Source organism: Phyllobates terribilis, unplaced genomic scaffold, assembly GCF_046119375.1.
Source record: "Phyllobates terribilis strain yellow unplaced genomic scaffold, ASM4611937v1 Scaffold_2__4_contigs__length_985480577, whole genome shotgun sequence".
In the NCBI taxonomy this organism is placed as follows: Eukaryota; Metazoa; Chordata; class Amphibia; order Anura; family Dendrobatidae; genus Phyllobates; species Phyllobates terribilis.
In genome coordinates, this window is record NW_027362762.1 from 706596389 (window position 1) to 707749821 (window position 1153433).

Here is a 1153433-nt window from a genome sequence, read left to right on the forward strand (position 1 = left end):
ATTAAAATGGGGGACCGACCCAAAAAAATGACATGGGGTCCCCCCTATTTTAATAGCTAGCAAAGGCTAGGCAGACAGCTGGGGCTAATATTAATAGCTCAGGAAGGGTGCCATGAATATTGCCCCCCTCCCAGGCTAGAAACACCAGCCGTCAGCCGCCCCAGAAATGGCGCATCCATAGGATGCGCCAATTCTGGCACTTAGCCTCGCTCTTCCCACTGCCCTGTAGCGGTGGCAGTGGGGTAATAGGGCTGGGGTTGATGTCAGCTTATAATGCCAGCTGACATCAAGCCCAGGTTAGTAATGGAGAGGCGTCTATAAGACACCCCCATTACTAACCCCATAGTCAAAGTTAAAAAAAAACACAAACACCCAGAATAAAGTCCTTTAATTGAAATAAAGACACAATTCTTTATTGCTCTAAATTAAACCATACTTACCATCACTCCCATTCCAGCTGAAGCCAACGATCTCCTGCAATAAAAGTAAAATAATAAAGCAACATCATCCTTACCTTTCCATGGTTCCGACGACAGCTTCAGCTCTGCTACATTCACATGACAGGCTGGCTCGCTGCAGAACGCTGCCATCGAGCTTGCCATGCCGTAGACACTGAGAAGCGCAGGCATGCTTGTGCTCCTCAGTGTCTTGCTGTGACGGCATCCAGATGAGCCGAGTTCATGTCCAATGAACTCAGCTCACCTCATGCACGTCACTGACAGCGTGGGAAAATTCTCCTGCACTCAGCGCTTCAGCAGGAGAATTCTCCCACGCTGTCTTCTGGCTCTGTACCCAACTCATCCAGGGCCCTGGTGCGGTGGCTCACTGGGTAATAAAGGGGTTAGGGCCAGCCTGGCATTATCAGCTGGCCCTAAGCCCGAAATTCATGGGGTCACGCCAATATTAGACATGACCGCCATGAATTTCTAGTAAAGTATTTAAAAAAAACACAACACCCAGAAAAAAGTCCTTTAATTTAAATAAACACACAATTCTTTATTGTTCTAAATTAAACCATACTTACCATCACGCCCATTCCAGTTGAAGCCAACGATCTCCTGCAATAAAAGAAAAATAATAAAGCAACATCATCCTTACCTTTCCATGGTTCCCACGACATCTTCAGCTCTGCTATGTCGAGATGACAGGCTGGACCGCAGCAGAAAGCTGCCATCCAGCCTGTCATCCCGCAGACACTGAGAAGCGCAGGCATGCTTGTGCTCTGCAGTGACTGGCTGTGACGGCATCCAGATGAGCCGAGGTCATGTCCAATGAACTCAGCTCACCTCATGCACGTCACTGACAGCGTGGGAAAATTCTCCTGCGCTAAGCCCTTCAGCGTGAGAATTCTCTCACACTCACCGCATGCGCAGGAGAATTCTCCCACGCTGTCAGTGACGTGCATGAGGTGAGCTGAGTTCATTGTCGGCTCATCTGGATGCCGTCACAGCCAGAAACTGAGGAGCGCAAGCATACCTGCGCTTCTCAGTGTCTGCGGGATGACAGGCTGGATGGCAGCTTTCTGCTGCGGTCCAGCCTGTCATCTCGATGTAGCAGAGCTGAAAATAAGGATGATGTTGGTTTATTATTTTTCTTTTATTGCAGGAGATCGTTGGCTTCAGCTGGAATGGGCGTGATGGTAAGTATGGTTTAATTTAGAACAATAAAGAATTGTGTGTTTATTTCAATTAAAGGACTTTATTCTGGTTGTTTGTGTTTTTTTGTAACTTTGACTATGGGGTTAGTAATGGGGGTGTCTTATAGACGCCTCTCCATTACTAACCTGGGCTTGATGTCAGCTGGCATTATAAGCTGACATCAACCCCAGCCCTATTACCCCACTGCCACCGCTACAGGGCAGTGGGAAGACCGAGGCTAAGTGCCAGAATTGGCGCATCCTATGGATGCTCCATTTCTGGGGCGGCTGACGGCTGGTGTTTCTAGCCTGGGAGGGGGCCAATATTCATGGCACCCTTCCTGGGCTATTAATATCAGCCCCCAGCTGTCTGCCTAACCTTTGCTAGCTATTAAAATAGGGGAGACCCCACGTCAATTTTTTGGGGGGTCCCCCATTTTAATAGCTAGTAAAGGCTAGGTATTCAGCTGAGGGCTAATATTAGTAGCCTGGGAAGCTCCATGGGTATTACCCCCTTCCCAGGCTTCAAACATCTGCCCCAACCGTCTGCTTAACCTCCGCTAGAGACTATAATTACGGGGAACCCCACGCCAAATTTTTTTTTTAATAAATCCTTTATTTTAACACTAAATGACAAGTACAGTAACCAACACTGTCACTGTACTTATTATATATGTGACTGACATGTTTCTATCTATCTAATCTATGTGTGATGCTCTATTCTTTCTGTTATAAATTGTTGGCTACTGATGCTGAATTGCCGGCCGGCTTTTTTAAAGAGACGGTGCATGAAAACACTATTATTTTTTTTAATAAATCCTTTGCAGTAAATGACAAGTACAGTAAGCAACACTGTCACAGTACTTCATATATATGTGACTGACATATTTCTATCTATCTAATCTATGTGTGAAGCTCTATTCTGTCTGTTCTAAATTGTCGGGTACCGCTGCTGAATTGCCGGCCGGCTTTTTTAAAGAGACAGTGCATGAAAACACTATTATTTTTTTAAATAAATCCTTTACACTAAATGACAAGTACAGTAAGCAACACTGTCACTGTACTTATTATATATGTGACTGACATGTTTCTATCTATCTAATCTATGCGTGAAGCTCTATTCTTTCTGTTCTAATTGTCAGGTACCGGTGTATGCTGCTGCTGAATTGCCGGCTTTTCATGTTTCACTGTGAGCACTGTTCCCATCGATTTGGGCAACCACCTCCCCCAATACATTCTACATTATTGTTAGTTGTTTTCCTTCATGTAGAATTAACCTACAAGGAAAGAAAGAGTTTATTTCCATTCCGATATTTGTGTCCCATTGACTTGCATTGGTTTCCGGTATCGGAATCGGCGATATTCGATACTTTTTGAGTATCGGCCCGATCCAATCCGATCCGATATTTCCTGATATTGGAAGGTATCGCTCAACACTACATACCAATGTAATACATTATCAACATGCTTGACAGTCTGCAAACTATATCACTACCACTAGATGGCTACAAATAGGCATATATTACATTTCGATATCCTAAAAGAATATTGTAAAATCATATTTTTTTAAAGCCAGTCACATGCACAGTAGTCAGATATCAATACTGTAGCTGGTCAACAAAGGATGGAGCAGTAGCATGAAGACAACGCTGGACCTTGGAAGCATAAGTATAGGTGAGTTTGTTGTTTTCTGCACTTGCAAACTTATTGGTGAAAAAATATCCCAAAAAAACCCTTTTAGGGTTCGCTCACATTGACGAAACTCAGCGTATGAAACATCAGATAGCGCTCATTCCAATGTTACACTATGGAGCAGTGCTGACTAGTGCCGAGTTGGCATGAGAAAAATATTGCTGCATGCTGCCATTGGCAGCGTATATCGGATGGTGCGCACCCTCAGGATTCACTCTCAGTAGCATATAAATCAGACGAGTCTAATCCGATAAAAACAACGGATTGCACTGGGATCAATGTTATTCAATGAGGCAGTGCAGATTTGCATATCTTTTTTCAGCTGTATTTGGTATGAGAAAAAAAAATCAGCATGCTGTAATTTCACTCTGAAGTCTGATGGATGTGAGAAAAAAATTGCATGTCATATGGATCATCAATATGGCATCCAAATTTTCAGTAACATAGCAAACTGTTAATGGTCCTGTAAATGATTAACAGCTGCTGAGTAAAAAAACGGATTGCATACAGACAGCACACAGATGACAAGTGAGAAAAAATCGTTCCACTCTCCTGGATGAGAATGTGACCGATTTTTTTTATATGCAAGTGTGAGCGAACCCATACAAGTCTATGGGTACATGCAAAACATTGGACTGCACTCGGATGTCATCCGAGTGCAGTCCGAAATGCGCCGTCTCACACAATGAAGAAGGTGGAAAAATGAAGTTCTTCATCTTCTCTGCATCTGTGATCTGATTCTCACATTCGAGAGAATCGGATCACAGTAAATGATACTCGGCTCAAGCTCGCAGCCGAGTTTGAGCTGAGGGTCATTTGCATATAGCATCCTATTCTCTCGCATGGGAAAATCATCAGATGCTATAATCTAGTGTCAGCGAACCCTTAAAGTAGCAGTTTGGTGAAAATTTTTACATTTTAGTCCTTTTGTAATGTTTATTGTGTACAAAATACTGGTGTTAATAAAGTTGCTGATCACCACATTCTCCGATTATTAGTCCTGTTCTAGTCCTTTTGTGCATCTTTATTTGTGGACCAGACATTAATTTTTCAATTCTTTCCTATGACAGCTTCAATGTGAGTCTAATAGGTTTCTATTGAGAAAATGATTTTATATAATCTTAGTGACTTAAATCTTCACAATGTCTTTGTAACAATGTTAAAAACCTCATAGCAAAGACATGAAGTGTTTCACAGACATCCAATTGCAGAGTTTTTTAATTTGAACCATTAATACCTTGAAAATATGAACATTTTTAAATATGTTTTTAGATATTTTTTTTATACAATTGCCATTTACCTCTAATGTAATACTTCTGATTTCTTTCTTGTAACTGTTAACTTTGAATTTTACAACTAATGCTATATAAAAATGATTTCATTGATTTCCATACTACTCATTAGTGGCATAGAGCTTGTCACTTTCACAAGAACGGTGCAACAGAGCTTAGTGCTTACTTTTCAGGACTGAGAAACAGAACTTGTCAATTACATACACTGCTCAAAAAAATAAAGGGAACACTCAAATAACACATCCTAGATCTGAATGAATGAAATGTTCTCATTGAATACTTTGTTCTGTACAAAGTTGAATGTGCTGACAACAAAATCACACAAAAATCATCAATTAAAATCAAATTTATTAACCAATGGAGGCCTGGATTTGGAGTCACCCTCAAAATTAAAGTGGAAAAACACAGTACAGGCTGATCCAACTTTGATGTAATGTCCTTAAAACAAATCAAAATGAGGTTCAGTATTGTGTGTGGCCTCTACGTGCCTGTATGACCTCCCTATGAGGTTGCGGATGGTCTCCTGTGGGATCTTCTCCCAGACGTGGACTAAAGCATTCGCCAACTCCTGGACAGTCTGTGGTGATACGTGACATTGGTGGATGGAGAAACACATGATGTCCCAGATGTGCTCAATCGGATTCAGGTCTGGGGAACGGGTGGGCCAGTCCATAGCTTCAATGCCTTCATCTTGCAGGAACTGCTGACACACTCCAGCCACATGAGGTCTGGCATTGTCCTGCATTAGGAGGAACCCAGGGCCAACTGCACCAGCATATGGTCTCAACAGGGGTCTGAGGATATCATCTCGGTACCTAATGGCAGTCATGCTACCTCTGGCGAGCACATGGACGGCTGTGCGGCCCTCCAAAGAAATGCCACACTACACCATTACTGACCCACTGCCAAACCGGTCATGCTGGAGGATGTTGCAGGTAGCAGATCGCTCTCAACGGCGTCTCCAGACTCTGTCACGTCCGTCACATGTTCTCAGTGTGAACCTTCTTTCATCTTTGAAGAGCACAGGGCGCCAGTTGCGATTTTGCCAATCCTCGTGTTCTGTGGCAAATGCCAAGCGTCCTGCACAGTGTTGGGCTATGAGCACAACCCCCATCTGTGTATCTGTGGATGTCGGGCCCTCATACCACCATCATGGAGTCGGTTTCTAACCATTTGTGCAGACACATGCACATTTGTGGCCTGCTGGAGGTCATTTTTCAGGGCTCTGGTAGTGCTCCTCCTGTTCCTCCATGCACAAAGGCGGAGGTAGCGGTCCTGTTGCTGGGTTGTTGCCCTCCTACGACCCCCTCCACGTTTCCTCGTGTACTGGCCTGTCTCCTGGTAGCGCCTCCAGCCTCTGGACACTACACTGACAGACACAGCAAACATTCTTGCCACAGCTCACATTGATGTGCCATCCTGGATGAGCTGCACTACCTGAGCAACTTCTGTGGGTTGTAGAGTCTGTCTCATGCTACCACGAGTGTGAAAGCACAACCAACATTCAAAAGTGACCAAAACATCAGCCAGAAAGCATTGGTACTGAGATGTGGTCTCTGGTCCCCACCTGCAGAACCACTCCTTTATTGAGTGTGTCTTGATAATTGCCTATAATTTCCATCTATTGTCTATTCCATTTGCACAACAGCATGTGAAATTGATTGTCAATCAGTGTTGCTTCCTAAGTGGACAGTTTGATTTCACAGAAGTTTGATTTACTTGGAGTTATATTCTGTTGTTTAAGTGTTCCCTTGATTTTTTTGAGCAGTGTATATAAATCGTGGCAAAGAGCTTGGCAGTTGGCATTACCAATACCTACAGACTTACGGCACAGCATGCAGGATAATCCACTTACACTTCTCAGTGCAGCACATACAGAACATTTCAACTTTTTTTGTCTCTCTTGGTAATTTCAGCAATTTAGTAGAAGAGCTGAGTGTTTTTATTCACTTGGAACTGAATTCTACTTGAATTTTACAAAATTTTTGCAAATTAGCAGCTATCTGGCCAATATAATGTAGAAGGTAAACAAAATGTCTAAAAAACAAACAAAAAAACCTTAAAACTACTCACCTCACCATCAACCTCCAATGCTTGCTTTTCCCTGTACAGTCCTTGGCACCTCTTCTCACCACCAATTCTTCTCTGCACTTGTCGGGCCCATGGACGCAAAACCTGGCCTAAAGTGTGCGACTAGACTTGGGACGTCTTTGTGTGTTAGGACGACACCGGCAAGATCATGCAGAATCCTGCTGCTGCCACCAATTTGTCAGGGATTTAAGATCCCAAATAATCACAGAGACTACCTGCTGTGATCTTTGGAGTGAACAGATCTCTGCTGCCCCCTATCATCTGGACAATTACACGATTGGCAGACGATCAACCGAGGGGACCTCAGGATGCTCTCACTAATCAGTTATCAGAAAGATAACAGTGAGCATATGATATATATACACCTCCGGATTCCAACACATTGAATATATGTATATACTGATCACTGTTAACTGCATGATAACCCAAGAAAGATTACTAGCTGCCACCACCAATCCATTTTCCAGATGATTGGACGCCTTGTAAATAGCATGTGGCTTTGGGGCAAGGCACAATTACAGAGCAAAAGAAACCAAACTATTACATTTTACATTTATTCCAAAGGGAGGTAGTGTTTATGAAAAAAAATATACAAAAGATTTTACAGAGGGGACAAAACAATACAGCATATACTGTCACAGAAAAAAAAAGGGATTAACAGAAGAACTTACTATATCGATCGCAGAGATGATTCAGTTTAGCCGAAGGAGAGCACTTCGATTGGCCGTCCAATTCCTTGACTGAGATGAGGGCCATAATTCAGGAACTGACCCAGCAAGAAGATCAGCTAAGAAGGTCTTACGCCCCGTCAAGTGGGGTGGGGAAAGCCGTTCATTGAGACAAATGACCCGTCACCTTGACATATGGGATGGGAAGAACTGAGACATCCGACAAACATACCTTTGTATGGGTCACCAGAATAGACACAGGACCGGAGTGCGGCCTGATCCACCCCCAAGGACAATCTCGTCCAAGCAAGGACCAGACCCGAGAACATTTGAACGCTCTCTACCCCAGGGCCCAATATGCTTGAGATGCCGAGAAAGAGGACATGTCTCCTGGAACTGCCCCCAGCTCACACAACGGATGGTTGAGTACAAGCAAGGATATTTAAACAAGGACCACCTCCAGTGGTAGGGCACACTGGAGGGAATGCCCCATGTAGGAAAGGCCTGAAATGCCCTAAGAACCTGGTGTCCCGAAGTCCAGTGATGGACGTATTGATTGAAGACAAAACCGTGCGCAACCTAGTGGATACAGGACCGAACTATCCACAATGCCACTGGAGTACTTTGAAACACATTTCGGTCACTTTGTCAAAGCTGAGCGAGGAAAACTGATTAAGCTGACTACTGTTAACTAGACAAAGATTCCAGTCCACGGAATAGTGTCCACACACGTGAAGATTGGATACATGGATGTGGGTCAAAAGGGGATCGTGCTGGTCGATGGGTATTCACTGTCAGGAACCTCTATTATATTAGGAATGGATATCCTGTGTGTTCTTGGCCGGTTTGATGTTCCACAAAGATGGCACGGGATACTGGCATAGAGTCACCAAACATCCTCCTACACACAAGGCGTTCCAGAGACTGAGCTGGGTATGTGGGATTTGCTACCGTGTTCCCAAAGATGAATTGGTGGGGATTGCGATTGTCCCACCAGAGCTTCAAAATATTATCTTGCCTCGTCAGGAGCAGATCATTCATATGGATGTGGATAACCACCGAAGACTCAATGGAATACAGCTGATTATTGAGCCCCAGAAGCGAACAGGAACCAGACAAGGCTTAATGATCGCACCTACTATGGTGACAGCGGTGGATGGACAAGCGGCCATCGAGTGTGCCAATGTACATGATTCTCCTGTCTTGCTTCATGCAGGTAAAAAAGTTGCAGATTTGAATGTGTATGGAGGAGAGACAGTCCCCGAAATCCAACTGGCCCTTATTGCTGAGGAACAGGAACCATGGACTATGACTGTGTCCGAAGCTCTGAGGAAAGAGCCGACTCCATTTCAGTGGAATGGCCGGAAGATCCTCAAATTAATACAACTGGACACCAGTCAGTTCTACTCCGAACAAATTCAGCTGATAGAAGACCTGTTATGGGAATTTCAAGCTGCTTTCTCCAGAAATTAAGATGATTTTGGATGTACAGCACGCATTGAACACGAGATTCTGATCCCATCCATCAGCGTTATCAACAAATTCCCCCTAACCTATACCAGGAAGTAAAAGCCATGCTATCACAGATTCTGAGCAGTGGAGTAATGCGGGAGAGTCAGAGTCCATGGCCTGCACTGATAGTGCTCGTTCAAAAGAAGGACAAAAGCTTGAGATTCTGTGTTGATTATCTCAAATTGAATAGTCACCGTACGAGATGCTTACCCTATGCCTGGAGAGGAAGAGTCCATGACGGCGCTTCAATGGGCAAATTATTTCTCCACCTTAGATCTGGCAAGTGGCTGTTATGATAGGCTACAAGCACTAAGGAAAGACAGGAGATCTGTCCCTACAATAGAACTAAGCTAGATCCCTACGATGTAACGGGGAACCTGATCCTGCGATCAGACCCGCTAAAGTCCTCAGCTAGTCTGAACGAAGACCTATAGATGTGAGGGAGGGATCCCTACAAGAACTAGGGACTGGGAGAAGGATGGACACCTCCTAGCAGAAATTGTAGCAGTAAAAAGACAAACACACAACATAGAACATAAAGGTCAAAAGACCTAGCTAAACTGACTGAGAAAGGTTACAAAGCACCTGGCTAGCTTAAGAGTAGAAATTACAATGAAGTCCAGCATGGCCAGAAGGGCGGAGCAGGATTAAATAGGCAAAAAGGTCATGTGACCAGCAAAATAGAAAAAACCTAACAGGAGAGTTCTACCAGTACCTCCTCTTCTAAGAGGATCCTCCGCATCCCCTAGGACCAGGCTTATCAGGAAACCTCTTGTGAAACGCTCTGACAAGTCTGGAAGCAGAAACATCATCCGTCCTCACCCATGAGTTATCCTCGGGACCGAAACCCTTCCAAGCTTCGAGATACTGCAAACTCCCCCTTTACCGTCTAGAATTAAGGTTGCGGGAAATTTCATACTCCCCATCATCCACCACCGAAGGAACAGTGGCAGTGGCGTCTCTATCTGATACATCAGCTTTTTTCAATAGAGAAACATGAAACACTGGATTAATCTTCCAGGAGGTAGGAACCTCCAACCTAACAGCAGATTGGTTAACTACCTGAAGCACCTTAAAGGGCCCTACAAACTTGGGACCCAATTTTTTAGAAGGAATCCTCAACCGCAGATTCTTAGAGGACAACCAAACCATGTCACCAACCATAAACAAAACCTCTTGACGTTTCCTGTCAAAGTACCTCTTTGATTTTTTGCTAGCCTCCTGAAGATTACCACGCACATCCGTCCTAACTCTCTCAAATCACTGGAAAAACTCTCCTCCTCAGGCACAGCCGATACCAATTTGGAGAATGACCCAAAAGACGGATGTCTACCAGAACAACAAAAAAAAGGCGAACACCCAGCAGAAGAGGATGCATGGTTGTTAAGAGCAAATTCAGCAAGCGGCAGAAACTCAGACCACCCCTCTTGATTGTCTGCCACAAAACAACGCAAGAACTGCTCAACATCCTGATTCTTCCTTTCTGTCTGGCCATTAGACTCAGGATGATAACGACAAATGAACTCCCAACCTGTCACAAAAGGCACGCCAAAAACGAGCCACGAACTGAGGTCCCCTATCAGAAACAATGTCAGTAGGAACACCATGGAGTCTGACAATTTCCTTGACAAAGGCCTTAGCGAGTGTCTTAGTGCAAGGCAGTTTGATGAAGGGAACCAAGTGACACATCTTGCTAAAACGGTCCACGACCACCCAGATGACCGTGAAACCCTCAGAGGAGGGAAGGTCAGTAATAAAGTCCATAGCCAGATGTGTCCAAGGTGCACTAGGAACCTCCTGAGGGCAAAGCAACCCCGCAGCAGGAGTATGAGAAGACTTAGATCTAGCACACACAGTACATTGATGCACCCACTTAATGACTTCCTTCTGCCATCCAGGCCACCAAAAACTGCGACCCACAAGTCTCTTGGTCTCAGAAATTCCTGGATGACCTGCCAACCGAGACTCATGGCACTCAACAAACAAATCTCTCCTAAAGGTCCTAGGCACAAACAACCTCCCATGGGGAGTGTTAGATGGGGCATTCTCCTGTGCTTTAAGAATCTCATCTTCCAAAACGGAATCCAATGCAGCAATCACAACACCTTCTTGTAAAATGCTCTCCTCCTCCTCAGCACCGACCATGGGAGAAAAGCTGCAAGACAACGCATCAGCTTTAACATTCTTGGTACCCGGGATGTAAGTAATGGAAAAAAAAAGTGCCCACCTAGCCTGACGGGCATTCAAGCGCTTGGCAGCATCAAGATAGATCAGAATTTTATGATCAGTGAAAACCTGAATGGGAAATTCAGCACCTTCCAAGAGATGACGCCAGTGTTCAAATGCGAGTTTAATAGCCAGCAATTCCCGATTACCAATATCGTAATTAAGTTCAGTCTCAGAAAATTTTTTTGAAAAAAAGGCACAGGGATGTACTCCATCCTTGTTTTCCTGAAACAACACCGCACCGACCCCCACAGAAGAAGCATCAACCTCAACCAAAAACGGCTTAGTAACATCAGGCTGCATGAGGATGGGGGCAGTGCTGAACCTCTCCTTTAGAAACACAAACGCTTCAATGGCCTCAGTAGTCCACTGAACCGTATTAGCACCTTTCCTGATGAGATCGGTCAGTGGTTTAACAATAATAGAAAAATTTTTAATGAATTTTCTGTAATAATTGGCGAAACCCAAAAACCTCTGTATCGATTTCAAACCAATAGGCCTAGGCCATTCCTGCACAGCTTGAACTTTTACTGGGTCCATCTCAAAGCCCTCGCTGGAGATAATGTAGCCCAAAAAACTAATTCTCTGTACAGCGAACTCACATTTCTCTAGCTTAGCAAAAAGCGAATTGTCAATTAATAACTGTAATACCTCACGTACGCTCCGCCAATGAGACTCCAGATCAGGTGAATAAATCAAAATGTCATCCAAATACACAACCACATTTTTGCCGATCAAAGGTCTAAGAATGTCATTAATAAGATTCTGAAAAAATGCTGGTGCATTGGTAAGATCAAAAGGCATAACCAGACTCTCAAAATGACCCACAGGAGTGTTAAAAGCAATCTTCCATTCATCACCCTCCTTCATGCGCAACAAATTGTATGCCCCCCGGAAATCAATTTTAGAGAACCACTTGGCCCCCACTAACTGGTTAAACAAATCAGGAATCAATGGCAGTGGGTAGGGATTACGTACAGTAATTTTATTAATCTCGCGAAAGTCCAGACAAGGACGTAAACCGTTGTCCTTTTTTTTAACAAAAACAAATCCAACAGCCACAGGTGACTTAGAGGGTCTGATATGACAGGCAGCCAAGCTCGTCTGTATGTATTCCTCCAAAGCCATTCTCTCAGGAATAGTAAGATTAAATAAACGACTTTTAGGAAGAGTCGCTCCAGGGACAAATTCAATGGTTCAATCATAGTCTCTATGGGGAGGCAAAATTTGCGACTCCTCCTCAGAAAAAACTTTCCAAAGATCCTGAATAGGTACAGGTAATTCCCCTTTATCCACAGCAGCAATGCGCCCGTTACAACGCTTGTCATAACACTTAGGGCTCCAGGACTTAATTTCATTAGTAGACCAATCCAGTACAGGATTGTGCAATTTTAACCAGGGTAACCCCAAAATTACTGGAGAAGGCAAATTATTTAATACTACCAAATCCAAATTTTCTTGGTGAATACCATTAATAGTGAGGGGAAATTCATAAACCTTGTGAGTAACACATTTCAAGGGAGAGCCATCGACAGAAACCATGGCAATAGGGGATGACAAAGGTTTGGGTTTTAATTTAAGTTTTTCCAAGAATCCCCCATCAATCACATTCAGAGTAGAACCACAATCCACAAATACCCGAAATTCAATTAATTCTTCCTGAGCTGCAGTAGTAGCAGAAAGAAATACCCCCTTAGTGTTTAAACAGGCTATACGGGCGTAACTGACCTTTTTTTTTTTTCTTTGTTCATACGAAGCACACAGTTCTTAATGAAATGGTCAGATTTTCCGCAATAAAAGCACAAACCTTCAGAACACCTGCGGTCTTTTTCCTGAGAGCGGGGTGACATCGCCCCAATCTCCATCGGCTCTCCAATGTCAGTACAGACCCTCTCAAGACTAGGAGCTGACATGGCAAAGGATATACTCTCATTAACCCTTGCACACAGTCTCCTGTCCACCCGTATAGCTAATTGCATTGCCTCCTGCAAGTTTCCAGGTGTAGGATAAGCAATAAGCAGATCCTTAACCCTTTCACCTAGCCCAGCAAGAAACAAACTTTTCAGAGCTGAATTGTTCCACCCCACCTGAGCAGACCACCGACGGAAGTGAGTACAATAATTTTCCACATTACCTGATCCCTGTCTCAAAAGTCTCAATTCCGTCTCAGCTGATGAGACACGATCAGGATCATCATACAACAACACCAAAGCAGAAAAAAAACTATCCACTGATCTAAAGCACGGATCACTAGGTTGGAGAGAAAAGGCCCATCTCTGAGGTTCTTTGCGCAAAAGTGACATTATGAACCCTATGCGCTGTGATTCCTCACCAGAGGATCTGGGTCTCAAACGAAAATACAATAAACAAGCATTTTTAAAGGAAAAAAAATCTTGTTCTTCACCAAAAAATAAATCAGGCAATCGTACCTTGGGCTCCACAAAATGCGCTCCAGAACAGCTACTCACGTGTTGTTGGAGCTCGGCCACCTCCAGAGAGAGTCCCTTCAGGCGTTGAGCTAAATCCTGAACCGACACCATGATGGAAACTGGAGGTCTTTCCTTAGAGATATTTTTGGGCTGGACTTACTGTTATAATAGGCTACAAGCACTAAGGAAAGACCGGAGATCTGTCCCTACAATAGAACTAAGCTAGATCCCTGCGATGAAACGGGGAACCTGATCCTGCGATCAGACCCGCTAAAGTCCTCAGCTAGTCTGAACGAAGACCTATAGATGTGAGGGAGGGATCCCTACAAGAACTAGGGACTGGGAGAAAGATGGACGCCTCCTAGCAGAAATTGTAGCAGTAAAAAGACAAACACACAACATAGAACATAAAGGTCAAAAGACCTAGCTAAACTGACTGAGAAAGGTTACAAAGCACCTGGCTAGCTTAAGAGTAGAAATTACAATGAAGTTCAGCATGGCCAGAAGGGCGGAGCAGGATTAAATAGGTAAAAAGGTCATGTGACCAGCAAAATAGAAAAAACCTAACAGGAGAGTTCTAACAGTGGCTACCGGCAGGTAGATCGGTGGCTGAAAGAGACAAGCCCAAGACAGCTTTCATTATACCAATGGGCTTGTATGAGATCAATAGATTGCCTTTCAGACAAATGCACCTAGGACATTTCAGCAGTTAATGGAGCACTGTTTGGGAAAGCGAAATTTTTAATCCATCTTGATCTATCTGGATGATGTCATCGTCAATGCACCCACTTTTGAGCAACATATATGAAGACTTCAACAAGTTCTGCCCTGTTTAGAGTAGAGATGATCGAACATGTTTGGAAAATGTTTGTTTTTTTCAAATACGTCACGAATGTTGCTCATTCGAATTTGGGTTCAGATTCCCGAGAATTTTGCACAAAAATCGGCAAAAGTCATCCTGAGGACAAACATCCCTAGTTTCCCACATTGTCATCTGCCTAACAGTGCAGGAAACAGGGGCTTTGATCAGCGATAACATCGTTACCGAGGGTCAGAGCACTACGGGATCATGCTGTCAGATGTTCAGATATCAGCGTGATCCCGCAGCTGTGACAGTGACCCACAGTAAAAAGTTTACCACAAGTCCCTGGCCGCCGGCTGCTGGGACTACTTCTCCCATCATCCAGTGCCCGCTCTAACTATTAACAGCAAATGCAAGCGCTGCTGATGAGAGGAGTACTCTCTCATCAGCCTTTGCTTGTGCAATGAAAGTAAAAAAAATAAAAGTTACAATTAATAAATAATCATTTAAATAAAAATGAAAAACACCTATGTACTGACCTACACCAAGTTCCCAATGCCCTCGTCCCTTGTAAAATATAAAAAATATAAAAACATCATATACTCACCTTAACACCTAGTCCCCGTTGCCCATATCACCTGTAATAAAGAAAAAATAATAAACCACAATATTCCTCATCTATCCGCCATAGTCCTGAGTGTCTTACAGCGATCTGATCATTGATAGAACAGCCGGTGATACACTGACAGGAGCATCATTGCTCCTACAGTGGAAAGAGATGAACTGCTGTGAGAGAGGTCACCAACGTTCAATCAGCTGATGAACTCCTGTGATCTCACTTACGGCACAAGCGCTACGTGAGAAAATTCTCAAGCAATGTCTGTGCTTTAATTGAGGTCACCGGTGCTCATCAGCTGGTTGAACTCTGGTGACCTCTCTCTTGGCAGCTCAGCGCTATACACTGACAGAAGTGATGACACTCCTGTCAGTGTATAGAGTGCTGTCTTCTAGAGCAGTCACACCAGTGACTGCTGATGTGGCACTCTAGAAGTGACCCAGATCTTCCTGAGATACTGCAGATTATGTCATCATGTCTGACAGGTGAGGAATATGTTTTTTTTGTTTGTTTTTTTCAGTGGATTAGGCGTTAGGTGACTATACTGTGTTTTTTATTTTTAAATAAATGATTAAAACCATGTGGACTTTTATTTCAAATAAAGGATTTTTTCAGGCCGTGTGTTTATTTCAAAACCTTACCATGGGGTTAATAATGGGGGCGTCTTATAGATGCCTCTCCATTACTAACCTGGGGTTCATGTCAGCTGCCAATATAAGGCTGGCATGAACCCCAACCCTATTACTCTATTTGCCATTGCACCAAGGCAAGTGGGAAGAGCCGAGACTAAGCACCAGATTTAGCTCATCTTATGGATGCAGCATTTCTCGGGCGGCTAAGTGCTGATATTATTAGCCTCGGAGGGGGCAAGTATCCATGGCCCCTTCCCTGGCTATTAATATCAGCTCACAGCTGTCTGTTTTGCCTTTGATGGTTACATTTTATAGGGGGAGCCTACTTCAATTTTTTTCAGGGGTCCTCCTGTAATCTTGCTAACAAAGGCTAATTAAACAGCCGTGAGCTGTTATTAATAGCCAGGGAAGATTTTTGGCTAATGGCCCTTTCCCCGGCTAGTAATATCAGCCCCCAGTCGTTGACTTTCCCTCTGCAGGTTATAAAAATGATGCGGGAGCCCATGCCATTTTTTAAATTTAATTCATCCTTTTATTTAATTTCTAAGTAGTGTTGAACGATACCTTCCGATATCAGGAAATATCGTAACGGATTGGATCGGACCGATACTCAAAAAGTATCGGATATCGCCGATTCCGATACTGGAAACCAATGCAAGTCAATGGGACACTAATATCGGAATGAAAATAACCCTTTCTTTCCTTGTAGGTTAATTCTACATGAAGTAAAACAACTAAGAATAATGTAGAATGTATTATGCGAAAAGCCGGCAATTTATCAGCGCATACACCGGTATCCGACAATTTATAACAGAAAGAATAGAGCTTCACACATAGATTAGATAGATAGAAACATGTCAGTCACATATATATGAAGTACAGTGACAGTGTTGCTTACTGTACTTGTCATTTAGTGTAAAGGATTTATTAAAAAAAATAATAGTGTTTTCATGCACCGTCTCTTTAAAAAAGCCGGCCGGCAATTCAGCAGCGGTACCCGACAATTTATAACAGACAGAATAGAGCTTCACACATAGATTAGATAGATAGAAACATGTCAGTCACATATATAAGAAGTACAGTGACAGTGTTGGTTACTGTACTTGTCATTTAGTGTAAAGGATTTATTTAAAAAAATAATAGTGTTTTCGTGCACCGTCTCTTTAAAAAAGCCGGCCGGCAATTCAGCATCTGTACCCGACAATTTAGAATAGAAGGAATAGAGAATCATACATAGATTAGATAGATAGAAACATGTCAGTCACATATATATGAAGTACAGTGACAGTGTTGATTACTGTACTTGTCATTTAGTGTTAAAATAAAGGATTTATTTAAAAAAAAATTGGCGTGGGGTTCCCCTTAATTTTAGTCTCTAGCGGAGGTTAAGCAGACAGCTGGGGCAGATGTTTGAAGCCTGGGAATGGGGTAATACCCACGGAGCTTCCCAGGCTACTAATATGAGCCCCCAGCTGAATACCTAGCCTTTACTAGCTATTCAAATGGGGGACCCCCCAAAAAAATGACGTGGGGTCCCCCCTATTTTAATAGCTAGCAAAGGCTAGGCAGACAGCTGGGGGCTGATATTAATTGCCCTGGAAGGGTGCCATGAATATTGGCCCCTTCCCAGGCTAGAAACACCAGCCGTCAGCCGCCCCAGAAATGGCGCATCAATAGGATGCGCCAATTCTGACACTTAGCCTCGCTCTTCCCACTGCCCTTGTGCGGTGGCAGGGGGTAATAGGGCTGGGGTTCATGTCAGCGCCAGCTGCCATGAAGCCCAGGTTAGTAATGATGGGCGTCTATAAGACACCCCCATTACTAACCTACAAAGTGTTAAAAAGAAAAAACACACACTACACCCAGAAAAAAAATAATTTATTTGAAATAAAACACACAATTTTATTTAATTCTTAGTTTACTAAAAAAAAATAGTTACCTGTCCACGTTCCTGCGCTGATCTCCCATGCACAGCTGTCACATCTGGAGATGGTGACAGCTGTGCATGGCTGCTGTAAGCTCACGCTGCCGGGAACACGTCCGCTCCCGGCAACGGGAGCCACTGACTGAGGTCACCGGAGTGCATTCAGGTAGCGCTGCTCCGGAGACCTCCTTTACGGCCCTGCTGTACCGTGGGAATTTCTCACGGTACAGCAGGGCCGTAAAGGAGCTGACCGGAGCAGCGCTGCCTGAACTCCGGCGAACCCGCTTATGCAATGACGGGGCTGCTTTACGGCCCCATCATTCTAGCGGCGGCAGCGGTTCAGAGCAGTCACATTCTATGTGGCTGCTCTGAACTGGAGATCATCGTGGGACACTCGTGGACTACTACGGAGGGGTAAGGATAAGGTTGTGGTTTATTATTTTACATTTTATTACAGGAGATCGATGGCTTCAGGGAATTAGGTGTCTAGGTGAGTATAGTTGTCGTTTTTTATTTTTTACTTTATTTTAGGTGGCGATCGGCAGAGACAGGTAATGTATGAACTAATTTATTGTAGGTAACCACTGGCCACCAATGACATGTATTTAACATTTATTGGGGACACAGTAGGGCAATTTAAATAGCAGAATCAGGCTGATGGGAACTACTGCTCCCATCAAGCTGATCCTGCTGGCACGAGTGGACGGGGGACAGACATAGGCCAATGGGAGTAGTAGTGTCACATCGGCCTATGTCTGCCTGCACGCACACACCCGCACACATCGCACAGACACCGCACACACCCGCAGACATCGCACAGACACCGCGCACACCCGCAGACATCGCACAGACACCGCAGACATCGTACAGACACCGCGCACACCCGCACACATCTCACAGACACCGCACACACCCGTAGACATCGCACACACCCGCAGACATCGCACAGACACCCCGCACACACTCGCAGACACACGCACACACACCCACACACACCAATCATGACGGGCTGATGGTCTGGGGGGTGTGGCTGACCTGTGCGACCGTGGGAAAGTTCATGTGAGTTCATGCAATGCAGTCAAGCATGAACTCACATGAACCCTCTGAGGGCACCGCGGCGACTTCAAATGAACAGCTGATCGGCATCACCTGATACCTCAGCTGTTCATTTGAAATAACCGGCGGGAAAGCGCAGCACAGAACGGGAAAGCCGGCGGTGAAGTCTTTTCACTGCCGGCTTCCCCGCCCGGGTCCTTCGCTCCCCGCTCCTTGGTGCTGCGCTCCCCGCCCAGTCCTAACTTACGATCGGGATGGGAGGTGGCGAGGGGAGCGGAGGATCGGGGTGGGAGGCTGCGGGGAAGCAGTATGGGGCTGTGTGATTGTTTAAAAGCCGGCGGCTTTTTACCGCCCGCCGGCTTTTAAACGATCAGGAGAATTCTCCCACGCTGGGATGGCATTCTGATGACAGGCTGGATCTCAGCTGAGCGCTGCCATCCAGCTTGTCATCGTTCAGAGACACTGCAGAGCGCAGGCATTATGGGAACTTCCGATTCCGGTATTCGATATTGTAAAAGTATCGGAATTAAGTATCGGAATTCCGATACTGCGAATATCGGCCGATACCCGATATTTCAGTATCGGAATGCTCAACACTATTTATAAGACTACATGCCCATGATCCGGACTAGCAGCGGTTTGAACGCAGCTCACCTGCTCTGTGTCCAAATCACTGCATTGTACAGTAGAAGAACAATGGATGGGATTTACAGAAATCCCAAGCCCACTGTGTTTCTATTTGACACTGCGTAAATTCACCGGTGCCACAGCTTTAAGAGCCGCAGCATGTCAATTTTTGTCTCTGCAACAGAAATTTCCTCAAAAGAATGTATTGGATGCGGTAACCCAATAAACACATGTGGATTTACCTGCGTGATCGGATGCAGCGCTTTGGACGCAGCAAAAATATGCCTGATGCCCTGGTGCAGTTGCATCAGGGTAATGGGATTAGGTAGTGGGATTAGATAATGGGATTAGATGTCGCTGACACCAAGCCCAAGGTTTAATAATGAAGAGGTGTCAGCCAGACACCCTCATTACTAAACCGGTAAATTAAGAGTTAAATAAACACACACACCAAGAATAAAACACTTTATTTTAAATAAAACAGACTTCCAGTATCCGTTGTTTCAGATGCTGCACATCTCGTATCTTGATGGTATGGTGTGGTATATGGGGTACAAAGATAGTGGGGCCATTCTTCATCAATGAAAACCTCAATGCCACTGGATATCTGAAATTGCTACATGATGATGTGTTGCCCTCTTTATGCACTGAAGATGGCACGTTCCCTGAGTTTTTACAACAAGATGGTGCACCACCACATTATGGGTGTCAGGTCCGAGCATTCCTACATGAACAGTTTCCTGGAAAATGGATTGGTCGTCGTGGGCCAGTTGAATGGCCACCAAGATCTCCCAATCTGACCCCCTTAGACTTTTATATTTGGGGTCATCTGAAGGAAATTGTCTATGCTGTGAAGATACAAGATGTGCAGCATCTGAAACAATGGATACTGGAAGCCTGTGCTAGCATTTCTTCTGCGGTGTTGCTATCAGTGTGTCAAGAGTGGGAGAAGAGGGTTGCATTGACAATCCAATGCAATGGGCAGCACTTTGAACACATTTTATAAGTGGTCATAAACTTGTAAAAAACTCATGAAAGAATAAAGTTACGTTAAAACCAAGCACACCATTGTTTTTCTTATGAAATTCTCAATATCTTTGATGTATCACATGACCCTCTTCCCATTGAAAAAAATTAAGTTGAATCCAAAATGGCCGACTTCAAAATGGCCACCATGGTCACCACCCATCTGGAAATGTTTTCCCCCTCCCATATACTAATGTGTCACAAACAGGAAGTTGATATCACCAACCATTCCCATTTAATTTAGGTGTATCCATATAAATGGCCCACCCTGTACTTTGTCCTACCTGCTTGTATTCAGTCATAGGGGTGTGATTCTCTCATACAGTCATGGGCAGCAGTCACTGCTGTATGTATGTCCATGTATTTGAATACTGCTCCCGGCAAGGTTGTGTCTAGATCTGAGTTGATGAGGTTTTTGAGTCTATCACTCCAGCAACTACGATCTAGACGCTTCACTGCTGAGCAAAATTTCTGCAATCAAATACTCAACGTGCACACATAGCCTCTCCTGCCAAGAGAGGCTATGTGCGCACATTGAGTATTTGATTGCAGAAACTTCTGCAAGGTTCCTGCATCTCTTGGCAGCAAAAACGCTGCTGAAAAAACTTCCTTTTTTGCCATCTTTTTGCATGCGTTTTTTCCATGCATTTTTTAAGTGTTTTTGTACAGCAGTGAATGATTTTTGGAGCTAAATAAAGATATTTGAAAAAAGAAATGTGAGACATTGCTTTAACCCTTTGATTACCGTCGTACCTGTGGTGAGTATATTGGGTTAATTTAAATTATTAAAGAATGTGTCTTTTATTTCGAATAAAGTGTTTTATTCTTTGGTGTGTGTTTATTTAAGTCTTTATTTACCGGTTAGTAATGAGGGTGTTTGGCTGACACCTCTTCATTACTAAACCTTGGGCTTGGTGTCAGAGACACCTAATCCCATTACCTAATCCCATTTCCTGATACAACTGCATCAGGCCATCAGGCGTATTTTCGCTGCATCCAAAGCGCTGCGTCCTATCATGCAGGTAAATCCGCATATGTTCATTGAACACATGCAGAGTTACTGCATTTGATACATTCTATTGGGGAAATTTAACAGAAATTGACTTGCTGCAGCTTATAAAGCCGTGCCACCGGTGAGTTTACGCAGCGTCAAATAGAAGCACAGTGGGCTTGGGATTTCTATATATCACTCCACTGTGCTTCTACTGTACAATGCAATCGTTTGGATGCAGCAAAGGTGAGGTGCGTCCAAACCGCTGCTAGTCCGGATTGTGGAAACGCACCATTATACATGAAATAAAATGAAGAATTAAATTTAAAAAATGATGTGGGCTCCTTTAATGGCTAAATTACAGTGGGACCCCTGAAAAATATTGACACAGGGTCCCCTTATAAAATCTAACCATCAAAGGCTAAACAGACAGCTGTGAGCTGATATTAATAGCCAGGGAAGGGGCCATGAATGCTAGCCCCCTCTGAGGCTAATAATATCAGCCCTCAACAGGCCCAAAAGTGGTGCATCCATAATCTGGCACTTAGCCTTGGCTTTTCCCATTTGCCCTGGTGTGGTGGCAAGTAAGGTAATAAAGTTGGGGTTCATGTCAGCCTTATATTGGTAGCTGATATGAACCCAAGGTTAGTAATGGAGAGGCATTTAGAAATAGCTTTATAACCTTTTCCAGACTGATAGATCTCAATTACTTTGTTTCTTATTTGTTCCTGAATTTCTTTGCATTGAAGCATGATGTCTAGCTTTTGAGGATCTTTTGATCAACTTCACTTTGTCAGGTTGGTCCTATTTAAGAGATTTCTTGATTGAGAACAGGTGTGTCAGTAATCAGGCCTGTGTGTGGCTAGGGAAATTGAACTCAGCTTCCCAAAGATGTAATAAGCCACAGTTAATTTATGTTTTAAGGGGTGAATCACTTTTTCACACAGGGCCCTATAGGTGTGGATTTATTTTTCCCTTAATGATAAAGACCTTCATGTTGTGTTTACTTGTGTTATCTTTGTCTAATATTTAAATCTGTTTTGCGATCTGAAACATTTAAGTGTGACAAATATGCAAAAGAATAATAAATCAGGAAGGGGCAAAAACTTTTTCACAACACTGTATATATATATATATATATATATATATATATATATATATATATATATATATTTGTTTTGGTTCCAGATATTTTGCCCTTTATATTTGGTTCTAATTTTTATGGTCTTTACTGTAAGGGTGTTGCTCACAGGATAACAACGCAGAGCAAATTGAAGACATGACTCCAGAGAATCTGGTGAGCCACACCTCTTTGAAAAGACCATAAAAATAAGGAATAAATATAAGAGGCCATATCTATGAAACTGCATGATGGATTAAAAAAAAGGAAAACAGAATATGCAGGAGAGCAGCAGGTACAAAATAACAGCAAAAACTGGCCTGCTCTAGAAACTGCTGCTAACGCCTTGGTGTGCATGTAATAAAAATTAACAGGTGAAATACACTTTAGCATTTTAAATTTAAAAAACTTCAACATTATTCTAAACATTTTAGAATTTGCTTAGATTATTTTCAGATTTTTAGTTTTCTAAGCTGAGTTTAACATTATTTATGCTTTAAGTTAATAAAAGAAATGTTGGGACTTTGGGACTGCTTATTTTACATATATACAGCATGGGTTTGCATATTTTATTATATTGATTGAGCTACATCTATAAACATGCTATTCTGTACAGAGCTGGCTTGGCAAAATTGAAGGCCTTTGGCAAAGTTAAAATAACCTTACATTAAGTGACATTCATCCTGAAATCACAAGGCAGCTAAACACTACACAAAGTTAAGAAAGAAATGATACTCTCATTTTATAAAGATATTTTTGACTATGAAAAATTATTTTAACATTTAAAGTAGCATGGATGTCCCTCTCTTTCCTAATTCTAAAGTTTTTATGACACATTCTTCTTATAATTTAATTTTTTTTCTTTCAGTGCAGTTTTTACTTTAACCCCTCCCCAGGCTATTTTTCGCTTCTGTTTTTTTTTCCTCCCCTTCTTCCAAGAGCCATAACTTTTTTATATTTCTGTCAAAATAGCTGTATAAGGGCTTGTACATTGTGGGAAGAGTTGGAATTTTGAATATCACCATTGATTTTACAATATAGTGTACAAGAAAACAGGAAAAAAAATCCAAGTGCGGTGAAATTGCGAAAAAGTGCAATTCCACAATTATTTTTTAGGTTTCTTATTTACCGTGTTCACTATATGGCAAAACTGACCTCGCAATATGATTCTCCAGGTCAGTATGAGTACATAGATACCCTACATGTATAGTTTTTTTTATTTAAGTCGTGAAAAAAAATCTAAAATTTGTGCGAGAAAAAGTTTTTGCATTTGTCGCCATTTTCCGAAATCCGTAACAGTTTTTGGAATCTGGGGCTGGGTGATGGCTTATTTTTTGTACCCTGAGCTGTCATTTGTAGTGATACCATTGTAGTGTAAGGCGGCAGTGTTCACACCGTGCAGTAACTGAGGCAGTGACCCAGGCAAGTCCAACACAAGCAGCTTTTATTCAGCACTCACGGGTAAAACAGAAAGTCCTCCGGTTCGCAGCAGGGTTAACATGAGTCCATAACAACGGTTGCTGTCGGCAATGTCGCGCCGGGCCGCTCAGAGCCTGACGGGTACAGAGTAGTGTTGAGCCACCCCCGTAGTGTTCGGGTTCGGTTCGGTTCGTCGAACACCGGGATGTTCGAGGAACTGTTCGTCGAACACCTTAGAACACCGTCGAACACCGTTAAAACCAATGGCAGGCAAACAAAAACACATAGAAACACATAGAAAACACCTTCAAAGGTGTCCAAAAACTGCTCAGAAGACACTCTCTTTAAAAAAGCCGGCCGGCAATTCAGCAGCAGCACAAACCGGTACCCGACAATTTAGACAAGAAGGAAAAGAGCATCACACATAGATTAGATAGATAGAAACAAGTCAGTCACATATATAAGAAGTACAGTGACAGTGTTGGTTACTGTACTTGTCATTTAGTGTTAAAGGATTTCTTAAAAAAAATATTAGTGTTTTCATGCACCGTCTCTTTAAAAAAGCCGGCCGGCAATTCAGCATCGGTACCCGACAATTTATAACAGAAAGAATAGAGCATCACACATAGATTAGATAGATAGAAACATGTCAGTCACATTTATAAGTACAGTGATAGTGTTGATTACTGTACTTGTCATTTAGTGTTAAAATAAAGGATTTATTAAAAAAAAAATTGGCGTGGGGTTCCCCTTAATTTTAGTCTCTAGCGGAGGTTAAGCAGATGTTTGAAGCCTGGGAAGGGGGTAATACCCACGGAGCTTCCCAGGCTACTAATATCAGCCCCCAGCTGAATATCTAGCCTTTACTAGCTATTAAAATGGGGGACCCCAAAAAAAATGACGTGGGGTCCCCCCTATTTTAATAGCTAGCAAAGGCTAGGCAGACAGCTGGGGGCTGATATTAATAGCCCAGGAAGGGTGCAATAAATATTGGCCCCCTCCCAGGCTAGAAACACCAGCCGTCAGCCGCCCCAGAAATGACGCATCCATAGGATGCGGCAATTCTGGCACTTAGCCTCGCTCTTCCCACTGCCCTGTAGCGGTGGCCGTGGGGTAATAGGGTTGGGGTTGATGTCAGCTTATAATGCCAGCTGACATCAAGCCCAGGTTAGTAATGGAGAGGCGTCTATAAGACACCCCCATTACTAACCCCATAGTCAAAGTTACAAAAAAACACAAACACCCAGAATAAAGTCCTTTAATTGAAATAAACACACAATTCTTTATTGTTCTAAATTAAACCATACTTACCATCACGCCCATTCCAGCTGAAGCCAACAATCTCCTGCAATAAAAATAAAATAATAAAGCAACCTCATCCTTACCTTTCAATTGTTCCCACGACAGCTTCAGCTCTGCTACATTCACATGACAGGCTGGATCGCAGCAGAACGCAGCCATACAGCTTGCCACGCGGCAAACACTGAGAAGTGCAGGCATGCTTGCGCTCCTCAGTGTCTGGCTGTGACGGCATGCCTGCGCTCTGCAGTGTCTATGAATGATGGCATGCTGGATGGCAGCGCTCAGCTTTGATCCAGTCTGTCATCTCAATGCCATCCCAGCGTGGGAGAATTCTCTTGCTCAAGCGCTGAGCGCTGAGAATTTTCCCACGCTGTCAGTGACGTGCATGAGGTGAGCTGAGTACATTGGACATGAGCTCACCTCATGCACGTCACTGACAGCGTGGGAAAATTCTCCTGCACTCTCCGCATGCGCAGGAGAATTTTCCCACACTGCCAGTGACGTGCATGTGGTGAGCTGAGTTCATTGGACATGAACTCGGCTCATCTGGATGCCGTCACAGCCAGACACTGAGGAGCACAAGCATGCCTGCGCTTCTCAGTGTCTGCCGCATGGCATGCTGGATGGCAGTGAACGTGGTAAAAAAAATAAAAAAAAACCATCTGTGGTATTGCACTTTTTGCAATTTCATCGCACTTGGAATTTTTTTCCCATTTTCCCGTACATAATATGGTAAAACTAGTATTGGCTTGAAAAGTACAACTCGTCCCGCAAAAAATAAGCCCTCACACGGCCATATTGACCAAAAAATAAAAACACTATGGCTCTGGGAACAAGGGGAGCAAAAAACGAAAATGCAAAAACATAAAATCCCAGGGTTGCGAAGGGGTTAATAATTACCTCATACAGCATTCAGATTACAAAGCAAAGCCTAATGACAGATTCCCTTTAACAATTAGAGATGAGTGAATCTTTTGAAATTTAACTTTGCCGACTTTTAAAAAAAAGTTTGATTTGAAGCAAATAAATTCACATGTATCTCAATACCAGAGCGAGAGAGAGAACCTTGTTAACCATAAGAGCTTATACACTATAAACGAGAGAGAGAGGACCACACTTATCATAAGAACTTATACTCTACTGGAAAGAAAAAGGATTCCATTGTCCATAAGAGCTTATACTCTAAAGAAGATAGAGAAAAACAGAGGATCTTGCTAACCATGAGAGGTTATACTCTACAGACAATAGAGAGACGGGACGCTGATGACTTAAAAAGATCATACTCTACAGGAGAAAGAGAGGACCCTGCTGACCATAAGAGATTACACTCTACAGGAGAGAGAGACACTTGACACTTACCCAATGACTCTTGAGGTGGTTCCCATTGGAGCTGTATAAACTGTGCTCCAATGGGAACCGTTCATCTGTGATGGCCCAGCAACTGACCACAACTGTAAAACAGGATATTTAACGATTAAATGTGAAAGTGACTTGCATTTGCATATGGCTAAAATATACTATATTGTATAGTAAAATAAAGATTTCACAGTGGGAAAGAATGGAGTTCATTTAGGAGAGTAGGAGAATGTGTTAATTCAAATTTTCATCCATCTGATTCTTGGGGTCTTGTTGACATGTTGCCAAATCCCTGAAGAAGAAAACCACAGTTTCTGAATCATGCAGGAAGTTTTTCGGCCCTACAAGGCATCCGCACTGCCAGCTTGTGACATCACTGCAGCTCTCGAAATACTGGCAAAAGTACTGTGTGGAGCACGCTAGCAGTTGGAGTGTGACGCCTCTACTCGAAGGCCCCTTTTTACCCTGGATGATGGGGGACTCGGAGTCGGGTCCTTTGATGGAGAGTTGGGGTGCAGCCGTGGCCCGGACCTGCTCCGTGCCCAGGGCCATCACAATTAAAAAAGGATGGTACGGGCTTATCCGGGTTGAGTGGCTGATTTCGACTACGCCACCTGTGGCACCTGGTGAAGGCCACCAGCGCCGCTGCAGTCCACTGAGGCATGGTGGTATGGCGGCCATCGTTGTTACTACTCCCCACAGGCGGAGCAAGGCCTCAGGGCAGAGAGACAGGATGGAAGGGGGGGGGGACTAGTAGTAAAGGATGTCTCTGCATAGTGCAGTGTGGCGCAGAATAAAGAGTCCGGAGGCCATAGGGGTGAACTTCCAAGGCTTTACTCACATAAGAGATGGCAGAAGGAAGGCGACTCCCTGCTCCTCGCGGAGTTCTGCGGTCACCAGGGTCAGGGATCTGACAACATCCGAGTAAGTCCAGTGTTTGAACAGGACCCCGCACCAGAGTGTTCCTAAACTACAGACCGAGTCCTTTCCTGTCTGTGTGTGTAAATAGGCTGGGTCTCCCTCTGAACTCCTCTCAGAAAAAGGGCACGGGTGACAGCTCCGCTCCTTCCGTTACCCGGTGGGATCCTCAGGGCCTACCGGGCTTTCCAGACCAGGACGTGGAGTAGCAAGGTCGAGTGTGGGGGCCGGTACCCCTCTTGCAGCCAGACTCCCTCTGAATATATCAGGTTGGCGAGGACAGGTGGCATACACCGCTCCGTCTGCCTCCTCCCTGGGATCCATTAGCGGTGGAGCTACACTCTAAAGCTCCGGGCCTTCTTGGTCATGGTCCCTGACCAGGCTGAGACACACATTATCTGCAGCCTGCCCCTCGACCCAAGTCCAAGGTACGAGGGCTGTGTCTCCATCCGATGCAGGCCCACACAGGATCCGCGTCCAGGGTAGGAGGTCATAGTAGCACAGTCAAAGATCCATCAAAAGACATCAAAAGGACCATGAACCAAGATGGCTGTGTATTAAATATGAATTATTAAGTGTCACTAAAATTTGAGTCCTCCACCCTCACCCACTAAATGGTTCCCCTAACTCTTGGTTCCCCAGTCTCCTGATTCCAGTTGGGGCAGCACCTAGCGCATTCTAGCCCCTCTGGTGGAGAAGTGTGGTGTTGGATGTGGAAGTTGGGTCCTTACCATCACACTGTTCTTACCTCAGAGGATGAACACTACACTCCACTACAGAAGTGCAGCATCCCTGTGGCGGTCGAACCCTCAGGGGCGCCACAGGAGCAGCTCCACAAACTGCAGACCTGCAGAGTCTGTGTCATCCTTGGCATACCTGAGTACAGAACATTAATAACCCCATTTTTTTAGATTCTTGACGCAATACAAACAAAGAGGGCAGTTTAAATCTACAGCCCTCAGTCCTAATTTTCCTAATGCAATAATATACTGAAACCAAGGCTTACCTCTCAAACAAGGTTTGCTTCCTGGATTGTCATAAACCCACAAGTGACATAATTTTTCTTTTCTTTTGCATTTCTTTGTTTTAAAAGACAAATTAAAATTCCTACATTTAAAAAACTTCAATGCAACTGTCTACCTAAGAAAATGTGTGTGATTTAAAAAATTTACAATCAATTTTTTTGCTCACCTCTTTTCTTTTTCTCTAGCTGCAGGTACTGGCTTCTGGGACATGTACCTAGTTTTTTTTTTGTTCCGTCCTCTTTTTTTGGAAAGAGGGATGTTATTTAAAGAAGAAATCTTAAAAAAAGTACACATTTTACTTTTTGCATACAGGTTTACCAGGTTAATTTAGCAACTATACACACTATGACAATAGTGCATGCCGTTCATTACTTGGCGAGAACCTGCCTAGCTACTTAGCTTTTTTAATTATGGATTTTTTGTCTATGGTGAGAGAGAATTAAAAAAATAAATAAATAAAAAATAAATAAAACCAATGACTAACTTTTAAACACTTTTTTACTTGCCCAATTTAAAACTATACACACCAAAACAATACTGCAGTATATTGCTGCATCTTCCTTTCTGTGCATGCACTTACGCACCAATATAGCATTCTTGGTTGTAGCACTTTTCCTGCAGAATAGTGTTTCAAATTTAAAAATAAAAAGTGAAAGAGTAACGCAAACATTTTACTTTATGCATATCTGCATTACTAGTCCTGTTTAAAATTTTACACAACTGTATTGTGGGCTATTACCGCATTTGAAAGCTGTGTACCTCTCTGGCGTTTGTTATTACATTGTCCAGTCGCTGCCATACCACCTGGTGGACTCAGATGCCTTTTAGAAAATGATGGCATGTTCTCAACCTTGCTGGAAGATACCCAGCCACCACTGTTTCCCACAGAAAGGGATACCCCCTCTGTGCTCTCACATGAAGAAAAATATGGGTCACTTTCTTGACTTCTCTTCGAGCTACAAAATGCATTGCACTGTAGACACTTGGAGCATCAACTATGGGCATGGATTATGCTTAAGTTTCAAGGCTCATTGAGTTAATGTTTTGAGGAGCAGAAATTAACTATCGCAACAATGACAGGTGATGAATCTATGACGGGGAGCTTCGTGTGTTTCTACCTGCAGTCTGCAGTTATCTGTCTACTCCTACTCCTCCGAATAATAATAATCTTTATTTATATAGCGCCACATTTTCAGCAGCACTTTACAATTCAGAGGTTCATTTTCAACAGTCATAAGTAACATAGTTAAAGATAATACAATAATTAAAGCAAAAATAATGACGACCCTGCTCGTAAGAGCTTGCAATCTACAATGAGGTGGGGTGACACAAAGTAAAGGTGATTATTTACAATGATGGTCCAGCCATCTTGAGGGAATTGGGGATAGATAAATGCTGCATGAGCTAGTCACCAGCCAATGTTTGTAGTGCTTCTGGGTGCGGTGGAGTTTGATGGAGAATTACAGTATGTTCAGAGAAATAGTGAATGGGATACATATAAAAGGACTTAGATTAGGGAACATGATAGGCCAACCTAAACACATGAGGTAGAGCATTCCAAAGAATAACTCGGACAACTCGTGAGAAGTCTTAGAGCCGGGAGTTTGAGGTATGGATTAGTGCGGATGTTAGTCGAAAGTCGTTTGCGATGTGTAGATAACGGCTAGGCCAATAAAACAGAATTGAGGAAGGAGATGTAGGGGGGTGCCGCACTGTGGAGAGCTTTGTGGGTGAGAACAAGCAATTTAATTTGTATCCTATAATGTATGGGCAGCCAGTGCAATGACTGGCACAGAGCGGAAGCGTCCGAGTAACGATTAGCGAGGTAGATGACCCTGGCTGCTGCATTAAGGATGGACTGGAGAGGGGAAAGTCAAGTGAGGGGGAAGCCAATTAATAGAGAATTACAGTAGTCAAAGTGGGAGTGGATCAGGGCAACAGTGAGGGTTTTTGTTGTTTCCATGGTGAGAAAGGGGCAGATTCTAGAGATGTTCTTCAGGTGCAAGTGACAAGAGTGGGCAAGAGATTGTATATGGAAGGTGAAGGAAATATTGGTGTCAAACATAACATCCAGACAGAAAGCCTGCTTGCTAGGTGTTATTGTGGTGCCACATGGAGAGGGAGATGTCAGATTTAGGGAGGCAAGTAGATGGCGGGAGCAGAAGAAATTCAGTTGTGGAAAGGTTGAGTTTCAGATAGAGAGTGGACATGATGTTGGAATCTGAGGACAGTCACTGGTGTTCTGCTGTACAAGGGATGAAGTGTACAGTTGTGTGTCATCAAAATAAAGATGGTACTGAAATCCAAATTTGCTGATGGTCTGTCCAATTGGGGCTGTGCAGAGAGAAAAGAGAAGAGGGCCGAGGACTGAACCCTGAGGGACCCCAATAGTGAGAGGAAGAGGAGAAGAAATGGAGCCAGCGAACGATACTCTGAGAGAGCCGTCAGAAAGATAGGAGGAGAACCAGGAGAGAAGGTCAAGAAAAATGAGCAGAGAGTAGTTGCCGTTATGTTTTGCTGTCAAAAGGTCATTGGTCACTTTGAAGATTGCAGTTTCTGTAGAATGTAGGGGACGCAAGCCAGACTGTGATGGATCTAAAAGAGAGTGAGTGAAGAGGTAACGGGTAAGGCGGGAGTAGACCAGGCACTCCAAGAGTTTAGAGATGAAGGGGAGATTGTAGATTGGTCTGTAGTTATTTGTGCAGGATGGGTCAAGAGAGGGTTTTTTTTAATAATAGAGTAATGATAAATTGTTTGAAAGAGGAGGGGAATATACCAAAAGATAGGGAGATATTGAAAATTTTAGTTAGGTGAGTAGTGACGACTGGAGAGAGAGACTGGAGTCGGTATGAGGGAATGGGGTCAGTAATGCACGTAGTAGAATGAGAAAAAGAGAGGAGCCTGGAGACTTCTTCTTCTGTGATGGGTCAAATTTGGAGAGTGAGCCAGAGGAGATATGGGGAGTGATGGGAGTCATGGCACTTGGTGGCTGGGAGCTGATTTCCTATTTTTCTATTTTCTTTGTAAAGTCAGAGGTCAGATCATCAGCACAGAGGTCTGTGATAGGGGCTTTTTAGGATTGAGGAGGGAGTGAAAGGTGTCAGAGTTTTTTTGGATTGTTAGCTAGTGAGGAGATCAGGGAGGTGAAGTAGGTCTGTTTGACGAAAGTGAAGGGCAGAGTTATAGGTTCTTAACATAAATTTATAGTGGATAAAGTTTTCTAGTGTGTGAGTTTCCCACCATAGGCGTTCGGCACGCCTAGGGCACCGCTGGAGAAATCAAGTTTGCGGTATGAACCAGGACTGTTTTACTCTGTGTTTGGAGGTTCTGAGGGTGAGGGGTGCTACGTGGTCCATTGTGCTTCTGAGAGTGTCATTGTAGTGATTTACAGCCAGATCAGGACAGGAAAAAGAGGAGATTGGGTACAGTGATGAGCGTAGGGAGTCTGTAAGTGTGAGGGTTAATGGCTTGTAGATTTCTGAATGTGTGATAGGTAGCAGTGTGCTGGGATGGGCGAGAATTTGTGAGCATGAAGGAGAGAATGTCCTCTACACCCTCTTCAACAGACATGACCCCATCTCCATCAGCAACAGGACACAGCGTTCATTCGGTTTACTGCCTTCATTCTATTAGTTCATGCAAGGTAAAACACTACCAATTGGTTTTAAAGCTTAGAACCTAGGAGTCAAAAGCCATACTGCTGACAAATTGCTACTGTGCATCAAGCAGCAAAATCCTCACAGAATGGCTCCCATCGACTGCAAATGGGCATTGTCATGAGCAAGAATACCATATTCTGGCTGCCTTAAATTTGGTCAAAGTAACTCATGCTGCATGTCCTGAATTTAATTATGCAATTTAAATAAAAACAACAATACTGCTTATGGAAAGTGGAGACAATGGCAAGGAAAGTCTTTGCTCATTTAAACTGTTCTATGCAGTGAAGCATGCCCTCCCAACTTTGAAAAAACTTAACGGTTTGCCAAAACACCACCTGATTTGCAATTTCACAACACGTATGTTGGAGCCTCTGTAAGAGCATCTTAAACCGATTACAGACTATATCATACAACATACAAATTAAAGTTTAGGTTACTTTGAGATCAACCATTGTAGCTGACGAAGGACGCATGTCACCTATTAAAGCCCATTGGAGAGGCTAATTAATTTGTCACCAGTGACAACTGTAGAACTCCAAGATATCATCCTCTTAATAATTATCTTGGAAAAAACACTTACCAAGATGCAATAAGGAAGAGAGGAAAAACAATAATGTGTGCATGTTCATCGCCACCCTGGGGCTATTGGGGCTCAAGTTAAATGCTGCAGGATGTGGTGGAGGTGTAAGAAGAGAAGGAGGAGCAGAAGCAGCAGGTAGATGTGGAAGGGTACTTTGGGTTATGCCAAGCACAAGCAGGGGGCAAGGCTGAAAGTCAAAGTTAAAGATCTACTAGTTTGGTACTTAAAACAAGTTACCTGAATCCCTGCATATATGAATGATATGGAATCAGAAGAAGATGGTAGAAAAATGCATAAAAGAACTGTTAGGCACTAACACAAAATTTATGCTGTCCCCAAGACACAAACAATGATATCAAGGGTCTAAGGTAGAAAATTATTAAACTCTCTAAGGAAGATATCATTAGTTTAATATGAAAGCTCTTATCAGTAACATTAATTTCATTAATATAGCTTACATATTGCATTCTTAAATCAATTTAACAGTACAGTATACGTCTGTCATACTCTATCAGCTGAAGAATCTGATCTGCATCATTTGCCACCAATTTTGCATTTAGTGTTAGACTGTCTAATGACTTCATTACATACAAAGGCCCGTTTACTTGGGCAAAATGAACATTCGTTAGAACTCTCATTCCGGATCAGTGGCCCATGTAAACAAGGTAGCAATCGGCTGACAAAAGAACAAATGCTTGTTTATTGGCTGATTACATCTTTTATGTGGCCTAAAAATTTACCGCCAGCTGAATCCCTTGTGCAAACAGGGAATATGCTGCCAACAATATACAATTTGTATGGGGACCAAACGATGGCAACAGTTGTTCATCCCCACACACTTTGCAAAGGCCCATGTAAAAGGCCTTTAATCAAGTGCAAATCAACTTGTTATATTGTGAATAAAGAACGTTTAACAAACCTTGACACTTTAACTTTGCTGTGACACTAACTAGTCTCTGTCTGACCACAGTGCATTGCTGTTAACCCTGTTCTTGCAGAAATACTGTACATCCAGAATACTAGGTAAAGATATGTGTCATCCATGTGACTTGATGCTGTGGGGAAGTACCGAGATGGGCAGGGGCTGGGAAGAAGTGAATTAGAGTTGTGAAAGATTAGTAAAGGAAGTATGAATTTTTTTATGAAGGTTATTTTATTAACTGGTTTTCAGAATTCTAGGAAACATAAATTAAAGAAGATTTGCCAGACCATGATACTCCAGAATATAACAATACGGGTGCTGCGATGATAGTCACACACAGACCAAGGTGCCCGAGTGGATAACAAAACTCACACAAGACCCTAGTATAAATGGTACATGGACAATTCGGGACCCTTTTATAAAGTAATTTTTTGATTGGGGCCCACAACCTTGAAGTTTTGCTTCTAAGAATACTTTTTGATACAGATTTCAAGTGTTCATATAGTAAGTAATATAATAGATTCCTTAATTCTTTAATAAAGTCTGCTGTCTTTCAATATAACATACAGTACTATGCAAAAATGATGGCCAAGTGTGGAAAAAATGTGCAAAGTAAGAATGGCTTAAAAAATAAAACTGGTGAAAGGAAGCTGTCATTTGTTTTTTTGCTATGTAATCTGAGAGCAACATGATGTAGGGTCAGAGACCCTAATGCCAGTGATGTATCACTTACTAGCCAGCTTCCTGCAGGTTTGATAAAATCTTTGTTTTCTCTGCTGCAGATCTACCAGTTCTCTGAATGCTGAGCTCTGCATAACCCATCACACACCACTTATTGGCAGCTTTTTGTGTACCCTGTACATTGACAAAAAGCTGCTAATCAACGAACGGGCAAGATTACACAGATCAGAGGGACAACATGGCATGAGACAAGTAGTCCTCTAGTGATAATCTTCTCATAATAAAACACTGATTTTCTAGAAACAACACATACTCCATTAAGCAACACGTCACTGGAATCAGGGTCTCTGCCCCTACATTATGTTGCTCTCTTTTTAAATAGTAAAAACCTGATAACAGAATCCTTCTAATAGTAAAGTGAATGAACAAAAGAGAAAACATTTTGAATGATTATACTTATGTGTATGGGTAATCAATTATACCAAACAGGTGATAATAATCATAATTTTTATATATAGGTTGAAACACAGTCATTAGCTAAAACAAAAACAACTGTGTGGAAGGATTAAAGCTGGGTGAGAAACAGCCACATTCTGGCATTCAATAATTCTAATAATCATAATTATGTTTGGTCAGCTTTGTCTTACGTTTATATTCCTGAATTCCTAATGTAAATATGTCTTTCTTATTATTTTAGTGTATATTCTGAAGAAGGTCATCTAGACTGAAACGTAAAATATTTATACACTACTCTTTGTTTTAATAGAATAACACTTGATTGAGTGCCAGGTTCCACTATTATTTGTACTATTAGGGTTTGAACCCTATCGGTGCACCAGCTACATGAGGAGTGTCGTTCTTCTTTTATGAATTGACTTATCCATTATACAATATCATTAGAGAGGCGTCTGGCTGTCTTCAAATTTATTCTACAGCAGGACAATGCAGCAATTCTGCAGCAAACGACTGGTGCCATTAAGAACCCTCTTCAGCGTAAAGAAGAATGTGCAGTTCTGGATGTAATGATTGTAAGGTGCGCAGGTCAATAGTCATGGGTGAGGGGCTGCTGTATTCTCACACCCTGGCACCCAACATGTAGATAATGTCCCATTTCCCTTGAAGTGTGTGTGAAATGAACAACACTCATGGTTTGACTTGAAGCGTTCGCTAACTCATCGATTCTGGATCCAGGTATAGTCGCACATTGAACAGGAGACGCTTGATCCTTTTCAAACAAATTAGCTTTACTGAACAGTAGTGATGAGTGAATGTGCTCACCACTGCTCGGTACTCGCCCGAGCATAACTGTGTTCGACAAGCTCGGTGCTCGGCGAGTATTTTCGGGTTGCTTGGGCAGGAACTCAGGTCTCCTCCCTGCATGTTTGGCGCTCTTTAGAGAGCCAATGAACATACAGGGATTGCCTGCCATGCAATGTAATGCTGCACAGCTTCATCAGGTCTATATAAGACCTGGCGACACCATGCTCATCACAGTCTACCCTGGAATCAGGCAGAGTAGGGAGTGCTGCTGCTGAGTCAAGGAGAGATTTGCATGTTTAAAGTTAGTATAGGTATTCCACAACATATATACACTGTGTGCAGAATTATTAGGCAAGTTGTGTTTTAGAGGATTATTTTTATTATTGATCAACAACTATGTTCTCAATCAACCCAAAAGACTCATAAATATCCAAGCTTAATATTTTTGGAAGTTGGAATGTTTTTTTTTTAGATTTGGCTATTTTAGGAGGATATCTGTTTTTGCAGGTAACTATTACTGTCCCGAATTATTAGGCAACTTAATAAAAACCAAATATAATCCCAACTCACTTGTTTATTTTCACCAGGTAAACCAATATCAGTGCACAAAATTTAGAAATAAACATTTCTGACATGCAAAAACAAAAACCAAAAAAAATAGTGATCAATATAGCAACCTTTTTTTATGATGACACTCAACAGCCTTCCATTCATAGATTCTGTCAGTTGCTTGATCTGTTTTCGATCAACATTGCGTGCAGCAGTCACCACAGCCTCCCAGACTCTGTTGCGAGAGGTGTACTGTTTTCCCGCCCTGTAGATCTCACATTTTATGATGGACCACAGGTTCTCTATGGGGTTCAGATCAGGTGAACAAGGCAGCCATGTCATTATTTTTTCTTCTTTTAGACCTTTACTGGCCAGCCACGCTGTGGAGTAGTTGGATGCATGTGATGGAGCATTGTCTTGCATGAAAATCATGTTTTTCTTGAACAATACCAACTTCTTACTTACCACTGCTTGAAGAAGTTGTCTTCCAGAAACTGGCAGTAGGTCTGGGAGTTGAGCTTCACTCCATCCTCAACCCTTAAAGGTCCCACAAGTTCATCTTTGATGATACCAGCCCATACCAGTACCCCACCTCCACCTTGCTGGCATCTGAGTCGGAGTGGAGCTCTCTACCCTTTATTGATCCAGGCTCTGGCCCATCAAGAGTCACTCTCATTTCATCAGTCCATAAAACCTTTGAAAAATCAATCTTAAGGTATTTCTTGACCCATTCTAGACGTTTTATCTTATGTTTCTTGCTCAAAGGTGGTCGTTTTTCAGCCTTCCTTACCTTGGCCATGTCCCTGAGTATGGCACACCTTGTGCTTTTTGATACTCCAGTAACGTTGCAGCTCTGAAATATGGCAAAACTGGTGGCGAATGGCATCTTGGCAGCTTCACGCTTGATTTTCCTCAATTCGTGGACTGTTATTTTGCGCCTTTTTTGGCCAACATCCTTCTTGCGACCCTGTTGGCTATTTGCCATAAAACGCTTGATTGTTCGGTGATCAAGCTTCCAAAGTTTGGAAATTTCAAGACTGCTGCATCCCTCTGCAAGACATCTCACAATTTTGGACTTTTCAGAGCCAGTCAAATCTCTCTTCTGACCCATTTTGCCAAAGGAAAGGAAATTGCCTAATAATTAAGCACACCTTATATAGGGTGTTGATGTCATTAGTCAACACCCCTCCTCATTACAGAGAGGCACATCACCAGATTTACTTAATTGGTAGTTGTCTCTCAAGCCTATGCAGCTTGGAGTAGGACAACATGTATAAAAAGTATCATGTGATCAAAATACTCATTTGCCTAATAATTCTGCACGCGGTGTATATATTTATCCAACTGAATTAACAGTCCTTCTGAGGACTAATTCAGCTGCATATATTCTGTGGTGATAGCAGGAGTTAGACAGGCAGGGTATATGGCAGCCTGCAGTGCATAATACAGCACAAGAGGGTCCATTGAACGTCCTCTTAGTATAGGGATTCCACAACATATATATATCCATCTGATCTAACAGTCCTTCTGAGGACTAATCTAGCTGCATATAATCAGTGCTTGGCAGGCAGGCAGTGTATGTGGCAAATAGCAGTGTATGATACAGCACAAGAGGGTCCTTTGAACGTCCTGTCTGCTGCTGCTGTAATAATTACAGATATTTGTAGACATAGTCCGAGATATCAGGGGCCAGGGCAATTTTTTTTTTATCTTAATCCTGGTTATCTGCTTAAAAAGCAATCCAGAGTATGCCATTTTTCTGCTCCATTTGCTTGTTCTCACTGCAGAATAAAGCCATATCTGTTCCGTATTTCAGTGATAAAAATCCACAAATTTAAACTGAACGTCGAAAATATTGGCCTCCTTTTCCATTCTGTTGTAGTGTGTCTTTCAAGCTATTCACACTAGGTGTCTGTGAAGAATAGTATTAGTAAATTACCGGCCTGCTATTTAAAACCGTGGTTCTCTGTCAGACGTATCACATATAACTGTGGTTCAAATCCAGCCATTTGTATTGAATGTGGAAAATAATGTCGTCCATTTCTAGATTGTAGCAGTGTGTCAGTGTACACCATTTTACAGCTCCATTTGCTTGCTTGCAGAATACAGCCAGATTGTTTTCGTTTTATTCATAATACTTTATTGTGGAAGCAGAGGATCTTTTTTCAATGATCAGACGCACGTGATCCATATGACTGCCGTAATAATACAGAAATTTTGTGGAGCGTGCAAAATATTCCATTCCTTTTAAAGTCAGCCAACTATGTTTTGTTGAACCAACTGACACTTGGTCAGTGACAAATACTATACTATTAGGAAACTGCCTGAAACCGTGGCCATCAGACGTTATCCCATATGACTGCCCTAATAATCCTGCATGAACAATGTTGTCAGAGTATTATGCCACTTTTGCGGACTGACAAAAAAAAATCATACAACAAACAAGCTAAAATGGAAAAAATGTTAAGAAACATTCTTTCCAGGGTAATTACTATATAAGGCCAAAGAAATAAAAAAAAATAAAGTTATGGACAGTGGAATGAACACTCATGTGTAGCTGGTGATGATACCACCTAGCAGCAGCACCTGTTCCTATTGTAAATGCATCTGACAGTGTTATCGATAGGGAATAGAATAGATTTAAAATTTTTTGGGCACCACCAGCAGCACGCAGTATAAGGCAATAATACCTTGCTGTAATGTAATGTAGTGTAATGTAGTGTAATACACTATTCATACTGCGATACCTCACCCGTTAAAGAATTTCAGATAAGACAGTTAATATTTTAGAACATAGAATTTGAATTGTCCTTCCCATTATTAAGGAGTGTGTCTCCTATACTGTTATTGCATATGCAACAATTTCAAGGGCTGCCAAAAATTTAGACGCACTCCAGTACACATTTGAAGAGAAGTAAAAAAAAAAAAAAAAAAAACAGAGTAGGATCTTTCTTTAGTATAAAAACCAGACTCGCCAATGTAACCTCAATGTAATCACATTGTTCAGCTCCTGCACCTCCTCCTCCGGTTCGGCCTCCATCTCCAAAATGACCACATCAGTCACAAGCTGGAAGCACTGCAGCACTGCCTTGGCCAAGCGGCAACAGCCTGTCCTGAAGATAACATGCTTAATGCTTAGGTGACAAACCGCCCACCACTTCAGAGTTGTTGAAAGCTGTAACACAGCAGCCTGATCTGTGGCTCTCACCACTGAACATACAGCCAGGCATGGTCATGTGTGACAATGGGTGGAACCTGGTGGTGGAGAAATGACAGCCGGAGTAGATACGGCTTCCCTCTATGCCAGTCCTTTCACTGAGCTAAAGAATATGGCTGTGGTGAAATACAACTGTCACCGAGAAGCAGTGTCAGTGAAAAACATTGGGCCCAGCAGAGGATTTGAATTTGAGGACCCACCTTTCTCCCCCATTCAAGAGCCCCATAGCAGCAGCAAAGTTTGCTCTATCATGAACTCTCCTGATGGAGAAGCCAGGGCCCACCCTTGGATTCTCTGGTGGGCCCGTAAAACCCTGCCGAGAAGCAGCCCTTGCTAAGAAAAGTGTGTGGGAAGGTTCCTGGACACTCTATGGCTGCTTTTTTTTACTGTGGACTGTCTCCAGCAATCTATAAGACTGCAATCTATGATCCCTTCACTGTCTCCCCATTGGCCAGAGAATTCAGTTCAAAACCATAACCATGACATACAAAGCCATCCACAACCTGTCTGCTCCATATATCTGTGACCTAGTCTCCTGGTACATACCAGCACGCAACCTCTGATCCTCACACGATCTCCTTCTCTACTCCCGTCTTCTCTCATCTTCCCACAATCGCATATAAGATTTTTCCCGTGCATCCCTTCTACTCTTGAACTGTGTACCCCAACATGTCAGACTCTCGCCTACTGTTGAAACCTTAAAAAGGAAGCTGAAGACCCACCTCTTCCGACAAGCCTACAACCTGAGTAACCCTCGCTCCACCATACTGCTGCATGACCCGCTGTACCCTCACCTACTGTATCCTCACCCATCCCTTATGGACTGTTTGTTATAGGGTCCCCTCTGCTCTTGTACCAGTCAGTGACTTCTTTTCACATGTAAAGTGCAATGGAATAGATGGCGTTATAATAATAATTAATAATAATTATGCTACTTGTACTCTGGGTCAATTGATGGCACTTTCCTCGTGACTGCCCCTAAATTGATGTGTTTTGGCAGCTTTTGGTCCCGTTTGAAGGTGTTGTGTATACGTTTGGTTTTGGCACCCATTGAATCCAATGGTGTTTGGCAATGTTCTGTGAATATTCGACAAATACATTGACGAATATTGCAAAAACGGTGATTGTAATCCTAAACGAAGATTGAAATATTTGCTCGCATATAATCAGAAAAACCCTTAAAAAAATTATGTGGGTGTTGCATCACGGTCTCCCTGGTGATATGGTGGTGGAGGATGAGGAGATGGAGGAGGGCGACATAAAATAGAACAATTCCTGAAGGGTATACCCATGTCTGGGTGTGAAGGGTGCATGGGAATAGACCCCCCAAAAAATAACCACTGGATTGGAGTTTATGTTTGATGCTATCATCTGGTGGTGTTGAGAAGGTTTGCCCAATTCAGCCCTAGTTCATTTTTATAAGAGTCAGCCTGTCAGCATTTTCAGTTGACAGGCAGATGCACCTATCAGTTTTATCAGTTTTTAGTGCCTCCGGGGGCATTATAACTATCTCTGACAAAATGCTAGCGGCCAGGACCTCCAAGGCGTAGAAAGACAGTTCATGCCACGTGTCCAGCTTGCATCTTCCAAAACTTTTCCCTCCTTGTCAGAGTACCCCATGTATCAAGGTCTGGGCACTGGGAGGGTCTGAGAAAACTGTCCCAGACCTTTGACAGCATTCTCCTGCCTCTGCCGCATCTGGTTTGTGTCTTCCTCGCTTGTACTCCTTGGTTGTCCAATGAGCTGTCTGACTGTGACCTCTGCCGCCAGCGTTGTCAGATGGGAATTTTTTTTTTGTTATAATTCTTCAACAAGAGCTTGAACTTAATATCTCCCAAAATGAACTCCTTTGGTTTCCTCCCTCTACTAACTTACCTATACCTGACTTTGCAATTTCCTTTTGGTGCTGCCACCATAACTCTCACTTGTCATGCCTGCTATCTTGGAGTCATATTTGACACACAACTTTCTTTTATTTAACTTGGAAAATTACTCATTCGTTCATATCACCTGCACCTTAAAAACTTCTCCAGAAGTCAACCTTTTCTCACCTTTGATACTGCAAAAACTCTTACTGTCACTCTTATTCACTAGTGAAAATGTCTTCTAATCAGTTTCCCTCTAAACAAGTAGTCTCCTCTCCAATCCCTTCTGAATGAAGCAGCAAGGGTCATATTTCTATCAAGCCGCTTCACCGATGCCTCTACCCTGTGCCAGTCATTGCACGAGTTAGGTTAAACAATCACTACAGAATACAATACAAACTCATCTCTCTCACCCATCAAGCTGTCCACAGTTCCCCACCGGCCTATATTTCTTCCCTCATTTTTGTGTATCACCCCTCATGTGCTCTCCGTTCTGCAACTGATCTAAGACAGACATCCTCTTTAATCAAAACCTCACACCTCCGTCTCCAAGAATTCTCTCGTGCCGTGCCAGTTTTCTGTAATGCCCAAAATGCGTACAATGCGATGGTCACGGTAAAAGCAGGAGAACATAAAGTCGGCCTTGTGTGCCAGACTGCCAACAGCCAAGACTTCCCTGTTCTTACCAAGAGTATTACTGTCTATGATCTCTTCCTCCTCCTCCTCATTATCACCCAATCCGCGCTGAGATGAGGGTGGTCTGGGTAGCATCACCCTGCACAGTGCCTTGCTCCGCCTGCAATGGCTCTTCTTTAATTGTGAGCAGCGAGCATTTCAATGGTCAGAGAAGTGGATGGTGACTCTAGCTATGACGTCATGACTAGTGATGAGCGAGCACTAAAATGCTCTGGTGCTCGATGCTCGGGTCGAGCACATTGGAAAACTCGGGTGCTTGACCCGAGCAACGAGCCCTATGTAAGTCTATGGGAAACTCGAGCATTTTTAGGCGGCTCCCCCTGGCGGTCTGCAGAGGGCCTAAAAATTGCCCAAATCAATGGGAACAGTGCTAAAATGACATGGGGACAGCATGGGGAAGACCCCTGGAAGCATTTCTGACTCCCAGTTCACTTCTGTCAACAACGTTGTCAGAGGTATTACGCCACTTTTATGGACTCACAATAAAACATACCAAAGCGAAACCAAAATGGACTTTCCTAGGAAATATGTTAAGGAACATCCTTTCCAGGGTAATGACTTGTATATAAAGAAAAATAAATAACCAAAAACAAAAATGCTCCTCTACACCCTGGGCTATGTTCATACCTAGCGTTTTTGATGCTTTTTTGCACTTTTGCATTGCTTTCAACCATGACAAATGCATTCACCAGGAAATGTCATTCTAACATTTTACAACCTTATCTGGCCATGTGGTGTGTGAGATATCATCAGACACATCGTGTTTCATTTATGAAGGAGGGACTCTGAAAGTCACAAAGCCTATTTTTATAGGGCCAGCAGGCGGCCTTTACTACTCTTAAAGGGCCAGCAGTCGGCCCTCACTATTCTTAGAGAGCCATCAGCCGGCAATGTTTTATTGTTCCCATTACTAAAGAGTGGGTCTCCTATACTGTTATTGTGTATGCAATGAGTGGCAGGGCTGCCCAAAATTTGGACGCACCCCAATACCACTTTGAAAATTTGGATGCACCCCAATACTCCTTTAAAGAGACTTAGAGGAGGGCCTCCTGAAAACAATGTTCCCATTATTAGGAAGTAGGTCTCCCATTATGTTTGCCTATGCAGTGAATGCAAGGGTTGCCAAAAATTTGGAGGCACTCCAATGCCCCTTGGAAGAGACGTGGAGGTCAGAGGGCCTCCTGAAAACAATGTTCCCATTATTAGGAAGTGGGTCTCCCATTGTGTTTGCCCATGCAGTGAATGCAAGGGTTGCCAAAAATTTGGAGGCACTCCAATGCCCCTTGGAAGAGACGTGGAGGTCAGAGGGCCTCCTGAAAACAATGTTCCCATTATTAGGAAGTGGGTCTCCCATTGTGTTTGCCCATGCAGTGAATGCAAGGGTGGCCAAAAATTTGGAGGCACTCCAATGCCACTTGGAAGAGACGTGGAGGTCAGAGGGCCTCCTGAAAACAATTTTCCCATTATTAGGAAGTGGGTCTCCCATTGTATTTGCCTATGCAGTTAATGCAAGGGCTGCCAAAAATTGGGAGGCACTCCAATGCCCCTTGGCAAAAAAATATTCCCATTAGAAAGGAGCGGGCCTCCTATACTTGTAATGCCCATGCACTAAGTGTATGAGCTGACAAACATTTACCCCTGGGGGGCATACATGAACATACTGTATAAAAAAAATTTTTTACGGGCATCACAAATACCCTTTAAAAAAATTATGTGGGTGTTGCATCACAGACCACGGTCACCCTGGTGATATGGTGGTGGAGGATGAGGAGAAGGAGGAGGACAAGAGCAAATAGCCAAAATTAGAAAGCGTATACCCATTTCTGAGTGTGAAAAGGTATATGGGAATACACATCACAAGAAAAGACACTGGATTTGAGTTTATGTTACGCTGCTGTCATTCGGTGGTGTTGAGAAGTCTGACCCAATCCAGCCTTTGTTCATTTTTATAAGAGTCAGCCTGTCAGCATTTTCAGTTGACAGGCGGATGTATGACACACCCCCTGGGCCGTGGGGTACCCGGTGCCGGGCCGGTGTTTGCTGAGGAATGTCACGGTGGCGGTAACCCGGTCCGTGACTGCAGGGCGGTCAATAAAAGGGGTTATATTTACAGGGGATTTTTTAGTTTATATTAAAGTTTGTGACGCCACCTCTGGAATGCGGCTAAAAGGTGGTGAAGCAGATGTTACTGCAGCAGGGATGGTGTGGCTCTCCACAGGAAGAGCTTAGCTCCAGGGCAGTGTAGATGTTGCAGGTTGTGCTGGGCGTTGTAGTGCAGGGGCTGATGGCGCAGCAAGAAACACAGAGACAAAGAAGTGCAGTCCCAGAGTCTTTACTCACAGTTGTTGCAGTTCAGATTACAGGGATCCATGTAACTGCCCTCGTTGTCCTGTGTTTACTCAGGGAGGGGATCGGTCTACCCCCAGGTAACTCCGGAGTACTTAGCAAGACCCCCTTATGTGTGTCCTCGCTCTCTGGCCTTCATCCTGCACCTTACACCTAGTGTCTCCAATCCGTTACATGCGGGCCTTGGCGGGCGACGTCTGTTCCGTCCCCTGGGTCTTATATGGCTACCTTCTCGGTGAGACTGGAGTGGACTTGTGGCTACAGGACATAAAGTACTGCAGCCTCCGGTTTCTAGTTGGGCATAAAGTCCCCTGCTAGTTGAGGGACCGGTTCCCTTTGTGTGGCCTGACCCCTCCACCTCCTGGTAAATTCGGGCGTACGGGTGGCCTTCTGCACAGCCCGTACCCCTGGGGTCCTTTCTTGGTTCCTGGAGCCTTTCTCCTGCTCCTTCTCCTCTCTTTTTTCCTTCTCTTCAGACTTGGGCCTCACAGGCTAGGCCCGCCTCTGGAGCAGACCTCCTGCAAAGCCTCTGCTCCCCTCACTTCTCCTCCTCTGTCTGAACCCGAACTCCAACTCACTCTCTAAGATGGCTTCCCTTTTTATACCTTCCTCTCCTGTGCTCCCCTGAGCTACTTCCTCCACCCACACCAACTACATGGTTCCCCTTCCCTAGGTTCCCCTCCACTCCAGCCAGGGACCAGGGACTGTGCTCTCCCTTAGGTGCAGTCTCGTCTTGCCCTGCTGAAGTGGACGTGTTGGATGCAGGTGTTAGGATCCTGAGCTGTACTCCTTCCTTACCTGAGAGTGAGATGCCACATCTCTGGCTGAGATGCAACACCTCTGTGGCGACAGAGACCCTCAGGGGCGCCACAGATGCGCTTATCAGTTATAATTATACCAGCGGCACTAAAAACCCGCTCTGATAAAACACTGGCGGCAGGGCAGGGCAGGACCTCCAAGGCATAGAGAGCCAGTTCATTCAACGTATCCAGCTTGGATACCCAATAATTATAAGGCACAGAGGAATCACAGAGGACGTTAGTACGGTTGGCAAGGTACTCCCTCATCATTTTCCCAAACTTTGCACTCCTTGTGAGAGTACCCTGAGCCTCAGGGCTTGTGGGATGGGAGGGGCTGAGAAAATTCTCCCAGAACTTTGACAGTGTTCCCCTGCCTCTGCTGGATTGAAGTTGTGTGTTACGCTCGCGCCCGGACTGACTGGCGTGAGCGTGATTAGTGATCCCACTGTACCATGAACCGAGGAGTGCCTGGAGGGGCGTAACTAAGTATCAACCCAATCAGTTGACGCCGATCAGTTGACGCTGTGAACCAAGGAGGAACCGAGCAGAAGGACCAGGTGCTACTCCAGGTCAGACCCCGGTCTGAAACGCAGGCAGGATAGGGACCTGTACAGACTGGGACACAGGAACGGAGCCGCAGGTGCGGTAGACGAGCAGAGCAGAGCAAAACCCACAGATGCAGCAGACAAGCTGAGCAGAGCAAAACCCGCAGATGCAGTAGACAAGCAGAGCAGAGCAAAACCCGCAGATGCGGTAGACAAGCTGAGCAGAGCAAAACCCGCAGATACGGTAGACAAGCTGAGCAGAGCAAAACCCACAGATGCGGTAGACAAGCTGAGCAGAGCAAAACCTGCAGATACGGTAGACAAGCAGAGCAGAGCAAAACCCGCAGATGCGGTAGACAAGCAGAGCAGAGCAAAATCCGCAGATGCGGTAGACAAGCTGAGCAGAGCAAAACCCGCAGATGCGGTAGACAAGCTGAGCAGATAAAAACCCGCAGATGCGGTAGACAAGCAGGGCAGAGCAAAAGCTGCAGATGCGGTAGACAAGCTGAGCAGAGCAAAACCTGCAGATGCCGTAGACAAGCAGGGCAGAGCAAAACCCGCAGATGCGATAAACAAGCTGAGCAGAGCAAAACCCACAGATACGGTAGACAAGCAGAGCAGAGCAAAACCCACAGATGTGGTAGACAAGCTGAGCAGAGCAAAACCTGCAGATGCGGTAGACAAGCAGAGCAGAGCGAAACCAGCAGATGCGGTAGACAAGCAGAACAAAGCAAAACCTGCAGATGGGGTAGAACAAGCAGAGGGGAGCAAAACCACAGGTGCGGCAAACAAGCGAAGCAGAGCAGAACCGCCGGAGAGGTGAACAAGCAGAGCAGAAGGTGAAAGCAGACAGGACAGGGCTCTGTTCACATGGAACAGACTGGAAAATACAGGAAGATGGTTAAAACACAGGAGGTAGATACGGAGGCAGGGAAAGGGGACAAGCAGGACCAGATACACACAAGGTACTTACAATGAAGTAGCGAGTGGACACAAAACTCACAAACAGAAGTACAGAGACAACGAGTTGGAGTTAGGTGCAAGTTCAGACACTGCAGGCAAAGGGAAGGTACGAACATAGAGAGAAACGAGTAACGGGCTAAGACACTGTTCAGACAGGAACTGAATTGGGAATAAGATACAGGAACGAGCCTGGGAACTCAGCCCCCAGGGTGACGGAAACAGACTAGAAGTCAGAGATACAGGTAGCAGCTCTGGGTACTCGGCCCCCAGGGTGGCGGAAACAGACTAGAAGTCACAGGTACAGGAAAAGGCCCTGGGTACTCAGCCCCCAGGGTGGCGGATGAACTAGAGTCAGGACAGGACCTGGCACCTCAGTTGAAAAAGACAAACTGAGTGAAAGTGTTGCTCAGGCACCTCCTACTAGGTGGAGGCGGTTTAAGTATCCAGTGACTCACAGCAATAGGCTGGGGATGCATTAGGACTGTGCACACGGTAGCTATAAGAAAAAAGCAGAAAGCCACGCCGTTGCCCTAAGCAATCAGACAAGAGACATGGACACAGCAGGAACTGAAACAAAGAGTGCAGCATGGACTGACAGGTAAGATTGTGGTCTTGCATGGCCGGAGGTGGTGCACCATGCAAGCACGCCGACAGGAATGTTACATTGCGTCTCTCTCGCCTGTACTCCTTGGTTGTCCAACGAAGTGTGACTTCTGCGGCCAGCGTTTTCAGATGGGAATATTTTTAATAGTTCCGCAACAAGGGCCTTCTGGTACTGCCCCATTTTTGTAGACCTATCCGCCTCAGGAATAAGAGATATAGAGTTCTCCTTGTAGCGTGGGTCTAGAAGTGTCACCAACCAGTAATGACCATCACCCAAAATTTTGAGAACGCAAGGGTCATGGGAAAGGCAGCGTAACATAAACTCAGCCATGCGTGCTAGACTACTAACAGGCAAGACTTCCGTGTCCTCATCAAGAGGATGACTGACCATGCTCTCCTCCTCCTCTCTGTCCTCTGGCCATCCACTCTGAACAGACGGTATGACAGCTGTGCAGGTAGTACCGTCTATAGCGCATGAAACTAGCTCCTGTTCTTCCTCCTCCTCCTCTTCCTCATTGTCCCCCAATCCACGTTGGGATGAGATGAGGCTGGGCCGTGTGTAATCATCCTGTATGGTTCCTTACTCCATCTCATCGTGTTCTGCCTGCAATGCATCCTCTTTGATTATGAGCAGAGAGCATTTCAGAAGACAGAGAATTGGGATGGTTATGCTAATTATGGCGTCATCGCCACTCACCATCTTGGTGGAGTCCTCAATGTTTTGGAGGATGGTACATATGTCTGACATCCATGTCCACTCCTGAGGTCTTATGTGTTAAGTCTGAACTGAAGACCGATGGCTCTGTTGATGCTGGTACTCAACAACTGCTCTCTTCTGCTCACAAATCCTTCCCAACATCTGCAGTGTAGAGTTCCAATGCGTGGGGACATCACACAGCAATCTGTGAGCCGGAAACTGCAAATGCTGCTGAAACACGGCAAGGGCGGCGGAAGCTGTAGCTGACTTTCTAAAATGGGCACACAGGCGGCGTACTTTAACAAGATTTGAGAGACTCCTGAACCACGAGATTAAGCACATGGGCCAGGCATGGTACGCGTGTGAGCTCGCCTCAGAGCCGCCACCAGGTTCCGGCCATTGTCACACACAACCATATCTGGTTGTAGGTTCAGCGGTGTGAGCCACAGATCTACCTGCTCTTTCAGAGCTGTCCACAACTCTTCAGCTTTGTGTGGTTTGTCACCTAAGCATATTAGCTTCAGCACAGCCTGTTGCCGCTTGACCAAGGCAGTACTGCAGTGCTTCCAGCTTGTGACTGTTGTGGTCATTTCGGAGATGGAGGCTGAAGAGAAGGAGGAGGCTGAGGAGGATGAGGTGCAGGAGCTGTAGACCATGGGGGCAACCCTGATTGACCTAGGGCCTGCATTCCTTGGCGTCGAGAGGACGTGTTCCGTCCCAAGGTCCAACTGGGTCCCGGCTTCCACTATGTTAACCCAGTGTGCCGTCAGTGAGATTTACCGTCGCTGCCCACTAGCACTTGTCCACGTGTCTGTGGTTAGGTGGACTTTCCCGGTAACTGTGTTTTGAGGGCATGGCTAATGTTTTGGGACACGTGCTTGTGCTGGGACGGCACACCAGGAGAAATACTGGCGGCTGGGGACCGAGTACTGAGGTACGGCTGCCGCCATCAGGTTGCGGAATGCTTACGTCTCCCCGAGCCTAAAAGGCAACATTTCGAGCGTAAGCAGTCGTGAAACGTGAGATTTTAGTAGTGTGGCCTGTGAGGCGTTGGCTGCGTATTTGCGCTTGCGTTCCAAGGACTGGGGTATGGGTAACTGAATGCTGCGCTGGGACAAGGACGTGGATGTGCTTCCTGATGCTGCTACTTGAGAGTGTGCAACGACAGGTGCAGGGCAGGAGGCATCTTCGCATGCACCATGGACAGGGTATTGGCTTGCATGCACAATAGCGGAAGTAGCAATGGTGCCACCCGCAGACACTGTTGCTAGACCCTGGGGTTCGGCCCACAAAGTCGGGTGCTTTGCTGCCATGTGCCTGATCATGCTGGTGGTGGTCAGGCTGGTCGTTTTGCCACCCCTGCTGATGCTGGCCTGGCAGGTGGTGAATATGGCCTTTTTGGGCTTATCGGCAGAGCCTTTAAAAACAACCAGACTCAGGAAGACCTAACAGTTGTACTGGCAACTTCCTTCGTGTTGGTGTTACGGGGAACGGTTGCTGCCTTCTGTCTGCGGCCACCACACTGCTTCTTCCTGCCTGTTGGGGTGCTCTGCCTCCCTCCCCCTGTGTGCTGCTCTCCTCGCTATGCATGTCCTCCTGCCTGGTTGGGTCAGTATCTATATCATCCACCACCTTGTCTTCCACTTCCGCACCCTTGTCCTCCTCCTGACTTTCTGGCAATTGTGTCTCATCATTGTCCACCTCTTGTGACACTTTCCCACTGTTGCCTTCGTGTGACCGTGGCTGCTCAAATATTTGGGCATAGCTACATGCGATGTCCTCTTGCCTCGCTTCAAGTGGACCGGGCGAGAGGCCCGAATCTATAAATGGAAAAGTAAACAGCTCTTCAGAGTGTCCAAGTGTGGGATCATTTGTCTCTGGGCACTCGGCATGGTGGGAGGAAGGAGGATCAGGGTGAGGAATATGCGGTCCAGACTCACAGCTACTGAGACTTGACCATGTGGAAGACAGGGTGGTGGCTAAGTGGCTGGAAGCATTTTTCACTATCCAACCAACAACCTTTTGCTCTGGGTTGAATAGTGGTATGCTGCTGTCCCCTAGGAATTGGGACAGGAAGGTCGGGCGAGATGTGGGTGTTTGTTGTGGCACAATTTCAGCTTGCCCACGGTCTTGGCCTCGGCCTCTGTATGCACCATCACCATCACGTCCAGTTCCCCATCCCTTGCCACGTGCCTTGCCCATTTTAAATGGAGGACAATATCTTCCACGCTCACTGATGACTGAATTTGGAGCGAACTTATATGTGATCCGTGTGACCGACAAACCACAGTTTTAAATACCTGGCTTGTAGGTAACTATTTTGAACAGCAAACTGGTGTCAATTGCTTCACTGACACACTGAAACAAATTTTTAATGGAGGTTAGAAATGGCAGTATTTTCTGAAAACGTATATGTGATCCGTGTGATGGAGAAAACACAGTTTTACATACCTGGCCTGTAGGTAACTATTTTGTACATCAATCTGGTGTCAATTGCTTCACTGACACACTGAAACTAATTTTAAATGGAGGTCAGAAATGGCAGTATTTTCTGAAAACCTATATGAGATCCGTGTGACGGAGAAAACACAGTTTTAAATACCTGGCCTGTAGGTAACTATTTTGAACAGCAAACCGTGTCAAAAACTTCGCTGACACAGTAAAAAAAATTTGAATAGAGGCCAAAAATGGCAGTATTTTCAGTGCAATTATATGTGGTCCGTGTGACGGACAAACCACAGTTTTAAATAGCTGAATTTTTAACTTTGTAATATGGAAAGGACCTGGCTGTATTCTGCACTGCCAACAAGCAAATGGCGCAGAAAAACGGTGTTCTCTGGATTGCTTTTTAAGCAAATAATGAGGATTGAGATACAAAAAAATTATTCCTGGCCCCTGAGATCTGGGCCTTTGTTTAGAAATATCTAACAGCAGCAGAAGGCAGAACTGGAATGGTGCCTCTTGTGCTATATCCTACAGTCTGCTATATACACTGCCTGCCTTCCTGCCTATATACACTGCCTGCCTGATATTTCTGCAGATGGATTAGTCCTCAGAATGACTGTTTGTTGAGATGGATATGTGTAATGTACTTGTTTTCTCCCTACACTACCTAATACACAACCAAATCTCTCCCTAGCTCAGCAGCACCTCTCCCTACACTGACTGATTGCGGAGTAGACTGACGAGCACAACGGCGCCTGGTCTGATATAGACCTGATGACGCTGTGTGGCCAGCCAATCACTGTAATGCCACAACCACCATGGCTTTGGCATTACAATTAGTGGCAGGCAATCCCTGCATGTTGATTGGTGCTCTAAAGAGTGCCAAACATGCAGGGAGGGGACCCCAGCATTCGCCCGAGCATCTGGCAAGTCCTCGGTGAGCTCTGAGCATCTTGAGCACTGAGATGCTCGGATGAGTACCGAGTACTTGCGAGTATGCTCGCTCATCACTAGTCATCACCGCTCACCATCTTGGTGGAGTCCTCAAAGTTTTGGAGGAGGACACAGATGTCAGACATCCATGCCCACTCATCAGCTCTTATGTGCGGAGGCTGACCTGAATGCAGATGGACGTGTTGAAGCTGGTACTCAACAACTGCTCTCTGCTGCTCAAAATCATTCCAAACATCTGCAACATTGATTTCCAATGCGTAGTCACATCGCACACCAGTCGGTGAGCTGGAAGCTACAAACGCTGCTGAAGCCCAGCCAGGGCGGTGGAAGCTGTAGCTGACTTTCTGAAATGGGCACACACGTGGCGTACTTTCACAAGCAGCTCTGGAGGATCTGTGTAGATTTTGAGATACTACAGAACCACTAAGTTGAGCACATGGGTCAGGCATGGTACATGTGCGAGCTTGCCTAACTTCAGAGCTGACACCAGGTTCTCTGATACAGCTTTCAATAACTCTGCAACAGTGTGCGGTTCGTCGCCTAAGCATACAGTCCTGCTAATTGTTATTGCCAAACACGAAGTTTAAGTAAATAATCTGGAATATGTCCTGAAAAAATGAATCAAGTGATGGAGATCGAGGCTGAAAAGGAAGAGAAGTAGGTGGTGCAGGAACTGTAGAATGTAGGGGTAAACCTGATTGACCCAGGGCCCAGGGATCCTCTGCATCGGGAGGACGTGTTCCGTCCAGGTTCCCACTGGGTCCCGGCTTCCACAATATTAACCCAGTGGAATGTGTCAGTAAGATGAACCGTTCCTGGCCACATTCACTTGTCCACATGTTTTTGGTCAGGCGGTCCTTCCCACTTAAGTGCACTGGGGAGGGCACGGGTAATGTTCTGGGACTCACGCTTGTGGAAGGCGGAGACGATACCGGGAGAAATAGTTGCGGCTGTGGGAAGACCGAGTAGGGACATCCGGCCGCTGCCATGAGGTTGTGGAAAGCTTCCGCCTCCTCGAGCCAAAAAGGCAACATTTCAAGTACAAGCAGCTGTCCAGAAATGTGGCAGTTTAGTATTGCTGCCTGTGGGTGGCTGGCTGCATACTTGCGCTGGCCTTCCAAGTAACAAAAAACTAAGCAGATGGTGGCCTCTATCATCATCATGACCTCACCTGGGCACTATGAACTCTCCTGAAGGAGAAGCCAGGTCCCACCGGAGGATTCTCTAGTTCTCTGGTGGGCCCATCCAACCCTGCCGAGAAGCAGCCCTGGCTAAGAAAAGTGTGTGGGAAGGTTCCTGGACACTCTATGGCTGATTTTTTACTGAGGGGGAAACCCACAAAAACACTGGGAGAACATACAAAATCCTTGCAGATGTTGTCCTTGGTGCTATTTTAACCCCGGACCCCAGCGCTGCAAGGCTTCAGTGCTAATCTCTGAGCCACTGTGCTGCCCTCTCTGTTCTCCCTCTGATATTTAACATGCTGGAGAAACTTGCACCTACTGCCGCTCAGTATCTTCAGCTCCTTTGTGAGAAACTAATGTATTTGGGCAGCCACTCAGTCTTCCAAATAAAATTCCAGAGAAGGAAATTATGGATGGCTTCGCTTCTGGTACTGGGTGCCAATATTATACCACTGGAAATATTCCAGTCTGGTTGGAGCCAAGCTGATTCCCACAGAAAAGTAGCAGCAGCAAGCTAAGGAGGTGGTGGCCTCTATCATCATCATGAATTCACCTTAACACTATGAGCTCTCCTGATGGAGAAGCTAGAGCCCACCGGAGGAGTCTCCGGTTCTCTGGTGGGCCCGTCCAACCCTGTCGAGAAGAAGCCCTGGCTAAAAAAAAGTGTGTGGGATGGTTCCCGGACACTCTATGGCTGTTTTTTTTTTTTTACTGTGGACTGGCTCCGTACCATCCCTGGCCACATTCACCGGTCCACGTGTTTGTAGTTAGGCAGTCCTTCCCAGTAAGTGCACTTCCCCAGGGCACAGGTCATTTTCTGGGACCTGCGCTTGTGGAAGGCGGAGACAATACCGGGAGAAATAGTGGCGACTGGGCACTGAGTATGGACACCCAGCCGCCGCCGGCATGAGGTTGTGAAAAGCTTCCGCCTCCACGAGCCTAAACGGCAACATTTCAAGTGCAAGCAAGCAGGCCGATTAGTATTGCGGCCTGTGGGTGGGTGGTTGGTTGCCTGCATATTTGCACTTGCATTCCAAGTAACACGAAGCTAAGGAGATGGAAGATCAAACCATCATGAATAATTTAGTTGTTGTCTAGGAGACCGAGTACAATATTAACCTAGTAACATGTTGCAATGAGATGTACCGTCCATGGCCACATTCACTTGTCCACGTGTTTGTGCTTAAGTGGTCCTTCCCAATTAAGTGCACTGGGAAGGGTGTGGGTAATTCTCTGGGACCTGCGCTTGCGGAAGGCGGAGAAAATACCGGGAGAAATAGAGGTGGCTGGGGATCGAGTATGGACACCAGGCTGCCGCCGCCATGAGGTTGTGGAAAGCTTCCACCTCCACGAGCCTAAAAGCCAACATTTCAAGTGCAAGCAGTCCAGAAATGTGGCAGTTTAGTATTGCGGCCTGTCTTGGCTGCATACTTGCGCTTGCACTCCAAGTACTGTGGTAGGTACAACTGAACACTGCAAAGGAACAAGGATGTGGACTGTGATGGCTGCAAGTCTGCAATGACAGGTGTAGGGCAGGAGGCATTGTCGCATGTGCCATGGACAGGGGATTGGCGTGCATGCACAAAAGCGGAAGAGGCAGTGGTGTCACCAGCAGACACTGTTTCTGGACATTGGTGTTTGGCCCAGCTTGTCAGGTGCTTTGCTGTCAAGTGTCTGAGAATGCTGGTGGTGGTCAGGCTGGTAGTTTTGGTGCTATTGCTGATGCTGGCCTGGCAGATGTTGCAAATGGCCTTTTTGGGGCTATCTAAACAGTCTTTAAAAAGAACCAGACTCGGGAAGACCTAACAGTTGTACTGGCAACTTCCGCCCTGTTGGTGTTCCGGGGAGTGGATGCCCGCCTTGTCTCTGTTGCCACCACACTGCTTGTTCCTGCCTGTTGTGGTGCTACGCCTCCTTCCCCCTGTGTGCTGCTGTCCTCGCTCTGCATGTCCCCTTGCCAGGTTGGGTTAGTGACTTCATCATCCACTGCTTCATTTTCCACTTCCGCCCCCTGGTCCTCCTCCTGACTTTCTGTCCTTTGTGTTTCATCATTATCCACCTCTTGCGATAGTATTTGCACTTTCCCACCATCACCTTCCGGTGACCATGGCTCTTCAAATCGCTACATGTGATTTTCTGTTGCCCTTCTTGAAGCTGGCCAGTCGAGAGTCCCAAATTTATCAATAGAAAAGTGAACAGCTCTTGGGGTAACACTGGGCTCTAATCTCTCCTTCAAAACACATATCCAAGCTCTTTCCACTTCCGAGCAGACCAAGTGAGAGACCAGAATCTATAAATGGAAAGATGAACAAAACAGCTCTTCGACGTGTCCAAGTATGGGATCAGTTGTCTCAGGGCACTCAGAATGGTGGGAGGAAGGAGAATCAGGGTGAGGAAGATGCCGGCTCCAAGTAAAAAAATCTCCCGGATCCGCACATTTCTAAACCACAAATCTACAAAAACACTAGTGCACGCGCTCATCATCTCCCTTCTTGACAACTGCAACCTCCTGCTCTGTGGCCTCCCTTTTAACACTCTCGCATTCCTCCAGTCTATCCTAAACTCTGTTGCCCGACTAATCCACCTGTCCCCTCGCTATTCCCTGGCGTCTCCTCTCTGTCAATCCCTTCACTGGCTCCCCATTAACCCGAGACTCCAGTTTAAAACCCTAACCTTGGAATGCAAAGCAATCCACAACCAGTCTCCTCCATACATCTGTGACCTAGTCTCCCGGAATTACCAGCACGCAACCTCCGATCCTCACAAGATCTCCTTCTCTACTCCCCTCTTATCTCCTCTTCCCACAATCGCATACAAGATTTCTACCATGCATCCCCCCTTCTCTGGAACTCTCTACCCCACCATTTCTGACTCTCGCCTAGTGTTGAAACCTTCAAAAGGTTGTAGACTGAGCCCTCGCGGGCAGGGTCCTCTCCTATACCAGTCACTGTCACATTTTTGTTCAAGATTATTGTAATTGTTTTTGCGATGTATGCCCCCTTTTCACATGTAAATTGCCATGAAATAAATGGCAATAAAGTAATAATAATAATGTGATCCAGACTCACATCTACTGAGACTGCACCATGTGGAACACAGGGTGGTGGTGGCAAACTGACTGGAAGCATTATCTGCTATCCAATCAACAACCATTTCACACTGCTCTGGCTTCAATAGTGGTGCTCCGCAGCCCCGTAGAAATTGGGACAGGAAGGTAGTTCAACATGACGTGTGTGTTTGTTGTGCTCCCTGAGCAGGCACAGTTTCATCTTACCCACAGCCTCTGTGTGCACTATCAGCATCAACATAATGTCCATTTCTCTGTCCCTTGACACACACCTCGCCTATTTTAAATGTAGTTTAAGATTTTTCACGTTGCCAAAAATGTCTGTATTAGTGATGAGAGAGCATGCTTGCTACTGCTCGGTGATCGACCTAGCATCTCACTGCTCTAGATGCTTGGTGCTCGCTGAGTATTTACGGGGTTGCTCGGCGGGAACTCGGGTCCCCTCCCTGCATGTTTGGCGCTCTTTAGAGTGTCAATGAACATGCAGGGATTGTCTGCCACACACTGTAATGCCGCAGCCATGTTGGTTGTGGCATTACAGTGATTGACTGGCCGCACAGCGTCATCAGGTCTATGTCAGACCAGGCGCCGCCATGCTCATCACAGTCTACTCCTGAATCAGGCAGTGTAGGGAGAGGTGCTGCTGAGCTAGGGAGAGATTTGCTTGTTTCTTAGTTAGTGTAGGTATACCAGCATATTATTCACATATCCATCTCAACTAACAGTCCTTCTGAGGACCAATCGAGCTGCATAGATATCAGTGCTAGGCAGGCCGGCAGTGTATGTGGCAGACTGCAGTGCACATAGCAAGAGGGTCCATTCCAGTTCTGTCTGCTGGTGCTTTAACAGATATTTCTAGAAATAGCCCCAGGTATCAGGGGCCAGGAATAATTATTTTTTGGATCTTAATCCTGATTATTTGCTTAGAAAGCAATCCAGAGAACACGGTTTTTCTGCTCCATTTGCTTGTGGGCATGGAAGAATATAGCCAGATCCTTTCCATATTACAGCGCTAAAAATCCATCTATTTAGAACTGTGGTTTGTCACATAGATCACATATAAATGCGCTGAAAATTCTGCCATTTCTGACCTCCATTGAAATTTTGTTGCAGTATGTTAGCGAAGTTATCGACACCAGTACACTGTTAAAAATAGTAACCTACACACCATTTCTGGCCTCCATTGAAATTTTGTTGCAGTGTGTTAGCGAAGTTATTGACACCAGTTCACTGTTTAAAATACTTACCTACAGGCCAGCTAGTTAAAACTGTGGTTTGTCCGTCACACAGATCACATATAAGTGCGCTGAAAATTCTGCCATTTCTGGCCTCCATTGAAATTTTTTTGCAGTTTGTTAGCGAAGTAATTGACACCAGTTTGCTGTTAAAAATCGTAACCTACAGGCTAGCTATTTAAAACTAGTTTGTCCGTCCCACGAATCACATATAAGTGCGCTGAAAATTCTGCCATTTCTGGCCTCCATTGAAATTTTGTTGCAGTGTGTCAGTGAAGTTATTGACACAAGGTCGCTGTTAAAAATAGTTACCTACAGGCCAGCTATTTAAAACTGTGGTTTGTCCATCACACGGATCACATATAAGTGCGCTGAAAATTCTGCCATTTCTGGCCTCAATTAAAATTTTGTTGCAGTGTGTCAGTGAAGTTATTAACACGAGGTTGCTGTTAAAAATAGTTACCTACAGGACAGCTATTTAAAACTGTGGTATGTCTATCACACGGACCACATATAAGTGGGCTGAAAATTCTGCCATTTCTGGCCTCCATTAAAATTTGGTTGCAGTGTGTCAGTGAAGTTATTAACACGAGGTCGCTGTTAAAAATAGTTACCTACAGGACAGCTATTTTAAACTGTGGTTTGTCCGTCACACAGATCACATATGTGTGTGCTGAAAATTCTGCCATTTCTGGCCTCCATTGAAATTTTGTTGCAGTGTGTTAGCGAAGTTATTGACACCAGTACGCTGTTAAAAATAGTTACCTACAGTCAGCTATTTAAAACTGTGTTTTTTTCCGTCACACGGATCACATATAAGTGCCCTGAAAATTCTGCTATTTCTGGCCTCCATTGAAATTTTGTTGCAGTGTGTTAGCGAAGTTATTGACACCAGTTCACTGTTTAAAATAGCTACCTACAGGCCAGCTATTTAAAACTGTGGTTTGTCTATCACATAGATCACATATAAGTGCGCTGAAAATTCTCCCATTTCTGGCCTCCATTGAAATTTTGTTGCAGTGTGTTAGCGAAATTATTGACACCAGTTCGCTGTTAAAAATAGTTACTTACATGCAAGCTATTTAAAACTGTGGTTTGTCCGTCACACGGATCACATATAAGTACGCTGAAAATTCTGCCATTTCTGGCCTCCATTGGAATGTTGTTGCAGTGTGTTGGCATAGTTATTGACACAAGGTCACTGTTAAAAATAGTTACCTACAGGCCAGCTATTTAAAACTGTAGTTTGTCCATCACACGGATCACATATAAGTGCGCTGAAAATTCTGCCATTTCTGGCCTCCATTGAAATTTTGTTGCAGTGTGTTAGAGAAGTTATTGACAGTAGTTTGCTATTAAAAATAGTTACCTACCAGCCAGATATTTCAAACTGGTTTGTCCATCACACGGGTCACATATAAGTGCACTTAAAATTCTGCCAACTCTGGACTCCATTGAAATTTTGTTGCAGTGTGTCAGTGAAGTTATTGAGACGAGGTCGCTGTTAAAAATAGTTACCTACAGGCCAGCTATTTAAAACTGTGGTTTCTCCGTCACACGAATCACATATAACTGTGCTGATAATTCTGCTATTTCTGGCCTCCATTGAAATTTTGTTGCAGTGTGTTAACGAAGTTATTGACACCAGTTCGCTAATAAACATAGTTACCTACCTGACAGCTATTTAAAACTGGTCAATCCGTCACAAATATCACATATAAGTGAAATGAAAATTCTGCCATTTCTGGCCTCCATTGAAATTTTGCTGCAGTGTGTCAGTGAAGTTATTAACACCAGTTTGCAGTTAAAAATAGTTACCTACAGGCCAGTTATTTAAAAGTTTGTTTTTTCCATCACACGGATCACATATAAGTGCACTTAAAATTCTGCTATTTCTGGCCTCCATTTAAATTTTGTTGCAGTGTGTTAGCAAAATTATTGACACCAGTGCACTGTTTAAAATAGCTACCTACAGGCCAGCTATTTAAAACTGTGGTTTGTCCATCACGCGGATCACATATAAGTGTGCTGAAAATTCTGCCATTTCTGGCCTCCATTGAAATTTTGTTGCAGTTTGTCAGTGAAGTTATTGAAACGAGGTCGCTGTTAAAAATAGTTACCTACAGGCCATCTATTTTAAACTGTGGTTTGTCCGTCACACGGATCACATATAAGTGCGCCGAAAATTCTGCCATTTCTGGTCTCCATTGAAATTTTGTTGTAGTGTGTTAGCGAAATTATTGACACCAGTTCGCTGTTAAAAATAGTTACTTACATGCAAGCTATTTAAAACTGTGGTTTGTCCGTCACACGGATCACATATAAGTACGCTGAAAATTCTGCCATTTCTGGCCTCCATTGAAATGTTGTTGCAGTGTGTTGGCATAGTTATTGACACAAGGTCACTGTTAAAAATAGTTACCTACAGGCCAGCTATTTAAAACTGTAGTTTGTCCATCACACGGATCACATATAAGTGCGCTGAAAATTCTGCCATTTCTGGCCTCCATTGAAATTTTGTTGCAGTGTGTTAGAGAAGTTATTGACAGCAGTTTGCTATTAAAAATAGTTACCTACCAGCCAGATATTTCAAACTGGTTTGTCCGTCACACGGGTCACATATAAGTGCACTTAAAATTCTGCCAACTCTGGACTCCATTGAAATTTTGTTGCAGTGTGTCAGTGAAGTTATTGAGAAAAGGTCGCTGTTAAAAATAGTTACCTACAGGCCAGCTATTTAAAACTGTGGTTTCTCCATCACACGAATCACATATAACTGTGCTGATAATTCTGCTATTTCTGGCCTCCATTGAAATTTTGTTGCAGTGTGTTAGCGAAGTTATTGACACCAGTTCGCTAATAAACATAGTTACCTACCTGACAGCTATTTAAAACTGGTCAATCCGTCACAAATATCACATATAAGTGAAATGAAAATTCTGCCATTTCTGGCCTCCATTGAAATTTTGCTGCAGTGTGTCAGTGAAGTTATTAACACCAGTTTGCAGTTAAAAATAGTTACCTACAGGCCAGTTATTTAAAAGTTTGTTTTTTCCATCACACGGATCACATATAAGTGCGCTTAAAATTCTGCTATTTCTGGCCTCCATTTAAATTTTGTTGCAGTGTGTTAGCAAAATTATTGACACCAGTGCACTGTTTAAAATAGCTACCTACAGGCCAGCTATTTAAAACTGTGGTTTGTCCATCACGCGGATCACATATAAGTGTGCTGAAAATTCTGCCATTTCTGGCCTCCATTGAAATTTTGTTGCAGTTTGTCAGTGAAGTTATTGAAACGAGGACACTGTTAAAAATAGTTACCTACAGGCCAGCTATTTAAAACTGTGGTTTTTCCGTCACACGGATCATGTATAAGTGCACTGAAAATACTGCTATTTTTTGCCTCCATTGAATTTTTTTGCAGTGTGTTAGCAAAGTAATTGACACCAGTTCGCTGTTAAAAATAGTTACCTACAGGCCAGCTATTTAAAACTGATTTGCCCGTCGCACAGATCACATATTAGTGCGCTGAAAATTCTGCCATTTCTGGCCTCCATTGAAATTTTGTTGCAGTGTGTCAGTGAAGTTATTGACACAAGTTTGCTGTTAAAAATAGTTACCTACAGGCCAGCTATTTCAAACTTTAGTTTTTCCATCACACGGATCGCATATAAGTGCGCGGAAAATTCTGCTATTTCTAGCCTCCATTGAAATTTTGTTGCACTGTGTTAGCGAAGTTATTGACACCAGTTCACTGTTTAAAATAGCTACCTACAGGCCAGCTATTTAAAACTGTGGTTTGTCTATCACATAGATCACATATAAGTGCGCTGAAAATTCTCCCATTTCTGGCCTCCATTGAAATTTTGTTGCAGTGTGTCAGTGTAGTTATTGAAACAAGGTCGCTGTTAAAAATAGTTACCTACAGGCCATCTATTTTAAACTGTGGTTTGTCCGTCACACGGATCACATATAAGTGCGCCGAAAATTCTGCCATTTCTGGTCTCCATTGAAATTTTGTTGCAGTGTGTTAGCGAAATTATTGACACCAGTTCGCTGTTAAAAATAGTTACTTACATGCAAGCTATTTAAAACTGTGGTTTGTCCGTCACACGGATCACATATAAGTACGCTGAAAATTCTGCCATTTCTGGCCTCCATTGAAATGTTGTTGCAGTGTGTTGGCATAGTTATTGACACAAGGTCACTGTTAAAAATAGTTACCTACAGGCCAGCTATTTAAAACTGTAGTTTGTCCATCACACGGATCACATATAAGTGCGCTGAAAATTCTGCCATTTCTGGCCTCCATTGAAATTTTGTTGCAGTGTGTTAGAGAAGTTATTGACAGCAGTTTGCTATTAAAAATAGTTACCTACCAGCCAGATATTTCAAACTGGTTTGTCCGTCACACGGGTCACATATAAGTGCACTTAAAATTCTGCCAACTCTGGACTCCATTGAAATTTTGTTGCAGTGTGTCAGTGAAGTTATTGAGACGAGGTCGCTGTTAAAAATAGTTACCTACAGGCCAGCTATTTAAAACTGTGGTTTCTCCATCACACGAATCACATATAACTGTGCTGATAATTCTGCTATTTCTGGCCTCCATTGAAATTTTGTTGCAGTGTGTTAACGAAGTTATTGACACCAGTTCGCTAATAAACATAGTTACCTACCTGACAGCTATTTAAAACTGGTCAATCCGTCACAAATATCACATATAAGTGAAATGAAAATTCTGCCATTTCTGGCCTCCATTGAAATTTTGCTGCAGTGTGTCAGTGAAGTTATTAACACCAGTTTGCAGTTAAAAAAAGTTACCTACAGGCCAGTTATTTAAAAGTTTGTTTTTTCCATCACACGGATCACATATAAGTGCGCTTAAAATTCTGCTATTTCTGGCCTCCATTTAAATTTTGTTGCAGTGTGTTAGCAAAATTATTGACACCAGTGCACTGTTTAAAATAGCTACCTACAGGCCAGCTATTTAAAACTGTGGTTTGTCCATCACGCGGATCACATATAAGTGTGCTGAAAATTCTGCCATTTCTGGCCTCCATTGAAATTTTGTTGCAGTTTGTCAGTGAAGTTATTGAAACGAGGTCGCTGTTAAAAATAGTTACCTACAGGCCATCTATTTTAAACTGTGGTTTGTCCGTCACACGGATCACATATAAGTGCGCCGAAAATTCTGCCATTTCTGGTCTCCATTGAAATTTTGTTGTAGTGTGTTAGCGAAATTATTGACACCAGTTCGCTGTTAAAAATAGTTACTTACATGCAAGCTATTTAAAACTGTGGTTTGTCCGTCACACGGATCACATATAAGTACGCTGAAAATTCTGCCATTTCTGGCCTCCATTGAAATGTTGTTGCAGTGTGTTGGCATAGTTATTGACACAAGGTCACTGTTAAAAATAGTTACCTACAGGCCAGCTATTTAAAACTGTAGTTTGTCCATCACACGGATCACATATAAGTGCGCTGAAAATTCTGCCATTTCTGGCCTCCATTGAAATTTTGTTGCAGTGTGTTAGAGAAGTTATTGACAGCAGTTTGCTATTAAAAATAGTTACCTACCAGCCAGATATTTCAAACTGGTTTGTCCGTCACACGGGTCACATATAAGTGCACTTAAAATTCTGCCAACTCTGGACTCCATTGAAATTTTGTTGCAGTGTGTCAGTGAAGTTATTGAGAAAAGGTCGCTGTTAAAAATAGTTACCTACAGGCCAGCTATTTAAAACTGTGGTTTCTCCGTCACACGAATCACATATAACTGTGCTGATAATTCTGCTATTTCTGGCCTCCATTGAAATTTTGTTGCAGTGTGTTAGCGAAGTTATTGACACCAGTTCGCTAATAAACATAGTTACCTACCTGACAGCTATTTAAAACTGGTCAATCCGTCACAAATATCACATATAAGTGAAATGAAAATTCTGCCATTTCTGGCCTCCATTGAAATTTTGCTGCAGTGTGTCAGTGAAGTTATTAACACCAGTTTGCAGTTAAAAATAGTTACCTACAGGCCAGTTATTTAAAAGTTTGTTTTTTCCATCACACGGATCACATATAAGTGCGCTTAAAATTCTGCTATTTCTGGCCTCCATTTAAATTTTGTTGCAGTGTGTTAGCAAAATTATTGACACCAGTGCACTGTTTAAAATAGCTACCTACAGGCCAGCTATTTAAAACTGTGGTTTGTCCATCACGCGGATCACATATAAGTGTGCTGAAAATTCTGCCATTTCTGGCCTCCATTGAAATTTTGTTGCAGTTTGTCAGTGAAGTTATTGAAACGAGGACACTGTTAAAAATAGTTACCTACAGGCCAGCTATTTAAAACTGTGGTTTTTCCGTCACACGGATCATGTATAAGTGCACTGAAAATACTGCTATTTTTTGCCTCCATTGAATTTTTTTGCAGTGTGTTAGCAAAGTAATTGACACCAGTTCGCTGTTAAAAATAGTTACCTACAGGCCAGCTATTTAAAACTGATTTGCCCGTCGCACAGATCACATATTAGTGCGCTGAAAATTCTGCCATTTCTGGCCTCCATTGAAATTTTGTTGCAGTGTGTCAGTGAAGTTATTGACACAAGTTTGCTGTTAAAAATAGTTACCTACAGGCCAGCTATTTCAAACTTTAGTTTTTCCATCACACGGATCGCATATAAGTGCGCGGAAAATTCTGCTATTTCTAGCCTCCATTGAAATTTTGTTGCACTGTGTTAGCGAAGTTATTGACACCAGTTCACTGTTTAAAATAGCTACCTACAGGCCAGCTATTTAAAACTGTGGTTTGTCTATCACATAGATCACATATAAGTGCGCTGAAAATTCTCCCATTTCTGGCCTCCATTGAAATTTTGTTGCAGTGTGTCAGTGTAGTTATTGAAACAAGGTCGCTGTTAAAAATAGTTACCTACAGGCCATCTATTTTAAACTGTGGTTTGTCCGTCACACGGATCACATATAAGTGCGCCGAAAATTCTGCCATTTCTGGTCTCCATTGAAATTTTGTTGCAGTGTGTTAGCGAAATTATTGACACCAGTTCGCTGTTAAAAATAGTTACTTACATGCAAGCTATTTAAAACTGTGGTTTGTCCGTCACACGGATCACATATAAGTACGCTGAAAATTCTGCCATTTCTGGCCTCCATTGAAATGTTGTTGCAGTGTGTTGGCATAGTTATTGACACAAGGTCACTGTTAAAAATTGTTACCTACAGGCCAGCTATTTAAAACTGTAGTTTGTCCATCACACGGATCACATATAAGTGCGCTGAAAATTCTGCCATTTCTGGCCTCCATTGAAATTTTGTTGCAGTGTGTTAGAGAAGTTATTGACAGCAGTTTGCTATTAAAAATAGTTACCTACCAGCCAGATATTTCAAACTGGTTTGTCCGTCACACGGGTCACATATAAGTGCACTTAAAATTCTGCCAACTCTGGACTCCATTGAAATTTTGTTGCAGTGTGTCAGTGAAGTTATTGAGACGAGGTCGCTGTTAAAAATAGTTACCTACAGGCCAGCTATTTAAAACTGTGGTTTCTCCATCACACGAATCACATATAACTGTGCTGATAATTCTGCTATTTCTGGCCTCCATTGAAATTTTGTTGCAGTGTGTTAGCGAAGTTATTGACACCAGTTCGCTAATAAACATAGTTACCTACCTGACAGCTATTTAAAACTGGTCAATTCGTCACAAGGATCACATATAAGTGAAATGAAAATTCTGCCATTTCTGGCCTCCATTGAAATTTTGCTGCAGTGTGTCAGTGAAGTTATTCACACCAGTTTGCAGTTAAAAATAGTTACCTACAGGCCAGTTATTTAAAAGTTTATTTTTTCCATCACACGGATCACATATAAGTGCGCTTAAAATTCTGCTATTTCTGGCCTCCATTTAAATTTTGTTGCAGTGTGTTAGCAAAATTATTGACACCAGTGCACTGTTTAAAATAGCTACCTACAGGCCAGCTATTTAAAACTGTGGTTTGTCCATCACGCGGATCACATATAAGTGCGCTGAAAATTCTGCCATTTCTGGCCTCCATTGAAATTTTGTTGCAGTTTGTCAGTGAAGTTATTGAAACGAGGACACTGTTAAAAATAGTTACCTACAGGCCAGCTATTTAAAACTGTGGTTTTTCCGTCACACGGATCATGTATAAGTGCGCTGAAAATTCTGCTGTTTTTTGCCTCCATTGAAATTTTGTTGCAGTGTGTTAGCAAAGTAATTGACACCAGTTCGCTGTTAAAAATAGTTACCTACAGGCCAGCTATTTAAAACTGATTTGCCCGTCGCACAGATCACATATTAGTGCGCTGAAAATTCTGCCATTTCTGGCCTCCATTGAAATTTTGTTGCAGTGTGTCAGTGAAGTTATTGACACAAGTTTGATGTTAAAAATAGTTACCTACAGGCCAGCTATTTCAAACTTTAGTTTTTCCTTCACACGGATCGCATATAAGTGCGCTGAAAATTCTGCTATTTCTAGCCTCCATTGAAATTTTGTTGCACTGTGTTAGCGAAGTTATTGACACCAGTTCACTGTTTAAAATAGCTACCTACAGGCCAGCTATTTAAAACTGTGGTTTGTCTATCACACAGATCACATATAAGTGCGCTGAAAATTCTCCCATTTCTGGCCTCCATTGAAATTTTGTTGCAGTGTGTCAGTGTAGTTATTGAAACAAGGTCGCTGTTAAAAATAGTTACCTACAGGCCATCTATTTTAAACTGTGGTTTGTCCGTCACACGGATCACATATAAGTGCGCCGAAAATTCTGCCATTTCTGGTCTCCATTGAAATTTTGTTGCAGTGTGTTAGCGAAATTATTGACACCAGTTCGCTGTTAAAAATAGTTACTTACATGCAAGCTATTTAAAACTGTGGTTTGTCCGTCACACGGATCACATATAAGTACGCTGAAAATTCTGCCATTTCTGGCCTCCATTGAAATGTTGTTGCAGTGTTTCAGGGAAGTTATTGACACAAGGTCGCTGTTAAAAATAGTTACCTAGAGGCTAGCTATTTAATCCTAGCTTGTACGTCCTATGAATCACATATAAGTGCGCTGAAAATTCTGCCATTTCTGGTCTCCATTGAAATTTTGTTGCAGTGTGTCAGTGAAGTTATTGACACGAGGTCGCTGTTAAAAATAGTTACCTACAGGCCAGCTATTTAAAACTGTGATTTGTCCGTAACACGGATCACATATACAGTAAAGACCAAAAGTTTGGACACACCTTCTCATTTAAAGATTTTTCTGTATTTTCATGACTATGAAAATTGTACATTCACACTGAAGGCATCAAAACTATGAATTAACACATGTGCAATTATATACTTAAGAAAAAATGTGAAACAACTGAAAATATGTCTTATATTCTAGGTTCTTCAAAGTAGCCACCTTTTGCTTTGATGACTGCTTTGCACACTCTTGGCATTCTCTTGATGAACTTCAAGAGGTAGTCACCGGAAATGGTCCTCCAACAATCTTGATGGAGTTCCCAGAGATGTTTAGCACTTGTTCGCCCTTTTGCCTTCACGCTGCGGTCCAGCTCACCCCAAACCATCTCGATTGAGTTCAGGCCTGGTGACTGTGGAGATCAGGTCATCTGGCGTAGCACCCCATCACTCTCCTTCTTGGTCAAATAGCCTTACACAGCCTGGAAGTGTGTTTGGGATCATTGTCCTGTTGAAAAATAAATGATGGTCCAACTAAATGCAAACTGGATGGAATAGCATGTCGCTGCAAGATGCTGTGGTAGACATGCAGGTTCAGTATGCCTTCAATTTTGAATAAATCCCCAACAGTGTCACCAGCAAAGCACCCCCACACCATCACACCTCCTCCTCCATGCTTCACAGTGGGAACCAGGCATGTAGAGTCCATCCGTTCACCTTTTCTGCATCGCACAAAGACACGGTGGTTGAAACCAAAGATCTCAAATTTGCACTCATCAGACCAAAGCACAGATTTCTACTGGTCTAATGTCCATTCCTTGTGTTCTTTAGCCCAAACAAGTCTCTTCTGCTTGTTGCCTGTCCTTAGCAGTGGTTTCCTAACAGCTATTTTACCATGAAGGCCTGCTGCACAAAGTCTCCTCTGAACAGTTGTTGAAGAGATGTGTCTGCTGCTAGAACTCTGTATGGCATTGACCTGGTCTCTAATCTGAGCTGCTGTTAACCTGCGATTTCTGAGGCTGGTGACTCAGATAAACTTATCCTCAGAAGCAGAGGTGACTCTTGGTCTTCCTTTCCTGGGGCGTTCCTCATGTGAGCCAGTTTCTTTGTACCGCTTGATGGTTTTCGCAACTGCACTTGAGGACACTTTCAAAGTTTTTCCAATTTTTCGCACTGACTGACCTTCATTTCTTAAAGTAATGATGGCCACTCGTTTTTCTTTACTTAGCTGCTTTTTTCTTGCCATAATACAAATTCTAACAGTCTATTCAGTAGGACTTTCAGCTGTGTATCCACCAGACTTCTGCACAACACAACTGATGGTCCCAACCCCATTTATAAGGCAAGAAATCCCACTTATTAAACCTGACAGGGCATACCTGTGAAGTGAAAACCATTTCCGGTGACTACCTCTTGAAGCTCATCAAGAGAATGCAGAGAGTGTGCAAAGCAGTCATCAAAGCAAAATGTGGCTACTTTGAAGAACCTAGAATATAAAACATATTTTCAGTTGTTTCACACTCTTTTAAGTATATAATTCCACATGTGTTAATTCATAGTTTTGATGCCTTCAGTGTGAATGTACAATTTTCATAGTCATGAAAATACAGAAAAATCTTTAAATAAGAAGATGTGTCCAAACGATTGGTCTGTACTGTAAGTGCGCTGAAAATTCTGCCATTTCTGGCCTTCATTAAAATTTGGTTGCAGTGTGTCAGTGAAGTTATTAACACGAGGTCGCAGTTAAAAATAGTTACCTACAGGACAGCTATTTTAAACTGTGGTTTGCCCGTCACACAGATCACATATGAGTGTGCTGAAAATTCTGTAATTTCTGGCCTCCATTGAAATTTTGTTGCAGTGTGTTAGCGAAGTTATTGACACCGGCTCGCTGTTAAAAATAGTTACCTAGAGGCCAGTTATTTAAAACTGTGGTTTGTCCATCACATAGATCACATATAAGTGCCCTGAAAATTCTCCCAATTCTGGCCTCCATTGAAATTTTGTTGCAGTGTGTTAGCAAAGTTATTGACACCAGTTCGCTATTAAATACAGTTTCCTACAGACAAGCTATTTAAAACTGTGGTTTATCTGTCACACGGATCACATATAAGTGCGCTGAGAATTCTGCCATTTCTGGCCTCCATTGAAATTTTGTTGCAGTGGGTTAGCGAAGTTATTGACACCAGTTCACTAATAAAAATAGTTACCTACCGGCCAGCTATTTAAAACTGGGTAGTCCGTCACAAGGATCACATATAAGTGCACTGAAAATTCTGCCATTTCTGGACTCCATTGAAATTTTGCTGCAGTGTGTTAGCGAAATTATTGACACCAGTGCACTGTTTAAAATTGTTACCTACAGGCCAGCTATTTAAAACTGTGGTTTGTCCATCACGTGGTTCACATATAAGTGCGCTGAAAATTCTGCCATTTCTGGCCTCAATTGAAATTTTGTTGCAGTTTGTCAGTGAAGTTATTGAAACGAGGACGCTGTTAAAAATAGTTACCTACAGGCCAGCTGTTTTAAACTGTAGTTTGTCCGTCACACGAATCATGTGTAACTGGGCTGAAAATTCTGCTATTTCTGGCCTCCATTGAAATTTTGTTGCAGTGTGTTAGCAAAGTTATTGACACCAGTTCGCTGTTAAAAATAGTTACCTAAAGGCCAGCTATTTAAAACTGATTTCTCCGTTCCACAGATCTCATATTAGTGTGCTGAAAATTCTGCCATTTCTGGCCTCCATTGAAATTTTGTTGCAGTGTGTCAGTGAAGTTATTGACACAAGGTCGCTGTTAAAAATAGTTACCTACAGGCCAGATATTTCAAACAGGTTTGTCCGTCACACGGATCACATAAAAGTACGCTGAAAATTCTGCTATTTCTGGCCTCCATTGAAATTTTGTTGCAGTGTGTTAGCGAAGTAATTGACACCAGTTCACTATAAAAAATAGCTACCTACCAGCCAGATATTTCAAACTGGTTTGTCCGTCACACGGATCACATATAAGTGCACTTAACATTCTGCCATTTCTGGTCTCCATTGAAATTTTGTTGCAGTGTGTCAGTGAAGTTATTGACACGAGGTCGCTGTTAAAAATAGTTACCTACAGACCAGGTATTTAAAACTGTGGTTTGTCCGTCACACGGATCACATATAACTGTGCTGAAAATTCTGCTATTTCTGGCCTCCATTGAAATTTTGTTGCAGTGTGTTAACGAACTTATTGACACCAGTTCACTAATAAAAATAGTTACCTACTGGCCAGCTATTTAAAACTGCTTAATCCGTCACAAGGATCACATATAAGTGCACTGAAAATTCTGCCATTTCTGACCTCCTTTGAAATTTTGCTGCAGTGTGTCAGTGAAATTATTTACACCAGTTTGCTATTAAAAATAGTTACCTACAGGCCAGCTATTTAAAACTTTGGTTTTTCCATCAGACGGATCACATATAAGTGCGCTAAAAAGTCTGCTATTTCTGGCCTCCATTGAAATTTTTTTGCAGTGTGGGAGCGAAATTATTGACACCAGTTCGCTAATAAAAATAGTTACCTACCGGACAGCTATTTAAAACTGGTTTGTCCGTCACACAGATCACAAATAAGTGCACTGAAAATTCTGCCATTTCTGGCCTCCATTGAAATTTTGTTGCAGTGTGTCAGTGAAATTAGTGACACGAGGTTGCTGTTTAAAATAGTTACCCACAGGACAGTTATTTAAAACTTTGGTTTGTCCATCACACGGGTCACATATAAGTGTGCTGAAAATTCTGCTATTTCTGGCCTCCATTGAAATTTTCCTGCACTGTGTTAGCGAAGTTATTGACACCAGTTCGCTTGTAAAAATAGTTACTTACAGGCCAGCTATTTCAAACTTTGGTTTTTCCATCACACAGATCACATATAAGTGCGCTGAAAATTTTGCCCTGTCTGGCCTCTATTGAAATTTTGTTGCAGTGTGTCAGTGAAGTTATTGAAACGAGGTCGCTGTTAAAAATAGTTGCCTACAGGCCTGCTATTTTAAACTGTGGTTTGTCTGTCACACGGATCACATATAAGTGCACTGAAAATTCTGCCATTTCTGGCCTCCATTGAAATTTTGTTGCAGTGTGTCAGTGAAGTTATTGACACCAGTTCTCTGTTAAAAATACTTACCTACAGGCCAGCTATTTAAAACTGTGGTTTGTCTGGCACACGGATCACATATAAGTGCGCTGAAAATTCTCCCATTTCTGGCCTCCATTGAAATTTTGTTGCAGTGTGTAAGTGAAGTTATTGACACAAGGTCGCTGTTTAAAATAGTTACCTACAGGCCAGCTATTTAAAATTGTGGTTTGTCCGTCACACGAATCACATATCACTGCGATTCAACTCTAGCCATTTTAAGTGAACGTGGAAAATATTTTAATCCACTTAAAATCGGCAAGGCGCGTGGCAAAGGACGCGGAAGTGGACGCGATGGTGATGATGGTGTATGCAGAGGACAAGGCCAAGGTCTAGCTGAAATTGTGCCACAACAAACACCCACATCTTCTCGCTCGACCTTCCTGTCCCAATTAATAGGGGACTGCAGAACACCACTATTGAACACAGAGCAGTGTGAAAAGGTTATTGGTTGGATAGCAGATTTTGCTATCTTCCACACGGTCAAATCTCAGCAGACGTGAGTCTGTACTGCATATTTCTCACCCTGATCCTCCTTTCTCCCACTATGCCGAGTGCCCGAAGACAACTGGTACTACACTTGGACACTCCGAAAAGCTGTTCGCCTTTCCATTTACAGATTCGGGCCTCCCGCCCGGTCCACTTGAAGCGGGCAAGAGGCGATGGTATGCAGTGATGCCCAAATATTTGAGCAGCCACGGTGACAAGAAGTTGATGGTGGGAACTATCACAAGAGGTGGACGATGATGAAACACAATTGCCAAAATGTCAGGAGGAGGATCAGGGTGCGGAAGTGGAAGACGAGGTGGTGGATGATATAGATACTGCCCCAACCTGGGAGGGGGACATACAGAACGAGGACAGCAGCACACAGGGGGGGAGGTGTAGCACCACAACAGGCAGGAAGAAGCAGTGTGGTGGCCACAGACTGAAGGCGGGCAACCGTTCCCCGTAACACCCACACGACGGAAGTTGCCAGTACAACTGTTAGGTCTTCCCGAGTCTGGTTATTTTTTAAAGGCTGCCGATAACACCCAAAAAGCCATTTGCACCACCTGCCAGGCCAGCATCAGCAGGGGTAGCAAAACTACCATTCTGACCACCACCAACATGATCAGGCACATGACAGCAAAGCACCCGACTAAGTGGGCCGAACCCCAGGGTCCAGGAATGGTGTCTGCAGGTGGCACCACTGCTTATTCCACTGTTGTGTGTGCAAGCCAATCCCCTGTCTATGGCGCATGAGAAAATGCCTCCTGCCCTGCACCTGTCGTTGCACACTCTCAACTAGCACCATCAGCAAGCATGTCCACGTCCTTGTCCCAGTGCAGCGTTCAGTTGTCCATAGCCCAGTCCTTGGAATGCAAGCGCAAATATGCAAATAGCGCCCCACAAGCCACACTAGTAAATTCACACATTTTGCGACTGCTTGCGCTCGAAATGTTGCCTTTTAGGCTCGAGGAAATGGAAGCTTTCAGCCACCTGATGGCATTGGCCGTAGCTCAGTACTCGGTCCCCAGCCGCCACTGTTTCTCCCGGCATGCCAGCATTACACGAGCACGTGTCCCACAACATTAGCCGTGCCCTCAACAATGCAGTTACTGGGAAAGTCCACCTAACCACGGACACGTGGACAAGTGCTTGTGGGCAGGGACGGTACATCTCGCTCACGGCACACTGGGTTAACATATTGGAAGCCGGTACCCAGTCACATCTTGGGATGGAACACATCCTCCCAGCACCGAGGATTGCGTGCCCTGGGTCAATCAGGGTTGCCCCCACATGCTACAGCTCCTGCACCTCCTCCTCCTCCTCTTCAGCATCTATCTCCAAAATGACCACATCAGTCACAAGCTGGAAGAACTGCAACACTGCCTCTGCCAAGCGGCAACAGGCTGTGCTGAAGCCAATATGCTTAGGTGACAAACCACACAACGCTGAAGAGTTGTGGACAGATCTGAAAGAGCAGGCAGATCTGTAGCTGACACGGCTAAACCTACAGCCATGCATGTTTGTGTGTGACAATGGACTAAACCTGGTGCCAGCTCTGAGGTGAGGCAAGGTGAACTCACACACGTAATATGTCTGGCCCATGTGCTTAACCTCATGGTTCAGCGGTTTATCAAAACCTACCCTGAGCTGCCGGATCTGCTTGTCAAAGTACGCCGCCTTTGTGCCCATTTTAGAAAGTCAGCTATAGCTTCCGCCGCCCTTGCCGTGTTTCAGCAGCATTTGCAGTTTCCGGCTCACCAACTGGTATGTGATGTCCCCACGAGTTGGAACTCTACATTGGAGATGTTGGGAACGATTTGTGAGCAGAAGAGGGCAGTTGTTGACTACCAGCATCAACAAGGCCATCGGTATTCAGTTCAGATTCCACATATAAGACCTCAGGAGTGGACATGGATGTCAGACATATGTAACATCCTCCAAAACTTTGAGGACTCCACCAAGGTGGTGAGCGGCGATGACGTCATAATTAGCATCACCATCCCACTTTTCTGTCTTCTGAAACACTCTCTACTCACAATCAAAGAGGATGCATTTCAGGCGGAGGACGATGAGATGGAACAAGGAACCATACAGGGTGATTACACACAGCCCAGCCTCATCTCATCCCAACGTGGATTGGGTAACAATGAGGAAGAGGATGGGGAGGAGAAGGAGGAGCTAGATTTATGCACTATAGACGGTACTATCTACACAGCTGTTATACCGTCTGTTCAGCATGGATGGCGTGAGGATAGGGAGGAGGAGGAGAGCATGGTCAGTCATCCTTTTTGTGAGGACACAGAAGTCTTGCCTGCTAGCAGTCTGGCACGCATGGCTGAGTTTATGTTACGCTGCCTTTCCCGTGACCCTCACGTTATCCAAATTTTGGGTAACAGTCATTACTAGTTGGTGATACTTCTAGACCCATGGTACAAGGAGAACTTTCTATCTCTTATTCCCGAGGCGGACAGGTCTACTAAAATGGGGCAGTAGCAGAAGGCCCTTGTTGCGGAATTATTTAAAAAATTCCTATCTGAAAATGCTGGTGGCAGAGGTCACAGTTCGTTGGACAACCAAGGAGTACAGGCAAGAGAGATACAAATCCAATCTAGCAAAGGCAGGGGAACACTGTCAAAGTTCTGGGACAGTTTTTTCAGACCCTCCCATCTTTCAGGCCCTGTGGCACGGGCTAATCTCACAAGGAGTGCAAAGTTTGGGGAAGATCATGAGGGAGTACCTTGCCGACCACACCAATGTCTTCTGTGATTCCTCTGTGCCTTATAATTACTGGGTATCCAAGCTGGACACGTGGCGTGAACAGGCTCTCTATACCTTGGAGGTACTGGCCTGCCCTGCCGCTAGCGTTTTTTCAGAGCGGGTTTTAAGTGCCGCCGGTGGAATTATAACCGATAGATCCGATATAACTGATCAACTGAAAATGCTGACAGGCTGACTCTTATAAAAATGAACAAGGGATGGATTGGGCCAGACTTCTCAACACCACCGAATGATAGCAGCGTAACCTAAACTCAAAAACAGTGTCTTTTTTGGGAGCTCTAATTCTAATCCAATGCACTTCTGTCTTCACACCCAGACATGGGTGTACGCTTCCTGATTTTGTCTATTTGCTGTTGTCCTCCTCCTTCTCCTCATCCTCCATCACCATATCATTCACCACCATATCTACCATATCACCTCCTCTACGTTTCTTGCAAGGGGCATTGGAGTTCCTCCAAACTTTTGGCAGCTTTTTCATTCACTGCATAGGCAAACACTATGGGAGACCCACTTCCTTATAATGGGAACATTGTTTTTAGGAGGCTCTCCGACCTCTATGTCTCTTCCAAGGGGCATTGGAGTGTCTCCAAATTTTTGGCAGTCTTTGCATTCACTGCATAGGCAAAAAGTATGGGAGACCCACTTCCTAATAATGGGAACATTGTTTTTCGGAGGCTCTCAAACCTCTACATCTCTTCTAAGTTAGAAACAAGGAGAGAAATAAACGATCAAAAAGCCATACATATATAAATATATCAAAAGTTTATTTAACACATAATAGCATAAAGGGGTAGAATACAGATACCATGGACAAAAACCAAAATCCACGTGTTAAGTATATCATAGTATAGTTGCAAAATTGCAAAATAAATAGTCACTACCGTAGCCCCATATTCAAAGGTACAATCAATAGATATCAATCAGAAAGTCATAATGTGCTCCTGCTCCACGTGTGTAGCTTGCCCTCTGCCCCTGTGCCCTGACTGCCTGCTTATAGATCTCCCTTCTTTATTTTCCATTGGTATGTATAGCGGGACCTCTATGGCTCTATATGTGATTGCTGCATGAATACCATTGCTATGTCTAAGGGCACATTATGACTTTCTGATAGATATCTATTGATTGTACCTTTGAATATGGGGCTACGGTAGTGACTATTTATTTTGCAATTTTGCAACTATACTATGATATACTTAACACGTGGATTTTGGTTTTTGTCCATGGTATCTGTATTCTACCCCTTTATGCTATTATGTGTTAAATAAACTTTTGATATATTTATATATGTATGGCTTTTTGATTGTTTATTTCTCTCCTTGTTTCTAACATATGTTTTGCTTACGATTTAGCCTATTATATGTCCACATCCTAGTAGTCCTGGATATGCAAATACTTATTGAGCATAATATTGATGACTCCCGTATGGGATATAGACTACTGCTGCTTCCATGAACTGTATGTATTATCTCTTCTAAGGGGCATTGGAGTGGCTTCAAATTTTTGGCAGTCCTTGCAGTCACTGCATACGCAATAACAGTATAGGAGACCTGCTCGTTAATAATGGGAACAGCAAAGTATAGCTGGCTGATTGCTCTCTAACAATATCGAGGGCCGACTGCTGGCCCTTTAAGAATAGTAAGGGTCGCCTGATGGCTATATAAAAATAGGCTTTGTGACTTTCAGAGTCCCTCCATTATAAATGAAACAGGATGTGTCTGATGTTGTGTCACACACCACATGGCCAGATAAGATTTAAAATGTTAAAATGACATTTCCCGGTGAATGCATTTGTCTTGGTTGAAAGCAATGCAGAAGTGCAAAAGCGCATCAAAAACGCTACGTGTGAACATAGCCGAAGGTGTGGAGGTGCATTTTTGTTTTTGTATATTTATTTTGCCTTATATACAAGTCAATATCCTGGAAAGGATGTTTCTTAACATATTTTCCAGGAAAATCCATTTTGGTTTAGTTTTTGTATGTTTTATTGTGAGTCCGCAAAAGTGGCGTAATACCTCTGACAACATTGTTGACAGCAGTGACTTGAGATTCAGAAATGCTTCCAGGGGTCTTCCCCATGCTGTTCCCATGTCATTTGAGCACTGTTCCCATCGATTTGGGCAATTTTTAGGCCCTCTACAGACCGCCAGGGGGGGGCCACCAGAAAAATGCTCGAGTGTCCCATAGACTAACATTGGGCTCGTTACTTGGACCGAGCACTGGAGCATTCCAATTTGCTCGATTCAAACAACGAGTACCCGAGCATTTTAGTGCTTGCTCATTACTACTGAACAGTACAATGGGGCTCTGACACCCCTTTCACTACAGGCAACTCATCAGATGGAGACCCACCTTGGAGTGTCAACATTTCAAAATATTATTGCTATGCACCACTAAAGTGGCATCAATTTCCCCAGAGTATAAATAGTATAATGGAGCTCTGACACCCCTTCCACCACAGGCAACCCACCAGATGGAGACCCAACTTAGAGTCTCCACATTTCAAAAAATTGCTAGTAACATCAGCAGCAGTAGCAACCGCAGGCACAGAAGCTATGACAAAGGTGTCACAGACTGCAATACCGCAAGATTAATGCAGCACACTAAAAACTACACCATCGCCTAGTCTTCTCAGTCTGCGACTGGGGTGCAAATGTCCTTGGAGAACCATGACTTGTTGATCTTGATGAAAGTTAGGCGGTCAACACTTTCAAGAGACAGCCGGATGCACTTATCCATCAGGACAACACCAGCAAAATTGAAGACACGTTGTGAGAGAACAATGGTTTCCAGGCATCACAAAACCTCCAAGGCGTGACAGGCGAGCTCAGACCACTCTTCCATTTTTGAAGACCAAAATACAAAAGGGTCCAAACCCCACCTGATGGCATTGATAATGAGCTTGAGATACTCCTGGACCATCCTCTCCAGTCAGTCACTATGTGCTATACTTGTCCTCGGTTCTGCTGGTGCACAGGCTGGTCTAAAAAATGTGTGAAACAATTCACAGAAATTTTCCTCTTACACTGCTGCTGCTGCTTATGTTTTAGAATTGATGACTCGACATTCCTGGGGTTGAAAGTCTAGTACTGCGATGCACACTGTGTGCCTCACTGCTCTCTTGGGGAAAACTATTGTTAAGATTGTCTGTAAGCGGGTTTCGATACTACAGCAAGCGTGCGATCCTTTCCAGGGGTGAAGCATCTGGCAAAATTTTCTCTTGTGCCGTGGATCTAATAGAGTGGCAATCCAACAGTCAGCACTATTTCTAACCCTAACAATATGGGCATCATGTTGCAGATAGTGCAGCAAGAAGGAGCTCTTGTGTTGGACGCTTCCATGAGGTTCATATCCATGGTGCGTTGATGGTGGGATAACACTCAAGCTTGCTTCCTCTGCCCCCTCCCGCCAACCATGGACAACAGAGAGGGGATCATTATCCTCTTCATCTTCTGACTGTTACGCACCTATCACCTCTTTCTCCTCGTCCTCCTCTATTTGTTCCTCGGCTCCTGCAACTTCACTACCAGTTTTTCTGGTACCATAAGCCCCCTTCGATCGCTGTAATCCACCCTTGCTGGGCACCCGCCTATGCGACGACAGTTCAGAACTTAGAGATATTGTTAGCCCTTCTGTATCCTCCTCTGCTTCCTCCTCTTCCTCTGGGACCATCATCTCCTCCCACAGACTATTCCAAGTGTGCTCCAGTATGTAGATGACCAGAATAGTGATGCTGATGATGGCATCGTCAGCGCTAACCATCTTAGTAGCCATTTAGAAACTGTGCAGAAGGGTGAAGAGGTCACTAATCTGTGCCCTCTCCGCAAGTGTGATTTGTACCACGTCCGTACTGCGTTGGCCCAGGCCAGATAACATGACATTCTGTGTTAGGGCTCGTTGCTACTGCCATCGCTGCACAACATGTGCAGAGTGGAATTCCACAGTGTCAGCACTTTGCATATCAAACAGTTAAGTGGTAGGCTGAAAGACCTCTGTAGTGATGCAAGTCGATGACCCGCAGGGTGCGAATGGTGGAAGTGAGCACACAGCGACGGTGCTTTCTGTAACACCACATCCAGACTGGGATAGTGGCAGAGAAAATGCTTTACCACCAGGTTGAGGACGCGACTTATGCAAGGCACATGTGTAGGTTGCCCCGCAGGGCTGCCAGCAGGTTCACAACATTATCACACAAGACCTTCCCTGACTCCAGGTTCAGTGGAGACAGCCATTGCTCAAACTTGGCCTGGATAGCTGTCCAAAACTCTTGAGCTGTGTGACTGCAATCTCCAAGGCATATTAATTTAATCACTGCCTAATTGTGGTTAGCCCTGGCTGCGCAGTATGGAGGTGGGGGGATCCTCTCTGCACTGTTGGAACATGTGTCTCATTAAGGGAGAGATTGAGGGCGCAGTTGGAGACCCTAGAGGAGGTGGCAGAAACAGTGGAGGAAGTGTTCGATGCAGAGGTTTGTCCCGCAAGCCTTGCAAATTCCTAGACTTGTGGAGCAGACACTTCCCTCTCTGCCCCTACAGCCACCAGAGTCACCCAATGACTAGTCAGCCAGATGTAACGCCCCTGGCTATGCTTGCTCATCCAGGTGTCAGTGGTGAAATGTACGTTATCAGACAAAAATTTAGTCAATGAACAGATGATGTTGTCTGCGACATGCTGGTGTAGCGAAAGCACAGCTTTCTTAGGCTATGTGCCCACGATGCAGAAATGAAGCAGAAAATTTCTGCAGCATTTCTGCATCTCCCTGGCAGAAAAAATGCATGCAGATTGTGCATGCGTTTTTCCTGCCAAATACATGCGGATTTGAAGCGTTATTCACATGCGTTTCCGCATGCGGATTGACAAGCGCTTTCCAGGCGATTTTATCATCACTTGGAAAGTGCTTGACAACTAGGTCACACTATATAAATCCATGCAAACAGCATGGATTTATATAGTGTGACCGTAAAATAATGTTTACAAATAAAAAAATAAACCTATACTTACTTTCCGATGGCCCGGCGTGTGTTGCTGCGCTTGTCCTTGGCTGCCAGCTGATCGCAGGACACTGCACTGAAGGGCCTGCGGTCACATGACTGTGATGTCACCGCAGGTCCTTCAATCCTGCCCGCAAGCACAGGGAAGGAGACCGGGGGCCTTCGGAAGGTGAATATTATCTTTATTTTTTATTTTATTCTTTTTTTTACAGGTACAATAGTACCCAGGTCTGGATGAGAGTCTCCTCTCCTCCAGAACTGGGTACCATCCGCACATTGAAACGCATATAATCCGTGAGTGCAAATGTACTGACACAGATTATATGCGTCTCAATGCAAGTCAATGGCGGCGATTGCGCCACGCTTCCGCAAAATTAATGGACATGCTGCGGATTTTTGAGCGCAGCTTAAACACTGCGGAAAAATCTGCAGCATGGGCATTCACAGTGCAGCTTGTCATTGGGGACCATGGGGGCGGATTACCATGCGTTTTTTAAGCGTTTATGCTGCGGAAATTCCGCAGCATAAACGCTTGAAAAACGCATCGTGGGCACTCAGCCTTAGAGAAGTAATGGCGACTAGGCAACTGGTGCTGGGGGACTGCAACGGTCATTATCTTTCAGAACCACCAGCATTTCTGTGGCAAACAAATTGGACAAGGTGAAGTTCAAGCTCTTTGCTTTGGCATGTGTAGGAGGAAGAAATCTTTTACGCGACCACAACTGCGGGACCAAGGGTTGGCTGCGGTGCTGAGAGTGGTGGAGTACAACAAGCTAGTGGACTGTGAGTGAGTTGCAGATGGAGATGTTATGGTGGATTGAGAAGGGTGTGCTCAGTGAAACAAAAACAGCAGGCATGTCCACTTCTGTAACAGCTGATGGGCTCTCATTCACCCCGATTGTAGCGGGTAAACAAGTGGAGGTCCTACGTTGACCTGTGTGAGAACATTTGCCATGATGATGGAGGAGAAAGAAGCAGCAGATGCGGTTGATGGGGTGGCCGGTGGTTGGCGAGGCCCACTAGGCTGCATTTTAGCGCTGCTAGATTCTCAGAATTATTGGAATTTTTGCTTCTACTGAGTAGTTTTTTACAAAGTAGGCAGATAACGTGAGTTGAGTCATCCTTTGTGGTCTCAGAAAAGGCCCAGGCAAGGCAACCCTTGCCGCCCCTGCAAACTACAGACCCTCGGCCACTGCTGGCCTCAGCCAGAGTTGTAGCTGAGGATGCAGTGCTTGTCATGGTTCATTCCATGTCTGTGTGGGACGCCGCAACATAACCTCCTCGTTTTCCTCCTCCATCACCTCTGCTGAGCTACTCAGCTGCATGCCTCTGGGTTCACAGCAAGTGGGATCTACAATCTCATCATCATCCTCTCTGTTCTCCCATTTCTCGCCCAGAGAGTCATCCTCCTCTTCCTGCCCTGACAGTGCAGTACAGTCCGCATTTGCCTCACGTATTTAAGTCTCATCTGGATCACCTCCACTCCCGGGGATTATCGTCTAGTGATGAGGGTCTGGATTGTGCTCAGACCTTATTTCGTCCGGCCCTGGATGCAACTTAAAAGAATTTTGGGCATTGGTGCAGATGTTTTCCTCCTTTTGAGTCTGTGACTCGTTGGAGCAAACCTCCGATGCCCATTGAATAGTATGTGTGAACAGCTCTGCAGACTCGCCTATCTATGGTTCCCCACAGTCAGTTGGGTGGTTGGAGTGTTGTGACGTGGGGAGAAAAAAGAGTAATTGTGGTGCACCTCTGACAATTTGTAGCATCGGCGTCTCTGCCCCCTGCTAGGCAGAGACGCCGTCCCTCTCACCTTCCTGTTCCGGGCGCGGCGTCCTCCAGCGCTCCTTCCCTCGCTGCTGCCGGCGCGCGCTCCTTCCCTGGCACTGTGCTTAGGGCGCACGCGCGCTCCCCCTCTCTTAAAGGGACCACGCGCGCCATTCTATGGAGTCCCCGGCCAATAGCCGGAGGACCTCCCATATATAAGGCACCTCCTCCAAAATGGAGGTGCCTGAGCAAAGTTGTTGCAAAGCATACTCACCTCTGCTTCAGCCCTCAGATCCCGTTGCAAGCCTGACTACCAGTCCAGTCTGCCTGCTTGTCTGCTCTTCAGCCCGACAGTCAGTCTCAAGTATCCACCAGTCTGTCTATGGGCAAGTCCACCTACGGACCAGGAAGCACCTGCCAGTTACCTGCCTGCTACCTGCCGTACTTGCTAGCCCACTCACCTGGGAGCGCTCAAATGCTACCCGCCTGCTAGCCTACCTGGAGGCTCTGCTGTCACTTGCCGTGACCACCTGCCTGCCTGCCAAGAGACTCTTACCCGTTCTGCCGTCACTTCCCGTGACCACCTGCCTGCCAGCCAAGAGACTCTTACCCGTTCTGCCGTCACTTCCCGTGACCACCTGCCTGCCAGTCAAGAGACTCTTACCTGCTCTGCCATCACTTGCCGTGACCACCTGCCTGCCTGCCAAGAGACTCTTACCCGTTCTGCCATCACTTGCCATGACCACCCGCCTGCTCACCCAGAGACTGCTACCCTCCTGTTGTGTCCACCCGCTACACCGGTCAGTCCCCGCTATCTGACCCGTGGGAGCCACCTGCTCAATTACAAGGTCGTCCCAGACTAACACCTGTCCCTCGGGGTCCATCCTTGTTCCAAGGCACAGAGGTTCCACCACCCGGCCCCGTTACACAATTGTACTGTGTGTGATGTTAAGGTGGAGGAGGAGAGTCCAATTGATGCAGCGCTTGCCATCCACTGAAGCACATGCTTTTTCTGTTCCTCATCTAAAAGGTGTACGACTGTGCGGCTGACAAAGAAAGGGAGTCGAGTAGCCCATCCAGTTACATAAGTTGTCAGTTGTCTTTGGATAGGACGGACCGGTGTTTGTTCAGTAGAGTTTTCAGTAATATTACAACCTACCACACCTTGAACACCAAGCCTATTCCCCCTTCCACTATGACCTCGCTTTTTTCCCACTCATGTTAGATGTACCCTTTCCCTCATTTAACCAGCTGTTTCACAACCCTAGGCGCAGACCTGTCAGTCACCTGTCACTAAATTAGCAATCATTATTTATTTGCTGAGATAGTGTGGCTGGACAACACTATTAGCAGAAAGGATTTAGGTTCTGAAATATGGACTGGTTTCTGGACCACACTATTTGCACAAAGGATTTAGATTCTGAAATGTGGACTGATGTCTGGACCACACTATTAGCAGAAAGGATTTAGTTTCTGAAATGTCGACTGGTGTCTGGACCACACTATAAGCAGAAAGGATTTAAATTCTGAGATGTGGACTGCTGGAAGGACCACACTATTAGCAGAGAAGGATTTAGATTCTGAAATGTGGACTGGTGTCTGGACCACACTATTAGCACAAAGGATTGATATGCTTGAAGTACACAATTTTCCTGAATACAGTTGTCAAATATACATACTTGCATGTGGGAAGTGGTTCTACCTACATTTTGTTGTCGTATCCTATTATCCTGAATTTAATTGAACAAGATATATTTTACAAATATGCACTCTTGAGAAAGTTGGTGGCTAAAGCCAGAAATGTGTCAGCATATGTGGCAAATCAAGCCCTCCTGACTTTGCAAAAGTAAAAAAGGGAGCTTCCAGAGAACCACCCTGGTTTGTGACATTACAACACTGTATATGTTGCAGCGTCTGTACGAACAGCGTAAAATGGTGATGGACTACATCATGCGGCAGTCAAACTGGAGCATGGGTTACTTTGAGATCCAACATTGACAGCTAATGAGGACTGTGTGTCACCTACTGAAGTCCTTTGAAGAAGTAATAACATTTAACAGTAGGGAAACTGGTAAAATCAGTGATGATATCCTGCTAATATTTATCCTGGAAAAAGCACTCACTGGCATGGAAGAGGGGATGGATGAAGAACACCAATTTGTATCTGTTCAGCGTCAACCTGTGTCTGTTGGGAATCGTTAACAGTCATGTCACATGCTGCTGGATTTCAAGGAGAAAGAACAGCAGGAGCAAGTGGAAGTGGTCATAGACTTGTTGCAGGCAGGTAGAGTGAAAATAATGACGAATATGACACTGGTCATGAAAATCAACAATTGCAGTGGGGTTATGGCCTCACTGCATAACCACACACGCAGGACCATATCCCATATTTATTCATTTTGGACATGTAAGTTTACTTGTTAATACTCCTCCTCCATTTTGAATGTTTCATTACATATAAATTTCTTATAGAGCTTAGATAGAAAATACTATATATGTGCACCCATTTGGGTTTTTGAATTGATTAAGTTATTTTCTCAGTAGTCTCTATAGACTTCCATTTGGTCATGCCAGCTACATAGTTTTATATTTAGATTGTGCAACATTTGCATGCAACTATTAAGACTTTTTGATTTTTTTGTTTTATAAATCTAAGGAGCAGTAGTTCTTCAGTTTTCTTGACTCCAGGGTGTCCTACAAGTTTGGAATCATGGACAAGTTTGACGACTTCAAGTCATGCAGATTCGGGGACATATACTTGGTGCTTCTGCATCCAAAACCCTACTTAAAGAAAGATCAACATCTTTGGAAGGATGGTTAAGATAAAAGTCAGTTTGGTATCCATCTTTAACCCCTTTACAACCCAAGGTGGTTTGCACGTTAATGACCAGGCCAATTTTTACAATTCTGACCCCTGTCATTTTATGAGGTAATTACTCTGGAACGCTTCAATGGATCCCCCTGATTCTGAGATTGTTTTTTCGTGACATATTGTACTTCATGATTGTGGTAAAATTTCTTAGATATCACTTGCGTTTATTTGTGAAAAAAAAGGAAATTTGGTTAAAATTTTGAAAATTTTGCAATTTTCAAAATTTGAATATTTATGCCCTTAAATCAGAGAGATATGTCACACAAAATAGTTAATAAATACCATTTCCCACATGTTTACTTTACATCAGCACCATTTTGGAACCAAATTTTTTTTTTGTTATGGAGCTATAAGGGTTAAAAGTTGACCAGCGATTTCTCATTTTTCCAACAAAATTTACAAAACCTTGTTTCTAGGGACCACATCACATTTGAAATCACTTTGAGAGGTCTTTATGACAGAAAATACCCAAAAGTGACACCATTCTAAAAACTGCACCCCTCAAGGTGCTCAAAACTACATTCAAGAACTTTATTAACCCTTCAGGTGCTTCACAGGAATTTTTGGAACGTGGAAGGAAAAAATGAACATTTAACTTTTTTCACAAAAATGTTACTTTAGACCCAATTTTTTTTATTTTTGCAGGGGTAACAGGAAAAAATGGACCCCAAAATTTGTTGTGCAATTTCCCCTGGGCACGCAGATACCCCATATGTGGGGAAAAAAACACTGTTTGGGCGCACGGCAGGGCTCGGAAGGGAAGGAGCGCCATTTGAATTTTCGATTGCAAAATTTGCTTGAATAATTAGCGGACGCCATGTTGCGTTTGGAGAGCCCCTGATGTGCCTAAACAGTGGAAACCCCCCACAAGTGACCCCATTTTGGAAACTAGACCCCTCAAGGATTTTATCAAGGGGTGTAGTGAACATTTTGAACCCAGAGGTACGACAGAGAATTTGATAACATTAGGTCATTATATTGAATAAGTTGTCATTAGTCTTGAGCGCAAGTGCTCGCTACTTGAGTTTGCATCGGGTCCTCAGGTATGCACCATGTACTGCGTGTGCTCGAGTGACATGCTCGAGTCCCTGCCCCGCATGTTTCATGGATACCCCAAAAAAAACAAGCAGGGATCGCTCGTGCATGGCAGGCAATCCCCGCAAAGTTTTTTTGGCCGCGAAGCATATGGGGCGGAGACTCGAGCATGTCACTCAAATACCCACGATACTCAATGCATACCAGAGCACCCGATGCAAACTCAAGTAGTGAGCACTTGCGCTCAACACTAGTCGCCATATCGTCCTCTTTTTTTCTTACTTTTGAAAAAATCCCAACCCCAACCCTAACCCCAACCCCAGCCCTAACCCTAGCCCAACCCAAACCCTAGCACAACCCTAACCCTAGCACAACCCTAACCCTAGCACAACCCTAACCTGAGAGTATATTTTTTACGCTGTTCCTCGTGCGGTATAAGTGATGAGATTACTTTATTCTTCAGGTCAGTGTGATTACAGTGATACCAGAATCATATCGGGTTTTTATGATTGACAGCTGTCACACACTAAAAGACGCATTTTTTGTAAAATCTAGTTTTTGCATCGCCATATTTTGAGAGCTATAATTTTTCCATATTTTGGCAGACAGAGTCATGTGATGGCTTGTTTTTTGTGGGATGAGTTGACGTTTTTATTGGTGCCATTTTCAGGCACGTGACATTTTTTGATCGCTTTCTATTCCGATTTTTGGGAGGCAGAATAAACAAAAACCAACAATTCAGGAATTGTTTTTTTTGTTTTTTTTTATTCTGTACCGCGTGTGGTAAAATTGATAAGGTAGCTTTATTCTTCGGGTCAGTACGTTTACAGCGATACCACATTTATATAGTTTTTCTATGTTTTGGCGCTTTTACACAATAAAAGCTATTTTATAGAAAAAATTGTTTTTTTGCATTGCTTTATTCTGAGAGCTATAACTTTTTGATTTTTCGGATGATGGAGCTGTTTTTTGCGGGACAAGATGACGTTTTCAGCGGTACCATTTTTATTTGTATTCGTCTTTTTGATTGCGTGTTATTCTATTTTTTGTTTGGCGGTATGATGATAAAGCATTGTTTTTTGCTTTGTTTTTTATTTATTTTTTTTACCGTGTTCACTGAAGGGGTTAACTAGTGGGACAGTTTTATAGGTCAGGTTGTTCCAGACGCGGCGATACCAAATATGTGTACTTTTATTGTTTGTTTGCTTTTTTTTCATAATAATATTTATTGATGGGTACATTATATTTTTATTTTTGGTGGATTATTTTTTTTATTTTTTTTTTTATATTTTTACAATTTTTTTTTTTTTTTTTCACTTTCTGAGATTTTTTACACTTTTTTACTTTGTCCCACCCTGGGACTTTAACTTTTTTTATTCTAATCACCTGCACAGCATAGGGATGGAGCACCATCCCTGTGCTATGCAGGCAGTCAGCGCTGCACAGTGAGAACATTGTGTGGTCGTGCACTGCGCATGACCAAACAATGTTCCTGCTGCCTGGTGACCCGGATGTTGTCATGACGACATCGGGTCGTCATGGCAACACCCGGGAAGCCGCGGCAGACAGCGCTGGAGGCCGGAAGAGGAGGTGAGTATGCCGATCACCTCCCCTTGCCACCGCAATGCTGCGATCGACTTCGATTGCAGCATTGCGGGGGTTAATGTGCCGTGAGCAGTGCGGGACCGCTCCCTGCACATAGTACGGGTGTCAGCTGTGACAATCAGCTGACACCCTTCGGCGATGATGTACTAATACGGGTCAGGCTCTTAAAGCCCAGGGCACTGACGAGTATTAATACGTCATGGGCTGTAAAGGAGTTAATTTTTGTAAAAAATTCTTTAGTGTTCAGTATTTACAAAAAAAATTTTGGATGAAGAATAGTATAGTCATTGTTAGATCTCACCTGAGGTTCAGTAGATATCCTGGACAGAGCTCCAGCCTTGCCGTTTCTTGAACCAAGCCAATAAGAAATTACAAAATTAAACCTGGAGAAAAATAAGGCCCAGCGTTCTTGTCTTTCAGACAACCTCTTAGATGTACATATGAATTCTGAATTTTTGTGGTCAGTAAGGACAGTCACTGGATGATTAGCCCCTTCCAAAAGATGTCTCCATTCGAAGAAGGTGACTTTAATAGCTAAAAGTTTTTTATTTCTAATGTCATAGTTCTTTTCTGCAGATGACATGGTATGAGAAAGGAATACACATGGATGAAGCTGCATCTTGTCTCCAACACGCTGTGACAAAATGGCTGCCACCGCAGAGTCTGAGGCATCTACTTCGACAACAATCGCCAGTTCGGGATTTAGATGGACTAATAATGGTGGAAAAGACAAAAAATTCTTTAGTCTGTCGAATGCCCCTTGTGCCACTGGAGTCCAAAAAACAATTTGATTTTCTTTGTGAGTAAAGTAATCGGCAAAATGATTTTTGAAAAGTTTTAAATGAATCTTCTATAGAAATTTGCAAATCCTATAAAATGCTGAACATCTTTTACATTTCTTGGGATAGGCCAGTCAACTACCACTCTGATTTTGCTTTGATACATGCTCAGACCTTCTGGGTCCTTCTTTAATGAAGTGCTGAAAAGTGGCAGGGGCGTTACTAAGGCCGAAAGGCATAACCAGGTAAATAAATTGTCTATATCTAGTTCTAAAGGCGGTTTTCCACTCATCTCCTTGGCGACTTCGATGAGATTATAAGCCCCTCTTAGATTGATTTTGGTGAAAATCTTGGCAGACTCAGGAATTAAGGGAAGTGGGTGGCGATTTTTAATGGTTATCTTATTTATTTCTCTGTAATCAATACATGGCCGGAGGGTTGAGCCCTTTTTTCCTACAAAAAACAATGGTGCACTAGCTGGCGAAGAAGAAGGTCAAATGAAGCCTTTCTCTAAGTTTTCATCGATGAACTCTTTTAATACTTTCATTTCTGGTTCAGAAAGATTGTAAATTCACCCAAGCAGAATGGATGCTCCAGGAAGCAATTCAATGGGATAGTCATAAGTAGAGATGAGCGGTGTTCGACTAGAACTGTTCGCCAATCTCAAATTCGAGCTGTTTTGGGCGGTGTTCGAGTTGTTCGACGAACCCGAACGATTTGCAAAAAATTCGGCTGTTCGAGGTTATGTTCGATAACTGTTCGTGCACCAAAAGCGTGTCCTGCATGTCTGGCGCTATTTAGAGCACCAATCATGCAGGGATTGTCTGCCACTCACTTTAATGCCACAGCCATGGTGGTTGTGGCATTACAGTGATTGCCCAAATCGATGGGAACAGTGCCAACAGTGAAACATGAAAAGCCGGCAATTCAGCAGCGGCATACACCTGTACCCGACAATTTAGAACCGAAAGAATAGAGCATCACACATAGATTAGATAGATAGGAACATGTCAGCCACATATATACGGAGTACAGTGAAAGTGCTGCTTACTGTACTTGTCATTTAGTGTAAAGGATTTATCAAAAAAAATAATAGTGTTTTCATGCACCGTCTCTTTAAAAAAGCCGGCCGGCAATTCAGCAGCGGTACCCGACAATTTAGAATAGAAGGAATAGAGAATCACACATAGATTAGATAGATAGAAACATGTCAGTCACATAAATAAGAAGTGCAGTGACAATGTTGATTACTGTACTTGTCATTTAGTGTAAAGGATTTATTTAAAAAAATAATAGTGTTTTCATGCACTGTCTCTTTAAAAAAGCCGGCCGGCAATTCAGCAGCGGTACCCGACAATTTATAACAGACAGAATAGAGCTTCACACATAGATTAGATAGATAGAAACATGTCAGTCACATATATATGAAGTACAGTGATAGTGTTGGTTACTGTACTTGTCATTTAGTATTAAAATAAAGGATTTATTATTAAAAAAATTGGCGTGGGGTTCCCCTTAATTTTAGGCTCTAGCGGAGGTTAAGCAGACAGCTGGGGCAGATGTTTGAAGCCTGGGAAGGGGGTAATACCCACGGAGCTTCCCAGGCTACTAATATCAGCCCCCAGCTGAATACATAGCCTTTACTAGCTATTAAAATGGGGGACCCCCCAAAAAAAATGACGTGGGGTCCCCCCTAATTTAATAGCTAGCAAAGGCTAGGCAGACAGCTGGGGGCTGATATTAATAGCCCAGGAAGGGAGCCATGAATATTGGCCCCCTCCCAGGCTAGAAACACCAGCCGTCAGCCGCCCCAGAAATGGCGCATTCATAGGATGCGCCAATTCTGGCACTTAGCCTCGCTCTTCCACGCTGCCATGGTGCGGTGGCAGGGGGTAATAGGGTTGGGGTTGATGTCAGCTTATAATGCCAGCTGACATCAAGCCCAGGTTAGTAATGGAGAGGCGTCTATAAGACACCCCCATTACTAACCCCATAGTCAAAGTTAAAAAAAACACAAACACCCAGAATAAAGTCCTTTAATTGAAATAAAGACACAATCCTTTATTGTTCTAAATTAAACCATACCTACCATCACGCCCATTCCAGCTGAAGCCAACGATCTCCTGCAATAAAAGAAAAATAATAAAGCAACCTCATCCTTACCTTTCCATGGTTCCCACGACAGCTTCAGCTCTGCTACATCGAGATGACAGGCTGGACCGCAGCAGAACGCTGCCATCCAGCCTCTCATCCCGCAGACACTGAGAAGCGCAGGCTTGCTTGCGCTGCTCAGCGTCTCTCTGTGACGACATCCAGATGAGCCGAGTTCATGTCCAATGAACTCGGCTCACCTCATGCACGTCACTGACAGCGTGGGAAAATTCTCAAGCTGAAGCGGTGAGTGCAGGAGAATTCTCCCACGCTGTCAGTGACGTGCATAAGGTGAGCTCATGTCCAATGAACTCAGCTCACCTCCTGCACGTCACTGACAGCGTGGGAGAATTCTCCTGCACTCAGCGCTTCAGCGTGAGAATTCTCCCGCTGAAGCGCTGAGTGCAGGAGAATTTTCCCACGCTGTCAGTGACGTGCATAAGGTGAGCTCATGTTCAATGAACTCAGCTCACCTCCTGCACGTCACTGACAGCGTGGGAGAATTCTCCTGCACTCAGCGCTTCAGTGTGAGAATTCTCCCACGCTGAAGCGCTGAGTGCAGGAGAATTTTCCCACGCTGTCAGTGACGTGCATGAGGTGAGCCGAGTTCATTGGACATTAACTCGGCTCATCTGGATGCCCTCACAGAGAGACACTGTGGAGCGCAAGCAAGCCTGCGCTTCTCAGTGTCTGCGGGATGACAGGCTGGATGGCAGCGTTCTGCTGCGGTCCAGCCTGTCATCTCGATGTAGCAGAGCTGAAGCTGTCGTGGGAACCATGGAAAGGTAAGGATGATGTTGCTTTATTATTTTTCTTTTATTTCAGGAGATCGTTGGCTTCAGCTGGAATGGGCGTGATGGTAAGTATGGTTTAATTTAGAACAATAAAGGATTGTGTCTTTATTTCAATTAAAGGACTTTTTTCTGGGTGTTGTGTTTTTTTTAAATACTTTACTAGAAATTCATGGTGGTCATGTCTAATATTGGCGTGACCCCATGAATTTCGGGCTTAGGGCCAGCTGATAATGCCAAGCTGGCCCTAACCCCTTTATTACCCAGTGAGCCACCGCATCAGGGCCCTGGATGAGTTGGGTACAGCGCCAGAAGATGGCGCTTCTATGAACGCGCCATTTTCCGGGGTGGCTGCGGACTGCAATTTGCAGCGGGGGTGGCCCAGAAAGCTTGGGCCTCCCTGCGCTGCGGATTCCAGCCCCCAGCTGCCTAGTTGTACCTGGCTGGACACAAAAACAGGGCGAAGCCCCACGTCAATTTTCTTTAAATTATTTCATGAAATAATTAAGAAAAAAAGGGCTTCCCTATATTGTTGTGTCCGGCCAGGTACAAATAGGCAGCTGGTGGTTGGGGGCAGCCCATTCCTGCCTGCTGTACCTGGCTGGACACAAATATAGTGCGAAGCCCCACGTCAATTTTTTTTAAATTATTTCATGAATTTCCTGAAATAATTTAAAAAAATTGAAGTGGGGCTTCGCACTATATTTGTGTCCAGCCAGGTACAGCAGGCAGGAATGGGCTGCCCCCAACCACCAGCTGCCTATTTGTACCTGGCCGGACACAACAATATAGGGAAGCCCTTTTTTTCTTAATTATTTCATGAATTTCATGAAATAATTAAAAAAAAAGTACGTGGGGCTTCGCCCTATTTTTGTGTCCAGCCAGGTACAACTAGGCAGCTGGGGGCTGGAATCTGCAGCGCAGGGAGGCCCAAGCTTTCTGGGCCCCCCCCCCGCTACAAATTGCAGTCCGCAGCCACCCCGGAAAATGGCGCGTTCATAGAAGCGCCATCTTCTGGCGCTGTACCCAACTCATCCAGGGCCCTGGTGCGGTGGCTCACTGGGTAATAAAGGGGTTAGGGCCAGCTTGGTATTATCAGCTGGCCCCAAGCCCAAAATTCATGGGGTCACGCCAGTATTAGACATGACCGCCATGAATTTCTAGTAAAGTATTTAAAAAAAACACAACACCCAGAATAAAGTCCTTTAATTGAAATAAAGACACAATTCTTTATTGTTCTAAATTAAACCATACTTACCATCACACCCATTCCAGCTGAAGCCAACGATCTCCTGCAATAAAAGAAAAATAATAAACCAACCTCATCCTTACCTTTCCATGGTTCCCACGACAGCTTCAGCTCTGCTACATCGAGATGACTGGCTGGACCGCAGCAGAACGCTGCCATCCAGTCTGTCATCCCGCAGACACTGAGAAGCGCAGGCATGCTTGCGCTCCTCACTGTCTCGGTGTGACGGCATCCAGATGAGCCGAGGTCATGTCCAATGAACTCGGCTCACCTCATGCACGTCACTGACAGCGTGGGAAAATTCTCCTGCACTCAGCGCTTCAGCGTGAGAATTCTCCCGCTGAAGCGCTGAGTGCAGGAGAATTTTCCCATGCTGTCAGTGACGTGCATAAGGTGAGCTCATGTCCAATGAACTCAGCTCACCTCCTGCACGTCACTGACAGCGTGGGAAAATTCTCCTGCAATCAGCGCTTCAGCGTGAGAATTTTCCCACGCTGTCAGTGACGTGCATGAGGTGAGCCGAGTTCATTGGACATGAACTCGGCTCATCTAGATGTCGTCACAGAGAGACGCTGAGCAGCGCAAGGAAGCCTGCGCTTCTCAGTGTCTGCGGGATAACAGGCTGGATGGCAGCGTTCTGCTGCGGTCCAGCCTGTCATCTCGATGGAGCAGAGCCGAAGCTGTCGTGGGAACCATGGAAAGGTAAGGATGAGGTTGCTTTATTATTTTTCTTTTATTGCAGGAGATCGTTGGCTTCAGCTGGAATGGGCGTGATGGTAAGTATGGTTTAATTTAGAACAATAAAGGATTGTGTCTTTATTTCAATTAAAGGACTTTATTCTGGGTGTTTGTGTTTTTTTTAACTTTGACTATGGGGTTAGTAATGGGGGTGTCTTATAGACGCCTCTCCATTACTAACCTGGGCTTGATGTCTGCTGGCATTATAAGCTGACATCAACCCCAACCCTATTACCCCCTGCCACCGCACCAGGGCAGCGTGGAAGAGCGAGGCTAAGTGCCAGAATTGGCGCATCCTATGAATGCGCCATTTCTGGGGCGGCTGACGGCTGGTGTTTCTAGCCTGGGAGGGGGCCAATATTCATGGCTCCCTTCCTGGGCTATTAATATCAGCCCCCAGCTGTCTGCCTAGCCTTTGCTAGCTATTAAATTAGGGGGGACCCCACGTCATTTTTTTTGGGGGGTCCCCCATTTTAATAGCTAGTAAAGGCTATGTATTCAGCTGGGGGCTGATATTAGTAGCCTGGGAAGCTCCGTGGGTATTACCCCCTTCCCAGGCTTCAAACATCTGCCCCAGCCGTCTGCTTAACCTCCGCTAGAGCCTAAAATTAAGGGGAACCCCACGCCAATTTTTTTAATAATAAATCCTTTATTTTAATACTAAATGACAAGTACAGTAACCAACACTATCACTGTACTTCATATATATGTGACTGACATGTTTCTATCTATCTAATCTATGTGTGATGCTCTATCTTTCTGTTCTAAATTGTCGGGTACCGCTGCTGAATTGCCGGCCGGCTTTTTTAAAGAGACAGTGCATGAAAACACTATTATTTTTTTAAATAAATCCTTTACACTAAATGACAAGTACAGTAAGCAACACTGTCACTGTACTTATTATATATGTGACTGACATGTTTCTATCTATCTAATCTATGTGTGATGCTCTATTCTTTCTGTTCTAAATTGTCGGGTACAGATGCTGAATTGCCGGCCGGCTTTTTTAAAGAGACGGTGCATGAAAACACTAATATTTTTTTTAATAAATCCTTTACACTAAATGACAAGTGCAGTAACCAACACTGTCACTGTGCTTCTTATATGTGTGACTGACATGTTTCTATCTATCTAATCTATGTGTGATGCTCTATTACTTCTTGTCTAAATTGTCGGGTACCGGTGTATGCCGCTGCTGAATTTGCCGGCCGGCTTTTTTAAAGAGAGTGTCTTCTGAGCAGTTTGTCAGCTTTTGGACACCTTTGCAGGTGTTTTCTATGTGTTTCTATGTGTTTTTGTTTGCCTGCCATTGGTTTTAACGGTGTTCGACGGTGTTCTAAGGTGTTCGACGAACAGTTCGACGAACAGTTCCTCGAACATCCCGGTGTTCGACGAACCGAACCGAACCCGAACACTACGGGGGTGGCTCAACACTAGTCATAAGAACATTGAGGAAGCAGTTGATCAGCTTTTTTCTTACTGCAGACCTCACTGAACTGCTGGTATTGAGGTGAAAATTTATTATAATTCTGATGTGAAATCTCAGATACTTGAATTTGTTTGAGAACAGGTAAATTAGCATGGCAATTGTTTTTACAGTACTCATTGGGAAAGGTAATGGTCCTCGATGTCCAGTTGATGGAAGGGTTATGGGTTGAGAACCAGGTAATTCCTAGAAGAACTGGAAATTTTGGAAAGGAAATAAGATTAAATCTAACAGCTTCATGATGATTTGACTCAATACCGATTTCAAGTTTAATTGTCTCATGAGTAACAGGTCCAGAAGATAAAGGTGATCCATCCACAGTTTCCATATTGATAGGCATGGATTTAGTCCTACTTACAATGTTATTATCAAGTGTGAATTGTAAGTCCATGAAATTTCCTCCTGCTCCAGAATCTATCATGGCAGAACATTGTATTTTTTGGCTCACTATTATGACCTATATGGGAATGACAAAATGAGATAATGGTGATTGCTCTTTGCCTTTATTCTGCATTACAGATGAGATGGTCCCCATATGAGGTTTTCGGATTACATCAATTTGCATAGGTTCAGGCACATTTTCCATTTTGTCTTGTTTTTTTAATTCTGATTGAGTAAAGGAGTAATTAGGGTTATTTTCAAATACTCGCAGCCTTTCCTTTCTTTGTTCAGTGAGTCTCTGATCCATTCGGATGCACATTTGAATAAAGTCCTCTAAATTATCAGGGGTCTCGACCCTTGCAAGTTCATGCTTTATTAGCTCTGATAATCCTCGTCAGATGCTCTGATGCTCTGATGCTCCTCTGGGCAGCTAAATTCCATGTGGTGTCTGCCACCCAGCGGCGGAATTCTGAGGTATATTCAGCTACAGAACGCCACCCTTGATGTAGATTATGCAACTTTGTTTCAGCTGTAGTACAACGATTAGGGTCATAAAACACTTGATCCATAACTGTGATAAAGGAAATGAAGTCATTTAGGAGGTCACAATTCTTTTCCATATAAGGTGAGGCCCATGCAAGAGCGTCATCAGTCAGGAGATTAATGATGAAAAGATACTTTTTCCTGTCACTTGTAAATGGAGAAGGTTGCAATTGGAAATAAATGTGACATTGATTAAGGATTTCACGGTAATGATGACGTTTCCCAATGAAGTTCGCGGGCAGTGGCATTCTTGCATTTGATTCCGGGCCTGAGTTTGCACAAGTCCAGAAGTTGTCTCTGCAGCTCAATAATTTATTTTTGCTAACCCAACACCTGTGTTTGTAACTTAGAAACTTTTTCTTGGTATGTAGCACCAAAATTCTGAAGTTTAGCAACTTGTTGTCTCAGGGTGACTGCAACAGATTCCATATTGTGTGCGAGATTATTCTGTTAGGAACTGACCTGGCTTGGAGTAGTGGTATTGCAACCACAAGGGGCAGCACCGGCAGGTAGCATAATCAGGGAAAGCCACGAGTCGATACACATTAGAAGCAGTATAATCTTGTAGGATTTAGCAGGTTGCGTAGTCAGGGAAAGCCTTGGAGTCAATACACATGAGAAGTAGTATAATCTTGTAGGATTTAGCAGGTTGTGCAGTCAGGAGTCGATACACAGTAGAAGCAGTATAAACTTGTAGGAGGCAGCACATGAAGGAAGAGTTTGACTAAAAGCTGGGAGCTCGATAATCTCGTAAGGAGGGAGGTGCCAGATTTAAATAGGGTGTGCAAACAGGAACTCACAGGAATAAGCCAATCAGGAGCAACACAGGGTGGAGCCGCTCATGAACAACATAGGTACTAGAGTCTAGTTTAGCCAGGAACTGTCCAGCAAGCAGAATAGCTCAGAGGGAAGAGCTGCCGCCTGGTGTACAAGAGCTGCTGAGTTTGAGTCCTGACACCAGCAAACTCTTCTGTGATCCATGCAGACACATTGTTCCCCCACCTTTGCCAGAGTTACAGTAGGGCTACAACCAGTAGCTGTGGCAGCAGGAGCAAAACTTACAGTTTATTTTACATCATGGGCCAGATGTTTTTTCTGCCATTGCGACAACCTGGTGCACTTCAGCAAACACAGAAGCACTGCCAGAACAGCCTTACCTAGACTGCATCTTTTCTCAGGCAGATATTATGAGCCCCAATCCGATGTATTTGTGGGTCACCAAATTGTACCAGTGGCAAGAACTGGCCCAGTTTGCTATGGGAGAACGGTCGTGTTCAGTCTCCAGTGTCATGTCAGAGAGGGTATGCAGTGTGGCTGGGGATTTGTCACAACAAAGTGAGCCAGGTTATTTTCCACAAGTGTGGAAAATCTAACATATGCCAAAATCAATCAGGCATAGATGGTTGATGACAATGATTAAATCAGTCATACCATCTGTTGGCCTTCCTGACTGTCTGATGACTTTCCTCTATACTGTTGTGCTTCGACCAGTGCCACACCCTGCTGGGCATCTACTCCATGTTAATTATGTAATCTATGTAGTAATCAATACACTAGTACTGCTGCTGCCAGGGCTACCGTTGCTGGCCCTAAACTGCCAAGCATCTCCTTGTCTTCTTAAATTGTACTGGTCAGCTGATACATTCTGTCCAATCTTTGAGTAGCATGTATCAGACACTGGCTGTATTAATTTAGCCAGATATGTTTGACTTTGAAACGCTGCAGCATTTCAGAGAAAAACATACTTTAAAAGCTGCCAGTTGCAAATCTCAAAAAGGATAATTTTTTCACTTCTAATTGAGAGGCTATTGATTCTTCACATTAAAAACACTGCAGTCCCCCTTTTAGGTCTCTGTAATTAAAGGGATCATTTTTGGATGGTGTGAAGACCTGGGGTCTTTCGTTGGCGTAACACTACTCAGACAACACAGGGTGAGGGTAAAACAGCGTGGCAATACTTTATTGAACAACAAAGCGGACAATAAACACACAGAACAGTCCCAGCAAATACCCAAGATGGTACAACATTATACAGTCTCACCCTTTCTTCTCCACCAGCCTGGTATAGAACAGCTGCGACTTTGGAGACTTTCAGGGCCGACTACCTCAACCAGTGGCCCTCCGCCGCTTCTGGCCGGCCCCCACAGAGAGGAGGTAGCGGCAAGCTTAGGAAGCTAGCAGTCCATCAAGGTACAAGTCCAGGAGACCCGCGAGTCCCACCCTGCCCTCTCCGAGAGTTTCCATCGGTTGCAGGTGACCAGTGAGTCTCACCTGGCAACCCCAGACAACATATCCATGGGGCCAGGTGACTTCCTCATTCCAACCTGGTCTCCGCAAAATGTGTTCATGTCCCTCTGATGGTTAATGGAGAAAATCCGTATTTTTCCAGACAGGGCCAGTACCCTTAGGCTAGAATCATGTAGAATACAAATCTGTGTCTCTTTGGGTAATGCCATGCAATCCATTTACTGTCCTGATGGATGTCTCTCATTCTCCTTGTAAAGTTTTTCTGACTCTCCTTGATTCTCTGTCCCAAGTCTGACTGCTACAAAAACACATGTCCCCTCTGCTTCTCTGGGCTCAGCACACTGAAAGGCAGAACTGCTCTCACCCTTTCCCCCAAAGCTTAGTGTACATTAGTGGAGGTATCTTTCTCAGGTCAACTGCATCACCTGGGTCTACATGTGAGACTCCCTGTGGTGAAAGTTACACAGGTCTTCTTTCAACACTTAAGCCCCCGTCTCACATAGCGAGATCGCTAGCGAGATCGCTGCTGTGTCACGGTTTTGGTGACGCAACAGCGACCTCACCAGTGATGTCGCTATGTGTGACACTTTGCAGCGATCAGGCCCCTGCTGTGAGGTCGCGGATCGCTGCAAAGTATCCTGGACCATTTTTTGATCCTTGCTGTGTGTGACCAGCGGGAGCAGCGATCAGGCTGGTAACCATGGTAAAAATCGGGTTACAAAGGGCACACGTGCACCTAGTAACCCGTTGTTTATCATGGTTACCACTCTGCTACAGTGAGCGGGAGGTTACTGCTCACTTTAGCAGGCTCGTAACCATGATACACAACGGGTTACTAGGTGCGCGTGTGCGGGTGTTAGGGCAGCAGGGATGGTGTGGCTCTCCACAGGTAGAGCTAGCTCCAGGGCAGTGTAGGGGGAGATGGTGGATGCTGGGGAGAGACGGCAGGATGGTACCGGAGGAAAGACGGACACTCACACGGGAGTAAGCTTCAGTACCTGGTGATGGTGCATGCACGGTCTAGGGTACTCCGGGCATAGGGTGCACTTTTGGACTCTCCCCAGTGAGCGGGTATAGGGCCTCCTGATCCGTGGCTTTTCTCGCTAAGCTTCTGGTCTGCCTGGAACTAGGCCTAGCTTGGTTACTGTCTCTCTCTCATTTGCGCCTGATAAAATGGTGGTAGGGCCTTCTCTTTGGAGATCACTCTCCCTGGACGCTGGGGCCTCCGTAACTCCTAGCCCTGGTACTGTAGTGAGCGTTTGGCAAACCTGGGACCTGTAGTCCTCCAGGGGTTCTGGTAGTCCCTACTGGGTGTAAAGAGTCCCTGTAGGCACAGACCCGGTGTCCGGTATATATCTCGGGGTGAGCCTGGTATGCTCCTCTGCCCCCCTTGCTACCTCTTCCTTCTCCTCTCGCCTTCGGCCCACTCAAGGCCCTCACTAGGCCTTCACACATGCTGTAGGCCTTGGCTTGCCTAAGCACAGCAGCCAGTGTGCTGCCTCTTCGCTGCTCACTGAGCGTCAGCACGCTCTCAGCTCACTCTCAGCTCTGTCCCTTTCTGTGTCTGAGCAGGAACTGAACTAACTACCTGCCTAACTCCACCCTCCCTATATATATCCCTAACGGGCTCCCTCTGAAGGTCTGAGGTGGTAGGGTGGAGGTGTGTGAATATGTGAAAGCCTCTTCTGGAGAAGTCCATCCATGCACCCTTCTGGGTTCTGTGGCACCAATGCGCAGCAGGGCGCCACATTCCCCCCTAGTAAAACTCAGTACTCCTGGCTGAAGCATTTTTCAAAAACAGGTTTAACAATAACATTTCTTCCCTTTATGGGAGGCACTTTTCTTGAACATTACAGGTAACAACAATAACAAGTATAATAATTATAATAACATTAAAGTTACAGCAAGTCCCGTAACCTGGTGTCCATTTCACCGATGAAGGAACATGACGGACCCGCCTGAAAACCCTCAGCGTAGGCCCTGGGCGTGGCTACAGGGCATAAGTGATCCAGGTGCTGGACCACGTCTTCAGCCACGCCAAACGGGTTTTTGTTCCGTGGTCACTCAAGGGGCACTCCAGGGAGTGCAACTATGTACATGAACAGTTTTTGGGCTGCTCACAGTCCTCAGCCACCGAGTCCTTTATATATACCCTTACGGGTTGCTAAATAAGCACATATCTTTCAGTTTATACAATAAACATTATGCAATACCCTACTGGGTAACTATTTATACTGCAGGTATTTTTAACTTACTCTTTATACCTGACAGGGGTCTGGCCTTTGGTGCTAAGCGATGAACTACGTAGTGCGGGGATGCGTGTAGTGTGGATGCTTGCGCTATTTTCCGCTCTATGTGTTGGTGGACTGCAATACTGCCTTAACCTCTCTACAGGACTGACAAGTACACTGGTTACTGGGCCTACTGGCTCTGCTTCTACCGGTGATCCTTCTTCCGGGGATTCTTCCTGAGCAGGCTCTTCTGGGGCACTTACAGGTCTTACTTGCAGTGGAGAGTCTTCTGGCTGTTGGTAGAAGTGTATCACAGGAATTATTACTGCTCCACCTAGTTGAGGCCAATCTGCCGGGAAATCTCCTAAGTCAGTATGGAGAACTTCTTCTTTAGGCTCCTCTGGTACAGTGAGAGGCACTTCCTCCTAGGCTTCAACAGACTTGGGCACAACTTCAGATGGTCTCTTGATACCGTTGCAGTTGTTCTTCCTCCGTCTTTTCTAATTAGACAGGTTTTCCTATTGTCGAATCTGGAATTCAACACAGTGTAAGGTTCTCTTTCCCACTGGTCGACAAGTTTGTGGCTTCTTCTATTTCGTTTTAGCACAACTTCTCCAGGTGTTAATGGTTCTGCTGGTGCACTCTTGTTGTACTGTGCTTCCTGTTTGTCTCTTACCCTATTTAGACTGTCTTCGACACAGGCCTGTACTCTCTTGTACTGCTCCTGTCGAGTCATATCCCAGTCTTCAGTGGACATATCTGCTTCTGGCTCTACCACTCCAAGCTCCAGGTCCATGGGCAACTTTCCGGATCTTGCTCTCATGAGGTACGCTGGAGTGCAATTGGTGGAACTCACAGGTATGTGATTGTACAGATCTACCAGGTCAGGTAGTTTGTCTGGCCACTGATTTCTCTCCTCTAGCGGTAAGGTCTTCAACAGGTCGATGGCTATGTTATTCATCTTTTCACATAACCCATTGGTTTGGGGGTGGTACGGTGTAGTCCGGATCTTCTTACAACCGTACAGATGGCAAAACTCTTTGAACAACTTGGCTTCAAAGGCAGGGCCTTGATCCGTCAGCACCTTATCTGGGTATCCATGGGGTCTGCAGAAGTATGCTTGAAATGTCCTTGCTGCAGTTTCTGCCGTCAGATCCTTGATGGGGGCTACCACCAGGAACCGGGAGTAGTGATCCACCATGGTCAGGGCATACGAGTAGCCTGACCTGCTGGGTGACAGCTTGACGTGATCCAGAGCGACGATCTCCAGAGGCTGGGTTGTCTTGATGGACTGCAGGGGTGCCTTCTGGCTGCTGTAGTCTTTTCTTCTGAGGCTACAGGGTCCACAATCCCGGCACCACCTCTCTATGGAACTCCGCATTCCAACCCAATAAAACCAATTCTTCAAGAGGGTTTCCAGCTTCTTACAGCCAAAGTGCCCTGCTTGATCGTGGTAGGCCTCCAACACCATCTGGATGTCTATCCTGGGCACTATGATCTGCCATACCATCTCATGGGTCCTAGGGTTGACATACCTTCGGCACAGCTTCTCTCTATAGATGAACAGCCGGCTTCTCTTATTCCACAGTTGTTTGGCTTGTGGAGGCGCATCCTTCTCCAGGGAGGAACCATCCTGGGTTATCAGTTCTTTGATATGGCTGACAACTGGGTCACTGTCCTGGGTCTCCTTCCAACTGTGGTGAGTCAAAGGGTTTAGTGTCTTACCACGATACCTCCTGGAGGTGCGCTGCTCATGGACCATCCCATTTCTGTGGAAGTCAGGTAGCTCAATATCCTCCAGGTCATCCACTTCTTCTTCGGTATCCGACTGGTGTGGCATTCTGGATAGGGCATCGGCATTGTCGTTCTTGTGGACTGCCCGGTACTTGATGGTGAACTGATAGTTTGACAGCCGGGCCATCCAACGCTGTTCCATGGCTCCCAACTTAGCTGTCTCTAAATGAGTCAAGGGGTTGTTGTCAGTGTGCGCCGTGAATTTACTGGAGGCCAAGTAGTGCTTGAATCATTCAGTGATGGCCCAGACCAAGGCCAGGAACTCCAACTTAAAGGAGCTATAGTTTTCCGGATTTCTCTCGGTCGGACGAAGCTTCCTGCTAGCATAGGCGATCACCTTCTCCTTGCCATACTGCTTCTGACTCAACACAGCTCCTAGTCCCTCGTTGCTGGCATCAGTGTACAGCAGGAATGGTTGGCTGTAGTCAGGGTAGGCCAGGATTTCTTGGCTGGTCAGGATCTCTTTCATCACTGCAAAGGACTCAGCCTGCTCTTTACCCCACTGGAATGGGGGGTTCTTGCCTCTGTTGGACTGTCCTACCAGGAGATCTTGCAAAGGCGCTGCCTTCTTGGTGTAGTCCTTCACAAATCTCCGGTAATACCTGACCAGTACCAGGAACTGACGTACCTCCTTGAGATTCTTCGGTTCCGGCCATTTCTGGATTGCAGTGACCTTCTCCGGGTCTGGTGCTACTCCTTCTGGACTGACGATGTGCCCCAGGTACTGAACCTTCTTTTTGAGCAGGTGGCACTTGGAAGGCTTCAATTTCATCCCATACCGGGACAATGACTCAAATACTTCCACCAGGTGCTTCAAATGGTCCTCATGCGTCTTGGAGTACACTATCATGTCATCCAGGTATAGCAGCACGGTCTCGAAGTTACGGTGTCCCAAACAGCACTCCATCAATCTCTGGAACGTTCCAGGGGTGTTGCAGAATCCGAACTTCATAATGTTGAACTCGCAGAGTCCCATCGGGGCAGTGAAGGCCGTCTTCTCTCGGTCCTCCTCAGCAACTGCTACTTGCCAGTACCCACTAGTGAGGTCAAGGGTAGAGAAGTAATTTGCAGACTTTAGTGCAGCCAGGGATTCCTCTATATGGGGCAAAGGGTATGCATCTTTGTGTGTTATGCGATTTACCTGTCTGTAATCTACACACATCCTCATGCGTCCATCCTTTTTCCTGACTAGGACCAGGGGGAGCTGCCCAGGGGCTACAGCTATCTCTTATTACCCCTCCCTTCTTCATGTCATGCAACATTTCCTTCGCTTTCTGGTAGTGTGCTGGTGGTATGGGCCTGTAACGTTCTTTGATGGGTGGATGGTCACCTGTGGGTATATGGTGTTGTACCCCTTTAATCCTCCCGAAATCTAGTGGGTGTTTGTTGAATACTCCCTAGTGTTCCTGAACCACATTGTGTACACCTTGTTTCTGATGGACAGGAGTGGCGTCAGTCCCAACATGGAGCTGTTGACACCAATCCCCCACCTGGGTTTCCGAGTCGTTATCCTCCACTCTGTCTGGTAAGGTTAAGGACTCCACTGTGTGGATAGCGTTGTTATTTACAGTGTACAATCTGGCAACAGTGGCATATCGTGGTAATTTGACTTCATCCTCCCCACAATTTAGGAGACATACAGGTACCCTCCCATTGCGTACATCAACCACCCCTCTGGCAGTTAAGAGTGTAGGTCTGTGCTCTGAGCTAATGGGCTCCACTACCGCCTGGTAGTTCTGTCCCTTGAGACCTATTGCTGCCCTACACCAAATCAGAATTTCACTCATCGGGGGAATCACAATGGGTATCGGGTCTGTCACCCGTACATTACCAATTTCACCACCTGTTAGCTTTACCTGTTGCTGGTACATAAGGGCTCGGATCTCTTTCTGGAGCACCCTCCTCTGCCCTGGTTTGGCGGTGTCAGCAATCTGTTGGAGCAAAAACAACACTTCTCCCAAGCAGTTACCGACAATATTTGTACCAAGTATCATATACAAGTCTGTATCACCAGGATTAGACTCCACTACAATCAGTCCTTGGTCCTTTAATTCCGCTCTCCCCACCTTCACTGTCACGTTCTTAACCCCTACTAGGTTAAGAGGAAGGCCGTTAGAGGCATACACGGAGAGGTTCGGGGCTGGCGGCTGGAGTTCATCTACGGACCAGTACCTTTTGTAGAGGACATCAGGTATGATGGTTACCTGAGATCCAGTGTCCAGCAGGGCAGGTGTCGCGATGCCATCCAGCACAATTGACAAGAAAGGTCTTCCGCCCACGAACCGATGGTACCAGCCTGATAGGCCTGCTTGATCTACTCCTGGGTGTCAGCCCTCGGCCCCAGGGTTTGCTCGTTTAAAGGACAGTTCTGCACTGTGTGGCCTGCCTTCTGGCAGCGGTAGCAGATGAATTCACCTGGAGGGCGACATTGGTCGTTGGTCCTCCAACGGAGTGGCGTTGTCCTCCTCCGGGGTGGCGTTGTCCTCCTATGGGGTGGCGTTGTCCTCCTTCCTCTCCTCATCCAGGGGACATCCTCAGGGCTGTCGGCCAGCAGGATCCTTCCTTCCGGCTCAGGCTCCGTCTGTAGCTGCAGGGTGCTCAGGACAGTGGCCAGGGTTTTACTTAACTGGCGCACTTCAGAGCATAGGCTGTCCAGCTCGCTAGGAGGCACTGTTTGCATCTTTGTTTCAGCCGTTACTGAAAGAGCAGTGGGTGCTGCGGGCACTGTGGTGGCCCCACCCTGGTAACGCTGGATAGCAGTATCTGTTGTTTCCTGGGGTTGCAGACCCTTTATAGCCATGTCCTTAAGGGTGTCAAAGGTGGCATCTGGATGATCTAAGGCCCACCACCGTACAGTTCTGCTCTCCTCCTGGGACCTCAACCCCAGGATGAACTGTTCCGTCAGCATTTTATTTTCATTTTGTATGCTGGCTAGACTAACCTGTTTCAGGGCCCGCAGGGCTTCCTGTACTTGCCAGGCGTAGTCCCGGACACTGTCCTCAGGTTTCTGGACACAGTGGTAAAACCTCATCCGGAGATCTGTCTCAGTGTGGTTTTCAAACACAGTTTGCAGTCTCTTAAAGATGATGGATACTGATTCCTGGTCTGCGGCTGGCCAGGTTTCAACTTCCCGCTCTGCGGCACCAGTCAATTTTCCTAGTACAACAGCTGCTCTCTGTTTGCCAGTCATAGAGTACATATCCAGCACACCGCATATTTTTCTCTTGAATCCTGACAGGGTGGTTTGCCGTTATACTGGGGGGAGCCATTTTGCTCCAGGGATATACGGCAGGGCCATGGGTTTCAACGGTGCTGCTGGTGGAGCCTGTGCAGCGCCGGGCGCAAATTGGGCATCAGGAGCATTAACCGGTGCTCCGGCGGCTTGCTGGTCGCCGGCCATGGTTGCGCCCCCCTAGTGAACCGGAGCCTACCTTCTTCACTTCTCATCCGGTAGGCCGCAGCTCCGCGGGCGACGGTCTTCTTTCAGAACCTTGCGTCGCTCGCGCCTGACGTCAGAGCGTCCTCTGGGCTCCTTCCAGGACCTGACACTTCCTGGTTCGACGTCAGGGGCAGGGGGTGTCCTGGGCTTCGCACGCTTCCAATGGTTACGCCTCTCTGATTCCCACGGTTACGCCCCTCTTCTTCCCGCGCGGCGACAGGAAAATGGCTGACAATGGCGGGAAATCTCGGGAATGGCGGGAAACCTTCACCACAGTGAGTATCACAGCCTTTTAAGGCGCACAGTACCCGGTGGCAACGGGCACGGAATCCTGTTCGTGACTCCAAGGCTGACGCGCCCCCAGGGCCGTGGGGTACTCGGCAGCCGGGCCTATGGATGCTGGTGGAGGATATCACGGTGGCTGGCCCGGTCTGTGACCCAGGGCAGTCAGTAAAAAGGGGAATTTATAGGGGATTTGGAAAGTACGTGACGCCACCTGTGGAATGCGGCAAAAGGGGTGCCGCCGCTGCGGAGCAGTCCTCTGGAGCGGGTGTTACGGCAGCAGGGATGGTGTGGTTCTCCACAGGTAGAGCTAGTTCCAGGGCAGTGTAGGGGTAGATGGTGGATGCTGGGGAGAGACGGCAGGACGGTCCCGGAGGAAAGACGGACACCACACGGGGGTAAGCTTCAGTACCTTTACTGATGATGGTGCAGGCACGGTCCAGGGTACTCCGGGCGAAGGGTGCACTTTTGGACTCTCCCCAGTGAGCGGGTATAGGGCCTCCTGATCCATGGCTTTTCTCGCTAAGCTTCTGGCCTGCCTAGAACTAGGCCTAGCTTGGTTACTGTCTCTCTCTCCCTTGCGCCTGCTGACCTGGTGGTAGGGCCTTCTCTTTGGAGATCACTCTCCCTGGATGCTGGGGCCTCCGTGACTCCTAGCCCTGGTACTGTAGTCAACGTTTGGCAAACCTGGAACCTGTAGTCCTCCAGGGGTTCTGGTAGTAAAGAGTCCCTGTAGGCGCGGACCCGGTGTCCGGTATATATCTCGGGGTGAGCCTGCTATGCTCCTCTGCCCCTCTTGCTACTTCTTCCTTCTCCTCTCACCTTCTGCCCACTCAAGGCCCTCACTAGGCCTTCACACATGCTGTAGGCCTTGGCTCGCCTAAGCACAGCAGCCAGCGTGCTGCCTCTTCGCTGCTCTCTGAGCGTCAGCATGCTCTCAGCTCACTCTGAGCTCTGTCCCTCTCTGTGTCTGAGCAGGAACTGAACTAACTACCTGCCTAACTCCACCCTCCCTATATATATCCCTAACGGGCTCCCTCTGGTGGTCTGAGGTGGTAGGGTGGAGGTGTGTGAATGTGTGAGGGCCTCTTGTGGAGAAGTCCATCCATGCATCCTTCTGGGTACTGTGGCACCAATGCGCAGCAGGGCGCCACATTTATGTGTAACACATATGCAGTTGAAAATATATTTTTAAAGAAACCTCATACATTTAAAAGGTTGAATCTTATTTTAGTGTATATATATATATATATATATATATATATATATATATATATACACAATAAAGATTAGTCTTAGATATGAAATTTTGCTAATTAATTTTTGCAGATGTAGTGTATTTACATCCATATTCTAGTATATATGAATGGGGAAAAGTAGTGTTTGGGCTGAATGCCATTTTTGTACGGGTCTTGCACCACATTTTTATCAGTTTGTCTTGGGGTAAAAAAGTGCAGGAGTTGTGTAAACCCTTCTCCAAATTTGGTGGGAAAATCTGGTTTATGACTGCTCCAGGGTGGGACATAAACATTCTTATTTACAGCAATGTTGGTAAGTATGCCTCTGCAGAATTGTGGATGTAACACTGTACTGAGATACAGGTTATAGGTAATTCAGGTAGAGTGTAAGGTACAATGTATTTACACTGACTCAACTATTTGTGATGTGTTGACTTTAGCTGTAGATACATTATAAATGGTTCAGATAAGCATTTTCATTTCATAATGTTTAAAAGAGTTTGATAATCTGGGTAGAGTAATATTTATGTCTTAATTCCATATATACTGTCCGATAATTGTGAATAAGCCTTCCTAGAAATGTTTGTTTCCCCATAATTCGCCTGTGTAAGAAGTCCTACAGTTACCTGACAAATGAGCAAAAAACGCTTTCGTGGGGTGACATTTTTTAGCTGGCTTAAAAAATCATCGTTCTCGGCAGCACATCATCCCGTATAAACAGGACATGGTGCTTCTGAGAACAATGACAGTCTAATGAACACAGAACGATCTATCACTAATTGTTCTGTGTGCATCCGAATCGCACTTACCCTGTTTAAACAGTCTATTAAACAATATGTAGCCAATTGGCAGTGGTTGTGCATTGTAAACCCAGCTTTAAACTTTTACATACATGTCAATGTACAAGTTTTACATTATCTATAATCTAAAGCGCATATTAGGATCCTCTGATTCTTTGGAGTAAAAGAAACATGACCTTTTATGTGAACTACTGCTTTATTTGTCTGCATCATAGAATTTGCAGTGAAACTTCAAAGCTTAAGAGATGCATTTTCCCAGCTATCAAAATTTGTGTTTCAAAGGTGGTTTTACATATCTATTACTAAGTTGATCCAGGGGAAGGAAAATGAAATCCACTCCAGCTGCTAATTTTAATTTACCAGGTGAAAAAGTCCAAATAATATTCAATTATTCCCTTGATAAATCCCAGGCAATATTTTATTTTATAATTGTGATTGTAGATAGCAGTTATGTTTCTCAAGACAGCCAATCCATTTCTTGCATTTTAATGGACTCTTTGCCTTTCGAAATTACTAAACCAAAAAAAAAAAAAAAAAAATCACCTTCATCGTTTCTAACTAGTACAATAAATGTGGTCCCTCTAATGCAATATCTATGCATGTGCAATTTATTAGGACCCAGGCAACCATACACGCAAGAAAACCTCTGGTGAATATTGTACATTCACTTTATGGTTTTCGATTAGAGCAGCTGCATTAGATATCTCCTGAACAGCATAGGGTATGACTATCTGCAAGGAATGAGTATAAATAGTTTAATAGTGGGGAGTCCCAGGGGAGTGACCCCCTAGCACTATTAAAGTGATAGGAGGGGGAAAGTGATTTGTTCTGTTGAGATTAAGTCCCATTTTCAATCTTTACTACATCAGCAGTAATAAAACACAGAACGCATATCTTATTCTCCAAAGACAAGGTTCTTGAAACCTCCCTAGTTGTATTTGTCAAATGCTTCATATAGAATATTATATTTTCCGGTGGCTAATGCAGTATACGATATTGTGAAGAGCAGTCCTTTCAATATGACTACACGTAGCTTGTTCCATCTTCGCTGATTATTTTCATCGCCTGGTGTAGATTTGTTTACTATCTTCCTAATAAATGAGACAGCGTATCAGTAATTGCATAATATTTGCGTTCCTTCTTGCTGTGCTGCCTTGTTATCTAACTGCCCAGCAGAAACCAACAATTGAAAAACAGCTTGTTGAAAGATTTATAGCCATCGTCTGCGTACAGCTGGTCCACTTGAAGCCAGTAAAACACATCTGAGTTATTAAGAGGTTAACATCTCTTTGCTTTTCTGCTTCGGAAAAAAAAAAAAAAAAAAGATGTAGCATTAGAGAATCAAACAATTTAATGTAGTAGGAGGATCTTGGTCTAGGAACCGCCTTAGCAGTAAATGAGATATCTGATCCCAGGCAATAAGACAATCAGACTCTCCGTGAACTCCAATGAAGGCTTCAATCCCTAAATTCCCTGTGGATGTTGCTGCCACATAAGGCAGTATTTCAGAACCCTGACAGGGATACGTTTTCTTCCTCTGATATTATGAATTGTTGATTTTTTTTTTTCCCCCCCCCACAATCTTTTGGTTGGTTTGGAAAAAAAGAGAGAGAGAAAAGGAAGAGCAGAGAAGGATGCTGTGTGGGAAATGAATAAGGCAACAGGAGAAGATGCAAACTTGTGTCACAAGGCAATACACATCATCACTGATCTCTGCAAGAAGCAAGTGGCCGACTTGGAACAGAAAACTTGCGCAGAGTTTCTTTTACTGTTACCCTCGGATCAAAAGCTACATATAACTGAGCCAGGTAATGGAGAATGCTTTTATCATGTATGTGTTGTAGGCTAGTACCATTACTGAAGGCAAATAGTTCTGAAGTTTATTTGGTTATTTACTATACTATGCTCACCATGGTTGGACTAGTTGAGGAAAAGGCACTAGCTCTTTTTTTCTTAAAGATGTAGCAGAAATGAAATTGACATTTAAGCACACAAGTGATACAACTGAAGCATTCTGCAATTGCCTCTGCTACATTTCTAGGTAAAAAATGTATTTATGGTGTGTAAGTATGCAATAGCTACATGCACCATAAGTGTATAAGGATCCATAGCAAGTTCAGCTGAATATGAATATAGCAGCCTAAAGAGATTTCAGCACCATGGACAGCGCACATGTCTGATTCATTTTCTCTTTAGTCTATGTAGCCCTTGAGGCAAGAATAACGCTGAACTAAATGCAGTAAGAGCTAGCTGACTATACAAGATAACGTAATATTCAAGATCATATTGCCATGTCCCGTTCATAGCGGTTTTATCCATTCATTAATATATTCCACCCCCCATCATTTTCCAACACTCTGTTCTTTTTCATTGATGACAAAACACCATTGTGTCTAAAAGTCGCACACGGGAACACTCTTATCTAATAAGCTGTAGAATAGGTGAAGTGTTCAGGTCACATGTATTGCACGCACTGTACAGAGTTAATGTGGGAAGATACACAATACTTGTATCTGCAGATATATACAAGCACAACTCCTGGATCAGCTCGGAGGCATATGGCACTTATCCAGCAGTGTGCAACTGAAATGGAAATTATGATATTGACCAACCGATTGGTAGAGTCTCATGCTCCGGCTGTAATAGGAGTCGGCACACCTTTGCATGTTAAGCAATCTATAAGGAAGGAGAGGTAGAAAGTGAGTGACAGGATAAGGCCCAGGTTATATAACCTATGAAATAATAGTCTACATCCCATTTATCACTGTCATTAGTTCAAATCACTCAGGCTGCAGAATTTAATAGCTCCATCTACAGTCACATATCTATCCTTCTATTTCTATCTATCTATCTATCTCATATTTATCTATCCACCTATATATGCATCTATCTATCTATTCATCTATCTATCCCATATCTATCTATCTATCTATCTATCTATCTCTATCTATCCATATCTATCTACCTCCATATCTATCTATCTATCTATCTATTTATCTATCTATCGATATATCTATCTATCTATCTATCTATGTATCTACCATCTATTTATCTATCTATCTATCCATCCATCTATACACCCCTTATCTATCTACAAGTTTTAATAATAATTTTATTTATATGGCACCAACATATTCAGCAGCACTTTACAATTAAGCAGCGACATGTGCAGACAATGAAGACATCACACAGTAACACATAGTTCACCCGTTCCAGGAGGAGGGAGGACCCTGCTCGCAAGCTTACAATCTAGTTTTCTATTTATCTGTATAATTTTTCAAATCTCATGATATAAGGTGTCCACTTTTTCATTGGTTGTGAAGACCACCCCCTCCAGTGTGTTTGTTGGTGAGCTGATTATACTAGCCCATCACACACTTCAGGGTATGTCACACCCTACACAGACCAACATGTTTTAGTTGTGGAGTAAATTAAAGTCTGGAAACAGAGGCTTAGTTCCATTTAATGAAGCTGACTGGATTATAGGACACTACTCGTGTTTTAGAATCTTCATTCTTGCAAATGCTCATTTACTAGTTGAGCGCTTGATTCTCTTAGATCGTTCATGCATACACATCGTCCAGGCTGGAAATTGTGAATGAAGACAGGTTTGGCTGTTTTATGTAAAGGAATATTATTGGCAAGTTGTACATTCTCCTTTCATTATTGATAAGGCTCCATAATACACACTGTGGCATGAAGTGACTTATAAAAGCTGCAAGGGATTTTGCCGGAGGACATCTCATTCATGCAATGCCCCAATCCACAATGTGCTTTACTCCCTAGTTAGTACCTAACTCATCTTGCTTTCACAATTTTGGATGAACCCATCATTTAAAAGCTGCACCAGGATTCATGCTGATTAAATTTATGCTTTGAATAGCAAAAAAAGCCCCAGGGGCAGACATGTCATTGGTGCAACCTGTGCAGCCGCACAGGTGTACAAGAGTTAAGGGGGCCCATTTCTACCTCCAAAGCAGATGGAATTGTGCATTATGATGAGCTATTGGACTGCAAATGGACCATATGGTGTTCTTGCACAGGGGTCCGTTTCTGTCTGTGTCCGCCAGAGTAAAGCCCTTATATGTTTGGACCAAGTCAAAGCTAATGAGGTTGTTTATTACTTATATATATCATCTTTTATTCATTCAGATGACCATATGGCTCAAATCATGTTATAGGTTAAATTTATAGGAGCCAATTAACTTATTATCAATATTTTTTGGGGGGTTGTGACAGCAAATTGTGCAATCCAAACAAAACTCATAACTAGTGATGAGAGAGTATGTTATGTTAACCCTTTCGGCGAGCATGCTCGGGTGCTCACCGAGTATCTTCAGCGGTGCTTGATGTTATGTTTTAGTGCTCATGATTTGCGACTGTTTGACAGCTTTAATACATGTGAGGAATGCCTAAGAAACAGGCATTCCTCACATGTATTAAAGCTATCAAACTGTCAAAAATCATGAGCACGGAGTGACGGAAACATAACACCCGAGCACGGCTGAAGATACTCGGAAACCACCCGAGCATGCTCGTAAGTCTCGAGTAACGGGCATGCTCGCTCATCACTACTCATAACTACAAAAGTAATCTACAAATCCTGTAAAGGAGGACCCTAACTCTACAAGTTATTAACACTAAATGCTGTAACACACATAATACATAGTAGAAGGTAATAAATATATGGCTGTTATAGCAGGGAGATAAAAGCTAGAAAAGTTTGCATTGCATAGCTGATCACTTGTTGCTTTGAAACTCTATGTTCCAGTTCTCTTCGTTTTAAAGAAGTGAGGGCTTGTCATATGTCACCTGCCAACTATCCAGTGCTTCATAAATAATTAATCATGATATGACGTGGTCTTGTCATCATTTCTCTAGCTGAAATAGTTTCCTATTCATAAGCAAACAAAAACCATTATGCGGAGATGTAATTATAGATATGCCGTTTAGGTGAGTTTTTTTTTTTACAATACAACACAATGGAGATATCCAAAAGAGAGCCAAAGACTTTGAACCCAAATGGTATGGGATATTCTATTTGAGTGAGTATAGTATTGAGACTCTCCAGCTAAACAATTCTGTATAAAGAAGGAGAGGCCAAACTTTTTCAGTATAGGAAGAACTTTTGTGGTGTCTTAGTTTAGTGACCTACTATAAGGCTATGTGCCCACGATGCAGAAAAGCTGCATATTTTTTCCGCTTCTCCCTGGCAGGAAAAGCGCATGCGGTTCTTACATGCATTTTTCCCGCCAGGTAGAAGCGTTTGTCAAGCATTCTTCACATGCATTTCTGCATGAGGGTTATCAAGCGCTTTTCCAAGCGATTTTAGCATCACTTGGAAAAGTGCTTGACAACTTGTTCACACTATATAAATCCATGCAACCGGCATGGATTTATATAGTGTGATCAAGTAATAGTTAAAAAAAATAATAAAAATGGTAAAAAAAAAAAAAAAATTATACTTACCTTCCGAAGTCCTCCCGGTGTTTTCTTTGCTGCGTCCGGTCTCTTGCACTGCTCGAGGTGGTGTGAAGGACCTACGGTGACGTCATTGAGTCATGTGACAGATCACATGACTCAGTGACTTCATGGCAGGTCCTTCTCAACACCGCGACCCATACAGCAGACCAAACGCAGCGAAGAAAACACTGGGAGGACATCGGAAGGTGAGTATAATCTTTATTTTTTATTTTAAATTCTTTTTTTACAGTTTCTATGGTACCCAGGTTTGGATGAGAGTCTCCTCTCCTCCAGACCTGGGTACCATCCACACATTGAACCGTGTGATACCCGCTTGTGCACATGTAGTGATGCGGATGTCACGCGGTCCAATGCAAGTCAATGGCGGCGATTACGATGCGTGTCCGCAAAATTAATGGACCTGCTGCGGATTTTTGAGCGCAGCATAAATGCTGCGGAAAAATCCGCAGCATGGGCATTGACATTGCGGCTTGTCATTGGGGACGGATTACCAAGCGTTTCCCAAGCGTTTACGCTGCGTAAATTCCGCAGCATAAACGCTTCGAAAATGCTTCGTGGACACGCAGCCTAAGACCATATGACATTTGGATGGCAATGCTGCAGATTTTTTAGATGTCTCTGTACCCCCACAATAGTTATATATTTTTCGAATTTGCTCAACAGCTGTGTTCCCGTTATATATGACCATGCTACTTCTTCGCTAAGCCCCATTCTGTGCTATAACATATATTAACTGACCTATATGAATTAGCAAAGAGTCTTTCACTTGAAAAGGGTGGAGATGGGGACACTGCGAAAAGAAGATTTTTAACTTCTGTGTGGTCCAACATTCTATATAGACTGTATGAATACATGCACAAAGCCCCAACCACAATGACCACAAATTGAAAGTTTGTATCTGCCCTGCAGATTTTTCCATACATGCAATGCCCTATTAAAACGAGGCAGCCTTAGGCTGATATGTTTCAAAGGTGAAAAGTTTTATGGATGATGGAAAATGCTGTGATTTTCCTCCTTGCAAGGAAATTATCATTGATTTCTGTTATTCCCTAACTACTACTGAGCACCATCTTCTTTGTGTGCCCATACCTTCTAATGTTGGGATCAGTTTACACTACCAGTAAATGGATGGTATTGATGTCCCCACTGAAGTCCTTATTGAGGATAAGCTTCCAGAAGTTATTTCTACTTTGTTTTTATGTGTAATAACTTTCTAATATTTTGATCAGCCCTTCAATATTTAAATATTTTTCTTCCGAATGACCAATGACCCTAATCTGAAGCATTTCCTTCGAAAATGCATGTTGGGGAAAATGATTTTCCTGTGACCTCATAGACATTTTTGAGGGCTCTCATTACTTGCTTGTGCTTAATGGTTCATTTGGGATTCTTAATTCGCTATGCGCAGACCCGTGGAAGTTCGGGTATGTCGGGTTCAACCAAACTGTAATCCAAAGTTGGATTCGGGTACCAAAACTGTACTCGAACTTGAAACAGAACCCAAACCTCATAGAAATCAATGGGGACTCGCACTTTGGAGCTGGAAAATCTCCTTCTCTCTTCTCTAAGAACTCCAAACACTGAAATGGAGTTCCTGGAGAAGTCAGTGTTCGGAGTTCAGCACCGGACACTAAGTGTCCGGTACAAACCCCGAACTTTACAGTTGGGGTTCGCTCATCTCTACTCCTAATATTATATGTACGGTAAGTTTTAAAATTACTGCCTTTAATATTTCATGCATCTGGATGAATATCTTTAGTCCATCTAATGAACTGAGGTGCATTTTTTGCATATATTTTTATTAATCATTACACCAGGTTTCTAGCTGGTTTCCCCCCCCCCCCTTTTCTGTGTGTGATATTATTAGGATTGATTTAAAAATATATAATTCTTTATTGTTTTTGGTTGTACATAATTTTTTTATTGGCATATGGCGTTTCTAATAAGCTTAAGAGACTGTCATATTTAGGTCTCAGTTGGTGTTGCCTGTATTGTGCATTTATTGAATGTACAAAGTTTAGCAAGACATTTTGGCAATACAGCCCACCTTGCTTATCTTTTAGGAGCTTTTTATTGGTTAAATATAATCTTAGGGAACTATTAGAGTGGATCTGTTTTGTGAATGTATTACATTATGTTTAGGCATATTGCATTGTCCATGATAATAGGAAAGCAGAGCTGTGATTGTGATGTGACAGATCCATTCAAATATTGTAATTGTAAAAACAATGGAAAATGAACTGCATAACTGAAAGGCTACTGAAAGGTGGCAAAAATATTTAAATTTTTTAAAAATATTTAACATTATTAAAACTCAAAGTAAAGCTTTGTGAACACAATGGGGGAAATTTTATCAAGACTGCCTTTTTTTTAACTTCAATCTTGAATCAAAAGCCCAGTGGATGAATGAATACCAAATATATTTGCCACTTAATACATTTGGCATATTTTTCAGCTATCTAGAAACTATATATTCATCATCTGTGAAACAATATTTTTTTTGAAAAGCGTCACAATTGGCGCAATATGGAAAAAAGTCTCAATTTTTTTGTTTTTTCACATCAATGTTTATTGTTTATGTAATTCAAAAAAAACAAAACAGTAAGCTGGATACAGCTGATGAAACGAAAAGCCTCAAAGGGTTTACAGGTACATTATATTTTGCTGTATCAGCTTTGCAAGCATTGAACAGAATGCATGAATGCAAAGAGAACAGATGGAAAAGCAAAACATTTCAATTAAAGATTTTATTTATAAGAGATAAATTATAAGCTCGTGGATACCATAACCCGTATGATTCTGGGTGACATATAACTATAGAGGATATAAAGAGAATCCGTGCAATGGGAGCGAGCACGGCCAAACTGTGTTGAAATTTTGCAGGCATTTACTGTACTCAATTTTTCATACTCCGAATCAAGCCATTCCAAGTCTTAAGGCGTTGGTCATAAGTGTCAAACCTGAAGAACTGGAATATTTTTTCCTTCCATTCTTGTATTTTTAGGTGGTCAACCTCTCTCCATCTAAGTGGTATTCAGTAGTTTGGTGGCTTTAAATAAAACAGATGATTAGTGTAATGAAGCTCTATTTATGGTTGCCTGACAGTTCTTAATAGAGCTTCCGTAGACAAACTTTCCACTAGCTACTCTGCTTAGTAGGTCCAAGGAAATCCTGCCATTCACCCAATAACCACTATAGAGGGATATAGACCTAATAGACCCTGAATTACATCCATGGAGTTGTTGTTGGCTGGTGGACTTAGCTGGCAGAGGAGGGTCATATAAGCCAAGTCAAAACCATAGAGGACTGTGATATATCAAAACAGGAGACAGGGTCATAGTTAAGAGATATACAAGCTCAAAACCAGGAGGATGGAATAAGAGGCAGAATTTTCGGGCAGAGAATGGATCAAGTCATCCCGGGTTTATCAAATAGTATATAACACCCAGGATCAGGTATCAGGGATACAAAGTATTAACCCAGGTTGGGATAAACCTATAACTGGTAGCTTGAGATAGACCATTAAGGGTTTGAATAGGGAAGAGCCCAGATACATCTGATAATTCTAATGGTTAGCTGAAACACGCTTGTATTACCCAGTGGCATCTGCAGTCTTAGTGTGGCACTGCCTAGCGGCAGAGGTAGTGGGGACTTGTTCAGACATAGATGTGACAATTAGGTAGTTTTAAGCTGGGTTAAATCTTGACAAAGATAGCATAATTAACAGTCATGGGAGAAAGTTGGATATCTCAATCTTTATGATATGTTTTTAATATCTTCCCATAGAATAACCTTTGGGCAAGTCAACCAGAATGAGGTCACAAACAACAATTAATATTTGCATCCTGTAAGAGAGAATTAGAATAAATGTTAGAGATTGAACTTTACTATAGCATGGGAGGAGGATTACAGTTTCTTTGACTAGCTAACGTTTTTTAAGGGCTCTATTGTGACTTGTGAAGCATAAGAACACCCTACCAGTAAGGCAATATGATAGTGAGTGTCGAAAACTAGAGCATTCAGTTTTCCAACGGGGGTTACAAAAGTTATGTCAAGTACTGTTTCAGGGGTCCCTAGTTAGTTGATTGCAGTAGAGAATCGCTTGGTTCAAGTCTCAATCTTTTGCAATACCACTTGTACAAAAATCTGTGCTTTTTTTACATCAGAAAACTTATGTAAATGGAATTATATATTTCACTAAATGATTATGTTGGATATTCAGCATATAAACTGAGAAAAAGTTTTAATGTATAAGGCAAATGTGTAACCACAGCATATGTGTCATATACAGTATTTATGTAAATAAAAAGTACATATCGTATATTTTGGTAAATCTTTTAGATTTGTTTGCTTAACATAGAGTACAAGAAAAACTTACTCTGGCCACATTTACGTCAAGAGGAAACACAATTAACCTGCCCATTATAGGCTTTAGACTTATTCAATACACCAATGGCATTTGCCATAATATTGAACACATCAACAGGATATATAGGGCGTGAATAGCCTAACATACATCTTACCTGAATTTGCAACTAAATTAGACAAAATTGTAAATGACAGTGATTTAAGATTTAAGCAATTTTTTTTATTTTTCAGGGTGCTCAGGAACATAAAAAAAAAACTTTTTTAAGGAAATACCATGTCCCCTTTATGCTCATCTTCCCCTCTAGGCAGATTTTTCATGGTCAACACATACTAAGATATCCTCGTTCTAGCACAAAGAATAAACTATCATATTCTCTTTATCTAAACTAATCCTTGCCACCACAAATAGTTGGGTATGTCATCCATGCCCATTGTTATAGTAAAACAAAATGCAAATAGTTTTTCTTCCTGTAGCGAATGGCCTAGTCAACCTGCTTTAGAATTAAAAAGAGCTGACCAACATATTTTGAACAGATTTGTGTCACATTGATATGTACAGGTGCATCTCATTAAATTAGAATATCACCAAAAAGTTAATTTATTTCAGTTCTTCAATACAAAAAGTGAAACTCATATTATATAGAGTCATTACAAACAGAGTGATCAATTTCAAGTGTTATTTCTGTTAATGTTGATGATTATGGCTTACAGCCAATGAAAACACAAAAGTCATCATCTCAGTAAATTAGAATAATTAACAAAAAACACCTGCAAAGGCTTCCTAAGCTTTTAAAAAGGTCCCTTAGTCTGTTTCAGTAGGCTCCACAATCATGGGGAAGATGGCTGACTTGTCATATGTCCAGAAGGCAGTCATTGACACACACCACAAGGTCCCATAGTTCCAATTTTCATTTGGAAATCAAGGTCCCAGAGTTTGGAGGAAGAGTGGAGAGGCACACAATCCAAGCTGCTTGAGGTCTAGTGTGAAGTTTCCACAATCAGTGATGGTTTGGGGAGCCATGTCATCTGCTGGTGTAGATCAACTGTGGTTTATAAAGACAAAAGTCAGCGCAGCCATCTACCAGGAAATTTTAGAGAACTTCATGCTTCCCTCTGCCAACAAGCTTTTTTTAGATGGAAATTTCATTCTCCAGCGGGACTTGGCACCTGTTCACACTGCCAAAATTACCAATGCCTGGTTTAAAAACAACAGTATCACTGTGCTTGATTGGCCAGCAAACTCGCCTGACCTTAACCCCATAGATAATCTATGGGGTATTGTCAAGAGGAAGATGAGAGACACCAGACCCAACAATGCAGACGAGCTGAAGGATGCTATCAAAGCAACCTGTGCTTCCATAACACCTCAGCAGTGCCACAGACTGATCGCCTCCATGCCACGCCACATTGATGCAGTAATTAATGCAAAAGGAGCCCAGACCAAGTATTGAGTGCATTTACTGAACATACATTTCAGTAGGCCAACATTTCGGATTTTAAAAGCATTTTTCAAGCTGTTGTTATGAAGTAATTTACTGAGATAATGACTTTTGTGTTTTCGTTGGCTGTAAGCCATAATCATCAATATTAACAGAAATAAACACTTGAAATAGATCACTCTGTTTGTAATGACTCTATATAATATATGAATTTCACTTTTTGTATTGAAGAACGGAAATAAATTAACTTTTCGATGATATTCTAATTTAGTGAGATGCACCTGTATCTCTAAAGCTTCCATTCTAATACATTCTATTGATTATGGGGCACTATTATAAAATCTGTCAATGAGATGAAGTTGGAAATGGCACGTGGACAAACCCCTAAATGGGATATTCTCCCATAATTAAATTGCTTTAGTTAGTAAGACGGCATGAAAATTAGCAACTTTGCAATTAACCTGCCTTTTCTATCTGCTTTCATTCTCCTGCTATGACAGCTTTCCAATAAGCTCTGCCACCAGAGCCTGCCGAGTATGCTCTGTCACTACACTCCAGGAGAAGAGTTAACTCACAACATCCCGTCAGCTCTCTACAGGCAATTGTTCATTTCTCTCCCCCTCCATGTCAGGTCCAGAGCTGTTATCAGTACTGTAAAATCACCAGCCGCTGACCCCCATCATTGGCAACTTAGAGAAGTTCTCCTAATCACAGCTCTCACTTTCTTGGGTCATGTGCTTGTTCAAAGGCCTTTTATCTGAAAATTTAAACAGAGTGACAACAGTGTAGATTTAAAACAAACACTGACAGACCATTAATGTGTAATAGCCCAAAGAAGCTACTGTTACTCAAGGAGGATCTCTCACCTCCCAAGCAACCAGGAAGTAAGGAGACTACAGAGCTCTGAGCTGCTCCAGAGATAACTTGAGAGAATTTATATTTACCTCCCCAAATTCTGTCAGACTTAACTTGTTTAAGACTGCAAAAATGATTTGTTCCATGTTTATTTCTGGGACCAAATCTTAACATCTTTGCTTTCTGAAATTTATAGTAATTATTTTTGTTATTGCAGAATGCATTGAAAATTTGGGGATGAAGGAGACATTACAACAGGTGCTCATTCACTTTGTCAGCCGCATGATCTACATACTGTAGAGGGTGGGGCATAATTTGAATGTTCAGAATCAAACTTTTCCCCAGTTCTGATTAATAATACAAGAGGGAAGTTGTCAGTCACAATTGCCCTACCGCTACGTTTGTGCTATCATTCTGGTCTTGTACATCAAATTGCAGGATATGGTAAAGCACCTAAATGTTTTAAACATATCTAGAATACTTATTTGTTTAGCTGGACTCATTTATTGCACACAAGCGATACGTTTTTAAAGCATCATGCACACATCTTTCATGGAAGAACTTGGAATACCTACAGAACCACTATGGAAACCAGAGGCGCTAAATGTGCCACTATAAGTTCTCTCAATATGTTACTGTATTATGGTGAGATTCTCCCTCAGAAAAATGATGCACAATACAAAATTATATTGTGATACCGTGTTAGCCAGAAAAATCAATGTAAATACTTTTATGCCCAAAAATGACAAAAGTATTCTCGGAGTGATACCTTTATTGGCTAACCAGAAAAAAAATATATATACAGTACAGACCAAAAGTTTGGAAACACCTTCTCATTTAAAGATTTTTCTGTATTTTCATGACTATGAAAATTGTACATTCACACTGAAGGCATCAAAACTATGAATTAACACATGTGGAATTATATACTTAACAAAAAGTGTGAAACAACTGAAAATATGTCTTATATTCTAGGTTCTTCAAAGTAGCCACCTTTAGCGTTGATGACTGCTTTGTACACTCTTGGCATTCTCTTGATGAGCTTCAAGAGGTAGTCACCGGAAATGGTCTTCCAACATTCTTGAAGGAGTTCCCAGAGATACTAAGCACTTGTTGGCCCTTTTGCCTTCACTCTGTGGTCCAGCTCACCCCAAACAATCTCGATTGGGTTCAGGTCTGGTGACTGTGGAGGCCAGGTAATCTGGCGCAGCACCCCATTACTCTCCTTCTTAGTCAAATAGCCCTTACACAGTCTGGAGGTGTGTTTGGGGTCATTGTCCTGTTAAAAAATAAATGATGGTCCAACTAAACGCAAACCGGATGGAATAGCATGCCGCTGCAAGATGCTGTGGTAGCCATGCTGGTTCAGTATGCCTTAAATTTTGAATAAATCCTGAACAGTGTCACCAGCAAAGCACCTTCACACCATCACACCTCCTCCTCCATGCTTCACGGTGGGAACCAGGCATGTAGAGTCCATCCTTTCACCTTTTCTGCGTCGCACAAAGACACGGTGGTTGGAACCAAAGATCTCAAATTTGGACTCATCAGACCAAAGCACAGATTTTCACTGGTCTAATGTCCATTCCTTGTGTTCTTTAGCCCAAACAAGTCTCTTCTGCTTGTTGCCTGTCCTTAGCAGTGGTTTCCTAGCAGCTATTTTACCATGAAGGCCTGCTGCACAAAGTCTCCTCTTAACAGTTGTTGAAGAGATGTGTCTGCTGCTTGAACTCTGTGTGGCATTGACCTGGTCTCTAATCTGAGTTGCTGTTAACCTGCGATTTCTGAGGCTGGTGACTCGGATAAACTTATCCTCAGAAGCAGAGGTGACTCTTGGTCTTCCTTTCCTGGGGCGGTCCTCATGTGAGCCAGTTTCTTTGTAGCGCTTGATGGTTTTTGCAACTGAACTTGGGGACACTTTCAAAGTTTTCCCAATTTTTCGGACTGACTGACCTTCATTACTTAAAGTAATGATGGCCACTCGTTTTTCTTTACTTAGCTGCTTTTTTCTTGCCATAATACAAATTCTAAAAGTCTATTCAGTAGGACTATCAGCTGTGTATCCACCAGACTTCTGCAAAACACAACTGATGGTCCCAACCCCATTTGTAAGGGAAGAAATCCCACTTATTAAACCTGACAGGGCACACCTGTGAAGTGAAAACCATTTCCGGTGACTACCTCTTGAAGCTCATCAAGAGAATGCCAAGAGTGTACAAAGCAGTTATCAAAGCAAAAGGTGGCTACTTTGAAGAACCTAGAATATAAGACATATTTTCAGTTGTTTTACACTTTTTTGTTAAGTTTATAATTCCACATGTGTTAATTCATAGTTTTGATGCCTTCAGTGTGAATGTACAATTTTCATAATCATGAAAATACAGAAAAATCTTTAAATGAGAAGGTGTGTCCAAACTTTTGGTATGTACTGTATATATGGAAGACTTATCATTAGGAGGCATCATCCCTTACACCTCATGAACAAATGTCTCTCTGTAACATCTCTTAAATGTTGTGCCTTTTGTCTTATCAATTCATTTGTAACATTGCCTGTTGAAGGAGCCTCTGCACTCTGAAAGCTTGCATGTATATACAGTACAGACCAAAAGTTTGGACATACCTTCTCACTTAAAGATTTTTCTGTATTTTCATGACTATGAAAATTGTACATTCACACTGAAGGCACCAAAACTATGAATTAACACATGTGGAATTATATACTTAACAAAAAAGTGTGAAACAACTGAAAATATGTCTTATATTCTAGGTTCTTCAAAGTAGCCACCTTTTGCTTTGATAACTGCTTTGCACACTCTTGGCATTCTCTTGATTAGTGTTGAGCCACCCCCGTAGTGTTCGAGTTCGGTTCGGTTCGTCAAACACCCGTGTGTTCGCCGAACTGTTCGTCGAACTGTTCGTCGAACACCTTCGAACACCGTTAAAACCAATGGCAGGCAAACAAAAACACATAGAAACACATAGAAAACACCTTCAAAGGTGTCCAAAAGCTGACAAACTGCTCAGAAGACATAACTAACACATGGAAAAGTGACAAGTACATATAGTCATGCGAAAATAAAAGAGGTGGAGGAGTAAAAGGAGGGGGAGACACAGATATAGGCATGTCATGCCCTTCTAAAATCCAAAAAGTGAGAAGCCGACACGGCCAGTCCGCTCCTGCCCGTGCCACCTCCGTGTCGCCGGGTTTGTGCCAGAGCCGCGGTGAACCCTGACGGCCAGCCCCCCTCTCCCAATACTGGTGCCTGTCCGCTGGTGGGTCGAGCGAGCCCCCCTGTGGTGGAGGCAGCTCTAAGCTTTTTAATTTAAATTGTCTCTCTAATTTGAATGAATACACTTTAAATCCATTTACAAGGATCTATTGGAGGGCAAGTCTCATGCCAGCAGCCGCGGTAATTCCAGCTCCAGTAGCGTCCACTAAAGCTGCTGCAGTTAAAAAGCTTTTATAAGGACCGAGCTCGGCTGTCCACCGCAAGGCATCCTACTGCCAGTCCCAGCCCCTATGCCTTGGGGTGCCTCCTGATGCTCTTCACTAAGTATCCCATGGTCCCGAAGCATTTCCTTTGAAAAAATTATGTGTCTAAACTACAGGTGGTGTAGCTTGCTTAACAGCCGGGATAATCCGCTGACTAGCAGACACTGCTACTAGGCACAAAGTATTTCCTGGGCTAGATGCAGTTAAAAATTTGTAATTAGATACTCTCGTTGGATGCTGAGAAAGCATTCCATAGAGTCTCCTGGCACGCCATATATGATTCTCTTAAAGAGCTTGGGGTAGGGGTCTAGGGGACCCTTTTATAGCCAAAATCACGGCCCTGTATCGCAATACGTCACCTAGGCTGAAGATAAATGGAACTGTAGCACCCTGAGGGCTCGGTTGCTACAGACGTATTGCACCTCACCCAGAGGTGTGATATCTCACTCTCAGGTAAGGATGGAGTGTGGATCAGGACCCGACACCTGCATGCATTACACCACATTGCCGTGGGGCAGGGCGACCAATATGCCCCTGAGATGGGCACGACAGTCCCTGTCCCTGGCTGGAGTGGGGGGAGGGAACACTGAGGAAGGGGAACCCTGTAGTGCAGGAGCAGGGAGGAAGCAGTTCCTGGGTGCATTGAGAAGGGAGTATAAAAGGTGGGCACCATCTTAGTTCAGTGCAGAGAAGTCTGAGCAGAAGTGGCAGGGAGCAGGGGCTCTGCATGAGCTCTGCTCCGGAGGCGGGCCTAGTAACAGAGGCCCAGGCCTGCAAGAGGGAGAAGGAAGGAAGAGGAGCGGAGAAGGCTCCAGGAACGAGGAATGAAGGGATCCCAGGGGTGCGGACGGGCGAGTCGCCACCGCACGCCCGAATCCACCTGCGTGGAGGGGTCAGGCCAAAGGGGGAGACCGGTCCCCGAACTAGTGGAGGCAGGAAACGACCCTCAGCTAGAAACCGGAGGCTCTGACATTTTATGTGGCGCAGCCCCTTGCTCCACCCGCTAGGAAGGCACCACATAGGGTCAGGGAAACTGGCGCCAAGTTTACCAAGAGGAGGCCCGAGGCAGCCGGACAGAAGTGTTGGTAAGAAAGGCCAGACAAAGGACACACAAAGGGGGTCCTGTGAAGCGCTCCAAAGTTATCTGGGAGTTGTCTGAGCCCCTCACCTGGTGAGCACAGTACGACGTGGGCAGCCGTTACCTGCAGACGTGGTCTGGATCATAAGAACTGTGAGTAAAGGCCCTGAACTGCATCACTGACTCCGTGTCGTTACTGCTGCTGCCCTGCACCATCACCCCCATCCTCCGCATACACTGCCCTGAGGCTATACTCCTCCCGTGGGGAGTTATGCTACGCTCTGCTGCACCCACAACACCAGCCTTAGCGGTCTGCCCTGTAGCGGCGGTTCACTCTGACCGCAATCCACGGGTGGCGTAGTCGGACATTTAAACATCAAAACCACATAAATAGTTCCGCCACTGGTTTGACCGCCCTGAGCCACGGAACCGGATCGCCGCCACGAAGACTACAACCACCAGCATCCACCAAAAAGGGTCCGGCTCCGGGTGTCCCAAGGCCCAGGGGGTGCGTCAGAACATTTTCATCACCTTTCACAATCACCAATGGGACAAGGCAGGGATGTCCTCTGTCCCCTCTCTTATACATCCTAGTGACGGAGCACCTGCTCTCATCAATTCGCCATAACCCCAATATTAGGTGGATTGAGGTGGGAGGCACCGAGTACAAGTGCTCTCTATTTGCTGATGATGTCCTAGTATATATCACTCAATCACATATATCCATCCCTGCTGTTATGGCTGAAATAGATCACTTTGTTACATGGTAAAATTTTAAAATCAATGCAGCGAAGTCTGAGGCCCTCGATGTCTCCCTCCCTAAATCCATATAGGATTCCATCCAGTCCAACTTTCCCTTTGCCTGGCCCTCACAGGGTATCAAATACTTAGGAATTCCTATTCATAGAGACCTCTCCCATCTATGTTATCTTAATTTTGGGCCCTTTATTGAACAATTCCATACAGACCACGGTTGGCAAGTTAGAACTGTAAGATTCACTACGTGAACCACTGGTGTTTTGTGGAAAAGCACATGTACACCGCGTTCCAAATTATTATGCAAAAAGTGTTTAGGAGTGATAAGGGAAGAATTTGTTTGTTTGTCAGTTAAACTCATTGATGGTGATGTGTGTCAGGGCTCTTTATATCACTGTAAGCAATTGCAGACACCTGTGCTAATTAGTTTGGCAGGTGTGTCCAATGAAAGGCAAGACTACTTAAGAAGGCTCTCTCACATTATTAAACAGCCTACATTTTCTGCCAAAATGGGAAAGAAAAAGGATGTGTCGGCTGCTGAGAAGCAACAAATTGTGGAGTGTTTAGGTCAAGGCATGACTACAATCAACATTGTGCGATGATCAGGATGAAGTGTCTTGGCAATCAAGAAGTATGTAGCTGATTCACAGTACACACGTGTGCGTGCTGATAAGGGCAAATTGAGGACTCTTTCCTACAGGCAATTACGTCAGGTTGAAAGAGCAGCGGCAAAAAAGCCTTGTCATAGCAGCAGACAAGTTTTTGAAGCTGCTTGTGCCTCCAACGTCCCCCGAACAACAAGATGCAGGGTCCTTCAGAGGTTTGCAGCTGTGCATACGCCATCCTGTCGACCTCCTCTATCCACTTCACACAAGCAGAAACGGCTCCAGTGGGCCAAACATTACATGAAGACTGATTTCAAAACTGTTTTGTTCACGGATGAGTGCCGTGCAGCGCTCGATGGTCCAGATGAATGGAGTGGAGGATGGCTGGTTGATGGACACCCCACGCAAACACGGCTACAGCGCCAACAAGGAGGAGGTGGAGTAATGTTTTGGGCTGGAATCATGGGGAGAGAGATTGTCGGCCCCTTTAGGATCCCTGAAGGCGCTAAAGATGAACTCCATAATGTATGTGGATTTTCTCAAACAGCACTTCCTGCCATGGTTCAAGAAGAAGAACCGTGTATTTCACAGCAAGATCATTTTTCTGCATGATAATGCACCATCTCATGCTGCACATAAAACATCTGCATCTCTGGCTGATATGGGCATAAAAGGGGACAAACTTATGGTGTGACCCCCATGCTCCCCTGACCTCTACCCCATTCAGAACCTTTGGAGCATCATTAAAAGGAGTGTCTATGATGGCGGGAGGCAGTTCACATCTAAGCAACAGCTCTGGGAGGGTATTCTGTCCTCATGCAAAACAATTGAAGCAGAAACCATCCAAAACCTGACAAATTCAATGGACGAGAGAGTTCAGAAGCTCCTTTCGAACAAGGGGTCCTATGTGAAAATGTAACATCACCTAGAATAAAGTTTTGAGTTGAAAACTGTTTGATTTCAGTTTCTAACAACCTGCTAATGCTTATAATTTCAAAAATGACCATTTTTTTGGTCTTTATTAAAATAAAAAGGTTGATCGAAAAGTTTGGGGGATCTAAGAGTGTGGCAACCCTAGTAGTCATGATTACTTCGAATTCTGACAATATGAGGGTCATGCTGCAGGTAGTGCAGCAAGAAGGCACTTATGTGTCTTGCGCATCTCGGAGCCCCAAAATTATTTTCCGGGCTAGATGCAGCTAAAAATTATTTTTAATTTTAAATCTGGTGAAGCTTATTATAGATGGCCTAATAGGATCAGTGCTGCACACTGCTACAAAGCCCAAATTATTTTCCAGTCAAGATACAGATAAACATGATTAGTAATTTGAAAGCTTAAAACGGTTGGTAGGGTGATTTTAACCAATCATCAAGCTTTTACTCTCCCCAGGATGACACAGGGGTAGAAAAGTCGTTTCGGATCCATGATTTGTTCATCTTTATGAACGTGAGTCTGTCTACATTATCAGTGGAGAGCCGCGTGCGCTTATCTGTCAGCACACCACCAGCAGCGCTGAACACACGTTCAGACAGAACGCTGGCTGCGGGGCATGACAAGATCTCCAAGGCGTAAGTGGCTAGCTCCGGCCATTTATCCAGATTGGAAGCCCAAAAAGAGCAAGGGTCCAGTGACACAGTCGTGGCTTCAATGTTTACTTGGAGATACTCCTGTACCATCGTCTCTAGGCGTTGACTATGTGTCAGACTTCTTGTCTCCTGTGGCCTTGCAAAGGATGGGCTAAAAAAGTGGTGAAATGATTCCGCAAAATTGATGTTACCAGCAGATACTGTGGTTCTGTTACGGTTTGAGTGCTGAACACTTGACGGTCCCACGGTTGGCAAGTTGGAACTGTGAGATTCACTACGTGCACCACTGGTATTTTGTGGAAAAGCACATGTAAGATTCTGCAGCAGTCTCTGCTGATACTCCTGCATGCGTGCATCCCTTTCTATGGCAGGAATAATTTCTGCAAATTTACTTTTGTACCGGGGATCTAACAGTGTGGCAACCCAGTAGTCAGGATTATTTCTAATTCTCACAATTTGAGGGTCATGTTGCAGGTAGTGCAGCAAGAAGGCACTCATGTGTGTTGCGCATCCAGGAGCACCAAGTCCCTGTTGTGTTGGTGGCGAGGTAACAATCATGCTTCCTTCCTCTGTCCTCTCCCCCTAACCTCGCACAACAGAAATGTGATCAAGGTCTCCCTCATCTGATGAGTCTTCCATCAGTTCGTCCTCCACTTCTTCCTGGGCTCCTGCACCTTCCTCACTAGTTTGGCTGCTACCATGCGCCCTGGTAAAATCATCTCCCCCACCCTCACATGCCTGCCGCCTTGGTGCTGCCGACCGTCTGGACCTTGCAGATGTTAGCCCTTCCGCATACAACTCCTCCTCCTCTACTTCCTCCACCTCCTCTTGTGCCACCACCTGACTCCGAATTCTGTTTAACATGTGCTCCAGCATGTAAATCACCGGAATAGTCATGCTGATAATGGCATCGTCAGCACTAAACATCTTCGTCGCCATTTCAAAACTGTGCAGAAGGGTGCATAGGTCCCTGATCTGAGACCACTCCTCCAGCGTGATTTGCCCCACCTCTGAATCTCGTTGGCCCAGGCTATACGTCAGAACGTATTGCACCAGGGCTTGTCGGTGCTGCCACAGTCGCTGCAACATGTGCAGAGTTGAATTCCACCGGGTAGGCACATCGCATTTTAGCCGGTGAAGTGGCAGGCCCAACGACTTCTGTAGAGATGTAAGTCGCTGAGCTGCGGGATGCGAACGGCGGAAGTGAGCACACAGCGACCGTGCCCTCTGCAGAAGGCCATCTAGTCTGGGATAGTGGGCTAAAAATTGCTGGACAACCAGGTTCAACACGTGAGCCATACAAGGCACGTGTGTGACATTGCCCCGGCGACGGGCCGCACCCAGGTTTGCAGCATTGTCGCACATGGCCTTCCCTGGTTTCAGGTCCAGTGGAGACAACCATTCATGAAATTGGTTCTCCAGAGCTGACCACAACTCCTCAGCTGTGTGACTCACATTTCCCAGACATTTCAATGTAAAAACCGCCTGATGACGTTGAGCCCTACTGCCAGCATAGTAAGGAGGTGTGCAGGATCCCTTCTGCGCAGTTAGAAAGCTTGTGGCATGACCAGACAGGCTTTGGGTGCAGGGGGAAGACCGAGAGGAGGTTGAGGAGGCAGAAGCAGTGGAGGAACTTTGACATAAAGAGGATTGACGCACAACTCGTGGGGACGGCAAGACTTGGACAGCAGCTCCTTGTCCTGCTGTCACCATAGTTACCCAGTGCCCAGTCAGCGACATGTAACGCCCCTGTCCATGCCTACTCGTCCAAGTGTCTGTGGTGAAATGCACCCTGTCACACACAGAGTTTCTCAAAGAAGCGGTGATGTTGTGTGCGACATGCTGGTGGAGCGCAGGCACACCTTTCTTTGAGAAGTAGTGCCGACTGGGCATCTGGTACTGGGGCACTGCGACGGACATAAGGTCTCGAAAATCCTCTGTGTCCACCAGGCGGAAAGGCAGCATTTCTGTAGCCAAGAGCTTGCAGATGGTGAAATTCAACCTCTTAGCTTTCTCATGGCTAGGAGGAAATGGTCTTTTACTTGTCCACATCTGAGGGACCGAGGGCTGGCTATTGTGCTTAGACGGGGTTGATAAGGGTGTCCCCGGCAAACTGCCGGTCTGTGAGGAAGATGCAGGCGGACATGTTAGGTTGCCTTGATCCAAAGGTGGTGCTATCGATGTCGGACAGCGCTCAAGACCAGCTGGTGTTACCACCTCCAAAGAAAATGATGACCTGCCAATCACGCTGGCTGTTGCGAGTAAAGAGGTGGCAGGTCTGCGCCCCAAAACAGGTGTGACTGCTGTCCCCCCAGTCACAGAGGATGAAGAGGCCGCGGATGCACAAGATATGGCAGACGGTGGTTGGCCCGGCCGGCTAGGCCGCATTGTAGCACACTGAGCTTCCCACTGCAACTTATGCTTCATGTCCATGTGCCGGTTCATGCATGAAGTACTCAAACTATGTATTTTTTGGCCTCTACTTAGCTTTTGCTGACAAATGTTACAGATAACACGAGTTGGGTCATCTTTATCGATCTGAAAAAATGCCCAGGCTATGCAAGGCTTAGCACCCATGCGACCTGAAGAGCCACCACGACTTGTGGTGAGAGGCAGAGTTGTGTTTGAGGATGCAGTTGTTGACGTGCTTCCAGTACTACGTCTCTGTCCAGGAAGGCGCAACCTGACCTCGTCGTCACTAGCATCTTCCTCCATCTCCTCTGCTGACCTCATCTCTTGGCTGACTGTGGGTTGACAGTAAGTGGGATCTCCGACCTCATCATCATCACCCTGTGCGTTATCACACCCGTCGTCCTCAGAGCCAACCTGTTCCTGCCCTGACAAAAAACTAAAGTTGTCGCTCCAATCAGGTATTTGAGTCTTATCATCGTCTTCCTCATTGTCTCCACCAACAGGAGTTACAGTTTGGGAATGAGGGTCTACATTATGGTCAGAACCTTCTGCGTCTGGTCCTGGATCCGACTCATAAAGATTCTGGGCATCAGTGCAGATCATTTCCTCGTCTGGATTCACAGAAGCGCTGGAGTCGACCTCTGATTCCCAGGCTATAGTATGAGTAAACAGCTCTGCAGACTCAACCATCTGTTCTACCTCATACTCAGACGGGCAGCTGGAGATTTGGGAGCTGTGAGGAAGCAAGTGCAATTTGGGTGACACCTTTGAGGACTGGAGTATTTGTGATGTTGAAGTTGATGTGGAGGAGAGCCCACTTAAAGGAGCACTTGATATCCGTTGAAGCACCTGCTGTTTTTGTGCCTCATCTGGAATTTGTAGCGATTGGCGTGGCCGTAAGAAAGGGATCTTATCACATTGTCTGCTAAAAGAAGTAGACATTTTAGTTTGGCTGGAAGATGGTCTTTCTTCTGCACCTACCCCACGGACACAACCTTTTTTCCCCTTCCCAACACGCCTATTCCCCTTTCCACCAGCAGCAGGCCTTTTTCCACTCATTTTGGTGGTTAACTAATTCACAACTCTGGAGTTGTTTGCACAAAAAAACAATGGATGGTAACCGAGCAGAGCTGAGTGGCCAAACTGTGGTATTAGGCCAAAACTATTGGCTGAGTTAGATGCAGAAAAAAAATATTTTTAATTTGCAACCTGATGGAGGTCAGTATAGATGGACTAATAGACCAAGTCCCACACACCGCTAGAAGCCCAAATATTTTTTCAGAGCTAGATGCAGAAAAAAATTATATTCAATTTGCAACCTGCTGGAGGTCAGTATAGAAGGACTAATAGAACAAGTCCCACACACTGCTAGAAGCCCAAATATTTTTTCAGAGCTAAATGAAGAAAAAAATTATTTTTAATTTGCAACCTGATGGAGGTCAGTATAGATGGACTAATAGACCAAGTCCCACACACTGCTAGAAGCCCAAATATTTTTTCAGAGCTAGATGCAGAAAAAAATTATTTTTAATTTGCAACCCGATGGAGGTCAGTATAGATGGACTAATAGACCAAGTCCCACACACTGCTAGAAGCCCAAATATTTTTTCAGAGCTAGATGCAGAAATTTTTTTTATTCAATTTGCAGCCTGATGGAGGTCAGTATAGATGGACTAATAGACCAAGTCCCACACACTGCTAGAAGCCCAAATATTTTTTCAGAGCTAGATGCAGAAAAAAATTATTTTTAATTTGCAACCTGATGGAGGTCAGTATAGATGGACTAATAGACCAAGTCCCACACACTGCTAGAAGCCCAAATATTTTTTCAGAGCTAGATGCAGAAAAAAATTATTTTTAATTTGCAACCTGATGGAGGTCAGTATAGATGGACTAATAGACCAAGTCCCACACACTGCTAGAAGCCCAAATATTTTTTCAGAGCTAGATGCAGAAAAAAATTATTTTTAATTTGCAACCTGATGGAGGTCAGTATAGATGGACTAATAGACCAAGTCCCACACACTGCTAGAAGCCCAAATATTTTTTCAGAGCTAGATGCAGAAAAAAATTATTTTTAATTTGCAACCTGATGGAGGTCAGTATAGATGGACTAATAGACCAAGTCCCACACAACGCTAGAAGCCCAAATATTTTTTCAGAGCTAGATGCAGAAAAAAATTATATTCAATTTGCAACCTGCTGGAGGTCAGTATAGAAGGACTAATAGAACAAGTCCCACACACTGCTAGAAGCCCAAATATTTTTTCAGAGCTAAATGAAGAAAAAAATTATTTTTAATTTGCAACCTGATGGAGGTCAGTATAGATGGACTAATAGACCAAGTCCCACACACTGCTAGAAGCCCAAATATTTTTTCAGAGCTAGATGCAGAAAAAAATTATATTCAGTTTGCAACCTGATGGAGGTCAGTATAGATGGACTAATAGAATGATGCTATGCCCAAAAGATTTTACTTCACTAGGTGCAGTTAAAAAATTGGTATTCTATACACAGGTGGTATATCTTGCAACACAGATAGGCTACTCCACTGACTAACACACTCTGCAATAGGCCAAAAAGGATTAGCTTTGCTAGATTCAGCCAAATGCTGTGAAAAAAACTTGCACAGCACTGGCACAGACCTGCCTGGCAAAAACTGATAGGAACTGATGTAACCTAGTCCTGAAAAGGACTCCAATTACAATTAGTCTTTACTCCCACAATCTATCTATTTAAGAGCACAGACCTGCTTGATAAAAGTCGTAGGAAATGCTGTAACCTAGTCCTTAAAAGGACTGCAATCACAACTATTCCCTACTCCCAAGCTATCTGTATATTTGTGCGAAAATTGGCTTGAAATTAACAAGGTATAGCGCACACAGCAACAGCGGTGCCGTCTAACACGCAGCTGCAGCAGTGAGAAAATGGTGGCGACGGGGAAAATGGCTTGGTCTTATAGGGCAAGGACATGTGACATACACTGCCAATCACACATGCCCTTGCTTGTGTGAAAAAAAGCACTTCGCTCCGTGTGTGCGCTGCTGATAGGCTGACAGATTGCACCTCCCCACTGCAAATGCGGGAAAGAGAAAAAAAAATGGAGATCTTCATTGTTCCTGCAGAGATCCATCCCCTGCCCCTCCCCCCGCCCCGCTGTACACTCAAACTGCGTATTAACATTAATTTTCATCATTACTGAGAAAAAATCCAGTTATGATTTTGGTGCACGAACAGTTATCGAACATAACCTCGAACAGCCGAATTTTTCTCAAATTGTTCGTGTTCGCCGACCGGCTCGAACACCGCCCAAAACAGTTCGAATTTGAGATTGGCGAACAGTTCGAGTAGAACAACGCTCATCTCTACTCTTGATGAGCTTCAAGAGGTAGTCACCGGAAATGGTTTTCACTTCACAGGTGTGCCCTGTCTGGTTTAATAAGTGGGATTTCTTGCCTTATAAACAGGGTTGGAACCATCAGTTGTGTTGTGCAGAAGTCTGGTGGATACACAGCTGATAGTCCTACTGAATAGACTGTTAGCTGCTTGTTTCTTGCCATAATACAAATTCTAAGTAAAGAAAAACGAGTGGCCATCATTACTTTAAGAAATGCAGGTCAGTCAGTCCGAAAAATTTTGAAAATTTGAAAGTGTCCCCAAGTGCAGTTGCAAAAACCATCAAGCACTACAAAGAAACTGACTCACATGAGGACCGCCCCAGGAAAGGAAGACCAAGAGTCACCTCTGCTTCTGAGGATAAGTTTATCCAAGTCACCAGCCTCAGAAATCACAGGTTAACAGCAGCTCAGATTAGAGACCAGGTCAATGCCACACAGAGTTCTAGCAGCAGACACATCTCTTCAACAACTGTTAAGAAGAGACTTTGTGCAGCAGGCCTTCATGGTAAACTAGCTGCTAGGAAACCACTGCTAAGGACAGGCAACAAGCAGAAGAGACTTGTTTGAGCTAAAGAACACAAGGAATGGACATTAAACCAGTGGAAATCTGTGCTTTGGTCTGATGAGTCCAATTTGAGATCTTTGGTTCCAACCACCGTGGCTTTGTGCGACGCAGAAAAGGTGAACGGATGGACTCTACATGCCTGGTTCCCACCGTGAAGCATGGAGGAGGAGGTGTGATGGTGTGGGGGTGCTTTGCTGGTGACACTGTTGGGGATTTATTCAAAATTGAAGGCATACTGAACCAGCATCTTGCAGCGGCATGCTATTCCATCCGGTTGGTGTTTAGTAGGACCATCATTTATTTTTCAACAGGACAATGACTCAAAACACAACTCCAGGCTGTGTAAGGGCTATTTGACCAAGAGGGAGAGTGATGGGGTGCTGCGCCAGATGACCTGGCCTCCACAGTCACCACACCTGAACCCAATCGAGATGGTTTGGGGTGAGCTGGACCGCAGAGTGAAGACAAAAGGGCCAACAAGTGCTAAGCATCTCTGGGAACTCCTTCAAGATTGTTGGAAGACCATTTCCGGTGACTACCTCTTGAAGCTCATCAAGAGAATGCCAAGAGTGTACAAAGCAGTCATCAAAGCAAAAGGTGGCTACTTTGAAAAACCTAGAATATAAGACATATTTTCAGTTGTTTCACACTTTTTTGTTAAGTATATAATTCCACATGTGTTAATTCATAGTTTTGATGCCTTCAGTTTGAATGCACAATTTTCATAGTCATGAAAGTGCAGAAAAATCTTTAAATGAGAAGGTGTGTCTAAACTTTTGGTATGTACTGTATATTTTTCTGGTTAGCCAATAAAGGTGTCCTATGGTGGTAGTAGTACCATCAGCCGGCGCCTATGACTCATGGTAAGCTTTTTACCGCCGGGTCACTGTCACAACTGTGGCATCATGCTTACACCTGACAGCATGATGCCACAGCGCTCTGATCATGGTAATGCTATTACCGCCAATCAAAGCCTGTGTTCCCTGCGCTGTCACACAAGTGACAGGGCGGGAAACACCCAAACCCAAGCCCGAACAGTAACACGGACTTCCAGAGGAAGTCCATGTTCAGGGTCCATGACCGAACAGTAGGTGTTTGGTATGGATGCCGACCTTTACTGTTCGGGTTTGCCCAACACTAGTGCCAAGTCTTGCTGGAGAATTAAATTTCCATCTCCAAAAAGCTTGTCGGCAGAGGGAAGCATGAAGTACTCTTAAATTTCCTGGTAGAACGCTGTGCTGACCTCAAGCAGCTTGGATTGTGTGCCTCTCCACTCTTCCTCCAGACTCTGGGACCTTGATTTCCAAATGAAATTTGGAACTCTGGGGCCTTGTGGAGTGTGTCAATGACTGCCTTCTGGACATCTGTCAAGTCAGCAGTCTTCTCCATGATTGTGATGCCTACTGAAACATACTAACGGACCTTTTTAAACGCTTAGGAAGTCTTTGCAGGTGATTTTCTTAATTATTTTAATTTAATGAGATAATGACTTTTGTGTTTTCATTGGCTGTAAGCCATAATCATCAACATTAACAAAAATAAACACTTGAAATAGATCACTCTGTTTGTAATGACTCTATATAATATATGAGCTTCACTTTTTGTATTGAAGTACTAAAATAAATGAACTTTTTGATGATATTCTAATTTAGTGATATGCACCTGTATATCTGAGAATTGCCTAGTTAGAAATACCTTATGATAATGTTAATTTGTGTGTCATTACAACGAAGAAGAAAAGTTATTGCATTCACCAATTGTAAAAAAATCTTTTTCCATTTAAATAAAGAGCTTTAGATCAATGGAAGGGTTCAGGGAACAGAACAGGCAATGGCCATTTTGCACAAGTGTGCACTTTGCCAGGCATAGCTGCATGATGACATCAGTGCATGTTTGATTTATATGTAATAACATACAATAAAAATAATGCAAACAGATGTATTTGCAAAAAAAAAATGCATTTTTATCATTAAAGCTCTTTTGTCCCAGAACATTAGTGCAGAGGATCCACTTGGGGTTTTCTTGTAAAAGCCTTATGTCGATCTCCTCTTAGCTAGGAGGCATCTCCTCAATGCCTGTAAATCCCAAATATCTGCATTGCCTCCATGTACAGTTCTAATGTGGTTTATTGAACCTTGTTCTGATGTTATAGATTTGCAATGATCTTCAAACCTTTTCTAAAGATGCCAAATGGATTTCCCTATGTTATAAATGCCACGAGGTCAGAAAATCACATAAATGCTGAACTTTATTTTGCAGGTGATAAACTGTGAACTACATGTGTAATGCTCCCCATTTTTATTAATTTAGTACCCATATTAAGTGCAATAATCAAATCTGTCTTTTCCCTCCAGAACATGTTTTCTAACCAAGTGGAGGAAGAAGAGATTTTTGACCGATTAATTACTAATACGTCCTCTAAATTACTAAGATCGGGATCTTCTATTAGATACCAAATATTATTTTGGATGGCATATTTAAAGGACTTAGCAAGTCTATAACAACAAGGTTCACCTTTTCTCATAAGCAATATTAGAACAGTACATGGTAGTAATGCAGATATTTGGAGAGCTCGTGTCTGAAATGAGTCTTTTCATCAGGCACAGTATTATAAGTATTTCATTACCTCAGCTAAACTGTAAGGGATAGACAACCTGATGACTGTTTCCGCTGATGACAAGCTGTAAAACAAGATAAGTAATTTAAAATATTTATAAATTACTCAACTTTCTATATATAACACATCTGTATAAGGGCTTGTACAGATGACTGTATTATCGGTCCAAGTGCGAGCCGACAAAACATCGGATCGCACTCAGAACAATGTTAGTCCATGGGGCAGTGCACATGTCCGATTTTTTCTTTGGACCAAGTTGGTCTGAAGAAAATGTCATTGCATGCCTGAGTTTGATTCGATATTCAGATCACACTTGGACATGCAAGTCAATGAGTCTGTGGAAATGACATTGGAGTGCAGTCCGATTTCCACGGACTGACAGAATGGAGAAGATGGAGATTTGTTTTTGCTTCTCCTCGGATAACACTATCTCACACTCTGCTCAAACTCTGATCGGCGTTTGATCAGAGTGCGATTTGCATAATCAGCCCGATTCTCTCGGATCAGAGAACACACAGTCATCTGAACGTGCCCTAAAGCAGTAAAATACACAAAGATGGACGTCCCCATTGACAAGAACCGATGTTGCATTTTGTGAGTGCTATCTCTTTCCTGACAAAATTAACATTTTTGCACTTTGTTTTTTTCCTCCCCTTTTTCTAAGAGTCATAAGAATTTTTTTTTTTGGTCGACATAGATGTATGAGGGCTTGATTCTTCCGGAATGAATTTTAGTTTGAATGTAACATTCATTTTACTATACAATGTACTGTAAGACAGTAAAAAATATTCCTTGTGCTGTGAAATCACTTCTGACATTGTTTTTTTTGGATATTGTTTTTAAAACATTTATTTTTCCGTAAAAATGATCTGGCAGTATCATTATTCAAGTCAATAGGATCACAGCTGTACCAAACTTGCATTGTTTCTTTTTATTTTAGTAAAGAAAAAAAAATGCACAGATTTGTAAAAAAAAAAATTAGTTTGTGTCACCATTTTCTGAGTCCTGTAACTTCTTAAATTTTTGGTAATGAGGTTCTACCAAGGCTGGCTTGCATAATAAGCTGATGTTTTTTATTGATACTACATTGGGTTACATGCAATGTTTTGATTGCTATTTATTTTTTGAGGGAGTTGCAGAGACCGAAAAACAGCAAATATTCACATATTTTTTTCCAGCATTTACAATATGGGTTAAATAATTTAATATTTTCATAGGTAATTGTTGGAATCACTCTAGTCACAATACAGTGGAAAATAAAAAAAGGCATCTATGAAGAACATTTTGTGAATACAGTTGTGGTGTAGCGTACGCTTAGGTGTGATGAAAGCGCTTGGGGAAACCAAACCTAGTTATTAATTCTTCTATAGTGGAATTAACATTATATTTTATCCCTCAGATCAGATTGGTCAATCTGTAAATGAAATGCTAAAGTGAAATAAAGCACATTATACAGTACTTCCATAATATATTCTATTCTTTAGGTCTGCTTAATGCATATAAAATGTCCTATCACTTCACAGTGTAAATAATCTGTACAAAGACTGTGCAAATGAAATATGGTAATGTGGCTGCCGCTGGAATAATAAAGCAAAAATCACTTTTTTTATTCATTTGTTCAGGTCTTATACAATGGAAGAAGCTGCACGAACGATAAAACGAACACTAGATGGAAACACTAGATCACACACGGGCTCAGCAGACTGGTTATATTAGTAATACGTCTGTTTAAAGAGCAAGACCATGAGGGTAGATTTACAGTTACAATATCATGCCTAAAAATATAATGTCATACCGGCATAAAACATGCACAGAGACCAGGGAATATGTATATGGCTTACATGTAATTTCTCTTGTGCAATGCATAGTGTATATGCCCAGGTTTGGTATAATTCCCTATGCATTGAATAGTGAACATACATCTGATGTACATTCATCTGCATTGTCATCCGGAATCCATCCGTGTGCCAACCATGTGTCCTTAAGTGTGTCAGTTTTTTACATCCATGTTAATAATGGCAATGAATGCGTCAAAATAAGATGCAATGTGGATGATCCATATGGAGTCTGAGTATTTTTTGCTTACCTATAGACTGAAATAGGCAAATCTCATCCAAAATACAGAAGTGAATAGTGTACGCTGCGATTTTTTTCACAAGGACACTCGGCTCATGTAAAAAAACTGTTATCTGAACAGCCCTATTTAATTATAATAGCCAGTGTGCTGTCCAATTTTCTATGGATAGCACAAGTCCATATTATACGCTCATCTAAACAAGTTTCAAGATGTAGGAGATTGCAAGAGTTCCCTTTAGGCTTCGTTCCCACGATGAGTTTTTGGCCAGTTTTTTACATTGGGTATTTAAAAAAAAATGCAAGTAACCTATTTTACTTAATAAGTACTGAAATGGTGCAGAAAATTGGCATCATCAAAAACTCACCAAAAGCTCATAATGGGAACATGGCCTTAGTAACCTAATACACTTTGAAAACCACATGGTGTTTGAATGATTATTTTCGTTGTGCTTAGGCTGTGTGCACACGTTGCAGATTTGGTGTGTTTTTGCCTTGCAGATTTGCTAGCAAAACCTGATGCCAGCAAAATGAATGAGATACCTGAAGTGTCATGCACACTTTGAGTATTATTGACTTGTAGATTTGGTGCAGAAAATAATCTGCAGCATGACAAATCTCTGTGCATTTTTGCCTGCATTTTTCACCCATTGAATGCACCCAAAAACGCACCAAAACCTCAACGTTATGGAGGCTGCGTTTTCCTGCCAAGAGATGCAGAAATGGTGCAGAAATTTCTGCACACAAAATACTCAACATGTACACATAGCCTTAAACTCCATGCACTTCATTTCTGTGAGATGTTGTAAGCTAAGGTTTTTATCATGGTTTCCCAAGGCACTGAACAAACAAGCTTTGGCTTTCCTTTGCATTATTTTGGCAAGACAAATCCACAAATAATCAGCAACGCTATATTACTTGTGGATTTCATATTTCTTCCCCCAAGGAAAACAACAAAAGTAAAATCTGCAACAAACCGGCAAACAATCAGCAATACAATTGACATACCGTGGATTTTAAGATTTTGTGGTGATTTTTTTTAAATTAACGGATACGATTTTGAAAAACCTCATCCACTCGTCTTGTACTGTTATCCGCTGCAGATTTTACCTGTGGTTACAGTAAGTATAAATTCACTCTGAGAGTGGGTTCACACAAGCGTATTGGTTTGAGTGTTGTCCGTGGCTCTATGGTCAGTACATGGGCAGCACTAGGATCGATTCAACTGGGATGTTCAAATGAGTGTTTTTTTTTATCACTGACCAAAGCTATATGTGAAAAAAAATTGCAGCATGCGCTAGTTTCCTACATATTTTCGGTCAGACTCGCCCGATCAAGCCTATGGATGGGCAAAAAAAAAAAAATTCCATATGAAACATCACTACAGTATAGCATCCATTTTTTTATGGATACATTGCAAAAACTGTAAATGGTCCTGTAAATTATCAATAGCCGCTGCTGTAAAAAGCAACATTTTCTTGATGAAACTTTGATGGCTTTTTTCACGCTCATGTATACTTGTACAGAAAGTGATGATTAAATGATATCATGAGAGACTAGAGATTGTTAATCAAAGACTAAAGCTCCCTATACACTTTAGATAGCCGTCGGCCGAACAATGGCTTGGCCAATAGTTCGGCTGGCAGCTATGTCACCAAAACCTTTGTGTTCACAAAGGCCACAGGTACACAAAAGAGTAAAGTGCTTAGAGCCTGTACAGTAGTGCATGGAAGCTATATGGCTTCCTGGTAGGGAGCCATATGGCTTCCATATATTGCCATGCAGGGTCCATCCGGTGGCCAAATGTACAGTGGGAACGGAAAGTATTCAGACCTCTGTAAATTTTTCACTCTTTGTTTCATTGCAGCCATTTGGTAAATTCTAAAAAGTTCATTTTTTTTTCTTATTAAAGTACACTCTGCACCCCATCTTGACTGAAAAAAACAGAAATGTAGACATTTTTCAAATTTATTAATAAAGAAATACTGAAATATCACATGGTCATACGTATTCATACCCTTTGCTCAGACACTCATATTTAAGTCACATGCTGTCCATTTCCTTGTGATCCTCCTTGAGATGGTTCTACTCCTTCATTAGAGTTCAGTTGTGTTTAATTAAACTGATAGGACTTGATTTGGAAAGGCCCACACCTATCTATATAAGACCTCACCGCTCACAGTGCATGTCATGAGCTCAAAAGGAACTGCTCAAGGAGCTCAGAGAAAGAATTGTGGCAAGGCACAGATCTGGCCAAGGTTACAAAAGAATTCTGCATTACTCAAGGTTCCTAAGAGCACAGTGGCCTCCATAATCCTTAAATGGAAGAAGTTTGGGACCACCAGAAGTGTTCCTAGACCTGGCCGTCCAAACAAACTGAGCAATCGTAGGAGAAGAGCCTTTGTGAGAGAGGTAAAGAAGAACCCCAAGATCCCTGTGGCTGAGCTCCAGAGATGCAGTAGGGAGATGGGAGAAAGTTCCACAAAGTCAACTGTCACTGCTGCCCTCCACAAGTCGGGCCTTTATGGCAGAGTTGCCCGACGGAAGCCTCTCCTCAGTGCAAGACATATGAAAGCCCGCATAGAGTTTGCTCAAAAACACATGAAGGACTCCCAGACTATGAGAAATAAAATTCTCTGGTCTGATGAGACAAAGATAGAACTTTTTGGTGATAATTCTAAGTGGTATGTGTGGAGAAAACCAGGCATTGCTCATCACCTGCCCAATACAATCCAAACAGTGAAACATGGCAGTGGCAGCATCATGCTATGGGGGTATTTTTCAGCTGCAGGGACAGGACGACTGGTTGTAGTTGAAGGAAACATGAATGCAGCCAAGTACAGAGATATCCTGGATGAAAACCTCTTCCTGAGTGCTCTGGACCTCCGACTTGGCCAAAGATTTACCTTCCAACAAGACAATGACCCTAAGCACACAGTTAAAATAACAAAGGAGTGACTTCAGAACAACTCTGTCACCATTCTTGACTGGCCCAGCCAGAGCCCTGACCTAAACCCAATTGAGCATCTCTGGAGAGACATGAAAATGGCTGTTCACCAACTTTCACCATCCAACCTGACGGAACTGGAGGGGATCTGCAAGGAAGAATGGCAGAGGATCCCCAAAATCCAGGTGCGAAAAACTTGTTGCATCATTCCCAAGAAGACTCATGGCTGTACAAGCTCAAATGGGTGCTTCTACTCAATACTGAGCAAAGGGTCTGAATACTTATGACCATGAGATATTTCAGTTTTTCATTTTTAATAAATTTGCAAAAATTTCTACATTTCTGTTTTTCTCAGTCAAGATGGGGTGCAGAGTGTACTTTAATGAGAAAAAAAATAACTTTTTAGAACTTTCCAAATTACTGCAATAAAACAAAGAGTGAAAATTTTTAAGGGGTCTGAATGCTTTCTGTACCCACTGTACAGAGATACTTTATTTAAGACATGTTGCTTCCAGAGGAAAACACCTCTATAAATATGGCATCCAATGGAGCATGAAACAATATTATGAAATCGAAGACATACTGAGTTGTCATTCGACCCCATACATTTTACCATGTGAATAAAGTTATAGTCTGCACAGTACCATGCTATGCTGTAATTGCATTAAATCAACAGTGATATTTTGATAATAGTGCACACTCAAGCATATTGCCTGGCACTTCGTATAGGTGGCTTTTATGAAAGTGATCTGTTTAATGGGAGATTCCAATTTAACTATGGACATTATTTATAGAATTTTAATGTACTTTAAACTTCACCAGTTTCATAGTTTTCAGGTTGAAAGATGACACAAAGCCATGTACTTCAGATATAACTGATCCAGATGAATGCAAAACCCCCATGAGGCAGATGCTAATCGCTCCATAACAGAGGAAAAATTCTTCCCTGACTCCACATATGGCAATCAGACAAGTTGCTTGAATCAACATCCCATCACAGAATCTAGTACCCAAAATGTGTTATATTCCTGGGACTGTCAAGGCTCATTCATGATAATCATGCAGTCAGTGCCCCTTTATACACTGGGGAACAAAATTGTGTATAAAGTAAAACCATGTTCTTGTCAAGATTGCTGTATACCAGTAGCTAACAACTCACTGAACAGTCGTAAGACAAGGTTTCAACCAATTCTACTAGGTTGTCATTCTTCTTCTTAACAGTTTATACAATTTTAGTTGTGTCACTGATTGTGAGAAAATGGCAATTTTGCTTAATAGTTCCCATGAGATTTACTGTCAAGTTTTGCCCCCTAAGTTCCACAGCCTGGAGCCTCAATAGACTTCATTATAGGGCTTCCAATGTTTAAATTTCACACTCTATTAAAATTACACAGCTTGTATTAGAAAATGACTGAGAGCAATCTAATAATGAGGAATATTTATTCCTGGAGATGTAATCAGTTTATTTTTTACTAATTAAAATGAAGTAAGTAAGAAGAGTTTAATAAATGTTCCTTGGTGGCAATGGAAATGAATTGTGATGAAGCAAGCTGTTAATTTAATTAAATGTACCCTAATTTACAATATTATTTCTATTGTACTAGGGGATTCCAGACACTTTTCTTATCAACACGTATTGTGCCTACAAAACGTCTCAAAAATTAGGTGAAATGGGTATGTTATGGTTATTTTTTACAGTTTGTTATTTACTGGTGCCCCATGGGTGATGGGGGCATAATAAGAAAAATAACTGTGCTCACAGCCTGGATGAATGTCACTCCACTGCTCTTTCAGCTATGTCCTGCCAGATTGTTGGGATCAGACTGGCCCACCAGTAAAACAGAGCATCCTACATGGGCTCCAGGCTCTAAAATCCTCCCCAAAGGCAGTGGTGTGAACACACAGATAATCTATTAAGGCCATGTGCCCACGTAGCGTTTTTGTAGAGTTTTTGCTGCGTTTTTACAGCCGCGAAAACGCTTGTAAAACTGTCTGCCATGCAAAGCAATGTGAATTCGGATGTGCTGTGCACATCATGCGCTAATTAGCGCGTCGAATTCGCATTTCATTGCAAAACGCAGCATGACTATTTCTAACGCGATTACGCCGCAAATTCGTGGCCATTGAGGAACATTGAAAAGCAGCAAGCCCGCAGGTATATGTGGGTTTGCTGCGTTTCAATTAAATTCAAGGGCCGCAAATTTGCAGCGTAATCGCGGTGCGTGTGGTACCCAGGATGAAGAGGAGACTACAACTCCTCTTCATCCCGGCTACCACGCGGTGAAAAAAAGAAATAAAAAAGTTAAAAATAAAAAAAACCTGTATACTCACCTCTACGGTCTGCTCCCGGCCGCGTCCCCTCTCCTCGGCGTCCCGTGGTGTACTGGCAGGACCTGCGGTGACGTAATTTAGTCAGCTGATGGTCACGCGACCGCTGACGTCAGCGGTCAGGTGATGGTCGCGTGACCATCAGCTGACTAAATGACGTCACCGCAGATCCAGCCAGTACACCGCGGGACGCCGAGGAGAGAGGATCGCCGCCGGGAGGAGACTGGAGAAGTGAGTATACAGGTTTTTTTATTTTTAACTTTTTAATAATTTTTTTTTTAACTATAGATGCAGCATTTAAAGCATCTAAGTTGGTCACACAATGTAAATCCATGCTAGTTGCATGGATTTATATTGTGTGACCAACTTGTCAAGCACTTTTCCAAGTGATGCTCAAAATCGCTTGGAAAAGTGCTTGAAAAAAATGGATAGTGCATCATTGTGAAAGTAGTGGACAACCCCTTTAAGTTCTATCTGCACACATCAAATGAGGCTATGCAGGTAGTCACTGATGTGCCTAAATGTCCTTCTTCTACATGTAGTATTCTATAAAGTAATATAGTGTAAGAAAATTATAGGATATTGATGTTAGTATGATGTTTTTAGTATTAGCCACATAACTCCAGATTTCCGTGAAAGCGCTTCTGCTGTAATATAACAGCCACCTTACTAACAGTAAAATTCACACGTTTCTTTTACCGAGTTGCGAATATAAATTAAACATGACAAATTGTTGCTCTTGCCAGCTGAACAAGAATGCTTTTAGGGACATGAATGCACAGTAAAATCCCCTTTGTGCAGTAAAATTATATGTGCAGTGAATTACCTTTAAAGGAGTTTTCTAGACCCCTAACAATGATGTTCCATGGACTCAGGGGGTCATAATAAGAAAGAAAAAAAAAAGGTTCTCACCTCGTTGATGGGCGCCAATCCTCTGCTCTCACAGCTGTGATGATGTCAGACTGCTGACATCAAGCCCTGTCAATCATCACTTTACAGCCGCAGGCAATCAGTAACCACTGATCGGCTGCAGCCTTTTCATTCCATGCGAATATGAAACAAGTACGCTACGTAATGACTTACTTGCTGACTACGCAGTATATGTTTCTTTTAAAACATGCAGAATACCTATATTTTGTAGTGGCGTAGACACAACTTAATTGTTACATATGGATAAATAATGTATAAATACTTGCTTATTTATGGCCACATATAAAATAAATATTAATTACTTTTAAATGGCAAAATATTGCATAAACAAAATTAATTCTAATTCTATACTTATTTACGAAATACCATTTTCCCGACAGCAAAACCAACCCCGCAAGGTTTAAGACACTTTTTAACGCAGTGGTTATTTACTTATGAGGCACCTGACCTTTACTTGTTAATTGATGATGCTTTAAGTGATTGTTTAAATTGCTGTAAACTGTAAGTTAAGTGACCATTACTTAAGTATAATCCTCGCAAATCAGACATTAAACTTTAATGGGATTTAATTGCATGATCTCTCACAGTGGATGAAAGCACAGTCTAGAAGTGTAGCCATTATAATTTAACCTTAATAATATACAGTATAATGATCCATCACACTGTAAAGGTTATGTATCATATACAGTACAGACCAAAAGTTTGGACACACCTTCTCATTTAAAGATTTTTTTGTATTTTCATGACTATGAAAATTGTACATTCACACTGAAGGCATCAAAACTATGAATTAACACATGTGGAATTATATACTTAACAAAAAAGTGTGAAACAACTGAAAATATGTCTTATATTCTAGGTTCTTCAAAGTAGCTACCTTTTGCTTTGATGACTGCTTTGCACACTCTTGGCATTCTCTTGATGAGCTTCAAGAGGTAGTCACCGGAAATGGTTTTCACTTCACAGGTGTGCCCTGTCAGGTTTAATAAGTGGGATTTCTTGCCTTATAAATGGGGTTGGGACCATCAGTTGTGTTGTGCAGAAGTCTGGTGGATACACAGCTGATAGTCCTACTGAATAGACTGTTAGAATTTGTATTATGGCAAGAAAAAAGCAGCTAAGTAAAGAAAAACAAGTGGCCATCATTACTTTAAGAAATGAAGGTCAGTCAGTCCGAAAAATTGGGAAAACTTTGAAAGTGTCCCCAAGTGCAGTTGCAAAACCCACCAAGTGCTACAAAGATACTGGCTCACATGAGGACCACCCCAGAAAAGGAAGACCAAGAGTCACCTCTGCTTCTGAGGATAAGTTTATCCGAGTCACCAGCCTCAGAAATCGCAGGTTAACAGCAGCTCAGATTAGAGACCAGGTCAATGCCACACAGAGTTCTAGCAGCAGACACATCTCTTCAACAACTGTTAAGAGGAGACTTTGTGCAGCAGGCCTTCATGGTAAAATAGCTGCTAGGAAACCACTGCTAAGGACAGGCGACAAGCAGAAGAGACTTGTTTGGGCTAAAGAACCCAAGGAATGGACATTAGACCAGTGGAAATCTGTGCTTTGGTCTGATGAGTCCAAATTTGAGATCTTTGGTTCCAACCACCGTGTCTTTGTGCGACGCAGAAAAGGTGAACGGATGGACTCTACATGCCTGGTTCCCACCGTGAAGCATGGAGGAGGAGGTGTGATGGTGTGGGGGTGCTTTGCTGGTGACACTATTGGGGATTTATTCGAAATTGAAGGCATACTGAACCAGCATGGCTACCACAGCATCTTGCAGCGGCATGCTATTCCATCCGCTTTGCGTTTAGTTGGACCATCATTTATTTTTCAACAGGACAATGACCCCAAACACACCTCCAGGCTCTGTAAGGGCTATTTGACCAAGACGGAGCGTGATGGGGTGCTATGCCAGATGACCTGGCCTCCACAGTCACCAGACCTGAGCCCAATCGAGATGGTTTGGGGTGAGCTGGACCGCAGAGTGAAGGCAAAAGGGCCAACAAGTGCTAAGCATCTCTGGGAACTCCTTCAAGATTGTTGGAAGACCATTTCTGGTGACTACCTCTTGAAGCTCATCAAGAGAATGCCAAGAGTGTGCAAAGCAGTCATCAAAGCAAAAGGTGGCTACTTTGAAGAACCTAGAATATAAGACACATTTTCAGTTGTTTCACACTTTTTTGTTAAGTATATAATTCCACATGCGTTAATTCAGAGTTTTGATGCCTTCAGTGTGAATGTACAATTTTCATAGTCATGAAAATACAGAAAAATCTTTAAATGAGAAGGTGTGTCCAAACTTTTGGTCTGTACTGTAGCTATACCATAAATGCTTACCAAAGTTCACAGTGCTATTTCATTTGGCAACCTGTAGTCCTCTAGACAACATCAGGAAAAAAAAAACAATTACTAATCCAGTTTCTTTCAAATGTTTTTGAGGAATGCCAAATGTAGCAAAATGTACCACTACATGGTGGCCATTTATTTCTAATGCTTGGATTTGTGGCTCCACAGGGGAGGGTGTTTGCCCTAATAAGAAATACAAACAGGGTTATTGCACACGCCCCCTAAACTGCCAGGGCCCTGGGAAGTTTAGAGGGTTAGTGCCATCCCAGCACCCGACATATCACTTGACACGTCACATGATTTCCTTTGAAAGATTATGTGATAGATCCCGTGATTAACACACAGGTGCTTTGGTACACATCTGCAGATGCAATATTTTTTTTCATATGTACAGCGCAATACATAACAGAGCGCTATATATAATAGAGGATACTATGTAATAAGAGACGATGCTATATATGTAATACGGGACGGCACTATATATTTATATCCAGAGATATTTGGACAGTGACCGAATCTTCATGATTTGGGCTCTGCGTGCCACTAATTTTGATTTAAAATGAAACAACTGATATGCAATTGAAGTATAGACTTTCAGGTTTAATTAAATGGGTTGAACCATTTTCCTACAAAGCCTCCTCATTTCAAGAGTTCAGAAGTAATTGGACAAATTAACTTTACCATAAATAAAATGTTAATTTTTAATTCTTTGTAAAGAATCCTTTGCAGGTACTAACTGCCTGAAGTCTGGAAGCCATGGACGTCACCAAACCCTGGGTTTCCTCCTTTGTGATGCTTTGCCAGTGCTTTACTGCAGCTGACTTCAGTTGTTGCTTTTTTGTGGGTCTTTCTGCAGTAAAACGTAACTGTCATTTTCATTTTAAATATTATTGTAGAGCAAGTGTAAGCAAGTCACTTAGATGCAACAACACAATGAGTATGCAGTGATAGATAACCAAGATGCCTAATAGGGTCTGTACATCTCAGCTTAACAGATGTTGCTACCAAAACTGGGCCCCTTACCGTCGTACACTCTCGTGGGCTCCTCTGTTTGTTACACTGGCCCTAACAGGCGTCACCGGTACTTTCCATTAGGCCTCAAGTCCACAATATATGAATCAAATGGTACACAGTGTGTTCCTCGCACTGACCGCTTTTGTTGCCTGAAGCAAGGCCCCAGCCCACACTCTGTACTGTATGACTATGCAAGAATTAACAGCCCAATTCACCCAGGTCTTCTCCTTCAGCACAAAAGACATTCCGTTCATTCTAAGGATTAGTGTCCGACCTTCGATAGTAGACTGATCGAGTATGGACGTCATGTCTTGACCGATGAAGTCAGGACATTGGGACTTGACCATCGAGGCCTGGATGTCGAGTCTTGACTGGCGATGTCTGGACTTCAGTGTTTGACCAATGACGTTCCATCTGCTCTGGTACCCAGTTGCTCGCAGGTGACTACTCCAGGGATTAACACAAGCTCTTTGCGTGGCTCATGCTTTCTCCCTTTCTCATGTCTTGGTGACAACTGAGTTCCCACTTTGCTATCCTGGCCATTTATATTTAGCAACTGCGCCACAGCTGTCACTTGACCTGATGTCCCCTTCAAGCTCCTCCCCCTGGGAATACTCTCCCCATCTGTTTCAGTTCCGGTCTGTTCAGCCCAACCAGTTGGTGGCGGCATTTGGTCATGAGTACTGTGGAACATTGGCTAATTTCCTCTTCCTCTTTCCACCCCCTTACACAAGTGATTTCAATAATCTTTCAAATATAACTTATAAATGAAATCCGAAAGAAAACCTTTCAAAAACCTTTGAGAAGATTTCCCCCATTCTGTTTTTGAAGCAAATCTGTATTCAGTTTCACACACACACTGAATATGACTTTCTAAGGGTGGGGACAGAGCCTACACAGTGTGTACATTCCTGACTGAATCCCTAGCACTCTATGTCAGTGCAGCAGCAGTTTACCTCAGTCACACAGTGTACACTGCTCCAGCTCTGTCAACTCTTGGTTGTTGGCACATAGCTCATCTACCTGTCAGCTGGCTCCTTGTCAAACCTCGATGTCGATGTCCTAATGCTGTGACTCAGTCACTGCATAGTTTTCCACAATGATCACTGCCACCCTGAAAATAATAAATGTCACATACTGTGTATGTACACATTTGTATCCTGATAAGAAATCCCCCACCTGCGCTGCTGAATACATGCACCCACTATTAATGTATAATTAGCCATTGTGCAACTATTATTCCAAATATAAATTGATAATCCACCACTGTGCCCCCTGTGATGTGTAATTAGCCACTTCCCCTCCCCAATAAACAGATAAATTAATTAGCCACTGTACTCTTTTCCCAAGTCATTACCAGTCACTCTCCTGTGTCCTTAGTGCCCCACCACTGAGCACCTCCCAATCCCCCAATTCATTCTAATTAAATTTCCCTCCAATTCATTATAATTACAAGCCCTCTCCCTCAATTCATTATGTCATGACCTCTCTCCCACCCCCACCATCAATTTATAATTATTTCCCCTCTATACCCACCCCCACCCTCAACTCATTACAATATATTTTCCTCGCTCCAACCACCACTTTCAATTCATTATAATGTCTTCTCCCCCACCGTCAATTCATTATAAGTTCCTCTCTCCCACCCCCATATGATTCACTTTATTAAAAAAAAAAAGTTTTTAATACCTCTCCATATGATCTCCTGCATCTCCACTTCCTCTTGTGGCCAGCGCCTACATGCTGGCGTGGTGACCTCGTTGGGCCACCTGGTTCATGTCACAGAGAAGGCGATGGGAGCTCCCCTGTTGCTTCACTGCCATTAGTGACAATAAATATATTGTTGGCAAGGATTGGGCAATCAGCAGATGACAAGCTGTGGAAAAAAACTGATTTTGAAGCTATATGAGTGTATATGTGGCCTCCTAAGGATTGTCATGTGAATCGCATCCTGTCAGGCATTTTGCTAGCATGTCAAGGCATTGAACTTGTGTTGTGAGAAATTTGCAGAAACTTAAAGGATGATGGTCACATTTGTATTTTAGACCAGTAGCAAAACTATCCCCTGATTTACAGAGGTGGCTTATTTCGCCTTTAAGGAAACTGATTTCTGTATTCTCGTAGCACTAGCCAAAAGCATTATTGCGTGGAGCGAAGTAGCCCAGTGTTTTAACAGAAACATCTGCCTTTGAATGCAGGCAGTAAACTCTGAGGCCACGTGTTCTGCTTTATTTAAGCTTACTGTAGCAGATTTAACTCCCTCAGAAGCTTTTTGTTACTGCCTATTGCAAAGCTTTCATTCTTTCCTTGTGCTGGAAATGGAAATATGACTGGGATTCCTTATGGAGGGTAAGTGACCATCACTAGTTTATTCAGTATTACTCTTATGTGTAGCGAACAGTTTCAAATGTTGAGATTGTCCAGGGTATTTTTCTTTGAGAAAGAAAAAAAAAACAGTGCAAGACTATGGCATCATTGGGGTTAACTGTGAGTGGTTAGGAGTTTTTTAAGGAATGACTTGTTTCACGTAAGTTTAGGATGAGTTGAATTCTGTTAGGAAAAAAGAGGCAAAATTGCTGGCAATTATCTTCTACCAAAATATTTGTGTCTTGAGCATTTCTAATACAAGCTACGAAGGGTGTGCGTTACGCAACAGTGCAGTACATCATCTATTAATCATGAGGCACTATGTTTGCTTTCATTTGTGTAATCACCAAATATGCTATGCCCCTTCAAATCCTTCTGATTTTATTTTCTATTTGCAATTACACGTCTGCGGGGTTCATCTTTTTTTTTTCTTTTGATTGAGGAAAAAGTTGGGTTAACTTGCGGTCTAGAAGAGAGAATCATGTATTTCACGAGAACATTAGTGGATGCATTTTCCCATCACTACTGTGAAGAAGATATTATAACAGGAGATGATCTAATAGAGACATTATAACATTTAAACCTTGACATAAAGACAATACATATCCGACAGTTCTCATTTACTCCTCTGATATTTAGGCTAAGTTCACACGGATGTATAAAATAATCATCCAAGTTTCATGCAAAAAACTCGGATGATTTTTTTATTCTTATTTGTCATCTGTGAGCAAGCTGTTTTTTTTATAGCAGTTATTAAAAATGTACAAGACTAAATACAGATTTGCGTGTTACAGAATTGCAATATATCTGTAAAGAGTGGATGCTTTACTGTGGCTCCGTATGAAATTAGTTTTTTTTTGCACACCTATAACACTTATCTGACACACGTTAGAAACTGCATGACACAATTTTTTTTATGCGCAGATTCCGTTCTTGAAAAAAATTGTTCATCTGCACTGCCCCATTGGATAATATTGGTCTGAACGCTGTCTGGTTTTTATAGGAGCATTCTCATCAAAGTTTTTATCCTATTAATATACTGAAATCATCATATTATGTACACTATGTGCTTACAATTGCTCATTTTGCCTTTCTACCCAGCTAATTCTTCTCTTTTCTCTGCTCTATGAAGAAACAAGAAGTCTCTTTTCCCTGCATTTATCATTCCCCTCTTCAACTCCTGACCCAGCTGCTCCCCCTCCCCCTGCCAGGGAATTTTGCAGTGGTTTATGACTCTAATAGAGAAAATTTACCTCCTGTTTCTACATAGAGCTTAGAAGGATTCAGCTAGTCAGTCTTTAATCATGTGATGTCAAAGACCTAATAGAAAAGAGAAGAATTAGCTGAGTAGAAAGGCAAAATGAGCAATTGTAAGTACCCACTGCTATATAATATGAATATTGCTATATATTAAGAGGATAAAAATTTTGATAAGAGTGCTTCTTTGACGGACAGCACTTGGGCTGAAAATACAGGCGTGCGAACTTGGCCTTAAAATGTGTTGTCCCATTTCAACTTTTGGACATCATGGAGGGGATTCCCTGATTCAGAATATAAAGTCATTAATAAGAAAAGAACCAAGTCTCGATCTGCTTCCCACTTCTAAGAAGCAAGATATAAAGGCACTCTGACCGACCTGATGCATCTATGCATAACATTACTTGGACTACCATTCAATTGTAGTGGTCGCTTCATAAAAAATGTGCACACTATGGCAACACCCTGGGCAAGCTTAGAGAACCTCTTGAGAAAAATGGCAGATTATCAAGATGCTCCAAGTTTAGATGGATAATAAGAAGCATAAAAATATTTAAGCCCAGCATTTCAGTCTTTTGTACTAACTTCATGAAAAAAGTATATACCTTTGAAAGGTTAAAAGTTGCACTAAGTTTCCTGCTGCTAGATTCATTTCTTCATTTATCAAACACACAAGCAATTATTTGCACCAATTTCATCACCAAGATGGACACAGCTCATTAAATTTGTGCAAAGTCAAAAATGGTCTTTTTTCTGTCCTTATCTATTTATATATCTTTTTAAAGCAAAAATCACTCCAAGGGGAGACTGGAGTACATTTGCAACATTTGATGAATTAAAAGAAAATATCTGTAAACCCTAAACCATGCCCATGGTAGAGAACCAAGAAAAACAAAACAAATCAGGCGTACTCATACTGTATAAAATGGATTTAAAAAAGTCGCAAATGGAAAGATGAATTTAGTACAAACAACAAAAAGGCTTTTAATAGCTATAGGCCTGGTTCATTATGACCAGCGTGTTATATGTCAGCCTTAATGAAGGCAGCGCTATAGTAAGATGCTCCTAATTCATTACTCAGTGCATGAATTTTTATAAATTAGGTACCAAAAAGTAACAATATAGCAGACACACCTTGTCCTGCCAAAGCTTCGACTACTGTGCTTTAGCAGGTCGGGAGAAGCGTAAAAAAAAAAGCAAAAGTCAAGATTTTTGCCCCACCTTGAGTTTCAAGGTTTTCTATCTTGAATTTCAAGGCGTTTTACACCAGAAAGCTTACAAAAACACCTTGATGAATTGGGCCTAATATGTTAGTAACAAATACTGATTTTTCTAGCTCATATAGAAGAAAAAACGATAAACTAACTCGCTTATCTGTTAAAATCTTTGCTTCTTCAATCCTTTTTTCATTAATGCTGTCAAAAAACAAACATAACGTACATCTGACAGCCAGTAATAATATATACTGTGTATCTCTGGAACCAGATAACAATGCCAACAGATAAGGAAAAAATGCACAACTGAAAAATAATTAAAGCTTGAAAAATTATCACCATGATTCACACATTTCAAAGCTGTTGTAATAATATATAATGATATATAACTATTAGAGATGAGAAAATTGGTTTGATCTTGATCGAATTCTCCTTAAATTTTATGAAAAATTCTGATAGGTCCCAATCAGAATTTTTTGGGGATTCACTTTGTGAGAACCTAGGAAATTGACAATTTGATGGATTTTAAAAAGTTAAAAAATGAAAAAAAAAATTGTATGTTCATTGGAGATGAGGTGATTGGTTTGCGGGACTCTGGTCCAGCATCCAGGTCAATAGCTGCTAGATGGGAGTCCATGAATCTCATACCTTCTGGCATTCCCGGCACTACATTTGATTTGTCAGGGCTGGCGCAAGGTGATCTGTGCAATGCAACGCCCAGATAATGTTGTGCCAGCCCCAGCTGGCAGGTACCATTGACTTGGATGCTGGACCAGAGTCCTGCAAATCAATCCACTCATCTCTAATATTCACCTTACTGCTCACCAAATCCAAAGCAGCTGCTTACCTGATTCTCCACTTCCTCCCTCTGGATTTGCTCAGTTCTGGTCTTCATGTCCTCATCCCTGTCTTCTTTTACTTGGCGTCAGTGCTTCTATGTCTGAGTAGGCTTCCGGTGACACATACAGTGACGTTAAGGTGTTACAAGGTCATGATGTAACTACTGTATATGCATCTCCCAAGGCTTTGTCAGTGCAGGAAGCACTGACGCAGAGTGAAGGAAGAGGATGTCACCTGCCATGAAGATCAGAAGAGACCAGGGGAGAAAACAGGAAGCAGAGGATCGGGCAGGAATTGGGGGCAATAGGACAGGCAAGCAAATTGAATTTCTTAGCCAAATTCAACTGTACTGTCAAGTTTAAATTCTGGAAGATTTCCTCATTACTAGTAGACTTGTGCTACTACATGAATTATAACTATAAAGCTATGAAGGAATAAACAAATGGGCAATGCTTAATTGATTTAATATGGATTAGATCTCAAAAAACACAACTTAAAAATAATTTCTGAAGTTCACTACTATTACTCGGTTCGGTTATAAATGCATTCAAAAACATTTTAAAGGTTTTTCTATCTTGGTAAATGATGTTAATAGTATATGTCTTCACTTGCAGATCATGGGTGTACATATAAGGGTATGTGCACACGATGCAGAAATGAAGCAGAAAATTTCTGCATCATTTCTGCATCTCCCTGGCAGAAAAAACGCATGCAGATTGTGCATGCGTTTTTCCTGCAGAATACATGCGGATCCACATGCAGATTCACATGCGTTTCCGCATGCAGATTGACAAGCGCTTTCCAGGCGATGTTAGCATCACCTGGAAAGTGCTTGATAACTAGGTCACACTATATAAATCCATGCAAACAGCATGGATTTATACAGTGTGAGCCGAGAGAGTGTATATACTTACCTCCGATGGCCCCCGGTGTCCCGCTCAACCTGTTCTCCCTCGCCGGCAACTTTGAATTGAAAGACCTGCCGACGTCAGCGTCACGTGACCCGTCACATGACTCTGACGTCACCGCAGGTCCTACAACTCACTGCAAGTGCCGGGAACCAAGCGGGAGCGCTGTGCGGGCCGACAGATGGTAAGAATACATTTATTTTTTATTTTATTCTTCTTTTACAGCTTTTTTAATGGTACCTGGATGTGGATGAGACTCTCCTCTCCTCCACACCCGGGTACCATCCGCACATTAGAACGCACCAATTACGCAAGTACAAATGCTGCCTTGCGGAATTGGCGCGTTCTAATGCAAGTCAATGGCGGCGAAATCGCCGCGTTTCCGCAAAATTAATTGACATGCTGCGGATTTTTGACCGCAGCGTTAACGCTGCGGAAAAATCCGCATCATGGGCACAGCACATGCGGATTTCCATTGGGGAACATTGCTTCCCTTCTACCATGCGTTTTTCATGCGTTTCCGCGGCGTTTACGCAACTGCAAAAACGCCGCGGAAACGCATGAAATACGCATCGTGTGAACACAGCCTTACAGCCAATATAATGAAAGCAAGATAGTTGAGGTTCCAGCTCAGGTCCCATCCAGGTATTATGCAGGAAAACATACAGTAGGAGCCGCAATATTCCATGAAGTGCCAATTACACTTTATTTTAGCAATTATCATAGACCCATTGTTGGGCTCCCAACTGATTAGTAAGTGATAGCCTATTTCACTGGTGGGAAAACTGCTTTAATATATTCAATAATATTTGTACTTGTCTCTGACTATACTTTTAGATGTCTATTGTAATATACATAAATCTAATACTGTAGATTATGAATGAATGATGCCTTACGTATACCAATCTGTCAATGTCTATAATAGACGATCTATAAAAGTAAATGTACTTCTAACTCCATTAAAACTGCAGAAGAATGTCATATTTAACTAATAAGTGCTATGGTAGCAATGCTTTCCTGATTCCCCAGACAGACAATGGGTTTTAAGATTCACCTGGCTGTTTTCCATATCTTGCAGTCCTTAGTAGTATTTTTTTTCAGAGAGCTTAACAAGAAATAAGCCTTTACAAATCCAGAGGAAATGCCATTTACATCCCGCACTGAAATATTTGGACTTGTAAAACATGATATTTCATCAGTAAGACGCATTATCAATGTTGAAGGAGGAGATTGCGTTTCTTCAATGTTCTCACTTCTCAAAGAGGTTCATGCACTGAAAACAAATAGCTGGATTTAAGTTTTCTTAGTAAAGGATTTCAACGAGGTGCTTAAATAACAAAATACATAGATATGCTGGGGTACAATGATATTTAAGAACTTTGAAGCGTGCAGCTAAATAACTAGATAGTTGTACAAGTTAGTAATTTACAGGGGTAGTCTCATGTTCTTTGTTCTGGAGCTCTTTGCCAATCTTCTTTCTAGCATCCTTTTTGTGTGAGGTGCTACATTCTTGAATATTGACTGGTTGGACCCGGGGTATAGTCTGAACTCTGCAATATTGAAGAAGAGGAGCACTGAAGATGGATGTATCTAGCATTCTGGTCAGATTCAGAGCCACTTTTCCAAGCCCTAATTAAAAGGGCTTGAAAGCACAAACTCCTTTCCTAGGAAACTGGCCACTTCTGACTGCAGTGATGGCTGGTAACGTAGGGAACGAGTAGCAAATTATTAAGATGAAAACTCACAACATTCTTGAGAATGGAGAGGATTTTTCGTAAGACCTAATTGTATTGTATTTCATCCAAAAAAAACAAAATGAGACAACTTCTTTAAAAATGACATGACATTCAAGATAAGGAAGCAATGTTTATTACAGTAAACATCTAGAATCTGATGATACACAGCGCCAAAACTAAAAAAATGCTCAAATGGCCTTTTTGTTCTACGGTAACCCATGGTCCATATCTTTTTTATTTTTTGATAAAGTAAATATACTAAATCAATCAATTTCATTTTATTGGCAATACATCATATGGATGAATAACCTAACAATTCAACATTATGCAGGTGTTATAGAACCATTGTGTGTCAAGAAAACACTTCCAACATGATTACTTCATGTCTACCAGCCTGAATTGTTGATACCTGACAGGAAGTGGTCATCTTTTCATGTTGCTTGCAACAAATACTGACCCTTCCATCAGCATGGTGCGCCAGAAATCTGCATTCATTTGACAAAGCAATTTTTTCTATTCGTCTCTGATCCAAAGTTAGCGCTCTTTTGCCCAGTGGAGTTTTGCCTTTCATTTACTCCTAAAGCACCACTCCAGTGGTGTTTTTTTTTCAACCCTGGAGTGGTGCTATTAGTGTAAGTCCCCTACCCCCGGTGATATACTCACCCTCCAGAGTCTTCCTCGGATTTCAGCACCACTCCGGTCCCGTGGCACCATCTTATGAGCGCAGCTTCTGAAAGCCGGAAGTTAGAAGCTCGGCTCGCAAGCTCTCAATACAAGTCTATGAGGGCCAGAACGAGTCTCAAATAGACTTGCATTGAAAAATGACCTCCGCCATGCTCCAGCAGACACTGGACCATGCTGGCACATCACTTTTCACAGGAGACGAACCAGAGAAACTGATGAAAGCAGCGGAATGTCCCGAGGACTTACATTTAAAGCACCATTTCAGTCGTCCAATAAAAAAAAACACTGGAGTATTGCTTTAAACAGCAAATGGTATTCAAACTAAATAATAATAATTTTATTTCTATAGCTCCAACATATTCTGCAGCACTTTACAATTCAGCTAAAAGCATAGATGCAATTCATCAATGCTTTTACGCCAAAAAAGTAATGTAAAAACTTTGAAAAGTCACAAAAATTTGGTGCAACTCCAAATTGTGCCAAAATTTAGTGATTTTCCATTTTTATACCAGTTTCTCCAAGCTATATGAAAATAGGTGGATCTAGGGCAGGATGGGGTCACAGCGAGGCCGTTACATCAGAGCTCATCTAATTCATGATGAGCTGTCATGTTCTGAATGCCAGAAAGCTCACTCCAGTCCCAACTAGAATGAGGTTTCTCGTGTGGGGCAGATTTCATGTGCTCCAGATTCATTAATAAGTCTGCAACTCTACATGAATTTGCAGGGTCTGACTCCACCGCGCCCCTTCTTCAAGATCGGCAAGAAAATCATCAGTCTTGATGAATCAAGGTCATGCAGTTGTGCATTCAGACATATTAGCTGGAGATAAAAAGATTGGCAATTTTTGAAATGCTTGCCATGACTAGTCTAAATGACCATACCTCATTCAAAGTATTAATCAATTTTCTACTAAATTTTCTGCTGCACAATCAATTGTGAAAGGGCAGGTGTCTCTTATAAAATGGCCATTCAATCTGTAACATTTGACACAGTAGATCACCAAATCCACCAGTTTACTGCTCTCTCTTGGTTTTCCTCCAACCTCTCTCATCGTTCCTTCACTGTATAATTTCCTGGATCTTCTTCTCTTCCCCTTACTGCTGGAGTTCCTCAAGGTTCAGTCCTAGGTCCTCTCCTCTCATCTCTATATATAGCCCCAATTTCACAAGCTATCAGCAGATTTGACTGTCAGTACCATCCCAATGCTGATGATACCCAATTATGCCCAGTGTTCTCAGTTGTTCATAACTACATTGTCCTCAGAATCTGGTCCTATCGATCATCTATCCCCAAACCCTCACTCAGTTAAATTTTTTATCTGGACATATACAGATAACGGCTGGTTACCGGTTACCCTTATTTATCATAAAGCAAGTTGGACCATACACGAAAAAGCACTTCTTATGATTTGTTGTACCCCTTGTCCTTACAGTTTGCAAGCTTATGATCAGGGCCCTCATTTCTCTTGTATAAATGTTTGAACTATGTGTTAACCTTTAATTTCTGATAATTTCTGATATTTTTCACTTGTACCCTCTGATTTGTAAGAGCTGTAGAATATGGTGGCGCTTTTTAAAATAATTATTATATTAACCACTTTCTGCCACGGCCAATTTTAGTTTTGTACTTTTTTCCTACTTTTAAGAGTCATATTTTTTATTTTTCCTGCCAAGATAGCTACAGGAGGGCACATTTTTTGCAGGACAAGTTCTAATCTTGACTAACACTGTTCATTTTACCATGTAATATACTGAAAGATGAAAAACTCCAAGTGAGGTAACATGGCGAAAAAAAAGTGCAATTTTGCCATTGTTTATTAGGTTTTGTTTTTATAGCATTCATTGTGTGGATAAAATAACTGGTAACATGTTTCTCCATTTCAGTACAACTTCGGCAAAATAAAAATTATATAAGCTTTTGTTTTCATTATTTTAGTACCTTGAAAAAGTTTTGTATTCTTAAAAAATGGTTTATGTTGTTATTTTCCAAGACTCATAGCTTTTTATTTTTCTGTCTATGGAGCTATATAAAGACTTGTCTTTTGAGAACAGAGATATAGTTTATAATGTTATTTTATTTTGGGTTACATATGACATTTTGATTGCTCTTTATTTCTTTATTTTTAACTGTGGAAAAGGGGAAAAGTTTGAAGTTTTATGTGTTTTGTTTTATTTATTTTATAGTGTATATTTTAGTCCCTATTGAATTGAACCGTCACTTCTACTTCATATGGGGATACTTATGTATTGCAGTATATAGTAAAAATCCCTATCTTCAATTAAATCCAGACTATGTGTGATGTTGAGTCACTTCTCAGGGACAAGCCGTGAGTCGGGATTAAGGAATCCGAACTCAACAGCCAGGGGGGTTCGTCATAAACAGAGGCAAGAGACAAAGGTGTAGTCAGGTAATGGTCCAAGGCCAAAGTACTAGGAAGATAGTGGATCAGTACAAAGGGGTTAAACAGACGGATTTTCAGAACAAGGTACAAGGTCAGGCAACGAAAGATCATCAAGCAAAACACTAGGCACAGAGAAATTCAACCACACTTAGCTGAGGCTATGCTTGGCAGAGGTCTGGGACTAACAACCCAGTCAAGTAGCTGAGCAATGACCTGGGACAATGAACACCTGGAGACAGCCAGCACATCCCAGTCTCAGATTGGACGGCCAAGCTGTCAATCAAAACACCAACAGCTCAGCACGCCCCTGCATCAGACTGGACATTGAGCTGTCAATCAAAGTACTGACAGCTTCAGCACACCCCTGTAAAAGAATGGATGGCTGAGGAGTCAGTAACTGCATCCCAGACAAACTGATGGGTGCAATCTTGACACTATGGCTGAGTTTTATAGGAGTACCAGGATGGCAGATGCAGGAGATTAACATTAGCTTTTATGTAGTTAGACAGTAGTGATCAGAGCTAGTTCCAGTTGTATTAGTTAGAGACAGATGTTGGCTGTATAAAACAGTCAGCCCCTATGCTGCGTAGAGCTACTGAACCAGTATCATACACCCTCTGCATGAGTAAGATGCAATGTACAAGGAAGGGGTTAAAATGTGGGAGGCTGTATGTGTGCTGTGATGTAAAAAGTTGTTAATGGTAGAAATTTGTAAAAAAATGTAGATGCATGTAAGTGATATTGACTTTCCATTATACAAAAACACAATGTATTTATCAGTTGCGTTATTTTTAAGTCATTTTTCCTTTTTTTTTCCTGTGGTATTCATTGAATTTTTTTGTCATATTCTTCAAAATGACGCACGAGGTTCTTGAATTTTGCACACAGTAAACAATTGTATTTTATTTACTAAATTCTGGTATACCAAAAAAACTTTGTAAGCAATAACAAAGATTTAGCAAATTTTTTAAAGTTGCATTTGATGAATTTAGTCTAAACCATACATGTCAAACCATGGGCCATTGGCCAAATCTGGCCCTCAGTGTGATTATATTTGGAAACCAGAACCGCCACCCATATGTGAGGCCATTTATTCTGTATGGAGGACTATGTGGGGCTCTTATTCTATATGGAGAACTGTGTGGGGACCATTATTCTGTATGGAGGACTGTGTGGGGCCCATTATTCTGTATGGAGGACTATATGGGGCCATTATTCTGTATGGAGGACTATGTAGGGCCCATTATACTATATGAAGGACTATGTGGGGCCATTATACTGTATGGAGGGCTATGTGGGGAGATTATTCAGTATGGAGGACTATGTGGGGCCCATTATTCTGCATTGAGGACTATGTGGGGCCATTATACTGTATGGAGGACTGTGTGGGGCCCATCATACTGCACTGAGGACTTTGTGGGGCCCATAATACTGTATGGAGGACTATGTGGGGCCATTATTCTGCATTGAGGACTATGTGGGGCCATTATTCTGTATGGAAGACTATGTTGGGCCCATTATACTGTATACTGGCTGGCCCGCGACTTTGTGCAAGTTTTTAATTTTGGCCCTCTGTGTGTTTGAGTTTAACATCCCTGGTCTAAACCGTGGAAAATCCACATTGACGTAAATTAACTAAATAACAAAAGACAACTTTAAAAAAGATAGCATATACTTTGATGAATTTATTTCAAGTCAAAGAATCACTAATTTAAAGTTATTTACACCAAAAACCTGATGAAAATGCAATGTGTTCTCCTTTGTGAAGATCTGAAATATTACCCATTCTTTGGTGCACGAGGTATATATGTGTAGCACCCTGAGGATTCGGCTGCTACAGGGGTATTGCACCTCAACCCAGAGGTGTGATATTCCACTCCCGGGTAAGGATGGAGTGTGGATCTGAGCTCGGTAGGCTGCATGCACTACACACATCCCATTTCCGAGGAGCAGACCGACGGTACTCCCACTTAGAAATGTGCAGGTACGACCGAGTCTGTTCCTGGCTGGAGTGGGAGGGGGGTGGTACATCCCAAGTAGTGTAGGGGCAGATAGGGGGAGCAGCCTGGGTAAAGATAGGAGCTCATTGGGTGCTGGTCACCTGAGCTCACACATAGAGGGTGTATATAAGGTGGGCACCATCAAAGAACAGGGTCAGTCTGTCAGCCTTTTGTCAGAGCAGAGTAGAGGAAGAGGAGCAGAGCAGCCCCAGAGAGAGAGAGAGGAGAAAGGAAGAAAGACCCAGAGGGGGTGAAAGAAAAGGACTCTGAGAACCCAAAGTCCATCATCGGGTGAAGAGTTGGCATCAGGGTACCGGAACCCAAGCTGGTGGGGGCAAAAACACACCCTAGCCAGAGACCGGAGGCCGTGGGCAGCGTCTGCCACGGCCACCCACCACATCCACCCCGAAGGCATACCACGTGGAGGGTCAGGGAACCCAAGGCCAAGGGTCTCCCAACAGAAGGCCCGAGGGAGCTGGACCTGGGTGGATCAATAGTGGGGACGGCCAGAGAAAGGACAGAAGGAGAGCTCAGGGTCACGCTCCGGACTCGCTTGGGGGTTGGCTGGATCTAGGACCTGGTGGATGCAGCACGGCTCGGGAGGTCACTTGAAGCTGGAGTGACCGGAACATCAGCAGTGAGTAAACACCCTAAACTGCATCACCCGACTCTGTCTTCATTTAACACCTATGCTGCACCACCACAACCCCCATCCTCTGCACCTGACCCCCTGAGGCTATACCCCACCCGTTGGGGGTTATACTATCAAAAGCTGCACCAACACCATCAGCCTCAGCGGACCCTGCTGCAGCGGCGGCCATAGTGACCGCAATACAACGGGTGGCGTAGTCATCAACTATTTACTACTAATAGACTGCCGTCTAGTTTGACTCCCTGGGCACGGACCGGGTCACAGCCACGAGATTACAACCCTCCACGGATCCGGCTCCGGGTAAGCTCCCGCGTGCGCACCGCAGCGCGACACAGGCCCAGGGGCGCGTCAACTTTGGCGTAGTCGGCAGGATTACGTGCCCGCAACATCCGGGTACTGCGTGCCTGAAGAAAAGTGCAAGTTTACCTCAAAAAGAAGTCTCCTGCCGGTTCCGGAGGGTCCCCGCCATCGGACCCCATCACCAGTCGATTCCAGCCGGTTGTCCGCCATTAACAGCGTTTTCCCGCCATCTGCAGAGTTTCCCGCCACTGGGAAGCGATTCCCGCCATTTCCAAAGGTTTTCCGCCTTGGAAGAGCGGACGCCATTATGGGCGTGCCAGAGGGTAGCAGGAAGCCACCTCCCATCGTGGGCCAGGACCGAAAATGGCGCCAAAAGTGGAAACCGCCCCCACCAACAGAGACTGTGATGCTAGAGGTGTCTGTCAGCGTGAAAGAACAGCCCCTGGAGCTGACAGTCACCAAGTGGCCCCGGGACCGCCCTCGAAGGGGGAGGAGACGAAAGGAGAGAACAAAGATGGGTGCCGCTTGGAGCAGTCTAGAGCGAGCGCACCCGGAGGCAAGAAGCCTGGAGAAGAGTATCGGAGGAGCTTACCCGGAGATGGCGAGAAAGCAGAGCAGCACCGGCCCGTTGGCCAGGAGCCTGCTAGAAACCGAGGAGGGAGAGCAGAGCAGCACCGGCCCGCTGGCCAGGAGCCTGCTGGAGACAACTGTAGGAGAGCAGAGCAGCACCGACCCGTTGGTCAGGAGCCTGCTGGAAACAACGACCCCACTAGGCCTAGTGGAGGTCCTAGCACAGCTCCCCCGAGACCGGGAGTGTGCACAGACCGCTCTGGAGGGCCTCGCAAGGAGGATGGCCCGGGTGCAGCGAGAGACGTTGGCGGAGTGGAGCCGTGAGATGGCCCAGCAGACCGAGACCTGTGAGCGGAGCACGCCACCCGAGACGAGGAGACAGACCGCCTCTGAGGATGGCGCGGGAGGACTGAAGGCCGGAGACGGCGCCGAGAAGGGAGCCGAACGAGTGGAGGCAGGTAAAGGGGACGTCTATACCCCAGACCGGGAAACCGCGTACCTGCCCCAGCTCCCCGTCGCAGAGCCCGAAGTCTATCCTGCCGTGCCCGTCGCTGCAACGTCACCGCCGCAGACTAGGCCTCAAACGGGAGCCGCGACCCCTGTGACGTCACACGCCTTGACCCCGAGCGTGACCAAGCAGGAAGTACCACCAACCTGGTCGCAAGGCCTAGTACCCCCGGGCGCCGCAATACCAACAGCGCCCCCTACCTCCGCTGAGCCCCCGGCCTGGTCGCAGGGCCAAGTAGCCCAGGGCGCCGCCGTCCTTACGGTGCCCTTTACCTTCCAGATACCCCAGGCCTGGCCGCAAGGCCCGGGCAACCCGGGCGCCACCACCACCGCGCCCATAAGACCAAGAGTGCCGCATCTGGGAGAGGACCTGTACGCCCAGCATACGTGCCCGGATGGGCAGCCATTTATATGGCCACCGGAGTTCCACCATCCCCGACTCCGGAGAGAGAGACCCCTGGATGAACCCCTGATCCCGGCTCCAAAGCCCGTAAAGAGGATCTCGCCCCCGCTAGCGGAAGCGCAGTTTGAGTGGGACCCCACCGGAGAAGACCTCATGGGGTTCACTCAAGAGACTCGGGCAGCTGCAGCGGAGCGTGCTGAGTGCTGCCGCCAACAGCTCGAGGACTTCGAGAGGGAGCGGAGAGAGAGGCGGGTCCGGGAACAGCAAGCTCAAATAAGGAGCGCGGAGCAGAAGAGCCGGGCCAGGAGAGACCCCCGTGCAGCGCATAGTCCCCGCACCACCGGGACTGTGATAAAGTTTAACATGCAGCATGGGTGGGGCTTCATCCGAGACCACCGCACCCTAGGCGACGTCTTCGTGACGAGGAGAGACGTTGAGTCCCACCTACCGGAGGGACACAGAGGTCGTGACCTTTACATCGGGGACGAGGTCACCTTCACCCGGCACAAGTGTGCCAAAGGACCCTACGCCCTCCATGTGCATCGTCTGACGGAGGAAGAGCTGCGGTGTGAGGAGGAAGAACAAGAGGACCCGGACGGGTCTGAAACTAGAGCCAAAGGTAACAATAAAGAAAGAGCAGGAGGACGCCGTCGTTAAGTACAGCGAAGCAGGAGCTGTATATAGTTGCCCGTCGGGGCACCATAAACTGAAACTGAAACTGTTACTGCTGCTAAATATAGTCCCCGTTGGGACCAGCAAGTGTGAACTGTTTACCCGTTTATCCCTTAAATCCCACTGACCGAGGACTGAGAGCGGTCATCCCTATTCCCATTACCTGGCCGAGGACTGAGAGCGGCCATAATCCCTGTAAATAGTTGCGCTTCCTAAAGCGCCCCCTACCGGTTTTATAGAAAAACCAGTTTTCTAGAGAGACTGTCGCACTTTACCCGGTCACAAGTTGCACAGTGACCGGAGGAGGAGCCAGAGGCGACGAGAATGTTGTTTATATGAAAAGTTTTATATGATGTTTTATTATGTTTATGTTTATGAAAAAAAAAGTGTATGTTTGGTGTTGTTTATATCTTACAGCCCGAGGACGTGCTGTGATTTACCAGGGGGGAATGTAGCACCCTGAGGATTCGGCTGCTACAGGGGTATTGCACCTCAACCCAGAGGTGTGATATTCCACTCCCGGGTAAGGATGGAGTGTGGATCTGAGCTCGGTAGGCTGCATGCACTACACACATCCCATTTCCGAGGAGCAGACCGACGGTACTCCCACTTAGAAATGTGCAGGTACGACCGAGTCTGTTCCTGGCTGGAGTGGGAGGGGGGTGGTACATCCCAAGTAGTGTAGGGGCAGATAGGGGGAGCAGCCTGGGTAAAGATAGGAGCTCATTGGGTGCTGGTCACCTGAGCTCACACATAGAGGGTGTATATAAGGTGGGCACCATCAAAGAACAGGGTCAGTCTGTCAGCCTTTTGTCAGAGCAGAGCAGAGGAAGAGGAGCAGAGCAGCCCCAGAGAGAGAGAGAGAGGAGAAAGGAAGAAAGACCCAGAGGGGGTGAAAGAAAAGGACTCTGAGAACCCAAAGTCCATCATCGGGTGAAGAGTTGGCATCAGGGTACCGGAACCCAAGCTGGTGGGGGCAAAAACACACCCTAGCCAGAGACCGGAGGCCGTGGGCAGCGTCTGCCACGGCCACCCACCACATCCACCCCGAAGGCATACCACGTGGAGGGTCAGGGAACCCAAGGCCAAGGGTCTCCCAACAGAAGGCCCGAGGGAGCTGGACCTGGGTGGATCAATAGTGGGGACGGCCAGAGAAAGGACAGAAGGAGAGCTCAGGGTCACGCTCCGGACTCGCTTGGGGGTTGGCTGGATCCAGGACCTGGTGGATGCAGCACGGCTCGGGAGGTCACTTGAAGCTGGAGTGACCGGAACATCAGCAGTGAGTAAACACCCTAAACTGCATCACCCGACTCTGTCTTCATTTAACACCTATGCTGCACCACCACAACCCCCATCCTCTGCACCTGACCCCCTGAGGCTATACCCCACCCGTTGGGGGTTATACTATCAAAAGCTGCACCAACACCATCAGCCTCAGCGGACCCTGCTGCAGCGGCGGCCATAGTGACCGCAATACAACGGGTGGCGTAGTCGACATTAAGAACTTAATAACATCTGTAGGACTGCCACATACAACTGAGTTTGACACCCTGGGCACGGACCGGGTCACAGCCGCTCGGAAGACTACAACCCCCATCTGATCCGGCTCCGGATATTCCCCCTAAAAGAATATGGCCCAGGGGGCGCGTCATATGCATATACAGATTGAAAGTTTAGTAATAAATCTGTCTAAAATGATTCTTTTTGAGGCTGTCTTTAAAGAACTTTGAAGAAAATAAAATGCTAAAAATTATTATGAACGACCCTTGCTATTTCATTGATAGGCAGAACATGCAGTCTTTCAGTCATTTAATGAGATGTGGCCCAAGAGCAGCTCATGCAGGTATTATAAATCTGCTTTACTAAATGAATTTCAAGGATTTCTGGAGAAGAGAATCATTATCCTTCATATACTCATTTGACCCTCTCCATATACTACAATAATGAATGGTACGGAAAGTATAAACTTCAGATGTGAAATATTAAACAATACATATGAAACATACTTAAATGTGTCTCAGTCTGACCAAACCAAATCTATGTATGCCGATAATATGTGCAATGAGTTATATCGTATGTATCCCGTGGGTAAGAATCCATTCTTATTGCAAATTCATCTGTGATATCAAGAAAATGTAAAATGTATGGATTTCTTTTCTAGTTCATAGTCAATTCTAGGTTAGAGAGAGGTGTCACACAAATTACACATTTACGCACTTTCTGAATGACTAACTAAAGTCAGAGGCCATTTCAGCTTTCCTTTGTGTGTAACCAGAGATCTAATAGTCTCAATAATGGTACATTGCATTGAAGTCACTTGTGTCGTCACTGGTGTGCACTAATCTTTCAGTTCTAGGCTTCAAATAACCTTCTTAAAAATTCATCAGTGGCAGATAAAATATTGTAGATTAAGATACCTAGCTAATGAATGATGCCTAAAATGATTACATTTGTTACAATGTATGCACTTCTGGTTGTGTAGGATTTCCATGTTTAGGTCTGATGGGATTCTACGCTCTCACAATGATAGACCTGATGCTTACATCCCCTGCATATGACTTTCCATAACCCTTGAATGAATCCCTCCCTGTTTGCTAAGACTTTTTTTTACAGTCACAGGTTCTGTAATTTAAATGGAAGAAAAAGGGCAGCATTAAAATGATGGGAAAAAAAAAGGAAACCCAACTGGCCATATTATACTCAATGGTGTCTGACTGTCACTCTCTGCGTCCATCATTTGACAGATCTGTTTACTGCTTCAGTTTTGTTTTTTCGTTTCTATACCAGTAACAAGCAAGACATAAAGTAGAGATGGAAAGCATAGACAGAGGAACTATATCCCAGTGCATGCACTGACATAGTGGGACCAAGAGGAATCAGAACGAGACCCACTGGAAACTAGAGTGGATTGGTCGATGAGGCAGCTGCCTAAGAATGAAGTCCATGGCATTGATGGTATCCCTGCAGAGCTTCTGAAACCTGTTCCAAGATCCGCATTGACATCACAATGCCAGAAGATCTGAAGGACCTGCACATGGTCAAAGGAGTGGTTTTCATCCCACTGCCAAATAAAGGCGACATCAAGGACTGTGCCAACTATTGTACAATAACAATGTTCCCTCACACCAGCAAGGTGCTTCTAAAGATTATTTATAGCTCTTTTTAAAAGAGCTACAAAGTGCTGATTAAAAGATGGCTGAATCACAGGAGCGCATGATCCAACCAGTCTTACTGCTGCTGCGCTCCTCCATTGTTGCTGCAACTTCAAAAAGAGCACAGTTTGGGCCATTGGCGCAGTCATGTTGCTGGTCTGAGCTGTCAATCTTTAGAAGCGCACCGCCACATGGCAAACAGTAAGGTTCCTAAAGCTGAACAGTGAGAACAACCCTTTAGTATTCTATGGACATGTTTAACGATATGGTTTGTTTGTTTGGAGTTTACTATGATCTTACTATATACAGTGTAAGGGAAAGAAACAATAATTGTAAAGAACACTGGTGCGGCCAATCGTGCGGCTGACAGCCATCTCAATGATCCCTTCTATACACAGGAGTGCTGAGTTGGCCAAGTATTGCCATGTCTCATATGCCCATCAGAGAGCCACTGCCAGACATCTCTTTCAGCATCTTATCACTAAGATTACAAAAGAATGGTCAGTCCAAAATGAGACAAGGCAGATTCTTCTGTCCTCCAACATCATTTGTCAGGGAACAAGGGAGTCCCCATACACATTAGACTGTTTATGGAACCTGTCAAAAACGGTAGATTTGGGTGATGCTAGTCTAATGTATATTGGGCCTTAACTATTCTACTTTTTAGCAGATGTAACTTATCTACTCCACTTTTTTACAGGTTACATATCTTTTAAAGAAAAAAATACTGACACGTCATCATAATGCAGTGTTTATTCAATGGTCCTACACTTAAAGAAATGCAACATTTTGCCTTTATCAAGGGTCTTTGTTAATAATCATAAAGAACGTTGCGTGGGTTTAGACATTACATTTTTTCTTGTGTGGGGTGTGTGAATAAATGCTGCATTTTTTGGGGGAATTTAGAATATGTTACAGGATTGTTATTTCATGGGAGATACCAGTGTCTGCTAAACAAATCCTGTCGGGAATGGAGACGGGTTAAGGCAATTCCAATGAACGGAAGAAAATATTTTCCTCCCATCAGTCCCTGTAGTAGAATAACATTTTGCAATATTGATTCATAGCAGTGTGGGGTCTGTGATTTCAGCTTGGGCACACTTTGTATCTATGACAGGAGATCCAATGTGCTCAGGCAATTGTAATGCAAAAGTACAAAGAATAGATTTGTCAAAGTATTGAACATCTCAACTTCTCTTCTGTCACTAATACACATTTATCATCACCTTTACACTTGTCAAGAGATAGGGATCACACAGAAAGCTTGATTGAAATTCTCCCCACAATCCAATATCATTGCAGGCATCGGATTAGATTGTGAGGGACTTTTGATCACTTGTGGCCGCATCTCAGCTCAGCTGTACTTCCGTCATACATAGTCAAGACACCGCAGAACTCCATAGAAACAAGCAAATACATTGCTTGCTCAGTTAATTGTGAGCAGAGCAGGCAGAGGACAGAGGAGGAACAGGCAGGGACAATACACTGCACGGTAAGCCTTGTTTAGAAAACTTCTTCTCAAAATACAAGAAAATATATAGCGTTACGATGTGCAAACATCAGCTCGTGTAATCCTCTTATTTCTCAGTATTTTGGAGCTTTTGTGAGCTCTGCACCACTAAATCTCATAGCATGTGTATCTAGAGGCTTTACCTGTCATGCTGTCTTCTTGCAGCAGTGGATGACGAGTTGTAGGTGATTTCTGTTATCCCTCTTTTAACTGGAATATTGTAAAAAAAAAAAAACTTCTAAGATATGCGTTGAGTTTTGCTCAAGTTGTGAATATAAAATACACGATTTGGGATTAGATTTTAATGTTATTATAAGGCCTATGTGACCATGTTCTCTTTTTATCGGATGTGAGCTGTTATAAACTACATAAAACCTGCTATAAAAAGTATCCCTTCATGCCATGGCTAAATTATGCTACATGTTATCTGGTATATTGCTAATGCTAATAATCTTGCATTGCTTTATATGTATCATCTGACTTTCTTAATAGGGGGGAGTTTTCCTCTTCATTGTACATTGTGCTTCTTGTACTGAGTTAAAGTTTTTTCATTATTTTTGGTATTCGGTGTAAAAATTCTGATAGTGGGAGAGGAGGGAGTCATTGAAGACTGTACAGTACAGCTATAAGGCCACATTCCCACAATGAGTTTTTGATGTTGCAGATTTTCTGCACCTATTAAGTAAATTAGGTTACTTAAGTTTTTTCATTACATTTTAAGTGGGTTTTTTATGTGTTTTACTGAGTTTTTCGATGGTGCAGTTTTTGTCTCTTATTGATCGGTCAAGTTTTAAACATAGCTGCTTTGTTTTTGATACTTCCTGGCATTTGGCTTTGCAAAAACTTTCCTGATACACTCATATGCGGATGACATGCATTTTTGATGAGTTTTTAACGTTTTTTACTTGTGGATTTTTCATATCTAATGCAAGTCTATAGGGAAATTCCACACATTAAACTCAATGTACCCGCAAGAGAAATTAACATGTTGTGGATTTGAAACCAGCACCGCAGGTCAGTTTGCGCTGCATTAAAAAAAAGCACAGCGGGCATGAGATTTCTATAAATCCCATTCACTTTTTTGAAACCATAAAACCATAAGCATTTTTTTACACAGCAAAAATCTGCAGGGTTAAAAACTCACCAAAAACCCACCATGGGCACATAGCCTTAGGCTACATTCCCAAGATGAGCTTTTTTGAGTTTTTGATGTTACAGAATTTCTGCACCTATTATGTCAATGATGTCATTTGCATTTTTTTTTACATTTTTTTGTGCTATTTTCTTACATGGCTTTTTATTGTGGTTTTTACGCTGCATTTTTTTTCTCTTTTTTGGTGTGCCATGCTTTAAATAAAGCTGCTTTGTTTTTGATACTTCCTGGTATTTGGCTTTGACAAAACTTTATTAATACAGTCATGCGCAGATTACATGCGTTTTTGATGCTTTTCTACAGCGAAAACGTAAGCATGTATGTTTTTTACGTGCAGATTTTCCTCATCCAATGCAAGTCTATGGGGAAAATCTGCACATGAAACTCAGTGTAATCGCAATAGAAATTATTATGTTGCGGATTTGAAACATGCACTACTTTGCTGGAATTGTAAGATGCTGCATTTTCAATGCAGCCAGAATTTTCAGTGTCAAAAACTCACTAAAAACTCACAGTGGGCACATAGCCTTAAAGACATATCTTGCGCTAAAAGAATTCAGGTGGCATTGCATTACATCAAAAGACCATTCAATTATTTTTGTTTATTTCCTCACCTACCATGCAGTGCTGCTTATTTCCTTCATAAACTGCAGACCGTCAATAATGTTAAGGGGTATTCCCATCTCCAAGATCCTATCTCAATGTGTAGTAGGTGTAATAATAATTATTAACAAATATATCCAGTTTGAAATGTAGTATAGTTCTTCTGATTCACTGTGTCGCTTACCTCACGTGCAGGGCATTTCAGTAGCTTAGGTATCCATGGCAATATAGCGAATCAAAAAATTATAATACTGTACATTTCTAATTGGAGGTATTTGCTAATATTATTATTGCACCTACTATATTTTGGGGTAGGATCTTGCAGATGGGAATACCCCTTTAAGTTGTTATCATGAGTTTTTGACACTGCATATTTTTTGCTACTCCAAAACGCAGCATTTTACAGTTACAGCTACATGGATGTGATTTATAAAAAATCTCATGCCCACTGAGCTTTTTTTACACAACAGGGAGTTTTTTAAATCCACAACATGTCAATTTCTCTTGCGGGTGCGCTGAGTTTTATGTGCGGATTTTGCCCATAGAATTGTAATGCAAGATGCGAAAAGCAGTAGATAAAATATGCATATGCGTTTTTATGAATTTTCACTGTGAGTTTTCATTAAAAATGCACTTAGTCCATGCATGACTGAATCATTAAAGTTATGTCAAAGTCAAATATCAGAAAGCCTCAAAAACAAAGCAGCTTAATTAAAAACATGACATACCCAAAATTTTTGAGTGCATTTTTTTTAGCATGCATTTTAATCACAATAGAAATGTCAGTGAGATACATATAATCAGTGTTTTGCACGTGTAGTTTGCTGTACATGTATTTAGTTAATAAATATAAAAACAAATTTAAAAAATAGTGTAGGGTGCCCTTTATTTTTAATAACAAGCTGAGGGAAAGCAGACAGGTGTAAGCTGGTGTTATTATTCTGGAAAAGGGCCAATATCCATGGATCATCCCATCCTATTAATATCACCTCACAGATGTCTGTGTATCCTTTACTGATTATTAAAAAGGGGGACTCAAAAAAATGACATGGGGTCCCCCCTATTTTTAATAACCAGTTAAGGCTAAGCAGACAGCTGCAGGCTTATATTAATAGGCTGGAAAGGGGCCATGGATATTGGCTCCTTCCCAAACTAATAACACCAGCCATCAGTCACCATTAGATGAGCCAATTCTGGCACTTAGCCTTGGCACTTCCTGATTGCACTAGTGTGTTGGAAATCGGGGTAATTGTTTTGGGGTTTATGTCAGCTGTATAATGTCCTATTAAGTAAATGTTTCATGATAGAGACTATATAGTTGTGTTACATTGTTCTCTTGGAGTGTATTACATATGTTTCATTGGCATAAGGCAAGCATGGACAAATGCCCTATTTTACTTAAAGGTAACCTGTCATTTTTCATAGTGTTAACCAGGCCTGAAAATATCAGATTTGATTGGTATCGTTTTGCTTTCACCCAATTCGTGTACTATTCTACCTTTTCTATTTTCTGCAAATTTGAATGTATTGATACTCTTCACCTGCCAACAGATTCCCGCATATCAAATATTAAACAGGACTGGCTATAATTACAAATTAAATTACGTTTACAGTTTACTGCAGATGAGAAGATATGAAAGAATTACAATAACATCGCTTTGTATATGTGACACCTTTAATAACTATGCCTGTCTACTTTGATTTACTCTACTCCTCCATGTTTACTCATAACATCATTGGTCCTTTAAAGGGAACCTGTCACCAGCAGTCCAGCATCTTTCAGTCCTCTGTTACACACATCCACACAGTGTCATCCAATGTGCTCCTGCTAAGGCATACTTCTCTCTGATTTGCAGAGGGCAGAGAAAAGTATTATGGTGTGCATGCACTGCGCTCTTTGGTGTTTCTCCGTACATGTGCATTGATGTACTTTGCTCTGCCCTCAGGAGGGCAGAGAAGTGCACCTGCACAGGAGCTCAATGGAGGACAATGTGTGGATGATGTAGGATGCATCATCCACATGAAACAGTGAAGGAGGACGGTGATCGCAAAAGAAGAGACGCCGGATCAAGACCAGAGATGCCTTTGGATTGGAACGAGTCATAAGTGAGTATAATAAAAGCTAATTTTTGCGCCTTGCAGAGTGAATTGGGGACATATATACATCATTCTAGAATGCTGTAACAGAGGGCTGAAAGATGCTGGCCTGCTGGTGACAGGTTCCCTTTAAAGGACCAATGATGATGTGAGTATACATGGAGGAGTAGAGTAGACCAAGGTAGATAGGCTGCCTACTGCAACATAGTTGTTAAAGGTCTCACATATACAAAGCGCTGTTATTGTAATTCTTCTCATCTGCAGTAAATTGTAAAAGTCATTTATTTTGTAATTAAAACCAGTCCTGATCAATATCTGAAAGACAGGAATCTGTTGGCAGGTAAAGAATATCAATACATTCAAAGTTGCAGAAAATAGAAAAGATAGAATGCTACACGAATTGGGCGAATGCAAAAAAATACCAACCAAATCTGACATTTTCAAGACCGGTTAATACCATGAAAAATTGGAGCCTGAAACATGTAGGTGCATCCACCAGTTTTCTAAACATCATCACAGCTAACCTTTGCTATTATTTGAGCACTATATGGCTTTGAATGGGCAATATGATGAAACCACTGCATGGTAGTATTTCTATATTACTCCTTGTAAAGACACATTCAGACATCTGTGCATGTCGTTCCAAGATCAGACACAAAACACATGGACTGGCCATTTGTCTTCTGACCTGAGAGTGAGAGCTTCATGTATTTATACTAGACTGTCCCTCTCGGTATAAAGAGCGGCAGCCAGTCCGTGCATTGTGGTCTGATTACGGACTGATTTGCGCGGACATCTGAATGAGCCCTAAAGAAAATCATTCTAAACATTTTGCCCATGGCCTTAATCCCCCTAATTTGTGTTAATCATTTCCTAACGTTCTCCTGAAAAATTACAAAAATGTTGCAGTTTTCTGCAAAATACCACACGGTTTTCTTTTTATTTTTTTGTTAATTTTTTAAATTTAGCTTTTGAAATCTTTTTAATCATCTAACTTTTTTTTTCAGTAGGATAATTACAATTTTAGAAAATCGTATAGGGAAATCAATGTCTACTTAGGTCAGTCTGCAGCACCAGACACTATGTAATAAATAGTTAAAAATCCCATTTCTCTTTCTCATAATTACCAGTCTAATAATTCATTTTGCTTGCCGACAGAGAAACTTTTCAAGGAAAGTACTATGCTTACAATGCGCTCCGACAAGGGTAATGAAGGCATCTGTGCCCGAGCAGATAGCGCTGTCTTTTCTCTTAGAAAGGAGACCAGTGCTCAATTACAGTCATAGATTTCATTATTGCTGCACACATGGTTCAGAGAAAGAACCATCCTGTGAATAAGATTTCATTCACATGAGACTAGTGGAGAATGACTGCACAGGTTCTACATATTAATACCATCTGCCTAAAATGTATGCGCCTTAATAAACGCTGACATTTACTCATTGTTAACCAACAGCTTTTCACCCATATTTTTCCTCCCATTTCATTCAGGTGCGTTATCTATAACCGGTATTTCAGAAGCGATTATATGTATTTCTAGAACAATTCACAAACATTCATACCTTTCTGGGTACCTGAAAAAACATGAAAAACTACTGTGGATTTCCTAATACTTAGGCTACGTTCCCATGATGAGTATTTGATGGATTTTTAGTTTTGCAGATTTTCGGCAGCATTTCTGAATCTTTTATGAAAATTAGGTTACCGCCATTATTTCATTGCGTTTTTAAGTGACTTTTTTTTTTACGTGCGTTTTTGACTCTTTTTGGTATCACATGTTTAAAATAAAACTGCTTTGTTTTTGACACTTCCTGGTATTCGGCTTTGACAAAACTTTATTAACACAGCCATGAGCGGATCGCATGTATTTTCTACCTGCGGATTTTCCACATCTAATGCAACTCAATGGGGAAAAATCGCACATAAAACTCAGTGTACCCACAAGAGAAATTGACATGTGTGGATTTCAAAAATGCACCACAATTCAGTTTACACAACGTAAAAAAAAAAAAGCATGGTCATGAGAGTTCTAGAAATCACATTCACTTTGCTGGAACTGAAAGACGTGTTTTTTGGAGTACTGAAAATGCGCAGCGCTAAAAACTCACTAAAAACACATTGTGCGAAGTTAACGTTAAAGGGATTCTGTCAGTCCATACTGACAGTATTATCTAAGCACATAGCCATGTAGGGCTTATAGCCACTATAAAAATTGCCCCTCTAATGTTTTAGCTACTGCAGGTTCTGAAGTTTCATCAAGTATGCTAATTAGGGTGCTCGGCACATCTTTGATATGAGAGTACCGTTTTGATCATTAGTCTTTCATATCCTTACCTATCTGAATGGTGATTGACAACAGTGCAGAAAGCCTCTTGGCCACACCAAGGGTGCACCGAGCATGCTAATTAAAATATTTGCTAAAAATTCAATTTCTGAGGAACACAAGCAGCAAGTAGAACACCAAAGGTATGATTTTTATAGGGACTATATTTTGTTCAAAGCAGAACACAATAGTAAGATTTTTTTTCTTTCAATCCACACATTTTAGCAGAATCTGGAATTAATCTATTGTCTATGGGATGTTCTAGTCTCTTTAATTAGCATAGTGAGAATATTTCATAGGTTACAATTGATGGGCTTTCCTCTTTTTTTGAATCAATTAATATATATATATACTGCTCAATAGCGGATTATTAGCTGAGAGAACATTGCATTGGTGGAAAGACATCATTACCAAGGTTTTATAATACTGAATTTGTAGTCTGTTAGATTAGGTATAAATTAATCATGGATCATAATTAATATTTGTGTGCATTTAAAAATATGTTTATTAAGGCTATGTTCGCACATTCAGTATTTGGTCAGCATTTTACATCAGTATTTAGCAAACTAAAACAGGAGTGGGTGATAAATACAGAAGTGGTGCACGTGTTTCTATTATACTTTTCCTCTGATTGTTCCTCTCCTGATTTTGGCCTACAAATGCTGATGTAAAACACTGACCAAATACTGAACGTGTGAATGTTGCCTTAAAGTGATATTTTTACACCATTTTGTATTTTTTTCTCAAAATATCCTAAAAATTTGCACTACTTAAAAAGATTGTAATAGTATAAAAATCACAGCTTAACTCATATCCTTAAGATAGGTCCTACTACATTGATCAAGAGAATGGGGGCCTTGAATTCACCATTTGAATATATCTTGAATATTGCTTCAGTAACAAACAGAGTTTTCTGATTTTAATTTTGAATAGACTTTTAATCTTCAACCTCTCTAATATCTTTTTAATGGGTTGTTTTTCTATACTTTTTAAAGTGATAAAAAAATAGTGGAAAGAAACCAATAAGATATAGGAAACTTTAAAATTACATTATTAGATCTTGACTTATGTGAAATATATTAATGTTTAAGGGACTGTACTTATTCAGATTTGAACCTAGCCAATGTAGTTTCAGAGGCTGATGCCTTACCATTGAGCTATCCAGTCAAGAGATACTGACTGATAGCTTTTCTTGTCTTATGAGATCAACCATGAAAATACTCAGGGACTAAAAGTCATTGTGATTCTGATGTTTGAAGAAAATCACACATCAGACTCACACATCAAAATCAAACAACATTTGAATTTGGCTTGGAGGAGGTATTTCTGAAAGCCTCAATCAGTTTAAGACAAGGTTTGCACTGAAAATCATATAACCAAATAGAACGGCTAGTCTTCATCAGCTGAGTTTGTAGCTCAATGGTTAGTTCACTACCTTCTAGATGTCGAGTTTTGGGTTCAAGTCCCATCAGTGAACAGTGAATATTTTTTTATTATTACAGTTGTAAAAGTCACTTGTCAGGATCACTTGTCAGAATCACTTGTCAAAATCAGTTCTCAGACAGGGTATTTAGCCTCAAACTGACATCATTCTGATGTTTGATTTTGATTTCTGATCATGTCCTAAAATGGACACTATACCCTACAAGCTTTTAAGCTTAGTCCAGTCATTCTAAAGACTGAGCAGGAGCTTTTCTTTGCTAGGTCATTGAGAACATTTATGTGTATAGTGCTAAATAATGCAGCAAACAGTGAGTTATGAATGAGCACAGTATTTGCTTTTGGTTCACCTTATTAATCCACCATTTGTTGACAGCAGTTACTGTATTGGAATAAATATTCGATGAGCAGGAGAATACAGATGCTTTTGACACAGATACAACATAAAACAGTGTTCTGGAAATATGACTACATGTCCTCTGCCATAACCCCCCCAGCCCCAATACATCTTCGGCAATAAGTGGGCATCAATTCGAAAACACTAAATCATGTTTAACATATTACAGGTACTCCATTGATAAATACTTGTTATTCTTGTTAATATCTTCTTCTGCATACACCTCCCTTCAGTCCTGACCATTACTGGTGAACATACACATTTTTAGGGGTTTTTTGTCATTTGCTTTTGTTCCTCTTATTCTATGCAGAGGTCTATGGAAATATCTTCTAATGGATTCTGCAATATTGAATTACATATAAAAAGATATTGTAACTAGAGATGGGCGGACTGGATGGAAGTTTGGGTTTTGGTACCTGACCCAAACTTTATGTAAAAGTTTGGTTCGGGTACTAGAACAGCACCCAAACTTTAACCAGAACCCGAACTCCATTGAAAATGAACGATGCCTGAACTCTGCAAGGAAAAAATCTCTCTCTCTCTCCTCCTTGACACCATGGACTTACCTCTCAGATTCCGAACACTGCGAGGGACTGCCACAGAAAGTCCGTGTTTGGCATTCTGCCCCAGACAGTGACTGTAAAGTATGAACGCCGAACATTTCCGGTCGGTTTGCCCATATCTAATTCTAACCTAAAAGCAGTGATTTAAATGAGTTTTCTGGCCATGGGACAAAAGTCTGCAGTCACTTTATGATTGAAGACCACCGAATCGTGACACCGTGCTGTGCTTTGTGCACGCTGTAGCGATTCCCCGGTATTGTTGGTGCGAGCAGGTGGTCACATTAGCGCTTACAGTATATGCATTTTCAATACTTGCAGTCACATGCCGACTAATCTTATCAGGCTTTCTCACTTCTATTCCACTTGTCTAGTTGGCATGTGACAGCAAATATGTAATGGAATGAATGTGGTCCAACTACTGCCTGCTTGCAAGGTAAATCGTGACAGTGTGTACACTACAGACTCTCAAGATTTAGTAGTCTGCAGTGACTGCAGACTTTTATCTCAAACCAGGACTATAGGTTTATAATATGGCCATGAATCAGACCAATCCATCTCGCCAAGTGTTAGCTCCAATATAGCTTCATTACAGCAATTTATAAATTATTGACTGAGTACTTGCTGCTACACTAAACCATATAAACCATATTAGTAATGCTGCTGAGCGGTAAATATAAGATGGCATAATTATCTCCTTTACAAATCAGGTATAGAATATTTATGTTATTTTTAGATAATGAGAATAATTACATACCACAACTGCTATAATCAATTAAAATAATTTGTCTCCATTGTGCATGAAAACTCCATTAATATGCAGTCCAGAACAAGAAGATATTGTCAAGGGAATACCTCAAATTCGGTTTATTCTCTGGTATATCGTGTCAATTAAACATGGGCACAAAGAATTCACTGACAGCTCATTAAGTTGAAAGTGCTTCCGCATTTCCTCCTTAAGCAGAGCGTTATCTATGCAATGATACAATATATTTCACTCAATTCCACCTAAAGGTCATGTCTCATTTCCAGAGTGGGCAGAGACAAAATAACGTCTACCTGGAATCGCCAAGGGTGTTCCTTGGATTGATTAACACATCCAGGAATATTTTGTATGCTTTGATTAATATGCCCAATGACAAATCATTGTGATGACAATGGAGACTTAATTACCCACAGCAGTAAATAGAGACAACAGTGGGATGCAGCTGTAACATTATCCACTATGACTGTTACTGTATATGCTGGCTTCCTGTAGGAGAGGAGGGCTTCTAAATGTCACTTTGGGAAAAAAACTATGACTTAAGTGGTCACTGTAATTTTAGATACTTTAATCTATTAAATCAATTAGATCGATGATGTGCTGCATAGGCAATCTAAAATTACTTTATATAAATATTATTTTGTCCTACCCCCAAAAAATCACTCTACAGTGCCAACCACTTGATACCTCCTTCCTCCATATTATTTTGGCCACTGCATGTTGTCAAGTACAATCCATTGGTAGCAGAAGAAATGCTGAGACAATGGAGGTGGGGCTTTGCCTCTTGGTTCCTGCGCTCCTTTCTGTCAAACTCCAAAATGGCATAATAGAAAGGTGGGCTTTCAGTGGAAGGCTGTTAAAAAGGTTGTCCACTACTTTAACATTGATGACCTATTCTTAGGAAAGGTCATAAATGTCTGATCGGTGGGGGTGCGACAGCCACCACCCCTCCAATGAGTTGTTCTCGGTGCTGTCGGCGGCCAAAAGTGCTCAGTTACTCCGGAGTTGCTCCGTCTACTAATAGTGGCCGTGACCGGGTAGTGCACATCCAACCACTATAAATTTGAATAGAGGGCAGAAGTGCAGTACCCGACCACGGCAGTTGCTGACACCTAGAACAGCTGTTTGGGGGGTGGCAGGTGTCGCACCACCACCATCACATATTGATGACCTATCCTAAGGATAAATTATCAATATTGAACTAGTGGGCAATTTCTTCATTGGACAATGGTAAGAGCAAAGCATGCTCAAAAGTCATTGAAAGGGAGTTTCAGCTCCTATAATACAGTTAGAATACTGAAAATAGAAACTGTCCCCATAAAAAGAGAGTCTGAGAATCATAACACTTCCTGGACAGGTAAAATTATTATGTACACCAAAAGCAGTATGCATTTGTGGGAGATGAGGGCAGCCAAAAGCATGCTTTTACTCTGGTTTAGTGTGAAAGGATCGGTACACTTTACGAGTGAATTATGTGTCTTTCACAATGGATTCTCATTTTGAAGAAACAAAAATGATCAAAATGTTTTCTTGTCAAATTGTGACTACTTGCTGATCAGTGAGTATCCGACTGTTTAGACCCACACTGGTTGACATATTGTGGAATTTGTATTCCCAATGAGAAACTTTTATCCCCTTTACAAAATGGCACGACAGGTCAGAAATTCACTATGGGGTTGCCGGAAAAAGCCAAGAACAGTCCTCGGCAGTCCCATAGGGAGTGAATGAAGTGCAGGTTGAGCAAGTGCACTGCCACTCCTGAGACCCAGAATTTTTTTATTTTTTTGTCGATGTTTTGAGCTGATGTTTTTAGTTGAGCATCAGGTTCTTCTGTTAAAAGCAATAACTTTATTATACAAAAAATATATATGAAAGATAAGTTGCAACTATATTTTTTTGGAGGTGAAGTTGCAACTTCTTTTTCATATATATTTTTTGTAAAGTTATGGGTTTTAACAGAAGAGCCAAATGTTCGATTTTCTTCTTTGCTTCTGCCAATCTCTTCCCGCTTTACAAGTCTCCATTCAGTCGAATTCTTCATCCGGTGAGGAGACTTTTCATGCTTTTCTGATGTTTTTGCTTATACCATTGTGAGGTACATTTGTTCTGCCCTTTCTTGCACTTTTTTAGGAAAGGCTAGGGTTCTGATATTTTTTCTCTTTTGGTGTTTTACGTTTGGTTTAAAAGTTTTTATATTTTGAAAATGGTTTTTTTTACAATTTTTTCTTTATGTTTTAGTCTTCTAAAAACTGCATAAAAAACATTGCAGTAAGTAAGGTTCACATGTTAGCCAAGTGAACTTGCAAGATTTTTTATACATTTTTTGATATAACATAAAGAAGATTTCATTATTTTACTTCTTGGATGTGGCACTCTTTTCCTCTATATTCATGAAGCAGCAGGTCTGGTGGAACATTGACATCTGTATATACCAAGCCAGGATACATCACATGGAAAATTGATGTGGTGAGCCCTTTTGCCATATGTTCTGTATATTTCAGAAGGTCTTTTCATATGTATATTTCTGCAGGACTATTTTGTGAGTGCCGTAACTTCATCCTTGGACTTGGGCTATTGAGGACTACTTAATTTGGTTATAGAGCACTACCATGTTATTTAGACATTACTGTGGTTTATCCATGGGCATTCATGAATAATGGCTGACATCAGCGAGTAGTAATGGACTCCTCTTTCTATAAAATCTAATTTTGTCAACCCATGAAACTCCTTTTACACCATCGAACAAATTGTCCACTGCTATATTTCTACCTCTTAATTCCCTATAGTCATGCCCCTAGGGCCTTAAGAAAGGTCAAGTTTGTAAAATATAGCAAATACCATTGCTTAGGGACTCCTTTTTTTGTACCAATTACATTAGTAGCCATTGGACTTCATGCAGGATGACTACTAAGTGGCCTATCATGACAAATAGAATACTAGGGATAGGCAGTAAAATTCTAGATGACCTTAGCTAGGTTGTGATGGATGTTGGTTGGTTCACCACTAAAGATGGCTATATACATGAGATAGCTGTCAACTGACATCTCTCCCAACTCTTCCATACACATGAGCGCTCAACTCAGTCAAATATTCATATGTTTCCAATGGGTAGATACAAGATAGCCCCTGCAATACTCATACAGCAGCTTATCTTCCTGAAAATAAAAGGATTAGTCTGAAGGTCTGATCCTGTTCATCCCTGGAATGGTTCTGGATGAGAGCCTGGGGGCCTGATACAGATTAGACTGTCATTTGGCTGGCCTCTTCCCACATATAGGGTATTTAAGAATGGCTAAAAAATCTTTTGATGCTATTAAACCATTATGTTGCTATAGGTTTCCAGGATAACTGGCAGATCAGCGATCACAGCTACAGTAAATAAATGCGTTGAAGACTAGAATTGGACAGTTTATCACATAATCACATTGAAATACACAGAGATGGATGATAATAATGGGTGGATCAATTTGTGAGGCTCCACTACTGCATCAAGGATCAATGGTACCTGGCAGCTAGATGAAAGAACCACCACTCTCTTACCTTCCAGCATCCCCGGCATTTAATTAGCCAGGCTGGTGTGACATCATCTGTGTGACGTGACAGATGACATTGTGCCAGCTCTGACAAATCAAATGCCGTGCTGGAGACACCAGAAAGTAGGAGATTTGATTCCATCAAGCCGCCAGGTAGGTACCACGGACCTGGACCAGAGTCCCGCAAATACATCCTCAGCTCTATTACTGTTACTAGTTCTATGAAACTAATTTGATCATATCATATCATTTCCTTTTTCTAGAGACATTTTATATTAGTAAGAATTTATCTTTTTCCACTTGTTCCTTTATAATATATTGAAAACCACTGGAGTCTTCTCTTTGAATAATACAGTCCACAATACATTCACGGATTATTTGAATTTGGCCTTTACAACTGTATTTGGTTTGAATTATTATTTTCCTTTTTTAGACTTATGTTCATGTATTGTTCATAAAATACTTGCCTGCCCCAAGGCTCCATCTGAGCATTTCTGATGAGTGTGGCAAAGGGTAGAGTGGATATGTGTGTTCTCCACATCCTACACTTTGCTTAGGACCATTGAGAGGTAACCTTTGACCATAAAGCTATTACTGAACCATTGTTGAGTTGGAATTTTTAACACTTTCTAGCAGACCACAGCAATAGCACTCGAACATTTTCATTGCAGGAGTTTTAACACTACTGTTCGTAACGGTTCAGCAGATAAATACATGGTGTTTTAGCAGGCAGATGCCAATATCAATCAAAAATTTATATACATGAGAGATAGAGCATGTATGAAACTACCAGAATTTTTTTCTGTTGTAAGGAAACAGTTTGCTGATGGAAGAGGGATTATATCTGTGAGAGAGGGTTTAGATTTAGAAGTATAGAAATGGATTAAAGGGTTTATCCAGGACTGGTTTTTGTTTTTTTATACTTGGCCAAAAAACTAACAGGTAGGTAGTTTCTAAGGACCTGACAGCCCTATCTGGCGCTGGCACAGAATGGTCATTGACCATTTCTGACAGCAATTCAGCAGCTCCACATCAACTCTTCTGGGCTGTCCTATCAACGGGACATGACTTCCTACATCATCATGCTGATTGACAGCCAGCTCCCCGCAGTTAGACAACGGGAAGCCAATTGTCAATCGGCATGACACTGGCAATTATGCACCATCATGACTTCAGTGGAGGAATGGTCTGTAACCACTCTGTGCCTGCCGAGATTTCCACTGGGCACAACAGGCAGGTAGGTAGTAACTACCTGCCTGTTAATTCTAAGGCCCATAATAAAAAATAAATAGTCAGGATAACCCCTTTAATCATAAAGGTGTCTATTTACCTTAGATGGCAGTTGACCGACTAATATTTCTCTTGTCTTCCCCATAAAGATGCAGGCTCATCCAAGCATACATGCATTTTCTAGAGTAGGGTTGGATGAAACCATGGTTGAACAATTCTGGAGGCACCCTATCTCTTGGGGAAATATTAGGATTTTGTAATTTCAAAATGCCTGATCATTTCCAGAAGGTATGCAAATTGTAAACTTCATTTTGGGACACCAAAGATTTCAAAATAGCAAATTTATAAAAGGTAGTTATAAGAGGAAGCCCACGCAAAACATACGTCGGGAAGGTTGGCACAGCTAGTCCACACAAGTCAAACATGGGTAAGATGATTCTCTCTATGCATATCGATCATTTATGATCTTTAATAGCCCATTCTATTCATGTTCTGTATATCTATATCTATACTACACTTAGTGAGCATGTTTGCCTGATCTTTCACACTGGACATATATGTTCTGATTATCATATCAGGGATTATCCTTATAGTGGGAATAAGTATGGGTATACGCACTAACACTTTACTTACCCCCTGATCTATTGATGGCTCAGATTATGAGGACTATTTGAGTGTGTGACAGGGCATATTTTTCTGCTGCTTTTCTGAGGGTTTCAGTTATCAAGAGAATTGTGCTGTCTTCCAGGAGCAAAAATTAAAGATGTGTCTGACAGGATATCAAGACTCTTCAGACCTACAGATCACTACCCATTCCTGCTAATACATGTGGGGACAAATGACACCGCAAGAAAGGACCTGGAAACCATCTGCAGTGACTTTGAAGACTTAGGCAAGAAAGTGAAAGAATTGGGAGCGCAGGTGGTCTTCTCATCCATCCTCCCAGTGGATGGCCATGGAACAATGAGGTGGAATAAGATTCTACAGGTGAACAACTGGCTACGTCGATGGTGCCGTCAACAAGGATTTGGATTTCTGGATCACGGAATGAATTACCTATACGATGGACTACTTGCTAGAGATGGGGTGCACCTTACGAAGACTGGAAAACGTGTATTTGGAAGTCGCCTTGCTACACTCATCAGGAGAGCTTTAAACTAGAACAATGTGGGAAGGGAAGCAAAAGGCCAGAAAAAGCCATACAGCTGACAAATACTATTGAGATCTCTGCTACTGGAAGTGGAAAGGAAGAACAAAGACAAAACAATTTAAATAATAAAAATATGGGAGGAAGAGAAACCAATCACAAACTAAAATGTTTTTATACAAATGCACAAAGCATGGGCAACAAACAAGGAGAATTAGAACTACTAATGCAGGAAAAGGAATATGATGTCATTGGAATCACTGAAACTTGGTGGGACGATACACATGATTGGAATACAAGGCTAAAAGGATACAACTTATTTGCAAGAAACAGACTTGATAAACGAGGAGGAGGTGTTGCATTGTATGTTAGAAAAGCGTATATCTGCACAGAGATTGAAGCTTCAGAGACTGGGAGTTCTGTGGAAACTGTTTGGGTAAGAATACAAGGAGAGAACAACGGAAAGGACACCATTGTAGGCATTTACTACAGGCCACCTGGGCAAGCTGAAGATATGGATGAACTCTTTATGTATCAAATGACCAAGTTCTCCAAAAAATATGACGTAGTGGTCATGGGAGATTTCAACTATCCAGACATTTGTTGGGAATCTCTCTCAAGTAAAACTAACAGGTCAAGCAAATTCTTATCCTCTCTTGCTGACAACTTTATCTTCCAAAAGGTAGGGGAGAAAACAAGGGGATCTGCTACTTTGGATCTAATCCTTATAAACAGGGAGGAAATGGTTGAGGAGGTAAAGGTGGCTGGGACCCTAGGAGGCAGCGATCATGCTATTATAGAATTTTGGATAACTAGAGGAGGAAGACATGTGAAGACTCAAACTTCAAGGTTAGATTTTAGAAAGGCAGATTTTAAGAGACTCAGAAAGAGAATAGGAGGGATCCAATGGCTGGATGTCCTTAAGGACAAAAATGTCCAGGAAGGATGGGAAATTTTTAAAAATGAGATTCTCAAAGCACAATCGTTAACAATCCCGAAAAGTAGGAAGAATGGGAAGCATTTAAGGAAACCAGGATGGATGAACACAGAACTTAAACACATGCTAAAAAGAAAGAAAGAAATGTTTATTAAATGGAAAGAGGGAGGCATATCTAAAGAAGATTATAATGCAGTCTGCAGATCCTGCAGGGCACGTATCAGGTTAGCTAAAGCTGACAATGAATTAAGGCTTGCAAGAGATGTCAAAAGCAATAAAAAAGGATTTTGGGGGTATGTCAAAAGTAAAAGAAAAGTCAAAGATGCTATAGGATTTTTACAGGATGAAAATGAAGAAATGGTAAGAGAGGATGTTGAGAAGGCCGAACTTTTTAACTTCTATTTTGCATCTGTTTTCTCTCAGAAAGAAAATGTAACATCAACTAATCTTCACTGTCCTTTTAAAGGAATAGAGGAATCCAAGTTATCTGTAAACAGAAAGATTGTGAGGGAATATTTAGCTAACATAAATGAGTTCAAGTCTCCAGGTCCAGATGAATTACACCCCAGAGTACTGAAGGAGATCGTAGAAGAAATTTCAGAACCACTCTCCATAATCTTTGAAAATTCTTGGAGAACAGGAGAAGTCCCAGAAGACTGGAGAAGAGCAAATGTTGTTCCTATCTTCAAAAAGGGGAAGAAGGTGGACCCAGGGAACTATAGGCCGGTGAGTCTGACTTCTATACCAGGAAAGATCTTTGAACAAATTATTAAACAACATGTATGTAAGTACCTGGATAAGAATGAAGTGATTAACCAGAGTCAGCATGGGTTTGTAACTAACAAGTCATGTCAGACTAACTTAATTTCCTTCTATGACAGAATCACTGACTGGGTGGATCAGGGAAATGCTGTAGATATAGTATATCTTGACTTCAGCAAAGCATTTGACAAAGTATCTCACACCATCCTTATTGAAAAAATAACCAAGTATGCAATGGACCAGGCAACTGTTAGGTGGATTCATAACTGGCTTAGTGATCGGACTCAAAGGGTGGTTGTAAATGGCTTCACATCCAGCTGGATGAATGTCTCAAGTGGGGTACCACAGGGCTCCGTCCTGGGACCTGTATTGTTCAACATCTTTATCAATGATTTAGATGAAGGAATTGAGGGTAAACTGATTAAATTTACTGATGACACAAAGCTAGGAGGGATAGCTAATACTAGAGAAGAGAGAGGGAAGATTCAAAAAGACCTAAATAAACTGGAGCAGTGGGCAGCAACCAACAGAATGGTTTTTAACAGGGAAAAATGCAAAGTACTACATCTGGGCAATAAAAATGAAAAAAGCATATACAGAATGGGAGGAATAGAGCTAAGCAACAGTACATGTGAAAAAGACTTAGGTATACTAATAGATCATAGACTAAACATGAGCCAACAGTGTGATGCAGCAGCAAAAAAGGCAAATACAATTCTGGGATGTATTAACAGAAGCATACAGTCTAGATCACGTGAAGTCATTATCGGTCTTTACTCCTCTTTGGTCAGACCTCATCTGGAATACTGTGTACAGTTTTGGGCACCACATTTTAAAAAAGACATAGACAAACTGGAGCAAGTTCAGAGAAGAGCGACCAGAATGGTGACTGGTCTGCAAACCATGTCCTATGAGGAACGGTTGCAGGATTTGGGAATGTTTAGCTTGCAAAAAAGAAGACTGAGAGGAGACTTAATAGCTGTCTACAAATATGTCAAGGGCTGTCACATTGTAGAAGGATCATCTTTATTCTCATTTGCACAAGGAAAGACTAGAAGCAATGGGATGAAACTAAATGGGAGGAGACACAGATTAGATATTAGAAAAAACTTTTTGACAGTTAGGGTGATTAATGAGTGGAACAGGCTGCCACGAGAGGTGGTGAGTTCCCCTTCAATGGACGTCTTCAAACAGAGGCTGGACAGAAATCTGTCTGAGATGATTTAGTGAATCCTGCTTTGAGCAGGGGGTTGGACCAGATGACCCAGGAGGTCCCCTCCAACTCTACCATTCTATGATCTATGATCTATGATCTATGATCCTAGCCTGTTATTTGATTATGAACCAGCTGTAGTTATGAGTGAGCATGCTTCCTACTGCTCGGTGCTCACCTGAGCATCTCACTGCTCGAGATGCTCAGCGCTCGCCGAGTATTTCCGGGGTTGCTCGGCGGGAGCTCGGGTCTCCTCCCTGCATGTTTGGCGCTCTTTACAGAGCCAATGAACATGCAGGAATTGCCTAACACTCACTGTAATGCCATAGCCATGTTGGTTGTGGCATTACAGTGATTGGCTGGCCGCATAGCGTCATCAGGTCTATATCAGACCTGGCGCCGCCATGCTCGTCACAGTCACTCCGGATCAGACAGTGTAGGGAGAACTGCTGCTGAGCTAGGGAGAGATTTGCTTGTTTCTAGTTAGTGTAGGTGTACCAAACTATATTACAGACACATATCAATCAAAACAAACAGTCCTTATGAGGACTAATGTATCTGCAGAGATATCAGGCAGGCAATGTATATAGGCAGGCAGGCAGGGTATATAGCAGACTGCAGTGTACATAGCACAAGAGGCTCCATTCCTGTTTTGTCTGTTGCTGCTGTTAGATATTTCTAGAAATAGGCCCAGGTCTCAGGGGCCAGGAATAATTTTTTTTTGGATGTTAATCCTCATTATTTGCTTAAAAAGCAATCCAGAGAACACCGTTTGCTTGCGCCATTTGCTTGCTGGCACTGCAGAATACAGCCAGGTCCTTTCCATATTACAGCGCTAAAAATCAAGCTATTTAAAACTATGGTTTGTCCATCACATGGATCACATATAATTGTGCTGAAAATACTGCCTTTTCTGGCATCCATTAAAAATTTGTTTCAGTGTGTCAGTGAAGCAATTGACACCAGTTTGCTGTTCAAAATAGTTAACTACAGGCCAGGTATTTAAAACTGTGGTTTCTCCGTCACACGGATCACATATACAGTACGTTTTCAGAAAATACTGTCATTTCTGGCCTTCATTAAAAATTTGTTTTAGTGTATCAGTGTAGCAATTGATACCAGTTTGCTGTTCAAAATAGTTACCTACAGGCCAGATATTTAAAACTGTGGTTTTTCCGTCACACGGATTAAATATAACTTTGCTCCAAATTCAGCCAATTGTAGTGAGCATGGAAGATATTGTCCTCCATTTAAAATGGGCAAGGCGCGTGGCAAAGGACGGGGAACTGGACGTGATGGTGATGGTGCATGCAGAGGCCGAGGCCGTGGGCAAGCTGAAATTTTGCCACAACAAACACCCACATCTTCTCGCCCGACCTTCCTTTGCCAATTCCTAGGGGACCGCAGCACACCACTATTGAACCCAGAGCAGTGTCAAAAGGTTGTTGTTTGGATAGCGGATAATGCTTCCAGTCACTTTGCCAATACCACCACCACAACCCTGTCTTCCACATGGTCAAGTCTCAGTTGTCGTGAGTCTGTACTGCATATTCTTCACCCTGATCTTCCTTCCTCCCAACATGCCGAGTGCCCGGAGACAACTGATCCCACACTTGGACACTCTGAAAAGCTATTCAATTTTTCATTTATAGATTCGGGCCTCTCACCAGGTCCACTTGAAGCAGGGCAAGAGGAGATCTCATGTAACAATGCCCAAATATTTGAGCAGCCACGGTCACACAAAGGTGACGGTGGGAAAATGTCACAAGAGGTGGACGATGATGAGACACAACTGCCAGAAAGTCAGGAGGAGAACCAGGGTGCTGAAGTGGAAGACGAGGTGGTGGATGATATAGTAACTGACCCAACCTGGCAGGAGGACATACAGAGCGAGGACAGCAGCACACGGGGTGAGGGAGGCAGAGCACACCAACAGGCAGGAAGAAGCAGTGTGGTGGTCACAGACAGAAGGCAGGCAACCGTTACCTGTAACACCAACATGAAGGAAGTTGCCAGTACAACTGTTAGGTCTTCCCGAGTCTGGTTGTTTTTCAAAGACTCTGCCGATAAACCCAAAAAGGCCATTTGCATCACCTGCCAGGCCAGCATCAGCAGGGGTGGCAAAACTAGCAGCCTGACCACCACCAGCATGATCAGGCACATGGCAGCAAAGCACCTGACTTTGTGGGCCGAACCCCAGGGTCTAGGAACAGTATCTGTGGGTGGCACCACTGCTTCTTCCGCTGTTGTGTGTGCACCTTAATCTCTGTCCATGGCGCATGCAAAGATGCCTCCTGCCCTGCACCTGTCGTTGCACACTCTCAAGTAGCAGCATCAGGGAGCACATCCATGTCCTTGTCCCAGCGCAGTGTTCAGTTGTCCATACCCGAGTCCTTGGAATGCAAGCACAAATACGCAGCCAACGCCCCACAGGCCACACTACTAAATTCCCACTTTTATGGAGACGGATGCATTCCACAACCTGATGGCGGCGGCTGTCACTCGGTACTCGGTCCCCAGCCGCCACTATTTCTCCCAGTGTGCCATCCCTACATTACGCAAGCACGTGTCTCAAAACATTAACCGTGTCTTCAACAACGCAGTTACCGGAAAAGTCCACCTAACCACGGACACGTGGACAAGTGCTTGTGGGCAGGGACGGTACATCTCGTTGACGGCACACTGGATTAACATAGTGGAAGCTGGGAACCAGTCAGACCTTGGGACAGAACACGTCCTCCCGATGCCAAGGATTGCGGGCCCTGGGTCAATCAGGGTTGCCCCCACAGTCTACAGCTCCTGCACCTCATCCCCCTCAGCCTCCTCCTCCTCTTCAGCCTCCATATCCAAAATGACCACATCAGTCACAAGCTGGAAGCACTGCAGCACTGCCTCGGCCAAGTGGCAACAGGCTGTGCTGAAGCAAATATGCTTAGGTGACAAACCGCACAATGCTGAAGAGTTGTGGACAGCTCTGAAAGAGCAGGCAGATCTGTGGCTCTCACCACTGAACCTACAGCCAGGCATGGTCGTGTGTGACAATGGCTGGAACCTGGTGGCGGCTCTGAGGCAAGGCGAAACTATACACGTACCATGCCTGGCCCATGCCTCGTGGTTCGCGGTTTCTAAAATCCTACCCAGAGCTGCCGGATCTGCTTGTTAAAGTACGCCGCCTGCATGCCCATTTTAGAAAGTCACCTACAGCTTCCGCCGCCCTTGCCGTGTTTCAGCAGCGTTTGCAGCATCCGGCTCACAGACTGGTGTGTGATGTCCCCACGCATTGGAACTCTATACTGCAGATGTTGGGAAGGATTTGTGAGTAGAAGAGGGCAGTTGTTGAGTTCCAGCATCAACAAGGCCGTCGGTATTCAGTTCAGACTCCACACATAAGACCTCAGGAGTGGACATGGATGTCAAACATATGTACTATCCTCCAAAACTTTGAGGACTCCACCAAGATGGTGAGCGGCGATGATGCCATAATTAGCGTCACCATCCCACTTCTCTGTCTTCTGAAATGCTCTCTGCTCACAATCAAAGAGGATGCATTGCAGGCGGAGCACGATGAGATGGAGCAAGGAACCATACAGGGTGATTACACACAGCCCAGCCTCATCTCATCCCAATGTGGATTAGGTGACAATGAGAAAGAGGAGGAGGAGAAGGAAGAACAGGAGATAGTTTCATGCGCTTTAGACGGTACTACCTGCAGAACTGTTATACCGTCTGTTGAGCGTGGATGGCCAGAGGACAGAGTGGAGGAGGAGGAGAGCATGGTCAGTTATCCTCTTGGTGAGGACACGGAAGTCTTGCCTGTTAGCAGTCTGGCACGCATGGCTAAGTTTATGTTACACTGCCTTTCCCATGACCCTCGCGTTCCCAAAATTTTGGGTGACAGTCATTACTGGTTGGTGACACTTCTATACCCACGCTACAAGGAGAACTTTATATCTCTTATTCCTGAGGCGGATAGGTCAACAAAAATGGAGCAGTACCAAAAGGCCCTTGTTGCGGAACTATTAAAAAAATTCCCATCTGAAAACGATGGCGGCAGATGTCACAGTTTGTTGGACAACCAAGGAGTACAGACGAGAGAGACACAACTTCAATCCAGCAGAGGCAGGGGAACACTGTCAAAGTTCTGGGAGAATTTTCTCAGACCCTCCCATCGCACAGGCCCTGAGGCGCGGGGTCCTCTTACAAGGAGTGCAAAGTTTGGGAAGATTCTGAGGGAGTGCCTTGTAGACCGTACCAACATCTTCTGTGATTCCTCTGTGCCTTATAATTATTGGATATCCAAGCTGGATACGTTGAGTGAATTGGCTCTCTACGCCTTGTAGGTCCTGGCCTGCCCTGCCGCCAGCGTTTTATCAGAGCGGGTTTTTAGTGACGCTGGTGGAATTATAACTGATAAGCGCATCCGCCTGTCACCTGAAAATGCTGACAGGCTGACTCTTATAAAAATGAACAAGGGCTGGATTGGACCAGACTTCTCAACACCACCGAATGACAGCAGCGTAACATAAACTCAAATCCAGTGGTTTTTTTTGGGAGGTGTATTCCCATGCACCTCTTCACACCCACACATGGGTATACGCTTCCTGATTTTGGCTATTTGCTCTTGTCCTCCTCCTTCTTCTCATCCTCATCCTTCACCACCATATCACCAGGGTGACCGTAGTCCGTGATGCAACACCCACATAATTTTTTTAAAGGATGTTTATGATGGCCGTAAAAAAAAATTTTCATACAGTATGTTTATGTATTCCCCCCAGGGGTAAATGTTTGTCAGCCCATACACTTAGTGCATGGGTATTACATGTATAGGAGACCCACTCCTTTCTAATGGGAACATTTTTTTATGAGGCCCTCCTCCACCTCTCTTCCAAAGGGCATTGGAGTGCATCCAAATTTTTGGCAACCCTTGCATTCACTGCATAGGCAAATATAATGGGAGACCCACTTCCTAATAATGGGAACATTGTTTTCAGGAGGCCCTCTGACCTCGACGTCTCTTCCAAGGGGTATTGGAGTGCCTCCAAATTTTTGGCAACCCTTGCATTCACTGCATAGGCAAACACAATGGGAGACCTACTTCCTAAGAATGGGAACATTGCTTTCAGGAGGCCCTTCTCTAAGTCTCTTCCAAGGGGTATTGGGGTGCGTCCAAATTTTGGGCAGCCCTACCACTCACTGCATTCCCAATAACAGTATAGGAGACCCACTCTTTAGTAATGGGAACAATAAAACATTGCCAACTGATGGCTCTCTAAGAATAGTGAGGGCCGACTGCTGGTCCTTTTAAAATAGTAAAGGTCGTCTGATGGCCCTATAAAAATAGGCTTTGTGACTTTCAGAGTCCCTCCTTCATAAATGAAACATGATGTGTCAGATGATATCTCACACACCACATGGCCAGATAAGGTTAAAATTACATTTGACATAATGGCAGGCAAGACTTCTGTGTTATAATGACATAATCTTAAAATGACATTTCCTGGTGAATGCACTTGTCATGGTTGAAAGCAAAGCAAAAGTGAAAAAACGCATCAAAAAAGGCTACGTGTGAACATAGCCCAAGGTGTGGAGGAGTATTTTTGTTTTTGGTTATTTATTTTGCCTTATATACAAGTCGTTACCCGGGAAATGATGTTTCTTAGCATATTTCCCAGGAAAATCCATTTTGGTTTCGTTTTTATATGTTTTATTATGAGTCCATAAAAGTGGCGTAATACTCTGACAACGTTGTTCACAGAAGTGACCTGTGAGTCAGAAATGCTTCCAGGGGTCTTCCCCATGCTGGTCCCATGTCATTTGAGCACTGTTCCCATCAATTTGGGCAATTTTTAGTCCCTCTGCAGACCATCGGGGGGAGCTGCCTAAAAAATGCTCGAGTTTCCCATAGACTTACATTGGGCTTGTTGCTTGGGTCGAGCACCCGAGTATTCCAATGTGCTCGACCCGAGCATCGAGCACCCGAGCATTTTAGTGCTCGCCCATCACTAACCAGCTGCCTTTAAACACATGTTGATGTTATGAATGTCAGCCTGTTTTTTGTAATTAATGAAATTTTTGTGATATTTCAGTATTGTGGACCTTTGCTCCATGTTTGTAATGTTACTGCAGTTAACAACTGATTGAAGGCAACTTCTGATCTTATGCTATTAAATGACAGGAACACTGTTGTGATGTCACAGTAGCTCATCTAATTTAAGAAAAGTTGTGATGTCATACCAATAAAATGGCAGACACCCACTTGGGCTGTAACTAAATGTCTGTTTGTCGATTTGACACCCTAACAGAGGAGCAGTTTGACCTATGCTATGGGCACCTCTTTCTTCTTTGTACTCTTTGTGCACTGTTCTATATTCACTACATGTAGACATTCACATACTGTATATTTGCCTGTCTGTTCGGTGAAGATACTACTTAAAAGGCAATGGTGCAAAATATAACTACACCTTCTTATCTATAATTCCAAATACAGTGAATAATTGCTTGCAGGAATCACATAATGCTGGGAGGTTGATCTATTATTCTCTTTAGTGCTTTCTAAATTCTGATATTAAATCTTTTCAGCCAGAGGGAGAGGTTAGTAGGCTATATAAATATTCCATGCTGACAAGCCACACAGATCTCTAAGCACAACAGCATTTGCTATTAAACCTTACACCAGGCAAGAGTGGAAATATTTTTGGTAATTGTCAGTGTGGAAAGACTTTTGGATTAAGGCAAAATGTATTCAATACTGCAGAAATCACATGGATATTACTGACTGCACAAATATATTTACACTATTCTAATTATGAATGTAGAAAAGCAGAGATGCTAGCTATCTTTTTAGAAAACCACAGTACGATCTTCAGATAGTTATGACAAATTCTGCCTAAAGTGAGAGAAAAACATATTCAAATGACGCTATAAAATTGTAAAGTCTGCCAGAAGCCGTCAGCTTTAAAAGGCTGTGTCGGAAAGACTTGGCTGAAAGGGGTTTTCCCATGAATGAAAGTTGATTTTAATCAATAGATCTTGGAATAATAATAACTTCCACATTTGAATGTGTTTAAATAAAATGTTCCTGTGCTGAGATAATCTTATAAATGTTCCCCTGTGTAATGGCTGTGTCTGACTGTGCAGGGACATGTAGAGCAGAAAAACTTGGCACTCTCTTTGAAAATAAGTTCCTTTTATTTGCATTCATATAGAGTTAAATGTTTTCGGTCCTGGTACGGACCATGAGAACTGAATGCTTTAGGTAGGGAACTCCCGAAAAAATACGTGCTTGTGTGTGCGACCTGCGCCGCCTGCTAGACTATCTTTCACAATAAATGATATCCCGCTTTGCCCCGTATCACATGTCCACTGCGTATGTGTAACCCTTGATTCTGCTCTGCCATTCAAACTACACATCCAAGTCCTTAACACTCCCTGCCGTCTCCAACTCAAAAATATTTCCAGAATCTGTTCTTTCCTCAACCGTGAATCAAATAAATGCTAGTATATGCCCTCATCACATCGATGACAGTTGCCATGGTGACCAGGGGTCGTCATGACGACCCCCAGGTCACCAAGCTACGGAAAGCTCCTGAGGCCAATGCACAGCATGGTCTCAGGAGCTTTCAATATAGGTATAATGTATTGCAATGCTAGTGCATTGCAATACATTATATCTGTGAAAAAAATAAAAAAGTGAAAGTCCCATAGTGGGACTAAGTAAAAAAGTTTAAAAAATAAAAATAAAAAATTGTCAATATCTTAAAAAAAATGTAAAAAAATATATATATATTACACTAATAAATACAGATTTTTAGGTAAAAAAAAAAAAATAAACAAAAAACTACACATATTTGGTATCGCCGCGTCCGGAACGACCCGATCTATAAACTTGTCACACTAGTTAACCCTTTCAGTGAACAGTGTAAAAAAAAAAAAAACACGAGAAACTGAGTTTTCATCATACCGCTGGAAAAAAGTGAATTAAAACGCAATTAAAAAGACAGATGAAAATAAAAATGGTACCGCTGAAAACGTCATCTTGTCCCACAAAAAACAAGCTGTCACAAGATTGTCGGCCGAAATATGGAAAAATTATAGCTCTCTAAATATGGCGATGCAAACATTAGTTTTTGCAAAAAAAAGCGTCTTTTAGTGAGTGACAGCTGTCAGTTATAAAAGCCCAATATGAATCTGACATCGCTGTAATTGCACCGACCCGAAGAATAAAGTTGCCTAATCACTTTTATACTGCACGAGGAACAGCCTAAAAGATAAATAAAACCAATTCTTCACCTGCTGCAGATTTGTTTATTTTGCTTCCCAAAGATCGCAGTAAGGCTCGGCGCACATCTATCCTGCGCTCTGCACTGAGCGCTTACACCGGGGTTTCCGTGTAAATCTCTGAAATAAGTGATTCAGACGGAACCCCCGGCAGAAGATTCCCTGTAATGAGACAGATGGAGGCACTGTGGACGCTGTCTGACCTATGATCCGGCGGTGTCCATCTTTTTAGGCGTAGATAAAAGCGCGGTTGGCCACAGTTTTGTGCACCTCTGAAAAGAAGGATAACGCTGAACAGAGGCCAGATGGAGTCCAGAGTAACTCTGCTGCCTCATCTCATTATAGTGAATGGATCCCTCAGGGATTTCATCTGAATCACGTCATTCGGAGATTTAGATGGAGACCCCAAAATAAGTGCTTATCGTAGAGCGCCGGATAAATGTGATCTAAATTGTTATGTAAAATGTTCCCAATAAAAGCTTCACATAAAAGCCCCCACTCAGGTCTGTCACGCGTTAATGGAAATATAGGGGGCTTCCACGTTACCGGTAGTACATACAGTTAGGTCCATATATATTTGGACAGAGACAACATTTTTCTAATTTTGGTTCTAGACATTATCACAATGAATTTTAAACAAAACAAGTCAAATGCAGTTGAAGTTCAGACTTTCAGCTTTCATTTGAGGGTATCCACATTAAAATTGGATGAAGGGTTTAGGAGTTTCAGCTCCTTAACACGTGCCACCCTGTTTTTAAAGGGACCAAAAGTAATTGGACAATTGACTCCAAGGGTATTTCATGGACAGGTGTGGGCAATCCCTTTGTATGTCATTCTCAATTAAGCAGATAAAAGGCCTGGAGTTGATTTGAGGTGTGGTGCTTGCATTTGGAAGGTTTTGGTGTGAAGTAAGCATGCGGTCAAAGGAGCTCTCCATGCAGGTGAAACAAGCCATCCTTAAGCTGCAAAAACAGAAAAAAAACATCTGAGAAATTGCTACAATATTAGGAGTGGCAAAATCTACAGTTTGGTACATCCTGAGAAGAAATAAAGAAAGAAAGCACTGGTGAACTCATCAATGCAAAAAGACCTGGGCGCACACGGAAGACAACAGTGGTGGATGATCGCAGAATAATCTCCATGGTGAAGAGAAACCCCTTCACAACAGCCAACCAAGTGAACAACACTCTCCAGGAGGTAGGCGTATCAATATCCAAATCTACCATAAAGAGAAGACTGCATGAAAGTAAATACAGAGGGTTCACTGCACGGTGCAAGCCACTCAAAAGCATCAAGAATCAAAAGGCTAGACTGGACTTTGCTAAAAAAACATATAAAAAAGCCAGCACAGCTCTGGAAGAACATTCTTTGGACAGATGAAACCAAGATCAACCTCTACCAGAATGATGGAAAAAGAAAAGTATGGTGAAGGCGTGGTACAGCTCATGATCCAAAGCATACCACATCATCTGTAAAACACAGCGGAGGCAGTGTGATGGCTTGTGCATGCATGGCTGCCAGTGGCACTGGGTCACTAGTGTTTATTGATGCTGTGACACAGGACAGAAGCAGCCGAATGAATTCTGATGTATTCAGGGCCATACTGTGTGCTCAGATCCAGCCAAATGCAGCCAAACTGATTGGTAGTCATTTCATACTACAGATGGACAATGACCAAAAACATAAAGCCAAAGCAACCCAGGAGTTTATTAAAGCAAAGAAGTGGAATATTCCTGAATGGCCAAGTCAGTCACCTGATCTCAACCCAATTGAGCATGCATTTCACTTGTTAAAGACTAAACTTCAGACAGAAAGGCCCACAAACAAACAGCAACTGAAAACCACCACAGTGAAGGCCTGGCTGAGCATCAAAAAGGAGGAAACAGTGTCTGGTGATGTCCATGAGTTCAAGACTTCAGGCAGTCATTGCCAACAAAGGATTTTCAACCAAGTACTAGAAATGAACATTTTATTTACAATTATTTTATCTGTCCAATTACTTTTGGTCCCTTTAAAAACAGGGTGGCACATGTTAAGGAGCTGAAACTCTTAAATCTTTCATCCAATTTTAATGTGTATACCCTCAAATGAAAGCTGAAAGTCTGAACTTCAACTGCATCTGAATTGTTTTGTTTAAAATTCATTGTGGTAATGTCTAGAACCAAAATTAGAAAAATGTTGTCTCTGTCCAAATATATATGGACCTAACTGTAGGCTCTGGAAAAGGAAAATGGCTCCTCATCCCCCAAAAGAAATTTAGCAAATTCTGCGCTCCCAAATCCAAATCCCCCCGCCCTTCTGAGCACCGCAGTGTGTCTAAACCACATTTAGTGTCCACATGTTTGACAGGGGTATTTTTTAAAAAATGAGGTCACTTGAGGGGGGATTCGGGTCTTCTAGCATTTAGGGGCTCTGTATATGGAGTCCGCAAACGGTTCTAGGAAAATCTGCGCTCCAGGAGGCAAATAGCGCTCCGTCCCTCCCGAGTCTCGCCGTGTGGCCAAGCGGTATTGTACAACCAAATATAAGGTGTTGCCACATTCAGCAGAAATTATGGGACAAATTTTGGTGCTATTTTTATCCAATATCCCAGTGTGAAAATGTAAAATCTGGGGCTAAAACTAAATTTTTGCGGTAAAAATGTAATTATTTTTTCCTCACTGCCCAATGGAATAAAATTCTGTGACACACCCGTAGTGTCAGTATATTCACTGCACCCCTAGATGAGTTCATTGAGAGGTGTAGTTTGTAAAATGGGGTCATTTATGGGGGAATCTGCTGTTCTGGCACCTCAGGGGATCTCCTAGTGGGTCATGGCACCCACAAACCATAACAGTAAAATCTGTACTCTAATATGGTGCTCCTTCCTTTCTGACCTTTGCACTGTGCCTCAAAAGTAGTTGCCAATTACATGTAGGGTATTGGCGTACTCAGGAGAAATTGCACAACAAAATGAGAGGTCAATTTTCTCTTTTTACCCTTGTGAAAATAAAAAAATTCGGGGTAAAATAAATTTTTGGTGATTTTTTTTTAATTTTCATGGCTCTACGTTATAAACTTCTGTGAAGCACCTGGGGGTTCAAAGTGCTCACCACACATCTAGATAAGTTCACTGAGGTGTCTAGTTTCCAAAATGTGGTCACTTGTTTGGGGTTTCTGTTGGTTAGGCACATCAGGGGCTCCCCAAATGCAACATGGCATCTGCTAATTATTCCAGCAAATTTTGAATTCAAAAAGTGAAATGGCGCTCCTTCCCTTCCGAACCCTGCCGTGCGCCCAAATAGTGGTTTTCACCCACATATAGGGTATCGGCATGCTCAGGAGAAATTGCACAACAACTTTTAGGGTCCATTTTCTCCTGTTACCCTTGTGAAAATAAAAAATTGGGGGCTAAAAGAAAATTGTTGTGATTTTTTTTCACATCTTTATGTTATAAACTTCTGTGAAGCACCTGGGGGTTCAGGGTGCTCACCACACATCTAGATAAGTTCATTGAGGGGTATAGTTTCCAAAATGGGGTCACTTGTGGGGGGTTCCACTGTTTAGGCACATCAGGGGCTCTCCAATTGCGACATGGCGTTCGCTGATTATTCGTGCAAATTTTGAATTCAAAAAGTCAAATGGCACTCCTTCCCTTCCGAACCCTGCAGTGTACCCAAACAGTAGTTTTCCGCGACATATTTAGTATCCGCATGCTCAGGAGAAATTGCACAATACATTTTGGGGTCTATTTTTAGCTGTTACTGTTATGAAAATTAAAAAAAATTGGTCTAAATTTAATATTTTGTGAAAAAAAGTTAAATGTTAATTTTTTTCTTCCTCATTTCTTCAGTTCCTGTGAAGCACCTGAAGGTTTAACAAACTTCTTGGATGTGGTTTTGAGCACCTTGAGGGGTGCAGTTTTTAGAGTGGTGTCACTTTTGGGTATTTTATGTCGTATAAACACATCAAAGTGACGTCAAATGTGATGTGATCCCTAAAAAAAATGGGTTTGTATATTTTGTTGGAAAAATGAGAAATCGCTGGTCAACTTTTAACCCTTATAGCTCCCTAACAAAAAAATTTTGGTTCCAAAATTGAGTTGATGTAAAGTAGACATGTGGGAAATGTTATTTATTAACTATTTTGTGTGACATAACTCTCTGATTTCAGGGCATAGCAATTCAAATTTTGAAAATTTGCAAAATTTTCAAAATTTTCGCCAAATTTCCATTTTTTTCACAAATAAACACAAGAGTTATCGAAGAAATTTTACCACTACCATGAAGTACAATATGTCACGAAAAAAAATTCTCAGAATCAGGGGGATCCGTTGAAGTGTTCCAGAATAAATTCCTCATAAAATGACAGTGGTCAGAATTGGTAAAATTGGCCCGGTCATTAACCTACAAAGTGGCTCAGATCTTAAGGGGTTAAGATACTGTGCTTTGTTTACACTATTTTTCTGTGCAGAAGTTAATTTGTTTTTCTAGACTCAAAGGGATATTCCAGGTACATCAAGTTGGTTTTCTGTTATTAATGTGCACAATCATAAAAGTTTCCCATGTACTATTATCACAGTTTGCCGTCTGTTTTCTTGAAAAATCCAACCAAGCCATGTTTTTTTTCACTCCTCTTCCATTGGTGAAAGATCGTAGGTTTTTCACAATAGTCATACATACACAGTACATTAGAAATTGGGCTTATTCACTGTACAATAAACTTTGTGAATGCCCACTGCACCATGCGGAACCAGACATTCACAGTATTATGTATATGAAAAGCCCTATCACACAGACTCCATCCCTTACATTGTGGGCGTTTAGTAGGAAAAAGCTCTGGCAGGTCATATGGTGAATGGTGCCCCACTATCTTTCCATTTCAGAACCAGAGTGGGACTGAGTGGAGTGACTAATGAGGTAAATTGTACACTGGAGAGGCTGTAAAAAATCAGGTTGGCCTTAGCATATTTGGAACAACTCATATGGTTATAGTTTAAAGGGAATCTGTTGCCAGGTTTTTGCCACCTAATTTGAAAGCAGCATAATGTAGAGTCAAAGACTCTGATTCCAGTGATGTGTCACTTACTGAGCTTCTTAGTGTAGTTTTGCTAAAACACTGATTTATCAGAAGGAGATTATCATTAGAGGACTAGTAAAACGGCTGCCAGAGAGTCAAGCATGAGCTCTGTATAACCCCTCCCCCATCAATGATTGGCAGCTTTGTGTGAACACTGTACACGGGCAGAAATCTACCAATCCCTGATGGGGGCGGGGTTATACAGAGCTCAGCATTCAGAGAACTGCTAGATATGCAGCAGAGAAAACAGCAATCTTATCAAAATAACAGTAAGCAGCTTATTAAGTGACACATCACTGGAATGAGGGTCTTTGCCTCTAAATTATGCTGCTTTCAGGTGACAAAAACCTGATGAAAGATTCCCTTTAAAAAATATAGATAACCAGAATACTCCATTATGTTATTTAAATTACATTGGATTCCTTAGAGAGCCTGATCTATGGCAGTCCAGCAGTTGAAAATAATTCAGAAGATCCTATATTACTGAAAGTGCATGCAATGATTGGCTGTCCTAAAACTGCTCCTGCCCGGTATGTAAAAAGTCAATCCATAGTTACCTATGGAAAATGTAATATTTTGAATCCGGTTTTTCAAGTCAGAAGCAAGAGTTGAACTTAAACATAAACAAAAGTATCATAGAATTTAGAGAAGACTGAATCTTTTAAACTCTAAATTAATGAGATTTGGCATTTTTTTTCTTTTTTTAAATTTAAATAGCGGAAAATTGATTCCTCGTCAATTGCAGGTACGTCAATTGACCTGAAAAGACTTTGAGGCCTCCTAGTACTGTATCCAAACCCTTTCAAGCTTTTAAGTGCAAACACAGCCTTAGCAATGTCACAGTGACTTCAACGTCTATTAGTAATGGAAAATGGATGGTAAATGTTCTTCACTGCTGTGATGTTGCACACTGTCTGTAATGTCTACTCACTGATTCATGGCCTTATCACCCTCTCTCTATTGCTAATTGTGAGATTCAACCAAAAATGGCTGCTGCATTCCCTGCCTCTGCTTTTATACAGGCTATTATAACTATTTTTGATTGTCTGTGATATACTGATGTGATAGCTGGAAGGCATTGTGGAGAAGGCCGCCCTGCCACACCCGATGTCACGTGAGCCTTCTCTGACTGATTCAATATTTTACAATTTGTAAAATGGCGGCTACCTTTTTTAGTGATTCATATGAATCATATTGCAAATTGTTTGAATTTGCTGGGTTCAGCAAATTCCTATAAAATTCAACATCACTTCAATTTGCATCAATTTTACTTAACTTTGAATTGACTAATAATATTAGTTAAATTGGAAATTATTGGTAAGTGCATTGGCAATGAAAGCTATGCAATGTGCTATTGACAGATCCATACCTCCAGTATGCCAGTAGCCTCAACTGGTGCTTTTCTGAAGACCTATCTTGCATGACCTGTTAAACATTTAACAGGCTCTGTACTAGCTCAGTCTCTGGCTAATGATTCATAACATGCCTAGTAGAAAGTGAAATGATCTTGAAAGCTTTAATTTTCCATTTCCCACTTATCCAGTAAATGTGTTCTTTTATTACACAGCTATTTCATATTTTATTTACAACTGGAACCATCAAGCAGTTGTGATGACTATACAGCCCATTGAGCAAAACATTATCATAAAATAGTTCATCATCGTAGTAAATCTGACATTTCTGCAAAGCTATTTATATCTACAGTGCCTTTGCTAGAAGTATGTTATCTACATTTATACTGTGCAGCAAAATACAGTTATACAATACACCGGTCTAGCCATCTAGTATGTTATTGGAGCAGTCTAAGGTTAAGTGTTTTTTTTCTCTTTTATCTAGAGCATTCCTGAGATTCATTGAATAGTGATTCCAATGGTGATGGATATATTTATATTCTAGCGGCAGCCTCCACGAGGAGGATATTAGGAACTTACTGTATGTGAATTTATTATTGCATTCAACTGGTACAGGTATAGCATGCAAAAATATCCTGATTACATAAGACATTTTGCAAATTGTAAGTCACATTGAGTCTTCTCTCACTCTGTAGGGTCAATCATTCATGTAGTCACATTTATTATACTTGTTTGTGCTTGTCTGCTGCTTTAAGTTTTATTACATTTGTTTTTCTTTCTTGCTCTTTAAAGGGGTTGTCCAGTCTAAATCGATAAGTCTGCAGTCACCCTGTGTCACCCTGCGAGGATTCTCCGGTTTCTGAGCCAGGACCGGAGGGTATGTATGTGTTATACATATCCCCGGCATTGGGCACGGCCTCGCTCCATACACTTGTACTGAGCGAGGCCACGGCCCGACTAGTGATACGGCCGTCCAGTGGGTGTGGCCGACTAGAAGCTGCGCCCACTGAACGGGCTCTGGCCGGGAGTATGTATAACGCATATATACCCTCTGGGCCCGGCTCAGAAACTGGCAAATCCTCGCAGCGCACAGTGCTTGTGCTGTGGGGAATTCATAAGTCTACAGTCACACAGAGTGACTGCAGACTTATCGATTTGGACCAGACTACTCCTTTAAGGAGGAAAGTTTAACAAGGACCTATTTTCTCTCTATGTAATGAATTTTTGCTGATTTTTTTTATGATGCTTAAAGGGTTATTCCAGTATCCTTGACTTTTGCATATGGAGGTAAGCAAAGCCAGTGACATGAAATCTATGGAAACCTGCTGGGATGAGTGATGAAATAATCTAATGATAAAGACAGGTTTACAATATCTGCTGGTCTTGCATGCATCCAGACAGGTTTTAATAGATGTGATCTCACTGACTCTGCTCACCTCCCTTTAAGTATATGTGTTATCGGTGACTACAACCTGTACAAGAGATGCTCATATGAGACAAGCATGCTACTTTTAGTGTCTTATTTAACTCTATTGTAAACTAAAGCATGTTCTAGTAATAATGCTCAGTGGTGAAAACTGGCACCACCAAGCACTTGTGCCTCATATGAGATTTGTACCCATTAAGCGTGTGAATGTTGTAAATGGTTTTTCTGTTAAAGTCTACTTCTGGCCGGAAATTCTTCTTTAAAGACGACCACCTGACCAACAAGTCTGAAAGTTGTCTTACAAGGGACTTACTGTAAAAATGCCACAGAAGCAGTACATATAGATCCAGTGTGCTGTAAGGTTGGCTTGGAGCAGTCAGCTGGAGTACATCAAGTTTTGCAGAGCATCAAAAAAGTTTATCATTGTCCTTTATAAAAAGTAGAAGTTATTGTACAGTACAAACTTCTAATTTTGTCAAGTACAAAGCTTGCTGTTCTGGAAATCACTAATTATAATTGCGACCGTCCATCTATCTACTTTTTTATTTCCAGCAACAATTTAACAGCCTTGGATATTGGTCATTGTGATTGACCTCATCGCAGATTATTAAGTCTAACATTTTAAGTTTCTTTCCCTCAGGAAATTGGAAAAACTTAAATACTGTAAATGAAAGCTACTTTGACATTTAATAGAGCTTAAAAATTAAAAGTGTGTGAAAACTTTTGAGTCAAAACAGTCCAGGCCGCTGATTCAAGTGATACCTATCTCCTGTGCATATCTTGACCTCTTCTCTGTATCTCCTTGGCTTCTCTTGACAGCCAGAAGCTCACAAATGCCTGCAAGTTGTATCTGAATGTACCACAGATAATTGGATTTTCTGATCTTGGGCAAATAATCTTTATGCTAACATTAGCTCACTGTAGTTTTCCTGTTGGAGAGGAAATTAAATCTCTGCACTTTATCTGCTGACTTTCCTTTTGACAGGCTGGCCATTCTTTTTTTATCTTCCCGGTTTCATTTGTACTTTGTGCAGTATTGAGTTTGTCGTTGGTTCACCCCATACTTTAGATACAATGAGACTCGAGAAATCAGATCCATGATAGTTTATTTTACATTTCCTTACTCCATACAAGAGAACTTGTAGACGTTAATCTCACATTAATGTCATCAATGAATCATTTCTTTGAAGGTGCTTTTGTGCTATAAGGGTATACAAAGAGGTTTCCAGTACAAAAAATACAAAAAATTGCATTGTCCCAATGTTTCAGTTCTCACAAAAACTAAGTACATATAATACAATTGATAAAAAAAACGATGGCCCCCCAATTCAACAAATGCCATCAGATCTGACATAAAATATTTTGAAAAATTGCAACATTTTTGCCCAACATTTTTGCAAGTTTGGTATTTTTGCATCAAAAAGGGCAGAACTGGAGAGAAGCCAGGGCGAGGCGCAGCTACACTTGACCATCAAATTCATAAAAAGTGGCAACGTTTATTGTACCAGAAAGGTTACTCCAGTTCTTGATGAGGCAAGTACTGAGTGCCTCTTAATTAATTTGGCGCATCTTATCCCTGCACGTCCCTCATTAAGACTGACATACAAAATGCTAGTCTTAATGAATTGAGGTCTAAGCGCTATGTAAATGCGTCTTATTCCCGGTACAGATTTTATACCTACTTCAGCCAATCATTTTCCATAGTGCTTTACAGATATTGTCATCGCTGTCCCCATTGAGGCTCACAATCTATGTTCCCTATCAGTATGACTTTAGAGTATAAAAGGAAATCGAAGTAACTGTAGGAAACCCACACAAACATAGGGAGAACATACAAACTCCTTACAGATGTTGTACTTGGTGGGATTTGAACCCAGGACCCATGCGCTGCTAACCATTGAGCCACCACGCTGTCCTTATGTCCATTGGAGGCTAAAATTGTATACAATGTTTCATTGTGTGTGATCTGCCAAGTGATGTGTAGACAAGACAGTTTTTTTTTAATGTATTAACATTTTTTAAAAAATATATATCTTTTTTATTCTGCTTCACTTTTAAAAGTGATAAACAGACCACTGCAATAGGCTTACATCTCCTCTTCCATAAAGATCACATTTTAGTTTTTATTGGGGACAAGGTCAGCATTTATTATGTTTTCATCATAAGGCAGAATTACAATGAAACAAAACTAAAGGAAGCCAACCCTGTAGCAATAAATGATGGACACATCTCATCTCCACCTTACTCCTCCTCCTTCCTGTACCTTATTTCACAGAGCATGCCCATGACACATAAAAGTCAATATGGTGTTCCAGTTTGACTAGCTGCCTTTGAAGCTGCTGTTGAAACCACTCCCTACAATAGTGTGCAAACTAGAAAAAATATATACAGTACAGACCAAAAGTTTGGACACACCTTCTCATTAAAAGATTTTTCTGTATTTTCATGACTATGAAAATTGTACATTCACACTGAAGGCATCAAAACTATGAATTAACACATGTGGAATTATATACTTAACAAAAAAGCTCTTGAAGCTCATCAAGAGAATGCCAAGAGTGTGCAAAGCAGTCATCAAAGCAAAAGGTGGCTACTTTGACGAACCTAGAATATAAGACATATTTTCAGTTGTTTCACACTTTTTTGTTAAGTATATAATTCCACATGTGTTAATTCATAGTTTTGATGCCTTCAGTGTGAATGTACAATTTTCATAGTCGTGAAAATACAGAAAAATCTTTAAATGAGAAGGTGTGTCCAAACTTTTGGTCTGTACTGTATAATAAAAATATAAAATAGATCAAAGAAAAAAAAGAATAGAAAAAAGAACATATTTCCATATCTATTGTTAATGTGTAATTATTTGAATAAATAAATAAGATGATATATTACCTGCCATGTTATTACTGTAATATACAGTTGAGTACATATAATGTACATATGATACGTATAGATAAGTGCAGCTGACTATGCAAGCAGGATTTCGCAGAGATGAGAATATATTCTGTTTTCCTACCCCAAAGGTGTCCTGTTTTTGCTTTATTGCCCCAGACTTTTGTATAATCTCTTTAATGTGCAGTTTCTATGACAGTGCTAGAGTGTGTCTACCTTATCGTTCTCTCGGCTTTTGCTTTTAGAGATCTAGTTTGCCTTAGAGAACAAAACAATCTACCATATGGCTGACAAGATAGTCTCAAGTCTGAAATTGATTTTCTTTTTACTACACAAAAGGCTTTTTCTGTCCTATAGGCAAACAGAATAATGTTGATATGCATATTCAATTTTATATCATGCTGCTATCACTGCAGGTATAAATTATTAAGGCGCATTAACACTTTAATCTCAAGGTCAAAATTCTACACCAACTATCTGTTTTATGATATAACATCTTCACTAAATTGTATTAGGCTAAGTGCCCACGATGCAGAAATGCTGCAGATTTTTTCTGCATCTCCCTGGCAGGAAAAACGCATGCGGATTGTACATGCGGATTGTACATGTGGATTGTACATGCGGATTGTACATGCGGATTGTACATGCGGATTGTACATGCGTTTTTCCTGCCAGGGACATGCGGATGTGAAGCGTTCTTCACATGCATTTCCGCATGCGGGTTGTCAAGAGCTTTTCCAAGCGATTTTAGCATCACTTGGAAAGTGCATGTCAACTTGGTCACACTATATAAATCCATGCAAACGGCATGGATTTATATAGTGTGACCAAGTAATAGTTAAAAGAATAAAAATTTAAAAAAATAAAAAAAAACCTACTCATGCGGATATTAAGCGATTCAATGCAAGTCAATGGCGGCAATTACGCTGCGTGTCCGCAAAATTAATGGACCTGCTGTGAATTGTTCCGCAATGATAATCATGGGGACCATGGGCCACGTATTACCAAGCGTTTTTTAAGCGTTTTCACTGCGGAAAGTCCACGGCAAAAACGCTTGAAAACCGCATAGTGGGCACGCAGCCTTAGGGACCTTTACAAATTAAAGAGAAAAGATAAAATTTTACAGTAAACTGATACCGGTCTTGATGAATCTTTCCATCTGTTTAGTATTACAATGAGGTCCCAATCAGATAGAACTCAGTTTCACATTCTATCCAGATAATTCAAAAGTAACCAGAACATTACCTAAAAGTATAAAAGGTTCAACGCATTGCTATCAACTATTTCACGTAGCGCAGAAAAAAACATATTTCATATTGTCATTAACGCATCAATAGCTCATTACTTTTTAATAAAAATGTTATTAGTTAAAGGGGTTGTCTCAGAGCAACAGTACCCTTTTAGGATATATGGAAATCATAGAGTGGTGTCCTCATCCCCACACTCAGGACTTCTCTAATTTGCCACAACAGTGAGCCATTCTGTTAGTAGAAAGAAAGAAAGAAAGAAAGAAAGAAAGAAAGAAAGAAAGAAAGAAAGAAAGAAAGAAAGAAAGATAGAAAGAAAACCAATAGTGATGAGTGAGCGTGCTCGACAATCCGAGCATGTGGTGCGGCTGCGGCGACTCAAACCTATTTTTTGAGCTCACCGAATAGACTCAGCACCCGAGTGTGCTCGGATAACCCCTTATCCGAGCACGCTCGCTCACCACTAATGACCAACATCTTCTGTTAAAATGAGTCAAATCTGTAAGTGCACCATTACTGCCATATAGACTATGCTTATATAACTGGGGTATCTACCTCACAAATTGGCCAATTTGTGTACGCCCAAGTGCCACGACAAGGTAAACCTTGTAGATGGGAACCTACCATACCATATTTAAACTTACTGTCATGGGCCAACACCTACAAATTTAAAGGGCAAGTAGGATTTAAAAATAGCCTTAAATGGGTTGTTCTCTTTCAGCAAAGTTTTTCCTATATGCTTAATTAGTAGTAAAACAAAGAAACTGTGCTTTACTCATCCTTACCAGGTCTAGCGTGAGTCTTCAGCACGGTTCTTGGTGTCTGTTGTCTGCAGGGCTGACGTCACATCGACAGCATCGCAGGCAATCAGTGAGCGCAACAGCTATGAAGTGGCTCGTTCCATCGACATTGGTAAGAGCCGCTGAGCTCAGTTACTGGCTGCAGTGTTGTCAATGTGATGTGAGCGCTGCAGACAATAACTGACACACAGATTCATCATTGCTTCCTGGCAAAATGTGTTAAATAAGTATGAGTGCAAGCTGCTGTGACTACAATAATATAGATAATAGATAGATTGATAATAGATACATAGATAAGATAGTTAAATAGATACTGTAGATAATAGACAGACAGATAGATATAAATAGGTAGATAGATAGATAGATAGATAGATAGATAGATAGATAGATAGATATGAAATGTATAGATGGATGGATGGATAGAGAGATAGATAGATATGGAATGTATAGATGGATGGATGGATAGATAGATTAAAAAGACTGCACATAGAATTAAAACACTGACTCAGCATTCACTGATAAATTAAAGTAAAAAACTAGGTAACACTCCAAAATTAAAACTAATGAAAAATCACTTTGTATTCCGTTAATCCAAATATTTTTTACAGGATGTTTATTGCTAACCTTTTCTACTGTGTTAGAACTCTAGTTGAAATGAATAGGAAATTAATGGGATATCTCTTACATCCTCTACATTGTTTCATTCATCAATTATTTAATAAGTTTATATCAATGACACCAAAAAGCACAAACCGAAAAAACAACTAGTGTTATTGCATCCAGTTTCTGCTGTGATGTTCATGTGTTTTACAGTTCAGAGCTCCATCTTTTCGTCTCAGTTCTCGCCTGCAGCTTTAGGCATTTTCTCAGTGGTATTACTACTTTTGCAACAGCAGTCAAACCTGGTAGGTTAGTGTATGGGAAATGCACATTCCTTAATAATTGCTCTGGTGGTACAGCAAGAGGCATGTTCTGCATAGCCCTTAGTTGTTTCTGTACCATCAACTAGCGTCAAGAAAGTTGCATCCTCAGCCTGCTCCTACAGCTATATGTAGGCAATGGGACCCTTATTCTCCCTGTAGATAGTCGAAAGTACTTGTCACTCATTTAAATGCCTTTAAAGGGATATTCCAGGCAGTACACTTCAGACTTCCCCAGCAGCATCCTGGTTAACACTCTGGTCCACTCTGATGATGTGCGTAATCCCAATATACTGTGGGATACTGATGCAGAAAGCTATGAATAGCTTATTTTCATGCAGTGGAAATTTTGTCGCAGCTTTTTGCTTTAGCTATATGTTTTGTTCTATGATATTATCTAATAATTCTAATAATTCAAGGGAAACAGCTCTGTATTCATTCATCCATGTACTTTATGGAAGTCTTTACTTTTTATTTTGGACTGTTCTATCCTTCACGATCTGAAATATGTACCTTGGCTAAGTTTCAAGATCTATAATAGTTCACATGTGTACAGTGTTTTAACAGTCCTTCTGTTATGAGATATATTGCTCTGGAGCAGGGGTGTCAAACTCATTTTCATCAAGGGCCACATCATCATTATGGTTGCCTACAAAGGGCCATTTGTAATTGTCAGTTATTCCTTAAATGGAATCTGATTTGTCTCCAGGTTTTTGCCACCTAATCTGAGAGCAGCATAATAAAAAGACAGAGACCCGGATTACAGTGTTGTGCCACTTACGCTGCTTCTTCTAGTTTTGATAAAATCACCCTTTAATAAGCAGGAGATTATCATTAGCGGACTAGTAAAACTGCCAGGTAGTCCTCCATATTCATATGCTATGTATAACCGTGCCGCCCCAAGCATTGATGGACAGCTTTTTGCCTATGCACAGTGTACACAGAAAGCAGCCAATCAGTCGTGTGGTTGGTGTTATACAAAGCTTTATAGTCAGAGAACTTGTAGATTTGCAGCAGATAAAACAGGGATTTTATTAAATCTGCAACAAGCAGCTCAGTAAGTGATATATTGCTGGAATTAGGGTCTCTGCCATTATATTATGCTGATGGGGTACCAAAAACCTGGTGACAGATTTCCTTTAACATATTGATAAATAGCCTCAGACACCATATCATATACTAGCCACATCAAATTATGTTAAGCAAATAGCAACTAATACAAAGCAAAATGTAAATAATCTTCAAATGTATTGATAAAATTACAGATGAGCAAAATGCAAATTGCCTCTTCAGAGAAAAAGAGGACTTGTACTCTAGAGATAAAAGCCAAATGAGAATCTCAATTTGCAGACACGGTGTGCAAATAAATTTGAGTGTAACTTAACTCTACGTGCTTTTTACAAAAACACCCATTTGCCATATGCAGATTTTTTTCCAATTCGGGGCGGGGACTCGAGCATGTCATTTGAGCACCCGCTATACATGGTGCATACTTGAGTATCCGATGCAAACTCAAGTAGCGAGCACTTGAGCTCAAGACTAATGACAACTTATTCAAAATGATGACCTAATGTTATCAAATTCTGTGTCGTACCTCTGGGTTCAAAATGTTCACTATACCCCTTGATGAAATACCTGAGGGGTCTAGTTTCCAAAATGGGGTCACTTGTGGGGGGTTTCCACTATCTAGGTGCACCAGGGGCTCTCCAAACACGACATGGCGTCCGCTCTCAATTCCAGCCAATTTTGCGAACAAAAAGTCACTCTGTGCTCCTTCCCTTCTGTACCCTGCCGTGCGCCAAAACAGTGTATTTTCCCCACATCTTGGGTATCAGTGTACTCAGGAGGAATTGCACAAAAGTTTTTGGGGTCCATTTTCTCCTCTTACCGTTGTGAAAATAAAGAATTTGGGGCTAAAACATCATTTTTGTGGAAAAAGTTTGATTTTTTTATTTTCACGGCTCCATGTTATAAACTTCTGTGAAGCACCTGGGGGTTCAGGGAGCTCACCACACAACTAGTTTCCAAAATGGTGTCACATGTGGGGGGTTTCCACTGTTTAGGCACATCAGGGGCTCTCCAAACGCAACATGGCGTCCGCTAATTATTCAAGCAAATTTTACAATCAAAAAGTCAAATGGCGCTCCTTCCCTTCCGAACCCTGCCGTGCACCCAAACAGTGTCTTTCTCCCACATATGGGGTATCTGCTTACTCAGGAAAACTTGCACAATAAATTTGGGGGGTTCATTTTTTAATGATACCCTTGTGAAAAAAATAAATGGTCATTTTTTTCTTCCACATTCCAAAAATTCCTGTGAAGCACCTGAAGGGTTAATAAACTTCTTGAATGTGGTTTTTAGAATGGTGTCACTTTTGGGTATTTTGTGTCATAAATGCCCCTCAAAGTCACTTCAAATGTGATGTGGTCCCTAAAAAAATGGTTTTGTAAAGTAAATTTTCTTGAAAAACTGAGAAATCGCTGGTCAATTTTTAACCCTTATAGTTCCCTAGCAAAAAAAATGTTGGTTCCAAAATTGTGCTGATGTAAAGTAGACATGTGGGAAATGTTATTTATTAACTATTTTGTGTGACATATCTCTCTGATTTAAGGGCATGGAAATTCAAAGTTTGAAAATTGCAAAATTTTCCAAATTTTCGCCAAATTTCCATTTTTTTCACAAATAAACGCAAGTGATATTGAAGAAATTTTACAACTATCATGAAGTACAATATGTCACTAAAAACAATCTCAGAATTAGGGGGATCTGTTGAAGCGTTCCAGAGTAATTACCTCATAAAATGACAGTGGTCAGAATTGTAAAAATTGGGCTGGTCATTAAAGTGCAAACCACCCTCGGGGGTAAAGGGGTTAATAATAGCCAACAAGCTATATAAAATATATATCTTTATTTAATTTGTCTAAAGAATACTTGGGGGAAGGACAACACACACCAAAGAACACATATAATGGTAAAATGTGTATAGGGGGTCCAGAGAAAAGTAGGGACGAGAAAAAGACAGGGGTGTAGATCTACATTCACTATTTTTGGCCTAAAAATCACCGTGCCTGTCCGTGGAGGTTGGCACCCAAGGAGTAGAGATATGGCAACCCGCTCACTGTGGACTAACCCTGGATATCCCTATAACACCCTATAAATAAACTTGACACCAAATCACCAAGTGAAAAACACCAATAAAATTACTGCCAAGAGGCAGGTTGTGAGTGGGAGACAGCTCCTCTATCAAGGGTACTATCACAGATACAAGTGTGGACTTTTGGGAAAATATACCCTCAATATAAACAGAGATGATTACACTCATATCAAAAACAGTGATCATTAATTCCCTATATTCAATAAACTCCCAAATCCCTAATATCCATATTCATCTTTTTTGCGCCACTTAAATTCAGGGGCCAGAAAGAAAGAGGAATATTAGTCTAATAATCTCATCCCCACCAAAAACACAGTATACTAATATTCATATACCCAACATATCAAAAAGGGTGATAATATCCCTTAATCCCAGCAGACAATCTGACAAAACAATATAAATGTCTTATATAGTTAGCACTTATCTGTATAATAACTTATAGGTAGTCCCAAATTACCAGATTCCCGACGCTGACAGCGTTTCATTGGGTGCCGCGCTGTTGATGGGGGTTGGATGCCTATCCAAAGCACTGCGCCATCTGGTTAGTGTTCCCTGATGAGCCCCTAGGATGAAGAGGGGGGAAAAGCGTCGGGAATCTGGGAAGAGTTAGTGGACTGGAGGGGCCAGAGAGGTCAGTGGTGAGTATAATGATTTTTCTTAATCATTTGACATATTACATTTAATAATTGTGATACAGACAGGTATGAACCTTCACCAGTCTGTATCTCTATTTGGACATAAATGATTGAAGGTCATTTGACCGAAACGTTGGCCCATTGCATACAAACTTTTTTGTTGTTGATGATCAATGAAATAAATCTTTAAACCTTCATCTTGAATTGGAGTGCCTGTTTTTCTCTCTATGTCTACTGTACGAATAGGCAAAAATTGCTACATACACTCAAATATCTTGTAGAAAACCCTTCCAGAATTTTGAAAGCTATTTTCAATGCACAGATGGGACCAATTCCTTAATAATGACTATAAATTTAGAATCAAATGTCGTAAAAATTCCTGTCGGTGTATAATTTCAATGCTTTTTTCCATATTGTCTATGTAATATCACTTCAATCTCAACAACTTATAGAATTAAGTTATCATGACATTTAAACTGTGCGATAAGTAGCAAAAAATTTAAATAAAAAACATAGAAGTCTCTTTTGTTACATGCACTCTCCAAAGATAAGTAAGTAAAGCAATAATTTATGTGTGCACCAAAATAGTTTTATTACAAAATATAAATCATTATGAGAAAAAAAAACAAGCCCACAATCATCTACACTGAACCTGAATGCACTGATATAAAAATCCATTTTTCCATGAAATATGCTATTGGCACTTTTGTCTTTTCGTCCCATTTTTCCATGAGCTATAGCTTTTTTATTTTTTCATCAACATAACCATTTGATTGCTTGCATTTTGCAGGGGAAGTTGTATTATTGAATGGCACCATTCATTTCAGCATACATTGTGTTGGAAAACAAAAAAAAAATATTATACACGAAGACTCAACTTTGGACACACCAGTTTCTCCAATATCAAGAAGGGGTTCAAATGAAAAAAATTACTGAATTGCTATTTTTTTGCGCCCTTGAAAAGTTATTAAAAGTTAATGGTTCCATTAAAAAATACAACTCTATCGGCAAAAAACAAGCCCTTTTTAGAACTATTTTGATGGAAAAATAAATAGTTATACACCTCTGAATGCAATGATGCAAAAAATAAAAAATACTACATCATTAGCATAGTAAATCCTCCAGTAAGCTGCAAGTTCCATGTCTATACAGTATACATAGGGTCAATAAAAGTTTTTGATGCTATTTTTATTTTTAAGTTGCCTCAGAGTGAAATCTCTTTCTCTTGATGACCCTTCCAGTACAGAGTTGTCACTGTAGATAAACAGCTCTATACCAAAACGTATTAATAATGCATGGCCCTGTTATCAGCCCAAGCACACTTGGCCCTTAAAAATGTAAGATCACTGTTGATATAAAAAGACAAGGGAGTGAAATGTAACCTTTTGTTTAATGCTCAGATGGATATTCACATTGATTCTCATGCATCATCAGGATTGTGGTAATACATTATCTTTGCACTTATCAGATCACATCTACACTGAACTAATTAAAAGTAATGGAGGTGAAATTAGCTGGAAAACGGCACGTATTTTATAAATGAGCTCAGATTTATCTGTTAGTTTTCATTGATTTGTGGAAAGCGGTAGTCTGAGATTACCTTGCCAGTCCTGATACACAAAATGTTATATATCAGAACTAGGCACCTGTTAATTTTGCTTAATAGGGGCTTAACCTAATAACTGTGAGCACCAAAAACTTGATAACAAAACCTAAGAAAAAACTAAATGGTATTTAGCCGAGAGTAACATGTTCTCTTGATCAAGATTCACTAAACAATTTGTTGAGGAGGACTGTTTTGTCCATATATATTACTTATGTCAGGACAACAATGCCTCCTTTTAGTTTGCAGGCCTCGTCTGCCATTGGTGGTCCCTTCAGAGTCTGTTGTTACTAGGCACCCATCTGAAATCACTTAAGTGCCTCTAGGGGTTATGGAGGAGTCAAGCTGTACCAGCACAAAATTCCCACGATCACTGTTAGGCTGCGTGCACACGATGCGTTTTTCATGCGTTTATGCTGCGGAATTTCCGCAGTGGAAACGCATCAAAAACGCATGGTAATCCGCACGTCATGGTCCCCAATGGCATTCCACAATGTCAATGCACATGCTGCGGATTTTTCCGCAGCGTTTCTGCAGCACAAATAAATCCGCAGCATGTTCATTAATTTTGCGGAAGCGCCGCCATTGACTTGCATTGAGACGCATAGAATCCGTGTCTGTACATTTGTACAAGCGGATTTTATGCGTCTCTATGTGTGGATGGTACCCAGTTCTGGAGGAGAGGAGACTCTCATCCAGACCTGGGTACCATTGTACCTGTAAAAAAAAGAATAAAATAATAAATAAAGTTTATATTCACCTGTCCGGCGGCCCCTGCAGCGCTTACCTTCCAGGACCTGAGATGACGTCGCGGTTATGTGACCGCAGACTGTCTTGCGAGATGCTGGCAACCCGGAAGAAGCCAGGACGAGCGCGACAGCACATGCGGCAGGGGATCGGGGGTAAGTATAGCTTTATTTTTTTATTTTTACGGTCACACTATATAAATCCATGCCTTTTGCATGGATTTATATAGTGTGACCTAGTTGTCAAGCACTTTCCAAGTGATGCTATCGCTTGGAAAGTGCTTGTCAGTCCGCATGCGGAAACACATGCGTTAACGCATGTGGGTACGCATGTGAATCCGCATGTATTCCGCATGTATTCTGCAGGAAAAACGCATGCACAATCTGCATGCGTTTTTTCTGCCAGGGAGATGCAGAAATGCTGCAGAAATTTTCTGCTTCATTTCTGCATCGTGGGCCCATAGCCTTAGGGTGCATCAGCTATGTACTAGAGATGATCAGATCAATCCAGAGAGGTCCAAGTTCTAGTCGAATTTCCTGAAATTCGCGGTGTCATGCAAATTCAAATATTTTGAGATGTGATTCGTGGCTCGCAAAAAAAATCCTCGCCTGGCACCATTTCCCGCACTGCTGAAGCATCAGAGAGCAGGCTACTTACATTGTGTGTTGCCACTCAGGCCTCTCCATAATGCCCTGCAATTATGAATGTAAGAGTGTAAGCTCTTATGGTCAGTGGGGTCCTCTCTCTTTCTTTTTCCTGTAGAGTGTAAGCCCTTATGATCAGCAGGATGTTCTCTTTCTCTCTCTTGTAGAGTTTAAAGGAAACCTGTCATCAGGATTTGCTAAGTAAACTACTGGCAGTGTCAGGTTGGCACCATTACACTAATTAAAATTACACCTTGGCTGAAGAAATCCATCTTGTGGTTGTTGTTTAATCTATGTTTGCAGTTTGGAGTTAATGAGATGCTCGTGCTCCGGGGCTGCCTGTGGCATGGTCCTTATTTGGTGCTCTGGCCTCATCGGCATCACACTGGCTTAAATGACAGGTCACTGAACCTCCAGTACCTGCCTCCTATTTTAAATACTGCGCTTGCGTGGTTAATATTGTGGTCTTTAAAAAAAATGTTTTAACTTCAGCAAAATCATGCCAGCAACACATGCACAGTAGCATCTATCGCTTGCAGATAGATGCTACTGTGCATGTGCTGGTGCCATTTTATTGGAGCAAAAAAAAAAATGCAAACGCAGATAAACAACAACCACAAGATGGATTTCTTCAGCCCAGGTATCATTTTAATCAGTGTCACAGTGCCAACCTGACAATGCCTGTAGTTTACTTAGCAAAATCCTGATGACAGGTTTTCTTTAAGCTTTTATTGTCAGTAATGTCCTCTCTCTCACTCCTGTAGAGTATAAACGCTTATGGTCAGCGAGGTCCTCATGTAAAAAAAGAAAGTGTTTAAAGAACTAAAGAAAGAGGGTAGTGATGAGGCATTAAATTATTATTGAGAGAAAAATAAATTGTTCAGCAAATCAAAACGAAGCAGCAAAGATTGAGACAGAGAAGCTTGTTGCCATAGAAGATAAAAATAATCCAAAAATGTTCATCAACTACATAAACAGTAAGAGACTTAAAAATGATAGTGTTCGCCCCATCAAAAAAAATTTGGATGAAATGGTGGAAGAGGATGAGGGAAAGACCAATATATAAACACCTTCATTTCTACAGTTACTTATACAAGAAAATCCCTAGACAGATGACATGAATAAATTCTCTATTAAATGTCAGCTGCTTAGCCCAGTAGGAAGTACAGCATCTAAAGATGAGCAGCTCGATCTTCAGAGGTTCAAGTATGATTCAAATTTGCTGAAATTTGCGTTTTCATGTAAATTCAAACACTTTGAAGTTCGAGTGACAGTTTGCAAAATAAAAAAAATACTTGCCCACCACCATTTTCCACACAACTGAAGCATCAGGTAGCTGGCAAATGTCTTTTTGTATGACTGTGTGGGCTTCTCCAGGGTGCCCGACAGTTTTGACCTCTTACGGATTATCATACCTTGTACAGTGGTGGTCAGTAATGGAACCATCATAGATCAGGGGTTCCCAATGGAGCACAGTTTGTACGGCAGAGTCTTTTTCCATCTCCAGATTCACTAGGTAAGTCTCTCTCTTCTGTAGTGTGTAAGCGTGTAAGCTCTTATGGTCAGTAGAGTCCTCATGTTCTGTCTCTCTCTCCTGTAGAGTGTAAGTGCTTATTTTTAGAAGAGTTCTCTTTCCTATATAATGTAAGCTCTTATGATGAGTGTGGTACTCGCTCTCTCTTCTGTAGAGTTTAAGCTCTTAAGGTCTGTGAGATCTTCTCTCTGAATCTCTCTCCCCTCCATCACATGTATTTTCTGGGTAATTACAAGCTTTTCAGTATTGAGATTTGCACAAATTTATTTACAGTTCATAAAATCTTCTTGTAAAATTTGGCAAAGCCAGAGAACTCGAATTTGAAAAGATACTCTTATTTGTAATATCACCTCAAAAAAACTAAAATAGACAAGCCCCAAGGCCCAGATGACATATACCCCTTAGTTCCACAGAAATTAAGAAAAATGTGATAGACAGAACATTATTTCTTATATTGAAGGATTCCAGAATAACAGGGTATGTAGTAAAGGACTGACGCATAGAAAATAGTGCCAACATTTAAAAAGGGGTAAAAAACTGAGCCTGGAAACTATCGGTCTGTGCGTTGAACTTCTATAGCGAGCAAGATGACTGGAGCAGAGCGCCACTGAAAACCAGGAAAGATGTCGATCGGTAAGTATTTTAATGCAATTATCCTATGTTACATACACTACATATTTAGGAAAGTTTAGGAGATAAAATTGTTATCTGAATCAATGCAGTGAGAAAATAAAATCTTTGAATTAACCTATATATATATATATATATATATATATATATATATATATATATATATATAGTCTCCCAGTTCTGCACACTTAGGCTACGGCCCCACTATCAGTGTTTGGTCAGTATTCGGTCAGTATTTTTTCTCAGGAGTGGGAGCCAAAACCAGGAGTTGGTGATAAATGCAGAATTGGTGACTTGTTTCTATTATACTTCTCCTCTGATTGTTCCTCACCTGGTTTTGGCTCCCACTCCTGAGAAACAATACTGACCAAATACTGATAGTGGAGCCGTGGCCTAACAATGATGTTAGCACACAAGGTGACCTTTGTTCTTGACTTGTCTTCTTCACAAGTGCATGTCACTGGTTGTTTTACTGGCTTAATGTGCACTTATTGGTAGGAATTATTTTCTCCGGCATATTGGAGGTTTGTGGAACTGTAAGTTTAGAGCACAGTGGGTGTTTCTTGTACAACATGTTGTATCCCCCTCCCTTTGTTTGAAACTGTAGCCACAATTGCTTTTCTCTGACATATTGGATGCTCGTGGGCATGTAAGTTTAGAGTTCAGTGGATGTTTCTTTTCACACATGCTCTCTTCCATTCCCTTTCCTCAATGCTTTAGCTACAATTACTCCCTCTGGTTCTTTGTCACAGATGACTCCTTAGGCTATGTTTACACATGTTTTTTTCAGTGTTTTTTGATACTTTTTTTATTCAAATTTTCAGCTGCGTTTCGCAGTACCAGCAAAGTCTATGAGATTCCAGAAATCTCATTCACACATCATGGGTTTTTTTGTGCAGGATTTTGTGCTTTGCATGTTTTTTTTGCAAAATAGAGCATATCACTTCTTTCAGCATTTTTTCAGCGTTTTTTCAGCCATTGGAAGCAATGGGTGGTGAAAAAAACGCTGAAAAATGCACCAAAAATGCAGGTGTCAGGTTTTTAGCGTTTTTTGTGCCTAAAACAGAATGATATTTTTTTTCACTGAACTATGTACATGCATAACACAGACAAAAGGACAGTGAAAAAAGGCTTAAAAAACGCACCAAAAAATGCACCAAACACGCGCCAAAAAAAAAGCAAAAAAAACCTGAATAACCTCCTGGCAAGAGATCCGGTTTTGCTGCAGAAAATGAATGCAGAAAAACCATGATGTGTGAACATAGCCTTAATAACTGTAGAAACACTGGCTGAAAAAGCTCTATTTAAATGTCTGAAAGCAGTATAATGGCAGCATAATAGCAGGTTTGTCTAACTATTATTCCAAATGGCACTATAAAACATAGCTGATAAGTAATAATGAAATTGACTTATTGTTCCAGTCTTATAGTTAGAAGTGGGCTGTATTCATTATGAGAGGGTTGTCAAAAGTTTGACAGATTGTCTGTTGAAAACCATCATTTTTTTCTATCATAGACTGGTTAATAGATGTCAATCTAAAGAAACATTTTAAATTGAACATTTTGTTCAACATATATCTCTTCTCTATGATTTGTTACTTTCTATGAAGTTATATGTCAGTCTTCTGACTATGCAGATTACCATTAAGAGCATAGTACTATATTAGAAAAACATGGTTGCCTTTATCCAAAACCAGTGCCACACTTGTAGTCTAATACAGTATCACAGCTCAGCTCGATAATGTCAAAGGAGCTGAGCTACTGTGCAACCAATAGAGTTTCTTGAGGAAAAAAGATGTTTGTCCTGTACAATTCATGTACATATACTGTACATTACTTCATTTTCAACTTTATAGGATTTCCTGATGTACAAATAATATGACCTGTGATAGCATACTATGGGGCACATGTGCCAATCTTAATCACAATTGTGAGTGTTAGAAAGTGCTAAATTTCCTATTAGGCGTACACTTCTTAAAAGAGTTGGTGCATCTTGGGCAGCTTGTAAGCCACAATATCGAAGCAGATATAAACTGTTGCAGAGTTTCCTTATAATTTATGACAGTTTGTGGCATAAATGTAGTAAATCTGTTGGGCGATGGATGGTATTAATGCCTCTTCAAATATTTGTCAAAGTGGCAGAGAAAAGTTGGCAAAAAGTGACACATTTTTAAACAAAGTTTTGCTTGCCTAAAAATATGCTACTTTTCAGTGCCACAGTTGTGGGACACGACCCTCCGTGAATGTACACCTAATGTTTTACACTTTTTGGGCATTGTTTCCTCAATGTTTTTTCTCTTTAATGTTTTTTCTATGTTTCACAAAAAGGAGCCCCATGAGAGATAATATGGAAAAAATGGTGAGATCGAATAACATAGATCATTGGCTCCTTCAGGGCTAAATACCTATTATGATATATGTGGTTTTGGATACTTTCTAGAGATGATTGGATCGATCAGTGGTGGTTTAGTCGAATTTCCTGAAAGTGCAGTTTCACACATATTCGATCACTTTGAGACTCTAATCATGGTTCACAAAGAAAAACTTGCTCGGCTCCATTTCCCAAACTGCAGAAGCATCAGAGAGTGGGCTAATATCTTTTTGCATTGCCGCACAGCCTTTCCCATAATGCCTGACAGCTATGACATCTAGTGGATTCTTACCATGTACAGTTGTGGTCAGTACCTGGGCCATCAGTTATCAACGGTACCCAGTGGAGCACAGTTTGTACGGCAGAGTCATTTTCCATTTACAGAGTTACTGAATAAGCCTCTCTCTCTTGTACAGTGTAATCTCTTCTGATCAGCAGAGTCCTCTCTGTCTCTCTCCTGTAGAGTGTAAGCACCTATGATGAGTTTGGTCCTCTTTCTCTCTTCTGCAGTGTGTCAGCTCTTATGGTCGGCAAGGTCATCTCTCCCTCCTCTCTCCTTCGTGTATTTTCTGAACAATTAGAAGCTTTTGCAGTATTGAGATTCATGCAACTTTATTTGCTATGAATCAAATCATTTGAGTAAATTTGGCAAAGCCAGAGAATTTGAATTTCAAAGGATCTGCTCATCTATAATAGTTTCTTAATTTAATAATTTACCTTGAAAAGCATGATAAATTATATATGCTATCCATACATGAATAATACCGTAACTTACTGAGAGCATTTCTTGACCTTCTGCTCCTTTATGTTGTGTTACCAATTAAATTTGATTGACTGCATAATAAACCAATGTGCAGGATAAATCAGTATTAGAGCTGAGGAAATCAAGCACAATTTTAATTTGCTGTTACATGGATTTTCTTTGGAAATTCAAATTGCAGAGAAGTTATTCTTTGTGAATTTATTGTCCCTTATTAGGCTCTGGGGTCTTTCAAGACCATAGAGTATAATAAACAGAAGATGTAAAAAATAAAAAAAATATATTTATACCCACATTATCATTCACCTCTCCAGCCCTTCCGCTTGTCATCATCACTTGCCCGGCTCTCGTCACATCTTCTGATCATCACCGTGAGCATTGAATTCCTCTGCCTCTTCACACTAGGCTGGGATTTCTAGCTCTGATGAGGCCCAGAACAGTTCTGCACAAGCACATGGAAGATTATAGAGTTATAAACATCAAATTCAGGATGAAAATAGAGAAACAAGAGAAACCGACTACAAACTAAAATGTGTCTATACAAATGCACAGAGCATGGGAAACAAACAAGGAGAATTGGAGCTGCTAACACAGGAAGAGAGATATAATGTCATAGGCATCACTGAAACTTGGTGGGATGATACACATGATTGCAATACAAACCTTGAAGGCTACAACTTATTTATTAGAAACAGGATTAACAAGAGGAGAGGAGGTGTTGCATTGTATGTTAGAAAAACATATATCTCAACAGAGATCCAAGCTTCAGAAAGTGGTAACTCTGCAGAAACTGTTTGGGTAAGAATACAAGGAGAGAAGAACAGAAGGGACACTATTGTAGGTGTTTACTATAGGCCACCTGGACAGACTGAAGATATGGATGAACTCTTTTTACATCAGATGTCTCTGTTGTCAAAAAAGTATGACGTAGTGAGCATGGGAGATTTTAACTATCCAGATATTTGTTGGGAATATCTCTCAGGCAAAAGAAATGAGTCAAGAAATTTCTAATCTTCTCTCTCTGAAAACGTTTTCCTTCAAAAGGTAGAAGAGAGAAGAGTATCTGCATCGTTTCCTCTCTGTTGGTAAGAATTAGGACCTAATTCTTACCAACAGGGAGGAAATGATTGAGGAAGTAAAGGTGCCTGGGAATTTAGGAGGCAGCTATCATGCTATCCTCAAATTTTGGTTTACAAGAGGAGGAAGACCAGCGAGGACTTAGACTTTAAGGTTGGACATCAGAAAGGCAGATTTTAATGGACTCAGAAAGAGGGTACGAAAGGTCCAATGGCTGGATGTTCTAAAGCAGGGTTCCCCAACTCCAGTCCTCAAGGCCCACCAACAGGTCATGTTTTCAGGGTTTCTTTACTTTTACACAGGTGATGGAATTATTGTCTGTGCAGGTGATGTAATTATCACCTGGGCAATACTAAGGAAATCCTGAAAACATGACCTATTGGTGGGCCTGGAGGACTGGAGTTAGGGAACCCCCTTCTAATGGACACAAAAATGTCCAAGAAGGGTGGGAGATTTTGCTAAATTAAACTCTCACTGCACAATCAGTAACAATGCAAAATAGAAGGAAGAATTGTAAGCATTTAAAGAGACCAGGATGGATGAACACAGAACTTCAACACTTATTAAAAAGGAAAAAAAGGAAAAAAGAAATGTATATTAAATGGAAAGAGGGGGACATATCTAAAGAAGGATAAAATGCTGTCTGCAGGGAATACAGGACAAGCTTTAAAAGAGTTAAAGGCAGTAATGAAGTGAGTCTTGCAAGGGAGACCAAAAGCAGTAAAAAAGGATTTTGGAGGTATGTCAAAAGCAAAAGACAAGCCAAAGATGCTAAAGGATTTTTTACAGGATGAAAAGGGTGAAGTGGTCAAAAATTATGTTGAGAAGGCCAAACTTTTAAATTCTTATTTTGCATTTGTGTTCTCTAAGAAAGCAATTGTAACATCAGCTAATCTTCATGGTGATATCAAAGGAATAAAATAATCTACACTATCTATAAACAAAGAGATGGTGAGTGAACACTTAGCTCATTTAAATGAATTTAAATCTCCTGGTCCAGATGAAATGCATCCTATAGTGCTGAAAGAGGTAGCAGAGGAAATTGCAGAACCACTAACCAGAATTTTTGAAAAATCCTGGAGAACAGGAGAAGCCCCAGAAGATTGGAGAAGGGAAAATGCTGTCCCTATCTTCAAAAAAGGAAAGATTATGGAACCAGAAAATTATAGGCCAGTGAGCCTTACTTCCATACCAGGAAAGATCTATAAATAAATTATTAAACAGCATGTATTTAAGTATTTGGATAAGAATACAGCAATTAGCCAGAGCCAGCATAGGTTTGTAGCAAACAAGTCATGCCAGACTAATCTAGTTTCCTTCTATGAAGGAATCACTGGCTGGGTGGATCAGGGAAATGCAGTAGATATAGTACATCTCTACTTCAGCAAAGCATTTGATAAAGTGTCTCATACTAGCCTTACTGAAAAAAATGACCAAGTATGGGATTGACAAGGCTACGGATAGGTGGATCCATAATTGGCTCCGTGATCATACTCAAAGAGTGGTAATAAATGGTTGCACATCCAATCGAAAGAGTGTTTCAAGTGGGTTACCACAAGGCTCTGTCCTGGCCCCAGTGTTGTTCAACATTTTTATAAATGATCTAGATAAGGGTACTGAAGGTAAACTAATCAATTTTGCGGATGATGCAAAGCTAGGAGGGATAGTTAACAGTAGAGAAGACAGAAAAAGGATTCAGAAGGATCTAGATAAGCTTGAACAATGGGCAGCGACTAATAGAATGGTATCTAACAGGGAGAAATGGAAGATTCTTCATCTGGGCAAGAAAAAGAAAATTGCATCTACAGAATGGGTGGAATAGATCTAAGCAACAGCGTGTCTGAAAAAGAGTTGGGTTTACTAATAGATCACAGACTGCACATGAGTCAACAGTGTGATGCAGAAGCAAAAAAAAAAGCAAACACCGTTCAGGGATGTATAAAAAGAAGCATAGAGTCTAGATCACGTGAAGTAATTATCCCCCTCTACTCCTCCTAGTTCAGGCCTCATCTGGAATACTGTGTACATTTCTGAGGACCACATTTTAAAAAAGACATTGAAAAACTGGAGCAAGTTCAGAAAAGAGCTACCAGGATGGTGAGCAAGCGGACTATAAAGTATGTCCTATGAGGAACGGTTAAAGGATCTGGGAATGTTTAGCTTGCAAAAAAGAAGGCTAAGAGGAGCTTAATAACTGTCTGCAAATACAGTACAGACCAAAAGTTTGGACACACCTTCTCATTTAAAGATTTTGCTGTATTTTCATAACTATGAAAATTGTACATTCACACTGAAGGCATCAAAACTATGAATTAACACATGTTGAATTATATAGTTAACAAAAAAGTGTGAAACAACTGAAAATATGTCTTATATTCTAGGTTCTTCAAAGTAGCCACCTTTTGCTTTGATGACTGCTTTGTACACTCTTGGCATTCTCTTGATGAGCTTCAAGAGGTAATCACCGGAAATGGTCTTCCAACAATCTTGAAGGAGTTCCCAGAGATGCTTAGCACTTGTTGGCCCTTTTGGTCCAGCTCACCCCAAACCATCTCGATTGGGTTCAGGTCTGGTGACTGTGGAGACCAGGTCATCTGGCGTAGCACCCCATCACTCTCCTTCTTGGTCAAATAGCCCTTACACAGCCTGGAGGTGTGATTGGGGTCATTGTCCTGTTGAAAAATAAATAATGGTCCAACTAAACCCAAACCGGATGGAATAGCATGCCGCTGCAAGATGCTGTGGTAGCCATGCTGGTTCAGCATGCCTTCAATTTTGAATAAATCCTCAACAGTGTCACCAGCAAAGCACGCCCACACCATCACACCTCCTCCTCCATGCTTCACGGTGGGAACAAGGCATGTAGAGTCCATCCGTTCACCTTTTCTGCGTCGCACAAAGACACAGTGGTTGGAACCAAAGATCTCAAATTTGAGCTCATCAGACCAAAGCACAGATTTCCACTGGTCTAATGTCCATTCCTTGTGTTCTTTAGCCAGAACAAGTCTCTTCTGCTTGTTGCCTGTCCTTAGCAGTGGTTTCCTAGCAGCTATTTTACCATGAAGGCCTACTGCACAAAGTCTCCTCTTAACAGTTGTTGAAGAGATGTGTCTGCTGCTAGAACTCTGTGTGGCATTGACCTGGTCTCTAATCTGAGCTGCTGTTAACCTGTGATTTCTGAGGCTGGTGACTCGGGTAAACTTATCCTCAGAAGCAGAGGTGACTCTTGGTCTTCCTTTCCTGGGGCGGTCCTCATGTGAGCCAGTTTCTTTGTAGCTCTTGATGGTTTTTGCAACTGCACTTGGGGACACTTTCAAAGTTTTCCCAATTTTTCGCACTGACTGACCTTCATTTCTTAAAGTAATGATGGCTACTCGTTTTTCTTTACTTAGCTGTTTTTTTCTTGTCATAATACAAATTCTAACAGTCAATTCAGTAGGCCTATCAGCTGTGTATCCACCAGACTTCTGCACAACACAACTGATGGTCCCAACCCTATTTATAAGGCAAGAAATCCCACTTATTAAACCTGACAGGGCACACCTGTGAAGTGAAAACCATTTCCGTTGACTACCTCTTGAAGCTCATCAAGAGAATGCCAAGAGTGTGCAAAGCAGTCATCAAAGCAAAAGGTAGCTACTTTGAAGAACCTAGAATATAAGACATATTTTCAGTTGTTTCACACTTTTTTGTTAAGTATATAATTCCACATGTGTTAATTCATAGTTTTGATGCCTTCAGTGTGAATGTACAATTTTCATAGTCATGAAAATACAGAAAAATCTTTACATGAGAAGGTGTGTCCAAACTTTTGGTCTGTACTGTATCTGAAGGGATGTCACAGTGTAGAGGGATCATCCTTATTCTCATTTGCACATGGAAATAGGAGAAGCAATGGAATGAAACCAGACCGGAAAAGATACAGATTAGATATTAGGAAAAACTTTTTGACAGTGAGGGTGATCAATGAGTGGAACAGGCTGCCAGGAGAGGTGGTGAGTTCTTCAATGGAAGTCTTTAACCCCTTAAGGACCTTGAGTTTTTCAGTTTTTGCATTTTTCTCCCCAGAGCCATAGCCTTTTTATTTTTCTGTCAATATGGCCATGTGAGGGCTCATTTTTTGCGGGAAAAGTTGTACTTTGAAATGCCATCACTGGTTTTATCATCATAACGTGTACTGGAAAACGGGAAAAAAATTCCAAGTGCGGTGAAATTGCAAAAAAAATGCAATTCCACAGTTGTTTTTTGGGTTTTTTATTACCACGTTCACTGAATACTAAAACTGATCTGCCATTATTATTCTCCAGGTCATTGCGAGTTCGTAGACACCAAACATGTATAGGTTATTTTTTATTTAAGTGGCGAAAAAAAAATCCAAAGTTTGCTAAAAAAAAGAAAAAAAGTGGCATTTTCCAAGACCCGTAGCGTCTCCATTTTTTTGTGATCTGGGGTCAGGTGAGGGCTTATTTTTTGTGTGCCAAGCTGACTTTTTATTGATGCCACTTTGGGATAAATCCGATGTTTTGATCGACCGTTATTGCATTTTATTGCAATGTTGCGACGATCAAAAAAATCAAATTCTGGCATTTAGAATTTTTTTCTCATTACTCCGTTTACCAATCGGATTAATCCTTTTTTTATATTGATAGATCGGGCGATTCTAAATGCGGCAAAACCAAATATGTGTATGTGGGAATTTTTTTTAAATTATTTTATTTTGAATGGGTTGAAAGGGGGGTGATTTAAACTTTTATATATTTTAATTTTTATTGTATATTTTTAAAACCATTTTTTTACACTTTCTGCATGCCTCAATAGTCTCCATAGGATAGATGCTGCTGTTTCCTGATCATTTCTCCTGCATACAGGCGACGAGCAGATCGCCTGTATGCAGGAGAAAAGTTCTTGCTATGATCGCCGACCGCTAGGTGGCGCTCAAAGCTAGCGAGACATGACAACTGCAGGAGTCTGCTGCAGACCCTAGGTTGCCATGTCCACCCATCAGTGACTCGTGATCACGTGACGGGGTCACTGATGGGCGGGGCCAAGGCCGCGCTTGCTGCGCGGTGCTGTTATATGCCGCTGTCAGAGATTGACAGCGTTTAACTGGTTAACAGCTGTGGGTGGATCGAGATTCAGGACAGACATCTGTCTGAGATGGTTTAGTGAATCCTGCATTGAGCAGGGGGTTGGACACGATGACCTTGGAGGTCCCTTCCAACTTTAACATTCTATGATTCTAAGGTCCTGACGTTACTATGTACACCGTTACATCCCACTGTTCATCTGAGTTGGAAATTCCAGCTTAGTTTGAAGGGATTCAGCACTAGTGGTGGTGATCAGAACAGGTGAGTAGTAAGGTGAGTATAACTATTTTTTTGAACCTTTAAGTAGTTCTTTTGTATTTAGCAAAATGGCATCCAGGTGCCGTTATTTTTCCAAATCCCCGCAGAAGTGCATTACAAAAGATCTGCATTCCACTTGGATATATTCTCTCACCTCTAGTCAGCTTCATTTTAAAAGCTCATTCAGAATAGTTATCATGACTCTTTTATAAACTAAATACATGACATTAATAAAAAACAACCTTTAATTTGTTAAAAAAAAATTGTTACCATTAGAAATATATTTCAATATCCTCAAACCTATAGCAATCTACAGCACAGATAGACGTGGTATACCTCAAGGTATTTGTTAAATTTAATTCAGAATTTAACCTAAGGATTCAGAAGTATCTAAAGCCATTTTATCTTTGAGAACGGTTGACCTTTGCTGAATGTTAAAACCTGTTGGTCTCAGACATTACTGTATCAGCAAACACGATGGATCACTAACCCTATGGAAGTCTCAGGGGACAAATATGTTTGTTACAGGCAACATGCCTTTTCTTGTTGTATTCGGGCTTTTTTTCACTGCAAGTAAAAGTAAATGGCTTTTATTGGCCTGAGTTGGCTTTCTGCTTGTGCAGATCATTATTTTAGTCCCTTGTATGGAACAGCTCAACATCTGGAATAGCCGTCCATTCAAAGAGAAGGTTCTTTTATAGTGGAAACTGCCAGGAGCAGTGTGAGAGTACACCGCAACCTCTATGTGTTCAGTGTTTCTTTATACTACTTCACTTATTGGTCTTTTATATGTTATTTTTAGCTCTGTATTTGCTTTTATTTTCCTTCTGTTCGAAATTTCCCATAGAGGCGATAAAACTGCCTACAGCGCAGTCTGAATATTGGTTTCTCCTTTATAATTTATAAGTGTGACATCACACTAGTGAATAATTAAAAAACTATTATTCATGGATGACATCACAGACAATAGGGATGTAAACCCTGAGTTCCTCTGAATTTCCTGATGCTGTTTTAATATGTAAACATCTGAATTTTACAGTGCAATTGAGGACATTCTGAGGGCCAAGTTAATGTATCCAAAACGAGTTTCTACAGCTAAAGTAACAACTATATAAGAAAATTGGGAGGTTTATATAAAGTCCTAATAGCCAACCACTTGATACTATCCTAGCTACATACTGTATATGATTGTATATGTATAGCTACATGCTGTCTGCTAAGACCTTAAGCAAGGCTGGTTTTATGCAAACTGGGGCCCTGGACAAAAGTTAAAAATGGGACCCCAAATGCTAACAAAATGCATCATCACACAGAAAAATTTAGGTTACATTTTCACAAGCTGGTTTCAGACCATTAAATGAGCGCCATTCGACAATACTGAAGTCGTTTGGTGCTTGTTTATCGGCCTCTTTACACAGCCTGACAAAGAGTGATAGGGATAGTACAATCACTAATAGATCAATCTGTCCCTTGTGACAGGGTCCCTGGCGATGTATGTGAGGGGAGATATGTGTCACCAAGGTTGCTATCTTCCTTGATGTGAAACTCAGAAGCTTTTCTCCAGCAGGTTAGGCGCTGTTGTGAGTTTGGAGACCAGGAAGTCTCCTGAGTGGAACTTCAGTAGGAGCTGAAGTGTATTGCAATCTTAGCGGGCGAATCCCGCATACATATGGACTGTGCTATCTTTTCTCTTTTGTCTTGCCGTTTTGCTGGAAAGGCCATATTTATGTTGTTTTCTGGTTTATGAAAATAATAAACCAGCCACGGACTTTGACCCCAAGTGTTCCTGTGTCTACCTCTGCAGCAGCTGAGTGAATCAACCTACCAAACCCGTACATATCATGTTATCAGCAGAGCATCTCCAGTACACACGGAGTGATGTCTTGCCTGGAATAATGATTTTTTTTTCGCAATAAACAATCCAATCACCCGATGAATGAGCATAATTTTGCTCGATTGTTGGGTGATTGTCTACATGTTTACACTTACAAGCTCACACACTATATGTGACATATAGCACATGCACATATTTATTGTCACAACGGCAACTGCATGGCTCCTAAACGCTGCCACACTCACCGTGCGTTTTTTCCTTGCGGCAGGCCATTCCGCTAAAGTTTGTTTTTTCCTGCACTTTCCTGCATGGCTGCTACAGTATGGTGTTTTCATCTGGCCTTAGGGGGCATGACTGGCCTCCTGAGGAATTTAACCCTGCTGTGTCCTGCAGAGATCTGGCTCCCCAGCCTATCCCATGTGTGCAAGTTCTAATTAAAGCAGCTTCTCCCACCATTTCTTGTCCGAACGTTGGTTCCTGCCCTTTTTGAACCTTTGCATGCTATCCCATAATCTGATTCTCATTACCTACCTGGCTAGTTACCCGTTTTGTCTGACCTCTCCGCTCCGGAACCTGGCTATTTATACTGATACTGTGCTGCCTGCCCCGACTTCGGACCATTTGACCACGGTTTGTCCTTGTCCTCCTGTACCGCACTTTTGACCCTCCAGTCAGCTGCTGCAGACCAGAGGACTGGCCTGGAGTGGTACCCGGCGACTACCTGCAGCCAAGCCTATCCTCACCACCAGAGACTCTAGTGAACACCAGGTAGTCGCTTAGTAACACCCCTCCAGGGTAAGCCCGGTCCGTGGTGCAGTGGATCCACACTCACCAACGTTACACAACATTACATTTTGTATACACGCAGCACATACAAACATTTATATATACAGAACACAGACATGTATGTAAACACAGTATATATAAACACACATGTATATACACAGAGCACATACATTATAGAGGACTTACCATCCTGTCTCCTCGTCTTCAGCTCTTCTAGAGTCCTGCATGTTATATGACCTTTGGGGACATCATTGCCATATGACCGTGATGTCACCAAAGATCCTGCTGAGGTTTTAACTTTAAAAACTGCTCTGGTAACGCAGTACTGTTGTTATTATTAGTGCAGTTCCTGTTTGTAAAATTTGGGGGCCCTTATGGTGTTAAAGGCCCTTGGCAATTGTTCGGTTAACCCCCCCCCCAATGCTGGTCCTGACCCTATGCCAAGTGCAGAAAAAAGAAAAAATCTATAAACCAGACAGCCAGCCGACCTTCAAAAATGTACAATACCCGTAGTCCCCGAATCATTAAGACTGGTGTTTTATACACCAGCTATAATGAGGGGTGTATAGTATAGATGAAAGGATTGATGGATTGCATTTGAGTCTAATTTCCTAAAATTTAGGGTTTCATGCAAATTTGTACAGTTATGGTCAGTACCTGGGCCATCACGTATCAGCGCTTCCTTGTCGAGCACAGTTTGTACAGCGGAGCCGTTTTCTATCTCCAGAATCACTAGTGTATAAGCTCTTATGGTCAGCAGGGTCCTTTCTCTTTCTCTCTCTCACATTCAAAGTGTAAGCTGTTTGACAGCAGGGTTCTTTCTTCTCTCCCCCATGTGAATTATCTAAACAATTACAAGCTTTCCAGTATTGAGGTCTGTATGAGATTTCTCATGCAAATCAAATTTTGGGGGAAAATTTGAATTTCAAAAGATCCACTCAGCTTTGTCGTACCAAGATAGGATGTGCCAAATTTATTAAGAGGCATGTGCCACATAAAGAATTTGATGCATCTTTCAGTGGCATGCACCGCATGCACCTTGCCAGAAATGTTACTCCAGTCAGTAACTGGAGTAACAATTGTAGCATAATTTATGCTGTCTTTTTAGATGAATTTTTAGGGCATATGTTACCATGCCTTGTCCATCCTCAGCTCCGCCATCCTTGACTGAGCTGGCCGAAAGTGACGTGAAAATGACAAAAAAACATTTTTTACTTTTCTAAGTGTTTTTTATGCCAGAATCCTGGGTAAACACTTTGATGAATTAGGATTATAATAGCACAATCCTTATTCTGGCATCCACCAAAGAAGAACATCTATACCCACGTCACATAAGAACATTAAATAACCAAATAGCCACTCTTACATGTTATCAATTGAGTACTATTCATTGATACCTAAAGGAGGACAATAGACAACAATAAACGTCTAAAAGATTATAAATACATTGCTACATGAAATCCACATTAATGAACAGAATGAAATGACAGGTAAATATTAAGCCACAGAGCTGGTATACACAGTTATATGAAAAAGTTTGGGCACCCCTATTAATCTTAAGCGTAATGTTTTATAAAAATTGACGTTTTTGCAACAGCTATTTTAGTTTGATATATGTAATAACTGTTGGACACAGTAATGTTTCTGCCTTGAAATGAGGTTTATTGTACTAACAGAAAATGTGCAATCTGCATTCAAGGGGGGAGGGGAGATTTCGGCGGAGGAGCGTGTACACGCAGTAGCTGCCTGCGGCAGCTACCACATGTGCCCGCTGCTAAAGGGAAATTAATAATCCCTCTTCTTCACTCCCATGGGTGTGGAGAAGAATGAATATTCATTCTCTTTAGCAGTGAACACGGAGGAGCGCTGAGCCACGGCTCCTGCTGACAGTGCCCACTACTAAAGAGAATGCATATTCATTCTTCTCCACGCCCATAGTCCAGTCGTGGAGAGAAGTGAATATGCCAGCAGCTCACATCAGCGTCTGAGAGCGTGTGCTGCTCAGAGGCTGACATGAGCTGCTGTCAGACAGGATGCAGCGCTGGAGCAGAGGTGAGGAAGGAAAGTGAGTATAAGTGTTTATTTGTTTTATGTGTGCAGTGATTGGACCATGCATACCAGGATTGGGGGATGAATGGGCCACACATACCAGGATTGGGGGATGAGGAGGCCATGCATACCAGGATTGGGGATGATGGGCCATACATACCAGAATTGGGGGATGAGAGGCGCTATGCATACGAGGATTGGGGGATGAGGGAGATCTGCTCTTCTGTGACACAGACAAATACTTATTTTTTTTTTTGGGGGGGGGCAATTAGAGTTTCTGCTATGGGGCCCCATGATTTCAGTGTACGCCCCTGGATATAGTCCTTTATATTGGGTAAATGAATAGAGAAAACTGTAGAAAGTGTCACTCATCACTGACATATGGATAAAATGGTAACTTTCTTCAGTCATCACACAAGGAACAGAGATATAAACAAATGAGCAACATCTATTTCGCGTGAGTACACGCTTCTTCCGGCTCTGAGAGAGTGCCGCTTTTTACAGTTTTCCTATTTAATTATCCTTATTTAAAAAAAATCATAATAAAGGGGCTTTCCAATACCCAGACAACCTTTTTATAAATTAAGTTGTCCCTCTTTGTTAAATAAAAATAGCAAATAACTCCCACAAGGGCGCCGTTCCAGTGATGTCAGGGACCATATGACATTGTTAAAAGGAACCTGTCAGCAGCATTTTACTAAGTAAAGTACAGCTATGGCCATATTGGCACTTTCATACTGATTAAAATGATACCTCAGGTTAAGAAATCTGTTTTGTAGATTTTCTTTAATACTTATTAGAAGTTTCCTTGTTTTCATATCTTCATTCATCAGGGCGGGCCTTTGAACGGGACTGTGGGTAGGCTCTTCAACTTTATCCCCTCCGCTGTGTTTGGGTGTCTTTTCTTATTCTTTATTTAAAATTTCGCACCAGCGCTGTTCTTGCCACGGGTGGTGCTTGCAAATCTTGGAAATCTTCAGGAAAATGGCACCAGCGACTGCACATATGTAGATTGCTCAATGCCACCGGCGACATTTTACTGAAACACACGATTAGATCACGGCCCACGGCTAGGACTCTCTTGTAATGCTAAATTGGGCTTTTTCAACAAATGTTCCCATAAAATTTGATTTACAGCGAATGAATTTGCATGAATCTTAAAATTGGAAAGCTTGTAATTCCTTGTAAAATACACCAGGAGAAGGGGAGCGAGAGAGAACCCTGCTGACCATAAGCGCTTACGGTTTACAGGCGAGCAAGAGACAAAGCGAGAGGAACACACTGACCATGGGAGCTTATACTCTACAGGAGAGGGAGACCTACCCTGTGACTCTGGAGATAGAAAATGACTCAATACAAACTGTGTTTCACTGGGAACCGCTGATCTGTGATGGCTCAGGTACTGACCACCACTGTACAAAGTATGATAATTCGCAAGATGTCAGAGTTGCAGGATATTATGGAAATGCCCACGTGGCAACGCAAAATGACAGTGGACTGCTCTCTGATGCTTCAGTAGTGATGGAAATGGTGTCAAACAAGAACGCAAATGAGAATAAGGTTTATCCCTCAAACTGTGACATCCCTTCAGATACTTGTAGACACCTACTAAGTCTCATCTTAGCCTTCTTTTTTGCAAGCTAAATATTCCCAGATCCTTTAACCGTTCCTCATAGGACATTGTTTGCAGTCCTACGAGCAGCATTTATATTTATAGATACCACCAATACCAATAACGGCAGTTACTCCATCAGTTTCCATCAATTTCGATAGGACGTCTAACTACAACATGTGTGCAGAGTGCCTCAATAACAAGATGTTGCCTAAGGAAAACAGCATGTATCCTTGTTGATTTATCAATAAGCATTAATTAATATCAATGAAGAATAATATTGGCGTATGCACATGAAATGTAGAGCATATGACCCTACTTTGTTTTCTAATATTTTTGGAGCATTCACTTAATGATATTTTGGAGATATTCATCCTGGATAGTAAGGGAATTCGGAATATTGATCAAGAACGATTACACCATGACCATTTTGTTGCTTAGGATCTATGTAGCATCTCTAATACAGCTGTGAAATAGACAATTGTTGACTTCACACACGAATGTAGCTATGTGAAACATCTAGCAATGTACAAGCAGAACTACAATTATGGCGCTGTAAAAAGCTGAGAACATTATAATGTATGTATGGCTGAAGCCACATTCTTGGGAAGAAGATAAGATTATAGGGTTTCATTTTCACCTTACAGCTGTATTATTTTAAGGATAATTATTTTCTTTGTTTTAACTCTTAGCCCACAACTGTCTCCCTGACAGGCTGGGTTTATAGCCTTTGGTCTCTAATTACAGCTGTGTTGTTTCATTTATTTTCTTTTGACAAAATTGTAAAGAGACTTTGTAGTAACCACAGCATCTAATTCTCCTATTTTGCGGTAAACATTTTTTTTGTGAGGATGACAGAATTGCTAAGGCTATGTACCCACGATGCCGAAATGCTCAGGATTTTTCCAGAGCGTTTCTGCCTCTCCCTGGCAGAAAAAACGCATGCGGATTGTACATGCGTTTTTTCTACCAGGGACAAGCGTATGTCACGCGTTTTGCACATGCGATTTAGCATGCTGGTTGTCAAGCACTTTTCCAAGCGATTTTAGCATCACTTGGAAAAGCGCTTGACAACTTGGCAACCGGCATGGATTTATATAGTGTGACCAAGTTAATAGTTAAAAAAAAAAAAAAAATGAAAAAAAAAAAGATTACACTCACCTTCCGATGGCCCCCGGTCTCCTTCTCCGGTGCGTCCGGTGTCTTGGGCAGCTCGCGGTGGTGTAAAAGAACCTTTCATGATGTCATTTATACATGTGACAGGTCACGCGACTGCCGACGTCGGTGATCGCGTGACCAGTCACATGACTAAATGATGTCATGGAAGGTCCTTTTACACCATCGTGAGCCGCTGGGGAGCCAGGACGCACTGGAGAGAAGACCGTGTATTTTTTATTTTATGTATATACATATAGTGCTCTTTCTCTACATACATATAATACATACAGTACAGACCAAAAGTTTGGACACACCTTCTCATTTAAAGATTTTTCTGTATTTTCTTGACTATGAAAATTGTACATTCACACTGAAGGCATCAAAACTATGAATTAACACATGTGGAATTATATAATTAACAAAAAAGTGTGAAACAACTGAAAATATGTCTTATATTCTAGGTTCTTCAAAGTAGCCACATTTTGCTTTGATGACTGCTTTGCACACTCTTGGCATTCTTTTGATGAGCTTCAAGAGGTAGTCACCGGAAATGGTCTTCCAACAATCTTGAAGGAGTTCCCAGAGATGCTTAGCACTTGTTGGCCCTTTTGCCTTCACTCTGCGGTCCAGCTCACCCCAAACCATCTCGATTGGGATCAGGTCTAGTGACTGTGGAGGCCAGGTCATCTGGCGTAGCACCCCATCACTCTCCTTCTTGATCAAATAGCCCTTACATAGCCTGGAGGTGTGTTTGGGGTCATTGTCCTGTTGAAAAATAAATAATGGTCCAACTAAACGCAAATCGGATGGAATAGCATGCCGCTGCAAGATGCTGTGGTAGACATGCTGGTTCAGTATGCCTTCAATTTTAAATAAATCCCCAACAGTGTCACCAGCAAAGCACCCCCACACCATCACACCTCCTCCTCCATGCTTCACGGTGGGAACCAGGCATGTAGAGTCCATCCGTTCACCTTTTCTGCGTCCCACAAAGACACGGTGGTTGGAACCAAAGATCTCAAATTTGGACTCATCAGACCAAATCACAGATTTCCACTGGTCTAATGTCCATTCCTTGTGTTCTTTAGCCCAAACAAGTCTCTTCTGCTTGTTGCCTGTCCTTAGCAGTGGTTTCCTAGCAGCTATTTTACCATGAAGGCCTGCTGCACAAAGTCTCCTCTTAACAGTTGTTGAAGAGATGTGTCTGCTGCTAGAACTCTGTGTGGCATTGACCTGGTCTCTAATCTGAGCTGCTGTTAACCTGCGATTTCTGAGGCTGGTGACTCGGATAAACTTATCCTCAGAAGCAGAGGTGACTCTTGGTCTTCTTTTCCAGGGGCGGTCCTCATGTGAGCCAGTTTCTTTGTAGCGCTTGATGGTTTTTGCAACTGCACTTGGGGACACTTTCAAAGTTTTCCCAATTTTTCGGACTGACTGACCTTCATTTCTTAAAGTAATGATGGCCGCTCGTTTTTCTTTACTTAGCTGCTTTTTTCTTGCCATAATACAAATTCTAACAATCTATTCAGCAGGACTATCAGCTGTGTATCCACCAGACTTCTGCACAACACAACTGATGGTCCCAACCCCATTTATAAGGCAAGAAATCCCACTTATTAAACCTGACAGGGCACACCTGTGAAGTGAAAACCATTTCCAGTGACTACCTCTTGAATCTCATCAAGAGAATGCCAAGAGTGTGCAAAGCAGTCATCAAAGCAAAAGGTGGCTAGTTTGAAGAACCTAGAATATAAGACATATTTTCAGTTGTTTCACACTTTTTTGTTAATTATATAATTCCACATGCGTTAATTCATAGTTTTGATGCCTTCAGTGTGAATGTACAATATTCATAGTCATGAAAATACAGAAAAATATTTAAATGAGAAGGTGTGTCCAAACTTTTGGTCTGTACTGTATATATATAGTATATCACAAAAGTGAGTCCACACCTCACATTTATGTAAATATTTTGTTATATCTTTTCATGGGACAACACTGAAGATATGACACTTTGATACAATGTAAAGTAGTCAGTGAACAACTTGTATAACAGTTTAAATTTGATGTGTCCTCTAAATAACTCAACAAGCAGCCATTAATGTCTAAACCTATGGCAACAAAAGTGAGTATATAGGTTAAAATGGCCAAATTGTGCCCAATGTGCCCCAATATTTTATGTGGCCACTATTATTTTCTGCCTTAACTCTCTTGGGCATGGAGTTCAGTAGTGCTTCACAGGTTGCCATTGAATTCCTCTTAGAATGATAGAATCATAAAATCATAGAATGCTAGAGTTGGAGGGGTTCTCCAGGGTCATCCGGTCCAACCCCTTGCTCAATGTAGGATTCACTAAACCATCTCAGACAGATGACTGTCCAGCCTCTGTTTGAAGACTACCATTGAAGGAGAACTCACCACCACTCATGGCAGCCTGTTCCACTCATTGATCACTCTCACTGTCAAACAGTTTTTTCTAATATCTAAACTGTATCTTGTCCCATTTAGTTTCATCTCATTGTTTCTAGTCTTTTTTGTGCAAATGAGAATAAGGATGATCGCTCTACAGTGACAGCCCTTGATATATTTGTAGACAGATATTAAGTCTCCTCTCAGTCTTCTCTTTTGGAAGCTAAACATTCCCAGATCCTAAAACCGTTCCTCATAGGACATTGTTTGCAGACCGGTCACCATTCTGGTCGCTCTTCTCTGGACTTGCTCCAGTTTCTTCATGTCTTTTTTAAGATGTGGTGCCCAGAACTGGAGACAGTATTCCAGATGAGGTCTGACCAAGTAAGAGTAGAGGGGGATAATTACTTCACTTGATCTAGACTCTATGCTTTTGTTAAAGCAACCCAGAATTGTGTTTGCCTTTTTTGCTGCTGCAACACACTGTTGACTCATGTTCAGTCTGTGATCTATTAGTATGCCCAAGTCTTTTTCACATATGCTATTGCTTAGCCCAATTCCTCCCATTCCTTATATGTTTTTTTCATTTTTCTTGCTCTGACTTCTCAGGCTCATTGCGCCTGCCTGAATGTTCTCACTTTTGAAGGTTTGTACTTTCTGTTTTTATCTCATCACAATAGTTTATTTTGCTCGTTTTGTGAATGAATAATGCAAAGTTTGTGAATATTTCATAGAAATCAATAAGGTTATCTTAGAAATAAGAGGATTTTCTTAGAAATGGCCTCTCAGGCACATTGCACTTGAACACGTAACAATAATCTCTGATATTATATGATATGATAATATGATCTGCCAACCTTGCTTTTCTCTCCCAATGTGTTTCTTTTAACCTCTGTATCTGAGTGAACTTGACTCCAGTAGCATCTAAGTGCCTTAAAATTAGTTTTTTTTACCTAATTTTAATGTTTAGTAAAGGCTATTTGGTGGTGGTTGCGAAATTTGGTACTTTTTGATTTATTACTTTTATGGTTATTAAATACATTTTTTGCATCTGATTTCATATACTCTCTCTTTTCATATACATCCCTATTAAGGTCACTGATTACTATTAGAGCCCTGAAATTGAGATAAGTAGATATTATAGGCGATTTTCTAACCTGTGCCTGTCAGGCGCATTGCGCCCAAACTCTAGTGTGCCAGAGATGCGCCTGACGCAGGGTTAAAAAGGACCTGTCACCAAGTTGTGTCCAGTTTTTGGACTTATTTTATTCCCACTGTTCCCCTGAATATTATGTTCATTGCTTGTTTCTTTTAACAGCATCTCTTTAAATGCCACTGTCAATCTCTTACAGTGGCCTTTAAATTGAGCGGCCCATTGCGCACATGAAGGCAGCACATTAGATTTTAATAACCTGTGGGGATTCAATTGAATGTTTGTACTGCAGGCACATATTCTATTTAAAATTACATTAGTTATCATCCAATATGAGGAAGTAGCAATAGACAGTAGAACAATTAATGTATTATACTACGAAACTCTGCAGTACTTTTCTGCTTTTATTGAAAGAAAGAATGAAAGTTATGCTTTAATATATAGAAATTAGATAGAGCAGATAAAATAATAGTGCTTTTGTTGGAACGCCTCAGTGATATCCAAAATTGTAAATATATTTATCACCTCCCGCGATGTAACGGGCTGAGCTTTACATCGCGTTCCCAATTATTATGCTGATGCTATTTTTCTCTGATTATTTTAAATGGTCGATGCAAAGGAGTCAGTATAATGCTCAAATCATCCACCGTTAGAGTGTGAATAAAATTTTATTGGACAAACCTCCTAAAGATAACAGTATTTTTTTCAAAACTAAAAACACTCAAAATGCACCAAATTATTATGCACAGCAGATATTCCAAACATTTTATTATCTAAAGAACTGAAAATGGGGATTTGTTGAATTTGCAGCATTAAGCCTAACATAGGACCCCTTTGTCGATATCAACTTCACAATTCTTGAATCCATTGAACTTATGAGTTTTTGCATATTTTCTGATTGGATTTCTATGCAGGATGTCAGAATAGCCTCCCAGAACTGCTGTTTCGTTGTGAACTGACTCCCACCCTCATAGATCTTTTGCTTGAGGATCGTACAAAGGTTCTTAATGAAGTTGAGGTTAGGGGTGGATGGTGGCCACAGCATGAGTTTCTCTCCTTTTATGCCCATAGCAGCCAATGACTCAGAGTTATTCTTTGCAGCATGAGATGGTGCATTGTCATACATGAAGATGATTTTGCTAAGAAAGGCACAGTTTTTCGTTTTGCACCATGGAAGAAAGTGGTCAGTCAGGAAGTCTATATATGCAGCTGAGGTCATTTTTTCATACCTTCACGACCCCTAAAGAGGCCTACCTGCTCTCTCTTCATGATTCCTGCCAAAACATCACTGTGTCACTGTTAGGCGTTGGTCTGTGGCTGGATTTGAAATGGGTCCAGGACCTTCTGTGGTCTCCCGTTTCAGTCCAGCTGGGGCTGATGCTGCTCAGCATCGTCGTCAGCCCCAACGCCTAGCTGGTCCACGAGACGTACAGATGGTCTCCCGTGTATTGGTACCTAGCAATGTTAAGCATGGGTTGCAGAGTGAGACAGGGCGGTTGGAGTCTAAGTCCAGGATTCGCCGCACTGAGCATGCCCGTGACCTGGTGGATCGTGATTGGTGGTTTGGCACCCACCTGACTCGGTGACCTGGCACCGCCTGATTGGTCAACGGGTGGCGTCACCAATGGTGCATCGGTGAGCAGGGCTTAGTCTTTAAAAGGCCTGCCCACAAACATGGCGGCGCGCTCTGATCATTGAGCAGTGATGCGATTGTGTGGACGACTGTGCTCCACAAGTAGTTTCTGTCAGGCAGGCTAGTTCCATACAGGCAGGTAGTTTCGTCTTGCAGTCTGGCTCTGCCAAAGGGGTCGCCTAACACCCTGAGCAGCCTGCAGACGTCCTATCCACGGCTATCGCCTGTCAGCCACATGGAGTAGTACCCTTCAGTCCGGTAGCACGCTGGCTGGAGGAAAGTGTACCCCTTGGCGTAGTCACTCACGCATCCTAGCGCCGCCACTGTAGTCCCTGTGCTGTAACAGGACTACAGATAGTTTTTCTCCACCTATCACTCGTGCTGCTAACAGAGATAGTGCGATTTGCTATACCCGTTCCAGTGTGCAGAAACACGGAAGGGTTTTACATTTAAGTTGGTTGCTTTCCTTTCCACCCAGAAAGTGTTCGGCAGCTGTCCACCAGGCTGCATCGCAGACCCCGGGTCGGTTGCGTTCCATTATAATAAAGTTGTCTGCAACCGCCCTCCTAACAGTCACCTCCTTACTGATGTTAGAGCATTGTTGGGACATGGTGGTCATCCACCAACCTTTCACTACTCCATCCATCTAGACCATCCAGGGTTGCATGGCACTCATCAGTAAATAATACTGTTTTAAAATTAGTCTTCATGTATGTCTGGGCACACTGCAACCATTTCTGCTTGTGAGCACTGTATAGTGGTTTCCAAACAGTGGATTTATGCAAAACTGCAAGCCTCTGGAGGATCCTACACCTTGAGATTTGCGGGACTCCAGAGTCACTAACAGCTTTAAATACCTGTTTGCAGCTATGTAGTTTTAGCAGCTGATCTCTTAATCTGATGAATTTTGTCTGTCAGAAACCTTCCTCATTATACCTTTATCTGCAGGAATCCATCTGTGTTCTGTATCAGCCACAAATCTCTTCACAGTACTATGATCAAGTTTAAGTTTTGGTGAAATATGTAATGTTTTCATACCTTGTCCAAGGCATTGCACTATTGACACTTTTTGGCAGCAGAGAGATCCTTTTTCTTTTCCATATTGCTTGAAACCTGTGGCCTGCTTACTAATGTAGATTGTCCATCTTAAGTAGTTTTCCTTTACTTTGGCTCACCTGGCAAACTAATTATTACAGGTGTTTGAGATTGATTTCAGTGATACAAAGAGCCCCGAGACACAATACCATCCGTGAGTTTTAGTGAAAAACCAAAAATTACATCTTTATGACACTAAAATCAAAGTTGCATAATAATTTGGAATGTGTAGATGATTATAATTTTCACTATATACTGCGGTATTGCAGTGTATAGTAAAATAAATCAGATGATTGCAGGTTCAAGTCCTCAAGGGGACTAAAAAATAAATAAAAAATTTAGAAATTTGAATTAACCATCTTTTCCCTCATTAAAATAGTGAAATAAAAACTAAACATATTTGGTTATCGTCGCATCTCTAAAAGTCTGATTTATCAAAACAGAGAAAAAAATGAAAATGCCAAAAGTGTGGTTTTTCGGTAAGCACACATCCCTAAAAATAAGCAATATAAAAAACATTGTATGTGCCCCAAATTAGTATCAATAAAACTGTCCGCTCAGTGAGCAAACAGTCACAGGTCTATTGACCACATTTTTTTAACAAACTTCTGAATTTCTTTCATCACTTATGTAAAAAAACATGTATAAGTTTGTCATCGCGGTAATCATGACCAGGAGAATTGAGTTTCTATGTTATTTTTACCATACAATTTCATTCCACTTGATTTTTTTTTTCAGTTTTTAATTACATCATAGAATACAATAGAATAAGTCATTTAATGCTACAACTTGTCCTGCAAAAAAACAAGCCTTCATATGGCTATATCAACATAACAATAAAGAAATGGTCGAACAAGGGGAGGGAAAAGTGCAAATCTAAATATGAAAATTGTCTGCAGAGGCAAGGGGTTAATCATGAGCCTTTAGCTGTCAGTTTCACCCCTGCAGTAACTATTACTCTGACATACTAAATGGCAGCATACATTAGTCTTCTGACTTATCTGACTTGAGGACTGTTTTATGTAAATGAAATAAATCTAGTTTCCCACGACCATAATCCCTGGTTGTTTGGATCATTAGTGTCGTGGCCCTAATACGGGTTTATTTCTGAGCCGCTTGTCATGCTTGAATGAAATTGAGTATAGCCCTAAAGACTCTAATAAGGTATCAGCCTACCTGCTGTTTATAAAGTGAAGCTCATTACAAGTTTACCAGTTTTTGTTGAGTCAGGTTGTAGTAGACATGAATGCTGCCTTGTTTCTCCTTGAGTAGGAAGTAGGTAGGAAATATTTATTATGCTTTACTTATGTAGCGCCATTAATTCCACATTTCTTAACTGACATTCTCATTGTCCCTATTTGGGCTTATAATCTAAATTCCCTATCAGTATGTCTTTACAGTGTGGGAGGAAAATAGAGTACCTGGAGGAAACCCATACAAACACTTGGAGAACATACAAACTCCTTGAAATCGCTGTCCCTGGTGGTACATGAACCTAGTAATCCAGTAGTGCAAAGCAACAATGCTAACTACTGAGCAACTGTGCTGCCTAAATAGTTGGTTGATTTGCTATGGGCTTCATCTTTACTGATTTTTACTACTTTAATATTTAAATTATCTGATTCAGTGATGTCATGGCTTACAATACCCTAATAGGTTCAAGCAAGACTAATATCCCGTTATATAAGATAAACGTCTCCCAGATGATTATTTTTTTTTTAGGGACAAAGGGGCTATGAGACAGGGTATAGAAATGGTTCGGAGAGGGCAACAGCAGTTGCTAAAACCATGCCACTTAACTAGTGTTGAGCCACCCCCGTAGTGTTCTGCTGCGGTCCAGCCTGTCATGTGAATGTAGCAGAGCTGAAGCTGTCGTGGGAACCATGGAAAGGTAAGGATGATGTTGCTTTATTATTTTACTTTTATTGCAGGAGATCGTTGGCTTCATCTGGAATGGGCGTGATGGTAAGTATGGTTTAACCCCTTCGCAACCTTGGGTTTTGTCGTTTTTGCTTTTTCGTTCTTTGCTCCCCTTGTTCCCAGAGCCATAGCATTTTTACTTTTTGGACAATATGGCTATGTGAGGGCTTATTTTTTGCGGAACAAGTTGTACTTTTCAACGCCATTACTAGTTTTACCATATCGTGTACGGGAAAACGGGAAAAAAATTCCAATTGCGGTAAAATTGCAAAAAAAGTGCAATACCACAGTTGTTTTTTATTTATTTTTTTTACCACGTTCACTGAATGCTAAAACTGACCTGCCATTCTTATTCTCCAGGTCATTACGAGTTCGTAGACACCAAACATGTATAGGTTATTTTATACTTAAGTGGTGAAAAAAAATTCCAAAATTTGGTTAAAAAAACTAAAAAAAAATAGCGCCATTTTCCGAGACCTGTAGCGTCTCCATTTTTCGTGATCTGGGGCTAGGTGAGGGCTTATTTTTTGCACGCCGGGCTGACATTTTTATTGATAACATTTTGGGGTAGATCCGATGTTTTGATCGCCCGTTATTGCATTTTATTGCAATTTTGTGGTGACCAAAAAACGTAATTCTGGCGTTTAGAATTTTTTTCTCGTTACACCGTTTACCGATCAGATTAATTCTTTTTTTATATTGATAGATCGGGTGATTCTGAACGCGGCGATACCAAATATGTGTATGTGGGGTTTTTTTTTTTATATATTTTATTTTGAATGGGGCGAAAGGGGGGTGATTTAAACTTTTATATTTTTTTTATTTTTTTTATATTTTTAAAAACATTTTTCTTTCACTTACTGCATGCTTCAATATTCTCCATAGGAGACTATAAGCAGCAGTTGTCTGATCGTCTCTGCTACATACAGGGGACGAGCAGATCCCCAGCATGCAGCAGAAATGGTCCTGTGCTATGAGCGCCGACCACTAGGTGGCGCTCATAGCGACCAGATTATGACAACCACAGACGTCTGCTGCAGACCCTGGGTTGTCATGCACGCCCATCGGCGACCCGCGATCACGTGACGGGGTCGCCGATGGGTGGGGCTTATTACGCGCAACCCGGAAGCGCGCGTTAAATGCCGCTGTCGGAGATTGACAGCGGTATTTAACATGTTAACAGCCGCGGGTGGATCGCTGTCGTTGTCAGCTGACATGTGCTCGGTTCAGTGAGGGCTCAGTGCAGCAGCCCTCACTGAACCAGGGGTACGCAAATGTGCGTACTAAGACGTCATGGGTTGGAAAGGGGTTAATTAAGAACAATAAAGAATTGTGTGTTTATTTCAATTAAAGGACTTTATTCTGGGTGTTTGTGTTTTTTTGTAACTTTGACTATGGGGTTAGTAATGGGGGTGTCTTATAGACGCCTCTCCATTACTAACCTGGGCTTGATGTCAGCTGGCATTATAAGCTGACATCAACCCCAACCCTATTACCCCACTCCCACCGCTACAGGGCAGTGAGAAGAGTGAGGCTAAGTGCCAGAATTGGCGCATCCTGGCTTCAAACATCTGCCCCAGCCGTCTGCTTAACCTCCGCTAGAGACTAAAATTACGGGGAACCCCACGACAATTTTTTTTTAAATAAATCCTTTATTTTAACACTAAATGACAAGTACAGTAATCAACACTATCACTGTACTTCTTATATATGTGACTGACATGTTTCTGTCTATCTAATCTATGTGTGATGCTCTATTCTTTCTGTTATAAATTGTCGGGCACCGCTGCTGAATTGCCAGCAGGCTTTTTTAAAGAGACGGTGCATGAAAACACTAATATTTTTTTTAATAAATCCTTTAACACTAAATGACAAGTACAGTAACCAACACTGTCACTGTACTTCTTATATATGTGACTGACATGTTTCTATCTATCTAATCTATGTGTGAAACTCTATTCTTTCGGTTCTAAATTGTCGGGTACCGGTGTATGCCGCTGCTGAATTGCCAGCTTTTCATGTTTCACTGTGAGCACTGTTCCCATCGATTTGGGCAATCACTGTAATGCCACAACCACCATGGCTGTGGCATTACAGTGAGTGGCAGACAATCCCTGCATGATTGGTGCTCTAAATAGTGCCAGACATGCAGGACACACTTTTGGTGCACGAACAGTTATCGAACATAACCTCGAACAGCCGAATTTTTTGCAAATCGTTCGATTCGTCGAACAGCTCGAACACCGCCCAAAACAGCTCGAATTTGAGATTGGCGAACAGTTCTAGTCGAACACCGCTCATCTCTACACTTAACTAATATTAGCTGTAGCTTCAGAAATGTTAAAGTATTTGCTCTTTGCTACACATTTGTTATAGCTGGAGACTCGAAACTCTCTAAAGCCTCCTTCAAATGTCCATGTTGCATGTACTGTACGTGTTCTATCCATGTTTTTCAGAAATAAAACACATACCTATTACAGTCTATAAAGCTGTTCACTTGCTCGTGTTTTTTCACCATATGTCTGTGCCAAACTCGGGGAGACATGTCCGTTTTTTTTCCAACAGCACAGATGAAAAGTATCAATACAAGTCTATGAGTTATCCTTGAGTTCCCCGTGTTTAACATTGCAAAGGTTAATGGAAGCTTTTTAATTGTTTTATTAATCCATACGTGAAAATCACTAATGACACACTGACCAAACACTGATGACACCAGAACCACTTTTTATTCATAGGGGAAAAACATTGACGCCTAAATTATCATTATTATTTATTATTATTTATTATTACTATAGCGCCATTTATTCCATGGCGCTTAACATGTGAAAAAGGGGTATATATAACAGAAACACTTACAATAATCTTAACAAAACGAGTCAGCGACTGGTACAGGAGAGGATAGGACCCTACCCAGAAGGGCTCACAATCTACAAGGGATGGGTGAGGATACAGTAGGTGAGGGTAGAGCTGGTCATGCAGCGGTGTGGTGGAGCATTGGTTACTGCAGGTTGTAGGCTTGTCGGAAGAGGTAGGTCTTCAGGTTTCTTTTGAAGGTTTCCATGGGAAATGAGGCTTTAGGACTCATGAAGACGTCTGTGGATCTTGGTCTGATTGCGGTCTGCAATGCAGGAACTGGTCTCGGTTCTCCTGACATGAGCGCCACGGCCTCATAGCCATATATGAAGCAGTCACACTCAGGTCGAAAGTGCCATAATACAGTCAGTGCATTGCAGTTCGTCATCGGATCTATTTACATGGATGTCTGAATGAGCCCTTAGACAGAAGGATCAACATTGATTGATGCCTCTAAAGGCTTCAACAATTGTTTTCATCAATTCTGACCTATATATCAGGTATACAGCTGTCAATTGCATCCACTCTCTAGTAGATAAGTGCATAAGGTCATAACAACTGACATTTGGTCCGAGCTCTTGCTGGCTAAACTCTTTTTAGCTATTTTATTAATGCCTTATAGTTCCATTGTTTTGTGACATACAGTATTTCATTTTTAGTATGAGTTAAAGGGGTTGTTCCACGAGCAAAGTACATTTTAATCAATAGATCTTGGAATAATAATAAATTCCACAATTGGATGTGTTTAAATAAAATGTTCCTGTGCTGAGATAATATTATAAATGGCCCTCTGCTGTGTACTGTGTAATGACTGTGTCTGACCGTGCATGATGGTAATACTTACAAATGCTACATCTGTACACATACCATGGAAGCTCTATGAGGCGGCCGCCCAATGCATTGAAAATGTCGCTCTAGCGAGATGGTCCTTTTAAAGAAAATGGCCAGAGTATATAAGATGGCAATCTATTACAGAACATCTGATCTTGATGAGAGGCTGTTTTGGAGTTATTTCACTGCACAATGTACAATTGTACGCCAGTAAAAATTTAGATTCATATACTAAAATTACTAATATTTACTATGGGTGAACTTAAAAACAGCTTCCTGGTAATTCATTAAATACTAACATTGAGGCTTAAATTTAATGCTACAACATGCTATTTCTGTCAAGTGTAGAGGCATATTTATTGCTGAAACCAGAACTATCTCCGCATTTTAATAAGATCTATTAAAAACACATTAATCTGTTTAGTAAACTCATCACACACTGCACCGATTCTCCAGTGGCCAGTTCTGTTCCTGTAATATAAAGTGTTGGATAAGCAAAACTAGATTATATTGTGAACAAATATTATGTCCTCAGCCTAGAACTAGTTCTGTAAACTAAGATCCTAACTGGCTGACTACTGCCTCATCTACATGATGACATGATGTTTCATTGCTGTAGATCATATTTTGTGATCTTTATTTTAACTTACAATTTTTTTTTGTCCCTGAGTTTTTTTTAGTACCTTTTAAAGGGAATAATTTACATTATTTATTTGGTTCAATTACTGAATAAATACATACTAAATCTGTATTTTCTCATCTTTTTTATATTCTGGTTGGATATCTGTTTTTCACTACATTAATTTTTTTCCATGATTTTGATTTCATCCATATTGCTTCAGTTGCCACAAGAGCAGATACATAATTCTGTTTTGCCTCAGCATAAGAAAACAAAGACTATAGTTATATTGATAGCTTGCACTTTATATAGCAATACCACAGTATTGCTGCATATAGCAAAAATCACGGTCTCTTTTGAAGCCTGGCCATAGGCAGGGTTCCAAAGGAGATCCGTAATAACAAGCACGGAGGTCTTTAACAGACCTGTCATTGCCAACCCGAGATATTGTCATGGGCGCATAAAATTATGCACACCCATGCTGGCTCTGTTATTGCTGCTGTCTGAGTTTGACAGTGGCATAAAACAGTTTAACAATCGCACTCGTCTCTTCATATCACCCACGATTGATGGAGGCAGGCCCTGGCTGTAACACATAGCCATTACAAGCCAGGTATGGGACGGGCTCACCCCGTGAGTCCGCTCCATACATCTCCATACACCTTCTTCTGATTTTCGCCATACATGTATGCCGCATGTCATGAAGGGGTTAATATGATCCATTCCTCATGCTCTACAACACTCTGCCTCCAGATCATATACCATTTTCAATATGACAGGTTCCCATTAAAGGCGTCCAGATACATAAAACTAGCCAACCATCTAATTTGCATGGGGCCTTCTGACTCATCCCTGAAAGCATCTGCAAAAAACTTATTTAGGCATAAGACAACTAAGCCTATGGGAAATTGTTAGTACTATGCTTTGTAACATTTTTTACTCTTTAAGGAAGAAGAGCCTAAAATCCCCCATATACATTAGGATTGGCCAATTCTTTAATGTGTATAAAAGACTCTTGACTTACCACCTATAGATGATGTCAGGGGACTGAAAGATTTTAAATGTCTCATCCTTTTGTTTCCCTAAAGATAAGCCAGAGATGATTGTGCAGCCACTTTTTCCACTTGACCCATTGAAAACACATAAATGCTCAACCCAAGCCAAATGTTCATATCTATACGGGACAGATGTCAGAGAAATAAGTGTTAAACAAACAACTATCTAAGGTGTAGGGATACCTTTAAGATTGATGACCTATCCCTTGGAAAGGTCTTCATCAAAGTATGATTTGTGGGTCTTCAACACTCAGCACCCCCACTGGTCAACTGTTATCACTTAAGAATAGATCATCAATAAAAAGTATTGGACAACGACTCTAAAAGGAACCTGTCACCTTAAAACACCCTATTAACCTGCAGATATGGAGTTACTTTGCAGATTAATAGCATTATGAATCTGCCCAGTGCCGGCACTTAGACCCACGGTAACAGGAGGAAGTTAACATTATTCCCCCGGTAGCGTTTGGGTTCCAATAATAGAGGCGCCACCAGTACGGGTTCAGTCACCGCTCTGTGCATAGAGAGCAGTGGCTGTAACCGTACCCCCCGCATTGACTGACTGCAGGCCGGAACGCTGAGCTGATGTCAGTCAGTTCTGGATGCGTGGTTACAGGTGTGCCGCTCTCCATGAGGTTAATCCTCAAAAAGTGGGTGAAAAACAAAAACACAGACATGGTGATAAAAACCAAACACTGATTAAGCAAGAATGGGTTTTCATGTGTCAGGATTTGGCCCAAAAGCTGATATTCAGCTATCAGGGCAAATTGAAGAAGTCTTAAAAAATAAGGGATAACACTGAAAATATTAAGTCTTTGCATAAACTTGATGTATTTGTCACTACAAGTTGAAAAACTTATGAATTGCTTATCATTGTTCTTCACTAACCATAGAAACATCTGACTAAAGGATGTAAATACACTGAAACAGCAAATTTTGTGAAAAACAAAACTTGCGTCAGTCTCAAAACTTTTGGCCATGACTACCTTTTTGCAATGATATTCATGAGACGAGATGTTGCTGTGGTTTATGCTGCAAAAAGATAAAGTATTGAATAGTGGACTGTGCTACAGCGTACCTGCCCTTGAAGACACCAATCACGTTGTGTGGGTATTATGTCATGCATCTTTTATATGTATCGTGTCATGTGAATTGTGTTGCAATTTGTTGTTGAATAATGTTAGTAATATATAATGTAGGATGTGATAATGTAAGGTTTTTATAGTGTATAGTAATGCAATGCATAGTGTAGAGTATAGAATAGGTAGTACAGGGATGTAGTTAGTTGACTGTAGTATGGGTAGTGACAATAGGGTAAGTTAGGATAGAGTTAATGCTTGGGACTAGCCCACAGGGGGTGGGTTTAGTGTTAGGGACAGTGACTAAGTTCCTTTTAGCTAGTTATATAGAGTCTGGAGTGTAAAGTGAGAAGAGCTACATGAAGGGGTTACCCTAAGAGAGGAGAGACTAAGGACAAGGGATAGTGTGATCCTGAAGAGAAGTGACTGACGAAACAAAGTGGTCTTCTGGAGAGGGGTCCTTGGATAGGATGCAAGTCATGAACACCAGAGCTTGTAACACAGAAAATAACAGACCTAAGCAGGACTGAATATGATGGACTAGTGGGGGTCCCGTGTGCAAGGGTTCAAGGGCGCCAGTAGTGGAAGAAATAGGACGCGGAACTATCGAGCAAGTAAGGAGACTTGATGATAAGGACTGTAGCGTTAAAGCTGGGTTGTGCCAGAGTAGAGAGAAAAAGTGTGCCTCACTAGCCCTGGAGTAAATTATGGAGGAAGAATATTAAAAGTGAATAATGCTTTACACTGAAAAGGAAATGTCCATAAGACTTTGTACCCGATATCCCTTATATATAACCTTTACCAAGTTACCATTCAATAAAGAGTTAGTTTTGGAACTGAAGTCTCCCTCATTGAACTGTAAAACACATGGTTCTGGCCAGCCCACACAACCGGTTACATGTGGCCTGCATGGGCATAAGGCCCTTATAGCACAAGTCCACCCAGCGAGGACCCACACTTTCATGTAGCACATGGGGTGTAAATGGAGAAGAGTGCCTTGCCCGCGGCTACCACCACGCCCCATGTCTCGCTACAGTAATATATAATAATGGAAGTGAATGCAATCAAAATACAGAAGTTATTAATTCCACTTTGTTACTATACCTTTAATGCGAATGTTGATATGGCTATAGTGATATATATATATCTTTAAGTGCAATAACATGGGGCTTTTTTTATATTTCACTTGGTACTGTGACTAATAAGCAGAACTTAATGTGTCATCTTTGAATGCTATCCAGGTCAAGCATGTGTAAATGCACATGTGAGGACACTCAGCACCTAAGGTGTTAGAAACCGAGAGCTTCATCTTTAGTTTAAAAGGCAAAATAATATCTGAATACTGTCTACTGTGATATAATCAACTCACATGCATCATCCTGAGTACAAATATATCACACAAATATATGTTTTTATTTGAAATAATTTACAGTAAAATAATAAATGATTCTCATTTGTGGCCAAAGCTGAGCAACCCTGGTGTGATGGGATTTACTGACCCAGGGCAGTCACTTATTCCATGGTTCTTAAAGATGAAGCAAGATGCCGATGATACCGCGTTTCTCAATTTTAATTTACAATGGAAGTAATTTATTCTCAACTGTTAGAAGACATTTCACATTATGACCTTTAGGGAGATTTTCTTTTTTGACTTTACTATAAAAATTCTGAGAACTAAGGCAGTGACAATTTAAAGAGAACATGTCAGCCCTTAAATTGATACCTTTGGTGAATTAATTCACTTTGTTATTCTTCTTTAATCACCATTTGAGATTTTATGCTAATTATATTTCGGTGCACAGGGGCCGGACTGTATACGGGGCCTTCTCCTCCCTGTCTGTGATTCCCCAGCCCCTCGACCTGCCTGTGGTCTTTTAATGACCTGCCTCCTCTATTTGAATTCTCAGCAGTGACCTGTCATTTAAAGACCAGAGGCAGGCTGGGGAATCACAGACCAGAGGAAGGCAGGGAAGCTGGAAATCACAGACCTGGGGCAGGCGGAGAGGCTGGGGAATCACAGACCAGAGATAGTCAGATGGGCTGGAGAATCACAGACTGGAGGCAGGCGGAGGAGCCTGGGAATCACAAATTAGAGGAAAGCAGAGGGGCTGTGGAATCACAGACTGGATGCAAGTAGTGGGTCTGGAGAATCACAGACTGGAGGAAGGCGGAGGAGTCGGGAAATCACAAACCAGAGAAAAGTGGAGGGCCTGGAGAATGACAGACTAGATGCAAGTGGAGGGGCTGAGGAATCACAGACTGGAGGCAGGCTAAGGAGCTGGGGACTCACAGACCGGAGGCAGGCGGAGGTGCTGGGGAATCACAGACCGGAGGCAGGCGGAGAGGCTGGGAAATCGCAGACTGTAGACAGGCTGAGGGGCTGGGAATCACAGACAAGAAGCAAGTGTGGGGGCTGGGGAATCACAGACCAGAGGCAGGTGGAGGGGCTGGGAATCACAGACCAGAGGAAAGCGGAGGGGCTGGGGAATCACAGATCAAAGGCAGGGAGAGGAGCTGGGGAATCACAAACCAGAGGAAAACGGAGGGGCTGGGGAATCACAGACTGGAGACAGGCGGAGGAGCTGGAAATTACAGACTAGAGGCAAGTATAGGGGATGGGAAATCACAGATCAGAGTCAGGTGGAGGGGCTGGGAATCACAGACCAGAGGCAGGTCGAGGGGCTGGGAATCAAAGACAAGAGGAAAGAGGAGGGGCTGGGGAATCACAGACAAGATGCAAGTGGAGGTGCTGGGGAATCACAGACTGGAGGCAGGCTGAGAAGCTAGGGACTCACAGACCGGAGGCAGGCGTAGGGGCTGGGGAATCACAGACCGGAGGCAGGCAGAGAGGCTGGGGAATCTCAGACTGAAGACAGGCAGAGGGGCTGGGAATCACAGACCAGAGGCAGGTGGAGGGGCTAGGAATCACAGACCACAGGAAAGCGGAGGGGCTGGGGAATCACAGACCGGAGGCAAGTGGAGAGGCAAGGTAATCACAGACTGGAGGCAGGCGGAGGAGGCGGGGAATCACAAACCAGAGGAAAGCGTAGGGGCTGGGGAATCACAGACTGGATGCAAGGGGAGGGGCTGGAGAATCACAAACCGGAGGCAGGCGGAGGGGCCGGGTATCACAGATTGGAGGCAGGCGGAGGAGTCGGGGAATCACAAACCAGAGGAAAGTGGAGGGGCTTGGGAATCACAGACTGGAAGTAGGCTGAGAAGCTAGGGACTCACAGTGCGGAGGCAGGCAGAGGGGCTGGGGAATCACAGATTGGAGGCAGGCAGACAGGCTGGGGAATCTCAGACTGACGACAGGCAGAGGGGTTGGGAATCAGAGAACCGAGGCAAGTGGAGGGGCTGGGAATCACAGACCAGAGGAAAGCGGAGGGGCTGGGGAATCACAGATCAGAGGCAGGTGGAGGGTCTGGGAATCACAGACCAGAGGAAAGCGGAGGGGCTGGGGAATCACAGACAGGATGCAAGTGAAGAGGCTAGGGAATCACAGACTGGAGGCAGGCGGAGGAGTCGGGTAATCCCAAACTAGAGGAAAGCGGAGGGGCCGGGGAATCACAGACTGGATGCAAGTGTAGGGGCTGGAGAATCACAGACCGGAGGCAGGCGGAGGGGCTGGGGAAACACAGACTAGATGCAAGTGGAGGGGCTGGGGAATCACAGACTGGAGGCAGGCTGAGAAGCAAGGGACTCACAGACCGGAGGCAGGCAGAGGGGCAGGGGAATCACAGACAGGAGGCAGGCATAGAGGCTGGGGAATCTCAGACTGAAATCAGGCATAGGGGCTGGGATTAACAGACCAGAGGAAAGTGTAGGGGCTGGGGAATCACAGACCCGAGGCAAGTGGAGGGGCTGGGAATCACAGACCAGAGGAAAGCGGAGGGGCTGGGGAATCACAGTCTGGATGCAAGCAGAGGGCCTGGGGAATCACAGGCCAGAGGCAGGCAGTGGAGCTGTGGACTCACAGACCCGAGGCAAATGGAGAGGCTAGGTAATCACAGACTGGAGGCAGGCAGAGGAGCCGGGGAATCACAAACCAGAGGAAAGCAGAGGGACTGGGGAATCACAGACTGGATGCAAGTGGAGGGGCTGGAGAATCTCAGACCGGAGGCAGGCAGAGTGGCCGGGGAATCACAGATTGGAGGCAGGCGGAGGAGTCAGGGAATCAAAAACCAGAGGAAAGTGGAGGGGCTGGGGAATCACAGACTAAATGCAAGTGTAGACGCTGGGGAATCACAGACTGGATTTAAGCTGAGAAGCTAGGGACTCACAGACCGGAGGCAGGCAGAGGGGCTGGGGAATCACAGACCGGAGGTAGGCAGAGAGGCTGGGGAATCTCAGACTGAAGTCAGGCAGAGGGGCTGGGGATCACAGACAAGAGGCAAGTGTAGGAGCTGGGGAATCACAGATCAGAGGCAGGTGGAGGGGCTGGGAATCACAGACCAGAGCAAAGCAGAGGGGCTGGGGAATCACAGACCGGATGCAAGTGAAGAGGCTGGTGAATCACAGACCGGAGTCAGGCGGAGGGGCTGGGGAAACACAGACTAGATGCAAGTGGAGGGGCTGGGGAATCACAGACTGGAGGCAGGCTGAGAAGCTAGGGACTCACAAACCTGAGGCAGGCAGAGGGGCTGGGGAATCACAGACCAGAGACAGACAGAGGGCCTTGGGAATCAAAGACCAGAGGCAAGTGTAGGGGCTGGGGAATCACAGATCAGAGGCAGGTGGAGGGGATGGGAATCACAGACCGGAGGAATGCGGAGGGGCTGGGGAATCACAGACCGGATGCAAGTGAAGAGGCTAGGGAATCACAGACTGGAGGCAGGCGGAGGAGTCGGGGAATCACAAACCAGAGGAAAACGGAGGGGCTGGGGAATCACAGACTGGATGCAAGTGTAGGGGCTGGGGAATCACAGACCAGAGGCAGGTGGAGGGGCTTGGAATCACAGACCAGAGGAAAGTGGAGGGGCTGGGGAATCACAGACCGGATGCAAGTGGTGAGGCTAGGGAATCACAGACCAAAGGCAGGCAGAGGAGCTGGGGACTCACAGACCGGAGGCAAGCAGAGGCCTGGTTAATCTCAGACCGGAGGCAAGCAGAGGGCCTGGGGAATCACAGACCGGAGGCAGGCAGTGGAGCTGGGGACTCACAGACCAGAGAAAACTATAGGGGTTGGGAATCACAGACCGGAGGCAGGTGAAAGAACTGGAGAATCTCAGACTGGAGGCAAGTATAGGGGCTGGGGAATCACAGATCAGAGGCAGATGGAGGGGCTGGGAATGACAGACCAGAGGAAAGCGGAGGGGCTGGGGAATCACAGACTGGATGCAAGTGGAGAGGCTAGGGAATCACAGACTGGAGGCAGGCGGAGGAGCCGGGGAATCACAAACCAGAGGAAAGTGGAGGGGCTAGGGAATCACAGACTGGATGCAAGAGGAAGGGCTGGAGAATCACAGACCGGAGGCAGGCGGAGGGGCTGGAGAATCACAGACTGGAGGCAGGCGGAGGAGCCGGGGAATCACAAACCAGAGGAAAGCGGAGGGGCTGAGGAATCACAGACTGGATGCAAGTGGAGGGGCTGGAGAATCACAGACCGGAGGCAGGCGGAGGGGCCGGGGAATCACAGATTGGAGGCAAGAGGAGGAGTCGGGGAATCACAAACCAGAGGAAAGTGGAGGGGCTGGGGAATCACAGACTAGATGCAAGTAGAGGGGCTGGGGAATCACAAACTGGAGGCAGGCTGAGAAGCTAGGGACTCACAGACCGGAAGCAGGCAGGCAGAGGGGCTGGGGAATCACAGATTGGAGGCAGGCGGAGAGGCTGGGGAATCTCAGACTGACGACAGGCAGAGGGGTTTGGAATCAGAGACCAGAGGCAAGTGGAGGGGCTGGGAATCACAGACCAGAGGATATCGGAGGGGCTGGGGAACCACAATCCGGATGCAAGCAGAGGGCTTGGGGAATCACAGACCAGAGGCAGGCAGTGGATCTGGGGACTCACAGACCAGAGGCAGGCGGAGAGGCTGGAAATCACAGACCGGAGGCAGGTGCGGGGGTTAGGGAATCCAAAAGACCCAGTAGGCTGTGCACCGAAATCTATTTAGCAAAAAACTTCAAACGGTGATTAAAGAAGAAAATCAAAGTGAATTTCTTCACCAAAGGTATCTATATAATCAGTGCTAAAGCGTATTACAGTCATGTATTCACTTTACATTTTACACATGTCTTCACTTTAATTTAACAGACACCATGGATAGGCCACTAAATCATTGGAAATCATTCACTGGGGTTCTAAACTGCTGTACAATTACATGGCCAACACCTGCAAATGGATGTAACACAGGACATTTTTTTCCAGCTGTTTAGCTATGGCCTAAAAAGGTTTAGATCCACCCTGGCTTAGTATGTCATTTGATCTCAATAGTTGTATTATCATTAAGGGATGGGTGTGTATGCTGTGACTGTATTAATAGTGAACTTGATGAAAGAAGTTCAGTTGGCACTCCACAAACTTGTGGTGCTCTCGTCCATGGTAAGCAAGCTGAAAAAATATAGTCCAATCAATTTTATTTAAATGAATCATATACTCTGATGCATTTCGGCTCATACTGAGCCTTTTTTAAATGTTTGTTAAAAGGCTCAGGTTGAGCTAAAACGTATCACAGTATATGATTCTCATTTAATATGAATAAAATAATCAGACTTCAAGAAGCGTGAGTTCCGGTTGTCTTTCCATTGTATAGATTGTGACACTGATTTATTAGGCATCACATTTTTCTGTCCATAAACTGTTACCCTTTTTAATGACATCTGTCAAACGCACTGATTCTGCTTGCCTTGCATTAGTAAAACTAGAGCTTACTGACAGTTCATCATCTTTTACAATAGAAGTGCAAATGGGCAACTAAACAGGTTTGATTTTCTTTTTCATTTTTTTTCCTTTTCATGTTGCTCTTTTCTATTACATAAAATTGCTTACAATCTGTTTTATTTGTAATAGATTTGGCCTCTAGAGAAAGTGGTTTTCTACTATTTCAAGACTTAGGAAAATGTGGACATATACGAAATTGCTTCCTACAGGATTGTATAAAGTTGCAATAGAATAAAGACAGAACACCAGTATATTCACTATGCCTTTATTTTAAAGGCATTGTTACAGCCCTACTAGAACAAATGGAAATAATAGCGAGGGTTATCTTCTTATAACTCACCTATATCAGACAAAGGTGAAGAACTTGTCCTAGCAAATTGTCAAATATTTATGATAGAACGCTGCGTTTCGAGAACGAGATGTTCTCTTCATCAGGTCCAATAGTGAATAATACAAAGAGGTTCATATTTATACACCCAGGCTAAAAAGGACTTACCCCATTTTGTTTTTTATGGTAAGGCAAATCCTTAACACATAATAATTGAAAGTCACATACAGAGAATATGACATAAAAATCCTATAAAATGTACACTCAGACCATCGACAGTACATAAAGCTTACCTAAAATAAAACAGAATAATAAAAATAAATTGAACCAAATGATTCCTGGAGGTCATACCTGGGCACACCATATCACTATCGTTTTTTTCCCCTCAGACTAGGCTTTTGTAGTATGCACTGCGTCAACTGGCGACATAACCACTAGCTCTCCTTCTCTCATCTAGAGTTCAGACCGATCCTGCACTGAACATATGCCCTAATTGTATGCATCCTTTGCTTAGCAGGTTTATGTGATATGAGCTCAGGCTTCATGTAATTTAGATAACGATTGTTTTATCACTCCCCTGAAAGGGTGTTTACATTGTTTTAAGGTACATGACCACTATTGATCATTTGAACTTTATTCATCAATTATCATGTGACCTCCAGAAATCATTTGGCTTAATCTGTTTTTATTATTCTCTTTTCTTTGATGAACTGCTTATGGTTTATTTGTACATTTTATAGCTTTGCTTTTCATGCATTATATTCTATATGTGATTTTAAACAATTATAACTTGTTAAAGGGAAAAAACACTATTAAGCTCCATATATGGGGTTAATCTGCAGGTTAACAGCGTTCTGAACTTGCCACTTAGTCCCCACTGCTGGGTGGAAATTAACTTTATTCCTTCCGGCAGCGTTTGTGTTTCAGTCACAGGGGTGGCACCATTGCGGGTTTCAGTCATGGCGGTGGTGGCAGTGTAGGTTCAGTCACTGCTCTGTGTACAGAGAGCGGTGGCTGTAACCACGCTACCGGCACTGACTGACAGCAGGTTCAGCATTGGAGCTTGCTGTCAGTCAATGCCTTGGGTGCAGTTACAGCCGGCACTCTCTATACACAGAGTGGAGACTGAACCTGCTTCAGTTCCAGCCCCATGCCTGAAATCTGAATGCTACTTGAAGGAGTAACGCTTATTTCCTCCAAGCAGCGGGGGTCTAAGTGCTGGCATCGGGGAGGTTCAGAAAGTTATTAACCTGCAGATTGACCCCATATCAGCAAGTTAATAGCGTTTTTTCACATGACAAGTTCCCTTTAAATACTTGTCTGATCATTTACTTGCATTTACTTGGGAAGGGGCAGGGTTTTTTTGCCCTGGAGGTATAAATATAAACCTCTTTGTATTATTCACTATTGGATTTAATGAGGAGAACAAATTGTTCTCGAAAAGTGTTATCATGGAATATATACTTCATGCAACTTACTTTATCTGGATGTTCCTGACTTTCTGCCTGCAGTTTATTTTTATCTCGTTTGTTGTTACTTATATTTTATGCTGTGCCATTCATTAGAGTGGCAGTGAATGATATTAATTGTGTGATATATCTGTGTTACTGCACAGCATATCCGTGTTACTCTATGGCACATTTTTGTGACAGCCTGACTTATTTGTGTTGCTATATGACATTTATATGACTGCAGTTATTTTCCATATGTGTAGCTGACATATCTGAGTGGTTGTATAACGAATCTGTGTTGCTGTTTGACATATTTTTGTAGCCTCTGTGACTGAAAGCCCGAGGCTGCCGGTAGGAATAAAGTTCACTTCCTCCCAGAAGCTGGGCCTTAAGTGCGGTGGGCGCACAGCTTCAGAATGCTATTAACCTACAAATGAACCCCATATCTGCAGGTTAATAGCGTTTTTTCACATGACAGGTCCTCTTTAACGACATTGCACTAAGTTTCAGTCTTCAATTTTCATTCTTTCATTCATTTTCAGACTTCAGATATGTAGTTTCCAACGTTATCAAAGTTTCAGATTTTTCTTTTGTGGGAGCGGCTCTCCCAGTAATATAGGCTTGATGTGAGGTCTTGGTGCATCCATGGTGCCGAGCAACAGCTAGGATATCATCACAGATTCTATTCTGCAAATTTGTCATCATGTGTTTTCATTGCCTTTTTTTATATTTTTTACCCTGTCCATGCTGTGGAGATCTCTCTACAACTGCTTCCCCTTCCTTTTGCTATCTCTAAAGCTGAAAGTATAAAGGAAGCAGTGAGCGTAGTCAGAACTGGAAGCAGAGCTTGGATGGATTCATAACATTTTTTCAAAAGTACTCAGCTAGGAGAGCTTTGGAAATATTTAGGAACAAATGAACAGCAAAGACAATGTGTGGAAATGTATACAGTACATAACATACATAATATGAATATTTTATATATTAGCAATATTAGCCATGTGTCTATTTTCAGATCTGTATAACAATAAGTATAATCTGGCAAACTGGTAGCAGTCTGAACCTATGCTGTGTAATTAAGTCACATTAAAAAAAATGATACATATGTATCAATGAAAAACTATTTATTTTTCCAATAAGTGTATTAGTATGGGTATTTTTATAGAGTGCTATTTAATACAGCATTGTTTCTGAAAGTTTCCGTAGCACTATTATAGGGTATGCAATGATTACATTATAATCTGGGCCCAGAGGCATACAAGGGTCCAAATTTTTCTTCTGCCCCATAAGAAGAAATATGTACAAAAAATGAGGTGATAGTTGGCGGACACTGAAATATTAACATCTAGTAGTAATATTTTTAATTTTGCTGTGGACTTTCACAATTGGTAAAACCCAGTTATCACCATGTTCTGGCAGTAGAACCCTACTAGAAAAAGTTTAAAAAGCCATTCCAAACAATGCAATAAATACAAGCTAAAGCCATTCTTATGGAAGAGATTGGGAAACTATTTAGCAAAATGTATCTGTCCTGCTGAAGCATAAACACGTATTTCAGATATATTTTGGCAAGCTGTTAGCTTATTGTTACCGTCAGAAACCAGGCTCCAAAGGGAGAAGACTGGCAGATGTTTAGAGCTTGAAACCATATTCACCACAAATCAGAGCTATTGGGAACACAGGTAGTCACATACTGAATTCAACATCTGCGCTTGTCACTATGAATTACCATGGTTCCTAATGAGGTGTTTGATAAACGGGTTTGTATTTTAATCTCAGGGATGTAAATAGGGACCTTGGAAGAGACCTTTGATAGAAGATAAAACCTAGAATCATTTATCATTTGCTGGGAGAAAATTAGAGAAGCTATTTGCAGATCTAAATCACAAGTTTAGTCAAGGGAAAGAGATGATAAAGATGGACATGAAAGCTCCCATTGTGTGCACAATTATTAGGCATTTTGTATTTTTGATGATTATCAATCCAAAAGGTTAATAGATCTGAAAATTGAATATTTAAGAAAGTAAAAGAGAGGTTTTGCCTTTCTTACGAGAATGTCTATGCATGCATAAGTATTGAGTAACTATTAATGAGAAGGATTATTATGCAACTAAATGAAAAACATCCATTTTCCTATCAATTGTTTATTTTAATCTGTTACAGTGAGAATAATAACAAAACAATTCAAAATGTACAAAAATACATTTCTAACATTTCAAAAAATATCAGTGACCAATATAGCCATTCTTCTTCTCAATATCAGTCATAAACCTTCTAATAATGGAGTCTGTCAGTTTCTTAATCTGTTGATGATCAACTTTTTGGGCAGCAACAACCACATAGTCCCAGACACTTCAGAGAGGTGGACTGTTTTCTTTCACTGAAAGATCCTAAATAAAGCTGTTAGTTGAGGTACATATACCTGGATGTAACTTTATTGTAAATTTATCATTTACCTATATATGAGGCAACAAACTAAAAAAAGGGGGACATGGAAGCATGTAAAAAATATGCACAAAGAACTTGTGAGTTAAAAGATACAATTTTATTAAATTTGTTAAAAATAATAAAAATATGGACAGGGGTGACAGGCAGCAAAATTGCCAAATGACCAAATGATGGAACTGCAGCACAGCTATTTCAGTGCAATGTAGCATAAAGCATAAAGGGTACATGAGACAAAATAATGGCAATACATAGTATAAAATATCAGCAGATAGCTGAATCATCCAAAAATTATAAATATTAGATAGAGTCGTAAAGTGTAGTAAATGGCATCAGCAGATATTGGAAAGTTAGATAGGTTGTATTACAGACATGAGCTATTCTAACACAATCCCAAAACATAGTTAAAAAATAAGGAAGAATAATATACCTTAGCCTTGCAGAGGTGCCACTTCCCCAACGCACGTTTCGGCAGGCATGTCTTCTTCTGGGAACATGCCTTCTTCCTGAACTTTTGATGATTCTGTGAGTACGCCCCAATATCTTAACAATTTCAAGAGTGCTGCATACCTCTGTAAGACCTTTAACATTTTTTGACTTTTCATAGTCAGTTAAATCTCTTTTTTTGCCTCATTTTACCTGAAAAAATCAAATCTGCACACCTTGATTAAGGGTGTTGATATACTTAGGCCTCTCCCTCCCTCATTACACAAATACACATCACCTGATCTGCTTCATCCAATAAGTATTCAAGTTCATACAGCTTAGAGCTGGAAAATCTCCATAAATATGATGATATGGTCAAAATACTAACTTATCTAATAATTGTGCAGTGTATATACAGTACAGACCAAAAGTTTGGACACACCTTCTCATTTAAAGATTTTTCTGTATTTTCATGACTATGAAAATTGTACATTCACACTGAAGGCATCAAAACTATGAAATAACACATGTGGAATTATATACTTAACAAAAAAGTGTGAAACAACTGAAAATATGTCTTATATTCTAAGTTCTTCAAAGTAGCCACCTTTTGCTTTGATGACTGCTTTGCACACTCTTGGCATTCTCTTGATGAGCTTCAAGAGGTAGTCACCGGAAATGGTCTTCCAACAATCTTGAAGGAGTTCCCAGAGATACTTAACACTTGTTAGCCCTTTTGCCTTCACTCTGCGGTCCAGCTCACCCCAAACTATCTCGATTGGGTTCAGGTCTAGTGACTGTGGAGGCCAGGTCATCTGGCGTAGTACCCCATCATTCTCCTTCTTAGTCAAATAGCCCTTTCACAGCCTGGTGGTTTGTTTGGGGTCATTGTCCTGTTGAAAAATAAATGATGGTCCAACTAAATGCAAACCGGATGGAATAGCATGCCGCTGCAAGATGCTGTGGTAGCCATGCTGGTTCAGTATGCCTTCAATTTTGAATAAATCCCCAACAGTGTCACCAGCAAAGCACCCCCACACCATCACACCTCCTCCTCTATGCTTCACGGTGGGAACCAGGCATGTAGAGTCCATCCGTTCACCTTTTCTTCGTCCCACAAAGACACTGTGGTTGGAACCAAAGATCTCAAATTTGGACTCATCAGACCAAAGCACAGATTTCCACTGGTCTAATGTCCATTCCTTGTGTTCTTTAGCCCAAACAAGTCTCTTCTGCTTGTTGCCTGTCCTTAGCAGTGGTTTCCTAGCAGCTATTTTACCATGAAGGCCTGCTGCACAAAGTCTCCTCTTAACAGTTGTTGAAGAAATGTGTCTGCTGCTAGAACTCATGTGTCTAGAACTGTGTCTGCTGCATTGACCTGGTCTCGAATCTGAGCTGCTGCTAACCTGCGATTTCTGAGGCTGGTGACTCGGATAAACTTATCCTCAGAAACAGAGGTGACTCTTGGTCTTCCTTTCTTGGGGCGGTCCTCATGTGAGCCAGTTTCTTTGTAGCGCTTGATGGTTTTTGCAACTGCACTTGGGGACACTTTCAAAGTTTTCCCAATTTTTCGCACTGACTGACCTTCATTTCTTAAAGTAATGATGGCCACTCGTTTTTCTTTACTTAGCTGCTTTTTTCTTGCCATAATACAAATTCTAACAGTCTATTCAGTAGGACTATCAGCTGTGTATCCGCCAGACTTCTGCACAACACAACTGATGGTCCCAACCCCATTTATAAGGCAAGAAATCTCACTTATTAAACCTGACAGGGCACACCTGTGAAGTGAAGACCATTTCCGGTGACTACCTCTTGAAGCTCATCAAGAGAATGCCAAGAGTGTGCAAAGCAGTCATCAAAGAAAAAGGTGGCTACTTTGAAGAACCTAGAATATAATACATATTTTCAGTTGTTTCACACTTTTTTGTAAAGTATATAATTCCACATGTGTTAATTCATAGTTTTGATGCCTTTAGTGTGAATGTACAATTTTCATAGTTATGCAAATATAGAAAAATCTTTAAATGAGAAGGTGTGTCCAAACTTTTGGTCTGTACTGTATGTTGTCAACATCAAATGTGTGTGTATATGGGATTGCGTGCGTGTGGTTGCACGTGTGTGGTGTGTACATATATATCCACTATTGTAAGAATATAAGAAATACTGTAGCCAAATCCCTAGTCATTTTTTTCTGTTAACCACCCTTTGATGCTACTAATGTACATTCCAGTCTCTTGTTAATGCATACCACCAGGGATCAAAAAGTGGTCCACCATGAATGGTGATGGAAATAATAGAAAAAGGCATTTCTTTTAATTAAAAAAAACAATTTTATATACCGTATTTTTCGGACTATAAGACGCACCCCAAATTTTGGGGTGAAAAATAGGAAAAAAAATATTTTTCATAAGAAGTCCGTCTTAGAGTCTGATTAGGTATCTTACCTGAGGGGTGGTGGAGCAGGAGGCAGGGTCCTTCAGGAAACCGGCCCGGCAGAAGTGGAGGAATGCTGCGGAACCTGGATACATGAAGCCGGTGTTCCAGCAGCTGTGAGTTGCGGTGATGGTGCAGCAGGATCGCAAGTCCCTCCGTTCCCTGCCTCAGGAACCCGGCGGCAGCAAAAGAGGTGAGATGCCGGTGTCTGGTTGGGGCCTGTGGACTGGCCTGGGGCCTGTGGACTGGCCTGGGGTCTGGGTCCTGTGGACTGGCCTATGGTCTGGGGCCTGTGGACTGGCCTATGGTCTGGGGCCTGTGGACTGACCTGGGGTCTGGGGCCTGTGGACTGACCTGGGGTCTGGGGCCTGTGGACTGACCTGGGTTCTGTGGACTGACCTGGGGTCTGGGGCCTGTGGACTGACCTGGGGTCTGGGGCCTGTGGACTGACCTGGGGTCTGGGGACTGACCTGGGGTCTGGGGCCTGTGGACTGACCTGGGGTCTGTGGCCTGTGGACTGATCTGGGGTCTGGGGCCTGTGGACTGATCTGGGGTCTGGGCCTGTGGACTGACCTGGGGTCTGGGGCCTGACCTGGGGTCTGGAGCCTGTGGACTGACCTGGGGTGTCTGGGGCCTGTGGACTGACCTGGGGTCTGGGGCCTGTGGATTGTTCTGGGGTCTGGGGCCTGTGGACTGATCTGGGGTCTGGGGCCTGTGGACTGACATGGGGTCTGGGGCCTGTGGACTGACCTGAGGTCTGGGGCCTGTGGACTGACCTGGGGTCTGGGGCCTGTGGACTGATCTGGGGTCTGGGGCCTGTGGACTGATCTGGGGTCTGGGCCTGTGGACTGACCTGGGGTCTGGGGCCTGACCTGGGGTCTGGGGCCTGTGGACTTGCCTGGGGCCTGGCCTATGAGCGGCGTCCGGCAGTGAAGCAGAGGAGCCGGAGCCGGGGCCTGTGCCAGGTTGTGAGTGGCGTCCGGCGGTGATGCAGAGGAGCCAGGGTCTCTGCCGGGCTGTGAGTGTTTTCCAGCGATGCGGCAGAGCAGCGTGTGCGGCTTCCGGTGGCCGCGGCCATCTTTCTGAGGCTGTGATCTACAGGAAAATGGCCGCCGGAGCTCCGAGTCGGCGCATGCGCCGGCACTGGTGGCGATTTTCCCGTGGATCTCGGCCTCTGGAGGATGGCCGTGGCCACCGGAAGCCGCACACGCTGCTCTGCCGCATCACCGGAAACCACTCACAGCCCGGCAGAGGCCCCGGCTCCTCTGCCTCACTACCCGGCACAGGCCCCGGCTCCTCTGTCTCACCGCCCGACACCAGCACAGGTACAGGCCCCGGCTCCAGCTGCATCTCACCTTTGCCGCCGCAGGAGGAGCCTGCGATCCCCGCTTCACCATCACCGGTAAAGTACCGTTCGGACCATAAGACGCACCCCCCACTATCCTTCCAAATTTTGGGGGAAAAAAGTGCGTCTTATGGTCCGAAAAATACGGTACATTTTATCTTGACATACTTTGGCTGTCAAAACATGCTTTATTGAATAAAATTAAAAAACATCACTTTCTAGAACCAATATCTTTTTTTTGTCTACAATACAGTATGAGAACGTAGTTTTGCAGGACAAGTAGTACATTTTTAGCACTATTTTAGGCTACTTAACCTCTTCACCACCTTGTGATTTTCTGTTTTTGTGTTTTCGTTTTTCGCTGCCCCTTCTTCCCAGAGCCATAACTTTTTTGATTTTTCCGTAAATAAGGCTGTGTAAGGGCTTGTTTTTTGAGGAACGAGTTGTATTTTTGAAAGACGCCATCGATTTTACCATACATTGCGCTGGAACAAAAAATTCCAAGTGCGTTGAAATTGCAAAAAAAGTGCAATTCCACAATTGTGTTTTGAGTTTTTTATTTATCATTTTAACTAAATGCTAAAACTGACCTGGTATTATGATTCTCCAAGTAATTACGAGTTTGTAGATACCAAGCATGTATAGGTTTTTTTTTATTTAAGTGGTAAAAAAAAATCCAAAGTTGAGGGCTTATTTTTTGCACGTCGATTTGTCATTTTTATTGATACTATTTTGGGGTAGATGCGATGTTTTGATTGCCCTTTATTGCATTTTATTGCAATGTTGTGGTGACCAAAAAAGCATAATTCTGGCGTTTTGATTCTTTACGCCGTTTACTGATCAGATTAATTCTTTTTCGATTTTTATAGATCGGGCTTTTCTGAATGCAGCGATACCAAACGTGAATTTTTGATTCACTGGTCAACGCAATTTTTCTGGCAAAAGGTTTTAAAACATATTTTAAGCCAATTTTGGCTGCTGATTACGAATACGAACTCCGTTTTTGGCTATCACATCAGGATTTCGAGATATTTTCAATTTTTGATGAAAATTACTCCTATCGAATGTTTTTTGATAAAAACACATGATTTTCGGTACTACATTTTGCATATTTTTAATCAAGGAATAACAAAGATTACAAAGTCTATGTACAGCAAATCAAATATACTTACAGAATTAAACTACAAAATATAAAAACACATATGTATGGCACACAGATGAATGGCAAATGGCAGTTATTTGAACTTTCTTTTCTTGGCTGATCTGTGATATACAGCTTCTGGGATGTCTCTCATCAAGCTCCAGCAATAGTCAGCCATCATATGTGAGTCCCACCGGCCTTGATACCGTTCTTCCATTGTTTTAATGTCCTGATGAAAACGCTCCCCTTGTTCCTCGCTCACATCCCCATGGTTCTCTGGAAAAAAGTCCAAATGACTGTGTAAATAGTGAATCTTGATACTCATTCTACATCCAAGATTTTGCAGACTCATTAGTAGCTCTTCCACAATCTCTTCATAGTTGTCTGCTTTCTTATTCCCTAGAAAATTCTGCACCACATTACAAAATGCATTCCAAGCTCTTTCTTCTGTCTCATTCATTGATGTGATAAAGTTTGGGTCTCTCATAAGTGTTCTTATTTGAGGTACATCAAATATTCCAGCCTTTTTTTTCTCTTCACTAAGACCAGTAAAAGTTGAACATATATAGTTAAAGCATTCTCCACTGTGATTGAGAGCTTTGAAGAACTGCTTCATCAATCCAAGTTTTATGTGCAAGGGAGGAAAGACAATGTTCTTCCTATCCACTAGAGGATCATGGATGACATTCTTATCGCCAGATGCCAAACTCTGTCGCTGAGGCCATTCAGTTTTCACCCAATGCTCTGCTGTAGCTCTACTGTCCCAGTAGCACAGAAAACAAGGGTGTTTTGTGTACCCTCCTTGCAGACCCAAAAGAAAGTTAACCATTTTCAAATCAACACAAATTAACCACCCATGAACATTATATAGTAACCTCTCTAGAACAATCTTGATGTTTTTATATTCTTCTTTAAGTTTTACAGAATGACCTATTGGTACAGAGCCATACTTATTTCCATTGTGTAACAGAACACATTTTAAACTTCTTTTGGAACTATCAATAAAAAGCCTCCAATCCCTTGAATCATATGCTGGAAGTCCCATAAAGAGAAGTAGCCCTTCAACATCAGTACAATAGACAAGCTGGCCATCTGAATGGAAGTACTTCCGCAGTTCTGCTCCCCTTTTACGATAAAATGAGACACTTGTACCGGGTTTCAACATTCGATTCTCTTGTAGTCTTGAAGCCAATAGTTCAGCAGACTCTTTTGGTAGATAAAGATCTCTAACCAGATCATTCAAAGCAGACTGAATAAACAGAATTGGTTTGTCACAATCTTCATCACCTGGCTGAAAAATATCTGGACTGTCTTCTTCATCATCAGTATAAAAATGTGTGGAGAGATCTGTGTCAACGTTTTCTGGAAGCGCAGTAAATTTTGGAACAGGTGTGTCTTCACTATGGGCAACTGGTCGAATAGCTGAAGGGATACTCGGGTATTGCAAATATTGCTTGTTTTTCTTATTGAAACCTTTTACATCGACAAGGAAGAAATAGCAGTCTTCCAAATGATTGCTTGGCTCTCTCCAAACCATAGGAACTCCAAACTGAAGTTTAGCATTCTTTCCTTGAGACCATGATCTCAAGCTCTTAATACAGGTTTTGCACACTTTGTGAGGAGCCCAATGCTAGGCTTGGTCTCCAAGTTTTACTTTGAAGTACGCAAAATACACCCTCTTAACAAAGTCAGTAATGTTGCGGCTCTGAGTCTTCATAGTAAAGTTTCCACAGATGTAACAAAAACTATTTGGATCATTTGAGCACTGTCTTCTGTGAGATGTAGAGGCCATTGTTAGATCAGCAAAACATCCTGCAGAGAAATGCAAGATAAAAGTTGTAAGATACCTGAGTTGTTCATTGAATTTCTGTCCCCCCCACACCTTAGGTATTGATTCACAAACAAAAAACAGAAAACCAGCAGGATAAAAACAATAAATATCCAAATTCATTGAAAATTTCAATAAATAAAACAGTACCTGCACACGACTGTTGTGTAAGTTGAAAACTGTTTTTTTACTTTCTTATGATAACAAATGGTAATTATGCATGTTCAAAGAAAACAAAGATATTCTGACATTTATTGGGAGACTAAATTAAAACTAAATTTATCTTAGTGAACCATATAAACTGGCACTTTTCATACACTACTTATATTTTTCATGGAATTCATGAAAATGGGCTATATACCTATAGCGCAAAAACGTGATGTGATAGAGAAATTATAAGATCAGATTTGAATTCAGCACCCTCAAATTAGTCTAAAACTGTTCTTAAAGTCCATGGCAGAATTTTTTTTTTTTTTTTTTTGTAGACCAGTGTTATTTTTATTGTTTTATTTTGAATGGGGCAAAAGTGGGGGTGATTTGAACTTGTATATTTTTTTAATATTTTTAAGAACATTTTTAACTTTTTACTTGCTTCAATAGTCTCCTTAGGAGACTTGTAGCTACGATCATCTGATCACCTGTGCTACTCATAGCAGGGCTTCAGCCCTGCTATGTGTAGCAGAAATGATCATCTGTTAAGAGCGCCGGCCATGGGGTGGAGCTCATAGCAGATCAACAATGATCTGCAGACCCCGGGTTTTCATGTCAATCCATAGGCGCCCCACAATCATGTGACATGGGTGCCGATGGGTGGCTCTTATGACGCTTTTCCGGCGCGGCCATTGTAAATGCCGCTGTCAGAGATTGACAGCAGCATTTAACATGTTAACAGTCATGGGTGGTTGTTAGGGGCACATGACTGCTGATCAGATGCAGGCTCAGAGCCGGAGCCCGCATCAAAGAGTGGGAGGCGACCTATGACATATATATATATATATATACCTAATAGGTCGGAAATTTATTTAAATGTATTGTTTGAATTTTTTTGTGGGGAAAAGGGGCAATTCAATCATTTTATTTTCTTATGCCATGCACAATGCAATTTAAATAATGTTATATTTTTTCTCAGTTTATTTTAAATTGCAACATTACCATATATCTAACATTTTAAAACAGCATGTTTTCTACAATTAAAAATTTGTTGCTTTTTTGGAGGGGGGGATGTTGATTTTTTTTTTTAGTTTTCCTAATTTTTTGAACTGCTTTTGAACTTTTTAAATCTTTAGATGACATTTAAGGGATTGTTTGAGATAATCTGGTACACAGTCCTTGATTCAGGTCAGGCACAGCAGCAGCAAGTGTAAAGAATTCCCTAGTGGCAGCTGAATACAGAAACGTGCTCCTACTCATTGCATGAATACCAACTTATGCTCTGGCTCATTTATTTGGTTTTGCTGTAATTTCTTGTACTTGTACACACAGCGGCGTGATTCCCCTTTTCTTAGCTAGATATTAGAGTATTCGCAGGTATTTCATCTATAGTTTCCCATGGTCAGGTGTCCAATTCTGCCCCATCTATATTGAGGTCGGGTGACAAGAGGTGAGGTTTTAATATTAAATAGGACAGTCCCAATTGGGTACACCTTGTCATGGTGGGATGGCTTTTGTTCTTTTTTTTATCAAAATAGTGTTAACTAAATACCCTATGATAATTCCTTGTACTATTTCTATTTATTTATTTACTTACTACAGGGTATATGCTCACTTTTTTTTGTCTTGGCTTTTGTCTGTTAAATGGCCACAGTATGAACGTGCTCCTACACACTGCATACCAACTTATGCTCATGCTAATTTCTTTAGATTTTCTAAATGTTTGAATTGTATTTAACTTTTTAAATCTTTAGATGCAGTGATCGGTCTTGATATTTAAGGGGTTGTCTGAGACAATTTGGTGCACTCTTCCTGCATCGGGTCAGACACAACAGCAGCAAGTGTGAAGATCACTCCATGGTGGCAAGCTGCATACAGAAAACATTTTATGTCTTTCTTAACCTGGAGGGGTTCATGAATTTCAGTAGTTCTGGGTAATAGAAACACCTCCTATATTTAACCTCTTCATGGCACAAAATTAATTGGTTATTATTACTTTTCTTTATTTGTTTTATGTTAAAATATAGTATTTAGAAAGGGATTTGATTAAATTCAAACTGAAATGCATCTGTATAGTTATTATTAGCAGCGAGGAGGGAGACTGCAACAACGAAATAGTCACTTAGCATTGATGTTTTAGGATGCTGCCTAGTCAGCTGCATATTAAAGCTAACCCAGAGAGCAGCGGAAGGCTTAACATATGAAAAAATGTATACAAACACTAATACACATTCACAAATTTTCAATTCATTTGCTTTGTCAACTGGAAGTTTGCAAATGAAATATGCATTTTCTGCCTCAATTTCCAATTTGAAGAAAATCCTTAAAGACATTGCTATGCAAAAAACCTGACTATGTCACCGTGAAATGGCTCCAGAAGTTCTACATGAATATGTATCAATTCCCTCAAGTTCCAAATTAATTTTTTTTGCATGAATATAGATGAATGTAACTTTCATTTTTACAACACAAATACCTGCGTTGTGTATTAATGTTTATATAATTACATGTTGAGTTTGCTAAGGCGTTGATGTGCTTCAGGTTTTCAGGTATGCGGTGAAGTAGGTTTTGAGATTAATGGAATTGTCCAGTGAAATCAAGTTGTTACCTATCCTGCAAATAGGTGATAATTAACTAATCAGTGGGGGTTTGACTGAAAGGACCGATGCCATCCATCAAGATGGGATATTTTTATCCATTATTTATCATAAAGGTACATTTAGCCCAGTTTCAAAATGGAGTGGCAAGTTGAACACCCAATTGCTTGTCCACTCATTCTCTGTGTGGCTGCCATCAATGAATGAATGGAGTAGTGACCGAGCATGCGCAGTGCAGCTCCATTGTAATGGAGTAAAAAATTCTACCGTTTTCGCCAATTGGTTCGGTTCCCAGTTGTCAGACCCCCACTGATCCTTTGAATAGGTGATAACTAGTTTTCACCAAACAACCCGTTTAGCAATAAATTTTAGGCTGTGTTCACACTTCTGTTCGGAAATTTAGTTTGCCTATTCCATTTTTATTAATATCTAAAACTCATCCACTCCATAACTGATGTGAATAGAATAAGATCTACCCCATTGATTATGGGTTCCGTCTGAGTTCTGTTATGTGTTCGGTTTTAGAACAGAAGAAAAAGCACATAATTCAGAATTTCCTGTACAAATGGTTAGAGAATAGGTCATTGAGTGGTGATTATTGTTTTGGATGAATCACAAAGACCTAGCAGAATAGCAATGCTTCTGACACTATGGCTAATGAAAAACTCTGGACAAAATGAATAAGAGATTATTGTAGTATGTGCACAGTTATTAGATATTTTACTCACTTATATAGCACCATTAATTCCATAGTGCTATTCATGCATCATCTTTTCTGTCCTCATGTTATCTGCGTGACACAGTGGCAAATCAGTGATATTCGTGGGTGAAGCCGATTTTTTGGCCCTAACAAGTCGGTACCCTGAACACGAACCCGAATTTGAAAAGCCGAACAAATTCAATCAACACTACCCATTGGGGCTCACAATCTAAGTTCTCTATCAGTATGTCTATGGAGTGTGGGAGGAAATCCACACAAACACGGGGAGAACATACAAACTCCTTACAGATGTTGTCCTTGGTGGTATTTGAACCAAGAACCCCAGCGCTGCAAGGCTACAGTTCTAACCACTGAGCCACCATGGTGCACATAGAAGGCCTTGTTTTACTTGTGTTCTCTAATATAATAGAAGATTTCACACAGGGATGCCAACCATCCAGAAATTCTAGGACCGGCCGTAAAAATAGAACACTTTTTCCCTTGTCCGTAAAAAAAAATGCAAGGCGTCTATAATTTTTTTGAACCTGAAGAAACTTGAACAGATTATTTTGACTGTAATTATCATCATTTTACAGTTTACAGTGAATGCAACTGATGTCTTCATATCAAAATTATGGGCTGTAGACATGTATCACTTATAATCATAATGATGTATTGTGGTTTCCCAATGTGTCCGTGAAATATATTGTCTGTCTGTCATTTTTTGGTAAGCTGCCCAGAAAAAAATAAAAAGTCAAGTTGGCAACCCTGGTTTTACTGTGTAAATTGTACTACTCGCCCTCTTTAAGACACAATTTATCCCACATTAACAAGTTTACCATGCCCACAGTCATGCTCCTATAGGAGCCTTAGGTTGGATGGTGCTTTGTACAATACTTTTTAATAATGCTCCCGAAGCTCCAGTATAATGTACCATATAATATTCTAATAATACAGTTTAATGCATAAACAGCCTAAATAACACTACCATAAAGTGCTGAGATACGGCCGTAAAGTTCTCAAATAACACTGCTGTAACGTGACAAAATAAGGGCTTGTTCACATCACGTTACACATACGTTTAACATATTTGCCAGGATGTATACATTAAAGGGAATCTTTCACCCCCCTGGGCAATATCAGACCTCTACTATGGCCATACAGGTGATAGAAATGTAAATCTATACATACCTGCATGGCCCATAGCAGAGGTTTGATTGCAGAGAAATCTTCTTTTATAAAGTTTCTTCTCCAGAGGCTTGGTGTCGGGGGGACGCCAAGCAAACCCTCCTATCTGCTTATTATGCAGCTAAATAGCCGCTATCACCCCCCCTCCCCAGCACGTCACAAACCTTTTAGAGATCATGTCATTTACAACTTGCTTAACTGTTCACAATAACAGTAATTTTGACCAGGGGTGCCCAAACTTTTACATGCCACTGTAATAAGAGAATTGATTCTAAGATGACAGACTGTTGTTGAGGAAGCTGAGATATGTAATTGACATTTCATCTGTTGCACTTTTGTGTGCCTTTATAAATTTTACTATCTTGGACCATGAAGGTCACCTGCAAATCATTTCCTAACTATAGAAAGTGGGAATCTACTTAGGTAGGTGCCATTTTCACACCACTAGTGTGAAACATGCTATTGCTACAATCGAAAAAGCCTGGCTTTTTACCCGAGGTCCCATTGCATAAAATGGATTGCATATTTCATTATAAAGACAGATCGGTATAATACAGAATATGATGTAAAATATATATTTATAATTTATCCAACTTTTAAATATGGGTAGCCTTATAATAGCTTGCAAAAAAACAATCTTGTACAATGGTTTGCACATAGCTCAAAGCAAATAATGTGTAAAAAAACTTGGGAAAAGAATTCTTGTATGAAAATATATTTCTTGCATACATATTAAAATTAACTGAGTTTTAGCTTAACAGTCAATGTAAATACTTTTATGCCCAAAGATGACAAAAAATATTCTCGAAGTGAAACCTTTATTGGCTAACCAGAACAAAATATATATATGCAAGCTTTCAGAGCACAGAGACTCCTTCTTCAGGCTGGTTTACAAATGAATTAATAAGATAAGAGCACAACATTTAAGACATATTGCAACATGACTTTGTTCATAAGGTGGAAGGGGTGATGACTCTTAAAGATAAGTCAAGGAAATCAAATTAGGGATTTTGTTACAAATGGAGAGGCAGTGGGAATGGGTCTGAAATTGACAGCTCCAGTCTTGCTCAGAAATAGGGTTTTAAGAGTGGTATGGCATTAATATTGTAATGAAAAATCGAGAACTTTCTTTCCTAAGTCAATCTTTTGACAATAATATTATGTTTCACTATGTTATACCCTGTCACCTTTGTTCTTACTATTTTAATTATTTTTCTTTACTAAAGATCAAAAACATTACATTAATTTACAGTGATTGCTCATTTTATCTATTGTCAGAGAAGCGTATCACTGTACATTTGCACATATCCAGCAATTTACCATAAGCCCATTGACACATCTAGAAAAAGGAAACAAAAGATGTACTTCAGTCAATGTAATTACATAAATGAGTTGATCAGCATACTATAATTAAAATTAATCTCATAGTTATCTTGTGTTTGTGAAGATGGGAAACAAAGAAGCTTGCGCCTCATTACAATAGATGAATAAGGCTAAATATGGCAGCGCAGGTGGGATGGACTGACTCATCAATATGTACGATATTGAATGTGGGGAGGCTGGCAAAATCAAATCTATTGTTGAAATGTGATGCTAGACATCAATTAAAATAATAAAGGGCCTGTCAGAAGTTTGGTTGATGAAGTAATTTCAAGATTAAAACTTAAAGTTTTTTTTTTAGCCCTTCTAGTAATTCTCCAAAGTACAAAAATAAAGAGCACACCTATAAACAATGGGAAAGATTACTTAATGTTAGAGATGAGCGGATCAGACAAATTTGCCTGTTCACATGGATTTTCCCAGGAAATTCGATTTGCGGAACAGTTTTTCTCATTCTGGCCTCCACCGCTGCTCCCTGTCTAATATCAGATCCTCTATGCCTCCATCCCTTTGCTTCTCCAGCCTTGTGTTCACTTTAGGCCAGGCCTAGGAGCATGGGCAGTGAACTTCAGGGCCTGCTCATGGCTGTAAGGCCTGAGATAAGGGTGAACACTGAACTGGATATCTGATACTGTATGACAGATGAGCGGAAGACCAGACAGCGGGCAGAGAGCAGCAGTGGTGGCCAAAAAAGCTGAGCGATGAGGTATGTTTTGTTTTGGGGAAAACATTTTGCTAGCCCTCTACTGTTCAGCAAGATTGCAGCAGCAGATGGCCGCTATTTTGCTGAATTCAGGCAGAGGGAATTACAATAAATCTGTATTATCTATAATGCAACATTTTCCAGGCAGAATACCTTCATCAATAAAATTCCTATTCCATTTTTTCTTCAATATATATTGAAAAGGTTGGCAGAGCTTTAGAGTCACACTGTCACGGGTGTGTCAGGTATGACACAGTCATTCTGGATCCAGCTGTAAAAGGTCATTGCGCTTGGCTCTGCAGGCACCATCCTGATCTTTTCATCTCTGTAGTGTAGTGATATCCTTCTCCCTCTAGGACCTAAAATTGACCTCCACATTCTGCTGCTAATTGACACACACTTGCTGGATGTTTAAATACTTTCAGTCTCTCCAGAAAGTCGCCGGTGATAGCTCTATTTTCCTCTGTCCAGGCTTGAAGTATTAGTAGTCGGCTAGAGTCTTCTTTGAGTTCCCTTGGAGGATAGTTGGCGTGATCTCTCTGGTGTCTTCTCAAGCTAAGTGTTTCCCTTGTCTGTTTACCTGTTTGTATTTAGTTGCAGTGGGGGCTGACTAGTGCTCACCCCGTCCACTCCCTACCTAGGGCCTATCGCTAGGGGCAGTCATTGATTAGTTTTCCTGCTCGGCGATAGGTGCGAAACCTATTCAGGGACATTAGGGGAGTCAGGGTGATTGTCAGATCTGCCTAGGGGTCTCCACTCCCCCTCTCCCTATTGTTTGGGCTTCCAACCCCTCTTCCCGTTGTTGTGCACTTAGTCTTTCTCTCACCTGGCATGACACACTAAGTGAATTTCATTTATCAAAGTTTTGAAGCAGTTTCCTACCCAGAAAATAATTCTGTATGTAAGATGCCCAAACGAGGTAGCCATGGGAGAGCTGTGGCCTCTGCTCGCTCTGGCATCCTACAGACAAATGTATCCCTGTTCTGATGTGCTGCTGTGTATGTGGTGCTTCCCACTTACTTCTGGCCTACCGGCCTGCTCCTTCTCCAGAAATTCCTCTTCTGGAACCAGGGCAACAATTAATTCCGGAGACATGGGATTCATAAAAACAACCAAACTTTTACTTGGTGACTAGCAGTATTTACAGCATTTACAGGCAGGTGTAAAGGATAAGGCCCAATGGGTTGTCATCTTTCCCCCAGCTACAGGAAAAGACTTCAGCCCTGATTCTCGGTATAGGTAGAGCATTCCTTTTGCAAAATTATCTAGCACTAGGAATTCTTCTCCACCACTAGCAGTATATTTGGATTCCATCTCACTCTGCCTCTGAGAGCTGGAGTCCAGTTTCTCCTGTAGCTTTGAAGGTAGAGTGTCTATCTCGAGATTCCTAGGCCAGCAAGGTGACTCATGTGGAGGGGTTCTCTGGCAATCCACTGCCCCAAGGAACTTGGCTCACGTTGTCCCTAGCAGCCCTTCACCCGAGCATGCAGCTTGTGACCTCTCCCAACTTACTGACTCTCACTTCCTGAACTTGACACTAACTCTCAGTTCCCCACATCCCTCAACTGGGCCTGCCATTACAGTTAACCCTACTAGGCTAAACTGAAGCCCCAGAGGGTTCTACCTTCGGAAACACACATTTAATCCCTTAGAGTGACAGGGATCAGACCATCTCCTCCACCACTCCTACATGTGCATTTCTATAGGTTTCATAATAGAGATATGCACAACGCAGATCACTAATGCCATTAAGTGCTTGTGCCCTTAACCCTCTGTCACATACAATATCGGTTCTAACGAGTTCACATACAATGTGACTGTCAGGCGCAGGCTAGAAAAATACCTATAATATCTAATGTTTGCAATTTCAGTGCTCTAAAAATGATCAGTGAACTTCATAGGGATGTAATAAAAGAGACTACACATAATCAGGTGCAAAAAAAAACCATTTACTTAACATAAAACTAATAACTCTGAAATACAAACATTTCAAAACTCCCGCCAAATAGTCCCCAGTTCGACTCTGTCAAAAAACTCTACAAAGAAAATTTATGGAAACAAACTTAATTTTAAGGTACCTTAAGTACTATTAAACACATATTCAATCAGAATTAGATCCTGAAGTTTCCCCAGAAACATTACACTTGCAGAGCAAAGAGCAAGAATTACACATCATTTTTGCATGTGTCAGGCAGATTGCATTATGACATTTGTGATATTCATAATTAGAAAGCCTTCTGATTCCGCTTTCCATGGTGCAGGTGGTGCATCTCCTTCTTTTGGGAGGTGGTGCAGGTGGTGAATTTTCACTATCATCTTCTGGGCAGAATCTTTTGGGCTGAACTTGAAGGCGAGAGGGGATACCGATTGTTTTCATACTTCTCCTGCGTAGCTCTCCAAGCACTAGTTCATGGGCCTATTTTTTCAGATAGAATCATCTACGGAGTGGCTCAAGCTTGTTTTCAAGGTAAATGACTTGTGAATTTATACCACCCAAATTCAACATAGCAAAAAATATGACCATTGGCCAGCGTTTGGTGTTTCTGCTGACGTTGAAAGTTGAGCACATCTGATCAGCTGTATCAACACCCCCTTTGGTTGCATTATAAAATGTAATTATCTCCGTTTTTTTTTGTGCCTCAGTCCCAGGATCGATGGCATCATCATCATGAAGTGTTGATAGAAGAAGTACAATTTTTTTTGCTTGTGGTACATAGGAAACCAAAACCTTTCCATTATGGAATGCAAACATACTGCTGTACTGTTGTCTCCCTTTCACACTTACAAACTGTGTAGACAATTCTTTTTTATTTTTTCTTACAGTTCCGACATATGAAAGCTTCTGCATTTTCAGATAATGAATCAGATCACAATTTGAAAACCAATTGTCAGCTGTTATATTGGACCCGATCCAAATAAGGGCTCAGCCAGTCTTTTTACAACATCACTGGGTTTGTTGCTGACACAGTAAGGACCTTCCGGTTGTTTTCCTGCATAAACTTCCAGGTTGTAAGTGTAGGTCTTACTGGCATCAACAAGGGCATACATTTTTATTCCATATTTGTTAGTCTTTGATGGAATATATTGACGAAAGGCACATTTACCACGAAAACCAGGGAGCATTTCGTCAATAGTGAGATTCTCCCCAGGGCAATAGCTTTTTTACAGTTTTCAACAAATTTTTGGAATATATCACGAATTGGAGCAAGTCGGTCATGTGTTTTACGTTCGGTTCGGGTAGTTCTGTCGTCAAACCGAAGGCAACGAATTAGAAGCTTGAATCTGTTTACGGACATAACAAGGCCAAATTTTTCAACTCCATCCCCATGTTTACTCCAAAGTTCCTCCAAACTTTGTCTATTTGCCCTATAAGCTCCTGCAAGGTATAATAATCCAAAAAAAAGCATGCAAATCTATTTCATCTGTGGCCTTGATGGTTCTGTTGCAGATGAACTTGTCCTTTATAATGTCTATATATTGGTTGGTATATGTGACAATAGAGTCCAGAATGTCATCTGTGAATAAACTATTCCAGCATTCAACTGCAGTTTTTGCATTACTTGCAGTTCCTATAACTGCAGGAAGGTGAGTAATAATGTTTTGAGGTTCCCTACGTTTTTTTCCCATATAATAAGATTCTACATCTTCATCCTCATCACTGTCACCATCTTGCTCTGTTTCAGAATCCACTTCACATACTTCCACCTCATCATGAGAATCAATCTCACTTTCCTCTCCTAAATCCTCATTCAGTGTGGGGTCTGCATCATCTAACAGCAAGTTTGTTACTTCCTCAACATCAAGGTTTTTTGATAAATTGTACATTTTCTTCTCCATTTCAGCAGATAATCTGAAGCAAGAGAAGGAATATATGTTAGGAACTACTGTATATGCCTGAGCAGCACACTTTCTTTTTTAATCTGCCTTATTTCTATGAAATATCCTCACACTTTGTGCTATACATTCATAAAACAAGCTAAATAAACAATTGTGATGAATAAAAACATAAAATACCAACATTATTGAGTGTGACGTGTTCACATACAATGAGCCTGAGAGATTAGCGCAGTTATATCTGTCCTCCTGAAGCTCTGCAATCCAACTGTGGTATGAGGTTTCACAGAGCTGCTAGAGACAGGAGACTACCTGGAGGGAGGGGATTTCCTCACAATCTGGTGAGGAAGGAGAAATGAAAGTAAAAGAGATGTGCCTGTCAGGCCTATTGTATGTGACGGAGGGTTAAAGAGATTCTTTGGATCCTTTTACATAGACAAATTGTTGAACAGGAGACGATGGATGATGTAAGAAAGTTTATAGTGATCTCAGGTGTAGAGGTTTATTAAAAAAGATGCATATTTCATAATTGCAATCATTTGTGAGACCACTTGTCTTTCCTTCTAAATAGTTTTTTTCATTAGTAGTGTCTACAAATCCCTGCTTCCATGAGTGGATGTACTGCCAAAACTGAACATTTTTTGGTCATCATAAAAGATACAATCAACAAAAAATTAGTAAAATATGAACAGCTGTATATTACAGTCGAGGGAATCCTGCAAAATTCTATCCTAGCAGATTTGCTTATTTTAGGGGGAAATTCAATCAGCAATGAATAAGTTAAGTGAGAGTTGAAGCAGCTGTGAAAAATAAAATCTAATACCTTTCCTTAGCTCTCACTATATATTTTCCACCACTGTCGGTGATCTGAACAGCTCTTCAATCTCTCCATTCTTTCTTCTATTTTTTATCTTCTTTCTGGCAGTGTATTCCATTTATTAGGCCACATGTCGTCACGAAGGACATGGTGCACGTCTTTGACATGCATGGAGAAGCATGTGGTCAGGTGGGGTGTTGTGCATGCCATTGATGTCTATGTTCACATGAGATGTGGAGCACATCATGGGCTTGGATTGTGACCCACATGAGGTGTACCATCATGGCAGGCACAGGGATTTTTAGCAGGCCACTGGGAGCCCTGGCAAGCGGTCTGCATTCTGCAATCACTTGGTGGGGTGAAGCGATGGGCATGTGGAATGGTACCCCCCAACACCACAGTTGGCACGCTGTAAATGAGGGATTAATATTACCGATTAACATGAGTTTAATTCAAGGAGTTAACAGAAGTGTGCAAAGCTCAGCTGTACTTGCTACTTTTAGAAGCATATAAACTTTATTTGCCGGAAAAGATACAGGTTCATTTTCTGAGCCTGCATCAAAGACATTGAACTGACATATGATGTAATAGTTTGTCATAGAGTATGTCGGGGAGCGGTAAAAAAGCTTTGACACGTGACTTAGATTACACAGTAATGCCAAGCAAGCATCTTTTCCAAAAGGAATACAGGGCCAGTTGTTTACAATGAGCTATAATTGGCAATTTTAATTTGAATAATGATCAGAAGAGTCATATTGTCCAATGTAATAAGTAATTTAAAGATGGATTGCTGTTATTTACTGAAGGACAGAGACCATCAATGATGCAGAACCTATGTGAAAGGCTCTTTTATTGTCTACAGGCACTATGGCTTCTCCAATTGAGCAATAATTTATGAAAGTATAGCTCTTCCAATACAGTCTATTACTTCTGAATGAGACAAGCTACAGTATCAAACACTGCCACCCATACACATAAGATGCCATGCCCATGCAAACATTTAAGTAAATATGACTCGCAGATCTGCAAGGGGCCCCAGAAAACCTACCTTGCCAATCAAACATTCACGACCAAGGACTAGTGTTGAACCACCCCCGTAGTGTTCGAGTTCGGTTCGGTTCGTTGAACACCCGTGTGTTCGCCGAACTGTTCGTCGAACTGTTCGACGAACACCTTCGAACACCGTTAAAACCAATGGCAGGCAAACAAAAACACATAGAAACACATAGAAAACACCTTCAAGGGTGTCCAAAAGCTGACAAACTGCTCAGAAGACATAACTAACACATGGAAAAGTGACAAGTACATATAGTCATGCGAAAATAAAAGAGGTGGAGGAGTAAAAGGAAGGGGAGACACAGATATAGGCATGTCATGCCCTTCTAAAATCCAAAAAGTGAGAAGCCGACACGGCCAGTCCGCTCCTGCCCGTGCCACCTCCGTGTCGCCGGGTTTGTGCCAGAGCCGCGGTGAACCCTGATGGCCAGCCCCCCTCTCCCAATACTGGTGCCTGTCCGCTGGTGGGTCGAGCGAGCCCCCCTGTGGTGGAGGCAGCTCTAAGCTTTTTAATTTAAATTGTCTCTCTAATTTGAATGAATACACTTTAAATCCATTTACAAGGATCTATTGGAGGGCAAGTCTCATGCCAGCAGCCGCGTAATTCCAGCTCCAGTAGCGTCCACTAAAGCTGCTGCAGTTAAAAAGCTTTTATAAGGATCGAGCTCGGCTGTCCACCGCAAGGCATCCTACTGCCAGTCCCAGCCCCTATGCCTTGGGGTGCCTCCTGATGCTCTTCACTGAGTATCCCGTGGTCCCGAAGCATTTCCTTTGAAAAATTGAAGTGTCCAAACTACAGGTGGTGTAGCTTGCTTAACAGCCGGGATAATCCGCTGACTAGCAGACCCTGCTACTAGGCACAAAGTATTTACTGGGCTAGATGCAGTTAAAAATTTGTAATTAGATACTCTCGTTGGATGCTGAGAAAGCATTCCATAGAGTCTCCTGGAACGCCATATATGATTCTCTTAAAAAGCTTGGGGTAGGGGTCTAGGGGACCCTTTTATAGCCAAAATCACGGCCCTGTATCGCAATACGTCACCTAGGCTGAAGATAAATGGAACTGTAGCACCCTGAGGGCTCGGTTGCTACAGAGGTATTGCACCTCACCCAGAGGTGTGATATCTCACTCTCAGGTAAGGATGTAGTGTGGATCAGGACCCGACAAATGCATGCATTACACCACATTGCCGTGAGGCAGGGCGACCAATATGCCCCTGAGATTGGCACGACAGTCCCTGTCCCTGGCTGGAGTGGGGGGAGGGAACACTGAGGAAGGGGAACCCTGTAGTGCAGGAGCAGGGAGGAAGCAGTTCCTGGGTGCATTGAGAAGGGAGTATAAAAGGTGGGCACCATCTTAGTTCAGTGCAGAGAAGTCTGAGCAGAAGTGGCAGGGAGCAGGGGCTCTGCATGAGCTCTGCTCCGGAGGCGGGCCTAGTAACAGAGGCCCAGGCCTGGAAGAGGGAGAAGGAAGGAAGAGGAGCGGAGAAGGCTCCAGGAACGAGGAACGAAGGGATCTCAGGGGTGCGGACGGGCGAGTCACCACCGCACGCCAGAATCCACCTGCGTGGAGGGGTCAGGCCAAAGGGGGAGACCGGTCCCCGAAACTAGTGGAGGCAGGAAACGACCCTCAGCTAGAAACAGGAGGCTGTGACATTTTATGTGGCGCAGCCCCTCGCTACACCCGCTAGGAAGGCGCCACATAGGGTCAGGGAAACTGGCGCCAAGTTTACCAAGAGGAGGCCCGAGGCAGCCGGACAGAAGGGTTGGTAAGAAAGGCCAGACAAAGGACACACAAAGGGGGTCCTGTGAAGCGCTCCAAAGTTATCTGGGAGTTGTCTGAGCCCCTCACCTGGTGAGCACAGTACGACGTGGGCAGCCGTTACCTGCAGACGTGGTCTGGATAATAAGAACTGTGAGTAAAGGCCCTGGACTGCATCACTGACTCCGTGTCATTACTGCTGCTGCCCTGCACCATCACCCCCATCCTCCGCATACACTGCCCTGAGGCTATACTCCTCCCGTGGGGAGTTATGCTACGCTCTGCTGCACCCACAACACCAGCCTCAGCGGTCTGCCCTGGAGCGGCGGTTCACTCTGACCGCAATCCACGGGTGGCGTAGTCGGACATTTAAACATCAAAACCACATAAATAGTTCCGCCACTGGTTTGACCGCCCTGAGCCACGGAACCGGGTTGCCGCCACGGAGACTACAACCACCAGCATCCACCAAAAAGGGTCCGGCTCCGGGTGTCCCAAGGCCCAGGGGGCGCGTCAGAACATTTTCATCACCTTTCACAATCACCAATGGGACAAGGCAGGGATGTTCTCTGTCCCCTCTCTTATACATCCTAGTGACGGAGCACCTGCTCTCATCAATTCGCCATAACCCCAATATTAGGTGGATTGAGGTGGGAGGCACCGAGTACAAGTGCTCTCTATTTGCTGATGATGTCCTAGTATATATCACTCAATCACATATATCCATCCATGCTGTTATGGCTGAAATAGATCACTTTGTTACGTGGTCAAATTTTAAAATCAATGCAGCGAAGTCTGAGGCCCTCGATGTCTCCCTCCCCAAATCCATATAGGATTCCATCCAGTCCAACTTTCCCTTTGCCTGGCCCTCACAGGGTATCAAATACTTAGGAATTCCTATTCATAGAGACCTCTCCCATCTATGTTATCTTAATTTTGGGCCCTTTATTGAACAATTCCATACAGACCACGGTTGGCAAGTTAGAACTGTAAGATTCACTACGTGAACCACTGGTGTTTTGTGGAAAAGCACATGTACACTGTGTTCCAAATTATTATGCAAAAAGTGTTTAGGAGTGATAAGGGAAGAATTTGTTTGTTTGTCAGTTAAACTCATTGATGGTGATGTGTGTCAGGGCTCTTTATATCACTGTAAGCAATTGCAGACACCAGTGCTAATTAGTTTGTCAGGTGTGTCCAATGAAAGGCAAGACTACTTAAGAAGGCTCTCTCACATTATTCAGCAGCCTACATTTTCTGCCAAAATGGGAAAGAAAAAGGATGTGTCGGCTGCTGAGAAGCAACAAATTGTGGAGTGTTTAGGTCAAGGCATGACTACAATCAACATTGTGCGATGATCAGGATGAAGTGTCTTGGCAATCAAGAAGTATGTAGCTGATTCACAGTACACACGTGTGCGTGCTGATAAGGGCAAATTGAGGACTCTTTCCTACAGACAATTACGTCAGGTTGAAAGAGCAGCGGCAAAAAAGCCTTGTCATAGCAGCAGACAAGTTTTTGAAGCTGCTTGTGCCTCCAACGTCCCCCGAACAACAAGATGCAGGGTCCTTCAGAGGTTTGCAGCTGTGCATACGCCATCCTGTTGACCTCCTCTATCCACTTCACACAAGCAGAAACGGCTCCAGTGGGCCAAACATTACATGAAGACTGATTTCAAAACTGTTTTGTTCACGGATGAGTGCCGTGCAGCGCTCGATGGTCCAGATGGATGGAGTGGAGGATGGCTGGTTGATGGACACCCCACGCAAACACGGCTACAGCGTCAACAAGGAGGAGGTGGAGTAATGTTTTGGGCTGGAATCATGGGGAGAGAGATTGTCGGCCCCTTTAGGATCCCTGAAGGCGCTAAAGATGAACTCCATAATGTATGTGGATTTTCTCAAACAGCACTTCCTGCCATGGTTCAAGAAGAAGAACCGTGTATTTCACAGCAAGATCATTTTTCTGCATGATAATGCACCATCTCATGCTGCACATAAAACATCTGCATCTCTGGCTGATATGGGCATAAAAGGGGACAAACTTATGGTGTGACCCCCATGCTCCCCTGACCTCTACCCCATTCAGAACCTTTGGAGCATCATTAAAAGGAGTGTCTATGATGGCGGGAGGCAGTTCACATCTAAGCAACAGCTCTGGGAGGGTATTCTGTCCTCATGCAAAACAATTGAAGCAGAAACCATCCAAAACCTGACAAATTCAATGGACGAGAGAGTTCAGAAGCTCCTTTCGAACAAGGGGTCCTATGTGAAAATGTAACATCACCTAGAATAAAGTTTTGAGTTGAAAACTGTTTGATTTCAGTTTCTAACAACCTGCTAATGCTTATAATTTCAAAAATGACCATTTTTTTGGTCTTTATTTAAATGAAAAGGTTGATCGAAACGTTTGGGGGATCTAAGAGTGTGGCAAGCCAGTAGTCATGATTACTTCGAATTCTGACAATATGAGGGTCATGCTGCAGGTAGTGCAGCAAGAAGGCACTTATGTGTCTTGCGCATCTCGGAGCCCCAAAATTATTTTCCGGGCTAGATGCAGCTAAAAATTATTTTTAATTTTAAATCTGGTGGAGCTTATTATAGATGGCCTAATAGGATCAGTGCTGCACACTGCTACAAAGCCCAAATTATTTTCCAGTCAAGATACAGATAAACATGATTAGTAATTTGAAAGCTTAAAACGGTTGGTAGGGTGATTTTAAACAATCATCAAGCTTTTACTCTCCCCAGGATGACACAGGGGTAGAAAAGTCGTTTCGGATCCATGATTTGTTCATCTTTATGAACGTGAGTCTGTCTACATTATCAGTGGAGAGCCGCGTGTGCTTATCTGTCAGCACACCACCAGCAGCGCTGAACACACATTCAGACAGAACGCTGGCTGCAGGGCATGTCAAGATCTCCAAGGCATAAGTGGCTAGCTCCGGCCATTTATCCAGATTGGAAGCCCAAAAAGAGCAAGGGTCCAGTGACACAGTCGTGGCTTCAATGTTTACTTGGAGATACTCCTGTACCATCGTCTCTAGGCGTTGACTATGTGTCAGACTTCTTGTCTCCTGTGGCCTTGCAAAGGATTGGCTAAAAAAGTGGTGAAATGATTCCGCAAAATTGATGTTACCACCAGATACTGTGGTTCTGTTACGGTTTGAGTGCTGAACACTTGACGGTCCCACGGTTGGCAAGTTTAACTGTGAGATTCACTACGTGCACCACTGGTATTTTGTGGAAAAGCACATGTAAGATTCTGCAACAGTCTCTGCTGATACTCCTGCATGCGTGCATCCCTTTCTATGGCAGGAATAATTTCTGCAAATTTACTTTTGTACCGGGGATCTAACAGTGTGGCAACCCAGTAGTCAGGATTATTTCTAATTCTCACAATTCGAGGGTCATGTTGCAGGTAGTGCAGCAAGAAGGCACTCATGTGTGTTGCGCATCCAGGAGCACCAAGTCCCTGTTGTGTTGGTGGCGAGGTAACAATCATGCTTTCTTCCTCTGTCCTCTCCCCCCAACCTCGCACAACAGAAATGTGATCAAGGTCTCCCTCATCTGATGAGTCTTCCATCAGTTCGTCCTCCACTTCTTCCTGGGCTCCTGCACCTTCCTCACTAGTTTGGCTGCTACCATGCGCCCTGGTAAAACCATCTCCCCCACCCTCACATGCCTGCCGCCTTGGTGCTGCCGACCGTCTGGACCTTGCAGATGTTAGCCCTTCCGCATACAACTCCTCCTCCTCTACTTCCTCCACCTCCTCTTGTGCCACCACCTGACTCCGAATTCTGTTTAACATGTGCTCCAGCATGTAAATCACCGGAATAGTCATGCTGATAATGGCATCGTCAGCACTAAACATCTTCGTCGCCATTTCAAAACTGTGCAGAAGGGTGCATAGGTCCCTGATCTGAGACCACTCCTCCAGCGTGATTTGCCCCACGTCTGGATCTCGTTGGCCCAGGCTATACGTCAGAACGTATTGCACCAGGGCTTGTCGGTGCTGCCACAGTCGCTGCAACATGTGCAGAGTTGAATTCCACCGGGTAGGCACATCGCATTTTAGCCGGTGAAGTGGCAGGCCCAACAACTTCTGTAGAGATGTAAGTCGCTGAGCTGCGGGATGCGAACGGCGGAAGTGAGCACACAGCGACCGTGCCCTCTGCAGAAGGCCATCTAGTCTGGGATAGTGGGCTAAAAATTGCTGGACAACCAGGTTCAACACGTGAGCCATACAAGGCATGTGTGTGACATTGCCCCGGCGAAGGGCCGCACCCAGGTTTGCAGCATTGTCGCACACGGCCTTCCCTGGTTTCAGGTCCAGTGGAGACAACCATTCATGAAATTGGTTCTCCAGAGCTGACCACAACTCCTCAGCTGTGTGACTCACATTTCCCAGACATTTCAATGTAAAAACCGCCTGATGACGTTGAGCCCTACTGCCAGCATAGTAAGGAGGTGTGCAGGATCCCTTCTGCGCAGTTAGAAAGCTTGTGGCATGACCAGACAGGCTTTGGGTGCAGGTGGAAGACCGAGAGGAGGTTGAGGAGGCAGAAGCAGTGGAGGAACTTTGACATAAAGAGGATTGACGCACAACTCGTGGGGACGGCAAGACTTGGACAGCAGCCCCTTGTCCTGCTGTCACCATAGTTACCCAGTGCCCAGTCAGCGACATGTAACGCCCCTGTCCATGCCTACTCGTCCAAGTGTCTGTGGTGAAATGCACCCTGTCACACACAGAGTTTCTCAAAGAAGCAGTGATGTTGTGTGCGACATGCTGGTGGAGCGCAGGCACACCTTTCTTTGAGAAGTAGTGCCGACTGGGCATCTGGTACTGGGGCACTGCGACGGACATAAGGTCTCGAAAATCCTCTGTGTCCACCAGGCGGAAAGGCAGCATTTCTGTAGCCAAGAGCTTGCAGATGGTGAAATTCAACCTCTTAGCTTTCTCATGGCTAGGAGGAAATGGTCTTTTACTTGTCCACATCTGAGGGACCGAGGGCTGGCTATTGTGCTTAGACGGGGTTGATAAGGGTGTCCCCGGCAAACTGCCGGTCTGTGAGGAAGATGCAGGCGGACATGTTAGGTTGCCTTGATCCAAAGGTGGTGCTATCGATGTCGGACAGCGCTCAACACCAGAACAAGGCTGGCCAAATAAATACTATGGTATGGAACATGGTGCTATGACATATTGTCCGGCACCAGGTTCAAATTGCCTACTCACATTCAATATGAAAAAACAGGAGAAAACAAGAGTAGTATAGCAAAAGAAAAAGTATATTTTTATTTGTAATTCATCACCATAATGATAGAGGGTTAAACAAAAATAATAATGACAAGGCAAGAGGATCTAGGAAGGTAGTGCCAGAAAACAGAGTGACCCATGGCAACAAAAATGCGGGACAATCTAAAAGAAAAGGGCATAATCAACTGTACATGCAAAAGGACACTCCATACATGTATAGCCCCACATTATAGCAGTACATGATTATAAAGAATCACCCTTTATAGGGCGCAAGTCATTTTGATAGATAAAATGGACAACATAATGTGCAAAAATCGCAAAATGTAAAATGGTAACATGAGGAGGAAATGCAAAGCCAGAATAGAAAATACTAGCTGCCATATGCCCATAGAGTGAAATGCATAAGTACACAAGGAATACCCAAGAAGTAGAAAAAATCACTCACCCCGATACAAATCACCGGGTGACAGAAAGCCCGCAGGATGTCAGGGGAATCACAAGGAGTGCTTACAAGTGGAAGCGCGCCCCGATGCGCGTTTCGCTCTTCTTTTTCAAGAGGCGCTGTGAAGTGTACCTAACAGGACCTGAATATATACGCCCACCGCTAGTCACATGGTGGGTAGGGACGCAGTTCATTGGTGTGGAGCGGCGCGTGCACCCAGAGCCGCGCCCCCCGCCGCACGCATCACAGCCGCCAAGTCCCGAGCGCGCGCCCGGGGACGTGCCTAGGAAACGCCCCCAGGAGCGCGCCGGGGGCAGGAGGCAGCCGGACACGGGCGCGGGCCAGCCCAGGACCGGAGGACACGCGCACCACCAATGTATGAATAAAGGTAATGGATAGAAATATGCACAAGGGACAGAGAGCATATAATAAAAAACATCAAGTGAGATCAAATACTCTCTGTCACAGGACAATAAATATGATAACCTAATGGGGCATCAATACGACAAGGATCCAAAAACAGTCACATAAATAATTAAGATAAATTCCCAAAGTGGATATAAATCACAAGATAAATACATGGATACAAGTCAACATAGAACCATTTCCCACATAAACAGAAAAGGTGATAATCATCTAAAGGCTCTTGGGAAATGATCCGGGTTATCGGATGTAGGATATCTTGAACAGTAGATAAAAAAGGGGTCCATAAGGTGCACAATAGTAAGGGGTTCATAGCGACGGATCTAAAAAAGTAAGAAAAAGAAAAAGTAAAGAACACACAATTAAAAATAGGCTAAAAACTGAAGCACGGACTAAAGATCAGAAGAAGTAAGCGCTGAGGGAGAGCATCACCAAGCAAAAGGACCCAATCATAAAAATGAGGAAAAATTCAAATTTTCATTAAGGCCGCGCGGTACCAGGGTATCCAGGGTGCTGATCCATCTGGCCTCTTTTTGTGCAAGGCACAATTTATAGTCACCACCCCGAGAGCCCAGATGCACCACATCTATTCCACGCACCATCAAGCTGCGTGGATCACAATCATGAACTTGTTTAAAATGTCGTGGTAAAGTTCTGAGCACCCGGGGATCCGACACAGATCTAGCCGCGCTAATGTCCCGAACATGCTCCCGCACCCGAATCCTCAATTCCCTTGTAGTAAGACCCACGTAAATCTTTTGACACCCACACGTGGCATAATAAACCACGTGTGTTGTACTACAGGAAATATATCTGAGAATTCGGTATGTCCGGGAGCCATCTGAGTTCATAAAGGTAGAACAACGAAGCACATTAGCGCAAGCTACACAGTGGCCACATGGATAGGATCCAACCCTGGGACCGCGCGACCCAAAAGGGTTAGGTGCTGGTGGGACATAATGACTTGAGGTAACCAGATCACCCAGATTCCTGGCTCGTCTGGCAGTCATAAGTGGAAATTGTCCCACCACATCCCTCAGAGATGGCTCCGCCCCAAGAACACTCCAATGTCGTGAGAGGACCCGCCTCATAGAATCCCACTCATGATTATAAGTGGAAATGAAGCGGGTCCTCCCTGGATACTCAGACGGTGGCGGTCCCGGAGGGGGGTATAGTAGACTGCTGCGGGGGGTGCTACGGCCCTACCATAGCCACGGCCGATGCAACGGTTACTATAGCCTCTCTGTTTGAAGCGTTGAGTCAAAACTGCCGCCTGCTTTTCAAAATTGGCCTCCGTCTAGCAGATGCGCTTAATCCTGAGGAATTGTCCGACCGGAACGGCCCTAATTGTAGAAGGAGTATGACCAGAGGCAGCGTGCACCAAAGAGTTCACAGCCGTGGGCTTCCTGTAGACGTCAGTCTGAATGAGGGAGTGTGAGTCCACCACCAGAGTGACGTCCAGGAAGTCCAGGCGTGTAAGGCTATGGGTATACGTTAGTTTAATACCCCACTCATTGATGTTAAGCCGCCTCATGAAGTCATCAAGCTCCTCCGCCGACCCCCGCCAAAAAAATAGGACATCATCGATGTACCTGAGCCATGCCACGACCCGGTCGGCGCCCCGGACACCATCGTCCCCAAAAATTACCCTCTCCCAGGCACCAAGGAAGAGGTTTGCATACGATGGTGCACAGGCCGCCCCCATGGCCGTGCCACGACGCTGCAGGTACACCGTGTCTTTAAAAAGAAAATAATTATGGCAGAGGATGAAGCGGAGGAGCTCGAGGATAAATTCCCGTGAAGGGCCGTCCAGGTCAGAACCCCCAAGAAAGAGCTCGACGGAGGTCAGACCAAGATTATGATCAATACAGGTGTACAGACTCTCAACATCGGCCGTGACCATAATAGTGCCTGGTTCCAAAGAGATGCCATCAACCCTAGTAAGGACGTCCGTCGTGTCCCGCACATAAGAGGGGAGAGTCCCTACAAGTGGTCTAAGATGACTGTCAACATATTGAGAAATTGGACCACAAAGACCTCCCAAACCGGATACGATCGGACGTCCAGGAGGGTTAGTGGCATCCTTATGTACTTTGGGGAGTAGATAAAAAGTAGCTGTTTTGGGAGACCGTACAGTCAGAGCCCCCACAGTCTTCTTGTCTATGATACCCCTCTCACAGGCCCGGGCCAAAATACCCTGCAGGGTGGCAGAGAAGGAGGCAGTGGGATTATATGACAACTTAGAATAAGTGTCCTTATCTCTCAACTGTCTCAGGGCCTCCCTCTCATATTTGTGGTGGGGCCACAGGACGATGTTTCCTCCCTTGTCAGCCGGCTTAATGACTGTATCCTTAAGTGTTTGTAGTTGTTGAATCGCCAAACGTTGGGCGGAGGTTAGATTATCTAACCTTCTTCGTGTGGAAAGTTTCTTGAAATCCTCCGCCACTAATTTCACAAAAATCTCCACTGCCGGACAAATAGACAAGGGAGGGAACCTCGTTGACTTAGGATGCCTAGCCTGTGGTAACCCACCTGAGGGAGGAGTTGTTTGTTCAGCTAAGAGATCCTCCAGATGTTGCAAAGCCTCCTCCTCCGTCACCGCTGGGGCCTGATCACCATCCGACCTGAAATGGAGTTTTTTTAAAATCAATTTCCGAGCAAACAGGTGGAGGTCCTTGAGGGCCGTAAAGTAGTCAAATGAACTAGTAGGAGAAAATGACAGGCCCATACCAAGGACCTCCATCTGTGTCCCGGTCAGGATATGATTGGTAAGGTTCATGACACGGAGCCCCCCACAGGGATCACCAACCTGAAACGGGACCGTCTGTTTCCTCCTATTATTCGGTCTCGTTTGAACAGTAGATCGAATAGCGGAGCCCCCCTGAGAATCCACGCTAGTAGCAGGTAGTTGGCCCTCACTCGAGGTTCCCGAGGCAATCGAGGTGGACCTAGATCGTGCAAAGGAATTATTACGAGATCTCGGTCTTACATTAGCAACCGGTGATCTCCACCGGTACACTCTATGGTTGGACTTATCCAGTGTATCACGTTGAAATTTTTTTGTTTTCAGAACTTGAATCTCTTTGACAAGTTTCTGACAATCAAGGTCAATTTCCTCCTGCAGTTTCTTAAGATCATCACTGGGTAAGTCCTTCTTCAGTTGTACCTGTAGAAGATCAATCTCTGATTCCAAATCCCTAAGGGATTTGTCACTTTGCTCCCTGAGAAGACCCAAGAAGCCAAGTGAACACTCGTTTGCCAGGGATTCCCAGTTATTTTTAAAGTGTTCATCTTCTATTTTAAAAGAAGGAAAAATCTGTATCCTTAAACCTCTAGGAATCAGAGATTTCTCAATGTATTTGGTAAGGAAAGCGTGGTTCCACCAGGTGCGACATCTCCGTTTAATTAGGGCCTTAAAATTGGCAAAGCTCTCCCTCAGCGTCCGATCTGTATCCGGCACCACCAAACCCCCATTGCCAGATAACTCATCTAACTGCGCGAGCCACGTGGTATCTCGCGCACGAAAATCCATTGTAGGCCAAATGGGAACTGTAAAAATACAGAAAGACATACATAAGAACAAGGCTGGCCAAATAAATACTATGGTATGGAACATGGTGCTATGACATATTGTCCGGCACCAGGTTCAAATTGCCTACTCACATTCAATATGAAAAAACAGGAGAAAACAAGAGTAGTATAGCAAAAGAAAAAGTATATTTTTATTTGTAATTCATCACCATAATGATAGAGGGTTATACAAAAATAATAATGACAAGGCAAGAGGATCTAGGAAGGTAGTGCCAGAAAACAGAGTGACCCATGGCAACAAAAATGCGGGACAATCTAAAAGAAAAGGGCATAATCAACTGTACATGCAAAAGGACACTCCATACATGTATAGCCCCACATTATAGCAGTACATGATTATAAAGAATCACCCTTTATAGGGCGCAAGTCATTTTGATAGACAAAATGGACAACATAATGTGCAAAAATCGCAAAATGTAAAATGGTAACATGAGGAGGAAATGCAAAGCCAGAATAGAAAATACTAGCTGCCATATGCCCATAGAGTGAAATGCATAAGTACACAAGGAATACCCAAGAAGTAGAAAAAATCACTCACCCCGATACAAATCACCGGGTGACAGAAAGCCCGCAGGATGTCTACATTATCAGTGGAGAGCCGCGTGCGCTTATCTGACAGCACACCACCAGCAGCGCTGAACACACATTCAGACAGAACGCTGGCTGCAGGGCATGTCAAGATCTCCAAGGCATAAGTGGCTAGCTCCGGCCATTTATCCAGATTGGAAGCCCAAAAAGAGCAAGGGTCCAGTGACACAGTCGTGGCTTCAATGTTTACTTGGAGATACTCCTGTACCATCGTCTCTAGGCGTTGACTATGTGTCAGACTTCTTGTCTCCTGTGGCCATACAAAGGATGGGCTAAAAAAGTGGTGAAATGATTTCGCAAAATTGATGTTACCACCAGATACTGTGGTTCTGTTACGGTTTGAGTGCTGAACACTTGACGGTCCCACGGTTGGCAAGTTGGAACTGTGAGATTCACTACGTGCACCACTGGTATTTTGTGGAAAAGCACATGTAAGATTCTGCAACAGTCTCTGCTGATACTCCTGCATGCGTGCATCCCTTTCTATGGCAGGAATAATTTCTGCAAATTTACTTTTGTACCGGGGATCTAACAGTGTGGCAACCCAGTAGTCAGGATTATTTCTAATTCTCACAATTCGAGGGTCATGTTGCAGGTAGTGCAGCAAGAAGGCACTCATGTGTGTTGCGCATCCAGGAGCACCAAGTCCCTGTTGTGTTGGTGGCGAGGTAACAATCATGCTTTCTTCCTCTGTCCTCTCCCCCCAACCTCGCACAACAGAAATGTGATCAAGGTCTTCCTCATCTGATGAGTCTTCCATCAGTTCGTCCTCCACTTCTTCCTGGGCTCCTGCACCTTCCTCACTAGTTTGGCTGCTACCATGCGCCCTGGTAAAACCATCTCCCCCACCCTCACATAACTGCCGCCTTGGTGCTGCCGACCGTCTGGACCTTGCAGATGTTAGCCCTTCCGCATACAACTCCTCCTCCTCTACTTCCTCCACCTCCTCTTGTGCCACCACCTGACTCCGAATTCTGTTTAACATGTGCTCCAGCATGTAAATCACCGGAATAGTCATGCTGATAATGGCATCGTCAGCACTAAACATCTTCGTCGCCATTTCAAAACTGTGCAGAAGGGTGCATAGGTCCCTGATCTGAGACCACTCCTCCAGCGTGATTTGCCCCACGTCTGGATCTCGTTGGCCCAGGCTATACGTCAGAACGTATTGCACCAGGGCTTGTCGGTGCTGCCACAGTCGCTGCAACATGTGCAGAGTTGAATTCCACCGGGTAGGCACATCGCATTTTAGCCGGTGAAGTGGCAGGCCCAACAACTTCTGTAGAGATGTAAGTCGCTGAGCTGCGGGATGCGAACGGCGGAAGTGAGCACACAGCGACCGTGCCCTCTGCAGAAGGCCATCTAGTCTGGGATAGTGGGCTAAAAATTGCTGGACAACCAGGTTCAACACGTGAGCCATACAAGGCATGTGTGTGACATTGCCCCGGCGAAGGGCCGCACCCAGGTTTGCAGCATTGTCGCACACGGCCTTCCCTGGTTTCAGGTCCAGTGGAGACAACCATTCATGAAATTGGTTCTCCAGAGCTGACCACAACTCCTCAGCTGTGTGACTCACATTTCCCAGACATTTCAATGTAAAAACCACCTGATGACGTTGAGCCCTACTGCCAGCATAGTAAGGAGGTGTGCAGGATCCCTTCTGCGCAGTTAGAAAGCTTGTGGCATGACCAGACAGGCTTTGGGTGCAGGTGGAAGACCGAGAGGAGGTTGAGGAGGCAGAATCAGTGGAGGAACTTTGACATAAAGAGGATTGACGCACAACTCGTGGGGACGGCAAGACTTGGACAGCAGCCCCTTGTCCTGCTGTCACCATAGTTACCCAGTGCCCAGTCAGCGACATGTAACGCCCCTGTCCATGCCTACTCGTCCAAGTGTCTGTGGTGAAATGCACCCTGTCACACACAGAGTTTCTCAAAGAAGCGGTGATGTTGTGTGCGACATGCTGGTGGAGCGCACACACACCTTTCTTTGAGAAGTAGTGCCGACTGGGCATCTGGTACTGGGGCACTGCGACGGACATAAGGTCTCGAAAATCCTCTGTGTCCACCTGTCACACTGTCACAGAATACTGGAGGTAGGGGGCCTAAGCTGACCCTAAGCTGGGACCCTGACTATCCCCTCAACCTGGAGGTACTGTTAAAGGTACAGAGGTCCAGGCCGCCAGCGTAACCCCTACCTCCTGAGGATCCCTGCACCTAAGTAATCTAGTCCTGAGAAGGACCCCGATCACAACAATAGGGAACCAGAAATAATATGCCCACACACAGTATTTAGACGAACGAGACAGTACAAGGGAAAAACCAAAACCACCTTGCATACAACTTCTACACAACTACAACAGAGGGAACACCAACGGGAAAGGAGATAAATGATAAAGCGAGGAAAGGGAAAAAACACTTCCAAATGCACTTATCTCAGCAACTCCAAACACCACGATCCGCTCTGTAAGTCAGAATGAAAAGCTTTCACCGACACCTCCCAAACAGACCTGCAGGAATATAAAGGAGTCTCACTAAAGAAGCATTGATTGCAGCTGGGCGAGGCTGGACCTCGGCTAGCCCAGAGAGAGAGAGAATTAACTCCTACACTGCCGAAAAAACACAAAGCACCAACAAGTCAGCTGCGAGAAGTCAGGCTGTGTACTCGTGACGATCTTCGTGGCAACACACCCGTGACAGTACCCCTCCTTCTACGAGGGGCCTCCGGACCCTCAGGGCCAGGTTTATCCGGGTGAGTCGAGTGGAAGGCCCGAACTAATCGGTCTGCGTTAATATCCGACGCAGGAACCCACATCCTCTCCTCAGGACCATACCCCTTCCAATGAACCAAGTACTGAAGGGACCGGCGATTAAAGCGTGAATCAATGACCCTCGATACCTGGAACTCCAAGTTACCATTGACAACCACAGGAGGGGGAGGTAAAGGTGACGGTACCACCGGCGCCACATACCTCTTAAGCAATGATCTGTGAAACACGTTGTGAATTTTAAACGTAGGGGGGAGGTCAAGACGGAATGCCACCGGATTAATAACAGAACTGATTCTGTACGGCCCGATGAACCTGGGACCCAGTTTCCAGGAGGGAACCTTAAGTTTAATATTCCTGGTAGACAACCATACCTGATCGTTCACACTTAGGTCCGGACCAGACACTCTCCTCCTATCAGCCATACGTTTGTATCGGTTCCCCATAGTATTCAGATTCTTCAGCACCCCTCTCCATACTGAAGCGAGAGATGAGGAAAATCGTTCCTCCTCCGGAACCCCCGAAGAGCCCCCCCTACTGAAAGTACAAAACTGGGGGTGAAAACCATATGCCCCAAAAAACGGGGACTTACCAGTGGACTCGCTCCGCCTATTATTGAGAGCAAACTCTGCCAGAGGTAGGAAAGAAGCCCAGTCCTCCTGGTTCTCTGACACAAAACACCGAAGATATGTCTCCAAGCTCTGGTTCATACGTTCCGTCTGACCATTGGTCTGAGGATGAAAAGCCGACGAGAATGACAAATGCATCCCCCGCCGAGCACAAAACGCCTTCCAGAACTTGGACACAAACTGAGACCCCCGATCAGACACCACCTCGGAGGGTACCCCGTGAGGCCTCACAATCTCCCCAATGAATACCTGCGCAAGAGTTTTAGCATTAGGAAGAGCCGGAAGAGCGATAAAATGTGCCATCTTGCTGAACCTGTCCACTACAACGAGTATGACCGTTTTACCCGAAGACGGAGGGAGGTCCGTAATAAAGTCCATAGACAGATGAGTCCAAGGACGCTCCGGGATCTTCAAAGGTAAGAGGGCCCCAGACGGACGGGTATGTGAGGTCTTAGAGCGTGCACAAACCCCACAGGACGCGACAAAAGTTACCACCTCTTTATGTAAGTTAGGCCACCAAAACCGACGCGAGAGGAGATCCACAGTTGCTTTACTCCCCGGGTGTCCTGCAAAAACTGAGTTATGGTGTGCCTCGATCACCTTTTGTCGCAACTGATCTGGAACGAACAGTCTCCCCGAAGGTCCAACAGGGGCGTCCCCCTGAGCCTCCAATATCTCCTCCTCCAGCTCAGAGCATACTGCCGAAACCACCACCCCCTCCTGAAGAATAGGAATCGGGTCGTCCGTATTCCCGGCCCCAGGGAAACTGCGAGATAAGGCATCCGCCTTTACATTTTTAGACCCAGGACGATATGTAACGACGAAATTAAACCTGGTAAAAAACAATGACCACCTAGCTTGTCTGGGATTCAGACGTTTAGCGGACTCCAGATATAGCAGGTTCTTGTGATCGGTGATGACGGTGACCGGATGAACTGCCCCCTCCAAAAAATGGCGCCACTCCTCAAAAGCTAACTTAATGGCCAAGAGTTCCCTATTGCCGACATCGTAATTCCTCTCAGCGGACGACAACTTTTTAGAGAAAAAGGCGCATGGATGCCACTTACCAGGGGACGAACCCTGTGACAATACTGCTCCCACCCCTACCTCGGAAGCGTCTACCTCTACAAAGAATGGCTGAGACGCATCAGGTTGAATGAGAATGGGTGCCGAGGCAAAACATTTTTTCAAGGAGGAGAATGCTTGACAAGCCTTGTCAGACCACCTAGAAAAATCCGTCCCCTTTTTAGTCATGTCTGTGAGAGGCTTAACCATGGACGAGAAATTACGAATGAACTTCCGGTAATAGTTAGCAAACCCCAGGAAACGTTGTAGTGCCTTAAGATTCTCCGGCCGATCCCACTCAAGAACTGCCCGCACTTTCCCAGGGTCCATACGAAAACCGGACGCTGAAACCAGGAAGCCTAAAAACTGGAGTTCCTGTACGGCGAACACACACTTTTCCCACTTGGCATACAGTTTATTATCCCGCAAGATCTGTAACACCTGTCTAACGTGCTCCTGATGAGACACCAGATCCGGCGAGTAAATTAAGATATCATCCAGATATATGACAACAAACTGTCCCACCAGGTGGCGAAAAATATCATTAACAAAGTGTTGAAACACCGCCGGGGCATTAGTCAGACCGAATGGCATGACAAGGTTCTCATAATGCCCCTCCGGAGTGTTAAAAGCCGTCTTCCACTCATCCCCCTCCTTCATCCTAATCAGATTGTACGCCCCCCTGAGATCCAACTTAGAGAACCATTTGGCGCCCACGATCTGATTAAAGAGATCGGGAATAAGTGGGAGCGGATACGGATCTCGGACCGTAATCCGATTAAGTTCAAATCCAGGCAAGGGCGTAGGCCTCCATCTTTCTTCTTAACAAAGAAGAACCCCGCGGCCACCGGTGAAGATGAAGGTCTAATATGCCCCGTAGCCAGACTTTCAGAAATATAATCCTTCATGGCCTGCCTCTCAGGACCAGAAAGGTTATACAACCTAGCTTTAGGTAACTTGGCCTCAGGGAGCAGTTTTACAGAACAGTCATACTCGCGATGAGGAGGTAGTTCCTGACACCCATTCTCCGAGAATACATCCTCAAAGTCCGCCAGAAATGGAGGTAAGAAACAAGGAGTAACTGCACCGATGACCGTGTTCATGCAGTTTTTATTACAGAATTTACTCCATTGGCTTATCTCTCTGGTTTGCCAATTAATAACCGGGTTATGCTTAGCTAACCAAGGAAGGCCCAACACTATAGGAGTGGGAAGACCCTCCAACACGTAGCAAGACAACAGTTCTTTATGTATTGCCCCCACTTGAAGTTTTACACCATGCACAGCTTGCAAAAAACTTCCCTGACCGAGAGGCCTGGCATCGATCGAGAATATGGGGATGGGTTTAGCCAACTCACTCAATCGCATACCTTGAACCCGGGCAAACCGAGCATCAACCAGATTAGCCCCGGCCCCACTATCCAGAAGAACAGATATCCTCTCAGTTCTCGTACCCACCACCACCTCCGCCGGTACGAGAAACTGAGACGAACCTAGGGACGAAATACCTACTCCCAGATTGCCGTCCACCACACAACCTGGGATCAACAGTTTTTTCGACGACTCTTTACTCTGCAAGGGACGGGATGGACACCCCCCAATAAAATGTCCTTTTTTCCCGCAGAGGAAACACCTTCCTGTCTTATGGCGCACCACCGGTCCCCTTCCCCGAAATGATGTCCCTCCTAATTGCATAGGCTCCTCCGGACTGACCAGGGGAACCACCATATGAGGGGACCTTGTAGGAGGTGGAGACATTACAGGGGGTAGAGTTATCCCGCACCTCTCCCGAAGCCGTCTGTCAACACGAATAGCAAGGGCCATAGCGGCTTCCAGTGACGCGGGAGAGTCATACTGTGCCAACACATCCTGTAATTTGTCGGATAAACCATGACAAAACTGGCTCCTAAGAGCCGGGTCATTCCACTGGGTGTCCGTGGCCCACCTACGGAACTCCGAACAGAATTCCTCCGCCGGACGATCTCCCTGCTGAATCCTACGTAACTTAGACTCAGCAAGGGAGATCCGATCTGGGTCATCATATACGAGTCCCAGAGCAGCGAAAAACCTATCCACTGACTGGAGAACCGGGGAGCTTGGGGGAAGAGAGAACGCCCAAGATTGAGGGTCCCCTTGTAGGAGCGAGATGACAATTCCCACCCTTTGTTCTTCACTGCCCGATGACCGAGGCCGCAGCCGAAAGTACAATTTGCATGCCTCCCGGAAAACAAAAAACTTGTCCCGCCCCCCAGTGAACCTGTCAGGGAGAGCTACTTTAGGTTCTGGTCCGGCTTGCTCCGGAGGATGAAAAACCTTGGACTTAACGTCCGCCAGCCCCATGGACAAACTCTGCAACTGCCGAGCTAGACCGGCTACTGGATCCATGGTAGCTGGAGAAAACTAAGATGGTCGGTGAAAATGTCACACTGTCACAGAATACTGGAGGTAGGGGGCCTAAGCTGACCCTAAGCTGGGACCCTGACTAACCCCTCAACCTGGAGGTACTGTTAAAGGTACAGAGGTCCAGGCCGCCAGCGTAACCCCTACCTCCTGAGGATCCCTGCACCTAAGTAATCTAGTCCTGAGAAGGACCCCGATCACAACAATAGGGAACCAGAAATAATATGCCCACACACAGTATTTAGACGAACGAGACAGTACAAGGGAAAAACCAAAACCACCTTGCATACAACTTCTACACAACTACAACAGAGGGAACACCAACGGGAAAGGAGATAAATGATAAAGCGAGGAAAGGGAAAAAACACTTCCAAATGCACTTATCTCAGCAACTCCAAACACCACGATCCGCTCTGTAAGTCAGAATGAAAAGCTTTCACCGACACCTCCCAAACAGACCTGCAGGAATATAAAGGAGTCTCACTAAAGAAGCATTGATTGCAGCTGGGCGAGGCTGGACCTCAGCTAGCCCAGAGAGAGAGAGAATTAACTCCTACACTGCCGAAAAAACACAAAGCACCAACAAGTCAGCTGCGAGAAGTCAGGCTGTGTACTCGTGACGATCTTCGTGGCAACACACCCGTGACACCACCAGGCGGAAAGGCAGCATTTCTGTAGCCAAGAGCTTGCAGATGGTGAAATTCAACCTCTTAGCTTTCTCATGGCTAGGAGGAAATGGTCTTTTACTTGTCCACATCTGAGGGACTGAGGGCTGGCTATTGTGCTTAGACGGGGTTGATAAGGGTGTCCCCGGCAAACTGCCGGTCTGTGAGGAAGATGCAGGCGGACATGTTAGGTTGCCTTGATCCAAAGGTGGTGCTATCGATGTCGGACAGCGCTCAACACCAGCTGGTGTTACCACCTCCAAAGAAAATGATGACCTGCCAATCACGCTGGCTGTTGCGGGTAAAGAGGTGGCAGGTCTGCGCCCCAAAACAGGTGTGACTGCTGTCCCCCCAGTCACAGAGGATGAAGAGGCCGCGGATGCACAAGATATGGCAGACGGTGGTTGGCCCGGCCGGCTAGGCCGCATTGTAGCACACTGAGCTTCCCACTGCAACTTATGCTTCATGTCCATGTGCCGGTTCATGCATGAAGTACTCAAACTATGTATTTTTTGGCCTCTACTTAGCTTTTGCTGACAAATGTTACAGATAACACGAGTTGGGTCATCTTTATCGATCTGAAAAAATGCCCAGGCTATGCAAGGCTTAGCACCCATGCGACCTGAAGAGCCACCAAGACTTGTGGTGAGAGGCAGAGTTGTGTTTGAGGATGCAGTTGTTGACGTGCTTCCAGTACTACGTCTCTGTCCAGGAAGGCGCAACCTGACCTCGTCGTCACTAGCATCTTCCTCCACCTCCTCTGCTGACCTCATCTCTTGGCTGACTGTGGGTTGACAGTAAGTGGGATCTCCAACCTCATCATCATCACCCTGTGTGTTATCACACCCGTCGTCCTCAAAGCCAACCTGTTCCTGCCCTGACAAAAAACTAAAGTTGTCGCTCCAATCAGGTATTTGAGTCTTATCATCGTCTTCCTCATTGTCTCCACCAACAGGAGTTACAGTTTGGGAATGAGGGTCTACATTATGGTCAGAACCTTCTGCGTCTGGTCCTGGATCCGACTCATAAAGATTCTGGGCATCAGTGCAGATCATTTCCTCGTCTGGATTCACAGAAGCGCTGGAGTCGACTTCTGATTCCCAGGCTATAGTATGAGTAAACAGCTCTGCAGACTCAACCATCTGTTCTACCTCATACGCAGACGGGCAGCTGGAGATTTGGGAGCTGTGAGGAAGCAAGTGCGATTTGGGTGACACCTTTGAGGACTGGAGTATTTGTGATGTTGAAATTGATGTGGAGGAGAGCCCACTTAAAGGAGCACTTGATATCCGTTGAAGCACCTGCTGTTTTTGTGCCTCATCTGGAATTTGTAGCGATTGGCGTGGCCGTAAGAAAGGGATCTTATCACATTGTCCGCTAAAAGAAGTAGACATTTTAGTTTGGCTGGAAGATGGTCTTTCTTCTGCAGATGTTACTGTTGCTTTAACACCTACCCCACGGACACAACCTTTTTTCCCCTTCCCAACACGCCTATTCCCCTTTCCACCAGCAGCAGGCCTTTTTCCACTCATTTTGGTGGTTAACTAATTCACAACTCTGGAGTTGTTTGCACAAAAAAACAATGGATGGTAACCGAGCAGAGCTGAGTGGCCAAACTGTGGTATTAGGCCAAAACTATTGGCTGGGTTAGATGCAGAAAAAAATATATTCAGTTTGCAACCTGATGGAGGTCAGTATAGATGGACTAATACAACAAGTCCCACACACAGCTAGAAGCCCAAATATTTTTTCAGAGGTACTGTAGATGCAGATACAAATTATTTTTAATTTGCAACCTGATGGAGGTCAGTATAGATGGACTAATACAACAAGTCCCACACACAGCTAGAAGCCCAAATATTTTTTCAGAGGTAGATGCAGAAAAAAATATATTCAGTTTGCAACCTGATGGAGGTCAGTATAGATGGACTAATACAACAAGTCCCACACACAGCTAGAAGCCCAAATATTTTTCAGAGGTACTGTAGATGCAGATACAAATTATTTTTAATTTGCAACCTGATGGAGGTCAGTATAGATGGACTAATACAACAAGTCCCACACACAGCTAGAAGCCCAAATATTTTTTCAGAGGTACTGTAGATGCAGATAAAAATTATTTTTAATTTGCAACCTGATGGAGGTCAGTATAGATGGACTAATAGAGAAAGTCCGACACACTGCTAGAAGGCCAAATATTTTTTCAGAGCTAGATGCAGAAAAAAATTATATTCAGTTTGCAACCTGATGGAGGTCAGTATAGATGGATTAATAGAACAAGACCCACACACAGCTAGAAGCCCAATATTTTTTCAGAGGTAGATGCAGAAAAAAATATATTCAGTTTGCAACCTGATGGAGGTCAGTATAGATGGACTAATACAACAAGTCCCACACACAGCTAGAAGCCCAAATATTTTTTCAGAGGTACTGTAGATGCAGATAAAAATTATTTTTAATTTGCAACCTGATGGAGGTCAGTATAGATGGACTAATACAACAAGTCCCACACACAGCTAGAAGCCCAAATATTTTTTCAGAGGTAGATGCAGAAAAAAATATATTCAGTTTGCAACCTGATGGAGGTCAGTATAGATGGACTAATACAACAAGTCCCACACACAGCTAGAAGCCCAAATATTTTTTCAGAGGTACTGTAGATGCAGATACAAATTATTTTTAATTTGCAACCTGATGGAGGTCAGTATAGATGGACTAATAGAGAAAGTCCGACACACTGCTAGAAGGCCAAATATTTTTTCAGAGCTAGATGCAGAAAAAAATTATATTCAGTTTGCAACCTGATGGAGGTCAGTATAGATGGATTAATAGAACAAGTCCCACACACAGCTAGAAGCCCAAATATTTTTTCAGAGGTAGACGCAGAAAAAAATATATTCAGTTTGCAACCTGATGGAGGTCAGTATAGATGGACTAATACAACAAGTCCCACACACAGCTAGAAGCCCAAATATTTTTTCAGAGGTACTGTAGATGCAGATAAAAATTAGTTTTAATTTGCAACCTGATGGAGGTCAGTATAGATGGACTAATAGAATGATGCTATGCCCAAAAGATTTTACTTCACTAGGTGCAGTAAAAAAATTGGTATTCTATACACAGGTGGTATATCTTGCAGCACAGATAGGCTACTCCACTGACTAACACACCCTGCAATAGGCCAAAAAGGATTAGCTTTGCTAGATTCAGCCAAATGCTGTGAAAAAAACTTGCACAGCACTGGCACAGACCTGCCTGGCAAAAACTGATAGGAACTGATGTAACCTAGTCCTGAAAAGGACTCCAATTACAATTAGTCTTTACTCCCACAACCTATCTATTTAAGAGCACAGACCTCCCTGATAAAAGTCGTAGGAAATGCTGTAACCTAGTCCTTAAATGACTGCAATCACAACTATTCCCTACTCCCAAGCTATCTGTATATTTGTGCGAAAATTGGCTTGAAATTAACAAGGTATAGCGCACACAGCAACAGCGGTGCTGTCTAACACGCAGCTGCAGCAGTGAGAAAATGGTGGCGACGGGGAAAATGGCTTGGTCTTATAGGGCAAGGACATGTGACATACACTGCCAATGACACATGCCCTTGCTTGTGTGAAAAAAAGCACTTCGCTCCGTGTGTGCGCTGCTGATAGGCTGACAGATTGCACCTCCCCACTGCAAATGCGGGAAAGAGAAAAAAAAATGGAGCTCTTCATTGTTCCTGCAGAGATCCATCCCCTGCCCCTCCCCCCACCCCGCTGTACACTCAAACTGCGTATTAACATTAATTTTCATCATTACTGAGAAAAAATCCAGTTATGATTTTGGTGCACGAACAGTTATCGAACATAACCTCGAACAGCCGAATTTTTATCAAATTGTTCGTGTTCGCCGAACGGCTCGAACACCACCCAAAACAGCTCGAATTTGAGATTGGCGAACAGTTCGAGTAGAACAACGCTCATCTCTACTAAGGACATGTAATCAATGTTGAAAACCTATTTGAAAGAGGATGGAAGAGCAAACTTGTGGCTTTCTAACAAAGCAAAACTTCATAGGTGCTGAAAATGTCTGCTATAATCTAGCTACTTGACAGACTAAGAATATAATTAGATATCAGTTATCATCAAAGCTATGTTTGGTCTTTGACTAAAGATATGTTATAATTGAGAACTGACACTTATCTCATAAAGAGATTGACTTAGTGTATTTTTTACATTTTAGAGAGACAAATAAACTAACAAACACTTGTAAACATCTTTACAAAATATTACACTTTAATCTCTAAATTTTCATATCAAACAAATCCCAAAATAAAAAAAATTACATTACACTGTTTAAATTGTTTTTTGCTTTTCATTGTTGCAATATATTAACAAGTGTTTCTTGTGAAGAGACAGGATAGGGAATGGGATAGTTCCCATTGTTGTTGAAAGTGCGCTATCCAACTAAACAATAGCAACAGGAGGTTGTGACAAAAGTTCTAAAATGTGCTAATTATTTAATTAGCAGCTGAGAACAAAGGAAATGTAAGCAGCTAATGTTATTATAAAATACGTTCAAACATAAAAAGTACACATGGAAACTTGATAAATTTATAAATAACTATAAGCGTATATATTCATGAAATTAAATTAAATACATTCAATTTCAAAACTCCAAAAGGCTAAACCAATGTATAAATTATTAGTGAAAGTCTTGTATGTGAAGCTTGTATATTTCTTTTTGATGTTTTATAAAAACCCTTTGGTTTTTTAGCAAACTTACAATATTTAGAATCTCATTGTGTTTTCATACCTGGGACACCAAAATTAGGTTAAAGAATTACTGTATTTTGCGGATTATAAGACGCTCCTGTTTATAAGACGCACCCCAAATTTTGGGGAAAAAATTAGGAAAAAATGTTTGTTTGTTTTTTAAATAAAATGGTGCGTGTTAAAATCCACTTTTGTGGTAGCTTATCTGGGGGCAGCGGTGGTGTAGACGGGTCCCAGGTGGCAGGGTCAATGCTGATGGAGGCAGGAGATGCTGCGGGCTCCAGGCTGCGAGAAAAGAAGGAAGAAATGCAACATAACGGGATCTCAATACAAAAAAAATATTTTTATTGTTATATAAGTGAGCCACAACACAAACAGTTAAAAACAAATAAAACCCACAAACAACATGTCAACTAGCTCAGAATCAGGCTAAGACACCTCTAAACCACCCTGCTAGAAAGGACATAAGAGAGCAAGCAATCAAATAAGTACATGGTAAATAATGAAGGCTCAAAAAGGAACAGAGACACCGTCAAAAAATAATGCTAAATATGTAAATATACCATATGGCTCCAAAGAGAACAAATCTAAAGTGCTAATGCGTACATGTACACATCCTAGTTAGCTGCCATTGAAAAAAGTGCCAAGCCCTCTAATGAGGAGATTGTGTATGAAAAAGGGTTTTTATATCGTGCACAATACTGACATCAACTTATTCGGAGGCCCTGCAAACACTATAAAGATGAAAAGGCAATTGCATGTCAGAATAAAGAGCAATATGCCTTCCAAGGACAATGCTGGACAGTGCACTAGGATAGTGCACTCATATACACAGCAACAACTGCCAAAGTAAATAGAAAAGGGAGCGCAAGCGCAAAGTTAAAATGTCATACTGAACCTATGTCCATAGCAGAGTTCATGGGTGGATAGAGGATGGTAATCCCACATGTATCGCCATAAAAAATGGCTCCGTCAGGGGAGGAAGGTGCTGCCAGGCTGGTAGTACGGGGTGTTCGGTGGCAGGAGTGGGGCCATGGCTGCGAGTCCCAGGCTAGTAGGACGGGGTGTTTGGCGGCAGCAGGAGTGGTGTCATTGCTGTGGGCCCCATGGTAGTAGAATGAGATGTTCGTTGGTACAGGGGCTCCGTGGACATTTTCTGACAGCCCAGAGCCCCGCACTTTCCAGACTTTTCTCTGCGGTGGATTCCGGGAAAATGACCGTAGTAGGCAGTGCATATGCAATTGAGATCTCATGAGCCGAGAACTCAGGAGACGAGATTTCGGTGCCGAGATCTCAATCTGTGCACGTGTCGCCGGCGGCCACTTTCCCGGAGTCCACCCCATAGAAGAGTATGGAAAGTGCGGTGCTCCGGGCTGTCACAAAATGTCAGCAGAGCCCCCACACTGCCAAACATGTCGTCCTACCTACATGGAGCTGGCAACCGTTGCCTGACTCCAGCCTTCACTGCCACCCCAAGCTTCCAGCAGCAGCTACCCTGGGACCCCGCTCCACTGCTGCCAGTAAGCTCCACCGCAGCTATAGTTCAGATTATAAGACGCACCCCCATTTCCCCCCAAATTTGAAAGAAAAAAAGTGAATCTTATAATCCGAAAAATACGGTATTATTTTTTTATTTAAGTATTAGACTCAGATTAAACTAGCTTCATAGCTTTCCTGAAGATGGTATAGAAAATATCTTGAAAATACAATATAATGGAGTTATAAGGCTTCTGTCAAGACTCCTGTCATAGCTTTCTATTCTGCACTACTCTTGTTTTAAACAGTGAGTAAAACTTTGACATGATCTCCCCTGGAATGTCATAGGTGTCAAGAACAGTAAAGTCTCTGTGATACCACATGCGTATGACAATGGGATAAAGATCAGGGACTAATAGAGGTATAGATTCACAAATTTGTTTAGTATGTAGAGATGAGCGGTGTTCGACTAGAACTGTTCGCCAATCTCAAATTCGAGCTGTTTTGGGCGGTGTTTGAGTTGTTCGACGAACCCGAACGATTTGCAAAAAATTCGGCTGTTCGAGGTTATGTTCGATAACTGTTCGTGCACCAAAAGCATGTCCTGCATGTCTGGCGCTATTTAGAGCACCAATCATGCAGTGATTGTCTGCCACTCACTGTAATGCCACAGCCATGGTGGTTGTGGCATTACAGTGATTGCCCAAATCGATGGGAACAGTGCCAACAGTGAAACATGAAAAGCCGGCAATTCAACAGCGGCATACACCGGTACCCGACAATTTAGAACCGAAAGAATAGAGCTTCACACATAGATTAGATAGATAGAAACATGTCAGCCACATATATATGAAGTACAGTGACAGTGTTGCTTACTGTACTTGTCATTTAGTGTAAAGGATTTATCAAAAAAAATAATAGTGTTTTCATGCACCGTCTCTTTAAAAAAGCCGGCCGGCAATTCAGCAGCGGTACCCGACAATTTGGAATAGAAAGAATAGAGAATCACACATAGATTAGATAGATAGAAATATGTCAGTCACATATATATATGAAGTACAGTGACAGTGTTGCTTACTGTACTTGTCATTTAGTGTAAAGGATTTACTAAAAAAAATAATAGTGTTTTCATGCACTGTCTCTTTAAAAAAGCCGGCCGGCATTTCAGCATCTGTACCCAACAATTTAGAATAGAAGGAATAGAGCATCACACATAGATTAGATAGATAGAAACATGTCAGTCACATATATAAGAAGTACAGTGATAGTGTTGATTACTGTACTTGTCATTTAGTGTTAAAATAAAGGATTTATTTAAAAAAAAATTGGCGTGGGGTTCCCCGTAATTTTAGGCTCTAGCGGAGGTTAAGCAGACGGCTGGGGCAGATGTTTGAAGCCTGGGAAGGGGGTAATACCCACGGAGCTTCCCAGGCTACTAATATCAGCCCCCAGCGGAATACCTAGCCTTTACTAGCTATTAAAATGGGGGACCCCCCCAAAAAAATGACGTGGGGTCCCCCCTATTTTAATAGCTAGCAAAGGCTAGGCAGACAGCTGGGGGCTGATATTAATAGCCCAGGAAGGGTGCCATGAATATTGGCCCCCTCCCAGGCTAGAAACACCAGCCGTCAGCCGCCCCAGAAATGGCGCATCCATAGGATGCGCCAATTCTGGCACTTAGCCTCGCTTTTCCCACTGCCCTGTAGCGGTGGCAGTGGGGTAATAGGGCTGGGGTTGATGTCAGCTTATAATGCCAGCTGACATCAAGCCCAGGTTAGTAATGGAGAGGCGTCTATAAGACACCCCCATTACTAACCCCATAGTGAAAGTAAAAAGAAAACACAAACACCCAGAATAAAGTCCTTTAATTGAAATAAAGACACAATCCTTTATTGTTCTAAATTAAACCATACTTACCACCATGCCCATTCCAGCTGAAGCCAACGATCTCCTGCAATAAAAAGTAAAATTTACTGACAGCGTGGGAGAATTCTCCTGCACTCAGCGCTTCAGCGTGAGAATTTTCCCACGCTGTCAGTGACGTGCATGAGGTGAGCCGAGTTCATTGGACTTGACCTCGGCTCATCTGGATGCCGTCACAGAGAGACACTGAGGAGCGCAAGCAAGCCTGCGCTTCTCAGTGTCTGCGGGATGACAGGCTGGATGGCAGCGTTCTGCTGCGGTCCAGCCTGTCATCTCGATGTAGCAGAGCTGAAGCTGTCGTGGGAACCATGGAAAGGTAAGGATGAGGTTGCTTTATTATTTTACTTTTATTGCAGGAGATCGTTGGCTTCAGCTGGAATGGGCGTGACGGTAAGTATGGTTTAATTTAGAACAATAAAGAATTGTGTGTTTATTTCAATTAAAGGACTTTTTTCTGGGTGTTGTGTTTTTTTTAAATACTTTACTAGAAATTCATAGTGGTCATGTCTAATATTGGCGTGACCCCATGAATTTCGGGCTTAGGGCCAGCTGATAATGCCAAGCTGGCCCTAACCCCTTTATTACCCAGTGAGCCACCGCACCAGGGCCCTGGATGAGTTGGGTACAGCGCCAGAAGATGGCGCTTCTATGAACACGCCATTTTCCGGGGTGGCTGCGGACTGCAATTTGCAGCTGGGGGGACCCAGAAAGCTTGGGCCTCCCTGCGCTGCAGATTCCAGCCCCCAGCTGCCTAGTTGTACCTGGCTGGACACAAAAATAGGGCGAAGCCCCACGTATTTTTTTTTTTAATTATTTCATGAAATTCATGAAATAATTAAGAAAAAAAGGGCTTCCCTATATTGTTGTGTCCGGCCAGGTACAAATAGGCAGCTGGTGGTTGGGGGCAGCCCGTTCCTGCCTGCTGTACCTGGCTGGACACAAATATAGTGCGAAGCCCCATGTCAATTTTTTTTAAAATTATTTCATGAAACTAGATGGTGACCCGATTCTAACGCATCGGGTATTCTAGAATATGTATGCGGCAGACCCGGCGCAATCAGCAGAGCGGTGTTTAAATTTGGCGCCAAAATCGCTGACTGGTCGCGGCCAGCAACCGCGACCAATCAGCAAAGCGGTGTTGTAATTTGGCGACTATATCACTGATTGGTCACGGCCGGCGGTCGCGACTAATCAGCAGAGCGGGGTTTAAATTTTGCGCCAATAATGCTGATAGGTTGTGGTCGCGACCAATCAGCAAAGCGGTGTTTAAAGTTGGCGCCAATAATGGTGATTGGTCACGACCTCGACCATTCAGCAGAGCGGTGTTTAAATTTGGCGGCAACAATGTTGATTAGTGCGGCCGGCGGTCGCGACTAATCAGCAGAGCAGGGTTTAAATTTTGCACCAATAATGCTGATAGGTTGTGGTCGAGACCAATCAGCAAAGCGGTGTTTAAATTTGGCACCAATAATGGTGATTGGTCACGACCTCGACCATTCAGCAGAGCGGTGTTTAAATTTGGCGGCAACAATGTTGATTAGTCGCGGCCGGCGGTCACGACCAATCAGCAGAGCGGGGTTTAAATTTGGCGCCAATAATGCTGATTGGTCGCAATCGCCGGCCGCGACCAATCAGCAGAGCGGTGTTTAAATTTGGCGTCAAAATCGCTGATTGGTCGCGGAAGGCAACTGTGACCAATCAGCAGAGCCGGGTTTAAATTTGGCGCCAATACTGCTGATTGGTCGCGGCCGGCAACCGTGACCAATCAGCCGAGCAGGGTTTAAATTTGGCGCCAATACTACTGATTAGTCGCGGACAGCGACCGCGATCAATCAGCAGAGCGGTGTTTAAATTTGGCGCCAATAATGCTGATTAGTCGCGGCCGGCATCCGCGACCAATTAGCAGAGCGGGGTTTAAATTTGGCGCCAATCTCGCTGATTGGTCGCGGCTGGAGTCCGCGACCAATCAGCAGAGCGTTGTTTAAATTTGGCGCCAATCTCACTGAATGGACGCGTCTGGCGTTCGCGACCAATCAGCAGAGCGTTGTTTAAATTTGGCGCCAAGCTCGCTGATTGGTCGCGGCCGCTATTTAAATGTGGCGCCCAAATCGGTGATTAGTCGCGGGCAGCGTCCGCGACCAATCAGCAGAGCGGTGTTTAACTTTAGCGCCAAGATCACTGATTGGTCGCGTGCGGAGAGCGCGACCAATCAGCTAATCGTATTGGTGAGGACCGGGGAGCGCCGCTGCCTGGTCGGATACTTCCGTTGCGAGAAGCCGGGAGATGAGCGACTGCTCGCAGCAGAAGTATCCCGACCCGCAGCGCCGCTCCCCGGTCCTCCCTTCACACCCTAGCCGCTGATGTCCCCACAGTATCCGCATGGTGTTACAAAGATCCGGACATTTGTGTTAAAAATCGCTGATTGGTCGCGGGCGCTGCCCGCGACCAATCACCGATTTGGGCGCCAAATTTAAATATCGGCCGCAACCAATCACCAATCTTGGCTCCACATTTAAACACCGCTGTGCTGATTGGTCGCCGACGCTGGGCGCGACCAATCACCGATTTTGGCGCCACATTTAAATAGCGTCCGCGACCAATCAGTACAGCGGTGTTTAAATGTGGAGCCAAGATGGGTGATTGGTCGCGGAGGATATTTAAATTTGGCACCCAAATCGGTGATTGGTCGCGGGCAGCGCCAGCGACCAATCAGCGATTTTTAACACAAATGTCCGGAACTTTGTAACACCATGCGGATACTGTGGGGACATCAGCGGCTAGGGTGTGAAGGGAGGACCGGGGAGCGGCGCTGCGGGTTGGGATACTTCTGCTGCGAGCGCCCGCTCATGTCCCGGGTTCTCGCAGCGGAAGTATCCGCACAGGCAGCGCCGCTGACATCCATGCGGCAAGGGCGTGAAGGGAGAACCGGGGAGCAGCGCTGACATCCAATTGGTCTCAGCCGCTATTTAAATGTGCGGCACAAATCGGTGATTGGTCGCCGTCTTGACCGCGACCAATCACTGATCTTGCCGCCAAAGTTAAACACTACTGTGCTGATTGGTCGCGGACGCTGCCCGCGACCAATCACAGATTTGTGCGCCAAATTTAAATATCGGCCGCGACCAATCACCGATCTTGGATCCACATTTAAACAACGCTGTGCTGATTGGTCGCGGCCGATATTTAAATGTGGCGCCCAAATCGGTGATTGGTCGCGGTCTTGGCGCGCGACCAATCACTGATCTTGCCGCCAAAGTTAAAAACTACCGTGCTGATTGGTCGCTGACGCTGCCCGCGACCAATCACCGATTTGTGCGCCAAATTTAAATATCAGCCTCATGCACGTCACTGACAGCGTTGGGAAAATTCTCCTGCACTCAGCGCTTCAGCGTCAGAATTCTCCCACGCTGTCAGTGACGTGCATGAGGTGAGCTGAGTTCATTGGACATGAGCTCACCTCATGCACGTCACTGACAGCGTGGGAAAATTCTCACGCTGAAGCGCTGAGTGCAGGAGAATTTTCCCACGCTGTCAGTGACGTGCATGAGGTGAGCTGAGTTCATTGGACATGACCTCGGCTCATCTGGATGCCGTCACAGAGAGACACTGAGGAGCGCAAGCAAGCCTGCGCTTCTCAGTGTCTGCGGGATGACAGGCTGGATGGCAGCGTTCTGCTGCGGTCCAGCCTGTCATCTCGATGTAGCAGAGCTGAAGCTGTCGTGGGAACCATGGAAAGGTAAGGATGATGTAGCTTTATTATTTTACTTTTATTGCAGGAGATCGTTGGCTTCAGCTGGAATGGGCGTGATGGTAAGTATGGTTTAATTTAGAACAATAAAGAATTGTGTCTTTATTTCAATTAAAGGACTTTATTCTGGGTGTTTGTGTTTTTTTTTGTAACTTTGACTATGGGGTTAGTAATGGGGGTGTCTTATAGACGCCTCTCCATTACTAACCTGGGCTTGATGTCAGCTGGCATTATAAGCTGACATCAACCCCAGCCCTATTACCCCACTGCCACCGCTACAGGGCAGTGGGAAGAGCGAGGCTAAGTGCCAGAATTGGCGCATCCTATGGATGCGCCATTTCTGGGGCGGCTGACGGCTGGTGTTTCTAGCCTGGGAGGGGGCCAATATTCATGGCACCCTTCCTGGGCTATTAATATCAGCCCCCAGCTGTCTGCCTAGCCTTTGCTAGCTATTAAAATAGGGGGGACCCCACGTCATTTTTTTGGGGGGGTCCCCCATTTTAATAGCTAGTAAAGGCTAGGTATTCAGCTGGGGGCTGATATTAGTAGCCTGGGAAGCTCCGTGGGTATTACCCCCTTCCCAGGCTTCAAACATCTGCCCCAGCCGTCTGCTTAACCTCTGCTAGAGACTAAAATTACGGGGAACCCCATGCCAATTTTTTTTTTAATAAATCCTTTATTTTAACACTAAATGACAAGTACAGTAATCAACACTGTCACTGTACTTCATATATATGTGACTGACATGTTTCTATCTATCTAATCTATGTGTGATGCTCTATTCTGTCTGTTATAAATTGTCGGGTACAGATGCTGAATTGCCGGCCGGCTTTTTTAAAGAGACGGTGCATGAAAACACTATAATTTTTTTAAATAAATCCTTTACACTAAATGACAAGTACAGTAACCAACACTATCACTGTACTTATTATATATGTGATTGGCATGTTTATATCTATCTATGTGTGATGCTCTATTCTGTCTGTTATAAATTGTCGGGTACAGATGCTGAATTGCCGGCCGGCTTTTTTAAAGAGACGGTGCATGAAAACACTATAATTTTTTAAAATAAATCCTTTACACTAAATGACAAGTACAGTAACCAACACTATCACTGTACTTATTATATATGTGATTGGCATGTTTATATCTATCTATGTGTGATGCTCTATTCTGTCTGTTATAAATTGTCGGGTACCGCTGTTGAATTGCCGTCCGGCTTTTTTAAAGAGACAGTGCATGAAAACACTATTATTTTTTTAAATAAATCCTTTACACTAAATGACAAGTACAGTAAGCAACACTGTCACTGTGCTTCTTATATGTGTGACTGACATGTTTCTATCTATCTAATCTATGTGTGAGGCTCTATTCCTTCTTGTCTAAATTGTCGGGTACCGGTGTATGCCGCTGCTGAATTGCCGGCCGGCTTTTTTAAAGAGAGCGTCTTCTGAGCAGTTTGTCAGCTTTTGGACACCTCTGAAGGTGTTTTCTATGTGTTTCTATGTGTTTTTGTTTGCCTGCCATTGGTTTTAACGGTGTTCGACGGTGTTTCTAAGGTGTTCGACGAACAGTTCGACGAACAGTTCCTCGAACATCCCGGTGTTCGACGAACCGAACCGAACCCGAACACTACGGGGGTGGCTCAACACTATTAGTATGGACAGATGATTGTAAATAAAATAGTGAAATAAATTAGGAAGAAACAAACAAAAGTATACAGACTTGTGAAAACACTAAAAATGAATAACGTTTACTTTGGAACCTAGACTTGGGTTCATGGGGTATAAGAAATGTCCCCCAGAAATTTGAATGATGGAACTTGGGTGGACACTGTTTGGTGGACTATTCATAATGCAAATAAAAATTGGCTGGTAAATTTCGTCTAAATATCCTAATTTTATCATTGAATTTGAACTTTTGACAATTCTCTGCTACCATCTATATGGTCAGAGAGCAGCTAATAATATATCAGATCTGTGATATATTGAATATAAAAAATGAATGTAATAAAGGAAAGACAAATATAGTATATGAAAAATGTCATATAATGTAAATCCTTTAAAATTTAGAGAAGCCAGGGAACAATCTGAATAATTCAGCTAAATCAGTCTCATGAATGATCATTTCATCTTCTCTACAATGATCCCCAAGAGGACGTCTATCAAATCAATAATGTTCACAGCAACAAAGCGAGAATATGCACATGGATGAGATGTCTTAAAGCTCGTTAGAATATGGATAATGAAAATACCTAATGATCCACTTATTAAACCCATTTTTCAAGAATAGTACAGGTTTAATGAGAGCTTTCCTGGACACAGGTATTGTATAATAACTAGAGATGAGCGTTGTTCTACTCGAACTGTTCGCCAATCTCAAATTCGAGCTGTTTTGGGCGGTGTTCGAGCCGTTCGGCGAACACGAACAATTTGAGAAAAATTCGGCTGTTCGAGGTTATGTTCGATAACTGTTCGTGCACCAAAATCATAACTGGATTTTTTCTCAGTAATGATGAAAATTAATGTTAATACGCAGTTTGAGTGTACAGCGGGGTGGGGGGAGGGGCAGGGGATGGATCTCTGCAGGAATAATGAAGATCTCCATTTTTTTTTCTCTTTCCCGCATTTACAGTGGGGAGGTGCAATCTGTCAGCCTATCAGCAGCGCACACACGGAGCGAAGTGCTTTTTTTCACACAAGCAAGGGCATGTGTCATTGGCAGTGTATGTCACATGTCCTTGCCCTATAAGACCAAGCCATTTTCCCCGTCGCCACCATTTTCTCACTGCTGCAGCTGCGTGTTAGACGGCACCGCTGTTGCTGTGTGCGCTATACCTTGTTAATTTCAAGCCAATTTTCGCACAAATATACAGATAGCTTGGGAGTAGGGAATAGTTGTGATTGCAGTCCTTTTAAGGACTAGGTTACAGCATTTCCTACGACTTTTATCAGGGAGGTCTGTGCTCTTAAATAGATAGGTTGTGGGAGTAAAGACTAATTGTAATTGGAGTCCTTTTCAGGACTAGGTTACATGAGTTCCTATCAGTTTTTGCCAGGCAGGTCTGTGCCAGTGCTGTGCAAGTTTTTTTCACAGCATTTGGCTGAATCTAGCAAAGCTAATCCTTTTTGGCCTATTGCAGAGTGTGTTAGTCAGTGGAATAGCCTATCTGTGTTGCAAGATATAACACCTGTGTATAGAATACCAATTTTTTTACTGCACCTAGTGAAGTAAAATCTTTTGGGCACAGCATCATTCTATTAGTCCATCTATACTGACCTCCATCAGGTTGCAAACTGAATATAATTTTTTTCTGCATCTAGCTCTGAAAAAATATTTGGGCTTCTAGCAGTGTGTGGGACTTGGTCTATTAGTCCATCTATACTGACCTCCATCAGGTTGCAAATTAAAAATAATTTTTTCTTCATTTAGCTCTGAAAAAATATTTGGGCTTCTAGCAGTGTGTGGGACTTGTTCTATTAGTCCTTCTATACTGACCTCCAGCAGGTTGCAAATTGAATATAATTTTTTTCTGCATCTAGCTCTGAAAAAATAGTTGGGCTTCTAGCGGTGTGTGGGACTTGGTCTATTAGTCCATCTATACTGACCTCCATCAGGTTGCAAATTAAAAATAATTTTTTTCTGCATCTAGCTCTGAAAAAATATTTGGGCTTCTAGCAGTGTGTGGGACTTGGTCTATTAGTCCATCTATACTGACCTCCATCAGGTTGCAAATTAAAAATAATTTTTTTCTGCATCTAGCTCTGAAAAAATATTTGGGCTTCTAGCAGTGTGTGGGACTTGGTCTATTAGTCCATCTATACTGACCTCCATCAGGTTGCAAATTAAAAATAATTTTTTTCTGCATCTAGCTCTGAAAAAATATTTGGGCTTCTAGCAGTGTGTGGGACTTGGTCTATTAGTCCATCTATACTGACCTCCATCAGGTTGCAAATTAAAAATAATTTTTTTCTTCATTTAGCTCTGAAAAAATATTTGGGCTTCTAGCAGTGTGTGGGACTTGTTCTATTAGTCCTTCTATACTGACCTCCAGCAGGTTGCAAATTGAATATAATTTTTTTCTGCATCTAGCTCTGAAAAAATAATTGGGCTTCTAGCGGTGTGTGGGACTTGGTCTATTAGTCCATCTATACTGACCTCCATCAGGTTGCAAATTAAAAATAATTTTTTTCTGCATCTAGCTCTGAAAAAATATTTGGGCTTCTAGCAGTGTGTGGGACTTGGTCTATTAGTCCATCTATACTGACCTCCATCAGGTTGCAAATTAAAAATAATTTTTTTCTGCATCTAGCTCTGAAAAAATATTTGGGCTTCTAGCAGTGTGTGGGACTTGGTCTATTAGTCCATCTATACTGACCTCCATCAGGTTGCAAATTAAAAATAATTTTTTTCTGCATCTAGCTCTGAAAAAATATTTGGGCTTCTAGCAGTGTGTGGGACTTGGTCTATTAGTCCATCTATACTGACCTCCATCAGGTTGCAAATTAAAAATAATTTTTTTCTTCATTTAGCTCTGAAAAAATATTTGGGCTTCTAGCAGTGTGTGGGACTTGTTCTATTAGTCCTTCTATACTGACCTCCAGCAGGTTGCAAATTGAATATAATTTTTTTCTGCATCTAGCTCTGAAAAAATAGTTGGGCTTCTAGCGGTGTGTGGGACTTGGTCTATTAGTCCATCTATACTGACCTCCATCAGGTTGCAAATTAAAAATAATTTTTTTCTGCATCTAGCTCTGAAAAAATATTTGGGCTTCTAGCAGTGTGTGGGACTTGGTCTATTAGTCCATCTATACTGACCTCCATCAGGTTGCAAATTAAAAATATTTTTTTTCTGCATCTAACCCAGCCAATAGTTTTGGCCTAATACCACAGTTTGGCCACTCAGCTCTGCTCGGTTACCATCCATTGTTTTTTGTGCAAACAACTCCAGAGTTGTGAATTAGTTAACCACCAAAATGAGTGGAAAAAGGCCTGCTGCTGGTGGAAAGGGGAATAGGCGTGTTGGGAAGGGGAAAAAAGGTTGTGTCCGTGGGGTAGGTGTTAAAGCAACAGTAACATCTGCAGAAGAAAGACCATCTTCCAGCCAAACTAAAATGTCTACTTCTTTTAGCGGACAATGTGATAAGATCCCTTTCTTACGGCCACGCCAATCGCTACAAATTCCAGATGAGGCACAAAAACAGCAGGTGCTTCAACGGATATCAAGTGCTCCTTTAAGTGGGCTCTCCTCCACATCAACTTCAACATCACAAATACTCCAGTCCTCAAAGGTGTCACCCAAATCGCACTTGCTTCCTCACAGCTCCCAAATCTCCAGCTGCCCGTCTGAGTATGAGGTAGAACAGATGGTTGAGTCTGCAGAGCTGTTTACTCATACTATAGCCTTGGAATCAGAGGTCGACTCCAGCGCTTCTGTGAATCCAGACGAGGAAATGATCTGCACTGATGCCCAGAATCTTTATGAGTCGGATCCAGGACCAGACGCAGAAGGTTCTGACCATAATGTAGACCCTCATTCCCAAACTGTAACTCCTGTTGGTGGAGACAATGAGGAAGACTATGATAAGACTCAAATACCTGATTGGAGCGACAACTTTAGTTTTTTGTCAGGGCAGGAACAGGTTGGCTCTGAGGACGACGGGTGTGATAACGCACAGGGTGATGATGATGAGGTCGGAGATCCCACTTACTGTCAACCCACAGTCAGCCAAGAGATGAGGTCAGCAGAGGAGGTGGAGGAAGATGCTAGTGACGACGAGGTCAGGTTGCGCCTTCCTGGACAGAGACGTAGTACTGGAAGCACGTCAACAACTGCATCCTCAAACACAACTCTGCCTCTCACCACAAGTCGTGGTGGCTCTTCAGGTCGCATGGGTGCTAAGCCTTGCATAGCCTGGGCATTTATTCAGATCGATAAAGATGACCCAACTCGTGTTATCTGTAACATTTGTCAGCAAAAGCTAAGTAGAGGCCAAAAAATACATAGTTTGAGTACTTCATGCATGAACCGGCACATGGACATGAAGCATAAGTTGCAGTGGGAAGCTCAGTGTGCTACAATGCGGCCTAGCCGGCCGGGCCAATCACCGTCTGCCATATCTTGTGCATCCGCGGCCTCTTCATCCTCTGTGACTGGGGGGACAGCAGTCACACCTGTTTTGGGGCGCAGACCTGCCACCTCTTTACCCGCAACAGCCAGCGTGATTGGCAGGTCATCATTTTCTTTGGAGGTGGTAACACCAGCTGGTGTTGAGCGCTGTCCGACATCGATAGCACCACCTTTGGATCAAGGCAACCTAACATGTCCGCCTGCATCTTCCTCACAGACCGGCAGTTTGCCGGGGACACCCTTATCAACCCCGTCTAAGCACAATAGCCAGCCCTCGGTCCCTCAGATGTGGACAAGTAAAAGACCATTTCCTCCTAGCCATGAGAAAGCTAAGAGGTTGAATTTCACCATCTGCAAGCTCTTGGCTACAGAAATGCTGCCTTTCCGCCTGGTGGACACAGAGGATTTTCGAGACCTTATGTCCGTCGCAGTGCCCCAGTACCAGATGCCCAGTCGGCACTACTTCTCAAAGAAAGGTGTGCCTGCGCTCCACCAGCATGTCGCACACAACATCACCGCTTCTTTGAGAAACTCTGTGTGTGACAGGGTGCATTTCACCACAGACACTTGGACGAGTAGGCATGGACAGGGGCGTTACATGTCGCTGACTGGGCACTGGGTAACTATGGTGACAGCAGGACAAGGGGCTGCTGTCCAAGTCTTGCCGTCCCCACGAGTTGTGCGTCAATCCTCTTTATGTCAAAGTTCCTCCACTGCTTCTGCCTCCTCAACCTCCTCTCGGTCTTCCACCTGCACCCAAAGCCTGTCTGGTCATGCCACAAGCTTTCTAACTGCGCAGAAGGGATCCTGCACACCTCCTTACTATGCTGGCAGTAGGGCTCAACGTCATCAGGCGGTTTTTACATTGAAATGTCTGGGAAATGTGAGTCACACAGCTGAGGAGTTGTGGTCAGCTCTGGAGAACCAATTTCATGAATGGTTGTCTCCACTGGACCTGAAACCAGGGAAGGCCATGTGCGACAATGCTGCAAACCTGGGTGCGACCCTTCGCCGGGGCAATGTCACACACGTGCCTTGTATGGCTCACGTGTTGAACCTGGTTGTCCAGCAATTTTTAGCCCACTATCCCAGACTAGATGGCCTTCTGCAGAGGGCACGGTCGCTGTGTGCTCACTTCCGCCGTTCGCATCCCGCAGCTCAGCGACTTACATCTCTACAGAAGTCGTTGGGCCTGCCACTTCACCGGCTAAAATGCGATGTGCCTACCCGGTGGAATTCAACTCTGCACATGTTGCAGTGACTGTGGCAGCACCGACAAGCCCTGGTGCAATACGTTCTGACGTATAGCCTGGGCCAACGAGATTCAGAGGTGGGGCAAATCACGCTGGAGGAGTGGTCTCAGATCAGGGACCTATGCACCCTTCTGCACAGTTTTGAAATGGCGACGAAGATGTTTAGTGCTGACGATGCCATTATCAGCATGACTATTCCGGTGATTTACATGCTGGAGCACATGTTAAACAGAATTCGGAGTCAGGTGGTGGCACAAGAGGAGGTGGAGGAAGTAGAGGAGGAGGAGTTGTATGCGGAAGGGCTAACATCTGCAAGGTCCAGACGGTCGGCAGCACCAAGGCGGCAGGCATGTGAGGGTGGGGGAGATGGTTTTACCAGGGCGCATGGTAGCAGCCAAACTAGTGAGGAAGGTGCAGGAGCCCAGGAAGAAGTGGAGGACAAACTGATGGAAGACTCATCAGATGAGGGAGACCTTGATCACATTTCTGTTGTGCGAGGTTGGGGGGAGAGGACAGAGGAAGGAAGCATGATTGTTACCTCGCCACCAACACAACAGGGACTTGGTGCTCCTGGATGCGCAACACACATGAGTGCCTTCTTGCTGCACTACCTGCAACATGACCCTAGAATTGTGAGAATTAGAAATAATCCTGACTACTGGGTTGCCACACTGTTAGATCCCCGGTACAAAAGTAAATTTGCAGAAATTATTCCTGCCATAGAAAGGGATGCACGCATGCAGGAGTATCAGCAGAGACTGTTGCAGAATCTTACATGTGCTTTTCCACAAAATACCAGTGGTGCACGTAGTGAATCTCACAGTTCCAACTTGCCAACCGTGGGACCGTCAAGTGTTCAGCACTCAAACCGTAACAGAACCACAGTATCTGCTGGTAACATCAATTTTGCGGAATCATTTCACCACTTTTTTAGCCCATCCTTTGCAAGGCCACAGGAGACAAGAAGTCTGACACATAGTCAACGCCTAGAGACGATGGTACAGGAGTATCTCCAAGTAAACATTGAAGCCACGACTGTGTCACTGGACCCTTGCTCTTTTTGGGCTTCCAATCTGGATAAATGGCCGGAGCTAGCCACTTACGCCTTGGAGATCTTGTCATGCCCCGCAGCCAGCGTTCTGTCTGAACGTGTGTTCAGCGCTGCTGGTGGTGTGCTGACAGATAAGCGAACGCTGCTCTCCACTGATAATGTAGACAGACTCACGTTCATAAAGATGAACAAATCATGGATCCGAAACGACTTTTCTACCCCTGTGTCATCCTGGGGAGAGTAAAAGCTTGATGATTGGTTAAAATCACCCTACCAACCGTTTTAAGCTTTCAAATTACTAATCATGTTTATCTGTATCTTGACTGGAAAATAATTTGGGCTTTGTAGCAGTGTGCAGCACTGATCCTATTAGGCCATCTATACTAAAGCTTCACCAGATTTAAAATTAAAAATAATTTTTAGCTGCATCTAGCCCGGAAAATAATTTTGGGGCTCCGAGATGCGCAAGGCACATAAGTGCCTTCTTGCTGCACTACCTGCAGCATGACCCTCATATTGTCAGAATTCGAAGTAATCATGACTACTGGGTTGCCACACTCTTAGATCCCCCAAACTTTTCGATCAACCTTTTCATTTTAATAAAGACCAAAAAAATGGTCATTTTTGAAATTATAAGCATTAGCAGGTTGTTAGAAACTGAAATCAAACAGTTTTCAACTCAAAACTTTATTCTAGGTGATGTTACATTTTCACATAGGACCCCTTGTTCGAAAGGAGCTTCTGAACTCTCTCGTCCATTGAATTTGTCAGGTTTTGGATGGTTTCTGCTTCAATTGTTTTGCATGAGGACAGAATACCCTCCCAGAGCTGTTGCTTAGATGTGAACTGCCTCCCGCCATCATAGACACTCCTTTTAATGATGCTCCAAAGGTTCTGAATGGGGTAGAGGTCAGGGGAGCATGGGGGTCACACCATAAGTTTGTCCCCTTTTATGCCCATATCAGCCAGAGATGCAGATGTTTTATGTGCAGCATGAGATGGTGCATTATCATGCAGAAAAATGATCTTGCTGTGAAATACACGGTTCTTCTTCTTGAACCATGGCAGGAAGTGCTGTTTGAGAAAATCCACATACATTATGGAGTTCATCTTTAGCGCCTTCAGGGATCCTAAAGGGGCCGACAATCTCTCTCCCCATGATTCCAGCCCAAAACATTACTCCACCTCCTCCTTGTTGGCGCTGTAGCCGTGTTTGCGTGGGGTGTCCATCAACCAGCCATCCTCCACTCCATCCATCTGGACCATCGAGCGCTGCACGGCACTAATCCGTGAACAAAACAGTTTTGAAATCAGTCTTCATGTAATGTTTGGCCCACTGGAGCCGTTTCTGCTTGTGTGAAGTGGATAGAGGAGGTCGACAGGATGGTGCATGCACAGCTGCAAACCTCTGAAGGACCCTGCATCTTGTTGTTCGGGGGACGTTGGAGGCACAAGCAGCTTCAAAAACTTGTCTGCTGCTATGACAAGGCTTTTTTGCCGCTGCTCTTTCAACCTGACGTAATTGCCTGTAGGAAAGAGTCCTCAATTTGCCCTTATCAGCACGCACACGTGTGTACTGTGAATCAGCTACATAATTCTTGATTGCCAAGACACTTCATCCTGATCATCGCACAATGTTGATTGTAGTCATGCCTTGACCTAAACACTCCACAATTTGTTGCTTCTCAGCAGCCGACACATCCTTTTTCTTTCCCATTTTGGCAGAAAATGTAGGCTGCTTAATAATGTGAGAGAGCCTTCTTAAGTAGTCTTGCCTTTCATTGGACACACCTGCCAAACTAATTAGCACAGGTGTCTGCAATTGCTTACAGTGATATAAAGAGCCCTGACACACATCACCATCAATGAGTTTAACTGACAAACAAACAAATTCTTCCCTTATCACTCCTAAACACTTTTTGTATAATAATTTGGAACGCAGTGTACATGTGCTTTTCCACAAAACACCAGTGGTTCACGTAGTGAATCTTACAGTTCTAACTTGCCAACCGTGGTCTGTATGGAGTTGTTCAATAAAGGGCCCAAAATTAAGATAACATAGATGGGAGAGGTCTCTATGAATAGGAATTCCTAAGTATTTGATACCCTGTGAGGGCCAGGCAAAGGGAAAGTTGGACTGGATGAAATCCTATATGGATTTGGGGAGGGAGACATCGAGGGCCTCAGACTTCGCTGCATTGATTTTAAAATTTTACCATGTAACAAAGTGATCTATTTCAGCCATAACAGCATGGATGGATATATGTGATTGAGTGATATATACTAGGACATCATCAGCAAATAGAGAGCACTTGTACTCGGTGCCTCCCACCTCAATCCACCTAATATTGGGGTTATGGCGAATTGATGAGAGCAGGTGCTCCGTCACTAGGATGTATAAGAGAGGGGACAGAGGACATCACTGCCTTGTCCCATTGGTGATTGTGAAAGGTGATGAAAATGTTCTGACGCACCCCCTGGGCCTTGGGACACCCGGAGCCGAACCCTTTTTGGTGGATGCTGGTGGTTGTAGTCTTCGTGGCGGCGACCCAGTTCCGTGGCTCAGGGCGGTCAAACCAGTGGCGGAACTATTTATGTGGTTTTCATGTTTAAATGTCCGACTACGCCACCCGTGGATTGCGGTCAGAGTGAACCGCCGCTACAGGGCAGACCACTGAGGCTGGTGTTGTGGGTGCAGCAGAGCGTAACATAACTCCCCACGGGAGGAGTATAGCCTCAGGGCAGTGTATGCGGAGGATGGGGGTGATGGTGCAGGGCAGCAGCAGTAACGACACGGAGTCAGTGATGCAGTTCAGGGCCTTTACTCACAGTTCTTATTATCCAGACCACGTCTGCAGGTAACGGCTGCCCACGTCGTACTGTTCTCACCAGGTGAGGGGCTCAGACAACTCCCAGATAACTTTGGAGCACTTCACAGGACCCCCTTTGTGTGTCCTTTGTCTGGCCTTTCTTACCAACACTTCTGTCCAGCTGCCTCGGGCCTCCTCTTGGTAAACTTGGCGCCAGTTTCCCTGACCCTATGTGGTGCCTTCCTAGCGGGTGTAGCGAGGGGCTGCGCCACATAAAATGTCAGAGCCTCCGGTTTCTAGCTGAGGGTCGTTTCCTGCCTCCACTAGTTCGGGGACCGGTCTCCCCCTTTGGCCTGACCCCTCCACGCAGGTGGATTCGGGCGTGCGGTGGCGACTCGCCCGTCTGCACTCCTGGGATCCCTTCATTCCTCGTTCCTGGAGCCTTCTACGCTCCTCTTCCTTCCTTCTCCCTCTTCCAGGCCTGGGCCTCTGTTACTAGGCCCGCCTCCGGAGCAGAGCTCATGCAGAGCCCCTGCTCCCTGCCACTTCTGCTCAGACTTCCCTGCACTGAACTAAGATGGTGCCCACCTTTTATACTCCCTTCTCAATGCACCCAGGAACTGCTTCCTCCCTGCTCCTGCACTACAGGGTTCCCCTTCCTCAGTGTTCCCTCCCCCCACTCCAGCCAGGGACAGGGACTGTCGTGCCCATCTCAGGGGCATATTGGTCGCCCTGCCCCACGGCAATGTGGTGTAATGCATGCAGGTGTCGGGTCCTGATCCACACTCCATCCTTACCTGAGAGTGAGATATCACACCTCTGGGTGAGGTGCATTACGTCTGTAGCAACCGAGCCCTCAGGGTGTTACAGTTCCATTTATCTTCAGCCTAGGTGACGTATTGCGATACAGGGCCGTGATTTTGGCTATAAAAGGGTCCCCTAGACCCCTACCCCAAGCTTTTTAAGAGAATCATATATGGCGTGCCAGGAGACTCTATGGAATGCTTTCTCAGCATCCAACGAGAGTATCTAATTACAAATTTTTAACTGCATCTAGCCCAGGAAATACTTTGTGCCTAGTAGCAGTGTCTGCTAGTGAGCGGATTATCCCGGCTGTTAAGCAAGCTGCACCACCTGTAGTTTAGACACTTAATTTTTTCAAAGGAAATGCTTCGGGACCATCGGATGCTTAGTGAAGAGCATCAGGAGGCACCCCAAGGCATAGGGGCTGGGACTGGCAGTAGGATGCCTTGCGGTGGACAGCCGAGCTCGATCCTTATAAAAGCTTTTTAACTGCAGCAGCTTTAGTGGACGCTACTGGAGCTGGAATTACCGCGGCTGCTGGCATGAGACTTGCCCTCCAATAGATCCTTGTAAATGGATTTAAAGTGTATTCATTCAAATTAGAGAGACAATTTAAATTAAAAAGCTTAGAGCTGCCTCCACCACAGGGGGGCTCGCTCGACCCACCAGCGGACAGGCACCAGTATTGGGAGAGGGGGGCTGGCCGTCAGGGTTCACCGCGGCTCTGGCACAAACCCGGCGACACGGAGGTGGCACGGGCAGGAGCGGACTGGCCGTGTCGGCTTCTCACTTTTTGGATTCTAGAAGGGCATGACATGCCTATATCTGTGTCTCCCCCTCCTTTTACTCCTCCACCTCTTTTATTTTCGCATGACTATATGTACTTGTCACTTTTCCATGTGTTAGTTATGTCTTCTGAGCAGTTTGTCAGCTTTTGGACACCTTTGAAGGTGTTTTCTATGTGTTTCTATGTGTTTTTGTTTGCCTGCCATTGGTTTTAACGGTGTTCGAAGGTGTTCGACGAACAGTTCGACGAACAGTTCGGCGAACACACGGGTGTTCGACGAACCGAACCGAACTTGAACACTACGGGGGTGGCTCAACACTAATAATAACATCCAATTTTCAGTTGAAAAAAATTGATGCTCCGTGAGTTCGAATATAAGTTTCTCTATGAAAGACATTTATAACCTGTCCAAAGGATAGATAATAAATGTTTGATTGCTAGGGACCCGAACACTTTGACCCCCTCATGTTTCTCTTCACTTCAGTTGGGAAATAATGGAGCCGCATGGTCATGAATGGCTGCTGCTTCATTCTGTGATTGTGAGTTTGCAGTACTGCGATTGGCTATCTCCGTCACTCCCATACACATAATTTGAACAGCAGTATGACCTTGTCCCTCCATTCAAGGCCAATCATAGTACAGAGGAATGGGGTATCAGAACCCCCAATCTTGTGGTATGCGGGAGTTCCAGCAATGAGGTCCCAAGCAATTAGACATTTTTCCATTATTCTAGGGAATCCAAATAGTATGTTACTATGCAGCAAAAATATGAGTTTATAACAAATTCCTTTCAGATCTTTCACAAATGGATTGAGAAATGCCTGAGATATTGAATAAAAGGATCAAGGGTACTGATGAGCGAGTATGTTCGGTTAACCCTTTCGGCGAGTATGCTCGGGCGAGTACCGAGTATCTTCAGCGTGCTCTGTGATATGTTTGAATCACTCTGTGCACATGATTTGCGACTGTTTGACAGCTTTAATACATGTGAGGAATGCTTGATTCTTAAGCATTCCTCACATGTATTAAAGCTGTAAAACAGTCGCAAATCATGAACACGGGAGTAATTCAAACATATCACGAGTATGCTGAAGATACTCAGTACTCGCCCGAGCATACTCGCCGAAAGGGTTAATTGAACATACTCGCTCATCACTAATCATGGGCTATTTAGGACTCATAATTATCTCTCCTGCGCAAAACTCTAGAAACTCACAGCTTATTGCAGTTCAAGGTTTCTTATTTGTGTTCTGCCTCCAGTCTCCCACATTTTGACATGACAGGGAGGTTGCAATGATGTTGCATCCATAAACATATCACTTCACAAACCCCAGTTAGTTTACATAATTCTTGCACATGGTTGAATAGTAAAATCAGTGCAGCATAAGTCACGACAGAAATATAAGGTCATGTGGAAACATCATCCAATGGCTCATCTTATCAAATATGTTGCTGGCATAAGCCAAAATGGGATTTTGCAGAGTCTAGAAAAAGGGAATGGAAAAGGTAAAGAAATCTTCTCATTTTCAAACAAGGTATGGATTTTTCTGGTTAGATTTTTAGGTCAAGATCACTGAAAGATTCACCAGTTAGCACTGATGACAGCAGTTTCGTAGTCGAAACTAAACTGAGGCTCATTACCAGGTGAGTACTCAACACATGACAAGATAGAGGAGAAAATTAGGATGGAGTCAGGGAACTGTCGAGGTCAGAGTTAGGATCAAGTCAAGGATACAATATAAACCTGCTTATATCATGGTCTATATCATGGCACTCAAGATGGGATGGTGTGCTAGTTGGGGCCCAACCCTTCTGTACTGTAAATCCAAAAGGCTCACAGATATGATATGAAATGTATTTGCAATCTAAAAGCGAGTGTACAATGTTTCAATCATTGATTATGACCTTCATCGGATACACAGATGGTTTGTGCAGAGAAACATCAATCAGGTTGTGATAAGGAGCTAGACAAGAGACACAGGATGCCTGCAAGGGTTTGAACTCTTTCTTCTCTAGCGCTTTATTACACGTTGCAAATAAATTTCCTATCCCATATCTATGAGTGCCTAGTTCTTTGGGTTTACCGTCAAGGATACAGGCATGTAACATACGCTCATGGCTCATGGCTTTCATTATCACCTCTATGCTGATGACACACAGATCTACCTCTCTGGACCCGATATCACCTCCTTATTAACCAAAATCCCACAATGTCTGTCTGCTATTTCAGCCTTCTTCTCTGCCAGATTTCTAAAACTTAACATGGACAAAACATAATTCATCATCTTTCCGCCATCTCATTCAACCCTCCCAACTGACCTATCTATCAACGTCAATGGCTGCCCACTCTCCCCAGTCCCTCAAGCTCGCTGCCTTGGGGTAACCCTGGACTCGGAACTCTCCTTCAAACCACATATCCAAGCTCTTTCCACTTCCTGCCGACTCCAACTCAAAAATATCTCCCGGATCCACACATTCCTAAACCTTGAATCTGCAAAAACACTAGTGCACGCCCTCATCATCTCCCGCCTTGACTACTGAAACCTCCTGCTCTGTGGCCTCCCCTCTACCACTCTTGCACCCCTCCAATCTATCCTAAACTCTGCTGCTCGACTAATCAACCTGTCCCCCCGCTATTCCCCGGCCTCTCCTCTCTGTCAATCTCTTCACTGGCTCCCCATTGCTCAGAGACTCCAGTTCAAAACCCTAACCATGACATACAAAGCCATTCACAACCTGTCTCCTCCATATATCTCCGACCTAGTCTCCCGTTACATTCCTGCACGCAACCTCCGATCCTCACAAGATCTCCTGCTCTACTCCCCTCTTATCTCCTCCTCCCACAACTGTATACAAGATTTCTCCCGTGCTACCGCCCTACTCTGGAACTCTCTACCCCAACGTATCAGACTCTCGCCTACCGTGGAAACCTTCAAAAGGAACCTGAAGACCCACCTCTTCCGACAAGCCTACAACCTGCAGTAACCACCGCTCCACCATACCGCTGCACGACCAGCTCTACCCTCACCTACTGTATCCTCGCCCATCCCTCATAGATTGTGAGCCCTCGCGGGCAGGGTCCTCGCTCCTCCTGTACCAGTCACTGTCACATTGTGTTCAAGATTATTGTAATTGTTCTTGTATTATACCCCCTTTTCACATGTAAAGCGCCATGGAATAATAATAATAATAATAATAATAATATGCTAACTCAATTGCAATAAAATTCAAGGCCCAAATCATCAGTGGTCTCATTTATAACCCAATCTGATCACCAGCTTAAAATTGTCAGGGCAATATTAGGTGGCCAGCAGCTGCCTGGACAGCCAAGGTCATCAATGGAGATGCACCACATGAGCAGCAAGGTGAGCAACAGCCCTTTTGGTAAGTCAGAGGAAATGTCAGCGCAACAAACATCTCTGCAACCTGCAGTCATTGACATGGCACATTGTCATTATTACCTTTCCTTATGTTTGCATATTGGTGAAAAACAAGAGCACCAACCCTCAATAAGATAGATGGTGCAGTTTCTAGAGTTAGAAGTCACCACTAATGCTATGAGCCTGCATGCAGTTCTCAAACACAAACAGACAACTCTTCCTTATTTGATGGGATAGTAGTGATTAAAGAGACGGAAAATAACTTTTATGAGTTCCTTATATGTCAAGAATAACTTGGCATGGTATATTTGCCACTGTCTTATGTTAGTACTTGCTAATATTTTTGCATAATCCATACAAATTGTACTCCTAATTAATCATATTACATTTTTGTTGGGAATCTGCTTTTTCAGCATATTTATGAATCTGCCTGTCTGTCACAACTCTTAATAATGTATAAAGGGGATTGTGTCCTCAAGCACATTACTTATGTATAATAAATATGTAAACTGACATGCTCATTATTTCCAGAACTTGTTCATGCTCTTTCAGATTTTGCAGACGGAAGCCATACACAATGATCAGGGAATTAACTATGGATTTAGTCTTTGGTAAAACCTACTTTAGATTGCAGCAATAGTCTTGTCATTTGGATGGAATTGTCTCAGCAATGGTAATCCGCTCTTAGTCACCGTTATCCTGTGATGTTGATATGAGTCATTTTTAGAGTTAAAACCGGTAGTGTAAATTTCTAATTTGCAGAATAATAATATAAACTAAAAGGTGACTGACATTGTGAATCTTCACTAATCTTTCTGAGCTGTTTGCTCGCAGAAAATTGATAGGAAATGAAAAGTAATTCTCATTTCTTCAAACTGAGATAAAAAAGGTCAAAGCTAAACTTTAGCAATAGTTTAAGTTTTATTGTTTTAAATCAGTGGTGTATGAGCCAACTGAGTAGTTTATGTTCCATTTTCCTGCAAAGCATCGTTATTGTCATACTCACCAAAATTCCCAACACAAAATTCTAGACATTTAAGCACTTCCTTCCTGGACAGCCCAGGAACACCACAAAATGAATATGTTTTGGAATTTTTTTTCTTTTTTCAATATATTTTTATTAAGAATTTTTTTTTCAATATATTTTTATTAAGAATTTACATGTTATAAGATACATTACAAGAAACATATGGGTTTGGGGAGGGAAGGGGAGGAAATAAAACTAGGAATAAGAAAATTGGGAAATTAACAAGGAGAAAAATATAATCATAGGAGAAGATTAAAGTACTACTCGGCAAATGATCTAGGTATTAACATAAGCATGAATATATGTGTAAAAATTTTTCATTGAAAAATGGCAAGTCAAGGGATATGACAAATGGGTGGGGCTAAAATTCCTTCTAACGAGTGCTGACGAAATTTAGAAATCAAAAGTGTACATTTTTTCCAGAAAGATGGTAAAGTATTGTTTTGGAGAGCAAAAATATATTCAAAAGATGCATGATTAGATACTCTACTTATTAGATCTGCAATAGTAGAAGGAGATATGGATTCCCCATTGGCAGCAAGCTACATTTTTACAGTCGATGATAAATGAGAAACAATAAATCTACTTGACATAGGAAGATCTCTAGTATTTAGTAAGAAGAGTGATAATTCAGGTGAGAGGTGAAATGCTTCAAAGGTTAAAGAAGATATTAAACTGGATATATCAGACCAAAATACTGATAGAGATGGGCAACTCCAAAAGGTTTGTAAAATAGTCCCAGTTTTCCAGCATTCCTGTGAAGAAGATGGAAATATTATGTGCAGTTTAAATGGGACATAATACCACCTAGTTAGCAATGAATAGTATGATTCTTGTAGAGTGACAAGAATAGAGAAAGAGTAAGCCCCGCAAAACACCTCAAAGGACAATTCCTCCAAGAAAGATTTTCCAAGGTCACGTTCCCAGTTGAGGATGTTACTATTTTATTTAATTGTAATGTAGTTATAGAATTTACAAAATTTGACAAGAGTCCAGTTTTCTCCGTGAAGAAGAAGAGGTTAGAAGCATTGTTCCTAGAACGGTTTTGATAAGCGTCACTCAAGTATGCAGGACTGACCTGGCAAATTTGGGACTGTTGGAAAATATGTAAGATATCCAGTTTTTCATGATGTCCAAAAGCTATTAGCAAAGGTTATAGGTGGTTGTGAGGAAGTGTGCCTGTTAAAGGAATACTATAATATTATTTTTAATACACTGACAATGTTAAGGAACAAGGGATATAGACTTTATTGCCTTCTTCAACCTGTGTCTTTGACCTTTGGGCCAATTATCACCTTATTTGCAGTGACCTTGACAAGTATAATTGCATTTATTTATTACTTTAGTAAATGGGTGTAACAGTTAACTTTATATCTTGAAATATAAGACGTTTGAGGGACAATTCCAAAAGACACGCAATATTTGAATATGTTAAAAAGATCAACCTGGCAATAATAGGACTACAGGAGATGCATATGACAAATGATCTTATTAATTTAATGCACAGGTCCTGAATGCGGTTTGGCCAGCACTCTTTCTATTCCAAGTACTTTAGGAGTCAGCCTTATAGTGCATGAAAGTATTACCTTTAAATGCATAAGCACCTTCAAACACAATAAAGGGAGGTTTATAGGTGTCCGTTGCTTAATTTCTCATTTTGAATATGCCATTGTTGTAGTATATGTTCCCCCTCCTAACTCCTGAAACTGGCAGACTGGCCAGATATCATTTTAATAATTTTGGGAAAATAGCAATATATGTAATCCATTCAGAGACAATTTTCCTGCAGGAGAGAATTCTCTGTACCCCTTTGACTGCCTTATTAAGGAGATTGACCTGGTTGATATTTGGAGAGAGAGATTTCCTAACTCAAAGGTTTAATCCTGTGCCTCATCAACGTATCAATCCCTCTCAAGAATTAATTTAGTACTATGTAATCCATCTATGATTCCAGGGCTCGTTAATATAGAATATTCTCCTAGGTCGTTATCAGATCATTTCCCCCTACGGTTTCAGCTACAGGTGGATCCAATGAGGTCTAGGTTCTCTCAGGATTGGAGGCTTAATCTATTTTGGTTTAAAATTATTAACTGTAACAATGTCAAGGGGAAACTATCAGAATTGTTTTCCACTAATTTGGGCTCGGCACACATAAGCGTGGTATGGGATGCAATGAAGGCTTTCTTGAGGGCGTATTAATAAGAGAAATAAAGTCTGTTAAGGATGACTCACAAAAGAGACGGATAGACCTGGAAAATAGAGTTCGGGATACTAAATTGCACTTTATTCAAAATAATAGCCCTAAAAATCTATCACAGTGGAAGGAATCGCAAAAACAGCTTCAGGCATTTCAATTAGAACAGGCCGATAATAAATGTATGGTTTTATAATGGCCCAGGCCCAAAAGTAAAATGCTTTTATAGACAAATTGAGGGATGTAGAGGGCAATATGGCTGTCTGGACCCCGGATATATTAAAGTTCTTACATAGCTTCTATTCTAATCTATTTTCGTCAAAGGTCAATTACTCACAAGATGATTTGGCAGACTACCTCTCGAGGATAACGATCACTTGTCTGGAAGATAGTAATTTTTTAGTTAAGCCAATTTCCTTGGATGAAGTTTTTCAGGCTGTTGGGAAAATGGCTAATGATAAGGCCCCTGGATTGGATGGCCTTCCGATAGAATTTGATAAACATTTTGAGGAAATATTACCGAACTACCTGGAAATTATTAATAATGCCTTTTTGTCAGGCGTGTTACCAAAGTCGTTATATAAGGGAGTAATAGTTGCTCTGCCCAAGGATGGAAAAGATAGAGAACTACCTGACTCTACAGGCCTGTTTCATTGCTAACAATGATGTTAAAATATTGGCTAAAATTCTGACCTCTCGACTGAGTATGGTTATTCAATCAGTAATTCATTCAGACCAGGCTGGCTTTATGCCCTCTAAGGCAACTGCCATAAACCTACATGGGCTTTTTTGAATTTGCAAACTCCACAGGTGGATCCTAAATAGAAGGGCATCTTATCCTTAGATGCCACCAAAGCATTTGATAGTGTTAAATGGGGTTATATTTGGTCTAAAGAAAACCTTTATAAAATGAGTTATTCTGATGTATAATGCACCAACTGCTAAAATAAGAGCAAATTGAGATGTTTCTGGAAACCTTAAGCTTCACAGGGAAATGAGACAGGACTGCCCAATGTCACCTTACTTTTTGCTATAGCAATTTAACCGTTAGACAACATGATGGGATAGAGGGTTTTAAATATGGCAATCAGGAAGAAAATATTGCTCTATATGTAGATGATCTCTTATTATTTGTCAATAATATAAATATTTCACTTTCAATTATAATTGGACCTATAGAGAGATTTGGGGTCTTCTTGGAATTGACTATAACTTGGCCAAAGTATGTGCTGCTTCCCTTGGACAACAAAGGCATCTCAGGACTAAGTAGTTCTTTCATGGTCCCTGTAGTCTCAAAATTTAAATATCTCGGCATATATATTACAAGAGAGACAAAAGAATATACCCCTCTAAACCTGAATGCATTAGTAATTAGTTAGAGTTGAAGCATGGGGGAAATTGCCGCTCTCAGCTTTGGGAAGGTCGAATCTTATCAAAATGTGCCTTATGCCTTCTTTATGTACTGCATAACTCTCTCATTTGGATTCTCAAATATTGGTTTTGGAAGAAGAATAACAGTTTTAGGGACTTGGTTTGGAAAAGGGATATACCCAGGATAAAGTTGGAGAAGCTACAGCAGCCCAAAAATATGTGGGGGAGGTGTTTGGCCTTGCCACATAGTTGGGTTTATTTTCTAGGATCCCAATTTCAACATTTTAGATGAGTTTTGGAGGAAGTGCAGAGGGCAGGTTCACCTAGAGATAAAATTTCTTGGGGGGGAGGGAGGTAAGTTAGTAGAACTACCAGAGTCATTCAGGCTTAGGTCCAATACCAGATGCTTACAGACTTTAAATCTTGTCCAAAAAATGTGGTGGCCAAGTAAGAAATGGTTGGGAATGGGAGAATATTCCATGTACACACCTGTCTGAAATAACCTCTGTTTGGGGGAATTGCAACATTTGGCAGGTTTTGGGGAATGGAAAAAGAGAGGATTGAGATACTTACATCAATTATATAAGGAGGGTTATTTTTGGACACTTGAGCACTTAAAACAGACTTTTAATTTGTGTAACTCTGACTTCTTCAAGTGTCTACAATACGGAATGAAATTAGAGCTCAAAAGTCTATCACTGATCTGTCCATCTCCTTGAATTCAATAATAAAATACTAAAGGACTTATATCCTTTATATATGACTCCTTATTACTAAAAATCCTGTTAGACACTATGGCTTCAGTTAAATCCAGGTGGGAGAGGGATATGGGACAAATTATTTCAGAGGAGTGGGAGGATATTTTGTAGTCACCAGGGAAAGAATCTATAAATACTGCCCAATAAAGATCCCAAATATTTCTCATCCACAGGGTATATACTGTAAAAGTCCAAAAGTGTTATACAGGATGGGCCTGAGGACAGATGATTGTTGCCCAAGCTGTAGGGAATATTGTACAGATGTTGTCCATATGTTCTGGTCCTACTCTCACCTGGTTGGGCTGTGGGAGGAGGTGGGTGGACGGATTCTCGAGGTCTTTAAATTTCAAATATCTCTTATCCATAAAGTGTGTGTGTTGGGCTATTTGGGAGACATTGGAAATTCATCACCACTAGAACTGGCTATAGCCAAAATACTGTATCAAACCAGAAAGACCACAGCTAATCACTGGTTGGCAAGGATTGCTCTGTCAATGGAAGAGCTGTTTAAATGCCACCATTCTGATGGGAAAATGAGTTGTAAATAAAAAGGGGGGGGGTCATTGCAAAATTTGGTAAACAGTGAGGGGCGTGGATTAAATGTCCAGCTGTGATGTTGGAGGTACTGGCAAGAGATGTCATATTTACTTTCTCTTTTAATAGAGACTTAATATTTCAGATATGAAACACCTTACTGTATGGTCCTCATGTTTAAATTGCTGTCTAGATATTGTACCCGGCACAATATTAAAATATGAGTTCAGATAGGTGAGAGGAAAGGTTGGAAGGGAGGAGAGTTGGGGGGGTGCCAGGAAAGAAAAGTAAAATATCCAGTTTATCTGAACTGTAAAGAATGATGGCAAATAAAGTACTTGACTAAAACGTAAAAAGTTTTGTATATAAAATGCAGCACAAATGTAATTTGCATTGTAACTATCAACTCTTATTTTTCTTAGCAATTCTGTGATGAGAGGTTGATCCAGGGAACTGGTCTGATTGTCATATATTGAGTTGATAAGGAATTTTTTTTCCCTAATTAGCATCTGCCTCATAGGGTCTTTGCCTTTCTCTAGATCGGGGATGTTAAACTCAAACACACAGAGGGCCAAAATGAAAAACTTCGACAAAGTAGAGGACCAACCAGTATAAAGTATATTGGACCCCACATATTCCTCCATACAGAATAATGGGCCCCACATAGTCCTCCATGGAGAATAATAGGCCCCACATAGTCCTCCACTCCATACAGAATAATGGGCCCCACATAGTCCTCCATAGAGAATAATGGGACCCACATAGTCCTCCATACAGAATAATGGGCCCCACATAGTCCTACATACAAAATAACGGGCCCCACATAGTCCTCCATAAAGAATAATGACCCCACATAGGGTGGTTCTGGTGTTCTGGACCAAATATAATCACCCTGTGGGCCAGATTTGGCCCATGGGCCAGAGTTTGACACGTATATTCTAGATCAACATGTTGGAGTATAGGTTGAACTCAATGGATTTCTTAAATCTTAAAAAACTATGATATTATTGCTGTGGATGATACCTCTAGTTCTTGTCTGCATAAAGCTTAATGAATCACTTCAGATTTATCTTATTTCATCTTATGAATATATATTTTCAAATACATTTGTTTATTTCAATTTCAGTTTTGTGAATTGAAATCTTCTGAAATAAAAACTATTTACACTTCTTTTTTCTTTGGAATTTCACTACTAATTTTAGTGCAGGTTATCAACAGAGATGAGCAAATTTGTTTGCTTGAGCCATCAGTTCAATTTATATATTGATTTACTAGTCTGTAAAATACAATGTGGAGATTGATCCACCTATTATTCTCTGAAATTCTAAAAGAGAATCTTACATTTAATTGGCAAAATGTCGAAATTTGAATTGAGTGACATCTCTGAAGCCAAATCACCTTTTATTTATTGTGCAAAACTAGAAATTTATTCTATTCTGAAAGAGGAATATTTAGAATATTTATTAATAGTGTAAAAAGTGTTCATATCACCATGGAGGTTACATCAATATCACCAAAGTGATATTTATGAAATCTTTGCAAGTTCTTACCTTAGATTTTTACATAATATACTAAATATGTTGCACAACATATCATTCTGCGTTTTTAACTAAACCAATTGGAGAAAATCCACAAAAGCACAGGAAGAACATTTAGACAGCTTATACATCTTGGTGTAGTCTGAATTGAAAAAATGAACCAAAAGATTAATATAATATATATAACATCAAGAGCATTTCTAGTCTGTAAAAACCACTATGGGGAGACTGAGTGGATTGTATCATGCATCAAGCCTTTCTGTAAATTCTTCTTTTTATAAACACTTAGCTACAGTAAATCTAATATCGTGACTGAATAATGTCTATGCTTCATGCCTAGATATTATCAAAACATACTATATTGACTGGAGATGAGCACATCTTTTGAAATTCACAGTGAATAATTTTGTGAGAATCTCAACACTGAAAAAATTCTAATTGTTCAGAGAATACATGTTGGGGAGAGAGAGAGAGAAACTTGCTAATCATAAGAGTTGACACTCTACAGAAAATAGAGACAGAGGACCCCTCTGATCATTAGGGCATAAACTCTAGAGAAGAGAGAGAGAAAGAACCCCGCTGACCATAATAGCTTACAAGCTACAGGAGAAATAGGGGACGCAGCTGACCATAAGAGCTTACACTCTACAGGAGAAAGAGAGGACCATGCAGACCACAAGATCTTACATTCTACAGGAGTGAGAGAGGACCCCATTAACCATAAGAGCTTACACACGACAGCAAAAGATAGGACCCTGCTAACCATAAGAGCTTACACTCTACAGGAGAGAGAGAGGACCCCACTGAGCATAAGAGCTTTCATGCTACAGGAGGAAGGGAAGACCATGCTAACCATAACAGCTTACACTCTAAAGGAAAAAGAGAGACAGAGGGCATCACTGATCATTGCAGCTTAAAATCTACAAAAGAGAGAGAGGAAGAACCCCGCTGACCATAAGAGTTTACACTCTACAGAACAAAGAGAGGAAGTGAGAGTACTCTGCTGACCATAAGAGCTTACACTCTACAGGAGAAAGAGAGAGAGGACCCTGTTGATCATACGAGCTTACACTCTACAGGTGAGAAAGACTTACCCAGTGATTTTGGAGATGGAAAACGACTCTGCCGTGCAAACTGTGTTCCACTGGCAACCACTAATCTGTGATGACCCAGATACTGACCACCACTGTACAAGGTATGATATCCATTAGATGTCATAGCTGCAGAGCAATATGGGAAGGTCGTTGCAGCCACACAAAAATACATTAACTTGCTCTGTTATGCTTCAGTAGTGTGGGAAATGGTGGTGAACAAGTTTTTTTAACGAATTGCGAATCGAATCTCAAAGTGTTCAAATTGATGTGAAACTACAAATTTCAGGAAATTCAAACTTTATCCACCTCAGATCAATCCGCTGATCGCTAATATTGACTACATCACCATACTATAACCTGATCATTGTATGGTGTATGAATAAAACCATCAATGACTGACTGAAAGAAGTGACTGAGCGCTTGGAAAATGTCAACTTTATTTGCTCAACTGTATGCAAGAAGACTTGAATGTTAGGCAAAAGAATCAGTGAATTTTCACCTCTTGTCCACCAGAGTACAACATCAAGGAATTAAATTAAAAGGTAAGGTCCCAACTCATCAAGATAGGCATTGTTCATGTGAGACTTGATGAGGGGGCATGGTTCAGTCAAAGGCGCCTGATTGCTTTTGAGGTTCATGCTTCTTATTGAATCAGGCATATCTTAAGAGTGGCATGCACATCCATGCACCTCGCCACAAATCTTACCCCTGTCCCACCTCACCTGCACCCATTTTGACAAAGCTGGACAAAACTGAAAATGAGAAAAGTCACACAGTTTTTCTCCAAACTCGTAGATTTCTGTTATAAATCAATTTGATAAATTTGGACCTAAATTATTTCCTCACTGGAGTAATCTAAAGGTTTCAAAGTAAGAACATAGTAAAAGGAAATCTAATTATTAACTATTATGTTTTCCTTACTTGTACAAGATTATTTCATTGTATTTACACAGCCTTTAGGAAAGTAATAACTAGTGTTGAGCCACCCCCGTAGTGTTCGAGTTCGGTTCGGTTCGTCGAACACCCGTGTGTTCGTCGAACTGTTCGCTGAACTGTTCGTCGAACACCTTCGAACACCGTTAAAACCAATGGCAGGCAAACAAAAACACATAGAAACACATAGAAAACACCTTCAAAGGTGTCCAAAAGCTGACAAACTGCTCAGAAGACATAACTAACACATGGAAAAGTGACAAGTACATATAGTCATGCGAAAATAAAAGAGGTGGAGGAGTAAAAGGAGGGGGAGACACAGATATAGGCATGTCATGCCCTTCTAAAATCCAAAAAGTGAGAAGCCGACACGGCCAGTCCGCTCCTGCCCGTGCTACTCCGTGTCGCCGGGTTTGTGCCAGAGCCGCGGTGAACCCTGACGGCCAGCCCCCCTCTCCCAATACTGGTGCCTGTCCGCTGGTGGGTCGAGCGAGCCCCCCTGTGGTGGAGGCAGCTCTAAGCTTTTTAATTTAAATTGTCTCTCTAATTTGAATGAATACACTTTAAATCCATTTACAAGGATCTATTGGAGGGCAAGTCTCATGCCAGCAGCCGCGGTAATTCCAGCTCCAGTAGCGTCCACTAAAGCTGCTGCAGTTAAAAAGCTTTTATAAGGATCGAGCTCGGCTGTCCACCGCAAGGCATCCTACTGCCAGTCCCAGCCCCTATGCCTTGGGGTGCCTCCTGATGCTCTTCACTAAGTATCCCATGGTCCCGAAGCATTTCCTTTGAAAAAATTAAGTGTCTAAACTACAGGTGGTGTAGCTTGCTTAACAGCCGGGATAATCGGCTGACTAGCAGACACTGCTACTAGGCACAAAATATTTCCTGGGCTAGATGCAGTTAAAAATTTGTAATTAGATACTCTCGTTGGATGCTGAGAAAGCATTCCATAGAGTCTCCTGGCACGCCATATATGATTCTCTTAAAAAGCTTGGGGTAGGGGTCTAGGGGACCCTTTTATAGCCAAAATCACGGCCCTGTATCGCAATACGTCACCTAGGCTGAAGATAAATGGAACTGTAGCACCCTGAGGGCTCGGTTGCTACAGACGTATTGCACCTCACCCAGAGGTGTGATATCTCACTCTCAGGTAAGGATGGAGTGTGGATCAGGACCCGACACCTGCATGCATTACACCACATTGCCGTGGGGCAGGGCGACCAATATGCCCCTGAGATGGGCACGACAGTCCCTGTCCCTGGCTGGAGTGGGGGGAGGGAACACTGAGGAAGGGGAACCCTGTAGTGCAGGAGCAGGGAGGAAGCAGTTCCTGGGTGCATTGAGAAGGGAGTATAAAAGGTGGGCACCATCTTAGTTCAGTGCAGAGAAGTCTGAGCAGAAGTGGCAGGGAGCAGGGGCTCTGCATGAGCTCTGCTCCGGAGGCGGGCCTAGTAACAGAGGCCCAGGCCTGGAAGAGGGAGAAGGAAGGAAGAGGAGCGGAGAAGGCTCCAGGAACGAGGAATGAAGGGATCCCAGGGGTGCGGACGGGCGAGTCGCCACCGCACGCCCGAAACCACCTGCGTGGAGGGGTCAGGCCAAAGGGGGAGACCGGTCCCCGAACTAGTGGAGGCAGGAAACGACCCTCAGCTAGAAACCGGAGGCTCTGACATTTTATGTGGCGCAGCCCCTCGCTACACCCGCTAGGAAGGCACCACATAGGATCAGGGAAACTGGCGCCAAGTTTACCAAGAGGAGGCCCGAGGCAGCAGGACAGAAGTGTTGGTAAGAAAGGCCAGACAAAGGACACACAAAGGGGGTCCTGTGAAGTGCTCCAAAGTTATCTGGGAGTTGTCTGAGCCCCTCACCTGGTGAGCACAGTACGACGTGGGCAGCCGTTACCTGCAGACGTGGTCTGGATAATAAGAACTGTGAGTAAAGGCCCTGGACTGCATCACTGACTCCGTGTCGTTACTGCTGCTGCCCTGCACCATGACCCCCATCCTCCGCATACACTGCCCTGAGGCTATACTCCTCCCGTGGGGAGTTATGCTACACTCTGCTGCACCCACAACACCAGCCTCAGCGGTCTGCCCTGTAGCGGCGGTTCACTCTGACCGCAATCCACGGGTGGCATAGTCGGACATTTAAACATCAAAACCACATAAATAGTTCCGCCACTGGTTTGACCGCCCTGAGCCACGGAACCGGGTCGCCGCCACGAAGACTACAACCACCAGCATCAACCAAAAAGGGTCCGGCTCCGGGTGTCCCAAGGCCCAGGGGGTGCGTCAGAACATTTTCATCACCTTTCACAATCACCAATGGGACAAGGCAGGGATGTCCTCTGTCCCCTCTCTTATACATTCTAGTGACGGAGCACCTGCTCTCATCAATTCGCCATAACCCCAATATTAGGTGGATTGAGGTGGGAGGCACCGAGTACAAGTGCTCTCTATTTGCTGATGATGTCCTAGTATATATCACTCAATCACATTTATCCATCCCTGCTGTTATGGCTGAAATAGATCACTTTGTTACATGGTAAAATTTTAAAATCAATGCAGCGAAGTCTGAGGCCCTCGATGTCTCCCTCCCCAAATCCATATAGGATTCCATCCAGTCCAACTTTCCCTTTGCCTGGCCCTCACAGGGTATCAAATACTTAGGAATTCCTATTCATAGAGACCTCTCCCATCTATGTTATCTTAATTTTGGGCCCTTTATTGAACAATTCCATACAGACCACGGTTGGCAAGTTAGAACTGTAAGATTCACTACGTGAACCACTGGTGTTTTGTGGAAAAGCACATGTACACTGCGTTCTAAATTATTATGAAAAAAGTGTTTAGGAGTGATAAGGGAAGAATTTGTTTGTTTGTCAGTTAAACTCATTGATGGTGATGTGTGTCAGGGCTCTTTATATCACTGTAAGCAATTGCAGACACCTGTGCTAATTAGTTTGGCAGGTGTGTCCAATGAAAGGCAAGACTACTTAAGAAGGCTCTCTCACATTATTAAGCAGCCTACATTTTCTGCCAAAATGGGAAAGAAAAAGGATGTGTCGGCTGCTGAGAAGCAACAAATTGTGGAGTGTTTAGGTCAAGGCATGACTACAATCAACATTGTGCGATGATCAGGATGAAGTGTCTTGGCAATCAAGAAGTATGTAGCTGATTCACAGTACACACGTGTGCGTGCTGATAAGGGCAAATTGAGGACTCTTTCCTACAGGCAATTACGTCAGGTTAGAAGAGCAGCGGCAAGAAAGCCTTGTCATAGCAGCAGACAAGTTTTTGAAGCTGCTGGTGCCTCCAACGTCCCCCGAACAACAAGATGCAGGGTCCTTCAGAGGTTTGCAGCTGTGCATACGCCATCCTGTCGACCTCCTCTATCCACTTCACACAAGCAGAAACGGCTCCAGTGGGCCAAACATTACATGAAGACTGATTTCAAAACTGTTTTGTTCACGGATGAGTGCCGTGCAGCGCTCGATGGTCCAGATGGATGGAGTGGAGGATGGCTGGTTGATGGACACCCCACGCAAACACGGCTACAGCACCAACAAGGAGGAGGTGGAGTAATGTTTTGGGCTGGAATCATGGGGAGAGAGATTGTCGGCCCCTTTAGGATCCCTGAAGGCGCTAAAGATGAACTCCATAATGTATGTGGATTTTCTCAAACAGCACTTCCTGCCATGGTTCAAGAAGAAGAACCGTGTATTTCACAGCAAGATCATTTTTCTGCATGATAATGCACCATCTCATGCTGCACATAAAACATCTGCATCTCTGGCTGATATGGGCATAAAAGGGGACAAACTTATGGTGTGACCCGCATGCTCCCCTGACCTCTACCCCATTCAGAACCTTTGGAGCATCATTAAAAGGAGTGTCTATGATGGCGGGAGGCAGATCACATCTAAGCAACAGCTCTGGGAGGGTATTCTGTCCTCATGCAAAACAATTGAAGCAGAAACCATCCAAAACCTGACAAATTCAATGGACGAGAGAGTTCAGAAGCTCCTTTCGAACAAGGGGTCCTATGTGAAAATGTAACATCACCTACAATAAAGTTTTGAGTTGAAAACTGTTTGATTTCAGTTTCTAACAACCTGCTAATGCTTATAATTTCAAAAATGACCATTGTTTTGGTCTTTATTAAAATGAAAAGGTTGATCGAAAAGTTTGGGGGATCTAAGAGTGTGGCAACCCAGTAGTCATGATTACTTTGAATTCTGACAATATGAGGGTCATGCTGCAGGTAGTGCAGCAAGAAGGCACTTATGTGTCTTGCGCATCTCGGAGCCCCAAAATTATTTTCCGGGCTAGATGCAGCTAAAAATTATTTTTAATTTTAAATCTGGTGGAGCTTATTATAGATGGCCTAATAGGATCAGTGCTGCACACTGCTACAAAGCCCAAATTATTTTCCAGTCAAGATACAGATAAACATGATTAGTAATTTGAAAGCTTAAAACGGTTGGTAGGGTGATTTTAACCAATCATCAAGCTTTCACTCTCCCCAGGATGACACAGGGGTAGAAAAGTCGTTTCGGATCCATGATTTGTTCATCTTTATGAACGTGAGTCTGTCTACATTATCAGTGGAGAGCCGCGTGCGCTTATCTGTCAGCACACCACCAGCAGCGCTGAACACACGTTCAGACAGAACGCTGGCTGCGGGGCATGACAAGATCTCCAAGGCGTAAGTGGCTAGCTCCGGCCATTTATCCAGATTGGAAGCCCAAAAAGAGCAAGGGTCCAGTGACACAGTCGTGGCTTCAATGTTTACTTGGAGATACTCCTGTACCATCGTCTCTAGGCGTTGACTATGTGTCAGACTTCTTGTCTCCTGTGGCCTTGCAAAGGATGGGCTAAAAAAGTGGTGAAATGATTCCGCAAAATTGATGTTACCAGCAGATACTGTGGTTCTGTTACGGTTTGAGTGCTGAACACTTGACGGTCCCACGGTTGGCAAGTTGGAACTGTGAGATTCACTACGTGCACCACTGGTATTTTGTGGAAAAGCACATGTAAGATTCTGCAACAGTCTCTGCTGATACTCCTGCATGCGTGCATCCCTTTCTATGGCAGGAATAATTTCTGCAAATTTACTTTTGTACCGGGGATCTAACAGTGTGGCAACCCAGTAGTCAGGATTATTTCTAATTCTCACAATTCGAGGGTCATGTTGCAGGTAGTGCAGCAAGAAGGCACTCATGTGTGTTGCGCATCCAGGAGCACCAAGTCCCTGTTGTGTTGGTGGCGAGGTAACAATCATACTTCCTTCCTCTGTCCTCTCCCCCCAACCTCGCACAACAGAAATGTGATCAAGGTCTCCCTCATCTGATGAGTCTTCCATCAGTTCGTCCTCCACTTCTTCCTGGGCTCCTGCACCTTCCTCACTAGTTTGGCTGCTACCATGCGCCCTGGTAAAACCATCTCCCCCACCCTCACATGCCTGCCGCCTTGGTGCTGCCGACCGTCTGGACCTTGCAGATGTTAGCCCTGCCGCATACAACTCCTCCTCCTCTACTTCCTCCACCTCCTCTTGTGCCACCACCTGACTCCGAATTCTGTTTAACATGTGCTCCAGCATGTAAATCACCGGAATAGTCATGCTGATAATGGCATCGTCAGCACTAAACATCTTCGTCGCCATTTCAAAACTGTGCAGAAGGGTGCATAGGTCCCTGATCTGAGACCACTCCTCCAGCGTGATTTGCCCCACCTCTGAATCTCGTTGGCCCAGGCTATACGTCAGAACGTATTGCACCAGGGCTTGTCGGTGCTGCCACAGTCGCTGCAACATGTGCAGAGTTGAATTCCACTGGGTAGGCACATCGCATTTTAGCCGGTGAAGTGGCAGGCCCAACGACTTCTGTAGAGATGTAAGTCGCTGAGCTGCGGGATGCGAACGGCGGAAGTGAGCACACAGCGACCGTGCCCTCTGCAGAAGGCCATCTAGTCTGGGATAGTGGGCTAAAAATTGCTGGACAACCAGGTTCAACACGTGAGCCATACAAGGCACGTGTGTGACATTGCCCCGGCGAAGGGCCGCACCCAGGTTTGCAGCATTGTCGCACACGGCCTTCCCTGGTTTCAGGTCCAGTGGAGACAGCCATTCATGAAATTGGTTCTCCAGAGCTGACCACAACTCCTCAGCTGTGTGACTCACATTTCCCAGACATTTCAAAGTAAAAACCGCCTGATGACGTTGAGCCCTACTGCCAGCATAGTAAGGAGGTGTGCAGGATCCCTTCTGCGCAGTTAGAAAGCTTGTGGCATGACCAGACAGGCTTTGGGTGCAGGTGGAAGACCGAGAGGAGGTTGAGGAGGCAGAAGCAGTGGAGGAACTTTGACATAAAGAGGATTGACGCACAACTCGTGGGGACGGCAAGACTTGGACAGCAGCCCCTTGTCCTGCTGTCACCATAGTTACCCAGTGCCCAGTCAGCGACATGTAACGCCCCTGTCCATGCCTACTCGTCCAAGTGTCTGTGGTGAAATGCACCCTGTCACACACAGAGTTTCTCAAAGAAGCGGTGATGTTGTGTGCGACATGCTGGTGGAGTGCAGGCACACCTTTCTTTGAGAAGTAGTGCCGACTGGGCATCTGGTACTGGGGCACTGCGACGGACATAAGGTCTCGAAAATCCTCTGTGTCCACCAGGCGGAAAGGCAGCATTTCTGTAGCCAAGAGCTTGCAGATGGTGAAATTCAACCTCTTAGCTTTCTCATGGCTAGGAGGAAATGGTCTTTTACTTGTCCACATCTGAGGGACCGAGGGCTGGCTACTGTGCTTAGACGGGGTTGATTAGGGTGTCCCCGGAAAACTGCCGGTCTGTGAGGAAGATGCAGGCGGACATGTTAGGTTGCCTTGATCCAAAGGTGGTGCTATCGATGTCGGACAGCGCTCAACACCAGCTGGTGTTACCACCTCCAAAGAAAATGATGACCTGCCAATCACGCTGGCTGTTGCGGGTAAAGAGGTGGCAGGTCTGCGCCCCAAAACAGGTGTGACTGCTGTCCCCCCAGTCACAGAGGATGAAGAGGCCGCGGATGCACAAGATATGGCAGACGGTGGTTGGCCCGGCCGGCTAGGCCGCATTGTAGCACACTGAGCTTCCCACTGCAACTTATGCTTCATGTCCATGTGCCGGTTCATGCATGAAGTACTCAAACTATGTATTTTTTGGCCTCTACTTAGCTTTTGCTGACAAATGTTACAGATAACACGAGTTGGGTCATCTTTATCGATCTGAAAAAATGCCCAGGCTATGCAAGGCTTAGCACCCATGCGACCTGAAGAGCCACCACGACTTGTGGTGAGAGGCAGAGTTGTGTTTGAGGATGCAGTTGTTGACGTGCTTCCAGTACTACGTCTCTGTCCAGGAAGGCGCAACCTGACCTCGTCGTCACTAGCATCTTCCTCCACCTCCTCTGCTGACCTCATCTCTTGGCTGACTGTGGGTTGACAGTAAGTGGGATCTCCAACCTCATCATCATCACCCTGTGTGTTATCACACCCGTCGTCCTCAGAGCCAACCTGTTCCTGCCCTGACAAAAAACTAAAGTTGTCGCTCCAATCAGGTATTTGAGTCTTATCATCGTCTTCCTCATTGTCTCCACCAACAGGAGTTACAGTTTGGGAATGAGGGTCTACATTATGGTCAGAACCTTCTGCGTCTGGTCCTGGATCCGACTCATAAAGATTCTGAGCATCAGTGCAGATAATTTCCTCGTCTGGATTCACAGAAGCGCTGGAGTCGACCTCTGATTCCCAGGCTATAGTATGAGTAAACAGCTCTGCAGACTCAACCATCTGTTCTACCTCATACGCAGCTGGAGATTTGGGAGCTGTGAGGAAGCAAGTGCGATTTGGGTGACACCTTTGAGGACTGGAGTATTTGTGATGTTGAAGTTGATGTGGAGGAGAGCCCACTTAAAGGAGCACTTGATATCCTTTGAAGCACCTGCTGTTTTTATGCCTCATCTGGAATTTGTAGCGATTGGCGTGGCCGTAAGAAAGGGATCTTATCACATTGTCCGCTAAAAGAAGTAGACATTTTAGTTTGGCTGGAAGATGGTCTTTCTTCTGCAGATGTTACTGTTGCTTTAACACCTACCCCACGGACACAACCTTTTTTCCCCTTCCCAACACGCCTATTCCCCTTTCCACCAGCAGCAGGCCTTTTTCCACTCATTTTGGTGGTTAACTAATTCACATCTCTGGAGTTGTTTGCCCAAAAATACAATGGATGGTAACCGAGCAGAGCTGAGTGGCCAAACTGTGGTATTAGGCCAAAACTATTGGCTGGGTTAGATGCAGAAAAAAATTATATTCAATTTGCAACCTGATGGAGGTCAGTATAGATGGACTAATACAACAAGTCCCACACACAGCTAGAAGCCCAATATTTTTTCAGAGGTAGATGCAGAAAAAAATATATTCAGTTTGCAACCTGATGGAGGTCAGTATAGATGGACTAATACAACAAGTCCCACACACAGCTAGAAGCCCAATATTTTTTCAGAGGTAGATGCAGAAAAAAATATATTCAGTTTACAACCTGATGGAGGTCAGTATAGATGGACTAATACAATAAGTCCCACACACAGCTAGAAGCCCAATATTTTTTCAGAGGTAGATGCAGAAAAAAATATTTTCAGTTTGCAACCTGATGGAGGTCAGTATAGATGGGCTAATACAACAAGTCCCACACACAGCTAGAAGCCCAAATATTTTTTCAGAGGTACTGTAGATGCAGATAAAAATTATTTTGAATTTGCAACCTGATGGAGGTCAGTATAGATGGACTAATAGAGAAAGTCCGACACACTGCTAGAAGGCTAAATATTTTTTCAGAGCTAGATGCAGAAAAAAATTATATTCAGTTTGCAACCTGATGGAGGTCAGTATAGATGGACTAATACAACAAGTCCCACACACAGCTAGAAGCCCAATATTTTTTCAGAGGTAGATGCAGAAAAAAATATATTCAGTTTGCAACCTGATGGAGGTCAGTATAGATGGACTAATACAACAAGTCCCACACACAGCTAGAAGCCCAATATTTTTTCAGAGGTAGATGCAGAAAAAAATATATTCAGTTTGCAACCTGATGGAGGTCAGTATAGATGGACTAATACAACAAGTCCCACACACAGCTAGAAGCCCAAATATTTTTTCAGAGGTACTGTAGATGCAGATAAAAATTATTTTGAATTTGCAACCTGATGGAGGTCAGTATAGATGGACTAATAGAGAAAGTCCGACACACTGCTAGAAGGCCAAATATTTTTTCAGAGCTAGATGCAGAAAAAAATTAGATTTAGTTTGCAACCTGATGGAGGTCTGTATAGATGGATTAATAGAACAAGACCAACACACAGCTAGAAGCCCAATATTTTTTCAGAGGTAGATGCAGAAAAAAATATATTCAGTTTGCAACCTGATGGAGGTCAGTATAGATGGACTAATACAACAAGTCCCACACACAGCTAGAAGGCCAAATATTTTTTCAGAGGTACTGTAGATGCAGATAAAAATTATTTTGAATTGCAACCTGATGGAGGTCAGTATAGATGGACTAATAGAGAAAGTCCGACACACTGCTAGAAGGCCAAATATTTTTTCAGAGGTACTGTAGATGCAGATAAAAATTATTTTTAATTTGCAACCTGATGGAGGTCAGTATAGATGGACTAATAGAGAAAGTCCGACACACTACTAGAAGGCCAAATATTTTTTCAGAGCTAGATGCAGAAAAAAATTATATTCAGTTTGCAACCTGATGGAGGTCAGTATAGATGGACTAATACAACAAGTCCCACACACAGCTAGAAGCCCAATATTTTTTCAGAGGTAGATGCAGAAAAAAATATATTCAGTTTGCAACCTGATGGAGGTCAGTATAGATGGACTAATACAACAAGTCCCACACACAGCTAGAAGCCCAATATTTTTTCAGAGGTAGATGCAGAAAAAAATATATTCAGTTTGCAACCTGATGGAGGTCAGTATAGATTGACTAATACAACAAGTCCCACACACAGCTAGAAGCCCAAATATTTTTTCAGAGGTACTGTAGATGCAGATAAAAATTATTTTGAATTTGCAACCTGATGGAGGTCAGTATAGATGGACTAATAGAGAAAGTCCGACACACTGCTAGAAGGCCAAATATTTTTTCAGAGCTAGATGCAGAAAAAAATTAGATTCAGTTTGCAACCTGATGGAGGTCAGTATAGATGGACTAATAGAATGATGCTATGCCCAAAAGATTTTACTTCATTAGGTGCAGTAAAAAAATTGGTATTCTATACACAGGTGGTATATCTTGCAACACAGATAGGCTACTCCACTGACTAACACACTCTGCAATAGGCCAAAAAGGATTAGCTTTGCTAGATTCAGCCAAATGCTGTGAAAAAAACTTGCACAGCACTGGCACAGACCTGCCTGGCAAAAACTGATAGGAACTGATGTAACCTAGTCCTGAAAAGGACTCCAATTACAATTAGTCTTTACTCCCACAACCTATCTATTTAAGAGCACAGACCTGCCTGATAAAAGTCGTAGGAAATGCTGTAACCTAGTCCTTAAAAGGACTGCAATCACAACTATTCCCTACTCCCAAGCTATCTGTATATTTGTGCGAAAATTGGCTTGAAATTAACAAGGTATAGCGCACACAGCAACAGCGGTGCCGTCTAACACGCAGCTGCAGCAGTGAGAAAATGGTGGCGACGGGGAAATGGCTTGGTCTTATAGGGCAAGGACATGTGACATACACTGCCAATGACACATGCCCTTGCTTGTGTGAAAAAAAGCACTTCGCTCCGTGTGTGCGCTGCTGATAGGCTGACAGATTGCACCTCCCCACTGTAAATGCGGGAAAGAGAAAAAAAAATGGAGATCTTCATTGTTCCTGCAGAGATCCATCCCCTGCCCCTCCCCCCACCCCGCTGTACACTCAAACTGCGTATTAACATTAATTTTCATCATTACTGAGAAAAAATCCAGTTATGATTTTGGTGCACGAACAGTTATCGAACATAACCTCAAACAGCCGAATTTTTCTCAAATTGTTCGTGTTCGCCGAACGGCTCGAACACCGCCCAAAACAGCTCGAATTTGAGATTGGCGAACAGTTCGAGTAGAACAACGCTCATCTCTAGTAATAACATTATTTTGCCTTCGTGTGCTCATGTCATTCTCGCTGACATACAATAGAAATGTGGATGCAAACTATAAAATAGTAGTATAATCCTAAGGCAGTGGTCAAAATGTACAGCAAACAGAAAAAAACTGTTTAATGAAGGCAGTAAAATCCTTGCCTCATAACCTGGGGTATTTCTGTCTTTCTGATTAGATTAGACTGAATGGTTATTAAAGCAGAAGACCTCTTGTTCTCCATTTGCCAAAGCAGCGTTACTTTTCTGAGGGTAATGGCACATGTCACTGTAAATTACCGGTGATGTTTTATATCTACTTTATAGTAGATCTTTAGATGCTTTGCCCATTCCATAAGTCATGATAGAGTGTAGGGACATGGACTGTGCCTAGTGTACAGGTTTGGTGGCAGTACATAGGTATGCTGTCTGGGATGTAAAAGTTAATAAGGGTAATTTTCAGCATTTGAATAATCCTCAAATTTATAAGTGTATGTATGTTGTCATTAGGAAAATATCCACAGGGGTGCTATATCTTTACCCAAATTACAACTAATAAATCACCTTTATTGTCCTCATGCATTTAACATGTGTTTAGCCAAGCAAAATGTATGTTATTACTAACATCAGTCAGTTCAATATTCAGTTAAAGGTTCCTTTTGCTGATAATCACTTTATATGTATAAATGGCCACCAGTGGCGTACCTAGAGTCTGATGGGCCACAGTGCAATATTTAGTCTGAATATACAGTTGTGCTCAAAAGTTTACATACCCCGGCAGAATTTTTCCTTTCTTGGCCTTGTTTCAGAGAATATGAATGATAACAAAAAAACTTTTTCTCCACTCATGGTTATTTCTGTGTTTTCTCTTTTAAATCTTATTGACAACCAAAAAACAGCCAAATAACCCTGATCAAAAGTTCACACACTCCAGTTCTTAATACCGTGTATTGCCCCCTCTAACATCAATGACAGCTTGAAGTCTTTTGCGGTAGTTGTGGATGAGGTTCTTTATTTTCTCAGATGGTAAAGCTGCCCATTCTTCTTGGTAAAAAGCCTCCAGTTCCTGTACATTCCTGGGCTGTCTAGCATGAACTACGCACTTGAGATCTCCCCAGAGTGGCTTAATAATATTGAGGTCAGGAGACTGAGATGGCCACTACTGAACCTTCACTTTGTTCTGCTGTAGCCAATGACAGGTCAACTTGGCCTTGTGTTTTGGATCGTTGTCATGTTGGAACGTCAAAGTACTTCCCATGCGCAGCTTGAGTGCAAATTTGCCTCCAGTATTTGCTGATAACGTGTTGCATTCATCTTTCCTTCAACTTTTACCAAGTTTCCTGTGCCTTTGTAGCTCACACATCCCACCCTCCAAATGTAACGCTTACGGTTGTGGTCAAAAAGTTCAATTTTGGTCTCATCACTCAAAATTACCTTGTTCCAGAAGTTTTGAGGCTTGTCTCTGTGCTGTTTGGCGTATTGTAGGCGAGATACTTTGTGGCATTTGCGCAGTAATGGTTTTCTTCTTGCGACTCGACCATGCAGCCCATTTTTCTTCAAGTGCCTCCTTTTTGTGCATCTTGAAACAGCCACACCGCTAGTTTTCAGAGAGTCCTGAATTTCAGCTGATGTTATTTGTGGGATTTTCTCTGCATCCCAAACAATTTTCCTGGCAGTTGTGGCCGAAATTTTTGTTGGTCTACCTGACCGTGGTTTGGTTTTTACAGAGCCCCTGATTTTCCAATTGTTAATCACAGTTTGAACACTGCTGACTGGCATTATCAATTCCTTGGATTTTTTTTTATCCCTTTCCTGTGTTATACAGTTCAACTACCTTTTCCTGTAGATCCATTGATAATTCTTTTGCTTTCCCCATGACTCACAATCCAGAAATGTCAGTGGCTCTATGAAAGATGCAAGAGTCTGTCTGGATCCCGGAAACTCACTCAGCTTTTATGCACATACACTGATTACAAGCAAACAGGTCACAGGTGAGGATGTTACCTTTAGTAGCCATTCAAACCCATTTGTGTCAAATTCTGTGCATATTATCAGGCCAAAATCACCTGGGTATGTGAACTTTTGATCAGGGTCATTTGGATGTTTTTGGTTGTCATTAAGATTTAAAAAGAGAAAACACAATAGTTTTACAATAAATGGCTTCACCCAACCAATAGCCATGAGTGGAGAAAAAGTTTTTTTGTTATCATTCATATTCTCTGAAACAAGGCCAAGAAAGGAAAAATTCTGCCGGGTATGTAAACTTTTTTATACAGTTGTGCTTAAAAGTTCACATACCCTGGTGAAATAGCTTCTTTTGAAACTTATGAGACACTTGTCTTTTTTCCTGCCTTTTTTAACACATCATTTGCTCTGAAAAACAACTAAAATCCACCATGGTCATAATATGGCAGACTGTCAGCTCACTAAGGGGTCAAGTTACAGTTGTCTAACAATGACTGTAGAGAAGGGTGGATGGAGGGAAGAGTAAAGTGAAGGAGAGAGGTACGGATATACATATTGCTGCTTCATATTAAGTGTTTTATCTCACTCTTGAGCTGATTACACAGCTACAGCTGCTCAGTACTGTGTTTATTGTCCTCCATGCTGCTGTTGCTTTTGATCATGTGCTACATAGAGATAGAAGCGCAATAATATCTCATGTTTTTGCATATAGGAGACAAAAGAGCAACAACCCTAGCTAAGGGAAAACTAAAAATTAAGTGGTTAAATCTGCTTAGAAGTGCAGGAAACAGTGAGTAAAAATAGTATTATTTCTCATACACACATGACAGCTTATATTTTAAACAGTCACCTGCTATGAAAGCTGTGCTTTAAAAAGCAAAATCAAACAAAACATTTTCAAAAGTCAAATGCATTTAGATTTTTTTAAATATCATTCACAATATCTGATCTCTGTGATATTTATCTGGCTTAAAAATATAAAAATACCTTGATCTTGGCATCTTGTTGGTTATTATTGATTTAGTTTACATAACTTGCTTTTCTAAAAAATGTGTGTAGCTTACGAAGAGTAAAATGCAGCAGGGAAGCACAGTATGCAGTACTCAGCAAGGATTGAAGTGTTTGATTAACAAACCACATGCTAAGTGCCGCCTTTTTCATAAAGGTATTAAGAAAACAGAGGTACACACAAAAATGCTCTGCCTAAATTTCTGGAACATCACCAAAATGGAGAAGAAGAGCAAATTAAGCCTTTCAGTCCTACCTAATTAGCGGCAGATTTTGTAGTTGTATGAATTCAAAGAGCAGCCAAGTAATTAATTAGCCTTACCAACAACTAGCATTCTAATATTGTTTATAATGCTTTTACAAAACTTTAATTTCAAGAATCCTTTTGTTTTGTTTTTTATTAATTTTAGAAAATGTAGATGAAAATTGCTTAAATGTTTAGTGTTTGTGTCTTTATTGCCTCAACTTCCTGATTTCCAGCTCTGAGCCAAAATCTTGGACTAAAATCAAAATCTTGTGGTTTATTGGATGAGCAAATGATATTGATGTAACAAAGCTTAAGCTTATTATTGTTTTATTATTTTATTCTATGTAGTACTTATTATTTAACCATCATTATTTAAATCAGTAATTTATACATTAGTGAATTTGTTGATACAATGATTTTATTTGTGCTCTTATACTTTTCTTTCCTTTCTCTCCTTTTATTCTTATTTTTTAATTTATCATGTGGGATACAAGTAATACCTTATGTGACAAATAACAAAACAGATGAATACTATTTTTTCCCTAGTGAACGCAAATACATCAAGGTCTAGTCTGATATTTTTTTTAAGATAAAAAGCCAAGCTAACCCTTTCCATGCCGGATAACACACTTGCTCTTATAATTGAGTGCCCTTTTGTGTGCCTCCAGGAAGCATCAGTCCTATGTTAAAATACTAATGATGTTCTGCGCTCTGTCTGCTAATAGGTTCTTGCCATTCCAAACAATGCCCCTGGCTTATTCCTGTACACATCAGACCCCCTCCAGCTTTCTAAGCAAACATACCCTTCACAACATGCATATTGCATAACCACATAAATCTGCATTATGTTATTTAACAAAGATTGTGCCATTGCCCATTTATCTAACATTACAGGGCACTCCAGAGCCTTAATTAGTTACACAGTTGTAATGTAGAAGACCCTAGGGCCTTCATTACAGTTAACTTTGATAACAGTTTTCAGAAATTGTGATCACACTTCTTTTACAAGCACAAAAGCTCAAGGTAAGGATTCATGCCTTAATATCATTTTAAAAGTGTTATTTCCAGTCCGGGGGCATTTATACTGATATAATATAAGGGGCAGTAGGAACACTCGGGCTAGTGACATTAATTTACTTGTAAATTACTAGTGCAGAATCATGATGATGCATTTTAATTCCAGAGCTTCTCATGATTGCTATATACAGTTTGCTTGTATTTTGTAATACTATCGATGATCTACTGGTAATGTGCCTGAATTGGCAACTTCTAAAGTATGATGCTCCATAGCAAGTAAAAAATAATTATTACTAAAGATTTATTTTTACAGTCTTTATCATAGTGGTTCACTTTGGTGCATCTTGCTAACCATGGTTTATCTTATTCCACTCTTTGGTTAGCTTATATTAGACTAATATTCTGACCCCAAAGTTTGCACAATTTAGTTCATTGTCAGCCATGACCGTAGGGAGGAGCAAAAAATTCTAAAACATATCACAAGTCCAGCAAAAGTAATGTATGCCAGTTTATTGGTGAAAATCGAGTCTGTGCATTTGGTTTGGCACTGACTTAGCTCGGTTAGATATATCAATAAAGTCATCAAAGTGACCATGACCCTTATTTTATACCACTTTCTAGACTCATTAAACATTGCCTAGGGAGGATCAAAACAATCTAAAACATATCACAAGTTCAGCAAAAGTAATGTATGCCAGTTTATTGGTGAAAATCAAGCTGGTACATTTGGTTTGGCACTGACTTAGCTCAATTAGATATATCACTAAAGTCATCAAAGTGACTGAGACACTAGGAAAATGCCATGCCACTTGGTTTCCTAATTAGAGAATCAATTCCCAGTCCAATGGCTAGGTTAGCGATCTGTGACGGCTGGATAGGAGAACTACAAATCTCATTATCTATTGGCATTCCCGGCTCCTCTTTTGATTGGCCAGGCTTGTGCGATGTCATCATAATGGCATAATACACACACATTGTGCCAGCCCAGCTAATCAAAAGAGCAGCCTGGAATGCCAGGGGGTAAGGAGATTTGTAGGCCTTGTGTCCAGTGGTCACAAATTACTGACCTGGCTGATGGACCGCAGTGCTGCAAATCTGTTCTCCCATCTCTACTCCTAATGGCTACATTTTGCATTCCTCAGAGGTTGTATGGTCAGACATGATATATGAATCTGACCACGAAGCCTCCAAAAAAAAGCTAACAAGAGCCAAAGTGCAAAGTGTTTCTAGGAGCTTTTGCTGCTAAGGGAGTCACAAAGATTGAACAATGGTTATGTTATATCATTTCTTTAGTGTAGAATACATAAAAGTTGGATATCAAAATGTGATTAAAGGCTACCTATCACATCATTCATGCTACATCAAATTGCGGGCAGCATGAATTATAGCCTGGCTACATGATTGTAACCATGTATATTTTTCTCTGAAATGCTCTGGTGTACTATATGTCAGCAAAAGACCTGTCAGTCACCTCGAACAGTGCTGGAAGAAGCTGGACAGAGATGGAGCCGGACTAGTCATGTCTCCATCTATGGTCTTTAAACTTTATTTTCACATATACAATATATTTATATTTAAACATTTTCCTGGCTACAATCATGCAGGCTCTGATTCATGCTGCCCGCAATTTGGGCAGAATGAATCAGGTAACAGCTTCCCTTAAAGAGGTGGTCCAAAACTAAAATTTACTTTAATCCTAAATGTCATAATAATCTAATCTCTTTTCTAATATAGGTAAGTCCAAAAAAATGTTTTGACCAGCAGAAGGGCTTATAATAAAATCCATAGATTTATTGTTGAATTCTTTGTACAAGAGTAAAAAACACCAAGCAGTGTGCACATAAAATCACATAGGAAAGAAACACAGGTTATAAGTTCATACAATATGTTTTGTATTCTGGTAGAGACTAAGGGCTTGAGGGCCATAAACTCATAACCTGTGTTTCTTTCCTATGTGCTTTTATGTGCACACTGCTTCATGACACTTTGTTTAAGAAGCCCAGTGCATGCTGGGATAGTCAAATGAGTCATCATAAGGGTCACTGCCGCAGCCTCTGCCTCCTCCCTGAAAAGAAGTGTCATCAGTGACCTCCATTTCAGGGGCTGGGCTAGTCCCTGCTCTACTGCGCTTGTGTCAGTTGTCAACTCTGATGGATGTGCAGTACATTCTTCTCACTGTAAGAGTGCACTCGCTTGCTGTCTCTATTCCTAAATAATGAGGTGGCAAGAGTGGGCATTGTTAGTGCACTTTGTAAAAAGACTACCTAACATGCAGGAAACGCAGAGACCAGCGCCGCACCCGCAAGTGACATCACTTGAACACTGGATAATCTGACAGTGCGCTCTCTTGCCGCCTCATTACTTCTGATCAGAACCAGCGAGGGAACGCATTGTCACTGTGAATATTGCACAGTGACAAGAAGCTACTGAGCATGAGTTAGCATTGACACCCGACACATGCTGAGTAGAGCATTGACTAGCCCCTTATATATGGTGTATTGTGCCTTTGCCTTTGTAAAATTAATAACATTCTGACACCCAACTTCTATGTATCCTACATTATTGAGAAATTGATGAGAGCTGATAGACTGTGCTTCCATTGTAAGATTAGGGTGCTTTTCCAAAGATCTTCTTTTACATGAACAATAATACACATGCTTGGTATCACCGTGTTCGGAAAGACCAGACCTATAAAAATGTTTCACTATTTAACCCCTTCAGTGAGCACTGTAAAAAAATATCGAGGCAAAAAAATGATGATTTATCATCATACCGCTGAAAAAAAGTGGAATAAAACGCGATCAAAAAGACAAATGAGCAAAAATATTATAGCTGAAAACTTCTGTGAAGCACCTGGGGGATCAAGGTGCTCACTACACATCTAGATAAGTTCCATGAGGGGTCTAGTTTCCAAAATGGTGTCACTTGTGGGGGGTTTCCACTGTTTAGGCACATCAGGGGCTCTCCAAATGTGACATGGTGTCTGCTAAAAATTCCAGCAAATTTTACATTCAAAAAGTCAAATGGCACTCCTTCCTTTCTGAGCCCTGCCGTGCGCCCAAACAGTAGTTTTCCCCCACATATGGGGTCTGCGAATGCTCAGGAGAAATTTCACAATTTTGGGATCCATTTTTTCCTGTTACCCTTGCGAATATAAAAAAAATTGGGGTCGAAAGAAAAAATTTTGTGAAAAAAAGTGAAATGTTAATTTTTATCTACTACTATCATGAAAAACAATATGTCACACAAAAAATGTGGGATCTGTTGAAGCATTCCAGAGTTATTACTTCATAAATGTACACTGTTAAGAATTGTAAAATTTGGACTGGTCATGAAGGTGAAAACAGGCTCGAGGGTGAAGGGGTTAATTCTGTCTATATTATATCAACTGATGCTTATGATGATAATAATAGTAATATTACTTATAGTCTATAGATAATAAGCTGTATATTGTACATAAGATATAAGGCAATATATGGACTCGATGCAGCTTTATTATAGCAGCGATTCACACATATTTTGTTTTCTCGTCACTGCTTGACAGCAGATAATACACTGTATATCTATTTTTAAATACCACCATGAGACAATCCATTATGGTCGCGAAAGAGAAAGAAGAGATAAAATGAGTAGTCTACAAAAGATATACTAAGCCATTTTATCTTATAATTCAGAACTTCAGGTTTCTGTTTGTTCTCAAAGCAATATTGGATTTCCTGCTTCTGGTGACTTTCGTGATTTGTGTTTATTCAGGGATTGTCCATGTTTAGCTGGTGTCTTTTACACTCTCGCCATCACTGGGAACAATACTGAAAGTCCAATTAAAGGGACAGTGTTAGTTGATCACTATATTTTATAGCAATTTTACATCAAAAAGCACTTGACAGCTAATTCAATACATTTCATACATTACAACTAGAAATGAGCAGATTGATCTGTGGAGGATCAAGTTTAAGTTGAATTTCCTGAAATTTGCGGTTTCACACAAATTCAAACATGTTGAAATTCGATTTGCAGTTTTAAAAATATAAAACTTGACCATTTCCCACACTGCTGGAGCATCAGAGAGCAGGTTAATGTCTCACAGGCTTCTCCATAATGTCCTGCAGCTATGACATCTAGTAGATTATCATACTTTACACAGTGGCTGTCAGTAACTGGGCCATCAGAGATCAGCGGTTCCCAGTAGAGCACAGCTTGTACGGCAAAGTCTTTCTATATCTCCAGAGTCATTGGGTAAGTCTTTCTCTCCTGTAGAGTGTAAGCTCTTATGTTCAGAAGGGCAATCTTTCTCTCTCATATATAGTGTAAGCTCTTAGGGTCAGCTGGGTTCTTTCTCTCATATAGTGTAAGCTCTTAGGGTCAGCTGAGTTCTTTCTCTCTCATATATAGTGTAAGCTCTTAGGGTCAGCTGGGTTCTTTCTCTCTCATATATAGTGTAATCTCTTAGGGTCAGCTGTATTCTTTCTCTCTCATATATAGTGTAAGCTCTTAGGGACAGCTGGGATCTTTCTCTCTCATATATAGTGTAAGCTTTTAGGGTCAGCTGGGTTCTTTCTCTCTCATATATAGTGTAAGACCTTAGGGTCAGCTGGGTTCTTTCTCTCTCATATATAGTGTAAGCTCTTAGGGTCAGCTGAGTTCTTTCTCTCTCATATATAGTGTAAGCTCTTAGTGTCAGCTGGGTTCTTTCTCTCTCATATATAGTGTAAGCTCTTAGGGTCAGCTGAGTTCTTTCTCTCTCCTATATAGTGTAAGCCCTTAGGGTCAGCAGGGTTTTTATCTCTCCTATATAGTGTAAGCTCCTAGGGTCAGCTGGGAGCTTTCTCTCTCATATATAGTGTAAGCTCTTAGGGTCAGCTGGGTTATTTCTCTCTCATATATAGTGTAAGCTCTTAGGGTCAGCTGGGTGCTTTCTCTCTCATATATAGTGTAAGCTCTTAGAGTTAGCTGAGTTCTTTCTCTCTCATATATTGTGTAAGATCTTAGGGTCAGCTGGGTTCTTTCTCTCTCCTATATAGTGTAAGCTCTTAGGGTCAGCTGAGTTCTTTCTCTCTCATATATAGTGTAAGCTCTTCGGGTCAGCTGGGTTCTTTCTCTCTCCTATATAGTGTAAGCTCTTAGGGTCAGCTGTGTTCTTTCTCTCCTATATAGTGTAAGCTCTTAGGGTCAGCTGGGTTCTTTCTCTCTCATAAATAGTGCAAGCTCTTAGGGTCAGCTGGGTTCTTTCTCTCTCCTATATAGTGTAAGCTCTTATGGTCAGCTAGGTTCTCTCTTTCCTCTCCCTCACATGTATTTTCCAAGCAACTACAAGTTTTCCAGTATTGAGATTCACACAAATTTTTGTGCCACAAGTTGAATTTTGGAGGAAAATTTGGTGAATATGTTTATTTCTAATTTCAAAAAATCCGCTCATCTTTAATTATAACAGTAGAGGCAAGCTAACAAGAACAGAACTATTTCATTGGGCCTGATATTTCCTACTGCCACACATAATGACCACATTCTGTATATGACATATACAATATAAAAATCAAGTATGCTTTTAATATCATCATAGCTCTATGCAACACAGTTATGTAAATCCTCCCTAAAGGGAAACTGTCAACACAGTTTTATATATGAAGACGATAGTACAGCTGGATGGGCTCTTGTCTCTTAATAAAAATTGTATCTTTTTTTCAGAAATCCTATGTGCCAGTAATGAGAAATATAGTGATGAAGCCATATTCAAATCAGACTGAAAGTGCAGTGGGGGTGTATCATTGCACTTGAGTTATTTCTTCCCAGTTATATCTTCTTCTTCTGCTCCAATGCATGTCCTTGCTGATTTGCAATTGGCTTCTACACTATATTTCTCATGACTGATACATTAGATCACTACTAGAGTGGATGAGAATCGATTTGCATGATCTGGGCCATCAGCCACGACGAAGAACCACAGATGCTTTCGGGTATGGGACCGTTCTCAAGGCTCCCATCTTATGGCCACAAATTACAATCATGGCTGATGGATTGGAACGTGTGAATCAATTCACACCAACTCTAATCTTTATAAAAAAAAGGTATCGCTTATACACCCAAATGAAAACTTCAACATGTAAAAACATAAGTCAAAACTCATTACTACTGAGATTCAGCACTTATTTTCCGAGCCCAATTATGACTGCTGCTTTCTATTGGTACTGAACAGGCACTTAAGCAATCCTGTGTCATCTCGGATCATATCATTGTCATAATCATTTGATTGATTCTAAGGGTTTTATTCAGTTTTTTGGATATACTGATAAGGTGATGATTTCTGTAATAAAACATAGCCCAGTGCAGTACTGATGTTAGAACATACATTATTTGCCAACTCCCTCGAAAAGTCCAGGAAACTTCTGAAAAAAGCGGGGACTTCCTGAAGTTAGTAACTCTCCTGGGAAGTCCTTCTGAAATCTTCCCGAAACCAGTGCTTCTAGAAAGTTTCTTGTGCGTGATGCATAATACTCCTTCAGACATAACAGCAGAGAAGTGGAAGGGAGCAGTGGATGGTGCTGCCTCTAAAAAGATGTGTAGCCATGGATAAAATACATAGTCTCACATTTGTCTAACATTTATCTCCCAGTACAGCAGCTGTAAAAGAAGGCAAGTATGTGGTAGAATATGGAGAAAAATTTCAGCATCTAAATTCTCTTAAAATCACTCTTTATTGTAGAAAAAATATTTAAAAAGTCACAAATCCATAACCACTTTGTGACTAAAGACAGCAGTCTGAAATTCATTTGCTCGAAATTCATTTGCTCCTAATCAGGTGATTATGGACTTTTTCAATATTTTTCCATAATATAGAGTGATTTTATGAAGATTTGGATGCTAGAATTTTTCTCCATTTTCCAATTTTTGCTGCACTGCAAGTTTTCCCTGCATTGATCTTCGTTACATGAATGAGCTGACCCTCTTTTTTTCTATTTTTGCATCCTACGTGGTAGAATAACCTTCTTAACATGGCCTAGTGATATTTTGGGGCCATTTTATTTCGCATTTTAATAAGGAAGGAGAAGACAATGACCTTGATATCATTCTTTGGTCTAAGAATGGCTGTTAGGCTATGTGCCCATGATGCAGAAATGAAGCAGAAAATTTCTGCAGCATTTCTGCATCTCCCTGGCAGAAAAAGTGCATGCAGATTGTGCATGCGTTTTTCCTGCCAAATACATGCGGATTTGAAGCGTTATTCACATGCGTTTCTGCATGCGGATTGACAAGCGCTTTCCAGGCGATTTTAGCATCACTTGGAAAGTGCTTGACAACTAGGTCACACTATATAAAGCCATGCAAACAGCATGGATTTATATAGTGTGACCGTAAGAATGTTTAAAAATAAAAAAATAAATCTATACTTACCTTCCGATGGCCCGGCGTGTGTTGCTGCGCTCCTTCCTGGCTGCCAGCTGATCACGGGACACTGCACTGAAGGGCCTGCGGTCAAATGACTGTGACGTCACCGCACATCCTTCAGTCCTGCCCGCAAGCACAGGGAAGGAGACCGGGGGCCGTCGGAAGGTGAATATAATCTTTATTTTTTATTTTAATCTTTTTTTTACAGGTACAATGGTACCCAGGTCTGGATGAGAGTCTCCTCTTCTCCAGACTTGGGTACCATCCGCACATTGAAACGCATATAATCCGTGAGTACAAATGTACTGACACGGATTATGTGTGTCTCAATGCAAGTCAACGGCGGCGATTACGCCGCGCTTCCGCAAAATTAATGGACATGCTACGGATTTTTGAGCGCAGCGTAAACGCTGCGGAAAAATCCGCAGCATGGGCATAGAACTTGCGGAATCCCCTTGGGGACCATGGGGGGGGGCGGATTACCTAGCGTTTAACAAGCGTTTACGCTGCGGAAATTCCGCAGCAAATACGCTTGAAAAAGCTACGTGGGCACTTAGCCTTATATCAACAATTCTAATTCTAATTCTGAATGGCATAATTCATTGGTGGCATATTTGGTGGAACAAGTTGCATTGGATTCAGAATGTGCCCCCACATAAAATTAGATATTCTGTTATCTGCAGGTTGGGATAATGAATGGTAATTATTTAACAACCTAGATTGGATAGCATTATTGAAATTACTTTATTTTTGTGCCCATTCTTCTGACACACAGAAGTAGGGTTCAAGTTCAGTTGTATGCCCCAACAGAAAATAGGAAAAGGGGTTGTCTAAACCCTAAACTCTTTAATTGAACTCTTTTTATTACCTTTTAATCTACACTATTACTAATATTTGCATCATTATGACTTCTACCAAGAATTTGCTAATAGTTCCTGTGGTTTACAGATAACCATGAATGAATCTGAGCTGTGTACATAGGTCATACAAAGAGAAACATGCAATACACTATGCCATGCATTGTATATAAACATCATCAAAACAATACTAAAAGGTACTTGACTGTGGGCTGATAAAATAATTGACCTAACAGGGTTGTCTAGTCCTAATAAATGGGTAAAATTGCAAACTGCTTGTACAAACAAGCAGCTTTGCAATTGGAATCTTATTAAAAGTCCTTTCTCTTTTAAAGAAGGTTGAGATTTTTAACTCTGTCATTTTCTGCTCGTTGTCTCGGTTACTTGGCCACCTCTGCAGTCTATCAGAGGTAGCTGGTTTCCTAGGCATAGAGTGCAGCATTTGCAAGCGCTGTTCTGAAGGTGGACGGATCGCCAGTCCTCCAGAACTCCTCCGATGCTACAGAGACAAAACTGATTCTGCTAGCAACATGGGATAATGCCCAGTTCAGAAAAGTGGCACAACCATGTCGCTGTTCCATAATGTCAACCTTCAGGCAGAGGGGCGGTGTGCTCCTGATGAAAGAAAATTATACAAACTTTTAAATAAAAAATCAAACATGATTAAATTACGGGAAGCATAAGAGTCATTTAGTCATTTATAAAAGTAAGTGATGCAAATGTTGTCAGCTAAAAGGCTCATTTATCATAAGAGCTTTTACTCTTTATTTCTTAATGAGGGATAACAATTTGCTCAAATGTCCTTACACTGTCAATATTATAATAGTGTTTAATCATGTTTAATTAATTTTTAAGTTTTAGCATTAGTGTTAATATAATGTTTTCTACTATCTAACCGCAGATAGGGTGCGTGCACATATTGCGCCATTCTGTCACAAAACCTGAAGCATTTCCAGGACCCAGCAAAGAGAATGAGAATCCTGAAATCTCATGCACACTTTGCTTTTTTTTCCTTGTAGATTTGCAGCAGATTTAAAGCTGCGCCATGTCAATACTTTCAGCGTTTTTGCTGCAGATTTCACCTATACTAATGAATGGGAAAAATGCATCAAAAACACATACAAAACGCATGCATTTTATTCTGTGTTTTTTTGATAACACATCAGAATTTGCATTTGATTGAACGTGTGCACTTATCCAGTGCACCAATTTCATTTTTACTCATCCTCTGAACTGAGATTGCTCTTGTATAATATTTATGACAGAAAGTCAACTTTGAAATGAATTCTACCATAATGTAATGCAGTATATACCATTATATTACATGGGCTGAGCAACTGGCCTATTTTAACGTGATGACTGATACCAAGCAATACCAATATCGCCATTACAGTCAAAGAGGTCCTCCGGGTGACATTTGTGTCCATGTGATGGGTCCGTTTGCTGCGTGAGTTCCGTTTGTCTTTACATAGAGAAAAATCTTATGAGATTATGCTCTTTTGTTTTCAGATATGCAGATTATTGTATCATTATACCTATGCATGGTATTTGGACCTATGTACCAAAAAATAAACATAAGGCTTTGACCACTATGAAGATATATCAAAAAAGTTGATCATGTTGGATATATACCACAGTGTTTAATGTTTATTCTATAATTCTTTCTTGACTTGAATCTGGTTTCCTTGATTAAATTGCTGCTTGATTTCTCATGCAATTATATCTAAGCCTCTGGCCTCACTGTTCCGACCAGTGCTGTGTCCCTTTTACCTTTTGATCCTAACGTGAGCAGATCTGGTGGCCGTTAAGTGATCCAGATGTATATGTTCTTAGCACGCAAGTGAGTGTGTGCCTTGCCTGTTTATACCAAGCCTGCTAATTCGGCAGAGGTCAATCTTTGGTCATAGCTTTACATATTAGCAATGATATTTTCCATTTCCATAGACTATGTGCATTCTCTATTATAATTTAAACAGATATGATTATAACTTTTGAACCTAAATAATAAATATACGCCTGACACTCATTTATCCTCAATTATAGTTTCATAGTTTTTAAGGTTGAAGATAGACTTAAAGTGGTTTTCCCACGAACAAAGTTAATTTTAATCAATACTTTAATCAATACATCTTGGAAGAATAATAATTTTCACAATTCGATGTGTTTAAAAAAAATGCCCCTGTGCTGAGATAATCTTATGCGTGTGCCCCTGGTATGTACTGTGTAATGGTTGTGTCTGACCATACATGAACATGGTCTGATCATACCACATCTCCTGGGCAGGGGAGGAAGCAAAAGAGAGTATACAGACATTACAGTATGAGATCACAGCTGATTCTTTTTTGAGGTAAAACATTACTTAAAGACAGGCAGGGAAATGTTTTGCCTCACAAAAAGAATCAGCTTTACTGCACTGCCATGCTGCAATCATGCTGCACTGTCTGTATGCTCTCTTTTGTGTCCTCCCCTGGCCAAGAGATGTGCTATGTGCCAACCATGTGCCCACATGGTCAGACACAGCCATCACACAGTACACAGCTGGGGCACATTTATAAGATTATCTCAGCACAGGAACATTTTTTAACACATCCCATTGTGGAACTTATTTTTATTCCAAGATATATTGTTTGTGGGACAACCCCTTTAAGTCCATCGAGTTCAACCTATCGCCTAACATGTTGACCAATGAAATAATTTAATCTATCATACAGTTATCGGAATTTTTGCAACTGATCTCAGTAATGCTCATTAGCTGAGAATAGATCACAAGTTGAACTCTCTCTATACAAGTCTCCTACTAAATGGATATATAGCACAGATTACAGACCCTCAAACTTTAGTACCCAGCGCCTTGTAATGGAGAAATTCATCACTTATCAGTTTTACTCTGTTCTGTACAAGCATAATTTATAATGACAGTTGAGTATCCTTATTTATTGCCTAAATGAGTAAGGGCGATAAGGACTTTTTTATTGCATGTAGGACTTGATTAATGCAGCTTTCCATCACAGTCAATCTATGATGCAAATGACGCGCCCCTGGGCCTGTGTCGCGCTGCGTTGCGCACGCGGGAGCTTACCCGGAGCCGGATCTCTTGAGGGTTGTAGTCTCGTGGCGGTGACCCGGTCCGTGCCCAGGGAGTCAAACTGAGCGGCGATGTAACAGCGGTAGATGCAGGACGACTACGCCACCCGTTGAATGCAGCTATGGAGCTGCCGCTGCAGGACAGTCCGCTGAGGCCGGTGGATGGATGGTGCAGCGTAGATGGTATAACCCCCAACGGGAGGGGTATGGCCTCAGGGCAGCAGATGTGGATGATGGGGGTAGCAGGAACCACTCAGAGACGGTGCGGTGTAATTCAGGGTCTTTACTGGTAACAACGATAGACCCTCCCGGAGTACTTGCTAGTGAACGGGGCCTGGTCAGTCCTTGAGCAGATGGGATCTCCCCTGGCCAGGCGGAGTTGTAGGCCTCCCAAACTGACTGTACTCTTCTGGCTACCTTACTAGAAGCGGATATAAGTAGCCCACGTCCCTGAGTGTACCGTGTGGTGCTCACCCGTATGGCCGGTGACTCGGGGCCTTCGGGTTTCTGGGCCTGAGGACCTGAGATCCCCTGCCGGTCGGCTTCTGCTGCTGGGTAAGAGTTAGTCCCCCACAGCCTCGGACGCCGGGTCCGGTAAGAAAGCTTCTCAGTCAGGGCGAGCTCTGCAGCTGCCAGCCCCTGACTTGTAGTAGTATTGCTCCCACTGAGCTTCTGCTGTTTCTTCCTGTGACTGTTTCTTGTCTCTACTCTCCTTGACTGACTAACCCTGCCTCAGCCCAGGGTTTATACAGGGGAAGTTCTTCCCCTCCCAAGACTGGGCAGGAGGTGTGGCATGCACAGGATCCCTGACCAAAGGACCTCCCACCTGCTCTCAGACATAACATTACATTACTGTGGAAAACCAGACCCCTGGGGTGCCACATTCCCCCCTAGTGAAATTTAGTACTCCGGGACTAAACATATTTTTGTAACATAACAAAGTATAAACAGTAACATTACAATAAGGAAACACATAAAGCTGGTCACGGCGTGTCCGTAACCGGGTGCAGTCTTTGAAGAAAGCAAGGTGTCCATTTCACCAAAACAGGGAGACGTAACCAGGTAGGGGTCTGTCCTACCCCGAGTCCTTAACAGTCTCTAGTCCATCCTGGGTTACGCTCCAACTATGTACAAGGATTCCCGGTAAATCCACCAAGGATTCCTAAAAATAACTGGAAACACAAAATTATACACAAGCAACAATACACAGATAAACATAAATAAAACAATTTATACACTTCAAATCCTCCAGCGTGCGGGTAACTGGCCTCTAGTGGCCCTAGTGGACCTACGGAGCTGACTGTCTAGCCCTGAACTACAGGGTGTAGGAGCTGTCAAGGGTAAACTGGGCAGCTGTCTACCGGCTCTTTGTCTCACTAGGGGTACGGCAGGCTCACTATAAGCAGAGGGTTGATCCTCCTGTTCTGCTTGTGTGGAGTCTTCTGCCTCCTGGACCGGCTGTTCTTCCAGCTCTACCTGTTGCTCCGTAGGTGCTTGGGATGCTGGTTGGAGGAAGGTGAGTACGGGTACCACAACTGCACCATTGACTTGAGTCCAAGACCAAGGGAAGTCCCCGAGCACAGTACTAACCATATCTTCCCTTTCCTCTACGGGTCGATGGTCTTCTTGTTCCTCTTCAGGGTTCCTCAGTTGTTCGGGACACTTCTTCAGGTGGTCCCGGGATACAATGGCTGTGGTTTCCCCTCCGTCTTTACTGATGGTACAAACCTTCGGGTTCTCGTGGCTTGAGGGCAGTACGGTGTACGGGTCCTTCTCCCACTGGTCATCCAACTTGTGGAGCCGTCTCTTCCTCTTCAAGACCTGCTCTCCGGGTACCAGGGGAACAGCGGGAGCATACTGGTTGTAAGTTTTCTCTTGTCTTTCCCTAGCCTGACAGAGACTTCGCTCCACGCTCTCCTGTACTCTCCGGTACTGCTGCTGCCTCTCTGTGTCCCAGTCTGTTTCTGGTGAAGTGTCCTCGGGTGTCAGGACTCCCATTTCCAGGTCAACAGGTAACTTACCAGGTCTTGCCCTCATTAGGTAAGCCGGGGTACAGTTGGTGGAACCTACCGGGATGTGGTTGTATAGGTCCACCAGATCGGGCAACTTCTCAGGCCACAGACTGCGTTCTTCCAGGGGCAACGTTTTTAGAAGATCCATTACCACCTGGTTCATTTTCTCACAAAGTCCATTAGTTTGCGGATGGTAGGGTGTCATCCTTATCTTCCGGCAGCCATACAGATTGCAGAATTCCTGGAAGACCTCCGCTTCAAAGGCAGGTCCCTGGTCCGTCAGCACTTGGTCCGGGTACCCGTGTGGACGGCAAAAGTGCTGCTGGAAGGCTCTAGCTGCTGTTTGAGCCGTTAAGTCCTTGACGGGGACGACAACCAGAAACCGGGAGTAATGATCCACGATGGTTAACGCGTAGACGTAGCCACTTCTGCTTGGGGTCAGTTTTACATGATCCAAGGCTACCAGTTCTAACGGTTGCCGGGTGACGATGGACTGCAGGGGAGTCTTCTGGCTGGCACGGTCCTTCCTTCTCAGGTTGCACGGGCCACAGTCTCTGCACCACTTCTCGATGGTTCCCCTCATGCCTACCCAGTGGAACCGCTCGCGCAGCAGGAACTCCAGCTTCTTCCACCCGAAGTGTCCAGCTCCGTCGTGGTATGCCTCCATCACCATGGCTGCGTCTCTTCGTGGCACCACTACTTGCCAGAGTAATTCATGCGTCCGGGAGTTAACCATTCTGCGGCACAACTTCCCTTTGTAAAGGAACAGTCGACTCTTCTCTGCCCATAGTTGTTTGGCTTCCTCCGGAGCGTCTGGTTCAAGGCGAGCCTCCGGCCGAGTCAGCATCTCCTTCACCAGTCGGACGGCAGGGTCGCTGTCTTGCGTTTCCGCCCAGTTGTAGTGGGGTAAGGGGTTCAACGTAGCAGCCTGCTTACTCCTTACCCGGTGGGAATACTGGATAGTCCCATGACGGTGGAACGCAGGGAGTTCAACTTCTTCCAGTCCCTCCGGATCTTCTCCTCCGTCCGGCAGGTTGGGCATCCTGGACAGGGCGTCCGCGTTGGTATTGGAGCGTCCTGCCCGGTATTTGATTGTGAACTCGTAGTTGGACAGACGGGCCATCCACCTCTGCTCCAGGGCACCGAGTCTTGCCGTGTCCAGGTGTGTCAACGGCTTGTTATCCGTGTACACGGTGAACCGGGAAGAAGCGAGGTAATGCTTAAAGCGCTCGGTGACTGCCCATACTACGGCCAGGAACTCTAACTTAAATGAGCTGTAATTCTCGGGGTTCCTTTCGGTGGGTCGCAGTTTTCGGCTGGCGTAGGCGATTACTCATTCCTTCCCCTGCTGGATCTGGGACAGTACGGCTCCTAGCCCGATGTTACTGGCGTCGGTGTAGAGGATAAAGGGCTGGCTATAATCCGGGTACGCCAGGATTTCGTCCCCCGTGAGGGCCATCTTCAGCTGGCGGAAGGACTCTTCTTCCAGCTCCTCCCATTTGAAGGGCGGCTTCTGGTTCTTGGCCTTCCGGGACTGGCCTATCAGGAGGTCCTGCATAGGTGCTGCCTTTTTGGTGAAACCGGGAATAAACCTTCGGTAGTAGCCTACCAACCCGAGGAACTGCCGCACTTCTTTTACGCTGGAGGGGCTTGGCCATTCCTTAATTGCGGTGATCTTATCAGGGTCGGGAGCCACTCCGTCAGCGCTCACCACGTGTCCCAGGTACTGCACCTTTGGTTTCAGGAGGTGACACTTGGAGGGTTTCACCTTTAGGCCGTAACTTGCCAGAGCTTCGAACACTTCCGCCAGGTGTTTCAGGTGGTCCTCATACGTCTTGGAATATACGATGACATCGTCCAGGTACAACAGGACCGTCTCGAAGTTTCTGTGGCCCAGACAACACTCCATTAGTCGTTGGAAGGTTCCCGGTGCGTTGCAGAGTCCGAACGGCATGCAGGTGAACTCGCTAAGTCCCATCGGGGTGGTGAATGCGGTCTTCTCCCGGTCCGCCTCTGCTACAGGAACCTGCCAGTACCCGCTAGTGAGGTCCAAGGTAGAGAAGAAGTTAGCAGATCTTAAAGCAGCCAATGACTCCTCTATCCTTGGTAAGGGGTACGCATCCTTGTGTGTGATACGATTGATTTTCCGGTAATCTACACACATCCTCATGGTGTTGTCTTTCTTTCGGACTAAGACTAGTGGAGCTGCCCAGGGGCTACAGCTATCCCTGATCACCCCAGCCTCCTTCATGTCTCTAAGCATCCCCTTGGCGTGTTGGTAGTGTGCAGGGGGTACGGGTCGATACCTCTCTTTTATGGGAGGATGGTCTCCCGTGGGGATGTGGTGTTCTACTCCCTTGACTCGCCCGAAGTCTAACGGGTGTTTACTAAACACTCTCTCGTACTCTTGAACCACCCGATAGACTCCCTGTTTCTGATGTGAGGGAGTGGAGTCAGTACCCAAATGTAGTTGCTGACACCAGTCCTCCTTTGTTTTCTTAGAGCCGTTACCTTCCTCCGGGTGAGATGGAGGCAAGGGTTCCACAGATTGTATAGCATTTTGGTTAATGGTATATAATTTGGCTAGCGTGGCATACCGGGGCAGGTACACTTCCCTCTCCCCGATATTGATTATGCGAACGGGCACCCTCCCATGGCGTACATTGACCACCCCCCGTGCTGTCAAAATGGTGGGCCTACTGTCTGAGTAAACTGGTTCTACCATTGCCTGGTAATCTCTACCTCTCAGACCAATAGCTGCCCGGCACCAAATCATCATTTCACTTTTTGGGGGCATGGCAATAGGAAAAGGGTCACACATTCTTACGCTACCAATCTCACCGCCGGAGAGTTCCACCTGTTGCCGTCGCATCAGTGCCCGGATCTCTTTCTGGAGCACCCGCTGCTCGCCGGAGCTGGCGTTCTTGGCAACCTGCTGTAAAAGGAAAATCACCTCTGCAAGACAATTTTCAATTACATTAGTTCCTAGAGTTATTTTTGGGTGACTCTCATGTTTGTCAATATCTACAATGATCAGTCCCTGTGCTGCCAGTTCGACTCTACCGATTTTGATGGTCACCTCTTTAAATCCGATCTGTGGCACGGGCTGGCCATTGCTGGCGATGATACTCAAGTCGTCGTCAGGGTAGCGGGTAATATCCGAGTCATTCCAGTACTGCTTAAAGAGCACGTACGGGATGGTGGTGACCTGTGACCCGGTGTCCAGTAGGGCACTCATGGGAATGCCATCCAGTACCACAGGCAAGACTGGACGTCCTCCCACATATCTGTCGCGCCAGTTCGATGGGCCTGGTGATCTTTTTCCTGGGGGTTGGCCCTCTACCCCAGGTTGTGCCCGTTTAAAGAACAGTACCTTGCCATATGTCCAGGTTGATTGCAGCGGCGGCAGATGGGTCGTCCGTCCTCGCTGTATCGGTCACTGGGTCTTCCTCTGGCCGGTGGGGTCCTCCTTGGTCGACGCCACGGGATGTCCTCCGGTCCGGATGCCAGCTGGATCTTCCCTGGGGTGGAAGCCTGTAAAGACTGCACAGTTCGGGTTAGCGCAGCAACGCTCTTAGCTAGCTCTTGGACCTGATGGTGTAGGTCTGGAGCCGGGTCATTGTCCAAAGCCTGCGCATCAGCTCCCACAGGCCCTGCCGACAAGGGCGCCGCCTCCTGGTGGTAAGTGATAGCAGGGCGCTTGTGGGTCACAACGCCACCCGGTGCCGGTTCTCGGAGCACCCGGATGGCTCTGTCCTTGAACTGTGCAAAGCCCAGATGGGGATCCTGTAAGGCCATTGCCCGCAACTGGGTTCGGTGGGTATTACAATACAGTCCCTCTATAAACTGTTCGGTCAACAGCCTGTCCTCGTTTCCCACTCCATCAGGGTCGGTCTGCTTAATGGCCCTCAGGGCCTCTTGTAGGTTTAGTGCATAGTCCCTTATACTCTCATGCGCTCGCTGCTTGCACCCGTAGAATCTAAGCTTAATCTCGGCTGAGGTGCGGGTATCAAAGGTGTCCTTCAGCCGGGTTAGTATCCCTGCGACAGTCTTCCTCCCAGGTGGCCAGGATTTTACTTCCCTTTTGGCTGCCCCGGTTAGTTGGGCCACCAGGATGCTCACTTTTTGCTCTTCTGTGAGGGGGTACACCTGGAAGAGGCTATCCAGCTTTTCTCTAAAGTCATGCAGGGTATGTGACTCCCCTGAGTACTGGGGTAGCCAAGCTGCTCCCGGGATATAGGGCATGGTGAAGGGCATAACTGCAGCAGCGGTAGCGCTGGCGGGGGTTGAGGCAGTGAAGCTCTCCTCCGTATCCGACATCTTCCTCCCCCCTAGTGGACCGTGGCCTACCTTGCGATGATCCTGTTCCGTAGGCCGTGGCTCCGCAGTGGATCGTCAGGGTTGAGGACCTTCCGTCGCGCTCCTGTGACGTCGGCGTCTGCTGGGCTCCTTCCAGGACCTTACGCAACGTCCGGACGTGAGGCGGGGCTTCAGTTCTCGCGCGCTTTCGGAGTCCACGCCCCTCTTCTTCCCGCGCGGCGTCCTCAAGATGGCGTCCAATGGCGGGAAAACTCCACGGATGGCGGGAAGAAGGCAGAAGATGGCGCCGGATGGCGGGAAACTTCACCGATGGCGGGAAGAAGGCTGAAGATGGCGCCGGATGGCGGGAATCTTCACCACAGGTAAGTTTGAAAAGTCTCTTTTTCAGGCACGCAGTACCCGGTGGTTGCGGGCACGAAATCCTGCCGACTACGCCAAATTTGACGCGCCCCTGGGCCTGTGTCGCGCTGCGTTGCGCACGCGGGAGCTTACCCGGAGCCGGATCTCTTGAGGGTTGTAGTCTCGTGGCGGTGACCCGGTCCGTGCCCAGGGAGTCAAACTGAGCGGCGATGTAACAGCGGTAGATGCAGGACGACTACGCCACCCGTTGAATGCAGCTATGGAGCTGCCGCTGCAGGACAGTCCGCTGAGGCCGGTGGATGGATGGTGCAGCGTAGATGGTATAACCCCCAACGGGAGGGGTATGGCCTCAGGGCAGCAGATGTGGATGATGGGGGTAGCAGGAACCACTCAGAGACGGTGCGGTGTAATTCAGGGTCTTTACTGGTAACAACGATAGACCCTCCCGGAGTACTTGCTAGTGAACGGGGCCTGGTCAGTCCTTGAGCAGATGGGATCTCCCCTGGCCAGGCGGAGTTGTAGGCCTCCCAAACTGACTGTACTCTTCTGGCTACCTTACTAGAAGCGGATATAAGTAGCCCACGTCCCTGAGTGTACCGTGTGGTGCTCACCCGTATGGCCGGTGACTCGGGGCCTTCGGGTTTCTGGGCCTGAGGACCTGAGATCCCCTGCCGGTCGGCTTCTGCTGCTGGGTAAGAGTTAGTCCCCCACAGCCTCGGACGCCGGGTCCGGTAAGAAAGCTTCTCAGTCAGGGCGAGCTCTGCAGCTGCCAGCCCCTGACTTGTAGTAGTATTGCTCCCACTGAGCTTCTGCTGTTTCTTCCTGTGACTGTTTCTTGTCTCTACTCTCCTTGACTGACTAACCCTGCCTCAGCCCAGGGTTTATACAGGGGAAGTTCTTCCCCTCCCAAGACTGGGCAGGAGGTGTGGCATGCACAGGATCCCTGACCAAAGGACCTCCCACCTGCTCTCAGACATAACATTACATTACTGTGGAAAACCAGACCCCTGGGGTGCCACACAAAGAATATGTCATTGAGGATACATATGTCACAGAGATAGCTACAGAGAGCTTACAATGCCAATAGACCCTATTTAAAGAGCAACTGCACTTTCTAAAAACCAATAACATGTTGTAATGACCTCAGTGAAGGTTCAGGAAATAAGACCCCTCTCGATCTAAGAAAAAAGGGTCAGAAGAACTTATCTAAGTGCTGTGCCCCCTTGGCTTTACTCAGAGAGGCACAATTAGCCAAAGATGTGCTCATAGAAAATCTGGTCCATTTTCAGTCAAGGTCGTTTCAGTTTCAGTCAAGGTTGCAAAACCAGGACCCCTACCGTTCAAAACTGCTCACATTTTTTGAGCAGTGGGGTAACTTGAAGCTCATGGGTCACAATGAAAAAGCTTCAACAGGGCCCCCAATTATCGCAAGTCTTTAATAGCATTGGTCCCTTTTTATATAGGCAAAAGAGACTTTTGGGCCCTCTAGGCTCCAGGGCCCGGGTGTGATTGTATCCACTGTACCAATTGTAGTTATGCCCTGGTCATCAGTGTTTTAAAAGTGTAGATACCATTTAGGTTTAATAACTTTTGATATGTTGATATGCTTTATATCAAGTTGCTTACTAGAGATGAGCGTTGTTCTACTCGAACTGTTCGCCAATCTCAAATTCGAGCTGCTTTGGGCGGTGTTCGAGCCGTTCGGCGAACACGAACAATTTGAGAAAAATTTGGCTGTTCGAGGTTATGTTCGATAACTGTTCGTGCACCAAAATCATAACTCGATTTTTTCTCAGTAATGATGAAAATTAATGTTAATACGCAGTTTGAGTGTACAGCGGGGTGGGGGGAGGGGCAGGGGATGGATCTCTGCAGGAACAATGAAGATCTCCATTTTTTTTTTCTCTTTCCCGCATTTACAGTGGGGAAGTGCAATCTGTCAGCCTATCAGCAGCGCACACACGGAGCGAAGTGCTTTTTTTCACACAAGCAAAGGCATGTGTCATTGGCAGTGTATGTCACATGTCCTTGCCCTATAAGACCAAGCCATTTTCCCCGTCGCCACCATTTTCTCACTGCTGCAGCTGCGTGTTAGACGGCACCGCTGTTGCTGTGTACGCTATACCTTGTTAATTTCAAGCCAATTTTCGCACAAATCTACAGATAGCTTGGGAGTAGGGAATAGTAGTGATTGTAGTCCTTTTAAGGACTAGGTTACAGCATTTCCTACGACTTTTATCAGGCAGGTCTGTGCTCTTAAATAGATAGATTGTGGGAGTAAAGACTAATTGTAATTGGAGTCCTTTTCAGGACTAGGTTACATCAGTTCCTATCAGTTTTTGCCAGGCAGGTCTGTGCCAGTGCTGTGCAAGTTTTTTTCACAGCATTTGGCTGAATCTAGCAAAGCTAATCCTTTTTGGCCTATTGCAGAGTGTGTTAGTCAGTGGAGTAGCCTATCTGTGTTGCAAGATATACCACCTGTGTATAGAATGCCAATTTTTTTACTGCACCTAGTGAAGTAAAATCTTTTGGGCATAGCATCATTCTATTAGTCCATCTATACTGACCTCCATCAGGTTGCAAATTGAATATAATTTTTTTCTGCATCTAGCTCTGAAAAAATATTGGGCTTCTAGCTGTGTGTGGGACTTGTTGTATTAGTCCATCTATACTGACCTCCATCAGGTTGCAAACTGCATATATTTTTTTCTTCATCTACCTCTGAAAAAATATTGGGCTTCTAGCTGTGTGTGGGACTTGTTGTATTAATCCATCTATACAGACCTCCATCAGGTTGCAAACTGAATATATTTTTTTCTGCATCTACCTCTGAAAAAATATTGGGCTTCTAGCTGTGTGTGGGACTTGTTCTATTAATCCATCTATACAGACCTCCATCAGGTTGCAAACTGAATATATTTTTTTCTGCATCTACCTCTGAAAAAATATTGGGCTTCTAGCTGTGTGTGGGACTTGTTGTATTAGTCCATCTATACTGACCTCCATCAGGTTGCAAACTGAATATATTTTTTTCTGCATCTACCTCTGAAAAAATATTGGGCTTCTAGCTGTGTGTGGGACTTGTTCTATTAATCCATCTATACAGACCTCCATCAGGTTGCAAACTGAATATATTTTTTTCTGCATCTACCTCTGAAAAAATATTGGGCTTCTAGATGTGTGTGGGACTTGTTCTATTAATCCATCTATACAGACCTCCATCAGGTTGCAAACTGAATATATTTTTTTCTGCATCTACCTCTGAAAAAATATTGGGCTTCTAGCTGTGTGTGGGACTTGTTGTATTAGTCCATCTATACTGACCTCCATCAGGTTGCAAACTGAATATATTTTTTTCTGCATCTACCTCTGAAAAAATATTGGGCTTCTAGCTGTGTGTGGGACTTGTTCTATTAATCCATCTATACAGACCTCCATCAGGTTGCAAACTGAATATATTTTTTTCTGCATCTACCTCTGAAAAAATATTGGGCTTCTAGCTGTGTGTGGGACTTGTTGTATTAGTCCATCTATACTGACCTCCATCAGGTTGCAAACTGAATATATTTTTTTCTGCATCTACCTCTGAAAAAATATTGGGCTTCTAGCTGTGTGTGGGACTTGTTCTATTAATCCATCTATACAGACCTCCATCAGGTTGCAAACTGAATATATTTTTTTCTGCATCTACCTCTGAAAAAATATTGGGCTTCTAGCTGTGTGTGGGACTTGTTGTATTAGTCCATCTATACTGACCTCCATCAGGTTGCAAACTGAATATATTTTTTTCTGCATCTACCTCTGAAAAAATATTGGGCTTCTAGCTGTGTGTGGGACTTGTTCTATTAATCCATCTATACAGACCTCCATCAGGTTGCAAACTGAATATATTTTTTTCTGCATCTACCTCTGAAAAAATATTGGGCTTCTAACTGTGTGTGGGACTTGTTGTATTAGTCCATCTATACTGACCTCCATCAGGTTGCAAACTGAATATATTTTTTTCTGCATCTACCTCTGAAAAAATATTGGGCTTCTAGCTGTGTGTGGGACTTGTTCTATTAATCCATCTACAGTTATATGAAAAAGTTTGGGCACCCCTATTAATCTTAAGCTTAATGTTTTCTTAAAATTGGTGTTTTTGCAACAGCTATTTCAGTTTGATATATGTAATAACTGTTGGACACAGTAATGTTTCTGCCTTGAAATGAGGTTTATTGTACTAACAGAAAATGTGCAATTTGCATTCAAACAAAATTTGACAGGTGCATAAGTATGGGCACCCTTATCATTTTCTTGTTTTAAATACTCCGACATACTTTTTATTGACTTACTAAAGCACTTTTTTTGGTTTTGTAACCTCAATGAGCTTTGAACTTCATAGCCAGGTGTATGCAATCATGAGAAAAGCTACTTAAAGTGGCCACTTGCAAGTTGTTCTCCTGTTTGAATCTCCCCTGAAGAGTGGCATCATGGGCTCCTCAAAACAACTGTCAAATGATCTGAAAACAAAGATTATTCAACATAGTTGTTCAGGGGAAGGATACAAAAAGCTGTCTCAGAGATTTAACCTGTCAGTTTCCACTGTGAGGAACATAGTAAGGAAATGGAAAAACACAGGGACAGTTCTTGTTAAGGCCAGAAGTGGCAGGCCAAGAAAAACATCAGAAAGGCAGAGAAGAAGAATGGTGAGATCAGTCAAGGACAATCCTCAGACCACCTCCAGAGAGCTGTAGCATCAACTTGTTGCAGATGGTGTCACTGTGCATCGGTCAACTATACAACACACTTTGCACAAGGAGAAGCTGTATGGGAGAGTGATGTGAAAGAAGCCATTTCTGCAAGCACGCCACAAACAGAGTCGGCTGAGGTATGCAAAAGCACATTTGGAGAAGCCAATTTTTTTTTGGAAGAACGTCCTGTGGACTGATGAAACCAAGATTGAGTTGTTTGGTCATACAAAAATCCGTTATGCATGGCGGCAAAAAAACACAGCATTCCAAGAAAAACACTTGCTACCCACAGTAAAATTTAGTGGAGGTTCCATCATGCTTTGGGGCTGTGTGGCCAATGCCGGCACTGGGAATCTTGTTAAAGTTGAGGGACGCATGGATTCCACTCAGTATCAGCAGATTCTTGACAATAATGTTCAAGAATCAGTGATAAAGTTGAAATTACGCAGGGGATGGATCTTTCAGCAAGACAATGATCCAAAACACCGCTCCAAATCTACTCAGGCATTCATGCAGAGGAACAATTACAATGTTCTGGAATGGCCATCCCAGTCCCCAGACCTGAATATCATTGAACATCTGTGGGATCATTTGAAGAGGGCTGTCCATGCTCGGCAACCATCAAACTTAACTGAACTGGAATTGTTTTGTAAAGAGGAATGGTCAAAAATACCTTCATCCAGGATCCAGAAACTCATTAAAAGCTACAAGAAGTGACTAGAGGCTGTTATTTTTGCAAAAGGAGGATCTACTAACTATTAATGTCACTTTTCTGGTGAGGTGCCCATACTTATGCACCTGTCAAATTTTGTTTGAATTCAGATTGCACATTTTCTGTTAGTACAATAAACCTCATTTCAAGGCAGAAACATTACTGTGTCCAACAATTATTACATAGATCAAACTGAAATAGCTGGTGCAAAAACACGAAGTTTAAGAAAACATTAAGCTTAAGATTAATAGGGGTGCCCAAACTTTTTCATATAACTGTGTACAGACCTCCATCAGGTTGCAAACTGAATACATTTTTTTCTGCATCTACCTCTGAAAAAATATTGGGCTTCTAGCTGTGTGTGGGACTTGTTGTATTAGTCCATCTATACTGACCTCCATCAGGATGCAAACTGAATATATTTTTTTCTGCATTTACCTCTGAAAAAATATTGGGCTTCTAGCTGTGTGTGGGACTTGTTCTATTAATCCATCTATACAGACCTCCATCAGGTTGCAAACTGAATATATTTTTTTCTGCATCTACCTCTGAAAAAATATTGGGCTTCTAGCTGTGTGTGGGACTTGTTGTATTAGTCCATCTATACTGACCTCCATCAGGTTGCAAACTGAATATATTTTTTTCTGCATCTACCTCTGAAAAAATATTGGGCTTCTAGCTGTGTGTGGGACTTGTTCTATTAATCCATCTATACAGACCTCCATCAGGTTGCAAACTGAATATATTTTTTTCTGCATCTACCTCTGAAAAAAAATTGGGCTTCTAGCTGTGTGTGGGACTTGTTCTATTAATCCATCTATACAGACCTCCATCAGGTTGCAAACTGAATATATTTTTTTCTGCATCTACCTCTGAAAAAATATTGGGCTTCTAGCTGTGTGTGGGACTTGTTGTATTAGTCCAGCTATACTGACCTCCATCAGGTTGCAAACTGAATATATTTTTTTCTGCATCTAGCTCTGAAAAAATATTGGGCTTCTAGCTGTGTGTGGGACTTGTTCTATTAATCCATCTATACAGACCTCCACCAGGTTGCAAACTGAATATATTTTTTTCTGCATCTAGCTCTGAAAAAATATTTGGCCTTCTAGCAGTGTGTGGGACTTTCTCTATTAGTCCATCTATACTGACCTCCATCAGGATGCAAATTAAAAATAATTTTTATCTGCATCTAGCTCTGAAAAAATATTTGGCCTTCTTGCAGTGTGTGGGACTTTCTCTATTAGTCCATCTATACTGACCTCCATCAGGTTGCAAATTGAATATAATTTTTTTCTGCATCTAACCCAGCCAATAGTTTTGGCCTAATACCACAGTTTGGCCACTCAGCTCTGCTCGGTTCCCATCCATTGTTTTTTTGTGCAAACAACTCCAGAGTTGTGAATTAGTTAACCACCAAAATGAGTGGAAAAAGGCCTGCTGCTGGTGGAAAGGGGAATAGGCGTGTTGGGAAGGGGAAAAAAGGTTGTGTCCGTGGGGTAGGTGTTAAAGCAACAGTAACATCTGCAGAAGAAAGACCATCTTCCAGCCAAACTAAAATGTCTACTTCTTTTAGCGGACAATGTGATAAGATCCCTTTCTTACGGCCACGCCAATCGCTACAAATTCCAGATGAGGCACAAAAACAGCAGGTGCTTCAACGGATATCAAGTGCTCCTTTAAGTGGGCTCTCCTCCACATCAACTTCAACATCACAAATACTCCAGTCCTCAAAGGTGTCACCCCAATCGCACTTGCTTCCTCACAGCTCCCAAATCTCCAGCTGCCCGTCTGAGTATGAGGTAGAACAGATGGTTGAGTCTGCAGAGCTGTTTACTCATACTATAGCCTGGGAATCAGAGGTCGACTCCAGCGCTTCTGTGAATCCAGACGAGGAAATGATCTGCACTGATGCCCAGAATCTTTATGAGTCGGATCCAGGGCCAGACGCAGAAGGTTCTGACCATAATGTAGACCCTCATTCCCAAACTGTAACTCCTGTTGGTGGAGACAATGAGGAAGACGATGATAAGACTCAAATACCTGATTGGAGCGACAACTTTAGTTTTTTGTCAGGGCAGGAACAGGTTGGCTCTGAGGACGACGGGTGTGATAACGCACAGGGTGATGATGATGAGGTTGGAGATCCCACTTACTGTCAACCCACAGTCAGCCAAGAGATGAGGTCAGCAGAGGAGGTGGAGGAAGATGCTAGTGACGACGAGGTCAGGTTGCGCCTTCCTGGACAGAGACGTAGTACTGGAAGCACGTCAACAACTGCATCCTCAAACACAACTCTGCCTCTCACCACAAGTCGTGGTGGCTCTTCAGGTCGCATGGGTGCTAAGCCTTGCATAGACTGGGCATTTTTTCAGATCGATAAAGATGACCCAACTCGTGTTATCTGTAACATTTGTCAGCAAAAGCTAAGTAGAGGCCAAAAAATACATAGTTTGAGTACTTCATGCATGAACCGGCACATGGACATGAAGCATAAGTTGCAGTGGGAAGCTCAGTGTGCTACAATGCGGCCTAGCCGGCCGGGCCAACCACCGTCTGCCATATCTTGTGCATCCGCGGCCTCTTCATCCTCTGTGACTGGGGGGACAGCAGTCACACCTGTTTTGGGGCGCAGACCTGCCACCTCTTTACCCGCAACAGCCAGCGTGATTGGCAGGTCATCATTTTCTTTGGAGGTGGTAACACCAGCTGGTGTTGAGCGCTGTCCGACATCGATAGCACCACCTTTGGATCAAGGCAACCTAACATGTCCGCCTGCATCTTCCTCACAGAACGACAGTACCAGATGCCCAGTCGGCACTACTTCTCAAAGAAAGGTGTGCCTGCGCTCCACCAGCATGTCGCACACAACATCACCGCTTCTTTGAGAAACTCTGTGTGTGACAGGGTGCATTTCACCACAGACACTTGGACGAGTAGGCATGGACAGGGGGGTTACATGTCGCTGACTGGGCACTGGGTAACTATGGTGACAGCAGGACAAGGGGCTGCTGTCCAAGTCTTGCCGTCCCCACGAGTTGTGCGTCAATCCTCTTTATGTCAAAGTTCCTCCACTGCTTCTGCCTCCTCAACCTCCTCTCGGTCTTCCACCTGCACCCAAAGCCTGTCTGGTCATGCCACAAGCTTTCTAACTGCGCAGAAGGGATCCTGCACACCTCCTTACTATGCTGGCAGTAGGGCTCAACGTCATCAGGCGGTTTTTACATTGAAATGTCTGGGAAATGTGAGTCACACAGCTGAGGAGTTGTGGTCAGCTCTGGAGAACCAATTTCATGAATGGTTGTCTCCACTGGACCTGAAACCAGGGAAGGCCGTGTGCGACAATGCTGCAAACCTGGGTGCGACCCTTCGCCGGGGCAATGTTACACACGTGCCTTGTATGGCTCACGTGTTGAACCTGGTTGTCCAGCAATTTTTAGCCCACTATCCCAGACTAGATGGCCTTCTGCAGAGGGCACGGTCGCTGTGTGCTCACTTTCGCCGTTCGCATCACGCAGCTCAGCGACTTACATCTCTACAGAAGTCGTTGGGCCTGCCACTTCACCGGCTAAAATGCGATGTGCCTACCCGGTGGAATTCAACTCTGCACATGTTGCAGCGACTGTGGCAGCACCGACAAGCCCTGGTGCAATACGTTCTGACGTATAGCCTGGGCCAACGAGATTCAGAGGTGGGGCAAATCACGCTGGAGGAGTGGTCTCAGATCAGGGACCTATGCACCCTTCTGCACAGTTTTGAAATGGCGACGAAGATGTTTAGTGCTGACGATGCCATTATCAGCATGACTATTCCGGTGATTTACATGCTGGAGCACATGTTAAACAGAATTCGGAGTCAGGTGGTGGCACAAGAGGAGGTGGAGGAAGTAGAGGATGAGGAATTGTATGCGGAAGGGCTAACATCTGCAAGGTCCAGACGGTCGGCAGCACCAAGGCGGCAGGCATGTGAGGGTGGGGGAGATGGTTTTACCAGGGCGCATGGTAGCAGCCAAACTAGTGAGGAAGGTGCAGGAGCCCAGGAAGAAGTGGAGGACGAACTGATGGAAGACTCATCAGATGAGGGAGACCTTGATCACATTTCTGTTGTGCGAGGTTGGGGGGAGAGGACAGAGGAAGGAAGCATGATTGTTACCTCGCCACCAACACAACAGGGACTTGGTGCTGCTGGATGCGCAACACACATGAGTGCCTTCTTGCTGCACTACCTGCAACATGACCCTCGAATTGTGAGAATTAGAAATAATCCTGACTACTGGGTTGCCACACTGTTAGATCCCCGGTACAAAAGTAAATTTGCAGAAATTATTCCTGCCATAGAAAGGGATGCACGCATGCAGGAGTATCAGCAGAGACTGTTGCAGAATCTTACATGTGCTTTTCCACAAAATACCAGTGGTGCACGTAGTGAATCTCACAGTTCCAACTTGCCAACCGTGGGACCATCAAGTGTTCAGCACTCAAACCGTAACAGAACCACAGTATCTGCTGGTAACATCAATTTTGCGGAATCATTTCACCACTTTTTTAGCCCATCCTTTGCAAGGCCACAGGAGACAAGAAGTCTGACACATAGTCAACGCCTAGAGACGACGGTACAGGAGTATCTCCAAGTAAACATTGAAGCCACGACTGTGTCACTGGACCCTTGCTCTTTTTGGGCTTCCAATCTGGATAAATGGCCGGAGCTAGCCACTTACGCCTTGGAGATCTTGTCATGCCCCGCAGCCAGCGTTCTGTCTGAACGTGTGTTCAGCGCTGCTGGTGGTGTGCTGACAGATAAGCGCACGCGGCTCTCCACTGATAATGTAGACAGACTCACGTTCATAAAGATGAACAAATCATGGTTCCGAAATGACTTTTCTACCCCTGTGTCATCCTGGGGAGAGTAAAAGCTTGATGATTGGTTAAAATCACCCTACCAACCGTTTTAAGCTTTCAAATTACTAATCATGTTTATCTGTATCTTGGCTGGAAAATAATTTGGGCTTTGTAGCAGTGTGCAGCACTGATTCTATTAGGCCATCTATAATAAGCTCCACCAGATTTAAAATTACTAATCATGTTTATCTGTATCTTGACTGGAAAATAATTTTGGGGCTCCGAGATGCGCAAGACACATAAGTGCCTTCTTGCTGCACTACCTGCAGCATGACCCTCATATTGTCAGAATTCGAAGTAATCATGACTACTGGGTTGCCACACTCTTAGATCCCCCAAACTTTTCGATCAACCTTTTCATTTTAATAAAGACCAAAAAAATGGTCATTTTTGAAATTATAAGCATTAGCAGGTTGTTAGAAACTGAAATCAAACAGTTTTCAACTCAAAACTTTATTCTAGGTGATGTTACATTTTCACATAGGACCCCTTGTTCGAAAGGAGCTTCTGAACTCTCTCGTCCATTGAATTTGTCAGGTTTTGGATGGTTTCTGCTTCAATTGTTTTGCATGAGGACAGAATACCCTCCCAGAGCTGTTGCTTAGATGTGAACTGCCCCCCGCCATCATAGACACTCCTTTTAATGATGCTCCAAAGGTTCTGAATGGGGTAGAGGTCAGGGGAGCATGGGGGTCACACCATAAGTTTGTCCCCTTTTATGCCCATATCAGCCAGAGATGCAGATGTTTTATGTGCAGCATGAGATGGTGCATTATCATGCAGAAAAATGATCTTGCTGTGAAATACACGGTTCTTCTTCTTGAACCATGGCAGGAAGTGCTGTTTGAGAAAATCCACATACATTATGGAGTTCATCTTTAGCGCCTTCAGGGATCCTAAAGGGGCCGACAATCTCTCTCCCCATGATTCCAGCCCAAAACATTACTTCACCTCCTCCTTGTTGGCGCTGTAGCCGTGTTTGCGTGGGGTGTCCATCAACCAGCCATCCTCCACTCCATCCATCTGGACCATCGAGCGCTGCACGGCACTCATCCGTGAACAAAACAGTTTTGAAATCAGTCTTCATGTAATGTTTGGCCCACTGGAGCCGTTTCTGCTTGTGTGAAGTGGATAGAGGAGGTCGACAGGATGGCGTATGCACAGCTGCAAACCTCTGAAGAACCCTGCATCTTGTTGTTCGGGGGACGTTGGAGGCACAAGCAGCTTCAAAAACTTGTCTGCTGCTATGACAAGGCTTTTTTGCCGCTGCTCTTTCAACCTGACGTAATTGCCTGTAGGAAAGAGTCCTCAATTTGCCCTTATCAGCACGCACACGTGTGTACTGTGAATCAGCTACATACTTCTTGATTGCCAAGACACTTCATCCTGATCATCGCACAATGTTGATTGTAGTCATGCCTTGACCTAAACACTCCACAATTTGTTGCTTCTCAGCAGCCGACACATCCTTTTTCTTTCCCATTTTGGCAGAAAATGTAGGCTGCTTAATAATGTGAGACAGCCTTCTTAAGTAGTCTTGCCTTTCATTGGACACACCTGCCAAACTAATTAGCACAGGTGTCTGCAATTGCTTACAGTGATATAAAGAGCCCTGACACACATCACCATCAATGAGTTTAACTGACAAACAAACAAATTCTTCCCTTATCACTCCTAAACACTTTTTGCATAATAATTTGGAACACAGTGTACATGTGCTTTTCCACAAAACACCAGTGGTTCACGTAGTGAATCTTACAGTTCTAACTTGCCAACCGTGGTCTCTATGGAGTTGTTCAATAAAGGGCCCAAAATTAAGATAACATAGATGGGAGAGGTCTCTATGAATAGGAATTCCTAAGTATTTGATACCCTGTGAGGGCCAGGCAAAGGGAAAGTTGGACTGGATGGAATCCTATATGGATTTGGGGAGGGAGACATCGAGGGCCTCAGACTTCGCTGCATTGATTTTAAAATTTGACCATGTAACAAAGTGATCTATTTCAGCCATAACAGCATGGATGGATATATGTGATTGAGGGATATATACTAGGACATCATCAGCAAATAGAGAGCACTTGTACTCGGTGCCTCCCACCTCAATCCACCTAATATTGGGGTTATGGCGAATTGATGAGAGCAGGTGCTCCGTCACTAGGATGTATAAGAGAGGGGACAGAGAACATCCCTGCTTTGTCCCATTGGTGATTGTGAAAGGTGATGAAAATGTTCTGACGCGCTCCCTGGGCCTTGGGACACCCGGAGCCGGACCCTTTTTGGTGGATGCTGGTGGTTGTAGTCTCCGTGGCGGCGACCCGGTTCCGTGGCTCAGGGCGGTCAAACCAGTGGCGGAACTATTTATGTGGTTTTGATGTTTAAATGTCCGACTACGCCACCCGTGGATTGCGGTCACAGTGAACCGCCGCTCCAGGGCAGACCGCTGAGGCTGGTGTTGTGGGTGCAGCAGAGCGTAGGATAACTCCCCACGGGAGGAGTATAGCCTCAGGGCAGCGTATGCGGAGGATGGGGGTGATGGTGCAGGGCAGCAGCAGTAACGACACGGAGTCAGTGATGCAGTACAGGGCCTTTACTCACAGTTCTTATTATCCAGACCACGTCTGCAGGTAACGGCTGCCCACGTCGTACTGTGCTCACCAGGTGAGGGGCTCAGACAACTCCCAGATAACTTTGGAGCGCTTCACAGGACCCCCTTTGTGTGTCCTTTGTCTGGCCTTTCTTACCAACCCTTATGTTCGGCTGCCTCGGGCCTCCTCTTGGTAAACTTGGCGCCAGTTTCCCTGACCCTATGTGGTGCCTTCCTAGCGGGTGTAGCGAGGGGCTGCGCCACATAAAATGTCACAGCCTCCTGTTTCTAGCTGAGGGTCGTTTCCTGCCTCCACTAGTTTCGGGGACCGGTCTCCCCCTTTGGCCTGACCCCTCCACGCAGGTGGATTCGGGCGTGCGGTGGCGACTCGCCCGTCCGCACCCCTGGGATCCCTTCGTTCCTCGTTCCTGGAGCCTTCTCCGCTCCTCTTCCTTCCTTCTCCCTCTTCCAGGCCTGGGCCTCTGTTACTAGGCCCGCCTCCGGAGCAGAGCTCATGCAGAGCCCCTGCTCCCTGCCACTTCTGCTCAGACTTCTCTGCACTGAACTAAGATGGTGCCCACCTTTTATACTCCCTTCTCAATGCACCCAGAAACTGCTTCCTCCCTGCTCCTGCACTACAGGGTTCCCCTTCCTCAGTGTTCCCTCCCCCCACTCCAGCCAGGGACAGGGACTGTCGTGCCCATCTCAGGGGCATATTGGTCGCCCTGCCCCACGGCAATGTGGTGTAATGCATGCAGGTGTCGGGTCCTGATCCACACTCCATCCTTACCTGAGAGTGAGATATCACACCTCTGGGTGAGGTGCAATACCTCTGTAGCAACCGAGCCCTCAGGGTGCTACAGTTCCATTTATCTTCAGACTAGGTGACGTATTGCGATACAGGGCCGTGATTTTGGCTATAAAAGGGTCCCCTAGACCCCTACCCCAAGCTTTTTAAGAGAATCATATATGGCTTGCCAGGAGACTCTATGGAATGCTTTCTCAGCATCCAACGAGAGTATCTAATTACAAATTTTTAACTGCATCTAGCCCAGGAAATACTTTGTGCCTAGTAGCAGTGTCTGCTAGTGAGCGGATTATCCCGGCTGTTAAGCAAGCTACACCACCTGTAGTTTGGACACTTAATTTTTTCAAAGGAAATGCTTCGGGACCACGGGATACTCAGTGAAGAGCATCAGGAGGCACCCCAAGGCATAGGGGCTGGGACTGGCAGTAGGATGCCTTGAGGTGGACAGCCGAGCTCGATCCTTATAAAAGCTTTTTAACTGCAGCAGCTTTAGTGGATGCTACTGGAGCTGGAATTACGCGGCTGCTGGCATGAGACTTGCCCTCCAATAGATCCTTGTAAATGGATTTAAAGTGTATTCATTCAAATTAGAGAGACAATTTAAATTAAAAAGCTTAGAGCTGCCTACACCACAGGGGGGCTCGCTCGACCCACCAGCGGACACGCACCAGTATTGGGAGAGGGGGGCTGGCCGTCAGGGTTCACCGCGGCTCTGGCACAAACCCGGCGACGCGGAGGTGGCACGGGCAGGAGCGGACTGAACGTGTCGGCTTCTCACTTTTTGGATTTTAGAAGGGCATGACATGCCTATATCTGTGTCTCCCCCTCCTTTTACTCCTCCACCTCTTTTCTTTTCGCATGACTATATGTACTTGTCACTTTTCCATGTGTTAGTTGTGTCTTCTGAGCAGTTTGTCAGCTTTTGGACACCTTTGAAGGTGTTTTCTATGTGTTTCTATGTGTTTTTGTTTGCCTGCCATTGGTTTTAACGGTGTTCGAAGGTGTTCGACGAACAGTTCGACGAACAGTTCGGCGAACACACGGGTGTTCGACGAACCGAACCGAACTCGAACACTACGGGGGTGGCTCAACACTATTGCTTACTAATCATACATAGTATAGTTGTAGACTATTACAGGAAAACAAAGGCGGAATTCCAGATTCTAAAGTGCAGCAGACAAAACTTTATTTCATAAAAACAGATTCCATGATTAAAACAGGATTAGCTTACACGTTTCGAACGCTCGCGGTTGGAGCGTTCGAAACGCATAAGCTAATCCTGTTTTAACCATGGAATCTGTTGTTATGGAATAAAGTTTTATCTGCTGCACTTCCGAAGCTGGAATTCCTCCCTTTTTTTTTTTCCTGCAATTTGCTGACGAGTGGTTCCTCGTCTATTCCTTGCTTCGGGACACCTGAGTCAGGGTGAGTTGGTGTTTGCTTTCTTTTTGTATATTAGACTATTAAACTATAACTATTCTACAGAACTTAGCCAATAAATCCTAACCTACATGGAATAATAGTGAATAACATACAGGTAGCATCTACTGATCTTCATGACAAATTAAGACTGTTTTTTTTTGCTTTTTACCCAAACAATCCTTAAAGGGGTTTTCCAGATACACAGATTATAAAAGCATTGTAATGCCTATGAGAACTGAAGATTAATGTTGAGCGAGCATGCTTGACACTGCTCGGTACTCGCCCGAGCATCTCACTACTCGGGATGTTCGGCGAGCACCGAGCATTTCCGGGTTACTCGGGCTGGAGCTCGGGTCTCCGCCCTGCACGTTTGGCGCTCTTTACAGAGCCAATAAACATGCAGGGATTGCCAGCCAGTCACTGTAATGCCGCAGCCATGTTGGTTGTGGGCATTACAGTGATTGGCTGGCCGCACAGCGTCACCTCGAGTATTTAAAACCGGGCGCCCGGGATCAGACAGTGTAGGGTCAGTGCTGCTGAGTTAGGGAGAGATATATAGTGCGAAATAGGTAGTGTAGGGTCTCTAAAGCCTGCCAAATCAAACAAACAGTCCTTCTCAGGACTAATATCCATCCCAGATATCAGGCAGGCAGGCAGGCTGTATAGGAGACGCAGTGGTTATACCAACAAAAAGTGCATTACAGTCCTGTGTGCTCCTGCTGGTCAAATTGCTAGACTTATCCCACGGTCTCAGGGGCCAGGAAAAATCCTTTTTTTTTCATCTAAATCCTGTATTTTTTTTTTTCCTCAGTCAGACAGTACAAATACGCATCTTATTAACCTTTTGGTATTCCACCCCACCCCGAAAAAAAATTGAGTGTGTCTGTGACTGTTCAGACACCAATATATCTGTTTAAAAGATTCTGGTGTAGGCCACATAACTATAACTGTGGTTTTGCAGATCCACGGTTCAAATCTCTGTATTATCCAGCTTTTGGCCTTTTTTCCGTAAAAAAACACAGTAAAAGTGTCTCCCTGACTGTTCAGACACAAATATATCTGTTTAAAAGATTCTGGTGTAGGCCACATAACTATAACTGTGGTTTTGCAGTTCCACGGTTCAAATCTCTGTATTTTCCAGCTTATGGCCTTTTTCCATAAAAAAAAACAGTTATAGTGTCTCGCTGATTGTTCAGACACAAATATATCTATTTAAAAGATTCTGGTGTAGGCCACATAACTAGAACTGTGGTTTTGCAGTTCCACGGTTCAAATCTCAGTATTATCCAGCTTTTGGCCTTTTTTCCGTAAAAAAAACAGTAAAAGTGTCTCCCTGACTGCTCAGACACAAGTATATCTGTTTAAAATATTCTGGTGTAGGCCACATAACTATAACTGTGGTTTTGAAGTTCCACAGTTCAAATCTCTGTATTATCCAGCTTATGGCCTTTTTCCCCAAAAAAAAACAGTAATAGTGTCACGCTGACTGTTCAGACACAAATATATCTGTTTAAAAGATTCTGGTGTAGGCCACATACCTAGAACTGTGGTTTTGCAGTTCCACGGTTCAAATCTCAGTATTATCCAGCTTTTGGCCTTTTTTCCGTAAAAAAACAGTAATAATGTCTCCCTGACTGTTCAGACACAAATATATCTGTTTAAAAGATTCTGGTGTAGGCCAGAAAACTAGAACTGTGGTTTTGCAGTTCCACGGTTCAAATCTCTATATTATCCAGCTTTTGGCCTTTTCTCCGTAAAAAAAACAGTAATAGTGTCTCCCTGACAGTTCAGACACAAATATATCTGTTTAAAAGATTCTGGTGTAGGCCAGATAACTAGAACTGTGGTTTTGCAGTTCCGCGGTTCAAATCTCTGTATTACCCAGCTTTCCGCCTTTTTTACGTAAAAAAAAAACAGTAATAGTGTCTCCCTGACTGTTCAGACACAAATATATCTGTTTAAAAGATTCTGGTGTAGGCCAGATAACTAGAACTGTGGTTTTGCAATCCCACTGTTCAAATCTCTGTATTATTCAGCTTTTGGCCTTTTTTCCGTAAAAAAAAACAGTAATAGTGTCTCCCTGACTGTTCAGACACAAATATATCTGTTTTAAAGATTCTGGTGTAGGCCACATAACTATAACTGGTTTTGCAGTTCCACGGTTCAAATCTCTGTTTATCCAGCTTTTGGCCTTTTTTCCGTAAAAAAACAGTGAAAGTGTCTCGCTGACTGTTCAGACACAAATATATCTGTTTAAAAGATTCTGGTGTAGGCCAGATAACTAGAACTGTGGTTTTGCAGTTACACGGTTCAAATCTATGTATTATCCACCTTTTTGCCTTTTTTAAATAAAAAAAAAAAATTGAGTGTCTCGCTCAGTGTTCAGACACAAATATATCTGTTTTAAAGATTCTGGTGTAGGCCAGAGAAATAGAACTGTGGTTTTCCTCTTCCACGGTTCTAATCTCCTTTTAATTACCCTTTTTCCATTGATAGTGCGAGTGTAAGCTATTTTACTTCATTTACAATGGGCAAGGCGAGTGGCAAGGGATGTGGAACTGGACGTTCTGGTGATGGTGCGTGTAGAGGACGGGGCCGTGGCCAAGGTGAAAATGTGCCACAACCAACAGCCACATCTTTTCGCTCCCACTTCTTGACCGAATTACTAGGGAAGCACACTACAACACCAGTATTGCGAACTGATCAGTGTGAACAGGTTATTAATTGAATAGCAGATAATACTTCCAGTTACCTGGGCACCACCACCTCCGGTCTGTCTTCCACACGGTCAAGTTTTAGTAGCCGTGAGTCTCGACCGCATACTCCTCCTCACCCTGATGCTCCTTCCTCCCACCATGCCGAGTGTCGTCAGACAGCAACTGATCCCACAGTTGGACACTCTTAAGAGCTGTTCACTTGTCCATTTCCATATTTGTGCCCCTCGCCTGCTCCGCTTGAAGTGGAGGAAGAGGAGATCCCATGTAGCGATGCCCAAATATTTGAACAGCCACGGCCACAGGAAGTCGGCGCTGGCAATTTGTCACAAGAGGTGGACGATGACGAGACACAATTGCCACAAAGTGAGGAGGAGGATCGTGGTGCTCAAGTGGAAGAGGAGGAAGTAGTGGATGATCTAGTAACTGACCCAACGTGGCAGGAGGACACGCAGAGCAAGGCCAGCAGCACACAGGGGGAGGGAGGCTGAGTACCCCAACAGGCAGGAAGAAGCAGTGTGGTGGCCGCACACAGAAGGCGGGCAACAGTTCCCCGTAACACCAACACGAGGGACGTTGCCAGTACAACTGGTAGGTCTTCCAGAGTCTGGAATTATTTTAAAGACTCTGCTGATAACCCCAAAAAGGCCATTTGTACCACCTGCCATGCCAGCATCAGCAGGGGTGACAAAACTACCAGCCTGACCACCACCAGCATGATCAGGCACATGTCAGCAAAGCACCCGACTTTGTGGGGCGAACCCCAGGGCCGACGACCAGTGTCAGCGGGTGTCACCACTGCTTCTTCCTCTGTTATGCTTGTAAGAGTACCCCCTTTTGTGCATGCAAGGCAATCCCCTATCCATACTGCATGCAAAGATGGCCCCTCCTCTCAGTCTTCACTTGTTATGGCAGTTTCTCAAGAAACAGCATCAATGTCCACATCCACGTCCCACCGCAGCGTTCAATTGTCCATATCCCAGAGCTTTGAACGAAAGCGCAAATTCACAGCCAACGCCCCACAGGCCACAGTCCTAAATTCGCACATTTCACGACTGCTTGCGTTGGAAATGCTGTCTTTTAGGCTGGTGGAGACGGAAACCTTCCGCAACCTCGGTACTCGGTCCCCAGCCGACATTATTTTACCCGGTGTGCCATCCCCGCACTACACAAGCACGTGTCCCAAAACATCTGCCGTGCCCTCAACAACGCAGTTACTGGGAGAGTCCACCTGACAATGGACACGTGGACAAGTGCTTGTGGCCAGGGACGGTACATCTCCCTGATGGAACACTGGGTAAACATAGTGGAAACCGGGACCGAGTCGGAACTTGGGATGGAACACATCCCCCCCACACCGAGGATTGCGGGCCCTATGTCAGTCAGAGTTGCCCCCACAGTGTACAGCTCCTGCGCATCATCCTCCTCCTCCTCCTCATGTTCAGCCTCCATCTCAGATATCACCACATCAGTTACAAGCTGGAAGCACTGCAGTACTGCCTCAGCCAAGCGGCAACAAGCTGTGCTGAAACTCATAAGCTTAGGTGATTAACCTCACACTGCTTGTGAGTTGTGGACAGCTGTGAAAGAGCAGGCAGATCTGTGGCTGAGACCACTGAACCTACATCCAGGCATGGTCGTGTGTGACAATGGCCGTAACCTGGTGGCGGCTCTGAGGCGAGGCGAGATCACACATGTACCATGCCTGGCTCGTGTGCTTAACCTCGTGGTTCAGCGGTTTCTTAAATCATACCCCGAGTTGGCAGATATGCTCATCAAAGTACGCCGCCTGTCAGCTCATTTTCGGAAGTCGGCTACAGCTTCCGCCGCCCTTGCTGTGTTGCAGCAGCGTTTGCAGCTTCCGGCACACCGACTGCTGTGTGATGTCCCCACACGTTGGAACTCTACCCTCCACATGTTGCAAAGGATTTGTGAGCAGAAGAGAGCAGTTGTGGATTACTAGCTGCAACAAGGCCGTCGATATTCAGGTCAGACTCCACACATAAGACCTCAGGAGTGGACCTGGATGTCTGACATATGTACCATCCTGACAAACTTTGAGGAATCCACCAAGATGGTGAGTGGCGATGACGTCATCATTAGCGTCAGCATCCCACTTGTCTGTCTTTTGCAACGCTCTCAGCAGAGAATTAAAGAGGAGGCATTGCAGCCAGAGTATGATGAGATGGATCAAGAAGCTGTAACGGGCGATTACACACAGCCCAGCCTCATCTCATCCCAACATGCATTGGGGGACAATGAGGGAGAGGAGGAGGAGGAGGAGGAGGAAGAACAGGAGCTGGTATCTTGCGCTGTAGACGGTAGTACCTGTACAACTGTCATACCGTCGGTTCAGCGTGGGTGGCCTGAGGACAGGGCGGAGTAGGAGGAGGAGGAGGAGAGCATGGTCAGTCGTCATCTTGGTGAGGACACAGAAATCTTGCCCGTTACCAGTCTGGCACGCACGGCTGACTTTATGTTACGCTGCCTTAACTGTGACCCTCGCGTTGTCATAATGTTGGGTGACAGTAATTACTGGTTGGTGACACTTTTAGACCACCGCTATAAGGAGAACTTTCACTCTCTTATTCCTGAGGTGGAGAGGTCTACAAAAATGGGGCAGTACCCGAAGGCCCTTGCTGCAGAACTGTTAAAAAATTTCCCATCTGAACACGCTAGCGGCAGAGGTCACAGTTCGTTGCCCAACCAAGGCGTACAGGTGAGAGAGACGCAACTCTAATCTAGCAGAGGCAGGGGAACACTGTCAACATTCTGGGACAGTTTTCTGAGACCCGCCCAGCTTACAGGCCCTGAGGCGCAGGGTACTCTCACAAGGAGTGGAAAGTTTCAAAAGATGGTGAGGGAGTACCTTGCCGATCGCACCAGCGTCCTCCGTGATTCCTCTGTGCCTTTTAATTATTGGTATCCAAGCTGGACACTTGGAATGAACTCGCTCTGTACGCCTTGAAGGTCCTGGCCTGCCCTGCCGCTTGCGTGTTATCGGAGCGTGTTTTTAGTGCCCCTGGGGGAATTATAACTGATAAGCGCACTAGCCTGTCAACTAACAATTCTTACAAGCTGACCCTTATCAAAATGAACAATGGCTGGATTGGGCCAGACTTCTCATCACCACCAAATGACAGCAGAGTAACATAAAGTCAAATCCACTGTGTTATTTCGGGAGGTGTATTCCCATGCACCGCTTCACACCCACACATGGGTATACGCTTCCTCATTTCGGCTGTATTTTGCTCTTCTCCTTATCCTCAGCCTCCACCACCACTATACCACCAGGATGACCATGGTCCGTGTTGCCAGCATTGCAAGTTCCTCCGTTCTAATTTTGGCAGCTTTTGCTTGGAAGGCATAGGCAAAGACTATGGGAGACCCACTGCCCAATAATGGGAATAATGTTTTTAATATGCTGTACTTCATGGGTCTTGTTTGCCAGCATTGCAAGTTCATCCGTCCTAATTTTTGGCAGCTTTTGTTTGGAAGGCATAGGCAAAGACTATGGGAGACCCACTCCCAAATAATGGGAATAATGTTTTTAATATGCTGTACTGCATGGCTCTTGTTTGCCAGCATTGCAAGTTCATCCGTCCTAATTTTTGGCAGCTTTTGTTTGGAAGGCATAGGCAAAGACTATGGGAGACCCACTCCCTAATTATGGGAATAATGTTTTTAATATGCTGTACTGCATGGCTCTTGTAAGGGGCATGAAAACCGTCTTGTTAAACCACTCTGAACTCCACAGCTCTTCCAAGGGGCATTAAAACCGTCTTGTTAAGCTACTGTGACCTCCACCACTCTTCCAAGGGGGATTGATACTGTCTTTTTATTCCACTGCGACCTCCACCACTCTTCTAAGGGGCATTAAAACTGTCTTGTTAAGCTACTGTGACCTCCACGTCTCTTCCAAGGGGCATTAAAACCATCTTGTTAAACCACTCTGAACTCCACAACTCTTCCAAGGGGCATTAAAACCGTCTTGTTAAGCTACTGTGACCTCCACGTCTCTTCCAAGGGGCATTAAAACTGTCTCGTTAAGCTACTGTGACCTCCACGTCTCTTCCAAGGGGCATTGATATTGTCTTTTTATTCCACTTCGACCTCCACCACTCTTCTAAGGGGCATTAAAACCATCTTGTTAAACCACTCTGAACTCCACAGCTCTTCCAAGGTGCATGAAAACTGTCTTGTTAAGCCACTCTGAACTCAACAGCTCTTCCAAGGGGCATTAAAACCGTCTTGTTAAACCACTCTGAACTCCACAGCTCTTCCAAGGGTCATGAAAACCGTCTTGTTAAACCACTCTGAACTCCACAGCTCTTCCAAGGGGCATTAAAACCGTATTGTTAAGCTACTGTGGCCTCCACGTCTCTTCTATGGGGCATTAAAACCGTCTTGTTAAACCACTCTGAACTCCACAGCTCTTCCAAGGGGCATTAAAACCGTCTTGTTATACCACTCTGAACTCCACAGCTCTTCCAAGGGTCATTAAAACCGTATTGTTAAGCTACTGTGACCTCCACGTCTCTTCCAAGGGGCATTAAAACCGTCTTGTTAATCCACTCTGAACTTCACAGCTCTTCCAAGGGGCATGAAAACCGTCTTGTTAAACCACTCTGAACTCCACAGCTCTTCCAAGGGGCATTAAAACCGTATTGTTAAGCTACTGTGACCTCCACGTCTCTTCTATGGGGCATTAAAACCATCTTGTTAAACCACTCTGAACTCCACAGCTCTTCCAAGGGGAATGAAAACCATCTTGTTAAACCACTCTGAACTCCACAGCTCTTCCAAGGGGCATTAAAAACATATTGTTAAGCTACTGTGACCTCCACGTCTCTTCCAAGGGGCATTAAAACCGTCTTGTTAAACCACTCTGAACTCCACGTCTCTTCCAAGGGGCATTAAAACCATCTTGTTAAGCTACTGTGACCTCCACGTGTCTTCCAAGGGGCATTTATATTGTCTTTTTATTCCACTGTGACCTCCTCCACTCTTCCAAGTAGCATTAAAACTGTCTTGTTAAGCTACTGTGACCTCCACGTCTCTTCCAAGGGGCATTAAAACCATCTTGTTAAACCACTCTGAACTCCACAGCTCTTCCAAGGGGCATTAAAACCGTCTTGTTAAGCTACTGTGACCTCCACGTCTCTTCCAAGGGGCATTAAAACCATCTTGTTAAGCTACTGTGACCTCCACGTCTCTTCCAAGGGGCATTGATATTGTCTTTTTATTCCACTGCAACCTCCACGTCTCTTCCAAGGGGCATTATAACCGTCTTGTTAAACCACTCTGAACTCCACAACTCCTCCAAGGGGCATGAAAACCGTCTTGTTAAACCACTCTGAACTCCATAGCTCTTCCAAGGGGCATTAAAAGCGTCTTGTTAAACCACTCTGAACTCCACAGCTCTTCCAAGTGGCATTAAAACCATCTTGTTAAGCTACTGTGACCTCCACGTCTCTTCCAAGGGGCATTAAAACCATCTTGTCAAGCTATTGTGACCTCCACGTCTCTTTCAAGGGGCATTAAAACCGTCTTGTTCAACCACTCTGACCTCCACATCTCTTCCAATGGGCATTAAAACCGTCTTGTTAAACTACTGTTACCTCCACCACTCTTCCAAGGGACATTGATATTGTCTTTTTATTCCACTGTGACCTCCACCACTCTTCCAAGGGGCATTAAAACTGTCTTGTTAAGCTACTGTGACCTCCACGTCTCTTCCACGGGGCATTAAAACCGTCTTGTTAAACCACTCTGAACTCCACAGCTCTTCCAAGGGGCATTAAAACCGTCTTGTTAAGCTACTGTGACCTCCACGTCTCTTCCAAGGGGCATTAAAACCGTCTTGTTAAGCTACTGTGACCTCCACGTCTCTTCCAAGGGGCATTGATATTGTCTTTTTATTCCACTGCGACCTCCACCACTCTTCCAAGGGGCATTAAAACCGTCTTGTTAAACTACTCTGAACTCCACAGCTCTTCCAAGGGGCATTAAAACCATCTTGTTAGCCACTCTGAACTCCACAGCTCTTCGTAGGGGCAATAAAACAGTCTTGTTAAGCTACTTTGACCTCCACGTCTCTTCCAAGGGGCATTAAAACTATCTTGTTAAGCTACTGTGACCTCCACGTCTCTTCCAAGGGGCATTAAAACCGTCTTGTTAAACCACTCTGAACTCCACAGCTCTTCCAAGGGGCATGAAAACCGTCTTGTTAAACCTCTCTGAACTCCACAGCTCTTCCAAGGGGCAGGAAAACCGTCTTGTTAAACCACTCTGAACTCCACAGCTCTTCCAAGGGGCATTAAAACCGTCTTGTTAAGCTACTGTGACCTCCACCACTCTTCCAAGGGGCATTGATATTGTCTTTTTATTCCACTGTGACCTCCACCACTCTTCCAAGGGGCTTTAAAACTGTCTTGTTAAGCTACTGTGACCTCCACGTCTCTTCCAAGGGGCATAAAAACCGTCTTGTTAAACCACTCTGAACTCCACAGCTCTTCCAAGGGGCATTAAAACCGTCTTGTTAAGCTAATGTGACCTCCACGTCTCTTCCAAGGGGCTTTAAAACTGTCTTGTTAAGCTACTGTGACCTCCATGTCTCTTCCAAGGGGCATTAAAACTGTCTTGTTATACCACTCTGAACTCCACGTCTTTTCCAAGGGGCATTAAAACCGTCTTGTTAAGCTACTGTGACCTCCACATCTCTTGCAAGGGGCATTGATATTGTCTTTTTATTCCACTGCGACCTCCACCACTATTTCTAGATGCATTAAAACCGTCTTGTTAAGCTACTGTGGGGTGGCTGGGGACTGAGTATGGACACCCGGCCGCCCCCTGGTGGCTGGGGACCAAGCGTGGACACCCGGCTGCCGGGCGGCAGGGGACTGAGTATGGATACCTGGCCGCCGACGCAGCCATGACGTGGTGGCCAGATTCCGCCTCCACATGCCTAAAAGGCCCAGTTTCAAGTGCAAGCAAGCAAGCAGTATGGTATTGCAGCCTGGGGGTGGGTGGGTGGCAGGCTGCATACTTGCGCTTGCATTGCAAGGAATGGGGGAGGTACAATTGAACACTGCCCTGGGACAAGGACTTGCACGGGGATAGATGCAAGTCTGCATCTTCTGATGCGGAAAGGATCACTTCTGATGGGCACACTAGTGATGGGCACACCTGGGTGTCAGAGATGCTTCCAGGGGTCTTCCCCATGCTGTTCCCATGTCTTTTCAGCACTGTATGTGACGCGCCCCTGGGCCTGTGTCGCGCTGCGTTGCGCACGCGGGAGCTTACCCGGAGCCGGATCTCTTGAGGGTTGTAGTCCCGTGGCGGTGACCCGGTCCGTGCCCAGGGAGTCAAACTGAGCGGCGATGTAACAGCGGTAGATGTAGGACGACTACGCCACCCGTTGAATGCAGCTATGGAGCTGCCGCTGCAGGACAGTCCGCTGAGGCCGGTGGATGGATGGTGCAGCGTAGATGGTATAACCCCCAACGGGAGGGGTATGGCCTCAGGGCAGCAGATGTGGATGATGGGGGTAGCAGGAACCACTCAGAGACGGTGCGGTGTAATTCAGGGTCTTTACTGGTAACAACGATAGACCCTCCCGGAGTACTTGCTAGTGAACGGGGCCTGGTCAGTCCTTGAGCAGATGGGATCTCCCCTGGCCAGGCGGAGTTGTAGGCCTCCCAAACTGACTGTACTCTTCTGGCTACCTTGCTAGAAGCGGATATAAGTAGCCCACGTCCCTGAGTGTCCCGTGTGGTGCTCACCCGTATGGCCGGTGACTCGGGGCCTTCTAATGGCTTCCGCTCCACGATGGTGGTGCTGGTCCCACGCGTGTGACCGTGCCTTCGGGTTTCTGGGCCTGAGGACCTGAAATCCCCTGCCGGTCGGCTTCTGCTGCTGGGTAAGAGTTAGTCCCCACAGCCTCGGACGCCGGGTCCGGTAAGAAAGCTTCTCAGTCAGGGCGAGCTCTGCAGCTGCCAGCCCCTGACTCGTAGTAGTATTGCTCCCACTGAGCTTCTGCTGTTTCTTCCTGTGACTGTTTCTTGTCTCTACTCTCCTTGACTGACTAACCCTGCCTCAGCCCAGGGTTTATACAGGGGAAGTTCTTCCCCTCCCAAGACTGGGCAGGAGGTGTGGCATGCACAGGATCCCTGACCAAAGGACCTCCCACCTGCTCTCAGACATAACATTACATTACTGTGGAAAACCAGACCCCTGGGGTGCCACATTCCCCCCTAGTGAAATTTAGTACTCCGGGACTAAACATATTTTAGAAAAACATAACAAGATAAAAACAATAATAATACAATAAGAAAAACATATAAAGATGGTTACGGCATGTCCGTAACCGGGTGCAGTCTTTGAAGAAAAGCAAGGTGTCCATTTCACCAAAACAGGGAGACGTAACCAGGTAGGGGTCTGTCCTACCCCGAGTCCTTAACAGTCTCTAGTCCATCCTGGGTTACGCTCCAACTATGTACAAGGATTCCCGGTAATCCACCAAGGATTCCTAAAAGTAACTGGAAACACAAAATTATACATAAGCAACAATACACAGGTAAACATAAATAAAACAATTTATACACTTCAAATCCTCCAGCGTGCGGGTAACTGGCCTCTAGTGGCCCTAGTGGACCTACGGAGCTGACTGTCTGGCCCTGAACTACAGGGTGTAGGAGCTGTCAAGGGTAAACTGGGCAGCTGTCTACCGGCTCTTTGTCTCACTAGGGGTACGGCAGGCTCACTATAAGCAGAGGGTTGATCCTCCTGTTCTGCTTGTGTGGAGTCTTCTGCCTCCTGGACCGGCTGTTCTTCCAGCTCTACCTGTTGCTCCGTAGGTGCTTGGGATGCTGGTTGGAGGAAGGTGAGTACGGGTACCACAACTGCACCATTGACTTGAGTCCAAGACCGAGGGAAGTCCCCGAGCACAGTACTAACCATATCTTCCCTTTCCTCTACGGGTCGATGGTCTTCTTGTTCCTCTTCAGGGTTCCTCAGTTGTTCGGGACACTTCTTCAGGTGGTCCCGGGATACAATGGCTGTGGTTTCCCCTCCGTCTTTACTGATGGTACAAACCTTCGGGTTCTCGTGGCTTGAGGGCAGTACGGTGTACGGGTCCTTCTCCCACTGGTCATCCAACTTGTGGAGCCGTCTCTTCCTCTTCAAGACCTGCTCTCCGGGTACCAGGGGAACAGCGGGAGCATACTGGTTGTAAGTTTTCTCTTGTCTTTCCCTAGCCTGACAGAGACTTCGCTCCACGCTCTCCTGTACTCTCCGGTACTGCTGCTGCCTCTCTGTGTCCCAGTCTGTTTCTGGTGAAGTGTCCTCGGGTGTCAGGACTCCCATTTCCAGGTCAACAGGTAACTTACCAGGTCTTGCCCTCATTAGGTAAGCCGGGGTACAGTTGGTGGAACCTACCGGGATGTGGTTGTATAGGTCCACCAGATCGGGCAACTTCTCAGGCCACAGACTGCGTTCTTCCAGGGGCAACGTTTTTAGAAGATCCATTACCACCTGGTTCATTTTCTCACAAAGTCCATTAGTTTGCGGATGGTAGGGTGTCGTCCTTATCTTCCGGCAGCCATACAGATTGCAGAATTCCTGGAAGACCTCCGCTTCAAAGGCAGGTCCCTGGTCCGTCAGCACTTGGTCCGGGTACCCGTGTGGACGGCAAAAGTGCTGCTGGAAGGCTCTAGCTGCTGTTTGAGCCGTTAAGTCCTTGACGGGGACGACAACCAGAAACCGGGAGTAATGATCCACGATGGTTAACGCGTAGACGTAGCCACTTCTGCTTGGGGTCAGTTTTACATGATCCAAGGCTACCAGTTCCAACGGTTGCCGGGTGACGATGGACTGCAGGGGAGTCTTCTGGCTGGCACGGTCCTTCCTTCTCAGGTTGCACGGGCCACAGTCTCTGCACCACTTCTCGATGGTTCCCCTCATGCCTACCCAGTGGAACCGCTCGCGCAGCAGGAACTCCAGCTTCTTCCACCCGAAGTGTCCAGCTCCGTCGTGGTATGCCTCCATCACCATGGCTGCGTCTCTTCGTGGCACCACTACTTGCCAGAGTAATTCATGCGTCCGGGAGTTAACCATTCTGCGGCACAACTTCCCTTTGTAAAGGAACAGTCGACTCTTCTCTGCCCATAGTTGTTTCGCTTCCTCCGGAGCGTCTGGTTCAAGGCGAGCCTCCGGCCGAGTCAGCATCTCCTTCACCAGTCGGACGGCAGGGTCGCTGTCTTGCGTTTCCGCCCAGTTGTAGTGGGGTAAGGGGTTCAACGTAGCAGCCTGCTTACTCCTTACCCGGTGGGAATACTGGATAGTCCCATGACGGTGGAATGCAGGGAGTTCAACTTCTTCCAGTCCCTCCGGATCTTCTCCTCCGTCCGGCAGGTTGGGCATCCTGGACAGGGCGTCCGCGTTGGTATTGGAGCGTCCTGCCCGGTATTTGATTGTGAACTCGTAGTTGGACAGACGGGCCATCCACCTCTGCTCCAGGGCACCGAGTCTTGCCGTGTCCAGGTGTGTCAACGGCTTGTTATCCGTGTACACGGTGAACCGGGAAGAAGCGAGGTAATGCTTAAAGCGCTCGGTGACTGCCCATACTACGGCCAGGAACTCTAACTTAAATGAGCTGTAATTCTCGGGGTTCCTTTCGGTGGGTCGCAGTTTTCGGCTGGCGTAGGCAATTACTCGTTCCTTCCCCTGCTGGATCTGGGACAGTACGGCTCCTAGCCCGATGTTACTGGCGTCGGTGTAGAGGATAAAGGGCTGGCTATAATCCGGGTACGCCAGGATTTCGTCCCCCGTGAGGGCCATCTTCAGCTGGCGGAAGGACTCTTCTTCCAGCTCCTCCCATTTGAAGGGCGGCTTCTGGTTCTTGGCCTTCCGGGACTGGCCTATCAGGAGGTCCTGCATAGGTGCTGCCTTTTTGGTGAAACCGGGAATAAACCTTCGGTAGTAGCCTACCAACCCGAGGAACTGCCGCACTTCTTTTACGCTGGAGGGGCTTGGCCATTCCTTAATTGCGGTGATCTTATCAGGGTCGGGAGCCACTCCGTCAGCGCTCACCACGTGTCCCAGGTACTGCACCTTTGGTTTCAGGAGGTGACACTTGGAGGCTTTCACCTTTAGGCCGTAACTTGCCAGAGCTTCGAACACTTCCGCCAGGTGTTTCAGGTGGTCCTCATACGTCTTGGAATATACGATGACATCGTCCAGGTACAACAGGACCGTCTCGAAGTTTCTGTGGCCCAGACAACACTCCATTAGTCGTTGGAAGGTTCCCGGTGCGTTGCAGAGTCCGAACGGCATGCAGGTGAACTCGCTAAGTCCCATCGGGGTGGTGAATGCGGTCTTCTCCCGGTCCGCCTCTGCTACAGGAACCTGCCAGTACCCGCTAGTGAGATCCAAGGTAGAGAAGAAGTTAGCAGATCTTAAAGCAGCCAATGACTCCTCTATCCTTGGTAAGGGGTACGCATCCTTGTGTGTGATACGATTGATTTTCCGGTAATCTACACACATCCTCATGGTGTTGTCTTTCTTTCGGACTAAGACTAGTGGAGCTGCCCAGGGGCTACAGCTATCCCTGATCACCCCAGCCTCCTTCATGTCTCTAAGCATCCCCTTGGCGTGTTGGTAGTGTGCAGGGGGTACGGGTCGATACCTCTCTTTTATGGGAGGATGGTCTCCCGTGGGGATGTGGTGTTCTACCCCCTTGACTCGCCCGAAGTCTAACGGGTGTTTACTAAACACTCTCTCGTACTCTTGAACCACCCGATAGACTCCCTGTTTCTGATGTGAGGGAGTGGAGTCAGTACCCAAATGTAGCTGCTGACACCAGTCCTCCTTTGTTTTCTTAGAGCCGTTACCTTCCTCCGGGTGAGATGGAGGCAAGGGTTCCACAGATTGTATAGCATTTTGGTTAATGGTATATAATTTGGCTAGCGTGGCATACCGGGGCAGGTACACTTCCCTCTCCCCGATATTGATTATGCGAACGGGCATCCTCCCATGGCGTACATTGACCACCCCCCGTGCTGTCAAAATGGTGGGCCTACTGTCTGAGTAAACTGGTTCTACCATTGCCTGGTAATCTCTACCTCTCAGACCAATAGCTGCCCGGCACCAAATCATCATTTCACTTTTTGGGGGCATGGCAATAGGAAAAGGGTCACACATTCTTACGCTACCAATCTCACCGCCGGAGAGTTCCATCTGTTGCCGTCGCATCAGTGCCCGGATCTCTTTCTGGAGCACCCGCTGCTCGCCGGAGCTGGCGTTCTTGGCAACCTGCTGTAAAAGGAAAATCACCTCTGCAAGACAATTTTCAATCACATTAGTTCCTAGAGTTATTTTTGGGTGACTCTCATGTTTGTCAATATCTACAATGATCAGTCCCTGTGCTGCCAGTTCGACTCTACCGATTTTGATAGTCACCTCTTTAAATCCGATCTGTGGCACGGGCTGGCCATTGCTGGCGATGATACTCAAGTCGTCGTCAGGGTAGCGGGTAATATCCGAGTCATTCCAGTACTGCTTAAAGAGCACGTACGGGATGGTGGTGACCTGTGACCCGGTGTCCAGTAGGGCACTCATGGGAATGCCATCCAGTACCACAGGCAAGACTGGACGTCCTCCCACATATCTGTCGCGCCAGTTCGATGGGCCTGGTGATCTTTTTCCTGGGGGTTGGCCCTCTACCCCAGGTTGTGCCCGTTTAAAGAACAGTACCTTGCCATATGTCCAGGTTGATTGCAGCGGCGGCAGATGGGTCGTCCGTCCTCGCTGTATTGGTCACTGGGTCTTCCTCTGGCCGGTGGGGTCCTCCTTGGTCGACGCCACGGGATGTCCTCCGGTCCGGATGCCAGCTGGATCTTCCCTGGGGTGGAAGCCTGTAAAGACTGCACAGTTCGGGTTAGCGCAGCAACGCTCTTAGCTAGCTCTTGGACCTGATGGTGTAGGTCTGGAGCCGGGTCATTGTCCAAAGCCTGCGCATCAGCTCCCACAGGCCCTGCCGACAAGGGCGCCGCCTCCTGGTGGTAAGTGATAGCAGGGCGCTTGTGGGTCACAACGCCACCCGGTGCCGGTTCTCGGAGCACCCGGATGGCTCTGTTCTTGAACTGTGCAAAGCCCAGATGGGGATCCTGTAAGGCCATTGCCCGCAACTGGGTTCGGTGGGTATTACAATACAGTCCCTCTATAAACTGTTCGGTCAACAGCCTGTCCTCGTTTCCCACTCCATCAGGGTCGGTCTGCTTAATGGCCCTCAGGGCCTCTTGTAGGTTTAGTGCATAGTCCCTTATACTCTCATGCGCTCGCTGCTTGCACCCGTAGAATCTAAGCTTAATCTCGGCTGAGGTGCGGGTATCAAAGGTGTCCTTCAGCCGGGTTAGTATCCTTGCGACAGTCTTCCTCCCAGGTGGCCAGGATTTTACTTCCCTTTTGGCTGCCCCGGTTAGTTGGGCCACCAGGATGCTCACTTTTTGCTCTTCTGTGAGGGGGTACACCTGGAAGAGGCTATCCAGCTTTTCTCTAAAGTCATGCAGGGTATGTGACTCCCCTGAGTACTGGGGTAGCCAAGCTGCTCCCGGGATATAGGGCATGGTGAAGGGCATAACTGCAGCAGCGGTAGCGCTGGCGGGGGTTGAGGCAGTGAAGCTCTCCTCCGTATCCGACATCTTCCTCCCCCCTAGTGGACCGTGGCCTACCTTGCGATGATCCTCTTCCGTAGGCCGCGGCTCCGCAGTGGATCGTCAGGGTTGAGGACCTTCCGTCGCGCTCCTGTGACGTCGGCGTCTGCTGGGCTCCTTCCAGGACCTTACGCAACGTCCGGACGTGAGGCGGGGCTTCAGTTCTATGCCAAAGTTGACGCGCCCCTGGGCCTGTGTCGCGCTGCGTTGCGCACGCGGGAGCTTACCCGGAGCCGGATCTCTTGAGGGTTGTAGTCCCGTGGCGGTGACCCGGTCCGTGCCCAGGGAGTCAAACTGAGCGGCGATGTAACAGCGGTAGATGTAGGACGACTACGCCACCCGTTGAATGCAGCTATGGAGCTGCCGCTGCAGGACAGTCCGCTGAGGCCGGTGGATGGATGGTGCAGCGTAGATGGTATAACCCCCAACGGGAGGGGTATGGCCTCAGGGCAGCAGATGTGGATGATGGGGGTAGCAGGAACCACTCAGAGACGGTGCGGTGTAATTCAGGGTCTTTACTGGTAACAACGATAGACCCTCCCGGAGTACTTGCTAGTGAACGGGGCCTGGTCAGTCCTTGAGCAGATGGGATCTCCCCTGGCCAGGCGGAGTTGTAGGCCTCCCAAACTGACTGTACTCTTCTGGCTACCTTGCTAGAAGCGGATATAAGTAGCCCACGTCCCTGAGTGTCCCGTGTGGTGCTCACCCGTATGGCCGGTGACTCGGGGCCTTCTAATGGCTTCCGCTCCACGATGGCGGTGCTGGTCCCACGCGTGTGACCGTGCCTTCGGGTTTCTGGGCCTGAGGACCTGAAATCCCCTGCCGGTCGGCTTCTGCTGCTGGGTAAGAGTTAGTCCCCACAGCCTCGGACGCCGGGTCCGGTAAGAAAGCTTCTCAGTCAGGGCGAGCTCTGCAGCTGCCAGCCCCTGACTCGTAGTAGTATTGCTCCCACTGAGCTTCTGCTGTTTCTTCCTGTGACTGTTTCTTGTCTCTACTCTCCTTGACTGACTAACCCTGCCTCAGCCCAGGGTTTATACAGGGGAAGTTCTTCCCCTCCCAAGACTGGGCAGGAGGTGTGGCATGCACAGGATCCCTGACCAAAGGACCTCCCACCTGCTCTCAGACATAACATTACATTACTGTGGAAAACCAGACCCCTGGGGTGCCACATATGCATGTGTCACACAGCACGTGGCCAGATAAGGTTGTAAAATGTTAAATTGACATTTCCCGGTGAATGCATTTGTCACAGTTGAAAGCAATACAAAAGTGCAAAAACGCATAAAAAATGCTACTTGTGAACATAGCCCAAGGTGTGGAGGAGTATTTTTGTTTTTGGTTATTTATTTTACCTTATACACAAGTCTTTACCCTGGAAAGGAAGTTCCTTAACATATTTCACAGGAAAACCGTTTCAGTTTCGTTTTTGAACGTTTTATTGTGAGCCCGTAAAAGTGGCTTAATACCTCTGACCACGTTGTTGACAGCAGTGACCTGGGGGTCAGAAATTCTTCCTGGGGCGATCCCCATGCTGCCTCCATGTCTTTTGAGCACTGTCACTCGTTTTGGGCACTTTTTAGGCTTTCTACAGACTGCCGGGGGTGCCGCCGCAAAAATGCACAGGTCTCGTTGGGCTCGTTGCTCGGGTCGAGCACCCGAGTATCATGGTGAGCTCGGCCCGAGCTTCGAGCACCCGAGCATTTTAGTGCTCGCTCAACACTACTGAAGATGCTTCATGATTTACTTGCAGTTAAAATTCTGCTCTGTTTCTGTGCTGTCTTATGAGGTCACATGACCTCCAGCTTCATACTTCCTGCTGCATTTCATTCTAAGCACAGAGTATAGAGATTTTCTGTCTGTGCTTTGAACAGATGGTAACCTGTAAGTCAAGCACAGCTCTGTATGAAGTAGGTGGGACTCAAAGCAAAGTGCTCTGAATGGTGCTGTCATGGAGGCATAACCTGTAAACTTCAATGTAGAGGGAGGAAGTGCAGTGTCCACAGAGAACAAGTAATCTTATCAATTTGTGACTTTTGTCAGAGGGGATAGTGCTGGACGCTCCCGAGTGCTAGAATACATTATAATAAAATAATACTTGTCTGACTCATTCCTCAGTTACGATACAGTGCAGTCAGCACCTGAGATATTATTACCTGTAACATTAAAGAATGCAGGAGAGTCTCAAGACAGCACATTCTAGGTGAAGTGAGAGGACCCGAGCGTGCTCACCAAAAGGGTTAATGAAACAAACTGGCTCAACACTACTAATAACTGAAGTGTATGGAGTGGCTCAGCTCCTGACACTGCTCCATACAGTTAGTGCGCACATCCTCCATACATGTGTTTTAGGGGTTAAGTCACATTTCCATTAATTCACAGGCTCTTCTAGATATGTCTGTACTTTATAATGGATAACAATCCAGCCTGCTATGTCCTTGGTCTGTCTAACATTCACAGAAAATGAGATAATGTTATGTCTGTAGTCAATGTGAACCTGACCCTCATGATGTCTTCCTAATTAATCATTATGATGTAATCCATTATCATTTCATTCATCATGTTTGTGTTCTTCAGTAAGTTTGAGCTTTTATTGTGGAATTTACAGAGAGAATTTCATGCTGAATACAGCCAAATTATCCCATTAGGTAACAGCAAAATCCTAATTCAGACAGATCTCAGAGGAAATGATTTCCTCAGATAATGTTCTCATTGTTAATAACACTATATGAAGTCATGAAATTAGTCCGGCTGGATATTGTAGTTGTATTGGTGTTTTCACAATGGCCTAATATAAACTAATGAAGATAGTGCTTAAAATGGATCTGTCACCAAATTCCACAATATAAACTGTATGTGTTGTTAAATAAATCTCTTAAACCTGTTGAGGCTGCTGTACTGACTTTGAAAATCCATGTCAGAATGGCTGTATAACTTTGATCTTCACATGAGAATAGCTTAAGACCAAGTGTATTCAGTCTTCACCCACCGAGGCGGACAGCTGCAGCTTGTACTGAGCAGTGCGGGATCTCAGCAGCAGGAGGGACAATGGGGAGCTGTCAATCAGGCTAGTTGGGCACAGAATGAGTTATACTTAGGACTCGTGCATATGGCCATATTTTTGGTCCAAGTGTGATCCAACAAAACATCAGATTGCACTTGGATCAATGTTATTCTAAGGATACTTGCTCATTTCCAATTTTTTCATCAAACCGGGCAGATCTGAGGAAGGAGTCACGGCATTACTGAGTTTGATCCAATATTCGGATCGCACTTAGCCATGCAAATCAATGAGGTCGCAGAAAACATGTGACTGCACTCAGATGACGTCTGAGTGCAGTCCGGGTTTCAAGGACTGACAGAATGGAGAAGATGTAGAAATCTTTTTTCCTATCTTCTCCTCATCTGAGAAAATCTGATCACATTATGATCAAACTCTGCTCAAAACCAAATAGCAAAATTTGATTTTCACCCCCTAATACATGCATTGAGGAAAGAAAAAAAAATCGTCCCCAAAGGTGGATAGTCTGTCTTTAAAGGGATCGTGTTCCATGCTTGACTGCAGACTGGGCAGGGTCTAGTGAGCAGTATAACAGGGGAGCTTTGTCAGTAAGAAAGCTGTTGTGTGTGTGGAGATTGGGGGAACTTTCCACAGCACTCTCAATTCCATTTCAGTGGCCACTTTGTCATAATGTAATATTCTGTGATTTTAAACAAATGATAAAAATGCCTGAACTTCCATCAATGAAGTGGATGCTACCTATACATCCATTAACAACAGAAATGAATGCTTGTTTTCTATGGTAAATAATTAAATACCATTTATGAAGGAAAATCAACACTTCAGCAGCTTCTCAGCATCAATAGGGTTTAATCAATGTTGAAGAAGTAAAACATAACTGAAATATTGATTTTCTTTAATTAACTGGATGTTGTTTTTTATTTAACTGATTGCGCATTGACCTACAGGACCTTGCCATGGCATTTCTTTCATTGGGTGATGTTCCCAGCTTTAATTCTGAATAAACAATGCTGACCAACAAATGTGAAAGGTAATTTGACTATAGAGAAAATGTAGCTGTCAGCAAGTTGTCATGTCATATCTAGTGCGGGGCCCAAGACACAAGAATTTTGTCCGTGGTGTTCTTTGATTCCTTAAGATCCAATCATGCTTTTTTTAACCCCTTTACCACCTTGGGTTTTTCCGTTTTTGCCTTTTCGTTTTTTGCTCCCCTTCTTCCCAGAGCCATAACTTTTTTTTTCAATATGGCCATGTGAGGGCTTGTTTTTTGCAGGACAAGTTGTATTTTTGAACGACACCATCCATTTTACCATATAGTGTACTGGAAAAGGAGAAAAAAATTCCAAGTGCAGTGAAATTGAAAAAAAAAGTGCAATTCCACAATTGTTTTTTTTTATCATGTTCACTAAATGCTAAAACTAACCTGACATTATAGTAGATAGCAAACATGTATAGGTTCTTTTTTATTTAAGTGGTGAAAAAAAAATCCGAAATTTGTCCAAAAAAAAAAAAAGGCTCCATTTTCTGAGACCTGAAGCATTTTTCAAGATCTGGGGCCGGGTGAGGGCTTATTTTTTTGCGCGCGGAGCTGACTTTTTTATTGACACCATTTGAAGAAATACAATGTTTTGATCACTCATTATTGCATCTTATTGCAATGTTGCGGCGACCAAAAAACTTAATTCTGGCGTTTTGATTTTCTTTCTCGTTACATCGTTTACCGATCTGATTAATTCTTTTTATGTTTTGATAGATTAGGTGTTTATGAATGCGGTGATACCAAATATGTGTATTTTTAATTTTTTTTTTTAATTGTTTTATTTTGAATGAGGCAAAAGAGGGGTGATTTGAACTTTTATCATTTTTTTAAATATTTTTAAAAACTTTTTTTTTATTTTTCACATGCTTCAGCCCTTCAATAGTCTCCATGGTAGACTAGAAACTGCAATCATCTGATTGCTTGTGTTACACATAACAGGACTTCAGCCTTGCTATGTGTAACAAAAATGCTCAACTGCTATGAGCGCCGACTGCTGGGTGCACTCATAGCAGATCGGCTATGGCAACCACAGGGGTCTCCTGTCATACCAACCCATCGGCGGCCCACGATCATGTGGCGGGCGCGCCAATGGGTGGGGCCAATGACGCGCATCCTGTTTGCGCTAGTTAAATGCTGCTGTGATTGACAGCGTTATTTAACATGCTAAAAGTCGCGGGTGGATTGTGATTCCACCCGCGGCTGTTAGGGGCACATGACAGCTGATCAGATCAGCTGTCATGTGCCGGAAAAGGTGCGGGCTCAGCACCGGAGCCCACACCCAAGAGGGAGAGGCGACCTATGATGTACCTATAAGTCATAGGTCGTTAAGGGGTTATCTTCCATAAGAAAAGGAAACATCACTACTATGAGGTGATCAGCAGTCAGTCACTGGCCTGCTTCTAGTACTTCATCGCATAATAAAACGCTGCATGAATTTAGCCACCTCTGGGGTGAGCTCTCTGGATAGTGATTTATGCAGCTCCCAATAAGTTGAAGGGAACTGTATAAATCCATATGGATAAGCGCTACCTAGTGGTGGCTGCAGGTAGCCATTATCCTGCCGTTTAGCTCTAGCACTGTAGAAATGTAGCTCAAATGTAGCTCTGTGATTATAAAGATATGTACTATTCAAGACTGGATTTTTAATTATACCATGAATTCCAACTCTTGAAACAACTGTATACTTTCAATTTAAGAAGGAATGCAAAATGTACTTTGAAAATGTAATATCTAAAAGATTGAAATCCTCCAACTGTGTTACTCTACCACAATTAGCGGGTAAAGTAACAGTGCCAAGAACAAAGTGCCCAGGGATTCGTAGAAGCAGGTGTGCAATCAAGACATTTCTTGTAAAGTTACATGGAGCAAGCCCATGATAATGGGTCAGGACATTAGAATGCAAATGTGCTCCGGAAAAACTCATTCAGGACTCCATTACACACAATATAAAAAAAACATTTTTGGGAATAAAATGGAAAATACACCCATACTCAATGCATGCTATTTAAAAAAAAAATACGCTACAAACTTCCATAAACAGCTCAATCACGTGGCAAAAACCCAATGCATACAGATTTTTCTTTAATTTGTTAAAGACTAAAGTAACATCTGTCCACCATTAAAGCCATTACAATTTAAACAACAAAAAAGTAAGAAATGCTTATATAGTGTTTATTCATTTCTCTACATAAAAATCAAGACTTTCTAGTTTTATGGCTAAAGTAATGCATAATAAAAAGTAAAAAGTTAGGCAACTTCATTATTATAGTAATAATATCTAATGTACTATATGCAAAATACAAAAACTATGCGGTTGATTTATTAAGATGTTTGCACCAGAAATCTGTCTTAAACACCTTATTAAGTCGCAATATTTTTGCACAACTCAGCAGTTACGCCAAAATTTTGAGACTTTTGGTGTGCACCAGACATGCCTGATTCATTAAGCGGCACATGCTTAATAGCCAGGTTGTGTTGAAATTTTTACGACATTTGGCTTTTTTACACCAATTTTAGCAGGACGAAGGTGAGAAATCCCGCTCCTTCTACTCCATGACAGCTTGTGGCATTCATTACTCCACAAATTTTACTCCAGTCTAAGACTAGAGTAAGATTTCTAATGAGGCATGCTCCACTTTTGAGACACCCCTTGTTCATTAAATGGTGTGCGTCTCTAAATGAATCAGATGCCTCTGAATCCAACATTTGTGGTGTAAGGTATGCCACAACTCATCAAGAAGTAGATTAGCAGGTGTTGCCACACATCGTATCAACCCAGCTCCACCCATTTTGGCGGAGCTAAACGTAATTGGTGTGAAAACGCAAAAAGTCACGAGGACTTTGCAAAACTTTGCGTTACACACAAATGTTTCAACTTTGCAAAGTATTTGTACCAGATTTCTGTTATAAACTCTTTGATCAATCAGAGTCAAGGTGTAGAAAGCTATTATTGATGATTAGTATCAACAGTATTATTATTTTTACACAATCTTTACATTTATTTTAACACATTACATTCTAGTTATTTTCCCCTAGAAGTGGGACTGCTGTAACAGTCTAAGTTACAGGGGAAAAAATCTAAATACTTGGCAACTATACAACGTTTAACCATGGCTGCTAACCCCAGGCATCTAGCTCCTAACAGGTACCCATAATACAAGTCATTTGTCAAGTCATCATTAAGTTATCATTAAAACTAATACAGTAGGCAGCATTGCTAGAAATGGATGCCATATGTTCAGTCAATATACAGGTAGAGACATAAAATAATAATCTCTATGGAGTCCGATTGTGTTTGACTGTCGCCTTCCACCTCTTACAGCTGCACATGTACCCATGCAGTTGCAGACCCAGGAGCAATATCTAGATATTCCTATTAGCCAGACCTATAATTGCTCCTTGTGATGGCTATCTTCTTTATACATTTGACACAGATAACAGCAAAAATATGACACAGTATGATACAGTATGCTTCCATGTATAGTTTTTCTTTCTTTTCTCTTACATTTCTACTCTCTATATGGCTGGCCAAACGTCCTTCTTTTTGACAAGCACCACTAGGGCTGTCCAAGGGCTCTGACTACTCGCACCACTCCCGAATCCAACATCTGTTTCAACAAGGACTTCACCTCCTGGTACAACTTGAGGGGATATCTGTCAATATCTTTCTCAAATCTGAAGAGTGTCACCCATCGGTATCTCATAGGTGATGATGTCTGTGTAGCCAAATTTGTTGGTGTGGTGGGCAAGTACAGCCTGATTCTCCCACAGCATTGCTTTAACTGCTTGTATCCGATCCAGATCAAGAGCTTTCACATCCACCCCCATCTGGATCAAGAAGGCACGCCCATTTCATTCTGGAGTCAGGGCCCCCTTCTCTTTGGCCATGACGGCCAGGGTCCAGACTGCCTAATCTACTGGGGCCAGGCCACGGTCACTTCTTTGTGACTCAATACTTCCCTTCGATGTAGGTACACCCAAGCCAGTTCCACTCTCGGGAATAAGTGGACTTCCTTCTGCCTCATATTCACAACTCTGATGGGTGCTCACCCTTCTTAAACCACTCTGATAATTCCCACAGACTGGTGTATCGAGACACTTTCCTGTGTCCCACAGATGTGGATCAGCCGTTGAAATGCTTTCTGGATGAGCTTATGCGGGGTGGCCTGTTTCCAGTAGCCAGGCCCCCATTAAGTGAACATGATTTAGTCCAACTCCCGCAGAATATTCAAGTCCATTATCACCGGTACATCATCTTTGAATGGTTTGGGAACCAACAGGATGTCTTTTTTTCCCACATCTTGTCCACATAGCCACATGTTCATCCACACAACCCCTGTGACTGGGAAAGGTTGCTGATTAGCCACTGTTTCCCAAATCAATGCCTTTTGCTCTGACTTGGCCATCACTTAAAAGTAACAGTTGAAGTACGACTCAGGCATAGTCGTTATCTGTGACCCGGTATCCACCAAACAGTCCACTGGGATTCCTTTAAACTTAGCTTGCAGGATGGGACAGCCTGCAATCAGATGTTCAGAGTTGCACTGGTTGGTTTGTCTTTCTACCTCCCTTGCAGTATGCCCCACTACTACAGGGGCCGGAAGTTTAACTGTGGCACTAGGTATCTCTATAAATCGCTCCGAAACTCTCTAGCGAAGTGTCTTTCACTTCCACATCACCATCACTGTGCGACCTGATGATCCTCTCTTCGTCCGCATGTGGGAGGCGCCCTTGAGATCCAGCTGGCTGGTCGCGGTGAAGGACGGGGGGGTCTCGGATAGAGTGGCTCAGGCCGGAGGGCCGCTGGCGGGTGATACTGAGGGAGTGGTAAAATGGCCCACCCCCAGACATTATAGGGGTGGACCATAAGGGTTCAACAGACCAGCATAAGGAGGCCCAGGTTCAGGAGCCTGAAGAAAGGTCCAATAAGGTTCTGGTAGGGCCGGGTAGGTTGACTCAGTGGCGGAGCCAGTCCCCATCCTCTTTTGAATTTGAGTCAATTTTTCTTGCATAATATTCAGGGAACTCTGCAGGTCTTGCACTACCCTGAACAGAGCCTCTTTATTCCCTCTACCCCTGACAGTTGTGATGGCTTGGGTCCGAGCCACTCTGGAAGCACAGCTTCATTCTTTGCATCGGGCTTCTCCTAATATTTGTCGAAAGCTTAAGGTAGAATCCACTCTTACTCGCTCACACAAAATCTGTCTCAGGGAAGTACTGTAGAGTCCCAAAATAAATTGTTCTTGTAATATCCGGTCCACAGATCGCTGCCTACTCCGTCTGCCTCTTTCTTATCTACTTCTGCAAGTACTTCCTGTAGCACTGTGGCATATTGGGAGATTCCGTCCCCTTCTCGTTGCAACCGGTAGAAGAATTTTGAGCGGAGATGCCCCGCACTAGCTGTTTCACTGTATATCTCCTCCAGAAATCTCACCATCTCTTTTAACGTGTTACATGTGGCTTCCAGCTGCAAAAAGGCAGCCAGAGCGATTTCAACTTGTAATTCTGGGCTGACATAAATCTTGGCAGCGCTCTGCAATCTCGTGATCCAGTCCATCAATGGCATATTGTGGCCATTGAATTTGGGCAGCACACTAAACAACGTGCTCGTAGGGAGGGCCCTTGCAGGGGTTCCACCATTGCCTGCGATACTCACATTAGCCACATTACTGTCGGCCGCCTCTATCTCTGTAACCATACCCTGCTTGCAGCACCACTTTTAGCGGTGTCCAAAGAACACCGCAAGGCAGGATTCACTTACTGCACAGCAGACTAGGAGGCAGAAACAAAGCACCGGCTTTAAGTAAAATAGGATATGTGCAAGAACATAGAAATACCAGTTTTTATAACAATAATGAATAATGTTAATAACATGAATATAAGGAGAAATAGCTGAAGCGTATCACAAAACTATGCTCCAGCTATGGCAATGACAGTACAATACAAACAGTATAAATCAGGTTTACAAACTACTCTTGGCAAATTCATTATCTGGCTCTTCTGCTAATCGGGCCATGCTACTACAGCGTCCTAACTAAAGAGAAAACTGAGCTATACCCTCACACAGTACTGTACCGATGTGTCACTCACAATAGTGCAGTTCAGTAATAGATAGGCAGCTGCTGTTTGGTTCTGTTGTAGCTGAGCCAGATGAGTTATGCTTGAGTTCTTTCTCCAGTAGATTTGGTCTCTTTCTCTCTTCCAGTCAGGCAAGTCTTATTCCCCTCTCAATGATGAAGGATGGCTGACATACTGTGTTATCTGTTACCTCAGGTCACCAATCTTCAGGGAAGCTGTTCTGGAGGAGCGATGCAGCTCTTTTAGACACAGTCCTGACAACCAATGTTGCAACAGGCCAGTATTTATCTTTTCCCCAGAGAACATCAGGTCCTCTTATTATCTCTCCTTATCAGGACACAGGCAAACATCCTGTCTGTTACCTCAGACACACACAAGGTCACTTTCACTTCCTGGTTCTCACACACCAAAAGAACAGGGGGAAAAGGTGACTAGTCCAAGAGCAATAATCAGAGGGGAGCATAGTCTCTTAAAACCATAGTGTCATTCAATGTCCAGTAAGGGCTGACCGCGTACAGTGACATCACTGTAAGCATTATACTATACTGTAACCTCACTGCGTATTATACCTGCGCTGTAACCACACTGTGAGTATTATAACTGTACTGTAACATCACTGTACAAATTTCCACAATATTATAACCTCACTGTGCACATTATAACTGTACTGTAACATCACTGTACGCATTTTCTCAATATTATAACCTCACTGTGAGCATTATACCTGTACTGTAACCTCACTTTGAGCATTATACCTGTACTGTAACATCACTGTATGCATTTCCTCAATATTGTAAGTTCACTGTGCGCATTATCACTGTACTGTGAACATTATTCCTGTACTGTAAAATTGCTGTATTCATAATACCAATATTGTGACATCACTGTGTGCATTATGCTTGTGCAATGTGGAATCCAAAATAACCAGGAAACTTTCCATATTATTAACTAGCTATTGAAGGTGGTCATGATAGAGAGACTCGACTTGGTCAGGAAATGTGTTCTTACCATTGACAAGCTCCAGTACATTCCTTTACATCTATTGATCTATAAAAGAGCATAGGACCCTCAATAATTCATCTTTGAAAAAAAGAATAATACTGTGGTACATTAGTGATTAAGGAATACATGCTGATGACAGCCATTCCCTTTCATAGATCTTCCATTAACTCCTTGCTCCAGTTCGGACAAATAACATTAATTTACATTGTGCATAGAGGCTTGTTTTCCTTTTGCTTCCAATTAGATCTTGTATGCGGAGACTGGGCAGCTTTTCAGTAAATAACAATTCTCTCCAGGGACTATAATTTCACCATCTCCATTCCGCATCTGTGTCTCTTCGCCTTCCCCCAGTAGACCTCAGCTAAGCTTCTGTATGTTCGCTTGTATGTTATACCAACCTGCTTGTGCACTGAGCTCATCCATGAACCTGAAAATAATTGTGCATTAGAATAGCTTCTGATCATTGACAGTTTGTAACCTGCTACATGGTAGACACATTCAGGTAACAGATGTTAATAAAATACAAATATATGCCCCTTTAACACACTGATTCCATGATTTTACATGAAGTCACACTCTCTCATAAACCATATTAATGCTAGCAAACCTAAAGCTAGAGTCTTATGAGTCAATGCACACATAGTATATTTGTTGCATATTTTACATGCTTATTTGTGGGAAGAAATTCTGCAGTGCAAAGCAGTTCCAGCTAAGTGGATGAGATTTTTAAAGTTTCATCTACACATTGTGGAAATTCCACTACATGGAAATAGACATGCGGTGTGAATTTTACAATCAACAGCATTTAAATTATTTGTGTGCAACTCATCATTTTTTTGAAATGTGAATTGTGCAATCATCTTCAATTCCATGACAAAATTCATATATAATACGCTGTAAAAATGCCAAAGAAATTGACATGTTGTAGATTTGGAAAAATACTTTAAAAGGAACCTGTCAACAGGAGCTTGCTAAGCAAAGTACATACATGGCCATATTGGCGCTTTGGCACTGATTAAAATTATACGTGCGGTGAAGAAATCCATTTTGGGGATTTTGTGTAATCAGGGTATCGTTTTTAGTTAGTATCACAGCACCAATATGGCCACGTGTGTACTTTACTTAGCAAAATCCTGCTGACAGGTTCTCTTTAAAGCCACGTGCCCCTATCCGTATTTAGTCAGTATTTGGTCAGTATTTTTTCTCAGGAGTGGGAGCCAAAACCAGGTGAGGAACAATCAGAGAATAGGTATAATAGAAACAAGTCACCAATTCTGCATTTATCACCCACTCCATTTTTGGCTCCCACTCCGGAGAAAAAATACTGACCAAATACTCATAGTGGGGCCGTGGCCTAAAGGTTAAAATCTGTAAAAAATGAAATAAGCAGCATCCTCATGAGATTTCAGAAATCTCCTTCACTTTGCTGTCACTGTAAAACCCTGAGTTTATTCCATGGCAAAAACATGCAGAAAAAGAGCGACGAAAACGCAACATGTGAATAAGGCCCTTACATATATTTTTTGTTACACATTCATTAATTTCATCTGTATTGGGCTCGATAACCGTTTTTTGATAGTTTTTCTGATATTCATAAACATTATTGACTTCAATGCCCTTTCATGTTTTATTGTTGTGATTTATCATCATAATCACATGATAGTAACGGAAGTAAATTATGAGCAAAATGAAATGTAATATTACTTATGGGAATTAGCAAATCTGAAAAATTATGTATTGCAAACATTTACAATTATAGAGCAATATTTTCTCTCATTTAAGATAATAGAAGATAAAATACTTTAAAAGGGTTTCTGGTATTTTACTGAACCTTCACTAGAGCAGAAAATGTTTAATAAAATAAATAGGAATAAAAGATATACAGCAATTCTACTGGATGCACAAGAAGGGCTCCAATCCTTTGAACACAGTAAGAAGGTACTGGGCACTCCCAACACAATAAGAAGGTACCCAGCACTCCCTTTTTACTGCCAAGTACCTTTTTACTGTAAGAAAAGAAATAAGAAATGAATCCTCCGCCACTCTGGCATTCCAATTTTGTCATGATAATGTCCTGTCCATCAGTCAACTGACCACATAGCTAATCACTGGAATTAGCAATGATTGGTTGGACATCATCTCTCTACCAGTCTTATGCCACTGAGGTAGATAATGCTTATTTCATTAAAGGGAATCTGTCAGCAGGATCAACCTTCCTAAGCCATCTATATGGGCATGTAGGTCATAGGAAGCTGAATAAAATACTACCTTGATATTTGCAATCCTATGTCTTATTCCAGAGAAATCCATGATTTCTTAATACGTAAATGAGCTGTTAAGATCTATGTGACAGATCTCCCTGAGAATCTGCTTACAGAGCTTATTTTACAAGAAAGGAGGCGTTACCAGTGTGAGACATGTAATGACTGACAGTCTTCTCTCCTGATCTACATATTTCACACTGGTAACACCTTCTTTCATTTAATATCAGCTTTGGACACAGATTCTGTGGAAGATCTGTCTTGCCCAAAGTTGTAATTAGGCACAGCTCTACAGCAAAGCTAATAGCACTGTGAGAGGACAAACTGAGTTTGTAATGGGTCAAAGTTAAGCTGTAATATAGCGTGTTAGTTATAATCACACACAGCTCTGCACTGAGATCAGAAGAGCAGACTGTCCACCATTATAGGTCTCACACTGGTATCATCCCCTTTCAATTATATCATATCTGGTGTCAGATTCTCTGGGAGATATATTTCCAGTACATAGATCATAACAGATTATTTACATATTAAGACAAATGTCGATTTCTCTGGAATAACACATTAGATTGCGGATATCAAGGTATCATTTTATTCAACTTCCTATGAACTACATGTCCATATAGACGCCTTAGGAGGGTTAATCCTACTGACAGATTCTCTTTAAGGTATAATGTTCATTTCTGTAGGGATGACCTTAAAATCCTAGAAAACCTCTTGTCTACAAATACCCATTTCCGACAATGGTGTCTTATTTGAGTACATTCTGGCTGCATGATAGGAAATAACTCAAAAGTAATGCAATGTCAATTTTCAGACGATTTCCTTTCTTAAATTGATTATCCAAAATGACATTATGAAATTTTGTGGGAAAGAGCAGTCAGATATGCAACTCATATATAGATTTCATTTTATAGATGTCAAGAAATCCTATAGTTGCATAGTCCACCTTGCTTCACTTTAGTTTAGACATTGTCTAAGTGAGAGCAAGCACACTTTCCTAGTTTTCTCTCTGCTTGTAGGCTGTGTGACAGTAATGACTAGATAAAGTGAGCATCACAGATTAAGGATCTGTATAATTATTGACAGGGTGCAGATCAATAATCCCCACTGCAGCAAAAGACAAAGAGCATATGTGTCTAGAGTGTAATGGTAATGCTGCCATTTCCTAGATTAATCTGCTAGCTACCTAGAACATAAGTATCTTCTGCTGGAAATCCACCAGAATGAATTATTTTCACTAGAAAATCCACTGCAGTTCACTCCAGCGTTAAGTGTCATTTGTGATCCATGTAGTTAACCTGGCTAGCACATTCTCAAGAATTCATATAATTAAATCAGAAGTCTACAGTGACCCAAACTTATTTGGCTTTTCAATCAGCTTCGTATGAGACACATTGCCTCTCGAGATTCTAGCATTTTAAAGAAATTTAATATAGAGATTGGACATCTAGAAATGTAATGGTTATTAAATCCCTATTAAGAGATTTATTTTCTTATGAAGAAGGTAATTTTTTTTTCTGAATGATAGTAAATTACCTTAACAGGGGTATGGGAAGTTATTTTATAGTTGCAAAAAAAAAGTCTGAGGTCACTGATATCTCCTGTACGTATCTAAATAAAATATCAGGAGGACTGTGTCATAGAATCAATCCAAGATATCACTGATGCTATAACTGACCCAATCATCTCTGCCCCTCCCAGCAGTGGGCTGGAATTTGCAATGTGCCAGTGACATGAGCGGTGCTGCAGTGGGACAGACTTCAGCAGTCTGCAACAGCCTGTGAAAAACATTTGTTTGGCATCCAAGTGCTGTCCAATTTTTCACAGACTGATAGATTTGCATTGCCGAGTTTGATCTGACACTCATATCAATATCAGACATGACTCCATGATTTTGCATGGACCAATGGATCCACAAAATATCAAGGACAAGCTCCATAAACTATCATAGGTATGAGTGCTATCCATGAAACACACGAATAGCACTCATATGCAAAAAGGTAAAGGCAGAATGAACCCTTATTTTACATTTTCAAGTCTTCAATGTGTTTAAATCAAGACCAAATAAAGCAACGTGTGCAAATGTGAAAATCTTTAATTACGATGCTGGTTCCTGTGAAACCTAATCCTTCCTAACACCCCATTTTTGAATAGGAAAACAAAATGTTTGCTTGTCTTTTCTACATTGTCTTAGGAAGGACAGATTAATTCTTAGGCTTGTTTGGTATATTACAGTCATTTTAACTTTGATGGCCTTGACATATTTAGCCCTACCTGTACATGTTTGAATACCCCTTTTACTTTTTTTTTTTAACAATTGATCACCACCTTTGTGGCAAGAGAAGCATATCTGGCAGATAGTGCCCCTCTCTTTAATGGGACAGGATAACAAGTTCTCTTGCCCATTTTAGCTTTCCATTTCAGGCAGCAGAAAGGCTTGATCCTGACTTGAGCATTAAAGATCAAGATTTTAGGCAACATCTGCTCCTTAACCCCTTTACCCCCGAGGGTGGTTTGCACTTTAATGACCAGGCCAATTTTTACAATTCTGACCACTGTCACTTTATGAGGTAATTACTCTGGAACGCTTCAACGGATCCCCCTGATTCTGAGAATGTTTTTTCGTGACATATTGTACTTCATGATTGTGGTAAAATTTCTTCGATATCACTTGCGCTTATTTGTGAAAAAAATGGAAATTTGGCGAAAATTTTGAAATTTTGCAATTTTCAAAATTTGAATTTTTATGCCCTTAAATCAGAGAGATATGTCACACAAAAGAGTTAATAAATAACATTTCCCACATGTCTACTTTACATCAGCACAATTTTGGAACCCAAATTTTTTTTTGTTAGGGAGCTATAAGGGTTAAAAGTTGACCAGCGATTTCTCATTTTTCCAACAAAATTTACATAACCATTTTTTTAGGCACCACATCACATTTGAAGTCACTTTGAGAGGTCTTTATGACAGAAAATACCCAAAAGTGACACCATTCTAAAAACTGCACCCCTCAAGGTGCTCAAAACCACATTCAAGAACTTTATTAACCATTCAGGTGCTTCACAGGAATTTTTGGAATGTGGAAGAAAAAAATGAACATTTAATTTTTTTCACAAAAATGTTACTTTAGACTCAATTTTTTTTATTTCCACAGAGGTAACAAGAAAAAATGGACCCCAAAATGTGTTGTGCAATTTCCCCTTGGCACAGAGATACCCCATATGTGGGGAAAAACACTGTTTGGGCGTACAGCAGGGTTCGGAAGGGAAGGAGCGCCATTTGACTTTTTGATTGTAAAATTTGCTTGAATAATTAGCGGACGCCATGTTGCGTTTGGAGAGCCCCTGTGTGCCCAAACATTGGAGCTCCCTCACAAGTGACCCCATTTTGGAAACTAGACCCCCCAAGGCACCTATCTAGATGCATAGTGAGCACTTGAAACCCCCAGGTGCTTCACAAATTGATTCATAAAAATGAAAAAGTGTTTTTTTTTTCACTTTTTCATTTTTACCAATCAATTTGTGAAGCACCTGGGGGTTCCAAGTGCTCACTATGCATCTAGATAGGTGCCTTGGGGGGTCTAGTTTCCAAAATGGGGTCACTTGTGGGGGATTTCCAATGTTTGGGCACACAGTGGCTCTCCAAACGCAACATGGTGTCCGCTAACAATTTGAGCCGATTTTCCATTCAATTTGTTAGTGGACACCATGTTGCATTTGGAGAGTCCCTGTGTGCCCAAACATTGGAGCTCCCCCACAAGAGACCCCATTTTGGAAACTAGACCCCCCAAGGCACCTATCTAGATGCATAGTGAGCACTTGGAACCCCCAGGTGCTTCACAAATTGATTCGTAAAAATGAAAAAGTGAAAAAAAAAACACTTTTTCATTTTCATGAATCAATTTGTGAAGCACCTGTGGGTTCCAATTGCTCACTATGCATCTAGATAGGTTCCTTGGGGGGTCTAGTTTCCAAAGTGGGGTCACTTGTGGGGGAGCTCCAATGTTTGGGCACACAGGGACTCTTCAAATGCAACATGGTATCTGCTAACAAATTGTCGGCTCAAATTGTTAGCGGACACCATGTTACGTTTGGAAAGCCCCTGTGTGCCCAAACATTGGAGCTCCCCCACAAGTGACCCCATTTTGGAAACTAGACCCCCCAAGGCACCTATCTAGATGCATAGTGAGCACTTGGAACCCCCAGGTGCTTCGCAAATTGATTCATAAAAATGAAAAAGTGTTTTTTTTTTCACTTTTTCATTTTTATAAATCATTTTGTGGAGCACCTGGGGGTTCCAAGTGCTCACTATGCATCTAGATAGGTGTCTTGGGGGGTCTAGTTTCCAAAATGGGGTCACTTGTGGGGGAGCTCTAATGTTTAGGCACGCAGGGGCTCTCCAAACTCAACATGGCGTCCGCTAACAATTTGAGCCGATTTTCCATTCAATTTGTTAGCGGACACCATGTCGCGTTTGGAGAGCCCCTGATGTGCCTAAACAGTGGAGCTCCCCCACAAGTGACCCCATTTTGGAAACTATACCCCTCAAGGATTTTATTAAGGTGTATAGTGAACATTTTGAACCCAGAGGTACGACACAGAATTTGATAACATTAGGTCATCATATTGAATAAGTTGTCATTAGTCTTGAGCGCAAGTGCTCGCTACTTGAGTTTGCATCGGGTACTCAGGTATGCACCATGTACAGCGTGTGCTCGAGTGACATGCTCGAGTCCCTGCTCCGCATGTTTCACGGTTATTAGACACCCAAAAAAAAACATGCGGGGATCGCTCATGCATGGCAGGCAATCCCCGCAAAGTATTTTTGGCCACGAAGCATATGGGGCGGAGACTCGAGCATGTCACTCAAATACCCACGATACTCAATGCATACCAGAGCACCCAATGCAAACTCAAGTAGCGAGCACTTGCGCTCAACACTAGTCGCCATATCGTCATCCTTTTTTCTTACTTTTGAAAAAAATCCCAACCCCATCACAACCCTAACCCCAAACCCAGCCCTAACCCTAGCCCAACCATAACCTGAGAGTTTATTTTTTACGCCGTTCCTCCTGCGGTATAAGTGATTAGATGACTTTATTCTTCGGGTCGGTGTGATTACAGCAATACCAGAATCATATGGGGTTTTTATGACTGACAGCTGTCACACACTAAAAGATGCATTTTTTGTAAAATCTAGTTTTTGCATCGCCATATTTTGAGAGCTATAATTTTTCCAGATTTTGGCCGACAGTTATGTGACGGCTCGTTTTTTGCGGGATGAGTTGACGTTGCTATTGGTGCCATTTTCAGGCACGTGACATTTTTTGATCGCTTTCTATTCCGATTTTTGGGAGGCAGAATACACAAAAACCAACAAATCAGGAATTGTTTTTTTTTATTCTGTTTCGCATGTGGTAAAATTGATAAGGTAGCTTTATTCTTCGGGTCAGAACGTTTACAGCGGTACCACATTTATATCGTTTTTCTATGTTTTGCACTTTTACATAATAAAAGCAATTTTATAGAAAAAAATATTTTTTAGCATAGCTTTATTCTGAGAGCTATAACTTTTTTATTTTTCGGCTGATGGAGCTGTATGGTGGCTTGTTTTTTGTGGGATGCGATGACGTTTTCAGCGGTACCATTTTTATTTATAATTGTCTTTTTGATTGCGTGTTATTCCATTTTTGGTTTGGCGGTATGGTGATAAAGCATTGTTTTTTGCTTCGTTTTTATTTATTTTTTTTTACCGTGTTCACTGAAGGGGTTAACTAGTGGGACAGTTTTATAGGTCAGGTTGTTCCGGACGTGGCGATACCAAATATGTGTACTTTCATTGTTTTTTTTTGTTTTTTTTTATAATAATATTTATTGATGGGTACATTATATTTTTATTTTTGGTGGATTATATATTTTTTTTTTTTAAATATTTTTGCAATTTTTTTTTTTTTCACTTTCTGATAGTTTTTATACTTTATTATTTTATCCCACTATGGGACTTTCACTTTTTTTTTCTCTGATCGCCTGCATGGCACAGGAATGTAGCACCATCCCTGTGCCATGCAGGCTGTCAGCGCTGGACAGGGAGAAGATAGTTTGGAGATGCACTGCGCATGTCCAAAAAATCTTCCTGCTGTCTGGTGACCCGGATGTTGTCATGACGACATCGGGTGGTCATGGCAACATCCTGGAAGCCGCGGCAGACATCGCTGGAGGCCGGGAGAGGAGGTGAGTATCGGCGATCACCTCCCCTTGCCACTGCAATGCTGCGATCGACTGCGATCAACTTCGATCGCAGCATTGCGGGGGTTAATGTGCTGGGAGTGGTGCGGGACCGCTGTGACAATCAGCTGACACCCGGCGGCGATCGCGCCCGCACAGCCTGTGTGCGGGCGAAATCGCCAGGGCATACTAATACGTATCAAGTCCATAAGGCCCAGAGCACAGATACGTACTAATACGCCCTTGGTCGTAAAGGGGTTAAAGGGAATCTGTCAGTGGGATCAACCCTCCTAAGCCGTCTATGTGGGCATGTAGGTCATAGTAAGCTGAATAAAATGATACCTTGATATCTGCGATCCAATGTCTTATTCCAGAGAAATCCACATTTTTCTTAATATGTAAATGAGCTGTTAAGGACTATGGGCTGGACATAGATCTTCCTGAGAATCTGCCCCAGATTAGCAAATTGCTGAGTCTTTTAGCCCCACACTTTAATATGAAAAAATACTACACTACAGCTACTTAATGTTAGTTAAGATAGCAAAGAAAATGGAAAATAATTATCTTTTTTTTTTTAACTCTTTTCGAAAAAAATATGACATTATTACATGGCTCATTTTCATCAACACTGAGCCATGGCCAATTTCCATGATCGCAATAGATATGTCCTAATCAAAACACAAGATCTTTGCGAAATACAAATAGTGACTTTTTTTTGTTGCCATGACAAACTACGATAATTATTCTGTATAAAACAGAATAAGCTGTTGCACAAATGACTTGTTCATTTATTTCAATGGAATTTGATGATTTTTTTTTAACAATTTTGTCTTTTTGTACCCTGCTTAGAATTATTGCCTGTGAATTATAAGTTTTATATTTATGTTCTTTGAAAAAGTGTTGTCAAGCATAAATTCATTATTCACATTATTAATTATCTCACACTATTAAATTCTCTTCTATAATGTTTACTGAATGTAGAGATTGCTTTGTATTTCTGTAGTCTTTCAGCAGTTTCAATATGTCATAGGCAAACTGATATGGTGTCTGTAATTGTAATCCACTGTTAAAGGGATTGTGCCATCCCAAAATGTCCTGTTGTTTAAATCAAGCTTCGGTGTCAAATATATATATATTTAAAACAAAAATTAAATAACTCAAAATGTATATTATTTATAATAATATATTTATATGATATATTATATATATAAATGTTTATTTTGTTTTTTTTTTGTTTTCTTCATTTTTGGCAAGCTTTTTCTCATAAAATTAGAAATCTTTCTATTTTCACACTGGCTACTGGGGCTATTCTAAACTTATACTTCATTTTGTTTCAGGGAATTCACATGTACATCAGCAGCAATGCCTTGTTTGTTGTGCTGCAGTCTCACAGCACATTATAACACTTAAAAGGGTTTTCCCATCTCCAAGATCCTGTCTCAAAATGTGGCAAGTGTAATAATAATAATATTAGCACATACCTCCACTTAGAAATGTAGTATAGTTTTTCTGATTTGCTATGACTCTTTCCTCATGTGCAGGCCATTGCAGGACCTTAGGTATCCATGGTTATGAGCAACTAGCTAACTAACTGTCTCTATAACAGTGGCCGTAGCCATGGATACCTAAGGTCCTGCAATGCCTGCACATGAGGAAAGAGACGTAGCGAATCAGGAAAACTATATTACATTTCTAATTGGAGGTATTTGCTAATATCATTGTTATTATACCTACTACTGTACATATTGAGACAGGACCTTGGAGATGGGATTACCCCTTTAATTTATGTGGGAGAAAGAGCTTCTGTAAGAATACCTCCTGGTTGGAATATTGATGGCTTAAAGGGCATGTCCAAGTTCAGACAAAATTTCTGCAAAGGAAGTCAATTGAGTTAAAGGGAATCTGTCAGCAGATTTTTGCTATGTAAACTGAGGACAGCATGAGGTAGGAGTTAAAACACTGGATTCAATGATGTATCACATGTCAGGCTGTGTAGTATTGTTTACTTAGACTGAAGGTTTAATCACTTTGTGGTTAACATTGCTGTGACTAGCTGGCCTACTCCGCCCCTCCTATGATAAGCAGCTCACTGTCTACAGCTATGTACATGCAGAGCCTGGTGAGGGTGGGGTTAGCTTTTCAGCTCTGCTGCCTTGCTAAATCTAAAAATTGCGACTGTGTCAGAACGGCGGCATCCAGTAAACTAAGTGATACATTGCTGGATTCAGGATCTCTTTGTCTACATTATGCTTCTCTCAGATGTGGTAGTAAAAACCTGCTGACAGACTCTCTTTAAATAATTATGGCTTATGCGTTGAGGTTCCTGCCACTCCTGTGCCTCTTCTCGGTTTCTCGGTTTCTCCTTGCAATTCACAACACATTACCACTGCAGCCAATCACTGGCTTCAGCAATACAGGTCTGAGGCCAATCACCGGCGTCATAAGGTACAAATCAGTGGTTGCAGTCGTCATTTGTTGTCGATGGTGACATGACTGCTGCAACCGTATAAACATAGTCTGGTGATGAGAAGAAAAGTAATCAAAGGTAGTAATGCATATTTTGCTATTTTACGCCATTACCTGCTTTTATCAAAATGTTGTTCAATCTTGAAGAACCCTTTTAAAAACATCTTGTGATTTAGAATTTAAATGCTACAAGGTATGTCTATAATAACCATTCGGCAGGTGCAAACGAGTGGATTTTCGATCCAAGTGCGATACAACAAAACTTCAGATTGCACTTGGACCAGTGTTAGTTTATGAGGCCGTAGACATGTATGATTTTTTTTTTTAAGGACAGAGCATGATCCAATATTCAGATTTCACTCGGTCATGCAAGTCAATGAATCCCTAGAAACCATTGGTCTGCACTCGAATGACATCTGAGTGCAGTTCGCAGACTGATAGAATGGAGAAGATGGAGAAATTTTTCTCTATCTTCTCCTAATCCGAAAAAATTGGATCACACTGTGATCACACTATGATCACACTCTGATAAAGCACTGATCAGAGTTGGATCAGATTGTCATTTGCATAATCGGCCCGATTCTCTCGGATGAGAGAAAATACGCTTTTCTGTACCGAAGCGCTGATCATATAATGCTGCAGAAGTAATGATAGTAGTGTTTTATATAACTGCTATAAAGAGTTATCATAAGATGGCAGAGCCTCACACTGATATTAGTTACTTTTCTCATATGCTGCATTTACTTCGTTCTATTGTGCACTTTTCTACTTCTTTCAGATGACTCACATGTTTCTAATAAAGCTCCTTTAATTTCTTACTGTATTTCAATAAATTTAGGTTTATCTAAATTTTTAGTTCTGTGTGAAAAGCCATTATATTGAATATATTCATTGAAATATCTTCTGAAACATTAGTCGACAGTTATCCTCTTCCCTCGTAGTTGTAGAATCCAATGTGAATTGCACATATGCTAGCAGGAAAAGGGTTAAGCCTAATGGATCACTACTAAATGATATTGAAGAGCAGATGTGCAGGATCGTAACTTCTCTGCTAATCAGTCCGGCTGCATGGGATAGATGCCTCCGAGACTGAATACGTGGTATTTTATTTGATTTAAACTCATTTCATTATCTTCATTTTCATGCCATCTGCCTCTGAAACTTTAAACTTTTTTTCCTGATGAAATCTGGGTAACATAAGGTTTCTATGTGGCACAATATCTGTAAAGCCCTATGTGTACTTTATTGCTGACCTAGAAAATGATCTACATGCAGGTCATTGATAACAAAGTGCTTGATTCATTGCATTCAGTTACCTCTGCTTACAGGAAATAATACCATAAGGCTATGTGCCCACGATGCAGAAATGCTACAGATTTTTCCTGAGCGTTTCTGCATCTCCCTGGCAGAAAAAACGCATGCGGATTGTACATGCGGATTGTACATGCGGATTGTACATGCGTTTTTCCTGCCAGGGACATGCGGAGGTGAAGCGTTCTTCACATGCATTTCCGCATGCGGGTTGACAAGCGCTTTCCAAGCGATTTTAGCATCACTTGGAAAGTGCTTGACAACTTGGTCACACTATATAAATCCATGCAAACAGCATGGATTCATATAGTGTGACTGTAAAAGAATGGTAAAAAATAAAAAATAAATCTATACTTACCTTCCGATGGCCCCCAGAGTCTTGACTCGATGCGTCTCGGCTTGCCGGCAGCTCACGGTACACTGCACTGAAGGTCGTCAGCGCAGATCCTTCAGTCCACCGCGATCTGCCGGCAAGCGAAGACAAGCACACCGGGGGTCATCAGAAGGGAAATATAATATTTATTTTTTATTTTATTCTTTTTTTTACAGGTTCTATGGTACCCGGGTCCGGAGGAGAGTCTCCTGTCCTCTAGACCCGGGTACCATCTGCACATTGAAATGCATGGAATGAGCATGCGGAATCCAAGCGATTCAATGCAAGTCAATGGCGGCGAAAATGCCACGCTTCCGCAAAATAATTGGTAGTGCTGCATTTTTTTCCGCAATGATAACTCGCAGCCGAAATTTCCGCAGCATGTGCACAGCACATGCAGATTATCATTGGGGAACATGACAGGCCTTCTACCAAGCATTTTTTAAGCATTTCTGCAGCAGAATTGCCGCTGCGGAAGCGCTTAAAAAACGCATCATGGGCACACAGCCTAAGCCCTAGAAAACCTCACTTACACTTTTTTTACATCATAATCCACATATTCCACATGGACCTGAACCACGCAACCATTTTTGCATTACTAATTTAAAGCAACAGCTCATCATGACAAAAAAGTGTCCACCATTTTGTAGTGTAGGCATGAATAGTTCTTTCTCCCAGAATTTCCCTTTGTGGTGATCTATACTGAAAACTCTTCCACTGATTACATAGCACTAAGCAATCACTAAGGGAACTCCGAGTTTCATGGAGCCATAATAAGTTGACGATACATGTGTGTAGGCCTTTACAGTACTTTTGTATGCCTTCTGTATAAATCCAACAAGAATGAATTGAGGCATATTCTATTAAAGGGGTTGTCCAGTGAAAGGGCAGATGATAACTAATTGATCAGGGAGGTGGGCTCTGCCCTCTGCGCAGGGTTGCCTGATTAAGGGGGTGAGGTCTGACTTCTGCGCATGGTTGCCTGATCAGGAGGGTGGGGTCTGACCTTTGCGCAAGGTTGCCAACTTTATTATTTTTTCCGGACAGCTTTCCCAAAAATCACAGAATAACAACATTTTTTAAGAACACATTAGCTGTTATATATGCAGGCCCGGCTCATGGTTTTTGTGGGCCCTGGGCGAAAGAGTCTCAGTGGGCCCCTTTAACACATACCATGATTAATGATGCACAGATACCTCAGAGAGATATATATATATAGTACAATGCAAAGATTTCACTTCTTACATTACATGAGCAATATCTATTGTAAATTCTACAATAGCTCAGAAACCGGCGAATCCTCACAGTGCAGACCGGACAGTATAGTCCTCCCTACAGTATTATGGGCACCACATAGTCCTCCATACAGTATTATGGGCACCATATAATGCTCCATGCAGAATACTGGTCCCCATATAGCACTCCATACACTATTATGGGCCCCATATAATGCTCCATGCAGAATACTGGTCCCCATATAACGCTCCATACAGGATACTGGTCCCCATATTATGCCCCATACAGGATACTGGTCCCCATATAACGCTCCATACAGGATACTGTGGCCCATACAACGCTCCATACAGGATACTGGTCCCCATATAAGGCTTCATACAGAATACTGGCCCCCACATATAATTCTCCATGCAGGATCTCACCCCCCTTATAATGCCCCATGCAGGATGTCACCTCTCCCCCCATATAATGCCCCATGCAGGATGTCACCTCTCCCCCCCATATAATGCCTCCAGCAGGATGTCACCTCTCCCCCACATATAATGCCCCATGCCGGATGTCACCTCTCCCCCCCATATAATGCCCCATGCCAGATGTCATCTCTCCCCCCCATATAATGCCCCATGCAGGATGTCACCTCTCCCCCCATATAACGCCCCATGCAGGATGTCTCCTCTCCCCCATATAATGCCCCATGCAGGATGTCACCTCTCCCCCATATAATGCCACATGCAGGATGTCACCTCTCCCCCTCATATAATGCCCCATGCAGGATGTCATCTCTCCCCCCCATATAATGCCCTATGCAGGATGTCACCTCTCCCCCCATATAATGCCCCATGCAGGATGTCACCTCTCCACTATATATAATGCCCCATGCAGGATGTCACCTCTCCCCCCCATATAATGCCCCAAGCAGGATGTCACCTCTCCCCCCATATAATACCCCATGCAGGATGTCACCTCTCCCCCCCTTATAATGCCCTAAGCAGAATGTCACCTCCCCCCCATATAAAGCCCCATGCAGGATGTCACCCCCACCCATATAATGCCCCATGTAGGATGTCACCTCCCCCCCCATATAATGCCCCATGCCTCCATACATATAAAAAAGATCAAATACTCACCTCACTTCTCACCTCCTGCGACTGTTCTGGACCCCTCACCAGCGCCGTCTTCTTCCCGCTCTGTGCAGTGACGGCTCAGTACAGAGCGCTGTTTAAAGACGTCACCGCACCCTCTGGCCTGAGATGTCACAGAGCAGCAGCCGCGGAAGAGACCGGAGCTACTGCGGAGGCACGGGTAGAGGTAAGTATTGTGCCGGGGCCCTGAGCGAGCGGGGGAAAGCAGGTGCTGACACCGGCACCGCACCGCTCATGGGTCCCATAGCGCCGGGGTGCCCGACGGTGAGTGGGCCCCACCCCGCCTGCTCAGGGCCCCGGCACTTGCCCGGATCAGCCGGGTGCTGACGCCGGCCCTGGATATATGTCTACAGACCATAAATTCTATATGAAGACATTATATGCCTTCAGTGTAAACTGTAAAAGGGTGATAATTAAAGTCATGAAAAAATCTGTACAAGCCTCTCCAGCTTAAAAAAAAAAAATCATGGACACATGAAATTTTTTTTCCGGACAGGGAAAAAATGTGTCCTATATTTACAGACTGTCCGGGCATTTCTGGACCATTTGCAACTTTGCCCCTCACCAATCTGCAGAACGGGTAACATATCCACAGTGATTTGGAGCAGCATTGCGTAACTGCGCATTCTCAACCTCAACTCTGCTCATTTCTTAGGTGGCTGCTGAATGCTGTGCTCGGCTTTCTCTGGCAACTCCATACAGATTGAATGTATCACAGGTCTGTTTTGTAACAGGGAAAAAAGTGCCCCATACTAAAAATTCTCTATTTTAATGATCATAGTGTGTCCCGGTGATCAACCACAATCAGTAAATTATCATCTAACCTCTGGATTTGTGATAGTTTGCTTTCAACTGACAACCCCTTTAATTTCTTTATGTACGGAGGTATTCTCCCATAGAAGCATTGTACTTTAAAGGAGGAAATTACCATGCATACAGCAACTGATGGTGTCTGCATAGCAGTACTCAGAGGCCATGCAACTGTGCACTAATGTGCAGTATAGCACAGGTTCCTATGTGCACAAGCCCCAAGGGTAAGTTCAAACATGGCAAATTTGTTAGATTGCGCAGGATATTTGCATTATATTGGTAATAAATGAAGTTTTACAAAATTTTATTGACACATAACGGAAAAAGATCATCACCATGAAGGAGCTTGTTCCCTTCTAGGGGACGTGTTGTGTGCATGCTCTACGACAAACATCTGAATATTTAAGCTTGGATTTACATGTATGGACAGTAGGCACAGATACAGTATAGACCAAAAGTTTGGACACACCTCATTTAAAGATTTTTCTGTATTTTCATGACTATGAAAATTGTACATTCACTCTGAAGGCATCAAAACTATGAACTAACACATGACCATTTCCGGTGACTACCTCTTGAAGTTCATCAAGAGAATGCCAAGAGTGTGCAAAGCAGTCATCAAAGCAAAAGGTGGCTACTTTGAAGAACCTAGAATATAAGACATATTTTCAGTTGTTTCACACTTTTTTGTTAAGTATATAATTCCACATGTGTTAATTCATAGTTTTGATGCCTTCAGTGTGAATGTACAATTGTCATAGTCATGAAAATACAGAAAAATCTTTAAATGAAAAGGTGTGTCCAAACTTTTTGTCTGTACTGTATATAGTGAAACATATAAACAGTGTTGAGGTGTGAGCAGCTTTTTCAGAGATTTTTTCACAACACATCACCAATTTTCTAAGAAAATATATTTCTAAAAGTGCTATTGACATGACACTCTCGCCATATGTTGGATGTCCAGAAATTAAGTTATGTGTAAAAGTATTGAACACATGATGAATGCGAGGTTCAAAAAGCAATGGAAAGACATCACACCAGCTGAAATCTATAAGAAAGCTATCCTGCCACTTAGTGAAAAATAACATCAGCTGGTTCAACTGATGGCTATAAAAAGGCATCTTATTACCAAGGCGCAACACAAAAAACATCTATGATGGGTAATACCAGTGAGCTGTCTCAAGACCTTCACAACCTTATTGTTGCTAAACATACTGATGGCAATGACAGAAGAATTTCTAAACTACTGAAGAATTTTATGTAAAGAGCACCTTTAGAAATATATTTACTTAGAAAATTTGTGACGCGTTCAGCACTTATTTCACCTGCTGAATCTGAGCATGAGAAAACCAAAACACTAAGATGCTTATTGATATCTATGAGAAAGGGTGGTAGGCATGCTCTATGATGTGTGCAGTTGACACTTTGAATTGAGTAGTCTATATTCTGCATTTGATGATAATAGTTGGCTGCAGACCCTGCCCTGAGTGTATTGTACCCAAAACAATGAAAACCATAGAACACAAAGTGCAAGCCTATTGGAGGGTTTAGTGGCCAATGATTTTTTTTTTCATTTTAGGCAGTGACTTGAGTAATTAATTAGAAAAACGCATTTTTAAAAATAGGCAAAAAAGATATTGTATAGGTCACTTTCTAATGATTGAGGCCAATTCAATCTTCAGAAATAATCAGATAACTATGCATGTATACAATACAGATACAGTGCCTACAAGTAGTATTCAACCCCCTGCAGATTTAGCTGGTTGACACATGTGGAATTAACTTGGCATTGTGACATTTGTACTGTAGATCAGCCTGGAAGTGGGAAATGCACTGCAGCAAATTTTTTTTTTTTAAAAAAACGTTAAAAGTTAATTCAGCGTGTCATTTATTATTCAACCCCTCAAACCACAAGAATTCTGTTTGGTCCCCCTAAAGTATTAAGAAGTAGTTCAGGCACCAAGAATAATGAGCTTCACATGTGTGGATTAAAGATCTCTTTTGCCAGCCTTTTCTGACTATTTAAGACCCTCCCCAAACTTGTGAACAGCACTCAGACATGGTCAACATGGGAAAGACAAAGGAGCATTCCAAGGCCATCAGAGACAAGATCGTGGAGGGTCACAAGGCTGGCAAGGGGTACAAAACCCTTTCCAAGGAGTTGGGCCTACCTGTCTCCACTGTTGGGAGCATCATCCGTAAGTGGAAGGCTTATGGAACTACTGTTAGCCTTCCACGGCCTGGACAGCCTTTGAAAGTGTCCTCCCGTGCTGAGGCCAGGCTTGTCCGAAGAGTCAAGGCTAACCCAAGGACAACAAGGAAGGAGCTCCGGGAAGATCTCATGGCAGTGGGGACATTGGTTTCAGTCAATACCATAAGTAACGTACTCCACCACAATGGTCTCCGTTCCAGACAAGCCTGTATGGTACCTTTACTTTCAAAGCGTCATGTCAAGGCTCGTCTACAGTTTGCTCATGATCACTTGGAGGACTCTGAGACAGACTGGTTCAAGGTTCTATGGTCTGATGAGACCAAGATCGAGATCTTTGGTGCCAACCACACACGTGACATTTGGAGACTGGATGGCACTGCATACGACCCTAAGAATACCATCCCTACAGTCAAGCATGGTGGTGGCAGCATCATGCTGTGGGGCTGTTTCTCAGCCAATGGGCCTGGCCATCTGGTCCGCATCCATGGGAAGATGGATAGCACGGCCTACCTGGAGATTTTGGCCAAGAATCTCCGCTCCTCCATCAAGGATCTTAAGATGGGTCGTGATTTCATCTTCCAACAAGACAACGACCCAAAGCACACAGCCAAGAAAACCAAGGCCTGGTTCAAGAGGGAAAAAGTCAAGGTGTTGGAGTGGCCTAGTCAGTCTCCTGACCTTAACCCAATTGAAAACTTGTGGAAGGAGCTCAAGAATAAAGTCCACATGAGACACCCAAAGAACCTAGATAACTTGGAGAAGATCTGCATGGAGGAGTGGGCCAAGATAACTCCACAGACCTGTGCCGGCCTGATCAGGTCTTATAAAAGACGATTATTAGCTGTAATTGCAAACAAGGGTTATTCCACAAAATATTAAACATAGGGGTTGTATAATAATTGACCCACACTTTTATGTTTAAAATTTAATAAAATTCAACTGAGCAACATAACTTTTTGGTTTGTAAGATTTATGCTTCTGTTCATAAAACCTACTCTCGTTTGCAGTTTGAAGGCTCTAACTTATTTGCATCTTATCAAACCAGCTAAATCTGCAGGGGGTTGAGTACTACTTGTAGGCACTGTATATGAGCATCTTCACACTTTAAAGAATATGTGACAGTCACAGCGATAAAAGTATAAAAATGTTACATTTAATATCAAATAAAACAAGCTGTCTGCATGAGCAGCAGGAGAAAGTGACTTCATCGTGGAGAACGAGCAGACTCGCTTTAGGTTGTTTGTTTTCTTTTGATTTGGTGTAAAGCCAAGTCTTGTGTCATAAATGATTCCCCTGGTACAAGCTGATACAAACCAGTAGTAACAGCTTACAAAGTTGCACTTCACTGTATTTTGTAGACTACATGGTTTCTACATGTTTTGAAGCCATACTGCAGTAGGTTGTCATCGCAAGCAAGGGATGAACAGACAGGCAATAAAAGTCAAGGGATCTTTGCCATACTCCATAGTCACAATAGACTTGAGATGTATTAGCAAATTGCGCTTTAGCGACATTTATTGTTTACCTTTTATTTTACTTTTTTTGCAGCATGACATTAAAATTTTAATGAAATTAGACAACTGCCAAATGACTGAATGTCAAACCTGGCCTGCATTCCCCCGGGCTTTTAGCCAATTATCTTCATGATTGTTAATGAAAAAAGATATGCAAAAATACAGCGCAAAAAAATCACCTGTATATAATGTAAATTCATAGCGTTTTTCCAAGCCTAAAAAGTGCTACATAAAACTGAAAGCCTAAACCTTCTATGTTTCCAAGATTCAGAATGGATGCAATTCAGCTTAAAGGGGTATTCCCATCTCCAAGATCCTATCCCAATATGTAATATGTGTACTAATAATATTAGCAAATACAGTACAGACCAAAAGTTTGGACACACCTTCTCATTTAAAGATTTTTCTGTATTTTCATGACTTTGAAAATTGTACATTCACACTGAAGGCATCAAAACTATGAATTAACACATGTGGAATTATATACTTAACAAAACAGTGTGAAACAACTGAAAATATGTCTTATACTCTAGGCTCTTCAAAGTAGTCACCTTTTGCTTTGATGACTGCTTTGCACACTCTTGGCATTCTCTTGATGAGCTTCAAGAGGTAGTCACCGGAAATGGTTTTCACTTCACAGGTGTGCCCTGTCAGGTTTAATCAGTTGGATTTCTTGCCTTATAAATGGGGCTGGGACCATCAGTTGTGTTGTGCAGAAGTCTGGTGGATACACAGCTAATAGTCCTACTGAATTGACTGTTAGAATTTGTATTATGACAAGAAAAAAGCAGCTAAGTAAAGAAAAACGAGTAGCCATCATTACTTTAAGAAATGAAGGTCAGTCAGTGCGAAAAATTGGGAAAACTTTGAAAGTGTCCCCAAGTGAAGTTGCAAAAACCATCAAGCGCTACAAAGAAACTGGCTCACATGAAGACCGCCCCAGGAAAGGAAGACCAAGAGTTACCTCTGCTTCTGAGGATAAGTTTATCCGAGTCACCAGCCTCAGAAATCGCAGGTTAACAGCAGCTCAGATTAGAGACCAGGTCAATGCCACACAGAGTTCTAGCAGCAGACACATCTCTTCAACAACTGTTAAGAGGAGACTTTGTGCAGCAGGCCTTCATGGTAAAATAGCTGCTAGGAAACCACTGCTAAGGACAGGCAACAAGCAGAAGAGACTTGTTTGAGCTAAAGAACACAAGGAATGGACATTAGACCAGTGGAAATCTGTGATTTGGTCTGATGAGTCCAAATTTGAGATCTTTGGTTCCAACCACTGTGTCTTTGTTCGACGCAGAAAAGGTGAACGGATGGACTCTACATGCCTGGTTCCCACCGTGAAGCATGGAGGAGGAGGTGTGATGGTGTGGGGGTGCTTTGCTGGTGACACTGTTGGGGATTTATTCAAAATTGAAGGCATACTGAACCAGCATGGCTACCACAGCATTTTGCAGCGCCATGCTATTCCATCCGGTTTGCGTTTAGTTGGACCATCATTTATTTTTCAACAGGACAATGACCCCAAACACACCTCCAGGCTGTGTAAGGGCTATTTAACGAAGAAGGAGAGTGATGGGGTGCTACGCAACATGACCTGGCCTCCATAGTCACCAGACCTGAACCCAATCCAGATGGTTTGGGGTGAGCTGGACCGCAGAGTGAAGGCAAAAGGGCCAACAAATGCTAAGCATCTCTGGGAACTCCTTCAAGATTGTTGGAAGACCATTTCCGGTGACTACCTCTTGAAGCTCATCAAGAGAATGCCAAGAGTGTGCAAAGCAGTCATCAAAGCAAAAGGTGGCTACTTTGAAGAACCTAGAATATAAGAGATATTTTCAGTTGTTTCACACTTTTTTGTTAAGTATATAATTCCACATGGGTTAATTCATAGTTTTGATGCCTTCAGTGTGAATGTACAATTTTCATAGTCATGAAAATACAGAAAAATCTTTAAATGAGAAGGTGTGTCCAAACATTTGGTCTGTACTGTATCTCCAATTAGAAATGTAGTATAGTTCTTCTGATAAGCTATGTCATTTGCCCCATGTGCAGGACATTGCAGTAGGTTAGATATCTGTGGTTATGACCACTAACAACTAACTGTCACTAAATGAGTACTTATAACCATGGATACCTAAGCTACTGCGATGCCCTGTGCATGGGGTAAGTGACAAAGAGAATCAGAAGAACTATACTACATCTCTAATTGGAGGTATTTGCTAATATTATTATTATTGCACCAACGACATATTGGGATAGGATCTTGAAGATGGCAATACCCTTTTAACCTAAGATCAAATTCACATTTATTTATTTTTTTGTCTTTGTACTAAAAAGGGACGAAATTTTGTCAATTGCGCTAGATCTGATTTTTATCCTTTTTGATCTATTTGTCCGTTTTTACCACCCATATGTCATCTGTGTATTTCATAAGAGAGAAAAAAATTGCTAAAGGTTTCTCCAAGCTCCTTGTCAGTGAAAAATGGAGTGCAGACGGTTATAGCAGAGATGTCATTCATCTGCTGTGTTTTTGTTTTTGGACCCAACTAAGGGGGCATTTAGTTTTCACATAGGGCCAGTGGTGTTGATAAAACACTTTCCTTTAACATGTAAAATTATTCTTAAAAAACTAAAGTTGTATTTAACCCCTTAGGTAAATATCACATACATGTACAGTATGTGATTGTGGAGGTTGATCGCATGTGGAGAGGGTTTAAGAGCTGGACTCCCTCCCCATGTGGCAGCTACCGGCTATTTTTACTAAACTCTTAACCGCCACTGTCAATCTCTGGCAGCAGCATTGAAATGATTGCGCACACCGGCTCCCATCGGTGCCTTGTGACGTTATTGTGGGGGAGGGGATACAATGATATCCAGGGCCTGATGAAGGCCGCTGTCCCTGACATACTCCAATACTTGTGATATTGAAATATATAAGTGGAAAAAAAAAGTTATTAAAAAAAAAAGTACAAAACAAACCCAAAAACCAATGGCGGAAATGCATTTTTTTTTCACATTTTCACCGCACTTGGCTTTTTTTTTTCCTTGTTTTCCACTACTTTATAAAATAAAATGAATGGTGTCAATTAAAACTGTTCTGCAAAAAGAGAAAAAAAAACAGAACAGAAATGGAAAATAGTTTAGTTATGGCTCTTAGAAGAGGTGCAGGAAAAAAATGAAAGTGCAAAAATGAAAATTGGCTGCGGAGGGAAGGGGTTAATGCAAGCTATTTTTCATCGTATAGTTTAGATGTCTAAACGATTAACTGTGCAAATATGCAAAGAAGCTAGAATCGGGACAAGGAGAAATGCATTTGCATAGGCACAATATTCTCATAAATACAACCACAGTGATCGGCTCAGTCGCACTCGGGTTCCCATGTAGCAGAGGTGGTCGGGAAGCATTAATTCCAAGCACATCAAGTGTAGCCATAACAATAGGAGGTGCACTCCTTTCTAATAACTAGTGATGAGCGAGTATGTTTAGTTAACCCTTTCGCCGAGTATGCTCGGGAGAGCACCGAGTATTTACAGCTGCTCGGTGATATGTTTGAATCACTCTCGTGTGCATGATTAGCAACTGTTTGACAGCTTTAATACATGTGAGGAATGTGTAAGAAATAGACATTCCTCACATGTATTAAAGCTGTCAAACAGTCGCAAATCATGCACACGGGAGCGATTCAAACATAACACTGAGCAGCTGGAAATACTCGGTGCTCGTCCGAGCATACTCGGCGAAAGGGTTAACAAAACATACTCTCTCATCACTACTAATAACATGCATAGCTCTATGTTTCCATACAAGCACTTAACTAAATGAACAAACGTGTCTCCTTGTACAGTATCATGAAGGTATTTGTACAAAATGACTTTGTTGATTTAATTGGTTAAGGGTTGTTATATTTCTTCTGGCCACCACCAGTCAGCCCAGGTGGCGGTACTAATGCAGAGTTTGCTTGTGTGCTCATTGCATACAGTACTACAGTGAGGAGCACATTACACACACACTAATGTTTCATGCTCTCTGTTTGGGCACAATTATCTGGAGAATGCTATATCTACATTTTAATAAGTTGCCTGTCATTATAAACTTGCAGCACGGAATCAGAAGTTTGATCCCAGGCACTCATTGTAAGGGTACGGTCACCTGAGAATATGAAAAAATGGATCCGATTTTCATTCAGAAAAGTTGGACGATTTTTTTCTCACTTGTCATCCTTATACAATCTGATTTTGTACAGCAGCTATTAATCATTTACAGTTTCCTATGTTACAGAATGTAATGTATCCATAAAAATCGGATGCTATACTATGGCTCCGTTTGGCATCAGATTTATTTTTATGCACCCATAGACTTGAATGGGAGAGACTCATACGATTTATGGAAGAAAATAGTGCCTGCTGTAAAAAAATATTGCTCATCTGCACTGCCTCATTGATTAACATTGGATCGAGTGCAGTCCATTTTTTACATAGACAGCACTCGGACCGAAAATACCGTCTTGTGAATGAGTCCTAATGCTCAGTGATGTGAATTGTCCATCATATGAACAAGAGACATGTTGGTCACTAAACAAGTGAACACCTGATATCACCGATGTGTGTCTTTTCCACTAGTGTATTGCTACAAGTGGGATATCACTGTAAGTGCATAATTGCCAGTGAAAGACCGGGTGTTTGGAGAAGAAAAATAACATTATCCTTAGAGGGAGTTTAATAAAAATCAATTTATTATCTCGGCCAAGCTAAGATTTTTATTTATTCCAAAATTTGTATTTGTTCACTGACATAATGCAACAACATATGTTCAAATGTCCAATAACGCATTGCTCAAATTATGTGCATATACCAGCCCCTTGAATATTGTCCATGGGACTGAGGGTTTGAATATCAAGAACTGGTGGATTATGAAAGACAGGTTCATGACCTGTTCCTCGCAATACTGATTATTACAAGATATTCTATTAATAACTCTATCCTCTGGATTTGTTGATTTGTGTCATCAGGGAGTGTAATCAAGAACTGTTGACCCAACAAAAATTGTATAGGTGACCTGAGCCAACTTAGAATATTTTTCACCGTAGCAGACATCAAATTCTTTTGGCTGAGCGTTTAGAGTCATAGCCTAGTGCTTACTGATGTTTGATACAAAAAAAGTTATAAAAAGAAACAATGCAAACTATTGTTTTTACTAAGCATTACTAAAGGTGATATTTACAGATGATTGTATCTAGAGATGGAAACATTTATTAGAGTGGAACTAAATTCTGCTCGTAATTTACAAAAAAAATGCATTCTGGAAAATATGGATTTTTGCAATTTGCTCTGTGGAAATTCAGCAAAATGGTGGCCAGCTGTGGCCTCTGAACAGTAAAGAGGCTGCAAAAGTTTAAAAAAATATATATATCTCACTGTTTATCTCTCTGGCACCCCATCTGGTCCCCGCTCGCTGTCCAGTACTTGCACATTCTTTACAAAGTATCTCCAGCATGGTGTTCACTCTAGGCAAGGCCTACCAGACACGAGCAGACACTGGCATTCCCTGTGTGTGCTCCGGATCCTACTCACAGCTGGAATATACAGACCTATAGTGAACACTGGGTCAGAGATTCGCCATGACAGAAATGCGGAGGACAGACAGTGGGCAGGAAGCAGCGGGGGTGGCCAGAGAGATGAGCAGTGAGTCTGAAATCTAATGTAACAACACACATCACTAACAAACTTTTTAGGCTTTTTAAATTGCAAAAATGTTTAAAAATTATTGTTTTTATTTTCAAAAGGGATGTTGCAAAAACTATCCCTGAGTAACAAGAGGTGTACAGTTGGTTAAACGAAAAAGCTAGAGATTTTTTAAAGGCCTTCAAAAATTTTCCCTATTTTGGCATGAGCAACAGGCGCTGCTAGCAAAATGGAAAAACAATAGCTTTTTATCAAGTTGTACAAAAATTATCCCTTTATTTATGAACAGGTTTGTGCATTCAAAGTGAAGAAGCAATGGCTTCTCAACAAGCTGTGCAAAAAGTATCCCTTCTGTAGGAGCAGTTTCATGTTTATTTACCCTGAAAAGTGTAGGGCTCCCAGCAGGGGTACAGTACAGCTCGAGAACACAATGGTCAAGCAGGAGATGTGTGTAGGTGTCTATTGGCAATGAAAGCAGGAGTGGGAATTGCACCAACCCTACATTATAGAATGTTATGGGGCAGGCAAGGAGATACAGGATCAGCACTGGCAACTCTGGTAGCTACTAATCAGTATATCTATAAAATACAGTGAAAAGGCAGGTGATGTGTGACTGGTGTGGCTTTCTAGTGGCAATGGCAATGCAGAAGGTGCACAGTATAAATTAGAATAGGATGGGGCAGGCAAGAAGTTGGCTGTGTGTGACCAGCACTGGCAGCCTGTCATGGGTATGTCAGGTGTAACAGACAGTCGTTCTGAATCCAACTGTAAAAGGTCATAGCACTTGGATCAGCAGGCACATTCTTGATCTTTTCATCTCTGTAATGTAGGACCTAGCAGTCACCTCGACCTACTGCTGCTAATTGACACACCCTTGCTGGATGTTTAAATACCTTCAGTCTCTCCAGAGAGTTGCCGGTGATAGCTCTATTTTCCTCTGTCCAGGCTTAAAGTATTAGTAGTCGACTAGTGTCTTCTTGGAGTTCCTTTGGAGGATAGTTGGTGTGAAATCTCTGGTGTCTTCTCAAGCTAAGTGTTTCCCTTGTCTGTTTTCCTGTTTGTCTTTAGTTGCAGGGGGTGCTGACTAGTGCTCACCCCATCCCCTTCTCTAGTGCCTATCACTAGGGGCAGTCAGGGATTACATTTTATGCTGGCGATAGGTGCAGAACCTATTTAGGAACGTTAGGGGAGCCAGGGTGTTGTCAGATCTGCCTAGGGGGTCTCCACTCTCCCTTTCCCTAGTGTTTTGGGCTTCCTCCCCCTCTTCCCGTTGTTGTGCACTTAGTCTTTCCCTCACCTTGCGTGACACAGCCCAACTGTAGCACAGCATAGATGACATGATGGACAGGGAGTAGATGTCTGGCTGGATGTGGGTCATTGACACTGGTGGTAACAAAATAGTATAGAACACAATAGCCTGGCAGGCTGCTGATATGGAAGATGTAATCATTGGCAACATTCGTAGGTGAATGATAATCTGCACTAACATATGTCTAATTTATTTTGATAAATGTAAGGGTTTTCACACTTGCGGAGAAAAACCTAATGTGCTAAGGCATGAAGTCACCTTCCACACTGAATTCCATCTATGGTGTTACACTGGAGACTGGAGACGACAGTACGCTCATTGCAATCTAGTCAGTTTTTACCACTGGTCCAATTTGTTGACACAGACTTCAAAGGGGTTGGAGCTGAGGGTATTTACCGGAGAAAGGACACAATCCAGGTATCACAGAACCTGGCTGTTAAGGCAGTCTCTCTGTTTCCTGAAGTTCATCAGGTTGGTGCAATGGCATATAAAAGATCTGGTCCATTATGTTATATATAATGTATTCTCTGCTACTGCCTTGGCTACCTATTTTAGGCCTAGAGCTGGCATAACTGTGGGGAGTGAAGAGGGGTGATACATGTTTCTGGCAGGCATTTGTTCAGCAAAAGTTTCACTGAGCTGGGAACACAGCTTCTCCTTGTAATGCGCCTATTTTGACTCCTTTCTGGGAGCTGGAGATTATTCCTTCATTTTACTTTTATGTGATGGGTCCAAATAGTCATCTGTTTCCTTGATGCTAACAATACACCTGTGTGTATACAGATTCCCATGTTCTCCAGCATGACCAAATGTCCCATTGGTTCACTTACTGCACTTGGCCAGCTTTGTTGTTATCATCATCGATTTCACTCTGTCAACCTCATGTCCTGCCTGTGCCTGGGATACATTATTATCCTCTTCAACATTCATTTGCTGTTGCTCTTCTTCCTCCTACCTCTCCCCCTTTTACACATCTTGGTGCAAGTTATATTGATCTTATTGGTCTGCAATATCTACAGGGCAGCAGGGAATATGTACAAATTGCTGGTCTTCCTTCCTTGTTCCATCCTTGTAAGTGGTTTCTCTAGGATGCATACTGTATGCGGGAGATAACATCATTGATGCCACAACTCCCCTTACTGTCAAATTTAGTAGCCTTTTTGAAAGGTTACAATAGGTGAAATTCATCCCTCATCAGGTGTCAGTGATGAATTTTAACATAACCCAAGCTTGTAACCCATCCTCTTCATGTTTGTTGAGGAGGATCAGGGGAATTGTAGGATGAGACAGGTAACTGCTGCCTAGCAGTGGAAAAAGATGTTGCTCACAGCTGTGTAGCCTTAACCATCTTTCCTCGTTGTGATGGTGAATTGCTGCCACTCAAAACAATCACCCACTGGGTCGTGAAAGACAAGAACAGTCCATAGCTGTAGGTGTCTACAATCCAGTGCACTTTGGAACAAAAAATTGACATAATTTCTGCTATAAATAATGGTGTCTAGGTATTTTGTATTGAGGCTGAATGCATGCCATCATGTCTCAAAAAGCAGTGGATACCACTAAGTGTGATGGCAGTGACTGCATCACAATCAACTTGACCAGATGGGATTTGAGTTGGCACACAAGTGGATGACTAGGAGCAAATCCCTGTTTCCTTGCCAAACAATCACATACAATCAGGGTTAGATATTTAGTAGTGATGAGTGAGCATGCTCGTTACTCGAGATTTACGAGAATGTTCGGGTGCTCGCCGAGTATTTGCGGTGTGCTTGAATGTTATGTTTGAGTCACTCCATATGCATAATTTGCGACTGTTTGACAGCTTTAATACATGTGAGGAATGCCTGTTTATAAGGCATTCCTTACATGTGTTAAAGCTGTCAAACAGTCACAAATCATGCACATACAGTGACTCAAACATTCGAGCACGCCGCAAATACTCGGCGAGCACCCGAGCATGCTTGCCGAAAGGGTTAACAGAACACGCTCGCTCATCACTAATATTTAGTGGTTCTATGGAGCCCTATGTTATCAGATAACAAAGGCTGACAGTTCATTTCATCCACTAAATCAATTTGTGAAATATCTTAATTATTCCCTGGATGCTGTGACTTAGGGGACTAAGGGGGTGACCATATAGAGTTGTCATTAGTGATAAGCGAGTATGTTTGTTAACCCTTTCGCCGAGTATGCTCGGGCGAGCACCGAGTATTTACAGCTGCTCGGTGTTATGTTTAAATCACTCCCGTGTGCATGATTTGCAACTGTTTGACAGCTTTAATACATGTGAGGAATGTGTAAGAAATATTTGTAAGCCAAAACCAGGAGTGGAACAATCAGAGGAAAAGTTTCATAGAAATACGTCATCACTTCTGTATTTCTCACCCACTTCTGGTTTTGGCTTCCAAATACTGATGTAAAATACTGACAGTGTGAACGTAGCCTAATAGTGAATGGTGTAGACATCTCGGGATGCCTCATTGATCAGGAGAATGGGGTTTGTTAACCTATTTGGCACTCTAGAAAGGAGAATGTGAAAGCCCATGTTCACATGTTCAGTAATTGGTCAATATTTTATATCAGTATTTGTAAGCCATAATCAGGAATGGAACAATCAGAGGAGAAGTATAATGGAAACATGTCACCACTTCTGTATTTATCACCGACTCCTGGTTTTAGCTTACAAATACTGAGGTAAAATACTGACCAAATACTCAACATGTGCACGTGGCCATACTCTGTTTTTCCCTTCCTATATTTTTTGCATTTTTATCTAGTGGTATACACTTTATGTGAATATTTATTATTCTCTGCATTTTTCATTGGAAGGTTTCAGTCATTTACCCCAAAATGGAGTTTAAACAATAAACACCAGACTTATTATAAAGTATATACAAAAGATATGGCTTGACCTTATCTGTAGCCTGAATTCCGTTAATATACCCAAAGTTCCAGTCCTTTAATGACTTTTTTCTCATCCTTAAAAAGGAAAAGATCCTATAATAATTATTATTATCTTGATTCACTATTTTTTGTAGTAATGATGCCACATTTTAACTCCAGGAGTCCTGGTAGACAGGGTGTCTGCCTATCCTTCAGTCTCCATGGTGATGCAAAAGAGAAAGGGAAGCCACTGAAAGCAGTGATGAGAATGGAAATTAGTTTGCAGAGAAAATGCAAACTGTCTGTTGAGGCAGTGTTTGTAAGGTGAACGGCTCTGGAGAAGAATTTGCTATGCTTCCACAGGAAGGGTTAGCAGTATGTCTGAGCCAGGAAGTAAATGCAGATTGAAGAAATTAACAGGACTTTGCTGAGATGATTGTCATCTGAAAGATTTGGTGAAATCACCAGAATATGTTTATACTATCAGCTTTGTTTTTAGCATAGACTATTAGTACACAGTTCAATAGAGTACTGAGCCCTATTTCACAACTATTCTAAGCCAGAATATGGCAAGAACCACTCAACTAAGTAAAGCAAATCTGCAGTCGATCATTACTTTAAAACATGAAGATCAATCTATCTGGAAAATTGCTAAAACCTTGAAAGTATCAAGTGCATTTGTGAAAACTATCAATCGCCATTATGAATTTGGCTCTGAGGAATTCTCCAGGAAAATAAGACCAAGAATTACCTTTCCTGCAGAGGATAAATTCATCAGAATTTCTAGCTTCAGAAACTTCAAAATGACTACACCTCAAATAACAGCCCTCATACTGTAAATGGGGCACAGAAATCAAGTAGCGGACACAATTCAACCTCAACTATTCAGAGCAAAAAGAGAGAAGCAGGACTTCAGTGTTGAATTGCTGCAAGGAGGCCACTACTTAAGACCGCAATCGTGAAACAGAGACTTATTTGGTGCAAGCAACATATTGACTTGACATTAGGTCAGTGGAAATTTGTACTTTGGTCAATAAGTCAAAAAAATTTTTTTTTTTGGCACCAACTACGAAGTATTTGCGAGACACTAAAAACATGAGTGGATGGCTTCTACACGTGCGGTGCCCACAGTGAACCATGGAAGGGGAGGTGTGATGGTGTTGGGGGACTTTACTGATGACCCTGTTGGTGAATAATTCCAAATTCTAAGCACATTTACCGCATATGTCTACCAAAGCATTCTACAATGACATGTCAGTCATCTGGTGTGCAGTTATCGAGGCCATAATTTGTGTCGCAACAGGACAATGATCCAAAACACAACTCCAGGCAATGGTAGGGCTATGACCAAGAAGGAGAAGGATGGAGTGCTGCATCAGATGACAATGCCTCAACAGTCACCAAACTTCAACTTAATTGAGATGTTTTGGGATGATTTGGATCACATAGTGATGGCAAAGCAGCCAACAAGTGCTCAGCACCTCTAGGAACCCGTTCAATACTGTTGGAAATCTATTCCAGGTGACTACCTGAAGAAGCTGATTAAGAGATTGCTATGGATGAGTAAAGCTCTCATCAGAGCAAAATGAATCTAAGGTTGAAAACATATTGTGGTTTATTTCACATGTGTTTCTTTACTTCTTGTTTCCATATGTGCTCCTGCCTCTAGTCTGAATCTACACTGTGCACATTCCAATAAGATCAAAGAAAACTATTGCATCTGTGTCTAATCGTTTGACCAGTATTGTATGTACCAACATTTCCTTAGGAAGATTTGCCCCATTGTCATTCAATGGTGTTACTCAACAGCTTTTATATGAAGCATACGTAAGAAAAAAAAATTCATTCTCATATCGGATGACTATTTTTCTGCATAGTACTTTTATAAAGAATTTAAATAGGATATAACATGATTAACTTACCAGTATTGGATGCAGACAATTCTGTACTTCAGTCTTTAAAAAATCCTGACAGTGTGAAAATAAACCTTAAAGATTCTATAGTTATTTTTTTAACCTGGCTAAGAAACTAAAAGTGGTTGTCTGAAAATCGACATTATTGGCCTGGCCTTACTATAGGCCATCATTGTGTGATTGATACAATGGAAGAAAAGAAATACAAAACTTACTGCACTGGAGTGCTGCATCATTTTAGTTTTTTCAGATCATGGAAATATAAAGAGGACAGGTTATCAATGCTTAACCCAGAAAACTACCTGATTTATGCTATTGGTATAGGTGGGGAATAAGCAGAACTAATTACCTCTGATCTCTTTTCTTATCCTGGTTTTATCCAGTGTATTATATGTAAATTTGGACATGCTCTCAGAATAGATAGAAATGACAGTCAGCAAAGTCAGCAAAGTTTTCTCTGTAATCATCATAATCTGTTTAGGATGATTGGTACTGCAATAACCAAACAGAACATATTACATATGGATGAACAGGAGGGAGGTCACCATAAATAAAATGTATTTCAAATTTGATGCTAAGCAAGTCACATTAGGATGGGATTAATAATGTGATCTGTAGTCGTCCTCGCAGGCACTGAGCTAGCCTTTTCTTTTGATTGCATTTCTGCCTAACCTAGCTAGATTTGCCTTTTAATAATACAGATGTCCTCTACTATTTTCATGGATTAAATGATATGAGGGCAAGATATAGCATACAACTTTAAACAGCAAATTTCCTGGCTTTCCTCTCCCTGTGCAGTCTTGCCATGATAACATCAGCTCTTCAAAATAAGCTAGAAAATTACATTTTTTTGGAATGGCTTATTGCTTTTTCAATTCCAGTGTAAAACTAATTCAAAAAGTGTAAGTGATATGTTTGTTTTGCTGATGCAGAGCAAGAAAAAAATAAAAGTCCTTGCAACCTTACACATATTGAACGTACACGGAAGCAACAACACGATTACAAATGAACAGATCCATCAGAGCGCTGCTCATTCAGTTGCATTAGGAAATGTTCCAAGTTTTCAATGGCAAAGCGTTCTTTTTGAATATTAATACCAGCTCTCTGGTGAAAGCTTTCAAGGCTAAACTCCAAAGCTTTATAAGAATATGAATAAACTGTTACGCTCATGCCCGGACTAACTGGCGTGAGCGTGGTTAGTGGTCCAACTGGACCACGAACCGAGGAGTGCCTGGAGGGGCGTGACTAGGGGCCTCGCCAGATCCGACCAAGAACACACGGCGGCTTAATCAACTCCGTGGTCCGAGGAGAGACGTGAGAGGTGGCCAAGGGTCTACTCCAGGTCAGACCCCGGTCACAGCTGTTGACCCACACCAGGGAATGCAGGAATGGGCAGGTTAGGCTGGTATGCAGACAGGTGGGTACTGGCAGGCACAGCTGGTATACAGACAGGTGGGTACTGGCAGGCACGGCTGGTATGCAGACAGGCGGGTACTGTCAAGCACGGCTGGTATGCAGACAAGTGGGTACTGGCAGGCACGGCTGGTATGCAGACAGGCGGGTACTGGCAGGCACGGTAGGTATGCAGACAGGCTGATACTGGCAGGTAGGAAAACAGGCTGGATAGGGACCAGTACAGACTGGGATACAGGAACTGAGTCGCAGGTGCAGTGGACAAGCAGAGCAGAGCAGAGTCGCAGGTGCGGAGGACAAGCGGAACAGAGCAGAGCAGAACTGCAGGCGCGGAGGACAAGCGGAGAAGAGCAGAACCGCAGGCACGGAGGACAAGCAGAGCAGAGCGGAACCGCAGGCGCGGAGGACAAGCGGAGCAGAGCAGAGCGGAACCACAGACACGGAGGACAAGCGGAGCAGAACAGAGTGAAACTGCAGGCGCGGAGGACAAGCGGAGCAGAGCAGAGCGGAACTGCAGGTGCAGAGGACAAGCGGAGAAGAGCAGAGTGGAACCACAGGCGCAGAGGACAAGCAGAGCAGAGCGAAACCACAGATGCGGAGGACAAGAGGAGCAGAGTGGAACCACAGGTGCGGAGGACAAGCCGAGCAGAGTGGAACCGCAGGTGCAGGCAGACAGGACAGGGCTGTGTTCACATGGAACAGACTGAGAAACACAGGAAGATAACTAGAACACAGGAGGTAGATACTGAGGCAGGGAACCGGGAAAAGCAGAACCAGATACACACAAGGTACTTGCAATGAAGTAGCGAGTGGAAACAAAACTTACAAACAGAAGTACAGAGACAACGAGTTGGAGTTAGGTGCAGGTTCAGACACTGCAGGAAAAGGGAAGAATCGGACATAGGGACAAACAGGTAACGGGCAAAGACACAGTTCAGACAGGAACTGAACCTGGAACAAGATACAGGAACGAGCCTGGGTACTCAGCCCCCAGGGTGGTGGAAACAGACTAGAAGTCACAGATACAGGTAATGGGCCTGGATACTCAGCCCCCAGGGTGGTGGAAACAGACAAGATACAGGACAGGATCTGGCAACTCAGTTGCACAGAACACACTGAAAGAAAGCATTGCTCAGGCACCTCCTACTGGGTGGAGAGGGTTTAAGTATCCAGTGACTCACAGCAATAGGCTGGGGATGCATTAGGACTGCACACACTGTAACTTTAAGAATCAGGAAGTAACATCGCTGCCGCCCTAAGCAATCAGACAAGAGACATGCACACAGCAAGTAATGGAGCAAAGTGTGCAGCCTGGACTGATAGGTAAGTTGGCGGTCTTGCATGGTGGGAGATGGTAAGCCATGCCAGCACGCCGCCAGGGATGTTACATAAACATGTATATAAAAGTTTGTAAAGTTTATTCTAGCTATTTAATTTATTGTTTTGGTTGAGTGTGAAGAATGACTATCGGTTCAGGGCTTTATTGGACAGATTTATTGAGACTGTTCATGTTAGCTTTCTTTTTGACAGATATGTGTAATTGTACAAAAAATATAAAGTGAAGCATTCATTAGATATTGTTTGGAAATGTTTGGTCACATGTAAAGAGCGGATGCTAAAGTTGATTTATAGGTAACATAATTAAAGATGAGTGGATCTGAACTTTAAAGTTCTCCCAGAAGTCCGTTTTAATGTTCAGAGTTCCAGAGAAAGTTCGAGAGGAGAGAGTGAAAGAGAATTTTCCAGCTCCAGAGTTGATTTTAATGGGGTTCAGGTTCAGGTTAAAGTTCGGGTAGAGTTCTGGTACCCGAATTGAACTGTGGGCTAAAAGTTTGGTCAGGTACCAAAACTCGAACTTCCTCTGGTCCGCTCATCCCTAAACATAATCTCAAATAACTTGATCTGTAAAATAAAAACTATAGATGAAAGCTGGACGTAGACATATATCGAAAGGCCCCCATACACACTGGATTAAAGACACCTGAATGTGCAAATTTTGCAGGGATGACATTGGGGGGAGATAAGGATAAAATAGTTGAAGTTTGTTTTCAGAGGAGATTAGCATCTATCAAAAGATTCTGGAAATCACTATTTCTCCTCTTCCTATTGAATACACAAGATGAGCAGTTATATGTATGGGGATATCTAGAGAGACAGCTGTCAACTATCTCATGTGTATGGACAGCTTAAGATAACTGACTAAATGAACACAGACTCCCTTCACACATGCAATATTGAGTTAAAAAAAGAAAAAAAGGAATACCTGGAGAGAAGATATGAATCCTGACTCGCCAATAGTTATATGATAGATTTACTTCCTTTCCTGTATTAAATATTTCAATAAAAAACAGCTATATAGGCATACAAAGGATCCATGATTGATGACACAATGGAAAAATATCTAAAACATAATTTATATTCTATGACTTTCTAGCTTATTCAGGAAAACACACTGTTTGTACAATACCAAAACTAAAATTATGTTACCTTCATACAAATATTTGGGGGCGTTTTTAAAATGTTATGAATTTCATGCTTTTTTACTAGTGTTGAGCAACCCCCGTAGTGTTCGAGTTCGGTTCGGTTTGTCGAACACCCGTATGTTCGCCGAACTGTTCGTCGAACACCTTTGAACACTGTTAAAACCAATGGCAGGCAAACAAAAACACATAGAAACACATAGAAAACACCTTCAAAGGTGTCCAAAAGCTGACAATCTGCTCAGAAGACACAACTAACACATGGAAAAGTGACAAGTACATATAGTCATGCGAAAAGAAAAGAGGTGGAGGAGTAAAAGGAGGGGGAGACACAGATATAGGCATGTCATGCCCTTCTAAAACCAAAAAAGTGCGAAGCCGACACGGCCAGTCCGTTCCTGCCCGTGCGACCTCCGTGTCGCCGGGTTTGTGCCAGAGCTGCGGTGGACCCTGACGGCCAGCCCCCCTCTCCCAATACTGGTGCCTGTTCGCTGGTGGGTCGAGCAAGCCCCTCTGCGGTGGAGGCAGGTCTAATCTTTTTAATTTAAATTGTATCTCTAATTTGAATGAGTACACTTTAAATCCTTTTACAAGGATCTATTGGAGGGCAAGTCTCATGCCAGCAGCCGGGGTAATTCAAGCTCCAGTAGCTTCCACTAAAGCTGCTGCAGTTAAAAAGCTTTTATAAGGATCGAGCTTGGCGGTCCACCGCAAGGCGTCCTACCGCCAGTCCCAGCCCCTGTGCCTTGGGGTTCCTCCCCGATGCTCTTCACTGAGTGTCCGGGGCCCGAACCATTTCCTTTGAAAAAATTAAGTGTCCAAATTACAGGTGGTGTAGCTTGCTTAACAGGTGGGATAATCCGCTGACTAGTAGACACTGCTACTAGGCACAAAGTATTTCCTGGGCTAGATGCAGTTAAAAATTTGTAATTAGATACTCTCGTTGGATGCTGAGAAAGCATTCCATAGAGTCTCCTGGCACGCCATATATTATTCTCTTAAAAAGCTTGGGGTGGGGGTCTAGGGGACCATTTTATAGGCAAAATCACGGCCCTGTATCGCAATACGTCACCTAGGTTGAAGATAGATGGAACATTTTCATCACCTTTCATAATCACCAATGGGACAAGGCAGGGATGTCCTCTGTCCCCTCTCTTATACATCCTAGTAATGGAGCACCTGCTCTCATCAATTCGGCATAACCCCAATATTAGGTGGATTGAGGTGGGAGGCACCGAGCACAAGTGCTCTGCATTTGCTGATGATGTCCAAGTATATATCAATCAATCACATATATCCATCCCTGCTGTTATGGCTGAAATTGATCACTTTGTTACATGGTCAAATTTTAAAATCAATGCTTCGAAGTCTGAGGCCCTCGATGTCTCCCTCCCCAAATCCATACAGGATTCCATCCACTCCAACTTTCCCTTTGCCTTGCCCTCACAGGGTATCAAATACTTAGGAATTCGTATTCATAGAGACCTCTCCCATCTATGTTATCTTAATTTTGGGCCCTTTATTGAACAACTCCATACAGACATCGATTGGCACGTTAGAACTGTAAGATTCACTACGTGAACCACTGGTGTTTTGTGGAAAAGCACATGTACACTGTGTTCCAAATTATTATGCAAAAAGTGTTTAGGAGTGATAAGGTAAGAATTTTTTTGGTTGTCAGTTAAACTCATTGATGGTGATGTGTGTCAGGGCTCTTTATATCACTGTAAGCAATTGCAGACATCTGTGCTAATTAGTTTGGCAGGTGTGTCCAATGAAAGGCAAGACTACTTAAGAAGGCTGTCCCACATTATTAAGCAGCCTACATTTTCTGCCAAAATGGGAAAGAAAAAGGATGTGTCGGCTGCTGAGAAGCAACAAATTGTGGAGTGTTTAGGTCAAGGCATGACTACAATCAACATTGCCAAGACACTTCATCCTGATCATCGCACAATCAAGAAGTATGTAGCTGATTCACAGTACACACGTGTGCGTGCTGATAAGGGAAAATTGAGGACTCTTTCCTACAGGCAATTACGTCAGGTTAAAAGAGCAGCGGCAAAAAAGCCTTGTCATAGCAGCAGACAAGTTTTTGAAGCTGCTGGTGCCTCCAACGTCCCCCCAACAACAAGATGCAGGGTCCTTCAGAGGTTTGCAGCTGTGCGTAAGCCATTATGTCGACCTCCTCTATCCATTGTACACAAGCAGAAACGGCTCCAGTGGGCCAAACAATACATGAAGACTGACTTCAAAACTGTTTTGTTCACGGATGAGTGCCGTGCAACGCTCGATGGTCCAGATGGATGGAGTGGAGGATGGCTGGTTGATGGACACCCCATGCAAACACGGCTACGGCGCCAACAAGGAGGAGGTGGAGTAATGTTTTGGGCTGGAATCATGGGGAGAGAGATTGTCAGCCCCTTTAGGATCCCTGAAGGGGTAAAGATGAACTCCATAATGTATGTGGAGTTTCTCAAACAGCACTTCCTGCCATGGTTCAAGAAGAAGAACCGTGTATTCCGCAGCAAGATCATTTTCATGCATGATAATGCACCGTTTCATGCTGCACATAACATATCTGCATCTCTGGCTGATATGGGCATAAAAGGGGACAAACTTATGGTGTGACCCCCATGCTCCCCTGACCTCAACCCCATTGAGAACCTCTGGAGCATCATCAAAAGGAGTGTCTATGATGGCGGGAGGCAGTTCACATCTAAGCAACAGCTCTGGGAGGGTATTCTGTCCTCATGCAAAACAATTGAAGCAGAAACCATCCAAAACCTGACAAATTCAATGGACGAGAGAGCTCAGAAGCTCCTTTAGAACAAGGGGTCCTATGTGCAAATGTAACATCACCTAGAATAAAGTTTTGAGTTGAAAACTGTTTGATTTCATTTTCTAATAACCTGCTAATGCCTATAATTTCAAAAATGACCATTTTTTTGTTCTTTATTAAAATGAAAAGGTTGATCGAAGAGTGTGGGGGATATAAGAGTGTGGCAACCCAGTAGTCAGGATTATTTCGAATTCTGACAATCTGAGGGTCATGTTGCAGGTAGTGCAGCAAGAAGGCACTCATGTGTCTTGCGCATCTAGGAGCCCCAAAATTATTTTCCAGGCTAGATGCAGCTAAAAATTATTATTAATTTGAAAGCTGGTGGAGCTTAGCTTAGATGGCCTAATAGAATCAGTACTGCAAACTGCTACAAAGCCCAAATTATTTTCCAGCCCAAATACAGATAAACATGATTAGTAATTTTAAATTTGGTGGAGTTTAGTATAGATGGCCTAATAGAATCAGTACTGCAAACTGCTACAAGGCCCAAATTATTTTCCAGCCAAGATACAGATAAACATGATTAGTCATTTTAAATCTGGTGGAGTTTAGTATAGATGGCCTAATAGAATCAGTACTGCACACTGCTACAAGGCCCAAATTATTTTCCAGCCAAGATACAGATAAACATGATTAGTAATTTGAAAGCTTAAAATGGTTAGTGAGGTGATTTTAACAAATCATCAGCTTTCACTCTCCCCAGGATAACACAGGGGTAGAAAAGTCGTTTCGGATCCATGATTTGTTCATCTTTATGAACGTGAGTCTGTCTACATTATCAGTGGAGAGCCGCATGCGCTTATCAGTCAGCACACCACCAGCAGCGCTGAACACACGTTCAGACAGAACGCTGGCTGCGGGGCATGACAAGATCTCCAAGGCGTAAGTGGCGAGCTCCGGCCATTTATCCAGATTGGAAGCCCAAAAAGAACAAGGGTCCAGTGACACAGTCATGCCTTCAATGTTTACATGGAGATACTCCTGTACCATCGTCTCTATGCGTTGACTATGTGTCAGACTTCTTGTCTCCTGTGGCCTTGCAAAGGATGGGCAAAAAAAGTGGTGAAATGATTCCGCAAAATTGATGTTACAAGCAGATACTGTGTTTCTGTTACGTTTTGAGTGCTGAACACTCGACGGTCCCACGGTTGGCAAGTTGGTATTGTGAGATTCACTACGTGCACCTCTAGTGTTTTGTGGAAAAGCACATGTAAGATTCTGCAACAGTCTCTGCTGATAGTCCTGCATGCGTGCATCTCTTTCTATGGCAGAAATAATTTCTGCAAATTTACTTTTGTACCGGGGATCTAAGAGTGTGGCAACCCAGTAGTCAGGATTATTTCTAATTCTCACAATTCGAGGGTCATGTTGCAGGTAGTGCAGCAAGAAGGCACTCATGTGTCTTGCGCATCCTGGAGCACAAAGTCCCTGTTGTGTTGGTGGCGAGGTAACAATCATGCCTCCTTCCTCTGCCCTCTCCCCCCAACCTCGCACAACAGAAATGTGATCAAGGTCTCCCTCATCTGATGAGTCTTCCATCAGTTCATCCTCCACTTCTTCCTGGGCTCCTGCACCTTCCTCACTAGTTTGGCTGCTACCATGCGCCCAGGTAAAACCATCTCCCCCACCCTCACATGCCTGCCGCCTTGGTGCTGCCGACCGTCTGGACCTTCCAGATGTTAGCCCTTCCGCATACAACTCCTCCTCCTCTACTTCCTCCACCTCCTCTTGTGCCACCACCTGACTTCAAATTCTGTTTAGCATGTGCTCCAGCATGTAAATCACCGGAATAGTCATACTGATAATGGCATCGTCAGCACTAAACATCTTCGTCGCCATTTCAAAACTATGCAGAAGGGTGCATAGGTCCCTGATCTGAGACCACTCCTCCAGCGAGATTTGCCCCACCTCTGGATCTCGTTGGCCCAGGCTATACGTCAGAACGTATTGCACCAAGGCTTGTCGGTGCTGCCACAGTCGCTGCAACATGTGCAGAGTTGAATTCCACCGGGTAGGCACATCGCATTTTAGCGGGTGAAGTGGCAGACCCAGCGACTTCTGTAGAGATGTAAGTCACTGAGCTGCGGGATGCGAACGGCGGAAGTGAGGACACAGCGACCGTGCCCTCTGCAGAAGGCCATCTAGTCCGGAATAGTGGGCTAAAAATTGCTGGACAACCAGGTTCAACACGTGAGCCATACAAGGCATGTGTGTGACATTGCCCTGGCGAAGGGCCGCACCCAGGTTTGCAGCATTGTCGCACACGGCCTTCCCTGGTTTCAGGTCCAGTGGAGACAACCATTCATGAAACTGGTTCTCCAGAGCTGACCACAACTCCTCAGCTGTGTGACTCACATTTCCCAGACATTTCAAAGTAAAAACCACCTGATGACGTTGAGACCTGCTGCCAGCATAGTAAGGAGGTGTGCAGGATCCCTTCTGCGCAGTTAGAAAGCTTGTGGCATGACCAGACAGACTTTGGGTGCAGGTAGAGGACCGAGAAGAGGTTGAGGAGGCAGAAGCAGTGGAGGAACTTCGAGATAAAGAGGAATGATGCACAACTCGTGGGGACCGCAAGACTTGGACAGCAGCCCCTTGTCCTGCTGTCACCATAGTTACCCAGTGCCCTGTCAGCGACATGTAATGCCCCTGTTCATGCCTACTCGTCCAAGTGTCTGTGGTGAAATGCACCCTGTCACACACAGAGTTTCTCAAAGAAGCGGTGATGTTGTGTGCGACATGCTGGTGGAGCGCAGGCACACCTTTCTTTGAGAAGTAGTGCCGACTGGGCATCTGGTACTGGGGCACTGCGACGGACATAAGGTCTCGAAAATCCTCTGTGTCCACGAGGCGGAAAGGCAGCATTTCTGTAGCCAAGAGCTTGCAGATGGTGAAATTCAACCTCTTAGCTTTCTCATGGCTATGAGGAAATGGTCTTTTACTTGTCCACATCTGAGGGACCGAGGGCTGGCTGTTGTGCTTAGACGGGGTTGAGAAGGGTGTCCCCGGCAAACTGCCGGTCTGTGAGGAAGATGCAGGTGGACATGTTAGGTTGCCTTGATCCAAAGGTGGTGCTATCGATGTCGGACAGCGCTGAACACCAGCTGGTGTTTCCACCTCCAAAGAAAATGATGACCTGCCAATCACGCTGGCTATTGCGGGTAAAGAGGTGGCAGGTCTTCGTCCCAAAACAGGTGTGACTGCTGTCCCCCCAGTCACAGAAGATGAAGAGGCCGCGGATGCACAAGATGTGGCAGACCGTGGTTAGCCCGGCCGGCTAGGCCGCATTGTAGCACAGTGAGCTTCCCACTGCAACTTATGCTTCATATCAATGTGCCGGTTCATGCATGAAGTACTCAAACTATGTATTTTTTGGCCTCTACTTAGCTTTTGCTGACAAATGTTACAGATAACACGAGTTGGATCATCCTTATCGATCTGAAAAAATTCCCAGGCTGTGCAAGGCTTAGCACCCATACGACCTGAAGAGCCACCACGACTTGTGGTCAGAGGCAGAGATGTGTTTGAGGATGCAGTTGTAGACGTGCTTCCAGTACTACGTCTATGTCCAGGAAGGCGCAACCTGACCTCATCGTCACTAGCATCCTCCTCCACCTCCTCTGCTGACCTCATCGACTGGCTGACTGTGGGTTGACAGTAAGTGGGATCTCCAACCTCATCATCATCACCCTGTGTGTTATCACACCCGTCGTCCTCAGAGCCAACCTCTTCCTGCCCTGACAAGAAACTAAAGTTGTCGCTCCAATCAGGTATTTGAGTCTCATCATCGTCTTCCTCATTGTCTCCACCAACAGGAGTTACAGTTTGGCAACGAGGGTCTACATTATGGTCAGAACCTTCTGCGTCTGGTCCTGGATCCAGCTCATAAAGATTCTGGGCATCAGTGCAGATCATTTCCTCGTCTGGATTCACAGAAGCTCTGGAGCCGACCTCTGATTCCCAGGCTATAGTATGAGTAAACAGCTCTGCAGACTCAACCATCTGTTTTACCTCATACTCAGACGGGCAGCTGGAGACTTGGGAGCTGTGAGGAAGCAAGTGCAATTGGGGTGACACCTCTGAGGACTGGAGTATTTGTGATGTTGAAGTTGAGGTGGAGGAGAGCCCACTTAAAGGAGCACTTGATATCCGTTGAAGCACCTGCTGTTTTTGTGCCTCATCAGGAATTTGTAGCGATTGGCGTGGCCGTAAGAAAGGGATCTTATCACATTGTCCGCTAAAAGAAGTAGACATCTTAGTTTGGCTGGAAGATGGTCTTTCTTCTGCAGATGTTACTGTTGCTTTAACACCTACCCCAGGGACACAACCTTTTTTTCCCTTCCCAACATGCCTATTCCCCTTTCCACCAGCAGCAGGCCTTTTTCCACTCATTTTGGGGGTTAACTAATTGACAACTCTGGAGTTGTTTGCACAAAAAAACAATGGATGGGAACCGAGCAGAGCTGAGTGGCCAAACTGTGGTATTAGCCCAAAACTATTGGCTGGGCTAGATGCAGATAAAAATTATTTTGAATTTGCAACCTGGTGGAGGTTAGTATAGATGGACTAATAGAACAAGTCCCACACACTGCTACAAGCCGAAGCCAAAATATTTTTTCAGAGCTAGATGCAGATAAAAATTATTTTGAATTTGCAACCTGGTGGAGGTTAGTATAGATGGACTAATAGAACAAGTCCCACACACTGCTACAAGCCGAAGCCAAAATATTTTTTCAGAGCTAGATGCAGATAAAAATTATTTTGAATTTGCAACCTGGTGGAGGTTAGTATAGATGGACTAATAGAACAAGTCCCACACACTGCTACAAGCCGAAGCCCAAATATTTTTTCCGAGTTAGATGCAGATAAAAATTATTTTGAATTTTCAACCTGGTGGAGGTTAATATAGATGGACTAATAGAATGATGCTATGCCCAAAAGGTTTTACTTCACTAGGTGCAGTAAAAAAATTTGTATTCTATACACAGGTGGTGTAGCTTGCAACACAGATAGGCTACTCCACTGACTAACACACACTGCAAGAGGCCAAAAAGGATTTGCTTTGCTAGATTTAGCCAAATGCTGTGAAAAAAACTTGCACAGCACTGGCACAGACCTGCTTGGCAAAAAGTGATAGGAACTGATGTAATCTAGCCCTCAAAAGGACTGCAATTACAATTAGTCTTTACTCCCAACCTATCTATTTAAGAGCACAGACCTGCCTGATAAAAGTGATAGGAACTGATGTAACCTAGCCCTCAAAATGACTGCAATTACAATTAGTCTTTATTCCCAACCTATCTATTTAAGAGCACAGACCTGCCTGATAAAAGTCGTAGGAAATGATGTAACCTAGTCCTCAAAAGGACTGCAATCACAACTATTCCCTACTCCCAAGCTATTTGTAGATTTGTGCGAAAATTGGCTTGAAATTAACACTGAAAGTATAGCGCACAAAGCAACAGCGGTGCCGTCTAACACGCAGCTGCAGCAGTGAGAAAATGGTGGCGACGGGGAAAATGGCTGGGTCTTATAGGGCAAGGACATGTGACGTACACTGCCAATGACACATGCCCTTGCTTGTGTGAAAAAAAGCAGTTCGCTCCGTGTGTGCGCTGCTGATAGGCTGACAGATTGCACCTCCCCACTGTAAATGCGGGAAAGAGAAAAAAAATGGAGATCTTCATTATTTATGCAGAGATCCATTCCTTGTCCCTCCCCCCGCCCCGCTGTACACTCAAACTGCGTATTAACAATAATTTTCAGCATTACTGAGAAAAAATCCAGTTATGATTTTGGTGCACGAACAGTTATCGAACATAACCTCGAACAGCCGAATTTTTTTCAAATTGTTCGTGTTCGCCAAACGGCTCGAACACCGCCCAAAACAGCTCAAATTTGAGATTGGCGAACAGTTCGAGTCGAACACCGCTCATCTCTATTTTTTACATGTTTTTTTGGGAGATCCCTGAGAAAAATTATTAACATGCTTTTTTTTTAGGCTTTTCAAGCATTGCTTAGCTAAAACCTAGGCCTGCTAGACTTGCGTTATTTCTATTTTCTGTTTTTGTTCTGGTCTAGCAAAAATGTAGAGTCCCTGTGGGTGGAGATAAGGGGAGGGGGGAAAAATAATAAATTACTGATAAGGGTTTTTTATAAGTCTCCAAAAATAATGGAAGCAGCGGAGAATATCCTCATACAGCAAATAGATGAAGCAGCGACTCAAGGAGAAATCATTATGGGGGACTTCAACTACCCTGAAATACATTGGGAAGCAGAAACCTGTAGTTCAAGCAAAGTTAATAGGCTTTTGACAACTTTGAGAGACAATTACCTTTCACAACTGGTTCAGAACCCAACAAGAAGGGGTGCACTGCTAGACCTAATATTAACCAACAGGTCAGACCGCATATCAAATATACAAGTTGGGGGTCACTTGGGTAATAGTGATCACAAAATAATAAGTTTTCATGTATCCTTTAATAAGATGTGTAGTAGAGGGGTTACAAGGACACTAAACTTCAGGAAGGCAAATTTCCAACGGTTGAGAGATGAATTTAGTGCAATAAACTGGCACGATATCCTGAGACATAAAGCTACACAAAGCAAATGGGAGACATTTATTAGCATCCTGAATAGGACCTGTGCACAATATATACCCTATGGGAATAAACATGATAAAAATAGGAGGAAACCACTATGGCTAAATAGAGCTGTAAGGGGCGCAATAAGTGTCCAAAATAAAGCATTTAGAGAACTAAAGCAAGTCGGTAGTGATGAGGCATTAAATAAATACAGAAAATTAAATAAATTCTGTAAAAACCAAATCAAGGCAGCAAAGATTGAGACAGAGAGACCCATTGCCAGAGAAAGTAAAAATAATCCCAAAATTAACTACATAAATAGTAAAAAACTAAAAAATGATAGTCTGGGTGAAATGGTGGATGAGGATGAGGAAAAAGCCAATATGCTAAATGATTTTTTTCAACCGTATTTACCCAAGAAAATCGCATGACAGAAAACATGATTAGTGATGACAAAAATTCTCCATTAAATGTCACTTGCTTAACCCAGCAGGAAGTACGGCGGCATCTAAGAATTACTAAAATTGACAAATCCCCAGGCCCAGATGGGATACACCCGGGAGTACTGCAGGAATTAAGTAACGTCATAGCTAGACCATTATTTTTAATCTTTAAAGATTCCATAATAACAGGATCTGTACCACAGGACTGACGTATAGCAAATGTGGTGCCAATATTCAAAAAGGGGTCAAAGACCGAACATGGAAATTATAGGCCAGTAAGCTTAACCTTTACTGTGGGTAAAATCCTGGAGGGTTTCCTAAGAGATGCTATACTAGAGTATCTGAAGAAGAATAACCTCATGACCCAATATCAACATGGGTTTACGAGGGACTGTTCTTGTCAAACTAATCTGATCAGCTTTTATGAGGAGACAAGTTCCGGACCAAAGAAATGCAGTGGATGTTGTGTATATGAACTTTTCAAAAGCTTTTGATACGGTTCCACACAAAAGGTTGATGCATAAAATGAGAACAATGGGGATAGGGGAAAATATATGTATGTGGGTTAAGAACTGGCTCAGTGATAGGAAACAAAGGGTGGTTATTAATGGAACACACTCAGACTGGGCCTCAGCTAACAGTGGGGTTCCACAGGGGTCAGTATTGGGCCCGCTTCTTTTTAACATATTTATTAATGACCTTGTAGGGGGCATACAGAGTAGTATTTCAATTCCTATGGGTGCACATTTTTTAAATGTACAGTACAGACCAAAAGTTTGGACACACCTTCTCATGTAAATATTTTTCTGTATTTTCATGACTATGAAAATTGTACATTCACACTGAAGGTATCAAAACTATGAATTAACACATGTGGAATTATATACTTAACAAAAAAGTGTGAAACAACTAAAAATATGTCTTATATTCTAGGTTCTTCAAAGTAGCCACCTTTTGCTTTGATGACTGCTTTGCACACTCTTGGCATTCTCTTGATGAGCTTCAAGAGGTAGTCACCGAAAATGGTTTTCACTTCACAGGTGTGCCCTGTCAGGTTTAATAAGTGGGATTTCTTGCCTCATAAATGGGGTTGGGACCATCAGTTGTGTTGTGCAGAAGTCTGGTGGATACACAGCTGATAGTCCTACTGAATAGACTGTTAGAAATTGTATTATGGGAAGAAAAAAGCAGTTAAGTAAAGAAAAAACGAGTGGCCATCATTACTTTAAGAAATGAAGGTCAATCAGTGCGAAAAATTGGGAAAACTTTGAAAGTGCCCCCAAGTGCAGTTGCAAAAACCATCAAGCGCTACAAAGAAACTGGCTCACATGAGGACCACCCCAGAAAAGGAAGGCCAAGAGTCACCTCTGCTTCTGAGGATAAATTTATTCAAGTCACCAGCCTCAGAAATCGCAGGTTAACAGCAGCTCAGGTTAGAGACCAGGTCAATGCCACACAGAGTTCTAACAGCAGACACATCTCTACAACAACTGTTAAGAGGAGACTTTGTGCTGCAGGCCTTCATGGTAAAATAGCTGCTAGGAAACCCCTGCTAAGGACAGGCAACAAGCAGAAGAGACTTGTTTGGGCTAAAGAACACAAGGAATGGACATTAGACCAGTGGAAATCTGTGCTTTGGTCTGATGAGTCCAAATTTGAAATCTTTGTTTCCAACCACCGTGTCTTTGTGCGACGCAGAAAAGGTGAACGGATAGACTCTACATGTCTGGTTCCCACCGTGAAGCATGGAGGAGGAGGTGTGATGGTGTGGGGGTGCTTTGCTGGTGACTCTGTTGGGGATTTATTCAAAATTGAAGGCATACTGAACCAGCATGGTTACCACAACATCTTGCAGCGGCATGCTATTCCATCCAGTTTGCGTTTAGTTGGACCATCATTTATTTTTCAACAGGACAATGACCCCAAACACACCTCCAGGCTGTGTAAGGGCTATTTGACCAAGAAGGAGAGTGATGGGGTGCTACTCCAGATGACCTGGCCTCCACAGTCACCAGACCTGAACCCAATCGAGATGGTTTGGGGTGAGCTGGACCGCAGAGTGAAGGCAAAAGGGCCAACAAGTGCTAAGCATCTCTGGGAACTCCTTCAAGATTGTTGGAAGACCATTTCCGATGACTACCTCTTGAATCTCATCAAGAGAATGTCAAGAGTGTGCAAAGCAGTCATCACAGCAAAAGGTGGCTACTTTGAAGAACCTAAAATGTAAGACATATTTTCAGTTGTTTCACACTTTTTTGTTAAGTATATAATTCCACATGTGTTAATTCATAGTTTTGATGCCTTCAGTGTGAATGTACAATTTCCATAGTCAAGAAAATACAGAAAAATCTTTAAATGAGAAGGGGTGTCCAAACTTTTCGCCTGTACTGTATGTGTTGTATGTGTTGTGCAGCGAGCATGCGTTACTTTGCCTAATTGCATGGTGGCCATGATTATCTGTCATTGTCTGTCCCTGTCCATAAAGAGTGCTTGAATATAAGATACAGCGGTCTGTCTATCACATTACTTAATTCTTTTAGTACCCGGGGGTGTATGCCATCTGGGCCTGGTGACTTGTCTATTTTGATATTATTTAGACGTTTCTGAACTTCCTCCTGGGTTAGGTGGGTGATATTTAGCGGAGGGTTTACTTTATCACTCTGCATTTCCTCCGATAAATTGTTTTCTTTTGTGAAAACAGTGGAGAAGAAGCTATTGAGTAGGTTTGCTTTACTGTCATCGCCCTCTATGATTTTACCCAGGTTATTTTTCAATGGGCCAACTCCATCAGTTTTAATCCTTTTACTGTTTATATAGTTAAAGAACAGTTTGGGATTCATTTTACTTTCCTTGGCAATTAGTCTCTCTGTCTCCTCTTTTGCTATTCTTATTTGTTTCTTACAGATTTAGTTTTTTTCCCCTTTAAGATATTAGCGCTTCCTCGCTGCCTTCTTGTTTAAGTTTACCGAAAGCCCTTTTTTTGTTTTTCATTGCCCTCTTGACTTCCCTATTTAGCCACATTGGCTTCTTCCTATTCCTAGCCCTTTTATTCCCGTAAGGTATGTACCTTCTACAGTGACTATGTAGGACTGTTTTGAAAATTTTCCATTTTCTATCCGTGCTCCTATTACTAAAGATACTATCCCAGTCTATAAGGTGAAGGGCATCTCTTAGCTGATCAAACTTTGCCCTCCTGAAGTTCAGTGTTTTTGTGACTCCCTTGCTGGGCACCCTACTGAAGTACATGTGGAATTGTATAATGTTGTGGTCACTATTTCCCAGGTGCCCCCCGACCTGCACCACAGTTATTCTGTCTGGCCTGTTAGTTAATATTAAGTCTAAAAGGGCCGTCCCTCTAGTTGGTTCCTGCACAAGTTGTGACAAATAATTGTCTTTGATAATTGACAGAAAGCTGTTTCCTTTCTGAGATCTACAGCTTTCGGTTTCCCAGTCTATATCGGGGTAGTTGAAGTCCCCCATAATAATCACCTCTTTATTTTTTGCTACTTCGTCTATTTGTCTCATTAATAGACTTTCCGTGGCTTCTGCTATATTTGGTGGTTTATAACAGACTCCTATGATAATTTTATTATTGTTTTTTGCCCCATGTATCTCCACCCATAAGGACTCGACCTCCTCATTTCCCTCCCATACATCCTCCCGTATTGTAGGCTTTAGACACGTCTTTACATATAGACAGACTCCACCCCCTTTCCGATTTCTTCGATCCCTTCTAAACAGACAGTAACCCTGTAAGTTAACTGCCCAGTCATAGCTTTCATCTAACCATGTCTCGGTTGTTCCCACTATGTCATAGATATTTCTGCTTCCAGTTCATCCATCTTGTTTGTCAGGCTTCTGGCATTTGCTAGCACGCAATTTACACAATTTTGTTTTGTTCCAATCTTCTCCCTGTGGATTATATTAGAAATTTTCTTACCTCCCTTCCAAGTATCTTGTCTTGGACCTTCTTTGTCGCACTTAATATCTTTCATTAGTATGTTCTCTGGTTGCATGTTCGTGTCCGGCGTTTTTCTTCCCATCCCCTCTTCTTCTAGTTTAACGCCCTCTTGATGAGTGTTGCGAGTCTTCTGGCGAATGTTTGTTTCCCGGGTTTGTTGAGGTGTAGTCCGTCTCTGGCAAGGAGTCCGTCATAGAGGTAATTCACACCGTGGTCCAGGAATCCAAATCCTTGTTGTCTGCACCATCGTCTCAGCCAGTTGTTCACATCAAGGATCCTGTTCCATCTCCTGACGCCATGCCCGTCTACTGGAAGGATAGAAGAAAAAACTACCTGCGCATCCAGTTCTTTTACTTTCTTCCCCAATGCTTCAAATTCCTTGCAGATTGTCGGTAGGTCCTTCTTTGCCATGTCATTGGTGCCAACATGTATCAGAAGAAATGGGTGGACATCCTTGGAACTGATGAGCTTCGGTATCCTATCGGTAACATCCTTGATCTTCGCCCCTGGGAGGCTGCATACTTCTCTTGCGGTTATGTCCAGTCTGCAGATAGTTGCTTCTGTTCCTCTCAGTAATGAGTCTCCCACCACCACCACTCTTCTTCCCTTCTTGGCTGTCCTTTTTCTTGTCGCTTCTTTGTGTTTCTGGGTGCTCTTTTCTTTTTTGCTTGCTGGTAGTGCCTCATCCTTAGGTGTGCCATCTTCGTCCTCCACAAGTCCTTGGAATCTGTTTCTCAGTTGTGTGGTTGGTGGTGTCTCCATGGTCTTCTTGCTTCTTTTGGTCACTTGCCTCCACTTGTCTGCCTCTGGAGGTTCTCTGACGCTTCCTTCACTTTCCGTGACCAGTAGTGACGCTTCTGTTCTGTCCAGGAAGTCTTCATTTTCCTTGATGAGTTTTAATGTCGCAATTCTTTCTTCCAGTCCCCGCACCTTTTCTTCTAAAAGAGCCAGTAGTCTACACTTCTGGCAGGTGAAGTTGGTTTCAGCTTCGGGTCGATCTGTGAACATGTAACACATGTTGCAGCTCACCATGTAGGTTGTCACATCTGCCATGCTGCTCCTTGTGCCTGCTGACTTGATGTCTGTCTTCTTTCTTGTGATACTCTAGTATAAACAAATTAAACAAATTTTGGCGATGCTTTCCAATCAGCTGGTCCCGGCTGTACCCAACGATCTTCTAGCTGAAGGAGACTCTTCGCTTTTCCCAGAAGGCACCTGGAATATGCAAATTGTCCTCTTCAAGCTTCAATCCCTGGTTTACTGGTAGCCAGTAAATAGGGGCATATGATGAGAACATTGTTCTTCCTCTGTATAAAGCGCTGGTAAGGCCGCACTTAGAATATTGTGCACAGTTCTGGGTTCCGATGGTCAGGAAAGACATATTGGAGGTAGAGAGGGTACAAAGGAGGGCGACTAAGGTAATAAAGGGAATGGAGGGACTAGAATACCCAGAGAGGTTGTCAAAATTAGGCCTATTTACGTTGGAAAAGAGAAGGCTTAGGGGAGACCTCATAAACATGTATAAATACATCAGGGGGCTGTACAGAGATCTCTCCCATGACCTGTTTATACCAAGGATGGTGACAAAGATGAGGGGGCACACTATGCGTCTGGAGGAAAGGAGGTTCCTGCACCAGCATACAAGGGGATTCTTTATGGTCAGAGCCGTGAGACTCTGGAACTCTCTGGGAGAGGAAGTGGTGATGTCCAACTCACTTAATGAGTTCAAGAGAGGCCTGGACGCCTTTCTGGAGAACAATAAAATTACATGTTATACTTAGTGATAGTTAATTAATCCAGGGATTTAATCTGACTGCCAGATTGGTGTCGGGAGGTGAATTTTTCCTCAGTGATGTAAATTGGCCTATACCGCATGGTTTTTTTTTGCCTTCCCCTGGATCAACGCTGCGGAATAGCTGCAGTGCACAAGAAATAGGCTGAACTGGATGGACGCTTGTCTTTTTTCGGCCTTATAAACTATTTAACTATTTAACTATTTAATATTTAAGAAAGGGGATCGCTAGAAAATTTAGGACATCCTTGCTCATCTTGCTGGTCAGTTTGCTTTCCCCACGTGAGCATGTGATGCTGCTTCATATGCTGTTGGAGAACCGTACTTCCTTGTCGATTTGTGCCAGAATATCCACAGCTTATTTTCCAGCTTTCGAGCATGCACACTGTAATACATTGGTCCACTATCAATGTGGAAAAGAATTTGCACATCTCAGTTGCCTGCACATATGATTTGCCACCACCAGAGTTTTGAAGCATGGTTGAACCTCCTTCACCAACAATAGTTCTGGTACCACTTGCTTCCGTTCTGAATTTTGGCTGGATATAAGCTCTGCTCTTTATCACCAACTCCACCACCCTCCCCCTCGAATGATATCACCTCCTTGGCACCTCAGTCTGATTCCAAATTATCATTAGCATTATCCATGTCTTGGCTCACAGTTGACTTTGTCGTCAACCGTCCATAAATTCCAGGACAGTCCGTAAAAATAGGGCACTTTTTGCCCTGTCTATAAAAAATGTAAGGTGTCCGTGAATTTTTTATGGCTAAAGAAACTTATTCAGAATTTTTTTACTCTAATTATCATCATTTTACAGTTTACAATGAATGCAGCTGATGTGTTCATATCAGAATTATGGGCTGTAGACATATATTACTTATAATCATTTTGATTTATTATGCTTTTCCAATGTGCCTGTGAAAAATATTGTCTGTCTGTGATCTTTTTATTAGCTGTCCAGAAAAAAATTAAAAGTCAAATTGACAACAATGAGTTGACTCGGTGTGAGAAATGTGCTGAACTCCTTGTCCCTCCTGCTGATTCCCACCTTCAGCTTTCCCCTGACTCAGTGTGCCATTACCAGAGTTAGCAACACAGCTAGGTATTTGAATTGTTTCCTCCATTTCCTCCGGCCCAATATCATCTGAGTACAAAGACTGACTCTCTCTAGGCTGTAAAATCTTAAATTGGTTGCAGCTTTCCCTACCTCACCTTATATACAGGCTTTATGGTCTCTCCTGATTGGTTGCCCTATACAATTTGATGTGATAGCGCCTGCAATACATAATCTGCAAGTTCCCGTGGCCAAGCCTGAGGTCATGCCAGTAGCTCTTTCTGACTGATCCATTCTTCGTCAATGTGTAAAATGATGGCAGGCATTTTTGGGAAATTTGCACAAATCAAATTTCAACTTATTCCAATCCACTGGGATCAGCAAATTTTGAAGTCAATTCGCATCAAAACAATTCACTCATCTTTATTTTTAACAATATTGATACTTAGCAAACCATAAAATGTGATCTGCGTTCATGGTATAATACAAATGACATCATAAGTCCATTGTATATTTGCACATTTCTCATAACATATGTATGGACAACTTGGTATACCTATTACGCAATGTTGGAAAAAAGTAATTACCAGAATTGTAAATTGTTCCTGTGTTAAACAAGTAGATGAAAGAGAACCTGTAATATAGGTTTAACATTGGTCAAAAGTAGTTACAATTGATTGAAAAAGTGACAGATAATGAAAGCTGTCTAGTCTAGAATTACATTAGTTACAACTGGAAATGATAGGTTTGTGTGTAACTGTTTCATTGGAATTAGTTCAGGTATTGAATAATTTACCGGAGTAGATACTTACAGCGCTAGGTCCCTAATGTTTCTTTGCTTAATATGTGGTAGCCAATTAAAGAGATGTTAACATCAGTAGTAGACAGTGCAAAACTTCAAGTAACGATGGCAAACAAAATTTAACTCTAATGTGATAACATTAACGAAAACCTACTGTTACTTTACCATAGTTTTAATAACAGTACTAAATAAATGAATGAATGAAGGGATATTGATACCCAAACTTGTGATTTCCTCTTTTGTATTTTACCTGTTGTTTTTAAAATTTTAAACCAGTTTTTTTGACATCCTGTATCCTACTTATTCGACTATATCTACATGTGTACCTCATGTTATCTTTTTCTACTATTCAATGAAAAAGTAATTCAAAAATGATGTAACACTAACCATGCTAGAGTTTTCTGAAAACTAGTTTTTCTGTGTTTTTTTAAAGAGGACCTTTACCAGTTTGAGCTTGTTAAACTGGCCACATTATGGAATACTGCATGCAGTTCTGAATAAAATGTAGTTTTTGTTTTTTAATTTCTACTCTCTGTTGTGGAGATATTAGCTTGTAAGTTTAGAATAAAATTTATGTTATACTTCAACTGAACATTAACAGAGATTTGTCTCTAGGGGCATGTACTTTTCCTCTGAATGACATTGGCCAATTATAAACAGGCAGCGTCATGCAGGGGAGAAAAGAACATGCCCTCCTCACTGATTTCAGCAGCTAATGTGTAGTGATACAGCAGAGGTGAGTTATGTATTGTTAGAAATCCTTCCAGATCTCATCTCACAGTGCTGTCAATGTGGGGGCAGGGTAAGAGCCGACAGCACTGTGAGATGAAATCTGGAAATGTTTTTTAGCATACATTAATATCCACTAATATAATTTTAACATGTGGCACCTAATGATCATCATCAAATTATACATTAAAAGATTATCTTGAGATTGCCTCTACTTTGCATACACTTGTCCATCACCTAAATTCTGTGGATTTCAATGTAGCTAATACAAAAGACAAGTAACTTATTCAAGACATGGCCTTCATGTTGTCCGAGACTGACTCCTTCTCATACCCTTTGTGACACCAGCTATTGTCGCTTCTCATGGACAAGCCATGAAGTAGGGGAGTCAAGAAGTTCAGGGTCAAATACCAAGAGTGTACGTCAAATTCAGAGGGACAAGACAAAACGGTAGACAGGTCACAGTTCTAAGTTGGCAGTCAAAAACAGTGCGGATAGAGACAAAGGGGCTAGGCAAACAAATAGTAAAAGGCAAGATTCAAGGTCAGGCAGCAAAATATCAGAACAGCAGAACACTAAAGCACAAGGCACGCAATCCACCAAGCAAAGCTATGACTGATAATAGTCTGACCATTGCCAGCCAGCCAGCTAAATAGCCAGGTGATCGCTCTGAAAGGGTGACACCTGGAGGAAGCTTAGCTGGCCCAGCCTGTGATTGGACTACTGGGCAATCCTAAATTTGCATGGAGACAGCCTAGCATGCCCCAGCCCCTGATTGAGTGGCTGGACTATCCCTAATTAGCATGAGGATAATCAGCACTCTTCAGTCCTGATTGGGATTCCTTTGGGCTGTTCCATTCCCAATACTGACAGCCCAGAACGCCCCTACCATCTATTGAGCTGTTACTCACTACACCCCTAGGAATAAGTGAGTGGTGGATTTGTGACACCCTTTATCTTAGAACGTTCTGCCTCAAATTAATTCTTCAAATACAAAAAAATAGCAATTTTGTCAGTTTCGTTTTTTCGCTTTTAGACATCTGATTTGGAATTCTTCAAGAACATGGGCTGCAGACCATAAGAAAAAACCCATAAAGTAACATTATATTTTATCCTTTTTTGTTGCTTGAACAATTTCCCCAGTTCATTTTCAACACAGAGAATATCAAACTCTAAGCTATAAACATGAAGATATTAGCACTAGTGATAACCGAATGTGCTCGGATAAGGTGTTATCCAAGCACGCTCGAGTCCTAACCGAGTATCTTTGCGGTGTGTACGTCAAATATGTTTGCGTTGCTGCAGCTGTTAGACAGTTGCAGCAAAATCAGGAAGACATAAGCCATGGCGGCGCAAACATATTTAATGAGTATGCTGAAGATACTCGGTTAGGACTCAAGCGTGCTCGGATAACACCTTATCCGAGCATGTTCGCTCACTAATTAGCACCTGTCTTACATGGACAAATACGAGAAAAATCACTGATGAAACACAGATAGTAAAAACTAAAACACTGACCAAATACTGATTAAAATCGGATCAGAAGCACTAATGAATATTGGAAATTTTTTGCATCCAAGAAAAATTAATGACGTCTGAATGACACCTTAAAAGCAGATATTGACTTTATAACACGATGGGCACCTGCCTTGTATGGAGCGGGCTGAGCTCCTAAGCCTGCTCAATACAAGTGCACTCTGATGGTGACACAATATTACGTCAGAATGCATGATTAGTATAAACGGTAACAGTAATATATCTCCACTAGTGATGAGCAGGTGAATTCGTTACTATTCGCTATTCGCACTGATAGTACGGTAGTCGGGTTACTCGTTATTCTGCGAGTATTTGTGTACTCGGCTCGCTATATTCGGATGTCCCGCCCTGCAGTTTTGGCACCTCCTTTGAAGCCACTAAACATTCTGGGCTAAACCCTAGAATGCATGACCATAAAAATGGGTATTTTCAAAAATGAGTTGTTATACCGAAAATGCCTGTAACATAAAAATAAATGAACAACTGGAAATGACAAAGAACTATATAACTGAGGAATACCTAGAGTTTCAAAATTCTAACTAAAGAAATCTTGCAGAAAATAGAAAACAATTAACAGGCCCCAGGTATGCGTTCTAGGGTTAACCAATCACAGTAAAGCCGCAGACATCTTGGTTGTGGCATTACTGTGATTGGCTGGTTGCCCAGCGTCATAGGGTCTATTTAAGCCCTGCTGCCGCCATTTTGTGCACATTGCGTCCAGAGCCTGCATTCTACAAGCATAGGGAGAGATTGCTGAGCTGCTAGGGAGAGTATTTAGGCCTCTTGATAAAACAAAAGCCCTTTTAAGGGCTACCTGCAGTGTATACTAGGTTAGTGTTTAAAGGAGCGGCTCACTAGTTCCATAATACCACCAAAAATAGCTCTTTTCAGAGCTGAAGGCACACAACAAAGTCAGAGTACAGGGAGGGAGAGATTGTGTATTAGGTATTGAGTGTATTAGGTAGTGTTCTTCCAGTGTCCATCTTAAAACAGCTCTTGTCAGAGGCAAAGCAATATTTTTCCAGCAGAGAGTAGTAGCATTTTTTGCTGCCTTATTTTTAAAAAAGCACCAGTCTATTTTTCACGCTGTTTTAGGGGTCAGAGCCTGGCTTCTGCTGTCCACATTAGTCCACTTAAAAAGGAGGTTAGTACCCATCACAAAGCAGTAGCCCAAACATTTCCTACTGCCTGCTACCAAGCACACACCAGGCCATTTTCCCCGCTGTTTTGGGGGTGACAGCTTGCCTTCTGTCCACTTTAGTCCACTTAAAAGGCGTTTAGTGCCCTACGCAAAGCAGTAGTCCAAATATTTCCTACTGCCTGCTACCAAGCACGCACCAGGCCATTTTACCCACTATTTTGGAAGCCACCATCCCAAGGGCCACCAATCACAAATAGTAGTTAGGCTGGAGTAGGAATACTGTCCTAGTTTGTCCACTGAACAATGTGCATAGCGTTTGTAAAAATTAGCCCTATGGGCTGAGTCATGGCTGATGAAGGAAGGAAATGGGTTTTTATGGGAAGGGGGTGACGATAACAGAAGTAGCATGAATCTGCATTTTTGGTGAATTTAGGTTGGCTTGCTGTCATCTGGAGGATTATAAACTGTGGAGATATCCAGTCCTTGTTGAATTTAATCAGAGTAAGTCTGTCTGCATTTTCCGTGGAGAGGCGTGCGCGCCTATCAGTAATGATTGCCCCAGTGGAACTGAAAACACACTTTGACACCACACTAGCAGACGGCCAGGCCAGCACCTCCAAGACATATAAGGAGAGGTCGGGCCAAGTGTTCAGCTAAGAAACCCAATAATTAAAGGGAACTGAAGCGTCAGAAAGAACACACGTATGGTTATTATGTTCTGCAACTTAGAACTAGGGAATAGGAAGGGAAAGTGGTCCCTGCACTGAGACTCAGCTTTACTCTACGCTGGGGTGGGTGCCCTATTCCTTATGAATAGCCCCGCCGAAACTCCTGCACTAAACTCAAATGAAGACCTGTAGGAAAGGGAAAGGGGTCCCTAAAAGATCTAAGGACTGGGAGCAAAAGCAGGAGACCTCCTAACAGAAAAGTTAGTTGCAGAAGCAAAAATTAAAGGAAACAAAACTGGTGGAACAAGAAGTCCCAGGATAACAATAGTCCAAAGCAAGAAAAACTAAACCAGGCTACTTAGCCAGAGCACGAACATTACAACACTGATGTCCAGCAGGGAATGGGGGCCAGGTGCTGGGTAATAAAGAGTGCAGAGATCACGTGACCAAGAAACCCAGCACCAGAGGAAAAGATTAGAAGCCAGCAAACCACAACAAGATGGTCGATAGTAAAGCAACATAGATTCTAACAATGGCCACTTAAGTACCCCTTGACCATGTGCTGCAACTTATCCCTCCTTGGCATTGTTACAGGCACAGATAGCCCATTGTCCCTTGGTGTTGAAAGAGCCAGTACCTCTGCCACCAGCATTGTCTGAGGGTGATGTCTTCAGCAACTGATCTATAACGGCCCTCTTGCACGATTCCATTGTAAAACTCTCTGGTGACTCCAAAAGGAGAGAAGGAAATTCCTCCTTGTACTGTGGATCGAGAAAGTTGGCCAACCAGTATAGGTCGCTCTTGTCACCTGCACCTTAAAAACATCTCCAGAATCATATCTTTTCTCACCTTTGAAACTGCTAAAACTCTTACTATCACTCTTATTCACTCTCGTCTGGAGTATTGCAACTCTCTTCGATCGGTCTCCCTCTTATCAAACTTTCTCCTCTCCAATCCATACTGAATGCGACAGCAAGGGTCGTATTTCTATCCAGCCACCTCACCAATGCCTCCATCTTGTGCCAGTCATTACACTGGTTGCCCATTCGCTACAGGATCCATTATAAACTCATCACTCTCACCCACAAAGCTCTCCACAGTTCCGCACTGCACTGCCTTATATCTCCTCTCTCATCTCTGTCTATCGCCCTACAAGTGCCCGCCGTTCTACAAATGACCTAAGACTAACATCCCCCATAATCCGAAACTCGCACCTCCGTCTCCAAGACTTCTCTCGTGCTGCACCAGTTCTCTGGAATGCTCTACCCCAGACGATCCGACTGATGCCTAGCCCCCACGTCTTCAATCGCGCTTTAAAAACCCATCTCTTTAATCAAGCCTACCACCTCAACTACTCAGTAAACTAACTTTCCCCTGTTCCCTTCTTCTAAATATTATTCAGAATCTGCACCCTACTATTCATCTGTCTCCACACCCTCCATGCACACGATAACTGCACTCAATACTTGATTATTCCACTTAAGCATACTGGCTGATGACCGGATCATGCAGCTTTATATGAAAATCTCTACTTATTGTAATTGCCAAACCTGAAATAACAAGCATTTTTCACCTATTGTGTCCACCTATTTCCTTGTAGAATGCAAGCTTGCGAGCAGGGACCTCACTCCTAATGTAACTGTTTAAACTGTCTTACCTTGTATTGAATTTCTTGTATGTACATGTCCCCGCTTAATTGTTAAGTGCTATATGTTGGCACTATATAAAAAAAAAATTATTATTATTATTGTTGGATAAAATGTGTACCACGCGAGGGTCTTGCCACAGACACTTACACATGAACTGTGCCATATGGGCCAAGCTGCAAAAAGGCAAATCTTCTGTGTTTCCAACAGTAGAAACAGTACCCATACTCTCCTCACGCTGACTCGCCTCCTCCTCCTCCTCCTCCACCTCCTCCTCTCCAGCCCATCCAGGCTGGAGAGACATGAAGCTTGGGTTGGGTGTCCCCTCTGTAGCATTACGAGTCCCCTCGGTAGCACAGAAACACAAGTCCTCTCCCTCCTGATTCTCCTCATCTTCCTCCTCATCACCCATTGTTGCCTCAGAATATTGGTTGGGTTGGGTAGTATCACCAATTGGGACATCTGGCTCCATACCAACATGCTGGGCACTCAAAGCTTCCTCTTTGAGATTATGCAGTGATTGTTTCAAGAGACACAGCAGCGAGATGGTTACGCTGATAATAGCCTGATCACCGTTCACGAGGTTGATGCAGTACTCAAAGTTCTCAAGAACCCCACCAATGTCATCGATCCACACCCACTCGACAGTTATTATGTGTGGTGGCTGACGCTCAGTCTGATGGGCATGTTGAAGCTGGTATTCAGCTACTGCCTTCTGCTGTTCACTAATCCTTGCCAACATATGATAGGTTGAGTTCCACTGCTTGGGCAGGTCGCAAATGAGTCAGTGACTTGGCAAATTCAAGCGCTTTTACAGCGCTGTAAGAGCAGCAAAAGCGGTAGTGGAACGGTGAAAATGGGCGCTAATATGGCGCACCTTCTCCAGTAGGTACGGCAAGTCACGATAAGTTTTCAGAAATTTCTAAACAACCAGGTTCAGCACATGAGCCATGCATGGCACGTGTACCAGTTTGCCGACCTTTAAAGCCGCAACCAGGTTACGCCCATTATCGCAGATGACCAGACCAGGTTGAAGGTGCAGCGGGGAGAGCCACTGAACGGTCTGTTATTTTAAAGATTGCCACAGCTCTGCTGCAGTGTGTGCTTTCTGACCTAAACAAATCAGCTTCAGCAGAGCGTGTTGCCGCTTTGACGATGCGCTGCTGCACAGGTCCCAGCTTGGCAGTGATGGTGAGGGTAATTCAGCAGAGGATGAGGAGCAGGAGGAGGGGAAAGAGGAAGTGGAATATGAAGAGACGGAAACCGTGACAGAAGTTGGGCCCGCTATTCTTGGCGTGGGTAGGATGTGTGATGTTTCAGTTTGCCCCTTTGTCCCACCCTCCACCAGGGTGCCGTGACAGAAATGTATCATCCCTGTCCACAACAACTTACTCAGGTGTCTGTTGTTAGGTGGACCTTCCCCTTTACGTCCTCGGTGAAAGCACGGTTCAGATTGTTTAACACGTGCTTGTGTAACGCAGGGACAGCACACCAGGCAAAATAGTGGCGGCTGGGAACATTGTATCATGGGGCAGCCACAGTCAAGAGATTATGGAAAGACTGTGTTCCCACAAGCCTAAACGGCAACATCTCCACTGCTAGCAATTTGGCAATGTGCGAGTTTAGTATTTGTGCCTGTGGGTGCGTGGTTGGGTATTTACGCTTTCTTTCCAAGCTCTCAGGCATGGACAATAGGACGCTTCGCTGGGACAAGGAAGTGGATGTGGTTGATGTTTGTTGTGTGTGAACAGCAGCAGCTTGTGGGCAGGAGGTATGAGCGCCTGCTTCCTGAACAGCAGATTCTGAAGGACATAGCCCAGGTGACAAGGCATTGGTTTGATCCGCAGATGTAGATTTGGTACCCTGGCGTTCCGCCCACCTACTGTGGTGCTTGGCTGCCATGTGGTTTAGCATACTGGTGGTGCTCAGGTTGCCTTTACCCTGGCCTCTGCTCAACTTGGTATGGCAGATGCTACAGGCTACATTGTTTTTCTATGCAGGACTTTCAGAAAAAAATTCCACACAGCAGCTGAACGTCCCCTTGCCCTGACTTGGCGCACAGCGGGTGTGCTCTTGGGAACAGTTAGCCCAATTCTCACTCTGGGCAAACTACAACACCTTGGTGCCTGTGTTGGTGCTACATATCCATCTTCCTCTGTGTTGCTGTCATGGCTATGCGTGCCAAAGGTCCAGGTTGGATCAGTGGACTCACCATCGACCACCTCGTCTTCCATCTCATACTCCTTCCCAGTTGACATTGTAGGCTGACTTGATGGCAACTTTGTCTCATCATCATCAGCCTCCACCTCTAGAGACAGTAAATGATGTTCCTCCAAGTGGCTTTCTTCTGACTGGAGGCCCTCAAATACTTGAGCATCAATGCACGCCACCTCCTCTTGTCCCTCTGCAATGCTGCATGGTGATAGGCCAGAGCCAACCAAAGGATATGTATCAAACAGATCCTCGGAGTGGCCAAGCTTGGGGTCATATGTCTCCTGTGACTGATAATGGCGGGATGAAGGAGAACCAGCTTCAGGATTGGATGGGCCAACCTTCTGTGTATTCACGGTAGACTGTGTGGTCGTGGAAGATTTGTTACTGCTTGACAAATGCGTAGAGGCCTTGTCTGCTATCCAAGACAGAATCTGCTCTCACTCTTCTGGCTTCCACACATGTTTACTTTCCAGACTGGGAAATTTTTCTAGGAACATAGTGGACGCATCAAGCTTCTTCTGACCTGACACAGACTGAGTGCCTTCTCTCGCACCACTGACAACACCACGTCCCTTAACAACAGGCTTTTTTGGCATTTTGGGCTTTGTTGACAGATTTTCAGATGTTGATAGCACAAGCCAAGCTAGCTGTCACAGCCAAAATAGTGAGTCAACCATGACTCAGCCCATAGGGCTAATTTTTACAAATCCTATGCACATTGTGCAGTGGAAAAACCAGGACAGTATTCCTACTCCAGCCTAACTACTATTTGTGATTGGAGGCCCTTGAGATGGTGGCTACCTGTGTCAACCATCAATCAGCCCATAGGGCTAATTTTTACAAACCCTATGCACATTGTGCAGTGGACAAATCTGGAATGTACAGTGGTCCTACCAAACTAATATTTGTCATTGGAGGCCCTTGTCACAGGTTGTGCCACATTGTGACTGAGATAGGGGATACATATTCAATAGAAATGTACTGTCAGTCACACTATTTGGCAAAAAAACATGCCTGGCTTGTGCCACATTGTGACTGAGATAGGGGATACATATTCAATAGAAATTTACACTGACTGTTGATGACCGACTGATGGCCCTCTGAAAACTTGAATTGAGGGCCACAACTACTACAGTACTCCATTGTAGATAATGTTAGTCAAGGGAGGCCCTTGTCATGGAATCTTCCTGCACCTATGACACAGCCTCCAGGAGTAATGTTTGGAAATACGATGCACATTCTGCACTGGACCAAGTAGTACAGTATCAAGAAGTCTTCTCTTGCTATATGATCTGGGGAATATTGACAATCAAAATCTCTGAGTCATTTGGAGAAACTTTTCCAACCCATCCTGGAGGGGGGGGGGGGGGGCACCATATATCCTTTGTTTATTGACTTGCACAAGTGATATATTTGAGCTTGTCATCCAGTTGACTAGTGCAGCTTTATTTTTCCGGTTCACAGAGTTCAGCCATACGTGAGGACTGCAGGCCGCACTCACTGCTACCTTCTAGTACTCCATGTCTCTTGGCCTTTTTCTCTGTAGTCTCTGCCCTTAAATGAGTTAAATAATAGAGTGAGGGCCCTACAATATGAATAAGTGAGGGAACTCTCAAATGTACACAAGAGGGACCTCCAAAATGTAGGTTACAGGGCCACACGAGGGCTCTCACAAAACTCAGCTTTCCTGCCTACTGCAGGCCATCTGAACATTTGAATTTAGGGCCTCAGTATCACATGGTAGTAGAGGAGGAGGAGGAGGAGGAGGGTCAAGCACAACTCTACAATGGGCACATTGTAAACTGCTATGGAATATGTATTACACTATCTGAGTGTCATTGATGGAGGGCCCACCCAAATGTCTAAGTAACAGCTGTCCCTCCAAAACGCATGTTACAGAGCCACCTGAGGCCTCTCAGGTCAAAGATCAACATACCTACTGGAATGTTCTAGCTGTGCTTGTAAAGTGTTGGGGAATAGTGAACTAAAACTGATGTATGACAGAGGGACCTTCAAAATGTATAAGTCAGGACCCTCCCAATTATAAAAAGCGAAAAAAAGCCACAACAGTATGTGTGAACAAACGCTAAAAGGGATATTTTTGGGGTTTCTCTGTCTTATTTAGCCTTATATATAAGTGATTATGCAGGAAAAACTGTTTCTTAACCTTTTTGGCCTGTTAAATGCAATTTAGGTTAGGTAGTTGTTCTTGTGTGTCTGTAAAAGTGGCGTAAACTTATTTCCAGAAAACATATGTGAGTCAAAAATGCATGCAGGCACATTCTCCAGGCTCTTCCCATTTTGTTTCATCACTTTCCCATCCATTTTAGCCTTTTCCTCAGGCCCCCAGACCCTTTTGTAGGGTCCAGCAGAAAATTATTCGCATTTCCCATTGACTTTCATTGTATTCTCTGTTCGGAACGAATACGCGATTATTACAAAGTACTCATTATGACTAGTGTTGAGCGATGTTATCTGCGTGACAGCGTTCATGGGCGGAGCCGATTTTTTGGCACTAACAAGCCGGAACCCCGAACACGAACCCGAATTTGAAATGCCGAACAAATTCGCTCAACACTAGTTACGAGTATAGCGATTACAAATAGTACGGTACTCACTCATCACTAGTCTCCGCTGGTCCTGCCTATACTTTATCAGAATTTCCATTAGCATAAAGAGAGCAAATCAATTAAGAGAAACATATTTCATGAATGCAATTTACTAATATAGAAGACATAAATATTTAAATTCAATATGTTAAAAATGGTTGCCACTTTGTATTAACAAATATGTTGTGCACATGATTTTGCGGCATCTTCTAATATATAAGGCACAGAAAAAAGCAAGAAACCTGAACTGGAATGTAAATTGGTGTGCATGCAGCATGTAAGAGCATGTTCACACATGGCCACTAAACAGAAAAAAAACAAAGACAGAAATACTATACACAAATACTCAGCAGTAAATAAATAAATCACAATTGTGTATGAAAATAATAAAGGGTACTTAGTTAACATAATTTTGATCAAAATAAAGCGAAAGCCATCCCGCCTCGTCACGGTGACCCTTATGGGACAATCCTAACTCTAATATTTAAAACCTTACCATTTGTCAAGTGATATACATGTAGATAAAGGCAGAGAGACTGAACCAAAACAGTGGACACAGAGACATGGGGAGCAAGATGAATAAGCCTTCCAGCTCAAAGAAAGGGCGGCCACACCCTTATATGTGCGTGTACACAGTAGACTGAAAAAAACAAGAGAAACTGAACTGGAATGTAAATTGGTGTGCATTCAGCATGTAAGAGCATGTTCACACATGGCCACTAAACAGAAAAAAAAGAAAGACACAAATACAATACACAAATACCCTGCAGTAAATAAATAAATCGCAATAGTGCATGTGACAGCTCTAGTGCCCACAATATGGCAATTAACGATGGGAAATGTGCCCATATCTGTCCATCAGTACAGATGAGCAAACACGAACTTCAAAGTTTAGCGTTCGTACCAGACAGTTAGTGTCCGGTGCTAAACGCCGAACACAGACTTCTTCCGGAAGTCCGTCACAATGTTCAGCATTCCAGGGGAAGTCTGGGAGGACATAGAAAGTTTTTTCCAGCTCAAAAGTTCGGGTTCCCCTTATTTTCAATGGGGTTAGAGTTCTGGTTCAAGTTGGGTACCGTTCTGGTACCCAACTCGAACTTTGGAATAAAGTTTGGGTCAAGTACCAGAACCAGAATTTCCACAGGTCCGCTCATCCCTATCCATCAACCACCTCCAATTAAAAATCATCTTTTCCATGAGTAGTGACTTATTATATATATTCATTGCATATATACAGTATATAATAGTATGAATGAATAGTATGATTATGATTTTTTTTTCCCACTTATATAGAGAAAAAAAATTCAGAAATTTGTAAAGAAAAAAAAAATTTTGTGTCACCTTTTTCCGAGACTTGTAAAATTTTTACTTTCTGTTGATTGAGCTGGGTGAGAGCTTGTTTTTTGCATGACAATATGACAATTTTATTGATATCAAATTGCAACATATCAGTTAGTTGTTATTGCATTTTTTTTTAGGGAAAAGTGGTTAGTTCCTGGAAAAAATGCATTTCTGAGATTTTGATGTTTATCGATCAGGTGAATTAATTTTATATTTTGGTAGATTGGACTTTTATGAATATTGCATTAAGAAATATGTTTTTTTATTTATTTTTAAAGGGGGAAAGAGTTGGGTTATTCAAACTTTTATATTTTTTAAAACTTTTTAATACCCCTGTAGTTCCACAATAGGATAAATAAAGCATTACAAGATGGAAATTAAAAACAATGGGCTGACTGCATAATGCGCAGATGTATTGGGTCTTCCACAATGACAGGGACTGCCCTTCTGTATAGTTAATTATTCTAGGTTACCAATAAAGGGCCGCGTCTCTATTAACTCTGAATACATATAATTGACAAGAAAAATGTTCATGTTTATATAGGATCTGTGATTTCAATAAAGTTTGATTTGCTTAAAATGACTTCTAATAATGTATATACACTGCGCAAAAAAATAAAGGCAACACTCAAATAACACATCCTAGATCTGAATGAATGAAATATTCTCATTGAATACTTTGTTCTGTACAACGTTGAATGTGCTGACAACAAAATCACACAAAAATCATCAATGGAAATCAAATTTATTAACCAATGGAGGCCTGGATTTGGAGTCACCCCCAAAAATAAAGTGGAAAAACACACTACAGGCTGATCCAACTTTGATGTAATGTCCTTAAAACAAGTCAACATGAGGCTCAGTATTGTGTGTGGCCTCCACGTGCCTGTATGACCTCCCTACAATGCCTGGGCATGCTCCTGATGAGGTTGCGGATGGTCTCCTGTGGGATCTCCTCCCAGACCTGGACTAAACCATCCGCCAACTCCTGGACAGTCTGTGGTGCAATGTGATGTTGGTGGATGGAGCGAGACATGATGTCCCAGATGTGCTCAATCGGATTCAGGTCTAGGGAATGGGCGGGCCAGTCCATAGCTTCAATGCCTTCATCTTGCAGGAACTGCTGACACACTCCAGCCACATGAGGTCTGGCATTGTCCTGCATTAGGAGGAACCCAGGGCCAACCGCACCAGCATATGGTCTCACAAGGGGTCTGAGGATTTCATCTCGGTACCTAATGGCAGTCAGGCTACCTCTGGCGAGCAAAAGGAGGGCGGTGCTGTCCTCCAAAGAAATGCCACCCCACACCATTACTGACCCACTGCCAAACCGGTTATGCTGAAGGATGTTGCAGGCAGCAGATCGTTCTCCACTGCATCTCCAGACTCTGTCACGTCTGTCACATGTGTGCAGTGTGAACCTGCTTTCATCTGTGAAGAGCACAGGGCGCCAGTGGCGACCTTGCCAATCCTGGTGTTCTGTGGCAAATGCCAAGCATCCTGCACGGTGTTGGGATGTGAGCACAACCCCCATCTGTGGATGTCGGGCCCTCATACCAACCTCATGGAGTCGGTTTCTAACCGGTTGTGCAGACACATGCACATTTGTGGCCTGCTGGAGGTCATTTTGCAGGGCTCTGGCAGTGCTCCTCCTGTTCCTCCTTGCACAAAGGCGGAGGTAGCGGTCCTGCTGCTGGGTTGTTGCCCTCCTACGGCCCCCTCCACGTCTCCTGGTGTCTCTTGGTAGCACCTGCAGCCTCTGGACACTACGCTGACAGACACAGCAAACCTTCTTGCCACAGCTCGCATTGATGTGCCATCCTGGATGAGCTGCACTACCTGAGCAACTTCTGTGGGTTGTAGAGTCCGTCTCCTGCTACCACGAGTATGAAAGCACAACCAACATTCAAAAGTGACCAAAACATCAGCCAGAAAGCATTGGTACTGAGATGTGGTCTGTGGTCCCCACCTGCAGAAACACTCCTTTATTGAGGGTGTCTTGATAATTGCCAATAATTTCCATCTATTGTCTATTCCATTTGCACAACAGCATGTGAAATTGATTGTCAATCAGTGTTGCTTCCTAAGTGGACAGTTTGATTTCACAGAAGTTTGATTTACTTGGAGTTATAGTCTGTTGTTTAAGTGTTCCCTTTATTTTTTGAGCAGTGTAGTAAAGTATATAATGGAGCTTCAGTATTAACTGCCAACTTCAGAATGATGCTTCAGTCCTATATAAAATAGTGTCTGGAATCCAGATCCTCAGGAGAGAGCTCAGCAAAATATGCAACTCTGCAGTTCTCATTTCAATATCAACCACAGGCTGCGAATACAAGCCTATAACTGCAAAAAAAAATGAGAATGGATAGTGTATAGCGGATGTATCCCTAGCAATGACCTAATTCATACAAATGGACAACAGATGTGTTACACCAGACAAACCAGTAGGATTAGCAGGATTTTGCGAGGAAAGAGCCATTGCAACGTAGGTATAAGATATAAGATAAAGAACCAGTAATAGAAAGCTTTTAATCAGCAGCTGTTTTCCATACAACACATGAGAAAGACAATGAATAATTATAGTAATGAATAAAAAGAATGATTCTACGCATTATTAAAAGATCAGAAAGTATATAATATTATGGGACAGCATACATTAAAGAAAACCTTTCACCAGATTTTTCCTGTTGAACTGGACACATGATGTTATAGTGGCTGCAGAGCAGAATAAAATGTTTTTTTGTTTTGTTAATTTTGTCTCTGAGTTGCAGAGATATTAGCAATGAAAGAATTTTGCACCCAATGAGTAAACATTTGTTTAGTCCCAAGTGGGTGTTATTAGATAGTTTTCACTGGGGGGTTGTATTTCTCCCTGTATGCGTTGACCAATCATAAGAAGGAGTCTACACAGCAGAAAAAGAACATCTGCCTCAATAGCTTTGGTTTCTCAGTGTGTGAGATGTAATGATACAGTTCTGATCTCCAGGTTTAACCATCTGTATGATTGCAAAGTGCAGGGAGATTAGAGCACAGATGACTAATACCTTCAGATAAGGTCCTTGTGGGGGTGAGGAGCAGAACAACTGAGTTCACTGTGTCACTTTACAAACCTTTCTATCAGCTTTCCTTCTCTCATAATATTGTCAGCTGTGTTGTACTGATGCTTCCCCGACAATGCCTATCTGGAGATGAGTTACACTTATGTCTGTTGTACTAAGGGCAACTTGCAATCACTCAGTAGTGAGCACACAACAAGATACCCATTTGTGAAATGTAAAGATGCAAAGCTTTACTCTAACTGCAGAACAACTACAAGATGCTGTGAGCACAAAAAACATGTCTGACTCATCTCTGTAAAGGCAGTGTTTGGGGGATAGGCCGTACAGTAGAGATGAATATGCTGAGAGGAGGAGAGGTGATAGAAGGGATTGTTATGTGACATAGCTAATCTCAGCTGAACTTTCTAATCATGCAGGAGATTAGACCAGGGGACCACAGCTGTATCATTACATCTAACACACTGAGAAAAAATGTAGCTTTTTTAACTCATTAGATCCAAAATACTTTAGATTTCTATATCTCTGAAATGGAGATGCAAAATAAAGAAAAAACTAAATTGTTTTATTTCGCTCTGCAGCCACTATTACATCATGTGTTCAGCTCAACATGAAAAATTTGATTGATAGATAGGAGAAAAAGATAAATGAAAGCAGCATTAATCAAATGGCAATGACAGTGCAAGCCTTCGGTTCCCTGACAAACAGGAATATCATATACAAATATCAAGATAGATAGGTATTATTATTTGACAGTTACAGGAAGACTTTGAAATTTTATATGATAAACCATTTATACCTGAGGCAGATTGGTCCAGTCATTTGGCTGTAAATTAATAATCTCTTTTGTATTACATTTTTTTGTGAAAATGTTGAGAATGGTAGGTCCTATGCAGATTAAACCCAGTGTAAAATCTTTCAAAGTGTCTGATTTACCTATGTGTTAATTTGGTACAGATTGGTCTATTCTTTTGGCTGCAAATTATATTATTTAAATATAATATTTATTTATACTTTATATAGAGGTGCATCTCACTAAATTAGAATATTATCAAAAAGTTAATTTATTTCAGTTTTTCAATACAAAAAGTGAAACTCATATAATTTATAGAGTCATTACAAACAAAGTGATCTATTTCAAGTGTTTTTTTATGTTAATGTTGATGATTATGGATTACAGCAAATAAAAATACAAAAGTCATTATCTCAGTAAATTAAAACAATTAACAAAAACACCTGCAAAGGCTTTCTAAGCATTTAAAAAGGTCCCTTAGTCTGTTTCAGTAGGCTCCACAATCATGGGGAAGGCTGAAGACTTGACAGATGTCCAGAAGGCAGTCATTGACACACTCCACAAGGTCCCAGAGATACAATTTTCATTTGAAAATCAAGGTCCCAGAGTCTGGAGGAAGAGTGGAAAGGCACACAATCCAAGCTGCTTGAGGTCTAGTGTGAAGTTTCCACAATGAGTGATGGTTTGGGGAACCATGTCACCTGCTGGTGTAGGACCACTATGTTTTATCAAGACTAGTGATGAGCGAGCATACTCGCAAGTACTCAGTACTCGCCCGAGCATCTCAGTACTCGAGATGCTCGGAGCTCGCCGAGTACTTGCGAGATGCTCGGGCGGGTGCACGGGTTCCCTCCCTGCATGTTTGGTGCTCTTTAGAGTGCCAATCAACATGCAGGGATTGCCTGCCACTCATTGTAATGCCACAGCCATGGTGGTTGTGGCATTACAGTGATTGGCTGGCCGCACAGCGTCATCAGATCTATATCAGACCTGGCGCCGATGTGCTCGTCACAGTCACTCCGGAATCAGGCAGAGTAAGGAGAGGTGCTGCTGAGCTAGGGAGAGATTTGCTTGTGTATTGGGTAGTGTAGGAAGAGCTGCTGCTGTGTCAGGGAGAGATTTGATCGTGTATTAGGTAGTGTAGGGAGAAAACACGTACATTACACATATCCATCTCAGCAAACAGTCCTTTTGAGGACTAATCCATCTGCAGAGATATCAGGCGGCAGTGTATATAGGCAGGCGGTGTATATAGCAGACTGCAGTGCATATAGCACAAGAGGCTCCATTCCAATTCTGCCTTCTGCTGCTGTTAGATATTTATAGACAAAGGCCCAGGTCTCAGGGGCCAGGAATAATTTTTTGGGGATTTTAATCCTCATTATTTGCTTAAAAAGCAATCCAGAGAAAACCGTTTTTCTGAGCCATTTGCTTGTTGGCACTGCAGAATACAGCCAGGTCCTTTCCATAATACAGCGCTAAAAATTCAGCTATTTAAAACTGTGTTTTCTCCGTCAAACGGATCACATATACGTTTTAAGAAAATGCTGCCATTTTTGGCCTACATTAAAAAAAAATTTCACTGTGTCAGCGAAGTTTTTGACACCGGTTTGCTGTTCAAAATAGTTACCTACAGGCCAGGTATTTAAAACTGTGTTTTCTCCATCACACGGATCACATATAACTTTTCAGAAAATACTGCCATTTCTGACCTCCATGAAAAATTTGTTTCAGTGTGTCAGTGAAGCAATTGACACCAGATTGCTGTTCAAAATAGTTACCTACAGGCCAGGTATTTAAGACTGTGTTTTCTCCGTCACACGGATCACATATACGTTTTCAGAAAATACAGCCATTTTTGGCCTCCATTCAAATTTTTTTTTACTGTGTCAGCAAAGTTTTTAACACCAGATTGTTGTTCAAAATAGTTACCTACGGGCAGGTATTTAAAACTGTGGTTTCTCCGTCTCATGGATCACATATAAGTTCGCTCCAAATTCAGTTATTTGTAGTGAGCGTGGAAGATATTGTCCTCCATTTAAAATGGGCAAGGCAAGTGGGAAAGCTGAAATTGTGCCACAACAAACACCTACATCTTCTCGCCCAACTTTCCTGTCCCAATTCCTAGGGGACCGCAGCACACCACTATTGAACCCAGAGCAGTGTCAAAAGGTTGTTGTTTGGATAGCGGATAATGCTTCCAGTCACTTAGCCACCACCACCACCACCCTGTCTTCCACACGGTCAAGTCTCAGTAGCCGTGAGTCTAGACCGCATATTCCTCACTCTGATCCTCCTTCCTCCCACCATGCAGAGTGCCCGGAGACCAATGATCCCACACTTGGACACTCTGAAGAGCTATTCACTTTTCCATTTATAGATTTGGGCCTCTCGCTCGGTCCACTTGAAGCGAGGCAAGAGGAGATCGCATGTAGCGATGCCCAAATATTTGAGCAGCCACAGTCACACGAAGGCGACGGTGGGAAAGTGTCACAAGAGGTGGACGATGATGAGACACAATAGCAAGAAAGTCAGGAGTCAGACCAGGGTGCGGAAGTGGAAGACGAGTTGGTGGATGATATAGTAACTGACCCAACCTGGCAGTAGAACATGCAGAGCGAGGACAGCAGCACACAGGGGGAGTGAGGCAGAGCACCCCAACAGGCAGGAAGAAGCAGTGTGGTGGCCACAGACAGAAGGCAGGCAACCATTCCCTGTAACACCAACACGAAGGAAGTTGCCAGTACAACTGTTAGGTCTTCCTGAGTCTTGTTGTTTTTTAAAGACTCTGCCGATAACCCCAAAAAGGCCATTTTCACCACCTGCCAGGCCAGCATCAGCTGGGGGGGCAAAACAACCAGCCTGACCACCACCAGCATGATCAGGCACATGGCAGCAAAGCACCTGACTTTGTGGGCCGAACCCCAGGGTCCAGGAACAGTGTCTGCGGGTGGCACCATTGCTTCTATGGCTGTTGTGCATGCAAGCCAATCCCCTGTCCATGGTGCATACAAAGATGCCTCCTGCCCTGCACCTGTCATTGCACATTCTAGAGTAGCAGCAACAGGAAGCATGTCCATGTCCTTGTTCCAGCGCAGCGTTCAGTTGTCCATACCCAAGTCCTTGGAACGCAAGCGCAAATATGCAGCCAACGCCCCACAGGCCACAATACTAAATTCTCACATTTCATGACTGCTTGCACTCGAAATGTTGCCTTTTAGGCTCGTGGAGACGGAAGCATTCTGCAACCTGTTGGTGGCAGCCGTCCCTCGGTACTCGGTCCCCAGCCGCCACTATTTCTCCCTGTGTGCCGTCCCCGCATTACACAAGCACATTTCCCAAAACATTAGCCGTGCCCTCAACAACGCAGTTACCGGGAAAGTCCACCTAATCACGGACACGTGGACAAGTGCTTGTGGGCAAGGACGGTACATCTCGATGATGGCACACTGGGTTAACATATTGCAAGGAGGGACCCAGTCGGACCTTGGGACGGATCACGTCCTCTCGACGCCAAGGATTGCTGGCCCTAGGTCAATTAGGGTTGCCCCCATGGTCTACAGCTCCTGCACCTCACCCTCCTCAGCCTCCTCCTCCTCTTCAGCCTCCATCTCTGAAATGACCACATTAGTCACAAGCTGGAAGCACTGCAGCACTGCCTCGGCCAAGCGGCAACAGGCTGTGCTGAAGCTAATATGCTTAGGTGACAAACCACACAATGCTGAAGAGTTGTGGACAGATCTGAGAGAGCAGGCAGATCTGTGGCTCACACCGCTGAACCTACAGCCAGGCATGGTCGTGTGTGACAATGGCCAGAACCTGGTGGCGGCTCTGAGGCGAGGTGTTGGAACTCTACACTGCAGATGTTGGAAAGGATTTGTAAGAAGAAGAGGGCAGTTGTTGAGTACCAACATCAACAAGGCCATCGGTATTCAGTTCAGACTCCACACATGAGACCTCAGGAGTGGACGTGGATGTCAGACATATGTACCATCCTCCAAAACTTTGAGGACTCCACCAAGATGGTGAGCGGTGATGACGCCATAATTAGCGTCACCATCCCGCTTCTCTGTCTTCTGAAATGCTCTCTGCTCACAATAAAAGAGGATGCATTGCAGGCGGAGCACGATGAGATGGAGCAAGGAACCATACAGGGTGATTACACATAGCCCAGCCTCATCTCATTCCAATGTGAATTGGGGAACAAATAGGAAGAGAAGGAGGAAGTACAGGAGCTAGTTTCATGCGCTATAGACGGTACTACCTGCACAGCTGGCATATCATCTGTTCAGCGTGGATGACCAGAGGACAGAGAGGAGGAGTAGAGCATGGTCAGTCATCCTCTTGGTGAGGACACGGAAGTCTTGCTTGTTAGTAGTCTGGCACACGTGGCTGAGTTTATGTTACGCTGCCTTTCTCATGACCCTCGCATTCTTAAATTTTTGGGTGACAGTCATTACAGGTTGGTGACTCTTCTAGACCCACGCTACAAGGAGAACTTTATATCTGTTATTCCTGAGGCGGACAGGTATACAAAATTGGGGCTGTACCAGAAGGCCCTTGTTGCGGAACTATTAAAAAAAAATCCCATCTGAAAACGCTGGCAGCAGAGGTCACACTTCATTGGACAACCAAGGAGTACAGGCGAGAGAGACACAACTTCAATCCAGCACTGTCAAAGTTCTGGGAGAATTTTCTCAGCCCCTTGTATTGCACAAGCCCTCCGTGATTCCGCAGTGCCTTATAATTATTGGGTATCCAAGCTGGATACGTGGAATGAACTGGCTCTCTATGCCTTGTAGGTCCTGGCCTGCCCTGCCGCCAGCGTTTTATCAGAGCTGGTTTTTAGTGCCGCTGGTGGAATTATAACTGATAAGCGCATCCGCTTGTCAACTGAAAATGCTGACATGCTGACTCTTATAAAAATGAACAAGGGCTGATTTGGGCCAGACTACTCAACACCATCGAATGATAGCAGCGTAACAAACTCAAATCCAGTGTTTTTTCTTGGGAAGTGTATTCCCATGCACCTTTTCACACCCACACATGGGTATACACTTCCTGATTTTGGCTATTTGCTCTTGTCCTCCTCCTTCTCCTCATCCTCCACCACCATATCACCAGGGTGACCGTGGTCTGTGATGCAACACTCACATAATTTTTTTAAAGGGTGTTTATGATGCCCGTAAAAAATGTTTTTTATACAGTATGTTCATGTATACCCCCCAGGGGTAAATGTTTGTCAGCCCATACACTTAGTGCATGGGCATTACAAGAATAGGAGGCCCGCTCTGTTCTAATGGGAACATTTTTTTATGAGGCCCTCTGACCTCAACTCTTCCAGAGGGCATTGGAGTACCTCCAAATTTTTGCAACCCTTGCATTCACTGCATAGGCAAACACAAAGGGAGACCCACTTCCTAATAATGGGAACATTGTTTTCAGGAGGCCCTCAGACTTCCACGTTTCTTCCAAGGGGCATTGGAGTGCCTCCAAATTTTTGGCAACCCTTGCATTCACTGCATAGGCAAACACAATGGGAGACCCACTTCCTAATAATGGGAACATTGTTTTCAGGCGGCCCTCTGACCTCCACGTCTCCTCCAAGGTGCATTGGAGTGCTTCCAATTTTTGGCAAGTCTTGCATTCACTGCATAGCAAACACAATGGGAGACTCACTTCCTAATAATGGGAACATTGTTTTCAGGAGGCCCTCTGACCTCCACGTCTCTTCCAAGGGGCATTAGAGTGCCTCCAAATTTTTGGCAACCCTTGCATTCACTGCATAGGCAAACACAATGAGAGATCCACTTCCTAATAATGGGAACATTGTTTTCAGGAGGCCCTCTGACCTCCACGTTTATTCCAAGGGGCATGGAGTGCCTTCAAATTTTTGACAACCTTTGCATTCACTGCATAGGCAAACACAATGGGAGACCCACTTCCTAATAATGGGAACATTGCTTCCAGGATGCCCTCCTCTAAGTCTCTTCAAAGGGGTATTGGGGTGCCTCCAAATTTTGGGCACCCCTGCCACTCACTACATATGCAATAACAGTATAGGAGACCCACTCTTTAGTAATGGGAGCAATAAAACATAGCCGGCTGATGGCTCTCTAAGAATAATGAGGGCCGACTGCTGGCCCTTTAAGAATAGTAAAAGCCACCTGATGGCCCTATAAAGATAGGCTTTATGACTTTCAGAGTCCCTCCTTCATAAATGAAACACAATGTGTCTGATGATATCTCACACACCACATGGCCAGATAAGGTTGTAAAATGTTAAAATGACATTTCCTGGTGAATACATTTGTCACGGTTGAAAGCAATGCAAAAGTGAAAAAACACATCAAAAACACTACGTGGGAACATAGCCCAAGGTGAGGAGGAGCATTTTTGTTTTTGGGTAATTATTTTCCTTTATATACAAATCATTACCCTGGAAAGGATGTTCCTTAACATATTTCCCAGGAAAATCCATTTTGGTTTCATTTTGGTATGTTTTATTGTGAGTCCTTAAAAGTGGTGTAATACCTCGGACAACGTTGTTGACAGAAGTGACCTGGGAGTCAGAAATGCTTCCAGGTGTCTTCCCCATGCTGTTCCCATGTCATTTGAGCACTGTTCCCATCGATTTGGGCAATTTTTAGGCCCTCTGCAGACCGCCGGGGGGAGCCGCCTGAAAAATGCTCGAGTTTCCCATAGACTTACATTGGGCTCGTTGCTCAGGTCGAGCACCTGAGTATTCCAATGTGCTCGACCCGAGAATTTTAGTGCTCGCTCATCACTAATCAAGACCAAAGTAAACCAGCCGTCTACCAGGAAATTTTAGAGCAATTCATGCTTCCCTCTGCAGACAAGCTTCTTGGAGATGGAAATTTCATTCTCCAGCAGGACTTGGCACCTGTCCACACTAACAAAAGAACCAATGCCTGCTTTAAAAACAACAATATCACTATGCTTGATTGGCCGGCAAACTCGTCTGACCTTAACCCCATAGAGAATCTATAGGGTATTGTCAAAAGGAAGATAAGAGACACCAGACCCAACAATGCAGACGAGCTGAAGGCTGCTATCAAAGCAACCTGGGCTTCCATAACACCTCTGCAGTGCCACAGGCTGATCGCCTCCATGCAACACTGATGCAGTAATTAATGCAAAAGGAGCCCCGACCAAGTATTGAGTGCATTTACTGAACATACATTTCAGTAGGCCAACATTTCAGATTTTAAAAACATTTTTCAAGCTGTAGTTATAAACTATTCTAATTTTCTGAGATAATGACTTTTGAGTTTTCATTGGCTGTAAGCCATAATCATCAACATTAACAGAAATAAACACTTTAAATAGATTACTTTGTTTGTAATGACTCGATATAATAACTGAGCTTCATTTTTTGTATTGAAAAACTGAAGTAAATTAACTTTTTGATGATATTCTAATTTAGTGAGATGCACCTGTATTTGTGTGACCCTATTTTTTATTTTTCTTTTGGGAACATCATTGATACAATTGTTATTGTCTCAATTTTATTTGTTTTTTGTTTTATATACTTGTGCATTTAGGGGACTATTAGAATTTGGAGATTATATATAGGTTGGTATATCCTAGTGCCTGATTTACCCATGTACCAAATTAGGTGAAGATTGTTCCAGTCATTTAGCCATAAAATATTATTTGTGTTATACGCACGCCGCTAGGTTCAGATAGGGGCGAGACAGGTTATGTGAATTCTTTGGAATCCTGGGGGAACCGTTACTCACGGCGACCATAGACCATGTACTGCAGCTTCTCTCAGGCACACAGGGGAATTGACCCTCAGGCACAGACACGTAGGTTGTTTCACTTGCTGACCGGACACACTTGACAAGAGTCCTCATAAACGGTAGAACAGTAGCATTTAATAAGAAGCCGCACAGCCAGTGCAAGTTAAGTATTATGAGCAACAGGCTCAAGTGACAAACAGTACAGTTTCCTTAGCAGCACAGCAGTTCACAGTCTTCCCAGTAGCACAGGACAGCACAGTTCTAATGCAAAGGCACATTAATGAACACAGCATTCTTTACAGCACAGTGAGATGGAGGAGGGGGGTTGCTGAAGGAGATGATCCCTGTGACACCATCTCTTCCAGTCCTTATCTTTATACCTGACAACACTCTGCACTGCTAGTTCAGGAACTCTACCTGACTTGTGCTTAGCTTCACTCCTGACTTGAATCCTTTTCACTTGCAGGGGCTCTTCTGTGAGATACAGAACACACACAGCACCTTTCTCTTCGGCTCTAGCCAGACAGTAAGCAACTTCCCCACAATCCCCCTGGGGCTCTGCTAAAACACTCCCCTACTCCTGTGACTGTGTTAACCCCTCTAGTTGCTGGATTCTTTTTAAGCACCACCACTACTTTTGCATGTCACACTCTGTAAAATCACTACTTCTGCGTGTCACACTCTTCCCTCCTTTTTGAATGTCATCCTCGACATTTGTCTTAATTGGTCAATCTGACCAATTCTGAGACGGTTGTTAAAGATGGATAATTTTATATACAAATTGGCATTGTGAAATTGGTATAACGTTCATAAACATTGATAACAACCTAATCTTACGACCTTTTTTTTGTAGGATGCCTGTAAGAAATAAACAATTAACACAATTAAATCAATCAGCATCTCTTCAGCTGAAGCTTTTCGTACGTTTTCAACCAGCTCTCTCTCTCTCTCTCTCATTCTCTATGCTTTAACAGTGCTTTGTTTTTATAAAGTCTTTTAAGGAAAATAAAAGCATGAAAACAAGCCTTTCCAGTAGGCAACATCTTCCATACTGCCTCTCTATGGTGAATACCACTCAAGTGGGCTTACCTGGTCTGCAGGCAGAGATACCTGTTTCCAGTCGACAGTCCTTGGCACTTGACTCGGTTCACCAAGTGTCTCATAAGTCAGCATCATGGGCCTCCTCACTTCTCGAGTTGACATCCTCCTGGTGGGTTGTTCCTCAGAGACCATGGGTTCTTCGGACACAGAAGTTTCTCCCGCCGCACTTGTTTCCCTTACTTTTTCAGATGGTCTTGGAGCTGCATCTGTAAGTTTCTGTCCTTTTCCTGAGTTGCTTGTTTTCGCATGGTCTGGTAATTCCGCTCCTCCTGAGTGTCGATCGGTTTCTTCAGGGATGGTGTCCGATCATCAGATCTGAATTGGACTTCATCTGTAATCCTTGGTACAAACTCTGGAGCCTCAGGACCTAGTTCACTCTCCTGAGGATGGTATATCCCTCTCCTTGTCGGTCCATTAAATACGATGGTGTGTAACCCGTTGCATCACTCTTTGTACAGTTATAGGCATGTACCACTTTTGACAGAGAACTCTTCCAGTCTTTCTTCTCATCAGCTGTTAAAGTGCGCAACATCGACAATAATGTCCGGTTAAAGCGTTCCACTTGTTCATTACCCTCTGGGTGATAGGGCGTTGTGTGGGATCTCTGAATTCTACAATACTTTCCTAGCTTGGCAAAGAGCTGGTTCTCAAATTCTCTTCCTTGGTCGTGGTGTAACCTCGCAGGGAACCCAAACCTCAAAGCAAAATCATTGAAGATCTTCTTTGCTGCTGTTCGACCAAATTTATTGGTGATGGCATATGATTGAGCAAATTGAGTGAAATGGTCCATCACCACCAAGATGTATTCAAAGCCACCCTTACACGTCTCGAGATGTAGGAAGTCTTTTGAGACCATCTCAAACATTGACGTAGTTTGGATGTTGCCCATAGGTGCCCGGGTTGATGTCTTGGGACGTTTATCTTTCTGACACCCACACTCCCTGGTCACGTACCTCTCAATATCTCTGCATGTATGGCCAGAAGAAACGTTCACGGATCAAATTTGTTGTCCTTTCCACTCCCAGGTGTCCCATGTTTTCATGGAGTTCTTTGAAGACCAACCTACGGAATACTCTGGGTAGTACCAACTGCCGGTTTTGTCCTTTATGATACAGGATACCGTCTTCATTGAGGTAGAGCTTTGTCCATTCTTTAATTAAAACAGATACTGCTGGTGACTCATTGTCTCTCTCCCGTTTACTTGGAAACCGATTTTGGTCCACATAAAGTAGTATTCTACCAATTATCTGATCTTCCCGTTGTGCTCAACGGATTTTCCCTTTTGGTAGTTGTTGAATAGACCGGGGTGATCTTGTTCTCTCGCTTTTATGGTGGTTTCCACCATCAACGGACACCACAATGGTGTGTCTTCCTCCTGATAAGCTTGTACTGCTTGGGTAGTGCTCTCAATTGCTTCCAGACTGACTTTCTCCGAGCATTCTTGCATGAACTCCTCAGGCTCTAGTGGCATTCTTGACAATCCGTCAGCATCCGCATTGCATTTTACTGGCCAGTACTTGATGCTGAAATTGAAATCAGCTAGTTCAGTGACCCATCTCTGACCCATTACATTCAGTTTGGCTGTAGTAAGGACATAGGTCAAAGGGTTGTTGTCAGTGTATACCTCAAATTCTTTGCTGTAGTAGAGATAATCTCTAAATCATTCACAGATAGCCCATTTCAATGCCAGGAACTCCAATTTTCCAGAATGTAGATGGTAATTCTTCTTGGCTTCTGTCAACGTTCTTGAGCCGTAACCGATGACTCTCATTTTTGCATCTTGATGCTGATACAGGGCATCTCCCAGTCCAACTTGAGAAGCGTCACAATGAAGAACAAATGGTAAATTGAAATCAGGATATCCCAAGATGGGTGGTTTTACCAGGTAGTCTACTAGTTCTTCGAATACCTCCTGGTGGTCTACTGTCCAGAGAATGGGCTGTTGGGACAAAACGGCGTTGTCTATTTTAAGCCCCGTCCAACCCATGTTCTTCTTTTTCTCCGTGGGTGTTGTTGTCTCTGGCGTCCCCCCCAAGAGGTGGTATAGTGGGGCGGCAATCCTGGAGAAGTTCCGAATGTAAGTACAATAGTAATAGAGGAATCCTAATATCTACCTCAACTCCCCGACAGTAGAGGGCCGCTTGTCTTTTAAGGCCAGTACTGGAGCGATTTCTGCTGGGTCCATGGTATATCCTTCTCCGGACACACTTTTCCCTAGAAATTGGACTTGTCTTTTTAACAGTTCACACTTCTTTGGGGTTAACTTAACTCCGTGTTGTTGATACCGTTGTAATACGGTCCTCACGTGTTCAACATGCTCCTGGAAGGTTTTGCTGCTTACCACCTTGTCATCCAAGTACGGCTGGCAGATAGCGTCCCTTAATCCTTCTAAACATGTCTCCTTGCTCCTTTGGAATTTGCTGGAGCTGAACTGAGCCCAAACGGTATGAGGATCCACTCATATAATTCCCACGGTGTGATAATGCTGTCAAGGGTCTACTGCACTCTTTGACAAACCCTTGGTGGCATGCCTTACCCTGTTTGAGGACCGAGAACCAAGTGCTTCCTGATAGGCTATCCTGCATATCTTGGATCTTTGGTATCGTGTGACGATCAGGTACTGACTTTTGGTTTAGTTCCCAGTAATCACAACAGAGTCTCAGTGTACCGTCCTTCCTCCTAACACAGACAATAGGAGAGGAATAAGATGACTTTGACTTTTGAACCCAACCTCTGTTGATGAAATCTTGCAAATATTCTTTCACTTCATGGTGTAATGGTTTTGGCACATGTAACTTCTGGTTACTGGGGTCATGTCTTTCAAATTAATTTTCAATTACAACGATGGGATACAGCCTTTATCAGTCATCTTTGGAGAATGCATGACACTCTTCTCTCAGCATATGTTTTGCTACCGCTAGATCTTCAGCACACAAGTGTTCCATGGGTACTGGGGGATCACAGGCCTCCGAGGTGGGTCGTGCAATTTCTTCCCCTGAGCAAGTCCTGTTCTTTGGTGGGGAAACTGAATTCACTGTAGACCCCTGGGCGGCTCTCACACTGGCTGGATATACCGTTTTAATGGTTTCGATGTGACCTAACACAGTCTTTGGATCCAGTCTAATTTCGTGTTCGTAGTATTCATCACCGGTATTGTCACTCGAGCAAACCCACCAGTAGGAGTCGTAAGCACAGTCTCACCTTGAACTAGGCCTTCCGGAAGTTCTAAGAAGTCTTTTGGCACGAACATTTTTTTCTGGACTTTTCTTCCCGGTTCTACCCAGACTCCACAACTCACCCCCACCATTTGGTTTGCAGGGATGATGGTTGGCACCAGCCTACCTTGACTTATTTTAAGTCCATTGTATTCTGTGCTTTCTTTTCTCTATGACTCACATTTTCCGCCATGGCATTGGGTATGGCAAGTGATGTAGCAATTGCATCCACCACCAGTGACTTGTGCTTCTTGATGACCTCATTGATTAAATTATAACCAATGATAGGATCCTCTGCCACCTTCTGATCACTGGTCTCGAGAAAAGGTACCAAGAGCTCAATGGTGTTGCTGCTCTTCGTGGCCCTGAGTTGGAAAGTCACTTCCACCCAGCCTATGAAAGGAATTCCGGTCTGCTTGACGGCTTTGCCGTGGAGTTCCACTGGCCCCAAGAGTTCTTTTAGTGACCGAAGGCAAGTGTGTGGCAGGTAGCGCCTTCTCCATTCTTTATTTAAAAGGCTCGCTTGGGCTCCTATGTCCCACAGTGCTTTTACTAGGAGTCCATCTAGCTGGCACTGTATAAAGCACCGTTCACCGATTAGGCTGATGAGGCTATCTTTACTGACTGAGGAATCCTCCTCCCAGGAGTACATCGTTTGACCTCCACACTAGGCATTAAGTTACTGATGCCCTGTCTCCCTTGCAGCTGTTGTAGACTGGAAGACACTTGGGGATAGTTCTTCCGCAGCCGTTTTACCTCATGCACCGTTCTGGGGTTTGGTGAGATTTGGATTTGCTTCTGGGGCCTCCTCCATGTCGTGGTTACCAGTCGCCCCGCACTGGCAACCTACTGTATTTTAACCCAAACGACGGTGACCATTGGCACTCCTTGGCATAATGTCCTTCCTCACCACATCTTATACAGTGGACACCTACCGTACTTGGATTTGATGAACGGCACGCTTCACAAGCCAGGTATCTTCTGTTTTGGAACTCACTCCTGGGTCTGAGGGTTACAGGTTCTGGCCTGGAACGAATCAACTTTTTCACCTCAATCAACTCAGTTCGCCGTTCTCCTATTACTTCCTCCCAGTCTGCGCTGGCAGGCCTCTCTTTCATTGGTTGTTTAAGGATACCTCTCAGAGGTGGCACTATGATGATCTTCAGAATGGCCACTGGGGATCTCCAACTTCAGGTGACTCATTTTGGTGATTTTAGGAGCAGAGTCTTTCTTTAAATTCTGTTGGCTCTCTGACTCCAAATTAGCAGCCTCATTATTTTTTTTAATTAGGACTTTGTCCAAAATGCCAGGATCTTCTAGGTACTGTTTCAGCTGCAACTTGATATCTTTGCTGATTAATCCTGTTCCCAATGATCTCAAGAACTTCTTCTGGGCTAGTCCAGCATCAAACTTCTGTTCTGCTTTTACATCTCTGGATGCAAACAACAGTCTATCCTTCAGTTCAATTGCTCTGAACAAGAAACTTTGGGGTGATTCATTATTATTCTGTGAGAGGTTAATGAGTCGGTGGAACAATTCTGAAGTACTCTCTTCTTTATAGTGCCCTTTTAAAATCATCTTCTGCTGTGGCAAGGTCATTTGACTCTTCATTTCTAGAATACTACGGAGATTCAGTCACCCCCTCAATGATCTCATCTGGCTGGTAGCCTTTCTGTTATTCTGTATCGATCTGGTGCAACAAGTTCATATAAGACAGTTTCTCTTTCTGTTCACACTCTCCAATCTGTCCCAGGATCTTGAATACTTTCCTTATGGTGATTTGTGGTGTTAGAGAGGACTGTCTCCCTGATATTGCTGCTTTATTTCCATTATATGAGAGATCTACAACCTCCCTGATCCTTCTCAATAGCACTTCCTTGTCATTGGAGCATAAAACTTTTACAATGATGGCTCATGAGAGACTGGTATGGGTTTCAGACCCTTTATACAATGAACTTGTTCTATTCCAAGCAGAAAGGATATCATTTATCTAATAGTCATTTTTCAGTGAACCCTCAGGTACCTCTGCCTTTCTTCCCTTCAGTGATACACAAAATTCTAAGATTACATCTGAGAGGCCAGAGTCCCATTAATGACACTAGGCTCCTGCTCTGCTGTGAGCATGAGCCGAATGTCAGTGCTCGATTTTTTATCAGATTGCATGCGTCCAATATAATTGCAAGTGAGAGCGAGCCCTCAGACTGGTCTTCTAATTGAACAATCCTATCCTTAATGAGCTTATTATCCAACTTCACCTTTGCTATTTCTTTTCTCACCTCAGCCAGTTCCTGCTTAAATTTGATAATAATCTCATCAGTCTCTTTCAGATTGACCCAAATCCTGTTGACATCACCCCGCATTTGCGCTATATTGTTTTAAACTCAAGCCATCTGTGAAGCGAGACCATTAAGTGACTTATTACATTCCTGACCTGCAGACCTAATTTCTCCAAATTTCAATATATGCTCCATACTGCCTAGTGCCCATTGATACACCACACAATACCAGTATCTCAAAAATGACATGCATCATAATAGTAATGTCTCTCTTTGATGTCACTATTTGTACCTCCATACAATATCAATGCCCCCATTTGCTTACCATGCAATAGTAATGATCCCTTTTGCAAACCCGTATAATAATAACGTCCACTATTTGTGCCCACTATGGAACAGTAAAATCCCCCTTTTTCACCTATATATAATAGTAACATCTCTCTTTTGTGCCTCATACAATAGTAATGTTTCCATTTTATAACTCCATACAATAGTAATCTCCCTTTTATGCTTCTATATGTAAGTAACATCTGTTTATTGTGTTCCCATACAGTAGTAACCCACCTTTGAGGCCCCCATACAATAATAACATAGTGTTCTATTTAACAGTCCAGTCACACAAACAAAAAGTGTCATAGCGCAGGGCAGCACGCAGGCTCAGTGGTTAGCATTGTTGCCTTGCAGTGCTGGGGTCCCGGGTTCAAATTCCACCAAGGACAACATCTGCAAGGAGTTTGTATGTTCTCCCTATGTTTGCAGGGGTTTCCTTTGAGTTCTCCAGTTTCCTCCCTCACTCCAAAGACATACTGATAGGAAATCTAGATTGTGAGCCCCAATGGGGACAGTGCCAATAATGTCTGTAAAGTGCTGTGAAATTAATAGCGCTATATAAGTGAGTAAAATAAATAAATAAATAGTGCCGCTTGCCACAGGATGTTGTGTCCTCTGATGTTGTGGCTTGATATACTTGTGGTTTCTATTTTAATAATTGTTGGTTGGGCTTGTTGAGATGTACTAAAAGTAACACTATTCTACAGTTTGCAACTAAAATTATTCAACTCCTATTACAAATAAGGATTATTAACAAAATTCTATAGCAAATTTACCACAAATGCTAGAGGCTTCAGCAGTGTATAGTAAATAAAAAGCAAAGCACAAAGGAATCTGTCAACATGATTTACCCTCCTAATTTATCTATATGGCCATGTAGGTCATAGAAATGTATTTCAGAGAAATCCACATGTTTCTTAATATGTAAATAAAATGTTAAGATATATAGACCATCCACATATCTCCCCGAGAATCTGTTTCCAGAGCTTATTTAAAAAGAATGGGGGTATTACCAGCATGAGACATAATGATTAACAGTTTGCTCTCCCGACTTCACTGTAGAGATGCTTGTGATTAGATTAAACACAATACAACAGAGAGGAACTTTATCTCATTACAAACACATCTTCAGCTGCAGTTATCCTCTCATAGTGTTTCAGCTGTCATGTCGCAGGCAGCCAGTGTAGTAGAAGGGCAGTACAGCAGAGTAGACAGCACTGTGAGAAGAAAACTATAGCTGCAAATGTGTTTGTAAAGAGGCAAAGTTCAACTATGCCGTACTTTTTTAGTTGTAATCAGGCTCAGCTCTGCAGCAGTGCCGACTGTATTATGACATGACAATTGTAGTTGCAGATGTGTTTGTAATGAGACAAAGCTATCCTGTAGTCCTCTACCCCCACACTTTCTGCCTGTGAGATAAAGGTTGACAGTGTTAGTTGTAATCAAACACAGCTCTACAGCAAAGTTGAAAGCACTGTGAGAGGACAAACTGTGTTTGTAATAAGCCAACGTTTAGCTCTGCTGTACTGTGTTAGTTATAATCACACACACAGCTCTGCAGTGAGATCAGAAAAGTAAACTGTCAGTCATTACATGTCTCACACTGGTATCACCCCTTTTATTTGTATAATATCTGGAGTCAGATTCTCTGGGAGATATGTGTCCAGTCCATAGATCTTAACAGCTCATTACATATAAAGAAAAATATGGATTTATCTAGAATAAGACATCAGATTGCAAATATCAATGTATCATATTATTCAATTTTCTATGATGATGCATGTCCATTGACGACTTAGTAGGGTTGATCCTACTCACAGATTCTCTTTAACAAACAAACATAAACATATAATGTTCTTAGCTCAGTGATGGTGCTAGCCATGATGTGGGTTTCAGCACAGTCTTCAAAAGGGTATAGGGTATGTTTAATAAGTTGCTTTTTATTCACTCTACACTGTTGCAACCTCTAGAGTTTATGCTAACTTTGAGCTATAATTATTACTTAGCAGTGCATTGTGTTTTTATTTATTCCTAAAATTATCTATATGCTGGTTTAGTATATAGGTTTCTTCTTTTGCACTTTTATTTTTCTCTATGCCAATTTTATATGCATTTGCTAAATAACCTTTTGTAGGCCACTACCTTTGTGTTTCTATTAAATGCATTGCCAAATTTTGAAGCTTTATTTTTGCATGCCCATAGTGTTTGCGCTTACTATTTTTATTTTATGCCATGACCTGTGCTGATGCTACTAATTTTTAATCCTTTACAGTATTCATGTTTTAGAGCCTTATGTAATTTCATACAAATAAATAAAACAACATTCTTTTTGTACAACTTTCTGGTGTTTTTTTACTCTACATTTTTGTAGGTTCACCCTCTAAATAAGCCACATAAGTTTTGGGATTTTGTTCTGTTGAGCGATGAAAAAAAACTGGAACTGATTTGGACCTATGGCTCAACACTATTTCTGGAGGAAGAAGAATGAAGCACATGATAAAAAGAACATCTGCCTATAGTGAAGCATGGCGGTGGCCTTGTGATGCTATGGGGCTGCGCTGCTTCATTTAGCACCGAGAACCTGAAGCATGTGGAGGCAAGATGGATTAAGTCATCAGGAAATCTTAGGAGAAAACATTATGTCTCCTGTGAGGAAGCTGAAGCTCGGAGTTTATTGGATATTTCAACATGACAATGATACCAAGTATGCCTCAAAATCCACCACGCTTGGTTTCAGAAGATGTCCTGGAAGATTCTGAAGTAGCCGTCGCAATTGCATGACTTGAGCCACATCGAAAACTTTTGATGGGATTTGCAGAAGGCATTTCGCAAACAAAAGAATATTAGTGAACTGGAGTCCATTGCCCATAAAGAATGGGATAAGATTCAGCCGGATGTCTTGCTATGCAACACATATAACAGCCAAAGGGTGCTCTACTGAGAACTAAAGACACTAGTCATGAAGCTGTCGAATAATTCTAAGACTGCAGTAGTCAATAAAAGTAGCATATTGTGTTGAATTTGGAGAAACCACTTGTTAGTTGTTTTGATTTACTTACATTGTTATTGTTTGTTTGGTTATTTCTTGCAAACAGTAGAATGTTTGTAAATTTTGCTTAGAAACCTGATTTGCAATGGAAGTTGAAAATTTGTATTAGCAACTACTGTATATATATATCAGTCATCTCCAGCTTGAGACTCTTCAGCTGTTTCAATCATACAACTCTATGCATGACCTGCCAGAGTTTAAAGTGGCACAGCTTGGAGAATATACAGGAAAGTTGCCACAAAAAATCTGGCATTCTACTTTGAATAAACTTTTATTTTAATTTTATTTTAGCATGTATAATTTCCATATATATAATGTATGCAGCTAATATGAACTTTCCTCTAAATGCTGATGTTGCACATAAATGAATAATGCTTAACTCAAGGATGCTATGCAGTTCTTTTATAATTTGATAATATACTACGGCAATACTACTTCAGTTATTAAAGGATACAATAGACATTATGTTCCATAAAATGCTATTAACATAGGAATAGATAACAGACCGTAAAGAAAAAATCATGACCTTAAGCTTCCACAGGTCAAGGGAGAAATACATTAAAATATTGTTCACCATGAATAGAAGTCTTGCTCACGAAGCTTACTGTGTGGTGTTGTAATTGGATTACATGATCACATAATAGTTATTGTGCTATTCTATGCAACTCTTTGAATATACGCTTAGATTATATTTCATACTTGTGCAGAAACCATTATTGATGGCAAATGTAATTTATGCTGTATATACAGTATGTCTATGTACAGAATATGGGGAGTCAAGAAAAATGCTTTCCTTGGGCAACCAAACTGAAATCCCAACGTTCCCTCATTTATTTCCAGTATAGACAATACAACAGGGTATTTATCATTTATAACAGTTAAAATAAATGAGGATTAAGTGACAGAGAAATCTCATAGACTGCTACATTCACTACAAAGGGAAGAATGATGGTGATAAAGATCTGAACAAAATAATATTTATTTCTATTATTTTCTGTTCAAATATACATATTCATAAAGCAATCAGTTTTTTTTTCTGATGGAGAACTCCAAGTCCTAGCATGGCAATTGGAAATTAAATGATAAACTTTCTGTTGCCAGCAGCTTCTATTAGAGGAGGTTAAAGAGCTTATTGTTTTATTACGGAATTCAATATATAATATGCATGTGGTAAGCCCCTAATTATTATGTTGACCACATACAGACAGAATTTAACACTTAATTAAGAGGAATAATAGGAACACCCCCCCCCCCCCCCCCCCAGCTGCCCACCACTATCTCCAGCGGGGCTGCCCCAATGTTCTCTGCAAAGCCAGAATGTGATCACTAGTGTTGAGCGAACAAATTTGTTTGACATTTCAAAATCGGTTTCGTGTTCAGGGTTCCGGCTTGTTTGCGCCAACATATCGGCTCTGCCCGTGAACATCCCTGATTTGCCACACTGTCACGCAGATATTATCAGCGTGACAGCGTGGCAAATCAGGGATATTCATGGGCGGAGCCAATTTTTGGCATGAACAAGTCGGAACCCTGAACACGAATCCGAATTTGAAATGTCAAACACATTCGCTCAACACTAGTGATGATATCATGACCACTGACCTGGCCACAGAGGCCAGTGATTGGCTGCAAGGTCAGATGACTAGTGTTTGGGGCAGAGACTGTCATAACAGCAGCGCAGGAGTGAGCAGACCCCAAATTTCAGTGGTAAGTATGGATTTTTCTTCTGTTTTTGTAATGTTATTGGTAGCCACAACAGAAAACCCCTCCGCATGCCAATGCATAAGTACTAGTGTTGAGCGAGCACTAAAATGCTCGGGTGCTCGAAGCTCGGGCCGAGCTCACCGTGATACTCGGGTGCTCGACCTGAGCAATGAGCCCAATGTAAGTCTATGGGAGACCCGAGCATTTTTGTGGCGGCACCCCCGGCAGTCTGTAGAAAGCCTAAAAAGTGCCCAAAACGATAGTGACAGTGTTCAAAAGACATGGGGACAGCATGGGCATCGCCCCAGGAAGCATTTCTGACGCCCACTGCTGTCAACAACGTGGTCAGAGGTATTAAGCCACTTTAACGGGCTCACAATAAAACGTTCAAAAACGAAACTGAAATGGTTTTCCTGTGAAATATGTTAAGGAACTTCCTTTCCAGGGTAAAGACTTGTGTATAAGGTAAAATAAATAACCAAAAACAAAAATACTCCTCCACACCTTGGGCTATGTTCACAAGTAGCATTTTTTATGCGTTTTTGCACTTTTTTATTGCTTTCAACTGTGACAAATGCATTCACAGGGAAATGTCATTTTAACATTTTACAATCTTATCTGGCCATGTGCTGTGTGACACATGCATACATTGCTGAAAAGACATGGGAACAGTATGAGGAAGACCCCTGGAAGCATCTCTGACACCCAGGTCACTGCCTAAAAGTGTGCCCATCAGATGTGATCCTTTCCGCATCAGAAGATGCAGACTTGCAACTATCCCCGTGCAAGTCCTTGTCCCAGGGCAGTGTTCAATTGTACCTCCCCCATTCCTTGAAATGCAAGCGCAAGTATGCAGCCAAACACCCACCCACCCCCAGGCTGCAATACCATACTGATAGCTTGCTTGCACTTGAAATGAGGCCTTTTAGTTTGGAGGAGGCCGAAGCTGGCCACTACCTCATGGCTGCTTCGGCAGCGAGATATCCATACTCAGTCCCCAGCCGCCCGGCGGCCGGGTGTCCACTACAGATGAGCGGTGTTCGACTAGAACTGTTCGCCAATCTCAAATTCGAGCTGTTTTGGGCGGTGTTCGAGTCGTTCGATGAACGCGAACAATTTGCAAAAAATTCGGCTGTTCGAGGTTATGTTCGATAACTGTTCGTGCACCAAAAGCGTGTCCTGCATGTCTGGCGCTATTTAGAGCACCAATCATGCAGGGATTGTCTGCCACTCACTGTAATGCCACAGCCATGGTAGTTGTGGCATTACAGTGGTTGCCCAAATCGATGGGAACAGTGCTCACAGTGAAACATGAAAAGCCGGCAATTCAGCAGCGGCATACACCGGAACCCGACAATTTAGAACCGAAAGAATAGAGTATCACACATAGATTAGATAGATAGAAACATGTCAGTCACATATATAAGAAGTACAGTGACAGTGTTGGTTACTGTACTTGTCATTTAGTGTAAAGGATTTATAAAAAAAAATTAGTGTTTTCATGCACCGTCTCTTTAAAAAAGCCGGCCGGCAATTCAGCAGCGGTACCCGACAATTTAGAACAGAAAGAATAGAGCATCACACATAGATTAGATAGATAAAAACATGTCAGTCACATATATAAGAAGTACAGTGATAGTGTTGATTACTGTACTTGTCATTTAGTGTTAAAATAAAGGATTTATTAAAAAAAAAATTGGCGTGGGGTTCCCCGTAATTTTAGTCTCTAGCGGAGGTTAAGCAGACAGCTGGGGCAGATGTTTGAAGCCTGGGAAGGGGGTAATACCCACGGAGCTTCCCAGGCTACTAATATCAGCCGCCAGCTGAATACCTAGCCTTTACTAGCTATTAAAATGGGGGACCCCCAAAAAAATGACGTAGGGTCCCCCCTATTTTAGTAGCTAGCAAAGGCTAGGCAGACAGCTGGGGGCTGATATTAATAGCCCAGGAAGGGTGCCATGAATATTGGCCCCCTCCCAGGCTAGAAACACCAGCCGTCAGCCGCCCCAGAAATGGCGCATCCATAGGATGCGCCAATTCTGGCACTTAGCCTCGCTCTTCCCACTGCGCTGTAGCGGTGGCAGTGGGGTAATAGGGCTGGGGTTGATGTCAGCTTATAATGCCAGTTGACATCAAGCCCAGGTTAGCAATGGAGAGGCGTCTATAAGACACCCCCATTACTAACCCCATAGTCAAAGTTAAAAAAACACAAACACCCAGAATAAAGTCCTTTAATTGAAATAAAGACACAATTCTTTATTGTTCTAAATTAAACCATACTTACCATCACGCCCATTCCAGCTTAAGCCAACGATCTCCTGCAATAAAAGTAAAATAATAAAGCAACATCATCCTTACCTTTCCATGGTTCCCACGACAGCTTCAGCTCTGCTACATTCACATGACAGGCTGGAAAAGCAGCAGAACGCTGCCATCCAGCTTGCCATGCGGCAGACACTGAGAAGCGCAGGCATGCTTGCGCTCCTCAGTGTTTGGCTGTGACGGCATCCAGATGAGCCGAGTTCATGTCCTATGAAGACTTCCGTGTCCTCACCAAGATGACGACTGACCATGCTCTCCTTCTCCTCCTCCCCCTTGTCCTCAGGCCACCCACGCTGAACCGACGGTATGACAGTTGTACAGGTACTACCGTCTACAGCGCATGATACCAACTCCTGTTCTTCCTCCTCCTCCTCCTCCTCTCCCCCATTGTCCCCCAATGCACGTTGGGATGAGATGAGGCTGGGCTGTGTGTAATCGCCCGCTACGGCTTCTTGATCCATCTCATCATACTCTGGCTGCAATGCCTCCTCTTTAATTCTCTGCAGAGAGCGTTGCAAAAGACAGACAAGTGGGATGCTGATGCTAATGATGGTGTCATCGCCACTCACCATCTTGGTGGACTCCTCAAAGTTTGTCAGGATGGTACATATGTCAGACATCCAGGTCCACTCCTGAGGTCTTATGTGTGGAGTCTGACCTGAATATCGACGGCCTTGTTGCAGCTGGTACTCCACAACTGCTCTCTTCTACTCACAAATCCTTTTGCAACATGTGGGGCGTAGAGTTCCAACGTGTGGAGACATCACACACCAGTTGGTGTGCCGGAAGCTGCAAACGCTGCTGCAACACAGCAAGGGCAGCGGAAGCTGTAGCCGACTTCGGAAAATGAGCTGACAGGCGGCGTACTTTGACGAGCAGATCTGGCAACTCAAGGTACGATTTAAGAAACCGCTGAACCACGAGGTTAAGCACATGAGCCAGGCATGGTACGTGTGTGATCTCGTCTCGCCTCAGAGCCGCCACCAGGTTACGGCCATTGTCACACACGACCATGCCTGGATGTAGTTTCAGCGGTCTCAGCCACAGATCTGCCTGCTCTTTCACAGCTGTCCACAACTCACAAGCAGTGAGGTTTAACACCAAAGCTTATGAATTCCAGCACAGCCTGTTGCCGCTTGGCTGAGGCAGTACTGCAGTGCTTCCAGCTTGTAACTGATGTGGTGATATCTGAGATGGAGACTGAACATGAGGAGGAGGAGGAGGATGATGCGCAGGAGCTGTACACTGTGGGGGCAACTCTGACTGACATAGGGCCCGCAATCCTCGGTGTGGGAAGGATGTGTTCCGTCCCAAGGTCCGACTGGGTCCCGGCTTCCACTATGTTTACCCAGTGGACCGTCAGGGAGATGTACCATCCCTGGCCACAAGCACTTGTCCACGTGTCCGTTTTCAGGTGGACTCTCCCAGTAACTGCGTTGTTGAGGTCACGGCAGATGTTTTGGGACACGTGCTTGTGTAGTGCGGGGATGGCACACCGGGCAAAATAGTGTCGGTTGGGGACCAAGTACCGAGGGACGGCCACCGCCATAAGGTCGCGGAAGGATTCCGTCTCCACCAGCCTAAAAGGAAGCATTTCCAATGCAAGCAGTCGTGAAATGTGTGAATTTAGTACTGTGGCCTGTGGGGCCCGTCCTCTACACGCACCATCACCAGAACATCCAGTTCCACGTCCCTTGCCACGCGCCTTGCCCATTGTAAATGAAGCAAAATAGCTTACACTCGCACTATCAATGGAAAAAGGGTAATAAAAAGGAGATTGAAACTGTGGAAGAGGAAAACCACAGTTCTATTTGTCTGCCTACACCAGAATCTTTTAAACAGATATATTTGTGACTAAACAGACAGGGAGACACTATTACTGTTTTCTTTTTACTTAAAACAGGCCAAAAGCTGGATAATACGGAGGTTTGAACCGTGTAACTGCAAAACCACAGTTCTAATTTACTGACGTATACCAGACTTTTTTACATAGATATATTTGGGGCTGAACAGTCAGTGACACACTCAAACTGTTTTTTTTATGTAAACAATACCCAAAAGTGGCTAATACAGAGATTTGACCCGTGGAACTGCAAAACCACAGTTATAGTTATGTGGCGTACACCAGACTCTTTTAAACAGATATATTGGTGTCTGAACAGTCAGGGAGACACTATTACAGTTTTTTTACGGCAAAAAATGCCAAAAACAGGATAATACAGAGATTTGACCCGTGGAACTGCAAAACCACAGTTCTATTTTTCTGGCCTACAGCAGACTTTTTTAAACAGATATATTGGAGTCTGAACAGTCACAGACACACTCAATTTTTTGGGGGAGGGGGGGAAATACCAAAAGTTTAATAAGATGCGTATTTGGACAGTCTGACTGAGGGAAAAAAAATACAAGATTTAGATGAAAAAAAAAAAATTTTTTCCTAGCCCCTGAGACCGGGAACATAAGTCTAGCAATTTGACCAACAGGAGCACACAGGACTGTAATGCAGCGTTTGCTGGTATAACCACTGTGTCTCCTATACAGCCTGCCTGCCTGCCTGCCTGATATCTGGGATGGATATTAGTCCTGAGAAGGACTGTTTGTTTGATTTGGCAGGCTTTAGAGACCCTACAGTACCTATTTCACACTATATATCTCTCCCTAACTCAGCAGTACTGACCCTACACTGGCTGATCCGGAGCGACTGTGTCCAAGATGGCGGCGCCCGGTTTTAAATACTTGAGGTGACGCTGTGCGGCCAGCCAATCACTGTAATGCCCACAAACAACATGGCTGCAGCATTACAGTGACTGTCTGGCAATCCCTGCATGTTCATTGGCTGTGTAAAGAGCGCCAAACGTGCAGGGCGGAGACCCGAGCTCCCGCCCGAGTAACCCGGAAATGCTTGGTGCTCGCCGAACATCCCGAGTAGCGTGATGCTCGAGTGAGTAATGAGCAGTGTCGAGCATGCTCGCTCAACACGAATAAGTACCTGTTTTTGGAGTATCTTTGAGTGGGTGCAAAAATGAATTGTGACTTATAACTTTTGCACATGTATGCCTCAACTGACACATACTGACACAGGAGTATTACAAAGATTGACATATTGCTAGGCAATACATGATAACTGTGTTGTGTCACATACCTAGGGGGATGGCTTAGCTGCCGAACTGAATCAGTCAGCCAGGACCTTTCCTAAAGAGCACTGTTCATATGACATCTCTCTTCTGTGTACAGCCCAATCCAGAAGTGGTTCCATTATTTCTTATAAATACAAAACATTAGCTCACATACATAGTATCAAATCATATCCAGTATTTGCATTCCTAGACAAGTACGGAGAAATTGGAGAAATTATTTCTAATATTTCAAATATGTATTGTTTTGTGTATATATTCTCATTTAATGGGTGATAAAAAGTTGTAGCATTTTATTATTAATAATAGCTATCATACATCTATGGATAGTTTTTAGGGTTTATACATAGAAGTATAGAAGACTGATGATGGGGTAATACCACGTAATTCAACTAGGTTGCACAGTGCTGTATCAGGAAAAACAGCATTAACAATTGAATTGCATCTGAATGCTGAGATACCCTCTAGTTTTGCATTGACTGGGCATATCTTAGGGGTGGAACATATAAAATAAATCTGTTTAACCTGATAGTGACCAAGCACTGTAAATGTATGGCTCTGGGACCTGGGCTTTAATCTCGTACCTTTCTAAATTTACAGTACGGGATTAAAGCTTCTGCTCTGACAATCTAGCTGGAGCAGGTCATGTATCCCGCGGTCAGACACAGCCGTGAATCCTGGGAAGAAGACAGAATTGATTTATTATCGCTTCTGTCTTCTCTTTCGCCTGCTACATAGCATTCAATGAGTGCCATGTAGTGAAAAAAAGCATCGGCAGTGCTAATGATTTCATTAGATCCAGCAAGTGTCTACTCAGCATAGCACATGAACTGTTAGGGGACAAATTATGTAAAAAAAAAATAATATTATATATTTTTTTACCAGATCTTTATAGGAGAAGCTGGACAAGCCTAGTCTCTGGCTATGGTCCCCGGCTGGATCTTTAGACTATTTTTTCTCTAGAATGCTGGAACGACTGTGAGAAAAATATACCTGGCTATAATCGTGCAGCCAGCCTCTGATTCCTGATTCATGGTTTGATCAGCAAGCATGAATCAGGTAACAGGTTTCCTTTAAAATGCTATTACCAGCAAGAAAAAAATGATCGCCTTTCCATAAAATAGGCGATAAGTTGCTGATTTCTGGGAGTCCAAATGCTGTGAACCACAGAAATTCCCAGATCAGGCCTTTGACGTGGAGGTGCACATACTTTGCCTCTTCTGCATTTATTGTCAATATGACTGCCAGAAAGAAAATATCAGTACAGAGCTCAATTTTTTCCGGCAGTCCCGTAGACAATTAATGAAGTTGAAGTCGAGCCTGCATACCACTCCATTCAAGATAAAGCTGCAGAAACCCATTCTCAGTGATCCAGAGCATCATTATTGTGATCTCTGAGGGTACAAGTTTTCGGACCTTCAGCAATCAGCAAGTTATCCTCTATCCTTTAGGATCAGGAATATTTTTTTTAAGAATAGCCCTTTAACAATAAGCACACAAGGAAACAAGCACACAAACCATATAGCCTTCATGTAGTTGAAACACTGTAGTCCTCGTGTACATGAAACATTTCCAACCATTATTCCACGGCATAAAAAAAAGAAGATAGTCTTGATCTATAACGCATTCTACCATTCTATGAAAACATTTTCTTTGCATGTCATGTTTCTCACATCTTTTCATGGTTGCGGAGAGCCTACAAACAGTAGAAGAGACAAAAGAGGGAATAAAATACTGCAGGATCTTATTACACTGAATTTGTAGTTTGTTGTCATGGAGACATATATAACTGCTTAAGGGCTGTGTACACAAAGTCAAATAGTCTTGATTGAAAATATTTGAACACTGATTTACTTGGAGCTATAAAAGGGTTTAGTATTTTTTATGAGAAATGTTACTCTAGGAAGAATTGTACAGTTTTTGCAATTGTAATAAATTTGAAAATATAAACCGGAATCACAAACACTCCAAAAATTGAATAGTCATACCATGCTCATGAATGGTTTGAATTTTCTTTCTTCATTTCTTCACACATGATTTGAGCTCGCAGACATCCACTTAATTAACCTTAATAACTTAGTTTTGTCATCTTTTTGTTTTTTTTTCAAACCTTGACACTTTTCTCACAATCATTCTTTTTTTCCCTCCCTTTGTCTCTCTGCTGTCCCTGGTGTTGTCTCATGTCCTCCCCTTCTTCTTTGTCAATGTCACTTCCTGCTTTCCTGCTCCTGTAGACCTGTCCGTCAGCCTCCTTGCAGTGATAGTTATTGTGTGTGGGCTGGCCCTGGTGGCAGTTTTTCTCTTTCTTTTTTGGAAGCTGTGGTGGGTGCCCTGGAGGAACAAGGCTGTGTCATCTAACCCGACTGCACCTCACAACGTCTCCATCTACAGTGGTATAACCAGTGAAAAAGAAGTCATGGCTGACAAGTTCAAGGATGCAAGCAACTTAGGCTTTCTGGAAGCAGCCGTTAAAATCAGCCACACCTCCCCGGACATACCAGCAGAGGTCCAGATGTCAATGAAAGAGCACATCATGCGTCGCACCAGGATACAGAGGCAGACCACCGAGCCAGCTTCTTCTACCAGGTAAAGCTTTTGTACAGCAGTTTCCTTTCTTTGCTATTGTACGAAAATAATATTGAGATTTCTCATAACTCACTCAACTCAATCAAAAATTAATCTGGCTTGGAGAGTATGTAGAACATATAGAAGAGACTATATTGAGAGTATATAGAAAATGAAGATCAACTAAGAAAGTCAGTTTACATTGATTCAGTTCACAAGGGCAAATAGGGTTGGAATGGTATTTAATCGTTCACTGAATATTATCCTTTTGTAATTATTTGAGGTGAAGAAGCCGGCGTACCACTTGTAAGGTATGCATTTTGTTTTGCCTATATAAAATCTCTTGAATTGAAATAAATCAGTGTGTTATAATTTTAGAAAATATCTTAAGAAAAATGATGGGAGATTTTAAGGCTGGCCATTTCTAATGGGCACTTAGTTAAAAGGTTCACTTTAAGTAAAGCTGGCAATACACAGATGATAGCTGTCTGGCAAATTCCCATTTTGCCTTCAGCTATATCTGCCAATTCCCCCATACACATGAACATTCAGCTCAGCCAAACTTTTCTTGGGGGAAGAGTCTACAAAACAACGCAAAAATAATTTCTCTTATGGCAGCTTATCTGATGAAAATAAAGGGCAAGGCATTAAAATTCAAATTGCCGAACCCATATCTCCACCAACGTCATCCATCAGGAGAGTAACAGGAGGTCCCTATACATATTTAAATGTTGGACAATCTTGGAATATCGGGAAGTTTGGATGACTTTAGTCTAATGTGTATGGGGCTTTAGTTGTACTTTGCTCTAAAATTGTTTGAGCTTCCATTCTCCCTCATCAGTTAGCTTACTTATAAATGCATTATGTTCTTAAACAATAGCCGTACTTACAAAGAACTCCAGTTCCTCTGACCAAAGTTTAGGACAGACACCGGGGACCCTATAGTGTGGGCTTATTTCTGAGTTCAGCTGCACACACAAAATTTGGTAGCATCAGGGCTATCCAGGTGAGGCTTCAGCATAAGACATTTGTCTATTAAACAGCCTCCCATCCCTGTCTTTAAATTCTGCGACCATCAGTTTTGAACTTTGGGCTGGAAAGCTGGCATTCTTTGCAAGAGTTTCTACAATTTATTAGAGTTGTGCATCCCCTTACTTAAATTAAAAAATGGCATAAAATGCTTAAAAATAAGAAACAGATAATATATACTCACCTTAGTGATATCAACTACTCTCTTTTTGACTGTTTGGTTCCCCACTGGTCTCTTTGCTTCCTGTGCTGGTAAGACGAACATGTGACCACTTCAGACAAAGACTGGCTACAGTGGTGACCAATGTGTCAGCACCAGTCTTTTTACATCCTGTTCTAGCCATACAGACATGTGAAAGCTGCAGCCAATCACTCGGCACCCCAATAACACTTTTATCACTGATGCAACAATAGACTTGCTGGACATGGACATTGGTGGGGAACTCAGAAATCATGGAAGACAAGTGGTGGGGGATCAGTAAGGTGAGTATACTTTTTTTAGGATTCTGAGCCATTTAAAAAATATATATATATATGGATGAAGAACCTCTTTGAATTTTTTTACAGATAAATATATATTAAAACCTAATTCTTCCCTAAATTATTACTTCATCTTCCAAAAATAGTCCAATACTCATCTTGTGGTTAAACGAACAATGCACATAGTTGATCTGCAGCTGCTTGCTATCTTTTGTTGTTCTTTATTGGCTTCTGCTTCTGTCCATTATACTATAAAAATATCACCGACTTGCAAGAAATCATTTGCTGTAAATGTCCAGTACAAGACATGTCACTACCATCTTGCAGTTCTAGCAAGCTGACCTGTCGACATGCTTACAGTCACATTAATTTAGTTATATCCCAGGGAGAATGTTGTAATATTAGACCTGAGGAAAGCTGTCAGATAACATTTGCCACCATCAAGTTGTTTTTCAGGTGAATTCATGCAGTGCACATAAGTAAAAGTGACATATTCTCTGCTCAACGATTCCTGAACAAGTTGCCTCCTAATCTCTTCAGCGCATTAATTGAATGTCTATACCAATTTCCTATTAAAATGCCAACCACAGCACTGCTTAGGTTACCAGTTTAACTATTTATACATACAAAATACATGTATGTAACTTAATATATTTACAGCCTTTTGTATCTCACTGGCAAATAGGATTTCCACACGAAATTTAAACCCGGTCATATGTTAGTTAGATATCTTAACATAAGACTAAATTTTATTCGTATATACAGTATACTAAATATACTGTACATATATATACGTATATACTGTATAAACATATGTACATAGACTTATAAACATATATTAGCATTTTTCTAGTCAAGTTTTACAACCATTTATGTAAAAGTGTAGACTTAGTCCACTTTTCTGACTCCATAAGAAGGCTGAATGCGTGGGGCGCTTGAGAAACCGTTTGTGTCTCTTTATGTACCTTTACTCACAAATTAATTTCATCAGATAGCTTGACTCGACTGTAGAGGCATGTAGGAAGATTCCAGAAGAAGATTTATTTTCCAGCTGAATTCTTACAGTTATGCACAAATACAGTAGATAAAAAGAACTTATTCTGAATCAGAGATGCAGAGACGTGTGCTTCTTAACATGGCTGACATACAGAATAAGGAAGAAGAAGGGAGGGGTTACTTAAATTAGAGCTACATCAGAGCTACAAGGAAAGAGGAAGGTCAGAAGTCTAAAAAGGGCAAACCTTTGTTGCATAGCAACCAAACAGCAGCACAATGATAATAACAATACAATACTGTATGAGTCCAAAGTCGTAGGACATGACATCTAACATTTGTTAAAGTTTGGAAGCAAATAGAGCAGTGTTAATTTAAAGATCTAAGGTGCATCTTAATTATCTTGCCCATACTCTCCAAACCTATTGCAAAAAAATCCACATTGTAACAGTCACAAGTGATCATCATCACAAACATTCATATGGTACCTTTAGAGCGTTATCATCATGATGAGATTCCATATTTTATTAAAGAAGTTGTTGCAAAACCCATAGCAAGGCTACCTACAGTGGTGGCCAAAAGTATTGGCACCCCTGCAATTCTGTCAGATAATACTCAGTTTCTTCCTGAAAATGATTGCAATCACAAATTCTTTGTATTATTATCTTCATTTAATTTGTCTTCAATGAAAAAAACACAAAAAGAATTGTCCTAAAGCCAAATTGGATATAATTCCACACCAAACCTAAAAAAGGGGGTGGACAAAATTGTTGGCACTGTTTGAAAAATCATGTGATGATTCTCTAATTTGTGTAATTAACAGCACCTGTAACTTACCTGTGGCACCTAACAGGTGTTGGCAATAACTAAATCACACTTGCAGCCAGTTAACATGGATTAAAGTTGACTCAACATCTGTCCTGTGTCCTTGTATGTACCACATTGAGCATGTAGAAAAGAAAGAAGACCAAAGAACTGTCTGAGTACTTGAAAAACCAAATTGTGAGGAAGCATGAGCAATGTCAAGGCTACAAGTCCATCTCCAAAGACCTGAATGTTCCTGTGTCTTCCGTGCGCAGTGTCATCAAGAAGTTTAAAGCCCATGGCACTGTGGCTAACCTCCCTAGATGTGGACGGAAAAGAAAAATTGACGAGAGATTTCAACGCAAGATTGTGCGGATGGTGGATAAAGAACCTCGACTAACATCCAAACAAGTTCAAGCTGCCCTGCTGTCCGAGGGTACAACAGTGTCAACCTGTACTATCCGTCGGCGTCTGAATGAAAAGGGACTGTATGGTAGGATACCCAGGAAGACCCCACTTCTTACCCCGAGATATAAAAAAGCCAGGCTGGAGTTTGCCAAAACTTACCTGAGAAAGCCTAAAACGTTTTGGAAGAATGTTCTCTGGTCAGATGAGACAAAAGTAGAGCGTTTTGGGAAAAAGCATCAATATAGAGTGTACAGGAAAAAAAAGAGGCATTCAAAGAAAAGAACACGGTCCCTACAGTCAAACATGGCGGAGGTTCCCGAATGTTTTGGGGCTGCTTTATGCCTCTGGCACTGGTCTGCTTGACCGTGTGCATGGCATTATGAAGTCTGAAGACTACCAACAAATTTTGCAGCATAATGTAGGGTCCAGTGTGAGAAAGCTGGGTCTCCCTCAGAGGTCAAGGGTCTTCCAGCAGGACAATGACCCAAAACACACTTCCAAAAGCACTATAAAATGGTTTGAGAGAAAGCACTGGAGACTTCTAAGGTGGCCAGCAATGAGTCCACACCTGAATCCCATAGAACACCTGTGGAGAGATCTCAAAATGGCAGTTTGGAGAAGGCAGCCTTCAAATATCAGGGACCTGGAGCAGTTTGCCACAGAAGAATGGTATACAATTCCAGCAAAGCATTGTAAGAAACTCACTGATGGTTACCGGAAGCGGTTGTTCGCAGTTATTTTGGCTAAAGGTTGTGCAACCAAGTATTAGGCTGAGGGTGCCAATACTTTTGTCTGGCCCATTTTTGGAGTTTTGTGTGAAATGATCAATGATTTGACTTTTGCTTCATTCTCTTTTGTGTTTTTTCCTTGCAAGTAAATTAAATGAAGATAATAATACCAAAGAATTTGTGATTGCAATCATTTTCAGGAAGAAACTGAGTATTATCTGACAGAATTGCAGGGGTACCAATACTTTTGGCCACCACTGTACATACTACCCTACTTAAAGGGGTTTTCCCATGAACAAAGTACATTTTAATTAATACATCTTGGAATAATAATAATTTCCACAATTGGATGTGTTAAAAAAAATAATTTCTGTCCTGAGATAATCTTATAAATGTGGCCCTGCTGTGTACTGTGTAATGGTTGTGTTTGACCATGCAGGAACATGGTCTGATCATACCACATCTTCTGGGCATGGGGGAAACAAGAAAAAGTATGCAGGCAGGACAGCATGGGATCACAGCTGATTCTTTTTCTTCGTCAAACCATTTCACTGCCTGTTTTTAAGTAATGTTATATCTTAAAGAAAGAATCAGCTGCAATCCCCTGCTGTAATGTCTGTTTCCTCTTTTGCTTCATTCCCTGCCCAGGAGCTGTAGTATGATCAGACCATGTTCCTACATGGTCAGAAACAACCATTACATAGCAGGGGTATAATTATAAGATTATCTCAGCACAGGAATATTTTTTTAAACACATCCAGTTGTGGACCTTATTATTATTCAAAGATCTATTGATTACAATTAAATTTGTTTGTGGGAAAACCCTTTTAAGAAAGATTTGTCACTTGCTCAAAAATGAGTTAAATGCCTTTTAAAAATCCCTGGGCTCCTCTACTTCTTTTTTCTGTTTTGCGCCATGACACCACACTGCAGGTAGATACACTTTTATTGCCTCGGGAGTGCAGTATGTGAAATCTCTTCTTGCAATTCAACTGGGTTCTGAATGTTCTCTAGAGGCATGCGCTTTCACCCCTATTAGCTGTCGAGCTGTTATTGGCTGCATATTTTAGGATTGAAAGCGAATGCTTCCAGAGAAGACTCTGAAGGAACATCCTGTTGAATTTCAAACAGAGATTTCATATATTGCACTCCAAAGCAATAAATGTGAACATCTCTGTAATAGAGCGATGCAGAGCAAAATGGAAAAAAAAGTGGCAGAATCAGGGGAGCTCAGGTATTTCACTAAATTTTTTGAGAAAATGATATACCTATATCCCCTTTCTGACATGGTGCATATTAATACGTATCTGTGCCCTGTGCCTTTTGGGCCAGATACATATTAATACGCCCTGACAATTGCGCCCGCACGCAGGCTGTGCAGGCGCGATCGCCACCGGGTGTCAGCTGATTGTCAAAGATGACACCCAGTACTATGTGCAAGGAGCAGTCCCGCACCACTCCCAGCACATTAACCCCTGAAATGCTGTGATGGAAGTCGATCGCAGCATTCTGGGAGTAAGGGGAAATAAGCGCCAATATTTACCTCCTCTCCGGCGTCACACGCTGTCTGAGTCGGGTCCCGATGGTTGTCATGGTGACCCGGATGTCGTCATGACAACATCTGGGTCACCAGACAGGAGGAAGTTACTTTGATCATGTGCAGTGCGCGATCAAAGTACAGTTATATGAAAAAGTTTGGGCACCCCTATTAATCTTAAGCTTAATGTTTTATAAAAATTGGTGTTTTTGCAACAGCTATTTCAGTTTGATATATGTAATAACTGTTGGACACAGTAATGTTTCTGCCTTGAAATGAGGTTTATTGTACTAACAGAAAATGTGCAATCTGCATTCAAACAAAATTTGACAGGTGCATAAGTATGGGCACCCTTATCATTTTCTTGTTTTAAATACTCCTACCTACTTTTTACTGACTTACTAAAGCACTTTTTTTTGGTTTTGTAACCTCATTGAGCTTTGAACTTCATAGCCAGGTGTATGCAATCATGAGAAAAGCTACTTAAAGTGGCCACTTGCAAGTTGTTCTCCTGTTTGAATCTCCTCTGAAGAGTGGCATCATGGGCTCCTCAAAACAACTGTCAAATGATCTGAAAACAAAGATTATTCAACATAGTTGTTCAGGGGAAGGATACAAAAAGCTGTCTCAGAGATTTAACCTGTCAGTTTCCACTGTGAGGAACATAGTAAGGAAATGTAAGAACACAGGGACAGTTCTTGTTAAGGCCAGAAGAAGCAGGCCAAGAAAAACATCAGAAAGGCAGAGAAGAAGAATGGTGAGATCAGTCAAGGACAATCCTCAGACCACCTCCAAAATTTGACAGGTGCATAAGTATGGGCACCTCACCAGAAAAGTGACATTAATATTTAATAGATCCTCCTTTTGCAAAAATAACAGCCTCTAGTCGCTTCCTGTAGCTTTTAATGATTTCCTGGATCCTGGATGAAGGTATTTTTGACCATTCCTCTTTACAAAACAATTCCAGTTCAGTTAAGTTTGATGGTCGCCGAGCATGGACAGCCCTCTTCATATGATCCCACAGATGTTCAATGATATTCAGGTCTGGGGACTGGGATGGCCATTCCAGAACATTGTAATTGTTCCTCTGCATGAATGCCTGAGTAGATTTGGAGCGGTGTTTTGGATCATTGTTTTGCTGAAAGATCCATCCCCTGCGTAACTTCAACTTTGTCACTGATTCTTGAACATTATTGTCAAGAATCTGCTGATACTGAGTGGAATCCATGCGTCCCTCAACTTTAACAAGATTCCCGGTGCCGGCATTGCCCACACAGCCCCAAAGCATGATGGAACCTCCACCAAATTTTACTGTGGGTAGCAAGTGTTTTTCTTGGAATGCTGTGTTTTTTTGCTGCCATGCATAACGCCTTTTTGTATGACCAAACAACTCAATCTTGGTTTCATCAGTCCACAGGACCTTCTTCCAAAAAGAAATTGGCCTCTCCAAATGTGCTTTTGCATACCTCAGCTGACTCTGTTTGTGGCGTGCTTGCAGAAACGGCTTCTTTCGCATCACTCTCCCATACAGCTTCTCCTTGTGCAAAGTGCGTTGTATAGCTGACCGATGCACAGTGACACCATCTGCCGCAAGTTGATGCTGCAGCTCTCTGGAGGTGGTCTGAGGATTGTCCTTGACTGATCTCACCATTCTTCTTCTCTGCCTTTCTGATGTTTTTCTTGGCCTGCTTCTTCTGGCCTTAACAAGAACTGTCCCTGTGTTCTTACATTTCCTTACTATGTTCCTCACAGTGGAAACTGACAGGTTAAGTCTCTGAGACAGCTTTTTGTATCCTTCCCCTGAACAACTATGTTGAATAATCTTTGTTTTCAGATCATTTGACAGTTGTTTTGAGGAGCCCATGATGCCACTCTTCAGAGGAGATTCAAACAGGAGAACAACTTGCAAGTGGCCACTTTAAGTAGCTTTTCTCATGATTGCATACACCTGGCTATGAAGTTCAAAGCTCAATGAGGTTACAAAACCAAAAAAAAGTGCTTTAGTAAGTCAGTAAAAAGTAGGTAGGAGTATTTAAAACAAGAAAATGATAAGGGTGCCCATACTTATGCACCTGTCAAATTTTGTTTGAATGCAGATTGCACATTTTCTGTTAGTACAATAAACCTCATTTCAAGGCAGAAACATTACTGTGTCCAACAGTTATTACATATATCAAACTGAAATAGCTGTTGCAAAAACACCAATTTTTATAAAACATTAAGCTTAAGATTAATAGGGGTGCCCAAACTTTTTCATATAACTGTAACTTCTCCCTGTGCAGCGCTAACAGGCTGAATAGCAAAGGGAGGCTGCTGCATCTCTATGCTATACAGGCAATCAGAGTGCAAAAAGTGAAAGTTCCATAGTGGGACAATGTGTAAAAATAATAAAAGTGTCAGAAAGTGAAAAAAAAAATCCCAAAAAATAAAAATATACTGTACTCATAAATAAATAGTATTATGAAAAAAAAAACCAATAAAAGTGCACATATTTGGTATTGCTGAGTCTGGAACGACCTGACCTATAAAACTGTCCCACTAGTTAACCCCTTTATTGAACACGGTAAAAAAAAAAAAAATAAGCTATGCTTTATTATCATACTGCCAATCAAAAAATGGAATAAAATGCTATCAAAAAGATGAATGTAAATAAAAATGTTACCGCTGAAAACGTCATCTTGCCCCGCAAAAAACAAGCCACCATTCAGCTCCATCAGCCGAAAAATAAAAAAGTTATAGCTCACAGAATAAAGCAATATAAAAAAACTATTTTTCTATAAAGTACTTTTTATTGTGTAAAAGTGCCAAAATTTAAAAAAAACAATATAAATGTGGTACCGCTGTAAACGTACTGACCCGAAGAATAAAGCTGCCTGATCAACTTTACCACACGCAGAACGGCATAAAAAAAAACAAAAAAAGGATTCCTGAATTGTTGGTTTTTATTTATTCTGCCTCCCAAATATCGGAATAGAAAGCGATCAAAAAATGTCACATGCCCAAAAATGGTACCAATAAAAACGTCAACTGGTCCTGCAAAAAACAAGCTGTCACATGACTCTGTCGGCCGAAATATGGAAAAATTATAGCTCTTAAAATATGGCGATGAAAAAATTAGTCTGTTTTTTAGTGTGTGACAGCTTTCAATCATAAAAACCCGATATCAATCTGGTATTGCTGTAATCGCACCAACCCAAAGAATAAAGTCATCTAATCACTTATACTGCATAAGGAACGGCGTAAAAAATAAACTCTAGGATAAGGGTTGTGTTAGGGTTAGGGTTGTGCTAGGGCTAGGGTTGTGCTAGGGCTGGGTTAGGGTTGAGCTAGGGTTAGGGTTGGGCTAGGCTTAGGGTTGTGCTAGGGTTTGGGCTGTGCTAGGGTTAGGGTTGTGCTAGAGTTAAGGTTAGGGTTGGGCTAGGGTTAAGGTTAAGGGTTGGGCTAGGGTTAGGGTTGAGCTAGGGTTAGGGTTGTGCTAGGGTTAGGGTTCTGCTAGGGTTAGGGTTCTGCTAGGGTTAGGGTTGGGCTAGGGTTAGGGTTGTGCTAGGGCAAGAGTTAGGGTTGTGCTAGGGCTGAGTTAGGGTTGAGCTACGGTTAGGGTTGGGCTAGGCTTAGGGTTGTGCTAGGGTTTGGGCTGTGCTAAGGTTAGGGTTGTGCTAGAGTGAAGGTTAGGGTTGGGCTAGGGTTAAGGTTAAGGGTTGGGCTAGGGTTAGGGTTGTGCTAGGGTTAGGGTTCTGCTAGGGTTAGGGTTGGGCTAGGGTTAGGGTTGGGGTTGTATTAGGGTTGTGTTAGGGTTCGGTTGGGGTTGGGATTTTTTCAAAAGTAAGGAAAAAAAATGATGACAATATGGCGACTAGTGTTGATCGCAAGTGCTCGCTACTTGAATTTGCATCGGGTGCTCGGATATGCACCGAGTATCATGGGTGCTCGAGTGACATGCTCAAGTCTCCGCCCCATATGTTTTGCAGCTATTATACAGCCAAAAAAAACTCTCTGGGATTGCCTGCCATGTACGAGCGATTCCCACATTTTTTTTTGGGTGTCTAATAACCATGAAATATGCAGACGGGAACTCGAGCATGTCACTTGAGCACACGCGATACTTGGTGCATATCCAAGTACCCGATGCAAACTCAAGTAGCGAGCACTTGTGCTCAAGATTAACGACAACTTATTCAATGTGATGACCTAATGTTATCAAAGTCTGTGTCATACCTCTGGGTTCAAAATGTTCACTATACCCCTTGATAAAATCCTTGAGGGGTGTAGTTTCCAAAATGGTGTCACTTAGCGTCTGCTAATTATTCAAGCAAATTTTACATTCAAAAAGTCAAATGGCGCTCCTTCCCTTCCAAACCCTGCTGTGCGCCCAAATAGTGGTTTTCCCCCACATATGGGGTATTGGCTTATTCAGGAGAAAGTGAACAACAAATTGCATAGTGTAATTTCTCCTGTTACCCTTATGAAAATGCAAAATTGGAGTCTGAAAAACATTTTTGTGGGAAAAATGTGAAAATTTTATTTTTATGGCTCAATGTTCTAAACTTCTGTGAAGCACCTTGGGGTTCAAGGTGCTCACCACACACGTAGATAAATTCCAGGATGGGTCTTGTTTCCAAAATGGTTTCACTTGTGGGTGGTTTCCACTGTTTAGGCACATAATGGTTTCCCCAAACGCAACATGGCGTTCGCCAATTATTGAAGTAAATTTTACATTCAAAGAGTCAAATGGCACTCCTTCCCTTCCGAACCATGTTGTGTGCCCAAACAGTGGTTTTTCCCCACATGGGGTATCAGCGTGCTCAGGAGGAATTGCACAACAAATTTTGGGGTCAATTTTTTCCTGATACCCTTGTGAAAATAAAAATATTTGGGTCTAAGGTAACATTTTTGTGAAAAAAGTTAAATGTTCATTTTTTTCTTCCACATTACAAAAATTCCTGTGAAGCACCTGAAGGGTTAATAAACTTCTTGAATGTGTTTTTGAGCACATTGAGGGGTGCAGTTTTTAGAATGGTGTCACTTTTGGGTATTTTCTGTCATAAAGGCCCCTCAAAGTCGCTTCAAATGTGATGTGGTCCCAAAAAATGGTTTTGTAAATTTTGTTGGAAAAATTAGAAATTGCTGGTGAACTTTTAACCCTTATAACTACCTAACAAAAAAAATTTGGTTCCAAAATTGTGCTGATGTAAAGTAGACATGTGAGAAATGTTATTTATTAACTATTTTGTGTGACATATCTCTCTGATTTAAGGTCATGAAAATTCAAATTTTGCAAATTGCAAAATTTTCTAAATTTTTGCCAAATTTCTGATTTTTTCACAAATAAACACAAGACATAGCGAGGAGATTTTACCACTCTTATGAATTACAATATGTCATGAATAAACATTCTCAGAATCAGGGGGATCCGTTGAAGCGTTCCAGAGTTATTATCTCATAAAGTGACAGTGATCAGAATTGTAAAAATTGGCCTGGTCATTAACATGCAAACCACCCTCGGGGGTAAAGGGGATATCATAAGTGACATAAATTTAAATATGTCATTCCCAGCGTTTAAACATAGCAATAATAATGTTAACATTTGCAATAGAATTAAATTAAAAATATGCTGATTCAGTGCCCCTATAGGCCATAATTCTTGGAGAATTTATGTTTTTCTGTTACTTATAAAGTGCTGATATAGTCTGCTGCACTGTACAAAGATTGTCTGTCAGTGTTCACATCAGTCCGTTTCCCCTATGATACTCACCAGGGGTGGACTTACCACTTGTAACCTGTGCAACCGCATATGTACCAAGATTTAAGGTGGCCCACTTCTACCTCCAAAGCAGGTGGAATTGTGCATTATGATGAACTATTGGTCTATAAAGGGCCCAAATTTTGCTATTGCCCAGGGTCCCTCTTCTGTCTGTGTCAGCTCCCGGTGGTCACTCACAATCTAATCCCCCTATTTTAGGCATAGAGGTACACTAGGTTCAGTTTCATAGGAAGTCAGTCCTCCTCTGAGTATATATTTAGTGTATGGAAGGAAATCCATGCAAACACATGGACAACCTACACACTCCATGTAGATGTTGATGGTCTACAGTGCTAATCACTGAGTCACTTTGCTGCCCATAATAGTTTAGCCTTCAAAATTTTGAAAAATTGCGCTTAAAATCTATGACTTTGAAAGACAGAGACATCTACATCAATATAAGGGTTGTGGATTTCCTATACTTATTGTAAATTCTCAGCCTGTTACAGCAATAGCGAAATCCCATCCACAAGGTATCTGGAAGAAAAATTCACAGCATATCAATATAAGTTGCGAACCAATTGTAGATTTGTTATGGATTTTTCTCTATTGCGTTAAATGGGGATGTCAAAATTCACAAGATTTTGCAGTTGTTGCAAAAATTTTTTTTGCAGATTTTATAATATAAAACATACTGCCCTTCTCTGTTTTTTTAGGCTTTCTTGCCTTGTTTTCTGTCAGTGTCTATGATAACCCGGCCTCCTGATAAGATATTTCATCCAAGGTGACTGTTGTAGCCAGTAATAAGCTGTAGAAGTCACATGGGAAGAGAACCATGCAAAGGAGTCATTTGCAGAGAAAAATTCAAAGCCATCTTCGCAATTAAATGTAGCTTTGCCACAGTGCAGTGAATTTCCCTGCTATCTCTCGTGGAATTGTTAATGGAATTACTGGAAAAAAAAATTAGAGAAAAAAAGTTGACTGCCAGACTGCAGGGAAGCAGAAACTAAAGTAAAAAAAAACTATTCAACTTCATAGGTTAGCCCTTGTTTTTTACTATTAATTGGTGTCAAAAAGTTTAATTAAATCCACTGTGATTCAATACTTTTCAGAGTAAAAGATGAAACGCTCTAAGTAGTGTGAAAGCCGGATCCATATTGATACACAAGATCATATCAATGCATTTTTGTGACTTTCATAACTCACTGTCATAGAACAGCTTGTAGATCAATAGTATCCTAATTTTTGCTTTTATCATTGTTGTTAAACAAAAGATACATTTACCTGCTCTACATATAAAAATTGTGTTGTGTCTTATACTGCCATCTTGTGGACGAAAGTACTCTAAAAACAGTTGTAGGAAAATGAAGATAATTCTAATTAAAGTGTAAAAGAACACATTGAAAAGCAATTCAATCAGCAGCATGTCGTAGACCAACAGAGCTGAGCAGATTGATATATAGTTTAGTGGGAAAGATTCAGTATAACTTGTATTTTATCCACTTCAAGTGTACCTATACTTACTATTATTTATAATATGTGATGGGCACTCAGATACCCTGCAGATTGCTGAAGCTCCAAGTCCTGAGACGCACACTACTACAGTGGCGACCAAAAGTTTTGCATTTTTTTAAAAGTGTGATTACTTCTGTCTGGTTGTTGCGATGCCATTTTCTGGTGATTTTCGTAAACTGGAAGCAAATGGTTGTCTTCTATAAGGACGAAAATTGTGTTTGACATTATTTTATCTCTTTATGTGTTAGTTTACAACATTTGTTGGGCCAAATGTTTTGCATATTTTGACAAGGGTAGTCGAATTTTGCTTACTTTTTTTTTCCTTTTTATGTATGTGTTTTTAGGTTAAAACATGGCAAAGACGAAGACAAATTTATCACCAGATGTCAGAAGCTTTTATTATTCTGAGAGTGAAGTCAGGCAAAAGCCAAAAAGAGGTAGCTATGGAAATCAACTGTTCTAGGGGTCAAGGGTGACATATATCAAAGAAAGAAAAAGAAGGTTATGGAACAGCTGATAGACCTAGAAGTGGATGACCACGGAAAACTTCCTCCAGAGTTGATCACATTATGAAGAAAAAGTCAGTATCTGATGTCCATAGAAGTGCTGTACAGATTTTGCACGAAATGAATGAAGAATATGGGGTCAAAGTGAGTCGCCAAACTGTGGTGGGACGGCTAAGAGCAGTAGGGCTGAATGTATGAGATCCAGTGAAGAAACCTTTCATCTCTGCAAAGAACCAGGAAGTCCAACTTAAGTTTGCCAAAGAACACAGCCAATGGAAAGAGGCCGATTGGTCTAAGGTGTTGTGATCGGATGAATCCAAGTTCAATCTGTTTGGTAGTAATGACAATCACTATATATACTGCCCAATTGGAAAAAGTAATGATGTAAGGTATGAAACATCTACAGTGAAACATGGTGGTGGCAATGTCATGGTTTGGGGCTGTTTTTCTGCATCTACCATTGGCCCTCTGCATAGACTTGATGGAAGTATGAATGCTACCATGTACAAGGATATTCTGGAGAATGAAATGTTGCCACATGGTAAAACCAGAGTAGGCAGAGGATGGAAATTCCAGCAAGATAATGATCCTAAGCACACATCCAATTTAGTCAAAAATTGGTTAGCAAAGAAAAATGTTCACCTGTTGCAATGGCCAAGCCAATCATTTGATTTACACCCTATAGAGCACCTTTGGGATGAGTTAGGGCGACGAGTTGGGGCTCCTAGCCATAGCAATAAAGATGAATTGTTTGCAGATTTGCAAATGGAATGGAGCAAGATTCCTCAAGATGTCTTGAATACCCTAGTGGCTTCAATGCCCCGTCAGTGTGGTGCAGTAATTAAAGCAAGAGGTTATGCTACTAAATACTAAGTTATAGCATTGTAAACAATGAATTACTTTCTATGTTCTGATCAATAAATAGTATATGCAAAACTTTTGGAAGTCAGTTTTCTTTAATTAAATATCCATACCTATATTCAAAAGCATTTTGGTGGAAATTAAGGTCTTGCATGATGACAACTTCATGAATTTTCAATTCATCACCAGGGAAATGGCATCACAACAACCAGATAGAAGTAATCACACTTTAAAAAAAATGAAAAACTTTTGGTCACTGCTGTAGCTCAAAAGACTTGTCAGGATGCGGAAGCACTGAGCTCCCGCAAAAGTTTGGTGTACAGGTTCAAGCAGTGATGTAACTAGAGTCCAATGTTCTCCAGTGCAAAATTTGGACTTGGGCCCCCCATGCATGTTGGTCAGATGAATGGACCCTTATAGTGTTCTAGATCCTATAAATACATACAAATTTGCAGCCTAACATAATAGTGTCCCCCAAACAGGCCCCATCCTGTAATAATGTCCCCATCATGTATAAAGTCCCCATCCTGGGCTTCTTCCTGTAATAATGTTCCCTATCCTGGCCCCTTCCTGTAATAATGTTCCTCATTATGAGCACCTTCCTGTAGTAATGTCCCCCATACTGGGTCATTTCCAGTAATAATGTCCTCCATCCTGGGCCCCATCTTGTAATAATGTCCCCATTCTGTAATTAAGTCTCCATTCTGGGCTCTTTCCTGTAATAATGTTCCCCATCCAGGCCCCTTCCTGTAATAATATCTGCATCATGGGCCCCTTCCTGTAATAATGTTCCTCATCATGAGCACCTTCCTGTAGTAGTGTCCCCCATCCTTGGTCATTTACAGTAATAATGTTCTTCACCCTGGGCCCCTTATAATAATGTCCCTCATCATGGGCCCATTCTTGTAATAATATTCCCCATCCTGAGCACCTTCTTGGTGTTATAGAACCCATCCTGGGCCCCTTCCAGTAATAATGTCCAGAGTCTCAAGGCCCTTCCTGTAAGAATGTCCCCCATCCTAGGCCCCTTCCATTTATAATCCTCTATCCTGGGCCCCTTCCAGTATTAATGTCCCCTATTCTATATCCGTTCCTGTAATAATGTCCTCCATCTTGGGACTCTTCCAGTTATGATTTGCTCCATCCTGGATTCCTTCCAGTAATAATATAATCTATTCTGGGCACCTTCCAGTAATAAAATCCCCTATCCTGAGCCGCTTCCTGTAATAATATCCCCCATCATGGGCCCATTTCTGTAACAATGTTACTCAACATGGGCTCCTTCCAGTAGTAGTGTCTCCCAGCATGGACCGCTTCCTGTAATAATGTCCCTCACCATTGGCCCTTTCCTGTAGTAATATCCCCTGTATTGGGCCCCTTCCAGTAATAATGTCCTCCATTATAGGCTCTTTCCTGTAATAATGTCCCCCATCATGGGCCCCTTTCTGTAATAATGTCCATCACCCTGGGCCCCTTCCTGATATAATTTCCCCCATACTGGGCCTCGTACTGGTCTAGTGTCCCCTATCCTAGGCTCGTCCAAGACATAATGTCCCCAATCCTAAGGCCCTTCCAGTAACAATGTCCCCTCCCCTATCCTGGGGTACTTCTAGTAGTAATCTTCTCTATCCTGGGCCCCTTCTAGAAATAATGTCACCTATCCCAGGCCCCTTCCTGTAATAATGTCCTCTCTCCTAGGCCCCTTCTAGTAATCATGTACCTCATCCTGGGCTCCTTCCAGTAATAATGTCCCCTATCCTGGGCCCCTTTCAGTATTAAGGTCCCCCATTATGGGCCCCTTCCTGTTATAATGTACCCTGTTCTTCTGCATTTCTCCAATACATTTAAGAAAAAAAAAGATTCTTCTTACCTTTCTCTGCTCCTACAACGTGCAGCTTCGTCTTCCACAGCAGGTGCACAGACTGGCAGCTAAATTCACCATGCCATGCGCCGCCTTTGACAGCCATGCCAATGTAAGCAGCTGGCCTCTGATTGGGCAACAGCGTGTATTGTGCAGCAAAGCAGCAGGTCTCTGTGCCGCAAAACATTTCAGCTGAATGTGCGTCCTCGATCACACATCCATCTGAATTAGGCTTTGGCATCAGCAGGCCTCCCTCCAGCATGGGCCCAGTTGCAGTCACATCACCTGTGACCAAGATGGTTACACCCTGGATACCGCTCTGAGCCCATATACCATTCTGCTACGGTGCTCTCCTGCTCTATAAAATGCTGCTTGCAGATTAGACTGCATTTTCAATGTGACTGGTTCTTTCAAAGAACAAACAGTAGCAAGTCACCCTTCCTGCAGTGTTTACTTTAGTTTGCTTGAGGTCTAAGACCTCATGTTGCTAGATGCCAACAGAGTTTCAGTTAGATGATCCAACCATCAGAAAGTGTGTTATAAAAGCTTCTTGATTTTACATATTTAAAATACAGGACAGTAACAGGTGAGATAAAAAAAATCAACTTGTTTCAAATGCACTCAGGTATCCTTAGCTAGGTGCACACTCTGCTGTATACATCAGGAGCTGTTCTTAACATATTTTGCAATGTCGGCATAGGTGACCGTTCAACAGTATGTTCTTTTGGATCCATTTGGCTGGTATACGCCAATATACCGGTTGTTTAAAGGGAACCTGTCACCAGTTTTGTCACATAGCAGCTAAAAATATTACCTTATTCAGCATCTGCGCTTCTTTCCCTAAATTCTTATATAACCCCCTGACTCACCCAGTATGACCCCAAAAAATCTTTTTAATTTCTCCCAAGCTGTATGCTAATTGAGCCCGTCCAGTGCAATGGGTGTGGCTTTGGGCCTCTTCAGCCCTCCCCCCTGCTGCTGCTTGCCATTCTTGTTGTGGATCATGTGTCATCCTGATCGCCATTGGAAATCTCACGCCTTTACAGACAAATCACGTCTTGCAGCTGCGCAATATGCTTTGCTCAGTTTGCCAAGCAAACAGAAGTGCACATGCAATATACATTTCTTTAAGTTGATCTATAAGATGGACAGATGCCTCGGCATCCACCCTGACTGAGCCCACTGTCAGATGCACACCTCCTGACCTTATGCACCCTACAGTGTGCACAGACATAGTCTGGACTTAGCCTTGGTCATATTGTAACTCTAAAGTCTCAACAAAAACATTTTAACTAGTGAACATCACACATCGGTATAAAAGAGTTATAAAATGCAACTCCATGTGTGCCAGAATTCAAAGGGAATATGATTTAAAGTTTTTGCCTGTTGCAGAGCTAAAACAAATTTAACATGTCATACACAAATACTTACCTGTGCTTTAAGATGATCATTTTTATTTACTCACTTATATAGTGCCATTGGTGGGAGGAAACTGGAGAACGCAGGGGAAACCCACACAAACATGAGGAAAACATACAAACTCCTTGCAGATGTTGTCCTTGGTGGGATTTGAACCCAGGACCCAAGTGCTGCAAGGCTGCAGTGCTAACCACTGAGCCACCATGCTTCCCCTATAAGATAGAACATCCTAACATTGATGTAATGTATGATCTCCTAGTCTCTTCTCTTGGAAAAACACCAAAAAAGTATGTGGTTGACAACTTAAGGGTTTTTTAATGGAAACCTGTCACATCTATTCTACTAACGTGTTTGATGTAAAATTTCAGAGCTGCAGTGTTTGAGTAATGTGACTGATACCCTGCATAATGGTGTTACCATCATGAGTATTATATGCTGGCTGTCAGTCACCTAAGGAGGTGTGATTAAAAGATCCAAGGCAGGACTAGTCCAGGGGAAGAAGCCTGGAGACAATCTACAATCTTCAAACATCACAGAGCTAAAAAGGTTCATAAAAAACCTTATTGGAATAAAGAAATCTGCACCCATACAGCTATACTAGCAATTAGCAACAGACAGGAAACCTAACTGGGTCCCTTTAAATGCGATCACCATGCAAGCAAAATGTGTACTTGCTGTAAGACGATGCAAGGCCTTTTCAAATGCCAAAGGTGATAATCAATTTTTATCAGGAACTTTCTTAATTGCAATTCAGATCACGTAGCTTATATTATTGAGTGTACTGTATGTGCGCTCAAATATATATTCTGCACTACCAGGTCATTTAAAACCGCTTTTCTCGCACACCTAGGTGACATCCTTCAGCCAGAAATATCTCAAATCAGCCCAGACATTTTATCAATTGCCATGATCGAAATATTGCTTCCCTAGTTACCTGTGCAACAGGGCAAGATTTTTCTACTCTACAGGGGAACAATAGGGAAAAACAATTACATGACATAGAGGTTTTCTGCATATGCAGATTAAATACATGTTCCATATGGATTAAACTTAAAGGGGTTGTTCCCTATCAGAAAACATTTGCGTGCCAGCTTAGTTCGGCTCAGTTCCAGCTCAGTTGCATCCAACGCTATGTCCCTGGCTTTGCCCTAGTTGGTTTTATTTGGCTGTATCAGTGACATCATGTCGACAGCACTGCAGCCAATCATTGAACTCAGTGGCTTGTGCCATCCATATGATTAGTGCTACTGTGAATAGGTTGCAATTTATTTGGGTATCATAAACACCTATATTCACAATCCAAATAGAGATGTCAATTTAAATAAAGAAGAGGATTATCAAACTCTTAAAAGAAGGTAAATCATCATGCAATGTTGCAAAAGATGTTGGTTGGTCACAGTCAGCTGTGTCTAAATTCTGCACCAAATACAAGCAACATGGAAAGGTTGTTAAAGGCAAACATACTGGTAGACCAAGAAAGACATCAAAGCGTCAAGACTGGAAACTTAAAGCAATATGTCTCCAAAACAGGAAATGCACAACAAAACAAATGAGGAGCGAATGGGAGGAAACTGGAGTCAATGTCTGTGACCGAACTGTAAGAAACCGCCTAAAGGAAATGGGATTTACATACAGAAAAGCTAAACAAAAGCCATCATTAACACCTAAACAGAAAAAAACAGGGCTACAATGGGCTAAGGAAAAGCAATTGTGGACTGTGGATGACTGGATGAAAGTCATATTCAGTGATGAATCGCGAATCTGAATTGGGCAAGGTGATGATGCTGGAACTTTTGTTTGGTGCCGTTCCAATGAGTTTTATAAAGATGACTGCATGAAGAGAACATGCAAATTTCCACAGTCATTGATGATATGGGGCTGTATGTCAGGTAAAGGCACTGGGGAGATGGCTGTCATTACATCTTCAATAAATGCCCAAGTTTACATTGATATTTTGGACAATTTTCTTATCCCATCAATTGAAAGGATGTTTGGGGATGATGACATCATTTTTCAAGATGATAATGCATCCTGCCATAGAGCAAAAACTGTGAAAACATTCCTTGAAAGAAGACACATAAGGTCAATGTCATGGCCTGCAAATTGTCCGGATCTCAATCCAATTGAAAATCTTTGGTGGAAGTTGAAGAAAATGGTCCATGACAAGGCTCCAACCTGTAAAGCTGATCTGGCAACAGCAATGAGAGAAAGCTGGAGCCAGATTGATGAAGAGTGCTGTTTATCACTCTTTAAGTCCATGCCTCAGAGACTGCAAGCTGTTATTAAAGCCAGATGTGGTGCAACAAAATACTAGTGATGTATTGGAGTGTTCTTTTGTGTGTTTGTTTTTCATGATTCCATAATTTTTTCCTCAGAATTGAGTGATTCCATAATTTTTTCCATCTGCTTGGTCTGAAAAAAATCATCCTTACTGAGTACCACATTTTTAATCTTGATTTCTTTTAGTGTTTCTTAAAGCCCTAAAATTGCCATTTGAAATTACTTTAGTTTTGTGCCATGTTTGTGATCTGCTTTTTTTCAACAACATTAAACAACTGAATGAACATCCTCCGAGCCCGGTGATTCCATAATTTTTACCAGGGGTTGTATTTACACACTGTATGTATGCAAACACTCATATGTACACACTGAACCTCAAGTTCAGTTTTGTAAATTTTTACCTAGCGTCATTAGATCATAAGATTATCTCAGCACAGGGACATTTTTTTTAACCCATCTAATTGTGTAAATTATTCTTATTCTAAGATCTATTGATTTAAATATACTTTGTATGATTTTTGGATGTGCGATCCATGTCTTTTTTTCTACGGTTCTGGCATTGTATATACAGTATATGTACACTCATATACGTGCACACTGTATGTATATACACACTCATATACGTACATACTGTATGCATACACACACTCACATACCTACACACTGTATATATACACACACTCATATATCTACATGTGCAATAATATGGGAGTGGTTAATTGGATAAGATATATTTTTCATACATGCGATGTAGGACGGGTGTATGATACACTACATATCCAAAATAATTACTATACATAAGCCTCACCTACAGTATGTGGACCTATGAAGATCATAACCAAATGCCATCAAATGTAATATCAATGAGCACATTGTGAACCAGTGATACCTGCCATCATTAATACATAGCATTGCTACCACTATTGGTGAACTTTATAGCAGTATGTAAGCCATCCTTATGTAAAGTGGACTGATACCTGCCTGACATCATTTAATGTAGTCTGTCATTCCCAAATGCTAATTAAAACATGTATGCAGGTACACAAGGGACTTTGCATTATACTAGTATACAATTTAGTGGTTTAGTGACAGAATTATTTTTTTTAATTTCTTTTGCAATTGAGGGGGCTTTGGTGCACGCTTGGCATAGCCAAGGACTTGGTGCACTGTTATGACCCCCTCAATTTTGCCCTTTTGAATACTATTGTGACTAAGGATGCCAGAGTGTATTTGAAACATGTTAATGTTTTATCTCAACTGGTTATTGCCTTCTATTTAAAAGCAATCTGCAATCAGCAGGAGAGAGACCTGTCAATCATCTGCAGCGGTACTGGGAAAAGCTGGACTAGTCTCATCTCCTGCTATGATCCTTAGGAACATAACCTATTATCAACATATGATGTAGAGTTACGTCATATGTCAGCTCCCCGACTTCCTGAGCCCATATCTTTCCCAGCAGATGATGGCTGTGCTATTCAGCCATCATCTGCCTCTAAAAGCTCCATGTGGAGCAAGACTCTACCTGTGGTTGTTAACCAATGCGCCGTCAATCTCTGACAGCAGCATTTACGGCGTGTCAGCAGAGCACACATCATTCTATGTGCCCATTGACACCTCCGTGATGCATTCGCGAGATGCCAATGGGTTGACATGACTGCTCTCGGTCTGATGTACTCCGGTGAATGCCAGCTTCTGTTTGGTGCTCATAGGAGACCGTGATTTTTGCTATACACAGCAATACTGTAATATTACTGTAATATTCACAATGATCAGATGATCACAAATTCAAGTCCTCTAAGAGAACTAACAAAGTAAAAGAAAAAAAAAAGTTTTTAAAAATATGAAAAAAAATGTAACATAAAAATTCAAATCGCCCCCTTTTCCCTCATTAAAAAAAACCAACATGCATATGTGGTAATGCCATGTTTGTAAAATTCCAAGCTATTAAAATAGAAAATTAAATAACCCAATTGTTAGATGGCGTAATAAGAAAAAAATGTAGATGCCAGAATTAAGTTTTTTCAGCCACCACACAACACTTCCAAAAATGCAATAAGAAGCGTTCAAAATGTTGTATGTACCCCAAAATAGTATCAATAAAAACATTTTCTCCGGGTGCAAAACACAAGCCCTCACACAGCTCCATTGACTGAAAATTGAAAATGTTAACAGTCTTGAAAAAAGTAAAAGAAAGTATACAGACATTACAGCTTGGGATCGCAGCAGGGAGATGTTTTACATCACTGAAAGAATCAGCTATGAACCTATGCTGTACTGTCTGTATACTCTTTTGCTTCCTCCTCTGCCCAGGAGATGTGGTATGATCAGACCATGTTCCTGTACGGTCAGACACAGCCATTACACAGTACATAGCAGGGACACATTTATAAGATTATCCCAGCACAGGGACATATTTTTAACACATCTAATTGTGGAAATTATTATTATTATAAGATCTATTGATTTAAAGATACTTTGTTTGTGGGAAAACCTCTTTAAGTAATTGACCTTTACAAAGCAGACTTGTTGGCACAGCATCTCCTTGGGCACACACATTTATTCCCCTCTAACTACACTACATCTTTGAATTTGATGGAGATCAAAGTTGATTATTTCAGCTGCAATAGTAAGAACTGATAAAACTTATAAGCATACAGCATGTATACAACTTTATTTTTAGTCTGAACAGCACTGTCAAACTGAAAGTAAAGAAATATTGGATTTTACAAGTTTCCTAGCTTCTCCCAGCTATATTACATGTGTTTCAGTTATCACTTGCTTGGATTCTATTCTTTGTTTGTTACTAGGTTCTGCTTTTTTATTAATTCTGTAGTAAGAACATGTTCATAATCCCAAGAGCCCTATTGTTAGATGACCAGATAGGGACCTATTGAAAATGTATTTTGTATTTATGTATTCTGTAAATTGCCTACAAGGCAATGTGATCTTTCCACAAGGGCAGCTTTTTTTGTTTTTCTGTACATCATGTCTGGAATATCAATTAAATGTTCTTATTTACTGCTGCCCGTGATCTCCCTTTTTGAACCTTTAGTATTATCAGGGTGACCTGAAGAAAATAGTAAGCAGAGAGGGAAAAGTTCCATCATTCACATTGATAGTCCTTTAAGCCTTATTCAAATCACACTTATATGTGAGAATGATGTTTAAATGAAGGGGACTTGTAATAGGCCCCATGGCTGCCATGACAATCAATCAACATACCATAATCACATTGCTAAGAAACCATTGTGAGGTGGTGTATGCGTCCACCATCGATCATTCTATTTAACTGTCGCTGTACAGATTGACAAAAGCATTTAATTGGTTAATCAGCAGTGACCGGAGTTTGCTCGGGTCACTGCTGGAACCGGCATCTGCTGATTTTGGTGCAGGCATAGCTCCTGAGTCTGTTACGTACATGGGGAGCTGACAGAATGTACAAGCACGATCTACGTCGAGAAAGGGTTCATTTTAAATTCTTGTTTTTAATCTACAAGCAATGTAGAAACACTCTAAGCTGTTTGATAATTGCATTCATATGTGGGAAGTACACTCCTTTAATTCAAAGGGTTTGTCCAACTTCTAAAAAATATGTTTCAAATGAAAGGGATGGTTTTAAAATAATAAAAATAAAGATACTCACCTGTTCTAACCCCGGTTGTCCCAGCACTGGCCTCTTTGGTAGTCTCTGTGATGATATCTCATTCTTTGATCATCTGACAGCTAAGTACTCACTGGCTGCTGCAGTCAGCAAACTGAAATTGGATGTCATCTGATGTATCCCAAATTACATTGAATTCCAGCCACGTGAAAACTGCAGCCAATCACAGGACTAAGTGGTCTGATGACCGAAGAATGAAGATGTCACCAACTTTTGTTCTGGTGGAAACCACTGAAGCTGCCAATGCTGGAGACCCAGGACTTAGGGCAGGTAAGTATGACTCTTGAATTATTTTAAAACCATCTCAGTCATTTGGAAATTTTAATTAAAGATAAATATATGACAAAATAGAAGAATACATAGCTCATCACAGCCCTTCCCTTCTTTCCACTTAGAAATATTGATCAGCAGTGATTGAGCAAGCATTCTCTATCTTTGTGCAATGTGGAATAAGAGTATGAGCGGAAAGCAAATGAGTGTATATAAGATAGTAAAATTGTACAAAAAGTGACCTGGACCAGGCTGCATCAAAAATAGGGCAAACAATGATAAGAACTTTCTGAGTGATTTTTAATGATACATCTTGACTTTAAAGTTAAAGGGCTTATCCAGTACATGGGCTAAAAATGCACAGACAGGTAGTTGCTAACTACATCCCAGTTCTGCCCTGAGGAGATCTCTTCTGGCTCAGGCAGTGAATCTCAAATCTCATGCTTCGTTTGACCTCACGTCAGCAGAGCAGCACCTTTTCTTCCAGTCTGCTTTGTTGACAAGGCATCACTGCTCACGACATGCTGATTGACAGCCAGCTCTCTGCAGCTATTGAGCGGGGAGCCAGCTGTCAATCTGCATGACATTGGCAGTGACGTCCCATTGACAGCAGAGTAGAAGTGAAGGCACTGCTCTGTCAACATTACATCACTGGTAGAAGGAGAATCGCCAGTAGGAGTGGTCCATGACCGCTCTGAACGGGAACAGATTATCGCATGGCAAAACAGGCAAGTAGATAGCAATTACCTGCCATTATGTTCTTGGCCAAATTGGAAGAAAACTAATCCCTGGATAACCCCTTTAATAGAAGCAAATAAGAGCATTGCAAAATTTTTCTTTTCAATGGAAATTTACTTTCATTAACCTTTGATCCAACCTGATTATGACTTAGGAAAGATTTTTTTTTAAAGTTATCCATGCTCTTTTAGGCTACGGCTACACAGCAACTTTGTCCACGACACAGGTAATATAGGGGAATAGAGTTGCATTGGGAACTCTTAGGTACCACAACCACAACAATCAAGTTGCAAAAATTTGACTAAGCCCAGCTCTTTGCAACTTGCCTGTAACAGTCATAGTGCCCTATGGGTCTCTCTGAAACACTATTCACTTGTATTATGCTGCGATGTAGCAGTTGCATAGTTAGCTTTGCCGCATGACCTTGGTCATGTCCAGAGTTGCCAAGTAGCTCCAGTCTTAGGTTCAACCTGTTTGTTGACACCTTCAACTTTATGGGTGACCTTGATATTTTTATGTAATTGACACCTGATCAACAAAACTTTAAGATAAAATTGCCATACAAGCTAAAGCAGCTTTGGGTCGTAATCTCAATTATTTCATATCTGTATTTTACAGTGGGTACGGAAAGTATTCAGACTCCTTTAAAATTTTCACTCTTTGTTTCATTGCAGCTATTTGGTAAATTCTAAAAAGTTCATATTTTTTTCTCATTAAAGTACACTCTGCACCCCATCTTGCTGAAAAAAACAGAAATGTAGAAATTTTTGCAAATTTATTAAAAAAGGAAAACTGAAATATCACATGGACATGTCAGACCCTTTGCTCAGTATTGAGTAGAAGGACCTTTTTGAGCTAGTACAGCCATGAGTCTGCTTGGGAATGATGCAACAAGTTTTTCACACCTGGATTTGGGGATCCTCTGCCATTCTTCCTCGCAGATCCTCTCCAGTTCTGTCAGATTGGATGGTGAACGATGGTGGACAGCCATTTTCAGGTCTCTCCAGAGATGCTCAATTGGGTTTAGGTCAGGGCTCTCGCTGGGCCAGTCAAGAATGGTCACAGAGTCGTTCTGAAGCCACTCCTTTGTTATTTTAGCTGTGTGCTTAGGGTCATTGTCTTGTTGGAAGGTGAACCTTCGACCAAGTCTGAGGTCCAGAGCACTCTGGAAGAGGTTTTCATCCAGGATATCTCTGTACTTGGCCGCATTCATGTTTCCTTCAATTGCAACCCGTCATCCTGTCCCTGCAGCTGAAAAACACCCCAATAGCATGATGCTGCCACCACCATGTTTCACTGTTGGGATTGTATTGGGCAGGTGATGAGCAGTGCCTGGTTTTCTCCACACAAACCGCTTAGAATTATCACCGAAAAGTTCTATCTTTGTCTCATCAGACCAGAGAATCTTATTTCTCATAGTCTTGGAGTCCTTCATGTGTTTTTGAGCAAAATCTATGCGGGCTTTCATATGTCTTGCACTGAGGAGAGGCTTCTGTCGAGCCACTCTGCCATAAAAGCCCGACTGGTAAAGGGCTGCAGTGATAGTTCACTTTGTGGGACTTTCTCCCATCTCCCTTATGCATCTCTGGTGCTCAGCCACATTGATTTTGAGGTTCTTCTTTACCTCTCTCACCCAGTCTCTTCTCCCTTGATTGCTCAGTTCGGCTGGACGGCCAGGTCTAGGAAGACTTCTGGTGGTCACAAACTTCTTCCATTTAAGGATTATGGAGGCCACTGTGCTCTTAGGAACCTTGAGTTATGCAGAAATTCTTTTGTAACCTTGGCTAGATCTGTGCTTTGCCGCAATTCCGTCTCTTAGCTCCTTGGGCAGTTCCTTTGAGCTCATGATTCTCATTTGGTCTGACATGCACTGTGAGCTGTGAGGTCTTATATAGACAGGTGTGTGCCTTTCCAAATCAAGTCCTATCAGTTTAATTAAACACAGCTGGACTCCAATGAAGGAGTAAAACCATCTCAAGGAGGATCACAAGGAAATGGACAGCATGTGACTTAAATATGAGTGTCTGAGCAAAGGGTCTGAATAGTTATGACCATGTGATATTTCAGTTTTTCTTTTTTAATAAATTTGCAAAAATTTCTACATTTCTGGGGTTATTTTTCGTCAAGATGGGGTGCAGAGTGTACTTTAATGAGAAAAAAAATGAACTTTTTAGAATTTACCAAATGGCTGCAATAAATTCTCATTTTAACATACAGTAAGTGAATTTTATTTCCTTGTAATACATAACTAATTAATCAGTAGGTTAGACATTGGAATATCCATTTTGTGTACTCTTTGCTCTGTTTTTCTGCAAGAAACACTTTAGAAAAGTCAAGTTCGAAAAGTCAAGCAGCCCTAGTGAAATTTCCAGTCTGTCACATTTTAGAATGACCGACAGAATATGGTGAGAGCATTAGTCTATTGCTGCATGCTTCACACCTCGCATCTCCTGTTTTATCACACAAGGAGCTCATTTTGCCTTTTTGTAAGGAAGAAACATGGTTATTATACCTAACAAAGAAGTTCAAGCTAACCTTGGAGTTTGATTAAGTACTTTTACAAATTGCATGTTCTATTTCTGCCCTTTTTGTTATATGTAACATCTCCCTTTATTTGACTTAATGAATAGGTGACACACTGAATATTTTAAGAATCATATATTTGCTTTAATAAGGGTGTACATGTTTGAACCTCAGAGATGTTGTTAAAGGGAACCTGTTATGTTCCCAAATGCTTTTAACCTGTAAATTAAGGGTTAATCGGCTGGTTAATAGCCTTACAAGCAGGGCTGTGGAGTCGGTAAGCCAAACCACCGACTCCTCAACTTCCCTGACTCCCGACTCCACAGCCCTGCCACACTGCTGAGCATGTACATAAAGTGCAGCACAGAATCTTCTCAACTAAAAGCCGAGATCCTTAGATCAGGAACAAAACAGACATTTATAGGACATTTCATAACTTTCCCAAATTCTTATGAAAACATTTACAGCATATTCTGCACTGAACTACTGTACCCTATTTATTATATATTTTAGGAATCCGTCCATTTTATACCGACTCCAACTCCGACTCCACCAAAATGGACAGTGACACCACGACTCCAACTCCACAGCCCTGCTTACAAGGCTGTCCGGCCGCTTTACTTACAGCTCACTCTGCACAGATGTGCTTCTCTGCTGTCTGTCAAACAGCCACTGCTCACAGTATAGTGATTGGGCCTGTGAGCCGTTACTGTAGCCACAACATGTACACCTCCGAGAAGGAATAAAGTTCATATTCTCCCTGTATCAGCGTTTTCAGTAAGGTGGCCGGACAGCCATGTGATGCTATTAACCTGCAATTAACAATATCTGCAGGTTAATAGCATTTGTGGACATGATAGGTACCCTTTAACACCTACTTCTGGTATACATTGAGAGCAATGGGTCAAATCTATTCTTGATACATAAAGCAAAATTACAGATTTATATGGATCTGTAATATGGCATTTACTATATAAAGTGCTGTGGACACTTTCTGTACCTGAGTTTTTATATGGAGACACACTGAGGTTTCTTTGATACAACCCATGTATTATTAGAGAGTCATTCGTATAGGGGTAGATGCAGTGCCTCATAGTCACAACAGGCATTTTTTGTAGCCACTAGAGATAAACAATAATGTTTTCTTAATTAACAGTAAGAAGAGTTGTTTAAATATATGGGAATATAAAACACAAAGGGGCCAATTCATGAAAGTGTTTTTGCCAGAAAACTGGTGTAAAACACTTTAAAAAGTGGATCTGCCAAAATGAGTGTAGTTGGTGAGGAACCAGGACAGGACGTGTCTATGCCCACCTGTCAAGTTCAGCAAAAGTTGTCAGAAATGCTACTCTTGTCTCTAACTGGAATAACATTTCAGGCAATCCACATGAAATCACTCTCCACTGAGAAGATGTGCCAAATTCATTTAGTGGCGTGCATCATGCTCCAGCCAGTTCTTTATTAACAGTGACGTGTGCAATGCCAGTCTTAATGAATTGGCCCCAAAGTATATTACCAAGTTGCAAAACTTTTTTATTTATTAGGCAATGATTTGCATGAATCAAACTATGTGACTAATCCCGTTATGGTGTTCAGTTTTGAGAAAATGGTAAAGTTTATTACAGGAGCTTAGTGTGTCCATTAATTAAGTCTATGTACGGTAGTCTGCCATAAATATGTCATTCCAGAATGCATGAAAACATACAAGAAGCCTTTGTTACTACCATGTAGTGGAGTTTTTGCATTGTCGTTACTATGTAATATGGTTCCAGCAATATGTTTATTTAGTCTTAAACTAAACACCAACATGACGGTTTTCATAGGGCAAAAAGTCAATTCATGAAATTGATTGCTACCTTGGCTATTTTACAGCTGTCATTTAGCAAGCTTTATTATCCAGAAGTCAATAGTTGCCAATATTATGACACAGAATACAAGCCACTCAGCACATAACTTGTCAGACAAATACATGTCCTTTCTTGTGTCTTCAACATGCCTTCCTTTTATTATTTTACTATAATTGCATTATTGTATATAGTATAGTATATTCTAAAAGGTGAATCATTTTTTTAAATTGTATCTATAAATCATTGAACACATAAATTTCTTAGTTTTTCTACATTCTTAGACTGGAGAACTTTAAAGGGATTGTCCAGTACATTATATTACCCCCCAATGTATCCCCCCTAAGGATTTTTGTAATTAGTTTACGTTGCAGTTGCTTCCGGTGAGCGGCGCTATCACTGGCCGCTCACAGGCATCACGTGACCCCCGACTGCAGCCGGCTCTGACATCCAATGACGTCACGACAAGTGCTGGCAGCAGCCGGGGGTCACTGTCTTCTGCGTTCCACTGGTGGCTGCTGGGTTGTGGGCAGGGTTAACCCCCACGTCACACCCAGCGTCCACCGCGTGCTCTGCCTCTCCCCATTTATTGGGAAAGCGCGCGGTGGATGCTGGGTGTGATGTGGGGGATAACCCCTCTTTTGCTATATCAGTGATGTATATGTTTTGAGGTATGAAATTCAATTTAATAATAGTTTATCTCTCCTACTTTATTGTTTGGGGTCATATAAGTATTCTCTGTTTTGTTTTGTTTTTTTATTATTTTTCTGGTACACCTGTGCTGTTTACTCAGTAAAAGCTTCAGTCTGTAGACATCTGTAAACTTCCATAGATAATTAGATTCTTTTGTGTCCTTGTCCCCATATCTATATAGTTTTGTTTTTTTACCCCTGCTTACCATCTGATTTTGGGCGGCTGCGGCACTACACAACTTGCAGTTACCTGCGCATGTACTGGGATCATTACCCCTGGCCCTCCCAGCTGATTAGTGTTTGCTGCTGATTGATCTGGGCTATATATTTACTCTAGTGGGCCTTGCACACAGCATCCTCTTCCCCTGATGAAGCCATCTTTTATGGCGATACACGTGGGGTTACCATCCTCTATCCACCCATGAATTCTGCTATGGACATAGGTTTTTGTATGATTGTTTGAACTCTGTTCATTTTGTGCTTGCGTTACTCTGGCAGCTGTTGCTGTGCACATGAGTATACTATTTGCATGCATGTTTTCAGCATTTTTTCTGACAGGCATATTATATTAACTTTCAATTGCCATTTATCTTCATAGTGTTTGTAGGGCTTCTGAATTAGTGGGCAACAGTATTGTGCTTGTTATATAACCATTTCATGTGCAACTCTCCCATTAGTGGATTTGGCACCTTTTTTCATTGGCAGCTTACCAGTATGTTTACATACACGCGTTAGCACTTTAGAGGTCTTTTTGGAATGGTGTAGTTATATATATATGTATTATTTATCATATACCTACTGTATGTGACTGTTCATTCTCCTATGTCCTTTTCAGCAGGGTGGTTTGGAGGTGTCTTAGCCTAATTTTGGGCAAATTGAAATGTTGTTTGTGGGTTTTACTTGTTTTTAATTGTCTGTGTTGTGGCTTGCTTGTATAATAAAAACAAAAATATTTTTTGTATTGAGATCCCGTTATGTTTCATTTCTTTTCTCTTTTTTGCACATGTTTCTTCAATCAACAGGTTGATCTCTACTAAGTATATTACATCCAATGGTGCCCGCCTCCCTTTCTTTTTTGCTTGGATGCTGGGTGTGACGCGGAGGGTAACCCCGCCCACAACCCAGTAGCCACCGCGGGGACCCCAGCGCTGAGTCACGCCTCACTTGTCGTGACATCAGCGGGGGGTCACGTGATGCCTGTGAGCGGCCAAGGATAGCGCCACTCACAGGCATTATCTGCAACGTAAGCTAATTACAAAAATCCTTAGGAGCCCCGGGGGGATACATTGGGGGGGGGGGAGGTAATATAAAGTACTGGACATCTTCTTTAAAAACAGATAATGTTAATTTATTATTAAAATACATATGGTGTAAGGGAACCAAGCAAGCCAAAAAATCCATAAGGACTGGGGTTACTGGAAGAGATCTTCACCTTAATTAAATAAAAAGATCAATATTACCAGTCATGTATTTGCCTAATCCAGAAGAAAAATAATGAGAAACTCATCATACATATTCTGAGCACACCTTATTCTTGTCAAGTAGTCAAATAAAAGTGCAAATTATTATTATTAATGTTATTTTCATATATTTTGCAGGCATATTTCTTTCAAAAGGCATTTGCCTCGGCAGATGCATGTGTCAAGTGTGGATTTTGGTGATACTTTGCAAGTGTCTGAGCAACCAACTAGCATTGGAAGGATAAAACCCGAGCTGTACAAACAAAAATCTGTGGATTCTGAAGACACCAAGAAGGATGATGCTAAGACGTGTGGAAAGATCAATTTTACCTTAAAGTATGACTATGAAAATGAAACCCTTATAGTCAAAATTCTTAGAGCATTTGATCTTCCTGCCAAGGACTTTTGTGGAAGTTCTGATCCTTATGTGAAGATCTATCTTTTACCTGATCGGAAGAGGAAGTTTCAAACTCGGGTACACAGAAAGACTCTAAACCCAACCTTTGACGAATCTTTTAATTTCCCTGTCCCTTATGATGAGCTACCAAGTCGAAAGCTTCACCTTAGTGTGTTTGACTTTGATAGATTTTCAAGGCACGACATGATAGGCGAGGTTATTTTGGAAAACTTGTTTGAGGCATCAGATTTGTCAAGAGAGTCTTCTATCTGGAAGGATATTCAGTACGCAACCACGGTAAGAAATCTTTTTTGTGTCATTTATTGGCCATGGCGTAATATTGAACCTGTTATCTGGCAACTGAATGATAACTAATAATTTTTAATATGTTTCTTTGCAGTCTGAATGATTGTTTGCCCACAAATATATAGATATGTGGAAAAATAATAGAAGTTTATTGAATATTGGGTCTATCACGTTTAACTTGTTAAGGTCATTTTCTTAAATTTTAGTAAGGAAAACTATTACATAATGGGGAAATCTGGAAAAAAAATAATTGAATAGATTGTGAGTTGTATCCCTTATACTATCCTTTGTAGCTCTGTAGAGGACCCATAGAGAGAGGAAGCAGCCACCAGTTCTCATGTAATTCTATGAATTTGTGCAGGGAATTTTGATCTAGAAAGAATGTTTTTAATGCATAGTATGTCTTTGCTCTTTTTTAATGAAATATTTTAAGGTACAAATCTGTGTATGATTTTAATTTCCTTGAGTATTTCAATTTTTATTAATTTTTATTTTAATTTTTATTTAATTTTAATTTTTAATTTCATTTAAATTACATTTTTATTTTAATTTTAATTTTAATTTAAAATAACACTGATCTACAACCATTTTAGACTACGCAGTGATGAATCCTTATAAAACCATTTGACAGATTTCCATCAGAGATCCTATATTTTTGATAATTAGAATATGACTACAGATTGTGCTATACTTTCCTGTAAAAATAATACCAGAAAACTTAATGGATTTGCAATAGTACCAGTGTGAACAAAATCTAAGTAACACCAATCTTCCCAAATAATAATAACATCTTTCCATATTTTTAAAAATTATAGTCAAGTATTAAACTGCTTCATCCATTTTGGAGGTTGTTATAAAATAATTGCTTGTAAAGTGAATCTGTCACCACGTTTTTGCTATGTAAGCTGAGAGTAGCATGATGTAGGGACTGAGACCCTGATTCCAGAAATGCATCACTTAATGATCCGCATGCTGACATTTTAATACAATCACTGTTTTTTCTTCTGTAGATCTAGCAGTGCTCAGAATGTTGAGCCCTGCCCACATCAATGATTGGCAGATTTCTGTGTACAAAGTATATTGACAGAAAGCTGTTGATCAGTGTTGGGGGTGTGGTTAAGCAGAACAAGTTGACTAAGGGGCACGAGGCAACTAGTCCTGCAGTGATAATCTCCTTCTGATAAAACACTAATTTTACTGAAGCGGCCACACACAGCCTAGTAAATGACATATTGCTGGAATCAGGGTCCAAGTTCCTACTTCGTGCTGCTTTCAAATTACATGACAAAGCCTGCTGACAGATTCCCTTTAAAGGTGTAAATTGAGGCCCCAATGCTGACCTACCATTTTCCATTTATTACAGTGGTGTCAGACACCAGTGCTTAGGGCAACTATTAGCTCTGCACCCCAGATAGCTATACCCCTTTATTACTTTGCATGGCACATTTTCTTCCTTTAGGATATAATAAAATAATAACTATATTATGATTACTGCAGAAATGATGACCTTCATAATCCCTTATTTAATTAGAAGTGACATGCATAGTATAGATCATCACCATACCTTTAAATACATAAAATTTGTGTAGATAAATATAATTTATTACTCAAGCAGTGCTTCTGCCTTTTACTTTACTACATATTTGTTGTGCTCTAAACAGGTCACAAATAATATGTGACATTAAACGCTGTGTTTTGCTGCTGCTAAATTCACATTAGGTCAATATATCAAACCTAATCTGTATACACGGTATACTAATAATAAAGAGCCTGGCAAAAAATGATGTAGAAGTACATTTTTCATGCTCCGTTTATTTACTGTTCAATGAAAAGAGCCTGCATATCTTAAAAAAATATGGCAAATATTCTTGTGTTCATTCTCAGATCTTATTATTCGTAGAAAAGAAAAAAAAATATTTCACCTAGTTTTCTGTTTTCTTTTGTTTGTGTCCTTCATTCATTTATTATAAAGTGAATTTTGAATTCAACAGATATTTGTTGGAAATTGGACATTGCGTAGTCTCTGTATTACATAATTAACACCTAGCGGACATTAACATGGCTCCTTACGTTAAAGGTGGGCTCAGAAGCCCACACTATACCAAGCAGATGCCAGCTGGGTTACAGTCAGCATCTACATCTAACAGGCCTCTAACCCCTTTAATGCCAATATCAATTTCATGGCAAGGACGACATTCCTTGCACCAATCGGCAGACGGATTGCCTATGGGTTTCTGGGTCTTCTGTTGGAATAATGTAGGTCATTTGGAGTCATCCTAAAGTACAACTCGTCGCACAAAAAAATAAACCCTCATATGGCTAAGTTGATTGAAAAATAAAAAAATATGGCTTAGAAGAAAAGGAAGCAACAGAGACAAAAAAACAAAAATGGGACTTGTCAGGAAGGAAATAATACTTGAAATGAACAGATTGATATATGGAGGATCGAGTTTGAGTCAAATTTCCAGAAATTCACAGTTTTATGCAAATTCAAACATATTGATGTTTGATTTGCGGTTTGCAAAAAAAAAAATACCCTGCATCATTTCCCACACTGTTGAGAGTGGGCTAATGTAACTTTGCCTTGCCACGCGGGCCTCTCCATAAAGCTCTACAGCTATGTCATCTTATGGATTATCATACCTTGTATAGGTCAGTATCTGGATCATCACAGATCAGCGGTTCCCAGTGGAGCAAAGTTTCTACAGCAAAGTCGTTTTCCTTCTCCAGAGTCACTGGATAGATCTCTCTCCTGTAGAGTGTAAGCTCTTATGGTCAGCAGGGTCTTCTTTCTCTCTCCTGTAGAATGTAAGCTCTTATGGTCAGCTGGGTCCTCCTTCTCCATGTGAAGTGTAAACTCTTATGGTCAGTGTGGTCCTCTCTCTCTCTCCTGTAGTGTGTAATCTCTTATGGTCAGTGTGGTCCTCTCTCTCTCCTGTAGAGTGTAAGCTCCTATGGTCAGTGTGATCCTCTCTCTCTCCAGTAGAGTGTAATCTCTTATAGTCAGTGTGGTCATCTCTCTCTCCTGTAGAGTGTAAGCTCTTATGGTCAGTGTGATCCTCTCTCTCTCCTGTAGAGTGTAAGCTCTTATGGTCAGTGTGATCCTCTCTCTCTCCTGTAGAGTGTAAGCTCTTATTGTCAGTGTTGCCCTCTCTCTCTCCTGTAGAGTGTAAGCTCTTATGGTCAGTGTGGTCCTCTCTCTCTCCTGTAGATTGTAAGCTCTTATGGTCAGTGTGATCCTCTCTCTCTCCTGTAGAGTGTAAGGTCTTATGGTCAGCAGGGTCTTCTTTCTCTCTGCTGTAGAATGTAAGCTCTTATCATCAGCTGGGTCCTCTTTCTCCCTGTGAAGTGTAAGCTATTATGGTCAGTGTGGTCCTCTCTCTCCTGTAGAGTGTAATCTCTTATGGTCAGTGTGGTCCTCTCTCTCTCCTCTAGAGTATAAGGTCTTATGGTCAGTGTGATCCTCTCTCTCCTGTAGAGTGTAAGCTCTTATGGTCAGTGTGGCCCTCTCTCTCTCCTGTAGAGTGTAAGCTCTTATGGTCAGTGTGATCCTCTCTCTCTCCTGTAGAGTGTAAGCTCTTATGGTCAGTGTGATCCTCTCTCTCCTGTAGAGTGTAAGCTATTATGGTCAGCATGGTTCCCACTTTCTCTCTCCTCTTCCCGCATGTATTTTACGAACAATTACAAGCTTTCCAGTATTGAGCTTCGCGCAAATTTATCCACCACAAATCTAATTTTGGGGGAAAATTCAGGGAAGTCAATTTTTTTATAATTACTCAATATGTTACATTTTCTTTCTTTTAGAAATTATCCATACTTGGATACAAAGCGTCTATGAAGTGATTGTATAATTGCTCAACGTCCATGAAGCAATGCATGTACATTGCACCTATTGAGCCATGCTTTGTCCTCAATGTCTCATATAAACCATATTTCTCTGCAATATCTGTTAGCAGCTCAAAACAATTGTCCAGTCTCCATAATGGACATCTCCATCAAAAAATTCAACTAAAAATGTGAGACAGAGGGTGATTGCTTATCTTATTGGGTTCAATAGCTGCATATATGAGTAGCTGTTGATAAGCATCCTACAGGTCTCCAGATTTGGTCTACTGGTCTCTAATTTTAGTCTATGTAAGAAACTTTCAATAGGATTCTATATGGGAAAAATAAAGTGAACTTTATAGGGGCAGTTCACAGATCAACCCATATAGCCTATTAATAGAGCACCTATGTAGTTATGCAGTTTTATTGAGCCTTTTCAAACCAAATGGTTATCTTTCTTGCAATTGGAATTATGTTAAAATGTGATTACAGGTTCAAGGTTAAAGGCTTGTGCATCCAACTAGTCATAAACAGGCAATTATGTAGGGAGTATTTGCAAACCATCAGAGCTTGATTTTGAACCTCGTGGGCAGAATTGTGAATTGCTAAAAGCCTAAAATCTCTGCTATTGATGATATAGAGCCACTCATGAATATTTATGCACTGACAGTGGATTATATAGAAAGTTTGGGTTCTGATTGAGAAATGTATGGGTCTACAGGATGCAATTTTTGCCTATAAATATAGTAATTCATTTGTATTTGCTCATTTATATACAGTATGTTTGTGCATTTAAATATTTATGTGTCCAATTAGGTCAAAGCTGAAGATAATTCCATTTATAATATCAGTGTTTAGTATAATTCTGTTGTTTTCCAGATATCACTTGCTATGCTGTCAGCACCAATTTTCTCTATAATATAACACCTATTCTAGATTATTAGATCTGATTGAGAAAATGTAATGAATGCTCAGGAGCGCTGCTTTGTTTTCGGGATGTACTTATGGTTGCTTAGATTACCTATCATTGGAGATAATTGTATAATGGGGATATGAATAATTGGGTAGTAATAATATCAATATTTTATGACTGTAACCTTTTATCTAGTAAAATTTAGAGGATGAATTAATTATTATTCCTAAGCAGTGTGGCTCCTGGTATTTGATCTTTGCATCTGAAAATGTATCATTTTAATGAAGAAATGTCACCATTGTACATATAGATTTTTATGTGAATTATCTATCATGCAGCGTCTGTATATAAAATAATATTGGAGTAGCGTTTTTAGAATCAGTGTGATCTAACCTCTGTTTATAAGTATTCTAGAGGCTGGAGAGAGATGAGAAAAGTAAGAGGTTGACACCCCAGGGTATTAGTTGTTATAAACTTTTTTAATGTATACGATCAATTTTACACAGCCGAAAGCTTATATAAGTTGTAAATAGTTTGTAGAAAGGGTCAACCTTGGGTCCATTATCTGCCAAAGACCTTTTGTCTAATATTATATAGCGTAGTCATGCTGACAAGTAGCATAAGCCACATTTGTCTACTCGTTTTCTACTGCCCGCTTGTTATCTATTTATTAGAGATAAGCGGATTTTGTGAAATTCGAATTTGCCAGCTTCGAAAAACTTTCCCCAAAGATGGAATTTACAGAGAATAAATTTGCCATGAATCTAAATACTGCAAAACCTTTAATTGCCTAGAAAATAGGTGTTTAGCATGCCAAGGTCTCCTAGGACAATATAGAGCACCTTTTACGTCTTTGACACAAACACAGCCTTAATAATATCCAAGTGACCTTAACCTATCTGACTTGGAAAAAAGGGATGGTAGAAACCAGTAGAAACCTATAGCCTACACATTGAAGTAGCAAGCTACTTAGGTTACCTAAATTGTAAGAACAGACCAAAAACTATCCCTTTTTGGGGTCAGATGCCTACCTTGCTGGTTACGTGTACAGTTGCAATATTGTATTATTATAACAAAGAAATGTACAAAGAAATGTATTAAAAAAATAATAAACATCTCTTTAACAACATGCACACTCTGTAAGTAAGGTAGAGAACTGCATTTACATTTCTATCTTTACAAAAAGAAATTAAAAAAAAATTATATATATATATATATATATATATATATATATATATATGCATACTTATATATATTTATATATACAGTGGGGGAAATAAGTATTTGATCCCTTTCTGTTTTTGTAAGTTTCCCCACTGACAAAGACATGAACAGTCTATAATTTTAAGGGTAGGTTAGTTTTAACATTGAGAGATAGAATATCCAAAAAAAATCAAGAAAATCACATTGTATAAATTAGATAATTTTTTTTGCATTTTGCAGTGAGAAATAAGTATTTGATCCCCTACAAACCATTATGAGTTCTGGCTCCTACAGACCAGTTAGACGCTCCTAATCAACTCGTTACCTGCATTAAAAACAGCTATTTTACATAGTCACCTGTATAAAAGACTCCTGTCCACAGACTCAATTAATCAGTCAGACTCTAACCTCTACAACATGGGCAAGACCAAAGAGCTTTCTAAGGATGTGAGGGACAAGATGATAGACCTACACAAAGCTGGAATGGCTACAAAACCATAAGTAAGACCCTGGGTGAGAAGGAGACAACTGTTGGTTGCTCTAGAAGTGCCGAACGCCTATGGAGGAAAACTCGGACACCAGAAAACTTTGTCCACTACAAATTTATTTTAAAAACATATAACTCTGCCCTTCACCTCGCCAAACAGACCTACTTCACCACCCTGATATCCTCACTATCCAACAACCCCAAAAAACTCTTCGATACTTTTCACTTCCTCCTCAGTCCTAAAGCACAGGCCCCCATCACGGACATTTGTGCCGAGGACTTGGCCTCCTACTTCACAGAGAAAATAGACACCATCCGTCAGAAAATCAGCTCCCAGCCACCAAGTGCCGTGACTCCCATCCACCCCCCCCACATCCCTTCTGGATCACTCTCCACATTTGACCCAGTCACAGAAGACGAAGTCTCCAGGCTCCTCTCTTCTTCTCATCCCACTACATGCACCACTGACCCCATCCCCTCTCATCTACTCCAGTCTCTTTCTTCAGTCGTCACTACTCACCTAACTAAAATCTTCAACCTCTCCCTCTCTTCTGGTATTTTCCCCTCCTCCTTCAAACACTCCATCATTACTCCATTATTAAAAAAGCCCTCTCTTAACCCTTCCTGCACAAACAACTACAGACCAGTCTCCAATCTTCCCTTCATTTCTAAACTCTTGGAGCGCCAGGTCTACTTCCGCCTTACCAGTTACCTCTCCACTCACTCTCTTCTTGACCCATCACAGTCCGGCTTCCACCCCCTACATTCTACCGAAACTGCACTCATCAAAGTAACCAATAACCTTCTGACAGCAAAACGTAATGGCGATCACTCTCTGCTCATTCTTCTTGACCTCTCTGCAGCCTTCAACACCGTTGACCACCACCTCCTACTCTCTATGCTCCACTCAATATGCATAAAAGACACTGCTCTCTCCTGGTTCTCCTCCTACCTATCTGACCGCTATTTCAGTGTATCGTTCGCTGGCTCCACTTCTTCCCCTCTTCTTTTCACTGTTGGGGTTCCTCAGGGTTCAGTTCTTGGCCCTCTTCTCTTCTCTCTCTACACAGCCCCAATTGGACAGACCATCAGCAAATTTGGCTTTCAGTACCATCTTTATGCTGATGACACAAAACTATACACATCATCCCCTGACCTTACCCCCGCTGTACTACAGAACACCAGTGACTGTCTGGCCACAGTTTCTAACATCATGTCCGCTCTCTACCTGAAACTCAACCTTTCCAAAACTGAACTTCTTCTACTCCCGCCGTCTACTCACCTCTCTAAATCTGACATCTCTCTCTCTCCGTGTGTAGCACCACAATTATGCCGAGCCAGCAGGTGCGTTGTCTGGGCATTGTGTTTGACACCAATCTCTCCTTCACCTTTCACATACAATCTCTTGCCCGCTCTTGTCACAAGAACATCTCTAGAATCCGCCCCTTTCTCACCTTGGAAACAACAAAAACCCTCACTGTTGTCCTGATCCACTCCCGCCTTGACTACTGTAACTCTCTATTAATTGGCCTTCACCCCACTCGACTTTCCCCCCTCCAGTCCATCCTTAATGCTGCAGCCAGGGTCATCTATTTGACTAACCGTTACTCAGACTCCTCCGCTCTGTGTCAGTCATTGCACTGGCTGCCCATGAATTATAGGATCCAATTTAAATTGCTTGTTCTCACCCACAAAGCCCTCCACAGTGTGACACCCCCCTACATCACTTCCCTCATTTCTGTTTATCAGTCTACCCATTCTCTACGCTCCGCAAGTGACTTTCGACTAACATCCGCACTAATCCGTACCTCCCACTCCCGGCTTCAAGACTTCTCCCGAGCTGCACCTATTCTCTGGAATGCTCTACCCCAAGAACTTAGGATGAACCACAACTTACACAGTTTTAGGCGCTCCCTAAAAACACACCTGTTTAAAGCAGCCTATCACTTTCCCTAATCGAAGTCCTTTTATATTCTTATAGCCCATCCCTTACTTCTCCAAACATAAGTCTCCACCGAACCAAAAAGCACTACAGATACTGGCTGGTGATGAGCTCATGCAGCCTTTATCTATCCCTCATCCCCTCAAGATGGCTGGACCATCCTTGTAAACAAGCCATTGTCCGTTGTGTCACCCCCACCTCATTGTAGATTGTAAGCTCTTACGAGCAGGGTTGTCATTATGTTTGCTGTAACTATTGTATTATCTTTAGCTATGTTACATATGACTGTTGTATATGAACCTGTGAATTGTTAAGCGCTGCGGAATATGTCGGCGCTATATAAATAAATATTATTATTATTATTATTGGTGCAATAGTAAGAAAATGGAAGAAATACAAAATGACTGTCAATCGACATCGATCTGGGGCACCATGCAAAATCTCACCTCGTGGGGTATCCTTGATCATGAGGAAGGTGAGAGATCAGCCTAAAACTACACGGGGGGAACTTGTTAATGATCTCAAGGCAGCTGGGACCACAGTCACCAAAAAAAACATTGGTAACACATTACGCCTTAAAGGTTTATAATCCTGCAGTGCCCGCAAGGTCCCCCTGATCAGGAAGGCGCATGTGCAGGCCCGTCTGAAGTTTGCCAATGAACACCTGGATGATTTTGTGAGTTATTGGGAGAAGGTGCTGTGGTCAGATGAGACAAAAATTGAGCTCTTTGGCATTAACTCAACTCACCGTGTTTGGAGGAAAAATAAGGATGAGTACAACCTTAAGAACATCATCCCAACCGTGAAGCATGGTGGGGGAAACATTATACTTTGGGGGTGCTTTTCTGCAAAGGGGACATGATGACTGCACCGTACTGAAGGGAAGATAGATGGAGTCATGTATCGCGAGATTTTGGCGAACAACCTCCTTCCCTCATTAAGAGCATTGAATATGGGTCGTGGCTGGGTCTTCCAGCAAGACAATGATCCAAAACATACAGCCAAGGCAACAAAGGAGAGGCTCAAAAAGAAGCACAGTAAGATCATGGAGTGGCTTAGCCAGTCTCCAGACTTTAATCCCATAGAAAACTTATGGAGGGAGTTGAAGCTCCGAGTTGCCAAGCGACAGCCTCACAATCTTAATGATTTAGAGATGATCTTAAAAGAGGAGTGGACCAAAATTCCTCCTGACATGTGCACAACCCTCATCATCAACTACAAAAAAGTCTGACTAATGTGATTGCCAACAAGGGTTTTGCCACCAAGTATTAAGTGTTGTTTGCCAGAGGGATCAAATACTTATTTCTCAATGCAAAATGCAAAAAAAATTATCTAATTTATACAATGTGATTTTCTTGACGTTTTGGGGCTCTTCTATCTCTCAATGTTAAAATTAAGCTATCCTTAAAATTATAGACTGTTCATGACTTTGTCAGTGGGCAAACTTACAAAAACAGCAAGGGAACAAATACTTATTTCCCCCACTGTACATAATATCAGATCACACTGCTCTGCTTAGGATGTGTGAAGCTACCCTTTTATGTACTTGCTGTTCAAGAAGCAATGAGTTGCATGACACATAAGGTTCTGCCCCTGGAATGTTACAGCAATGTTTGCACTCATATAAAAGGGGCCACACTTGCCATATCCAAAACACAAGTGTTGACATATAAAAGCATCATTGGTCTCTGTTAACACTAAATTTGTCTGAAAAAGAAGAGCAATCAACATTGCAACATCAGGAACATATAAACCAACTGAACTAGAACTGCCCTTTATTACACCATCCTAAATTATTTTGGAGTCCATCAGAAGCCCTATGCTCCAAATAACTGCAAGAATATTGTACTGAAAGCCACACTGAACCACACACAAAAAAATTGCACCTTACTGCATTGTGTAGGGTGACTTTGGGGAATAAGCATTTAGAGCGTTGCTTTTGCAGCTTTTTTTGGAGCCAAACACGAAAGTGGATTCAACCAAGAGAAAAAGTGTCAGTCTTTCTTTTATACCTTTATCTCTTATTTTAAAAACTGCATCATGAAATGCCATAAAAATGTATTTGAAGAGGGTTTTGAAAATATTTTGAGCCAAAATCCTGGTTGTAAATGTATTTTAGGAACAAGACTCAATTCTGCAGTAAGAACACCACTCATCTGATAGGTTTATATAATGTTCGATTGGTTTAGAATCAAGCTGTTCTCAACAAAGGAGACAGATGTGTGCACTTAATGAGGCTCTTAAAATAGGTTTTATCCATATAGAGACTTTCACTATGACGACTCTCATGTTTTAATGAAATACAAAAAAGTAATTCGCTGCAATATACTGAATATCAGAGAACTATTCAAACAGGTTGTAGAGAAGTATAATAGTACAAAAGACAGACACATAACATCAAAAGAATAATTGGGACATTTATTCTTCATTTTTGTCGATGTTATTAAATTTTTATTACTATTTAATCATTTAAAATAATGATAAAATAACCAATCTACCGTAATAATATAATTATTGCAATTGATATCATTATGAGAAAATAGTGCTAAAATCTTTTGAGGGTCTGGGCAATTCGGTTATAGAGAGTGAGACTGAAGTTAATCACTGCAAATAACATAAAAAGACTAATAAAAGTATTTTAATATTTTTACAATTGAAAGAAAACTATTAGAAATGAAAGCAGGTATTGAAGGCATTAGAACTGTTTTGTCCATGAGAATAGAGAGTGGGTGTATAATTAAATCAACTGGATCCTGATGCAAAATTTATAACAGGACTCCCTACCTACCATGTATAAAGATGAATGAATAAATTTGAGTGGAATTGAATTCTATTTGAATTTTAAAAGAAATCTGTATTTTTTGTTATTCGCTTCTGAGTAAATTTAACTTTTGCAAGACTTATTCGCCCCCGATTCATAAAAGATTATCTGTAAATCGATTTGAAAAGTCACAAAATGTTTGCACAATGCTAGCTTTTTTATGCCAATTTCTCTCAGCTCCGCCAAAATGGTCAAAGCTTGGGTGGGATGGGGGTGCGATGAGGGGCGTGACGCCACAGCTTGCCTAATTGACATGTCTGGAGTAAAATTTGTGGCAAGGCTCATGGAAGCACCTGCCACTTGTTAGACATTCCTGCTTCATTAAAAGGAGTCCACGTTCTAAGGGCATTATACCAATCTAGTCACTTGCCATTCATTTGGACTAAAAAAAAAAAAACATTCAATCTTTTGGATTCCCCTTAACTATGGTATCAACAGAGAGCAGACCGCAGCACCTCATCTTCCTCTTTATAAATGTCAGCAGCATACTTTTCGTAGATGCAAGACTAATTCCACGTTAGTGCCAAACACAAGCTCTCTGTTACAAGGCAGTCTAATGACCCATTAATGTCAGGGTCATATCCAATGAATGTTAATCACATGCCTTAATAAACAACACACATGCCTTCTATAAGTTTTTGAAACTTAAACAACAGGATTATACCCTCTAAAACTTAGAAGAATCAAGTCTTGATTAGTATTTGACTCATGGGAACTTTTAGGGCACTGTTGGACAGGGGATGTTTATGGTGCAGTTTAATGGTCCCATTAGTGCCTGCCTCATGTCCAGTGAATGTCAATTATATACCATAATAAACAACACATATATGCCTTCCATAATTATTGGAAACCTAAAGGACAGTATTATACCCTCTAAAACATAGAAAGAACAAGTCCTGATGAGTATCAGGCTCATGAGACCTTTTAAGGGCAAACAATGCTACACACATTAAATTGGCATCATTGTAGGTGTGCAATACTTCTGAATGGATAAGCTGCAACAATTATCCTACTTTGCATAGAAGTATATGAAATGGCAGTCAAAGGGGAATATTCCTCCTCAGCCATCCTGGCCCTCACCATTCAACAAACTTTTTTTCACTCTGCAGATTCCAATGACAGCTCAGCACAATATAATCCTTCAGAACTGAAAAACAAAGATGCAAAGTTGGTTGCAATTATGTTACAAGTGACACAGTGTCCTGTAAACCAAAGGGGTCATCTCATAGGATGACACATGAGGAGCAGCATTGATTGTCTCCATTGAGCTGGGCAGCATAGTTCATCTGCCTGACAATCTCAACAAATAGTTCATCCACAGCAGCTTTGTTTTTAGCAGTGTTATGCATTTCACAGAGAGACCCAGCAAGACTGGCACCAAACCAGCCAAGGCACAGCCACAGGCGCACTTGGCACGAGCTGCCCAGTTAGACGAACCCTTGAGGGCCGGTAATACTCTTCACCCAGCTCCCAGTAAATGGAAGGGGGAATTTGGCAATGCCCGAATATGGGAACAGTGACGCCAGCACTGAATGGGCGCAGGGCTCACGTGACATAACAACCTTATGTGAGCCCCGAGAACTCAAGTGCCGACACCGCTGGATGGGGGTGAGTTTAAGTATTTTTATTTTAACGGGACCAAACATGAGAAATGAGAAGGGGTTGTCTTAGTAATGCCTCCCGGGGTTGATTCCCCACTCAGAACACCATTAGCTTAATAGAAAGCACACTGCATGTTTGACGTCAAGTGCCAGGCAAGGAAATCGGAAGGCGATCTATCAATCAAGCTGAATGTTTTAAAGCTGCGATTGGCAAGGCAACTCAATAAAAAATAAAAGGCAGACATACTGTCACTGCTAACATACCCTCCAGAAATGCATTCAGGCAAACATAATTAGTGGATGGCAAAATATAGTGGTGTTCAGCTTCAGATAAAGCAGTACAAAATTGTGAGCAAAAACAGCATGAAAAACTGAATGAGAGCGGCTACAGGTGTGGGAAAATACAGTACATTATTGTGGTTGTCACATAAGGAGACTAGACATAAAGAGGTAAGTAAGCTACAGCTGTTTCGGGTAAACTTTGCTTACTTATCTCTTTATATCTCCTCTCCTCATGAGACGACCACATTAAAGTGCTGTATTTTCTCGTATCAGTGGTGAGTGCCGCTCTCATTCAGTTTGTCATGCTGTTTTTGATTGCAAGGCTACTCAATGGCTCAGTGTCAGTAATTTCAGATTTTATTTCACCAGGATTATCTTTTATTGTGAGAAGCATAGGAATTGATTGCATATTTAACTTTTGTATTCAAGTAGCTGTTCAAGCTCTATATAGCAGTAATGAAAGGATGGACAGTTCTGTAAGAGCTGCATGCATTATAGAAAGATCTTTTAAAAATTCATTTGTCTCCAGGCAGTGAGAGAGATCAGTATACTTTGAACCTACTTTTGTTGTTTTATATCTTGGGAAAATCCTCTAAAATATTTGAATATGGCAGTGCAACTTTTCTTACTGCCCAATACCAATTGAACGTCTGCAAACAACAACTTAAGGCAAATGTACTCTCAAGAAAGCAGCAACTGTATTTAAAGAGGACCTATCGCCTCCACACATATTATGATATATTACAGTAAGGAGACTGTAGATGTAAATAAACATGAAATAAATTACCTTTGGAAGAATTACTTGCGTTATGAAATAAGAGAATCACAGTTATGGGAGCGGCCATCTTGGGATTGGCAGCTCAGAGTGCTGTGTTCTGAGACGCGCCCCCAGAGGCTGGTTTAGAGGCAGCGCTCAGTAGTGACTCTAAGAGCTCATTTATCAAATGGTCGTAATAGAAAGGGGGACAATCTATATAAAGGGGTCTCCTGTCTATATATCCAATGTGATGAGCCAGAGAGAAGGCTACAGAGTAACCACAGCATGTATCACCCATATCTACTAATAAAAATCCAAATTTACATCTCGTGGCTAAAAATGGAGCAAGTTGAATAATAGAGTTGAAGCAGAGCTGCAGTGGAAATAAGTGAGAAAGGCTGACTTTATCCATCCAGATCAGATGTGGGGAATAAAGTTTGTATCACTTATTTTCAGTGAAGTGCTGCTTCCATTCTATTTTTTCCTAATTTGAAGGGTTTTGGCTGGTTGCTGATACTTTTCATATATCTCTCTATATCTATAGCAAAAAAAAACGTCAGGCAGCACACCAAAAGGTCTTTGAAAAAATATTGAGTTTATAAGCCCGGTGTGGTGACGTTTCGGTTGCGGACAACCTTCATCACTGCTTGATCACTGCACCGCAACCGAAACGTTGCCACAGCGGGCTAATGGAGTGCTGCCTGCCATTTTTTTGCTATACTGTCTATAGTCTGTTTGGGGGCCTTGCACCCAATATTTTGAAGATATGATGCTGTTCCAATTTTGACTCTCTCTATAACTATAGATTTATATATAGCACAACTTTATGTAACTGCACATTATGGTTGAGCCCCTCCGTCTATATGTATGCATATATATATATATATGTATATATATATATATATATATATATATATATATATATATATATATATATGCATATCTATATCTATACTGTATATATATCTCAAAAGAGCACTGCATATACAGTAGACAGTGACCCAACCATTTTGTGCAGATACATAAGAGGCCGCGCTATCTCTAGCTTTCTCTCATATATATATATATGTATATATATATATATATGTATATATACAGTAAAGACCAAAAGTTTGGACACACCTACTCATTTAAAGATTTTGCTGTATTTTCATGACTTTTAAAATCGTACATTCACACTGAAGGTACCAAAACTATGAATTAACACATGTGGCATTATATACTTAACAAAAAAGTGTGAAACAACTGAAAATATGTCTTATATTCTAGGTTCTTCAAAGTAGCCACCTTTTGCTTTGATGACTGCTTTGCACACTCTTGGCATTCTCTTGATGAGCTTCAAGAGGTAGTCACCGGAAATGGTCTTCCAACAACAACAGGAGTTCCCAGAGATGCTTAGCACTTGTTGGCCCTTTTGCTTTCACTATGCGGTCCAGCTCACCCCAAACCATCTTGATTGGGTTCAGGTCTGGTGACTGTGGAGGCCAGGTCACCTGGCGTAGCACCTCATCACTCTCGCTCTTGGTCAAATAGTCCTTACACAGCCTGGAAATGTGTTTTGGGTCATTGTCCTGTTGAAAAATAAATGATTGTCCAACTAAACGCAAACCGGATGGAATAGCATGCCGCTGCAAGATGCTGTGGTAGCCATGCTGGTTCAGTATGCCTTCAATTTTGAATAAATCCCCAACAGTGTCACCAGCAAAGCACCCCCACACCATCACACCTCCTCCTCCATGCTTCATGGTGTAAACTAGGCATGTAGAGTCCATCCGTTCACCTTTTCTGCATCACACAAAGACATGGTGGTTGGAACCAAAGATCTCAAATTTGGACTCATCAGACCAAAGCACAGATTTCCACTGGTCTAATGTCCATTCCTTGTGTTCTTTAACCCAAACAAGTCTCTTCTGCTTGTTGCCTGTCCTTAGCAGTGGTTTCCTAGTAGCTATTTTACCATGAATGCCTGCTGCACAAAGTCTCCTCTTAACAGTTGTTGAAGAGATGTGTCTGCTGCTAGAACTCTGTGTGGCACTGACCTGGTCTCTAATCTGAGCTGCTGTTAACCTGTGATTTCTGAGACTGGTGACTCGAATAAACTTATCCTCAGAAGCAGAGGTGACTTTTGGTCTTCCTCTCCTGGGGCGGTCCTCATGTGAGCCAGTTTCTTTGTAACGCTTGATGGTTTTTGCAACTTCACTTGGGGACACTTTCAAAGTTTTCCCAATTTTTCGGAGTGACTGACCTTCATTTCTTAAAGTATTGATGGCCACTCGTTTTTCTTTACTTAGCTGCTTTTTTCTTGCCATAATACAAATTCTAACAGTCTATTCAGGAGGACTATCAGCTGTGTATCCGCCAGACTTCTGCACAACACAACTGATGGTCCCAACCCCATTTATAAGGCAAGAAATCCCACTATATTAATTAGTTGTTTTACCTTCTTACCCGGATGGTGTTCAGCCGCAGTCTTCCAGACTGCATCGCGGACCCCGGGTTTAGTTGCTTTCCATTATTAATAAAGTTGTTTGCAACCGTCCCCTTAACAGTATCAGAGCGTCAGGGTCTTGCCGAACATGGCTGACAACTAGCAACTGCAGCGCTATATACAGCAACTTGAGGCTAGACTTAGGACTCTGGAACAAGCTGCCTCGGTGGCTGATATCACTGTAGTAGCGACCGAGGCAGCTTCTCAGGCGGCCAATCTGGTTAATACGGCTGCGGTGAATGCTGCGGCAGCTGCAATTGCCCCATTATCCTGCTGAGGTTTTATTAATCTGTGCTTCATTCAATTGGAGTTGATGGAGGCACGGTTCCCCTCCGAAAGGGCCAAAGTGGGTTTTGTCATCTCGTTACTTTCTCACAGGACCTTGGAGTGGGCTACACCTCTGTGGGAGCGGAGTGACCCAGTAGTGGCTAATGCGGGTCTCTTTCTTACAGCCCTAAAAAATGTTTTCCTAGTGTAACACCCCTTTAGGGCTACCACGGTACGCTGGGTGTTATGGGGGGTCTCACATCTCTAGGGCGCAGTGCCTCCACCCAAATCTTGATTGGAGCTCTCTCTCTGGGACTGCAGACGGACTGGCTATCTTCTGCCAGGGACTGATTCGGGAAGCCCCTGCCACAGCTCAGTGCACACACAGGGAACTGGAGTAAAACCGTTTAACAGGTTTATTGCTATGCAGCAAAAATGAGGTGGATTTAAAGAAATAACATACAATACAAGTAACTGTGCTCTGTAAAAGTCATATACATATCACAATCTAATTCTACCTGACCCTGCAAATATAATGTAGCAGGTTTTCCCTTTTTTTGTACTAACTCAGTCCAAACGTTGGGGCCCAGTTGCCGCGGATGTTGGTGCGCAAATTATAACCGTTGGTGCACTTAGATGAATATTAATGTCAATAGTCTGGATTGTAGTGTGCTCACTGTAAATAGCGCTGGTAGAACCACAAGTCTCAGAAGGGCACTCACGGTGTGTCTCAAACGGTCGAATGTTTCCCTGGACACCAGCTGGGGGTGGCAGGATTCAGCCCTTTATATGGTGGGAGTGCTGGCAGAACTCTCCGAGTCCTTGATGTCACTTGCTTCACAGGGTGACAAGGCCGCGCTCTCTCCAGCAGCGTGGGTATATCAGAGAGGACGGCAACACTCTGCAGCGTAGAGGAATAAAAATCCACAGCGCTCCGTCTTTCACAGCATGCTGCCACGCTCTCTTTCCTCTGAACTTTTACTTTCACTTTCACTTCCTGCCTAGCTCCCTCCCCCAAGTCCCTCCTCCTCCAATCCATTCTCTCTCCTTCTATCCTTCCAGGCTGTGTCATCTGACTGAAACAAGGGTCCCTGGGAATTGTAGTCCACTGCAGCTCAGGGGAAAAACAATTAATGTCTGTAGGTCCCTGTTTAACAGCAGCTGCAAAGCTCTTCTTAGTGTCTGTAAGTCCCAGTTTACCAGTAGCTGATCTGACAGTTCCATGTGCAGGTGTTACACTAGGTCCTCAGGTCACACATGATACGGCTCTTAAGCTTCTTGCGTTGGTCCAGGGTTCGGCCACCGCCAGCCACTATGCCATCCAGTTCAGAACCTTAGCGGCTGAATTGGATTGGTCTGAGTGGTCTTTAATCCCGGTGTTCTGGAAGGGTCTGGCTGGGCATATTAAAAATGCTCTATCTAGCAGAGAGATTCCAACCTCCCTGGAAGAATTAATCTCTCTCGCTAACTGAATAGATTTGCGTCATGCAGAACACAAGTTAGAGCTGGAGGTCTCCAGACCTCAGTTTCGGTTGGCACCTTCATTCTCTAGACCCATTTCCAAACCTGTGACTCCCGACCCGGAGCCTGAGGCTATGGATATATCCCGGACTGAGTCTAGCTCCTCTCATTCCCGACCTGCACATCTCTTTGAGTATCCCATTAATAAGGGTTCCAAGCAGTCGGGAAAACAAGTGTGTCTAACCGCAGTTGGAGGAGGTGTGTTAGATTCCCGGGCTTCTTCCTCCAAATTATTGTATTAGGTGACGTTGCTCTTTGGAGCAACCACGGTTACTGCCAAGGCGTGGGTGGATTCTGGCGCCGATGGCAATTTTTTGTCATCTACGTTAGTCCAGAAGCACGCCATTCCTATGGAGTTACTGCCAAAACCAATGAACATTAGGTTAGTCAACGGTTCACTGCTGGACACGCAAATCACTCACCAGTCAATTCCCCTCACCATGTCGTTCCCTCATGGTCACCGGGAGGTTGTCTCATTTCTTATTATTCCCGGTGGATTGGATGAGGTGCTATTGGGTCTTCCATGGTTACGTTGTCACACTCCACACATTGACTGGAATACGGGGAGAATGTCTTCCTGGGGTGAGAATTGTGTGTCTCAGTGTATGGTTACAGCCACCCGGAGGGTAGTCTCTGAGCCTTCTACTGACTTGGCCGCTCTCCCTGTGCAATATCAGACTTTTGCGGATGTCTTTCCCAAAAAGGCTGCAGACACTTTACCTCGCCGCCGACCATATGGCTGTCCTATTGATTTGGTCCCCAACATGGATCCTCTGTCTGTCCCCGAGACCCAGGTCTTGTCAGATTATATCAAAAAGAACCCTCGGGTAGATCCTTTGTCCCGGTCCATGGATACGGCTGAGGGCGATGAAGAGCCCAGGCTTACCATTCCTTTGGGAAGTGTCCCTAAACCAGGTTCCTTCTGGGAGGATGTTCGTTCCTCCTAATCTGCAAGAAGAGGTGCTCTCCTGGGCACATGCCTCTAAGATCAGAGTTAATTTTGGGGTCAAAAGTACCATGAAGTTTCTCCAACGGTCGTATTGGTGGCCCCGGTGGCGCCAGGACATTAAGGAATATGTTCTAGCATGTGTCTCCTGTGCGAGAGATAAATCGTTCCGTCAAAGTCCGGCTGGTCTTCTCCATCCGTTACCCGTGGCGGATTCCACAGATCAGACTCCGCTTCTTCTGAATAATAGCTAACATCCGCACATTCCGGTTCATATGCCAGTTCCCTCTGTGGAACCTGGGGTCAAAGATTGGGCTCTGGAGGCGCGGGAGGTTGGGGACCATACCCAGGATGCTATATTGACCTCCAAGAATCGGATGAGAGAATCGGCTGACACTCTTCATTGTCCAGCCCCCGTATTCTATCCGGGCGACAGAGTGTGGCTCGCGGCTCGCAATATCAAAGTACGCGGGGAATCTGCTAAGTTTGCCCCCCGCTTTATTGGTCCTATCAAAATTTTGGCCCAAGTAAACCCCTATAGTGTACCGTTTACAGTTACCACGACACATGAGGAGTCACGACACTTTTCATGTGTCGCTCCTTAAGCCCGTTTGCCTGACAAAACTCACTGAACCCCAACCTGTTACAGACACCAGGGGTGATGATTTCGAGGTGCAGGCTATTGTTGGGTCTAAGATGGTTCATCGAAAAAAAATATTTCCTGATACACTGGAGGGGTCATGGATCTAAAGATTGCTCCTGGGAACCACATTCATGCCCCTCTGCTTATTGAGGAATATGAGCATCAAGTGGAGGGGGATGTTAGAGGGGGGGATAATGTTAGGCATCAGGTGGTTGCTGGACCTGAAATTGGGTCAGAATCATCTGTGGTCTCCCATCCTGTTCCAGCCAGGGCACATGCTGCTTAGCATCACTGTCGGTCCCAACATCTAGCCAGTGCACAAGAAGCACAGGCTGTCTCTTGGGTCCTTGTTCCTAGTAGTGTTAAGCATAGATTGCGGAGGGGAACAAGGGCTGCTACAGCCTAAGTCCAGGATGCACTGCACTGAGCATGCCCGTGACATGGCGGACCGTGATTGGTGCTTTGGTGTCAGCTGATCCGGTGACCTGGAACCGCCTGATTGGTAGCAGGTGACGTCATCAGTAGTGCGATCAATAATGCGACAGTGGGCAGGGCTTAGTCTTTAAATAGGCCGCCCACAAGCATGGCGGCACGCTCTGATCATTGAGCTATGGTTGTTTTCATGTGTGTACGCTTATATGTTTGAGCTCCATGTGCTCTCTTGCTGCTTTAGCTTCGGACAGGCAGGTTTAGCTGGGGATAGGCAATCTTAGCTGGAGGGAGGCAGGTAGTTCCGTTTGACAGTCTGGCTCCGACTAGGGGGTCGCTATACACCCCGAGCAGACTGCGGACTCCATATTCCTGGCACCGCCTGTTAGCCACGTGGAGAGTTACTCCGCAGTCCGGTAGCACACTAGCTGGGAGCACGTAAACACCGGCATGAGTCACACACACGTCTTAGCGCCTACTGCGTAGCCTCTGTGCAGTTAACAGGGCTACGGCTACATTATTTGTCGCACATCTCTCGTGCAGTTAACGGAGATAGTGCGAATCCCTTTTCCCGTCCCGGTGTGCAGTAACACTGGAGGGATTTATATATTAATTGGTTGTTTTATCTTCTTACCCAGAAGGTGTTCGGCCGCAGTCTTTCAGGCTGCATCGCGGACCCCGGGTTCGGTTGCTTTCCATTATTAATAAAGTTGTTTGCAACCGTCCCCTTAACACCTTGTTTCTAATGTTTTGGTCAAAATGTTATTACATCTGCATTTAATTTAAATAATAAAAAATTTAGTGATAGGTGCGCTTTAACAAGTTTGAGAGTGTATATTCTTTTCTTTTAAAGCTTTGAAGGGGCTTTGTGTCTTCACTCACTACCACATGCATGGGTATCAGAAAGTAAGCTCATGTCTTTTTGGGTGGCCACACAGGCCTCACCATAATGCCCTGCAGCTAGGACATCTACTGGATTATTACACCTTGTATCGTCGTGGTCAGTACTTGCGCTACCACATATCAGCAGTTCCAAGTGGAGGACAGTTTGTACAGCAGAGTGATTTTTTATCTCATGAATCACTGGGTAAGTTTCTCTCACCTGTAAAGTATAACCTCTCTTATCATAAGTGGGGTCGTCTGTCTCTCTTCTGTAGTGTGTAAGCTCTTATGGTCAGAGAGATTCATTCGGGCCAAGCATTTCTTTTAGACATTTGATTTTTTTTTCTCAGCTATGACACTGGCTCCATCAGATTCAAAACCAAGGTTTCTTTTTTTAAAATATTCCTTGAAATTATACGCCTGAAAAATAATAAATATATTAGCATTTGAGGTTTGGCATATAACGATTTTCATCTACAGCCAGTTTTATTTTAGATTTGAATCTTTCCATCTCCTTATCCCAAAAGACATAACTTTTTTATTTTTCCATTTACTTAGACATATGAGTGCATCATCTATTTTACCATATGATATATAAAAGGTAAAAAATGTCACGTGGGATGAAATGGTGAAAAATATGCAATTCCACCATTGTTTTTTGGGTTTTGTTTTTACGTTACTTATTATATGGCAAAAATTACATAGAATCATGATGCTCAAGGTCAATATGTTTAAGGTGATACCAAACATACATAGATTTTTTTCATTCAAGTGGTGAAATAAATTTCAAAAGTTTGTAAAAAAAAATTTGGTTTGTATTGCCATTTTCCAAGAACCGTAATGTTTACATATTTAGGTTGATAGAGCTATAGTATGTGAGGGCTTGCTGTTTGTGTGGCAGCTGGCTGTTTTATTGATACCAATTTGTGTTATATATGACCTTTTAGTCAGCTTTTATTGCATTTTTTTAGGGAGATGTGATGATTGAAAACCACCATTCTGACATTTTGATTTCTTTCTGTCTCTGGTGCTAGCCATATGGATTAATTAATTTTATATTTTGATAGACTTTTATCATTTCTTTATTTTAATGGGGAAAAGATGGGGGATAAAGAAATAATTTTGGTGAATAATTTAACATCTTTTTTTTACTTGTTTATTTAGTCTCCTTAGGGGACCTGAACCTGCGTTCATCTAATTACATATACTTTACACTGCATTACCAATGTATAGAAGTATATAGTGAAAATTGTAATCATGAACAATAAAAGTCATTGACTTGTACAGGAGGTGAGAGGACCCTGACCGTGAGGGATCATGGTCTACAATTCATAGGTGAAGATACAGTAGATAAGGGTAGAGGTGATTGTCCAGCAGTATAGTGGAGCGAGAGTTACTGCAGGTTGTAGGCTTGTCAGAAAAGGTAGGTCTTTAGATTCCTTTTGAAAGTTTCCACGGTAGGCGAGAGTCTGATATGTTAGAGTAGAGCGTTCCAGAGTAGGGGGGATGCACAGGAGAAATCTTGTATGCAATTGTGGGAAGAGGAGATAAGAAGGGAGTAGAGAAGGAGATCTTGTGAGGATTGTAGGTTGCATGAAGGTAAGTACCAGGAGACTAGGTCACAGATGTATGGAGGAGACAGGTTTCAGATGGCTTTGTATGTCAAGGTTAGGGTTTTGAACTGGCGTCTTTGGGCAATGGGGAGCCAGTGAAGGGATTGGCAGAGAGGAGAGGCCAGGGATTAGGGAGGGACAGGTGGATTAGTTGGGTAGCAGAGTTTAGGATAGATTGGAAGGGTGTGAGAGTGTTACAAGGAGGGCCACAGAACAGGAGCTTGCACTGGTCAAAGCAGTAGGTGATGAGGGCTAGCACTAATGTTTTTCCAGATTCTTGGTTAAGGAATGTACGGATCCTGAAAATAATTTTGAGTTGGAGTCGGCTGGAGGTGGAAAGAGCTTGGAAATGTGATTTGAAGGAGAGCAGAGTCAAGGGTTACCCCGAGCCAGTGAGCTTGGGGGACTGGGAGAGTGAGCAGCTATTGACTTTAATGGATAGGTCTGTTCGGGGGTTGAGTGAGATGGGGGAAAGACAATGAATTCTGTTTTGTCCATATTAAGTTTTTGAAATTGAACAGAGAAGAAGGATGAAATAGCGGACAGACATTGTGGGATTCTGGTTAGTAAGTAAGAGATATGTAGTTCAGAGATTTAGATCTGTGTGTTATCAGCATAGAGACGATACTGAAAGCCGTGGGACTCTATAAGCTGTCTCAGGCTGACTTTTGATCCATCTGATCACAGAACAGTTCTCCATTTTGCCCTAGTCTATTTTAAGTGACCTTTCACCCGGAAAAGAAGGCAACATTTCTGGATTGTGTTGATATCCAAATCATTGAATTATTGTTCTCTTTGCATCCCAACTTTTCTAGAATTATGGTTCTATAAAAAAAAATATTCTGGAATGTTTTAGTTATACGTTGGAACAAATTGTTGCAAAAAACAAACTTGCTTAAAATTGTAAGTTGCTGCAAATACAACTGGATGCAACTTATCAGTTTATTTTTCTCTGGTTTCTTTTCTTCTTTCACCTGACTTCCCTCCACTTCTTCTATCAATGTGCCTCTTTCTCTATCTAGTCTCCAACTCCTTCCTTTCTCTTCTACTAATTATAGCTTGTAATCATAAGAAGTTCTTGTTCATGTAACCAATTCTTTCAAGGCTTACAGTATAGTTTGCTGCACTCTGTCGCTGTCATGTCATTGTTGCAATGGCAAGTTACTTGCTGTCCACAGCTCTCTTAAAGAGCCAAAGGTGCCTATAGGACAGTTGACTTATTTCGAAGACATTCATATAGGAGATCTCTTTTTAAAGTGCCCTGATACACTTTGGCAGCAAACAATTAATGGGTCATGCTCATGGTTCCATGACACCTCTGCTACTAAACTGTAAGGACATCTATCATTTTTTCAAAGAAGCTACACAGGTTGCACAGCTTTCTTATGCAATTTCCTGTATCAGCCTGGACAGTATGTTTTAAAGAGTTTCACTGGTGATGTTCATTTCTGCTTCCATGCTAGTGATCAGGAAAACAGCAGATGTGTGTTGCACCCCAGGGGTCTGGTTACCACAGTAATAGAAATATTATGTCTGAGAGAAAGTGGGAGGTTTCTCTGGTCAGGAGCCCTAAGCATGCAACACTGCCCGCCCAGACCTGGGAGGGGAGGAATCTGCCCTTATAAACTGGGTCTGGGGCGGGATTAGGAGAGCCAGAGCTTGGAGAGGGAAAGATACAGCAGGAGCTCTGTAGGAGCAGGAGTGAGAGCCAGAGGCTGGAAGCTAGATAGCTCGCCTTGGCTGAAGACACTAAACCCGGACACGGAGTCCGAGGCTGTGGGGACATCCAGGTCCAGCAGCAGAATCCAACCGGCAGGGGATTCCAGGTCCTCTGGCCTTAGAAGCCCGGAGGCATGGTCACAAGCAAGGGACCAGCACCGCCGTTGTGGAGTGGAGGCTAACAGAAGGCCCCAAGTCACCGGCCATACGGGTGAGCACCACACGGTATACTCAGGGACGTGGGCTACTTCTACCCGCATAGAGCAAGGTAGCCAGGAAATAGTGCAGATAGACGGGGAGGCCTACAACTCCACCTGGCCAGGGGGAGATCCTACTTGCTCACAGACTGACCAGGCCTCTACTGCTAACCAGTACTCCCGGGAGGGTCTGCTTTATACCATCAGTAAAGACCCTGAACTGCATCACACGTCTCTGTGTTTCATCGCCGCATCGGCACCATTAGTACTGGGACGCTCACACCATCACTCCCATCATCCACACTAGCTGCCCTGAGGCAACACTTCTCCCGTGGGGAGTATCCCATACTCGGCTGCGCAAACAACATCAGCCTCAGCGGTCTGCAGCGCAGCGGCGGTCCCCACTGGCCGCAATCCACGGGTGGCATAGTCGGACCTTTGTTATTACACTAAGACTGCCACTGGTTTGACCACCCTGAGCCACGGACCGGGTCGCCGCCACACTGAGACTACCACCCCCAGCATCCCACCAGCGATCCGGCTCCGGGTATCCACTGCACAACACAGGCCCAGGGGGCGAGTCATGTGGATATGCTGCCCTGCTGGGAAATTCAAAATAAAGATATCCAGATAGTCTAAGGTATTGCAGAAGAAGTGTGGTTTATTCTCAATGTGTTTCGAAGTCTATCTTAGTTCTTCATCAGGACAACCACAGAAAGAACCACACTTTTTTGTAGTGGCACTGACTTTAAAATTAATACATCATTAAAGATTTTGTCTAACAAAAAAGTTAAAAAGGGATACATCAGTGAAACAAAAAAATAAATAAAAAGCAGAACAGTGTAGATAATCATTTTCACAGGTTGGGGAAAAGTCATCAAAAGTCATATCACCAATGTGAGACAAGAGTGGAGTGGGTTTACATTACAATAAGCAAGATCAGGGATCTCTTGCTGAAGGGAAGAAAATGCATCAAGATAAGTACTTCAGAGAGTGGAGGTTTACAAAGAATAAGATGTTTTCTTTGCGCAAATGCACAAGGCATTTTAACAGAGATATATTGCCATCAATGTCAAGGAGTCTATGAAAGAGGAATAATCTCATTGTTACTTCTGCAACTAACCATGAAGTCGAAACCCCATATGAAGCAGAAGCCATTTTCTCCACATTACAAAAAAATTCTTTCCTAACACCAAATGTGACATTTTAATATTTTCTATTGTACACCCTTCAAAATACAATCATGTGACATGAAGAAATTGCTGATCAAAATGCTTAATAAAAGAGAGAAAAAGACAAAAGGACTGTTACTTCTAGCACACTAATATCACCCTACTGTATGGGAATACAGGGCTCACCTGATCGTCTTTTACTGAACACGATACTGAGTTCGCTATGAGATGCTACAAGAACCTCGCTTCTTCTCAGTCATCTGCTCAGATCTACTTAAAAATAAATACATACAAATGAGTTATCAATAGAGCAAAACTAAGAAAAATATTTTCAAAGCCACTGTAGAACTTTTAAGTGAGATTTTTAAGACTTTTTTTACTTTTTTTTAAATTGGGTTCCTAAACTAAACATGCATCAGGCTGCACTACCTATAAGTTTTTGAATTTTCAATATGGATGTCACTAATTGTGGCCTTAATTGTTCTTCATAATATATGCTATCAAATCATCTCTTCTATCAAAGAAGAACAAACTGTATATGATGAATAACTCTGCTGTATGATACAACTAGCAGTAGGAACGATAAGTAAATCCAGACCCAATAAGTATCCACAGCTTCATTAGTCAAAAAAAGACGAGATATGAGATCCAGCTCACCTGTCATGCATTTCACTTCTTTACTTTGGTAATTTTTCTACTGCTTTGATTTTATTTGTATATTTATTTATAATGTAGTGAGCCTCCTTTTGGTCTTTGCTTTTTCTCAGATGACTTACTTTCCTTGGCGGTCCTCCTTTTTATGTGTAGATTTTTGTCTTATTTTTGTTTTTGCTTTTGCTTTTTAGAAATGTTAATGTCTTTTATTGATGTTTTGCACTAAAGATTGTATTTTTTTTTGCATCCTCTAATACTTAATTTGCTTTGTTTTTAGGGGGGCGATTTACTGTGGTTCCCTATTGGAGGGCTTAATCTCTCTATAGGAGTAAAAAATAAAATAAACAATGGCATGCCCAAACATTATGTTCAGATTAGATCCTCAAGCATTTTGCAGTCTAAAAAAAGATTCTCTCTTGTTCTCAGGATGAGATTTTAATGACAACTTGACAAGTGAATATAAGTTTCAGAAATGCCTCCAGACGACCAGAACTAAGACAAATTGTAGTTTGGAATTTCTGAAATAACTTTCTGTGATGGGATTTCATAAGTCTTTGAAATAAATAAAATTAATAGTATATGGGCTCCTTGATTGCCAATTGCTAATTTGGCACTCCTGTTGCATGAAAGGTGGTTACGTGACAAGCGCATTTGTGATGTACAGTGGATTACCTCACTGAAAATTGCTTGTGATGTCACAACAGAGTACTGTGACATATGTGTGGGTGCATGCCCTTCCTGTCTCTGCTTCTGTCACCAGGCAGTGCAGTGTTCTTTTTGTAGGCGATGCAAGGCAAAAATTCAAGTTTTGTGTCCCCTTGGGCTTATATTTCTGTCCTTGCCGGGAGATCAATGTTTTCTTCCTCCTTTGTGGCTGGGGCGTGGCTGCAAGCTATTTAAGCTTCTGAAAGCCTTCTGTGCACTGTTATGATTTGACTAACTTCACTGATCAGCCTAGTATCCTGCTTGAATTCCTAGTAGATAGTCCTGATTTTGATCTTGGCTCGTTTTTCAACCACTGTCCTGCCTTACAATTTTGTTTCTGACCTGACCAACTGGTTCTGACCTGGATACCGGACCATTCTTCTTGCCAGCTCACACCATTGAACAGCATCCAATTCCGTGGCCTCAGATTAGAGGTCCCAGTCTTACTCCAGACCCCTGTATGGGGGTTAAATAGTGAAAGCTATGGAAACCCCTGGGATCTGAAAAATGAGAGTTAGTGCCAAGCCTGTTTGTGGTAGCCATATTTAGATGTGCTGGTACTTTACAGAAACACACATGTGAGTTTTACTAAGTAAGCACCTGAGATATCACAACAAGCAGGTTTTAGTAAAGAAAGTTTTTGTGACACCACAACTGTAGCTTTGGACTGAAATAGTGTTGCTTCGTCTAGACTTAGCTGCAGGTAGTCAAAATATTATAATTTATCTTATTGAACAAAGGTCACATTTTATCTCACACTGGAAAAAAAGATTGAGCATGTTGAAATCCAACGTGCGCAATTCTCCTGTTGTCTGCTCCTATACACATTAGCCTGTACACCAACTTTTCAATAATGAGAAGGTTCTCCTGACAATTATTTTCATGTGTTTGGATGGCTTTACCGTCTGTACAAAAATGTGTTTCAAAAGCAAATCACAAGCTTGCAGAGATCAGGCTCATAAAAAAGGTTAAACTAAAGGTAAGAATGTCTATAAGCATGAGTATTTCTTACCACTTCATTATCTTAAGGAGCACAATAATAAGTGTTGTCCAACAGCTAACTTGCTAAAGCTTCGTTAGTACCTTTGTTTGTTAATTAATGAAGTGCCAAGAGATAACATTGACTATAATGGGTCACGTCAGCTTTACGTTATGGTGTCTGGCCTTTTACAAGACAAAATAGACAAGTGTTTTTGTCTAGATCTGCAATCAGACCTCCAACATAGATGTGAACACAGCCATATAAGACAAGAACCTTATAGAATGGTTTAGGCTGTGTGACCACGATGCGTATTTCTTGCGTTTTTGGTTCGGATATTTCTGCAGCGTAAACGCATGATAAAAGCATGGTAAGCCTTCTGCCATGGTCCCCTATGCAATTCCGCACTTTCAGTGCCCATGCTGCGGATTTTTCCGCAGCGTTTATGCTGCGCTCAAAAATCCGCAGCATATCCATTAATTTTGCGGAAGCGCAGCGTTTTCGCCGCCATTGACTTGCATTAGAACGCGCCAATTCCGCAAGACTGCATCTGTACTTGCGTAATTGGCGCATTCTAATGTGCGGATGGTACCCGGGTGTAGAGGAGAGGAGAGTCTCATCCACACCCAGGTACCATAGAAACTGTAAAAATAAGAATAAAATAAAAAATAAAGATTATATTCACCTTCTGGCGGCCCGCGCTGTGCTCCTTCTCCTTTGCCGGCACATCGCGTTGGACTGTAGGACCTGCGGTGATGTCACAGTCATGTGACGGTAGGTCCTTCAGTACAGGGCATTGCGATATCCCGGCAGCCAGGAACGAGCGCAGCAGCACACCCCGGGCCATCGGAAGGTAAGTATCATTTATTTTTGTATTTTTTACCATTCTTTCGGTCACACTATATAAATCCATGCTGTCTGCATGGATTTATATAGTGTGACCTAGTTGTCAAGCACTTTCAAAGTGATGCTAAAATCGCTTTGAAAGCGCTTGTCAGTCCGCATGCAGAAACGCATGTGAATCCGCATGTATTATGCAGGAAAAATGCATGCACAATCTGCATGCGTTTTTTCTGCCAGGGAGATGCAGAAATGCTGCAGAAATTTTCTGCTTCATTTCTGCATCGTGGTCACATAGACTTAAAGTTAGTTCAGGATCCAGCGAGCGTGCTGTTATTCGGGAGGTAAATCATGCTTCTTCACATGGGTTGTTGAAATATTCAGATTCTTTATTGATTAACATAAAGAAAATCATAAACCGGTTTTCAGCACCTTTGTAGGTTCCAGTCCTGAAAACCGGTTTCTGAATCATTTTATGCTAAAGAATAAAGAATCTGATTACTTGAACAATCTGTGTGAAGTAGCAAAATGTACCTCTCGGAAAGCGGTGCACTCTCTGGATCCTGAACTGCCTTTAAACCATTCTACTAACAAGCTAAATCCGTTAACTGGGACAGTACAGAATCGCAGCAGTCATCCCAATAAGTGACACTACCAAGAAAAATAGAAGTGCGTGTCTCTCCTATAAGTACCACTGCACCTATCCTACATAGTTTAGTCCCTCCAATGACAGCGCCATCTCTCTAACTTTAATAGACTCCAGAACCTTATAAATACGTAAATATTATCAGTTTCTACATTTTTGTGAGACTTTACTCAGGCATAACTAAAAATGTGTGTTACATATTTCCAGTCTCATTAAGAATAACTGATTTATATTTCTACTGTACGTTAAACATGTGTCTACCGGACGTTCATAAAAAACAAGCTTATATGTGAATCATCATGGCATCACCACATTTTGCATGTGTGCTTTGTGAATCTAAAGCACATAAAAAAGTTCCTTAAGGGTTATTTCCATTTTCTTCTATTGACAAGCAGTGCTTTTTATTAAATAGCAACTATGCCTTCCAGCTCCCAGCTTGAACTTTCCAAGATGTCATAGCTTAGTGTATTCTGGATATTTACTGCTTTGCTTTCATAGATGACATGATGTGGAATTCATGATATATTTCACATCCTTCGGGTCTGATTAAAAGTTGAAAAAAACAATACTGTTTGTTTATTTACCCATAGCACCTATATTTTAAGCACATATAAAAAAATAGACAATGGGTAGAAGTAGGCTGGTTCTACAGTTGCAGGTCCTGTCCCGCCAAGCTTATTTAATAGTACTAGTTAATTAATGCAGACAATGAATAGTTATTATAATATTATATAAGTCTAGTCACTTGCACACTGATAATTTTAAATAAATGCATCTTACTGCAGATCTTCTAAGATCTTCTTACTGCAGATCTTCTAAGAAATAAATGCATTTTATGTAACACACAGGATGTCCTAGGAGATATTTGTGAATATATAATCGCGGCCACAATTTTTGAGGCAGAGAAAAATTTGAATTCTCACAAAGTTTTCTACTTCAGTTTTTATAGTGGGAATTTATATTAACTCTAGATTGCTGTGAAGAGAGATCAGGTGAATTGCAAAAAATTGCAAAGTCATTACTACAATTAAAATGAATTTAATCACAACTCCCTCCCACCATTTACACTGAGTTTCAGCCTTCACAAAAACATCTGTTTGCATAATTTCAGTTATCTTCTTATTTGCTCGGGAGAAAATGTTAACAGGGACAAGGCAGCTGATTTCACTCTGTAATACTGATTGACTGATTTATAAGAGCAAACTGGGTGCTTACAAAGGGGTCTAGAGCTTCAATTCACTGTCTTCTTCTGGTAACCATGATTACATCCAAGGAAACATGTGCAGTCGTCATTGCTTTGCTTTTAAAGGGCCTTACAGGTAAGGATATTGCTACTTGTAAGATTACTCCTATATCAACCATTTATTGGTTCATCAAGAACTTTAAGGAGAGATATTAAAAAAGACTTCATTGTGCCCAAGAAAGTCCAGTAAGTGTCTGGACCATCTCCTAAAGAGGATTCAGCTACAAGATCAGATCAACAGCAGTGTATAGCTTGCTCGAGAATGGAAGCAGGCAGGTGTCAGTACATCTCCTCTCAGAGTGAAGGAAAGGCTTTTGGAGGCTGGCCTGATGTCAAGAAAGGTACCAAAAAAAAGCCAAAAAGCTGTTTCTCTTCAGGAGAAACATCTTGGATAAATAGAGATTCTGCATGAAATACAGGAATTGGACTGCAGAGGACTGTGGTAAAGCTGAATTCTCTGATGATGCCCCCTTCAACTGTATGGGACATCTAGAAGAAAGATTGTCTGGAGAGGAAAAGGCAAACATTAGCATGAGTTCTGTCACATGCCAACAGTAAAGCAACCTCAGACTATTTATGTCAGGTTGGTTTTCATCCAAAGATGTAGGCTCACTCACAATTCTGCCTAAGAACACTGGCTTGAATAAAAAATGGTATCTAAATATCCTCCCAGAGTAACTTCTCCCAAAGATACAGGAGCAAATTAATGGTGAACAATGCTTTTCCAACATGATGGAGACCATGTAACAATGCAAAAATGATAACTAAGTGGCTCAGTGTACAAAACACCCAACATGCCAGGGAAAATTGAAGACGTTTTTAGAATTAAGCGTCAACACTGTAAATATTGAGTTTGCATAAACTTAATATATATATATCAATGGATGTTTGAATTGCTTATAATTGTACTTCATTAACCATATAAACATTTAACTGAAAGATCTAAAAGGACTGAAACAGTAAACTTTGTGAACACCCAAATTTGTGTCAGTCTCAAAACTTTTGGCCACGATTGTGCAAAAACTAATACAGTAGCTATAGATTAATTGAAAAACAATGTTGAAATGTAACATTTAAGGAGCACTATGTGGCTAGCCACCTGCTATTTAACTATACAAAAATGTCATAATGCATAAAATGCTTTGCAATTTAACTGCCACATGTATGAATAAATTGCCAAATTCAGCAAAAAATACTGCAGAAGGGTCCCAGTGAAATCAATTAACCCTAGATCAATACATTTCATTTAAATCTTATAAAATGCTTTACTTCATAACATAGATACTAATTAATACAACATCCATTGTTTAAATTTAGAAAACTTGCTGGTTTTCTTATTTACCCTTTAGACATCCATTAATGTTTTTGCAAAATTAATAAATTTTTACATATTCATGCAATTCATTTGCATACCTATGGCCCTTTTATAACCCTAGCTCTATTAGGTGCCCTTGAGCACTGATAATGGACTGTGTGCAGATTACACCCGTATGTCTCTTAAATACGCTCATTAAATGCAAATCACCTCATACATAAGCAATCAGGATAGCCTGAAACCTTTACTGCTGAAATGCTTCAACTGCTCTCTGATTAAGCGTTCTAACGGCAGAAAAGGATCTCAGCAGCCCCACTCTTCCCCCCCATAGGATTTCATTGCACTTGGCTCCTGCACACTAACACATTGATCAATCTGGATGCAAATTATAAGTCTGTAAATGACCAATCTTATCGACCTGCAAACATGATGTCTTATTCGAATAGTCTTCTGAGACTCAGGTTTGATCCAGCCCTTTGCTAAGAAGAGTAGATAATGCCATGCAAACTAAAACAACCTAAATATAATTCTGAATAAATCTTGTCTCTGCTTAAATTGCAGTGCAGGAGCTATAGGGGATGGAGAGGTAATAGTTACATCAAAGAGGGGACAAATGGCACTGTGCCACAAAAGAGAATAAATGGCACATCGCAAATGAGGGTCCTGTGACTGATTTAATATTGACGTTTAGGAGTTAAATGTTATAGTACTTGATAAAAGTTTATACTTATAAATTGATTAAAATATCACTAGAAGATTGAAAAAATATTATAATTCAAGTTTGGAAGTTATCCCCTATCCATCAGATAGAGAATAACTTTCTGATGACTAGAACCCTGACTGCTTAGATCTCCACCAATCCCAAGGATCCCTGTTTGAATAAAGTAGTGGTTGATCATGCACACTGCCACCTCCATTCCTTCTTAATTTGAGATACTCATAGCTGAATTCTTTACTCAGCTTGTCTTCGACACTCCCATAAAAATGAATGGAGCAGCAATGCACAAGATCAACAATTGCTCCATTCAGACATCTCGGTACTTGGGATCAGTGGGGATCATAGCATTTGGAGCCCAAGCGATTCGAAAGTTATCCTCATATTCCTAATAGATATGACTCCTAACAGATTTTCCGCCAATGTTTTTATATTATTTACAGCAAAATATCCCTGCACACTGGATCAAAAAATAATGTGAGCCTAAATGGGCCAATGGAATTGGAAGAGCGCTAATGTCATATCAGTTGAAGTTCAGGTGGGCAGTCCTCATGAGCAGGCACCACAAAATTGGAGCCTTATTTGTGAAAAGGATTTTTAAAAGTGGATGATCATTTTATTATGCAGCTTATTTAAGAGGCAAAGCTAATGCAGATAAAATTCCAAAATGGAGCATCACAATGCAACTTACAATATGGCTCTGATTTGATGTTTCTGTAATCTATTACTGGCTAAGAAAAATCAGCAGTAAATAATGTCCTCCCTATCCTTTTATTTATTTTCATACTATGCTCAGAAAACAATATAAAAGAAGTAATACTCTTGTGACGGAAACCATGCCGCTCCTGTTGTGATGCTGCTTGTTTCCCTATTGCTCTCTAATCACTGCTGCAGTGATGAGGTCCCATTACAGGGATATATCCAAAGAAAATGAAATCTCCAGTGAAGTATCCAGCCAGCTAAGTATAAAATATCAATATTTATTAATTTCCTTAAAAACAGGTACATGCGGTATCTCAGGTATCCCCAAACCAACGCGTTTCAGTTACGCCTTGTTCATGGTTAACCATGAATACCTGGCTGGATCCTTCACTGGAAATTTATTTTTCTTTGATGGATTACTGCACCTGATCCTGGGTGGCTCTGTGCGATGACACACAAGGCTTCATTGCTATACTTATCCGGCAAGCTGACTCTCCTGCCCCTTCCCCCTTTCTTCATCCCTCCACGGCTTTACCTTTCAGGGATATGTGACTGCTGCTGCCAATCACAAATTATAGCAGATCACTTTTGCAGCAGAGGGTAGAAACTGGTTGACGCTACAGTAGCATTTAGACAGGGGCCGTGAGGATCGGTTAGGTTTGTAATGCTGTTTTACTGCACAACCCCTCAAAAATGTTAAAAAGCACCTGAGCTTACTGCAACATCAGAAGGAACCAGGCATCAAAGTACGTAAATAATGTAGAAGTGTTCAAGCCATACATCACCTACCCCAGCTGCTTTCCAGCCTATTCAATATATGCAATATCCATACATTGCACAGAAAGAAGCTTGCAACTGCCATGTCACATGCTAAAGGACCAAATCCTTTCTCTGCAGTGTGCACGTGTCCCAAACACAGGTTATGTAAAACCCCATACCCATAAAGTAGACACCTAGAACATTTTTTCAGCACTCTATACACGGAGACAACTTCATGCATTTTTGTGTAATATTTCATAAATAAACTATTAAAAATCCATCATTGTGGGTAACATAATGACCAAGATAGAAAATTAAATGAGCAGCAACTGCTAAAAATACATATTTAAGATGTTCCCAGGAGGGCTGAGGAGTCGGATTCTGAGTCTTGGAGTCGGAGTTCATTTTGGTTACAGTAGTTCAATGCAGTAGTCCAATACAGTAGTGCAATGCAGGATGTGCTGTAAAGTTTTTCATAAGAATTTGGGAAAGTTATGAAATGTCCTAGAAATGTTTGTTCTGTTGTCTCGGCTTTTAGTTAAGATGAATCTGTGCTGCACTTCATGTACATGCTCAGTAGTGAGGCAGTGCTGTGGAGTCTGAGTCAGGGAAATTGAGGAGTCAGATTCGGAGGTTTGGCTTACTGACTCCACAGCCCTCGTTCCCAGTTCATCTTGTACTTTGTAAATCCCTAAACCTAAACTATTGTCTTATCCAATACTGACTTTTTATGGAACTAGTTGAAAACAATCATTTAAGGGACAGAGGATGAAAGTGTAATTTCTGAGATTAGTCAGAAATGTTTTACATATTTTTCTACAGTGATAATTATTAGTACTGTAGGAGGTACCAGTTATCGTTAAAGACTCAGTCAGTAAATGTTATGCTGAAGATCGGGTAAGAACTGTACTGGGACAGTAAAAAAAATTGAGAAAATGTATTGATTGTTGTGTGTGATAGAGTTGCTTGGAGCAATTGATTTGACTCCGCTATCTGGGGCTATAAATGTTCTAAAAGTCAATAAATGTTATGCAAAAATCCAAAAGTATAAGGCATAAAGTTAGGAGCACAATACACAATTTTCAGGAAGTTGATGAATTGGACAATTGTTCAGCAACCAGCTATCTTTTCTGACTTCTCTATACGTAGGAGTGCTCTCTCTGCTTTGTGCTACTGTGTTCTCTACAAGAAAGCCACTTCCAGACTCATTTGGCGGTGGATAATCTGACAGAGAACAAAAAGATTTCAAAATCAGACATTCTGGATCCTTGTCTTCCTTGACATGTTCTGATGGGGAAGTTGGGAGGTCCCCATTCACATTAGACTGTGGGTTGAACCAATACAAAAGAGCAAACGATAAACAATAATTTAAAACAAAAAAAAATGTTAGGGAAAAATAGAAAAACCTAAAGCTTGCGGTGACACTAGTATTTGCACTCTTTACATTAATTTAGTATGGAAACACATTTTAATTTGCCTGTGGTAAATCAGAAAGAGATTCACCTGCGATTAATTGCCGGTGCCCATGTGACATTAATTAGCCAATGAATGATGACTTCACTGGCCACATGGTAGGCCTTGATCCTTTGTCACAATGGTGAAGACAAAGAAGCTGTCAGAGGACATCAGAATTGCTATTATTAACAAACACAAGAATTCCAAGGGGTATAAGTCCATCTCTAAAGACCTTGATATCCCAGTTTCAACAGTGCGCAATGTTATTAAGAAGTTTGCCAAGCATGGAGCTGTCAAGAACCTCCTTGGACGTGGGAGAAAGAGGAAAGTTGACAAGAGATGTCTTCGAAGGTTGGTGCGAATGGTGGAAAAAACACCACATCAAACATCCAAAGATCTGAAGCCCAACTCTTTGCCAAAGAGGGCCTTGACAAACCACAATCCTTCTGGGAAAATGTTCTGTGGACAGATGAAAAAAAATAGAGCTTTCTGGCAAACAGTTTGTTTACAGATGACACAAGAAACTTATAAGGAAAAGAACACCTTACCAACAGTTAAGCATGGTGGAGGATCCATAATGCAGTGGGTTGCTTTGCTGCGTCTGGTACTGGAGGCCTTGACTATATCACAGAAATCATGAAATCTGAGAATTATCAAGCGATTTTAGAGCAAAATATCCTACCCAGTGTAAGAAAACTTGGTTTGAGTCAAAGATCATGGGACCTTCAGCAAGACAATGACCCAAAGCACACATCCAAAAGTACACAGGAATGGTTGAAAAAGGAAAAATTGACTGCTTTGAAATGACCAGAAATGAGTCCTGACCTCAATCCCATTGAAAATCTTTGGGGAGAGCTGAAATCTGTCTTTGGGAAAAAGAAGCCTGCAAACATTCAAGAGCTTGAACAAACTGCAAAGGAAAAGTGAGAGAAAATTCCAGCTGAGAAGTGAAAAAAGTTTATAGATGGCTACAAGGGTGTGCAATGCTGAAGGGTGTGCAACCAAGTATTAATTAGGGGTGACTTTATTGTTGCACATGCTGTTTATTCTGTTTCTTCTTTGAAATTGCAACATGGAAGGTAAAAACCAATGTTTTATTGTTGTATTACTTTGGACCACTAATTAAAAACTTTGGCACATTTCCATTTATTTTTGAAGATATTGTACAGTCTATGAAAAAAATGAAGGGGTGCCAATAATGATGAACAGGATTGTATATCTCAATGATGCGGGATGCAGAGCTGGAACTTAGGGAATTATTTCATTTTAGCCCTCATTTGGCTTGTATACAGCATTTTACATATTTTGGACATATCTTGGACAACCACTTTAAATTGCTTACTATCTCAATCTCAGTATTTTAGAAGCATTATAAACAGATGTAGTATTTCTTAAAATGACAAAGATATGCAAAATGAAGAAAATGTAACTTAACACCTAACAATGCAGGTTTAGTGGCTCTTTTTCTGTTAAGTGATAACTCTCTGCATCGTGATATCTTTCTTATGCAGTAATTTAAGAAATGGTATATTTGTAGTCTTCAGCAAAATTGACACATGTAGAAAGATATTTGGACTATTTTCTCACGTTGACTCATGAGCAAATTATTAGGAGATACCTGTCAGTATCTCAGATTAAAGTTTATGTGGGTTGGTTATTATTCTACAGCTTGCCCACAAAATGATTTCTATACAACTATAAGGATGAAGTTTATTAATAAACTGCATAACTGTCTTACTGTACATTTATAGAACGTCATTCAATAACTGTTATCAGGTTCCCTTTACAACCGCCAGCATAATTGTATGATGTGAATGGAAGTTCTCTAAAACCTCTGGCTGTAGAATCATACCTCTACTACTAGGTGATTAGGGGTAGGTTTACACAAACATACTTTTTTTCTGAGTGCTGTCCGTGAAAAAACCTACAGCATGCGGAACAATGTCATTCAATGAGGCAATGCAGATGGTCAAATTTTTTGAATGACCAAATCTGCTTGTGAAGAAAATCAGTTTCTTCTGTGTGTCAGATGAGATAAGTACTAGTGATGGGCAAGCACTAAAATGCTCGGGTGCTCGATGCTCGGGTCGAGCAAATTGAAATGCTCGAGTGCTCGACCTGAGCAACAAACCCAATGTAAGTCTATGGGAAACTCTAGCATTTTTCATGCGGTCTGCAGAGGGCCTAAAAATTGGCCAAATCGATGGGAACAGTGCTCAAATGACATGGGAACAGCATGGGGAAGACCCCTGGAAGCATTTCTGACACCCAGGTCACTGCTGTCAACAACGTTGTCAGAGGTATTACGCCACTTTTACGGACTCACAATAAAACATACAAAAACGAATCCAGAATGGATTTTCCTGGGAAATATGTTAAGGAACATCCTTTCCAGGGTAATGACTTGTATAAAAGGCAAAATAAATAACCAAAACCAAAAATACTCCTCCACACCTTGGGCTATGTTCACACGTAGCGTTTTTGCACTTTTGCATTGCTTTCAACCAAGACAAATGCATTCACTGATATATGTCATTTTAACATTTGACAACCTTATCTGGCCATGTGGTGTGTGACACATCATCATTAGACACATGCATACAGTGCTGAAAAGACATGGGAACAGCATGGGGAAGATCCCTGGAAGCATCTCTGACTCCCAGGTCACTGCCTAAAAGTGTGCCCATCATAAGTGATCCTTGGCGCATGCGAAGATGCCTCCGATCATGCACCTGTTGTTGCTGTTATGTTCTGCAACTAGGAACTAAGGAATAGGAGGGAAAATCTGTCCCTGCACTGAGACTCCGCTTAAACCCTACGCTGGGGTGGGTGCCCTATTCCTTGAGAATAGCCCCACCGACGATCCTGCACTGAACTCAAACGAAGATCTGAAGGAAGGGGAAAGGGTGTCCCTAAAAGATCTAAGAACTGGGAGCAAACACAAGTGACCTCCTAAAGAGAAGTTAATTGCAGAAACAAAGATAAAAGGAAACAAAACTGATGGAACAAGAAGTCACAGGATACCAATTGTCTTAAGCACAAAGAACTAACAAGGCCACTTAGCCAGAGCACAAGTGTAACAACACTGATGTCCAGCGAGGAATGGGAGACAGGTGCTGAGTAACAAACTCTGCCAATGAGACTCAAGATCCAATGAATAAATCAAAATATCATCCAGATAAACAATAACACTCCTACCGATCAAGGGTCTCAGAATGTCATTGATGAAATTTTGAAAAAATTCAGGAACGTTAGTAAGCCCAAAAGGCATCACCAAACACTCAAAATGACCTTCCGGGGTGTTAAAAGCTGTCTTCCATTCATTTCTGTCCTTCACCCGCAGCAAATTATATGCCCAACGAAGGTCAATCTTAGAAAACCATTTAGCTCCGGTCAATTGGTTAAACAAATCTGGAATAAGTGGTAACGGGTAAGGATTGCGCACAGTGATCTTATTAATCTCCCGAAAATGCAGACATGGCCTAAGACCACCATCCTTCTTTTTGACAAAAAAGAATCCAACCGCCACAGGAGATTTAGAGGGTCTTATGTTACCTGCAGCTAAACTAGTCTGAAGGTATTCTTTCAAAGCCTCCCTCTCGGGAATTGTCAGATTAAACAACTGACTCTTTGGGAGCTTAGCATTAGGGATGAACTCAATAGCGCAATCGTAATCTCTATGAGGTGGTAAAGCTTTCTGTTATGCACACGCCCGGACTGACTGGCGTGTGCGGGTGTTGTGGTTCCACTGGACCATGAACCGGAGAGTGCCTGGAGGGGCGTGACTAAGTATCTGGCCGATCCGACCAAGATGGCACAACGGCATACGACGCCAGTGCACCAGGGAGAAACCGGGCAGAGGGACCAGGTGCTACTCCAGGTCAAACTCCGGACACGGGGGTTGACCCACACAGGGATTACTGGAACAGGCTGGTTAGGCTGGCGCACAGACTGGAGGGTATAGGCAGGCACGACTGGTATGCAGGCAGGCGGGTAAAGGCAAGCGCAGCTAGAGTGCAGACAGGGAGGCACTAGCAGGTAGGAACACAGGAGGGATAGGACCCAGTACACACTGGGACTCAGGAACAATACAGGCAGAGGGGTACAGGCAAGCACAGCTAGAGTGCAGACAGGGAGGCACTAGCAGGTAGGAACACAGGCGGGATAGGACCCAGTACACACTGGGACTCAGGAACAGGCAGGTTAGGCTGGCACAGACTGGTGGATGTAAGCAAACACGGCAGGTATGCAGATGGGTGGATACAGGCGAGTATGCAGGCAGGGAGGTACTGGCCGAAAGGACGGGCTGGAGCACAGAAAGGTTAAGACCCAGTACAGACTGGGTCACAGAACCGCAGATGCGGTAGACAACCACAGCAGAGAGGGAACACCCGAAGCGGTGGGCAAGAACAGAGCAGGACGGGGCTGCAGGAGCAGCGAGCACAAGCAGGGCAGGACAGGACTGCCGGAGCAGCGGGCAGAAGCAGGGCAGGACAGGACTGCCGGAGCAGCGGGCAGAAGCAGGGCAGGACAGGACTGCTGGAGCAGCGGGCAGAAGCAGGGCAGGACAGGACTGCCGGAGCAGCGGGCAGAAGCAGGGCAGGACAGGACTGCCGGAGCAGCGGGCAGAAGCAGGGCAGGACAGGACTGCCGGAGCAGCGGGCAGAAGCAGGGCAGGACAGGACTGCCGGAGCAGTGAGCAAAAGGGTCAGAGCGGAGCAAGGCTGCCGGAGCAGTGAGCAAAAGGGTCAGAGCGGAGCAAGGCTGCGGAGCAGTGAGCAAGGAGTCAGAGCAGGCTAGAACCGCCGGAGCGGTAAGCAAAGGAGTCAGAGCAGACTAGAACCGCCGGAGCGGTGAGCAAAGGAGTCAGAGCAGGCTAGAACCGCCGGAGCGGTGAGCAAAGGAGTCAGAGCAGGCTAGGCTGAGTAGGGGGGACAGGGCTCTGTTCACACGGAACAGACAGGAAGGGAAAGGCAGAGCCAGACACCCACAGGGTACTAGCAGAGAAGTAGCGAGTGGACCACAAACTCACAAACGGGAGTACAGAGACAACAAGCAGGAGTTAGGTACGAGTTCAGACTCTGCAGAAAAAGGAAGGGAACGGACATAGAGGCAAAACAGGTAAAGGATAGGAGAGAGTTCAGACTGGAACTGAGTGTACGGAGGAGACCGACACTGCAGCGGAATACAGGAGCGGGTCTGGGAATACGGCCCCCAGAGAGGCAGGACGAACAGGCAAGGAGCGTGTTCAGACAGGACAGACAAGATACAGGAGCGGGTCTAGGTAATCAGCCCCTAGAAGGCGGGAAGAACAGGCTAGGAGCGTGTTCAGACAGGTCAGACAAGATACAGGAACGGGTCTAGGTAATCGGCCCCTAGAAGGCAGGAGGAACAGGCTAGGAGCGTGTTCAGACAGGCCTGGAAATACAGCCTCCAGGATAGGCAGACAAGAGAACACAGAACGGGACCTGGCACCTTCAGAGTGCAAGCACACACTGAATGAAACACTATGCTCAGGCAGGAATAGATGGGAGCAGCTGAGCTATATACCAGGTGACAGACAGCAATAGGCTGAGGACGCACAAGGGGTGTGACCCACAGCAGGTACAAAAAGCAGGAAGTGATCGGGCGCCGCCCTTAAGCAGCAGAAACAGACACAAACAGACAGCATGGAGGGAAGCCAGAGAGACATTCTGGACTGGAGATCAAGTGCGCACTCTTGCACAGTGGGAGATGGACCACCATGCAAGGACGCCGCCAGGTATGTTACAGTACCCCCCCCCCTTACGCCCCCTCTTCTTCAGGCCAGCCAGAATCTTCCGCAGGGAATTCAAGGACCAGTCGTTCACTTCAAGGAGATCACTTCCACTGTCCACAGGAAAAATTGATCTCATCTGGTTAGCTAGGATGCTACCTCCTATCCAGCCATCCTTAGCAACAGACGAAACGGGTGGAGTACCAGGAACAGCACACAAGGAAGTCTCTCTCCACATATTTTCAGGTGGCACCCCAGAGGGTACAGGAGACAACTGGAAGTCCTTCACCGGGTTGGAGGGGGACAGAGACTTGGGGGTAATCTCTGCTTCGAGGTACATCTTGTCAAGCTCACAGGAAGAAATAGACAGGTTATCAGGTACATAATGAGGAAAAGTCACTGTCTCTTTGTTATCTGGTGGTACCCCGGAGAATTCAGGAAACAACTGGAGGTCCTCCGCCGGGTCAGAAGAGTGCAGAGGCTCAGAGAAAACATCTGCTTCAGAGTACACTAGGTCGGACTCACTGGAGGAAGCAGGCGAGGTATCGGTTACCGAGTATAGGAAAGTCTCTGTCCATTCACCACCAGGTGGCACCCCGAAGGGTTCTGGAGACAACTGGAGGTCCTCCGCCTGGTCAGAGGGGTGTAGAGACTCAAGGGTAACCTCTGCTTCAGAGTACACAAGGTCGGACTCACTGGACGAAGCAAGCGAGGTATCAGATCCAGGATATAGGAAAGTCTCTGTCCATTTACCACCAGGTGGCACCCCGAAGGGTTCTGGAGACAACTGGAGGTCCTCCGCCTGGTTGGAGGGGTGTAGAGACTCGGGAGTAACCTCTGCTTCGGAGTACACTAGGTTGGACTCACTGGACGAAGCGAGCGAGGTATCAGGTACAGAGTAAAGGAGAGTCTCTGTCCTTTCGCTACCAGGTAGCACCCCGAAGGGTTCTGGAGACAACTGGAGGTCCTCCGCCTGGTCGGAGGGGTGTAGAGACTCGGGAGTAACCTCTGCTTCGGAGTACACTAGGTTGGACTCACTGGACGAAGCGAGCGAGGTATCCGGTACAGAGTATAGGAGAGTCCCTGTCCTTTCGCTACCAGGTAGCACCCCGAAGGGTTCTGGAGACAACTGGAGGTCCTCCGCCTGGTCGGAGGGGTGTAGAGACTCGGGGGTAACTACCACTTTGGGGTACCGATTGTCAGGCTCACAGGACGAAGCGGACAAAGTATCGAGTACCGAGTGTAGAGAAGTCTCTCTCCATTTGTCATCGAGTGGTATCCCGGAGGATTCAGGAGGCAACAGGGGGTCCTCCGCCAGGTAGTAGAGGTGCACAGACTCAGAGGTAACCACAGCTTTGGAGCATCCTTGGACATGCACACCGGTTAAAGTGGGTGAAGCATCTGATGCCGGGTGCAGGAAGTTCTCCTGTGTGGAGTCTGGATGGGCAGAAGTCTCTTCGGGCAGGAGAACCGGAGCACTACCCACGCACATTACCCATTGGGGCTTCTCCGGGATACAGGGAGATGAAGCTTCAGTAGGGACTTCAAGGTTGGGGTCAGGAGGTCTCAGGGAGGACAGACCCTGGCGTGACGGCTTGCCTCTACGTCTAGCACGTCTGGACTGCCTCTTGAGGTTGGGAGATGTATTCCGGAAAGCGTAGTCACCCTGTGAAGATTCTGGGTGGACAGTAGTCTCATTGGGCTGGAGGACTATTGCGCTACCCACACACATTACCCATCGGGGCTGCTCCGGGATATTGGGAGGTGAAGCTTCAGCAGGAGCCTCCGGGTTAGGATCATCGAAGACCATTAGAAAGGCCACCAGGAAGGCCATTAGGTCCAGGAGGATCGGATCCTGTGTTTCATATAGGGGGTTGATCCATTCCAAGGCATCACCCGCCAGGTAAGACATAATGAATGCCACCTTAACCCGATCGGTGGGAAAACATAGAGGGTAGAACTTGAAGTGTAGCATGCATTGCTCCACAAATGCACGACTTTGTCTTGGATCCCCATAGTAACGTGGCGGATCCGCAGGAACGAGAGCAGATAGATCCATCTGGACGGGTGCGTAATTCGCCTGGAACTCAGCTGAGAAAAAAAAAAAAAAAAATTATTTATTTATTTTTAATGCATGTATTTGCTGGAAAACTTCTCAGAGAGCGAAGGCCATGGGGCTCAACGGGAACCATGGCCTGAGCATGCTGTTATGCACACGCCCGGACTGACTGGCGTGTGCGGGTGTTGTGGTTCCACTGGACCATGAACCGGAGAGTGCCTGGAGGGGCGTGACTAAGTATCTGGCCGATCCGACCAAGATGGCACGACGGCATACGATGCCAGTGCACCAGGGAGAAACCGGGCAGAGGGACCAGGTGCTACTCCAGGTCAAACTCCGGACACGGGGGTTGACCCACACAGGGATTACTGGAACAGGCTGGTTAGGCTGGCGCACAGACTGGAGGGTATAGGCAGGCACGACTGGTATGCAGGCAGGCGGGTAAAGGCAAGCGCAGCTAGAGTGCAGACAGGGAGGCACTAGCAGGTAGGAACACAGGCGGGATAGGACCCAGTACACACTGGGACTCAGGAACAATACAGGCAGAGGGGTACAGGCAAGCACAGCTAGAGTGCAGACAGGGAGGCACTAGCAGGTAGGAACACAGGCGGGATAGGACCCAGTACACACTGGGACTCAGGAACAGGCAGGTTAGGCTGGCACAGACTGGTGGATGTAAGCAAACACGGCAGGTATGCAGATGGGTGGATACAGGCGAGTATGCAGGCAGGGAGGTACTGGCCGAAAGGACGGGCTGGAGCACAGAAAGGTTAAGACCCAGTACAGACTGGGTCACAGAACCGCAGATGCGGTAGACAACCACAGCAGAGATGGAACGCCCGAAGCGGTGGGCAAGAACAGAGCAGGACGGGGCTGCAGGAGCAGCGAGCACAAGCAGGGCAGGACAGGACTGCCGGAGCAGCGGGCAGAAGCAGGGCAGGACAGGACTGCCGGAGCAGCGGGCAGAAGCAGGGCAGGACAGGACTGCCGGAGCAGCGGGCAGAAGCAGGGCAGGACAGGACTGCCGGAGCAGCGGGCAGAAGCAGGGCAGGACAGGACTGCCGGAGCAGCGGGCAGAAGCAGGGCAGGACAGGACTGCCGGAGCAGCGGGCAGAAGCAGGGCAGGACAGGACTGCCGGAGCAGTGAGCAAAAGGGTCAGAGCGGAGCAAGGCTGCCGGAGCAGTGAGCAAAAGGGTCAGAGCGGAGCAAGGCTGCGGAGCAGTGAGCAAGGAGTCAGAGCAGGCTAGAACCGCCGGAGCGGTAAGCAAAGGAGTCAGAGCAGACTAGAACCGCCGGAGCGGTGAGCAAAGGAGTCAGAGCAGGCTAGAACCGCCGGAGCGGTGAGCAAAGGAGTCAGAGCAGGCTAGAACCGCCGGAGCGGTGAGCAAAGGAGTCAGAGCAGGCTAGGCTGAGTAGGGGGGACAGGGCTCTGTTCACACGGAACAGACAGGAAGGGAAAGGCAGAGCCAGACACCCACAGGGTACTAGCAGAGAAGTAGCGAGTGGACCACAAACTCACAAACGGGAGTACAGAGACAACAAGCAGGAGTTAGGTACGAGTTCAGACTCTGCAGAAAAAGGAAGGGAACGGACATAGAGGCAAAACAGGTAAAGGATAGGAGAGAGTTCAGACTGGAACTGAGTGTACGGAGGAGACCGACACTGCAGCGGAATACAGGAGCGGGTCTGGGAATACGGCCCCCAGAGAGGCAGGACGAACAGGCAAGGAGCGTGTTCAGACAGGACAGACAAGATACAGGAGCGGGTCTAGGTAATCAGCCCCTAGAAGGCGGGAGGAACAGGCTAGGAGCGTGTTCAGACAGGTCAGACAAGATACAGGAACGGGTCTAGGTAATCGGCCCCTAGAAGGCAGGAGGAACAGGCTAGGAGCGTGTTCAGACAGGCCTGGAAATACAGCCTCCAGGATAGGCAGACAAGAGAACACAGAACGGGACCTGGCACCTTCAGAGTGCAAGCACACACTGAATGAAACACTATGCTCAGGCAGGAATAGATGGGAGCAGCTGAGCTATATACCAGGTGACAGACAGCAATAGGCTGAGGACGCACAAGGGGTGTGACCCACAGCAGGTACAAAAAGCAGGAAGTGATCGGGCGCCGCCCTTAAGCAGCAGAAACAGACACAAACAGACAGCATGGAGGGAAGCCAGAGAGACATTCTGGACTGGAGATCAAGTGCGCACTCTTGCACAGTGGGAGATGGACCACCATGCAAGGACGCCGCCAGGTATGTTACACTTTCGACTCCACCTCCGAAAAGACCCTCCAAAAATCCTGAATGGGTTTAGGTAACTCCCCCTTCACAACAACCACAATGTGAACATTACAACACTTACCATAACACCTCTGACCCCTTATCGAACCAGATGACCAGTCCAGCAAAGGATTATGCACTTTTAACCAGGGCAACCTCAGGATGACCGGGGAAGGCAATTTAGCAAGTACAAATAAGTCAATCTGCTCCTGATGTTCCATAATCATAGTAAGCGGAAACCCAGTGACCTTTTGAAGAATGCTCCAATGCTCCAGGGGAGTATTATCAATCGCCACCACAGGAAAAGGAGACGACAAAGGTTCAGAACTGAACTTATACTTTTCAAGAAATTGTTGATCAATCAAATTAAGTGCAGAACCACAATCCACCATTACCTGAAACTCAATCGAACGACCCTGAAAGGTGGTATTACCAGGAAAAAACACCCCAGCAGAGCGTAAAAACGCAATGCGAACGGGTGTGTTATTTCTACTGACCATTTTTTTCTCTTTCCTTAAGCGAACTTCGCAATGCTTTGAAAAATGATCAGCCTTACCGCAATACAAGCAAAGTCCCTCAGAGAACCTCCTGTCCCTTTCCTTGGAACAGGATGACATTGTCCCCACCTGCATACGTTCCCCAGTGTCGACAGGATTATCGCGAGAAACATAATCCACAAATATAGGAAACTTCTCATTCTGTCTGGACCTCAACCTTCTATCCACACGGATAACTAACTGCATGGCAACTTGCAAAGTATCAGGTGCAGGGAATGCAATGAGCAAATCTTTAACCCTTTCACTCAAGCCTGCCAGAAACTGAAACTTGAGTGCAGGGTCTTTCCACCTGACCTCTGCAGACCATCATCTGAACAGGGTGCAATAACTCTCAGCATTAAGAGAACCCTGTTTGAGACGACTGAACTCTGCCTCAGCTGATGTAACCCGATCAGGATCATCATACAGAAAACCCATGGCATCAAAAAATGCCTCCACAGACCTCAAACAATGATCATCAGGAGACAAGGAAAATGTCCAGATTTGTGGTTCTTTACGCAATAGAGACATAATAATCCCTACACGCTGTAAAACACTCCCAGAAGATCTAGGTCTGAGCCGAAAATACAACAAACAAGTATTTTTAAATGAAAAAAGATCCTGTTGTTTTCCCAAGAAACACTCAGATAATACTACCTTATGTTCTTCATAGCGTTCTGCAGGGTATTTACTCACGTACTGCTGAAGACCAGCAACCTCCAGAGTCAACCCTTGCAAGCATTAAGCAAGCTCCTGGATGGTACTCATACTGAAGAAAACCCAGGAAGAGGAGAGAAGAAAAAAAAAAAACTTTTTTTTTTTTTTGTTTGTTTTTAAACGTGGCTGGACATACTGTTATGTTCTGCAACTAGGAACTAAGGAATAGGAGGGAAAAGCTGTCCCTGCACTGAGACTCCGCTTAAACCCTATGCTGGGATGGGTGCCCTATTCCTTGAGAATAGCCCCACCGACGATCCTGCACTGAACTCAAGCAAAGACCTGAAGGAGGGGAAAGGGTGTCCCTAAAAGATCTAAGGACTGGGAACAAAAACAGGTGACCTCCTAAAGAAAAGTTCATTGCAGAAACGAAGATAAAAGGAAGCAAAACTGGTGGAACAAGAAGTCCCAGGATACCAATTGTCCTAAGCACAAAGAACTAACAAGGCAACTTAGCCAAAGCACAAGCGTAACAACACTGATGTCCAGCGAGGAATGGGAGACAGGTGCTGAGTAACAAAGAGTGAGGAGATCACGTGACCAAGACACCCAGCACCAGAGGAAAAGACTAGAAGCCAACAAACCACAAAAAGATGGCCAAAAAGTAAAACAACATAGATTCTAACAGTTGCAGACTTGCAACAATCACCGTCCACGGCTTTGTCCCAGTGCAGCATTCAGTTGTCCCTACCCCATTCTTTGGAATGCAAGCGCAAGTATGCAGCCAGCCACCCACCCACCCATAGGCTGCAATACTATACTGCCAAATTTTTGACAGCTGCTTGCACTTGAAATGTGGCCTTTTAGGCTCACGGAGGCAGAAGCTGTCCACAACCTTATATCGGCGGCGACCAGGTATCCATCCAGAGCAGTGAGATGCTCGGGTGAGCACCGAGCAGTAGCAAGCATGCTCGCTCATCACTAATAAGTACAGTATAACATCTGCTTTTTAATGGATACATTGCAATTCTGTAACATAGAAAACTGTGAATGGTCTTGTAAATTATTAATATCTGCTGCTGTAAATAAAACTGATTATACAGTGCAGACCAAAAGTTTGGACACACCTTCTCATTTAAAGATTTTTCTGTATTTTCATGACTATGAAAATTGTACATTCACACTGAAGGGATTAAAACTATGAATTAACACATGTGGAATTATATACTTAACAAAAAAGTGTGAAACAACTGAAAATATGTCTTATATTCTAGGTTCTTCAAAGTAGGCCCCTTTTGCTTTGATGACTGCTTTGCACAATCTTGGCATTCTCTTGAGGAGCTTCAAGAGGTAGTCACTGGAAATGGTCTTCCAACAATCTTGAAGGAGTTCCCAGAGATGCTTAGCACTTGTTGGCCCTTTTGCTTTCACTCTGCGGTCCAGCTCATCCCAAACCATCTTGATTGGGTTCAGGTCTGGTGACTGTGGAGGCCAGGTCATCTGGAGTAGCACCTCATCACTCTCCATCTTGGTCAAATAGCCCTTACACAGCCTGGAGGTGTGTTTGGGGTCATTGTCCTGTTGAAAAATAAATGATGGTCCAACTAAACACAAACCGGATGGAATAGCATTCCGCTGCAAGATGATGTGGTAGCCATGCCGGTTCAGTATGCCTTCAATTTTGAATAAATCCCCCACAGTGTCAACAGCAAAGCACCCCCACACCATCACACCTCCTCCTCCATGCTTCACGGTGGGAACCAGGCATGTAGAGTCCATCCGTTCACCTTTTCTGCATCGCACAAAGACACGGTGGTTGGAACCAAAGATCTCAAATTTGGACTCATCAGACCTAAGCACAGATTTCCACTGGTCTAATGTCCATTCCTTGTGTTCTTTAGCCCAAACAAGTCTCTTCTGTTTGTTGCCTGTCCTTAGCAGTGGTTTCCTAGCAGCTATTTTACCATGAAGGCCTGCTGCACAAAATCTCCTCTTAACAGTTGTTGTAGAGAAGTGTCTGCTGCTAGAACTCTGTGTGGCATTGACCTGGTCTCTAATTTGAGCTGCTGTTAACCTGCGATTTCTGAGGCTGGTGACTCGGATAAACTTATCCTCAGAAGCAGAGGTGACTTTTGGTCTTCCTTTCCTGGGGTGGTCCTCATGTGAGCCAGTTTCTTTGTAGCGCTTGATGGTTTTTGCAACTGCACTTGGGGACACTTTCAAAGTTTGCCCAATTTTTCGGACTGACTGACTTTCATTTCTTAAAGTAATGACGGCCACTCGTTTTTTTTTACTTAGCTGCTTTTTTTTGCCATAATACAAATTCTAACAGTCTATTCAGTAGGACTATCAGCTGTGTATCCACCAGACTTCTGCACAACACAACTGATGGTCCCAACCCCATTTATAAGGCAAGAAATCCCACTTATTAAACCTGACAGGGCACATCTGTAAAGTGAAAACCATTTCCGGTGACTACCTCTTGAAGCTCTTCAAGAGAATGCCAAGAGTGTGCAAAGCAGCCATCAAAGCAAAAGGTTGCTACTTTGAAGAACCTAGAGTATAAGGCATATTTTCAGTTGTTTCACACTTTTTTGTTAAGTATATAATTCCACATGTGTTAATTCATAGTTTTGATGCCTTCAGTATGAATGTACAATTTTCATAGTCTTGAAAATACAGAAAAATCTTTAAATGAGAAGGTGTGTCCAAACTTCTGGTCTGTACTGTATATGGACTGCACATTGATGACAAGTGGGAAAAAAATTGTCAGAGTTTTCTGGGTGAAACTCTGACAATTTTTTATACACTTATAGAAACCCAGCCTAAAGCCTCATTACGATATCCGATTTTCGCATTTGAGTGCTTTCCTATTTTGATTTCAGGGTTGGCTCAAAATCAGCAATGCAAGTCTATGGGTCCATGAAAAAAATGGATGATATCTGACTGTGGTCTGATTTTCACAGACTGTCTGGACAGAAAAGATGGAGAAACTTTTTCTTTTAATTTTTCTATGTACGAGAAAAATGGATGACACTCGGACCACACTCTAATCAAACTCTGACCAAGCCCTGATCAAAATAATTGGTCTATTTTTCTGGCATGTAAGAAAAACAAACATCTGAAACGACCCCAAAGAGTGAAAGAATTGCCATTATATTCTTCATCCAAGTGGCAAACATAGTAAATTATAAAAAGTCTTTTTTTATCAAATTCAATTAAAACACAGCGACTTTTTGAATCTGTATGAATCTTTCTCAAGCTCAAGTGAAGTCAGCACATCTCTGTTTTAATTGTATTTGTTGAATAAAGCAGACTCTTAATAAGCTATTACATTTTCTAGAGTGCTGGAATTTTTCCTTCTTTGGATTTTTTTGAGACAAGTGGACTGGAGCCCAATACTGCGAGAACCTTCTTGGATATACAACAACTTGGCTAAATCTGATGTTGCAGTCCTGCCTTTTTTCATTTATTTTAACAAGTGCTAAACACTTCAAATATCAAAGACTTAAAATGAAAAAAGTTACAACTGAATATAGACAGTATAATAAAAAACTAGAATATCAGCTCAACACCGCAAATAGAAATACAAATTTTCCTCATTTCAACAATAAGTCATCTCCAAACCTGTTTTCTCTATTGAATGTATCAAACAGAGAAAAAGTTGCAATCTGGCACCATGAGAAACAGTAAAAACTTTACTGAATAACCATCTCCATAAAAATGAATATAAACCCGATAAGGGATAGTGGCGAAAAGAAAAATTTTTGTCACCAAACCCCTTTTTATGACATTTCAATCAGAAATGTCTTCAAAGTATAAATTATTTGACAACTCAGTTTAGAAGTGAGGAGTCTTAGATATAGGCCACATTCACATGTTCAGTATTTGGTCAGTTTTTTACATCAGTATTTGTAAGCCAAAATCAGGAGTGGAACAATCTGAGGAAAAGTATAATAGAAACACGTCACCACTTCTGTATTTATCACCCACTCCTGGTTTTGGCTTACAAATACTGATGTAAAATACTGACCAAATACTGAACATGTGAACATGAACATAGAAAAGTTATGACCATAGGCCAAAAAAATCTATGTTATTGTGCTCTTAAAGCAATATTTTGATCTCATTAATTAATAACATATTGCAAGGATATACCATTCTTCATTCTTTGGATCAAAGATCAGACTCCTTACCATCACTACATGATGACATGTCCCTGTTAGGAATACTCTTAAAATTGTTTGGGTCAGTGGTTCATCACACAACATCTTTACTTTTATCATTCTATGGCTAAGTACACATGAACGTATAAAAAAAAAAATCTATTTTCATCCAGAAAAAATAGACACAATTTTTCATTTGTATTGCATTAATTTTTACTAGTGATGAGCGAACGTGATCGGATAAGGGGTTATCTGAGCACGCTCTAGTGCGAACCAAATATCTTTGGTGGGCTAGCAAAATAAGTGCGCGTCAATGCAGGGATTGCCTGTTTGTCATGCAGCCAAGGCGACACAAACCTATTTTGCGAGGACACCGAAAATACTCGGTTATCACCCGAGCATGCTCGGATAACCCCTTATCTGAGCACGTTCGTTCATCACTAATCTTTATACATCAACAGTTATTAAAACTTATAAGACCAAATACAGTTTCCTATGTTAAAGAATTGTCATGTTTCCGTAAAAAATCACATGCTACATGGATGATCTGTAGGAGAGATGTTTTTTTTTGCACACCCATAGCTTTCAATAATTGAGCCTCATCCAACATACAGAAGAGATTAGTACATGCTGTGAATTTTTTCTCGAAGACATTTGGTCCATAAAAAAAAATGTCCATTTAAACAGCTACTGCATATTGGATACCATTGGTGCGAGTGCTGTGAGTTTTTTCATGGACAGCATGCACACCAAATACTCGGTCATGTGCACGTAGCTTTAGTTTTAAAATTGTGTCAGCTATGTGTTCAATAGAGATTATGGCTCAAATTAATCAAAGCTTGTATGACAGAATTCTGGTGTAAAAAGCTTGGAAATTTTTGCGCAATGCAAGTCTTCACAAAAATTTGCGACTTTTGCCATTTTAACCCCATTTTTGCTCAAAAAATTACAAAATGGGCAGAGCAAGGGCAGAACAGAGGTGTGACGAGGCATGGCCTCCCTCGTCAAATTTGTGATGTGTGGTGGTGTTCGCTACTCCAGAAATCTTACTACAGTTCCTGACCAGAAAAAGGTTTGTAGAGAAGAGCACATGGAGTTGCACGCCACTTCGTGCCTCGCGTGACTTATTAAGATGAGTACGCCTCTTAATGAATCAGGAACTTTGAACTCCATCCCGTCCCTCATCAAGACGGACATGAAAAACATCGGTCTTGCTGAATCAGGGCTTGTGTCTTAGAAAAGTTGTTCTCGAATAGAAAAAAGTGTCTACTGTGAAAATGTACCAATGTGTCCTAGTCATTGAAGCCTAAAGAAGCACAGGATGAAGCACAAAAAATTTCCATATTTTATTCAAAATTGAAGATGTTAAAAATGCATCCTAATGGTGATTCAAATTAAGACAGAATTAAAGTGACCTTTGGAATATTCAACAATATACGATGGCATTTTGAAATGTTAAGAAAGAACAGTAACTTAGGAATTAATAGTCCTATTTTTGTCTCCACACTGCTGCTCCAGGTTAATGCGCTGGCAGATTGTCCTAACGACATCAAAGCAACCAGATCAATCTGACTGCGGGAATCATAAGGTTTTAAACAGTTCATCTCCGCTGACACAATTGTATTAAGAAATGATAGGGATTAAGGAAGCATGAATTGAGGTATTAAGGCTAAGGAAACTGAGAACTATTTTATGCATAATCATAGGATTAAAAAAAAAAACAAAGCTATACTCAAAACCTGCAGAAACTACCATATATTATATTGTGATACTATTATATCTTCAGATATTGGCATCTGCAAAGACATAAACCTAATGGTGTGTTAAACAATGACGGATCAGACAAAACAAATCTGAAACATGATATTCAGAATACATTATTAGCATCATTTGACACAGCAAGGAGTCTTCTAGGGAGCAGAAAAGCCCTTATAATGCTAAGTGCTCTCCATGCTATACCTTTTTCTATAATCTTTGTATGTATTTTTAGAAGAAACTTGTTCAGCTTTCTACTATTTACTATTCATGTGAAGTCTAAGCAGTTTTTATGACAGCATAAGGAATGAGTACAGATCTGTAGGCACTCTATGGTTACTATACAAGACCTTATATGAAGGAAGCAACATATTCAGAAATTAGGTTTAATAACAAAATTTACAAGTGTTCCGCTGTTTGAAATAAACCTATCGAACGAAAAGCAAATTAAATATCTCAACAAGCTAATATAACAAGTGGTTTCTCCAAATTCAGCACTTTTATTGACTGATTTAGTCTAGAATTATTCAACCCCTTCATGACAAGCGTCTTTAGTACTCAGTAATGCACCCATTGGCTGTTATAACCTGCCGCGTTTCGGAGAAATTTTAGCCCATTGTAGGTTAAACAGGAGAAAGAGCAAGCAAGCATATTTATTGCCACTGAATTGGGTGAGATTTCTCCTATAGGTTAGAAGACATGAGATCTCTTCCTGCTGCCTAACCTCTTTAACATACATTCCCACATGGGGGATAAACACACCTGCCAACCTTGAGAATTGTATGAGTGTATTATATTACATATCTGTTTATTATTATTATTATTATTATTATTATTATTATTATAATAAAACAAAGTGAGGCTCAAGATTTTCTTCTTCTTCTTTGATATAAGCATCTGTGGACCTCTCTGACAGTACCATGCACGTAGGACATATATTTAATGTATATTTTATATTATCTTTCTCTTAACTTAATGTTTGTTTCTTTTCCCCTTCATTTTCATTATATTTGATTTTTACACCATTATATTCATAAATAGACTTTTTCACACTTGTATCACACATCTCATTCACAGCATCCTTATATTTTCTTATCCACACGCTTTGTTTCACTGTCACACATTGATTCCTTCAATTTTTTGTTCTGCCCTATGATTTGCCCTTATTCAACATAGCTGCGTGGCCATTGTGCGCTGCTCACACATGCTCATGTCCCGCTCTTGCCCCTGCTGCTGTGACGTTGCTTCATTGAATCGTGACCTCTATCGCACTTTGATGACGCACGTCCAGTGGCTGAGGTGACGGCGGATCACATATATGCGATGTTGAGGAGCCCGGTAACATGACATCCCTGATTGAAAATCTTATCTGCTGTAGGACCCTTATTTATAACATTCACTTATTCTCCACCTAACTCCCTGACAAAGTGGAAGCGAAACGCTTGTTGGAGTAGGTGGAGGGGGATGTGATGTGCTTCATAGGTCAGTATATAATCCTTGATGAAATCCTTGATGAAATTTCTGACCAATTGTTTGTCAATTCACAACAAATAGACCAATCACTATATTCTCTGGGCAGTTTTGAATATATTTCATCTTATCTTCATGACTTTATCAATTGATGCATTAACATTCATCAAGTTTCTATAGAATCATTGTTTGGGCTTATGCAACATTGAGTTATTTATATTTATATACTTATAGTTTGCCTACTTACATTGTCGTCTTTGGGGATACTTATTTGGCACTGGCTGAATCAAATTTTCTTCATATTACTATGCAAATCTATGTGCATTATTCATTAATCATTGCACTAAGCACTTTGTCATCATAGAGGAGTCAGCTCTTGTTTAGCCTCTAAGTTATCATTAATTACAGTATTCAGTGTTTGTCTATTGGAATTCATTAACATTTTTTGTCATGGATATAGTGTATATATACAGTACAGACCAAACGTTTGGACACACCTTCTCATTTAAAGATTTTTCTGTATTTTCATGACTATGAAAATTGTACATTCACACTGAAGGCATCAAAACTATGAATTAACACATGTGGAATTATATAGTTAACAAAAAAGTGTGAAACAACTGAAAATATGTCTTATATTCTAGGTTCTTCAAAGTAGCCACCTTTTGCTTTGATGACTGCTTTGCACACTCTTGGCATTCTCTTGATGAGCTTCAAGAGGTAGTCACCGGAAATGGTTTTCCAACAATCTTGAAGAAGTTCCCAGAGATGCTTAGCACTTGTTGGCCCTTTTGCCTTCACTCTGTGGTCCAGCTCACCCCAAACCACCTCGATTGGGTTCAGGTCTGGTGACTGTGGAGGCCAGGTCATCTGTTGTAGCACCCCATCACTCCCCTTCTTGGTCAAATAGCCCTTACACAGCCTGGAGGTGTGTTTGGGGTCATTGTCCTGTTGAAAAATGAATGATGGTCAAACTAAACGCAAACAGATGGAATAGCATGCCGCTGCAAGATGCTGTGGTAGCCATGCTGGCTCAGTATGCCTTCAATTTTGAATAAATCCCGAACAATGTCACCAGCAAAGCACCCCCACACCATTACACCTCCTCCTCCATGCTTCACGGTGGGAACCAGGCATGTAGAGTCCATCCGTTCACCTTTTCTGCGTCGCACAAAGACACGGTGGTTGCAACCAAAGATCTCAAATTTGGACTCATCAGACCAAAGCACAGATTTCCACTGGTCTATTGTCCATTCGTTGTGTTCTTTAGCACAAACAAGTCTCTTCTGCTTGTTTCCTGTCCTTAGCAGTGGTTTCATAACAGCTATTTTACTATGAAGGCCTGCTGCACAAAGTCTACTCTTAACAGTTGTTGTAGAGATGTGTCTGCTGCCAGATCTCTGTGTGGCATTGACCTGGTCTCTAATCTGAGTTGCTGTTAACCTGCGATTTCTGAGGCTGGTGACTCGGATAAACTTATCCTCAGAAGTAGAGGTGACTCTTGGTCTTCCTTTCCTGGGCAGTCCTCATGTGAGCCAGTTTCTTTGTAGCGCTTGATGATTTTTGCAACTGCACTTGGGGACACTTTCAAAGTTTGCCCAATTTTTCACACTGACTGACCTTCATTTCTTAAAGTAATGACGGCCACTCGTTTTTCTTTACTTAGTTGCTTTTTTCTTGCCATAATACAAATTCTAACAGTCTATTCAGTAGGACTATCAGCTGTGTATCCACCTGACTTCTGCACAACACAACTGATGGTCCCAACCCCATTTATAAGGCAAGAAATCCCACTTATTAAACTTGACAGGGCACACCAGTGAAGTGAAAACCATTTTCGATGACTACCACTTGAAGCTCATCAAGAGAATGCCAAGAGTGTGCAAAGCAGTCATCAAAGCAAAAGGTGGCTACTTTGAAGAAACTAGAATATAAGACATATTTTCAGTTGTTTCACACTTTTTTGTTAAGTATATAATTCCACATGTGTTAATTCATAGTTTTGATGCCTTCAGTGTGAATGTACAATTTTCATAGTCATGAAAATACAGAAAAATCTTTAAATGAGAAGGTGTGTCCAAACTTTTGGTCTGTACTGTATATACAAATATATTTTTTATACATGACCAGTACATGTTTTTACCATTTTTGAACATTAGATCAATATCTGGTATGTACTAATGATTTTTTTGGTGCACATTCAGCTCCCTTCCCCATTTTGTTTATTTTCCATTTTTAACTATTCCAATCCCCTTGTTCCTTTTGTCCCCATTTTTATTATATTTTTCTGTGTGTTGTAGTTATTACATTGTTAAATAAAGTATATATTTTTTATAAAATTCATTTTGCCTAATTTTTAATATTGTGTATAGGTTATTATATACACTTGAATCCAGAAGTTTACATACACTATATAAAAAGACACATCCGCATGTTTTTCTCAATATCTGACATGAAATCAGAATAAACCTTTCCCGTTTTAGGTCACTTAGGATTACCATAATTTTTAATATTTGCCAAATGCCAGAATAATGAGAGAGAGAATGCTTTAAGACATTTTTATTACTTACTGCAAAGCTAAAAGTTTACATACACTAAGATTACTATGCCTTTAAACAATTCTGGGCTGCCCACATGATATCATGTGTTTGGAAGCTTCTGTGGCTTTTCTGAGGTTTTGTGGCAACATCTGAGTTAATTAGAGACACACCTGAAACACACTGCTTCTTTGTGTAGCTTCATGGGGAAGTCTAAAGAAATCAGCCAAGATATCAGGAAGAGAATTGTGGCACAAGTCTGGCTTATTCTTGGATACAATTTCAATATTCTTGAAGGTGCCTTGTTCATCTGTACAAACAATTATATGCAAGTACAAACAAGATGGGAATTTCCAGCCATCATACTGCTCAGGAAGGAGATGGGTTCTGTATCCCAGAGATGAACGTGCTTTTGTTCGATATGTGCATATCAGCCCAAGGAAAAAAGCAAAAGATCTTGTGAAGATGATGGTGGAAGCTGGTAAGATTGTGTCAATATCCACAGTGAAACGAGTATTTTATCAACATAGGCTGAAAGGCCACTCTGCCAGGAAGAAGCCATTACTGCAAAAGAAACATAAAAAAAACAGATTAATGTTTGCAAATGCATACAGGGACAAATACCTTAATTTTTGGAGACATGTCCTGAGGTCTGATGAAACTAAAATTTAACTTTTTTGGCATAATGACCATCGTTGGAGGAAAAATTGAGAAGCTTGGAAATCTAAGAACACCATCCCAACTGTGAAACACGGGGGTTGCAGCATCATGTTGTGGGCTTGTTTTCCTGCATGGGGGACTGGTGCACTTCACAAAATAGATGGCATCATGAGAAAAGAAGATTATGTGGCAATACTGAAGCAACATCTCAAGACATCAGCCAGGAAGTTAAAGCTTGGGCGGAAATAGGTCTCCCAAATGAACAATGATCAGAAGCATACTGCCAAAATGGTAACAAAGTGGTTTAAGGATAACAAAGTCAATGTTTTGGAGTGGCCATCACAAAGCCCTGATCTCAATCCTATTGAAAATTTATGGGCAAAGCTGAAAAGGTAGGTGCGAGCAAGACGACCTACAAACCTGGATCAGTTACATCAGTTTTGTCAGGAGCAATGGGCCCAAATTCCGATCAACTATGGTGAGAAGCTTGTGTAAGGATATCCCAAACGTTTGACCCAAGTCATTCAGTTTAAGGGCAATGGTGCCAAATACTAATGAAATGTCTGTAAACTTTTGACTTTGCAGTAAGTAATAAAAGTGCCTTAAAACATTCTCTCTCTTTCATTATTCTGGCATTTGGCAAATATTAAAATTTATGGTAATCCTAAGTGACCTAAAACGGGAAAGGTTTATTCTGATTTCATGTCAGATATTGAGAAAAACATGCATATGTGTCTTTTTATATAGTGTATGTAAACTTCTGGTTTCAACTGTACTTGCTATCTCTCAACACACAAATAGTTTTTTTACAAGTTTGAATCAAGGGAAGTCTACACTGGCAAACAAATAAACAGACTTTTGAAGGGTTAAAATGCATTTGTACTGGTCGATAATCTGTCAGACCAATCGGTTACAGTAATATAAGTAGTAGTAATATGTGAATGGGTTGAGCGACTGAACAATACATCCAAAAACTCTCGTTCATCATGCATGAAATCATTTAAGTGAGCAAAATAATTATTGTCCAGCCTTCAAAAATGGCATAATGTAAGTGGAGATTGTTCACTTATTCCACAATTTATCCGACAAAAAGGAGGAGTGGAAATTCAAGTCCTAAATAGGGATCATCATGTTCCAAGGTAATATCTCAGTAGCAGTTGCAGCATTGTAATAAGTTCATATTCATGATTATCGAAAATTTTTCCACTTTGCTAATTTGATTAAATTTTCCTTGTACAGTATCAATAATACATTATGAATTCATGTATTCAAAATAAATAGTATCACTTATGGTATTTGAATGTTGAACACACCTAAACTTTGATTTTACCACGCACTGATCACTATTTAACCATTTCATTCAAGATTCTCGTCATGTATAAAAACACTTGTCTGACATTGTTTGCTAGTTGTGAGTTATGATCACATCTTTCATCATTTAAATTATTATCTACTCGTATAAATGGACTGTTAGTATATACATGATCACAGAAATACTTCCACAACCAGGAAGATGTTGCAGCGACTTAGCATCTGTTATATGTAATCAATGACTTGAGTGCTACAGGTACCTTGATGTCCACTAGTTTTCAACCTTAAACTCTTATACAGGAATATGAGTATGTGGCAAGGATCACCCAGATCATGGCTCCCAAAAGTAGTCATCAATTGGCAGGAAAAATAGGTCACAAGGACAGTTGCATTGTAAAGAATTAGCCGGGTCAGAACCAGAAGAGTGACGCTATGGAAACCATCTGTAAAGTCTATAGATCATATTAGAATATGCTCAGATACTGGTCAGGAGTTTAAACCAGTTATTTTTACAATGTAAAGAATTTACAATACAGAATTAGTTAATACAATAGCAAGTTCAGAAAGCTAATAAAATCAATTAAACGTAATAATAATTGACAATGAGCACCACTTACAAGAGCACTGCGGACATCAAACAGTAGATTCATATAGAGTGCTTAACATTTTGATTGGATGAATGGCAAAGACCTCTGATTGGTTGATCAAGTCACCTAACTTTGTAATTCCAAATTGAACAGTCCCATCTGAAGACATAGTCCAATTACACACCATGTGGGCTGATTCAAAGTAAAAGGGATTAAAGCCCTGACATTCCATTAGTTGACTTCCAAAAGTTGTAGAGGTCTAGTATGTAATCTTCAAATGCAATTGCCTGTAACTGCTAAAGTTTTACCACATCCAAAGCTAAATTAAGTTTGTTTGACCAGATCTGAGTACGCTCCAGTTACTGACCCATCTCTGTGCAGGGTTCTGTGCTAAGTGCTGAACCTTCAAAAATGTTCCCAACCAATGCCTTTTTTAGGTGATTTTTTTGATTGAAACATACATTTATTCTAACCATTGTGCTGATTTTATGACCTCCAAAAATAATTGGACACATCAATAGATCAAATTAAAAAATAGAAATTGGTAAAACACTTTAAATATACCTTATGTTGAAGTGAACTCAATAAGTGATGGGTCTGATGGCTGTTTTTGAGACTTTAGCCTACCCTATAAATGCTTTTAAAACTATTTGCAACCATACCAAAATCATAGTAGGTATAACACTGTTCCATATATAGGAAAAGTAATCGTGTAACAACTCCATAATTAACTTATCAAGCACTTAGATAAAATCTGCTTGCAACGATCAGCTAAAAATGCACCAGTGTCCAGATAGAAAATGCATGCTGTACCAGATAAACAATGCTCATGTAAATAGATTATATAATGCCAGATCAACTGTGCAATGCACTACCCATAAAAATAGCTTTATTGCTCATATAAATAATGTATGTATTATCCCCAATAAAAAATCATAGTGACATACAGATCCCAGTTCAACCTTTAACCAAGAGTCTTATTTGACTGATGCGTATTCTTCTTTTTTCCTCAACACTGTTTCAGGTCCATATCATAATGTCAGAACAGAAAAAAAACATTCATGCTCAAAAAATGTAGGCAATAATAAGAATAAAATATTATTTTTCCCTTTCTTTATTGGATATGCTGCTGAAGCCAAGGAAGTCAAAATGATATTTACCATATTCACAGCTCATTGTTTATCTAGCCTGTGAGTACAGAGCATGACCTTCAGTACAGGTAAATTTATTTTTACTGAACCTTGCTTTTCAGCAAATAGCTTTTTCAAGGAGATTTTAGCAACCAATCTATCAGAAAAGGATTACTTCAAAGCAGGGAGACACGTATAACCTGGACAGGTCATAAAGTCTTCGCCACCTGTTGGCTGACATAAATGTCCTCATGAGAATGAATTTATGATAGCTTTTTATGTGCTATAATTATTACTTCTTTCAACATACAACCTAGTAAAAGTGATATTCTACCCTTGGGGGCTGTAGGGAGCAACACAATTACATTCATAGTAGAAAATTACCAAATGCAAACACTTTGTTGGCTTATTAAAAAAAAAGACTGGAAATGGTAATTAAAGTATTTTATACGACGGTTTCTTTCAATAACTAGTAGATAAAAAACAATAGATACGTGGAAAAGAATAATTGTCATGCTAATAAATCATTCTGTATACATGTTGTAAACACAATATAATTTTAACAAGTTACATGCCTTTCTCAACTAAAATAATGTTGATTGCATAGGATGCCATATCAATAATTAGATTTTTTTGACCAGTTTGATTTTGTTTATATAAATATAAAACATATAGATATACAGTACAGACCAAACGTTTGGACACACCTTCTCATTTAAAGATTTTTCTGTATTTTCATGACTATGAAAATTGTACATTCACACTGAAGGCATCAAAACTATGAATTAACACATATGGAATTATATAGTTAACAAAAAAGTGTGAAACAACTGAAAATATGTCTTATATTCTAGGTTCTTCAAAGTAGCCACCTTTTGCTTTGATGACTGCTTTGCACACTCTTGCCATTCTCTTGATGAGCTTAAAGAGGTAGTCACCGGAAATGGTCTTCCAACAATCTTGAAGAAGTTCCCAGAGATGCTTAGCACTTGTTGACCCTTTTGCCTTCACTCTTCTGTGGGTTGTAGAGTCCGTCTCATGAGTGTGAAAGAACAACCAACATTCAAAAGTGACCAAAACATCAGCCAGAAAGCATTGGTACTGAGATGTGGTCTGTGGTCCCCACCTGCAGAACCACTCCTTTATTGAAGGTGTCTTGATAATTGCCAATAATTTCCATCTGTTGTCTATTCCATTTGTGCAACAGCATGTGAAATTGATTGTCAATCAGGGTTGCTTCCTAAGTGGACAGTGTGATTTCACAGAAGTTTGATTTACTTGGAGTTATATTCTGTTGTTTAAGTGTAGTGTTGAGCCACCCCTGTAGAGTTCGGGTTCGGTCCGGTTCATCGAACACCGGGATGTTCATGGAACTGTACATCGAACACCTTAGAACACCGTTAAAACCAATGGCAGGCAAACAAAAACACATAGAAAACACCTTCAAAGGTGTCCAAAAGCTGACAAACTGCTCAGAAGACACTCTCTTTAAAAAAGCCGGCTGGCAATTCAGAATCGGTACCCAACAATTTAGAACAGAAATAATAGAGCATCACACATAGATTAGATAGATAGAACCATGTCAGTCACATATATAATAATATACATATACATATATATACATATATATACATATATAATAAGTACAGTGATAGTGTTGATTAATGTACTTGTCATTTAGTGTTAAAATAAAGGATTTATTAAAAAAAAAATTGGCGTGGGGTTCCCCGTAATTTTAGTCTCTAGCGGAGGTTAAGCAGATGGCTGGGGCAGATGTTTGAAGCCTGGGAAGGGGGTAATACCCACGGAGCTTCCCAGGCTACTAATATCAGCCCCCAGCTGAATACCTAGCCTTTACTAGCTATTAAAATGGGGGACCCCCCACAAAAAATGACGTGGGGTCCCCCCTATTTTAATAGCTGGCAAAGGCAGACAGCTGGGGGCTGATATTAAAAGCCTAGGAAGGGTGCCTTGAATATTGGCCCCCTCCCAGGCTAGAAACACCAGCCGTCAGCCGCCCCAGAAATGGCGCATCCATAGGATGCGCCAATTGTGGCAATTAGCCTCGCTCTTCCCACTGCCCTGTTGCGGTGGCAATGGGGTAATAGGGCTGGGGTTGATGTCAGCTTAAAATGCCAGCTGACATCAAGCGCAGGTTAGTAATGGAGAGGCGTCTATAAGACACCCCCATTACTAACCCCATAGTCAAAGTTAAAAAAAACACAAATACCCTGAATAAAGTCCTTTAATTTAAATAAACACTCAATTCTTTATTGTTCTAAATTAAACCATACTTACCGTATCGCCCATTCCAGCTGAAGCCAATGTGTTCTGCAATAAAAGTAAAATAATAAACCAACCTCATCCTTATCTTTCCATGGTTCCCAGGACAGCTTCAGCTCTGCTACATTCACATGACAGGCTGGATCGCAGCCGAAAGCTGCCATCCAGCTTGCCATGCCGCAGACACTGAGAAGCGCAGGCATGCTTGCGCTCCTCAGTGTCTGGCTGTGATGGCATCCAGATGAGCCCTAGTTCATGTCCAATGAACTCAGCTCACCTCATGCACGTCACTGATAGCATGGGAGAATTCTCCTGCACATGCAATGAGCAGGAGAATTCTCCCACGCTGCAATGGCATTGAGATGACAGGCTTGATCGCAGCTGAGTGCTGCCATCCAGCATGCCATCCTTCATAGACACAGCAGAGCGCAGGCATGCTTGCCATTTTCTGACCGAGACTCGTAGCGTCTCCATTTTTCGGGATCATGGGCCGGGTGAGGGCTTATCTTTTGCGCGCCAAGCTGACGTTTTTATTGGTACCATTTTGGGGTAGATATGATGTTTTGATCGCCTGTTATTGCATTTTATTGCAATGTTGCAGCGGCCAAAGAAAATAATTCTGCCATTTCGATTTTTTTTCTCATTACACCGTTTACCCATTGGATTAATTATCTTTATATATTGGTAGATCGGGTATTCCTGAATGCGGTGATACCAAATATGTGTCTTTCTAATTTTTTTATAATTTTATTTTGAATGGGGTGAAAGGGGGGTGATTTAAACTTTTTAAATTTTTTGCAATTTTTTAAATATTTTTAAAAGTATTTTTTTACACTTTTTGCATGCTTCAATAGTCTCTGTTGGAGGCTAGAAGCTGTAATGTTCTGATCTCTTCTGCTACACACAGGCGATGATCAGATCGCCTGTGTGTAGCAGAAATGCTCACGTGCTATGAGCGCCGACCACTGGGTGGCGCTCATAGCATCCTGGCAATGACAACCGCAGGGTTCTCATGTAAACCCATCAGCGACCCGCTATAATGTGACATAGGTGCCGATGGGCGGGACTTATGACGTCCTTCTGCCACGGCCTTGTCAAATACCGCTGTCAGAGATTGACAGCAGCATTTAACATGCTAACAGATGCGGGTGGATCGTGATCATGTCCCTGGAAAGGTGCAGGTTTACCGCCGGAGCCCGCACCAAAGGGAGAGACATGCCAGCACATGTCACATGTCGCAAATGGGTTAAGTTTACCTGCGATACAGTCACATAACACAAGCTACATAATTTACACTCTATAATATAAACTACGTGAGTTGTATTACAGTTGATTAAAGATTTAATATCATTTGTATTGTCCTCATTTGAGGGCGAAAAAAACAGGCTTATTTTTTTTACACATTTGCAAAGGCTTCATTTGAATGTACAACATTTAAAATACCCCTTCATAGATAACCAAGTGGAGGAAGATTTCTTATAACTGCTATAAAAAAAACTTGAGATACAATGAAAGTATTGTGGCATATAAATAGAATATTCTACAAATATGTGGAGTTCCCACCATTGAAGCCATACATTTAAGTAAGGCTGTAGGTCAAGCAAATAATGAAAGTGTGTTGGGAGGGATATACAAATAGGTGCAGAAATATTTGGACAGTGACCCAAGTTTTGGCATTTTAGCCGTTCACCAAAACATCTTCAATATACAGTTATATTATCAATTTAGACTTAAAGTGTGGATTCTCAGCTTTACTTTAAGAGTATTCATATCCTAATTAGAGTAAATGTTTAGGAATTACAGCTCTAGTATATAGTTGCCTCTTTTTAAAGGGACCAAAAGTGATTGGACAATTATTGCAAAAAAGCTCTTTAATGGGCTGCATGGGATCTTCCCTTGTTAATCCGTCATCAATTAGCCAGGAAGCTGTAGCTGGGAACCTACAACATGCGGTCAAAGGAGCTCTCAATCGATGCAGAGCTGAACAAAAAGAAGCAATCCTTCAGAGAGATAGCTGAGATATTAGGAGTGGCCAAATCAAGAGAAGACTTCATGAGAGAAAAATACATAGTGTTCACCACAAGGTGCAAACCATTAGTCAGCCTTAAAAATAGAAAGGCCAAATTAGACTTTTCCAAAAAACATCTAAAAAGCCAGCCTAATTCTGGAAAAGCATTCTTTGGACATAGGAATCTAATATGAACCTGTACCAGAATGATGGAAAGAGGTAAGTATGGAGAAGGCTTGGAACAGCTCATGATCCGAAGCACACCGTGTCCAATTTAAAACATGGTAAAGGTAGTGTGATGGAATTGACATGCATGGCTTCCAATTGCACTGGGTCACTAGTATTTATTGATGATGTGACTGATGATAGAAGAAGCCGCATGAATTCTGCATTGGACAAAGCTAAGACAAAATTTAAGGCAGAAAGTCCTACAAACAAGCATCAACTGAAATCAGCTTTAGTAAAGGCCTGGCAAAGCATCACAAAGGAGGAAACCCCACATTTGGTGATGTCCATGGCTTCCAGACTTCAGTTAGTCACTGCCTGCAAAGGATTTTCTACAAAGTATTAAAAATGTATATTTTATTCATGGTAAAGTTAATTTGTCCAATTACTTTAGAGCTCCTGAAATTAAGAGGCTTTGTAGAAAAATGGTTGCAATTCTTAAACATTTCACAGGATATTTTTGTTCAACCCCTTTAATTAAACCTGAAAGTCTATACTTCAATTGCATCTCAGTTGTTTCATTTTAAATAAAAAATAGTGACATGCAAAGTGCAAATCACGAAGATTCGGTCACTGTCCAAATATGTTTGAACCTAACTGTATGTGTCATTCTCCATCCCTATATGAGTCTACATGAGTTAAATGAGAACTTTAGTTTTTGTAAGCTTTGCATAAATCTACAGTACAAGTGAATTTAAGAAACTTTGTATTGTATCTTATCAGGATAATATGCTTTCATCCTCACTTATGAAGGACTTCTCAATTCTCTTGCCTCCTGAACTCAGCATCCACTCTAAAAACAAAACCGCTCAAGTCTGTCTTGCTCAAGAAAAGACAGACTGCCAGAACAGTGATGTGTCAGGTTACACAGCTGAATATTCACTACAGAGGGGTTGGTGGAGGACTAGTAAGATGCAGAGTGAAGAAGCAGGCACAGGGAGATACAGAAAGATTGTGCTGATCTTTCAACAAAAGTCTTTTACACCATCCCAGAATTTGATTATTATCCATACAACTAGGTACTGCTATATATTATCCTTCTTGCTTATGTGCTAAAAAGGTATGAAGTGCAGGGATCCATCTTTCTGTTTGCTGTGCTTTTTATGGGAAAGATCTTAGCAGCTAGTTTTCTCCCTCCAGTTCAGATCTAAATTAAGAAATAAAGCCTGTAGAGTGGAAAATTGGTGAAAATACAGGATACCAGTTATGTAATGACAAGAAATAGTGTTAGTTCTCTTGTACACACAGGACAGTTTATTCTAAAACATTACTTGAAAATACAGTTACCCTGTAATGAAAGAGCAGTGCCAGCCTCGATTACCATTTCAAAGACCTTTGTCAGCACATATCTTACTTAACCAACTTCCTAACACTATACAACGTATGTCAAGTGCAGCGAGCATTTACTGACATAAGAGAAGAATTGTTTAATTAGTTTCCAGCAGTGAATCTGGCAAGTCATGATTTTTTTCCTTGAGATGAATCTAGCTTTGTGACAAGTTCCCCCTTAAGTACAGCATGCTGGGCAATTTATTCAGGATTTATATTTTTTCAGACATCTCATTTTTGGTTGTCTTTATTGCCCTGTAGTAATGCTAATTCTAGAGTATTTGTAAAGTCATTATTTTTATTATTGCATTCAATTTAATCTGAAATGGATTTATGATTTGTAACAATGCTATGAGATAATAAAAATAGTAATTTTATTATGATAACGTTTCATGTTAGAAATTTAAAAAAGTATTTTCCACCACCAATGGATATTTCACAATTACATATTTGTCAGACTCAATAGTTTTGGACCCTTCCTCTTACAAACATGCACATAGATACGGACCTTTGTTGCACATTAGATATTGGTGATTGCTTAGGCACAGCAATTATGATGGCATAATAACCTGATGACCAAAAAATGATTAACAAAAAAAGTCACAAAAAATGGACAACAATTAACATAATGCAAATATGCATTGCAAATGCTGAACTGAATTTCACTTTAAAAATCAGTGGCAAAAACTGACACGCTGCAGATGACAAATCTACAGCAGTACCAGTCAATTTTTTTCAACGACTGATTTTTCTAGCAGTTTGTGGATGAGATTTTGTACTATCTCATCCACTGTGCTGGTGCTATATTAAATGATTATTCTCAAGCTCTCTTGAGCAGCAGATAGCATTCCAGTCTCCTTACTTACTGGTTTCTGTCAGGGTGCTCTCTCCATTTTGAGTGACAGCTCTAGTGAGCAGCAGAGCTGTAGTAATAGTAGAGCTATAAAGCTCAGCAAAAGTTCTGCTATAACAGATTCAGCTACCAATGGTTTGTTCTGAGTGTACACTGTTATCACTATGTTTATACTTCTAGATAACAGAGCATTTGAACAAGTACAGGACTCAGTGAGAGCTGCGATTAAGAGACCTGCTATGAAAGCTGCCAATGGTGCAGGCTGGTAATTTTTCAAGACTTATAACAGCAGCTTATCAGGAGCTGAGAGGGAGGGAGGTGAGAAGATAACTGATGTGTAGAAATCAATGGGCTGGAGAGAGGTGGCTGGGATATTAGGTGTTAATATCTCTTCTGGAATTTTACTACTACACTTGACCAAGGTCTGGGCAGAGCTCCAGGGAAACCAGTTATACACTATGAAAGATAAAAGCATCATCCAAAGGAGTGTCTATGATGGCGGGAGGCAGTTCACATCTAAGCAACAGCTCTGGGAGGGTATTCTGTCCTCATGCAAAACAATTAAAGCAGAAACCATCCAAAACCTGACAAATTCAATGGATGAGAGAGTTCAGAAGCTCCTTTCGAACAAGGGGTCCTATGTGCAAATGTAGCATCACCTAGAATAAAGTTTTGAGTTGAAAACTGTTTGATTTTAGCTTGTAATAACCTGCTAATGCTTAGAATTTCAAAAATGACCTTTTTTTTGTTCTTTATTAAAATGAAAAGGTTGAAAACTCTGCTGTGCATAATAATTTGGAACATGCATTTTGAGTGCAGTTTGAGTTTTTTATTTTTTAAAAAATATACTGTTATCATAGGCAGTTTGTACAAAAACCTTTCAATTGTACTCTAATAGTTATTTGACTGGAAAATTACAATAACTGCAATTCATATAGGTAATTTGAGAAAATCTGAGAAAATATTATTTGCATAATAATTTGGAACACAGTGTAGATGCATAGTGAGAACTTGGAACCCCTAGGTGCTTCACAAATTGATTCGGAAAAATGAAAAAGTTATTTTTTTTCCACTTTTTCATTTTTACGAATCAATTTGTGAAGCACCTGAGGGCTCCAAGTGCTCACTATGCATCTAGATAGGTGCCTTGGGGGGTCTAGTTTCCAAAATGGGGTCACTTGTGAGGGAGCTCCACTGTTTAGGTACATCAGGGGCTCTCCAAACGCAACATGGTGTCCGCTAACAAATTGAATGGAAAATCGTCTCAAATTGTTAGCGGACACCATGTTGCGTTTGGAGAGCCCCTGATGTGCCTAAACAGTGGAGCTCCCCCACAAGTGACCCCATTTTGGAAACTAGACCCCACAAGGCACCTATCTAGATGCATAGTGAGCACTAGGAACCCTCAGGTGCTTCACAAATTAATTCGTAAAAATGAAAAAGTGGAAAAAAAATACTTTTTCATTTTTACGAATCAATTTGTGAAGCACCTAGGGGTTCCAAGTTCTCACTATGCATCTAGATAGGTGCCTTGGGGGGTCTAGTTTCCAAAATGGGGTCACTTGTGGGGGAGCTCCACTGTTTAGGCACATCAGGGGCTCTCCAAACGCAACATGGTGTCCGCTAACAATTTGAGCCGATTTTCCATTCAATTTGTTAGCGGACACCATGTTGCGTTTGGAGAGCCTCTGATGTGCCTAAACAGTGGAGCTCCCCCACAAGTGACCCAATTTTGGAAACTATACCCCTCAAGGATTTCATTAAGGGGTATAGTGAACATTTTGAACCCAGAGGTACGACACAGAAATTGATAACAGTAGGTCATGATATTGATTAAGTTGTCATTACTCTTGAGCGCAAGTGCTCGCTACTTGAGTTTGCATCGGGTACTCAGGTAGGCACCATGTATCACAGGTGCTCAAGTGAAATGCTCGAGTCCCCGCCCGCATGTTTCACGGTTATTAGACACCCCCAAAAAAACATGCGGGGATCGCTCGTGCATGGCAGGCAATCCCCGCGAGTTTTTTTTGGCCGCAAAGCATATGGGGCGGAGACTCGAGCACCCGCGATACTCAATGCATACCCGAGCACCCGATGCAAACTCAAGTAGCGAGCAATTGCGCTCAACACTACTTTGCCATATCGTCATCTTTTTTTTTTTTTTTTTACTTTTGAAAAAAAAAACAACCCCAACCCTAACATTAGCACAACCCCAACCCCAGCCCTAGCGTTTATTTTTTACGCCGTTCCTCGTGCGGTATAAGTGATGAGATTACTTTATTCTTCGCGTCGGTGCGATTACAGCGATACCAGAATCATATTGGGTTTTTATGATTGACAGCTGTCACACACTAAAAGACACATATTTTGTAAAATCTAGTTTTTGCATCGCCATATTTTGGCCGACAGAGTCATGTGATGGCTTATTTTTTGCGGGATGAGTTGACGTTTTTATTGGTGCCATTTTCAGGCATGTGACATTTTTTGATCGCTTTCTATTCCAGCTTTTGGGAGGCAGAATAAACAAAAACCAACAATTCAGGAATTGTTTTTTTTTATTCTGCTCTGGGTGTGGTAAAATTGATAAGGTAGCTTTATTCTTCGGGTCAGTATGTTTACAGCGGTACAACATTTATATCGTTTTTTATGTTTTGGCGCTTTTACACAATAAAAGCTATTTTATAGAAAAAAATATTTTTTTGCATTGCTTTATTCTGAAAGCTGTAACTTTTTGATTTTTCGGATGATGGAGCTGTATCGTGGCTTGTTTTTTGCGGGACGAGATGACATTTTCAGCGGTACCATTTTTATTTTTATTCGTCTTTTTGATCGCGTGTTATTCCATTTTTTGTTTGGCAGTATGATGAGAAAGCATTGTTTTTTGCTTTGTTTTTTATTTTTTATTTTTACCGTGTTCACTGAAGGGGTTAACTAGTGGAACAGTTTTATAGGCCAGGTCGTTACGGACACGGCGATACCAAATATGTGTTCTTTTATTGTTTGTTTGTTTTTTTTTTCATAATAATATTTATTGATGGGTACATTATATTTTTATTTTTAGTGGATTATTTTTTTTATTTTTTTTTTATATTTTTACAATTTTTTTTTTTTTTCAGTTTCTGGGAGTTTTTACATTTTTTTTCACTTTGTCCCACTGTGGGACTTTCACTTTTTTTATTCTGATCGCCTGCACAGCATAGGGATGGAGCACCATCCCTGTGCCATGCAGGCATTCAGCGCTGGACAGGGAGAAGATAGTTTGGAGATGCACTGCGCATGTCCAAACAATCTTACTGCTGTCTGGTGAACCGGATGTTGTCATGATGACATCGGGTCGTCATGGCAACACCCGGGAAGCCGCGGCAGACAGCGCTGGAGGCCGGAAGAGGAGGTGAGTATTGGGATCACCTCCCCTTGCCTCCGCAATGCTGCGATCGACTTGGATCGTAGCATTGCGGGGGTTAATGTGCTGGGAGCGGTGCGGGACCGCTCCCTGCACATAGTACCGGGTGTCAGCTGTGACAATCAGCTGACACCCGGTGGCGATCGCGCCCGCACAGCCTGTGTGCACGCGCGATCGCAATGATGTACTAATACGGGTCAGGCTCTTAAAGCCCAGGGTACAGACGCGTATTAGTACGTCATGGGCTTTAAAGGGGTTAATGCTGTCTAACTAATTAAGGCAATTTATTAACCTGAGAATAACGCTTTAAGTCATAGAATCTCGAGCTGGAAAATCCAGACAGACGATTAAGTACATGTCCAAGCTGTGTGAATGTATCCTAAAGAGATTTTGCAGGCATAAAATCTGAAAATGGACATGGGAAGATGCCACTGCTTGCTGAACAGCTATTGTTGAACACCAGTCCTAGTCCAATTAATTGGATCTATTAACCATGTTTGCCCTTGAATCAGCAGTTGTTCTGGTAGTGCAGTGTGCAGTGGAAATTCTCCATGCTCAGTGGCAAACCTGTGTCCTCTATAGCTTTTAGTCATATCAATCAATGTCCTACATGATTAGATTGGGATAGATAAATTTAAAAATATAATTATTTAAAAATCATACAATGTGATTTTCTGGTTTTTATTTTTAGATTCTGTCTCTCAGGTGAAGTGTACCTACGATAAAAATTCCACACCTCTCCATTCATTGTAGGTGGGAAAACTTGCAAAATTGGCAGTGTATCAAATACTTATTTACCCGACTCTAGATAGATTTCTGTGCACATTTTTTATCAAATAATTTCATGTATAACATCAGTGTTAGGAATTATTGCATTACTATGCAAGTAATAATATGATATGATTTTATTTTTACACTTTCGAGAAAATAGTCCAAGGACTCCTGTCTGTGCGCAGCATTAATACATGCACAATTCACTTGGCACTATATTATAGAAATAACTTTAATTTGTTTCAAGATAAGATGTGTAATGCCAAGCTGTCACATCTCATTTGCCTTCTGCTGACATTGTAAGTGTATTTATTTATCTGCTCAAATTTGCTCACTGACAAAAAGCAAATTAAGAGTGTACTCTTGTCATTCCACCGAGATATGGAACATATCATAAGAACAGTAAAAGCATAATTGCACTTGAACAATTAGATTGACAATGCACTTTAAAATGATTTAGCCGATGTTTGCTGGGTTAGGAGTTAAAGCAAATGGGCTTTTACTCCCTTGCTATTTATTCCAGGAAGCTTTAGACAGACAGTTAACATTTTCCATTTCACATTATATTTCATTAGATCTTTGGGAGGGAAGATGTCATTGTTTGAACTTAAAATTATTTCATTCATTGTCATAAACAAAAATGAAATTACTAAATTATCAATTTGTTTTTTTTTTGTATTCTAGTAAAGTGGGAATAATTTTAAAATTGGACTAAATATTTAAAGAGAACCTGTTACCAAGAAAATGCAGTCCCATCTGTAGACACCATGTTATAGAGCAGGTGGAGCTGAGCAGATTGATGTATAATTTTGTGAGACAAGCCTCCATGTTACAGTCAAGGCCAATAGTGTTGGCACCCTTGAAATTGTTCCAGAAAATGAAATAATTCTCCCTGAAAAATATATTGCAATTGCACATGTTTTGATATATACATGTTTATTTCCTTTGTGTGTATTGGAACAACATAAAAAAAAATGGAAAAAAAGGCAAATTAGACATAATTTCATTCAAAACGCCAAAAATGGGACAGACAAAAATGTTGACACCTTTCCAAAATTGGAGGCAAACAACTTTGTTTCAAGCATGTGATACTCGTTCAAACTCACCTGTGGCAAGTAACAGGTGTGGGCAGTATGAAAATCGCACCTGAAACCAGATAAAAAGGGGAGATGTTGACTCAATCTTAGCATTGTTTGTCTGTGTGCCAAGCATGGTGAACAGAAAGACAAGAGAACTGTCTGATGACTTGACAACCAAAATTGTTGAACAATATCAAAAATCTCAAGGTCACAAGGCCATATCCAGAGATCTTGATGTTCCTTTTTACACAGGGCGCAACATATTCAAGAAATGTATAACCCATGGCACTGTATCTCCCTGGATGTGGATGGCAGAGAAAAAATGATGATAGGTTACAACGCAGGATAGTCCAGATGGTGGATAAGCAGCCCCAATCAAGTTCGAAAGACATTCAAGCTGTCCTGCAGGCTCAGGGTGCATCAATGTCAGCACGAACCATGTGTTGACAGTTGTATGAAACATGATGGCAAGACACCCAGGAGAACCCCACTGCTGTCACAGAGACACAAAAAAAGCTAGACTGCAGTGGAGATGAGCGGTGTTCGACTCGAAGTGTTCGCCAATCTCAAATTCGAGCTGTTTTGGGCGGTGTTCGAGCCGTTCGGCGAACACGAACGATTTGAAAAAAATCCGGCTGTTCGAGGTTATGTTCGATAACTGTTCGTGCACCAAAATCATAACTGGATTTTTTCTCATTAATGCTGAAAATTAATGTTAATACGCAGTTTGAGTGTACAGCGGGGCGGGGGGAGGGGCAGGGGATTGATATCTGCATAAATAATGAAGATCTCCATTTTTTTTTCTCTTTCCCGCATTTACAGTGGGGAGGTGCAATCTGTCAGCCTATCAGCAGCGCACACACGGAGCGAACTGCTTTTTTTCACACAAGCAAGGGCATGTGTCATTGGCAGTTTATGTCACATGTCCTTGCCCTATAAGACCCAGCCATTTTCCACATAGCCACCATTTTCTCACTGCTGCAGCTGCATGTTAGACGGCACCGCTGTTGCTGTGTGCGCTATACTTTGAGTGTTCATTTCAAGCCAATTTTCGCACAAATCTACAGATAGCTTGGGAGTAGGGAATAGTTGTGATTGCAGTCCTTTTGAGGACTAGGTTACATCATTTCCTACGACTTTTATCAGGCAGGTCTGTGCTCTTAAATAGATAGGTTAGGAGTAGGGACTAATTGTAATTGCAGTCCTTTTCAGGACTAGGTTACAGCATTTCCTAGGACTTTTTGCCAGGCAGGTCTGTGCTAGTGCTGTGCAAGTTTTTTTCACAGCATTTGGCTAAATCTAGCTAAGCAAATTCTTTTTGGCCTCTTGCAGTGTGTTTTAGTCAGTGGAGTAGCCTATCTGTGTTGCAAGCTACACCACCTGTGTATAGAATACAATTTTTTTTACTGCACCTAGCCAAGTAAAACCTTTTGGGCATAGCATCATTCTATTAGTCCATCTATACTAACCTCCACCAGGTTGCAAATTAAAAATATTTTTTATCTGCATCTAGCTCTGAAAAAAAAATTGGGCTTGTAGCAGTGTGTGGGACATGTTCTATTAGTCCATCTATACTAACCTCCACCAGGCTGCAAATTAAAAATAATTTTTATCTGCATCTAGCTCTGAAAAAAAATTTGGGCTTATAGCAGTGTGTGGGACTTGTTCTATTAGTCCATCTATACTAACCTCCACCAGGTTGCAAATTAAAAATAATTTTTATCTGCATCTAGCTCTGAAAAAAAATGTGGGCTTGTAGCAGTGTGTGGGAATTGTTCTATTAGTCCATCTATACTAACCTTCACCACCTGTGTATGTAATAAAATTGTTTTACTGCATCTAACCCAGCCAATACTTTTGTGCTAATACCACAGTTTGGCCACTCAGCTCTGCTCGGTTCCCATCCATTGTTTTTTGTGCAAACAACTTCAGAGTTGTCAATTAGTTAACCACCAAAATGAGTGGAAAAAGGCCTGCTGATGGTGGAAAGGGGAATAGGCGTGTTGGGAAGGGAAAAAAAGGTTGTGTCCGTGGGGTAGGTGTTAAAGCAACAGTTACATCTGCAGAAGAAAGACCATCTTCCAGCCAAACTAAGATGTCTACTTCTTTTAGTGGACAATGTGATAAGATCCCTTTCTTACGGCCACGCCAATCGCTACAAATTCCAGATGAGGCACAAAAACAGCAGGTGCTTCAACGGATATCAAGTGCTCCTTTAAGCGGGCTCTCCTCCACCTCAACTTCAACATCACAAATACTCCAGTCCTCAGAGGTGTCACCCCAATCGCACTTGCTTCCTCACAGCTACCAAGTCTTCAGCTGCCCGTCTGAGTGTGGGGTAGAACAGATGGTTGAGTCTGCAGAGCTGTTTACTCATACTATAGCCTGGGAATCAGAGCTCGGCTCCAGAGCTTCTGTGAATCCAGACGAGGAAATGATCTGCACTGATGCCCAGAATCTTCATGAGTCTGATCCAGGAACAGACGCAGAAGGTTCTGACCCTAATGTAGACCCCCGTTCCCAACCTGTAACTCCTGTTGGTGGAGACAATGAGGAAGAGGATGTTGAGACTCAAATACCTGATTGGAGCGACAACTTGAGTTTTTTGGCAGGGCAGGAAGAAGTTGGCTCTGAGGACAATGGGTGTGATAACACACAGGGTGATGATGACGAGGTTGGAGATCCCACTTACTGTCAACCCACAGTCAGTCGATGAGGTCAGCAGAGGAGGTGGAGGAGGATGCTAGTGACGACGAGGTCAGGTTGCACCTTTCTGGACAGAGACGTAGTACTGGAAGCACATCAACAACTGCATCCTCAAACACAACTCTGCCTCTGACCACAAGTCGTGGTGGCTCTTCAGGTCGCATGGGTGCTAAGCCTTGCATAGCCTGGGCATTTTTTCAGATTGATAAGGATGACCCAACTCTTGTTATCTGTAACATTTGTCAGCAAAAGCTAGGTAGAGACCAAAAAATACATAGTTTGAGTACTTCATGCATGAACCGTCACATGGATATGAAGCATAAGTTGCAGTGGGAAGCTCACTGTGCTACAATGCGGCCTAGCCGGCCGGGCCAACCACCGTCTGCCACATCTTGTGCATCCGCGGCCTCTTCATCCTCTGTGACTGGGGGGACAGCAGTCATACCAGTTTTGGGACGCAGACCTGCGACCTCTTTACCGCAACAGCCAGCGTGATTGCCAAGTCATCATTTTATTTGGAGGTGGAAACACCAGCTGGTGTTGAGCGCTCTCCGACATCAAGAGCACCACCTTTGGATCAAGGCAACCTAACATGTCCGCCTGAATCTTCCTCACAGACCGGCAGTTTGCCGGGGACACCCTTCTCAACAATGTCTAAGCACAACAGCCAGCCCTCGGTCCCTCAGATGTGGACAAGTAAAAGACCATTCCCTCCCAGCCATGAGAAATCTAAGAGGTTGAATTTCACCATCTGCAAGCTCTTGGCTACAGAAATGCTGCCTTTCCGCCTGGTGGACACAGAGGATTTTCAAGACCTTATGTCCATCGCAGTGCCCCAGTACCAGATGCCCAGTCGGCACTACTTCTCAAAGAAAGGTGTGCCTGCGCTCCACCAGCATGTCGCACACAACATCACCGCTTCTTTGAAAAAATCTGTGTGTGACAGGGTGCATTTCACCAGAGACACATGGACGAGTAAGCATGGACAGGGGCGTTACATGTCGCTGACTGGGCACTGGGTAACTATGGTGACAGCAGGACAAGGGGCTGCTGTCCAAGTCTTGCCGTCCCCACGAGTTGTGCGTCAATCCTCTTTATCTCGAAGTTCCTCCACTTCTTCTGCCTCCTCAACCTCCTATCGGTCCTCCACCTGCACCCAAAGCCTGTCTGCTCATGCCACAAGCTTTCTAACTGCGCAGAAGGGATCCTGCACACCTCCTTACTATGCTGGCAGTAGGGCTCAACGTCATTAGGCGGTTTTTACTTTGAAATGTCTGGGAAATGTGAGTCACACAGCTGAGGAGTTGTGGTCAGCTCTGGAGAACCAGTTTCATGAATGGTTGTCTCCACTGGACCTGAAACCAGGGAAGGCCGTGTGCGACAATGCTGCAAACCTCGGTGCGGCCCTTCGCCAGGGCAATGTCACACACCTGCCTTGTATGGCTCACGTGTTGAACCTGGTTGTCCAGCAATTTTTAGGCCACTATCCCAGACTAGATGGCCTTCTGCAGAGGGCATGGTCTCTGTGTGCTCACTTCCGCCATTCGCATCCCGCAGCTCAGCGACTTACATCTCTACAGAAGTCGTTGCGCCTGCCACTTCACCGGCTAAAATGCGATGTGCCTACCCGGTGGAATTCAACTCTGCACATGTTGCAGCGACTGTGGCAGCACCGACAAGCCCTGGTGCAATATGTTCTGACGTATAGCCTGGGCCAACGAGATCCAGAGGTGGGGCAAATCACGCTGGAGGAGTGGTATCAGATCAGGGACCTATGCACCCTTCTGCACAGTTTTGAAATGGCGACGAAGATGTTTAGTGCTGACGATGCCATTATCAGCATGACTATTCCGGTGATTTACATGCTGGAGCACATGTTAAACAGAATTCGGAGTCAGGTGGTGGCACAAGAGAAGGTGGAGGAAGTAGAGGAGGAGGAGTTGTATGCGGAAGGGCTAACATCTGCAAGGTCCAGACGGTCGGCAGCACCAAGGCGGCAGGCATGTGAGGGTGGGGGAGATGGTTTTACCAGGGTGCATGGTAGCAGCCAAACTAGTGAGGAAGGTGCAGGAGCCCAGGAAGAAGTGGAGGACGAACTGATGGAAGACTCATCAGATGAGGGAGACCTTGATCACATTCTGTTGTGCGAGGTTGGGGCGAGAGGGCAGAGGAAGGAAGCATGATTGTTACCTCGCCACCAACACAACAGGGACTTGGTGCTCCTGGATGCGCAAGACACATGAGTGCCTTCTTGCTGCACTACCTGCAACATGATCCTCGAATTGTGAGAATTAGAAATAATCCTGACTACTGGGTTGCCACACTGTTAGAACCCCGGTACAAAAGTAAATTTGCAGAAATTATTCCTGCCATAGAAAGGGATGCACGCATGCAGGAGTATCAGCAGAGACTGTTGCAGAATCTTACATGTGCTTTTCCACAAAACACCAGTAGTGCACGTAGTGAATCTCACAGTTCCAACATGCCAACCTTGGGACCGTCGAGTGTTCAGCACTCAAAACGTAACAGAAACACAGTATCTGCTGGTAACATCAATTTTGTGGAATCATTTCACCACTTTTTTAGCCTATCCTTTGCAAGGCCACAGGAGACAAGAAGTCTGACACATAGTCAACGCCTAGAGACGATGGTACAGGAGTATCTCCAAGTAAACATTGAAGCCATGACTGTGTCACTGGACTCTAGCTCTTTTTGGGCTTCCAATCTGGATAAATGGCCGGAGCTCGCCACTTACACCTTGGAGATCTTGTCATTCCCCTCAGCCAGCGTTCTGTCTGAACATGTGTTCAGCGCTGCTGGTGGTGTGCTGACAGTTAAGTGTATGCGGCTCTCCATTGATAATGTAGACAGACTCACGTTCACAAAGATGAACAAATCATGGATCCGAAAGGACTTTTCTACCCCTGTGTCATCGTGGGGAGAGTAAAAGCTTGATGATTTGTTAAAATCACCTCACCAACCGTTTTAAGCTTTCAAATTACTAATCATGTTTATCTGTATCTTGCCTGTATAATAATTTTGGCCTTGTAGCACTGTGCAGTACTGATTCTATTAGGCCATCTACACTAAACTCCACCAGATTTCAAATTACTAATCATGTTTATCTGTATCTTGGCTGGAAAATAATTTGGGCCTTGTAGCAGTGTGCAGTACTGATTCTATTAGGCCATCTATACTAAACTCCACCAGATTTAAAATTACTAATCATGTTTATCTGTATCTTGGCTGGGAAACAATTTGGGCCTTGTAGCAGTTTGCAGTACTGATTCTATTAGGCCATCTATGCTAAACTCCACCAGATTTAAAATTACTAATCATCTTTATCTGTATCTTGGCTGGAAAATAATTTGGGCCTTTTAGCAATTTGCAGTACTGATTCTATTATGCCATCTATACTAAGCTCCACCAGTTTTAAAATTACACTGGTCAACGCAATTTTTCTGTCAAAAGGTTTTAAAACATATTTTAAGTCAATTTTGGCTGCTGATTACTAATACGAACTCCGTTTTTGTCTATCACATCAGGATTTCGAGATATTTTTGATGGAAATTACTCCTATCAAATGTTTTTTGATAAAAACCTCATGATTTTCGTTACTACATTGTGCATATTTTTAATCAAGGAATAACAAAAATTACAAAGTCTGTATAGAGCAAATCAAATATACTTACAAAATTAACCCCTTAACCCCCATGGGTGGTTTGCACCTTAATGACCTGGCCAATTTTTACAATTCTGACCACTGTCAATTTATGAGGTAATTACTCTGGAATGCTTCTACGGATCCCCATGATTCTGAGAATGTTTTTTCGGGACATATTGTACTTCATGATTGTGGTAAAAATTTTTGATATCGCTTCCGTTTATTTGTGAAAAAAACGGAAATTTAGCGAAAATTTTGCAATTTTCAAAATTTGAATTTTTATGCCCTTAAATCAGAGAGATATGACACACAAATGAGTTAATAAATAACATTTCCCGCATGTCTACTTTACATCAGCACAATTTTGGAACATAAATTTTTTTTTTTTAGGGAGCTATAAGGGTTAAAAGTTGACCAGCGATTTCTCATTTTTCCAACAAAATTTACAAAACCATTTTTTTAGGGACCACATCATATTTGAAGTCACTTTAAGAGGTCTTTATGACAGAAAATACCCAAAAGTGACACCATTCTAAAAACTGCACCCCTCAAGGTGCTCAAAACCACATTGGAGACCTTTCTTAACCCTTCAGGTGCTTCACAGGAATTTTTGGAATGTGGAAGAAAAAAATGAACATTTAACTTTTTTCACAAAAATTTTATTTTAGACCTACTTTTTTTTTATTTTCACAGGGGTAACAAGAAAAAATGGACCCCAAAATTTGTTGTGCAATTTCCCCTGGGCACGCAGATACCCCATATGAGGGGAAAAAACACTGTTTGGGCGCACGGCAGGGCTCAGAAGGGAAGGAGCGCCATTTGACTTTTTGATTGTAAAATTTGCTTGAATAATTAGCGGACGCTATGTTGCGTTTGGAGAGCCCCTGTGTGCCCAAACATTAGAGCTCCCACACAAGTGACCCCATTTTGGAAACTAGACCCCCCAAGGCAAATATCTAGATGCATAGTGAGCACTTGGAACCCCCAGGTGCTTCACAAATTGATTCGTAAAAATGAAAAAGTGTTTTTTTTTTCACTTATTCATTTTTACGAATCAATTTGTGAAGCACCTGGTGGTTCCAAGTGCTCAGTATGCATCTAGATAGATGCCTTGGGGGGTCTAGTTTCCAAAATGTGGTCACTTGTTGGGGAGCTCCAATGTTTGTGCACACTGGGACTCTCCAAATGCAACATGGTATCCGCTAACAAATTGAATGGAAAATCGGCTCAAATTGTTAACGGACACCATGTTGCATTTGGAGAGCCCCTGTGTGCCCAAACATTGGAGCTCCCCCACAAGTGACCCCATTTTGGAAACTAGACCCCCCAAGGCACCTATCTAGATGCATAGTGAGCACTTGGAACCCCCAGGTGCTTCACAAATTGATTGGTAAAAATGAAAAAGTGAAAAAAAAAACACTTTTTCATTTTTATGAATCAATTTGTGAAGCACCTGGGGGTTCCAAGTGCTCACTATGCATCTATATAGGTGCCTTGGGGGGTCTAGTTTCCAAAATCAGGTCACTTGTGGGGGAGCTCCAAAGTTTGGGCACACAGGTACTCTTCAAATGCAACATGGTATCCGCTAAAAAATTGTCAGCTCAAATTGTTAGCGGACACCATGTTGCGTTTGGAGAGCCCCTGATGTGCCTAAACAGTGGAGCTCCCCCACAAGTGACCCCATTTTTGAAACTAGACCCCCAAAGGCACCTATCTAGATGCATAGTGAGAACTTGGAACCCCTAGGTGCTTCACAAATTGATTCATAAAAATGAAAAAGTATTTTTTTTCCACTTTTTCATTTTTACGAATCAATTTGTGATGCACCTGAGGGTTCCAAGTGCTCAATATGCATCTAGATAGGTGCCTTGGGGGGTCTAGTTTCCAAAATAGGGTCACTTTTCGGGGAGCTCCAATGTTTGCGAACACAGGGACTCTCCAAATGCAACATGGTATCCGCTAACAAATTGTCGGCTCAAATTGTTAGCGGACACCATGTTGCGTTTGGAGAGCCCTTGTGTGCCCACACATTGGAGCTCCCCCACAAATTACCCCATTTTGGAAACTAGACCCCCCAAGGCACCTATCTACATGCATAGTGAGCACTTGGAACCCCCAGGTGCTTCACAAATTGATTCATAAAAATGAAATAGTGTTTTTTTTTTCACTTTTTCATTTTTACGAATCAATTTGTGAAGCACCTGGGGGTTCCAAGTGCTCACTATGCATCTAGATAGGTGCCTTGGGGGGTCTAGTTTCCAAAATGGGGTCACTTGTGGGGGAGCTCCAATGTTTAGGCACGCAGGGGCTCTCCAAACGCAACATGGCGTCCACTGACAATTTGAGCCGATTTTCCATTCAATTTGTTAGTGGACACCATGTCGCATTTGGAGAGCCCCTGATGTGCCTAAACAGTGGAGCTCCCCCACAAGTGACCCCAGTTTGGAAACTATACCCCACAAGGATTTTATTAAGCTGTATAGTGAACATTTTGAACTCAGAGGTACGACACAGAATTTGATAACATTAGGTCATCATATTGAATAAGTTGTCATTCGTCTTGAGCGCAAGTGCTCGCTACTTGAGTTTGCCTCGGGTACTCAGGTATGCACCATGTACAGCGTGTGCTCGAGTGACATGCTCGAGTCCCTGCTCCGCATGTTTCACGGTTATTAGACACCCAAAAAAAAACATGTGGGGATCGCTCGTGCCTGGCAGGCAATCCCCGCAAAGTTTTTTTGGCCGCGAAGCATATGGGGCGGAGACTCAAGCATGTCACGCAAATACCCACGATACTCAATGCATACCAGAGCACCCGATACAAACTCAAGTAGCGAGCACTTGTGCTCAACACTAGTCGCCATATCGTCATCTTTTTTTCTTACTTTTGAAAAAAATCCCAACCCCATCACAAACCTAACCCCAAACCCAGCCCTAACCCTAGCCCAACCCTAACCCGAGATATTATTTTTTACGCCGTTCCTCATGTGGTATAAGTGATTAGACGACTTTATTCTTCGGGTCGGTGTGATTACAGCAATACCAGAATCATATGGGATTTTTAAGACTGACAGCTGTCACACACTAAAAGACGCATTTTTTGTAAAATCTAGTTTTTGCATCGCCATATTTTGAGAGCTATAATTTTTCCAGATTTTGGCAGACAGTCATGTGACGGCTCATTTTTTGTGGGATGACATTTTTTGATCGCTTTCTATTCCGATTTTTGGGAGGCAGAATAAACAAAAAACAACAATTCGGGAATTGTTTTTTTTGTTTTTCTTTATTCTGTTCCGCGTGTGGTAAAATTGAAAAGGCAGCTTTATTCTTCCGGTCAGTACGTTTACAGCGGTACCACATTTATATAGTTTTCCTATGTTTTACACTTTTACATAAAAGCAATTTTATAGAAAAAAATATTTTTTAGCATAGCTTTATTCTGAGAGCTATAACTTTTTTATTTTTTGGCTGATGGAGCAGTATGGCAGCTTGTTTTTTGCGGGACAAGATGACATTTTCAGCGGTACCATTTTTATTTATATTTGTCTTTTTGATCGCGTGTTATTCCATTTTTTGTTTGGCGGTATGGTGATAAAGCATTGTTTTTGCTTTGTTTTTTATTTTATTTTTTTACTGTGTTCACTGAAGGGGTTAACTAGTAGAACAGTTTTATAGGTCAGGTTGTTCCGGACGCGGCGATACCAAATATGTGTACTTTTACTGTTTTTTTTGTTTTTTTTTATAATAATATTTATTGATGGGTACATTATATTTTTATTTTTGGTGGATTATTTTTTTTATTATTTTTTTTATATTTTTGCATTTTTTTTTTTTTTCACTTTCTGATAGTTTTTATACTTTATTACTTTGTCCCACTCTGGGACTTTCACTTTTTTTTCTCTGATCGCCTGCATGGCACAGGAATGCAGCACCATCCCTGTGCCATGCAGGCTGTCAGCGCTGGACAGGGAGAAGATTGCTTAGAGATGCACTGCGCATGTCCAAAAAATCTTCCTGCTGTCTGGTGACCCGGATGTTGTCATGACGACATCGGGTCGTCTTGGCAACATCCTGGAAGCCACGGCAGACAGCGCTGGAAGCCGGAAGAGGAGGTGAGTATCTGCGATCACCTCCCCTTGCCACCGCAATGCTGCGATCGACTTCGATCGCAGCATAGTGGGGGTTAATGTGCTGGGAGCAGTGCGTGACCGCTCCCTGCACATAGTACCGGGTGTGAGCTGTGACAATCAGCTGACACCCGGCGGCGATCGCGCCCACACAGCCTGTGCGCGCGCGCGATCGCTATGACGTATTAATACGGGTCTGGCTCTTAAGTCCCAGGGCACAGACGTGTATAAGTATGTCAAATGTTGTTAAGGGGTTAAACTACAAAATCTGAAAACACATATATATGGCACACTGATGAATGGCAAATGGCAGTTATTTGAACTTTCTTTTCTTGGCTGATCTGTGATGTACAGCTTCTGGGTTGTCTCTCATCAAGCTCCAGCAATAGTCAGCCATCATATGTGAGTCCCACCGGCCTTGATACCATTCTTCCATTGTTTTAATGTCCTGATGAAAATGCTCCCCTTGTTCTTCGCTCACATTCCTAAGGTTCTCTGGAAAAAAGTCCAAATGGCTGTGTAAATAGTGAATCTTGATACTCATTCTACATCCAAGATTTTGCAGACTCATTAGTAGCTGTTCCACAATCTCTTCATAGTTGTCTTCTTTCTTATTCCCTAGAAAATTCTGCACCACATTACAAAATGCATTCCAAGCTCTTTCTTCTGTCTCATTCATTATTGTGATAAAGTTTGGGTCTCTCATAAGTGTTCTTATTTGAGGTACATCAAATATTCCAGCCTTTTTCTTCTCTTCACTAAGACCAGGAAAAGTTGAACATACAGTGGTGGCCAAAAGTATTGGCACCCCTGCAATTCTGTCAGATAATACTCAGTTTCTTCCTGAAAATGTTTGCAATCACAAATTCTTTGGTATTATTATCTTCATTTAATTTGCTTGCAAGGAAAAAACACAAAAGAGAATAAAGCGAAAATCAAATCATTGATCATTTCACACAAAACTCCAAAAATGGGCCGGACAAAAGTATTGGCACCCTCAGCCTAATACTTGGTTGCACAACCATTAGCCAAAATAACTGCGAACAGCTGCTTCCGGTAACCATCAATGAGTTTCTTACAATGCTCTGCTGGAATTGTAGACCATTCTTCTTTGGCAAACTGCTCCAGGTCCCAGATATTTGAAGGGTGCCTTCTCCAAACTGCCATTTTGAGATCTCTCCACTGGTGTTCTATGGGATTCAGGTCTGGACTCATTGCTGGCCACCTTAGAAGTCTCCAGTGCTTTCTCTCAAACCATTTTATAGTGCTTTTGGAAGTGTGTTTTGGGTCATTGTCCTGCTGGAAGACCCATGACCTCTGAGAGAGACCCAGCTTTCTCACACTGGGCCCTACATTATGCTGCAAAATTTGTTGGTAGTCTTCAGACTTCATAATGCCATGCACATGGTCAAGCAGTCCAGTGCCAGAGGCAGCAAAGCAACCCCAAAACATCAGGGAACCTCCGCCATGTTTGACTGTAGGGACCGTGTTCTTTTCTTTGAATGCCTCTTTTTTTTTCCTGTACACTCTATGTTGATGCTTTTTCCTAAAAAGCTCTACTTTTGTCTCATCTGACCAGAGAACATTCTTCCAAAACATTTTAGACTTTCTCAGGTAAGTTTTGGCAAACTCCAGCATGGCTTTTTTATGTCTCGGGGTAAGAAATGGGGTCTTCCTGGGTATCCTACCGTACAGTCACTTTTCATTCAGATGCCAACGGATAGTATGGGTTGACACCAGGGCCGGCGTCAGCACCCGGTGCACCCGGGCAAATGCCGGGGCCCTGAGCAGGCAGAGGGGCCCACTGGCGGTCGCGCACCCCGCTGGGCTATGGGCGGAGGAGAGCGGTGTCAGCTCCCGCCCTTCTCCGCCGCTTGCTCAGGGCCCCGGCAGCTGGATACTTACCTCTCCCCGTGCCTCCGCAGATCAGCTGTCTTCCTGCTCTTCGCTCCCTGTGACGTCTCAGGTCAGAGGGCGTGGTGACGTCTTTCCACCGCGCCCTCCCCATAGCCGTCACAGGGAGCGTAGAGCGGGACGACGCCGACAACGCTGGAGTTCGGACCCGAGCAGCGGGCAGCGGGCAGCAGGTAGCAGGTGAGAGAAGGGAGGTGAGTATTTGATTTTTTTTTTTAATGTATGGAGCCATGGGGCAGTATAAAGAGAAGGGGGGTTGGCATCTTCCATGGAGCATTATAAAGAGAGTGGGGGGCATCCTGCATGGGGCATTATAAAGAGAGGGGGGGACATCCTGCATGGGGCATTATAAGGTGGGGAACAGCCTGCATGGGGCATTATAAAGGGGGGGGCAGCCTGCATAGTGCATTATGTGGGGGGGAACAGCCTGCATGGAGCATTATAAGGGGGGGGCATCCTGCATGGGGCATTATAAAGAGAGGGGGGGACATCCTGCATGGGGCATTATAAGGTGGGGAACAGCCTGCATGGGGCATTATAAAGGGGGGCAACCTGCATAGTGCATTATGTGGGGGGGGACAGACTGCATGGAGCATTATAAGGGGGGGCCTGTATGGGGCATTATGTGGGGGGTAACAGCCTGCATGGAGCATTAAAAGGGGGGGACAGCCTGTATGGGGCATTATGTGGGGGGTAACAGCCTGCATGCAGCATTATATGGGGGCCAGTATCCTGTATGGAGCGTTATAAGGGGACCGGTATCCTGTATGGAGCGTTATAAGGGGACCGGTATCCTGTATGGAGCGTTATAAGGGGACCGGTATCCTGTATGGAGCTTTATATGGGGGCCAGTATCCTGCATGGAGTTTTATAAGGGGACCAGTATCCTGTATGGAGCTTTATATGGGGGCCAGTATCCTGTATGGAGCTTTATAAGGGGGCCAGTATCCTGTATGGAGCGTTATATGGGGGCCAGTATTCCGTATGGAGCCTTATATGGGGGCCAGTATTCCGTATGGAGCCTTATATGGAGGCCAGTATTCCGTATGGAGCCTTATATGGGGGCCAGTATTCCGTATGGAGCCTTATATGGGGGCCAGTATTCCGTATTGAGCCTTATATGGGGGCCAGTATTCCGTATGGAGCCTTATATGGGGGCCAGTATTCCGTATGGAGCCTTATATGGGGGCCAGTATTCCGTATGGAGCCTTATATGGGGGCCAGTATTCCGTATGGAGCCTTATATGGGGGCCAGTATTCCGTATGGAGCCTTATATGGGGGCCAGTATTCCGTATGGAGCCTTATATGGGGGCCAGTATTCCGTATGGAGCGATTCACCAGTTTCTGAGCTATTGTGGAATTTACAATAGATATCACTCCTGTAATGTAAGAAGTGAAATCTTTGCATTGTACTATATATATATATATATATATATATATATATTTCTCCGCCGTATCTCTGCATCATGAATCGTGGTATGTGTTAAAGGGGCCCACTGAGAATCTTTTGCCCAGGGCCCAGAAAAACCTGGAGCCGGCCCTGGTTGACACTGTTGTACCCTCGGACTGCAGGGCAGCTTGAACTTGTTTGGATGTTAGTCGAGGTTCTTTATCCACCATCTGCACAATATTGCGTTGAAATCTCTGGTCAATTTTTATTTTCCGTCCACATCTAGGGAGGTTAGCCACAGTGCCATGGGCTTTAAACTTCTTGATGACACTGCGCACGGAAGACACAGGAACATTCAGGTCTTTGGAGATGGACTTGTAGCCTTGAGATTGCTCATGCTTCCTCACAATTTTGTTTCTCAAGTCCTCAGACAGTTCTTTGGTCTTCTTTCTTTTCTCCATGCTCAATGTGGTACACACAAGGACACAGGACAGAGGTTGAGTCATGTTAACAGGCTGCAAGTGTGATTTAGTTATTGCCAGCACCTGTTAGGTGCCACAGGTAAGTTACAGGTGCTGTTAATTACACAAATTAGAGAAGCATCACATGATTTTTCAAACAGTGCCAATACTTTTGTCCACCCCCTTTTTTAGGTTTGGTGTGCAATTATACCCAATTTGGCTTTAGAACAATTATGTTTGTGTTTTTTCAGTGAAGACAAATTAAATGAAGATAATAATACTAAAGAATTTGTGATTGCAATCATTTTCAGGAAGAAACTGAGTATTATCTGACAGAATTGCAGGGGTGCCAATACTTTTGGCCACCACTGTATATAGTTAAAGCATTCTCCACTGTGATTGAGAGCTTTGATGAACTGCTTCATCAATCCAAGTTTTATGTGCAAGGGAGGAAAGACAATGTTCTTCCTATCCACTAGAGGATCATGGATGACATGCTTATCGCCAGATGCCAAACTCTGTCGCTGAGGCCGTTCAGTTTTCACCCAATGCTCTGCTGTAGCTCTACTGTCCCAGTAGCACAGAAAACAAGGGTGTTTGAAAACTGTTTTTATACTTTCTTATCATAACAAATGGGAATTATGCATGTTCAAAGAAAACAAAGATATTCTCACATTTATTGGGAGACTAAATGAAAACTAAATTTACCTTAGTGAACCGTATAAACCGGCATTTTTCATACACTACTTATATTTTTCTTGGAATTATTGAAAATGTGCTATATACCTATAGCGCAAAAACGTGATGTGATAGAGAAATTATAAGATCAGATTTGAATTCAGCACCCTCAAATTAGTCTAAAACTGTTCTTAAAGTCCATGCCAGAAATTTTTTTTTTTTTGTACACCAGTGTTATTACTAATCATGTTTATCTGTATCTTGCCTGTAAAATAATTTTGGCCTTGTAGCAGTTTGCAGTACTGATTCTATTAGGCCATTTATACTAAGCTACCCCAGATTTCAAATTAATAATAATTTTTGTTCTCTCTGAACATGTGTTCAGCGCTGCTGGTGGTGTGCTGACAGATAAGCGCACGCGGCTGTCCACTGACAATGTAGACAGACTCACATTCATAAAGATGAACACATCATGGATCCGCAAGGACTTTTCTACCCCTGTGTCATCCTGGGGAGAGTAAAAGCTTGAGGATTTGGTAAATTCACCTCACCAACCGTTTTAAGCTTTCAAATTAATTATCATTTTTATCTGTATCTTGCCTGGAAAATAATTTTGGGCATAGTAGCAGTGTGCAGTACTGATTCTATTAGGCCATCTATACTAAGCTCCACCAGATTTCAAATTATTGCTAATCATGTTTATCTCTATCTTGCCTGTAAAATAATTTTGGCCTTGTAGCAGTTTGCAGTACTGATACTATTAGGCCATCTATACTAAGCTCCTCCAGATTTCAAATTATTACTAATCATGTTTATCTGTATCTTGCCTGTAAAACAATTTTGGCCTTGTAGCAGTTTGCAGTACTGATTCTATTAGGCCATCTATACTAAGCTCCACCAGCTTTCAAATTAATAATAATTTTTAGCTGCATCTAGCCGAAAAATAATTTTGGGGCTCCTAGATGCGCAAGACACATGAGTGCCTTCTTGCTGCACTACCTGCAACATGACCCTCAGATTGTCAGAATTTGAAATAATCTTGACTACTGGGTTGCCACACTCTTAGATTACCCACACTCTTCGATCAACCTTTTCATTTTAATAAAGAACAAAAAAATGGTCATTTTTGAAATTATAAGCATTAGCAGGTTATTAGAAACTGAAATCAAACAGTTTTCAACTCAAAACTTTATTCTAGGTGATGTTACATTTTCACATTGGACCCTTTGTTCGAAAGGAGCTTCTGAACTCTCTCGTCAATTGAATTTGTCAGGTTTTGGATGGTTTCTGCTTCAATTGTTTTGCATGAGGACAGAATACCCTCCCAGAGCTGTTGCTAAGATGTGATTTGCCTCCCACCATCATAGACACTCCTTTTGATGATGCTCCAGAGGTTCTCAATGGGGTTGAGGTCAGGGGAGCATGGGGGTCACACCATAAGTTTTTCCCCTTTTATGCCCATATCAGCCAGAGATGCAGATGTGTTATGTGCAGCATGAGACGGTGCATTATCATGCATGAAAATGATCTTGCTGCGGAATACACGGTTCTTCCTCTTGAAACATGACAGGAAGTGCTGTTTGAGAAACTCCACATACATTATGGAGTTCATCTTTACCCCTTCAGGGATCCTAAAGGGGCCGACAATCTCTCTCCCCATGATTCCAGCCCAAAACATTACTCCACCTCCTCCTTGTTGGTGCCGTAGCCATGTTTTCATGGGGTGTCCATCAACCTGCCATCCTCCACTACATCCATCTGGACAATCAAGCGTTGCACGGCACTCATCGGTGAACAAAACAGTTTGGAAGTCAGTCTTCATGTATTGTTTGGCCCACTGGAGCCGTTTCTGCTTGAGTACAGTGGATAGAGGAGGTCGACAGGATGGCTTATGCACAGCTGCAAACCTCTGAAGGACCTTGCATCTTGTTGTTCGGGGGACGATGGAGGCACCAGCAGCTTCAAAAACTTGTCTGCTGCTATGACAAGGCTTTTTTGCCGCTGCTCTTTTAACCTGACGTAATTGCCTGTAGGAAAGAGTCCTCAATTTTCCCTTATCAGCATGCACACGTGTGTACTGTGAATCAGCTACATACTTCTTGATTGTGCGATTATCAGGATGAAGTGTCTTGGCAATGTTGATTGTAGTCATGCCTTGACCTAAACACTCCACAATTTGTTGCTTCTCAGCAGCCGACACATCCTTTTTCTTTCCCATTTTGGCAGAAAATGTAGGCTGCTTAATAATGTGGGACAGCCTTCTTAAGTAGTCTTGCCTTTCATTAGACACACCTGCCAAACTAATTAGCACAGGTGTCTGCAATTGCTTACAGTGATATAAAGAGCCCTGACACACATCACCATCAATGAGTTTAACTGACAAACAAAACAATTCTTACCTTATCACTCCTAAACACTTTTTGCATAATAATTTGGAACACAGTGTACATGTGCTTTTCCACAAAACACCAGTGGTTCGCGTAGTGAATCTTACAGTTCTAACTTGCCAACCGTGGTCTGTATGGAGTTGTTCAATAAAGGGCCCAAAATTAGGATAACATAGACGGGAGAGGTCTCTATGAATACGAATTCCTAAGTATTTGATACCCTGTGAGGGCCAGGCAAAGGGAAAGTTGGACTGGATGGAATCCTATATGGATTTGGGGAGGGAGACATCGAGGGCCTCAGACTTCGCTGCATTGATTTTAAAATTTGCCCATGTAACAAAGTGATCTATTTCAGCCATAACAGCAGGGATGGATATATGTGATTGAGTGATATATACTAGGACATCATCAGCAAATGCAGAGCACTTGTACTTGGTGCCTCCCACCTCAATCCACCTAATATTGGGGTTATGGCGAATTGATGAGAGCAGGTGCTCCGTCACTAGGATGTATGAGAGGGGACAGAGGACATCCCTGCCTTGTCCCATTGGTGATTATGAATGGTGATGAAAATGTTCCATTTATCTTCAGCCTAGGTGACGTATTGCGATACAGGGCCGTGATTTTGGCTATAAAAGGGTCCCCTAGACCCCTACCCCAAGCTTTTTAAGAGAATAATATATGGCGTGCCAGGAGACTCTATGGAATGCTTTCTCAGCATCCAACGAGAGTATCTAATTACAAATTTTTAACTGCATCTAGCCCAGGAAATACTTTGTGCCTAGTAGCAGTGTCTGCTAGTCAGCGGATTATCCCAGCTGTTAAGCAAGCTACACCACCTGTAGTTTGGACACTTAATTTTTTCAAAGGAAATGCTTCGGGCCCCCGGGACACTCAGTGAAGAGCATCGGGAGGCACCCCAAGCCACAGGGGCTGGGACTGGCGGTAGGACGCCTTGAAGTGGACCGCCAAGCTCGATCCTTTTAAAAGCTTTTTACCTGCAGCAGCTTTAGTGGACGCTACTGGAGCTGTAATTCCCGCGGCTGCTGGCATCAGACTTGCCCTCCAATAGATCCTTGTAAAATGATTTAAAGTGTACTCATTCAAATTAGAGAGACAATTTAAATCAAAAAGCTTAGACCTGCCTTCACCGCAGGGGGGCTCGCTCGACCCACCAGCGGACAGGCACCAGTATTGGGAGAGGGGGGCTGGCCGTCAGGGTCCACCGCAGCTCTGGCACAAACCCGGCGACACGGAGGTAGCATGGGCAGGAACGAACTGGTCGTGTCAGCTTCGCACTTTTTGGGTTTTAGAAGGGCATGACATGCCTATAGCTGTGTCTCCCCCTCCTTTTACTCCTCAACCTCTTTTCTTTTTGCATGACTATATGTACTTGTCACTTTTCCATGTGTTAGTTGTGTCTTCTGAGCAGTTTGTCAGCTTTTGGACACCTTTGAAGTGTTTTCTATGTGTTTTCTATGTGTTTCTATGTGTTTTTGTTTGCCTGCCATTGGTTTTAACGGTGTTCGACGAACAGTTCGACGAACAGTTCGGCGAACATACGGGTGTTCGACGAACAGAACCGAACTCGAACACTACGGGGGTGGCTCAACTCTAGATTGCAGTTTGCCAAAATGTACATGAGTAAGCCAAAATCTTTCTGGGAAAGCGTTTTGTGTACAGATGAGACCAAGAGAGAGATTTTTGGTAAAACACATCATTCTACTGTTAACCAAAATGGAATGATGCCTACAAAGAAAAGAAAGCGGTACCTACAGTCAAATATGGTGGAGGTACAAAGATAGATATATTTTTTTGCTGCCTGTAGCATTGAGTGCCTTTACTGTGTGCAAGACATCATGAAATCTGAAGATTACCAAAGGATTTTGGATCGCAATTAGTGATGAGCGAGTACCATAATATTCGTAGTTGCAATACTCGTAACGAGTACTTTGTAATAATCGCGTATTCGTTCCAAATAGCGATTACAATGTAAGTCAATGGAAAATGCGAGTAATTTTCTGCTGGAACCTACAAAGGGGTCTGGGGGCCTGAGGAAAAGGTTGAAATGGATGAGAAAGTGATGAAACAGAATGAGAAGAGCCTGGGGAATGTGCCTGCATGCATTTCTGACTCACACATGGTTTCTGGGAATAAGTTAGTCGCAGTATTACGCTACTTTTACAGACACACAAGAACAACTACCAAACCTAACCTAAATTGCATTAAACAGGGCAAAAGGGTTAAGAAACAGTTTATTCCTGCACAATCACTTGTATATAAGGCTAAATAAACCAGAGAAACCAAAAAAATATCCCTTTTAGCCTTTGTTCACATATACTGTTGTGGCTTTTTTCGCCTTTTACAATTGGGAGGGCCCTGACTTATACATTTTGTACATCCCTCTGTCAAACATCATTTTCAGTTTGCTATTCCCCAGCACTTTACAAGCACAGCTAGAATGTACTAGTAGGTATGTTGATCTTTAACCTGAGAGGCCTCAGGTGGCTCTGTAACATGCTTTTTGAGGAACAGCTATTACTTAGACATTTGGGCGGTCCCTCCATCATTGACACTCAGATAGTGGAATGCATATTCAATAGCAGTTTACAATGTGCCCATTGTCGCATTGGGCTTGACCCTCCTCCTCCTCCACCATCATGTGATACTGCGGCCCTAAATTCAAATGTTCAGAGACCCTGCAGTAGGCATGAAAGATAAGTTTTGTGAGAGCACTCGTGTGGCCCTGTAACCTACATTTTGAAGTGCCCTCCTCTAGAAATTATGGAGTTCCCTCTATTGTACTATACATTTGAGAGTGCCCTCACTTTTTCATATTGTAGGACCCTCACTCTATTATTTAACTCATTTAAGGGCAGAGACTACAGAGAAAAAAGCCAAGAGACATGGAGAACTAGAAGGTAGCAGTGAGTGCGACCTGCGGTCCTCAGGTATGGCTGAACTCTGTGAACCGGAAAAATAAAGCTGCACTAGTCAACTGGATGACGAGCTCAAATATATCACTTGTGCAAGTCAATGGACAAAGGATATATGGTGCCCCTCTCCAGCATGGGTTGGAGAAGCTTCTCCAAATGGCTCAGAGATTTTGATTGTCAATATTCCCCAGATTATATAGGAAAAGAAGACTTCTTGATACTGTTCTACTTGGTCCAGTGCAGAATATGCATTTTATTTCCAAAAATTACTCCTGGGGGCTGTGTCATAGGTGCAGGGAGATTCCATGACAATGGCCTCCCTTGTCAAACATTATCTACGATGGATTACTGTAGTAGCTGTGGCCCTCAATTCAAGTTTTCAGAGGGCCATCAGCTGGTCATCAACAGTAAGTGTAAATTTCTATTGAATATGTTCCCCTATCTCAGTCACAATATGGCACAACCTGTGACAAGGGCCTCCAAAGACAAATATTAGTTTGGTAGAACCACTATACATTCCAGATTTGTCCACTGCACAATGTGCATAGGGTTTATAAAAATGAGCCCTATGGGCTAAGTCATGGTTGACGTAGTTAGGCACCATCACAAGGGCCTCCAATCACAAATAGTAGTTAGGCTGGAGTAGGAATACTGTCCTGGTTTGTCCACTGCACAATGTGCATAGGGTTTGTGAAAATTAGCCCTATGGGCTGAGTCATGGTTGACGCAGGAAGCCACCATCCCAAGGGCCTCCAATCACAAATAGTAGTTAGGCTGGAGTAGGAATATAGTCCTGGTTTGTCCACTGCACAATCTGCATAGGGTTGCTAAAAATTAGCTCTATGGGCTGAGTCATGGTTGACGAAGAAAGGAAACGGGTTTTTATGGGAAAGGGGTGACGTTAACAGCAGTAGCATGAATCTGTTGGAGCTGGTGTTCGTGTCTCTTCCCATTATCCCTTGGTGTTGAAAAGAGCTGGTACCTCTGCCACCAGCATTGTCAGAGAGTGATGTTTTCAGCAACTGATCTACAATGGCCCTCTTGAGCGATTCCATTGTAAAACTCTTTGGTGACTCCAAAAGGAGAGAAGGAAATTTCTCCTTGTACCGTGGATCGAGAAAGGTGGCTAACCAGTATAGGTTGTTCGATAAAATGTGTATCATGCGAGGGTCTTGCCACAGACACTTACACATGAACTGTGCCATGTGGGCCAAGCTGCAAAAAGGCAAATGTTCTGTGTCCCCAACAATAGAAAAAGTACCCATACTCTCCTCACGCTGACTTGCCTCCTCCTCCTCCACCTCCTCGTCCTCCTCGCCAGCCCCTCCAGCCTGGACAGACATGAAGCTTGGGTTGGGTGTCCCCTCTGCAGCATTACGAGTCCCCTCGGTAGCACAGAAAAACAAGTCTTCTCCCTCCTCATCCTCCTCATCTTCCTCCTCATCACCCATTGTTGCCTCAGAATATTGGCTGGGCTGGGTGGTAACACCCACTGGGAAATCAGGCTCCATACCAACATGCTGGGCACACAAAGCTTCCTCTTTGAGATTATGCAGTGATTGTTTCAAGAGACACAGCAGCGAGATGGTTACGCTGATAATAGCCTGATCACCGCTCATGAGGTTGGTGCAGTACTCAAAGTTCTTAAGAACCTCACAAATGTCAGCGATCCACACCCACTTGACAGTTGTTATGTGTGGTGACTGACTCTCAGTCTGACGGGCATGCTGAAGCTGGTATTCAGCCCTCTGCTGTTCACTAATCCTCGCCAACATATGATAGGTGGAGTTCCACCGCGTGGGCAGGTCGCAAATGAGTCGGTGACTTGGCAAATTCAAGTGCTTTTGCAGCGCTGTAAGAACAACAAAAGCGGTAGAGGAATGGCGGAAATAGGCGCTCTCAAGTATGTACGGCAAGTCACGGTAAGTTTTCAGAAATTTCTGAACAACTAGGTTCAGCACGTGAGCCATGCATGGCACGTGTACCAGCTTTCCAACCTTTAAAGCCACCACCAGGTTAAGCCCATTATCACATATAACCAGACCGGGTTGGTGGTGCAGCGGGGAGAGATCGGTCTGTTGTTTTAAAGCTTGCCACAGCTCTGCTGCAGTGTGTGCTTTCTGACCTAAACAGATCAGCTTCAGCAGAGCATCTTGCCACTTTGCCAATGCGCTGCTGCACAGGCCCCACCTTGGCAGTGATGGGGAGGGTAATTCAGCAGAGGATGAGGAGCAGGAGGAGGGGAGAGAGGAAGTGGAATATGAAGAGGTGGAAACCCTGACAGAAGTTGGGCCCGCTATTCTTGGCATGGGTAGGATGTGTGATGTTCCAGTTTGCGCCTTTGTCCCACCCTTCACCAGGTTCACCCAGTGTGCGGTGACAGAAATATATTTTCCCTGTCCACAACAACTTGTCTAGGTGTCTGTTGTTAGGTGTACCTTCCCGGTTACTGCATTGGTGAGAGCACGGTTCAGATTGTTTAACACGTGCTTGTGTAACGCAGGGACAGCACACCAGGCAAAATAGTGGCGGCTGGGAACACTGTATCGTGGGGCAGCCACAGCCAAGAGATCACGGAAAGACTGTGTTCCCCCAAGCCATCTCTACAGCTAGCAATTTGGCAATTTGTGAGTTTATTATTTGTGCCTGTGGGTGCGTGGCTGGGTATTGCGAGGCTGGGTATTTATGCTTTCTTTCCAAGCTCTCAGGCATGGACAATTGGATGCTTTCCTGGGACAAGGAAGTGGATGTGGTTGATGTTTGTTGTGTGTGAGCAACTGCAACTTGTGGGCAGAACGTATGAGCACCTGCTTCCTGAACAGCAGATTCTGAAGGACATAGCCCAGGCGACATGGCATTGGTTTGACCCGCAGACGCAGATTTGGTACGCTGGTGTTCCTCCCACCTACTTGGGTGCTTGGCTGGCATGTGGTTTCGCTTGCTGGTGGTGCTTAGGTTGCCTTTGTCCTGGCCTCTGCTCAACTTGGTATGGCAGATGCTACAGACTACAATGTTTTTCTCTGAAGGACTTTCAGAAAAAAATTCTACACAGCAGCTGAACGCCCCCTTGCCCTGACTTGGCACACAGCGGGGGGGGTGCTCTTGGGTATAGTTGACCCAGTTCTCACTCTGGGCAAACCATGACCCTTTGGTGCCTCAAATACTTGAGCATCAACGCATGTCACCTACTGATGAGCATGCTGCTCGGTGCTCGCCCGAGCATCTCACTGCTCGAGATGCTCTGCGTGCGCTGAGTATTTCCGGGGTTGCTCAGCGGGAGCTCGGGTCTCCTCCCTGCATGTTTGGCACTCTTTATAGTGCCAATCAACTTGCAGGGATTGTCTGTCACACACTGTAATGCCGCAGCCATGTAGCTGGTGGCATTACAGTGATTGGCTGGCTGCACAGTGTCATCAGGTCTATATCGGATCTGGCGCCTCCATGCTCGTCACAGTCACTCCGGTATCAGACAGTGTAGGGAGAGCTGCTGCTGAGCTAGGGAGAGATTTGCTTGTTTCTAGTTAGTGTAGGTATACCAGACTATATTAGAGACACATATCCATCTCAACTAACATTCCTTCTGAGGACTAATCCAGCAGCAGAGATATCAGTGCTAGACAGACAGGGTATATAGCAGACTGCAGTGCACATAGCAAGAGGGTCCATTCCAATTCTGTCTGCTGGTGCTTTTACAGATATTTGTTGAAATAGGCCCAGGTATCAGGGGCCAGGAATATTTTTTTTTATCTTAATACGATTATTTGCTTAAAAAGCAATCCTGAGAACACTGTTTATTTGTGCTATTTGCTTGTTGGCACTGCAGAACACAGCCAAGTCCTTTCCATATTACAGCGCTAAAAATCCAGCTATTAAAAATTGTGGTTTGTCCGCCACACGGATCACATATAATTGCGTTAAAAATATTGCCATTTCTGGTCTCCATTGAAATTGTGTTGCAGTGTGTCAGTGAAGCTATTGACGCCAGTTTGCTGTTAAAAATAGTTGCCTACGGGCCAGCTATTTAAAACTGTGGTTTGTCCGTCACACGGATCATATATAATTGCGCTGCAAATATTGCCATTTTTGGCCTCCATTTAAATTTTACTGCAGTGTGTCAGTGAACTGATTGACACCAGTTTGCAGTTAAAAATAGTTACCTACAGGCCAGCAATTTAAAACTGTGGTTTGTCCGTCATACGAATCATTTATAATTGCGCTGAAAAAATTGCCATTTCTGGCCTCCATTTAAATTTTGTTGCAGTGTGTCAGTGAACTTATTGACATGAGGTCGGCGCTGTTAAAAATAGTTACCTACAGGCCAGTTATTTAAAACTGTGGTTTGTCCTTCACACGGATCAAATATAAGTTCGCTCCAAATTCAACCATTTCTAGTGGAAGATATTATCCTCCATTTAAAATGAGCAAAGCATGTGGCAAGGGACGGGGAACTGGACGTGATGGTGATGGTGCATGCAGAGGCTGAGGCCGTAAGCAAGATAAAATTGTGCCACAACAAACACCCACATCTTCTCGCTCGACCTTCCTGTCCCAATTTCTAGGGGACCGCATAACACCACTATTGAACACAGAGCAGTGTGAAAAGGTCATTGGTTGGATATCAGATAATGCTTCCTGTCACTTAGCCACCACCACCACCTTGTCTAGTCAAGTCTCTGTAGCTGTGAGTCTCACCCTGATCCTCCTTCCTCCCACCATGCCGAGTTCCCAGAGACAACTGATCCCACACTTGGACACTCCAAAGAGCTGTTCACTTTTCCATTTATAGATTTGGGCGTCTCGCCTGGTCCACTTGAAGCGTGGCAAGAGGAGATCGCATGTAGCGATGCCCAAATATTTCAGCAGCCACGGTCACACAAAGGCGACGGTGGGAAAGTGTCACAAGAGGTGGACGATGACGATACACAATTGCCAGAAAGTCAGGAGGAGGACCAGGGTGCGGAAGTGGAAGACGAGGTGGTGGATGATATAGTAACTGAGCCAACCTGGCAGGAGGACATTTACCCCCCAGGGGTAAATATTTGTCAGCCCATACACTTAGTGCATAGGCATTATTAGTATAGGAGACCCGCTCCTTTCTAATGGGAACATTTTTTATGAGGCCCTCCTCCATGTCTTTTCCTTTTGGCAGCCCTTGCCTTCACTGAATAGGCCAACACTCTGGGAGACTCACTTCCTAATAATGGGAACATTGTTTTCAGGAGGCCCTCTACGTCTCTTCCAAGGGGCATTGGACTGCCTCACAATTTTTGGCAGCTCTTGCATTCACTGCATAGGCCAACACTATGGGAGACCCACTTCCTAATAATGGGAGCATTGTTTTCAGGAGGACCTCTACGTCTCTTCCAAGGGGCATTGGAGTGCCTCCCAATTTTTGGCAGCCCTTGCATTCACTGCATAGGCCAACACTTTGGGAGAACCACTTCCTAATAATCAGAACATTTTTTCATGAGGCCCGCTACGTCTCTTCCAAGGGGCATTGGAGTAGGACCACATTTTTGGCAGCCCTTGCATTCACTGCATAGGCAAACAGTATGGGAGACCCACTTCCTAATAATGGGAACATTGTTTTCAGGAGGCCCTCCTCTTCAAAGGGGTATTGGAGTGCATCCAAATTTTGGGCAGACCTGCCACTCACTGCATACGCAATAACAGTATAGGAGACCCAATCTTTAGTAATGGGAACAACAAAGCATAGCCGGCTGATGGCTCTCTAAGAATAGCGAGGGCCAACTGCTGGCCCTTTAAGAATAGTAAAGGCCGCCTGATGGCCCTATAAAAATAGGCTTTGTGACTTTCAGAGTCCCTCCTTCATAAATGAAACACGATTTGTCTGACAATGTGTCACACACCACATGGCCAGATAAGGTTGAAAAATTTTAAAATTACATTTCCAGGTGAATGCATTTGTCACTTTTGAAAGCAATGCAAAAGTGCAAAAAAACATCAAAAATGCTACGTGTGAACATAGCCCAAGGTGTGGAGGAGTATTTTTGTTTTTGGTCATTTATTTTGCCTTATTTACAAGTTATTACCCTGGAAAGGATGTTCCATAACATATTTCCCAGGAAAATCCATGTTGGTTTCGTTTTTGTATTTTTTATTGTGAGTCCTTAAAAGTGGCGTAATACCTCTGACAAACGTTGTTGACAGCAGTGACCTGGGAGTCAGAAATGCTTCCAGGCGTCTTCCCCATGCTGTTCCCATGTCATTTGTGCACTGTTCCCATCGATTTGGGCAATTTTTAGGCCCTCTGCAGACCGCTGGGGGGAGCAGCCTGAAAAATGCTCGAGTTTCCCATAGACTTGGGAAACCGACCCGAGCATCCCAATTTGTTCGACCCGAGCATCGAGCATTTTAGTGCTTGCCCATCACTAACGTCACCTCCTCTTGTCCCTCTTCAATGCTGCATGGTGATAGGCCAGAGCCAACCAAATGATAGGAACCAAACAGATCCTCAGAGTGGCCAAGCTTTGGGTCATATGTCTCCTGTGACTGAAAATGTCTGGAGGAAGGCGAACCAGCTTCAGGATTGGATGGGCCAGCTTTCTCTGTATACACAGTAGACTGTGTTGTCATGGAAGATTTGTTGCTGTTTGACAAATGCGTAGAGGCCTTGTCTGCTATCCAAGACAGAATCTACTCTTGCTCTTCTGGCTTCCACACACGTTTACTTTCCAGACGGGGAAATTTTTCCAAGAACATAGTGGATGCATCAAGCTTCTTCTGATCTGACACAGAATGAGTGCCTTCTCGCGCACCATTGACATCACCACATCCACGTCCACGTAAATTAACAACAGGCATTTTTGACATTTTGGGTTTTGGTGACAGATTGTCAGATGTTGATGGCACAAGCCAAGCTAGCTGCCACAGCCAGAATAGTGGGTAAAATGGGCTGGTGCGTGCTTTATAGCAGGCAGTAGGAAGTATTTGGACTACTGCTTTGTGTGGGGCACGCAATGTTTTTTTAAGTGAACTAATATGGACAGAAGGCAGGCTGACACCCCAAAATATTGGTTAAAATGGCCTGGTGCCTGATTTGTAGCAGGCAGTAGGAAATGTTTGGACTACTGCTTTGTGCTGGGCACTCAATGATTTTTTAAGTGGACTAATATGGACAGAAGGCAGACTGACACCGAAAAATAGTGGTTAAAATGGCCTGGTGCATGCTTTGTAGCAGGCAGTAGGAAATGTTTGGACTACTGCTTTGTGTAGGGCACTGAATGATTTTTTAATTGCACTAATATGGACAGAAGGCAGGCTCTGACCCCTAAAACAGCAGGGAAAATAGACCGGTGCTAAAAAAAATGCTACTTCTGTGTGTGCTGGAAAAATATTGCTTTGCCTCGGACAAGAGCTGTTTTAAGATGGACACTGGAAGAACACTACCTAATACACTCTATACCTAATACACAATTATGGCGCCCCTGAGGGTTCAGTCGCCACAGAGGTACTGCGCCTCACCCAGAGGTGTGGTGTCTCCCTTCTCTCAGGTAAGGTGGGAGTGCTGCACGGAACCCCAACAAACCTGCATCCAACACTACACTACTCCAGGCCAGCTGGAGGGGCAAGACGCAATGTATGTTTCTGCTGAGCCCTGACCCTGGCTGGAGTGGGGGGAACCCAAAGGTAGGGGGGAACCAGTAGTGGGTGTGGGTGGAGGAAGTAGTTAGAGGAAGCACTTTAGTAGGAGTATAAATAGGGAAGCCATCTTAGGGTGGCAGAGAAGAGTTCAGTTGAGTAGTCATGTCAGTTCTAGGGAGCTGTTCAGAAGAACAGGTCGGGACTGTTCGGAGGAACAGTCGGGGAGCAGAGTCTCATTAGGAGATCTGCTCCATAGTTAGGGCCAGGTCAGAAGGCCCCGGAGGGAAGCAGGGAGTAGGCTCCGTTCTACAGAAAGGATCCCAGGGGGTACGGTGCGTGCAGGACGGCACCCGTACGCCCCGCATCTGTCAGAAGACAGAGGGATCGCTGCGGCATTCTAATCCCCCCAGGAGGGTCAAGTAGGTCCCGGATCCGACGTACTGGAAGGACTTCAGAGCACCCGAGCGGGATTTAGAGTGGGCAGCGCAGATCAGTAGGGAGAAGGACCAGAGTAAAGACGGTCAAAATAGGAATACGAGAAAGTGGGGTTCTGCCAGGTATTACCAAGTTGCCTGAGGAAGGATTGAACCTCTGCCCGGTGAACGCAGCGCGACGCGGGAGGCCTTTACCTGTATAGTGCACCTGTGAAGTGTCTAAAGAACTGTGAGTAAAATCTTGGATGACTGCACTGCACTGCCTCCGTCCATTCTTCATCAGCACTATCGTTCCCCCTGCACTACAACGCCCAGCGCGACCCACTCTCTACTACTACACTGCCCTGACGCCTGCTCCACCTCCCATCACAAGCTGCCCTAACATCTGCCTCAGAGGACTGTTGCAGTGCTGGTGATCCTCACCAGATACCACAGGTGGCATCACGAACTTTCCCAAATTCCCCATGTACACATATTCCCCTTTTTGAGTGACCACCCTGGGCCACGGACCGGGCCAGCCACCGTGATATCCCCTGGCTGTCGGAGGCCCGGCTGCCGAGTACCCCACGGCCCTGGGGGCGTGTCACAATCTCTCCCTCCCTGTACTCTGACTTTGTTTTTGCCTTCAGCTCTGAAAAGAGCTATTTTTTGGTGGTATTATGGAGCTAATGAGCAGCTCCTTTAAACACAGAACTAGTACACACTGCAAGTAGCCCTTAAAAGGGCTTTTGTTTTATCAAGAGGCCTAAACACTCTCCCTAGCAGCTCAGAGATGTCTCCCTAGGTTATTACAATGCAGGCTTCAGATGCAATGTGCACAAAATGGCGGCGGCAGGGCTTAAATAGACCCCATGACGCTGGGCGGCCAGCCAATCACAGTAATGCTACAACCAAGATGTTTGTGGCATTACTTTGATTGGTTAAGAAGCCCAGCATGTTTAGTGGCTGCAAAGGAAGCGCCAAAACTGCAAGGTGGGACATCCGAATATAGCGAGGCGAGTACACAAATACTCGCAATATAGCAAGTAACCCGAATACCGTACTATCCGTGCGAATAGCGAATAGTAACGAATACGCTCACTCATCACTAATTGCAATATATTGCCTAGTGTCATAAAGCTGGGTTTGCATCCTATGTCATAGGTCTTTCAGCAGGACAATGATCCCAAACGTACTTCAAGAAGCACCCAGAAATGGATGGAAACAAAGCACTGGAGAGTTCTGAAGTGGCCAGCAAAGAGTCCGGATCTAAATCCCATTGAACACCTGTGAAAAGATCTTCAAATCGCTGTTGGGAGAAGGCGTCTTTTAAATATGAGAGACTTGGAGTAGTTTTCAAAAGAAGAGTGGTCCAAAATTCTAGTTGAGAGGCTATAGGAAGTGATTGATTGCAGTTATTTATTCCAAAGGGTGTGCGATTTTGTCTGGCCCATTTTTGGGGTTTTGTGTGAAGGTATGTCCAATTTGCCTTTTTTTTCTCATTTTTTTTGTGTTGTTCCAATACATACAAAGGAAATAAACATGTGCATAACAAAACATGTATAACTGTAATAATTTTCTTGGAGGAATACTTCATTTTCCACTTTTGACCATTACTGTAACCTGTGTTTTAATCATTTAAACCTCAGCTCTTTCTGGGATATTTGGTTCAGTGGGTGATGCTATCAGTGATTTACAGATTTTTTTGTAAAAGCTGTCAATCATTGATAGAACTGGACCAAAAATCCCAGAAAGAGAAGAGATTTAAATGAAAAAAGAAAAAGTTATACTGACACTTTTTTCACAAATTATATGTCAATCTACTTAGCTCCCTTTGCTTTATAATATATGCCTGAAGATTGGACTGCATTTTCATCATGACACGTTTCCTTTTGGTTTTGTGCTATGTTGATCTTCTATTAACAGTGGAACCAAAACTAGTTTTTAAATGTTTGACATTTCAAGGATCGTTCCACTCTTGCTTACAAAAACTTTATTCTGATATGAGGTACTGAGATGTCCCTCCAACCATAGATGGTAGAAGCAACAATGCTGTGCAAATGGAATGTGTGACCTCCGAAATGTGTACTTTTGCACAGTGTGAAATGGAAAATGTGTTAATTATCAAAATCTTAGTGAAAAACTAATTCTTGTGCATGACACTAGTATTTTAAGGGTTAAATATTTTGGTAAACTAAAAATTAATTTTAAGGCCAAGGAGTTTTCAGGGATGTTACGTCTGCAAATTGTGGACATGGTCGTGTCCGTGTGTAACGGAGATAAAGTGCATGTGGCTAATTTTGTTCCAACCAATTAGGTAGTGTAAATTGTCCCATTAATTTATATTGAAATTTACATGTCTGAAAATGGCCTCTGGCGCCCTTGCATCCGCAGTAGCATCTTTCAGTTGCCGAGAGAGGCTACTACGCACGTGTTGGTGCCATTTTGTTACAGGAAAAAGAAACTTGCCTGCAGCAATTTGGCCCCCGCCACTCACTCTTGCGCAGTAGCTTTTCTTGGTTGCTGAGAGATGCTACTGCGCATGCGCGACACCATATTGCTGCACCCAAATTATTTTTCCAAAAGCAAAATTGCCCGCACGTGCACAATAGCATCTCTCTGTAAAGTTCACATTGGCTGAGAAATTACAAAGGCAGGTCACTGAAAGCACAGTGCCCTGTCAGAGGCCAGAGATGGGCATACATAATGAGAGTACCAGTTACAGCCCCTCCCTAAAGTCCCGCCCCAGAGCACGAGCATCTCATTATGTCAGAACTGAAAATAAATATTATAAAAGAACCACTGGACAGATTTCATCAGCAAAGGTATCATTTACTCAGTGTAACAGCATCCACCTGACAGTGTATCTAGTTTACTAAGCATAATTCTGCTGACAGGTGTGCTTTAACTTTTTTTCACCACAATGTAAATATGTGTCATGACTATACAAACCTAAGGAATTGTGGCCTTTGTGCATTTTTTTGCAGCAAAAATCCTCTGTTTTGCAGCAGTTTTCAAACGTTGCAGCAAGATGCTGCAGATTTACGATGACTGAAAAGTATGAAAGCAGACTTATTGGATTATTTACAACAATGCGAGTTATCATTTATCTACAGCAGGTTTTTTTTTTTCATTTAATCACTGGATAGGTATTAGACTCATAATAAAGGGGATCTGTCACCAGGTTTTTTATATTTATTCTGCGAGCAGCAGAGAGGCAGGCACCCTGATGCCAATGATGTGTCACTTACTGGGCTGCTTGCTATTGTTTGAAAAAAAATCTGTGTTGTATTAGCAGGAGATTATCACTAGAGGACTAGTTGTCTCGTGCCATGCAGTAATCCTGCTCTGTGCAACCACGCCACCTATCCCTGTTTAGCAGATTTCTGCCTATGCACAGTGTATATAGAAAGTTTCAGTTAGTGGTGTGGGTGGGGTTATACAGAGCTCAGCATTTTGAGAATTGCTAGATCTGAAACAGAGAAAGCAGTGATCTTATTAAAATGACAGCAAGCAGCTCATTAAATAATACATTGCTGGAATCATGGTCTCTGCCCCTACATCATGCTGTTTTCAGATAACACAGCAAAAGCATGGTCTCAGATTCCCTTTAAGGCTTGTGCCACACAAGTGTTTAAAAAACTGGTCCCATTCTCATCCTGTAGTGTGAGAGGATTTTTTTCTTACTTTTTATCCGTGTGCAGTCCGTATACAATCAGATTTTTTACTCTGCAGCTATTAAAGGGGTTGTCCACTACTTTTTATTATCACCCTAATGTATTCCCCCAGGGCCCATTAGGGTTTTTGTTAATACCTTGCATTGCAGTTACTGCCTGTGAGCGGCGCTATAGCTGGCCAATCACAGGCATCACGTGACCCCCGTCTGCAGCCGGCGCTGACATCCGCTGATGTCATGACAAGTTCCGGCTGCAGCACGGGGTGACTTACTTCTGTGTTCCATGGTGGACGCTGGGCTGTGGGCGGGGTTACCGAGCACGTCACTCCCAGCACCTACCGCGGCGTTTCCATCTCCATATTCATTGGCAAAGCGAGTGGTGGATGATGGGTGTGATGCGCGGGGTAACTCCGCCCACAACCTGACATCCACTGCAGGGACCGCGTCACTGATGTCACACCTCACTTGATGTGACATTAGCGGCGGGTCACATGATGTCTGTGAGCGGCCAGTGATAGCGCCGCTTACAGGCAGTAACTGCAACGCAAGGTAATTACAAAAATCCTTTGGACCCCAGGGGGATACATTGGGGGGATAATAAAAAGTAATGGACATCTTCTTTAATCTTTTGCAAGACCATTTGCAGTTTCCCATCTTACAGAATTATAATGTATCCATAAAAATCGGATGTCGTACTGATGGTCTGTATGGCATGCGGTTTCTTTGTCTCACCCATCAGATTTCGGAGTGAAATTGCAGCACGCTGAGATTTTTCTCATGCCAAATAACGTTGAGAAAAAATACGCAGATCTGCACTGCCTCAGTGAATAACATTGGTCCTAGTGCAATACTTTTTTTTTATCAGATTGCGCTCGTCCGATTTATACGCAAGTGTGAACAAGTCCTAAGAGAGACAGTAACTATTGGCAGTGACTTTTGGCCAGGGAGAGGGGCCGGAGTGACTCCAGAAATCGTAGAAGGCTGCCACTGGTAATTATTTTACGCCACACAGGAAACATACATGATTGATACTCATCCGCTGGAGAAATTTAAATAAAAACCTACATACTGTTATGAATAAAAGACACTATACATAAGCCATTTTTATGAAAAATAACACTATACAATACCAAAATACCAATCCATCAAAATCGCTACAATTAACACTACACGGTGAATAATTAATATTACCATAATTCTACAGTACATAACACAATTTACAAAGACCATTATAATCACTACCACTTGCACCCTTGACTACATAGTAACTGAATTACACCACCAAGACTTAAAAATAAGACCAATATTACCTTCGTGCACCATGTGACTGAGTCATTGGCACTGCTTCACAGAGATTCAAATGCACAGGCTGAATGGTGCCATTGGCGACCTGTTCCATTTGCATCCTCAGAATGAAGATACTGTTGAAATTGAGAATGACCCCAAAGCAGCTGTGTGGTCTATCACTATTAGCAGAACTACCACACAATAAAAGTGATCTTCTTAGTTCCCACCAAACAGTAAGAGTGCCCCATATGTGCCCCCAAATAGTAATAATCCTTGTATGCACCGTAGAAAGCATTAATGCCCCGACTGTCCTCCCTAGAAAGTATTATGGTCATCCTAGAAACAATTGTGTGTTTTTTTGAAGGTTAGAATGCCATGAGTGCTCCCTTGAAGTAATAATGATCCTCAAGTGCCCCTTAAAATAACAATCCTTTGAGTTAATAGTATCCATGACTGCCCCCTTAAGTACTAATTCCTCAGCTGCCCTTTTAAAAGTCATAATACCCCATTAACTGCCCCTTAAAAGGTAATATTGGCACCAGAGTGGCAGTGACCGAAAGGAGGAGATGGAAAATCGGATCACACTTTGCTCACACTCTGATCAGAGTTTCATCGGAGTGTTATTTATATAATCGACCGTATTCTCTTGAATGAGAGAATCTACAGACGTCTTCCCCTGCCCTAATACTGATCCCCCAATGAGCACAGCAACCAAGTCTTCTTCACACAGTGGGCCACATAAGTAATGCAATGCAGTAATGTCATTGTCACTAGTAAGCTGTAGAGATGTGTTGTAGTGTATTATATGAATAATCAGAAGATTGCATGGGCTAGTCCCTCCCCTAAGGGGATTAAAAAATTGTCAAAAATATAAACTGTTTAAAGAGCTGTGGACAGTTATCTTGGTGAGATATCTGTGCATTCGCTTGCATTTGGTAGTCTTCTGTTTGAGGAAGGGATGAATATGAGAAATGTTTTTGATCAGAGATGGCAGGAGAGAGTGTGCACGTGAGATTTAAATGTGAGGGCTAAGTCAAATTACAGTATATGTATCATTAGCATTAATATTAAATGTGCTAAAACTAAAAATACAAACACATTTCAATGAAATTGTATGTATCATAATAATGCAAATGTATTACAAATCGTTAAAATTTAAAATGCAGTTTCTGAAGTATAAATAGCAAATCCCTAATGTACCTAAGAAGTTAGATCAAAATCTCTCCAGTTAACTAGGGATTGCAGTCCTAATCTACCATTGGATTGCTGGGGGAAATATAAATTCCCTTCAGTTTTAACTTTCTTTTAATTAATATTGATATATGTGTTTCCCATCATTGAGCCAGTACAGACTCACTGGGTATTAACTGTGTAAAGGGTCATCCAGACACTCACTTCTGTCCATGTCTTCAGGAGACATTGCAACACTGGGCCCCCCCTAGATTATTGGCAATCTGCAAAATTAGAATAAAAAGTATAATATATTAAAGCAATATAGATAATAAAAATTAATGTTTTGCAGGGATATCTTTTCCCATTGCTTCCAGTATAGTAACTTGACAGCTCTGTATTCTGTATATAATTCATATCATTTTCAGAAATTGTGGACTGTTCTCTTCTCCTCTCCCGAATACAATTGAATAAGTTGTCTGGTTAAATTTATTTATTTAATAATTTTACTCCATTTACTTCCTATGTTAAAAACAAATTCCTGGTGATCATTTGTAGACTTTGGATGAACCCTGAAGTATTCAATTCACTACAGCATTGCCACAGAAGAAGAGCATCACACAATTACAATACAAATTATACACGTAAAGTATAATTAAAGTAAAACATACATGTGCTAAGACCACCAGATACTCATAAAGCCACCCATGAGTCTGGTGGATTAAAGTCCTAATCAGGGGTACTCAGAAATCCATAATAGACTATATAAAGTGGAGAATGCAACAATGTAACAGAGTTGATCATGTTTCACACGACTGTTCTCCATGCTTTTCAATTGTACAGTAGTTAAAGGGGTGGTCCGAGAGCCAAAGTAATTTTCCTACTAAATCCTTATCTATTTAATGCAATAATCTAAACTATTCTATAATATAAGAACCAAAAGCTAACCCCTGAAAAAAATGCCATAACATGATGATAATGCAATTAAAAATCATAAGGTAGGCATTTTACGGACTATCTCATTAGTTCAACGTCATAATTTATAACCACAAATAAGGAAAAAGACGTGTCAAGAACAATAAAAAGTATATATTTTATTAGAAATATAAAACACACATAAAATACTAAATGGCAAGGGTAATCAGCAGTTGACACCATAACAGGCACCACCAGGGGGCACACACAGATACAGCAAAAATAATAACAAATAGTCTAAAGGATCCACCTCCAAGTAAAGCAGTTGGAAGGCAATTAATAAATATAAATAACTAGTATCAATAAATAACTCAGCAGATGTACCATATCCTAAAGTGCATAGTGTATACAACAATATCATTGACAATAGATGTCATGTACACAGGCACCTGACTAAGGGAGGATCAAATATGCTCCAAAACAACTTACATGTGTGTGCCAGATGATGGTGCCACTGCCCCTACGCGCGTTTTGGCGTGCGTGTCTTCTTCCTGGGATGTGGCATCATGAGCAGAATGTGTCGCTTAAACATACCTAAGCAACCATTCACCTAAACTGATATATTGTTAACCACACGGAGTGCATAAGTCAGCCCCATAGATTGGGTCAAGAGGCACCAACATCACGCTATCAAACACCGCCGAATACGTCAAGGGGGGCTGTCACACAGCGCGATGGGAAACCACGCCCACATTGTCACATGAGTGGGAATCAAGTCAGGCGGCAGACACACCCACCAAGACGCTGTCAGCAGCGGAGAAGGCAGAAGACCAAGGCGTATGCACCTTCTGCCCTCAGCGCTGCTGACAGCGTCTTGATGGGTGTGTCTGCCACGTGACTGGATTTTTCCTTATTTGTGGTTATTTTCTAATATACTTGCATTAAAAATTCCCTATCCTTCCCTAATTGCACTGTTTTTATATTTTTTTCATTTACTTTTTGATGAAGCTTTGTTTGAGAACCCATTGCATGCTGGAAAACTTAAATGAAGCATCATTAATGGACAAAGGCTGTGGTCTCTGTCGCAGCCTCAGCCCCTTCCCTGAAACGAAGTGTCATCAATGATATGGTGCAGTGTGTGATGTGCACAAAGACAGTGTGCTTTCTATTACCAGCTCAGATTAGCAGTGACGAGCTGGCAACAGAGCATGGTGTCAGAATATCCAGCGTGCAGAGACCAATGATGACACCTCTGGGACTACCCTGGTCTCTGTACACCGGGTGTTCTGTTGCCGTCTCTTTAATGCTGATGTGAGTGGGCACCAGAGCAAGCTGTCATTGTGCACATTGTACAGGGTGGGCCATTTATATGGATACACCTAAATAAAATGATATCAACTTCCTGTTTGTGGCACATTAGTATATGGAAGGGGGAAATCTTTTCCAGATGGGTGGTGACCATGGTGGCCATTTTGAAGTCGGCAATTTTGGATCCAACTTTATATTTTTCAATGGGAAGAGGGTCATGTGACACATCAAACTTACTGAGAATTTCATAAGAAAAACAATGGTGTGCTTGGTTTTAACGTAACTTTATTCTTTCATGAGTTTTTTAAAAGTTTATGACCACTTATAAAATGTGTTGGATTGTCAATGCAGCCCTCTTCTCCCACTCTTGACACACTGATAGCAACACCGCAGAAGAAATGCTAGCACAGGCTTCCAGTATCCATTGTTTCAGACCCCAATGCGCGTTTCGCACAGCCATCCTCGGGGGGCTGTGTCTACTGTGTGTGAGTGCTGTGTGTCAATTGCTATTATATATAATCCAAGGGTTGGATTCAGACTACAATTTTTTGTAGGATTTATATTAGGTCCCCTGTTACAGAGTTAGGCCATACAGTGACTCACCGGCTTTAAAAAATTTTTTTTTAGCTATTTGGTATCCATTTGGATAATATTGATTATATCTCAGCATGTGTGCGTTGTTGTAATATCATTAGCACAGCTCGCTACCAATGAAGAAGTGAGCGGCATCAGATGGAGCTGGAAAACCCCTGGAAAATAGAAATAATACAATACGGTATATTTTTACATGACAAAATATAAAGACACAGTTCCAATATTGATACTGTGGTTCATCTGTTATGCCAAACGCATTGCAAGCATAATGAAATGGATTCAACACCACAGGCTGCCTCTAAGTATACAAGCTGCAAATCAGTTCATCTATCATTTCATTCTGCAGTATCATGTATCTTAGCATTTTCCCTGAATGCCATAGGATCAATACAGAACATTGCATCATCTGTTTGCCTGGCTTTACACTCCTGATTCCTGGAGACACAGACTTCATACCAACCTTAAAGAAGAGTCTCTTTACACCACTGTCATATATTTTTTTTATTATTCAGGGTCACATGAATAGTCTTTATTACTTCCAGTTTAGTAACCTGCAAGTCTCTAATCTAAATACAGTGGGTACGGAAAGTATTGAGACCCCTTTAAATTTTTCACTCTTTGTTTCATTGCAGCCATTTGGTAAATTCTAAAAAGTTAATTTTTTTTCTCATTAAAGTACACTCTGCACCCCATCTTGACTGAAAAAAAACAGGAATGTAGAAATTTTTGCACATTTATTAAAAAAGAAAAACTGAAATATCACATGGTCATAAGTATTCAAACCCTTTGCTCAGTATTGAGTAGAAGGACCCTTTTGAGCTAGTTCAGCCATGAGTCTTCTTGGGAATGATACTAGTTTTTCACACCTGGATTTGGGGATCATCTGCCATTCTTACCTGCAGATCCTCTCTAGTTCCTAACAAATAAAACTTTTGGTTCCAAAATTGTGCTGATGTAATGTAGACATGTGCGAAATGTTATTTATTAACTATTCTGTGTGACATATTCCTCTGAAAAATTGCAAAATTTTCTAAATTTTCACCAAATTTCTGTTTTTTTTCAAAAATAAACATATCGGTACCCCATGATTATGTGACAAGGGCGCCGATGGTTGGGGTTAGTGACTCGCTTCCAGTGTGAGCATGTTAAATGCCACTGTCAGAGATTGACAGCGGCATTTAACATGTTAAGAGCCACAGGTGGATCACAATTCCACCCGCAGCTGTTAAGGGCACGAAGAAGCTGATCAGATCAGCTGTCATGTGCCTAAAAACATGTGGGCTCAACGCTGGAGTCCGCATCAAAGAGGGGGAGGCGGCCTGTGATGTATAGGTACGTCATAAGTCATAAAGGGTTTAAGATACCAATACAGCTATTTTACCAGACTCCCTGATACATATGCATGCTTGACTTTGCTGAGCTGAGCATGCAAGTGATCTTAATAGGAAGAGGGGAGCATGGTGGCTCAGTGGTTAGCACTGCAAGGTGCTGGGGTCCTGGGTTCAAATCTGATCAAGAAAGCACCTGCAAGGAGTTTGTATGTTCTCCCCGTGTTTGCGTGGGTTTCCTCCTGGTTCTCCGGTTTCCTCCCACACTCCAAAGACATACTGATAGGGAATGTAGATTGTGAGCTCCAATGTGGACAGTGCCAATAATGTTTGTAAATTGTCTGAATTGTAAAGTGCTGCGGAATATGTTGGCGCTATATAAATAAAAAGATTATTATTAGGGGAGTAAGCCACTGTCAAACACCACAGCTGTTTAAATTCAACATTTCTCTTTTCCCAACATTTATTGAAGTAATTTCCTTCCTCCAAATGTGTCAAGTTAAGCAGAATTTGCTCTATTGAGCACAGATACCTTTACATTAGCTGGATCTCCAGGTAGTGATAGCTCTTGGAATCATGGTGTCCAAGTTACTTAAAGGGAATCTGTCACCAGGGTTTTGTCACCTAATCTGACAGCAACATAATGTAGAGACAGAGACCCTGATTCCAGTGCCAGCGATGAGTCACTTACTAGTCGTCTTGCTATAGTTTTGATAAATTCACTATTCTATCAGCAGGAGAATATTACTGATGGACTAGTGAAACTGCTGCCATGTTGTCCTTCATATTCATGAGCTTTGCATAGCCTCGCCTCTACCACTGATTGGCAGCTTTCTGCCTATGCACAGTGTACATAGAAATCTGCCAATCAGTGGTGTGGTCAGGGTAATACTAAGCTCAGCATTCAGAGAACTGCTAGATCTGAAGCTGACTAAAAAGTGATTTTACCAAAACAGCAGCAAACAGTTACACTTGTGATCAGTGATATTAGAGTCTCTGCTCCTACATCGGGGTAGCGAAGCCTGGTGACAGATTCCCTTTAAGGATGCTTGTCCAAAATGTTACATATCGACGATATGGTTGAATGGTAGGAGAGGATGCGTTGTACTTCAGATGAAATATACAAATGAATTATTGTATGTCACCTTGAGAGTAAAAAAAACAACAAGCTTAACCACTTCGCACCAGAGCCTGTTTTTGCCTTCGTGACCGGGCCAATTTTTTCAATTCTGACCACTGTCATTTTATGAGGTAATTACTCTAGAACGCTTCAACGGATTCCCCTGATTCTGAGATTTTTTTTTCGTGACATATTGTACTTCATGATAGTGGTAAAATTTCTTTGATATCACATGCGTTTATTTGTGAAAAAATCGGAAATTTGGTGAAAATTTTGAAACTTTTGCAATTTTCAAACTTTTAATTTTCATGCCCTTAAATCAGAGCCATATATCACACAAGATAGTTAATAAATAACATTTCCCACATGTCTACTTCACATCAACACAATTTTGGAACCAAAATTATTTTTTGTTATGGAGCTATAAGGGTTAAAAGTTGACCAGCGATTTCTCATTTTTACAACAAAATTTACAAAAACATTTTTTTAGGGACCACATCTTATTTGAAGTGACTTTGAGGGGCCTTTATGACAGAAAATACCCAAAAGTGATACCATTCTAAAAACTGCACCCCTCAAGGTGCTCAAAACCACATTCAAGAAGTTTATTAACCCTTCAGGTGCTTCACAGGAATTTTTGGAATGTGGAAGAAAACAATGAACATTTAACTTTTTTTCACAAAACTGCTACTTTAACCTCAAATTTTTAATTTTCACAAGGGCAGCCAGAAAAAATGGACCCCAAAATGTATTGTGCAATTTCTCCTGAGCACGCTGATACCCCATATGTGGTGCAAAGCCACTGTTTGGGCGCACGGCATGGCTTGGAAGGTAGGGAGCGCCATTTGACTTTTGGAATGGAAATTTGACTGGAATCGATAGCGGACGTCATGTTGCATTTGGAGAGCCCCTGAGGTGCCTCAACAGAGGAAACCCCCAACAAGTGACCCAATTTTGTAAACTAGACCCCTCAAGGAACTTATCTAGATGTGTGGTGAGCACATTGAACCCCCAGGGGCTTCACAGAATTTTATAATGTTGAAGTGTGAAAATAAAAAAACACATTTTTAACACAAAACTGCTAATTTAGCCTCAAATTTTTAATTTTCACAAGGGCAGCCAGAAAAAATGGACCCCAAAGTGTGTTGTGCAATTTCTCCTGAGCACGCTGATACCCCATATGTGGTGCAAAGCCACTGTTTGGGCACACGGCGTGGCTCGGAAAGTAAGGAGCGCCATTTGACTTTTGGAATGGAAATTTGGCTGGGATCGATAGCGGATGCCATGTTGCATTTGGAGAGCCCCTGGGGTGCCTAAACAGAGGAAACCCCCAACAAGTGACCGAATTTTACAATCTACTCCTCTGTATAAATTAATCTAGTGGTGGAAAAAAAAGTAGATAGGTAAATGGTCACTAAACCCATAGATGAATTCCCAGAGAGGTGTCATTTCCAAAATGGGATCACTTCAGGGGGGATTCTGCTGTTCTGGCACTTTTCAGAGGCGCTAAGTACCAGAATTAAAGAATCCCCCCTGAAGTGACCCCATTTTGGAAATGACACCCCTCTGGGAATTCATCTATGGGTTTAGTGACCATTTTAACTCAATGGATGATTTCCAAAAACAAGCACACAATGGAAGGTTTAGATTCTGGAGAACCCCCCCCCACCCCTGGAAATTAAGTGAGCTCTACTCGAATGTGTCATTCACTAAATGAACCAAATGTTTGAATGACAAATTGGGATACATTTTTACAGTTTAAAAACGTGGTTCTGTGTGGAAGGTTTTAAAGCAGTCAGTGACGCATAAGGCTGGCAATGATGGGCATTGTGGGCAATAGTAGCGGGTATCATGCCTCATTCCTCTCTTAGTACATACAAGACATCTTTTCTGGGGGTTCCTTCTTGTTTCCGTTGCTGGAATAAGTGCAATAAAATGTCGTTCAGTGAGTCTTTTCACATCCTCAGATTCTAATGGATGAGCGGGGCTAACACTTTGAAAAACAAGATTTTCAATTACCTTTTCTTGATAGTCAAGAAAAGGATCTGAATTTCCTGCTTTTTTGTACAACACAAAAGAATTGTATGTGGCCACCTGAAACAAATAGATAACCAACTTTTTATACCAGGTATAGGACTTTCTTGATACCTGGTATGACTGTAGAACCTGGTCTGCAAGGTCCACACCCCCCATGTGTTTGTTGCAGTCAATGACTGACACAGGTTTTTGCTTCGGAGTGGTGGATCCTAGTTCTACAGTGGTCCTTGTGGCATCTGTGTGGATCGAGCTGAGGACAAAAATATCCCTCTTATCCCTATATTTCAGGGCAAGCAGCTCTCCATTGCGTACAGCCCCTGACTGCCACTTTTGAAACTTTTGGTTGACCAATGGTTGTGGAAACCCCTGACTGTTTATACGGATGGTCCCACAAGCCCCAATGTTGTGTTCAACCAGACTTTTAAATAGGGGTATGCTGGTGTAATAATTGTCCACATATAGATTGTAGCCTTTTTGAAAAAATGGACTTATCAGCTCCCAAACAATTTTTCCAGATGTCCCCAGATAAGTAGGGCATCCTGGTGGGTTTAGTTGGCTATCTTTCCCCTCATATATGCGGAAAGCGGATGTGTATCCGGTTGAACTTTTGCACATTTTACATTTCTTTATTCCAAGCCTTGCCCTTTTAGATGGGATAAATTGCTTGAGGTGCAGTCTTCCTTTGAATTTTACAAGGGACTCATCTATAGAAATATTTTGTGTTGGGGTGTAGAGCCTTAAGAATTTTTCTGACAAATTTTCAATGATGGGTCTAATTTTATATAACCTGTCATGTTCTGTGGCATTTCTGGGCAGGCATTGACAATTGTCGTTAAAATGCCAAAACCGCATGAGAATTTCATAACGGGTCTTAGTAAGAACAACTGAAAACATAGGGGTGGCTTGAACAGGGTGGTTGGACCAGTAGGATCGAATGCTCGGTTTTTTAACAAGCCCCATGGCAAATGTAAGTCCTAAAAATTTTTTTATTTCCGGGACATTAGTTGGTGTCCATAAATTTGCCCTAGCATAGTAAGATCGGGGATTCTGGCTTATGAATTGGGACGCATATAAATTTGTTTGCACGACAATATGCTCTAGCAAGCTGTCTGTAAAAAACAAATTAAAAAAATGAATTGGTCCAAAATCTTCCACCTCCACATTTATACCAGGAATGGCGTTGAAATCAGGGCTGAATGGAGCAGCCAAATCCGAAGCCTCCCATCTGGGAAATGCTAGATCATGAGGCAAAGCCCCTTGTACACTGGCGTGCACCAATTCACTGGTAGCAGGGACAGCGCTTGTACTGGGCAGTGTTCCCTGATTTGGAGACGTTTCACCAGTAGCGCTATTTGCCCCTATTGCTGTACTGGTCCTTGGGCTTGAGCATGGACCAGAATCACTGCTCATTTCTGAGCTCTCAGTGTCGCCGCTACTAAAGCCCTCAAAATCCACATCTCCATCTGAGATTGCACTGTCATCAGTGTCAGAACACAGCAGGGCATACACCTCCTCCGCGGTATAAGTCTGACGGGCCATTTTATTTTTATAGTTTTTGACTGGACTGAACGGACCGGACTGAACGGACGGGACTGGACTGGACTGACCGGACTGGACTGACCGAACTGGACTGATCTGACAGGACTGACTGGACTGATCTGACAGGACTGACTGACTGACAGGACTGACTGACAGGACTGACTGACTGATCTGACAGGACTGACTGACTGACAGGACTGACTGGACTGATCTGACAGGACTGACTGACTGACAGGACTGACAGCACTGACTGACACGACTGACTGACTGACAGGACTGACTGACAGGATTGACTGACAGGACTGACTGACTGACAGGACTGACTGATCTGACAGGACTGACTGACTGACAGGACTGACTGATCTGACAGGACTGACTGATCTGACAGGACTGACTGACTGACTGATCTGACAGGACTGACTGACTGACAGATCTGACAGGACTGACTGATCTGACAGGACTGACTGACTGACAGGACTTGACTGATCTGACAGGACTGATTGACTTACAGGACTGACTGATCTGACAGGACTGACTGACTGATCTGACAGGACTGACTGACTGACAGGACTGACTGATCTGACAGGACTGACTGACTGACAGATCTGACAGGACTGACTGATCTGACAGGACTGACTGACTGACAGGACTGACTGATCTGACAGGACTGACTAACCCTAACTCTTACTTTCTTTTTTATTTATTTTTTTTCACTTTTACTGTGGCAAGGCTGACAGCTCTTGTCACACTGTTTCTCCTCTGCTCTCTCACTGAGATCGGAGGAGAAACAGTGTATTTATCAGCCAGATCGCCCGGGAAAGTTTCTTGCTAAAACAAACTTCCCTAGTGATCTCTCTGATTGGCTGGTGTGACGCTGACATCATCGAGACCTGAGCCAATCAGGTCTCGATGATGTCAGAGGTCACAGCACCGGGATCCCCGCCGCTACTAAGGTATGTGGGGGGTCCCGATCGCCGACCACCGGCTGTCACTATCTTTTAAATGCCGCGATCGCTATGGATCACGGCATCTAGAAGATAGGAACAGGTTAACATCATGGGGACCTGATCCAATCAGGTCCCCATGATGTCACATGTCAGAGCTATCGCTCTGAACCGGTACCGCAGCGCTTGCAGGACCCTGGGGGTCCTGAGCGCTGCGGGACCACCCACCATTTTTAAGCATCGTCGCTGCAAAGAGCCCAGGCAGCGCCGACGTTTATATACAGTGGGGCGTCGCGAAGCGGTTAAAAAAAAGAAAGGAAATCTAACTGGGCCATTTTTTCCACCTATCCTACTAGGTATGTAGTATGATTTCATGGCTGTTTTCTAAATTCCCGTAAGGGAGTGAAGAGTGAAATGCAAGTTTCAAATATTCTGTTCTCAAAATTCCCTTTTCTTGTATCCTGCTTGGGTAATTCTGATGGGGTACCTGTGCAGGATATTCATCGCTTAGCCAGAGCAGAGGGGATTTCTCTATAGGACCTAGCCAATCACAACAATACATGGACATCTCATTGATTTTAACAAAAAATGTAATGCTTCATTTGATTTCCCCTAAAGTATTGCCGCACTACCCTCACACAGATAACAGCTGATCAATAGATGCCTGGACAGTTTTCAATCAGCTTATTAGCGGGATTATTTAAAATGAACATCCCTTTAATATGCTGCATATAATGAAACAGCTAATAGTGGTGTTTTCTAATTACATTGTAATTGTCCATATAATTTTTCTGATAGTACCACACTTTTTACTGCAAAACTACACTGCCGTTATTATGATTGTTAATAGCTGTGCGGTTTGTGGGTAAAATAAGTAGTAGGTTATGTGTATAAAATGTTTTTTTCTGGTGCACTATAACTAAAAGCTCAAGTGAATGAATTTATGTATTTTTATGAAAAAACAACTTTCTGTTCATATGTATAGTGTTTTGAATGTCTTCTATCAGCTTCAGGTTTCCTAAGATGCCAAAAGGTCAAAAGAAGTGAGCAGACCATTCTTCAGGCATCTTCCGCTCTGAAGATGCTCTATATTTTACAAGTCAATGGAAAGATTCAAATTCGAATACACCCACTCATTGTTTTGTGCATTTTGTCAGTGTCTTTGCTTTAAAAACTGCTAACGCATTCTTCATTGTTGAATGGAGTAAAAAAAAAAATGACCAAGAAAAACTAGTACAAAAGATACCCCAAGCACACTGGGAAAACGCTACAAAAAATCTAATAATGGTCACAAATGTTGTAAACGCACTAAGGATGACCAAAACATTTAAAAAAAAGATGCATCAGGACTGAAAAACAACTTTGTTTCCTTAAGTGTCTTCCTGTAGAAAAACTCTGCAGGTTTGCCCACCTGAAAAAAATATAGTGCGCATATACTCTTGGTGCTCATTCAGACGTCCGTGCAAATCGGTCCGAGCACAGACCACAATGTATGGACTGGACGCGGCTCTCCCGACCCAAGCGTGACAGCTTCATAGAAAAATTTGAAGCTGTTATACTCCGGTTGGGAGACCTGTTGCCTATCCGTGCATTGTGGTCCATGCTTGGACCAACTTGCACGGATGTCTGTGTTATGCACACGCCCGGGCTAGAGCGGCGTGTGCATGTGATTGGTAGTGATTCCACTGGACCGTGCCGGAGAGTGTATGCCTGGAGGGGCGTGACTAAGTATTCACCCGATCCGACCAGGGTCGCACGACGGCATACGACGCCAGTGCACCAAGGAGGAACCGAGCAGAGGGACCAGGTGCTACTCCAGGACAGACCCCGGACACGGCTGTTGACCCACACAGGGGAATACAGGAACAGGCTGGTAGGCTGGCACACAGACTGGTATGCAGGCAGGCGGGTATGCAGGCAGGGGGGTAAAGGCAAGCACAACTAGAGTGCAGACGGGGAGGCACTAGCAGGTAGGAACACAGGCGGGATAGAACCCAGTACACACCGGGACTCAGGAACAATACAGGCAGGATAGGGCCCAGTACACACTGGGACTCAGGAACAATACAGGCAGGAAAGGGTACAGGCAGGGCAGGACAGGACTGCCGGAGCAGCGGGCAGAAGCAGGGCAGGACAGGACTGCAGGAGCAGCGGGCAGAAGCAGGGCAGGACAGGACTCTGTTCACACGGAACAGACAGGAAGGGAAAGACAGAGCCAGACACCCACAGGGTACTTGCAGTGAAGTAGCGAGTGGACCAAAAACTCACAAACGGGAGTACAGAGACAACAAGCAGGAGTTAGGTACGAGTACAGACTCTGCAGGAAAAGGAAGGGAATGGACATAGACAAAATAGGTAAAGGATAGGAGAGAGTTCAGACTGGAACTGAGTGTACGGAGGAGACCGACACTGCAGCGGGATACAGGAGCGGGTCTGGGAATACAGCCCCCAGAGAGGCGGGACGAACAGGCAAGGAGCGTGTTCAGACAGGACAGACAAGATACAGGACACAGTTCAGACACGGGAGCAGACACCGCAAGGCAGGAGAAATACAGGACTTAGTTCAGACACGGGAACTAATACCGTAAAGCAGGAGACATACTGGACACAGTTCAGACACGGGAGCTGACACCGCAAGGCAGGAGACATACAGGACTTAGTTCAGACACGGGAACTAATACCGTAAAGCAGGAGACATACAGGACACAGTTCAGACACGGGAGCTGACACCGCAAGGCAGGAAACATACAGGACTTAGTTCAGACAGGCCTGGAAACAAGCCTCCAGGAAAGGCGGACAGGGAAACAAAGACGGGACCTGGCACCTTCAGAGTGCAAGCACACACTGAAAGAAAAACATATGCTCAGGCAGGGATAGAAGGGAGCTGCTGAGCTATATACCAAGAGACAGACAGCGATAGGCTGAGGACGCACAAGGGGTGTGACCCACAGCAGGTACAAAAGGCAGGAAGTGATCGGGCGCCGCCCTTAAGCAGCAGAAACAGACACAAACAGACAACATGGAGGGAAGCCAGAGAGACATTCTGGACAGGAGATCAAGTGCGCCCTCTTGCACAGTGGGAGATGGACCACCATGCAAGGACGCCGCCAGGTATGTTACAGTACCTCCCCCCTTACGCCCCCTCTTCTTCAGGCCTGCCAGAATCTTCCGCAGGGAATTCGAGGGCCAGTCGTTCACTGGGTTGGAGGGAGACAGAGACTTAAGGGTAATCTCTGCTTCGAGGTACATCTTGTCAAGCTCACAGGAAGAAATAGACGGGTTATCAGGTACATAATGAGGAAAAGTCACTGTCTCTTTGTTATCTGGTGGTACCCCGGAGGATTCAGGAAACAACTGGAGGTCCTCCGCCGGGTCAGAAGAGTACTGAGGCTCAGAGAAAATATCTGCTTCAGAGTACACTAGGTCGGACTCACTGGAGGAAGCAGGCGAGGTATCAGGTACAGGAAATAGGAAAGTCTCTGTCCATTCACCACCAGGTGGCACCCCGAAGGGTTCTAAACACAACTGGAGGTCCTCCGCCTGGTCGGAGGGGTGTAGAGACTCGGGAGTAACCTCTGCTTCGGAGTACACTAGGTTGGACTCACTGGACGAAGCGAGCGAGGTATCAGGTCCAGGATATAGGAAAGTCTCTGTCCATTCACCACCAGGTGGCACCCCGAAGGGTTCTGAACACAACTGGAGGTCCTCCGCCTGGTCGGAGGGGTGTAGAGACTCGGGAGTAACCTCTGCTTCGGAGTACACTAGGTTGGACTCACTGGACGAAGCGAGTGAGGTATCAGATCCAGGATATAGGAAAGTCTCTGTCCATTCGCCTCCAGGTGGCACCCCGAAGGGTTCAGAACACAACTGGAGGTCCTCCGCCTGGTCGGAGGGGTGTAGAGACTCGGGAGTAACCTCTGCTTCGGAGTACACTAGGTTGGACTCACTGGACGAAGCGAGCGAGGTATCAGGTACAGAGTATAGGAGAGTCTCTGTCCTTTCGCTACCAGGTAGCACCCCGAAGGGTTCAGGAGGTCTCAGGGAGGACAGACCCTGGCGTGACTGCTTGCCTCTAAGTCTAGCACGTCTGGACTGCCTCTTGAGGTTGGGAGAAGTATTCCGGAAAGCGTAGTCACCCTGTGAGGATTCTGGGTGGGCAGTAGTCTCATTGGGCTGGAGAACTATTACGCTACCCACACACATTACCCATTGGGGCTGCTCCGGGATATTGGGAAGTGAAGCTTCAGCAGGAGCCTCCGGGTTAGGATCATCGAAGACCATTAGAAAGGCCACCAGGAAGGCCATTAGGTCCCGGAGGATCGGATCCTGTGTCTCATATAGGGGGTTGATCCATTCCAAGGCATCCCCCGCCAGGTAAGACATAATAAAGGCCACTTTAGCCCAATCGGAAGGAAAATAAAGAGGGTAGGCCTTAAAGTGTAGCATGCATTGCTCCACAAATGCACGACACTGTTTTGGATCCCCATAGTAACGTGGCGGATCCGCAGGAACGAGAGCTGATAGATCCATCTGGACGAGTGCGTAATTCGCCTGGAACTCAGCTAAGGGAAAAAAAATTTATTTATTTATTTTAATGCAAGTCTTCGCTGGAAACTTCTCAGAGAGCGAAGGCCGTGGGGCTCAACGGGAACCATGGCCTGAGCATGCTGTTATGCACACGCCCGGGCTAGAGCGGCGTGTGCATGTGATTGGTAGTGATTCCACTGGACCGTGCCGGAGAGTGTATGCCTGGAGGGGCGTGACTAAGTATTCACCCGATCCGACCAGGGTCGCACGACGGCATACGACGCCAGTGCACCAAGGAGGAACCGAGCAGAGGGACCAGGTGCTACTCCAGGACAGACCCCGGACACGGCTGTTGACCCACACAGGGGAATACAGGAACAGGCTGGTAGGCTGGCACACAGACTGGTATGCAGGCAGGCGGGTATGCAGGCAGGGGGGTAAAGGCAAGCACAACTAGAGTGCAGACGGGGAGGCACTAGCAGGTAGGAACACAGGCGGGATAGAACCCAGTACACACCGGGACTCAGGAACAATACAGGCAGGATAGGGCCCAGTACACACTGGGACTCAGGAACAATACAGGCAGGAAAGGGTACAGGCAGGGCAGGACAGGACTGCCGGAGCAGCGGGCAGAAGCAGGGCAGGACAGGACTGCAGGAGCAGCGGGCAGAAGCAGGGCAGGACAGGACTCTGTTCGCACGGAACAGACAGGAAGGGAAAGACAGAGCCAGACACCCACAGGGTACTTGCAGTGAAGTAGCGAGTGGACCAAAAACTCACAAACGGGAGTACAGAGACAACAAGCAGGAGTTAGGTACGAGTACAGACTCTGCAGGAAAAGGAAGGGAATGGACATAGACAAAATAGGTAAAGGATAGGAGAGAGTTCAGACTGGAACTGAGTGTACGGAGGAGACCGACACTGCAGCGGGATACAGGAGCGGGTCTGGGAATACAGCCCCCAGAGAGGCGGGACGAACAGGCAAGGAGCGTGTTCAGACAGGACAGACAAGATACAGGACACAGTTCAGACACGGGAGCAGACACCGCAAGGCAGGAGAAATACAGGACTTAGTTCAGACACGGGAACTAATACCGTAAAGCAGGAGACATACTGGACACAGTTCAGACACGGGAGCTGACACCGCAAGGCAGGAGACATACAGGACTTAGTTCAGACACGGGAACTAATACCGTAAAGCAGGAGACATACAGGACACAGTTCAGACACGGGAGCTGACACCGCAAGGCAGGAAACATACAGGACTTAGTTCAGACAGGCCTGGAAACAAGCCTCCAGGAAAGGCGGACAGGGAAACAAAGACGGGACCTGGCACCTTCAGAGTGCAAGCACACACTGAAAGAAAAACATATGCTCAGGCAGGGATAGAAGGGCGCTGCTGAGCTATATACCAAGAGACAGACAGCGATAGGCTGAGGACGCACAAGGGGTGTGACCCACAGCAGGTACAAAAGGCAGGAAGTGATCGGGCGCCGCCCTTAAGCAGCAGAAACAGACACAAACAGACAACATGGAGGGAAGCCAGAGAGACATTCTGGACAGGAGATCAAGTGCGCCCTCTTGCACAGTGGGAGATGGACCACCATGCAAGGACGCCGCCAGGTATGTTACAGTCTGAATGAGTACTTAGTAGGAAAATCATGAGGCAAAATAATACGTTTGAAAATCCTATCCAACAGGAGTTGGCATGGTTTCACCCGTGTGATACTGCTACACATGTTTTTACCCTTTGTATATTGGTGGGAATAGATGATGATTTTCACCTTTACCAACCTTGTTACTACTTCTTCTGGTACAGGAGCATGGTCACAGTGTTTTTTCATAGTCAATCTGACACAGATTTCATGACTCTATGTTCCAGTCATATCTCGATACATTCACGTATACATCATGTCTACTCATAAACTACTTATTGCAAATCTGTAGGCAATTGCATCTTAAGAGCACCTTCAAAGCAATCCACTTGACTGATTTTTTTCAAGAAGAAGGTATTGTTCTCATGATGCCTCTTTCTTTAGCAAAATGTCTGAAATAGGAAATCTTTTATAGCTGAGAGCCTGTCGATAGCAACACTTATTATAGTACTCAAAGAACATGTACATTTTATCTCCCAGATTTCTACAAAAGGGACAAATAATTACTTTATCTACTATGTTTCAAGCAAAGTGCTCAGTTTTGAGCATTATGTTGTCATCCCTGTTTTTTCTTATAAGGATTGTGCAGAATTAGAAAACATTGCTGAGTTCTCTCAGAAACAATGCTGAGCCCGACCATTGGTTTGGGATTGCAACTTGGCTTCACTGAAGAAAATTAGGCTGAGGTGAAATACTACATACAATCTGTGTACAGGTCTGACTGTATTTTTGGAAAAACTATCAACTATTCCAAATTCTAGATAACATCTTGAAGTTTGGTATATAGAATTTAATTATGAAGTGTGCAAACATTCTTCTACTTGCAATAGACCAAACAAGAACAGTTAAAATTGCTCAACAAAACTAACATAACAAATGGTTTCTCCAAATTAAGCTCAATATATCACTGTTACTGACTACCACCGTCTCAAGTAGGTCATCCCCTTCATGACAAACATCTTTAATATATTGTATAGAGCACCTTTGAGTGTTATAACACCCTGCAAATGTGATGTATAGACAGACAGCAGCTTCTGGTAGCATTCTAAAGGAATCTTAGTTGATTCCTTATAAGCAATGGCCTCTAGTTCATTAAAATATTAATGTTTTCTTGCCTCAACTGCCCTCTACAAATACAACCAAAGGTTTTCTATGGAGGTCAAGTCAAGTGACTGTGGTGGCCACTAAAGAATCTTCATGGACTTATTCTGAAACCAAGTCTAGGTTGACTTTGAGATATGCTTTGGATTATTGATCTGTTGGAATGTCCAATGACACCCGAACATCCTCACAGAAGGCAGAACATTTTCCCCCAGTATTTCCTGATAATCAAACAAACATGCTTCTTATTCCGTTGTACAGCATTATTTATTTTTCATATCGCTTTACTTCATCTATGTCATAGCTGCTACTTTCTTTCACATCTACCTCCCTTTTACACATTTTGCACACTCTCTCCACATCAGTCCCTTTCTTCTCCCCTCTTCCATGTAAAATGCTCAGACATTTCTCAATCAGTCCCAACTGTCCACTACCACCATGCAGCGCAGAAAACACTCATTGAACCACCTCCTCTTTCTCTTTTTCACCTGGAGACATCTCCCCTAACCCAGGCCCTCCTTCCCCCAGTATTTTTTAACTCTCTTCCTGTTGCATATAGAAACATGCTTGGGTGCTAGTTGCTGCAACATTTTCATCACGGCTTTGACATTTTCCCAAAATGGCTATTTCTTGTTTTTTGAATTTTTATTTTTTCCTCTTCTTTATCTTCCAAAACCCTTAACCATTTTTATTTTTCCATTGCCATAGCCATGTAGGGGTTTTTTTCTGCAGGTCGAGTTGTACTTTTGAATGACATCATTCATTTTATTATGTGATATACTGGAAAGCAGGAAAAAAATCCAAATGTGGCAAAATTGAAAAAAATGACCAATTCCACAATTGTTTTGTTTCTTTTTATTTACCATGTTTACTATATGGTAAAATGACCTGCCAATATGCGTCTTCAGGTCAATATGATCATGGAGGCACTAAATATGCATAGTTTTTTCCTTTTTTTCATTTAAATAAAGAAAATAAATTCTGAAATTGTTAAAAGGAAAAAAACAATTTGCTTGTGTTGCAAATTTCAGAGACTCGTAATTAGTGTTGAGCGATACCTTCCGATATCAGGAAATATCGGATCGGATTGGATCGGGCCGATACCCAAAAAGTATCGGATATCGCCGATTCCGATACCGGAAACCAATGCAAGTCAATGGGACACAAATATCGGAATGAAAATAAACCCTTTCTTTCCTTGTAGGTTAATTCTACATGAAGTAAAACAACTAACAATAATGTAGAATGTATTGGGGGAGGTGGTTGCCCAAATCGATGGGAACGGTGCTCACAGTGAAACATGAAAAGCCGGCAATTCAGCAGCGGCATACACCGGTACCCGACAATTTAGAACAGAAAGAATAGAGCTTCACACATAGATTAGATAGATAGAAACATGTCAGTCACATATATATGAAGTTCAGTGACAGTGTTGCTTACTGTACTTGTCATTTAGTGTAAAGGATTTATTTAAAAAAAATATTAGTGTTTTCATGCACTGTCTCTTTAAAAAAGCCGGCCGGCAATTCAGCAGCGGTACCCGACAATTTATAACAGAAAGATAGAGCATCACACATACATTAGATACATAGAAACATGTCAGTCACATATATAAAAAGTACAGTGACAGTGTTGCTTACTGTACTTGTCATTTAGTGAAAAGGATTTATTTAAAAAAATATTAGTGTTTTCATGCACCGTCTCTTTAAAAAAGCCGGCCGGCAATTCAGCAGCAGTACCCGACAATTTACAACAGAAATAATAGAGCATCACACATAGATTAGATAGATAGAAACATGTCAGTCACATATATAAGAAATACAGTGACAGTGTTGATTACTGTACTTCTCATTTAGTGTTAAAATTAAGGATTTATTAAAAAAAAAATTGGCGTGGGGTTCCCCATAATTTTAGTCTCTAGCGGAGGTTAAGCAGACAGCTGGGGCAGATGTTTGAAGCCTGGGAAGAGGGTAATACCCACGGAGCTTCCCAGGCTACTAATATCAGCCCCCAGCTGAATACCTAGCCTTTACTAGCTATTAAAATGGGGGACCCCCCAAAAGAAATGACGTGGGGTCCCCCCTATTTTAATAGCTAGCAAAGGCTAGGCAGACAGCTGGGGGCTGATATCAATAGCCCAGGAAGGGTGCCATGAATATTGGCCCCCTCCCAGGCTAGAAACACCAGCCGTCAGCCGGCCCAGAAATGGCGCATCCGTAGGATGCGCAAATTCAGGCACTTAGCCTCGCTCTTCCCACTGCCCTGTAGCGGTGGCAGTGGGGTAATATGGCTGGGGTTGATGTCAGCTTATAATGCCAGCTGACATCAAGCCCAGGTTAGTAATGGAGAGGCGTCTATAAGACACCCCCATTACTAACCTCATAGTCAAAGTTAAAAAAAAGCACAAACACCCAGAATAAAGTCCTTTAATTGAAATAAAGACACAATTCTTTATTGTTCTAAATTAAACCATACTTACCATCACGCCCATTCCAGCTGAAGCCAACGATCTCCTGCAATAAAAGAAAAATAATAAAGCAACATCATCCTTACCTTTCCATGGTTCCCAGGACGGCTCCAGCTCTGCTACATCGAGATGACAGGCTGGACCGCAGCAGAACGCTGCCATCCAGCCTGTCATCCCGCAGACACTGAGAAGCGCAGGCATGCTTGCGCTCCTCAGTGTCTGGCTGTGACGGCATCCAGATGAGCCAAGTCTCTCACGCTGACCGCATGCGCAGGAGAATTCTCCCACGCTGTCAGTGACGTGCATGAGGTGAGCTGAGTTCATTGTCGGCTCATCGGGATGCCGTCACAGCCAGACACTGAGGAGCGCAAGCATGCCTGCGCTTCTCAGTGTCTGCGGGATGACAGGCTGGATGGCAGCTTTCTGCTGCGTTCCAGCCTGTAATGTGAATGTAGCAGAGCTGAAGCTGTCCTGGGAACCATGGAAAGGTAAGGATGATGTTGCTTTATTATTTTACTTTTATTGCAGGAGATCGTTGGCTTCAGCTGGAATTGGCGTGATGGTAAGTAGAGTTTAATTTAGAACAATAAAGAATTGTGTGTTTATTTCAATTAAAGGACTTTATTCTGGGTGTTGTGTTTTTTTTTAAATACTTTACTAGAAATTCATGGTGGTCATGTCTAATATTGGCGTGACCCCATGGATTTCAGGCTTAGGGCCAGCGGATAATACAAAGTTGGCCCTAACCCCTTTATTACCCAGTGAGCCACCGCACCAGGGCCCTGGATGAGCTGGATACAGCACCAGAAGATGGCGCTTCTATGAACGCAACATTTTCTGGGGTGGTTGCGGACTGCAGTTCACAGCAGGGGGGGCCCACAAAGCTTGGGCCACCCTGCGCTGTGGATTCCAGCCCCCAGCTGCTTAGTTGTACCTGGCTGGACACAAAAATAGGGCGAAGCCCCAGGTATTTTTTTTTTTAAACTTATTTCATGAAATTCATGAAATAATAATAAAAAAATGGCTTCCCTATATTGTTGTGTCCGGCCAGGTACAAATAGGCAGCTGGGAGTTGGGGGCAGCCAGCTCCTGGATTCTGTACCTGACTGGCATACAAAAATATGGCAAAGCCCACGTCAAAATTTTTGGGAAAAATTAATTAAAAAATAAATAATAATTTAGGGACTGCATCTTTATTAACCCCTCAAGTGTCATTTAGTGTTAAAATTAAAAAAAAAAATTGGCGTGGGATCCCCCATAATTTTAGTCTCTAGCGGAGGTTAAGCAGACAGCTGGGGCAGATGTTTGAAGCCTGGGAAGAGGGTAATACCCACGGAGCTTCCCAGGCTACTAATATCAGCCCCCAGCTGAATACCTAGCCTTTACTAGCTATTAAAATGGGAGACCCCCCCAAAAAAATGACGTGGGGTCCCCCCTATTTTAATAGCTAGCAAAGGCTAGGCAGACAGCTGGGGGCTGATATTAAAAGCCCAGGAAGGGTGCCATGAATATTGGCCCCCTCCCAGGCTAGAAACACCAGCCGTCAGCCGCCCCAGAAATGGCGCATCCAGACTCGGCTCATCGGGATGCCGTCACAGCTTGACACTGAGAAGCGCAAGCAAGCCTGCGCTTCTCAGTGTCTGCGGGATGACAGGCTGGATGGCAGCTTTCTGCTGCGGTCCAGCCTGTCATCTCGATGTAGCAGAGCTGGAGCTGTCCTGGGAACCATCGAAAGGTAAGGATGATGTTGCTTTATTATTTTTCTTTTATTGCAGGAGATCGTTGGCTTCAGCTGGAATGGGCGTGATGGTAAGTATGGTTTAATTTAGAACAATAAAGAATTGTGTCTTTATTTCAATTAAAGGACTTTATTATGGGTGTTTGTGTTTTTTGTTAAATACTTTACTAGAAATTCATGGCGGTCATGTCTAATATTGGCGTGACCCCATGAATTTCGGGCTTAGGGCCAGCTGATAATGCCAAGCTGGCCCTAACCCCTTTATTACCCAGTGAGCCACCGCACCAGGGCCTTGGATGAGTTGAGTACAGCGCCAGAAGATGGCGCTTCTATGAACGCGCCATTTTCCGGGGTGGCTGCGGACTGCAATTTGCAGCGGGTGGGGCTCAGAACGATTGAGCCTCCCTGCGCTGCGGATTCCAGCCCCCAGCTGCCTAGATGTACCTGGCTGGACACAAAAATAGGACGAAGCCCCACGTATTTTTTTTTTAAATTATTTTATGAAATTCATGAAATAATTAAGAAAAAAAGGGCTTCCCTATATTGTTGTGTCCGGCCAGGTACAAATAGGCAGCTGGTGGTTGGGGGCAGCCCTTTCCTGCCTGCTGTACCTGGCTGGACACAAATATAGTGCGAAGCCCCACGTCAATTTTTTTAAATTATTTCATGAAATAATTTAAAAAAAAGGGCTTCCCTATATTGTTGTGTGCGGCCAGGTACAAATAGGCAGCTGGTGGTTGAGGGCAGCCCGTTTCAGCCTGCTGTACCTGGCTGGGCACAAATATAGGGCGAAGCCCCACATCAATTTTTTTTTAATTATTTCATGAATTTCCTGAAATAATTAAAAAAAAATTGACGTGGGGCTTCGCACTATATTTGTGTCCAGCCAGGTACAGCAGGCAGGAACGGGCTGCCCCCAACCACCAGATGCCTATTTGTACCTGGTTGGACACAACAATATAGGGAAGCCCTTTTTTTTTAATTATTTCATGAATTTCATGAAATAATTTAAAAAAAAAATACGTGGGGCTTCGCCCTATTTTTGTGTCCAGCCAGGTACAACTAGGCAGCTGGGGGCTGGAATCTGCAGCGCAGGGAGGCCCAAGCTTTCTGGGGGCCCCCCCCCCCCCTGCAAATTGCAGTCCGCAGCCACCCCAGAAAATGGCGCGTTCATAGAAGTTCCATCTTCTGGCGCTGTACCCAACTCATCCAGGGCCCTGGTGCGGTGGCTCACTGGGTAATAAAGGGGTTAGGGCCAGCTTGGTATTATCAGCTGGCCCTAAGCCCGAAATTCATGGGGTCACGCCAATATTAGACATGACCGCCATGAATTTCTAGTAAAGTATTTAAAAAAAACACAACACCATCTGGAGATGGTGACAGCTGTGCATGGCTGCTGTAAGCTCACGCTGCCGGGAACACGTCCGCTCCCGGCAGCGTGAGCCCTGACTAAGGTCACCAGAGTGCATTCAGTCAGCGCAGCTCCGGAGACCTCCTTTACGGCACTGCTGTACCGTGGGAATTTCTCACGGTACAGCAGAGCCGTAAAGGAGCTGACCGGAGCAGCGCTGCCTGAACTCCGGCGAACCCGCTTATGCAATGACGGGGACGCTTTATGGCCCCGTCATTCTAGCGGCGGCAGCGGTTCAGAGCGGTCACATTCTATGTGGCTGCTCTAAGCTGGAGATCATCGTGGGACACTCGTGGACTACTACGGAGGGGTAAGGATAAGGTTGTGATTTATTATTTTATATTTTATTACAGGAGATCGATGGCTTCGGGGAATTAGGTGTCTAGGTGAGTATAGGTATAGTTTTTTATTTTTTACTTTATTTTAGGTGGCGATCGGCGGGGACAGGTAATGTATAAACTAATTTATTTTAGGTAACCACTGGCCACCAATGACATGTATTTAAAATTTATTGGGGACACAGTAGGGCAATTTAAATAGCAGGATCAGGCTGATGGGAACTACTGCTCCCTTCGAGCTGATCCTGCTGGCACGAGTGGACGGGGGACAGACATAGGTCAATGGGAGTAGTAGTGTCACATCGGCCTATGTCTGCCTGCACGCACACACCAATCATGACGGGCTGATGGTCTGCGAGGTGTGGCTGACCTGTGCGGCCGTGGGAAAGTTCATGTGAGTTCATGCAATGCAGTCAAGCATGAACTCACATGAACCCTCTGAGGGCACCGTGGCGACTTCAAATGAACAGCTGATCGGCATCACCTGATACCTCAGCTGTTCATTTAAAATAACCATCGGGAAAGTGCAGCACAGAATGGGAAAGCCGCTCCTTGGTGCTGCGCTCCCTGCCCGGTCCTAACTTACGATCGGGATGAGAGGTGGCGAGGGGAGCGGAGGATCGGGGTGGGAGGCTGCGGGGAAGCGAGTATGGGGCTGAGTGATTGTTTAAAAGCCGGCAGGCGGTAAAATGCCACCGGCTTTTAAACAATCAGGAGAATTCTCCCACGCTAGGATGGCATTGAGATGACAGGCTGGATCGCAGCTGAGCGCTGCCATCCAGCTTGTCATCCTTCAGAGACACTGCAGAGCGCAGGCATTATGGGAACTTCCGATTCCAGTATCCGATATTGTAAAAATATCGGAACTCAGTATCGGAACTCCGATACCGCGAATATCGGCCGATACCCGATATTACAGTATCGGAATGCTCAACACTACTCGTAATGTTTTAAATTTTTAGTCGATGGGGCTTTGTGAGGCCTTCTTTTTGTGTACTGAGCCAACATCGTAAGTGATACAATCTTGAGTAAGATATAGTGTTTTGATCTCCTCTTATTGCATTTTTTTGCAGTGTTGCGGTGGCCGAAAAATCGTAATTCTGGCTTTTCGATTTTTTTCTAATCACGCCGTTTACCAAAAGAGTTTAATAATTTTATATTTTGAAAGATTAGACTTTTACAGACTTAAAAATCCCTCATATTTTTTTATCTTTAATTGGGGAAAAGGGAGGTGTTTTGATATTTTGTATATATATATTTTTTTTTATATCTTGAAAAACTTTTTTTTTCACATTTCACTGTATTTTTTCGTCTTCTTAGGCCACAGCCCCACTATCAGTATTTGGTCAGTATTCGGACAGTATTTTTTCTCAGGAGTGGGAGCCAAAACCAGCGAGGAACAATCAGAGAAAAGGTATATTAGAAACAAGTCGCCAATTCTGCATTTATCACCCACTCCTGGTTTTGGCTCCCACTCATGAGAAAAAATACTGACCGAATACTGACCAAATACTGATAGTGGGGCTGTGGCTTTAGAAGACTTAAACCAGCAATCATCTGTGCTACATACAGAAGTGGTAGTATTTCTGTATATAGCAAAAAACAAGGTTTGAAATGAACAATAGCCAAACCACTGGCCATCATGGCAACCCATTTGGCGCATCGAGATGGACACATAAAATGAAGTGCCATCCTGCTGGCACGCTGTAAATGCTGCTGTCAGAGACTGGCATTGGCATTTAACAAGTTAACAGCTGCAGATGGAGCTCCAGATGCAGATGATGGCTAAATATCATATCAATTATCTGCCGGGAAAGATGTGTGCTCAGTTCCTGAGTCCACATTAAAGTCAGGGAGCCGGCATATAACGTAACTGTAGGTCTTACATTGGTAAAGGGTTAAACTATAAGCTCATGTAAAGATGTGATGACAAGATGGTGAAGATGGCTTTCCCAGATAGCTAACTGGCATGGAGCTCAGCTGTGGGACCAACCACATCTATTCCACTTACCAATTGATATGATTGATCGGCCACAAAATGACTTGCCAATCATAGTTCTGAGTGTCGTAATCCCAGGAAAAAAAGGCAACTTGGCTCTGATCCCCTCACTGCTGTCAGTGCTATTGAAATCAAAACTGTGATGATTGTTGTCCCTGTCCGCAAATTGAGATTGTGATTTCACCCCTTCAGTGCCTCACCTGTTCCTTCCAGTGGCCCAAACTTCGTACCTCTTCTTTTGTTTTCTATATATAGATATTAGTGATAAGCGAGCACTAAAATGCTCGGGTGCTCATTGCTCGGGTCGAGCAAATCATAATTCTCGGGTGCTCGACCTGAGTAACGAGCCCAATCTAAGTCAATAATAAACTTGAGCATTTTTCCAGCACCCTCTCTCCCCCCCAGCCGTCTGCAGAGGGTCTAAAAATTGGTGAAATTGATATAAACAATGCTCATATGACATAGAAACAGCATGGGGAAGACCCCTGGAAGCATCTCTGACTCCCATTGCTGTCAACAATGTTTCCAGGGTAATGATTTATATACACACGTGGTCGAAATTGTTGGTACACCTCATTTAATGAAAGAAAAACCCACAATGGTCAAATAAATAACTTAAATCTGTCAAAAGTAATAATAAATTAAAAATCGATGAAAATTAACAAATGAAAGTCAGTCATTGCTTTTCAACCCTGCTTCCACAGAATTTTAAAAAAAAATTAAATTCATGAAATAGGCCTGGACAGAAATAATGGTACTCTTAACTTAATATTTTGTTGAACAACCTTTTGAGGCAATCACTGCAATCAAACGATTCCTGTAACTGTCAATGAGACTTCTGCACCTTTCGACGGGTATTTGGGCCCACTCCTCATGAGCAAACTGCTCCAGTTGTCTCGTGTTTGAAGGTTGCCTTTTCCAGACGGCATGTTTAATCTCTTTCCAAAGATGCTCAATAGGATTTAGGTCAGGGCTCATTTAAGGCCACTTCAGAATAGTCCAATGTTTTCCTCTTAGCCATTCTTGGGTGTTTTTAGCTGTGTGTTTTCGGTCATTATCTTGTTGCAAGACCCATGACCTGCGACTGAGACCAAGCTTTCTGACACTGGGCAGCACATTACTCTCTAGAATCCCTTGATAGTCTTGAGATTTCATTGTACCCTGCACAGATTCAAGACACCCTGTGCCAGATGCAGCAAAGCAGCCCCAGAACATAACAGAGCCTCCTCCATGTTTCACAGTAGGGACAGCGTTCTTTTCTCGATATGCTTCATTTTTCTGTCTTTGAACATAGAACTGATATGCCTTGCCAAAAACTTCCATTTTTGTCTCATCTGTACATAAGACATTCTCCCAGTAGCTTTGTGGCTTGTCAAAATGTAGTTTGGCAAATTTCAGTCTGGCTTTTTTATGATTTTTTTTCAACAATGTTGTGCTCCTTGGTCGTCTCCCATGAAGTTCACTTTGGATAAAACAATGACGGATGGTGCGATCTGACACTGATGTTCCTTGAGCTTGAAGTTCACCTTTAATCTCTTTAGAAGTTACCCTGGGATCTTTTGTTACCATTCGTATTATCCGTCTCTTTGATTTGTCATCAATTTTCTTCCTGCGGCCACATGCAGGGAGGTTGGCTGCAGTTCCATGGATCTTAAATTTCTGAATAATATTTAACATTTCTCCTTATGGAGAGTGACACACCAGCTCTGGCACGTCAAGGTAAGGAGGCTTATTCGCCATGCAATGCTCCTCTGGGAAATTTAATATGCAGATTGCCTCTTCAGAGAAAAAGAAGACCGTGTCTGCAAATTGAGATTCTGATTTGGCTTTTATCCTAAGTCATATTGCACGACTCGTTAAAGGGTTGATTGTGACTTGTAGGATTGCTGCTTCCAATAGGTGGTGCAATAGAGTTCAAGTCCTCTTTTTCTCTGAAGAGGCAATTTGCATAATAAATTTCCCATAGGAGCATTGCATGGCCAATAAGCCTCCTTACCTTGACGTGCCAGAGCTGGTGTGTCACTCTCCATAAGGAGAAATGTTAATAATAATAATAATAATAATAATAGTTTATTTTTATAGCGCCAACATATTCCGCAGCACTTTACAAATTTTAGGGGGGACTTATACAGACAATACAGAATAAGCATATCTCATATCGAACGGAGTGAGGGCCCTGCTCGCGAGCTTACAGTCTATGAGGAAGTGGGGGAGACACAAAAGGTAAAAAGTACATATATTGTATAATGCAGCCTTGATATACTGAATAGGATAAATAATAATACATGGACTGGTCGCCAGCCAGTATGTGTGCAGTCCTGACAGAGGCTTTTATGTGCATGGTTGGTTTGAACCCGAAGTTGAAGAAGATTTTAATATGGGGGAAAGCTGGGATGGACAGAGTGTGTTTAGGTGATACGCCAGTCTAAAGAAATGTGTTTTTAGGGTTCGCTTGAAACTGTGGGTATTGGGAATTAATCGAACTGTCCTGGGTAGTGCATTCCAGAGAATTGGCGCAGCACGCGAGAAATCTTGGAGACGGGAGTGGGAAGTTCGGATTATGGAGGATTTTAGTTTCAAGTCATTTGCAGAACGGAGGGCACGTGTAGGGTGGTAGAATGAGACAAGGGAGGAGATGTAGGGGGGTACTGAAGCATGGAGCGCTTTGTGGGTAAGCGTGATAAGTTTAAAACGAACTCTATATTGGATGGGCAACCAATGCAATGACTGGCACAGGGAAGAGGCATCTGAGTAGCGGTTGGCGAGGAATATGATCCTGGCTGCTGCGTTCAGGACGGATTGGAGAGGGGAGAGTTTAGTAAGAGGGAGACCGATTAGTAGAGCGTTGCAATAGTCAAGACGAGAATGAATAAGAGTGACAGTAAGAGTTTTTGCCGAGTCAAAGGTGAGAAAAGTCCTGATTCTTGAGATGTTTTTGAGGTGTAGATGACATGAACGAGCGAGTGATTTGATGTGAGGAGTGAAAGAAAGATCTGAATCAAAAATGACCCCAAGACAGCGGGCTTGTAGCTGGGGAGTAATGGTTGAGCCACAAACGGAGATGGCAATATCGGGCACAGGTAGATTAATGGAGGGAGGAAAGACGAGTAGTTCAGTTTTTGACAGATTCAGTTTTAGGTAGAGGGAGGACATAATGTTAGACACAGCAGAAAGACAATCACTGGTCTTTTGTAGTAATGCAGGGGTGATGTCCGGAGCAGAGGTGTATAATTGGGTGTCATCAGCATAGAGATGGTACTGAAAACCGAATCTACTGATTGTTTGCCCAATAGGAGCGGTGTATAAGGAGAAAAGAAGGGGGCCTAGGACTGATCCTTGAGGAACCCCGACAGTAAGAGGAAGTAGGGAGGAGGAGGAGCCGGCAAAAGACACAGAGAAGGAGCGGTCAGAGAGATAAGAGGAGAACCAGGAGAGAACCGTGTCCTTGAGGCCAATAGTGCGGAGCATAGTGAGGAGGAGCTGGTGATCCACAGTGTCAAATGCTGCAGAGAGATCCAGGAGAATCAGCAGGGAGTAGTGACCATTAGATTTAGCTGTTAGTAGATCATTAGAGACTTTAGTGAGGGCAGTTTCAGTAGAATGTAAAGAGCGGAAACCAGATTGTAAAGGGTCAAGAAGAGAGTTGTCTGAGAGATAGCGGATTAGACGGGAGTGGACCAGGCGTTCCAGGAGTTTAGAGATAAAGGGAAGATTGGAAACAGGTCTGTAGTTGGCCGTGCAGTTCTGGTCGAGGGATGGTTTTTTAAGTAATGGTTGTATGCTGGCGTGTTTAAAAGAAGAGGGAAAGATACCAGATGAGAGGGAAAGGTTGAAAATTTTAGTTAGGTGAGAGGTGACAGCTGGAGCAAGGGACTGAAGGAGATGTGAGGGAATAGGGTCGCTGGTGCAGGTGGTAGGGCGAGAAGATGCAAGGAGCCTGATCACTTCATCTTCCGTGACTGGTTCGAAGTCAGAAAATGAGCAAGATACAATGTGGCGGGGGGGAGCATGCATAACATTTGGGGATTGGGAGAAAATTTCCTGTCGGATATGGTCAATTTTTTCTTTGAAATAGTTAGCCAGATCGTCAGCGCTGAGGTCGGTGGTCGGGGCCTGTGCTGTTTGATTGAGGAGAGAATGAAACGTGTCAAAGAGTCGTTTAGGATTATTGGAAAGTGAGATGATGAGGTTGTTAAAGTAGGTTTGTTTGGAGAGGTGAAGGGCAGAGTTATATGTTTTCAGCATAAATTTATAGTGGAGGAAATCTTCGGGCAGATTTGATTTTCTCCACAGCCGTTCAGCGCACCTGGAGTACCTCTGGAGAAGACATGTTTGAGGCGTGTGCCAGGGTTGTCGCCGACTATGCCGAATTGTTCTTTGTGTAGGAGGTGCGGCTTCATCCAGGGCGCATAGCATTATTTTGTTATAATGCTTCAATGCAGATTCGGGACATGAGAGGGAGGAGATTGGGGCCAATGATGATTGCAACCTTTTTATAAATTTCTGGGTGTTAATGGCGTGTAAATTTCTATAAGTGTGGACGGTGGGAGTGTCTTGAGTAGAGTCACAGTTCTTGACAGAGAATGAAAGAAGATTATGGTCAGAGAGTGGAAGGGGAGAGTTAGTAAAGTCATGTACTGAGCAAAGCCGGGAGAAAATCAGGTCCAATGTGTTCCCGTCCTCATGTGTAGGAGAATTAGCAAGCTGTGAAAGGCCGAAGGAGGAGGTTAATGATAAAAGATGCGTGGCAGATGGGGAAAGAGGATCGCCAATTGGGATGTTAAAGTCTCCCATGATTATCGTGGGGATGTCGCAGGATAGAAAATTTGTAAGCCAGGCAGCAAAGTGATCCAGGAATTGACGGGGGGGACCTGGGGGGCGATAGACAACCGCCACTCGCAGGGAGAAGGGCCGGTAGAGTCTGACTGTGTGGGCCTCAAAGGACGGGAAGATAAGGGAGGGTACAGGGGGGATAACCTGAAAAGTACATTTTGTTGAAAGAAGCAGACCAACACCTCCACCTGATCTGTTGTCAGGTCGCGGGGTATGAGAGAAATGTAGGCCACCATAGGAGAGAGCTGCAGCGGCGGTGGTGTCCGACTGCTGGATCCAGGTTTCAGTGAGAGCCAGAAGGTTGAGGGAATTAGAGAGGAAAAAGTCATGGATGTAAGAGAGTTTATTACAAGCTGAGCGTGCATTCCAAAGGGCACAGTTGAATGAGACAGAAGATATGCAGGGAATATTAATGAGATTAGCAGGGTTTCTGAATGTAACAGGGAAAGAGTTAGTGTTATTATTACTGGAGGGTCCTGGGTTGGGAGAAATATCACCTGCGACTAATAGAAGGAAGATACAGAGAGTGAGCAGATGATTGAGTGATTTGTGAGAGCGTTTCCTGCGTTGTATGGTGGGAATGAATGGATCTGCGTGGTATAACATTGTGAAGAGAGCATGACAACTGTACATAGGAGAAGAGAGGAGTGAGGGATTAATATGGATGAAGTGTGCCGCATTTGTGGGTGAACGGTGAATGTGGATGATTGTAGCAACCAGAGTATAAATGGCACAGATACAAATGGTGAATACTGTTTGCCAAAAAGATGACCTGGAAGCAAGTTTGTTTAATTGTCTTGCATGTCTTACCTGTCTCCTGCCCTGTCCAACTGCCATTTTCTAACTGCCAGGGCACTTTGCTAAATTATGGCACTTCGTTACCACTTAGACCTCAGTCCAGAGCCTCTCACCTAGCCAAATCAGTTCTCATACTTTGCACTGACGAGGGCCAACAGCCCAAAACACCATGTCTGCAAATTGACATTCTGATTTGGCTTTTATCCTAAGTCATATTGCACGACTCGTTAAAGGGTTGATTGTGACTTGTAGGATTGCTGCTTCCAATAGGTGGCGCTATAGAGTATAAGTACTCTTTTTCTCTAAAGAGGCGATTTGCATATGAATAATATGTGCAACTGTAGTCACAGGAACATCAAGCTGCTTGGAGATGGTCTTATAACATTTACCTTTAACATGCTTGTCTATAATTTTCTTTCTAATCTCCTGAGACAACTCTTTCCTTTGCTTCCTCTGGTCCATGTTGAGTGTGGTACACACCATGTCACCAAACAGCACAGTGAGTATCTGTAGCCCTATATACAGGCCCACTGACTGATTACAAGATTGTAGACACCTGTGATGCTAATTAAAGGACACAACTTGATTTAACATGTCCCTTTTGTCACATTATTTTCAGGGGTATCATCATTTCTGTCCAGGCCAATTTCATGAGTTTAATTGTTTTAAGTATTCTATGGAAGCTGGGTTGAAAAGCAATGAATGACTTTCATTTGTTCATTTTCATAGATTTTTAATTTATTATTACTGTTGTCAGATTCAAGTTATTTCTGTGACCATTGTGGGTTTTTCTTTCATTAAACGAGGGGTGCCAACAATTTTGACCACGTGTGTATAAGGCAAAATAAATAACAAAAAACAAAAATGCTCCTCCACACCTTAGGCTATGTTCACACGGAGTGTTTTTGATGCGTTTTTGCACTTTTGCATTTCTTTCAATGGTGAAAAATACATTCACCAGTAATTTTAACATTTTACTAACTTATCTTGCGTTGTGGTGTATGAGACATGATCAGACACATCCAGAATGAACGCTCATTTCCAACTGATAATACCATATTGCACCTGTACGGAGTATAATACAATAATCCCTGACTAGATGCCTGTAAGATACTATCCCAACTGCTATAGGTCACCTGTACACGAATCTCAAATCAGAGAGGTAATATATTGCAATAGAAAATAGAATTTAACCGGCTCCGATTAGGTTTTTTTGGTACGTTGCACCACCAAACTGTGAAGGAATGCATGCAAGCCTTTGGGCAATGTTTTCATCAATTTCTAATTACAGATCACCATTAAAAATTATCGGTCAACAAATGCATGGAAATATCTATCAAGTTATGGATTGTTGTAGGGATGTATGCGACCAGAATGAACACTCATTTCCAGCTGATAATACCATCTAGCATCTGTCCCTATTTTAAAAACAGCTAACAGCGTTATCAATAAGGAATAGATTTTTTTTTCAGCACGGAGTATAATACAATAATCCCTGACTAGATGCCTGTAAGACGCTTTCCCTACTGCTATAGGTCACCCGCACACGAATCTCAGATAAGAGAGATAATATTGTACAATAAAAATAGATTTTAACCAGCCCCAAAAAGTTTTTTTGGACATGGCATCGACATACTATGAGGGGACACAAGCAACCCTGCCTGTTTTCATGAATTTGTGAGTAAAGATCACCGTTAACTATGAATCGGTCATCGAGTGCATGGAACATATCAATCAAGTAATGCATTTTGAAAGAGATGTATTAGATGACAATGAACAACACTCATCTCCAGCTGATGATACCTTGCACCTGTCCCTATTGTAAATGCAGATAACAGTGGTATCAATAGGGAATAGAATAGATTTATTATTTTATTTGCAGAAGTAGCAGTACGCAGTATAAGGCAATAATACTTGGCTGGATTGGTGTAATACGCTATCCATACAGCGATAGCTCACGAATAGTGTTGAGCGATACCTTCCGATATCGGGAAATATCGGATCAGATTGGATCGGACCGATACCCAAAAAATATCGGATATCGCCGATTCCGATACCGGAAACCAATGCAAGTCAATGGGACACAAATATCGGAATGAAAATAAACCCTTTCTTTCCTTGTAGGTTAATTCTACATAAAAGAAAACAACTAAGAATAATGTAGAATGTATTACATGAAAAGCCGGCAATTCAGCAGCGGCATACACATGTACCCAACAATTTAGAACACAAAGAATAGAGCATCACACATAGATTAGATAGATAGAAACATGTCAGTCTCATATATAAGAAGTACAGTGACTGTGTTGCTTACTGTACTTGTCATTTAGTGTTAAAGGATTTATTAAAAAAAATAATAGTGTTTTCGTGCACCGTCTCTTTAAAAAAGCCGGTCGGCAATTCAGCATCAGTACCCGACAATTTAGAATAGAAAGAATAGAGCATCACACATAGATTAGATACATAGAAACATGTCAGTCACATACTGTATATAAGAAGTACAGTGATAGTGTTGATTACTGTACTTGTCATTTGGTGTTAAAATAAAGGATTTATTTAAAAAAAAAATGGCATGGGGTTCCCCGTAATTTTAGTCTCTAGCGGAGGTTAAGCAGACGGCTGGGGCAGATGTTTGAAGCTTGGGAAGGGGGTAATACCCATGGAGCTTCCCAGGCTACTAATATCAGCCCCCAGCTGAATACCTAGCCTTTACTAGCTATTAAAATGGGGAACCCCCCAAAAAAAGACGTGGGGTCCCCCTATTTTAATAGCTATCAAAGGCTAGGCAGACAGCTGGGGGCTGATATTAATAGCCCAGGAAGGGTGCCATGAATATTGGCCCCCTCCCAGGCTAGAAACACCAGCCGTCAGCTGCCCCAGAAATGGCCCCACGTATTTTTTTTTTAATTATTTCATGAACTTCATGAAATAATTAAAAAAAAAGTGCTTCCCTATATTGTTGTGTACAGCCAGGTACAAATAGGCAGCTGGTGGTTGGGGGCAGCCCGTTTCTGCCTGCTGTACCTGGCTGGACACAAAAATAGGGCGAAGCCCCACATATTTTTTTTTTAATTATTTCATGAAATTAATGAAATAATAATTAAAAAAAGGGCTTGCCTTTATTGTTGTGTCCGGCCAGGTACAAATAGGCATCTGGTGGTTGGGGGCAGCCCGTTCCTTGATGCTGTACCTGGCTGGCATACAAAAATATGGCGAAGCCCGCGTCAAAATTTTTGGGAAAAATTAATTAAAAAATAATAATAATTTAGAGACTGCATCTTTATTAACCCCTCACGTGGAGGGGTTAATAAAGATGCAGTCCCTAAATGTGTTTTTTTTTTAAATTTATTGAATTTTTCACCAAAAATTTGACGTGGACTTCGCCATATTTTTGTGCCCAGCCAGGTACAGCAGGCAGGAAAGGGCTGCCCCCAACCCCTAGATGCCTATTTGTACCTGGCTGGAAGCAAAAGTACAGGGAAGCCCTTTTTTAAATTTATTTCATGAATTTCATGAAATAATTTTAAAAAAATTTCCCTGGGGCTTTGCCCTATTTTTGTGTCCAGCCTGGTACAGCAGGCAGGAACGGGCTGCCCCCAACCACCAGCTGCCTATTTGTACCTGGCCAGAGACAACAATATAGGGATGCCCTTTTTTTTAAAATTATTTCATGAATTTCATGAAATAATTAAAAAAAAAATACGTGGGGCTTCTCCCTATTTTTGTGTCCATCCAGGTACAACTAGGCAGCTGGGGGCTGTAATCTGCAGTGCAGGAAGGCCCAAGCTTTCTGCCGCCCCCCCCCCCCCCCCCGCTGCAAATTGCAGTCCGCAGCCACCCCAGAAAATGGCGCGTTCATAGAAGCACCATCTTCTGGCGCTGTACCCAACTCGTCCAGGGCCCTGGTGCGGTGGCTCACTGGGTAATAAAGAGGTTAGGGCCAGCTTGGCATTATCAGCTGGCCCTAAGCCCGAAATTCATGGGCTCACACCAATATTAGACATGACTGCCATGAATTTCTAGTAAAGTATTTAAAAAAACACAACACCCAGAATAAAGTCCTTTAATTGAAATAAACACACAATTTTTTAATGTTCTAAATTAAACCATACTTACCATCACGCCCATTCCAGCTGAAGCCAATGTCTTCTGCAATAAAAGTAAAATAATAAAGCAACCTCATCCTTACCTTTCCATGGTTCCCAGGACGGCTCCAGCTCTGCTACATTCACATGACAGGCTGGATCGCAGCAGAAAGGCATACTTGCGCTCCTCAGTGTCTGGCTGTGACGGCATCCAGATGAGCCGAGTTCATGTCCAATGAACTCAGCTCACCTCATGCACGTCACTGAAAGCGTGGGAGAATTCTACTGCGCATGCGGTGAGCGTGAGAGAATTCTCCTGCGCATGCGGTGAGCTCAGGAGAATTCTCCCACGCTGTCAGAGACGTGCATGATGTGAGCTCATGTCCAATGAACTCAGCTCACCTCATGCACGTCCTTGACAGAGTGGGAGAATTTTCCTGCGCTCAGTGCTTGAGCAGGAGAATTCTCCCACGCTGGGAAGGCATTGAGATGACAGGCTGGATCTCAGCTGACGCTGCCATCCAGCATACCATCCTTCATAGACACAGCAGAGCGCAGTCATGCTTGCGCTCTGCAGTGTCTCTGAAGGATGAAAAGCTGGATGGCAGCGCTCAGCTGCGATCCAGCCTGTCATCTCAATGCCATCCCAGCGTGGGAGAATTCTCCTGCTCAAGCGCTGAGCGCAGGAGAATTCTCCCACTCTGTCAATGACGTGCATGAGGTGAGCTGAGTTCATTGGACATGAGCTCACCTCATGCACGTCACTGACAGCATGGGAGAATTCTCCTGCCCTCACCTAATGCGCAGGAGAATTCTCTCACGCTCACCGCATGCGCAGTAGAATTCTCCAACGCTGTCAGTGACGTGCATGAGGTGAGCTGAGTTCATTGGACATGACCTCGGCTCATCTTTATGCCATCACAGCCAGACACTGAGGAGTGCAAGCATGCCTGCGCTTCTCAGTGTCTGCGGCATGGCAAGCTGGATGGCAGCTTTCGGCTGCGTTACAGCCTGTCATGTGAATGTAGCAGAGCTGAAGCTGTCCTGGGAACCATGGAAAGGTAAGGATGAAGTTGCTTTATTATTTTACTTTTATTGCTGAAGACATTGGCTTCAGCTGGAATGGGCGATACGGTAAGTATGGTCTAATTTAGAACAATAAAGAATTGTGTGTTTATTTCAATTAAAGGACTTTATTCTGGGTGTTTGTGATTTTTTTTAACTCTGACTATGGGGTTAGTAATGGGGGTGTCTTATAGATGCCTCTCCATTACTAACCTGGGCTTGATGTCAGCTGGCATTATAAGCTGACATCAACCCCAGCCCTATTACCCCACTGCCACCGCTAAAGGGCAGTGGGAAGAGCAAGGCTAAGTGCCAGTATTGGTGCATCCTAAGGATGCGCCATTTCTGGGGCGGCTGACGGCTGGTGTTTCTAGCCTGGGAGGGGGCCAATATTCATGGCACCCTTCCTGGACTATTAATATCAGCCCCCAGCTGTCTGCCTAGCCTTTGCTAGCTAATAAAATAGGGGGGACCCCACGTCATTTTTTTTGGGTTCCTCCATTTTAATAGCTAGTAAAGGCTAGGTATTCAGCTGGGGGCTTATATTAGTAGCCTGGGAAGCTCCGTGGGTATTACCCCCTTTCCAGGATTCAAACATCTGCCCCAGCCGTCTGCTTAACCTCCCCTAGAGACTAAAATTACGGGGAACCCCACGCCAATTTTTTTTTTAATAAATCCTTTATTTTAACACTAAATGACAAGTACAGTAATGAACACTATCACTGTACTTCTTATATATGTGACTGACATGTTTCTGTGTATCTAATCTATGTGTGATGCTCTATTCTTTCTATTATAAATTGTCGGGAACCTATGCTGAATTGCCGGCCGGCTTTTTTAAAGAGACGGTGCATGAAAACACTATTATTTTTTGTAATAAATCCTTTAACACTAAATGACAAGTACAGTAAGCTGAGTGCTGCCATCCAGCTTGTCATCCTTCAGAGACACTGCAGAGCGCAGGCATTATGGGAACTTCCGATTCCGGTATTCGATATTCTAAAAGTGTCGTAACTCAGTATCGGAACTCCAATACCGCGAATATCGGTCGATACCCGATATTTCAGTATCGGAATGCTCAACACTACTCACAAACAAATTTCAGATAAGAGAGATAATATTATAGAATATAGAATCGATTTGAATTGTCATTCCCATTATTAAGAAGTGGGTTTCATTTACTGCTATTGCATATATGTTATAATACCCCTGGTGGCACTAAAAACCATCTCTGACAAAACGCTAGTGGCCTGGACCTCCAAGGCATAGAGAGACAGTTAATGCCATGTGTCCAGCTTGGATACCCAATAGTTTTAAGGCACAGAGGAATCACGGAGGATGCTGGTATGTGTTATGATCTGTAACATAATCTAGGGAAAGATGGGGAGAGCTGTCCCTACAGTAAGACTAAGCTGAGTCCCTACGTTGTAGCGGGCAACCTGTTCCTTGTGAACAGACCCGCCTTCGTCCTTGGCTAGTCTGAACAGAGACCTATAGAGAAAGGGAGGGGTCCCTAAAAGAACTAAGGACTGGGACAAAAATGGGACACCTCGTAACAGAAGTTGTTGAAGAGCAAAAGATAAACTGACAAAAGTACTAGAGGTCCCAGAGGACCAAGCAAACTAGAGATAGATAGGCACAAAAGCACCTGGCTAGAGAGACAGTCAAAACAACACTGAAGTCCAGCAAAGCCAGAAGGGCGGAGCTGGAATATATAGGAAGATGGTCAAGTGACTGCAAAACACAAGATAGAAACAAAAATACCCCTTTAGAGCTCAAACAAGCAATACGGGCGTAACTGACCTTTTTTTTTTCTTTACTTAAACGAAGCTCACAGTTCTTAATCAAATGGTCAGTTTTACCACAATAAAAACAAAATCCCTTGGAAAACCAGCGGTCTCTTTCCTGAGAGCGGAGTGACATCGCCCCAACCTCCTTCGTTTCTCCGCCGTCCGAGCAGACCATCTGGGGACTAGGAGTTGCCATTGCAGGAATTTTTTCATCATTAACCCTGGCACGCAGTCTCCTGTCCACACATATAGCTAATTGCATGGCTTCCTGCAAGGTCTCAGGTGCAGGAAATGCAATCAGCAGATCCTTAACCCTTTCACTTAGACCAGCAAGAAAAAAAACATTTTAACGCCGAATCATTCCATTTCACTTCTGAGGACCACCTTCTGAAGTGTGTACAATAATTTTCAACATCACCTGACCCCTGATTCAAACGCCTCAGTTCTGTCTCAGCAGATGAGACTCGATCAGGATCGTCATACAATAGCCCCATAGCAGAAAAAAAATCCTCCACTGACCTAAAACATGGATCATTAGGTTGGAGAGAAAAGGCCCACCTCTGTGGTTCCTTGCGCAAAAGTGACATGATAAACCCAATGCGCTGTGATTCATTCCCAGAGGACCTTGGTCTCAATCGAAAATATAATAAACAAGCATTTTTAAAGGAAAAAAAATCTTGTTGTTTACCATAAAAAATATCAGGGAGTCCTACCTTCGGTTCCACAAAATGTGCTCCAGGACAGCTACTCACGTGTTGCCGGAGCTCGGACTCCTCCAGAGACAATCCCTGCAGGCGTTGAGCCAAATCTTGAACAGAAACCATACTGATCCCCAGATTTCTTTCCTTAAAGTTTTTGTTTGGCCTGGACTTACTGTTATGATCTGCAACATAAACTAGGGAAAGAAGGGGAGAGCTGTCCCTACAGTAAGACTAAGCTGAGTCCCTACGTTGTAGCGGGCAACCTGTTCCTTGTGAACAGACACGCCTTCGTCCTCGGCTAGTCTGAACGGAGACCTATAGAGAAAGGGAGGGGTCCCTAAAAGAACTAAGGACTGGGACAAAAATGGGACACCTCCTAACAGAAGTTGTTGCAGAGCAAAAGATAAACTGACAAAAGTACTAGAGGTCCCAGAGGACCAAGCAAACTAGAGATAGATAGGCACAAAAGCACCTGCCTAGAGAGACAGTCAAAACAACACTGAAGTCCAGCAAAGCCAGAAGGGCGGAGCTGGAATATATAGGAAGATGGTCACGTGACCGCAAAACACAAGATAGAAACAAAAACAAACAGGAGGGTTCTAACAGTATGATCATCAAGGTACTCCTTCAGCATGTTCCAAAACTTTTCCCTCCTTGTCAGAGTATCCCGGGCATCAGGACCTGGGTACTGGGAGGGTCTGAGAAAACTGTCCCAGACCTTTTGAAGTGTTATCCTTCCTCTGCTGCATTGTATTTGTGTCTCTCTCACCTGTACTCCTTGGTTGTCAAACAAATTGTGACCTATGCCGCCAGCGTTTTCAGAAGGGAATTGTTTTAATAATTCTTCAACAAGGGCATTCTGGTACTGCAATATTTTATTAGACCTCTTTGCCACAGGAAGGAGAGACAGAAAGTTCTCCTTGTAGTGTGGGTCTAGAAGTGTGACAAACCATTAATTAGTGTTGCCCAAAATGCATATAACATGAGGGTCATGGGAAAGGCAGTGGAACATAAACTCAGCCATGTGTGTCAGACTACCAACAGCCAAGACTTCCCTGTCCTGACCAAGAGGATGACAGTCCATGCTCTCCTCCTCCTCATTCTCCTCCTGGTCCTCCTCCTCATTCTCCCTCTCCTCAGACCATCCACGCTGAACAGACGGTATGAATGTTGTGTGGATAGTACCATCTGTAGTGCAGGAAACCAGATCCTGTTCCTCCTCCTCTTCCACATTATCACCCAATCCACATTGAGATGAGATGAGGCTGGGCTGTGTGGCATCACCGTGTATAGTTCCTAGCTCCATCTCATTGTGCTCCGCCAACAAAGCCTCCTATTTAATTATGAGCAGTGAGCGTTTCAGTAGACAGAGATGCGGTAAGGTGATTCTAATTATCATGGCATCATCGCCACTCACTATCTTGATGGAGTCCTCAAAGTTTTGGATAATGGCACAGATGTCAGACATCAATGCGCACTCATCAGCTCTTATGTGTGGAGGCTGACCTGTATACCGACAGCCTTGTTATAGCTGGTACTCAACAACTACCCTCTGCTGCTCACAAATCCTTCCCAACATATGCAACACTGAGTTCCAATGAGTGGTGACATCGCACACCAGTCAGGGAACTGAAAGCAGCAAACGCTGCTGAAGCACGGCGATGGCGGTGGAAGTTGTAGCTGACTTTCTGAAATAGGCACACATGCGGCTTACTTTCACAAGCAGCTCAGGCAGATCCAGGTAGGTTTTGAGAAACAGCTGAACCACTATCTTGAGCACATGGGCCAGGCATGGTATGTGTGCGAGGTTGCCAAGCCTCAGAGCCACCACTATGTTCCGGCCATTGTCACACATAACCATGCCTGACTGTAGATTCAGTGGTGAGAGCCACACATCTGCCTACTCTGTTACAGCTTTCAACAACTCTGCAAAGTTGTGCGGTTTGTCACATAAGCATATTAGCTTCAGCACATGCGACTACCGTTTAGTCCAGGCAGTGCTGCGGTGCTTCCATCTTCCAACTGATGTGGTCATTTCGGAGATGGAGGCTGAAGAGGAAGAGGTGCAGGAGCAGTAGAATGTGGGGGCAACCCTGATTGACCCAGGGCCCGCAATCTTCGGCATCGGGAGGACGTATTCCATCCCAGGGTCCGACTGGGTCTGTGGCTGCTCAAATATTAGGGTATCGCTACATGCCATCTCCTCATGCCCCTCTTCAAGCGGGCTGAGCGAGAGGCCCGAATCTATAAATCTAATAGTGAACAGCTCTTCGGAGTGTTCAAGTGTGGGATCATTTGTCTCCAAGCACTCAACATGGTGGGAGGAAGGAGGATCAGACTGAGGAATATGTGGTCCAGACTCATGGCTACTGAGACTGGACCTTGTGGAAGACAGGGTGGTGGTGGTGGCAAACTGACTGGAAGCATTATCCGCTATCCAACCAACAACCTTTTCACATTGGTCTGGCTTCAAGAGTGGTGTTCCACGACCCCCTAGACAGTGGGACAGGAAGGTAGGGCGACATGATGTATTTGCTTGTTGTGCTCCCTCAGCAGGCACAATTCCAGCTTGCCCTTTGCCTCAGCCTCTGCGTGCACCATCACGTGGTCCTATCATAATTGTTGGCACCTTTATAAAATTTAGGGTAAACAACTTTGTTTCAAGAATGTGTTGCTTGTTCAAACTCACCTGTGGCAAGTATCAGGTGTGGGCAATATGAAAATCACGCCTGAAACCAGATTAAAATGGCAGAAGTTGACTCAATCTTTGCATGGGGTGGCTGTGTGTGCCACAGTAATCATGGAGAGCAGAAAAAGGAGAAGAGAACTGTCTGAGGACTTGAGAACCCAAATTGTAGAAACATATCAACAATCTCAAGGTTACAAGTCCTTCTCTAGAGATCTTGATATTCCTTTGTCCATGGTGCGCAACATAATCAAGAAGTTGACAACCCATGGCACTGTAGATAATCTCCCTGGATGTGGATGGCAGGGAAAAATTGATGTAAGGTTGCAACAAGTAGCTCCAATAAAGTTCCAAAGAAATTCAAGCTGTCCTGCAGGCTCAGGGTGCATCAGTGTCAGTGCAAATTATACGTCGACATTTGAATGAAATGAATCACTAAGGCACGAGACCCAGGAGGACATCAATGCTGACACAGAGACTGCAGCTTGCCAAAATGGACTTGAGTAAGCCAAAATCCTTCTGGGAAAGCATCTTGTGGACAGATAAGACCAAGATAGATCTGTTTGGTAAAGCACATCATTCTACTGTTTACCAAAAACAGAATGAGGCCTACAAAGAAAAGAACACAGTACCTACAGTCAAATATGAACGAGAAAAAAGAGCTCACCATCTTCGTTAGTATTGTAGGTAGATTCAGGATAAAAAAACGTGGGTGACTTGAATTCTGCTTGTGTAGCACAGCAAGTTCATGGAAAAATGTTTAAGAATTTGGCATATTCATCTGGAGGTGATAAAACAAATTGGTCTTTATTTGAAATCCATTTACAAAAAGACGAACATGTTCTAGTGAGACATTCAAATCTGACATGTTTCTGGCAACCGCCTATGACTTCTATGACTAAAGTTAGTTGACTTAAACGCATCACATTTTAATGTCTCACTAGAACATCTCAATATGAGAGACTTGGGGCAGTTTGCAAAAGGAGAGTGGTCCAAAATTCCAGTTGAGTGGTATAAGAAGCCTGTCAAGGGTGTCAGCACTTTCGGCCATGACAGTAATTGAATGATATTAAAAAGTATATGTTATTATAGTTTTTACATTATGATAGTTTTACGTTATCCAGTTAGGTAGCTGTACATTATGTACTTTTATATTTTCATGATACAAATACAGTATATAAGTATGTATATATAATGGCTCAGCGTATGTTCACTGCTGAGGAAATGTACATGATAATCTATTCTAAAACAGACACTTCAATAGATGGTGAGGCGATCCATTTCTTGTCATCATCATTCAGCAGGGATGTACCCCAACCAAGGTGGAGTAGGCTGAGCAGAAATCATCAAAGCTCAAGTGCCAGTGACCCTAATTGGATGCCCACCAAACTCCTGATTTTATTTCCATGTCAAGATATTGATATTGATATTGATATTGGTTTATAGTCAGGTGTTTTTTTAACTTCTACTTTCCAGAAGACTTCATAAATTTAAAGTTAGCTAACTTGAATGCCCTAGTCCCTCCATCCCAGCAGTCCATCATCTGGCCTTTTCTTTTCTCCTTTCCCCATTGGACACACTTTCTTTGGCCTCTTCAATCTGGGTCAGAGATTTTGGTTCAACCAAGTGATATCATTCTGAGGCCTAGCCCAGCTGGAGACCATGGCCTGAAATGAAAAAGGCAGAAGATTGTGCATGATGGAGGAGAATAAAACTAATAAGATACACCCACAAAAATCCTGGCACATCCAAAAATTAAACTTTCATTTTACCAGTATAATATATAACATATAAGTTATTAAATTCTGTGTAATAATGAGAAATGACACAGGGAAAAAGTATTGAACTTGTTTACTGAAATTTAATTAATATTTCATACAAAAGCCTTTGTTGGTAATGACAGTTTCACGACTCTTCCTGTATGGAGAGATTACCGTATTTTTCGGACCATAAGACGCACCTTTTTTTCCCCAATATTTGGGAGGAAAATGGGGGGTGCGTCTTATGGTCCTAATGTTACCTGCGGTGGTGGCAGCGGTGGTGGTAGCAACGACGTCAGTGGCAGCAGAGGTGAGCGGCTGGAGCTGGCAACTGTGCCTGGCCAGTGCTGGGGCTGGGGCCGGTGTGGGGCTGTGAGCGGCGCGCGGCCTGCGCAGGTTTCTGGTGTGCTCGGCCTTCTTCCTAAAGCTGTGAGCTACAGGAAAATGGCCGCCCAAACTGGAACATGCGCCGACCGGTAGCTCCAGCGGCCATTTTCCTGTAGATCACAGCTCTAGGAAGATGGCCACGCACACCGGAAACCTGCACTGGCTGCATTGCTTCGCCACTCACAGCTCAGCACCGACCACAGCACGGTACAGGCCCCAGCCCGAGGCCCCAGCCCGAGACCCCAGCTCCAGCCAGAGGCCCCGGCCCCAACCCCAGCCAGAAGCCCCAGCCTTGGGGTTGGCCCCAGTCCCAGCCAGAGACCTCGGCCTTGGCCATAGCCAGAGGCCCCAGCCAGAGGACCCAGCCAGAAGACCCGGCCTCAGCGTTGGCCCCAGCCCCAGCCAGAGGCCTTGGCCCCAGCCCCAGCCAGAGGCCTCCGCACAGGAACCAGCCAGGCTAAGGGCCTCAGCCAGGCCCCGGCCTGGCACAGGTTCCACAGCATCAGACCTCTTCTGCTGCAGCTGCCGACTTCCTGAGGGACCCAGGCTCCTGTGACCGTCCACTGCCCTCCAGGTAAGATACCATGCCTATTCAGACTATAAGATGGAACCCCATCTTATAAAAAATATTTTTTCTATTTTCCACCCCAAAATTTGGGGTGCGTCTTATGGTCTGGTGCGCAAAAATACGGTAGTCGCATGCATTGCTCAGATGTGATTTTGGCCCATTCTTCCACACAAACACTTCAAATCCTGAAGGCTCCATGGGCTGCTTCTATGAACTCTGAGCTTTAGTTCATTCCAGGAATTTTCTTTTGGATTTAGATCAGGAGATTGGCTGGACCATTCTAGCAGCTTTATTTACTTTCTCTGAAACCAATTGAGAGTTTTCTTAGCTGTGTGTTTGGGATCATTGTCTTGCTGAAATCTTCACCCTCATTTCATCTCCATCATCCTGGTAGATGGCAGCAGATTTTTTTCAAGAATGTCTGGGTACATTTGTCTATTCATCCCTCCTTCAATTATATGAAGTTTGCTGTTGCTGAAAAACCGCCCCAAACCATGATGTTCCCACCTCCAAACTTCACTGATGGTATGGTGTTTTTGGAGTAATGTGCAGTGCAATTAGGCCTCCAAACATGTATTATGTATTATGGTATCAAAATAGTTCAATTTCAGTTCCATCTGACGAGATTATATTCTCCCAGTATTTAACAGGCTTGTCTAAATGTTGTTGAACAAACTTTAAATGCGCTTGAACGTGCTTTTTGTTCAGCAATGGTGTCTTGCATGATGAGCGTGCATACAGGCTATGGCGGTTGAGTGCATTACTTTTTGTTTTGTTTGAAACAATTGTACCTGCTGATTCCAGGTCTGTCTGTAGCTCTCCACAGGTAGTTCTTGGCTCTTGGAGAACTCTTCTGAAAATTCTTTTCACTTCTGTCTGAAATCTTGCGGGGAGCACCTACAGTAATCATGTCTGTTTTTGGGTGAAATTATGTTCTTTCCACTTCTGGATTATGGCCCCAACAGTGCTCACTGGAACATTTAATAATTTAAAAATTATTCTGTACCAATGCCATCAGTATGTTTTGCAACAATAAGGTTGCAGAGGTCTTGAGACAGCTCACTGGTTATAGCGATCATGAGATGTTTCTTGTGTGGAACTTTGGTAATGAGATACCTTTTTATAGGCCATCAGTTGAACCAGCTGATATTATTTTTTACTAAGTGGCAGGATTGCTTTCTAATTACTGATAGATTTCAGCTGGTATCATGACTTTCCATGGCTTTTTGCACCACTCTTTTTAATGTGTTTAATCTTCTTTCCCTGTGTCATTTATCATTATTACACATATCTTTATTTCTGGACATCAATAAAGAGTTTTTCAAGGTCCTCTACAGAGATGAGCAGTTCAGGCAAAATTCAAATTTACCTGTTCATGCGTTTTTTTCTCAGGAAATTCAATTCACGAAGAAGTTATTATCGGTGAATTTAATGTCCCTTATGCTATTAGCTCTCTCCAGGCCCCAAAGCATATTAAATGCAAGATGTCAAAGCTAGAAAAAATCTTTATACTCACCTCACTGTTTCTCACCTCTTTGACCACTCCTCTTCTCACTTTCTCCAGTCCAGAGCTCACTCCATGTACAGATCACCATCTCCCACTCTGAAATCCCCAGGTCTCTCAGGCTGTGTTTTTGGGCTTCTGGCTTTGATGGCGCCCGAGAGGGTTTTGCCTATGCACGCCCAAAGACATGGTGAACACCATGACATCATGACGCTGAGACGGAAGTCCTGGCCCAGCGTCAGAGGTTCGGGGATTTCAGTATGAGCAGGTGCAATCTTTAGATGCAAAGAACAATAAACAGGTGATGCAGAGAGGATGAAGAGGTGAGCATAAAGATTTTTTTTTACAGTTTGATGGCATTCTACAGTTGACAAAAATGGTCGGCCAGCGGCTACCATGTTGTTGAATAAGCGCGAAAGCATATTACAAAATAATCTGCATTTTGGCAAATGTATATTTTTGTAAAAATAAAGGCCTCTCTTTCTTTGTTACCCTTTCCCACCCTCAAGTGGCCCTATCTGTTCTCCGAATCCCTCCCAGGTCAAGTGGCCTTCCCTATGCTGTGCATCATCCTGGGCCTGCACTTTTACATCATAGATCACTTCCTCTATGTTCACATCAACATGGCTGAACCATATAGTCTAACTTGATAAGGAGCATTAAACTGGAAAAGTCACTGTATAGAGTCGCAGAGTGACTTTTAGAAGAGTATTTTTCAGTGGCAAAATGGAGTACTGGGTTTAACAACTGGAGACTAGACTGGACAGTTGGCAGTGGCAGCCATAATGAGATTATTAATGCCATTCTCAAAAGTATGAAAGAATTAATGGAAGAAGATACAGGTTTTACTGAATACTTTAAAGAAGCACTCCCACCAAACTTTTTATTACCTACACCAGTGTATTTAGTGTAAATTTAGTGTAGTGTAAATGCTGTAATATATTTACTGATCACTGTATTCCCCAGTTTCCAGTCCTCTTCTGGGTCACATGACTTTTATTCTGACTTGGTAGATCAAACTAGAGTCTATGAGTGTACCAGAAGTCACTATTACAATATAAGCCAAAGGAGCCTCATTCTGATACTCCATACACTTACAATATAAAAGCAACTTCTGGCTCACACATAGAGCCCTGTGTGAGCCGACAAGCTAGAAGAGCCATCAAGTGACAAAGAAGAGGACCAGAGCGGCACTGGAAATCAGTGAAGATTGCAATAGGTGAGTTTATTACAGCACTTGCACAACTCTAAATACATTTACACAGGTTTAGGCAAAAAAAAGTTTGGTGGGATTGATTCTTCTATTTATATATGTAACCAATCATTCCTTTATTTGTTGCAGGAACTCACAGTCCATCATATTTTGTAGACATGTTGCATGGTATGAGTTAACATGTATAACAAAAATATCCCTGAAAGCTAAGAATAATTGAACCCTGAGCTTTAATTATAAAGAATTATACTCAAACAGTCAATCAGCCTTTTTTTCGCCCAATGTATATATTTCAGCGCAGAAGCGTGTGGTTTTGATCCTAGGCAAAGCTTCCAGCTGGCATCACAACGTCTGATTCAGCATTTCCTTATTTGTACGGTAAACAATGATAACCATCCAAATGAATAGATGACAGTAGTATAGCTGACTCTGTGACACTGGATGTAGTTATTAATGATGAAAATGAGCTGATTTCTAGCTAGAAACCAATGCATAGCTGAAATCCACTGGAGTTAGGATTTGCTGACATCAACTTATATTGAGTTCCAACCACTTTAGGGTGTTTATCTCTCTCCCGCTCTGAAGATGAGAAATGGAAGTCTACACTAATAAAAATAGCCATTTTCATTCCCTGTTAAGATTTTCTCTTCTTAACATTGATGTCCAGTAAACACCAGACCAACTTATCACAGATGAGCAAATGCCATTACCCAATCCGACAATTTATGACAGTGCTTTATGACACTGCATGCCAAGTGTACTAGTATCGAGATGAGGATTTTAAATTGTCAAGGTAATTTCAACAAACTTTGCATAAATCAATAGAACAAGCAATTTTTTAAAAAAATCTTTGTGATATATCTTATCAAAGACATATGCTTGTAACTCCACTTATGAGTCACTCTCCCCACACACACACACACACTTCCACTCTGAAAAAAAACAAGAAAAAAAACAGCTCAAATCCATCATGGTCAAAGCAAGGCAGACTACTAGCACAGTGAGGTGTCATGAAACTTTTAAGCATTATGAAGCACAGTGGGCGTGTGGCAATGATGCCAGGAGGTGTGTGGTTGACATGACTGTGTAGTTGCTTCAGCGGTAGAGAGTTAAAATATCGCAGGCAAGGAGATACTTGGCAGTTTAGGGCAAACAACAGCAGCATGGGTAGCAGCAGTATAGTTAAGCACTATGAAACACAGTGGGCAGTCAGGAGGCAAGTGGTTGGCGTGGCTATGCACTATGCAGTGGCTGCAGCAGGAGCACCATGGATGGTAGAAAGTTAATATGGGGCAAGCAAGGAGCTGCTTGGCAGTTTAAGGCCAGCAATGGCAGCCTAGCAGCAGCAGTTTTACAGTATAGATGACATGATGGACAATGAGTAGATGCCCAACAGAGTGTGGTTCAATGGCACTGAAAGGCAGACAGATGGTATGGCCAATTTAATCATTGCCTTTAGCCATCAGTGCACGAAAGTGTGCACTGATCCATGCCTGATTCATTTTGACAAATGTTAGGTTTTCCATGCTTGTGGCATAGAGTCTGGTCTGCTTTGGTTTGAAAAATTCCCTCTCTCACATGACACTGGAGCTGGACAGTGCTCCCATTGTAAACATGGATAATTCTTGCCACTAGTCCCCTTTGTTGACCCAAATATCTGTTGATGGGGGTTCAGGGTATCTACCTGAGAAAGGACACAGTGTATGTATGTAACAGGCCCCGATTACTAACGGCAGGGGTAAGACTCCGTTTTGATACAGTGATGCCACTGACAGGACAGACGAGCTTCAAAAGAAAAACGGTGGTAAAACAATAACAAGATTTATTGTAACAAAACTTGCCCCTGTTTGTATGGGGAAGAAAAGTGAATAAAATAAATAGTAAAATTTTTAATCCAACAACTCGTACAAAAGAATTGTATTTTATTTTTCTTACCAGGAGAACAGCCACATATCCCTGATCCCAATAAGGGGATGTGTTCCCTTGGGCCAATAATGCCACCCCTCTCCTCTAAATGTGTCTCCGGACTTAAACAGGGCTAGTTCCTAAGGGGAAGCCGTAATATGTGTCTTTTCTCCTGGTTTACAATCTAAATACCATTCCCAATCAATAAACTTTTTGGAATCCCAATATGACCAAACTCAGCTGTACAGCTAGGCGGATTACAGCCCAGGTTCACTTAACAAGAATAACATATAAAATAAACAACCATATTCAATTCCCATTTACAAGAACACAGATGATAGCAAATTCATTTGATTAGCATGCTCTGCGGGAAATTCAATCCAGACAGGTGGGTGCCTTGGGAGCTTCACCACTGACTGTGACCTTTCTGAACTTCGCACCGCGCTATCAACAGTCGTTGACAAGATGAACACAGTTCGTGCCTCACTGACACCGTCCCATAGAGACTATTCATTTAGAATGGTCTCTACACCTAGCTGACCCTAACTAACTCGTGGGACCGGTCAGGGAGAATTTAAAATAAGAAGAAGAACATGAGATACCTCATCCTTGTTTAAAACATAGGGTGCTTTACCCTCTCGGGCGCCGTGTCACACTTCACAAGATGGCCGGGTCTTTTCAATGTTATCCCACTGTTGCACTTCCCCGCGCTCTTCACCGAACAGAAATAGAGGATTATTGTCCCAGACGTCACCAATCACAGGAACTCGAAACCAGGTTCGCCTACTCCGGACCTTCCTTTTTTTCTCATCCACAAGGAGCTCCCAGACCACACGCGTCACGTCTCAGCTCCATCTCCCTGGCAGCCCAACCCCTCTCCACCAAACAAAACTTTATCCATCCTCAGCTTGAGTGGCAAAGCAATGATGCAATGAAAGTATTTTATAACTCAAGCAGCAAAATTGCATTTTCACTGCACAGTTTGTCTATTATTTGCATCGCAGTATTCATAAAATTATTCAAGTATTGTTTTGTTAACACTTAATAAAATTTAGATCAACAGTGAGTGTCACTGACATCTAGTGGTCAGATGTCATCATTACAGGTGTGGCCCCCACTCACAGTCATCACCAACACACATCTCTATACACCCTCTTACATGTACAACTGAACCCAGGCTGTTCTGACAGTGTGTCTATGTTTTTTAAAGTGCCCCAGGCTGTCACAATTGCATAAAAAACATCTGGTCCATCATATCAAATATACTCTAGATGTCGCTGCTCATTGTCTGCAAATTATGCAGCACATGACATGGACTTTGAGGGTTCCCAACTAGCACAGGGTAATGCTGAACAGGTGCAAATTGGTGTTCTTCCTTCATCTTCTCTTGCATGCTGATGACTGTTTTGACCAGGATACATATTAGATTGCATTGCTGTGTCCCTATTGACAAATTTTGTCACCTCTTCAAAGGGCTTCAGTAGATGAAACACATCCCTCATTAGATGCCAATGTCTAATCTCAAAGTAACTCTTGCTCTAGTTTAATTGTTGCATGATGTAATTCATAAATGCTTTACTCTGTTCGTACAAAAGCTGTATCACATATAGCAACGAATTCCAGTGGGTTGCGACATTGCAAAACAAGTGGTACTCTGGAAGTGCTTTGTTTTTGCAAAATAAAGAGTGCATGCTTTGCCACACAAGACCTATTAAAATGAGCTGACACTTTTCTGGCAATAGCGATCATCTTTTTCAAGTGTGTATATGTGGCACCCAGGGGATGGGGACTACTCAGCACCCGGGCCTTAATGCCTGGCCTTGGGGGATGTCGCGGTGGTCGGCTCCCGGGCCCGTACCCTGGGGTCTCTCTTAAAAAAAAAAGGGGTTAAATGGAAAATGAAAGTTCGTGACGCCACCTGTGGTGTCTGGTGAGGACCTCCAGCGCTGCGGCAGTCCACTGAGGCCGGTGTTACGGCAGCTATGATGGGGTAGCTCCCCACAGGTGGAGCTAGGCCTCAGGGCAGCGGTGTTCGGTAAGGTGCACTATATGGTGGTGACCCAGCCGGGTCCAAGGAAAAATGGGAGACACACTCAAGTTTGGCTTCAGTACCTTTTTACTGGTGGAGTTGCGGTACCGCCCGGAGCACTGTAGGGTGAGGGGTGCACTGCAGGTCTCTCCCCAGTGAGCAGGTATAGGGCCTCCTGTATCCTTGCCGCTTGTGTAGTTTATGGCCTGTCTGAAACTAGGCCTAACTTAGTCCTTGTGTTGCGCTGGCTGACCTGGTGTTAGGGCCTTTTGCTGAAGAGCACGCTCCTGGTATGGCGGAGCCTCCGTGCCTCCTGGTCCTGTTACGTGTCAGCTCCTGGGCTATCCTGAGACCTGAAGTCTTCCAGGAATGATCCGGTTGTTTTCCACAGAGGGTATACTGCTCTGCAGACTCCGAGCCGGTGTCCGGTATATTTCTGGGGTGAGCTTATGAAGCTCCTCGGTCCCCGATGCTACTGTTCCACTAGCCTTCGGCCTACTCTGGGCCCTCACTAGGCTATACACACTGGCAGTAAGCTGGCTGCCTCTTCTGCCGCTCTTTAGAGCGTCGGCAACGCTCCTAGCTGTCTCTCTCTGAGCTGCTTGCAGCAGACTCCAAACAACTCCTCTCAGCAGAAACCTGCTGAGTCACTAACCTTCTGTGTCTCAGCAGAGACTCCTGACTGGACTCACTCCTTAGACAACTGACTGAACTCCCTCTCTTCCTGCCTCCACCCTCCTTTATATATTCCCTAAAGGGCTCCCTCTGGTGGTTCTGAGGTAGGGTGGAGGTGTGTGTGTATGCTCTGAGGGCCTCTTGTGGAGAAAACCTGAAATGCACCCCCCTTTGGTCTGTGACTCTATGCACAGCAGGGCGTCACATTCCCCCCTAGTTAAAGTCAGCACTCCCGGGCTGAAGCACATTTTGTAAACAATAGAAATAACAAGCTTCCCTTTATGGGAGGTTAGAACACTTGAACGTTGCATAACAAAACGTGAATAAAAATATATATATACATTGCAAAAGCAGTAGGCAGTGAGCAACCAGAAAGTCCAAGTCTCTTCCGGAGAGGTTGCTCAAAGGGGCACTCCAGGGAGCGCAAATATTTACAAAGAAAATCTTTGGGCTGCACAAAGTCCTCAGCCTCAGAGTTCATATATAAGGAATAAACAGGTTAGGGTTAAAGTGTCCATATCACTTGAATTGTCCATTCAAAGGGAAGAAATATAAGTTACACACATTAATACAATACGTAGTATAATACATAATACCTCAGGGGTAACTATCTACATTCTCAGAAATTGTACTATTTTATTCAATGTACCTAGCAGGGGGTTTACCTCTCGTGCTGCGTACTGATCTGCGTAATGCAGTGGTCTGTGGGGTAGCAATGTCTGTATCATCAGTTACCCTGTCTGCCCTTCGTGTGGGTAAGTTGTAAAATTGCCTTAACCTCTCTATGGGACTGGCAAGTGTGCCATCGGCTGGGCCGCTCCTCCTATTTGAGGCCAATCTGCCGGTAAGTCACCTAAGTCAGTATGGATTACTGCTTCTTCAGGTTCCTCCTGGATGATGAGGGACACTTCTTCTTGCGGTTTCAGCAGATCCAGACACAACTTTAGATGGTCCCGAGATACTGTTGCAGTGGTTCTCCCCCCATCTTTGCTGATCAAACACGTCTTCCTGTTGTCAAACCTTGAATTCAACACAGTGTATGGTTCTCTCTCCCACTGGTCATCAAGCTTGTGGTTCCTCCGCTTCCTTTTCAATACCGCTTCTCCTGGTGTGAAGGGTTCTGCTGGTGCACTTCTGTTGTATTGCGCCTCTTGTTTATCCCTCACCCGAGTGAGATTGTCTTCGACACAGGCTTTTACTCTTCTGTACTGCTCCTGTCTGGCTGTGTCCCAGTCCTCAGTGGTCGCATCAGCTTCAGCTTCTACCACACCAAGCTCCAGGTCCATGGGCAACTTCCCAGGTCTTGCCCGCATTAGATATGCCGGAGTGCAATTGGTGGAGCTTACTGGTATGTGATTATACAGATCCACTAAGTCGGGTAGTAGGTCTGGCCACTGGTTTCTCTCTTCTAGTGGTATGGTCTTCAGTAGATCGATGATGATGTTGTTCATCTTTTCACAGAGACCGTTAGTTTGGGGGTGGTACGGTGTAGTCCTGATCTTTTTACACCCGTACAGATGGCAGAACTCTTTAAACAATTCAGCCTCAAAGGCCGGGCCTTGGTCAGTCAATACCTGCTCAGGGTATCCATGGGGTCTGCAGAAGTACGCTTGAAACGTCTTGGCTGCTGTCTCTGCTGTCAGGTCTTTGACAGGGGCGACCACCAGGAACCTGGAGTAGTGATCCACCATGGTCAGGGTGTAGGAGTATCCTGACTTGCTGGGGGAGAGCTTGACATGGCCCAGGGCCACGATCTCCAGGGGCCGAGTTGTCTTGATGGGTTGCAGGGGTGCCTTCTGGCTGCTGAAGTCTTTCCTTCTTAGGCCGCAGGGTCCACAGTCCCGGCACCACCTTTCAATGGAGCTGCGCATTCCTACCCAGTAGAATCGACACTTCAGCAGGGTCTCTAGCTTTTTCCAGCCAAAGTGCCCCGCCGTGGTAAGCTTCTAATACCATCTGGATGTCTGTCTTCGGGACTACTATCTGCCATACCATCTCATGGGTTCTTGGATTAACGTACCTCCGGCACAGCTTCTCACGGTAGATAAACAGCTGGCTTCTCTCGTTCCACAGCTGCTTTGCTTGCAGAGACGCATCTTTCTCCAGGGAGGCACCTTCTTGGGTTATCAGCTGTTTGATGCGGCTGACAACCGGGTCACTGTCCTGGGTCTCTTTCCAGCTGTGGTGAGGAAGGGGGTTTAACGTCTTTTCACGCAGCTTCCTGGAGGCTCGTTGCTCATGGATCATCCCACTCCGGTGAAAGGCAGGTATCTCTATCTCTTCCAGGTCATCCACTTCTTCTTCTGGGTCTGACTGGTGAGGCATCCTAGACAGAGCATCGGCGTTGGCGTTCTTGCGGCCCGCCCGGTACTTTATGGTGAATTGGTAGTTTGACAGCCGAGCCATCCATCGTTGTTCCATGGCTCCCAGCTTGGCTGTTTCAAGATGAGTTAAGGGGTTATTGTCAGTGTAGGCAGTGAACTTGCTGGAGGCTAGGTAGTGCTTGAACCTTTCTGTAATGGCCCAGACCAAGGCCAGAAACTCCAACTTGAAGCTGCTATAGTTCTCTGTGTTCCTCTCGGTCGGGCGGAGCTTCCTGCTTGCATATGCGATGACTTTCTCCTGGCCATTCTGCTTCTGACTTAGGACAGCTCCCAATCCTTCATTGCTGGCATCAGTATACAGCAGGAATGGTTGGCTGTAGTCAGGGTAGGCTAGGATCTCATCACCTGTCAGGATCTCCTTCATTTCTTGAAATGATTCAGCCTGTTCTTTACCCCAGTGGAACGGGGGATTTCTGCCTTTGGTGGACTGTCCTACCAGGAGGTCTTGCAGAGGTGCTGCTCTCTTGGTGTAATCTTTTACAAACCTCCGGTAGTATCCTATCAGTCCCAGGAACTGACGCACCTCCTTGAGGTTCTTCAGCTCCGGCCATTTTTGGATGGCAGTGACCTTCTCCGGGTCTGGTGCTACCCCTTCTGGACTGACAATGTGTCCCAGGTACTGTACCTTCTTCTTGAGCAGGTGGCACTTGGAGGGCTTCAACTTCATCCCATACTGGGACAGTGACTCAAATATCTCCGCCTGGTGCTTCAAGTGGTCCTCATACGTCTTGGAGTACACAATCACGTCATCCAGGTATAATAACACAGTCTCGAAGTTGCGGTGTCCGAGGCAGCACTCCATCAATCTCTGGAACGTTCCGGGGGCATTGCAGAGTCCAAACGGCATAATGTTGAACTCGCAGAGTCCCATCGGGGTGGTGAAGGCCGTCTTCTCCCGATCCTCCTCAGCCACAGCTACTTGCCAGTACCCACTAGTGAGGTCAAGGGTGGAAAAGTAATTTGCAGACTTCAAGGCAGCCAGGGATTCCTCAATACGTGGTAAAGGGTATGCATCTTTATGTGTAATGCGATTTACTTGACGGTAATCTACGCACATTCTCATGCTTCCATCCTTCTTCCTGACTAGAACTAGGGGAGCTGCCCAGGGACTACAACTATCCTTTACTACCCCTGCCTTCTTCATGTCATGCAACATCTCCTTGGCTTTCTGGTAGTGTGCTGGAGGTATAGGCCTGTTCCGTTCCTTGATGGGGGGGTGGTTGCCTGTGGGGATGTGATGTTGTACCCCCTTAATCCTCCCAAAGTCAAGCGGGTGTTTGCTGAATACCTGCTCGTATTCCTGAACCACCCGGTGTACTCCCTGTTTCTGGTGGGCAGGAGTGGTGTCTGTCCCAACGTGGAGCTGTTGACACCAATCCCCCTCCTGTGTTGTAGGGTCATTATCCTCCACTTGGTCTGGGGAGGTTAAGGACTCCACCGTGTGAATAGAGTTATTATTTAGTGTAGAGTTTGGCAATAGTGGCATAACATGGTAATTTAACCTCGTCTTCCCCATAGTTAAGAAGACGGACGGGCACCCTCCCATTGCGTACATCTACTAACCCCCTGGCGGTTAAGAGTGTATGTCTGTGCTCTGAGCTAAGGGGTTCTACTACTGCCTGGTAGCTCTGTCCTTTAAGACCTATTGCTGCTCTACACCAGATAAGCATTTCACTCATTGGGGGAATTACAATGGGTATCGGGTCAGTTACCCGCACGTTACCAATCTCACCGACGGTCAGCTGCGCTTGCTGCTGGTACGTCAGGGCTCGGATCTCCTTCTGGATCGCTCTCCTTTGCCCTGGTCTGGCAACGTCAGCGAGCTGTTGGAGTAAAAACACAACCTCCTCCAAACAGTTACCAACAATGTTAGTGCCTAGTACCATATTCAGTCCATTTTCTTCATTGACAGTCTTCACTACAATGAGTCCCTGGTCCTTTAACTCCACTCCCCCCACTTTTACTGCTACATTCTTAACCCCGAGTAGGTCAAGAGAGAGGCCGTTAGAGGCATATACTGAAAAGTCTGGGTTTGGGGGTTGGAGACTGTCCATGGACCAGTATTTGCTATAGAGGATATCAGGTATGATTGTTACCTGGGATCCGGTGTCCAGCAGGGCAGGTATTGCAATGCCGTCAAGTATGATGGATAGGAAAGGTCTTCCTCCCACGAACCTGCAGTGCCAGTCTGAGGGGCCTGCTGAGTCTATTCCTGGGTGCTGGCCCTCGGACCCAGGGTTTGCTCGTTTAAAGGACACTGGTGCACTGTGTGACCTGCCTTCTGGCAGCGGTGGCAGACGAACTCTTGGTGAGGATGGCGCTGGTTGTTGGTCCTTCCTGGGGGTGGCATTGTCCTCCTCCGGGGTGGCGATGTCCTCCTCCGGGGTGGCGACGTCCTCCTTCTCCTCCGGTTCATCCAGGGGACATCCTCAGGGCAGTCGGCTAGCAGGATCTTTCCTTCCGTCTCTGGCTCAGTCCGTAGTTGCAGGGCACTCATCACAGTGGCCAGGTTTTTGGTCAGCTGGCGCACATCTGAGCGCAGACAGTCCAGCTCAGTAGGGGGTGCTGCCTGCACTTTGGCTTCAGCAGCCAGCGGGGAAAAGGTGGGTGCTGCTGGCGTTGGAGTGGCCCCACCCTGGTAACGCTGGATAGACGTATCTGCTGTCTCCAGGGATTGCAGTCCCTTGATAGCCATGTCCTTAAGGGTGTCGAAGGTAGCATCTGGATGGTCCAAGGACCACCAATGCACAGTCCTGCTCTCCGCTTGGGACCTCAGCCCCCGGACAAATTGTTCTTTTAGCATTTTACTCTCATTGGTTATGCTAATTGGACTAACCTGTTTTAAAGCTCGCAGGGCCACCTGTAAACGGCAGGCATAGTCCCGAACGCTGTCCTCCGGCTTCTGAGAGCATTGGTAGAAACTCATCCGGAGATCTGCCTCAGTGCGGTCCTCAAAGGCAGTCTGTAACTTTTTGAAAATTGTGGACACTAATTCCTGGTCTGCGGCCGACCAAGTCTCTACTTCTCTCTCCGCAGCACCAGTCAATTGACCCACAACTACTGCAGCTCTTTGTTTGCCGGTCATAGAATACATGTCCAGGATGCTGCATATTTTGCGCTTGGACAGGGTGTCCGGCTTGCCGTTGTACTGGGGGAGCCACTTTGCTCCAGGCATGTACGGTAAAGTCAATGTTACAATAGGGGCTAGAGGCCCTGGTAATGGGGCGGCTGCTCCGTCTTGAACGGCGGCGGCTGCGGGTGCATCATCGGGGCTGTCAGCCTGGTCAGCGACGTCGGGCTGTTGCTGCAACATCTGGGCGCCCCCCTAGTAAACCGTGGCCTACCTTCCTTCTGTAGGCCGCAGCTCCGCAGGCGGAGGTCTTCTGATAGGATATTGAGTCGCTTACGTTCCACGTCAGAGCGTTCGCTTGGGCTTCCTGCCAGGACCTGACGCTGCGTCAGTGCGTGGGGCGTGTCCTCGACTTCGCGCGCTTTTAGCGGTTACGCCCTCTAGTTTTCCCGCGGTTACGTCCTTCTTCTCGCATGGCGACCGGAAAGATGGCGGCCAATGGCGGGAAACTCCAGAAAATGGCGGGAAAAGCTTCACCACTGTGAGTTTTTTACAGTATCTTAAGGCGCACAGTACCCGGTGGCAACGGGCACAACTCCTTCTGATGCCGCGGGCACGCAATCCTGTTCGTGACGCCAGTTAGAGAGATGTGGCACCCAGGGGATGGGGACTACTCGGCGCCCGGGCCTTAATGCCTGGCCTTGGGGGATGTCACGGTGGTCGGCTCCCGGGCCCGTACCCTGGGGTCTCTCTTAAAAAAAAAAGGGGTTAAATGGAAAATGAAAGTTCGTGACGCCACCTGTGGTGTCTGGTGAGGACCACCAGTGCTGCGGCAGTCTACTGAGGCCGGTGTTACGGCAGCTATGATGGGGTAGCTCCCCACAGGTGGAGCTAGGCCTCAGGGCAGCGGTGTTCGGTAAGGTTCACTGTATGGTGGTGACCCAGCCGGGTCCAAGGAAAAATGGGAGACACACTCACGTTTGGCTTCAGTACCTTTTTACTGGTGGAGTTGCGGTACCGCCCGGAGCACTGTAAGGTGAGGGGTGCACTGCAGGTCTCTCCCCAGTGAGCAGGTATAGGGCCTCCTGTATCCTTGCCGCTTGTGTAGTTTATGGCCTGTCTGAAACTAGGCCTAACTTAGTCCTTGTGTTGCGCCGGCTGACCTGGTGTTAGGGCCTTTTGCTGAAGAGCACGCTCCTGGTATGGCGGAGCCTCCGTGCCTCCTGGTCCTGTTACGTGTCAGCTCCTGGGCTATCCTGAGACCTGAAGTCTTCCAGGAAAGATCCGGTTGTTTTCCACAGAGGGTATACTGCTCTGCAGACTCGGAGCCGGTGTCCGGTATATTTCTGGGGTGAGCTTATGAAGCTCCTCGGTCCCCGATGCTACTGTTCCACTAGCCTTCGGCCTACTCTGGGCCCTCACTAGGCTATACACACTGGCAGTAAGCTGGCTGCCTCTTCTGCCGCTCTTTAGAGCGTCGGCAACGCTCCTAGCTGTCTCTCTCTGAGCTGCTTGAAGCAGACTCCAAACAACTCCTCTCAGCAGAAACCTGCTGAGTCACTAACCTTTTGTGTCTCAGCAGAGACTCCTGACTGGACTCACTCCTTAGACAACTGACTGAACTCCCTCTCTTCCTGCCTCCACCCTCCTTTATATATTCCCTAAAGGGCTCCCTCTGGTGGTTCTGAGGTAGGGTGGAGGTGTGTGTGTATGCTCTGAGGGCCTCTTGTGGAGAAAACCTGAAATGCACCCCCCTTTGGTCTGTGACTTCATGCACAGCAGGGCGTCACATATATTTGCAAAACAAATCTTCCACTATTAAATTTAGGACATGGGTCAAGCATGGAACGTGAGTTATTTTGACTGACCTTTGAATGCCTTAGACATTCTTAGCCAGAATGTCTAAGGCATTGTCACTCAATTCAATTCAATTTCAAGCTGTAAAACTACTTGGCAGCATTTTGCTTTGCATGTGGAAAAAGAATCAGGGCACTTTGTAGCATTAACTATATGCCGTGTGCTTACCGAGGATGAGGTCATGTTGGTTGAGCAGGATCCAGAGGAGGTGTAGGAGACCGATAACCCCTGCATGGGGTAGAAATAGACATACAGTAGCTCTCAGTCGTGGAGGCCTCACCTCCCGTCCCAGATGTGGTGGTGTATCACTCCCACTGATCTGTATAACCTCACCACACCACTGATTGACAGCTTTCTGCCCATGCACAGTGCACACATGAAACTGGCAAACAGTGATAGGGACAGGGTTATGCAAAGCTCATAAATATGCTTGACTACGACAGTTTTTCTCTAGTTCTAGTCTTGTAATGATAGTCTCATGCTGATAATACAGTGATTTTATCAAAACCACAGCAAGCAACTCAGTAAATGATACATCGCTGTAATCAGGGTCTCTGTCTCTACATTATGCTGCTCTCAGATTAGGTGGAAAAAACCTGGTGACAGATTCCCGTTAAGGGCGACTTTATTTGGCCTGCTACTTGAGAGTTGTGAGGTTCAACCTACACATGATAGACTGTGTGGAAAGTTATGACAATTCCAGGTATAATATGAAACTGGATGTGCTGCCTTTGTTATTCATGAAATTATTTTTTTTAAGGAATTTTTTTTTTGTATACTACCAACATGCATTTATATTATATACTAGTTCATAATATAAGTTGTATAACTGGCCACTGCCAGGAAAATGTCTAATGAACTGTGCAAAAAAATGTGCAAAAAATATTTACCCCTGGTGAATAGCAATGCTAGTAATATCTCATTGACAATAGTAGTTTTATTATGAAAAAGGTTTCTGGGTCCTGAAAGTATTGCCAAATACCAGGACGTAATGTACAAAATATATAAATGTAAAAGCGAGTTTGTGTGTATTTTATGTATACACATTTATTACATGTCAAATTTAATATGTTAAAATGTGCAACTAATCAGTAGAAAAGCTTTCACACAAAACTATTATTTTTACAGACTCCATGTTCATTTTGTGTTTTTAACCTCTTAAGGACGCATCCAATTTTCCTTTTTTGAGTTTTCATTATTTCCTCTCCTTTTCAAATAGCCATAACTTTATACATTTTAGCTGACATAGAGGTTTGAGGACTTGTTTTTTAAGGGAAGAGCGGTAGTTTTGAAAGACATCATTAATTTTACTATATAAAGTAAGGGAAAATGTAAAAAAAATTAAAAAAATTAAAAAAGCTGTAAAATGGTGGGAAAAAACGGTTTTACCATTGTTTTTTGAGTTTCATTTTTACAATCTTAATTGTGCAGTAAAAATGACCTGAGAAAATTATTCTCTGGGTCTGCACAATTATAGCGATACCAAGCTTGTATATTTTAGCGGCTTAACCCCTTTACCCCCGAAGGTGGTTTGCACGTTAATGACCAGGCCAATTTTTACAATTCTGACCACTGTCACTTTATGAAGTAATTACTCTGGAACGCTTCAACAGATCCCCCTGATTCTGAGACTGTTTTTTCATGACATATTGTACTTCATGATTGTGGTAAAATTTATTCGATATCACTTGCGTTTATTTGTGAAAAAACGGAAATTTGGCGAAAATTTTGAAAATTTTGCAATTTTGAAAATTTGAATTTTATGCCCTTAAATCACAGAGATATGTCACACAAAATAGTTAATAAATAACATTTCCCACATGTCTACTTTACATCAGCACAATTTTGGAACCACAATTTTTTTTTGTTAGGGAGCTTTAAGGGTTAAAAGTTGACCAGCGATTTGTCATTTTTCCAGCAAAATTTACAAAACCATTTTTTTAGGGACCACATCACATTTGAAGTCACTTTGAGGAGTCTTTATGACAGAAAAAACCCAAAAGTGACACCATTCTAAAAACTGAACCCCTCAAGGTTCTCAAAACCACATTAAAGAACTTTATTAACCCTTCAGGTGCTTCACAGGAATTTTCGGAATGTGGAAGAAAAAAATGAACATTAAACTTTTTTCACAAAAATTGTTACTTTAGACCCAATTTTTTTTATTTTCGCAGCTGTAACAAGAAAAAATGGACCCCAAAATGTATTGTGCAATTTCCCCTGGGCACGCATATACCCCATATCTGGGGAAAAAACACTGTTTGGGCGCACGGCAGGGCTCGGAAGGGAAGGAGCACCATTTGACTTTTTGATTGTAAAATTTGCTTGAATAATTAGCGGACGCCATGTTGCATTTGGAGAGCCTCTGATGTGCCTAAACAGTAGAAACCCCCCACAAATGACCCCATTTTGGAAACTAGACCCCCCAAGGCACCTATCTAGATGCATAGTGAGAACTTGGAACACCTAGGTGCTTCACAAATTGATTCGTAAAAATGAAAAAGTATTTTTTTTCCACTTTTTCATTTTTACGAATCGATTTGTGAAGCACCTGGGGGTTCCAAGAGCTCACTATGCATCTAGATAGGTGCCTTGGGGGGGTCTAGTTTCCAAAATGGGGTCACTTGTGGGGGAGCTCCAATGTTTAGGCACACAGGGGCTCTCCAAACGCAACATCCAAACGGGTGCTCAAGTGAAATGCTCGAGTCACCGCCCGCATGTTTCACGGTTATTAGACACCTCAAAAAAAACATGCGGGGATCGCTCGTGCATGGCAGGCAATCCCCGCAAGGTTTTTTTGGCCGCGAAGCATATGGGGCGGAGACTTGAGCACCCGCGATACTCAGTGCATACCGGGCACCCAATGCAAACTCAAGTAGCGAGCACTTGCGTTCAACACTAGTTGCCATATTGTCATCTTTTTTTTTTTTTTTTACTTTTGAAAAAAAAAACAACCCCAACCCTAACATTAGCACAACCCCAACCCCAGCCCTAGCATTTATTTTTTACGCCGTTCCTAGTGCGGTATAAGTGATTAGACGACTTTATACTTCGGGTCGGTGCGATTACAGTGACACCAGAATCATATCGGGTTTTTACGATTGACAGCTGTCACACACTAAAATACACATATTTTGTAAAATCTATTTTTTGCATCGCCATATATTGAGAGCTATAATTTTTCCATATTTTGGCCTACAGAGTCATGTGATGGCTTGTTTTTTGCGGGATGAGTTGACGTTTTTATTGGTGCCATTTTCAGGCACGTGACATTTTTTGATCGCTTTCTATTCCAGCTTTTGGGAGGCAGAATAAACAAAAAACAACAATTCAGGAAATGTGTTTTTTTACATTTTTTTATTCTACTCCGCATGTGGTAAAATTGATAAGGTAGCTTTATTCTTCGGGTCAGTACGTTTACAGCGGTACCACATTTATATCGTTTTTCTATGTTTTGGCGCTTTTACACAATAAAAGCTATTTTATAGAAAAAATTATTTTTTTGCATCGCTTTATTCTGATAGCTATAACTTTTTGATTTTTCGGATGATGGAGCTGCATGGCAGCTTGTTTTTTGCGGGACAAGATGACGTTTTCAGCGGTATAATTTTTATTTATATTCGTCTTTTTGATCGCGTGTTATTCCATTTTTTGTTTGGCGGTATGATGATAAAGCAGTGTATTTTGCTTAGTTTTTTATTTTTATTTTTTACCATGCTCACTGAAGGGGTTAACTAGTGGAAAAGTTTTATAGGCCAGGTCGCTACTGACGCGGCGATGCTAAATATGTGTACTTTTATTGTTTGTTTTTTTTCATAATAATATTTATTGATGGGTACATTATATTTTTAGTGGATTATTTTTTTTATTTATTTTTTATATTTTTACAATTTTTTTTTTACTTTTTTTTCAATTTCTGAGAGTTTTTTTTACTTTTTTACTTTGTCCCACTATGGGACTTTCACTTTTTTTATTCTGATCGCCTGCATAGCATAGGGATGGAGCACCATCCCTGTGCTATGCAGGCAGTCAGCGCTGCACAGTGATAAGATTGTTTGGTCATGCACTGCGCATGACCAAACAATCTTCCTGCTGTCTGGTGACCTGGATGTTGTCATGACGACATCGGGTCATTATGGCAACACCCGGGAAGCCACGGCAGACAGCGCTGGAGGCCGGAAGAGGAGGTGAGTATACCGATCACCTCCCCTTAGCCACCGCAATTCTGCGATCGACTTCAATCGCAGCATTGCGGGGGTTAATGTGCCGGGAGTGGTGCGTGACCGCTCCCTGCACATATTACCGGGTGTCAGCTGTGACAATCAGCTGACACCCGGGGGCGATCGCTCCCGCACAGCCTGTGTGCACGCGCGATCGCGATGACGTACTAATACGGGTCAGGCTCTTAAAGCCCAAGGCACAGACGCGTATTGGTATGCTATGGGCTTTAAAGGGGTTAAAGAATTCTGAACTTTACCTATGCAGCCATTATCCAAAACGCATGATTATTATTTTTCCATCGATGTCTGATATATAAAAATAATTCTTGCTAAAAGGGGCTTTTTGTGTTTTACCTCCACATACAGCCGAGCTTATCGCAATACCACAATATATATATTTATTGTGGTATCGCGATAAGCTCAGCTGTATGTGGAGGTAAAACATGGGATACTGTCTCTTTAAATTTTAGGGTTAGTTTACTTAGTAGGCATAAATTACTTGGTAGTCCGTAAAGAAAGCACAGCCCAATCGGATAAAGAGACAAAATAAAGTACAAAACTTGCAGCACAGTCCGTATCTCGGCCAAGGTCTGGCCACCAAGTTAGCCACACACAGGTTCAGCACAGCCCGTGCTAGCTCCTTCCTGGAGCAAAGTTTCCCCAGGAACTGAACATACCTGAGTGTCAGGGCTGGCTATTTAAAGCCCATACACTCCACAGATTGGGAGGTAGGGTGGATAAGGTCCCGCCCAGCACTTTCGTTATCCACTAAAAACATTCCCTTGTAAATGTAAACCTATTAACTCTCTCTGCACCGAATATGCAGGAGAAACTTGCATGTTTTCACATCATTGAGAGTCTCAGAGACACATACCTCCCTTCTGACACACTACCAGTGACTTTGTCACAATATGTATATATATATATACCGAGAGAGAGAGAGAGATAATACAACTGCTTTAAAAGGTTAAGCAAAAAAAATCATATTCATTATAAACCCTGAGGGATTTCCTGGCTGGAAAGAATCGCTGTCATAAAAATGATGATCTTACTTAAGATTCTCTACCTTTTCAGGTTCCTGTCTACATTGCTATTCATTTCCTTAAGAGTATGTAATCCACTTTAATGTCTTAGATAAAAAGTAAAGAGAATTAAAACAGAAATTCTTTTTCAATTCATGCAAAAAGTAGCACTAGGGTTCCCTGGCGGTTTGCAATATAATATAGATGTAATACTTCCAGATAAAAGGTGTCCTCAGACTCTTACATTTTCATGACTATTAATATGATTATTATATTATCATCTATCTTTGGTAGCTCTATTTGAACTGAATGTACAATTATCAAAGCAATTATAGTTTGAAAAGGAAAATCCTTAAAAGTACCTTTATAACTTAAATCCAGATCTACATTTATCCAATAGGAAAAATTTATAGATCTACATCAGTGTTTCCCAAACTCCAGCCCTCACTGCCCCCATCATGTCATGTTTTCAGGATTTCTTTAGTATTGCACAGGTGATGGAAGTATCATCAAGACATCGGGAATTTCCTCACCTATGCAATACTATGGAAATCCTGAAAACATGACCTTTGGGGGCCCGTGAGAGCTGGAGTTTGGGAAACATTGATCTACATGATGACAAAGAATTGACTTAACTTTCAGTAATAAATTTCCACAGGTTTTTAGGAACAATAACTCTGATGACTCCAGAAAATACAACATTGATCAAATAACATAACTTTATTTTACTTATTGAGATAAGTTGGAAAATTAGATTTATTTTGCTATTTTATCATTTTCATTACTCTCTTAAGCTGGCAATACACATTAGGTGGCTGTCGGTCAAACGATGCTCCAGGTGATTGTATGTCCAACAGCTGTTTCAGTCGTCACTCCCTTACACAGGAGTGCTCAATAGGTCGAACGTTCCAGTTTTCTCAATGAGAAAGTCATCTTATCTCAGTGAGAACAATGAGATCGGCAGTCCGGACATACGCTATTGACATCTCTCGCCATCAGTAGGCCGGTACCCTCATACACATTAGATCATTGGCCAAACTGGTTAATATTGTTGGGTTCAGTCGAATTTAATATAACATGTATGGAGGTCCTTAGGTTTAAGGCCCCAATACACATTAGATAAGTTTAGATCAACCTCACTGTCAAAAAGTTTTTCTAATATCTAATCTGTGTCTTCTCCCGTTAAGTTTCATTCTATTGCTTCTCATGTTTCCATGTTGTGACAACATCGCTTTTATTCTTAATTATGCCAGACGTATTGTTCAGTAGGTCAAGGGACATGAGTGATTGTTCATATGAGCCTGTACATAGACTCTTGTTGAATGTTGACTTATTGTATGTTTATTTGTTGAATGCCTGCTGATTACCTATTGTATCAGCCCTTACAGTTTATTATTCTACTAACCTTGGAGGACAAAGGCGCAGGTTAATCGAACAATGAGGGATTACTTCCTCCCACCTTCCTTCAATCCTGTGGAAGAATGCCTTGAATAATAGCTGTGGAATATAAAAGGGGGATCTGTCTATGTTTCTAGTGTGACTCTACAGGACAGCAGTCAAGGAACCATGGCACCAACTGGTGGAATACAGATCTGCTCCACTGCCCATTACTGAGCCCACAAAGACATTTGGAGAACCCAGGTTGGGACAATCAAGTCTACATACCTCACTATACTTGGTTAGTTTCCTAAGCTTGCTGCTATCTCCTCTCTGTGGGTGCCTACCAATAGTGGGATGCTACTGGTTGGGGTAGTTGGCCCTGGATGCCCTGAATCCACAGATGTTGTAATCCCCAGTGAGCCAGTGGAAGGGTGAGATTCTGTCATTTGCACCATTTTGTATATTTGCTGGGACTGTACTATATGTTGTTGACTGTTGGTGATCCAATAAAGTATTGCCGCAGTGTGTTTCCCTCACCCTGTGTTGTCTGAGTAGTATTCTGCCCAGTGCCCACGTGGAAAAAATACAAGCGTTCAGAGGGATGAGCCCTGCCCATGTGGTCTTGCTGTGTATGCCTCACCTATGATGTGATGAGTCTGTCTTCTACCTCCCTGGTTGTGGAGCCAGTGCCCACATGGAAAAAATACAAGCGTTCAGTGCGATGAGCCCTGACAATGTGGTCTTTCTAAAGACAGCCAAGACAGCCGACGACAGCACCCTCTGACTGTCTCCACATTTGGTGGCAGCGGTGGGATAATACTTAGCCCGGCTGGTTTGTGGGAGCAACAGAGGACTGGCTCCACAACCAGGGAGGTAGAAGACAGACCCAGCAGATCATAGGTGAGGCATATACAGCAGCTCAACCTTGAGAAGGCCTTCTCAACAGGAAACGGCAACTACAGGAGTTGTGCCAGCTTCGACAGATCGAATACCAGGCCACCAATACTTGGTCACATTTGATCCAGGAATTGATCCTTTGGGATGTACAAAACATCATGGAGAATGATGAGGTTGACGAAGAGGAATTGAACTGCTTGCCAAATCAAGAATCCAGTGGTAGTCAGGAATCAAATAACCAGTCCCAAGCTGCTCAAATATAGGAATTGTTGATGGCATTGGGACCCATAACCTCAAGGGAAGAGAGTGCTTGTGTTATGGAATCAGTTTTAGGAGTTTCAGTACCTCTAACAACAATGCCGGACCCTGCCTCCATGATGGCCCATGACCAAGGAAATCACCTATGCTGCAAAGACGTGCCAGTGTTTATTGAGTCCAGTAAAGAGGTTGATGATCATATGCAAAGCTTTGAGACCCTGATGCTGATGCACCAGATGCCCACAGCTGATTGGGCCAAATACCTGTGGACTAGTTTGACTGGCCGGGCACTGGATGCTGTCTGGTCATTTCAGCCTCAGGACTGCTTGGACTATTGGACTATTAAGGACACCCTTTTGGCCCTTTTTACCATCACCCCCGAGAGATATTGTACCAAGTTCTGGACTTTGTCTCACCAGGGGGCCTCCTAAGTAGAATTTGGCAGTAATTTCTGATGGCACTGCAACCGCTGGCTTGATGGTCGGGCTGCCCACTCTGTTGCTGCCCTCATGGACGTGATCTTGCTCGAGCAACTTATGAAGAAAATAGCCCCAAAAATATGAGACTGGGTAGCCGACCGGAAGCCCGACACCCCAGAGCAAGCAGCCCAAATGTCCAACGAGTTTACAGCCAATTGACCCCTATGGAGACCATGCCCACCAATCCCAGAAGTTCCCTCAACCAAGGACTTGAGTGGCCACCAGCCATTCGAGCAGGACTATCCTACTACCCAGCAGGAACCCCGCTAAGACAAAGGCTTACAAACATGATGCATGATTTGCCCAATCCACTACTCCACTGCCCATCATTGAACCCACAAACACATTTGGAGAACCCAGGTTGGGACAATTAGGTCACCTACCTACATACCTCACTGTACTCGGTCAGCTTCCTAAGCTTGCCGCTACCTCCTCTTTGTGGGTGCCCACCGAAAGCAGGGTGCTACTGGTTGGTGTAGTTAGCACTGGATGTCGCAGATGTTGTAATCCCTGGTGAGCCAGCGTAATAGTGAGACCCTGTCATTTGCATCATCTTGTGTATTAGCTGTTCTATTTGATACCAAATGTTGTTGACTGGTGGTGATCAAATAAAGTATTACCACAGTGTGTTACCCTCATCCTGTGTTGTCTGAGTAGCATTCTGCCCCCAGGGAAGAAGTGCAGGCATTGAGTTGGATGAGCCCTGGCCCATGTGGTCTTTCTAAAGACAGCCAGGCCTGTGGACAAGAGCAACCACCGACTCTCTGTGTCTCCACACATGTGAGAATAAGGATGATCCCTCTACACTATGACATCCCTTCAGGTATTGATAGACAGCTATTAGGTATCCTCTTAGCCTTATCCTTTTTCTTTGCAAGCTAAACATTTCCAGATCCTTAAACCGTTCCTTGAAGGTCATAGTTTGCTGTCCGCTCACCATCCTAGTAGCTCTTCTCTGAACTTGCTTCAGTTTTTCTTTGTCTTTTTTGAAATGTGATGCCCAGAACTTGACACAGTATTCCAGATGAGGTCTGACCAAGGAGGAGTCTATTTTCTTTTTAAAATTTATCTTAATAACTAAAACTAAAACTAATGATATAAGAAAAAGTTTAGCAACTTTGAAAATACATTAAATAATTTATAAGTTACAGCCTGGGCTAATTTTCTGAGCCAAGTTCAAAATGATGCAGTCAACAGAATTGTGGTTTCTTGGATTCCAAGTGTCTAAACAGCTAGTGTATTTTATGATTAAGTGTTGTGAAAGAAGTTAACTATATTAGAGGTCCTCCAATGAGGATAATACCCAGAAGCTAAAAGATCTTTAGTGTGGGTTGTGTATATGAACAGCTTGAGAAAGGCCCGTGTGCGAAACATTGTTGGTACTGTATGTGTACTTGTGTTCCACAATAAAGCACTGAAAAATGTATGTAGTGGTGCCTCGGACCCTTCTAGCACTTTAGATTGCAATGTCGATCAAGGTAGAACCCACCCAAAAGTTAGCATGCCTCAACATCATCCTGTGTACATTATACCTATTTGGATTAGGTTGTGACTTAAAGGCTACAGGAATTACTCAGGTTAATTAAAATATTCATTTCTATTTCATATTGCTAGAGAATAGTGATGAGCGAGCATGCTCGTTACTCAAGGTTTACGAGCATGCTCGGGCGTTTTCCGAGTATCTTTGGCGTGCTCGTGTGTTATGTTTGAGTCACTCTGTGCGCATGATTTGTGACTGTTTGACAGCTTTAATCCCTTTTCATAGGACACCAAATAACATGGCTTCAATAGGTGAGGGCGAAAGTTAATATTAAATATGTTATTTGAGTGTTTTTTCTTTTTTTTAGATGATCAAGTAGCTTGTTGCTATGGCTGCTTACATAGTGTGGACTAGCAGGCTCACGTCTGGAGCCAAAGTGGGATTATGCGGATGAAAATGTGTTTCTTGAGCTGTAATCCTTTGTCCTTTAGGCACAAAATGCTGTTCAAGGAACCAGACATAGAAATATATTAACACTGTGTTAGGTCTTACATGTCACTTGAATTTAAATTCTTGTTTCTAAACATTGTTTCATTTACTGATGGGAAAAAATCCAATGAAAATCATAGCTTGATTGAACATTTATGTATATTTTTTTGTTGAAGGGGTTTTTGAAATAGCAATTCTTACAGGGGGGAGAGTCCTGAGGAGATTATTTGCATATTCCAGGGGGAAGGAGTCCTGAGGAAATAATTTGCATATTCCCACTGCATTTTGGGATAAGTGAAGAGTCTAAGCGAGCTCAAAGAACACTGGATTTTGGCCGTTAGAGCTGAAAGTAGGACATCGGTAAACCGCGCGCCTACTGGGGTGTGAATTTTGGAGTGTTTTTCACTGCTTTCATAACACATTAACAATAAGAACATGGAAGAGTCCAGGAGCCATTTGGTGAGCTGCATATCCTGTTACATGTTCACAGACTTGCCAGTGGAAGAGCCAAACTTCACATGCCAGAAATGCAAGCTTGTGTCCCTGTTGGAGGAAAAGTTGCGAAATCTTGAAGAGAGGTTAACTACCTTAAAAATCATTAAGGAAGGTGAAGAGTTCTTAGACAGAGCAGAATTATCTCTTCATGATACAGAAAGAGAAGAAATTTGAACTGCACCTGACGAAACAGAGGAATGGAAGCATGTGACACAGAGAAGCAGGAGGATCGAGAGGCAGTCAGCACCTATACTGCTCAGGAACCAGTACCAGGCTCTCACGCAGGAAAACCACGAAGAAATACAGCAAGATAAGACTTTGCCCACAATGAATAACCTTGTAAGCCCTCAGAATCCTCCTGGATGGAGAAAGAAAAATGTTGTGAAGAAAAAACGGAGAGTGGTGGTCATGGGGGATTCCCTGTTGAGAGGAACAGAGGCCGCTATCTGCAGACCAGACATAACCTCAAGAGAAATGTGCTGTCTTCCAGGTGCAAAAATTAAAGATGTGTCTGACAGGATATCAATACTCTTCAGACCTACAGATCGCTACCCATTCCTGCTAATACATGTGGGGACAAATGACACCGCAAGAAAGGACCAGGAAACCATCTGCAGTGACTTTGAAAACTTAGGCAAGAAAGTGAAAGAATTGGGAGCGCAGGTGGTCTTCTCATCCATTCTCCCAGTGGATGGCCATGGAATAAGATTCTACAGGTGAACAACTGGCTATTTCGATGGTGCCGTCAACAAGGATTTGGTTTTCTGGATCACGGAATGAATTACTTATATGATGGACTACTTGCTAGAGATGGGGTGCACCTTACGAAGACTGGAAAACATGTATTTGGAAGTCGCCTCATCAGGAGAGCTTTAAACTAGAACAATGTGGGAAGGGAAGCAAAAGGCCAGAAAAAGATATACAGCTGGCAAATACTATTGAGATCTCTGCTATTGGAAGTGGAAAGAAAGAACACAGACAAAAAAATCTAAATAATAAAAATATGGGAGGAAGAGAAACCAATCACAAACTAAAATGTTTTTATACAAATGCACAAAGCATGGGCAACAAACAAGGAGAATTGGAACTACTAACGCAGGAAAATAAATATGATGTCATTGGAATCACTGAAACTTGGTGGGACGATACACATGATTGGAATATAAGGCTAAAAGGATACAACTTATTTGCAAGAAACAGACTTGATAAACGAGGAGGAGGTGTCGCATTGTATGTTAGAAAAGTGTATATCTGCACAGAGATTGAAGCAGAGACTGGGAGTTCTGTGGAAACTGTTTGGGTAAGAATACAAGGAGAGAACAACGGAAAGGACACCATTGTAGGCATTTACTACAGGCCACCTGGGCAAGCTGAAGATATGGATGAACTCTTTATGTATCAAATGACCAAGTTCTCTAAAAAATATGACATAGTGGTCATGGGAGATTTCAACTATCCATACATTTGTTGGGAATCTCTCTCAAGTAAAACTAACAGGTCAAGCAAATTATTATCCTCTCTTACTGACAACTTTATCTTCCAAAAGGTAGAGGAGAAAACAAGGGGATCTGCTACTTTGGATCTGATCCTTATAAACAGGGAGGAAATGGTTGAGGAGGTAAAAGTGGCTGGGACCCTAGGAGGCAGCGATCATGCTATTATAGAATTTTGGATAACTAGAGGAGGAAGACATGTGAAGACTCAAACTTCAAGGTTAGATTTCAGGAAGGCAGATTTTAAGTGACTCAGAAAGAGAATAGGAGGGATCCAATGGCTGGATGTCCTTAAGGACAAAAATGTCCAGGAAGGATGGGAAATTTTTAAAAATGAGATTCGCAAAGCACAATCGTTAACAATCCCAAAAAGTAGGAAACCAGGATGGATGAACACAGAACTTAAACACATGCTAAAAAGAAAAAAATCTTTATCAAATGGAAAGAGGGAGGCATATCTAAAGAAGATTATAATGCAGTCTGCAGAACCTGCAGGGCACGTATTAGGTTTGCTAAAACTGACAATGAAGTAAGGCTTGCAAGAGATGTCAGAAGCAATAAAAAAGGATTTGGGGGTTATGTCAAAAGTAAAAGAAAAGTCAAAGATACTATAGGATTTTTACAGGATGAAAATGGTGAAATGGTAAGAAAGGATGTTGAGAAGGCAGGGCTTTTTAATTCCTATTTTGCATCAGTTTTCTCTCAGAAAGAAAATGTAACATCAGCTGATATTCACTGTCCTATTAAAGGAATAGAAGAATCCAGGTTATCTGTAAACAGAAAGATTGTGAGGGAATATTTAGCTATCATAAATGAGTTCAAGTCTCCAGGTCCAGATGAATTACACCCCAGAGTACTGAAGGAGATCGTAGAATAATTTTTTTAACCACTCTCCATAATCTTTGAAAATTCTTGGAGAACAGGAGAAGTCCCAGAAGACTGGAGAAGAGCAAATGTTGTTCCTATCTTCAGAAAGGGGAAGAAGGTGGACCCAGGGAACTATAGGCCGGTGAGTCTGACTTCTATACCAGGAAAGGTCTTTGAACAAATTATTAAACAACATGTATGTAAGTTCCTGGATAAGAATGAAGTGATTAACCAGAGTCAGCATGGGTTTGTAACTAATAAGTCATGTCAGACTAACTTAATTTCCTTCTATGACAGAATCACTGACTGGGTGAATCAGGGAAATGCTGTTGATATAGTATATCTTGACTTCAGCAAAGCATTTGACAAAGTATCTCACACCATCCTTATGGACAAGGCAACTGTTCGGTGGATTCATAACTGGCTTAGTGATCGGACTCAAAGAGTGGTCGTAAATGGCTTCACATCCAGATGAATGTCTCAAGTGGGGTACCACAGGGCTCTGTCCTGGGACCTGTATTGTTCAACATCTTTATCAATGATTTAGATGAAGGAATTGAGGGTAAACTGATTAAATTTGCTGATGACACAAAGCTAGGAAGGATAACTAACACTAGACAAGAGAGAGAGAGGATTCAAAAAGACCTAAATAATCTGGAGCAGTGGGCAGCAACTAACAGAATGGTTTTTAACAGGGAAAAATGCAAAGTACTACATCTTGGCAATAAAAATGAAAAAAGCATATACAGAATGGGAGGAATAGAGCTAAGCAGCAGTACATGTGAAAAAGACTTAGGTATACTAATAGATCATAGACTGAACATGAGTCAACAGTGTGATGCAGCAGCAAAAAAGGCAAATATTATTCTGGGATGTAATAACAGAAGCATACAGTCCAGATCACGTGAAGTCATTATCGCACTTTACTCCTCTTTGGTCAGACCTCATCTGGAATACTGTGTTCACTTTTGGGCACCACATTTTAAAAAAGACATTGACAAACTGGAGAAAGTTCAGAGAAGAGCGACCAGAATGGTGACCGGTCTGCAAACCATGTCCTATGAGGAACGGTTACAGGATTTTGGAATGTTTAGCTTGCAAAAAGGAAGACTGAGAGGAGACTTAATAGCTGTCTACAAATATCTCAAGGAATGTCACATTGTAGAAGGATCATCTTTATTCTCATTTGCACAAGGAAAGACTAGAAGCAATGGGATGAAACTGAATGGGAGGAGACACAGATAAGATATTAGAAAAAACTTTTTAACAGTTAGGGTGATCAATGAGTGGAACAGGATGCCATGAGAGGTGGTGAGTTCCCCTTCAATGGATGTCTTCAAACAAAGGCTGGATAGACATCTGTCTGAGATGATTTAGTGAATCCTGCTTTGAGCTGGGGGTTGGACCAGATGACCCAGGAGGTCCCTTCCAACTCTACCATTCTATGATTCTATGATTCTATGATTCTCTATGTGCCCTATTAGGATGTGTGGATATCAGAGAGGGAGTCCACTGCTCAAGACCTCATCAGTGAGCCAGCTCATTGATATATTTCATTCATTGTCAGTCATTCACAATCTGCCACTGAGGGGGGAAATTGGGGAATTAGTGGGTCTCTATTTCTTGGCTGGGGACCATCGATATACATATATAGGCCAGCAGAGGTGAGTACACTTCTTTTGAAAAGTAATATATATATATATATATCTATATCAATATATACATATATATACATATACAGTATACAAACCAAAGAATACAGCGGGCACACGCAGGTTGGGCAATTTGTGCACTACGGACCTCAATTTTATGAGTGAAGTCTAGACATTATGTCCTGACATAACAATTCATATATCTTTGCGCACATAGTGTGCTATTGTATTCATAAATATACTGTATGTATATACATTTATATATGCATAAATATATATAAAAATACAGTAACACACTATGTGCACCAATGTTTCTATGGGAGCAATCCATTACGAGAATAATAGTGCAGTCTTTCTAGAGCCTATAGATTTGCTTTAAGTGTCCATTTCTAACATTTTCCGTACAAAATAGTAAAACTGCAAATATGAATGCATCATGATGAAAAGCTGAGATTAAGAGGTTTTTTTTATCCTAAAATGCTACTGGTTCTCTCTGTTAGCAATAAGCTATAAAATGCATTGTTTTAATGCAACAGTTGTTTTACTGGAGTACTTCATGAGTAGTTGGTTTAGCCTCAATTTAATGAGCGCATGTTAATGTGCTATTAATAAATGATAAAAAAAAACAAACCTGCATAGCTGAAACGACAATCTACAGAAAATATTTTTGGAACTGCAATAAAATTATTAGATCTGCAGCTATTGCCACATACAATTCTGTTTTGATGTTTTCAGTTTTCTCAATGCAAATCAGCATGGATTAAAATCAATTCAGCTTGGCTTCAAAGTGATACGTCAGGCTTCCTGGCATTGGGGTGAATTCAATTTCATGAGAATGCTTGTATTTACTAGATGGGAATTTAGATTCGTCCTCTTAAGCTCACCGCAGGCTCTGTACATCTCTGACCATCTGTTTTTTTTAGGCTGTTCACTAATATTTTCTGCTTTTCCTTTTCTTTTTCATATTCAATATCATTGAGCAGCAGATTTTCATATTATACGATATATTGGTAACCCATCTCAACTGAAGATTATTATTGAAACCAGTTTTACCTATGTAAAGCACTTGACTTAAAAAATGGCCATTTATTAATTAGCAAAAAGTATTTGTCATCTGCATGGTGTTTGATATACACGATTTTCACATTGATATGTCATCTGCATGTCTGTTTGACATTTGCTTCCACCATTATAAATATATTGAAAGGTAAAACACAGTTTCCCATGTAATCATTGCAATGAATCCGTTGAAAACTGATACCATCTGGAAAGTGTCCATATGGCATCCATTTTTTATATGAGATCATTAAGTTTAATGGACGAGACTGATCCTAAAAATAAATCAAAATAGTGCATATTGTGTTTTTCACACAAAAACATTAGTCCATTTGTAAAATGTTCATGAGAGCTAGTCTATTATCTTATATTGGTCCGTATGCTGTCTATGTGTGAACCATGTGTGGGACAACTGACTAAACTGAAATTACATTCATCTACACCAATTCTTGGGATGGTATATTCATAAATAAAATTGATTTAATTAACTTATATTTTTAAACCAGACAACCACCAGGCAAGCAAATTACTATATTTTATTTCTAAAAAATAATTGAATAGATAGAAATTCTATAATTTTAGAGTAAATTGATCATGCCCTAAAGAAATTGTTATATATTTCTAATTCAATATATTAACAATAGAAATGTAAGATTATTTTTTAATCTCCCCATTCCACTATTCCACTTCACTGGTTGAACTTAACATCTTTTTCAATTCGTGCTAGCTATGCTACTATTAACCCCTTACTAACATATGTACTGGTATGTCATATGTCGGCTCCCTGACTTTGATGCAGGCTCACAAGCCGAGCCCGCATCTTTCCCGGCAGATGATGATTGTGTAATTTAGTCATCATCTCCCTCTAACAGCCACGGCTGTATAACAAAGCATGTGTAATTGCAATAACTTCTGGGAGAAATACTTAATTTTTTAGAACTATTTCAAGGGTGCCAACACTTTCGGCCATGACTGTAACTGGCTCATTTGGGAAAAGCAGGCTTGTCGTACCCTGACTACTACTCCTTCTCCATTGCACTGCCAGATATCCCTCTCTGATTTTGTGTTGAGGAAGCAGGCATATGCTCCCAATCATCCTCTTGTGTTCCTACTCAACTCCCACTTGGGTACAGTGGGGAGAAAAAGCATTTAGTCAGACACCAATTGTGCAAGTTCTCCCACTTAAAAAGATGAGAGAGGCCTGTAATTGACATCATAGGTAGACCTCAACTATGAGAGACAAAATGAGAAAGCAAATCTTGAAAATCACATTGTCTGATTTGGAAAGAATTTTTTTTTCAAATTTTGGTAGAAAATAAGTATTTGGTCAATTATAAACAAGCAAGATTTTTGGCTCTCACAGACCTGTAACTTCTTCTTTAAGAGGCTCCTCTGTCCTCCACTCATTACCTGTAGTACTGGCACCTGTTTGAACTTGTTATCAGTATAAAAGACACCTGTACGCAACCTCAAACAGTCACACACACCAAACATCACTATCGTGAAGACCAAAGAGCTGTGGAAGGACACCAGAAACAAAATTGTAGCCCTGCAGGGGCTGGGAAGACTGAATCTTCAATAGGCAAGAAGCGTGGTGTAAATAAATCAACTGTGGGAGCAATAATTAGAAAATGGAAGCCATACAAGACCACTGATAATCTCTCTCGATCTGGGGCTTCACACAAGATCCTACCCCATTGGGGGCAAAATGATCTCAAGAACAGTGAGCAAAAATCCCAGAACCACACAGGGGGACCTAGTGAATGACCTGCAGAGAGCTGGGACCAACGTTACACAGACTACCATCAGTAACACACTACACCACCAGGGACTCAGATCCTGCAGTGCCAGACGTGTCCCCCTGCTTAAGCCATTACATGTCCATGCCCATCTGAAGTGTGCTAGAGAGCATTTGGATGATCCAGAAGAGTATTGAGAGAATGTCATATGGTCAGATGAAACCAAAGTAGAACTGTTTGGTAGAAACACAACTCGTCGTGTTTGGAGGAGAAAGAATGCTGAGTTGCATCCAAAGAACACCATACCTACTGTGAAGCATGGAGGTGGCAACATCATGCATTGGGCTGTTTATCTGCCAAGGGACCCGGGTGACTGATCTGTGTACATGAAAGAATGAATGGGGCTATGCATCGTTAGATTTTGAGTGCAAACCTCCTTTCATCAGCAAGGGCATTGAAGATGAAACATGGCTGGGTCTTTCAGCATGACAATGATCCCAGCAGTCCGCCAGGGCAACGAAGGAGTGGCTTCGTAAGAAGCATTTCAAGGTCCTGGAGTGGCCTAGCCAGTCTCTAGATCTAAACCCTATAGAAAACTTTGGAGGGAGTTGAAAGTCCGTGTTGCCCAGTGACAGCCCCAAAACATCATTGCTCTAGAGGAGATCTGCATGGAGGAATGGGCCAACATACCAGCAACAGTGTGTGCCAACCTTGTGAAGACTTAAATAAAATGTTTGACCTCTGTCATTGCCTACAAAGGATTTATAACAAAGTATTGAGATGAACTTTTGTAATTGACCAAATACTTATTTTCCACCAAAATTTGAAAAAAAAAATCTTTCCAAATCAGACAATGTGATTTTCAGGATTTGTTTTCTCATTTTGTCTCTCATAGTTGAGGTCTACCTATGATGTTAATTACAGGCTTCTCTCATCTTTTTAAGTGGGAGAACTTGCACAATTGGTGGCTGACTAAATACTTGTTTTCCCCACTGTATGTTACAGGTATGGCAGTCACTACTGTACCATTTCGTGAAGTCTGCCACTTTGCAAGAAATTATTTCATGCAGTCAGCCTCTCTTGAAAATCCCCACCTGTCAATATTTATATTGGAAAGGGGTTCTCACTCTGTGCTCTCATATGCATGAGAACATGGGTCAACATCTTCCTTTCACTGTGAGCACAAAAATGCACCACATTGTAGATAACTGGAGCAGTACTTATGGATAAAAATAGTATTTGATGGCCCACTGAGTGCATGTTTTGAGTGACAGTGATGCACCACCACAGCCATGACAGGTGGTGAAGTCTCCATGGCTTGAAGGTACATCTGCTTCCACCACCAGGCAGTGGTAATCCATTTTCTACACTTCTTTAGCATCTGCCTCAACAGACATGACCCACTCCTCAACAGCAAAAGGGCACAGCATTATACCCAGTAATCAGGTTTTTTTCGTCCATGTATGGTAAAATGCTGCCAAACAGTTTTACAGCTTGGAAACATGGGAAAGAAAAGCCATATAATGGGTGAGTTGCAGCTGTTCATCAAGCAGCACATTGTATGCTGAAAACTGGGAATTGTCACGAGCAACAATACCTGAAGCATTCTTGCTGCCTTATGGTTGGGCAAAGTAACTTATGCTCCCTGTATAACACACATCCCTAACTTAATTGTGAAACTTTTTTAGAGAAATATAGAGTACAGACCAAAAGTTTAGACACACCTTCTCATTTAAAGGTTTTTCTGTATTTTCATGACTTTGAAAATTGTGCATTCACACTGAAGGCATCAAAACTATGAATTAACACATGTGGAATTATATACTTAACAAAAAAGTGTGAAACAACTGAAAATGTCTTATATTCTAGGTTCTTCAAAGTAGCCACCTTTTGCTTTGATGACTGCTTTGCACACTCTTGACATTCTCTTGATGAGCTTCAAGAGGTAGTCACCGGAAATGGTCTACCAACAATCTTGAAGGAGTTCCCAGAGATGCTTAGCACTTGTTGGCCCTTTTGCCTTCACTCTGCGGTCCAGCTCACCCCAAACCATCTCGATTGGGTTCAGGTCTGGTGACTGTGGAGGCCAGGTCATCTGGCGTAGCATCCCCATCACTCCCCCTCTTGGTCAAATAGCCCTTACTCAGCCTGGAGAGGTGTTTGGGGTCATTGTCCTGTTGAAAAATAAATGATGGTCCAACTAAACGCAAACCGGATGGAATAGCATGCCGCTGCAAGATGCTGTGGTAGCCATGCTGGTTCAGTATGCCTTCAATTTTGAATAAATCACCAACAGTGTCACCCACACCATCACACCTCCTCCTCGATGCTTCATGGTGGGAACCAGGCATGTAGAGTCCATCCGTTCACCTTTTCTGAGTCGCACAAAGCCACGGTGGTTGGAAGCAAAGATCTCAAATTTGGACTCATCAGACCAAAGCACAGATCTCCACTGGTCTAATGTCCATTCCTTGTGTTCTTTAGCCCAAACAAGTCTCTTCTGCTTGTTGCCTGTTCTTAGCAGTGGTTTCCTAGCAGCTATTTTACCATGAAGGCCTGCTGCACAAAGTCTCCTCTTAACAGTTGCTGAAGAGATGTGTCTGCTGCTAGAACTCTGTGTGGCATTGACCTGGTCTCTAATCTGAGCTGCTGTTAACCTGCGATTTCTGAGGCTGGTGACTCGAATAAACTTATCCTCAGAAGCAGAGGTGACTCTTGGTCTTCCTTTCCTGGGGCGGTCCTCATGTTAGCCAGTTTCTTTGTAGCGCTTGATGGCTTTTGCAACTGCACTTGGGGACACATTCGAAGTTTGCCCAATTTTTCGGACTGACTGACCTTCATTTCTTAAAGTAATGATGGCCACTCGTTTTTCTTTACTTAGCTGCTTTTTTATTGCCATAATAAAAATTCTAACAGTCTATTCAGTAGGACTATCAGCTGTGTATCCACCAGACTTCTGCACAACACAACTGATGGTCCCAACCCCATTTATAAGGCAAGAAATCCCACTTATTAATCCTGACAGGGCACACCTGTGAAGTGAAAACCATTTCCGGTGACTACCTCTTGAAGCTCATCAAGAGAATGCCAAGAGTGTGCAAAGCAGTCATCAAAGCAAAAGGTGGCTACTTTTAAGAACCTAGAATATAAGACATATTTTCAGTTGATTCACACTTTTTTGTTAAGTATATAATTCCACACGTGTTAATTCATAGTTTTGATGCCTTCAGTGTAAATGTACAATTTTCAAAGTCATGAAAATACAGAAAAATCTTTAAATGAGAAGTGTGTCCAAACTTTTGGTCTGTACTGTACCTGCGTTAGGAAAATGGTGATACCCATGGCCAGGAAATTGTCTAGGCAATCCAGCAGCAAAGCATGCTTCTTAGCTTTGCAGAAACAGAACAGAGCACCAGATGTTCTCGGATTAAATGCTGCAGATTTTGGAACAACTGTACAAGCAGAATAAAACTGTGATGGATTATATCATGCAGCAGGCAAACTGGAGCTTGGGTTACTTTGAAATCCATCATTGTCAGCTGATGAGAGACACGTGTCGCCTACTGAAGTCTTTCGGAGAGACTAGTGAATTTTTATGTAGGGAGAAGTATAGCAACAAAGAAAATATTTAAAGATTTTCATTTTTTTTATCTACTAGCTAATACGGTACAAATATATATTTTTTCTATAGCAGCAATTATGTCATCCCCCCATATATCTTAGAAAAAAAACACTCAAAATAATGCAAGATGGGATGGAGAAAGATCAGCAACCTGTACATGTTCATCACGGCCCTAGGGCTAACATTACATGCAGTAGTATGGGGAGGAACAGGAGAAGGAGAAGCAGCAGCTGGTGATTGTGGAGGGTGATCTTGAATTATCCCAAGAATAGGCAGGTAATGAGGCTGAAAGTCAGAGTGAAATTTATGATGACGATGACAACTCAGGGCATGAAGACCAGCCATCACAGCAGGTTGCAGAAAATGAATCAACAAGTCCTTAGTCATGCTGATGAGCTTTGAAAGCTGTATACTTGTGGGATGACAGGCGTATTATTAGCTATTGGATAGTGGGGGCATTCCAAAAAGTTGAGACATTACCAGAATAAACTTTGTTCCCTGCTTGGCAATGTTTTTGCCGAGCATATGCCTGCTGACCGCACATCTGACCAGGAGACCCCTCTTTGCTTACCCACAGAGCCAATGCTCCTCTGCCTGTGCCAGAGCTGGGACTGGAACAAGCAATGACAGCAGCATTGATTACCATATTTTTTACATAATGAACCACATGATTTATCTGCCATTGCACCAACTTCACAGAGTTTGTGCAGCCAGGTTCAGTCATGCCTGGATTGTGTCATTTCTCTGGCAGATACTCTGAGCCTAGACCCATGTGTTATCCTCCAAAAGCAATACTTCGGGAAGAGAAGAACCACATGATGTGGCAGCCTGTGAATGCTTATCCAAATTGACCCTATTTTAAAACCATCTGTATTTTCTTAAGGGCTTAAAGGGTAGCCACATTGCTATGTCTGTTCTGCTTATCTTAATACCAGTATTATACTGATAATGGAGCCAAGAATTCATATTTTCAGCATATATATTCTTATTGTACATAACAATTCATCACTATAGAAGCATTGCTGTGTAATATAACCTATCAAAGTTACTTATAAGAAATACTGCTATATTATAACCTAAATGACCTACTGTATATACTTTCACAAATAGGTGGATTCTGAGGACTCTTAAAGCAGATTGATGTATAACTATAAAACAATCCCTTAGATCTGATTATCGTCGCATAGACATGCTGAAAATTCATGTCAGAATGGCTATATAATCCTTTATGAAAATTTAACGTATTTGTTTCACAGGTCCTCAGTGTCTTGCCTCCCTGCTGTTGCTTATTATCTCACGCTGCTCAGTACAAGCTGCAGTTTTCTGTCAGGCTGGATGGGCCTGAATACACTTGGACTAATCACCTGTTTTATTCTAATATTCTTAATATCAAGATTACACACTCATTCTGACAAATGGATTTTCAAAGAAAGTACTCCACCCTCAGCTCAAGTCTAAGGGATCTATGTAATAATGTAGGCAGTTTGCATTGTGAAATCTGGTGACAGATCAGTAACGCAAAAGATAAAGATTGCAACATCTGCACGCAAATTGAATTTTTGGGGAAATAATCCAGTCTTTATCTGGGGGCTGACAACCTGTCCTGTTCAAGCTTCTTAAAACTGTGCATTATTACCAGTCAGAAATGAACAGTATCTTTCATTCAGTAACATCACAAAAGAGCCAAATTAAAATTTTAATAAATTGAAACACTAGGGTCTCATGTACACAGCAAAGACATGTACACGAATCCTTTGAGGCAGTTTATTACAGACGTCTTTTCCAGGCAGATTCTGTCCAGAATCTGACTAAAAATGTGCCCCATAAAATGAATATAGTGCACAGCAATATCAAAACTACATTGCTGTGTGCTTTTCCATGTTAAGTCACTTCATTTACCTGCTTCGGGGTTTGGAAAACCTGAAGCGCTTAAAAAAAGCGACATGTTTATTCTTCCCTCTTCCTATTTTTTACATCATAGAGTATATGACGCGGGTGGTGGGACTGCCGCAAGAGCGATGACAATACAGCCAGAGAAGCCGCTTCAGGGAAACGTCAAATGGTGATTTACTGAAGAAGCTTTGCTTTGAAAAACTTGAGGACTGCACTGACATCTAAAAGGCATCATTTGCACGTAGCCAGGGCCGGCCTTAGGGTATATGGCGCCCTGTGCGAAATCCCTCTTGGCGCCCCCCCCCAAAGAAAAAAAATTAAACTCATGTAGGTGAAAACAACAAGTGCATTTTTTATTAATCAAATGATCAAGTAATAACAAGCAACAAAAGTTGAAAAGTTTTAAAGCCGCCACCACGATAAGGTAGACTCTTCTGGCAGGGCCCTACTCTAACCTATTAAAATTTTCTTAAAATATCCAATACTCTTTTTAGATATATTTTTATTTAGTTTTCTTTAAGGGAATGTGTCATATACATTTTTTTTTAAAAATGACCAATAATACCACATACAGGGAATACTGCCACACCATGACCAGACCACATATTACCACAACATAGTGACCGAATAATACCACACAGAAGGGGGAAAAACTGCCACACCATGACCAGACCACATATTACCACCACATTACTAATATTACCACCACATTACTAATATTACCATAAGTGTCATTATGCACGGGAGCTCTATACATGGTATGTATAATGTAAGTGTCCAGGTAATCTAGTGATCACCAGTGACATTATACACAGGAGCTCTGTATATAGTGTCAGTGTACAGGTAATACAGTGATCATCAGTGACATTATACACAGGAGCTCTGTATATAGTGTCAGTGTACAGGTAATACAGTGATCACCAGTGACATTATACACAGGAGCCCGGTACATAGTATATAGTGTAAGTGTACATGTAATACACTGACTCACTGGTGACGTCTCTAGGTGAAGTCCTTCAGCTACGCTTTTCTCCTTCATCCAGCACAGACCGCCATTACGTCTTCCAGCCAGGACTCGTCTCTGCATAAAATAACACAGTTATCTAGAGCACATTCCCCAACTTCTACATTACGCAGCTGAATACAGACGTGTATCCACCATCAATATATGGTTAGTTATTATACAACCTACCATTCCAAATATAAATTGTAATCCACCACGGTGCCCCCATTAACTGTAAATAGGCACTTAATATATAATTTAATTAGAACCTCTACTCTTTCCGCCAATTTGTTACCAGTTACACTCCTGCATCCGCAACGCCCCCTACTCTATACTTCCTGCTCCCCGCATTCATTATTTACATGCACCCCCTGCCCCAATTCATTATATCATGTCCTGCTCTCCCCACCCCATCATCATTTACTGTCCCCCACCCCACATTCATTATGTGCAGCTCATTATCCCCCTACTCCCAATTCCCCCATGTGCAGCTCATTTTCTCCCAATTCCCCCATGTGCAGCTCTCACCCCCCCATGTGCACATCTCTCATCCCCCTCCCCCACATGTGCCCCTCTCTCATCCCCCTCCCCCACATGTGCACCTCTCTCATCCCACTCCCCCACATGTGCCCCTCTCTCATCCCCCTCCCCCACATGTGCCCCTCTCTCATCCCACTCCCCCACATGTGCACCTCTCTCATCCCCCTCCCCCACATGTGCACCTCTCTCATCCCCCTCCCCCACATGTGCACCTCTCTCATCCCCCCCATGTGCACATCTCTCATCCCCCTCCCCCACATGTGCACCTCTCTCATCCCCCTCCCCCACATGTGCACCTCTCTCATCCCACTCCCCCACATGTGCACCTCTCTCATCCCCCTCCCCCACATGTGCACCTCTCTCATCCCCCTCCCCCACATGTGCACCTCTCTCATCCCCCCCATGTGCACATCTCTCATCCCCCTCCCCCACATGTGCACCTCTCTCATCCCCCTCCCCCACATGTGCACCTCTCTCATCCCCCTCCCCCACATGTGCACACCTCTCATCCCCCTCCCCCACATGTGCACCTCTCTCATCCCCCTCCCCCACATGTGCACCTCTCTCATTCCCCTCCCCCACATGTGCACCTCCCATTCCCCCCACTCCTAGTAAATTGTATTTAAAAAAAAAAAAAAACTTGTTATACTTACCCCCATGCGATCCCTGCAGAATCCTCGTCCAAATCGATGACACCAGGTTCTCCTGACTTCCGGTCATGTGACGGTGCCGTCACATGACCGGAAGTCAGAGAAATCATGACAGAGATGTTCCGGCCCCGGCGCTTAGCATGGGGCCGGGGGCCCCATGAGGAGAGAGACACACAAGAGGGGGGCCCCCAAGGGGGCCCCTACCGGCCGGGCCCCATACTGGAGTCAGGGCAGTCATGCCCTGATGGCGGCCCTGCTGGAGGCTGAAGGGGCCCCCTCTCCCTCGGGGCCCCCGTTCAATGAACCGGCTGCACGGGCGGTAGTTCCGCCCCTGTGTGTGAGGAGGAGAGAGTGCAGCGCGCCCGGGTCCCGGCCGGACATTTCAGAGCAGAGAGGGGGCGCCGGCGCCTGAGCACAGAAGAAACGCTGGGCGCTCCCTCTCTGCTCTTCCATAAGAAAAATACCGACGGGGAGGGAGCCAGCGCAGCGCCCCCCTTCACTCTCAAGTTTGAGGCGCCCTGTGCAGTTGCACAGCTGGCACGCCCCAAAGGCCGGCCCTGCACGTAGCCTAAAAATCTATTTCTTTTGTGTCAAACCAATACAGAAATTGAGAAATAAAATCCTTGGCATGCCTGTATGTAAAATCAGAGGTATATAGAGCAATAGCAGAGTCACCATAAACATCTCTGTGGGAAACTTAACCGACTAGTTATATAGCTGTGTGCATGGGGACTAAGTGTGCTAGAAAATTATACAAGAATAAGGTTTAGTTCCAAAACCCTTTATGGTCTATCGACAATAACCTAAAACCAGAATGGCAGCAACAAGGAAATTGTGTCTGAATCACTCAGAATATTTTATATATTCATACAGAATATTTTTTATTTTGAACTGTGTCTGAGGAGTTATTTCTTTTATTTTTTAAGGAAAGCGTGGACCTTGGAGAAATCATGTTCTCGCTGTGTTATCTGCCTACAGCAGGACGCCTGACCTTAACAGTGATAAAGTGTAGAAATCTAAAAGCTATGGACATCACTGGGTATTCAGGTAGGTAAAACTCCATCCGGATTTATTATATTTGCTCTATCTTCTATGATGTATACATCTGCATATTATTCTCATATAAAAGCTATACATGAATATACTGTATATATATATATATATATATATATATATATATATATATAAATACATGAATATACTGTGTGTATATATATATATATATATATATTTGCTATTTTAAAGTAATGAAAGAAAAATAAAAAGCTGAGCAGGCAAGGAATCCATAGTCTGGTTACGTCTAACCTATTTGTGCTATCTTTCCGTTCATTTTTTATGCTGAAGATCTTTGAAGATCATATGTGTTTGTAATATGTGTATGGCCCGATTCATCGAAACCAGCGTATACAATGCCAGTCTTGATGAGGGGGCATAGTGAATGTCAGGAAAATGCCGGCCGGTGGGTGCAGCTCTCTGGCGCCCCCTTGCCTCTCAGGTCAGTCAAGGTACTGCACCTAGAGTAAGTAGTGCCAGGAAGCTGCTACCAATGGGGGAAAACACGGTGGTGTGTTGTCCCTTACACGTCACCAATCCGTGACGCCACAATACAGGCACAACTCTCTGGCGCCCCCTCGCCTCTCAGGTCAGTCAGAGTACTGCACCTAGAGCGAGTGGTCGCCGGAGAGGCCGTCCTGTAGCCCACTGGGTATTTGAGGCCCTCTGCAGTGAGGGCAGTATATATATATTTCCCTGGCTGCGCCAGTAATATATATCCACATCTCCGACCGTCACTGCCAGCCTTCCTCAAATCCCCCAGATGGTATGCTGCCACCAGTTCTGGTTTGATACAGCCCGGTATTAATGGACTTGTATCGGGTCAGGAACCAACCTGGTAGCGTTTATGGCTTCGGGGAGGAGAACGATTACAGAACAAAAGAAACAGAACTATTAAATTTTATATTTAATCCAAAAGGGAGGCAGTGTTTAGGAAAAATATATACAAGGATGTTACAAAGGGGGCATTAAAATTCATAAACAGTTACATAAAATAAACAGGGTAAAGAGTGAAAATTACTTACACTACACGATCGCGGAGACGATTCAATATAGTGGGAGGGGGGGTTCTCCAGATTGCTGTTATTGAACAGGACCCTTTGCGTATAATTCGTATTCCCCCAGCAATGAGTACTTCTGTCTTCCCCATAGACTCTTTTATTCCTAAGGGAGATCTGGCCACACGCCCTTGGTGGTGACATCATGTGGGCCGGTCTCCAGCCTGTACATTTTTATTAGAACCGCTGATTTCTGCGATAACTCATCGCCTGTTAATCGCAGAAGCTCGCAAACTACGCCATATTTTCCCTCATGATTTTATCTTTCTTTTGATATTACGCATCACATCACTGCAGTCTGCTATTCCGAGGTTCTTGCACTACGGCCCCCCGATGTTGGTTACGGCCGTGGAAAAATACCTGCATATTCCGGGGCTGATTTGGTTACTCCACATATGGGTCCCGTTATTGTTGGACCTATAGAACTCATATTATTTCATATCTAATATCGGAGTCATCATGTTTGCAAATTCCCCTTTGAAGCTGGGGAACTGGTCTTCAACAGTTACATGTAAATTAGCGCAAGCCCGCATAGTAATTACCCCCTGCTCTCTCAGAGACAAGAGGCTTGGTTCCCTAACGAAGTTTTCACACTTCTTCCCTGGCCGTGTGTGAATAACTATTTATCAGTAGAGAGTTAATTGGGGATTTGTGCTGGCAGAAGGAGAATAAGGGAGGGGGGTGAACATCTGTGTCACTCAGGTGGAAGGACATTTTCCTGATATCAATATTTTATAATATTCCTGACATCTCCCCCTCTTTGAGGTGGCATAAGCGGTGATTTACAGATCGCCCCTTGAGACTGCCTCCTCGGTCTCTCCTTGTCGGGACAGCCCGTCAGCGTTGCCATGTTCACTACCCTTCTTGTGCTGAATGGTAAAATCGTACTGCTGGAGAGCCAGGCTCCACCGCAGTAGTTTACCATTGTCACCGGACACCCGATGCAGCCAGCTGAGGGGGTTGTGGTCAGTCACTATGGTGAAGTTGCGCCCGTATAGATAGGGCAGCAGCTTCCGCAGGGCCCACACTATAGCGAGGCACTCCTTCTCCACAGTGGCGTAAGCCACTTCCCGGGATAAGAGCTTGCAGCTGAGAAACATCACCGGATGCTCTTCCCCCTGCCCATTTACCTGGCTGAGCACAGCGCCCAGGCCAAACGCACTGGCGTCCGTTTGGACTACAAACCACCGGGTGAAGTCCGGGGCCTGCAGTACTGGGGAACTGGCCAGGGCAGCTTTCAGCGCCATGAAGTACCACTCACAGTCAGCTGTCCAGTCGACTGTCTGCGGCAGCTTCTTTTTCGTGAGGTCCGTCAGAGGCTTAGCAAGGGCACTATAGTTGGGAACAAAATTCCTATAGTACCCTGCCGTACCCAAGAAGGACATCACCTGCTTCTTAATTTTGGGGGAGGGCCAGGAGGTGATGGCATCAACCTTCCTGGGCTCTGGCTTCAGAGTTCCGCCACCCACTCTGTGTCCGAGGTACTGCACCTCCGTCATTGCAACCTGACACTTTGCAGGTTTGATAGTCAATCCAGCTCCCTGGACCTGCCTGAGCACCTGCTCCAGGTGCGCCAGGTGTTCCTCCCAGGTGGGACTGAAGACGGCAATGTCATCCAGGTACGCAACCGCGAACCCCTCCAGTCCCTCAAGCAGCTGGTTGACTAATCGTTGGAAAGTGGCAGGTGCATTCCTCATGCCAAAAGGCATGACGAGGGATTCATACAGCCCGAATGGTGTAATGAAGGCGGACCTCTCCTGGGCCTCCTGAGTCAGAGGAATCTGCCAGTATCCTCGACTCAGGTCCATAATGGTCAAGTACCTTGCCCCGGCAAAGCGATCCAGCAGCTCATCGATGCGTGGCATCGGGTACGCATCGGGAGCTGTGATGGCATTTAGCCTCCTGTAGTCCACGCAGAGCCGGGTGGTCCGGTCCTTTTTTGGGACCAGGACTACAGGTGAGGCCCACGCACTTTTCGACCTTTGGATCACCCCTAGATCCAACATCTCATCTATCTCCACCTTCATGTCCTTCTGCACCTCTAGAGAGAACCGGTAAGCTGATTGATGGACTGGGGGTGACTCCCTGTGTCCACCTGGTGGACAGCGAGCTGCGTCCTCCCAGGGACACCAGTGAAGAGGGTCAAGTAGGGCTGGAACACCTCTCGCAGCTGGGACTTCTGGTCCGTGGATAGCTGCGGATTGAATTCCGCGTCCTCAATAGACCCTCCGTCCTGGGCGGCGGCCAGTAAGTCCATCAGGACTTCTGTCTCGCCTTCTTCAGGGACGCTACATACAGGAAGGGCACAGGCCTCCCTGTCATGATGAGCTTTCATCATGTTGACGTGGAAGACCTTCTGCCTCTTCCTGACATGGTCAATGGTGACCACGTAGTTCACGTCATTGAGGCGCTGGCATATGGGGTATGGGCCTTCCCAGGCCGCCTGAAGCTTGTTCTGGGTCATTGGGACTAGGACCCACACCTTCTGACCCACTTCGTACACCTGCTCCCGGTCATTCCGATCATACCACAGCTTCTGGCTGGCCTGGGCCTGCACCAGGTTCTCATGCACCAGCCGCGTCATGGCCTGCATTTTGTCACGGAGCCGCATGACATACTCTATGACGGACACTTCGGGGGTGTTCAGTTCCCCTTCCCAGGATTCTCTCACCAGACCAAGGGGCCCCCGGACTCGTCGGCCATACAGGAGCTCGAAGGGGGAGAACCCCGTTGAGGCCTGTGGTACCTCTCTGTAAGCAAAGAGCAGGTGTGGGAGGTACCGCTCCCAGTCACGCCCATGTGACTCGACCAGCATCTTAAGCATCTGCTTAAGGGTACCATTGAATCGTTCACACAAACCATTGGTCTGTGGGTGATACGAACTCGATACCAGGTGCTGCACCTGCATTTTCTTACAGAGAGCTTCCATTAGGCGAAACATGAACTGAGTCCCCTGGTCGGTGAGCATCTCCCTGGGAAATCCTACCCGTGAAAAAATGGCCAGCAGGGCATCCACCACCTTATCGGCTCGAATGGAGGACAGAGCTACTGCCTCTGGGTACCGAGTAGCATAGTCTACCACAGTAAGGATGAACTGCTTTCCAGAGCTGCTGGGGGTGGCCAGCGGGCCAATGATGTCCACAGCAATCTTCTGGAAGGGCTCCTCTATCACGGGCAAAGGGATCAGGGGAGCCTTGGGGGCACGCCCCGACTTCCCCACTCTTTGGCACGTGATACAGGAGCGGCAGTAGTTGGCAATGTCATTTGGGGCCAATAGAAGTGGTGCGACAGCCAGGCCTTTGTTTTGCGGACCCCCAAGTGTCCGGCCAGAGGAATCTCATGGGCAACCCGCAACAACTCCTCCCTAAACTGATAGGGCACTACCAGCTGTCTCACCCTCATCCTCTCCTGTTGGAGGTTACAGGGGATCATTTCTCGGTACAACCTCCCCTTATCCCAGAATACCCTCTCTTTATTGGTTTCGGAGATGGGCTTCTCTGCGAGGTCCCTTAATGCCTCTAGGCTGACATCTGTGTGCAGAGCCGCCCGGAACTCCTGGCTGGAGGTAGCCAGAAGCGACGTCAGGGCCCCAACCTCACTGGAACCATCTGGGACTGGCTCTGGGTCCACAGCCAGTTCTGTTGTCCCACCATGGGATGAGGGCCCAGAAGGCAGCGCATGGCGTGCATTCTGGGTACTCATACTCCGGGTAACAGCGGCTATGTAGGCCGTCTTCCCGGAGGACAACAAACCCTTACCATCAGCCTGACAGGCTGGAGGCACCAACTCCCCACCATCCCCCAATGCTTCAGAAGCCGTGTCGGTCATGGGGCAGCTGCCACCGGCCAAGTCACAGTCCGTCGTGACACTGGTCGGCGGCACGGGACCACCGGCTTCAAGGTCCCCGGGCCTGCTACCATCGCCCTCAGCACTCGTGCTCGCTCCGCCTTGGGGGACCTCAGCAACATCACCCCGCGGGGCAACGTGGCTGAGCACTCCGTTACCACAATGCATATCATCATTATACATCATATTAGCGTTCATATCACTGGCATTCTCATCACAGACATCGACAGTGGCATTATATGACATATCAGATCTGGGAGGGTTGTCAGGAACATATTGGGCAATCAACCGCCGCAGATCAGTCCCCAATAAAACATTGGTCGGGAGGTTCTCTGACACCCCCACTTCCCGCAATCCCCTCCCCGCACCCCAGTCTAGGAAAACCCGGGCCATGGGCAAAGGACGGTGAACACCCCCAATCCCGGTGACAGTCAGGGTTTTCCCAGGGATAAGATCTTCAGGGGACACCAACTCAGGGCGGATGAGGGTCCGTTCGGCTCCGGTATCCTTGAGCCCCATAGTGACTTTATCACCCACGGTGACTGATTGCAAATTGTCACAGACCCCCCCAACCACCCCACCCACAAAAAGAACTGCTGCAGCAGACCCCGGGGCCTTAGGTGTGGGGTTCTTCTTCTGCCTCTGCGGGCAGGTGAGGCTGATGTGACCAGTCTTGTCACAGGTATAGCACTTACGGGAGTCAGATGCGGGTCGGGTGATAAAAGATGGGCAGGACCCGCTGAGGGCCGGCTGGCTGGGACACTGGGGGTGGTTGTAGGCTTACCCCCTTTCCAGCTAGCAGTGGCTGACTTCCACACCTCTTGTGTGCGGTTGGCCTCATAGGTATCCGCGATCTGGGCTGCTTTGGCGGCTTCCCTCGGCTCCCGGTCAAGCACAAACTGTCTCACTTCCACTGGGCAAAGATGAAGAAACTGGTCCTTCACCATCAGATCCTTCAGGTCCTCGAAGGTGGTGACTGACAGTCCTTGGATCCACTGCTCAAAGTTGGCTCGGAGCCCGTCTACCACATCGCTGTAGGTGTCATGTGGTCCACGTTGGAGGCCTCTAAACTTTTTCCGGTAAACCTCCGGAGTCAGCTGGTACTTTTTAATCAGGGCCTGCTTGACGGACTCATAGTCTCCATCTTGTTCTCGAGGGAGGGAAGCAAACACCTCCAGAGCTTTTCCTCGGAGCCCTGGAGTTAAATATCTGGCCCACTGGTCCATGGGCAGCTGATACTGCCTGCAGGCCTTTTCAAAGCCTCGCAGAAATGTGTCGGAGTCCCCATCCTTTTCCATCACAGGGAAGTGCTCAGGACAGGGTTTAAAGCAGCTGGCACCGTTGGACTCACGGGTCTGCGTAGAGGGCGACTCCTTCTGAATCCGGGCTAGCTCCAGCTGGAGTTGTCGGTCAGCTTGGGCATGGCGCTCAGCAGCCTCTCGGTCAGCTTGTGCCTGGCGCTCAGCTCGCTCCTGGAATTTCAGGATCAGCTGCAGTCGTCCATCACGATCATCTGCGGCGAGCTGCTCCAAGGCCATCTGCAGGTGGGGGTCCACACTAGAGATGAGCGTTGTTCTACTCGAACTGTTCGCCAATCTCAAATTCGAGCTGTTTTGGGCGGTGTTCGAGCCGTTCGGCGAACACGAACAATTTGAGAAAAATTCGGCTGTTCGAGGTTATGTTCGATAACTGTTCGTGCACCAAAATCATAACTGGATTTTTTCTCAGTAATGATGAAAATTAATGTTAATACGCAGTTTGAGTGTACAGCGGGGTGGGGGGAGGGGCAGGGGATGGATCTCTGCAGGAACAATGAAGATCTCCATTTTTTTTTCTCTTTCCCGCATTTGCAGTGGGGAGGTGCAATCTGTCAGCCTATCAGCAGCGCACACACGGAGCGAAGTGCTTTTTTTCACACAAGCAAGGGCATGTGTCATTGGCAGTGTATGTCACATGTCCTTGCCCTATAAGACCAAGCCATTTTCCCCGTCGCCACCATTTTCTCACTGCTGCAGCTGCGTGTTAGACGGCACCGCTGTTGCTGTGTGCGCTATACCTTGTTAATTTCAAGCCAATTTTCGCACAAATATACAGATAGCTTGGGAGTAGGGAATAGTTGTGATTGCAGTCCTTTTAAGGACTAGGTTACAGCATTTCCTACGACTTTTATCAGGGAGGTCTGTGCTCTTAAATAGATAGGTTGTGGGAGTAAAGACTAATTGTAATTGGAGTCCTTTTCAGGACTAGGTTACATGAGTTCCTATCAGTTTTTGCCAGGCAGGTCTGTGCCAGTGCTGTGCAAGTTTTTTTCACAGCATTTGGCTGAATCTAGCAAAGCTAATCCTTTTTGGCCTATTGCAGAGTGTGTTAGTCAGTGGAGTAGCCTATCTGTGTTGCAAGATATAACACCTGTGTATAGAATACCAATTTTTTTACTGCACCTAGTGAAGTAAAATCTTTTGGGCATAGCATCATTCTATTAGTCCATCTATACTGACCTCCATCAGGTTGCAAACTGAATATAATTTTTTTCTGCATCTAGCTCTGAAAAAATATTTGGGCTTCTAGCAGTGTGTGGGACTTGGTCTATTAGTCCATCTATACTGACCTCCATCAGGTTGCAAATTAAAAATATTTTTTTTCTTCATTTAGCTCTGAAAAAATATTTGGGCTTCTAGCAGTGTGTGGGACTTGGTCTATTAGTCCATCTATACTGACCTCCATCAGGTTGCAAATTAAAAATAATTTTTTTCTGCATCTAGCTCTGAAAAAATATTTGGGCTTCTAGCGGTGTGTGGGACTTGGTCTATTAGTCCATCTATACTGACCTCCATCAGGTTGCAAATTAAAAATAATTTTTTTCTGCATCTAGCTCTGAAAAAATATTTGGGCTTCTAGCAGTGTGTGGGACTTGGTCTATTAGTCCATCTATACTGACCTCCATCAGGTTGCAAATTAAAAATAATTTTTTTCTGCATCTAGCTCTGAAAAAATATTTGGGCTTCTAGCAGTGTGTGGGACTTGGTCTATTAGTCCATCTATACTGACCTCCATCAGGTTGCAAATTAAAAATAATTTTTATCTGCATCTACAGTACCTCTGAAAAAATATTTGGGCTTCTAGCAGTGTGTGGGACTATTTGTATTAGTCCATCTATACTGACCTCCATCAGGTTGCAAATTGAATATAATTTTTTTCTGCATCTAACCCAGCCAATAGTTTTGGCCTAATACCACAGTTTGGCCACTCAGCTCTGCTCGGTTACCATCCATTGTTTTTTTGTGCAAACAACTCCAGAGTTGTGAATTAGTTAACCACCAAAATGAGTGGAAAAAGGCCTGCTGCTGGTGGAAAGGGGAATAGGCGTGTTGGGAAGGGGAAAAAAGGTTGTGTCCGTGGGGTAGGTGTTAAAGCAACAGTAACATCTGCAGAAGAAAGACCATCTTCCAGCCAAACTAAAATGTCTACTTCTTTTAGCGGACAATGTGATAAGATCCCTTTCTTACGGCCACGCCAATCGCTACAAATTCCAGATGAGGCACAAAAACAGCAGGTGCTTCAACGGATATCAAGTGCTCCTTTAAGTGGGCTCTCCTCCACATCAACTTCAACATCACAAATACTCCAGTCCTCAAAGGTGTCACCCCAATCGCACTTGCTTCCTCACAGCTCCCAAATCTCCAGCTGCCCATCTGAGTATGAGGTAGAACAGATGGTTGAGTCTGCAGAGCTGTTTACTCATACTATAGCCTGGGAATCAGAGGTCGACTCCAGCGCTTCTGTGAATCCAGACGAGGAAATGATCTGCACTGATGCCCAGAATCTTTATGAGTCGGATCCAGGACCAGACGCAGAAGGTTCTGACCATAATGTAGACCCTCATTCCCAAACTGTAACTCCTGTTGGTGGAGACAATGAGGAAGACGATGATAAGACTCAAATACCTGATTGGAGCGACAACTTTAGTTTTTTGTCAGGGCAGGAACAGGTTGGCTCTGAGGACGACGGGTGTGATAACGCACAGGGTGATGATGATGAGGTCGGAGATCCCACTTACTGTCAACCCACAGTCAGCCAAGAGATGAGGTCAGCAGAGGAGGTGGAGGAAGATGCTAGTGACGACGAGGTCAAGTTGCGCCTTCCTGGACAGAGACGTAGTACTGGAAGCACGTCAACAACTGCATCCTCAAACACAACTCTGCCTCTTACCACAAGTCGTGGTGGCTCTTCAGATCGCATGGGTGCTAAGCCTTGCATAGCCTGGGCATTTTTTCAGATCGATAAAGATGACCCAACTCGTGTTATCTGTAACATTTGTCAGCAAAAGCTAAGTAGAGGCCAAAAAATACATAGTTTGAGTACTTCATGCATGAACCGGCACATGGACATGAAGCATAAGTTGCAGTGGGAAGCTCAGTGTGCTACAATGCGGCCTAGCCGGCCGGGCCAATCACCGTCTGCCATATCTTGTGCATCCGCGGCCTCTTCATCCTCTGTGACTGGGGGGACAGCAGTCACACCTGTTTTGGGGCGCAGACCTGCCACCTCTTTACCCGCAACAGCCAGCGTGATTGGCAGGTCATCATTTTCTTTGGAGGTGATAACACCAGCTGGTGTTGAGCGCTGTCCGACATCGATAGCACCACCTTTGGATCAAGGCAACCTAACATGTCCGCCTGCATCTTCCTCACAGACCGGCAGTTTGCCGGGGACACCCTTATCAACCCCGTCTAAGCACAATAGCCAGCCCTCGGTCCCTCAGATGTGGACAAGTAAAAGACCATTTCCTCCTAGCCATGAGAAAGCTAAGAGGTTGAATTTCACCATCTGCAAGCTCTTGGCGAAAGAAATGCTGCCTTTCCGCCTGGTGGACACAGAGGATTTTCGAGACCTTATGTCCGTCGCAGTGCCCCAGTACCAGATGCCCAGTCAGCACTACTTCTCAAAGAAAGGTGTGCCTGCGCTCCACCAGCATGTCGCACACAACATCACCGCTTCTTTGAGAAACTCTGTGTGTGACAGGGTGCATTTCACCACAGACACTTGGACGAGTAGGCATGGACAGGGGCGTTACATGTCGCTGACTGGGCACTGGGTAACTATGGTGAGAGCAGGACAAGGGGCTGCTGTCCAAGTCTTGCCGTCCCCACGAGTTGTGCATCAATCCTCTTTATGTCAAAGTTCCTCCACTGCTTCTGCCTCCTCAACCTCCTCTCGGTCTTCCACCTGCACCCAAAGCCTGTCTGGTCATGCCACAAGCTTTCTAACTGCGCAGAAGGGATCCTGCACACCTCCTTACTATGCTGGCAGTAGGGCTCAACGTCATCAGGCGGTTTTTACATTGAAATGTCTGGGAAATGTGAGTCACACAGCTGAGGAGTTGTGGTCAGCTCTGGAGAACCAATTTCATGAATGGTTGTCTCCACTGGACCTGAAACCAGGGAAGGCCGTGTGCGACAATGCTGCAAACCTGGGTGCGGCCCTTCGCCGGGGCAATGTCACACACGTGCCTTGTATGGCTCACGTGTTGAACCTGGTTGTCCAGCAATTTTTAGCCCACTATCCCAGACTAGATGGCCTTCTGCAGAGGGCACGGTCGCTGTGTGCTCACTTCCGCCGTTCGCATCCCGCAGCTCAGCGACTTACATCTCTACAGAAGTCGTTGGGCCTGCCACTTCACCGGCTAAAATGCGATGTGCCTACCCGGTGGAATTCAACTCTGCACATGTTGCAGCGACTGTGGCAGCACCGACAAGCCCTGGTGCAATACGTTCTGACGTATAGCCTGGGCCAACGAGATTCAGAGGTGGGGCAAATCACGCTGGAGGAGTGGTCTCAGATCAGGGACCTATGCACCCTTCTGCACAGTTTTGAAATGGCGACGAAGATGTTTAGTGCTGACGATGCCATTATCAGCATGACTATTCCAGTGATTTACATGCTGGAGCACATGTTAAACAGAATTCGGAGTCAGGTGGTGGCACAAGAGGAGGTGGAGGAAGTAGAGGAGGAGGAGTTGTATGCGGAAGGGCTAACATCTGCAAGGTCCAGACGGTCGGCAGCACCAAGGCGGCAGGCATGTGAGGGTGGGGGAGATGGTTTTACCAGGGCACATGGTAGCAGCCAAACTAGTGAGGAAGGTGCAGGAGCCCAGGAAGAAGTGGAGGACGAACTGATGGAAGACTCATCAGATGAGGGAGACCTTGATCACATTTCTGTTGTGCGAGGTTGGGGGGAGAGGACAGAGGAAGGAAGCATGATTGTTACCTCGCCACCAACACAACAGGGACTTGGTGCTCCTGGATGCGCAACACACATGAGTGCCTTCTTGCTGCACTACCTGCAACATGACCCTCGAATTGTGAGAATTAGAAATAATCCTGACTACTGGGTTGCCACACTGTTAGATCCCCGGTACAAAAGTAAATTTGCAGAAATTATTCCTGCCATAGAAAGGGATGCACGCATGCAGGAGTATCAGCAGAGACTGTTGCAGAATCTTACATGTGCTTTTCCACAAAATACCAGTGGTGCACGTAGTGAATCTCACAGTTCCAACTTGCCAACCGTGGGACCGTCAAGTGTTCAGCACTCAAACCGTAACAGAACCACAGTATCTGCTGGTAACATCAATTTTGCGGAATCATTTCACCACTTATTTAGCCCATCCTTTGCAAGGCCACAGGAGACAAGAAGTCTGACACATAGTCAACGCCTAGAGACGATGGTACAGGAGTATCTCCAAGTAAACATTGAAGCCACAACTGTGTCACTGGACCCTTGCTCTTTTTGGGCTTCCAATCTGGATAAATGGCCGGAGCTAGCCACTTACGCCTTGGAGATCTTGTCATGCCCCGCAGCCAGCGTTCTGTCTGAACGTGTGTTCAGCGCTGCTGGTGGTGTGCTGACAGATAAGCGCACGCGGCTCTCCACTGATAATGTAGACAGACTCACGTTCATAAAGATGAACAAATCATGGATCCGAAACGACTTTTCTACCCCTGTGTCATCCTGGGGAGAGTAAAAGCTTGATGATTGGTTAAAATCACCCTACCAACCGTTTTAAGCTTTCAAATTACTAATCATGTTTATCTGTATCTTGACTGGAAAATAATTTGGGCTTTGTAGCAGTGTGCAGCACTGATCCTATTAGGCCATCTATACTAAAGCTTCAGCTGATTTAAAATTAAAAATAATTTTTAGCTGCATCTAGCCCGGAAAATAATTTTGGGGCTCCGAGATGCGCAAGGCACATAAGTGCCTTCTTGCTGCACTACCTGCAGCATGACCCTCATATTGTCAGAATTCGAAGTAATCATGACTACTGGGTTGCCACACTCTTAGATCCCCCAAACTTTTCGATCAACCTTTTCATTTTAATAAAGACCAAAAAAATGGTCATTTTTGAAATTATAAGCATTAGCAGGTTGTTAGAAACTGAAATCAAACAGTTTTCAACTCAAAACTTTATTCTAGGTGATGTTACATTTTCACATAGGACCCCTTGTTCGAAAGGAGCTTCTGAACTCTCTCGTCCATTGAATTTGTCAGGTTTTGGATGGTTTCTGCTTCAATTGTTTTGCATGAGGACAGAATACCCTCCCAGAGCTGTTGCTTAGATGTGAACTGCCTCCCGCCATCATAGACACTCCTTTTAATGATGCTCCAAAGGTTCTGAATGGGGTAGAGGTCAGGGGAGCATGGGGGTCACACCATAAGTTTGTCCCCTTTTATGCCCATATCAGCCAGAGATGCAGATGTTTTATGTGCAGCATGAGATGGTGCATTATCATGCAGAAAAATGATCTTGCTGTGAAATACACGGTTCTTCTTCTTGAACCATGGCAGGAAGTGCTGTTTGAGAAAATCCACATACATTATGGAGTTCATCTTTAGCGCCTTCAGGGATCCTAAAGGGGCCGACAATCTCTCTCCCCATGATTCCAGCCCAAAACATTACTCCACCTCCTCCTTGTTGGCGCTGTAGCCGTGTTTGCGTGGGGTGTCCATCAACCAGCCATCCTCCACTCCATCCATCTGGACCATCGAGCGCTGCACGGCACTCATCCGTGAACAAAACAGTTTTGAAATCAGTCTTCATGTAATGTTTGGCCCACTGGAGCCGTTTCTGCTTGTGTGAAGTGGATAGAGGAGGTCGACAGGATGGCACATGCACAGCTGCAAACCTCTGAAGGACCCTGCATCTTGTTGTTCGGGGGACGTTGGAGGCACAAGCAGCTTCAAAAACTTGTCTGCTGCTATGACAAGGCTTTTTTGCCGCTGCTCTTTCAACCTGACGTAATTGCCTGTAGGAAAGAGTCCTCAATTTGCCCTTATCAGCACGCACACGTGTGTACTGTGAATCAGCTACATACTTCTTGATTGCCAAGACACTTCATCCTGATCATCGCACAATGTTGATTGTAGTCATGCCTTGACCTAAACACTCCACAATTTGTTGCTTCTCAGCAGCCGACACATCCTTTTTCTTTCCCATTTTGGCAGAAAATGTAGGCTGCTTAATAATGTGAGAGAGCCTTCTTAAGTAGTCTTGCCTTTCATTGGACACACCTGCCAAACTAATTAGCACAGGTGTCTGCAATTGCTTACAGTGATATAAAGAGCCCTGACACACATCACCATCAATGAGTTTAACTGACAAACAAACAAATTCTTCCCTTATCACTCCTAAACACTTTTTGTATAATAATTTGGAACGCAGTGTACATGTGCTTTTCCACAAAACACCAGTGGTTCACGTAGTGAATCTTACAGTTCTAACTTGCCAACCGTGGTCTGTATGGAGTTGTTCAATAAAGGGCCCAAAATTAAGATAACATAGATGGGAGAGGTCTCTATGAATAGGAATTCCTAAGTATTTGATACCCTGTGAGGGCCAGGCAAAGGGAAAGTTGGACTGGATGGAATCCTATATGGATTTGGGGAGGGAGACATCGAGGGCCTCAGACTTCGCTGCATTGATTTTAAAATTTTACCATGTAACAAAGTGATCTATTTCAGCCATAACAGCATGGATGGATATATGTGATTGAGTGATATATACTAGGACATCATCAGCAAATAGAGAGCACTTGTACTCGGTGCCTCCCACCTCAATCCACCTAATATTGGGGTTATAGCGAATTGATGAGAGCAGGTGCTCCGTCACTAGGATGTATAAGAGAGGGGACAGAGGACATCCCTGCCTTGTCCCATTGGTGATTGTGAAAGGTGATGAAAATGTTCTGACGCACCCCCTGGGCCTTGGGACACCCGGAGCCGGACCCTTTTTGGTGGATGCTGGTGGTTGTAGTCTTCGTGGCGGCGACCCAGTTCCGTGGCTCAGGGCGGTCAAACCAGTGGCGGAACTATTTATGTGGTTTTCATGTTTAAATGTCCGACTACGCCACCCGTGGATTGCGGTCAGAGTGAACCGCCGCTACAGGGCAGACCACTGAGGCTGGTGTTGTGGGTGCAGCAGAGCATAGCATAACTCCCCACGGGAGGAGTATAGCCTCAGGGTAGTGTATGCGGAGGATGGGGGTGATGGTGCAGGGCAGCAGCAGTAACGACACGGAGTCAGTGATGCAGTTCAGGGCCTTTACTCACAGTTCTTATTATCCAGACCACGTCTGCAGGTAACGGCTGCCCACGTCGTACTGTGCTCACCAGGTGAGGGGCTCAGACAACTCCCAGATAACTTTGGAGCACTTCACAGGACCCCCTTTGTGTGTCCTTTGTCTGGCCTTTCTTACCAACACTTCTGTCCGGCTGCCTCGGGCCTCCTCTTGGTAAACTTGGCGCCAGTTTCCCTGACCCTATGTGGTGCCTTCCTAGCGGGTGTAGCGAGGGGCTGCGCCACATAAAATGTCAGAGCCTCCGGTTTCTAGCTGAGGGACGTTTCCTGCCTCCACTAGTTCGGGGACCGGTCTCCCCCTTTGGCCTGACCCCTCCACGCAGGTGGATTCGGGCGTGCGGTGGCGACTCGCCCGTCCGCACCCCTGGGATCCCTTCATTCCTCGTTCCTGGAGCCTTCTCCGCTCCTCTTCCTTCCTTCTCCCTCTTCCAGGCCTGGGCCTCTGTTACTAGGCCCGCCTCCGGAGCAGAGCTCATGCAGAGCCCCTGCTCCCTGCCACTTCTGCTCAGACTTCTCTGCACTGAACTAAGATGGTGCCCACCTTTTATACTCCCTTCTCAATGCACCCAGGAACTGCTTCCTCCCTGCTCCTGCACTAAAGGGTTCCCCTTCCTCAGTGTTCCCTCCCCCCACTCCAGCCAGGGACAGGGACTGTCGTGCCCATCTCAGGGGCATATTGGTCGCCCTGCCCCACGGCAATGTGGTGTAATGCATGCAGGTGTCGGGTCCTGATCCACACTCCATCCTTACCTGAGAGTGAGATATCACACCTCTGGGTGAGGTGCAATACGTCTGTAGCAACCGAGCCCTCAGGGTGCTACAGTTCCATTTATCTTCAGCCTAGGTGACGTACTGCGATACAGGGCCGTGATTTTGGCTATAAAAGGGTCCCCTAGACCCCTACCCCAAGCTTTTTAAGAGAATCATATATGGCGTGCCAGGAGACTCTATGGAATGCTTTCTCAGCATCCAACGAGAGTATCTAATTACAAATTTTTAACTGCATCTAGCCCAGGAAATACTTTGTGCCTAGTAGCAGTGTCTGCTAGTGAGCGGATTATCCCGGCTGTTAAGCAAGCTGCACCACCTGTAGTTTAGACACTTAATTTTTTCAAAGGAAATGCTTCGGGACCATGGGATACTTAGTGAAGAGCATCAGGAGGCACCCCAAGGCATAGGGGCTGGGACTGGCAATAGGATGCCTTGCGGTGGACAGCCGAGCTCGATCCTTATAAAAGCTTTTTAACTGCAGCAGCTTTAGTGGACGCTACTGGAGCTGGAATTACCGCGGCTGCTGGCATGAGACTTGCCCTCCAATAGATCCTTGTAAATGGATTTAAAGTGTATTCATTCAAATTAGAGAGACAATTTAAATTAAAAAGCTTAGAGCTGCCTCCACCACAGGGGGGCTCGCTCGACCCACCAGCGGACAGGCACCAGTATTGGGAGAGGGGGGCTGGCCGTCAGGGTTCACCGCGGCTCTGGCACAAACCCGGCGACACGGAGGTGGCACGGGCAGGAGCGGACTGGCTGTGTCGGCTTCTCACTTTTTGGATTTTAGAAGGGCATGACATGCCTATATCTGTGTCTCCCCCTCCTTTTACTCCTCCACCTCTTTTATTTTCGCATGACTATATGTACTTGTCACTTTTCCATGTGTTAGTTATGTCTTCTGAGCAGTTTGTCAGCTTTTGGACACCTTTGAAGGTGTTTTCTATGTGTTTCTATGTGTTTTTGTTTGCCTGCCATTGGTTTTAACGGTGTTCGAAGGTGTTCGACGAACAGTTCGACGAACAGTTCGGCGAACACACGGGTGTTCGACGAACCGAACCGAACTCGAACACTACGGGGGTGGCTCAACACTAGTCCACACTACCCTGGTTGCGGGTATGGCTGGCAATCACAGGTGGGACCCCTGCAGCAGCGCCATCCGGGCCTTGGCTGGCCGCCCCATCATCAGGGCTCTGCTGTCGGATGGGCTCTGCAGCACCTTGTAACAGTTCAGCAATCATTTGGGCCTTGTTTTTGCCCGTGGGGTCAATCTGCCTCAGCTCACAGAGGGCGATGAGAGTGGGCTTCGTCTGCTGTTGATACCAGGGCTCTCCACGTGTAGCCATTGTTTGCCAAATAAAAGATAGGATAGAAAAACAAGAGAAGGGAGGGGATGCAACTGCTACACGTATAGTAATGTCACAGATAAAAATATTAAAACACTGAGTCTGATTTCTTAAAACTCTGCACAGAATTCTCGCAAGAACCGTGCAAGTTTTCAGTGACAGGAATGATTGCTCAATCCAGCCACTGATGTTCTGTAATATCCCACCACTGCCACCAATTTGTCAGGCGAAATGCCAGCCGGTGGGTGCAGCTCTCTGGCGCCCCCTTGCCTCTCAGGTCAGTCAAGGTACTGCACCTAGTGTAAGTAGTGCCAGGAAGCTGCTACCAACGGGGGAAAACACGGTGGTGTCTTGTCCCTTACACGTCACCAATCCGTGATGCCACAATACAGGCACAACTCTCTGCCGCCCCCTCGCCTCTCAGGTCAGTCAAGGTACTGCACCTAGAGCGAGTGGTCGCCGGAGAGGCTGTCCTGTAGCCCACTGGGTATTTGAGGCCCTCTGCAGTGAGGGCAGTATATATATATTTCCCTGGCTGCGCCAGTAATATATATCCACACCTCCGACCGTCACTGCCAGCCTTCCTCAAATCCCCCAGATGGTATGCTGCCACCAGTTCTGGTTTGATACAGCCCGGTATTAATGGACTTGTATCGGGTCAGTAACCAACCCGGTAGCGTTTATGGCTTCGGGGAGGAGAACGATTACAGAACAAAAGAAACAGAACTATTAAATTTTATATTTAATCCAAAAGGGAGGCAGTGTTTAGGAAAAATATATACAAGGATGTTACAAAGGGGGCATTAAAATACATAAACAGTTACATAAAATAAACAGGGTAAAGAGTGAAAATTACTTACACTACATGATCGCGGAGACGATTCAATATAGTGGGAGGGGGGGTTCTCCAGATTGCTGTTATTGAACAGGACCCTTTGCGTATAATTCGTATTCCCTCCAGCAATGAGTACTTCTGTCTTCCCCATAGACTCTTTTATTCCTAAGGGAGATCTGGCCACACGCCCCTGGTGGTGACATCATGTGGGCCGGTCTCCAGCCTGCACATTTTTATTAGAACCGCTGATTTCTGCGATAACTCATCGCCTGTTAATCGCAGAAGCTCGCAAACTACGCCATATTTTCCCTCATGATTTTATCTTTCTTTTGATATTACGCATCACATCGCTGCAGTCTGCTATTCCGGGGTTCTTGCACTACGGCCCCCCGATGTTGGTTACGGCCGTGGAAAAATACCTGCATATTCCGGGGCTGATTTGGTTACTCCACATATGGGTCCCGTTATTGTCGGACCTATAGAACTCATATTATTTCATATCTAATATCGGAGTCGTCATGTCTACAAATTCCCCTTTGAAGCTGGGGAACTGGTCTTCAACAGTTACATGTAAATTAGCGCAAGCCCGCATAGTAATTACCCCCTGCTCTCTCAGAGACAAGAGGCTTGGTTCCCTAACGAAGTTTTCACACTTCTTCCCTAGCCGTATGTGAATAACTATTTATCAGTAGTGCGTTAATTGGGGATTTGTGCTGGCAGAAGGAGAATAAGGGAGGGGGGTGAACATCTGTGTCACTCAGGTGGAAGGACATTTTCCTGATATCAATATTTTATAATATTCCTGACAGTGAAGTTAAATGCTCCTGATTCATTAAGTGTCACATGTTTAGTAAGGAAACAGGAGCATCTGATAATTGGCATGTACCTCGAGACAAATCTTACACCAGTCAGGAATTAGGTGAGCTGTGGTGTCACGCCGCTGTCCTGCCACCGTCCTGGCCCAGTTTACCCCTGCATTTTGGCAGAGCTGGGAGAAACTCTTGTGAAAGCTCAGCATTGCGAAAAAATTTTGTAACTTTTCAAAAGCAATTTTCACTACAATTCTGATGTAATCGCTTTGCTGAATCGGGGTCTATAAATTGAAGTACTGCCCTTCAGAAAGGTTGGTTTTCATCATATCTAGATGACCATCATTAGACAAAAAGGCCGGAATATCTTTGCAGTAGATGTACTCTATTTCTTATTTTTGAGTCAAGGAATGAAAGACATATTTACTTAGTAAAAGTCAGAAAGCGTTGATACCTTTGAGTAAACTATCCATATACGAAGTTCTTCTAGGCCTATCAATATCTCCAAATTGGCACTGAAGCATGACAATACATTTGTCATGTATAGTCAGGATAACTTATGCTCTCCATTTGCCTATTGCGGCTTCCTCCACTGAGTATGGTGTTCTAGTCCTCCTGCATCCAAGATGACTGCCGTAACAAGGGTAAGTCTAATTCATGTCTCCACAGCTTAGAAAAGGCATGGGCGATGGATCAGACCTAGCACTGCACTCCCCATACCATTCCCGTAGTCATGTTGGATGAAGAAGAACCAGAGTGCCAGTTTCCATGAACGAGGCACAGAGAGTGGGAGGGAATTGTCATTTTATGGTTATGTAGAAGTGCAAGGTCAGAGTTGGGAAGTACTTACAGTATATATTTCAAGTCAAAAGTATTTTCCCAAAAAAATACTTTACAAATATACATAAAGATAAATGTACACTTCTACCATGATTTCTACGTGAATCCCTAGTTTTAACAATACCAGTTATCTTAGATGAGAAAAGGATTGCACACATATCATGGGCCATGATGTTGTTCATGGGCCATGTCTAACATTTCAGTTCAACCCTTTTCGAGTGAGCATTGGTCATAGTACATCATTGAAGTTGTTAAGGTCCATTTAAACTGCAAGATTATCATGAATGAGCATTCCTAGGAACACTTGTTTCATAATAATCCTGCAGTATAAACAGGCTGGTGATCACCCTAAGAATGACAAAATAATCTATTGGTTTGCGCAAGAGATCATCATTCTTAGCAGCAAATTGTTTTGTGTAAAGAGGACTTGCAACGCCGAGAACAATGGCAACCATTGTGCAATGAATGATCTATTATTGATTATTCTGTGCTCAATTGACAACAGGGTCAGTCTGTGTAAAAAGGCTATTAAATCATTTGCCAATCAGCAAACAAGTAACTGATCGGTGGTCATTTATTGTCAGAGATCGGCCAGTGTACATGGATCTTTACAGTATATACAATATAAAAATGTGATATTTTTTTTTAGGACTGTAGAAAAGCACAGCGTACCTTGCTTTACTACACCTCTGAAAACATATATATGGCTTAGTAGTACATAAACATATGTGTACTACATCTAACCACTACCACCTAACCACTACAAATGCTACAAAAGATCTGTGGTTAGTTTTCCAAGATGTTTGGAACAACCTCCCTGACAAGTTAAAAATGTTCAAAAACTGTGCGAAAGTGTACTTAGGAGAATTGATGCTTTGAAGCTGTTTTAAAGGCAAAATGTGATCACAGCAACTATTGAGTTGATGTAGATTTCTCTCTGGTACACTTTGCATTCTGTTAATTGATAAAAATAAATTATTAACACTTTGATTTTTAAAAGCATTCTTACTTTTCAGCATTTTTTCCACACCTGCCTAAAACTTTTGCACATTTCTATATATGTTTCCATATTGGCCATGACGTACGAGGACCTGATCATTAATTCACTACTATAGGAGTGCTGGCCTTGTCGGTACCTTTTTTTAACAAGGCATATCATCTGCCCATGCTGGATGAGATAATTTGGCAAGCCAAACGCCCAAGTCATGTGACCTTCACAAGTTGCATAGCAGTATTGGTACTTATTTGGATTCCGTATATCAGTTATTTTGCAAATAGGCAATATTTCAGTACTTTATGTACTGAAAAATTGTTACTTTGGTTAACAGTATGTAGTTCATCTACTGTATAGTATATAAATATTGAGGTGGATGGTGGTGGTACTATTTAGTATAGCTTCTTGTGCCTAAATAAGTGTCTTCGTCCAGTGTATGTCATTTTATTTGTGCTGTACTGTATTTCAATTTATTCGTACACTATATAACAGTTCGTTCTATTAGGGCAGGGATAAATTACTGCATAGGGTAAAATCCAAAATAAATCCAGGCCTTGATGTTTATAAAGTCATTTGGATTTTAAAATAGAAAAAGAACCAGCTCATCCGGGCTTTTAGGCGCATGAAGCAAGGATTCCAAGGGACCACTTGGCGACAATGTTTGTATCAAATGGCGGCAATGGCCATTTGATACACAGCTCTGAAAAAAAACGTTACTCGTGTTCAAAACGCGTTTGCTGCACCAATTATGGATTTTTAGATCTTTTTAGCTGTCTTGGATTAAAATAAATTTGGATGATTTTATTCATGAAGCTGGATTTTTCCCTTTTCATCTACATTTGGATTTTACCTTATTTTCCTGTTCATTCTATTCTACCACAATCTACCGTGCACCATGGTGAACAAGATAGTAAAGTACCCCACAGTCCACATAAGTAATATTTATTCTTAGCCATCCTATTATGTCTGTTTCCTGAAGGATTATTTAGAGGATTAGTGTATCCCAGTGAGTTCAAGATGTAGAGATTATTACTACCACATGGAAACAAAATATGTTCCTTAAATCTAGATTTTCTTGATGAAAAGGTATCATAAAATGTGGCTGTGCACAGTATGCATCCGACTGATGGACTTCTTTTCAATGTGGTAAGAAATGTGGATCTGTGTTCTAAGATAAATCATTTTTCTGTAAATCCAAAACAAATCAATCTTGACTTTGGTTTGTCCTATCAAGGTGACGCCTCTGATTTATCTCACGATTATAGCACTATACTCATTTGTGGTGTCATTTTGTAACACCAGCTAAGGAGCTTTTGCTTTTTAAATATGCAATTAAAGCTATAAGCATAAAATAAAAGCTACTGCATTGTACATTAAGTGAAAGATGGGAAGCAGGATAAATATTAAATAGTAATGAAAGTTTATGAAACCAATTCAAGATCATATAACTTTGTAGACATCTAAATTTGTTAAGTGTGAATAATTTGTGTGCAGCGTGACAGTGACACTTGTATAAAATATATCCAAAATGTAAATGGTGCATGTGCAGCATATGTTCGGTATATAAGTAGGGTTTGTGCAAAATGTGTATGTAATATACACATTAAATATTAATAGGTGTATCAGCTTTCCTGAAATGTCTGTCATTATAATACTTGTTTTCCCCAATATATATCATTTCTGGAGCATCTTTTCTTAGATCTATTGTATATGTATACTGTATGTCATCATGTTCCCCTGTGGTTCCTCCTAGAACTTTGAAAATAAATTGACAACTGAGTTACTAGTTGAAGGAGTGTCCCTGACACTCTCCAATACTGGCACAGTCCAATCTGTACTGTCATATCAGACTGTGTGTACACCACTATGACAAGGAGAATGATCAATTTATTCTTACAGAGGTACAGAGGAAAGATATGATGCAGGGTTATGAGAAAATATGTTATTTCCCGACTAATACAAATGTTTACTAAGTTATAAGGAGTGTTGACATATCCTTATTAAGTATTGAACATACTAGATTTAAACTTTATTTTGTGTTGCCCGCTCTTGTGAGAGAAGATTGAAGTAATCTTGGTTTTGTATGCAGGTGAAAGAAGAATTCTATTAAATTATCATAATGTTCTCTCCAGGCCTGCTTATTACCTTGGGATCTCCTGCAACGCCAGCATATATTTATCAGGAATGCCCATGATGCTAATGATTGCTGATTCTTTGTTCATTTGCATAGAGCAGGCATTCTTTTTTATGACCCTTCACATTCAGTAGAAGTATAGAAAATCTGTGTTTGCATATATGTAATAAATTATGTAAAGCAAAAAAAAAACATTTAAATTACTTTTTTTACTTTAAAGTCTAGTCCATTTCAGCCAATTTAACCATAAGTCATAGACCTTAATGACAGCGCTCAATGTGCAGTTTAGAGGTGAGAATACCTGAAATTATGTCTCAGCAAAGTGGCATCTACTGCATTATCTGTACCAAGAGAGTTATCTCTGAATAATATGTTGTGTTACATAGGACTGCAGGTCACATCTGCTACATTATCGGTAGTCAGAGGAGCTATTTTTGCATGTTATCTCCAGTGTTAAATAGGCCTATACAAATCACTGTGTGATATGTGGTGTTACATAGGACTGCAAGTAACATCTACTGCATTATCTGTACTCAGAGTTATCACTGTGTTATCTGTGGTGTTACATAGGATGACAGGCAATATTCCCTACACTATCTGTACTCAAAAAGTAGTAAGTAGTGATGAGCGAGCATACTCACAAGTACTCGGTACTCACCCGAGAATCTCAGTACTCGAGATGCTCGGAGCTCGCCGAGTACTTGCGAGATGCTCGAGCGGATGCTCGGGTCCCATCCTTGCATGTTTGGCGCTCTTTAGAGCCCCAATCAACATGCAGGGATTGTCTGCCACTCACTGTAATGCCGCAGCCATGTTGGTTGTGGCATTACAGTGATTGGCAGGCCGCACAGCGTCATCAGGTCTATATCAGACCTGGCGCCACTGTGCTCGTCAGTCTACTCAGCAATCAGGCAGTGTAGGGAGAGGTGCTGCTGAGCTAGGGAGGGATTTGGTTGTGTATTAGGTAGTGAAGGGAGAAAACAAGTACATTACACATATCCATCTCAACAAACAGTCCTTCTGAGGACTAATCCATCTGCAGAGATATCAGGCAGGCAGTGTATATAGGCAAGCAGGCAGTGTATATAGCAGTCTGCAGTGCACATAGCACAAGAGGCTTCATTCCAGGTCTGCCTTCTGCTGCTGTAAGACATTACTAGACAAAGGCCCAGGTCTCAGGGTCCAGGAATATTTTTTTTGGATCTTAATCCTAATTATTTGCTTAAAAAGCAATCCAGAGAACACCGTTTTTCTGCGCCATTTGCTTGTTGGCACTGCAGAATACAGCCAGGCCCTTTCCATATTACAGCGCTAAAAATCCAGCTATTTAAAACTGTGGTTTGTCCGTCACACGGATCACATATAATTTTGCTTAAAATACTGACACTTTTGGCCTCCATTCAAATTTTTTTTCAGTGTGTCAACAAAGTTTTTGACACCGGTTTGCTGTTCAAAATAGTTACCTACAGGCCAGGTATTTAAAACTGTGGTTTGTCCATCACACGGATCACATATACATTTTCTGAAAATTCTGCCATTTCTGGCCTCCATTCTAATTTTTTTTCAGTGTGTCAGCAAAGTTTTTGACACCAGTTTGCTGTTCAAAATAGTTACCTACACGTCAGGTATTTAAAACTGTTGTTTGTCCATCACACAGTTCACATATACAATTTCTGAAAATTCTGCCATTTCTGACCTCAATTCTAACTTTTTTTCAGTGTGTCAGCAAAGTTTTTGACACCAGTTTGCTGTTCAAAATAGTTACCTATAGGCCAGGTATTTAAAACTGTGGTTTCTCCGTCACACGGATTACATATAACTTCTCTCCAAATTCAGCAATTTGTAGTGAGCATGGAAGATATTGTCCTCCATTTAAATGGTCAAGGCACATGGCAAGGGACGGGGACCTGGATGTGATGGTGATGGTGCAGGCAGAGGCCGAGGCCAAGGCCGTGGGCAAGCTGAAATTGTGCCACTACAAATACCCACATCTTCTTGCCAACCTTCCTGTCCCAATTACTAGGGGACCGCAACACACCACTATTGAACCCAGAGCAGTGTCAAAAGGTTGTTGGTTGGATAGCGGATAATGCTTCCAGTCACTTTGCCACCACCAACACCATCACCCTGTCTTCCACATGGTCAAGTCTCAGTAGCCGTGAGTCTGGACTGCATATTCCTCACTCTGATCCTCCTTCCTCCCACCATGCCGAGTGCCCGGAGACAACTGATCCCACACTTGTACACTCCGAAGAGCTGTTCACTTTTCCATTTATAGATTTGGGCCTCTCACCTGGTCAACTTGAAGTGGGGCAAGAGGAGATCGCATGTAATGATGCCCAAATATTTGAGCAGCCACGGTCACACGAAGGCGACGGTGGGAAAGTGTCACAAGAGGTGGACGATGATAAGACACAATTGCCGGAAAGTAAGGAGAAGGACAATGGTGCGGAAGTGGAAGATGAGGTGGTGGATGATATAGCAACTGACTCAACCTGGCAGGAGGACATGCAGAGCGAGGACAGCAGCACACAGGGGGAGGGAGGCAGAGCACCCCAACAGGCAGGAAGAAGCAGTGTGGTGGCCGCAGACAGAAGGCAGACAACTGTTCCCCGTAACACCAACACGAAGGAAGTTGCCAGTACAACTGTTAGGTCTTCCCGAGTCTTGTTGTTTTTTAAAGACACTGCCGATAACCCCAAAAAGGCCATTTGCACCACCTGCCAGGCCAGCATCAGCAGGGGTGGCAAAACGACCAGCCTGACCACCACCAGCATGATCAGGCACATGGCAGCAAAGCACCCAACTTTGTGGGTTGAACCCCAGGGTCCAGGAACAGTGTCTGCGGGTGGCACCACTGCTTCTTCCGCTGTTGTGCATGCAAGCCAATCCCCTGTCCATGGTGCATGCAAAGATGCCTCCTGCCCTGCACCTGTCATTGCACACTTTCAAGTAGCAGCATCAGGAAGCACGTCCACGTCCTTGTCCCAGCACAGCGTTCAGTTGTCCATACCCCAGTCCTTGGAACGCAAGCGCAAATACGCAGCCAACGCCCCACAGGCCACACAACTAAATTCCCACATTTCACGACTGTTTTAAATGCAGCCGAAATGTTGCCTTTTAGGCTCGTGGAGATGGAAACATTGCGCAACCTGATGGCGGCGGCCGTCCCATGGTACTCGGTTCCCAGCCACCACTATTTCTTTCGGTGTGCCATCCCCGCATTACACAAGCATGTGTCCCAAAACATTAGCCGTGCCCTCAACACCGCACTTACAGGGAAATTCCACCTAACCAGGGACACGTGAACAAGTGCTTGTGGGCAGGGATGGTAATTCTTGCTGACGGCACATTGGGTTAACATAGTGGAAGCCGGGACCCCGTCGGACCTTGGGCGGAAAACGTCCTCCCAACGCCAAGGATTGCAGGCCCTAGGTCAATCAGGGTTGGCTCCACAGTCTACAGCTCCTGCAGCTCATCCTCCTCAGCCTCCTCCTCCTCTTCAGCCTCCATCTCCGAAATGACCACATCAGTCGCAAGCTGGAAGCACTGCAGCACTGCCTCGTCCAAGCGACAACAGGCTGTGTTGAAGCTAATATGCTTAGGTGACAAACCGCACAATGCTGAAGAGTTGTGGACAGCTCTGAAAGAGCAGGCAGATCTGTGGCTCACACCGCTGAACCTACAGCCAGGTATGGTCGTGTGTGACAATGGCCGGAACCTGGTGGCGGCTCTGAGGCGAGGCGAGCTCACACATGTACCATGCGTTGCCCATGTGCTTAACCTCGTTAGTCAGCGATTTCTCAAATCCTACCTGGAGCTGCCGGATCTGCTTGTTAAAGTACGCCGCCTTTGTGCCCATTTTAGAAAGTCAGCTACAGCTTCCGCCGCCCTTGCCGTGTTTCAGCAGCATTTGCAGCTTCCAGCTTACAGTCTGGTGTGTGATGTCCCCACACTTTGGAACTATCCACTGCAGATGTTGGGAAGGATTTGTGAGTAGAAAAGGGCAGTTGTTGAGTGCCAGCATCAACAAGGCCATCGGTATTCAGTTCAGACTCCACACATAAAACCTCAGGAGTGGACATGAATGTCAGACATATGTACCATCCTCCAAAACTTTGAGGACTCCAGCAAGATGGTGAGCGGTGATGATGGTATAATTAGCATCACCATCCCTCTTCTCTGTCTTCTCAAACGCTCTCTGCTCACAATCAAAGAGGATGCATTGCAGGCAGAGCATGATGAGATGAAGCAAGGAACCATACAGGGTGATTACACACAGCCCTGCCTCTTCTCATCCCAATGTGGATTGGGTGACAATGAGGAAGAGAAGGAGGAGGAGGAAGAACAGGAGCTAGCTTCATGCGCTATAAACGGTACTACCTGCACAACTGTCATACCGTCTGTTCAGCGTGGATGGCCTGAGGACTGAGAGGAGGAGTAGGAGGAGGAGAGCATAGTCACTCGTCTTCTTAGTGAGGACACGGAAGTCTTGCCTGTTAGCAGTCTGGCACGCATGGCTGAGTTTATGTTACGCTGCCTTTCCCATGACCCTCGAGTTCTAAAAATTTTGGGTGACAGTCATTACTGGTTGGTGACACTTCTAGACCCACGTTACATGGAGAACTTTATATCTCTTATTCCTGAGGTGGACAGGTCTTCAAAAATGGGCAGTACCAGAAGGCCCTTGTTGCGGAACTATTAAAAAAAATCCCACCTGAAAAAGCTGGCGGCAGAGGTCACAGTTCGTTGGACAACCAAGGAGTACAGGTGAGAGAGACACAACTTCAATCCAGCAGAGGCAGGGGAACACTGTCAAAGTTCTGGGAGAATTTTCTCAGCCCCTAGCATCGCACAGGCCCGGAGGCGCAGGGTACGCTCACAAGGAGTGCAAAGTTTGGGAAGATGCTGAGGGAGCACCTTGCCCACCGTACCAACATCCTCCGTGATTCATCTGTGCCTTAGAATTATTGGGTATCCAAGCTGGATACGTGGAATGAACTGGCTCTCTACCCCTTGGAGGTCCTGGCCTGCCCTGCCGATAGCATTTTATCAGAGCGGATTTTTAGTGCCGCTGGTGGAATTATAACTGATAAGCGCATCCACCTGTCAACTGAAAATGCTGACAGGCTGACTCTTATAATAAAAATGAACAAGGGCTGGATTGGGCCAGACTTCTCAACACCACCGAATGATAGCAGCGTAACATGAACTCAAATCCAGTGTCTTTTTTTGGGAGGTGTATGCCCATGCACCTTTTCACACCCACACATCGGTATACGCTTCCTGATTTTGGCTATTTGCCCTTGTCCTCCTCCTTCTCCTCATCCTCATCCTCCACCACCATATCACCATGGTGACCGCAACACCCACATAATATTTTAAAGGGTCTTTATGATGCCGGTAAAAAAAAAAAATGTATACAGTATGTTCATGTATACCCACCAGGGGTAAATGTTTGTCAGCCCATACACTTAGTGCATGATCATTACAAGTATAGGAGACCCGCTCCTTTCTAATGGGAATATTTTTTTATGAGGCCCTCCTCCACGTCTCTTCCAAGGGACATTGAAGTGCCTCCCAATTTTTGGTACCTTTTGCATTCACTGCATAGGCAAACACTATGGGAGACCCACTTCCTAATAATGGGAACATTGTTTTTAGGAGGCTCTCCGACCTCTACGTCTCTTGCAAGGGGCATTAGAGTTCCTCCAAATTTTTGGAAGCCGTTGCCTCAAAGCATATGGGAGATCCTCTCCTTTCTAATGGGAATTTGTTGTTACTGTGGCCCTGCTCTATGTGTCTTTAAATTGTTAGTGGGGCTTTTCCCAAATTTTGTCAGCCTTTGGTCTCACTGCATACCCTATAACTGTATAGTATACCCGCTCCTTTGTAATGGAAACATGTCATTACTGTGGCCCTGCTCTATATGTCTTTAAATTGATTTTGGAGTTTTTCCCAAATTTTAGCAGCCTTTGGACTCACTGCATACCCTATAACTGTATAGCACACCTGCTCCTTTGTAATGGAAACATGTCATTACTGTGGCCCTGCTCTATGTGTCTTTAAATTGTTAGTGGGGTTTTTCCCAAATTTTTGCAGCCCTTGTGTAATGCACACGCCCGGGCTGAGTGGCGTGTGCGTGTATATGTAGTGATTCCACTGGACCGTGCCGGAGAGTGAATGCCTGGAGGGGCGTAACTAAGTATCCAACCGATCCGACCTGGGTCGCACGACGGCATACGACGCCAGTGCACCAAGGAGGAACCGAGCAGAGGGACCAGGTGCTACTCCAGGACAGACCCCGGACACGGCTGTTGACCCACACAGGGGAATACAGGAACAGGCAGGTTAGGCTGGCACACAGACTGCTGGGTATAGGCAGACACGGCTGGTATGCAGACTGGCGGATGCTGGTAAGCACGACTGGTATGCAGGCAGGGAGGTACTGGCAGGTACGACAGGTTGGAGCACCGAGTGGATAGGACCCAGTACAGACTGGGACTCAGGAACAGAACCACAGAGGCAGTGGACAAACTGCAGAGTGAGGCCGCCCAGAGCAGTGAGCAAGAGCAGAACAAGACGAGACCACCTGGAGGGTTGAGCGAGAGAGGAGCAGGACCAGACTGCCGAAGCAGCGAGCAAAGGGTCAGAGCAGAGCGAGACTGCCGGAGCAGCGAGCAAAGGGTCAGAGCAGAGCGAGACTGCCGGAGCAGCGAGCAAAGGGTCAGAGCAGAGCGAGACTGCCGGAGCAGTGAGCAAAGGGTCAGAGCAGAGCGAGACTGCCGGAGCAGCGAGCAAAGGGTCAGAGCAGAGAGAGACTGCCGGAGCAGCGAGCAAAGGGTCAGAGCAGATCGAGACTGCCGAAGCAGCGAGCAAAGGGTCAGAGCAGAGCGAGACTGCCGGAGCAGCAAGCAAAGGGTCAGAGCAGAGCGAGACTGCCGGAGCAGCGAGCAAAGGGTCAGAGCAGAGCGAGACTGCCGGAGCAGCGAGCAAAGAGTCAGAGCAGAGCGAGACTGCCGGAGCAGCGAGCAAAGGGTCAGAGCAGAGCGGAAACCGCAGGAGTGGTGAGCAAGGCAGAGCAGGCAAGAACCGCCGGAGCGGTGAGCGAGGCAGAGCAGAGGGGACAGGGCTCTGTTCACACGGAACAGACTGGAAGGGAAAGGCAGAACCAGGTACACACAGGATACTTGCAATGAAGTAGCGAGTGGACTCTAAACTCACAAACGGGAGTACAGGGACAACAAGTAGGAGTTAGGTACGGGATCAGATTCTGCAGGAAAAGGGAAGGTACAGACATAGAGAAAAACAGGTAACAGGCTAGGAGAGTATTCAGACAAGAACAGACACAGCAGCAAGATACAGGAGCGGGTCTAGGTATGCGGCCCCTAGAAGGCGGAACGAAAAGGCTAGGAGCGTGTTCAGACAGGAACAGGCAAGATACAGGAACGGGTCTAGGTATGCGGCCCCTAGAAGGCGGAAAGAACAGGCTAGGAGCGTGTTCACACTGGCCTGGAAATACAGCCTCCAGGATAGGCAGAAGACAACAGGCTAGAAGATAGTTCAGACAGGACACAGTTCAGACACGGGAACTGATACCGCAAGGCAGGAAGCATAGACAGGACCTGGCACATCAGTGACCGGAAGCCAACTGACAGAACACAATGCTCAGGCATGGATTCCAGGGAGGAGCTGGCTTAAATACCAGGTGACAGACAGCAATAGGCTGAGGACACACAAGGGGTGTGCCTGCAGCAGCTACAAGAAGCAGGAAGTGATCGGGCGCCGCCCTTAAGCAGCAGAAACAGAGGCAAGCAGACAGCATGGAGGGAAGCCAGGCTAGCAGACTGGACTGGAGATCAAGTGCACGCTCTTGCACAGTGGGAGATGGACCACTATGCAAGGACGCCGCCAGGTATGTTACAGTACCCCCCCCTTACGCCCCCTCTTCTTCAGGCCTGCCAGAATGTTACGCAGGGAATTCGAGGGCCAATCCTTCACTTCAAGGAGATCACTTCCACTGTCCACAGGAATAACTGGTCTCATCTGAGTAGCTAGGATGCTACCTCCTATCCAGCCATCCTCAGCAACAGACGAAACGGGTGGAGTACCAGGAACAGCACACAAGGAAGTCTCTCTCCACTTATTATCAGGTAGCACCCCAGAGGGTTCAGGAGACAACTGGAAGTCCTCCGCCGGGTTGGAGGGGTGCAGAGACTCGGGGGTAACCTCTGCTTCGGGGTACATCTTGTCAAGCTCACAGGATGAAATGGGCGAGGTATCAGGTACAATGTGTAGAAAAGTCACTGTCTCATTGTTATCTGGTGGTACCCTGGAGGATTCAAGAAACAACTGGGGGTCCTCCGCCGGGTTGGAAGAGTGCAGAGACTCGGGGGTAACCTCTGCTTCGGAGTACACTAGGTCGAACTCGCTGGAAGAAGCGGGCGAGGTATCAGGTACCGAGTATAGGAGAGTCCCTGTCCATTCGCTATCAGGTAGCACCCTGAAGGGTTCAGGAGACAACTGGAGGTTCTCCGCCTGGTCGGAGGGGTGTAGAGACTCGGGGATAACCTCTGCTTCAGAGTACACTAGGTCGGACTCACTAGAAGAAGCGGCCGAGGTATCAGGTACCGAGTATAGGAGAGTATCTGTCCATTCGCTATCAGGTAGCACCCCGAAGGGTTCAGGAGACAACTGGAGGTCCTCCGCCTGGTCGGAGGGGTGTAGAGACTCAGGGATAGCCTCTGCTTCGGAGTACCCTTGGACAGGCTCACCGGTTAAAGTGGATGAAGCATCAGATACCGGGTGCAGGAAGTCCTCCTGTGTGGATTCTAGGTGGGCAGAAGTCTCTTCGGGCAGGAGAACTGGTGCGCTACCCACGCACATTACCCGTCGGGGCTGCTCCGGGATACAGGAAAGTGAAGCTTCAGCAGGGACTTCAAGGTTGGGGTCAGGAGGTCTTTGGGAGGACAGACCCTGGCGTGACGGCTTGCCTCTACGCCTAGCACGTCTGGACTGCCTCTTGAGGTTGGGAGAAGTATTCCGGAGAGCGTAGTCATCCTGTGTGGATTCTGGGTGGGCAGTAGTCTCTTCGGGCAGGAGGACTAGTGCGCTACCCACACACATTACCCAACGGGGCTGCTCCGGGTTATTGGGAAGTGAAGCTTCAGCAGGAGCCTCCGGATTAGGGTCATCGAAGACCATTAGAAAGGCCACCAGGAAGGCCATTATGTCCAGGACGATAGGATCCTGTGCGTCCCATAGGGGGGTGATCCATTTCAAGGCATCACCCGCTAGGTAAGACATCATGAATCCCACCTTAGCCCGATCGGTGGGAAAACAAAGAGGGTAGAACTTGAAGTGTAGCATGCATTACTCCACAAATGCACGACTCTGTCTTGGATCCCCATAGTACCGTGGCGGATCCGCAGGAACGGGTGCAGAAAGCTCCATCTGGACGGGTGCAAAATTCGCCTGGAACTCAGCTAGTAGCAAAAAAAAAAATAATAAATTTCTTCTAGATGCACGTATTCGCTGGAAAAGGTCTCGGAGAGCGAAGGCCGTGGGGCTCAACTTGAACCATGGCCTGAGCATGCTGTAATGCACACGCCCGGGCAGAGTGGCGTGTGCGTATATATGTAGTGATTCCACTGGACCGTGCCGGAGAGTGAATGCCTGGAGGGGCAAAACTAAGTATCCACCCGATCCGACCTGGGTCGCACGACGGCATACGACGCCAGTGCACCAAGGAGGAACCGAGCAGAGGGACCAGGTGCTACTCCAGGACAGACCCCGGACATGGCTGTTGACCCACACAGGGGAATACAGGAACAGGCAGGTTAGGCTGGCACACAGACTGCTGGGTATAGGCAGACACGGCTGGTATGCAGACTGGCGGATGCTGGTAAGCATGACTGGTATGCAGGCAGGGAGGTACTGGCAGGTACGACAGGTTGGAGCACCGAGTGGATAGGACCCAGTACAGACTGGGACTCAGGAACAGAACCGCAGATGCAGTGGACAAACTGCAGAGTGAGGCCGCCCAGAGCGGCGAGCAAGAGCAGAACAAGACGAGACCGCCTGGAGCGGTGAGCAAGAGAGGAGCAGGACGAGGCTGCCGAAGCAGCGAGCAAAGGGTCAGAGCAAAGCGAAACTGCCGGAGCAGCGAGCAAAGGGTCAGAGCAGAGCGAGACTGCCGGAGCAGCGAGCAAAGGGTCAGAGCAGAGAGAGACTGCCGGAGCAGCGAGCAAAGGGTCAAAGCAGAGCGAGACTGCCGGAGCAGCGAGCAAAGGCTCAGAGCAGAGCGAGACTGCCGGAGCAGCAAGCAAAGGGTCAGAGCAGAGCGAGACTGCCGGAGCAGCGAGCAAAGGGTCAGAGCAGAGCGAGACTGCCGGAGCAGCGAGCAAAGAGTCAGAGCAGAGCGAGACTGCCGGAGCAGCGAGCAAAGGGTCAGAGCAGAGCGGAAACCGCAGGAGCGGTGAGCAAGGCAGAGCAGGCAAGAACCGCCGGAGCATTGAGCGAGGCAGAGCAGAGGGGACTGGGCTCTGTTCACACGGAACAGACTGAAAGGGAAAGGCAGAACCAGGTACACACAGGATACTTGCAATGAAGTAGCGAGTGGACTCTAAACTCACAAACGGGAGTACAGGGACAACGAGTAGGAGTTAGGTACGGGATCAGATTCTGCAGGAAAAGGGAAGGTACGAACATAGAGAAAAACAGGTAACAGGCTAGGAGAGTATTCAGACAAGAACAGACACAGCAGCAAGATACAGGAGCGGGTCTAGGTATGCAGCCCCTAGAAGGCGGAACGAAAAGGCTAGGAGCGTGTTCAGACAGGAACAGGCAAGATACAGGAACAGGTCAAGGTATGCGGCCCCTAGAAGGCGGAAAGAACAGGCTTGGAGCGTGTTCACACTGGCCTGGAAATACAGCCTCCTGGATAGGCAGAAGACAACAGGCTAGAAGATAGTTCAGACAGGACACAGTTCAGACAAGGGAACTGATACTGCAAGGCAGGAAGCATAGACAGGACCTGGCACATCAGTGACCGGAAGCCAACTGACAGAACATAATGCTCAGGCATGGATTCCAGGGAGTAGCTGGCTTAAATACCAGGTGACAGACAGCAATAGGACGCACAAGGGGTGTGCCTGCAGCAGCTACAAGTAGCAGGAAGTGATCGGGTGCCGCCCTTAAGCAGCAGAAACAGAGGCAAGCAGACAGCATGGAGGGAAGCCAGGCTAGCAGACTGGACTGGAGATCAAGTGCGCGCTCTTGCACAGTGGGAGATGGACCACTATGCAAGGACGCCGTCAGGTATGTTACACCTTGCAGTCACAGCATGGGCATTACCATTATAGGAGACCTGCTCCTTTATAATGGGAACATTTTTTTTACTGAGACCCTCCTCTATGTCTCTTCAAAGGGGTATTGGGTTGCGTCTGAATTTTTGGCAGCCCTTGCAATCACTGGATACGCAATAACAGCAAAGGAGACCCACTCGTTAATAATGTTAGCAACAAAGAATAGCGGGCTGATGGCTCTCTAACAATAGCAAGGGCCGACTGCTGGCCTTTTAAGAATAGTAATGGCCGCCTGATAGCCTTATAAAAATAGGCTTTGTGACATTCAGAGTCCCTCCATCATAAATGAATCAGGATGTGCCTGATGATGTGTCACACACCAAATGGCCAGATAAGGTTCTAAAATGTTAAAATGACATTTCCCGGTGAATGCATTTGTCTTAAAAAATAATGTAAAAAAAAACAAAACAGTAGGATCTTTCCTTAGCATAAAAAACAGAGCCGCCAATGTAACCTCAATGTAATCACATTTTTCAGATCCTGCACCTCCTCCTCCATCTCCGAAATGACCACATCAGTCACAAGCTGAAAGCACTGCAGCACTGCTCTGGCCAAGCGGCAACAGGCTGTGCTGAAGATAACATGCTTAATGCTTAGGTGACCAACCGCCCAGCACTGCAGAGTTGTTGAAAGCTGTAACACAGTAGCCTGATCTGTGTCTCTCACTGCTGAACATACAGCCAAACATGGTCGTGTGTGACAATGTGCGAAACATGGTGACGTAGAAATGACAGCAGGAGTAGATACGGCTTGCCTCTATGTCAGTCCTTTCACTGAGCTAAAGTATATGGCTGTGGTGAAATACAACTCCCACTGAGAAGTTGTTTCAGATTGAAAAACATTGGGTCCACCAGAGGATTTGATTCTGAGGGCTCACCTTTCTCCCCCCGCTCAAGAGCCTCATAGCAGCTGAAAAGTTAGTGCTATCATGAACTCTCTTGATGAAGAAGCCAGGGCACACCAGAGGGATTCTCTGGTGGGACCGTACAACCCTGCCGAGAAGCAGTCCTGGCTAAGAAAAGTGTGTGGGAAGGTTCCCGGATACTCTATGGCTGCTTTTTTACTGAGGTGGAAACCCTCGCAAACACGGGGAGAACATACAAAATCCTTGCAGATGTTGTCCTTGCTGGGATTTGAACCAAGGATCCCAGCGCTGCAAGGGTTCAGTGCTAACCACGGATCCAATGTGCTGCTGTTCACCCTCTGAAATCTAACAGGCTGGAGAAACTTGCACCTACTGCCACTCTATCTTCAGCTCCTTTGTGAGAAACTAATGCATTTGGGCAAACTCAGTCTACCAAATAAAATTCCTGAGAAGGAAGTTGGGAATGGGTTCGCTACTGGTACTGGGGGCAGTGTTAATACCATGGCGTCGTACTATAGTTTACAGGAAATATTCCAGGCTGATAGGAGGCAAGCAGATTCCCACAGAAAAGTACCAGCAGTAATGTTCAGGGACCTGCGCTTGTAGAAGGCGGAGACAATACCGGGAGAAATAGTGAAGGCTGGGGACCGCGTATGGACACCCGGCCACCGCGAGCATGAGCTGAAAAGCTTCCACCTCCAAGAGCCTAAAAGGCCATATTTCAAGTGAAAGCAGCTTTAGAGGACTTCCTGAGAGAAATGACAGCTGGAGTACATAAGGATTCCCAAGTCCTTTCACCAAGCTAAAGAATATGGCTGTGGTGAAATACAACTCTCAGCAAAAATAGCTGTGGACTGGCTCTGTACCATCCCTGTCCACATTCACTTGACCACATGTTGTGAGTAGGCGGTCCTTCCCAGTAAGTTTACTGGGGAGAGCACGGGTAATTTTGTTGACCCGTGCTTGTGGAAGGCGTAGATGACAGCGAGACAAATAGTGGCGGCTGGGGACTGAGTATGGATACCCGGTCGCCACCGCCATAAGGTTGTGGACAGCTTCCACCTCTACGAGCCTAAAAGGCCACATTTCAAGTGCAAGCAGATGTCAAAAAATTGTCAGTATAGTATTGCAGCCTGTGAGTGGGTGGGTGGCTGGCTGCATACTTGCGCTTGCATTCCAAGGAATTCGGTAGGGACAACTGAACGCTGCACTGGGACCAGGATGTGAACGGTGATTGTTGCAAGTCTGCAATGACAGGTGCATGGCGGGAGGCATCTTCGCATGAGCCAAGGATCACTTATGATGGGCACACTTTTAGGCAGTGATCTGGGAGTCAGAGATGCTTCCAGGGGTCTTCCCCATGCTGTTCCCATGTCTTTTCAGCACTGTATGCATGTGTCTGATGATGTGTCACACACTAGATGGCCAGATAAGGTTGTAAAATGTTAAAATGATATTTCCCAGTGAATTCATTTGTATTGGTTGAAAGTAATGCAAAAGTGGAAAAACGCATCAAAAATGCTACGTGTGAACATAGCCCAAGATGTGGAGGAGTATTTTTGGTTTTGCTTATTTATTTTACCTTATATACAAGTCATTACACTGGAAAGGATGTTCCTTAATATATTTCCCAGGAAAATCTATTTTGGTTTCATTTTTGCATGTTTTATTGTGAGTCTGTAAAAGTGGCGTAATACCTCTGACAATGTTGTTGACAGCAGTGACCTGGGAGTCAGAAATGATTCCAGGGGTCTTCCTCATGCTGTACCCATGTCATTTGAGCACTGTTCCCATCGATTTGGCAATTTTTATATCCTCTGGAGACCGCCGGGGGGAGCTGCCTGAAACATGCTCGAGTTTCCCATAGACTTACAGTCATGGCCAAAAGTATTGAGAATGAGACAAATAGTAATTTTTCCAAAGTTTACTGCTTCATTTTTTGTAATGGCAATTTGCATATACTCCTGAATGTCAAAGAGTGATCAGCTTAACAGCAATTACTGTACTTGCAAAGTCAATATTTGCCCAGAAAATGAACTTTAACCCCCAAAACACATTTCAACATCATTGCAGTCCTGCCTTAAAAGGAGCAGCTAACATCGTTTTAGTGATTGATCCATTAACACAGGTGTGGGTGTTGATGAGGACAGGGCTGGCGATCAATCAGTCATGATTAAGTAAGAATGACATCACTGGACACTTTAAAAGGAGGCTGGTTCTTGGTATCATTGTTTCTCTTCAGTTAACCATGGTTATCTCTAAAGAAACAGGTGCAGCCATCATTGCACTGCACAAAAATGGCCTAACATGGAAGAGTATCGCAGCTACAGAGATTGCACCTCAGTCAACAATCTATCGCATCATCAAGAACTTCAAGGAGAGAGCTTCCATTGTTGTCAAAAAGGCTCCAGGGCGCCCAAGAAAGACCAGCAAGCGCCAGGACCGTATCTTAAAACTGTTTCAGCTGCGGGATCGGACTACCAGCAGTGCCGAGCTTGCTCAGGAATGGCAGCAGGCTGGTGTGAGTGCTTCTGCACGCACTGTGAGGCGGAGACTCTTTGAGCAAGGGCTGGTTTCAAGGAGGGCAGCAAAGAAGCCACTTCTCTCCAGAAAAAACATCAGGGACCGACTGATATTCTGCAAAAGGTACAGGGAGTGGACTGCTGAGGACTGGGGCAAAGTCATTTTCTCTGATGAATCCCCTTTTCGATTGTTTGGGACATCTGGAAAACAGCTTATTCGGAGAAGAAGAGGTGAGCGCTACCACCAGTCTTGTCTCATGCCAACTGTAAAGCATCCTGAAACCATTCATGTGTGGGGTTGTTTCTCAGCCAAGGGAATTGGCTCACTCACAGTCTTACCTAAAAACACAGCCATGAATAAAGAATGGTACCAGAATGTCCTCCAAGAGCAACTTCTCCCAACCGTCCAAGAGCAGTTTGGCGCCCAACAATGCCTTTTCCAGCATGATGGAGCACCTTGCCATAAAGCAAAGGTGATAACTAAATGGCTCATGGAACAAAACATAGAGATTTTGGGTCCATGGCCTGGAAACTCCCCAGATCTTTATCCCATTGAGAACTTGTGGTCAATCATCAAGAGACGGGTGGACAAACAAAAACCAACAAATTCTGGCAACATACGAGCATTGATTATACAAGAATAGACTGCTATCAGTCAGGATTTGGTCCAAAAGTTGATTGAGAGCATGCCAGGGAGAATTACAGAGGTCTTGAAGAAGAAGGGGCAACACTGCAAATATTGACTTGCTGCATTAACTCATTGTAACTGTCAATATAACCTATTGGTACTCATAATATGATTGCAATTATATTTCTGTATGTGATATAAACATCAGACAAACACTAATAAAAACCAGAGGCCAGCAGATCATGTGAAAATATAATTTTGGTGTCATTCTCAAAACTTTTGGCCATGACTGTACAAATTGGCTCGTTGCTCCGGTCGAGCACCCGAGTATTCCAATGTGCTCGACTCGAGCATCGAGCACCCGAGCATTTTAGTGCTTGCCCATCACTAGTAATTATCTGTACTTCAACTTGTGCAGAATTATTAGGTAAGTGTATATTTTGACACATATTATAATTTTTCTGCAGATTTTCTCATTCCAAGTTGTACAAACTTGAATGTTTATTGGATGAAGCAGATAAGGTGATGTGTATTTGTTTAATGAGATAGGATACTACACCCTTTATCAAGATGTACAGAATTATTAGGCAGCTAAGAGAATTATCTCTGGGATATCTGCTGTTTAACATAGGACTGAAGGTAATGTCTATTACATTATCTGAGCTAGATGTGTTCACATTATACATTCAGAGGATCAGATACTGGCTCTAAATGAGCAGCTTGCAACACTGAGATCCATGGACAACATGGAAAGGAGTTTGCTGTTTACTAAGCAGGTGCTAGGAGGTGAAAATGTGGGGGGAAGGCGGTAGCATGGAAGACACTGGGGCAGGTACCTGGGTGACAATTAGAAGGTGGGGTAGAGGGAAGAGTGCCAGGGAGGCTAGTCCTGATCTGGCACACCCAATCAAGTTGCTACATTGTCAGATGAGGATGTGTCAGTACAGGAGTAGTACTATGGCAGCAAGACACGTCATCTGAAAGCCGGGGAAGTGTCTGCACCAGGGAGCGGGAAATAGGAGAATAGGATACATCAGCTAGCTGCCGGTAGTGGGGGACAAAATTATTAGGAGAGCAGACAGGGAAATCTGTTACAAAAACCTAGATCGCCAAACGGTGTGCTCTCTTCATGTAGAACAGGTTGAAAAATTACTGTAAGGGGCTGAGAAAGACTCACAGTCATGGTGCATATCGGCGTCAATGACAAAGTTAGAGGTAGGTGGAATTTCCTTAAAAATTACTATAGGGAATTAGGCCAAAAGGTTAAAGAAAGAAGCTCAAATGTAGTATTTTCTGAAATACTGCCTGCATCATGTGCCACGCCAGGGAGGCAATGGGAGAATAGGGAGGTGAATAAATGGCTAAGGAATTGGTGTAGTTAGGAGGGTTTTGGGTTCCTGAACAATAAGGTCACCTTTTTGGTTGGCTACAGGCTCTATGCTAGGGATGTCCTGCACCTCAATGAGGAGGGTGCTGCTGTGTTGGGGGGAAAAACCATTGAGAAGGTTGGAGAAATGTTTAAACTAGGTACTATGGGAAAGGCAATTACTGTGCACAAGGATTAAATAATGTAGATAGTGACCTATACAAAAGAAATGAAAGTGAGGGTGGCATGTGGGAGGCTTAAGAACAGTTAATACACTAAGGAGACATACAGGTATAGAGAAATACATAAAATGTATGTATACTAAAGCCAGAAGTCTCACCAACAAGATTGATTAAGTAAACTTAATATTGTTTGAAGAGTATTATGCTATTGTTGGAATAATAGAGACATGGCTGGGCAAGAGCTGTGACTGGGCTGTTATTTTACAGGGCTATAGTCTATTTAGGAATGACTGTGCAAATAAGTGAAGGGAAGGGGTTTTCCTTTTATGTAAAATCGTCTTTAAAACCCATCCAGCGCTATAATATATATGAGGCTAATGAAAATGTAGAGTCCCTGTGGGTGGGGATAAGGGGGGGAGAAAAAAATAACAAAATACTGATTTGGGTTTGTTATAAGTCTCCAAATATAATGGAGAGATGAGGCAGCGAATCAGGGAGATTTTTTTAGGTACCACATCACATTTGAAGTGACTTTCAGGGCCCTTTATGACAGAAAATACCCAAAAGTGACACCAATCTAAAAACTGCATCCCTTAAGGTGCTTAAAACCACATTCAAGAAGTTTATTAACCCTTCAGATGCTTCACATGAATTTTTGGAATATGGAAGAAAACAATGAACATTTAACTTTTTTTTACAAAAATGTTACTTTAGACCCATTTTTTTTATTTTTGCAAGGGTAATTGGAAAAAATGGACCCAAAAATGTATTGTGCAATTTCTTCTGAGCATGCTGATACCCGATATGTTGGGGAAAAACACTGTTTAGGCGCATGGCTGGACTCAGAAGGGAAGGAATGCCATTTTACTTTTTGAATGAAAAATTAGCTTGAATAATTAGCAGACGCCATGTCGCGTTTGGGGAGCCCCTCATGTGCCTAAACAGAGGAAACTCCCCACAAGTGACTCCATTTTGTAAACAAGATGTGTGATGAGCACTTTGAACCCCCAGGTGCTTCACAGAAGTTTATAACATTGAGCCATAAAAATAACATTTTCACATTTTTCCAACAAAAAATGTTTTTCAGCCGCAAATTTTGCATTTTTATAAGGGTAACAGGAGAAATTGCACCATATCATTTGTTGTGCAATTTCTCCTGAGTAAGACGATACCCCATATGTGAGGAAAAAACACTGTTTGGGCACACGGCAAGGCTCGGAAGGGAAGGAGCGCCATTTTACTTTTTGGATGTAAAATTTGCTTGAATAATTAGCGGATGCCATGTCATGTTTGGGGAGCCCCTGATGTGCCTAAACAGTGGAAACCCCCCACAAGTGACACCATTTTGGAAACTAAACCCATTCTTAAGGAACTTATCTAGATGTGTGGTGAGAACTTTGAACCCCCAAGTGTTTCACAAACATTTATAACGTAGAGCCATGAAAATAATAAATCACTTTTTTTCCACAAAAATGATCTTTCAGTCCTAATTTTTTTATTTTCACAAAGGTTAAGGGAGAAATTGTACCCCAAAGGTTGTTTTGCAATTTCCCCTGAGTTTGATGATACCCCATATGTGGGGGAAAACCATTGTTTGTGTAAACGGCAGGGCTTGGAAGGGAAGGAGCACCGTTTGACTTTTTCAACCCAAAACTCACTGGAATTGAGAGCGGATGCCATGTCATGTTTGGGGTGCCCCTGATGTGCCTAAACAATGGAAACTCCCCACAAGTGACCCCATTTTGGAAACTAGATCCCTTAAGGAACTTATCTAGATGTGTGGAGAGCTCTTTGAATCCCCAAGTGTTTCACAAAAGTTTATAACGTAGAGCCATGAAAATAAAAAATCACTTTTTTCTACAAAAATTATCTTTTAGCTCAATTCTTTCTATTTTCACAAAGGTTACGGGAGAAATTGTACTCTAATAATTGTGGTGCAATGTCTTCCGAGTATTATGATACCCTATATGTGTGAAAAAACATTGTTTGGGCGCACTACTGTGCTCGGAAGGGAAGGAGCACCGCTTGATGTTTTCAACGCAAAACTCGCTGGAATTGAGAGCGGACGCCATGTCACGTTTGGAAAGCCCTTGATGTGACAGCTCACTGTGCCTTCACTAATCTGCCTCCTATTTTACATAATGCATCTCGTAGTGCGGGGCTAGGTAAAATAGGAGGCAGGTGAGTGAAGGCACAGTGAGCTGTCATAAGAGCATACAGGTGAATAAGTAAGCAGAGCACCAGATAGATCCCACCCCACAGGCTGCCCTGAAGCTCGAACATATCATCTCCAAACTGAAAGTAAAGATTACACAAGAACCACAGGATGGATTTCATCAACCTGACAGTGTATGTGGTTTACTGAGCACAATCCTGCTGACAGGTGGCTTTAACAACTGGCTCAGTGATATGAAACAGAGGTATGGGTCACAGGTAGCAGTGGGGTATAACAGCGGTCAGATTTGGGCCTTCTTCTTTTTAGCATACTGTATTTATTAATGACTTTGTAGAGGTCATACAGAGTAGAATTTTAATATTTCCAGATGATACTAAACTCTGCAGGGTAATCAACATAGAGGAGTATCATTTAATATTACAGAAGGATTCATATATACTGGAGGCAATGAGAAATGGCAATTGAAGTTTAATGTAGATAAATGTAAGGTCATGCATTTGGGCAGAGGAAATTAAACATATAATTACCATATTTTTCAGACTATAAGACGCACAGGACTATAAAATGCACCTAGGTTTCAGAGGAGGAAAATAGAGAAAAAAAATTGAAGCATGAGGGGATGATCTGCTGCTGACATTGTTATAGGGGTAATGTCCCCCAATTCTGTATTTAAACCTCCCATCCTGGTATATATATGATCCCCATCCTGGTATAATGCCCCCCCCATCCTGAGATATATGATCCCCATCCAGGTATATGTGATCCCCATCCCGGTATACTTGACCCCCCTTCCTGGTATACATTGCCCCCCTTCCTGGTATACATGGACCCCATCCCAATCCTGGTGTACATGGCCCCCCATCCCTATCCTGATATACATGGTCCCTCATCCTGGTATACATGGCCCCCCATCTCCATCCTGGAATACATGGCCCCCCTTCCTGATATGCATGCCCCCCCTTCCTGGTATACATGGCCCCTCTTCTTTGTATAAATGGCAAATTATCCTAGTATACAAGGCCCACTATCCAGGTATACAAGGACTCGCATCCTGGTATACATGACCCCCTTTCCTTATATATATGCCCCCCTTCCTGGTATTCATGGCACCCCATCCTGGTATACATGGGCCCCCATCCCCATCTTGGTATACATGGTTCCTCATCCCCTTTCTGTTATACATGGGCCCCCATCCCCATCCTATTATACATGGTCCCCCATCCTGGTATACATGCCCCCCCATCTCCATCCTGGTATACATGGTCCCCCCATTCTGGTATACAGTAGTGTGAAAAAGTGTTTGCCCCCTTCCTGATTTCTTATTCTTTTGCATATTTGCCACACTTAAATGTTTCAGATCAAAAAACAAATTGAAATATTAGACAAAGATAACACAAGTTAACAAAAATGCAGCTTTTAAATGAAGGTCTTTATTATTAAGGAAAAAGAAATCCAAACCTACAGGGCCTTGTTTGAAAAAGTGATTTCCCCCTAAACCTAATAACTGGTTGGGCTACCCTTAGCAGCAACAACTGCAATCAAGTGTTTGCGATAACTGACAAAGAATGTTTTACAACTTCAACCTTAAAAATAATGAAACTATGAAACTATCTGTGCTCAAAGACAGATTTCCATTAACATTAAGTAAAGGAATATCAAGATGAAGTATAGACATTTTGCATGATTAGCTTGCAAGTAATGACAATCTGGCTTTGGGCTTTTATTGAGGTACATTTCTAAGTAATTACTGAAAAGTGTAACACAAAACATAATTAGAAAATGTGATTTAAGTATTAAAAGTCATAGTCCACAACTTGACAAGGTGACTATGTACTGTAGACTACTTTTTTATCATTTAATAAGTAAAAAGTTTTCAAGTCATACAGCAAAGAAGCATTGCCTTATTGACCCCATCAAGCGACCATGTTCTATTATCAAGGCAACAGCATGCATATAATTGACACATCACATAGTATTACATAGAAGTACAACTCTTCTCTTGTTGCTGACTATCGAGAAATAAAATGCACGCAGTTAAAAATACAAACATGACCTAATGACTGAAGAGCAGTGGTCTGAATCAATTTAATCTGCAGACAAGGATGAAATACAATCATCTTGACAAGTGCAAGACATGTTATCCCATGGAAAGAGATGCACTATGTAAAAAGCCTTAAAATATACAAAAAAATATTTATTTATTATTTAAAAATAGTTAAGAACTGAAATATGACAAACACAATTGTCAATAGTAAGGCAATTGTCCAACCAAGATTCAGCTTCTGTAAAAAAAAAATCTAAATGAGGTCCTCCACTGGTATGACAGACCATCATCCTGGGACAGGACAGTCCAGCCTGATTTTGAAAGACAGCCTGACTCACTATGGTCAAGGAAAATTCTGTCCAGTTTAGGATTGAGACTAAATCGTGTCTTAGGCCACGGCCCCACTATCAGTATTTGGTCAGTATTCGGTCAGTATTTTTTCTCAGGAGTGGGAGCCAAAACCAGGAGTGGGTGATAAATGCAGAATTGGTGACTTGTTTCTATTATACCTTTTCTCTGATTGTTCCTCACCTGGTTTTGGCTCCCACTCCTGAGAAAAAATACTGAACAAATACTGACCAAATACTGATAGTGGGGCCGTGGCCTTAGCTGTTCCCTTTCATGGATTGTCCTCCCTTGTTTTCTGAACACAATTATATGAGTATTCAATGTTATGGGAAAGTATTTTAGTTAAGAAACGTAAAGGGACGCGTTTACATTTTCTGCATAATTTGCTTCCTAAAAATTAAGAAACTTTCTAGTTTTCAGTAGCAGTTTCCTACCATCTTACTAATGTAAAGTCTAAAGTAGCTCTTCCACATTGCTGTCTGCATTGCTAAATCATAAATGCATAGATCTGATGGCGCATTGCTCCTGACTGACTGACTCTCCTTTCTTCCTCCCCTCTCCTAAGTGTAAGTCTGAGTTCACACCTTGTTTGTTCATTCTAATGTTCTGCTCCAACAGATGATGGAAGCAAAATGTGTTTCACCTTTAAGAAGTGGATTGCCAAAAGTGCAACTCACTTAGTTAAAAAGTGCAATTCAGAGAATCATTGTAAAAAATGTGTTTATTTAAGCATATCTTTTTGTACTTAGCATGTACTTAAAAAAATGTGTTAAAATTGCAAAAATGCAGTAAATGCATCCAGCCTAAAATAAGAGTTAAACATTTGCTGATCAACTACTTCTTTGCTCATTGGTGGTCGTTCAATAGCCTGTTTACACAGACAGACCACACTTCAGATGCCCACTGAAAGATTTGTAATAGATCATGGAGTGCGCATAGGCTGCTATTATTCTCGGCACCACATGGCCTGTTTACACAGACAGACCGTGCTTCAGATGCCCACTGAAAGATTTGTAATAAATCATTGAGTGCGCACAGGCTGTTATTATTCTCGGCACCACTGGGCCTGTTTACACAGACAGACCGCGCTTCAGATGCCCACTGAAAGATTTGTAATAGATCATTCAATGCGCATAGGCTGCTATTATTCTCGGCACCACATGGCCTGTTTACACAGACAGACCACACTTCAGATGCCCACTGAAAGATTTGAAATAGATCATTGAGTGCGCACAAGGTGCTATTATTCTCGGCACCACATGGCCTGTTTACACAGACAGACCGCGCTTCAGATGCCCACTGAAAGATTTGTAATAGATCATTGAGTGCGCACAGGGTGTTATTTTTCTCGGCACCACCTGGCCTGTTTACACAGACAGACCGCGCTTCAGATGCCCACTGAAAGATTTGTAATAGATCATTCAATGCGCATAGGCTGCTATTATTCTGTGCACCACATGGCCTGTTTACACAGACAGACCACACTTCAGATGCCTACTGAAAGATTTGTAATAGATCATTCAATGCGCATAGGCTGCTATTATTCTCTGCACCACATGGCCTGTTTACACAGACAGACCGCGCTTCAGATGCCCATTGAAAGATTTGTAATTGATCATTGAGTGCGCACAAGCTGCTATTATTCTCGGCACCACATGGCCTGTTTACACAGACAGACCACGCTTCAGATGTCCACTGAAAGATTTGTAATAGATCATTGAGTGCGCACAGGCTGCTATTATTCTCGGCACCACATGGCCTGTTTACACAGACAGACCGCGCTTCAGATGCCCACTGAAAGATTTGTAATAGATCATTGAGTGCGCACAGGCTGTTATTATTCTCTGCACCACATGGCCTGTTTACACAGACAGACCGCGCTTCAGATGCCCACTGAAAGATTTGTAATAGATCATTCAATGCGCATAGGCTGCTATTATTCTCTGCACCACATGGCCTGTTTACACAGACAGACCACGCTTCAGATGCCCACTGAAAGATTTGTAATAGATCATTGAGTGCGCACAAGCTGCTATTATTCTCGGCACCACATGGCCTGTTTACACAGACAGACCACGCTTCAGATGCCCACTGAAAGATTTGTAATAGATCATTGAGTGCGCACAGGCTGCTATTATTCTCGGCACCACATGGCCTGTTTACACAGACTGACCGCGCTTCAGATGCCCACTGAAAGATTTGTAATAGATCATTGAGTGCGCACAGGCTGCTATTATTCTCGGCACCACATGGCCTGTTTACACAGACAGACCACACTTCAGATGCCCACTGAACGATTTGTAATAGATCATTCAGTGTGCACAGGCTGCTATTATTCTCGGCACCACATGGCCTGGTTACACAGACAGACCACGCTTCAGAGGCCCACTGAAAGTTTTGTGATAGATCATTGAGTGCGCACAGGATGCTATTATTCTCGGCACCACCTGGTCTGTTTACACAGACAGACCGCGCTTCAGATGCCTACTGAAAGATTTGTAATAGATCATTCAATGCGCATAGGCTGCTATTATTCTCTGCACCACATGGCCTGTTTACACAGACAGACCACGCTTCAGATGCCCATTGAAAGATTTGTAATAGATCATTGAGTGCGCACAAGCTGCTATTATTCTCGTCACCACATGGCCTGTTTACACAGACAGACCACGCTTCAGATGCCCACTGAAAGATTTGTAATAGATCATTGAGTGCGCACAGGCTGTTATTATTCTCGGCACCACATGGCCTGTTTACACAGACAGACCGCGCTTCAGATGCCCACTGAAAGATTTGTAATAGATCATTCAATGCGCATAGGCTGCTATTATTCTCGGCACCACATGGCCTGTTTACACAGACAGACCGCGCTTCAGATGCCCACTGAAAGATTTGTAATAGATCATTGAGTGCGCACAGGCTGTTATTATTCTCGGCACCACCTGGCCTGTTTACACAGACAGACCGCGCTTCAGATGCCCACTGAAACATTTGTAATAGATCATTGAGTGCGCACAGGCTGCTATTATTCTCGGCACCACATGGCCTGGTTACACAGACAGACCACGCTTCAGATGCCCACTGAAAGATTTGTAATAGATCATTGAGTGCGCACAGGCAGCTATTATTCTTGGCACCACCTGGCCTGTTTACACAGACAGACCGTGCTTCAGATGCCCACTGAAAGATTTGTAATATATCATTCAATGCGCTTAGGCTATTGTTCCATTGTTCTCGGAACCACATGGCCTGTTTACACAGGACAACAATCTGTTGTGCAAACCAAAAGATATTTTCACCCAACGAACGAGTGTTTTGCTCATTCATCGGGTGATTGGCAGTCTCTTTAGACTGCACCATTATCCTGAAATGAATGTTCCCAGAAATACACGTCCATGATAAACATGCAGTGTAATTTCACCTTTAGAAATACCTAGTCATCCATCTGCAAGATAAGATTCAAAATAAACTGGGCTATATCTTACATCTAATTTCATAGCTGGAGAAATAAGCGCTAAATTTGATTAAAGGTGATCGACTATGCTTTTCTATGCAGAAGCATCCCACAAAAAAGTATGCTGCACAGAGTAATCGTTTTATACCTCTTTCAGGCAGTCCCAACATGCTTCACGATGACATTTCACTCATAACACTGGGGTGTAATATTAGTGTCCATTCAAAACCAATCATGTTCCTGCCCATAGTGATAAGGCACGAACATTAAAGTCCATTATATCTCTATAAGATAGAGGTTACAATTACCTAAATGAACATATAATCATGCCATATTTCTTTTAGTGCAGGGTCATTGATATATTATACCATCATAATTTAATGGTGTAACTTTTTCGGGCATGATATTTTCTAATGTAATTACATCCCTAATTAAGCATACATGACTCTGGTGGTTAAAGGTGTAAACCAACATGAAAGTGCTATTCAGAAGTATATGTGTTTATTTCTAAGTAGATATGGCTAATAGGATAATGACATGTAATTGAGAGCAAAGTGCACAGTGAATGGCCACCTAATAATTATATATAACAGATGTGATACATTATGAGCCTGGAAAAGGCTTTCTATCTGCATTAGTGTTCTAACCTTCATCGTGACCTTCAATTTTGATATAGTCCTGGTTACTTTTGTAACATTAATCTAGATGTTGTGTGCCATGGACTAAGTATTTAAAGTTATTACAGATTTCATTTGTGAATCTAATCAAACAAGAAAACTGAAAACTGAAAAGCTGGCATTATGATCTATGTACTCCAAAAAAAATTCTAATTGAAACCAAACTTTCCCATTGATCAAAGTTGCATGAATATATGAAAATAAAAATAGCAATTTGTTCCGATAACACTCACAATGACCCTCTGTCAAAACTTACGTCAGAAAAGTTTTCCGTCAGAAAGGGGTTATGTCTCTAGCAGTGACCAGAGATAGATAAAAGTCCTGAATGGGAAAGCAGGGTAATCTAAATTTATAATTTGCTGAAAGTAATCTCAATATAATGGTAGGTAGAGAAATGGAATGACATGACAGTCCTACTGCTCTCTTTAAGGCTTAGATAGATATTGTGAATGAAGGCAGAGAAAGAGCAGGTAGAAAACACAAAGAAGAAGAAATATAGAATCAGCAAATTAAAAGAGTCAGAACAAGACAAGATATGTACTCAGGGTCGGCGTCAGCACCCGGCGCACCCGGGCAAGTGCCGGGTCCTGAGCAGGCAGGGGGGCCCACTGGCGGTCGCGCACCCCGCTGGGCTATGGGCGGAGGAGAGCGGTGTCAGCGCCCGCTCCCTCCAACTTGCTCAGGGCCCGGCAGCCGGATACTTACCTCTCCCCGTGCCTCCGCAGATCCGGTGTCTTACTGCTCTGCGCTCCCTGTGACGTCTCAGGTCAGAGGGCGCGGTGACTTTTTTCCACCGCGCACTCCCCTGAGCCGTCACAGGGAGCGCAGAGCGGGCAGACGCCAACAACACTGGAGTCCGGACCCGAGCAGCGGACAGCAGGTGAGGAGGAGGGAGGTGAGTATTTGATTTTTTTTTTTTATGTATGGAGGCATGGGGCATAATATGGGGGGAGGGTGACATCCTGCATGGGGCATAATATGGGGGGGTGACATCCTGCATGGGGCATTATATGGGGGGTGACATCCTGCATGGGGCATTATAGAGAGAGGGGGTGACAGCCTGCATGGGGCATTATAGAGAGAGGGGGTGACATCCTGCATGGGGCATTATAGAGAGAGGGGGTGACATCCTGCATGGGGCATTATAGAGAGAGGGGGTGACATCCTGCATGGGGCATTATAGAGAGAGGGGGTGACAGCCTGCATGGGGCATTATAAGGGGGGGAACAGCCTGCATGGGGCATTATAAAGGGGGGGAACAGCCTGCATAGTGCATTATGTGGGGGGGGGCAGCCTGCATGGAGCATTATAAGGGGGGAGGACAGCCTGTATGGGGCATTATGTGGGGGGTAACAGCCTGCATGGAGCATTATAAGGGGGAGACAGCCTGTATGGGGCATTATGTGGGTGGTAACAGCCTGCGTGCAGCATTATATGGGGGCCAGTATCCTGTATGGAGCGTTATAAGGGGACCAGTATCCTGTATGGAGCGTTATATGGGGGCCAGTATTCTGTATGGAGCTTTTTAAGGGGACCAGTATCCTGTATGGAGAGTTATATGAGGGCCAGTATCCTGTATGGAGCTTTATAAGGGGACCAGTATCCTGTATGGAGCGTTATATGGGGGCCAGTATTCTGTATGGAGCCTTATATGGGGGCCAGTATTCCGTATGGAGCCTTATATGGAGGCCAGTATTCCGTATGGAGCCTTATATGGGGGCCAGTATTCCGTATGGAGCCTTATATGGGGGCCAGCATTCCGTATGAAGCCTTATATGGGGGCCAGTATTCCGTATGGAGCCTTATATGGGGGCCAGTATTCCGTATGGAGCCTTATATGAGGGCCAGTATTCCATATGGGGCCTTATATGGGGGCCAGTATTCCATATGGAGCCTTATATGGGGGCCAGTATTCCGTATGGAGCCTTATATGGGGGCCAGTATTCCGTATGGGGCCTTATATGGGGGCCAGTATTCTGTATGGGGCCTTATATGGGGGCCATTATTCCATATGGGGCCTTTTATGGGGGCCAGTATTCCATATGGGGCCTTACATGGGGGCCAGTATTTCGTATGGGGCCTTATATTGGGGCCAGTAGTCCGTATGGGGCCTTATATGGGGGCCAGTATTCTGTGTGGAGCGATTCGCCGGTTTCTGAGCTATTGTGGAATTTACAATAGATATCACTCATGTAATGTAAGAAGTGAAGGAGTGCTTAGTTCTGTCTGTTTCTGGGTAGGTTGGGTGGCAACAAATTGATGTACAGTCTTAATGAAGTCAACCCATGGGTTTGTAATACAAAAATAATAGTCAAGTAAATCCAATTTCTCACATCCTACATAAAGAGTAATCATCATTTTAATTTTTATTTCATAAAGCAATAGCACAAATAAAGATAAGTAACTTTGCAATACATCTTATCTGAGAAATTTTCTTTTTTCTCCTCTTAATTATCATTTCATGGGCAAATTCTGCATTCAATGAATATAGACTTTTGACTTTCCGATTACTAAGAAAGAAGATGACAGTTGATGCTCATAACATTCTATGGAGAGGGGAGGATGAGGAAGGTGCTAGAGGCATACACAGATGTTCTATTGAAATGACCGTTACACAATAAACTGTATCTTTCATTTCAGGAGAACTTACAGCATAATGTCTGTATGTGCTTTTAGCTCCTACCTGTAACACACCTTTGCTAGTGTCAACAGCAGTCTCAGAACATAAGAAAGCTCACAGAGCTCCAAAACCAGCTTTCTCATTGTCATCAACAGTCTCAGAATATATGATTACTGCACTACAACCCAGCCTTCCCAGTCTCAACAGTGATTTCGGAATGCACCATGCAGCTCTTGAAACATGTTAATGTTGTACTGTCTGGAATCTGAGTATTTTCTGAAGATGAACCAATTAAAAACAAGTGTTTTTTTCTTAAGAGCTGGATCATTGCTGTTTCATTTGCATTGTCCAACACTAAACCATAGCAAAATCAGTGTGGCAGGAGTACAGCCAACACTGCAATAAGTGAGTCAGCACCTTATTTTTGATATTCTACTAGAACGTAGTTAAACTCAGCTGTAACCAAGCTTTCCCAGTGTCAGCAGCAGTCTCAGGCTATGTGCCCACGTTGCGGAAATGAAGCGGAAAATTTGCGCTTCATTTCCGCATGTCCTTTCCCGGAAAAACGCATGCGGAATTTCGCAAGCGTTTATCGCGCGTTTTTCGCGCGTTTTCAACATGCGGAATTGCCTTGCGTTTTTTAGTGCATTGAAAAGGCAATTCCGCATGCAGAAATGCAAAATTAATTGACATGCTGCAGATTTTTGTGCGCATCAAAAACGCTGCGGAAAAATCCGCAGCATGGGCATAGAACTTGCGGATTCTCTTTGGGGACCATGGGGTGCAGATTAACAATCGTTTTACAAGCATTTCCGCTGCGAAAATTGCGCATTAAATACACTTGTAAAACGCTACGTGGGCACATACCCTCAGAATGTATCCCCACTGGGCTGTAACCAATGTGTTCGAGGTTCAGCAATAGTCGCAGAATTTGTCATCATTGACAGACAACCATGTAACTGCTTGAGACAGAGCAGTGATTGAACAGTGTTAAAGCAGGGTTATAGTTAAGTAGTGTGGTAGGAAATGATGTAATCATTGGGTTCCTAGGCTTTATAATGAGGGATTCTTACATTATACTGATTTAATACACTGCATTCGAAGGGTAATACAGCAGCAGTCTCAGACTGTATTCTCACTGACCTATAACCTAGCATTCCCAGTGTCAAAAGTAGTCTCAGAAAATATCATCACTGAGCTGTTACCTATCTATCCCACTGCTTAAGTCAGTGAGATTAGAGTGCAGTGGTTAAGATGAGTTGTGGTTACAGTGAGTAGTGTGGTGTGTGCTGCTATGGTCATAAGGGTCCTTAGTGTTGTAATAATGACTTTCTACATTATCCTAATATTATGCACTGCACCTCGGAGGGGGTTCTCTTTCAGATATAGATGCAACCTAAAATAAAAAAAAATAGGTTTATAATGAAATAGTCCTTAAGGCCCTACAAGCTGGACAGGTATTTAGGGAGGTATGATGCTTTAAGTGAGCCACCCCTAGCTTGATCTGACTGAGAGCTGTATGGTAACAGAAGTGCACACAAACAGAAAGTTGAAGATCCTAAAGAGAAAGTACTTTATATTGTGAAAATCTATTCTTAAAGAAATACATATGATAGTTAAATATTGTAAGTTAGGTTCAGTGGAACCACAAGAGGTCTGAAAATTGGATCTAGATGCTAAAATGTATAACACCTTTTTAATTTTGATGGACTAAAAGCAGGGAATTACTCAGTTATGACCTATTAAGTAGCCTATACATCTTCAATAACTGTCAGCATCTTTGCAGTTATTCTAATATCCTGCCTATTTTTTGTAATGCGTTGTCCAAAACCTGAAGTACTTATCTATACACCATCATGCAATTCTACTTCCACGGGAGTGAAATTTTGCATGTGTTCAGTGACGATAACCCAGCAAAGAAAATATAAAATTACCTTTTTACATTTTTAATGTATGTAGTATGTTGTATATTAATTTGGGCATTTTAATTATCTTCATATTTTTAAGCAGTGTTTTTAGAGAATAAAATATAACAACATTATAAATAAACCATTTTAAGGACTGACCATGAGGTCCATGACCAGTATCCAAGATCTGCTAACATAGATCAACTGTGGATAAACTCTACATATTATTTCCAACTTTAAATGATACAGTAAACTTAGTTGTTTTGGTTAACTTCTGGAAAAAAAGTATGGGAAATATTGTGCTAAATGATATGATATACATGCACAACAGTATGCCAGTCACAGATGCCCACTCATTTCCTCCTACCAATGCTTCTCTGTCCGGTGCTGGTGTCTCTCCATATGTCTGCCTCAACATTTATTTCACAACAACTGAGCCTCCTTGTGTGTGCTACCATGTTTTGCCATATCTATTTTGTTATAGCCCTTTTAATACTCAGTAGGCAGATATTGTACCTCCACAAGAGAATAAACGTGTGAAGTAATGAATTTACATATGCAACGATTCTGAATGTTTGGCTACTAATACCTATCACTAAAGAAGGAATAGATAGCCAGTCATAGCAATGTACAACGCATTGATTAACAGTTGAATATTATCATGATCTACTATTAGGTCATGCATGGCAAAAACAATGTTTATAGAGTAACACTAAGGGTGAGAAAATTCAGCAAAACTTTTGAACAAGGCTGTGATATGTTATTTCTAATTTAATTGTTTTCTTTTCAAATGAAATGGAAAAATGTCTAGCTTCAATCTTCTGGTCTGATTTCTATGTTCTGTTGTGAATAAAATATGGCTATAAGAAATTTCCAAATTATTGCATACTTGTTTTCTTTGCATTTCACAGTGTTCTAATGTTTTTGGAATTGGGGTTGTACATGGGTGTTATTTTTGCCTTCATCTGCCCCTCTGTATTCTGATCATCATCTTGTGTCCAATCCCAGGTGCGGTCCCTTTCTCTTCAAAGATATCTTTGGTGCCTTGGGTAAATGAGATCTTCAGCGCCTCCAGTACAGTAATATCATGATCTGCATTGCCCGGCAACATTATCAAATCATGGGGCCTAGGAAGTACTAGAGGCACCAAAGATGCTTTTGAAGAGATCAGATTGGTGATGAGGCAGAAGAAGATGACCATGGCAGGTCTGCAGGGTGGGAGAAGTAAAGGCCAGCTGAGTATAATTTTTTTCATCTTTTAAAGCCTTCCTGTGTGTCTATAATCCAGCAAAGCAGCAGCCGTATTGTTGGATTTGCCCAAAGCAAATCACCAAAGAATTTAGATTTGGACAAATATAATTTTTTTTGTAATATTTGAGGTAAAATCAGTTTATCGCAAACCGAATCATTAATCTCTAAATAACTCCACAAAGGGATATATATATGTATCAGCCAAATTATTATATTGTACTGTTAATTCTCTGACGTTTAAAGGAAGATGTAAATAATAATTCCTCTTTTTTTGTTTTAATCCTCGGATTAAGTAGATATTTACATATTATATTGTGTTTGTGATCAGAGTCTTCTTGTGAAAATTGTTTTAAAGAAGCTTAAAAAGTAATATCTTCATGTTTCTCTGCAGATCCTTATGTGAAAGTGTCTCTACTTTGTGATGGGCGTAGACTCAAAAAGAAGAAAACAACTATAAAAAAGAATACCTTAAACCCAACATATAATGAGGCCATTATCTTTGATATTCCACCAGAGAGCATGGACCAAGTTAGCCTGCTTATCTCAGTTATGGATTATGATAGGTAAACAGAGTTAATAATATTACTATAGCTAGACTCCTTAATACTCTTGGATTTAGAATGTGGAGGTGCAATGTGAATGAGTCCAAATACTTTTCTCCATATTGTGTATTTCCTCCAGAAAAAGTTAAAAAGTTGAAAAGTTAGATACAAAATTACAAGTAGTAATATATTTAATTTAAAAAAAATCGCAATGAAATAAACAATGCATATTTTTAACTTTAGCTGTTAATTGTTTCAAATACGATCATATTTCAAATTTCTGACATCCATTTTTCCTTTGCTTATTTTCCACTTTTATGTAGGGTCGGCCATAATGAAATTATTGGAGTGTGTCGAGTTGGTAATAGCACAGAAGGCCTTGGAAGGGATCATTGGAATGAAATGTTAGCATATCCACGAAAGCCTATAACACACTGGCATCCACTTGTAGAAATGAAGAAATCATTTAAAGAGGTTTGTTCCACACTTTAAATTATATATTTAATGTCTCATATAATCTCTGTGACTCATATAATAAAAAACCTTAACTTTTATCCGAAACTTTTGAAAGGTTTTATATTTAAATACACAGTATTCTCATTAGTTTTAAAAAACTTCTAGCAGAATCCATTTTTTAGAATAATTAATAACACTCTCATTTAGTAAAGAAGGATACTTTGTGATACAGTGGAGAAACGTACATCGGTTTAGCAGATTCTCTGTTTGCCCTTCTTACTTTCAACTATGTGCCTTGTAGGTTGAGTTACAAAGTAGAAGACTTCATTTGAAAAACCCTGCAATGATTATAAGGTTGAAGGTTGACATAAGTCCATTCAGTTCAACCTACAGCCTAACATGTTGGTCCAGAGGAAGGCAAAAACCCCATGAAGCAGATGCTTATTGACCCAAAATTAAGGGAAACATTTCTTCCATTCTCCACATAAGGCAATCAGACTAGATCCCTGGATCAACATCCCATCACATAATCTAGTATTCCTAGCCTGTTACATTATATATTTTAAGAAAGACATCCAGGTCTTCCTTGAACAGTTTATTGAATCATCCAATAAAACATGCTGGAGAAGAGAGTTCCATGGTCTCACTGCTCTTACAGTAAAGAATCTGCATTTGTGACGATGATGAAACCTTCTTTCCTCTAGATGTAAAGGATGCTCCCTTGTCACTGTTGCAGAACTAAGTGTAAAAAGATCATTGGACATATCTCTGTACTGTCCCCTCATGTATTTGTACATTGTAATAAGATTACCCCTAAGCCTTTGATTTTCGAAACTGAATAAACCCAAGTTTGATAACCCTTCTTGGTCACTCTTCTCTACACCCACTGTCCTTCTTATGCACCGGAGCCAAAAATTGTATCCCACAGTATTCTAAGTGTGGCCGCACTAGTGACTTATTTAGAGGCAAAACCATGTTCTTGTCATGAGCATCTAGGACTTTTTTAATACATCTCATTATTTTTCCTGGCACAGGTCACAAAAGTTGAGTTTGCTTTCCACGCATACACCAAGTGTTTTCCAGTGACAGTTTTGTAGAGTGTTTTACCAATTAGTACCGTTTTGTACATTTTATTTCCTCGGACAAAGTGCACGATGAACTTGTACAAGATCAATGTGTACACATAACATGACATCCTCAAAAAATGAAGTAAAAAGAAGTCAAAATTTTTATATACCCCAAAATTGTACCAATTGCAAATATAGCTCGTCCTGTTAAAAGCAAGCCTTCATGTAAACCTATGAACAGGTAAACGTGAATTTTTAAATGGAAAGCCTCAAAACAGTGGCAGAATTTTTATTTATTTTTTATTCCCACCTTATAAAATATTTATTGATGTTTCCCAAAACATTGTTCAGTAAATTAAATGACGGCACTAAGAACACAACTTATTCCACAAAAATACAAGCTATTGAGGTATGTCAATGAAAAAAGATAAAAGTTATGCCTGTTAGAATGAAGGGAGGAAAAACAAAATTAAAAGTGTTAAAATTAGAGATGAGCGGTGTTCGACTAGAACTGTTCGCCAATCTCAAATTCGAGCTGTTTTGGGCGGTGTTCGAGTTGTTCGACGAACCCGAACGATTTGCAAAAAATTCGGCTGTTCGAGGTTATGTTCGATAACTGTTCGTGCACCAAAAGCGTGTCCTGCATGTCTGGCGCTATTTAGAGCACCAATCATGCAGGGATTGTCTGCCACTCACTGTAATGCCACAGCCATGGTGGTTGTGGCATTACAGTGATTGCCCAAATCGATGGGAAAAGTGCCAACAGTGAAACATGAAAAGCCGGCAATTCAGCAGCGGCATACACCGGTACCCGACAATTTAGAACCAAAAGAATAGAGCTTCACACATAGATTAGATAGATAGAAACATGTCAGCCACATATATATGAAGTACAGTGACAGTGTTGCTTACTGTACTTGTCATTTAGTGTAAAGGATTTATCAAAAAAAATAATAGTGTTTTCATGCACTGTCTCTTTAAAAAAGCCGGCCGGCAATTCAGCAGCGGTACCCGACAATTTGGAATAGAAAGAATAGAGAATCACACATAGATTAGATAGATAGAAACATGTCAGTCACATATATATGAAGTACAGTGACAGTGTTGCTTACAGTACTTGTCATTTAGTGTAAAGGATTTATTAAAAAAAATAATAGTGTTTTCATGCACTGTCTCTTTAAAAAAGCCGGCCGGCATTTCAGCATCTGTACCCGACAATTTAGAATAGAAGGAATAGAGCATCACACATAGATTAGATAGATAGAAACATGTCAGTCACATATAGTGTTGAGCCACCCCCGTAGTGTTCGAGTTCGGTTCGGTTCGTCGAACACCCGTGTGTTCGCCGAACTGTTCGTCGAACTGTTCGTCGAACACCTTCGAACACCGTTAAAACCAATGGCAGGCAAACAAAAACACATAGAAACACATAGAAAACACCTTCAAAGGTGTCCAAAAGCTGACAAACTGCTCAGAAGACATAACTAACACATGGAAAAGTGACAAGTACATATAGTCATGCGAAAATAAAAGAGGTGGAGGAGTAAAAGGAGGGGGAGACACAGATATAGGCATGTCATGCCCTTCTAAAATCCAAAAAGTGAGAAGCCGACACGGCCAGTCCGCTCCTGCCCGTGCCACCTCCGTGTCGCCGGGTTTGTGCCAGAGCCGCGGTGAACCCTGACGGCCAGCCCCCCTCTCCCAATACTGGTGCCTGTCCGCTGGTGGGTCGAGTGAGCCCCCCTGTGGTGGAGGCAGCTCTAAGCTTTTTAATTTAAATTGTCTCTCTAATATGAATGAATACACTTTAAATCCATTTACAAGGATCTATTGGAGGGCAAGTCTCATGCCAGCAGCCGCGGTAATTCCAGCTCCAGTAGCGTCCACTAAAGCTGCTGCAGTTAAAAAGCTTTTATAAGGATCGAGCTCGGCTGTCCACCGCAAGGCATCCTACTGCCAGTCCCAGCCCCTATGCCTTGGGGTGCCTCCTGATGCTCTTCACTAAGTATCCCATGGTCCCGAAGCATTTCCTTTGAAAAAATTAAGTGTCTAAACTACAGGTGGTGTAGCTTGCTTAACAGACGGGATAATCCGCTGACTAGCAGACACTGCTACTAGGCACAAAGTATTTCCTGGGCTAGATGCAGTTAAAAATTTGTAATTAGATACTCTCGTTGGATGCTGAGAAAGCATTCCATAGAGTCTCCTGGCACGCCATATATGATTCTCTTAAAAAACTTGGGGTAGGGGTCTAGGGGACCCTTTTATAGCCAAAATCACGGCCCTGTATCGCAATACGTCACCTAGGCTGAAGATAAATGGAACTGTAGCACCCTGAGGGCTCGGTTGCTACAGACGTATTGCACCTCACCCAGAGGTGTGATATCTCACTCTCACGTAAGGATGGAGTGTGGATCAGGACCCGACAACTGCATGCATTACACCACATTGCCGTGGGGCAGGGCGACCAATATGCCCCTGAGATGGGCACGACAGTCCCTGTCCCTGGCTGGAGTGGGGGGAGGGAACACTGAGGAAGGGGAACCCTGTAGTGCAGGAGCAGGGAGGAAGCAGTTCCTGGATGCATTGAGAAGGGAGTTTAAAAGGTGGGCACCATCTTAGTTCAGTGCAGAGAAGTCTGAGCAGAAGTGGCAGGGAGCAGGGGCTCTGCATGAGCTCTGCTCCGGAGGCGGGCCTAGTAACAGAGGCCCAGGCTTGGAAGAGGGAGAAGGAAGGAAGAGGAGCAGAGAAGGCTCCATGAACGAGGAATGAAGGGATCCCAGGGGTGCGGACGGGCGAGTCGCCACCGCACGCCCGAATCCACCTGCGTGGAGGGGTCAGGCCAAAGGGGGAGACCGGTCCCCGAACTAGTGGAGGCAGGAAACGACCCTCAGCTAGAAACCGGAGGCTCTGACATTTTATGTGGCGCAGCCCCTCGCTACACCCGCTAGGAAGGCACCACATAGGGTCAGGGAAACTGGCGCCAAGTTTACCAAGAGGAGGCCCGAGGCAGCCGGACAGAAGTGTTGGTAAGAAAGGCCAGACAAAGGACACACAAAGGGGGTCCTGTGAAGTGCTCCAAAGTTATCTGGGAGTTGTCTGAGCCCCTCACCTGGTGAGCACAGTACGACGTGGGCAGCCGTTACCTGCAGACGTGGTCTGGATAATAAGAACTGTGAGTAAAGGCCCTGGACTGCATCACTGACTCCGTGTCGTTACTGCTGCTGCCCTGCACCATCACCCCCATCCTCCGCATAAACTGCCCTGAGGCTATACTCCTCCCGTGGGGAGTTATGCTACGCTCTGCTGCACCCACAACACCAGCCTCAGCAGTCTGCCCTGTAGCGGCGGTTCACTCTGACCGCAATCCACGGGTGGCGTAGTCGGACATTTAAACATCAAAACCACATAAATAGTTCCGCCACTGGTTTGACCGCCCTGAGTCACGGAACCGGGTCGCCGCCACGAAGACTACAACCACCAGCATCCACCAAAAAGGGTCCGGCTCCGGGTGTCCCAAGGCCCAGGGGGTGCGTCAGAACATTTTCATCACCTTTCACAATCACCAATGGGACAAGGCAGGGATGTCCTCTGTCCCCTCTCTTATACATCCTAGTGACAGAGCACCTGCTCTCATCAATTCGCCATAACCCCAATATTAGGTGGATTGAGGTGGGAGGCACCGAGTACAAGTGCTCTCTATTTGCTGATGATGTCCTAGTATATATCACTCAATCACATATATCCATCCCTGCTGTTATGGCTGAAATAGATCACTTTGTTACATGGTAAAATTTTAAAATCAATGCAGCGAAGTCTGAGGCCCTCAATGTCTCCCTCCCCAAATCCATATAGGATTCCATCCAGTCCAACTTTCCCTTTGCCTGGCCCTCACAGGGTATCAAATACTTAGGAATTCCTATTCATAGAGACCTCTCCCATCTATGTTATCTTAATTTTGGGCCCTTTATTGAACAATTCCATACAGACCACGGTTGGCAAGTTAGAACTGTAAGATTCACTACGTGAACCACTGGTGTTTTGTGGAAAAGCACATGTACACTGCGTTCCAAATTATTATGCAAAAAGTGTTTAGGAGTGATAAGGGAAGAATTTGTTTGTTTGTCAGTTAAACTCATTGATGGTGATGTGTGTCAGGGCTCTTTATATCACTGTAAGCAATTGCAGACACCTGTGCTAATTAGTTTGACAGGTGTGTCCAATGAAAGGCAAGACTACTTAAGAAGGCTCTCTCACATTATTAAGCAGCCTACATTTTCTGCCAAAATGGGAAAGAAAAAGGATGTGTCGGCTGCTGAGAAGCAACAAATTGTGGAGTGTTTAGGTCAAGGCATGACTACAATCAAAATTGTGCGATGATCAGGATGAAGTGTCTTGGCAATCAAGAAGTATGTAGCTGATTCACAGTACACACGTGTGCGTGCTGATAAGGGCAAATTGAGGACTCTTTCCTACAGGCAATTACGTCAGGTTGAAAGAGCAGCGGCAAAAAAGCCTTGTCATAGCAGCAGACAAGTTTTTGAAGCTGCTTATGCCTCCAACGTCCCCCGAACAACAAGATGCAGGGTCCTTCAGAGGTTTGCAGCTGTGCATACGCCATCCTGTCGACCTCCTCTATCCACTTCACACAAGCAGAAACGGCTCCAGTGGGCCAAACATTACATGAAGACTGATTTCAAAACTGTTTTGTTCACGGATGAGTGCTGTGCAGCGCTCGATGGTCCAGATGGATGGAGTGGAGGATGGCTGGTTGATGGACACCCCACGCAAACACGGCTACAGCGACAACAAGGAGGAGGTGGAGTAATGTTTTGGGCTGGAATCATGGGGAGAGAGATTGTCGGCCCCTTTAGGATCCCTGAAGGCGCTAAAGATGAACTCCATAATGTATGTGGATTTTCTCAAACAGCACTTCCTGCCATGGTTCAAGAAGAAGAACCGTGTATTTCACAGCAAGATCATTTTTCTGCATGATAATGCACCATCTCATGCTGCACATAAAACATCTGCATCTCTGGCTGATATGGGCATAAAAGGGGACAAACTTATGGTGTGACCCCCATGCTCCCCTGACCTCTACCCCATTCAGAAACTTTGGAGCATCATTAAAAGGAGTGTCTATGATGGCGGGAGGCAGTTCACATCTAAGCAACAGCTCTGGGAAGGTATTCTGTCCTCATGCAAAACAATTGAAGCAGAAACCATCCAAAACCTGACAAATTCAATGGACGAGAGAGTTCAGAAGCTCCTTTCGAACAAGGGGTCCTATGTGAAAATGTAACATCACCTAGAATAAAGTTTTGAGTTGAAAACTGTTTGATTTCAGTTTCTAACAACCTGCTAATGCTTATAATTTCAAAAATGACCATTTTTTTGGTCTTTATTAAAATGAAAAGGTTGATCGAAAAGTTTGGGGGATCTAAGAGTGTGGCAACCCAGTAGTCATGATTACTTTGAATTCTGACAATATGAGGGTCATGCTGCAGGTAGTGCAGCAAGAAGGCACTTATGTGTCTTGCGCATCTCGGAGCCCCAAAATTATTTTCCGGGCTAGATGCAGCTAAAAATTATTTTTAATTTTAAATCTGGTGGAGCTTATTATAGATGGCCTAATAGGATAAGTGCTGCACACTGCTACAAAGCCCAAATTATTTTCCAGTCAAGATACAGATAAACATGATTAGTAATTTGAAAGCTTAAAACGGTTGGTAGGGTGATTTTAACCAATCATCAAGCTTTTACTCTCCCCAGGATGACACAGGGGTAGAAAAGTCATTTCGGATCCATGATTTGTTCATCTTTATGAACGTGAGTCTGTCTACATTATCAGTGGAGAGCCGCGTGCGCTTATCTGTCAGCACACCACCAGCAGCGCTGAACACACGTTCAGACAGAACGCTGGCTGCGGGGCATGACAAGATCTCCAAGGCGTAAGTGGCTAGCTCCGGCCATTTTTCCAGATTGGAAGCCCAAAAAGGGCAAGGGTCCAGTGACACAGTCGTGGCTTCAATGTTTACTTGGAGATACTCCTGTACCATGGTCTCTAGGCGTTGACTATGTGTCAGACTTCTTGTCTCCTGTGGCCTTGCAAAGGATGGGCTAAAAAAGTGGTGAAATGATTCCGCAAAATTGATGTTACCAGCAGATACTGTGGTTCTGTTACGGTTTGAGTGCTGAACACTTGACGGTCCCACGGTTGGCAAGTTGGAACTGTGAGATTCACTACGTGCACCACTGGTGTTTTGTGGAAAAGCACATGTAAGATTCTGCAACAGTCTCTGCTGATACTCCTGCATGCGTGCATCCCTTTCTATGGCAGGAATAATTTCAGCAAATTTACTTTTGTACCGGGGATCTAACAGTGTGGCAACCCAGTAGTCAGGATTATTTCTAATTCTCACAATTCGAGGGTCATGTTGCAGGTAGTGCAGCAAGAAGGCACTCATGTGTGTTGCGCATCCAGTAGCACCAAGTCCCTGTTGTGTTGGTGGCGAGGTAATAATCATGCTTCCTTCCTCTGTCCTCTCCCCCCAACCTCGCACACCAGAAATGTGATCAAGGTCTCCCTCATCTGATGAGTCTTCCATCAGTTCGTCCTCCACTTCTTCCTGGGCTCCTGCACCTTCCTCACTAGTTTGGCTGCTACCATGCGCCCTGGTAAAACCATCTCCCCCACCCTCACATGCCTGCCGCCTTGGTGCTGCCGACCGTCTGGACCTTGCAGATGTTAGCCCTTCCGCATACAACTCCTCCTCCTCTACTTCCTCCACCTCCTCTTGTGCCACCACCTGACTCCGAATTCTGTTTAACATGTGCTCCAGCATGTAAATCACCGGAATAGTCATGCTGATAATGGCATCATCAGCACTAAACATCTTCGTCGCCATTTCAAAACTGTGCAGAAGGGTGCATTGGTCCCTGATCTGAGACCACTCCTCCAGCGTGATTTGCCCCACCTCTGGATCTCGTTGGCCCAGGCTATACGTCAGAACGTATTGCACCAGGGCTTGTCGGTGCTGCCACAGTCGCTGAAACATGTGCAGAGTTGAATTCCACCGGGTAGGCACATCGCATTTTAGCCGGTGAAGTGGCAGGCCCAACGACTTCTGTAGAGATGTAAGTCGCTGAGCTGCGGGATGCGAACGGCGGAAGTGAGCACACAGCGACCGTGCCCTCTGCAGAAGGCCATCTAGTCTGGGATAGTGGGCTAAAAATTGCTGGACAACCAGGTTCAACACGTGAGCCATACAAGGCACGTGTGTGACATTGCCCCGGTGAAGGGCCGCACCCAGGTTTGCAGCATTGTCGCACATGGCCTTCCCTGGTTTCAGGTCCAGTGGAGACAGCCATTCATGAAATTGGTTCTCCAGAGCTGACCACAACTCCTCAGCTGTGTGACTCACATTTCCCAGACATTTCAAAGTAAAAACCGCCTGATGACGTTGAGCCCTTCTGCCAGCATAGTAAGGAGGTGTGCAGGATCCCTTCTGCGCAGTTAGAAAGCTTGTGGCGTGACCAGACAGGCTTTGGGTGCAGGTGGAAGACCGAGAGGAGGTTGAGGAGGCAGAAGCAGTGGAGGAACTTTGACATAAAGAGGATTGACGCACAACTCGTGGGGACGGCAAGACTTGGACAGCAGCCCCTTGTCCTGCTGTCACCATAGTTACCCAGTGCCCAGTCAGCGACATGTAACGCCCCTGTCCATGCCTACTCGTCCAAGTGTCTGTGGTGAAATGCACCCTGTCACACACAGAGTTTCTCAAAGAAGCAGTGATGTTGTGTGCGACATGCTGGTGGAGCGCAGGCACACCTTTCTTTGAGAAGTAGTGCCGACTGGGCATCTGGTACTGGGGCACTGCGACGGACATAAGGTCTCGAAAATCCTCTGTGTCCACCAGGCGGAAAGGCAGCATTTCTGTAGCCAAGAGCTTGCAGATGGTGAAATTCAACCTCTTAGCTCTCTCATGGCTAGGAGGAAATTGTCTTTTACTTGTCCACATCTGAGGGACCGAGGGCTGGCTATTGTGCTTAGACGGGGTTGATAAGGGTGTCCCCGGCAAACTGCCGGTCTGTGAGGAAGATGCAGGCGGACATGTTAGGTTGCCTTGATCCAAAGGTGGTGCTATCGATGCCGGACAGCGCTCAACACCAGCTGGTGTTACCATCTCCAAAGAAAATGATGACCTGCCAATCACGCTGGCTGTTGCGGGTAAAGAGGTGGCAGGTCTGCGCCCCAAAACAGGTGTGACTGCTGTCCCCCCAGTCACAGAGGATGAAGAGGCCGCGGATGCACAAGATATGGCAGACGGTGGTTGGCCCGGCCGGCTAGGCCGCATTGTAGCACACTGAGCTTCCCACTGCAACTTATGCTTCATGTCCATGTGCCGGTTCATGCATGAAGTACTCAAACTATGTATTTTTTGGCCTCTACTTAGCTTTTGCTGACAAATGTTACAGATAACACGAGTTGGGTCATCTTTATCGATCTGAAAAAATGCCCAGGCTATGCAAGGCTTAGCACCCATGCGACCTGAAGAGCCACCACGACTTGTGGTGAGAGGCAGAGTTGTGTTTGAGGATGCAGTTGTTGACGTGCTTCCAGTACTACGTCTCTGTCCAGGAAGGCGCAACCTGACCTCGTCGTCACTAGCATCTTCCTCCACCTCCTCTGCTGACCTCATCTCTTGGCTGACTGTGGGTTGACAGTAAGTGGGATCTCCAACCTCATCATCATCACCCTGTGTGTTATCACACCCGTCGTCCTCAGAGCCAACCTGTTCCTGCCCTGACAAAATACTAAAGTTGTCGCTCCAATCAGGTATTTGAGTCTTATCATCGTCTTCCTCATTGTCTCCACCAACAGGAGTTACAGTTTGGGAATGAGGGTCTACATTATGGTCAGAACCTTCTGCGTCTGGTCCTGGATCCGACTCATAAAGATTCTGGGCATCAGTGCAGATCATTTCCTCGTCTGGATTCACAGAAGCGCTGGAGTCGACCTCTGATTCCCAGGCTATAGTATGAGTAAACAGCTCTGCAGACTCAACCATCTGTTCTACCTCATACTCAGACGGGCAGCTGGAGATTTGGGAGCTGTGAGGAAGCAAGTGCGATTTGGGTGACACCTTTGAGGACTGGAGTATTTGTGATGTTGAAGTTGATGTGGAGGAGAGCCCACTTAAAGGAGCACTTGATATCCGTTGAAGCACCTGCTGTTTTTGTGCCTCATCTGGAATTTGTAGCGATTGGCGTGGCCGTAAGAAAGGGATCTTATCACATTGTCCGCTAAAAGAAGTAGACATTTTAGTTTGGCTGGAAGATGGTCTTTCTTCTGCAGATGTTACTGTTGCTTTAACACCTACCCCACGGACACAACCTTTTTTCCCCTTCCCAACACGCCTATTCCTCTTTCCACCAGCAGCAGGCCTTTTTCCACTCATTTTGGTGGTTAACTAATTCACAACTCTGGAGTTGTTTGCACAAAAAAACAATGGATGGTAACCGAGCAGAGCTGAGTGGCCAAACTGTGGTATTAGGCCAAAACTATTGGCTGGGTTAGATGCAGAAAAAAATTATATTCAATTTGCAACCTGATGGAGGTCAGTATAGATGGACTAATACAACAAGTCCCACACACAGCTAGAAGCCCAATATTTTTTCAGAGGTAGATGCAGAAAAAAATATATTCAGTTTGCAACCTGATGGAGGTCAGTATAGATGGACTAATACAACAAGTCCCACACACAGCTAGAAGCCCAATATTTTTTCAGAGGTAGATGCAGAAAAAAATATATTCAGTTTGCAACCTGATGGAGGTCTGTATAGATGGATTAATAGAACAAGTCCCACACACAGCTAGAAGCCCAATATTTTTTCAGAGGTAGATGCAGAAAAAAATATATTCAGTTTGCAACCTGATGGAGGTCAGTATAGATGGACTAACACAACAAGTCCCACACACAGCTAGAAGCCCAATATTTTTTCAGAGGTAGATGCAGAAAAAAATATATTCAGTTTGCAACCTGATGGAGGTCAGTATAGGTGGACTAATAGAACAAGTCCCACACATTGCTAGAAGGCCAAATATTTTTTCAGAGCTAGATGCAGAAAAAAATTAGATTCAGTTTGCAACCTGATGGAGGTCAGTATAGATGGACTAATAGAATGATGCTATGCCCAAAAGATTTTACTTCACTAGGTGCAGTAAAAAAATTGGTATTCTATACACAGGTGGTATATCTTGCAACACAGATAGGCTACTCCACTGACTAACACACTCTGCAATAGGCCAAAAAGGATTAGCTTTGCTAGATTCAGCCAAATGCTGTGAAAAAAACTTGCACAGCACTGGCACAGACCTGCCTGGCAAAAACTGATAGGAACTGATGTAACCTAGTCCTGAAAAGGACTCCAATTACAATTAGTCTTTACTCCCACAACCTATCTATTTAAGAGCACAGACCTGCCTGATAAAAGTCGTAGGAAATGCTGTAACCTAGTCCTTAAAAGGACTGCAATCACAACTATTCCCTACTCCCAAGCTATCTGTATATTTGTGCGAAAATTGGCTTGAAATTAACAAGGTATAGCGCACACAGCAACAGCGGTGCCGTCTAACACGCAGCTGCAGCAGTGAGAAAATGGTGGCGACGGGGAAAATGGCTTGATCTTATAGGGCAAGGACATGTGACATACACTGCCAATGACACATGCCCTTGCTTGTGTGAAAAAAAGCACTTCGCTCCGTGTGTGCGCTGCTGATAGGCTGACAGATTGCACCTCCCCACTGTAAATGCGGGAAAGAGAAAAAAAAATGGAGATCTTCATTGTTCCTGCAGAGATCCATCCCCTGCCCCTCCCCCCACCCCGCTGTACACTCAAACTGCGTATTAACATTAATTTTCATCATTACTGAGAAAAAATCCAGTTATGATTTTGGTGCACGAACAGTTATCGAACATAACCTCGAACAGCCAAATTTTTCTCAAATTGTTCGTGTTCGCCGAACGGCTCGAACACCGCCCAAAACAGCTCGAATTTGAGATTGGCGAACAGTTCGAGTAGAACAACGCTCATCTCTAGTCACATATATATGAAGTACAGTGACAGTGTTGATTACTGTACTTGTCATTTAGTGTTAAAATAAAGGATTTATTTAAAAAAAAATTGGCGTGGGGTTCCCCGTAATTTTAGGCTCTAGCGGAGGTTAAGCAGACAGCTGGGGCAGATGTTTGAAGCCTGGGAAGGGGGTAATACCCACGGAGCTTCCCAGGCTACTAATATCAGCCCCCAGCTGAATACCTAGCCTTTACTAGCTATTAAAATGGGGGACCCCCCCAAAAAAAATGACGTGGGGTCCCCCCTATTTTAATAGCTAGCAAAGGCTAGGCAGACAGCTGGGGGCTGATATTAATAGCCCAGGAAGGGTGCCATGAATATTGGCCCCCTCCCAGGCTAGAAACACCAGCCGTCAGCCGCCCCAGAAATGGCGCATCCATAGGATGCGCCAATTCTGGCACTTAGCCTCGCTCTTCCCACTGCCCTGTAGCGGTGGCAGTGGGGTAATAGGGCTGGGGTTGATGTCAGCTTATAATGCCAGCTGACATCAAGCCCAGGTTAGTAATGGAGAGGCGTCTATAAGACACCCCCATTACTAACCCCATAGTCAAAGTTAAAAGAAAACACAAACACCCAGAATAAAGTCCTTTAATTGAAATAAAGACACAATCCTTTATTGTTCTAAATTAAACCATACTTACCACCACGCCCATTCCAGCTGAAGCCAACGATCTCCTGCAATAAAAGTAAAATAATAAAGCAACATCATCCTTACCTTTCCATGGTTCCCACGACAGCTTCAGCTCTGCTACATCGAGATGACAGGCTGGACCGCAGCAGAACGCTGCCATCCAGCCTGTCATCCCTCAGACACTGAGATGCCCAGGGATGCTTGTGCTCCTCATTGTCTCGCTGTGACGGCATCCAGATGAACCGACAATGAACTCGGCTCACCTCATGCACGTCACTGACAGCGTGGGAGAATTCTCACGCTGAAGCGCTGAGTGCAGGAGAATTTTCCCACGCTGTCAGTGACGTGCATGAGGTGAGCTCATTCATGTCCATTGAACTCAGCTGACCTCATGTACGTCACTGACAGCGTGGGAGAATTCTCACGCTGAAGCGCTGAGTGCAGGAGAATTCTCCCACGCTGTCAGTGACGTGCATGAGGTGAGCCGAGTTCATTGGACATGAACTCGGCTCATCTTTATGCCGTCACAGAGAGACACTGAGGAGCGCAAGCATGCTTGCGCTTCTCAGTGTCTGCGGGATGACAGGCTGGATGGCAGCGTTCTCCTGCGGTCCAGCCTGTCATCTCGATGTAGCAGAGCTGAAGCTGTCGTGGGATCCATGGAAAGGTAAGGATGATGTTGCTTTATTATTTTTCTTTTATTGCAGGAGATCGTTGGCTTCAGCTGGAATGGGCGTGATGGTAAGTATGGTTTAATTTAGAACAATAAAGAATTGTGTGTTTATTTCAATTAAAGGACTTTTTTCTGGGTGTTGTGTTTTTTTTAAATACTTTACTAGAAATTCATAGTGGTCATGTCTAATATTGGCGTGACCCCATGAATTTCGGGCTTAGGGCCAGCTGATAATGCCAAGCTGGCCCTAACCCCTTTATTACCCAGTGAGCCACCGCACCAGGGCCCTGGATGAGTTGGGTACAGCGCCAGAAGATGGCGCTTCTATGAACGCGCCATTTTCCGGGCTGGCTGCAGACTGCAATTTGCAGCTGGGGTGACCCAGAAAGCTTGGGCCTCCCTGCGCTGCAGATTCCAGCCCCCAGCTGCCTAGTTGTACCTGGCTGGACACAAAAATAGGGCGAAGCCCCACGTATTTTTTTTTTAATTATTTCATGAAATTCATGAAATAATTAAGGAAAAAAGGGCTTCCCTATATTGTTGTGTCCAGCCAGGTACAAATAGGCAGCTGGTGGTTGGGGGCAGCCCGTTCCTGCCTGCTGTACCTGGCTGGACACAAATATAGTGCGAAGCCCCACGTCAATTTTTTTTTAAATTATTTCATGAAACTAGATGGTGGCCCGATTCTAACGCATCGGGTATTCTAGAATATGTATGCGGCAGACCCGGCACAATCAGCAGAGCGGTGTTTAAATTTGGCGCCAAAATCGCTGACTGGTCGCGGCCAGCAACCGCGACCAATCAGCAAAGCGGTGTTGAAATTTGGCGACTATATCACTGATTGGTCACGGCCGGCGGTCGCGACTAATCAGCAGAGCGGGGATTAAATTTTGCGCCAATAATGCTGATAGGTTGTGGTCGCGACCAATTAGCAAAGCGGTGTTTAAATTTGGCGCCAATAATGGTGATTGGTCACGACCTCGACCATTCAGCAGAGCCGTGTTTAAATTTGGCGGCAACAATGTTGATTAGTCGCGGCCGGCGGTCGCGACCAATCAGCAGAGCGGGGTTTAAATTTGGCGCCAATAATGCTGATTGGTCGCAATCGCCGGCCGCGACCAATCAGCAGAGCGGTGTTTAAATTTGGCGTCAAAATCGCTGATTGGTCGCGGAAGGCAACTGTGAATAAATCAGCCGAGCAGGGTTTAAATTTGGCGCTAATACTACTGATTGGTCGCGGACGGCGACCGCGATCAATCAGCAGAGCGGGGTTTAAATTTGGCGCCAATCTCGCTGATTGGTCGCGGCTGGAGTCCGCGACCAATCAGCAGAGCGTTGTTTAAATTTGGCGCCAATCTCACTGATTGGACGCGTCTGGCGTCCGCGACCAATCAGCAGAGCGTTGTTTAAATTTGGCGCCAAGCTCGCTGATTGGTCGCGGCCGCTATTTAAATGTGGCGCCCAAATCGGTGATTGGTCGCGGGCAGTTTCCGCGACCAATCAGCAGAACGGTGTTTAACTTTAGCGCCAAGATCACTGATTGGTCGCGTGCAGAGAGCGCGACCAATCAGCTAATTGTATTGGTGAGGACCGGGGAGCGCCGCTGCCTGGTCGGATACTTCCGTTGCGAGAAGCCGGGAGATGAGCGACTGCTCGCAGCAGAAGTATCCCGACCCGCAGCGCCGCTCCCCGGTCCTCCCTTGACACCCTAGCCGCTGATGTCCCCACAGTATCTGCATGGTGTTACAAAGATCCGGACATTTGTGTTAAAAATCGTTGATTGGTCGCTGGCGCTGCCCGCGACCAATCACCGATTTGGGCGCCAAATTTAAATATCGGCCGCAACCAATCACCAATCTTGGCTCCACATTTAAACACCGCTGTGCTGATTGGTCGCCGACGCTGGGCGCGACCAATCACCGATTTTGGGGCCACATTTAAATAGCGTCCGCGACCAATCAGTACAGCGGTGTTTAAATGTGGAGCCCAGATGGGTGATTGGTCGCGGAGGATATTTAAATTTGGCGCCCAAATCGGTGATTGGTCGCGGCTGATATTTAAATTTGGCGCCCAAATCGGTGATTGGTCGCGGGCAGCGCCAGCGACCAATCAGCGATTTTTAACACAAATGTCCGGACCTTTGTAACACCATGCGGATACTGTGGGGACATCAGCGGCTAGGGTGTGAAGGGAGGACCGGGGAGCGGCGCTGCGGGTCGGGATACTTCTGCTGCGAGCAGACGCTCATGTCCCGGGTTCTCGCAGCGGAAGTATCCGCACAGGCAGCGCCGCTGACATCCATGCGGCTAGGGTGTCAAGGGAGGATCGGGGAGCGGCGCTGACATCCAATTGGTCGCGGCCGCTATTTAAATGTGCCGCACAAATCGGTGATTGGTCGCCGTCTTGACCGCGACCAATCACTGATCTTGCCGCCAAAGTTAAACACTACTGTGCTGATTGGTCGCGGACGCTGCCCGCGACCAATCACAGATTTGTGCGGCAAATTTAAATATCGGCCGCGACCAATCACCGATCTTGGATCCACATTTAAACAACGCTGTGCTGATTGGTCGCGGCCGATATTTAAATGTGGCGCACAAATCGGTGATTGGTCGCGGACGCTCCCCGCGACCAATCACCGATTTGTGCGCCAAATTTAAATATCAGCCTCATGCACGTCACTGACAGCGTGGGAAAATTCTCCTGCACTCAGCGCTTCAGCGTGAGAATTCTCCCACGCTGTCAGTGACGTGCATGAGGTGAGCCGAGTTCATTGTCGGCTCATCTGGATGCCGTCACAGCGAGACACTGAGGAGCGCAAGCATGCCTGCGCTTCTCAGTGTCTGCGGCATGGCAAGCTGGATCGCAGCATTCTGCTGCGGTCCAGCCTGTCATCTCGATGTAGCAGAGCTGGAGCTGTCCTGGGAACCATGGAAAGGTAAGGATGATGTTGCTTTATTATTTTATTTTTATTGCAGGAGATCGTTGGCTTCAGCTGGAATGGGCGTGGTGGTAAGTATGGTTTAATTTAGAACAATAAAGGATTGTGTCTTTATTTCAATTAAAGGACTTTATTCTGGGTGTTTGTGTTTTTTTGTAACTTTGACTATGGGGTTAGTAATGGGGGTGTCTTATAGACGCCTCTCCATTACTAACCTGGGCTTGATGTCAGCTGGCATTATAAGCTGACATCAACCCCAGCCCTATTACCCCACTGCCACCGCTACAGGGCAGTGGGAAGAGCGAGGCTAAGTGCCAGAATTGGCGCATCCTATGGATGCGCCATTTCTGGGGCGGCTGACGGCTGGTGTTTCTAGCCTGGGAGGGGGCCAATATTCATGGCTCCCTTCCTGAGCTATTAATATCAGCCCCCAGCTGTCTGCCTAGCCTTTGCTAGCTATTAAAATAGGGGGGACCCCACGTCATTTTTTTGGGGGGGTCCCCCATTTTAATAGCCAGTAAAGGCTAGGTATTCCGCTGGGGGCTGATATTAGTAGCCTGGGAAGCTCCGTGGGTATTACCCCCTTCCCAGGCTTCAAACATCTGCCCCAGCTGTCTGCTTAACCTCCGCTAGAGACTAAAATTAAGGGGAACCCCACGCCAATTTTTTTTTTAATAAATTATTTATTTTAACACTAAATGACAAGTACAGTAACCAACACTGTCACTGTACTTCTTATATATGTGACTGACATGTTTCTATCTATCTAATCTATGTGTGATGCTCTATCTTTCTGTTATAAATTGTCGGGTACAGATGCTGAATTGCCGGCCGGCTTTTTTAAAGAGACGGTGCATGAAAACACTAATATTTTTTTTAATAAATCCTTTACACTAAATGACAAGTACAGTAAGCAACACTGTCACTGTACTTCATATATATGTGACTGACATGTTTCTATCTATCTAATCTATGTGTGATTCTTTATTCTTTCTATTCTAAATTGTCGGGTACTGAATTGCCGGCCGGCTTTTTTAAAGAGATGGTGCATGAAAACACTATTATTTTTTTTAATAAATCCTTTACACTAAATGACAAGTACAGTAACCAACACTATCACTGTACTTATTATATATGTGATTGGCATGTTTATATCTATCTATGTGTGAAGCTCTATTCTTTCTGTTATAAATTGTCGGGTACCGCTGCTGAATTGCCGGCCGGCTTTTTTAAAGAGACGGTGCATGAAAACACTATTATTTCTTTTAATAAATCCTTTACACTAAATGACAAGTACAGTAACCAACACTATCACTGTACTTATTATATATGTGATTGGCATGTTTATATCTATCTATGTGTGAAGCTCTATTCTTTCTGTTATAAATTGTCGGGTACCACTGCTGAATTGCCGGTCGGCTTTTTTAAAGAGACGGTGCACGAAAACAGTATTATTTTATTTAATAAATCCTTTACACTAAATGACAAGTACAGTAAGCAACACTGTCACTGTACTTCATATATATGTGACTGACATGTTTCTATCTATCTAATCTATGTGTGATGCTCTATTACTTCTTGTCTAAATTGTCGGGTACCGGTGTATGCCGCTGCTGAATTGCCGGCCGGCTTTTTTAAAGAGAGCGTCTTCTGAGCAGTTTGTCAGCTTTTGGACACCTTTGAAGGTGTTTTCTATGTGTTTCTATGTGTTTTTGTTTGCCTGCCATTGGTTTTAACGGTGTTCGACGGTGTTCTAAGGTGTTCGACGAACAGTTCAACGAACAGTTCCTCGAACATCCCGGTGTTCGACGAACCGAACCGAACCCGAACACTACGGGGGTGGCTCAACACTAGTTAAAATGTATGGTGTCCCAAAGGGTTTAAGAGAGGATGTGTACGTGTTCTGTATAGATAATTGATTTGCTTCTAGTAAACCAAAGGAAAACAAGTCTAACAATGGCTACTTTAAAGGGAACCCTGTCACTTTTCCAAATGCTATAAACCTGCCGATATGGGGTTAATCTGCAGGTTTAAAGTGTTCTAAAGCCGTGAGACTGCCACACTAAAAGCCCGGCTACAAGGAGGAAATGAACTTAATTTCTTCAGCTTTCAGTCATAGAGGCCCGGCCACCATGGCTTCTATTACCAGTCAGTACCAAGTGAGCATTGGCCGGCACTAACTCACAGCTGGCTCTACATTATGCAGTGGTGTATTAATTATTCATCACTGCAAAATTGCTAAGTGGGCTCTCAGCCAATATACTGCAGCATGGTTACTGTTCACTGTGTACTGAGAGGTGACTTATGCCAGGCCGGCTGCTCCTCTATGACTGAAAGCCGGAGGCTACCAGGAGGAATAAAGTTTATTTCCTTCTTGTAGCCAGTAGCTTTGAAACTCTATTAACCTGCAGACTAGCATCATATCTGCAGGTTAATAACATTTAGCTACAAGACAGATTCCCTTTAAATGTACAACTGTTAATAGGGAGATCAAAATTTTACATATTAGAGCAAAAATCTCTCCAGAATGGGAAAATATAATGTTTGATTTTATGTATTTAGGAAAACATTTTTAAATATTTTTTCATGTATTGTTTATATCGTTATACTGTATAGTGATATTAAAATACTAACAGGAAGTCTTAGTATGTTCTATACACCTTTTGGAAAATGCATCTTTGGCATACAGTATGAACAGTCCTGCTCATTGTAATTTTCACCCATGAAGTTTAAGTACACAATGTGGAATATCTCCTGAAAAAATGAATCAAGTGAAACAGTTTTTTTCTATAGAGCACTCATGTTAAATACAAAAGAGCAAATGATAAACAATAATTTAAAACATAAAATAATGGGAGGGAAAAATAGAAAAACCTAAAGCTTTCTATGACACTGGTATTGTCGCCCTTTACATTCATTTAGTATGGAAAAACATTTTGACTCGCCTGTGGTAAATAACAAAAGAAATTCACCTGTGATTAATTTCCGGAGCCCATGTGACATGAATTAGCCAATGAATGATGACTTCAGTTTTTTAAAAAGCTATATGGTAGGCCCTGTTCTTTTGTCACAATTGTAAAGACAAAGTAGCTGTCTGAGGATATCAACAATGCTATTATTAGCAAACACAAGATTGCCAAAGGGTATAAGGTCATCTACAAAGACCTTGGTATCTCAGTTTCAACAGTGCACAATGTTATTAAAAGTTGGCCAAGCATGGAATCAACAAGAACCTCCCTGGACGTGGGGGAAAGAGGAAAATTGACAAGAGATGTCTTCGAAGGTTGGTGCAAATGGTGGAAAAAACACCACATCAAACATCCAAAGACCTAAAGTCCAACCTTGAACAGTCTGGGGTCATGGTTTCAGCATGTACTATACGTTGCACACTAAACCAAGCAGAGCTTTATGGATGAAAGCCAGGGAAGAAACCATTGCTGAAGGAAAGACATAAAAAGGAATGACTGGTCTTTGCCAAATAGACAAACCACAATCCTTCTGGGAAAATGTTCTGTGGACAGATGAAACAAGAATAGAGCTTTTTGGCAATGCAAAGCAAGAGTTTGTTTGCAGACAGCGCAATGAAGCTTACAAGGAAAAGGACACCTTACCAACAGTTAAGCATGGTGGAGGATCCATAATTCTGTGGGGTTGCTTTGCTGTGTCTAGTACTGAAAGCCTTGACTGTATCACAGAAATAATGAAATCAGAGAATTATCAAGACATTTCAGTGCAAAATGGCCTACCCAGTATAAGAAAACATGGTTTGAGTCGAAGATCATGGGTCCTCCATCAAGACAATGACCCAAAGCACACATCCAAAAGTACACAGGAATATTTGAAAAAGAAAATATGGACTGTTTTAAAATGGCCAGCAATGAGTCCACACCTCAATCCCATTGAAAGTCTTTGGGGTGAGCTGAAATCAGCCATTGGGAAAAAGAACCCTGCAAACAAGATCTTGAACAAACTGCAAAGGAAGAGAGGGAGAAAATTCCAGCTGAGAAGTGCAAGAAACTTATAGATGGCTACAAGAAAAGTTTGGAGGCTGTCAGCAATGCTAATGGGTTTGCAACAAAGTATTTATTAGGGGTCGCTTTATTGATGCACATGCTGTTTATTCTATTTATTCTTTGAAATTGCAACATGGAAGTTGAAAAACAATGTTTTATTGTGGTATTACTTTGGACCACTAATTAAAAAATCCTGAGAATATAACTTTGGCACATTTCCATTTATTTCTGAAGATATTGTACAGTGAGTCTATGAAGAAAAAAAAAGGGTTGTCAATAATGTTGAGCAGCACTGTATCTGTGTCTCCTCCTCATTCCTGTTTCATACTGACATGGCTGTGAAATGCAATAGAGCATAGTTTTAATCCCTTAATGTAAAAGATTGTATAAGTACTCAATCACTATTGCAACTGTGGCAATTATGCCTTAGGGGAGGAAGCCATCCCTGATCTTATGATTTATTAGATTTATTAGGCTACAGTTACTGCAATCAATTATAAATTTGCTATAAGAAAACAAATTAAAAATAAAAAAAAGTACGGCATGTTGATGCCAATGTTTCTCTGACTTTAACCAGATACCTACAGCTATTTATTGATTTTCAATCTCTTAACATTTCCTGATAAATTAATTTCTTTATTTTTCATGTCATATATGAACTTTTGAGTGTTTTGGATAAATGTCTTAGTGTAATTGTGTATTGACTTTTCCTTGTAATCTAAACAGATTGAAAAGTATTTAACCCTGGCGATTTTAAATACCAAATGATTATTTCTTTAGTGGTGAAAAAAATTATGAATTCTGTAAAAAAAAATGTCTGTGTTGCAATTTTCTGAGACTAGTAACTTATTTATTTTGGTTGTTGGAGCTGTGTGAGGGATTGTTTCTTAAGCCCTGAACTAATCTTTTTATTAATACCTTTTGGCGTAATTATGACATTTTCATTGCTCTTTATTGGATTTTTTGGGGAAAGTTCAGCAACCAAAAAATAGTAATCCTAGCGTTCTAATTTTATTTTCAGATTTTTTTATTTTTGGTGTTTAACATGGTTTAATTATTTTATAATTTGATAGATTGGATTTTTTGGACATGACTATACCAAATATGTTTATTTAAAAAAATTAAAAAAAAAAAAATATTTCTTTATTTTGATGGAGGAAAAGGGGAGTGATTTAAACCTTTACATTTTTTTTTAATGTTTCAATTTAACTTTTTTTAGTCCTCTAAAAGGACTTGAATCAGTGATCATTCAGTTGCTTATAGTAATGTATATACTGCAATACCACAGTATCTAGCTTTCAATAGACGCCATGCTGCCATTATAACATATTAATATGTAATGTAATAAAGCTGTCATCTGCCTTGTATGAAGCAGGCTCAGCACATGAGCCAGCGTCATACTTTCCTTAGCAACCTATCATGAAAATGTATGTCATAGGTCAATAAGGAATTAAATTACTATTGTCAAATATAACATTTAACAACAAATGAGGATCTTATGTAGCATACTGAGAGAAAATGTCCCGATGAAATAAACTTACATTTCTTTTAAATATAAATTCCGGGGGTTGACTTTATTTGTAGAAATTAACGCTTTATAAAGTAATTTTTGAGCTGTTGCATTGAAAGAATATGTTATATTTTTATTGCAGCAATAAATCTTAAATAAAAAATTAAAAAGCTGTGCAGAAATTTCAATATACCTTTTAACCTTGTTTTATCTTATCCTGAAGTCATGTGTTACACCTCTATTTCTGTCACCTCTACCACAGTTTTTCAAAGGATTGTCCACTTTATCTTTTTTTAACCAAATGCATTCCTCCCAACTGCTATAAATCCCAATTGAGGAGCTATCCCAAGAGTTCAAGGATATATCCTGACTTCAACTGCATCTGTGTTTTCTGGAAACAGATATAGAAGAATATACTGGTGCACCAGGGAGACAAAAGGTCCTTTCTTCAACATTCTAGACAGAGCATGAGGATCCTGCAAGGACATTCTAATATGTTAAGTGACCTAATGGGAGAAAGGAGACTGCTTAGAGCAGTGGTAACCCAGGAGAAAAGAGTAGGAATGTGATAGGCAAGTTTGTCTGTGTACAGTATGTATGATCATACTGTATGTCGGGCACCGCACCCTTTACACAGTATGCCTCCCACAAAGCCCTCTACACATCATACTGTGTAGAGGGCTTTGTGGGAGGCATACTGTGTAAAGGGTGCTGTGAGGGCATCATACTGTGTATAAGTGATTATACTGTAGGAGCATCATACTGTGTGGTTGGAATGTACTGTAAAAACATCTTTCTGTGTGTGGGGGGAATGTACTGTGGGGGAATCATACTATATGTGAGAGAATGTAATTGGAAATGTACTGTAGCAGGCAGTATAATGTGTGTGTGGGGAAGGTAAGCTATGTGTGACACTGGGTCACAAATGTGACGATGAGTCAGTACTCACAGATAAGCCATGGGACAGGGTAGTCAAGATGGGAGACTGTGGAGGAATCAATCTGTGCATGAAGGGACGGTGGTGGCATCATACTGTGCATAAGGTAATGTACTGTGGGACTTCCTACTGTATGTTGGAAATGTAAAGAAGGGGCATAAATTTATATATGTGGAATGTACTGTGGGGGTATCATTCTAAGTGAGACATCATAGTGTGTGTCGGGAATGTACTGTTGAAGCCATTACACTATGTGAGGGGTGACAGTGGGGGCATTATACTGTGTGGGGGGGACTGTGGGTGAATTATACTGTGTATAGGTGACTGCAGGCATAATACTGAGTGTAGGGGAAGTGAAATGCGAGGTGGCATTATTATGTCTGTGAGGGAATCTCTCTGTTATATTAAATTATCCTCATTAGTGTTGATTACTTTGCAGAGCTTAGAATCATCTGCAAATACTGAAATTCTACTTCTGTACGCATGCGCAGACCGGTAGCTCCGGCAGCCATTTTCCTGCAGATCACAGCTCTAGGAAGATGGCCGCGCACACCAGAAACCTGCGCAGGCCGCACTGATTCGCCACCCAATGCCGCTCACTGCCTGGCACCTGCCGCAGCCCGGTACAGGCCCCAGCCCGAGGTCCCGGCCTCAGCACGGTACAGGCCCCAGTCCAAGGCCCCGGGCTCAGTCCGGTACAGGCCCGAGGCCCCGGCCTCAGCACGGTACAGGCCCCAGCCCGAGGCCCCAGCCTCAGCCCGGTACAGGCCCAAGGCCCCGGCCTCAGCCTCAGCCCCAGCCCCAGCCCCAGCCAGAGGCCTCAGCCCCAGCCAAAGGCCTTGGCCCCAGCCAGAGGCCTCGGCCCCAGCCAGAGGCCTCGGCCCCATCCCAGCCAGAAGCCTCGGCCCCATCTCCAGCCACAGGCCTCGGCCCCAGCCACAGGTCTCGGCCCCAGCCCTAGCCACAGGCCTCAGCCCCAGCCACAGGCCTTGGCCTCAGCCCCAGCCCCAGCCACAGGCCTCAGCCTCAGCCCCAGCCACAGCAACAGGCCTCAGCCTCAGCCCAGCCCCAGCCAGAGGCCTCAGCCTCAGCCAAAGGCCTTGGCCCCAGCCAGAGGCCTCGGCCCCAGCCCCAGCCACAGGCCTCAGCCCCAGCCACAGGTCTCGGCCCCAGCCCTAGCCACAGGCCTCGGCCCCAGCCCAAGCCACAGGCCTCGGCCCCAGCCACAGGCCCCAGCCCCATCTACAGACCTTGGCCTCAGCCCCAGCCCCAGCCACAGGCCTCAGCCTCAGCCCCAGCCCCAGCCACAGGCCTCAGCCCTAGCCCCAGCCACAGGCCTCAGCCAGACACAGGCCTGGCTCAGTACAGGCTCCACAGCATCTGTCCTCTTCAACTGCAGCTGATGACTTCCTGAGGGACCCTTCCTCCTGTGACCCTCGCTCCACTGCCCCCCAGGTAAGATACCGTACCTATTCAGACTATAAGATGGACCCCCATCTTCTAAAAAAAAATTTTTCTATTTTCCAACCCAAAATATGGGGTGCGTCTTATGATCCGGTGCGTCTTATAGTCCAAAAAATACGGTACATATTTTACCTGAAAAAAAACAAGATCTCATATATCTATTTGGACAGAAAAATATAAAAGTTAAAGCTCTTGGGAGAAAAAGAGGAAAAACTGAGAACACAAAAAAGGAAAAACAGCCATGTCGGGAAAAACTTCATGAATAATTGTCTGTCACAGTACTTAATGTATAATTCGGGGGTTTATGCCATCTGGATCTGGTGATTTGTCTATTTGAGAATTATTAAGGCAGTGCCGCACTTCTTGCTAGATTAAGCAGATGAAAATTTCTAGTATCACTGATCTTGTCATGTGTCATAGGATTTTCTTGTTTAAATACGTAGAGAAGAAGACATTTAACTAGTGTTGAGCGAGCATGCTCGACACTGCTCGGTACTTGCCTGAGCATCTCACTACTCGGGATGTTCGGTGAACATCGAGCATTTTCGGGTTACTCGGGCGGGAGCTCAGGTCTCTGCCCTGCACGTTTGGCGCTCTTTACAGAGCCAATGAACATGCAGGGATTGCCAGGCAGTCACTGTAATGCCGCAGCCATGTTGGTTGTGGGCATTACAGTGATTGGCTGGCCGCACAGTGTCACCTTGAGTATTTAAAACCGGGCGCCGCCATCTTGGACACAGTTGCTCCGGATCAGACAGTGTAGGGAGAGTGCTGCTGAGCTAGGGAGAGATTTATACTGCGAAATAGGTAGTGTAAGGTCTCTAAAGCCTGCAAGATCAAACAAACAGTCCTTCTAATATCCATCCCAGATATCAGACAGGCAGGCAGGCTGTATAGGAGTCACAGTGGTTATACCAACAAACACTGCATTACAGTCCTGTGTGCTGCTTTTCAAATTGCTAGACTTAGCCCCAGGTCTCAGGGGCAAGGAAACATCCTTTTTTTTTCAGCTAAATCCTCTTCTTCTTTTTTCCTCAGTCAGACTGTACAAATACCCATCTTATTAACCTTTTGGATCCCCCCCCCCCCAAAAGAAAAAAAATGAGTGTGTCTGTGAGTGTTCAGACACAAATATATCTGTTTAAAAGAGTCTGGTGTAGGCTAAATAACTACAACTGTGGTTTTGCAGTTCCACGGTTCAAATCTCTGTATTATCCACTTTTTTGCCTTTTTTACATAAAAAAAAACAGTTTGAGTGTCTCGCTGACTGTTCAGACACAAATATATCTGTTTAAAAGATTCTGGTGTAGGCCAGAGAAATAGAACTGTGGATTTCCTCTTCCACGGTTCTAATCTCCTTTTTATTACGCTTTTGCCATTGATAGTGCGAGTGTAAGCTATTTTACTTCATTTACAATGGGCAAGGCGCGTGGCAAGGGATGTGGAACTGGACGTTCTGGTGATGGTGCGTGCAGACGGGACCGTGGCCAAGGTGAAAATGTGCCACAACCAACAGCCACATCTTCTCGCTCCCAGTTCTTGACCGAATTACTCGGGAAGCACTCAACAGCACCACTATTGCGAACTGATCAGTATGAACAGGTAATTAATTGGATAGCAGATAATACTTCCAGTCAACTGGGCACCACCACCTTCGGTCTGTCTTCCACACAGTCAAGTGTTAGTAGCCGTGAGTATCGACTGCATACTCCTTCGCACCGCGATGCTCCTTCCCCCCACCATGCCGAGTGTCATCAGACAGCAACTGATCCCACAGTTGGACACTCTGAAGAGCTGTTCACTGGTCCATTTCCATATTTGGGCCCCTCACCTGCTCCGCTTGAATTGGTGGAAGAGGAGATCCAATGTTGCGATGGCCAAATATTTGAACAGCCACGGCCACAGGAACGCAACGCTGGCAATTTGTCACAAGAGGTTGACGATGACGAGACACAATTGCCACGAACTAAGGAGGAGGACCGTGGTGCGGAAGTGGAAGAGGAGGAGGTGGTGGATGATCTAGTAACTAACCCAACGTGGCAGGAGGACACGCAGAATGTGGCCAGCAGCACACAGGGGAGGGAGGCAGAGTACCCCAACAGGCAGGAAGAAGCAGTGTGGTGGCCACAGACAGAAGGCAAGCAACCGATCGCCATAACACCAACACGAGGGACGTTGCCAGTACAACCGGTAGGTCTTCCAGAGTCTGGAGTTTTTTTAAAGACTCTGCTGATAACCCCAAAAAGTCCATTTGTACCACCTGCCAGGCCAGCATCAGCAGGGGTGACAAAACTACCAGCCTGACCACCACCAGCATGATCAGGCACATGGCAGCAAAGCACCCGACTTTGTGGGGCAAACCCCAGGGTCTACGACCAGTGTCAGCGGGTGTCACCACTGCTTCTTCCGCTGTTGTGCATGTAAGACAACCCCCTGTTGTGCGTGCAAGGCAATCCCCTGTCCATACTGCATGCAAAGATGCCCCCTCCTCTCAGTCTTAACTTGTTATGGCAGTCTCTCAAGAAACAGCATCAACGTCCTCGTCCACGTCCCACCGCAGCGTTCAATTGTCCATATCCCAGACATTTGAACAAAAGAACAAATTCGCAGCCAACGCCCCACAGGCCACAGTCCTAAATTCGCACATTTCACGACTGCTTGAGTTGGAAATGCTGCCTTTTAGGCTGGTGGAGACGGAATCCTTCCGCAACCTTATGGCGGTGGCCGTCCCTCGGTACTCGGTCCCCGGCCGACACTATTTTGCCCGGTGTGCCATCCCCGCACTACACAAGCACATGTCCCAAAACATCTGCCGTGCCCTCAACAACGCAGTTACTGGGAGAGTCCACCTGACAAGGGACACATGGACAAGTGCATGTGGCCAGGGATGGTACATCTCACTGATGGCACACTGGGTAAACATAGTGGAAGTCGGGACCCAGTCGGACCTTGGGACGGAACACATCCTCCCCACACCGAGGATTGCGGGCCCTATGTCAGTCAGAGTTGCCCCCACAGTGTACCGCTCCTGCGCATCATCCTCCTCCTCCTCCTCATGTTCAGCCTCCATCTCAGATATCACCACATCAGTTACAAGCTGGAAGCACTGCAGTACTGCCTCATCTAAGTGGCAACAGGCTGTGCTGAAACTGATAAGATTAGGTGATAAACCTCACACTGCTTGTGAGTTGTGGACAGCTGTGAAAGAGCAGGCAGATCTGTGGCTGAGACCGCTGAACCTACATCCAGGCATGGTCGTGTGTGACAATGGCCGTAACCTGGTGGCGGCTCTGAGGAGAGGCGAGATCACACACGTACCATGCCTGGCTCATGTGCTTAACCTCGTGGTTCAGCGGTTTCTTAAATCGTTCCCCGAGTTGCCAGATCTGCTCGTCAAAGTACGCCGCCTGTCAGCTCATTTTCGGAAGCCAGCTACAGCTTCCGCCACCCTTGCTGTGTTGCAACAGCGTTTGCAGCTTCCGGCACACCGACTGGTGTGTGATGTCCCCACACGTTGGAACTCTACCCTCCACATGTTGCAAAGGATTTGTGAGCAGAAGAGAGCAGTTGTGGAGTACCAGCTGCAACAAGGCCGTCGATATTCAGGTCAGACTCCATACATAAGACCTCAGGAGTGGACCTGGATGTGTGACATATGTACCATCCTGACAAACTTTGAGGAGTCCACCAAGATGGTGAGTGGCGATGACGCCATCATTAGCGTCAGCATCCCACTTGTGTGTCTTTTGCAACGCTCTCTGCAGAGAATTAAAGAGGAGGCATTGCAGCCAGAGTATGATGAGATGGATCAAGAAGCCGTAGCAGGCGATTACACACAGACCAGCCTCATCTCATCCCAACGTGCATTGGGGGACAATGAGGGAGAGGAGGAGGAGGAGGAAGAACAGGAGCTGGTACCATGCGCTGTAGACTGTAGGATCTGTACAACTGTCCTACAGTCAGTTCAGCATGGGTGGCCTGAGAACAGGGGGGAGGAGGAGGAGGAGGAGAGCATGGTCATTCGTCATCTTGGTGAGGACACGGAAGTCTTGCCTGCTACCAGTCTGGCACGCATGGCTGACTTTATGTTACGCTGCCTTAACCGTGAACCTCGCGTTGTCAAAATGTTGGGTGACAGTCATTACTGGTTGGTGACACTTTTAGACCCGCGCTACAAGGAGAACTTTCACTCTCTCATTCCTGAGGTGGAGAGGTCTACAAAAATGGGGCAGTACCAGAAGGCCCTTGCTGCAGAACTGTTAAAAAAAATTCCCATCTGAAAACGCTAGCGGCAGAGGTCACAGTTTGTTGCCCAACCGAGGCGTACAGGCAAGAGAGACGCAACTCCAATCCAGCAGAGGCAGGGGAACACTGTCAACGTTCTGGGACAGTTTTCTGACACCCGCCCAGGTTACAGGCCCTGAGGCGCGGGGTACTCTCACAAGGAGTGGAAAGTTTAAAAAGATGGTGAGGGAGTACCTTGCCGACTGTACCAGCATCCTTCGTGTTTCCTCTGTGCCTTTTAATTATTGGGTATCCAAGCTGGACACTTGGAATGAACTCGCTCTGTACGCCATAGAGGTCCTGGCCTGCCCTGCCGCTAGCGTGTTATCGGAACGTGTTTTTAGTGCCTCTGTGGGAATTAGAACTGATAAGCGCACTTGCCTGTCAACTGACAATGCTGACAAGCTGACCTTTATCAAAATGAACAAGGGCAGGATTGGGCCAGACTTCTCATCACCACCAAATGACAGCAGAGTAACATAGAGTCAAATCCACTGTGTTATTTTGGAAGGTGTATTCCCATGCACCGCTTCACACCCACACATGGGTATATGCTTCCTCATTTCAGCTGTTTTTTGCTCTTCTCCTTATCCCCAGCCTCCATCACCACTATACCACCAGGGTGACCATGGTCCATGTTGCCAGCATTGCAAGTTCCTCTGTCCTAATTTTTGGCAGCTTTTACTTGGAAGGCATAGGAAAAAACTATGGGAGACCCACTCCCCAATAATGGGAATAATGTTATTAATATGCTGTACTGCATGGCTCTTGTAAGGGGCATTGCAAGTTCCTCCGTCCTAATTTTTGGCAGCTTTTGCTTTGAAGGCATAGACAAAGACTATGGGAGACCCACTCCCAAATAATGGGAATAATGTTTTTAATATGCTGTACTGCATGGCTCTTGTAAGGGGCATTGCAAGTTCCTCCGTCCTAATTTTTGGCAGCTTTTGTTTCGAAGGTATAGGCAAAGACTATGGGAGATCCACTCCCCAATAATGGGAATAATGTTTTTAATATGCTGTAATACATGGCTCTTGTAAGGGGCATTAAAATCATCTTGTTAAGCTACTGTGACTTCCACGTCTCTTCCAAGGGTCATTTATATTGTCTTTTTATTCCACTGCGACCTCCATCACTCTTCCAAGGGTCATTGATATTGTCTTTTTATTCCACTGCGACCTCCACCACTCTTCCAAGGGGCATTGATATATTCTTTTTATTCCACTGAGATCTTCACGTCTCTTCCAAGGGGCATTAAAACCGTCTTGTTAAACCACTCTGAACTCCACGTCTCTTGCAAGGGGCATTAAAATCGTCTTGTTAAGTTACTGTGACCTCCATATCTCTTCCAAGGGGCATTGATATTGTCTTTTTATTCCACTGCAACCTCCACCACTTTTCCAAGGGGCATTGATATTGTCTTTTTATTCCACTGTAACCTCCACCACTCTTCCAAGGGGCATTGATATTGTCTTTTTATTCCACTGGGACCTTCACGTCTCTTCCAAGCGGCATTAAAACCGTCTTGTTAAACCACTCTGAACTCCACTTCTCTCCTAAGGGGCCCATCTTGTTAAACCACTCACTCTGAACTCCACAGCTGTTCCAAGGGGCATGGAAATGTTGTTTTTAATTACCTCTAACCTCCACGACTCTTCCAGCGAGCATTGCATTTCCTCCTAATTTTAGTCAGCTTTTGCTTTTCAATGCATAGGCGAACACTAAGGGAGACCCACTCGCCAATAATGGGTAGAAGGTTTTTAGTACTCTGTAATCCACGTCTGTTTCAAGGGGCATTGCAGTTCCTCATAATTTTTGAAAAAGCCTTCCATTCACTGCTTAGGCCAACAGTGTACAGGAAACCCAGTTGCTATAAATGAAAAAAATGGTTTAGTTAAGGCCTTCTGACCTCCATGTCACTTTCAAGGGGCATTGGAGTGCCTCAAAATTTTTGGTAGGCATTGCACTCACTGTATGCCCTATAACTGTGTAGCTGAACCGCTCCTTTTGGTACAGAAACATATCCTACAAGACATGTGTGGTTGACTGGCCTGATATTGATGTGAATGGTCCCTGTTCCTCCTGCTCTTTCTCCTTTGCCACCACCTCATCCATCATTCATTACCTGAAGCTTTGTTTTAACGGGAGTCATAGAACTGGGATAGTAGCAGGAAAACTTCCAGCAATCCTCGGAGGAGGTAGGATATGCTCCAAAACGCTGACCACCTCAGGCCTAGCCGCTACTACATACATGCGCTTGCATTCCAAGGAACAGAAAGCTCAGGAGATGGATGGCCTCATGATCATAAATAATTTACTCATTGTGTAGGGGGCCGACCACTGCTGCTGTCTACCTTCTGAACTTTGTGTTGAAGCCTGATTGACCCAGAACCCGCAATCCTCTATGTCTGGAGGACGTGTGGCATCCCAGTGTCCAACTGTGTCCCGGCTTTCACAATATTAACCCAGTGTGAAGGCGTCAGTGAGATGGACCATACCTGGCCACATTCACTTGTCCACGTGTTTGTGGTTAGGCTGTCCTTCCCACTAAATGCGCTGGGTAGGGCACAGGTAATGTTTTGGTATGCGCGCTTGTGTATAAGGCGCACCAGAACAAATAGGGGCAGCTGGGGACCGAGTATGGACACCCGGCCCCACCTGGCGGCTGGGGATCAAGCGTGGACACCCGACCACCAGGCGGCTGGGGACTGAGTATGGATACCAGGCCACCGACGCAGCCATGACGTGGTGGCCAGATTCCGCCTCCACATGCCTAAAAGGCCCAATTTCAAGGGCAAGCAAGCAGTATGGTATTGCAGCCTGGGGGTGGGTGGGTGGCAGGCTGCATACTTGCGCTTGCATTGCAAGGAATGGGGGAGGTGCAATTGAACACTGCCCTGGAACAAGGACTTGAATGGGGATAGTTGCAAGTCTGCATCTTCTGATGCGGCAAGGATCACTTCTGATGGGCACACTTTTAGGCAGTGACCTGGGTGTCAGAGATGCTTCCAGGGGTCTTCCCCATGCTGTTCTCATGTCTTTTCAGCACTGTATACATGTGTCACACAGCACATGGCCAGATAAGGTTGTAAAATGTTAAAATGACATTTCCTGGTGAATGCATTTGTCAGCAACACAAAAGTGCAAAAACGCATAAAAAATGCTATTTGTGAACATAGCCCAAGGTGTGGAGGAGTATTTTTGCTTTTGGTTATTTATTTTACCTTATACACAAGTCTTTACCCTGGAAAGGATGTTCCTTAACATATTTCACAGGGAAACCTTTTCAGTTTTGTTTTTGAACGTTTTATTGTGAGCCCGTAAAAGTGGCTTAATACCTCTGACCACGTTGTTGACAGCAGTGACTTGGGGGTCAGAAATTCTTCCTGTGGCGATCCCCATGCTGTCCCCATGTCTTTTGAGCACTGTCACTATCGTTTTGGGCACTTTTTAGGCTTTCTACAGACTGCCGGGGGTGCCGCCGCAAAAATGCTCGGGTCTCCCATAGACTAACATTGGGCTCGTTGCTCAGGTCGAGCACCCGAGTATCACGGTGAGCTCAGCCTGAGCTTCGAGCACCCGAGAATTTTAGTGCTCGCTCAACACTACATTTAACCATTTCACGACCTTTGATTTACATGAAAATCAAAAGTCATGTCTCTGCCATTGATGCTTGCTCGCATGCCAAGCCCGCATCTTTCCCATCAGATGATGGCTGATTTAATCAGCCATCATATGCCTGTAACAGCCAAGAAAAAGTATTTTTGTTCGCTGAAACCATTGCAATAAAATTCAATAAGAGGCGATCAAAACATTGTATCTAACTCAAAATGGTATCAGTAAAAATGTCAGCTCAGGGCACAAAAAATAAACCGTAACACAGCCCCAGATCCCTAGAAATGAAAATGGGTCTCGGAGAATGGCGACAAAAGAAAAGAATTTACTTCTTTTTTTTTTTTTTACAAATTACCGTACCGTACTCGTACTGAGCTGGAGAATCATATAGTGAACATGGTAAAGTAAAAGACCCCAAATAATTGTGGAATTGCCCTTTTTTTGCAATTTCAATGCACTTGGAAGCTATTTCCTACTTTCAAGTGCATCACGTGATAAAATAAATGATGTGATTCAAAAGTATAATTTGTCCCACAAAAAACATGCCCTCATATGGTTATAAGGATGGAAAAATAAAAAACTTGTGGCTTTTGGAAGCCATTCTCTTCCATCATTTAGCCCTATTTTTTAAGGGGCAACACTATCATTTTTTATTCTCTTACTGTTTTTGAAGTTGAAGATTATTTTTGGATTACTTTTACTTTCTTTAGCAGAGTCTTTCTGTTTCGATCTTTTCTGCCTTTATTTTTTTACACATTTTGATTTTCTCTCTATAACTTTTTAAATGCCTCATCACTATCCTCTTCCTTTAGGTATAACACTTTCTTTTTGTCATTTATTGTGCCCCTTGCAGCTTTATTTAGTCATAATAGTTCCCTCCTATCCCTAATTTATACATTCCCATAGGATATATATTATACACATGACCTACTCAGTATACCTATAAAAGTGTCTTCTTTGCTTTGTTTACTTTTAATTTTGAGGACATTGTCCCAGATAATGAGATTATGATAATTTCTTAAATGCTAAAAAAAATTGCCTTCCTGAAGTTTAGTGTTTTTTCAGCCTCTCTACTAAACATCTCATGAAAGGATGTATGAAAACATATTATTTAATGGTCACTATTTTAAATTGGAGAAGGCAAATGAGCATCTCTGGCTCACATGTTTCTCCACAAGCAGCCATTTTGAGAACAGGAGAGTTGTGCCATCTATGAAAAAGGAGGAGAACCTATAATAAATTTTAGTAAAAGCAAAAATAAATAAGGTTGTAATAACACTACACTGTAGTGCGGTGAAAAAAAAAAAATATATGCACTGAATAATTTACACACTATTGTATATATAAAGTTGGATGTCATGTTGGAAAAGTGCAAGTCTACAAAGGGCACGGAGCCACAGAGTAATGGTAGCATCTTGTGTTTCAATATAGAGCAGTACATCTGTGAATTTATGATACCATCAAAGAATTGTTACTCCCCAAAACCAGCAGCACTCATGCATTATGTCGGTCTCATAATTACAGAATGTAGAGTACCTGTAGCCTTTATATTTTTCAGCATGGACCCTGGCAAATTATAGGCAAGCTTTTTTCTGCATAGGCTTTAGGAGAAGCTTCTTTTGTGGACAACGCCCATGCATGCCATTCCTCTGCAGTGTACGAAGAATTGTGACACAGGAAACACTCACCGTGGTTTGGCTTTCTACTTCTGTTACTAACTACAGTAAACTTGCATATGTTGACTTCTGTGATTGCCCTGGATATCTCTGTGGGATGGTTGCAGTTCAAGCCTTGATAAATTTTTGCATCACTATTGCTACAGTCTTCTGACTGATAAGTAAAGCTTTGCTAATCTTTTTGTAGCCTTCACCTTTCTTGTGTAAAGAAATGATTTTCTTTCTTAGGTTTTGTGACATTTCTCTTCCATGCGGTGCCATTGCTGGCAGCATGAAATGGGAAGAGATTTTCTCTATTAAGTAGCTCATGTTTATAGTCAACTGTTTGCTGTACACCGGTTTAATGAACAATTAGACTTACCTATGGTTGAATTCTTGTTAATTAGAATTTTTGTAGTCTAAACTTTAGCTTTGTTCTGAAGACATTTATATCACCTCACTCTGTGTAATATTTGGAGTCTAATTTATTTTCTATTATCTAGTTTATTGAACATACAGTGACTATTAAAATCAAGTATATAAAGCAAACGTATTTTCTTTCACAAAACAGATTTTATTAAATACGTTAAATAATAAAACTTAAATAAACATACAAACATTCAGTTATTTGGTATTCCAGTAATGGTAACGCCCTGTAGAATAAGGTGATTTATAAAACCAATTGTATTCCATTAAAAATGGGAATTTCTTTGTATTTCACCCTGCAAAAAAAAAAAGTCAAAAGCAAAAATTACTTCAAAATGGACAGCGTAGCAAGTGCAACCCATGCTGCAGAGAATTATGCCTCAACCAAATCATTTTTTTTCTAACCATCGGTATGCTGGGAAACAAAAAAACACATTTTAACAAATCCTTGATTCTAACATATCTTCTTTCTCTTTATAGTGGCAAGGCCGAGCAGCTAGTTTTGACAGTCAGGGTTCATGCCCTTCTCCAAAACCTCCACCTACTCCATGAAAAGAAATCACGCTCAATGCCTGAATTTGTACCAACTTCCAGACTTGTTTGAGAATCCTGCAGAAGATCTCTCACCTCCTTAACAGCAAGTCATAAAACCAACAGGTCAAATGGTCTTTACTTGACGTTCAAGAAGAGTGCAGGAAAATGTACATGTGATTTGGTTTCGTCTTGGTCTGTAGTCTCCTGAAATGTTATATTTTGATGTTTTCATGATAAAAAATTGACAACAAAATGGAGAGATTTGATAACAGACTGAAGCAGACTCATTTTATTGTGTGGATATCTGTTGTTATGTGGACAATGAATGTAAATTGAAGTGTTCTTCATTACTTGGAACCTGGGAGAATCCTTCATGGCATTAGTACTGACTTCTTGACAATAAGCCAGGGTTCCACCAGTACGGAGGATTAAGGATTGAAATAATTGCGATTTATATTCTATTCTAAAGATCTTGTATGTCCTTTATATGTGAAAACATAATCATCAACCTGTGTTGTCTTTGATGATTTTGTGTAATATGGCAAAAGAAATGCTTTTACATCTTGAGCTCTGTTTATGCTTGCAATGAACCTCACAGGCAATTTACAGTACTATATTGAATTTAACCTTTTAACTTTTTATGGGAGTTGATATTTTTACACCCAGCTCATTGAAATTTCAGGAATGCATTCAAATGCAATCCTCTTACTACAAAGGCGATCTTTTACATAGCAAAGATCCCTGCACTGCTCTCAGGAAAAGTCAATACAGACAGCAATGACAAAAAGGCAATGTTCAGTGTTTATGCAACGTGCTGCATGTCATCTGTGGCCCTTTTGCTAGTGAATGTTTCGTGGATCAGCTTTTTTAGCTTATACGGTTGTTCACACCTATATATGGTCTATCCACTTATTTGTTGAAATTTGACATGTCTTTGTCTTTATTATGGTCTGCCAATGCTTATCGAATATACTACAAAAGCAAATCACTGCCTTTTGTTCAACCTTATAACTAACAAACAGAAATGATATTTCACTTCACATAAACAATGAGTTTTCTACCATTAATGCTGATAATAAAAATAAAAGATATGTGGTTGACCTATTTTCGGACAAAGTAAAATGCCATAAAAAACTTTATTAAAAGATATCTTGTACAATTCCACATAAGTGAATGTTAATTGCTTACCTAGTACTATGTAAGACCAGCATCGCATCAAAATGCAAAGGTGAAATTGATCAGATTCAGAAATGGGACAGACAAATATAGCATACAGTAAATTGGCACAGTCGAGGCAAAGAAGTTTTCAGAACCCGGAATCCCCACTTTCCGCTGTACAAGAGAAAACATAAACTTAAATTATAACATTCTTTCTTTTTGCTATGAAATAGTTTGCATACTGATTTTTTTTTTTAATTATTTTTAAACATTTATTTCATTATTTTGAATAAATCACATAGAAGGGAAACAAGGGTAAAAGGAATAGACTTATTATTGAGTCCAATAAGAGCTGCGTATATCTCTATGCTGTTATTTCTCATAAGGGTGGATGTGGATAAGCAGACCTTTTTTGTTCACCTGGATGGGTTTTTGAATGGAAAGAAGGAATTTGGAGGTCTGTATCATAGTAATTAAAAACAGTAAATAAAATTAAATTACAGACACAATTTTCTATCCTAGATGATCTCCATCATACACCACCAGGAATATTGCATTATATGAACAGTTAATCAATAAACCACTTTAGACCTATAGGTATATTACAGATGTGTCCTTATTTTATACTATGCCTGATGAAGAGACCTGAGTAGTGTTGAAAGCTTGCTATTTGTTACCATCTTTTCAGTTAGCCATTAAAAGGTATCAACCACTGAGGACTCTCAAATCTATTTTTCTATCTACTGTCTAACGAGGTACAAAGATATACACTTTCCCTGTATTTTCCCATATTAAGAGATAAGTGGCATGAGATGACCAGCTTTGAAAAAAAAACAAGATTTGTTTATTCTATATATGTGAATTTTGTTATCACCACATTAGATCCAAATGCACATGGGAATTCTCCTTTTGAAATACAACAGTTGAACTTTGAGTCTTGAGATGGATAACTCTTACCACTTTTCCAGTGGACAGATTTTTCAAAGACTATTGATCTAACGTCCAGTCCTAGGTGTTGATTAGTATTGAGCCAATTTGTTCGGCATTTCAAATTCGGGTTCGTGTTCGGGGTTCCGACTTGTTCGCACCAAAAAATCGGCTCCGCCCATGAACATCCCTGATTTGCCACACTGTCACGCAGATAACATCGAATTTGAGATGCTAAACAAGTTTGCTCAACACTAGTGTTGATAACTGCTTTAGAATAAATACAAGAAGAAGAAACACATAAAATAATCACTATAGGATTTACTATTTGAGCTGTTTCATCAGCCATTTGTCTTAGTGTAGCACGTTCTAGACTGTCAGATCCAAGGACTAGTTTATCACATTCTCATCCTTGTTAAAATTTTTAGTACCAGCCACGCAACCACAAGAGGAATAGTTATGGTAAGTGTTTCCTTTGTTATTATAAAAAAAAGTTTTGTTTACTTTACATAAGTAACCTGAATTAAATAGCCTTACCGCGAAGATTTAAGGTTGCTTACTTATATGCCTGATGTTACAGAGCAAAAATATGGATCTATTTAATAACAACAATATATAAAACTAGCGTTTTATTGGTAATACTTTATCAAAGAGTTTACTGGGATCCATAAGTGTATAATCATATGCCACAAGTTTGCTGCAGAAATTTCTTCAACTGAAAATTCCATTCATCTTATTGGTGTTGTTTTGCAGGCAACAGTCATTCAAAAGAATGGGACAACTGCACAATTTTTTTAGCAAAACTGATACAAGAAAACATACCCTGATGAATATTTTTTGAGCGACACAATGTTTATATTCAGGAGCACAACAATCCCCAGCCTCCTAGCTTCCTGCTTGCTTAACGGTGTGCTCATGATGATTATCAGTTTGGACCAGTGGCAAAGCAAAGCCGCTGTTCAAAACTGTGATCTCTCGTTGAGCTTTGCTGCATCGGAGAGCGCAGTGGCTCTAAAACTGCCCAGATCCAGCTATCCAGCATGCTTCAGAGCAGTGCTTGCAAGCTCTGAGCTGTTCACCAGTTGCCTATAAATCAAGCCACCTCTGATATTTGCAGAGATGGCGGGAAAGTAGGCAATGAGCATTAAAAATCCTTCTGTACTTAAGGAGAACATTTCAATGAAAGATAAATTGCTAAGTTACACGTTTTTACAAGCACTGTGCAATTTTACCCATTAATGATGACGAGAAAATGCCTTTAAGAGTTCTAAACATGTCACCAACATATGACAGTGAATGTCTGGTGGTGTATTACCATAAATACTTCCATTCTAGAAGCAGGGAAGTGAAGACATCTGAAACGGGTCCAGTCTTTTGTTAAAAGTCTGAAGTTACTCTGTGTGACAAAGCGCGCACATAGCATGCTGTCAGGATACTCTAGTATTGTCAGAGAGAGCAGGTAGTCATGTGTCAGCGAGTATGCGATATGCATACGTTCAGCCACATTCCGACTAGATCTTGGATCCTGGATGCAGATACTGTTGAAAGCAATGATGGAAGAGGGGGTCATCAAATCACTCCTCCATCATTTTCCCTCTACATCTGAGCTCTGATACACTCCAATGTCAAAAATACACATATCATGCCGTTTCCAAAACAGTATATCAAACAACCCTAAAAATCGAAGCATTTACATCCAGTTTTTATAAGGAAGGCATACAAAACATATTTATTAAAATTAAATAATTTTATTGAAGTAATTTAAAAAAAAATTTCAATATGAGATGCAGGTACTTTCAAATTGGCAGATTCCAAAATATAATAGACAATATAGATTTAATACCAGGATAGGGAAATAGTTTTCCAGATTCCATTACATTAGGTATATATTATTCAAATATAAAAAGATATTCCAGATACTTTTCCAGTGCAAAAAGGTTATGGAACAATAATTTGTATAGATTTTACTCCCTTTTTAGTAAATATTGCAATAACCCCATGTGAATATGTAAAGTGCCATTGCCAGATAGGGGATTTAAACAAAGTGTCAAGTGCAATATAAGGGGATATGGAGTAATTCAGCTCTCTCTATCATTAGTAAAGAGGCAGGCCTCACTTACACAGACTGAGCTAGCAAGTTATGTAAGTACATTCTCAAATGATTGTTTATTATCAGGATTAATGATGTGCGAGCACTAAAATGCATTGGGCTCGATGCTCGGGTCGAGCACATTGGAATACTTGGGTGCTCGACCCGAGCAACGAGCCCAATGTAAGTCTATGGGAAACTCAAGCATTTTTCAGGCAGCTCCCCCCGGCGGTCTGCAGAGGGCCTAAAAATTGCCCAAATCGATGGGAACAGTGCTCAAATGATATGGGGACAGCATGGGGAAGATCCCTGGAAGCATTTCTGACTCCCAGGTCACTTCTGTCAACAATGTTGTCAGAGGTATTACACCACTTTTACGGACTCACAATAAAACATACCAAAACGAAACCAAAATGGATTTTCCTGGGAAATATGTTAAGGAACATCCTTTCCAGGGTAATGACTTGCATATAAAGAAAAATAAATAACCAAAAACAAAAATGCTCCTCCACACCTTGGGCTATGTTCACACGTAGCGTTTTTGATGCGTTTTTTCATTCTTGCATTGCTTTTAACCGTGACAAATGCATTCACCAGGAAATGTCATTTTAACATTTTACAACCTTATCTGGCCATATTGTGTGTGAGATATCATCAGACATATCGTGTTTCATTTATGAAGGAGGAACTCTGAGAGTCACAAAGCCTATTGTTATAGGGCCATCAGGCGGCCTTTACTATTCTTAAAGGGCCAACAGTTGGCCATCACTATTCTTAGAGAGCCATCAGCGGGCTATGTTTTATTGTTCCCATTGCTAAAGAGTGGGTCTCCTATACTGTTATTGCGTATGCAGTGAGTGCCAGGGCTGCTCAAAATTTGGACGCACCCCAATACCCCTTTGAAGAGACTTAGAGGAGGGCCTCCTGAAAACAATATTCCCATTATTAGGAAGTAGGTCTCCCATAATGTTTGCCTATGCAATGAATGCAAGGGTTGCCAAAAATTTGGAGGCACTCCAATGCCCTTGGAAGAGACATAGAGGGCCTCATAAAAAAATATTCCCATTATTAGAAAGTGGGTCTCCCATAGTGTTGGCCTATGCGTGAATGCAAGGGCTGCCAAAAATTGGGAGGCACTCCAATGCCCCTTGGAAGAGACATGGAGGAGGGCCTCATAAAAAAATGTTCCCATTAGAAAGGAGCGGGCCTCCTATACTTGTAATGCCCATGCAAGTGGCCGAGGCAGTGCTGCAGCGCTTCCAGCTTGTGACTGATGTGGTCATTTCAGAGATGGAGGCTGAAGAGGAGGAGGAGGCTGAGGAGGATGAGGTGCAGGAGCTGTAGACCATGGGGGCAACCCTGATTGACCTAGGGCCCGCAATCCTTGGCGTCGGGAGGACGTGTTCCGTCCCAAGGTCCGAATGGGTCCCGGCTTCCACTATGTTAACACAGTGTGCCGTTAGCGAGCTGTACCATCCCTGCCCACAAACACTTGTCCATGTGTCCGTGGTTAGGTGGACTTTCCCGGTAACTGCGTTGTTGAGGGCACTGCTAATGTTTTGGGACACGTGCTTGTGTAATGCGGGAATAGCACACAGGGAGACTGAGTACCGAGGGACGACCGCCGCCATCAGGTTGCAGAATGCTCCCGTCTCCACGAGCCTAAAAGGCAACATTTTGAGCGCAAGCAGTCGTGAAATGTGAGAATTTTGTAGTGTGGCCTGCATATTTGCGCTTGCGTTCCAAGGACTGGGGTATGGACAACTGAACGCTGTGCTGGGACAAGGACATGGATGTGCTTCCTGATGCTGCTACTTGAGAGTGTGCAACTACAGGTGCAGGGCAGGAGGCATCTTTGCATGCACCATGGACAGAGGATTGGCTTGCATGCACAACAGCGGAAGAAGCAATGGTGCCACCCGCAGACACTGTTCCTGGACCATGGGGTTCGGCCCACAAAGTGCCTGATCATGCTGGTGGTGGTCAGGCTGCTAGTTTTTCCACCCCTGCTAATGCTGGCCTGGCAGGTGGTTCAAATGGCCTTTTTGGGGTTATCGGCAGAGTCTTTAAAAAAACAACCAGACTTGGGAAGACCTAACAGTTGAACGGGCAACTTCCGCAGTGTTGGTGTTATGGGGAACGGTTGCCTACCTTCTATCTGCGGCCACCACACTGCTTCTTCCTACCTGTTGGGGTGCTCTGCCTCCCCCCACCTGTATGCTGCTGTCCTCGCTCTGCATGTCCTCCTGCCAGGTTGGGTCAGTTACTATATCATCCACCACCTCGTTTTCCACTTCCGCACCCTGGTCCTCCTCCTGACTTTCTGGCAATTGTGTCTCATCATCGTCCACCTCTTGTGACACTTTCCCACCGTCGCCTTCATGTGACTGTGGCTGCTCAAATATTTTGGCATCGCTACATGTGATCTCCTCTTGCCCCGCTTCAAGTGGACCGGGCGAGAGGCCCAAATCTATAAATGGAAAAGTGAACAGCTCTTCAGAGTGTCCAAGTTTGGGATCAGTTGTCTCCGGCACTTGGCATGGTGGGAGGAAGGAGGATCAGGGTGAGGAATATGCGGTCCAGACTCACGGCTACTGAGACTTGACCGTGTGGAAGACAGGGTGGTAGTGGCTGCCTGCCTGATATCTCTGCAGACGGATTAGTCCTCAGAAGGACTGTTTGTTAAGATGGATATGTGTAATGTACAGTATTTCTCCCTACACTACCTAATACTCAAGCAAATCTCTCCCTAATGCAGCAGCACCTCTCCTTACTCTGCCTGATTCCGGAGTGACTGTGACAAGCACAGTGGTGCCAGGTCTGATACAGACCTGATGATGCTGTGCAGCCAGACAATCACTGTAATGCCTCAACCACCATGGCTGCGGCATTGAAACGAGTGGCAGGCAATCCCTGCATGTTGATTGGCACTCTAAAGCGCACCAAACATGCAGGGAGGGGACACGAGCATCCGCCCGATCATCTCGCAAGTACTCGGCGAGCTCCGAGCATCTCGAGTACTGAGATGCTCGGGCGAGTACCAAGTACTTGCGAGTATGCTCGTTCATCACTAATCAGGATACACCACTTGGTAAAAATATGTCATACTAATAATAGAGAGAGCTGAATTACTCCATATCCCCTTATATTGCACGTGACACTTTGTTTAAATCCCCTATCTGGCATTGGCACTTTATATGTTCACATGGGGTTATTGCAATATTAATTAAAAAGGGAATAAAATCTATACTAATTTTTGTTCCATAACCTTTTTGCACTGGAAAAGTATCTGGAATATCTTTTTATATCTGAATAATATATACCTAATGTAATGGAATCTGGAAAACTATTTCCCTATCCTGGTATTAAATCTATATTGTCTGTTATAGTTTGGAATCTGCTAATTTGAAAGTACCTGCATCTCATATTTAAAAAAAAAAAAAAATTACTTCAATAAAATTATTTAATATTAATAAAAAATCTTTTATATGCCTTCCTTATAAAAACTGGATGTAAATGCTCTGGTTTTTATAGTTGTTTGATCTGAGCTCTGATGTCTCAGTGCAGCGAGCAAGACGCCTCTACTTTGCGCCCATTCTTCTGAATAGTGAAGAACTTCAGAACACATGCCGCAGAGACCGGAACAGCGGATGAACAAGAAGAGGTGAGTATTTTTCTTTTTAAATCAATATGAACATTGTGGAGGGCTATGTTGGGCCCTTTATACTCTATGGAGTGCTATGTGGAGTCTACTATTCTATATGGATGGCCTTGTGGGGGCCATTATACTACTTGAAGGGCTTTGTGGGGGTCATTATACTATTTGAAGGGCTGTGTGGGGGCCATTATACTATTTGGAGGGCTATGCTGGAGCCATTATACTATTTGGAGGATTTTTCGGGGGTCATTATACTATTTGGATGGCTATGTAGGGGCCATTATACCATTTGGAGGGCTATAGAGAGGCAATTTTACTATATGGAAAGCCATGTGGGAGCCCTTATACTATTTGGAGGACTATGCAGAGGCCATAATACTATTGAAGGGCTATGCAGGTCCATTATACTATTTGGAAGGCTATGCGGGGGCCATCATAGTGTTTGGATGGCTATGCGGGTTCCATTTTACTGTTTGAAGGGCTATGTGGGGCCATTATACTGTTTTCAAGACTATGTGGGGGCCATTATACTGTTTGCAGGACTATGCAGGGGCCGTTATACTATTTGGAGGTCTAGGCAAGGCCCATTATACAATTTGGAGGGCTATGCAGGGGCCATTATACTATATGGAAGGCTATGTGGGAGCCATTATACTAGTTGGAGGGCTATGTGGTGGCCATTATACTATTTGGAGTGCCATGCGGGGGCCACTATACTGTTTGGAGGGCTATGCGGAGGCCATTATACTGTTTAGAGGACTATGTGGGGACCATTATACTGTTTGTGAGACTATGTTGGGGGCCATTATACTGTTTGCAGTACTCTGTGGGGGGCCATTATACTGTTTGCAGTACTCTGTGAGGGGCCATAATACTATTTGTAGAGCCTTGTAGGGGGGCATTATACTGTTTGCAGAGCCTTATAAGGGGTCCATGATACTGTTTGTAGGGCTATGGGGAGGACATTATATTTTATGCGAGCATTTATACAGTGTGAAGGTTTGTCTTGGGTCCATCACACTTTATAGATGGCCATGTTGGGGCTATTATGCAGTTTGAGGGCTATGCGGGGGGCCATTATGCTGTTTGCAGGGCTAGTGGGGGTCATTATACAGTGTGGAGGATTGTGTTGGGGCCGTCTTACTGTGTGGCATGGTGTGGGGACCCATTGTACTGTATGTAGGACTGTGTGGGGGTCATAGTTGGGTCTGTGTTGGGGGTCACAATAGTTTGCTTGGTTGGTTGAGGGGGGTACAGTATGGTCATCAAACTGTGCATGTGGAGGGTACTGTGGGGGAATTCAATGTGGGGGTATCATACTGTGTTTGGGGGGCACTTTTGTTGGCATCATACTTTATGGGGGCAATGAAAGGGGAATCTAGAGGCTTTAACAGGTGAAAAATTACTTTGTAAGGGCTATATGATTTCCATGAATGTCCCTGTGAGTGAGCCTGAACACTTCTAATCGAAATTGGCTGGATGTATGCATATCACATTCTACCATCACGTGACTGGGTCTCCACTGACCCCAGTGGTGTAACTAGAGTTGATGGGCCCCAGTGCAAGATCTGGACCGGGCCCTCCCCATCCTCAATATATATACAGCTCTGGCAAAAATTTCAGTTTCTCAGATTTTTCTCTTTATAGGTATATTTTTGAGTAAAATGTACATTGTTGTTTTATTCTTTAAACTATTGACAACATGTCTCCGAAATTCAAAGCTAAAAATTTTGTATTTATTTGCAGCAAATGAGAAATCGTCAAAATAATAAAAAAGAAACAGTGCTTTCAGACCTGAAATAATGCAAAGAAAATAAGTTCTTATTCATTTAGAAACAACAATACTCATGTTTTAACTCAGGAAGAGTTCTGAAATCAATATTTGGTGGAATAACCATGATTTTTAATCACAGTCTTTCACACTGCTTTTTAGTGACCTTATGCCACTCCTGGCAAAAAAATGTAAGCTTTTTGATGGCTTGTGACTATCCATCTTCCTCTTGATTACATTCCAGAGGTTTTCAATGGGGTTCAGGTCTGAAGATTGGGCTGGCCATGACAGGGTCTTGATGTGGTGCTCCTTCATCCACACATTGACCTAGCTGTGAGGCATGGGGCATTGTCCTGCTGGAAAAAACAGTCCTCAGAGTTGGGGAACATTGCCTGAGCAGAAGGAAGCAAGTGTTTTTCAAGGATAACCTTCAAGGATAACCTTGTATGCGGCTTGATTCATACATCTTTCGCAAAGATTACCCTGCCCAATTCCAGCCTTGCTGAAGCATCCCCAGATCATCACCGATCCTCTACCAAATTTCACAGTGGGTGCAAGACATTGTGGCTTGTATGCCTCTCCAGGTCTCCATCTAACCATTAGATGACTAGGTGTTGGGCAAAGCTGAAAATTAGACTCATCAGAGAAGATTACCTTACTCCAGTCCTCTATGGTCCAATCCTTATGGTCTTTGGCAAACATCAGCCTGGCTCTCCTTTGCTTCTCATTGATGAAAGGCTTTTTTCTAGCTTTACATGACTTGAGGCCTGCCTCTAGGAGCCTGTTATTGCCGTGCACCCCAGCTGCCATTTGCCATTCCTTTTGTAGGTCACTTGATGTCATCCTGTGGTTGCTGAGTGATATTCGAATAAGATGACGGTCATCCCGGTCAGTGGAGAGTCGCTTTCGCCCTCTGCCGGTCTGTAGCTTTGTTGTCTCCAATGTCTGCTGCTTGACCTTGTTGTAATGGACTGCCGTCTTCGAAATTTTAAGGATGGAGGCAACATGATGCTCACTGTATCCCTCTGCTAGTAAAGTCAGAATTGAGCCCTTCTTTTCCTCACTCAAGACTTTTCTTTTCAACTCCTTTGGCATGGTTAAAAGTTATTTTTTCATTCAAATGACTTTTGGGCTATTCCTAGCACTAGTTTTGCCATCCAGCTTGTCCTATTGCAAGAGGATTGTGAAGACCACAGCAGTGTTTTTTATACTTTCCCTCGTTACATAAGATTTGGTTCAGTGGATCACCTAATCAGAAGCACATTAAGTAGAATGAGGTGTACATTGGTTGAAATTCAACTGACACTGGAATGGAATGGCTGTCAGACATGTAGAGATGGTGATTTTTAGAAAACTGTGCAGTGGTCTCTTAATTTTTGCCAGAGCTGTATATATATATATATACAGTGAAGGAAATAATTATTTGATCCTTTGCTATTTTTGTAAGTTTGCCCTCTGACAAAGACATGAACAGTCTATAATTTTAAGGGTAGGTTAATTTTAACATTGAGAGATAGAATATCCCCCCAAAAAATCAAGAAAATCACATTGTATAAATTAGATAAATTTATTTGCATTTTGCAGTGTGAAATAAGTATTTGATTCATCTGGCAAACAACACTTAATACTTGGTGGCAAAACCCTTGTTGGCAATTACAGCAGTCAGACATTTTTTGCAGTTGATGATGAGGTTTGCGCATATGTCAGGAGGAATTTTGATCCACTCCTCTTTGCAGATCATCTCTAAATCATTCAAATGTTGAGGCTATCACTTGGCAACTCGGAGCTTCAACTCCCTCCATAAGTTTTCTATGGGATTAAGGTCTGGAGACTGGCTAGACCACTCCATGACCTTACTGTGCTTCTTTTTGAGCCACTCCTTTATTGCCTTGGCTTTATGTTTTGGGTCATTGTCTTGCTGGAACTGGAATATATATACAGTACAGACCAAAAGTTTGGACACACATTCTCAATTAAAGATTTATCTGTATTTTCTTGACTATGGAAATTATACATTCACACTGAAGGCATCAAAACTATGAATTAACACAGTGGAAATCTGTGCTTTGGTCTGATGAGTCCAAATTTGAGATCTTTGGTTCCAACCACCGTGTCTTTGTGCGACGCAGAAAAGGTGAACGGATGGACTCTACATGCCTGGTTCCCACCGTGAAGCATGGAGGAGGAGGTGTGATGGTGTGGTGGTGCTTTGCTGGTGACACTGTTGGGGATTTATTCAAAATTGAAGGCATACTGAACCAGCATGGCTACCACAGCATCTTGCAGCGGCATGCTATCCCATCAGGTTTGCGTTTAGTTGGACCATCATTTATTTTTCAACAGGACAATGACCCCAAACACACCTCCAGGCTGTGTAAGGGCTATTTGACCAAGAAGGAGAGTGATGGGGTGCTACGCCAGATGACCTGGCCTCCACAGTCACCAGACCTGAACCCAATCAAGATGGTTTGGGGTGAGCTGGACCGCAGAGTGAAGGCAAAAGGGCCAACAAGTGCTAAGCATCTTTGGGAACTCCTTCAAGATTGTTGGAAGTCCATTTCCGGTGACTACCTCTTGAAGCTCACCAAGAGAATGCCAAGAGTGAGCAAAGCAGTCATCAATGCAAAAGGTGGCTACTTTGAAGAACCTAGAATATAAGACATATTTTCAGTTGTTTCACACTTTTTTGTTAAGTATATAATTCCACTGTGCACAGTCGCAGCAGTTGCCGCTGGGACCATGGTCATTACGCCACTGCTACCACCAGAGAATCCTGGCAGTGTGCGCATCCTGTGTGGATTCAGTGGTCTTGCAGAGTAACTGCTGACTTTTAGCAAAAGATTGAACAACCCCTTTAAGTGTTTTTCTTATTATTTTTTTTATCTAGGCTTTGATATGGTCAGCCAATTCCAGGCTGATTGATTTCATGCACTTTTTACCTATTAAAAAGTGTTTTTGCAGGAGGCACTTTTATGAAAAGTCATTTTTTTCATTGATGTGAAGGTAAACAAATTGTCACTATCCTTTACTGGCCCGTGTTGCTGCGTTAAATCCCAAATACGATACACTTAGAAAAGATATGGTCATTTCAAAGTTACTGAAACTTTATCTTCCTATGATGTCAATCTTTTTATTATCATGCTGGAGGAAATATTCCAAATCCAGAATAGTACTATGCTCAAAGATCAGAAACATGATGCAAAAAAAGCTTTTACTGGTTAGTACTGTAGTCACCTACACTTCCATATGTTTAGAAGAAAAATGTGTCTTAGTATATAAAGACATGAAGTGATTTTATATCTTGTATAATTGACATTTGTACTACTTATTTTGATTTAAGCCTAAAAAATCAACATATTTAAAATCCATGCCAGGTTACAAAAAAGAGCTTTAAAAACAATGTCATCTTACATATTTGAATAAAAGTAGATGTACTTGACATTATCGTTTCACATACAGCTTACATAATTGGTCACTGAAATCAAGAATATTGAGGTACAGTGGCACTGAGGATGGCAACATGTGGCTGTACAAGTGTGAACTGCAGTGTAAAACATATTTATCAACATAAGCATTGGAAATTGGTGTAAAGTGCATTGTCCACTCACCCATCATTAACCAGTCCACAATGAATAAGCCTCTAACATACCATCAGATGTAGGATCACTCTCTCTACCTTCATATTCCTTATCTCTGACCTATTCCAGAATTTTAAATTTGTGTGTATGGAACTTGATGGAATCCAACCTGGCAGGGTATATAAAGTAATTTACTTGCAACCTACTAAGAGTATCCTGAAATAGGGCTTGGGCAGCCCTTTCAGGATATGTTACTTTTATTCATGTACGTTACCCCATTTTGTTGATGTAAGCCCCTGAAATGTATTGTTTCGCGACGGTTACTTAAACAATGTTAATGCCAAATGAATTCACCCCTTCCCCTGCCCATAATACTGCCCACCCCTCTAACGGTGTCAGTGATTCAGTCAGATTGCTGTATGCCCGAGGATCATATCGCAATATTCGGACTGGCCATTTGCCCTCTTCTCATGAGCATGACAGCTGCTTGGAAATATATCACGCTGTCACGTTCATGTCAGGAGAGAAGACTTCCAGTCCGAGGATTGTGATGCGATCCTTGGGCAAATAATATGGCAGTCTGGTTATGGCAGTCTGATTCCCTTTAAAGAATAACCATAATTTTATTTTTATTTCATAAATCAATAGTACAGATGAAAATAAGCAACTTTGTAATATATCTTATCAGAAAAAATGTGCCTCTTTCTCGGCCTGGATTGATCTTTCATTATCAATTCAAAATGATGTTAGAGCATAGTGGATGGTATTTCTAGAAATCCCATGTCCACTATGTGTATCTGGGCACCTGTGGATCACCCGTGGAAACTGACATGCGATGCGTCTTTCCAGACCGCAGCATGTCAATTTCTCTTGCGGGTCCGCATGCGGGCATCCCCATAGACCTAACCTCTACGAGGAAAGTCCACCTGGTGAAAAATAAATGGCTCCACTCATTAGCATATTGAGTGGAAGCCTCCGGCGGCTATTCCATAAAGTCAAACCCGCAGGCTGGAACGCAACATGGGCACATACCCTATGAGTACCAACTTTATTCTTCTATGTCAGCAATGGAAAAATCTGTATTCACTGAAGACAGATGTTACTAGTGAATTGAGAATTTTGAGAATTATCAGTCCAGGTGGAGAAAGAAGCAGATTTCTCTGATAAGATATATTACAAAGTTTCTTATTTTCATGTGTACTATTACTTTCTGAAACGAAAAAAATTAAATGATGGTTAATTTTTAATTAACCCTATGCCAACAAGTTTGCATTCAAGAAAGGCAGTGAAAAGCATAAACATCAGAACCTTAGTCTTGGCAAACTGTGTCAACCCTGAGTTGTGCTGGTAATAGATAAAGGGTGACAACAGGCAAAATTAAAAGTGGGACTCCAATTGCTAAGGAATGCACCATCACACAGAAACATTTAGGGTAGATTTACACTGTCAATTTCAAGCCATTAAATGAATGCCGATCAACTATATGCAAGCTGATTGTTGGTTATTTTCTGGACTATTCTTATAGGCCAACAAACAATGATAAAGACAATTACTAATAGGATCATTCTGTCCCCATATACAACCAGGGCCGGCTCCAGGTTTTTCTGGGCCCCGGGCGAAAGAGTCTCAGATACCGCAGAGAAATATATATATATATATATATATAGTACAATGCAAAGATTTCACTTCTTACATTACATGAGCGATATCTATTGTAAATTCCACAATAGCTCAGAAACCGGCGAATCGCTTCACAGAGAATACTGGCCCCCATAAAATGCTCCATACAGGAGACTGGCCCCCATAAAATGCTCCACACAGAATACTGGCCCCCATAAAATGCTCCATACAGTAGACTGGCCCCCATATAAGGCCCCATACGGAATACTGGACCCCATATAAGGCCCCATCCGGAACACTGGCCCCCATATAAGGCCCCATACGGAATACTGGCCCCCATATAAGGCCCCATACGGAATACTGGCCCCCATATAAGGCCCCATACGGAATACTGGCCCCCATATAAGGCCCCATACGGAATACTGGCCCCCATATAAGGCCCCATACGGAATACTGGCCCCCATATAAGACCCCATACGCAATACTGGCCCCCATATAAGGCCCCATACGGAATACTGGCCCCCATATAAGGCCCCATACGGAATACTGGCCCCCATATAAGGCCCCATACGGAATACTGGCCCCCATATAAGGCTCCATACGGAATACTGGCCCCCATATAAGGCTCCATACGGAATTACGGCCCCCATATAAGGCTCCATACGGAATACTGGCCCCCATATAAGGCTCCATACAGAATACTGGTCCCCTTATAAAGCTCCATACAGGATACTGGCCCCCATATAACGCTCCATACAGGATACTGGTCCCCTTATAACGCTCCATACAGGATACTGGCCCCCATATAATGCTCCATGCAGGCTGTTACCCCCCACATAATGCCCCATACAGGCTGTCCCCCCCCCTTATAATGCTCCATGCAGGCTGTTACCCCCCACATAATGCCCCATACAGGCTGTCTCCCCCTTATAATGCTCCATGCAGGCTGTAACCCTCACATAAAGCACTATGCAGGCTGTCACCCCCCCCTTATAATGCCCCATGCAGGCTGTTCCCCCCCTTATAATGCCCCATGCAGGCTGTCACCCCTCCTCTTTATAATGTCCCATGCAGGATGTACCCCCCCTCTTTATAATGCCCCATGCAGGATGTCACCCCCCTTCTTTATAATGCCCCATGCAGGATGTCACCCCATCTCTTTATAATGCCCCATGCAGGATGTCACCCCCCCTCTCTTTATAATGCCCCATGCAGGATGTGACCCCCCCCTCTCTTTATAATGCCCCATGCAGGATGTCATCCCCCCTCTCTTTATAATGCCCCATGTAGGATGTCACCCCCTCTCTTTATAATGCCCCATGCAGGATGTCACCCCCCCTCTCTTTATAATACCCCATGCAGGATGTCACCCCCTCTCTTTATAAGGCTCCATGCAGGATGTCACCCCCCCCCATATTATGCCCCGTGCCTCCATACATTAAAAAAAAAATCAAATACTCACCTCCCTCCTCCTCACCTGCTGCAGCTGCTCGGGTCCGGACTCCAGCGTCGCCGATATCTCCCCGCTCTGCACTCCCTGTGACTGCTCAGGGGAGCACTCGGTGGAAAGACGTCACCACACCCTCTGACCTGAGACGTCACAGGGAGCGCAGAGCAGGAAGATGGCGGATCTGCGGAGGCACGGGGAGAGGTAAGTATCCGGCTGCCGGGGCCCTGAGCAAGCGGGGGAGAAGGGCGGGCGCTGGCACCGCTCTCCTCCGCCCATAGCCCGGCGGCGTGCGCGACCGCCAGTGGGCTCCTCTGCCTGCTCGGGGCCCCGGCACTTGCCTGGGTGCGCCGGGTGCTGACGCCGGCCCTGGCTAACAGTTTACACTAAATGAACAATGTACACTATATACAATCTATTGGATATACATACAATTTGTACTATATACAGACAATATACAGTATATACAGGGTGGTTCAAAAGTAGGTGGAAAGAAAATAACATTTATTTTGATGCATATATAAAATTATATTTACTAACACAAGCATAACATTGACAATTAAATTTTGTTCTTAACAATAATACAAAAGCCCTTAAATTTTATCAGCGCAGGTGCTCAAACTGTTTTCCATTACAATTTGCACAGCTTTGAAGTCTGCCTCTTACGCTTTGACAAACTTTTTTGCACAAGTCTCTTTGGGTATTAAGTTCTTGAAATGCATCTCTTATGTAATTTTTCAAATCACTGACACTTTTTGGTTTTCGACTATAAACTTTGTGAGGAATGAAAAGTGGAATCTGACTGGTTGCTAAGGGCAACTGAGCCAGTTTCACTTTACACCATGTTTGATAAATCTCCCCCTTCATAACCTTATTACACTTTCTGTCCACCTACTTTTGGACCACCCTGTATATAAGCAAAATAGGATACTGAGATTCATTACAACTATAATATTCTTATTCAGAAGAAAAAATGAGGATAACCTGTATCACTTATATTAATTCTCATCCCTCATTAGAGTCAATAGATAAATAAAGAGATCATATACTAAGTAAATGTGTTATATCAAAAAAGTTTTTATTACAAAGACAAAAAGACACCCCTTTACATAAAATTATTTCTAGCCCCTAAAACAAGAGAAAAAAACCCATTAAAAATTAGAGGCAGTGTGGTTCTGGTTTATATGTATATTATATATGACCTATATCAATTACAATTTATTGCATCTATACTGATCTCTTGCATATATGTGATTTACAAGCTGCTTATCTGCATTTTTCAGATCTTATGTAGGGTCTGTTTAACCTTATCTGTATGTTGTATATGACCTATGTGAATCATATCTGATTATAATTATACTGTACCCCTGCATCTCCCTGTACTATAATTATGTATCTATCATGGTGCCATATCTAGTTACTCTTCAGAACCACACTGCCTCTAATTTTTAATGAGGTTTTTTCTCTTGTTTTAGGGGCTAGAAATAATTTTATGTAAAGGGGTGTCTTTTTGTCTTTGTAATAAAAACTTTTTTGATATAACACATTTACTTAGTATATGATCTCTTTATTTATCTATTGACTCCAATGAGGGATGAGAATTAATATATAGTATATACATACAATTTACACTATATGCATACACAATTTGCACGTTATACAATCTATATTATTTATACACAATCAGGTTTAGACTGGGGTGCCTGGGGCCCACAGGAGGAATTGACCCTAGGGGCCCACCCTACAGCTATATGCAAACATTTGTAAGCCGTTATCCCTGTTATAGTGGAGCGTTGTCTGTACAACACAGGAGGCTCCTGCACATCTACTGTGTGCACACCATAACTGGGATGTACAATTACGGTAGTTTACATTAAAGGGGTTCTATGGTGAATACAAGTAATCACCGATCCACAGGTTAGGTAGGTGATAACTTATTGATTGGTGTAATCCGACCATTGGAAACCGCACCGATCAGAAGAGTGGGGAACTTTTATCCCTGTCAGGGCACTTTTATACCCATTTTAAAATGCAGCGGCAGGTCAGACATCTCACCACTTCTCCATTCATGCTCTTTGGGGCTTCCAGAAAAAGCCAAGCGCAATGTGTGAAGCCACTGTGGGAAGGAATGGATCTGTGCTTGAGTTGTACATTCTGCTCCATACTAATGGGGATAAAAGTTCACATTCTGCCGATCGTTGTAGGTTCCAGAAATCATCCCCCACCAATCTATAACTTATCACTTATCTTTAGGCCACGTTCACATGTTCAGTATTTTATCACTTATTTGTAAACCAAAATCAGATGTAGAACAATCAAAGGAAAAGTATAATAGAAACACGTCACCACTTCTGCATTTTTCATCCACTCCTGGTTTTGGCTTACAAATACTGATGTAAAATACTGACCAAATATTGAACATGTGAACATGGCCTTAAGATAGGCGATTGCTAGTTTTCACCAGAGAATCTTTGTAGGTGCATATTTGTTACAGTGTAATAGTCACAGGACAGGGAGGGCTGAAACGTCCAAGTAATTATCCCTTTATTGATATCAAAGAATAAATGACCTCCATAAACAACACAATCTACTATACTAAGACCAATAATACCACATACAAGTGAGAAATACTGCCACACAGTGACCAGACTACATATTACCACCACATAGTGACCGAATAATAACATATACACGGAATAACGCCACACCATGACCAGACTATATATTACCACCACATAGTGACCAAATATTATCACATACAGGGGGGACAAATACTGCCACATCGTGACCAGATCACATATTACCACCACATTGTGACCGAATACTACAATACTGATCATGAATAAAAACTACAATACTAATGACACTAATATTACCACTGGTGACATTATACACAGGAGCTCTGTATATAGCATCAGTGTAAAGGTAATATAGTGATCACCAGTGACATTATACTCAAAAGCTCTGTATATAGCGTCGGAGTAAAGGTATTTCAGTGATCACCAGTGACATTAAACACAGGAGATCTGTATATAGTGTATAGTGTGCATTTACATGTAATACAGTGACTTACCAGTGACGTCTCTAGTTGAAGTCATTCATTTTAATTTTTCTCCTTCATCTGGCGCAGACCACCATCACTTCTTCCAGCCTGGACTTGTCTCTACTGAAAATAACACACAGTTATCTAGAGCACTGCTTCCAGAGGATATTTCCTACTTTTTCCCCGATTTCTACACCATGTGAGATGAAGAAAAAAAGCGACACAGTGCCGCCCTGCACAGTAACAGGACCTCCCTTCTGTTCCATCCATGGAAGACAGTATCCTCAAAAGTAAAATATAATATAGCAGTAACACTTGCCACCATAAACAAATAATATATGTTCCTCATTCTGACCCCCATACAGTAATTGTCACTCTTCTGTGCCCCTTTATTTATTAATATTCCACACCCTGGGCCCCTTTATTTAATTATGTCTCCCATCCTAGGCCCCTATGTATCCCCCTCATCCTGGGCCCCTATGTATCCCCCCATCCTGGGCCCCTATGTGCCCCCCATCCTGGGCCCATATGTCCCCACTATTCTGGGCCCCTCTGTCCTCACCATCCTGGGTCCCTATGTTCCTCTGTCCAGGGCCCCTATAATCCTTATATAAATAGCAAAAAAGTGTTGATGATAATCAAATAACTGTAAAACTCACTGTCAATTTAATTTGCTTGTGGTTGACATTGTTTGAGATCTAGGCCAACCATGAAAGACCTGAGAGCCATCTATTAAAGGGATAAATCTATTTTTGTTAGGTCTCCATTGTGTTTTGACTATAAGTGTAATCATTGTGAGTGGATTGATTTCCATCATATCAGAAACTATTACTGTCATCAAATTTTTGATTAATTGACCCTCTTCATCGCTTATATCTGATATTTTTGAGTACTTGTAAACTCTTGTCATCAGTAAAGGAGGATATCTAATGGGCTCATACTTTTGGAGCTTTTACTTAGAGACTTTATTGCACTGAGTGATAGTTATAGTTTGTAGTTTGGGAAAGGGGATCCTAACATCATAGACGCTATTCCCAGAGCTGCAAGCATAATTTGTATTATAACTGTAGCAAACATGTTTTAATTAACATAAATAAAAGTACATTTTTAATAGTTATTTCTCACACCCCTGCTGTTACGTATGCTACTATATCCACCTGTCCTGGGGCTTAGCCAGCCCCATTCTGGGTCCCTATGTCCACTACCCTCCTTATTTACAGAGGAAAAAAAATTCTCATCTTTCTCCCCTGTCCCTGTTATGAACTGCTACAAACACTAAGGAAAGATAGGAAAACTGTCCCTACAATAGGACTAAGCTGATTCCCTATGATGCAGCGGGGGACCTGTTCCTTGTGAACAGACCCGCCTAAGTCCTCAGCTAGTCTGAACGCAGACCTATAGATATAAGGGAGGGGTCCCTACAAGAACTAAGGACTGGGATATAGTTGGACACCTCCTAGCAGAAATTGTAGCAGAGCAAAGACAAACAAACAAAAAGTACTAGTGGTCAAAAGACCAAGCAAACTACAGAGTAAGGTACAAGGCACCTGGCTAGCTTAAGAGTAAATGTAACACTGAAGTCCAGCAAGGCCAGGAGGGCGGAGCTGGATTAAATAGGCAAAAAGTCATGTGACCAGCAAAATAGAAAAAACTAACAGGAGGGTTCTAACAGTCCCCCGTTTGTGGCTTCATACTGGCCGGTGGCCATTTAACATTCTCGCTACTGACGTCAACCCGCAGCGCATAGTAGTGACGTTCAATCCCGCCGGCCTATCAGAGGCCGCACGCTGATGCACGTGGCATTTGATTGGTTGCTGGCCACTGCTATGTGGTGCATAAGGACGTCAGCACACGGTGCATAGCAGTGACGTTCCCGGTGGCCATCTTAAAGCTAGTTGTATGCCGCAGCCTCTGATAGACCTGTGGTCGTTCTAATGGGTGGGCTCCCACTATATCTGGCACAAGGGCCCAACTGAGGACAAAGGCCCACCAGAGGATCATCCGTTGCCCCGGCGGGTCAGTCTGATGCAGCACACAATTTACAAAATATACACATAATCTAAATTATATGAATGCAAACTATACTATATATACAGTACCCAATTTACACTACATAAAGACAATGTACACTAAATACACACAATCTATACTATATACACACAATTTACACTAAAATGCAATTACACTATATACTGACAATCTATACATATGTGGTGGGCCACTGGGGAGGCACCAGATGTTGCAGAAGGGCCAGCTGGGGTGCGTAGCCTCACTGGCAGCAGATAATGATGTCACAGTAGCTGAAGTGGGTCGCTGGACCCCTCAATGCTTTCCTCATGTCCATAACAATTTCAAAAGTGGAAGGCGGCACTTATGGATGGTATAGGCCCGGGGGCACTCCTGTAGCGATGGTGTCTGGCTGCAGGTTTTGGAGTGCTCGTGATGTTTGTGCAATCTCAAGCAGCCAGACACGCAGGTGACCTTGTAAACATAACAAGTTTAATGAAGGAGGTAATGGGGTACAGTCTCTCTTACAGCAAAGTTCACAGTATATTGTGCATATGGAAGTTATGGTTTTCTCCTCATGAGACAAGCATTATTATTACCACTTTGGGTGGCTGGAGCAGAGTTCTCTTCACTTGCTAGTAGAGGAAATGCTATGCACAGTCCAGGAAATATTAAACTGATGCAGGGACCTTCACAGATTGTCTCTCTGTGAAAACACACTAAAGTGTGGATGTACTCACAGTTTTTATCCCACCATTCCCTCTCACATGAGGTAGGTTTAAGAAAAGTCAGTGGCGTGGCTGCCACATGGATCTGGTCCTGGCTAAAAGCGATCAGGATAACCAGAGAGCAGGAGAGTCCATGTACAGCTTCTCTCTCCTGACTTGAAGACACTTCACTCTTTTTGTGAAGGAGATTATGTGAGGAAAAATGTCCCCTCAGCGTAGACTGGCATTGAAAACAATTCTCTGAGAGAATAATGTCTCTCCTCAATCTTCCTGAGGCAGCAGGAACCACCCACAACTGGTTTGTACCAGCGTTCAGTCAGAGTGAGAGCCCTGAGCTGGGAGACTCCTTCCAGCCATTTCTATGGCCACCACTTGTTGTGAGGAGAATAATCATTACTTCATATACACACATTGGCCAGCAGATGGCAGGAAAGTACAATTTACAATGCAATGTATTATATCGCCTAATTCAGTGCACAAAATGGAACAAATCTAATACAACACTACAACTGTCTCATTTAGCAGTAGTAGAACAGGTACCGGGATGCCACACATATACACCCAATTTCCACTAAGTACACACAATTTACACTAAATACATATAATTTGCAAAGTATACAAATTCTACACTATATACATAAACTATATATTTAGTCTATGTTCCAGTGTAAAGGAATAACCAGTCTCTCTCCTCCTCTTCTTTTCCTATACACTCCATAGGATAAACCTTTAGTTATGTGATCATGATGTCACCAAAGGTGCTGCTACCATTCTAACCTCAGAAAATGCAGTGATAATGTAGGATTACCATTATTAGTGCCATTTTAATTTTTCAAGGCAGTCAGCTGATCGACTGACCAGCCCACGGAACCTGCAACTCTGTATTGTCTCACTGGAGGCCACTTTTGGGATGTGTTCTTGAGCAATTTCCTATTTTGTTCACCATAACACCATACACATTAGCCTTGTAAACACTAGATGAACAAGCAGGAAGCATGTATGACCAGTGTTTCAAATTCCTTGCCTAGGACCCTAATTTTAATTATATATAGTGGAAATAGTACTGGGGTCCTCACCGATGATATATTGGCTGTCAGAAAGAGCAGAAAGAGTGACTGGAGCATAGTGCCTTCCTAACAATTTGCTTTATCTCCAGCTAGCTTAATATAGCTGCTGATTAGCTGTGTTAGCATCACAATAGAAGCCAGTAATGCCCCCTTTTAATTGGGAGACTAAAGGCCCCATCACACTTAGCGACGCTGCAACGATCCCGACAACGATACGACCTGTCAGGGATCGTTGCTGCGTCGCTATGTGGTCAATGGTGAGCTGTCAAACAGGCAGGCTCACCAACGATCAGGGGAGCAGCGACATCGTGGAAAGAATCTTTCCACGATGTCCTGCTCCTGGTTACCAGCCTGCTGAAGCAGGAGCAGGCTGGTAACTATGGTAAACATCGGGTTACTAGGGGCACACGCGCTCCTCGTAACCCGTTGTTTATCATGGTTACCACTCTGCTACGGTGAGCGGGAGGTTACCGCTCACTTTAGCAGACTCATAACCATGATAAACAATGGGTTACTAGGTGCGCGTGTGCCCCTAGTAACCCGATGTTTACCATAGTTACCAGCCTGATCGCTGCTCCCGCTGGTCACACACAGCGATGTGTGCTGACCAGCGGGAGAGCAACGACCAAAAATAGGTCCAGGACACTTTGCAGCAATCAGCGACCACACAGCAGGGGCCTGATCGATGCAAAGTGTCACACATAGCGACATCGCTGGTGAGGTCGCTGTTGCGTCACCAAAACCGTGACATAGCAGCGATCTCACTAGCGATCTCACTATGTGAGACGGGGGCTTAAGGCTCCCTGAGCAGGCGTACAGGCAGCATCCCCCTAATGCTGGACCCACAAAAGACATACTTTTTGAAGTAACGGGACACAATGATTGTGCATTGTATAAAATCTAAATTTTTTTTTTTTAAATAGAAATTTGCATAAATTGTTGTATCTATAGGTTGATTATTGGGTGCTTAGTTGGGGTTATCTTCTTAGGACTATGCCATTTTGGTTCAAGGGTAAACCAATTAGAAGATGATTAAGAAAATCTCAGAGACAGCTATTTATTCCCATGCAGTGTCACCACAGAGGGAATGAGGCTTTGCTTGGGCAATCTTCCAAAGTGAGAAGCACTTTTTGTGGTATCTTTCTGTTATGGTTAAAAAAGCACTCCTATGAACATTTTTATCCTCTCAATATATTTCAATCACCATATCATATAGCACTGTGTACTTACAATTGCTCATTTTGCCCTTTTACCCAGCTAATTCTTCTCTTTTCCATTAGGTCTATGAGATCACATGATTAAAAACTGACTAGCTGAATCTTTCTAAGCTCTATGTAGAAATAGGAGGTCAATTTTCCCTGTATGACTCATCAGTAACTGCAAAAGCAGCTGACGGGGTAAGCGGAGAGCTGGGTCAGGAGTTGAAGAGGGGAATGATAAATGCAGAGGCAAGAGACTTACTATTTGTATATAGAGCAGAGAATAGAGAAGAATTAGCTTGGGAGAAAGGCAAAATGAGCAATTGTAGGAACCCATATAATATGATGATTGCAATATATTAAAAAGATAAAAGCTTTGATGGGAGGAGTGCTTCTTTACTAGATTTGGTCCTAAATAGTTAACTACTCATATTTCTCAAAATAGGTTTTCTAAACCCGGCAACCACTTTAATGAAAGATCATCATAGAAGTTTTACCATAATATAGTGCAATATCTATGAAGTTGCACACATAAATATGTCATTATAGGGGTACCTTTTTTTCAATTACATTAAAATTTCTGTCATTAACTCTTCATAAGCTCACCACATGGTGCATTAAGGAGCCTGACAAAACAGTGGGATTCCCTCAGCATCATATTCATCTAATTACCATAGTCATTTTGTATCATGTACTGGAAATGTTTAAATATAAGGATACATGGAGAGGACATAAGTGACATCATTATGTAAATATAATAACTGAAGTTATAAAGAAACCAGACCGAAGTGATACATAAATGTATGCCATGCAATGCCATTAATTGCAAAACTTCCATTGAGAGAAGTGTCAGAGTTAAGAATCTGCCATGCATGTATACTTACTGTCATTTAAGAACCATTCACACATCCTTGTTTCACGGTCCGCAATCTATTGACCGACCACAGGTCTGATCAAAATTTGGCAGCCTCAAAGGCTTATATGATGCTGTCAAATTCGGGTCAGGAGTCCCACAGCCAAACTGTAAATACCAATCTGCACCCGGACCATGAAACAGAGATGTGTGAATCTGACCTTGCAGCCAAATTAAGGAAAGGAAACAGTGAAGTGGTTAAACAGTGAAGTGGTTGGACCCCACAAACTTTAAATGAAAGTGACTACATGTTGGCTACTGTGGGAGGCAACAACAATCAAATATTTATAAAATATAAAAATGTGTATCCCATTCTGATATGCAATAACCACAAAATATTTACCAATGCAGATAATGGCTACAAGACTAATAACAAGAAAAATAGGAAAATATGTTTTTTTCTGGAGAAGACCAATTTTTTCTTCACTCCACTTTTTTAACTATCACAAATAAATGGTGATGGGCACTGATATACAGTATACAAATATGATTTCAGTATCCTATTGTAAAAATCATCAGCACAGATATTTATAGCATATCTTCAGAATTTGCCATAAATGTCTAATCAATGAAGGCCACAGTTCTAGAGCCCACATCTACGTCAAGAACGGGGTCTTGTCTCACATTGTTGTATATGGAAAGATAGATACTAGATAGCACATTCACAGGTCCCTCTATAGTTCCACAAATAGTTGAACAAGCATATCTCAGATAGGACCACATTTTCAGTTTATGTGGAAGTAAAAATAAGCAGATCAAATTAATTAATTTCTTATAGAAGGACAGAATATTAGGGAGAAAGTGCTCTTGTTTAAGTTTGTAAAAGAGGCTGTCCATCAGGGTCCAGGTAAGAAAAGAGAATCGTAATTTAAGAACCCTAACCTGACTATGATAATGGAGGATCATATCTTTTTATATAATGTTACATTATTAAAATATCATTATATTATATAGTAACTAAACAACATGTTACTATAGTTCTTAAAAGTGCTTTAGAAGATTATAAAAACATAACTGATGCCTTTGAAAAACACATCTTCAGTTGTGAGTGATATTGCAGCTAAGCCCCATATACTTTGTGCTATTTTTGTAAGAAAGAAAGCATTTTTCTAATTCTATAGAACTCCTTTAAATAGATTATTTAAAGAAGTTGTATAGGCATATAATAATAATGACCTATCCATGGGATAGGAGTACATTTATTGTAGTGGCACACAGCAGGGCCGGGACAAGGGGTAGGTAGGGTAGGCACCAGTCTAGCCCGCTACCTCTTGCCTACCGAAGGGGGGGGCGCACTTTGAAAAAATTGCTGAATGCCTGTGGCCCCCCAGCACCTTCCATCAGCCACAGGCATCCAGCACACTAATAGATGGTGGCACAGGCACAGTCAGCAGTTTCAGTGAGTTACTGACACCCTCTCTCTGCCTGCACCCAGGCTGGTGTTACCTCCCCGCCAGGCACTTAGATCCAGGGCCTGAGACCCACATCATAAGTGCACTGCCCAAAGTCTCCTGTCAGCGTTTTTTTAAAATAAACTTTATTACTTGTAGATGCAGCAAAGCACCCATGTAGGATGTGCCTGATACATCCCTGTATGGTGCATACCGTATAATTACCTGTGAAGCTTCTACTCCTCACTCCCTGGTCCTCCTCTCCAGCGCCAGTTATAACTGAGGTCTTCCTGCCTATGTGCAAAGCAACTGCACAATATCACTGTCAATGAGGGATAAAGGGAAGATCTGGGCAGGGCGAGGTATATAGGGAGACGGAGACAGCCAGTGCTGAGGAGTTGGGAGAAATATGTCACCCATGAGGGGAGAAACGTTTCAGTCCAATCCGTTGTTTTAATCTTTTACAGTAGAATTTACAGTTTCCCATCTTACAGAATTGCAATGTATCCACAAAAATTGGATGGCATGCTGTTGGCCCGTATGGCATCCGATTTTTTTCTCACACCCATCAGATTTCGGAGTGAAATTGCATCAGGCTGAGATTTTTTACTCATGTCGAATACAGCTAAGAAAAAATATGTACTGCCCCATTGAATAACATTGGTCCAAGGGCAATACCTTTTTTTATCACATTGCACTCGTCCGATTTATACGGTGATGTGAGCGAGCCCTAAGAGAAAAAATCTCCAAAGACAAAAAATCTCCACAACACACATTTTCATCATAGGTCATGCAGGGCTATTTCACACGTCCGTGCAGTTCAGTCCGAATTGCACGGACATGTGAAAGAGCCTTAAGAGACATATGAAACCAGCTCAGTAGCTGAGCATGGTTTATACGTGGCAGATGTAAGCAAGCTCTGATTGCAACAGCTTAGAAAAGTCTCCCATTAACTTTTTTCCCTCTAAACCTGTGTATATGTGCATGTAGAGTATTGTTGTGTGTGTTAGTATAAACACCTACCACCGTTTTCTCGGGGATCCAGTGCCGTTCTGCTCTTCCTCTCTGCCTCACACTGCACTCTATGGTCTTGTTCACAAGACCATATTTTCCGTCTGAGTGCTATCCATTAGAAAAACGCAGGGCAGTGCAGATGACTGATTTTTATAACTGACTAAATCTGTGTACGAAAAAAATCGCAGCATGAACAATTTTCCTCTGGAAATTGGATGAGACTCAGTACATGAATACTTCATCAGAACCATCATCAGTCTTGTGCATCAGTCTTTGTCGCATGACGAATGCAAAACCCATCACATGTATCCCTTTATCTATAATGGGGGTCTGTTTCGTTTCTATTTGGGTATCCACCAAATGCTGGACATCTTAATTGAAACCAAACAGCCCCCATTAGAGTTAAGCTATTTTACTTTTTCATGACTGTCCTTGTGTCTGACATTTAAAATATAGGATGTCAGGGATGAATATCTCTATTTGTCCCTCGTATTGTGTAAATGGTCCGAAAGCAATGAATGATTCTATATCCAACTTTGAAATTGCTCTCCCTGTTGAGCCTCACTTCTAATGAACACCACTTTTTTTTACTTTTGCTGTTATTTTTTGATGAAAAAGGTAACAATTCTAGTGAAAGTGGTAGTAAGAGCTTGTTACATGACCCATCGGAGGGGTAGGGGATGTGTTAGAGATCCTGCTACCTTAGTCTCTGACCCATTCCTTTGCTTCAGGTGGTGACGGGGGGGAGCCATTGGCTTCATTTGCCTAGAGTACTAAAATACCTTGTCCGATCCTGGCGCACAGCAAGTGAAAGATACTCCAAATTCATTAAGAGGCACACACCTCTTAATGAATTTGGTGCATTTTACTCTGGTGCACTCTTCATCAAGATGCCATACTTGCTGACTCTGGGCAATTCTGTGCAGTTTAGCTCCATCCACCAGAGATAATAACAACTGAGAGGTGGAGGTCGGGGTGTTGGAATACAACCGATATGATGTTGATGACCTATCTATGGATATTCCAGCCCATAGTCAACAAGTAGTGCTGGTTTTAGAAGCAAAACAAGTTTCTTTTAAATTACGCAACCTCTTTAAGTCAATGAGTGCAAAAAAACATGGTTAACATAGGAAAGTGTACATTAGAGAGTTATAATAACTAGTTATAAGCTGAGAGCTCTATTCTGAATTATTATACAATACATAGCTAATGCAGAGTACCTGTGTGCAGTTATTTAAAATCTGATGGCATACAGCAGGTTAATTGTACCTCTATAGAAAACCAAATCCACATACCTAGTCTCTTAAACCAACGGATAACAGCCAATTCACCCTCTTGACTGCTGCGAAATGATTACTAGTAAGGCATATATCCTTTTGTAGCAGGAAGTGAAGACAATGATGTTTATAACTATTTCTTTTTTATGGTAATTTCTGTATTAATGCATATATTATTAGTGTACTAAAGAAGATGGAAAAAGAAGCACAATATTCATGGTTCATTGTGATTTTTGTCAAATGTGTAAACTGGTATTTTACTAAGTAACATTTCTCAAATAATATCAAAATAAAGTTTTCTATGGACCAATCCAAAATGTTTCTTTGCTCTTTAAATATGTTATTCCTGGCATTCCCCTTCTTCAGGTGCAACTTAAAGGGTTACCATGCTTTCAAGTAACTTTTCAGAAAAAGCTGTCCTGTTTGTGTGCATGAGAAATAATATTAAATCTGGCCATTACATTAGCTGTAGTCTGCGTTTCCATCAGTTTTCCCATCAAACATGGTTGCACACCACACATCTAGAAGACTTCAGCCCTAATTGATCCAAGCAAGTACACAAAAATTCTGGTGTATATTGCTTAAGGAAAGTCATCAAATTTTTGTACAGTGCAGAATTGAACAAAAGAAGACTGGAGTAAGATTTGTGGCAAAGCCTCTTAATGAGTCAGGAGTGTTTAACTCCAACACACCCCTCATCAGTGTTGATCATAAAGGCAACCAATTAGTTTAGGGTATGTGCAGAAGAGGGCCACGATTAACCAGTCTTGATTAATCTGGGCCTTCATGTGCAGATACCATAAACTAAAGGGTTGCAAAAGAGCTCTCCAGATGCATTAGTTGCCCTAGAGCAGTGGTCCCCAACCTTTCTGACCATGAATGCCACATTCAGCTCTGAGAAAGGGTTGTGAGCCACATTCAGATCCCATAAGTAGAGGCATCTAGCTCCCGCTCCTCTCACAGTAATGACACCCAGAGCCTCCATTACTGGTATAATGAAAGCCAATGCTTCCCAACAGAAATCACATCAAGGCAATACAGTTACATCCAGGGGTTCCCATCTTACCCCCATTGTCACATCAAGCAATACAACCGCACTGACATATCCAACTTCAAGCCACTCCTCTGAAAGGCAGTACTATCCTATCTCCAGCTTACCATGATTAATTTATCTCTAAACCCCCAAGGCCAATATATTAATATCCAGAGCTGCTCTTCTGTGTGGGGCTACTCACAAAAAAGTCCCATCTGGAGACCTGTTCTTCATAACTGTTTGCTAGCCCTGGTGCTAATGCACCAAGCAGGCAGACGGCCGCAAGCCACATATCATGGACCTTCGAGCTACATGTGGCTACAGGTTTGGGACCCCTGCCCTAGAGACTGAGGGTTTTATATATAATGACTTAGAGAGATCCTCACATGTCCAATAATGCTGTTAACCTGCAGTTATAGGGTTAATCAGCAGGTAAATAGCATTAGGAAGGTGCTTGACCACATTACTAGAAGTGCAGCACCCAAGATAAGATGAACTTCATTTCTACTAGGAGCCGCCAGCTTTCAGTTTTGCAGCGTGCCCGCAGCAATTACAGTGACCACTTTCAGCACTGATAATGGTGGCTGCAAATATGTCCTGGCTCGCTCAGTTGTGTATCAGTGGAGAGCCAGCTTTCAGTCAGCGCTGAGGCTGCCACTCTCAATGAAGTGAGCGGTGACTGTAATTGCTGCGGGCATGTCTGCATAACTAAAAGCTGGCAGCTCCTGGGAGAAGTAAAGGTAATTTTCTCCCAGGTGCCACTTTCAGTAGTGCAGCCGGGCACCTTCATAATGCTAATTAAGTGCAGATGTTTCTGCAGGTTATAGTATTATTCTTCATGAGAATAAATAGTATTATCAGACATGATAGGTTACCTTTTAAAAAAAGTTAATTTCTTGCTTAACAATACAAAGAAATGCCCCTAGGAAGTATCTATTTAACTCAACATGACACAGTGAGATTCTGTGCTTGAACCTTTATGACGCATCCCCTGGGGCAGTGGGGTACTCGGTAGCCAGGCCGGTCGGTGCTGGGGATGTCACAGTAGCAGTGACCCGGTCTGTGGCCCCGGGCGGTCAAATAATGGAAAAGAAAGTAAAAGTAAAAGGGGAATAAAGTAGTTTTTAGAGATAATGTTCGTGACACCACCTGTGGTATGCAGCTATATGGGGCCGCCGCTGCGGTGCAGATCCACTGGAGCTGATGGTGACACAGCAGAGTTGGTTCAGCTCTCCAGAGGCAGACCTAAGCTCCAGGGCAGTATAAGAAGAATTATGGAGGTAGATGTTGTTGGTGAGGTGTAATGCAGGTGATGGCGGAGCAATTATTCAAGGACACAGTGAGGTGTAGTCTTCAGGTTTTACTCACAGTTCTTAAGTTCCTCAGGTTACAATCACCAGTGTGCAACTGGCCACGTCATCCTGTGTCCTCCGGGATAGTGATCAAGCAAACTCTCAGGTACCTCAGGAGCACTTGGACAGGACCCCATTCTATGTACCTTTCCTGGTCGTCTCACTGCGCTGGCTGTCACCCTCCTGCCCTGCTCCTCACAATCAGTGTCCCAAGCCAGTGGCCTAGGGCCTTGCCGGGCAACTTGCAATCCCCTGGACCCTATGTGGCCACCTTTTCAGCGATATAATTGTGGGTTTTGGCTGCAACACCTTGAAAATGCTGCAGCCTCCGTTTGGCTAGCTGAGCCTGGTTGTTCTCCACTAGTTTGGGGCCGGTCCCCTTCTGTGGCCTGATCCCTCCACGCTAGTGTTAATTCGGGCGCACGGGTGGCTTCCTGCACTCACCGTGCCCCTGGGATCCCTTCTGTCTCTGGAGCCTTTCCCTTTGCTCCCGTCCTCTCTCACTCTCCTCCTGGGCGTCACTTACTAGGCCCGACTCCTCTCTCTCCTAAGCGGAGCTCCTTCTGAGCTCCCACTCCCAACTGTCTTCTCTCTGTACTGACTGCTTCTACATGGTTCCCCTTCTTTTTATACCCTTTCTGTCTGTGCTCCCCTGATCTACATCCTCCACCCACCTCCTCTACCTAGTTCCACCCTCCAGCTAGGGACCAGGGACTGTGCTCTCCCTTAGGAGCAATCTCGCCCTTCCCTACTGAAGTGGAGTGTATTGGATGTGGATGTGTGGGTCCCAGGTAGTACTCCGTCCTTACCTGATAATGGGGTACCACACCTCTGGGTGAGATGCAGTACCTCTGTGGCAACTGGACCCGCAGGGGCGCCACATTTACATCCTCACTTCAGCATTTTTTTTTATTTAATCACCGGAATGGTATATGGTATTGATAATGCATGTTCCCTGCCCCTAGTAATATACTTACCAGCAGAAATTTTCTGCTCTTCCTGGCTCTGCTCCGGTCCCGCTCCGCCATCTTGTGACTGCAGCTTCTGACTGACCAGAAATCAAAGATAATGGTCAGAAGCTCCCAACGTAACTCTACAAGAGCCTTATTTTGGTTCTCATAGACTTACATTGAGAAGTGATTTCCAGCTCACCCAGTAAACACAGAAGTGATCTGGTAGGTCACAAACTGCAGAAGATGACCGGAGCAGCACCGGTAACAGAAGAAGATGGTGGCTGATAAGTATATTATTAGGGACAGGAACTTACATTAGTGATTCCACTCTGGCAGGGAAAAATTAAAAAAAAATGCTGGAGTGGTGCTTTAACATGGAAATTGTCTAAAAGGACATTTCATATGGTAAAAACAAGCAACAGTACAATTTAACTCTTATCTGGAATCCCTGTGTTTTTAAAGGGAAACTGTCACATGTAGAAAAGCTATTTACCTGCAGAAACAGGGATACCCTTCAGGAAATGCATTCAAATGGAATCTATGGGTAGGATCAACCCTCCTAAGCCATCTACATGGGCATGTAGGTCATAGGCAGCAGAATGAAATGATACTTTGATATCTGCGATCTGATGTCTTATTCCAAGGAAATCCATCTTCTTCTTATATATAAATGACCTCTTTTGATGTTTCTCAATTAATTTACAGCCAGCACAAGAAGTATCACTTTTTTTTAAGCGCTGTTTGTAAGCATCCTAATAATAGTAACTTTGGAGTAAGCTGGTAGTAGTGATGCACCATAAATGTGATTTGGGTTCTAATCCCATGTTATTTTGAATAAACAGAACACTTTTAGGCTGTGTTGCAGTAATGTAATTTGTGCCTTTGTTTTATGAAATCATAATGGTTTTGCTGTAATTTTGGGAACCTGCAAAAATCATATTACTGGTACAATGTAACTACAATGTGTGACAACAGTTATGAAGCCTTTTAAAGAGAATCTGTCAGCTGGATTTCACCCCCAAACTATTTATATGCGCATTTAACCCTTTCAAAGACAACTCCAGTAATACCTTTACATGGCCAATCTGTTCCTCCATTACTGAGAAATTTCCTCCTACTTGACAGACAGCCTCTGCTGTGAGACATCTAGCAAAAAAATGGTCAGTCAAGGAGGAGGTGGCAGAGCTTGGTGGGGAATAGAGCTGGAGTGACAAAGGCTTCAGATTTACAATAGTTCTGCAGCCTTGTTTCCATATCAATGTAAATGCTGATTTTTATGTAACAGGGGAATGGACTGGTCATGTAAATGTATTGTTGGACTTGTCTTTGAAAGAACTACAGGCCCATGTAAATCGTTTGGGGTGTGAAATCCTGTTGACAGATTTCCTTTAAAGTTTTTTCTCCAATAATCTTAATCAGAATTATAAGAGATGATATTACAGTTGCCATTCAAGAAGTAAAGTATCAAAAAAATGATCAAAGAGATTTGTCGAAATTACCTGCTTAATGAAATAGATAAAAAGTAGATTTTGATTTCAACTGAGTTAATAGAGTTAATATTAAAGCTCTGAACAGAAGATGAGGTTTCCCTCTTAAATAAACTCCAGTTTTATTAAACAATTGAACACCTTCTGGCAATATTTTCTTGGAAATATGCAAAACTGCTCCTTTCTAAAAGAAAAGTAATGTTTGTGACATTTATTCCGGCAATGCTTCTTTCTATAAGAGAACAGCAAACTTGTAAATATGAAATGACACTCAAACTTCAGAAGTAGCAACTAGAGATGAGCGGTGTTCGACTCGAACTGTTCGCCAATTTCAAATTCGAGCTGTTTTGGGCGGTGTTCGAGCCGTTCGGCGAACACGAACAATTTGAAAAAAATCCGGCTGTTCGAGGTTATGTTCGATAACTGTTCGTGCACCAAAATCATAACTGGATTTTTTCTCAGTAATGCTGAAAATGAATGTTAATACGCAGTTTGAGTGTACAGCGGGGCAGGGGATGGATCTCTGCATAAATAATGAAGATCTCCATTTTTTTTTCTCTTTCCCGCATTTACAGTGGGGAGGTGCAATCTGTCAGCCTATCAGCAGCGCACACACGGAGCGAACTGCTTTATTTCACACAAGCAAGGGCATGTGTCATTGGCAGTGTATGTCACATGTCCTTGCCCTATAAGACCCAGCCATTTTCCACGTAGCCACCATTTTCTCACTGCTGCAGCTGCGTGTTAGACGGCACCGCTGTTGCTGTGTGCGCTATACTTTGAGTGTTAATTTCAAGCCAATTTTCGCACAAATCTACAGATGCAGTAGCTTGGGAGTAGGGAATAGTTGTGATTGTAGTCCTTTTGAGGACTAGGTTACATAATTTCCTATGACTTTTATCAGGCAGGTCTGTGCTCTTAAATAGATAGGTTGGGAGTAGGGTCTACTTGGAATTGCAGTCCATTTCAGGACTAGGTTAGAGCATTTCCTAGGACTTTTTGCCAGGCTAGTCTGTGCCAGTGCTGTGCAAGTTTTTTTCACAGCATTTGGCTAAATCTAGCTAAGTAAATCCTTTTTGGCCTCTTGCAGTGTGTGTTAGTCAGTGGAGTAGCCTATCTGTGTTGCAAGCTACACCACCTGTGTATAGAATACAAATTTTTTACTGCACCTAGCCAAGTAAAACCTTTTGGGCATAGCATCATTCTATTAGTCCATCTATACTAACCTCCACCAGGTTGAAAATTAAAAATTATTTTTATCTGCATCTAGCTCTGAAAAAAAATTTCGGCTTGTAGCAGTTTGTGGGACTTGTTCTATTAGTCCATCTACACTAACCTCCACCAGGTTGCAAATTAAAAATAATTTTTATCTGTATCTAGCTCTGAAAAAAATTTAGGCTTGTAGCAGTGTGTGGGACTTGTTCTATTAGTCCATATATACTAACCTCCACCAGGTTGCAAATTCTAAATAATTTTTATCTGCATCTAGCTCTGAAAAAAAATTTGGGCTTGTAGCAGTGTATGGGACTTGTTCGACTAGTCCATCTATACTAACCTCCACCAGGTTGAAAATTAAAAATAATTTTTATCTGCATCTAGCTCTGAAAAAAATTTGGGCTTGTAGCAGTGTGTGGGACTTGTTATATTAGTCCATCTATACTAACCTCCACCAGGTTGCAAATTAAAAATTATGTTTATCTGCATCTAGCTCTGAAAAAAATTTTGGGCTTGTAGCAGTGTGTGGGACTTGTTCTATTAGTCCATCTATACTAACCTCCACCAGGTTGCAAATTAAAAATTATGTTTATCTGCATCTAGCTCTGAAAGAGAATGTGGGCTTGTAGCAGTGTGTGGGACTTGTTCTATTAGTCCATCTAAACTAACCTCCACCAGGTTGCAAATTAAAAATAATTTTTAATCTGCATCAAGCTCTGAAAAAAATTTGGGCTTGTAGCAGTATGTGGGACTTGTTCTATTAGTTCATCTATACTAACATCCACCAAGTTGCAAATTAAAAATAATTTTTATCTGCATCTAGCTCTGAAAAAAATTTGGGCTTGTAGCAGTGTGTGGGACTTGTTCTATTAGTCCATCTATACTAACCTCCACCAGGTTGCAAATTAAAAATAATTTTTATCTGCATCTAGCTCTGAAAAAAAAATTCAGCTTGTAGCAGTGTGTGGGACTTGTTCTATTAGTCCACTATACTAACCTCCACCAGGTTGCAAATTAAAAATAATTTTCATCTGCATCTAGCTCTGAAAAAAATTTTGGGCTTGTAGCAGTGTGTGGGACTTGTTCTATTAGTCCATCTATACTAACCTCCACCAGGTTGCAAATTAAAAATAATTTTTATCTGCATCTAGCTCTGAAAAAAAATTTGGGCTTGTAGCAGTGTGTGGGACTTGTTCTATTAGTCCATCTATACTAACCTCCACCAGGTTTCAAATTAAAAATAATTTTTATCTGCATCTAGCTCTAAAAAAATTTTTTTGGGCTTGTAGCAGTGTGTGGGACTTGTTCTATTAGTCGATCTATACTAACCTCCACCAGGTTGCAAATTAAAAATTATTTTTATCTGCATCTAGCTCTGAAAAAGAATGTGGGCTTGTAGCAGTGTGTGGGACTTGTTCTATTAGTCCATCTATACTAAGCTCCACCACCTGTGTATGTAATAAAATTGTTTTACTGCATCTAACCCAGCCAATACTTTTGGGCTAATACCACAGTTTGTCCACTCAGCTCTGCTCGGTTCCCATCCATTTTTTTTGTGCAAACAACTCCAGAGTTGTCAATTAGTTAACCACCAAAATGAGTGGAAAAAGGCCTTCTGATGGTGGAAAGGGGAATAGGCATGTTGGGAAGGGAAAAAAAGGTTATGTCCGTGGGGTAGGTTTTAAAGCAACAGTAACATCTGCAGAAGAAAGACCATCTTCCAGCCAAACTAAGATGTTTACTTCTTTTACCGGACAATGTGATAAGATCCCTTTCTTACGGCCACGCCAATCGCTACAAATTCCAGATGAGGCACAAAAACAGCAGGTGCTTCAACGGATATCAAGTGCTCCTTTAAGTGGGCTCTCCTCCACCTCAACTTCAACATCACAAATACTCCAGTCCTCAGAGGTGTCACCCCAATCGCACTTGCTTCCTCACAGCTCCCAACTCTCCAGCTGCCCGTCTGAGTAAGAAGGGGGCTGGAAGCAAGTGAAACTAGAAGGAAGCCCCACATGACCGGGATGGGCCACGAGGGTGCAATTTTGAATCCCAATATTGGGATTGGTTATAAGTCTGAGAGGGGCGGGCACTGGAAAGGGGGGGGAGGTATAATAGGGAAAAGTGTGGGAAAACAGTCAGTCCAGGAAGGAAGTCAGTGGGGAAAGTTGCAGAACTCAAAAAAAAAAAAACTACAACTTTCCCATTGTTTGGGTACACTTACCATTCTTATGGAAACAGTTGATTCCCTGATCGCCAGGCTGAGGGAGGCTGCCAGATCCAGGCGTGGACGGTGGCTTGAGTCCCAGCTGTCTGGATTGCTGCGGAATGCCGGGGCAGAAGATTCTCCGTCGGGATCCGGAAGAAGTGGCAGGAGGACGAGGCCCCCTGAGAGGCTTTCCACGGAGATGGTTAGTACAGGCAGCAGGCGCAGGCTACGGAGCCCCTCAGGGGACCCTGCATCCGGTGAGAATGCCGGCGGAATCCCCCGCCAGCGCGCCCGTCGTGGCAGGAATCTGCCCAGCTGGCCTGCGGGCTCCTCCAGCATCGGGTCTCGGTCCGCGACTGAAGTGCCCCGCTCAGCTGCAGTGCGGCCTGCTCCGGCAGCGCGCCGCAATACCAGAGCCCGGGCCACGCCGGAAGCAAGGCCCGCGCTGCAGCCGCGTCACCATCCGGGGGGCGGGGCTTCACCGGAAGTGCGGCCAACGTCACTTCCGGCCCCGGCATCATGTGACAGGGGCGTTCAGGAAGTGAGCGGTGGGCGCATGGACACGCCCCCGCAGCAGGAGTCGGCGATCCATGGCGCCGCTTGCCCATAAGAAAACAGAGTGCCAGAGTGGATGAGGGGACCAGAGGGACCACCATCACGGCAGGCACACCTGGCAATGTACCAGTCGGGGTGCCTGCCAGAAACATCAGCGGAGGGAGACAGCAGCGCAGGTGTACGGGCAGGCAGCAGCAATTCGAGGACCTGCTGCATGGCTCGAGTCAGCACATCCAGGGTGGTGGAGCGGCGGGCAGCAGCATGGGGCTGCCTGGCAGTCACTCATGGACCACCACGGATCGGGCTAGGGAGTCCGGGTCTGGAAGTCACGGAGTGCCACGGATGGCGGGGAGGACCGGAGTCGGGACTGACGGGGGACGATCGGCAGGGACATCGGCACATGCTCAGGTCCCCCCTGGTGACGAGGAGGCCAGGAGCGTGGGCCTTGAGCAGCAGCAGGAGTCTGGCGGTTCGGAGTGTGGAGAGGATCAAGGCGAATCCAGGATTCATCAGGACTCGGGACATTCGGCTGGCAGGGACACAGCACCTGCGCAGCTTGGTGAGTATGCCTCTATGTATTGTTTGTCGCCCGCTGGGTCATTAGCGGATGGGGGAGGTGATAGGCAGTTGGCTGGGCCCAGCGGGGAAAATACTAGGGGAGGTCGTGGGTCGGACGTCGTGGGGCTTAGGGATATTTTGTTTAGCATGTCGCAAATTTTGGCTAGAATGGACGGTGGTGGAGTTAATCAGGGAGGGTTGTTACCTGCGGCAGCTTGGTTACCTAGTCAACCGATGTTGTCGCAGGCGGGGAGCGAGTCGGCCAGGTCGGCGGTGAATGCAGCCGGGACACCTTCTGGGGTATCGGTTTGTGTACAGACAGAAAAGGACAAAGCGGATACCGTAAAACTGGATGATAGGGCGAAAGGGGAGGTATATGTGTGCTTTGAGGGGCCGTTGAGGGCACACTTAAAAAAAGAGGTAAAGGAGAAAATTTGGCAGGATAACTATGTTGAAATTTTTTCCCTTCTTCCGCTGGAAAAGTTTAACCTGGATAAGAGAAAAAAAGACGATAGTAAAAAAGAGGAGGAAGAGAAGCGTAGGTGGAGGTTAATTCCTCAGATGTTTGTCAATTGGTTACAGGCTTTTGCAATATTAGCTAGCGTTATTGGGGAAAAAGCTCCAGATAATTGCTTGGGTTTATTTTGCTACCTTGATGCTATTGGGGAGGCTCATCGTACTTACGGGGGTCAGGCGTGGTTATGATATGATGAGCAATTTCGGCAGAGGAAGGCAGTCTGCCCAGAGATCAGATGGGATCAAAAGGACATTGGGTTGTGGCTGAAGGTTATGGCTCCAGTGAGGTATGGGCAGTCCTTTCACGGGAGCAGCAGTAGCGGGAACCAATCAGCAGGACACGGGGGAAGTATTCATGGAGCAGAAAGCACTAAAAAGGAAGCGGGAACTTGCTGGCAATTTAACGATGGCCAATGCAAGTATGGGAACTCATGTAAATTCAAACACGTGTGCTCCCATTGTAATGGAAGTTCACATGGAGCATCAAAATGCTTTAAGAAGGGTAAGGGAAAGCCGACAGTGGGTACTGGTCAAGGGGGTGACTCCGGTGAGGGTTCACACGATGGCCCCCTTTCTGAGTAGGTATCCGGATCAGTTGAAGGCTAAGGTCATTGTGGATGTTTTTTTGGAAGGGTTTAGAATCCCTCCTCCTGGTCATGAGGTCCCCTTTTCAGTTAAAAATTTGATGTCATCTTCCCTTCATCCAGAAGTGGTTAGTGTGAAGTTGGCTAAAGAGGTGGAATTGGGTAGGATGGCTGGACCGTTTCAGGAATTGCCTAGCAGCAAGGTGATTATTTCGCCATTGGGGGTTGTGCCCAAGAAAGAGCTGAATAAGTTTCGTTTGATTCAGCATTTGTCGTACCCGAAGGGGCTTTCGGTTAATGATGGCATTGCGCAGGAATTGTGTTCAGTTGAATATACATCATTCGATGCGGCGGTGCAATGGGTACGGAGATATGGGCCAGGCTCGTTGCTAGCTAAGACTGATATCGAGTCGGCTTTTAGGTTGCTGCCAGTTCACCCGGATAGCATCCCATTGTTAGGTTGTTTTTGGGAAGGGGAGTTCTATGTGGATAGGTGTTTGCCAATGGGTTGTGCAATTTCGTGTTCTTTGTTTGAAACCTTTAGTACCTTTTTGGAATGGTTAGTGAAGGACTTGGCTTCTGTTAAGTCGGTCATTCATTATTTGGATGACTTCTTGTTTATAGGCCCCCCGCAATCGTTGTTGTGTAGGAATTTGTTAGGTACTATGGTGTGGGTAGCGGAGCATTTTGGCGTACCGTTGGCAGAAGAAAAAACGGAAGGACCTTGCACCATCTTAAGTTTCTTGGGCATTGTAAGTGATACCAATAGGATGGAGTGTCGGTTACCTGATGATAAATTGATTTTGCTTAAGCAGGAGGTTGATAGGATCGGGAGGTTGCGCAAGGTTACCCTGAGGGAGCTACAGTCGCTGTTAGGGCGTTTGAATTTTGCTCGCAGGATTATGCCAATGGGCAGAATATTTTGTCGCAGGTTGTCAGGACCGACAGCAGGTGTGCGTGAGCCGCATCATTTCATTCGCTTAAATAAGGATCACAAGGAGGATCTGAAAGTTTGGAAGTTGTTTTTGAAAAATTATAACGGCAGGTCATTAATCCAGCATGAATTTTTGAACAGTTTTGATTGTGAGATATTTACGGATGCAGCAGGAGGTGCTGGTTACGGGGCCTACTGGAAGGGGCGGTGGAGCATTGGTGAGTGGCCGAGTATGTGGAAGGAGAGGGGTCTTACGAGGAACTTGGCATTTTTGGAATTGTTTCCTATTGTTGTTGTGGTTACTATTTGGGGGGAGTGTTTTGCCAACAGGAGAATTTGGTTTCATTGCGACAACATGGGAGTGGTGTCTGTCATCAACAGCTTGTTGGCCTCGTCTCCGCCTGTTATTAGGCTGCTGAGGGAACTAGTTCTTTGTTGTCTTAATTTGAACGCCTGGATTATAGCAGTCCATGTTCCAGATGCCTTGTCTCGTTTTCAGTGGGATCGTTTTCGGGCACTAGCACCAGAGGCAGAGGACATGGGACAGGAATGCCCTTCGCGTTTGTGGCAGCTGGTTATGGAGGAGCGGGACGGTTAATACGGGAGTCCATCTCAAGGCTGACCTGGGCATCATACGAGGCATCGTGGCGAGTATGGAAAAGTTGGAGTCTGCAGTGGGGTGTGATGGAGAGTGATGGAGATAGAGAGATGGCAGTGTTGTTTCTTGTGGGAAGGGCAGCGGAGAGTGGATGGTCGGTTTCAAAAGTTGGCAAGTTTGTTGCAGGATTAGCGTTTGGTTTTAAATTGCAGGGGATGAAGGATGTTACGAAGTCCTTTTTAGTGAAGCAAGCTCTCAAGGGTTTTAGGAGAGGAGGTAAATTGTTGGATTAACGGAGGCCGGTAACTTTTTGTATCTTGGAACGTTTGGGTTTTGTATTGGATAAGATTTGTTGTTCAGTTTTTGAAGCCACACTGTTTAGGTTGGCTTTTTCATTGGCGTTTTTTGGCGCGCTAAGATTAGGTGAGTTGGTGGCACCAAGCAGGAATAAGTTTGGGGGTTTGTTTGCCGAGGATATGAGCGGTCGGGATAGGGGCATTGAATTTTGGATTAGACGGGGGAAGACGGATCAATTGGGCAGAGGTAAGCGAGTGGAATTGGGTGAGGTTAATGGATCTTTTTTTTGTTCTAGGAGATGTTTATTGGCTTACTGGCAGGTTTGGTCAGGGCGTAAGGGCCCATTATTGTGTCATGAAAATGGTGAATTTTTGTCAGGTTTTCAATTCATAGCGGTGTTTAAGAAGGGGATTGCTGAGTTGGGCCTTAGCCCTGAGGTATACGGGTCACATTCATTCAGAATTGGTGCGGCGTCAGAAGCCGATGGTTTGGGGTTGGGCAAGGACGTGATAAAACGCATTGGGAGGTGGAGTTCTGATCATTACCTGTCTTATGTAAGGCATTAGGTATGCGGTCTTATGTAATTTTATCTTTTAAGATTTGAATACCTTTTGGTTGTCTTGTTGCAGGTGGCGTCCAGTTGTTAGTTTGGATTCTAGGACACTCGTTCGTCCACTACGGGGGCGCTGAGGGCGGACGTGAGACCAGACGGTAGGCAATTGGGTTTTAGCAGAGAGCAAGCGGTGGTTCGGTGGCTCGGTTTTCGAGGGATGGTATGGAGAAGGGTGCTGCCAGAATTCCATAAAGCGGCTCATTTGGACCGGGCGCCAGATATTTTGGTGGTGCATATGGGGGGGGAATGATTTGGGTGCTCGGCCGGTTAGGGAATTGATGAGGGACATTCGAATTGATTTTTTAAGGTTATGGACATCCTTTCCTGAGGTGTTGACAGTGTGGTCCGACATTGTGCCCAGAAAAAAATGGAGAGAGGCCAGATCATTGAAGGGAATTAATAGGGCACGAGTAAAGTTGAACAGAGCTATATCAGCTTTTGTTACCAGGAACGGGGGAGTAAGCGTATGACATCTTGATCTTGAGGCGGGAGTTGGAGACTTTTGGGCAAAGGATGGCGTGCATTTGAACGATATTGGCATCGATTTATGGGCATTGGCCATACAGGAGGGGATCGGAAGGGCTTTGGCGGTGTTGGGGCGCTCACAAGCCTGAGGTGGTCAGGGCTGTTCGTTGGTGGCGGGGGGTGGGGTTCTTAGAGTTGGCACAGAAGTGTCGGTGGAAAGAATATTGGATAATCACAGGCAGTGCCTTGATTAAGCGGGGTGATCTGGCATTTGGTTTTGGGCTCTGGACGGGGTTTTACCCTAGGAGCTTTTGGTGCCCTTGAGCTGGTGATGGACGGCTGAGGGTAACATGGTGGTTCAAGTTCAGTTTAATTTATGTCAGATCTAATTTTAACTCCAAGAACCCTCACTTCTTATTTATTTTATAACACTGTTAATATGTTAATGTTGTTTTGTAAATAAAATGGCCGCTGTGGCCAAATTTATCCAAAAGAAATACAGATGCAGTGTTTTTTATTTGGTGGGGAATGGTGAGCGCTGGAAGATGAGGGGACATGTCGAACGATGGAACCCGGGTTGGCAGTACACGGTCAAGAAGGGGGCTGGAAGCAAGTGAAACTAGAAGGAAACCCCACATGACCGGGATGGGCCACGAGGGTGCAATTTTGAATCCCAATATTGGGATTTTTTTATAAGTCTGAGAGGGGGGGCACTGGTAAGGGGGGTGTTGTAATAGGGAAAAGTGCGGGAAAACAGTCAGTCCAGTAAGGAAGTCAGTGGGGAAAGTTCCCACCCTCCCACCCCTTTTTTCTGTTGGTTTTTTCTTTTTAATTTAATGGTAAAAGGGTGGTTTTATAGAGGAGGACATGAAGGTGTAATTGATATGGTGTATTATGATGGGTTATAGTAAAAATATATGTAAAGTTTTTAAGAGGTTTGTCGCAGTGGCTTGGCGGGGGTGGGGTTCTTGGAGTTGGCACAGAAGTGTCGGTGGAAAGAATAATGGATAATCACAGGCAGTGCCTTGATTAAGCAGGGTGATCTGGCATTTGGTTTTGGGCTCAGGACGGGGTTTTACCCTGGGAGCTTTAGGTGCCCTTGAGCTGGTGATGGACGGCTGAGGGTAACATGGTGGTTCGAGTTCGGTTTAATTTATGCCAGATCTAATTTTAACTCCAAGAACCCTCCCTTCTTATTTATTTTATAACACTGTTAATATGTTCATGTTGTTTTGTTAATAAAATGGCCGCTGTGGCCAAATTTATCCAAAAGAAATACAGGTGCAGTGTTTTTTATTTGGTGGGGAAAGGTGAGCACTGGAAGATGAGGGGGCATGTCGAACGATGGAACCTGGGTTGGCAGTACACGGTCATGGGGTAGAACAGATGGTTGAGTCTGCAGAGCTGTTTACTCATACTGTAGCCTGGGAATCAGAGGTCGGCTCCAGAGCTTCTGTGAATCCAGACGAGGAAATGATCTGCACTGATGCCCAGAATCTTTATGAGTCGGATCCAGGAACAGACGCAGAAGGTTCTGACCATAATGTAGACCCTCGTTCCCAAACTGTAACTCCTGTTGGTGGAGACAATGAGGAAGACGATGATGAGACTCAAATACCTGATTGGAGCGACAACTTGAGTTTTTTGTCAGGGCAGGAAGAGGTTGGCTCTGAGGACGACGGGTGTGATAACACACAGGGTGATGATGACGAGGTTGTAGATCCCACTTACTGTCAACCCACAGTCAGCCAGTCGATGAGGTCAGCAGCGAAGGTGGAGGAGGATGCTAGTGACGATGAGGTCAGGTTGCGCTTTCCTGGACAGAGACGTAGTACTGGAAGCACGTCAACAACTGCATTCTCAAACACAACTCTGCCTCTGACCACAAGTCGTGGTGGCTCATCAGGTTGCATGGGTGCTAAGCCATGCATAGCCTGGGCATTTTCTCAGATCGATAAAGATGACCCAACTCGTGTTATCTGTAACATTTGTCAGCAAAAGCTAAGTAGAGGCCAAAAAATACATAGTTTGAGTACTTCATGCATGAACCGGCATATGGATATGAAGCATAAGTTGCAATGGGAAGCTGACTGTGCTACAATGCGGCCTAGCCGGCTGGGCCAACCGCCGTCTGCCACATCTTGTGCATCCGTGGCCTCTTCATCCTCTGTGACTGGGGGGACAGCAGTAACACCTGTTTTGCGACAAACACCTGCCACCTCTTTACCCGCAACAGCCAGCGTGATTGCCAGGTCATCATTTTATTTAGAGGTGGAAACACCAGCTGGTGTTGAGCGCTCTCCGACATCGATAGCACCACCTTTGGATCAAGGCAACCTAACATGTCTGCCTGCATCTTCCTCACAGACCAGCAGTTTGCCGGGGACACCGTTCTCAACCCCGTCTAAGCACAACAGCCAGCCCTCGGTCCCTCAGATGTGGACAAGTAAAAGACCATTTCCTCCTAGCCATTAGAAAGCTAAGAGGTTGAATTTCACCATCGGCAAGCTCTTGGCTACAGAAATTCTGCCTTTCCGCCTGGTGGACACAGAGGATTTTCGAGACCTTATGTCCGTCGCAGTGCCCCAGTACCAGATGCCCAGTCGGCACTACTTCTCAAAGAAAGGTGTGCCTGCGCTCCACCAGCATGTCGCACACAACATCACCGCTTCTTTGAGAAACTCTGTGTGTGACAGGGTGCATTTCACCACAGACACTTGGACGAGTAGGCATGGACAGGGGCGTTACATGTCACTGACTGGGCACTGGGTAACTATGGTGACAGCAGGACAAGGGGCTGCTGTCCAAGTCTTGCCGTCCCTACGAGTTGTGCATCAATCCTCTTTATCTCAAAGTTCCTCCACTGCTTCTGCCACCTCAACCTACTCTAGGTCCTCCACCTGCACCCAAAGCCTGTCTGGTCATGCCACACGCTTTCTAACTGTGCAGAAGGGATCCTGCACACTTCCTTACTATGCTGGCAGCAGGGCTCAATGTCATCAGGCGGTTTTGACTTTGAAATGTCTGGGAAATGTGAGTCACACAGCTGAGGAGTTGTGGTCAGCTCTGGAGAACCAGTTTCATGAATGGTTGTCTCCACTGGACCTGAAACCAGGGAAGGCCGTGTGCGACAATGCTGCAAACCTCGGTGCGGCCCTTCGCCGGGGCAATGTCACACACGTGCCTTGTATGGCTCATGTGTTGAACCTGGTTGTCCAGCAATTTTTAGGCCACTATCCCGGACTAGATGGCCTTCTGCAGAGGGCACGGTCGCTGTGTGCTCACTTTCATCGTTCGCATCCCAAAGCTCAGCGACTTACATCTCTACAGAAGTCGTTGGGCCTGCCACTTCACCGGTTAAAATGCGATGTGCCTACCCGGTGGAATTCAACTCTGCACATGTTGCAGCGACTGTGGCAGCACCAACAAGCCCTGGTGCAATATGTTCTGACGTATAGCCTGAGCCAACGAGATCCAGAGGTGGGGCAAATCACACTGGAGGAGTGGTCTCAGATCAGGGACCTATGTACCCTTCTGCACAGTTTTGAAATGGCGACGAAGATGTTTAGTGCTGACGATGCCATTATCAGCATGACTATTCCGGTGATTTACATGCTGGAGCACATGTTAAACAGAATTCGGAGTCAGGTGGTGGCACAAGAGGAGGTGGAGGAAGTAGAGGAGGAGGAGTTGTATGCAGAAGGGCTAACATCTGCAAGGTCCAGACGGTCGGCAGCACCAAGGCGGCAGGCATGTGAGGGTGGGGGAGATGGTTTTACCAGGGCGCATGGTAGCAGCCAAACTAGTGAGGAAGGTGCAGGAGCCGAGGAAGAAGTGGAGGACGAACTGATGGAAGACTCATCAGATGAGGGAGACCTTGATCACATTTCTGTTGTGCGAGGTTGGGGGGAGAGGGCAGAGGAAGGAAGCATGATTGTTACCTTGCCACCAACACAACAGGGACTTGGTGCTCCTAGATGCGCAAGACACATGAGTGCCTTCTTGCTGCACTACCTGCAACATGACCCTCGAATTGTGAGAATTAGAAATAATCCTGACTACTGGGTTGCCACACTGTTAGATCCCCGGTACAAAAGTAAATTTACAGAAATTATTCCTGCCATAGAAAGGGATGCACGCATGCAGGAGTATCAGCAGAGACTGTTGCAGAATCTTACATGTGATTTTCCACAAAACACCAGTGGGACCGTCGAGTGTTCAGCACTCAAAACGTAACAGAAACACAGTATCTGCTGGTAACATCAATTTTGCGGAATCATTTCACCACTTTTTTAGTCCATCCTTTGCATGGCCACAGGAGACAAGACGTCTGACACATAGTCAACGCCTAGAGACGATGGTACAGGAGTATCTCCAAGTAAACATTGAAGCCATGACTGTGTCACTGGACGCTTGCTCTTTTTGGGCTTCCAATCTGGATAAATGGCCGGAGCTCGCCACTTACGCCTTGGAAATCTTGTCATGCTCCGCAGCCAGCGTTCTGTCTGAACGTGTGTTCAGCGCTGCTGGTGGTGTGCTGACAGATAAGCGCACGTGGCTCTCCACTGATAATGTAGACAGACACGTTCATAAAGATGAACAAATCATGGATCCGAAAGGACTTTTCTACCCCTGTGTCAACCTGGGGAGAGTAAAAGCTTGATGATTTGTTAAAATCACCTCACCAACCTTTTTAAGCTTTCAAATTACTAATCATGTTTATCTGTTGAGATGTAGCAGACATCCCTTTAATGGTTCAGTGTGTGTGCTGCAGTATATATAAACCCTGTGTGTTCCTGTGTGGGTGTGTTCCAGTGTAGAGGAGTTCCTGTGTGTTGGGAGCTCCTGTGTGGGCACCGTGTGAGAGGCACGAGGCTGTTCCCTGTGTGTGTGGGGGAACACCGCTCGTGTGAGGCCTGGAGTGACCTGGTGGACTCCAGTGGAGGTGAAGCCTGGATCCCTGTGTGAGAGTGTGGGGGATGTCAGTAAGCCTTGGAGTGCCACACAAGAGGCCTCGTGGACTCCGGTGGAGGTGAAGCCTGGATCCCTGTGTGAGAGTGTGGGGGATGCCAGTAAGCCTCGGAGTGCCACACAAGCGTCCTGGAAGGTGAAGCCTGGGTATGAGATGTGTAATACACCAGTAAACCTTAAAGGGAGTGACGGCTGGATACCACGTGTGGTAAGCCGTAGAGCCACAGTGGTGGCGTATGGAAAGGACTATAACAGCTGAAGTCGGCAAAGGTAATACTCGTGCGTTATGGACATTTAGATGGACATTGTTTTAGTATTTCCTTGCAGAAGGCTGTAATTAGAGCCAAGTGGGCCGGTCTGCCACTTGGGCTCGTGGACTTTATCAGTGTGTCGGCGGGCCACGGAGTTGGACCCGGACATAAGCTGTTTATGAAGTGTAATAAACTGCTGAGCATTGTTTAAAATGGAAAGCTTATCATATGTGAGCTGATTGACGCAGCGAAGCGAGTATCCCCCAGGATAATGACAAGTGCTGCCTTACACTGTATCTTGCCTCTATAATTATTTTGGCCTTGTAGCACTGTGCAGTACTGATTCTATTAGGCCATCTATACTAAACTCCACCAGATTTCAAATGACTAATCATGTTTATCTGTATCTTGGCTGGAAAATAATTTGGGCCTTGTAGCAGTTTGCAGTACTGATTCTATTAGGCCATCTATACTAAACTCCACCAGATTTAAAATGACTAATCATGTTTATCTTTATCTTGGCTGGAAAATAATTTTGGCCTTGTAGCAGTTTGCAGTACTGATTCTATTAGGCCATCTATACTAAGCTCCACCAGATTTAAAATTACACTGGTCAACGCAATTTTTCTGTCAAAAGGTTTTAAAACATATTTTAAGTCAATGTTGGCTGCTGATTACTAATACGAACTCCGTTTTTGGCTATCACATCAGGATTTCGAGATATTTTTGATGGAAATTACTCCTATCGAATGTTTTTTGATGAAAACCTCATGATTTTCGTTACTACATTTTGGATATTTTTAATCAAGGAATAAGAAAAATTACAAAGTCTGTGTACAGCAAATCAAATATACTTACAAAATTAAACTACAAAATATAAAAACACATATATATGGCACACAGATGAATGGCAAATGGTAGTTATTTGAACTTTCTTTTCTTGGCTGATCTGTGATGTACAGCTTCTGGGTTGTCTCTCATCAAGCTCCAGCAATAGTCAGCCATCATATGTGAGTCCCACCGGCCTTGATACCGTTCTTCCATTGTTTTAATGTCCTGATGAAAACCCTCCCCTTGTTCCTCGCTCACATCCCCAAGGTTCTCTGGAAAAAAGTCCAAATGGCTGCGTAAATAGTGAATCTTGATACTCATTCTACATCCAAGATTTTGCAGACTCATTAGTAGCTCTTCCACAATCTCTTCATAGTTGTCTGCTTTCTTATTCCCTAGAAAATTCTGCACCACATTACAAAATGCATTCCAAGCTCTTTCTTCTGTCTCATTCATTGATGTAATAAAGTTTGGGTCTCTCATAAGTGTTCTTATTTGAGGTACATCAAATATCCAGCCTTTTTCTTCTCTTCACTAAGACCAGGAAAAGTTGAACATATATACAGTCATGGCCAAAAGTATTGAGAATGAGACAAATAGTAATTTTTCCAAAGTTTACTGCTTCATTTTTTGTAATGACATTTTGCATATACTCCTGAATGTCAAAGAGTGATCAGCTTAACAGCAATTACTGTTCTTGCAAAGTCAAAATTTGCCCAGAAAATGAACTTTAACCCCCAAAACACATTTCAACATCATTGGAGTCCTGCCTTAAAAGGAGCAGCTAACATCGTTTTAGTGATTGATCCATTAACACAGGTGTGGGTGTTGATGAGGACAGGGCTGGCGATCAATCAGTCATGATTAAGTAAGAATGACATCACTGGACACTTTAAAAGGAGGCTGGTTCTTGGTATCATTGTTTCTCTTCAGTTAACCATGGTTATCTCTAAAGAAACACGTGCAGCCATCATTGCACTGCACAAAAATGGCCTAACAGGGAAGAGTATCGCAGCTACAAAGATTGCACCTCAGTCAACAATCTATCGCATCAAGAACTTCAAGGAGAGAGCTTCCATTGTTGTCAAAAAGGCTCCAGGGCTCCCAAGAAAGACCAGCAAGCGCCAGGACCGTATCTTAAAACTGTTTCAGCTGCGGGATCGGACTACCAGCAGTGCCGAGCTTGCTTAGGAATGGCAGCAGGCTGGTGTGAGTGCTACTGCACGCACTGTGAGGCGGAGACTCTTTGAGCAAGGGCTGGTTTCAAGGAGGGCAGCAAAGAAGCCACTTCTCTCCAGAAAAAACGTCAGGGACCGACTGATATTCTGCAAAAGGTACAGGGAGTGGACTGCTGAGGACTGGGGCAAAGTCATTTTCTCTGATGAATCCCCTTTTCGATTGTTTGGGACATCTGGAAAACAGCTTATTCGGAGAAGAAGAGGTGAGCACTACCACCAGTCTTGTCTCATGCCAACTGTAAAGCATCCTGAAACCATTCATGTGTTGGGTTGCTTCTCAGCCAAGGGAATCGGCTCACTCACAGTCTTGCCTAAAAACACAGCCATGAATAAAGAATGGTACCAGAATGTCCTCCAAGAGCAACTTCTCCCAACCGTCCAAGAGCAGTTTGGCGCCCAACAATGCCTTTTCCAGCATGATGGAGCACCTTGCCATAAAGCAAAGGTGATAACTAAATGGCTCATGGAACAAAACAGAGATTTTGGGTCCATGGCCTGGAAACTCCCCAGATCTTAATCCCATTGAGAACTTGTGGTCAATCATCAAGAGACAGGTGGACAAACAAAAACCAACAAATTCAGGCAAAATGCAAGCATTGATTATGCAAGAATGGACTGCTATCAGTCAGGATTTGGTACAAAGGTTGATTGAGAGCATGCCAGGGAGAATTACAGGGGTCTTGAAGAAGAAGGGGCAACACTGCAAATATTGACTTGCTGCATTAACTCATTCTAACTGTCAATATAACCTATTGGTACTCATAATATGATTGCAATTATATTTCTGTATGTGATATAAACATCAGACAAACACTAATAAAAACCAGAGGCCAGCAGATCATGTGAAAATATAATTTTGGTGTCATTCTCGAAACTTTTGACCATGACTGTAGTTAAAGCATTCTCCACTGTGATTGAGAGCTTTGACGAACTGCTTCATCAATCCAAGTTTTATGTGCAAGGGAGGCAAGACAATGTTCTTCCTATCCACTAGAGGATCATGGATGACATTCTTATCGCCAGATGCCAAACTCTGTCGCTGAGGCCATTCAGTTTTCACCCAATGCTCTGCTGTAGCTCTACTGTCCCAGTAGCACAGAAAACAAGGGTGTTTGAAAACTGTTTTTTTACTTTCTTATCATAACAAATGGTAATTATGCATGTTCAAAGAAAACAAAGATATTCTCACATTTATTGGGAGACTAAATGAAAACTAAATTTACCTTAGTGAACCGTATAAACCGGCACTTTTCATACACTACTTATATATTTCTTAGAATTATTGAAAATGGGCTATATACCTATAGCGCAAAAACGTGATGTGGTAGAGAAATTATAAGATCAGATTTGAATTCAGCACCCTCAAATTAGTCTAAAACTGTTCTTAAAGTCCATGCCAGAAATTTTTTATTTTTTTTTGTACACCAGTGTTATTAATAATCATGTTTATCTGTATCTTGCCTGTAAAATAATTTTGGCCTTGTAGCAGTTTGCAGTACTGATTCTATTAGGCTATCTATACTAAGCTCCACCAGATTTCAAATTATTACTAATCATGTTTATCTGTATCTTGCCTGTAAAATAATTTTGGCCTTGTAGCACTTTGCAGTACTGATTCTATTAGGCCATCTATACTAAGCTCCACCAGATTTCAAATTAATAATAATTTTTTTCTCTCTGAACGTGTGTTCACCACTGCTCGTGGTGTGCTGACAGATAAGCGCACGCGGCTGTCCACTGACAATGTAGACAGACTCACGTTCATAAAGATGAACACATCATGGATCCGCAAGGACTTTTCTACCCCTGTGTCATCCTGGGGAGAGTAAAAGCTTGAGGATTTGGTAAAATCACCTCACCAACCGTTTTAAGCTTTCAAATTAATTATCATTTTTATCTGTATCTTGCCTGGAAAATAATTTTGGGCATAGTAGCAGTGTGCAGTACTGATTCTATTAGGCCATCTATACTAAGCTCCTCCAGATTTCAAATTATTACTAATCATGTTTATCTCTATCTTGCCTGTAAAATAATTTTGGCCTTGTAGCATTTTGCAGTACTGATTCTATTAGGCCATCTATACTAAGCTCCACCAGCTTTCAAATTAATAATAATTTTTAGCTGTATCTAGCCCGGAAAATAATTTTGGGGCTCCTAGATGCGCAAGACACATGAGTGCCTTCTTGCTGCACTACCTGCAACATGACCCTCAGATTGTCAGAATTCGAAATAATCCTGACTACTGGGTTGCCACACTCTTAGATCCCCCACACTCTTCGATCAACCTTTTCACTTTAATAAAGAACAAAAAAAATGGTCATTTTTGAAATTATAAGCATTAGCAGGTTATTAGAAACTGAAATCAAACAGTTTTCAACTCAAAACTTTATTCTAGGTGATGTTACATTTGCACATAGGACCCCTTGTTCGAAAGGAGCTTCTGAACTCTCTCGTCCATTGAATTTGTCAGGTTTTGGATGGTTTCTGCTTCAATTGTTTTGCATGAGGACAGAATACCCTCGCAGAGCTGTTGCTTAGATGTGAACTGCCTCCCGCCATCATAGACACTCCTTTTGATGATGCTCCAGAGGTTCGGAATGGGGTTGAGGTCAGGGGAGCAAGGGGGTCACACCATAAGTTTGTCCCCTTTTATGCCCATATCAGCCAGAGATGCAGATGTGTTATGTGCAGCATGAGACGGTGCATTATCATGCATGAAAATGATCTTGCTGCGGAATACACGGTTCTTCTTCTTGAACCATGGCAGGAAGTGCTGTTTGAGAAACTCCACATACATTATGGAGTTCATCTTTACCCCTTCAGGGATCCTAAAGGGGCTGACAATCTCTCTCCCCATGATTCCAGCCCAAAACATTACTCCATCTCCTCCTTGTTGGCGCCGTAGCCGTGTTTGCATGGCGTGTCCATCAACCAGCCATCCTCCACTCCATCCATCTGGACCATCGAATGTTGCACGGCACTCATCGGTGAACAAAACAGTTTTGAAGTCAGTCTTCATGTATAGTTTGGCCCACTGGAGCCGTTTCTGCTTGTGTACGGTGGAGAGAGGAGGTCGACAGGATGGCTTACGCACAGCTGCAAACCTCTGAAGGACCCTGCATCTTGTTGTTCGGGGGACGTTGGAGGCACCAGCAGCTTCAAAAACTTGTCTGCTGCTATGACAAGGCATTTTTGCCGCTGCTCTTTTAACCTGACGTAATTGCCTGTAGGAAAGAGTCCTCAATTTTCCCTTATCAGCACGCACACGTGTGTACTGTGAATCAGCTACATACTTCTTGATTGTGCGGTGATCAGGATGAAGTGTCTTGGCAATGTTGATTGTAGTCATGCCTTGACCTAAACACTCCACAATTTGTTGCTTCTCAGCAGCCGACACATCCTTTTTCTTTCCCATTTTGGCAGAAAATGTAGGCTGCTTAATATTGTGGGACAGCCTTGTTAAGTAGTCTTGCCTTTCATTGGACACACCTGCCAAACTAATTAGCACAGGTGTCTGCAATTGCTTACAGTGATATAAAGAGCCCTGACACACATCACCATCAATGAGTTTAACTGACAAACAAAAAATTCTTACCTTATCACTCCTAAACACTTTTTGCATAATAATTTGGAACACAGTGTACATGTGCTTTTCCACAAAACACCAGTGGTTCACGTAGTGAATCGTACAGTTCTAACTTGCCAACCGTGGTCTGTATGGAGTTGTTCAATAATGGGCCCAAAATTAAGATAACATAGACAGGAGAGGTCTCTATGAATACGAATTCCTAAGTATTTGATACCCTGTGATGGCCAGGCAAAGGGAAAGCTGGTCCTGATGGAATCCTGTATGGATTTGGGGAGGGAGACATCGAGGGCCTCAGACTTCGCTGCATTGATTTTAAAATTTGACCATGTAACAAAGTGATCTATTTCAGCCATAACAGTAGGGATGGATATATGTGATTGAGTGATATATACTAGGACATCATCAGCAAATGCAGAGCACTTGTACTCAGTGCCTCCCACCTCAATCCACCTAATATTGGGGTTATGGCGATTTGATGAGAGCAGGTGCTCCATCACTAGGATGTATAAGAGAGGGGACAGAGGACATCCCTGCCTTGTCCCATTGGTGATTATGAAAGGTGATGAAAATGTTCCATTTATCTTCAGCCTAGGTGACGTATTGCGATACAGGGCCATGATTTTGGCTATGAAAGGGTCCCCTAGACCCCTACCCCAAGATTTTTAAGAGAATAATATATGGCGTGCCAGGAGACTCTATGGAATGCTCTCTCAGCATCCGAGAGTATCTAATTACAAATTTTTAACTGCATCTTGCCCAGGAAATACTTTGTGCCTAGTAGCAGTGTCTGCTAGTCAGTGGATTATCCCATCTGTTAAGCAAGCTACACCACCTGTAGTTTGGACACTTAATTATTTCAAAGGAAATGCTTCGGGCCCCCGGGACACTCAGTGAAGAGCATCGGGAGGCACCCCAAGCCACAGGGGCTGGGACTGGTGGTAGGACGCCTTGAAGTGGACCGCCAAGCTCGATCCTTATAAAAGCTTTTTAACTGCAGCAACTTTAGTGGACGCTACTGGAGCTGTAATTGCCGCGGCTGCTGGCATCAGACTTGACCTCCAATAGATCCTTGTAAAAGGATTTAAAGTGTACTCATTCAAATAAGAGAGACAATTTAAATTAAAAAGCTTAGACCTGCTTCCACCGCAGGGGGGCTCGCTCGAACCACCAGCGGACAGGCACCAGTATTGGGAGAGGGGGGCTGGCCGCCAGGGTCCACCGCAGCTCTGGCACAAACCCGGCGACACGGAGGTCGCACGGGCAGGAACGGACTGGCCGTGTCAGCTTCTCACTTTTTTGGTTTTAGAAGGGCAAGACATGCCTATAGCTGTGTCTCCCCGTCCTTTTACTCCTCAACCTCTTTTCTTTTTGCATGACTATATGTACTTGTCACTTTTCCATGTGTTAGTTGTGTCTTCTGAGCAGTTTGTCAGGTTTTGGACACCTTTGAAGTGCTTTCTATGTGTTTTCTATGTGTTTCTATGTGTTTTTGTTTGCCTGCCATTGGTTTTAACGGTGTTCGACGGTGTTCGACGAACAGTTCGACGAACAGTTCGGCGAACATACGGTTGTTTGACGAACCGAACCGAACTCGAACACTACGGGGGTGGCTCAACTCTAGTAGCAACTTCATATGATTCCTGTAATCCACATCTGCATGTTCTTTAACATCTGTGTTTTAAGTATTAAGTAACAGTGGAGGGGGAGGGGGAAAATATGGAAATTAAGTTAATATGCAGGGATTTTTTTGCGTCCCTCAGACGGGAAGCTTGTCAAAAGAAACTTGATAAAAAGCTATTTCAAAGCAAGCAAACTTCTAATTTGGGACATACAGGTAAGTATATACAGAGTATATATATGTTATATATCCTTTGTTGACAGAGGTCAAACATTTTCTTTAAGTCTTCAAAAGTAGAGATGAGCAGTGTTCGACTCGAACTGTTCGCCAATCTCAAATTCGAGCTGTTTTCGGCGGTGTTCGAGCCGTTCGGCGAACACGAACAATTTGAAAAAAATTTGGCTGTTCGAGGTTATGTTCGATAACTGTTCGTGCACCAAAATCATAACTGGATTTTTTCTCAGTAATGCTGAAAATGAATGTTAATACACAGTTTGAGTGTACAGCGGGGCGGGGGGAGGGGCAGGGGATGGATCTCTGCATAAATAATGAAGATCTCCATTTTTTTTTCTCTTTCCCGCATTTACAGTAGGGAGGTGCAATCTGTCAGCCTATCAGCAGCACACACACTGAGCGAACTGCTTTTTTTCACACAAGCAAGGGCATGTGTCATTGGCAGTGTATGTCACATGTCCTTGCCCTATAAGACCCAGCCATTTTCCACGTAGCCACCATTTTCTCACTGCTGCAGCTGCGTGTTAGACGGCACCGCTGTTGCTGTGTGCGCTGTACTTTGAGTGTTCATTTCAAGCCAATTTTCGCACAAATCTACAGATAGCTTGGGAGTAGGGAATAGTTGTGATTGCAGTCCTTTTGAGGACTAGGTTACATAATTTCCTACGACTTTAATCAGGCAGGTCTGTGCTCTTAAATAGATAGGTTGGGAGTAAAGACTAATCGTAATTGCAGTCCTTTTGAGGGCTAGGTTACATCAGTTCCTATCACTTTTATCAGGCAGGTCTGTGCTCTTAAAAAGATAGGTTGGGAGTAAAAACTAATTGTAATTGCAGTCCTTTTGAGGGCTAGGTTACATCAATTCCTATCACTTTTTGCCAGACAGGTCTGTGCCAGTGCTGTGCAAGTTTTTTTCACAGCATTTGGCTAAATCTAGGTAAGCAAATCCTTTTTGGCCTCTTGCAGTGTGTGTTAGTTAGTGGAGTAACCTATCTGTGTTGCAAGCTACACCACCTGTGTATAGAATACAAATTTTTTACTGCACCTAGCCAAGTAAAACCGTTTGGGCATAGCATCATTCTATTAGTCCATCTATAATAACCTCCACCAGGTTTCAAATTCAAAATAATTTTTATCTGCATCTAGCTCTGAAAAAATATTTGGGCTTGTAGCAGTGTGTGGGACTTGTTCTATTAGTCCATCTATACTAACCTCCACCAGGTGGCAAAAATCAAAATAATTTTTATCTGCATCTGGCTCTGAAAAAATATTTGGGCTTGGGCTTGTAGCAGTGTGTGGGACTTGGTCTATTAGTCCATCTATTCTAACCTCCACCAGGTTGCAAATGCAAAATAATTTTTATCTGCATCTAGCTCTGAAAAAATATTTGGGCTTGTAGCAGTGTGTGGTACTCATTGTATTAGGCCATCTATATCAAACTCCACCAGCTTTGAAATTAATAATAATTTTTAACTGCATCTGGCCTGGAAAATAATTTTGGGCATATTAGCAGCGTGTGGTAATCATTCTATTAGGCCATCTTTACTAAGCTCCACCAGCTTTCAAATTACTAATAATTTTTAGCTGCATCTTGCCTGGAAAATAATTTTGGGCATAGTAGTAGTGTGTGGTACTCATTGTATTAGGCCATCTGTACCAAGCTCCACCAGCTTTGAAATTAATAATAATTTTTAGCTGCATCTAGACCGGAAAATAATTTTGGGCTTAGTAGCAGTGTGTGGTACTCATTGTATTAGGCCATCTATACCAAGCTCCACCAGCTTTGAAATTAATAATAATTTTTAGCTGCATCTAGCCCGGAAAATAATTTTTCTTCCCAATAGTGGTAGCAATAGAAATATGGGGCGCGCTCCTGGCTAACAAAAATATACGCTTCATAACAAAAAACACCAGCCTAGTGCACTGCATTAATAAGATGGCATCATCGTCTCTCCCAGTGCTAGGCCTACTACGCCATCTAGCATTCCTGTGCCTAAAACACAATGTATGGGTCCGCGCTAGCCACAATGCTGAGGGGTCTAACGCTGCTGCTAACGCTTTATCACAATTCAATTGGCAGATTTTCACAGAGCTCCTCCCCAACGCCCACCCATTGGGCAACAGTTGCCCACCCTCCCTATGGGATCTAGTGGCGAATAGTTGATGCCATTAGGCAGAGCGTCAGTTGCTCCGTCGACATGTCAAGCATACGTTAAGGCATGGGAAGAGTGGACATGACTAGTAGCAGGCAGACGGGTTGACCAATGTGAACAAGTCAGATTACAAGTCACCATAGAATTTCTCCACCAGCTAATGATGAGGGGCATATCAGGGGCGTCAGCGCAGTGGTGGCTGACCGGAGTAGCAATTCACTTCCAACTACTGAATTGGGGAGATGTGACAAAGAGATTCATCATCTGACAATCCATAAAAGGGTGGAAAAGGGGTCAGCCAAGTCAGGAGTGTAGACGTCCCGTCCCGTGTCACTAAAACTGATTTCTCACATCATATCCCTAACACCATTAACATGACACTCACAATTTGAAGCAACACTACTGTCTACTGCATTTGCGATCGCCTTCTTTGGGGTGCTATGCATAAGCGAATTAGTCCCTCAATCCAAAATTACCACCAGTGGAGGCTTATTACACCAGGACGTAGTCATAGCCAATAATGCAATACGTCTACGCATACGCCAATCGAAAATGGTTCCAGTGGGCAGGGGCACTTGGGTATTTCTACAACCCACAAACGGTACACTGAGTCGGGTAACAATAGTAAAAACATATATAACCATCAGATCACAAAGTAATTTCTTCCTATCACACATTGATGGAATGCCATTATCAAGATACCAGTTACAAGCTATATTTAATAAATGCATAACATCGGCAGGGAACCACCCCAAAGATTACGGGACACATTCATTCCGCATAGGCGCGGCCACGGAAGCAGCAAGAGTAGGACTGTCAGAAACGGAAGTTCAGAGGATAGGGAGATGGCGATCCACGTGTTTGGCGAGATACATAAGACCGGACTTGTTATCCTAACGTGGTTTGTTTCTTTTACAGGTGACGCTAAGCCAACAGTGTGTGTGATAGGCCACTCGTATATATATTGGGCAGAAAAAAGGGTGAAAGTCCGCCCAGGGGGGAGGAAATTAGAGTTTCATAACACATATTTCAACTGGAGAGTTATTAGAGGCCTGCTATGGCCACAGGTACTAATGGAGGTTATCAAGGTAGGGAGAGAGGCAAGAGGTCCGGTCATCTTAGTTATACAGGCCAGGGGAAACGACCTAGGTCATCACAAGAGCTCATAACTAATGGCAATAATGAAACTAGACAATGAGCGCTTCAGAGAATTTTTCACAAAACTAACTATAGTATGGTCAGAGATTGTGCCGATAGCGGTATGGCAAGGTGCGCGAGACATCACGGCCATCGAACGGACAAGGCGGGTAATAAATATTCGGATGGCAAAATTTAGAAGAGACAGAGGCGGTGTAGTGATACAACACCGACAACTGGAAGGAGATAAAGCAGGCCTCATACGGCCCGACGGTGTTCACTTAATGGATATTGGACTGGACATATTCCTGTCAGGACTCCAGGACGGAGTGGAACAAGCGTTAAGAGTGATGGATGGGGATCAGAGTCCTGCATACGAGTACGCAGGATCCTCCGTGGCCTGGAAATAGAAAGGACATGTTGGAGAGTTACACTTGTTGGCCAACTTGCCGGTGTGGAGACCCAGGGCATGCTGCAACAAGCTGAATGGAATGAGTATAAAGAGTTAATAAAGCTGTGACCGATCCTCACCCATCCAGTTGTAAGAGTTACATTATTGTATTGTCAAGGAAAGGGGGGCGGTAGGGGGGCTGAGCGTCTGGGTTTGGTTTGGGGTCCCCACAGTCTGCCTAGGCTAGATGCATTTAAAAATTCTTATTAGATACACAGGCAGTGCAGCTTGCTTCGCAGCTGGGCTACTACGCCCAAAGTATTGCCTAGGCTAGATGCAGTTAAAAATTCTACGCTGACTAGCAGACACTGAAGCTTTGGAGCAGACCTCTGAGTAAACAGCTCTTCAGACTCAACCATCTGTGTTACCCCAAGCCATAGTGTATGTAGTTTCTTACAGTTAAAAGGGGGGGGGCAACCCAACCCACCTGCAATAGACGATGCCAACATCACGTAAAACACAGCAAGGGGACTCCAAAAAGAGTCTCCATTTTTCCAAAAATTGTGGCACAGACACCACTTAAGTGGCATCAATTGCCCCAGAGTTGCTTAAAACGGTTGGTGAGTTGATTTTACCAAATCCTCAAGTCTCCCCAGGATGACACAGGGGTAGAAAAGTCCTTGCGGATCCATGATTTGTTCATCTTTATGAACGTGAGTCTGTCTACATTCTCAGTGGACAGCCGCGTGCGCTTATCTGTCAGCACACCACCAGCAGCGCTGAACACACGTTCAGAGACAACGCTGGCTGCAGGGCATGACAAGATCTCCAAGGCATGAGTGGCAAGCTCCGGCCATTTTTCCAGATTGGAATCCTAAAATGAGCAAGGGTCCCGTGACAGTCATGGCTTCGATGTTCACTTGGAGATACTCCAGTACCATCGTCTCTAGGCGTTGACTATGTGTCAGACTTCTTGTCTCCTGTGGCCTAGCAAAGGATGGTCTAAAAAAGTGGTGAAACGATTCCACAAAATTGCTGTAACCAGCAGATACTGTGTTTCTGTTACGGCTTGAGAGATGAAGACTCAACAGTCCCACGGTTTGCAAGTTAGAACTGTGAGATTCACTACGTGCACCACTGGTGTTTTATGAAAAAGCACATGTAAGATTCTGCACCAGCGTCGGCAGATACTCCTGCATGCGTGAATCCCTTTCTATGGCTGGAATTATTTCGGCAAATTTACTTTTGTACCGGGGATCAAAGAGTGTGGCAACCCAGTAGTCGGGATTACTTCGAATTCTGACAATCCGAGGGTCATGTTGCAGGTAGTGCAGCAAGAAGGCACTCATGTGTCTTGCGCATCCATGAGGACCAAGTCCTTGTTGTGTTGGTAGCGAGGTAAGAATCATGATTCCTTCCTCTGCCCTCTCCCCCCAACCTCGCACAACAGAAATGTGATCAAGGTCTCCCTCATCTGATGAGTCTTACATGCCCATCGCCAGTTCGTCCTCCACTTCTTCCTCGGCTCCTGCACCTTCCTCAACAGTTTGGCTGCTACCATGCACCCTGGTTAATCCCTCTCCCCCACCCTCCCAGGCCTGCCGCCTATGTGCTGCCGACCGTCTGGCCCTTGGAGATGTTATTCCTTCCGCATACGACTCCTCCTCTACTTCCTCCACCTCCTCTTGTCCCACCACCTGACTCTGAATTCTGTTTAACGTGTGCTCCAGCATGTAAATCACCAGAATAGTCATGCTGTTAATTGCATCGTCGTCAGCACTAAACATCTTCGTCGCCATTTCAAAACTGTGCAGAAGGGTGTGTGGCGCCCCTGACGGTTCAGTCGCCCCAGAGGTACTGCATCTCACCCAGAGGTGTGGTATCACACCCTCAGGTAAGGAAGGAGTATGACTCTGGACCCTAACACCTGCATCCAACACATACCCGCAGTGGGGGTAGGGCGAGATTGCTCCTAAGGGAGAGCACAGTCCCAGGTCCCTAGCTGGTGGGAGGGTCCTATGTAGTGGGTGTGGGTGGAGAAAGCAGCTTAGGGGAGCACATGACAGGGAGAGTATAAATAGGAAGCCATCTTAGGAAGAGCAAGCCAGTAAGAGGAGAAGTGACAGGAGCAGAGGATCTGCATGAGCTCTGCTCCGGAGGCGGGCCTAGCCTGGGTGGCCCAGGACTGAAGGAGAGGAGTGGGAGCAGGAAGGCTCCAGGAACCGAAGGGACCCTAGGGGTACAGACCGTGCAGAAGGCCACCCGTACACCCGCTGCTACCAGGAGGTAGAGGGGTCAGGCCAGATAAGGGGAACTGGTCCCTCAACTAGCGGAGAAACAGCAAGGCTCAACTAGAAACCGGAGGCTGCAGCATTTCATGTACTGCAGGCCAAAGTCCACACCAGTCTCACTAAGAAGGTAGCCACATAGGACCCAGGGGACGAAACACACGTCGCCCGCCAAGGCCCAAGGATACCGGATAGAAGTGTCACTGGGTGTGAGGTGCAGGGAGAAGGCCAGAGAAAGGACACACAGAAGGGGGTCCTGCTAAGTACTCCAGAGCTATCTTGGGGTGGACTGAGCCTCTCACTGCGTACGCACAGCACGACGGGGGAGATTGCTCTGGTACCTGTAATCTGGACTGCAACAACTGTGAGTAAAGACCTTGGGACTGCATCACACGGACTCTGTTTTCATTACTGACTCCCTGCACTACAACCACCATCATCCACCCACACTGCCTTGAAGCTACACTCTTACTGTGGGGAGTAATAATAACATTGTTGCAAAACCACCAGCTTCAGAGGACTGTTCCGCAGCGGCGGCCCCTTTAGCAGCACTCCACAGGTGTCGTAGTCGGACATTATAAAACCCATATATACAAATTACCCTTGGATTGACCGCCCTGGGTCATGGACCAGGTCGCCGCCACAGTGACTACAACCCCCAGCGTCTACCGGCCCGGCTCCAGGTACCCCACGGCCCAGGGGGCACGTCAACTTCATAGGTCCCTGATCTGAGACCACTCCTGCAGCGTGATTTGCCCCACCTCTGGATCTTGTTGGCCCAGGCTATACGTCAGAACGTATTGCACCAGGGTTTGTCGGTGCTGCCACAGTCGCTGCAACATGTGCAGAGTTGAATTCCACCGTGTCGGCACATCGCATTTCAGCCGGTGAACTGGCAGGCCCAACGACTTCAGTAGAGATGTAAGTCATTGAGCTGTGGGATGCGAACGGCGGAAGTGAGCACACAGCGACCGTGCCCTCTGCAGAAGGCCATCTAGTCCGGGATAGTGGGCTAAAAATTGCTGGATAACCAGGTTCAACACGTGAGCCATACAAGGCACGTGTGTGACATTGCCACGGCTAAGGGCCGCACCCAGGTTTTCAGCATTGTCGCACACGGCCTTCCCTGGTTGCAGGTCCAGTGGAGACAACCATTCATGAAACTAGGTCTCCAGAGCTGACCACAACTTCTCAGCTGTGTGACTCACATTTCCCAGACATTTCAAAGTAAACACCACCTGATGCCGTTGAGCCCTGCTGCCAGCATAGTAAGGAGGTGTGCAGAATTCCTTCTGCGCAGTTGGAAAGTGGGTGGCATTACCAGTCAGGCTTTGGGTGCAGGTGGAGGACCGAGAGGAGGTTGAGGAGGCAGAAACAGTGGAGGAACTTCTAAATAAAGAGGATTGACGTACAACTCGTGGGGACGGCAAGACTTGGACAGCAGCCCCTTTTCCTGCTGTCACCATAGTTAGCCAGTGCCCAGTCAGCGACATGTAACGCCCCTGTCCATGCCTACTCGCCAAAGTGTCTATAGTGAAATGCACCCTGTCACACACAGAGTTTCTCAAAGAAGCGATGATGTTGTGTGAGACTTGCTGGTGGAGCGCAGGCACACCTTTCTTTGAGAAGTAGTGCCGACTGGGCATCTGGTACTGGGGCACTTCGACGGATATAAGGTCTCGAAAATCCTATGTGTCCACCAGGCGGAAAGGCAGCATTTCTGTAGCGAACAGCTTGCAGATGGTGAAATTCAACCTCTTAGCTTTCTCATGGCTAGGAGGAAATGGTCTTTTACTTGTCCACATCTGAGGGACGGAGGGCTGGCTGTTGTGCTTAGATGGGGTTGAGTAGGGTGTCCCCGGCAAACTTGCCCGTCTGTGAGGAAGATGCAGGCGGAAAAGTTAGGTTGCCTTGATCCAAAGGTGGTGCTCTCGATGTCGGAGAGCGCTCAACACCAGCTGGTGTTTCCACTTCCAAATGAAATGATGACCTGCCAATCACACTGCCTGTTGCGGGTAAAGAGGTTGCAGATCTGCATCCAAAAACATGTGTGACTGCTGTCCCCCCAGTCACAGAGGATGAAGAGGCCGCGGATGCACAAGATGGGGCAGATGGTGGTTGGCCCAGCCCGCTAGGCCGCATTGTAGCACAGTGAGCTTCCCACTGAACTTATGCTTCATATCCATGTGACGGATCATGCATGAAGAACTCAAACTATGTATTTTTTAGCCTCTACTTAGTTTTTGGTGACAAATATTACAGATAACACGAGTTGGGTCATCCTTATCGATCTGAGAAAATGCCCAGGCTATGCAAGGCTTAGAGCCCATGCGCCCTGAAGAGCCACTACGACTTGTGGTCAGAGGCAGAGTTGTGGTTGAGGATGCAGTTGTTGACGTGCTTCCAGTACTCCGTCTCTGTCCAGGAAGGCGCAACCTAACCTCGTCGTCATTAGCATCTGTGACGCCCAGCTGCGCTTGGTATCACAGATCCTAGAAGAGTGCATTGATGGAATCTTCCAAAAGAGGCCCCCATAAACATTCACACATCTCCACCTTCCACCTCAGACCAGCAGAGGGAGCCCGTTAGGGATATAAATAGGGAAGGTGGAGCTAGGCAGTACAGTTCCTCTGAAGAGTTCCTGCAGTAGAGAAGCCTAAGAGAGGTCAGTCTGCAGTGGAGGTCAGTCTAGTCTGGAGAACTCAGTTAATAGTTCAGCAGTGGAGCACGAGGCTCCTGTTAGCTAGATTCAGGGAGCCCAGTTAGAGCTTAAGGTGTGCCGGCGCCATAAGATCGGTGAAGCGCGGCAAGCTGCCGTTAGTGTGTATAGCCTAGTGAGGGCCCGAGTAGGCCGAAGGCGAGTGGAGAGTTAGTACATAGGGGGCAGAGGAGCTTAACCAGCTCACCCCGAAGCATTTACCGGATACTGGATCCGAGCTTACCGGGATCTCTATGACCCAGTAAGGCATAACTGGAATCCCTGGAGAACTACAAGTCCCAGGATTGCTAAGGTGCTGATATGTAACAGAGCCAGGAGAAGCTTAGGCCCCGCATACTGGGAGCGTGAACTCCAAGGCAAGGCCCTACCACAAGGTCAGCCAGCGCAGGACAGAGACAAAGTTAGGCCTAGCTCCAGGCAGGTCAGAAACTTACTACGCAGAGGCAAGAAACAGGAGGCCCTACACCCGCTCATTGGGGAGGATCCTGATATGCACCCTTCACCCTACAGTGCTCCGGGATGTGCCTGAATTTCCACCAGTAAAAGGTACTGAAGTGACTACCGTGTCCATTCCCGTTCTTGCTCTGACCCAGCTGGATATCGCCTGTCCTGCATTCCCACTGCATACGCTTTTCTGAGGCCTAGCTCCACCTGTGGGGAGCTATACCATATCACCGGCCTCAGTGGACTGCTGCAACGCTGGTGCTTCTCACCAGATACCACAGGTGGCGTCACGAACTCTTATAAAATTAACAATTATCCACCCTTTTAAAGAGTGACCCCAGGGTACGGGCCCGGGAGCCGACCACCGCAACATCCCAAAGGCCAGACAAAGGCCCGGATACCGAGTCATCCCCATCCCCTGTGCTAGTCACATCCTCCTCCACCTCCTCTGCTGACCTCATCGACTGGCTGACTGTGGGTTGACAGTAAGTGGCTTCTCCAACCTCGTCATCATCACCCTGTGTGTTCTCACACCTGTCGTCCTCAGAGCCAACCTCTTCCTGCCCTGACCGAAAAGTCAAGTTGTCGCTCCAATCAGGTATTTGAGTCTCATCATCGTCTTCATCATTGTCTCCACCAACAGGAGTTACAATTTGGGAAAGAGGGTCTACATTATGCTCAGAACCTTCTTCATCTGGTCCTGGATCCGACTCATAAAGATTCTGGGCATCAGTGCAGATCATTTTCTCGTCTGGATTAACAGAAGCTCTGGAGCAGACCTCCGTTTCCCAGGCTATAGTATGAGTAAACAGCTGTGCAGACTCAACCATATGAGTTACCCCATACTCAGACGGGCAGCTGGAGACTTGGGAGATGTGAGGAAGCAAGTGCGATTGGGGTGACACCTCTGAGGACTGGAGTATTTGTGATGTTGAAGTTGAGGTGGAGGAGAGCCCACTTGAAGGAGCACTTGATATCCGTTGAAGCACCTGATGTTTTTGTGCCTCATCTGGAATTTGTAGTGATGGGCGTATCCATAAGAAAGGGATCGTATCACATTGTCCACGAAAAGAAGTAGACATCTTAGGGGGGCTCAACCCACCAGCGGATAGGCACCAGTATTGGGAGAGGGGGGCTGGCCGTCAGGGTCCACCGCGGCTCTGGCACAAACCCGGCGACACGGAGGTCGCACGGGCAGGAACGGACTGGCCGTGTCTGCTTCGCACTTTTTTAGGCTTTAGAAGGGCATGACATGCCTATATCTGTGTCCCCCTCCTTTCACTCCTCCACCTCTTTTCTTTTCGCATAACTATATGCACTTGTCACTTTTCCATGTGTTAGTTGTGTCTTCAGAGCAGTTTGTCAGCTTTTGGACACCTTTGAAGTGTTTTCTATGTGTTTTCTATGTGTTTCTATGTTGTTTGCCTGCCATTGGTTTTAACGGAGTTCGAAGGTGTTCAACGAACAGTTCGATGAACAGTTCGGCGAACATACGGGTGTTCGACGAACCGAACCGAACGCGAACACTACGGGGGTGGCTCAACTCTATTCACAAGGTTGGCACACACTGTTGCCTGTATGTTGGCCCATTCCTCCATGCAGATCTCCTCTAGAGCAGTGATGTATTGAGGCTGTCGCTGGGCAGCACGGACTTTCAAGTCCCTCCAAAGGTTTTCTATAGGGTTTAGATCTGGAGACTGGCTAGTCCACTCCAGGACCTTGAAATGCTTCTTACGAAGCCACTCCTTCGTTGCCCTGTCGGTGTGCTTGGGATCATTGTCATGCTGAAAGACCCAGCCATGTTTCATCTTCAATGCCCTTGCTGATGGAAGGAGGTTTGCACACAAAATCTCACAGCACATGGCCCCATTCATTCTTTCATGTACATGGATCAGTTGTCATGGTCCCTTGGCAGAGAAACAGCCCCAAAGCATGATGTTGCCACCCCCATGCTTCACAGTAGGTATTGTGTTCTTTGAATGCAACTCAGTACTCTTTCTCCTCCAAACACGACGAGTTGTGTTTCTACCAAACAGTTCTACGTTGGTTTCATCTAACCATATGACATTCTCCCAATACTCTTCTGGATCATCCAAATGCTCTCTATCAAACTTCAGACGGGCCCGGACATGTTGGTAGCCTCTGTAACGTTGGTCCCAGCTCTCTTCAGGTCATTTCACTAGGTCCCCCTGTGTGGTTCTGGGATTTTTGCTCACCGTTCTTGAGATCATTTTGACCCCACGGGGTAAGATCTTGTGTGGAGTCCCAGATCGAGGGAGATTATCAGTGGTCTTGCTTGTCTTCCATTTTCTAATTATTGCTCCCACAGTTGATTTCTTCACGCCAAGCTGCTTGCCTATTGCACATTCAGTCTTCCCAGCCTGGTGCAGGGCTACAATATTGTTTCTGGTGCGCTTCGACAGCTCTTTGGTCTTCATCATAGTGGAGTTTTGAGTGTGACTGTTTGAGATTGCAGACAGGTGTCTTTTATACTCATAACAAGTTCAAACAGGTGCCAGTACTACAGGTAATGGGTGGAGGACAGAGGAGCCTCTTAAAGATGAAGTTAGTCTATGTGCCCACGATGCAGAAATGCTCCGGATTTTTTCCTGAGCGTTTCTGCATCTCCCTGGCAGAAGAAGCGGATTGTACATGCGGATTGTACATGCGTTTTTCCTGCCAGGGACAAGCGGAAGTGAAGCGTTCTTCACATGCATTTCCGCATGCGGGTTGTCAAGCGCTTTCCAAGTGATTTTAGCATCACTTGGAAAGTGCTTGACAACTTGGTCACACTATATAAATCCATGCAACCGGCATGGATTTATATCGTGTGACTGAAAGAATGGTAAAAAATAAAAAAATAAATATATACTTACCTTCTGATGGCCCCCGGTGTCTTTATCCGATGCGTCCTGGCTTGCCGGCAGCTTGCGGTAGACTAAAGACCTGCCGACATCAGCTGCGGTAGACTAAAGGACCTGACGACATGACTAAATGACGTCATGGCAGGTACTTTTCAGACCATTGCGAGTTGCCGGCAAGCCGAGACGCATCGCTAAGGACACCGGGGGCCATCAGAAGGTAAGTATAATGTATATTTTTTATTTTATTCTTTTTTTTACAGGTAATATGGTACCTGGGTCCGGAGGAGAGTCTCCTCTTCTCCAAACCCGGGTACCATCCGCACTTTGAAACGCATGGATTCTGCATCTGCGGATGCAGTGATGTGGATTCCATGTGTCCCAATGCAAGTCAATGGCTGTGAAAACACCGCATTTACGCAAAGTAATTGGTAGTGCTGCGGATTTTTCCGCAATGATAATCCGCAGCAGAAATTTCCGCAGCATGTGCACAGCGCATGCGGATTATCACTGGGGAACATGACAGACCTTCTACCAAGCATTTTTTAAGCGTTTCTGCAGCGGATTTTTTTAAAAAATGCATAGTGGGCAAACAGCCTTACAGGTCTGTGAGAGCCAGAAATCTTGCTTGTTTGTAGGTGACCAAATACTTATTTTCCACCAAAATTTGAAAAAAATTTCTTTCCAAATCAAACAATGTGATTTTCAGGATTTGTTTTCTCATTTTGTCTCTCATAGTTGAGGTTTACCTATGATGTCAATTACAGGCCTCTCTCATCTTTTTAAGTGGGAGAACTTGCACAATTGGTGGCTGACTAAATACTTTTTTTTTAGGTATCAAGAGAAAAGGAGGAGGATCAAGTTGGTAGATTAAATAGCAATAAAATGCTATATAATAATTATGCAAAGATATATACAGAAATCAAGAGGCCAATACACATAGATCAGTATACAAGAATCCTAGAGTTTCATAAATTCATAAAGTAACCAGATTGCATGAAGGAGTATTATATATATGGGAATATAAATACACTGCTCAAAAAATAAAGGGAACACTCAAATAACACATCCTAGATCTGAATGAATGAAATATTCTCATTGAATACTTTATTCTCTACAAAGTTGAATATGCTGACAACAAAATCACACAAAAATCATTAATGGAAATCAAATTTATTAACCAATGGAGGCCTGGATTTGGAGTCACCCCCAAAATTCAAGTGGAAAAACACACTACAGGCTGATTCAACTTTGATGTAATGTCATTAAAACAAGTCAAAATGAGGCTCAGTATTGTGTGCGGCCTCCACGTGCCTGTATGACCTCCCTACAATGCCTGGGCATGGTCATGATGAGGTTGCGGATGGTCTCCTGTGGGATCTCCTCCCAGACCTGGACTAAAGCATCCTCCAACTCCTGGAAAGTCTGTGGTGCAACGTGAGGTTGGTGGAAGGAGCGAGACATGATGTCCCAGATGTGCTCAATCGGATTCAGGTCTGCTTAACGGGCGGGCCAGTCCATAGCTTCAATACCTTCATCTTGCAGGAACTGCTGACACACTCCAGCCACATGAGTTCTGGCATTGTCCTGCATTAGGAAGAACCCAGGGCCAACCACACCAGCATATGGTCTCACAAGGGGTCTGAGGATCTCATCTCGGTACCTAATGGCAGTCAGGCTACCTCTGGCGAGCACATGGAGGGCTGTGTGGCAATCCAAAGAAAGGCAACCCTACACCATTACTGACCCACTGCCAAACCGGTCATGCTGAAGGATGTTGCAGGCAGCAGATCGCTCTCCACGACGTCTCCAGACTCTGTCACGTCTGTCACATGTGCCCAGTGTGAACCTGCTTTCATCTGTGAAGACCACAGGGCGCTAGTGGCGACTTTGCCAATCCTGGTGTCCTGTGGCAAATAGAGATGAGCGGTGTTCGACTTGAACTGTTCGCCAATCTCAAATTCAAGCTGTTTTGGGCGGTGTGTGAGCCGTCGGGCGAACACGAACGATTTGAAAAAAATCCGGCTGTTCGAGGTTATGTTCGATAACTGTTCGTGCACCAAAATCATAACTGGATTTATTCTCAGTAATTCTGAAAATGAATGTTAATACGCAGTTTGAGTGTATAGCGGGGCGGGGGGAGGGGCAGGGGATGGATCTCTGCATAAATAATGAAGATCTCCATTTTTTTTTCTCTTTCCCGCATATACAGTGGGGAGGTGCAATCTGTCAGCCTATCAGCAGAGCACACACAGAGCGAACTGCTTTTTTTCTCACAAGTAAGGGCATGTGTCATTGGCAGTGTATGTCACATGTCCTTGCCCTATAAGACCCAGCCATTTTCCACGTAGCCACCATTTTCTCACTGCTGCAGCTGCGTGTTAGACGGCACCGCTGTTGCTGTGTGCGCTATACTTTGAGTGTTCATTTCAAGCCAATTTTCACACAAATCTACAGATAGCTTGGGAGTAGGGAATAGTTGTGATTGCAGTCCTTTTGAGGACTAGGTTACATCATTTCCTATGACTTTCATCAGGCAGGTCTCTGCTCTTAAATAGATAGATTGGGTGTAGAGTCTACTTGGAATTGCAATCCTTTTCAGGACTAGGTTACAGCATTTCCTAGGACTTTTTTCCAGGCAGGTCTGTGCCAGAGCTGTGTAAGCTTTTTTCAAAGCATTTGGCTAAATCTAGCTAAGAAAATCCTTTTTGGCCTCTTGCAGTGTGTGTTAGTCAGTGGAGTAGCCTATCTGTGTTGCAACACCACCTGTGTATAGAATACAAATTTTTTTACTGCACCTAGCCAAGTAAAACCTTTTGGGCATAGCATCATCCTATTAGTCCATCTATACTAACCTCCACCAGGTTGCAAATTAAAAATAATTTTTATCTGCATCTAGCTCTGAAAAAAAATTTGGGCTTGTAGGAGTGTGTGGAACTTGTTCTATTAGTCCATCTATACTAACCTCCACCAGGTTGCAAATTAAAAATAATTTTTATCTGCAACTAGCTCTGGAAAAAAAATTGGGCTTGTAGCAGTGTGTGAGACTTGTTCTATTAGTCCATCTATACTAACCTCCACCAGGTTGCAAATTAAAAATAATTTTTATCTGCATCTAGACCTGAAAAAAAATTTGGGCTTGTAGCAGTGTGTGAGACTTGTTCTATTAGTACATCTATACTAACCTCTACCAGGTTTCACATTCAAAATAATTTTTATCTGCATATAGCTCTGAAAAAAAAATTGGGCTTGTAGCAGTGTGTGGGACTTGTTCTATTAGTCCATCTATACTAACCTCCACCAGGTTGCAAATTAAAAATAATTTTTATCTGCATCTAGCCCTGAAAAAAAATTGGGCTTGTAGCAGTATGTGGGACTTTTTCTATTAGTCCATCTATACTAACCTCCACCAGGTTTCAAATTCAAAATTATTTTTATCTGCATCTATTGCTGAAAAACAAATTTTGGGCTTGTAGCAGTGTGTGGGACTTGTTCTATTAGTCCATCTATACTAACCTCCACCAGGTTGCAAATTAAAATAATTTTTATCTGCATCTAGCTCTGAAAAAAAATTTGGGCTTGTATCAGTGTGTGGGACTTGTTCTATTAGTCCATCTATACTAACCTCCACCAGGTTGCAAATTAAAAATAAATTTTATCTGCATCTAGCTCTGAAAAAAAATTGAGCTTGAAGCAGTGTGTGGGACTTGTTCTATTAGTCCATCTATACTAACCTCCACCAGGTTGCAAATTAAAAATAATTTTTATCTGCATCTAGCTCTGAAAAAAAAATTGGGCTTGTAGCAGTGTATGGGACTTGTTCGATTAGTCCATCTATACTAACCTCCACCAGGTTGCAAATTAAAAATAATTTTTATCTGCATCTAGCTCTGAAAAAAAATTTGGGCTTGTAGCAGTGTGTGGGAATTATTCTATTTGTCCATCTATACTAACCTCCACCAGGTTGCAAATTAAAAATAATTTTTATCTGCATCTAGCTCTGAAAAAAATTTGGGCTTGAAGCAGTGTGTGGGACTTGTTCTATTAGTCCATCTATACTAACCTCTACCAGGTTGCAAATTAAAAATAATTTTTATCTGCATCTAGCTCTGAAAAAAAAATTGGGCTTGTAGCAGTGTATGGGACTTGTTCGATTAGTTCATCTATACTAACCTCCACCAGGTTTCACATTCAAAATAATTTTTATCTGCATATAGCTCTGAAAAAAAAATTGGGCTTGTAGCAGTGTGTGGGACTTGTTCTATTAGTCCATCTATACTAACCTCCACCAGGTTGCAAATTAAAAATAATTTTTATCTGCATCTAGCCCTGAAAAAAAATTGGGCTTGTAGCAGTATGTGGGACTTTTTCTATTAGTCCATCTATACTAACCTCCACCAGGTTGCAAATTAAAATAATTTTTATCTGCATCTAGCTCTGAAAAAAAATTTGGGCTTGTATCAGTGTGTGGGACTTGTTCTATTAGTCCATCTATACTAACCTCCACCAGGTTGCAAATTAAAAATAAATTTTATCTGCATCTAGCTCTGAAAAAAAATTGAGCTTGAAGCAGTGTGTGGGACTTGTTCTATTAGTCCATCTATACTAACCTCCACCAGGTTGCAAATTAAAAATAATTTTTATCTGCATCTAGCTCTGAAAAAAAAATTGGGCTTGTAGCAGTGTATGGGACTTGTTCGATTAGTCCATCTATACTAACCTCCACCAGGTTGCAAATTAAAAATAATTTTTATCTGCATCTAGCTCTGAAAAAAAATTTGGGCTTGTAGCAGTGTGTGGGAATTATTCTATTTGTCCATCTATACTAACCTCCACCAGGTTGCAAATTAAAAATAATTTTTATCTGCATCTAGCTCTGAAAAAAATTTGGGCTTGAAGCAGTGTGTGGGACTTGTTCTATTAGTCCATCTATACTAACCTCTACCAGGTTGCAAATTAAAAATAATTTTTATCTGCATCTAGCTCTGAAAAAAAAATTGGGCTTGTAGCAGTGTATGGGACTTGTTCGATTAGTTCATCTATACTAACCTCCACCAGGTTGCAAATTAAAAATAATTTTTATCTGCATCTAGCTCTGAAAAAAAATTTGGGCTTGTAGCAGTGTGTGGGACTTGTTCTATTAGTCCATCTATACTAACCTCCACCAGGTTGCAAATTAAAAATAATTTTAACTGCATCTAGCTCTAAAAAAATATTTGGGCTTGTAGCAGTGTGTGGGAATTGTTCTATTAGTCCATCTATACTAACCTCCACCAGGTTGCAAATTAAAAATAATTTTTATCTGCATCTAGCTCTGAAAAAAAATTTGGGCTTGTAGCAGTGTGTGGGAATTGTTCTATTTGTCCATCTATACTAACCTCCACCAGGTTGCAAATTAAAAATAATTTTTCTCTGCATCTAGCTCTGAAATTTTTTTTAAGGCTTGTAGCAGTGTGTGGGACTTGTTCTATTAGTCCATCTATAATAACCTCCTCTAGGTTGTAAATTAAAAATAACTTTTATCTGCATGTAGCTTTGAAAAAAAATTTGGGCTTGTAGCAGTGTGTGGGACTTGTTCTATAAGTCCATCTATACTAACCTCCACCAGGTTGCAAATTAAAAATTATTTTTATCTGTATCTAGCTCTGAAAAAAAATTTGGTCTTGTAGCAGTGTGTGGGTCTTGTTCTATTAGTCCATTTATACTAACCTCCACCAGGTTGCAAATTCAAAATAATTTTTATCTGCATCTAGCTCTGAAAAAATTTGGGCTTGTAGCAGTGTGTGGGACTTATTCTATTAGTCCATCTATACTAAGCTCCACCACCTGGGTATGTAATAAAATTGTTTTACTGCATCTTACACAGCCAATACTTTTTGGCTACAACCACAGTTTGGCAACTCAGCTCCGCTTGGTTCACATCCATTGTTTTTTGTGCAAACAACTTCAGAGTTGTCAATTAGTTAACCACCAAAATGAGTGGAAAAAGGCCTGCTGATGGTGGAAAGGGGAATAGGCGTGTTGGGAAGGGAAAAAAAGGTTGTGTCCGTGGGGTAGGTGTTAAAGCAACAGTAACATCTGCAGAAGAAAGACCATCTTCCAGCCAAACTAAGATGTCTACTTCATTTAGCTGACAATGTGATAAGATCCCTTTCTTACGGCCACGCCAATCGCTACAAATTCCAGATGAGGCACAAAAGCAGCAGGTGCTTCAATGGATATCAAGTGCTCCTTTAAGTGGGCTCTCCTCTACCTCAACTTCAACATCACAAATACTCCAGTCCTAAGAGGTGTCACCCCAATCGCATTTGCTTCCTCACAGCTCCCAAGTCTCCAGCTGCCCGTCTGAGTATGGGGTAGAACAGATGGTTGAGTCTGCAGAGCTGTTTACTCATACTATAGCCTGGGAATCAGAGGTCGGCTCCAGAGCTTCTGTGAATCCAGACGAGGAAATGATCTGCACTGATGCCCAGAATCTTTATGAGTCGGATCCAGGAACAGACGCAGAAGGTTCTGACCATAATGTAGACCCTCGTTCCCAAACTGTAACTCCTGTTGGTGGAGACAATGAGTAAGTCGATGATGAGACTCAAATACCTGATTGGAGCGACAACTTGAGTTTTTTGTCAGGGCAGGAAGAGGTTGGCTCTGAGGATGACGGGTGTGATAACACACAGGGTGATGATGACAAGGTTGGAGATCCCACTTACTGTCAACCCACAGACAGCCAGTCGATGAGGTCAGCAGAGGAGGTGGAGGAGGATGCTAGTGAGGATGAGGTCAGGTTGCGCCTGGAAGCACGTCAACAACTGCATCCTCAAACACAACTCTGCCTCTGACCACAAGTCGTGGTGGCTTTTCAGGTCGCATGGGTGCTAAGCCTTGCATAGCATGGGCATTTTTTCAGATCGATAAGGATGACCTAACTCGTGTTATCTGTAACATTTGTCAGCAAAAGCTAAGTAGAGGCCAAAAAATACATAGTTTGAGTACTTCATGCATGAACCGGCACATGGATATGAAGCATAAGTTGCAGTGGGAAGCTCACTGTGCTACAATGCGGCCTAGCCGGCCGGGCCAACCACCGTCTGCTATATCTTGTGCATCTGCGGCCTCTCCATCCTCTGTGACTGGGGGGACAGCAGTCACACCTGTTTTGGGACGCAGACCTGCCACCTCTTTACCCGCAACAGCCAGCATGATTGCCAGGTCATCATTTTACTTGGAGGTGGAAACACCAGCTGGTGTTGTGCTCTCTCCGACATCGATAGCACCACCTTTGGATCAAGGCAACCTAACATGTCCGCCTGCATCTTCCTCACAGACCGGCAGTTTGCCGGGGACACCCTTCTCAATCCCGTCTAAGCACAACAGCCAGCCCTCAGTCCCTCAGATGTGGACAAGTAAAAGACCATTTCCTCCTAGCCATGAGAAAGCTAAGAGGTTGAATTTCACCATCTGCAAGCTCTTGGCTACAGAAATGCTGCCTTTCCGCCTGGTGGACACATAGGATTTTCGCGACCTTATGTCCGTCGCAGTGCCCCAGTACCAGATGCCCAGTTGGCACTTCTTCTCAAAGAAAGGTGTGCCTGCGCTCCACCAGCATGTTGCACACAACATCACCGCCTCTTTGAGAAACTCTGTGTGTGACAGGGTGCATTTCACCATAGACGCTTGGATGAGTAGGCATGGACAGGGGCGTTACATGTCGCTGACTGGGCACTGGGTAACTATGGTGACAGCAGGAAAAGGGGCTGCTGTCCAAGTCTTGCCGTCCCCACGAGTTGTGCGTCAATCCTCTTTATCTCAAAGTTCCTCCACTGCTTCTGCCTCCTCAACCTCCTATCGGTCATCCACCTGCACACAAAGCCTGTCTTGTCATGCCACACGCTTTCTAACTGCGCAGAAGGGATCCTGCACACCTCCTTACTATGCTGGCAGTAGGGCTCAACGTCATCAGGCGGTTTTTACTTTGAAATGTCTCGGAGATGTGAGTCACACAGCTGAGGATTTGTGGTCAGCTCTGGAGAACCAGTTTCATGAATGGTTGTCTCCACTGGACCTGAAACCAGGGAAGGCCGCGTGTGACAATGCTGCAAACATCGGTGCAGCCCTTCGCCGGGGCAATGTCACACACGTGCCTTGTATGGCTCACATGTTGAACCTAGTTGTCCAGCAATTTTTAGGCCACTATCAAGGACTAGATGGCCTTCTGCAGAGGGCATGGTCGCTGTGTGCTCACTTTCGCCGTTCGCATCCCGCAGCTCAGCGACTTACATCTTTACAGAAGTCGTTGGGCCTGCCACTTCACCGGCTAAAATGCGATGTTCCTACCTGGTGGAATTCAACTCTGCACATGTTGCAGCACCGATGAGCCCTGGTGCAATATGTTCTGACACATAGCCTGGGCCAACGAGATCCAGAGGTGGGGCAAATCGTGCTGGAGGAGTGGTCTCAGATCAGGGACCTATGCACCCTTCTGCACAGTTTTGAAATGGCGAAGAAGATGTTCAGTGCTGACAATGCCATTATCAGCATGACTATTCCGGTGATTTACATGCTGGAGCACATGATAAACAGAATTCGGAGTCAGGTGGTGGCACAAGAGGAGGTGGAGGAAGTAGAGGAGGAGGAGTTGTATGCGGAAGGGCTAACATCTGCAAGGTTCAGACGGTCGGCAGCACAAAGGCGGCATGCATGTGAGGGTGGGGGAGATGGTTTTACCAGGGCGCATGGTAGCAGCCAAACTAGTGAGGAAGGTGCAGGAGCCCAGGAAGAAGTGGAGGACGAACTGTTGGAAGACTCATCAGATGAGGGAGACCTTGATCACATTTCTGTTGTGCGAGGTTGGGGGGAGAGGGCAGAGGAAGGAAGCATGATTGTTACCTTGCCACCAACACAACAGGGACTTGGTGCTCCTGGATGCGCAAGACACATGAGTGCCTTCTTGCTGCACTACCTGCAACATGACCCTCGAATTGTGAGAATTAGAAATAATCCTGACTACTGGGTTGCCACACTGTTAGATCCCCGGTACAAAAGTAAATTTGCAGAAATTATTCCTGCCATAGAAAGGGATGCACGCATGCAGGAGTATCAGCAGAGACTGTTGCAGAATCTTACATGTGCTTTTCCACAAAACACCAGTGGTGCATGTAGTGAATTTCACAGTTCCAACTTGCCAACTGTGGGGTCGTCGAGTGTTCAGCACTCAAAACGTAACAGAAACACAGTATCTGCCTGTAACATCAATTTTGCGGAATCATTTCACCACTATTTTAGCCCATCCTTTGCAAGGCCACAGGAGACAAGAAGTCTGACACATAGTCAATGCCTAGAGACGATGGTACAGGAGTTTCTCCAAGTAAACATTGAAGCCATGACTGTGTCACTAGACCCTTGCTCTTTTTGGGCTTCCAATCTGGATAAATGGCCGGAGCTCGCCACTTACGCCTTGGAGATCTTGTCATGCCCCGCAGCCAGCGTTCTGTCTGAACGTGTGTTCAGCGCTGCTGGTGGTGTGCTGACAGATAAGCGCACGCGGCTCTCCACTAATAATGTAGACAGACTCATGTTCATAAAGATGAACAAATCATGGATCCGCAAGGACTTTTCTACCCCTGTGTCATCCTGGGGAGAGTAAAAGCTTGATGATTGGTTAAAATCACCCTACCAACCGTTTTAAGCTTTCAAATTACTAATCATGTTTATCTGTATCTTGCATGTATAGTAATTTTGGCTTTGTAGCACTGTGCAGTACTAATTCTATTAGGCCATCTATACTAAACTCCACCAGATTTCAAATTACTAATCATGTTTATCTGCATCTTGGCTGGAAAATAATTTGGGCCTTGTAGCAGTGTGCAGTATTGATTCTATTAGGCCATCTATACTAAACTCCACCACATTTAAAATTACTAATCATGTTTATCTGTATCTTGGCTGGAAAATAATTTGGGCCTTGTAGCAGTTTGCAGTACTGATTCTATTAGGCCATCTATACTAAACTCCACCAGACTTAAAATGACTAATCATGTTTATCTGTATCTTGGCTGGAAAATAATTTCGGCCTTGTAGCAGTTTGCAGTACTGATTCTATTAGGCCATCTATACTAAGCTCCACCAGATTTAAAATTACACTGGTCAACGCAATTTTTCTGTCAAAAAGTTTTAAAACATATTTTAAGTAAATTTTGGCTGCTGATTACTAATACGAACTCCGTTTTTGGCTATCACATCAGGATTTCGAGATATTTTTTATGGAAATTACTCCTATCAAATGTTTTTTGATAAAAACCTCATGATTTTCATTGCTACATTTTGTATATTTTTAATCAAGGAATAAGAAAAATTACAAAGTCTGTGTACAGCAAATCAAATATACTTACAAAATTAAACTACAAAATATAAAAACACATATATATGGCACACAGATGAATGGCAAATGGCAGTTATTTGAACTTTCTTTTCTTGGCTGATCTGTGATGTACAGCTTCTGGGTTGACTCTCATCAAGCTCCAGCAATAGTCAGCCATCATACAGTGCTGGCCAAAAGTATTGGCACCCCTGCAATTCTGTCAGATAATACTCAGTTTCTTCCTGAAAATGATTGCAATCACAAATTCTTTGGTATTATTATCTTCATTTAATTTGTCTTCAATGAAAAAAACACAAAAATAATTGTCCTAAAGCCAAATTGGATATAATTCCACACCAAACCTAAAAAAGGGGGTGGACAAAGTATTGGCACCCTTTGAAAAATCATATGATGCTTCTCTAATTCGTGTAATTAACAGCACCTGTAACTTACCTGTGGCACCTAACAGGTGTTGGCAATAACTAAATCACACTTGCAGCCAGTTAGCATGGATTAAAGTTGACTCAACCTCTGTCCTGTGTCCTTGTGTGTACCACATTGAGCATGGAGAAAAGAAAGAAGACCAAAGAACTGTTTGAGGACTGGAGAAACCAAATTGTGAGGAAGCATGAGCAATCTCAAGGCTACAAGTCCATCTCCAAAGACCTGAATGTTCCTGTGTCTTCCGTGCGCAGTGTCATCAAGAAGTTTAAAGCCCATGGCACTGTGGCTAATCTCCCTAGATGTGGACGGAAAAGAAAAATTGACGAGATATTTCAACGCAAGATTGTGCGGATGGTGGATAAAGAACCTCGACTAACATCCAAACAAATTCAAGCTGCCCTGCAGTCCGAGGGTACAACAGTGTCAACCCGTACTATCCGTCGGCGTCTGAATGAAAAGGGACTGTATGGTAGGATACCCAGGAAGACCCCACTTCTTACCCCTAGACATAAAAAAGCCAGGCTGGAGTTTGCCAAAACTTACCTGAGAAAGCCTAAAACGTTTTGGAAGAATGTTCTCTGGTCAGATGAGACAAAAGTAGATCTTTTAGGGAAAAAGTCATCAACATAGAGTGTACAGGATAAAAAAAGAGGCATTCAAAGAAAAGAACACGGTCCCTACAGTCAAACATGGCGGAGGTTCCCTGATGTTTTGGGGTTGCTTTGCTGGCTCTGGCACTGGACTGCTTGACCGTGTGCATGGCATTATGAAGTCTGAAGACTACCAACAAATTTTGCAGCATAACGTAGGGCCCAGTGTGAGAAAGCTGGGTCTCCCTCAGAGGTCATGGGTCTTCCAGCAGGACAATGACCCAAAACACACTTCCAAAAGCACTATAAAATGGTTTTAGAGAAAGCACTGGAGACTTCTAAGGTGGCCAGCAATGAGTCCAGACCTGAATCCCATAGAACACCTGTGGAGAGATCTCAAAATGGCTGTTTGGAGAAGGCACCCTTCAAATATCAGGGACCTGGAGCAGTTTGCCAAAGAATAATGGTCTACAATTCCAGCAGAGAATTGTAAGAAACTCATTGATGGTTACCGGAAGCGGTTGTTCGCAGTTATTTTGGCTAAAGGTTGTGCAACCAAGTATTAGGCTGAGGGTGCCAATACTTTTGTCCGGCCCTTTTTTGGAATTTTGTGTGAAATGATCAATGATTTGATTTTTGCTTCATTCTCTTTTGTGTTTTTTCCTTGCAAGCTAATTAAATGAAGAGAATAATACCAAAGAATTTGTGATTGCAATCATTTTCAGGGAGAAACTGAGTATTATCTGACAGAATTGCAGGGGTGCCAATACTTTTGGCCAGCACTGTATGTGAGTCCCACCGGCCTTGATACCGTTCTTCCATTGTTTTAATGTCCTGATGAAAACCCTCCCCTTGTTCCTCGCTCACATCCCCAAGGTTCTCTGGAAAAAAGTCCAAATGGCTGTGTAAATAGTGAATCTTGATACTCATTCTACATCCAAGATTTTGCAGACTCATTAGTAGCTCTTCCACAATATCTTCATAGTTGTCTGCTTTCTTATTCCCTAGAAAATTCTGCACCACATTACAAAATGCATTCCAAGCTCTATCTTCTGTCTCATTCATTGATGTGATAAAGTTTGGGTCTCTCATAAGTGTTCTTATTTGAGGTACATCAAATATTCCAGCCTTTTTCTTCTCTTCACTAAGACCAGGAAAAGTTGAACATATATAGTTAAAGCATTCTCCACTGTGATTGAGAGCTTTGACGAACTGCTTCATCAATCCAAGTTTTATGTGCAAGGGAGGAAAGACAATGTTCTTCCTATCCACTAGAGGATCATGGATGACATTCTTATCGCCAGATGCCAAACTCTGTCGATGAGGCCATTCAGTTTTCACCCAATGCTCTGCTGTAGCTCTACTGTCCCAGTAGCACAGAAAACAAGGGTGTTTGAAAACTGTTTTGTTACTTTCTTATCATAACAAATGGGAATTATGCATGTTCAAAGAAAACAAAGATATTCTCACATTTATTGGGAGACTAAATGAAAACTAAATTTACCTTAGTGAACCGTATAAACCGGCACTTTTCATACACTACTTGTATTTTTCTTGGAATTATTGAAAATGGGCTATATACCTATAGCGCAAAAACGTGATGTGATAGAGAAATTATAAGATCAGATTGGAATTCAGCACCCTCAAATTAGTCTAAAACTGTTCTTAAAGTCCACGCCAGAAATTTTTTTTTTTTTGTACACCAGTGTTATTAATAATCATGTTTATCTGTATTTTGCCTGTAAAATAATTTTGGCCTTGTAGCAGTTTGCAGTACTGATTCTATTAGGCCATCTATACTAAGCTCCACCAGATTTCAAATTATTACTAATCATGTTTATCTGTATCTTGCCTGTAAAATAATTTTGGCCTTGTAGCAGTTTGCAGTACTGATTCTATTAGGCCATCTATACTAAGCTCCACCAGATTTCAAATTAATAATATTTTTTTTCTCTCTGAACGTGTGTTCAGCGCTGCTGGTGGTGTGCTGACAGATAAGCACACGGGGCTGTCCACTGACAACGTAGACAGACTCACGTTCATAAAGATAATGAACACATCATGGATCCGCAAGGACTTTTCTACCCCTGTGTCATCCTGGGGAGAGTAAAAGCTTGAGGATTTGGTAAAATCACCTCACCAACCGTTTTAAGCTTTCAAATTAATTATCATTTTTATCTGTATCTTGCCTGGAAAATAATTTTGGGCATAGTAGCAGTGTGCAGTACTGATTCTATTAGGCCATCTATACTAAGCTCCTCCAGATTTCAAATTATTACTAATCATGTTTATATCTATCTTGCCTGTAAAATAATTTTGGCCTTGTAGCAGTTTGCAGTACTGATTCTATTAGGCCATCTATACTAAGCTCCACCAGCTTTCAAATTAATAATAATTTTTTTTCTGCATCTAGCCCGGAAAATAATTTTGGGGCTCCTAGATGCGCAAGACACATGAGTGCCTTCTTGCTGCACTACCTGCAACATGACCCTCAGATTGTCAGAATTCGAAATAATCCTGACTACTGGGTTGCCACGCTCTTAGATCCCCTACACTCTTCGATCAACCTTTTGATTTTAATAAAGAACAAAAAAATGGTAATTTTTGAAATTATAAGCATTAGCAGGTTATTAGAAACTGAAATCAAACAGTTTTCAACTCAAAACTTTATTCTAGGTGATGTTACATTTGCACATAGGACCCCTTGTTCGAAAGGAGCTTCTGAACTCTCTCATCCATTGAATTTGTCAGGCTTTGGATGGTTTCTGCTTCAATTGTTTTGCATGAGGACAGAATACCCTCCCAGAGCTGTTGCTTAGATGTGAACTGCCTCCCGCCATCATAGACACTCCATTTGATGATGCTCCAGAGGTTCTCAATGGGGCTGAGGTCAGGGGAGCATGTTGATCACGCCATAAGTTTGTCCCCTTTTATGCCCATATCAGCCAGAGATGCAGATGTGTTATGTGCAGCATGAGACGGTGCATTATCATGCATGAAAATGATCTTGCTGCGGAATACACTGTTCTTCTTCTTGAACCATGGCAGGAAGTGCTGTTTGAGAAACTCCACGTACATTATGGAGTTCATCTTTACCCCTTCAGGGATCCTAAAGGGGCCGACAATCTCTCTCCCCATGATTCCAGCCCAAAACATTACTCCACCTCCTCCTTGTTGGCGCCATAGCCGTGTTTGCATTGGGTGTCCATCAACCAGCCATCCTCCACTCCATCCATCTGGACCATCGAGCGTTGCATGGCACTCATCGGTGAACAAAACAGTTTTGAAGTCAGTCTTCATGTATTATTTGGCCCACTGGAGCCGTTTCTACTTGTGTACAGTGGATAGAAGAGGTCGACAGGATGGCTTACGCACAGCTGCAAACCTCTGAAGGACCCTGCATCTTGTTGTTCGGGGGACGTTGGAGGCACCAGCAGCTTCAAAAACTTGTCTGCTGCTATGACAAGGCTTTTTTGCCGCTGTTCTTTTAACCTGACGTAATTGCCTGTAGGAAAGAGTCCTCAATTTTCCCTTATCAGCACGCACACGTGTGTACTGTGAATCAGCTACATACTTCTTGATTGTGCGATGATCAGGATGAAGTGTCTTGGCAATGTGGATTGTAGTCATGCCTTGACATAAACACTCCACAATTTGTTGCTTCTCAGCAGCCGACACATCCTTTTTCTTTCCCATTTTGGCAGAAAATGTAGGCTGCTTAATAATGTGGGACAGCCTTCTTAAGTAGTCTTGCCTTTCATTGGACACACCTGCCAAACTAATTAGCACAGGTATCTGCAATTGCTTACAGTGATATAAAGAGCCCTCACACATATCACCATCAATGAGTTTAACTGACAAACAAAAAAATTCTTACCTTATCACTCCTAAACACTTTTTGCATAATAATTTGGAACACAGTGTACATGTGCTTTTCCACAAAACACCAGTGGTTCACGTAGTGAATCTTACAGTTCTAACTTGCCAACCGTGGTCTGTATGAAGTTGTTCATTAAAGGGCCCAAAATTAAGATAACATAGACGGGAGAGGTCTCTATGAATAGGAATTCTAAGTATTTGATACCCTGTGAGGTTCTGGTAAAAGGGAAAGTTGGACTGGATGGAATCCTGTATGGATTTGGGGAGGGAGACATCGAGGGCCTCAGACTTCGCTGCATTGATTTTAAAATTTTACCATGTAACAAAGTGATCTATTTCAGCCTTAACAGCAGAGATGGATATATGTGATTGAGTGATATATACTAGGACATCATCAGCAAATGCAGAGCACTTGTACTCGGTGCCTGCCATCTCAATCCACCTAATATTGGGGTTATGGCAAATTGATGAGAGCAGGTGCTCCGTCACTAGGATGTATAAGAGAGGGGACAGAGGACATCCTTGCCTTGTCCCATTGGTGATTATGAAAGGTGATGAAAATGTTCCAATTATCTTCAGCCTAGGTGACAAAAGTTTTTTAACTGCAGCAGCTTTAGTGGACGCTACTGGAGCTGTAATTCCCGCGGCTGCTGGCATCAGACTTGCCCTCCAATAGATCCTTGTAAAAGGATTTAAAGTGTACTCATTCAAGTTAGAGAGACAATTTAAATTAAAAAGCTTAGACCTGCCTCCACCGCAGGGGGGCTCACTCGACCCACCAGTGGACAGGCACCAGTATTGGGAGAGGGGGGCTGGCCGTCAGGGTCCACCGCAGCTCTGGCACAAACCCGGCGACACGGAGGTCGCACAGGCAGGAACGGACTGGCTGTGTCAGCTTCGCACTTTTTTGGTTTTAGAAGGGCATGACATTCCTATATCTGTGTCTCCCCCTCCTTTTACTCCTCCACCTCTTTTCTTTTCGCATGACTATATGTACTTGTCACTTTTCCATGTGTTAGTTGTGTCTTCTGAGCAGTTTGTCAGCTTTTGGACACCTTTGAAGTGTTTTCTATGTGTTTTCTATGTGTTTCTATGTGTTTTTGCTTGCCTGCCATTGGTTTTAACGGTGTTCGACGGTGTTCGACGAACAGTTCGACGAACAGTTCGGTGAACATACGGGTGTTCGACGAACCGAACTCGAACACTACGGGGGTGGCTCAACTCTAGTGGCAAATGCCAAGTGTCCTGCACGGTGTTGGGCAGTGAGCACAACCCCCATCTGTGGACGTTGGGCCCTCATACCACCCTCATGGAGTCGGTTTCTAACCGTTTGTGCAGACACATGCACATTTGTGGCCTGCTGGAGGTAATTTTGCAGGGCTCTGGCAGTGCTCCTCCTGTTCCTCCTTGCACAAAGGATGAGGTAGCGGTCCTGCTGCTGGGTTGTTGCCCTCCTATGGCCCCCTCCACGTCTCCTGGTGTACTGGCCTGTCTCCTGGTAGTGCCTCCAGCCTCTGGACACTACACTGACAGACACAGCAAACCTTCTTGCCACAGCTCGCATTGATGTGCCATCCTGGATGAGCTGCACTACCTGAGCAACTTCTCTGGGTTGTAGAGTCCATCTCATGCTACCACGAGTGTGAAAGCACAACCAACATTCAAAAGTGACCAAAACATCATCCAGAAAGCATTGGTAATGAGATGTGGTCTGTGGTCCCCACTAGTGTTGAGCCACCCCCGTAGTGTTCGAGTTCGGTTCGGTTCGTCGAACACCCGTGTGTTCGCCGAACTGTTCGTCGAACACCTTCGAACACCGTTAAAACCAATGGCAGGCAAACAAAAACACATAGAAACACATAGAAAACACCTTCAAAGGTGTCCAAAAGCTGACAAACTGCTCTGAAGACACAACTAACACATGGAAAAGTGACAAGTACATATAGTCATGCGAAAAGAAAAGAGGTGGAGGAGTAAAAGGAGGGGGAGACACAGATATAGGCATGTCATGCCCTTCTAAAATCCAAAAAGTGAGAAGCCGACACGTTCAGTCCGCTCCTGCCCGTGCCACCTCCGTGTCGCCGGGTTTGTGCCAGAGCCGCGGTGAACCCTGAAGGCCAGCCCCCCTCTCCCAATACTGGTGCCTGTCCGCTGGTGGGTCGAGCGAGCCCCCCTGTGGTGGAGGCAGCTCTAAGCTTTTTAATTTAAATTGTCTCTCTAATTTGAATGAATACACTTTAAATCCATTTACAAGGATCTATTGGAGGGCAAGTCTCATGCCAGCAGCCGAGTAATTCCAGCTCCAGTAGCGTCCACTAAAGCTGCTGCAGCTAAAAAGCTTTTAGAAGGATCGAGCTCGGCTGTCCACCGCAAGGCATCCTACTGCCAGTCCCAGCCCCTATGCCTTGGGGTGCCTCCTGATGCTCTTCACTGAGTATCCCGTGGTCCTGAAGCATTTCCTTTGAAAAAATGAAGTGTCAAAACTACAGGTGGTGTAGCTTGCTTAACAGCCGGGATAATCCGCTGACTAGCAGACACTGCTACTAGGCACAAAGTATTTCCTGGGCTAGATGCAGTTAAAAATTTGTAATTAGATACTCTCGTTGGATGCTGAGAAAGCATTCCATAGAGTCTCCTGGCACGCCATATATGATTCTCTTAAAAAGCTTGGGGTAGGGGTCTAGGGGACCCTTTTATAGTCAAAATCAAGGCCCTGTATCGCAATACGTCACCTAGGCTGAAGATAGATGGAACTGTATTACCCTGAGGGCTCGGTTGCTGCAGAGGTATTGCACCTCACCCAGAGGTGTGATATCTCACTCTCAGGTAAGGATGGAGTGTGGATCAGGACCCGACACCTGCATGCATTACACCACATTGCCGTGGGGCAGGGCGACCAATATGCCCCTGAGATGGGCACGACAGTCCCTGTCCCTGGCTGGAGTGGGGGGAGGGAACACTGAGGAAGGGGAACCCTGTAGTGCAGGACCAGGGAGGAAGCAGTTCCTGGGTGCATTGAGAAGGGAGTATAAAAGGTGGGCACCATCTTAGTTCAGTGCAGAGAAATCTGAGAAGAAGTGGCAGGGAGCAGGGGCTCTGCATGAGCTCTGCTCCGGAGGCGGGCCTAGTAACAGAGACCCAGGCCTGGAAGAGGGAGAAGGAAGGAAGAGGAGCGGAGAAGGCTCCAGGAACGAGGAATGAAGGGATCCCAGGGGTGCAGACGGGCGAGTCGCCACCGCACGCCCGAATCCACCTGCGTGGAGGGGTCAGGCCAAAGGGGGAGACCGGTCCCCGAAACTAGTGGAGGCAGGAAACGACCCTCAGCTAGAAACCGGAGGCTGTGACATTTTATGTGGCGCAGCCCCTCGCTACACCCGCTAGGAAGGCACCACATAGGGTCAGGGAAACTGGCACCAAGTTTACCAAGAGGAGGCCCGAGGCAGCCGGACAGAAGGGTTGGTAAGAAAGGCCAGACAAAGGACACACAAAGGGGGTCCTGTGAAGCGCTCCAAAGTTATCTGGGAGTTGTCTGAGCCCCTCACCTGGTGAGCACAGTACGACGTGGGCAGCCGTTACCTGCAGACGTGGTCTGGATAATAAGAACTGTGAGTAAAGGCCCTGGACTGCATCACTGACTCCGTGTCGTTACTGCTGCTGCCCTCCACCATCACCCCCATCCTCCACATACACTGCCCTGAGGCTATACTCCTCCCGTGGGGAGTTATGCTACGCTCTGCTGCACCCACAACACCAGCCTCAGCGGTCTGCCCTGGAGCGGCGGTTCACTCTGACCGCAATCCACGGGTGGCGTAGTCGGACATTTAAACATCAAAACCACATAAATAGTTCCGCCACTGGTTTGACCGCCCTGAGCCACGGAACCGGGTCGCCGCCACGGAGACTACAACCACCAGCATCCACCAAAAAGAGTCCGGCTCCGGGTGTCCCAAGGCCCAGGGGGCGCGTCAGAACATTTTCATCACCTTTCACAATCACCAATGGGACAAGGCAGGGATGTTCTCTGTCCCCTCTCTTATACATCCTAGTGACGGAGCACCTGCTCTCATCAATTCGCCATAACCCCAATATTAGGTGGATTGAGGTGGGAGGCACCGAGTACAAGTGCTCTCTATTTGCTGATGATGTCCTAGTATATATCACTCAATCACATATATCCATCCATGCTGTTATGGCTGAAATAGATCACTTTGTTACATGGTCAAATTTTAAAATCAATGCAGCGAAGTCTGAGGCCCTCGATGTCTCCCTCCCCAAATCCATATAGGATTCCATCCAGTCCAACTTTCCCTTTGCCTGGCCCTCACAGGGTATCAAATACTTAGGAATTCCTATTCATAGAGACCTCTCCCATCTATGTTATCTTAATTTTGGGCCCTTTATTGAACAACTCCATACAGACCACGGTTGGCAAGTTAGAACTGTAAGATTCACTACGTGAACCACTGGTGTTTTGTGGTAAAGCACATGTACACTGTGTTCCAAATTATTATGCAAAAAGTGTTTAGGAGTGATAAGGGAAGAATTTGTTTGTTTGTCAGTTAAACTCATTGATGGTGATGTGTGTCAGGGCTCTTTATATCACTGTAAGCAATTGCAGACACCTGTGCTAATTAGTTTGGCAGGTGTGTCCAATGAAAGGCAAGACTACTTAAGAAGGCTGTCTCACATTATTAAGCAGCCTACATTTTCTGCCAAAATGGGAAAGAAAAAGGATGTGTCGGCTGCTGAGAAGCAACAAATTGTGGAGTGTTTAGGTCAAGGCATGACTACAATCAACATTGTGCGATGATCAGGATGAAGTGTCTTGGCAATCAAGAAGTATGTAGCTGATTCACAGTACACACGTGTGCGTGCTGATAAGGGCAAATTGAGGACTCTTTCCTACAAGCAATTACATCAGGTTAAAAGAGCAGCGGCAAAAAAGCCTTGTCATAGCAGCAGACAAGTTTTTGAAGCTGCTGGTGCCTCCAACGTCCCCCGAGCAACAAGATGCAGTGTCCTTCAGAGGTTTGCAGCTGTGCATACGCCATCCTGTCGACCTCCTCTATCCACTTCACACAAGCAGAAACGGCTCCAGTGGGCCAAACATTACATGAAGACTGATTTCAAAACTGTTTTGTTCACGGATGAGTGCCGTGCAGCGCTCGATGGTCCAGATGGATGGAGTGGAGGATGGCTGGTTGATGGACACCCCACGCAAACACGGCTACAGCGCCAACAAGGAGGAGGTGGAGTAATGTTTTGGGCTGGAATCATGGGGAGAGAGATTGTCGGCCCCTTTAGGATCCCTGAAGGCGCTAAAGATGAACTCCATAATGTATGTGGATTTTCTCAAACAGCACTTCCTGCCATGGTTCAAGAAGAAGAACCGTGTATTTCACAGCAAGATCATTTTTTTGCATGATAATGCACCATCTCATGCTGCACATAAAACATCTGCATCTCTGGCTGATATGGGCATAAAAGGGGACAAACTTATGGTGTGACCCCCATGCTCCCCTGACCTCTACCCCATTCAGAACCTCTGGAGCATCAAAAGGAGTGTCTATGATGGCGGGAGGCAGTTCACATCTAAGCAACAGCTCTGGGAGGGTATTCTGTCCTCATGCAAAACAATTGAAGCAGAAACCATCCAAAACCTGACAAATTCAATGGACGAGAGAGTTCAGAAGCTCCTTTCGAACAAGGGGTCCTATGTGAAAATGTAACATCACCTAGAATAAAGTTTTGAGTTGAAAACTGTTTGATTTCAGTTTCTAATAACCTGCTAATGCTTATAATTTCAAAAATGACCATTTATTTGGTCTTTATTAAAATGAAAAGGTTGATCAAAAAGTTTGGCGGATCTAAGAGTGTGGCAACCCAATAGTCATGATTACTTTGAATTCTGACAATATGAGGGTCATGTTGCAGGTAGTGCAGCAAGAAGGCACTTATGTGTCTTGCGCATCTCGGAGCCCCAAAATTATTTTCCGGGCTAGATGCAGCTAAAAATTACTATTAATTTTAAATCTGGTGGAGCTTAGTATAGATGGCCTAATAGGATCAGTGCTGCACATTGCTACAAAGCCCAAATTATTTTCCAGCCAAGATACAGATAAACATGATTAGTAATTTTAAATCTGGTGGAGCTTATTATAGATGGCCTAATAGAATCAGTGCTGCACACTGCTACAAAGCCCAAATTATTTTCCAGCCAAGATACAGATAAACATGATTAGTAATTTGAAAGCTTAAAACGGTTGGTAGGGTGATTTTAACCAATCATCCATCTTTTACTCTCCCCAGGATGACACAGGGGTAGAAAAGTCGTTTCGGATCCATGATTAGTTCATCTTTATGAACGTGAGTCTGTCTACATTATCAGTGGAGAGCCGCGTGCGCTTATCTGTCAGCACACCACCAGCAGCGCTGAACACACGTTCAGACAGAACGCTGGCTGCGGGGCATGACAAGATCTCCAAGGCGTAAGTGGCTAGCTCCGGCCATTTATCCAGATTGGAAGCCCAAAAAGAGCAAGGGTCCAGTGACACAGTCATGGCTTCAATGTTTACTTGGAGATACTCCTGTACCATCGTCTCTAGGCGTTGACTATGTGTCAGACTTCTTGTCTCCTGTGGCCTTGCAAAGGATGGGCTAAAAAAGTGGTGAAATGATTGCGCAAAATTGATGTTACCAGCAGATACTGTGGTTCTGTTATGGTTTGAGTGCTGAACACTTGACGGTCCCACGGTTGGCATGTTGGAACTGTGAGATTCACTACGTGCACCACTGGTGTTTTGTGGAAAAGCACATGTAAGATTCTGTAACAGTCTCTGCTGATACTCCTGCATGCGTGCATTCCTTTCTATGGCAGGAATAATTTCTGCAAATTTACTTTTGTACCGGGGATCTAACAGTGTGGCAACCCAGTAGTCAGGATTATTTCTAATTCTCCCAATTCGAGGGTCATGTTGCAGGTAGTGCAGCAAGAAGGCACTCATGTGTGTTGCGCATCCAGGAGCACCAAGTCCCTGTTGTGTTGGTGGCGAGGTAAAAATCATGCTTCCTTCCTCTGTCCTCTCCCCCCAACCTCGCACAACAGAAATGTGATCAAGGTCTCCCTCATCTGATGAGTCTTCCATCAGTTCATCCTCCACTTCTTCCTGGGCTCCTGCACCTTCCTCACTAGTTTGGCTGCTACCATGCGCCCTGGTAAAACCATCTCCCTCACCCTCACATGCCTGCCGCCTTGGTGCTGCCGACCATCTGGACCTTGCAGATGTTAGCCCTTCCGCATACAACTCCTCCTCCTCTACTTCCTCCACCTCCTCTTGTGCCAGCACCTGACTCCGAATTCTGTTTAACATGTGCTCCAGCATGTAAATCACCGGAATAGTCATGCTGATAATGGCATCGTCAGCACTAAACATCTTCGTCGCCATTTCAAAACTGTGCAGAAGGGTGCATAGGTCCCTGATCTGAGACCACTCCTCCAGCGTGATTTGCCCCACGTCTGGATCTCGTTGGCCCAGGCTATACGTCAGAACGTATTGCACCAGGGCTTGTCGGTGCTGCCACAGTCGCTGCAACATGTGCAGAGTTGAATTCCACCGGGTAGGCACATCGCATTTTAGCCGGTGAAGTGGCAGGCCCAACGACTTCTGTAGAGATGTAAGTCGCTGAGCTGCGGGATGCGAATGGCGGAAGTGAGCACACAGCGACCGTGCCCTCTGCAGAAGGCCATCTAGTCTGGGATAGTGGGCTAAAAATTGCTGGACAACCAGGTTCAACATGTGAGCCATACAAGGCATGTGTGTGACATTGCCCCGGCGAAGGGCCGCACCCAGGTTTGCAGCATTGTCGCACACGGCCTTCCCTGGTTTCAGGTCCAGTGGAGACTACCATTCATGAAATTGGTTCTCCAGAGCTGACCACAACTCCTCAGCTGTGTGACTCACATTTCCCAGACATTTCAAAGTAAAAACCGCCTGATGACGTTGAGCCCTACTGCCAGCATAGTAAGGAGGTGTGCAGGATCCCTTCTGCGCAGTTAGAAAGCTTGTGGCATGACCAGACAGGCTTTGGGTGCAGGTGGAGGACCGAGAGGAGGTTGAGGAGGCAGAAGCAGTGGATGAACTTTGACATAAAGAGGATTGACGCACAACTCGTGGGGACGGCAAGACTTGGACAGCAGCCCCTTGTCCTGCTGTCACCATAGTTACCCAGTGCCCAGTCAGCGACATGTAACGCCCCTGTCCATGCCTACTCGTCCAAGTGTCTGTGGTGAAATGCACCCTGTCACACACAGAGTTTCTCAAAGAAGCGGTGATGTTGTGTGCGACATGCTGGTGGAGCGCAGGCACACCTTTCTTTGAGAAGTAGTGCCGACTGGGCATCTGGTACTGGGGCACTGCGATGGACATAAGGTCTCGAAAATCCTCTGTGTCCACCAGGCGGAAAGGCAGCATTTCTGTAGCCAAGAGCTTGCAGGTGGTGAAATTCAACCTCTTAGCTTTCTCACGGCTAGGAGGAAATGGTCTTTTACTTGTCCACATCTGAGGGACCGAGGGCTGGCTATTGTGCTTAGACGGGGTTGATAAGGGTGTCCCCGGCAAACTGCCGGTCTGTGAGGAAGATGCAGGCGGACATGTTAGGTTGCCTTGATCCAAAGGTGGTGCTATCGATGTCGGACAGTGCTCAACACCAGCTGGTGTTACCACCTCCAAAGAAAATGATGACCTGCCAATCACGCTGGCTGTTGCGAGTAAAGAGGTGGCAGGTCTGCGCCCCAAAACAGGTGTGACTGCTGTCCCCCCAGTCACAGAGGATGAAGAGGCCGCAGATGCACAAGATATGGCAGACGGTGGTTGGCCCGGCCGGCTAGGCCGCATTGTAGCACACTGAGCTTCCCACTGCAACTTATGCTTCATGTCCATGTGCCGGTTCATGCATGAAGTACTCAAACTATGTATTTTTTGGCCTCTACTTAGCTTTTGCTGACAAATGTTACAGATAACATGAGTTGGGTCATCTTTATCGATCTGAAAAAATGCCCAGGCTATGCAAGGCTTAGCACCCATGCGACCTGAAGAGCCACCACGACTTGTGGTGAGAGGCAGAGTTGTGTTTGAGGATGCAGTTGTTGACATGTTTCCAGTACTACGTCTCTGTCCAGGAAGGCGCAACCTGACCTCGTCGTCACTAGCATCTTCCTCCACCTCCTCTGCTGACCTCATCTCTTGGCTGACTGTGGGTTGACAGTAAGTGGGATCTCCAACCTCATCATCATCACCCTGTGCGTTATCACACCCGTCGTCCTCAGAGCCAACCTGTTCCTGCCCTGACAAAAAACTAAAGTTGTCGCTCCAATCAGGTATTTGAGTCTCATCATCGTCTTCCTCATTGTCTCCACCAACAGGAGTTACAGTTTGGGAATGAGGGTCTACATTATGGTCAGAACCTTCTGCGTCTGGTCCTGGATCCGACTCATAAAGATTCTGGGCATCAGTGCAGATCATTTCCTCGTCTGGATTCACAGAAGCGCTGGAGTCGACCTCTGATTCCCAAGCTATAGTATGAGTAAACAGCTCTGCAGACTCAACCATCTGTTCTACCTCATACTCAGACGGGCAGCTGGAGATTTGGGAGCTGTGAGGAAGCAAGTGCGATTGGGGTGACACCTTTGAGGACTGGAGTATTTGTGATGTTGAAGTTGATGTGGAGGAGAGCCCACTTAAAGGAGCACTTGATATCCGTTGAAGCACCTGCTGTTTTTGTGCCTCATCTGGAATTTGTAGCGATTGGCTTGGACGTAAGAAAGGGATCTTATCACATTGTCCGCTAAAAGAAGTAGAAATTTTAGTTTGGCTGGAAGATGGTCTTTCTTCTGCAGATGTTACTGTTGCTTTAACACCTACCCCATGGACACAACCTTTTTTCCCCTTCCCAACACGCCTATTCCCCTTTCCACCAGCAGCAGGCCTTTTTCCACTCATTTTGGTGGTTAACTAATTCACAACTCTGGAGTTGTTTGCACAAAAAAACAATGGATGGTAACCGAGCAGAGCTGAGTGGCCAAACTGTGGTATTAGGCGAAAACTATTGGCTGGGTTAGATGCAGAAAAAAATTATATTCAATTTGCAACCTGATGGAGGTCAGTATAGATGGACTAATAGAGAAAGTCCCACACACTGCTAGAAGGCCAAATATTTTTTCAGAGCTAGATGCAGAAAAAAATTATATTCAGTTTGCAACCTGATGGAGGTCAGTATAGATGGACTGATACAACAAGTCCCACACACAGCTAGAAGCCCAAAATTTTTTTCAGAGCTAGATGCAGAAAAAAATTATATTCAATTTGCAACCTGATGGAGGTCAGTATAGATGGAGTAATAGAACAAGTCCCACACACAGCTAGAAGCCCAAATATTGTTTCAGAGCTAGATGCAGATAAAAATTATTTTTAATTTGCAACCTGATGGAGGTCAGTATAGATGGACTAATAGAGAAAGTCCCACACACTGCTAGAAGGCCAAATATTTTTTCAGAGCTAGATGCAGAAAAAAATTATATTCAGTTTGCAACTTGATGGAGGTCAGTATAGATGGACTAATAGAGAAAGTCCCACACACTGCTAGAAGGCCAAATATTTTTTCAGAGCTAGATGCAGAAAAAAATTATATTTAGTTTGCAACCTGATGGAGGTCAGTATAGATGGACTATTAGAGAAAGTCCCACACACTGCTAGAAGGCCAAATATTTTTTCAGAGCTAGATGCAGAAAAAAATTATATTCAGTTTGCAACCTGATGGAGGTCTGTATACATGGATTAATAGAAGAAGTCCCACACACAGCCCAATATTTTTTCAGAGGTAGATGCAGAAAAAAATATATTCAGTTTGCAACCTGATGGAGGTCAGTATAGATGGACTAATACAACAAGTCCCACACACAGCTAGAAGCCCAATATTTTTTCAGAGCTAGATGCAGAAAAAAATTACATTCAATTTGCAACCTGATGGAGGTCAGTATAGATGGAGTAATAGAACAAGTCCCACACACAGCTAGAAGCCCAAAATTTTTTTCAGAGCTAGATGCAGAAAAAAATTATATTCAATTTGCAACCTGATGGAGGTCAGTATAGATGGAGTAATAGAACAAGTCCCACACACAGCTAGAAGCCCAAATATTGTTTCAGAGCTAGATGCAGATAAAAATTATTTTTAATTTGCAACCTGATGGAGGTCAGTATAGATGGACTAATAGAGAAAGTCCCACACACTGCTAGAAGGCCAAATATTTTTTCAGAGCTAGATGCAGAAAAAAATTATATTCAGTTTGCAACCTGATGGAGGTCAGTATAGATGGACTAATAGAGAAAGTCCCACACACTGCTAGAAGGCCAAATATTTTTTCAGAGCTAGATGCAGAAAAAAATTATATTTAGTTTGCAACCTGATGGAGGTCAGTATAGATGGACTATTAGAGAAAGTCCCACACACTGCTAGAAGGCCAAATATTTTTTCAGAGCTAGATGCAGAAAAAAATTATATTCAGTTTGCAACCTGATGGAGGTCTGTATACATGGATTAATAGAAGAAGTCCCACACACAGCCCAATATTTTTTCAGAGGTAGATGCAGAAAAAAATATATTCAGTTTGCAACCTGATGGAGGTCAGTATAGATGGACTAATACAACAAGTCCCACACACAGCTAGAAGCCCAATATTTTTTCAGAGCTAGATGCAGAAAAAAATTACATTCAATTTGCAACCTGATGGAGGTCAGTATAGATGGAGTAATAGAACAAGTCCCACACACAGCTAGAAGCCCAAATATTTTTTCAGAGCTAGATGCAGATAAAAATTATTTTTAATTTGCAACCTGATGGAGGTCAGTATAGATGGACTAATAGAGAAAGTCCCACACACTGCTAGAAGGCCAAATATTTTTTCAGAGTTAGATGCAGAAAAAAATTATATTCAGTTTGCAACCTGATGGAGGTCAGTATAGATGGACTAATACAACAAGTACCACACACAGCTAGAAGCCCAATATTTTTTCAGAGCTAGATGCAGAAAAAATTATATTCAATTTGCAACCTGATGGAGGTCAGTATAGATGGAGTAATAGAACAAGTCCCACACACAGCTAGAAGCCCAAATATTTTTTCAGAGGTAGATGCAGAACAAAATTATATTCAGTTTGCAACCTGATGGAGGTCTGTATAGATGGATTAATAGAACAAGTCCCACACACAGTTACAAGCCCAATATTTTTTCAGAGGTAGATGCAGAAAAAAATATATTCAGTTTGCAACCTGATGGAGGTCAGTATAGATGGACTAATAGAGAAAGTCCCACACACTGCTAGAAGGCCAAATATTTTTTCAGAGCTAGATGCAGAAAAAAATTATATTCAATTTGCAACCTGATGGAGGTCAGTATAGATGGACTAATAGAATGATGCTATGCCCAAAAGATTTTACTTCACTAGGTGCAGTAAAAAAATTGGTATTCTATACACAGGTGGTATATCTTGCAACACAGATAGGCTACTCCACTGACTAACACACTCTGCAATAGGCCAAAAAGGATTAGCTTTGCTAGATTCAGCCAAATGCTGTGAAAAAAACTTGCACAGCACTGGCACAGACCTGCCTGGCAAAAACTGATAGGAACTGATGTAACCTAGTCCTGAAAAGGACTCCAATTACAATTTGTCTTTACTCCCACAACCTATCTATTTAAGAGCACAGACTTGCCTGATAAAAGTCGTAGGAAATGCTGTAACCTAGTCCTTAAAAGGACTGCAATCACAACTATTCCCTACTCCCAAGCTATCTGTAGATTTGTGCGAAAATTGGCTTGAAATTAACAAGGTATAGCGCACACAGCAACAGCGGTGCCGTCTAACACGCAGCTGCAGCAGTGAGAAAATGGTGGCGACGGGGAAAATGGCTTGGTCTTATAGGGCAAGGACATGTGACATACACTGCCAATGACACATGCCCTTGCTTGTGTGAAAAAAAGCACTTCGCTCCGTGTGTGCGCTGCTGATAGGCTGACAGATTGCACCTCCCCACTGTAAATGCGGGAAAGAGAAAAAAAAATGAAGATCTTCATTGTTCCTGCAGAGATCCATCCCCTGCCCCTCCCCCCACCCCGCTGTACACTCAAACTGCGTATTAACATTAATTTTCATCATTACTGAGAAAAAATCCAGTTATGATTTTGGTGCACGAACAGTTATCGAACATAACCTCGAACAGCCGAATTTTTATCAAATCGTTCGTGTTCGCCGAACGGCTCGAACACCGCCCAAAACAGCTCGTATTTGAGATTGGCGAACAGTTCGAGTAGAACAACGCTCATCTCTAGTCCCCACCAGCACAACCACTCCTTTATTGAGTGTGTCTTGATAATTGCCAGTAATTTCCATCTGTTGTCTATATATGTCTGTATATAATCAATTAAACAAAATTATACTTTGATCCAGAGTATATGTTAGTTAAAGGAGTTGTCCACTACTTTTTAAGAGTTTCCCAATGTATTAAAGGGGTTGTCCACTACTATTAATAATTGGCCAATCTATTTTTATGTTGAAAAGAAGTATCTTTGTAAATACCTTGTGCTGCTGTTACTGCCTGTGAGCGGCGCTATCAGTGGCCTCTCACAGGCATCGTGTGACCCCCAAAGCAAGGTATTTACAAAGATACCTCTTTTCAGCATAAAAATATATTGATCAATTATTAATAGTAGTGGACAACCCCTTTTACCCTTTGATTATAAGACTTTTTGTAATTACCTTGATGTGTCTTTATTGCCTGTGATCGGCGCTATCCTAGGCCACTCGCAGGCATCATGTGACCCCTGGCTGAAGTCACGACAAGCTCCGGCTGCAGCCTGGCGTGACTCAGTGCTGCGTTCCACAGTGGATGCTGTGCTGTGGGCGGGGTTAACCCGCGCATCACATCCAGCATCCACCGCGCTCTTTCCCCCTCTTCATTCGTTTGGAAAGCGGAAGGTGAATGCTGGGTGTGACATGCGGGGTAACCCCGCCCACAGCCCAGCATCCACTACGGGGACTGTGTCACTGATGTCATGCCTCACTTGGCGTGACATCAGCGGGGGGTCACGTGATGCCTGTGAGCGGCCAGCTATAGCTCCGCTCACAGGCAATAAAGAAACAACAAGGTAATTATAAAACGTCTTATAATTGCTGAGCTAATACATTGGGGGACTCTTAAAAAATAGTGGACAACTTCTTTAAGAATAACAAATAATAGTAGTGATAGTGATGGTTAATTCAAAAATCCATTACCAAAGACATAATTGTATAGCTAATGATACACCATCAGCAACTTGAGAGAGAACTTCAACGCGTATTTCACAGCTTTGTCAGGAGGTGAATATAGTTAAAAGTGGGGGATATATACAGCGCCAAACTTTATATTAGTCACAGTTGATGCACATCCATAGTTATGCATTTCTGGATGATGGGCGTGACCGGAAGTGACAAGAGAGCTTCAATTTATAAACAGGCCTCATATGTGTCTCCTGGTCGTGAGTGTGGAAAGCTAGAATTTTATCATTTAACTTGTGGGGATTGCTTCATCAAAGTGTTTTCATCAGTAATGGGCATAAAACACTTTGAAAGGTTTTAAAATTTTTGTGAAATGTGAAGTTTCACAAAAATTTTGCAACTTTTGGTGTTTTGACGACAGCTTCAATCAGCTTTATCAAAATAGGTGGAGCTGGGTAGGAACTGGGGTGGGACAGGGTGTAACTATGCCCACCCATCAAATGCATCAATAATGCTAGTGTTTCTTATGCCAAAAATGTTCTCGACTCAGAGACTGGAGTAACATTTCTAGCAAGACAAACAGAGGTGCCCGCCACTAATAAGATGTGCCCAATTCATTAAGAGGCATGCACCTCTTTGTGAATTCTGTGCATCTTATTCCTGAATATCCCTGATTAAGACTGGCCTACGTCTATGTAAATGATTTGAAATTGTGTATCAAAAAAGAGCTATGCCCATTACATATCAATAAAGTTGGGTGGATCATTTGAAATTTGAATTTGCCAGCTTCACTGAATTTTCTCCACAAGATGTGATTTGCAGCAAATATACATAATCACTTTACTGCAAAGCCTTTAATTGCCTGGAAAATTACCTGCATAACACTCTAATGAAACCTAGGGCAATATTGAACCCCATATTGAGCTTTTTAATACAAACACAGCCTTGTTAGTGGCCACGTGACCTCAACCTACCTGGCTAAAGGAAAATGACTGATAACCGATGGTAACCAACAGTGGCATTTGGGTGTCATGTACGGGCGCAATATTGGACCATTACATCAAGGGAGTGTGCAAAGACATATTTTTTGCAATAAGCACATTTTGTGAGGTAGACAGCTGTGTTGTGCTGTCTGGAGTATGGAGATATTTTTGTCTTTAAAAAGAATTTTGGCTTGCATGTGTTAAAATAAGTGATGGGCAAGCACTAAAATGCTCGGGTGCTCGATGCTCGGATCGAGCAAATTGGAATGCTCGGGTGCTTGATACGAGCAATGAGCCCAATGTAAATCTATGGGAAACTCGACATTTTTCAGGCGGCTCCCCCGGCGGTCTGCAGAGGGCCTAAAAATTGCCCAAATCGATGGGAACAGTGCTCAAATGACACGGGAACAGCATGGGGAAGACCCCTGGAAGCATTTATGACTCCCAGGTCACTGCTATCAACAACGTTGTCAGAGGTATTACGCAACTTTTACGGACTCAGTATAAAACATACAAAAACAAAAACAAAATGGATTTTCCTGGGAAATATGTTAAGGAACATCCTTTCCAGGGTAATGACTTGTATATAAGGCAAAATAAATGACAAAAACAAAAATGCTCCTCCACACCTTGAGCTATGTTCACACGTAGCGTTTTTGATGCGTTTTTTGCACTTTTGCATTGCTTTCAACAAAGACAAATGCATTCACTGGGAAATGTCATTTTAACATTTTACAACCTTATCTGGCCATGTAGTGTGTGACACATCATCAGACACATCCTGTTTCATTTATGATGGAGTGACTCTGAAAGTCACAAAGACTATTTTTATAGAGCCATCAGGCGGACCTTACTATTCTTAAAGGGCCAGTATTCGGCCCTCATTATTGTTAGAGAGCCATCAGCCGGCTATGCTCTGTTGTTCCCATAATTAGATAATGGGTCTCCTATAGTGTTTGCCTATGCAGTGAAGCAACAGCTGCCAAAAATTTGGAGGAACTCCAATGCCCCTTGCAAGAGATGAAGAGGTCTGAGAGCCACCAAAAAAACAATGTTCACATTATTAGGAAGTGGGTCTCCCATAATGTTTGCCTATGTAATGAATGCAAAAGCTGCCAAAAATTTGGAGGAACGCCAATGCCCCTTGCAAGACACGTAGAGGAGGTGATATGGTAGGTATGGTGGTGAATGATATGGTGATGGAGGATGAGGAGAAGGAGGAGGACAAGAGCAAATAGACAAAATCAGGAAGCATATACCCATGTCTGGGTGTGAAGACAGAGGTGTATGGGAATAGAATAAGACCTCCCAAAAAAGACACTGTTTTTGAGTTTAGGTTACGCTGCTGTGCAGTGATAACACCTGCTGCTCTCAGCCTCTTACCTGAGGACAATGCCTGATGGAAGTCAGTACTGTCAGAACACTTATTCTCTATTCAACTCCACTTCAAGAGGACATCAAGAGGGAAGACAACATGATTAAAGCAATGTGAGGAGAAACTAACCTAAAAGGAGCTGAAAAGTATTTAAGAAGTTTTCTTAAAAAAAAGTTTTTTTTGGACAATTGCACTAGTTGAAAGTCGCAAACTCAGCAATTACCCTCCATTCCTCCATGAACCACTCCACAGCTGCTCCAATCTTTATTGACAGGCAGCAGCTGTGACATCATGACTACAGTGCACACAAAAGCTGCAGCCAATCATTGGACTCAGTAGTGATGCTGATGTAGATGACATGAGCCACTGAGGCAAGTAGTTGGCTACAGCAGTCACTTGCACAGTAATCATGACACCACTGGGGCAGGGAAGGATGAGTAATGAAGAGTTTGGTTTTCCAACACCAAATTAACTGATTATCTACTTGTGAATTAATTTAAATTATAAGTAAGTATACTAAGAATAGGGGTAAAAGAGGGCTACCTTTATTAATCTTGGTACAATATTTCATTGTGTAATACAATTTCCCATCTCAGATTTACACCTGCAGATACCTGATGTCTCTACCTTGTAGTTTCAGTTTTTAATAAAAGCCTTTATGCAATGTTGGATCTCTTGTTATAAAGCAGGGATGTAAAACTCAAAGACATAGAGGGCCAAAATAAAAAACCTTTTCATATGAAAAAAAACTTAAAGGGTTTGTCTGACAAAGTACTTTTTAATTAATAAATCCTAGAATAAAATAAACACATAATCACAAATGGGGCATACTAGAATAATATAATACGTTTTGTGAGAGCAGTAAAAAACATATGGCCCAATGGCCTAATTTAAATATGTAATGACAAAGGATAAAAAAAACTTGAATTAATAAATAATACAGATAATAAAGTATGATGTCAACAAAAGTGCCCCCCCCAAACACAGTATGATACCCTACAAGGGAATTTCTCCACAGTACCCTCCACATGCACATTATGATGACCCTACTGAACCCCCTAGAAAAGTATGGTGACCTCAACTCAGTATGATGCTGCTATGATCCCCACAAAGCCCTCCACACAGTATAATGGGCCTCCACATATTCTTACATACAGTATAATGGGCCCCACATAGTCCTCCATACAGTATAATGGGCCCCACATAGTCCTCTATACAGTATAATGCAGTATAACGGGCCCCACATAGTCCTCCATACAGTATAATGGGCCCCATATAGTCCTCCATACAGTATAATGGGCCCCACATAGTCGTCCATACAATATAATGGTGGGGGCGATGCTGGCGTCACAGGCCAAATATAATCACCCTGCAGGCCAGGTTTGGCCCGCGGGCCATAGTTTTGACATGTGTGTTATAAAGCTATCAAAGCGCCCAATGGGCCCCAATGACTTACAATGGTGGTGTTGTAGTGTATGTCATTCTGACTGTAAAAATATCTGCAACATTTCTTCTGTATAATCTGAAACAGAATTCACTATAGAGTCTTTAATGCAAATGTGATCACAGAGTAATCTGTAAGTTTAATTTGAAATATTTATTTATGAAATATTCAATACATATATTAAACCTGTGCTGCAGCACATTGAATTTAATATGAACTGACAAAGTGCATAAAATGAATATTGCTTTTTCTGCCATCATCAAATGATATGAATACCTTTGCAATAAGTTTGTAGAAATGTATAGAAATTTGATTCTTTCACAGGTATGTGAATTTAAATATAGAGTATGTTAAAAGCCACCTTTGAAATTGAAGAAAAATATTGCAACACTCAAGGTAAGAACATTTAACTAAATTTCAGGCATCTGTCTTTATTCCTACTTCATTCATTTTAAGACCCCCTAATATTCTGCCAGCACCCTACTCCTTATTTCAGACTTTTCTCATGTAGTACAGTATGTCCTTTCCAGTAGTACAAACTGGATGTGAAGTCCGTGTGTCTAGGATGCTGCTGTTTCACTAAATCTAATGTATCAGCACAGAAAATTTGTAAGAATTTGTTTTAATGAGTGCCATTAGAGAGTTGCTTAGTTTCTAGAAAGTTATTGAATAACGATTAAAATGCCAGTGCAAAAGTGTCTGTGTAAGGTGTGCTTAGTGTTGATCAACTTTAGTAATACCTTGGGATGTAGAGATTTCCCACTTGATGGTTACAGAGTCTTACATGAGCCAACATGCCTGATGGTTACAGTTTCTTACATGTTGAAACAAGCTTGAAGGTTTCTACAGTCTGTGGTAAAGCGGCTTGCTCGGCTGTACACGGAGGTAGACACGGAACATTCTCTCTTTAAGTTTCGGGTTGGTTTATTAAAACGTCATAAACCACCCTGGAGTCTATAAAGTAAACACAGCCCATTCGGCATAATGGCAAAACAAAATACAAACATGCAGCACAGTCCGTATATCGGCCGGGGTCCGGCAACTCAGGGTTAGCAACATGCGGTTCAGCACAACACATGCAAGCTCCTCTCTGGAGCAAGCCTCTCCAGATACTGAACCACACGTGAGTCAAAAGGCTGGGTATTTATAGCCCAGACCACACCCTGAGGTGGAGATATGGAGAACAACTTCCAGCCCGCTCTATGATAGTTCTCATAAAACACGCCCTTTTAAACATGGTATATTAATCCTCTCTGCACCTACCAGGCATGAGAAAACTTCCATGTTTCACATCACTGAAGCCAATAGCCTCAGTGACACATATCTCCCCTCCAGTATTCTGCCAGTAAGTTTATCACAAGTCTTACAGTAGGCCACAGTTCACTCAATTGGAGCTATATTGGAACTAATCTATAATATAATGCTACAAGCGTCCCTCTGTCTGAAGCCTCTATAGACTGTTCAAGCGCGACACGCCAGCGCAGTCTGGCTCCAGACAGAAAAACGCATGGAGCTGAACGCATACCGCGATCTCCGGCGCCATACTTACATACTTGACCGGGAGGAGCGTTGCCGAGGCGCCTCTCTTCTCGCCGGAGACCGGGGCAGGAGTGAAGGCGTCGGAGTCAGCGCATGCGCATAGCCCTATCCGGCGCCATTTTGCTGAAGACACATTTGCATTGCCCATACCGGACAGCGCGGTATGAGCATGCACGTACTCCGGCACCACAATCCTCGCCCGGTCTCCGGCAGAACAGGACACCACAGCGCTGGAGCACAGGGAAGAAAGGTGAGTATAAGTGGGGGGCCACACATACCAGGATTTGGGGATGAGGGGGCCACACATACCAGGATTGGGGATGAGGGGGCCACACATACCAGGATTGGGGGATGAGGGGGCCACATATACCAGGATTAGGGGATGAGGGGGCCACACATACCAGGATTGGGGGATGAGGGGGCCGCACATACCAGGATTGGGGGATGAGAGGTACCATACATACCAGTATTGAGGGGTGAGGGGACCATGCATACCAGAATTGAGGGGTGAGGGGACCATGCATACCAGGATTGGGGGTGAGGGGACCATGCATACCAGGATTGGGAGATGAGGGGTACCATGCATACCAGGATTGGGAGATGAGGGGTACCATGCATACCAGGATTGGGGGATGAGGGGTACCATGCATACCAGGATTGGGGGGTGAGGGGAACCATGCATACCAGGATTGGGGGTTGAGGGGACCATGTATACCAGGATTGGGAGGTGAAGGGGGGTCATGCATACCAGGATTGGGGATGAGGGGTGCCATGAATACCTGGATTAAGGGGGGGAGGGGTGCCATGCATACCAGCATTGGGGATGAGGAGTACCATGCATACCAGCATTGAGGATGAGGAGTACCATGCATACCAGGATAGGAATGTGGGGTACCATGCATACCAGGATGATGGATGGGGTGCCATGCATACCAGGATGAGGGGTATCATGCATACCAGAATAGGGATGAGGGGTACCATGCACACCAGAATAGGAATATGTAGTGTCATGCATTCCAGGATTGGGGGATGAGGAGTGCCATGCATACCAGGATAGGGATGAGGGGACCATATATACCAGGATTGGGGATGAGGCAGTTGGGTGAGGATTGGGGATGAGGGGTTGGGTGCCATGCATACCAGGATGAGGGGTACCATACATACCAGGATAAGGATGCGGGGTACCATGCATACCAGGATGAGGGGTACCATACATACCAGGATAAGGATGCGGGGTACCATGCATACCAGGATGAGGGATGGGGTACCATGCATACCAGGATGAGGGGTACCACACATACCAGGATAGGGATGAGGAGTGCCATTCATACCAGGCTTGGAGATGAGGGGTGCCATACATACCAGGATTGGGATAAGGGCTGCCATGTATATCAAATTTGGAATGAGGGGGCCATGCATACCAGGATGAGAGATGGGGTGCCATGCATACCAGGATTGGGGATGAGGGATGCCATGCAAACCAGGATTGGGGATGAGGAGTGCCATGCATGCCAAGATTAGGAATGAGGGGTGCTATGCATGCCAGCATTGGGGATAAGGGATGCTATGCAAACCAGGATTGGGGATGAGGGGTGCCATGCATACCAGCATTGGGGAAGAGGGGTGCCATGTTTACCAGGATTGGGGATGAGAGGTGCCATGCATACCATGATTGGGGATGAGGGGTGCCATGCATACCAGGATTGGGGATGAGGGGTGCCATGCATACCAGAATAGGGATCTGGGGGAGCCATGTGACTCGCCCCCTGGGCCGTGGGGCACGCGGATCCGGGTGATAGGGAGACGATGGGGGTAGTAGTGGCGGCCCGGTCCCGCGGCTCAGGGTGGTCAGACCAATGGTAGTCTGCTATGCACTTTAGATAATGTCCGACTACGCCACCCGTGGATTGCGGTTATTAGGAACCGCCGCTGCAAGGCAGTCCGCTGGGGCTGATGATGAATGCAGCTGGGATGGTGTGACTCCCCACGGGAAGAGTGTGGCCCCAGGGCAGTGTAGTGGATGGTGGGAGTGATGGTGGTGAAAGTTACTGAGCCCTTCTGTTTCTCTGTCTCTCCTTCTCTTTCTCTGTTCCTTTCTGTTCCTTTCTCGTGGAACTGGGATGAGACTTAATCACAGCTCCCTTTCACCTCCTCTCTCTCTCTTCTCCGGCCTCTCTCTAGGCCCGCTCCTGAGTGGAGCTCCTACAGAGCCTCCACTCCCGGTCTTCTCCTCTGACTGAACGACCCTAGATCTAAGATGGTGCCCACCTTTTATACCTCCCTCTGACCATGAGCCCAGGTGACCAGCAAACAATGGGCTCCGTCCTACGCTCAGGAACCAACCCCTAGCTGCCCCTACAGCACTGGGTGTTCCACCCCCCTCCCCACTCCAGACAGGGACATAGTCGGTCGTGCCTGCACTTCTGTCTAGTGGGAGCACCGTTGAGCTTTCCCTCGGAAATGGGGTGTGTGTGCTGTATGCAGCTAACTGAGCCCTGGTCCATACTCCATCCTTACCCGGGAGTGGAATATCACACCTCTGGACTGAGGTGCAATACCCCTGTAGCGACCGAACCCTCGGGGCGCTACATTCCCCCCTGGTAAACCACAGCACGTCCTCGGGCTGGAAAAGAGCAGAAACAGTTGATTACAGGACATGCAAAACTTTTTAACACTTTTTACATTTAGAAACGGACGACATTGTTCAATTCCCTTTATGGGACACACTCTTCTTTTTCACTAGACATTATAGAAACATTTTCAGTACTTCCGGAACTCTTTTATATAAAACATCTCGTAAAACATTTGCATTATCACCTAGCAGCATATAAAACTTTCTCATGTAAAACATTTTTAAGTAAAGCACATTCTTAGATTCTTGGATCATGGCCGCGGTGCAACTTGCGACCAGGTGTTCTTTCTTCTTAAAGGTGCAACAGTCCAGTAAACTTGTCTTGAGGTAGACGTTGTGGTTTTTGTATAAAACCAGTAGGGGGCGCTTTAGGAAGCGCAACTATTTACAAGGGATTGGCCGTTCCCAGTCCTCGGCCGGTTGAAAAGGGGGAATGGCTGCTCACAGTCCTCAGCCTGTTAAAGGGAAGAGGGGTGGCTGCTCTCAGTCCTCAGCCAGGTTACTTAAGGGATAGGGCAACAATCACACAGTCCTACATCAGTCCCAACGGGGACCACACTCATTTTGTGAAACAGTCCCAAACAGTTCTCTGTACCCTGACGGGTAACTATTTACATTGGCGCTTCTTCTTACTCTCTATCGTCGTTCTCCATATGCGCCTTGCTCCTCCTCGTCATCTTCAGGCCCATCCGGGTCCTCTTGGTACTCAGAGTCCGAGTAGTGCTGTTCCTCCTCCTCTACTACTCTGTGGACGTGGAGGGCGTACCATCCCTTCACGCCTTGGTGTCGGGTGTAAGACACCATATCACCTGGAAATAGATCCCGCCCTCGATGGCCTTCCGGCAGGTGGCTCTCCACATTTCTCCTCGTCACGAATACATCGCTGATGGTCTCAGGGTCTCGGATGAAACCCCAGCCGCGCTCCATCTGGAACTTCACAACAGTTCCGGTGACTCGGGAACTGCGGGCAGTTCGAGGATCTCGCCGGGCCTTCATTTTCTGCTCCGCGCTCTGGACCTGCAGCTTCTCTTGTTTCACCCGCTGCTCTCGCTGCTCCCTCTCAAACATTTCCAGCTGTTGGCGGCAGGCCTCCCGCCGTTCGGTTGTGCCCGCTCGTGTTTCCCTTGTGAACCCCATTAGGTCCTCCCCGGTGGGGTCCCATTCGAACTGGGCGTCCTCCAATGGCAGCTGGGGGATTTCCTGAGGCGCCGGAGCAGGTATGAGGGGCTCAGATGGTACTTCAACCTCCGCAGGCGGGCTCCTCCGGAAGCGGGGGTTAACATACTCGGGGGGCCAGACAAAAGGAAGCCCATCCGGACTGGTATGTTGGGCGAAGAGATCCGCGCCCAGCGGTAGTACTGCGGAGGCAGGGGCGCGAGTGGGTTGGCGGCGCCCGGGGGCACGTGGCCTTGCGACCAGGCCCGTGCTGGTCGTTTCCTAGTTGCTCCCAGGGGTGGTACAGCGGGTGCAGGGGGTTCCATCGGGGCAGCGGCGCCCGGGGGCGCTAGGATTTGCGGCCGGGCCTGCGATGGCGGTTGGCTGAGCGCGCCCGGGGTCAGAGGGCACGGCGTGGGGCGGGGCTCACTGGCGGCGTCGACGGCCTGGGGGCCGGTTGATGGCGGTGGAGGCACAGTGTCGACGGCGGGTCCAGGTGCGTTGGTCTCCGCAACGGGGTGCAGGGGCAGGTCGGCGGCCCCAGAGTTCGGGGTAGGGGCGTCTCCGTTACCTGCCTCTGCTGTCGCGGCCTCCTCCGCGGCGTCGTCTTCAGCCTCCGCTCTCTCTTCACTGCCCTCGGTGGCTGGTATGCCGCTGGATGTCGTTGGCGCCTCCTGCTGCAGGGTCACAGCCCGCCGGGCCACTTCTTCTTTCCACCCGGCGATCACATCCTGCTGCGCCCGGACCATCCTCCGGTCCAGCTCCTCCAGCGCCGCTCGCGTATACTCGGGGTCCTCCTTGGGGAGATGGGCTAGCAGCTCGGTGAGGCTGCTTGGTGGTGTAGCTTGCAGCAGGCCCCTTGCCAAAGTACTGGAGCTGATTTCTTTCTCCATCTCCGGGTGCGGCCTGGCCAAACTGATCCAGACCACCCCCTGCCCCGCAGTTTTCTTCTCTTTCCGCCCCCATGGGGGGTGGTCCTGGGGCATTCTGCTGACAATCACTCTCAGGGGCAGCCCCCCCACGTTGATGGACATTTCTACAGCCGTGCTCATGGTTGTTGGGGGCGGGCTTCCTCTTTGGCGCCATTCTGGGACCCGGCCCACGATGGGAGGCGGCCTCCTCTGGTCTTTTGGCGTGCACATTATGGCGCTCGTTCTTCTGGGGCGGGCGCCATCTTTAGTACAATGAAACAGTCTCTTTTCAGGCGCGCAGTACCCGTGGTTAGCGGGCACGAGATCCTGCTGACTATGCCAAAGCTGACTCGCCCCCTGGGCCGTGGGGCACGCGGATCCGGCTGATAGGGAGACGATGGGGGTAGTAGTGGCGGCCCGGTCCCGCGGCTCAGGGTGGTCAGACCAATGGTAGTCTGCTATGCACTTTAGATAATGTCCGACTACGCCACCCGTGGATTGCGGTTATTAGGAACCGCCGCTGCAAGGCAGTCCGCTGGGGCTGATGATGAATGCAGCTGGGATGGTATGACTCCCCACGGGAAGAGTGCGGCCCCAGGGCAGTGTAGTGGATGGTGGGAGTGATGGTGGTGAAAGTCCCAGTACCGGTAGTGCTGGAGGAGCGAAAGAGCACACAGACAACGTACTGCAGTCCAATGTCTTTTACTCACAGTTCAGGTACTCCAGGTCACTTCTGTACAGGTAGTGACCGTCCGAGCCGTGCTGCGTCCACCAGGTGCGGGGCTCGGTCAACTCCCAGGCAGTTCAGAAGTATGGCACAGGACACCCTTTAATCCTTTCTCTGGCCTGCCTCACCAGTGACCAACTTTTGTCCGGCTTCCGCGGACTTGTGCGGTTAAACGTGGGCCCCGTCCTCCGCTGTCCTATATGGTGCCTTCCTAGCAGGTTGGATGAGGTGTCGCACCAATAAATGATCACGACGACCGGTCTTTGGCTGAGGGTAGTTTCTCCTCCACCAACTTGGGATCTGGTACCCTTAATCTGCCTGACCCTTCACCCTGGATTCTCGTGGGTTCTTAGGGTCCCTTCCACCTTCTTGTTCCTGAGCCCTTCTGTTTCTCTGTCTCTCCTTCTCTTTCTCTGTTCCTTTCTGTTCCTTTCTCGTGGAGCTGGGATGAGACTTAATCACAGCTCCCTTTCACCTCCTTTCTCTCTCTTCTCCGGCCTCTCTCTAGGCCCGCTCCTGAGTGGAGCTCCTACAGAGCCTTCACTCCCGGTCTTCTCCTCTGACTGAACGACCCTAGATCTAAGATGGTGCCCACCTTTTATACCTCCCTCTGACCATGAGCCCAGGTGACCAGCAACTAATGGGCTCCTTCCTACACTCAGGAACCAACCCCTATCTGCCCCTACAGCACTAGGTGTTCCACCCCCCTCCCCACTCCAGGCAGGGACATAGTCGGTCGTGCCTGCACTTCTGTCTAGTGGGAGCACCGTTGAGCTTTCCCTCGGAAATGGGGTGTGTCTGCTGTATGCAGCTAACTGAGCCCTGGTCCATACTCCATCCTTACCCGGGAGTGGAATATCACACCTCTGGACTGAGGTGCAATACCCCTGTAGCGGCCGAACCCTCGGGGCGCTACACATGCATACCAGGATAGGGATCTGGGGGGCCCATGCTTACCAGGATTCGGATGAGGGGCCATGTATACCAGGAGAGGGATGAGGGGTACCAGGTATATCAGGATGAGGGATGGGGTGCCATGCATACCAGGATAGGGATGAGGGGTACCATGCATACCAGGATGAGGGGTACCATACATACCAGGATTGGGTATGAGGGAGCCATGCATACCAGGATGAGGGGCACCATGCATGCCAGGATTGGGGATGAGGGGTGCCATGCATATCATGATTGGAGGTGAGGAGTACCACAGATACCAGGATTGGGGGTGAGGGGTACCATGCATACCAGGATTAGTGGTGAGGGGTGCCATGCATACCAGGATAGGGTTGAGGCGTGCCATGCATACCAGGATAGGGATGAGGGCAGCACATAACAGGATGGAGGAACTGGATTGGGGAGCACAAATACCAGGATGGGGGCAGCACAAATACCAGGGTGGGGGCAGCACATACCAGCATGGGAGACCATATTCTAGCGGTGGCGAACCTATGGCACATGTGCCAGAGGTGGCACTCGGAGCCCTCTCTGTGGGCACGCATGCCAGGTGCGCCACACGCACGCCACTCCGCTCCAATGTTCAAATGTATTTGCGTCTTCTAGACGCGAATACATTTGAACAGTGCTGCGCCGGGACTGAGGCAGAGGAACGCCTGTCAGCCCCGGGTCCGACATGCAACAGTGTGATGAAGTCTTCCAGCTACTGACCTCATCAAACTGCTGCCTGCTCCGGGGCCGCACAGGAGCAGCGGGCACTAGTAAGAGCTCCAGGAGGAGTTTGGCTAGAGGCAGTGTGTGGGGATGATCGGCTGCTTTATTCAGAGGGACAGTGTGTATGTGAGTGTTTTCCAGAGGGCTGAGTGTGTGTATGCGTATATTTTGCAGAGGAACTCTGTGAGTGTGTGTGTGTATATTTTGCAGAGGAAGTGTGTGTGTGTGTGTGTGTGTGTGTATGTGTATATTTTGCAGAGGAACTGTGTGTGTGTGTATATATATTTTGCAGAGGAACAGTGAGCGTCTGTGTGTATATTTTGCAGAGGGTCAGTGTGTGTGTTTAAGTGTGTGTGTGTATATATATATTGTGCAGAGGGGCAGTGTGTGTGTGTTCAGTGCCGGTGTCAGCACCCAGGCAAGTGCCCTGGACAAATGGGGGGTCCCACTCGCCGTCAGGGCCCGGGCTGCTCCCCAGCAGCTGTGCAGGCCCGCCGGCGCTGCTTGATTGCTGTCATTTAAACAGAGATGGCCACATGCAGTACACTGTGCGGCCTTGTCTGCTAGTAATGATGCAGCCAGGGCGACGCACAAGCAAAATTAAAGGTGCAGTGCCAACCCAGCCACGTCATTACTAGCAGACATAGCCACACAGTGCACTGCGCGTGGCCATGTCTATTTAAGTGACGGCAATAAAGCACCGCGCCCTCCACAGCCACATGCCAGAGGAGCTGGGCGTGACACAAGCCGGGGGAAGGTGAGCGAGGCTTATTGCCAGAATTACCATGTTAAAAAAAAGTCTAATGTGTCTGTATGTGTGCATGTATGATGTGTATATCTATGTATGTCTGTGTGTATGACTGTTTGTATATATTTATGTGTTTTTGTGAATTTGTCTTCAAATATGTATGTGTGTGTGTGCATGTCTGCGTACCGTGTGAGCATTTCTGCGTACTGTATGTGTGTGCATATCTGTGTACCGTGTCTACATGTTTGCATATAGTATGTGTGTGCATGTCTGCGTACTGTGCATACATGTCTGCATACTGTATGTGTGTGCATATCTGCGTACTGTGCATACATGTCTGCATACTGTATATGTGTGCATGTCTGCGTACAGTGTGCGCGTGCATGTCTGCATGTGAAGGATGAGGTGGCAGGCTGGGTCTTGTGTTGTAAACCTATATTTCTCTGCCATATCTGTGCATCATGAATCGTAGTACATGTTAAAGGGGCACACAGACACTTTTGCCCGGGGCCCACAAAAACCTGAGTATGTGTATGTATGTTTTGCAGAGGGACAGTATGTGTGTGTTTTGCAGAGGGGCAGTATGTGTGTGTATTTTGCAGAGGGGCAGTATGAGTGTGTATTTTGCAGAGGGGCAGTATGAGTGTGTGTTTTGCAGAGGGGCAGTATGTGTATGTATGTTTTGCAGAGGGGCAGTATGTGTGTGTTTTGCAGAGGGGCAGTATGTGTGTGTATTTTGCAGAGGGGCAGTATGTGTATGTATGTTTTGCAGAGGGGTAGTATGTGTGTGTATTTTGCAGAGGGACAGTATGTGTTTCTATTTTGCAGAGGGGCAGTATGTGTTTCTGTTTTGCAGAGGGGCAGTATGTGTGTGTATTTTGCAGAGGGGCAGTATGTGTGTGTATTTTGCAGAGGGGCAGTATGTGTGTATGTATGTTTTGCAGAGGGGCAGTATGTGTGAGTATTTTGCAGAGGGGCAGTATGTGTGTGTGTTTTGCAGAGGGTCAGTATGTGTATGTATGTTTTACAGAGGGGCAGTATGTATGTGTATTTTGCAGAGGGACAGTTTGTGTGTGTGTATGTTTTGCAGAGGGGTAGTATGTGTGTGTATTTTGCGGAGGGACAGTATGTGTGTGTATGTTTTACAGAGGGGCAGTATGTATGTGTATTTTGCAGAGGGACAGTTTGTGTGTGTGTATGTTTTGCAGAGGGGTAGTATGTGTGTGTATTTTGCGGAGGGACAGTATGTGTGTGTATGTTTTGCAGAGGGGCAGTACGTGTGTGTGACGCGCCCCCTGGGCCGTGTGGGAACCAGGAACCGGGCCTTTTTGTGGATGCTGGGGGTTGTAGTCTCCGTGGCGGCGACCCGGTCCCGTGGCTCAGGGTGGTCAGACCAGTGGCAGTCTATTTATGAGGTTTTTACGATTAAATGTCCGACTACACCACCCGTGGATTGCGGTCACTGAGAACCGCCGCAGCGGGTAGCCCGCTGAGGCTTATGTTGTGTGCGCAGCAGGGGGGTAGTATAACTCCCCACGGGAGGAGTATAGCCTCAGGGCAATGAGTGCAGATGGTGAGGGTGATGGTGCGTGGGAGCAGCAGTAATGACTCAGAGTCCAGTAATGCAGTTCAGGGTCTTTGCTCACAGTTTTACACTCCAAGCCACTTCTGCAGATGATGGCTGCCCACGTCGTGCTGTGCTCACCAGGTGAGGGGCTCGGCCAACTCCCAGGCACCTTTGGAGCGCTTTTCAGGAACCCCTTCGTGTGTCCTTTCTCTGGCCTGTCGTACCCTACAAGTGACCACGTTTCTGTCCAGCTGCCTCGGGCTTTGGCGGGCAAACGTATGTTCCGTTTCCCTGGGTCCTATGTGGTGCCTTCCTAACGGGTGTAGTGAGGGGCAGTGCATGTACAATGCCACGGCCTCCGGTTACTAGCTGAGGGTAGTTGCTCTCCTCCACTAGATGAGGGATCCGGTTCCCTTTTCTTGGCCTGACCCCCCTACTCTGGTAGCGGCGGGCGTGCGGCGGAGGCTGGCCGGTCCGCACCCCTGGGGTCCCTTCAGTCTTCTCTTAGAGCTTCCTCCATTCTTCTTCCTTCCCTCCTCCTTCTGTTTCCTTCCTCCAGGCTCAGGCCTTGAGACTTGGCCTGCCTGCGGAGCAGAGCCCATGCAGAGCCTCTGCTCCCTGCCTCCTGCTCTCTTCTCCTTTCTTTCTACTTTCTCCTACTCCTCACTCTAAGATGGTGCCCACCAAATATACTCCTCTATACAGTGCAGCCGGGATCTACTCTCCCCACCCACACACTACCGGGTTCCCCCTTTCTAGGTGTTCCCTCCCCCCACTCCAGCCAGGGACAGGGCCAGTTGTGCTCACTCTTGGGAGCATTGTCGCCCTGTCCCCCGGAAATGTGGTGTAGTGCATGTGGGTGTTAGGGTCCTGAGCATAGGCGGATTATAATGAGGGCAATCCGGGCTACCGCCCGGGGCCCCGAGCCTGCAGGGGGCCCGCGGCTCCGGGCGGGGAGTCTAATGCCGGATTGCCCTCATTATATGTGCTGGCCGCCGCGGCACATACCGGTAGCAGTGGCGGGAGGGGGGGCCCCGGACCGCTCCTCCAGCAGCGGCGCACGGCCGCTACTTCTTCATTGGCCGGGCCAGCACTGCAGCAGTTAACTTCCCTGTGCTGGCCCGGCTGCGTCACTGCTAGGAGACACGGCCCTGTGCGCGGCGGTGTCTCCTAGCTGTGACGTCACACACTGCGCGCCTGGCCTGCACTGCTGCAACGGAGAAGTCTGAGCAGGCAGGAGGATTGGAGCCGGGGGATGGTGAGTCTGTGTGTGTATGTGTGTGTGTGTGTAGGCAGATATCATTGTGTGATGTCTGTTTATATGTATTTTTGTGTTTCAAATGTGTTTATGCGTGTATGTATATGTCTGTATATGTTTGTGTGTGTGTGTGACTGCATGCGTGACTGCGTGTGGCCTCCTGCTGAGTATAGTTGGTGCCGTGCGGCCTCCTGCTGTCTTTGGGGGGGGCGCCGTGCGGCCTCCCACTATGTATAGATGGCGCCGTGCGGCCTCCCGCTGTGTATAGATGGCGCCGTGCGGCCCCCTGCTGTGTATAGGTGGCGCAGTGCGGCCCCCTGCTGTGTATAGATGGCGCCGTGCGGCCCTCTGCTGTGTATAGATGGCGCCGTGCGGCCCCCTGCTGTGTATAGATGGCCCCGTGTGGCCTCCTGCTGTGTATAGATGGTGCCGTGCGGCCCCCTGCTGTATATAGGTGGCGCCGTGTGGCCCCCTGCTGTGTATAGATGGCGCCGTGCGACCTCCCGCTGTGTATAGATTGCGCCGTCCGGCCTCCCGCTGTGTATAGGTGGCTACGTGCGGCCTCCCGTTGTGTATAGATGGCTGCGTGCGGCCTCCCGCTATGTATAGATGGCACCGTGCAGCCTCCCGCTGTGTATAGATGGCTACGTGTGCTCAATATTGGAAACGGATTTCTTTTGAGCGTTTCTGCATCTCCCTGGCAGAAAAAACGCATGCGGATTTTACATGCGGATTGTACATGCGTTTTCCTGCCAGGGACTTGCGGATGTGAAGCGTTCTTCACTTGCATTTCTGCATGCGGGTTGACAAGCGCTTTTCAAGCGATTTTAGCATCACTTGGAAAGTGCTTGACAACTTGGTTACACTATATAAATCCATGCAACTAGCATGGATTTATATAGTGTGACCGTAAAAGAATGGTAAAAAATAAAAAATATATACTTACCTTCTGATGGCCTGCCGACGTCAGCGGTCGCGTGACCCGTCACATGACTAAATGACGTCACGGCAGGTCCTTTTCAGACCATCGCGAGCTGCCGGCAAGCCAGGACGCATCGGATAAAGACACCGGGGGCCATCAGAAGGTAAGTATAATATTTATTTTTTATTTTATTCTTTTTTTACAGGTTCTATGGTACCCGGGTCCGGAGGAGAGTCTCCTGTCCTCCACACCCGGGTACCATCCGCACATTGAAACGCATGGATTCCGCATCTACAGATGCAGGGATGCGGATTCCATGCATTCTAATGCAAGTCAATGGCGGCGAAAAAGCCGCGCTTCCGCAAAATAATTGGTAATGCTGCGGATTTTTCCGCAATGATAATCCGCAGCGGAAATTTCCGCAGAATATACACAGCACATGCGGATTATCATTGGGGAACATGACAGACCTTCTACCAAGCGTTTTTTAAGCGTTTCTGCAGCGGAATTGCCGCTGCGGAAACGCTTAAAAAACGCATAGGGGGCACACAGCCTAAAAAAAAATATTATAATTAATATTGTGCCAAATTAATTTCACGTGAACTATCACATGATCTATCACAGGGGATCATGTGACATGTCACGTGATAAATCAGGTGTGTGTGGGGGGGGCGCGTCTTCTAAACTGCCCGGGGCCCTTGCTACTCTTAATCCACCCCTGGTCCTGAGCCACACTCCATCCTTACCTGGAAGTGAGATATCAAACCTCTGGGTAAGATGCAACACCTCTGTAGCGACCGAATCCTCGGGGCGCTACATGCGTATTTTGTAGAGGGGCAGTATGTATGTGTGTTTTGCAGAGGGGCAGTATGTGTATGTATGTTTTGCAGAGGGGTAAAATGTGTGTATGTATGTTTTGCAGAGGGGCAGTATGTGTGTGTGTTTTGCAGAGGGGCAGTATGCGTAGGGAGCACTTTACAAGTCTCCTGTCATGTCTGCTTCTGCCCCAAATTAAATTGCCATGTTGGCACTTTGCGATAAATAAGCAGGTTTTGGGTTGCCGGTTGGACACTCAGTCTCTAAAAGGTTCGCCATCACTGCCATATACCAATAAAAATGCTCGCCACCCGGGTGTAGAACGGGCTCAATAGCTAGTTGATGGTCAATAGCTGTTGAGGTCAAACAACTATGACGTCTATCTGATACCAGCAATACTTTATTCATCTACTGGCAGCTCCTCAATTTGCTTAGCATAGTTTCTGTGGCCTTACAATGAGTACCTATCTGAAAATGGTGTAATACTAGCTAGCTACAGCAAATTTCTCTTGGTATGTAATAGACATAATTAACATGGCAGAGCATACAGTAGCATACACAAAGTAATAGAAACTGCATAGTAATAATGTAATATAAGTAGCCCTAATAGCAACAATAGTAGCCCAAAGCAATCAATAAAGGATTTCTCAGTTTTATACTGTTCAGAACATAATATATGGAAACAGTCATTCAAGTCACTTAACTTTTGAAACTTCATTCTGTTTACATCAAACAGAAATATTCTGTGTGTGCTTCTTTGATGGGACCCTGATTTTTCATATCAGACATCCCTCTCCTGGGCCCAGGAGGCCGATAATGTTAAAAAACTGGAGCACAGCAGAGAGTCATCCTGCTCTACTGCTTACTCTGTCAGACTTCATTCTGCAGGTAAAAATGAGGTCGGTGCCACACAGGGGAACATCAGGGGGCCCAATTTCATCACAATATTTCTCCACAAAGACTGCAGTAGAGGAGAGCATCACTGCTTGGTGTGGGAGAAAGTTGAGGTATTAGTTTATTTTTATTCTTTGACAGACACAGGTGACATTGTCATTACTATGAAATTGCACAATTGTCATTAGTAAAAGGAGGCACAATGGGGGATCAATATTAAAAGAGGCACAATTGAGGTCAATATTGAAAGGAGGCACAATGGGCGTTATTATGAGCAAGCGGCAAACTAGGAATTGTTATCATAAGGAAACACAGTGGGGATCATTATAATAGTGAGGCACATAAGGAGTCATTATTATAATTAACCCTTTCAGGACATATGATGTCCATTGTCCTGCTCTGCCCTTATTCACATTGACATCACTTTGACACATGGTAAGGTTTTAATACTAGAGATTAGGACCATCCCGATTTGGGTACACCATGATGCTGGTGGGATGAATTTTATGTTTTTTTTTTATCAAACACAGTGGTTATTACTAAGTACCCTATGTTATGTCTATGCACAATTGCTTTAACTTATTTACTTACATCAGAGTATTTGTTCACTTTGTTTCTGTATTAGGTTTTGCATGTTTAATGGCCAGTGTGAACATTCTCCTATATTTTACATGCATACAAAAGTATACTCCAGTTCATTCATTTCCATTAAGTTAATGATCATTGTGGTGATATTATCACTAGCATATATGCTGGCAAAATGTGTTTATGATATGATATTTTTTGTCGGTTGTATTGCTGTATCGATGGTAAGGTTGGTCTTGATATAGTCGTATTTGATGGTATTATGTGATCATAATATGGTGGTACTATTTACCCATATATTGCTGTATTAATGGTAATATTGGCCTTGCAGTCAATCTTGATTTTCTCCATTGTCAGGTAGGGTCATTTTTGTAATAGAGATCCCCATCTGGGAAAGTGGGTATGAGAGGGCTACATGTGTGCATATGTCAGTCCTGACTTCTAGCCCCAGTCCGGCCTTGTATCCTACAGACGAACCTATGAATTTTATTAAATGAACAATGCTCATGGCTACGCTCTACTTCCAAGACAACAATGGCCTCCAGTGGTCAAGATCGTGTATTACAATAAGCTCATGAAGTGTTTATGGTAGTAAAAGTGAAATGTTGCCACATTAAAGAACTAGATATTGCTTTGCAAAACCATTATAAATTCAATAATGCATCTAAAGGAATTATTATTTTCAGGCCAAAGCTCCATGATGACATGTTATTGCCTACCAAGTTGTGATAAAACCATTGGATTAGACCACCAAGAAATGACACCATCCCTCACATCAAAGAGAAAGCCCATTGATGTATTTGCGCTGACTTATTATCAAATTTAGTTCAGGGCACAGAAAATAAGGCTGCTAAGAGAGCTCTGTGACAAACTTTGTTCACATTTCCATCACAATTGATTAGATTATGTTGTTTTCAAATAGACGCTGATATAATGCTAAATTTTCTGTCACAATGATGAACCTGAAATAATTAGTGATGAGCGAGCATGCTCGCTACTGCTCGGTGCTCACCCAAGCATCTCACTGCTCGAGATGCTCGGCGCTCGCCGAGTATTTCCGGGGTTGCTTGGCGGGAGCTCGGGTCCCCTCCCTGCATGTTCGGCACTCTTTAGAGTGCCAATCTACATGCAGGGATTGTCTGCCACTCACTGTAATGCCGCAGCCATGTTGCTGGTGGCATTACAGTGATTGGATGGCCGCATAGCGTCATCAGGTCTATATCAGACCTGGCACCGCCATGCTCATCACAGTCACTCTGGAATTAGACCGTGTAGGGAGAGCCGCTGCTGAGCTAGGGAGAGATTTGCTTGTTTGTAGCTAGTGTAGGTATACCAGACTATATTAGAGATAAATATCCATCTCAACTAACAGTCCTTCTGAGGACTAATCCAGCTGCAGAGATATCAGTGCTAGGTAGGCAGGCAGCGTATATAGCAGACTGCAGTGCACATAGCAAGAGGGTCCATTCCAGTTCTGTCTGCTGGTGCTTTTACAGATATTCGCAGAAATAGCCCAGGTATCAGGGGCCAGGAATAATTTTTTTTTACCTTAATACTGATTATTTGCTTAAAAAGCAATCCAGAGAACACGTTTTTTCTGCCCAATTTGCTTGTTGGCACTGCAGAATACAGCCAGGTCCTTTCCATATTAGAGCGCTAAAAAACAGCTATTTAAAACTGTGGTTTGTCCATCACACGGATCACATATAGTTGCGCTGAAAATATTGCCATTTCTGGCCTCCATTGAAATTTTGTTGCAGTGTGTCAGTGAACTTATTGACACAAGGTCGGCGCAATTAAAAATAGTTACCTACAGGCCAGGTATTTAAAACTGTGGTTTCTCCGTCACACGAATCACATATAATTGCGCTGAAAATTCTGCCATTTCTGACCACCATTAAAATTTTGTTCCAGTGTGTCAGTGAAGTTATTGACACCAGTTTGATGTTAAAAATAGTTACCTACAGGCCAGCTATTTAAAACTGTGGTTTGTCCGTCACACGGATAACATATAAATTCGTTACAAATTCAGCCATTTGTAGTGAGCGTGGAAGATATTGTCCTCCATTTAAAATGGGCAAGGCACGTGCCAAGGGACAAGGAACTGGACGTGATGGTGATGGTGCATGCAGAGGCCGAGGCCGTGGGCAAGCTGAAATTGTGCCACTACAAACACCCACATTTTGTCGCTCGAACTTCCTATCCCAATTAATAGGGGACCGCAGAACACCACTATTGAACACAGAGCAGTGTGAAAAGGTTATTGGTTGGATAGGAGATAATGCTTCCAGTCACTTAGCCACCACCACCACCACCACCCTGTCTTCCACACGGTCAAGTCTCAGTAACTGTGAGTCTGGACCGCATATGCCTCACCCTGATCCTCCTTCCTCCCACCATGCTGAGTGCCCAGAGACAACTGATCCCACACTTGGACACTCCGAAGAGCTATTCACTTTTCCATTTATAGATTTGGGCCTCTCGCCTGGTCCACTTGAAGCGGGGCAAGAAGAGGTCGCATGTAACGATGCCCAAATATTTGATCAGCCACGGTCATACAAAGGTGAAGGTGGGAAAGTGTCATAAGAGGTGGACGATGATGAGACACAATTGCCAGAAAGTCAGGAGGACGACCAGAGTGCGGAAGTCTAAGACAAGATGGTGGATGATATAGTAACTGACCCAACCTGGCAGGAAGACATGCAAAGCGAGGACAGCAGCACAGGGGGGAGGCAGAGCACCCCAACAGGCAGGAAGAAGCAGTGTGGTGTCCTCAGACAGAAGGCAAGCAACCTCTCCCCGTAACACCAACACGAAGGAAGTTGCCAGTACAACTGTTAGGTCTTCCAGAGTCTGGTTGTATTTTAAAGACTGTGCCGATAACCCCAAAAAGGCCATTTGCACCACCTGCCAGGCCAGCTTCAGCAGGGGTAGCAAAACTAGCAGCCTGACCACAACCAGCATGATTAGGCACATGGCAGCAAAGCACCCAACAGGAACAGTGTCTGCGGGTGACACCACTGCTTCTTCCGCTGTTGTGCGTGCAAGCCAATCTCCTGTCCATAGTGCATGCGAAGATGCCTCCTGCCCTGCACCTGCCGTTGCACACTCTCAACTAGCACCATCAGCTAGCACATCCTGGTCCCAGCACAGCGTTCAGTTGTCCATACCCCAGTCCTTGGAACGCAAGGGCAAATATGCAGCCACACTACTAAATTCCCACAATTCGCGACTGCTTGCACTCGAAATGTTGCCTTTTAGGCTCGTTGAGACAGAAGCTTTCCGCAACCTGATGGCGGCCGCCGTCCCTCAGTACTCGGTCCCAAGCCGCCACTATTTCTCCCGGTGTGCCGTCCCCGCATTATACAAGCACGTGTCCCACAACATTAGCTGAGCCCTCAACAATGCAGTTACAGGGAAAGTCCACCTAACCACGGACACGTGCACAAGTGCTTGTGGGCAGGGACGGTACATCACGCTGACGGCACACTGGGTTAACATAGTGGAAGCCGGGACCCAGTCGGACTTTGGGACGGAACATATGACAAGCCCAGGGGATGGGGGATGACTCGGTTACCCAGGCCTTTAGCCTTAAGGAGGTCGCGGTGGTCGGCTCCCAGGCCCGTACTCTGGGGTCTCTCTTTAAAAAGGCGTGATAGATATCAAGTTTATAAAAGTTTGTGACGCCACCTATGGTTTCTGATGATATTCACCAGCGCTGCGCTGTCCACTGAGGCCGGTGATAAGGCAGCTAGATGGTATGGCTCCCCAGAGGTGGAGCTAGGCCTCAGGGCAGGGTACGGACGGGGTATGCAGGACGGAGAGACTCTGCCGGGTCAGGGCAAGAACAGGGACGGACACAATAGTCACTTCAGTACCTTTTACTGATGGAAATTCAGGCACTCCCCGGAGCACTGTAGGGTAAAGGGTGTATGTCCGGATCCTCCCCAATGAGCAGGTTTTGGGCCTCCTGGTTCTTGCTGCTGCATAATAAGTTTCTGACCTGCCTGGAGCTAGGCCTAACTTTGTCTCTGTCCTGCGCTGGCTGACCTTGTGGTAGGGCCTTCTCTTTGATTACACGCTCCCGACTTACGGGGCCTATGTGTCTCCTGGCTCTGGTACGTATCAGTACTCTAGCGATCCTGGGACCTGTAGTCCTCCAGGGATTCCGGTTTATCTTACTGGGTCGTGGAGATCCCGACAAGCTTCGGACCCGGTGTCCGGTAACTGCTTCTTCTTCGGGGTGAGCTAGTTAAGCTCCTCTGCCCCCTATGAACTAACTCTCTCTACTCTTCGCCTTCGGCCTACTCGGACCCTCAATAGGCTACTCACACTAACGGCAGCGTGCCGCTCTTCACCGATCTTATGGCGCCGGCACACCTAAAGCTCACCTCACTGAGCTACACCGTGTCTCGATCTGGATAAGCTCCACTGCAGGATAGCAATTGCAGGAGCTGGAACAGACTTTTGTCCTCTGAGGTAACTCCTCTCAGGCTGTACTGGACTCACTGCTATACCAGAATAGACTAACTGCTGCCTGGCTCCACCTTCCCTTTTATATCTCCCTAACGGGCTCCCTCTGGTGGTCTGATGTGGAAGGTGGAGATGTGTGAATTGTTTTGGGGGCCTCTTGTGGAGGAATCCTTCAATATACCCTTCTAGGATTTGTGATACCAAGCACAGCTGGGCTTCACATTCCCCCCTAGTTAAACTCAGCACTCCCGGGCTGAAGTACATTTTATAAAACAGTAACAATAGGAACATTAGCAATACTAGAACATTAAGGACTATCTTCCCTTTATGGGAGGCACAAATCTTAAATGTTGCACAACAAAACAATGCAGAGTGTCCTCAGAATCCTAGTCTCTGGTGGTGAGGTTCCCAAAAAGGATGTTCATCTCACAAGGTAGAGTACTTTGGTGGTTTTGAGGGACCTGTCCTAAACCCTCTACGTAGGCCCTGGGGTGGCTGCAGGGCATGAAGATCCCTAATTGGACCTCCACACGTGCCACTCCAGACAGGTTTTGCTTCTGAGGTCACCTAAAGGGCACTCCAGGGAGCGCAATTATATACAATAAGAGTTTTTTTTTTGTTGTTTTTTTTTGGGCTGTACACAGTCCTCAGCCACGAAGTCCTTTGGAAAATAAGACAGTAATTAATGAGGTAAAGCACAAATTGATAAACATGCATGAAAATACACAATTAATTCAATACATTTTCAGTTTATTACACAATACCCCAGGGGTAACTATCTACACTCTCTGAAATTTTGCTACTTTACTCAGTATACCTAGCAGGGGGTTTACCTATCGTGCTGTGTACTGATCTGCGTAGTGCTGTGGTTGGTGGAGTGTCAGTATCTGTATCCTCAGTTACTCTATCAGTTCTACGTGTAAGCATGTTGTAAAACTGCCTTAACCTCTCTCTTGGACTGGCAAGTCTACCATTGGCTGGGACCTCTTGCTCCGCTTCTGCCGGGGATCCTTCATCCGGGGATACTTCTTGAGCTGGCTCTTCTGCAGCACTTACAGGTACAACTTGCTGTGGAGGGTTTTTTGGCTGTGCATAGAATTGGAGTACTGGAATGATTACTGCACCTCTTAATTGAGGCCAATCCGCTGGGAAGTCTCCTAGGTCAGTGTGTATCACCGCTTCTTTAGGTTCTTCCTGGGTTGTGAGAGACAATTTTTCCTGAGTTCTTAGTAGATGTGGACACAATTTTAGATGGTCCCTCGACACTGCAGCAGATGTTCTTCCTCCATCACGACTAATTCTGCAGGTCTTTTTGTTGTCAAACCTTGACGGTAACACAGTGTATGGGTCTTTTTCCCACTGGTCATCGAGTTTGTGGTTGCGTCTTTTCCTTTTTAGTACTGTTTCACCAGGTGTGAAAGGTTCTGCTGGTGCGTTTTTGCTGTAGTGCATTTCCTGCTTTTCTCTCACCAGGGTAAGACTGTCCTTGACACAAGCTTGTACCCTTCTGTACTGCTCTTGTCTGGTGGTGTCCAAGTCCTCAGTGGTCATATCAGCATCAGGTTCAACAACACCAAGCTCCAAATCCATGGGCAGCTTTCCTGGCCTTGCCCGCATGAGATATGCCGGAGTACAATTGGTGGAACTGACTGGTATATGATTGTACAGATCCACTAGGTCTGGTAGTAGGTCCGGCCACTGGTTTCTTTCCTCAAGTGGTATGGTCTTTAGCAGGTCGATGATGATGTTGTTCATCTTTTCGCAGAGACCGTTTGTTTGTGGGTGGTAAGGTGTAGTTCTTATCTTTTTACACCCGTAGAGATGGCAGAACTCCTTGAACAACTCAGCCTCAAAGGCTGGGCCCTGGTCCGTCAGCACCTGCTCAGGGTAGCCATGGGGTCTGCAGAAGTACGCTTGGAACGTCTTTGCTGTTGTCTCTGCTGTCAGATCTTTGACAGGGGCGACCACCAGGAAACGTGAGTAATGATCCACCATAGTCAGAGCATAGGAGTACCCTGACCTGCTGGGTGAGAGCTTGACATGGTCCAGGGCCACGATCTCCAGGGGTGGAGTCATCTTGATGGGCTGCAGGGGTGCCTTCTGGCTGCTGAAGTCCTTTCTTCTTAGGCCGCAGGGTCAACAGTCCCGGCACCACCTTTCAATGGAGCTGCGCATTCCTACCCAGTAGAATCGAAACTTCAGCAGGGTCTCTAGCTTTTTCCAGCCAAAGTGCCCCGCCTGATCGTGGTAAGCCTCTAATACCATCTGGATGTCTGTCTTCGGGACCACTATCTGCCATACCATCTCATGGGTTCTTGGATTAACGTACCTCCGGCACAGCTTCTCACGGTAGATAAACAGCCGGCTTCTCTCGTTCCACAGCTGCTTTGCTTGCAGAGATGAATCTTTCTCCAGGGAGGCACCTTCTTGGGTTATCAGCTGTTTGATGCGGCTGACAACCGGGTCACTGTCCTGGGTCTCTTTCCAGCTGTGGTGAGGAAGGGGGTTTAACGTCTTTTCACGCTGCCTCCTGGAGGCTCGTTGCTCATGGATCATCCCATTCCGATGAAAGGCAGGTAGCTCTATCTCTTCCAGGTCATCCACTTCTTCTTCTGTGTCTGACTGGTGAAGCATCCTAGACAGGGCATCGGCGTTGGCGTTCTTGCGGCCAGCCCGGTATTTGATTGTAAATTGGTAGTTTGACAGCCGAGCCATCCATCGTTGTTCCAGAGCCCCCAACTTAGCTGTTTCAAGATGGGTCAAGGGGTTGTTATCAGTAAAGGCAGTGAATTGGCTGGAAGCCAGATAGTGCTTGAATCTTTCAGTGATGGCCCAGCCCAAGGCCAGGAACTCTAACTTGAAGCTGCTATAGTTCTCTGGGTTCCTCTCAGTCGGACGGAGCTTCCTGCTTGCGTATGCGATGACTTTCTCTTGCCCATTCTGCTTCTGACTTAAGACAGCGCTCAGGCCTTCGTTGCTGGCATCCGTATAAAGCAGGAACGGTTGGCTGTAGTCAGGGTAGGCTAGGATCTCATCACCTGTCAGGATCTCCTTCATCTCCTGAAACGACTCTGCTTGCTCCTTACCCCAGTGGAATGGAGGGTTTTTGCCTTTGGGGGACTGCCCCACCAGGAGGTCTTGCAGAGGAGCTGCTTTCTTTGTGTAGTCCTTTACGAACCTCCGGTAGTATCCTACTAGTCCCAAGAACTGACGCACCTCCTTGAGGTTCTTCGGCTCCGGCCACTTCTGGATGGCTGTGACTTTCTCCGGGTCTGGTGCTACGCCTTCCGGACTGACAATGTGTCCCAGGTACTGTACCTTCTTTTTGAGCAGGTGGCACTTTGAGGGCTTCAACTTCATCCCGTACCGGGACAGTGACTCAAATACCTCTGCCATGTGTTTCAGGTGGTCCTCGTACATTCTGGAGTACACAATTACGTCATCCAGGTAAAGTAACACAGTCTCGAAGTTGCGGTGTCCCAGGCAGCACTCCATCAATCTCTGGAACGTTCCGGGGGCATTGCAGAGTCCAAATGGCATGATGTTGAACTCGCAGAGTCCAATCGGGGTGGTGAAGGCCGTCTTCTCCCGATCCTCCTCAGCCACAGCGACTTGCCAGTACCCACTAGTGAGGTCAAGGGTAGAAAAGTAATTTGCAGACTTTAAGGCAGCTAGGGACTCCTCTATGCGTGGCAAAGGGTATGCATCTTTATGTGTAATGCGATTTACTTGACGGTAATCTACACACATTCTCATGCTCCCGTCCTTTTTCCTAACCAGCACTAGGGGAGCCGCCCAGGGACTACAACTATCCCTTATCACTCCCGCCTTCCTCATGTCATGCAGCATTTCCTTTGCCTTCTGGTAGTGAGCTGGGGGTATAGGCCTATAGCGTTCTTTGATTGGGGAATGGCTGCCTGTGGGGATATGATGTTGAACCTCCTTAATCCTCCCGAAGTCTAGTGGATGTTTATTGAACACATGCGAGTACTCATGAACCACCCGGTGTACACCCTGTTTTTGATGGGCAGGAGTGGTGTCTGTCCCAACATGGAGCTGATGGCACCAATCCTCCACCTGGGTTGCAGGGTCATTATCCTCTACTTCATCTGGTGAGGGTAAGGACTCCGCCTCATGGATGCAGTTATTGTTGACAGCATGTAATTTGGCAACAGTGGCATAACGTGGCAGTTTGACCTCATCTTCCCCTAGGTTAAGAAGTCGGACAGGCACCCTCCCATTACGTACATCTACCACTCCCCTGGCGGTTAAGAGCGTGGGTCTGTGCTCGGAGCAAAGGGGTTCTACTACCGCCTGGTAGCTCTGTCCTCTAAGACCTATGGCAGCTCTACACCAGATGAGCATTTCACTCATTGGGGGGATGACAATGGGTATGGGGTCTGTTACCCTCACGTTACCGATTTCACCGTCTGTTAGCCTTACTTGCTGTTGATACATCAGGACGCGGATCTCTCTCTACAGTGCCCTCCTTTGTCTCGGTCTGGCAGTGTCAGCGATCTGTTGGAGTAAGAACACAACCTCTCCCAAACAGTTACCAACAATGTTAGTGCCTAGTACCATATATGGGTTGCTGTCATCAGGGTTAGTCTCCACTACAATTAGTCCCTGGTCCTTCAGCTCCACTCTCCCCACCTTTACAGTCACATTCTTAACCCCGAGTAGGTTAAGGGGGAGTCCATTTGAAGCATAGACAGACAAATTTGGAGCTGGCGGACGTAGATCGTCCATGGACCAGAACCTCTTGTAGAGGACTTCAGGCATGATGGTTACCTGAGATCCTGTGTCAAGCAGGGCATGCATCGGGATCCCGTCCAGTACAATGGACAGGAAAGATCTTCCTCCGACGAACCTGTTGTACCAGTCTGATGGGCCTGGTGAGTCTACTCCTGGGTGTCGGCCCTCGGACCCAGGGTTTTCACATTTAAAGGACACTTCTGAGTGAGGTGTCCGGTTTTGCGGCATCGGTAGCAGGTTGGTTCCCTCGGTGGGCGGCGCTGGTCACTGGTCCTTTGCGAGGGTGGTGTTGGTCTCTTCCTCCTCCTCATCCAGGGGACATCCTCATGGCTGTCGGCTAAAAGGATCTTCCCTCCTTCCTCAGGCTCCGTCCGCAGCTGCAGAGCACTCAGCATGGTGGTCAGAGTTTTGCTCAGCTGACGCACCTCATAGCGTAGACTGTCCAGTTCTTTAGGGGACGTTGCTGGGACCTTAGCTTCAGCAGCCACTGGCGAAAAGGTGGGTGTAGCAGGCACTGGAGTAGCCCCACCCTGGTAACGTTGGATGGCATTTGTTTCCAGGGGCTGCAGTCCTTTTATAGCCATGTCCTTAAGATTGTCAAAGGTGGCATCCGGATGATCCAGGGACCACCAACGCACAGTCCTGCTCTCCTCTGGAGACTTCAGTCCCCGGACAAACTGTTCCTTCAGCATTTTGTGCTCATTCTCAACGCTGGTTGGACTAACCTGGTTCAGAGCCCGTAGGGCCCCTTGGAGACGCCAGGCGTAGTCCCGAACATTGTCCTCTGGTTGTTGGGAGCAGCTGTAGAACCTCATCCGGAGGTAAGCCTCAGTAAGGTCCTCAAATACAGTCTGTAGTTTTTGGACTATTGCGGACACTGACTCCTGGTCTGCGGCTGACCATGTTTCCACTTCCCGCTCCGCAGCACCGGTCAGTTGTCCTAATACAACGGCAGCTCTTTGTTTGCCGGTCATAGAGTACATGTCCAAAATACCACATATCTTCCGCTTGAATCCAGACAGGGTATCTGGTTTGCCGTTGTACTGGAGGAGCCACTTTGCTCCAGGGATGTACGGTAAAGTCATAGGGATAACGGGTGTTACAGGCGCTGCTGGTGGAGCAGCGGCTTCGGCCTGCTTTTCATCGGGCGCGGGTTGAACTTCAGGGATGTTGACCGGTAGGTCGGCGTTCTGCTGTTCGACGGACATCTTAGCGCCCCCCTAGTTAACCGTGGCCTACCTTCTGGTTTTTCTTCCGGTAGGCCGCAGCTCCGCAGGTGACGGTTGTCTTCAGGACCTTGCGTCGCTTGCGTCCTACGTCAGAGCATTCAGCGACGCTCCGTTCAGGACCAGGCGCTTCCTGATTTGACGTCGAGGCGTGGGGCGTGTCTGGGACTTCGCGCTCTTTTGCAGGTACGACCCTTATTTTCCCGCGGTTACGCCCTTCTTCTTGCTCAACGGCCCAACAATGGCGGCTATCTTCACCACAACCTTACGTACACAGTTCAAAATAAAGGCGCACAGTACCCGATGGCAATGGGCAAAACACTTCGTCATTGCAGCGGGCACGCAATCCTGTTCGTGACGCCAGAAAGAGAATGACAAGCCCAGGGGATGGGGGATGACTCGGTTACCCGGGACTTTAGCCTTAAGGAGGTCGCAGTGGTCGGCTCCCGGGCCCGTACTCTGGGGTCTCTCTTTAAAAAGGCGTGATAGATATCAAATTTATAAAAGTTCATGACGCCACCTATGGTCTCTGATGATATTCACCAGCACTGAGGCCGGTGATAAGGCAGCTAGATGGTATGGCTCCCCACAGGTGGAGCTAGGCCTCAGGGCAGGGTACGGACGGGGTATGCAGGACGGAGAGACTCTGCCGGGTCAGGGCAAGAACAGGGACGGACACAATAGTCACTTCAGTACCTTTTACTGATGGAAATTCAGGCACTCCCCGGAGCACTGTAGGGTGAAGGGTGTATGTCCGGATCCTCCCCAATGAGCAGGTTATGGGCCTCCTGGTTCTTGCTGCTGAGTAATAAGTTTCTGACCTGCATGGAGCTAGACCTAACTTTGTCTCTCTCCTGCGCTGGCTGACCTTGTGGTAGGGCCTTCTCTTGGATTACATGCTCTGGACTTACGGGGCCTATGTGTCTCCTGGCTCTGGTACATATCAGCACTCTAGCGATCCAGGGACCTGTAGTTCTCCAGGGATTCCAGTTTATCTTACTGGGTCGTGGAGATTCCGGCAAGCTTCGGACTCGGTGTCCGGTAACTGCTTCTTCTTTGGGGCGAGCTAGTTAAGCTCCTCTGCCCCCTATGAACTAACTCTCTCTACTCTTTGCCTTCGGCCTACTCGGACCCTCAATAGGCTACTCACACTAACGGCAGCGTGCCGCTCTTCACCGATCTTATGGCGCCGGCACACCTAAAGCTCACCTCACTGAGCTACACCGTGTCTCGATCTGGATAAGCTCCACTGCAGGATAGCAATTGCAGGAGCTGGAACAGACTTTTGTCCTCTGAGGTAACTCCTCTCAGGCTGTACTGAACTCACTGCTATACCAGAATAGACTAACTGCTGCCTGGCTCCACCTTCCCTTTTATATCTCCCTAACGGGCTCCCTCTAGTGGTCTGAGGTGGAAAGTGGAGATGTGTGAGTGGTTATGGGGGCTCTTGTGGAGGAATCCTTCAATACACCCTTATAGGATTTGTGATACCAAGCACAGCTGGGCTTCACACATATCCTCCCGATGCTGAGGATTGCGGGCCCTAGGTCAATCAGGGTGGCCCCCACAGTCTACAGCTCCTGCACCTCATCCTCCTCAGCCTCCCCCTCCTCTTCAGCCTCCATCTCCAAAATGACCACATCAGTCACAAGCTGGAAGCACTGCAGCACTGCCTCAGCCAAGCAGCAACAGGCTGTGCTGTTGCTAATATGCTTAGGTGACAAACTGCACAATGCTGAAGAGTTGTGGACAGCTCTGAAAGAGCAGGCAGATCTGTGGCTGACACCGCTGAACCTACAGCCAGGCATGGTCATGTGTGACAACAGCCGGAACCTGGTGGTGGCTCTGAGGCGAAGCGAGCTCACACATTTACCATGCCTGGCCCATGTGCTTAACCTCGTGGTTCAGCAGTTTCTCAAAACCTACCCGGAGCAGCCGGATCTGCTTGTCAAAGTACATCGGCTGTGTGCCCATTTTAGAAAGTCAGCTACAGCTTCCGCCGCCCTTGCCGTTCTTCAGCAGCATTTGCAGCTTCCGGCTCACTGACTGGTGTGTGATGTCCCCACGTGTTGGAACTCTACACTGCAGATGTTGGAGAGGATTTGTGAGCAGAAGAGGGCAGTTGTTGACTACCAGCATCAACAAGGCCGTCGGTATTCAGTTTAGACTCCACACATAAGACCTCAGGAGTGGACATGGATGTCAAACATCTGTACCATCTCCAAAACTTTGAGAGGACTCCACCAAGATGGTGAGCGGTGATGACGCCATAATTAGCATCACTATCCAGTTTATTTGTCTTCTGAAACGCTCTCTGCTCACAATCAAAGAGGATGCATTGCAGGCGGGGCACGATGAGATGGAGCACGGAACCATACAGGGTGATTACACACAGCCCAGCCTCATCTCATCCCAACATGGATTGAGTGACAGTGAGGAAGAGGAAGAGGAGGAGGAAGAACAGGAGCTAGTTTCATGCGCTATAGACGGTACTACTTGCACAACTGTCATACCATCTGTTCAGTGTGGATGGCCTGAAAACAGGGAGGAGGATGAGGAGGAGGAGATTATGGTCAGTCGTCCTGTTGGTGAGGACACGGAAGTCTTGCCTGTTAGCAGTCTGGCACGCATTGCTGAGTTTATGTTACGCTGCCTTTCCCATGACCCTCGCGTTCTCAAAATTTTGGGTGACAGTCATTACTGGTTGGTAACACTTCTAGATCGACGCTACAGGGAGAAATTTATATCTCTTATTCCTGAGGTGGACAGGTCTACAAAAATGGAGCAGTACCAGAAGACTCTTGTTGCGGAACTATTAAAAAAATTCCCATCTGAAAACGCTGATGACAGAGGTCACAGTTCGTTGGACAACCAAGGAATACAGCCGTGAGAGACACAACTCCAATCCAGCAGAGGCAGGGGAACACTGTCAAAGTTCTGGGAGAGTTTTCTCAGCCCCTCCCATTGCACAGGCCCTGAGGCGCGGGGTACTCTCACAAGGAGTGCAAAGTTTGGGAAGATGGTGAGGGAGTACCTTGCCAACCGTAACAACATCCTCTGTGATTCCTCTGTGCCTTAAAATTATTTGGTATCCAAGCTGAACACGTGGAATGAACTGTCTCTCTACGCCTTGGAGGTCCTGGCCTGCCCTGCCACTAAATGAACAAGGGCTGGATTGGGCCAGACTTCTCAACACCATCGAATGATAGCAGCGTAACATAAACTCAAATCCAGTATCTTCTTTTGGGATGTGTATTTCCATGTACCTTTTCACATCCACACATGGGTATACGCTTCCTGATTTTGGCTATTTGCTCTTGTCCTCCTCCTTCTTCTCATCCTCATCCTCCACCACCATATCACCAGGGTGACCGTGGTCCGTGATGCAACACCCACATAATTTTTTTAAAGGGTGTTTATGATGCCCATAAAAAAAAAAAAAAATTATACAGTATATTCGTTTATACCCCCCCGGGGTAAATGTTTGTCAGCCCATACACTTAGTTCATGGACATTACAAGTATAAGAGACTCTCTCCTTTCTAATGGGAACATTTTTTTATGAGGCCCTCCTCCACGTCTTTTCCAAGGTGCATTGGAATGCCTCCCAATTTTTGGCAGCCCTTGCATTCACTGCATAGGCCAACACTATGGGAGACCCACTTCCTAATAATGGGAATATTTTTTCATGAGGCCCTCTAAGTCTCTTCCAAGGGGCATTGGAGTGCCTCCAAATTTTTGGCAACCCTTGCATTAACTGCATAGGAAAACACAATGGGAGACCCACTTCCTAATAATGGAAACATTGTTTTCAGGAGGCCCTCTGACCTCCACGTCTCTTCCAAGGGGCATTGGAGTGCCTCCAAATTTTTGGCTACCCTTGCATTCACTGCATAGGCAAACACAATGGGAGACCCACTTCCTAATAATGGGAACATTTTTTTTCAGGAGGCCCTCCTCTACGTCTCTTCCAAGAGGCATTGGAGTAGGTCCAAATTTTTGGCAGCCCTTGAATTCACTGCATAGGAAAACAATATGGGAGACCCACTTCCTAATAATGGGAACATTGTTTTCAGGAGGCCCTCCTCTAAGTCTCTTCAAAGAGGTATTGGGGTGCTTCCAAATTTTCAAAGGGGTATTGGGGTGCGTCCAGATTTTGGGCAGCCCTGCCACTCACTGCATACGCAATAACAGTATAGGAGACCCACTCTTTAGTAATGGGAACAACAAAGCATAGCCGGCTGATGGCTTTCTAACAATAGTGAGGGCCGACTGCTGTTTCAGTAGGCTCCATGATTGTGGAGCCTATGGAAACAGACTAAGGGACCTTTTTAAATGCTTAGGAACCCTTTGCAGGTGTTTTTTGTTAATTATTTAAATTTACTGAGATAATGATTTTGTGTTTTCATTGGCTGTAAGCTATAATCATCAACTTTAACAGAAATTGATCACTCTGTTTGTAATGACTCTATATAATATATGACTTTCACTTTTTGTATTGAAGAACTGAAATAAATTAACTTTTTGATGATATTCTACTTTAGTGAGATGCACCTGTACATGAATGTCCATAACATGACCAGGACAGATTTTAATCTATTGGAAAGATCTTGAAAACTGTAAGTAGTTGATAAATTTAAAATATTGGAAAACTATGGTTTATACCTTTTCATTGAATAAAGAATAAAACTTAGTGGTTGAAGTCGGACTCCCCTTTTGTTTTCATCATACATGGCAGGCATTCGTCTTTTCCAGCTTTTGAAAGAACATCATGTATTTTTACCTCATTCAACAATAACCAACAGCAGCAGGTAACAAAGACAGTGAAAAATGAACCTTGCTGCCCTTGTATTGTCCTTCTATTACATAAAAATTCATATACAACCACAGCATCAACCATATAAACTCAAAATCCTGCTTTGTACAGTCCTTATATCAGGAATAAACTGGTGGCAGAAATGGCTAAGTACACTGGTTAAACTGCACAATGCATGTATTGGCATATGTGCAATGCAAACTAACAGGGAACCTATCATTAGATTGTAGCCAGGTATGTTTTACCCCAAAATGCTGTGTTGCTTCAGAGAAAATATAGTTTGAAAAGTTGGAAGTTATGTCCATGTTCCCCTTTGAAGACACGTATTGTTTTAATGTGTAATGCATATTGTGACATGCGTTATTAACGATAATGTTGTATTCTGCAAGACAGAAATGAGAGTTAGGGTTAAAGTTGGGACAAGTCCAGAGTGGGAGGGGTAAAAGTGAAGGGACAGCAATAGCTTCCTGTTAGAATGTGAAGTAAGGCTCAGCCTGCAGTAGAAGCAGACCTATAGTCCGACAGAGTGAACAGAGTAGCATGATGTGAGTGTTCCTGACATGAGAGGAGACTGAGGCTGCGGACAGCATGATCTTGAGCAGAAAAAAAGAAACAACAATAGAAGGACAGAGTGATGTACTGGAGATGGGTCCTGGGATAGGATGTGCAGTACGACCCCAAGTTTGCAAGATAGAGAGGTAACGGGCTAGGACAGAACATGGTACATGAAATGAAGAAAGTGCCCCAGACAGTAGTTCCAAGACGACAGCAAGCTGAGAAGCTAAGTAACGGCCATAGCAGCAAAAGTAGCTCCCCTAAGGGGAAAAGAAATTTGACATACAGGACTCTCACTTACTGGACTGTAGTGCTGTAATTGGGGACCGGGGAAGCTTCCAAAGTACTGTGCTGGGTTGTGGTGAAGACAGAGGAACTACCTGAGTGAGAAACCAATGAGCCTAGTGAATGGAAGAGATAATGTGTGTGAAGATGCTCCATGTTCTAAAGGAAACATTCGTGAAGTTATGCACCAGCTATCTATTGTACATAAGGGCCTCAAGGTTGATGTTTAGTAAAAGAGTGTTTTTGTTTGATTGGTGGTCTCCCTCATTGAACCTTTCAACATCTGGTCCTGGCCAGGTGAATATTTAACCAAAGTTATCGTTATCATGCAGCCTGCAAGGGTGTAGCACCCCCATAAACGAAGGCCACATACCCAGCCCGGACCCCCATCTTCATGTAGCGTGTTGAGGTGTGGAAAATAAGTACCTCGCCCACGGCTTGTGCCCTGCGCCACGTTACAGCTGTTTGACACTCTTCTTGAAACCTTTCTGTGATATTATAAGGTATTATAATTGAGTGTTTTAGTATTACTTTAATGCAATGTCTCCCATTAGACCTACTGAAGAGTTGGACAGAAAGTGAAATTGAGGGGGACATGAGGTTTGGGCGCCACTGCGCCAAATCCACAAGTCAAAATCACAAAAACAACAATAAATGGACCTAAAACTTAACCTTTACTTAACAAATAAGATTAAAATTGGCAATCCTCATATTAAAAAGTATTGACATACAAACATAATAATTAAAAAGTAGTTACAAGTACTTGTAAAGGCGCCCTTTGAGAGAACAAAGACTGAGAGTGGTCAGACCAAAATAGAGCGATGACACCAAGAAATGTCCCAAAGTATATAGAAAAAAGCACACATAGGCCTATAAAGCACTTAGGCCCATATATAAATACATTTTCAAAAGCATTAACGGGAATAATAAAAAAAGAGGAAAGATCTCACCAAGTACGTGGTTCTCGGACAATCTCCAACCAAGTCCTCTTAATGCCCCTTTAGATGGAGTCCTTGTCATCTACTGTCCTTGTCAGTCCCTATAGAATGGATCTGACCCTGAGACTTTCCAAGCTGGGGAAAGGCTATCACTGGAAAGTGCTGTGGTGACTGAAGGTCAGACAAAACAAATGGAGTGTTCAGGCAGGCAAGCCATATTATTGAAATACCATTTACAATTGAAATTACGCCACATGTAACCGATATGTCTGTAAAGCCTTGTAAAACATATGAAGATGTAAATACTTTGTTTTGTGCCTGCTATCTCTTGCACATACTGTAGGTTACACTAGTTTAATCAGGAAAGACTATCATTTTCTTTTCAAAATGGGCTGATTCCTTTCTTGTGATTATCTCATACCGTGGGTTCCTGCACCATCCAAAGGTATGTGGCTTGAATGGAGGACATCTGAATCACCTAACTACACACACACACTCACAAAAGCCAATTTCATTGGTGCCTGAGGTTGCAGTGCTACACCTTAATCCATTCAACCCTTACAACAGGTCTCTCTGTTACGCTCACGCCCTGACTGACTGGCGTGAGCGTGATTAGTGATCCCACTGTACCATGAACCGAGGAGTGCCTGGAGGGGCATAACTAAGTATCAACCCCCAAGGTCGCACAGCGGCTTAGTCGACTCTGTGGACCAAGGAGGAACCGAGCAAAGGGACCAAGTGCGACTCCAGGTCAGACCCCGGTCACAGTTGTTGACCCACGCCGGGGAATGCAGGAACAGGCAGGTTAGACTGGCATACAGGCAGGTGGGTATTGGCAAGTACGGCTGGTATGCAGACAGGTGGGTACTGGCAAGTACGGCTGGTATGCAGACAGGTGGGTACTGGCAAGCACGGCTGGTATGCAGACAGGTGGGCACTGGCAAGCACGGCTGGTATGCAGACAAGTGGGCACTGGCAAGCACGGCTGGTATGCAGACAGGTGGGCACTGGCAAGCACGGCTGGTATGCAGACAGCTGGGCACTGGCAAGCACGGCTGGAGTGCAGGCCGGGAGGTACTAGAAGGTTGGAGCGCAGGCTGGATAGGGTCCAGTACAGACTGGGAGACAGGTACAGAGCCGCAGATGCGGTAGACAAGCAGAGTAAAGCGAAACCGCCAGAGCGGAGGACAAGGCAGAGCAGAGAGGAACTGCTGGTGCGGTGAGCAAGCAGAGCAGAGCGAAAACCACCGGAGCGGTGGGCAAGTCAGAGCAGAGAGAAACCGCTGGTGCGGTGACCAAGGCAGAGCAGAGAGAAGCCGCCAGAGCAGTGGGCAAGTCAGAGCAGACAGAAGCCACCGGAGCGGTGGGTAAGGCAGAGCAGAGGGAAGCCGCCAGAGCGGTGGGCAAGTCAGAGCAGAGAGAAACCGCCAGAGCGGTGGGTAAGGCAGAGCAGAGAGAAACCGCTGGTGCGGTGACCAAGGCAGAGCAGAGAGAAGCCGCCAGAGCAGTGGGCAAGTCAGAGCAGACAGAAGCCACAGGAGCGGTGGGTAAGTCAGAGCAGAGAGAAACCGCCAGAGCGGTGGGTAAGGCAGAGCAGAGGGAAACTGCTGGAGCGGAGGGCAAGTCAGAGCAGAAAGAAACCGCCGGAGCGGTGGGCAAGACAGAGCGGAGTGAAACCGCAGGTGCGGTGGACAAGGCGGAGAGGACAGGACTCTGTTCACATGGAACAGACTGGAAATACAAGAAGATACGGAGGAAGGGAAAAGGGACAAGCAGAACCAGATACACACAAGGTACTTCCTATGAAGTAGCGAGTGGACACAAAACTCACAAACAGAAGTACAGAGACAACGAGTAGGAGTTAGGTGCGGGTTCAGATACTGCAGGAAAAGGGAAGGTACGGACATAGAGACAAACAGGTAACAGGCTAGGATACAGTTCAGACAGGAACTGCCACTGCAATGAGATACAAGAACGAGCCTGGGTATACAGCCCCCAGAGATGGCGGAAACGGACAAGAAGTCACAAATAACAGGTCTGGGTATGCAGCCCCCAGAGATGGCGGAAACAGACAAGAAGCAGAACTGGACCTGGGAACTTCAGAGTCAAGGAGCACACTGAATGTTAGTGTTGCTCAGGCACCTCCTACTGGGTGGAGGGGGTTTAAATATCCAGTGACTCACAGCAATAGGCTGGATACGCATTAGGGGTGAGCCCACAGCAGCTATAAGAATCAGGAAGTAACCGGGCTGCCGCCCTAAGCAGTCAGTCAAGAGACATGCACACAGCATGAACTGGAGCAAGATTTGCAGGCTGGACTGACAGGTAAGATTGCGGTCTTGCATAGTTGGAGGTGGTGCACTATGCAAGCACGCCGCCAGGGATGTTACAGTACCCCCCCTCCTTTATTCCCCCTTTTCTTCAAGCCTGCAAGGGTCTTCTGCAGAGAATTTGGAGGCCAATCCTTCTCTTCAAGAGGATTACCTCTTCTGTCTATTAGAGGAAACAAAACTGATCTCATCATCTTTGTGACTAGGATGCTTCCTCCTATCAAGCCATCCTCAGCAACAGATGAAGTGGGTGAAGTACCAGGAGCAGCACACAGGAAAGTCTCTCTCCATTTGTTTTCAGATAGCACCCTGGTAGATTCAGGAGTCAACTGGAGGTCCTCCGCCTGGTTGGAGGGGTGCAGAGACTCGGGGGTAACCACCGCCTTGACGTTCACTTTGCCAAGCTTACTGGATGAAGTGGGCGGCGTACCAGGTACCAGGTGTAGGAAAGTCTCTCTCCGTTTATCAGGTAGCACCCCGGGAAATTCAGGAGACAACTCGAGGTCCTCCGCCTGGTTGGAGGGATGCAGAGACTCGGGGTAATCACTGCTTCGAAGTACATTTTGCCAAGCTTACTGGATGAAGTGGGCGGCGTACCAGGTACCGGGTGTAGGAAAGTCTCTCTCCCTTTGTTATCAGGTAGCACCCCGGAGGATTCAGGAGACAACTGGAGGTCCTCCGCCTGGTTGGAGGGGTGCAGAGACTCGGGGGTAAACACCGCCTTGATGGACGTAGGACCAGATTTATTAGAGACAGAGGGTCCTTGCTTTAAGACCATCTACAGACTGGTTTCATAGATGACTTGTCTGTAAGGCGGGACGGTACCTGAAGCCAGATCATTGGTACAATCATCGAGACTGTGTGGGGACAATGCCTATGCTTCTCTTCCTTCGGAGACTTCAGCGCACAGCGAGTCAGCGACTAGCAGATCTGGTGAAGAAGAAGAAGAAACTGCTGACTGTCCTGAAGATGTGGGGACTGGACACCCCTTGTACCTTAGCAGTCCCCCAGGATAGACCATGCAGGATCTCCAGACCTGAGCGGGCACTAGATCTCTTGGCTCTGGACAACCTGTGGGTAAGGCAGTCAGCACCTGGAATGTGAACTTCTTCATATGTAATGCTCCAATCTGGAGCTTAATTTGTACAGACATATTTTGACTGTTTCTGAGTAGGGCTCGTCCTTCTGCTGACAATGCCCAAAGCGGCTTCTGGAGTTGTCGGACGGGAATCAGACACCGACTCTTCAAGGCTTTAAGCCCGAAACTTCTGGTTAATGCGAGGCTTTCAATTGCCACGGAGACAGTCATGGTCATCTGTGGAGAGGAAACATCAATGCAAAGGGCAGCCTCTCCTACAGGCCTAATGTATTGGGATTCTCCAACCTTCGCTGGACAAAGACCGTCAGGGGGTCCCAAACCACCGCAGAGGGACCGCAATCCGATTTTGTGACTGAGTTCTGGCTTCTGCTTTGCCTGACGAACATAGTCATCCTTCATGGATTCTGTGCGGAAAGCTGCCTCTACAGGCTGGGGAACAGGAGGTCTTTGGGAGGACAGAACCTAGCGTGTTGGTTTACCTCTACGCCTTGCACGTCTGGACTGCCTCTTGAGGTTGGGAAGAGAAGTATTCTGTGGAGCATAGTCATCCTGTGTCGATTCTGGGTGGGCAGCAGTCTCTTCGGGCTGGAGGACTGGTAGGCTACCTACACACATTACCCATCGGGGCTGCTCCGGGATATTGGGAAGGGAAGCTTTAGCAGAGTCTTCAGGATTAGGGTCATCGAAGACCATTAGAAAGGCCACCAGGAAGGCCTGCAGGTCAAAGATGATAGGATCCCATGCTTCCCATAGGGGGGGTGATCCATTTCAAGACATCACCCGCTAGGTAGGACATCATGAATGCTACTTTAACCCGATCAGTAGGAAAATAGTGAGCATAGATCTTGAAATGCAGCATGCATTGCTCCACAAATGCACGGCTACGTTTTGGATCCCCATAGTACCGTGGTGGATCCATAGGAACGAGTGCTGATAGATCCATTTGGACTGGTGCATAAATTGCCTGGGCCATAGCTTGAGAAAAAAAATTTTCTTGGTGCACGTATTCGCCAGACAAGGATTCAAAATGTCTCTGAGAGCAAAAGGCCGTGGGGCTCAAGGGGAACCATGGCCTGAGCAAACAGTTACGCTCGCGCCCGGATTGACTGGCGTGAGCGTGATTAGTGATCCCACTGTACCATGAACTGAGGAGTGCCTGGAGGGGCGTAACTAAGTATCCACCCGATCCGACCAAGGTCGCACAGCGGCTTAGTTGACTCCGTGGACCAAGGAGAAACCGAGCAGAGGGACCAGGTGTGACTACAGGTCAGACCCCGGTCACAGTTGTTGACCCACACCGGAGAATGCAGGAACAGGCAGGTTAGACTGGCATACAGGCAGGTGGGTATTGGCAAGTACGGCTGGTATGCAGACAGGTGGGTACTGGCAAGTACGGCTGGTATGCAGACAGGTGGGTACTGGCAAGTACGGCTGGTATGCAGACAGGTGGGCACTGGCAAGAACGCCTGGTATTCAGACAGGTGGGCACTGGCAAGCACGGCTGGTATGCAGACAGGTGGGCACTGGAAAGCATGGCTGGTATGCAGACAGGTGGGCACTGGCAAACACGGCTGGAGTGCAGACTGGGAGTTACTAGCAGGTTGGAGCACAGGCTGGATAGGGTCCAGTACAGACTGGGAGACAGGTACAGTGCCGCAGATGAGGTAGACGAGTAGAGTAAAGCGAAACCACCAGAGCGGAAGACAAGGCAGAGCAGAGAGGAACTGCTGGTGCGATGAGCAAGCAGAGCGGAGCGAAAACCGCAGGTGTGGTGGACAAGGCAGAGCAGAGCCGAAGAGCCGGAGTAGTGGGCAAGGCAGAGCAGAGAGAAGCTGCCGGAGCGGTGGGCAAAGCAGAGCAGAGAGAAGCCGCCGGAGCGGTGGGTAAGGCAGAGCAGAGGGAAGCCGCAGGAGCAGTGGGCAAGTCAGAGCAGACAGAAGCCGCCGGAGCGGTGGGTAAGGCAGAGCAGAGGGAAGCCGCAGGAGCGGTGGGCAAGTCAGAGCAGAGAGAAAACGCCGAAGCGGTGGGTAAGGCAGAGCAGAGGGAAACCACTGGAGCGGTGGGCAAGTCAGAGCAGAGAGAAAACGCCGGAGCGGTGGGCAAGACAGAGCGTAGCGAAACCGCAGGTGCGGTGGACAAGGCAGAGAAGACAGGGCTCTGTTCACATGGAACAGACTGGAAAATACAAGAAGATACAGAGGAAGGGAAAAGGGACAAGCAGAACCAGATACACGCAAGGTACTTCCTATGAAGTAGCGAGTGGACACAAAACTCACAAACAGAAGTACAGAGACAACGAGTAGGAGTTAGGTGCAGATTCTGATACTGCAGGAAAAGGGAAGGTACGGACATAGAGACAAACAGGTAACAGGCTAGGATACAGTTCAGACAGGAACTGCTACTGCAATGAGATACAAGAACGAGCCTGGGTATACAGCCCCCAGAGATAGTGGAAACGGACAAGAAGTCACAGATAACAGGTCTGGGTATGCAGCCCCCAGAGATGGCGGAAACAGACAAGAAGCAGAACTGGACCTGGGAACTTCAGAGTCAAGGAGCACACTGAATATTAGTGTTGCTCAGGCACCTCCTACTGGGTGGAGGGGGTTTAAATATCCAGTGACTCACAGCTATAAGCTGAAGACACATTAGGGGTGCGCCCACAGCAGCTATAAGAATCAGGAAGTAACCGGGCCGCCGCCCTAAGCAGTCAGTCAAGAGACATGCACGCAGCATGAACTGGAGCAAGATTTGCAGGTCGGACTGACAGGTAAGATTGTGGTCTTGCATACTGGGAGGTGGTGCACTATACAAGCATGCCACCAGGGATGTTATACTCTCCGTATGTACACACATTGCAAAACCCTGCCAATCAACTGGATTGGTTCAGGGAGAAGCACCAGACTAGTCTTTTCTCTCCATATAATCCCCAGATAACTTTTCAAACCATGTTTTCTCTGAAGCACAACAGCAGAGTAAAAGGTACCTAGCTGTAATAGTAGGTTTAGACAGCATGAATCTAATAGCTGGTTTTTACTTTGTAATCTGAGAGCAGCATGATGTAGGGGCTGAGAGCTTGATTCCAGTGATGTATCATTTCAACAAATCAGTGTTTTATCAGCAGGAGATTATCACTACAGGACTGTTGTGTGTAACTCTGCCCCCGCCACTTATTAGCAGTTTTCTGTCAATGTATATTGTACAGAGAAAGCTGTCAATCAGTGATGTGGTCAGGGTTATACAGAGCTCAGCATTCTGAGAACTGCTAGATTTGCAGCAGATAAAACATTGATTGTATCAAAATGACTGGTAGCAGCCCAGTAAGTGACACATTGCTGGAATCTGGGTCTTAGCCCCTACATCAAGCCGCTGTCAGATTACACAGTAAAAACCTGGTGATAGATTCCCCTTAAAGAGATTTTTCCACAAAAGACATTTATGATATGTCTACAGGATAGATGATAAATATCTGATTGGTGCGGAAAACATGGCAGGGACCCCTACCAATCACTAATTCACGGGTCCAGATCCTCTGTTCCTCCTCTCTGATGTCAAGTGTGAATGAAGCTGCACGATTGCACAAGTGTTATGCAGCTCCATTTGTTGCCTTTAGTACTGACAGTCATCACAATAAATGGAGCAGATCTGCAATATCAGGCAGAGCCTGTGAAATGGTGTTCAGCAATTTTTCAGGATAAAACCACCAATTTTTTGGAACATACAGTAGATTTTGTTTTCTGCCAGTTCCCAAAATGAATGTAAAATTCATTACTACCCACTGTTAATAAGACCTATTTATATCCGCAGATTTCTGGAACCAAAAACTGTTGCTTTAAGTTACTAAAAGCAACCAAACTAGCTGTGCCAGGAGCATTTAAATTCCCCAGAGCTATGTAAACGGTATTATGAGGAAAAACTGAAATAGCATTTAATGATGGGATTTAAGTGAACCTGGACAGCAATCATAAGGCACACATTTGGCCTCGTAAAGCCTTGATCACTGGCATGCACCATGTCATATTCAACTTTGCCAATATAAATTAAAATATGCTGTCGTAAGTAGAGATGAGCGGTGTTCGACTAGAACTGTTCGCTAATCTCAAATTCGAGCTGTTTTGGGCGGTGTTCGAGTTGTTCGACGAACCCGAACGATTTGCAAAAAATTCGGCTGTTCGCGGTTATGTTCGATAACTGTTCGTGCACAAAAGCGTGTCCTGCATGTCTGGCGCTATTTAGAGCACCAATCATGCAGGGATTGTCTGCCACTCACTGTAATGCCACAGCAATGGTGGTTGTGGCATTAGAGTGATTGCCCAAATCGATGGGAACTGTGCTCACAATGAAACATGAAAAGCCGGCAATTCAACAGCGGCGTACACCGGTACCCGACAATTTAGAACAGAAAGAATAGAGCTTCACACATAGATTAAATAGATAGAAACATGTCAGTCACATATATAAGAAGTACAGTGACAGTGTTGTTTACTGTACTTGTCATTTAGTGTAAAGGATTTATTAAAAAAAATAGTAGTGTTTTCATGCACCGTCTCTTTAAAAAAGCCGGCCGGCAATTCAGCAGCGGTACCCGACAATTTAGAATGGAAGGAATAGAGCATCACACATAGATTAGATAGATAGAAACATGTCAGTCACATATATATGAAGTACAGTGACAGTGTTGATTACTGTACTTGTCATTTAGTGTTAAAATAAAGGATTTATTTTAAAAAAAATTGGCGTGGGGTTCCCCGTAATTTTAGGCTCTAGCGGAGGTTAAGCAGACAGCTGGGGCAGATGTTTGAAGCCTGGGAAGGGGTAATACCCACGGAGCTTCCCAGGCTACTAATATCAGCCCCCAGCTGAATGCCTAGCCTTTACTAGCTATTAAAATGGGGGACCCCCCAAAAAATTGACGTGGGGTCCCCCCTATTTTAATAGCTAGCAAAGGCTAGGCAGACAGCTGGGGACTGATATTAATAGCTCAGGAAGGGTGCCATGAATATTGGCCCCCTCCCAGGCTAGAAACACCAGCCGTCAGCCGCCCCAGAAATGGCGCATCCATAGGATGCGCCAATTCTGGCACTTAGCCTCGCTCTTCCCACTGCCCTGTAGCGGTGGCAGTGGGGTAATAGGGCTGGGGTTGATGTCAGCTTATAATGCCAGCTGACATCAAGCCCAGGTTAGTAATGGAGAGGCGTCTATTAGAGATGAGCGGTGTTCGACTAGAACTGTTCGCCAATCTCAAATTCGAGCTGTTTTGGGCGGTGTTCGAGTTGTTCGACGAACCCGAACGATTTGCAAAAAATTCGGCTGTTCGAGGTTATGTTCGATAACTGTTCGTGCACCAAAAGCGTGTCCTGCATGTCTGGTGCTATTTAGAGCACCAATCATGCAGGGATTGTCTGCCACTCACTGTAATGCCACAGCCATGGTGGTTGTGGCATTACAGTGATTGCCCAAATCGATGGGAACAGTGCCAACAGTGAAACATGAAAAGCCGGCAATTCAGCAGCGGCATACACCGGTACCCGACAATTTAGAACCGAAAGAATAGAGCTTCACACATAGATTAGATAGATATAAACATGTCAGCCACATATATACGAAGTACAGTGAAAGTGCTGCTTACTGTACTTGTCATTTAGCGTAAAGGATTTATCAAAAAAAATAATAGTGTTTTCATGCACCGTCTCTTTAAAAAAGCCGGCCGGCAATTCAGCAGCGGTACCCGACAATTTAGAATAGAAGGAATAGAGAATCACACATAGATTAGATAGATAGAAACATGTCAGTCACATATATATGAAGTACAGTGACAGTGTTGATTACTGTACTTGTCATTTAGTGTAAAGGATTTATCAAAAAAAATAATAGTGTTTTCATGCACCGTCTCTTTAAAAAAGCCGGCCGGCAATTCAGCATCTGTACCCGACAATTTATAACAGACAGAATAGAGCTTCACACATAGATTAGATAGATAGAAACATGTCAGTCACATATATATGAAGTACAGTGATAGTGTTGGTTACTGTACTTGTCATTTAGTATTAAAATAAAGGATTTATTATTAAAAAAATTGGCGTGGGGTTCCCCTTAATTTTAGGCTCTAGCGGAGGTTAAGCAGACAGCTGGGGCAGATGTTTGAAGCCTGGGAAGGGGGTAATACCCACGGAGCTTCCCAGGCTACTAATATCAGCCCCCAGCTGAATACATAGCCTTTACTAGCTATTAAAATGGGGGACCCCCCAAAAAAATGACGTGGGGTCCCCCCTAATTTAATAGCTAGCAAAGGCTAGGCAGACAGCTGGGGGCTGATATTAATAGCCCAGGAAGGGAGCCATGAATATTGGCCCCCTCCCAGGCTAGAAACACCAGCCGTCAGCCGCCCCAGAAATGGCGCATTCATAGGATGCGCCAATTCTGGCACTTAGCCTCGCTCTTCCATGCTGCCCTGGTGCGGTGGCAGGGGGTAATAGGGCTGGGGTTGATGTCAGCTTATAATGCCAGCTGACATCAAGCCCAGGTTAGTAATGGAGAGGCGTCTATAAGACACCCCAATTACTAACCCCATAGTCAAAGTTAAAAAAAACACAAACACCCAGAATAAAGTCCTTTAATTGAAATAAAGACACAATTCTTTATTGTTCTAAATTAAACCATACTTACCATCACGCCCATTCCAGCTGAAGCCAACGATCTCCTGTAATAAAAATAAAATAATAAAGCAATCTCATCCTTACCTTTCCATGGTTCCCACGACAGCTTCAGCTCTGCTACATCGAGATGACAGGATGGACCGCAGCAGAACGCCGCCATCCAGCCTGTCATCCCGCAGACACTGAGAAGAGCAGGCTTGCTTGCGCTCCACATTGTCTCTCTGTGACGGCATAAAGATGAGCCGAGGTCATGTCCAATGAACTCGGCTCACCTCATGCACGTCACTTACAGCGTGGGAGAATTCTCACGCTGAAGCGCTGAGTGCAGGAGAATTTTCCCACGCTGTCAGTGAGGTGCATGAGGTGAGCTGAGTTCATTGGACTTGAGCTCACCTCATGCACGTCACTGACAGCGTGGGAGAATTCTCCTGCACTCAGCACTTCAGCGTGAGAATTTTCCCACGCTGTCAGTGACGTGCATGAGGTGAGCTGAGTTCATTGGACATGAACTCGGCTCATCTGGATGCCGTCACAGCGAGACACTGAGGAGCGCAAGCATGCCTGCTCTTCTCAGTGTCTGCGGCATGACAGGCTGGATGGCAGCGTTCTGCTGCGGTCCAGCCTGTCATCTCGATGTAGCAGAGCTGAAGCTGTCGTGGGAACCATGGAAAGGTAAGGATGAGGTTGGTTTATTATTTTTCTTTTATTGCAGGAGATCGTTGGCTTCAGCTGGAATGGGCATGATGGTAAGTATAGTTTAATTTAGAACAATAAAGAATTGTGTGTTTATTTCAATTAAAGAACTTTATTCTGGGTGTTGTGTTTTTTTTAAATACTTTACTAGAAATTCATGGCGGTCATGTCTAATACTGGCGTGACCCCATGAATTTTGGGCTTGGGGCCAGCTGATAATACCAAGCTGGCCCTAACCCCTTTATTACCCAGTGAGCCACCGCACCAGGGCCCTGGATGAGTTGGGTACAGCGCCAGAAGATGGCGCTTCTATGAACGCGCCATTTTCCGGGGTGGCTGCGGACTGCAATTTGCAGCGGGGGGGCCCCAGAAAGCTTGGGCCTCCCTGCGCTGCAGATTCCAGCCCCCAGCTGCCTAGTTGTACCTGGCTGGACACAAAAATAGGGCGAAGCCCCACGTATTTTTTTTTTAATTATTTCATGAAATTCATGAAATAATTAAGAAAAAAAGGCCTTCCCTATATTCTTGTGTCCGGCCAGGTACAAATAGGCAGCTGGTGGTTGGGGGCAGCCCATTCCTGCCTGCTGTACCTGGCTGGACACAAATATAGTGCGAAGCCCCACTTCAATTTTTTTAAATTATTTCAGGAAATTCATGAAATAATTAAAAAAAAATTGACGTGGGGCTTCGCACTATATTTGTGTCCAGTCAGGTGCAGCAGGCAGGAACGGGCTGCCCCCAACCACCAGCTGCCTATTTGTACCTGGCCGGACACAACAATATAGGGAAGCCCTTTTTTTCTTAATTATTTCATGAAATAATTTAAAGAAAATTGACGTGGAGCTTCGCCCTGTTTTTGTGTCCAGCCAGGTACAACTATGCAGCTGGGGGCTGGAATCCGCAGCGCAGGGAGGCCCAAGCTTTCTGGGCCACCCCCGCTGCAAATTGCAGTCCGCAGCCACCCCGGAAAATGGCGCGTTCATAGAAGCGCCATCTTCTGGCGCTGTACCCAACTCATCCAGGGCCCTGATGCGGTGGCTCACTGGGTAATAAAGGGGTTAGGGCCAGCTTGGCATTATCAGCTGGCCCTAAGCCCAAAATTCATGGGGTCACGCCAATATTAGACATGACCACCATGAATTTCTAGTAAAGTATTTAAAAAAAACACAACACCCAGAAAAAAGTCCTTTAATTGAAATAAACACACAATTCTTTATTGTTCTAAATTAAACCATACTTACCATCACACCCATTCCAGCTGAAGCCAACGATCTCCTGAAATAAAAGAAAAATAATAAAGCAACATCATCCTTACCTTTCCGTGGTTCCCATGACAGCTTCAGCTCTGCTACATCGAGATGACAGGCTGGACCGCAGCAGAACGCTGCCATCCAGCCTGTCATCCCGCAGACACTGAGAAGCGCAGGCTTGCTTGCGCTCCACAGTGTCTCTCTGTGAGGGCATCCAGATGAGCCGAGTTAATGTCCAATGAACTCGGCTCACCTCATGCACGTCACTGACAGCGTGGGAAAATTCTCCTGCACTCAGCGCTTCAGCGTGGGAGAATTCTCACACTGAAGCGCTGAGTGCAGGAGAATTCTCCCACGCTGTCAGTGACGTGCAGGAGGTGAGCTGAGTTCATTGGACATGAGCTCACCTTATGCACGTCACTGACAGCGTGGGAAAATTTTCCTGCACTCAGCGCTTCAGCGTGGGAGAATTCTCACGCTGAAGCGCTGAGTGCAGGAGAATTCTCCCACGCTGTCAGTGACGTGCAGGAGGTGAGCTGAGTTCATTGGACATGAGCTCACCTTATGCACATCACTGACAGCGTGGGAGAATTCTCCTGCACTCAGCGCTTCAGCGTGAGAATTTTCCCACACTGTCAGTGACGTGCATGAGGTGCGCCGAGTTCATTGGACATGAACTCGTCTCATCTTTATGCCGTCACAGCCAGACACTGCAGAGCGCAAGCATGCCTGCGCTTCTCAGTGTCTGCGGGATGACAGGCTGGATGGCGGCGTTCTGCTGCGGTCCAGCCTGTCATCTCGATGTAGCAGAGCTGAAGCTGTCGTGGGAACCATGGAAAGGTAAGGATGATGTTGCTTTATTATTTTTCTTTTATTGCAGGAGATCGTTGGCTTCAGCTGGAATGGGCGTGATGGTAAGTATGGTTTAATTTAGAACAATAAAGGATTGTGTCTTTATTTCAATTAAATGACTTTATTCTGGGTGTTTGTGTTTTCTTTTAACTTTGACTATGGGGTTAGTAATGGGGGTGTCTTATAGACGCCTCTCCATTACTAACCTGGGCTTGATGTCAGCTGGCATTATAAGCTGACATCAACCCCAGCCCTATTACCCCCTGCCACCGCTACAGGGCAGCGTGGAAGAGCGAGGCTAAGTGCCAGAATTGGCGCATCCTATGAATGCGCCATTTCTGGGGCGGCTGACGGCTGGTGTTTCTAGCCTGGGAGGGGGCCAATATTCATGGTACCCTTCCTGGGCTATTAATATCAGCCCCCAGCTGTCTGCCTAGCCTTTGCTAGCTATTAAATTAGGGGGGACCCCACGTCATTTTTTTGGGGAGGTCCCCCATTTTAATAGCTAGTAAAGGCTATGTATTCAGCTGGGGGCTCATGTTAGTAGCCTGGGAAGCTCCGTGGGTATTACCCCCTTCCCAGGCTTCAAACATCTGCCCCAGCTGTCTGCTTAACCTCCGCTAGAGACTAAAATTAAGGGGAACCCCACGCCAATTTTTTTTAATAATAAATCCTTTATTTTAATACTAAATGACAAGTACAGTAACCAACACTGTCACTGTATTTCATATATATGTGACTGACATGTTTCTATCTATCTAATCTATGTGTGAAGCTCTATTCTGTCTGTTATAAATTGTCGGGTACAGATGCTGAATTGCCGGCCGGCTTTTTTAAAGAGACGGTGCATGAAAACACTATTATTTTTTTTAATAAATCCTTTACACTAAATGACAAGTACAGTAAGCAACATTGTCACTGTACTTCATATATATGTGACTGACATGTTTCTATCTATCTAATCTATGTGTGAAGCTCTATTCTGTCTGTTATAAATTGTCGGGTACAGATGCTGAATTGCCGGCCGGCTTTTTTAAAGAGACGGTGCATGAAAACACTATTATATTTTTTAATAAATCCTTTACACTAAATGACAAGTACAGTAAGCAACACTGTCACTGTACTTCATATATATGTGACTGACATGTTTCTATCTATCTAATCTATGTGTGAGGCTCTATTCCTTCTTGTCTAAATTGTCAGGTACCGGTGTATGCCGCTGCTGAATTGCCGGCCGGCTTTTTTAAAGAAAGCGTCTTCTGAGCAGTTTGTCAGCTTTTGGACACCTTTGAAGGTGTTTTCTATGTGTTTCTATGTGTTTTTGTTTGCCTGCCATTGGTTTTAACGGTGTTCGACGGTGTTCTAAGGTGTTCGACGAACAGTTCGACGAACAGTTCCTCGAACATCCCGGAGTTCGACGAACCGAACCGAACCCGAACACTACGGGGGTGGCTCAACACTAGCGTCTATAAGACACCCCCATTACTAACCCCATAGTCAAAGTTAAAAAAAAACACAACACCCAGAATAAAGTCCTTTAATTGAAATAAAGACACAATTCTTTATTGTTCTAAATTAAACCATACTTACAATCACGCCGATTCCAGCTGAAGCCAACGATCCCCTGAAATAAAAGAAAAATAATAAAGCAACATAATCCTTACCTTTCCATGGTTCCCACGACAGCTTCAGCTCTGCTACATCGAGATGACAGGCTGGACCGCAGCAGAAAGCTGCCATCCAGCCTGTCATCCCGCAGACACTGAGAAGCGCAGGCATGCTTGCGCTCCTCAGCGTCTCTCTGTGACGGCATCCAGATGAGCCGAGGTCATGTCCAATGAACTCGGCTCACCTCATGCACGTCACTGACAGTGTGGGAAAATTCTCACGCTGAAGCGCTGAGTGCAGGAGAATTCTCCCACGCTGTCAGTGACGTGCATGAGGTGAGCTCATGTCCAATGAACTCAGCTCACCTCATGCACGTCACTGACAGCGTGGGAAAATTCTCCTGCACTCAGCGCTTCAGCGTGAGAATTCTCCCACGCTGAAGCGCTGAGTGCAGGAGAATTTTCCCACGCTGTCAGTGACGTGCATGAGGTGAGCCGAGTTCATTGGACATGAACTCGGCTCATCTGGATGCCCTCACAGAGAGACACTGTGGAGCTCAAGCAAGCCTGCGCTTCTCAGTGTCTGCGGGATGACAGGCTGGATGGCAGCGTTCTGCTGCGGTCCAGCCTGTCATCTCGATGTAGCAGAGCTGAAGCTGTCATGGGAACCATGGTGTGAGGTTCTGAGACTTTCTATCATGGTTTTTTCATGTTGTGCTTAGATCTTGTTTTTTCCCTGCAGCCATCTTGCTTTCTGTTTTGTGCATCCATTTTGCCCTCAGTTGTAATGGAGTCTTCAGCCTCTATGTCTCCACCCTGTTTTTCTGCCATTTGCACTTAAGCAGCCTCAGCTGTTAGTTCAGTGCTTCTGAATCCTGTCTGCAGCCAGTCTGTAACATTGCTTCCTGAAGCCTCTGGACTAAGCTCTTCAAGTCAGCTTCACTCTCTGAGGAATCCTCATAGTTTACCTGCCTGTCTGAAGTTCCCATTTATGGATCTGAGTCTTCTTACCTGCTGGATCACTGGACTACTGCTTTACTCAAAGGACTTCTCAGCACCCGTAAGAGAGACTTTGCTTATTGCTTAAAGACTGTCTTTTGTTGTTGTGCCTTTTGCAACTCCGGGGAATCCGGGGTTAATCCAGTTACACCAGGAGGTGTTCCCTTTTGCTCAGAGACTTGTATATTACTGTGCATCTGCTTGTATGACGTAATACAAGAATATTACTTTATCAAGACCTGTGTTTCTTGTACTTCCTTGCACTCATGCCAAGACTCCATATACACTGAATTCTACACTTTACAAGATTCAGAAGCCACAAGATGGAGTCAGCTGGGTCTGGGAGTATTGATGCCCGCATTAAGAAATTGTATGAGGTGACTAACTCAATCCTCACTGATTTGCAGACTTTAAAGGCGAACTTTGCAGGTCTGCAGGATCGTAGCGATCACAGCCTACAGGTGCTTGGTCAAAATTTTCGAGATTTCTGCACCCGGACTAAAGCTTTGGAGGAGTTAGTTCGTGCACCAGTTCCTACCCCGGTATCGGGCCTCCCCAAGTTACCACCTTTTCGCTTTGGCGGAGAACGAGAAAAATTCAGGGGATTCCTCAATCAATGCAAACTGTTTTTTGCCACCCAGGCATCACAATACCCTACTGACCGATCTAAGGTACTAACAATAATCATGCTTCTCACTGACAAGGCCCTAGCATGGGCGAACCCTTTGATTTAGACTAATGATGCATGTCTGGACGATCTAAATACTTTCATATTGGCCCTGGGGCAAATGTTTGATGATCCCAATCGCAGTGCTACAGCAGAAGCTGCCATGCTAACCTTGCGTCAAGGTAAACGCTCAGTAGCAGAATATGCGCTGGATTTTAGGAGATGGGCCCTCGACACTACTTGGAATAGCTCCGCCAAGAAATCCATTTTCCGGAAGGGGTTGTCTTCTGAAGTTAAAGATGAGCTCGCCCGTGCTGACCCTCCCACTGCTTTGGGAGATTTCATCAATTTCTGCATCCGGATCGATGCCCGGCTTACGGAACGTAGACAGGAGAGATGGTCGGCAATTAATCGTGTTAACAGATACCTTCCTCCCTCTCCAACTAGAGACTTTGTTCCTCTGACTCCTCGAGAAGCTGAACCTGAACCCATGCAAGTGGACTCTCTACAGAAACGGGTCAGTGACGCACGTAAGGAGCATCGGTTGAAGGAGAATCTATGTTTCTACTGCGGTAAGTCTGGGCACTTCATTATAAACTGTCCCAGCCATTCCCGTAAGGCTACTGCTGCAGTTATACACTGTGAATGCTGTGAAAAGGGGTCTGTGATGGCGGCTCGGGAACTCTTGTCTGACCCGGCTGCACCTATAGATATTGACTATTCAGACTTAAACTCTGTCACATCTGAGCCTGATTCACATATCAATGCTGCAATTTTTCCGGTTTCCTCTGCTGTGTCTCGTCCGAACTGCAACAAGAACAGTTCTCATTGTCTTCTTTCTATTAAACTCTGGATTAATGCTGTTTGGGTGTCCACTTCAGCTATGATTGATTCTGGAGCTAGCGGCAATTTTATGGACATTTCCTTTGCCCAAAGACACGGAATACGTTCTGTGAAGAGGACAACCCCTGTACAGATGGAGACAGTGGATGGCTCTCTGTTAAGTTCAGGACCCGTGGATCAGGAGACGGTACCCGTCAAGGTTTTCATGGGGAAAGGTCATCTAGAGAGACTGTCATTTATGCTCATCACTTCTCCACATTTCCCCATTATTTTAGGATTACCTTGGTTGCAGATTCAGAACCCTACAATAAATTGGGAAACCAAGGAGCTGCATTTCCCGGAGAAGAAGACAATTCCCGGGGTTATGATTTGCTCCACTCCGGTAATTTCCACACCATCAGTCTTCAAGCTGCCGCCCATGTATAGTGAGTATGCTGACATCTGTGATAAGAAGAATGCTGACCAGCTTCCTCCCCACCGTCCCTATGACTGCCCAATTGAACTATTACCAGGTGCAGCAATACCCTTTGGTAATATTTACCCTCTGGCAGGCCCAGAACTAAAGGCGTTGAAAGACTATATCGATGAAAATCTAGCTAAAGGCTTTATACGTCCCTCTTCTTCCCCTGCAGGTGCACCCATTTTTTTTGTAAAGAAAAAGGACGGATCTCTTAGACCCTGTATAGATTATCGGGAGCTTAATAAGGTCACCATCAGGAATCGCTACCCACTACCCTTGATCCCCGAATTGTTGGAGAGGGTACGACAGGCTAAGATTTTTACTAAATTAGATCTTCGTGGGGCCTACAATCTGGTCCGCATTAGGCCAGGTGATGAGTGGAAGACAGCTTTCAGGTCACGTTACGGACATTTTGAATAGCAAGTCATGCCGTTCGGCTTATGCAATGCGCCAGCAACATTTCAACATTTAGCCAATGACATCTTCAGGGATCTTTTGGATACATTTGTGGTGATTTATTTGGACGATATTTTAATTTTCTCTAATTCCATAGATGAACATCATGAACATGTGAGGACGGTCTTGGGACGTCTAAGAATGCACCGCCTCTATATCAAGCCTGAGAAATGCGAGTTTCATGTAACTAAGATCCAGTTTTTGGGGTACGTAATTTCTTCACAGGGAATAACCATGGATGTGAGGAAGACTCAGGCTATTCAGGACTGGCCAGTGCCCAGGAATGTGAAAGAGGTTCAGCGCTTCATCGGGTTTGCAAATTTTTACAGGCGTTTTATCAGGAACTTTTCTGAAATAGTGTCACCCATCACACAGCTGACCCGTAAGAAGTCTACCTTTGCCTGGACCTCTCAAGCCCAAGAAGCGTTCTCCCGTCTTAAGACCAGATTCACGACGGCACCCATCTTGGTGTACCCAGATCCTGAACTCGCTTTCATAATAGAGGTGGATGCTTCGGACTGTGCCATTGGAGCTATACTCTCCCAAAGGATAGGTGAGAACAGTATTTTACATCCTTGTGCTTTCTTTTCTCAGCGATTGTCGTCAGCAGAAAAGAACTATGACGTAGGGAACAGAGAACTGCTGGCCATTATTGCCGCCTTCAAGGAATGGAGACATCATCTTCAAGGAGCATCTCAGCAGATAGTTGTACTGACGGACCACCGCAATCTGGAATTCATTAGGTCGGCCAAGTGCCTGACCCCTCGTCAGGCCCGCTGGAGTCTTTTTCTAAATCAATTTAATTTCGTAATTTCCTATAGGCCTGGTTCCCGCAATGGAAAGGCCGATGCATTATCTAGGATCCACTCAATTGAGACCACTCCAATCATGACACCTAAGACCATTCTTCCTGATTCCAAGGTCCTGGGGGTGATCCATAATCAATATTTATTAAACGACATTAAGGAAGCTTATCAACTGGATTCCTTGTTAGAACAACCTTCTAACGAGGTAAGTCTGACTTATAAGAATGGTGTGTGGATGCAGGGACAACGCTTGTATATACCTGAGACTGTCAGATTGAGAGTACTGCATTTAGTTCATGACTCTAAGATGGCGGGTCACAGAGGAAGTCTAAAGACTCAGGAGTTTCTATCCCGTTTCTTTTGGTGGCCCACCTACAGGAAGGATGTCCTAAATTATGTTGCTTCTTGTGAAGTCTGCGCCAGATTCAAGACACCACGTTCCTCACCTACAGGTCTTTTGCAGCCCTTGCCCATCCCATCCCGCCCTTGGGGCTCAATTTCTATGGATTTCATTGTGGAGTTGCCAAACTCTCAGGGGAAAAACTCCATTTTGGTGGTGGTGGATCGTTTGACAAAGGCAGCTCACTTTATTGCTTGTACCGGTTTACCTTCTGCCAAACAGACATCAGACTTAATCGTTCAAAATGTGTTTCGCCTACATGGAGTACCAGATGAAGTCATTTCTGATCGGGGGGTGCAATTCACTTCAAAATTTTGGCAGAGTTTCTGCGCTGCTTTAGACATTAAAGTTAATCTCTCTTCTGCATTTCACCCCCAGACAAATGGACAAACTGAACGCACCAATCAGACCCTGGAGCAATATCTCCGCTGCTTTATTTGCCATCTGCAGGATGATTGGGTGGATCTTCTCCCATTGGCTGAGTTTTCATATAATAACTCACAGAGCGCTTCCACAAAGCAATCTCCATTTTTTGCCAATTTAGGCTATCATCCTAACATTCTTCCTCGGTTTCCCATAGATACGCCTCTACCAGCTGTGGCCGACAGAATTTCTTCCCTGCAACAAAATCTGGAGGTGTTAAAGGAGAATCTGGAATCAGCTCGGGAAAGGTATAAAAAAGCAGCCGATAAATTTCGAAAGCCAGCACCAGACTTCAAGGTAGGAGATTTAGTCGGGTTGTCAACCAAGAATTTGAACTTAAGAATTCCATCATCTAAACTTGGACAAAAGTACGTGGGTCCTTATAAGATTAACAAGATTATAAGTGCAGTGGCTTATCGTCTTCAACTTCCTAAATCTATGAGAATTCACCCAGTGTTTCACGTGTCTTTACTTAAGGCAGCAGTTCCTAATATATTTCTTGGACGGTCTCCTTCCCCTCCTGATCCAGTGTTGATCGATGGTCAGGAAGAATTTGTGGTGGAAAAGATTCTGGACTCTAGGCTGCACAGAAATCGTCTCCAATACTTGATCAAATGGCAGGGCTACTCAGTGGAAGATAACTCTTGGGAACCAGTTGACAACATCAATGCCCCCCGTTTACTCCGCCAGTTCCATCAGAGGTACCCAGACAAACCTGGTTCGGAGCCGTCCGGAGGCCGTCCTCAAGGGGGGAGTAATGTGAGGTTCTGAGACTTTCTATCATGGTTTTTTCATGTTGTGCTTAGATCTTGTTTTTTCCCTGCAGCCATCTTGCTTTCTGTTTTGTGCATCCATTTTGCCCTCAGTTGTAATGGAGTCTTCAGCCTCTATGTCTCCACCCTGTTTTTCTGCCATTTGCACTTAAGCAGCCTCAGCTGTTAGTTCAGTGCTTCTGAATCCTGTCTGCAGCCAGTCTGTAACATTGCTTCCTGAAGCCTCTGGACTAAGCTCTTCAAGTCAGCTTCACTCTCTGAGGAATCCTCATAGTTTACCTGCCTGTCTGAAGTTCCCATTTATGGATCTGAGTCTTCTTACCTGCTGGATCACTGGACTACTGCTTTACTCAAAGGACTTCTCAGCACCCGTAAGAGAGACTTTGCTTATTGCTTAAAGACTGTCTTTTGTTGTTGTGCCTTTTGCAACTCCGGGGAATACGGGGTTAATCCAGTTACACCAGGAGGTGTTCCCTTTTGCTCAGAGACTTGTATATTACTGTGCATCTGCTTGTATGACGTAATACAAGAATATTACTTTATCAAGACCTGTGTTTCTTGTACTTCCTTGCACTCATGCCAAGACTCCATATACACTGAATTCTACACTTTACACATGGAAAGGTAAGGATGATGTTTCTTTATTATTTTTCTTTTATTTCAGGAGATCGTTGGCTTCAGCTGGAATGGGCGTGACGGTAATTATGGTTTAATTTAGAACAATAAAGAATTGTGTGTTTATTTCAATTAAAGGACTTTTTTCTGGGTGTTGTGTTTTTTTTAAATACTTTACTAGAAATTCATGGTGGTCATGTCTAATATTGGCGTGACCCCATGAATTTCGGGCTTAGGGCCAGCTGATAATGCCAAGCTGGCCCTAACCCCTTTATTACCCAGTGAGCCACCGCATCAGGGCCCTGGATGAGTTGGGTACAGCGCCAGAAGATGGCGCTTCTATGAACGCGCCATTTTCCGGGGTGGCTGCGGACTGCAATTTGCAGCGGGTGGCCCAGAAAGCTTGGGCCTCCCTGCGCTGCGGATTCCAGCCCCCAGCTGCCTAGTTGTACCTGGCTGGACACAAAAACATGGCGAAGCCCCACGTCAATTTTCTTTAAATTATTTCATGAAATAATTAAGAAAAAAAGGGCTTCCCTATATTGTTGTGTCCGGCCAGGTACAAATAGGCAGCTGGTGGTTGGGGGCAGCCCGTTCCTGCCTGCTGTACCTGGCTGGACACAAATATAGTGCGAAGCCCCACGTCAATTTTTTTTTAATTATTTCATGAAATAATTTTAAAAAAAAGGGCTTCCCTATATTGTTGTGTCCGGCCAGGTACAAATAGGCAGCTGGTGGTTGGGGGCAGCCCTTTCCTGCCTGCTGCACCTGACTGGACACAAATATAGTGCGAAGCCCCACGTCAATTTTTTTTAATTATTTCATGAATTTCCTGAAATAATTTAAAAAAATTGAAGTGGGGCTTCGCACTATATTTGTGTCCAGCCAGGTACAGCAGGCAGGAACGGGCTGCCCCCAACCACCAGCTGCCTATTTGTACCTGGCCGGACACAACAATATAGGGAAGGCATTTTTTTCTTAATTATTTCATGAATTTCATGAAATAATTAAAAAAAAAAATACGTGGGGCTTCGCCCTATTTTTGTGTCCAGCCAGGTACAACTAGGCAGCTGGGGGCTGGAATCTGCAGCGCAGGGAGGCCCAAGCTTTCTGGGCCCCCCCCCCCGCTGCAAATTGCAGTCCGCAGCCACCCCGGAAAATGGCGCGTTCATAGAAGCGCCATCTTCTGGCGCTGTACCCAACTCATCCAGGGCCCTGGTGCGGTGGCTCACTGGGTAATAAAGGGGTTAGGGCCAGCTTGGTATTATCAGCTGGCCCTAAGCCCAAAATTCATGGGGTCACGCCAGTATTAGACATGACCGCCATGAATTTCTAGTAAAGTATTTAAAAAAAACACAACACCCAGAATAAAGTCCTTTAATTGAAATAAACACACAATTCTTTATTGTTCTAAATTAAACCATACTTACCATCACGCCCATTCCAGCTGAAGCCAACGATCTCCTGCAATAAAAGAAAAATAATAAACCAACATCATCCTTACCTTTCCATGGTTCCCATGACAGCTTCAGCTCTGCTACATCGAGATGACAGGCAGGACGGCAGCAGAACGCTGCCATCCAGCCTGTCATCCCGCAGACACTGAGAAGAGCAGGCTTGCTTGCGCTCCTCAGTGTCTCGCTGTAACGGCATCCAGATGAGCCGAGGTCATGTCCAATGAACTCGGCTCACCTCATGCACGTCACTGACAGCGTGGGAAAATTCTCACGCTGAAGCGCTGAGTGCTGGAGAATTCTCCCACGCTGTCAGTGACGTGCATGAGGTGAGCTCATGTCCAATGAACTCAGCTCACCTCATACATGTCACTGAAAGCGTGGGAAAATTCTCCTGCACTCAGCGCTTCAGCGTGAGAATTCTCCCACGCTGTAAGTGACGTGCATGAGGTGAGCTGAGATCATTGGACATGAACTCACCGCATGCACGTCACTGACAGCGTGGGAAAATTCTCACGCTGAAGCGCTGAGTGCAGGAGAATTTTCCCACGCTGTCAGTGACGTGCATGAGGTGAGCTGAGTTCATTGGACATGAGCTCACCTCATGCACGTCACTGACAGCGTGGGAGAATTCTCCTGCACTCAGCGCTTCAGCGTGAGAATTTTCCCACGCTGTCAGTGACGTGCATGAGGTGAGTTCATGTCCAATGATCTCAGCTCACCTCATGCACGTCACTGACAGCGTGGGAAAATTCTCCTACACTCAGCGCTTCAGCGTGAGAATTCTCCCACGCTGAAGCGCTGAGTGCAGGAGAATTTTCCCACGCTGTCAGTGACGTGCATGAGGTGAGCCAAGTTCATTGGACATAACCTCGGCTCATCTGGATGCCGTCACAGCGAGACACTGAGGAGCGCAAGCAAGCTTGCTCTTCTCAGTGTCTGCGGGTTGACAGGCTGGATGGCAGCGTTCTGCTGCGGTCCAGCCTGTCATCTCGATGTAGCAGAGCTGGAGCTGTCCTGGGAACCATCAAAAGGTAAGGATGATGTTGGTTTATTATTTTATTCTTATTGCAGGAGATCGATGGCTTCAGCTGGAATTGGCGTGACGGTAAGTATGGTTTAATTTAGAACAATAAAGAATGGTGTGTTTATTTCAATTAAAGGACTTTATTCTGGGTGTTTGTGTTTTTTTTAACTTTCACTATGGGGTTAGTAATGGGGGTGTCTTATAGACGCCTCTCCATTACTAACCTGGGCTTGATGTCAGCTGGCATTATAAGCTGACATCAACCCCAGCCCTATTACCCACTTCCACCGCTACAGGGCAGTGGGAAGAGCGAGGCTAAGTGCCAGAATTGGCGCATCCTATAGATGCGCCATTTCTGGGGCGGCTGACGGCTGGTGTTTTTAGCCTGGGAGGGGGCCAATATTCATGGCACCCTTCCTGAGCTATTAATATCAGCCCCCAGCTGTCTGCCTAGCCTTTGCTAGCTATTAAAATAGGGGGGACCCCACGTCATTTTTTTGGGGGGTCCCCCATTTTAATAGCTAGTAAAGGCTAGGTATTCAACTGGGGGCTGATATTAGTAGCCTGGGAAGCTCCGTGGGTATTACCCCCTTCCCAGGCTTCAAACATCTGCCCCAGCTGTCTGCTTAACCTCCGCTAGAGACTAAAATTACGGGGAACCCCACGCTAATTTTTTTTTTAATAAATCCTTTATTTTAACACTAAATGACAAGTACAGTAACCAACACTATCACTGTACTTATTATATATCTGACTGACATGTTTCTATCTATCTAATCTATGTGTGATGCTCTATCTTTCTGTTCTAAATTGTCGGGTACCGCTGCTGAATTGCCGGCCGGCTTTTTTAAAGAGACGGTGCATGAAAACACTATTATATTTTTATATAAATCCTTTACACTAAATGACAAGTACAGTAAGCAACACTGTCACTGTACTTATTATATATGTGACTGACATGTTTCTATCTATCTAATCTATATGTGAAGCTCTATTCTTTCTGTTCTAAATTGTCGGGTACCGCTGCTGAATTGCGGCCGGCTTTTTTAAAGAGACAGTGCATGAAAACACTAATATTTTTTTTAAAAAATCCTTTACACTAAATGACAAGTGCAGTAACCAACACTGTCACTGTACTTCATATATATGTGACTGACATGTTTCTATCTATCTAATCTATGTGTGATGCTCTATTCCTTCTTGTCTAAATTGTCGGGTACCGGTGTATGCCGCTGCTGAATTTGCCGGCCGGCTTTTTTAAAGAGAGTGTCTTCTGAGCAGTTTGTCAGCTTTTGGACACCTTTGAAGGTGTTTTCTATGTGTTTCTATGTGTTTTTGTTTGCCTGCCATTGGTTTTAACGGTGTTCGACGGTGTTCTAAGGTGTTCGACGAACAGTTCGACGAACAGTTCCTCGAACATCCCGGTGTTCGACGAACCGAACTGAACCCGAGCACTACGGGGGTGGCTCGACACTAGTCGTAAGTATAAATCCTCCATCTAATGCGGTAAATATTTTATTCAGCAGATGCTTCAAGTTTTGGAAATCGTTATAATTAGTAGAAAAAGAAAAATGTAAGCATTATCTTTACTAGTGTTGTGCGAGCACTAAAATGCTCGGCTGCTCGAAGCTCGGGCCGAGCTCGCCGTGATACTCGGGTGCTCGACCCGAGCAATGAGCCCAATGTTAGTCTATGGGAGACCCGAGCATTTTTGCGGCGGCACCCCCGGCAATCTTTTAAAAGCCTAACAAGTGCACAAAACGATAGTGACAGTGCTCAAATGACATGGGGACAGCATGGGGATTGCCCCAGGAAGCATTTCTGACCCCCAGGTCACTGCTCTCAACAACGTGGTCAGAGGTATTAAGCCACTTTTAAGGGCTCACAATAAAACGTTCAAAAACGAAACTGAAACAGCTTTCCTGTTAAATATGTTAAGGAAGTTCCTTTCCAGGGTAAAGACTTGTGTATAAGGTAAAATAAATAACCCCCCCAAAAAATACTCCTCCCCACCTTGGGCTATGTTCACATGTAGCATTTTTTATGAGTTTTTGCACTTTTGTATTGCTTTCAACCGTGACAAATGCATTCACCGGGAAATGTCATTTTAACATTTTACAGCCTTATCTGGCCATGTGCTGTGTGACACATGCATACAGTGCTGAAAAGACATGGAAACAGCATGGGGAAGACGCCTGGAAGCATCTCTGACACCCAGGTCACTGCCTAAAAGTGTGCCCATCAGAAGTGATCCTTGCCGCATCAGAAGATGCAGACTTGCAACTATGCCCGTGCAAGTTCTTGTCCCAGGGCAGTGTTCAATTGTACCTCCCCCATTCCTTGCAATGCAAGAAAAAACATGCAGACAACCACCCACCCACCCCCAGGCTGCAATACCATACTGCTTGCTTGCACTTGAAATTGGGCCTTTAAGGCATGTGGAGACGGAATCTGGCCACCACGTCATGGCTGCGTTGGCAGCCTGGTATCCATACTCTGTCCCCAGCCGCCTGGCGTCCACACTCGGTCCCCAGCTGCCCGGCCGCCGGGTGTCCACACTCGGTCCACAGCCGCCAGGGGGCGGCCAGGTGTCTACACTCGGTCGCCAGCCGCCCCGCGGCCGGGTGTCCACACACGGTCCCCAGCCGCCTGGGGGCAGCCGGGTGTCCTTAAATGGTCCCCTTATTTCTCCTGTCAACTTCCCCCCACACACTTTTCTTAGCCCGGCCTGCTTTAGGGCAGCATTGGACGAGCCCACCAGAGAACCAGACTCCTCCGGTGGGCCCTGGCTTCTCCATCAGGGGAGTTGAGAGTGGCAAGGTGAGGAGCATGATGATGATGATAGAAGTTAGCATCTGCTTTGTTTTCTTGGAATGCAAGCATAAGTGCGCAGCCTGCCACCCACCCACCCCCAGGCTGCAATACCATAATGCTAGCTTGCACTTGAAATGGAGCCTTTTATTTTGGAGGAGGCCGAAGCTGGCCACTAACTCATGGCTGCTTCGGCAGCGAGGTATCCATACTCAGTCCCCAACCGCCCCTATTTGTCCCGGTGTGCCTTATACATAAGATTAAGCGCGCATACCAAAACAATACCTGTGCCCTCCCCAGTGCATTTAGTGGGAAGGACAGCCTATTCCGCTGTAGTGTGTGCATGCCAAACCCCTGTTCATGGTACATTCGGAGATGCCTCCCACCCTGCACCTGTCATTGCAGACTTGCAACTATCCCCGTTCAAGTCCTTGTCCCAGGGCAGTGTTCAATTGTACCTCTCCCATTCCTTGCAATGCAAGTTCAAGTATGCAGCCTGCCACCCACCCGCCCCCAGACTGCAATACTATACTGCTTGCTTGCACTTGAAATTGGGCCTTTTAGGCATGTGGAGGCGGAATCTGGCCACCACGTCATGGCTGCGTTGGCGGCCTGGTATCCCTACTCAGTCCCCAGCTGCCCGGCGGCCGGGTGTCCACACTCGGTCCCCAGCCACCAGGGGGCGGCCGGGTGTCCATACTCGGTCCCCAGCCGCCCCGCGGCCAGGTGTACACACACGGTCCCCAGCCACCAGGGGGCGGCCGGGTGTCCATACTCGGTCCCCAGCCGCCTGGGGGCAGCCGGGTGTCCATAAACGGTCCCCAGCCACCCCTATTTCTCCTGTCAACTTCCCCCCACACACTTTTCTTAGCCCGGCCTGCTTTAGGTCAGCATTGGACGAGCCCACCAGAGAACCAGACTCCTCCGGTGGGCCCTCGCTTCTTCATCAGGGGAGTTGAGAGTGCCAAGGTGAGGAGCATGATGATGATGATAGAAGTTAGCATCTGCTTTGTTTTCTAGGAATGCAAGCGTAAGTGTGCAGCCTGCCACCCACCCACCCCCAGGCTGCAATACCAAACTGCTAGCTTGCACTTGAAATGGGGCCTTTTAGTTTGGACGAGGCCGAAGCTGGCCACTACCTCATGGATGCTTCGGCAGCGAAATATCCGTACTCAGTCCCCAGCCACCCCTATTTTCCCCGGTGTGCCTTATACATAAGATTAAGCGCGCATACCAAAACATTACCTGTGCCCTCCTCAGTGCATTTAGTGGGAAGGACAGTCTATTCCGCTGTAGTGTGTGCATGCCAAATCCCTGTTCATGGTACATTCGAAGATGCCTCCCACCCAGCACCTGTCGTAGCAGACTTGCAACTATCCCCGTTCAAGTTCTTGTCCCAGGGCAGTGTTCAATTGTACCTCTCCCATTTCTTGCAATGCAAGTGCAAGTATGCAGGCTGCCACCCACCCTCCCCCAGGCTGCAAAACTATACTGCTTGCTTGCACTTGAAATTGGGCCTTTTAGGCATGTGGAGGCGGAATCTGGCCACCACGTCATGGCTGTGTTGGCGGCTTGCTATCCATACTCAGTCCCCAGCCGCCCGGCGGCCGGGTGTCCACACTCGGTCCCCAGCTGCCCCGCGGCCGGGTGTCCACACATGGTCCCCAGCCACCTGGGGGCAGCCGTGTGTCCATAAACGGTCCCCAGCCGCCCCTATTTCTCCTGTCAACTTCCCCCCACATACTTTTCTTAGCCCGGCCTGCTTTAGGTCAGCATTGGAAGAGCCCACCAGAGAACCAAACTCCTCCGTTGGGCCCTGGCTTCTCCATCAGGGGAGTTGAGAGTGGCAAGGTGAGGAGCATGATGATGATGATAGAAGTTAGCGTCTGCTTTGTTTTCTTGGAATGCAGGCGTAAGTGTGCAGCCTGCCACCCACCCACCCCCAGGCTGCAATACCATACTGCTAGCTTGCACTTGAAATGGAGCCTTTTAGTTTGGAGGAGGCCGAAGCTGGCCACTACCTCATGGCTGCTTCGGCAGCGAGGTATCCATACCCTGTCCCCAACCGCCCCTATTTGTCCCGGTGTGCCTTATACATAAGATTAAGCGTGCATACCAAAACATTACCTGTGCCCTACCCAGTGCATTTAGTGGGAAGGACAGCCTATTCTGCTGTAGTGTGTGCATGCCAAACCCCTGTTCATGGTACATGCGAAGATGCCTCACACCCTGCACCTGTTGTTGCAGACTTGCAACTATCCCCATTCAAGTCCTTGTCCCAGGGCAGTGTTCAATTGTACCTCTCCCATTCCTTGCAATGCAAGTGCAAGTATGCAGCCTGCCACCCACCCACCCCCAGGCTGCAATACCATACTGCTTGCTTGCACTTAAAATTGGGCCTTTTAGGCATGTGGAGGCGGAATCTGGCCACCGCGTCATGGCTGCATTGGTGGCCTGGTATCCATACTCAGTCCCCAGCCGCCCGGCTGCCGGGTGTCCACACTCGGTCCCCAGCCGCCAGGGGCGGTCGGGTGTCCATACTCGGTCCCCAGCCGCCCCGCGGCCGGGTGTCCACACACGGTTCCCAGCTGCCTAGGGGCAGCCGGGTGTCCATAAACGGTCCCCAGCCACCCCTATTTCTCCTGTCAACTTCCCCCCACACACTTTTCTTAGCCCGGCCTGCTTTAGTGCAGCATTGGACGAGCCCACCAGAGAACCAGACTCCTCCGGTGGGCCCTGGCTTCTCCATCAGGGGAGTTGAGAGTGGCAAGGTGAGGAGCATGATTATGATGATAGAAGTTAGCATCTGCTTTGTTTTCTTGGAATGCAAGCGTAAGTGTGCAGCCTGCCACCCACCCACCCCCAGACTGCAATACCATACTGCTAGCTTGCTCTTGAAATGGGGCCTTTAGTTTGGAGGAGGCCGAAGCTGACCACTACCTCATGGCTTCTTTGGCAGCGACGTATCCATACTCAGTCCCCAACCGCCCCTATTTGTCCCGGTGTGCCTTATACATAAGATTAAGCGCGCATACCAAAATATTACCTGTGCCCTACCCAGTGCTTTTAGTGGGAAGGACAGCCTATTCCACTGTAGTGTGTGCATGCCAAACCCCTGTTCATGGTACATGCGAAGATGCCTCCCACCCTGCACCTGTCATTCCAGACTTGCAACTATCCCCGTTCAAGTCCTTGTCCCAGGGCAGTGTTCAATTGTACCTCTCCCATTCCTTGCAATGCAAGTTCAAGTATGCAGCCTGCCTTTCACCCACCCCCAGGCTGCAATACCATACTGCTTGCTTGTACTTGTAATTGGGCCTTTTAGGCATGTGGAGGTGGAATCTGGCCACCACGTCATGACTGCGTTGGTTGCCGGTTGTCCACACTCGGTCCCCAGACGTCAGGGGGCGGCCGGGTGTCCATACTCGGTCCCCAGCCACTCTGCGGCCGGGTGTCCACACACGGTCCCCAGCCGACTGGGGGCAGCCATGTGTCCATAAATGGTCCCCTGCCGCCCCTATTTCTCCTGTCAACTTCCCGCCACACACTTTTCTTAGCCCGGCCTGCTTTAGGGCAGCATTGGACGAGCCCACCAGATAACCAGACTCCTCCGGTGGGCCCTGGCTTCTCCATCAGGGGAGTTTAAAGTGCCAAGGTGAGGAGCATGATGAAGATGAAAGAAGTTAGCATCTGCTTTGTTTTCTTGGTATGCAAGCTCATGTATGTAGTAGAGGCTAGGCCTGAGGTGGTCAGCGTTTTGGCGCATACCCTACCTCCTCCGAGGATTGCTGGATGTTTTCCTGCTACTATCCCAGTTCTATGACTCCCGTTAAAATAAAGCTTCAGGTGATAAATGATGGATGAGGTGGTGGTAAACGAGAAAGAGCAGGAGGAACAGGGACCATTCACATCAATATCAGGCCAGTCAACCACATATGTCTTGTAGGATATGTTTCTGTAACAAAAGGAGCGGTTCGGCTACACAGTTATAGGGCATACAGTGAGTGCAATGCCTACCAAAAATTTCAAGGCACTCCAATGCCCCTTGGAAATGACATGGAGGTCAGAGGGCCTTAACTAAACCGTTTTTTCCATTTATAGCATCTGGGTCTCCTGTACACTGTTGGCCTAAGCAGTGAATGGAAGGCTTTCCAAAAATTATGAGGAACTGCACTGCCCCTTGAAACAGATGTGGATTACAGCGTACTAAAATCTTCTACCCTTTATTGGGGAGTGGGTCTCCCTTAGTTTTCGCCTATGCATTGAAAAGCAAAAGCTGACTAAAATTAGGAGGAAATGCAATGCCCATTGGAAGAGTTGTGGAGGTTAGAGGTAATTAAAAACAACATTTCAATGCCCCTAGGAAGAGCTGTGGAGTTCAGAGTGGCTTAAGAAGATGCTTTTAATGCCTTTTTGAAGAGACGTGGAGGTCATACTAGCTTAACAAGACGGTTTGAATGTCCCTTGGTAGAGACGTGGAGGTCCCAGTAGCTTAACATGAAGGTTTTAATGCCCCTCGAAAGAGACGTGGTGATCACAGTAGCTTAACAAGACGGTTTTAATGCCCCTTACAAGAGCCATGCAGTACAGCATATTACAAACATCATTCCCATTATTGGGGAGTGGGTCTCCCATAGTCTTTGCTTATGCCTTCCAAGCAAAAGCTGCCAAAAATTAGGACGGAGGAACTTGCAATGCCCCTTACAAGAACCATGCAGTACAGCATATTACAAACATTATTCCCATTATTGGGGAGTGGGTCTCCCATAGTCTTTGCTTATGCCTTCCAAGCAAAAGCTGCCAAAAATTAGGAGGAAATGCAATGCCCGTTCGAAGAGTCGTGGAGGTTAGAGTTAATTAAAAACAACATTTCAATGCCCCTTGGAAGAGCTGTGGAGTTCAGAGTGGTTTAACAAGACACTTTTAATGCCCCTCAGAAGAGACGTGGAGGTCCCAGTAGCTTAACAGGAAGGTTTTAATGCCCCTCGGAAAAGTGGTGGAAGTTGCAGTAGCTTAACAAGACGGTTTTAATGCCCCTCGGAAAAGTGGTGGAGGTCGCAGTAGCTTAACAAGACGATTTGAATGCCCCTTAGAAAAGTGGTGGAGGCCGCAGTAGCTTAACAAGACGGTTTTATTGCCCCTCGGAAGAGACGTGGAGGTCCCAGTAGCTTAACAAGATGGTTTTAATGCCCCTCGGAAGAGACATGGAGGTGACAGTAGCTTAACAAGACGGTTTTAATGCCCCTTCAAAAAGTGGTGGAGGTCACAGTAGCTTAACAAGACGGTTTTAATGCCCCTTAGAAAAGTGGTGGAGGTCGCAGTAACTTAACAAGATGGTTTTAATGCCCTCTACAAGAGCCATACAGTACAGCATCTTAAAAATATTATTCCCATTATTGGGGAGTGGGTCTCCCACAGTCTTTGCTTATGCCTTCCAAGCAAAAGCTGACAAAAATAAGGACGGAGGAACTTTCCATAATGGCAACACGAACCACGGTCACCCTGGTGGTATAGTGGTGGTGGAGGCTGAGGATAAGGAGAAGAACATAAAACAGCTGAAATGAGGAAGCGTATACCCATGTGTGGGTGTGAAGCGGTGCATGTGAATACACCTCCCGAAATAACAGTAGATTTGACTTTATGTTACTCTACTGTCATTTGGTGGTGATGAGAAGTCTGGCCCAATCCAGCCCTTGTTCATTTTGATAAGGGTCAGCTTGTCAGTATTGTCAGTTGACAGGCGAGTGCACTTATCAGTTATAATTCCCCCAGCGGCACTAAAAACACGCTCCGATAACACACTAGCGGCAGGGCAGGCCAGGACCTCCAAGGCGTACAGAGCGAGTTCATTCCAAGTGTCCAGCTTTGATACCCAATAATTAAAAGGCACAGAGGAATCACGGAGGACGCTGGTACGGTCGGCAAGGTACTCCCTCGCCATCTTTTGAAACTTTCCACTCCTTGTGAGAGTACCCCGCGCCTCAGGGTCTGTCCGAAGGGAGGGTCTGAGAAAACTGTCCCAGAACGTTGACAGTGTTCCCCTGCCTCTGCTGGATTGGAGTTGCGTCTCTCTCGCATGTACGCCTTGGTTGGGCAACGAACTGTGACCTCTGCCGCTAGCGTGTTCAGATGGGAATTTTTTTAACAGTTCTGCAGCAAGGGCCTTCTGGTACTGCCCCATTTTTGTAGACCTCTCCACCTCAGGAATAAGAGAGTGAAAGTTCTCCTTGTAGCAGGGGTCTAAAAGTGTCACCAACCAGTAATGACTGTCACCCAACATTTTGACAACGCGAGGGTCACGGTTAAGGCAGCTTAACATAAAGTCAACCATGCGTGCCAGACTGGTAACGGGCAAGACTTCCGTATCCTCACCATGATGACGACTGACCATGCTCTCCTCCTCCTCCTCCCCCCCCCCGTCCTCAGGCCACCCACGCTGAACCGACGGTATGACAGTTGTACAGGCACTACCGTCTACAGAGCTTGATATAAGCTCCTGTTCTTCCTCCTCCTCCTCCTCCTCTCCCTCATTGTCCCCCAATGCACATTGGGATGAGATGAGGCTGGGCTGTGTGTTATCGTCCGCTACGGCTTCTTGATCCATCTCATCATACTCTGGCTGCAATGCCTCCTCCTTAATTCTCTGCAGAGAGCATTGCAAAAGACAAACAAGTGGAATGTTGATGCTAATGATGGCGTCATTGCCACTCACCATCTTGGTGGACTCCTCAAAGTTTGTCAAGATGGTACATATGTCAGACATCCAGGTCCACTCCTGAGGTCTTATGTGTGGAGTCTGACCTGAATATTGATGGCCTTGTTGCAGCTGGTACTCCACAACTGTCCTCTTCTGCTCACAAATCCTTTGCAACATGTGGAGGGTAGAGTTCCAACGTGTGGGGACATCACACACCAGTCGGTATGACGGAAGCTGCAAACGCTGCTGCAACACAGCAAGGGCGGCGGAAGCTGTAGTCGACTTGCGAAAAAGAGCTGACAGGCGGCGTGCTTTGACGAGCAGATCTGGCAACTCGGGGTACGATTTAAGAAACCGCTGAACCACGAGGTTAAGCACATGAGCCAGGCATGGTACGTGTGGGATCTCGCCTCGCCTCAGAGCCGCCACCAGGTTACGGCCATTGTCACACACGACCATGCCTGGATGTAGGTTCAGCGGTATCAGCCACAGATCTGCCTGCTCTTTCACAGCTGTCCACAACTCACAAGCAGTGTGAGGTTTCTCAACTAAGCTTATGAGTTTCAGGACAGCCTGTTGCCGCTTGGCGGAGGCAGTACAGCAGTGCTTCCAGCTTGTAACTGATGTGGTGATATCTGAGATGGAGGCTGAACATGAGGAGGAGGAGGAGGAGGAGGAGGAGGATGATGCGCAGGAGCTGTACACTGTGGGGGCAACTCTGACTGACATAGGGCCCGCAATCCTCGGTGTGGGGAGGATGTGTTCCATCCCAAGGTCTGACTGGGTCCCGGCTTCCACTATGTTTATACAGTGTGCCACCAGGGAGATGTACCGTCCCTGGCCACAAGCACTTGTCCACGTGTCAGTTGTCAGGTGGACTCTCCCAGTAACTGCATTGTTGAGGGCACGGCAGATGTTTTGGGACACGTGCTTGTGTATGCGGGGATGGCACACCGGGCAAAATAGTGTTGGCTGGGGACCGAGTACCGAGGGACGGCCACCGCCATAAGGTTGCAGAAGGATTCCGTCTCCACCAGCCTAAAAGGCAGCATTTCCAACGCAAGCAGTCGTGAAATGTGCGAATTTTGGACTGTGGCCTGTGGGGCGTTAGCTGCGAATTTCCGCTTTCGTTCATAGGTCTGGGATAGGGACAATTGAACGCTGCGGTGGGACGTGGACGTGGACATTGATGCTGTTTCTTGAGAAACTGCCATAACAAGTGAAGACTGAGAGGAGGGGACATCTTTGCATGCAGTTTGGACAGGGGATTGCCGTGCACACACAATAGGGGGTTCAATTGCACGCACAACAGTGGAAGAAGCAGTGGTGACACCCGCTGACACTGGTCGTGGACCCTAGGGTTCACCCCACAAAGTCGGGTGATTTGCTGCCATGTGCCTGATCATGCTGGTGGTGATCAGGCTGGTAGTTTTGTCACCCCTGCTGATGCTGGCATGGCAGGTGGTACAAATGGCCTTTTTGGAGTTATCAGCAGAGTCTTTAAAAAGATTCCATACTCTGGAAGACCTACAGGTTGCACTGGCAACGTCCCTCGTATTGGTGTTACGGGGAACTGTTGCCTACCTTCTGTGTGCGGCCACCACACTGCTTCTTCCTGCCTGTTGGGGTACTCTGCATCCCTCACCCTGTGTGCTGCTGGCCTCGCTCTGCATGTCCTCCTGCCACGTTGGGTCAGTTACTAGATCATCCACCACCTCCTCCTCTTCCACTTGCGTACCACGATCCTCCTCCTCACTTCTTGGCAATTGTGTCTCGCCATGTCCACCTCTTGTGACAAATTGCCAGCGTCGACTTCCTGTGGCCGTGGCAGTTCAAATATTTGTGCATTGCTACATGGGATCTCCTCTTCCACCACTTCAAGAGGAGCAGGCGATGGGCACAAATCTGGAAATGGACCAGTGAACAGCTCTTCAGAGTGTCCAAGTGTGGGATCAGTTGCTGTCTGACGACACTCGGCATGGTGGTAGGAAGAAGCATCAGGGTGAGGAGGAGTATGCGGTCGAGACTCACGGCTACTAAGATTTGACCGTGTGGAAGACAGACTGGAGGTGGTGGTGCCCAGGTAACTGAAAGTATTATCTGCTATCCAATTAATAACCTGTTCACACTGATCAGTTCGCAACACTGGTGTTGTTCTATGCTTCCCTAGTAATTCGGTCAAGAAGTGGGGGCGAGAAGATGTGGCTGTTGGTTGTGGCACATTTTCACCTTGGCCACGGCCCCGTCCTCTGCACGCACCATCACCAGATCGTCCAGTTCCACGTCCCTTGCCACGCGCCTTGCCCATTGTAAAGGAAGTAAAATAGCTTACACTCGCACTATCAATGGAAAAAGGGTAAGAAAAAGTAGATTAGAACCGTGGAAGAGGAAAACCACAGTTCTATTTCTCTGGCCTACACCCGACTCTTTTAAACAATCTGAACACTCGGGGAGAAACTATTACTGTTTTTCTATACGGAAAAATTACCAAAAGCTGGATAATAGAGATTTTTTACCGTGGAACATCAAAACCACAGTTATAATTTACTGGTGTATACCAGACTTTTTTAAATATATATATTTGCGGATGAACAGTGAGCGACACACTCAAACTTTTTTTTTTAGATACAAATGGCCCAAAAGTGGATAATACAGAGGTTTGAACCGTGGAACTGCAAAACCACACTTCTGTCTCTCTGGCCAACACCAGACTATTTTCAACAGATATATTTGTGTCTGAAAAATCAGGGAGACACTATTAGTTTTATTTTTACGGCAAAAAATGCCAAAAGCAGGATAATAGAGATTTTTTACCGTGGAACAGCAAAACCACACTTCTGTCTCTCTGGCCTACACCAGACTATTTTCAACAGATATATTTGTGTCTGAAAAATCAGGGAGACACTATCAGTTTTTTTTTTACTGCAAAAAATGCCAAAAGCAGGATAATAGAGATTTTTTACTGCGGAACTGCAAAACCACACTTCTGTCTCTCTGGCCCACACCAGACTATTTTCAACAGATATATTTGTGTCTGAAAAATCAGGGAGACACTGTTATTATTTTTTTACGGCAAAAAATACCAAAAGCAGGATAATAGAGATTTTTTAGCGTGGAACAGCAAAACCACACTTCTGTCTCTCTTGCCTACCCCAGACTATTTTCAGCAGATATAATTTTGTCTGAGAAATCAGGGAGACACTATTAGTTTTTTTTTGCGGCAAAAAAAGCCAAAAGCAGGATAATAGAGATTTTTTTAGCATGGAACAGCAAAACCACACTTCTGTCTCTCTGGCCTACACCAGACTATTTTCAACAGATATATTTGTGTCTGAAAAATCAGGGAGACACTATTTTTTTTTTTTTTTTTTTACGGCAAAAAATGGCAAAAGCAGGATAAATAGAGATTTTTTAGCGTGGAACAGCAAAACCACACTTCTGTCTCTCTGGCCTACACCAGACTATTTTCAACAGATATATTTGTGTCTGAAAAATCAGGGAGACACTATTATTTTTTTTTTTACGGCAAAAAATGGCAAAAGCAGGATAATAGAGATTTTTTACCGTGGAACAGCAAAACCACACTTCTGTCTCTCTGGCCTACACCAGACTATTTTCAACAGATATATTTGTGTCTGAAAAATCAGGAAGACACTATAATTTTTTTTTTACGGCAAAAAATGACAAAAGCAGGATAATAGAGATTTTTTAGCGTGGAACAGCAAAACCACACTTCTGTCTCTCTGGCCTACACCAGACTATTTTCAACAGATATATTTGTGTCTGAAAAATCAGGGAGACACTATTAGTTTTTTTTTTACGGCAAAAAATGCCAAAAGCAGGATAATAGAGATATTTTACTTTGGAACAGCAAAACCACACTTCTGTCTCTCTGGCCTACACCAGACTATATTCAAAAGATATATTTGTGTCTGAAAAAATAGGGAGACACTATTAGTTTTTTTAACGGCAAAAAATTCAAAAAGCAGGATAATAGAGCTTTTTTACCATGGAACAGCAAAACCACAGTTATAATTTACTGGTGTATACCAGACTTTTTTAAATTTATATATTTGCGGCTGAACAGTGAGCGACACACTCAAACTGTTTTTTTTTTAGATGCAAATGGCCCAAAAGTGGATAATACAGAGGTTTGAACCATGGAACTGCAAAACCACACTTCTGTCTCTCAGGCACACACCAGACTATTTTCAACAGATATATTTGTGTCTGAAAAATCAGGGAGACACTATAAGTTTTGTTTTTACGGCAAAAAATGACAAAAGCAGGATAATAGAGAGTTTTTACTGCGGAACTGCAAAACCACACTTCTGTCTCTCTGGCCTACACCAGACTATTTTCAACAGATATATTTGTGTCTGAAAAATCAGGGAGACACTATTAGTTGTTTTTTTTACGGCAAAAAGTGCCAAAAGCAGGATAATAGAGATTTTTTTCTTTGGAACAGCAAAACCACACTTCTGTCTCTCTGGCCTACACCAGACTATTTTCAACAGATATATTTGTGTCTGAAAAATCAGGGAGACACTATCAGTTTTTTTTTTACTGCAAAAAATGCCAAAAGCAGGATAATAGAGATTTTTTACTGCGGAACTGCAAAACCACACTTCTGTCTCTCTGGCCCACACCAGACTATTTTCAACAGATATATTTGTGTCTGAAAAATCACGGAGACACTGTTATTATTTTTTTAAGGCAAAAAATACCAAAAGCAGGATAATAGAGATTTTTTAGCGTGGAACAGCAAAACCACACTTCTGTCTCTCTTGCCTACCCCAGACTATTTTCAGCAGATATTATTTTGTCTGAGAAATCAGGGAGACACTATTAGTTTTTTTTTGCGGCAAAAAAAGCCAAAAGCAGGATAATAGAGATTGTTTTAGCATGGAACAGCAAAACCACACTTCTGTCTCTCTGGCCTACACCAGACTATTTTCAACAGATATATTTGTGTCTGAAAAATCAGGGAGACACTATTTTTTTTTTTTTTTTTTTACGGCAAAAAATGGCAAAAGCAGGATAAATAGAGATTTTTTAGCGTGGAACAGCAAAACCACACTTCTGTCTCTCTGGCCTACACCAGACTATTTTCAACAGATATATTTGTGTCTGAAAAATCAGGGAGACACTATTAGTTTTTTTTTTACGGCAAAAAATGTCAAAAGCAGGATAATAGAGATTTTTTACCGTGGAACAGCAAAACCACACTTCTGTCTCTCTGGCCTACACCAGACTATTTTCAACAGATATATTTGTGTCTGAAAAATCAGGAAGACACTATAATTTTTTTTTTACGGCAAAAAATGACAAAAGCAGGATAATAGAGATTTTTTAGCGTGGAACAGCAAAACCACACTTCTGTCTCTCTGGCCTACACCAGACTATTTTCAACAGATATATTTGTGTCTGAAAAATCAGGGAGACACTATTAGTTTTTTTTTTACGGCAAAAAATGCCAAAAGCAGGATAATAGAGATATTTTACTTTGGAACAGCAAAACCACACTTCTGTCTCTCTGGCCTACACCAGACTATATTCAAAAGATATATTTGTGTCTGAAAAAATAGGGAGACACTATTAGTTTTTTTAACGGCAAAAAATTCAAAAAGCAGGATAATAGAGCTTTTTTACCATGGAACAGCAAAACCACAGTTATAATTTACTGGTGTATACCAGACTTTTTTAAATTTATATATTTGCGGCTGAACAGTGAGCGACACACTCAAACTGTTTTTTTTTTAGATGCAAATGGCCCAAAAGTGGATAATACAGAGGTTTGAACCATGGAACTGCAAAACCACACTTCTGTCTCTCAGGCACACACCAGACTATTTTCAACAGATATATTTGTGTCTGAAAAATCAGGGAGACACTATAAGTTTTGTTTTTACGGCAAAAAATGACAAAAGCAGGATAATAGAGAGTTTTTACTGCGGAACTGCAAAACCACACTTCTGTCTCTCAGGCACACACCAGACTATTTTCAACAGATATATTTGTGTCTGAAAAATCAGGGAGACACTATAAGTTTTGTTTTTACGGCAAAAAATGCCAAAAGCAGGATAATAGAGATTTTTTACTGCGGAACTGCAAAACCACACTTCTGTCTCTCTGGCCCACACCAGACTATTTTCAACAGATATATTTTTGTCTGAAAAATCAGGGAGACACTATTAGTATTTTTTACGGCAAAAAATGCCAAAAGCAGGATAATAGAGATTTTTTACCTTGGAACAGCAAAACCACACTTCTGTCTCTCTGGCCTACACCAGACTATTTTCAACAGATATATTTGTTTCTGAAAAATCAGGGAGACACTGTTAGTTTTTTTTTGCGGCAAAAAAAGCCAAAAGCAGGATAATAGAGATTTTTTAGCGTGGAACAGCAAAACGATACTTCTGTCTCTCTGGCCTACACCAGACTATTTTCAACAGATATATTTGTGTCTGAAAAATCAGGGAGACATTTTTAGTTTTTTTTTTTACGGCAAAAAATGGCAAAAGCAGGATAATAGAGATTTTTTACCGTGGAACAGCAAAACCACACTTCTGTCTCTCTGGCCTACACCAGACTATTTTCAATAGATATATTTGTGTCTGAAAAATCAGGGAGACACTATAATTTTTTTTTACGGCAAAAAATGACAAAAGCAGGATAATAGAGATTTTTTAGCGTGGAACTGCAAAACCACAATTCGGTCTCTCTGGCCTACACCAGACTATTTTCAACAGATATATTTGTGTCTGAAAAATCAGGGAGACATTATTAGTTTTTTTTTTACGGCAAAAAATGGCAAAAGCAGGATAATAGAGATTTTTTACCGTGGAACAGCAAAACCACACTTCTGTCTCTCTGGCCTACACCAGACTATTTTCAACAGATATATTTGTTTCTGAAAAATCAGGGAGACACTATAATTTTTTTTTTACGGCAAAAAATGACAAAAGCAGGATAATAGAGATTTTTTAGCGTGGAACTGCAAAACCACAATTCTGTCTCTCTGGCCTACACCAGACTATTTTCAAAAGATATATTGGTGTCTGAAAACATAGGGAGACACTATTAGTTTTTTTTAACGGCAAAAAATTCAAAAAGCAGGATAATAGAGATTTTTTACCATGGAACAGCAAAACCACAGTTATAACTTACTGGTGCGTACCAGACTTTTTTAAATTTATATATTTGCGGCTGAACAGTGAGCGACACACTCAAACTGTTTTTTTTTTAGATGCAAATGGCCCAAAAGTGGATAATACAGAGGTTTGAACCATGGAACTGCAAAACCACACTTCTGTCTCTCTGGCCTACACCAGACTATTTTCAACAGATATATTTGTGTCTGAAAAATCAGGGAGACACTATAAGTTTTGTTTTTACGGCAAAAAATGCCAAAAGCAGGATAATAGAGAGTTTTTACCGCGGAACTGCAAAACCACACTTCTGTCTCTCTGGCCTACACCAGACTATTTTCAACAGATATATTTGTGTCTGAAAAATCAGGGAGACATTATAAGTTTTTTTTTTTACGGCAAAAAAGGCCAAAAGCAGGATAATAGAAATTTTTTACTGCGGAACTGCAAAACCACACTTCTGTCTCTCTGGCCCACACCAGACTATTTTCAACAGATATATTTGTGTCTGAAAAATCAGGGAGACACTATTAGTTTTTTATACGGCAAAAAATGCCAAAAGCAGGATAATAGAGATTTTTTACCTTGGAACAGCAAAACCACACTTCTGTCTCTCTGGCCTACACCAGACTATTTTCAACAGATATATTTGTTTCTGAAAAATCAGGGAGACACTGTTAGTTTTTTTTGCGGCAAAAAAAGCCAAAAGCAGGATAATAGAGATTTTTTAGCGTGGAACAGCAAAACGACACTTCTGTCTCTCTGGCCTACACCAGACTATTTTCAACAGATATATTTGTGTCTGAAAAATCAGGGAGACATTTTTAGTTTTTTTTTTTACGGCAAAAAATGGCAAAAGCAGGATAATAGAGATTTTTTACCGTGGAACAGCAAAACCACACTTCTATCTCTCTGGCCTACACCAGACTATTTTCAACAGATATATTTGTGTCTGAAAAATCAGGGAGACACTATAATTTTTTTTTTACGGCAAAAAATGACAAAAGCAGGATAATAGAGATTTTTTAGCGTGGAACTGCAAAACCACAATTCGGTCTCTCTGGCCTACACCAGACTATTTTCAACAGATATATTTGTGTCTGAAAATTCAGGGAGACACTATTAGTTTTTTTTTTACGGCAAAAAATGCCAAAAGCAGGATAATAAAGATATTTTACTTTGGAACAGCAAAACCACACTTCTGTCTCTCTGGCCTACACCAGACTATTTTCAAAAGATATATATGTGTCTGAAAACATAGGGAGACACTATTAGTTTTTTTTAACGGCAAAAAATTCAAAAAGCAGGATAATAGAGCTTTTTTACCATGGAACAGCAAAACCACAGTTATAACTTACTGGTGTATACCAGACTTTTTTAAATTTATATATTTGCGGCTGAACAGTGAGCGACACACTCAAACTGTTTTTTTTTTAGATGCAAATGGCCCAAAAGTGGATAATACAGAGGTTTGAACCATGGAACTGCAAAACCACACTTCTGTCTCTCTGGCCTACACCAGACTATTTTCATCAGATATATTTGTGTCTGAAAAATCAGGGAGACACTATAAGTTTTTTTTTTTACGGCAAAAAATGCCAAAAGCAGGATAATAGAGAGTTTTTACCGCGGAACTGCAAAACCACACTTCTGTCTCTCTGACCTACACCAGACTATTTTCAACAGATATATTTGTGTCTGAAAAATCAGGGAGACACTATTATTATTTTTTTATGGCAAAAAATGCCAAAAGCAGGATAATAGAGATTTTTTAGCGTGGAACAGCAAAACCACACTTCTGTCTCTCTAGCCTACACCAGACTATTTTCAGCAGATATAATTTTGTCTGAAAAATCAGGGAGACACTATTAGTTTTTTTTTACGGCAAAAAATGCCAAAAGCAGGATAATAGAGATTTTTTACTGCGGAACTGCAAAACCACACTTCTGTCTCTCTGGCCCACACCAGACTATTTTCAACAGATATATTTGTGTCTGAAAAATCAGGGAGACACTATTATTTTTTTTTTACGGCAAAAAATGCCAAAAGCAGGATAATAGAGATTTTTTACCTTGGAACAGCAAAACCACACTTCTGTCTCTCTGGCCTACACCAGACTATTTTCAACAGATATATTTGTTTCTGAAAAATCAGGGAGACACTGTTAGTTTTTTTTGCGGCAAAAAAAGCCAAAAGCAGGATAATAGAGATTTTTTAGCGTGGAACAGCAAAACCACACTTCTGTCTCTCTGGCCTACACCAGACTATTTTCAACAGATATATTTGTGTCTGAAAAATCAGGGAGACACTATTTTTTTTTTTTTTTTTTTTACAGCAAAAAATGGCAAAAGCAGGATAAATAGAGATTTTTTAGCGTGGAACAGCAAAACCACACTTCTGTCTCTCGGGCCTACACCAGACTATTTTCAACAGATATAGTTGTGTCTGAAAAATCAGGGAGACACTATTAGTTTTTTTTTATGGCAAAAAATGGCAAAAGCAGGATAATAGAGATTTTTTACCATGGAACAGCAAAACCACACTTCTGTCTCTCTGGCCTACACCAGACTATTTTCAATAGATATATTTGTGTCTGAAAAATCAGGGAGACACTATAATTTTTTTTTTTACGGCAAAAAATGACAAAAGCAGGATAATAGAGATTTTTTAGCGTTGAACAGCAAAACCACACTTCTGTCTCTCTGGCCTACACCAGACTATTTTCAACAGATATATTTGTGTCTGAAAAATCAGCGAGACACTATATGTTTTTGTTTTTTACGGAAAAAATTCCAAAAGTAGGATAATAGAGATATTTTACCGTGGAACAGCAAAACCACACTTCTGTCTCTCTGGCCTATACCAGACTATTTTCAAAAGATATATTTGTGTCTGAAAAAATAGGGAGACACTATTAGGTTTTTTTTACGGCAAAAAATGCATAAAGCAGGATAATAGAGATTTTTTACCATGGAACAGTAAAACCACAGTTATAATTTACTGGTGTATACCAGACTTTTTTAAATTTATATATTTGCAGCTGAACAGTGAGCAACACACTCAAACTGTTTTTTTTTAGATGCAAATGGCCCAAAAGTGGATAATACAGAGGTTTGAATAATGGAACTGCAAAACCACACTTCTGTCTCTCTGGCCTACACCAGACTATTTTCAACAGATATATTTGTGTCTGAAAAATCAGGGAGACACTATTAGTTTATTTTTTTACGGCAAAAAATGCCAAAAGCAGGATAATAGAGATTTTTTACCGTGGAACAGCAAAACCACACTTCTGTCTCTCTGGCCTACACCAGACTATTTTCAACAGATATATTTGTGTCTGAAAAATCAGGGAGACACTATTAGTTTATTTTTTTACGGCAAAAAATGCCAAAAGCAGGATAATAGAGATTTTTTACCGTTGAACAGCAAAACCACACTTCTGTCTCTCTGGCCTACACCAGACTATTTTCAACAGATATATTTGTGTCTGAAAAATCAGGGAGACACTATTAGTTTTTTTTACGGCAAAAAATGCAAAAAGCAGGATAATAGAGATTTTTTACCGTGGAACAGCAAAACCACACTTCTGTCTCTCTGGCCTACACCAGACTATTTTCAACAGATATATTTGTGTCTGAAAAATCAGGGAGACACTATTAGTTTATTTTTTTACGGCAAAAAATGCCAAAAGCAGGATAATAGAGATTTTTTACCGTTGAACAGCAAAACCACACTTCTGTCTCTCTGGCCTACACCAGACTATTTTCAACAGATATATTTGTGTCTGAAAAATCAGGGAGACACTTAGTTTTTTTTACGGCAAAAAATGCAAAAAGCAGGATAATAGAGATTTTTTACCGTGGAACAGCAAAACCACAGTTATAATTTACTGGTGTATACGAGACTTTTTTAAATATATATATTTGCGTCTGAACAGTGAGCGACACACTCAAACTGTTTTTTTTTTTAGATACAAATGGCCCAAAAGTGGATAATGCAGAGGTTTGAACCATGGAACTGCAAAGCCGCACTTCTGTCTCTATGGCCTACACCAGACTATTTTCAACAGATATATTTGTGTCTGAAAAATCAGGGAGACACTATAAGTTTTTTTTTTACGGCAAAAAATGCCAAAAGCAGGATAATAGAGAGTTTTTACCGCGGAACTGCAAAACCACACTTCTGTCTCTCTGGCCTACACCAGACTATTTTCAACAGATATATTTGTGTCTGAAAAATCAGGGAGACACTATTATTATTTTTTTACGGCAAAAAATGCCAAAAGCAGGATAATAGAGATTTTTTAGCGTGGAACAGCAAAACCACACTTCTGTCTCTCTAGCCTACACCAGACTATTTTCAGCAGATATAATTTTGTCTGAAAAATCAGGGAGACACTATTAGTTTTTTTTTTACGGCAAAAAATGCCAAAAGCAGGATAATAGAGATTTTTTACCGTGGAACAGCAAAACCACACTTCTGTCTCTCTGGCCTACACCAGACTATTTTCAACAGATATATTTGTTTCTGAAAAATCAGGGAGACACTATTAGTTTTTTTTGCGGCAAAAAAAGCCAAAAGCAGGATAATAGAGATTTTTTAGCGTGGAACAGCAAAACCACACTTCTGTCTCTCTGGCCTACACCAGACTATTTTCAACAGATATATTTGTGTCTGAAAAATCAGGGAGACACTATTTTTTTTTTTTTTTTTTTTTACAGCAAAAAATGGCAAAAGCAGGATAAATAGAGATTTTTTAGCGTGGAACAGCAAAACCACACTTCTGTCTCTCGGGCCTACACCAGACTATTTTCAACAGATATAGTTGTGTCTGAAAAATCAGGGAGACACTATTAGTTTTTTTTTTATGGCAAAAAATGGCAAAAGCAGGATAATAGAGATTTTTTACCATGGAACAGCAAAACCACACTTCTGTCTCTCTGGCCTACACCAGACTATTTTCAACAGATATATTTGTGTCTGAAACATCAGGGAGACACTATAATTTTTTTTTTTACGGCAAAAAATGACAAAAGCAGGATAATAGAGATTTTTTAGCGTTGAACAGCAAAACCACACTTCTGTCTCTCTGGCCTACACCAGACTATTTTCAACAGATATATTTGTGTCTGAAAAATCAGCGAGACACTATATGTTTTTGTTTTTTACGGAAAAAATTCCAAAAGTAGGATAATAGAGATATTTTACCGTGGAACAGCAAAACCACACTTCTGTCTCTCTGGCCTATACAAGACTATTTTCAAAAGATATATTTGTGTCTGAAAAAATAGGGAGACACTATTAGGTTTTTTTTACGGCAAAAAATGCATAAAGCAGGATAATAGAGATTTTTTACCATGGAACAGTAAAACCACAGTTATAATTTACTGGTGTATACCAGACTTTTTTAAATTTATATATTTGCAGCTGAACAGTGAGCGACACACTCAAACTGTTTTTTTTTAGATGCAAATGGCCCAAAAGTGGATAATACAGAGGTTTGAATCATGGAACTGCAAAACCACACTTCTGTCTCTCTGGCCTACACCAGACTATTTTCAACAGATATATTTGTGTCTGAAAAATCAGGGAGACACTATTAGTTTATTTTTTTACGGCAAAAAATGCCAAAAGCAGGATAATAGAGATTTTTTACCGTGGAACAGCAAAACCACACTTCTGTCTCTCTGGCCTACACCAGACTATTTTCAACAGATATATTTGTGTCTGAAAAATCAGGGAGACACTATTAGTTTATTTTTTTACGGCAAAAAATGCCAAAAGCAGGATAATAGAGATTTTTTACCGTTGAACAGCAAAACCACACTTCTGTCTCTCTGGCCTACACCAGACTATTTTCAACAGATATATTTGTGTCTGAAAAATCAGGGAGACACTATTAGTTTATTTTTTTACGGCAAAAAATGCCAAAAGCAGGATAATAGAGATTTTTTACCGTTGAACAGCAAAACCACACTTCTGTCTCTCTGGCCTACACCAGACTATTTTCAACAGATACATTTGTGTCTGAAAAATCAGGGAGACACTTAGTTTTTTTTACGGCAAAAAATGCAAAAAGCAGGATAATAGAGATTTTTTACCGTGGAACAGCAAAACCACAGTTATAATTTACTGGTGTATACGAGACTTTTTTAAATATATATATTTGCGTCTGAACAGTGAGCGACACACTCAAACTGTTTTTTTTTTTAGATACAAATGGCCCAAAAGTGGATAATGCAGAGGTTTGAACCATGGAACTGCAAAGCCGCACTTCTGTCTCTATGGCCTACACCAGACTATTTTCAACAGATATATTTGTGTCTGAAAAATCAGGGACACATTATTAGTTTTTTTTTTTACGGGAAAAAATGCCAAAAGCGGGATAATAGAGATTTTTTAGCGTGGAACAGCAAAACCACACTTCTGTCTCTCTGGCCTACACCAGACTATTTTCAACAGATATATTTGTTTCTGAAAAATCAGGGAGACACTATTAGGTTTTTTTTTTACGGCAAAAAATGCCAAATGCCAATTCTGTCAGATAATACTCAGTTTCTTCCTGAAAATGATTGCAATCACAAATTCTTTGGTATTATTATCTTCATTTAATTTGCTTGCAAGGAAAAAACACAAAAGACAATGAAGCAAAAATCAAATCATTGATCATTTCACACAAAACTCCAAAAATGGGCCAGACAAAATATTGGCACCCTCAGCCTAATACTTGGTTGCATAACCTTTAGCCAAAATAACTGCGAACAACCGCTTCTGGTAACCATCAATGAGTTTCTTACAATGCTCTGCTGGAATTGTAGACCATTCTTCTTTGGCAAACTGCTCCAGGTCCCTGATATTTGAAGGGTGCCTTCTCCAAACTTCCATTTTGAGATCTCTCCAGCCTGGCTTTTTTATGTCTCGGGGTAAGAAGTGGGGTCTTCCTGGGTATCCTACCATACAGTCCCTTTTCATTCAGACGCCGACGGATAGTACGGGGTGACACTGTTGTACCCTCGGACTGCAGGGCAGCTTGAACTTGTTTGGATGTTAGTTTAGGTTCTTTATCCACCATCCGCACAATCTTGCATTGAAATCTCTCGTCAATTTTTCTTTTCCGTCCACATCATGGAGGTTAGCCACAGTGCCATGGGCTTTAAACTTCTTGATGACACTGCGCACGGAAGACACAGGAACATTCAGGTCTTTGGAGATGGACTTGTAGCCTTGAGATTGCTCATGCTTCCTCACAATTTGGTTTCTCAAGTCCTCAGACAGTTCTTTGGTCTTCTTTCTTTTCTCCATGCTCAATGTGGTACACACAAGGACACAGGACAGAGGTTGAGTCAACTTTAATCCATGTTAACTGGCTGCAAGTGTGATTTAGTTATTGCCAACACCTGTTAGCTGCCCCAGGTAAGTTACAGGTGCTGTTAATTACACGAATTAGAGAAGCATCACATGATTTTTCAAACAGTGCCAATACTTTTGTCCACCCCCTTTTTTAGGTTTGGTGTGGAATTATATCCAATTTGGCTTTAGGACAATTCTTTTTGTGTTTTTTTCATTGAAGACAAATTAAATGAAGACAATAATACCAAAGAATTTGTGATTGCAATCATTTTCAGGAAGAAACTGGGTATTATCTGTCAGAATTGCAGGGGTGCCAATATATATATCTCCACTCCCCTCCTCATATATATACTTGCCTCTGGCAATCTGGATTGCCAGTGTTACTTTTTCATACTGCCTAATGTGGAGTGGAGATGTCGGTTGTTGTTAGAGGCGTTTGAAGTGTTGATCTGTGACTGTTGCTTGGTGTTTTGACTGTGTGCAAAACCTCATCCTCTCCTGTTTGGTTTTCCTTCCTTTTCTCCCTGGCGTTCCTCTCTGTTGTCTGTGAGTGCCTATTTGTATGATGGGTATTTTCAGTTATCCCTGTACATCCTACCTTGTTAGTCTGGTTTGTGTCGATTCATACACTATTACTCCCCACTTCCCTGAGTGGGGGAGGGGGACAGATATAGGGCTGATTCAGGAGTTCAGCAAGGTATGTGGCCCCAGAATCTTCACCATCAGAAGTAATCCAGGTAGGAGGGATAGCTAGGGCGCCCCTAGCATTAGCGCCAGGGAAGGAACCACTGGCCCTGGGTAATTCGACAACAGTTTTGTTGTGACAGCATCATTTCTTCTAGGTACACTTAGATACACGTTTTGAAATAACTTGGCAGGGAGGTTGCTCCAAACATCTTGGGGAATTACCCACCTCACTTTCTTCATGTAATCCCAGACAGATGTGGAGATCTGAGCTTTGAGGGGCCATATCATCACTTCCAGACACCTTGCTCTTTTTTACACTCAAGATAGTTCTTAATCTCATTGTCTATATATTTGATGTTTTTGTTCTGCTTCAAAATAAATTTGGAGCCAAAGAGACACCTCCCTGATGGTACTGTATGATGGGCAGCAGGGTGGCTCAGTGGTTAGCACTGCAGCCTTGCAGCGCGTTAGTTCTAGGTTCAAATCCCACCAAGGACAACATCTGCAAGGAGTTGGATGTTCTCTTCGTGTTTGCGAGGGTTTCCTCCGGGTTCTCCGGTTTCCTTCCACATTCCAAAGACATACTGATAGGAAATCTAGATTGTGAGATCCAATAAGGACAGTGCTGCTAATGTCTGTAAATTGTCTGAATTGTGAAGCACTTCGGAATATGTTGGCGCTATATAAAAAAAAGATTATTATTATTATATTATTATTATTATGGATAAATATATGCCTGCATTTCTCATCATTGAGAACACTATTAACCTTGTCAAAATATCAAACTTCATTTGCAGAAATGGAGCCCCAGACTTGTAAGGAACCTCCACCCTGCTCCACTTTTACAGTACCTTCAGACATATTGTACTGCTTTCCTACCTTTAATGGACAAACTGCCTTCTGTTCCAGTCAAATATTTAGAATTGTAATTAATCAGTCCAGAGCGCTTCCTGGTATTTTAATTTACCCCAGTTTATATATTTTTGTGAATAGGCAAGTCCCTTGGTTTTGTTTTCATCTTGAACTTATGGCTTTTTATGTTCAATTTTTCCATGAAGACCACTTCTGGCCAGACTTCTCTGAAAAGTAGAGGGGTGTAGCTGGGTCCCACTGGTTTCTACTAGTCTTGGTCTGATGGCACTGGTGGACATCTGATTTCAAAGAGAAGTAAGCACAATGTATCTTTCACCTGCTGCAAGTTTCCTTGAGTGACTACTGCATATATGTTATGCAAAATTGCCCATTTCTTCAAGGCCTCAATACTGAGAAATACAGGGAAATACTTCTCTATCATAAAATACTATTAGGGAGGAGTTTGATTGGCTACAAACTTATTCTGCAGCAGGACAATGACCTTAAACATATAGCCAATGTAATTAAGAACTATAGTAAGCTTAAATAAGAACAAGGAGTCTTGGAAGTGATGATATGGCCCCAAAGAGCCCTGATTTCACCCTAATGGAGTCTGTCAGGGATTACATGAAGCAAGAGGATTTTATTTAACTCTACATCCACAGAAGATCTATGGTTACTTCTCCAAACTGTTTGGAATAACCTCCCTCCCAAGTTCCTTCAAAAACTGTGTGCATGTGTACCTAGAAGAATTTTTGAAGGCAAAGGGCTGTCGTACCAAATATTTAGATTTCTCTTTTGTTTATTCACAATTTTTTTATGGCATTCTTACTTTGTAACATTTTTTCCACATCTGTTTAAAACTTTTGCACAGTCCTATATATTATATGTGCGTGTTTTCTTAGGTTTGTAACAGAGTTTAGGATTTTTTTCAAACTAAATGTAGATAAGGTGGTAAAGTATAGGTGCATAGTGACGCGCCCCTGGGCCTGTGTCGCGCTGCGTTGCGCACGCGGGAGCCTACCCGGAGCCGGATCAGTGGAGGGTTGTAGTCTCGTGGCGGTGACCCGGTCCGTGCCCAGGGAGTCAAACTAGACGGCTGTCTATTAGTAGTAAATAGTTGATGACTACGCCACCCGTTGAGTGCAGCCAGGGAGCTGCTGCTGCAGGGCAGACCGCTGAGGCCGGTGGTAGGATTGTGCAGCGTGATAGTATAACCCCCAACGGGAGGGGTATGGCCTCAGGGCAGCCGACGTGGATGATGGGGGTAGCAGGAACCACTCAGAGACGGTACGGTGTAGTTCAGGGTCTTTACTGGTAACAACGATAGACCCTCCCGGAGTACTTGCTAGCAAACGGGGCCTGGTCAGTCTTTGAGCAGATGGGATCTCCCCTGGCCAGGCGTAGTTGTAGGCCTCCCAAACTGACTGTACTCTTCTGGCTACCTTGCTAGAAGCTGATGTAAGTAGCCCACGTCCCTGAGTGTACCGTGTGGTGCTCACCCGTATGGCCGGTGACTCGGGGCCTTCTAATGGCTTCCGCTCCACGATGGCGGTGCTGGTCCCACGCGTGTGACCGTGCCTTCAGGCTTCTGGGCCAGAGGACCTGAAATCCCCTGCCTGTCGGATTCTGCTGCTGGGTAGGAGTTAGTCCCCACAGCCTCGGACTCCGGGTCCGGTAAAGAATCTTCTTAGTCAGGGCGAACTCTACAGCTGCCAGCCCCTGACTCCTTGTAACTCTGCTGTTTCCTATGCTGCTTCTTGTCTCCACTCTCCTTGTCTGACTCACCCTGCCTCAGCCCCGGGTTTATACAGGGGAAGTTCTTCCCCTCCCAAGACTGGGCAGGAGGTGTGGCATGCACAGGATCCCTGACCAAAGGACCTCCCACCTGCTCTCAGACATAACATTACATTACTGTGGAAAACCAGACCCCTGGGGTGCCACATTCCCCCCTAGTGAAATTTAGTACTCCGGGACTAAACACATTTAGAAAAACATAACAAAGTATAACAATAACAATACTATAAGAAAAACACATAAGATGGTTACGGCGTGTCCGCAACCGGATGCAGTCTTTGAAGAAAAGCAAAGGTGTCCATTTCACCAACACAGGGAGACGTAATCAGGTAGGGGTCTGTCCTACCCCGAGTCCTTAACAGTCTCTAGTCCATCCTGGGTTACGCTCCAACTATATACAAGGATTCCCGGTAAATCCACCAAGGTTTCCTAAAAACAACTGGAAACACAAAATTATACACAAGCAACAATACACAGATAAACATAAATAAAACTATTTTTACACTTCAAATTCTCCAGCGTGCGGGTAACTGGCCTCTAGTGGCCCTAGTGGACCTACGGAGCTGACTGTCTGGCCCTGAACTACAGGGTGGAGGAGCTGTCAAGGGTAAACTGGGCAGCTGTCTACCGGCTCTTTGTCTCACTAGGGGTACGGCAGGCTCACTATAAGCAGAGGGTTGATTCTCCTGTTCTACTCGTGTGGAGTCTTCTGCCTCCTGGACCGGCTGTTCTTCCAGCTCTACCCGTTGCTCCGTAGGTTCTTGGGATGATGGTTGGAGGAAGGTGAGTACGGGTACCACAACTGCACCATTGACTTGAGTCCAAGACCGAGGGAAGTCCCCGAGCATGGTACTAACCATATCTTCCCTTTCTCCCACGGGTCGATGGTCTTCTTGTTCCTCTTCAGGGTTCCTCAGTTGTTCGGGACACTTCTTCAGGTGGTCCCGGGATACAATGGCTGTGGTTTCCCCTCCATCTTTACTGATGGTACAGACCTTCGGGTTCTCGTGGCTTGAGGGCAGTACGGTGTACGGGTCCTTCTCCCACTGGTCGTCCAACTTGTGGAGCCGTCTCTTCCTCTTCAAGACCTGCTCTCCGGGTACCAGGGGAACAGCGGGAGCATACTGGTTGTAAGTTTTCTCTTGTCTTTCCCTAGCCTGACAGAGACTTCGCTCCACGCTCTCCTGTACTCTCCGGTACTGCTGCTGCCTCTCTGTGTCCCAGTCTGTTTCTGGTGAAGTGTCCTCGGGGGTCAGGACTCCCATTTCCAGGTCAACAGGTAACTTACCAGGTCTTGCCCTCATTAGGTAAGCCGGGGTACAGTTGTTGGAACCTACCGGGATGTGGTTGTATAGGTCCACCAGATCGGGCAACTTTTCAGGCCACAGACTGCGTTCTTCCAGGGGCAACGTTTTTAGAAGATCCATTACCACCTGGTTCATTTTTTCACAAAGTCCATTAGTTTGCGGATGGTAGGGTGTCGTCCTTATCTTCCGGCAGCCATACAGATTGCAGAATTCCTGAAAGACCTCCGCTTCAAAGGCAGGTCCCTGGTCCGTCAGCACTTGGTCCGGGTACCCGTGTGGACGGCAGAAGTGCTGCTGGAAGGCTCTAGCTGCTGTTTGAGCCGTTAAATCCTTGACGGGGACGACAACCAAGAACCGGGAGTAATGATCCACGATGGTTAACGCGTAGACGTAGCCACTTCTGCTTGGGGTCAGTTTTACATGATCCAAGGCTACCAATTCCAACGGTTGCCGGGTGACGATGGACTGCAGGGGAGTCTTCTGGCTGGCTCGGTCCTTCCTTCTCAGGTTGCACGGGCCACAATCTCTGCACCACTTCTCGATGGTTCCCCTCATGCCTACCCAGTGGAACCGCTCGCGCAGCAGGAACTCCAGCTTTTTCCACCCAAAGTGTCCAGCTCCGTCGTGGTATGCCTCCATCACCATGGCTGCGTCTCTTCGTGGCACCACTACTTGCCAGAGTAATTCATGCGTCCGGGAATTAACCATTCTGCGGCACAACTTCCCTTTGTAAAGGAACAGTCGACTCTTCTCTGCCCATAGTTGTTTGGCTTCCTCCGGAGCGTCTGGTTCAAGGCGAGCCTCCGGCCGAGTCAGCATCTCCTTCACCAGTCGGACGGCAGGGTCGCTGTCTTGCGTTTCCGCCCAGTTGTAGTGGGGTAAGGGGTTCAACGTAGCAGCCTGCTTACTCCTTACCCGGTGGGAATACTGAATAGTCCCATGACGGTGGAACGCAGGGAGTTCAACTTCTTCCAGTCCCTCCGGATCTTCTCCTCCGTCCGGCAGGTTGGGCATCCTGGACAGGGCGTCCGCGTTGGTATTGGAGCGTCCTGCCCGGTATTTAATTGTGAACTCGTAGTTGGACAGACGGGCCATCCACCTCTGCTCCAGGGCACCGAGTCTTGCCGTGTCCAGGTGTGTCAGCGGGTTGTTATCCGTGTACACGGTGAACCGGGAAGAAGCGAGGTAATGCTTAAAGCGCTCAGTGATTGCCCATACTACGGCCAGGAACTCTAACTTAAATGAGCTGTAATTCTCGGGGTTCCTTTCGGTGGGTCGCAGTTTTCGGCTGGTGTAGGCGATTACTCGTTCCTTCCCCTGCTGGATCTGGGACAGTACGGCTCCTAGCCCGATGTTACTGGCGTCGGTGTAGAGGATAAAGGGCTGGCTATAATCCGGGTACGCCAGGATTTCGTCCCCCGTGAGGGCCATCTTCAGCTGGCGGAAGGATTCTTCTTCCAGCTCTTCCCATTTGAAGGGCGGCTTCTGGTTCTTGGCCTTCCGGGACTGGCCTATCAGGAGGTCCTGCATAGGTGCTGCCTTTTTGGTGAAACCGGGAATAAACCTTCGGTAGTAGCCTACCAACCCGAGGAACTGCCGCACTTCTTTTACGCTGGAGGGGCTTGGCCATCCCTTAATTGCGGTGATCTTATCGGGGTCGGGAGCCACTCCGTCAGCGCTCACCACGTGTCCCAGGTACTGCACCTTTGGTTTCAGGAGGTGACACTTGGAGGGTTTCACCTTTAGGCCGTAACTCGCCAGAGCCTCGAACACTTCCGCCAGGTGTTTCAGGTGGTCCTCATACGTCTTGGAATATACGATGACATCGTCCAGGTACAACAGGACCGTCTCGAAGTTTCTGTGGCCCAGACAACACTCCATTAGGCGTTGGAAGGTTCCTGGTGCGTTGCAGAGTCCGAACGGCATGCAGGTGAACTCGCTAAGTCCCATCGGGGTGGTGAATGCGGTCTTCTCCCGGTCCGCCTCTGCTACAGGAACCTGCCAGTACCCGCTAGTGAGATCCAAGGTAGAGAAGAAGTTAGCAGATCTTAAAGCAGCCAATGACTCCTCTATCCTTGGTAAGGGGTACGCATCCTTGTGTGTGATACGGTTGATTTTCCGGTAATCTACACACATCCTCATGGTGTTGTCTTTCTTTTTGACTAAAACTAATGGGGCTGCCCAGGGGCTACAACTATCCCGGATTACCCCAGCCTCCTTCATATCTCTAAGCATCCCCTTGGCGTGTTGGTAATGTGCAGGGGGTACGGGTCGATACCTCTCTTTTATGGGAGGATGATCTCCCGTGGGGATGCGATGTTCTACCCCCTTGACTCGCCCGAAGTCTAACGGGTGTTTACTAAACACTCTCTCATACTCTTGAACCACCCGATAGACTCCTTGTTTCTGATGTGAGGGAGTGGAGTCAGTACCCAAATGTAGTTGCTGACACCAGTCCTCCATGTCTTTCTTAGAGCCGTTATCTTCCTCCGGGTGAGATGGAGGCAAGGGTTCCACAGATTGTATAGAACTTTGATTAGTGGTATATAATTTGGCTAGCGTGGCATACCGGGGCAGGTACACTTCCCTCTCCCCGATATTTATTATGCGAATGGGCACCCTCCCATGGCGTACATTGACCACCCCCCGTGCTGTCAAAATGGTGGGCCTACTGTCTGAGTAAACTGGTTCTACCATTGCCTGGTAATCTCTACCTCTCAGACCAATAGCTGCCCGGCACCAAATCATCATTTCACTTTTTGGGGGCATGGCAATAGGAAAAGGGTCACACATTCTTACGCTACCAATCTCACCGCCGGAGAGTTCCACTTGTTGCCGTTGCATCAGTGCCCGGATCTCTTTCTGGAGCACCCGCTGCTCGCCGGAGCTGGCATTCTTGGCAACCTGCTGTAAAAGGAAAATCACCTCTGCAAGACAATTTTCAATTACATTAGTTCCTAGAGTTATTTTTGGGTGACTCTCATGTTTATCGATATCTACAATGATCAGTCCCTGTGCGGCCAGTTCGACTCTACCAATTTTGATGGTCACCTCTTTAAATCCGATCTGTGGCACGGGCTGACCATTGCTGGCGATGATACTCAAGTCGTCGTCGGGGTAGCGGGTAATATCCGAGTCATTCCAGTACTGCTTGAAGAGCACGTACGGGATGGTGGTGACCTGTGACCCGGTGTCCAGTAGGGCACTCATGGGAATGCCATCCAGTACCACAGGCAAGACTGGACGTCCTCCCACATATCTGTCGCGCCAGTTCGATGGGCCTGGTGATCTTTTTCCTGGGGGTTGGCCCTCTACCCCAGGTTGTGCCCGTTTAAAGAACAGTACCTTGCCATATGTCCGGGTTGATTGCAGCGGCGGCAGATGGGTCGTCCGTCCTCACTGTATCGGTCACTGGGTCTTCCTCTGGCCGGTGGGGTCCTCCTTGGTCGACGCCACGGGATGTCCTCCGGTCCGGATGCCAGCTGGATCTTCCCTGGGGTGGAAACCTGTAAAGACTGCACAGTTCGGGTTAGCGCAGCAACGCTCTTAGCTAGCTCTTGGACCTGATGGTGTAGGTCTGGAGCCGGGTCATTGTCCAAAGCCTGCGCATCAGCTCCCACAGGCCCTGCTGACAAGGGCGCCGCCTCCTGGTAGTAAGTGGTAGTGGGGCGTCTGTGGGTCACAACGCCACCTGGTGCCGGTTCTCGGAGCACCCGGATGGCTCTGTCCTTGAACTGTGCAAAGTCCAGATGGGGATCCTGTAAGGCCATTGCCCGCAACTGGGTTCGGTGGGCATTGCAATATAAACCCTCTATAAATTGTTCAGTCAACAGCCTGTCCTCGTTTCCCACCCCATCAGGGTCGGTCTGCTTTATGGCCCTCAGGGCCTCTTGTAGGTTTAGTGCATAGTCCCTTATACTCTCATGCGCTCGCTGCTTGCACCCGTAGAATCTAAGCTTAATCTCGGCTGAGGTGCGGGTATCAAAGGTGTCCTTCAGCCGGGTTAGTATCCCTGTGACAGTCTTCCTCCCAGGTGGCCAGGATTTTACTTCCCTTTTGGCTGCCCCGGTTAGTTGGGCCACCAGGATGCTCACTTTTTGCTCTTCTGTGAGGGGGTACACCTGGAAGAGGCTATCCAGCTTTTCTCTAAAGTCATGCAGGGTATGTGACTCCCCTGAGTACTGGGGTAGCCAAGCTGCTCCCGGGATATAGGGCATGGTGAAGGGCATAACTGCAGCAGCGGTAGCGCTGGCGGGGGTTGGGGCAGTGAAGCTCTCCTCCGTATCCGACATCTTCCTCCCCACTAGTGGACCGTGGCCTACCTTGCGATGATCCTCTTCCGTAGGCCGCGGCTCCGCAGTGGATCGTCAGGGTTGAGGACCTTCCGTCGCGCTCCTGTGACGTCGGCGTCTGCTGGGCTCCTTCCAGGACCTTACGCAACGTCCGGACGTGAGGCGGGGCTTCAGTTCTCGCGCGCTTTCGGAGTCCACGCCCCTCTTCTTCCCGCGCGGCGTCCTCAAGATGGCGTCCAATGGCGGGAAAACTCCACGGATGGCGGGAAGAAGGTCGAAGATGGCGCCGGATGGCGGGAAAACTTCGCGGATTGGTAAGTTTGAACAGTCTTTGCTTTTCAGGCACGCAGTACCCGGTGGTTGCGGGCACGAAATCCTGCCGACTACGCCAAAGTTGACGCGCCCCTGGGCCTGTGTCGCGCTGCGTTGCGCACGCGGGAGCCTACCCGGAGCCGGATCAGTGGAGGGTTGTAGTCTCGTGGCGGTGACCCGGTCCGTGCCCAGGGAGTCAAACTAGACGGCTGTCTATTAGTAGTAAATAGTTGATGACTACGCCACCCGTTGAGTGCAGCCAGGGAGCTGCTGCTGCAGGGCAGACCGCTGAGGCCGGTGGTAGGATTGTGCAGCGTGATAGTATAACCCCCAACGGGAGGGGTATGGCCTCAGGGCAGCCGACGTGGATGATGGGGGTAGCAGGAACCACTCAGAGACGGTACGGTGTAGTTCAGGGTCTTTACTGGTAACAACGATAGACCCTCCCGGAGTACTTGCTAGCAAACGGGGCCTGGTCAGTCTTTGAGCAGATGGGATCTCCCCTGGCCAGGCGTAGTTGTAGGCCTCCCAAACTGACTGTACTCTTCTGGCTACCTTGCTAGAAGCTGATGTAAGTAGCCCACGTCCCTGAGTGTACCGTGTGGTGCTCACCCGTATGGCCGGTGACTCGGGGCCTTCTAATGGCTTCCGCTCCACGATGGCGGTGCTGGTCCCACGCGTGTGACCGTGCCTTCGGGCTTCTGGGCCAGAGGACCTGAAATCCCCTGCCTGTCGGATTCTGCTGCTGGGTAGGAGTTAGTCCCCACAGCCTCGGACTCCGGGTCCGGTAAAGAATCTTCTTAGTCAGGGCGAACTCTACAGCTGCCAGCCCCTGACTCCTTGTAACTCTGCTGTTTCCTATGCTGCTTCTTGTCTCCACTCTCCTTGTCTGACTCACCCTGCCTCAGCCCCGGGTTTATACAGGGGAAGTTCTTCCCCTCCCAAGACTGGGCAGGAGGTGTGGCATGCACAGGATCCCTGACCAAAGGACCTCCCACCTGCTCTCAGACATAACATTACATTACTGTGGAAAACCAGACCCCTGGGGTGCCACACATAGCATTTGGGGGCAAACAATTCCCAACCTCATGTCACAACATAAAAACAAGATAATATATTTGCAAAGCAATAAAAACAGCAATACTTTTCAGCATATACAAACAAAACAGTACAGCAAACACTGAATATATGAAACTTGAACTATATTGCTGTTATGTACAATATACTTATAAAAATTAAGATTCTTAAATTGGCCAATTCATGACAGTTCATCAACCACGGCAAGGCGACCTTTCTTTGATGAGACACTAAAACTAATATTTATCAAACATGCCTCTCTAGGGGTAAAAGCCTACAAATTTAAATTAGGATCCAGCACTAATTAAAAACAGCTTTTTATGACTGAGAATTCCTTCCATCAGCCTAAGACCCCCTTCACACTTTCGCTAAAAAAAACATATGCGTAAGAGGGTCTGTTTTTACTATCCGTGTGGCTTTCTGTTGGCCGTCCGTGTGTACGTGTGTGACATCTGTATTTTTTTTTAATAAATTGGTGAACTAGGCATAGTGTGGGAGTGTTTATTCAAATAAAGTATTTTTGTGTTTGTGTTTTTTTTTTTGTTAATGGGTTAGTAATGGGGCTGTCTGATAGACACCTCTCCATTAATAACACCAAGCCTTGATGTTAGCTGTGATTTTTGACAAAACACAAGTGTCATCAACCCCAAGCCCTATTACCTGGATTGCCAATGCACCAGAGCAATTGGGAAGAGACAAGGCAAAGCGCCAGAATTGGCACATGTAATATAATGTGCCACGTGTGGGACGGCTGCTGACTGGTATTTTTAGACTGGTAAAGGCCCAATAACCATGGACCTTCCCAGCCTGATAATATCAGCTCACAGCTGTCTGCTTTACCTTTGCTAATTATCATAAATGTGAAAGACCCCACGTCATTTTTTTTTCATTTAATTATTAGCTTAATACATGTACAGTAACCAACTGTAAAAGGCCTAAAGTTAAGGATGACACATTTCCTTTGTATTATAGGCAAAAAATAAATATTTTTTCATCTTTTACATTTTAAAGAATGCAATAAGGAAAATGAGCCAATGCAAAAGTTTGGACACTCTGCATGGTTAGTACCAAGTAGCACCCCCTTTTAAAAGTATCACAGCTTGTAAACGCTTTTTGTAGCCAAACAAGAGTCTTTTTATTTTTTTGTTTGAAGGATTTTCATCCATTCTTCCTTGGAAAATTCTTCCAGTTTTCTGAGATTCCTGGGTCATCTTGCATGCACTGCTATTTTGAGGTCTAGCCATAGATTTTCAATGATGTTCAGATCAGTGGACTGTGAGGGCCATTATAAAATCTTCTGTTTGCACATTTTGAGGTAGACTGTTGTAGATTTTGTTGTATGTTTAGAATCATTATCCATTTGTAGAAGCCATCCTCTTTTCAACTTCAGCTTTTTTAAAAATGGTGTTATGTTTACATCAAGAATTTGTTGAAATTTCATTGAATCCATTCTTCCCTCTACCCAAAAATTTTTCCCTGTACCATTGGCTGCAACACAACCCCAAGGCATGATTGATCCACCCCATGCTCAATAGTTGGCAAGATGTTCTTTTCCTAAAATTCTGTGGGGTTTTTTCTCCACACATACCTTTGATCATTGTGGCCAAAGAGTTCTATTTTAACCTCATCAGTAAACAGGACCTGTTTCCAAAATGCATCAGGCTTGTTTATATGTTCTTTTGCATACTTCTTATGCTCAATTTTATGGTGAGGACACACGAGAGGTTTTCTTCTGATGACTCTTCCATGAAGGCCATATTTGTGCAGGTGTCTCTGAACAGTAGAACAATGTACCACAACTCCAGAGTCTACAAAATCTTTCTGAAGGTCTTTTGCAGTCAAACGGGGGTTCTGATTTGCCTCTCTAGCAATTCTACAAGCAGATCTCACTGAAATTTGGCTTGGTCTCCCAGACCTTATCTTAACCTCCCCTGTACCTGTTAACTGCCACTTCTTAATTACATTTCTAACTGAGGAAAGGGCAACTTGAAAACTCTTTGTTATCTTTTTATGGCCTTCTCCTGCTTTGTTGATCAAACCAAGAAGGATCACGGCACTCGCGTGTGAACTAATTAGCTGTTTATTGTGGTTTCAACACACAAGTCATCAGACGTTTCAGCACATCCCAGGCTTTTTTATTCTGCATTCTATTCCAGTATATGTCACACAGACAACACCTGGATGTGACACGGATTTCACATTCAATGTCATCTGTATGCACGTCTGCGGTATGTATTGTCATCTGTGCTGCCGGGAAAAAATTGACATGTCTCTACATGTGGGTCACACGGACACACAAGTGGTTCACATAAACACATGGTCCATGTGAAAATACATGTGTGCAGCCCCATAAATTATAATTGGTGTGCACGTGTACGTGTCTCCGGTACGTGAGAAAACGGATGCCACACATGCTGGGAACACAAATGTGTGAAGGATGCCTAAGGCGGTTTTTCATTAGTGCTGGAACCTACCTGCCCTTTAAATTTGAAGGCTTTTAGATAGATAGATAGATAGATAGATAGATAGATAGATAGATAGATAGATAGATAGATAGATAGATAGATAGATACTGGAGACTGCATTTAGCTTAGGAAGTAAGACCTGACCATTCAGCCTCTTTGTGGCAGCTGGCAGCAGAAGTATGTAGGAGGAAAGCAGGATAGCAGGATATCAAATAGCAGGATACTGCAGCTGTGGATGATTTAATACATTTTGACATTAGATGCATGCTATTTTAGAATCCAAATTTACAAACAGCGAATATGTACGTAGTGACTCTTGTGACTTTAGTGACTGTTTTCATTTTTCATAATGCCATTTTTTTGCAATCATGGGTGTTTTATATTCACTGACATTTATAGATGGTAAACTGGAAAAACACTTTAAGTTGATAAATAATGATCATCTATGACTATGAATATGTTAATATGTGATATATTTTAATCAGAAATTCCTTTGAATGCATAAATTCTTATTGAAGTTGTCAGGGGATAGGCCATCAATGAGACATCAGACAGCATATATATGTCAATCGGTGAGCTCTGGTTATATTTGCCCATAAAGACATATGTTGTAAATACAAGGGTTAAAGGGATTATTTACTTTATCAAGATAATTAATGTTGTTCATTTAAATTCACAGTGGTTTTAACTTTTAATATGATAGCTAGTAGATGTACAGTTTATACTCTCATTTTGTGCAGAATCTAAGTCTTGCAGGCACATTATATAGCAAGGGTCCAATATATCCTTTTCCCATCCAAGGACAGCATATGACAGGGGGTATAACTTAGATCAGATTTAACCCTTTACACTCTATGACAAATATATACATCATGGATTGTGTCAGGGTGTTTGGAGCAAACTCAGGAGTTGAGCCCGTTCCACACAGGGCAGATGCAAACTAAATTACAACAGCAATCTTTAACAGAAGGGATCTGTGCTACCCCCAATAGCTGCTGTTAAGCTCTTAAATATTGTTGTCAAATGCTGGCTGTCATATAAGATTTTTACTACATACAGCAATACTGGAGTTTTGCTGTAGTGCAGTTGATCAAGTGATTGCGGATACAAGTTTCCTAAGTGCTTCCTGTAGCTTCTCTCCCCTAGCAAGATCCCATAATAATAATAATAATAATAATATTAATGATGATGATAATAATAATAATAATACTAAATGAAATCTACCTTGACAAAGAAATAATGAATACATTTTACACAAGTGGTAAATCTGTCCTACAGTTTTTTAGAATAATCCTACTACATTTTTTTTAATTTGTGTTCTGAATGTGCTGCTTGTCCTAAATTTATTCTTGTAAAATTTATTCATACAATTAGTTTTGACTAAATCCCTTGTAGTTTAGAAAACTAATTGTCTTATTTTATCTTGTGAAGTGAAGCTTATGTTAAGATTTTTCAGCTTCTTGATCTATTAATTTAAATTAAATAACATTTAAAACACATTTATTACCATCGTATCACTATGAGAAAAGATGCTCAGCATGTTTAAACTGATTAGAAGTAATAAAAGCAAAAACATTACACCCAAAAGATGATATTTTATCTGCTCTGACTTTTCAATTAACCGGTTCAGGACCGCCCGCTGTACATAAACGTCGGCGCTGCCCGGGCTCTGTGCAGCGCCGACGTTTAAAAACGGTGGGTGGTCCCGCAGCGCTCAGGACCCCCAGGGTCCTGCTAGCGCTGCGGTACCGGTTCAGAGCGATAGCTCTGACATGTGGCATCATGGGGACCTGAATGGATCAGGTCCCCATGATGTTAACCTGTTCCTATCTTCTAGATGCCGCGATCGCGGCATTTAAAAGATAGTAACAGCTGGTGGTCGGCGATCGGGACCCCCCACATAACTCAGGAGCGGCGGGGAGCCCGGTGCTGTGACCTCTGACATCATTGAGACCTGATTGGCTCAGGTCTCGATGATGTCAGTGACGCGCCCCCTGGGCCATATTCTTTAGGGGGAATATCCGGAGCCGGATCAGATGGGAGTTGTAGTCTTCCGAGTGGCTGTGACCCGGTCCGTGCCCAGGGTGTCAAACTCAGTTGTATGTGGCAGTCCTACAGATGTTATAAAGTTCTTTATTGTCGACTACGCCACCCGTTGTGTTGCGGTCACTATGGCCGCCGCTGCAGCAGGGTCCGCTGAGGCTGATGGTGTAGGTGCAGCTTGTGATGGTATAACCCCCAACGGGTGGGGTATAGCCTCAGGGGGTCAGGTGCAGAGGATGGGGGTTGTGGTGGTGCAGCATAGGTGTTAAAGGAAGACAGAGTCGGGTTATGCAGTTTAGGGTATTTACTCACTGCTGATGTTCCGGTCACTCCAGCTTCAAGTGACCTCCCGAGCCGTGCTGCGTCCACCAGGTCCTGGATCCAGCCAACCCCCAAGCGAGTCCGGAGCGTGACCCTGAGCTCTCCTTCTGTCCTTTCTCTGGCCGTCCCCACTAGTGATCCACCCAGGTCCAGCTCCCTCGGGCCTTCTGTTGGGTGACCCTTGGCCTTGGGTTCCCTGACCCTCCACGTGGTATGCCTTCGTGGTGGATGTGGTGGGTGGCCGTGGCAGACGCTGCCCACGGCCTCCGGTCTCTGGCTGGGGTGTGTTTTTGCCCCCACCAGCTTGGGTTCCGGTACCCTGATGCCGACTCTTCACCCGTGGATTGGATTTGGGGTCTTAGAGTCCTCTCTTCTGCTTCCCCCTCTGGGTCTTTCCTTCTTTCTCCTCTCTCTCTCTCTCTAGGGCTTCTCTGCTCCTCTTCCTCCTCTGACTTCTCTCTGCAAAAGGCTGACAGACTGACTGACCCTGATCTCTGATGGTGCCCACCTTATATACACCCTCTATGTGTGAGCTCAGGTGACCAGCACCCAATGAGCTCCTATCTTTACCCAGGCTGCTCCCCCTATCTGCCCCTACACTACTTGGGATGTACCACCCCCCCCCCACTCCAGCCAGGAACAGACTCGGTCGTACCTGCACATTTCTAAGTGGGAGTACCGTCGGCCTGTTCCTCGGAAATGGGATGTGTGTAGTGCATGCAGCCTACCGAGCTCAGTTCCACACTCCATCCTTACCCGGGAGTGGAATATCACACCTCTGGGTTGAGGTGCAATACCCCTGTAGCAGCCGAATCCTCAGGGTGCTACATTCCCCCCTGGTAAATCACAGCACGCCCTCGGGCTGTAAGATAAAAACAACAAAAACATACAAATTTTTGCATAAACATAAACATAATAAAACATCATATAAAACTTTTCATATAATCATTCTCGTCGCCTCAGGCTCCTCCTCCGGTCACTGTGCAACTTGTGACCGGGTAAAGTGCGACAGTCTCTCTGGAAAACTGGTTTTCCCTATAAAACCGGTAGGGGGCGCTTTAGGACGCGCAACTATTTACAGGGATATGGCCGCTCTCAGTCCTCGGCCAGGTAATGGGAATAGGGATGAACGGGTAAACAGTTCACACTTGCTGGTCCCAACGGGGACTATATTTAGCAACAGTTACAGTTTCAGTTTCAGTTTACTGTGCCCCGACGGGCAACTATATACAGCTCCTGCTTCGCTGTACTTAACGACGGCGTCCTCCTGCTCTTTCTTTATTATTACCTTTGGCTCTAGTTTCAGACCCGTCCGGGTCCTCCTGTTCTTCCTCCTCACACCGCAGCTCTTCCTCCGTCAGACGATGCACATGGAGGGCGTAGGGTCCTTTGGCACATTTGTGCCGGGTGAAGGTGACCTCGTCCCCGATGTAAAGGTCACGACCTCTGTGTCCCTCCGGTAGGTGGGACTCAACGTCTCTCCTCGTCACGAAGACGTCGCCTAGGGTGCGGTGGTCTCGGATGAAGCCCCACCCATGCTGCATGTTAAACTTTATCACAGTCCCGGTGGTGCGGGGACTATGCGCTGCACGGGGGTCTCTCCTGGCCCGGCTCTTCTGCTCCGCGCTCCTTACTTGAGCTTGCTGTTCCCGGACCCGCCTCTCTCTCCGCTCCCTCTCAAAGTCCTCGAGCTGTTGGCGGCAGCACTCAGCACGCTCCGCTGCAGCTGCCCGAGTCTCTTGAGTGAACCCCATGAGGTCTTCTCTGGTGGGGTCCCACTCGAACTGCGCTTCTGCCAGCGGGGGCGAGATCCTCTTTACGGGCTTTGGAGCCGGGATCAGGGGTTCATCCAGGGGTCTCTCTCTCCGGAGTCGGGGATGGTGGAACTCCGGTGGCCAAATAAATGGCTGCCCATCCGGGCACGTATGCTGGGCGTACAGGTCCTCTCCCAGATGCGGCACTCTTGGTCTTATGGGCGCGGTGGTGTTAGCGCCCGGGTTGCCCGGGCCTTGCGGCCAGGCCTGGGGTATCTGGAAAGTGAAGGGCACCGTAAGGACGGCGGCGCCCTGGGCTACTTGGCCCTGCGACCAGGCCGGTGGCTCCGCGGAGGTAGGGGGCGCTGTTGGTATTGCGGCGCCCGGGGGTACTAGGCCTTGCGACCAGGCTGGTGGTACTTCCTGCTTGGTCACGCTCGGGGTCGAGGCGTGTGACGTCACAGGGGTCGCGGCTCCCGTTTGAGGCCTAGTCTGCGGCGGTGACGTTGCAGCGACGGGCACGGCAGGATAGACTTCGGGCTCTGCGACGGGGAGCTGGGGCAGGTACGCGGTTTCCCGGTTTGGGGTATAGACGTCCCCTTTACCTGCCTCCACTCGTTCGGCTCCCTTCTCGGCGCCGTCTCCGGCCTTCAGTCCTCCCGCGCCATCCTCAGAGGCGGTCTGTCTCCTCGTCTCGGGTGGCGTGCTCCGCTGACAGGTCTCGGTCTGCTGGGCCATCTCTCGGCTCCACTCCGCCAACGTCTCTCGCTGCACCCGGGCCATCCTCCTTGCGAGGCCCTCCAGAGCGGTCTGCGCACACTCCCGATCTCGGGGGAGCTGTGCTAGGACCTCCACTAGGCCTAGTGGGGTCGTTGTTTCCAGCAGGCTCCTGACCAACGGGTCGGTGCTGCTCTGCTCTTCTACAGTTGTTTCCAGCAGGCTCCTGGCCAGCGGGCCGGTGCTGCTCTGCTCTCCCTCTTCTGTTTCTAGCAGGCTCCTGGCCAACGGGCCGGTGCTGCTCTGCTTTCTCGCCATCTCCGGGTAAGCTCCTCCGATATTCTTCTCCCGGCTTCTTGCCTCCGGGTGCGCTCGCTCCAGACTGCTCCAGGCGGCACCCATCTTTGTTCTCTCCTTTCGTCTCCTCCCCCTTCGAGGGCGGTCCCGGGACCACTTGGTGATTGTCAGCTCCAGGGGCTGTTCTTTCACGCTGACAGACACCTCTAGCATCACAGTCTCTGTTGGTGGGGGCGGTTTCCACTTTTGGCGCCATTTTCGGTCCTGGCCCACGATGGGAGGTGGCCTCTCGCCATCCTCTGGCACGCCCATAATGGCGTCCGCTCTTCCAAGGCGGGAAACCTTTGGAAATGGCGGGAATCGCTTCCCAGTGGCGGGAAACTCTGCAGATGGCGGGAAAACGCTGTTAATGGCGGACAACCGGCGGGAATCGACCTGTGATGGAGTCCGATGGCGGGGACCCTCCGGAACCGGCAGGAGACTTCTTTTTGAGGTAAACTTGCACTTTTCTTCAGGCACGCAGTACCCGGGTGTTGTGGGCACGTAATCCTGCCGACTACGCCAAAGTTGACGCGCCCCCTGGGCCATATTCTTTAGGGGGAATATCCGGAGCCGGATCAGATGGGAGTTGTAGTCTTCCGAGTGGCTGTGACCCGGTCCGTGCCCAGGGTGTCAAACTCAGTTGTATGTGGCAGTCCTACAGATGTTATAAAGTTCTTTATTGTCGACTACGCCACCCGTTGTGTTGCGGTCACTATGGCCGCCGCTGCAGCAGGGTCCGCTGAGGCTGATGGTGTAGGTGCAGCTTGTGATGGTATAACCCCCAACGGGTGGGGTATAGCCTCAGGGGGTCAGGTGCAGAGGATGGGGGTTGTGGTGGTGCAGCATAGGTGTTAAAGGAAGACAGAGTCGGGTTATGCAGTTTAGGGTATTTACTCACTGCTGATGTTCCGGTCACTCCAGCTTCAAGTGACCTCCCGAGCCGTGCTGCGTCCACCAGGTCCTGGATCCAGCCAACCCCCAAGCGAGTCCGGAGCGTGACCCTGAGCTCTCCTTCTGTCCTTTCTCTGGCCGTCCCCACTAGTGATCCACCCAGGTCCAGCTCCCTCGGGCCTTCTGTTGGGTGACCCTTGGCCTTGGGTTCCCTGACCCTCCACGTGGTATGCCTTCGTGGTGGATGTGGTGGGTGGCCATGGCAGACGCTGCCCACGGCCTCCGGTCTCTGGCTGGGGTGTGTTTTTGCCCCCACCAGCTTGGGTTCCGGTACCCTGATGCCGACTCTTCACCCGTGGATTGGATTTGGGGTCTTAGAGTCCTCTCTTCTGCTTCCCCCTCTGGGTCTTTCCTTCTTTCTCCTCTCTCTCTCTCTCTAGGGCTTCTCTGCTCCTCTTCCTCCTCTGACTTCTCTCTGCAAAAGGCTGACAGACTGACTGACCCTGATCTCTGATGGTGCCCACCTTATATACACCCTCTATGTGTGAGCTCAGGTGACCAGCACCCAATGAGCTCCTATCTTTACCCAGGCTGCTCCCCCTATCTGCCCCTACACTACTTGGGATGTACCACCCCCCCCCCACTCCAGCCAGGAACAGACTCGGTCGTACCTGCACATTTCTAAGTGGGAGTACCGTCGGCCTGTTCCTCGGAAATGGGATGTGTGTAGTGCATGCAGCCTACCGAGCTCAGTTCCACACTCCATCCTTACCCGGGAGTGGAATATCACACCTCTGGGTTGAGGTGCAATACCCCTGTAGCAGCCGAATCCTCAGGGTGCTACATCAGCGTCACACCAGCCAATCAGAGAGATCACCAGGGAAGTTTGTTTTAGCAACAAACTTTCCCGGGCGATCTGCCTGATAAAACACTGTTTCTCCTCCGATCTCAGTGAGAGAGCAGAGGAGAAACAGTGTGACAAGAGCTGTGTCAGCCTTGCCACTGTGAAAGTAAAAAAAATAAATAAAAAAGAAAGTAAGAGTTAGGGTTAGTCAGTCCTGTCAGATCTATCAGTCAGTCAGTCCTGTCAGATCAGTCCAGTCAGATCTGTCAGTCAGTCAGTCCTGTCAGATCTATCAGTCAGTCAGTCCTGTCAGATCTATCAGTCAGTCAGTCCTGTCAGATCAGTCAGTCAGTCCTGTCAGATCAGTCAGTCCTGTCAGATCTATCAGTCAGTCAGTCCTGTCAGATCAGTCAGTCAGTCCTGTCAGATCAGTCAGTCCTGTCAGTCCTGTCAGATCTGTCAGTCAGTCAGTCCTGTCAGATCTGTCAGTCAGATCTGTCAGTCCTGTCAGATCAGTCCAGTCAGTCAGTCCTGTCAGATCAGTCCAGTCAGTCAGTCCTGTCAGATCTGTCAGTCAGTCAGTCCTGTGAGATCTGTCAGTCAGTCAGTCCTGTCAGATCTGTCAGTCAGTCAAGTCCTGTCAGATCTGTCAGTCAGTCAGTCCTGTCAGATCAGTCAGTCAGTCCTGTCAGATCAGTCCCGTCCGTTCAGTCCGGTCCGTTCAGTCCAGTCAAAAAATCTAAAAATAAAATGGCCCATCAGACTTATACCGCAGAGGAGGTGTATGCCCTGCTGTGTTCTGACACTGATGACAGCGCAATCTCAGATGGAGATGTGGATTTTGAGGGCTTTAGTAGCGGCGACACTGAGAGCTCAGAAATGAGCAGTGATTCTGGTCCATCCTCAAGCCCAAGGACCAGTACAACAATAGGGGCAAATAGCGCTACTGGAGAAACGTCTCCAAATCAGGGAACACTGCCCAGTACAAGTGCTGTCCCTGCTACTAGTGAATTGGCGCACGCCAGTGTACAAGGGGCTTTGCCACATGATCTAGCATTTCCCAGATGGGAGGCTTCGGATTCGGCTGCTCCATTCAGCCCTGATTTCAACGCCATTCCTGGTATAAATGTGGAGGTGGAAGATTTTGGACCAATTCATTTTTTTAATTTGTTTTTTTACAGACAGCTTGCTAGAGCATATTGTCGTGCAAACAAATTTATATGCATCCCAATTCATAAGCCAGAATCCCCAATCTTACTATGCTAGGGCAAATTTATGGACACCAACTAATGTCCCGGAAATAAAAAAATTTTTAGGACTAATGTAGCACCCTGAGGATTCGGCTGCTACAGGGGTATTGCACCTCAAGCCAGAGGTGTGATATTCCACTCCCGGGTAAGGATGGAGTGTGGAACTGAGCTCAGTAGGCTGCATGCACTACATACATCCCATTTCCGGGGGACAGATCAATGGTACTCCCACTAGGTATATGTGCAGGTACGACAGTGTCTGTCCCTGGCTGGAGTGGGAGGGGGGTGGAACATCCCAGTAGTGTAGGGGCAGATAGGGGGAGCAGTCTGGGTAATGCTAGGAGCTCATTGGGTGCTGGTCACCTGAGCTCACACATTGAGGGAGTATATAAGGTGGGAACCATCTTAGATCAGGGTCAGACAGGCAGACAGTTACCAGTCAGTCTTTTGTAGAGGGTCAAGCAGTCCTGAAAGAAGAGAGAGAGGAGAAGAGAAGGACCCAGAGGGGAAGAAGAGGGAACCCCAAGAGCCCAAATACAACCAGAAGGGTGAAGGGTTGGCACAAGGGTACCGGATCCCAAGCTGGTGGAGGGCACTAATCCTCAGCCAGAGACCGGAGGTTGTGGGCAGGATCTGCCACGACCCCCCACTAAATCCACTGCGAAGGCACACCGAGTATAGGGTCAGGGAACCCAGAGACAAGGGTTTTACCAACAAGAGGCCCGAGGGAGCCGGACATAAGTGGATCCCTGGTGGGGAAGGCCAGAGAAAAGGAACGTCAGAAAGGGAGCTCAGGATTACGCTCCAGAATTATCTGGGGGTTGGCCGAGTCTAGGACCTGTTGGACGCAGCACGGCTCGGGCGGTCACTCAAGGCCGGAGTGACCAGCACAACAGCAGTAAGTAAAAACCCTGAACTGCACAGCCCGACTCTGAGTCTTATTACCATCCTCACTGCACCACCACAACCACCACCCTCTACAACTGACCCCCTGAGGCTATACCCCTCCCGTTGGGGGTTATACTACCAGAAGCTGCACACACACCACCAGCCTCAGCGGACCCTGCTGCAGCGGCGGCCATATTGACCGCAAATCAACGGGTGGCGTAGTCGACACTAAAGAACATCCAGCAACATCTGTAGGACTGCCACACACTGAGCTTGACACCCTGGGCACGGACCGGGTCACCGCCACTCGGAGACTACAACCCCCATCTGATCCGGCTCCGGGTATCCCCCAAACAACACTGGCCCAGGGGGCGCGTCAACTTTGGCGTAGTCGGCAGGATAACGTGCCCGCAACAACCGGGTACTGCGTGCCTGAAGAAAAGTTCACCATTACCTCAAAAAGAAGTCTCCCGCCGGTTCCGGAGGGTCCCCGCCAACGGACCCCATCACAGGTCGTTTCCCGCCGGTTGTCCGCCATTTGCAGCTTTTTCCCGCCATCCATGGAGTTTCCCGCCACTGGGAGACGATTCCCGCCATTTCCAAAGATTTCCCGCCTTGGAAGAGCGGACGCCATTATGGGCGTGCCAGAGGGTGGCAAAAGGCCACCTCCCATCGTGGGCCAGGTCGAAGAATGGCGCCAAAAGCGGAAACCGCGCCCACCAACAGAGACTGTGATGCTGGAAGTGTCCATCAGCGTGAGAGAACTGCCCCTGGAACTGACAATCACAAAGTTGCCCCGGGACCACCCTCAATGTGGGCGGAGACGGAACAAAGGAGCGAAGATGGGTGCAGCCTGGAGGAGTCTGGAGAGAGCGCACCCGGAGACAAGAAGTCTGGAGAGGAGTCCAGAGAAAGCGTACCCGGAGATGGAGGGAGAGACAGGCAGCACCGGCCCAGTGGTCAGGAGCCTGCTGCAAGCAACAACCCCACTAGGCTTAGTGGAGATCCTAGCACAGCTCCCCCGAGACCGGGAGTGTGCACAGACCGCGCTGGAGGGCCTCGCACGGAGGATGGCCCAGGTGCAGCAAGACACGCTGACGGAGTGGAGCCGTGAGATGGCCCAGCAGACCGGAACCCGTCAGCGGAGCACGCCACCCGAGACGAGGAGACAGACCGCCTCTGAGGATGGTGCAGGAGGAGTGAAGGCCGGAGACGGCGCCGAGAAGGGAGCTGAACGGACGGAGGCAGGTAAAGGGGACGTCTTTACCCCGAGCCGAGAAACCGTGTACCTGTCCCAGCTCCCCGTCGCCGAGCCCGAAATTCCCCCTGCCGTGCCCGTCGCTGCATCGTCACCGTGCCAGACTAGGCCTCAAGCAGAAGCCGCGGCCGCGACCCCTGTGACGTCACACGCCTCGACCCTGAGCGTGACCAAACAGGAAATACCATCGGCCTGGTCGCAAGGTCTAGTACCTCCGGGCGCCGCAATTCCAACAGCGCCCCCTACCTCCGCGGAGCCACCGGCCTGGTCGCAGGGCCGAGTACCCCCGGGCGCCGCCGTCCTTACGGTGCCCTTTACCTTTAGGGTGCCCCAAGCCTGGTCGCAAGGCCTGGTCAACCCGGGCGCCGCTACCATCAACGCGCCCTCAACATCTCGAGTGCCGCACCTGGGCGAAGATCTATTTGCCCAGCACACGTGCCCGGATGGGCAGCCCTTTGTATGGCCCCAGGAGTACTACCAACTGGAACTCCAAAGAGCAAGGCCCCTGTGCGAGCCCCTGATTCCGGCTCCGAAGCCCGTCAGGAGAACCCCGCTCCCGCTAGAAGAAGCACAATTCGAGTGGGACCCCACCAGAGGAGACCTCATGGGGTTCACTCAAGAAACGCGGGCAGCCGCAGCAGAGCGAGTGGAGTGCTGCCGCCAGCAGTTGGCAGCCTTCGAGCAAGAGCGGAAAGAGAGGCGGATCCGTGAGCAGCGGCTGCAGGAACAGAGCGCAGGGCAGAAGAGCCGGACCAGGAGGAACCCCCGTGCAGCTCATGGTCCCCGTACCACCGGGACTGTGATTAAATTCAACCTGCAGCATGGGTGGGGCTTCATAAGAGACCATCATACCCCCGGCGACGTCTTTGTAACCCGCAGAGACGTAGAAAGCCATCTGCCGGAGGGACACAGAGGTCGTGACCTGTACGTAGGGGACGAGGTCACGTTCACCCGGCACAAGTGTGCCAAAGGACCCTACGCCCTCCATGTGCATCGCCTGACGGAGGAGGAGCTGCGGTGTGAGGAGGAGCAAGAGGACCCGGACGGGTCTGAAGACAAAGAAGGAGCAGGAGGACGCCGTCGTTAAAGTACGGTAAAGAGACTGTAAATAGTTACCCGTCGGGGTACAGTGAACTGTTGCTGCTTTAAATATGTCCCCGTTGGGACAAGTGTAAACTGTTACCCGTATGTCCCTTAATCCCACTGACCGAGGACTGAGAGCGGTCATTCCTTCCATATACCTGGCCGAGGACTGAGAGCGGCCACTTTCCCCCTGTATATAGTTGCGCTTTCTAAGGCGCCCCCTACTGGTTTTATAAGGAAACCGTTTTTCTACAAGAGACTGTCGCACTTTACCCGGTCACAAGTCGCACCGTGGCCGGAGGAGCAAGAGTGTTAATATATATATAATGTTTTATATGTTATTGTTGTTATGAAAATTTGTATGTTTGATGTTTTTATTCTCTTACAGCCCGAGGACGTGCTGTGATTTACCAGGGGGGAATGTAGCACCCTGAGGATTCGGCTGCTACAGGGGTATTGCACCTCAAGCCAGAGGTGTGATATTCCACTCCCAGGTAAGGATGGAGTGTGGAACTGAGCTCAGTAGGCTGCATGCACTACATACATCCCATTTCCGGGGGACAGATCAATGGTACTCCCACTAGGTATATGTGCAGGTACGACAGTGTCTGTCCCTGGCTGGAGTGGGAGGGGGGTGGAACATCCCAGTAGTGTAGGGGCAGATAGGGGGAGCAGTCTGGGTAATGCTAGGAGCTCATTGGGTGCTGGTCACCTGAGCTCACACATAGAGGGAGTATATAAGGTGGGAACCATCTTAGATCAGGGTCAGACAGGCAGACAGTTACCAGTCAGTCTTTTGTAGAGGGTCAAGCAGTCCTGAAAGAAGAGAGAGAGGAGAAGAGAAGGACCCAGAGGGGAAGAAGAGGGAACCCCAAGAGCCCAAATACAACCAGAAGGGTGAAGGGTTGGCACAAGGGTACCGGATCCCAAGCTGGTGGAGGGCACTAATCCTCAGCCAGAGACCGGAGGTTGTGGGCAGGATCTGCCACGACCCCCCACTAAATCCACTGCGAAGGCACACCGAGTATAGGGTCAGGGAACCCAGAGACAAGGGTTTTACCAACAAGAGGCCCGAGGGAGCCGGACATAAGTGGATCCCTGGTGGGGAAGGCCAGAGAAAAGGAACGTCAGAAAGGGAGCTCAGGATCACGCTCCAGAATTACCTGGGGGTTGGCCGAGTCCAGGACCTGGTGGACGCAGCACGGCTCGGGCGGTCACTCAAGGCCGGAGTGACCAGCACAACAGCAGTAAGTAAAAACCCTGAACTGCACAGCCCGACTCTGAGTCTTATTACCATCCTCACTGCACCACCACAACCACCACCCTCTACAACTGACCCCCTGAGGCTATACCCCTCCCGTTGGGGGTTATACTACCAGAAGCTGCACACACACCACCAGCCTCAGCGGACCCTGCTGCAGCGGCGGCCGTATTGACCGCAAATCAACGGGTGGCGTAGTCGACACTAAAGAACATCCAGCAACATCTGTAGGACTGCCACACACTGAGCTTGACACCCTGGGCACGGACCGGGTCACCGCCACTCGGAGACTACAACCCCCATCTGATCCGGCTCCGGGTATCCCCCAAACAACACTGGCCCAGGGGGCGCGTCACTTACATTTGCCATGGGGCTTGTTAAAAAACCGAGCATTCGATCCTACTGGTCCAACCACCCTGTTCAAGCCACCCCTATGTTTTCAGTCATTCTGCCTAGGACCCATTATGAAATGCTCATGCGGTTTTGGCATTTTAACGACAATAGTCAATGCCTGCCCAGAAATGCCCCAGAACATGACAGGTTATATAAAATTAGACCCATCATTGAAAATTTGTCAGAAAAATTCTTAAGCTTCTACACCCCAACACAAAATATTTCTATAGATGAGTCCCTTGTAAAATTCAAAGGAAGACTGCACCTCAAGCAATTTATCCCATCTAAAAGGGCAAGGTTTGGAATAAAGATCTATAAAATGTGCGAAAGTTCAACCGGATACACATCCGCTTTCCGCATATATGAGGGGAAAGATAGCCAACTAAACCCACCAGGATGCCCTACTTATCTGGGGACATCTGCAAAAATTGTTTGGGAGCTGATAAGTCCATTTTTTCAAAAAGGCTACAATCTATATGTGGACAATTATTACACCAGCATACCCCTATTTAAAAGTCTGGTTGAACACAACATCAGGGCTTGTGGGACCATCCGTAAAAACCGTCAGGGGTTTCCACAACCATTGGTCAACCAAAAGTTCCAAAAGGGGCAGTCAGGGGCTGTACGCAACGGAGAGCTGCTTGCCCTGAAATATAGGGATAAGAGGGATATTTTTGTCCTCAGCTCGATCCACACAGATGCCACAAGGGCCACTGTAGAACTAGGATCCACCACTCCGAAGCAAAAACCTGTGTCAGTCATTGACTACAACAAACACATGGGGGGTGTGGACCTTGCAGACCAGGTTCTACAGCCATACCAGGTATCAAGAAAGTCCTATACCTGGTATAAAAAGTTGGTTATCTATTTGTTTCAGGTGGCCACATACAATTCTTTTGTGTTGTACAAAAAAGCAGGAAATTCAGATCCTTTTCTTGATTATCAAGAAAAGGTAATTGAAAATCTTGTCTTTCAAAGTGTTAGCCCCGCTCATCCATAAGAATCTGAGGATGTGAAAAGACTCACTGAGCGACATTTTATTGCACTTATTCCAGCAACGGAAACAAGAAGGAACCCCCAGAAAAGATGTCGTGTATGTACTAAGAGAGGAATGAGGCGTGATACCCGCTACTATTGCCCACAATGCCCATCATTGCCAGCCTTATGCATCACTGACTGCTTTAAAATCTACCACACAGAACCACGTTTTTAAACTGTAAAAATGTATCCCAATTTGTCATTCAAACATTTGGTTCATTTAGTGAATGACATATTCGAGTAGAGCTCACTTAATTTCCAGGGGGGGTTCTCCAGAATCTAAACCTTCCATTGCGTGCTTGTTTCTGGAAATCATCCATCGAGTTAAAATGGTCACTAAACCCATAGATGAATTCCCAGAGGGGTGTCATTTCCAAAATGGGGTCACTTCAGGGGGGATTCTTTAGCTCTGGTACTCTGAAAAGTGCCAGAACAGCATAATCCCCCCTGAAGTGACCCCATTATGGAAATGACACCTCTGTGAGAATTCATCTATGGGTTTAGTGACCATTTACCTACTTATTTTCCCACCACTAGATTAATTTATACAGAGGAGTAGATTGTAAAATTCGGTCACTTGTTGTGGGTTTCCTCTGTTTAGGCACCTCAGGGGCTCTCCAAATGCAACATGGCGTCCGCTATCCATTCCAGTCAAATTTCCATTCCAAAAGTCAAATGGCGCTCCTTACCTTCCGAGCCATGCCGTGCGCCCAAACAGTGGCTTTGCACCACATATGGGGTATCAGCGTGCTCAGGAGAAATTGCACAACACATTTTGGGGTCCATTTTTTCTGGCTGCCCTTGTAAAAATTAAAAATTTGAGGCTAAAGTAGCAGTTTTGTGATAAAAATGTGTTTTTTATTTTCACCCTTCAACATTATAAAATTGTGTGAAGCCCCTGGGGGTTCAAGGTGCTCACCACACATCTAGATAAGTTCCTTGAGGGGTCTAGTTTCCAAAATGGGGTGACTTGTTGGGGGTTTCCTCTGTTTAGGCACCTCAGGGGCTCTCCAAATGCAACATGGCGTCCGCTATCGATTCCAGTCAAATTTCCATTCCAAAAGTCAAATGGCGCTCCTTACCTTCCGAGCCATGCCGTGCGCCCAAACAGTGGCTTTGCACCACATATGGGGTATCAGCGTGCTCAGGAGAAATTGCACAACACATTTTGGGGTCCATTTTTTCTGGCTGCCCTTGTGAAAATTAAAAATTTGAGGCTAAAGTAGCAGTTTTGTGAAAAAAAGTTAAATGTTCATTGTTTTCTTCCACATTCCAAAAATTCCTGTGAAGCACCTGAAGGGTTAATAAACTTCTTGAATGTGGTTTTGAGCACCTTGAGGGGTGCAGTTTTTGGAATGGTATCACTTTTTGGTATTTTCTGTCATAAAGGCTCCTCAAAGTCACTTCAAATAAGATGTGGTCCCTAAAAAAATGTTTTTGTAAATTTTGTTGTAAAAATGAGAAATCGCTGGTCAACTTTTAACCCTTATAGCTTCCTAACAGAAAAAAATTTTGGTTCCAAAATTGTGCTGATGTGAAGTAGACATGTGGAAAATGTTATTCATTAACTATTTTGTGTGATATATCTCTCTGATTAAAGGGCATGAAAATTCAAAATTTGAAAATTGCAAAATTTTCAAAATTTTCGCCAAATTTCTGATTTTTTCACAAATAAATGCAAGTGATATCGAAGAAATTTTACCACTATCATGAAGTACAATATGTCACAAAAAAACAATCTCAGAATCAGGGGGATCTGTTGAAGCGTTCCAGAGTAATTACCTCATAAAGTGACAGTGGTCAGAATTGAAAAAATTGGCCCGGTCACGAAGGCAAAAACAGGCTCTGGCGCGAAGTGGTTAAGCACGGTGTGTGAAAAAATTATTTGTGACAACTAGTGATGAGCGAGCACTAAAATGCTTGGGTGCTCATTGCTTGGTTCGAGCAAATTGGAATACTCGGGTGCTCGGTCCGAGTAACGAGCCCAATGTAAGTCTATGGGAAACCCGAGCATTTTTCAGGCGGCTCCCTCCGGTGGTATGCAGAGGGCCTAAAATTGATGGGAACAGTGCTCAAATGACATGGGAACAGCATGGGGAAGAACCCTGGAAGCATCTCTGACTCCCAGATCACTGCTGTCAACAACGTTATGCCACTTTTATTCACAATAAAACATACAAAACCAAAATGGATTTTCCTGGGAAAATGTTAAGGAACATCCTTTCAAAGTTAATGACTTGTATATAAGGCAAAATAAATAACCAAAAACAAAAATGCTCCTCCACACCTTGGGTTATGTTCACATGTAGCGTTTTTGATGCGTTTTTGCACTTTTGCATTGCTTTCAACCAAGACAAATGCATTCACCGGGAAATGTCATTTTAACATTTTACAACCTTATCTGGCCATGTGGTGTGTGAGACATCATCAGACACATACTGTTTCAGAGAGGGACTCTGAAAGTCAAAAACACAATTTTTACAGCCATACTATTCTTAAAGGGCCAGCAGTCAGCTATGCTTTGTTGTTCCCATTATTAAAGAGTGTGTCACCTATACTGTTATTGTGTATGCAGTGAGTGCAAGGGCTGCCAAAAATTTGAACGCAACCCAATACCACTTTGAAGAGACATAGAGGAGGGTCTCAATAAAAAAAAGTTCCCATTATAAAGGAGTGGGGCTCCTATAGTGATAATCAGCAAGGGCAGCCAAAATTTGAGAAAAACCCCACTAACAATTTAAAGACACATAGAGCTGGGCCACAGTAACAACATATTCCCATTAGAAAGGAGAGGGTCTTGACTAGCCCAGGGGGTGGGGACGACTCGGTACCCGGGCCTTCGCCTGGCCTTTGGGGATGTCGCAGTGGTCGGGTCCCGGGCCCGTACCCTGGGGTCTCTCTTTTTTTTTAAGGGTGGATAATTATATGAAAGTTCGTGATGCCACCTGTGGTGTCTGGTGAGAATCACCAGCGCTGTGGCAGCCCACTGAGGCCGGTGTTAAGGCAGCTTGCGTGGTATAGCTCCCCACAGGTGGAGCTAGGCCTCAGGGCAGTGGGGATGTAAGGGGGGATGCAGGAGAGATGAGACCCAGCCGGGTCAGAACAAGAACAGGGACAGACACGATAGTCACTTCAGTACCTTTTACTGGTGGTATTCAAGGCACAATCCGGAGCACTGTAGGGTGAAGGGCGCATATCAGGATCCTCCCCAGTGAGCGGGTATAGGGCCCCCTGTTACTTGTCTTCGCGTAGTAAGTTTGTGACCTGCCTGGAGCTAGGCCTAACTTTGTCTCTGTCCTGCACCGGCTGACTTTGTGGTAGAGCCTTCTCTTGAAGTACACGCTCCCAGCTTGCGGGGCCTATGCGTCTCCTGGCTCTGGTACGTATCAGCTCTTTGGTGATCCTGGGACCTGTAGTTCTCCAGGGATTCCGGTTATGCCTTACTGGGTCATAGAGATCCCTGTAAGCTCGGACCCGGTGTCCGGTATACGCTTTTCTGGGGTGAGCTGGTTAAGCTCCTCTGCCCCCTATGGTACTCACTTTCCACTCGCTTTCGGCCATGCTCGGGCCCTCACTAGGCTAAACACACTAACGGCAGCTTGCCGCTCTTCACCGTTATTATGGCGTCGGCACACCTTAAGCTCACTATTCTGAACTACAACTGAACTGAGCTCCACTGCAGGCTGACCTCTCTCAGGCTTAACTACTGCAGGAACTGACTTAGACTGAGCTCTACTCTGTATTCAGACCTGTACTTGCTGAACTCTCCAGAGGAACTACCACTGCCTAGCTCCACCTTCCCTATTTATATCCCTACGGGCTCCCTCTGGTGGTCTGAGGTGGAAGGTGGAGGTGTGTGTATGCTGTGGGGGCCTCTTGTGGAGGAATCCGTTTATGCACCCTTCTAGGATTTGTGGTACCAAGCGCAGCTGGGCGCCACAGTCTGCTATCCAGTTATAGGGTATGCAGTGAGTCCATTGGCTGCCAAAATTTAGGAAAAACCCCATTAACAATTTAACCCCTTAATAACATCTGACGTACTAATACGCGTCTGTGCCCTGGGACTTAAGAGCCAGACCCGTATTAGTACGTCATCGCGATCGCGCGCGCACACAGGCTGTGCGGGCGCGATCGCCGCCGGGTGTCAGCTGATTGTCACAGCTGACACCCGGTACTATGTGCAGGGAGCGGTCCTGCACCGCTCCCAGCACATTAACCCCCGTGATGCTGCGATCGAAGTCGATCGCGGCATTGCGGGGGCAAGGGGAGGTGATCGGCGATACTCACCTCCTTTTCCGGCTTTCAGCGCAGTCTGCAAAGGCTTCCCGGGTGTTGCCATGACGACCCGATGTCGTCATGACAACATCCGGGTCACCAGAGAGCAGGAAGATTGCTTGGACATGCGCAGTGCATCTCCAAGCAATCTTCACACTGTGCACTTCTGACAGCCTTCATGGCATAGGGATGGTGCTCCATTCCTGTGCCATGCAGGCGATCAGAAAAAAAAAAGTGAAAGTCCCAGAGTGGGACAAAGTAATAAAGTGTATAAACTGTGTGAAAGTGGGAAAAAAAAAAAAAATGTGCAAAAATATTATAAAAAAAAAAAATAAATAATACACCAAAAATAAAAATATAATGTACCCATCAATAAATATTATTATAAAAAAAATAAAAAAAAAACAATAAAAGTACACATATTTGGTATCGCCGCGTCCGGAACAACCTGACCTATAAAATGGTTCCACTAGTTAACCCCTTCAGTGAACACGGTAAAAAAAAAAAAAAAAAAAAACGAAGCAAAAAACAATGCTTTATCACCATACCGCCAAACAAAAAGTGGAATAACACGCGATCAAAAAGACGCATATAAATAAAAATGATACCGCTGAAAACGTCATCTCGTCCCGCAAAAAACAAGCTGCAACACAGCTCCATCAGCTGAAAAATAAAAAAGTTATAGCTCTCAGAATAAAGCTATACTAAAAAATATTTTTTTCTATAAAATAGCTTTTATTGTGTATAAGCGCCAAAACACAGAAAAATGATACAAATGTGGTACCGCTGTAAACGTACTGACCCGAAGAATAAAGCTACCTCATCAATTTTACCACACGCGGAACAGAATAAAAAAAAAAAAAAAAACAATTTCTGAATTGTTGGTTTTTGTTTATTCTGCCTCCCAAAAATCGGAATAGAAAGCGATCAAAAAATGTCACGTGCCTGAAAATGGCACCAATAACAACGTCAAGTCATCCCACAAAAAACGAGCCGTCACATGACTGTCTGCCAAAATCTGGAAAAATTATAGCTCTCAAAATATGGCGATGCAAAAACTAGATTTTACAAAAAATGCGTCTTTTAGTGTGTGACAGCTGTCAGTCATAAAAACCCCATATGATTCTGGCATTGCTGTAATCACACCGACCCGAAGAATAAAGTCGTCTAATCACTTATACCGCACAAGGAACGGCGTCAAAAATAAACTCTTGGGTTAGGATTGGGCTAGGGTTAGGGCTGGGTTTGGGGCTAGGGTTGTGCTGGGGCTAGGGTTGTGCTGGGGCTAGGGTTGTGCTGGGGCTAGGGTTGTGCTAGGGTTAGGGTTGTGCTAGGGCTAGGGTTGTGCTAGGGCTAGGGTTGTGCTAGGGCTAGGGCTGGGGTTGGGATTTTTTTCAAAAGTAAGAAAAAAAGATGACGATATGGCGACTAGTGTTGAGAGCAAGTGCTCGCTACTTGAGTTTGCATCGGGTGCTCTGGTATAGATTGAGTATCGTGGGTATTTGAGTGACATGCTCGAGTCTCTGCCCCATATGCTTCGCGGCCAAAAAACTTTACGGGGATTGCCTGCCATGCACGAGCGATCCCCGCATGTTTTTTTTTGGGTGTCTAATAACCGTGAAACATGCGGAGCAGGGACTCGAGCATGTCACTCGAGCACACGCTGTACATGGTGCATACCTGAGTACCCGATGCAAACTCAAGTAGCAAGCACTTGCGCTCAAGAATAATGACAACTTATTCAATATGATGACCTAATGTAAACAAATTCTGTGCCGTACCTCTGGGTTCAAAATGTTCACTATACACCTTAATAAAATCCTTGAGGGGTATAGTTTCCAAAATGGGGACACTTGTGGGGGAGCTCCAATGTTTGGGCACGCAGGGACTCTCTAAATTCAACATGGTATCCGCTAACAAATTGAATGGAAAATCGGCTCAAATTGTTAGCGGACACCACATTGCGTTTGGAGAGCCCCTCTGTGCCCAAACTTTGGAGCTCCCCACAAGTGACCCCATTTTGGAAACTAGACCCCCCAAGGCACCTTTCTAGATGCATAGTGAGCACTTGGAACCCCCAGGTGCTTCACAAATTGATTTGTAATAATGAAAAAGTGAAAAAAAAAACACTTTTTCATTTTTATGAATCAATTTGTGATGGTGCCGCAGACAGAGTCTGTATCGTGAATGCAACAGGCAGAATCTGTATCAGGAGTGCAGCAGGCAGAGTCTATATCAGAGTGCAGCAGGCAGAGTCTGTATCAGAGGGCAGCAGGCAGAGTCTGTATCAGAGGGCAGCAGGCAGAGTCTGTATCAGAGTGCAGCAGGCAGAATCTGTATCAGGAGTGCAGCAGGCAGAGTCTGTATCAGGAGTGCAGCAAGGACTGGTACCCACCCTTACACAACTTATACTGCAGAACAGGAAGGTTCCACTACAGCCAACCCAATAGATGGAGACCCAATCAGGATTCCCCACATTTACAAAAAATATTGGCAGACGCCAGCAAAGTACAGTCAACGCAGGAGATGGAGACCTAACCAGGAGTGTTCACATTGCCCTAAATGAGGGCCTAACACCACCGAAGTGGCATCAATGTCATCAGACTACAAGTAGTTTAACGCAGACCCATACCTGTCCCACTACAGCCAACTCAGGAGATGCAGACTCAATCGGAAGTGTTTACATTTAAAAAAATAGGGCCTAAGACCACCATTTCTGTGGCCAATAGATTGGAGATGGTGGAGTTCAACCTCTTAGCTTTGTCATGTGTAGAATGAAACAATCTTTTACGTGACCAAGGGCTGGCTGCAGTGCTGAGAGAGGGCAGAGTACGGTGAAAAGGACAAACCGATAGACCGTGAGTGAGGTGCAGGTGGAGATGTTACGGTGGATTGAGAAAAGTTTGGTGTGCTCAGAGAGACAAACACAGCAGACATGTCCGCTTCACTTACAGCTGACGGGCTGTCACTCAGCCTAACTGCAGCGAGTGTACAGCTGGTTCTGTCGGACACCTGTGTGACACTACTTGGCACGGTAACAGAAGAGAAGGAAGAAGCAGCAGAGGTGTTTGATTGGGTGGTTGATGGTTGTTAATTGAAAATCAATTTAGAGTTCATGTTTGTGTACCCGTTTGGGGAGAATAATGTGGCGCCCCTGCGGGTTCAGTTGCCACAGAGGTACTGCATCTCACCCAGAGGTGTGGTATCTCACGCTCAGGTAAGGAAGGAGTACTGCCCGGGACCCTAACACCTGCATCCAACACTACACTACTCCAGACCAGCAGGAGGGGCAAGATGCGTTGCTTCCCTGCTGGGCCCTGTCCCTGGCTGGAGTGGGGGAACCAAAGTAGGGGGAACCATGTAGTGGGTGTGGGTGGAGGAAGTAAATCAGGGGAGCATTGGAAGAAGTGATATAAAAAGAGGGTGGAACATTCTAGAGGGAGTAGAGTTCAGTGAGATCAGTCTGAGAGGAGAAGTAGAGGGAGCAGGAGCTCTGCTCAGGAGGATGGCCTAGCCAGAGAGGTCCAAGACTGGAGAGAGAGAGAGGAGCAGGAAAGGCTCCAGGAATGTGGAAGGGACCCCAGGGGTACGGGAAGTGCTGGAGGCCACCCGTACACCCAAATCTACCAGGAGGTGGAGGGGTCAGGTCGGACAGAGGGGACCGGTCCCTAAACTAGAGTTCTTTAAGCCTCAGCTAGGAAACCAGAGGCTGCAGTATTTCAGGTACTGCAGCCACAAACCACATCTATCTCACCAAGAAGGTGGCCATAGAGGACCCAGGGGACAAAGAAGACGTCGCCCGGCAAGGTCCGTGGTCACTGGATTGGGACACTAGGTGTGAGGTGCAGGGAGACAGCCAGAGGGAACACACAGAAGGGGGTCCCGTTACGTACTCCGGAGAGACCTGGGAGTTTGCTGAACCCCTCCCTGAGTGAGCACAGAACACTGTGGGAAGTTACTCTAGTACTGATAACTGGAAGTCTAAGAAAACCGTGAGTAAACCCTGAGGACTGCACCTTACTGTCTCTGTGATCATTATCTGCGCCATCCTCTGCACTACACCATAACAGCAACATATACACTGCCCTGGAGCTAAGCTCTACCTCTGGAGAGCTAAACCAACTCTTCTGCATTCACACCAGCTCTAGAGGACCTGCTCCGCAGCGGCGGCTCCCTTTAGCCGCATACCACAGGTGGCGTCACGAACTGTATATAAAAACTATAAATCCCCTGTAAATATTCCCCTTTTTGATTGACCGCTCTGGGTCACGGACCGGGTCACCGCCACTGTGGCATCTCCCCTAGCAACGACCGGCCCGGCACCGAGTACCCCATGGCACAGGGGGCGCATCAATAATATCTGCACCAAAGGCTCAATTTCGCTACAGTATAACTATAGAATCCATGGAGACCAAAACCTCTTCCACTACAGTCAACCCAATGGATGGAGAGTGGAGACCCATTCAGGATTCAGACATTTCCAAAAATTAGCGGCAGGCGCCAGCAAAGTATAATCAATTTTACTACAGTAGAAATAGTGTAAATGAGACCCACATCTCTTCCAGTTCAGGCAACCCAAGAGATGGTGACTTAACCTGGAGTGTTAACATTGCCCTAAATGAGGGCCTAACAAACACCACCAAAGTGGCAACAATTTCACTAGAGTATAAGTATTACAAAGGAGGCCAAAACCAGTTCCTCTACAGCCAACCCAATAGATGGAGACCCAATCATGATTCTCCACATTTCAAAAAATTAGTGGCAGACACTAGCAATGTCTAATCAATTTCACTATAGTAGAAATAGTGTAAATAAGACCCACACCTGTTCCAGTACAGCCAACCAAGGAGATGGAGACCAGGAGTGTTCACATTGTCCTAAATGAGGGCCTAACACCACCGAAGTGGCATTAATGTCATCAGACTACAAGTAGTTTAACGCAGACCCAAACCTGTCCCACTGCAGCCAACCCAATGGATGGAGACACAATCAGAATTCTCCACATTTCCCAAAATTAGGGCCTAAAACCTGCAGCAACAGCAGCAAGAGCAGGCACAGAAGCCACATCACAAACTGCAAGTTCAAGAGATCAATGCAGCACACTCAAAACGATAACATCGCCACTCTGTACAGTCTGCAAGTGGGGTGCAAAAGTCCTTGGAGATCCATGACTTGTTCATCTTGATGAAAGTTAGGCGGTCTACACTTTCAGGGGACAGCCGGGTGCACTTATCCATCAAGACACTACCAGCAGCGCTGAAGATACGTTCAGAGAGAACGCTGGCCGCTGGACATGATAAAACCTCCAAGGCGTGAGAGGCGAGCTCAGGCCATTCATCCATTTTTGGAGACCAAAATGGACCCTGATGGTATTGATATTAAACTATAGATACTCCAGCACCATCCTCTCCTGTCGTTCACCACGTGTCAGACTTGTACTCTGTTGAGCTGGTGCAAAATATGTGTGAAAGGACTCCCAGAAATTGCTTCTGCCACTTACTCTGCTGCTGCTAATGTTTTGGTGTTGATGAACTGACATGCCGGAGGTTGAAAGACTACAGCTGCAATGCACACTGTGTATATCACTGTTATCTTGGGGAAAATCTCTATTATGGTTGCTTAAAAGCTTGTTTCGATACTCCAACATAAGCGGGTCCTTTTCCAGGGCGGGAAGCATCTGGCAAAATTGACTCTAATAATGTGGATCTAACAGAGTGGCAACCCAGTAGTCAGCATTATTTTGAATCCTAACTATATGGGGATCATGTTGCAGATAGTGCATCAAGAAGGCACTCATATGTCAGGCTCTTCCAGGAGGTCCAAAGCCAGGCTGAATTGTGGGCTGCAAAACACTGATGCTTGTTTCCTCCGTCCCCTCCTGCCAACCACGTTCAAACGAGAAGGGATGATTATCCTCTTCATCCTCTGACAGCTTCTCGCTCATCACCCCTTCCTCCTCCATTAGTTCCTTGGCTCTTGCACCTTCAATAACAGTTTGCCTGGTATCACCAAACCCCCTCGATCGCTGTAATTCACCGTCACTTGGCATCAGCCTGTGTGACGACAGTCTGGAAATTTGAGACATTGGTATCCCTTCCGCATCCTCCTCTCCTCCTCTTCTGGGGCCACCACCAATACTGCCATTTCTGGCCTCCATTAAAAATTAGTTCTAGTGTGTCGTCAGTGAAGCTATTGACACCAGTTTGCTGTTCAAAATAGTTACTGCAGGCCAGCTAATTAAAACTGTGTTTTTTCTCCGTCACAGGGATCACATAAACGTTTTCAAAAAATACTGCTATGTCTGGCCTCCATTAAAAATTAGTTTCAGTGTGTCAGTGAAGCTATTGACACCAGTTTGCTGTTCAAAATAGTTACCTACAGGCCAGCTACTTAAAACTGTGCTTTGTCCGTCACACGGATCACATATAATTTCGCTACAAATTCACCCATTTGTAGTGAGTGTGGAAGATATTGTACTCCATTTAAAATGGGCAAGTCACGTGGCAAGGGATGGGGAACTGGATGTGATGGTGATGGTGATGGTGCATGCAGAGGCCGAGGCCATGGGCAAACTGAAATTGTTGCCCCAACAAACACCCACATCTTCTCGCTCAACCTTCCTGTCCCAATTAATAGGGGACCGAAGGACACCACTATTGAGCACAGAGCAGTGTGAAAAGGTCATTGGTTGGATAGCAGATAATGCTTCCAGTCACTTAGCCACCACCACCATGTCTTCCACACAGTCAATAAATGGATATGAATAGCGGTACCAGAGCGCCAATAACAGGGCAAAAATATTAAAAGGACTGATTTATTAATATACACACAACGCGTTTCGGTGGACACAGCCACCTTCATCAGGTGTGACAAGCAGCAAACAATTGATCCTTATATACATTTGACTAGGTATACAATTACACTGGGGTTGTGCAGAGGTGCACAACTTCATAAGGTTAGTAGCCATCCTCACACCCCTCTAACAATTGCAATACTGAGTCACCCATTGCGCCTTGTTCTCTCCTCTCTTTCCACACAGTCAAGTCTCAGTAGCCGAGTGCCCAGAGACAACTGATCCCACACTTGGACACTCCGAAGAGCTGTTCACTTTTCCATTTATAGATTTGGGCCTCTTGCCTGGTCCACTTGAAGCGGGGCAAGAGGAGATCACAGGTAGAGATGCCCAAATATTTGAGCAGCCACGGTCACAAGAAGGCGACGGTGGGAAACTGTCACAAGAGGTGGACGATGATGAGACACAATTGCCAGAAAGTCAGGAGGAGGACCAAGGTGCGGAAGTGGAAAACGAGGTGGTGGATGATATAGTAACTGACCCAATCTGGCAGGAGGACATGCAGAGCGAAGAGAGCAGCACACAGGGGGATGGAGGCATAGCACCCCAACAGGCATGAAGAAGCAGTGTGGCGGCTGCAGACAGAAGGCAGGCAACCATTCTTCGTAACACCAACACGAAGGAAGTTGCCAGTACAACTGTTAGGTGTTCCTGAGTCTGGTTGTTTTTTAAAGACTGTGCCGATAACCACAAAAAGGCCATTTGCACCACCTGCCAGGCCAGCATAAGAAGGGGTGGCAAAAGTACCAGCCTGACTACCATCAGCATTATCAGGCACATGGCAGCAAAGCACTCGACTTTGTGGGCCGAACCCCAGGGTCCAGGAACAGTGTCTGCAGGTGGCACCACTGCTTCTTCCACTGTTGTGCATGCAAGTCAATCCCCTGTCCATGGTGCATGCAAAGATGCCTCCTGCCCTGCACCTGTCGTTGCACGTTCTCAAGTAGCAGCATCAGGTAGCACATCCACATTCTTGTCCCAGCGCAGCACATCCACGTTCTTGTCCATACCCCAGTCCTTGGAACGCAAGCTCAAGTACGCAGTCAATGTCCCACAGGCCACACTACTAAATTCTCACATTTTGCGACTGCTTGCGCTCGAAATGTTGCCTTTTAGGCTCGTGGAGACGAAGCATTCCGCAACCTGATGGCGGCGGCCGTCCCTCGGTAATCAGTCCCCAGCTGCCACTATTTCTCCCTGTGTGCCGTCCCCGCATTACACAAGCACGTGTCCCACAACATTAGTTGTGCCTACAACAACGCAGTTACCGGGAAAGTCCACCTAACCACGGACACATTGACAAGTACTTGTGGGCAGGGACGGTACAGCTCACTGACGGCACACTGGGTTAACATAGTGGAAACCGGGACCCAGTCGGACCTTGGGATGGCACACATCCTCCTGATGCCAAGGATTGCAGGCCCTAGGTAAATCAGCGTTGCCCCCACAGTCTACAGCTCCTGATCCTCATCCTCCTCAGCCTCCTCCTCCTCTTCAGCCTCCATCTCTGAAATGACAATATCAGTCACAAGCTGGAAGCACTGCAGCACTGCCTTGGCCAAGCGGCAACAGACTGTGCTGTAGTTAATATGCTTAGGTGACAAACCGCAAAATGCTGAAGAGTTGTGTACAGCTCTGAAAGAGCAGGTAGATCTGTGGCTCACAACGCTGAACCTACAGCCAGGCATTGTCGTGTGTGACAATGGCCAGAACCTGGTGGCAGCTCTGAGGAGAGGCGAGCTCACACACTTACCATGCCTGGCCCATGTGCTTAACCTCGTGGTTCAGCGGTTTCTCAAATCCTACCCGGAGCTGCCAGATCTGCTTGTTAAAGTACGTCGCCTGTGTGCCCATTTTAGAAAGTCAATTACAGCTTCTGCCGCCCTTGCCGTTTTTCAGCAGCATTTGCAGCTTGCGGCTCAAAGACTGGTGTGTGATGTCCCCACGCGTTGGAACTCTACACTGCAGATGTTGGGAAGGATTTGTGAGCAGAAGAGGGCAGTTGTTGACTACCAGCATCAACAAGGCCGTCGGTATTCAGTTCAGACTCCACACATAAGACCTCAGGAGTGGACATGGATGTCAGATATATGTACCATTCTCCAAAACTTTGAGGACTCCACCAAGATGGTGAGCAGCGATGATGCCATAATTAGTGTCACCATCCCGCTTCTCTGTCTTCTGAAACGCTCTCTGCTCACAATCAAAGAGGATTGCAGGGGGAGTACGATGAGATGGAGCAAGGAACCATACAGGGTGATTACACACAGCCCAGCCTCATCTCATCCCAACGTGGATTGGGTGACAATGAGGAAGAGGAGGAGGAGGAAGAACAGGAGCTAGTTTCATGCACTATAGACGGTACTACCTGCTCAACTGTAATACTATCTGTTCAGCGTGGATGGCCTGAGGACAGAGAGGAGGAGGAGGAGGAGAACACGGTCACTCGTCCTCTTGGTGAGGACACGGAAGTCTTGCCTGTTAGCAGTCTGGCACGCATGGCTGAGTTTATGTTACGCTGCCTTTCCCATGACCCTCGCGTTCTCAAAATTTTGGGTGACAGTCATACTGGTTGGTGACAGTTCTAGACCCACACTACAATGAGAACTTTATATCTATTATTCCTGAGGCGGACAGGTCTACAAAAATGGGGCAGGCTCTTGTTGCGGAACTATTAAAAAAATTCCCATCTGAAAATGCTGGAGGTCCTGGCCTGCCCTGCCGCTAGCATTTTATCAGATCTGGTTTTTAGTGCTGCTGCTGGAATTATAACTGATAAGCGCATCTGCCTGTCAACTGAATATGCTGACAGGTTGACTCTTATAAAAATGAACAAGGGCTGGATTGGGCCAGACTTCTCAACACCACCGAATGATAGCAGCGTAACATAAACTCAAATCCAGTGACTTTTCTTGGGAGGTGTATTCCCATGCACCTTTTCACACCCACATATGGGTATACGCTTCCTGATTTTGGCTATTTGCTCTTGTCCTCCTCCTTCTCCTCATCCTCATCCTCCACCACCATATCACCAGGTTGACCGTGGTCCGTGATGCAACACCCACATAATTTTTTTAAAGGGTGTTTATGATGACCGTAAAAAAAAAAAATTATACAGTATGTTCATGTATACCCCCCAGGAGTAAATGTTTGTCAGCCCATACACTTAGTGCATGGGCATTACAAGTATAGGAGACCCGCTCCTTTCTAATGGGAACATTTTTTTATGAGGCCCTCCTGCACGTCTTTTCCAAGGGGCATTGGAGTGCCTCCCAATTTTTGGCAACCTTTGCAGTCACTGCATAGGCCAACACTATGGGAGACCCACTTCTTAATAATGGGAACATTTTTTCATGAGGCCCTCTACATCTTTTCCAAGGGGCATTGGACTGTCTCCCAATTTTTGGCAACCCTTGCATTCACTGCATAGGCCAACATTATGTGAGACCCACTTCCTAATAATGGGAACATTGTTTTCAGGATGCCCTCTGACCACCATGTCTCTTCCAAGGGGCATTGGAGTGCCTCCAAATTTTTGGCAACCCTTGCATTCACTGCATATGCCAACACTATGGGAGACCCACTTCTTAATATTGGGAACATTGTTTTCAGGAGGCCATCTGACCTCCACGTCTCTTCCAAGGGGCATTGGAGTGCCTCCAAATTTTTGCCAACCCTTGCATTCACTGCATAGGCCAACACTATGGGAGACCCACTTCCTAATAATGGTAAAATTGTTTTCAGGAGGCCCTCCTCTACGTCTCTTCCAAGGGGCATTGGAGTGCCTCCAAATTTTTGGCAACCCTTGCATTCACTGCATAGGCAAACACAATGGAAGACCCACTTCCTAATAATGGGAACATTGTTTTCAGGAGGCCCTTCTTTAAGTCTCTTCAAAGGGGTATTGGGGTGCGTCCAAATTTTCAAAGGGGTATTGGGGTGCGTCCAAATTTTGGGCAGCCCTGCCACTCACTGCATACGCAATAACAGTATAGGAGACCCAATCTTTAGTAATGGGAACAACAAAGCATAGCCGGCTGATGGCTCTCAAAGAATAGCGAGGGCCGACTGCTGGCCCTTTAAGAATAGTAAAGGCCGCATGATGGCTCTATAAAAATAGGCTTTGTGACTTTCAGAGTCCCTCCTTCATAAGTGAAACAAGATGTGTCTGATCATGTCTCACACACCACATGGCCAGATAAGGTTGTAAAATGTTAAAATGACATTTCCCGGTGAATGCATTTGTCACGGTTGAAAGCAATGCAAAAGTGCAAAACGTATCACAAACGCTACATGTGAACATCGCTCAAGGTGTGGAGGAGTATTTTTGTTTTTGGTTATTTATTTTGCGTTATATACAAATCACTATCCTGGAAAGGATGTTCCTTAACATATTTCCCAGGAAAATCCATTTTTATTTTGTTTCAGTATGTTTTATTGTGAGTCCGTAAAAGTGGCGTAATACTTCTGACAACACTGTTGACAGCAGTGACCTGGGAGTCAGAAATGCTTCCAGGGGTCTTCCCCATGCTGTTCCCATGTCATTTGAGCATTGCTCCTATCTATTTGGGCAATTTTTAGGCCCTCTGCAGACTGCCGGAGGGAGCCGCCTGAAAAATGCTTGAGTTTCCCATATACTTACATTGGGCTTGTTGCTCGGGTCGAGCACCCGAGTATTCCAATGTGCTCGACCCAAGCAACGAGCACCCGAGAATTTTAGTACTCGCCCATCACTAGTGAAGAGTTCTGCAGACTCGCCCATCTGTAGTTCGCTACAGTCAGTTGTGCAGTTGGCCACTTGTGAAGCTGGGGGAAGCATGGGTAATTGGGGTGCCACTTCTGTGGACTGTACTGCGTGTGATGTTGAGATGGAGGAAGAAGAGGAGAGGGCACTGGAAGCAGAGCTTGCCATCCACTGGAGCACCTGCTCTTTCTGGGCCTTATCAACATCGCTGTGCTGCTGCCAAAGGAAGGGAGTGCAGTAGGCCGTCCACTAACATAAGTTGTCTTTGGAAAGGACCTGCTTGTGTGGCACCCTGCTACACACAGTTACCACAGGACCCAAAAGGGTGCATGGACTGACTTCTCCACAAGAGGCCCTTACTACACACAGACACCTCCACCCTTCCACCTCATACCACCAGAGGGAGCCCTGTTAGGGATATATATACTGGAGAGTGGAGTTAGGTAGAGAGAGTGTGCTGGCACTTGATATCAGTGAAGAGGCAGCACCTGTTGAGCTGCTGTGCTGAGGGCAAGCCAAGGCCTAAAGCAAGTGCTGAAGCCTGAGGGCCTAGAGCGTGGCCGGAGGCAAGGAGAGGAGAGAGGAGTTAAGGGGGCAGAGGAGCATCTTAAGCTCACCCCAGAAAACAAGCCGGACAACGGGTCCGCGCCTACAGGGTCCTCTATGCCCAGTAGGAATAACCGGTATACCAGGAGGATTCCAGACCCCTGGTCGACCTGAAGCTACAATCATCTACAGAACTAGCAACCACGAAGGCCCCAGCATCCAGGGATAGTGGTAGCCAGAGAAAAGTTCTTACTACCAAGCAGACAGGTGAGAGAGTGAAATAGTACAGAAGTTAGGCCTAGTTCCAGGCTGGTCAGGAGCTTCCGAGAGAGAGAGGAAGGAACGGATCAGGAGGCCTACTACCCGCTCACTGGGGAGAGTCCAGAAGTCCACCCTTCCTACTAAGTACCCTGGACCATACCTGGAGTTTACACCAGTAAAGGTACTGAAGCGAATCCCCTGTGTGCGTGTCCGTCATTCCCCCTGACCCGACCGGGCCACCTCTCACCTGCATCCCTTCTTTCAACCCTGCCCCGGGGGCCCGCTCCGCCTGTGTGGAGAAGAAACATCTCAGCTGCCATCCCATCACCCCCGAAGGTCTGCAGCAGCGCTGGTACCCATTACCAGGAACCATAGGTGGCGTCACGAGACAAAACCATTTATCATCCCTTCAAGCAACAACCCCTTTTTAAGAGTGACCCCAGGGTACGGGCCCGGGAGCCGACCGCCGTGACATCCCAAGAAGGTAAAGGCCCGGGTACCGAGTCCCCTATATCCCCCTGGGTGAGTCATACTCGTGTTGGTTCACTAGTGCTTTCACTAGCATTACCACGTACCCCACGTACACCTTGAACACCTTTCCACCACGCCCTCTCTTTTTTCCATTCATGTTGGTCAGATACAGTGGTAGGGGCACGCAATTATCTAAAGAAAAATATCTCCCATAATAACTCTGCTTTCCGTCACCTGTCTCATCTATTGCATTATTTCTGTGTCTTATTGTGTATAAATATGTGACTCTTCAGATTTTGCGTTATACTAGCCTAATGAAGAGACCTGTGTAGTCTCGAAAGCTTGCAACTTGTTACCATCTTTTCATTTAGCCATTAAAAGGTGTCAACCACTGAGGACTCTCAAATCTAAATATTTTTCTATCTACTGGCTAACACGGTACAAAAATATATATTTTCACTGCAAAGAAAAATAGTTTTTTTCCTGTGCAATAGCTCAGCACACACCTGAATTTCAGTGACACTAAATGATAAGGTAACACATGGCCTGCCGTATAACGTTACAAACAGACAAAAGAAATTTGTTAGTGTGCATGAGGCCGATAAAACCTACAAGATATTCTCCAAACAATTTCGAACTGAGATGTCCCCTGCTGTATTACTTTAGGAACAGAAAAAAAAAATTTTTTGAATATGGATGAGGCCAGTATGACATAGAATATATGCTCCAAAATATTTCAAACTCAGATCTAGCCAGCTGTATCACTTTACTCAGAGCAAAAAATATTTTTGGGTTACTCTGCATAAGCTCTGCGTCCAGTTGACTTTGACCGCCACTGACGTAGTAGCTGGGTTATAGCACTGCATGACTTTTGGCACAGGAAAAAATATTTTTTGGAATGGGCCTAGTAAGAGAAGTTTTTTTTTACTGTGAAACCAGGGCAAGTTCAATGCCACTAAAATAGGATCTGCATTTTAGCAGACTGGATCAACTTTGCCACAGTAAAAAACCTTTGGTGGACTCTGCCTGCCAACCAAAAATATACACTGCTCAAAAAATAAAGGGAACACTCAAATAACACATCCTAGATCTGAAAGAATGAAATATTCTCATGGAATACTTTGTTCTGTACAAAGTTGAATGTGCCGACAACAAAATCACACAAAAATCATCAATGGAAATCAAATTTATTAACCAATGGAGGCCTGGATTTGGAGTCACCTCCAAAATTAAAGTGGAAAAACACACTACAGGCTGATCCAACTTTGATGTAATGTCCTTAAAACAAGTCAAAATGAGGCTCAGTATTGTGTGTGGTCTCCACGTGCCTGTAAGACCTCCCTACAATGCCTGGGCATGCTCCTGATGAGGTTGCGGATGGTCTCCTATGAGATCTCCTCCCAGACCTGGACTAAAGCATCCACCAACTCCTGGACAGTCTGTGGTGCAACGTGACATTGGTGGATGGAGCGAGACATGATGTCCCATATGTGCTCAATCGGATTCAGGTCTGGGGAACGGGCGGGCCAGTCCATACCTTCAATGCCTTCATCTTGCAGGAACTGCTGACACACTCCAGCCACATGAGGTCTGGCATTGTCCTGCATTAGGAGGAACCCAGGGCCAACCGCACCAGCATATGGTCTCACAAGAGGTCTGAGGATCTCATCTCGGTACCTAATGGCAGTCAGGCTACCTCTGGCGAGCACATGGAGGGCTGTGCGGCCCTCCAAAGAAATGACACCCCACACCATTACTGACCCACTGCCAAACCGGTCATGCTGAAGGATGTTTCAGGCAGCAGATCACCCTCCACAGCGTCTCCAGTCTCTGTCACGTCTGTCACATGTGCTCAGTGTGAACCTGCTTTCATCTGTGAAGAGCACAGGGTGCCTGTTGCGACTTTGACAATCCTGTTGCTCTGTGGCAAATGCCAAGCGTCCTGCACGGTGTTGGGGTGTGAGCTCAACCCCCATCTGTGGACGTCGGGCCCTCATACCACCCTCATGGAGTCGGTTTCTAACCGTTTGTGCAGACACATGTACATTTGTAGCCTGCTGGAGGTCATTTTGCAGGGCTCTGGCAGTGCTCCTCCTGTCCCTCCTTGCACAAAGGCGGAGGCAGCAGTCCTCCTGCTGCAGGGTTGTTGCCCTCCTACGGCCCCCTGCACGTCTCCTGGTGAACTGGCCTGTCTCCTGGTAGCGCCTCCAGCCTCTGGACACTACGCTGACAGACACAGCAAACCTTCTTGCCACAGCTCGCATTGATGTGCCATCCTGGATGAGCTGAACTACCTGAGCAACTTCTGTGGGTTGTAGAGTCCATCTCATGCTACCACGAGTGTAAAAGCACAACCAACATTCAAAAGTGACCAAAGCATCAGCCAGAAAGCATTGGTACTGAGATGTGGTCTGTGGTCCCCACTTGCAGAACCACTCCTTTATTGAGGATGTCTTGATAATTGCCAATAATTTCCATCTATTGCCTATTCCATTTGCACAACAGCATGTGAAATTGATTGTCAATCAGTGTTGCTTCCTAAGTGGACAGTTTGATTTCACATAAGATTGATTTACTTGTAGTTATATTCTGTTGTTTAAGTGTTCCCTTTAATTTTTTGAGCAGTATATATAGGTTTGACTGTGCGTACAATCTGAATTTCACCGCCACTGACGTAGTAGCAGGCTTATAGCACTGTATGACTTTTGGCACAGGAAAAAAATATTTTTTGGACTGGGCCTAGTAAGAGAAGTTTTTTTTTTTTACTGTGAAACCAGGACAAGTTCAACGCCACTAAAATAGGATCTGCCTTTTAGCAAGGTTGCAACAGTAAAAAAGGTTTTTTAACCTTTGGTGGACTCTGCCTGCCAACCAAAAATATATATAGGTTTGACTGTGCATACAAGCTGAATTTCACCGCCACTGACGTAGTAGCTGGCTTATAGCACTGTATGACTATTGGCACAGGAAAAAATATTTTTTGGACTGGGCGCAGCAAGAGAAAAAATTTTTTTTTTACTCTGAAACCACCTGAAGTTCAACTCCACTAAAATAGTATCTGACACTAAAAAAAACTTTAGTGCATACAGCTCTCAATATCACAATAGCAACACAAAAAAAACTGATTTTGTGCTCTGCAGACTGTGCAGAGCACAATTTCAACCCCACTAAATGAAAAGGTGCACTGCTCTTGCTTGATCACATTAGCAAGTGCAAAAAATTATTCAAGGTATACTGAGACATGGAGCTCTATACCAGCGGTGCACAGCACTATTGTATGGCATGGGCCCTCTGTTTCTGTCAGAATCTCAGTACTTGCACAAGAACACCAAAAATGTGCTACACCAGCGGTTGCAGAGGTACACAGGCCAGTAATTATCTACACTATCTGACTACCACACTAGCTATCTAGCCAGTCTATCTAGCTAATATCTCTCATTACACAGGAGAACACTGACCTGCGTCTGTCTCCAGCAGTGACATGGATATAATGGCACCGAGGGAACATGGCCGCTTTTTATATTGAGAGGACATGTGATTTCTGCAGCCAATTGCAGAAGCCGTTCTGTCTGGACAGTGTAGATGTTTCCTGCACTATGATTGGCTGGCCGCGCTTTCCTCAGTTAAAGTTACCACCCACAGGAAAAAAAAAAAAAACAGTGCACTGCTGATATGACCTGTTCTAAGCTCTCCACAACCCCCACACTCACCTGGCACCATTGCCGATTTTAAGAAAATTTGCTCGCCTTTGCGATCACAAATCCAATGTGCCATATTCGTGCCAAATTTGAAACTTTCGAACATTCGCCAAACAAATTCACTCAACACTACTAAAAACCCGCTCTGACAAAACACTAGCGACAGGGCAGGCCAGGACCTCCAAGGCGTAGAGAGCCAGTTCATGCCACATGTCCAGCTTGGATACCCAATAATTATAAGGCACAGAGGAATCATGGAGGACGTTGGCACGGTCGGTAAGGTACTCTCTCACCATCTTCCGAAACGTTTCAATCCTTGGGAGAGTACCCTGCAAGAGAAAACTGTCCTAGAACTTTGACAGTGTTCCCCTGCCTCTGCTGGATTGCATTTGTGTCTCTCTCGCCTGAACTCCTTGGTTGTCCAATGAACTGTGACCTCTGCCGCCAGCATTTTTTTAAATAATTCTGCAACAAGGGCCTTCTCGTACTGCATCATTTTATTAGGCCTGTCCTGTGCAGGAATAAGAGACAGAAAGTTCTCCTTGTAGCGTGGGTCTAGACGTGTCACCAACCAGTAATGACTGTAACCCAAAATTTGGACAACGCGAGGGTCACGGAAAAGGCAGCGTAACATAAACTCAGCCATGTGTGCCAGAATGCTAACAGGCAAGACTTCCGTGTCACCAAGAGGACGACTGACCATGCTCTCCTCCTCATCCTCCTCCTTCTCTCTGTTCTTAGGCCAGCCACGCTGAACAGACGGTATGACAGTTTTGCAGGTAGTACTGTCTATAATGCATGAGACTAGCCCCTGTTCTTCCTCCTCCTCTTCCTCATTGTCACCCAATCCACGTTGGGATGGTCTTATGTGTGGAGTCTGACCTGAATACTAATGGCCTTGTTGATGCTGGTAGTCAACAACTGCCCTCTTCTGCTCACAAATCTTTCCCAACATCTGCAATGCAGAGTTCCAACGCGTGGGGACATCGCAGATCAGTCGGTGAGCTGGAAGCTGCAAACGCTGCTGAAGCACGGCAAGGGCGGTGGAAGCTGTAGCTGACTTTCTAAAATGGACACACAGGTGGCGTACTTTGACAAGCAGATCCGGCAGATACGGGTAGGTTTTGAGAAACTGCTGAACCATGAGGTTAAGCACATGGGCCAGGCATGGTACTTGTGTGAGCTCGTCTCACCTCAGAGCCACCCCCAGGTTCCGGCCAATTGTCACACACGACCATGCCTGGCTGTAGTGTCAGCGGTGTCAGCCACAGATCTGCCTGCTCTTTCAGCGCTGTCCACATCTCTTCAGCGTTGTGCGGTTAGTCACCTTAGCATATTAGCTTCAGCACAGCCTGTTGCTGCTTGCCCGAGGCAGTGCTACAGTGCTTCCAGCTTGCGACTGATGTGGTCATTTCGGAAATGGAGGCTGAAGAGGAGGAGGAGGTGCAGGAGCTGTAGAATGTAGAGGCAACCCTGATTGACCCAGGGCCCGCAATCCTCGGTGTTGGGAGGATGTGTTCCATCCCAAGGTCCGACTGTTTCCCGGTTTCCACTATATTAACCCAGTGTGCCGTCCCTGCCCACAAGCACTTGTCCACGTGTCCGTGGTTAGGTGGAGTTTCCCAGTAACTGCGTTGTTGAGGGCACGGCTAATGTTGTGGGGACACGTGCTAGTGTAATGCGGGGATACCACACCGGGAGAAATAGTGGAGACTGGGGACCGAGTACCGAGGGATGGCCGCCGAGATTAGGTTGTGGAAAGCTTCTGTCTCCACGAGCCTAAAAGGCAACATTTTGAGTGCAAACAGTCGAAAATGTTGAATTTAGTAGTGTGGCAAATGTGTGAATTTAGTAGTGTGGCCTGTGGGGCGTTGGCTGCGTATTTGTGCTTGCGTTCCAAGGACTGGGGTAGGGACAACTGAACGTTGTGCTGGGACATGGACTTGCTTGCTGATGGTTCTAGTTGAAAGTGTGCAATGACAGGTGCAGGGCGGGAGGCATCTTTGCGTCCGCCATGGACAAGAGATTGGCATGCACACACAACAGCAGAGGAAACAGTGATGTCACCCATAGACACTGTTTCTGCACCCTGGGGTTCGGCCCACTTAGTCGGGTGCTTTGCTGCCATGTGCCTGATCATACTGGTGGTGGTCAGGCTGCTAATTTTGCTACCCCTGCTGTTGCTGGCCGGGAAGGTGGTGCAAATGGCCTTTTTGGGGTTATCTGCAGCGTCTTTAAAAAACAACCAGACTTGGGAAGACCTAACAGTTGTACTGGCAACTTCCTTTGTGTTGGCATTACGAGGAGTGCTTTCCTGCCTTGTATCTGCGACGACCACACGTCTTCTTCCTGCCTGTTGTGGTGCTACACCTCCCTCCCCCTGTGTGCTGATGCCCTCGCTCTGTATGTCCCCCTGCCATGTTGGGTCAGTTACTATATTATCTGCCACCTCGTCTTCCACTTCCGCACCCTGGTCCTCCTCCTGACTTTCAAGCAATTGTGCCTCATCATTATCATCCACCTCTTGCGGCAGTAATTGCACTTTCCCACCGTTGCCTTTGTGTGACCATGGCTGCTCCAATATTTGAGCATCACTGCACGCGTTCTCCTCTTGACTCGATGGAAGCTGGCCGGGTGAGAGGTCCGAATCTACAAATGGAAAAGTGAACAGCTCTTCTGAGTATCCAAGTGTGGGATCAGTTGTCTCCGGGCACTCGGCATGGTGGGAGGAAGGCGGATCAGGGTGAGGAATATGCGGTCCAGACTCACGGCTACTGAGACTTGACCGTGTGGAATACCGTGTGGAATAGTGGTGGTAGCAAAATGACTGGAAGCATTATCTGCTATCCAAACAACAACCTTTTGACACTGCTCTGAGTTCAATAGTGGTGTACTGCAGTCCCCTAGTAATTGGGACAAGAAGGTCGAGCGACAAGATGTGGGTGTTTGTTGTGGCACAATTTCAGCTTGCCCATGGCCACCTTCTTGGCCTGTGCATGCACCATTACCATCACGTCCAGTTCCCCGTCCCTTGCCACGTGCCTTGCCCATTTTAAATGGAGGACAATATTTTCCATGTTCACGAGAAATGTCTGACTTTGGAATGCAGTTATATGTGATACATCTGACAGAGAACCACGGTTTTAAATAGCAGGCCTGTAATTTACTAATATTATTCTACACAGAGACCTAGTGTGAATAGTTTGACCAACACACTGCAATGAAATGAAAATGGAAGTAATTGCTCATTTTGGAACAGTGTTATAGTTTATATGTCTGACAGAGAACCATAGTTTTAAATAGCAGGTCTGTAATTTACTAATACTATTCTTCAGAGACACCTAGTGTGAATAGCTTGACTGACACACTGCAACAAAATGAAAATGGAAATAATGGCTGATTTTGGAACATTGTTATATGTGATATGTCTGACAGAGAACCACGGTTTTAAATAGCAGGCCTGTAATTTACTAATATTATTCTACACAGAGACCTAGTGTGAATAGCTTGACCAACACACTGCAACAAAATGGAAGGCAGAAATGTCTGATTTTGTAACATTGTTATAGGTGATATGTCTGACAGAGAACCACAGTTTTAAATAGCAGGCCTGTAATTTACTAATACCATTCTTCACAGGCTCCTAGTGTGAATAGCTTGACCGACACACTACAACAGAATGGAAAAGGAGGCCAGTATTTTTCACGTTCAGTTCAAATTTCTGGATTTTTATCACTGAAATATGGAACAGATCTGGCTGTATTCTGCAGTGCTAATAAGCAAATGGAGCAGAAAAATGGTGCACTCTGGATTGATTTTTAAGCAAATAACCAGGATTAATATAAAAAAAATGCCTTGGCCCCTGATATCAGGGGCTATGTCTACAAATATCTGTAATTATTACAGCAGCAGACAGAACGTTCAATGAACCCTCTTGCGCTATATGCACTGCAGTCTGCCACATACACTTCCTGCCTGCCTAACACTGATTATATGCAGTTGGATTAGTCCTCAGAAGGACAGTTAGTTCAGATGGATATATATATATATATATATATATATATATATATATATATACAGTACAGACCAAAAGTTTGGACACACCTTCTCATTTAAAGATTTTTCTGTATTTTCATGACTATGAAAATTGTACATTCACACTAAAGGCATCAAAACTATGAATTAACACATGTGGAATTATATACTTAACAAAAAAGTGTGAAACAACTGAAAATATGTCTTATATTCTAGGTTCTTCAAAGTAGCCACCTTTTGCTTTGATGACTGCTTTGCACACTCTTGGCATTCTCTTGATGAGCTTCAAGAGGTAGTCACCGGAAATGGTTTTCACTTCACAGGTGTGCCCTGTCAGGTTTAATAAGTGGGATTTCTTGCCTTATAAATTGGGTCGGGACCATCAGTTGTGTTGAGCAGAAGTCTGGTGGATACACAGCTGATAGTCCTACTGAATAGACTGTTAGAATTTGCATTACGGCAAGAAAAAAGCGGATAAGTAAAAAAAAACGAGTGGCCATCATTACTTTAAGAAATGAAGCTCAGTCAGAGCGAAAAATTGTGAAAACTTTGAAAGTGTCCCCAAGTTCAGTTGCAAAAACCATCAAGCGCTACAAAGAAACTGGCTCACATGAGGACTGCCCCAGGAAAGGAAGACCAAGAGTCACCTCTGCTTCTGAGGATAAGTTTATATGAGTCACCAGCCTCAGAAATCGCAGGTTAACAGCACCTCAGATTAGAGACCAGGTCAATGCCACACAGAGTTCTAGCAGCAGACACATCTCTTCAACAACTGTTAAGAGGAGACTTTGTGCAGCAGGCCTTCATGGTAAAATAGCTGCTAGGAAACCACTGTTAAGGACAGGCAACAAGCAGAAGAGACTTGTTTGGGCTAAAGAACACAAGGAATGGACATTAGAGCAGTGGAAATCTGTGCTTTGGTCTGATGAGTCCAAATTTGAGATCTTTGGTTCCAACCACCATGTCTTTGTGCGACGCAGAAAAGGTGAACGGATAGACTCTACATGCCTGGTTCCCACCGTGAAGCATGGAGGAGGAGGTGTGATGGTGTGGGGGTGCTTTGCTGGTGACACTGTTGGGGATTTATTCAAAATTGAAGGCATACTGAACCAGCATGGCTACCACAGCATCTTGCAGCAGCATGCTATTCCATCCGGTTTGCGTTTAGTTGGACCATCATTTATTTTTCAAGAGGACAATGACCCCAAACACGCCTCCAGGCTGTGTAAGGGCTATTTGACCAAGAAGGAGAGTGATAGGGTGCTACGCCAGATGACCTGGCCTCCACAGTCACCAGACCTGAACCCAATCGAGATGGTTTGGGGTGAGCTGAACCGCAGAGTGAAGGCAAAAGGGCCAACAAGTGCTAAGCATCTCTGGGAACTCCTTCAAAATTGTTAGAAGACCATTTCCGGTGACTACCTATTGAAGCTCATCAAGAGAATGCCAAGAGTGTGCAAAGCAGTCATCAAAGCAAAAGGTGGCTACTTTGAAGAACCTAGAATATAAGACATATTTTCAGTTGTTTCACACTTTTTTGTTAAGTATATAATTCCAGATGTGTTAATTCATAGTTTTGATGCCTTCAGTGTGAATGTACAATTTTCATAGTCATGAAAATGCAGAAAAATCTTTAAATGAGAAGGTGTGTCCAAACTTTTGGTCTGTACTATATATATACAGTGGGTATGGAAAGTATTCAGACCTCTTTAAATTTTTCACTCTTTGTTTCATTGCAGCCATTTTGTAAATTCTAAAAACTTCATTTTTTTCTCATTAAATACACTCTGCACCCCATTTGACAGAAAAAAAACAGAAATGTAGAAATTTTTGAAAATTTATTAAAAAAGAAAAACTGAAATATCACATGGTCATAAGTATTCAGACCCTTTGCTCAGACACTCATATTTAAGTCACATGCTGTCCATTTCCTTGTGATCCTCCATGAAATAGTTCTACTCCATCATTGGAAAGGCACACACCTGTCTATATAAGACCTCACAACTCACAGTGCATGTCAGACCAAAGTCCGGGCTGCATAGTGAAGGATTATCTTGCTGAGGTTTTCTCTACTGCTTCTCCTGCAGATTTTGCTTCTTCTGCGCAACAAGCCAACATCAAATTCTGTTTTCTGTTAAAGAAAACAGCTGCAGAAACAGTTTCAATGCTTCTGTAAGCTTATGGGAAGGAAGCATTAAGTCAGACACGAATTTATGAGTGGTTTGCCCGGTTCAGAGTGCCAAATGGCCAAATGTCACTAGCAGATGAACCCCATTCAGGTCGCCCCTCAACATCCAGAACAGACGGAAATGTTCAAAAAGTGCACGATGCTATCATGTTTGATCATCACAAAACAATCAACGAATTGGAGAAAATAACTGGAATTTCTTGGCGTTCATGCCAAAGAATCTTAACTGAAGATTTCAACATGAGACGCGTTGTGGCAAAGTTTGTTCCACGACTGCTTTCCGATGACCAGAGGGAGAATAGTCTGAGTGTCAGGAATTGAAATAATAGGCACATGCTGACCCTGATTTTTTGTCAAAAGTCATCACAGGGGATGAATCTTGATGTTACACCTATAATCCTGAAACAAAACAGCAGTCCAGCCAGTGGAAGACAGCTTCATCGACAAAACCAAAAAAGCATGGCAAGTAGAATCAAATTTGAAGTCCATGATGCTTTGATTTGTCAACATTAAAGGAGTCGTTCACGTTGAATTTGTCCCTCAGGGCACCACAGTGAACCAACATTGCTATCTGGAAGTGCTGAAGCGATTGCACGAGGCAGTGAGAAAAAACAACCTGAATTGTGGAGGTTGGGTTACTGGCTGCTTCATCATGACAATGCGCCTGCCCACACAGCGTTGAAAAGCAACCAGTTTTTTTAATAAAAACTGCATGAAAACAGTTTCTCACCCCCTCCCTTACTCACCCAACCAAGCCCCCTGCAAATTCTTCTTTTTCCCAAGAATGAAAAAAAAACTAAAGGAAAAGCGTTTTTAGTAACATAGAACAGGTTACGAAAAAAACGCTAGATTCACTAACAGCATTAGTTCAGAAGATTATAAAAAATGTTTTAAACAGTGGAAAAAACATTGGGACAACTGCATATCATCTAATGGACAGTATTTTGAAGGGGGTTAATGTTTTCAAGATGTTAGCCTGAATAAAAAAAAATTAAATAATTCTAATTTTTTTGGGAACCCCCTCATATGTGTTAAGGGCTGCCATGTGTGCTGGAAGTTGTAGTTTTATAAGAGCATAAGAATATAATAAATGGAGTCCACTGGTCAATTTTAAAGTTCACTCTGAGTCTTTCTGTTTAGTTTTTGGAGTAAAACTGAGCAGAAATTCCAGGGGCCCTATTCATCAAAACTGGATGTTGTTCAGGTTGGACTTAATGAGGAGGTTGGTTGGAGTAAGACGCTCATGATTCATGAAAAGGCATACACCACTTCATGAATCAGGAACACCGAATCAGTAGAGTACAATTCTGTGTGCGGCTCGCCACAAATCCTAATCCAGATCCTGCTGGAGTAAGATTTGTGGAGTAACAAACACTGCTGCTTGTCAGGAATTTGGCCAGAAGCAGTCAACATGCCCCCTGTCCCGCCCTAGCATCTCCTACTTTTTCTGAGCAGGGCGAAAATGACAAGAGAACTTCAAAATAGCAAACTTTTGGTGCAGCCTCAAATTGCCAAAACTAAAAGAAACTTCAAAGCCTTTGACCGCCGAGATTTTTGTAGGTGAAACTGTTTCAGGAGAAAGCCAGCTATTATTTTTCCTGATGCGGCTCCCCTAGAAGTTTTGCCATAATATTTTGTGGTGGCTCTGCGGCCAGCCAAATAATGAACATGTTACTTTTTTTATCCGCTTTACGGTTTCCAAAACATGAAGTGGTTTGAACAACTAGCAAAAGACTGAACATCTGTTCAGCAATGTCATGTTTATATTGCTGTGTATTATGGTTATTTTTTGCGGGGATTTTGTGATGCTTTTTCGTGTGCACACAGTCTAAGGCCCCATTCACACAAAAGGACATTAGCCAAAAATGTTCCCTGGCCTACAGATGTTTGATAAGCACTTACTGGCTAGATTACAGGGGGACCCCAGAAAAAATTTGACATAGGGTCCCCCTATAAAATCTAACTAGCAAAGGCTAAACAGTCAGCTCGGGCTGATATTAATAGCCAGGGAAGGAGCCATGGATCCTGGACCTCTCTGAGGCTAATAATATCAGCCCTCAGTGGCCCAAGAAATGGCGCATCAATAAGATGCACCAAATATGGCACTTAGCCTCAGCTCTTCCCACTTGCCCTGCTGTGGTGGCAAGTGGGGTAATGGGGTTGGTGTTCATGTCAGTCTTGTATTGGCAGCTGACATGAAGCCCATTAGTAATGGAGAGGTGTCTATAAGACTCCGCCATTACTAACCCCATAGTAAAAGTTTGTAAAAAAACACACATCATGTAAAGAATACTTTATTTGAAATGAAAGTCCACACCTTGTTTAACACATTTAATTTAAAATAAAAAACACAGGTATACTCACCTAACACCTAATTCACAAAGCCATTGTCCCCTGTAAAAAAAACAAAAATAAAAAGCACCAATACCCCTCACCTGTCCGAAATGGAAAGAATCCATAGTGTCCCACGCCGTAATCCATCTGTGCGACATTTGCTCATCAGCATGAGTGGTAACTTGAGGCCACCATTCTCGTTGAAGAACATGGGAGAATGACTCGCTGCAGTGAGAGTGGGCCCCTTAACTGCGGTGACCTCGGTGAGATCATCGCAGTTCACCATGAGAAATTTCTCACAGTGTTGCGCTGAGCTCACTGAGTTCATCACAGTTCACCATGAAGTTAGTTCAATGAGCTGCGGTGAACTCAGCGCAACACCATGAGAAATTTCTCATAGTGAACTGGTATGATCTCACTGAGGTCACTGCAGTTCAGGAGCCAGCTCTCGCTGCTGCAAGTCATTCTCCCATGCTCTTCAACGTGAGCGGTGACCTCAAGCCACCACTCATGCTGATGAGCAAATGTCACACAGATCGATTACGGCGTGGGATACTATGGATTCTTTACACTTCGGACAAGTGAGTGATATTGTTATTTTTGTTTTTTTACAGGGGACAATGGCTTCAGGGGATTAGGCGTTAAGGTGAGTATAATGTGTTTTTTTATATTATTCTTCATTTTACACTCAATGTAGACAGTGGGGGCTGAATACAACTCTCAACATTGTCCCCTGCTCTTTCTGAGCTCAGCACAAGCAGGGGACAAAGATGATAGTTGCCTCCAGCAGCCAGCGCCAGGGATCAGTGCGAACTGTACCGCTGATTCCCAGGCGCCGGTACGTGTCACGCTATTGACACATGAACGTCATCCATGTGTCATCAGTGTTCACGTGTGCAGCACGCATTTTATGCTTGCTGGGCAAAAAAATTGACATATTTGTGGGTTTTTCAAACGGGCACAAGGTCCTTGTGGAAAACCTGACATGTGCGCACACCCATTAAATACAATGGGTGTGCGTATGTCCGTATTTGTGGCTCTTTAAAAACGGGCCGCATACGGTCATACAAAACGGACGTGTGAAGGAGCCCTAAGATGGTCATCCTTTCAGATCTACATCTGGTAGGGGATTTTCCTTGTTTCTAGTAATTTATTATATGTTTAGGAATTTATATTGATGATCTAAATAAGTGCAGAATACAAACACTTATAATTCTATTTTATTACAAATGCCAACAGAGTTCTAAAGCTTGAACTGCAGTTTTTTTGGTGCATGAGGGGGGAATTTTAATGTGAATTAATTGGTTCCCATGACACTGCAGTAAACTATGGTTATTAAAATAGGCAATAGTTGTAAGCATAGCAATTATTTTAAAGAGTACATATACAAATACAATGTTTCCTGTGTAAATTATTGATTATTTCTTAAATGGAAAAAAGTCATAACAAAGCTTGGCTATATAATGAGTGTAATAATGCAATTGTTTTAGTGTTGGTATAACCTCACTCTAGAGCTATAACTTTCACTGTCATAGCTGTTTGAGAGCTTTTTTGTGGGTACAGTGTGTTTTTTATGGCATACTAGTAGTGCCGTGGCTCAATCAATAGTAATTTTGCCCACCAATGTAAAGTGCTCGAGAGTGGTAGTCACGACCGAGCTGCTGTACCGTTTCAATCTGTGCCTTGACATATAAGGGGTGTCCCAGTCCCAGTGTGCTGTAGGGTGTGTAGTGCATCACACTCACTTGGCGGCCGCAGTCCTCCGCTGCCTCCAGGCTTCCGTCCTCAGGAGCCGCCGCACACAATGTATGAGACACCAAGTTCTTTGTAACAGTCAAACTTTTACTAAACAGTCCAAGTTCTTGAGGTGGGCACAAGTGGGATAGGGCACAGCAATTTGCACTTCTTTCCTCCTTAGTACAACTCCTCTTCTGTCCTGCCACCTTTTCGTTCTGGACTTCCCCCAAGGTCGCTTTCTCCATAAGCCTCAGGCAATCGTTGTCCAGTCCAACAGTGCACCCTGGACCAACCACCTGCCCCCCATGTAATTCCATGTCCTTGTGATGTCAGAAGACCAGGCCCACTCCATGGTACCTGGCTCGAGCCCTAGGCTCCAGATACTGTTGGAATGTCCATCAGGAAACTCCATTTAGCCCCCACTGGCTCAAACAGTTGGCCCATACTGCCCCTAGCAACCCACCCCACCTGAACTTGGCCTTCAGTAGGCACTTCACTAACTGACACTGAACTCTCCCTAACCAGAAAATGCCCTCCTTTTAACTGACGCTAGTGCCCACCCACTAGGCTAGTTTTATCCTTAAACATTTCCTCTCTTGTATGCTAAACCTATTATCCCTATTCTATAAATTATGCTATCCTAAGCTTATCTTATGGTATGCTCACATTATGCATTAACACCTTATATATTGTAAATCACCATAATGCATTATATTACATTCAACACATGTTACTTTTACATATAAATCCGCATGATGGTATTCACATAGCGCGTCTGTTGTCTTCAAGGGCTGGTACAGGGTAAGACAGTCCACATCCCTACACCAGCACTGGGGTCTTGAGTTCAAATCCAACTGTGACTTTCTGCACCTCTTCAACTTATGAAAAAGTTAGTGTGTGGCATATAATGATCAGATTGCATGCTGAATTGGGTACAAGGACTGATATGAACATAATCTGTGTAGAATACGCTGACGAGCAAAATAGTAACATTGTTTTGAATTTCAACTTTCAGGCTCCATATCTTACCATCCACTACTGCTTCGAACCTGAGGTTACCATCATTTTAAAGATAGCAATCCTACAAGTCACACGGCGAATAAACCTCCTTACATTGGCATGCCATGACCAGTATGTCAAGGAGAAACGTTACCCCTTAGACCTCAGTCCAGAGACTCTCACCTAATCAAATTAGTTCTCATACTTTGCACTGATGAAGGGCAATACCCCAAAACACAGTATCTGCAAATTGACATTCTGATTTGGCTTTTATCCTACTGTGGCGCCCTGCTGCGCATGGTGCCACACAACCCGGAAGGGTGCACGGATGGATTTCTCCACAAGAGGCCCTCACTACATGCAAACACCTCCACCTTCCACCTCATACCAGCAGAGGGAGCCCTGTTAGGGATATATAAAGGGAAGGTGGAGCCAGGCAGTTAAGTTAAGTCTAGTTCAGTTACAGCGAGTGTTCAGAGAGGAGCACGCAGGCTGCTGTGTGAGGCAAGCTAGGCCTCCAGCAGTACTGAAGCCTAGTGAGGGCCCCGAGCGTGGCCGAAGGCGAGTGGAAGAAAGGAGTGATAAAAGGGGGCAGAGGAGCATACCAGGCTCACCCCAGTATATACACCGGACACTGGGTCCGAGCCTACAGGGACCCTTTACACCAAGTAGGGATAACCGGAATCCCAGGAGGACTACAAGTCCCTGGCAAACCTGAAGCTAGACACATACAGGACCAGGAACTACGAAGGCCCCGACGTCCAGGGAAAGTGGTTACCAACCGGAGGTCCTACTTCAGAGCAACAGGTGGAGTAGAAAAAGCCAGACACATAAGCTAGGCACAGTTGCAGGCTGGCTAAGAGCTTACACAGAGGCAGACACGGATCAGGAGGCCTTATACCCGCTCCCTGGGGAGAAGTCCAAAAGTGCGCCCTTCACCTAGAGTACCCTGGACCATATCTACCAGCTGTACCTGTAAAGGTAACGAAGCAAAACCCCCTATCTCTGTCCACTACTCCTGCTGCGTTCTCTACCTGCACAACAATGCCCCACACCCACCATCTATCTACACTGCTCTGAGGCCCGCTCCACCTGTGGGGAGCTGTACCATCTTTAGCTGCCTTGTCACCTGCCTCAGAGGACTGCTGCAGCACTGGTGACCTTCACCAGACACTACAGGTGGCGTCACGAATTTCTCTGAACTTTATTAGTAATCGCTACCCCTTTTGTGCACTGTCCGCCCTGGGCCAGCCACCGTGATATATATACTGTCCCCAATCAGTAAGGCCCCCAGGGGCGCGACATCCCAACTGGCGTCACAAACAGGATTGCGTGCCCGTTGCCACCGGGTACTGTGGGCCTTTAAAAGACTGTAAATCTTACTGTGGTGAAGTTTTTCCCGCCAATTGCCGGTGTTTCCAGCCATTATCCGCCATTTTCGGGTCGCCGCGCGGGAAGAAGAGGGGAGTAACCGCTGGAAGCGCAAAGACGAGGACACGCCCCACCCCTGACGTCGAATCAGGAAGCGTCAGGTCCTGGAAGGAGCCAGAGGACGCCCTGACGTCAGAAACGAGCGAAGCAAGGTCCTAAAAGAAGACCGTCACCCCCGGAGCTGCGGCCTACCTAAAAGAAAAGTTCAGAAGGTAGGCTCCAGTTCACTAGGGGGGCGCAACGGTGTCCGAAGCCCAGCAGAGCACCGGAATACAGGTTAACGGCCCCGATGTACCACTTGCGCTCGGCGCTGAGCAGGCTGAAGCGGCCGCTCCATCAGCAGGGCCTGTAAACCCTGTCATACCTATGGCCCTGCCGTATATCCCGGGAGTAAAATAGTTCCCCCAGTATAACGGCAAACCGGACACCCTGTCCGGATTCAAGAGGAAGATATGCGGCATACTGGATATGTACTCTATGACTGGCAAGCAGAGAGCCGCTGTAGTGTTAGGACAATTGACTGGTGACGCTGAGCGAGAAGTTGAAACCTGGCCAGCCGCAGACCAAGAATCAGTGTCCACCATCTTTAAGAGACTGCAAACCGCGTTTGAAAACCACACTGAAACAGATCTCCGGATGAGGTTCTACCATTGTGTCCAAAAACCTAAGGACAGTATCCGGGACTATGCCTGGTGCTTACAGGAGGCCCTGTGGTCCCTGAAACAGGTTAGTCCAGCCAGCATCCGTGATGAAAATAAAATGCTGACGGAACAGTTCATCCGTGGATTAAAGTCCCAAGAAGAGAGCAGAACTGTACGGTGGTGGGCCTTAGACCATCCAGATGCCACCTTTGACACCCTTAAGGACATGGCTATAAAGTGCCTGCAGCCCCTGGAAACAACAGACACTGCTATCCAGCGTTACCAGGGTGGGGCCACCCCAGTGCCTGCAGCACCCACCGCTCATTCACTAACTGCCGAAACAAGGATGCAAACAGTGCCCCCTAGTGAGCTGGACAGCCTACGCTCTGAAGTGCGCCAGTTAAGTAAAACCCTCGCCACTGTCATGAGCACCCTACAGCTGCGAACTGAGCCTGAGCCGGAAGGAAGGATCTTGCTAGCCCACAGCCCTGAGGATGTCCCCTGGATGAGAAGAAGAAGGAGGACAACACCACACCGGAGGGGGGCAACGCCGCCCCATGGAAGGACCAACAACCAACGCCGCCCTCCAGAAGACTTCATCTGCTACCGCTGCCATAAAGCAGGCCACACCACGCGGAGGTGTCCTTTAAATGAGAAAACCCTAGGGCCGAGGGCCGACACCCAGGAGTAGACCAACCAGACCCATCAAACTGGTACCGCCGGTTCGAGGGAGGAAGACCTTTCCTGTCCATTGTGCTGGACGGCATCGCGACCCCTGCCCTGCTGGACACAGGTTCTCAGGTAACCATTATGCCTGATGTCCTCTACAAAAGGTTCTGGTCCATAGACGAACTGAGCCCGCAAGCTCCAAACCTTTCCGTGTATGCCTCCAATGGCCTTCCCCTTAACCTAGTCGGGGATAAGGATGTGGCAGTAAAGAGGGGAAGAGTGGAACTGAAGGACCAGGGACTAATTGTAGTAGAAACTAATCCTGATGATACAGACTTGTATATGGTACTTGGCACAAATATTGTTAGTAACTGTTTGGGAGAAGTGTTGTTCTTGCTCCAACAGATGGCTGACACCGCCAGACCAGGGCAGAGGAGAGTGCTCCAGAAAGAGATCTGAGCCCTTATGTACCAGCAACAGGTAAAGCTATCAGGTGGCGAAATTGGTAATGTACGGGTGACAGACCCGATATCCATTGTGATTCCCCCAATGAGTGAAATGCTGATTTGGTGTAGAGCAGCAATAGGTCTCAAAGGACGGAGCTACCAGGCGGTAGTAGAGCCCCTTAGCTCAGAACATAGACCTACACTCTTGACTGCCAGAGGGGTTGTAGATGTATGCAATGGGAGGGTGCCCGTACGCCTCTTAAACTATGGGAGGACGAGATTAGATTACCACGCTACTCCACTGTTGCCAAACTGTACACAGTAGATAACAATTTCATACACACGGTGGAGTCCTTAACCTCACCAGACGAAGTGGAGGATTGGTGTCAACTGCTCCATGTTGGGACAGACACCACTCCGGCCCATCAGAAGCAGGGTGTACACCGGGTGGTTCAGGAATATGAGCAGGTATTCAGTAAACACCAACTTGACTTTGGGAGGATTAAAGGGGTACAACACCATATCCCCACAGGTGATCATCCACCCAAGAAAGAACGTTACAGGCCTATACCACCAGCACACTACCAGAAGGCGAAGGAGATGTTGCACGACATGAAGAAGGCAGGGGTAGTAAGGAATAGTTGTAGTCCCTGGGCAGCTCCCCTAGTTCTAGTCAGGAAAAAGGACGGAAGCATGATAATGTGTGTAGATTACAGACAAGTAAATCGCATTACACATAAAGATGCATACCCTTTACCACGTATAGAGGAATCCCTGGCTGCCTTAAAGTCTGCAAATTACTTCTCCACCCTTGACCTCACTAGTGGGTACTGGCAAGTAGCTGTTGCTGAGGAGGATCGGGAGAAGACAAGACGGCCTTCACCACCCTCTGCGAGTTCAATAGTATGCCGCTCGGAGTCTGCAGTGCCCCCGGAATATTCCAGAGGTTGATGGAGTGCTGCTTGGGACACCGCAACTTCGAGACTGTACTACTATACCTGGATGACGTGTTATTGTACTCCAGAACGTATGAGGACCACTTGAAGCACCTGGCAGAGGTATTTGAGTCGTTGTCCCAGTATGGGATGAAGCTGAAGCCCTCAAATTGCCACCTGCTCAAGCGAAAGGTACAGTACCTGGGGCACATCGTTAGTCCAGAGGGAGTAGCACCAGACCCGGAGAAGGTCACTGCCATCCAGAAATGGCCGGAGCCGAAGAGCCTCAAGGAGGTACGTCAGTTCCTGGGACTAGTCGGGTATTACCGGAGGTTTGTGAAGGACTATACCAAGAATGTGGCGCCTTTGCAAGATCTCCTGGTAGGACAGTCAGAGAGAGGCAGAAACCCCCCATTCCAGTGGGGAGATCCTGACCAGCAAAGAGATCATAGCCTACCCTGACTACAGCCAACCGTTCCTGCTGTACACAGATGCCAGCAACGAGGGATTTGGAGCTGTGTTAAGTCAGAAGCAGAATGGCCAAGAAAAAGTGATCGCATATGCAAGCAGGAAGCTCCGCTCGACCGAGAGGAACCCAGAGAACTATAGCAGCTTCAAGTTGGAGTTCCTGGCCCGGGTCTGGGCCATCACCGAGCGATTCAAGTGGTACCTAGCCTCCAGTAAGTTCACTGCCTACACAGACAATGACCCCTTGACTCATCTGGAAACAGCCAACTTAGGAGCCATGGAACAGCGATGGATGGCTCGGCTGTCAAACTACCAATTCACTATAAAGTACCGGGCGGGCCGCAAGAAAGCCAACGCCGATGCCCTGTCCAGGGTGCCTCACCAGTTGGACACTGAAGAAGAAGTGGATGACCTGGAAGAGATTGAGCTACCTGCCTTTCACCGTAAAGGAATGGTCCACGAGCAACGAGCCTCCAGGAGGCATCGCGGTAAGACGATAAACCCTTTACCTCACCACAGCTGGATGAAGACCCAGGACAGCGACCTGGTTGTCAGCCGTATTAAAGAACTGATAACCCAGGAAGGTTCCTCCCTGGAGAAGGAAGCGTCTCTACAAGCCAAGCAGCTGTGGGGTGAGAGAAGCCGGCTGTGGAGAAGGGAGAAGCTGTGCCGAAGGTACGTCAACCCGAGGACCCATGAGATGGTGTGGCAGATCGTAGTGCCCAGGACGGACATCCAGATGGTGTTGGAGGCCTACTACGATCAAGCGGGGCACTTTGGCTGAAAGAAGCTAGAAACCCTGCTGAAAGGTCGGTTTTACTGGGTTGGAATGCGGAGCTCCATAGAGAGATGGTGCCGAGACTGTGGACCCTGTAGCCTCAGAAGGAAAGACTACAGTAGCCAGAAGGCACCCCTGCAACCCATCAAGACAACTCGGCCCTTGGAGATCGTAGCCCTGGATCATGTAAAGCTGTCACCCAGCAGGTCAGGATACTCCTATGCCCTGACCATGGTGGATCACTACTCCCTGTTCCTGGTGGTAGCCCCCGTCAAGGATGTGACGGCAGAAACTGCGGCGAAGATGTTTCAGGCGTAATTCTGCAGGCCCCATGGATACCCGGAGAAGGTGCTGACAGATCAAGGCTCTGCCTTTGAGGCCGAATTGTTCAAAGAGTTCTGTCATCTGTACGGGTGTAAAAAGATCCAGACTACACCGTACCACCCCCAAACCAACGGTCTCTGTGAAAAAATGAATAACATCGTCATCGACCTGCTGAAGACCTTACCATTAGAGGAGAGAAATCAGTGGCCAGACCTACTACCTGACCTGGTAGATCTGTACAACCAGATACCTGTGAGTTCCACAAATTGTACTCCAGCATATCTCATGCTAGCAAGACCTGGGAAGTTGCCCATGGACCTGGAGCTTGGTGTAGTAGAACCAGAAGCAGATGTGTCCACTGAGGACTGGGACATGACCAGACAGGAGCAGTACAGAAGACTACAAGCCTGTGTCGAAGACAGTCTGAATAGGGTAAGAGACAAGCAGGAAGCCCACTACAATAAAAGTGCCCCCGCAGAACCCTTCACACCAGGAGAAGTGGTGTTAAAGAGGAAAAGGAGAAACCACAAACTTGATGACCAGTGGGAGAGAGAACCCTAAACTGTGTTAAAGTCAAGATTTGATAGCAGGAAGACCTGTCTAATTACCAAGGATGGAGGAAGAACAAGTGCAATGGTATCAAGAGACCACCTGAAGTTGTGTCCAGGTCTGCTAAAGCCCCAGGAGGAAGTGCCTCTCACTGAACCGGAGGAGCCTGAGGAAGAAGTACTCCACACTGAATTAGGAGATTTCCCGGTAGATTGGCCCCAAATAGGAGGAGCAGTGATAATACCTGTAATCCCCTTCTTCCAACAGCCAGAAGACCCTCCACAGCAAGAAGAACCTATAAGTTTTCCAGAAGAGCCTGCTCAAGAAGAATCCCCGGAAGAAGGATCCCCGGTTGGAGCAGAGCAAGAAGGCCCAGCCAATGGTACACTTGCCAGTCCCATGGAGAGGTTAAGGCAGTATTACAACCTACCCACACATAGAACTGACAGGTACCATCCACACTCCCATGCTACGTAGATCCACACGTAGCACCAAAGGCCAGGCCCCTGTTAGGTTTAGTGAAAAAGCAGAGATACCTATAGTTTAAATAGTTGGCCCTGGGGTATATTGTAATTGTGAAATTGCCATGTATTTAATTATTGTTGTGTTTTGCCTTGCTGATGGACAATTTAGGTGACATGGACACTTTTCTATTGTATTTAGTCACCCGTAAGGGTATATATCTATAAAAGACTCTGTGGCTGAGGACTGTGAGCAGCCCAAAAACTGTTCATGTACATAATTGCACTCCCTGGAGTGCCTTATTACTGACCACTGAACAAAAACCCGTTTGGCGTGGCGGAAGACGTGGTCCATCACCTGGATCACCTATGCCCTGCAGCCACGCCCAGGGCCTACGTGGAGGGTTTGCGGACGGATCCCTCATGCTACCATGTACTTTTGGTGAAAAGTACACCAGGTTACAGGACTTGCTGTAACCATATTGTTATTATTGTAAATATTAATGTAATTGTTATTATTGTTGTTTAACTTGTTTTTGCAAAAATGCTTAAGTCCAGGAGTACTGAGTTTTAGTCGGGGGAATGTGGCGTCCTGCTGCGCATGGTGCCACAGAACCCGGAAGGGTGCACGGATGGGTTTCTCCACAAGAGGCCCTCACTACATGCAAACACCTCCACCTTCCACCTCATACCAGCAGAGGGAGCCCTGTTAGGGATATATAAAGGGAAGGTGGAGCGAGCCGACAGGGACCCTTTACACCCAGTAGGGATAACCGGAATCCCAGGAGGACTACAAGTCCCTGGCAAACCTGAAGCTAGACACATACAGGACTAGTGTTGAGCCACCCCCGTAGTGTTCTGGTTCGGTTCGGTACGTCGAACACCGGGATGTTCGAGGAATTGTTCGTCGAACACCTTAGAACTCCGTCGAACACCGTTAAAACCAATGGCAGGCAAACAAAAACACATAGAAACACATAGAAAACACCTTCAAAGGTGTCCAAAAGCTGACATGCTGCTCAGAAGACACTCTCTTTAAAAAAGCCGGCCGGCAATTCAACAGCGGCATACACCGGTACCCGACAATTTAGACAAGAAGGAATAGAGCATCACACATAGATTAGATAGATAGAAACATGTCAGTCACATATATAAGAAGCACAGTGACAGTGTTGGTTACTGTACTTGTCATTTAGTGTTAAAGGATTTATTAAAAAAAATATTAGTGTTTTCATGCACCGTCTCTTTAAAAAAGCCGGCCGGCAATTCAGCATCGGTACCCGACAATTTATAACAGGAAGAATAGAGCATCACACATAGATTAGATAGATAGAAACATGTCAGTCACATATATAAGAAGTACAGTGATAGTGTTGATTACTGTACTTGTCATTTAGTGTTAAAATAAAGGATTTATTAAAAAAAAAAATTGGCGTGGGGTTCCCCGTAATTTTAGTCTCTAGCAGAGGTTAAGCAGATGGCTGGGGCAGATGTTTGAAGCCTGGGAAGGGGGTAATACCCGCAGAGCTTCCCAGGCTACTAATATCACCCCCCAGCTGAATACCTAGCCTTTACTAGCTATTAAAATGGGGGACCCAAAAAAAAATGACGTGGGGTCCCCCCTATTTTAATAGCTAGCAAATGCTAGGCAGACAGCTGGGGGCTGATATTAATAGCCCAGGAAGGGTGCCATGAATATTGGCCCCCTCCCAGGCTAGAAACACCAGCCGTCAGCCTCCCCAGAAATGGCGCATCCATAGGATACGCCAATTCTGGCACTTAGCCTCACTCTTCCCACTGCCCTGTAGCGGTGGCAGTGGGGTAATAGGGTTGGGGTTGATGTCAGCTTATAATGCCAGCTGACATCAAGCCCAGGTTAGTAATGGAGAGGCGTCTATAAGACACCCCCATTACTAACCCCATAGTCAAAGTTACAAAAAAACACAAACACCCAGAATAAAGTCCTTTAATTGAAATAAAGACACAATTCTTTATGTGTCATGTAAATGTAGCAGAGCTGAAGCTGTCGTGGGAACCATGGAAAGGTAAGGATGATGTTGCTTTATTATTTTACTTTTATTGCAGGAGATCGTTGGCTTCAGCTGGAATGGGCGTGATGGTAAGTATGGTTTAATTTACAACAATAAAGAATTGTGTCTTTATTTCAATTAAAGGACTTTATTCTGGGTGTTTGTGTTTTGTTTGTAACTTTGACTATGGGGTTAGTAATGGGGGTGTCTTATAGACGCCTCTCCATTACTAACCTGGGCTTGATGTCAGCTGGCATTATAAGCTGACATCAACCCCAGCCCTATTACCCCACTTCCACCGCTACAGGGCAGTGGGAAGAGCGAGGCTAAGTGCCAGAATTGGTGCATCCTATGGATGCGCCATTTCTGGGGCAGCTGACGGCTGGTGTTTCTAGCCTGGTAGGGGGCCAATATTCATGGCACCCTACCTGGGCTATTAATATCAGCCCCCAGCTGTCTGCCAACCTTTGCTAGCTATTAAAATAGGGGGGATCCCACGTCATTTTTTTTGGGTCCCCCATTTTAATAGCTAGTAAAGGCTAGGTATTCAGCTGGGGGCTGATATTAGTAGCCTGGGAAGCTCCGTGGGTATTACCCCCTTCCCAGGCTTCAAACATCTGACCCTGCAGTCTGCTTAACCTCCGCTAGAGACTAGTGTTGAGCGAGCACTAAAATGCTCGGGTGCTCGAAGCTCGGGCCGAGCTCACCGTGATACTCGGGTGCTCGACCCGAGCAACGAGCCCAATGTTAGTCTATGGGAGACTCGAGCATTTTTGCGGTGGCACCCCCGGCAGTTTTTTAAAAGCCTAACAAGTGCCCAAAACGATAGTGACAGTGCTCAAATGACATGGGGACAGCATGGGGATCGCCACAGGAAGCATTTCTGACCCCCAGGTCACTGCTGTCAACAACGTGGTCAGAGGTATTAAGCCACTTTTACGGGCTCACAATAAAACGTTCAAAAACGAAAGTGAAACTTTTTTCCTGTGAAATATGTTAAGGAACATCCTTTCCAGGGAAAAGACTTGTATATAAGTTAAAATTAATGACCAAAAACAAAATTACTCCTCCACACCTTCGGCTATGTTCAGAAGTAGCATTTTTTATGCGTTTTTGCACTTTTGTATTGCTTTCAACTATGACAAATGCATTCACCGGGAAATGTCATTTTAACATTTTACAACCTTATCTGGCCATGTGCTGTGTGACACATGCATAAAGTGCTGTAAAGACATGGGAACAGCATGGGGAAGACCCCTGGAAGCATCTCTGACTCCCAGGTCACTGTCTAAAAGTGTGCCCATCATAAGTGATCCTTGCCGCATCAGAAGATGCAGACTTGCAACTATCCCCATGCAAGTTCTAGTCCCAGGGCAGTGTTCAATTGTACCTCCCCCATTCCTTGCAATGCAAGCGCAAGTATGCAGCCTGCCACCCACCCACCCCCAGGCTGTAATACCATACTGCTTGCTTGCTTGAACTTGAAATTGGGACTTTTAGGCATGTGGAGGCGGAATCTGGCGACCACGTCGTGGCTGTGTTGGCGGCCTGGAATCCATACTCAGTCCCCTGCTGCCCGGCGGCCGGGTGTCCACACACGTTCCCCAGCCGCCTGGGGGCAGCCGGGTGTCCATAAACAGTCCCCAGCCGCCCCTATTTCTCCTTGGAACATCCCCCCACACACTTTTCTTAGCCCGGCCTGCTTTAGGCAGCATTGGACGAGCCCACCAGAGAACCAGATTCCTCCGGTGGGCCGTGACTTCTCCATCGGTGGAGTTGAGAGTGCCAAGGTGAGGAGCATGATGATGATGACAGAAGTTAGCATCTGCTCTGTTTTCTTTTAATGCAAGTGTAAGTGTGCAGCCTGCCACCCACCCAACCCCAGACTGCAATTCCATACTGCTAGCTTGCACTTGAAATGGGGCCTTTTAGTTTGGAGGAGGCCGAAGCTGGCCACTACCTCATGGCTGCTTCGGCAGCGAGGTATCCATACTCAGTCCCCAGCCGCCCCTATTTGTCCTGGTGTGCCTTATACATAAGATTAAGCGCGTATACCAAAACATTACCTGTGCCCTCCCCAGTGCATTTAGTGGGAAGGAGAGCCTATTCCGCTGTAGTGTGTGCATGCCAAACCCCTGTTCATGGTACATGTGAAGATGCCTCCCACCTTGCACCTGTCGTTGCAGACTTGCAACTATCCCTATTCAAGTCCTTGTCCCAGGGCAGTGTTCAATTGTACCTCTCCCATTCCTTGCAATGCAAGCGCGAGTATGCAGCCTGCCACCGACCCACCCCCTGGCTGCAATACCATACTGCTTGCTTGCTTGCACTTTAAATTGGGCCTTTTAGGCATGTGGAGGTGGAATCTGGCCACCACGCCATGGCTGTGTCGGCGGCCTGGTATCCATACTCAGTCCTCAGCCGCCTGGTGGCCGGGTGTCCCCGCTTGCTCCCCTGCCTCCAGGGGGTGGCCGGGTGTCCATACTCAGTCCCCAGCCACCCCTATTTGTCCCGGTAATCTTTCCCACACTTTTCTTAGCCTGGCCTGCTTTAGGGCAGCATTGGCCGAGCCCACCGGACTATCAGACTCCTCCGGTGGGCCCTGGCTTCTCCATCAGGGGAGTTGAGAGTGCCAAGGTGAGCAGCATGATGAGGATGATAGAAGTTAGCATCTGCTTTGTTTTGTTTTAATGCAAGCGCATGTATGTAGTAGCGGCTAGGCCTGAGGTGGTCAGCGTTTTGGCGCATATCCTACCTCCTCCGAGGATTGCTGGATGTTTTCCTGCTACTATCCAAGTTCTATGACTCCCGTTAAAACAAAGCTTCAGGTGATAAATGATGGATGAGGTAGTGGCAAAGGAGAAAGAGCAGGAGGAACAGGGACCATTCACATCAATATCAGGCCAGTCAACCAGATATGTCTTGTAGGATATGTTTCTGTAACAAAAGGAGCGGTTCGGCTCCACAGTTATAGGGCATACAGTGAGTGCAATGCCTACCAAAAATTTCGAGGCACTCCAATGCCCCTTGGAAATGACATGGAGGTCAGAGGGCGTTAACTAAACCTTTTTTTCCATTTATAGCAACTGGGTCTCCTGTGCACTGTTGGCCTAAGCAGTGAATGGAAGGCTTTCCAAAAATTATGAGGAACTGCAATTCCCCTTACAAGAGCCATGTGTGGCACCCCAGGGGTCTGGTCACCACAGTAATAGAGATATTACGTCGGAGAGCAAGTGAAAGGTTTCCTGTTCAGGATCCCTTAAACATGCAACATCCTCCTGCCCCAGTCCTGGGAGGGGAGAATTCTGCCCTTATAAACTGGATCTGGGGCGGGGTTGAGTGAGTCAGAGAACAGAGAACAGTCAGAGTCAGAGTGAGAGCTAGGGAAAGTAACAGCAAGGAGCTCTGTAGGAGCTAGGAGCTAAAGACCAGGGGCTGGAAGCTGAGCAGAGCTCGCCCTGGAAGAAGACAATAGGAACCAGACACAGGAGTCCGAGGCTGTGAGGACTTATATATCCAGCAGCAGAAACCAGCCGGCAGGGGATTTCAGGTCCTCTGGCCATAGAAGCCCGGAGGCACAGTCACAAGCAAGGGACCAGCACCTCCGTCGTGGAGCGGAGGCTAACAGAAGGCCCCAAGTCACCAGCCATACGGGTGAGCACTACACGGTACACTCAGGGACGTGGGCTACTTCTACCCGCTTACAGCAAGGTAGCCAGGAAGAGTGCAGACAGACGGGGAGGCCTACAACTCCACCTGGCCAGGGGAACTCCTGCTTGCTCACAGACTGACCAGGCCTCTTATGCTAGCCAGTACTCCCGGGAGGGTCTACCTTATAATCATCAGTAAAGATCCTGAACTGCACTGCAAAGACTCTGAATCGTTCCTGCTGCGCTCGTGCACCATCACCCCCATCATCCACACTCACTGCCCTGAGGCTATACTCCTCCCGTGGGGAGTTATCCCATTCTCTGCTGCGCACACAACACCAGCCTCAGCGGTCTGTCTCGCAGCGGTGGTACTCCCTGACCGCAATCCACGTGTGGCGCAGTCGGACAATTAACCTCAAAACCTAAGAAAGACTGCCACTGGTTTGACCAGCCTGAGCCACTGGACCGGGTCGCCGCCACGGAGACTACAGACCCCAGAAACCCGGCACCGGGTATCCCACACACGTGTACACACGGCCCAGGGGGCGCGTCACATGCAGTACAGCATATTACAAACATAAGTCCCATTATTGGGGAGTGGGTGTCCCATAGTATTTGCTTATGCCTTGCAAGCAAAAGCTGCCAAAAATTAGGACGGAGCAACTTGCAATGCCCCTTACAAGAGCCATGCAGTACAGCATATTACAAACATAAGTCCCATTATTGGGGAGTGGGTCTCCCATAGTATTTGCTTATGCTTTCCAAGCAAAAGCTGCCGAAAATTAGGACGGAGCAACTTGCAATGCCCCTTACAAGAGCCATGAAGTACAGCATATTACAAACATAAGTCCCATTATTGGGGAGTGGGTGTCCCATAGTATTTGCTTATGCTTTCCAAGCAAAAGCTGCCAAAAATTAGGATGGAGCAACTTGCAATGCCCCTTACAAGAGCCATGCAGTACAGCATATTACAAACATAAGTCCCATTATTGGGGAGTGGGTCTCCCATAGTATTTGCTTATGCTTTCCAAGCAAAAGCTGCCAAAAATTAGGACGGAGCAACTTGCAATGCCCCTTACAAGAGCCATGCAGTACAGCATATTACAAACATAAGTCCCATTATTGGGGAGTGGGTGTCCCATGGTATTTGCTTATGCTTTCCAAGCAAAAGCTGCCAAAAATTAGGACGGAGCAACTTGCAATGCCCCTTACAAGAGCCATGCAGTACAGCATATTACAAACATAAGTCCCATTATTGGGGAGTGGGTCTCCCATAGTATTTGCTTATACCTTGCAAGCAAAAGCTGCCAAAAATAAGGACGGAGGAACATGCAATGCTGGCACCCTGGTGGTATAGTGGTGGTGGAGGCTGAGGATAAGGAGAAGAAGATAAAACAGCCGAAACGAGGAAGCGTATACCCATGTGTGGGTGTGAAGCAGTGCATGTGAATACACCTCCCGAAATAACACAGTGGATTTGACTTTATGTTACTCTGCTGTCATTTGGTGGCGATGAGAAGTCTGGCCCAATCCAGCCCTTGTTCATTTTGATAAGGGTCAGCTTGTCAGCATTGTCAGTTGACAGGCGAGTGCGCTTATCTGTTATAATTCCCCCAGCGGCACTAAAAACATGCTCCGATAACACGCTAGCGGCAGGGCAGGCCAGGACCTCCAAGGCGTACAGATCGAGCTCATTCCAAGTGTCCAGTTTGGATACCCAATAATTAAAAGGCACAGAGGAATCACGGAGGACGCTGGTACGGTCGGCAAGGTACTCCCTCACCATCTTTTGAAACTTTCCACTCCTTGTGAGAGTACCCCGCGCCTCAGGGCCTGTAAGCTGGGCGGGTGTCAGAAAACTGTCCCAGAACGGTGACAGTGTTCCCCTGCCTCTGCTGGATTGGAGTTGCATCTCTCTCATCTGTACGCCTTGGTTGGGCAACGAACTGTGACCTCTGCCGCTAGCGTGTTCAGATGGGAATTTTTTAAGAGTTCTGCAGCAAGGGCCTTCTGGTACTGCCCCATTTTTGTAGACCTCTCCACCTCAGGAATAAGAGAGTGAAAGTTCTCCTTGTAGAGGGGGTCTTCAAGTGTCACCAACCAGTAATGACTGTCACCCAACATTTTGACAACACGAGGGTCACGGTTAAGGCAGCGTAACATAAAGTCAGCCATGCGTGCCAGACTGGTAACGGGCAAGATTTCCGTGTCCTCACCAAGATGACGACTGACCATGCTCTCCTACCCACGCTGAACCGACGGTATGACACTTGTACAGGTACTACCGTCTACAACGCATGATAGCAGCTCCTGTTCTTCCTCCTCCTCCTCCTCCTCCTCCTCCTCTCCCTCATTGTCCCCCAATGCACGTTGGGATGAGATGAGGCTGGGCTGTGTGTAATCGCCTGCTACGGCTTCTTGATCCATCTCATCCTACTCTGGCTGCAATGCCTCCTCTTTAATTCTCTGCAGAGAGCGTTGCAAAAGACAGACAAGTGGGATGCTGACACTAATGATGGCATCATCGCCACTCACCATCTTGGTGGCCTCCTCAAAGTTTGTCAGGATGGTACATATGTCAGACATCCAGGTCCACTCCTGAGGTCTTATGTGTGGAGTCTGACCTGAATATCGACGGCCTTGTTGCAGCTGGTACTCCACAACTGCTCTCTTCTGCTTACAAATCCTTTGCAACATGTGGAGGGTAGAGTTCCAATGTGTGGGGACATCACACACCAGTCGGTGTGCCGGAAGCTGCAAACGCTGCTGCAACACAGCAAGGGCGGCGGAAGCTGTAGCCGACTTGCGAAAATGAGCTGACAGGCAGCGTACTTTCACGAGCAGATCTGGCATCTCGGGGTACGATTTAAGAAACCGCTGAACCACGAGGTTAAGCACATGAGCCAGGCATGGTACGTGTGTGATCTCACCTTGCCTCAGAGCCGCCACCAGGTTACGGCCATTGTCACACACGACCATGCCGGGATGTAGGTTCAGCGGTCTCAGCCACAGATCTGCCTGCTCTTTCACAGCTGTCCACAACTCACAAGCAGTGTGAGGTTTATCACCTAAGCTTATGAGTTTTAGCACAGCCTGTTGCCGCTTGGCGGAGGCAGTACTGTTTCCAGCTTGTAACTGATGTGGTGATATCTGAGATGGAGGCTGAACATGAGGAGGAGGAGGAGGATGCGCAGGAGCTGCACACTGTGGGGGCAACTCTGACTGACATAGGGCCCACAATCCTCGGTGTGGGGAGGATGTGTTCTGTCCCAAGGTCCGACTGGGTCCCGGCTTCCACGATGTTTACCCAGTGTGCCGTCAGAGAGATGTACCATCCCTGGCCACAAGCACTTGTCCACGTGTCCGTTGTCAGGTGGACTCTCCCAGTAACTGCGTTGTTGAGGGCACGGCAGATGCTTTGGGACACGTGCTTGTGTAGTGCGGGGATGGCACACCGGGCAAAATAGTGTCGGCTGGGGACCGAGTACCGAGGGACGGCCACCGCCATAAGATTGCGGAAGGATTCCGTCTCCACAAGCCTAAAAGGCAGCATTTCCAACGCAAGCAGTCGTGAAATGTGCGAATTTAGGACTGTGGCCTGTGGGGCGTTAGCTGCGAATTTCCGCTTTCGTTCAAAGGTCTGGGATATGGACAATTGAACGCTGCGGTGGGATGTGGACGTGGACGTTGATGCTGTTTCTTGAGAAACTGTCATAACAAGTGAAGACTGAGAGGAGGGGGCATCTTTACATGCAGTATGGACAGGGGATTGCCTTGCTCACACAACAGGGGGTTCTATTGCACGCACAACAGTGGAAGAAGCAGTGGTGACACCCGCTGACACTGGTCGTGGACCCGGGGTTTCGCCCGACAAAGTCGGGTGCTTTGCTGCCATGTGCCTGATCATGCTGGTGGTGGTCAGGCTGGTAGTTTTGTCACCCCTGCTGATGTTGGCATGGCAGGTGGAACATATGGCCTTTTTGGGGTTATCAGCAGAGTCTTTAAAAAAATTCCAGACTCTGGAAGACCTACCGCTTGTACTGGCAACGTCCCTCGTGTTGGTGTTACGGAGAACGGTTGCCTGCCTTCTGTCTGCGGCCATCACACTGCTTCTTCCTGCCTGTTGGGGTACTCTGCCTCCCTCCCTCTGTGTGCTGCTGGCCTCACTCTGCATGTCCTCCTTCCACATTGGGTCAGTTACTAGATCATCCACCACCTCCTTCTCTTCCACTTGCGCACCACGATCCTCCTCCTCACTTCCTGGCAATTGTGTCTCGTCATCGTCCACCTCTTGTGACAGATTGCCAACGTCGACTTCCTGTTGCCGTGGCTGTTCAAATATTTGGGCATCGCAACATGGGATCTCCTCTTCCACCACTTCAAGCGTATCAGGCGAGGGGCCCAAATATGGAAATGGACCAGTGAACAGCTCTTCAGAGTGTCCAAGTGTGGGATCACTTGCTGTCTGACGACACTCGGCATGGTGGGAGGAAGGAGCATCAGGGTGAGGAGGAGTATGCGGTCGAGACTCACGGCTACTAAGAGTTGACAGTGTGGAAGACAGACCGGAGGTGGTGGTGCCCAGGTAACTGGAAGTATTATCTGCTATCCAATTAATAACCTATTCACACTGATCAGTTCTCAATACTGGTGTTGTTCTATGCTTCCCTAGTAATTCGGTCAAGAAGTGGGAGCGAGAAGATGTGGCTGTTGGTTGTGGCACATTTTCACCTTGGCCACGACCCCATCCTCTGCATGAACCATCACCAGAACGTCCACTTCCACGTCCCTTGCCATACGCCTTGCCCATTGTAAATGAAGTAAAATAGCTTACACTTGCACTATCAATGGAAAAAGGGTAATAAAGAGTAGATTAGAACCGTGGAAGAGGAAAACCACAGTTATTGTTTACTGGGGTATACCACACTTTTTTAAATAGAGATATTTGCGGCTGAACAGTGAGCGACACACTCAAACTGCTTTTTTTTTAGATACCAAAGGCCCAAAACTGGATAGTACAGCGATTTGACCCGTGGAACTGCGAAACCACACTGGGATGTCGGGCCTACACAAGACTATTTTCAACAGATATATTTTTGTGTCACAACAGTCAGGAGACACCACTGTTTTTCTTTACGGAAAAAACTAACAAAAGCTGAATAATAGAGATTTTTTACCGTGGGATGGCAAAACCATAGTTATTGTTTACTGGGGTATACCACACTTTTTTAAATAGAGATATTTGCGGCTGAACAGTGAGCGACACACTCAAACTGCTTTTTTTTTTAGATACCAAAGGCCCAAAACTGGATAGTACAGCGATTTGACCCGTGGAACTGCGAAACCACACTGGGATGTCGGGCCTACACAAGACTATTTTCAACAGATATATTTTTGTGTCACAACAGTCAGGAGACACTACTGTTTTTCTTTACGGAAAAAACTACCAAAAGCTGAATAATAGAGATTTTTCACCGTGGGATGGCAAAACCACAGTTATTGTTTACTGGGGTATACCACACTTTTTTAAATAGAGATATTTGCGGCTGAACAGTGAGCGACACACTCAAACTGTTTTTTTTTTTAGATACAAATGGCCCAAAGTGGATAATACAGAGGTTTGAACCGTGGAAGTGCAAAACAACACTTCTGTTTCTCTAGCCTACACCAGACTATTTTCAACAGTTATATTTGCGTCTGAAAAATCAGAGACACGCTTTTTTTTGGGGGGGGGGGACACACCAAAAGGTTAATAAGACGGGATTTGTACAGTGTGAAGGAGGAAAAAAAAGGAGGATTTAGATGAAAAAAAAAGGATTTTTCCTGGCCCCCGACACCTGGTGCTAAGTCCAGCAATTTCAGCAACAGGAGCACACAGGACTGTAATGCAGCGTTTACTGGTATAACCACTGTGTCTCCTATACAGCCTGCCTGCCTGGTATCTGGGATGGATATTAGTCCTGAAAAGGACTGTTTGTTTGTACTGGCAGCCTTTACAGACCCTACACTAACTATTTCGCAGTTTATATCTCTCCCTAAATCAGCAGCGCTGTCCCTACACTGTCTAATCCGGAGCGACTGTGTCCAAGATGGCGGCGCCCGGTTTTAAATACTCGAGGTGACGCTGTGCGGCCAGCCAATCACTGTAATGCCCACAACCAACATGGCTGCAGCATTACAGTGACTGGCTGGCAATCCCTGCATGTTCATTGGCTCTGTAAAGAGAACCAAACATGCAGGGCGGAGACCCGAGCTCCTGCCAGAGTAACCCGGAAATGCTCGGCGCTCGCCGAACATCCCGAGTAGCGTGATGCTCGGGCGAGTACTGAGCAGTGTCGAGCATGTTCGCTCAGCACTACTAGAGACTAAAATTACGGGGAACCCCACGCCAATTTTTTTTTTAATAAATCCTTTATTTTAACACTAAATGACAAGTACAGTAATCAACACTATCACTGTACTTCTTATATATGTGACTGACATATTTCTATCTATCTAATCTATGTTTGATACTCTATTCTTTCTGTTATAAATTGTCGGGTACCGATGCTGAATTGCCGGCCGGCTTTTTTAAAGAGACGGTGGATGAAAACACTAATATTTTTTTTAATAAATCCTTTAACACTAAATGACAAGTACAGTAACCAACACTGTCACTGTACTTCTTATATATGTGACTGACATGTTTCTATCTATCTAATCTATGTGTGATACTCTATTCTTTCGGTTCTAAATTGTCGGGTACCGGTATATGCCGCTGCTGAATTGCCGGCTTTTCATGTTTCACTGTGAGCACTGTTCCCATCGATTTGGGCAACCACTGTAATGCCACAACCACCATGGCTGTGACATTACAGTGAGAGGCAGACAATCCCTGCATGATTGGTGCTCTAAATAGCGCCAGACATGCAGGACACACTTTTGATGCACGAACAGTTATCGAACATAACCTCGAACAGCCGAATTTTTTGCAAATCGTTCGCGTTCGTCGAACGACTCGAACACCGCCCAAAACAGCTCGAATTTGAGATTGGCGAACAGTTCTAGTCGAACACTACTCATCTCTATACAGGACCAGGAACCACAAAGGCCCCGACGTCCAGGGAAAGTGGTTACCAACTGGAGGTCCTACTTCAGAGCAACAGGTGGAGTAGAAAAAGCAAGACACATAAGCTAGGCACAGTTGCAGGCTGGCCAGGAGCTTACACAGAGGCAGATGACTAGCCCAGGGGATGGGGATGACTCGGTTACCCGGGCCTTTAGCCTTAAGGAGGTCGCGGTGGTCGGCTCCCGGGCCCGTACTCTGGGGTCTCTCTTTAAAAAGTCATTGATAGATATCAAGTTTATAAAAGTTCGTGACGCCACCTATGGTTTCTGATGATATTCACCAGCACTGCGCAGTCCACTGAGGGCGGTGATAAGGCAGCTAGATGGTATGGCTCCTCACAGGTGGAGCTAGGCCTCAGGGCAGGGTAAGGACGGGGTATGCAGTACGGAGAGACCCAGCCGGGTCAGAGCAAGAACAGGGACGGACACAATAGTCACTTCAGTACCTTTTACTGATGGAAATTCAGGCACTCCCCGGAGCACTGTAGGGTGAAGGGTGTATGTCCGGATCCTCCCCAATGATCGGGTTTTGGGCCTCCTGTTTCTTGCCTCAGCATAGTAAGTTTCTGACCTGCCTGGAGCTAGGCCTAACTTTGTCTCTGTCCTGCGCTGGCTGACCTTGTGGTAGGGCCTTCTCTTGGAGTGCACGCTCCCGACCTACGGGGCCTATGTGTCTCCTGACTCTGGTACGTATCAGCACTTTAGCGATCCTGGGACTTGTAGTTCTCCAGGGATTCCGGTTTATCTTACTGGGTTATGGAGATCCCGGTAAGCTTCGGACCCGGTGTCCGGTAACTGCTTCTTCGGGGTGAGCTAGTTAAGCTCCTCTGCCCCCTATGAACTAACTCTCTCTACTCGCCTTCGGCCTACTCGGGCCCTCAATAGGCTACTCACACTAACGGCAGCTTGCCGCGCTTCACCGATCTTATGGCGCCGGCACACCTAAAGCTCACCTCTCTGAGCTACACGGAGTCTTGCTCTGGATAAGCTCCACTGCAGGCTAGCAATTGCAGGAGCTGGAACCAAGTTTTGTCCACTGAGGTAACTCCTCTCAGGCTGTACTGGACTCACTACTAAACCAGACTGAACTAGACTCTGACTAACTGCTGCCTGGCTCCACCTCCCCTTTTATATCCCTAACGGGCTCCCTCTGGTGGTCTGAGCTGGAAGGTGAAGATGTGTGAATGGATATGGGGGCCTCTTGTGGAGGAATCCATCAATATACCCTTCTAGGATTTGTGATACCAAGCACAGCTGGGCTTCACACAGACACGGATCTGGAGGCCTTATACTCGCTCCCTGGGGAGAAGTCCAAAAGTGCGCCCTTCACCTAGAGTACCCTGGACCATATCTACCAGCTGTACCAGTAAAGGTAACAAAGCAAAACCCCCTGTCTCTCTCCATTAATCCTGCTGTGTTCTCTACCTGCACAACAACGCCCAGCGCACCCACCATCTATCTATCTACACTGCCCTGAGTCCCGCTCCACCTGTGGGGAGCTGTACCATCCTTAGCTGCCTTGTAACCTGCCTCAGAGGACTGCTGCAGCGCTGGTGACCTTCACCAGACACCACAGGTGCTGTCACGAATTTCTCTGAACTTTATTAGTAATCGCTACCCCATTTGTGCACTGTCCACCCTGGGCCAGCCACCGTGATATATATACTGTCCGCAAACAGTAAGGCCCCCGGGGGCGCGACACTACGTCATATTGCAAGGCTCTTTAAAGGGTCGATAATGACTTGCAGGATTGCTGCTTCCAACAGGTGGCACTATAGAGTTCAATTCCTCTTCCTCTCTGAAGAGTAGTGTTGAGCCACCCCCGTAGTGTTCGGGTTCGGTTTGGTTCGTCGAACACCGGGATGTTCGAGGAACTGTTCGTCGAACTGTTCGTCGAACACCTTAGAACACCGTCGAACACCGTTAAAACCAATGGCAGGCAAACAAAAACACATAGAAACACATAGAAAACACCTTCAAAGGTGTCCAAAAGCTGACAAACTGCTCAGAAGACGCTCTCTTTAAAAAAGCCGGCCGGCAATTCATCAGCGGCATACACCGGTACCCGACAATTTAGACAAGAAGGAATAGAGCATCACACATAGATTAGATAGATAGAAACATGTCAGTCACACATATAAGAAGAACAGTGACAGTGTTGCTTACTGTACTTGTCATTTAGTGTAAAGCATTTATTTAAAAAAATAATAGTGTTTTCATGCACCGTCTCTTTAAGAAAGCCGGCCGGCAATTCAGCAGCGGTACCCGACAATTTAGAACAGAAAGAATAGAGCTTCACACATAGATTAGATAGATAGAAACATGTCAGTCACATATATAAGAAGTACAGTGACAGTGTTGTTTACTGTACTTGTCATTTAGTGTTAAAATAAAGGATTTATTAAAAAAAAAATTGGCGTGGGGTTCCCCCTAATTTTAGTCTCTAGCGGAGGTTAAGCAGACGGCTGGGGCAGATGTTTGAAGCCTGGGAAGGGGGTAATACTCATGGAGCTTCCCAGGCTACTAATATCAGCCCCCAGCTGAATACCTAGCCTTTACTAGCTATATAAATGGGGGACCCCCCCAAAAAAATGACGTGGGGTCCCCCCTTTTTTAATAGCTAGCAAAGGCTAGGCAGACAGCTGGGAGCTGATATTAATAGCCCAGGAAGGGTACCATGAATATTGGCCCCCTCCCAGGCTAGAAACACCAGCCGTCAGCCGCCACAGAAATGGCGCATCCATAGGATGCGCTAATTCTGGCACTTAGCCTCGCTCTTCCACGCTGCCCTGATGCGGTGGCAGGGGGTAATAGGGCTGGGGTTGATGTCAGCTTATAATGCCAGCTGACATCAAGCCCAGGTTAGTAATGGAGAGGCGTCTATAAGACACCCCCATTACTAACCCCATAGTCAAAGTTAAAAAAAAAAACACAAACACCCAGAATAAAGTCCTTTAATTGAAATAAAGACACAATTCTTTATTGTTCTTAATTAAACCATACTTACCATCACGCTCATTCCAGCTGAAGCCAACGATCTCCTGCAATAAAAGAAAAATAATAAAGCAACCTCATCCTTACCTTCCCATGGTTCCCACGATGGCTCCAGCTCTGCTACATCGAGATCACAGGCTGGACCGCAGCAGAAAGCTGCCATCCAGCCTGTCATCCCGCAGACACTGAGAAGCGCAGGCATGCTTGCGCTCCTCAGTGTCTCTCTGTGACGGCATAAAGATGAGCCGAGGTCATGTCCAATGAACTCAGCTCACCTCATGCACGTCACTGACAGCGTGGGAAAATTCTCCTGCACTCAGCGCTTCAGCGTGAGAATTCTCCCACGCTGTCAGTGACGTACATGAGGTCAGCTGAGTTCAATGTATATGAATGAGCTCACCTCATGCACGTCACTGACAGCGTGGGAAAATTCTCCTGCACTCAGCGCTTCAGCGTGAGAATTTTCCCAAGCTGTCAGTGACGTGCATGAGGTGAGCTCATTCATGTTCAATGAACTCGGCTCACCTCATGCACGTCACTGACAGCGTGGGAAAATTCTCACGCTGAAGCGTTGAGTGCAGGAGAATTCTCCCACGCTGTCAGTGACGTGCATGAGGTGAGCCGAGTTCATTGTCGGCTCATCTGGATGCCGTCACAGCGAGACACTGAGGAGCGCAAGCATGCCTGCGCTTCTCAGTGTCTGCGGGATGACAGGCTGGATGGCAGCGTTCTGCTGCGGTCCAGCCTGTCATCTCGATGTAGCAGAGCTGAAGCTGTCCTGGGAACCATGGAAAGGTAAGGATGAGGTTGCTTTATTATTTTACTTTTATTGCAGGAAATGGGCGTGGTGGTAAGTATGGTTTAATTTAGAACAATAAAGGATTGTGTCTTTATTTCAATTAAAGGACTTTATTCTGGGTGTTTGTGTTTTCTTTTAACTTTGACTATGGGGTTAGTAATGGGGGTGTCTTATAGACGCCTCTCCATTACTAACCTGGGCTTGATGTCAGGTGGCATTATAAGCTGACATCAACCCCACCCCTATTACCCCACTGCCACCGCTACAGGGTAGTGGGAAGAGCGAGGCTAAGTGCCAGAATTTCTGGGGCGGCTGACGGCTGGTGTTTCTAGCCTGGGAGGGGGCCAATATTCATGGCACCCTTCCTGGGCTATTAATATCAGCCCCCAGCTGTCTGCCTAGCCTTTGCTAGCTATTAAAATAGGGGGGACCCCACGTCATTTTTATTGGGGGGGGGTCCCCCATTTTAATAGCTAGTAAAGGCTAAGTATTCCGCTGGGGGCTGATATTAGTAGCCTGGGAAGCTCCGTGGGTATTACCCCCTTCCCAGGCTTCAAACATCTGCCCCAGCCGTCTGCTTAACCTCCGCTAGAGCCTAAAATTACGGGGAACCCCACGCCAATTTTTTTTTAAATATATCCTTTATTTTAACACTAAATGACAAGTACAGTAATCAACACTATCACTGTACTTCTTATATATGTGACTGACATGTTTCTATCTATCTAATCTATGTGTGATGCTCTATTCCTTCTATTCTAAATTGTCGGGTACAGATGCTGAATTGCCGGCCGGCTTTTTTAAAGAGACAGTGCATGAAAACACTACTATTTTTTTTAATAAATCCTTTACACTAAATGACAAGTACAGTAAGCAACACTGTCACTGTACTTCATATATATGTGACTGACATGTTTCTATCTATCTAATCTATGTGTGATTCTCTATTCTTTCTATTCCAAATTGTCGGGTACCGCTGCTGAATTGCCGGCCGGCTTTTTTAAAGAGACGGTGCATGAAAACACTATTATTTTTTTTGATAAATCCTTTACACTAAATGACAAGTACAGTAAGCAACACTGTCACTGTACTTCATATATATGTGGCTGACATGTTTCTATCTATCTAATCTATGTGTGAAGCTCTATTCTTTCGGTTCTAAATTGTCAGGTACCGGTGTATGCCGCTGCTGAATTGCCGGCTTTTCATGTTTCACTGTGAGCACTGTTCCCATCGATTTGGGCAATCACTGTAATGCCACAACCACCATGGCTGTGGCATTACAGTGAGTGGCAGATAATCCCTGCATGATTGGTGCTCTAAACAGCGCCAGACATGCAGGACACGCTTTTGGTGCACGAACAGTTATCGAACATAACCTCGAACAGCCGAATTTTTTGCAAATCGTTCGGGTTCGTCAAACAACTCGAACACCGCCCAAAACAGCTCGAATTTGAGATTGGCAAACAGTTCTAGTCGAACACCGCTCATCTCTACTGAAGAGGCAATTTGCTTAATAAATATCCCTGAGGAGCATCCTTACATTGGCATGTCAGGGCCGGTATGTCACTCTCCACAAGGAGAAACGTTACTCCTAAAAATTACCATGGATTTTTAAATAGGACATTTCTGCACCATTTAGGACCATTTTGAATATCATTTATTAATGTTCTCATGTGCAGTTGTATATTCATTAGATAAACATACATTTTTTTCCTATTGAATAATAACCTGTTGCTGATGATCTTCATGCATGCCAGACAAATCCCAAACATTTATTTGCGAGTGAGATTGTTCTTTCCTTGTTCTACATGTGCTGTTATATAATGTAACGTGATATTTATTCATGTGTTATATATGTTTGCTGTGACAATAGTCTGGCAAAACCGCATGTGTGATACAAGGGATGGGTGGTGTGCGGGTCAAAATATTATATTAATATATTATTTGGAAGAGGCGCCCCTGATGAAAAAAAATTGCTTCTTTCTCTGCCGGAATTGATCAGTCATTATCAAAATTCTCAATTCCATAGAATCTTATCAGTAGCAGCCGCCATCTCCTATCTCAGTAATGGGAAAGTCTGTGTTCCCTGAATACAGATTTTACCTCAGAATTTAGAATTTTGATAATGACTGATCAATTCTGGCAGAGAAAGAAGCTAATTTTTCTGGTGGAAGGGATTTATAGTGGAAGGGGAAGGGAAGTGGAAGGGATTTATAGAATTATCATGCACACTGTGCTTCTCTTTATGGAGCATCGCATGACCTGCTGTACATGCTAGAAATCCACAACATGGTCATTTCTCTTATACGTATGCTGAGTTTTAAGTGCAGATTTTCCCCACAGAATTGCATTAGATGCAAAAACACACTAAAAACACATTTAATCCACACATGATTGTATCAATAAAGTTTTGTCACAGATAAACACCTTGAAGTATAAAAACAAAGCAGCTTTATTTAAAACATTTCATTACCAAAAAGAGACAACAGTAGCTTCAAAAGTGCTATAAAAATGCATGTAAAAAAAAGCACTCAAAAACGCAACGAAAAACGCAAGTCATCTAAATTACCTAAGGCCATGTGTACACGCTGAGAATTTGATGAGATTTTTACCTCAGTATTTGTAAGCCAAAACCAGGAGTGGGTGAAAGATACAGAAGTGGTGACGTGTTTCTATTATACTTTTCCTCTGATTGCTCCACTTTCAACTTGGCTTTCAAATACTGAGGTAAAAAACTGACCAAATACTCAACGTGTGCACGTGGCCTAAAGGTTCTTTCCTATGAGTGAAGTGTGCAGCCATAAACCATGTGAAGATTATCTGTCATAAAAGCAACATTGTGCCACAGCAGACAGGAACATATAGGTTTGTTCTTGACTGTGAGGATTGCCATGTAAGGAGATAGACAAGTGAGAAAACACATACAGTTAATGCCTAACAGAGTGTCTTCAAGCAAACACCATCATCTGCTGGTCAAAGATGATAGAGAAAGGAAAAGCAGAAGAATTACATTGGCAGGAACTCAAGAGTGAAGTGCATGTTCCCTCGGGGAAGAAATTGGAGGAGATGCCGGGTCGGGTGACATGTGTGGTGAATTTAATGATTATAAAAGGTCCAGGAGGGTAGTGAAGGGGAGGAGCCAGCACCTGAGCCTGTGGCAGAATGGTCAATTGAGCAGCGGAGTTAGCTTACAGTCGCAATTATGACAGACTAGACCCGAGTAAAGAAATCGAGAGATCAGGCCCGAGTGATGACCCAAGAGAGACCAGACCCAAGTGAAGACCCAAGAGAGACCAGACACGAGTTAACACCTGAAAGAGAACAAACCTGAGTGAAGACCTGAGAAAGACCAGAGTCAGGAGAGCTAAGCTGAGTGAGCAGAGTCAGGGCTGAGAGACGACTAGGCAACAGCAGAGGGACATTCGTATGAGCCGTCACTTCCAGTGTAAACGTATGGTATAAATTGGGGACGCACTTTAGGGAACGAAGGTGGCCAATGTGCCAAGTGTGCAGAGTAACCCAACAGTCTGGGACTTGCAGGCTAGAAGATAGTATCGTCAATCCCCCGTTAGGGCCTGTGTGACGTTCTGCGTTGCCTAGGGAGTGACGACGGTGACGGGCACAATAGATACAGTGATGCCATTTTGGCTAGGGTATTAAGACAAGACCTCACTGACGATAACAATTGTTTAATGTGAATAGCTGAACAATAGAGTGTCAATATCCTGTTCATTTAAATTACTGTATTCTCCTTGTAACATAACTCATTTTTCACAATTTGTGTTGTTTCCCAATATTGTGCCAAAGGCATCCCTTTAATTTTGCTAATAGAATAAATAGTTATTGGTTTAAGTACCACTGTCTCCTCATTGTCTGTGCTGTTGCATCTGCGTGCCTGTTAACAGCCACACAACAGGAGTCTGAGTGCTGATACCTGAGTGTGTGGAGGATTGGCACATCAGAGTCAGCCGAGAGAAGTATCTGGAGAAGAAACATGGTAAGGCTTGGGTCCCACTAGTGAATGGCACTCGGCTCCTGCTCTGCTGCAAGCGGGAGTTGAATGTCAGTGCTCCGTGCTCCGATCCTCTCACACAGAGGATTGCAGTACAGCTGCGGAGGGGACGGAGAAATCACTTTCTCCATCTCCTCTGTTGCTGTCATCAGCGGGAATTGCACTGCACTCGGGTGATATCCAAGTGCAGTGTGATGTTTCACACACACCCATGGACTTATATGGGTGCGTGCGATCCGAATCAAGCATGCAATTGCAGCATGCTGCGATTTTTTTTCAGCCCGATCGCAATCCGATCAGAGCTGGAAAAAATATGCCACTGAGCACACCATCATAGGATTAAATTGGTCCGAATGCAATCCGAGTTTTTATCAGATTGCATTCGTCCGATTTAATCGCAAGTGAGAGCGAGCCCTAACTGAACAAGTAGGCAGTGCTAATTGCCAAACAAGATCAACTGCAGTGCAATTCTTCCAAAAGAGGTGACTGAAGAGCGACGGTGACCAGCACTGTCAGTGAGTGTTGTGCTGCATTGAGGGGGTTACAAGGACTATGTCTGTGTAAAGGAGATGTTGCTATAGTGTTTACCAAGACAGACTGTCTTAAGTACAAGTTAAGTGTCACAAGTGTCAACTGATTGCTGTATACAAGTACTCACAACAATATCAAAGGTAATATTTAGCATCTTACAGGAGAATAACCCTTTAAAATCTAATCTTTTTTATAAATAATTGAAAACTGTATATCAATATAGCAAAAAGATAAATGCCCAAATATATCATAAATAAGTGATATACAGGTACATCTCACTAAATTAGAATATCATCAAAAAGTTAATTTATTTCAGTTCTTCAATAGAAAAAGTGAAACTCATATATTATATAGAGTCATTACAAACAGAGTGATCTATTTCAAGTGTTTATTTCTGTTAATGTTGATGATTATCGCTTACAGCCAATGAAAACACAAAAGTCATTATCTCAGTAAATTGAGTGCATTTACTAAACATACATTTCAGTAGATCAACATTTTGGATTTTGAAAACATTTTTCAAGCTGGTGTTATAAAGTATTCTAATTTACTGAGATAATGAGTTTTGTGTTTTCATTGGCTGCAAGCCATAATCATCAACATTAACAGAAATAAACACTTGAAATAGATCACTCTGTAATGACTAATATGAGTTTCACTTTTTGTATTGTAGAACTGAAATAAATTAACTTTTTGTTGATATTCTAATTTAGTGAGTTGTACCTGTAGCATAAAATATATACAGTGGTGAAAATAAGTATTTGATACACTGCCAATTTTGCAAATTTTCCCATCTACAAAGAATGGAGAGGCCTGGAATTTTTATCGTAGGAACACTTCAACTGTGAGAGACAGAATCTTAAAAAAAAATCCAGAAAATCACATTGTATGAATTTTACATAACTAGTGATGTGTGAACCTGAACAGTAAAGTTCGGGGTCCGTACCGAACACCTACTGTTTGGGCACGGACTTCCTCAGGAAGCCCGTGTTACTGTTCGGGCTTGCTTTCGGGTGTTTCCCGCGCTGTCACTTGCGTGACAGACCGTCCGGTCCTTAATCATTGCTAAATACATGTTTAAATAAATGTCTTAATTTAATGGGATTTCTGAACTGGATTTTTTTTCCTGATCGAATGTTAATGGTTATGAAAAAAAATCTGAACAAAATATAGATAGGCGGGCACAGTAATAGATAAAAAATATTGTGCCTTGATAAAATACCAGGCTGGTTAGTATGGGTCCCTAATAAAAGCTATAAAAATAGCCCTGGTTGTTATATATCTGCCTAACCGCGGAGGTTGACTCACTAAGATGATGACGACAATGGCACCCCCACTACTCGACTGCTGACCCAAGGAGATCCTAGGACGCCCTGACAATAAATAAATTGAAAAAAACTACATAGATGATATAGTACTTAAGGTAGGCAGATATCAATCATATTATCCTCTTAATAACTGGAGCATTTTCCGTTTTTGCGGTTTCATTTTTTGCTCCCCTTTTTCCCTGAGCCTTAACTTTTTATTTTTCTGTTAATATGGCCGTGTGAGGGCTTATTTTTTGCAGTACGAGTTTTACTTTTGAACGCCATCACTGGTTCTATCATATCATGTACTGGAAAACAAAAAAAAAATTACAAGTGTGGTGAAATTGCAAAAAAAGTGCAATCCCATAATTGTTTTTTTTCTTTGTTTTTTTTTACCTCGTTCACTGAATGCTAAAACTGACCTGCCATTATTATTCTCCAAGTCATTACGAGTTCGTAGACACCAAACATATATAGGTTCTTTTTTATTTAAGTGGTGAAAAAAAATCCAAAGCTTGCAAAAAAAAAGGTGATATTTTGCGAGTCCCATAGCGTTTCCATTTTTCGTGATCTGGCGCCGGGTGAGGGCTTAATTTTTATGCACTGAGCTGACATTTTAACTAATACCATCCGATGTTTTGATCTCCCGTTATTGCATTTTATTGCAATGTTGCGGCAACCAAAAAAACGTAATTCTGGCGTTTAGAATTTTTTTTCTCGCTACACCATTTACCGATCAGATTAATTCTTTTTTTATATTGATAGATCGGGTGATTATGAATGCGGCGATATTAAATATGTGTATGTGTGTTTTTTATTTTATTGTTTTATTTTGAATGGGGCAAAAGGGGGGTGATTTAAGCTTTTATATTTTTAAATTTTTTTAATATCTTTAAAAACATTTTTTTTACTTTTTGCTTGCTTCAATAGTCTCCGTGGGAGACTAGAAGCAGCACTTTACTGATCGGCTCTGCTACATACAGGCGATGAGCAGAACCTGTATGTAGCAGATTTGCTCACTTGCTATGAGCACCGACCACTGGGTGGCGCTCATAGCAATCTGGACATGACATCCACAGACCCCGGGTTTTCATGCCAACCCATCGGTGACCCGCGATCATGTGACGGGGTCACCGATGGGGGGGTAAGTGACGCACTTCCAGCACGACGCTATTAAATGCAGCTGTCAGAGATTGACAGCGGCATTTAACTAGTTAACAGCCGCGGGTGGATCGCGATTCCGCCCGTGGGTGGATCGCAATTCCGCCCGCGGCTGTTGCGGGCACATGTCAGCTGTATAAATCAGTGCCCGGTGATTCTTATAGACTCCATTACTCACTACCAGCCTATAGTGACAGGTAATTATCCTCTCATATGTTATTCTCATATTATCACCTATGGCTGTTGGCCTTATTCTCCCTTTTTCTATTCTATTTTATTTTATTTTATTCTATTTCTATTTTTATTTATTTTCATTTTTATTTATTTTTATTCTTATTTTATTTTTTATTTTGTTTTTCATTTTATCTGCATTGTTTTTTTATTTTTATTTTTATTTATTTATCTTTATTCTTATTTTATCTTTTTTTATTTTTTTTGTCTAAATAGCTCACATTGCAATTGATACATGCTCCCAGCCTAATAGCAGATGCCCCAGCATGTTATAGTATAGATGTGTCAATAGGATTTTAGTCCTCTTTTTTATAATAAAATCCTCAAAGGGGAGGATGCACATGCATGTGTACAAGAACAAAACACTATTTCTGTTCATTACATGACTTTCTCTAATTTACAATTGATTCTGAGCTAGTGGGTGGAGTGTGAGTGTACTAATATACTCACCTACCGCTGCATTCTCCGGTGTGCAGCACGAATCTTCTCTGCTTCTCTGTGAAGTCACCGTTCTGCAGACTGTCTGGGTCACGCTGCAGTCTGTGTGACACGGAAATCAATTTTACAATGAAAGCCTTTGGAGCGTCAGAACGAGGTTTTCATTGTAAAATCGACTTCCGGCTCATGCATAGAGTATAGAATGAGCCAGGTAGTCGTAATTGCGGTGACGTCACTCAGAAGCAAAGAACAATGGTGCTAGCAGAGCAGAGATAGGTGAGTAGTATATTAATACATTCACACTACATAACATGCATAAATGCACACATTTAATGAATAAAAAAGTTAGTGGGAATGCTTCTTTAAAGTATCGGGTGGTCTTTCTAGAATAATATTCTGGAAATCATTTTGTATATTTAGGATTGTACAAATTACTGAAAATTGTTTACTTAAAAGATTTGAAGAATTAAAAACAGGATAAGTAAAGTTGTAATGTCGGTATGTACAATGTTCAAGATGTTGAATGAGTGCTCGTTCGATCAGTTTAATGAATAAAACACATGTAACCTTATCAGGATTAAAAAGGCGTGTTTAGGAGTCAATGAATCCCTCACTGGGCCCCACTAGGTACAAATGCATAAATCTCATCCCACTACCCCAACAGTCACATAAGTGTAGATGCACTACAAGTCCCCAATCACCTTCCAAGGAGCACAGATAGGCGTCAATGCCCAACCCTACCACCTGATACCAGTTCCTGCCCTCTCTTCTGTGTCAGCATAGCAGCAAGTGGCAAGATGATATATTAACATCTTGCCACTTGTACATTGTAACATTGGGGCCCATTTTCTTCAACCATTGGCCACGTCTCCTGACCTAAACGTGTCCATCGGTGGCCTTCCTCCTGTCAGCTGGCAAATTGTTGCTGCGAGGAGGTGACAATACGCAAAGAGGAGACTTCACATTGATGCTACAGAGAAGCAGCATATTCTCACTGCCTGTCTTTCCCTGTTATGGATGCAAGAGGTTCTTGGGAGGTTGGTATCTTACTGATGGCAATGGCTTCATAGACATAACAGTTTTGTTCTGCTGTAAAAAAAATAGAGCTTATCACTAGACTGTCAAGAAAAACAAATCTGAACGTGTCCAAGTGATGTCAGGTGAAAGCTGCTGCCAATCAGCAGTCTTAGGACTGATCAAAGTATCGCCGCTGTGGCCACTGATTGTCTGCAGCTGTCATGTGTTGTCCAAACCGAAAAAGACAGTCTCTTTAATTGGATGGCAGATGGCATTGACTTTTTCATGTTTTATATGCTATTTCCAATGTTGGATAAATGCCATTATAACTTTATGGTTCAGAACGTTTTTTTATGGTGATATTAAATTTGTATCGTTTTTATGTTTTAGTGAAGTATCGATATTCTGGGAGCTATATTTTTTATATTTTCCTGGATGGACCTGATGGAAGCTTATTTTTTTTCAGAATGAGTTGAAGTTTTACTGGTACCATTTTGGTATTCATAACAATTTTTGATTACATTTTATTAAAATTTTTAGAAGACAGAATGAACAAATAAACAGTAATTTTGGCCTTGTTTAATTTTTTTTTACCTTTCATTGTGTAGTGTAACATAATACTTTTATTTTTTAGGTCAGTAGGATACCTTTTTTTAATGCTTTGATACTTTTGCATTCTAAAACCCCTTATTTTTACATTTACATTTGTATCGCATGAGTGTAATCTGAGAACAGTTTATTTCTCCACCTATACAGCTGTGTGAGGACTTTTCTTTTCAATGATTGCAATCCACCAATCCAATCAAGCCACTAGTCTTTAGCTGCAGAAGATGCAGGTCCCACTTATGGTATTGGTGCTCAATCCCAGAACCATCGCAATGCTAGGGTCACACGACCATATTTTCTCTCATGTATGAAATGTTGGATTAGAAATTTTTTGCTCTCCCTTCTATCTACTAGACTTTAAAAGCTCCCACGAGATTTGTTTAAGTGAAGTAAATGCATGAAACGAAATCCTGCTGTTACTTGAACACTGAGATTACAAGGTTTGAGCAACAAGGTATAATTTAATGTTCTGATGTGTAAAGTACAGTATAACTAGTAAGTAAAAAATCTGGTACTGTTTCAAAGCAATTATTTAAAAAACTGTGGGAAATTTAATTGTATGAAAATGAGAATTAACACTTTTGTTTATATTTAGCTTTGGCGTGTTGAAGAATCATGTGAAATTCTAACACTGTAGAGTTCCGGGACCTAGTGCCCCCATTTCCAACCTATGAAATAGACACAGCTCAAAAGGTTAAAGTTCAACAATGCTCCATTCAGACACAGGTGGCTCACTTCAAGGCCGTACCACTTTATAATATTGAGTCATGGGTATTCCATGTGACACCACATGGTGTTGGTGATCAGCACTATACGACAAAGACATTCTCCCCCTTAATCAGTTCCCAACATGTGAGTAACATGTACATGAGCTGCAAATACATGGAGCAGACTCATAACTCCGCACCATACCTGGCAGATGCCGACAGCTCTGATCGATGCTTTTAACCTTTCTTTAAATGCCGCTGTCAATCTCTGAAAGCAGCATTTAGGCCACATGGTTCTGGGACACACTGTCCCATGCATCTATTGTCGCCACAACATGACCATAGGATGCAGTTGGGTCTGCTGAAGGACGCAATGGCTGCAATGTTGGTACTTGCATGAAACTCAGGCTTGGCTTCATAGGAGCCCATGATTTTAGTTTTATACTGTAATACAATTATAAGAAAACAATCAGGTGATCGCAGGTTCAAGTTCCTTAAGGTTGCTAAAAAAACAAAAATGTAAAGTAAGAAAAAATTTTTTAAAAATATTAAGAAAGAAAAAATGCATGAAAGGTTGAATCACTTCCCTTTTCCCTCAGTAAAAATAAAGTAAAAAAGTAAACATATATAGTCAGCATCACTGCGTGGTTGCAAGTCTGATTTATCAAAATATTACTTTTTTAACCCATACGGTAAACCTTGTAAAGAAAACAAAAATTGAAGCGTCACTTTTTCAGTTTTCAGTGTTACCTAAAAAAATGTAACACTAAAAGTTATCAAAAACATCGTATATACCCCCTAATATTATCAACAAAAAAATAATAATTTTGCCATGCAAAAAACAAGCCCTCATACAACTCCATAAAGGGAAAAATAAAACAATTTGAGATTTCAGAAAAGGGCAACAAATTTCAAAACTAAATAAAAAAACTCTACATGTTTGCTATCACTGTAATCCTACTGACCTGAAGAATCATGATCCCAGGTGTACAAAAACATATCCCAAAAAACATTTTTCTTCGCTATTCCACTGCACTTAGAATTTTTTTCCTGATTTCCAGTAAATTGTATTATACAATTAATGATGTTGTTCAGCAAGTTAGATGTAAAAAAAAAATATCAAAGGCGTCTGCCCAGTTCTCTCTCCACCCGGGGCTGTGACGATTATGCTTATATCTATTATATTTTTTAACATGTTTAAATAAATTTCTTTATTTTATGGTATTTCTGAAGCTGATTTTTTTTTTATTTTCCTGCGGCTCTGCTGGTTTTCCCTGCGTTGGAATCCTTCATGGGTGAGCTGATTTATTTTCTTCTTTTATTTTCAATCATTAACATTGATAGGTGTCGTCTGTGTATCTTTTGTTTTTTTTCAATGCATGTTGATTAAAATTATAACTGCTCTCCATGCAGTTGGATAGGTGTGTCCTCGATCCTTTCTCTCTACCTGGTCCCTTAAGTCTCCTTAGGTCTCTCCCCATACATGTGTGTCACCCTGACCTGGATGCCACAAGTGTAATTAAAGCTGTGTCTGAGAGCAAGGGGGAGGTTCTCTAGTCAGGGGAACATTAGCATGCAATGCCTCCTGTCTCAGGCCAGTAGGGGGAGCTGGCTGCCCCTATAAAAGCTGGTGCTGGGGGCAGGGTTAGGGAGAACTTGATGGCCTGTCTCAGCATTGAGACTTGTCCCAGAGCAGAGCAGGGACAGACAGTTGCACTGCACCTAAGAGGAAGTGTGGCAGGAGGAGAGCCACAAGCCAGAGACAAGAGGCGAAGAGAGCCTGTCTTGGCAGATAAAAGACTTACTTTACCAGACTTTGGTGTCTGAGGCTGGGAGGATTCTACATCCTCCAGCAGATAACCAGTTCGCAGGGGACTGTATATTCCTTGGCCTAAGAAGCCTGGAGGCCCTGCCACAACCGAAGAGACCAGTAAAGCCGTACAAGGCTGGGAGCAGAAAGGAACCCACGTCGCAGGCCATACAGGCGAGAGTACACGGAAAGCTCGGAAACGTGGGCTGTTACCCTATAATGAGGAGATAGCCAGAAGAAGCGCAGAAAGCACGGTAGGCCTACACCCTCACCCTGACCAGGGCCAATTTCCCCGTTGCTCTCAGACATCCAGGTCCCCTCCTAGCTGGGACTGTTTATGGGTCAGTTTACCTGTTTCAGTAAAGACCCTGAACTGCAACCTATTGTCTGTGTGCTCCTTCGCGCCTCCAGCACTACCGGTACTGGGACACTCACCACCATCACTCCCACCATCCATTATACTGCCCTGGGGCCGCACTCTTCCCGTGGGGAGTCATACTACCCTAGCTGCACACCTCATCAGCCCCAGCGGTCTGCATGCAGCGGCGGTTCCTAATGACCGCAAATCCACGGGTGGCGTAGTCGGACATTATCAATAGCACATAACGGACTACCACTGGTCTGACCACCCTGAGCCACGGAACCGGGTTGCCACTACTACTCCCATCGTTCCCTATTGCCCGGATCCGAGTGCCCCACGGCCCAGGGGGTGAGTCAGCTTTGGCGTAGTCGGCAGGATTGCAACCAACCCGCCACAAACGGGTATTGCGTGCCTGAAAGAGACTTTGCACTTACCTGAAAAGAGGTTTCCCGCCGTCCGGAGTCGTTTCCCGCCATCCGGAGCCGATTCCCGCCATCAGACGCCATCTTGGACCGTTTCCCGCCGTCTTCTGCCGTCTTCCCGCCATCCGCAGCTGCTTCCCGCTATCGGACGCCATCTTCAGGACGCCGCGCGGGAAGAAGAGGGGCGTGGACGTCAAAACCGCGCGAGATCCGAAGCTCCGCCCCACGCACCGACGCTGCGCAAGGTCCTGGAAGGGAGAGAGAGCGACGCTGACGTCATCAGGACGCGACGCCAGGTCCTCGTCCATAGCAGCAGCAGCGGAGCCGCGGCCTACAGAAGAGGATCGTCGGAAGGTAGGCCACGCTTAACTAGGGGGGAGAAAGATGTCGGACACAGAGGCGCCCACTACCACCAACGCGGCTGCAGCAGCGGTGATGCCCTTTTCCCTGCCCTACATCCCTGGAGTGGCCTGGCTGCCCAAGTACTCAGGGGAGCCCCATGCCCTAACTGACTTTAAGGAAAGGCTGTACAGTTTGTTCCAGGTTTACCCCCTGACAGAGGAACAGAAGGTCAGCATACTAACAGGGCAGTTAACAGGCGCAGCCCAAAGGGAGGTAAAGTCATGGCACACTCAGGAGAAAAGGACTGTGAAGGGTATTCTGGCCCGGCTGCGGGGTACCTTTGACACACGTACCTCCGCTGAGATTAAAATGAGGTTCTATGGATGTAAGCAGCGGGCACAGGACAGCATCAGAGACTATGCCCTAAATCTGCAGGAAGCCTTGAGGGCTATTCAACAAACTGACCCTGGCAGTGTGCAGGAAATGGATAAGCTGCTAACAGAGCAATTCATAGAAGGCCTGCTGTCTAGCGCCCACAGGGCCCAACTGCGCCTCATGTTCTTTCAGAAACCTGATCTGACCTTTGCCCAATTTAAGGACAGGGCCATAAGGGTGCTCCGTGAATCTGCAACCAGTGGCGCTATAAACCCCCGGCGCCCTGCTCTCACCTACCACCAGGAGGCGGCGCCCTCCTCTATGGACCCCGTGGGGGCTGATGCACAGGCCCTGAACCAAGCCCCGTCGAAAGACCTGCACCACCAAGTCCAGGAGCTGACCAGGAGCGTCGCGGCATTGACCAGGACCGTCCAGGCCTTGCAAGTGGACCCGTCAAGACCCATCGAGCTGGCTTCAAGTCCGGAGGATGTCCCGTGGCGTCGACAGAGGAGGATCCCGTCGTTCCGAGGGAGGCCCACAGACCGCTACGCAGAGGATGGACAGCCCATTTGTCGTCGATGCAACCAGCCCGGACACATTTCCAGGTACTGTAATTTAAACGGGTCCAACCTGGGGCAGAGGGCCAACCCCCAGGCATAAGATCACCAGGCCCTTATAATTGGCGTGATAAGTACGTTGGGGGGCGCCCGGTTTTACCCGTGGTGCTGGACGGTATCGCCATGAGCGCCTTGCTGGATACTGGGTCGCAAGTAACCACTATCCCTTATGTACTTTTTAAGCAGTATTGGACTGATGCTGATATCACACGGTATCCAGACAGTAACTTGAGCATCATCGCCAGTAATGGCCTACCCGTGCCGCAGATGGGGTTCAAGGAGATGACCATTAAAATTGGTAAAGTTGAACTACCGGCACAGGGAGTAATTATTGTGGACATTGACCGACATGAAAGTCACCCTAAAATAACTGTGGGTACTAACGTAATTGAAAATTGTCTTTCAGAGGTAATTGTAATTCTGCAACAGGTGGCGGTGAATGCTAGTTCCAGCCAACAGAGAGTCCTCAACAAGGAGATAAAAGCCCTGATGAGACGGCAGCAGGTAGAACTGTCTGGTGGTGAGATCGGTAGCGTAAGACTGAGCGACCCATTCCCCATTTCCATGCCTCCCAAAAGTGAAATGATGATCTGGTGTCGGACTGCAATCGGGTTGAGAGGTAGAGACTACCAAGCCATGGTAGAACCCGTGTACTCAGACAGCAGGCCCACCATTTTGACAGCCCGGGGGGTGGTTGATGTCCGTCATGGGAGGGTGCCCGTCCGCATCCTCAACATTGGGGAGAGGGAGGTACACTTACCCAGGTACGCTACACTCGCCAAACTGTTTGTTGTCGAACACAAAGCTATCAGGGCCGTGGAACCCTTGCCTCCATCTCCTCAGGCGGAGGGTAATGGCTCCCAGAAACAAAAGGAGGACTGGTGCCAGAAACTCCACGTGGGTGCTGACTCCACTCCCCTGCACCAAAAACAAGGAGTCTACCGGGTAGTACAGGAGTACGAGAGAGTCTTTAGTAAGCACCCGCTAGACTTCGGCAGAGTAAAAGGGATAGAACACCATATCCCCACAGGGAGCCACCCACCGATAAAAGAAAGACACAGACCTGTACCCCCTGCACATTATCAGAACGCCAAGGGTATGCTGCGGGAAATGAAAGAAGCTGGGGTCATTAGAGATAGCTGTAGCCCCTGGGCAGCCCCCCTGGTTCTGGTGAAAAAGAAGGACGGCACCATGAGAATGTGCGTGGACTATAGACAAATCAACCGTATCACCCACAAAGACGCATATCCGCTGCCTAGAATAGAGGAGTCTTTAGCCGCACTAAAATCAGCTAACTTCTTTTCTACTTTGGACCTTACTAGCGGGTACTGGCAGGTTCCTGTGGCAGAGGCTGACAAGGAGAAGACCGCCTTCACCACCCCGATGGGACTGAGCGAGTTCAACTGTATGCCTTTCGGGCTCTGCAACGCACCAGGGACCTTCCAGCGGCTGATGGAATGCTGTCTAGGGCACTGAAACTTCGAGACGGTCCTCCTTTACCTGGACGACGTGATCGTCTATTCAAAGACTTACGAGGACCACCTAAAGCACCTGGCCGAGGTGTTCGAAGCCCTGGCAGGCTATGGCCTGAAGGTAAAACCATCGAAGTGTCACCTGCTGAAACCAAAGGTCCAGTATCTAGGGCACGTGGTAAGCGCGGAAGGAGTGGCCCCCGACCCTGACAAGGTCACGGCAATCAAGAGCTGGCCAAGCCCCTCGAACATCAAAGAGGTGAGACAGTTTCTCGGGTTGGTAGGCTACTACCGAAGGTTCATCCCCGGGTTCACCAAGATGGCAGCTCCTATGCAGGACCTCCTGATCGGACAGTCTAAGTCCAGGAGCCAAAAGCCGCCCTTCAAGTGGGATAAACCGGAAGAGGAGTACTTCCACCAGCTAAAGATGGCCCTCACAGGGGACGAAATCCTGGCCTACCCAGATTATGGCCAGCCTTTCATTCTCCACACAGATGCCAGTAATGTGGGACTGGGAGCCGTACTGTCCCAAAACCAACAGGGCAGAGAAAGGGTGATCGTGTACGCCAGCCGGAAGCTGAGGCCCACCGAGAGGAACCTGGAGAATTACAGCTCCTTCAAGCTAGAATTCTTGGCGGTGGTGTGGGCCGTGACGGAACGCTTCAAGCATTACCTGGCCTCCGCAAAGTTCACCGTGTACACGGACAACAACCCGTTGACACACCTGGACAATGCAAGACTGGGTGCCCTGGAACAGAGGTGGATGGCCTGTCTCTCCAACTATGACTTCGTGATCAAGTACCGGGCAGGCAAAACCAATGCCAACGCGGACGCCCTATCAAGAATGCCTCACTTACCTGAAGGTGACGAAGACCCAGAAGAGCTGGAGGAGGTAGAACTCCCCGCGTTTCACCGGTATGGAGCCGCTCAATACTCCCACCGCGTGAAGGAGGAGGATCTAACAACCGTGATGATCAATCCCCTACCTCACCACAGCTGGGCCGAGACCCAAGATAGTGACCCTGCCATCCGCCTGGTGAAAGATCTGCTGACCCAAGAAGACGCCCGCCTAGATCCAGATGCCCCAGAGGAAGCCAAGCAGCTATGGAAGGAGAAGAGCAAGCTGTTCCTCTACGAAGGCAAGTTGTACATAAGGATTGTTAACCACCGGACGCACGAGCTGACCTGGCAAGTCGTGGTCCCAAGGCGGGATGCAGCTATGGTCCTGGGGGCTTACCATGACAGAGTGGGACTGTTATGTTCTGCTACCAAAGCTAAGGAAAGAGAGGAGATCTGTCCCTACTATAGGACTCAGCTGAATCCCTACGATGTAACAGGGAACCTGATCCTGCGATCAGACCTGCTAAAGTCCTAATCTAGTCTGTACGGAGACCTATAGATGTGGGGAGGGAATCCCTACAAGTACTAAGGACTGGGAGGAATATGGGACACCTCCTAACAGAAATAGTAGCAGACAGACGAACAAACAAAATAGATAGAACATAGAGGTCCGTAGACCAAGCAAACTAACAGAGCTAGATACAGAGCACAGGCTAGCTAGAAAGTAGATATACAATGAAGTCCAGCAAAGCCAGAAGGGCGGAGCAGGATTAAATAGGCCAACAAGGTCATGTGACCAGCAAAGGAAAAAAAAACTAACAGCAAGGTTCTAACAGTACCCCCCCTTCTAAGAGGATCCTCCGGATCCCCTAGGACCAGGCTTATCAGGAAATCTCCTGTGAAACGCTCTGATAAGTCTGGACGCGGAAACATCATCTGACCTCACCCAAGAGTTATCCTCGGGTCCGAAACCTTTCCAGGCCACAAGATACTGCAAACTACCTCTATACCGTCTAGAGTCAAGGATGCGAGAAATTTCATATTCCCCGTCCTCCACCACCGGAGGAACAGAGGCAGAGGCGTCACCATCCGACACAACAGCTTTTTTTAACAGAGAGACATGAAAGACCGGATTAATTCTCCAGGAGGTAGGAACCTCCAACCTAATAGCAGATTGGTTGACAACCTGAAGCACCTTAAAGGGCCCTACAAACTTGGGACCCAATTTCTTAGAAGGAATCCTCAACCGCAGATTCCTAGAGGACAACCAAACCATGTCACCAACAGCGAACAAAACCTCCTGTCGTTTCCTATCAAAGTAGTCTTTAGATTTTCTGTTGGCCTCCTGAAGATTACCACGCACATCCGTCCAAACTCTTTCCAAATCACCGGAAAAATTCTCCTCCTCAGGCACGGCAGATCCCAACTTGGAGAACGACCCAAACGACGGATGTCTCCCAGAACAACAAAAAAAAGGCGAACAACCAGCAGAAGAAGATGTATGATTGTTCAGAGCAAATTCAGCAAGTGGCAGAAACTCAGACCACCCCTCTTGATTGTCTGCCACAAAACAACGCAAGAACTGCTCAACATCCTGGTTTTTCCTTTCTGTCTGGCCATTAGATTCAGGATGATATCCGGACGAAAACGACAAATGAATTCCCAACCTGTCACAAAAGGCACGCCAAAAACGAGCCACGAACTGAGGACCCCTATCAGAAACAATGTCAGTAGGAACGCCATGAAGTCTGACAATTTCCTTGACAAAGACCTTAGCGAGAGTTTTAGCGCAGGGCAGTTTGACGAAGGGAACCAAGTGACACATCTTGCTAAAACGGTCCACGACCACCCAGATGACAGTAAAACCCTCAGAGGGGGGAAGGTCAGTTATAAAGTCCATAGCCAAATGTGTCCAAAGAGCACTGGGGACCTCCAAAGGACAAAGTAACCCCGCAGCAGGAGTATGTGAGGACTTAGATCTAGCACATATAGTACATTGGCGCACCCACTTAATGACTTCCTTCTGCCATCCAGGCCACCAAAAACTGCGACCCACCAGTCTCTTGGTCTCAGAGATTCCGGGATGACCTGCCAACCGAGATTCGTGACACTCAACAAACAAATCTCTCCTAAAGGTCCCAGGCACAAACAACCTCCCATGAGGAGTGTTAGATGGGGCATTCTCCTGAGCTTTAAGAATCTCATCTTCCAAAACGGAGTCTAAAGCAGCTATCACAACACCTTCTTGTAAAATGTTTTCCTCTTTCTCAGCACCGACTATGGGAGAAAAACTGCGAGACAAGGCATCCGCCTTAACATTCTTAGTACCAGGGATGTAAGTAACGGAGAAATTAAACCGCGAGAAAAACAGTGCCCACCTAGCCTGACGGGCATTCAGGCGCTTGGCAGCATCAAGATATATCAGATTTTTATGATCCGTAAGAACCTGAACGGGAAATTCCGCACCTTCCAAGAAGTGGCGCCAGTGTTCAAATGCGAGTTTAATAGCCAATAATTCCCGATTACCAATATCGTAATTCAATTCAGTCTCCGAAAATTTTTTTGAAAAAAAGGCACAGGGATGTAATCCATCCCCGTTATCCTGAGACAATACTGCGCCAACCCCCACAGAGGAAGCATCAACCTCAACCAAAAACGGCCTAGTAACATCAGGCTGCATAAGGATGGGAGCAGAGGTGAACCTCTCCTTGAGATACACAAAAGCTTCAATGGCCTCAGAAGACCACTGAACCGCATCAGCACCTTTCCTGGTGAGATCAGTCAGAGGTTTGACAATACTAGAAAAATTTTTTATGAATTTTCTATAGTAATTGGCGAAACCCAAAAACCTCTGTATCGATTTCAAACCAATAGGCCTAGGCCATTCCTGCACAGCCTGAACCTTAATCGGATCCATCTCAAAACCTTGGCTGGAGATAATGTAGCCCAAAAAACTAATTCTCTGTACAGCGAACTCACATTTCTCCAGCTTAGCAAAAAGCGAATTGTCCATTAATAACTGTAATACCTCACGCACGCTCCGCCAATGAGACTCCAGATCTGGCGAATAAATCAAAATGTCATCCAAATACACAACCACATTTTTACCGATCAAAGGTCTAAGGATGTCATTAATCAGATTCTGAAAAAATGCAGGAGCATTAGTAAGACCAAAAGGCATAACCAGATTCTCAAAATGACCCACAGGAGTGTTAAAAGCAGTCTTCCATTCATCACCCTCCTTCATGCGCAACAGATTGTATGCCCCCTTAAGGTCAATTTTAGAGAACCACTTGGCCCCCAATAACTGGTTAAACAGATCAGGAATCAATGGCAGTGGGTAAGGATTGCGTACCGTAATTTTGTTAATCTCACGAAAATCCAGACAAGGACGTAAACCGCCGTCCTTTTTTTTTACAAAAAAAAATCCAACCGCCACAGGAGACTTAGAGGGCCTAATGTGACCGGCGGCCAAACTTGTCTGTATGTATTCCTCCAAAGCCTTCCTCTCAGGAATAGTAAGGTTAAATAAACGACTTTTAGGAAGAATCGCTCCAGGGACAAATTCAATAGAACAATCATAGTCTCTATGGGGAGGCAAAACCTGCGATTCTTTCTCAGAAAAAACTCTCCAAAAATCCTGAATAGGAACAGGCAATTCTCCCCTATCCAAAGCTGCAATACGCCCGTTACAACACTTGTCATAACATTTATGGCTCCAGGATTTAATTTCACTGGTAGACCAATCCAGTACAGGATTGTGAAATTTTAACCAGGGCAAACCCAATATTACTGGAGAAGGCAAGTTATTCAACACTACCAAATCCAATTTCTCATGGTGAACACCATTAATAGTGAGAGGAAATTCACTGACCTTGAGAGTAATATTCTTCAAAGGGGAGCCATCCACAGAAACCACAGCAATGGGGGATGATAAAGGTTCAGGTTTTAAATTGAGTTTTTCCATGAATCCCCCATCAATTACATTCAGTGTAGACCCGCAATCAACAAACACCCGAAATTCCATTAATTTTTCCTGAGCAATCGTGGAAGCAGCTAAAAATATACCCTTGGAATTTAAACAGGCAATACGGACGTGACTGACCATTTTTTTTTCTTTCTTCATACGAAGCTCACAGCCTTTAATCAAATGACCAGATTTTCCGCAATAGAAACACAAGCCTTCCGAAAAACGACGGTCTTTTTCTTGAGAGCGAGGTGCCACCGATCCAATCTCCATCGGTTCACCACTGTTAGTACACACATTATCATAACCAGAAACTGACATAGCAGAGGATTTGCTCTCATTAACCCTAGCACGCAGTCTTCTATCCACCCGTATAGCTAATTGCATAGCCTGTTGCAAATCCTCAGGTGTAGGATAAGCAATTAGCAGGTCTTTAACCCTTTCACTGAGCCCAGCAAGAAATAGACTTTTCAGAGCAGAATCGTTCCACCCTGTTTGAGTGGACCAACGACGAAAATGAGTACAATATTTTTCCACATTACCTGATCCTTGTTTTAAACGTCTCAACTCAGTCTCAGCTGATGCCACACGGTCAGGATCATCATATAATAATCCTAAAGCAGAAAAAAAACTATCCACTGATCTGAAGCATGTATCACTAGGTTGCAAAGAAAAGGCCCACTCCTGAGGCTCTTTGCGCAAAAGTGACATTATGAACCCTACGCGCTGGGATTCATCCCCAGAGGACTTGGGTCTCAAACGAAAATACAATAAGCAAGCATTTTTAAATGAAAAAAATTCTCGATGTTCACCAAAAAATAAATCCAGCAAACATACCTTAGGCTCCAAGAAATATGCTCCAGGACAGTTACTCACGTGCTGACGGAGCTCGGCCACTTCCAGAGAGAGTCCCTGCAGGTGTTTAGTCAAATCCTGAACCGACACCATGATGGAACAAAAAAAAAAAAAATCTTTCCTTAGAGAATTTGCAGGCTGGACTTACTGTTATGTTCTGCTACCAAAGCTAAGGAAAGAGAGGAGATCTGTCCCTACTATAGGACTCAGCTGAATCCCTACGATGTAACAGGGAACCTGATCCTGCGATCAGACCTGCTAAAGTCCTAATCTAGTCTGTACGGAGACCTATAGATGTGGGGAGGGAATCCCTACAAGTACTAAGGACTGGGAGGAATATGGGACACCTCCTAACAGAAATAGTAGCAGACAGACGAACAAACAAAATAGATAGAACATAGAGGTCCGTAGACCAAGCAAACTAACAGAGCTAGATACAGAGCACAGGCTAGCTAGAAAGTAGATATACAATGAAGTCCAGCAAAGCCAGAAGGGCGGAGCAGGATTAAATAGGCCAACAAGGTCATGTGACCAGCAAAGGAAAAAAAACCTAACAGCAAGGTTCTAACAGGGACACTTCGGTTGGAAGAAACTGGAGTTCCTACTAAGAGGAAGGTTCTTTTGGGTCGGCATGAGAGGAGCTGTAGAAAAATGGTGCAGAGACTGTGGCCCTTGTCACCTAAGGAGGAAGGACCGTGCCAGCCAGAAGACACCCTTGAGGCCCATCGTCACCACGCAGCCTCTTGAGCTGGTAGCTCTAGACCATGTCAAATTGGCTCCCAGCCGGTCAGGATACATCTATGCCCTGACAATCGTGGACCACTATTCCCGTTTTCTAGTGGTGGTCCCGGTAAAGGACTTGACAGCCCAAACAGCGGCCAGAGCCTTCCAGCAATACTTCTGCCGTCCACACGGGTATCCGGAACAGGTCCTGACAGACCAGGGTCCAGCGTTCGAGGCTGAAATCTTCCAGGAGTTCTGCAACCTCTATGGCTGTAAGAAGATTCGGACAACGCCTTACCACCCACAAACCAACGGGATGTGTGAGAAGATGAACAATATAGTTATTGATCTCCTGAAGACGTTGCCCCTGGAGGAACGTAGCCTGTGGCCAGAAAAACTGCCGGACCTGATAGACTTATACAATCATATCCCAGTGAATGCTACCAACTGCACCCCGGCTTACCTGATGCGAGCCAGACCGGGTAAGCTGCCCGTAGACCTGGAGATGGGAGTCCTAACGCCTGAGGACACCTCCCCGGATGCAGACTGGGATACGGAAAGGCAACTGCAGTACAAGAAGGTACAGGAGAGTGTGGAGAAGAGCCTGGCCCAGGTGAGAGAGAGGAAAGAAAAACTCTTCAACCAACACGCCCCTGCTGGTCCCCTGGAACTTGGTGAGCAGGTCCTGAAGCGGAAGAGAAGGCTACATAAGTTGGACGACCAGTGGGAAAGGGAACCCTACACCGTACTGCAGTCTGATCACGACAACCCGAAGGTGTGCGTGATCACCAAGGACGGAGGAGAAACCACTAGTGTCGTCTCCAGAGACCACCTCAAAAGGTGCCCCGAGCAACTCCGTAGTGCAGAAGAGGATCAGAGTGACCTTGAACCCGCAGAGGACAAGGAAGAAATGATCAGCACCGTTCTCGGAGAGTTCCCTCAGTCCTGGACTCGCATAAATGATGCCATAGTGGTACCTGTCCTGCATTTCCTGCAACCAACTGCGCAACAACCTGCACCAGAGCCGGAAGGTGAAGAGGAGCAAGCGGTTCCAGAGGCAGAAGAGCCTGTACCAGCAGCCCAGGAGAGTCAACCCTCTGCTGACAGTGAGCCTGCCATGCCTGCGGTAAGCCAAAGGACCCGCAGACAGCTGCCTGCCCTACCTGTACACCCAGCTGGTAGCTGTACCCCTAACGCTAGTGGGAAAAGCCAGGTTGGTCCACCACCAGACAGTGGGTTAAGGAGGTCAACCAGGAGCACAAAGGGGCAGATACCCGCTCGCTGGAGAATATAGGGTGCACTAAAATTGTAAATAACCCTGTTACCAAATGTTGAATTGGTTGCAAAGTTACATGCATGTTTGGTAATTCTGTGTTTCAGTTTCTTGCAGCTACCATGAGGACTCACAGGTTATGGACTTTTTATAACCGGGACCTTGTATGGACTGCGTTTGGAGCCTAACCAAGTAATGAACTAAGACTGTAAAGGACTTGGGGTAGGACAGACCCCCACCTGGTTAAGGCTCCCCGTTGTTCTGGTGATATGGACACCCGGTCACAGACCACACTGTGACCTAAAGAACTCAATTTGTGCGTCGTCTGTCTATTAATGTTTTATTGTTATGCATATTGTCTTTGTTTATTGTTTAGTCCCGGAGTACTAAATTTCACTAGGGGGGAATGTGTCACCCTGACCTGGATGCCACAAGTGTAATTAAAGCTGTGTCTGAGAGCAAGGGGGAGGTTTTCTAGTCAGGGGAACATTAGCATGCAATGCCTCCTGTCTCAGGCCAGTAGGGGGAGCTGGCTGCCCCTATAAAAGCTGGTGCTGGGGGCAGGGTTAGGGAGAACTTGATGGCCTGTCTCAGCATTGAGACTTGTCCCAGAGCAGAGCAGGGACAGACAGTTGCACTGCACCTAAGAGGAAGTGTGGCAGGAGGAGAGCCACAAGCCAGAGACAAGAGGCGAAGAGAGCCTGTCTTGGCAGATAAAAGACTTACTTTACCAGACTTTGGTGTCTGAGGCTGGGAGGATTCTACATCCTCCAGCAGATAACCAGTTCGCAGGGGACTGTATATTCCTTGGCCTAAGAAGCCTGGAGGCCCTGCCACAACCGAAGAGACCAGTAAAGCCGTACAAGGCTGGGAGCAGAAAGGAACCCACGTCGCAGGCCATACAGGCGAGAATACACGGAAAGCTCGGAAACGTGGGCTGTTACCCTATAATGAGGAGATAGCCAGAAGAAGCGCAGAAAGCACGGTAGGCCTACACCATCACCCTGACCAGGGCCAATTTCCCCGTTGCTCTCAGACATCCAGGTCCCCTCCTAGCTGGGACTGTTTATGGGTCAGTTTACCTGTTTCAGTAAAGACCCTGGACTGCAACCTATTGTCTGTGTGCTCCTTCGCGCCTCCAGCACTACCGGTACTGGGACTCTCACCACCATCACTCCCACCATCCATTATACTGCCCTGGGGCCGCACTCTTCCCGTGGGGAGTCATACTACCCTAGCTGCACACCTCATCAGCCCCAGCGGTCTGCATGCAGCGGCGGTTCCTAATGACCGCAAATCCACGGGTGGCGTAGTCGGACATTATCAATAGCACATAACGGACTACCACTGGTCTGACCACCCTGAGCCACGGAACCGGGTTGCCACTACTACTCCCATTGTTCCCTATTGCCCGGATCCGAGTGCCCCACGGCCCAGGGGGCGAGTCACATGTATGCAGGTAGAGACCTGTCACTAAAGGACAACGGAAGGGGAGAAAAGCAGTCGGGGACTTTTCTGCCTGACTAGACCCCAGGTCCCCAATGGCTTTTAAACTACTTCTTTCTCTGATCAGTCGCAGCGTTTCATAGTTAAACATACATGACTGAGATCATACGGCCAGGGTTTATTAGGTTCCCATAGTAAGCATCAAGGCACAATATTTTTTATCTATTGCTGTGCCTACCGATCTATATTTTTTTTTAATAATCATTAACATCTTCTGTGTTTATTTTTTTTTTTAATGCATATCAGATAAAATTATGATTTTAAAGGAATTTTTCTATGTTATTCATTCACTTGATCCCTAAGCGTTAAGCTAATTTTTGTTATACGTGCTGCGCAGTCCTCAGCGAATATTATACTGTGTTTTTCTCTGAAACGCAGCAGTGTAAGGTTGAAATCATACATCCAGCATCTGATACATGCTGCTCGAGAATTGGGCAGCATGTATAAACTGTCAGGTCCCCTTTAAAAGTCTTTACAGGGAGTGCTACTTCCTGGCAGTTTACTCTCCCTCCCTGAGGCTCCGCTATTACTGTACAGGTGCACACTTTTCAACAGACTTTTTAAACAGCACTGCAGAGTCATCTGGCTATCTGATTGATGTATTTAAGTTGTGCCACATCTACGGGACCTGCTTCTGTCACCAGGTGCTGCAGTATTCCTTCTACAAGTGGTGCTTGTAATGGAGGAGACATCAGGACCAGAAGCTCTGGCCAGTGCAAGCTCCACCCTGAGACTAGGATGGCAGCAACTTGTAGTGCCATCCAGTTTAGTAGTATGGGTATGTGCTGTCCAACAGGAATAATCAGCCCCCTGCTTTTGCCAAATGAACAGCACCACACCCTACTGAACTTCCAGCTTACTGGGAGCCAGATATAGTTCTGTTAACCCTGGTTCAAACCTCTAGTTCATCTATTTTTTTAGTCTGTATTATTTCCGCTCTGATCTCAGCCCATTTCCTGACTATTCTTCTGATTCACGATTTTTCCCCTTGCCTACACTCCTGGTTCTGACGCAGCAACCTGACTATTCCTGCCAAACTGCTCCATTAGCCATTAGTTCTCCAAGAACTCAAACCAGGGCCCAGTGTAAGTCCACTTTGCTGTACAGGTGTTAAAGGAAGCCTGTCAGCAGTATTTAGCCCTATAAACTAAATGCATGGCTATAATGGCGCTGTGATGCTGATTAATATGATACCTGATGTGAAGGGATCCACTCAGTGGTTGTTTAATACTCACCTTATGAAGTTTTCAGAAAATGACATCTTGTGTGCTTCGGGTTGGGACGTGGGAGCAAGGTCTTCTTCTTGTTCTCCGCTCCCCCACCGGCCTCCTCTGTTTCTTGTGCAAGTCCCTGATTGTTCAGTGACCTGCCTGCTTTTTAAAATTCAGCGCCGCCGCCATCATCATGGTGTGGACAGCAAGTGCGCAGTGGGAACCGGCGTACAGTGTACAGGACTTCAATAAAATGGCGCCGAAGGCGACGCATGCGCAGATCGAGGTCTCAGCTTTGAACTAAGCCAAGAACTCGATCTGCGCATGCGCCGCCTATGGCACCATTTTATTGAAGTTCTACACACAGGACGCCGGCTCCCACAACGCACGAGCTGCCCACACAATCATGGCGGCACTGAATTTTAAATAGGAGGCAGGTCACTGAATAATAAGTGACCTGCACAAGAAACAGAGGAGGCTGGCGGGGGGGCAGAGAATGAGAAGAAGACCTTGCCTCCACATCCCACCCAGAAGCACACTGGAGCACAGAATATGTAATTTTCTGAAAACTTCATTAGGTGAGTATTCAGCAGACACTTATCGGATCCCTTCATATCAGATATCATATTAATCAGCATCACAGTGCCATTATGGCCATGCCTTTAGTTTATAGGGTTAAATCCTGCTGACAGGTTCGCTTTAAGGGAGAAGGCCAGGGCACCCATGGAACTTGATAGTCGGTGCAAAGTTGTCCTTGTAAACCCTAATAAGAGCTTCCATGAGACCATTAATAGAGTCAAGTTCTAAGTTTTTAAAGTTGTTAGCCAACCCTATAATGTTTTTTACAGCTGACTGTCAAGATTATCGAAGTCCGGGAAGGTCACGCCAAACCACCCGCTGTGATCTCTTGAGCGAACAGCTCTCTGCTGCCAGTTATTGTAAAACTAACAGTGATTGCATATACACCTCCGGATTCCAACGCATTGAATATATGTACTGTATATATCCCCGTACAATCAATGCCAACTTCACGATTACCCAAGAAAGATTATTAGTTGCCACCACCAGTCAGGTTTTATACAGGCTGACTGTAAGCCTGGTTCTGGTTCTGGTAGCGTATGCCTTTGGGTGCAGTTTACACAACACAAGGAACAGAACTATTAAATTTTATATTTAGTCCAGAACAATAGGCAGGCAGTGTTTATAAAAAATGTACAAAAGATTTTAGAAAGGAGACAAAACAATACAAAATATACAGTTACATAAATAAAAGGATAAACTAAGAAAACTTACTAGACCTGATGTCACAGCAGTGGCTTCAAATCTATGGAGGGAGGTGCTCCAAGGAAAAAAAAACACAGCACCTACAGTGAACTGTGCCTCCACGTACTGACAATACCCAAAAGTTGGCAGTTCCCTTTTATTAGCTCCCAAGTTATACCCACACACTGCCCTTCATAATTCCATACAGGGTTGGACTTTTCAGTTTCAGAAAATTATGAGATTCCCTAAATTCACTATATCTTTGCTTCAGAAAGTTGTATTTGCTCGATATTGACGTCGTATTTTGTAGCATAATTTTATTTTTACATAGAGACCAAATATGCCAGGGGTAGCCTTGTCTATCAGATCTGATTTAATTGACATGATTCTGGTCATCGTGCAGCGACTTGAAACTGTGCTTTGCATTTGCCACTTCATCACGTTTCTGTCTATTGAATCGACGCAGTTCATGCAAACCTCTCTTCTTACTTTTCTGGTGAGCAGACAAAGAAAATCCCAAATCTTTATGCTTCCAAATCTCTTATCTTGATCGTAAATCCGCTCCACATTCCTGAAGCCCTCACATATGTTCAGCCATTGGAGTACCTATGGTTACCAAATTCCAAAAGAGGGGGTCAGCTGCACAGAGAAGAGTGCAAGCTCTTCTCTTATCTCTGGAAGCATTTTACTTTTCTCCATGACACTGACAATTGTAAAAGAATTAATAATACTTACATTGCCAATTCTTTGATATGTGAGTACATTCCTGTTTGTCCCCCATGAGTCTCAGTTTTCCTGGCACCAGTGAAGATGTGATGTCATGGGACCACTGCAGTTAATCAATGACATTACAACATAACTGGAGCAAGAAGAACCGGAGATCAGAAGTGGCCAGTGGACTATGGGCATGGAAGCAACAGGTAAGGAGGGTATTTTTATGTAATTAGCAGGTGTTTGTAAAAAAAAAATAAATGGGCTTTGATAATATCTTTATGAACTAGTCTTTCATTTATATCTGTACTGTTGCAATGTTATACCAAGTTCCTATATTGTTTATTTCATTCATCTATCCATCAAAAAAATGATGACCTGGACTTTATTTGACAAATCTATATGTTCGATGTTCCCATGTATGTGCTATTCAATTTGAATAATATCAGTAGAGTATTAGGAGGGATAAAAATAAATCCTTTAATACACCGAACAGTTCTGCTTCAAAAGAAGGCAATTTAAAGTAATAGATATCCATCTAATGTGATCTGTTTTAATGTGCCCTTCTTCTACGTGCTATCACATCATCATACTGGCTTGTATCGCTGTTGACTCTTGATTTGCTTTATGTAGAAGCTGCTGATAGGAATAGAAATGTGATTACAAATTCAACTTACTTCAAATGTAATAGCATTGATTATTATAATACTGGTTTAGATTACTCATCTTTCAAAAATAAGAAATCCATTATATAGAGAAATTTGACCTGTTATTTTATTCTATTTTGTAAAAAATATATATAATACATGATTGCCCTCAAAATTATAGAAAAAAGTTCCCTGCTTTAATAAATATTGCTATATTCTGTTAAACTTTTTAAGACTTCTGTATTAAGAGGTTTATCATCTTATGTTATATAAAATCCTGTGTGCTGCCCATAGGCTTTCACTTATTTCAAAGTGATAGCATATCAGTTAACAATAGTTTATGAATAGTGATGAGCGAGTCCCGTAATATTCGTAATCGCTATACTCGTAACGAGTACTTTGTAATAATCGTGTATTCTTTCCGAATAGCAAGTACAATGTAATTCAATGGAAAATGCGAGTAATTTGCTGCTGGGCCCTACACAAGGGTCTGTGGGCCTGAGGAAAAGGCTGAAATGAATGGGAAAGTGATGAAGCAGAATGAGAAGAGCCTGGAGAATGTGCCTGCATGCATTTCTGACTCACATATGGTTTCTGGGAATAAGTTTGTCGCAGTATAACACCACTTTTACAGACACACAAGAACAACTACCAAACCTAACCTAAATTGCATTAAACAGGGCACAAAGGTTAAGAAACAGTTTTTCCTGCATAATCACTTGTATATAAGGCTAAATAAACCAGAGAAACCAAAAAGATATCCCTTTTAGCGTTTGTTCACACATACTGTTGTGGCTTTTATTCGCCTTTTACTATTGGGATGGCCCTGACTTATACATTTTGTAGGCCCCTCTATCGTACATCATTTTTAGTTTGCTATTCCCCAGCACTTTACAAGCACAGCTAAAACGTACCAGTAGGTATGTTGATCTTTGACCTGAGAGGTCTCAGGTGGCTCTGTAACATGCGTTTTGGAGGGACAGCTGTTACTTAGACATTTGGGCGATCCATCCATCATTGACAAGTGTTGAGCTTGACCCTCCTCCTCCTCCACCACCATGTGATACTGCGGCCCTAAATTCAAATGTTCAGAGGGCCTGCAGTAGGCAGGAAAGCTGAGTTTTGTGAGAACCCTCGTGTGGCCCTGTAACATACATTTTGAAATGCCCTCTCTAGAAATTTTGGATGTCCCTCTTGTATTCATTTGAGAGTGCCCTCACTTACTCATATTGTAGGGCACTCACTCTATTATTTAACTCATTTAAGGGTAGAGACTACAGAGAAAATGACCAAGAGACATGGAGTACTAGAAGATAGCAGTGAGTGCGGCCTGAGATCCTCAGGTATGGCTGAACTCTGTGAACCGGAAAAATAAAGCTGCACTAGTCAATTGGATGATGAGCTCAAATATATCACTTGTGCAAGTCAATGGACAAAAGATATATGGTGCACCCCCTCCAGGATGGGTTGGAGAAGCTTCTCCAAATGGCTTAGAGATTTTGATTGCCAAAATTCCCCAGCTTATACAGCAAGAGAAAATTGCTTGATACTGTACTACTTGGTCCAGTGCAGAATGTGCACCATATTTCCAAAAAATTCTCCTGGGGCTGGGGGCTGTGTCATAGGTGCAGGAAGATTCCATGAGAAGGCCCTCCCTTTACACCTTGACAAATATTATCTACGATGTAGTACTGTAGTAGATGTGGCCCTCAAGTTTCAGAGGGCCATCAGTCGGTCATCAACAGTCAGTGTAAATTTTTATTCAATATGTATCCCCTATCTCAGAAACAATGTCGCACAACCTGTGACAAGGGCCTCCATTGACAAATATTAGTTTGGTAGGACTACTGCACATTCCAGATTTGTCCACTGCACAATGTGCATAGGGTTTGTGAAAATTAGCCCTATGGGCTGAGTCATGGTTGACGCAGGAAGCCACTATCCCAAGGGCCTCCAATCACAAATAGTAGTTAGGCTGGAGTAGGAATACTGTCCTGGTTTGTCCACTGCACAATGTGCATAGGGTTGCTAAAAATTAGCCCTATGGGCTGAGTCATGGTTGATGCAGGAAGGAAAAGGGTTCTTATGGGAAGGGGTGATGTTAACAGCAGTAGCATGAATCTGCATTTTTGGTGAATTTAGGTTGGCTTGCCCTAATCTGGAGGGTTTACAAACTGTCGAGATATCCAGTCCTGTTGAATTTAATCTGTCTGCATTTTCCGTGGAGAGGCGTGTGCGCCTATCAGTGATGATTGCCCCAGTGGAACTGAAAACACGCTCAGACACCACACTGTTGCAGCACGAGAGAAGTCTTGGAGACGGAGGTGCGAGGTTCGGATTATGGGGGATGTTAGTCTTAGGTCATTTGTAGAAGGTTTGTAGCATGTGTAGGGCAATAGACAGAAATGAGAGAGGAGTTATAAGGAGGTGCAGAACTGTGGAGAGCTTTGTGAGTGAGAGTGATGAGTTTATGTTAGCAGCGCAGATAAGGGGAAAATATTTTTTGCCCCTGCATGGATGGAAATCTATGAACCTCATCCCCCTGAAGACTCAATATGAAGAAACGCGTCGGGAAGGTTCGTATAGGGTGAAGCTCACCACAATGGAGTTTGGACAATAGACGTCTCCAGAGATATGGGTGAGATCGTTCCGTTTTCTTAGATATACTTATGTTTCCCTACTTTTTACCCATGTCTAATTAACTGGGGACATTTGTTGTAGGGTTATTAAGAAGATGGGTCATTTCCCTGCCTATTGGTTTGTCTGTGTAAATTGAGTATCAAACCGTGAAGGAGGGCTAATTTTGGGAAGACCCAAACACTATGATTTGCTGCGTGTTTGTTAAACAAGCATGTTACCTTTGTATTTCTCCTGTCCAATAAGCATCTCTTATTATATTTGACACTGACCTTCATGCTAATCTATTATTGATGTGATGTTGGTTTCATATGGTCATTGCTATGTATCATCAGGTGCTTTTTTGTTGAGTGACCATTGACTCTTGTTAGCAGGACTATTCTAGTCAATACATACTTTCCTGTACATAAGTGAATTGTGTGTATTTTGGATGACCATTAACACATGAGAGGTCATTTGAACACTTGATGTCCTTATATTGGGTGTGACATTGGAGAAAGGGAGTGTATGTGTGGATCACTCTTCTATTGTATTCATGTCAGTCTGTAAGCACTTGCGCTTTGATTTTATAAATAATTTAATAAAAGTTATTTTTTAATTGATACACGGCTATTTCAATTGAGTTTATGTTAGACCCTGTAGCCAATGGGCAACCAGTGTAATGACTGGCACAAGATGGAGGCATCAGTGAAGTGGCTGGACAGAAATACGACCCTGGCAGCCGCATTCAGGATGGATTGAAGGGAAGAAAGTTTGGTAAGAGGGAGACCGATCAGAAGAGAGTTGCAGTAGTCCAGACGAGAGTGAATAAGAGCTTTAGCAGTTTCAAAGATGAGAAAAGGTTGGATTCTGGAGATGTTTTTAAGGTGCAGGTGTCAAAAGCTACCTATACTGGTTGGCCAGCTTTCTTGATTCACGGTACAAGGAGAAATTTCCTTCTCTCCTTTTGGAGTCAACAAAGAGTTTTACAATTGAATAGTTCAAGAGAGCCATTGTAGATCAGTTGCTTAAAACATCACCCTCAGACAATGCTGGTGGCAGAGGTACCGTCTCTTTTCAACACCAAGGGATAATGGGGAGAGACAAGAACACCAGCTCCAACAGAGAAGGGGGGAAAAAGTGCACAAATTGGGCAATTTTCAATAGACCAGCACAACAGTAAAGGCTATCTGTGCCTGTAACAATGCGAAGGAGGGATTAGTGGCAGAACATGGTCAAGGGGTACTTAAGTGACCATACGTGCGTCCTTTCTGATGCTTCAGTTCCCTTTAATCATTGGGTATCTAAGCTGAACACTTGGCCTGACGTCTCCTTATATGCCTTGGAGATCCTGGCCTGCCCGGCTGCTAGTGTGGTGTCTGAGCGTGTTTTCAGTTCCGCTGGGGCAATCATCACTGATAGGCGCACACGCCTCTCCACGGAAAATGCAGACAGACTTACTCTGATTAAATTCAGCAAGGACTGCATATCTCAACAGTGTGTAATCCCTCCAGATTAGGGAAAGCCAACCTAAATTAAAAAAATACAGATTCATGCTACTGCTGTTAACATCATCTCCTTCCCATAAGAACCCGTTTCCTTCCTGCATCAACCATGACTCAGCCCATAGGGCTAATTTTTAGCAAACCTATGCACATTGTGCAGTGGACAAACCAGGACAGTATTCCTACTCCAGCCTAACTACTGTTTGTGATTGGAGGCCCTTGGAATAGTGGCTTCCAAAATAGTGGTTAAAATGGCCTGGTGCTTGCTTTGTAGCAGGAAGTAGGAAATGTTTGGACTACTGCTTTGTGCAGGGCAATCAAAGATTTTTTAGGTGCACTAATAGAGACAGAAGGCAGGCTCTGACTCCTAAAACAGAAGGGTAAATAGACCAGTGCTAAAAAAAAAAAAGGCAGCGCACAATGCTAATTCTGTGTGTGCAGGAAAAATATTGCTTTGCCTCTGACAAGAGCTGTTTTAAGATGGACACTGGAAGAATAGTTTATCCTCTCCCTAGCTAATGCACAAGCTCTCCCTTGTACTTTGACTTTGTTGTGAGTCTTCAGCTCCGACAAGAGCTATTTTTTGGTGGTATTATGGAGCTAGTGAACCGCTCCTTTAACCCCTTTAAAGCCCATGATGTACTAATATGCGTCAGTGCCCTGGGCTTTAAGAGCCTGACCCGTATTAGTACGTCATCGCGATCGCGCGTGCACACAGGCTGTGCGGGCGCGATCGCCTCCGGGTGTCAGATGATTGTCACAGCTGACACCCGGTATTATGTGCAGGGAGCGGTCCCACACCGCTCCCAGCACATTAACACCCGCAATGCTGCGATCAAAGTCGATCGCAGCATTGCGGTGGCAATGGGAGGTGATCGGTATACTCACCTCCTCTTCCGGCCTCCAGCGCTGTCTGCCGCCGCTTTACGAATCACAAATTGATTCGTAAAAATGAAAAAGTGGAAAAAAAAATACTTTTTCATTTTTACGAATCAATTTCTGAAGCACCTAGGGGTTCCAAGTTCTCACTATGCATCTAGATAGGTGCCTTGGGGGGTCTAGTTTCCAAAATGGGGTCACTTGTGGGGGGTTTCCACTGTTTAGGCACATCAGGGGCTCTCCAAACGCAACATGGCATCTGCTAATTATTCAAGCAAATTTTACAATCAAAAAGTCAAATGCCGCTCCTTCCCTTCCGAGCCCTGCTGTGCGCCCAAACAGTGGTTTTTCCCCACATATGGGGTATCTGCGTGCCCAGGGGAAATTGCACAACAAATTTTGGGGTCCATTTTTTCCTGTTACCCCTGCGAAAATAAAAAAATTGGGTCTAAAGTAACATTTTTGTAAAAAAGGTTAAATGTTCATTTTTTTTCTTCCACATTCCAAAAATTCCTGTGAAGCACCTGAAGGGTTAATAAAGTTCTTGAATGTGGTTTTTAGCACCTTTAATGGTGTAGTTTTTAGAATGGTGTCACTTTTGGGTATTTTCTGTCATAAAGACCTCTCAAAGTGACGTCAAATGTGATGTGGTCCCTAAAAAAATGGTTTTGTAAATTTTGTTGGAAAAATGAGAAATCGCTGGTCAACTTTTAACCCTTATAGCTCCCTAACAAAAAAAAATTTTGGTTCCAAAATTGTGCTGATGTAAAGTAGTCATGTGGGAAATGTTATTTATTAACTCTTTTGTGTGACACATCACTCTGATTTAAGGGCATAAAAATTCAAATTTTGAAAATTGAAGTATTTTCAAAATTTTCGCCAAATTTCCATTTTTTTTACAAATAAACGCAAGTGATATCGAAGAAATTTTACCACAATCATGAAGTACAATATGTCACGAAAAAACAGTCTTAGAATCAGGGGGATCCGTTGAAGCGTTAGAGAGTAATTACCTCATAAAGTGACAGTGGTCAGAATTGTAAAAATTGGCCCGGTCATGAACGTGCAAACCACCTTGGGTTGTAAAGGGGTTAAACACAGAACTAGTATACACTGCCGGTAGCCCTTACAATGGCTTTTGTTTGATCAAGAGGCCTTAACACTCTCCCTAGCAGCTCAGCGATCCCTCCCTATGCTTATAGAATGCAGGCTCCAGACGCAATGTGCACTAAATGGCGGCAGCAGGGCTTAAATAGACCCTATGACGATGGGCGGCCAGCCAATCACAGTAATGCCACAATCAAGATGTCTGCGGCATTACTGTGCTTCGTTAAGAAGCCCAGCATGTTTAGTGGCTGCAAAGGCGGTGCCAAAACTGCAGGGCGGGACATCCGAATATAGCGAGCCGAGTACACAAATACTCACCGAATAACGATTAACCCGAATACTGTTCTATTAGTGCGAATAGTAATGAATACACTCACTCATCACTATTTATGAAGCATTAAACCTTCAAAAGAAAAAGATGAAAGTAGATACTCAGGTGTTACAGATAAATACAGTCATGGCTGAAAGTTTGGCACCCTTGAAAATTGTTCCAGAAAATGAAGTATTTCTTCCAGAAAATTATTGCAATTACACATGTTTGGTTGCGCACATGTTTATTTCCTTTGTGTGTATTGGAAAAATACAAAAAAAATGTGAAAAAAAGACAAATTGGACATAATTTCACACAGAACCCTTAAAAATGGATGGACAAAATTGTGGGCAACTTTCCAAAATTTTGGATAAACAACTTTGTTTCAAGCATGTGATGCTTGTTCAAACTCGCCTATGGCAAGTAACATGTGTGGGCAATATGAAAATCATACCTGAAACCAGATATAAAGGGGATAAGTTGATTCAATCTTTGCATTTTTTGTCTGTGTGTGCCACACTAAGAATGGAGAACAGAAACAGAAGAGAACTGTCTGAGGACTTGAGAACCAAAATTATTGAAAAATATCAACAATGTCATGGTTACAAGTTTATCTTCAGAGATCTTGATGTTCCTTTGTCCACAGTGTGCAATATAATCAAGAAGTTTACAACCCATGGCACTGTAGCTAATCTCATTAGATGTGAACGGAAGAGAAAAATTGATGAAAGATTGCAACGTCCCCTGAGGAAGCCATATGCGAAACGGGCATTTGGGCTGCTATTCACATTTATACCAGGTTATACAGTATTATGGGTACTTACTATATGGGTAGCACTGGATTTGTATGCTTGCTTTTGAACAAGGTATAAATATATATACTAAGCGTGGCGTTTTTTACTTCCTATGCATTATGCAATATCACTGCATCTGACTGTATATGATTATGCTCCCACATGCTATGCCTGCCGGCCCCCCTCAGGATACATTCTTTCTGTGTTGATATTCTTTACTTCTTCCACCAATGCTATATCTGGATAAAGCTGTTTTCTAATCCCTAGATCTCATTGTTTGAGTACTACTATCTATCTCCTAAGTATCATTGTTATAATACATGCATTTCATGACAAGATTTTTTCATTTTTTTAAAAATGAATTAATTTGTTGAAATAACCGATATATGTCAAAAGTGTATTTATACACTGTGACTTTAATCTTGTTAGACAATTGATTCTTCAATGTAAAGCCTAGATAAATTACCAGCATAGGATATAATTCTTAAATTGTCTGTCCAGACAAATTTTCTTATAAATGTAAAAGATTAATTCATAAGCTGGGCAAAATAAGTGTGATTTAATCGCACCTAATTCTGAATATACAGATCATGTTTTTGCCCTGTCAAAGCTGTGTATATCAATGGGTGGACATGTGATCACATTTGTAGCATCGGCGTCTCTGCCTCTTGCCAGGCAGAGATGCCGTTCCCCTCACCGTCGCGGTCCCGGTCCAGAGTCTTCCTGCTCCCCTACCTGAGCTGCTGTGGCGCGCACGACGCTCAGCTTCCCGGTCACTGTGCTTAGGGTTCGCTCGCGCTCCCTCTTAAAGGGGCCGCGCACGCCATCCTAAAGAGTCCCCGGCCAATGGCTGGAGGACTTCCCCTTTATAAAGCATCTCCTCCAAAATGGAGGTGCCTGTGCAAGGTTGTTGTTTTGTGTGCTAACACTTTCCTCAGCCCTCAGGTCCCGCTGCCTGTCAGCCTTGCCCGCCAGTCTGTCTAACAGTCCTTCCCGCCAGTCTGTCTATCAGCCGAGCCCGCCAGCCTGCCTACCCAGAGCACCTGCCAGTTACCTGCCGTGCTTACCAGCCTGCCTACCTGGAGCACCTGCCAGTTTCTTTCCGTGCCCACCAGCCTGCCTACCTGGAGCACCTGCCAGTTACCTGCCGTGCCCACCAGCCTGCCTACCTGGAGCACCTGCCAGTTACCTGCCGTGCCCACCTACTTGCCAACCAGGAGCACCTGCCTGGCTATCTGCCGGGGTCACCAGCTTGCCTACCCGGAGCACCTGTCTGGCTATCAGCCATACCTGCCTGCTTATCTACCTGGATCACCCGCCAGCCTTCCTGCCATGCTCATCCGCTGTACCAGTCATCTCCTGTCATCTGACCCGTTGGAGTCACCTGCTCTCTCACAAGGTAGGTCCCAGAGTAGCACCTGGTTCACCTGCCAGGTACCTCCCTGGTTCACAGAGTCAACTAAGCCACCGTGTGACCTGGGTCGGTCCGAGTAGGCACTTAGTTACACCCTGGTCCCTTCTTGCACCGAAGCACAGAGGTTACACCACCTTGACCCAAAACAGTTTGCACAGGCCATGGAACCTGGTGGCTCCCACTATCCTTCACTCTCAGACCTGTACCAAGAGGTCTCTTGCCAGAGATCCCAATAGGATACTATCCTGTCCTATCTGCGGACAGTCAACTCCCGCCTGGACGCGCTGTCCACCTTGACTATGTCCGTCTCTAACCGAGTGGCATCCACTCCAGCGGCACAACAACCCAGTGGCGCTGTGGCACCCGGCTTTGGACCCCGGCTTTCTGTGCCTCCACATTTTGGTGGTGAACCCGTCCTATGTCGGGGCTTCATAAATCAGTGCCTTTCCTCGCTGCCTTCCGGAAGGTCTTCGATGAGCCCGGACGAAAATCTTCTACTACCTCCTCACTTCTCCGTCTCCGCCAAGGAAGTCTCACTGTGGGCCAGTATGCCATTTGTTTCCGTGTTTCCGAACCCTTGCATCTGAACTTGCCTGGAACAATGAGGCCCTGGTGTCCACCATTTGGGAGGGCCTTTCCGGACGGATGAAGGATGAGCTAGTCGGTTGTGACATCCCTTCCATCTTGGATGACCTGGTGTCATTAGTTACCCGGATTGACATCCATTTTCTGGAACGTGGTAAGGAGACGAGCCCGGAGAGAAGATTTCCACGTCTTGCTCAAACATTCCAAATGCCAGCCTCGCAACCAGCAATCCCCCAGGCATGTTCATCAGAGCCTATGCAAATTGACTAAACCAAGATGGTCAAGTCTGGAGACACGCCGAGCCAAGGGGAGCTGGTTCTACTGTGGCAGTATAGAGCATCGGATCCTTTCATGCCCGGTGAGGCTGGGAAACTCCAGTGTCTAGGACTGCTCGGAGAGGTCATCCTAGGCAAGAGTAAACCCTCTCCATCCTTGACTCTGTCTGTTTCTATTTCCAGTGGTGAGACCCGCTTCTTCGAGACTGCCCATCTGGATTCCGGAGCCGCTGGGAGCCTCATTCAACAGGCCGTTGTGGAGCATTTTCAGATTCCTACCGTATGTCTGGCTGAACTGTTGGTAGTTGCCTCTGTGGATGGGAAGCTTCTCCTAGAAACCATCTTGCTTGTCACTGAGCCTGTAACCCTTCAGGTGGGAATGCTGCACTCGGAGAAGATCTCCTCTCATGCGCTTTCCAGTCTCTCTCACTCCCTCTTACTTGGTCTACCCTGGTTGCAAAGACATGAGCCTGTACTGAACTGGAGATCAGGTGAAGTGATCCGTTGGGGTCAGGAAGGCCATGAGTCCTGTCTGGTTCCGGTTCGTCCTGCTCGACCCCCGTCTACTCCGGCTAATTTACTCGGTCTGCCGGCACCCTACTGGTCCTATGCGGACGTCTTTGACATAAAGGAAGCGGAGACACTACCACCTCATAGGCCGTATGATTGAACTATCAACCTGGTACTTGGTGCTTCTCCTCCCTGCGGGCGAATCTACCCTTTGTCACTTGCTGAGACCTGTGCCATGTCTGAGTACATAGAGGAGAATCTTGCTAGGGGATTTATCCAGAAATCCACCTCTCCGGCTGGAGCACGATTCTTCTTCGTCAAGAAGAAAGACGGCTCTCTACGTCCCTGTATCGAGTACTGGGGCCTAAACCAGATTACCATAAAAAAAGTACCCCCTGCCTCTCACCTCGGAGCGGTTTGACCGCCTTAAAGGCGCGAAGATCTTCACCAAGCTCGATCTTCATGGAGCGTACAATTTGGTCCGGATTCGCCAGGGATACGAGTGGAAGACAGCATTCAACACCCGGGACGGTCACTACGAATACCGTGTGATGCTCTTTGGTTTCTGTAATGCTCCAGCCGTCTTCCAGGAGCTGGTTAATGGCATCTTCCGAGATCTCCTGTATTCTTGCGTGGTGGTGTACCTGGACGATATCTTGGTTTTCTCTCCGATTTTCTGCCCTCATACCAGAGAGATGTTCATCAGGTTCTGCTGAGGCTCCGGAAGAATCGCCTGTACGCTAAATACAAGAAATGCCTCTTTGAGCAGACCTCTCTGCCATTCCTGGGCTATATTATCTCCGAGACTGGTCTGCGGATCGATCCGGAGAAGGTGTCTGCTGTCTTAAAGTGGCCCCAACATGAGGGGTTGAAGGCGATTCAGTGATTCCTGGGCTTCATAAACTATTACCGCCTCTTCATTCCTCATTTCTCCTCCCGGACTGCTCCCGTCTCTGTGCTCACCCGTAAAGGAGCAAATCCCAGGGAATGGACTTCCGAAGTGGAGAAGGCCTTTGTCTCCCTTAAACAAGCCTTCTCCTCTGATCCTGTGCTACACCGTCCGGATTGCAACAAGCAGTTTTTCCTGAAGGTTGATGCGTCCTCCTCCGGCGCTGGAGCAGTGCTCACCCAGAAACCCTCGTCCGGGCGAGTGGTGACCTGTGGATTCTTCTCTAAGCTCTTCTCCTTGTCCAAATGCAACTACTCTATAGGAGATCGAGAACTGCTGGCCATCAAGTTAGCACTGGAGTAGTGGCGTTATTTGCTTGAGGGGACTCTGAACCCGGTGGTCATCTAAAGTGACCATAAGAGCCTCGCTTATTTGCAGAACGCCCAAAGTCTAAATCTGTGTCAGGCCAGGTGGTCTCTATTCTTTGCCCGATTCTGCTTCACTCTTCACTACTGCCCGGTGGACAAGAACATTAAAGCTGACGCTCTATCCCACTCATTCCTGTCTTCCGACCAAGAGGAAGAGCCTCTACATATCATTGACCCCTCCAAAGTTATCACTGTTGCTCCATTTGACCTATCTCAACTTTTACCTGGTAAGACCTTTGTAGCGGTTCCGGATCGGAAGAAGGTTCTACTCTGGGGCCATTCATCCAAACTAGCCGGTGACGCTGGCCAGAGGAAGACCTTTCTGCTCGTCGCCCGACATTACTGGTGGCCTTCCCTGCGCAAGGTTCTTGCGGACTTTGTCACGGCTTATTCCTCTGTGCCCATAACAAGGTTCCCAGGCACTTTCCAGCTAGCCATCTCCTTCCTCTTCCCTTGCCTTCCGCTCCATGGCAGCACATTGCAATCGACTTCATCACGGATCTCCCTGTTTCTGCCGGTTGTACTGTCATTTGGGTGGTCGCCGACCGCTTTTCTAAGATGACCCACTTCATCCCTTGGCCTGGTCTTCCATCTGCATCTGTGCTGGCTAAGGACTTCATCCATCACATCTTCCATCTTCATGGCCTACCACTCCACATTTTCTCGGGTCGCGGAGTTCAATTCACTTCGCGCTTCTGGAGAGCCACGTCCAAGCTGCTGGATGTCTCTTTGGATTTCTCTTCTGCTTATTATCCTCAGTCCAATGGTGAAGTGGAACGTATCAATCAGATCCTTAACAGCTTTCTTCGGCACTTTGTCAACGCTCACCATAAGGATTGGGTTGAGCTCCTGCCCTGGGCCGAGTTTTCCTATAACAACCATGAGAGCGAGTCTTCTACTAAATCCCTGTTTTTTGTGGTCTACAGTCGACACCCCCGGATTCCGTTTCCCGTCTCCTCTTCAGTGGACAATCCTGCCATGGAGTCTCTCATCAGCGAATATTCGGCTATTTGGGAAGACACTAGATCTGCGCTTCTTCAGTCCTCCAAGCGGATGAAGAAACATGCTGATAAGAGACGTCTGGATCCGGCTCAATTCCGTCCAGGAGACAAGGTCTGGCTTTCCTCCAAATATGTCCGTCTCAAGATACCTTCATACAAGTTGGGTCCGCGGTTCATCGGTCCGTTTTCGAGGTTCTGAACCAAATTAATCCCATGGCTTACAAGCTGAAACTCCCAGTCACTTTACGGATTCCCAACTACTTTCATGTATCTCTCCTCAAACCAGTTGTTCTTAATTCTTTCTCTGACGATCCAGGTACCACCCCAGCTCCAGTCTCCGCTGAGGACGTCTTTGAGGTAGAGAACATTTTGGCCACCAAGAGGGTAAGAGGAAAGACTTTCTTTCTTGTGGATTGGAAGGGGTTTGGCCCGGAGGAAAGGTCTTGGGAACTAATGGAGAACATTCATGCCCCTCATCTTCTTAAATTTTTTTTCGAAGGCCTAAAGAAGAAGGGGCATAAAAGGGGGGTACTGTAGAATCGGCATCTATGCCTCCTGCCAGGCAGAGACGCCGTTCCCCTCACCGCCGCAGTCCCGGTCCGGCGTCTTCCTGCTCCCCTCCTTTGTTGCTGTGGTACGCACTGCGTGCAGCTTCCCGGTTACTGTGCTTAGGGCGTGCGCGCACGCTCCCTCTTAAAGGGGCCACTCCCCGTCCTAAAGAGTCCCAATGGCCGGAGGACTTCCCCTTTATAAGGCACCTCCTCCAAAATGGAGGTGCCTGTGCAAGGTTGTTGTTTTGTGTGCTAACACTTTCCTCAGCCCTCAGGTCCCGCTGCCTGTCAGCTTTGCCCGCCAGTCTGTCTATCAGCCAAGCCCGCCAGCCTGCCTTCTCGGAGCACCTGCCAGTTACCTGCCATGCCCACCAGCCTGACTATCTGGAGCACCTGCTAGTTACCTGCTGTGCCCGCCAGCCTGCCTACCTGGAGCACCTGCCAGTTACCTGCTATGCCCGCCTACTTGCCAACCCGGAGCACCTGTCTGGCTATCTGCCGAGGTCACCAGCTTGCCTACTCGGAGCACCTGTCTAGCTGCCTGCTTATCTATCTGGATCACCTGCCAGCCTTCCTGCCATGCTCATCCGCTGTACCGGTCAGCTCCTGTCTTTTGACCCATGGGAGTCACCTGCTCTTGTAGCACCCTGAGGATTCGGCTGCTACAGGGGTATTACACCTCAAGCCAGAGGTGTGGTATTCCACTCCCGGGTAAGGATGGAGTGTGGAACTGAGCTCAGTAGGCTGCATGCACTACATACATCCCATTTCCGGGGGACAGAACTACGGTACTCCCACCAGTATATGTGCAGGTACGACAGCGTCTGTCCTTGGCTGGAGTGGGAGGGGGGGTGGAACATCCCAGTAGTGTAGGGGCAGATAGGGGGAGTAGTCTGGGTAAAGCTAGGAGCTCATTGGGTGCTAGTCACCTGGGCTCACACATAGAGGGAGTATATATGGTGGGCACCATCTTAGGACAGGGTCTTTTTAGCCTGAGGAGCAGAGCAGAGGAGCTCAGCCAGGAGGGCTGACAGGGAGCTGTGGCTCCGGCTGGGCCCAGCTCCAGAGCCAAGCCTGCAGAGGGAGAGAGGAGAAAAGAAGGACCCAGAGAGAAAGACAAGAAGGGAACCCCAAGACTCCAGAATAAAGACAAAAGGGTGAAGGGTTGGCGGACAAGGGTACCGGATCCCAAGCTGGCAGAGGCCAAAACAAACCTTAGCCAGGAACCGGAGGTCGTGGGCAGGATCTGCCACGACCCTCACCAAATCCACCAGAATGGCACACCGAGCATAGGGTCAGGGAAGCCAGGGAAGGTTCAACCAACAAGAGACCCGAGGGAGCCGGACACAGGTGGATCCCTGGTGGGAACGGCCAGAGAGAGAGAGAGTCAGAAGGGAGCTCAGGACCACTCTCCGGAATCGCCTGGGGGTTAGCCGAGTCCAGGACCTGGTGGACGCAGCACGGCTCGGGTGGTCACTCAAGGCCAGAGTGACCAAAAGAACACCAGTAAGTAAAAACCCTGAACTGCATCTCCTGACTCTGAGTCTTCTTTCTGCATCATCACAACCCCCATCATCCACACCTGCTGCCCTGAGGCCATACCCCTCCCGTTGGGGGTTATACCATCACTGCTGCACATATACCACCGGCCTCAGCGGACTGCTCTGCAGCGGCGGCGTCAAAGCCGCACTCAACGGGTGGCGTAGTCGACAATCAAGTTAACATCTACTGCCATAGACTGCCACTTAGTTTGACACCCTGGGCACGGACCGGGTCACCGCCACAAGGACTACTACCCCTATCCTGATCCGGCTCCGGGTATCCCTTGCACATGGCCCAGGGGGTGCGCCAACTTTGGCGTAGTCGGCAGGATAACGTGCCCGCAACCACCGGGTACTGCGTGCCTGAAGAAAAGTTTATCTGTACCGTAAAAAGAAGTCTCCCGCCAATTCCGGGGGGTCCCCGCCATCGGACGCCATCACGGGTCGTTTCCCGCCGGTTGCCCGCCATCTGCAGCTTTTTCCCGCCATCCACAGAGTTTCCCGCCACTGGGAAGCGGTTCCCGCCATTTCAGAAGATTTCCCGCCCTGGCAGAGCGGACGCCATTATGGGCGTGCCAGAGGGTGGCAAGAGGCCACTTCCCATCGTGGGCCAGGACCAAGAATGGCGCCAAAAACGAAGACCGCCCCCACCAGCAGAGACTGCAATGATTGAGATGTCCATCAGCGTGGGGGGTCTGCCCCTGGAACTGACAATCACCAAGTTGCCGGAGGATCGCCCTCAATGTGGGCGGAGACAGAACAAAAGAGAGAAGATGGGAGCAGCTTGGAGAAGTCTGGAGGAGCCGTACCCGGAGATGGAGGGAGAGTCAGGCAGCACCGACCCTGTGGTCAGGAGCCTGTTGCAAGCTACCACTCCACAAGACCTGGTGGAGATCCTGGCACAGCTCCCCCGAGACCGGGAGCGTGCACAGACCGCGCTGGAGGGCCTCGCACGGAGGATGGCCCAAGTGCAGCGAGAAACGCTGATGGAGTGGAGCAGGGAGATGGCCCAGCAGGCTGGAACCCGCCAGCGGAGCACACCACCCGCAACGAGGAGCACGCCTGCCCCTGAAGAGGATGCAGAAGGGACGGAGGCTGGAGACGACGCCGCAGAGGGAGCTGAAGAGACGGAGGCAAGTAAAGGGGACGTTACTACCCCGAGCCCGGCCACCGTAAGCCTACCCCCGCTCCCCGTCGCAGATCCCGAAATCCCACTGATCGTGCCCGTTGCCGCACCGCTACCACTCCAGACTAGGCCCCAAGCAGGAGCCGCGACCACGCCCCCTGTGACGTCACGCGCCTCAACCCTGAGCGCGGCCAAGCAGGAGACGCCACCGGCCTGGTCGCAAGGCCGAGTGCCCCCGGGCGCCGCCGTCTTCACGGTGCCCTTTACCTTCAGGGTACCCCAAGCCTGGTCGCAAGGCCTAGTGATCCCGGGCGCCGCTGCCACCACCGCGCCCTCGACTTCCACTGTGCCGCACCTGGGTGAGGACTTGTTTGCCCAACACACTTGCCCGGATGGGCAGCCCTTTGTGTGGCCGCCGGAGTACCACCATCCCCGACTCCGGAAAGAAAGACCTCTGGATGAGCCCCTAATCCCGGCTCCGGCACCCGTCAAGATGACCCCGCTCTCGTTAAAGGAGGCGCAGTTTGAGTGGGACCCCGCAGGAGGAGACCTCATCGGGTTCACTCAAGAGACCCGGGCGGCTGCAGCGGAGCGTGCAGAGTGCTGCCGCCAGCAGTTGGAAGTCTTTGAGCGAGAACGGAGAGAGAGACGGGTCCGCGAGGAGCGGCTGCAAGTAAGGAGTGCAGAACAGAAGAGCCGGACCCGACGGAACCCCCGTGCAGCCCACGGTCCCCGTGCCACCGGGACTGTAATCAAATTCCAACTGCAGCACGGTTGGGGCTTCATCAGAGATCATCACACCCCCGGCGACGTCTTCGTGACCAGAAGAGATGTCGAGTCCCACCTACCGGAGGGACACAGAGGTCGTGATCTTTACCTGGGTGATGAGGTCACCTTCACCCGGCACCAATGTGCCAAAGGACCCTATGCCCTTCATGTACACCGACTGACAGTGAAAGAGCTGAGGTGTCAGGAGGAGCAAGAGGACCCGGACGGGTCTGAAGAATACAGGGAGGAAGCATCAGGAGGACGCCGCTACTAAAGTACAGTAGGAGCACTGTAAAATAGTTACCCGTTAAGGTACAATAACTGTTACCATTATAGTCCCCGTTGGGACCAGTGAACTGTTCCAGTGTGTCCCATCTCCCCACAGGCTGAGGACTGTGAGCAGCCATCCCCTTTTCCCCACTGGCCGAGGACTGAGAGCGGCCACCTTCCCTTGTACATAGTTGCGCTTCCTAAAGTGCCCCCTACCGGTTTTATAGGAAACTGTTTTTTCTACCAGAGACTGTGGCACTTACCTGGTCACAATTTGCACAAGTGGCCAGAGGTCAAGAATGTTTTTTTTATGAAAAGTTTTATATGAAGAGTATTATGCTGCTGATATATATATAGTGTTTTATATGTTTATGATGTTTTTGCAAAAATTTTGTATGTTTTTGGATATTTTGCTCTTTTACAGCCCGAGGACGTGCTGTGATTTACCAGGGGGGAATGTAGCACCCTGAGGATTCGGCTGCTACAGGGGTATTACACCTCAAGCCAGAGGTGTGGTATTCCACTCCCGGGTAAGGATGGAGTGTGGAACTGAGCTCAGTAGGCTGCATGCACTACATACATCCCATTTCCGGGGGACAGAACTACGGTACTCCCACCAGTATATGTGCAGGTACGACAGCGTCTGTCCCTGGCTGGAGTGGGGGGGGGGTGGAACATCCCAGTAGTGTAGGGGCAGATAGGGGGAGTAGTCTGGGTAAAGCTAGGAGCTCATTGGGTGCTAGTCACCTGGGCTCACACATAGAGGGAGTATATATGGTGGGCACCATCTTAGGACAGGGTCTTTTTAGCCTGAGGAGCAGAGCAGAGGAGCTCAGCCAGGAGGGCTGACAGGGAGCTGTGGCTCCGGCTGGGCCCAGCTCCAGAGCCAAGCCTGCAGAGGGAGAGAGGAGAAAAGAAGGACCCAGAGAGAAAGACAAGAAGGGAACCCCAAGACCCCAGAATAAAGACAAAAGGGTGAAGGGTTGGCGGACAAGGGTACCGGATCCCAAGCTGGCAGAGGCCAAAACAAACCTTAGCCAGGAACCGGAGGTCGTGGGCAGGATCTGCCACGACCCTCACCAAATCCACCAGAATGGCACACCGAGCATAGGGTCAGGGAAGCCAGGGAAGGTTCAACCAACAAGAGACCCGAGGGAGCCGGACACAGGTGGATCCCTGGTGGGAACGGCCAGAGAGAGAGAGAGTCAGAAGGGAGCTCAGGACCACGCTCCGGAATCGCCTGGGGGTTAGCCGAGTCCAGGACCTGGTGGACGCAGCACGGCTCGGGTGGTCACTCAAGGCCAGAGTGACCAAAAGAACACCAGTAAGTAAAAACCCTGAACTGCATCTCCTGACTCTGAGTCTTCTTTCTGCATCATCACAACCCCAATCATCCACACCTGCTGCCCTGAGGCCATACCCCTCCCGTTGGGGGTTATACCATCACTGCTGCACATATACCACCGGCCTCAGCGGACTGCTCTGCAGCGGCGGCGTCAAAGCCACACTCAACGGGTGGCATAGTCGACAATCAAGTTAACATCTACTGCCATAGACTGCCACTTAGTTTGACACCCTGGGCACGGACCGGGTCACTGCCACAAGGACTACTACCCCTATCCAGATCCGGCTCCGGGTATCCCTTGCACATGGCCCAGGGGGTGCGTCACTCTCACACAAGGTCGATCCCAGAGTGTCACCTGGTTCACCTGCCCGGTCCCTCCCTGGTTCATGGAGTCGACAATGCCGCCGTGTTACCTGGGTCGGTCTGAGTAGGCACTTAGTTACACCCCTCTGGTCCCTCCTTGCACCAAAGCACAGAGGTTCCACCACCCGGACCCGTAACAACATTGAGGTAACAATGAACTCAAAGAGTCTGATCTTAATGATAACAGATGGCATTGTGCATGTCCATTATCGCCTACAGCGTGCCGGTAATGTGTCAGATCAGGAGTGATACGTGTAATACCAGACCACACCATGTGCCACCGGCACCTCTCCTATCTCTTGCGGTCAGTGTCCAAGCTGCCCAAAAGCGCCCGCTCAGCTGATCGCTACGGGTGCAAATCCTGGCATACAGCAGCTGCAGTGTTACACTGTACCGTCAATGTATTAGATATAAGCTGCCGACATTATTCCTGTCAATAGCGGTCAGCGTACATGCAGCTTACAAGAACCCACACAGCTGGTTGTTGCAGGTACGATCACCTGCTCACAGCAGCTATAACATTAAGCTGTGTCAGCAATATGATCAGCGTTGTTGCATATGTTGCCACAGGGCATGTCTTATGGGTTATATGACTGATTCTCATTCAACTATCACAGGCATTATTCGGGACACAGTCCCTGATGCGCGTTTCACCATTATGCTGGCTTTTTCTAAGGGCAGAGTTGGCCTTACATCGCGGAAATTTATACCATCCATCAAGATTGGCAGGCAGGTCGACCAATCAAATAAGATTTGTTTTCTCACCAGTCTCAATAATAGGATCTGTTATGAAAATTCAAGGATTTGCTATTATATAGACACTCAACAATTATTAAACAAAGTTCATAGATGGTTTTATGCTCTCATTATGCATCATTAATCAAAACCATATCAGAATCAAATTAATTCATAAAGGGAACAGAAATACAAATAACATATCAAATACAATCAATTTTTACACTACCCACTTTTAAGTCATTAAATATGGCCACATCAGAGCAATCAATCATGTATTTTCTATATATTTTTTTTCTCATGTACTTCATTCTCTATCACTCAACTCCAAATGGCCAAGCAACATCAAACCTATACGATAATAGTTTTTTTCCATATTTTTATCCAACATTTACAATCTTGATCAAAGTACAAGTACAAAGTGGAGTGATAGTCATTGATTATTTTGTCCCTCCAATAGTTCTCCACATGTTATAGGGGGAAGGGGCACATCAGAATGATAGAGTATGGGAATTCTTATTTCACATATCAAGATATCTATTTAGGTGAGATTTGCTGATCGTCAAACTTAAAACACTAAAATTCACAGAAAACAGCCAAAGTTGAAATTCTCGTTTAATCCACAGGGATTTATAGATTTACACGTAAATAGCCACTCACTTTCTCTTTTTAGAAGCATAGAATCAAGATCCCCATCTTTGGCGTCTAGTTTAAGTTGACAGATTGCCCAACCCTTAAGATCTTTCCATTGCAATTGGTGTTTGTTTTTAAAGTGCCTTGCACAACACATCCATGATCAAGAACAAACATTAAAAACACTTAAAACATCAGTGTACATAGGTACAAAAGTGCACAGGATTCGAGTCCAATAACCAAATATAAGAATCCCTAGTGCAGGCATGCATCAAAGTGGAACAATAATTATTGTGCCATGTTCCCTCAGTTGCTCAAACATCCCAACCATATGGTATATAAAGTCCGATTGATAGAGTGCTTAAAATAAGGAGGGAGAACAGCTGACATGAAACATACTATTACCTGCACCACAGATGACCCAACGCATGTCGCTGCTGAACCGCAGTTGGCGAAGGTGCGGTTCAGCAGAGACATGCGTTGGTCATCTGTAAGTGTTTTTAATGTTTGTTCTTGTTCATGGTTGTGTTACAATTAGTGTTGAGCGATACCTTCCGATATTGAGAAATATCGGATCGGACCGATACCCAAAAAATATTGGATATCGCTGATTCCGATACCGGAAACTAATGCAAGTCAATGGGACACAAATATCGGAATGAAAATAAACCCTTTCTTTCCTTGTAGGTTAATTCTACATGAAGGAAAACAACTAAGAATAATGTAGAATGCATTGGGGGAGGTGGGGGAGACAATAAAGGCATAGAGGTTTAGCCCAATAAAATGGAATAGCAGGAATTTTTTTTTTTTAAGACGTTCTGAGTTAGTCAATATTTTTGTATGTTAAGTTTTTTTTGTATTTTGTCAGATATTTATGTTTCACTACTTCCATGCTCTTCACCTTCTTTTTTACTTCTCCCACACTTTCTCATTCATCATCCTCAGCATCAGCATCTTTTTCATCAACTTCTTCTTCACCTTCTTCATCTTCTTCTTCTTCACCTTCTTCGTATTATTCTTTTTTTTTACATTCTTCATATTCTTCTTATTCAACTATTATTCTTCTTCATATTCTACTTCTTCATCTTCTTCATATTCTTCCTCTTCATCATATTTTTATTTGTGACAGGCATTCCTGTAGTTGTTATCTATAAAAGTTTAAAGATTAGACCTTTCGTTCTGCCTGTCACAAAAGATTTACAACAGGATTTGTCCGCGTTCAGTTTGGCCTGCAGCAGCAGGTCTTTTCCAGGGGCACCACGAGGAGGAACAGACTCACCCCCATACACTGCTTAGTCTTCTTCTGCTTATAATTTAGATAATATCTTTTGCTCTAATTTTTAGTCTTATGCTTAATGTTCTTCTGCTTTTTGTTCTGCAGCTTCTTGTTCTTCGGCTTCTTGGTTTTCTGTCTCTTGTTCTTCTGTATCTTGGTGGTTGTCTTCTTGTTCTTTGTCCTCTTGGTCATCTTCTTCAGGGTCATCTTCATGGTCTTCTTCGGGGTGGTCTTCAGGTTCGTCGTCTTCAGGGTCGTCGTCTTCGGGATCCTCGTCTTCTTCGGGGTGGTCTTCAGGATCCTCGTCTTCAGGGTCCTCGTCTTCGGGGTCCTCGTCTTCTTCGGGGTGGTCTTCAGGGACGTCATCTTCGGGGTCCTCGTCTTCTTCGGGGTGGTCTTCAGGGTCCTCGTCTTCAGGGTCCCCGTCTTTGGGGTCCTCGTCTTCTTCAGGGTGGTCTTCAGGGTCCTCGTCTTCAGGGTCCTTGTCTTCGGGGTCGTCTTCGGGGTCCTCGTCTTCTTCGGGGTGGTCTTCAGGGTCCTCGTCTTCAGGGTCCTCATCTTCAGGGCCCTCGTCTTCGGGGTCCTCGTCTTCTTCGGGATGGTCTTCAGGGTCGTCGTCAGGGAGATCCAGAGTGATTACCAAGAACCATATCAAAAAGCTTGAACTTGGAAATGTAGCAGAAGGTTCAAGAAGGCTGAGGAACTGCCGATAACCAGCTGACGGTACTGGAACCCAGATGGGTAGCAGAAGGCACTAGAGCCAATGGAACTACCGAGGACCAGCTGACGGTACTGGAACTTGGCTACTAAGCAGGAGGTACCTGTGCCAGAAAGCACTACCAAGGACCAGCAGACGTTGGTGGAACTTGGATACCGAGAACTCGGATGGGTAGCAGAAGGTACCCATGAAAAAAAAAGTTGCAAGGCAGCGAGCCGGCCAGAGTTACCGAAACCCACAGTCCTACAGGGGATACTTGTCCTATTGGCACTATGTAACCAGCCTTCATTGCCAGATCCCGCAGCCCACATAGGAGTCACCTAAGCTGCAGGCACCATAGAGTCGGCTAACCGGACTGCAACACGACAGGACAACGTATTGGAGGCAAAGTGACGATGACACTAACCGGAAACAGCTGGCGTTCTGGAACCAGGCTGGGCAAGAGGGAGTACCCGTGCCAAAGACACTGCCGGGAAACAGCTGACGGTACTGGAACCCAGATGGGTAGCAGAAGGAGACAGCTGGCGGGGCTGTAACCCAGGGTAAATACTGAAAAAAGAGTGGAGCCAGAGGTGTAATTGGAGCAAGTTTTAAATCTGTAGTACAGTGGATGTGGACAGAGCAGGAGAATTTTCCGGACACACAGCTGGGGATCAGCTGACGTTGAACCCCAATAACACTGGACCAAGTGTTGACTGTGCAGACAGCACTTCTGAGCAGCAACTGGCGGTGTTGGAGCTCAGGGTAAATACTGAGAAAAGAGTGGAGCCAGAGGTGTAATTGGAGCAAGTTTTAAATCTGTAGTAGTAGTGAGAATGTGGACAGAGCAGGAGAATTTGCCAGACACACAGCAGGGGATCAGCTGATGTTTCTGAACCCCAATAACATGGCAGCAAGTGTTGACTGTGCAGATGGCACTTCTGAGCAGCAACTGGCGGTGTTGGAGCTCAGGGATAAGACTGAAAACAGAGAGGAGCCAGAGGCCTAATTGGAGCAACTTTAAAATCTGTAGTAGTGTGAATGTGGACAGAGCAGGAGAAATTGCCATACACACAGCAGGGGAACAGCTGACGTTACTGAACCTCAATAACACTGGAGCAAGCGTTGACTGTGCAGACGGCACTTCTGAGCAGCAACTAGCAGTGTTGGAGCCCTGGGTAAATACTGAAAACAGAGGAGCCAAAGGTGTAATTGGAGCAAGTTTTAAATTAGTAGTAGAGTGGATGTGGACAGAGCAGGAGAATTTGCCGGACACACAGCAGGGGATCAGCTGACGTTTCTGAACCCCAATAACACTGGAGCAAGTGTAGACTGTGCAGATGGCACTTCTGAGCAGCAACTGGCGGTGTTGGAGCTCAGGGATTACAGTTCAGGTGGTAGAAACATGAACACAACAGGAGACCTGGATACTGTTGCCAACCAATTATTTATTCTGGAAGAGGACTGACAAATTCATGCGAGATCCAGGCCTTGTTCATTTTCAGAAAAGTAAGCCGGTCAACGTTATCGGAGGATAGGCGCATGCGACGGTCTGTTAGTACACCACCTGTGGCACTAAAGACGCGTTCCGATAATACACTAGCAGCAGGGCAAGGCAGCACCTCCAATGCATACTGGCTAAGCTCTGGCCATGTATCCAGCTTAGAGACCCAAAACTTGAAGGGGGAAGAGCCGTCTGGGAGTACACTGAGAGGGCAAGACATGTAGTCTGTCACCATCTGACGGAAACGTTGCCTCCTGCTGACTGGAGCCGTCTGTGATGGTGTAGACATTTGTGGCGGCGGGGACACAAAACTTTGCCACATTTGGGTTATACTGGTCTTGCCTTGTGCTGAGGCGCTGCTTCAGCTCCCTCTTTGTGCAGAGCTTCCTCCAGTGCCTCGACGCACTGAGCTGCTTTGTAAAGCACTAGCAGCACTGCTCTCGGTTGGAATGGAGAACATGATGGAATGCACCAGTGCGTCTTGGTACTCCCGCATTTTACGCTCCCGGTTCAACGGCGTTATGAGGCTTAGTAAGTTGTCCCGGTAGCGAGGATCTAGGAGGGTGGACACCCAATAATCAGCCGTGTTGAGAATGTGGGCGATATGGCGGTCGTTTCTCAGGCACTGCAGCATGAAATTAACCATGTGCTGCAGACTGCCAACTGGCCAAGAAACGCTGTCCCCTGCTTGAGGCGTGATCTCTGCCTGCTCTGCATCACCCCACCCTCGCTCTAAATACTGACTACTAGAGCATTGTGTACCTCCCTCCTCTGGACAGATGTCTTCCTCCTCCATTGACTCCTCCTCATCCTCCTCACAAAGTGTCCCCTGCCTAGGCCTTTGTGAGGAACCACGTTGTGCAGACTGTACAGAAGCAGATGGCATTTGTGAATCCTCATCCTCCACCTCTTCCAAAACCTCCTCCCTTAGTGCTTGCAGTGTTTTTTCAAGCAGGCAGATAAGGGGGATAGTCATGCTGACTAGTGCATCATCTGCACTCGCCATCCGCGTGGAAGAATCGAAGGCACGCAAAACGTGGCAAATGTCCTTCATAGAGGCCCACTCAGTGGTGGTGAAGTGTGAACAGCGCGCACTGCGACTTGTTTGTGCCTGCTGCAGCTGGTACTCCATTACTGCTGCCTGCTGCTCACACAACCTCTCCAACATATGTAACGTTGATTTCCACCTGGTGGGTAGGTCACATATGATCCGATGTTCCGGAAGACGTAATCGGCGCTGCAGAGCTGCAATGCGCGATCTTGCGTTGCTGGAACGCCACAAGTGAGCGCACTCTATACGGACCTTGTGAAGCAGTGCATCAAGATCCGGATAGTCCCTCAAAAAACTCTGCACGACCAAGTTGAGCACATGTGCCAGACATGGGATGTGAGTGAGGTTGCCTAGGCCCAGTGCTGCCACCAGATTTCGGCCATTGTCACACACTACCATGCCTGGCTGGAGATTCGCTGGCACAAACCACACAGCGCTCTGTTGCTTGATGGCATTCCAGAGCTCCTGTGCTGTGTGACTTCGATTCCCCAAAGAAATTAATTTTAATACGGCCTGTTGACGTTTGGCCACGGCTGTGCTCATATCGGTCATCATAACAGGTAACCGTTCACGGGTCAATGTGGAGGTAGACCGTGACGGCTCCTGCAGCGCTGATTCAGAGGAACTGGAGTATGAGGAGGAGTCAATGTGTACAGACTGGATTCCTGAAATCCTTGGAGTTGACAGAACACGTACAGCGCCACTCTCAAGATCTGTACCCGGCTCCACAACATTTACCCAATGGGCAGTGAGGGAAAGGTATCATCCCTGTCCATGCTTACTGGTCCAAGCATCGGTGGTCAGGTGGACCTTGCTACTGACGGCGTTTTGTAGCGCATGTTTAATTTTTCCCTCCACATGCTGTTGCAGGGCAGGGACGGCTTGCCTGCTGAAATAAAAGCGGCTGGGCACATTGTATTGTGGGACTGCCAATGCCATAAAGTTACGGAAGGTGTCTCCACCAGCCTGAATTATAGCATTTCAAGGGCCAGTAGTTTTGCAATGCCAGCATTCAGAGCCTGTGCTCGGGGATGGTTTGCCGAGTATGGGCGCCTTTTCTCCCATGCCTGTGCTAACGATGGCTGTAGACTAGCCTGGGAGTGTGAGGATGACAGGGAACGTGGTGCTGTGGGTGGAATGACACTGTGTCTCTGTACAACAGTGCCAGAGGTTCTTCCATGGCGATCCTGTGAGGAAGCCAAACCAGCTGTGTGTGAGCTTGAGGAAGAAGCTACAACACGAACTGAAGAAGTGGTAGGTGGCGCTGTAGGTTGGCCTAGGTCTTCAGTGTGTTTTTGTAACTCCACCACGTGCTTGGTCCGCACGTGTTTCCAAATATTTGTAGTATTTAGGTTGCTGACACTTTTCCCTCTTTTCACCTTCTGATTACACTGCTTGCATTTGACAAAGCAAATGTCATCTGCAACTGTGTCAAAAAAGGACCAGGCACTGCAAGTCTTGGGAGTGCCCGTTTTGGGTTTTGGAAGAGGCATGCTCCTAATGGGTGCCGAAGTGGAGGTTACAGGCAACCAAGTCTGCCCCCTCCCTCTCCCTCCTTTTTGGGCCATTCGGGGAATCTCTTCCTCAGAGCTGCTCCCACCACCTTCCTGTCCCTCACGCCATGATGGGTCAAGGACCTCATCATCTACACCACCCTCTTCAAACAACTGCTTCTCCTGGGTAGTCTCGACAGCACAGTACGCACCAGAAAGTGGCACCTGAGTCTCATCATCACCAGATGCGTACTGAGGTGTGCTGCTGACCATAGGCACTGGCCCACCCGCCTCTTCAGATTCAGAGAGACAAAACGGTTGCGCATCACTGCATACTACCTCTTCTTCAAATTCTCGAATTCTGCTTGGCTGGCCCCCTGTTTCCAAGCCAAGAGATTCAAAGAACAGAAGTAGAGATGGCTCCTGTTCAGGGCTCTCTGACTGCCTGGGCAATTTGGCAGGTGGTGAAGAGACAGATGGGTGCTCTTCAGTGCTCAGGACCTGAGAGGATCTGGAACTAATTGAAGTCGATGCGTTAGCTGCCATCCATCTGACAACGGCTTCAATTGGGTCCTCCCGCAGCAGTGGGGTATGGCTAGCTCCTACAAATCTGCGCATAAAGGACTGTTCCCTGGTAAAACTGGGGGATGCTGAGTCACTGGTGCCCGCAGCAGGCACATAATCCCCACGTCCTCTCCTTGCAGGCACAGAATCCTCACGTCCTCTCCCTGCAGAAACTCCACACCCACGACCACGACCACATGCCTTACTCCCTGCCTTCTTCATCTTGTTAGACTGATAAAGATAGGCAGAAAAGTACTAAGGGTTTAGTGTGCTTATTCCTGAACAGCTGCTAACAGTTATAAGAAACACTAATTTTATAAAGTGTGGACTAGACTTTAATATGAGCTAATGTGGCCTACACAACTGTAAAGTGGAGTGTTTGGTCAACTTTATTTAGGTTTTTTTTGTCACAACAAGACACTGGATGTGCCCAAAGATGTAATACCAATAGTATAACAAACTTTTTGTAGCTATTACAATACAGGAAGGTAACCTACAATGCAATAGATGAGGCTACAAAAAATAGGCTAATACTAATCTGGCTGGGGCTGCAGGGCACAAGGCTGCAGAAAGGCTCCTCTATCTACTCCTATATAGTGTGTTTGGAACCAATGTAGCTGGATACGGATGGAACCACCACACTAATAGGAGAAATCAGGAAAAAATGATCAATTAGCAAAAAAGGACAATGTATGAGGCAGTGACGCACGCCGAGTGCACTACAACCAGACGTGGCTGAAGCACACACTACAGCGTGAGCTGCACTCACACACAGAGACCATGCAGACAGCGGTCAACAGCACAGAGAACTGTGCAAGGCACAGCAGTTTATAAAGTAGCTTGGGTAAAGCAGAATAGAGCAAATAGGTAGCTAAAACTGTCCCTCAGAACAACAGCGTCCTATCCCTAACTGAATTCACAGCAGCCAATCAAAGCCATGCCATTAGATAACATGCCTACATGCCTAACAGGATGTGCCCACACTTCTTAGGATCCTCATTGGCTGAATAAAATGAATCTGGCTCATTGCATTATGGGAACTTCTGACTCCGGTATCTGATATTCTAAAAGTATCGGAACTAAGTATCGGAATTCCGATTCCCCGAATATCGGACGATACCCGATATTTCAGTATCAGAATGCTCAACACTAGTTACAATATTCTTTTAATAAAGATTTTTTGATACTTCTTGGTAATCCTGGGTGTGCACATTCTCTTCTTGTCCGCATCTTTTCTCGGCTTCATATAACGGTTTCATGCTTGGTCCTATGTAGCACCCCTCTGCCATTATTTTTAGCTGTGCCCACTCAATCCTCTGTAGGGTTCTCAAAGTTCTTATGAACCTTGGGGAGCAGGTAAAAGGTTGCCACTCTAGGATATTTAAATGAGAGTAATCCCTTCTCGTTTTTCATAATTGCTCCACTTTCCCATCCCTAATAGTGTTGAGCCACCCCCGTAGTGTTCGAGCTCGGTTCGGTTTGTCGAAGACCCGTATGTTTGCCGAACTGTTCGTCGAACTGTTCGTCGAACACCGTTAAAACCATTGGCAGGCAAACAAAAACACATAGAAACACAAAGTAAACACTGTCAAAGGTGTACAAAAGCAGACAAACTGCTCAGAAGACACAAATAACACATGGAAAAGTGACAAGTACATATAGTCATACGAAAAGAAAAGAGGTGGAGGAGTAAAAGGAGGGGGAGACACAGATATAGGCATGTCATGCCCTTCTAAAACCAAAAAAGTGCGAAGCCGACATGTCCAGTCCATTCCTGCCCGTGCGACCTCCGTGTCGCCGGCTTTGTGCCAGAGCTGCGGTGGACCCTGACGGCCATCCCCCCTCTCCCAATAGTGTGCCTGTCCGCTGGTGGGTCGAGCGAGCCCCCCTGCGGTGGAGGCAGGTCTAATCTTTTTAATTTAAATTGTCTCTCTAATTTGAATGAGTACACTTTAAATCCTTTTACAAGGATCTATTGAAGGGCAAGTCTCATACCAGCAGCCGCGGTAATTCCAGCTCCAGTAGCGTCCACTAAAGCTGCTGCAGTTAAAAAGCTTTTATAAGGATCGAGCTTGGCGGTCCACCGCAAGGCATTCTACCGCCAGTCCCAGCCCCTGTGCCTTGGGGTGCCTCCCCGATGCTCTTCACTGAGTGTCCCGGGGGCCCGAACCACAGGTGTCCAAACTACAGGATGTGTAGCTTGCTTAGCAGCTGGGATAAAAAGCTGACTAGCAGACACTGCTACTAGGCACAAAGTATTTCCTTGGCTAGATGCAGTTAAAAATTTGTAATTAGGTACTCTCGTTGGATTCTGAGAAAGCATTCCATAGAGTCTCCTGGCATGCCATATATTCTCTTAAAAAGCTTAGAGTAGGGGTCTAGGGGACCCTTTTATAGGCAAAATCACGGCCCTGTATCGCAATACAACACCTAGGCTGAAGATAAATGGAACATTTTCATCACCTTTCATAATCACCAAAGGGACAAGGCAGGGATGTCCTCTGTCCCCTCTCTTATACATCCAAGTGACGGAGCACCTGCTCTCATCAATTCGCCATAACCCCAATATTAGGTGGATTGAGGTGGGAGGCACCGAGTACAAGTGCTCTGCATTTGCTGATGATGTCCTAGTATATATCACTCAATCACATATATCCATCCCTGCTGTTATGGCTGAAATAGATCACTTTGTTACATGGTCAAATTTTAAAATCAATGCAGCGAAGTCTGATGCCCTCGATGTCTCCCTTCTCAAATCCATACAGGATTCCATCCAGTCCAATTTTCCCTTTGCCTGGCCCTCACAGCGTATCAAATACTTAGGAATTCCTATTCATAGAGACCTCTCCCGTCTATGTTATCTTAATTTTGGGCCCTTTATTGAACAACTCCATACAGACCACGGTTGGCAAGTTAGTACTGTAAGATTCACTACGTGAACCACTGGTGTTTTGTGGAAAAGCACATGTACACTGTACGATGAGCAGATCACTTGTATGCAGGAGAAATGCTCACTTGCTATGAACGCTGACCACTAGGTGGTGCTCATAGCAATTGAGACATGACAATCACAGGCGTCTGCTGCAGACCCTGAGTTGTCATGCCCACCCATTGGTGACCCGCGATCACGTGACGGGGTCACTGATGGGCGGGGCTTAGGACTCCCGGAAGCGCGAGTTAAATGCCACTGTCAGAGATTTAACATGTTAACAGCCGCGGGTGGATTGCAATTCCAATAATCAGCTGACATGTGCTCGCTTCAGTGCGGGCTCACCGCCGGGGCCCCCGCTGAACCGGCCTTCCCGACCTGGTGCATACTATTACTGACCAGGTCGGAAAGGGGTTAAGGAACATCCTTTCCAGGGTAAAGACTTGTGTATAAGGTAAAATAAATAACCAAAAACAAAAATACTCCTCCACACCTTGGGCTATGTTCACAAGTAGCATTTTTTATGCGTTTTTGCACGTTTGTATTGCTTTCAACCGTGACAAATGCATTCACCGGGAAATGTAATTTTAACATTTTACAACCTTATCTGGCCATGTGCTGTGTGACACATGCATACAGTGCTAAAAAGACATGGGAACAGCATGGGGAAGACCCCTGGAAGCATCTCTGACACCCAGGTCACTGCCTAAAAGTGTGCCCATCAGAAGTGATCCTTGCCGTATCAGAAGATGCAGACTTGCAACTATCCCCGTGGAAGTCCTTGTCCCAGGGCAGTGTTCAATTGTACCTCCCCCATAACTTGCAATGCAAGCGCAAGTATGCAGCCTGCCACCCACCCACCCCCAGGCTGCAATACCATACTGCTAGCTTGCTTGCACTTGAAATTGGGCCTCTTAGGCATGTGGAGGTGGAATCTGGCCACCACGTCATGGCTGCGTCGGTAGCCTGGTATTCATACTCAGTCCCCAGCCGCCCGGCGGCCGGGTGTCCATGCTTGGTCCCCAGTCGCCAAGGGGCGGCCGGGTGTCCATACTCAGTCCCCAGCCACCCCGCGGCCGGGTGCCCGCACTCAGTCCCCAGCCGCGTGGGGGTGGCCGGGTGTCCATAAACGGTCCCCAGCTGCCCCTATTTGTCCCGGTGCGCCTTATACACAAGCGTGCATACCAAAAAAATAACTGTGCCCTCCCCAGTGCATTTAGTGGGAAGGACAGCCTAACCACAAACACGTGGACAAGTGAATGTGGCCAGGAATGGTCCATCTCACTGACGCCTTCACACTGGGTTAATATTGTGGAAGCCGGGACACAGTTGGACACTGGGATGCAACACGTCCTCCAAACATAGAGGATTGCGGGTCCTGGGTCAATCAGGCTTCAACACAAAGTTCAGAAGGTAGACAGCAGCATTGGTCGGCCTCCTACACAACGAGTAAATTATTCATGATCATGAGGCCATCCACCTCCTTAGCTTTCTGTTCCTTGGAAAGCAAGCGCATGTATGTAGTAGCAGCTAGGCCTGAGGTGGTCAGCGTTTTGGCGCATATTCTACCTCCTTCGAGGATTGCTGGATGTTTTCCTGCTACTATCCCAGTTCTATGACTCCCGTTAAAACAAAGCTTCAGGTGATGAATGATGGATGAGGTGGTGGCAAAGGAGAAAGAGCAGGAGGAACAGGGACCATTCACATCAATATCAGGCCAGCCAACCACACGTGTCTTGTAGGATATGTTTCTGAACCAAAAGGAGCGGTTCAGCTACACAGTTATAAGGCATACAGTGAATGCAATGCCTACCAAAAATTTCGAGGCACTCCAATGCCCCTTGGAAGTGACATGGAGGTCAGAGGGCCTTAACTAAACCGTTTTTTCCATTTATAGCAACTGGGTCTCCTGTACACTGTTGGCCTAAGCAGGGAATGGAAGGCTTTCCAAAAATTATTAGGCACTGCAATGCCCCTTGAAACAGACGTGGATTACAGCGTATTAAAAACCTTCTATCCATTATTGGGGAGTGGGTCTCCCTTAGTGTTCGCCTATGCATTGAAAAGCAAAAGCTGACAAAAATTAGGAGGAAATGCAATGCCCGTTGCAAGAGTCGTGGAGGTTAGAGGTAATTAAAAACAACATGTCAATGCCCCTTGGAACAGCTGTGGAGTTCAGAGTGGTTTAACAAGATGGTTTTAATGCCCCTTAGAAGAGACGTGGAGTTCAGAGTGGTTTAACAAGACAGTTTTAATGCCCCTTGGAAGAGATGTGGAGGTCACAGTAGCTTAACAAGATGGTTTTAATGCCCCTTGGAAGAGACGTGGAGTTCAGAGTGGTTTAACAAGACAGTTTTAATTCCCCTTGGAAGAGTGGTGGAGGTTACAGTGGAATAAAAAGACAATATCAATGCCCCGTGGAAGAGACGTGGAGGTCACAGTAGCTTAACAAGACGGTTTTAATGCCCCTTGGAAGAGTGGTGGAGGTCGCAGTGGAATAAAAAGACAATATTAACGACCCTTGGAAGAGACGTGGAGGTCACAGTAGCTTAACAACACGATTTTAATGCCCCTTACAAGAGCCATGCAGTACAGCATATTAAAAACATTATTCCCATTATTGGGGAGTGGGTCTCCCATAGTCTTTGCCTATGCCTTCCAAGCAAAAGCTGCCAAAAATTAGGACGGAGGAACTTGCAATGCTGGCAACATGGACCACGGTCACCCTGGTGGTATAGTGGTCGTGGAGGCAGAGGATAAGGAGAAGAGCAAAAAACAGCCGAAATGAGGAAGCGTATACCCATGTGTGGGTGTGAAGCGATGCATGGGAATACACCTCCAGAAATAACACAGTGGATTTGACTTTATGTTACTCTGCTGTCATTTGGTGGTGATGAGAAGTCTGGCCCAATCCAGCCCTTGTTCATTTTGATACGAGTCAGCTTGTCAGCATTGTCAGTTGACAGGCGAGTGCGCTTATCAGTTATAATTCCCCCAGCAGCACCAAAAACATGCTCCGATAACACGCTAGCGGCAGGGCAGGCCAGGACCTCCAAGGCGTACAGAGCGAGTTCATTCCAAGTGTCCAGCTTGGATACCCAATAATTAAAAGGCACAGAGGAATCACGGAGGACGCTGGTACGATCGGCAAGGTACTCCCTCACCATCTTTTGAAACTTTCCGCTCCTTGTGAGAGTACCCCGCGCCTCAGGGCCTGTAAGCTGGGCGGGTGTCAGAAAACTGTCCCAGAATGTTGACAGTGTTCCCCTGCCTCTGCTGGATGGGAGTTGCATCTCTCTCGCCTGTACGCCTTGGTTGGGCAACGAACTGTGACGTCTGCCGCTAGCGTGTTCAGATGGGAATTTTTTTAAGAGTTCTGCAGCAAGGGCCTTCTGGTATTGCCCCATTTTTGTAGACCTCTCCACCTCAGGAATAAGAGAGTGAAAGTTCTCCTTGTAGCGGGGGTCTACAAGTGTCACCAACCAGTAATGACTGTCACCCAACATTTTGACAACGCGAGGGTCACGGTTAAGGCAGCGTAACATAAAGTCAGCCATGCGTGCCAGACTGGTAACGGGCAAGATTTCCGTGTCCTCACCAATATGACGACTGACCATGCTCTCCTCCTCCTCCTACTCCTCTTCCTCCTCCCCCCTGTCCTCAGGCCACCCACGCTGAACCGACGGTATGACACTTGTACAGGTACTACCGTCTACAACGCATGATAGCAGCTCCTGTTCTTCCTCATCCTCCTCCTCCTCCTCTCCCTCATTGTCCCCCAATGCATGTTGGGATGAGATGAGGCTGGGCTGTGTGTAATCGCCCGCTACGGCTTCTTGATCCATCTCATCATACTAAGGCTGCAATGCCTCCTCTTTAATTCTCTGCAGAGAGCGTTGCAAAAGACAGACAAGTGGGATGCTGACACTAATGATGGCGTCATCGCGACTCACCATCTTGGTGGCCTCCTCAAAGTTTGTCAGGATGGTACATATGTCAGACATCCAGGTCCACTCCTGAGGTCTTATGTGTGGAGTCTGACCTGAATATCGACGGCCTTGTTGCAGCTGGTACTCCACAACTGCTCTCTTCTGCTCACAAATCCTTTGCAACATGTGGAGGGTAGAGTTCCAACGTGTGGGGACATCACACACCAGTCGGTGTGCCGGAAGCTGCAAACGCTGCTGCAACACAGCAAGGGCGGTGGAAGCTGTAGCCGACTTGCCAAAATGAGCTGACAGGCGGTGTACTTTCACGAGCAGATCTGGCAACTCCGGGTACGATTTAAGAAACCGCTGAACCACGAGGTTAAACACATGAGCCAGGCATGGTACGTGTGTGATCTCACCTCGCCTCAGAGCCGCCACCAGTTTACGGCCATTGTCACACACGACCATGCCGGGATGTAGGTTCAGCGGTCTCAGCCACAGATCTGCCTGCTCTTTCACAGCTGTCCACAACTCACAAGCAGTGTGAGGTTTATCACCTAAGCTTATGAGTTTCAGCACAGCGTGTTGCCGCTTGGCGGAGGCAGTACTGCAATGCTTCCAGCTTGTAACTGATGTGGTGATATCTGAGATGGAGGCTGAACATGAGGAGTAGGAGGGTGATGCGCAGGAGCTGTACACTGTGGGGGCAACTCTGACTGACATAGGGCCCGCAATCCTCGGTGTGGGGAGGATGTGTTCCGTCCCAAGGTCCGACTGGGTCCCAGCTTCCACTATGTTTACCCAGTGTGCCGTCAGAGAGATGTACCGTCCCTGGCCACAAGCACTTGTCCACGTGTCCGTTGTCAGGTGGACTCTCCCAGTAACTGCATTGTTGAGGGCACGGCAGATGCTTTGGGACACGTGCTTGTGTAGTGTGGGGATGGCACACCGGGCAAAATAGTGTCGGCTGGGGACCGAGTACCGAGGGACGGCCACCTCCATAAGGTTGCGGAAGGATTCTGTCTCCACCAGCCTAAAAGGCAGCATGTCCAACGCAAGCAGTCGTGAAATGTGAGAATTTAGGACTGTGGCCTGTGGGGCGTTAGCTGCGAATTTCCGCTTTCGTTCAAAGGTCTGTGATATGGACAATTGAACGCTGCGGTGGGACGTGGATGTGGACGTTGATGCTGTTTCTTGAGAAACTGCCATAACAAGTGAAGACTGAGAGGAGGGGGCATCTTTAAATGCAGTATGGACAGGGGATTGCCTTGCACACACAACAGGTGGTTCTATTGCACGCACAACAGTGGAAGAAGCAGTGGTGACACCCGCTGACACTGGTCGTGGACCCTGGGTTTCGCCCCACAAAGTCGGGTGCTTTGCTGCCATGTGCCCGATCATGCTTCTTCCTGCCTGTTGGGGAACTCTGCCTCCCTCCCCCTGTGTGCTGCTGGCCTCACTCTGCATGTCCTCCTTCCACGTTGGGTCAGTTACTAGATCATCCACCACCTCCTCCTCTTCCACTTGCGCACCACGATCCTCCTCCTCACTTCCTGGCAATTGTGTCTCGTCATCGTCCACCTCTTGTGACAGATTGCCAACGTCGACTTCCTGTGGCCGTGGCTGTTCAAATATTTGGGCATCGCAACATGGGATCTCCTCTTCCACCACTTCAAGCGTATCAGGCAAGGGGCACAAATATGGAAATGGACCAGTGCACAGCTCTTCAGAGTGTCCAAGTGTGGGATCACTTGCTGTCTGACGACACTCGGCATGGTGGGAGGAAGGAGCATCAGGGTGAGGAGGAGATCAGTTCTCAATACTGGTGTTATTCTGTGCTTCCCTAGTAATTCGGTCAAGAAGTGGGAGCGAGAAGATGTGGCTGTTGGTTGTGGCTAGTGTTGAGCGATACCTTCCGATATCAGGAAATATCGTATCGGATTGGATTGGACTGATACTCAAAAAGAATTGGATATCGTCGATTCCGATACCGGAAACCAATGCAAGTCAATGGGACACAAATATCAGAATGAAAATAAACCCTTTCTTTCCTTGTAGGTTAATTCTAATGGGCGTGATGGTAAGTATGGTTTAATTTAGAACAATAAAGAATTGTGTGTTTATTTCAATTAAAGGACTTTTTTCTGGGTGTTGTGTTTTTTTTAAATACTTTACTAGAAATTCATGGCGGTTATGTCTAATATTGGCGTGACTCCATGAATTTCGGGCTTAGGGCCAGCTGATAATGCCAAGCTAGCCCTAACCCCTTTATTACCCAGTGAGCCACTGCACCAGGCTCCTGTATGAGTTGGGTATAGCGCCAGAAGATGGCGCTTCTATGAACGCGCCATTTTCCGGGGTGGCTGCGGACTGCAATTTGCAGCGGGGATGGCCCAGAAAGTTTGGACCTCCCTGCGCTGCAGAATCCGGCCCCCAGCTGCCTAGTTGTACCTGGCAGGACACAAAAACAGGGCGAAGCCCCACGTCAATTTTTTTTTAATTATTTCATGAAATAATTAAAAAAAAGGGCTTCCCTATATTGTTGTGTCCGGCCAGGTACAAATAGGCAGCTGGGGGTTGGGGGCAACCCGTTCCTGGATGCTGTACCTGGCTGGCATACAAAAATATGGCAAAGCCCACGTCAAAATTTTTGGGAAAAATTAATTAAAAAATAAATAATAATTTAGGGACTGCATCTTTATTAACCCCTCAAGTGTCATTTAGTATTAAAATAAAGGATTTATTAAAAATAAAACTGGCTTGGGATCCCCCATAATTTTAGTCTCTAGCGGAGGTTAAGCAGACGGCTGGGGCAGATGTTTGAAGCCTGGGAAGGGAGTAATACCCACGGAGCTTCCCAGGCTACTAATATCAGCCCCCAGCTGAATACCTAGCCTTTACTAGCTATTAAAATGGGAGACCCCCCAAAAAAATTACGTGGGGTCCCCCCTATTTTAATAGCTAGGAAAGGCTAGGCAGACAGCTGGGGGCTGATATTAATAGCCCAGGAAGGGTGCCATGAATATTGGCCCCCTCCCAGGCTAGAAACACCAGCCGTCAGCTGCCCCAGAAATGGCGCATCCATAGGATGCGCCAATTCTGGCACTTAGCCTCGCTCTTCCACGCTGCCCTGGTGCGGTGGCAGTGGGTAATAGTGGTGGGGTTAATGTCAGCGCCAGCTGCCATGAAGCTCAGGTTAGTAATGATAGGCGTCTATAAGACACCCCCATTACTAACCTACAAAGTGTTAAAAATAAAAAACACACTACACCCAGAAAAAAATAATTTATTTGAAATAAAACACACAATTTTATTTAATTCTTAGTTTACTAAAAAAAAATAGTTACCTGTCCACGGTCCTGCGCTGATCTCCCATGCACAGCTGTCAGATCTGGAGATGGTGACAGCTGTGCATGGCTGCTGTAAGCTCACACTGCCGGGAACACGTCCGCTCCCGGCAGCGGGAGCCACTGACTGAGGTCACCGGAGTGCATTCAGGCAGCGCAGCTCCGGAGACCTCCTTTACGGCACTGCTGTACCGTGGGAATTTCTCACGGTACAGCGGGGCCGTAAAGCAGCTAACCGGAGCAGCGCTGCCTGAACTCCAGCGAACCCGCTTATGCAATGACGGGGCTGCTTTACGGCCCCATCATTCTAGCGGCGGCGGCGGTTCAGAGCGGTCACATTCTATGTGGCTGCTCTAAACTGGAGATCTTCGTGGGACACTCGTGGACTACTACGGAGGGGTAAGGATAAGGTTGTGGTTTATTATTTTATATTTTATTACAGGAGATCGATGGCTTTGGGGAATTAGGTGTCTAGGTGAGTATAGGTGTAGTTTTTTATTTTTTACTTTATTTTAGGTGGCGATCGGCGGGGACAGGTAATGTATAAACTAATTTATTGTAGGTAACCACTGGCCACCAATGACATGTATTTAAAATTTATTGGGGACACAGTAGGGCAATTTAAATAGCAGGATCAGGCTGATGGGAACTACTGCTCCCATCGAGCTGATCCTGCTGGCACGAGTGGACGGGGGACAGACATAGGCCGATGGGAGTAGTAGTGTCACATCGGCCTATGTTTGCCTGCACGCACACACCCGCAGACATCGCACAGACACCGCGCACACCCGCACACATCGCACAGACACCGCGCACACCCGCACACATCGCACAGACACCCACACACACCAATCATGATGGGTCTGATCGTCTGGGAGGTGAGGCTGACCTGTGCGGCCGTGGGAAAGTTCATGTGAGTTCATGCAATGCAGTCAAGCATGAACTCACATGAACCCTCCGAGGGCACCGCGGCTACTTCAAATGAACAGCTGATCGGCATCACCTGATACCTCAGCTGTTCATTTGAAATAACCGGTGGGAAAGCGTAGCACAGAACGGGAAAGCCGGCGGTGAAGTCTTTTCACTGCCGGCTTCCCCGCCCGGGTCCTTCACTCCCCGTTCCTTGGTGCTGTGCTCCCCGCCCGGTCCTAACTTACGATCGGGATGGGAGGTGGCGAGGGGAGCGGAGGATCGGGATGGGAGGCTGCGGGGAAGCAGTATGGGGCTGTGTGATTGTTTAAAAGCCGGCGGCTTTTTACCGCCCGCCGGCTTTTAAACAATCAGGAGAATTCTCTCATGCTGGGATGGCATTCTGATGACAGGCTGGATCGCAGCTGAGCGCTGCCACCCAGCTTGTCATCCTTCAGAGACACTGCAGAGCGCAGGCATTATGGGAACTTCCGATTCCGGTATTCGATATTGTAAAAGTATCGGAATTAAGTATCGGAATTCCAATACCGCGAATATCGGCCGATACCCGATATTTCAGTATCGGAATGCTCAACACTAGTTGTGGCACATTTTCACCTTGGCCACGGCCCCGTCCTTTGCACGAACCATCACCAGAACGTCCACTTCCACGTCCCTTGCCATGCGCCTTGCCCATTGTAAATGAAGTAAAATAGCTTACACTTGCACTATCAATGGAAAAAGGGTAATAAAGAGAAGATTAGAACCGTGGAAGAGGAAAACAACAGTTATTGTTTACTGGGGTATACCACACTTTTTTAAATAGAGATATTTGAGGCTGAACAGTGAGCGACACACTCAAACTGTTTTTTTTAGATACAAATGGCCCAAAAGTGGATAATACAGAGGTTTGTACCGTGGAACTGCAAAACCACACTTGTATTTCTCGGGCCTACACCAGACTATTTTCAACAGATATATTTGTGTCTGAAAAATCAGGGAGACACTATTGTTATTTTTATACAGCAAAAAATGCCAAAAACAGGATAATAGAGATGTTTTACCGTGGAACATCAAAACCACAGTAATACTTTACTGGTGTATACCAGGCTTTTTAAAATATATATATATTTGCGGCTGAACAGTGAGTGACACACTCAAACTGTTTTTTTTAGATACAAATGGCCCATAGAACTGCAAAACCACACTTCTATTTCTCTGGCCTACACCAGACTATTTTCAACAGATATATTTGTGTCTGAAAAATCAGAGGCACACTTTTTGGGGGGGGGGGGGGACACCAAAAGGTTAATAAGATGGGTATTTGTACATTGTGAAGGAGGAAAAAAAAAAGAGGTTTTAGATAAAAAAAAAGGATTTTTCCTGGCCCCCGGGACCTGGAGCTAAGTCCAGCAATTTCAGCAACAGGAGCAGCACACGGGACTGTAATGCAGCGTTTGCTGGTATAACCACTGCGTCTCCTATACAGCCTGCCTGCCTGCCTGCCTGATATACCTGGGATGGATATTAGTCCTGAGAAGGACTGTTTGTTTGATCTGGCAGCCTTTACAGACCCTACACTAACTATTTTGTAGGATATATCTCTCCCTAAATCAGCAGCGCTGTCCCTACACTGTCTGATCCGGAGCGACTGTGTCCAAGATGGCGGCGCCCGGTTTTAAATACTCGAGGTGACGCTGTGCGGCCAGCCAATCACTGTAATGTCCACAAACAACATGGCTGCGGCATTACAGTGACTGGCTGGCAATCCCTGCATGTTCATTGGCTCTGTAAAGAGCGCCAAACATGCAGGGCGGAGACCCGAGCTCCCGCCCGAGTAACCCGGAAATGCTCGGTGCTCGCCGAACATCCCGAGTAGCGTGATGCTCGGGTGAGTACCGAGCAGTGTCGAGCATGTTCGCTCAACACTAATGATTAGTAATTTGAAAGCTTAAAACGGTTGGTGAGGTGATTTTAACAAATCATCAAGCTTTTACTCTCCTCAGGATGACACAGGGGTAGAAAAGTCATTTCGGATCCATGATTTGTTCATCTTTATGAACTTGAGTCTGTCTACATTATCAGTGGAGAGCCGCGTGCGCTTATCTGTCAGCACACCACCAGCAGCGCTGAAAACACGTTCAGACAGAACGCTGGCTGCGGGGCATGACAAGATCTCCAAGGCGTAAGTGGCGAGCTCCGGCCATTTATCCAGATTGGAAGCCCAAAAAAAGCAAGGGTACAGTGACACAGTCATGGCTTCAATGTTTACTTGGAGATACTCCTGTACCATCGTCTGTACGCGTTGACTATGTGTCAGACTTCTTGTCTCCTGTGGCCTTGCAAAGGATGGGCTAAAAAGGTGGTGAAATGATTCCGCAAAATTGATGTTACCAGCAGATACTGTGTTTCTGTTATGTTTTGAGTGCTGAACACTCGATGGTCCCACGGTTGGCAAGTTGGAACTGTGAGATTCACTACATGCACCACTAGTGTTTTGGGGAAAAGCACATGTAAGATTCTGCAACAGTCTCTGCTGATACTCCTGCATGTGTGCATCTCTTTCTATGGCAGGAATAATTTCTGCAAATTTACTTTTGTACCGGGGATCTAACAGTGTGGCAACCCAGTAGTCAGGATTATTTCTAATTCTCACAATTCGAGGGTCATGTTGCAGGTAGTGAAGCAAGAAGGCACTCATGTGTCTTGCGCATCCAGGAGCACCAAGTCCCTGTTGTGTTGGTGGCGAGGTAACAATCATGCTTCCTTCCTCTGCCCTCTCCCCCCAACCTCGCACAACAGAAATGTGATCAAGGTCTCCCTCATCTGATGAGTCTTCCATCAGTTCATCCTCCACTTCTTCCTGGGCTCCTGCACCTTCCTCACTAGTTTGGCTGCTACCATGCGCCCTGGTAAAACCATCTCCCCCACCCTCACATGCCTGCCGCCTTGGTGCTGCCGACCGTCTGGACCTTGCAGATGTTAGCCCTTCCGCATCCAACTCCTCCTCCTCTACTTCCTCCACCTCCTCTTGTGCCACCACCTGACTCCGAATTCTGTTTAACATGTGCTCCAGCATGTAAATCACCGGAATAGTCATGCTAATAATGGCATCGTCAGCACTAAACATCTTCGTCGCCATTTCAAAAATGTGCAGAAGGGTGCATAGGTCCCTGATCTGAGACCACTCCTCCAGCGTGATTTGCCCCACGTCTGGATCTCGTTGGCCCAGGCTATACGTCAGAACATATTGCACCAGGGCTTGTCGATGCTGCCACAGTCGCTGCAACATGTGCAGAGTTGAATTCCACCGGGTAGGCACATCGCATTTTAGCCGGTGAAGTAGCAGGCCCAAGGACTTCGGTAAAGATGTAAGTCGCTGAGCTGCGGGATGCAAATGGCGGAAGTGAGCACACAGCGACCGTACCCTCTGCAGAAGGCCATCTAGTCTGGGATAGTGGGCTAAAAATTGCTGGACAACCAGGTTCAACACGGTTTCAGGTCCTGTGGAGACGACCATTTATGAAACTGGTTCTCCAGAGCTGACCACAACTCCTCAGCTGTGTTACTCACATTTCCCAGACATTTCAAAGTAAAAACCGCCTGATGACGTTGAGCCCTGCTGCCAGCATAGTAAGGATGTGTGCAGGATCCCTTCTGCGCAGTTAGAAAGCTTGTGGCATGACCAGACAGGCTATGGGTGCAGGTGGAGGACCGAGAGGAGGTTGAGGATTTAGAAGCTGTGGTGGAACTTCGAGATAAAGAGGATTGACACACAACTCGTGGGGACGGAAAGACTTGGACAGCAGCCCCTTGTCCTGCTGTCACCATAGTTATCCAGTGCCCAGTCAGCGACATGTAACGCCCCTGTCCATGCCCACTTGTCCAAGTGTCAGTGGTGAAATGCACCCTGTCACACACAGAGTTTCTCAAAGAAGCGGTGATGTTTTGTGCGACATGCTGGTGAAGCGCAGGCACACCTTTCTTTGAGAAGTAATGCCAACTGGGCATCTGGGACTGGGGCACTGAGACGGACATAAGGTCTTGAAAATCCTCTGTGTCCACCAGGCGGAAAGGCAGCTTTTCGCTAGCCAAGAGCTTGCAGATGGTA

At 44.2% G+C, this 1153433-nt stretch overlaps 1 protein-coding gene across 3 annotated transcripts; it reads left to right on the plus strand.

Annotated features, from left to right (window-relative positions):
• Window positions 1-107063: 107063 nt before the first annotated feature.
• On the plus strand, window positions 107064-824834 carry SYT6 (synaptotagmin 6). Of its 3 annotated transcripts, none has more exons than XM_073667146.1 (7): window positions 107064-107504; window positions 507475-507826; window positions 539293-539848; window positions 731336-731456; window positions 785530-785701; window positions 786004-786154; window positions 820972-824834. In XM_073667146.1, the coding sequence occupies exons 1-7, from the start codon at window positions 107345-107347 to the stop codon at window positions 821041-821043; spliced, it is 1584 nt and encodes a 527-aa protein (XP_073523247.1). In that variant the 5' UTR covers window positions 107064-107344; the 3' UTR covers window positions 821044-824834. The 3 variants fall into 3 exon arrangements, with proteins under 3 accessions (XP_073523247.1, XP_073523249.1, XP_073523250.1); XM_073667148.1 differs by lacking the exon at window positions 107064-107504 and adding an exon at window positions 148216-148340; XM_073667149.1 differs by lacking the exon at window positions 107064-107504 and adding an exon at window positions 148229-148340 and having other exon boundaries at window positions 507632-507826.
• Window positions 824835-1153433: the final 328599 nt, after the last annotated feature.

Excerpts from the sequence above, each read along its gene's own strand:
- SYT6 (XM_073667146.1), top strand. The coding sequence starts at position 107,345 with ATGAATAAGGCAACAGGAGAAGATGCAAACTTGTGTCACAAGGCAATA. Across the intron at positions 507,827-539,292 it reads GAGCCAGCTTCTTCTACCAG|GCATATTTCTTTCAAAAGGC; the intron begins GTAAAGCTTTTG and ends TATATTTTGCAG. Across the intron at positions 786,155-820,971 it reads TGAAGAAATCATTTAAAGAG|TGGCAAGGCCGAGCAGCTAG; the intron begins GTTTGTTCCACA and ends TTCTCTTTATAG.